The sequence below is a fragment of the Ambystoma mexicanum genome, chromosome 4q (genome assembly GCF_040938575.1).
Source record: "Ambystoma mexicanum isolate Mex_15411 chromosome 4q, UKY_AmexF1_1, whole genome shotgun sequence".
NCBI lineage: Eukaryota > Metazoa > Chordata > Amphibia > Caudata > Ambystomatidae > Ambystoma > Ambystoma mexicanum.
The window spans coordinates 262,987,150-264,140,582 of record NC_090928.1 but is presented as its reverse complement, the minus strand read 5'-3'; the positions used below and the strand labels follow the sequence as shown (position 1 = coordinate 264,140,582).

The 1,153,433-nt window shown below is 45.5% G+C and overlaps 1 protein-coding gene across 1 annotated transcript; it reads left to right on the top strand.

Moving 5' to 3' along the window:
- Window positions 1-204,384: 204,384 nt before the first annotated feature.
- Window positions 204,385-914,678, top strand: FBLN7 (fibulin 7). The gene is made up of 8 exons (XM_069607833.1): window positions 204,385-204,911; window positions 540,795-540,954; window positions 637,846-638,019; window positions 755,949-756,074; window positions 758,589-758,726; window positions 800,005-800,142; window positions 828,615-828,753; window positions 911,145-914,678. Exons 1-8 carry the CDS (start codon window positions 204,837-204,839, stop codon window positions 911,515-911,517), a joined length of 1,323 nt encoding a protein of 440 aa, XP_069463934.1. The 5' UTR covers window positions 204,385-204,836; the 3' UTR covers window positions 911,518-914,678.
- Window positions 914,679-1,153,433: the final 238,755 nt, after the last annotated feature.

Here is a 1,153,433-nt window from a genome sequence, read left to right as displayed (position 1 = left end):
TATCCATTGGGCAATGAGTCTGTAGCAATCCTGCCTATAGCTGTCCCCTGCCACATGGCAAGGAGCAAGGGAATGTATTCAGAGGACCCACTCCATATTTCCCCCAGACCTATCGTCCACTGGCTCGGGGCGGCACCCACCGCCTGAGTCACCCCCTTGGATGCCACCATAACTAGGCAGGAGACTTTGTTGCGGCATGCATAAAACAAGGCATTGCCCTATAAAGTTTAAGTAACAGGTCTTTATAGGTGAAGTCAGAACTTGTTAACCCCTTAAGTGCTAAAGACGAGCATAGAGCTCGTCATTAAAGGTTGCATGAATGGTGCTAGGCCACGAAAGTGTCTTTAGACATAAAAACAAAAAAGAAAAGTGTACTTTTCTAAAAAAGAAAACATTCCCCTGGCTATAAAATTGGCCAAAATACGCATTCAATAATGTCAACTGCACAAAAGAGGACTTTTCTGTATTTACACAAACACATTTAATGGGCAAGGTCTCTTCTAATTAATGTTTGTTTTAAACTCGTGCAACAACAAGAAGGTCTAAACACACTATTAAGGACCCAAATGTCCCTGTTTGTAAATGTATGTCCTTAATTTCTGCTAGTATTTCGGATCTTTAAGGGTCTGTCCAATCTTCTATGAAGATAGCCTAAGTGCTTTGCGCATGAGATTTCTAGAGGAATTACGAAAGAAACAAGCGACTGGGCATCTAACAGACCTCAAATAGTCCAATTTAGCAGAGGTCTGTGTCTCAGTTGATATGCTGAGCTCAGAGATCATGGATCTCTGTTTCCAGTCTGCAGGAACAGATAGAAACTGGACTACAGAGAAGAACTCTGGTAATCCGGATACAGCACTAGAAAAAATAGCCAGTTCGGATTAAATCAGAATTGGTAGAACGCCTGAACATGGAGCAGCTGATTCTGATTACCACCATGGCTCCTCTAATATGTGGCTTCAAGAGCTCTAGCAAATACTCCTTCTAGACCTACTTAAAATACCTTATACAGGGACATAATTTCACCAAAATGCCAGAGGTAGCGAAAGTGACATCACATGACCCTTGACGACATCACAGGAAGTGATGTCATTTGACCCCACCCCCTAAGTCACACGGGAAGCAATAGAACATGACCTTTCACCCCTATAATGAGTCTAGCAATTATTGGAATTTCCAAAAGACACATTATTTGTTATTCATATTCTTTCTTATTTAGGGTCAATGCTCAAAGTGTTACACTTGTGGAACCCCCTGTTTTTATTAAGAGGCCTCACCAAAAATACCAGTCACTCCAGAAACAAAGAGCCACATGGCATTGGCCATAGCCCATGAGCTTCAATTTTTTTTTAGGGGTAGCAAAGGAGACCTAAGCGGTCACAGGTGCAACCCTTAAAGGATGTCCATGCCCTTACAGAACAAACATTCCATAATAGCTTAGATTGAAATTGTTTGGATAATGTCATCACAATGATCATCCATTTAAGGGCTGTCATTGTGAAATGTGAGCTATGCACCCAAGTCGATGCTATGGCAGCCTATACATTTGTTCAGGTCAGGCGTGCATGCCCATCACAAACGTATTCAATGTGCCCCCAGTGCATTATTCACACGTGTGTATGCCAGCCATGAAACCCAGAGGGCATCTGTGTGAATAAGGTGACCTGCACATTTCAGAGAATCGGGGAATCTAAAAAAAAAATGCATCCTATGAGCTTTTTTTTGTCGATGCCAGTCCTTTGCCAATTATACCATTTCTGTCTGCCTGGGGCCACATGATGTGGACTGAACGCTCGTTTGCTTTTTGGGATACCAGTTACACAATGTGCCCAGTTACTTTGGTCTGAGGCAGTGGTCTCTAGTAATTTGCACATTACGGAATAACAGTATGTAACATTAGACCCTGCAAAGTGAAGAGCCAAAACTGGCAATGCTCGATTTTTCTTAGAGCATTTTTTCCAACCCAGATAATCTGCAAACATGTAACAAACACATCTGGTCTTAAATCACTCTGTAATAGAGGATCCTGCATAGCCTACCACCAACAGTTATAGATGTAAGCATGCATATTGAAGAGCCTTGTATAGTACAACTAAAGGCTTCTAATTTCTATCAGTGTCTTCTAATCTTAAATTTCATCCCTTGAAAATAGTCAAGGGGCAGTTTAGATACAGAATCTTTAAGCCGTTTGTCTGTAAATCAGTGGAGATTTTTTTTTAGCAGTTATTGGGGCAGATAAACCAAGACAAGCTTCAGCTACATTTTGCCTAAAGGAAGACTCCTCTCCTGAGACGCTAGAGTAGAACCTAGGGAAGTCCATCTTGGGGGATGCATTAAAAGGCTTCAAGTATAACTATGGGATGTTCCATAACCTTATTTGCAGAACATGCGTTATTTTCAATTATAGAGAAGCCCAAGAGCCCGTTAACCACTCAAAGAGCATTGGGATATGATGTAATTTTGTCAAACAGAGCGATTCAAATTGTAAGGTGTAGTGTAGTGAATCCAGCAACATTTATAGTTAAACCAGTGGGAGTAGATGATGATGTGAATGACTGTCACTTATACTGAATGTTATAATGATATTGCCCATGTTAGAGAAAATGCTCTGGGAAGAGGGGCAGTGGTTTTCATTGATGGTTCATCCAAGATTGATCAAAAAACTGGGGTGAGACATTCAGGATTGGCTGTAGTAAGGGTGACCAGAGAGGGCACCTTTTGAAGTATTAATGAGCCGACGATTGCCTGTGTTAGGCACAGTTTGTATGCAATACCCTTTGGGACCACTACACACAACTAGGACTACAGGTGTAAGCAAACCAATCTTTGGTATAAGTCTGTACTACACAGTTTTGGTAGCTTTGCTGAGCAGCCAGGCTTATCTCAAGAGGGGAATGTGAGCTGTAATGATGTTACACAGAGGTCTATAAGTATTAAACTCTTAGACTCAAGGTTTCTTGGTAAAACACTTACTAATTTATTTCACAGTCAGTTATAAAACATTCACTAGAAGGAGGCAATACCTCTCACGCACAAATCTACTTCGGTACTTTACAATGTACGTTTTTGAGGCATTTAAACTACTTTGAAGGAGGAGAAAAATGGCATTCAGAGTATTTTGAAGCAGGAGCAAAAAGGCATAGATTAATAAAAGAAGCTTACAGTTATTCTTAGACAGTGCAAATACTTTGAGTTCACCAGAGGAGTCAATTCAATGTAATAGGTTAGGCCGAAGTCAATGGGCTAAAGTCTTGTATAGGATAAAGCAGTTATGGTAGTTAAATGGAAAAGTCTTTGCCAAAGTTCATAGAAGTAGTTTGTAAAAGAAAGATTCATGTGTTAAGTCACAAGCTGGCTAGGCCTGCAAGTTTCCAAAGTTACAAACACTTTCGCATTGAGAGGTAAGTTCTCTCGGTCGGGTTTTCGCAGCACCTTATAATGAAGAAAAAGACTTCTGATCCTGGCAGTTCCTGCAGATCTTGCTGTTCCTGCACCTCAATCGTGGGGACAAGAAGGACGACGTTCGGGGGACTCCTGCACTGCACTGGGACTGGTCAAAAAGCTGGTAAATAGCAAATCTTCAATTCCAGTAGCTGTAGTCAAGCACAAAAACTGGTGACCCTCTTCCTGGTTATTCGGTTTCCTGCAGCACTCTGAGGAAAATACAACCAGCTCTGAGAATGGTATCCAGTTGTCTTAGTGTGGAGTTGATTGGTCCCACCAACTCAAAGGGAGAAGTCGTCCTTGTGGGGGCTTCTCTGTCAAGATGAACTTGGCGATTCGGACCTGCAGCAGGGCTTCACCGGGCAAACCAACGGTCCAGGAGTTGCAGCAGCCGTCCTCTTCAAGCTAGGCTTCAGTTCTTTCCTTCCAGTGGTCGACTCTTCCTTCCAAGCCAAGAGACTCGCCTTTTATTCAGTTCTCTTCCATTAATTCCAGCATAGCTGTCACTCACCCAGCAGGGTGGCTGTCCTTGCCGGACAGTCAGCCAGCCAATCACACCAGAGTGCATTTGGGTCTCCTAGGAGACTAAGCACAGGGAGTTTTGGGCACCTCCCACACTTCCTGCCCACCCCAGACACTCGGGCGCCAGAGGCGGTCTTCAGTCCGGAAGCCCGCCAAAGGCGTAGGAACAAAGGGACCAAACCTGGTTTGGCATGCAGAGACAAACTCTAGAAGGACCTTTCCAAAAAGAAATGGAGAAATAAGAAAACCGGGACCTGTTTAAACAAAGGGTGCTCAGACATGGCTCTGCGATTTAACGCTACCGGTGTTTGCAGTCGGGAAAAATCATGGTAGTTCATTGTAAAACCACTGCCACTAGCCATTTCGAGAGGAAAGGGTCCCATTTGACTTCTACATGAGTTTCTAGACACAGGGGATACTAGGTAACCCCTCCAGCACTCTACTGTAAGATAGGGTGTGCTGGGTCTAGGAATTTTAAAAGACTAGTAAAGTCAATTTCACTTTACTTTCTCTGGGAAACAGTAGTTCATCCCAGAGAAGGTATTTAAACTTTGGGGCAGCCTAAAAGGCTTCCCTGTGTTACTGCACTTAGGGCGCTGTGTGACACAGATGAAAAGATGATGCCTATGGAGTTGTCTAAAACTCCATAACCAAAGAAAACACATGAGTAAACACATTCAAAATACATGAGAGAGTGGGAAAAAAGGCTCGCACTCTCTCCAGATAAAAAAATCAAGTCCTCAAAATCCAGCAAAGTTGCTGGGGGTCTCTAAGGTGAAGGGAATTAGCACATTTATGAGAATCATTAATGAGTCAACCTATTCAGCGCAGGCTGCAGAATTAGCTGCGCTTATTGATGCACTGCGAAGCTTTGAGGGATGGGGAAGTGATGGTGTACTCTGAATGTACATGCAGGTCTAGCAAATTGGAAGAGGAGGGCGTCCTCCCCTCAAACGGCACTCCATTGCAACATGCAGGGCTGTTAGATAAACTCATTGAAGCCTTAAGTTTCCCAGCAACCATAGCCATCATAAAATGCACAACTTGTTCAAAAACACTTCATCTCTCGTGGAAACAAAGCCACAGACATGGAGGCCAAACATGCTGCATATTATTCAACTATGTATGAAGATGAGTTCAAAGATTCAAAAAAAGAGAAAGAGTGATGCATGTTGGTTAAAGAAGGATTTAATATGATGTCAATTGTATAGTTAATTGAGATACAAGGATGAGCATCTCAGTAAGAAAGGGAGTTATGGAAAAAGCAGTGGTGTTCTTTATCCCCCACTGAGGCAATTTGGAGGCAGGATAGTACAGGAAGGCCAGTCATGCCTCTAGCAATATTGAGAGTAGCATTGGAGCAGCTCCACTACTCCGCGCATGTGGCTCTAGAGAGTCTAGCTGCTACTATAGCATAGGACTGGTTTGTACCAAACCTTAATGAGCATGTGGCACAGTTCATTGTAAATTGAATTGTGTGCCAAAAATGTACAGCAGGGCACACCCTGCGAATGGTGAGAGGAGTAATCCCCAAAATGTATGGCCCCTTCCAACAATTGCACATAGAGTATGTGGATATTTTGCAAACAGGCAATGGCTATCGATACAGGATAGTTCTAGTTTGTCCCTTTTCTAGCTGGATTGAGACAGGACTGTGCACGCATCCTGATGCTGCATGTGCCGCAAAGAGGGTTTTCCAAGATGCAATCCGACAATGGACCACATTTTGTGAATACACTCTTTGAAAATATAGTCTCACTATTGGGCATTAAGCATAGGTTTGAATCAGTCTTTCAGCCACAAGCTAACGGTATATGTGAGATATTCAATTGACATTTGAAGGAAAGGATTGCAAAGCTAAAGTTAACATTAAAGAAAGGATGGCTGCATTGCCAACCTCTTGCATTAAGGAATCAACCTGGTTCAGATCACCCTTTTGTAGAGGAGTAGCCAAATGCTTCTACCGGAAGTCACGCCCCTATTTTGCGTCTATGTTGGAAACCGGAAATTGCGACATGCACGACACCGATAATGGTACCTATTCCACGTAGAATCCCAAAACCAGGTATCCATTAAGAAAGCCGTACATGATTTACCCACACAGAAATGACAGTCTCTTAGAGGAGGTCCCTGAAGAAGTGTGAAGTGACAAATGCATGAGCCTGGTGACGTCACATGAAGCAGAAGTGATGCGCCAAAAAGAGATGCCAAGGAAGAAAGTATATAGACATTTTAGAATCTGATGACGAAGTAAAGAGTTGAGTAACATTTCATGTGCAGGAATGGAGATATATAGAATCTGGATGTTCCACGTCGTCTTTTAGCAAACTAGGACCCCATGAGCAAAAAGTGCTGAAAGTGTGGTGCAGCAAATAAAGGTGGCTCACGATGGAGAAAAAATCAAGAAGGCTTGTCTGGCCCAGTGTCAGGGGTTGAGGCAGCCAAGAAACTGGTGATCTATTCTAGAAGATACAATGAACGTGAGAAGCGAGGCAAGCTCCTGTTGAGGTGTAATGGAAAACACTAAGTGCCAATTTTTATTAATTTAATAGTATTGCGAAAAAGGAGCTAAAACACGGTCTCTTGTCACATGGTGCAGATGAAAATAGACTTTGGGCAAGCCACATCAAGACTGAAGATAAGACTGTGCTCACACTCCCTTTTATTCTCAGGCACACTGATACTATGCAAGGCCGAGTTCAAAGACAATTTGAATGGCAAACAGCAGGAATGATGATTTATGAGGGCTAATTGGGCGGGAAGGCATGGTGAAGTCCACCCACAAGCACCTGGGGTACCAGCCTGCATGCTGCCAGTGAGTGGAATATTTCAGAAGGGTACAAGCGTGCCAACCAATTGTAGAGGGCCACGTAGCAAAGAACCCTATAGTTTGAAAGCCAATGAAACATTGTGTATTTGATGTCAATGAAGATGACTTGCACTAGCGGTGGGCATAGTTGTCCACCTGACCGTAGGGATCCAATCATAATCCTATCCCCCATACAAAAGTACACATAGATGTTCCCCGTAGACCAACCACAAGTATGTTTTCCTATTTTGCCACGTAGTATGATGAGTTTTTGCTATAAATGTGTATTTTTTTAATGTAAAACATTGAGAGACTTGAGCGAGCATCCATTGATGTCCGTTATACTCCCTGTTTTAGACAATTGTAAATGAAACAGCTAAGCTTTGCCATCTTCCTGAATTGGTCTTATTATTGGTGTAAGAATACATTCTGCATCCCCATCCATTTGTTATAGCGCTACCTCGCTTAAAGGGCCATCGATCAGTAGGTCTCCAGTGTTTCAGACGATCGGACACCCTCCACCATCTAGTCGGAAAGTCGCAAGATTTCCTGTGGAGAGCAGCCGATATAGATTACTTGCAAGAAGATCGATATAGGTGGGACGGGTCCCTCTTTGACAAAATCTTTCCTGGTTTCCACAGGCGCTGAGCGGACGGAAAGCGACAGTGATCGATTGGAGGAGGGGAGACGATACCGAAGGACTTGAGCTGAAGAGTGAGTAGATTGAGGGGAATGGCAAAATAAGGAGATGGGATTGTGGCAATGTAGAAATGTAACGGGCAGTTGTTTAAAAGAAAATGAGGAGTGTTTTGATAGCCCGGTTTCCTACCTCAAGGCAGGTTTAGAAGGAGTAATTTCAAACCCCAATCGGGGTATAAAAAGGCGGCACATAAACAGGTTTATGATAGGGAAGGACTCAAACTCCAATCAGAGTATTTTAGGGGTTAGGAGAAAAGGAGTACCATGGTATATGTATATGTGAAAAGTCGACTAGTCTGTCTGTGTGTCCGTCTGTATATTTTGCAAATGAAAAAGGTGTCGAATAGCGACAGGAATAAACTGTGTAAAGTTGAAGTAGAGATAAAAAGTTATTACCTATTTTAGGTCATTGTCGGAGCTGACTGAAAAGTAGGTTGAGATAATTTAGAAAAAGAGGCTGTGAGCAGCGAAGGTTGGAGCGCGCTCATATTTGTTGTTTTTCTGAAACGAATCTGTGTAAACGGCAGTAAGTATTGACAGTCAATTGAGACTCGTCACAATGGGAGATATTACTCCACGGATGCACCTGACAAAATACGCGCCTAAGCTCAAACAGTATAGTACCGAATGGTTAAAGGGTGCAGCAGACGAAAAATTCATGCCATGGCCACAAGGGGGATCGCTGTCGAAGGCAGTATTGCAACACATGACCACATACTTGCACGCTGCATACACTGGGAAGAAATTAGAGAGAATGTTAACTGTTTTAGAGCTCTAAAGATGTATCAGGAAGAGAGAGAGGATCCGCCACCTGAGGATTGGATTCTTAATCAGTGTAAGGAGGAAGGTGTCGAGCCTTCTGCTCCCCTTGCCTCCCCAGAAGTAAAAGGCGATCGTACTGAAAACGTAGGATTATATCCGTTAAAGGAACTAAAAGCAGCGACAGGATATATCAACCCGATTTAGGAACCGCCTGCGTATAGCAGTGACGATAGTCCAGAAGAGGCTAGAAGAAAGGAAAAGATTGTTAAGATCGTACAGAACAAGGAGGAGAAAAGTAAACGATCAAATGTAACCACAGACATAGAACGAGAGATTAAGAGATGGAAAGGAGACGAGGATAAAGCTGACGATGTAACGCTTGTACAGAACGAATGGAAGGGAGGACAGATATTGCTGATACTTGATTGGAAAAATATTGAGGAATTCAGGCAAAGGGAAGATCAAGACAAGCATGACAGAAAAGACAAGGAATGAGAAAGGCGATTGAAAGAGGAAGAACATAACAAAGAGTAGGTAGAGGCGAGAACAGATGTATCAGGAAGAATAGCAAAAGAAAGAAGAAAGGGTGCAGGAGCAAAGGAAATAAGACAACAGATAGAGAGCAATCGAGGATAGGCAATCGAGAATACAAAGACGAAGGCAAGAAAGGAAGAGAAAAGAGGAGGATGTGCATAAATTAAGGGATACATGAATACAAAGATGAAGGGAAGAAGAAGAGCATAGAGTGAATGAAAGAATGGAAGAGAAAAGGCAAGAAGAAGAAAGTTAGATGGGAAGCGAGAAAACAGAGTTAGATGAAGAAACAGAGCAAAAAAGTAGACAACGGGAACGTGATTTTGATCGCATTCAGAAAGAATTAATGGAAGCAAGTCCAGTAAAATCATGGGGCAATTTAGAGGAGTTCCTCCCACAACAGCGAGCAACGTCAGGGCTGTCTAGGGTAGCCCTAGAGGAGAATTTTGACATAGGTAGCATCGAAGAGAGGATCTATAAAGCCTATCAAGGCTTAAGAGAAAGTAGCAAACTGGGAGGCCGAGGGAAGGGAGAACAGTCCCTGGACTTCCAATCACAAAGCGAAGAAAGAGACCCGTTCAGCCTTGAACATAGAGCCTTGTCCTTAGACAGGCTGACTTTAGATAAGGGTGAAAGAGAAGAGAGCCATACTAGTTGGGTGAGATGAAGAGAGAGAACCCTTTTGTGGGGAAGAGGGAGGAGGTGCATGCGGTCCAGAGAGTTGTTTGCAGACAGACAAGGAAGTGAGATGGTCTGATCTAGAGCAGCCTAAAGATAGGATGCCAGATCCTATAGCGCATACAGAGCAACCTAAAGGCGGATCGCATTGCCAGAAGGGAGAGTCACCACCATATGTGAGCAGGCTGAGGTCATTGCCAGGAAGAAGGCAATCAGGAACCATTGTCCTCACTATGGGTAGGCAAACGATGGGAGCCGATTGTGGATTTGGGTTCACGCAGTTCCCTTTATTGGAGAAAGGAGGGGCCAGACCACAGTAGATTCTTTGGCCACAAATGGATAAGGATAATGTAAGGTGTAAACTTCCCAGTTTAACGGCTGGTGCAGGAAAATGGATTTATGAACTCGAAAAAATGACAGGGGGAAATACGTTAGCAATATTGGACATTAAGGGTCTCCTAGCAGCCATTCTTGGGGAAAGAGCTGATGACATTTGGGCGAGAGTAGGATACACAAGTGTCACGGCACAGAACACAACGCATGATGGAACACCATTTAATAATTGTGGAGCAGATGTTTGGTGAGCGCTCAGGGTACAGTATCCTGATAATCAGATATGGGTGCAATTGTGACACGTAAAATGAAAGATGATGAAGATCCGCTTGCTTACATTCAAAGTATTCAGGAATGGTGGACTCTTGAAATGATGGAACCATGGGGGAGACATTGGCAGTGTTTTACCACATTCTATGTTGGGGATTGCCGGAACAGTACAGAGACAGCACAAGAAATTAGTCGGAATGGAAGTGAAGCCATGGGCAGAATGCAGCAGACCATAATGCATCACTGTCGGTTGTTGCAAGAGAAAAATAGGAAGAAGGAAGAGGCTAGAAAACTTGAGGAAGCTGAGTTAGTTCAGAAGAAATTGTCAAAATATGCCATAGAAGGGACGGTATTGACAAGCGGAGAAGGATTGGGAATGCAACAAGCAGTGGGTGCATCACAGGTGAATAATCAACGACAAATGGATCAAGGAGGGAATCGGTTTTCGAGGGGCAGAGGAATAGGCTACAGAGAAAGGGGTGGTTTTCAGAATAATCAAGGCGGTTTTCAGAATATGCAGAATGATTATCAAAATGTGCAAGGAGGATTTAATCAAGGAGGACAAGTCAGAAGAGCTCCTCCTGTATGTTGGACATGTGGGATGACAGGGCACATTGCATGCACATGTGGAAGCCAAGGGTATGTACAGAATGGGCAATTCTCAAGAGGGGGGACAGCTTATCCTCCAGCATATAGCTCAAAAGCTAGGGATGGGTTTGCCCAAGATCAGACAGTGTATTGAGCACAAGTGCCAAAAATGCAACTGGCATTGCAGCCACAGCAAGCACCATTGAATCCCCCACAAAGGCAGTCACAGCATGCACCCATGCAGATGCAGCAGAATGCAAACACAGGACAGTTACTGACACCTAGTGTAGTGGGTGTCACTCTGGTGGGAGAAAGTAATTTCACAGGTGCAGGAATAGGTATGTATCCGCAATAGGACAGCTCACAGGGTGATTTGATGTGTTCAGTAGTATCGGTGACCGCAGATGCCCAAGAGGAACCAAGGGATGATGTGACATTAGGAGGCAAATCTTTTTCTTTTTTAGTAGACACTGGGGCTACTCGTTCATGTATACAAGAGGGAAACTACCCAATGTCTGGAAATGCCTTGAATGTGCAAGGATTCTCTGGAGCTACAAGTCGAGTTCCTTTTACTGACGAATTACCAGTCTCCATAGGAGAGTGTGACATGTCTGTTCAATTATTGTATTCAAGACAAACACCGTTTAACATTCTAGGATGAGACTTAATGGCAAAACCTAATATGACGATTTCTTTTACCGATGAACACATAGTGTGTTCTACTCCAGGGATTCATTATATGAATGTGGGTGAATTCATATTGGCGTTTGCAGGGCAAATGGCTCTGCCAGGAATGCCATTAAAGCCAGAAGTCTTTCTTTATGGGGTACGCATTTTGTTGACATGGCTACCCAGCTTAGTGGGAAAGATTATGAGAATACCTGATTAGTTTTTGTTCAGGCCACAGATGCCTATGGACAAAGAGGGGGGACAGATAATTCCCTTAGAGCTAAATGCAGCCATTGTGTGAGGGGAGATGGCCATGCTCGAAGGAACCGATTACGAGGGCAGGCCCTGGCGAACAGTGATTGCCATTGGGTCAGGGTATAGATAGAGTGATGTCACTGACAAGGGTATGTTTAGGGATGATCCATGAGATGATGAAGTGATATTTGAGATGAGTATTACATATTGGATCAGAATAGATAAAAGAGAGATTCCAAAGCGAATGGCAATAGTACGACAGCGGGCAGCATTTTTTGATGAAGATTTGGAAAAAGTGGCAAACTCTTTATGGACTACAGGCCCCTATGATGTAGGCTTATTGTAGGGGTCAGGAGGGGTTAAGATTCAGTTAAAGCCAGGAGCAAGACAATACCCAAAGTCTAGAGAGGCAGATGAGAGTATTTTTAAGATTATTTTAGCCCTGATGGAACAATGTATTTTAGTGACGTCAGAGTGACTATGTAATACCGGAGGTGTAGCCGATAAAAAAAATCAAAAGGAGGGTTGTGGACATACATACAAAACATGAGACCGATTAACCTGATTATAGTTGCAGAGTTTCCTTTAGTTCCTAATCCGGTGACAATATTATGTAGTATCCCAGCAGAAGCACAGTATTTTACTGTGATTGGCTTGAAAAATTAGTTTTTCTCAATCCCGCTGCATAAAGACTCCCAACACCTTACGTCATTTACCTTTCGCCAAACTAACCTGAAAAGCACTTGTTTGCGCCACGGGTACTGTGAGTCTCCATCAATCTTTAACAGGGTGCTTCAGATGGACCTAAGCAATATTGATTTTAAAAGCATTGTGATACAGTATGTAGATAATATTTTGGTTTGTAGCACACCAGAAGAAGAGTGTAGACCTGACTCGATTCAGTTAATGACTATCCTGGCAGACAAGGGATATAAGGTAGACAAAGAGAAGTTGCAATATTGTCAAGAAGAAGTGCTGTATATAGGCCAATTGATCTCATATTAGGGAAAAAGAGTCCCACCTGAAAGAGGCGATCATGAAAACAGCAAAACCACCCACAGTAAAACACATGCAACAGTTTTTGGGATTATGCAACTATGTTAGAGCGTGGGTGTTTGATTATAGTTTATATACAAGACCCCTTTTGCAGGTTATGAAGAAAGCACAAGTGAATAAGGAAAAAATAGAATGGACTGAGGAAATGGAGGGAGGGTTTGAAGAACTGAAGAAAGCAATTTGTACAGCTCCAGTTTTAGGGATTCCCAATTATGACGAGGAGTTATTTTTATTTTCGCACACAAATGGGACAGTCATGACAGCAGTGAGTACACAAAGAACTACTTTAGGGTATAAACCTCTGGCATATTATAGTCGGATTCTGGATCCAGTTATGAAAGGACACTTTTCTTGTGAACAGCCACTGGCAGCAGCCGCATTCACAATAGAAAGGTCTACTAATATTGTGATGTGGTGCTCCATGATACTTTTTGTAGAGCATGCTTTGTTTGCCATTTTGGAAAAACCTAAGGGTACATTGACATCTCAAAGAGAAATTTTGCATATGAGGTGGTTATATCGAATCCTGCAATCAAAATAGTCAGATGTAAAATAGTGAACCCTACCACATTTGTAGCTGAGCCTGTGGTAGAGGGTGAGCATGTGCATGATTGCGCTAAATACGAGGAATTCTATGATGACATCCTGTGTGTAAAGGAAAATGCATTAGCAGGGGGTGAAATTCTCTTTATTGATGGTTCTTCGAAACTGATCAAATTAGCAGAGAAAGGCATTCAGTTTCAGCTGTGGTAAGACACAGAGCCAAGGGTGAATTTGAGGTGGTAGCAAGTGCAAGACTAACGTCTCACTTTTCAGCGCAAGCAGAAGAATTGGTGGAGCTTATTGTCACGCTTGAGTAAGATGCAGGGCAGGAAATAAAGGTGTGCAGTGATTCCGCCTATGTGACGTCACCCATGCACAGAATACAGGGCTAGCATGTTGAAAACAGAGGGGCTACCTCCAACCGGATTGCACACCAGTGCAACACACAGCATTATTGACAGACTTATTAAGGCACTACAGCTCCCAGTAGGCATTGCAATAGTTGAAAGCGCAGCACATACTAAGCAAACTGACTTTACCTCTCGCGGGAATGAAGCCGCAGACGTAGAGGCCAAGAGGGTTGCATATTCCCCAGATATTTGATACTCCAGATGTAAGGGAAAAAGTAGTCATGATTATGAGAGTAAATGAAGGGTTTAATCATTTGTCAAGAACACAGTTGATGGAAGTTCAAGGCAGTGCGCCACAGGAAGAGCAGGAATTGTGGAAACAAAGGTGGTGTTCTTCGTCCCCCTCTGAAGCATTATGGCGACAGGACAGCACTGGAAAGCCTGTGATGCCAGTAGCATTGTTAAAGGTAGTGCTTGAACAGCTGCACTACCCTGCGAATGTAACTAGGGAAAGCCTTGCAGCAGCTATTGCGCAGGCCTGGTTCGTACCGAACCTGTTAGAACATGTTGCATTGTATGTAGTAAATTGCATTGTATGTCAAAGGTTTACCGCTGGACATACACTGCGAATGATCAGAGGAGTGATTCCTCGACCGAATGGTCCATTTCAGCATTTACATATCGATTATGTTGATATGCTGCAAGTATGTAGTGGATATAGGCATATGATAGTTGGTGGTGTGTCCCTTTTCTAGGTGGATCGAATCAGGCCCTTGTACACACCCTGATGCGACTTGCACAGCAAAGCTTTTAGTCTGAGATGTCTTTTCCAGATGGGGAGTATGTGAGGTGCTGAGATCCGACAATGGGCCCCATTTCGTTAATGAAATATTTGAACAGATTAGTCTATTACTAAGTTTAAAACACAAGTTTTCTTCTGCTTATCACCGCAAGCGAATGGAATATGTGAGAGACTCAATGGTCTCCTTAACGAGAGAATTGCAAAACAAAAATTGACCCTGAAGAAGGGATGGCTGTACTGACTGCCCCTTGCATTATATGCATTAAGGAATCAGGGAGGCGAATGAGAACGCCTTGGTCTCCTCCATCGAGGAGTAGAAGTGATGCCTAGAAGACTGCAGAAATGTTAGGAAATGAGTTGCGTGCTTATTTGATATGTTTGACCGCTAGTATATCTGTCATTTCAGATCAACTCAAGTGCAAGGGGGGTCGGTCTCAGACACAGATGAAAATGCTTCAGCGACCTGAATTAAAGAACTACTTCCTGTACCTAGACTTTTTATTGGAGACCCAGTTTTAGTAAGGAACTTCACCCGGAAGTGGCATGAGCCACGCTTTAGTGGTCCCTGCGTAGCAGAAAACATTACTCCCTCAGCAGTAAAAGTCCAAGAGAGACGCGCCTGGATCCACTTGAGTGACGTAAAGCCCTACACTTGTGAGACCGAGGCACCCCCAACTATCGATTCGGAAGCAAGACAAGAAGAAGTTGTTCAGCATGTGCAGACCCCGATCGATGACGAGGAAGAAGGACACTAAGATTGCTAATTAAATAAATGCAAGTGTGCATTTTGACTGTGGCTCACCCCGGACACTCTTTATAGATATTATAGCAAGAGTGCAAACCCAGTTCTTGAGTCACAGGAATCTTTGAATTGGACTTTAGAAAGTGTTGGCGTACTAAATATGCCAAACCTGCAGTTCGAATTGGACAACTGGAAACGTGAGCAGTCTCCAGACTCATTCCTCACTGAGTTTTTCTTTGGTTAATTCAATGGTCCTAACAGATGCCTATGCCCATAGGCTACTTCTCGCTGTTTTTGTTTACATACTTCAAGCTTATCCTGCTCTTGTTGGGTGCAGCATTAATGTATGCATTTTTCTGCAGCATCCTAAAAATGGCCCTGCAATCAGTAAAAATGGCCATGCAATCAGGAGGCTGCTTATGGTGATAGTTGAACAGATCCTACAGTTACCTGACCATTTAACAGGGTTGCTTGATTAAAAAGTTTTTTTCCTTCCTTAAACCAGTATATAGGCACAGTGAGGAATGTCGAGAATGGTACAGTATTGGAAATGAGCGAACTCAACGATGTGTGGCGATTTGTAAATGGTGGGGATTGATGTAGTGGTGCATAATATATGCGTGCTCAGCATTTATTGTGGTTTTTCTGATTTTGTTGATCCATAATGTTTACTTCATTGGTCCAATCAAGGTAGAAGTCCCTTTGATTTTTCCTACTCCAGTGACTCTCACAGATTTATCTGTTACTGAAAGGCCAATACCATTTGTGATTTTCCCCACACCAGTGGCTCATGTCAGGTTGCCTATTGCTAAAGTGAATGTACCAATGATCTCCCCTGTAGGAAGAACCCTTACTGATATAATTCTTGAGTAGTATGCTAGCACTCACTTTGCAAGAGGGCGACACAAGAGAAGCACAAGGGAAGATGAGCATGAATTAAATAATTATCTAGACAGCACAGTGCACCTTGGTCTAATAACTTGTGGTATCAGCACATGAAAAAGGAGAGGAAGTCCAAGGAGAGTTTCTATGGTTGTGCTCTCATACCTTATGCCATTGGGAATTCCAAGATATTCATAGCTATAGAAGTAGCAGTCTGGAAAGCTCACTGCCTGATGCACCTTGCCATACGAGAGGTCAGTTTCAGGGTCAAATGGCATCCTTGGTATGGGTGACTGCGGAGACGGCCCCAAGAGAAGATGACTATGTGTAAAGCCCCATTTGCCTAGAGATGTAGGAGGCACAGGAAGGAACACTTTCATGGGACCTCGGAAACAAAACCAAAGTAGTGTACAGAGAAGCAGCATATATTATAAACAATTGCATGAAAAGGTGAGGGCAGCCGTAGGGTAGGGTAGGCGGGCAAAAATGGACAGCATCAAATTGCAAACACGCGGCATGAACAAACAGAACCTTCGCCCCTAACATCTAACTGACTTTCAGACCTTGTTTCTTTTTTCACTGTCATTCAGCACCACACCCCTGATTTATCTTATAACCAAACCCTTCCTCCTCTCTCCTTCCCCACCCTCACTCCTTCCCTTTTTTTCTCCTCTTTCCGTTAACTCTTTGAAAGGTATGTCCCAAATAATCCATGCATTGATTTTGGGCAGTATGATAAAACTAAATGTAAGGGGTCTCTTTCATAGCAGTATTTCGCCGGGCCTCAATTACCTACACCCGAAACACAACCAACCAAGTGCTTCCCACACAACACAAAGGGCATCATTACAAGTTTGGCACTACTTTGGTGGGAAATCTGCCAAAACACTGATGGGAAGTAGAGAGGGTCTTCCCACCCGCCTAGGTGATTCCGAATGAGAAACAAACGATAGACTGCACTTTCAGAGAGCAGGGGGGGGGTTTGTAGACGCAGGAGAGTGTACGATCACGTAGTGCATGCATTAGGAGCGATATAGTAGAGGCAAGTGTAAACACCATTTTCGTTATTGGCAGCTATTTTGGAACGTAGGCCTAAGCGCAGTGAAAGCACCAGATGTGTTAGTATTAGGCCTGCATTATTAGCACAGACATAACCCACACCACGAGTGAGCTTCAGGGATTTACAAGCCTTTCATTTTCTCAGAGGCTGTAGGCCTTCGCGCCCTGGAAAGAATGTGCTCTGCAAGGCAACGCGAAGGGGGCAGAGCGCCCCTTGGCAGTTACAATCCCACAATACAGATAGCATGGCCCCTCAGCCCCAACACCCCCTGTGTCAGAGCTGCAGCCCTTCTATGCTTTGATCCCAAGACCTCCACATATCACAGTGCCAGCCAGGCCCAGACCACTGACCATAAAGCTGTAAGACTCCTGATTGATCAAAAAGATCAGAAAGCAAGCCTATCCCGCCTTCACACTTGTGTCACGTGATTTGTGCTGCGAGGTGCCAGGGAGAGATGAAATTATAGCCCAAAATGAGGGCGGAAGACCTTGGGCTATCATTTCTGGCGCATCTGGCAATGAGTGAAGTATGCAAGTTAGTATGACCTCAGCTCCCCCCCACCCCCCCTCCCACCCCATATCTGTGTCTGCCAGGTGCACTGCTACAGTGATACAGCAGCATTTGTTTTCAAAGTAACTAATTGCTTATTAGGCCCTGTTCTACTGTAGATGACGAACCCAGTAGCACCCACGTGGACGGGGACAAGAAGGCTGGGACCAATGGTCTAGCATCCTCTATGGAGTGGGCCGCCCATGTAGATGACACCAGGCACCCTTTTAGCTTACTGCACAACCCTCATTTGGCAGAACGTTCAGTGGCAGCAGAGTTCTTTGCTGATCCACTACTTTTTGTAGGAATAAAAACTTGTTATCCTTGCAAGCAGTGTCTTGGGCCTTTTTCCCTAGTGGCTTGCATTGTTTCTGGTGTGAGCGTGCAGGGGCTTGCCTTCAATACTGCCAAATGGAATTACATTTACCGCCACTTGGTCCCGCAGATTTACTGTGGGATTGCAAGTGGCAGTAGGTGGTGCAAGTCCCAATTTTTTGGAGTCCTGAGGACTCCATGGCGACGCCAGCATAATTAAAGGCAGCAGTCATTCCGCTGATTTTGCCAGATTTTGGCAGTAGGGTGCAAAATATTCCTGCTGCATTTTGCTGAAGGAAAATCCTCCACCTTACCACCATAGCTGTAGTACGGCGGTGCGTTATTGCCGCAGTAATGCAGTGTTAACCGTTTTTCTCCACACCGCCGTACTCGCCATGAGGCCAAAAGATTTCATCCCCACCTCACAAGTTATACGAAGCCTGCAAGCGAAACAAAAACAAACATTCAACTGCCATACCAGCAAAACAAACATTTCGTTATTGGGGCATGTGAAAGCAGTGACTTTCAGGCATGAGGGAATATTTTACAGGTGACAGTGATTTATGAAGTATTTCTGTAGAAAACCCCGTTTCTGGGGGCCCTGTCCAAATTCTACAGTGCAACACACATGGCTTCATAGCGCCTCACATAGGAGTTGCTTTCAAAGGTGAAATCAATGAACAGTTGTACTTGAGAGTGTACAGTGGGGCTCACTGAATGGCAACCTCTGTCTGGTGGAAAAGGGGCTACAGAGGAAGCTCTATCACAGTCCTTGGAAATGTGTGTTTGTGGGTCACAAAATGGCCCTGGTTATTACTACATCTGTAATTTCCCCCTGCATGGGTCATGCATTCCTGCTGGATTAATAGACACAAACAACAACGTAAAAAAAAAATGATGTAACATTTTTAAATTCCTGATTTTTTTTTTAACGTGTGTATATCAAATTACCCGATTTTACAAGGTTTTGCAAGATTGCAAAATTGGACACTGAAAGAACAGTCATTTCTTTGTTCTGTTAGTTCCGTTTGTTCTGGTTTATCTGTTTGATCTGTTTCGATCTTTTCTTCTTGGGAATTTGGAGCTTTCATGAGATAAGTGAGAGACACATCAAAGCGGCGGGATATTCTCTGTCCCTGAAATTCATGATTTTCCTTCTTTACTCTTGGAAAATGTTTTCATAATAACGGAAGTATTAGTAGAGAGCAACGTTCGCCTCCACAGGGGTATCTTGTCGCTATAGTAGACATACTCATGTCGATTAGGGTGGCCAACTCTTTGATAGTCTTTCGCGGAACACTTGCCCACAAGGCGGTGATGACGTCGCAACGTTATTCACGTTTGGTCCGCCCCTTTTTTTAATACATTTTTTTTAATGGTTTTTAATTCCTGGCTTAATTGAAATGCAAATGGTTTGTCCTTGGGAGGTGATGGTCACGTTTTTTAACTGCACACATGACCATCACGACCCCAGGAACAAAGCATTAGCATTTGAATGAAGCCAGGTGTCAAAGCGTTACAGCTCGACCTGGAGGCTCAAAAGGAGCCAGGGCTGCAGACCCGCCCAGAGAAAGAAAGCAGCGCCATGCTGTGTAAATGGCCACTTCAGTTTGCAGAATGGCTGTGCTGGAGGCAGGTTGTCCCAATGGAATGCAGGACAGAGTCCCTAACTGCGGGACAATCCCGCGAAATACGGGGCAGTTGATCACCCTAATGTCGATTGGCAAACATGTGCAGACTTGCTGCGTCACTTGCGCCCAAACTGTTTGGCTGTCTGCAAGTGCATGGATAAGTGTCCAGAGTCCACGCCCACACGTTTGTGAATACCCACCACACGCATGAACGTGTGAATGTTAACTAACATTTGCACTGCTTTCCCCCACCTGCCACTTCCGTGGTGATGCCCGTCTATGCAGATCTGGGGTCAGATTGCAGAAATGTTGCACCAGTGCACGCGCAAAGTTGCACTGTATTGGCACTAAGGCAGAGGTTGCTATATATCTAAAAAGACTGCGACATATAAGAACATGATTTCACCATGACAAGTTCAGTTTGGCATGGTATAAGCACCATAGTGCAACAAAGATACGTTTTCCTTGTGTTGTTTCACCATGGCAAAGTTTGCCCTAGTGCTAATGACATTCTGTAAGAGCACTAGAGCAAACTTTGCCCTGTTGAAATAATGCAGTGAAAATGTATCTTTTGTGCCCAACGGCAATTTTTGCCCTGGTGATTATACCCTGCCAAACTGCACTTTTTGTCATGGTGTAATCGTTTTCTAATATGTCCCAGCGTTTTTAAAAATAGGGCAAGCTTTGCCCTAGTGCTAATACCGTGCAATTTTGCACTTGCGCCGGTGCCAAGTTGTCTGGCGTGCAATGCATACACACGTACATACGTTGCACATGCCTCTACAGGAGAAATAAAGCTTGTGTGAATCATTTCTAATTTACACGAATAGGTTACGCCTTTTTACAGACCCCAGTCACACCCACACCTGGAACAACATGTAAAGCTACCTTTTATTCTTTTGAAGAATTTCAACCTTTTTGTGCACGTTTGGTCTTATCTGCAGGTTTAACTTGTGTTAAAATTACATGTGTATGGGTTTGTGCCAAGAAACCCATAACACGTTCTGTACTATATGTTCTCCGCTCCCCGCAGAGGGGCAGCTCATCCAGCTGACATACAGCCACTGGCAGCATGCAACATACAGGCACGTGGTCATACATTTTGTAAATGGTACAATAGCAGTGCGCTGTCATATAACGCTGGGAAAAACTAAGTCTGTTTTGGGGCCCAACATTATGGCACTAATAACACATAGCGCACAGCAGGGAATGCTGTCCTAAAATGGCAAATACATTTGAAAATGTAATGTGCAGTGCCCATGGCATGCCTGTGCTACTAAAGGTACGCCATACCCACTGACCACCACCTCAAGATGCATTTAGTTGTCCGTTAGTTACCTCTGTACAGAACACCCAGAGGTTTCTAAGCGCGGACGCAGGGATTGAACCTGTGTTGATATGCGTTGGCTTGCTTCCAATGCGAGCACGTTGCCTCTGATCTATCCTCAAAATGGGTTCTGCACTAGGAGCAGGAGTGAGAATCAGCACACCCTCCTGTAAATCCGAGCGAGGCACGCCCGAGGGAGAGAACACAGGACAGCAGGGGCGTTGCTGGGGGGGGGGTGGGTCTAACGGGGCTGTAGCCCCTGATCTTTTGGTTGTAGCCCCGGATAGAATCTCAGGAGCTACAGCCAAAAGCCTACCTAGCCCCCAGTCCCAACAGTTCCGACATCAGCTTAGCCCCGGGTCTTTTCCAGGCCTAGCAACTCCCCTGCAGGACAGTGACAAGTGAAACACGTCAGGGGGCAAGGTGGGGATGATCAGGTGACTGTAAAGGAACTGCCAGTGGGTTGAGAGGATGTCAGGGGGGGCTTCTTATGTGACAGCTGAAGAAAAAACATGGCTGGTGAAGGGGTGTAAATATTTCTTGCAAGTGATAATGTGTAGACCCAGCCAACCAAACATGGCTTGGGGGTTTCTAGTTTGGGGGTGACTGGTTGGGGGTGCATTCTACAGCCCACCTTGGGTGAAAGCTTGGGTAAAAAGACATGCAAATTAATAATCAGCTCCGTTGGGCGACGCATGAAAAGCTCCAATAGATGCCAGGCCACCAAAAGTACACAGGTGAACTTCCCAACACATTTGCATGATGCCTTTGGCAACAATATGTTCCAGTTTTCTGCCATGCCAGTGCATGAAGACATGTCCATGCCCGCTGTGGTTAGTAATGCCATTATTGCCAGTATAAGCCCATACTGGTGTTGGCTTTGCCTATATTGTCAGCAATGTGTCTGCAAGAAGACCTGGCCAAGATGGCTGTGCCGATATATGCCAGTTTTCCCACATAAAACCCTCATGTTTGCTTTATCAATAATTCCAGCAATAGAAGTGTAAGAAAACATGACCATGCTGGCTGTGTCAGTATTCCCAGTTAAGAACACCCTTGTGTTTGCTCTGTCAATAATCCCAGTATTGCCACTGTAAGAAAGCATGACCATGCTGCTTGTGATAATGTATGCCTGCATTGCCCTCAAATACGTTTTGTTGCTGCCAGTGTACCACCTACTGGCCCAAAGGACACCAATACCAGGTTACTTACTCTGTAAACCTCTGCCAACCTTCCAGATCCCCTGTGCGGTCAGTTTGCTGAAGTGCCAAGAAGCACCATCTGGTGGACACAACACTTTATAATTCTCCATAATCCTCATAGATAGCTCAACATAAGTATTGAGATCAATGTGCAAACTGGACTGCCATTTTCCCATTGCAATATCTCATAGTTGTTGTATAGACTGTTAAGTCATGGGGTGATTCCAGCCTCTAGATTAAGTTATTCCTTTGCACATGTACCCCAACATCAGAGAAAAAAAACGTAGTTTTTTTGTTTATCAGCACCTGGTGGTTCTTGTCCACGCACCCGTTGAGTACATTCATTGAGACACGCTCAGGCGTAGTGTTTGAAAGATAAGTAGCACCCTGTAATTCCTGGAAGCACAGACACACACTAATGATAGTATAAGAGCAAAGCTTGTATGGGTACAGGGGTGGGGGGGAGGTGTCCTACCCTTGCTGTTTTGTTATTCTACCATTGCTTTAGTAAAATAAGCTTATGTCTTTGTCATGAGGGGTACACTCAGATTTACGTGTACCATCCCTCTTGATTTCGACCAAACTAAGCAGTGGGACACACTGGTTTTTTTTAATCAAAATTAACCAGTATTTATTAATGGTTATATTCTGTTTATAATCTTTAGAACAGAAATTGTGGAGATATATATATGCAGCAAACACTCAATGGAACTTGGTGCTAGTAGTGACTTGTGTAATTCATCAGTTACAGTAGATCACAGTCACATTAAGGCAATCTGTATGAGTACATGGCTGCAAAAGCCGGACATCAAAAGAGGTGGCCTAATCAAAACTTGAGCTGGAGACTGAGTAGTATTTGCAATGTTTCTACAACGCATGCTTCGTCCAGTGTGAATTTAAGTACAGGTTCTTGTGTGATATGAAGGCAACAAGGGAAGTTCTGAGTGACGTCAATGAAGTCGGGCCAGCTTCCAGTGTGATGTCAAATTAGTGAGGATATCTACTGTGTGCAATACGAATAACTGGCAATGTGATGGCACTGCTTTAATGGCAATTCCCATTGGAATGTCATTGAAGTAGGGCCACTCCCCCCTATGATGCAACTGCAGAAAGGGAAGCTCAGGGTGAGATATTAAACGAATGCACCTTGGCAATTGCAGGGAAGGCGCTTAGATGTCCCTGTTTCATAAGAAGTTCTTCCCAGAAAAGTTCATACATGCATGAGGGAGAGAGGGAGGGTTTGTGGAAGAGGAAGAGGGAGAGAAAGTGAGTCTGCAGTTTTGTTGTGAAGAAGGCAATGAAGAGTCTAGATTGGCTAGAATCCTCTATCGGGCTATGCTTTTTTTTAGTTTGGGCTATTAGGTGTTGATTGCGACACCTATAAGCCGGAAGCATTGCACTGGAGTACACATGGGGGGGAATGACGTATGAGGAGGGGCTCAGAGCCTGTAGGAATCCATTGTATCAACACCAACAAAAATCCATTCTGGTGTTAATGCACCTACGTTTGTGTGGCGGAGCGTGAGATGGAGATCTTGACGCTTCCCAACTACGCAATACAAATGTTCCAAAATGAGGCACAAAAAGAATTGACGAGCAAAAATAAACCACTGCAGGTCAGAACTTTTAACATGTCTGCCAACTTTAGCCTTCAAGAGCTGCCAGACAGATGAAGGACTAGGAGTTTATTCCTGTTTTAGGACACCCCGGCAAGTGGGATAAAGTAATATGCAACTAGAAACATTCAAACCGATTCATGGAATTATTTGCGCGTAAAACCCACATTTGCGCGCCATTCTGCTCGAAAATCCAATCCATCATTTTCGGGCAGAATGGCGCGCAAATGTGCGTTTTACACGCAAATAATTCCATGAATCAGGGGCATTGTCTTCGTACTAGTCCTTGTATAAATCTGGACGCCCATAGATTTTGGAAGACAAATTAAAAAGTGCTATTCCAATAAAATAATAAAAAATCCCCACACTATCGTTGAATACAGACACAATCTTTACCCAAGAAAATGTTCTGTGCTTTGCAATTTGTCTGCTGTGCACAGGTAGTCCAAAAGTAAACAAAGTTAGGACTCGCAGAAAGCTTCTTTTTAGCAAAGGGTCACCGCTAACCAGCCTTCCTAGGAATCATTCATACACCCAATAGTATCACACTGTCTTGCAAGCCTGGCCTCCCCGGTAAGCTTTGAGTTGTTATGCCTTCTTAGCTGTGGCGTCGCCAGGAATCAAATTTAGGTGGGGCACAGAGGGGGCCAAAAACAAATGTAGGAGGGCCACAGACAAAAGTAGGGGGTCACCTATGAAAAAGGTGTGACATCACAAGCTCTCCTGCAAAGGGTCTTTCATTTATTTATTTATAACATTTATATAGCGCACCCCTTGGGCATCTGGGCAGTTGCGCTTAAGAATATGGTTACAGTCAGTTACATTTGATCTTATGCATAAGGAAATTGGTTACATCCAGTTACTGTCAAGCTTAGTCTTGATCATGTGCAAAGGGAATTGGTTGCATCCAGTTACTTTCAAGCTTAGCCTTGATCATGTGTAAAAGGAATTGGTTACATTCACTTACTTTCAGGCTTAGTCAAATGCAGAGTGCGAATACATACAGGTTACATTCAGAATTGTATTCATCTTGGTCCCACATCGCGATATAAGTGTAGTGGCTGATGCGTAGTAGAGTGGTTTTTAGGGACCCTTAGGGTTGCCTTGTCTGAGGGGGCTAGGAGAGGATTTGGGATGGACTAGTGGTTGTTTTTGATATCTTGGTTGAAGAGCCAGGTTTGGAGTTTTTTGCGGAATGACCAGAGTGAAGGTTCGATCCTGAGCTCTGGGGGCATGGCATTCCAGTAGTTGGCTGCAATGACCGGGAAACTGGGCCTCCTGCCTTTTGCCCTTTGTATATCTGAGTGTTCAGCTGGCCCAGATAGGCTGATCTTGTAGATCTAGATGGTTGTGCTCTGGTTATTTGGTTGGCGAGGTAGCGAGGGGCGGTGTTGGACAGGCATTTGTGGGTAAGTGAGAGTATTTTGAATTTGATCCAGTCTCTAACTGGTAGCCAATGGATATTTCTTCTGGTGGTAGTTATGTGAGCTGATTTAGGGATGCTGAGTGCCGCTTGGATAGCTTTGTTTTGGACAATCTGAAGTTTGGTGATGTTTTTTGCAGAAGAGCCTGCAAAGATGGCATTACAGTAATTGATCCTGGCGAGGATCTAGGCTCTGGCTAGTGTGATGCGGTTCTCTACGATTAGTAGAGGTTTGCAGGCGGTGATGAGTTTTGCAGTGTATGCAGAGGCTGATGTTATGGCGTTGACTTGTCGAGTCAGAGTTGGTGCAGAGTCTAGGTAAACCCCCAGCGTTTTGACCTTTTTGGCCACTATGATTATGTTCCCATCAATATCAAAGGATATGTAAGTGGATGGGAGGTTCTTCAGCCTGGATGGGCTGTCTATGATCAGAATACCTGTTTTATCGTTATTAGGACAGAGTTCATGTTGAGCCATCCAGGCCTGGATGGCAGAGTAGATGGTGTTCAGGGATTTGGAGTCGGCGTCATGATTGCCTGTGATAGGTATGAGTATCTGGGTGTCATCAGCATAGTTTGTGTATGTGACACCCAGTTTGTGAAGTCGGTCAAAGAGCGGTTTTGTGAAAATGTTGTAACGCGTGGGGGAGACACGAGATCCTTGTGGAACCCCACACGTGACTGGGGATGGGGGGTTCAGCCGCTGTAGGGGAGAAGACTCTCATGGATTGATTTGACAGGAAGGATTTAATTCAGTTTATGGCATTGTTTGAGAAGTGGGCATTGCTGGCTAGGTGGCGGCATAGGATGTTGTGATTCAACAAATCAAAGGCTGCCGAGAGGCCGAGTAAGAGGGGGATGGCAAGGTCGCCTCTGTCTCTGAATTGATGCATTTGGATTTTAAAATCTACCAAGGCTGTTTTTGTGCCATGGCCGGGTCTAAATCCTGATTGGTGAAGGCCAAGGTAGTTCTGGATTTGTACATAAGCCACTCTATCTACATTTTTTTTTAATAGAAAAGGCACTGTGGTGATGGGCCTATAGTTGGTTGGAACATTGGGGTCAAGCGTGGGTTTCTTCAATAGGGTTAGTACCCACACTTCCTTCAGGTTTTCTGGTTCTTTGTTCTAGGTAAAGGAATTGTTAATTAGGATGTGATAACCAGGGCCATGTTGTTGGTGCAGTCTTTGATCAGAGTGGCCGGGCAAATGTCTCCTTGACATTTTGAAGGTTTGAGGCCTTTTATGGTTTTCATGGTCTCCTCAACCGTAATAGGTGAAAGTTGAAACCTGAGGTAAGATTTTGTGGGGTGGTTCCTCGGTAGATGGTTGGGGTGGGGGCAGGGTGAGTTTCAATTTTTTTAGGTTGATCTTCTGTTGTAAGGAAGTGATTTTGTCCAGGAGTGCTTTTTTTACGCTTTCGCACCATGCCTGATCTTTGGTAACAGTGTCAGGGGCCTGGGAGGGTGATTCTAATTCATGCAGGACAGAGAATAGGACTTTGGTGCTGGAATTGGCATTCTCGATGCGTGTGTTATATGCGTTGCTCTTAGATGGAGGTTGGCTTCTTTAAATTCTGCGGCTAAGGTGGCGAATTGAAGTTTATTGTAGGGGCTGTTTTTTTTTTCCAATTAGATTCTGTATTTCTTTTTTTTTGTTGTGCAGGTTCTTAAGCTCTGAGGTGAACCAGTGATTGATGTGGGCTTTGGATTTGGCTTTGCATGTGTCAAGCGGGGCCACTTTGTTAATGGCTGCCTCCATGGTCAGATTCTAGGTGGCTACCAGGGAATTGGGGTCGGTGGTCTTGTCATTGTGATCTATGACCGTACAGTGCAGTGGGAGTATGTTGTCTGGCGTGATGTTGCAGTGGTTACGAACTTGGGTTGCCGGTGTGATGATGGTAGATAGGCCCGAGTATGTGGATGTGCTGATGGTGAACAGCATTGTGTTGTGGTCTGAGCACGGGCAGGGGTCTTTGTTAGATATGTTGATGGTGCAGTTGTGGTCGGCTAACCAATCTAGGGTGCGGCCTTTGATGTGGGTGGGGCTTGCAGAGCGAGTGGAGAATCCTAGAACTTCTATGGTGTTAGATAGAGCGGAGGCTTGGGTGGTGTTGTTATCACTGAGGCCCAGATTGAAGTGTCCTAGGATGATGACCTTGGATGAGGGCTTGAGGTCTGATGTTAGTAGTGTTGCTATGTCATCTTCAAACAAAGAGGTGGGGCCCGGGGGTCTCTAGATTAGGTGGAGGAGGAGACAGACTGTAGCGGAGAGGGTTATTTTTGCTGTCAGTGATTCTCCTGATGGAATGGCTTGGTTAGGCTTCTCTTATGCTTCGCTTCTTTTTGGAGATGAAGGCGACTCCGCGTCCCTTGGAGGTGGTTCTGTCCCTTCTGATGATGGAGTAGCCACCTGGTAAGGCGAGCGCAAGGGATGGACCAGCTGCTGGATGTAGCCAGGTTTCTGTTATGGCGATGGAAGTCTAAATCATTGGCGGTGATAAGGTCTGATATATCTAGGGCGTGCACGGGGAGAGATCTGGCATTGATGAGACCTCCTTTATGGCGGGGAGCAAGTCTGTTTCTTTGGGCTTGTTGTGAGTCCTATTTTCTGTGGGTATGATGAGGTTGCTTTCCTTGGATTGGTGAGTGTTCCTGGTGTGATGAGTAGTTTTGGTTTTGTTACTGAGTCTTTCATCTTTCACGATATACTGCTGTGAAGAGGTAGTATGTAATAGAGGCACGCGACTGCCGCTATGAGCAGCAGATCATGTCGAATATTGTAAAGAATATTTCAGATGCGGTTAGCAGATTTTTGTAAAATGAAATTCCTAAGCTTCGGATATTCCGTGAGATGCCCACTGGGTGTACCTCGACGGGGTCGTGTTATCTTCGCTTTCAGTGGGTTCCATCGTCACGGCGGGGCTGTAGACTTCCAAGCAGGGTCACAGAGTCAGAATGGTAATAAATCTGAAAGGGGCCCGAGTGTGGGCCTTAGGTGGGGGGCCGGCGTTCACCTGCCGGCTCCCTAGTGGCCCTTTTGGGAGGAAGGATGGCCAATCGCTGCAGCAGCATGAAGGAACCAGGAAATCAGGCGGGCACTCTGGTGCCGGATGGCACGGCTGCCATCTTGGGACAGAAAAACAAAGATGTTCCCAGTCTCACTGCGCCAAGAAATTATAATTAGTTGTTTGTGCAAAGAAAAGCCTTTATTGTTTGTGCGAAGAGAAGCCTGACACGTGTTTCAAGCTGTGTACAGCTTTTCATCAGAGGCTTAGGTTGCAGCAATAAGACCTCCACATTTAGAGTAGGACAATGCCAGATACAGTTCTCAATGACCGCTTGCTTCAGTCTACTTGTGTTACCGTGCAATGTTAACACGAGTAGACTGAAACAAGCGGTCATTGAGCTTTCCGCAACTGCAAGGCATTTTGAGAACTGTATCTGGCATTGTCCTACTCTAAATGTGGAGTTCTTATTGCTGCAACCTAAGCCTCTGATGAACAGCTGTACACAGCTTGAAACACGTGTCAGGCTTCTCTTCGCACAAACAATAAAGGCTTTTCTTTGCACAAACAACTAATTATAATTTCTTGGCGCAGTGAGACTGGGAACATCTTTGTTTTTCTTCAACTATTCCTGTGGATGTGTATTGGCAGTACACCCACACCGCCCAGATACCCGCAGCTTTGATGTTTATTTTCTTAATCACTGTATAAGCGCTGTGGACTCGTGACTTTTTCTGCCATAACTTTGTTCTCATCTTGGGACAGAGTTCGTCTTCGTAAAAGCACTGTGTGCTTCAGGGGCATCTAACGCTATAATGCTGTGAAGCGGCAGTATGTAATAGATGCAAGTGACTGCCGCTATGAGCAGATTATGTAGAATATCATAAAGAATATTTTGGATGCAGTTAGCAGATTTTTGTAAAATGAAATTCTTAAGCTCTGGATATTCTTTTGTGCACGCCAACTGCCCACACCCCACTGTCCCCCCTCCCCCACCAAAATTCAGGCATGAAACCATTCAATGACTAATGGCAAATCATTAGCAGTTTTGTGCGCTACATTCTGCACACTATGGAGGTCGCTGTGCAGAAGCCGGGCAGGAACACCTGAGAAGTGGCTTGTGCCCATGTTCATACCGATGCTAGAATGAATACCAAGATCACTGCTAGCTTTGAGGCAAAAGGACAGTATGTGAGTGTCACAAATAACACCCCGAACAGAGAACATGATCACTGCCCGCCTTCGGTAGGGGAGCAGAAGGGGGGGCACAGGATTTCAGAGGGGGGGCAAGCCCCCCCGGCCAAACACCCCTTGCGACGCCACTGCTCCTTAGATGCCTTTTTTAAAAAAGTATAAACATCTTTACCATTACTTAGTATTTACCTCACCTTTATGAAAATTCAGAAGCACAGATGTGATATGTGAGACATAGCCTTCAGTTGAACGTCGAAAGCATAAGGTAGGCTACAGTCTTTATTTTAACTATTGTTTTGCCCAATTGCCATGAAATCGTATCATGTTTTACACGAATTTTAGCTATACAAATTCCTTTTTTTTTTACCACCCCCCCCCCCCCCCTCTGTTTTCAGGTTGTAGAACAATACATTTCTGTATAAAAGTTGCATTATCTAACCTAGGGCAGGGCCTTCTCTTCTAATGTATGTGCAAGGTGTATTCGCATTTGAATGGTGGAAGATAACCACTGAATGAGGTGTGAGTGGACTTCAGGAGAAATGGGTCCACACCTACCACGCACGCATGCTTGTTCGGGGGTACAGGGAGAAATATAGTAACACCCAACCAACCCTCGGTTGTCTTGCTTGAGAAATAAGCGCCTCCACCGGGATGGAAACAAGGGTTAGCAACCAGAACCCCCCTACCTGAAAAGAAAAAAACCATGACATAGGCCCTCATTACAACTCTGGTTGTAGCCATGCCGTTAAAATAGGCACGGCTGCCGCCAGAGTTGCATTTTTTCCGGCACCCATGAATGGGTAAGAACCGGGTCATGCCGAGTTAGGCGGACCCGGTACTTGCCCATTTTCGGGTGCCAGAATCAAGGCCTTCCTCATCCCTATTCTGCCCCATAGGGCTGACTGGGGATGGGGACGTCGGATGCACCGGCACAACTCTGCATGTGCCCGTGCATCCGGCGTGCTCTGCTCGCGGGTGTCGTTACACCCGCCAGGAAAAACCTGGCGGGTGAAACGGTTCCCACGAGCAGAGCCCGTAGAATGGCGGTCTGGGAAGTACGGTACCGGCACCGTATTTCCCAGACCGCCATGCTCGTAATGAGGGCCATATTATTTTCTTTTCTTCTTTTTTTAGTTGTAAGTAATCGTCTATGGGTTACAGGCAGATAATACAGGCAAGTTATGCAAATGATGGTTTAACCCTGGATCGGGGGAATCTTTATATAATAAATTATAAATGATGGAATAATCGGCAGCATACCAAGATATTTTAAAAAATATGGCAGGGTTAATAATTACATTCAGGGGCATACAACCTGTGCATGAAATAACACTCTTTCACTGCTAAAGATGACAGGCCTACCTTAACAGCTAGTTAAATAGTGCAAAGTACTAACCCCTAGTTGGCAGCTTTAAGACTCCTGACTTCACATAAACAATGGATTAACCATTGTACTGGACAGAACTAGGTTTCGATGCCTTGAATCCCTTGGGTTCACCTTATAAGCCAGTTAAATAAGGTAATGTTTAAACACCAAATGTACGGGTTTAAAAGTTCTGGAATCACATTCACATTGGAGTAAACAGTATGATGGATAGATTAAGGCTCCAGGCCTTACATGTTCAACTTTTAAATAAGTTAAATAGTATAATGCACACACAACAGCTGTAAAACTGTAAAAGGTCTAGCATCACGTTAAAATTAGAGCAAACCGTGTCAGCAATAGAAACCCCGAACTAGTGGTAGCTGCAGTCTACTACTTAGACCACTTACATTATTACCAGACAAAACTCTCTAGCCCCTTTGCTTATTCGGTTTCATTCAAGCCATCCTCGGGTATGCTCTTGTTTGGTCAAACACAGGCTACTGGCTTCTCTGGCCCCTTCGGTTGTTCAGTTGCCTTCACCCCGTCCTGTGGTAGGCCAAACGACAAGATAGGACACCAACGTAATGACTCTTAACACACTGTAATGACAAGGTGACCTGCCCCTCTGGTATGGTACCCAACGTTACCAATTCGCCGGCTAATGTCCTGTGCCTTAGAGAGATAACTAGGGGAGTGCAACCGAGCACTGTTTGCCAACCGACTAGGAAGGTCCCCACGTGGCTATGTTTAGTCACCTGTGAACTGGGTATCTATTTGTGCTAAAAACCCAGTGATCCACCTGTCAGCATAGAGTGTATAATGAAAACATGGCGAGACAGCAAACCCAAAGAAACAAGAATAAAGCTAGTCTGAGAGATTTCCTCTGGCCACTCTCATGAATATCAGCATCTGAAAATGACACAGTGGACCTGCCCAAAATGCACCAGAAGTCGCACGAGGCCAAGTACAAAGGTATCGCGCTGGCTCACGGCCTAGGAGTAAGGGATGGCAACTTTTTAAATTGGAAGACAAGCAATCCGTGGACCTCTGTTCCCTCATGCCTCGTCTGGCTCGTGTCATGACGACCGGTCAATTGTCCAAGGTTGCTTAGCAGAAAGCTAACATATCGGAGTCCCTGGTATTATACCCATCAAGTTATGTGCCAACCAACCTCTTATTTTATTTATTTTATTTACATTTATATAGCGCACAAGCAGCCCAGGGGCATTGAGGCGCTGTTACTTGCAATGAACTTAGTTGCATGGTACAGGTAGGATAGTGGATGTTGACACATTGTAAATGTTGCAGGATGACGTACTGTTGTTACAAATATTGCTTTTGATCATATGATACAATATACATGGGGTAATCGTGCTCTTGTCATATAAATGACATAGTTTAACCTTTATCAATCTAGAGGTGGTGTCAGGAGGAGCCATCAGACAAGTATGACTCAATTAGATGTTTGAAACCTATAGAGTGTATATGTAGCCACCACCACTAACCAATCCCCATTCACCATGGGTTTTCATAAACGGATAAAATATAATGTCATTTATGATGAAGTTGAACTACTTAAATCGTTTGTAATGGATGAGCTGAGATTGTAATGCTTGTATGCTGTCCCTGTTTTATTTGACTGATAATAAAGCTTGATTCTTTTGTCCTTGAACTTTGCCAACTACATCTTTGAGTCCAGTTTGGATTGATTCCAGGACCTCCGGGCTATTAGGGACTTTTTTGGGGCCATTTTAAAAGATGGTAGCAGAGGATGGTTGGCTAAGTGTTTTCGGATTGTCGAGGGGTCCCTGCCGTGTCCCTGAAGACTGTGGTGCCAACGTGTGGAGTGCGGGATTACACACAATAGAGACAGGTCAACAGAAGCCCCCAGTGGAGAAAAGTCTGCTCTGGTCCCCGCAGGGGACCCAGTACGGCAGAGGGCAGCAGGCTGGTAGGGGAGGTTCTGCCCCGAAGACCTTCAGCACATCCGTAGATGTGAGCATGATAGGGCAAAATTAAGAAAGGCCTTTTTGTATATTGTGGGTTTGTGAAGAAGTACAAGATTGAGAAAAATATTTTCGGACAAGGGTTGGAAAAGATCACATAGTAAGCCTTGTTAAGGGGCACTAATAAAAACAGACGGTTATCTCATCAGGAAGACAGGTGTAGTATATTTATTTGTGTGTTATTGCTGACGCCAGCCTTATGTTGTGAACTAGTGTAGGCTTCTAGAAATGGGCTTTTGTATATTTTGTGGAGGACATAAAGTGGTGGTGTGGAATGAGGAGTGTGGTCCAGTGTGGGAGCAGTGAGGTGGGGCTACTCGGAGCGAGTGGCATTTGTGGGGCCACTCGGAAGGATTGAGAGGAACAGCGAGATGGCGCTGTTCGGAGCATGATTGGTGTTTGTGGCGCCACTCTAAGGGATTGAGTGATACAGGAGGCATAGTCTCGGAGAGAGATGCAAAGGTGTTGATTTGTTGGGGAATATTGTTTGGGAGGGGTGAGTGAAGGAGGAAAAGGTGAGTGAGAAGCACAATTGTGTTTATCGATCATTGTTACATTTTTGTACTTTTATCATGGGAGACACTCCGATAATTCACATGTGCAAATCATTCCCTCAATATAAAAACAGAATTACAATAAATCACGCGGAGTGGGTGACAGACACTGCAGGCAAAATGTTTATGACCTGGCCACAGGAGGGCACTCATTCGAGGACAGTACTGCCACGCACGTACACCTATTTGCATGCTGCTCCTAAGGGAAAACTATTACAGAATAAACTGTGCATATTGGAACTATGGAAAATGTTCGAGGAACAGGAGGCAGAGCCAGTTATGAAAGCATGGATGCTTAACCAGCATGACACCCATGGCTCCTCCTCCTGAGAGCACTGCTCTGTCCTCAGCCGTACAAGGGTAATGCCCATTAAAAGCATTAAAAGCAGTGGCATGGTATACTAATCCCACACACGCACCCCCTGCATATTGTAGTGTAGACATTATGTGGAGAAAAAACAAGCAACCAGCGACCAATGGCCGTACACGTAGAATATGACGAGCATTGCAGTTAACAAGCGAAGCTCGCAGAAGCTGAGGAAGAGGTTCAGAGAGAAAGACAGGCAGAGCAACAAGGATGAGAAAGCGATTGTATCAAATGAATGGATGGTGATGACAAATAAGGCTTACATTAGGTGGAAAGGGCATTGATGATGCTGAAGAAAAGGAAAGGGACGTTAAAGAAAGACGAGAGAAAGAAGAAGAGAAAAGAGTATGGGAGGAAAGAGGGAAGAAAAGAAGAGAGATAAGGAAACAAGGGATGTAGAAGAAAGGGAGAGAGAAAAGAAACGAGAAGCAGAAAGAGAAAGGGAGGAGAGACAAGAAGAAGGGAGAAATGAGATGTGGAAAGCGAAAGAGACAGGAAAAAAAGAGAGGAAAAGAGGGACAAAGATACACAACGATATGAGGAGAGAAGTAAAGATAGGCGCTGGAAGGAGATTCTTAGAAAGCATACTCTTCCAGACAGAGAAGAGGAAGGAACTTTACAAAGGTACATTGGTGATCTGTATAGGAGCAGGAGGGATGGCACCAGCACAAGAGGGAGCTGGGGAGCGTTTCCACAAAATGAAGGAAGGAATATATTGAAAGAAGTAATAAGTGGAACATATAGGAGAAATTCCCTTGGAAGTCTAGAGTTTGAGGACAAAGAAGATGAAGACAGTGAAGAAACAATGTTCGATGATGAAGATGAAGAGGGTAGGGAAGAGGAAGCCACAAGGCCTCATCCACGAGTCTAGAAATGGGGAGAGAGATAGCATGGTTAGATTTGGAAGAACCAGTGAGGAGGCCAGAAAAGGCCTGCTTGCTGCCATATTGGGAGGGCAATGAAATGATATTTGGAAATGAGCAGAGTATCCTGGGGTGATTGCACAAAATACTAACCATGATGGGCGCCTTTTTAACAATTGTCTAGCTGGAGTATGGAGAGCACTCAGGGTACAATACCCAGACTCGTCACACATAAGCAAGAGTATGACTCGTAAAATAAGAGCAGACGAGGATCCGACTGGTTATATATACAAGACATTCAAGAGAAATGGCGGCTGGAGACTATAGAACCATGGAACAAATACATAATTATTTTCTATCACATTTTATGTCAGGGACTTCCCGAAGACGTTCAAAGACAGCTGAGGAAGATTGTGGGAATGGAAGCGAAGCCATGGGCGGAGATAACATTTACTATTGTTCACCATTGTTGATTAAAACAAGAGAAGGACACAAAGAAAGGTGAGGTGACAAATTGAGTAAGCAAAAAATTGGTTCAGAAGAAACTTGAAATTGTCAGTGGAAGGAGCAGCATTGACAAGTGGAGGAGAAGGTTACCATGTACAGAGGAGAGTATCATTATTTTCTTAGAGGGTTTGCACCACGAGGCAGAGGGTTGGAGGTTCAACCCCTGCAAGGAAGATGGTTTGGCAGGCAACCAAGATTCGTAGGACCACCACACTAGTATTGGCCATGTGGGAAATGGGACACATTTCACAGCTATGCAGGGGAGAGATGCTACAGAACTGGCAAGCAACAGATCCAAGAAGGGGGACAGTATACCTCCCATCCTATAGTGCAGAGCTACCAGACTATTATTCCCAAGATCATGCACAGTATCAGACACCAGTGCTACAAATACAGCAAACGAAACAGTAGAGGCAACCTCAGCTGCAGCAAGCACCAATGAAGACACAGGCACCAGCACAACAGAATGCACAGTAGAATGCACTGACACCATGCAACGCGAACATAGTACAACAGACACGCCCACCTAGAATAGAAGGGAATCTTTTCACTGGCACAGGACTAATTATGTACATACAAAAGGACAGCTCACAGAGAAACTTGATGTGTTCCATCTTATCGATTACACCAGACCCACAAGAGAAACTGAGGGTTGGAGTGACCATAGGTGACAAAACATTTTCCTTCTTGGTAGATAAATGGCCGACTTAATCCTGTGTTAGAGAAGAGAAGTTCCTAATGTTAGGCATCGCCATGAATGCACAAGGATTGTCTGGGGCGACAACTACGGTTTCCTTTACAGCCGATTTACCCATCACCATAGGAGAACACAACATGTCCATGCCATTATCACATTTTCGCAAGTCACGAGTTAAAATATTGGGAGAGACTTGATGAGTAAATTAAACATGACAATATCATTTACTGACCAGGGGATAATATGTTCTATCCCACAAATCCATTATGTGAATGCACATGAATTCATAACAATATTTTATGGCACGAAAGCACAGCGAGGTGTTCTACTAGACCCAGAAGTATTCCTTTATGAGGTGCAGTGTTATTGGCAAGGCTTCCCTGAATACAAGACAAAATATTGAGGTTACTTGCAGAGTGTTTATTCAGACCAGAAGTACCCACTGTTGTGGAGGCGGGCCAGGTAATTGCAGTTGGGCGAGAAGCAGCAATAGTAAGGCAAGACAGAGTAAAACTCAGCCTCCTGCACGTCTTCCATTGCACAGCCACTGCACTTAAGAATTTGGGAGAACAGGACTCTCTCAGGCTTGCAGGTGAAATCTGATGTTCCCATGCTACGGTGTCCCTTCATTCTTCCACTTCCTTGTGATTTGCCAGGCTTGTGCTTCTCCTCTGCTACTGCTGCTACAGCCATCCTTCCAGCTCGTATTCCAGCTCCTCCTACTCCTCCTTTTTTGATGGGGCCTCTTTTGCATCAAAGGTTCAATAATTGTCTTCAGGTATGGGCAATTAGCCTTAATTGCCTGACTACCATTAATTGCCTAACGTCTACATCTACATGCCTCTTCAACCCTCTTCCTCGTCTCAGCACCTCTAGGACTCTGGGACTTGTAGTTTCTTTCCAACAAAGTTAGGTTTTTAACTTCTACATTATTTGTTAGGGTAGATTTCATTTCCTTAAGGTTTTTAACAGAGGGGTTATGAGAATTAAGCAATGTAGAGGAAGATGGTTCACTGAAGACAACATTTCCATAATCCTTTACATTGTACCTCGGGTTTGAGAAAGGTGTTTAGTTTGGGATACCGAAAACGATCTTTCTTTCGGTATAGTTTGTTCGGATTTTCTAACCTTAGGGTTCAGAACCTTAGGTCTCATATTAGTTTGAGAGACATAAAAATGACTATAAGCCATAACCTCTTTAGGTACAGTAGTAATAATCTTCCTGTCAGAAGAAAAATATAGTGTCTCATCCCACAGAATCCCCTCACTACCCTGGGCCCTTTCTCCTTCCAGGTGATCCTCCCGCAGTACACCACTCCCAGAGTTGTGATCAGGAAGAGTCTGCCTTCCACTGGCCACCTGTGAGGAGATTTTAGGCAGGGTTTCAGTGAGGGAACCATAGGATTCTTCACATTCCCCTCTAGTGCAAGGAATCGCAATGAAGGCCAAAGGAATTGACTGAAGAATACATACTCATGTACAAAAAATATATATATATTGTAATTGGTGAATGTTCGAAGCAGATGTGACGTGCCAATCATTTTTAAAATGTCAAATTAGATTTTCTTGCAAAAGAAAGAATAATCTATCAAACAGAGTAATGAAGGCAGATATGCCACAAGTGAGGACCAGAGAAACACGTCCCCTCACAGAAAAGGAAGGGATGTTTCTGTGATTCAGCTGTTCTAACTATGCTAATATAATCAAAGGAGTTGTGATTCTTCATCCTAAAAAGGCAAACATGTCAAGAGCCAACATTATGCCACGTGCATCACAGTATTGGACATGTCAATTTGGAAAAGGTTTAACTTGGAGAAACTAAACCTCAATTTAAGGATCAGTTAACTGAGCAAAAAAGCAACATTTGGAATGAAAAAGATCTGGTGTGGCAAGACATTTTAATTAACGACATCACTCTGCCCTACTTACCTGTTCCCACTCTAAACCATACTGACCCTAGCTATGAATACCTTTTGCTTTGATTTGATCTATTTTTGACTTGTGGCCGCTATGGACATTCGGAATTTCATTTAGGCCTGTGGCTGTAATACCCTTTGTGGGAGTAATTTCGGAGTTATGGTAGACTTCGGGGATAAATTAGCAGTGATTTGGACTCTAGCCCTCACTGCCTGACGGAAGCTTGGCAAACGCCTTTAGCGCAAAAGTGCCAGCAGGCCACTGAGTTTGCTCGAGTGAGCTTTAAAGTGTGTGTCTGCCATCCAACATAATAGGGAAGGTGAATTGGGAGCCTGCGGTCCTCAAATTTCAAGTAGCCATTTACCTGTACCGAAGGTTCTTCTCTCCCATAACCCTTAGCATGTAGCCCATAATACTCAGTGGAGTCTCCAGACTGCCCAATTTGCTCATCTGCCAATTCAGATGCTTGCTTTGTTGCACATGGGGTACAATGTATCAATATGACGTAGAGAACCAGTGGTAAGAGTGCATGGTGGTAGGTTGTTTTTCCTTGTAAACCTAACATTCCCCTTCCCCCAAGTAACCTTCTCCCCTTTAAGATTTTTTACCACCTTACACTGCACAAACAAATCCCCTACTGATGGCTGCCACAGGCATAGCCATGAGCACATAATCACAAATCCTCTCACATCAGCGGCTAACCAGGTCCAAATCGATGAATTCTATCAGATCTTAGGCTCTTCCTTCTGGATAATATACTCTCAAGCCTCAGTCAAATCCATAGAAAACAGATTTGCACACAGGAGTTGAGCACTTCTGACACCTGCACCTATCACCACCACAGGTTTCACAACGGCCTCTCCCACTGCCGCAGTAATGCCCCCCTTTCCTGACAGAGCAACGTTTATCAAGGCCATAAAAATTAGCAAAGGGGCGCTACACAAGATCCCTTACATCCCTGACATATTTTGCAATTGAAAGTATTAAAGTTGGGTTATTTGTGCTTTCCTTGTGTTTGCTTTAGTTATTGCAATAAAAAATAAATTGCTTTTAGCTTTTCATTTTCAGCATTGTTTCCTGCATAATTCTTTCTACTTTATACCAAAAAAGCGCGCAGCATCTGAAGGTATTATTTTCATGGTTTGATTGTGCATATGTGTGAAAAGGGGCAGGCGGAAGACTAAACAGTTAAGAAGATCACATTGATATTGGCCAATTTTGTAGTACACACCTCAGCCTGGAAAGTATCTTGCCACTTCATTTATATATTTTCTTATCAAACACAGTAGTCATTATTTTAAGTAGGGATGGGTGATCCTTAAAGTGCTCGACCTGAATAATGCAAAAGATGGTTTGTCTACATAGGCGATGGCTCTTGAGTGGAATCCAGCCGGGTCGGGGATGTAGGGGGTGGCAAGAAAGAGAGAGTGACCTAACAGCCTTCAGAACATCCTTCTCACTCAGGAGGACATGAGACTGAAACCCTGGCATGCAGCATTTGTCATGTAGTAGTGTTGGGGCGCCAGCGCATGACCGAGGTGGGACACCCAATTCGCTTCCATGCGGCCACATGGAGGACCCACCTGAGATATGCTTAGTGTAAAATGTCTGTTACTGTTTTGTCCTCATTTGTTTTCCTCTGTTTTTTCATTTCCCTTGCATAAAATAGAATATTAAACCCCCCCCCACACCAAAACCATACAAAATTAAAATAATATCCCAGTGCATATAGTGCTTTGTTCTGGATTCCGTCTACCTCTAAGCACTGTAAAAAGGACAGTTTTTACTATTGTTACCCATTTTCATGTTTAATAATTTTTTAGTACTTTTTTTCAGAGGGACATAGACATTTCTGGGACTACCTTGAGTGAAAAACACGTATGACTTATTTTCTGAGGGACAAAAAGAAACCAATGGTTTGGCTGGACTGTTCACCTATCCAAGGGATACAAAGATGTAATTTGCCCCAGCCAGTCTTCCTTCCAGTCACATACTTCAGACATATGTATTCATTAAGCCAGCTGCAATCAGCATTCAACAGGGATCAAACTGGTAACTCCTGTCACAACATGCTTCTGGCACCTTCCTATACTTCTTATTTTTTAATTTTTCTATTGTGCATTTAGTTTAATTACAGAAACTTTAAGCACATATCTTTATATCAAAATATAAAATAACAATTTGACATTAATGCTCCTTAACATAAAATAAAAAAAAAATACTATACAGACACATTTGTGATATCAACCATATAAAAAAGGTACATAATGTCATAATAAATAATGCTTCAAAAATAATCAGTGAAGAAGATTAATTAAGAATGTATCTATTTATGATGACTCAACTTTCTTTAACAAAAGGTTCCAAATTGCAAAAGTGGCCCCATTGATTACTCCAGATTGGACCCCTAACAATGTTGACCAAAATTGGCCCTTGCATATATTATCTACGCAGCTAATGAGCCCCCCCCCCCACAGAGCTTCTCAAGTAGTAATCCTTCATAACTGGACAAGAGGTGAGCACATGCCGACATGTTCCACCATCTCTCCAGCAAAGTCTGAAAGATACGTCTTGCAATGTCGAAGTTTGACATGAGCTAACATATTCTTTGGTAGGAAAGATGTAGAAGTGAAGATGCATAGTAAATTGCTTGAACTCAATGCTGCATCATTTAATTAAATAACTATGAAGCCTGTTTCCCGTAAAACTCTGGTAAAAATGATGTCTATACGTTTTGTAATTATATAATTTTTCAATGTTCGAGACAAGGTCCCACTGCTGAGTTTTGAGTTTAATTATCCTTTCGTAATCTGGACTGACATCAAAAATGTTTAATTCAATATCCAATTTTACTAGATGATTTTTGGTAAAAGTTTGTTGCTCTTCTATAAACGGATTGCTACGCTCATAATCTAGCCTTCCAAGAGCTGTAAAAAAGCGTTAGAGCTGCAATCCAGTTTACGCAATTTAGCATAAAGCAGGACTCTTCATGTGCACCACAGTGAGTAAAGAGATGGTAAGCCGTATTCGAGGCTTAGAGCTTCCAAAAGGTACAGCCTTTGGGAGATTGATAATAGAGCGCAATACTTTTGCCTTAAGCTTCCCTGGGCAGTTTACCTGTGCTGCTCAAAGAACTTGCAGTGCATACAGAAATGAAGGGGTAATGCTCACTTTGTATATCTTAACGAATCCCTCGATATTGTGCCCCCCGCAGTACTCTCTGTAGTTCTTAATAACAAGCCATTTTTTCAAAATGTTCTTATTGGCAATGGCCTCGTAGTAAGAAGGGGATGATCGAATTTTGACAGGGAAGCACAGGTATATAGATTCCTGTATTTCTCTGTCACCCTGGCTCTCTCTCCTTCCAGACTGGTTCGGAATGCCTGCATCCACAGTCAGGCCGTAAAAGCTGGCTGAAAAAGATAGCTGTCACTTTAAGAGATTTAGAAGGGGAAGGACCTACGTCACGTGTGCTTCCCGCCACACGCCTGGCCCACACCTTACCCTCACGTCACCAATGGTCCACACCCAGTTCCTGTTTTTCCGCCTACTGGGTGGGTCGGAAATATTTTGCTGCACTGCAACTCCCTTTTCTAGGTGTTCTTTTGGCTGTCCATCCCTTTTTTCCTAGTGATTGGGTCTTTATTTTATTTTTTCTATTTGCAGTGTCTCCCTCTATGCATGCCATATGCTGCAAGCTTCAAGCAGTGCATCCGATGCCGGAAGCAATTTTCAGCTGCCGATCATCACCATGCCTGCGTCTGCTGTCTGGGTATATATCAACCAGTGAGTACTACATGTTTTGCTGTGGAATTCACCCAAGGTCTCTGCAGTCTCGCCTTCTCTCCATGTCTGAGCTGGGACCGGTCACGAAGGCGACCGAGGACTTTGTTCAGAACAGGAGAGAGGTCGATATCGGTAAGAGGGGACTATACCTTCAGGTGAGGTACTCGTACAATTCAACTTTAATTTCTGATTTGGAAGACTTTGACGCTTCAACATTTTTTACTGTTCCACCAGAACAATTGCTCAGCACTCCTTTGTGAGCTCAGACTCCTCCTACGTTGCCTCAATTTTCTCATCAGTCTGAGGACAATTTGGGCCAACTTGCACTGGGGCCATCACAACTTGCACCCCAACTGGTTCTAACCAACATTCAGGTACCTAGACCAGTGGTGTTGAACATCTTCAATCTTCGCCAAATGGTTGATAGGGTTGAATCTTCTACTTCTATCACATTGGAGGAACCTTTACCTAGCCCTTGCCAAATGGCAAACGACATCACTAACACTGTGCTGAAAACTATTCTTTCTGAGCCCTTCCTGGAAGTCTTGGCTCAATGCATCAAGGACAAAATGTCACCAGTACTACCGCAGGGATCAGTTCCACTTGACCCTACTCCCTACCCTTTATCGGTACCAGTGGACAATGTGAACCCTGCTCCTCCACCCAAAAAAATAGAGAATGTCAAAGGACACTGACTCAGAATCAGAGGAGGACACCACTCATTCACCCTCTAAAGTGTTCCATGACATTGGGCCTTATTATAAGTAGGCCGGTCCAGAAATAACAGTGCCGGTAAGCTTTCTGGCACTGTTGTTTCCAGACTGGCATACTAAAGGTCTGCCTACCGGCGCTGCTGTGTCTGACAAGTCAGACCCTGCCGGGCACAGCAGCAACGGTATACAGACCATCATGGAAGCACTGCCACCGTTAACAACGGTGCCAGTGCTTCCATGTTCCTCATTCCCATAGAGTCCTATCGGACTCTCTGGGAATAGGGAATTACCCTTTACCGGCACCTGAATTTCCGGGCCGCCGGGGTTGTAATCCCTGTTGGCACCGGGAAGTCAGGCGCTGGTAAATCATTACGGGTCTGTCAGCAACCTGCCGGTAGCACCGGCACGGTTACTGCCGGACCCGTAATAAGGCCCACTGTCACTAAAGCCATGCAGGCTCTTGAAATCCTCCCAAAGGATAAGCCTGAAATGGCTGGTGTTTTTGGAAAACTACCATCACAGCAGTAAAACTACCATCACTGAAGGTTCCTCGGCCCATGGAATTGTCCATCATGGAACAAGCTCTAGCTTGTTGGGGAAAACCTCATTCCTATCCCCACATCTCCAAGGCCCAAGATAATAAATATAAGGTGCCCAAAGACGAACCCTTCATTATCATGGGAAATCTTCCAGCTCAATCAACAGTAGTCTCTGCTGCCCTGGGCACAAAGGGTACAGGCCCTTCTCCTTCAGCTTCAGTGCTGGACAAAAAGGCAAAAGCTTGGGAGTCCCAAGGTAGGAAGTCTTACACCACATCTACCTTACAACAGTTCTGGTGGGATTTAATATCCTTCACTGGGAGAATATAGAGCGCTTCACCGACATGCTACCTCAGGAGGCCACAGTCAAGTTCTCTTTTGGGATCTCTGAAGGCAAAGAAGCTGCTATGCAACAACTTCAAGTAGTTAAAGATCTGACTGACACAACTGCCAGGGCAGTTACCAGTGCAGTCTGTATGTAGAGACGCGCATATCTGTCTTCCTCTTCCCTTCACCAGGATATCTAGGAGAAGGTGCTTGACCTTCCATTCAATGGCAAAACATTGTTTGACCCATCTACAGATGAGGTCCTGCAGTAATTTAATGCCAGTGTCACAGCAGCTAAGACTCTCAGCTCCATCTCGGTGAAACAACCATATCACCAAAACTTCAAGGCATTTAAACCATGTACACAAGGCAACAATGGTTCCTCCACTTCTGCTAAATCATGCTACTCTTCCAAAAAGAGTAGGTATAGACCCAAGAATAGATCGGCTCCCCCTCTCTGCCTCTAATTCTGTTCAGGAGTGGAAGAAGTATATTTGATATTCCCCCAGGCATGTACTTACCTTCTTCTCCAACCACCATCCAGGAGCATACATCCCTGGTAGCAGGAAGACTTTCCAACTTCCTCCCTTTTTGGAAAAACGTTACTCAAGAGGAGTGGGTTCTAAATGTTATTCAACATGGGTACTGCCTCAAAAACTCCTTCCAGGAGCAATAGAATTGGTTCCCAAAGAGGAAATAGGTCGGGGATTTTACCCACGTTACTTACTGAAACCAAAGAAATCAGGTGAGATCCGTCCAATTCTGGCCCTTTCAGAACTCAACCAATTTCTGTCTCTGAATACTTTCCATATGATAACCATCCCTCAGATTCTTGCTTCCCCCCATCCAAATGATTGGTTGGCATCGGTAGACCTACAGGATGCGTATTTTCACATCCCCATATACAAACTCCACCGTCCGTGTCTGAGATTCACAGTAGGAAAGTCTCATTACCAGTTCACATGTCTATCCTTCTGGCTAAATTCTGCCCCTATGGTTTTCACAAAGGTTCTGGGGTCAGTGGCAGCCTTCCTTCGGTTGCAGACAGTCCATTTATTTCCCTACCTAGACGACTGGCTTCTCAAAGCCGAGTCTCTGGAAGTATTTCTTCAGAAGTTGCAAATTACTTGCCATACTCTGTTCAACCTGAGGTTCTCCATAAATGTAACGAAATACCAACTCACTCCCTCTCAAAGGATCCAATTCTTAGGAGCAGTTATAAACACTACTCTGCACAAAGTCTTTCCACCCTTGGAAAGAGTGTAAGCCATTCAACAAACCATTGTTTGGTTCTCCATTCACCAGTCACAGGCAGCTTTGTGGTTTCAAAGTCTTTTGGGTCTCATGGTCTCTTGCATGAATCTAGTTCCCTTTGCAAGGATCCATATGAGAACGACCCAGTGGCATCTTGCTCTCAACTGGAATCAGCTCTCTGTTCCCCAGGAAACAAAGATCCAAATTCCAAGCCAAGTCCAAGACCCTCTGTGTTGGTGGGACTCCCCAGAGAACCTGCTAATGGGATCTCCCTTTCAACCTCACCCTCACCAGATAGTCATAACAGACTCTTCAGAGTACGTTTGGGGAGCTCATTGTCAAAGCTTAACAGCTCACAGTCTTTGGTCCTCTCAGGAAAGGAAGGACCACATACAAGTCCTGGAACTAAGAGCCATATTCTTCGGTCTAAAATCTTTTCTTCCCTCACTTCAAGGAAAGGTGGTGAAAATTCAAACGGACAATACCACTGCAATGTTTTATATTAACAATCAGGGGGGACTCGGTCCCACCCCCTGTGTCTCCTAGCAGAGCAAATTTGATATTTGGCCATTCAAAATCACATTTTCTTGTTGGCGTCCCATCTCGAGGGCAAGAAGAATGTCCTGGTGGACAAACTAAGCAGGTTACAGTCCGCTCTGCATGATTGGGTGCTGAAACCATCAGTAGCACACAGGATATTTCAGAAGTGGGGCCATCCATCAGTAGACCTCTTTGTCAATCAACACAACATACTTTGTCCGCAATTTGCATCAAGGCAAAGTCAGGGTCCTCGGCCCCTGGGAGATGCTATACATCTGGATTGGTCGAATCTAGCACTATATACCTTCCCACCTCTTCCATTGATTTACAACATTTTGCTGAAATTCAAAATGTCATACAACCTGACAATGATTCTATTAGCCCCCTTCTGGCCTCGACAGATTTGGTTTCCAGATCTTCTGGAGTTAGCGGGATTTCCCCCGCCCCCCCACCCCCTTAGATCTTCCACTTTCAAGAGATCTTTTGACCCAACAGAAGTGGCAAGTTCTTCACTCCTCCCCTCAATTGCTCAACTTGAAGGCTTGGTTCCTGAAAAGCTAGCCTTCACCCACTTGTATTTGTCAGAACAAAACATTGCTATTATGTCGGCCTCCAGGAAATCTTCCATTAAGAAACAATATCATAGCAAATGTCACTGAACAAAACATTAACTCTCTAAAAGGGCTCCATTGATAATGCCATGTCCTTCATGTCTTATCTTGTTCCCACCGGTGTCAAGGTAGACACTTGCAAACATTACTTATCAGATATTGGTGCTTACCTGAACAGAGAACACAGGTCTTTTTCTCTTTCCAACAAGGCCATTAAAAGGCACCTCAAGGGCCTTTTACGTTTACATCCCCCTATTCATGAACCTCCATTTGAGCCCATTGCTTCATGCGATTTAGAATTCCTAACTTGGAAATCAGCCTTCTTAGTGGCCATTACTTTGGCTAGAAGAGGTGGGGCGCTCCAAGCTTTTTCTTCTAAGGAACCATATATTGTGTTCCATAAAGACAAAGTTGTCTTTCGTATGGTTTCCTCCTTTCTGTGTAGGGTAGTTTCTGATTTGCACTTAAACCAGGAAATATGTCTTCCCGTTTTTCTTCTTAGACTGCATGCTTCTGCGGCAGAAGAGAAATTCCATAATCTAGATGTAGTAAGAACTTTAAAATTCTACCTTGAAATGAACAGACCGTTTAGAAAAGCAGATCAGCTCTTTGTTACCTACTGTGGTCCTTATCCTGGCAATGAAGCAGCAAAGGCATATATTACCAGATGGGTTGTTTCCTGTATCTCCAAGGTTTACGACTTGAAAGGGCTTGCAACTCTGCATATACTTCTGGCTCATTCTACTAGAGCCAAGGCAGCATCTGTAACCTTTTCCAAGCAGGTTCCTGTAGAGGAAGTGCTAGACCCCTCCACCCCCCTTAGCTGGGTGTGGATGGCATGGTGGGCTGATCAGTGGCTCCAGTATTGCAAAAATCAGAATTATAGTGCTTTTTGAAGATAAAAGGTTTGTTTGACAGTAATTAGAGTGGTATCCTTCGGAGCTAAGCTGTACGGAGATTGAGGTGTTTGAATATAATCGCTCTATAAAATAAAGTAATACTTTGTTGATTCCCCATTGCTACAATTTTGCCCAAAGTTTGGGTCTGGAGACAAGGTCAAAAGCCTTGGGGAAGTCCACGTAACAGCAGAACAGATTGCGGCCCTTCAAGTTGGCGCAGTCTGCAAGGAGAAATTGGAGTGTGGTGATATTTGTGATGGTGCTAAAGGTTTTTCTAAAACCTGCTTGGAAAATACTAAGAATGTTTCTGTCTTCTAACCAGATGGTGATTTTTCTAGCAGTATATTGGCAAATATCTTTTGACTAGAGTCCATCATTGCCAGAAGTCAGTAATTTGATGACTCTAGTCTATTTCCTTCTTTAAAAATAGGGACCAATATCGATCTTTACCAACTTTCCCCGGAATAGTACCAGTCTGCACAATAAGCAGGCAAAGGGCTTTCAATATTTTTGCCCACAGTTCTGGATTATCCTTGAAGACTATATTAGGTACACCATCTGGGCCGGGTGCCTGTGATGCTTTTGATTTACAAATGAGTCTAGATAGGTTTCCCTCTTCTAGATCTAAGTTGGAAAAGCACTGTGTTGCGGTTGCATCAACCAGTGGGGCTCTATATCCATTGAACAGAGAGTCAGGAGATGGTTTAAGCGGAGTATAATATAATTCTCGAATGTGTGTAAACCATAACTCCTGAGGTATAGGGTTTAATTCATGCAGAGATAAGGATTTACGAAAGTCGCTGTAGCGCAACCAGAATTTGCTTACATTATGGGTCTTTAGCCAATTAAACAGCCTTTGCCAATTTGAAACTCTGATAGAGCTTTTGTGCTGTTTGAGCCAGTTATTATATTTAGTTGACAAGTTCATAAAGACTTTTTGTTTTTCTTGAATGTTGAGGTTAGGATTAGCTCTAGCAGCATCGCGTTCCTTTCGATATGATCTTTTTTATCATCTATTTTATGGTCAAAAGGAGCAGTATTTTTGTTAATGTTATTATTTCTGGTTTCCCAGGTCTTTATTGGCAGTGGCAGTGGTTGTGTTTTGGCAGTTACCATTTTTCCCAAATCCCACTCAGCCGAACATAAGGCGTCAACCAGCATGGGTTGATTGCGATATAAAATCACATTTGTGTATTGAATATTTTTGGATGGCCAATGCATGTGGCTGCCTTGATAATTAGTGTTTAAGTCATTTTGTCTTGAGAAACATGGTGAATCACTTATCCCTTCAATAGACCAACCGAGAACACCATGGTCGCTCAACCTGTTATGTGTGATCACAACAGAGCTGCAGTGGGTGCTCAGAGTAGAATTCATTAAGACATAATCAATATGGGATTTAACAATGCCGTTTGTCCAAGTGTAATTGATCATGTGTGAACTAGTGGTAAGGAAATTAAGAAACATCAAATCAAAAGATTCCATTAGTTTATGCCAAGTACTGGAAAACAGAGATCCAGTCGAGACTGCCCAAATGTAGATCCCTTTTATTGAAGTCACCGGCAATCACAACGTGACTTGCAGGGGAAATATTCAAACCAGCTAGAAATGGCACTATCCAAAATCCCCAGAATTAATCTCATCTGTGAGCCGCCAGGGGGTTCCGTACAAGTTAATAACTAGCATCCCCTCTGATTCAGAAGTGGAGGAGTGCAAACCTCCCATCATCACATATGGAGAGTTTGGCGAGTGTGGAAACGGAGATACTTTTAGGTGTGACTTTACTCCAATAGCTAAACCACCACTTGCCCGCACTTATTGAGGGAATTGCTTTTTGTGAGAGGGTGTGGAAACCATCGATGGAAATTGGTATGGTCCACCAAGTTTCTTGTAAAATAAAAATATCAGCTGCCTCTATTACCTTTTCACCCTCAGTGTGTACCAAAAAGGAGCAAAACCCCCTAGTGTTCCATGAGATCCACTAATTGTGCTTGATTGGGGCAGTTGATCAGTTTGCCCCATTTTGAGGGCGCTCAGGCATCCAATATTCACCCTCAGGCGCACACTCTTTAGCTCTAGCACTTTGGACTTGAAGGGCTCGAAGCGCCTCTCGTTTTGGGAGGCAGAGTGACCAATTAAATGGGTCTTGTGCTCCCAGAGAGCTTTGGGGCTTCTTTTGACCTTTCTGCAAGCTATCACGGTAAAGCCCAAATGAGTAAATAAGTCTGCGTGAGTTTTCAACAGAGCAACCATCAAAGGGAAAGCAAATTCCACTAAGGCCCAGGTAGTACTATTCCACTGCAGTAATTCAATGTTCTGAATGTCAGGAGATTGGATTACATCGAAGTATGGTAGCTGGTGAAAAATATCCAAGAAAACAGTCCTATTCAAAAATGGACTAGTGGCAGTTGGAGAAGTCTCCTCAAGAATAATCCATTTGCCCAAGTATTTTAGAGCGTTTTGAGTGATGATCGGTAAGTCAATGAGGGACTTCCTTATTGGTAACTCTGTTTGGAGTCCATGGAGGGCGGGTCATATGCCACTGCGCGCAGATGCGGAGCCGGCCCCTGTATATGGTCCTCAGACTGTCTTTTTCCTCCAATCTGGAGTGGGCCGTGTAAATATGCCTGTCGAATATTGCCATCAGGCGCACTTTTTTTTTACTAGAGTGCGTTTAAGAAGGCTTTCTTTATTTGGAAAGAGAACACCTCGTTGTTTTCATTTCAGAGTTGTATCAGCCTCCTTATGGACCTGGAAAGAAGGCTGTTAATCCTGAGGTGCTTGTTTATTTTTTTTACGCATTTTTTAGCTCCGTGGGGGGAGGAGTATGAATTTCCTCGAAGTCCCACCCCACAGAGACTACTTTCTATCTTTTTCCCAAAAGTTGTGATGTATTGTTCACGGCCTGAATGATAGCGCAGTTGCAGGAGTTATTAGCACTCTCATTGTGTATTTTTACTGACTTTTTTGTTGTTTTTTTCTCGCTCAATCAAAACTGGCTCCTTTTTGGCAGATGCAGAGACAATGTCAAGCCCTTGTATCAGACTAGTTTTTGCTCAACATTGCTCCCTCACTAGCGAAGCTAAGATGGAGGTCTGCGCTTCTATCTTTGAAGCAATTTCACAGGTGTTATTTTTAAGTTCCTTCCTGCCCATTAAGTCAGGAGCTTTTGAAGCAGACTTATTAGCTATCACAGCTTGATTCATGATTATCCCATGATTCAGGAAGAGAGGCAAATGCTGCCACGTCTGGTGAATTAGACAGGTTAATGTTGATGACGTCATTCACAATGTTTTGATCTATTGAAAGCTGTTCGCCTCCCAAAGAGGTGCGTTTCAAATTAACAACCAGTTTCAGCAGAGAATTATTGTTATCCATTGCAGGCGATAAAGACGTGATCGGAGCATTCATCAATTAATGTGGATGAGTCGCGAGAATTAGAAGCAGGCTTTGAGGCGAAAAAGGTGGTGATCTCAGATTGTGAAAGGGGGCGTGCGGAATGTTAGAAGTCTTACTCTGCTTTGTGCTGTCTGGGCGCATAGCAGTATTCTTCTTTAATGTCTGCATGCTTTTGGCACAGAATGAAAGATCAAAAGAGCAAGCTCTTAGCTAGAGTGAAGAAAAGGGGGGGGGAAGAGGAGTCCCCCGCAACACGCAGCCCGTGGCACAAGACACAGGACACTCAGCCACACACTTTCATACATGCCAACATTCCAAGGCACCTGGGAGGGAGATTTCTTCAGAGAAATCAGGAGAGAATAATTTCCCCATAGGAATGCATTGGGGAAAGTACAATTTTAGGCGGGAGAACGTGAAAATAGCAATATTTTTCCCTCAATAATCGGGAGTCTCCCGCCTAAATCGGGAGGGTTGGCATGTATGCTTGATGCGCGCACTGACGAGCCTGAAGTGGTCTTTTATACATAGTATGTGCCGCTTGAGTTTGATAGCAGGCACAAAGCAAAGAGCACAGACCAATGGAGGGCCGCCAGGCCAGGGCAGCAGATCACAGAGTGATTGCAGTCACGTAGATTTCAAGTAATATGGCTGGCCTTCAAGGAAACAGAGTAAAGTTCCAGTTATCTCAGGACACTCAGCCACACACTCGACGCACGCGCTGACAAGCCTGAAGTGGTCTTTTATAGATAGTACGTGCTGCTTGAGTTTGATAGCAGGCACGGAACACAGAGCAACTGAGAGCCCCCAGGCCAGGCAGCCGATCACAGAGTGATTGCAGTCATGTAGATTTCAAATAATATGGCTGGGTTTCAAGGCAACAGAGTCAGGTTCCAGTTATCTCAGGACACTCAGTCACACACTCAACAGTCTTCTATCAACTAATTAGGGTTGTAAGGGAAGCAAAGTGAAGCTATTCAAGGTGTTCGTAAAGTGCAATTGACTGAGTGACAAACACAAGGATCGTTGTTTTTGGGCTGATTTAAGTGGAATTACAATTGTGTGTTATAGTTCTGCCTCAACATGACGTAAGAAAAATATAACATGTAACATCTGTTATTTAACAGCGAGGAAAAACCTATTGGAAGCATTATAACAAATTCTTTACTCAAAAGGGCTGTGGGTGGTGAAAAGAGAGGGAAAGAAGAGAGCGGGGTAACTAGGAGAGCGGTGCAGAAAAACAGGCACCATACATCTTAGTTTACTGATGCAGTACTCAATACTGCCCAAAGGCTGCTTCTAGAATTAAAGGGGCATCCAAAGCAGAGAGGATTTTGAGTGGGCCCCGAAGTGCATTTATCATTATTAAGTTATGGAGAAAGAGCGTTCACAGGCATGCCTTGCTAATGGGAGTCTAAGTGTATCCTGTCCTGGTCCTAACCTTCAAGAAAGGCGTCTCAGCGCTATTGGCAACTACCCGGAAGTCCCCAGGACTGGCATGATTAATCCCGGTCACGCTGGCATGCTTTGTTCCTAGGAGCAGCGGCTGGATGAACGCTACCTTGCATTACACTGCACTGTTACCACCAACAGTCCCAAGTCTCCCCCACCCAAGGAATCTACAGTGAGTACACGCTAGACATTAGCTTGTGACAAAGCTGCTCTCTGGAACCCCCAAAGCATACACGGTTAGTTGCCTTGAGCCAATATTTGCTGGCTTTAATAAGCAACACGCACAATCTACGTTTTGACTCCTTCTAATGGACTGAGGGACACTGTTACGCCGAGATGCTAAAATGCGTCTACTTTTGAATTGAAGTGAAGTCCCATAGACGTCTTCATCAGATGGTGGTCAAATGAAATAAAAACATATCATGTGACCGCTATCTGATGAAGAAGTCTATCGGAACACAAAAGCTGACGCATTTGGCCACCTCAGCTTAATACTTCCAGTTAGTCCAATAAAAGATATCATCAAATCTTGGATTTTCTCTGATTTTTAAAAGTGGACCAACATGGTGTCAAATCTTTCTTTGCACTTTATAAATACAATTGCTTCATGTCCTTTCTTGAGGACCGCTTTTATTGTGTCTAGATGTCTCATTCTCAGTGAAAATATCATCAATTAGCATGAAATGTTTTATATATATATTGTAGGGGGTGGATTTTGCTTGTGTTCTTACACAACATGTACTCGCAGTGTGCAAAGAACTCAAATTGTCCAATACCAGTAACGGCATTCGGTCATCATATTATGCTCCATACCAGTAATGCGACCCTCCTTCGTCACAGAAAACTTGCATCCGGACGCTCCACCGCCTTGGCTTTCAAGTAGCACTTTCTGTCAGGGCAGCTGGAACAGAGATCACCTCTGTTCAGAGCCCATTGTGTAGGGAGTGCCTACTAGTGCCCCCGTTATTGGCCACCTCCTGTCCACTCGTGGGATGCAGAAAGCGTCAGCGCCCACACCTGCAAGTTGTCGGGGACACTCAACATCACCCATCACCCATTTTCAAGAAACGAGCAGAGCTATGCATATAACAGCCGCCGTAAGTCGTTTGGAATGCTGTTCCTTTTTTTTCACACCATCAGGGCCTTGTGTACCCACACAGGCCCAGGGTGGGGAGGCCATTGGGAAATCTACAGAGAACCCTGTAGGCCAGTCCACCACTAAGGTCTTATCCCTGGGCTGGTAACGACAATGACCTTGTGCTGATGGCACATACGTGCTGCGAAATCGAACGTCCTGTTTCTACCCAATAGAACCAAGGCCCCAAGCAGAAGGACTGTGGGACGTACACACAATTGTAATGTGTGGCTCACTTTAAATATCGGAGGGTAAAAAGCGACAACATAATGGGGCTTTTCTGAGCTATACAAGGTCTCTGGGATGGGTGCCATTTGAAATAATGCTCCGTATTTATACTCCAAAAATCACTCAGCGCTGCCTGGTATGGCTCGGAAATTCCGCGAGGTATTGGAGGGGCAGGAAAGCTCCTTCCTGAAAAAACATTTTGAACCTTCTGTAGAGTACACCCACATTTGCCCCTAGCTGCCAAGTTACCCACTTCCATGTGCAGCGCCTCAACCCAGTTCTGATTTGTTCCCTCAAGCTGCATGCTGGGACTTGTATGCCCATCCTTGGGTAAATAAAACTACAAGTTTCAGCATGCAAAGGGAATCCAGAAATTAGGACTTTCTCTTGTTGTCACGCATGGAACTGGGAAACTTGGTAGCTGTGTTTGTAATAGGTGAGAAACTGCGGATGTGACGATTTGAAGAAGAAAGCATATTGTGGACCCTTAGTCCTTCCTATGTGTAAACCCTCACTTGACAGCGTGGGAGTTTCATTGTAATGTATGGAGAGTAGATTACGTGGGTAATATTAGTCCTGTTTTTCTTTCTGCAGGTCTCTCTCTTCCTAGACCCCAGGGGGACATGGTACGGCCCGCTCGGTGGGGAAATACGAGCGTGGATGAGGTGATTTTATGAAAAATCCTGTCACCGTCTCCCCGCCCTGGGGGACAGGTGGACAGGACCATGTATTGTAAATAGCAGCGGCTGGCTGCGTAAAGAGAGAGAGAGAGAGCATCATCTTCCTGAACACGCAGGGCGTCCCGGCCCTACGTGCTGAAGAGATCCGCTCCGGGATAAACCGGTGCCTGCTTGCGCTCTTCCCTCATCCAGGGTCGAGGAAGCGAGCAGCGGAGTGAAGTTGGCCTCCCAGCTCGGGCTGGTAGCGCCCGTGTATTTGCTTCAGTCCCTGGGACAGTTGGTATCGGACGTGAGTCTGCCCTTCCCTTCTCTGTGACAGGAGGTAGGAGCAGAAAAGTTTTCAGAGCCGGCCATATAGTGCCGCCATTGGACCTGTAAAAGTACACTGTCTGGCTGCGTCCACCCAGGGTGGCACATGTCAGTTTCCTGTCATATCCTAATGAAGAAAAAGTTGGAGAGTGAAAGGGGGTTATGGATTAGCAGGGTATTGCTGATTGTACAGTCAGCGGACTTTCTAGTAAGCAGAGCCGGAGAAAGGGAGAACATTAGAGATAACCTCAAGGGTAGGGGCGCCCATATAGCGCTCTCTATGTGTTATGTTTTACGGCTGAAAATGTGGGTGCAAACTAAGGTTGCCAGCTCATTTCAGAATAAGAGCTAGTTGAAGGCACTCTGCCGGACTTTGGTCCTTAGTCCCCACCTCACTGAGCTCCCAAGCCAGGAGTCCTGCTCATTGCGGGTGTTTCAGGGGGTATCTAGGGAACGCGGCTGGCCTGGCTCACCGAAGGGCTTCCATGAGGGAGGTGTTCTCTCCGGACTCAGGGGACTACTTGATGGGTGTCCGTCCAGTGTGAGGGGGCACAGATGCTAGCAGGATTCTGATGGGAAGTGTCACAGCAACGAAAGATTGTTTATTTATCAAATGTGACAAACTCCGCTCGCAAATGCCTCTCCTGAAGTGAAAGATTGTTTAGTTATCAGATGTGACCGATCTCGCTCGCGCCCCTCATGAAGTGAAAGATTGTTTATTTATCAAAGGTGACGAACCTCGCTCACAAATGCCCCCCATGAAGTGAACAATGGTTTATTTATCAAAGGTGACAAATCTCGCTCGAAAATGGCCTTCATGAAGTGACGGTGACCAATCTCGCTCGCAAATGACCCTCATGAAGTGAGAGATTGTTTATTTATAAAATGTGACCAATCTCGCTCGCAAATGACCCTCATGAAGTCGAAGGTTGTTTAGTTATCAAATGTGACAAATCTCGCTCGCAAATCCTCCCATTGAGGTGAAAGAGTTGTTTATATAGCAACTGTGTATAATCGTGCTCACAAATGCCCTCTCATGAAGAAAGGGGTTGTTTGTTTATCCAAGGTGAATAAGCTTACTTGCAAAGGCTCCACATTCCTGTGAAACAGTTGGTTACTTACCATATGTGAAGGATGATGCTCTAAGGTACTCCCACCAAAGGGAAAACCGTTATGTAGTTGTCCAATGAGACAGATCTAAACCATAAGTGTAACCACGGTGATATTTGTTGATTGTTTCATCCACCTTGACTGGTCTTGCCCCCCACCGACCTCTCTGGGGTTAGAGAGAACTAGAACTAGTGGAGGAAATGAGAGAATGAATCCTAAATGTCTGTATATCCATTGAACTGAGGACATTGTAAAAGCCATGTTACGCTGGCATACCGAGGAGCAGATCTGTTGGTCTATTACTGTTATATAAATAAGGAGTTTTACTCTATCCAACTCACCTGGAGCTATTTCTGTTTATTTAAACTGGTGCAACCATAGGACGGCTAGCCACTAGGGCTGGGCTGTCAATAGGGAAAAGCCTAAACTATCCCCCCTGGGTTCACATTCGCACATGTGTGCGGTAAATTGTAGTATCCCTGGCTCAGGACTCTTCCAGGTTGCTGCTCTTTCCCCTCACCTCTAGGGAGAACCACCTTACATATGTGTATCTGTTTGCTGAAATATCCAAAACATATAAAAGTTTCATTTCTTAAAATAAACACAAAATAATAATACATTAGATTTCACAGCGAAATACAATGTAGTATGTTTTCATCATTACAACTACACACCAATCTCGGTATCTGCCCCCGAAGTTCATGTCTACTTAGACCCCATTAAACAAAACCTCTTGTTCTTTTCACACTATTAATACCAATACAAATGGAAGTTTGTATGATGAAATTATGAAGGCCACTTTTACGTATCACTTTTCATATGATTTCCTGCCACACTTTTCTTGTAACACCCACTACCCGTTGGCCTGCCGTTCCCTTTTATCGTCACGTGAGGGATACCCTTGCAACACTCCCTCCCCTCCCCTGCTTGCTCTCCACCCCTGCCATGCTATGCTTTTGGCATTATGTGGAGAAGACCACAAAATCCCCCTGGTACGTTCTCTGCCAGCGTGCCACCATATTACCCTACTCTCATTAGGCCCCAACCAGCAGTGTTGCTAGGTCTGGAAAAGGCCCGGTGCTACTCTAATGTCGGGGCTGTCGGGACTCCGGACTAGCTAGCCTTTTGACGGTAGCCCCTGAGTTCTATCCGGGGCTATAACCAAAAGACCCGGGGCTATAGCCCCCCAAGCTCCTCCACCCTAGCTATGCCCCTGGCCCCAAACCCTTTACCTCTGTGTCCGTGGAAGGCAATCCCCTTACGCTCACAAACATCTCTCTGACAAAACCTACCTGCACTAAGTGGGGTGCACCATCATTCAAGGGCCGCCATCCCTTATTCTTCACGCATATGTCAGTACAGAATGGGGGCAGCCGCTGTACCCCCTTCCACCTCTAACTGCACCACTTGGAATAATGGCGGAGACCAACCTGTACCTAAACATCTCAGAATGCTTCAACTAAACCAATCCACATGCTCACCATGAAGGAATGCACAAGCACACTTTAGTGTTACATTGGGGAAAGATTCTTTCTTGAAAGTGTATGACTATAAGCGGTTTAAAGCCTGGGGGTCCTCAAACTCCTGTGACGACTTCAGGGGAAAGCACTGTCTGCTGAATGGCGAGAGGGAGGTTTTCCCCTTGTCCTGGCGGAGAATGTGGCAAGGACGTATATATTTTACTGTATGTGCTGTTGTAATGTTAGGGAGAGTTGTTTGGGTCCCTTACTCAGGTATCCCCTATGAGGAAATAGGCTACGCTTGATGTTTTGGGCCTTGCAAATGCTTTGTTTACCTCCCTTTCTGGGCTGGAAAATCCCAGATTATGACTGGGTTTTCGGTCTGAGGGGATAAGGCATTTTGAGAAATGTAGTCCTGAATTACTACACCTGTTTTGATGTGGTGTTCGAGCAAAATGGAATCAAAGGTCTTGTGGTCTTTTCAGTTAATATCCAGCCCCCCGCCTCATGTACGCGAAAGCACAAAATGGGAGTTTCTTTGCAGAAAATGGTGGGACATTTTAAGAAGATCTTGGAGTGGCTGGTTAAGGACTCTTCTACCCTCTGAATCATGGGCAGTGTGGGAGGACTCTGGGGCAACACATGTATGCCATCTATCGGGGGCGCATTGAACAGCAGGTGACTTTTCTTGAACCCATTAGGGTCTTCCCGATTGGTCTGCCCAAAGTGACTTAGTCAAAACAGAATGCATTTCACAGTGTGTTTTTTCCAATGAAATACTAAAGTGTGTACCTGCTGCTCTGGAACCTCGAACAAAACAAGTAGGCATTTACTTGAACTGTCCCTATAGGGTGAAGACAATGGCCTATCTCAGTGGTTTCAATTGGCATTGTGCCCAGCAGTGGAAATAACTATGACCTGGCAGACCTATTATTCTTTTGCACCTATTGCGACTCGATAAGAAGAAGCCACCATCGCTAACTGTCGGTAACAATTTGGAATTATATTCCATTCCAAAGCTCTGCTACCGTTGACTTTATATGAGGGCATCCTAATTCAAATGGCTCTTCCTTTCCAGGCCAATGTTCATTTCCAATCAAAAACTGTCAATCCACCCCCCCTTCCAGACTACTCAGAGGCATCTGTGGGAAATTGGCATTTACCACTTGATTTCAAAGAGAATGTTGCAACTCTAAGAGTAGGACACAAATTGTACTTTAGTTAGTAATGGTGTACCAACTAAAGAGGAAAACTATTTGGGAAGAACCATTCTACCTCGGTAGAGTTAGGCAGGTTCTTCAGTATCTCAAAACATACATTGGGCCTCATTATGAGCTCAGCGGTAACCCTGCCGGTGCTCCTGGCGGGTTGCTGCTGGCCTCGTAACATTTTACTGGCACCTAACTTCCCAGTGCCACTGGGACATTACAAGTCCCAGCGGACCGGGAAGTTAGGTGCTGGAAAACGTTAGTCCCCATTCGTGTGAGGACTCCACGGGAATGGGTTCACGTAAGCATTGGCCCTGTTGCTAACAGCGCTGGTGCTTTCGTGATGGCTTTGCCTACCATGGCCGCTGTGCCCGGCAGGGTCAGTTTTGTCAGGCGCAGCGGCTCCGGCAGGCAGACTCGGAGTGTGGTAGTCCTGAAACAAGGGTGCCAGTAGGCTTGTTTCTGGACCACCATTCTTATAATGAGGCCCAATGAATATTATCACAGTGATATAAAGGTTGACAAAGACATAAATGTCACTACCCAGATGAATGAAAACATTTAAGTAATCAATTTGAACAAGTAAATTCGGATGCTATGGAAGATATGCATGGCCATTACAAAATTCAGCTGTTTCATTCCCAAAATATCCTGGGTTATGCTTTGACAACCTGCCCAATGCATCAGGAAAATGGTGTCTGAAGAGTGGGTGTCGAAAAAGGTTGAAAGCTTGTTGTTTTCCTCTCCTTTTTGCCATAGGGATCAGAGGGTACTATGATGAAAATGAAAGAGCCACACAGGTAAGTACACCAGAGTACCGTTCTCGAAGGCTGCACTTAGAAGATACCAGACTTTGACAAAACATTGCCTTTTTTCATCTCTTTGAGAGCGAACGGGACGCTTCATGGCATGATGTTGCACATGCGCAGTGTGGTTGTGAAACTGTTGTAATTGTTGTTTTGTTGGTCACCCTGGTCATAGGGTCCACTTTGTCTCAACCACCCGCTGCAGTCACACCAGTCCTAGTAATCAATTGTTACTCCATATTTATACCGTTACTTTTTACCTAAGAAAAGGTCAGAGTACTGACAGGCGCTTTGGGTTCCAGTCTTATGTCACACATTTCCTTTGAAGTATAATACTATCAAGGATTGATTACTGCAATGCCTTACTGGTAGGAGCTAACATGAAAAATTGCAAATTACACAGAGCAATGCCGTTCGTATCATTAAATCTAAATCGCAATGGGAACATATCTCGGGCAGTCGACAAGACTTACACTGGCTCCCGGTACCTGCAAGAGTGCACTCCAAGTCAGCTGTGGTTAGACACTGCCAGTCTTCCTCAAAAACATGGTGACTACCTATGAGCCCAGAGAAACTCTTGGCTCATCTACACTAGCATTGATTACCAACCCAAACTTCATGCGGGCTAACTACTAGGAAAATCCTTCCCAGTCCTCTCAGCCAAGCTTTGGAATTCACTCCCCTTGGCCTGAAGGCAAGAACATAATAATATCAGATTCCAACGACGGCTAAAAACCGCTCTCTTTGAGGAATGCTATCGCCAAAATGACCTTATGCTTAGCTATACTATCCTGGACATGAACTCATTTCCCTGACTCTGTCCCGTCTCTTTGAATGTCTCTTAGTGTTGCTGTTACTTGGCTCCCTGATGCCTGCGGGCTTTTGCCGCCATGTACAAATAAATTAATAAAATACATTTAACTCCCCGCGCAGATAATGAATTCATGATGTGTGACAGGCTAACAGACTCCAACTATGCTGAGATCCAGCATCAGAATGCCTGAGCTTTCTGAGCGTGCTAGATGAGTACTGAGAGCCAGGCGTGTGTGGAAATGAAGTAACTGCTCTTCAACCAATGGGCCAGTTGGCATGCCACAATATTCTCTCTGCCATCTTGATGTGAACATTGACAGGCGGTGTACACTTTAATGAACATGAGAACCAAAATGAAAAGCCGACCATTGAGCATGCTAAATATATACATCAAAGGAAAATAATAAGCGTTTAATTTCTAGCAAGAGGTAAAATGCCAAATAAAATGAATAGCATTTAAAATAAATACCCCATCAGCTAGAATATTTTAGGAACAGATGTTCACCTAATAGAAAGCATGCCTAGAGTTTATAGAAACTGTCCATATAATATTTCAGTAATTTATCAAAATAGTTGTGTTTTAAATACTTATTGTGTCATGGCACTACCTATGTGCCAACACACCACACTATGCTTAAGTAGGCTGGAAATGTCAGTGTCCAACACAGCTCGTTTGGAGGGTGGGTCGTCTCCTTGTTTTAACTGCAGAGACTTTCTGTGACATAATTTAAACACAGAGTATGGTTTGGCAAAAACGGTAACTGTGATATGTTATAGTTACTTTTTTTTAACCTCGTGACGCAACATGCACGTGGCCACCCTTGTTAAACGTGAATTCACAATATGAAGCACTGAAGTGCTGAAAAAACACATTGTGCACTCACATTGAAGGCCAGGCTGAGAACAGAAGCTCTGAAAATCTTAACAATGTGCTTAGAAAAAATAGGCACACCACTTATGCCTTTAGCCTAACGACTGATTTGTTCACATTTCCGAGTAGATTTGTTTTAGCTTCAGGACAATTTTGTATACATCCCAAAGCGATTGCGCAATCATTGGAATCCACTCCAATGCACATGCAAGACCTGCCGAAGAATAGCTTACATCAAATCTCACAGACCACGTATATGATTAGGTCACATGACTCTTAACAAAATGACATTCAACAGGATGAAGCAGATCTTCAAGGAAAATAAAATATTCTTTAGCTTAGTGTGAAGGACGATAATGTAAACACAAGTATTTGTAGATGAATAACTAAGACACAGGTTGCTTAAAATAAACCAATATAGTTGTCTTCCTTACGAACAGATGGCAACTCTAACCATCTAATTTTCTCCCCACCCCATATAGGCTGAAATATAAATACAAAACAGTGGGTGGAGTGACTTTAAGTACAGAATAGATACGCGTGCGGCGGGTCTGTGGAAGGACGTGCACACGGTTTTGACATTTCTTAGATTATTTATTAAATGATAAACAATAATGCCTGTCCCTCACTATTGCTATCAGGATTTTCCCAGCCTATATAAATAAGTAAGGTGCTCGTCAGTCATCAACAAGTCTCCAAATAAAAAAATGTCCACTGTCCAAAAAATAATTTGATCCGACCCTACCACTATTTTAACCAAAGTAAATACTGTCAGTAGAAGGACTCCCTTCACCTGACTGTCTCTGCTTAAAGAATTCGTTCTTCAATCCAAAGTCTTTTAATAGGGTATCTTTAGATAGTCCCTCGTCACTTTCTGTATTAGACCTTGTCACTCCTTCAGTAGATTTCTGGATTCAGGGTCTCTTCACTGGTCAGTGTTCAATGGTTCTCCTCCTATCATTTGTCTTATCTTTTGATCAAGGCTACTATGCCCTTTTGATTCTTTTGTCATATAGGTTCTTAGCTGGTATTTCTTGGTATTTAACGTTTTCTCTCCCCTGAGGTAGGTTTCTCTTTCTTACTTGCGCTGGCTTATTATGGTTTTCACTTCAACCAAATCTCTGGATTACACAATGTTCTTTGTCTCTGATAGTCCTATACATGCCATTACGGGGAATAGCCTAGGGAGTTCCTCTCTCTACGAGGTCTGACTTGCATCCACCCCTAGGGGAGTGTTGTGGAGCAGGCTCACCTCTGTAGCCTCACGGGGTGTGCTTCCCTTGGGGAGAAGGGACATATTTCCTGGATGTCATAGGTCTGCACTGATGAAGCAGGTGGAGGCTCCAAGGAGGAAGAAGCAGAGATATCAAAGCAGGTTGGCACAAGCAGAGATTCGAGACCAGCATGCAAACCACAGCCTTTATGAGGTGAGAGGAATTTTCTCTGGTGTGCTTCCAGCGAACCAAAGCGAGACACGTAACGTTTGCACTCTGAACAACTCTCAGTGCATTGGGCATTCTTGAAACCATGCTGAATGAACAGACTTGACATGAACAGACTTGACAACCTAGGAGAATGTTTGATATGAGAGGTGACGCTGTTAGGAAGTTGTAATTAGCTGAAATATGCTTTTGAGTAGGCACCAGGTGGTTACTAGCTAAACAAGTTTAATTTGCCATCTTTGTTTTAACGTGTATTATTTCAGAAGATATAAGACTCAACATTAATAAGAATATATTTTGGTTTGAGAAAGTACACTAATTTAGATTTTGTTTCTAGACTCAAGCATGCCATTATCTCATGTTGGAGAACACTAGCCTTTGGCAAAAGAGACACATTACTTTTTTCAGAGATTGGTTTTAATATGGACGAGATGAAGGTTTAATTGAATAAGACTATACAGTGCCACGTGCAAAATGATACATGTTTTTACATGTAAGATAACTAAGGGTTGAGTTCAGAGAGATTGCCTGAAAATACAATGCTTCATATGGATTTTATGGTTTGTGAATACAGCTCAAAAAGACACACAGTGTGAATTTTTAACTCAATGAGTGCCAAATGAGCATATAGCGAATAAGTGTATTAAATTAGTTCTCGAGCGCAGAGAAATAAATACACGCATGTATGAGATGACATGTTAAAATTCTTCTTAAAATAAAGGAGGAATTGCAAGCATGTTTATTAAATAATTAATTGCTAGGAAAACCTATAATTGGCTGATCCGTGTCAAATTTCTTCAGAATTGAAAATTCAGCCAGATGTATCTACAGGGACTAGAGAGCTGCTTTGCACCTCTCTGTAGAAGAAAAGACCTATCCTGCCTCCTTAAGGCCAAAGCAGCTAACACAGTAGAGCAAACCATTGCTCTTCTGGATTGAGGAAGAAAATGCAATTGGTTTGTACAAAAGCACATGGAATTTGTACAGTGGTTGGATGAACACCAAAGGCCTGATTCACAGAAGTGTTTTATAATGGCACAATCCCATGGGAAAAAGCTCCCTGAATCAGGCCCCATATCTCAATCAAATTAATTGATTTAACAAACTCCATGAAACCAAGTAACTGCTGGCACAACTACATCCTTCTTACTCTTCAAAAACATGCATTGATCAAGCTCTCGTGGCTGTAGGTGGAAATATCTGAAAAGAAGGTAAGTTGTAGGTGGTACTCCCTCAGATTTGTAAGCTCACAGGTCTCTACCTACTCCACTTTGATGCATGCAAATTCTGTGCTGGCATCCCATACATTGTGGAGTATAATAGATGTCATTCTTTGTATGGCCATAAAATGGTAACAACTCTCGGGAGGATAGCTCAATGGCAAAGTGCTCGCCTTGGAAGCAACAGGACACGGAGCAAGATGGGTTCGATCCCCGGGTCTGCTCTTAGAAACCTCTGGGTATTAAGCACGTTATAGGCTATTGAAAAATACAAGAGAAACAGAACTCAATACACTTCCGAAAATAATTCAGTTTTGTTAACGTGTCTTGTACTAATGCATTTTGTCTAATTACTTTTTCACTACTTTTCAGATTTGCACTACAGATTCAGAACAAAAGGCACACTGGCCGCATTTACCACCCATCCACCAATAATATCACTGATATCATCTAACAGTGATGCCCACTACTTGTATACACTAGGGCATGACCTTCAACCCTGTTTCAAAAATCCCACTGTACCTGGGACAATACCTCTGGCCCGCCCGGCCACTCAAAATATGCATCCCCAACACTACCCGAGTCCGTATTCATGTAACCCTGCCCAGAAACCACATTGACGCATAGGTAGGGCCTTCAGCCCTGTCCTAGACAACTACCACATTTCAACCAGGGTGGAACATTGCATGGTGTAGCCCCTGTTATGAATGATAGCTCTCCACGTCCATTCAGCACACCATGCCTTACTGCCTTACTCACCAAGTGTGAATTATCACTCATCAATGGCTAGTGGCATGTGAGAATTTTGTGACCTGTTTATATGGAAACCCCAAATAGTGTCAACAGTCACAGTTTACATCTAGGCACAATACCTATTTTTACTTGCACATATGGTTTCGGCCTTGCTCTAAAAATCCCACTGTGCTCACAAAGGGGCCTTTGTCACAACTATGGTCCGATGAACACATATACTTACAAAGTTCTTTCTACCTTCCATCTATTGCATACCTTTTTCAGTTATTAGAGCCAAGCTTTTAACCACTTCTATCCCACAAACTGCACTGTACCCTGGAAACAGCCTTCAGTATTGTTCCACAGAAGTACCACATTTATACTCAAATTCCCTAATAGTGTCTACAATGACAACCAGGCCCACCATTTACTTTCACTAGGTCAGGGCCTTAAACTCTGTACCAAAAATCAATCTGTTGCTGGAGCAGGGCACTTAACATGTATATCGCTAAATGCCTAAACTTCACCCTGGCTTCCCCCTACGCCCAAACCCAGAAAAAGGTCAGTGGACCGATTTCTGTCCCTGTGAACCACACATGGGCCACGCGTAGGTCTTATATGAGTGTGGAGGGTACCTCTGGATTACAGACCACAAATGTATACTCTGGAGGCCAGGAAATACATCTTTAAATGCACCACACACCCATTCCAGACCACAGGCTATCACTGCTGATGTGATTTCTTTTGAAACTGAGAAAGATAAGAGGCCCTTCTGAGCCCCCGCTAGCCTTTTCTAGGATTGGAGTGACCAGGAGAAGGCTGCAATATTTCTCTCCACTGACCTCTTCATGTTTTGCCCTTGGCCACCAAATAAGCTGTCCCTCTTTCAAAAGACCAATCTAATTGCCCTTTACTAGGTTCAGGGTATCAGGTTTGCATTCCGTGGTAGTGTAACCGTAGCCTTCGATTCAAAGAAGCCTATTGGGCACTCAATTGGTCCTATGTTTGACGGGCAGACCCGGATATCACTAACTGATTTCTGCCTAGGTTTGTGCACTTTTAAATAAACCAACTGGATGGATTTGCACAAGACAAAAGAAGGATTATAATTCAGGTCAGATGAAAGGGCCTTGAAAAGGTTTGACATGAGTCCATCCCGCACTGTGGCCTGTATCGGCAACAGATGTGTCTGTGGAGAATGTATGAGGAGCTCTAAGTTTTGCACCCCCCATAGATTTTACCCCACTTAATGACGTGGCATGAGAGGTTCCAAAAACGTCAGTGCCCAGTCTACATATGTTTTTTAATGTTTTTTTTCACAGTCATCAAACAGCACCAAAGTTATAAGTCTCGGGAGGATAGCTCAGGGGCAACATGTTTGCCTTGGAAGCAAGACGACACAGAGCAACACAGGTTTGGTCCCCGGGTCCGCGCTTAGAAACCTCTGAGTATTAAGCGCGTTATAAATAACCTATCATATCATATCATATAAGCCAAGCAAAAGTTTAACTTGGCCACAGAGTTGCTATCACCGACTCTCTGAAATATACTTTGAGATCTTATCCAGCTTTGTGTTTGATTAACATACAACTGACACATTCCTACAACAGTGTGAATTATTATTGTCAATGGCAGCCAGGGACACTGCCAATAAAGCAGAGGCTTCTGGGTGAGGGGTTGGAAAACTGCAGATGGAGGTACATGGAAAGACAGAGCCTTCAGCACGCAGGTTTAAACAGCTAGAGAAACCAAAAAAGGAAGAAGTTACCAAATGGTGGAAGATGTCCTCACTGCAGAATTACATTGTTGTTCAGAGGATACCATGTTGGATACTCATTCTCACTATACAATCCCTTGAAGGAGAGAATCCTGAGATGCTTAATAAATGGGGAGATGCAAAAGGGATGCTAATTGACATTTTTAGATCTGTTTTACAAATATGGCAAATGGACAGAGAAAAGGCACTAAGACTCATAGCTTATCAAGAATCAAAATAAATATATAAAAACCCACTGATGATAGCACTTAGCATAAAAGAAGATGGAACAGAGACTGGAAAGGTGTGCAGATGAGATTAAACAGCATATACAAAGAAAACATTTAAGCGACAAGGAAGACTATGAGGCCAAGCGAGTAGAGACGTTTGCGTAGTATTGTGATCGATTGCGCAAGGACTTAACAAGGAATGTACAAAGCTATCATGCTGCCGATGATAAGTGGGAAGGCACATCCACATCAACGTTTGAGGCATTACAGAGTGAAGGGGAGACTACACCTATCAAGCAGATTATTTTGGAGGGTATTTGTGGCTCTTTCAACAGGAACGCAAACAAGATCGGGCAATGAAGAGGATGATCAATGGGTGGTGGAGGAAACGGAAGAGTGAGATAAGTCAAGGATAATGTGGGGACCAGACGACACAAGGTTGCAGAATGCTCTATGAGAACTAGGATAGTACTCCCGAAGGTAGAGAGTCTCCACTATGACGGGAGCAGACAAAGTAACTAAACAGAAGTGTTCCCAGTCAGTAAACTCTTTTTGCATGAAACATGCAAAACAGGGCTGAATCCTAACATTAGTTGGACATTCGAACACTTGGGGCAGCATGCAGTATCCCACATGAATGATTATGATACATACACGATACATATGAATATACATATTCAAAGATAAGATTTATTTTTATTATATACAATCACATTAATTGGTCAAAACATACATGTTTCCTGAACTTGAATACTTGAGTCCAAACCGTGAAAATGTAATTTTGAACATAAATGCTCCTACTGGGATGCATGTTAATTACTCAGACACGTAAAGCAAATTTGTGCGAAAGACAAACAATAACATGATACATACAACAAGCATGAATTCCACTTAAAAAGATTTATCAAGGGTCCAATAACATGATGCATACACGCATGAACTATAATAAAAAATTGTCAAGAGTCAATGGGAATTAGAAAACACCAGCCAAGAACAAGTAAAGGAGACAACACAAATTATACATTTTTCCAATACAAATATATTCCAGTCACGTATAGAAATACTAATGAAAAGCATCACTTTCTGTTCTAGCGAGGAAATGGACTATACACAAACCTGCACTGACCTGCAACAGTTCATACAGAAAGACACAGTTCCTAGATTCTAAGTCATGTATCCCAAAAGATTCCTTTTTCTTTGCATATTTAAGAGACAAGACCAAGCTGTGCATTGAGGGCCTACCTACACCAATGACTCTCCATGAGCTCCGACTGATGTCACAAGAGGAGTAAATATTAGAGCTTTCAGAGTACAAAATGAACCGTGCCTGGTTAAGTAAGAGCAAGTTCAAGAATCAATTATGCTTCAACCCACAGTTTCCGACTCATAGTAACATTGAACAGTATGGGGAGCCCTTCATTAAGGACCTTAAAGGCCTCAACACCACCAGGAATAATAAACCGGTCAATAACAAGATTAAATTGGATTAGGAAAGTTCCAGAAATCTCAAAGCAGTCAAGTCAATCGTGACCACACCTTCAGATAAAGGAGGCAATCCGTTCATCTTGGATATAAAGATACAGGAAGCCAACAAACAGATATAAGACAAACTATGCTATGAAAAATAGCGAGAGGACTCGATGCCTACCCAGGGCTTGAGACAGATCTATATTGCAAATACGAGCAGCTACCCACAAAACCTGAAATGTCGAATCCAGTGTAGGGATTTGTCAGGATGAAGCATCACTGCTCCAATGATGAGGCCTACTACAAAAACCTCATTAAATATGCCTTTGCACAAACAAACTCCAAAAAGATGATTTATTTACCACCAAAAAAGAGAGGCACAGGGAAAATAACGACTTGTGCCTGAATATTGCATACAATACAAGATCGAAAAGGTTAAACGGATTCTTTTTAAAAACATTTAAAGATCCTGGCAACTGACCGGGATCTGGCAGAATATTCAAGTACAACTGCCTCAATTACATATCAAAAATCATCATCGCTCGGAGACGTTCTTGCCCCTTGTTTCCTTCAGACAGAGGTGGAGAAATCAGGAACATCCGAGTTGCCTGGGCCTAGAAAAGGGTTCTTTAAATGTAATCACTGTAAGGCATACCAGTAAGCAATTCACAAAAAAGATAAAACAACCCAGTGACCGGCAACAAGATACTGATAAAGGAGTTTATAACTTATGAAATACCTTTTGTTGTCTATGCTTTACTGTGCACATGCAACTGGTGGTCCATGCGCAGCACTACCTGCATGCTCAAAACCTAGAATTTTACAGCAAATCAGGGAATAAAGAATACAAATCAAGCATACCCCATGGCCAAGCACTTTGAGGGCAGGCTTGGGGGGAGCTTGGAGATTTGAGTTTCTTTGGCATTAACAATGTGGCATATCAGCGTAGGGGATCGCAAGAAAATCCTGAAATAGAAAGATATCATTCAGTAGACATGGGCTCGATGAATGCTCATTGAATGAAGAGCTTTTCACTTTCATAGGCTCATAATGACATTTTGTAATTGCAATGATATGATCTAATTTAGAACTTTCTAAAATCACCTTTGTTCTTATGTTTTGATTTTCTCCTTTTGAATTAGCACTTGATGTACAATGTACGGGTCAAAAGTAAAGTATAGTTCATTATTTTCATTCTAGGGATATCAACCTGTAAGACACCTCTTTGAGAAGAACATAATGTATTTATATTAACATTTTGTAGCTTTTACATTTATGTAATTCTTTTTGGCGTTAGCCTGATGCCCCCTTTTTGGGGTGTCATAGACCCTGAGTTATAGATAGACTAAGTGATGCTAGTTCAAGTTTTTAAAAGACACAATAATGTGGAAAACATGTCTATCCTATCTACATTATCAATTAGCTTCCAAACAAAACATAGATAATTGGTCTAAACTGGCAAGCCCCTGCAGCTATGTACAACAATGAGTTTGCTTGAATGGATTAAGTGTATACATATCTACATTTGCAACCTTTGAATTAGTGATTCCATATTTCCATGCTTGCTCTTTTAATGTTTTAGCCCACTTTGGGTTTTATACTTTTAATAAAAAACATTTTACATGTTGGATAAATACACTAATTCAATGCTAGACTATATTCTTTAATAGTGGTATACACAGAGACATATAAAGTGAACATTTGGACATTTCAAACTCTCTCAGCATAGATGATCACTTTAAGCTTAACTTTTGTACTTGTCCTCCTTGGGTTTCTTAGTGCTCCACCGGATCAGTGGTAGACTCCTTGTAAATCACAAAGCATAATTGAAGTATCTGAAAAATACCGATTTAAGAAAGAATTTTAAAAGGCATAACTTTCTACTTTGTATTCGTAGTACAGATTAAAAACACACTTTACTTTCACAACAAATGTTGTTAAATTATCATCTGTAAATTATAAAACTGTCTAAATGAGATGAACAATAAAATGTATGTGAAACACTAGTTGTACATTGCTACTGTCATGGTGAATAGATGTTTAAAGAGCGCAGCAGTCTCCTCCAGTGTATCAAAGATGAAAAATGGTAAGAACACAATAAATATGAACAAGTTGAGAAATCTTGTTGATTACTCGTGGTATAATTTGTGAGTATAGTAACACTTAAAGAGTTTATTTAAATGCAGAATCAGGTAAAGAACGACTGCAAAACATACATTTTCATGATGTCATAACTACTCACATTGAACTGCGACAGGTGCATGCCACAACATTGAAAATATGTTTTCATATTTTTTCAATAGATATCTGATAGACAAGACAAAATTGCACAATCAAAATACCACCTGGTATGATGAAATTAGATCTGGAAAAACACTTGTGAATCTAATCTATGTGCATGTCATATTATCACAAACATCCACGTAATAGTCTCTATTCATCCAATCTTGTTATACCTCTTTGATTTGAGCAGGTTGCAATGATGATGTATACAAAAATGACGTTCCAATTGTCTCCTGTACAGGAAGTATTGTCAATGAGATAACTTCATCATATAGACAAATTTGTTTTTAATATTTTTAAAGTTGTAAATATAGTAAAGCCACAAAAGAGTTCTTGTTCTATTCTACATTCAACTCAAACGAATTACTTACATGCAGTTATTGATTATTAATCAATGAAAATTGGTTGCAATGAACTAATTCACCAATTTGTTTGAAAAAGACAACCTACCAAATCTATTATTGCTTTGGAACATTTATATAGGAGAAAAAAATAAAATTGCTTATAATTTAAAGTGTGACACAGGGGATCCAACGACAGTCATCATATAGATTAATGTAAAAATATAATAAGCATACTTTGTAGCCAAACGAGGTGTCTTTGGATTCTGGTAAATTTCTGACGATTGTGCCTGTTGAAAATAAAAGTGGCAATAAATGACTCAATGGAAAATAAATAGTTGTATGTAACCCATGGGCATTTAAGAAGAACACATCCAATCACTACGCAAAACAACATTTTCCTATGGGATTGCGCCATTATAAAACACTTTGATGAATCAGGCCCATGGTTCACTGGAGGGTTAGTAGAAGTGTCTGTTGTCTCTACCAAAGTACCTGAGTACACTTCCATCAGTTGTGTTTACGTAATTAAAATGTTTAAATGAATGCCCTAAAATAATAACTCTGATAATGACATGTATTACAATTATTTCATAATATAGATAGTGACATCAGTTATAGCCCATTTCATCATTCCAAGTCTAGAATGTAAACTGAAGCATAATCAAAAAAAGATTAAAGCTACAATAAACTATTTTGTGGTAATAATATGAGCATTATTATTGAACTAAAAATAGGACTTAGAGGACAATCATAATAGGAGACATGTTGCAAGACAGTATGGTGAGGGCATGAAGAATATACATTCAATAGTGTGTGCACTTTATAATGACTTGTCTGTATCTCATGAAAAGACTGTGGGAACAGCATTTGGAAGTAACGTGAGTCATTTTGGGGTGACCCCTTTTGATGATCTTTGAAGAATCACGCATATCCCATGAAATGTGCATGCTGCACACAAAGACTCGATAACCCCTTACACTCTAAAAGACATTTTTGGTTCCACTGTCAAGCTAAAAATCTGGGATGCCACATTTGAGCAACCATACTCGTATCAATGACATGTCTTTTGGAAAGATTTGCAGCACTGTACCGGGAGTCTTAGCATGGCTGAAATTCACCCCCCCCAAAAAATACAGGTAGGCATTTTTGTCCAGAAGTTCTAAAATAAAATATTTGAAAGAAATTGCATTTCCAAGTACGTAACGGATGTACAAAACAATAATTTAGGAAGTTCAACATCGCCAAGCATCTCTTAACAACTCTTGTCTTCTCTAAACTGAACTACTGTGCCAGCATCCACTTTGGTCTCCCCAACTATCCTTTCAGTCCTCTTGACGAAATCATTAACTTTGCTAACAGGACTCTTTGAACTCCCTCACTTCACACCTATTTCCTCGTACTGTCACCAGGCTGGATGACTGACGATGCAAAACAGTGTCAGATTAAAATGTCTTCTCCTTGTTCACAAATCTATCCATGGGAAGGCACCAGTGTATTTATCCTCCTCTATCCAACTCTACACGCCTTCTCCTAATTTACGTTCTGACTCCTCGACGACCCATGTGGCTCCTCACCCTCCGTTGCTTCCTCTTGCTTCCGCTCTGTCACACATTTTGCTCCACTTGCATGGAATGCTCTTCCCCGGACATCGGAGAAACAGTCCACACGGATTGTTTCAAAATCAAACTAAAAGCCTACCTCCTCACCTCTGATTTACCCTCTTAACGAACCTCTCATCTGAAGGTTAGCTCACATTTTTCCCTTGCCTCTAACTTCTGCCCCTCACATTCTCTGCCTCCACTCTAGCACTTTACCCATCACTGTACCACATCCTGAGCACTGCTGGCCGTACTGCCTACCTGCACTTAAAAATGTCCAATGTTTATTGTCCTTAATCTATATATGTTCACTTATGTATTGTCCCAGGTGACTGTTCCATTTACTCCCCTCCACAACCTGGTCAGAAAGTCACTCAAACTCATTGCATTGTGAGAAGCTCAACGCTTCTCGTCAAATCTGATTTCTTATCTATTATATGTTCTTCTTTAATCAAAAGAGCATTGTTCCTCCTGTATATAAATATACAAAGAAATAAAAACAGTCACAACAGAAAATGTAAAATAATATGGTCATTATAAAGATAAAGATACATTGAAATGGGAATAAATCCAAAATATTAGTGATCTATATATACACATTTAGAATGGAGAACAGCATGCACAATATCCTAAATGAATTTCCTAAATAATAATAAGAAAACAAGATGAAGGAAGACAGAAAATACCTGTCGCTTGAAAATGTACATTGCGATTCGGCATCCAAGAAAAAAATGGATGGGTGATGATAGTTTTGTTAATCGAAAGCAGTGAGGTAGCCTGGCTAAGGATTCACCATTGCTTTTATATACTGGGATAAGGGGTTGTACATGTGAAATGTGGGCAGATATAGAAAGGACTACCCTTTAATTCTGTTGGATTTTTGTTTAGGGGCAGGAAATACATTGATGTGTTACGCCAATATGCTCCACTTCATTTCTGAAGTGGGGGAGGGGCAGTGTGTGTTTGGGTATGGCCCATTTGGCCAACTGGCTTCCGATGCTAGGCCCCTTTGTGTTGCGCATTATGTTCGTCGCTAGGTTCGACCACGACTGTGGGCCCATGGGTCTACCCACCCCATTGTCAGAGCAGTGGCAAAGTGGTACTTACCTTTTATAATGGAGGGGGGATGGGGATGAAGTCAGCGGAAAAGGTCTAGGCCCTCCTTTGGACCCGGTCACATATTTCCATTGGCATGTACAGCCTTGGAAACACAGGTCTATACACCTCTTATGGTAAATGTCCGCTGTGAAATGTATTTTTAAATGAGTGACTTCACAGGTTATGAACCGAGCACTGGTGCAGCTTGGCTGCATATACTGGAATGAATTCCCTGGTCTCAAAATAAATTCAGTTCAACACAAGCACGCGTACATGTAATTTTAAAGCATGCTATTGCTAATGTGATTTATACATAACGCCCGAATACCGGCGTAATTCGGTGATGATGGAAAAAGACAAATAACTTCTCTAAAAAATAATAATAAAGGTAAATTATAAACCTATAATCATAATCCATTTTCCAATGTTATTGTTAAAAAATAAAGTGAATTGAGAAAATCTAGATAAAGTCAATAATGTATTTAACAAATCCACAATGATACAATAACCCATGGTGCAATTACGACATCAATAGATACACAGGGCCTGATTTACAAAGCATTTTTCATTGGGACTTTCCCTTTGAAAACTGCTTTTGTAAATCAGGCCCAAGCCCATAGTTGCATAATTAAACTTTGTACAAGAAACATCTGACTGATTTAAAAAGCATTTAAATTGTTTTTTTTAAAAAAAAATGTTTCATTGGTTAATACCATATAAACCTTTTAACATTATTCCATCACGTACATACAAGTACATACAACGTCGGGTCATTGATATGCGAAACACAGATCAAATTGCATGCCATTTTTATCACATTATTCCGTCAGCAATTTCAATATCCCCTCCCACCACAGATCAGCTGATAGTGAGGTGTGTAGCTGATAATAGTCACCGAGCAGTTTTTCTCGGTTTCCCTTCAGTGCAGGGCAGAACATCAGTAGATGCTTTAGGGACTCTGGTTGACCCTCCAGGTTTTACCCATGATAAATGCATCTCTACATTAGGGTTTTAGAGTGCTACAAGGCCCTTATAGAGAAGATCCATTTCAAGCAGTGGAATTACTTTATTGTGTTGCAGGTGACAGTGGAGTTAGTTGCTGAATCCAACACAAAGTACAAGGCTTGGAGGCCAGTAATAGATCGGTCGAACACCAAGCGAGAAGAAACAAGAATATTGTCAAGGAGAAAGGTTTTGCTGATATTTATTAATTGCAGAGTCTTCTTGTCTATTTCCATGGAGACATGTCAATACATTCCGTACAGAGGATGTTTCTTTCTGGAAGTGCACTAACGTCGTCACAAAGAACGTTGCATCGAGCTCTGGACTGTAGATGTCACATAGATGGGCGCCGCAAGGGCGCTTGAACTTAGAGGGCCGATCGTGGAATGGATTAGATTATCAGATGATGATGATTGGGGACCCATCTTGTTTGCATATATTAATGTCACGAAATGCACTGAAAGAAAATAATATTGTTAATAGTAATAGATCAATATGTGGCCCAAAATTGATGTATTTGTGGTTGGTTCATTATAAAATCTGAGTGCGACCTTCCTTTAAGGTGGTGTAGCTTCCAACAATTTATGAATTTCACAGGTTTTGTTGCTTTAAACCACAAAGTTACATCAATTTATGTTTTTCACTGAATATATATATATATATATATATATATATATATATATATATATATATATATATATATATATATATATATATATTTACTTGTGGGAAAGCCTGTGGCTAATGGGTGTGAAGGAAGAAATGTTCAAAGTGTAAATATATTATGTGATGTATTTTAACATCATTTATGTTAATAGAAAAACAAATTGTAAAGGGTTTTGCTCTTTCTACGTGGAGGAGGAGTAACCTCAAACAAAATCTCACAGAATCTGTTGTAAATTCAACATAGTACATATGGCCAATTGTTGTAGGTGCTCCTCATTGCCTTGGATTCCACTTATGGGTTTTGGCTCAAATATATGAGGTTGATGGATGTGTGAGAAACCAGAAGGTGTCTCACCCACTAGTCCCCGCAGATCTAGGCATCACCTTTGGATCCAGACCCTGGGGGTGGACCAGTGTGGGAGGATCACCTGGGTGAGGGGTCTTCGGGGAGTGGGACACCGACTGGCGAGACGCAGTATCTGCCTCCCTGTAACACCTTCACCCCATCCTACCCGATAGGATATTTAGAAACTCAACCCACTCCCGCCCCCTTTCCCTGCATGAACACTTCCTCACTGACAGCCTGCTCTGGGAGAAAACAGACTCACACCCGAGCCGTGTACCTGATATGTCCCATTACTATGCTCAGGCAAGGTCAGGCAATTACTGATAATCACTCACACCTGACTTCCATTAAACTTCCCCACATGGATAAAAAGCGGAGCACGAGAGCACACTCAGAGCGAGGCAAAGCACATAAAGGAACAGCAGTTTTGAGTTGACAGCTGAATGAGGGGAGAAAGACGGCAAACCAAGAAGGTTTTGTAAGAAGCAAATTACCCTTGACCTTTCCGGCAAGACACTTTCAAGAAACCTTCGAGGCAGAAAGCGTATGTCCAGGAAACCAGATTGAAGAATCCTGCATTGTGTATCAGGGATACTGAAGGCCCTCCCACGTAACTGACCAAGGCGGGGAGGAGCAGCAGCAGACGCAGTGGTATTGTCCTTGTCTCCAAGAACAAAGAAGCATCAGAGAGATCAACACAGCCGGTGAGTTGGGGAAACCGATACAAGACCGGTCTGTGTTGAAGTCAAGGTTGCAAGCGGCACCATTGTATAACGAACGTTGGAACGAACATTGTTAAACGTGTGTGATGAAAGATGCGAGTAAAGCTGAACTGCTGATGAATGTTTGAACTTGAGAAGGAAAGATACGATACTGTTGACAGAGTGGTCCAACACCGTGAATGTGCTCAATCGAAGGTCTCTGTAAGGTATCCCGCCAAGAGAAACGAAAGTAGAGGATTGATGAGAACAATTTTGTGAAGTGAATCGAAGTAGTCCTGCGACGGTTTAAGCAAGACCCATCACACATTTGAAAGTCTTCAATTCTGATATCAAGGGGTCTGAGCCTGAACGAGGGGACCCGTGGTCTGAGCCCAAAGGAGGGAGACCAGTTGTGAACATTGTGGAAAAGGGTTCTGAGCCCGAACGAGGGGGACCCGTAGACCGAGCCCGAACGAGGGAGATCAGTTGTGAACTTGTGAATGTGAAACCCCTGACAAAGGAAAATAACTTTTGTGTCTTGTTTGTTACATCAGGCCCTCTGCAATAAGAGCAATAAGAGACTATCATTGGGAGAGAGACTTTGGCAGAAGACCCTGATGCTTATGTTTTGAACTGTTGCCTCAGAATCCAGAGTGTGTGCAAAGCTCGCACATGCCGCCTTGCCCTGTGCAGAACACCTGGGGAAGGGGCACCAACTGCTCAACTGTCCTGACATATTTCTTGAACACTTTCTTTTGCATACATCATTGTCCCACATCCTTTTGTATTTAGAAGCAATGATTGACAATAGGTGTATTAGTATAGGCCCTTTTCATTTTGACAGAGACTCCACTAGGACTGCGTTATTATTACTTGATTGTCGTAGCTTGCTCCCATCCCTAGATTAAGGTTTTAGATAGGCATTCAAACAACCCATTTGAAGTTAAATAAACACCCTTGAACTGTGATCACTTGGGTCTGTCTTCACTGTTTGATACCATGCCTTCCTTAGAGATGTCAGAGTGATACAATTCACGTGCAGCATGATTCAAAGTACAAATCATAATATAAAGAACATTGCAGTCAAATATAGTTTAAAATGTACGTGAAGAATATTATTGGTATAATAATACACATCAAGAAATATTACTATGAATAATTACATAATACATTAGCACATTGAAAAATTAGTTATTTATTTTATTAGAGAAATATGTAACGCTCACCTTGTATCCACAGGGACACCACCCGACTTAGCTGGATCGCTTCTGAGCTGAAGTCACCTCCCCCGGGGACTCATGCTGCCATGGGTCTATTCTGGAAGACAGGAGTTCAGTTTTAGCCCCAATCACCTTCTCTCGGGGCCCGCCTCCCAAGTGTACCCCGAGCGACCCCCTTAGAGCCTTCCTCACCTTGTATTTCAATAAGGTGCGCTCTCTGTCCTGCTGTTCTGTGTAGGGGCGCGTCGTGGTTGAGCACCTTATGGCCAAGTTACTTCACTGGCGTGGGCCCGGGAGTCCAGTCCGGTGCGACTCCACTCTTGAGGAAAGTCTTTAGTTCTTAAAGAGTATATGTCCACAATAGTAGTTGCCCTGTTAACCTTCTCCTTCTCTTGTAGATGCAGAAGAGATGGTGAATGCACGAAGCACGGCGCTATGAGCGTTCTTTGAATCAAGCTAACCTGTGCTGTTCTTCCTTGCAGGTCGCCGAGAAGTTCCTGGAAGAATGCAGCCAGATGGAAGTGGAACGTAGCGTGGAAGATGTCCGGACCGTTGTTGAGTTCCAGGAGAGCTTCGGTGGGTAAGCAGAGTCTGAAAAGAGTTGAATCGGAAGACAAACACTTACTAATTGTCCTCTTCTTTTCTCTCCTCTCTAGGATGTTGCTCGCGAATGAGGACGAGCTCCAGGTAAGACTCCGGAGCGCTGAGGAGCTGGTTGCTGAACAGGTAAGAAGGAAATAATGATGTTCTTCTTCTCCCTCGCAGATGCAGGCCAAGGATGCTGCGAGCAGGTCTCGGTGAACGTCACGCTGCGAGTGCAGAACAACTCGAAGCGCATGCCTCAGCTCGGGCGTGGCTTAAATAGCCAGCAGGCATCCCAGGTGACTCCAGGGCAGACCACGCCCTAGATGCTAGACTGCATGGTGCAGTTCCATGCTAAACCTTGTGGGGGCAGCCATGTTGGTCCATTTCCCAATGGAAACTCCACCTGCCATATGAGCCTGGCGCCAAAGGCGCCAGGACTGGCTCAAGGACAGCCCTTGGGGCCTTTCGGGAACACTGTGGCGAGGGCCAGAGACCCTGAGTTCCAAGGCCAGGGGCTACGGTAATGACAGCACTCCCCCCTAAGGCCCCTCTCAAGGTGGTTCTCCTGTCTGATCCCGGCTTGGTGGGGTGCTCCTGATGGAAGTGTCGTATCAGACGTGGGGCATGAATGTAGTCACTGGGTTCCCATGTTCTGTCCTGCGGGCTATATCCTTTCCAGTCCACTAGATAGTAAAGTTGCGTTCTAACGTACTTTGAATCTAGGATGACCTTTACTTCAAATTCTGGCTCTCTGTGAATTATCACAGGCCCTGGTGGGGTAGTCATTCGAGTTCCAGGCTGAACTGGTTTCAGAAGGGATACATGAAACACCGGGTGTATCCGCATGCGGTTTGGCAAAGTCAGCTTTACAGCGGCTGGGTTTATGATGGACTCGATGGGGAGCGGCCCTAAAAACCATGGGCGGAATGTCCGGGTTCCCTTTACAGGCACATGCTTAGATGCTAGCCACACCTTGTCCCCTATTTGGTAGTCGGGGGCCTTTTCGCGATGTTGGTCCATATATTTCTTCTCGAAAACTTTGGCTTGGCGGAAATGTTCAATGGCTCTCGTGATAGCCTGCAAAATGGTCACGTGTAGGTTCTTGATGGCTGGCATTTCCAGACTCGTAAGAACGTCCAGTTCCGATGTGCGTGGGTGTAAACCATACACAGTAAAGGATGGAGTCTGCCCGGTACTGCTGTGTAATGAATTGTTATAGGCATACTCAGTGATCCACAATAAATCTTTTCAATTCCCTTCCACTTGGTGAAGCATGCAGTGCAAGTATTGTTCGAGCGTCTCGTTCGTCCTCTCCGTTTGACCATCCGTTTGGGGGTGATGGTTAGTGGATAGTCGGATGTCTATTAGGGCCGTTGAGCAACACTTCCTCCAGAAGTTAGACACAAATTGGGTACCCCGATCCGAGATCAAGACTGATGGGAACCCGTGCAGCCGTACCACATGTTCGAGGAAGGTTTTAACTAGACCGGATGTGTTTGGTAGACCTTTAAACGGAAAGAAATGGGCCATCTTGGAGAACAGGTCTACGATCACTAGGATGGTGTTGTAACCTTGACAGGATGGTAGGTCGGTGATGAAGTCAAGAGACAACGTGTGCCACGGAGCAGGCGGGATGTCCAGTGGTTGCAGGAGCCCAGCAGGTCTTTGCTTTGCGATTTATTGTGAGCGCAGATATTGCAAGAGGTGATTAATTGGATAACGTTCTTGCGCCACGTTGGCCACCAGTAACTTCGTTTTACCTTGGCCAGGGTTTTAGCAATTCCCGGGTGGCCTTCCAGGAGGGAGTCATGGTACTCCGAGATAACCTGTTCTTGCAGTTCTTTTACAGGCACGAATAGCCAATTCCTGTAGTAAAGTAATTGGTCCTTAACGCTATAGTGTTCTCCTCTTGAATCCCCTTCTTGTAGTTGCTCCTGGGTCAATACTTGTCGGACTTCATACAGCAACTCGTCTTGAGTCATGGTGGTTGTAATGCCTAAGAGTCTGCCACTCAGAATGATGGCCACAGGGTCAGGAGGTGTATACACCAGCTTGTCAGTGCCCATACGTGAAAGGGCATCAGCTTTGCCATTTTTTACTCCTGGCCGGTATGTGATCACATAGTCGTACTCCGCAAAGAAAAGGGCCCAGCGTAATTGTCGAGAGGATTGAGCCTTTGCACTCTTCAGGTATTGTAGGTTTCGGTGGTCCGTTATCACAGTAATAGTGTGTCTGGCTCCCAACAGATAATGTCGCCAGGCCTTGAAGGCTGCTTTTAAGGCCAGCAGCTCCCTATCCTGATGGCATAGTTGAGCTCAGGTGGTGAGAATTTATGTGACCTGAAGGCCACAGGATGTAGCTGGCCGGTGTGTGGGTCCCCTTGTGATAATACAGCACCCATCGCCATACTGGAAGCGTCTGTCTCCACCACATACAGAAGGTCTGGGCGTGGGTGTCGTAAGATTGGAGCGGTACTGAATTTCGCCTTGAGCTCTTGAAAGGCTTTTTCGGCCTCTTCTGTGCATTGGAATGTTTTGTTGCACTTCCTTAACAGTGAAGTGATCGGGTGTACTATTTGCGAGAACCCTGGGATGAATCGGCGGTAAAAGTTTGCAAAACCTAGCATGCTCTGGACTCCCTTGAATGAGTTTGGCGCTGGCCAATTGAGGATGGCATCGACCTTGTGTCTATCCATTCTTATTCCTTTTGGAGTGAGGATAAAACCCAGGAACTCTACTTCTGTAACGTGGAATGAGCATTTCTCAAGCTTGGTGTAGAGATGATGCTGAAGGAGCTTGGTAAGGACAGACCATACATGCTTAACATGATATTGTTCTGAAGCCGAATATACCAGGATGTCGTCTATGTAGACTAAGGTGCAGACGTCAATCAGCTCTCTCAGAACATCGTTCATGAAATACTGGAATGCGGCCGGGGCATTGCACTTGATATTCATATAGGCCATATTTGGTACGGAATGCCGTTTTCCACTCGTCCACTTATTTAATGCGCACAAGATAGTAGGCCCCTCTAAGGTCCAATTTCGTGTAGATTTGGGCATCTTTGACTTGGTCTAGCAATTCTGGGATCAGGGGTAGGGGGTAGCGATTCTTGACAGTGACTTGGTTCAATGCACGGTAGTCCATGCAAGTCCTCAATTCTCCTTCCTTCTTCAGCACGAATAATAAGGGAGACGCTGCTGATGACTTTGAGGGACAGATGAAACCGTTGGCCAGATATTGTCTCAGGTATGTCTTCAAATGCTGGGTCTCAGGTTCAGTGAGTGTGTAGATATGGCCACAAGGAACTTGGGCACCCGGTATTAGATCAATCTGGCAATCATAGGGCCTGTGGGGCGGCAAAGTATTTGCTTGTTCTTTTTGGAACACGTCTTGAAAGTCCTGGTATTGAGTTGGTAAGGTAGCAACCACACCTAAGACACTTAATCATACCTTCCTGAACAGATGAGCCAGCATGCTTACCCTTCCTTCCTTTGGGATAGCAGGTATGTGTGCAGTCATGGGAGAAGACCAACTCTCGGGCACACCAGTTGATCCGTGGGATATGTGTGACCAACCATGCATCCCTAGGATTACGGAACTGCGGTGCTTTGATGAGGTCAAAAGTGATTGATTCTCGATGACCATCTTGACATAAGAGGGTGAGTTCAGTGGTACATTCAGACACGGGACCAGAGGCGATTTCGGTGCCATCTACAGTGGTTACAGTCTCAGTGGTGGGCTTAGAGCAGAGTGGGAACCCCATCTTTGCTGCAAGATCCTGGTCCATGTAGTTCCCCACGGCTCCGCTATCAATGTAAGCTTCTAACAAATGCATCTTTGATGGCTGTTGATGGGTGATCAGGATCACGGGTAAAGCAAAGTGGGAGGTCTGTTATTGGATTTCATCGCTCGAGGATTGGAGTCCTACAATTGCCGGGCTTGGTAGTTGTCCGACTCCTCACTTGGTTTCTCCTTGTCTGTGGTTCCTGTGATGGTGGTTGGTGGTTTTACCTGACACTCGTTGAGGAAATGGCCTGCCTTTCCGCAGTACAGGCATAACTGCTGTTCCCTCCTCTTGTCCCATTCTGCTTTGGTTAAAGGGGGTCTAACTCCTCCTAGTTGCATAGGTTCTACGGAACTTTCTGATCCCCGCTGTGCATGATCTTTGGGGCACACGAACATGGGACATGCATCCGGTTTACTTCGATCTGTTCTTCGATCTTGCAACCGATGGTCTATTTGTATTACCAGGTTAATGAACTCGGCACAGTCCTTGGGTGAGTCCATTACTTGGGCCAGAACATCCTTTAACTCCCCTCAGAAGCCCCGGTGGAACAAGGTGGTTCTTTTGTCCTCTGGCCATTCCGCTTCGACCAACAAATATACAAAGGTGGCTATGTATGCTAACAGATCTTGGTTTCCTTGACGGAGGGACAAAAGTCCTTGCCCAAAGCCTGTCCATGAGAGCAACGGGGGAAGAGTTTTTGTAGCTCCTGTTGAAAGCCCCCAAAATCGTGTAACAGCGGATCATCCCGGCTAATGAACGGCACCGGCCAGTCTGCTGCACTACCACTCAAGTAGGACAAAACAAAGGCCACTCGCGACTGGTTATTGGGAAACACCCCAGGTCTGCACAAAAAGTGGAGGCGACACTGATTCATAAAGGTCACGTATCTTCGGGGATCCACCGAGAAACACTTCGGTGGAGCTAGTGGAACTGCCCGGGTAGGTTGATCTGCACCGGATTACTCGTGGGGGTTGGCATTGATGGGTTAATTCCAGGCAACAGGGCTTGTCCGGCCTGTGATTGAAGGAGTTGTCTGCCAAGATCATCAGTTCGTTCTTTGGCCACAATTAGTTCTCTCCAGAAGGCGTTGGTTTCTTGTCGGGCTGAAAGTACCTCTGCGCGTAACTGCCCCAACAACTGAGCCAACTGGTCGGTTTCCATACTAGGCGCCCGGGTGGATTATGATGTTTGGGCTTCGCGTTCTGTTACGCTCACCTTGTATCCACAGGGACGCCACCCGACTTGGCTGGATCGCTTCTGAGCTGAAGTCACCTCCCCCGGGGACTCGCGCTGCCGTGGGTCTATTCTGGAAGACAGGAGTTCAGTTTAAGTCCCAATCACCTTCTCACAGGGCCCGCTCCCAAGTGTACCCCGAGCGACCCCCTTAGAGCCTTCCTCACCTTGTATTTCGATAAGGTGCACTCTCCGTCCTCCTGATCTGTGCAGGGGCGCATCGTGTTTGGGCACTTTACGGCCAAGTTACTTCACTGTCGTGTGCCCGGGAGTCCAGTCCGGCTGCGACTCCGCTCTTGAGGAAAGTCTTTAGTTCTTAAAGAGTATATGTCCGCAATAGTAATTGCCCTGTTAACCTTCTCCTTCTCTCGTAGATGCAGAAGGGATGATGAAGACGTCGAGCTGATGGAGAGGGCGGTGCTCGAGAAAGTAAGTGAATGCACGAAGCGCAGAGCTATGAGCGTTCTTTGAATCGAGCTAACCTGTGCTGTTCTTCCTTGCAGGTTGCCGAGAAGTTCCTGGAAGAATGCAGCCAGATGGAAGTGGAACGTAGCGTGGAAGATGTCCGGACCGTTGTTGAGTTCCAAGAGAGCTTCGGTGGGTAAGCGGAGTCTGAAAGGAGTTGGAATCGGAAGACAAACACTTACTAATTGTCCTCTTCTTTTCTCTCCTTTCTAGGATGTTGCTTGTGGATGAGGACGAGCTCCAGTGCGATTGAGAAGCTGGTTGCTGAATAGGTAAGAAGGAAATAATGGTGTTTTTCTTCTCCCTCGTAGGTGCAGGCCAAGGATGCTGCGAGCAGGTCTCGGTGAACGTCACGCTGCGAGTGCAGAACAACGTGAAGCACGTGCCTCACTCGGGCATGGCTTAAATAGCCAGCAGGTATCCCAGGTGCCTCCAGGGCGGACCACACCCTAGATGCTAGACTGCATGGTGCAGTTACATGCTAAACCTTGTAGGGGCAGCCATGTTGGTCCATTTCCCAATGGAAACTCCACCTGCCATATGAGCCTGGCGCCAAAGGCGCCAGGACTGGCTCCAGGACAGCCGAGGGGGGCATGATTGGATCCTTGGGGCCTTGCAGGAACACTGTGACAAGGGCCAGAGACCCCGAGTTCCAAGGCCAGGGGTTATGGTTGTGACAAATACTTCTTCATCAAATTAATTTCTGTTTATATGTTTTTATTCAAATGCATATATTTTCTTAGTGTATGCAGCTTGCAGTATTAAAGTGGTATCCCTGTCTTGGGCCTTTTCTCTAGCTAATTTTATGTTATTGTTGAAATCACATTTTGTTCGCCTGGAAGAGGAACCTGTCTTATTGTTGTATGCATAAGGCAACAGCTGCCTCTAACGGTAATATTGTTGAAATACATATTTTGTTGACCTGGAAAATGAACTTGAAGTCTTTTTTTTTATATGCATAAGGCAACAGCTCCCTCTAGCGGTGATAACAGGTTAAGCAGGCAGGACAACTTCAGACAAACATACATTTGGCCTTATATTATGTAGTGTGACCAGCATGTGTACCCGTGCTTCCACGGTAATTCCTACTTCAGTCCTAGTTTGAAGTTTATTTAATGAACTGCACCAATGCTTCTTTGTAGACAATATTGCTAGTCTTTCCTGTAGGAGCTAGAGTGAACACATTGATATGATATGATGGGTTATTTATAACATGCTTAATACCCAGAGGTTTCTAAGCGCGGACCCGTGGATCAAACCTATGTCGCTCCGTGTTGTCTTGCTTCCAAGGCAAGCACGTTGCCCTTGAGCTACCTCCCGGGACACTTATGTCTTTGTTTCCAACTCTGGAGCAAGCCACATTAAGCTGACCAGGGAGAAAAGCATGAATCCCATAAATCGGTTTCAGCTACTTTGAGTTGGAGCGTTGAGATTGCGCAGCAACACCATTGGTGTCCAATTGTACAGCTGAGGCAGCAGCGACCTCAACAAAAGTGCTGCACATGTAGGGCTGAAGTGTGTAAGCTTGAAGGACCATATCCGTACGGGTACGGCTGAAGCAGGGAAGCTTTGTACTGTTCAGATGGCATACATTCATCAACTTATGTGGGAAATTAAGTTCCTGTAATTATCATGAGAGATCTGCCATGATGTGACGGACAACGTCATTGCGGACACTATTGAAGAAACATGCGCCTTTTCCTGTCGCCCGCATTACTACAAAAGCACCATATTGTGTCACCTGCATGACGTCAAAGGTGAGTGCCGCTAATGTCAGATAGAATGCTGATAGTATGGAAAGTTTAGAAACAATGAACTGCTGAGGTTTTTAGGAACTATGAACGTAGAACTATGACAGAACTATGGCACAAAGAGCCATATGGCAGGGGTAAGCATTGCAGACCGATTAAAAAAGAAAAATTAAAAAATATATTTTATACTTTTTACATTGTCTACACTATATTACCTACCCACATGTCAGACTTCAGGTTTGTAGCAAGTTGGGAAATATTGTGAACATTTCGAAAACACACACACACACACATATCCACAAATTTGTATATATACAGAGAAGATATGGCAGGGGTAAGCATTACCGAGCGCTTATCTTTTATACTTTTTAAATTTTCCACTCCATGGAACCTACGCACATGCCACATTTCAGGTCTGTAGCATGTTGGGAAGTGTGCTGAACCTTTCGAACAGACACACACACATAGCCACAAATGGCTGGGGTAAGCATTGCCGAGCACTTTCAAAAAGAAAATCTGAAAAAGTTATATTTTATGCTTTCTACGTTGTCTACACCATGGAACCTACCCACATTCCACATTTCAGGTGTGTAACATGTTGGGAAGTATGCTCAACATTTCGAACAGACATACACACATCCAGAAATGTCCCTTTTATATAGATATATATATATATATATATATATATTATTTTTTTTTCATATGTTAGGGTTTAGAACACATTGTACACAATTATTACAATATGAATATGCCATTGTACATAATTCAAATCCATACAAAACAATAACAAATATAATATTACAATTGACAGCAAAAATGTAGTTTTAGGAAGCAGATTACAGCTAAAATTAGAGAGATGTGTTTACCATTTAAGATTCTAATTCAAAATCCTCTATTCTTTAAAAAACATTATCAGGTACAAAGATTTTGAAGAATTCTACCCTCAACGGGTCCAATTTATCACAATCAATTAAAAGGTGCTTTAAGGTTTCCAAACCAGAGGCTTGTTTGCAGTTCATACAATATTTTTCTTCACAAGAAATGTGATGTCTTACACCAATTAACTCAAAGGTGGGAAACAAATTAAGTCACACTCTCAGAAATTGTTGTCACCAGTAAGAATTAGGAAATCTTTCTAAATAGAATCAAAGTGAATTCAGAGCTTTTTCAGAAAAGCCCCCATATCAAAAAAGTGTGTATGTACCAATAACATTCCTAGTCTTAGACCAATCATTAAGAAGACTTTTCTTTTTTGCTTCTAATAATCAGACAAAAAGAACATCCAGGGCTGCCAGCAGATTGAATAAAAATTTCTTGCAAAAGAAAAGAGTGTTCTTTAATTCCAGGATCGTGTTTGGGTATGCAAGTTCAGAAAGCTGTTTAAATAGTGAGGGTAATGGTGGAAACATAATTTTTCAATATAACCAGAGCAACTTCCACGAGACTAACATCTCTAAAGATGATAGGCCCAGTTCATAGAGTATTATGCAAGATGGAAAACTTTTCGTAAGCTTCAGCACATCTCCAAAATAGACCTTCCAAAGTGGTACATGGTATCAGTGTTACAGGTCTAGAAGCTCTGCGACATATGAGATACATGGGACCACTTTTGTTTATAGAATTTAATCATGGAAAGTATGGAGAAATATCCAATTTTTACATGGACTTTCCTTGCTTTGTTAGCCAAAGCCAAGATCTTGGTCTTTTATCTCATATATGTTATTTTAGTAGAACTTCTAGTTTCAATATCAAAACTAAGATAAGTAAAGAAGTTCTGCACTTCCAGATGTTCATGTTCTAATGTCCATGAGCATTTTTGTTATTTCAAATTTATATGTGCAGATATTACAAGAATTGTTGATTTTGCTATATTGATTTCTAAGCCGTTATTCTGCACATATTCAGATAGAGCATCAAGAGAGCATTGAAGACCAATGGGAGTCTGGTCACATAAGACCAGCTCACCAGTGTATTTGAGATACTTCACTGTTGTTAGACCCAGACGAGGAGGAAATGATCGCACATCCAGACAAGATTTGTTCAGATCTGAGATAAATACATTAAAAAGTGCAGTGGACAGGGGATGTATCCCTGGCATAACTCTAAAAATTGGAATTGGGCTGGACATGTCACAGGTTGGAGTTAACATAACTTGGACTGTTGTGGCTGTGTGGATATGTTGCAACATTCTGAGAAGGGTACAAGGGCAACCCCATTTGTTGAGTTTTGCCCAAAGGAGGATCTGTTGACTCTATCAAAGGTAATAGTTAAATCATTGAAGGCCAAGCAAATTTTTTGTAACATAGAAAGAATCATGCTATTGAGTATCATAACCAGACTCTTCTTAAATCCCAATTGGAAGATATCTATATTAAGTACATTCTGAGATCACTGTTCAAGATCCCATAGGATCAGTGTGGAAAAGATGTTGTTTGTTACATCCAAGCGTGCTATGGGATGATAATTTAGTGGGGAGAGTCAATCATCCTTTTTGAAAATTGGAACGAGCTGAGACCTTTTCCACGACAATGGTGTAGTACATGTTTTTTAAATTAAGTCAAAGACATAAAAAGAATATTTTTGACCAAATGTCAGGGTTTCTTTTAAGGGTGAGGTTGGAAAGGCTGTCTGGACCCGCGGTATGGGAATTTTGACTTTTGCTAGTGAGATAGGTAAATGTACCATATTGAATTTCTAGAAATTTTTTTCAATCTTGTATTAATTTGCTGGGGAATATCTAAATTTAAGAAATGAGCAGTCCAGAGCTGTTCATCAATCGGGTTACACTGATGAACAGACTCTATATTGGATTCATTATTTATTAACGTCCAGAGGTTTGCCAAGTTCTTAGAAGTTAAACAACACAGCATTTTTTCAGAATAATTTTAAACTAATGTATTGATATGTGCTTTAATCCATTTTTGTAATGCTCTTTGATCAGCCTATGATGTTTTAACCCTAAGGGAGTGGAAAGGCCCTTAGTCGCTCTTATGTCTCATCTCAATTCCTTTTTTAAATTTTGATATTTTGAGTCGTAGACATGGTTGCAAACAGGAATAGTTCTGGAATTTCCCGATCGTATTTTAAATTTCCATGCCTGGTTTCCAATAAGATGTTGGTGAACTAATTGTTTTGATATTAGTCCTACAGAGCAGTGCTTGAGTAGTCTTATAGTGGAACGATACATTATTCCATGTAATTTTATTAGAGCCACTATATACAATTATAGTTTGCATGCATCATTGTTCATGATCAGTGACTTATTTAAGTTCCCAAGTTAGGCATATTGCAGAATGATCAGTTTGATAAGTTTGAACAACCTGTAAAGAAGAACAATGGCCCTCATTACGACCCTGGCGGTAAGAGGTTTGCGCCAGCGTTAGCTGCGCCGACCCCTTACCGCCAACTACGAGTTCCCATAGCGCCATGGTCACTTTTCCGCCCGCTTTTTGCGGGCGTAAAAATCCATGGCGCTATGGGACCTTGGTGTTAATTACGCCACCGTAATGTACGGTGGCGTAATTAACGCCTTCCCCACTCCCATTGAGCCCTATGGGGCCGAAATGGGAATGGGGAAGGGTAAATGGGTCAATGGGGACTTACCGCCCCGCCGACCTCGGAATGGGGCGGTAAGTCCGCCATCCGCCATGGCGTAAACGGACTTTACGCCATGGCGGAAAAGTCCGCCGATGGCGGAAAAAATCCGCCAGGGTCGTAATGAGGGCCAATGTCTAAAAACGGAGGAAGACACAAAGCAATAATCAATAGTTGATTTAGATTTCCCACTAGACCATGCGAAATTAGGAGGAATGTCCCCTGGAATGTTCCCGTTGATTGCAAGCTGAAACAATTCATTGGATCAGTACATTTCTTGTCCCTTGCACACGATTGAAGTATATAAAAGAAATTGCCACTGTCCCCACTATCTTTAATCGAAAAACATGTACAATTGGAATCACCAGCTATTATCATGCTGTCAGAAGAATGGCTAAGGCACCAGTTCGACGACATTTGTGTTATTTGTTTGAATAATGAAATTTGATTTGTCTTTATAGGATTCCAGTAGATGTTTTCCCAGACAACCTTCTAATTTCATATATTGAAAGTAGAATATAGTCATTGAAAAAAATGGATACCAATATTGTTTTGAATTACAACCAGAAGACCCCCAATAGGGACGGTCTTTGATGCCTTTTTTCGTGGAGTCAAAAAAGCCAAATAGCCATTTAGTAGAGGTTTGTCTCTGAGCCAGACTTCTTGAAGCATTACAATATATGGGTATGTTTTATTGAAAGGACTGGAAGAATCAGAGAATAAATGTGTGAAGCCTCTACAGTTACAGGACAGAAGAGTAAATAACTGTAAACTAAGGACATTTTTGCTTCTCTGGTTTTGAAGATGTTTGAAATGACAAGGCCAAAGCTAACCAAGACCAGTCCTCCGATTTATCAGTGGAGCGAGAGTCTCTTTGTTCTTCAAACATCATCGTACCAGATGAAGAGGTACCACATTGTATAATGAAATTGGTCTGTGGTTTTCTAAAATCTTTTGGTTGGTGCTTGGCAGAACTATTCATACAGTTTGTCAATGTGACATTGCTAACTAGGGGCAAAGGGTCATAGCCCAGTGATAGAAGACTCAAAGCCTATGCCAGTATCACATTAAAACTGAGGCAAGAGTATGTAAAATTGCCTTATGTAAACATTGAAAAGGTGGAAACTTTAAGTGCTCTAAATCTGCAGAGTTCATGTAGGGTAGGTTAGGGATCTTGTGTAAGAGAGATAAGATATTTGACCTGTTCAAAGTGATTTCCTTATCCGCTGGGATCACAAGTTCAAGACCAAGTTGAAAGGACTCACGTAGCAGTATGCTGTTTTTTTTATCGCAGTGGATCTGTTTGATGAAATGCGAAGAGGTCGCTCACCATAAAGTGATTTGTGGGGTGCTGGAAAACAAGGTCTCTGCTGTAAGGTCTTTGATTCAGGAAAGTCTACAGTTCTTGAGTTCATACGCTCTTGAGCCATATACTGAAATTCTGAAGAGTTACGTTTAGTCTTAGGTGTTCAGGGTTTATTTACAGTTCAAATTTGAGAAGGGGGCGTATTAGGTGAAATGTCAGTGATAGAATATGTTGAAAGGTTCTGCAAGAGAAAAGATTCACTATAGGAAACCTCCAAGTTTCTCGAGGTGTTATCTGTCAGATCCTCTAGTACAACTGAAGAGGGGGCAGCTGTAACGCTCACCTGACTCCCACGGGGGCGCTGGCCTGGTTCGCGCTGCTGTGACCTCGTCTAAGGTGATGCGCAGGGTTCGGAAGACGGAGTGGACCGGGCCCCAGATCTGGCTTGTCTGACTCGCAGAAGTAGCCTTCTGTAGGTGAGAATATGGGGTTAACTGTCTGTGGGGTAATGCAATCGGCCTCCCACTTACCCCTCTCACCCTCCTCAAAACCCTTCTGTGCTTCCCCGTAGTGTCTCACCTTAGGGTCTGGAAGGACGAGCTCTCCATCCTGCTTCTGATGCAGGGGCGCGTTGGTATCCAGTTACGTCACTGGATTTTCAGATGGGTGAGAACCAAACTTGCTTGGCTTCCAGGTAAGTTTTTCTATAAGTGGTTCCCCTTGTGTCCATGCATTAATGTTCTAATGCTAGTGTCTTTTTCCCCATAGGGGCCGGGGTACGGAATGCCGGGGAACAGGCACCGACCCGAGGTGAGCGGTGAAATCCTTGTGGAAATCAGGTAAGTCTTTAATGAGTGTTTTGGCAATGTCTTTTCATTCACTCATTAACGCTGATGTCTTTTTCCCCTTAGGGGCCGGGGTCCGAAAATGCCTGGATGTGGCGCGGACCCGAAATGAAAAGGGAATGACCCAACAGGTAAGTCTTGACATGGAGTTTTAGCTTCCCTTTTCCCTTCTTTCTCTCACCTTTGTTCTTGTCTTTTTCTCCCTAGGCGCGGGGGCGCGACTACGAATCCGGATGGTCGCTGCTGAACATGGAGGCGCCCTGTAAAGGTGAGTAGAATGCGGCGCTGCAGCGATCGATGCAATGTGCTTTTAAAAATAAATGTCTTCCTTTTCAGGATTGTCGGCGAAATGTCTCTGGGATGCAGATTTAGCAGGTGAGGCCTTTTCTTTTCCTTCTTCTGTTCTCTTGTTCCCTTCCTTTGCAGGTGATTCAGGATGCTGGCAGGTGTGGCAGAAGTCAAGATGCAGGAGCAGACACGGTGAGCGTCCAGCTGCTAGATGCAGAACAACGCGAAGCACGTGTGGCTGATCGGGTGTGGTTTAAATAGCCTTGGAAGAAGTTCCTAGAATGTGTCCTTCCTCCAATCAGGTATGTATCCTTCCCCGACCACGCCCGGGTGGTAAATGAGTCCCACAGGTAAAGTAGTTCCTTTCAGTCCTTAAGGAGGCCGGGGTTCTGCAGCATGGTCTGCATCAGGTAAGTGCACCCAAACACTTTCATAATGAGCCTGGCGCCTATGGCGCCAGGACTGACGTTTTATATGAGCCTGGCGCCATAGGCGCCAGGACGCTGTCCAAAGGGCCCCTATAAGGGGTTGGTGGGACCTTCCCCGGGGACTTGATGTCCACTTTCGGGGACGCAGGGCCTGAGCCGGCTCCCCGGGAGCGGGCATCGTGACAGCACTCCCCCCCAAGGCCCCTCCCAAGGTTGTTCCCTCCGGGGGTTTTGGTTTGTTTGGGAAGAGTCGGTGGAATTTCCTGACTAATCGAGGTGCATGCACATGGTCACTGGGTTCCCACGACCTCTCCTGAGGTCCGTACCCCTTCCAATCAATTAGATAGAAAAGCTTTGACCTAAACATTTTTTAATCTAAAATGTTCTTCACTTCGAATTCGGGTTCCCCATCTATTTGAATAGGTTCTGGAGGTTTGAATAGTCGGGTTCCGGGGACCACTGGTTTCAGAAGTGACACATGAAAAACAGGGTGAATTTGCATATTAGCTGGTAAATCAAGTTTAACCGCTACTGGGTTAATTATTGCCATAATAGAATAAGGTCCCAGATATTTTGGGTTAAAAGTTCGAGGCCCTTTGAGCGGTAAATGTCTGGTAGCTAACCACACTTGATCCCCAATCTGATACGGAGGTGCTTCACTCCGATGTAGGTCAGCATTCTCCTTGTATTTTCTCTTGGCTTGTTGTAAATGCGTGGTTGCCTCTTTGAAGGCTCAGGTAATGGTAGAATGCAGATGTTCTACTGCGGGCACTCCGAGGTTCTGAGGTGAGTCGAGGTTTGAGGTTCGAGGGTGATGTCCAAACAAGGTATAAAAAGGACTATGGCCAGTTCCAGAGTGTACTGAATTATTATATGCGTATTCGGCTATCCAAAGAATGTCTTTCCAGTTGCTTTCAGATTGCTGTAACATACACCGTAAGTACTGCTCAAGGGTCTGATTTGTCCTCTCGGTCTGACCATCGGTCTGAGGGTGGTGACTGGTCGATAATCTTACGTCGATTTGTGCCATTTGACAACATTTGCGCCAGAAGTGGGAAATGAATTGGCTTCCCCGGTCAGAGATTAGTATAGATGGGAATCCATGTAGCCGAACAATATTTTCGAGGAATTCTTTGGCTAGGACAGAAGCTGAAGGTAAACCTTTCAAAGGAATGAAGTGGGCCATTTTGGAAAACAAATCCACAATTACCAGAATGGTATTGTATCCCGAACAAGGAGGCAAGTCCGTAATAAAATCCATTGATAGGGTGTGCCAGGGTGCTGGCGGTATGTCTAGAGGTTGAAGGAGACCGGCTGGTCTTTTCTTTTGACCTTTATTTTGGGCGCAAACACTACAGGACAGCACAAAAGATTTAACATCTTTTCGCCAAGAGGGCCACCAGAATTGTCGTTTCACCTTTTCCATTGTCTTGGCAATACCGGGGTGTCCCTCTATTAATGTATCATGATAACCTGAAATAACTAGTTCGTGTAAATCCTTGTGCGGCAGGAATAAGCGTCCTTGGTAATAAGGTAAACCATTATCTATGGTAAAGTCTGATCCCTTTTGTATCCAATCCTGTAGGACTGTAGGGTCCAGGAGTTGTTTCACTCTGACTTGAATGTCTTCAAGCGTCTGTAACGAAGTCATGCCTAGAATTCTCTGTTCGGGAATTATTGGTACTGGTTCTGAGTTTGTATCAGATTCTCCCATTCCAATTCGGGATAAGGCGTCTGCTTTGCCGTTCTTGCAGCCAGGTCGATAGGTAATCACGAAATCAAATTCAGCGAAAAACAAAGCCCATTGGAGCTGCCGTGATGACTGAGCCTTGGCGGTTTTCAAATACTGTAAATTCCGGTGATCAGTGATCACTGTGATGGTATGTCGAGCGCCAAGCAGGTAATGCCGTCAGGCTTTAAAAGCGGACTTTATGGCTAACAGTTCTTTGTCAGTGATTGTGTAATTAATCTCTGGTGCCGAGAATTTTCTGGACCAAAATGCTACGGGATGCAGTTGGTTGGTTTCAGGATCTCTTTGAGACAGAACTGCTCCCATGGCTAGGCTGGATGCGTCAGTTTCGACGACATACGGGAGATCTGGACGTGGGTGTTTCAATATAGGTGCGGAGGTAAACTTAGCTTTTAAATCCTGGAAGGCCTGCTCGGCTTCTTCAGACCATTCAAAACGTTTATTTTTCCTCAAGAGTGCAGTAATGGGTTGTACTATGCGTGAAAATTCCGGGATAAACCTGCGATAGAAATTGGCAAAGCCGAGCATGCTTTGAACCCCTTTTACAGAGCTAGGTGATGGCCATTTGAGGATGGCATCCACTTTTCTTGAGTCCATTCGGACTCCTTTGGGTGTCAGGATGAAACCGAGAAACTAAACTTCTGTGGTATGGAAAACACATTTCTCCAGTTTAGCAAATAGTTTGTGTTGGCGCAGTTTTTCCAGAACTGCCCTAACGTGTTTTCTGTGATCAGATTCCGAAGAGGAGTACACTAGAATGTCATCGATATAGATGACAACACAAACATCGATGAGTACCCAAAGGACATCATTCATGAAAAATTGGAAGGCAGCAGGCGCATTGCACAACCCGAAAGGCATTACCTGGTATTCGAATAATCCATATTTTGTACGGAAGGCTGTTTTCCATTCGTCGCCTTCTTTTACTCGCACCAGATGATATGCCCCCCGGAGATCTAACTTGGTGTATATGCAAGCGTCCTTCACCTGGTCAAGGAGTTCAGGAATCAGAGGCAGAGGATAACGGTTTTTAACCGTTATCTGGTTCAATGCGCGGTAATCGATACAAGTTCTAAGGTCGCCTTCTTTTTTAGGCACGAAGAACAAAGCCAAGGATGCCGGGGACTTTGACGGGCGAATAAAACCATTGGCGAGGTATTGATCCAAATATTGTCTCAAATGCAGGTTCTCAGGTTCGGTAAGGGCATAAATCCTGCTACAAGGGGGTTGTGCACCGGGCACCAGATCGATTTGGCAATCGTACGATCGGTGAGGAGGTAACGTGTTGGCCTGTTCCTTTTGGAAGACGTCCTGAAAGTCCTGGTATTCCGGAGGTAATTGCATGGAGGCAGAGGTTACAGATGCTATATTAATCTTCAGGTTTTCTGGGTAGCATGTTTGTGCACAATCCGGGAAGGTTATTCTCTTAGCTCGCCAATCAATTCGAGGATTATGTGTCTCTAACCAAGGAATTCCAAGAATAACCTGAAACTGTGGAGCCTTGATTACATCAAACACAACTGCCTCCCGATGGCCGTCAGGACCAATAAGAGTCACCCCAGTAGTGGAATGTGTTACCGGTCCAGAGGCAATTTCAGTTCCATCGACTGTGTTGATGACATCTTTGCTGGTTTTAGGACGGAGAGGGAGGTTAATCCTAGAGGCCAATTCACGATCCACATAGTTTCCAATAGCCCCACTATCGATGTATGCCTTTATTGCATGCAACCGCTTAGGCTTTTCTGGATCTACGAGAACTATTGGCACAATGAAATGCGAGGTCTGAGAGTTAGTTTTCAAGCTCGGCAAGCGGACCCCTACGCTTGTCGGGCGGAGTCGTTTCCCGAAACAGAGTCTTCATGGTTTTTATCAGCGGCTCCTACCGCTTTTCGGGGCGGTTTTGCCGGGCAATCTCGTAGAAAGTGTCCAGAGTTCCCACAATAAAGACATAATTTTAACTGCCGCCTCCTTTCACGTTCCTTTTGAGTTAAGGGTTCTTTAACCCCTCCAATTTGCATAGGCTCAGAGACATCAACTCCCTTGGGGTTAGCGTGGGTCTTGACCAACACCCGGGTCTCAAACCTGGACCGATCTGTTTTTCTGTTTTGAAGTCTGTGATCCAATTGGACCACTAAGTCTATATATTCTGTGCATTCTTGGGGCGGATTTACAACTTGGGCCAAGACATCTTTAAGTTCTCCGCGTAGACCTCGATAAAATAACGTGACTCTTTTATCCTCTGGCCATCCCGTTTCCACAATTAGTCTATTAAAGGTTGCAATATAGGATAGGAGGTCCTGATTGCCCTGTCGCAGGGATAGAAGTTTGTTATCCAGAGCCTGCCCCTGAGAGTGTCGAGCAAATAACCTTTCCATGCTTGCTTGAAATCCTTGAAAATCACGGAGAATCGGGTCATCTTGAGTAACCAGTGGAACTGACCAATCGGCAGCGCAGCCGCTGAGATATGACAATACAAAGGCTACTTTGGTCTGATCATTAGGGAAGGCCCCAGGTCTGCATAGGAAGTGCAAACAACACTGATTCATGAATACGGCGAATCGTTTGGGGTCCCCAGCAAAGCGTTCAGGTGGGGCCATCGGCATGTTTCCAGGTAGATTAATCTGCACAGGGTTACTGGGAACCACAGGAGCGGGGTTCCCTCCGGAACAGGGTAGAGGAGTTTGTCCAGCTTGACCTTGCAAAAGCTGTCTGGCCAGGTCATCAGTTCTTTCCTTTGATATTATTAATTCCCTCTTGAGGGCATTAGTCTCTTGACGAGCGGCATGTACTTCCGCCCGTAATTCCCCCAGTAATTGGGCCAACTGATCAGTCTCAGAAGTTTCCATAGCGCCTGGGTGGGAATTTGTAGGAAGGCTTCGCGTTCTGTAATGCTCACCTGACTCCCACGGGGGCGCTGGCCTGGTTCGCGCTGCTGTGACCTCGTCTAAGGTGATGCGCAGGGTTCGGAAGACGGAGTGGACCGGGCCCCAGATCTGGCTTGTCTGACTCGCAGAAGTAGCCTTCTGTAGGTGAGAATATGGGGTTAACTGTCTGCGGGGTAATGCAATCAGCCTCCCACTTACCCCTCTCACCCTCCTCAAAACCCTTCTGTGCTTCCCCGTAGCGTCTCTCCTTAGGGTCTGGAAGGACGAGCTCTCCATCCTGCTTCTGATGCAGGGGCGCGTTGGTATCCAGTTACGTCACTGGATTTTCGGATGGGTGAGAACCAAACTTGCTTGGCTTCCAAGTAAGTTTTTCTATACGTGGTTCCCCTTGTGTCCATGCATTAATGTTCTAATGCTAGTGTCTTTTTCCCCATAGGGGCCGGGGTACGGAATGCCGGGGAACAGGCACCGACCCGAGGTGAGCGGTGAAATCCTTGTGGAAATCAGGTAAGTCTTTAATGAGTGTTTTGGCAATGTCTTTTCATTCACTCATTAACGCTGATGTCTTTTTCCCCTTAGGGGCCGGGGTCCGAAAATGCCTGGATGCGGCGCGGACCCGAAATGAAAAGGGAATGACCCAACAGGTAAGTCTTGACATGGAGTTTTAGCTTCCCTTTTCCCTTCTTTCTCTCACCTTTGTTCTTGTCTTTTTCTCCCTAGGCACGGGGGCGCGACTGCGAATCCGGATGGTCGCTGCTGAACATGGAGGCGCCCTGTAAAGGTGAGTAGAATGCGGCGCTGCAGCGATCGATGCAATGTGCTTTTAAAAATAAATGTCTTCCTTTTCAGGATTGTCGGCGAAATGTCTCTGGGATCCAGATTTAGCAGGTGAGGCCTTTTCTTTTCCTTCTTCTGTTCTCTTGTTCCCTTCCTTTGCAGGTGATTCAGGATGCTGGCAGGTGTGGCAGAAGTCAAGATGCAGGAGCAGACACGGTGAGCGTCCAGCTGCTAGATGCAGAACAACGCGAAGCACGTGTGGCTGATCGGGTGTGGTTTAAATAGCTTTGGAAGATGTTCCTAGAATGTGTCCTTCCTCCAATCAGGTATGTATCCTTCCCCGACCACGCCCGGGTGGTAAATGAGTCCCACAAGTAAAGTAGTTCCTTTCAGGCCTCAAGGAGGCCGGGGTTCTGCAGCATGGTCTGCATCAGGTAAGCGCACCCAAACACTTTCATAATGAGCCTGGCGCCTATGGCGCCAGGACTGACGTTTTCTATGAGCCTGGCGCCATAGGCGCCAGGACGCTGTCCAAAGGGCCCCTATAAGGGGTTGCTGGGACCTTCCCCGGGGACTTGATGTCCGCTTTCGGGGACGCAGGGCCTGAGCCGGCTCCCCGGGAGCGGGCATCGTGACAGCAGCAAAGTCCACGCAATCAAATTGCTGAGGTAGGTCAGCATTTCTTGTGTAATCCATTTTAGGTTTCATTTTCCTTTTTTTCTTTTTTTTGTTGCCTTTCACACCCAAGGAGGTGATGGCCTCGTTGGTAGGTGTCTGGTCTGAGACATTTTCTTTGCTGGATTGCTTGCAAACAATGTCCTTGACCTCTATTGTTATTTAGTGAGACGTTTTTCATATTTTCTGTTTTCTTTGTCAGAGTAGTACTCTTATTGTCCCCTCTTCTTTTTAAAATATAGCACATTTATTTCCTGAGACATATTCTGATCTAAGCAGGTGGCGGACACTGGGATATTCACTATTTTTCTATCTGGCTTATCGCAAAGGCGAATATTCCCAAAGGCCAGTTGTAGAAGCTACGCAACAGACACTTTGTTTTAACTGACTAATGGTGTCGCGATTTTCCAACTTTTGATTTGGCAATTGGCCTGCTTGCGGCACTTCCTCAGCAAAAAACTTCCCAAGCATATTTTATTTGAAAATGATTTCACTAGTAACATAGCCCTCAAGGAAGCAGACTTTCAAAGTAATGCTATTTAACCTAGTTCTCATGTCTTTCTGATTGAAGTTTAAATTTTCGTACAAACTTACCAAAGAAGTATAAAGTTAAGTGCAGATAGTGAAGTAGGCCCCAAAGATAGATGATGGGTACAAGAGTCTATCAAATGTAGTTATTTATTTATTTCTTATTTATCAAGTGCCGAAAGCCTGCAGGCATCAGGGCACCACAATAGAACACAGAACAGTGTAAACAACGGGACATCACAAAGACCTGGGGGTAGTTAAGGAGATTAAGTGAAGAGATGGGTTTTCAAAAGGTTTTTAAAATGTGCCAGGTGAACATTTTTCCTTAATCAAAGGGGAATGGCCTTTTTACTCTGGGTACCACTAGCAGTTCCTTGGTGCTTGAACGGAAGGGCCTCAATGGCGTATGTGGCGTCAAGTGCACTTTCAAGTATTTTGGGGCGTAGCCAGATATACATTTATGAATCATGGTCATGGCCTTGAAACGTATCCTTGCCGAAACGGGAAGCCTTTGTAGTTCCCTACAAGCGCTGGATAAGTGTTCTCTTTTTGACAGATCATACACAAAGTGAACAGCATCGTTCTGTACAATCTGCAGCTCATCAATGCATCGAGATGAGGCCCCCAACAGCAGCGAGTTGCAATAGTCAAGGTGTGGTGGTATAATTTCCCTAGCCAGCATTGCTTGATTTCTTTGGGATATCAGGGGTTTGGCATGTTTTAGCACTTTCAGGTGGTATTGTGTGCCGTGATTGATTCTGTCTACATGAGCTCTGGGGTCTAGGTCCGCATTCATAAAGACACCAAGCATTAGTGTGCATGTCCCGGGAGGATAGCTCAGCGGCAGAGTGTGCGTCTTGGAAGCAAGACGACACGACGCAACACAGGTCGATCCCCGGGTCCGCGCTTAGAAACCTCTGGGTGTTTAAGCGCGTTATAAATACGTAACTAAGACAAAAAAACACAATTACGCAACTAAGAAAAACAAACAGCGCCTCGATGCCTGTGGGCTGTGTGAGCGCTTTATAAATGTAAAAATAAATAAAAAATAAATAAAGTGTGTGTTTATCGATGAGCATGCAAGCATAGTCATCTGAGAATGTACCTCTAGCATGCACATGAGCCGAAAAATAGCAGTTCAGTGAGTTGCGGTCCATCTAGTCATTGATGGTACGAAGGATGTGCTCTGCCTGTTCCAAATCTTGGTTGTAGTTGCTTGCATAGTTGGAAAAATACAAATTGAGTGATGTCAACGAGTCACATAAAGGCCTAATGAATAGGTTGAACAGTGCTGGGTTGAACAGTGCTGGGGATAAGCATGCATCCTGGGGGATCCCCTAATTAATGGGTTCAGGCCCCGAAGAAGCCCTTCCCCAGCACACACGCAAACTCCTATTACCAAGAAATGAGGCGTTCCATTTGATGGTGCTCTCGGGGCATTGGCCTGGGGAGGTCAGCCGGTTCAAGAGGCAGGAGTGATCTAGCATGTCCAAGGCAGCCGATAGATCTAAAAGTATCCGCATGCCTTCCTTCACCTGTTCAACTATGCTCAAGGTTCACCAACACTGTGTCCGTCCCATGAACAAGCCGAAAGCCTGATTGATATGGGTGGCGGATGTTTTTGAGTTCCAAATGACTTTGGAATTGACTGGCGTTAACCTTATCAGTCACTTTGAGCAGGAAGAGCGTGTTAGTTATAGGTTGTAAATTGCTCGGGTTACTTAAGTCTAGGCCGGGTTTCTTCGGTAAGTGTGAGACGACCACATGCTTAAGGGTGTCCGTTATAGTTCCACCTCTGTATGAAGAGTTGACGAAATGAGCAAAGAAAGGGGCAACAGTGTCAGGGTTTTTTGTCACAAATTTGGAGCGCAGGATATCTACCTGTGGAGGAGGTCAGCCGTGTAGTTTTCAAGAAGTTGAGAATGTCTGTTGTGGTTACGGGCGAGAAGGCGAATTTCCCATTGTGCTGTACCTCATTATTAAAGGATGGAATTCAGAGCGATGTATGGGATTTCATAGAAGTGGCGATCTAACCGCAAGCCTGTGATATTTTGTCAGCAAATGCTTGCTGAACTTTACAGTAGTCTTCATTCGAGGGAACACATTGGTCGGTTTGCACCATGGGTTTTTCTAGGCTATGATAGATTTGAAACAGCTTCTTGGGTGGGTTTTTGGACATCTCAATTTCTTTATTAAAGAAGTCTTTTTAAGTATCACAAATTAGTTGGTTGTAATACGCACGAGCGTGTAACCAGGCCTCTTTTTTTCCCCCAGATGGGGCTTTTACACAAGCTCTTTCCAATATTCTCTTTTCTTGTTTGTTTTTTACCAACAGAGGGGTGAACCAAGGCTGTTTATTGTGAGTGTCCCTTACAGTTTTCTGTCTAAGGGGGGGGCTGCCTTATCCTCAAGGTAGGTCAGTTAAGTGTTATAGTAGTCCGCTAGGATTTCCGGTGGGTCCGAATCCTGGGTAGCCTCCATGATTTGCCTCAGACATTCATCCAACACCTCGGGGGTAATTTTTTTAAAGTTCCTACTGACTGTTTTCATTGGCTTGTAGTGCAGTTTGTCAGGCCGTTGGGGTAGAGTTATGACTGTGGTAATAACCGAGTGGTCTCACCGGGGACATCTTTCAGTGAGGGGAGTACTTAGGTTGATATTCCTGGCAATAATCCAGTCAAGGATATGTCACTCTGAATGGGTTGGCTCGGTGTTCAGTTCAAATGAGAGAGAAATCGTTGACGAGGAGTCGGTTGCAGAGAGAAGGCTGACTGGTCGGGGTCAGTTGGTAGGCTGTCACCATTAGGAACAGGAACACTGTCTATTAGAAAGGAACTCCTATTTGCTTGTTTCGTCTCAACATGTGAAGCCAAAGGAGGACCCATGACAGTTAATAGGTTGGCATGTGTGTTCTGTATCCGCCCATTAACAGGAACAAGGTTATTTACAGACACATTTAAGAAATCAGTTAGTTCTGTGTCTGTGATTTCAGGTATATCACTTGTTTCCGTGAGGCTAATTGTCCACATTTTAATTCACAGTTTGTTCGTCTCACACCATTTGGCCAATTGATGTGGGCTCCAAGGTTGAGCAAGATGGAAATTTGTCAGAAGCAAGATGACTAGATGATTTGTCTTCCTTTTTAAAGAACACTGTGATTCTTGAGGGAGTCGCAACATTAGAGGACTGCTTCTCCACCAAAGGTTTTGAGATGCTTATCTCACAGGCAGAAGGAGACGCTAAGGAAGAAGGGAGGGCCGCTCTGTTTTACAACATAAAGCATACATTTGAGTGCATAGCCTTAAAATTCTTGTGGATGGTGAACGAATGTCAGGAGTGGGGAGGGGATAATGACCAATGTTCAACACACAAGGCCTACTCAATCTACCGCTTCACTCGGCTCCAACTGCAACAACTGTGCTCCACATGCAGCACTCCGCACATTGTTGGGATTGTCCCAATTGAAGAACACTGTAAGCAGACTCAACAATCACCGAGTCAGTGCAGCCAAGTTTTGTTCCAGCAGAGGTCCTGCAACAACTGCACTCTACTTGCAGCACTGCGCAACATATATCACACGGCCTGCAGTAGCGACCGTGTAGATATGGTTAAGATGCTCAACTCATAGGAAGAGCCCTTTTTGGGAGGCTTATAACTTTGACGCCATTTGACGAATAGTCAGTTTGTTGCGGTTTTGTCAAGGGTGGTGGGGCAAATTTATAGAGGGGCTCCCAAAACTTTTGAAATCCTCACAGACATAATGGAAGAAAGATTTTACTCACGCCTACAGGCCAAACCACTGACAGATTTGCACCAAACTTGCGCAATGAGCCGCGGCTTGGTCCCGAAAGCGTGCTTCTGCAAATTTGGTGTAAATCCGTCTATTGTGTTTTTTTTTTAATGGATGTATGTTATAAAATATATGATATCTGGGTCCGGTCCGCTGACTTATTTCCTGATTCGTTGTCCGCGGCCACCTCTGGCCCATTCAGTGAGCCGCGTGACATTTGCGGACATCGTACGCGCTTGATGATTCGTTAATTTAAAATGTGCTGGATTCATGGACTGCGTCTGCAGTCCGTGAACAATCACGGTAAAAACATATTAAAAAACACAATATTACACTTGTCAAAATAATTAATTAGGGGTAATGAGGATAAGCTGGGATATGGCCACAAAAAGCAAAAAATCAGGTGTTTTTTCTTCTCCAAAGTCCACAAACAGATGTCCGGGGACATTCCTGTGATGTTCGCGAACATCTCAGAAAAACAGTTTTTGGATGGTTTATAACTTTGGCACTACTCAATTAAACTGCATGAAGTCTTATAGTATCATTGGAGACCCGGCCCTGAATGTTTCTGCATAGTTTGGTGATGTTTCGCCAAGTGGAGGCAAAATTAGAGGGGGTGAAACAATATTTTAAAGGCTTATGAATTTGGTGCTGTTTGAAGAATCTGCACAAATGTTTGTAAATAGATTTAAGACCCAACCTTGAATGTTTGTGCAAAGTATGAATGGATTTTGTCAAGTGGAGGCTAAATTATATGACTATTTTTTGTTCATACATTTTGACATTTTTTCAAAAAATAAAACATGAACGGATTTGAAGCAAACTTGTGCAAGGAGCATTGGCAAGGACCCGAAAGCATGGTTTCGTAAGTGTTACTATGTTTTAATCTTTGAAAAGTGTCATAATGTAGGTACAAAAAATAGTGATATACCTTTGGTGACTGAGGTATAGCCTGTGGCCATGTGCAGTGGCCAGATTGTCTGGGTCATGGCCCCGGACAATCTGGCCACTGGCCATGACCACGAAGGACCAGCAATGGGGTTCAAGTGGGCATGGCCACCAAAGACCGGCTATGTGGTAACGTTTTTCGAAATCGGGACAGGTTTGAAAGGGAAAAACAAATCTGCTTGTGGCTACAGCCCGAAGTGCTGGACGGGATTGCAGCAAACATGCGCGGGGAGCATCAGCAAGGACCTCAAAGCATAGTTTTGCAAATCTGTCCTGTGTTTTTTTTTCAAAGTGTCAAAATGTAAGTACATAAAATAGTGATACAACTTTGGTTCCTGGACAGTGGGCCTGGCCCTCGGGAAGGATGAATGCCTAGCCTGATTTTCCTATTGGGGTATGTGGCATGGCCAAAGCCCTAGGTTTAAATGGGAAAAACATCCTGCTTGCGGTTGCAGTCCAAAGTGTTTATTTTAGTTTAGTTTATGTATTTATAGAGCGCTCCGAGCCCTTAGGCAGCTGGGCGCTAATCTTTAATGTTACTTCAATACAGACAGTTTATGATGAAACACAAAAAGCTGTTTTTTTTACAAGATTTGAAGATATACAGTAAGTTTACAGCTATACAGCAGTATGACCAAGTCTGCGCAATTTGCAGATATGCATAACAAAAACCAGCCTGTAGTGCAGGGTGGGAATCTATACATAAGAGTATAAAGAACATTTAGTACATAGTTAGACAAAGAGTCTGGATTCTTGCTCGTGAAGCCAAGCTTTAATCTGTTTTTGGAATAAGTGATAAAATGGTTCATCCCTTAAGGTCAAAGGGAGGGCATTCCATGTTTTGGCAGCAAGGACCGGGAAGCTGGCCCCACCAGCTCGTTGTTGCCTGAAGCGTGGAATCTTAACACACTGCCTCATGGCTGTTCTTATGGGGCGTGTGGAAGTGTGAAGTGCGAAGGTGTCAGACAGGTAGGTAGGGGGTTGGTTGGAGAGGCATTTGTGAGTGAGGGATAATGTTTTGTAAGTTATTCTTTGGTTAATGTTGAGCCATTTTAGTGAATGTCTGGTTTCCGATATGTGGGAATTCCTTGGAATGTTTAAGGCTGCCCGAATGGCGTTATTTTGCAGAACTTGCATTTTATTAAGGTTAATGTGCATTACAATAATCCAGCTTGGAGAGGACTAAGGCTCTGGCCATTGTAATATAGTTTGCTGGGGATAGGTATGGGCGGCAAGCTGTAATAAGCTTACAGGTGTAGGCAGATGAGAAGGCCATGGCATTGGTTTGTCTAGTTAGCGTTAGTGCAGAATCTAGATAAATTCCTAAAGTTTTCACTACATTGGCTACTTTAATTGTGTTGCCGTCAATGTTAAATGAGGAGAATAGAGCATCCAAGTTGTTCATTTTAGCAGGAGAGCCCAGGAGGAGCAACTCTGTCTTATCATCATTAAGACAGAGCCCGTGCTTCGCCATCCAAGCTTGTATGATAAGGTAAATGTTGTTGAGTGTCCACTATCCACAATATAATCACCAGTGATAGGGATGAGTATGTTGGTGTCGTCAGCATAGTTGATGTAAGTGACACCCAGATAGTCACGCTCATCAAAGAGAGGTTTGGTGAATACATTGTAGAGAGTAGGAGGCACACATGAACCTTGGGTCACCCCACACGTGATGGGAGTAGGTAAAGCAAAGTCAGAAGGTGCAAAGACCCTCATAGATCTGTTATTGAGGAATGATTCAATCCAAGCGTTGGCTTGGTCTGAAAAGTCGGCCGCTGTTGAGAGGTGTTTGCATAGTATTTTGTGATTCACTAGATCGAAGGCCACAGATAAGTCTAATAAAAGAAGCAAAGCCAGGTTACCTTTGTCTTTCAGCATCTGGATTTGGGTTTGAGGTCTATGAGGGCAGTTTTGTTTCCGTGTCTGGGTCTAAATCCTGATTGCCTCAGTCTTAGTAAATTGTTGGATTCTAGGTGATGTTGAATTTGCAGATATGCAGCACAGTCAAGAATTTTCAGCAAAAAGGGGACCGTTGTGATCGGTCTGTAGTTAGATGGATTGTTAGGGTCTAGTAAAGGTTTTTTTCGTAGTGGGAGTACCCAAGCATCCTTAAGATTGTTCGGTACTGTGCTGGATTTGAAAGAGGCGTTAATAACTCTAGTAATAAAAAGGGGCTAGTTCTTTGACAGATTCCTTGATAAGAGGAGCAGGGCAAGCGTCTCCTTTGCAGTTTGATGGTTTCAGTTTCAGTATAATGGTTTCTACCTCTTTAATGGATAATGGTGAGAAGTTGAATTGAGGTTGCTTGTTGTTGCTGGTAAGGTGTGTGCTCGCAATAGGGTCCGCATCAGAAATTAGTGAATTCTTCATTTCTATTTTATTTTGGAGAATAGTGATTTTGTCCTGGAGTGCGTTCTGGATATTAGTGCACCATTGGGTGTCTTTAATGCATGTGTCAGGTGGTGGGACAGGCGATTCTAACTCCTTCAAAATGTTGAAGCGTTCCTTTGTGTTGGACTCAGCTTTGGAGATGCGGTAATTATAGTAATCTTTTTTTGCTTGAAATATAGCTATTTTATAGTTCAAAGAGGCTGCAGTAAAGTTGGCCTTGTTGAATGAGGATGGGATATTTTTCCAAGATGACTCTGCATATCTTTTAATTTTCCTAAGAGATTTGAGGTGTGGGGTATACCATGTGTTCAAGTGGGTACGCGGTTTAGATTTGCGTAGTTTCATAGGTGCTAGTATGTTGATTGCTTTAAGAATGGTGTGATTGTAAATATTAAGTAGGATTGTAGGTTCTGATGTGGTCGTGGTAGGGTTGATGATAGGTTGTAACAAAGGGATGAGTTTGTCAAGTGTTAAGTTGCGTTTATTCCTAGTCATAGTAGCTGGTGCTTGTGTGTTGGTGATAGGTGAGGCAGTTTCTTTGATGTTGAATAGAATGAGGTGATGGTCAGTCCAAGCGCATGGTGTATTAGAGAGGGTGTCGATATTGCAGTTCAGTTCCGCTATCCAGTCAAGGATTCTACCTTTTTTGTGATTAGGTTCAAACATACGCTGGGAGAATCCTAATTCTGTCATGGTATCCCTGAGGGCAGTTGCTTTCTGATCGTTTGGGTCACATAACCCTAGATTGAAATCACCAAGGATAATGACTTGGGACTTATTCTTGGTGTTGGTAGAAACGAGGTGTGAGATATCGTTGTCAAAGGTGGTGGCGGGGCCTGGTGGGCAATACACGAGATGGATGTTGATGGTCGCTATGGGTGATGTTGGTAGTTTGACGGATAAGTGTTGGATGGGATTGCTGCAAACTTGCGCGAGGAGCATCATGAAGGACCTGAAAGCATGCTTTTGCAAATATATCCTGTGTTTTACATTTTGGAAAGTATCAAAATGTAAGTACAAAAAATTGTGATATGACTTTGCTGCCTGGGCAATAGGGCTGGCGCTCGGCAAGGCCAAATGTCTACTCTTATTTGCTTATTGGGGAATGTGGCATGGCCAAAGCCCATGGCCCATGGATTGTGGAGACTGGCCATGGCGTCTGCAAGCCATGAGCACTGGCCATTGGTCACATTATGAGGGTATAGTGGACACTGAACTAGGATGCAGGGTAAGTGCAGTGGATAACGGGTGGTTTGATGGGGCTGGGGTCATGGTTGAGCCTCATGCTCTAGGCTATTCAGCAATGACTTGCATCCCCAGAATGTGCTGCTGATAACGACACACATCAGTATGCGTTGCAAAAAATATGTTTGTTAATGGAGGTTTATAGTTCTTTCATATATGTTAAAAGAGGAATTATTAATAACTTATATACAGTGATGTAACATCATGAAACATTTTCACTCAAAAGAAATTATGAAATTCACTGAAAAAACTTTGTTACAGGGACGTAATGGTTAAGTTGCACAAAATAAAACTATCAAATTCAGTGAAAAACTTTGGTAAAGGGATGTTATGGTTAAGATGCACTATGAAAACCTATCAAATTCAGGGAAAAAGGGATGTTATGGTTACAAGTAAAATAAAACAAACAAGAAATGTGCCAGTTATGATAAGCTATGCAACCATAACTCACACCACTGCCAAGCACTGCTAACACTAACACCCAGGACATGAAAGATGACGCCACAAATGACATCATTGATGACAACTTACCATAACTACAGATTTCTTGTTTTTTTCATTTGACTTGTAACCATAACGTCCCATTAACATTTTTCCCCTGAATTTGATAGGTTTTTATTAGTGCAATTTAACCATAACATCCCTTTAACAACGTTTTTTCAGTGATCTATATATATATAAAATATTAATAGAGAGTGAAAAATAACAAAGTGGACACATTTGTTCTCACAAGACTGCCCATCCATTCAACTCTCTCCATCCATTTGCTATTATCCCCACTGTTAATTGTACTCTATGAACTTGCTCTGCCTGTGCCGACTATCATCGTTTCAGAATTTGAATCTGAACGAATGTTTCCCCTGTGTTCCCTTCCTCCTTAAGCGCTTTGAAACACTAGCCTTGTGTATAGGTGCTTTATAAATAAACATTACCATACCATACCATCCTGCCCTTTGAAATTCAGTCCGAGTGCAAATATAATTTGATTTGAAGGAAGGGAGCAACGGGTCTACTCTAAACAGCAGGGTTTCCTGGGCCTGCAAATGAGCTATTGCTGAGTTCTGGAGCATACATTACAGGAGCTGGACAGCATAATAAAAACAAGGAAGCCTGGCACGGGAAGCTTGGCAAGCTCCCGCAATGCTTTAATGGCAAAATACCAAATATTAGGGATTGACAAAGCCAAAAGGCTGGGTTTCCAAGTGTAGAGCACGAGAATTCCTTGTTCTGTGGGTGAATTTGGAAATCATTCTTACCCTTTGGATTTACAAAACCAGACCTATTGACTTTGCCAGTGCTTGTTATTCTTTGGCGGAAACAACAAAGCAGTCGTACAAGCACTGGCAAGTATCAATACTACCCTCAGCTCAGTTCAGCTACTTAAGTTTTTAAGACTCCAAGCACCTTTGAAGCTTAAACGAGCTTGGATTTGGACAAAATACGAAAGAAACAACTCCTCTTTCAAGCACGAGAAAGCATACAAATCCCCCCGTAATTTGTGCAAAAGGCTACCAATACATACAGCAGAAATCTCTGTTTCAGAATCAAATGAGATCTCAAAATAGTTTTCCTTTAACTGTCCCTCAAAGTCATGTCACAAGAAACTCAGCTGTAAACAATGCTCTCATCTCAGATTGTGCAAAACTATGCTGTAATGCCACTAGAGGGCACCATTGCCTAACCTGTGGAAAGCCTGATCCCTACTGATAGTCCCGGAAGAAATGTATTTCACTCATCGGTGATTCTTACTATATAACAATGTTAACAACAGTAATGCATTTTAATACAGCACTTGACAATGAAGTTTTTGCCTCTCCATAGTGTCGATAATTAACAGGTGTTACAAACAACCGTTGACTAAATGCTCAGGCATCTGATCTGTCTAAATACTAACTGTAAATGTCTTCAGGATGACCAGTATGTACACAAAAAAGACCTCTGACCTAATCCATCCCCCCACCCCCAGCAAATATCACAACTGTTGGCACACATTCTCAGACGATGACGCTGCGCAATAGGGTCAAATACCTATTCCAACTATCGCAGAAACACGTTAGAAGTGGGTGATGACCTCGGGATAAACTCCTCAAATGCACCCATATAATTTGTCAATAGGTCATTCGTTTCTGGTCACGTGAGAGCTCCACCAGTAGTCATTCGCCGTGCACCAAGAGGCCATTGATGAAACAGGTGCATGAATTGCAAAGAGAGACACCACTATTTACCTCAAGGCAATGGATGACGTAGGTACGTGACTTCAAAGAACAGACACCGACATCCATCAGGCAGCAATTAATGAAATGGCTCGTGACTTGCAAGGAAACACACCACCATGAACCAAGGGGCAAATAATGACAAATATGCAGGACTTGTACGAAAAGACATACACCTGTTATGTTGCACCATGACGGTCTAGTGGCCGGGGGCGGGGTTGGGAGGGGGGGAGTTAGGGGGGTTTTGGGGGGAGCAAGGGGACTGGGAATGGGGAGGGAAGTGACGCAAGGAGGAGAAGTCAGTTGGAGGTGTGACGCAGAAGAATAAGGATGCTGTAATGCTCTGATTACTTACCGGTAATCTTCATTAGTCCCAGCCCTACACTTCCTCGTCATGGTATTTACCTCATGAGGCCCATGCCTCCGACACAGGACCTTCTTTTATTTCTTAAAATCCCTATAACTCCTCCCCCACATCCACATCACTCAGTTTCATATTACCAAGCCAGAGTTTGGGACCTTCCCCGCAGGGAGGCAGAGGAGGGTCATCAGTACTGTGATGAGGAAGAGTAGGACTAGGAGTAATGAAGATTACAAGTAGGTAATCAGATCATTACCTCTACGTCCACTCTTCCTCGTCCCAGTACTTACCTCATGAGGCATACCATAGCAGCAATGGAGAAAAATTTCCCAATGAGACACAGAGCCAAAACAGTGCAGAAACAGACACCTTTAATAACTCCAACGTCACATCCCACAGACAAAAACCTGAACCCCGAAGGAACCAACCCCCGAGTGGGAGACATTCAACCGATAGTGGTTGATGAAAATGCTTTGAACAGCCCAGGTGGCAGCCCTACAAATCTCCTGTAACGAAAACCCTCCTTGCAGCAGTCCAAGAAGCCGCCAAACCCCTGGTGGACTGCCCCTTAATAGGGACGGTACATGCAGCCCCGCCACCACATAGGCCATGGAGACAACAACCTGGATCCATCAGCCCACAGAGACCACCGAGACCTTGCGACCTGTACCAGTAAGGCCAAAAACAACCAGTAGTCTATCAGAGAAGCGGAAAAAGGCAGTGCTCGCCAAATACTCCAAACCCCCCGCCTTACATCAATGGCATGCCAAGCCACCTCCTCTGGCGTTCGCGGATTCTGCAAAAGGCAGGGAGAACCAGATCCTGAGAGGTGTGAAAACCGAGATACAACATTAGGAAGGAACTTCGGATCACACCTCAACACCACCGAGTACAGCAGCACCCTCAGGAAAAGGGGGCGGAGGTGACACAATAGAGCCCCAATCTCCCCCAGCCTACGGGAAGAAGCAATAGCACTAAGAAAGCAGTTTTCAGTGTAAGACGTCTGATGTTAAACTCAGAAATTGGGTCAAAAGAGGTCATTTAATCAATCTGAAGACAAGAGGGAGGTCCCAAGGGGGAAGCCCTCTATAAGCACACGGATGGGAAGAAGAAAAAACCCCAGAACAACTTCCCCGCCAACACCTCCCCATCCAGGCGGCCATCAAAGTCCCCCCAAGAGGAATTTAATGGAAGCCCATAGAGAATGAAGCGTGGAGACCGCCAGGCTTTGCCAAAATCTTCCCGGAGGAATTGGAGAATAGCGGGGAGACCAAAACTCAGGGTAGGGATCCCAGACCACCAACACCAGTCCTGGAAAAGGACCCAATACCTGCCATACGCCTTCAGAGTAGAAGGGCAACGAGCATTCATGATAGACACGACCACAGGACCTGAAAAACCCCTGAGACATCAACCTAGACGAGTAACAGCCATATCGCCCCTTGACTCCATTAGACTCCCAACATCAGACACCCCCTGAAGGGGACACGGCCACGTCAGAAGGTCCCCGGGACTGTAGCTCCAACAGAGAGGGGAACCAACTCTGGCGGGGTCAGAATGGAGCTACCAACAACACAGTCGCCCTGAACACTCTGATGCGCTGAACCACCCGGGGAAGAAGGGGACGAGGCGGAAAGCACAAAGGAGACCCCAAGGCTACTGCACCGAGAGGGCCCCAAGCCCCCCCCCCCCCGATCCCCCCAAGAACCAATCTGAGCAGCCAGGGTATTCAAGGAGTGGTTGACATGTGCCAAGGTCGTCGTATTGTCTTTCCGGACCAAAACCGCCCAGCCTTTCAGAAACACCTCGAAGTATACCAGATCTCGGAGAACGGCACACAACATCCTCCAAAAGGATGATCGATGGCTCGCCTCAGGATCCCACAACCCCTGAGCAGAGAGGACCCCCAATGTCGTCCCCAACCTCTTCCGCTGACGTCGGAAGTAAGAGTGGTCACAGGAGGAAGGACCAGGGACATGCCTGCCTGGAGATTCGTCCCCCCCAACCACACAGGACGGAGCCCCACAGCAATGGCGACACCGGAACCAAAGTCCCGTTAGCGTGAGATGTCAGGAGCCAGTGGGAGAGAAGATAAGACACCAGAGGACGTAAATGAAGACGGGCCCAAGGAACCAGAAACACGCAAGAACACCATGTGCCACTGCAACTCGAGCAAAAGGTGAGCCGAGACATACTGCCTTCAGACAATCCTGTCCAGAACAGTCAGCAAGCGATGGACCCTTTCCTGGGACAGGAACACCCCCCAACCTGGTGCAAATCTGAGCCCCGATGAAAACTAGATCCTGACAAGGTGCCAGCTGAGACATCTGCCAGTTCACCAGAAAAGCCCCAGTCCTGCAAGGCCTGGCAGACCAATTGGAGATCAGTCATGATTGTCTGCCGTAGGCACGCCTTGGTCAACCAATCTTCCAGGTGAGGAAAAATCTGAACGCCTTCAGGAGCAAATGTGCCACCAGGGGAGCCACCAGTTTGGAGAATATTCTGGCAGCTGATCGCAACTCTGACGGGAGCACTCGGAACCGAAATGCCGGGATCCCACTGGAAAAACCTAATGTGACAGGGTCGGAGAGCCACGTGGTAGCATTCATCCTGGAGATCCAGAGACACTATCAAATCCCCCGGTACAACATCAGGAGGGCACTCTGCAAATTCTCCATGTTAAAGTGTTCCATCTGGACGAAGCAGTTCAGGGCCTCGAGGCCCATAATCAGGCGATACTTCCTTGAAGGTATGGGGACCAGGAACAACTGTGAGTAGAAAACCCGACCTCGAACAGGGAGAGGTACGGGAATGATGGCCACCCCCAACAACAATTCGGCGAGAGCGGTTTCCATGGCCAACCTCTTGGTCCGTGAGCTGGGTACCAAAGTCCTAACCATGCAAACCTGGGCAGGGCAGACAGGAACGACACTTGATAACCCCTCCGAATGGAGTCCAGCACCCAGGAAGTCGAACACCACGCGTCCCTTAGCGGAAAAACAGCCGGATCCGCCCGCCACTGGCCTGTCCAAACCATCAGGACTTCCGTACCGGCCCAGGACGAGAGGAGTGTGGCGGACCCCGACCCGCCCCTGATCTCCAAAAAGATTGAGATGAGGAGCCAGGGAAAGATCTGCCGATCACTGCACCTGCACCAGAGGAATATTCCATGGACGTTGAAACAGGCTTGCACCGCAATTCATCAGCATGTTTGTCAGCCCTAAACCCTCTATGCACTTTATCGTCAAGGTAATCCCCAAAAAGTTTGGACCAATCTAAAGGAAGTTTCAGGGCAGCCGCCTTCTGTCTCCCAATCCCGCAGATGTACATGCCTCCGGGTGGATACACCAACCCCCATGACCATGGCCTCCTCGGCTGACGTAGACGAGTGACCCACTAGGCTGGCGAGGATACCATCAACCTCAACAGGATCTGATAGCAAAAATGTGCCCCCTCTCAATGGGTAGAGTGCGGTCAAAAAGCGGGGAATTGCAATTTTCTCAGGGTCACACCATTCCCGAAGGATTCCATCCCGGATATCAGACACCAACGGCAACCCCATCCTTGGGGTATGCCTATACCGGTGAATACAAGGCACATCCCCCTCCACTGGCACCAGCGGCTCTGAGAACCCCATGCAGACCCAAACCTGTGTGCATGGCCGTGACTCCCTCCATGAGACATTAGCAGCTTCCTCAATTCCTTTCTGACAAGGAAAAACGTATTAGGCTCCTTCTTCCTTCCCCCGCGCAGCTCTTAGGAAGACGAGAAAGAGGACAGGACAAGGTGCCTGCGTGTAGTAGAATGTATATCCATGGCCAGCACAGACACAAACAGAACACTAACTCGCTGACCATACATATAAAGACAGGCCAGAAGGCATCAACCAAGAGGGAAACCCAAACAAACAATTCCCCTGGCAACGCTGCACCTTCCCCACCGGAGGCAGAGTCGATCCACCTCCGGAGCAACATCGAGAAAATACCTTCAAAAAGGAATCGGGATGCTGTGTAGAAACGCACTGCTCCATGGGCAGGAGAATCAAGGCACCAACATTCTCAAAGCCCCCAAGTCCTTACCGCATCCCAGGCCCTGCAGGACCCGGGCCGTGATGCCCTTGCTCCGACCTATAGCCCTGCAGAAATCCGGGTAAGATAATCCTGCTCAACCGAGACCCTGAGCCCAGGAGCAATGCTGCACCTGAGTGAGCCGAAGGCCCCGCCACACAGCCCCCCGGGGGGCCAGCAATTGTAGTTCCTTGGTGCCCCACAGCGGGGAAAATGTCCAACCTGCAGGAGGCAGGAAAAATTCAACTGAGTGGCGTGGATGTGGGGGAGGAGTTATAGGGATTTAAATAAATAAAAGTAGGTCCTGTGTCGGAGGCAGGGGCCTCATGAGGTAAGTACTGGGACGAGCAAGAGTGGACGTGGAGGTAATGAAGCTCTCTGACTCCGCGCTTTAATTGCTTGCCGGTCTGCGTTTGGCCTGTCACTCCATTGACAAGCTCACTGTAGTAGCACTGACCGTGGTGCCACGCTAATGTTCTTCGCAACACAATTAATCACCATCCGCAGCTCACCAATGGGACACTGACTCACACCAGCCTGGAGCAAGAACTCCCATGCCTCTCTAGCACACCTTTCTCGTGCTTTACTCCCATCCTTTTCCCACAAGCCCCTTGCCTTGTCTATACTATCGACTAGGCCTCTCCAGCTCCCCCCATCTGCCTGGCCCGGTACACCTGCAGAAGTGTGCGCTGCTGTCCTGGTTGTAGTGAAGTGCAAAGAGATTTCAGTGTATACATTTCCTTCATACTAACACAGACCCAGGCAATGTAATTTGGTGTCACCTGATAACATAGACATCGTTGCGTGCTACGTGACAGAGCATTATGTGTCACTGCGCCTAGCTAGTGAGCAAATGAAGATGCCGCTATACGCCCCTCCAGTATCAGTTTTTTACCATATGCCACAAAATTTGACACTTCTGTGGACAATGGAAACCCTTTTGCCCTACAGTTGCTGAGGTGGAGCATGGTCAGTGTGGTGGCCCGCCTCCGGTGACCGGGGCAGGCCACAGATGGTGTCAGGGCACCCGACACAGCCCCAGGACGCTGCGATCTCGCAGCTTGCAAATGGCAGGGATCACCCTGTCAGGCCCGGATCACCGGGCTCTGCTGTGCACGCTGGGGGGACCCAGCACTGATCAGCCTCGGCCGCATTGGCACCCAGGCCAGGGCATCCAACGTGGGCCACGGGCACATGGCAAGACACACGGTAAGAAAGGACACATACACGAGTTGCCACTTCCTGGGGCTCTGCTGCACTGCCTTGTGTGTGCCAGCAGAGCCCCTTTTATTAGAGAGGTGTCATGACGATGGCATTCCAGTCCGAGCACCATCTAATAACTAATCAAGACCTTGAACTTTTAACACTGCAAACAAACAGGTGTGTTCCAGTCTGCACACCACGGGGCCCGACAGCGGGCAGTTCCAACTTCGAAAATTCTGGGATCGAACTGGCCAGTGGCGCTGCTGCAGGACTAGAAGAATACATTTTCTTCATCTTCCTCCTCTCCCACATCATACTGCGTTCTCCTTTGGTCTTCCATCACTTGGACCGCAGCCACTCTGGGGGTCTTTCTCCCCTTTGACTCGCTCCCCCCTGATGTTCCCGCTATGCTGGCTGGTGTCGGGGCGAGGCACACCCGTGCAAAGTTATCCACCTTCCTGCACCTCCCACAGATTTGTCCTTTTGCTGGGCAGTCCTGCGGGTGTGGAAGATCCCACCCGCACTGGTGACATATTGTGGCACTGGGGTCTCTCCTTGGCCAGTCTCCCCTCCTCATCGCCTTCCCTCCTTGCCACCTGCTGACAGCTGACACCTCCCCCAGCTTGACCTGCTGCATGGGAACTTCCAGTTTGATGTGGTGTCAAAACGAGTCCATGACTGAGGCCCGCACCTCCGCCAGTTCCTGGGCACGGCCAAGGTCCAGTATCCGGTCGAGGGTCAGGGCGGGGTCCCTCAGGACTTGCCTGCATAGCTTCGAGGAGCTGCAACCGTATATGATCTGCGCCCTGATCCCGTCCTCCTTGAAATCTTCCAGGTCACAGGACAGTGCAATGCCAAGCAGTTTCCCGTGAAAGGCATCGAGGCTCCCCCCTTCCTTTGTTCTGCAGCAGCCCTCTCTTCACCCGGCCAACAATGCCACTCTCACCGCGTGGTCCCACACTCACACGGCCGACGCCGCCCCAAATCCTCCACACCGCCCCAAATACTGCCGTTTTTTCCGGCTCGGTTACCGCCGGACTCGTAATGAGGCCAATTGTGTTTCTTTTTTTTTTTAGACCGTATGTATGCTACAATTTCTTTGTACCAAGCTACAGCCCTCTCTCCCTCCCAAGATAAGCCTTGCTGCTCTGTCCATGCTACCAACATTCTCAGGTGATACAGACTTATACTAAGAGTGGGGATTATGTACTGTCTCAGATGTATGGTTTTATCAAGCCCTTAGTTGGACTTCAGAAAAATTGTCCTAACACTGCTTAAGGTTGATCAGGACAATGCAGATCCGGAATACAGGGTCTCTCTCATGTCCTCATCCATGGAAGGTCCACTGGAGGTTTAGCTGAGGTCTGTGCCTGCAAATGGTAGAACACCATAAGATGACGCGAGAGCTCTGTCCCTTTCTCAGGCGCGTGCATGTTATTGGATGATCCCTTTCAATACAGGTGGAGATGAGTCTCAATCCTGGTTCTTTGAGAAGTAAAATATGACACTTATAGACAGGGCTGTAATTAAACAATGGCCTTACATTTGAATGAAAACAGATCTTTTTCAAATGATCCAGAGCATTTAATAGCATGGATGTCTTAAAAAGCATGTTATTTATATTTACAGCCTTTTGGCAGTGTGGGGCAATATTATTAGTCCCTTAGTGTTTAGGTGTCACCACCTATCTCATAGATAAACTCTGGTTAATGGGGGGTGGGGAGGGGCAGTGTTTCATATTCTGTGGGAAGTAATTACATAATGGGTCAGTATTAGCACCGAAGAGTAGGTGAACCCAACAGAATTGTAGGGTGTTATGCCACAAGACCCGGGCCTTTTTGTTTAAAAAACGGATTAACTCGGTACAATAATATGGGTAGGTGAAATAAAGCAGAAGGGGAGGTTGCGCGGAGTTGAATTCAATGTGTAAATATACCGTAAGAATGGAAATATATGACACCAAGTCCTCTGTTTTAAATACAAGCGGGAAGTAGACCTTGTGCGGTCCTTAGATGACTTTAGGCAGCTACTTCAGTGCCAGCCCTGCCCTTGTAGGTCATGGGCTGCTCGAGTCTAAGGCTTCCATGGAGACCCAGACAGGACAGGAACCCAAAGGGGCCATAGTGCTGTCTGGATGGAAAGTTGATGTTGCATGTTTATGAGATTCTAAATGTAGCATGTTTTAAAGTGATGACCAATTCATTGCACTCATGAAGTCCTTTTCTGATGATACTCACCTCGTAAATCCATCTTTTCTACTTAAAAAGGAGTACTTTATGAGAGTGACTCTGTTTTTGCACGTACATATTTTTACACTGTAAAACAAAATATGTTTTATCGGAATGTGGTGGCCTCTGACCACCAGTAAACTGTACACGTGACTTTGTATGTCACGTATACCTTCATGCGCCCTTGGTGTTGACTGCCTCGTGATTTCCTCTGATTGCCAACCTATCACCCGTGATGCCCATAGGTCTAATTTCGCTATGTAGTAAACACATCCTTGCCAATGACCAGTTATCCCCCCTGCAGGGGACTGTGGTTTTCGACCATCATTCCCTTATGCTTTTTTTGAAACATTTGTTTTTATTTATTGTGTTTGGTCTTCAAAAGTAAACTTTTCACAAATAGAAGAAGAGAAAACACAGTGAAAAGAATACAGTCTTAGTATGATAAAACAAGCAATTTTTTTTAACATTTCATCAGTTATAAAAGAATGAATAAATGAGTAGTCATTCTTGTAGTCCCAAAACAGCAAATGCATACAGCTGCAAAATCAACTTGACCGAATTTCCCCACATAAGCCTAAGCCAGTACATATCAGTCAATAGGACTTCACCCAAATAACGCTGAGGCTGCCGAAAACTGGGGCAAGTCAAGATATGCGGGTGATTAATGGATTGATTGTGCGCCGAAATGTGTGGCGCAAGCGTGACAAACGCGGCGCACGCATGTGAAACGCACGGGTGCACCCGTTATCTATTCATGGAAGGCCATGCGCCTGGCTTACCTGGGACCTGCGTGGAATACGCGTTTGGAGCACACGTCACTGCGACAACCCAAAAGCTATGCGCGAGTCACTCAGTGAAGGCACACAATGTCCAGCACACACACCTAAAAAGGGGGCGGAACACGCGGAATGGGGAACAACGTGCCTAAATGTGGGCGTAACGGGGGAAGTACAGTAGTGAAATCCCCACAACGCCCACACACGCGCTAACAACACGTATTCATGGAATTGAACAGGGCAAACCCGCACATGCCAAAAGACGCGCAATGCCGGAAACACGTCCGCCAGGCGAAAGCAGGCGGAAGTGCCCCTGCACAGCATAAAAGTGCGTGCAAAGAACAAACGAGCATATACAGCTACGATGAATGTCCCATTTCTTGCAGCAGTGATTGTGGGACACCTCGGGAGGAGGAGGATAGCCAGGCCCGCATTTTCTTACCCATGACCAGCCTTTTTGGGATGCCTCATCACCAGGTCTATGGCAGGTTTAGGTTTTCCACCTCATATCATCCTAGACCTGGTCACTGAGTGGGAGGATGACCTCACATCACCCACCTTGTGCTCCCAAGCACTGAGCCCCTTGGAAAAGGTGCTCAATGTCCTGCATTTTTTGCCCACTGGGTCATTTCAGCAGACAACTGCCATAGTTGGGGGCATCTCACAGGCCACACAATCACGCAGCCTACAATAGGTGTTGGCAATCATGACTGCACACCCCTCAGTCCGCAGGCACATATACATGCCCAGAACACCGGCAGAAAGGCAGGCCGTGGTCCAGGACTTTTATGGGGTGGGACACTTCCCCAGAGTGCTTGGTGTCATTTATTGCACCCATGTGGCCCTACATCCACCTAGGGCCACTGAACACATCTATCGCTACCACAAGCACTGGCATTCCATCAACGTGCAGGTTGTATGCGATGCCAAGGGAATCATCACCTCTGTCTATGCAAACTATCCCGGGTCCACCCATGACAGTTTAATATTCAGAATGTCAGCCCTACACCGGGACCTGGAAGCTGGGAGGCATGGCCACACATGGCTCATTGGTGAGTACAAATGCCTGTGCACATGCACGCATGTCACACACAGACAAATACACAACCATTATCACCCCCCCCAGGGGACAGTGCCTACCCTCTGAGCACCTACATGATGACGCCAATACAAAACCCCACCACACCACCCCAGGTAAGATACAACGCAGCCATATTGCAACCAGGGGCATAGTGGAGCACAGATTCGGAGTGCTGAAGTCACGTTCCGCTCCTTTGACCAGTGGGCAGCTACAACATGCGCCCCCAGTAGTGTGCAGGATCATTGTGGCAGAATGTGTCCTGCACAACGTTGCAACCCGGAGGGGCATACCGATGGACATGGTGGTGCCTCCACATCCCCAACCACAGGCACGGCCGCTGCACATGGCCGGGGAAAGTGCACGTGGCGAGCCAGCCCGTACCCAGCTTGTGGCTACATTTTTCACCTAAACACCCCCCCTTCCCTGCAAAGTGTACACAGGTCAGGAACATTCCAGGTGACAATCAATGATGACAAAGGGACAGTCAATTGTCACAACCTTAACACCCTGAGAATGTGTCCCTGGAATTGCAGCATTGTGTGCATCCCTAGCCACTTAAACAAACGCAATCATGTGTGACCAAAAGGCACACATGCAAGCTGCAGATTAAACTCCCCATGCAAAATAGCACATCCAAATGCTGGTATGTCACCTAAACCTCCCTTAACCCCATGTCACCCTCCCGACACACCATGCCATTGTATGCAATGTGAAAATTACAATAAAAATATCAACACACTTGACACAACTGTCACAAAGTGCACCGTCAGAAATGGAAACAGGTCCCAGACAATCCCCTTAGACACGGACCCTGCAGAAAAGAGTGAGAAAAAACATCCTACCTATACTAAAAGTACGCAAATGCATGCCACCAAAGGTGTGAACACAAAAACCTCAAACCTTTGGTGGCATGCATTTCAGGGAATCCCGAAAAAGAAAAGAAAATGCAGATGCTGTGGGGTTGTACCCTGAAACACCCCCTCACAACACAACACAACACAGTACAGTGAGTGGTGTTTGAGGCCTGGAAACCCCTGCAGCTGCATGAAAAAACAAAGCATAAAAATGAGCCTGCGCGCCAGTTCACAATCACGAAAGTCAATGTGAACTTGTGCAGCAGGGACACTGCATGTCTCAGAAGGCAAGTAGTGTGTGCGTGGGTGGATGTTGGAGTGGTGTTGGGGTGGGGGTGTGTTGTGTTTGTTATGGGGGTGTGTTTGCAGGGCTATTCAATGCATGTGAACATGGGAAATGCATGAACCTACAGTGTAGCATACATTTACATGTGAACTACTCCGTTGTGGACACATCTGCAAAGTAAACATTTTGACGATCCCGTGACACATCATAAGCAAAACCAACCCAGGTCTATCAATTTATCAGCATAACATATCATGAACATATGACCCAACAGTGACAATGTCAGACAGTGAGGAAACACCATAGCACAAGTGCCTCAATGTGACATTGCCACCACACGTCCCCCTACCATCATGAGAGTGGCTTCGACAGCTAAAGGGGACATGGGACCGCATACAGCATGAAGAGCATCAACAATGTATACAGTCAAGGCAATATATGAATAAGCAAAATGAAATCATGCACAGTCAACAATATACTCACCAAAATGCAGTCCAACCATGCACTGGAGAAACCATCATGAATCCCCACTAGGGGTGTATACACAAGTTGGACTTCAGACTGGCCACAGATATGACGGAAGTCCAATGCCTCTGTGTAAGTTACTGTCACACGGTGCCATCCTTGCGAGCCCATGGAAAGGGGAAGCAGGAGTGGCATATGTGTCCAGACCCCAAGCCACAAACACAAGACAAGCCTGTATGGGCCCAGCTGGAACACAGAGTGGATGCCATCGGATGCCACATAGCACCACACTGTAACATAAATGCACAGTAGACAAAAAATAAAAATGGCCATAGTAGACCTGGGTTTGGGGGGGGGCAGGAGGGGGGAGGTGCAGGGTGCACCCCAACACCCACATGTGTTGATGTTGAGACAAAAAAAATCCTCCATGGGCTCATGTCTTCACGGCTCGACTTGAGTGAGAGATAGGTCATTGTCGCTGTCAACCCCTGGTTGTACATCAGGAGGTGCGCATGGCACAGGTACCTGACCATGCATAGCCCCAGCAAGCCCCTCAACAGCAGCAAGCATGTGAGCCTGGTAAGCCTGGTTCTGCCGGAATATGACACAGAGGTACCGATGCACATGTAACACAGAGTTCTGCCAGGGAGGCCTCACATGACAGACGGACCTCCTCCCGGCTTGCATGGAGTTCAGCCAAGAGGGTGCGTTTTGGCTGCTACATCCTCTGGTCTGCCTGTGTCCCCTGGCCCATAATGGGTGCAGCCAGAGTACTTCTGAGGGAGTTGTTATCATCCCTCAGGGCTTCCCTGTGGGCATGTGCCTCAGCAGCAATAGCTGAGCACAGAGCCACCAGTTCAGCCTGGCAGGCCCTGTTGGAGGCTGCCGTGCCCAGCCTGAGTGAGCAGCATGTGGACTGCGTTGCCTGCTGCTGGAGCTCCACCTGCCTATAGGGGGGAGAATGGAATCGGCCACACGTTCCATGCCTTGAGCCAACATCTCAATCGCTCCCACCTGTTGCTGTGCAATGGCATGCATAGCATTATCCCACCCAGTGTTTCCCAGTGGCGCACAGCCACCGTGTTGCTGGATACCACACCTGTTGGGCCCAAGGAGACATGGTGCTTGCTGTGCCGGCACTGCCTGTGACTGCAGGACTGCATTCCTCTGTCAATCTGCTGCCCCAGGAACAGGAACAGGAGCAACTTTTGTGGAGTGTGACCTGGCACCTGTAACCACCACAGGCTGACATTCCAACATTGACTGGCCCTTGTGGTGTCAACCCCCACTGCAGGTGTGGCAGACAGAACAGAATCCACTGCAGAATCACCCACCATCGGCGGCATGGATTCATGAGCATCCGATTCAACATCAGAGTCAGAGAGATCCTCAGAGCCGTACCCAGAGGCAGGCCTGGACAGCATGGCCTAGAGCACTGAGGGATGTTTGTGGCCTAACACCCCAAGACCACCACTGGTGCATGGTTGTTGACCTGAACACTCCACCCTGTCTGCCATCTCCTCCTCCTCTGCTTCCGGTGCCTCATCACCTGTAACAAAATAAAAAAACAAATGAGCACACATGTCAGCAGCACATACTACACACAGAGTAAACACAATATTGACAGAAACACATGAATCAGCCATGTCACACACAACACAAACTCTGGTATGCATGCAGTAGCAATGAAATGAAAGGGGACCCTGAAGGCAGACATGGATGTGTGTCAAATGTGAAGGCCACACATGTACTGCATGTTTCATATCACCTGCATCACACACAATATACTGGCAGGCATAGATCCTAGCCAAAAATGACAGGTGGCAACAAAGAGAGGGCATGTAGCATAGCCATGGCACAATTCACAATTAGCCACAGCAGTAAGTCAAATAGAAGTGTCCATGACACATGTAAAATGCATGTCAACATGCACTACAAGAAAATAAATATCAATATAAGTACACGTGTCACAGGATGCAACAACGCAAGTGCTTTGAAATACAGTGAAGAGAGGCACATGGATACATACATGCCAGGTCACTTTGACATCTCACAAGTGAATAGGCATGTTGAAGGGTGAAACATGGCTCAAAAGTGCGTGCGTGCAGTGCAGCACATGTGTACATCCTCAACTATCAAAAGAACCAAAAACATAGTGATGTCAATCTTGTGACATGACAGCCCCCCCACCCCTCTGAGGAATGGCAGGGAGCCAGTGCATAGCTCTGAATGGCTGACCACAGTACTGTGAAGTTGCAGACAGTGTTGGCAGGTGTCAATTGCATCATATGAGTCAACTGAGACTACAGCAGATGAGAGGGGGACAGAAAGCAGGACACATGAGGTACCATCACAAGTACATCAATACAGGCAGAAGCCACAACACCAGTTTCCTGGAGGCAGGGTGGCTGTAACAGAGGGAGGCCTGTGCGCCACACATAAAAGGACACCCTAAACATGTGAGTGATGATGAAGTGACCCTGAGTGAGCACAGAATACCATGAGATGGATAAAATACTGGAGATGTGGTACAATGAGTAGCCTGCCACGGACCGATAGGGGCTTTCAGGGAATGCAATGGTCCATGTATGAACACTCATGTGTTCTCTGAGCCTGTGCCATCTGCATGGTCCAAGTGAGACACCTTGCATCAAAGACAAAGGATGAACCCCACAGTACAGGCATGGCAGGGTTTCACAGGGAAGTGTGCATGTACACAGAAAAGGGGAACATGCCATTGCAGTAGTCCAATATGGAAACCGACAGTACCATGGAGACAGTGAGCTGCAGGGTGGTGGAGAGGCATGGAAGCATGCCCGTGAGGAGGATCAGCTTGCAGGGTGACCTCACATAGTCCTCAGTCATTTTATGACATAGGCCGAGTGTTGAGTGGAACTACACCACAGGCTATATGCTAACATGTCAGTGAGCTTGAACATGGACAGGAGAGGCTGCAGAGTGATTTGCATGTAAGTAGGGTGCATGTGTGCGGATGAGGACTTCCCCCATGTGCAGCACATGGCCTGCATGCACAATCCATCACTACAAGCACGCATCCGTCAAGCATTGCATGGTGTCACACATGGCACTCATGAATACATAGCCTGTACTGGCAGTCAATCACAACACATCACACAAGGTACACACACATGGGCTGGACACACAAGCATCAACACTCACCGGACGTTGCATCATAATCCGGCATCTCTCCCACTCACTGGATCTGTCCCTGATCGATGAACTCTGCAGTGATTTTCTCGTGTGGAGTGAGTTCATCCTCCTCTGGTGGTGGCCCACTGCCAGTCACCAGAGTCAGGGAGTAATTAGAGGCCTGCTTTTGTTTTGCACCGTGTCGGAGGTCAGCCCAACACGTTTAGCAATCCTGAGCTGGCAATGACACTATCTTCAATGAACTGCCAGTGGACCTGATGCTGGGCAGGCATAGTATGCCAACCTGAGCCCACCAGCATATCGCGGTTGTGTGCCGACACGTAGTCCACAAGGAAGTCCAGTTGCTGTTTGTTGAAAGGCTTCTTCCTTGCCATGCCGGAGGCCGGAGCCCTGTCTGGGGTCCCAGCCTCTGGCACCGAAGCACACTTCCTCCTCTTGGCCGGTTGTGCGGATCCTGAGAGGCATATGCCGCTCTGGTCAGTAGGGGCAGTGGCGATGGTGGACTGGTAATCGGAGTATGAATTGGCACGAGGACGGAAGGCCTGGATTGTGTGATTGGCTGCTGGGTGCTGTTGCCAGGACCCAGCAGCACAACTGCCTCAGTGCCATGGGATGTGTCCGACACAGTCCTGGCTGGCAGACTCACTGCCGGGGTGGTGTTGGCTGCATCTGCCCCTGCAGCTCCAACCACCTGGCTGATCGGGGCAGCAGATGACACTACTGCCCCAGTTACATGTGCCTTGGTCACAGCTACCTTAGGCACATGTGGCTTGGACTTCCGGACCTGAAAATCTGCTGGGGAGTCCTCCTGTGCCAAGGCAGCCTGCGCTGGATGACAAGAGCTTGGGTGGTGGATGCTGCAGCTGCAGCTCCCACTACCTGGTGGCCCGTGCCAGAAGATGCCATTGGCTGTGGGATCAGATGTGCGCCTGGGATGACTGCAGCAGCAGCAGCATCTCCCTGAAGTGCGGGGGTGGTGGCATGGCTGTCCCAGCATGTGGCTGGACATCCTGCCCCTGTGGAACAGCCTGGCAACGTCTCCCCACGTGCCCGTTGGCCTCCCTGGACTCCCTGGACTCCCTGGCCACCCCAGCCATGTACCCCACCACACCCAGCCCTGGGAGGTCATCCAGCTTTGCCACCCTTCCCTTTTGGTGGCCTCCCAACTATGACACAGATGGACTATTGCCAATGGGAGTGGCACACAACAATTGCCCTGGGCAATTGGGGTGAAGGGGGCAGGGTATGTGATTTTAGACGCACCCCTGTGCTCCTGCGAGGCTGGATGTGACCGCTGGGGAATAAAGACGGGTCACGCAATGCTCAGGCACCCCAAAAATGATAATAAACATACATGCAACCCCCGGTAGCCCATGTGCGTGGAATAAACCTCCCGCAGTACGCTGTGGCACCCAGGGCACAAAAAAAGCATACGGTGGGACACGCAGGCTACTCTGACCTTGAAAACGGGGTACGCAACACACAAGTGGAACCACAGTGGGAAAAATAGCATGTGCGACTCACTGTTTGCCAGCGTGGAAAATAAACACATGTGCGTGTGCACGTAGGCAACTTCCCCGCCAAAACAAAAAGTACGAACTTTAAGCTCTGTGAAGATGTTGTGTGTGAACTCACAAGCAGCAGAAACACATGCGTCAGACTCCACGAAAAGCACGTACATCGAACTACTGTGCTGCGCAGACCTTTAACCCCTGCCAAAGGCAATGCCTGCACGTGTCACGTCACTTATGCGCTTACGCGCTAAGGGCCTTTCCTCGAATTACAAGCTCAAGTGCTGTTTTTTCATGTGCAGACTCACTCTGCATCAAGCTGGCCACGCGACAACACATGGAAGACCACGCTCCTGCCCAGAATGCCATTTACTTGCCCCCCAGAGCCACGAGCAGCCTCCTACGAGCCATCTGCTGCTGCCAGCCTGCCTGCTGCCAACGTTCTCTGCTATTTGGTGCCTGCACAGAAGCCATTGCCAGGGATCCTGTTCCTGAGACCACCTCTGCTGACCCAGAAGACTCCTGACTGGTTTACCATCACTCCACAGCCAAGCCCCAGGACCAAGTTGCCCACCAACACCCGCCTCGGGGGTTGCCATGTCCGACTCAACACCATCTCGGGCCAGTGGCAACCCCCCGGCAGAGAGGCAGAGGGCTGTCAGCTTCACTGAAAATTAATTTTGGCCCCCTGATTCGGCAGAGGCCCGTTCCTTTAGATGCCATGTCCCCCCAGCATTGTCAGTTACTCCACTGCTCTGACGCATGGTTGTGCTGACACGTACAGTACACTAATTGTGTGTTCATAACAAAGGAAGTAAGAAAGGAAAACTCCTTGCTGACAGGCTGCCCTGCTGTGCGGTCCATAGTCCGAACAGAAGAGCATGTGTGGGGCGCAGGAGACAGCACGGCCATGGAAATTGGCTCTGTTGTTGGGAAGCATGCAGAGGGCTCCCAACATCCCACTCTAGGAAGTGAAACTGCTCACGGAGAAGGTGGTACTTCAGCACCATTTCAGTGGCACTGGCGGCCATGCTGGGTGGTGGCCAAGGCCTGGTCATGAACTCCAAATTCCCAGAAAGTGAGAGGCCCTAGGGTATCTCACCAGAGTGGGCAGGTGTGCCACAAAGACAGAGATTACCTCAAACAATGCTCAGAGCAGAAGATGGATGCCACCATATCCTCCAGGAAGCAGACTCGACTGTGCCACGAGGTGGGGCCCTACATCATCCTGCTCCAACTCCAGGACTGGTGGACAGATACCCAGGCAGACTCCACTGTGCGTCAACCACCTCCAACTCCAGGACTGATGGCCAGATACCCATGCAGACTGCACTGTGCATCACCCTGCTCCAACTCCAGGACTGGCGGCCATATACCCAGACAGACTTCACTGTGCATCACCCTGCTCCAACTCCAGGACTGGCGGCCATATACCCAGGCAGACTTCACTGTGCATCACCCTGCTCCAACTCCAGGACTGGCAGCCATATACCCAGGCAGACTGCAATGTGCATCACCCTGCTCCAACTCCAGGACTGGTGGCCAGATATCCCGGCAGACTGCACTGTGCATCATCCTGCTCCATCTTCAGCATTGGGTATCGGACTGGTGGCCAGGTACCCAGGCAGACTCCACTGTGCATCATTTGGTGGCCAGATTCCCATGGCAACATTCAAAGGTCTTGGAGTTGCTTCTTCCGAAGTGATGCCCAGGGGAGTCTCATCCATACTGAATGAACTCGGGTAATGGAAATGCATACTATCTTTGTTGGCAGGTGATATGATATGATATGATATGGCATTTGTAACGCGCCTATACACAAGTGTTTCAAGGCGCGACGAGGTAGGGAGGGGGGATCAAGGGGAGACAGACAACAATCCTACTAGGCCAGGTGTCATTCAGATCGCGCAAGTGCATGTGTAGGGGGGACGGGAAAAGTGCAAGGGGGAAAGGGAGAGGGGAAAGTGCAGTACAGAGTTAGTAATGAACAAGATAAATAATAAGGGCCAGCTGGTGGCAAGTGCAAGATAAGTGCAGACAAGTGCTGGGAAGGGGGGCTGTAGGGATACAGAGACAGTCCCGCAGTGCAGGGGTTGTCAGGAAGGCAGTGCAGGGGAGAGTGGCTGGGCCAAGGACCGAGATTGGTGAGTGGCCCAGTTGCTGATTCAGTACAGTTTCAGTGACTTAGCAGGGGAGAGGGAGAGAGAAAGCAGAAGCAAACAGTAAGGTTTTGAGGTGCTTCCGGAACCGGAGATGGTTCTCCTCAAGTTTCAGGGAGGCAGGAAGGCTGTTCCAGAGGGAGGCCCCTGCTGCGGAGAGAGATCTCCCCCCAACTCGTTGCTTGGAGAAGCAGCTGACCCTGAGGGAGTTGGAGGCGGAAGAGCGAAGTGCTCGAGAAGGAAGATATTTAGGAAGGGAGAGTTGAAGGTAATTTGGCCCCAGGCCCCAGAAGGCCTTGTGGACAATGCAGAGTGTTTTGAACTTAATCCTCGCAGCCACAGGGAGCCAGTGTAGCGATTTTAGTCCTGGAGAGATACGGTCCCTGGGCTTGAGGCCAAGGACAAGTCTCGCAGTCCTGTTCTGGATGAGTTGCAGAGGGCGGAGAGTAGAGGCAGGCAGATTTAGATAGAGGCTGTTACAGTAGTCCAGCTTCGAGAGAACCAGGGCTCTGGAGACAGTGAGGTGTGTTTGAAGGCTGTCAATAAAGATACTGTACTAGTTTCAAGAAAGGGATTTCATATGTCTCAGAAGGTCTATGTGTCAATGGGAGAGGACGGTCAGTTTGACATGTCAACTAGGACTGTCTAGATGACATGGTGACATTTGCTTCCATGCCTCGTGTGGTAAGCAGTCATCCCCACATAGTACTGGTGCTGCTGGGTGTACTATTATGAAAGAGATATGCTCCCAGACGGTTACCAGACATTTGGTCGAAAAAAATTGGTCGACCAGACAAATGGTCGAACCAATTTGGTCGAAAACCAAATGGTCGAATTTTTTATTTTTTTTATTTTCACTCCTTTTTTTATTTTTGGGGGGGGGGGTCCCCCCCCACCCCCCAACTCCCTTTTTTGTCTAAAAAACCCTTTTTTTAAAAAACGAAAACCCGAAAAATAAATATATAATTAAAAAAAAAAATCAACCATTTGGTTTTCGACCAAATTGCGTCGACCAAATGTCATTCGACCAGTTTTAATTCGACCAAATTGACTGGACACCCTCCCAGACCAAAGTAGAGGGAAAGGCATGCCACATTCCTACCATCCCGGGTATGCCCTTGCCTTTACTCCGTTCCTCTTCTGTCAATGGGAAAGGGGACTACCACCATTACCCGCCAGTAGCAAGGTCACTGGTGCCAAAGATAGAAATGTTGCATCCAAACCTGGGGGTGGCTTGAATGTGGACCTCAAAATCTCTACACGACACACTTTACATACAGTCTAAACCATGCAGCGCATGTCATTTTGAGGAGGTGGGTTCAGCAGACACCTGGCACAAAAGTATATTTCAAAACCCGTTTTAACGTCTTAGGATAAACTTCTCTGAGGTCAAGGGGGGGTTACATTTATTTTTTTTACAACAAAATAGTATATTTTTCTGTGAGAACAATCTTACCAAGCAGTGTTAGAATGGGATAAAATATCACGTGACAGAGTTCCCAATCTCATAGGGATTAAGGTCTCCACTAGGTTCGTTAGTCTAGTCCGGAGTCTCTGAGATATAGCACTGACCCGCCTTTTGGTCCCAGCCCAAAAATAGTACAGGCTGTGAAGAATGCATTTAGGACTAAGGGGTTTCTCTACAATATAGAAGGGATTCCTTCCTTGAGATTGGCCTCTCTCAACAGTGTCAGGATAGGGAATAATACAATGGGATGGGGATTCCTCTCATGGGGATACTGGTCTTCCCAGGATGTCTAAGGGATGGCATAGTCTCAGGCGTAGAGCACGCCGCTGCTTCTTGGTTTTACGAACAATCTCTGGGAATAGCAACCGGCTGCTTCTTGGCCCTCCAGTCTAGTCCACTTTCCGGGGTAAAGCTCTCTCTGAAAGCTCTCCAATCTCTTGCTCAGCTTGGCCTGGTCTCTCCCGGTGTCTGGGGTATAGCTCTCATCAATCTATGCATTTCCCCTCTCCTACCAACACATATTTCGTCTGCCTGCTCCTGTAGGACATTTGTCAGGCATACATATTCTCACCCATTAGCCTTGAGTTAACCAATGGGGCCATCATGAATACAATTGCACGCCCTACTACCACCAGGTATTACCACCCCGCTGTTGTTGCTTAGGTTTTCTGTTAGGTTGTAATCACCCAATATGCAGTTCTAGAGACATAACACCCTTCTCACACTCTAAATGAATGGATCTCCTCCTCACCACAATGGCAATACGGTATTGCGGTCTCTGCTGAGTCTATATGCACCTGGCCCCTCTGGGTCTTCTGAGTTCTTGTGGTCTTTCTACTGAATCTGGTCTCACAGTTCTCCAAGTCACATCTGCACTGCTGATTACCTTCAAACGAACTGTGGGGGAAGCCCCCTTTGCACTGGCTATGCTGCCTGATTAGCTGGGTGAGCAGGTGTTTCTGTGGAGTGATCTGATCGAGCTTGTGGCTAGTAGTTCAGGACTCCGGGATGAGTTCTTTAAAAAGGCTAGAAGCCATTTGGAATTGTTTCCTTGTCCTGGTGGTGTCTGCTTGCTGACTAGTCTGTTTCCCTCCCTCCCTGGCTTGCTTTCGCAGGTAAAAGGCTTTAGGGCTGTGAATTTAACTTTCTAGCGCCGGATTGCTTTAATTTCCTTTGGGAATGTATAGTTCAGTGTTCCAGTGTGGTGTAAGGGCCGTCAAAGTGTGGTGCATGCCGAAGTCCTGCAGCTCAATTCGGAGATGGGGGTGAGGTTGTTTGCAGAGCCATTCTGTCTGGGTGAGGATGTGGGGATGGGGGTGACGGGCGAGTGTGTTTTCCTTTGATTCTGACTGCTGTTTGGCATACCTCGCCTATCGCCTCTGAGATGTTTTACAGCGCTTCCATTTAAATCAATGGAGTGGATCGCAGCTGGGTACTGGAGGTGTTGAGAGCCTGATTGGGATGTCCTTACTCCAGCCCTTATGTACCAGAAAGTGAGGATAATGGCTCACTTTCCTGGGTAGACGTCTTTCCATGCTGGAGTCTTTGCACAACATCTGTCTTTGGGGGCAGGACCCAAGATGGTCTGGAACTGGAGCCGGGGCTCTGGGAAACCCCCATTTGCCTCCACCAGGTAGCACATTGCAAAATGGATGATTTTCCCTAGTCCTCAGAGTCCCTCTAATCCCAATGGGAGGTTTGTCCCATGTGGCTTTGCCGCATCATATCACATTCATGTCCTCTCCAATTGGAAATGATATGTGGCACTTTTCGGTGACATTTGAGTTTTGGTCCCACCCGGTGTATGCACTCATTGTCCAGGTCATCATGTAGCCACATGAATGTGTGCGTGCACTTTACACACTGGATTGCAATTTGATTTGTGGGGTGCTGTAGTCATGCACTTGGAACACTATGGCAAATGATGTTATGGTGTATGTAGTATCACTGATTTGTACAACCCACTCATGCCCTGTGTTGCCCATGCCTGATGTACTGTGTCACATATTGCCAAGACAAGGGTATGGGCTCCCTCCATGAAAGGAGCAGGCGTTTGGTTAAGGATAATGTGGGGTTCTGCTAATGAAACAATGTGTGGGGCTATGGGTACAGCACCTTCATGGGAAAGCAGAAAGACATTAAATAAAGGGGGAACACAGGTAAATATCTGCATTTTATATAGTGATATGATATGGCATTTGTAACGAGCCTATACACAAGGGTTTCAAGGTGCGACGAGGCAAGGAAGGGGGAACAGAGGGAGGACAGAGACAACGATCTTGCTAGGCCAAGTGACATTGAGATCGTGCAAGTACAGGGGAGGGGAAAAGTGCCAGGGGAAAGGGGAGGGGGCAGTGCTGTACCTGGGATCAATAACAAGAAGTGTGGCCAGCAGGTGCAAGGGTAAGTGCAGAAAGCAGGTGTCCAAAAGTGCAGTCGGGGGACTGTAGGGTTACAGATAAAGACCCAAGTGCAAGTGTTACCGGGAGGCAGTGCGGGTGTGCAACTGGGTGGGTAGGGACTTGGGCCCGAAACAAGAGGGTAGCCAGATGACCAGTGCAGTATCAGACCAGAAATCAGGAGGGGAGAGGAAGAGAGAAGGCAGAAGCAAAGCGGAAGGTCTTGAGGTGCTTCCGGAACTGGAGATGGTTCCCTTCAAGTTTTAGAGAGGCAGGGAAGCTGTTCCAGGGAGAGGCCCCAGCCGAAGAAAGCGATCAATTGGAGACATAGGTTTGATTGAAGACACACTTGTTCGGGCAGTACTCCCTCTGGTTCCTGAACTGCTGCACATACTTGCATGAGCCTCAAGAGCATTTGCATATTGGCTGCGATGTCTGCATTACATTGCTCCCCATCCCGCACATGCCACACATTTTGGACATAGAATGTGAGTGTGGGCCATTGTGCAACACTGGCGTTTGCAAGTCATGTGGCTTGTGCATTATGGCAGTGAGGGATCTACGTGTAAGTATATATGCACAACTCTCACAGATATATATTACAGGGCTTGCGGAGCGGCCCTGTAGTTACAGTTAAGTCGCTCAATCCATGGGAAGAGCAGTTTTTGGGTGGCTTATAACTTCGCCCCCCTTGAAGAATCCTCACCAAACTTTTCAAAAAAAGTATATGGCCCCATCGGAATGATTTTGCGATGTTTGGTGCGGTTTCGTCCAGGGGATTTATGGTTATAGTGGGGGGATCCCAACATTTGTTGAAATCCTCATAGACGCAATGGGGAAAATAATTTGCTCACGTGCACAGCCCAAACGGCTGGATGCATTTTTACAAAATTTGCATCAGGAATGGCAGCTTGGTCCCAAAGTCATACTTTTCTAAATTTGGTGTAAATTTGCTCTGTAGTTTCTGAAAAAATTGCCAAAAAGTAGGTAAAAAAATGTTGTGATATCTGGGTCTGGTCTGCGGACTCACTTTTCTATTCGGCCCGCATACACCCATCTGGACCAATCGGGATATGCTGCGATGTCCGTGGACATCAGACGTGCCCGCTGACTGGATGGTGAAAATCGTGAGGTGCGTCAGATTTTATAGAACAATCGCCATGTTGGATCCCCAGACAGTGGCCTTTGTCTGTATATAGCACGGTGGGGCAAAAGTGTGGAAAACACATTTGGGGTAATTTGGCTGTCGAAAGAGGGGCTGGAAGGGTGGAATAAAGATAATATGGGGCTGTTTTTATTAGTGAAAAAAGGCTGCGCAACTGCCGCGATAGTCCGCAGACACCGAAGTAGTCCGCGGACATTGCTGTGAATGAGCTGTTTGGAAAACACATTTGGGGTTATTTGATGCCTGAAAGAGGGCCTGGAAAAAGTGGAGGAGTGCAAAAAGTTGATGTGGAGCTGTTTTTATAGGTGAAAAAAAGGATTTGCAGATACCGCCGAGCCACAGTTGATTTTAGTGTCCGCAGACATTATTTCAATGGAAAGGAGTTCTGGGTAAGTCTTGTTATTTGAAGCTGTATGGTACATACTTTTTATATGGTTTGATTATTTTGTTGTGGTTGTGGCCAGTGGCCAGATTCTTGCCTCCACGAATCTGGCCACTGGCTACACACACTATGGTAATATGTGTATAGTAATTATAGGTACTGTAGGGGGAGTAAACTGTATTTGTATTATGGTGGAATGATTAAATTGAAGTATATGTGGTATTTATGATCGTAGTACAATTGAGGATAGTGTGCTATGATCTTTGCTCCGCCTTTAACACAGTCAACTATTTTATCGCCATTAAACATCTACATGATACCTTCAGCATCACGGACCGGGCACTGGACTGGCTGACTTGTTTCCCTCACTAACTGCCCTTCCCAGCAGCAACTGGGCCATTTCTCATCTACCACCTCATTCTCTACTTGCAGTGTCCTCCAGGGTTGTATCCTATCACTGTGGCTCTTCAATATGTATCCCGTAACTCTAGCTCACCTGATCTTCTTCTTATCTCCTCATTTCCAGTGTTATGCTGATGATACACAGCTTTCCTTGAAACTTCCCTCTACTACTTTCTCCTACCTGTCTTTCATCCCCAATAATTTAACCACCGTCCAGGCATTGTGTGCGGCTAACAATCCCTGTCTCACTGACAGTAAAATGGAGATCATTCTTATTGAGACGCCTGTGCTCTGTTTCCCTACTACTCTGTGGCGGCCATCCTCGGGCCCTCTACCGTAACCATCCTGTGAGGTCAAAAACATTGGGGGCATGTTTGACTATTTTCTGTTCTTCACTCCTTAAATTCTAGACCTTGTCAAGAAGACTCACTTTTGGCTTCACCTCCTTACAGGCATTGTACCTTTCCTCACCTTCCCCCAGAAGCTCAACATCTCTAGAGCCCTGGTCCTGTCAAGGCTGGACTAATGCAACAGTGGTTTTATCATCCTTCCCCTTTGTCCTATACGCCCCCTTCAACTAATCTAGAATAGGGCTGGACGACTTATCTTTGGTCTGAAGCCCAAGGATCGTAACTCTGCAGCCCTAAAAGCTCTACATTGGCTCCTGGTGGCTACAAGAATTAACATGAAGATTCTCTGTATCATCTACAAGACATTCTGGGGCCTGGGAGCACACTATCGCCAACTTTCTTGCTGTAAATACTTGTCTGCTAGAGCCCTCTGTTCCTCTAACTCCAATTCTCTGTTTGTCAAACGCTTATCCAAACAGAGAGTGGGAGGCAGGGGCCTCTCTTCGCTGGAATCTCTCTTTGGAACAGCTTCCCTGCCCCTCTGAGAGTTGAGCCAGAATTTCTTAGGTTTCAGAAACTTCTGAAAACCCTGCTTTTCTCTTCCTCTTTCCCTGTATCCCTTGCCTGCTAACTCATAGCACTGCCACTGAAACTGGTGGCCTGGTCCTACATAAACCTCTCAGGTTCCAGTCCCTTTATGTAGTTGACACCAGTACTTCCCCCTTCAGCACTGCCCTTGTGGCCTACTGCCTGGCGGCTGTGCACTCCACTGTTGGGACTCCTCCGGTGGCTAACTGGCCTTCCACCATGACATCCCTTGGCACTTCTGTCCTGGGCTCCCAACAACACCTGCCCATCCTTACTCCCCTTCCACTTATGCACTTTTGTTACTGCAGAATGGGAAGTGCAGATGCAAAGGATTTGTAGAACATTGTGAAGTGGTAGTTAATGTGTGAAGTTTACTATGTTGATAGGGTTATATGTAGAGTTTTTCTAAGTGATTGGTGGATGGATTTGTGACTGTTCGAAAGCAGGTAATGAGGGTGTGTTACAAACATAAAAGTAGAAAGTGTAGAAGGGCTGTTGTGTGCGATGGTGTGTATGTGCTATCTGGGTCTTTTAATGATGCATGTCCTGGAAAGGGGACTGTGGAGACTTCGGATAGTGATGAAGGTCCATGGATTATGGTCCTTATTGTATGCTAGAGAAAAGAATTTGGGACAGAAAATTGTTTGTCCTTTTATTGTTTTCTCTAATATACAATTGTCCATCATTTCCATTAGCAAAGTACAAAATGCTAATGGAAATGTTGGTGAATCTTATTGAGTCTAACTACTTCACAGAAAAAATGTAAAGTAGATGGAGTCTATAAGATTATTTTTCTTAGTTCTGTTTTTTAACTGTCAAAGGTGCTTCCTAAAGAAACCTTTTTTGGTGTTTTTTTCTTTGTTTTTTTTCTTTAAGAGAGTCCAGGAAGTAAGGCGGTGATGGAAATGAGGGTATCTACAGATATGGAGGGATAGGTGAATAGGGAAAGATGTTGGGCGTGGGTTAAATCTAAGGTAGGGGCAGTGTTCCTCATGCTCCTCGATTACAATTTCAAAAGTACTTTGAATCTGTTCTCCTCTGCACAGTGGTGTGTTGCAGTATATACAGAGAACTGTTGTCTTGGAAAGATATGGATTAACAGCCTCTTTTATGGCTTGCAATTTAGTGGGTGGGATCTTCTGCCCCACAGTTGTAGCCTGTGTGGTGGCAGTAGTGGTTGAGGAAGATGAGGTAGAGGAAGACAGCGGACTACTTCTTGAGAAAGGAATAGCCTTTCTGAGAGCATCCTGGTGATTGGATTTGGTGTGGCGGCTCATGGAGGTGGTCTCATAGGAATGCACTCAGTGCGTTTCACCTTGGTAGCCTGAGCCTTCGGCACACCCCCAATGGTGGCAAAGAACTGCCACACCCATGATTATTTCTGGGTGCCGGAGGTAGGCATTTTTTCAATCTCATCTTCTTGGTCTTTTTGATTGTTTTCTGCATGATTGCTCTTTCTCCAATGTGCAGGGCCTACAGGTGGCGCTGGTGGTCTTGTTGGTGGTGGTGGGTCCTGGGGAGGAGGGATGACTATGGCTGATGCCATTTTTGAAGTTAACTAGCAGTTGTGCTAATAATATTCAAATAATGTGCTCTATCCTGGATTGCAGATTGGAAACTAGTAAGAATAGGTCTAGGAGCTGTGTACGGGTAGATTTTCTGCTTGAAACTTCCTAGATTGGCTGTAAATGCAGTATTGAACTGTTCACGAAGCACGGACACATTTGCGAACATGTCATCATGCTGCATGCTCTCGCACGGTCACAGGACGTTGTTCTGGAAGTCTCCAGTGACATCAGATGTTCGCGAACATTGACGAACAGAAAACCTGTGTAAAAACTTGTTGAAAGTTGATAGAAGTGTTCAGAATGTTTATAGGAGGTGGGGAAAGGCACTGTTTTTGCTTTCAAATTTGTACATTGGATGAAAATGCTGATATATTGGGGTTTATTATTATTTATTATTTATTACATTTATATAGCGTGCAGGCAGCCTAAGGGCATTGTGGCGCTGTTACTTGTAAGGGGACTTAGTTACAGGTACAGGTATAGGTTGTGCCTTGGGTTACAGAGAGGCAGGATCCTGTGTCAAGCGTTAAGGAGAGTCATATAACAGGGTACATCATACATCATAGTATATCATACATGTTAGTCATTGAAGTTTAGACATGAGAGGTTGGTTAGGTGAACAGGGTAGTTTTCATGGCTTTGCGGAAATTAGTCAGTGAGGGTTCCGCTCGCAGAGAGGTGGGGAGGTTGTTCCAATGTAGTGCGGCAAGGTAGGGGAAGCTGGCGCCACCAGCTCTAGCTCTTTTTACCCTGGGCACGGAGAGCATATTGGCATAGGGTGTCCTGGTGGGTCTTGTGGACGCGACTGGGTGGATTCTCTGGGATAGGTACGCTGGGGCTGAGAGATGGACACATTTGTGGGTGATGCTTAGCGCCTTGAATATAATCTTTTCCTTAATGGGGAGCCAATGGGATGCTTTTCTAGCAGTGGTGATGTGCTCCCTCTTGGCAATGCCTTGTGCAGCGCGCAGGGCGCTATTCTGAATTACTTGCAACTTCTCGAGGTTTTTGTTGGATGTCCCTAGGAAGAGAACATTACAGTAGTCTAGCCGGGAACCAGTTATGGCTCTCGCTATGTTGGTGCAGGTGTCTTTTGATAGAAAAGGCCTGATTGCGTTGAGGAGTTTTGCATGGTAAGCCGCAGAGGAGGCAATTGCGTTTACTTGTCTGGTCATAGATAGGTTGGAGTCTAGATAGACGCCTAGCGTTTTTACCGTGTCTAGTACAGGGATTCTGATTGAGTCAATGGTAAAGTGGCTAAACTGGGAGTCAAGTTTCTTGAGGGTGTCAGGGGATCCTACGAGTAGGAGCTCAGTTTTGTCGGAGTTAAGGCATAGGCCGTTGATAGCCATCCACATTTGGATAGTGTTATATATGTTGTTAAGAGTTGCACAGTCAGTTTCATAGTTACCTGTTAGTGTAAGGGGGATCTGAGTGTCGTCAGCGTAGTTGGTGTAGGAGATGCCCATGGCGTCAAGGATGAGGAAGAGGGGGCGGGTAAAGATGTTATATAAGGTCGGGGACAGAAGCCTTGGGGCACACCACATAGCATGATGGTGGGTGACGCAGTGGCTAGGTCAGAGAAGACCTGCATGGTTCTGCCTTGGAGGAAGGAGGTGATCCAAGTGGTAGCATCTTGGGAGAAGTTGGCTGTGGAGGTGAGGTGATGGCAGAGGATGTCATGATCTACAAGATCGAAAGCTGCAGAGAGATCGAGGGGAAGGAGCAGGACAGGTTTGCCTTGGTCTGTAGCATCATCCATTTAGTTTTTGAGGTCGAGTAGGGCGGTCTCTGTCCCGTGTCTAGGCCGAAAGCCGGATTGTCTCAGTCCTAAGAGGTTATGCTCTTCGAGGAAGTGCTGGACCTGTAAGTAGGCTGCCTTGTCTAGAATCTTGAGGAGGAATGGGACTGTGGTAATAGGGCGGTAGTTGTTGGGGGAGGTGGGGTCAAGTGTAGGTTTTTTTATGAGAGGTCGGACCCATGCTTCCTTGAGGCATGAAGGGACTCTCCCTGTGGTGAAGGAGGCATTGAAGAAGGCTGTTAGGAAAGGAGCAAGGGTGTCTGCGCAGTCTTTGATGATGGAAGCGGGGCAGGGGTCCCCTTTGCAATTGGAAGGTTTGATGTTTTTCATGATGTTGATCATGTCTTTCTCCTGAATGGTTTTGAATGAGAAGGTAGGGGCTGCCTCTGTGGGTGAGGAGAGCGGGGGTGGGGAGTGGGTAGGGGGGGTGATGGGCACTAGTTTGGTGTTTAGGATTTTGGCTTGGAGTGAGCTGATCTTGTTGCGCATGGCTGTTTGGATGCCATCACACCATGCTTTATCTTTGGTGAAGTTTTGGGGGGTGGGTGTAGGGGTCTCGAATTCCCTGAATATGGCGAACATTTCCTTGGTGTTTGATTTGGCCTCGGAGATTCTATCTTCAAATGATTTGGCTTTGGCTTTGGTGATGGCTTTCTTATATTCATTTGCGAGGGATTTGAAATTAAGTTTGTCTTTGTCATCACGGGATGTTTGGCATTGAGCTAGTGCTGCTCGCTTGTCTGTGCGCAGTTTTAGAAGGTCTTGGGTGAACCAGGTATTGGTGTGGCTGGTAGGTTTGGTTTTGCGTGGCTTAAGTGGGGCGATAGCATCGATTGCTGCCGTGATAGCAGAGTCGTAGTTCTTGGCAAGGGTTTCTGGGTCGTTGGAGAAGGGGGGTCTAAAGGCAGGTCCCTGTAGGAAGGGTAAGAGTCTTTCTTTGGTCAGTTGGCGGGAACTTCTTGTGAGAGCTGGTGGTAGGGGTTTAGGGGGGGAGATGGGGATGAGGTCGGGATGTTGAAGGTGATGGTGTGGTGGTCGGACCATGGGGTGGGGGTATTGCCAGTGACTGTGAGGGGGCAGTTGTGATGGGCTATCCAATCTAGTGATCTGCCTAGTGCGTGAGTAGGGTCTGCGATGGTGTTGGCGAATCCTAGGGTGGCTAGAGCTGTGTCAAGTGATTTGGCACCAGGGTCTTTGGTGTCATTCAGGCCTAGGTTGAAGTCCCCAAGGAGAATGACTTTGGATGACTTTTTTAGGTTGTCGGCCAGGAGGTGCGTGAGTGAGGCCTGGAAGTCTCCCAGGGGGCCTGGTGGTCGAAAGATAAGGTGTAGGGTAATGGTGCAGTGATGCGAGATAGTGAGTTTCAATTGAAGTTAGTCGCTGTTGTTGTTTATAGTTTTGTCAACCTTTCTGATGGTGATCGAATCTTTGGCTATGAGAGCGACACCGCCTCCTGTGGTCAGGCGATCGTGTCTTTTGATGGCATAGCCTAGTGGGAGAGCGAGGGAAAGAGCGGGGCCTGAGGCTTCGTGTAGCCAGGTCTCAGTGACCATTAGAAGATCTAGATCAAGGGTGGTGATGAGGTCGTGGATGTCTAGGGCGTGAGCATTGATGGATCGGGCGTTGATAAGGGCACATTTGAGGTGGGGTCGGGGGGAGAAATTTACATCAGTGGGTGGCATGGCTGTGGTAGAAGAATTGCACATTGCGGTAATCACATTAGCGGTAGTGGGGGGCACATTTTCTAAGGTCCTAGACATGGATAAGGTAGCATTTGCATCAGTGGGTGGCATGGCTGTGGTAGAAGAATTGCACATTGCGGTAATCACATTAGCGGTAGTGGGGGGGACATTTTCTAAGGTCCTAGACCCTGCTGCAGTCTCTACCTCTCCTGTCCCCTCCCAGGCCCTCTGCACTGCACTGGCCTCGCACTTCATCTCAAAAACTCAGGACATCCTGTCCTCGCTCTCCTCCTCTCACCTCCCTCCCTCTCTTCCCTGCTCTTCCTCTTGCTCTCTTGCAGCCGCCCCTCCGCCCTCCTTCTCTGCTTTTCCACCTTTTTCTGCTGATGAGGTTTCCAGACAAGTCCGATCTATGAAAACCTCGTCTAAACAGGTTCACCCCTGTTCCTCCAAAACCATCAAGGACCACATCGACTCCCTGGCTCCTGCCCTAGCTGACTTTTGCAACCACTCATTCGCCTCTGGAGTCTTCCCATCCCCCCTCAAGCACTCCCTTGTGCACCCCCTCCTCAAGAAACCCTCTTCCGACCCCTCCTGCCCGGCCAACTATCGCCCAATCTCCATTACTCCCTTCCTGGGCAAGCTCCTGGAAAAACTGGCCATCTCCCAGCTTAACCTCCATGCTGAATATGTTGGTAATCTTCATGACCATCAATCCGGCTTCAGAGCGGCCAGAAGCACGGAACTGCTCTCCTGAACATCCGTGAGGACCTGCTCCTGAACCTCGATTCCAACACTCCCTGTGTTCTCATTCTGCTCGATCTCTCCTCTGCCTTTGACACTGTCAACCATGCCATCCTGCTCAACCGTCTCCGTGATAACCTGGGTATCACTGGTCAGGCTCTGGCATGGCTGACCTCTTTCCTTTCCGGTCGACCCTCCCAGGTCCAAATGGGCTCCTTCCTCTCTGACATCTTTTTCTCCACCTGTGGTGTCCCCCAGGGATCCAACCTCTCTCCCTGGCTTTTCAATCAGTATCTGGCACTCCTTGCCCACCGCATCGCCGCTCTCTGCCCCCACTTTCAGTGCTATGCGGACGATACCCAGCTCATTTTCAGGCTACCCTCGGCCTCCTCCTCTCCTTCCCTCATCTCCGACTGTCTGTCTGCTATCCAGGAATGGTGTGCCGCCAATGACCTCTGCCTTAACGCCAGTAAGACTGAGATTCTACTCATCGGCACACCCACTCCCTCCTTTCCTGCAGCTCTCTGGCCGGCCTCCCTTGGCCCTCTTCCTGCCCCTACCTGCAAAGCTAAAAACCTCGGGGTCATCTTCGACTCCACACTCTCCTTCTCTCCTCATATTTCTGACGTCTCTAAGAAGTCACACTACCAGCTGCACCTCCTCAGAGGTATTCTTCCCTTCCTCTCCTTCCCCCAGAAGCTCACTGTCTCCCGAGCCCTGGTTCTCTCAAGGCTGGACTACTGTAACAGCCTCTATCTTAATCTGCCTGTCTCCACTCTCCGCCCTCTGCAACTTATCCAGAACAGAACTGCGAGACTTGTCCTTGGCCTCAAGCCCAGGGACCGTATCTCTCCAGGACTGAAATCTCTTCACTGGCTCCCAGTGGCTGCGAGGATTAAGTTCAAAACCCTCTGCATTGTCCACAAGGCCTTCTGGGGCCTGGGGCCACAATACCTTCAACTCTCTCTTCCTAAATATCTGCCTTCACGAGCCCTTCGCTCATCCGTCTCCAACTCCCTCATGGTCAGCCGCTTCTCGAAGCAACGAGCTGGGGGTAGATCTCTCTCCGCAGCAGGGGCCTCCCTCTGGAACAGCCTTCCTGCCTCCCTGAAACTTGAGGAGAACCATCTCCGGTTCCGGAAGCACCTCAAAACCTTCCTCTTCGCTTCTGCCTTCTCTCTCCCTCTCCCCTGCTAAACCTGCTAAACTCCCCACTGAAGTTTGCACTAAACCTGCATCTGGGCCACTCTGTGACCTCGGTCCAGGGCCCAGCCACTCTCCACTTGCACTGCCTCCCTGGCTCCCCCTGCACTGTGGGACTGTAACTGCATCCCTACAGCCCCCTTCCCAGCACTTGCTCTGCACTTACCTCGCACTTGCCACCAGCTGGCCCTTTTATTATTATTTATTATTTTATTACGCTACTTACCTTGTACTGCACTTTCCCCCCCCACCTCCTCCCCCTGCACTTTCTCCTTTTCCCCTTACCTCTGCACTTGCGCGATCTGAATGACACCTGGCCTAGTAGGATCGTTTGTCTGTCTTCCCCTTGTTTCCCCCCCTCCCTGCCTCGTCGCGCCTTGAAACACTTGTGTATAGGCGCGTTACAAATACCTTATCATATCATATCATATCATGGATAAAGTAGCATTTGCATCAGTGGGTGGCATGGCTGTGGTAGAAGAATTGCACATTGGGGTGATCCAATTCAAGCCTGTGGGAGGCACGTTATAAGGAGTCATGGCCATTGTTACAGTTGCATTGTGGTCATGGTAGTGCTTATTGTGTGGGCTCTGATCCATTGCGTGGTACAGCCTATGGGGATTGTAGTTTGTTAAGGCTGGAGTCTTTGGGCTAGTTTTTGGGCAAATGGAAAGTTTGCAGGCGCGCGTTCCGTACGTCTATTGGTGTTGGTCTTGAGGGTAGCGCACATGTGAGGGTACGGGCACGCAGACGCTGAAGTCTAGAGGTGAGTGCGGTAAGCTGAACAGGAGTGCAGGACTCCTTACCTTGTGATGCAGGCAGTGTTCCACGTCGGACACATCGAACGGCAGACTTCGAGCAGCGAAGAGCTGCAAAGAGGAGTGCAGGCCTTGTCCTCTGGCCTTCTCCTCGCGGCTTCGTCCGGCGGTGAACTCCGTCTCCCTTTATGGTGGGGGGGTGGAGCCGGCACGGCGGGAAGCCGTATCAGGCTGCGGGCTGCGGGTGGGAAGAGGCATCGATTTGGCGGGAAATTCAAAAGATGCTTTTTGAAAAGCATTGTAGACGGTGATCATGCCTTCCATGGTGGAGGCCTCTGAAATGTGCGCGAGACACGCTGGATCAGCTGGGGCTCCAAAACGAAGATCGAACTCTGCAGACAGCTCATCGAGCTCAGCTGATGGAGGCACTCGCAGCGGAGCTGCAAAGAGGAGTGCAGGCCTTGTCCTTTGGCCTTCTCCTCGCGGCTTCGGTTGAGTATGATATTAGGAAGTTGTAATAAATTAGGGTGCACTGGTAAAAACCTATGAAATTAATTGAAAAAACTTTGTTAAAGGGACATTATGGTTAAGTTGCACTAATGAAAACCTATGAAATTCAGTGAAAAAATGCTTTTAAAGGGACGTTATGGTTACAAGTTAAACCAAAAAAAAAACAGAAAATCGCCATTTATGGTAAACTAAGCAACCAACCAAAGGCACTTCTAAGACTAACACCAAGGACATCAAAGATGACATCACAAATGTCATCACATATTTGGGCCACTTGTTTCTGTTCACTGACATATCTAGGCCAGGTGTTTTTGTTCACTGACAGTGAGAATATGCACAGGGGCTAAGAGGCCCCGGCTATCCAGCGAGAAAAAGAGAACTTTTGTGGATCACTTGATTCAGACTGTGCTACGGGCTAGGAGCCATAGAAAAACTTACAGATAAAGGCAGAACCTATTGAGAGTTGATTGAAACTGTATACTGAGCGGAACAACCTACAAACATGTTTGTGATACTTCATTGGGAGCTGTGAATCAGGTGGGAAGCCCAGAGACATTTGCTGGTGAACTGGCCTGAAATGATCATCGGGCAACAAGCCCTTTCTGCTACAGATACTTTCAGTGGGGTTAGAAAGCAGCCACCCTTCTATCATTTGGGACGAAAATCCGTATGATATCTTTCTGTTTGAGTTAGGTTATTTCTTTTGCTTTATAGTGGCAGGGCCAGAGGTCACTAGACAGCAGACAGACTTTCTTTTGTGAGACATCCTGATGGACAAGCACCCCTTTGAACTCTTTCCTTTCCTTTAGCATAAGGACTTTAGCTGTAGATACAAGGGAGGAATTTGGTACTTCAATAAAGCCAGTCTTACAAAATGCAATGGGCTGCCTGTCTCCTCATTTTGATTTACCATAGTACTTTGAGCAGCAGTTGACCCAACTGGGACAACAATGGCCCACTTTTTTGATATTCTCACTCACTTCTCCTGCTTTCATTGTTACACAGACCTAGGTAACTGACCCTCAAAGTGGATTTGGTCAAACGCAAAATAAGAAAGAATTTGCCTCAACATGATGTGAAAACATTTGTAACCAGCCCTTACAAAGAGGCAAGCTCAACCATGTGGTGGAACTGACTTCCAGGTGCACCCTGGGAACCCTAGGGAGAATGTTTCACCTATCACTATAGGTCAGAGTTGTACACCTATCACCACAGTTCTCATCCTACAGTGTCTTACACAGACACTTCAGGTCTCACAAACATTATGGTCTCTCTGTCCTACATTGTCCGCTATGCCACAGTGCCTTCCTGTACTCAGTGCATCTTCCATCCATGTATACTCCTAATGAGTGTGAACAGATGTCACTCACTCGCGAAATACGGTGTTGCCATGCATTCCGTTCCCATCCATTTATTGGATTTCGGCTTGCATTCTGCTTTCCGAGACCTATGACCACAGTGCAGATACTCTGTTGCATATTATAAACAATGGCTGTGACAGAATGCCATCTGGTGAGTGCAGGTTTTTTGATTTGTTATTATAAAATGATGAAATTCCATTTTTGAAAGTGAAATCTGCTAAAACATAATGCACACTTGTGGCCATCTCCTGAGATCTCTAGCAACTGCCCTGCAGTAGCAGCAGGGCAGGTTCACAGGTCATATGTGCATTCCTCACACAGCTGCTGGAACCAAAAGTTACAACAGCCAGAGGTGGATTTTAACTGTATGCACCTCTGATTGAAAGCCTCATAATTGTGTACCTCAGAAGTCTGGTGGCAGTTGTTAAACGCTAAATCTAAGCAATGTCTGGTTCTGACACGATAGCTACTGAGATACTGAGATTACACATTAAATACAGACACAAGCATTTGATGTCATTTTATTCTCAGCTTGTTGAGGACTGACTCATTCATGACAGGGTTGGTGTGTGATAAATCTGTCTGGGCTAGCCATACTCAAAATATCCATGCTTGGATCCAGTCAGTTTTGACCCCCCTGAGAAGGGTTCTCACCTCCTCCAAGGGAGCAGGAACACTCTGTGTCAGGTCCTCTGAGAACCGGTGCTTCAAAGACAGGCCTGTCACTGCAATGGCCACCTCACACCAGGGTGCTGATTACGGGAGTCCTTTTGATGTAAGCAAACAGAGGAAGGAGTGGAGGTAGAGTAGCCCAGGAGAGAACGTCAATCCCTGGGTATGACATGAGAAGCCAAAGGACATTTGTTATAGCAGCCTGGATTTGACCCTTAACAACAGGCTTGCTCTGGACCAATCCTTTGTGGGATTTTGCCTATATGAGGAGTGGAAAACCTTGGATGTTGGGGGATGGGGTGCCCATAGTTTATTAATCTTTGGACACTTCGTGAAGTATTCACTGGAACCTGATTGAGATTTCAGTCTACTTCAAAGTCCTCTTCCAGAGAGGTGAAGACCAGGAAGTCCAGGAGGAGAAACGCTCTTCTCCCTAACCATTTAAAGGGCTTATTTGGGATAACCAGATGACTGGATAAGGCCTGTTGCAACTGACAAACCAGTACCCAGGGCCCTGTTTTCTCGAGGTGACAGAACCCTGCAAGTGAACCTTACAAGCATTCCTAGTTGGAAAGGGCAGAAGAAAGGATATATCTTGCCAATGCGACCCTGGAATGGGACTCCCAGCATCTCCAATCCACCATGACAACAGTTTTGGCATTTTCAATGCTATCCAAACAGCTGCAAGGGAACTCCCAGAGTCATCTTCAACCTCAACATTTGGCATGTCAATGCCACGGACCCAACACTGCTTGCTCCTTCCAGCATTTTTGACCCACAAGGCATTGTTTCCGCCCAAGAGCACCACATCGTTGGAACCCGTCACCTCTGCTTCCTAACGCAAATCAGGTTTGGCACCTGAAGAACCCACGCTCCTGGTTCATTGCAAAAAAACCATGCTCACCATTGTTAAGACCTGAAAGGCAAGAAATAAAGGTATTTGAAATGACAATTTCCCTCCTGGTCTGCCATAAAATACCATAGTGACATTAGGCACCCTTCTCCAACTTTTGGAAAGACATATCCATTAACTTTGACATTTTTCTGCTGAAATCCTTTCCTGAGCCCCCTTCTCTATGAAGCCAGAGTACCTCTTTGTTTCAAAGTGTGGTTTCTCTGTGTTCTGTAGAAGGGTAGGCTAGTAGTGTTTTTACTAGTTTTGTGAATTTTTGTTAGTTGAATTTAATATCCTATTTTTATAGAACCTAGATTGGGCATTATTTTCTTTTCTTACCACTGTACTATTGTTGTTTGCATTGTTCTGTACCAGCGCACACCCCTCTTGACGAGTATAGTCTGCCCTCGGGATACGTTACCCTAAACGGTGAACCTGCCAGTCTGCCTGTGTTTCACCTTTATGATTGCAAGCAGTGCTAGTTTATTAGTAGTATGAAGCTAAGCGCTTCAGTCACTATTCATCCATGTATTCCTGTAGAGCAGTAGATGTTTTTTTAAATCAAGGTGGCACCTTCCTGATTCTTCTGTTGATGTTTCTGTATGTAACCAGAGGTAAGCTACTTTTCTTATCAGGACACATTGGTAGTTCTTTTCCTGTGAGGCCTCATTCGGAGTTTGGCAGTGCAGTAAATACAATAGTGGTAATGGAATTAGAAAGAAAATTAAAGAGGTGATGGCTGGAAGGTTTATAATGAATCTTAGATCTCTGGCAATTGCTCTGGGAAACCCTCCAGATCATTGTTCTTCTCCTGCCAAGCCATTACAGAAAGGGGAAATACCATATGCAAATCAGGCTTGGTCCAACCCCCAAAGAGGCACTCCTGCCCAAACTGCTAGTTCACACCTCTTCTGCACGAGACCACAAGCACCTCAAGACATGCTTCAGCCTCATTGGGCATCATCTGTGAGGAGTAGCTTGGGTCTCTAGGCCCAGTAGGCACGGGACCCACGTGTGGGCATTCCCGTCCCACTCGAGGTGACAAAGCAAAACAAAGAGTTGGTGGCTGGAAGGTTTAGAATTAATCTTATATCTCTGGTAATTGCTATGGGCAACCCTCCAGAACATCGTTCTTCAGCTGCCAAGCCATTACAGAAAGGGGAAAGACCATATGCAAATCGGCCTTGGTCCCACTCCCAAATTACTGCCAATTTAACAGCACTTCCAAATTCAGAATTTCAAAATGAAAATTGAAAATTTCACCTAGTTTTGTGTGGAGGACATTTCCTCCACGCAATACCATTACTACATGCGGTAATTACCATATTTGGCAATTATCTCATGCTGTAATTACTGATCCCTGTCCTGTGAAGTCTTGTGGAATTCCAAAATGGGTGGATAACTGATGGGTCTGCTTGACTCTGAGTCATACAGACCATTCCAGTTACTGCATGCTTCGAAAATACATCCAAACTCTGAATGAGGCCCTTGGCCGAATAGAGGTTGCACAAAAAAGGGCAAACTCCAGAAGTATCAAAACATAGATTTAATTTAAACACAGATGAGAAAACTAATCATGCAACTGCAAAATAACACTAACGTCTATAGAAGACTATGGTACAGTCTCACTTCCGGCTGTTGCTACCCTGGGGTTTCCCAAGTCCATTGTCCATAAAGTGTCTGTTACAGGCTTTCCAGGTGTCCCAGAACCCTGAGTTTATGTTGAATCACTTGTCTACTTCTTTCCGCCTTCTTTACAAGCCATTGGTATAACTGTAGTTTTTCTCTGGGTTCAGCAAGAATCCTCCTCCTGTCCTCCCGCTCTCAAGGTCTCTAGATTGGGCCGTTTCTCTTCCCCCTTTTGAATCATGAAGTTTGCTTCACTGGGTACGTCCCCACCCCATCGCTGTTCTCCTTACTTGGCATCATGCTACTGTCTTGTTCCTCCTCCCACCTCTCATAGGGGCGTTGCAATAACCTGGCCCGCTTGCCCCTTTCTACACTGGTTTACTAGCCAAAGTCCTTGTTTCTCCTGCTTTTCATGTCTCCATGCTTCCTCCAGACAACATTCCAACTTCAAATTCTCTTCTCTCTCCTTCTCCTGCAGATGTTCCTCGACATCCTCATTCTGCTGCACTCTAAACTCCTCCTGCTGATGCCCTTCCTTCCCCACTCTCTGCTGACCTCCAAACTTTTCATGAATGTTCCCCTCCACTCTCTGCTGACCTACAACCTTTTCATGAATGTTCACCTCCACCCTCTACTGTCCTTCAACCTCCTCTGCTGATGTTTCTTCACTTCCACCCTCTACTGTCCTTCAACCTCCTCTGCTGATGTTTCTTCACTTCCACCCTTGACTGTTCTTCAACCTCCTCTTACTGATGTTCATTCACGTCCACCGAGTCCCCTCTCATCATCTTTCTCCCTATTATATCCAGATACCTCTTCAAACTCTCCTTACTGACCTACTTATTACTTACCAACTTGCTCCAACCACCTTCTAAATGCACTTTCTTCAAACTCCCACACCAACTTAAGGGAATGCTTGCTTATATAGTTCTATTAGCCCTCTCCCTAAGCAGAACCTCTGGAGGTGGCCTGCACCTGTGGTCGCCAGTTGGTGCAAGGTGGGGATTGTGTGATATTAATGGTTGTACCTGAGTTCCTTAAGTTATTGGGAGGTTGGGATTGGTTTATATGAAGGAGGTCAGCCATTTTGGTTTTCAAGGTATCACTTAAGATTTTGCTGAAGTTCCCTATTCTGGCTCTTGTCAAGTGGTTTTGAGTCTCATGGAGTGGTTTAGTCAGTGAACGTAATGTCGGTATGTTTGCATCAGCTGCAGTTTCTCTGTTCTTGTTCAGTGCCCTGCGCTGGTGGGGAAGCAAGCGTGCCTTGTAGCATGGTCATGTAATTAGTTGCCCATCTAAGTGCAGGCTCGCAAAGTGGGCCACTACAGGTGGTTCTCTGCCTCCATTTGTGACATGCACGCTCTCTAGATCAATCACACTGAAGAGCCCCAACTGTACAATGGCGTCTACGAACATCCCACTGTGTTGACGGAATAGTTATGGAACCACTCTGATGTTCAAGCCAACCTCTGTGAGCCTCCTTGATGGTGACGTTAAGTCTAGCAAGAGAGAGCTAGTCAACTTCCTGTTCCCGGGGTTACATACAGCAAGAGTGTTAGTAATGACCTGTTCTGTCATAATGCCACTATGGGAGATCGTTGTCCTGGGAATAGGGTTCATACACTCAGTCCTCTGCCCCTGGTTTTGGTGTGTTAAAGGGGCCATGCTGTCCCCCATTAGGGTGTGGCAGTTCGTATGACTGACAACTGCCTTATGGGGGGACCATGGAAGGGCAATCTAGGGATGTATTCCCATATTGCCCCTGGCTCCATCATCCACTGATTGGGGAAGGCACCTGTCTCCATGGCCACTCCCCATCTGTCACCAGAGTCAGGCAGAGGACTTTGCCATAGTGCTTACATAGTACCTGTGTTGCAAAGATATCTCTCATAGCTGATAATGGTATATCACACCCTTGAATGCGAGAGGTTATACCTCACATAGTTAAATCCACCAACGAAGTGTTCCTTAGGATCAATAAAAAGCAAATGTGCTCCCGTCATAGAATACTCCCAAATACTCTAATTATTCCAGGCTTTTGTGAAACAAACACAACCTTCAGAAGAGAATTGGGCATCCAAAAGAACCCTTCAACTTTGTCGACTAGTTACCAGTACCTGAATGTTTGGTGGATGACCACAGTAAAGAACAGCTGGCAGGTGGCACTGGGATAATATATGGCCTGCAGCCACAATGGACAATGCACCAGTGGTTAGCATCATGAAAGGCAGAGGGCATGGCTGCCTGCTTTGCTGTGTGAGGCCGCGAGCGAGAAAGAGAATGTTCACAGGCTTGACGGGGCAAGGAAGGCTGTTTCCTGCCTCATAAGGAACTAGGGACAAAAATCGCTACGAATGTCTTAACCAAGATGGCAGGCAGACTGCTTGGAGGATCGGTTCGCTGCTCTGTGCCATGACATACAGACCAATCAATACAACAATCAAATAAAGTAAGAAAAAAGTGATCAATATATATCATTTTTAATAATTCCATGTGGCCGCATAATGCTGACTTTGACACGTACAAGTTAAAACAACGAATGAAATACACACAACCAATATATCACAAAATATCAGGACACAAAAGAAGGAGAGGCAGGAATGTGCAAAGAGATATAGAAATGTGTCAGGACAGGGAGCGAAAAGTGAAAAATACAAATAGAAATTCTAACAGCAGCTTCCTTTCCTGTTCAGTTGGGATTTGAAACAGATATCCCTCTTGAATCACAATCTAGTTTGATCTAGCGAATTTACTGTCAAACACGAGGACCAAATAAACATTATTATCAACAATGAGATCACATTGGCAGAAATAATGGGATGAAAAAGGTGGACAAACAGAGATGAACTCATTTCCAGTCTATGTAAGACAATCTAAATTCCATTGATTGTCTTCCATCTATTATGGTCTTGAGCGCTAAAAAGGGGGGTAAGATCTAATAACCCAGGAAGGGCTGGTTTTCATCAAGACTGGTTTCCTGTTTTTCAACTACATAAAGTGTGTGCACGGTGTTCTGTTGGTGTTGGGAGAGACAGGCTTTGAGGACACGTTGGTCCTAATTAGAGATGCAACCACCCACTCTCTCCAGGACTTACGGAGGCTGCCTGACGGTGCTGCACCGTGCGCCACTGCGCGTGTTGTGAGTCACATCACGTGTGAGCCCCCCACAGACCAATTAAAGCAGAGGCGTAAGAGCAGTTTGAATTTTGGGTGGCAATTCCCACATTGTGCGCGCCTAGCTGCGCAGCAGAGTATGAGCAAGCATTTGCAGGCGCTGTAGAAGGATCCGCAGCAACCTAAAGTTGCTCTGCTCTCTCTCAGCTCTGGCTGAGGGAGTTCCTGGGAGGAAGGCAGCTGTGTACAGGAGTGGCAAGGAGAGAGAAGCTAAGACAGCCACACAGGCGGATTAGGTGGAGGAGCAGAAACAGAGGGAGAGGTAGGACAAAAAACGATGGCAACAGGAAGAAGGGGAGGGTGGAAAGACATAGTAGACTGACCTTCAGAGGACACTAGGAGAAGGATGAAAGGAGGGTGACACTAAAACTAGAAGTGGCAGAGTAGGAAATAGAGGATCGTAGGAGAACGAAAGTCACCAGGCATCCTTACAATATGAGGATGGGGAGAAAGCCTTGAAGGGGATGAAGGAAAGGCAAGAACAAGATGTGGTGTTTCCAAAAGGAGCCTTCGCCGGCACGTGCGGCAGAATGACGGCAGACTCCATGAATGGCACTTCTGCCTCATGTCTCATTATTGGGCCTGCAGGCTGATGCTGTGTGACCACAGTACTGCGGCCCTGTTGATCTGGGAGCCCCCAGACCACTGTCCTGCTGTGTGATCACAGCACAGGTACTAGCCCGGGAGCCCTCCCAAGCACTGGCATAACGGGCCCCCCAAAGCCCCTGCAGAGTGGGGGACCCGCTAGCACATGTACTGGAGGGGGCCCCACTTGGAGAAAAAAGATGAAAAAAATATTTTTTCTAAAATATATTTTTTAAAATGTTTCTTTTTGAATTCCCTCTGCATTCATAAAGACATTATTTCTGTAACAGAAATAATTTATTTATGAAGGAAGAGTGACTACAAAAAGAAACTTTCTTTTTTAAGTCTGAGTACTCCCCCCAACCCATGACATGGAAGACTCCAGGCTGGATGCCTCCATGTCATGGGGTGGGGGGAGCCCTATGACTTCAATAAGAAATTGTTTATTTTTTAAGTCACTCTGCCTTCACAAAGAAAGGATTTCCGTTATGGTTCGGTCCTTAACGGAATAATTTCTTTATGAAGTCAGAGTGACTTCAAAAACAAACAATTTCTTTTTGAAGTGATAGGGCCCCCCTCAACCACATTACCTGTGCGTGTGTGAGTGTATGGTGAAGGGTGTACACTTAAATGTATAGGTGGCTGCCTGTGTGAGTGTGTGGTGAAAGGGTGTACACACATGTATGGGTGGCTAGGTGTGCATGTACGGTGAAAGGGTGCACACTTAAATGTATAGGTGGCTGTCTGTGTTAGTGTATGGTGAAACGGTGCACACTACGTGTGGGTGCCTGGGTGTGTGCGCCTCTATGGTGAAAGGGTGCATAGTTAAGTGTACAGGTGGCTGCTTGGGTGTGCCTGCATGGTGAAAGAGTGCACACTTAAATGTATGAATGGCTGGGTGTGCGTGTGTGCATATGGTGAATGGTGTGTGTGCTTGTGTTCTGGGGAAGGGGCAGGTGAGGGGTAAACTTATTTGTGTGGGGGCATCTGACTTCTTTACACATTTCAATGAGACTATTCTAGTGCAGCTTCAATGTTACAAGCAGTTAAGTCTCTCCTTTAAGTCTGAAAGCAGCCACGTATGGACTTCTGTGAGAATGGGCAGTGTCCTGTTCCCTCTCTACCCTTCCAATCACTCCCCTGGCATGCAAGTACTAAACCCACATCATGATTTCAATTGTCTAAAAAATGTGGCATTTGAATCCAGGTACTAACAGTGAAATGCTTTACGTTAGTAATTGCTGGGCCCTTGTTAACAGCGAAACCCAGGTGCTGTTTAACACCTGTGTCTTTTTTCTGTCTGGCAACTGCTCTGAAGGTCAGCCAGGTTGAGTGAACATAGCCCAAAATTTCAGGGGGTGAGTTCTGAAGCCCAGTCAACTCAATGGTGTTACACCACTAATTGTGTTTAATGCCTTGCTTACTTATTGATAATCGTCATTACCAATCCCTATTCTTCCTCGTCCCTGTACTTGTGTATGAGGCACTGTGCCTCATACACAAGTACCCGGATGAGGTAGAGGTACATGGAGGTAATGCCCAACTTAGCTACCTGTAATCTTCATTACTCCTAGTCCCACTCTTCCTTATCCCAGTACTTACCTATGAGGCAAGGAGCCTCATACGTAAGCTCTGGGACAAGGAAGAGGGACGTGTAGGTAATTCTGGGCAAAGGAGCTGATTTTGGAGGTTGGGATAGGGGGTGGGAGGGAGAGGGGATTTGTGGGGGGGTGGGATTGTGTGATAAATCATAATGGTTGGCCACGCCCACGTTGGTCCTAATTAGGCTAAGCAGGCTAAGCAGGCATGATATGTGGGATTAGTGGCTAGAGAGGCATTTTGGTCTGTCTAGTCATTCCTCAGTTTGGTATGATTTTTTTTAACTGCACATTTCTGATAAAGCAGTCCTACTAAGTGTAATTGGCCATCTGTGATAAAATGATATATGATATGAAATGATATGATATAAATCATTTATAACACACCCGTACATTAGTGTTTCTAGGCGTGACAAGACAAGGGAGGGAAGATAGAGGGAGGACGAGACAAACGATCCTTACTAGGCCTTGTGTCATTCAGATTGTGCAAATGCGAGAACGAGAAATGCCAGGGCAGCGCAGCTCTGGGTAGTGCAATGAGAACAAGGGACCGTCCGGTTACAGTTACAGCCCCTAACTGCGTGGTAGGTCCGGAGGCAGTGCAAGTGTGACTGATCAATAAAAAGCCTGGACATGGTGAGGCTCTGAGGGTAGCCAAGCAACCAGTCAGTACATCAGACAGGTAGGTCAAGTAGGTAGGCAGGGGAGGGAGAGGGAGAAATCAGAGGATAAGAGGAACATTTTGAGCTGCTTCCAGAACTTCAGGTGGTCCGCTCAAGTTTGAGAGGGGCAAGGAGGCCATTCCAGAGGGAGGCACTTTCAGAGGAAAGAGATCAACCCCCCACTCTCAGCCTGGAGAAGCATTTAACCCTTACAGAGTTGGAGGTAACTGGGGGAAGGGCCCGAGAAAGAAGGTATTTTGGAACAGAGTGTTGGATGTAGTGTGAGCCCCGACCCCAGAAAGCCTTGTGGACAATGCAAAAGGTCTTAAACTTGATCCTTGCAGCCACCGGGAGCCAATGGGGAGATTTCAGGGCTGGAGAGATAAGGTCCCTGGGCTTGAAGCAAAGGATAAGTCTCACAGTCCCGTTCTGGATTAGTTGCAGAGGGTGGGGAGTAGAGGAAGGCAGATTCAGAAAGAGGCTGTTGCAATAGTCCAGCCTAGAGAGAAACAGGTCTATGGAGACAGTGAGCTTCTGGGGGAAAGTGAGAAATGGAAGAGTCCCTTTGGGGAGCAGCAGGTGGTAGTGGGACTTCTTGGCTATGTCTGAGATGTGAGGAGAGAAAGAGAGAGTGGAGTCGAAGATGACACCAAGGTTTTTTGCCTCGCAGGAAGGTGAAGGAAGAGGGCCCAAGGTGGGCGGCCAGAGTGAGAGAGGAAAAGCAGGGGCAGGGGTCCCAATGAGAAGGATCTCCATCTTAATGGCAATAAGGCAGAGATCGTTGGAGGCACACAAATCCTGAATTGCGGATAGACAGTCAGGAATGAGAGCGAGAGGAGAGGAGCCTGAAGGAAAGCTGAGTGTTGTACTCCGAGACCCCCGGCCGGCCCATAGACCCGAGGTTTGCTCAGAAGTACTTTAAGACGAGATAGCTGCACCCTTGAGATGGATGGGGGTGCAGATTTATTACTCCAACACCAATCAATAAGGACAACTCAATGGTTTGGCAAAGAGAGTCCGTTTAATGACAAGTACAGAAAACGGGGAGTTATGGATATCAGCAGTGATGCGATCGTCCTTCTCGCTTCAAACTCCAACGAACTTCATACAAGTTGTAACATTTATACTCAAAACTCGTCATCATTGACGTGTAACACTCAAAAGTTAACATGCAATTCTATTGGTTAGGAAAAGGTAACTGTACTATAGGTACTATATCTGTATATGGTAACGGAGAGAGGGGATTGGGTAAACACTGTCAGGTGGGCATCTAAGCCCTTCCTTCAAAAATGACTACTCTAGAAGTCACTAAAAGTATGACGTCTCATTGGTTATACTAACTATAGGAACCTAGATTATTTGGTCCATTGTGATTGGGTTGGCACCAACCCCATGCATACTTTTCCACTTCGCTTAGAATTAGAAGCACACAGAATGGTCGGCCAGGTGCGGGGTGCCCCTTAGTTACCCGGCCTTCCTCAGATTATGGTTACAATCAATCATCACTTTAATATCCATGTGTCAATTAGTTCACTGTGGTTGGCCTCAAGACTGCATCTTCTGTCTGGAAAAGTTCTGATATCTCTGCCTGGTCAGGTGGCAAGCGTAGGTGTGAACCCTTGCTTCTCCTTGCTCGGCTGGTCACGTGATTCCTACACCGTGAATTTTTCTCTTTTCTCTCAATTTGTGTATTTGATTCTCATTTAGCCCACCACTTGCCTACGTATTCTTATCTCGACCTTTCAGAGGCAGGATATTCTGTTCTCAGTTTCAATTCGATGTAACTACTGTTCCCTTCTTCTATTGGTATGACCTTGGCTCTCCTTGCATGAGTTGCATCTGCTGAGTTTCGTTTCGGCCATCCCTTCTCGTTTTGCTAAATATGAATCTTTTCTTGTTTGGCCTCTAGTAACCTGGATTGATTCTGCTTTTTGTGCAAAGTGGAAATATACTTATAATACTGTGTTTCGTTTGAGGTAGATTATGTATAATGGCGCTTACCGCACTATTCTTCTATTAAGCATAGCAAGCAACACTGTTTCCTTAGCTTTCTTGCGGTTCCAAGCATATTTGCAGGTGTTAACTGGTCGAATATCTTCATTTTGCTTACAGCTTGAACTTCTTTGCATTTCGACATCGTTCTTTCACTTTAGGTTCACGATATCCTTATTCATGGCGTTTCGTCTCTTTGCATCATTTTCTGGTTATCATTCTTCTATCTGCAAGTCAGTCCGAGCCCTCGTGACGTCACCATTCGTCTTCCATTAAGGCCTTTTTGGTTTCTTCAGGGACTGTACTCAGGCGATCTTCTTCCGTTTTATTTGTTGGTAAGGTTTTCTCAGTGGATTCCTTACTGTCCATGGTTTTCTTGATATTGGTACTTCAATAGGTGCTGTTCTTCTGATAGGCACTGGGCAGAGCCCTACTGCGGCTCTCTGCTGGTTTATTTGCTCATCATACATCACATATCTCTGTGTGAACGTTCCTGGAACTTCAAAATGGACGATTGGAGTGCAGGCTTTATTTGGGACCTCCTCTACAGTGTCATGTGCATAACACTGAAAGTTAGAGGAGAAGTTAGAGATCAGGTGAGCCAAAGGGGCCGCCAAGTAGGGTCTGAAAAACCAGGGTCAGATGATAGAGCCCTGGGGAATGCCACAGGTAGAGAGAGGGGTGGTGGAGAGAAAGGGACCAAGTTGGACCTGGGAGGTGCAGTTTAAGAGGAAGGAGGTCAGCCACTCCAGGGCTTGATCCGTGATGCCCAGGTTCTCACATAGTCGATTGATCAAGATGGTGTGGTTGACTTTGTCAAAAGTAGAGGAAAGATCAAGGAGGATTAGGACAGAAGGAATGCTGGAATCAAGGTTAGAGAGCAGATCTTCACGGATGTTCAGGAGAGCAGTTTCCGTGCCTCTGGCAGCTCTGAAGCCAGACTGATGGTCACAGAAAAAAACAACAGATTCAATGTGGAGAGTAAGCTGGGAGATGGCTAGGTTTTCCAAGAGTTTGCCCAGAAAAGGAGTGATGGAGATTGGGCGATAGTTTGCCGGGCAGGTAGGATCGGCAGATGTCGTCTTGAGGAGAGGGTGCACAAGGGAGTGTTTAAGGGGACAGGGGAACATTCCAGTGGCGAAAGAGTGATTACAGAAATCGGCCAAGGCTGGAGCGAGGGTGTTAATATGGTCCTTGATGGTTCTGGAGGAGCAGGGGAGCACCTGTTTGGACAACACTTTCATAGATCGGACTTGTCTAGAAACCTTGTCAGGTGTTGTCAGAGAGAAAGAGGAGAAAGGAGGAGGAGAGGTAGAGATGGCCAAGGGGGGCTGAGAGAGGAAGAGGGAGAGGAAGAGGAGATAGAGGACAGGATGTCCTGAGTTTTAGCAGAGAAGTGAGAGGCTAGAGACATACAGAGGGCCTGGGAGGGAACAGGAGAGGTAGAGAACGCAACAGGATTGACCAGTTCCTTGCAGATTTTAAAGAGTTTGGCCGTGTTGGTAGAGGCCGCGGAGACGCAGGCTTTAATGTGTGCTCTCTTCTTCATGAGTGTTATTGCTTTGACTGTCATTTTGGTGCAACAAGTCTAGCTATGTCTAAATGTGGCCTGGTATGCTTTACTGTAATGTTATTACATGTCTACACTGGTCTACATTCTGCAGCCAGTGGCACATGTTTTCATTGTGGTATGGCATTTTTAATAGCAAAGCATTCATGTTCCTGTGCACTGCTGGTGACTTGCATGTATTGGAATTGTGTTACCCTACAAAAGAATTGCAAACACTCTGGCTTTTTAGCCAAGTTTTCTCAGAAAGTGTGCTGTATATTGCATTAAAGCACATATTTATATCTTTCTCCTAGTACAGTGTGCACAATACCCCTTCAGCAGCACGTTTGTGCGTATTGTGCAAGCGTGATAATCTAGGCCGGCCTAGAGTGTGGCATGACCCGTGATTTGTTGCTGAGTAAGGGGGGGGCCCTCAGCATGGCTCGCAGGGGCATTTTGTGTTACGCCACTTCCCGGAAGCTGATGTCCAGCAGTGTGATCACAGCAATCAGGGTGATCCCTGCAACGGTCCGTGCTCTGTGACCACGGAACTCTATGTACAGATCGGACTGGCCTCTGTGACCACAGGTCCAGTCACAACACAAGAAGAGAGGGGAGTGGAAGTGAGCAGAAAGATAAGAACACCTATGGAGAAGGGGGAGTAGGCCAAGAGAAAAGCGCATGATAGAAAGAAAAGCGGAAGGAGGAAGACAAGAAGAACGGAAAATTTACATTGATGGAGATTGAGAAAAGAGCACACAGGGGGCAGGAGGAAAGGGAGGAACAAAGAAAAGAAGAGTGCAACACCTAGAGGGGACGAGAGAAGGATGCCACCCAGCTGCTGCCGAAAGAGAGACAACTTCGCAAGAGGAGGGGGACTAAGAGAAAGACATTGGAGAACGGAGGGAGGGAGATGATGGCATGTCAGCAGAAAAGGTTGAGGGCTCATGGTGTGGGGGCATTGAGAGGTCATAAAATGAGGTGGTGAAATAGCAGTAGGCAGGTGCGGAAACCCAGGGAGATCACCCTGACCCAGATCAAGGGTCGTCTGCCTGTTAGGATGCACGCCACTAGAGTCTTTACAGAGACTGTGCCAGAGTCTGCCAGTAGCACTGTAGTGCCCATCCTCTGAGGAGCCTGACACAGCTTTACTGAGACTTTGGAAATCCGATGAACACACCCAGGACTTCGATCCCAGACAGATGTAAGGGACCACCTGGACGATCAATATCCTGACCACGGGAGGAGGATACATCTACCACAGGACGTGAATGAAGCGCAGGGTACACTCGAAACCCCACGGACTGCGAGTGACTTTCACTTGACCACCAGAGTTGGAGACTGGGAACCCAAGGGAGATAGGACCAGACTGTGGTCTATAAGCCAGCTAGAATTGCTTTGGTTTGTGCTTTAATTTTACAACCAGCACACACCACGCCCATGACCTATTTTGTTTGTAAATTGAATCCTTTTGAACCTCTATATAAAAGAGTCCTGAATTGTCCATTGATCCTCCAGCTGCAAGAATATACATTCACCACCTAGAAAGCCCGTGATCAAATACCCCAATGTTTTGCCAAAAGACTTGACCTTCTTCCAGCCACTCATGTTGCACACGATATTGCTCCCCTTACATATGTCATTTCCCATGCTCATGTGAGGCACTTCAGGAGACATTCTCTGACATGCACAAGCCGGTATTTAATGCAGGAAAACAGATTCATAGAGACACACGCCACTTACAGGTAGGCTCTTACTTAATCACCAATGCTTTTCTTGCACACAGGTAGTTTCTCAAGGTAAGGCATGTTTAGGAATGATAGGGATGTAGTTAGCCTCAGGTAAGTCCCATCTTGCTTAGCAAGGGCACATGCTTGTTTGGTGTCAATGACAATCTATTAAACAAAAACAGACTCATAAGTAACAGTCCTGAAATATCTAGTTGGAACGTGTAAAATAAATGAACAATGGAGAAGAAGCGGTATAATAAGTGAATGCAATTAACACGCTCATAAAGGGGTGCATATACGATGTTCTCCAATCAGCAAAGAACATGGCAGAAAGTCCAACCAGGGAACCACAGCTGAGCACACTGCTTAGTGGGGACTCGTACTGAAACACGACTCTTACTAAATTCAACAAGGTAATTGGCAGAGAGTCCAATTTGTGACATACATACTCGGGCATAATGCAAGGGCACTCTGTAATAAATCCTTTATTCCAAAACCCTGGTACAACTTGGATTTAGTGCTGGGATGGTAAGAAATAGCAAACACTCTGAAGTTTCATAGACACAATAACTGCACATATATATTGTTACCTGCCTTCTAATAGATGTAAAGTATATTGTATATACTGTATACCATGCAGTACTTTTCTGACAATTGTAATATTGACAGACACACAATCTGCACATACATGCACTTGTCCATGAACTTTTGTCTCAGCAAGAAGCCTCCAACACATTTATTTCTTTTTCCGGTTGCTTATAAGCCTAGAGGCAAACTAAATGTACCTCTCCACACTCTCCACAAAATGGTACTAGATGCAAACCACACTGCCCTTGCACAATGTCATAGCCATTCCCCATGTGCTGCATGTTTACTGTCCTGCGGAGTGGGAACTCAATGCCATCCTCAATAAGGCGTCCAGCGCATGGTAATGTGCTAATCTTATATATTATAGTTATTAGAAGAACTTTTCACTTGCCTTACTGAGACAAACACATTATAAAAACCTAGAAAACCCATGTAAATGTAAATAATTTCGAGAGAAGGTTATCATTCCAAGATGGACACTCTGGTACACAAGCCTAGTAATCTTTCGAAAATCCCATTGGAGAAAGTGGAAGAGGTAGGGTACAAATAGCACCAATGAGGGTTGCTGGCTGCTTTACATAAATCAAGAACTATTTTGGAAACATATGAATGACCGCAGATTTTCACATTTGACAATTGTGTCTGATAAACGGGTTGTATGTATGAATCACTAAGTACATAATGCACACTGGGCTTTCATTTTCACACTTACCCTAACAGTAACGTTTTTGTAATCATGTTCCATCCACAGACTTATTTAGGATAAGAGATGAGGAATAACATGGCTATAACATGTGTGCATTCATTGGTGTCTGAGGTCTTCATAGTATTTTTGGAAGGGGGTTGAGAGGGCAAGACTAAACGCAGGGTAATGATGACTGTGCACTCACCCTGCCCCAATTCACAGACATTCATAACACCTTATATATGTAGTATACTTTAATGTCCCTTTGTTTAATATCGACAATGATACTTTTAACAACTCATTTTATTATTATTATTTTGCTTTTATTTTCGGCCATTATGTGTTATTTCTGTTCACATTAATATCCTTAGTCAAAAGTCTCAAAGTCTGCACCCCTAAATGACAAATTATGCTATTTTGTTTCTCTTTTTGGCTTTTGGTTTTCCCTCTTTTCTTTGGTGCTGTTTTGCACTTTTCAAATGTCTGTACTAACCAAAGGTACCCATTAGCACCTGTTTGCCACTGCTTGCCACAAACTATGCTTCATACAAAGCACACAACCAGTATTCAACTCAAACTTCACTGCAGCACTCCACTAAAACGGTTCCGTGTGTTAATATCCCTGCAAAAATATTGTGATACAAAAATATCGCCATATTTTTGCGGCGATATTGACCCATTGACCCTGCGGGTGATACCCCCGCAACCCCTGCATTATTTTAAAATGTGCGGGGGACACCCCCGCAATCCCTGCTCCCACAAAATATCCCCCCCAAAAATATCACTTATGGCGAGACAAACAGCCATATGTACGGCGATATTTCTGGTGGGGATATTTTGTAGGGATACCACTAAAACAACTAATTGTTTACACCTTCATTAGTCTCAACTGCCACTCTGCACCTTCTCAAACACATAAAATCAATGAACTCATTAGCACGCACTCCACAGACATACTCTTCCTTACAGAAACATGTCTCCAAACCCCACCACACACCTGTTGCCCCTGACATACTTCCCTCACACTGTTTCATCCTCTGTAGAGACCACCCCCACAAACAAGGCGGTGGCATCGCCATCATAAATAAAGAGTCACTAAAACTTAGCAACCTCACACATCCCTCATACACACCCTTTGAGGCACTCTCTCTCACGTGCTCCCCTTCATCACACAGACACCCCACCTTCCTCCACCTCCTTTGCTGCCCCCAACACACAACCCCAACTTCCACACCTATTGGAGGGATTTCATAACTAACAACTACAGCTCCACCTGCATCAACATCTACCTTGGTGACTTCAACCTTGGTTGTTCTCATCCAGACAACAACCCCATACTAAGTAGTATCCTCAATCCACTCGCCCCCTATGACATCAAATAACGCATCACCTACCCCACACACACAGCTGGCAACACCCTGGACCTTTTGATTTCAAGTAAAAACCATGTCTCTGTGGAAAATCTAATCTGTGTGTCGTGGTCAGACCACTTTGCTATCCCCTTCATGCTCACTGTACCACACATGATCCACCCACCTACAATGCATCCCCCTCACCCACCAGCCAGACAAACCAAGCACATTACAGACACAGCCGTAGTGGTGTCCGGTCAAAGGATCGACACCAAAAGGATCGAATGCAATAGGTTTGAGTCAATAGGACTGAAAACAAAAGGGTTGCATTTTTTTTTTTAAATATATATTTTTTTTGGGTTTCCGTATAGGAAAGAAAAGTGTTTTTTACACCAAAAACAGGGGTTTGGAGGGGGGGGGGCAAAAAAAAAATCGACCCTTTTGTTTTCCGTCCTTTTGATTCGACCCTATTGTATTTCGATCCTTTTGATTCGATCCTTTGACATACAACCAGCCATAGCAACACTCATACCACCACCTCCTCCCCACAAACATCCCTCAGCTCTCCCCAACAATTACAACACCCTCATCACACCCTCATCACACAGGCACTTGATAAAATCGATCCCCTCAAATCAGAAAAACAATTGACCAACCACCATAAACCAGGGTTCAACAGCTCCCTCATCTGTTTCAAACAGGAAGCCAGACTCCTGGAAAGATCCTGACAGAAGAATCCATGCTGCGCCACCAGAACACCACTCAAACACTGCTGCAACAAATACAAAACATCCACATGCATTACCTCCAAGAACTCCAATCCACCACCGTACACAGAAAAAATTAAGGATTGTCAAATCCGTCTCCAAACAACCATCCACTGCAGTATTTTACTCCTTCACGGACTATTTCAACTCCAAAATACACAACCACAGGAAAGCCCTTCCCTCTGCTCATCCACTCCCATACCCGACACCCAAACATTCCAAGACAGAGGACACCTTCCAGCCCATTGAGACAGACACCCTAATCACCCTTACCACTAAAACAAAACCTGCACACTTCATGGATGAGGCATCCAATCTCAAGCCACATCCAATTGCATCACCACCCTCGCTCACCACTGTCCCAACATCATCAACTCCTTCCTGTCTCTCGCATTGTACTATCCCCTCTGCGCTGAAAACTGCACAAATCTCACCGCTCTTCATAAAACATCTCAACCTCAAACTCTGCAAAAATAACCACCCCTTCACTATCCTGCCATACCTCGCTAGAATCACGGAATGCTTCACCACTACCTAACTGCAACAACACATCCAGCAGCAGTCTTGCCCCCCTGAAAGCCATACAAAATGCAGCACCCAAACCGATCCTCCACCTACCCAAACATTCACACATCACCCCCGCTCTTGCCGAGCTCCACTGGCTCCCTATACCCCAAAGAATTGCCTTCAAACGACTCTGCATTGTTTTCAAAGCCAAACTTCATCTTACCTTCATGACAAACTCAAACCCATCAGCCACACAAACACCAGGCAAGCCAGCCGACACCTTCTACACATTCAACTCTACAAACTCACATGCACACAAAAATAAGCACATGTATAAACAAGTAAGTGGGGCCTAGCAATGGAATGACATCATAAAATGGTGTCATAGTATATCCCAGTCTGTGGCCTGGTGGAGCTTTCATGACTGATGTACAAGACTTGCCTACAGTTTCCAAGGTTGTGGGTTTCCGGTGCACCACTTGGGAGCTGCGAGTGTATGGTGTCCCTTCTGGGCTCAAAGATCGCAGTCTCTTTCTACTTTGTCTGCCCTGAGTGGATTGTCAATGTCATTGGTAATATAGTCAGTCCCACTATAGTGCGGGATATGGCTTTTGGGTCATTTGTAAGATGGAGTGGGGGAATACCCCCTCTACATTGATAACTTGTTCCAGAGACATGGGGTATAGCATTTCCTGTTTTTCTCTCTTGTGGTTCTTTGTTGTTTCCAAACCGGTGATGTGTTGCTTCTGTTGTTGCACTGTCCACCAGAGAAAGGTGGTTTCTCAACCAAGTAGAGCATTGTTCTGGTTCTGACCGCTTTCTAGATGATGCAGGCAGTCCTGAACATGTCCTATTGGGGAGTAAGGCCGGTGGCGGTTTTAATGGGGACACAAGCCCAGATAATTGCCATCTACAATTGATTAGATGTGCGTGCTAAGCCCTGCCTCAAACCAGGGCGACCATTCATCTTTGCATCCACTATGGTCTATGCAACTGGGGGCAGCCTTCTTGGATTCAGGTGGCACTGCCATAGCTGCTCTCTGAATCTGCAATGGTCCCCTCCAAACAGCTTCTGTGTCACCATCCTTTCTTTGCCTTTTACTTGTGAGTGTTTGTGCTTTCTGCTGCTCTTCCCGCATCATTGATGGCCTGTTGAGATCATGCTGGCAGTCTGTTCTGCGGACTGTGCTCACTTGCATGTCTCCACTGTGCAGCTACTGTGAAGCCTTCTCATGCTTTCAAGCGGAAATCGCAAATGGCGCTCACAAGGGAAGTTGATCACTGTCTAAGCAGCCCTCTGTATACGGCATGCATGGTTGACATCTTGAAGAGGGTGGCCTACCCTGGCCGCCAGGGTCCCTCTCACTCCATCACCCACCCTTGGGATGGGACTTTGTCACACTATCGGTTGCACTGACTGGCCACATAGTGCTATTGGAGAATGTGCCCACCATGGCACAGACATGGGCAGTGAGAGAACTGGAGAGGACAGTGGCAAGTCTATGCGCAAAATTAATTCTGTTGGATGTTCATGAAACAGTACAACTGTGTTCACATTTTGCAACTCCGATATCAAGAATAGTCACAAGGGTAACCAAAGCAAGACTCAACTCTCTAATTCTTTTCAGTGTGCACAGATGTAATCACAATTATTATTGAAGCAATCATACATACTGGCAATAATGGGACATTCTTTAATTACAAAAACATTACAAAATTAAATTTCCGTTAAAAGTCATCTGTTTACCCTATCATTAACGAACTGGCTGAAGCCAGCATACATGCTCTGGGTGAAATAATGCATATACAATATTACCATAGGTGTATTGAGGAATCATTGAGGCAGGGTAAGTATAAACATTTAAGTTTATTTATAACGGGCCCGCCGTGCCAGAGCACCGCAGCACCTCTCAACGGCTCTCTTCTCTGTGTCACGCGAACCAAGCTCCAAACAAGACAACCAGGAGAATGGTTTGCGTTCCACACATTCCACTAGACAATCTCTACATATCTCCCTCCTTAAGTAAACAAAAACTTGTGTGCACATACAAAAAGAGAAATGCAATTGAACATAAGAAGATATAACAATAATAAAATCATACACACCAGAGAAAGATTAGAATAAACACTTCACCTATAACTGACGCACTCTAAGAGAATTACATTTAAAATTACAACAATTAATCTGAAGACTTAAGACACATAGTCCTTCATCCACACTGGCGTGGACCTGGATCTCTGAAAACCAACAAACTCTTTCTGAGCTTTTTGAACATTTTGAGCCCTTTGAACATTTTGGTCCAATTGAACAACTCCATCCTCTTCTCCCTTCCTCCCTCCATTAGCATGTGGTTCATTCGTTCCTGTTCCATCATCCATACCATACGCTTTGGCAATTTTGCCCTTAGACCAGACTTCTCCTCCTTCTAATATGACCACACTGTTCCTGACTGCATATATTCTCTTTGGACCCGTGAATTTACTTTCTAAACATTTGTTCACCAATCCAGGATTTTTGACATACACCATTTCACCCACTTTACACTCACGATCCTTTACTTTTTCTCTAGCATCCAAACCTACTTTATTCCTCTCCTGGCTATCCTTGATACATTTCATTATCTGTTCTCTATCAACTTGAACTACTCCAGAATTCCCCAACCACCCTGGACACAATTTCGTCCCTGGTTCCCTTCCCTTGAGAGATACAAATGGCGAAACCTTTGTCACCAAATGTGGTGTAGTTAAGTAATTCCATGTCATGATCCTCAACATCTCCCTCCATGGCTGCTTCACCCTCATAGCTAATTGCAGTCCTTCCTTCAAGAAACGGTTGACCTTCTCTACCAGACCATTTGCCCTGGGGTGATACAATGCACTCCTTACGTGCTTAATGCCATATCCACTGAGAAATGTTTTCATCGCCAGTGAAACAAACTAAACTCCATTGTCAGAAACAAGCTCACTGGGAACTCCTTCCTTAAAGAATACTTCCTCTAAAACCCAATAAGTTCTCTAGCCGTGACTTCCCTCACTGCCTTCCATTCAATCCATTTTGTATGAAAATGAACTGCCACAAACAAAACCCTCACTCCACCACCCAAACCCATAATAGGCCCCATAATGTCCACATCAACTTTAGACCATGGTTGTTCAGGTACAACATTCGGAATTAGTGGAACTTCCCTTACAACTTTGGTTTTGTCACTTACTTGACACTCCATACACTCCTTCACCCACCTTTCAGCCATTTTGTCAATGCCTGGCCATCAATAATTGTGACAAAGTCTCCTCTTCATTGCCCCTTCTCACGGATGCCCCTCATGAGCCAATTCTAAAAGTCTCTCCCTGATAGCTTCAGGAGGAACCACCCATCGTCCTCTCCTCAGTCTGTCTCCCTGTAAATTCAGCTCTTCTTTGACCTCCCACAACACGTCAAACTTCTTATCCAAAATCATCTTATGTGGCCAACCCTTCAAAGTCCATTCTTTGATAAGCTTCAAATCTTCATCAGAGTTTTCAGCCTGCAACCACATCTCCTGAGACACCGCCCGACCAACTTCAGCCACTACTGATTCCTCAATAGTTTCTCTCCCAACATTCTCTGTGTCAACCAAAGGCACCTAGAAAGGCAATCCACCACCATATTTTTCTTTCCAGGCAAAAAACTTAGTTCAAAATTGAATCCCTGAAGGCCCAAACCCCACCTGCTTATCCTGGGCGACCCTAAAGCCCATCTTCCACTCTCGAACAACTGAACTAATGGCTTATGATCAGATCGAATCACAAAATGTCTGCCCCACAAATAGTACTTGAAGTGCAAAACCGCCCAGAACATTGTCAAGGTCTCTCTCTCAATGACTGAATACCTGGGTTCCGCACCTCTCAATGCTCTAGACGCAAAGGGAATTACTCTTTCATTGTTATCTTTGTCAAACTGTACTAATGTTGCCCCCAAACCTAGTAAACTGGCATCCACCACCAGAACTGTTCTGTCCGCGGGATCAAATCTCCCAATTGAAGGTGCCTTACAGATACATTCTTTAATGTTATTAAAAGCCGCATTACACTCTGCGGACCACTCAAACCTCACTCCTTTCTTAATTATCATTCTTATGGGGGCTGACACCATGGCAAAATCCTTAATAAACCTGTGGTAATATTCTGCAAGACCTAAAAAAGACCTAACCTGGTCTTTATCTGTGGGAATGGGAGCCGCCTTCACTGCCTCTACCAAACATTTCTTCGGTCTCACACCAGACTCATCTATTTCATGTCCCAAATACTCCACTCTTCCCACCGCAATCTTGCATTTATCTCTTTTCACAGTCAAACCAGCCTCTGATAACTTGCTTAATACTTGGCTCAGCACTACATCATGTTCAGACTTCGAATTAGCAAACACAAGCATATCATCTTGAAACACCACAATGTTCATCATTCCTTCCATGATCGTGTCCATTACTCTTTGAAATACGGCCGCTGCCGAAGCAAGACCGAATGTCATCCTGCAATATTTAAAAGTACCAAAAGGAGTGATGAACGCTGTCAAATGCTGGCAGTCTTCCTTCAATGGGATCTGATGATCTGCTTGAGAAAGATCGATCACAGAGAACACTCTTGCGTCCTTGAGCGTCAACAGCTTGTCACTTATTATCGGTAAAGGATGCTTGTCTACTAGAATGTTCCTGTTGATGTCTCTCATATCTACGCAGAGTCTTATCTCTCCATTGGGTTTAGCTGCCACCACCACTGGCGACAGCCATTCAGAACTCTCACTTTCCTCAATAATTCCCTTCTGTAATAAATTCTCAATTTCGGTTTTAAGTTTCTCTCTCAAGCCATGCGGTATTGGTCTCACTTTATGTACTTTAGGGATCGCTCCTACTTTCAAGCGGATCTCATGCTCAAAAACCCTCAGCATCCCTAAGTCACCTTGGAAAACCAAAGGAAATGCTTCTTCCCACTTGTCACGCACTTCAGCAACTGAAAGTGGTTCCTCTGCACTTGCTTGTATCCTGATGCCCAGTTTACGCTGTTCTTCCCATCCTAGCAGTGACAAACCTTCTTGTGTCACATATACTTCTGAATCACAGCTTCTACCTTTATATTTAATAACAGCTTGGAACTTCCCCAACACTTGAATCTTGACATTTCCATAAGCATAAGGTTTTATCGTGTGTACCATCAGCTCACTCACTTTCCTCTGCAAACAAATTTCATATGTCTTCTTCGAGATTAGAGTCCATGGGGGGCAACTATCTACCTTCAATGTCACTACTCTACCATTCATTAGAAACACATCTGCCGGAGCTGTTCGCCTTGCAGAAACTTCTGAGATTTCCAATACGTGCTTGGTTTGAGCTACTTGAACAATTTCTGCATTTTCTTCTTGTTCTGAGACTCTAGTAGCTGACCCTATGCATTGCACTTGACTTGACTCTCTGCATACTCTAGCGAAATGTCCCTTTTTTTGCACTTCAAACAGAAAATATTCCTTGCAGGACAAAATGTGCTGGTAGAGATATGGCGATTGCTGCCACATTTATAACATTTGACTTCCTTGCTCCAATTCATCTTCTTAAATCCTCTCACCATCGCCACTTCACCATCTAGCTTATCATTCTTCATGGTGTACATGTATTTGTGAGTTTGCTCCATTCCTCTGGCCGTCTCTATGGCCACTTCTAGCGACACATCTTTAGTCAACAACCTCTCCTGTATCTTCAAGTTATTAGTACAGCGTACTAATTGATCCTGAATGAGCGAATCAGTCAACACCCCAAAATCACATGTGTGACTTAACGATCTCAATGCTGCTACAAAGTTCTCCACTGGTTCTTGGGGATCTTGCACTCTCTGAAAGAATGTATGCCTTTCAAATGTTACATTTTTCTTCGCCTCAAAATGAATTTCCAATTTCTTTTCAGCCAGGGTATATTCATCCACTTCTCCTTGACCTTCCAATAGGGGCTGGGGTAACCCATCATAGACACTCCGACCTTCAGTGCCTAGATTATGCAAGAGAATTGCTTCCTTCCTTCCTGCAGCAAATTTGTCACCTCCGATCGCTACCAGGTAGGTGTCAAAAATCTTCTTCCACCTGTCCCACCTTATGGGAGGTACTCTGGCTCGGGTAGGAAAGGTGGGGGTGGCACCATGCTGGCTGCAGCCATGATCAAAAGGAGTTTCCACAGGCCTGAACAGCGAAATTCAAAATTAGTTTGAAGCCTTTGACTACAATTCTTTAAATGCTCTGCATTGCTGTTGTCTCCCTAGCCCACCATGGTCAACAGTGAGATCACTTGGTTATGTGTCCCTAAACATCATCCTCTAGACCGTGTCTTTACCCCTTTTAAACATTTTTTTATTTTATTTTTTTCCAGAGTCATTTGGGCTTGTTTTCCCCTTTTTGGCTTGTATCCAGGAATCTCGAGTGGACCGCCCCCTCTCCAGTCTTCCTGTGAGTGCCTCCCTCTGCCCCATCTCACCTACTTTGCTGCAACACTCGCCGTCGCTCTCTGCTTCACTGCGAGCGAGCTGACCAACGGAACGCGGCTTGGCAGCAAACCCAACGCGGCTTGGGGAGCCGTGCTCTACTGCGCCGCCGCTCTGCACTGCTCTGCTTTTCCGGGCCTAACGATGTGTGGGCGGGAGAGGCTTCTGAGGCACCGCGGCTGCAACCGCTGTGCTGGCTGTTCTTTTTCGCACAATCTGCGACTTGCGAGGTCTCTGAGGCGGGCCCTCTCAATCCTCGTCGCCAATGTGAGGAATCATTGAGGCAGGGTAAGTATAAACATTTAAGTTTATTTAAAACGGGCCCACCGTGCCAGAGCACCGCAGCACCTCTCAACGGCTCTCTTCTCTGTGTCACGCGAACCAAGCTCCAAACAAGACAACCAGGAGAATGGTTTCCGTGCCACACATTCCACTAGACAATCTCTACAGTGTAATATATAGATTGATAGCGTGTCAGTGAAAGTTCAGGATTTCTGTCTGTCTTCTCCACTCTGGAAACCATGGGTGCCAGTAACAGTGAGTCTTTTCAACGATATGTGATAACAGAACCAAATTGAGACAAGAGCGTGGGAAACAACACACCACTATTTTGCTCTTCAGGAAACACCATTTTGCTACCAGAAATGTTCATGATGAAACATCTTGCAATCGACCTCAGGCAAATTCTGGACACAATGATATACATTGCCATCAAGAATTATTATTCTGATGGCTAGCAATGCTCTTTGGAGTCATATTGCAAATGCCCAAAGGTTCTCAGAAGAAGCTTGACGATAGTGAAACCCATGGGGTTAGATTCACTGTTCAGCTTAACCAGTTATCCCTAGTCAAGACTTAAAACCATGTGCTTTCTATTATCGAAATGTTATGTTAGAGGATATGCATACCTTGCACTATCACCACTGTAGTGCTCCCCTGGTGCTCTGGTGGATCTGTAAAGGAAAGAGGGTGGGATGTGTTAGTGAGGTTGAGCGGGAGAAAGAGCAAGAGAGCTGTGATGTGCCGTTGGCAGTCTCAGTTCGGTTAACACCGTTCGCTGAGTTTAGGAGTGCTTTTTGTTCCGTAGCCGTCATGTGTTGTTGTGCGAGGCTATGTGTGTTGTGTTTTGTTGTTGCAATCTAGTGAAGTGTATGCAGTTTGCAGTGCTTTGGAGGTGTGGTTGTGTATGTGAAGAGTGTGAGATGTGTATGCAGAGGGGTGAGGTTGTTTAGTGTGGTTGCTTAGTGGCATTGCTATTTAGACGCGACGCGTTCTCATCTTCATAATCGTGTCCAGACATGGCGCAATGCTAATCTTTACAATTCTGTTTAGATGCGACGCAGGCTGACACTCACATTTTTTGTCTAGATGTGACACGAGCTAATCTTTACAGTTCTATCTGGATGTGAGGCAAGCTGGTATTACAATTCTGTCTAGATAGGACGCGATGCTGATCTACATAATTCTGTCAAGATATGATGCGAGTTAGTGTTACAAATCTGTCTAGAAGTGACGCAATGCTAATCTTCACAATTCTGTCTAGATGTGACGCGTGCTAGTCTTTACAATTCTATCTAGTTGTGACGCAATGCTAATCTACACACTTCCATATAGGTGTGATGCAAGCTAGTATTACTATTCTGTCTAGATGTGAAGCAATGGCAATCTTCACAATTTTATCTGAATCTTTGCAGTTGTGTCTAGACGTGATGCAGTGTTAATTTTCACAATTTTGTTTCGATGCGACGCAATGCTAATCTTCACAATTGGGTCTAGATTCAACGCAATGCCAATCTTCATAATTCTGTCCAGATATGATGCAATGCTAATCTGTACAATTCTGTCTGGATGCCACGTAATATTAGTCTTCAGAGTTCTGTTTATATGTGACGCACGCTAGTATTACCGTTCTGCCTAGATATGATGCGATGCTGATCTTCACAGTTCTGTCTAGATGTGGTGCAAGCTGATATTCACAAATCAGTCTAGATGGGATGCGAGATAATCTTTACAATCCTGTCTAGGTGTGGTGCAAGCTGACATTCACATCAACGGTCCCTGTCCTTTGGGATTAGCCTAGCGAACGGGCTTGGCTTGGAGGGGCTGGATTTATTCAGGTTCTGTGGCGAAGAGGCAGGTTTTGAGTAGTTTCCTTAATTTTAGGTGGTCTTTTGTATTTCTGATGTCTTTCGGGAGGGAGTTCCAAGTTTTTGCTGCCAGATGAGAGAAGGAGGATCCTCCTAGCTTTTTCTTTGTGTATGGTTTTGGTTCTAGGCAGATGTCGTTGCACAATCTGAGTGTTCGGGTCGGTTGGTAAATAGTTATTTCCATTTGTATGAATTCTGCTCCTTGGCCGTGGATAGCTCTGTGTGTTATGCACATTCTTTTGAGCATGATTCGTTGTTTGACTGGAAGCCAGTGTAACATTTTTAGCGCTTGGGTGATGTAGTTTCTTCGTGATAGTTTGAGTAGGCATCTGGCCGCTGCGTTTTGGATATGTTGCAGTTTCTTCAGTAGGTGTTCTGGCATTCCGAGGTAGAGGCTGTTGGTGTAGTCAATTTTTGACATGATGAGGGCGATTATTGTCAGTGTCTTATTGTGATCAATTAATTAATATAAAAGTTTAAAATGAAAACTGTATCATAAATATACAATTTTTTGCACTCCATAGAAGACGTTGCAGTTCATATTTTATTTCAGCAACAGGATTTCGGGTACATACAAACAACAGATTTCAAATGATAGGAACTTTACACACTGCAGCATTCTGCAGTCATTTTGATGTATTCGTCTGAGCTATTAGGTGGCGCTTGCACCACCTGTAAGCCAAAACTATTGCATTAGAGTACAGATAGCGAGAAATGGCATATGAGGAGGGACCTAGAGCTTGTATATGTTGTTTGGTTATTTGCACACCCATTGACTGCCCATGGCCATAGTAATCCCTAGGGCCATTCCCACCATGGCCCATTACCTACCCCTCTTCTCCCAATGCACCTCCTCATGGAAGTCTCACTTTAATCAAACCTTACCATCAAACTTTGCATTTCAAGTGCCTGCCAGTGTTTTTTCAAAGCAGTCTTCTGAGAGTGAATGGCTTGGTTGGAGCTAGAATTATGCTACTGGTATAATAAAAGTGTCTTAACCAGGTCTGCCTTCAGCCACTCGATTTATTAGCACTATCCGTGTCCTTCACTGAAGTCCTGTTAAAAACAAGCCTTGGAAAAGCTAACAGTTTTGGCTTGCATATAGGTATTATTATTAGGCATTTGCCAAGCACTGCTAGTAGATGCCCAGGTACTCGCACCATATAAAATGGATCGATGTACTTATTATCTATACATTCTTTTTCAATACTACATCATGATAATAAGAACCTAAAAATCCTTCATAACAACTCTAATATTTCTGTCCACATACAGAAGACCACAAAGTTTAATATCATTGATTTCCCTGAATACATACTTGCCCAAACATGATCATAGGTTGGATTTGTATATTCATATCTCAACCTTCCATAAACTGTTTCATAGATTTCCTCAAATTGGGTCCATGATGTATGTAAGTGTTTGGGAGTTTCAACTGCTTGGTTGCATAACCTACATGCTCAAGATTCAAACGGTAGGCCCACCCAGGCACCAGTTCGAGAGAGCATAGGAAGCAATTCCAAACGTAAAAGCAATACAAATCTTCTCACTCTGGGGTCAAAGAGTTTGACAAGGGTATAGCATGGAGAGTTTACCGGGAATCCTTGTCTCACATATGATCCACATTTTTAAAAATTCCCCAAGTAACAGTCAACTGCATTATGATCCCAAGTGGCGGCAGTTTCATTTAGTTTCTTTTCCAACACCCCAACTGGATTGTCAGCATTCATTTGGAAGCTTATCTCTACAAAGAACAGGTGTATATCCTCCACCCTCTCCTTTAGGGGGTTATTTGATCATAATTCCACCAATAAATGAGTAAAAGCAGTGAATAGAGAGGCCCCGTCATTCTTCTTGTCAAGTGCACGAAGAAAGAATATTCCCATTTTTATTCTCAAGTGGGTGTCTAAAGATAAGATTCGCAGTTCACGGTGTATAGCTTCAGTTGGAGTATGTCTAGGTAGCCCAAGCGCTCTTGTCCACAATCTCCCTTCCAGCCTCTGTACCCACTGTCTTTCTTTATTTGTAAATACCTCCAGTACACAGTCAAGACAGGGCATGATACAGGTGTTAAAGAGTTTTACCAAAGCCTCAATCGAGTGACCAGCCTCCTGTCCAAGTAGATTAAGGACAGTTACAAATCTTCTTTCAATTTTCTGGGACTTGTAATTCTTCAGACGTTTTTTGCTCAATGTACTAGATATATGTACCCCTAAATATATATAGGAGTCTACAACTTCAATAGATACTCAATCCATCATCCATACATATTTAGTTCTGCTCTTCATGTTATAAACAATAGATATTATTTTGGTTTTACTATAATTTATACTTAGATTATTCAACCTTGAGTATTCACATAAACTGTTCAAACTGCTCTGTAATCCGATTGGGGTACAATCAACCAGGAGGGTATCGTCCGCATAGGCTAGCCAGCTGACAAACTCTTTGTCAATTTTAGGGGGGAAAATTACACGTGTTCCTCAAATGCTTACCCATATCGGCCATGTATAAATTATAGAGGTTTGGGGCCAATGTACAGCCTTGTTTTAGCCCAAAATGTGTGTTAACTTTTTCTCTGATTGAATAGAACTTGTGTTATAGTATCAATTCCAGGATGAATTATGAGATTGTCGGATTGTTTTTTAATTCGTTATTTTTTCATTAGTTGTTTTGGATTCGATATAATCACTGCTTAGCCTGTCTACTGTGTCAAAAGCATTCTTGTAATCTATAAAACAGACATACAATGAATCAAGTTTCCTAGATCTGGCTTCACGCATAACAAAGATTAGGGACCATAGATTGGACAGGGATCCCATCCCATGCCAAAAACCAGTTTGGAATTTCAGAAATAAATGATCTTTCTTGATACATTTCTTCAATTCTGCTACAAATATCTGGGAGAAAATCTTGGAGCAAGCATCGGTCATGGCCAAGAGCCTATAATTTTCAGGATTATTTCTAGAGCCCTTTTTAAACACTGGTATCAGAATGGAAGCCTTCCAGTTTAATGGTATGAAGTCCGTTTTAACAACTTTTTTCAAATAGGTGAGACAGAATAGAGCCCCAGTAGTCAGGCTTATGTTTATTAATTAAATTAGGTATCCCATTTGGGCCAGGAGCCATAGATGGCTTCAATTTCCTAATAATCTCAATGACTGTATCATATTCTGTATCGATTATACATTCTGCATTGCTTTGGCTGAAAGAATTTTTCTTGATAATCTCAGTATTGGTTTTATAATACAGGCCAGTAACATGTCTCATCCAATTCTCTTCAGGAATGGGATTTATCTCAATTCCCTTTCTTATATAGTTGGCTAAACGATTTTTATAGATGTACCAAAATTTACACCCGTCAGCTAATCTTAGGGCATTGTAAATGGAGAGCCATTTAGCAGTGTGCATCGAAGCTTTATGTCTCTTAAGGCAATGTTTGTACTTAGTTTTAATATGTGAAGTTTTTTCCCATCTCAACTCGGCAGTAACACCCTTCAGCCCCTTCACTTCTCCTAGTGATCTCTCATATTTGCGTTTTCATCAGGGTCTTAAGGCTTTCTTTTAATAACTGTTTTTTTACACTACTTCCACTTGCAGGTTTGTGGATATATCCCTTACCACTTGCCGATAGCCAAACAAACATATTGACAGAGCACTCTCTCTTGGATGTATTCTTTGGACAATAACAGTCAAAGTAAGAGATGTGTTGCTCAATGTTTTTTTTTCAACCACTGTGTCTGGTTACTAGTTGAGTTTACACGCACCTCACCAACCATCTTTGTTTTCATATTTATATCTGAGATGATCGTAAACTTTTTCAAAACATGATCACATCTAATGGTGGGAGTGATTTGGAGTTTTACAAGGAACTGACACATAGCAAAGGGGATAAATATATAATCAATCCACAATCTACAATTTCTAGAAGACCAGGTATAAGGATGGCTATCAGGCTCCCAACAGCTAGGCTACAGCTGCAATAACCCACTAGAGTTTATGAAAATGTCCCAGGGATCATCATTACTTATGATTTCATCATCTGCTATAACAAAAATAGCTTCATTGTTATTTGATATTGGTTCGAAGTTCGAGTGCACGTCTTTGTGATGAAATCTTGCATAGTTAAGATCTCCAACAATCAGATACAGGGGGCCTATGTTATCTTTAGTCCATTCCTTCCATAGCCTCTTAAGATCAGAGATAATCAGAGGTGAGGAGACATTATTCTGAGAATTGTATATATTGATGATGAGAATTATTTGTGAGTACCCATCAATTTTGCATTCTAATATTCCCGCCAGTATATTAGTAGACAGGGGTTGGGGAGTACAGACATAAGGTCTCAAAGACAAATCTGATCGTGCTCCCAAGATGAGTCCCCCCGTGGGCCTCCCAGCATGTTGGCAGCTTGCATTTAGCTGGGTAATCGGCTAGCCATCCATTTTATAATCACCCATCATGCATGTTTCTTGCAGAGCAAACATATCTTCCTCCAATAAGAAAGCGTCCCATCTCTATTTGATACAAAAGAATGAAAACCTCTGGTGTTCCATGAGATGATTCTTAAGCAGCGCCCTCCCCATCCTTACATCAGTCATTAACTTCACATGGGTTCCCACAATTATGCTCAGTATTTTGTCCACAAACATCAGAGGCACTCCCCTGAGACTCTTAACAATTTGTTTGACCAATTTTTCCAACTCAAATCGGAATACATTTTGGATGTCTCTTTGCTTTTAGGCAATCTACTTTTTTCCTTGGGTAGCTTTTCATTAGGTTTACTTATGTTGTATCCCAGCTCCCTAAACTGTTTGGCATATGAGAATATGCATTCAGTGACAATAGGGGAAACTTGGTGGACTATGGCCCAATTCAGATCATATATACCGATTTGGGTACACTAGTTAGGTCATGGGTCCCAATAGCTTTTAAGTCTGGTATTTGATGTATAAGTTCCAGAACACTGGATCTATTCAAGAAGGGACTCTGTGCCGTGGCGTATAGGTCACTGATTCGAACCCTCTTAGTTTGTGATTTAGGATGGCATAGTATATCCCTCAAACTTGTTTTTCCGCATTTAATAGTATCCCTCATCTGGTTACCATTTTCCAAATCATGACTAGGTGTACACCCCCACTGTTGTTTTTCCAAATCTTCAACATCATCAAGCAGGTCACCTTGAAAGCACTGTTCAATATTGACCCAATTGGGTGCAGAATCAGCATTGAAGTTGTTTTTATCACCTTTTCTAGGCCCAGCCATGGTTCAGGTTGCCTTGTATGGATAGTTTCTTTGTTGCTGTAGTGCTAGTGCTGAACCACTCTACCAGCTGTATCATTCCTTATTTTACCTCTTTTACGGTCTTGATCACTTTTCTCACACTCTTCCTCTTCCATTAAGTGGAAACCTTAGGAGGTTTCCACACATAAAACCTTCTCCGCAGATGCAGTAGCCAATGCCTGCCGTACCTTATTATTTTTATTTTTGCTCTTATTTTGGGGCACTAACTTGGGTTTCTTCCTAGACCTATTTGTTTTTAACAATAACCATTGCCTCATCTCTTTCTTTACTTGAGGCTCTCTTTGGCTGAGGGGTATACTCAGGACCCTTTACGGACTCTTCCAGGTCATCGTGTACAGTTAAAATAGAATCATCCATATTTAACTCACTCATTTGTGGCATTACTGTTTTTGCCTTGTCACCTGGTGCATGTCTAGTCAGATCAGCCTGAGTGCCTATGGATCTATAGTCAGTATCATTTAAAACCACCTCTACCAACTTGGTCATACCTACCTTCAAAAATTGCTGTTCTTTATATATGTAATTGCACATAGTAAAGAGGGCCTTCAGTATCCTTATATACTCAGACTCACCCCCCATCTCCTCATTTGAAGCCACTGATGAGGAGAAAGAGTCCTCCAGAAACGATGAGGAAGCCTGTGCCCTCACTGACATTTTTTCCAAATCGGGTGATTTTTCCATGTTTGTTGGTTTGGGTGATTCCATAGTCATCTAATTGTTTCCCACAACATAATTCACATTCACCACTACCTTAGGATCGTTTAGGTTTATCACCATATTGAGTAGCAAGTTATTATCTATCGGATCAGCCTAAGATAGATCTATGTCATTACACCCGTCAATACCACAGTGGACTTCTAAGACTGTGCACCTAGCAGTACTGCACAGCTTTTAATAGGTTTCAGGTAAGTGGTGATCTTATCTTGTGCCTTAGTTGGCGCTCCCTTTTGTCCCAAACCATTTCAACCACCCTCCGCGTCATACCCTCTGAGGGTGTACAAGCAGTGGTTTTAGTTCTAGCAATGAGCGGTTTCCTACCAATCAATACACCGGTAGTATGTTTGCAAGCCAGTTTTGCGTTACTACGAAATTGGTATCGTTTTCTGGCTGCCAGCATATTTAATGGAACAAACCAAGTTATATTAAGAGAACCCCATTCATCAAACTCACACCATGAACAGCAAATAGCACTCAACGGTGCACTTGCTTGGTGCGCGCATGCAGGTGCGTGTGCTCTGCTGTTTAAATAGCGTGGTCAGGTGTTAGGGGGCATGGTCAATTTCCGGGATCAGAAAACTGCAGAAAAAGTAAATTAATATGATTTAGTAAGGGTAAATCCTTTGAATGTCCAATATATAGTCCCAGTGTAGTCAATAATCAGCAATATACCTCCAGCAATGGAAGGTCAGTGAAAAGCAGCAGCACCTCAGTTGATGGCACAGGAAGGAAACAGGAGGCAACAGTGGGTTCCCAATAGCAAACAGCACTCAACGGTGCACTCGCTCGGTGCGCATCAGTTAATAACACTACGGCAGTGCCTGGCAAGTGTCTTTCCAAGGTTTACACAAAACCCCAAATTGTTGGTATTGCCAATGCTTGTTAGTCTTACAGTGTGCACGGTTTAACAGGGGACATCCCTGCCACATTATTTCATCCACCCAGAGGAGGCATTCCTCTACATGACTCAGTGACAATGGCATGACCCAAAAACAAAGAATTATCATTTATCATGGTAGAGAAGGGAAAGGGCAAATTAAAAGAGAGCATCTTAGAGGTACAGCTTTCTATTGTGAAATAATTGTTAAACTATTATTATTCTTTTATCTGCTCAATTAACTGGCACAGGCTGCATATATATATATATATAGTCATGTCATCAGAATGTAACAGGTTTTGTTGCATGGAAGAAGTATAAAACCAGAGCTCAGCACTTTCAACGTCTTGCCTACTCCCATCAGCCCTAGCCAGCACTGTCAGTGGTGCAAGATCATGGGAGATGTAGTCCAAATCATCTGGAGCAGCACAGGTTGCAGACCCCTGCCCTATGCTCGTGTTTATCCTACTAAGACAGTCTTCATTGCTCATCTGCAACCACCCTAGTTGAGCCATGAATGCTACGTGAAAGTCGGTTTACCTAGATATGGATGATCTATGTAATCAGTGCGCGGACTGAAATTCCAACAACGAAAAATGTCGAATCCGAAAATCGCGCTGCACAGTGATCACATAGATCCCTTTTTCCTGCATCCCTGTACCGCTACTCCTTTACACCCCTACTTACTTCTCCACTGCACACTTTTTTGCTTTGCCTCGACTCCCCCCTCCCACTGCGACATCGGTTCCCTAATCGCAACGTGGGTTGGAACTGCTGCCGCAGAGTCCCTTTTTTTCTTTGCCTGAACTTTATTGTCCACTGAAAACCATGGAAGCGGGGGGCACCGCTGCAACCCCCACTCCCATTTTACCAACATGGGGAGCGGGGGATCCCCCTAACCCCCGCATCCCTCGCTCCCCCTGCACCCCTCATTTGGTTAAATTGGAGTCAGTATTTCTGTGACTGCTGAATGCGCAGTAAACGCACATACACCATTTTTTCCCAACATTTTCTTGGACTACAGATATGGGGAGGGAATGCTGGCTCCTGTGTATAGGAGTGGGGGAATTTAACTGCCAATCCTAAGTCATGATGAGTGCTGGATAAGTGCCCTGGAGTGGGTGGAAACCTGCAAGCATGCATAGACACCCTACTCCACTAGGAAGACATGTAGTGACATCACTGTTGTAATGCAGCACATGCGTGTGATGCACTAGGAGAATTGAATGTGGGACTCTTACTGTGGAAGTGACATGCTGTTAGACAGTTTAGTGTTTAAGTGTACTTGTAAAGGTGTGTACATGGCAGTATGGTGCTGTATTGGCTGCAGGTCGTGTTTGAGGTATCTTGGCAGGAACATGGAGTGGGTAATGCAGGCTGTGAAGGGGTGCCATTCACACCGTTTTGAGTGAAAATTCATTACAACATAGGTGTCACTATTGGTATACTTGTGATAGCTATCAGCAGCATCCCCCACCTGTCATTCCAAGATCAGGAAATTATTGACCAGCTAGTTCCTCAATGACTGGTCTGAATCACTGACGTTGGACATGTAGGTGGTCGGATAGGCTGGTCAAGAATGGGTTTGATAGGTAGCGTGCAGCGTTAGGCAGCATTGCGCAACACACAACAGGTGACAAAGATTTTGAACACAAAAAGAGGCCAGTACAGAACACCCCCACTATTTAGTCGAGGCACTGACATCAGGACTGGAAGATTATGGGGGTCTACTCTGTGATGCCCCTGGGTTTCAAGTGTGTTGTGTCTACCACAGCTGGGGGGTCGTTTTTGGCGCTGCACAGGCCGGCGAGCTGGCCTACGCATAGCGAGCCGTCATGGGTATTTAAGGTGGGCAGGGAAGGTTCGAGAGCAGGTGACGGTTGAGGACGAGCGTTTGTCCTGGTCGCTTGTTCCCAAGCCCTCCCTGCGTTGGCCCATAGTGGTAGCGGTTAGCTGAGTTGAGGCAGGGTTTGTAGAGGATAGTTTTTTGGGGGTCGGTTAGGTGTAGCTAGTAGTTTAAATTGTTCTAAGTAAAAGAAAATTAGCTGAAGAAGGAGTTATCTGCAATATTGCTTATATTTGGATGTACCGTAAATAAGGACATCCTTCCTTATCTGGGGTACGGTGTCACAGCCGCCGGGTTGTGCAAGTAGGTGGCTTACAGGGTGAGTGCGCAGCGGTCACGTTGAGCTTTGTCTTGGGCACGGGGGTTGTTTCAGGAGCGCTTGCCGGCCCAGTGCGGCGCTGCAGTAGGGCTCAGCGGGTGACTGCACCCCCTGCATTGGGAGCGAGCGGGAGCCCAGTTGGGGTCTGCGTGGTTAGCCTGTGTCTGTGGGGGCTGAGTGATGAGTTCTTAGGGTGTCGGGCTCTGCGCATTCGCAGTGTGGTGACGCCGCTTCACTGCCAGGGGGCCTGTCAGCAGTAACTGATCGTTGCTGGGGGGCTGTCCGGAGCCGCGGAGGAGTTCAGGGATACGTCCCCGTCTTTGTAGGACGCGGGCAGTGGTGCGGTTGCGTCTGGGCAACGCAAGGTGGCAGTGCAGCACACGTGAGATTAGCTCATGTGTTTTGGGGAAGTGAGCAGCTCGGAGCAGGTTGCCGCTTTCTGTTTGGGGGGAGTGGGATTGCAAAGGGGCATTTGTAGATTTTTGTTTAGGCGGGTGGGGCACATAAATAAAAAAAAATAAATAAATAACATTAGATATATATAATTAAATAGGAATAAGTAATTAAGAGACAGCCAGTTGCTGTTCAGTCTAAATAGTGAAGTGGGAAAATGGAAAAACAGGCTCCCATCTTCCCCCTCTCGCGCCTGGCCTAAAGGTTCACGGCCCAAGCACCCGCCACGAGAGGAGTTTGCCCACCTACCAGACGACCAGATACCCTGGTACAGGAACATACGGATGTGTCCATCTGCCTGCCCAGCAGCTCGCCCTGCCCATGCCGATGCCTGCGGCATGGATCAACTAGACTAAAACCTATACGTCGTTAGAGATGCCATGACGACCTAGCCAACGGATAGCACACCTGTGACAATATACACACTGGACACTCCCGCACCAATCTACACGAAGAATATACTCAGTGCTATGACGTAGGCGACAGACATACTCACGGACGTGCATCTTTATTATTTTCCACCTAGGCTCTCAAAATGCAGAAACGCAAGTCGCACCATGAACTCATCTAAAGAGCTTGCTTACGCTTCTTCTAAACCTAGGTGCCATAATGAGAATTATAACGAAGACACGATACTGGTCATAAGACAATATGAGACTATAACCTAAAGCGCCTGTGCACCAAACGGTTCCGCCTATACACCAGGCCTAAGTAGGCCGCAAGCAAGAGCTCCCGTGGACGTTAACAGAACAAGAGTCAGGTTGCTGATCCTGCAGAATGAGCCTGGCGAAAGCAGACAGCCAAGGTCGTAATGTTGCAAACCCACATTCCAAAAGCAGACCATCAAGGGCACGATGTTGCAACCTTGCACGCCGTGCACCAACATCAAAGTCGCACCTGCAAATTAAACCAGGCACACAGTGGAAAAACAATATTAATTGTGCAGAATTCTGCCTCAAACACGGTCCCACCTCACGTGACCAAGCCGAACCTGACAAGATGCCAAGCCCAGGAGGAAGGAGGCGTCTGGATCCCTCGTTACAAGACACAGGCAGATACACTTGAAAAGATCAATGGACATCTGCGACAGTGGGAGTAGTCGGCCGTCCAGCTCATGAATAAGTCTTCACATTGTCTGCATGTACCCATAGTGAAACATTGTTGCAAATTGCAGGTACACCGAGAGCTGGGAACAGCGATGGTCCCAGGCTGGGAAGCTCACGGGCGCACCAATCAGAACATGGGGCTCTTATCACTGACGCCATTAACATCAACCAATCATTAGGAGTCTTCATGTAACAATTCTCATGTATCTAATTGTAGGGACAACCCAGATATATCACCTGACTAACCCTTGTCCACTCATATTATTCTCTATGCGTATGCTATACTAACCCTACCACTCGAGCAACCAATTAAGAGTGGCGATAGGTTTTTTGTTAACTTTCTAAAGTGACGCAAGTAGCGCGTCATACTACAGTAAAAAGGGCCTGCGAGCCCCACGATTGTGTGTGTGTCAGGTCAGACGCGTATGATCCTTGACCCATCCCTGCCGTTTGTGTTTAATAAACAGCAGAGTCACCTTGCTTCTTGTGTGTGTCTCATACTCTATCTCTTTTGGGTTATACGGGAGGAGTTGGGGCCTCCCTGCCCGGTGGTCTGCGGACTGCCCGGCCGACCCCGGCAGAATTTCCCCCCGACAAGTTGGAGGCACTGCTGAGATCTGTTTAAGATCGGCATTTTTATTTTTTACTTTTTCCAGGCACTCCGGTTGCGAGGAGGCCCGGCGGCGCGGCCCCCTCTGCCGTTGCCCCCTTCTGAGGACTACAGGACCATCGCGGAACTGCGAGAAGACCGGACAGCGCAATCTGGATATTGGCCCTCGGGAGCCGGTTGAGAAGTATCCCGCCCGCGGTTGGCGAGTGTCCAGACGTGGTCCAGACGAGGGGAGGTGACGAGCCGCTCGGAGGGGTGCGCGCAGTTGAGCGGCCCCGCATCAAGAGAACTTGGTGAGCATGCCACGCACAACAAACAATGTGAAATTGTGAGGGAGGGGGGAGGAATTAAATAGGGGAGGCGGGAGGTGTTGCACAGGTGAACGGCGAAGGTTTGAGAATTTAGTGTTAGAAATAGAATGAATGGTAGTTGAACAAGCGCGAGAGCAGTTGGCTACGTAACGCGAGAGAAGGGGCGGAGCACGAAAACATCACGTGCGGCCGCTCGTAGAAACTGATTGGCCTAGGTCGCGACTACGTGTAAGGGTGTGTGTGTGTGTGGTTTCCTACGATTTGGCATTTATTGATCAATGAGTAGATGAGGATCCCTATTGTTCGAGCAATACACTCGATAGGTAGATGCCGTTTCCCTGTAGTCGGTAGCTAGTTAGTTGCCCAATACGGAAGATAATTGGCTGGTTAAGCCCTCCTGTCGAGGGGCGTATCACACGCGAGGCGACGCAGCGTGCGCAGTCCGATTATATTGTTGATTTGATTACCTTGTTCCAGGAGTGACAGGAAGACAGCTGTGGGGTTAACGGGGGTAGATTGGAGGTGTATTTTGGATTTAAAGAATATATGAAGAACTTACCAGTAGCTCTAAGAGATCGGTGACGTCACCAGTAGGGTTTTCATAGGATATCGCAAGCACGAGGCATCTTCGTTTTGAGAGTGGTGGGGAAGAGAACTGTGGTAAGGGAGTGGAAACGGAGAAACGGTAAACGAGTTGATCGAGGAAAGGCGAAACGGGGAACGTGGCTGCGCACGGAGAACGCCGGCCACGGCAAGTGTAGAAGGGGGAGGAGCACGTGAAAACAGGACGACTGTATAAGAACGTAATAAGGGGTACGCAGCCGCAGGGGGCTACGTACGCCTCGGCCGCAGGGGGCCGTAAGGGTGTTGTATAAAGGAGGAAAGGCAGAGGAAAATCTACAAATGTAACATACTATATTTTTATAATTTTCCTTAGCGGACTATCGCAAGTCCCCAAACTTACGGGGCCAGGTAACGATATAAGGCTGTATATTGTAAACTACTAGTGGGATAAACTGATACCAGATTAGGGAAGGGTAGCAAGTGGAGCGCTACTATGTCATACGGAACAGGATCGGGAGGGTGGGGGAACACCCTCACCACGCCACTACAATACATATGCACAACACTGCCACCCCATAGGGAGAAACTGATTAAGTATAGCATAGAATGGACCCAGGGGACGGATAACAAAATGTTAACACCGTGGCCGCCTAACGGTAGCTTCGATCCATATGCCCAACATTCACTATTAAATCATCTGCACAATACATATAAAGGGAAGAAGTTGGCAAACCACGTGGAGGTGTTTAATTTATGGAGGATGTTCCAGGGGTCCCGACCAGGACCAAATGGGATATTCACTATGGGGGAAATACCAGAAGAAACACAGATTAAGGAGGAAGGAGAGGATGGGAAACAGGGGAATGAGGACCCAAAGAACACGGGAAACAGAGGTGAGGGAGGAGAAAAGAATAATAAAGCAGATGAAATAAAAAAGGAACCGAGCAATGATATACCCATAGCAACGGGAGTAAAAACAGAGGGAGGGGGGTTGTACCCTTTAAGAGAATTGGGAGAAATAGAAAGAGGACAGTTAAGGGCGGCTGAGGGATACTCGAACCCGGTATACAGCCCTCCACCATATGTGGCTCATAGGAAAATGCCAGCAGGGGAGGGGAGGACTGGAGAAGACCAGACTGTGGAAATAGGAAATGATGAATGGGTAGCTGCACAGATATTATTAAAATTACGAGGTTCATTAACAGGAGAAGAGAAGGAGGTAGTAAAGAAAACAGACGAGGATAATGCCAGGGAGAGAGAATTGAGGGGGGAAGAGCTGTTAAGACAAAAAGAAGAGATTTTGGAGGAACGATTAGCAAAATTAAGGGATGAACAGAATGAATTGATCAAGCAGCTTGAGAGGGAGGAGAGAGAGAGAGCGAGGAAAAGGAAAGAAGGTAAGAACGAATTGGAAAAAATAAGGGAACGAACTGAGGAGCAAAGGAGAGAAGCTGACAGGGTAAAAGCAGCAGCAGAAAGGGTATCAAGAGTAGTACTGCGGGAAAAGAAAAGGGAAGAAGAAGAAAAAGAAAAAGAAATGGCAATATGGAGGAGGAGGTTACTATCAGAATCAACTAAGAAATACGAAGAAGGGAGGGTGATGGAGAGTATAGTAGAAAAAGAAAGGGCGGAATGGGAAAGGAAGAAAGAGGATGAAAGAATATTAGAACAGATGAGAAGTGAAGTGATGGAGGAATTGAAAAGGAAAAGGGAGGAAAATAGTAAGGAGATGGAGGAAAGGTATGAAGGAGAAAGAGGAGATAGGGGAAGGGAGAGTGGAGCATGGGGGGATGTATATGAGGACACAGAAGTAGCAACAACATCAGCACAAAGGGGAGCGGTTGATAAAGGAGAAAGAGGAGAACTGGACCTAATAGATTTACAAACAGTAACGATCAAGGGGAAAAAGACCGAGTGGGGGGTGCCGTTTATGACTAGCTTTTGTAGTGAGGAAGAGGGAGTGGAAAATGAAGGAAGAAACAGTGAAAGGGAAAGCTTAGATAAACTATACATCACCCGGACCAACATAGACTCACCATGGATCAGTAGGAGAAAGGATGAGATGGAGAGAAGTGAGGAGGGAAAGAAAGGAATAGAGGAAAGACAGGCACATGAGGCCGCAACATCCCCATCCCCATCACGCCCTCCCCTATCGCACCCTACATGTTCAACCACCTCACGTTCGTTACGCAAAATAAAACTAGCGCCCTTCACCGACGAACTGACACCCTATACATGGCGGCTTAGAGACCTCCCTAATCGCAGGCAGGAAAGAGGTATACACATGCCCACATTAAATACAGAGAAAGATGGAAGAAGGGGAAAAGATGGAGAAGAAAGAGGTATGAGCAGGGGAAATACAAACGAAAGTGAAAATGTGGAAGAAAGGGAAGAGGAGGAAGGGTGTGAGGACTCAATATTATGGAACACAAAGGGTGAAACGAAACATAATTTAATGCCACTTTTGGAGAGAGGTGAGGTTAGACCACAGTATGTTCCTTGGAAGCATACCGATAAAGAAAATATAAAATGCAGGCTCCCATCATTAAGTGGAGGTGCGGGTAAATGGATATATGAAATGGAAAAACACACCGCAGGACAGAAGCTGGCAGTAGGAGATGTAAAGGGCCTTTTAATATCAATATTAGGGGATAGAGCGGATGACATCTGGAAGAGAGCGGGATTTCATGGGGTAACAATAACAAATACATCGCACGATGGGGCACCGTTCGCAAACTGCAGACATGCACTATGGCAGGCACTGAGGGTACAGTACCCAGACACATCAGATATAGGAGCAATTACATCCCGCAAGATGAATGAGAACGAAGATCCTGTTGATTATATACAGGAAATCCAAGAGAAGTGGCGCATGGAAACTAGAGAACAATGGGATAAAACACCAGCAATATTTTACCATATACTGGTACAAGGGCTCCCAGAAGGAGTTCAGAAACAACTAAAGAAAGTAGTGGGAATGGAAGCAAAACCATGGCCCGAAATACAACTGACTATAGTGCATCATTGTAGGACATGGCAAGGAAAAATGAAACAAAAGGAAGAGGACAGGAAAACGGAAGAGGCTAAATTAGTACAGAAAAAGCTTACTAAATACACAATGGAAGGGGCACTAATAACTACACCTACAACAATGACCCAAAGCCACACACAAGTAGTGGCTGCACAAGATTCCACCCAAATACCACCTTCACAGACTACAACACAACAGGTGCCGCAACTCCACCCATACACGCCCAACATGGGAGGAGGATACACAATGCAAGGAGCTGGGTATTATAATTATAACAGGGGGAGAGGAGGAATTATGAGAGGGAGAGGGTACGGATATGGCACCCAACCGCAGGTGGGAGGATTTAGAAATTCCTACCCCATAGGGCAACCAGTATACCAGGACAACACAGGGAGCTTTCCATGGCAGAATAGGGAACCACCGGTGTGTTGGAGCTGTGGACTATTGGGGCACATGTCACGCACGTGTAGAGTTAGACCAGGAACACCATCATGGAGTGATCAGGGACAACCAAGGCCCGCACAGGTACAGCAGGGCATACCACAACAGCAAATGTTGCAACAAGGAAATGAACAACAACAACAATTAACACAAAAACAGCCCCAAACACTGCCACAACAACAGGTAGCGATGACACAACAACCACAAATACCACAAACACAACTGGGTAGGGTGACGGTTTTGGGACACAACCCTTATACCGGAAATGGCCAGTCGTTGTACCCCCAATAGGACAGCCCACAGACGGCCTTGGTGTGTCCCATCCTGTCAGTAACACCTAATAGTGCGGAGGAACCACGCATTGAGGTAACGATAGGTGACAAAAAATTATCATTCCTTGTTGACACCGGGGCGACCCGGTCTTGCATAAGGGAAGGTAAATTTAAGATGTCAGGCGAGACCATGAACACCCAAGGATTCTCTGGGGCTAGAGGGTTGGTTCCCTTTACTGATAACATTCCCTTATCTATTGGAGATTACGATCTGTCAGTTCCACTTTTATATTATAGTGCCTCACCAGTAAATATACTGGGGAGAGATATAATGAACAGGTTGAATATGACGATCTCCTTTACTGAGGACGGCATAATTTGCTCTACTCCGGGGATTAACATGCTCACGGCACGACAGATCATGCAAGCATACTGTGGACAGACAGCGATTACGGCGGAGCCCGTAGATGGTGAACTCTTCCAGTATGGAACGGACATGGCAATTGCATGGATGCCAGGGATAGAAGGGAAAATATGGAGAAGACCAGCAGCATATCTGTTCAGACCAGAAACACCTGTTGATGAACCAGAAGGGAAGGTGGTTTCAATGGATATTGAGAGCATTATTGCAACAGCTGATTATATTGCTGTACATGCCCAAGACAGAGAAGGAAGAGCATGGAGGGCAGTGATAGCATTAGCAGAAGGATGTAGGCTCACCCAGGTGTCAGATGAGGAGCTGTTTTCAGATGAAAAGGAGGAAGGTGAAATGGTGTTTATGATGAGTGTGGAAATATGGCTAAGAGTGGCCTACAAACAAGTAGCACAGAAAATTGCAATGGCACTTGAGGCACCCGCATGCACCCCTGTCCCTTTCTTTAAGGACGATATGTCAAAAGTACCCAAATCATTGTGGACTACTGGCCCCTATGACGTGGGCTGCATAAAAAGTATAGGGGGAGTAAAAATTAAATTGAAAAAAGGTGCAATACTCCCCAGAGTAAAACAGTACCCACTATCAAAAGAGGCAGATGAGGGCATATATGAAAACATAACGGCCCTTATAAATAATGGTATATTGGTCCCCTCAGAATCACCATGTAATACGGCTGTGTACCCAGTGCGCAAGGCTAAAGGAGGGTCTTGGCGCTTTATACAGGATCTCAGGCCCTTGAACAACATAGTAGAAGCGGAATATCCCGTAGCTGCAAACCCGGCCACAATCTTGTGTGGCATTCCAGCAGAAGCATCACGATTTACAGTGATCGACCTTAAAAATGCTTTTTTCTCAATACCATTACACCCAGACTCACAAGATCTGACGAGCTTCACTTACAGAAACACTAAGTGGAAGCACACCAGATTGCCACAAGGGTATTGTGAATCACCTTCAATTTTCAATAGAGTGATACAGATGGATTTGGGTAACATTGAAGTAGAAAGCACGGTGTTGCAGTATGTGGATGACATAATAATTTGCAGTAAAAATGAAAAAACATGCAGAGAGGACTCCTTAAAGATGTTGACAATATTGGCTGACAAAGGTTACAAGGTAGACATGGAAAAGATACAGTACTGTCAAGAACAGGTACTTTACATTGGTCAGCTTATATCGCAACATGGAAGAAAGATCGCACCACAAAGAGCACAAGCTATTTCGACCACTCCAATGCCACAAACTGTAAGGGAACTGCAGCAGTTCCTGGGGCTCTGCAACTACTGTAGAGCTTGGGTATTTGATTACAGTTCATACATAGGACCCCTGCTTGAGGCATTACGGGAAGCTAATAAAGGGGAGAAAAAACTGGGGTGGACGATGGAAATGAAAGAAGCTTTTGATGAATTAAAAGATGCGATATCAACTGCTCCAGTACTGGCATCCTCAGACTATGAGCGGCAATTTTTTATATTTTCACATTGCGACTCAGCAGTAATGAAAGCAGTGTTGGCTCAAAAAACAAGCATGGGCTACAAACCAGTAGCATTCTACAGTGGCCACTTAGATCCTGTAATGTTAGGCCACTTCCCCTGCGAACAAGGTCTCGCCGCAGCTGCTTTTGCGGTGGAAAAGGCATCAGCAATCACCATGGGGTGCCCGACTACGCTATTTGTGGAACATGCACTTTTTGCGATATTAAATAAACCTAAATCCACCCTAACCACGCAAAGAGCATCAGGTTATGAGATCATTCTATCCAGAGCCGAACTATCAATTGTTAGATGTAGCACGGTCAACCCTGCAAGGTTCCTAGCAGAAGTAATTGAGGAGGGAGGTTATGCCCATGACTGTACACAAATAACTGAAATGTACTCATGTACTAGAAAAGTTAAGGAAAACGCACTAGAGGGGGGTGAGCTCTTATTTATTGATGGGTTTATTGATGGGTCATCAACTATCGATCAGAGGGATGGTGTGAGGAGAACTGGGGCTGCAGTGGTAAAAATGATGGAGGTACCGGTGTGTGTGGCAATGAAATGTGTACAATTACCACAGCATTACTCCGCTCAAGCAGCTGAACTGGTCGCACTGATCTTGGCGTTGAAGGAAAGCTTTGACAAACGGGTGACCATATATTCCGACAGCGCATATGTTACATCCACTGTCTACTCAGGGCTGTCGAAATGGAGAAGAAGAGGGTTTAGGAGAGCTGATGGAACTCCAGTGCAACATGCCCTCTTATTGGCTGAACTAATTGAAGTAATTAATGACCCCCAAGAATTAGCTTTAGTGAAATGCACCGCACACACCAATGGTGAGGACCATGTCTCGAAGGGAAACGCAGCAGCGGACGCACATGCGAAGTATGCTGCATACTTTGGTGAGATATGGAACCCCCCAGAGTCACAGAGAGGGAGAGGGAGGGGAATGGCTAAGGAGATGTTGATAAGAGAAGGGTACACCCATCTCCCAGCCACACAGATTATGGAGTTACAAGCGGCTGCACCAATGGCCGAAAAAGAAATATGGGTAAAAAGAGGATGTACAATGTCACCAACCGACGCACTATGGCACCAGGGTGGCACTGGAAAGGTTGTAATACCATTGGCACTTTTGAACACCGCCCTGAACCAACTACATCATCCAGCCCACACAGGCAAGGAAGTAATTGCAGCACGAATTAGGGAGGATTGGTTCTGCCCCGAGTTAAATTTGCATGTGTCAAATTTTATCAGTAATTGTCTCACATGTCAACAGTTTATGGCCGGCCACACTCTAAAGGTGATAAGAGGTACTATACCCCGGCCAGAGGGACCTTTCCGTCATCTCCATATTGACTATGTTGATATGATCAATATATGTCAAGGAAATAGGTATATGATTGTAGTAGTATGCCCATTTTCTAGGTGGATTGAGGCAGGGCCTTGTTCACACCCAGATGCATTTAGAGCAGCTAAATTCCTAGTGAGGGAGGTCTTCTCCAGGTGGGGAGTGTGCGAGGTGTTAAGGTCAGACAATGGCCCACATTTCGCAAACGAGATGTTTCAGCACATTACATCACTGCTGAACATTCAACATAAATTTGCATGTGCATACCACCCACAGGCCAACGGTATATGTGAACGCCTGAATGGCCTATTAAAGGAGGCAATTGCAAAGATACAGCAAACAACAAAGAGGAGTTGGTTATATTGTCTTCCATTAGCCTTATTTGAGCTAAGGAATAGGCCAGGGTCCGACCACCACCTCACTCCCCATGAGGTGGTTACCGGACGTCAAATGCGCCTTCCCCTAACGCCAACGTCAAGAGCATTTACCGACCACGAAAGCACTGCAAGTGTTCTTGGTGATGAAATGTACCAATATGTGTCTTCTTTGATTACTAGTGTAGTGTTTGTGTCTCAACAGCTCGAGCGCACACGGGGCGGGTCTAATAGAAGCCAACAAGAAGACGCGGATAAAGAACTGGAAAAGGAAGGACTGTGTAAAATTACTAAAGGTGACCACGTACTACTTCGCAACTTCAATAGGAAGTGGAACAGCCCACGCTTTACTGGTCCCCATCTGGTAGAGGAGGTATCAACAAGAGCAGTAAAGCTACAGGACAAGCGTGCTTGGAACCACCTACACGACGTAAAGATCTACAAACAACAGACCCGCCCCAGCGTCACCGACAGGTCCATTGTGAGAACAGCAACAACATCGACAACGGAGGAAGAAAGTTCTACAACAGCCAGCGGCCCAAGTATTCCCATACCTTGTCACTCCCCAGACTCCCCAGAGACAATAACTGAAGAAGAAAGGGGTGATCCCCATACAGCACACCCCATGATCACACGCTCAAAGAGTAAAAGCCACGCCCATCAGTTGAGCCCAAAAACCCCCTGCCCACCATCCACTGACCCCTGTCCCCATTACAGTAGTAACTGAACTGAAGGACTTTGCCTTACACAAATACACATGTAAACACGTGAATGCTCTCTTTTCTTTTCTCTCGCACATGCAGGAACCGCGTATTATTGTACTGCTAAGAAAGTAGATAACTAACAAATTCACTGCCCAGGAGTAGATGGTACCCTCAGACGATAATTACCCAGAAGAATTGTCACACCAATTTGTATATGAAATAAAAAGGCCAACGTACCTGAAAAGGAAAAGGGTACGTGTCTACTACACAGCGTTCCTTTTGGCCATAGAATACTCGATGCCCCACCTCCACCCATACTTGCCTGCCCTAAGAGATAGATCGCTTAGATTAGCGTGGGAACAGCTCTTCGCCTGGGCACTGAATGATTATTTGATAGGGAGAGCTTAAAAAACAACAACTAACATTTAATAACCAGCATATTGAGAATTTTCAGGCGGGCAACTCTAACGTCGCAAGAATACGCTGCCGGACTGCAGCAAGGTAAGAGCAAAATGCCGGTGAAATTAGCATATGTAATAAAAGTGATAGGGATTTTGATAATCACCGGGTTCGTAGCTGCCTCTGTATGGCAGTACAGCTGTGCTATCAATATTATTGCTGTACCCAAACCTAACACACCCCCATCCCCAGCTGCAACAGGTGTTACGTCAGGTGATATTAGTAAAATTGCACACAAGCAAAATAGAGTTCAACGCAGCACATACTCAGATAATAAAGGTATTGACAATTATATACAAGATTCAGCACACGTCTCAAACAACATATGGTATCAACACATGACCCGCATTGGTAAGCAGACAACAGAAGACAGCTGCTACGTTTGCTCATTAATACCATACGCCATGAGCGCTTCTCGAACATTTGTTGCCACAGAAATAGACGAAAAAACAGCACGATGCATAATATACTTGGCACTGTTCCAAACGAAAGGAAGATTTCAAGGGACAGTGGTGCATATGACGTGGAAAACACGAGACTCATACCCATACGAAAAACAACTTCCTCAAAACTTATTTGAGTTAGCACAAGAGCAGTTTACATGCTGAAGCATTCAGATACATAACAAGTGGTCCTGCAAAAGGAGAAACAAAGAAAGTAACACTGCAGTATTTATCATGTGATTGGTACGCCACTGAAGTTCCTGGTAAACTAGGATGCTGGGAGAGGCCACTGATGACGATAACGGGGAAAGTGTACTTGGACAACAAATGGGAGATAGGAGTGGTTGGCAGCAACATGGTAACAAAAGAAACTATTTCAACTATCGATGCACACAACCACAGATGTTGGACGACTTGGATCAAATACGTGCCTATGCTCACATGGATAGAAACGGATGAAGACCCGATAACAATACTGCCGCTGACTGCGCCTAAAGTATGCTACCAACATAAAGGAGAGGTGGACGTAGGATACAACACCAATTGTGGAAGCGTGATGGAGTTACCTGAGGGGGGAGCAGGAACAGCAGTGATAATGGACCATTACTGGGCCTGTGGAGAAAAGGCATATCACACACTGCCCCCTCTGTGGAATGGTGTATGCACGATGGTGCACGTCAATGTACCATCACTAGTGGTACCCCAGAAGCATGTGAATGTGGCGAACTTTCCCAAAATGGATGAAGGGGACAAGAGAAATAAGAGATCTGCACCACCTCAGGAGGAGCCAGGGAACAGAACCAACGGCAATGATACTGTCCTAAATAGACGGAAAAGACAAGGAGAACCTCTGACAGGAAATTACCTGTGGGGAAGGTCAGAAACGGCACTCACTTCAATCCCGCCAGAACACAGACTATTCAGCAGAGCAGCAATGTTCTTCTCCTCAATAATCCATCCGGGACTACAGGCTTACGCAAACGCAAAATGGCTCCAGATAACTAGATGGGAACTTATGATGACCATCAATTCTACAGTAAACGGATTCAACGCGATAAAAGAGGAGCTGCCAGCAATAAGGATGGTAGCACTGCAGAACAGATATGTATTGGACCTCCTCACTGCCATGGAAGGAGGAGTTTGCGCAAAGATAGGACAATCATGTTGCACATTCATTCCTGCCAACGATGCTGACAACGGTACACTGACAGAAGCAGTTTCACAATTGGCCCAGTTGCACTCCAAAATGGTGGATGAAAGTAAAGGTGTGAAAAAGGATGAGAGCTGGTTTTCGCTATTATGGTCATGGATGCCATCTTGGCTGTCAGATGGACTGAAAATTATAGTTGGTTGTATTATTTTGGCTGAAGCTACACTGATCATAATAAGATTTTGGAAAGCCCGGAAGGCACGCACCACTGACGAGTTGCTTGAAATGGTCGGTATGCACCCACTGATGCCAGCAGATGACGGCCAACACACAGGCATAATCATACAAGAGAGAGAGAAATTGCGCAACCAGATCATCACCAACCACCTGGACCCACCATCGGTGAAGGTCGAGAACCCAAGAAACCCCAGGAGTTACATAGGGAAATGGGTATACTGTACTCCTGGAGGAACCTGTGAATATATGTATTGGTCATTTGAAGATCATGTTAACCATTATGGACATTTAGGAGGAATAACTAAAATATGGAGAGTAAGAGGAGATAACGAAAAGGATATGTTTGTGGTCGACAAGTCGACCAGAGGGGGGACTGAAGTGGGAAAATGGAAAAACAGGCTCCCATCTTCCCCCTCTCGCGCCTGGCCTAAAGGTTCACGGCCCAAGCACCCGCCACGAGAGGAGTTTGCCCATCTACCAGACGACCAGATACCCTGGTACAGGAACATACGGATGTGTCCATCTGCCTGCCCAGCAGCTCGCCCTGCCCATGCCGATGCCTGCGGCATGGATCAACTAGACTAAAACCTATACGTCGTTAGAGATGCCATGACGACCTAGCCAACGGATAGCACACCTGTGCCAATATACACACTGGACACTCCCGCACCAATCTACACGAAGAATATACTCAGTGCTATGACGTAGGCGACAGACATACTCACGGACGTGCATCTTTATTATTTTCCACCTAGGCTCTCAAAATGCAGAAACGCAAGACGCACCATGAACTCATCTAAAGAGCTTGCTTACGCTTCTTCTAAACCTAGGTGCCATAATGAGAATTTTAACGAAGACACGATACTGGTCATAAGACAATATGAGACTATAACCTAAAGCGCCTGTGCACCAAACGGTTCCGCCTATACACCAGGCCTAAGTAGGCCGCAAGCAAGAGCTCCCGTGGACGTTAACAGAACAAGAGTCAGGTTGCTGATCCTGCAGAATGAGCCTGGCGAAAGCAGACAGCCAAGGTCGTAATGTTGCAAACCCACATTCCAAAAGCAGACCATCAAGGGCACGATGTTGCAACCTCGCACGCCGTGCACCAACATCAAAGTCGCACCTGCAAATTAAACCAGGCACGCAGTGGAAAAACAATATTAATTGTGCAGAATTCTGCCTCAAACACGGTCCCACCTCACGTGACCAAGCCGAACCTGACAAGATGCCAAGCCCAGGAGGAAGGAGGCGTCTGGATCCCTCGTTACAAGACACAGGCAGATACACTTGAAAAGATCAATGGACATCTGCGACAGTGGGAGTAGTCGGCCGTCCAGCTCATGAATAAGTCTTCACATTGTCTGCATGTACCCATAGTGAAACATTGTTGCAAATTGCAGGTACACCGAGAGCTGGGAACAGCGATGGTCCCAGGCTGGGAAGCTCACGGGCGCACCAATCAGAACATGGGGCTCTTATCACTGACGCCATTAACATCAACCAATCATTAGGAGTCTTCATGTAACAATTCTCATGTATCGAATTGTAGGGACAACCCAGATATATCACCTGACTAACCCTTGTCCACTCATATTATTCTCTATGCGTATGCTATACTAACCCTACCACTCGAGCAACCAATTAAGAGTGGCGATAGGTTTTTTGTTAACTTTCTAAAGTGACGCAAGTAGCGCGTCATATTACAGTAAAAAGGGCCTGCGAGCCCCACGATTGTGTGTGTGTCAGGTCAGACGCGTATGATCCTTGACCCATCCCTGCCGTTTGTGTTTAATAAACAGCAGAGTCACCTTGCTTCTTGTGTGTGTCTCATACTCTATCTCTTTTGGGATATACGGGAGGAGTTGGGGCCTCCCTGCCCGGAGGTCTGCGGACGGCCCGGCCGACCCCGGCAGAATTTCCCCCCGACAATAGGGAGTGGATACATTTAATCAGGGTCAATTTTAGGTGTTTTTTGTTGGCACAGGGGAATTGCGGGACTTCAGTTCAGAAGCTTTTCTTCCCCTTGGCAGGGAGTAAGTGGCTCAGAGGCTATCTGTTAATTTTGGTCTGCCTGGACGGTGCACAAATTTGAAGCAGCGTTGCTGCGCAGGATGGTGGGTCAAGGGGCAAAGAAGAAGGGGTTGATCGATGCCCAGGCATTGAGGGAGGCCCTGGCAATTATCAGTAGGGCAACTAAGGCTCAGCTTGAGGGGGTGGTGCGGGAGGTTACGGGGGAAAAGGAGGACGATGGGGGAAGGCATCAGCTGAGAGCAGCAGCAGATGGGACTCTCGCGGCAGTGGTGGCATGTTTCCCATGCAGCTGGTAGAGGGGAGGCTTGGGAGACAAGGGGCAGGAGGAGCAGGCGGGAGATTACCAGGAGAGCGTCCAAGGGGCTAGGGGAGGCAGGAGCAGGACCAGGAAGGGGTTTGGGGGACAGAGACCCATGGAGGAAGTGGGTGTTAGGAGCTTGCAAAAAGGTGCAGGGCGGGTAGGGGGTGAGGATGGGGGTGATGGGGTGCAGAGAGGGTTGGCAGTGCGGAGGGGTAAGGGAGGAAACTGCCTACCTGGCTAGGAGGATTTCGGGTGGAAGGCATAGTACGGCCCCCACTGTTTCAGAGATAGAGTCGGGAGAGGTTTTAAGAATGGCCCCTCTGCAAGATCTACGAGGACAGACTAGAGGTTGCAGCACGGCCCCTAGCTCGGAGGACCGAACGGTGAAGGAGAGGACCCCTCGACCGAGAAGGGAGGACCAGGAAGGGGTCTCTATGGCCCCGCCGAGAAGTCGCCAAAGGAGTGGAGGGGCGGATGCCCTGGGCTCACATGAGGAGGATCTGCCCGGCCCGAACATGTGCTCGCAACAACCATGGTATTACATTGGGGATGATGAAGGGAAGGAAGTGTATGTAGGACAGTGGGAGGATGAAAGGTACATTGGTTCGCGGACAAGGGAAGGAGTGAGAGGGGGTTTGAGGTGGGGAGATGAAAGCCAGGAGCGGCGGGTTGGGGTGCTAGGGGTCGGCGGGGAAGCTGTCTAGGTGAGAATGCTGATATGTTTTGTCCCCGCAGCAGAGGCCCGGTGAGGAAAGAGATGAGGAGCATTGGAGTGGAGGCCAGACTGCGGCTGGGCGATGGCAGGGCAGAAAGAGGAGAGTGGGAAGGGGAGTGGTCAGCGGCTTGGTGGAGTGGGGACAAAAGGAAGGGGGCAGGAAGGGAAGGGGTTGGGGCACAGGTGACAGAGGGAGAAAAGGGTTTACAGGCTGCGGGGACTTTGGAGATGGAAAGGAGAGTATCCTCGGTGGAGGTGCAGACGGGCAAGGTAGAGGGCCTGTGGCATTTGAGGTAGTGCAGGCCCCGGAGGAGAAGGTGGCGGATGATACCAAGAAGGATAAAAGGTTGCCAAATATGGGCATTACGAAGCCATTAGGCGCACATTTGATGGGGGCAACAATGGATAAGATATGGGCAGGAGAATTTGTGGACGTTTTTAAGCTACTGCAAAGGGAAGTAAGGGCTAAGAAGGGGTCTAAAGAGGAGGAAAAGGAGTTGGCCTTGCGTCCAAAGGTGCCAGTGACGATTGAGAATGGGACGTCTGCTTTCATTATTTATGCAAGCGTTTACTGTGAAAAATTCCCAGAGAGGTGCGTAGCACTGTGGAAATATATGGATTTTATAAGGAAGGCATTCAGGAGTTTTTGGGGGCTTCGTGTGGGTACGTTATGATGAGGCGTTCAGGGCAAGGATGGCACAGGACAGCCAGGCGGTGTGGCGGTTGAGATCGACATGGATCTCTGGCTGCAGTGGATGGCACAGATGAGGCGAGCCCCAACGCTACACACAGCGAGCGGCTTACCAGTGCCTTACCGGGCCTTTCTTGATCGCCCCGCCCTCAGCAGCATGTTAGGCTTTCAATAAAGATGGCTGCACGAGGACGATGTGCAAATTATGTTGTTAAAATTGTGAATTGATTGATTTGTTCAATGCTCAATCATAATTGAATATGCTTTTGGAGTGTGCAAAAATACAGCTCTGATCTCTTTTCAATTGTATGTAACATGTATATTGATTCATTTTGTACACACTGAGATTTCACAGTGTGATTGATTCTTATTGTTTACTCTTTACCTCTGTTACACAAATATATGTGCTGTCTACCCACATGGTGTATGATCTTGGTGGCTCTTGATTGTACTACGGCAGGTGGACATTACTTTAGTTTGTTGCACATATGTGCATCTAATGAACAAGAAATAATAATATATATTTATTTGTGTATCTTTTCTGTATAACTAAAAAGAAGAAATACACCATAGTGGGCTGTGATTTCCATTCCTTTTGGAGACCCCTCTTCACTATTGGTTAAAAAATACACCTGGGACTGTGTCCCAAGAGGAGTGCAGCATAGGGCTATCGGTTGCCAACACCCGGTGTGTGTTCAGTGTTTGTCTTACTTTGGACCGCGATTGGCCTCGAGGTTAACCCTGCTGCACCTGAAGTATAATTAATTGACCTATTTAAATAATCACAAGAAGACGTCTCGACTCCACATAGACCTTATAGAAAAACCATTTACCTACTGTTGTGCCTCCCATCCCTCTTCTTTTTTTCAATGTGCAAATTTAAACACGAGTGCAGCGGATGCATGGGTCGGCATCCGTTTACGCATTGTTTTCAGTCAGGGGGTACAGGGAAAGGGCGAGGAGTAGGACAAGGAGGTGAGGGGTGGGGCACCGTATTCCAGCTAAAGGTGAGGTTTCTGGAGGTGGGCCGCAGTTTATCGGAAAGGGTGGGGGTGCAAAGGTCGGGGAAATGTTTGCAGGGGTGTTAAGGAAGTTATCAAGGGATGGGGTGAGGTGGAGGTAGTTCACGGGTCAAAGTTAAGTGGACAAAGCGCTGCCTAAGGGCTGGGTATTTCCCAGGTGTTGGGGCGCATTTTGGCGTTGGGGGGGAAACAAGGTTATTGAGAGTGTGGGCTAGGTAGGGGGGCATTAGCGGGGTGACCCCAAGGGAGCAGGGAGAACAGGAGTAGGAGGTAGGTGAGGAGGCAGGCATTAAGGCAGGGCACGGGAGGGCCATGGGGGGGATATAACCAGAACACTGATAGAGGGTGTGGCCGTCATAGGAATGGTGTGGAAGACTGTGGCAGGGCCCCTCACGTTTGCCGCACAACAAGGTGAGCAGGCTTGGGAGGGACTTGAAAGGGTGATCGCGACACAGAGTCAATACGGAGAGACTTGCAGCCGTTAAGTGGATATCGCAATTTCGAGTGTACGGTAGTAGCCCCGGCTAGCATGTGGGCAGGTGACAGGGCACGTGCTAGGGCTGGAACTCAGTACGCACATCACAGGAGGAACTTGGCAGGTCAGGCCAACGGGAGTTGCATGTTCGGCTTGGATTAGTATTTGCTGGGAGGAAAAAGGGGATTATATCAGAGTTGGTGCTCGAGTAGGAGCAGAAAGAGAGAGGCACTCAAGAGGATTAAGGGTGCCGGGAAGTTATATGAGGGGCAGGTTATGAGGAACGGACTGCATGTACGGGGGTGCTCGTTTGCCCTTGGTGCAGTGGGGGCAAGTGATGAGAGGTGACTGCATGGACGGGGTGTGTGAGGGCCCCTGGTGCAGTGGGGGGAAGTATTGAGAGGTGACTGCATGGACGGGGGTGCACAAGGGCCCCTGGTGCAGTTGGGAATCATGGTGTAATGGACGCATGGTGCTGGAGGGGATCGTTATGTGGATTGGACTGCATGGATGGGGCGCAGGTTTGGCCCCTGGTGCCTCCGCTATCCTATTACCCTCCTGTTCTCACTTGCACCCACCCTTCATCACCTTACCACTATTGGCCATGTTTCCCACACTGCACCGGGGCCCACGTGCACCCCCGTCCATGCAGGCCCATCTCTAATTTCCCTGTCCAAGTGTAAGAAGAAAAATCCTTTTTTTTAGCACCCCATTGTCCCTCTTTGCAAACCTGCGGTGCTAATAGCCTTCATCCCCCATTGCAGGGACTGAAATGGGGGAAAATGGTGCAGAGACCTCGTTATCCAACCTCGCTTCGCTTGGGCTGATAACTTGGGTTGCCGGGCTGGTATCCACTTTTCCAGTCCCTGGAACGGAGGATGAACGCCACAATATTCCCATTAGCAGAACACAAAATGCTAATGGAAATGTTGGAACATCTTATTGAGTCTATGTACTTTACTGAGAAATGTAAAGTAGATGGAGTCTATACGTTTTTTTAGCTCTAATTTTTAACTGTGAACGGTGGTTCCTAAAGGAACATTTCTTTTGTTGTTTTCGGATGTATTTTTTTTGGGCAGGAGAGCTTAGAAAGAAAGGTGGGGAGGGAAATGAGGGAAGAGGCACCAAACACTAATATGGAGCGACAGGTGGACAGGAGACAATGTTGCACGTGTGTTATTTCTAAGGTAGGGGGGAAGTGTTTCTCATGCTCCTTGATTACAGCTTCAAAAGCACTTTGAAAGTGCTTTCCTCTGCAGAATGTTTTGTTGTAGTATGTACAGAGGACTGTGGTCTTCTAAAAAAATGGATCAACAGCCTCTTTTGTTGCTTGCAAGGTAGCTGGTGGGATTTTGTGTCCCACAGAAGTAGGCTGTGTGGTTACAGTGTTGGTTGAGGAAGATGAGGTGGAGGAAGACAGCCTTCTACTTGCTAAGAAAGGAACAACCTTTCTGAGAGCATTGCGGTCATTGGATTTGGTGTGGCAGCACATGGAGGTGGTCCCGTAAGATTACTGTCCGGGGAGTCCGCGACTGAATACAAAGTTGCACTCAGTGCATTTTACTTTGGTAGCTTTAGCCTTTGGTACATTCCCAACAGTGGTAAAGAACTGCCACACCCATGATTCTCTCTGGGTGGTAGAGGTAGGCACTTCCTCTACCGCATCTTCTTGGTTCTCTTCATTGTCTAGGAAGTACTGCACTTTTTTTGTTTTGAAGGTCCTCCAGCTCGTGGTGCCTCCTGGGGAGGGGGGTGGCATTAGCTGATGCCATTGTGTAAGATAAATAGCAGTTTTATGTGTACTAGATTGTTAATGGATAATAAGTAGGAATAGGTGTAGGAGCTGTGCAAAGGAAATTTTGAAGTTGAGAATTCCTAGATCAGTAGGAAATACAGTTCCGAACTGTCCGCGAAGCACAGTTCTTATCGCGAAGTGCAGACGGGTTCTCAGACAGGTGATCATGGGGCGCGCCAGCGTATGCTCATGTGGCACTGTCCGGAAGGTCTGCAATGATGTCAGATGTTCGTAGACGTCTACGGATGCAAAATCAGTTGAAATAGTTGCAAAAAGTGTATAGAAGAGTTAGAAATGATGCTAGAAGGTGGAAAATGACAGAGTTTTAAGGCGACACTTTGTAAATTGGACACAAATATTGCTATTTTGGGTAAGTATGATATTAGTAAATTGTTAGAAAATAGCATGCGCTGGTAAAAACCTATGAAATTCCATGAGTAAACTTTGTTAAAGGGACGTTATGGTTACAAGTAAAACCGAAAACCTCCAGAAATTCACCAGTTATGGTAAGCTAAGCAACCATAACTCATGCCACCACTGTGCACTGCTAAGACTAGCACCCAGGATATCAAAGATGACATCACAAATGTAATTGATGACATCACTGATGACATCACATGCAAAATTAATTTTGATGAAAAGTCTCTACAAGGGGTTGTGTTTATATATTTGGTAACAAGATGTCAGGGTTGATCGGGAGACCTATCATGAACTACTTAATCTATTAAAGAATGTACTCATCTAAAATCATTGTATTGGAGTGTTGTTGTTAATACAGAAACCCAACCATATATAAAAATAGGCAATGACTGCAGCAAGCACCATAGAAGTACACTATTTAAACTCTTGTCATTTTGGATAGTACAATAATGAATGCTAGCTTATCGGAGCTTTGAGTAAACATGTAATAACTAGCTAACAATTCAAGACTTGCAACACTTGTGCTAGTACAAACAATACATCTGAAGAACCACAATGCATAGTAATCAGCGGCACATACAGGGAAACTAAAGTAAGGAAGAAAGAAACAGCATCTTCATGTATTGTGTGTTTGAGGCTTGCTCATTTCCCCATGTATGTGCACCATGAGCTGAGACCATACCCTAAGGAAAGTACTTTCAGAACATATGACAAGGTTAACGTCTAGATATATATCACCTATTCAATTCTAATATTCTGACAAGTGGCCCAGATATGTGATGTGCCTTCCTGGCCCGCATTTGATTTGTGCCTTCTATTTCCCCCTGTGTTCTCTTGCTTACCTTGACTTTGGTGTTTTGTTGCATCTCTCCTTCTCATAGCTCGTTACCACTAGCTGCCAGGTATCCCGCCTGTTTCTGTGCTACTTTGCTGGATTGATGTTGCCCAATTCTGCACTCCCAGCCTATTTCTGTAGCACTCCCTCTGGAGTGTTGCTGAAACTGGGTGCCCCGTGTAAGGGCTCTCCTTATGTTGTGGGAACAACCTCACCGGCTGTGTTTCAAACCCCGTTTTCAGGGCTCTGTTCTTTATTCTGCGTATACAGAAATATTTTGCCATGATCTGTTCCGATAACTGTGCGGAGATGGAGACTCACTTCATTAGCCCTCTGTTGTCTGGCTGGTATAAATTTGAGTTTCTGCACCCCTTAAATATTTGGGGAAACATTCAAATGTGTTCAGTTTCTTGCTGCGGTCGTTGTGGCTGCCATACGTTGCATTGTGTTCATTATTGCTGCAGACCACTTTCTTGTACCGCACAACACGTGCCGCTGTAGTAGTGTGACTGGTTTGCATTGGCTGGTGCGCTTGCTGCCCATATTGGTTGACCACATTCTTCCTTTTGTTGCATTCTGCAATAATAATGTCAGCAAGATGGTGCTAAGAAACTTCCGGCATCTGAGCGATGCTTATTGTCCCCGGCATGTGTGGCGCTCATTTATTGTCTCGGAAGGATGAACAGTTGATTTAGGCCTTGTCGAGATTCTAAACTGCGTCAGCTGGCTCTGCCCGGATGTCAAAGTGAGCGCTCTACCCGCTGAGCTGTCTGTTCGACGTCAAGAGTGTGAAACAAGTCTGTGCTGTATCTATCTGTATGCAGCTGAACCTTTTGTGTTGCTGTCTGCTTGACCTGGGGAGATTCGGCTTCTTAGTTGAAATGATCTTGTTTTCCCAACTGCCACTTTGAGGTAACTGCATGTGTTTTAGGGCTCAATTCATTTGCATGCGGAAAAGTGACTTTGCTCTGCCGACACAAACCCTGATTCGTGGAACTGTGCAAAGTGTATTTTTGCCGTGCAAATTCCACACAAATTCCTTTTGTACTGCAAAAATGACTACGTGCTGACTTTGCCCGGACTTTGCACTGCAAAAATATACTTTGCACAGTTCCCTGATCAGGGTTTGTGTCGGCAGTGCAAAGTCACTTTTCAGCAGTGCATATTCACTTTGAACCGGGCAAATATTCCATGAAACAGGCGCTAAGTCCACTGTCCTCACGGGTTTTCCCCCACAAACTACCTCTCTCTGTATGCAGCTGAACCTTTTGTGTTGCTGTCTGTTTGCTCTTGGGAGCTTCTGTTTCTTAGTTGGAATTTTCTGTTTTTTCCGACTGCCTTGCTGTGGTAAATATATTTGATTTAGTCTTCCAACACGCAATACACCCCCCTTTGCTCTGTGCGGTCTTGTTTCCCAGATTTGCTTCTGGCCCCCACAACGTTCGTTGTGGCCTCTGTGTTTGCGAAGACTGTCGTTTTCGGCTCTATGATACCTTTCTGTCTTACTTGTTTGCGGCTTCCATGCAATTTTGTGCTCCAAATGTAGCTTGGAACTTGTATGTGCGGCCGCTGCCTGGCGCCGGAGTTTTGTGTCATCTCTTTGCTCTGCGTGTTATTTTTTGTAAAAACCACCTGCCCCCCATGCTTGAGGTGCACAAAATTAGGCAGAGATTATTTGCTTGCAAAGCCTGTTGGTTTCAAGAATGAACCGTTGCCTGTTAACCTACACCCGGTCTTGTTTTCTTTGGTTTCTTGGGAGGCATGTTTCTGCCTTGTTGTGCCCTGTGCTCAGGGTACTGGTTTTCTAGTTAAAACTTGACTCACATTGTATTTCAGGGTACTCATTTTGTAGTTGCAAACTTGATTCACGTTGTATTTTGTAAGCATTTGCCCTTTGTATGAACAATTGAAATTGCAAACTGCTACTTTGTCAAAATGACTTTGTTTTGTGTTGTCCTGCTTCCCCCTGCTTTGTAAGAACACACTCCTGTGCGAATCTTTGCTTTTCTTATTCGTTGCCCAAGCAACCCCCGCCAGGGTCTGCTTCCTCGGCCTGGTTGCAACAATGTCTGGAGTATTACGTGTGTCGTTTTCTTTAAGCTCTGCCTTTATTGGAACCTTTGTTTCCCTTTATTCGCGCTCTGCCTATGTTCGGCACTGCATAGATACAAAAAAGAAGTGTCCCAATAAGAAAAAAGCTATGGACTATAACAGAGGTCGTTGTCACGGTGTGCTGTCTCGTGGAGTGATTATTTGAGAAGGAGGACACCCTTCAGGAGGTATATATAACTAACGCCTGGGCTGGTGTCCTCGTACGGGCTCTCTGACCAATAAAGAGCCAGCAATATGTGTTCCTAAGTCACACATACCTCTATGTCCTCATGGCTCTCTAAGCTTCAAGAGCTAGTACACACCATGCTGAATGTGACACACTTGTATCAATTTCACATATTTTTTATTCTTTGAAACAAGTATAACATTTAAGAGAACAGTTTCTAAGTAAACATAATATATACAGTCACAAAAGTGAAACAAAATAATCCCAAAATCAAAAAACACAAATTGAAAGGATAGAAAAGAAAAGGAAAAGATATCAAAGTTCAAAATAGTTCTAGCAAACAGTTGCAGCTGGTATCCAAAATAGAACAAAGTTTAGATACAGTCGAACACAGGTTACCCAGAGGGCTGCCTGGGGTCTGCAGTCAGTTATGACCAAGGCCCAATATAAACTCTGCAATTCTCCCCGTACATTTGTATCGGACAATCCTGTGTGCTTAAGAAATAAATCTAATGGTTAGGCAAGCTAAAGTCCAAGTAAGAAAACAAAGTAGTTCTGAACAAAATATTTTGGAGAGTTGCTGTTCGGTGGGTCTCAATGCTTTGTTGAGTGAACTGCAACTTTACTCTGAGTTTCAATCTGCTCCGCTGTCCCCTGGTGCTTTGATCGCACGCTTCTCATCAGGTTAGTGCGATTTTAAAATTGGTTTGCCGTACTGCTGTACACAATGGGCCTCATTACGACCCTGGCGGTAAGGGGTTAACGCCAGCGTTAGCTGCGCTGACCCCTTACCGCCAATTACGAGGTCCCCTAGCGCCATGGTGCTTTTAACACCTGCTTTTAGCAGGTGTTAAAATCCATGGCGCTAAGGGACCATGGAGTTAATTACGCCACCGTAATTTACGGTGGCGTAATTAACGCCTTCCCCACTCCCATTATGCCCTATGGGGCAAAAATGGGAATGGGGAAGGGTAAATGGGGATTGGGGACTTACCGCCCCGCCTAGGTCGGAATGGGGCGGTAAGTCCGCCAACCACCATGGCGTAAACGTAGTTTACGCCATGGTGGTAAAGTCACGGCCCAGGCGGTAACTTACCGCCTGGGTCGTAATGAGGCCCAATGTGTTGTACACTGTTTGTTTTCAACCCGGGACCGCAACAATGCAGGGAGTGACCTTCCAACGATTGAGCACGAATGCTCGGGTCCTCTCGGTGCAGCCCAAACGTGGTGCTCGCTGTTCTACGCGGCCGGCTCCGTACGGGTGAATTCTTTGTGCAGCTAACAGCACGGGGCAAGCTGTAGCCCGCGGTGCGGCTCCGTACGGGTGAATTCTTTGTGCAGCTAACAGCACGGGGCAAGCTGTAGCCCGCGGTGCGGCACTGTCCCAGCCGATGTCCTTGTGCCGCCAACAGCGTTGTGCTCGCGGCAGCGCTTCGTCCCACCTGAAAAACGTTGTGCCCAGGGACGGGCACGAGCGCTGGAAAGCCTGGAATGGATGAAAATTCTTCTAATGAAACGGAGTAAGCGAAAACTCACGTTACAAATAGAAGCTTAAGCCTGAGCAGGTCAGTGCTCAAATAAGAGAGAGACTCTGCGTGCGCAAAGTACTCTTTCGCTTGGGTCCCTGTGCAGTGTGCAGGGTACCAAACTGGTTTCTGCTTTTCTGCTGCCAAAGCAGCTCCTTATATTGGACCATGGGGCTGGCCCTGGGTCTGTGTTGTGCCTGCGTGGGGGGCTGTGTTCCCAGCCCTCCTAGCCAGCTACCACAGGTGGCATGTCACACCCTGAGGTGCTTTCCCTGTTGGTCCTTACCTCTCCTGACTTTGGTGCTTAGCACCTCATTGTGAAGAAGGGCAAAGTGTTGATTACACCTTGCCCTCCCTTCCTGCTTCCTCTGGCATCCTTGTGACTGCCCCCAGGGGGACATGAAAGAGTAACTGGGGATCAGCCCCATGCGGTGCCCTTGTGCTCAGGCTGCCCCCGCCCTCTTCCCGACTTGCCAGCCACGGGGCACAGGTAGGTTACCTGCCCCCGCCTGGTACCCTCGTGGCGCTGGCTAGCACGACGGGTAGCTCACAGGAACCAAAAGGGTGCCAGTGAGCACTCTTAAATGGAGCAGGGGCATAGAGAGAAAGTGCCAGGGCAGGGAACCACTCTCAGACTGTCATATGTACCGCTATTCCAAGGCAGTCTGGCGAGGAGGCTGGGAGAGTGAAAGTGGCGATGGAATAGTGCAAACACTCATCCAGGAGGTTCCGGGGGCTACAGAAGGCAGGGGGCACTCTCCAACACAGCACTGGCTAGCGCCTAGAAGAGAATACTGTGCGCCGGTTCAGGGCGCCCACCTAGGTCAATGAATGGTCCCGTCCCTCCCAGCTAGGGTAAGGGTCGCTCAGGCGAGGCACTCGGTGTGATACTCGGGGAGTCCGGTGCAGAGGGACCTTTCGAATTGTCCCCTAGCAACGGTTAGAGGAGGAGGGGTCTGTCGGCTCTTCTTAGTACAGGACGGACTGTGAGGCGGGCAGCGGGGATATCCTTGGACAGAGCGCACGGCGCAGGGTGCCTCCAGCCGTCCCGTCTCTGCCAATTGACACCAGGCACATGACACACCGCTGCACCTCGCTGGTGTTCTGTGTGGGAGGAGGGTATGGTATGCAGGGCCAGCCACCGGCAAGCGGCACACTTCTGAGGTGAGGGAACAGCAACTCCCGGCTCGGAGGGCAACAGTGCGCGCCTCAGAGGGCCATCGGCGGAGTGTGAGCTCGCGGACCGCAGCCGCCACACGCCCCGCGGCCAGTGAACCCCACCAGCACCCTCTCACCCGACAGCCGAAATGGGATCCAACAACTAAGTGACAACACCCGTGCAAGGATAGACGCTGCCTTGCTGCACACAAAAAAAGGATATTTCCTGAAGGATTGACCCGTGGAAGCGGAAGCCATGGTGTCTGGCTGGCAGTGTAGCCTGCTGCTGCTGATCTGTGCCACCGCCGGCCAGGAGTCCCGGGCATCGCAGGTAAGAACCGCTCACCCTCACACACCGCGGGACATTCCAGAGCAGGGGGAGGGAGTGGTATTACTTGCATGGTACATTACTGATTCTGGAACGTGGTGGCCTGACTTCGAGTCCCGGTTCACCCACTTGGCTGAATTGTGTGATCCTGGGAAAAAGCAGCGTGCACGTGTGCACTGCCCAAAGTCGAAGTGCTTAGAAGCAGGGCACTAAAAGCGCTTAAGCACCACGCAGCATATGTCATGTGTAGGTATGTGTGGCCCTTGTTTCCGATTGCAGCTACTGGAAGAAATGATGCATTTCTCGTCCCAGGTTTGGAATTGTTGCCTCCCTGTGCTGTGTTAAAGTTGGGCAGGGGAGTCACAGGGACGTGGCGGGAATACGCTCCTCCCGGGCACGTGCTACTCGGCTGCCTCGCCTGATGAGAGCGACCCGGTCCCTTTCCGTTTCTTGGCAGTGGGGCGAACCAAACGCACTGGTAAGCGGGCAACCCCCAGAACAGCGTCCAGACATTCAAAAAACACACTGGAACTCTTTACCTTTGGACAGGAAACGGGCACGAGGGCGACGGTAGGGGTGCGCTTTTCTGTAACCAATACCGCCTGCACCCCCCCCCCTCTCTCAATGGCACTCATTTTAACGAACCCGTGAGGATGAAAGGCTGAGTTACGGCTGCTCACATTGGATTGGCATCCATGACGTCCATGCCCACGCGCACCCCCAAAGTGGGTGCGTTTGGAAAACACGGACAAGTCCACGATAAGTAATGCGCCATACACGTTGCCACCTTAAAAAAGTGTTTCTTCCTGGTAAAGGAATTGTAGCTTTGGATCAAAGCGCTATATACATATCACATTATTATTCAATTATTATCATTTTCATAGAGAGCTGTAAACAATAGCGTGCGCCCAACTGTGCTCAGTTTATGGAGCCCGGAAAGCTGGGCGGCATGGGCTTAATTTTAGGGGGGGGGCAGGGGTGTTTGTCCCCCCCAACGTTCAAAGCACACCTTTTTTGTCCCCATTCATTTGGCTGGTGCACCTTTTCTTCAGATGTCATGTCCCCCCCAACCTTTTCAGCAAGGTTACTCCACTGCTGGGCAGCCGGGCTGCCACTCCCGAATGCCAGGGCACAGAGGGCTCTGCCGCGAGAGCACCGAGCCCCTGAGCTGTGTGCCAGCTGATCAGATGGTTGCCATTACCCGGCAGGACACACCAATGCCTAGACTCGCAGCCGCTACTTTGCGAGTGTGATCGGCAGCACACTTTAGTGCTTCTTGGCGAGTGTGATTGGCAGCACACTTTAGTGCCTAATGGAATGCGGTAGTAGAACAGCAGGCACAGCCCGTGCAACGTGTTTGTGTGGCGTTCGTGCGTGTTGTGCATCTCTAGTCTGAGCGAATGTCGCAAATGTGTGTTGAATGTTTCAAGTGTGTGCAGTGGGGTGGCGAGTGCATGTGGAGTGCTGTCTGCGTGTATAGTACACATTGAGCTCTTGGCATGTCTGTACGTTGGCAATACACAGGGAAGGTGGGTGTGTCTGTGTAGTGTGTACGATTGGTAGGCACTGTGTTCAGTTTCCATTTTTTGAGTAGAGTAAGGTTTCAGTTTATCCAGTCATGGGGGAGCAGCTCATACAGAAATCATTTTCCTGCATTCTGGGGCGCGTAGTGTGATATTTCTAAAAGGAAATAGAAAACTACAAAACCCAGGTAGCATGGGAAAAAAGAGTTGGAGAGACTGCCTGCTGCATCTGGCATTAAGTAACTTCAGCTCTCGGTTAATGTGGATGGTGTTGCTGTGTGCATGTTTGACATGTCCGTTTGTGAGATGTGCGTGTCCTTGTCATTTTTGTGGTCTGCAAGAGGGCACATTTTTGTGTGTACGATTTCTCTGCCTTTTATCTGCTTGGCTAATGTGTTCACCTGTGTTAGAGCTCTGAGTGTGCCTGTAATATGTGCGCGCATGTGTGTGTGTATGTTAGGGGGGTGTGCGTGTTTGTGTGAAAACGGAACGGAGCACAACGCACACTTCAAGGCAGTAAGTAGTTTGGCGTTAGGACAAAGTAATGGGTATGACGGAGATTCATATTAAACATACAATACAGGGAAAACTTGGCAAGCGTATGGAAGGCCAAATGGCCATGCGTGTTCCTTTGAAGGAGAATTCCTGAGGCGGGCGGTCAACATGGAGCGTGTCCAACCTCCAGCTCTGGCGGGGAGTGTGGATTTGAAGACTGAAGCTTTAGGAGGGATGGACATGTCTGTAGTTTTGTTATTGTGGTTTATATCGCGCAACGCTGCTATTTTTCATGGTCCCCAGGCACCCAGGCGGATCTAAAGAGGAAGGGGGGCGCTGGAAGTGCTTAGTGGAATCACGAGGGGAAAAGCGCTAGAGAGCTTTGATGTGCTGTTGGTAGCTTCAGTTCGGAACACCCGCGCACTGTGTGCCGGGTGTGTTTTCAGTTGGTAGTGGTGACGTGGTGTTTATTGTATGAGTGTGTGTTGTACTGGTATAAGGGGTAGCGAAGGAGTGCACATGGTATGACGGGTGCATTTGCAGGTCGTGTGTGTTTACAGCATGTGCAATTGAAGTAAATGCACGTTTTACATGGGTGTGATGCATGCTCCGTCAGCAAGACAGCGATCCTCCTCATCGGCAAACCTTCACCATCCTTTCTCCTCACTCTCTGGCCGGCCTCCCTTGGCCCTCATCCTACCCCCACCTGCGAGGCTAAGAACCTCAGGGTCATCTTTGACTCCACACTTTCCTTCTCCGCCCACATCTCTGATGTCTCTAAAAAGTAAACTTCCAACTGCACCTCCTCAGAAGTACTCTGCCTTTCCTCTCCTTCCCTCAGAAGCTCATGGTCGCCCAAGCTCTGGTTCTCTCCAGGTTGGACTATTGTAACAGTCTCTTTCTAAATCTACCTGCCTCTACTCTCCTCCTTCTGCAACTAATCCAGAACAGGACTGCAAGACTTGTCCTTGGCCTCAAGCCCTGGGATCGTATCTCTCCAGCTCTGAAATCTCTCCATTGGCTCCCAGTGGATGCAAGGATTAAATTCAAAACCTTCCGCATTGTCCACAAGGCATTCTGGGGCCTGGGTCCAAAATACCTTCAACTATTCCTCAGCAAATATCTCCCCTCTCGAGCTCTTCGCTCCTCTACCTCTAACTCCCTCAAGGTCAGTCATTTTTCAAAGAAACAAGCTGGGGGTAGATCTCTGTCTTTGGCTGGGGCCTCCCTCTGGAACAGCCTACCTGCCACTCTAAAACTTGAGGAGAACCATCTACGGTTCCGGATGCACCTCAAGACCTTCCTCTTTGCTTCTGCCTTCGCTCCCCCTCTCCCCTGCTGATCTGTTCTCTCTTGGCACCGTGCACCTGGCCTCCCTCTGTTCTACGGGCCCAGGTACCTGCTCACCCTGCCACCCTCCTGCACTGCCTCCGGGCTACCCCTTGCACTGGGGTCTGTATCTGTACCCATACAGCCCCCCCTTTTCCTTCCTGCACTTATCAGACCTACCCTGTCTGCTGCCTTAAACCCTGCAATTGCCAATTGCTGGCTGCACTACCGCTGTTTGTTGCCATCATTATTTATTTATTTATTATTATTTATCTGTTTCTCCTTTGCTCCGCACTTTCCACTTCTCCCCGCATTCATGCACTTTTCCCCTCCCCCTCTCCCATGCACTTGCGTGTTCTCAATGTCACTAGGCCTAGTAAGATCGTTGTTTTGTTCTCCCCTGTTTCTCTCCCATGCCTTGTCGCGCTCTGAAACACTTATGTATGAGCGTGATAGAAATAAAATATCAATATCAATATCATGCCCCTACCATTCCCAAGCGCTGTGACTATAGGCACACAAATGCACGGGATGCACTTTGAGTGACATGGCATAGCTTGGGAGTGGTTGGCTTTTAGGTTCTTATAAGCGTACACTCGATCCTGAAATATTCACACATCTTCCCTTTCGTTATAGCCCATTAACTAAGGACGCAAGCAGCCAATCATGGGCTGGCTGCCGTCTCGGTGCTCTGCCCTCAGCCAACATCTGTGAATGTTCCACTGATGGCCTTGCACATCTGCTTACCATGCATGCACTATCCATGATGACAGGCGCCTACACGGAAGAGAGTTGTATTAGTAGGCTTCTTTATGTTAGCTTATTTGTACAGCACATGCAGCATATGCTGTGGGGTTCTTCACATGTGGTCATTGATGGGCAGAAGCCAGCATGAGCCAGATGTTGTACTCGGCTAGTACTGCTGTGTTTTCAACTCTCAAGATTGGTAGATTTGAAGCAGGAGGCAAAGTATGAAGCCTCAGACTACTTGTTTGACTAAATTGTGTGAGTACAATACTTAATAGCTTTCTGCTTCAGTAATTCTATCTGCCCAAACTGGGCGCACTTACAAACTGGTGAATCACTGTACAATGCTATGTATTCATTTCTGTTTAGAGGGTCTACTCGGTAAATTATGTCTCAGGCATCATCAAACAAAGAAACATTCTGGAATCCTTTTTGTGGCGTTAATACCCGATCCGGCAGGCCGGATCGGGTGTTAAGGTCATTAGCACCCTGGGTTCCCAAAGCAGCAACCCGAGGTGCTAAAAAAAATAATTTTCCTCCCTACAACAGGATGCGTGTGGCATACCTTTGTACGAAGGAAAATACTTTACCAACATGGCCGCCATGGAAAGGGAAGGCGGGGCTCAGTACCGAGCCCCGTCTTCCCTTTCCATGGTGGCTGTTCTGCGCGGAGAGGAAGGTGCTGCTGCCGCAGCTGCAATAAGGTAAGTTGAGGGTGGCGGGATTACAAATAAAAACGAGGATAGGGTGGGGGAAGATGTTTGCAGTGGGAGCCAGCTGTCAGGCCTCTTGTTATGTGGGCTTACACCAGCAGTTCAAGCCTGCATTCATAGCCACCTGATTGTCTTGCTGCCCCCGCCCGGGTGCTAATGAGGCAATGCAACACTGGTGGCTAGGGTAGTTCTGTCGGTAAATGCCCACTGCTCAATTTGTGGACCTGAGCACAGTGAGGGCAATGGTGCCATTACTGAAATTAGCAGTAAAAGCTGAGTAACATATAACATAACATAACATAATCAAGGCTCACAAAATCTACTCGCTCATTTGCATTGTTAAGGAGATTTTATGACGGGCAAATACCATTTGCATGGTTAACAACCTTGCAGGCGATTATGGGGATGTTTGAAACTTTTATTTGACATTAACTGCAAATATACTTTGTGTGCAGTAAATGCCAAATGGAAGTTTCACTGTGCATGGCTGGCCTTTGGGTGGCAGCATTGCACCAAATATGAAGTGTGCTTATGGTGACATGCACCATTTTACAGAAAGCCTTGGTAAATATTTTTCTTCCTGTCACCATGTGGTGAGTGCACGTCTCTTTGGTGGGGTATGTGAACTGAGGAGCTTGCTCTGCGGGTCTACAGGGTTTTTAAGAATGTGCAAGGCCTGATAATATAACATAACATAACCTTTTTAGGGGTTGAAAGATAGTCCATCACTATTAACGAAGTATAGGGATAAGAAAGGACAACTTAAAAGTGTGATTCAGTTCAAAATTTTCGTTTAAAGCTGTGCAACATAACACAACATTAATCGCACATAAAACTATGTATGATGTTCTAGAGGTTGAAGAGAGTATGTGTACTCTGGACATCGATGAATGCCTTTGCCCTAAAATGGCTGTTTGTGTAGTACCATTTATCTGTGCCATACTTGATTAAGTCAGACATTCGGCCTACGGTAGTGGAGCTCAGTTCACACAGTGGTTAAATGATTCCAATTCATCAGCTCCACCTCCCCCACAGCTCTCATTAGGGAGTTCCACCTCCTGGAGAGTCAATGTGCATGGCTCCTGCCAGGTGGTTTACACTTCCTCCTCCTCTACTACCCGTCTCCTGCTGTGCTGCCCCTTATTCAATATTTTTACACAACCTGTCCTTGGCTTTGCCACTTCTTACACTTGGCATCGGCATTCCCAGATTGCACACCTGTGATTTGCAGTGCCTGTCTAAAAACGCTACTTGACAGTCCTGGCCTACACAACTAAAGGGCTTCCTGAGCGCATCGCGGACCCACCATAACTCCACGCTTCTGCTACGTCTTCCCAGGTACTAGAAACTGCCATCAGTGCAAAATGCTTGGTACCACAAGTTTTCTCATTTTCCCTCTTTCTAGATCAGCATTCCATCCTGGAATTCTCGGGAAGATAGCTCAGCGGCAATGTGCTCGCTTTGGAAGCAAGACGACACGCAGCAACACAGGTTCGATCCCGAGGTCCATGCTTAGAAACCTCTGGGTATTAAGCACGTTAAAAGTAACCTATTAAAATCCGATCCACTGCCCATCAATACACACACACACTCCTACTTCTACAAGCCCTTTCCCTCTTCCTCCATCCTGTTGCATCTTCTCAATGTAGTAGTTATGTGCGTCTATGTCCTATTCTTGCTACACCCTCCCACCCCCCACACTTTTTGCCCTGTGTTTCTTTTCTTCTTCCTCTACAGACTGCAGTCTGGTTTCCCCCCCGGTTGGGTGGGGGGGGGGGCAAAAATCAATTTTCTCACACAAGAACCCGGCAACATAAGACCGCTACGTTGGGGATTGGTATAGTGCCATATCAGACCATAGCATAGCAGACAACATAATAGTGTTTGTTATTATTACCCAATGTCATGGTTCTCAGTTTATGGACTTAAGAAGGACGAAGGGCTAAGTTGGCCCTGCTGAAATGCAAACTGCCGGTTCTATGCCTGAGCCAAGCCGTTGACTCACTGAGCTATCATTGCATTTATCTACATGGAACAGATTTGGCAATGGCGACTGGGGGCCTAATTCACAGAAGCGTTTTATAATGGCAAAACCCCATTGGAAAGTTAGGGTTACATTATTTTCATCATAGGAATAGCACTTGAAACTCCACAAAACTTGCAGTAAGAAATATACATCCCGCTTGGGATGCTTCCTGAAAGTTTCATGATGTTACCTGTGGGGGTACATTTTTAGTAGTGACTCAAAAGAAATATTTCCCCCACAAACTCCAACAGGGAATTTTGGCCCTCGCCTACCGCAAAATCGGAGCCATGGATTTACAGAAAACCTACACGAGAAGCTACCGGCTGGGCCCACTTGCCATCTTTGCTTGGTCTGGTGAAAATCTAATCATTGGCGTTTATGACATACTAAAGAAAAAATGTCTAAAAATGAGCAAAGTAAAGTTGCAGCTAATTCAGGAAGGCAGAGTAATCCGCAGAACAACACGCTGCTTTTACAGAACCTGAAAGCTTCATTTGGGACCGTGGAGTTTCAGACTTCCTTAAAACGAAAGCCCTTCTGATTGGTTACAAATAGACTGCACATACTTCATGGGCATCCGCCATCTTGGTCTTGGACTTTGCAGTGGGTCCACAGAGTCTCCACTGGAAAAATAATAAAAAGGGGTGCATAGCAGCCCTGCCCCTTCAGTTGGGTCCATTCCCATTGGGCATATTGGGTATTTTTGAGGTCCCTCTGGCATGGTCGAAGGCTCCCACCCCCCCAACCTCCCGCCGACCTAAGAGTCCTCTGAGGATGGCATGCGCCCAAGCCCAGTCGGGGTACTTTGGGTGTGTTAACGTATAGTATTAGAATAAAAAAACCAAATTAAAATGTTAGGAATTCATTAAAAAAACTTTCTTTGAATGGAATGTATGGTTGTAGTGCAAAACATAAATATAACAACTAATCTAACAGACATTCCCCGTCTGCGATTCACAAAGCAATCATATCTTGGCCACCACCGTGCACTGCTCATGTCACCACACATTACATCACTGACGGCATGCATGTGTGCATAGTTCCTACAAGGCAGGAGGCACCAGAACGGCTACTGAAAAACTCTAGAACCGCAGAATGCTCATGTTGAGTTTGACTTTGATTTGGGGGACTGCACAAAACAAAGGCCAAATGCTGGAATGTAAACAATGTTGCCAAGAGGCTACATTTCATGTCAGTTACCGCCATGTGTAATGTAATGAGCAGCACCTGGTGGTGATGGAGCCATGGTTGCTTTGGCAACCATAGCTAGTACATTTATGCGTGTTTTTTTTTTACATTTTCTATGCAGCAACAATCACATCCCTTAAAGTGTTGGATGAATGAAGGAATGTATTCATGAATGCCCTTGCATGCTTCAGTTCTGAAAGCCGAGCTGCTTTTGGTCGCTTCTTTGCTGTGGTGAGATGGGAATGCTGGGTAGACAGGGTTGCTCTTCAGTCAGACCAGGTGGCTTGCCTTTGCTTAGCAGATGGAATGCAGATGCCATAGCTGAAGTCACTGAACTGAGGAACAGTGCTGACCTCATGTGTGCAATGGGAATTTGGAATTTTAACAGCAGTGTTCTAAGGGCACCCAGTGGCGAATCATTTTATTTTATTACTGAGGCGTTTAGGAGCCCTTCATTAGACAAAAAGCAAAATATTCTTTATACATATTTCTCTACTTGGGCACGCAAATCCTTAGCCTCATACGCAAAAACACCTCCTCTAAAATCTACGTGACTCCCAAGCCCAGAAAGAATCTCTTTATATGTGAGAATAAACATTATCTTCAGAAACAAGAAGTAGGACGGCTGGAGTGACAGATGTAACCTCCGTTTTATCCTTACATTGAGGTCCTGAGGCTGTCTGAATGAGCCCCATACCCAGCGTACATTATGTACTTAGTGATTCAAGCTCATATCGCATTTATCACAGACATATCTGTGAAATATAAACGTCTGTGTTCATTTGTAGGCTCCCAAAATCCACTTCAATGTTATGCAAAACAGCCAGGAAACCTTATTGGTTCTATTGGCCCTGTTCTGCTTTCTCATAGATGTAGAATAGCAATGAACCAAACTCACAAACTTTTATCAGAAAATAATTAAGCGCTGTTATCTGCACAGGGCGTGTTTACGAGGGTCTCCAGGCCAACACCCGATCCAGCACATCGGAGAGGGTCTTAATGCTATGAGCACCCCAGGTTGCCTATAAGGTAACCTGGGGTGCTGAGAGCAAAGTATTTCTTTTGAATGAACGGGTCGCCTCACAGCGTCCCATTCATTCAAACAAAATACTTGCTAAATATGGCCGCTATGGACCTGGAAGCCCCTCGTCCATTTCCATGGTGGCCAGAGAGGACACTGGGTGGAAGCAGCAGCAGCAGTGGCGTGTGCTGCTGCAGTGCTAAATTGGTAAATGGGGGGAGTGGTTTAAAATAAAGAAGAGAAGGGATGGGGGGATGGGGTGAAGATGGCGGTGTGGGCAGGGGAAGCATCCAGCAGGTTGCTCAGAATGCAGGTTTAGATCAGTAGTTTCAGCCCGCGTTCCGAGCAACCTGATTGGTTGCTTCCTCCACCCCAGGCACTAATGTATATGTTTTTTGCTTTGCTAGGTAAGACAAGTCAATGTTCTTATTATGGCTACAATATAGACTGGAAGTGATCATTACAAATGGCATTTATAAACATTTAAAACAAGGCAGTTCACCATTTTAGTACAATTAAATAATTTCTTTTTAATAGCTTCTTTGGCCGAGAAGACACACAATTTAGTATCTCAAAATGTCCTTCCTTCTAGGATAGGATGGCACTCAGATTAAAGCAATGATCTGCTTATTCTTTGAGCATCACTGCAATGTTTCATATGGTTGGTTATGCTGCTGAACCCACACATTGTCACCCTCCACCCCCAATCGGCATCCCCCCCAATCGCCCCGTATGGCCAATGTACCCTAAGTGTGACAGTGACTTTCCAGAGGGACACACTCAGAGACAATATAGGTCTCTAAATACCAGACCTGTCCTCACCTCGGACCATGTCACAGTTGTTCTTACTTTTGTACTTTTATCCATAAAAACACCGTACCCCTTCACCTCTTCAACCCCCACACCCTTTCTTCAAGATATTTCTTTTTTATGTCTGGTCACACTGCTGTCAGCAACTGCTGGGGTGTCTCTGGCAAACACCGTCCTGAAAACCCAACTCCCACCGGTAGAGTGACAGAGACATAGAGACAGAGAGAGAGACAGCGAGACAGAGTGCACAGACACTGAGAGGGAGAGCGAGAGAGAATCTATCTATCTATCTATCTATCTATCTATCTATCTATCTATCTCTCTATCTATGTATAAAGAGAGAGACAGACAGGGCAAGAGGGCGATAGAGAGAGAGACAGTGTGAGAGAGACAGGGAGAGAGGAGAGAGAGAGGATATATATATATATATATATAGAGAGAGAGAGGGGGGGGCAAGAGGGCGCTAGAGAGAGAGACAGTGTGAGAGAGACAGAGAGGCAGAGAGGGGATAGATAGAGGATATATATATAGAGAGAGAGAGGGGCAAGAGGGCGCTAGAGAGAGACAGTGTGAGACAGAGAGGCAGAGAGAGAGAGAGCGCAAGAGAGAGGAGAGATCTGTGGATACGGCATAGAGGTTACAGCTAGTATGTTGCTAGATGTTGTGCATGTAGTCCACTGCTGGATATATGGAAATATGCCAGCTGTATCAGAAATCATTCTCCAAATAAAGTGAAATCCATGTATCTTGCTCTCAGATGTTTTGAACGACTGCGGGATAAAGCGCAGCAGCCGTTTGCTTTTGCAGGAGGCGCGGGTGCACGTGACTGCGTGGCGTCGGCGGCACACGTGGTGAGCGCATCAGCCACAGCGAACGTTGGATCCCGGTGTAATCGCTAATCCACCTGGCGTGGCCGCGCGCGGCCCTGCACTGCCTGGAATGCAGCTCGTGCTCAGCCTCGGATGAGAGGCTGCACCTCAGTTTAGAGACTTGGCGCATGCTTTGGCTATTATGGGAATGATTGAAATTGGCTTCATTCGCCCAATCGCCAGGAGCAAGCAATAGTCTGTCAGGGCGGGCAGGGGGGTCGAGAGGGGGGGGGGGGGAGAGAGAGAGAGATGGTCAGACAAAGGGCATGGTGTGATTTTTATTTTACTTCGTTAGATGTTGTATTTCGCAGTCCAGTCCAATATATTGCATTTATTTTTCTATCTTCAAGATACTGGGAGAGACCTATATTGGCTAACATATTCTCCTCCCTTAACCTACATATCGAGCTGGACCCTATTAAGAATACCAGCGAGATTGAGGAAATGAATGGGGCTTATAAGGACACTCAAGCACAACTAGCATCTATACAGTTTGCCTGTAAAGTACTATTGAAGATGTGCGGGAAAGTACTTGCGGTCATCGCCAGTAGTATAACTCAACCAGTTAAGGAGGATGGTCAAGAAATGGATGCATTAATTGTGTGGGTGATACAACAAGATGCACAAGCCCCTCGAACCTACAAGGAAACAAGTGAACTGGAATCAGTATTAGTGGAGCAAAATATAACAATTGGGGAAATTAGTGTCGCCATGTATGACGCCATATATCATATGATGATTCATCGCTTTATCCTAGCGGAAAACAAAGAAGGCCGATGAAGAGGCAAAGGAAACGCAAGCAAAACAAAGACATTGCGAAAGCAAAACAAGTGAAAACTGTGGCTAAAATAGGAGGAATTGAAAGGACTGTGGAATGTGTGGAGACAGTGCCGCAACTTAGTCTAAACAGCTTATTAAAAAAAGACCAACGCGCCGAATGGAATTCTAACTAGCCGGCTACTAAATGGGGAAAAACAGACTGAAGTTGAAAAGGCAACTAAAGTAACATTGTGTCTTGACCAAAAGGATGCTGTGCTGCAAGATATTGCTATGGCTCAGCTACCTACAAGGACTCCAATAATGACGAGAACCCAAAGCAGCCCTGCCCCAACGTTGAGGCAAAAAGACCTACTAATCTTTACCATTAAAAAATCCGAGCATGACAGGAGGCATAATAATCCGCACGTAAACAGATCCAAACGATGGGACATATTACATTCAATTTACCCGTTGCCCCTATTGGACACAAAGGATTTTGACTTTGTAGAACCAGTGAAAAACGAGAAAACGCAATGATCAAGGTTCATTGCAAAACTAGAAGTGGCAGCAATGATCCGAAAATGTAGCACTACATTAGTGGAAATACGATTTGAACTGGATGCTGTGGAAGAAACTACAGATGCAAAATTTAATTCCCTGCAAGCTTAGGTGAAATTAACAGATAGTTCTTTAATACTGAATAAATCCCAGGCAACGAATGCGGCCACAAGCGTGATCCAAGAGAACATATTGGCAACCTTGACATGGGCAGCAGAAATTGCAGCACAAAACCAACCACGTAAAGAATGATCTTGGCCTATTTCTTCTTGGAATACCAGGGGGTTTATGCATCAGTTGAAGGATAAGGGATCGTTGGCGATTCTGCAACAGAATTAAATATTCACATTGAAAAAGGGGCTAAGAACGGAGCTAGCAACTACCGGCCTATTGCTCTACTCGATAGCCTGGGAAAAATATTTGCCACCATTATATTAAATCGCCTGACTAAATGGGCCAGGGATTCAGGCCATCAAGATCTCAGGCAATCAGGATTTGTAATAGGCATAGGCACCAGTCTGAATCTATTTATGTTGAACCTACTCAATCTCCAGGTCCTCAAAGGAAAGACCAAACTTTATATTGCCTTTGTGGACCTGGAGCAGGCTTTTGACAGCATCAACCGAAATAGGTTATGGACAAAGTTGATGGAATGGAGTTGCCCCGAGGATCTAGTGGAACCAATGGAGTCATTGTACTTGGATACAACGATGCAGGTCTGTCTCAACCATCAGGGACTCCTGTCGCAGGTAATTAAAGTTAATAAGGGCTTAAAGCAAGGTTGTGCCCTAGCGCCCATTCTCTTTAGTATTTATATCTCGGACATGGAAACTATACAAAACACTGCACGCAATTTTCCACCTAAGATCAATGCAAGGCCGGTGCCATGGATTGTATATGCAGGCGATCTGCTTTTCATTGACAGAACCCTGTAGGACTGCAGAGACGCTTAAACACCCTGCAGTCCTATATGACCCTAAATGAGTTAAAAGTCAATGTAAAAAATCAAAAAACTGAAAGGAAAGAGGGAAACAAACTAGAAGATTCCAATAGCAACTTAACCATGAACTACTTGAACGTATTGACTCACTTATCTACTTGGGAGTAATCATCAATCAAAGTGTGGCAGAAACGCCATGGGCTAATCTGCTAAAATCCAAAATAAAAAATCTGAGCTCATAAGGTATGATATTACACCAAAGATTTGGAAAATTCTCCACGGTTCCTCTGATTACTTTTTCTAATCAAAAGGTAATCCCCATTTTATGCTATAGAGCGCAATCAGCCTTAAATCTGGCTTGGAAAATGTGTGAAATCTTGGAAGGAGCTTTTTGGAAGCGAATCCTGCGGCTTCCCAAGAATTTGCTCATGGCATGCATTAGATTTGAACTAAGCCTAACCTCATTATATTCAGCATCCCTGTCGAAAACCCTACCACTTTTCCGCAAACGTCTGCTGGCTAATACGGCCCCTCAATTGACCATCTTGGGGGATAATGTATTGACGCCATACTCCAACCTTCTAAGTGTGTGGAAGGAGAAATGTGTGAGTATCCTGATAGACTTGGGTTCGACATGGTCAACCTTAATATCCAATCCTGTCCTGATAAAAAACAAACTAAGGCAACAGGACTGGATATTGACTCAAACGAAGCAGAATAATTTGGCTTTGATGAAAGACTACGCTCTCGAATGTAGGTCCTTAATGCCTGTCCCTAAATATTTGAAAAAGTTCCCCTGTCCAGCTATTAAAGGGAGCTTCCTGGGACTTTACCCTACCCGAGAGGTGCTAGTTGCTCGGAAACAGCGGGGCAAGCCCCAAGAGCTATGCAGATTCTGCTCAATACCAAGTGAAAGAGAATCACTGAAACATTTGCTAACCTTGTGTGTAGGTCTAACGGAACGCTGCACTCTGGTTTTGAGATCCATTATTACAATGGCCCCAACATTGTCTCTGGAAGAGTGGTGGCAAAAATGTCTAATGGGTGAGCATCTACCGCTAGTTTTTGCGTTGGTTACATATCTGAATGGAATTTCTACTGAGTCACTACAATGAATGCATGTAACAAGCGGAGAGCCAGTTTTACAGAAAGGGGAATGTACTATCAGATCTGTAATTTGGCTGTGAAAAGAAGTTACATGCTTTGCTTTTGATTTGTATTTTTTAAATGGAATTTATGGAAATATTTTTGTTAAAGGTTTGAAATAAACTAATAAAATAAAAAACAAAACAAACATTTCTATTACAGGAAACATGGCTGACAACAGAGTTGTATGTAGATGAGTATCAAGTATTGCAATCATTAGCACAAATGGGAAAGAAGGGCAGACCTTTTAATGGTTTGGTGACAGGAGTGAAATGTGGAGTGAAAGCCACTAAAATAATCCTTGACCCTGAAAACCCATACTTGTTGGTTGTGAAAATTAGCAGGTTTTCTGATTTGTGTGTTTGTCTGATATTAATTGTGTATGATGCACCTGGGAATGTTCATACAGAAAATATCATGGCATCGATTGCTAGTGTCATTTGTAATGCTGTAACTGGTGTTTTACCTATTTGTTTAATATTGGGTGGTGACTTGAATGCACATTGTGGAGGAGGAAGTGAAGGCCCTGAGACAAATTATGTAAAGACTATAAGTATTATGTAAAAAAAGCAGTCTACCAAAAAGAAATGACCTGTGCTGATTATATGGGAGATTGGGGTTGTCATATATTGAACGGTAGAGTTTGTGGGGATCAACCTGGTGGTAATAAATGGAAGAATGGCCGAAAACTGCCACGCTCGATTATTTTTTTGTAAATGATACTACAGTACAAAGTGTAAGGGAACTGAAGATAGTTGATAGCAAATTCAGTGACCACGCTACATTGGATAGCGTGACCCCAGGAAATACTATAGCTCACTTGGGGGATGTGGAAGTCAACTCTAGTGGCAACAGGATTGGTTGGTCACTGACAAATATAAAGAATATGGGCAAGTATATGCAAGAGCAATTCAAAGGAGACAACCAGTATTTCTCAGCATTATTGGTAGATGAAATTGAGGTGTGGATCACTGAGACCACTTCACGATTGGCTGCCACTAAAACACCATTTGCTTTAAACTCCAGAGTTATCCATTGGCATGGATTTGATAAAGAAATAAGAAATGCAGAGAAGGAAATATACATAGGATAAGAACGTGTTAGTTGTCTCCAGTTGTCTCCAGTTAAATCCCTCTGGATAGTAAACCTCATCAAAAATACATTTTGAAGGTGGATGAAATAGTGGCGGTGTTCACACAGAAATGCCCAGTGGCAGCGATTAATAGCAGTAGCCTCCTCAAAAAACATGAGCAAGATGTGGCAATTATTGAATGAAGGAAAAGTTAAGAAAGTGGAGCAAATGATTAGTCCCATTGGTGCATATGAGTGGATGCAACACAATAGCTGTACCTTTGGCACAGACCAGCCTGACTCTAAAACAGAAGCGCAAAGCTTTAATCTAAAATTCGATAAGCTTGACATTGAGAACATAATACTTAAATAACAAAAATCTAGAACCCCGGGACCTACCGGTCTAGCGTAATCTCGTTTTAAAAGGCGACCCTGTGTTTTGGTTCCAATTGTTATATGATCTTTTTACTAGAGTGTCTGAAGAAGGGAACATTCCAACCTTGTGGAAAATATCATTATTAGTCCAAATACATAAGAACGGCAAACAGTCTGAACCAGCGAATTACAGATTGCTGGCTATGCAAGATGTGAAGGGGAAGGTATTTGCATCCATTGTGCTACAACAATTAACGAAGTGGGTGGATCAAAACCAAGTCTTGGATGACTTCCAGATGGGTTTTAGATCTGGATCTAGTACGACTCAGTGCTTAAAACTGATGGACAGACTAATAAATGAGACAAAAGAAAAATGGCACTCATTTATATACTTAAATGATATATTTCCAAATAGCATTGGACGCGGTTGATAGGAACATTTTATGGGCGAAACTTGGAAAATGAGTCTGTCCTATTGATTTATTAAATGTGACATGTGGATTGCAACATAATAAACAGGCCTGAGTGAGGCTGGACAGCAGGTGCGCCTTCTCAGACACTGTTTACACTAGTAAGGGGGTGAGGCAGGGTTGTGTGTTGGCGCCTCTGCTGTTCAAGATCTATCTTGCTGACTTACCCACAGAGTTGACTAAATTACACGACTGTCACCCTAAATTCAAAATGGTTAAAGTTCCCAATAGAATGCATGCTGATGACCTGATTATATGTGATCAAACGTTCCTGAACCTTACAAGATCATTACAGGAGTTAATAAGTATGCAGAGGCTAATGCTCTACTCATAATCTATTAAAAAACGAAAATGACTAACTTTGCGTATAATGAAAAGAGCGTACCTAGGATGGTGGTGAGAGAACAACTTACAGCCCAAGTTAAAAGATATACATATTCGGGAATTATTGTGACCACCAGAGGTAATTACTCTGAATTAATTCAGGAAAAGAAGATGAAAGCAGTCACTCTATAGCGATGATCTGTAAGATTGCAAGAGAGTGTTCTGGATACAGTCTACAGGGAATATTATATACACAATGTTTTTGATCTACCATGTTTTATGGTACAGAATCAATTTATATGTAGGATTTGACTTGGTTAAAAGTCTTAGAAGGCACATTTTGGTGAGCAATTCTTAGACTTGGCCTGAGTGTGCCTATCGAGTTATTAAGACTTAAATTGGGTTTAATCTCATTACCGACACAGGCAATTAAAAGGAGATGTTTATTTTACATCAAATCTAAATCTAAGCCTGTATGGCCTTTGTTAAAATGACTGGGTGAATGACATTATACAGATGAACGGGACAATTTCGCAAAGATGGTGAACACAACCTTCGAGACGCTCGAATGGGATCCCGACCGGGATAAAGAATATTATTGTCTCCAAAATATTTTTTTAGACAAAAATAGGAAAAATGGAACTGGAACTAAATTACACCCATCTGTAAAAATTTATGATGAAATACAAAAGTTCAGTCCGATGGAGAATAGTGCTTTAGCAATATGCAAAATGAACAAATTCACATTGGAATGTACTCGATGGAAGGCATTGATTCATGAATCGCTTATTCATGATTCTACCAAATTCTGGAGAATAATCAATGGGGGAAAAGGCTAGAACCAGAGAAATCAACAGGGTCCTTGAATCAGTTTCAGTCCTCCATATAGAACAGACATTTGGGGCGGAGAATCTGATGTCACAGACAGTAGCACTTCCTCTAGCCAAATGGCAATTTCAGAATAGTATGGTCGACATACGCAGGCTTATTACCACCAGCCAGGAGTCAAGGGGTCCTGGCCCGCACAGCATCTGCAGTTCCTTAATCAAGTTGGACCCAGACACATAGGTACAAATGCTGCATAAGTTATTTCGCAGCATTGAAGTTACCCAAGTGATCCCCTCCAGCTGGCCTGACAGCATTATCGTTCCCGTTTGGAAGAAGGGTAATCACCAAAATCCTGGTAATCATAGACTTCTTGCTATGTTAGACGCATCAGCAAATTTATTCACATGCGTCTTACTTGAATAACTTTAAAATTGGGCAGAAGTCAATGATATCATACCTTTCAAACAAACTGGTTTTTGTAAAGGTTTGAACATGCCTACAAACTGTCTGGCCTTAGTTACCACGATGGAAAAAACCCTGGAAAATCAGAAAGATCCCTGTCTATTTGGCGCTAGTAGATTTCAGTGCCGCCTTCAACACAGTAGATAGAGGGCGGCTCTGGAACAAGCTGCATATTTGGGGCATACCCCTGGGCCTCCTCAAGATTATTGTTCTTCTTCATGAACAAACAAGAGTACAAATAATGCTGAATCTGCATGGGAAGACCATCTCTTGGAGCAACACTTTCAAAGGCCTCAAACAAGGCTGTACTTTGGCTTCCATATTAAACTACCTTTACCTGTCATATTTGGGTGGTGCCCTTGAGGATGTCAATGCTACTCCACCTAAACTTGGTTGTACAGTTTTGCAATGGCTGATCTACGCGGACGATTTAGTGATATTAGATCTCACCCCAAGTGGTCTTCAATATCCAATGAATGATCTGAAGAAATATGGCGAACTGAAATCATGAGTATTTACCATCGCTGAAACTAAAATCATCATGATCTTCAGTCCCGCTAGAAGGAAACCTCAACAATTAAAGTGGAAGCTTGATGGGAGGCACATTGCGGAGGTTACCATCTATAAATATCTGGGGATAAACCTTGATAACAAATTAAAGCGTTATGAACATTTCAAACAAGTTAGATCTTTCTCACTATCGACCCTGGGTCGTATTTACAGATTTTCCAACAAAGGAGGGGGTATTCTCTGGCCAGTATATTACAGTTGTATCAGACTAAGGTCAATTCCGTCATTATGTATGGAACAGTTATTTGGGCTATGACCCACTTGGACAGGGTGGAGAAACTTGAACACCAGACATTGCACAAGAAATTGCTGAGGCTATCTTACTGGACAACTATGCAAATGGTCCACCTTGATTTTAATATCTTGCCCATTCTGCAGAAGATACAACTTAGGCGTCATAACATATTGGAAATTAGTCAGAGCCCCCACTAACACACTTGAGGGCCACATATGCGAGGCTATGAGGACAAGAGCCAGGTTTATGCTGAACAGCCACGTTGTAACGATCATGGCTACTGCATGCCAGTGGTTACATAGGATGCCAGCAAACACAGTTGATTTAAATGATCAACTGTTTAAGGCAAAAGCAAAATGTATGCTCATGGACTTTAGCAGGGTTCAGTTCATTGTCAACTTGGCATCTCCTGAACAGGGTGCAGATTTTGTCCATTATATCCAGCAGAGGGAAAATTTTCCTCAGTATATGAAATGCTTAATTGGCAGTGCTTTAGTATGGGACTAGATTAAGCTAAAACTCTGGGCTGTTAGAACACGGGAACGCGACGGAAGATGTTGCCGCCTCTCAAGGGCAGACAGGGTATGTCATCTATATGGGGATGACACCTTGGAAACTGTTAAACATTTGTTTACACAATGTGAGTCCTTTCAGTCACTTCAGAGTTAAACCATGTGTACCAAGTCCTTCAGGGCTATCGGAGTTTGTGTTCATCTCCTGACCTGCAGATGTTCTTCTTGTTACTCAGACTGGATAAATTACCAGTGTTGGCTCGTATAGGACCTGAACTAGACATTTCAGTAGCGGATAGGTATTGCTCTTTGTGTGATCATCAAAATAAGAGTCAAATGGCTAAACATGTACTAACGGAATGTTGAACAAACGGGCCTATTTATATGAGCTACCTAGGTAAATTTGTGGATGACTACGAGAACATTAAGAGCGATTTATTTTGGATCTATTGCTTAAACACATCCAACACAGCCATGCATATTGCACTTTATAATGTTTGGATCAGACCCAAGCCTCTGTCGGAATAGTACTGTAAGTTGAAATGCATTGCTGTATAGATTGTAATTTTAAGCTTTTATCAATATTTTATTAAAAGATTATATGAAATTGTTGATGTATATAGAGTATATGTGTATATTTGTATGTTGATTGTGATTGTAATGAATATTTATGATATGTGAAAAGCTTGTAAGAACTAAACACAGTACATTTAATAAATAAATAAATAAGGATTTATATATTTGAGTGACACTATGGTATGTGTACATTTCAAGTTAGCTTTATAAAGCAGAATATTGTTGAAAGCCAGACATGGGCTGAGGAGAGGAAATGATGAGTGGACAAGTAAGTCATGAGTAGTTGCCCACAATGTGGCAAGAGAGTTTGCAATCATGGACACTGGTGCAGTTATTTCCCCCTGATTGTGACTGTATTTCAGGGCACTAGTAAAAGACACATGTGGGTGGACAACGTAACTTTCTTTAGAGGGCGGACACAACCCCTTGGGTTTTTTGAGGTTGGCAAGCTTGGTGAAATATTTGGCTACCAGGATTTTACTCAGGTTGTCATGTTCCCAGGGCATACACTTACTCACAAGACCACAAGCACTTTTTTTCTGATTTTTGGGATTTGGATCCCCTGTGAATATTTCACGACAGATTGCGCGGTTTAAAAGGTGAGCACCTTTTATACTTTGCCAGCGTATTTATTGGAACATTTCCTGTCTCAGGTTATTTTTCTGGTGTTCATGACTTTTTTTTAAAAGTCCAATGCTATTTTGTCTTGCGCACTTTTGTCTAAGGAGTAGGTCTATTGAACTACATTTGTGTATTTCCCTTTAAGATATATGCTCACTTACTGTGCATATATTAATGGGTGCCAGCTTTTGATTTTTTGCTATGGGGACAAAAGTGCCTGGGCATATGTTATTCTTGAAGCTAGCCATTTTTTCCCCTTTTACGTGCTGTTTAAATGCGGTTAGCTGGGGTCCTCACTTTGAAGCTACGCTGGCTGTTCCTGGTTACTACATGGATGGGAGACAATGCACAGTCTGATGCTGTGTGTTTTCTTTGTTTTAAATATCTCACAACCCACTAAGAAAACACATGGCATCCACTTTTATTTTTTACAACCATGCTATTGGCAGTCCTTGAAAGTATTGCCCTCAGAGACCATTTGTTTGCCTTTTGCTGAATTGCATTCTGGTATTTGTAGTCTGCCAGTCAAAGGGGGGGCGGGTAATGGCACAATTGCACACCTTTTGCCAAACATAGTTCAATAAGGATGTATATATTTGAGTGACACTATGGAATGTGTACTTTTCAAGTTTTCTTTATAAAGTAGAGTATTGTTGAAAGTCACACATGAGGGTGAGGAGGGGAAATGATGAGAGGGCAAGTAAGTCATGAGTATTTGCCCACGATGTGGCAAGAAAGTTTGTAATCCTGGACACTGGTGCAGTTATTCTCCCCTGATTGTGGCTGCTCTTCAGGGCACAAGTAAAGGACATATGCAGGTGAAGACGGTAACTTTTTTTCAGAGGGTGGACGCAACAAATGGGGTTTTTTGAGGTTGGCAAGCTTGCTCAAGAATTTGGCTAGCAGAATTTTACTCAGGTTGTGTTCCCAGCGTAGATCCTTACCCACAAGACCATAAGCACTTGTTTCGTATTGGGATCTTATTTCCCAGGGAATATTCCATGACAAATTGCAGGGTTTAAAAGTTGAGCACCTTTTATTGCTTTCCAGCATATTTATTGGAACATTTCCTCTTTAAGATTTATTTTTCTGGTGTTCATTACTTTTTATGTCCAATGATATTTTGTCCAGCACATTTTCCTATAAGGGGAAGGTCAAATAAACTACATTTTCTTATTTCGCTTTAATATATATGTTCACTTACTGTAATGCTACACCATCCCACATCTTTGCTGAGAGGGGCACAGAGATAGATGAGGGCCACTAATGATGTGGTTAGTGCTGCTAGATCCCATTAGATCACGCCTGCTGGTGCAATCTCCTGCCAGAAGAACACTTCCTGCAACTTTGTAGTAGAGTCGCCTCTGAGTCGAGTTCTTGTTAGGAACTGGATTTTGAAGGTAAAATATCCAAGCAAAACAGTGTTGTAGATGTTGTTGAACTCTGCTTATTGTAATTTGCATTAACTTTGCAGATCCAGGTACTAGATGGCCGGGGTACATCATGGCTCCATCTGTTTTTACATGCTTGTGTTTCTTGGAGTTCATCGCCAGTTTTCAGATGAGTGAGTGAAAAGGTTCACTTATTTTAACAAAGTTCACAGTTGTATAGTCGAATTTAGACATTGTGAGGTCTGCCCTCTGGTGTATCAGGGTAGGGACAAGCTGGTCAGACATCAGTGTGATGTTGTGCCCCTTTAGGGAATTAACGAGTCTCTGCTCTGGGCTCGTGCTGAAGTCACATGTCGGTGACCATGTGACCAATGTAATAAAAGGGATGAGCGGTTTCCCGCTCATCAGTACGTCCACCATACTCCTGCATGATGTGTGGTTCTTGCAGTGATGCACCAGCATTGTGCCTCAGGCAGTGGGCCTGCCATGCCAGGCCCTTCATGTAGCAGAGTCCATGCAAGGCAACTCTGCACCCTGCGCCTGTACTCCAGGCAGAACCCCTGCATGCCAATCCTGCCCCCCCATGCGTCTGTGTCCCAGAACACCTGCGTGGCAACTCTGGCTGTGTGCGCTGGAATGGCTTGGGTGCCCCCAGGCCATGATGTGACCGTGTGCTCATGGTCCAACAGGGTGAGACCTGCAACAGTTGATGTCAGCTGGGTGCCCCCAGCAACTGTATGCCTAGAACCTGTGCCCCGGGGGTCCAGACATAACAATGGCGATGAGACGGTACAGGCCCCTGTGCCCCGTGCTGATGGTGTGATGAGAGGAGTGCCCATACTGTGGAGGCAGCATCCGTTGCCGGGAAGGAGTTGTGGTGCGGCAGTCCTCAGCCACTGCAGCCTGTGGTGCTGCTGCTTCTGCAGACCGTGAGGAAATGATTGAGCCCACTTGCTCTGTGAATGAGCTGATGATGAAGCCGGTAAGGAGTTAGGCCTCGGAGTTCCCAGGCTGTCAATACGGCGACCGCCCGGCCCGATGCCCTCCGCAAGTGGCAGTACAAGCCTGCAGGCTGCTGCCAGCCAAAGCCCTCAGCAATATCCCGGGCCAGGCAGGTGATGGAAATTAGGAATGCTATGTGCGGGAGCTGGCAAATATGAAGAGAGGAGGTTGTGCGGCAGTCTCTGCTACCCCCAACAGTGTTCCCGGGCCACACGGTGGTGAACAATGTACTGCTTCAATGGCGGAGCTGAAGTGTGCTCCCGACCTGAATATACTGGGCCGCCCGGCGGTGAAAGAAATGAAGGACTCCAACAAATGAACATACCCCACCCTGGTTCCCGGACCAGCGTGGTGGGGAAAATGTGGTTCTCTTTCTCGGAGCAAAAGAAGGTAGATCCCGGGGTCAACAGGGAGAAGTGCGGCTGTATAAACTAGTTCACCTCCCGAGCAATGCGGGAAAAGACTGCCGCCATTTCAACTGTCTCCTGCAGGAAGAGTGGGGAGAAAGACGCTTGCTGTGTGCCCCAGTTCGGAATGAAGGAATAACATTGAACGAGGAAAAGGAAGAAGGGTGAATGTTTGGTCTGTAGTGCATTTGAAAAAGAGGTGTGCTATGCTGCAAGGGGTTCTGTAAAAAAGGAATCGTAAATGAGGGTTGCAGCTCTGCATGAGTGCTTGTGCACCCTCCTAGTACAACAGCCCCTGCCTGTGGGGAGTGAAAGGTGTGGCTTCACACTCCCAGCCACCAGTACTGTGGTGCTGCCTGCCCCACCATCAATGGACAAGGCCGATGTGGACCCCCGGTACCCCCGGGTCTGGCCTTGCCGGCCCCTGAACTGTGCCATCAACTGCCCCTGAATTGTGGTATTGACTGTCATGAGCTGATACTTGTGCAAGTTTGAACTCGTTTCCTGCAGCCCTGTAAGTGCTTAAAGTGCACTCAGTAACATGCATTTTGATGCTGTGCGCCTACATGTCATGTATATGTTTAAAGTGGTCTCAGTTAGAATGTCTATCTGAAGCTATGCTCCTGCAGATTGTCGGCATGCTTTATGCTCACCCTCTCCACCCCCCTGTTTTAAGAACTCCAGAGCTGGAGGTTCCAGCTTCCCTGTAGCAGCTCCCAGAATTTGGAGCTCACTCCCTTCAAATATAAGCAACGCGTCTTCCCACACACACTTCAAGAAACTGTTAAAAACGTGGCTATTCAACAAATTCGAAACCTACTTTCATTAGCCCTGTTTATCACCACATGTTGCTGAAGTACGCTATTGTCTTTGTCATTATTATCAGCTGACATCTTTCCGCCCTGTAACCAGAAAGCTTTACTGTAACCTTGTAACCTACGCCGTGATACCTCCGGGTTTGGGCGCATAATCAAATGTAATAAATACAATAAATAAAATAAATATGGTGCCAGTAGCTGACAATGGTGTTCGGTGTGAAGTTCCACTCACCGGACGTTAATAAAGGATTTCTTAAAATGTGGTAGAACTACCAACGTGCCACCAGCAATCCACCAACCCTGACTGTCACTGTCTATGTGTACTTAGTGCACAGTATATGTTTTATGTTTGTAACTACCTGAGTCTAAGTGTATGTGATGATTATTTCAATTTACGAGTTTCAAGTTATCCGTGTACCACTGGTCATAACTGCTGATTCCTTGATGTCCAGTGATACTTGTATTTTGTTTGCTCGATATGAAAAAGGAGGAATGTGATGTTGTGACCCTTTAAGAGATAACGAGTCCCTGCTAAGGGCTCGTGCTGAACTCACATGTCTGTGACCATGTGACCAATGTAAAAAAAAAAGGGATGAGCGGTTTCCTGCACATTAGCACGTCCCGCCAGACTCCTGCATGATGTGTGGTTCTTGCAGTGCTGCGCCAGCGTTGTGCCTCAAGCAGAGGGCCTGCCATGCCAGGCCCTTCATGTAGCAGAGCCCCTGCGTGGCAACCCTGCCCCCCCTGTGTGTGTGTCCCAGAGCCACTGCATGGCAACTCTGGCTGTGTGCGCTGGAATGGCCTGGGTGGCCCCAGGCCATTAGTTGACCATGTGCCCACGGTCCTACAGGGAGATCCCTGCAGTGGTGGATGCCAGCTGGGTGCCCACAGCAACTGTATGCCTGGATCCAGTGCCCCGGGGATCTAGACATAACAATCAGTAATTGCGGATTTGACTTACAAGTAAGTGCTGAGATCCTTCATACAGCTTTAGCTCGGCTGTAGTGCACCTTTAGTTCACTAGTGAATGTCTTCTAGATTATTACAGTACATACATTCAGAGAGCCACTGGTCATGTGTAGGGCAGTCTTCGACCACGCCATAGCAGTTCCTGATTACAAAGAAGGCTACACAGAGGAATTGTGTGGTTGTTTTGCTCGATTGTGGCACAAATCCAGCAGTCAGTTTGTGGGAAGGAGTGAATCTGTGCTTCCTGTGATGTTGCGTAAGTGGCTTCAGACCATATTTATTATGTATTTGATATAGCACCTAGTCCTGTCTCCAAGGAGCAGAGAAGAACTTAACAGAACATTTAGTGAACAACAATGCTTAATTTGTGGGGTTGTTTGCCAGGGCTTAGCCCTGGAACTATTTTTTAACCCTGGCACTTATTGTCTCAGACTCACTTGAATTATGATGTGGTGATAGTCAGTGCATCCATCAACCACAATGAGCAGGTGCGAGCTGTAGTAAAACCCCAAATATGTTGACACTGTGGGGAGCAGCTATGGGTGGTGGCAGCAGTGGTGGGTAACTGCCCACTCTCAGTGTCACAGGGGTGCTAGAAAATATTTGGGCCCTGGCACATATTTATTTACAAATCAAGCACTGGAACAGGAGCATCTCAAAAGAGCTCTGCTGTACATCGTAGGTTGTGTGAGGGCCAGTTGAGTCCCGATTACATAAAACAGGGTTGGCTGGAAGCCTGTTGGCGGGCCAATACTAGACATCACACTGTTGGGTTGCACCTTACACCTATTTGAAATTCTAAGCAGAGGGGAATTTACCAGAATCCCACAGTGTTCGAATCAAAGCGCCTCATTATAAATCAGCCGGTCTGGTATTAAAGTGCCGGTATTAATGTATACCAGCACTTTGGTATACTACAGGTAGGCCAGGTGCCTTACCAGCAAAAACACTGTTATTACCGGCATCAGTATTGTCGGTGCCGGTAAGGACAGCAAATCCCCCCTATCAGACTCCATGAATGGGGATTTACACCGTCACTCAAAAAACCAGCCCCTCCACCCATATATATCAGACACACACCCAGTGCTGGAAAGATGGCGGCGCTGTACACACTACTGAAGACCAAGTCCATGCCTTGCCGGACAAAGATCAATATCTACAAGGCGATCATCAGACCTACTCTGAGGTATTTCTCCCAAACATGGATGACTTGCCAGTAGCGACACTGGAAGAGTCTTCCGATAGTCCAGAACAAGGCTCTGAGGGTAGCGTCTGGAGCTCCCCTAATCACAAGGACTGGGTGTGTGTCTGATATATATGGGTGGAGGGGCTGGTTTCACGTCCCTTCCACTAGTAGCCAGTCCCTCCAGGTGCACGGGCGTCCCCTGTGTGAATCAAGACACATGCATGCAAAATTATGCAGGTGCAAAGTAGGACGGTCACTTACTGCCTCACATCTTTGGCTTGAATCCCTTTGTGAAAAGTTCCACATTGTGTGCTTCTTTGTGAGGCTATTTAACATAAGTAGAACTTTTGATATGATTGAAAGCAAGTGTAGGAAGTGTGTTTTGGCAGCTGCGTTGCTGCCTTTGCAATTTAGAAACTGACCTTCATAGAGAACTGGACATCCAGATGTTAAAGGAACATCTAGCGAAATTGAGCAAGAACCTCTGCCAAGGACTGGATCAGAAACCAAACCATCTTGTCAGAAGATTCAATGCCACCACTGCAAAACCTTTTGATCGCTACCCACGGCCCATCATGGTGAAGACTCTTAAAACCAGGCTTACTATGACAAGTCCACACAGACCATGAAGAAATCCAATCCACGACTCCACACTCATCCCGAGAAGATGGAGTAATGAGGCTCAAACCTCGGTATCCAATAATCACTGCTGATGGATAAAATATGTCAGCAAGAAGAAGAAAAAAGCCAGCGCTGATATATGTATTGGATGCCTGTACTCACAAGTGTGTGAAACGGGTGGAGGGCTCCAGACGTGGATATTAGGGGTGTATTTGCACTCCTGTTTTGGGGTGTGAAAAATACAGACACACTTATACTCTGTGCGACCACTAGCTCGACGCCGTCCCTCATGCAGTTCAGAGGCCTCATCATGAAAATAGCGCCCCCTGCACGAATGGCACGTTGTGCTGTTAGCGCCTCAGGTTCATTCTTGGGTGTTACAGAAGGGCCATGTGCCCCATCAGCTACCATTGTGAATGTGCATTGATGACGGGCTGGTCACCCATTTACCTGGGCCATGCCCATGCAAATGAGGGAAAGTGATTGCATGTTAACAAGCCACACACCCTCCCCACAGGCCATGCATGTTTGCGCACACCATGGACATTTATTTATTTAAATCATGTCTCTCTCTGTCTGCCTGTCTCTTTTGCTCTCTCTCTTCCCTTGTAGGGGCACAGAAGGAATCTAGTCGCCCTTTGCAGGCCCCTAAGTGTGTGTGTGTGTGTGTGTGTGTGTGGGTGCAATTACAGACTGCACCTTCCATGTTGGCATGACAGCACTGTCTCTTTCAAAGGAGTATCTGGATCTGACCTTCTCAAACATCAAAGCGCAGCAAAGATGTCAGTGTGGCAGAGCCAGCAGAAAGCTTTGTGAGGGCAATGCCAGCAGGCAGCATTAAAGAAATGCTTCACCATTCCCAGAGTGCTGAATGTGTGCTCAGGAGAAGTGTTTCTTTATAATTGGGCACAGAGCCCCGCAATGCGCCTAGTGCATTTTTTTTCGTGCAGCCAGCGCCTAATGCAACCAGGACAGTGGCGGAGGCAGTGGTGGCCAATCCCCTTGGCCGCATCTTGGTGCTCAGTGCGACCACAAGTCTCCCAGTGGCACCCTATTTCTATGTGCCCAAGCGCGGGCCCGTTGCACTGGGCACCAGGCCAATAACCACAACCACACAGGACTTAGGTATGGCAGAAACTACCATTTGTTTCTACACGCATCTCCCTCATGGCATGCGGTCACATGACCCGCCTGAATCTCTTGTGCCCCGCATCAAGTGTTTGTACACAGCAGCACATCGCCCCCCCCAAAATAAACATGTTCTACCCCATTTCTTCAATCCATCGTCTGAGTCTTTTTATGATCGGGCACGGCCGTCCATCTGCTGTTCGGGGACGTTCTCCAAGATGCTCAACCTCTCATTCCCGAGCCAATTCCTTGGCTCCGGAATGAGGCATTCCGTGTTATGCGTTTGTCAGTCCATGCCGTTCTGATCATGGATCCATTTTTGTCCATAATAACCAGCGACTGAGGGTCAAAAGGTGGCATGTCCTTATGCGTAACACTCTGCATTATGATACTTTCTCCCAGCTGGAACTGGGATTCCTGGGCTTTCCGGCAGTGGTCTGCATACTCTCTCATTCTCACTTTTGCAACCTCATCCCTCGCTCTGATGTCTCGATCCTGGTCAATCATGATCCCATGGCCTGCTTCTTGGGGAAGCCTTGTGCGTTCTGGGCGGCCAAACATTAGCTAAATCGGACTCGCACCTGTGGAGCTGTGTGGCGTGTTGCGATAGTCTTGCAAGAGCTGGTAGAGCTCTTGTTCCAGCAGTTGGTGCATAATATTTGCTACTCTAACTGCTCTCTTGACATTGGCCATGAACCTCTCCACTGTTCCATTCACCTAGGGCCATAGCGGGGTGACTTTCCTGTGGTGAGAACCCATATACTGAGCAAAGTCTCTGAAGCTGGAGCTCATGAACGAGGCCCATTATCATATTTGACCACTTACGGTATGCTGTAAGCTGAGAACATCCTGTCTAGTGCTGGGATCACAGCGGTGGCTGCAATGGATTGCAGAGTTTCCACTTCTGGGAATCGAGAATGCTCATCCAGCTCCACCAGTATGTATTTGACGGAGCAGAGGGGCCCAAATAAGTCGATGATCACTTCGTCCCCAGACTTGGTATGGTAGCGGTGTCATTTTCAGCGGCTCAGGAGTCGTATGTGGTTGTAGGCTGATACAAATGTTACATGACTTAAGCGTGTTCTTGATCATGCTGTCCATGCCGGGAAACAATGCTTTCTTCCTTAGCTGTCTCTTTGTCGATACAATCCTGTGGTGGCACTCGTGTCACTACGTCACTCGCCCTCTGCTGTAGTGGTAACATTGTCACAATACTTTCACTCTTCAGTATCAGATTGGACGGTGTAATGGAGAGCCCATCTCTCACTCTCATAAACGTCTTCCTTAGCCTGACGTCAATGGTTATATTGCTCCTCACTGTATGTTCCACAGCCCTCCATCTCCCGTCTCGAATACAGGATGCTGCTAGCTCAAGAGTCGGATCCTCAGCCGTCTGACGCTGCAGTTCCTCAAGGGAGTTCATTGGTGGTATCGCATGATGTACCACGTAATGGACGTACCCGACCGACTGTTTGTTGGTCGGTCAGAATATGACAGGGGACAGTCAGGTTGGCTTTTTTTCGTGGTTCATGTCAATGTTGAATCATTACTCTTATAGGTGTAGGCCCCACCGGGTGATGCAAGGAGGCATTTGAGCAGGTGGTTTTCCATATATCATAATGAGGGGTTGGTGGTCGACGACAATGGTGAATGTTTTGCTATAAAAGAATAACTGAAAGTGGTCACACACCCATACAATGGCGAGGCTCTCTTTCTCTGCCTGTGAATATTGTTGTTCTGTCTCTGTCAGGATCTTGCTGGCCTAGGACACGATCTTCCGTGGGTCATGGTCGCTGCCAGAATGTTGCTCTAGGATGTTGCCCAAGCCAACTGGGCTGCGTCCACTGATACATCTGTATGTAGGTCGGGCCGCTGTCTCCTTCATGATCTTGTCAAAAGCCTTATGGTGGACCTGTGTCATTGCAACTGCTCGTCCTTTTTATGTCAGGGCTCTTAGTGGGGAACTGGTAGATGCTGAATACGGAAGGTAGTGCATGCAATAGTTCCAGAAAAGAGCGGACCTGCGCTACATTCGACAGGCATGGGGCCTCGGTTAACGCTCTGATCTTGTCTGGTTCAGGTTAAATGCCCTTATCAGAAAATATCTGTCTGAAAATCTTCAGTGTATATTTATTGAACACACATTTCTCTCTGTTAAGTGTGTGGTTTGCCTCATCAAGTGCTTTGCAGACTTTCAATAAGGTGGTGCCATGTGATTCATGCAATCGTCTGAAAATGAGGATGTTGTCACTGTAGTTGATGCAGTGTGGTATGTCGCATATTAGTCTCTGAATCCCCTCCTGGAAGATTTCAGCTGCTGACGATATGCCGAAGTTTAAGTCTTTTATACTGGAACAACCCAAGGTGGGTAATGAAAGTGGTGATGTATCAGGATTCCTTAGTCAGCTCCACCTGGTGGTACCCTTTGTTGAGGTTGACTCTGGAGAATACTTTGGCCCCCGTTCAATAGTTGCATCATATTCATGATGCGGGTGTACACAGCACTCCCATGCGTATGGCTTGGTTAGGGACGCGCATGTGAACGCATAGGCGCATCTGTCATTCGGGACCTTTCTTCGGGACGTGCACCATCATTGAGATCCATGGGGTGGGGCCAACTGCTGGCTCTACGATGTCAGCATCGTTGAGTGCTTGCAATTCTTTCTCTACCTGATGCTGGATGTTAAAGGTATTCCTCTGTATTCTTGGGCCGTGGGCTTCACGGATGTGTCTATAAGGAGTTGTATCTTCCACCCCTTCCGTTTGCCAATCCCTTTAAACAATGACAGGCATGCGTATTTGACCCTGCTGGCTGCCGGCGAGATGTATTTGCGGGCCATGAGGTTATACATGATGGGAATGAGTCCCATTTGGACTGCTGACCGGAAGCCCAGGATGCATCCGCACACAGCATCAGCATTTATAACATGAATGGTAATGCAGTCCTGTTTCCTTTTGTGTGTTCCGGTTGCTGTAAATGCTCAAATGCAGGGCAGTGGCTGTTTTGCTCCATAGGCATAGATGTCGACTTGTGCTTTCTTAAAGTTGCAAGGTCATGTTAGCTTTCGGAATTCCCTCTCCGGCATCGCATTGACGATCATTCTAGAATATACCAGGAAGTCAAATTCAATTCCTCGCACTGTGAGCGGTAACCGTAGGCTGTGATTTGCCGCTGTGGTATTTCCCAGGGCGTACAGATACCCTCTCCTTCGTTGCTCCCAGCCTGATGGCGACTCTGATTTACTTGTGGAGGGGAGGCAGTGCGCAGGCAGTGTATCTTCCTTCTCCCTTTCCGCTGCGCTTTTGGTGACGGTGAGCGCTTTGACAGGTGTTGCGTTTTTCTCTGACATGGTATTTTCTTTCTGATTGTTTGTGCCAGTGATTCCTTGCTTGACAAGGAGGGGACTTATATCTGTGCGTCTAATGTTCTGTGGTCCCAGGGCGAGGCATTCTTGGGGTCCAGCACATAGACCAAAATGATCAACCCCTCCGCATGCAGAGCGTTCATTTCCTATAGCCGGGCACATGCTGGCATGCGGGAACTCGTACCCACACCGGAAGCCTTGGTGTCTGTTGTCCTTCGTCCCAATGGTTGGGATGCTACCTTGTGCAAGGCTTCCTTCTTGAGGCCCAATGTGTAGATTGGTCATGGTCGACACTTCAAGCTCGAAGGCTGTAATTGTCCCTACCAGGAGCAAAATTCCGGCTTCAGAGTGGGGTTTTTGCCAGAACTTGAGGGGAACGTATTCACAGCCTGCAATGACCTGCGACTTAATAGCTTCCTCATTGGAGTACAGATTAAAATCACAGTGCCTGACTTTTACTTTTACCCTCAGGCATGTCACAAATTTGTCCATAGTTTCTCCTGGCAATTGCATGGTGGTGGGGAACATATGATGCTCATAGTCGACATTTTTATGGATGGCAAAGTGTTCTTTCAGAATTTGCTTCAGGTTCAAATAGGTGTACTCAACAACTTCCGGTAGTTAAAATATATCTCGAACTTGAGGAGCTGCCATCAGGGTGAGCAACCCAGTGACGCATTTGTCTTCCTGTGGGCAACAAAAACACGTCAAACTCCCTGATCCATCTGGACCATCTAGGGGCCAGGTTTGTAGTGTCTGTAGTGGTGAACGGGAAGAGCGTGGGAATAGGGAAAGAGTCCCTTACTTGCTGCACTAGTGGAGCCGGAGCTAGGTCTGGAGCCAGATCCCCCATCTTGTGTGCTCACTCCCTCACTGCTGGGGTAACCTATCTGAGGCCTGTTGATCCTCATTCTGTAGTCTCAGTGTGGCAACAGCTCCAAGCTGAGCTATGTCTGCCGGTTCCTCTGTCTTTACTGGGTCCCTTTTGGCATGAGGGGTCCCTACCTTCCTGGCACTGTCCCACGACATGCAGACAGTACCTTGATTAGTGGAGGCTTAATGCTGCTGCACGCGCTGTAGGCATTGCAGGATCACCTGGTTTCCGAACTAATGCAGAAGACTTTGTCGCTGTAACTGTGCACTCATGGTAGCACGGGCAGGGTTCCAGCCTGCTCCCACCAACCTGAGCTCTGAAAATGCGTGGATCTGGGCAGCACCCCTTATCCCACTCTGGCACGGTGGCTGTTATACTGGCTCAGCAGGGCCTGCCGGAGCCTAGCAGCGTGTGGCGCCATCTTTCCCATGCTGATGCAGTGGCAATTCAGGGGCTCCTCCATTGTGCTGTGCGAGTGGGTTAGACCACCCGCGGGCCAGAGCAGCACAACCACACCCGATTTAGGTATGGCATAAACTGCTGTTTATTTCTACCCGCCCCTCCCTCATCCCATGTAGTCACATGACCCCCCAGAATCTCTCGTGCCCCGCATCATGTGTTTGTGCACAAAATCACACCTATCATCCACCCCTCAATCCTTCCACAGCAAAAGCTTCCTCTGCCACTGAACCAGGGGATTTGTTAATTTGGACCCTGTTATATCACTAGGTACACAGATGTCAGAACAATGACCACATAACACCACCTTACTTCAACCATCTTCTTTATTCTTACTGCTGCCTCTTCTTCCCTGAGGCTCCTCCTCTTCCTCCTCCTACAACCTTGCCTCCTTAACTCTTAAGGGTGCAGGTACTTCCCTCGCAACAGAGCCTGGAAGGAATTAAAGGGTTTACTGCCTGAAGGGCACCATGGTAGCTGCGGATCTCAGGGTTTTGAGTTTTCACTCTACCTACCCCTTCTTCTTCCTTGCATCCAGGCAGATGCACTTCATCTCAACGTACCGACGACACCCAAGTCCTGCTCCCCCTGACTGGAGACTATGACCACGACTCAGAAGTTATCCTATAGATTTATGCCACGATCCAAACATGGATGGCAATCAATGGGCTCTGCCTAAACGGGGACAAAATGGAGATTATCATCCTGGGCCCTAAGCAAATCCTTACAAAACTCAATACTAAATACACTCACTTCACAATTGACTACACTAACATACCAGTCTCGTCATCTGTAAAAACCCTTGGAGTCTACTTAGACTCTACACTTTCAATGACAAGACAGGTCAACGGCACCTCTTCTGGCTCCGCCCACCCCACTAACCTGATAAGTGCCATAAAACACTTTCTCACCGCTCAAAATTGCCTATCCATAGCTAGAGCCACAATAGTTGCTAGAAAGGTATTACTGGAATGCCCTGCTGGCAGGCACCTCCGCAAAAAAAATCAATAGACTGTAAATAACACAAAACAACGCACTTCGCGCAGCCCTTCATATTCCTAGAAGCAACCATATATCGAAGGCCAGACGAGACGCACACTGGCTCCCAGTCAAGGAAAGGATCAACTTCAAAATCCTTACCCTTGCACACAAATGCATCAATCTCACCGCCTCATACTATCTATCTGAAACGATATCCAAAAACATCTCTGCCCGCCCTACTAGAAGCCATTATGCCAACCAACTCTGCGTACCCTCCATAAAAAGAACCAACGCTGGCGGCATAGGCTTCCCTCACATTGCGCCGAAATTGTGGAATGCCCTCCCAAACGTACTAAGAGCGGAACCCTCACTACTCGCCTTTCGCAAATCCCTTAAAACCACACTATTAACATAACCCTCTCCACACCATTGCTCTGCTATCCATCCACCCGTAACTTACATGCTCTACACTATTTTTGCTATGCTCTGTCTAACTCTTGTTGAACCTGACCTAAATGCAAATACATACACCGGCTTACCTATGTAACTCCAAGTTGAACCGCAAATGTAAAAATCTATGTAACTACTAAAGTTCAACCGCAAATGTAAATATCTATGTAACTTCTAATCCCTGCCTGTAACCAGCAATGTATTTTATGTAACAGCGCCACAATGCCCTTGGGCTGCTGTGCGCTATAAAAATACGGATAAATAAATAAGTACGTCGCTCTGTGAAAGATGTTCTGATGCTGATATTGAGACATGCTGGGCCTCATTACACGGTAAGCCGAGGACCAAGGTGTAATTAGCACCTTGGTCCATGCCGGTAAAATACCGGCACCGCCTTGGTGGAAGGGGGAATTACCGCCCTATTCCAAGGTTGGCGGGGCGGTAATTCCCCCTTCCCCAATTGCCCTTCCGCATTTCCATTTGCGCCCCATAGGGCTCTATGGGAATGGGGAAGGCGCTAATTACGGTGCCGCAAATTGCGGTACAGTAATTAGCACCCTGGTCCCTTTGCGGGTTGGTTTTTAACGCCTGCTAAACAGCAGACGTTAAAGTACCTAGCTGCAAAGGGACCTCGTAGTAAGGCGGTAAGGGTTAACGGTCACCGGTACCATTACCGGTAACCGTTAACCCTTACCGCCTTCCGTGTAATGAGGCCCGCAGCCTTGGGTTTTATGCAGTAATAAAATTGCGGCAAAAATGCTGTGGTTTTACCCGGTAAAGGTGTACCCCATTATACAATTTAAGGGGAGCAGGGGTTGCGGGGGTGTCCCCCGCAACCCTAATATGGTATAATGGCTCTGGGGTTACGGGCGTGTCCCCTGCATCCTTTACAAGGATTGCGGTGGCAATTTTAACACATAGAACCGTCTGGGGGGGCGGGGCGGAGGGGAGTTTGGGGGTTGTGCCTACGTTGTCAGCTTTGGTACCCGGGCCCTTGTGTTCTAGTGCCGGTAATAACCCACTTAAGCGCATTATGTCGGCTGCAGTTGACCACTTGCATAGCTGCAAAATCACCTCCTCTAACAGGGGCCACTTTCACCGAGTCCTGGCTTCTTTAGCCCTGAGCACTGTGAATACTGGTACTTGTAGGCGCATACTTTAAATTGAAAGACAGGACCAAAAGTTTAGTATGCAAATTGCAGTGGGCTGAACAGGTAAACATGGAGGGAGGTGTTCCTCGTGACATGGGGCCAGTTTTCAACTACTCACTTTCCCTTCCTGGGCCAAATGTCTGTCTGCAACTACTGGATGTGCTTAGAAACAGACACACCGCTAGAAATAAGTGCTTTATACCTTTACCACCCTGCACCCCCGATATGCACAATGTTTCTTATTAGGACATGAGTGCAAAACTGGACTGCACTGTACATTTTAAAGCAATGTATTTTTTCTTTAAAATCTAAATGGCAGGTAGAACGAGAAGCAGTGCATCCTGGGTAAAAGTGTTTGAGGAACAGCGCCCTACTATTGTCGAACATGCTTTCGCTCAGCTGCTGGAGACAGGCTGCATTTCACAGACAGATGGCTGGCTGTTTGTGGTTGTCCAAACAGGGGGAGAAAGGTAGCCAGGCCAGATGTTTTTACAGACCCCTTACTTGTGGTCTACACCACAGGAATGCAAAACCAGGGGGGGGGGCTGTGCGGAGACGAACCACATGGCACAGGCTCCCCTGGACACAGGCGGTCACATACAACACATGAGAATAATGTTGGTCAACAAAGTTTTATTTTTGTACAGCGCACGCTGCTAGCGGAACGACCTCTGGGAGGGATGGGCCTGATTTACAGAGCGTTTTCCTATGGGATTGCACCATTAGAAAAGGCTCCTGTGAATTAGGCCCTTAGTATGCAGGCTTTGCGCTTGTGACATATGTGGGGCCTCGATGGTGCCAGCTTCTTTATAGGGCTTCGCTGCATGTACCAAGCTACCCAGCACCCATTTATTCTTTGGCCCCTTTACTGAGACTACCTGGATGACGTCCGAGTTACAAACATGATAACACACCCAGTAAAGGCTTTTGGATGGGCGCCTTGTGAGTGTGACTGCATTCTTTACTTTCTGGGGGTGTGGTCTTGGAGCACATTGAAAATGCAATCCATTGAAACCATGCAACAATGAAAGGACACGTTCAGCCTCATTTTAAATCGGGTGACGCATTAAGTGGAGGCAGAAATGTGAGGTAGAATGCTTTTATGCCTCCATTCAAGGGTACGACGTCCTTTCATCGCCAGGCATTTCTATGCCTGCATTTTAAACGTGTATAAAATGACAAGAAAGTTCATGCATTTTTTGGGGGGTGGGAAAAGGCAGATAAGGGGTTGGGTGGGTCCGGTATAGTTAAAAATAGGTGGGGAAGGCGGGATTTAGGGGCCACCCCCCAAAAGAAATGTGATGAACCTTTTAGTTATTTTCCACACGTTTAAAATGCAGGTATAGGAATGCCTGGCCATGAAAGGACATAGAAGCCATTGAAGGCACAGGCCCATTTTGGAGCAGTGACAAGGCGGAGGAGGCGTATGGGCGGAGATAAGACCCCCACCATGCTGTCATTCTATTATTATTGCTATTGTTATTGTGGTATTTATTGAGTGCAGACCTAGCTCCGAGAAGCAACGGAGCGCTTTACAGAGGTATGCAACAATACAGATACATAACAGAGCGCTTTTCAGAGGTGACAGCAGAACAGATCTACAGCAGGGAGGGGAGAGGGGTCGGATACAGAGCGGCACAGAGGAGGGGTACCACTGTTCTGGGTGGTGCGGGGTAGATTGGCAGGTGCGTCTAGCGAGTCAGGTGGTGCAAGGTGCCACGTGCATGAATTCCTATGAAGACAAGGTTGTTTTCAAAGGAACCAACTAGTACACGCCAACTACAAAGCATATTTGCAGGCAGCTTTGTGGCCATTGAGAGGGTGTTCAAAATGGAAACAGTGAAAGCAAGCTCGTCTGACTTTTACTCATCACTTGTCCAATCCACCTCGTGGACCGTTAAAGTATTACACGCAGGGAACCCAACAGCACGTGAGTGCTAACGTTGGCAGTCCACAGCATGCAGTTTAGATTGCTTAAGAAAGGACCTCGATTGTGTGAAAAATATGCACCAATGTATTTCTGTTTTGTGAAATCAGAGGATATGATGGTTAAGCGTGTTGAAGGGAAGTTTATGGATGCCATGATCAGCGCAGGTTGCCAAATGAAAGAGGCAAGTTCAGACTGGGGCATAAAATAGTCCTAGCACCAGTGGAAAAGTGGGCCACAGTCACACATGAAATGTGTGACCTTTTGTGACTAACTGTTTGAATATCAACTAATGTTAAACCAAGTTTGCTCAACAACATTGGTCGAAACTACCAGCTGCTTAGTAGAATCCCTTTCAAGCTGGTCCACTTTCCCCCCAAAACGGACACATGCTATCAGATTAGACCAGCAATTCGGGCAGTGTCCTAGTGCCATGTAGGCCAGTCTGAGTCCGCAAGCAACTAGCTGAAATGCTGCATAACAATTTGCTCTTCATACAATATAAGAAAAGGCCCGATGTATGTTTGTCCGATGCAGTCATGCGCAGTAGAGACTGCCTGCTTCGCCTGATGTCACCGCTAGAGGGAGCTGTTGCCTTAGAAAATACATTAGGCCAGTTCTACATTTGTCCGATACAATCAATTACAACCAAATATACCACATAACGTATTAACACTCTGAAAATGTCTCTCCTCACGCACTTTGGCCCATGTACACAGGCCTTCACACTAGTTATATTATAATTCATCCTATGCTGCTGATACAAAATGATCATTTCTGTTAAAATTTGGCTGTCATTTCCTTAACCCCCCAAGACTGAAACAGAACAGATCATAACAGATTCCAGTAGCCGGTTTGTTAGCCACTGGGCTACTATACTGGCACAATGCGACTTTGAGAATCCAACAAATGTTTCCATTATGTTCTACAACCGGCGCCGGTACTGAGGTACCAATCCCACCAAAGCAGTGCCAGTACTGCAGAGTCCTGTCTCATATCCAGTCTTTTTACCAACCAATTTCCACAGAGGATTATTTTTTCCTATACATTTAGATAATTTTTTTGCCACACATTTCATGTTGCTGAATGAGTGAGACCATACTGAATTGGTGAGGAGGGAGGAAAGGGGGGCACTGGAAATCTCCCCCAGCATTTTTCAGGAAAAAAAGCTGTAAAAGATTTCGGTAAAAGAATCTGCGCAGAAACATTGGTTGGTAGAAACATGGAGAACCCCCTCTGTTTTCAAGAAAGAAATAGAAATGTAGGTATTCATCGCGTGCCAGTAACCTTCCCATTTAATGCACGAGGCACCTCGTCAGTGTGATAAAAGGGAAATATTTACTGAGGATTTGATTAGTTAACATGCAAATGATCCCTGTGTGGTAAACACTGTGGCAGGTATGAGGAACCAGTCACGGTAATTTCCACCTTGAAAGAGAGAAGGGACTATGTGTAGTGACCATCTTGTTTTGTAGTCTTTTTAAGTTGAGAAATGGCAAAGATGCCTTTTTCTCAAATTAAAAAACATATTAGCATCCCAGGAAAACATGCCAGGATGCTAATAGCAATAAACCTTTCCAGGCAAGAGCATTACCGGGTCTGTTAATGCTTCCGCCTGTCAGGGTTAATTGCTTAAGTGCTTAATTTACAATTCAGAGTAATCTTCTAATCAGCTAATCATGACCTCACAATGATCCTATTATAATACAATTGGCTAGTTATCATCACATTGTGCAGGGAAAACACTGTTCCTCTGCTGTCCCCTTTCAAAGTGGTCTTAACAGTTTTATGAATAACTCTAAACTCAAGAACACAACTATACTTCACCATAGAACCCTTTTTTACTTGAAAAATGGGTGTATTACACATGCTCTTCATGGGTCACTAAACCCTCGATCTAACAAATCTCTGATAACGGGTTCAATGCATGCTCAGATTCCCAAGAAATGGCGTATTGCGGTGTATGTGGTAAGTGGGAATTATTTTGCATATTCATTTTAACAGGGGATATTGACCTAACTCTGTCATTGGTGGTTGGGGCCCATAGAATCTCTGAACAAGACTAAGAAAGAGGTAAGTATGAGATCGAAGGGAGAGTCACGGCCATCCTCAAAATAAAGGTACGCATTCTGTGAAGATGATAGTTCAAGAAATTGTAGCAAATGTTGGCACCCTTCTTGCATAGCAAATCCCTATCATGTCAATTTACAGGGGTGCAAGTGTTAACTAAAAAGGGGTGAGAGATCATAATGGGACCAATTGTTACAGTAAGATCCTCGAAAACAAAGGGTGGAACCAGTGTATTAACTAAACCTACAGCGAATAGAAAAGGATGTCTTCTAGAGTGCAGTCCTTGAAGCCCCAGTGTCCACCAAGAATTGGAGGGTATGTCCTGTAATCATCACATCAACATAAGGAGCCTTCTACTCAACTTCGCGCTCTGAAACACTTGTGTACGAGTGCGATATAAGTATAATAAATAAAGAAATAAATTAAAAACATCATTTCATTTCAACTTGAATCAATGGACAGTGGGGGCGCAAGGCCCTAGCCCTTCATTGAGGTCTAGGATGGAATGTGTCTTGAATGAAGTCTTGGTCCTCTATTGTTGGAAAGAAAAAAATATTATCAGTGGGGTAGGCGTGGTGGGAGGGGTTAGACACCCAAGTGGCAGCTGCTTTGTATTTGGCATAAGAGCGGGACATTTGTCCTTCCAGTGGCCTGGTTGTTTGCAATATTGGCAATCTATGCCACATGGGGCTTCAGTCACAAAGGGCCATTTCCTCCTTAAGGCAATAAAGGGTCCTGCTGTTGAAGTTGTTGGGGAGCCTTCGTCCCCTGCGGTGGGTGTGTCAGCTATTGACCAATGGGCTGTGGTCTGCTAAATTGTACAAGTCCTCCAGTCTTCTTCCTCTCTGCTCTCTTCATCCTCTTGGAATGCCAGCAACCAGACTGTAACCTCGCTCTTCTGTTCCTCAAAGAGGCGCGGATGATCCTGTGCCATAGTTAATATCTCAGTGAGTGCCTTGGTTTGCCATACATATCTTTCTTAATTTCCATCGCAACTTTATTGTAAAGACCCCCGACAAAGTATGTGACCAACATCTCTGCTGCCTCATGTCGGAGCCGTCAAGAAAACATTCTCATATCCCTCCAAAATATTCAGAAACAGGCTTCTTGAGGGCTTGATTGCATCTCGCATAGAAACACTTGTGTACAGGTGCGTTATAAATGATTTATATCATCCTTGTTTTTTTTCCAAAATCTTCTTTTTTGGGCATGATGTGTGCATTCCTGTTATTATATTCGGGTGTTACAGTTATCAGGAAGTGGCTCTGCAGCAAATAATGCCCACTCTCTCCAATCTGGGGAGGCCACCACCCTCAAGAGCTTTTGCAATTCTTCCGGCGTTGGTCTGTAATTCGTCACAAGGGTAGATAGGCATTTTGGCCATACATTGTTGGGGCTTACTTTCATGTTATGGAAGTTTTCCCTAACATGATCGATATCCTGTGGTAACCAAGGAACGTGAACATATGCCACCTGGTCTTGTTGAATGGCATCAGTAGGCCAGGGCATCTGAAGGGAGAAGTCTGAAAGGGTGTTCTCTTTGCTGATAATAGCATCATGTTACTACCGGAGCGCTGTGTGTGATCAGGCATTCCTGTTATGGTGGTGACTGTGGTACCTGGAATATAAGTTGCCTTCTTTGTACCGTCAGTGGCAGGAGAGGTGTCAGGCCTATAGGCAAATCATGTTTAGGGCTGTCAAAAAGGTGGGGTTGAATGGAACATCCTCATCACTGCTCCTTGTTGGCTCAATGTTGGGTTGTGTGCAAAATGGCAGAAATCTAACAGCTGCCTCTGTATCAGGCGGTGAGTGTGCATTGGGAATCGCTAAGGGTGTATTGGGATGCAAATGTGGAGCGGAATAACCAGGCGGAGGTGAAGGTAGTTCTAAAATGTTAGCAGGGTGTTTTGTGCGGACACCAGCAAATCATTCACATTCGTAGGTTTACATTCCTCATTCTGTCTTGCAAGTTGATGTTTTAAATAACTATCAGAACACTGCAAGCCTTTTTTCACGGACACCTAGGGCCTGATTCATGGAGTTATTTGTACAGGAACTAGGGAACTTGTGCGCCAAACTGCATGCAAAATCCCATTCGTCGATTAATGGAATCGAATGTGCGGGACTTTTCCAGGACTTGTGCGTAGTTTGCGAAGGCTTGGCACATCTCTGCGAGCCGTCGAGGGCCTTGCACGAGACACCACACAGAGCGTGACTTGCGCAGAGGGCTGGGAAGGGCATGGAACACATAAAATGGGGAGGAACATGGGAAAAAGTGGGCGTTATGAGGGACGACCCGCAAGCAGTCCCTTGCAGTCCCACAATTGCTCCAAAAGACACGTATACATGGAAGCACGCGTGCAGCCGATCAGCTTAGAAATGGCCACGCAAATCCCTCGATCACTACGCCACCCGAAGGTAGGCCTAAAGACACTTGTGCATAGGAATCGCAGTGCAGAGGTGGGTTTGCATGTCAGATTTAGGTTTGTGTTTATGCACCTGGGGTTCCGTTCTAACTTAGGGGTGCGCATATGCAGTGTAGCAGGGTGCAGGAACGTTTAATGGGGGTTCGCACACAGATTTTCCAAGTTTGACCCGAGTTACAAAGTATCATATGCATGTTGTCGGGGTGCCGGCAACAGTTACGGTGGACCCTGAGCAGGGCCCCTGAGATGCAGGCCTGATTGCGGGGGACCTAATGCACTGTTTGAAGGGTACATGTATTTGCATCCAGGGGAGCATGCAAAGGTAACTGTTCTGATTTTGTGTGGGGGTGTGTCAGGGACGTTCGGGGCGTGACTTGCGAATACGGTTACTTTACGCAGTAAATTCCATGAATACGTGGGGCGCGTATTTTGTATTCTGCATGCAGGCTCGCACAGGTTCTCGGTGCGCAGCAATTGTCAAGAAATGCGCACTTTTCCATGAATGAGGCTCTAAATGTCTACTCTGGGCTTCACCTTGTAAAGCTGTAAATGTTTTCTACTGGCTGGAACCTATATATGAACCCTCATAAATGAGAGCTTTTAATAAAATTTTCAGTTTGTCATCAAATGTCCCATCCAGTGGGAATCTAGTTTTCTCGTTAAATCTAGCTAACATGCACCAAATTTTCAAAAACCTATAACTAGATGGTGTACACTTAGTTTACATATAAAATGCCATGCCAGTCTTTCCCGTTTTCAAACTATACCAAAACCAAGCAATAAATTATACTAAACAAATTGATCAAATACGAAATTATAGCAAACAAAGTTACTAAGCGAAAAATGATACCGAACAAAGTTACTAAGCCACAAACAAATGTTGCAAAAAGTATTCTTTGCAACCTCTCTTTAATTCCTTTACTGGCCTTCCAGGATGAGTGCTGCAGTTGCACACACACAGATCCAACTTCTTCCAAGAGCTAACAGAAATCTCCAGGCCCGACTCCAGGAAGTTTCCTCTGAGTGGGCCAGGTTTGTGATAAGGAGGGAAATCTTCATTGGGAGTGGGTGTAGGAGTGCCCTAAGCACAATGAGCCAGATTTCCCAGATCCTTGATAAAGCAAAACATATTTTCTCAGACCAGGGGTGAGACACTTACCCCTAAGACTACGTGAATGTCTGATCAGGATGCTTGTAAGGATTGCATTCAGCATCATGTTTAAGGCAGAGGGCTTTATGGCCAAGAGTGACAGAGGGCCCTGCGTAGGTTGGGCATCGGGGTGGAGCTTTAGGGTGATAGTAGTTAACGGGCCCAGGTCCCTGCATGTCCAGTTGCCCTTGCACTGCCTCTGGGCTCACCCAGCACTTAGGGTTCTGCTCCTGCAACCTTGTAGTCCCTTCTCTCTGCACTTATGAGCCACCTGCTGGCTGCACTTATTGATTTACCTGCACATACATCACTGTAGAAATGTGTTGCTGAAAAAGGGGGGCATTTTGTTTTCAATCCTACATTTCATGGGGGCGGGGGAAAACTTCTGTTTGCACATGTTTGCAAAAGGGCCCCCTATATGCAATTTTAATTGTTTCCACCAAGCACTGACGGGAAAAGTAAATAGTAAAACACAGGCAAATAGCCTTTAATCTTCACATTTCCATTACATGTCTGGAAAAGTGTAAATTCCTCCCACAAATAACTATTGTGGGGAGCCATTTACAATGGATTCCTCTGGAATCTGCCTGCTTTTAGCAGGTGTAAAAGTCAGGTGGTTTTCACAGGAATCCATTGGTTTTTCAGGTGAGAGGCCAAGCATGGGGGCCACATGGGCATTTGCCCTTTGTCCGACTTTTGAATATGACTTGGATTAAACCTTGCAGGTGATATGTAAATACTGCTTTGTATGTGTAAAGATGTGCCCCTTTTATACTTTTCCGGCAACGTTGTAGGAAATGTTCCTCTCTTGTGTTATTTTCCAGGTATCCATGATACATTTTCTGAGAGGAAAATGTTTACTGGGGGATGAAAACAATCCTCCTGTCCCTCTCCCCACACCCATGTCACTGGTGGGACATCACAGTAAATAATTTCCATTTCTGGCACTGCCTAAACAGCCAGAACCCAGCACATATTACTGTCTAAACACGACCCACAATAAACATGATTTATTCTGTTGGCATACAAACTCTGTTAATAGTTTCTTAAACAGTATGAGGTTATCAAGTCAGTACGTATCTTTTCAATCATAAAAAAGTTTGGGCAGGCCAGGCTTATATATATATTTATATATATATATATATATATATATATATGTACACACACACGCACGCACACACGCGCTCGCGTGCACGCGTTATATTATGGTTGAACCCCACTGGTAAGTGTGCATGTGAAGACCATCTGAAACTGGACCATACTTGTCATCCTAGCCTTGACATATTCAGGTAGGCCTTGTTGGGCTAACAGTGAGGTGCAGCTTGATTCCCTAGGTGTAACAAGCAAGTAACAAACATATGGGCATATACAATTTCAATTGCTGAAACAAATAGGCATTGGCAAAACCAAAAGCTTGGACTTTTGGTTAGGCATGGGATAGGCATTTGCCAGGCATTAGCATAAGTGTTCCACTTGACCATGTGTTAGGAACAGCTGTAAACCGATGCTGGTACCTGGGCATATGATATAATTGCCTGCAAAATGTTTGTCTAATACCTATATACAAGTCAAAACCATAGGCTTTGCAAAAGCTTGTTGCACAGAGGGCTGCAGTGCAAGGAACACATGTATGACACGCCTATTATGTATAGATGAACAGGCTACAGACACACATTGTTAGGAGATTTTCATTTCACTAGGAGCTCATTGACAGAGGCATTTAAGTCATCAAACACTGTAAGGAATGCATAGATATAACCCTGGCATGCCATATACAGCACACATGTTGGTGTTAGATTCTGATAGAGCTTGCTCAAAGAGTGCCCAGAAGGGTATGTTTCGTCAGGGAGGGGCAAGCAATTAGTGGGAATGCCATATGGGATGAACATGGCGCTGTGTAGGTAATGAATTTGTACATGACCAAACACACCTATATACTGTGTGTCCCACCTCACATCCCATCTCCATCCTATATGTGTTGCAATGCAAGAGTTCTGGCTTACACCTAAAAGCCCAAACTAATAGAGTATGGATGTAAGTATCAGAATCCATCATAATTACCAGCATTGCGTTGGGGGCATGGCCTAGCCACTGCGATTGAACTGCACCATTTGGTGGCAGAACCAAGACTCATCTGCTAATGACTTGTTCCCTTCTGTAATGGCACAGACATACCAAAGGATTATGGCATGGAAGGTTGCCCAGTGCAATGATAGTGGTAATGTTACTTCAAAGCTTTGCTTCCATCACCTTTTGGTTTTACTACACTCTCCCCTCCAGAATTACAGTTTTCTTGTTACCAACCTTATTTTTTCACATATACCCAATTAATAAATGCAGCCGAACATACACCTTGAATGTACTTTGTAAGGACCGTCAGTCAGTAGATGCTCCTGCTGCTGAAATATGTGTGCATGCGACATCACCAGTCATTTATGGGTTGACACAGTTAAACCATTTTATTAAGCATGATGGCAATAACTGTTATATTCCCACAAAAAAAAAACACTTTAAATGATAGAAATATACTTGTGATTTTAGGTTTGAAAAAATAGTTACCTTGAGATGTTGGAAATGTAGGTAAAATGAACAGTGCAGTTAAAACACAGGGGGCCGCATTACGACCCTGGCGTTAAGGGTTTAACGGCGCTGTAAAAGGTGTCGGCGCTGTTAAACCCTTAACGCCTGATTATGAGGTCCCTTTGCGGGACCCGACCTTAACGGCTGGTTTTTCCAGCCGTTAAAGTAGGGACCCGCAAAGGGACTTTGGTGCTAATAATGGTACCGCAATTTGTGGTACCGTTATTAGCGCCTTCCCCATTCCCATTGAGCCCTATGGGGCAAAAATGGGAATGTGGAAGGGCCATGGCAGCATGGGGAATTACCGCCCCACCAACCTCGGAATGGGGTGGTAATTCCCCATTCCGCCATGGCAGACACCTGCATGGACCATGGTGCTAATAGCACTATGGTCCTCCGCCTGGGTCGTAATGAGGCCCAGGATCTTGCTAGATATATTATAGGCAGCCTTCCTGAGCAGGTGTGAAATATGGTATACAGTGTTAATAACAAAAAACTAATAATACATAACCACAAACATTTTCAGTGAAACCCAAATAACAATTTATTTTTGGACATTTCTAATAAAGGTATATGTGGGGCGTGGCGGTTAAAGGATGCCATTTCCCCGGTAATTTGTGCTGTCATGGCTGTGGATCACACATCATAGTCCAGGGTAAGCAATCAAATCCTGGCTGGGCCTCCTGCAGTGCAGCCCGACAGAGGTTGCTGGTACATGTTTAGAGCAAACTCCCCCTTGCCAGCCCTGACTCCCACCAAACTTCCCAGTTTAACACCACTGGCAAGGGCTCCTTTCTAGGGGAGGCACGTGGTGGCCTTGGGTGGGCCTGCCCCCCCTGATCTCCCCACTGGAGCTGAACCTGGAAATCCCTTACCTCAAAGGGTTTGCATGCTTTCATTGTCAGGGGAGATCCATGTGTCTGGTGAATGGTACGTCCCTAGTAGTCCAGAAATACAGCATCCGAGTCACAAAGGCACCATTTGTAAAGCCCCTGAGAGACCTGATTGAAGAATTTGCCATTCTTAATGGGAAACAGGCCTTATTATTAATCATGGGAGGTGATTTTAATGTGAAAATGGAGCTGGGAATTCCAATAGTGAATATAGACCCGGGTGAAGATTTGTTGTATGGGGTTGCACCTGCACAATTGGTGGATGAAAGAATGTGTTCAAGAGGCCTGCAGTTCTGTGAGTGGTTTTTGGAGTGGAGTATTCACTCATTGAACGGTCGCGTGGGATTGGACCGGCCTGGGAGGTCAACCTTTGAGGGAACCCAGGGCTCATCTACGATTGATTATTTGTGTGCCCATGTGAAGGATTGGCATTTAATTAAGGAGTTTGAGGTACTCAAGAATCTACAGAGTGATCATTATGCACTCCGGTTGGTCCTAGGAATAGATCTGCCAGTGGACCCATTTGTCAACTTTCCCCAACTGGACCAGTGTGCCATTAATCCCATGTGAAAGCAGAGAATTAAATGGGCCAGATTGGACCCAGCGGACACTCAATCGTCAATTTGTGAATTAAACATGGAGGAACTCTCCATTATTCTGTTCACTGGATCTTCTCCGGGTTCCATAACTCTGGCATTTCAAAAGATTTGGAACTCTATGTCTGCAATTTTCCAAAGGGAATTTAAAAAAGGGAAGAATAATCTGGAAACCTGGTTTGATGAATCTTGCCGGGTAGCACAGAAGGATCTTAAGGACATTTTGGAGGCAAAAGATAGCACCCGTCGTGCGATAGTCACTGCTCGGGTGCATTATAAATCTGTCCTGGCAAAAAGGAAGACCCAGTTAGAAGCACAAGCCTGGGGAGATCTTATTCAGGCTGTGCAGTCAAGGGACTCTAAGAACTTTTGGGAATACGTGGCCAATGGGCCTGCCCATGAAAGAGTAAAAACGTATAAAGAAAATAATGTTAGTGCAGTGGCTTGGTCGAATCATTTTAGCTCCCTATATAGAGCAAACCCTCTAACTCCTTATACTGGGCCTAGAGGATGTCAACTCCGATTAACTAGAGAAGAGGTAGAGGTGGCTATTAATAAGCAACTTCCTAATCGTGCCCCTGGACCTGATGCTATCCCAGCAGACATTTTCTGCAATGAGGTGGCCCTGTGGGCTCCAATCTTGACTAAGAGCTTCAATGCATTTCTGGAGCTTGTCTTTACCCATCAACATGGAGGCAGGCAATCATTTTCCCTATCTTTAAGAAGGGTGATCCCGGTAGTCCTCTTTCTTATAGACCCATTTCCTTGCTCGATACTTCTTTTAAAATCTTTGGTCGGGCGGTCTTGGCAAGGTTGGAACAATGGATCTCTGACTCTGGGGTCCTTGCAGAGACTCAATATGGTTTTCGCCCAGGGCTGGGAACTAGGGACCAGGCTTTGAATTTGTATTTGGTGGGAGCTACCTCTATATATATGTGAGGGGTGAGCCCCTGTACTTAGCATTTATGGACCTGAGCACTGCATTTGATAAAGTAGATAGGGCTATGCTCTGGGCGGTGCTCAGGGACACGGGATGCTCGGAGGATCTGGTTAAGGTCCTCCAGCTAATTCACGAACAGACATCAACCTGTGTCAGATTTGGGGAACAGGGAAAGTGCACAGCTTTCTTTGAAACCGTTTTGGGTGTTCGTCAGGGCTGTGTTGTGTCCCCGGTAATGTTGGCTCTCTATGTAAATGGTGTCTACCAAGCCTTGGTCAAATCCTACACGGACTATATCACGGTGGGTGGTGTCCCCCTCCCAGTCCTAGGCTATGCCGATGACATGGTTCTAATCGCTCGCACCCCTAAAGCCCTACAAAGTCTGGTGGATGTTTGCACCCACTTTATGGTTTCACATGGGCTTTCTGCTAATTCAAAAAAATCTGCAGTCATGGCATGTAAGAGCTCGGGAGTTAGACACCTTAAAATGCGCAAGATATGGAGTGGAGGTAAACCCTTTCTGAGGGTCACTAGTTTTGACTACCTGGGAATTTGCTTTACAGAGAATTGGTGAGGGTTGGGCCATGTTGATAAGCAGTGTCTGAGGATGAGGCAGGCGCTTTAGGTCTGTCACGCTTTCAACAGAACTGTGTGGGGCGCCCAATTAAACTTATCTTAGAAGTATACAGGGCTCAAACAAAAACTGCTACTAACTAAGGGGCTGTACTGTGGGGCATGGAAAGGATCTAAAAAATTGAAAACGTGGAGAATGTCTTCCTTAAAAAACTTCTTGGATTGCCGCAGTCTGCCTCAAACTATGGGACACATTTGGAACTAGGACGCCCCCATATTGCTGATGAGTGGTTATTGGCTTCGGTCTCGCATTGGTTGGCATTATGGGCAAATCAGACAGCAATTCTCTCACGTAAGATTTTAAGAGCCCTCCTAAGCAGCTCAGCAGTAAAGAAAATCCCATGGCTCAGGTATATTCAGAAATGCATCAGACAGTTAAACGGCGCCAATCTAGTTTGCCCACCAAACATTTTGACCCCATGTATGGTTAGGGCACAAAAGCAACTGTTCAAAACCATTTTGGTGGCAAATAGGGAGTCTGCTGCCTTAGGCATTGGTGCAAACAGAAGGCATATTGGGTATGTAACAACAGATGCTATTCAGCCATATCTACTCCATAGTGATAATCCTGTAGACCGCTGGGCTTTGACTCAAGCACGGTTTCATTGCTCATGGTTAGGGGCACAAACTAAAAGCTGGACGGATAGTGTGCAACCTACAGCTTGCCCCTTTTGTCAGTGGCCGGTGGAGGATCTCCTACACTTAGTATTGTTCTGCCCACATTATATAGACTTAAGACCGAGAACACTTTTGCCACTACTCAGATCGGCCAGCATGTTTCAGGCTAAGCTGCTGTCGGCAGCTACGATTCCAGTGGCTTGGGGTATGGTGGATTATTTGAGACGGGCCTGGTATCGGAGATCCAAAACCGTGGCACAAAATTTGATAGAGCTCTGAAATTTTAATCGTAATGAATTGTTTGGCTGCTCTTTGTGGATATTACCTGACTTACAAACATGCACATTTTAAATCTGTATGTATTGTTTGTAAATTTATACTCTAGATATTTTTTTAATACGTTGAATTGACTTTTGTAATGTATGCATTTTTATTCTGTTAACGGTTTATGGATAATTTGTTTCCGAATAAACTTTTATGATGATGATGATGAAAGCCCCTAACCAGGGGTGTTGCTAAGTCTGGAAAAGGTCCGGGGCTATGCTAATTTTGGGACTGTCGGGACTGGGGGCTAGCTAGCCTTTTTGGTTGTTACCCCTGAGCTTCTATCCGGGGCTACAACCAAAAGACCTGGGGCTATAGTCCCCTCAGCATCCCCCTAGCAATGCCTCTGCCCCTAACAAACGCGAATTCTCAGAACAAGGTCTCAGTAATACAGCTTATTTCTAGCCAACAATCACTCCAACACAGCCTCTGGAGAGAGGCTGGGAGGAAGCTATCTGAACCAAAATATACCTTCCCTTACTTAAATACAGAAAACACACCAGGTGTTTGTGCCTCCCAGGGCCAGGGTGGGTTAGCCATTTACAGAAGAGACCAAATAACAGGTGGTCTTATACAATCAGTGAAGTACAGATGTGCAAAGGCAGAAGAGGGGTTCAGACAAATAGCAAGATTGCATTTTCAAACAGACCATTGTCAAAAAGAAGGGTTAACCAACAGCAAGGCTGACGCCTCAAACATAGCAATGTGCGGCTTATGCAATTGCTAGCAAACAGGTGCTTGTGGCAAACCCGTGTGTGGATTACACATTTACTGACGAACAGACTCATGTAGAAAAAAGGGGGTTGCAAACATGGACAAAGGTTATACCTTCTCACCACTTAGAGGGCATACTTGACCCATTTCAGGGACCACAAAAGAGCCACTTCGAGGATTATCACTGAGTTTTCAGCGCTGGGGAAAACTTGAATTCGCAATAGGAATTCTTTGTAACTCTGTTTTGTTTGGATTAAAGTTTCTTCAAGTGTAGTCTCCTTTGATTTTATATCTTTGAGTCGACACAAACGAATTCAGAATATCATTTGAAAACATTTGTACACAGACATTATCTCACAGCACCAAGATTGAATTAAGGGCCTAAATCGCAGAAGGTTGTGCAATGGGATTTGCCATTATAAAGCGCTTCTGTGAATTAAGCCCTAAAGGTTTGAGCACATTCAGATGTTCTCATTTCAGCAATCAGTGACTCAATTGTTTCAACGTGTTCATCATATCATATATCATATATCATATCATATCATATCATACATCATATCTTAAAACAATCATATGAATGCCCCCTGGAACAGTGATAGGATACTGGCAATAGCCATGATGTAGTGATGGGCTGCATGTGGTCCATGATTTGTCTTTTACACTAAGCATATTCGGTCCCTTGCAGGAATGCACACATACATCTGGCAGGATACTCCTCAGGGTATGAAAGCAAATGATTTTGGCCAACATCGGCATGCAGGTGGTCTTGTTGAACTAGTGATAACTATAATAAACATTGTTTTTAAAAATTATTTTGTTATTAACAATATATGCATTTACAATATTCAACAGATACAATATATGGAGAAAAAAATAGATAATAAACCCACCCAGCCCGCTCCAAATAAAATTAAAATAAAAACTGCGGAAATAATAATCATTGTTATAACATTAAGAGGGATAACATACTCCCTCCCAATAGTTGTATGGAAATGGCAAGTCTCAGAGGAGTTATCTGACCATGCAGGGGTCTGGAGCCGTGTGGCTCCCCAGATGTTTTGGTCTTGCACTCCTACCAGCCCTTGCCAGCATTGTCCATGGGGAGGGATCATGGGAATCCTGTTGCAACACATCTGGATATCCACACATTGCAGGTCGCAGAAGTTGGGGGTGACTTGTAATGTACATTTTACAAATGATGGGGGCATTGTATTCTTTGTAATACATGTTCACATGTGTAGTAACATGCCGCTGGATTCCTGCTCTCCTCGTCGAACCTCCCCTTTCGGTGCCCCAATAAACAGGGGTTTGCTTAGCAGGCAATAACTGGGATCTGCCAGACATGGAAAGGCAACCCTTTAATTAAGAGATTAAATGACATTTGTGTTGATCTCAGTGAGATGAGGTTAACACTCTGCGCTGAAGTGTAATCGTTTATTACATTTTATAAATTGTTGCGCAATATACACATTGATTAAGGAATTAGGAACGGGAAGTGGGTCAATATTCATTCATTCATTTTTGTCATTTGTATAGCGCCTCTCACCGCAATGATGGACCCAATGCGCTGCTGGTTGAACGCCCTTGGAGAGACCAAAGTCCAAAGTATGGGAGAATGGGAGGTGCTATTTTACATGTGTGCATTTCGGCCATTAAAGTTATGAGAGAGTGGCCAAGACCCTGCTAGTCACCCATGTCTGAATGGCATGTGGGTGGGTGGAAGGAGATATACTAGTAGCTCAGCAGGAGGGCGTGTGTAAGAGGATAGATCATTTAAGTGCGTAGCTACAGTTTGAATTTGTAGTCTAGAAAGGTAGCTACATTCTTATGTCAGGGGTTTAGTGCAACAGTGTTTGAGTTGTATGTGAGAGCAGGTGTATGTGGGAGTGAGGCCGTGCCTTTGGCTAAGGTGCGAGGGTGCAGAGTGCGAAAGGAAAAAAAAAGGGTTATCTATAACGTCAACATTGTCTACCCCCTGGGTCCCACGTAGGTGCAGGGAGCAGTGCTTCATCTCACATTCTATCTAAGCGCAATAAGTACCCACCCTCGGCGAGGATATTATAGTGATACATTGCCATCCCCAGGTCCTTCAAATGCTTAAATTCCCTCCTTACATGGCTAGTTGCAGCGGCAATCCCCACCTCCGAGTTACGTGACAGTGCTGACCCCAATGGGGACTCCATTGCAACTGAATACCCCCCTCCAGATTGCTCCAAATGCTTCACCTAGAGGAGTGCTTAAGCGCGATACAATGCCCACCCTCAGAGCCCGTTTGAGTGTATATCCCGGCCCGCTCTCAGAATTCTTGTCATGTGCAAGTTACTGGGAGCCCTCTTGACTCGTCCGGATGGGGGGTCGGGGGCGGGGCGGGCTTGGGGGGAGGTTCAGGGGGAAGTAGGTGGGGTCAGAGCTCAGAGGATAAATCAGAGATGAGGCAAGGTAGCTGAAAGGCAGATGGGTGGGGGGGTCTGACTGCTGGTTGGTGCTAGTGTGTGTCTGAGGAGTGCAAGGGGGGGTTCACAATGTGGGAGGGAGCAGCCAGGTTTTGGTTCTCAATGAGACGGAGAGAGAGGGGAAGGGAGTTCCAGAAAGTGGGTGCAAGGACGAAGAAGCAGGCTCTTCCTAGTCTGGAGAACTTGAAGGGGGTCGGCTACCAGGAGGCGTGCTGAACCTGATCTGAGGATTCACATCGGGTGGGTTTTTTTGGAGGAAAGCAGGGCCTTTCTTATGCATGCCATGGTTGGTAACATATATGGCTTTGAAGGAGGCTTGTCGGCTGATGGGCAGCCAGTGAAGTTCCCGGAGTGCGGGGGAGATGTGTTCTCTAGGGGAGAGTACTACACATCTATTAAACAAATATTAGTCAGACCATCAAGCTTGTAGAAATGTTGCACTCGCACCAAAAAATGCAAACATTGATATCCTTCAAATGTGCTGTAAAATGTCTCAAATGACATTAAAAGGGCCTAACATTTTGTATGCTACCCATCTGCCACCCATTTCAATAGTCCGAATGACAACACCAGTGTCCGTTTCTGGTACCTGATGCCAAACGCACGAGTGTTCCTAAACTGTGCACATCATTTAAATCAAGAAACTCCCTCTGTAAAACCCCTTTACCACCAGGAGGCTCACTGCCTATCAGCAACCTAATTATGTATTTTAGTAGCTTTCTATATCAAACTTCATTAATCATAAATCCAGCAACGTGTGCAGATTTGTAAATGAATAATAACTTTTCGTGCTGGGAACATTCTTAAACCAGTGCCACGTTATCTCGGGGATCTGATTGGTCCATCATTTTCTTAATTCTGCATTCAAGTATAGCTGTGCACATTCACTTTGTTTGAGTGGGTTTTGCAAATTGCTTCCACGAGAGGGCGCTGCTCTCGCCCAGCAGTGAAAGTATGGACGTTTACGCTGCCTGCACACATGCGGACATCCAGGCGCTGTCTCCTGCGGTGGGGAATGTGCAAGCTGTCCGGCGGCGGCGGCTCCAATAAACGTCAATTCTCTGAACTGCAAAGGAGGAATGCCAGACGCTGTGTGTTAATGCCCCGTTCTTTTTCCGGTAGCTCCCAGCATCTGCTGCAGTGGTAAACATTAGCACGCCTTTAGCTTCGACGACAAGGAAGGTACACGAAAATGCTTCTGCGTTCTCAACTCGAGATCATACTCCTGGTCGGACTGGGCCATACAATTGTCTCGGGCACCAATGAAAACGTGGCCCACCGTTTGCAAATGGCAATTCATTCCTTCTGGGACAGTGAATAGTACTCAAAGGGGAGTTTTTTCGGTTAAACTTCGATGCAAATTGTGCATTTTAAAGAATATTTATTCAACAACACTGGTCAAAACTACTGGCCGCACAGTGAATTAACTCATCAAACTGGCCCATATTGGCCAAATAAATTGCCCACTTTGACCCAAAAAACTGGCTCACGCCAGCATTTTGGGTTTTTGGCTCGGCCATGGGCCTATTGCCCTATAGGCCAGTCAGGGCATGCATAAATGGCAGGAGGGAGCCAGAGGTCGAAGTGGGCAGGGACTAAAGGGTACCATTGCACTGCTTTTCCAGAAAATCCACCATTGATCCAGGAGCACGGATCCAAGACGTTAGCAAAAGGCATCTTTCTCGTTTGTGGCTTCCCCCGTACTGGGGATTCGAATCTGGGTCCTGTTTGGAATACTGCGGCTCACATCTTACTGTGCTGTTCGTGTTTATTTGAATAACTTACTTGGGGGACATTGTGCCCATGGCTGAGCTGCCACATAGGCCGGCACGTTAGGGATCAGCATTTGTCTTCTGCAATTAAACACGATTAATGTGGATTGTGCCAGGCAGCGCTTTGTGTGTAGGTAATGGGTTGCTGGAGGGGGTGGGTATGGCCCTTGCAATGTCTGTTCTGTTAAGATATGTGAATTCTGGGTGGGTAGTCCTTTATTTTCACTGTTTCAGTGTTGATGGTACAGATGTAAAACACATTGTTGGGGGGGAAATTGAGGAAATTCAGGACCCAGGTACTGGGTTTGTATTAGTGGGGTGAGGGTGGGCTTGGAGGAGTTTGAGAGCCAATGGGCGGAGCTTTACGGGGGCAGAGGGGAACATATTCCCCTATTTTATTTTTGTACACTTCGACCCCCGGGGCAGCAAAGTGGGGTGAGGGGCCCCGGAGCTCCCTGTCATCCGCATACCATCAGGCATTGGGCCAACTGGCTCCACCTGACTGGTGGGTGCTCCCTTGCAATAAAGGGGCTGCACTGCAGGGGTGTGTGTTATGCGTCCCAAGCCCCTCCAAGAAGGACAGGTGGCAGCCGCAGCGATCAGGATGCATGCTTCCTAGAAGAAAGCTGCTAGGCTGCGCTGAAAGAGTCACCCCACCCAAAAGAAACAATACCACCAACCCCCAACCAACACACCATTTTTGAGGGCTAGGGTTTGTATCACATTTCCTTAGAACAGATGGGCAGTGAATTTGCACCTGGTCAAAAATGCGTCCGCCTGCAAATATAGCCTAGCAACAATACAATTTCCACAGCATAGCAATTTCTTGGCGCCTGAAAATGCTGAGCAAAAGGCTGTTGAGTATGTTCAATGCTTTTTTAGTACAGGTCCAGAATAGGATGTCTTTCTAATAGCAGGCGCATTAGAAGGGGTGGCTGGCCTACAGGACACTCTAGAGATTTCCCGGTGGGCCTCTCTGCATCTTGGACCTCTTTTACGTGCTTACCTGTTTTATTTCCCCATTTTCTTATGGGGAAGGTATTGGCCTTGCTCACGCTGTGTAATATGGGACCTCTTTGTAAAGCATTTCCAAGGCCTCTTTTGCTTCCCAGCCCACCCCTTGTTATCACTGCCTCTTGGCACCTGGCCACATTCTTTCGCTTTCCTTGCATGACTAAGTATGTAAGGAGGCAATGCTGAGAAAAGCAGAAATGTCGAAGCGGGGGGGGGAAGGGGGTCGCGCGGCGGCGTAGCAGAAATCAGCCTTCGACTGTTGGTGACTCGGCAGGGATCAAAATAAGGATTGGATGAGCAGGCACTTAAAGCAGCTCCTGGGTGTCTGGCATCGCGGAGTGAGCAGGATCTGCTCGCGGGGAACAAGGCACTAGAACCTAGCGCTTCACAACTCCAACTTCCACATGAGATGCGAAACATCATTTATTAATGTCTTCTACGCATATCCCAGTGTTCCATTATACACATCCCCAAACACACAGAGTTAATGCCACGTAGGTATGTGTATATCTTATCTGATGACCTAGGACTCAAAAGTAGCTTCCGGCAGTTGCAGGTGTCAGGCCAACCAGGCTCTCCTAGGCTATAACTAGGAGCTAAATAGCTCCCAGAAATGTCGAACCCTGCAGTGACTACTGGGGGACGGGACTTCCATTTCTGCTAGTTGTTAAAACCGTATTTTCCCCTTCCTGAGCTCGTTGTGTCAAAATGAACACTGCTCTTCAGGAGTACAGGGCTGAGTGGTGGTTAAAGTGCCTACTCAACCCTGCACTTCTACTAAACAAGGAGTGATCCCAATCTTAAAGATGAAACAGGCACAACCCAAAAGGAATACCTCTTTTGTTAAAGTGGGCCGATATACCCTTTAGGAGCGGTGTGAGTTGGTACAGGGCAATCCAAACCAAACGGAAACAGTACTGTGGTTACAAAATAAAAGAATATCCAACAAAGGTTGTGTAGCAAGTAACAACAATGCACACAGCTAATAAAAACATTGCTGCCTCACCCCTTTAAGGGAAAACATAGAGAAAGCAGACTTTAAAATAAAGGGGCGCTCTGCCAATGGTGACACCAAAAGCCCGGGCAACTATTCCCACTTTTCAAAAGTTCTTGAAAATGTTGTCTTTAACAACATCACTGAGTACATAGGAGTAAACAGATGTAATTACTCCAATCCAAAAGGTATTCCCCAGTGGACACTACAAAGAGACCATGCTCATGCAGGTGTTTAGCTCACTATTCCCCTCCTACTCTCTGCCACCTTTGACACAGTCCATCTTTCTTTCCTCTTTCAGACTCTCATATCTCAGCTTTCAGGGCACCCTCCTTGATTGGATGGCTTCTTGTGAGGCTGGCCACACCTTCTCCAGTTCCCTGAGCACTGCAATCTCCCTGGCCACACCCTTCCTGGTGGGCGTCATGCAAGGCTCTGTGCTGGGTCCCTTCCTCTTCACACTCTACACCTTCTTTCATGGCAAACTGATCTGCCCCTTTGGCTTCTCATATCCTCCTATTGCTGATGCCACTCAAATCTTCTACTCCCCCTCGGTCCTCCCTCTAGACAGTCAAGAAAGCCTATTCGTTCTCTGTTACTGGATGCCATATGTTGCCTGATGTTTAACTCCTTTAAAACATAAGTGATCCTTCTTGTAACCACCAATTACACATTACTCCTCTTGTGTATCCTTTACCTCCCCCTAACCCCAAGGCTCGCAATTTGGGGTTCTCTTTGACAGCAACCAAATATTTCAGGACAACATCACCTCCACTGCTACTGCCACCAGGCTTAACCTCTTGCACTCGAACATGGTTATAATCTGTCCCCATCTCACTGTTCACTATACTACAGCACTCAAGGAGTCACTTTTCACTTTCTACTCCATTTCTCCTCTCAACAAGTTATTGAACTTTTCTACCAGTAGCCCCAGGACCTCATTGTCCTCACATGGAGTGGTTATCCATGCAAAGTGACTCCCTATTAAACATCTTTCATATTTGTTTGAATCCCTTCATGTACTTGCCTCCTTTCCTGGCTGAATGTATCTTCCGCTGCACGCGTTCCCATTTCATGCTACCAAGCCCTGCTCAACATAACCATCCCTCATCCATCTCATGTGGCTACACGCTTTTGCGCCTTCACCCACTTCCCTGCCCATCACTAGACTCCCTACACCTAGAAATGAAGGACATTTCAGGAGTGACTGGTTTCAAGACCGCCTCTGAGAACCACCTCCTTGTCTAGGTAGGAGCCCCAGATTTTATAGGACTAAGGAACCATGCGAGAGCAAAGAAGAGTTGGGAGAGACCATGAATCAGACCTGTACCATGTCAAGCAGCACCTTCTCACAAGCGGTTTCAGTAGCCAGTTCAGGTGACCACGGCTCATGACCGGGTCCACCTTTACATGGTAGCATATCCATATTTTTGTATCTTTCCCCTCTTGATGACTAAAGCCTCCTTCTAGAATGATGATTTTGTGGTTTTTGTATGGTGTAAGTATCACCCATAGGCATCAGAGCACTGTCTGTACAGAGTAAAAGACCAGAGTAAAAGATGAAGATAGCCATACTATTTCCAAAGACCCAAGATATAACAGGAGCTGCAGTCCCACAAATATTATACATGCCGCAGATATTTGGCAGCGCTGAAAAGGCGGTGAAGCAAGCATCTAGTTTGTGATGGATCCCGCGCCCTATAAATTCCAGGCAGTGAGGTCCATCGACGAGATTGTGCAGACCGTGCAAGGTGAGTCAAGAAAGCAATGAGTGCTTTTGTATTGGGTGCTGCAGCTGCTCACTCTGTTTCCTCAGGGTGTCCTTGATGGATCAAGACTCCAATGGGAAGGCGTCTGGAGGAGCCATGGGTTTGCAACCAGGCAGCTGACTTGGTAACCAACCGGGGCAGAAATAGGTGAGTTGCCCCCAGGACACAGAACGTTTAGAAGCAGTGGCATGCCTGATCTACTATGCAGGTTGATCTGCCTCAACTAGGGGGTTTTGTACCTGCCTCTCGTCGAACCTCCCACCTCTTTTTGCCATTGTCTTCAATCTCTGTAAAGTGAAGCCCGAGATGGATGCGTTGTGCTATAATGTAGTAGCTACTGACCTTCACCTATGTCTATTCGCCTGATGCAGCACTGGTTTAGGAGCCTGCTCCTTGCTTCTGCAATTGAGCGCCTTGGCTACTCCTGCTCAGCAGCCTCCTTTCTGCTTTAGCTCTCTGCTCATAGTACACAGATACATGCATCAGAGTACAGGCCTCTGCATTGTCCCAGCCCCACAGAATAAAATCTGAAGAATTTTTAGCATCTTTCTTAGGGGGTGTTCCAACAGCATTATTACTGTTCATTAGTCCAGGTTGCCCAGCAACCTGCCAAAATGTTACAACTTAATGATCCGGTAAACCCAGCATCTCCTTCTTGTCAACCCGTTCCTCTGGTCACAGTTTCCTGTAGGGGCCAGTAAATTTCCTTGGGTTCTACTAAATATCCTTGGGTTCATACTAGCTCCACTCTGCATGCATGGAGATCCACAGTAAGACTAAAGGCACGCGCTAAGCCCAAAGAACCCAAGGCTGTCAACATCAAAGACGTTCTCTAGACACAGTAACCTGAAAAGCATCAGGTCACGACTGCTGGGATACACACTGATCCACCAAAAACGGCCGAACATTTTGAAGCCCATCTTGCAACCAAGCCAGATCTTTCAGTCCTACTTACCAAGATTAAAAATTAAATCGCTGATTCAAGGACGAGGTCACGAGATCCAATGCTGAACTCAACAAGAATGTGCTGGCTGCTGAAAAGAGTGAGGAGAGGCAGGCAGAATTGATGAGCAGGGTTGGCCAGCTGCACGTTTGCTGTCAGAGCTTTAGGATAAGAAAGGTAAACAGATCCCACCAAAGCAATATATAAGCTTGAGGATTTCACGCAAAAATTTGCGACGCAGATCTAGGGTCTTACATGGTGGACTTTTCTTGAAGGAAACTCTTCAGCTACCTGTTGATTCAGAGCAGGTATTGGATGGACTCTACTAATTCTTGCAACAGGGCATACTTCTAGATGTCCTCACCAGGGTTTACATTTGTAGGCTTTTGGAAAAATCCTACTTAAACCTCAAAAACAAACTGCTGTCATATCATTTTCAGGGGCTCCTCACTTCACCTTTTCCACAATCTCTAGCTAGGCATTCTTCAGATGTGGGCAAATCCTGACCAGACAAGCAAATAAATAGCATTGGCGCTTCCCCTGTAAGCACGCATTTGAACTGGAAGGATATCCCACAGCAGTTTTGACAGTGAAGGAGACTGCGATATCCTGAGAGTGGAGGGTTTCCAGGCCGCAGCGAGAGTGGAGGTCTCATCAGATGACAGGGATGGGAAGCCATCTTGGTCCGCCGCATCTTCAAGAAGGGGTTATATCCTAAGTGAGACGCTGAGCGAAAGTTGATGCTAGGAAGGGAGAGGAGGAACGCAATGCCAGCTTGGGCTCAGGGGAGAGTGCTGTGCCCTGTAGCTCGTCCCTTCATTTCCAGGAGTAGAGGCTTCCATTACACACTGCTCCTTGTTGATGGACTCACTTTAAAGTTTCCTGTTCTTTTTGCTCTGACAATTTGAGCCGGGTCTTCGGCTTTCAGTGTGCTGGTAGAAGGCAGTAAATCGCCTTGCGGGAGATTATGGTTGTGTGGTGTTCACCTGATAATTCTCATTAGTCCCTATGTGCAGAGATTGGGTTTCCAGATGGCTTGGTACCCCGTGAAGACTTAATCTTTCTCTTGCAGCTTCAGATGGAGTTCCCAGTAGGACAGACTGGGCATTAGGGTGCTGTGTATCTGAGAGGAAAGTAGGCAGGACACAATTAGGTTGAGATTTAATTTTGTCATCTTCAGTGTAAATGGCCGGAATTCTCCCCAGAAATGTCGATCAGAACAATAGTTCCTCTGGAACCTTGATACCAACTTCAGCTTCCTGTAGGAGATGCACCTCTATAAGAAGGATATGGTTCAGTTTAACAGTAAAAGTTTTTCTCCGAGGTCCTTCTACTCACTGGAGGTGAAAGGACACAGGGTAAGAATTCTGGTGCACACACAGGTCCTTTCTCAGGTGATATCTAGGTGAACTGATGCAGAGGGCTGCTCAATCCTGGTTAAGGATAAACTAGGGCCTAGGTTGCTCGCCCTCGCTTAAAACTATGCTCCAAACGACAAACAGAAGCTGCTCTTTCCCACATTAACTGAGCATTGCGGAGGGAGAGAGTTTGTTTGGGTGGGATTTTAACACACGTTTAGATGTAGTCTGGATAAGCCGGCTTCCGCTTCCCAGGAATGCAATAGCCATCTCCAGGCCCTGGCTCCGATATTCACAGACCTTAACCTGACAGACTTCTGGAGGCACTTCCATCCTGGGATAGAGATTACACTCACTCTCCACTCATCCACAGGGTGCATCTGAGAATTGATTTATGATTAGCTTCTGAGAGTTTGGTGCAGGATCTAGTTGATTCCACGACTGGGCAAGTGTCTTTGTGAGATCATGCCATAGTTTTGGCGAGACTTGATTTGGTCGGAATCACCCCTGAGAGGAGGCTTGAATGGAGAGACACAGTCGCTCATTCTATCCAACAGTACTTTATTGAAAAGGACACTGGCTATGTGGATATTAGGGTGTTATCGTTTGCTGGCAAGGCTGTTTTCCAAAGGGTCCTAATTGAGCAGGAGGCAGCTTATTATAGAGGCAGGGAACTCCCAAAGACATCCTAAGGGCTTTGAATGTTATCGAAACGGGGAAGCGGATGGGCAACCCACTCACAGTTCTAGTCTTCGACCGACATAACACATTTGACAGCGTGAATTGGGAGTATTTACATATGCTGCTTATGGCCTGAGGATTTGGTCCTAAATATTGATATGATTTATAGATAATTATCAATCTCACCATACTATAATCAGATTGGACAGTGCGCTTTAAGGTCCCTGTCAACCCCTCAGTGGAATAAAGCAGGGTTGCCCTGATCCCTCCTACGTTTTACCCTCTCCATGTAGACCCTGGCTCAGTGGGTTTGAAACACATTTTTTTAACAACTCTTTTTTATTAAACCGTTTGCATAGTCAAATGTACATGTCTTAAGCAGCAATACTTTGTATATTTCACATGTACACCCCCCCCTGCCACTTCTGTCCCATATGTATACATCAAGTTGTAGGGGTAGATCTACACAGTTAGTTAGCAGTTTAATTAGACTGAGTTAATGGTTTTCAGTCACTTCATATGTCTGTAAACTCGATAATTGATCGTAGATTCATGGATCAGGTGTGTTTCCAAGAAGATTTATTTATCCATTGCAGCAGATGTTCCCATATAATTGAGTTGCAAAGTACAAAAACAAATCAAAGAATTCTAAGTTCAATGATTTAAGAGGATGTACCACAAGTGTTAAGGTGAAGTGTTTCCATAGTTTTCTAACTAAAGGCTAACTGCCTTTATCAGCACCTCAGTTACATTGTGCCAATGGCTGGATTAAAGAAATAAAATAATTATAGGAGAGCACCAGTGATGAGGCTCGAACCCAGCCTGTTTCCAGTACTTGCCACAACGTCTTTTAGTGCGACAGATGAACTACCACACCATTTGCATCACCGCTTTTGCACAGGTGGATGTCTCGTCCTGCACCAATTTCTCTTTTAGAAGGAGCATTTCCCTGTCACCCCTAGTCAGGCCCAAGCAAACTAACCCCCACTGTTCGCCTCTCCTCTTTCAACTGTAAGCCCCACCTGACACCCCCAGATGTGTGCCTTGGCTTGGCTGAACACTGCCCGCCGCTCCTGCCTTGTCGCTCTATTTGCCAGACTCTGCTGCTCGGTGGCCCCACTGATGCCTGCCTACTTTTCTGGGCTGCCTTCATATCTTCCTGGCCCAACCTTCGTAAAACTTGACCTTTATCTGCCGGCATAGGATGATGACTGTGCAGCAACCTTGATTATGCACCAATGTCCACCAGTGCTCTGGAAATGACACTTGCCCACGCACTAGCCTGAAAACATGCACGCCTCAGAACAGTTGTGGACAGAGCATGCATGTGCAGACACGAGGGTCATGGATCACTGGCAAGAAGACACCCACTGATGAAACAATAGACTGTATGGCCGTGCCACAGCATCTGTAGAGAATTTGACGTCAATGCAGTAGTGGTGTTTGCAGCTAATATGTCAATTTCAGAAGACAAACAAGGGCAATATTCTCAAATATCCCCCTCAAGATCAGTTTTTCCCAGGTTGCGTATTATTGCCCTTTTTACAAGCAAGCATGAGGTTGTTCCACTAAGTTGCCGAGACATTAACTAAGTGCTTATTTTGACCAACCGTAGGATTACTTACCACAAAGCCACTCAAGGGCACTATTTATGAATGCCCAGGCGATACGGGCCCAAGCCTCAGGCAAGAGTGCATTAGTAGGTAAGGCACAATAAGTAGGGTTATTGAAGTGTAGTAAGTGAGTGATGTTAATAGCACATTCATTAATAAGAGAGAGAGAGTGGAGAGCAGACTTACACACACCCACAAGGAAACCATGGCTATAATCCCCCCTGATTTTTGGCCAGAGAATAAGGTGGTGAAGAGTAGTTCTGGGCCTCATGTTTACTGTGGCGTATCCAGAGAATGTAATGTGAATGCTGTTTCCATTTCGGCAGCTTGCCATACAAGCATTTGAACTTTCTTTGCCCAAGTTTTCGCTTCATTTGGGCTCCGCTGATAAGCCGATTGAAGGAATTTAAAGCACCAGTCAAAGCTTCAAAGCATGCCAGATCTGAAGCCATGGATTTCAAGAGCCATGAAATGCGCAAAATGTACAATCTTCCAAAGTTGGAAAACAGTCACAAACCATCGGTTGGCACACGAATGGGGGACCTTGGAAAGCTGGCGGTTTGGGCAAAGGCATGCTTTCAAGAAGAATGTATGAATGGGATTTATAAAGTGCAAACCTAGCTGGGAAGCGGCGTAGCACTGTACACAGGGGATGCAGCTGGGGATTGCAAGGAAAGGTTGAAGGTATAGCAGGGCAGCTGGGATGGATGGGGTGCTCCCGAGCAGGAGACCTGGGGTTGACTGGAGTGTGCAGTGACACCTTTGAGCGTTCCTATGCGCAGAATGGGATTACCATAATAAATGATCTCGGACCCAAATAACCAGACAGACTCATAGAATATGGCAAAATACTACTTTATTATCAGCTTAATAAAGTAGGGGAAACCTGGCAAACAACAAATCGTAGTTCACCCACTCTCGATTGCATTTTGGTTACATAAAGGCTTCATACCTCGATGTGCGTCAGCTATGACGTCATCCTATGTGGCAAATAGTAAAACGTATCAGACAAAGGGATTGGTTAGGGGAACATATCTACTTATAGTTTCTATAAGTGTTACTAAGATGATTGGCTGCCCCTCATCTGTCAGGCATGCCTTCAACTTCCCTCTAACTATGTATAACAATATACATAGTTAGAGGGAGTAAAGCAGAATAACAGCAGTGGATTGGCCCCTGCAACAATGTATGTTCACCACTGCATAGGCCCTCGTGATAGGTTGGCATTCTCTCCCAACCATGGACATTTGGCTTGTTAGCAGCACGTAACCAAAACTAAACCCAGGCGCAGCGAACAACATCAGACAACTGGCCACTTGCCCACTTAGTCTACCATCTCTCATCAGTTAAGTCTTCAGCAACGACTTCTTTATACTTCACCTTGCTGTATGTTCTCTTCTCTGGAACTGTTATGGCCTTGATTTCTGGTCCTGCACTACATGTGAAGAGACCACAATTTTGTCCACAACACCTTATCCTGGGTGTCATGACTCTCTTAGGCCTCTGGAGACTTGGTTGCTCCGTCTCATTATGCTTTCTGCAACTTTAATTGTTCAATACTTGGCATTCAGAAATGTATGCTAATTTACTTAATCTAAGAGAAATATTTCCTGCATGTATATTGCCTATCCTCCTTGACTCCCTTTGTACGCTGCAATTGCTTCTTGCTGTGGCACCCTTGATCTCTCGCCAACAGCTACACAAATTTGGATTTCCAGCATGTGTCAGCTCTGCATCCCTGGTTTCTCTCCTTCAAGCTTTTCGCGTACTTATTCATAGCTAAAATCAATTTTTCTAACATGGCCTCCTCACACATGTTATATTTTCTACTGCAGCAAGCTTTCTATGTGACTCATCTATCTTGCGTTTCTGCGTATATACATTTACTACACAGCTAGTTACTTATTTTCTGTGTAAATATGGTTTCTTCTCACTTGTATGTATGCTTACTCTTGTTTCTTCAGTTACATCTTCATCCTTTAAGTATCCTCATATCGTTTCAGTGCATCATCGTGTCTCCTCCTTATGACATCACTTTGCACTTGTCAGATTTACTTTACAGCTCTTTGATATTCAGCAGTGTCTGCAGATTTCCTGCTACCACTTCAGTTCGAGGGTACATTCGGTACGGTTGTCTGAGTGCATAACGTGTCTCATACATTCGATGCGGTATTGGAGTAATACCTGGTGTCATGCACAGTGTCTTCTTACTCTTCATCCAATATGTCGGAGGTGAGGGGGCAGGTTCTAGCAATGATGCACATGTCTGCTTCTCTACAGGAGTGATCAGTGATCAGGTTGTTCCTGAAGTGTAGGCTGGAGGGGGACAGTCTTAACCTGCAGTGGTAGCTTGTTCCATCGACAGAGTGCATAGCAGGAAAAGGGTGCATTATTCTCATTGTGCAGTTGTTTGTTTCCAGCTTGGCAAATTGTGGCTTCTGGTTGTGGAGGGGCCTCTGGAGATGTTGAGTTTCTCAGCCAGATAAAGTGGCATTTTGGTTGTGGCTGATTTGTGGGTGATGCAGGATGTCTTAAGCATGACTGTGTGAAGGGGGATGTATACTAATTGACCTTTTCACAATTGATCGTGGGAGAATTGACCTTTTCACAATTGATCGTGAAATGAAGGTCAATTAGGACATATATGCGGCGGGGCAAGCCCCCGCTACCCACACTCAATCCAAAATCCCTCACAACTTTCTACCCAATCCCATTATATTATTTATTTCCCCAAACCCAACCCACACATATATATAAAATTAAAATAAAGGTTAAGGTTTCAATTGCGCAGAAGGTCAATTAGGACCACTATTATTAGGTCAATAAGGACAAAAGGTCAATTGTAAAAGGTCAATCTGGGTAATACCGTGAAGGTGTAGCCTGTGTAGCTCCTTGAGAATGAGGGTGATGTGGTCAAACGTTCTTAATCCTGTGATTATATGTGCTGCAGTGTGATAGCGTTCAGAGGGGCCAAGGCGGCATCTGGTATTCAATGTGGTCAGAAAGGAGGTCCCCTTTGATAAAACAGAGGTTAATGAGGCTGTCCTTCATTGTTCTCAATGGTGTCTAGACTAATACAGCCACTAAGGTGAGCCCTTCCTCTACTAACCTCGGGGGCCCTGTAGCAGTGTCAGGTCATCAGCTGTGAGCGAGGGTTGGGAGAGAAGTTGACCACAGTGAACTTTATAAGACAATCATTGGGGAAGACACCGTGCTAATGTCAAACGTAGAGGATATATGGACCATTGCAAAAACACGTGTTTTTAAAGTATTACTAGAAGATTAGCTAAATGGATACCTGTAATTCGTTGTAATAAAATGAGCAGGCTATTTTATACTTGGCATATATTTCAGGAATTATTGTAATCATAAATTGTTCATCTTGTGCGTCATGATTATCGTGTATTCAGCTATTAACATTCAACCAGGAAAAATTAATATGGATAAGGTTTCTGGCAGCTTCCGCTAGTCACAATTGTGTTATGGGTTAAATAAATTATTAATACCAGGGTAAATGTGCGTGCAGTGGAATGTGTCTGATATTCAAAATAATTCTGAAATATTATTTGTAGCAGGGCCAGAGTGTCAGAAAGCATCCATTGAGGCCTTTCTCCGAGGAGGCGGTGGGGATGGACTTGCACTTGTCACATTGAGACACATTCTCTTCTCTGATGCCTTTAGCTCCAATTGCTATCCTGTTTGACTTATTTTCACAAATAGACATACTAATGCTCTTTTGTAAAACGCCTGGCTGATTACTCTGAGTTGAAGTTGGACATGTATACCTTTAACTCTGTTGATAGTACGCCTGCCTATATGATGTTTATTTTTTAAACATGTCTACCTGTCTTTTCCAGCAATTATTTTATACCTGTATTTTTCAATGTTTATTTTTGTCCGACTAAAAAAGAAAACTTCTACTCTTCTGCATTAATATTTTATTTATTGAGAGATTTTGTTAAGTTTAAACCAACTCCACAAGGCCATTAACACCACTTTTACATTGAAGGATTCCCGAGGAACGCACATTAACTTGAGTGAGCGCTTTCCTCATTGGAGGGCTGTTGCGCAGGTCGTACCGCAGCCTAGATGGTATGTTACCATCGCCACTTGGTAAGCAGAGCCGGTTTAAATGCTATGCAAGCTAGGCCATTGCCTTGAGAAGTGGCATTCAGTGGGTCCTGTGTGCTGTTTGCTCCCCTGAGACTGAAAGCGTCTTTGTTTACTCTTAGTTGGCTACTGTTTGACCAATACATGGAGTAAATCTGCAAAGGTGCCATGATAATCAGGGCAGACAATCCCCCCGTCCCCCGCCCTCTCGGATTTTGTGATGAGCCAGTCCTCTCCTTTGCGTAGCCTGCATTTGCAATGCCGCTCCCCCCTCTACTGATTTTTACTGGTGGGTGACATCCATTGTGCATGTGTGCTCGCACCAAAACGCATTGAGCTTGGATCCCTGTGTGTGGTTCTACCCGTAACTCTGCTCTCCTATTTCAGAGGGATTAAAACCGAGATACTCTCTACAACCTGTGCCAACCTTAGACAGCGAGACTCTAAAATGAATCTACTCTTTGTCCTTTTGCTCCAACATCTGATCTACATGTAAGCTCCAGAATGTCATGTGTCATACATGGATTTAAGCATCCTGCTAGTCCTGTTACATCAGGACCCTTCTCTGCGAATGCCAGGCCACCAAGACGTAAGGGAAGGAGACCTAGACAACTACTTTGGGTGGCCAGCGCATGGGCACCTCATGTGACTTACCTCTTCCCCACTATTTTAACTGCAAAATCTTGCCACCTTTGGGGGTTAGGTAATGTGAGGAATCCTACGGAATCCTCACAAAGTCCCTGTCTAAAGACTCTTCCCAGATGGCTGGGAAAAGGCAGACACTTTCTGATCCTGACCTTGTTGCTGGTGTTCTGCGGGAGGATCAGCTGGGAGGAGAAAGGGCCCAGGGGAATGCAAGGATTCTGTTGTCTGAGACGCAGTATTCATCTTCCTCTAGGGAGGACATCCCCTCAATACTAAAGTATGCAACAGCTTGTCTTAACAATTTCTTAGTTCCCCAAGTTGAACATCTTAATATGGGTAAAAACTATCGCAAACCTCTAGGCATTGAGGGACTGAAAACCGTTCTAAAACCCTGGAGACTTATAGAGCTAAAAGCTCCACTAACCCCAAAAGGTACAGTGAAATGAAGTCTGTGAGTAATAACAATTAAAAAACTAAAGAACTTTATTCCCCTCTACAATCCATTCTTGTGATTGATCCTTAAAATATTCCTTTAAAGAATATTTTGGGGAACAGAAATAAAAGACCAAAAATCAAGTTAGAAAAACTAATTTTTACATAAGGGACTTCAAGTCCCATAATCCCTGAAGTGCTGGAACGAAGATGAAGGCTAAAGAGGAACAGGGCTGCAGAGTGCAGCTTGTTAGTGGGAATGACCCACGCCTGAGGGAGACGAGCAGGGAGAGCAGGGAGAGCAAGGAGAGCAGTATAAGCACCAGAAGCAGAAACTGGAGTAGGGAGATGATGCCGGGATCATTGTTGAGCAGAGAGCAGTAGCCGGTCCTGAGAGGGTCTTTGCCTTCAGAAGCTTTGATTGCAGAGGTCGCGCAGTGGAAAGCGGAGAGAGGGAAGCTTGCCCTTTGAAGACCTGTTCTGCAGAGGCTGCGCAGCGGGAAGGGAAATTGTGGAAAGCTCGCCCCTCCACCCCCGGGCTGTCTCGATTCCCTCACTGCTCACAGGTACTTCACTACAGCAGCTTCTGGTGATCCGGTACTCTGCTGATTTCGGTCCACTGCCACCCGCACCACTTTTTCACAGAGCTTCCTTTGCTCCGGAACCTCTCTGGTGCTCGCTATAGTGTTTGCAGATTAGAAAACACTTGCATGTGTGTGAAATTAATACTGAAAGCAATTATGAATACTCAACTATCAGGAATCAGAGAAAACATTATTTTGCAAAGCCAAATGACTGTGTCTTTAAGCATTCAAGTTTGTTTAGTACCCAGCAATCAGACGGGGCAATACTATTGGAGCCTAATGCAGACAACCATTACCCAAGCCAAAAGAAAACAAAAGCAAGGCAATTTAAAACCAACAGATATTGCCAAAGTAAGGAGGGGCTAATGAAAATTCAAAAGATTGGAATGCTTATTGCCCATATTTGAAGAAGGACATAACAAAAGCTGATATAAACCTGCATTGACAAAGCCAAGGAAGAAGCAGAATAAAACCATATCCTTGTCAGTGATTGGTTAATAAAGCAGTTGGGAAACAAGAGTTGCAGTAAGGCTGTACTTCTGGAAAACGTTGTTTAGAAGGAGAGGAGTATAACTTGCAGAGGTTCTGGAAAGTATAAAGGAGTACTAAAGAGCACCAATGTAAATCTAGCCTTCCCCGAAGAATTGCATAAAGCCTGATTTTGTAAAGTAATGAACACTGCAAAGCTGTTGTAAGCTGATATTAACCACAGAGGGACTTGTTGTTTGTAAATTACTGTTCGGGCAGGGGATTATATCCGAACAGCAAACTTTGAATTAGTAGGCCTGGCATGGGAGTAACACTACCCCTACTTGTAAATGGTTGTACTCACTGAGTTACACCACATGAGATGCTGCCTTGTTGATCTCTTGATCTAATTAACATGTATATAAGTATAACATGCATATTAATACACATCACTCATGACACTTAATTTTTACTAAAAATATTTTAATTATACAAAAAACCTTTGCATGAATAATGTTCCATATTAAATAGTTCATAGTATGAATTTTAAAATCAGTCAACCCAATTAAATTAGTTGAAAAGCTATTTGATTTGAGCGTGTGCATATGTTATGAATGAGAAAACATACGTCCATATGCACTGAAAATGTAGAATGAAAAATGTATGCACAAATAAATCCACCACCAAGTCAACGAAGGAAATAGTCTTTGTTTATGTGAAGAAGATTACTTTGAATCTTACTTTTACAAGAGGAAGCCAAAGAACCTTTTGTTGAATCACTGGAATGTTAGAACTTTTTTGTCAAGTTGGTCACGAAGAACTGTGTTAGAATTTTGTTACAAAACCAGGATTTCCGTATTTTGTTTTGTTTTTTGGAACGGTGGAGTAGAGTCCTGCTTGAATCCTGGGAAGGTGAGTTCACCCACATTGCCATGAGAGACTGTTGTCATATTGTGAACTTAAGTGTTATGTTTTTGTTGCCCTTGAACTGTCATGCATTATATCATTAGGTTACTGTATGTATAAGTGTGAGGGACAGATGTAATTTGTTAGAGTATTTCCTTTAATTTATTTTAGGCAGTTAAATCCCGTCAGGGTAGGGATAGTGAGGAGTTTATCCAACCTTTTGAGTTAATAAAATGGAATCTTTTGAAAAACCTTCACAAAGTTGTCCGGCTCATATTTCGGACCCCTCACAGTAGAGACCAAATTTCTAAAATAAATAATTAATAATAATTAAAAAAAGAAAAAAAAAGAAAAAAAACAGAACAGGCTACCGACATAGAAGTCAGACTAACTTTTGACAGTCACTACCAGGACTACACGTCAGTGGCTGGGAAAGGGGAGGGGATTCCAGGCACTCCCCTTGGACATAAACTGCAGGTTGACCTGTGGCTCTAAGCACATAAAACGCAAAGTAGCTTGTGCACCGATTGGTCTTGCAGACTTGTCTGCAAAATTGTTTCCCAAGCAGTCGCTGAGTCTAAATCAATTAGTGCTATGGCTGCTGACTGAAACGTTGGTGGCTTGAGCGCACCCATGGCTGCTTTAAATGTTACAGTAGAATCACCCACCATAGCAATTATTTAGTCTATAACAAACTATTTTATTCTGTTGTAAAACCTGAATTGCAACGTGATTCCTTTGTGCAAAATCATGCATTATAGTACAATTAGGGAGGAATGGCATATGAAAAGGGACACACAGCTTGGTGGTGTTGTTTGGTTATTTGCCCACCCATTGACCGCTCATGGCCATGCTAATCCCTATGGCCAGTCCCATCCAGTTCCTGCCCTTCCTCACTCAAAACACCTCCTCATGGGAACTCTTCAAGCTCACTTTATCAAGCCTTACCATCCAACTTTGCATTTGAAATGCCTACCAGTGTTTATTCAATGCAGTCTTCTGAGAGTTAATGACTTACTTGGAGCAGTGAATGCGCTATTGGTGTAATAGAAATGTCTTAAACAGGTCTTCCTTCAGCCACTCGGTTATAAGCACTAACTGTATGCTCAACTGAAGTCCTGTTAAAAATAGGCATTGGAAAAGCCAACAGTTTTGGCTTGTGTATACCTATTGGGCATTTGGCAGGCACTGCTAATAGGTGCCCAGGTACTAACAATATTTTCCACCTGCTATCATCAATGGCAAATTAATACCACTATGTCAGTACCTGCCAAGTTCCTTTCTCATGCCTTCACAAAAGCCCAATCTGTTGCCCTTGACAATGTTTGTTATCTCTTTCTTCCTCCCTTGCCTCCTGTTTTTTGCCTTTCTCTTGGTGCTTTCGTACCTCAGATCCACTTTTACTATCACTGTCACACGCTCACGTGTGAGACCCGAAAGGTAGGGTTGGGTTTACATCTAACTGGTCAGAATGTCTCCATTTAATATAGAAGTTGAGCAATGAGTCTTGTGAGGCATGGGGCAGGAAAGGTAGCTCGCCTGGTTGGGGGACTGTTGTGGAGCTCTGTGCCTCAATATTATGCACTGCACCTATTTGTGGGGCTGATTCTGTCACTTTCTTTGTGCTTAGCAAGCCACATTTATTGAACAGTGTAAATCAGATGTATTATAAAATATTCGAGTTTAGCCGTTTAGAGACTGCTATTACGCTGGCGTTCTAACTTCGTTATCAAACTCAATATGGAACAGGAGATGGTCAACTTTACCGTCAACATTGTGAACTGTGGAACTAGGGTAACAAGGCTCAAATCCCGGCGTCTCAACTTGACACGTTATATGATCGTGATGAAATTCACTTACCTCACGGTGCCATAGCGTTCCTATCCACCAGAACAGGGATCACCCAGCATTGATCCATTCACTGTGCACTGCGAAGAAAGTCTCACTCATACACGTTTTGATTACCTATGTGTCGCCCCATATACAGTTACAATGTTAACACTTTCTATAGGGCACCCTGTGAGCCAAATTGTCTCTTTCCTCACACGATTATCACGTGTGAGTAATGGATCACTCCCAAAAAAGTTAATACATAATATTTAAAAATGGCCGATTCCATAAGTATTCTAAATATATGTATAAATATGCAGTCACCAAGACCTACCCGCTGCCCCCCACACTTACCGTTTTACCACCCCGAGATACAAACTAATGAGAGCGGAGGGGATCGTGCTTCCCGGTCATCGCCTCCAAGACCTTGCTCTTTTCTCTAGGCCCTCCACTGATATAAGATAGGGGCCTGCCGCCGACTCCGCTCAGACTTTGCAACTCTGTAACAAGTGCCTTGTTGCCCATGGGTCTTAGTGCGCTCTATAAATTAATAAATAAATACCACTCAAGTTGACATATTCTAATTGACTTGATTCAGCTTGCGCACTGAACATGTTTCTGTTCCTGACATGTGCGCTGCGGTGACATTTTAGGAAATATGTGGTAGCCACAGTTTCCATGACTTGTGTGAACTCAGGGGTGCGGCGGGGGATAGTTATCCATCTTTGTGTAAGGTTAGTATCCCTGTAGGCTTTATCCGGTTCCCATTTCTAAGCAATGGCTCTGGAAGCCGCTCAGGGCTAAAGTGACACCTGCCTGAAAACATAATGTGTGTATTGGTGAAATGCTATTATTTCATTTTGGGGAATTCATTGAGCGTGAACCCAACTCTGGGAGGTAACAAAGCAATGTTCATCAGACGGAGCTACAGTGGAATATTAGATTATTGTGTAGGGGTTCAGGGGGGGCATCAATCCCTACAACATCATTTATTACTGGTACACCATTTAAAATGTAGGGAAAAGGTAGCACTTCCATTTTGTGGGTAGCGTGTAACAATGCTGAGAGAGGAAAGAAGTAAGGAGCAGGAAGGTGGTCTTCAGGACAGATACTCGGCAGGGTGGGTACAGGAGGAGTATCTTCCAGGGTGCGAGTAAGGTGCTCCTCGAAGAGGAGGGTCCTGATTTCTTTTCTGATTTGCCGGAGCATGGAAGGGAGTCTGAGTCTGATGATTGTGGGTCTGGGCTGGCAGCAGTCTTGAGGCATACACTGAGCAGTCTTATTTGTTGCTCTTTTTACCTGGCTCCTCTCGGCAGATCCTGACGTCTGGCGATGCTCTGGCTGCCCGAGATGATGACTACATCTGGCAGATAGGAGGAAGCATGCATGGTGGTATCTTTGTGCATGCTGCCGCTGCCTTTGAGGGTGATGCATGCTTATAGGTGTAGCCAGAGACGTTTGATGATTGTGGACTTTAGGTGGTAATATTTGTGGAGATCCCTGATGAGGTGAGTAGCGGCATGGAAGGTGCTTCTAGGTGCTAGGTTAGTGGTGGGTAGGTCTCTGCAGAAGACATACAGTCTTTCCAAGGGAAATAGGAGCAGGGCTTGCACAGTGGATCTGAAGCTGGTGTCTGGTGGGAAGAGCTTCAGGGACAGTTGGCACAGCGGTGTCTGATTTCTATTTCTGTATGTGGGTTTTGAAGGAGACGTGGCTGCCTCTCCGGAGTCCCAGAGACTTGGTGCAGGGTGTCACCTGCGGGATCAATCCCTGGAGGTTCATAGTAGACATCCTGTTCTCGATGTAGGACTATTTGATGTGGTTGGGGAGGAGCAGGAACTTCATCTTCGTGGGGTTCATTTTGAGGTATGCACTGAACATCTAGTTCTGGATCTGGGCGAGGCAAGCTTTATTATATTTATTTGTTCATTTATAAAGCGCTCCTGAGCCTGGGGTATCTGGGCGCATACAAGAAAGCTTATATTACAGTTACAGGCAGGCAGGTGCCAACACTTTGCTAGAAAACAGTTACAGGAAGGAGGCATTCATCATCACAGTAGACATCACAACATATTCAGTGCATTAAACAGTTTTGCAGGTTGTATTACAAGTGTATTGTAAAAAAAGACCAAGGATCATGTTTGCAAGAGCACATATATGTGAGCAGAGTGAGCAGGGTACTTATAGGAGTTCTTGTGTGAACAGTCAGGTTTTCACTTTTTTCCTGAAACTCCAGAATGAGGGTTCAGCTCTTAGCTCCAGGCATGGAATTCCATAGTTTAGTGGCTAATACAGGAAAACTGTTGCCCCCTGCTTTTTGTAGCTTGAATTTAGGAATTTTGAGGCAATGGGTGAGCGATGACCGTGTAGGTCTGTCGGACTGGTTTCTCATGAATTTGCATGTGAGATATTTTTTAAAAACTTTCTTTATTGTTTTTACAATACTTCAAATAACAAACCACAACTTGGTGATCCCACATTCCTCTTTGTCCGACTACACTCCCCCTCCCCACCTCCACAAGACATGATGGACACAAATATAGTGTGTTTAGACTGTTCCATTTGCATTCTAGAGTTGCTCACTTTAAGCAGTGGGGCCTCATAGTCATTATTCGTTTTCCTCGCCTACCATCACAGCCCATGAGTGTCTGAGGCCCATTTCGACTTCATTCTGTTTCCTTCATATACTACACCTTTCCTGTTTGGTGAGATTCTCCCACACTCAATTCTGTTCTTATTCATGGTAAGCGCTCATCCCCTGCTCGCCCGATTCGCTTCCAATCTAAGTTATACTGTCTGAAGGGTGGCCAGTAATCTATTGGTCGAGCAGTGATCAGCAGTGTTTGTGAATATCGGGTTTCTCTCAGCTCACACGTGTTCATGAATTCCATCCATCTGCTAAACGTTGGTGCAGTGCGTTTCCCGCACATGATGGCTATGAGGTATCTTGCAGTCACCGAGGCTATCCCCAATAGTTTATTTTCACCCCAGTGGCCCTCTCCTACAAGTGTCAGGAGCCATAGAGGCAGTGTATAATCCCATTTGGTTATCAACATCTCTAACGAGCGTCCGCTATCCCGTCCCAGAGGGGGCGTACTCGTGGGCAAGCCCATGCTACGTGGTATGAGGAAGACCTATCTGGGTATATTCTATGTAGCTTGGCTGGGGAATAGTAAACTTGATGTAAACATTTGTATTGTACTAGCCTGAATCGGTTGTTCATGGACAGGCTATGGGTTTGGCGGCATATGAGTTTTTGTGGACACTAGCTTCTGGGGCGTGGTTTTAACACATATTGCAGGACTGGATGTGTTCCCGGCGCATGGGGGAATTCAGGCCATTTAGATCTAAGTACTTATCTAATCCTATAATACATAAGTAGAGTCACCGCTGTCCATTCCCCCTTTATTCATAGCATTTCCCAGGCTATCAACTTGCCATCCTGTGCTGGGTCTCCTATTGTCTGGATTCCTAACTTTTGGAAGTGGGTCTGGAAAGATCTCTCGTGTGTAAGTGTTATCCCATGTATGTTATATAATGGAAGATCCGGGGAGTATGTTGTAGTTGCGCCAGTCAGTTGTGCTATTCGTTCCCTGGCTCTGCATGTCATGGCCGTGGGCTGGACCTCCGTCCGTGGTATGCACAACTGCGTTCCCCACAACATTCCACTAATGTCATCCGGGTGCTCCACCTCTCTGGCCAATAGAGAGAGTGGGAGGTCAGGTGTGGAGTGGACCCATCCTGTTATGTATTGTACCTGAGATGCCAGGCAATATAGATGCGGATTGGGGTACTCTAGACCGCCCTGTTCATATGATTGTGTAAGAGTATTGTAGGGTATCCTTGCATGCTTACCAGTCCACATCAGTCTTATCATTAAACTTCTGGTTTGGGCCCAAAAGTTTTGGGGGGGCCAGATGGCCACATTATTAAAAACATATAGCAACTTTGGCAGTATGAGCATTTTCGATGCAATGCGCGTTGCTTGGGATATCCATGCTTCTAGTTTGTGGGCCAATATATCTAGTGCTTTTATATAGTTTCCCGTATAGCGATCTCCTATGTTGGTAGTCACCAGTACTCCCAGGTACCACTTCCCGGAGGGGCACCAATGAAAGTCTGGGCCGATATCAGCTTGTTGCACCGCGGGGGTCAGCGGTAGTATCTTGGATTTGGTCCAGTTGATTCTGAGACCTGAGAGTTCTCCACATTTGCCTATTTCTTGTACCAAAGGGGGAATGTTTACTCTTGGATGTTTGATATACAGTAGGATGTCATCGGCGTATAGTGATATGACGTTAAGGTGTGTCTGTATACGTATGCCCCGGTGTGCATATAGCTCTCTGATGTGGCAGGCGAGGGGCTCCATCAGTAAGGCGAATGATATTGGTGAAAAGGGGCAGCCCTGATGCGTGCCTCTCAACGGGTAGATGTATTCCGATGTCACCAAATCCATGTACCGCCGCCCTGGGGGCCGTGTACAAGAGCCTGGTCCACTGTATGAATTTTAATCCGAGCCACAAGCATCGTAGTACCTCGAAGAGGAATGGTCACTCCACCGATTGGAAAGCATTAGTTCGAATAATCTCTGCAGGTTGTGTTGTGTAGAGCGGCCTGGTATGAATCCTGCCTGGTCCGGTAGGACCAGTGCAGTCATGTGTGGGAGCAGTCTCTCTGCCAGTATTTTTGCAATGATTTTGTTGTCTACATTGATTAATGATAATGGGCGATATGATGTACATTTTTGGGGTACCTTCTTGGGCTTGAGTAGCATGGTAATTAGTGCCGTTCTCGTGGATTCTGGGAGGATTCCCGTTGCTAGAGCGTTGTCATACATGTCTCAGGCCAGGGAGTAATAAGTCTATATATGCCTTCTGCAGTCATGCCATCATTACCCGGGACTTCACCATTCGGGAGGGAGAGGATTGCACTATGGATCTCTTCATCTGTTATTGGGCTGTACAGTCCCCCCCATAACTCGGGGGCCAGCCTAGTGCTACCTCATCTAGGTATTGCATCATCGTGTCATGCTCTGTACTAGCTTGGGATGTGTACAACTTTTCGTAGTACTACCGAAAGATTGCATTTATTCCTGCCAGGTCTTTTAATGAGCTGGCCGGCCTGCTCCTCAATGGCCATGATGGGTGTTAGTTGCCGTTCTTGTTTTATAGCCCATGCTAGTGCCCTACTGGGGTGATCCCCCTCCCGGTATCTCACTGCTGCTATCGGGTCGCCTTTGAAACTTTCCTCCCTGATTACTAACTGAGGTATTTCTTCCCTCTGCTTCTTTAGGGATTCTCATATATCCTCGGTGCCCCACACACCCTGCTGATTCACTAGGCTCTTAATTGTTTCTTCCAGTTCTTCCAGTTTGCGTATGGATCCCCTTAGGGCCTTTAATACTCCCCCTTCCTACAATAGCCTCTCACTTACACTTTAAAGGCCTCCCAGACCATGCCTGGGCCTGAATTTACATTTGTGTTGAAGTATATATGGATATCTTGGCCTATTTCATCACAAAACGCCCCGTCCTCTAGCGCTGTGGCTCGAAAGCTCCGCTGCAATTGTCTAGGGGGTCCCAGTGGTCTGGACATGAGAACTAGGACTGGGGAGTGATCCGAAAGGATATGTGGTACTATTGCCGCTTCCGTTACACTTCTCGCCATAGTGGAATTGGCCATAATGTAGTCTATTCTAGACAAGCTGCCATGGACGCCTGAAAAGTAGCTATATTCTCTCTTGTGTGCGTGGCATTCTCGCCATATATCGTGTAAGTCATGATAATTTGCTATGACTGGCCACGCCTGTGCGGCACATGGTAAAGTTGGCTGGGATGTGGAGGATCTATCATATTCCTGTGTGAAGGCTATGTTGAAATCCCCCACCCAGATAATGTCATATCCCGGGAACTTATGTATATTGTTGGCGCATGTGTGGAAAAATTCTGGGGAGTCAATATATGGCACGGATACATTTATCAGCAGGAGTTTCCGCCGGTGAATTTCCCCAGCCTGTATTACACATCTCCATTCTTCGTTGCTTATTTACTCGTGAAGTCTGAAATCCAGGGAGTTATGTATATACGTTGCAACCCCTCTGGAGTGGTGGCATAAGAGGAGCCGTATCTGTGTATGCCCGATGCGGGCATGCAGGGTGTTAGGAAGAATTCTCCAGACGGCTAACTTCCCTTACCTACTAAGTCCCTCAGCAGCTTTGCTGGATTTCTAGGATTTATTTTTTCACCTGTTCAGAGTGTGAGCTTTTTTTCCCCACTCTAACATGTGTTTTGCTCTCTGTTTTACATTTTTGTGTTCATAGACTGTGGAGTCTCACCTACTCCACAGGCATCATCTTTTTACTGTGTGTCACACAGCAACTTTAGTGCAGTGACACAGGGTTGTCTTTTTCAGGCTTCCCACTTTAAAGTCCATTTTCTGGGACTGACTACTATCTCCCAGAACATGTAAAGTTGCCATTGACTTTATTAGTCTTTTTAAATTCACAGACCCAGTACAAACTATCTTCCATAGAATACTGGAAAGGTTAATAGTTATCCCTTTTTGTCTGTTTCTCATGGAACGTTATTTTGTTCCCCTTTCTTTAAGATTTGGCTGGTGGCAGTGGTATCTACCATTTTTTCCAACCGCGGACTATGAAAATAGCCTTGGTACTGTTTTAGGCTATGTTAGTAGCGTCAAACTTTAATCCGATGGACCCCTTTTAATTTTATTTGGTTCCGGCTGGGTTTATTCACCATTTCTTTTTGTAAAGGTCTTTCTCGTGTTTTACTCTGCGTGCCAAACCAGGTTTGGTTCCTTTATTCGCCTGAGTGTCTGGGTGGACAGGATGTGAGGGAGGGAGGGAGGATTTAGGCCCCCTGCACAGGGTCTCCTTGGAGACCCAAGTCACACTCTTGTTTGATTGGCTAGGTGACTGTCCTGCCAGGACAACCACCCTGCTGTGTGATTGACAGGCAGGCTGTGTGAATGGGGGAAAACTGCATAAAAAGCAGGTCTCTGGGACTTGGAAGGCAGAGTCGCCACTGGATTAAGAGAACCGAAGAGAAGCTAAAGAAAGAGGACTACCTCAACTACTGAACCTCCTGGTGAAGCCCTGCTGCGGGTCCAAATCTCCTAAACTTCGGCAACACAGAAGATCTGCAAGGAATCTTCTTCCCTTGAGCTGGTGGCACCAACCAGTTTTCTAAACACGAAGCAAGGACTCACTCCCCTGGCCGAATTTGCTGTGCATCGCTGCAGTGAACTGGATAGCCAGGAGGACTGGACCCTGTTTGTGTTTTAAGGAGCGCACCTTTTATTCGTCGCTTTGCTCTGCTGCTGGTTTCTTCCCTGGGCAGTGCAGGACCCTCCAGTCTTCCTCCTTCTTGTCACTCCGACAGTCGCTTCAGGAACCGCAAGCCTGCAGGACCTACCAGGAACTTCTGTCTCAGCTACAGCATTCTTCTTCTACTAAGGTACTGTTCAAATCCGGTCGTTCGTTCCGTCCGACCGCGGTGAAAGTGTTTAAAATCTTTCGCTAATCTGAGGGCTTGTCCTTCTCTAATCTTTTAAATAACTATTCTTCCGACCAACCTCGTTTCGAACTCTTGGCAAAGACTTAACCGCAAACTACTCTGAACTGTGTGATCCTCTGCAAAGACTATGAACCATTAACATTGGCCCAGTTCTATTGATTTGAATCCTAGTTGTAGTAAGCCTTTTCTAGATATACCTGCCTACCTACTTGTTGGTGCTGCTTGATTTTGAATAACCCTGTCTTTCCCTCCTTTTTTAAATTACTAGAGTGTCATTTTGCCCACACCTCATTTTGAGCTTAACTTGTCCAGAATTCATTGGGTGGTGTGTAGTGTATTAAGATTGTGATTTTCTGCTGCTTTATATTAGTGAATTGCTTTATAACTGATGGTGTAAATAAATGTATATTCTTTTACTCAGAAACCTTGATTCAGTGTTTGAACCATAGCAATTGCTGTCCTTTGTGGAACTTCTGATACTGCTCACTTTACTCTTGAGATAAGTCTGGCTGCTCAGCCATCGCTACCACTTTACTGTGTAGTACAGGCTTGTACCAAAGGTGAATTTTTACTTGCACTTGTAATCTTAATTGTGTGTGTTGTTCCCAAAGGGTCTTGCATATCATATGATTCTGCCTAACACTGGTGTTCAGTGGTGAGGATAAAGTGTAGTGATTACACTTAGAGTGCTGCTTTTACCTTGGCTCAACTAACCACAAGGCTAAACACCACTAAAAAGCTATTTTAATCATGTCTGATATGGAAAGCTACAGTCAGGAGACCCTCCTTAGTTACACTGTTGATTATCTGAAAAATCTGTGTAGAGAAAGGAATCTCTCTGTTAAAGGCAAAAAGACACAATGAATTGAAAGGTTGTTAGAGAAACAAAGTCTGGAGAGTGGGTCTGAAATACCTAACCCTCCAGAAAGTGTGGAAAATAATGAGGATGATAATGGGCCTCATTACGAGTTTGGAGGCAGCCATGGTACTACTAGCACCATGGCTGTCTCCAAACTGGGCTCCATTACAGGGTTCGTTCAATGAGAAATAACCGGGTCATTCCAACATTGGAGGACCCGGTTATTACTCCTTGAAGGAACCATTCCCCATTTGAGCCCCACTAGGGCTCAATGGGAATGGGGAGGGAGATAATAACGGGCACATTTAAAATGGCCCATTATTACCTCCCTCTTCCCCTCGTGGGACCCGGAAAGGACGCCTGGTTTTACCAGACGTTTGGTCCGGGTCCTGCAAAGGGATTCTCGTAATCGGCGCTCACGTAATGAAGGGTGCCGGTCCCGTACCGGCATGTGAGCGTCAGGGTTGTAATGAGGCCCAGATATTATTGTTGAGTTAGATGAGGCAGATGTGTCTCACAATGTAGGCCCTATTGTTCCTCTGCTTGCTCAGCAACCTCAAACCTTTGTCCACTGGGTCCCCATCAGGTCATACACTCAGTACTGAATTCATTGCTCTAGAAAAGATGAGGCTTGAATTGGAATACAAACGTATTAATGCTCAAACTGAACAAAAGTCTCAAGAACTTAAGCTCAGAGAAATGGAGATGAACCATGCCTTAGAAATGAAAAAGTTGTCTATTGAAAATGCTTCTCTCCCAGAGTCTTCTAGGTCTTCCAGTCCTAACAGACCCCATATGCCTAAAGAAATTGTGGGTATGTATGAAGTTATATTTTGTATTGGTTGGCAATGTTTGAATATAACCATGGGATTCAAGTCTCACAGGGAATCGGTTGCTTCCCAGGCTCTTCTCTAGGCTACCCACTGTTGCATCTGATGTTGTGATGGAGTTGGGGGAGGTGGATAGGATGGATTATGAGTGTGTGAAGCTAGCTTTAATTGCTAGATGTGGGAAGACGAGGTTTAGGACCCTCAAAAAGCATGATGGTACCCCTTGGGCTACCCGGGTATGTGAATGTTTGAAAAACTTAGATGGTTGGGTTAAGGGTTACAGAGTAAACACTTATGAAGGTATGAGAAATCTTGTTATGTTGGAGTCAATTTATGATGCCTGTTCTCCTGAGCTCAGACAGCGCTTGGCTGATTCTAAGGAGATAGATCCAAAGAAGTTAGCTAAGGCAGCTGACTTGTGGGTTGCCAACAGGATTACTCACATGGATTCCTGGGCATCTCAGAAGAAGGATGAGGGAAAGCAGCCAAAGAAAGATAACAGGGAGAATACCTCCAATACAAAAGAGGGCCCCCAAACAAAACAATAAGGGTAAGCCACAAGGGAAACCGAATCAGGCTAATACACCATCTGGACCCAAACCAGATGGAGGTCTGAACAAGCCCTTATTCATCCAAATATTTGGGAAATGTTATGTTTGTGGGTCAACTGACCACGCAAAAGGGGATCCCAGATGTAAGGGTAAACCTTCAGGGGTCCACACTGTCTCCTTAGCCTTCTCCCCAGAGGAAGAAGTACCTATGGCAAGTGGTAATTTTCACCTACTGGCTGATAAACCCATGAGAGTCTCAGCTAGTGTTTCTTTAGTGCCCCTGAGTTTGTGGGAACAACATAATTTAGATGTCTATAATGCCATACCAGATAATACTAAAGAGTATTATAAAGATAGTGTTCTTGTGAATGGCCAGGAGACCCCTGCCATCAGAGACACTGGAGCCAGCATAACTGTGGTTGATGAATCATTTTTCAAGGTAGAAGATGTTGCTAAGGCACCCAAACACCTAACCAAGTTAGTTGGAGGCCCTGTGCAAATGCTTCCCCAGTTACCAGCTCTCATCCAGTACAATGACATGACTGCCAAGATACCCGTTAGTGTGCAGAGTGAAGTGCCTGGGAAGGTCCTGTTGGGTAACGACCTGAAAACTCTTGGAGTTGTGTCCAGTACCCCCAGGCCTCCCAGTAAGAGGAGACAGGAGCTCACTAGGCCTGCAAGGGAGAGGACCTTGAGAGGCTCTCCAGGGGAATTGATAGAGGAAACTATCACCCCCAGTCCACAGGAATTGCTGTTCACTGCTTTTTCAGGAAAGAAATAGGCAAAGGGGAAACCTAAAACCTCCAAGAAGAAATCAGATAGCACCCCTTTGCTACCAACAAGGACATCCCCAAGATTGTCCAAAATCACAACTGTGACTCCTCCACCTGCTGAGGCTGAGTGTGAGGTACAACCCTGTGTGGTTGAGCCAGCTTCTGAAGAGTCAGATCTGGAAGAAGACATTACTGTAGTTGGAGATCTGGATCCCGTTGACCATCCTGAGCTGCAGTCTTTATTGGCAGACGGTGGACCCAACAGGGCAGACTTCAGCAGAGGACAAAGAGAGTGTCCTACTCTTGAAGGCCTTGACAATATGCAGCTTCTCAGCTTGATGGACAAGAAGCTGGGAAGCATAGATTGCACTGGGAAGATGGCCTCTTTACAGTGAACCGACTGAGTCTATCCCTGGGGACTGCAAAAGACTTGTAGTGCCCCTAGAAAACAGACTCCAGTTCCTACAATTGGCCCATGAGTTACCTTTGGCTGCTCATTTGAGTTTCAAAAAGACCAAGGAAAGGCTCTCTTTATACTTCTACTGGCCTAAAATGGGTTCACAATTTGACAAATTCTGTAGGAGCTGTCACACTTGCCAAACCTCTGGCAAGAGTGGAGCCAAGAATGTGGCACCCTTGGTGCCTCTCCCAGTGGTGGGAGTTACTTTTGAGAGGGTGGGCATCGACATTGTTTGTCCCCCTTGACCCTCCCACGTCTTCAGGAAACAGGTTTATCCTGGTTGTAGTAGGCCATGCTACTTGATATAACAATACCTCTGAGGACTGTTATGGCTCAGGCTGTGGCTAAGGCTCTGCTTGGTATTTTTACCAGAGTAGGGTTTCCTAAGGAAGTGATATCCGACAGGGGATCCCATTTTATGTCCCACTACATGCAAGCCATGTGGACAAACTGTGGTGTCACTTACAAGTTCTTTACAGCCTACCATCCACAAACCAATGGACTGGTAGAGAAGTTTAATCATACTATGAGGAGCATGATAGGTGCTTTAGAGGAAACCCTTAAAATAAATTGGGGCCTTCTACTGCCATGCCCTCTCTTTGCTTATAGAAAAGTCCCTCAGGAGGGAGTTGGATACAGTCCCTTTGAACTTCTTTATGGCCATCCAGTCATAGGGCCTTTGGCCCTGATTAAGGAGGGGTTGGAGAGTGCCCCTTCTCCCAAGCCAGTCAGAGTGACTGACTATGTGATAGGTCTCTGGAGGAGAATGTCACCCATGATGGCAGAAGCTAGTGATAACTTGAAAGAAGGTCAGGCTCTGATCAAACATTGGCATGACCAGAAAGCCAACATGGTTGAGTTCACTCAAGACCAGCTTGTACTAGTTATGGTGCCAACCAGGCAGAGGGCTTTGCATGACAAATGGATAGGACCCTCCAAGGTTGTGGGCAAACTTGGAGAAGTGAACTATCTGGTGGATTTAGGCAGACCTAAGGAGGCTCCCAGAGTCTTTCACACCAATCATTTGAAGGCATATGTCTCGAGACCAGAATTGGGAGCTTTGCTTCTAGCTTCAGCTCAAGAGGAGGAGGAGAGTGAACCTCTACCTGACCTACTCAGAGGCCAACCTTTAGATGAGAAGATCGAAGGAGTTAATCTCTCTTCTAATCTGACATCTGAACAACAGGATGAGTGTAAGTTTCTGTTAAATCAGTTTGCCTCCCTGTTTTCACTTTCACCAGGTTTGACCCCTTGGGGCCAGCATGAAATTCTAACTGGTGACTGTCTACCTGAGAAAAGGAGAGGTTACATAATGTCAGACCATGTAAGAACCCACATAAAGGAAGAGGTCAACAAGATGATTGATCTTGGGGTTATAGAGCCATCTATGAGTCCATGGTCTAGTCCAGTTTTTCTAGTACCAAAGGCAGGATCCAAGGAGTTGAGATTCTGTGTGGACTATAGAGCTCCAAATGCAGTCACTAAGACTGATGCCCATCCTTTACCAAGGACAGATGAACTGGTGGATAAACTTAGTGCAGCCGAGTACCTCGATACGTTTGATCTGACGTCAGGCTATTGACAAATAGCCCTGACAGACCATGCCAAGGAGAACATTGCATTTTCAACCCCAACAAGCCTCTACAAGTTTAAGGTTGTGCCTTTTGGATTAAAGAATGCACCTGCTACATTGCAAAGGATGGTCAACCAAGTTATGAATGAGATGGAGGACTTCTACATGGCATACTTGGATGACATTGCAGTGTTTAGCCCTACTTGGAAAGAACATGTTGATCACTTAGGATATGTTTTGCATGCTCTTGAGCAGGCCCATCTGTTCAAAAAGGCAATCAAATGTCAAATTGGTCAGAGCAAAGTGGTCTTCCTTGGTCATGAGGTAGGAGGAGGTGAAATAAGTCATTGCCTAGCAAAGTACAAGCTGTACAAAACTGGGCCATGTCTACTACTCAAACCAAAGTGAGAGCCTTCCTAGGTCTCACTCGGTACTACAGGAATTTCATAGAGAACTATGGGTCCATAGCTTCTCCCTTGAATGTGATCTCCTCTCCAACATTTCCTAAAAAGCTTAGATGGAATGAGGTGTGCACTCAAGCCTTTGAAAACCTGAAGAAAGCCCTTTGTCAAGCTCCAGTCAAAAGAGCTCCTGATTATCACCAACCCTTCATTGTGCAGAGAAATTCATCCAATACAGATATAGGTGCAGTCCTTAGTCAACTGGATGAGAAAGGTATGGAGAACCCCATTTGCTTCATCAGCATGAAGCTGAAGGAACCAGAAACAAGGTGGGCAACCATAGAGCGTGAATGCTTTGCTATTGTGTGGTCTCTGAAGAAGTTTAGAACATACTTGTATAGACCTACTTTTGTGATTCAGACAGACCACCAACCCTTAAGATGGTTAATGAAAATGAAAGGAGAGAACCCAAATCTACTAAGATGGTCAATCTGCCTGTAATGGTTTGATTTCACCATTGAGCACAGGTCAGGATGTCACCAGCAAAATGCTGATGGTCTCTCTAGGATGTTTATAACTGACTAGAGTGAAGAGATTCATTCAGGAGTGGATTAAATCCTCCTGTCCCTTAGTCTGGGGGGGGTGGGGTGAGTGTTAGGGAAAATTCTCCAGAATGGCTAATTTCCCTTACCTACTGAGTCCCTCAGCAGCTTTGCTGGATTTCTAGCATTCATTTTTTTCACCTGGTAAGAGCGTGAGCCTTTTTTCCCACTCTAACATGTGTTTTGCTGTGTGTTTTACATTTTTGTGTTCATAGACTGTGGAGTCTCACCTACTCCATAGGCATCATCTTTTTACTGTATGTCACACAGCACCTTTAGTGCAGTGACACAGGGTTGTCTTTTTCAGGCTTCCCACTTTAAACTCTATTTTCTGGGACTGACTTCTGTCTCCCGGAACATGTAAAGTTGCCATCGACTTTATTAGTCTTTTTAAATTCACAGACCCAGTACAAACTATCTTCCTTAGAGTACTGGAAAGGGTTAATAGTTATCCCTTTTTGTCTGTTTCTCATGGAACATTATTTCGTTCCCCTTTCTTTAAGATTTGGCTGGTGGCAGTGGTATCTACAATTTGTTTCCTACCGCGGACTATAAAAATAGCCTTGGTACTGTTTTAGGCTATGTTAGTAGCCTCAAACTTTAATCTGCTGGACTCCTTTTAATTTTATTTGGTTCCGGCTGGGTTTATTCACCATTTCTTTTTGAAACGGTCTTTCTCGTGTTTTACTCTGCGTGCCAAACCAGGTTTGGTTCCTTTGTTCGCCGTCCTTTGGCGGGCTTCTGCGCAGAAGTCTCATTAGGCGCCTGAGTGTGTGGGTGAACAGGATGTGAGGGAGGGGTTTTAGGCCCCCTGCACAGGGTCTTCTTACAGACCCAAGTCACACTCTTGTTTGATTGGCTAGGTGACTGTCCTGCCAGGACAGCCACCCTGCTGTGTGATTGACAGCCAGGCTGTGTGAATGGGGGAAAACTGCATAAAAAGCAGGTCTCTGGGACTTGGAAGGCAGAGTCGCCACTGGATTGAGAGAACCAAAGAGAAGCTGGAGGAAGAGGACTACTGCAACTACTGAACCTCCCGGTGAAGCCCTGCTGCGGGTCAAAATCTCCTAAACTTCGACGACAGAGAAGATCTGCAAGGAATCTTCTTCCCTTGAGCTGGTGGCACCAACCAGTTCGCCAAACACCAAGCAAGGCCTCCCTCTCCTGGTCGAATCAGCTGTGCATCACTGCAGTAACTGGATAGCCAGGAGGACCGGACCCTGTTTGAGTTTTAAGGAGCGTACCTTTTATTCGTCGCTTTGCTCTGCTGCTGGCTTCTTCCCTGGGCAGTGCAGGACCCTCCAGTCTTCCTCCTTCTTGTCAGTCTGACAGTCGCTTCAGGAACCATGAGCCTGCAGGACCTGCCAGGAACTTCTGCTTCAGCTACAGCATTCTTCTTCTACTAAGGTACTGTTCAAATCCGGTTGTTCGTTCCGTCCGACCGCAGTGAAAGTGTTTGAAATCTTTCGCTAATCTGAGGGCTTGTCTTTCTCTACTCTTAAATAACTTTTCTTCCGATCAACCTCGTTTCGAACTCTTGGCAAAGACTTAACCGTGAACTACTCTGAACTGTGTGATCCTCTGCAAAGACTCTGAACCATTAACATTGGCCCAGGCCTATTGATTTGAATCCTAGTTGTAGTAAGCCTTTTCGAGATTTCCCTGCCTACTTACGTGTTGGTGCTGCTTGATTTTGAATAACTGTGTCTTTCCCTCCCTTTTTTAATTGCTGGAGTGCCATTTTGCTCACAATTAATTTTGAGCTTAACTTGTCCAGAATTCAATGGGTGGTGTGTAGTGTATTAAGATTGTGATTTTCTGCTGCTTTATATTAGTGAACTGTTTTATAACTGATGGTTTAAATAAATGTATATTATTTTACTCAGAAACCTTGAGTCAGTGTTTGTTTGAACAATAGCAATTGCTGTCCTTTGTGTAACTCCTCACTTTACTCTTGAGATAAGTCTGGCTGCTCAGCCATCACTACCACTTTACTGTGTAGTAAAGACTTGTACCAAAGTTGAATTTTTACTTGCACTTGTAGTCTTAATTGTGTGTGGTGTTCCCAAAGGGTACTGCACATTATTCTGCCTAACATGGGGGACGGGTGCGTCTCAGGCTAGGTGTGTTTCCTGCATGCATAGGATATTAACACTATGGTTTTTGCCATGTTTATTGATTAGCCTGTTTTTTTTCTGAATGGTGAGGCCTCTTACATTGCAGGACAATATTGACAGTAGTTTTTTCTGCCTATCGCTTGTGTGGGGCGCCCCTTTTGAACTTGTGTAGGGCTGTGTGGTTCTGCTGTGTTGGATGATGCAATTCCATTCTTACTGTATTATCTATTTGAATGCCTATCTGTCGGATCCTTTATGTCTGTGCCTTTGTGTGAAACCCTGTAGGGCCACTTTCTGTGATAACATGTGAACTGCTCTTAGCCCCTTCCCCCCTGCCCACCCGCCACCACTCACGCCAGAAACAACAACCTACCGGCTCTCTACACCTGCTCTCTCATTACAACCCAACCAGAACATAATCAAACAAGTCTGCATTATTTGCAGGAATTGGGGCACTGAGGGCGGCCCATACAGTCCATGTAGCGACGGCCATTGTCTGGTGTACCATGCCCCCCGACTAGTGCCCCGGGGCCTTAACAGTCTGGTCCGGTTGTTAGTTTCATCGTAGCGTACATTATATTGATATTGATATTGATATTTTATTTCTATCGCGCTCGTACACAAGTGTTTCAGAGCGTGACAAGGCAAGGGAGGGGAACAGGGGAGAACAAAACAGCGATCTTACTAGGCCCAGTGACATTGAGAACGCGCAAATGCATGGGAGAGGGGGAGGGGAAAAGTGCATGGAAGGGGGAAGAAGTGGAAAGTGTGAAGCAGAGGAGAAACAGATAAATAACAATAAATAAATAATAAAGGCAACAAACATTGGTAGTGTAGCCAGCAATTTGCAAGTGCTAGGTTTAAGGCAGCAGCAGGGTAGGTCTGATAAGTGCAGGAAGAAAAAGGGGGAAGCTGTATGGGTAGAGATATAGACCCCAGTGCAAGGGGTGGCCCGGAGGCAGTGCGGGTGGGTGGCAGGGTGAGCAGGTACCTGGGTCCGGAAGACAGAGAGTGGCCAGGTGCATGGTGCCAAGAAAGAACAGATCAGCAGGGGAAAGGGGGAGCGAAGGTAGAAGAAAAGAGGAAGGTCTTGAGGTGCTTCCATATCCTTTATAATGTAGCAAAACATTATAAAGGATATGGTGATGATTTCAAGGTGATTGTCATGGCGATCCACCTGGGTCTGGGATGCTCTGCGACTTCCAGGGTGGTGAAAAACATTGTTGAGCCCTTGTACTGTACTCAGAGTTTTGCAGGGTACATCATTGAGTATCGTACATCCTTTTCCACAGCATATTTTTGACGGCTTGGAAGGTTTTCCATTGGTCTTGGTCTGCGGGCCTGAAGTCCGGAAAGAGTCTTATCGTGGATCCTCCCCATTTTGGTTCTTTCTTTTCCCTTGAAATCCGGAGTAAAGTGTCTCTGTCCCTGTAGCAAAAGATTCTGGCAATTATAGGGTATTCAGGCACACCTGGGGGCGGCCTCACCGGCAGTGATCAGTGTGCTCGTTCTACCATATACATGTTCGATAGTGATGGGTTCTCCAGGATATCGACTAATAGTTGTTCCACAAATTTCTCCATGTTATCTATCTGTGTAGTCTCTGGAACCCCCAGAATGTGAAAGTTGTTCCATCTGGAGCGTCCCTCCAGGTACTCATTCTTAGCTATTACTTTCTTCATCGATTGCTGTAGGTCGGCCACTTCGTGTTGCAGGATAGCCACTTTATCCTCGCCCTCTCCAATTCTCTGTTCTGCTTCCGTCATGCGCCTGCATAGTTTGTCTATTTGTATTGCGGAAATATCCACTTTGCAAGTGAGGGTGTCAATATTTGCCGCCAAGTTATCCGTGCTGCTTTTCAGTGCCAACAATGTTTGGTTCAGAGCTGTCACATCCACCTGCGCTGTCACCTGATTTTGTTGGGGGGTGTGGCTGGTTGTGCTTGGTCAGCGTGTGCAAATTGATCCATCTATGCCTGTTTTTTCAGGTTGACCATTCTAGTACTTGGGCCTTGTCTGCTTTTTGTGTGTTACTTGGCCTTGATGGAACACTGTCGCTGATGCTGTCTCTGCTTCCAGAGTTGTCCAGCTGTAACCAGATTATTCCTGCAGCTAGGGTTCCCTTTTGACTGCTAGTTGGTGCGGGTCCGGCCTTCCCTTCAATCTCACTGGGGTATTGTGGACGCTGCCCCATCTACCCCTGTCTCGGCCAGGGGCGTGATGTATCTCCCGGATGACTCCGCATTCGGTTAGTGTTCGGGTAGCTTTATTGTGATCAGGCCGGTTAGTGAGTAGTTATTAAAATCTCAAAGCACCTCTTATGGGTGTAGTGGTGGGGTTGGGTGATCTAGGCGAAACGGTCGTGTAACCGGCATGTATGGTGGCCAGAGGGTACGACTCTTATGTGGTGACTTTATTGTGGCCTGTCTCCTCCATTTGCCCTGGTTGTCGCTGGGGTCCACAGGGCATTCCTTCCTGCCTGTCCGTGCCTGTGGCCCCTTTTGCGTGGCCTGCTTGTCCCTTCAGATGGGCACATGGAGGTTGCCCGTGGATTGAGGTGTTTGAAGGGGACACCGGGTCAAGGTGGTAGACTACTATGGATTCCGGGTATTTTATAGGGACTCCTAGCAGCTGTTACCGTGGCTGTGAAGAGGATGGTATTCTACAGGTCGTCTCAGTGCCAGCAGCATGTTGAATATTCCTTGGTCAGTGTTGCTCTCTGGGGGAGAGAGCTGCCCGTCTCGGATCGCCTTGTTGTGCCCTCAGTTCTGGCTTAGTTACACTGCCTTGTGTGTCCCATGTGCCATCTTTAAGGGGTTGAGTCTGCACTGTCCGGGGTGGATCCCCAGTGTCCGCAACTGTTGGGGTGGGACCCGGTGTCTGTGAGGGGATCCACCTTAGGATATTCAGCTGGGCAGGAGCTGCTGTGTCACCAACCCCTATGCTATTATTGCACGTAATTTTGGGCTGTTTCCAATTGCAGGGGTGGGGGGGAACGATTGTCCACCTCCACCACACTGATCTGACTGCTGTTATTTTTCAGACCCCCCCAGGGGTCGTGCAATCTTGTCCCCCCCAGGAGTCGTGCGGGTTGTTGTTAATGGTATCCTTCCCCCACTATCTGTATGGTAATGCGGGGGGGGGTAGCTCACCTCCGTGACTTGATCCGCTGCTATAGGCTCATCCCCTGGGTGTCCACCAGGTTCTGTGGTTCGAGCTGGATTGCTCGGGCTCTGTGTAGGACGCAGTCCACAGCATAGCTCTCGATGTGTTTCCATTCCATCCACCTTCGCGGCTCCCTCTCATACACTGTGGAGAGGCACGTGCTGTTTCTCCTTGCTTTGGATGACTTCATGGGATCCGCGGCTTCTCCTCACGCTGTTCCCAATGCGTTATCTCATCTGCCCCTCCTCCACTCGCCCACCTGTGTGAAGGATCTCAGCTTCGCTCCAGGCGCAGCGACTCTCCAATGTTTCGTTTTCGGGCTGGAATTATGCTGGGACGTTCCTTAACAATTCACCAAGCTACTCCACTGGCCGCCGGGGGTGTTCGGGTGGTCTGGGTATAGGATATTATCAAGGATGTATGAGCCGTTGCCAGAGCTTCTCAGGTAGTGGCCATTTTGATCAGCCGCACAACAGCGTCCCTCTACATGTGAGATATTTGAGAGCTGTGTTGGATAGACATTTGTGGGTTAGAGCTAGGGCTTTGAAAACTATTCTTTCTTGAACTGGAAACCAGTGGGCATTGCGTCTAGCCGCAGAGATGTGGTGAGTATTTGGGATATTGAGAGCAGTCCTCAGCGTGTTATTTTGCAGTATTTGTAGTTTGTATATATTGCGTTTGTTGGTCCGTAGGTAGAGGGCATTGCAGTAATCTAATTTAGACAATATGAGGGCTCTTGCTAGGGTAGTGCAGGTTTCCTTGGATAAGAACAGTCTGCAAGCATTGATCAGTTTGCATGTATAACCCATGGCAGGTGACAGGGGCCGGTCCGGCTGTTGCTGAGGGTGCGAATACCCTCATAGTTTTGTTGTCCAGGAATGATTGTATCCATGTGGTACCTTTGGTTGAGAAGTGGGCTGCTGATGAAAGGTGTTCACAAAGGACTTTATGATTGACTAAATCAAAGGAAGCGGAAAGATCAAGTGGCAGGAGGAGGTCTAAGTTGCCTTTGTCCTTTAATTCAGCCATTTGAGTTTTTAAGTCAATCAAGGCTGAGCCAGTGCTGTGACCTGGTCTGAAGCCTGATTGCCTCAAGCCAAGGAGGTTGTTCGATTTAATGTACTTCTGGATTTGCAAGTAGGCGGCCCTGTCTAGGATTTTTAAGAGGAAAGGCACTGTTGTTTTAGGTCTGTGATTAGTTGGTATGCTGGGATCAAGGCTAGGCTTTTTTAGTAGAGTTAAGACCCAAGCATCTTTTAGATTGGTCGGGTCCGTACTCGTTTTGAATGATGCATTGATTGATTAACATAGTGATGAAGGGCGCAAGAGCCACCGCAGCCTTTTTGATGATTGTTGTCGGGCAGAGGTCCCCTTGGCATCGCAATGGTTTGTGGCTTGTTATTATTTCCTCTATTTCTCGAGTGGTGACAGGGTTAAACTCAAATAGGCTACAGTGATTTGAGGAGGCTTCTTTGACTCTAGGAATCGTATATCGTCTGGCAAACTAAGATTTTTTATTTTTTATTTTTGTTTGTAATAGAGAGATTTTGTCGAGAAGCGCTTTTTGTATATTTGAGCACCAAGTTGCATCTTTAGTGTATGTTTCTGGTGGGGCTTAGGGGACTCTAATTCTCTGAGGATGGTAAATAGTTTTTTCATTCCAGAGTTAGCTTTCATAATTCTGTCATTATAGGTGTCCCTTTTTGTCTGGAGCATAGCAGTTTGGTAGCTATTCGAGACATTTGTGAATATTTCTTTTTTCAGGTCTGAAGGGATCTTTTTCCAGTTTGCTTCTGCTTTTCTTTTTTCTTTACGTAAGGTTTTGAGGTTGGAGGCGAACCAGGTATTGAGATGGGCACGTGGCTTAGCTTTGCGCATTTTTAAGGTCACTGCTATGTCGATGGCTTTATATAGAGTCTGGTTATACAGCTCAACTACAGAGGAGGGGTCCATGCTAGTATGGATAGGGTCTCTGGTGATAGGTTCTAGAAGAGGCAGAAGTTTCTCTACTGTGATGTGATTATTTCTAGTGAGTGCAGGAGGTGCAAGTGGGTTGTTCAAATTGGATCAAGGACTATCCTGGATAATGAAGGAAATAATATTGTGGTCTGACCAGGTGCAAGGTACGTTGGATATGATCTTGATGTCCCAGTTCAGGTCAGCATGCCAGTCTAGTGTTCTCCCTTTGATATGCGTGGGCTTGAGGATATGGTGTAAGAAGCCTAGTTCTGAGATGGTGTTCGCAAGGGCTAGTGCATTATCGTCATTGATGTTGTGCAGGCACAGATTAAAGAATGAAAACACCACAATCAACATAGTGTTTATTTACGGAACTCCTAGCACCAATAGCCACCCAGAAACAGACATCCCACTAATACTGGCGCCCATCCTTAAACCCAAAACGAAATGCATCATCATTGGAGACTTGAATCTTGGCTTCAACGATGACCAAGACACTAAAGCAACCTCCCTTCTCATGGCACTTAATGACATGAACTTCCACCAACACATTAATGTACCTACCCACATCAAGGGTAGAACCCTGGATTGGATCCTCACCCTCAACACCAAAATCACTATACGCCCAATTACCCCACTCAACTGGACAGACCACCATTGCATAGAATTTACCATCACCAGTGACGATCCCTGCCAGCCTAAGGACATAATTATGGATACCATTGAAAGTATAAATCCCCAAAAACTCACAATAGAGAATTTTGACCCCACCCTGAATAAAAATTCTAGAAACCCACTCTATCATTAGTAGCGATCCTACCACCATAGCGGAGTATTACCACAAATGCCTCTCCACAGCGATTGATACAATAGCGCCAGTCACCACCAAACTAAGACGTGTTAATAAAAAATCCAACTTCTGGTACAATGAAGAATTAGTCACCCTAAGAAGGAAAAAACGCTCTATCTAACACACCCATAGTAAACACCCCTTCCCTGTTTCGGCCAAACCCTTCAAAGATGCTAATACCATCTACAAAACAACCATCATCGCCCACAAAGCCAACGCCTACAATGCTTGCATCAGTAATGCAGCATCAGATTCCAAGGAGCCCTTCTCTATACTCAGAGAACTGGAAAAACCCTTACCTTCTGACACACCCACCAACGCGAGTAAAGAATGGTGCACCACCATACAAGATGCACTTGCCTCCAAAATTTCTATGTTGCAGAACAAAATCACTACCAAAAGACTACTCTTAGCAGATAAAAACTCCCCCACCCCTAACCCCGTTGTCTCCTCCAGTGACAACACCAACTCCCCTTTCTAATTCACACCTGTCACCCAAGATCTTGTATTCGACACCATCTCCAAACTAAAAGCGTCTAATTGCAAAGGGGACACCGTCCCAGCCAAACTAGTCAAAGCCTGTGCCTCTACTCTGACCCCCACCATCACCAAATTTGTCAACGCCTCCTTCAAGTCCAACATAGTTCCAACTTGCATCAAAGAAGCCTGGGTTACCCCACTTCTAAAAAAAATCTAACCTATATCCCACCATTCCGACCAATTATCGCCCCATAACCACAGTGGCGTTCCTACTTAAAATCATTGACAAATTAGCCTACAACCAAATACAATCCCATCTGGAATCTAATCAGCTTCTCAGCACCAGACAATCAGGCTTTAGGCCTAACCACAGCACAGAAACAGCCCTCTTGGACCTCAAAATCCAGATGGATGCTATTAGCGATTCTGGTAAACTTTGTATTCTCCTGCTGTTGGACCTCTCTGCAGCCTTTGACCCGGTGGACCACGACAAACTCTGCACTTCACTCACCGTTGAGTTTAACTTCTCCAGCGAAGCCACTGCATGGGTGAAATCTTTCCTAACCGACTGCTCCTCCAGAGTGTCCATAGGGAAAGAAGCGGTCAACCCCATCCCAGTCCCTATAGGAGTTCCCCAAGGCTCTTGTCTCTCCCCTAGACTCTACAACGCGCACACCAAACTCCCGTTCCCAGCCCTAGCCGATATGGGTGCCATATAGACAAATTATGCGGATGACACCCAGATCCTCATACCTCTCACAGGTAACTACGACCAGGACACTGTAACTATCAATAAAATATATGTCATCATACAACATTGGATGGCTTTAAATAGCCTCTGTCTTAACGATGAGAAGACAGAAGTCCTCATCGTAGGTTGTCCAGCCAAAATTGCAACCCTCCACCCAGAATATTCTACCATCAACATTGATGGTGCCACTATCCCTGTGCTGAAGCAAGTCAAAACACTGGGAGTGTACATTGATGCCAGTCTTACTATGACTAAACAGATTAATGCACTCGCCTCCTCCATGGCTTACACCTCCAAACTCAGAGCTCTCAGCCGACGATTCCTGACCCCAGCAAATTGCCTCACCTTAGCTAGAGCTCTGGTTCTATCGAAACTGGATTATTGTACTAGGCACATCCAATACCAACCTAGCCAAAATGCAATTGTTGCAAAACAAAGTCCTAAGAGCAGCTCTAGGTATTAAAAAATCAGACCATATCTCGAAGACTAGAAAGGACGCTCACTGGCTCCCTATCAAAGCCAGAATCATCTTTAAAACACTATGTATCACACATAAATGCCTGACTAGAAAAGGACCTATCTACCTTAACAACACCCTTCAACCCACAAGTTGACAGGAGATCACTAAGATCTAACGGCAAACTCCTTCTGGCTCCTCCTCGCTTCAAATCCACTAGAGCGGGGGGTAGCAGCTTCACCGCTCTAGCCCCCAAACACTGGAACACCCTACCTATTAATATCAAAAAAAGAATCCTTCTTCACAACCTACAAGAAACTGCTAAAAACCTGGTTATTCAATAAACATTAGCAGCTAGGTCAGGTCTCCGTACTGAAGTACCCTGTAGTGAATATTTGTACACTGTATTTCTGCACCTACCTTCCAAAAATGTAATGTAACCAATGTAACAATGTTTTATTAATTTCTAAGCCGTCTTGTAACCTCGCTGTGACACCCGAGGGTCTGGGCGTGTAACAAATAAAATAAATAATAAATTAATAAATAAATCACAATTTGAGAGCCAGGTTTGGTGTTAATGGTGAGGAGTCATGTGATGTCTTCCTCAAAAGAAGATAGTGGACCTGGAGGTCTGTACATAAGGTGTATCGTTGCTGTGCGAGTGGCCGTGAGAGGTAATTTGATAGATAGGAGTCCACCTGAAGGGAATTATTGGTTTGGGATTGCCCTTAAGCCAAGCTGAGTTGTGGCAATGAAGGCTACTCCACCTCCTCTAGATGTTTCTCTGTCTAGTCTAAGAATGGTATAGTTTTCACGGATGGCTAAGGAGAGTTTGGGGCCTGCTGCAGCGTGAAGCCAAGTTTCAGATATTGCTAGGAGGTCCAGATCATTCCTTACTATGAGGTTGGCTATGTCAATCACATGTGCTAGTAGCGATCTTGCATTGATAAGTGTACACTTAATTAGTGGGACATTGGCATTAGAGCTATCTGTAAGTCAAGGCTTTTTGGCAAGTGGAGTCGAGATGCTATTAATTTTGCAGTTATTTTGGGTATCCCTATTTCTTTTGGTGGAGGTGGTCTTGACACTGGCTCTTGTTCTTTGAGTTTATGAATGTTTTTAAATAATGGTATAGGTGGATGTGACTGTTGCGACTTTCTAGAATGGTTCCCAGGGGTTCCAAGTTCTCATTGGCGAGAGGGCAATGTCCTCTGGGGCTCTAAAGGGAATGGGTAGAGGTTGTGATCTAGTGGTAGCCATCTGGGCAAATTGATGGCATTCTTCTAGGTAGGCAGTGAACTAATACAAGATCTTCTCTCTGATACCTGTGCACTTGTGTAAAATGTTAATGAGGACTTGGTCGTTCTGTGTCTAATGCTGTGGAGAGATCAAGTGGTACCAGATACAGGGGTGACTGCCAGAGAGGATGGAGAGTTCAATGTCTGCCACTTGGATGGTGGCTGTCTGCATGTTGCATCTGGGTCTGAGCCTGATTGAAAGGTCTATAGGAGGGAATTGCTTGAAGTTAGGCGGCTACATATCTTTCAGTGACCTTTCCAACAAAAGGAAGATGTGTGATGAGGAGGTAGTTGCCAAGGTCATTAGGTTTTAGCATTGGTTTCTCGAGCAGGGGAAGATGTATCTCGTTTCGCAGGTGGTGAGGAAGGTGCAGTGGTTGAGAGATGCATTGATGATTGCCAGTATGGGGAGTTTCTGGAGGATGGAGGCTTTCAAGACGTCATCTGATGATGATCTTGCTTTGAAGCATGCTAGGGTCTTTGTCAGGTCTTCAAGGTAGTCCATGTTGTCATTTTATGTGGTGGAAATGGTGTGGTATTGTCTGCATTGGCATTCCCATCAATGCTTTGGTGCATCCTGCTGATCTTGTCAAGAAAGACGTTGTTGATGGTGGTGGATTTCTCAATGGAGCAGAGTGCAGGAAGGTTGTGGCATGGATTGATGCACTGTTTAGCCGCCCTGAAGAGACCCTTGCTTTCAGTGTCGGGATTCAGCTAATGGGTTGTGGCACTAGGAATATTTTGAGATGGTCATCATTTGTCCTTGGAATGTGTGCGATTCTTTAGGCAGGGCTGGGACAGATGGGGTGTGAACTTGTTTCTGGACGAGTCCTTTCAGTGTGATAGTTTATTGTTCACCCGGGGCATGTGTGTTGGTATTTAACTTCAGGGTGTTAATGAGTGCTTTGAGTGATGTGTAGCAGTCTGGATTGTGGAGTCCCGACAGGATGGTGGGTGAGACTGGTCAGGTCATCTATGAGTGGTTCAAGAGGCAAGTCTTTGAAGTATCAGTGTACCTGCTTGTAGGCTTGGGTTAAGTCCCATTTTGACTTTCAAGTGGGAGTCTTTTGTTCTAATTTTATCCAACACAATCCAAGTTTTGATAAGTAGACTGACTGAAAATATTATGCTGAGATGGTAAAATGCACAAGCTTTCGAAGTGCCAGAGACCTCGTCTTCAGATGTGGTTACACAATATAAGAGCAACAGAGAAAAACATGCAGCTGGAGTTATCTTTACGTAGAAAAAAGGAACAAGAATCTTTCACTTTAAACTCCATTGGCTGCAGAAAAACATATGCAAGGAAGTTCATCCTCTGATGGCAGCTTTATCTCCACAAGAAAAAACTAAGATCCGCAAAGCACACCTATTCAAATATTGGTTTAGTTGATTAAAATTATTTATCAATACATTTAGTTGTTAGGTGAATTTTATTTGAGGTGCAGGGGAGAAGTACTCAGCCTTGGTATCTAGGCTGGACAATATAACAAGAGAAAAATGGTTTCCTAATTTAGGAAACCTGCGTCCCCTGCACACTATCTATAAGGCATAAGCCTGTATGTATTCTTTTGTGTTAGGGGCAGGGTCTGTTGTTCTAGGCTCCACTAAGGGAGTTGAAGTCCAGACCTTCCTCTTAACTTAACAGTTTATAATAATAAAAAAATACTTGTTTTAGATCAAATTTGAATTCTCATATACTAATTGCACTATTCCTGAAAATCACTTTGGTGTAATAAGGTAAACTAAATGTAAGCATTGGTAAACAAACTGTTTTCAAGTTTAGAGAAGGTCTTTTCTAGTTTCGTTTCCCATACTGGGTTGCTACCATCAATAATCACCAGCACCCTGAATACTATAATGTCATTTTCTACTATCAGTGCACTCACAGATAAAGCAGCCACTAATTTGGCTTTTTTGGATGAAGAGGCAACAAGAATCTTAGGCCTTATTAAAGATACAAGTAAGGAAACATCAACTGATGAAAACCCGGATCGTCTAATACAAAAACTTGAATGACTGATTAGACGGGAAATATCACAAAAATTACATGCAACTACACTTGCTCAATACAATAAATCTAAACGTATCCCCAGAGGACTCAGGGTATATCCCAGACCAAAACTGTGCAAAGAGAATAAAAACTTTGCAGCAAGGTGGGAACAAATCCTGAATAAATGCTTGTTGGACTTAATCCTATTAACTATTGAAGAATTAGCAAAATCAGTTAATAATTTAAAACAGGAGTTAGACGACGTGTCAACACAACTGTCCAAATTGAAAATGACAGCAGAATTCAAACAAATTCTAATTCAAAACTTGAAGGATACAAAAAAGACATCGAACAGCGTAAAATAAGAACATTCACAAGAGATACATTGGACTACGCAAGGGACATCGTCTATACTTGCAGGAGTTTTATGCCAATAGCAAGCCCACACAGAATAGACCCCCAAGACAACCTTTCCAGACAAATAACAACACTGACAGCAGTGAAGTAACCAGTGGTGAATTGGAAGAAAAACCCACAACAAGCACCAATACTCCAGCAACAGAGCCACAGGAAGTACCAACAGCGGGATAATAAACACGTACCCCACAACAACCTTTACTTAGGGGTGGCAAGACAAGAAGAGGAAAAAAGAAAGCTCCGGCAGAAAAAGAAATACATCAAAATCTCGTCATTAATATTTCCTCAAAACCTTTGACCATAACACAGTTGGAGACACTGAATTTAGGAGTCTCCTTCATACCTACCACCAACACCTCATTCTTTGAGGAGGAAGTAAATGTATTCAAGCTTATTCGTAAAATGGAACTCAAAGTGTTTTTCAACAACATTGAGGACATCCTACAACCAGTAGCCAAACACAAATATTTGGAACTAAAAAATAAAAGCAGCTTTCATCCGCAGGTCAATCATCCACTCATCAACCTCTTCAAACAGAAAACTACCAAAGATTTGAGGCGCCTCAAATTTGAACCACCGAAAACCCAAAATATCTGCAAACACCAACTACTAGTGATTAAACAATTCGCTGAGGATAATAGCCTAACCCTAAAACAAGCGGATAAGGGAGGAACATTAGTATTAATGGACACTTCTCTCTACAATATGGGCTGCTCAAAACTCCTTAATGACACTACGACATATTTACCACTAGATGGTGACCCTATTTTGGGTATCAAAAACATAATCAAGAATGCAGTAGACAAAGCAACAGACATGGACTGGATCACTGACAAAACAGCAGACTTCCTCACTCAGAAAAATCCTGTTACTCCGGTATTCTACGGGCTACCTAAAATCCACAAACATAAAAATGATCCTCCCTTTCGACCAATAGTCACAGGGACAGACAGTGTCTTCCAACCATTGGCGATCTTTCTAGACACAGCCATTAGTGCAAAAAACTACAACCTAACTCAAGGATACTACTCATTTTTTGAGTATATTCAATTCAATGAACCTGACAGAGGAGAATGTCATTCTTTTACCATGGACGTCAACAGCCTTTATACCTCAATACCCCACCAAGATGGAATAGAAGCTCTTGAATGGTTCCTACTGTCAAACCAAGATGTTAACATACACAAAGTGTTCGCAATAGAATTGATGAACATCATCCTCTATAACAACTATGGTCAATACTTCAAATATCTGGAATGTCTATGGTTCCATCATGTGTGAATATCTTTATGTATCAATTGGAAACTACGCATGTATTGGAGAACCAACAATGGAAACAGAAAGTCAAGTGTTGGCGACGATACATAGATGATATTTTCGGAATTCGGATCGGTACTGAAACCGAACTACTAGAGTTTTGGGAAACTCTAAATGGCTACAACCAAACAATCGGTTTTACAATAGAGATAGGAAAACCAATCGTCAATTTCCTGGATGTAACAGTGGAAAGGTCAGGGGTGTGTCTTAAAACCAAAATCTACAGAAAACCGATGGATGGTAATAGCTGCCTCCACCGTAGTAGCTTTCATCCAAAACATCTGAAAGAAACCCTTCCCTATAGCCAACTTCTTATGATTAAGAGAATAACATCAGATAAGGATACACTGCAAAATGAATATGACATCATGAAGCAAAGATTCCTGGAAAGAGGCTTCCCCGCAGAAACAATTGACAAAGCCATTGTAAGAACAAATACACAAGAAAGAGAAGAGCTACTTCAAATCAACACCAAGAAGGAAACAAAGAACCTTATCTACATGCTCAAATACTCTAGCCAGAGTTTTCAAGTAAAGAGGATTATACATAGAAATTGGGACCTCAATAAATCGGATAATACCTTGAAAGAACTGTTCCCAGATCCTCCCATGATGGCATACAAGCGTGGGAGAAATATAAGAGACCAATTAATCAAAGCTGAAAAAATGAAAATACCAACACAAGTCACCCTATGCAAACAGAAAGTAGGCACGTTTGTCTGTCTCCACTGCCAACATTGCAACAATATCATCAAAGGGCACCATGTGCCGTAGGTAAAACCAACCGGAAGGTGAAAGAGAGGTGGACAGAACACAACTCCTGCATCAGGACCAAAAACACAAAATCACCGGTCTTTAGACACTACCGGGATCAAAAACAAAACATCTCACAAATGAGAATGGTAATTGTAGAAGTTCTACATCCACTACCACGAGGTGGTAATTTACCAAAACTTCTAGCACAAAGTCAACTTTTTTGGATCCAGAAATTAGACACAATGATACCACTCGGAATGAATGAAGAATACTACTTAGGACCCTTTTTGTAAAATCACAAGAAATTACTAACCAGCCAATGTGGTGTTTAATTAAACATAGGAGATCAACAGTGTGATCCCTAGTTTAATCATAATCCACACTGGAGTACTAGGGTACCTACTCTGGAATAAATACAGATTAGAGATACATACCAACAAATGGCCACACTTAGGTATAAAAACAATAGAGTTATTGTGAATATGATCTATAAAGTAAACTGTTCACAATGACAAGTCAACTGTTAACGATAAAAAGTCCTGTTATGAGATTGTACACCCCAGCATGAGGCTCAGTTACTGTTCAATTAACATGCATGACCATGAAATGGTACTTAATCTCGATGTTACGCATGTAACCTCTTTTATAGGGGACTAATGACAAACATGGCTCAGGGAGGCAATAAACTAAGTATTCTGTATTTATTTACTTATTAAGGACACTCACTATCTTTCAGCCAAATGATCAGTACACATTCCACCATTAGGCACTACAACCGTAGGGTAGGTGTTTACCCCGACCTTTACATCCTCTTTACTCCTCCCCAATCGGTAAGCAAGTAATTCCCAGCTCTTATAGAGATATTAGGTGACTATATCCATCATGAAGTATTTAGACATTTTTCCTGCATCCTCTGTATCCGGATGTGCTTTGAATAGACAGTTCCTCCTTTTATTGGCAAAACACAGTGGCCCTCATTAGGACCTTGGCGGAGAACCATGGTGCTATTAGCACCATGGTCCATGGCGCTAAGTTGCCAACTCCGCCATGGTGGTTGGCGGACTTACCGCCCCATTCCGACCTTGGCGGGGCGGTAAGTCCCCAATCCCCATTTACCCTTCCCCATTCCCATTTTTGCCCCATAGGGCATAATGGGAGTGGGGAAGGCGTTAATTACGCCACCGTAAAATACGGTGGCGTAATTAACATCAAGGTCCCTTAGCGCCATGAATTTTAACGCCTGCAAAAAGCAGGCGTTAAAATCACCATGGCGCTACGGGAACTCGTACTCAGGCGGTAAGGGTCGGCAAAGTTTACGCCGGCGTGAACCCCTTACCGCCTGGGTCGTAATGAGGGCCAGTGTGTGTAGTGTTTACTCTCCAATTAAGTGCCTTGCCCATTATACAACTGGTGGGCACATACTCTACATATTACGTAGGAGTTAATAACTTACTCTCAAGCGTTTTTGCACCAAAAAACTTAGTTTGATTCCAAAACTTAACTTTCCCACAATATTTTTTATTGTTTTTTCAATACTGCACACACACATCTATGGCGTTAGATATAGTGGGTGTCATTGACATCTGGCACCACTCAGAAAAACTACATAAACATTAAGATCCGTATACGTCATTTTGCCCATGCGCAAAAGACATCACCCGCAGGTATAAAACCCGCTCCACTCAGAGAAAATGGCAGACGCGGATCTGATAGCTCCTGCAGCAGATGCCTACTGCAGTTCCTGAAGGACTTCTGGAAATAAGACCTGCAATAAAAAAGACAAGTAAGTTAGCCTTCACCGATGACATTAATAGAGCAGCATCCCTCTAGCTAGATACTTATCCTTTATTTCCCCTGTCACTCGGGACAGCAGCATTACAACAGGAAGCCACAGCATCCTGAGAAATACTTCACTTAAACACAGGCAGAAGCTCTTCTCTTTCTGGCCACAAGACAGATTGACCAGAATTAATTCACAAGTAAGTTAGCAAACATGATGCCTAATATTAGGATATTTTGACACCACCTAGATACTTACCTTTCATATAACATTTTGATACTAGGGATAGACAAGATGTACCATGAATAAACGTCATCCTTGCCCCCCCTGCTGACCTGAACATAGCGGTGTAGTAGGTTACACAGAAGGACACAAATTGGAGAAACCAGTTCCCAACTGCTTTAAACTCGAGTAAGTCAGCTATTTTCTCGTGCATTAATAGGCCTTGTAAGGACCATCGTACAGTAACCTCAATTGATCATAGAAAGGCTATACTTACAAAGTCTTTACTACATTAGTAAAAACATATTTATCCTTTGTTTCACTATTTTTAGTCCGGAACATTCCTTTGATTTAATGTATAAATTCATGAGTGCTGACATCCGGGTGACAACCTATTAAATGATGATTACAGGTTTGGACAGTAATGGTACCAGAGACATGACTGTCATTTACATTGTACAGTAGGCACTTTTTTGAAATATGGAGATAATTGCCATGAGCTACTGGATTTAAATTGTACTATCACATGCCTTTGGAAAAATGTTAGGATTAATCTATGTATGAACGAAATATCGGTTGAAATATGTAATTAATATTCAAATATTTTCTTCTCTCATAGAACTTTGTAAGAAAAAGAATGTTTGCCCCTGATGAAGAGTATATGTAAACTCGAAACACGTTGGGCCAGTCAAACCAAATGTTTTATAATAACAATAAAACATACTTGAAAATCACCTTGGTGTAATAAGGTCAAAAAAATATAAGAATTGGTAAACAAACTGTTTTCAAGTTAAGAGGAAGGTCTGGACTTCAACTCCCTTAGTGGAGCCTAGAACAACACACCCGGCCTCTAACACAAAATAATACATACAGGCTTATGCCTAATAGATAGTGTGCAGGGGACGCGGGTTTCCTAAATTAGGAAACCATTTTTCTCTAGCTTTATCTCCACAGCAATAGAAGTGGCGAGAAGAAGCAGACACTTACTCGCACCCACTGGAAAACAGTCTGAACTCCAGTGCCGAGAAATTACATTTTAAGTAGGGCCATGTTATTTTCTCAATGCTTTGCATGTATTGGGTCCAAACACTTAAGTACAGCCAGTCTTAGAAGTTGGACCCGCTATGAAAAATACCTTGATGTTATTGTAGAGAAATTCCAAGATGTAAGATAGATTCAAAGACACGCACTTTGAAATAAAAAATGTGTTGTTTCACAAATTCTACCTACCCCATGGCCCTCCCCACACTCCCCCAAAGGCCTATTGTGATGGGTGCAGGACCCTTTTTGAATTCCTAGCTCCATCACTGGCACCATGTATTTAGTTTGCAAAGGGAAGGAAATACAGAAAGTGCAGCTTGCAGGTTAGACAGCACGACTGTGGGCCTCACTACAGTTTCCCTGGGATGGTAAGAATGCTGGTAAAACTGCCTGTAATTCCGGCACCAGCATTTATACTGTACCAGGGAAACACAAGTTTGCCAGTGGGGGCCACATATCTACCTTCAGGCCTGACCTGCCGGTAAATCTTGGCCCTCATGGCAAACGAATGCTGCATTTATCAGCAATGGTGTTACCGCTGCTGGTAATTGCAGCAATCCCCGCCATAGAATGGGGATTTCCTGCCGCCATATATATGGTCACCCAAATAATATCGCCACAACATTTTCCCGGCGATATTATTTACGGCGACCATATATGTGGCGATATTAATACCTGATACCCCGGTATCCTGGGTATCTTTACAGACCAAACAGCTGTACCCTTGTAGGCATGGTCTTGCCTCGCCTGCCCTAACTTCATGTTTTGTGTCTCTGCGTATGTGGTCATTAGGTATGCATGTTAAGCCTTTCTGTCTGTGTGTGTGTGTGTATATATGTGATGAAATGACTTCTTCTCTGCAGGAGTATAGGGATGAGTAGCGAATAAACCATCTACTCGGGCCTTACACTTCTGCAAACCAACAGTGATCTCAATCATAATGGTAAAACAGACACACTTAAGAGCTATATCTTGTAACGTGGGACGAGGGAAGGTTATACTCTCAAGAGGGGTATGAATGTGATCCAATCATAATCCAAACAGCAAAATAACACAGTCCAAAATAAAAGGAATGCCCAATCAGGGTTCTATAAACATAAATATACTTTAATTAAACACACTGGCCCTCATTATGATACTGGCGCTACTAAACCATGGCGCTATTAGCACCATGGTTGGTGCCGGTATCGTAACGAGTCCGCCAATGTTCAATGGGGAATTACCACCCCATTCCAAGGTTGGCGGGGCGGTAATTCCCCATTGAACATTGGCCCTTCCCCATTCCCATTTTTGCCCCATAGGGCTCAATGGGACTGGGGAAGGCGCTAAGTACGGTACCGCAAATTGCGGTACCGTACTTAGCACCAAGGTCCCTTTGCGGGTCCCTACTTTAACCGCTGGTCTAGACCAGCCGTTCAGGCCGGGTCCCGCAAAGGGACCTCGTAGTAAGGCGCTAAGTGTTTAACGGCGCCACAGCCTTTTAGGGCGCCGTTAAACACTTAGCGCCAGGGTCCTAATGAGGGCCACTATTTGCAAGTATAACTAAATAGAAAACACTATACAAATCCCCCGCCTGTGGAAAGAACACAAAATATGCAATAGTTGTAGCACTCTGGGAACGGCACAGGGGTTAGAAGCAATCTAACAACCAATGCTCTTTGAAAACGCTATGTCTTTGGATGAAAAAGGTGCACAAGTGATCTAACCAGTCTCTAGGGCCCAAAATGGAACAGGGAGCAATTATGGGTCAATAGTATCTTCTTGGCGGCTTAACGGAATCTGTAGAATACATTTGAGTGAAAAAAATGAATTGGAGATTTGATTGAATTTCGGCCGTACAAAAATGTTGTACGCCTGAACATTTCGAGCAAGTCTCCCATTCAGTGCCATTACAGTGAACAAGGGGAGCAGGGGTTACGAGCAGTGGTCAACGTGGGCGGGAGCGGTCGGGAGCAGTGCTCCTATACTTATTTTAATTAAGTTTTACCATTCCTATACTTTTATTTTAAAAAGAAACCGTTCCGGAAAGGTTTCATTTTAAAATAAAAGTGTAGGAGAAGTTGAAACTTGCACTTTCAGTGCACTGCACAGGACGTTTCCTTAAACAGCAGGCGCATGTTTTTTATGGGTTTTTATTGTGCATGGGAGGGGGCACGGCGATGGGGTCTGTGGACATTGGTGCAGGCCAGTAGGGAACATAGTTCCACTACTTCTTTTCGTACACTTCGACCACTGGTTACGAGGGTGTCCCCTGCACGCTTGTTCACTCTAAGGGCTTCAGGGTTTGTGGGGGTGTCCCCCGCTTGCCGAGAAATAAAGTTAAAAAAACGAAACAAAGAGGACCCTGCAGCGCCGGTTCCCTATCACGGAAGTTAAGGGAACAGGCGTCGCAGAGACACAGCGAGTCTGTGGCACACAGCAAAGTGTGCCGCCGAAGGGTAAGTAAGAGGGGGGCGGGGGTTGGGAGTGGGTTATCTGAAATGACCACGTAATGAAAAACTGAAAGTTATTTTCGAATAAACAACTTTCATTTTTTTCTGCCTCAGTCATTTCGGAATCGATTTAATCATGGTAAACCTGGCTTAGTAGCATCGAACAAGGCTTTCAATTGTGGTGTGAGCGGATCAAGCTCAGTTCGGGTACATGGATTGTGTTGCCCAAGCAACAAGTGGGCATTAGGCAGGGTTGAATGCAGTAGTTCAAGTTAGAGGGCAGTGTTCTGAGTTAGAGGTTGGAGTGCTCACCAGGGTTGATTCGAGGTGGAACTGGTTCAAGACATGTGGTAACCGCTGGGAAGGGTCAATGTGTGATGCACCAGCAGTTTGAGTCGAAGGTTGGAGATAGCTCAAAGAGGTGACCCTGTTGCTCCAGTGTGCAGTTTGGTGAGGCGGTGATTTGTGGTTGAGGTAGGTTGAATAATTTGGTAACTGCTGGTTCGAGTTGACGTGTCACGATTCGCTCCTTTCGCTCTAGTTCCTGCCACTTGGGAGGCATGATTTGGGGACTGTTTTCTAATGGACTTACCTTCAGAACCCTACGACACAGTGCTGTGCTGATTTGGCAGCTCCAAAACCCTATTTTCCATTTCCCTTCCCTTCCCTTCCGATCCATTTCAGGTTTTTGGCAGCCAGTATGCTTTTTTTAATTCAAAAGACTACGCTTGCCAGTATTCCTTACCCACTGCTTCATCTCCACCATTGCAGGACAAGGTTGGTTGGATGACAAGGAGCACCTGTGGCTGTGAGTACAAGCAAGCACCAGACCTGAAGCTAGTGATTATTTAGCCAGCTTTAAAAGCCTCAGTTTGCTTCAGTCCAGCGCTGGTCATTTTTGCAGTGTTCCTCTTTCTGACTGGGCGCTCGTTCATGGTTCTTATGTTTAGTTTCTTGTTTCTAGTTCCTAGTTTCTTATTTCTTGTTCCTGCATGCCGGGATTCAGAATGTAGTGTGTTTATTATTGTTTTCTGCTTCCTGGATTCCCATTCTGTCTTCATCTGTTTTGCATTAAGCACCTTCCTGTGTTTTACCTTTCCAGTTTGTCTATGTTCTTTATTCCTTAGACCTTGCCCTATTTTGCAAGGTAACCTTGACCCTTTAGACACACTTAATTGAGAGATTTTCTATTTTGTAACTTTTTTCCTTCCCTTGTCTGGGTGGGCAGGGGGAGGCTTTTCACTTGTAATTTAGTTTTCACTGCTCCTGTTCCTTGACTTTCTCTTGGAGTCTGTTCCTGGTTTTCCATTGCACTTCTCGCTTTGCTCCCTATAGATTGTTAGGTGGGGTGTGCTGTTGTGTCCAGCTTCTGTGTGAATGCCTATGTTTTCCTCACTATTCTGTCGTCACTTTTCCTACTTGTCCCTTGTCAGGGGTCGTATGTATTAATTAATCCTCCCTTTGTTGTTATTGCCTTTCTGGGTCCCTGTAAGATCAACAGGGTTTGTGAGCTTTGCTGACATTCAAGGTAGTGTTTTTTGCCCTTGTGAGTATTGTCTTTATATTACCTTAGTAATTACCCAAAGGGCACTGGAAGTACAGTGGACAGGATGAAGCCCTAACAGGCTAAATTTGTAACACAGTAAAGGAGGGCATCACACAACTGTATGTTATTAAGAAAGCCAGTACGGGAATCCCATTTCGAACATACCAGAAGCGCTACAAAAAATAGTGGCCGAGGAGGTGCAGGGTCAATTTTGAAAGACAGCAGGATAGAGGGGAAATCACTATATGTCCCTGATATATCCCTATAAATAGAGAAAAACTTTCCTTAGAAAGCGCTGATGGGCTGCTTACAAAAACGAGGACAGTAAAAGAAGTCAAAGAGAAATCATTTTTGAAAAACAGTAACAACATGAAAGTTGTTAGACTCCTGCATGTCCTAGGTCACTATAAGACCCCTTGGGGGGATAGAGGCAAAGGTGTATAAAAGTAAAGTTTACACCTTGGACTGAAATCACATATAAAAGAGTAACTAGTCCGAACTGTCTATTGTGGGTACATATTACTTTTATTATCCCATAGACAGCACAAAACTTCCCAGGGTGACTCTACATTTAAAATCAAAAACAAAAACAAAAGTTTTTTGGAAGAGAAAGGCTTGAACCAATGTTGTTGTACTGCTGTAATATAGATTTTTTGATACAGCAGATTCTCCCAAATAGGGATAGGCCAACTTTCCAAAGAAGACACATGAAAACTAACATGTAACCAACATAGCCCTGTCCAGTAGAGTGTTAGATAATAGGGCGGGGCATGAGGCTACAAAACAAAGTAAATAAAAGACATATATGAGGTTGTTCATGATGAGGTAGAAAATATTTTAGTTCAACATCATGTGACAACCGCTGTCACATGATGGAGATCTAAAATATTTTACAAAGTTACAAATATTTTCTCCAGTCCAAGGTGTAAACTTTACTTTTTATACATCTTTGCCTCTATCCCCCCAAGGGGTCTTATAGTGACCCGGGACATGCAAGAGTCTAATAACCTTGATGTTGTTACTGTTTTTCAAAAATGATTTCTCTTTGACTTCTTTTACTGTCCTCGTTTTTGTAAGCAGCACATCTGCGCTTTCTAAGGAAAGTTTTTCCCTAGTTTTCATGTGAGAAGGAGGGTGGAGTGGGGGTGCATTTCAGTGCTGCTTGTCCTCTCTGCAGTGGAAGATTGCCCTGCTGGTGTCCATGCTGTAACTGTTCCGTGTGTGAGGGAATGGTGCAGCACTGCTGCTGACTGTGCTCGAGCTGCTTTGGTTATGTGCTGAGCATGCTCCAGCCACCCTCAGTGGCAGAAGAAGCCTGCAAGCTGCTTGTGAGCGCTGCACCTGTTTATTGTGCGAGGAAAGCTTGCAGTGCTACTGCACGTGCTGTAACTCTTCGTTGTGTCAGTAAAGCCCTCAGCGGGCAGTGCTGTACCTATTCTGCATGTGTGAGCGATACGGGCATATTTTCGACCAGTACTGTGCCTCTTTTCTGTGTTAAGAAACCGTGCCCTGTCACTTGTTATGTGTTACTGCACGTGGTACTGACATTGCCTTTCGCCTGTCGGCCTCAGGATTCTGGGCTATTACTCAATCCTGCAAATCCACCTGCCATGTAGTGCACCTGGGCTGTCAGACTCACTGGAAGGTGGTCCTTTCCTTGCGTTGCACCCACTCGAGAACAGTTTCTCTCATTGGAAAGCAGCCCCAGTAATTGGAGTGGAGTCCCACCCGCTTCAGGGCACTCACACTCACTGTAAGAGTGCCTCACTTATTCTGAGTGGCCTGACTTGCTAAGAAGAAGACAGAAACCTTACCTGTTGCAATGAAGGCTCACAGCGTGGGTTTATGGATGTCTGCAGAAGGCATTGGACAAATGGCAATGGACGTTTTTTTCAGTATCTCAGTGTCTGACTGTGACAGAGGACTGACATCTCTGCTCAGTGGCCATCAGCCGCATTCAGCAATTGGCAATCTCATTCCGTGACTGACAGCTTCGATTTGGTGGCTGGCAGCCAGTGGCCTCTCCTGGAATCAACTTTAGGGGGGCATAGAAGAGGCCACAGGCAGAAGTAGGGGTGCCACCCATAAAAGGGCTTTTAGTATGCTTTCCCAAAGAGATGCCGGCCCCACACCTGGCATCCTGTGACCCCTCTACCAGAGCCCAGGCCCCATACCTGGCATCCTGCCTCCCTACTGCCAGAGCCCAGACCCCTTACCGTGCATCCTTCTACCCCCACCATGCTGAGCCCAGGCCACATTACTGGCATCCTGCCTCTCCAGAGCCCAGGCCCCGTACCTGGCATCCTGCCTCCCCAGAGCCCAGGCACCATACCTGGCATCCTGCCTCCCCAGAGCACAGGCCCCATACCTACAATCCTGCCTACTCAGAGCACAGGCCCCATACCTGGCATCCTGCCTCCCCACCACCAGAGCCCAGGCCTCATACCTGACATTTTGCCTCACCACCACCACCAGAACCCAGGTCCCATACCTGGCATCCTGCTTCCCCACCATCAGCACCCAAGCACCATACCTGGCACCCTGCCTCCCCAGAGCCCAGACCCCATAACTGGCATCCTGGCTCCCCACCACCAGAGCCCAGGCCCCATACCTGGCATCCTGCTTCCCCACCATCAGCACCCAAGCACCATACCTGGCACCCTGCCTCCCCAGAGCCCAGGCCCCATAACTGGCATCCTGGCTCCCCACCACCAGAGCCCAGGCTCCATACCTGGCATCCTGCCTCCCCAGAGCACAGGCCCCATACCTGGCATTCTGCCTACTCAGAGCACAGGCCCCATACCTGGCATCCTGCCTCCCCACCACCAGAGCCCAGGCCTCATACCTGACATTTTGCCTCACCACCACCACCAGAACCCAGGTCCCATACCTGGCATCCTGCTTCCCCAGAGCCCAGGCCCCATAACTGGCATCCTGGCTCCCCACCACCAGAGCCCAGGCCCCATACCTGGCATACTTCCTCCCTACTGCCAGAACCCAAGCACCACACGTAGCATCCTGCCACCTCTCCACCAGATCCCCGGCCTCATTGATACCATCCCGCCTCCCTAGAACCAATGCCTCATACATAGCATCCTGCCTCCTCAGAGCGCAGGCCCCATATCTGGCATCCTGCCTCCCCAGAGCCCAGGCCCCATACCTGGCATCCTGCCTCCCCAGAGCCCAGGTCCCATACCTGGCATCCTGCCTCCCCAGAGCCCAGGCCCCATACCTGGCATCCTGCCTCCCCACCATCAGCACCCAAGCACCATACCTAGCATCCTGCCTCCCACAGCACAGGCCCTATACCTGGCATACTGCCTTCTCAGAGCCCAGGTCCCATACCTGGCATCCTGCCTCCCCAGAGCCCAGGCCCCATTCCTGGCATCCTTCCTCCCTACTGCCAGAACCCAAGTCCCATACCTGGCATCCTGCCCCCCGTAGCCATAGCCCAGGCCCCATACGTGCCATCCTTCTGCCCCACCACCAGCACTCAAGCCCCATACTTGGAATACTGCCTCCTCAACAGCCAGAGGTCAGAACACAAGCACCGAACCTGACACACCACAACAATAGAGCCTAAGCCCCATAATAATGTTTTCCATTGATATAACAAAAAAAATGACTGCTTTTTCCAAAGTGAAACAGGTTGCTCCCAGTTCTTATCAGGTGGTCCATAGCAGTCTATGGTAACAGTAACTACCTGAAAATCATTCTTCACGCCCTAATTAACAACCCATCCTCACATACACCTCACTGAATCAATACGAAATACCTAATAGAACACATACCACCTGAAAAGATTTCTTATATAAAAGAATAACCTAGCACAGATACACCAATACCGCTCCCCACACTCCTTAAACACCACAAGGACAGGCACAATAATCACATAAACAATTGAAGTTACCAACCTGGAGCGCACATTAACCACTGCTCCAGACAACTCACAAAATATTTAAAACTTGCACACCGCAGAGAATCCTACCTTTTCAGATCATGCACACATCACCATTGCAACAAAGCAACCTTCCCCTGCTTCTTCATTAGTCTCCTACACCATGTCTTGAAGGTCCTGAAAACCCAAGAAACTGTTTAGATGGTGGACTGTGTACTATACAAAACTCAATAACATAGCATAACTGGGCATAGCAAAATGTTTCAGTCATTCTCCTGTGAGGCCATACTATGGATGGCACATGCCATTTTGGTAACTGGCAGCAATAGAGGAGGAAATCATTGTTGACTCTGCTGAGGTCAGTCCACTGTACATAAAGAAATTACATTTCTTGCCCAGGATCACACATTTTGGTTAAACAGTATATCTGGGATTTTAATCCAATCTACAGTTTAGGCATTTGAACACACAACTTTGAAGTTCCACTTGCTACAAATATATACAGATTGGATTTCAAAACCTACAATAATACTGCATGATAGAGCGGAATGCTAAAATATCTCAGGGCCTTACGTGAGAAGGCGACCCAGTCCTGTTCATGCTTGTCATTGTGAGATGTGTAGTTTTCCTACAATTCAAATGGGATATAACAAATACAAGTCCCAGAATCCAGAGGGGGGAAAACAGGAGTGGATGGCCTTCTCATGCATGGCCACTGGAAACTGGAGTTCTGATAGTTTACTTGCAACGTATACATATCTCAAATTAAAGGAAACTTACAATATGTAAATCCTTGGAGAAACATGTTACTCCAAAAGAATATTGTTGTAGTTTAATTTTCCAAATTCTGAAAGGAAAAATGGAAGTTGCAGAATGCAAAATAATGCAAGTCTGGAAAAAAGCCTTGTTTTTAAAGAACTGTACGTGTCTCACTTTAAGAATCAATAAAACAAGGTTTTGAAGTAGTCACTAGGATAAAGATTACATTTGTCACAAACGTCCAGTTTTTTGTGCAACTTTTTAAGAACATTTAACTATCCCTATAAGGCAATCTGATTTTTCCGCGTTAAAGTAGTAGAATTACTAACTTTGAAAAAGTAAGCTTTCTTGTGAAACTTTAAATATCTTGTAGGTGTACACATATGTACTAGGTAAGCCATCTGTTAGGAGTCTCTCAGATGCAACACAGAACCCATCAGATAAGACATAAGACTAAGGAATAATCGCAGGCCATCATGGCCATGATAAAGGGCAGGGCTGCGTGCAGCAATAAACACAAGGAAATGTGCCCACTGGGATTTATTAAATGCCCAGTTCTAAACTGGTGGAAGGCTAGGCTTCCTGTACCTCCAAATAGAGCTTACGAGGTTGGAACCCTGTATTGTTCCTTATTTAAGAATACATAAAAAATAATAAAGCAATCATGAAATAACACCAACTGCTTTGCATATCTATGTTTATTTACATCAGTACATGCATATTTACGAAATGTATTCAAAAAATACAATAGCACCAAATAGTAATGAATACTGACCGGCCCACAATTAAGAACAAAATAACTGAATAGGCTAGAATGCTAACAAAATATTAAAAATCATATTGGAAAACAAAATGATGACACTTCCAAATGATCGAATAACATTATTTAGCAGTAGATACAAAGCTGTTACCTGTCAGTCCAGCCCTGCTTTCGTCATGAGTAGAGGGTTGTTTTGTTATATTGCGCTAGTTATGCTGGCAGCGCCAGATTCACTGACTGACAGAAGGCCACGTTCACTGATCTACAGCCCCAATCAGTGACTGAAGCCTCAGTGGCCATTTGACTCCCCACGTGTCTGAAAGTTTCACTGCACTCAGTGATGGAAGATCCACTCAGTAGTAAGCCATTTCACTTACTGGTCTGCAGAGGCGTTGCTGGAGGGGGGGGGGGCAAAGGGGGCTATAGCCCCAGATAGAAGCTCAGGGGCTACAACCAAAATGCTAGCTAGCCCCGAGTCCCGCCAGTCTCGACATTAGCCTAACCCCTGATCTTTTCCAAACCTATCAACACCCCTACTGGTCTGATGTCTTTTGGCACGTGGTTTGCAATTTTTGGGACCTTTGCGTATGAATATTGAAGACAAATGATATAGGACAAACTGTTGGGTACCTTTAATTCAGTTAATGCTCAAATTAGAATATCAAATGCTTCTTGCACCATCTTGGCGACTTAATATCGGCGTGATACATCAGACTTGGTGTTAGATATTCAATTAAACAAATTATTGAGATAACACTTTAAATACATTTCGACATTTAGGCAAAGTCCCTTTGGAACCTTTCTTATTGGCTACAGAAGCCAATTCATCCACACCATATGTTTTCTTTTTAAACAGCCACTCTATTTTGCTTCCTCTGGAGAGCCTGCCCATGGTCTGGCCTGCTATGAACTGATGAGCTATACCCCCATGCCTTAGCAACACACTGCAGACTTTTTATAGTTTGGGATATTAGGTGGCGCTGCCTGTGAGCTGAAACTATTGCCATGGGAATTGAAGCTAAGAGAAAGAGTATGTTCGAGGAGGGAAACACAACCTATAGGCATTGTTTTTTTTTTATTTACCCACCCTTTGACCACCCATGGCCATGCTAGTCCTTGTCGCTATTTCCACTCAATACCTGACCCACCACTCCCAAAACACATCCCCTGGGATCTCTTTGGGTTAAACTCTGTGCTTTCCGAACAGCCTTTTGAAAAGTAATGGCTTAATTGTAGCTATAAACCAGATATACAAGTTCCTGGTGTAATAACACTGTTTTTACCAAGTGTGCTCTTATCAACTTCGTTTATAAGCAGGTGTGTTCTTGCATCTGTTCCTCACACTGAATCCCTGTTCAACCCCAAGCATTGGCAAATCCAACATTTTTCTGGCACTGTCATAATATGCACAGGTTCTAGAACCATTTGCCAGCTGTTGCCATCTTATGGCCAGGTAGTACCATTATGGGCCTGCCTGAAAAATACACATCACATGCCAGTATGAAAGCCAAACCTGTCAGCTTTTTCAATACTTGTTTAAGGATTATCACTGCGCTCATTGGTCCTGGCCTAACTATAGATTGCTTGGTTAGAAACCTCTTTTATGCTTCTTCACTTTTTGCCAAATTACCTAGTGATGACTTGATCGACTTTGTACTTTCTTTAGTGTTTTTAACAAAATACATGCGACACACATTTATGAACCTTTTCCCTTTCCTAAATTTTCTATTTCTTTGTGTTATGCTGCAGAATATTTATTCACAACTTCTTTGTTATATATTCCTTATCCACGTTGTATATATACCAAATTAAATTATATGATTTTGAACTCTGAAGGAAAATAATAATCACCTGATTTTGAATTTCGACTGCCGAACAAAAAGATTGTCTCTTAAATATTAGTACCTGTCGAGGGACAATCAGATTGTTACAAACGATCTGATTGGCCCTGGCCGCGTCATTAACAGCCCAACAAAGCATCAGTCGCAGCTGCATCCCTCTGTGCTCTTTTAGCATCTGGCCGCCACAGAAAGAGAGAAGGGAACACGTGGAGTCCCTTCTCCCTTTCCCTGGCTGCCATCTTTTTCTTTTATACTCACAATTCAATGGCCGCCATTCAAAGGAGAAGGGACTACGCATTGTCCCTTCACCTCGTTCCACTGTGCCATCTTTTTTCTTCTTCTTTTTTCAACTAAGCTTATTGCTGTTAGTACCCCGTCTAAGGGGTCTCATGTTAAGTATGCCCTTAATAGTTATCAATCTGGACGCATACGTGTGTCTCGGTCGGTTGGTGTCCAGATTGATAATTATTAAGCGCATACTTGAAGCCCAGTCGTCATCCATTGGACTGACCGCTCATCAGCGCTCTACCCCAATTGGGGCAGCTATTCCATACCACCTGCCTTGATAAAGACAAAAGCGGTCGAAACACGTGTCGGCTGACCACAATTGGGACTATGAGTCTACATGAAACAATTGATAAATAAATAATAACTGTATGAAAGACAGACTTTTCTATTTTTTTTAAAAAAGTGTGGCAAATCCACTTTTTTGAGAAATCAAATAAAACGCAAGGTATCCAGGATAAACCCCTAAACGTCCAACAAGGAGGTGTGGGCTTCACCTCAACCCCATCCTGTGACCTAGCGGAAAAAATAAAATTAGGACACCACATTAATCATCAGAGCTTAGCAAGGACGGTTCCATACCTAGGGCCCAATAAAGAATACTTGTTTTTGCATTAGTCTGATGGCCTGAAGCCTCAATCATCCCAACACAACACCCATTGTTATATATTTATTGTGAAATTTCACAACTTCTGACCTGGAATCAAGCCTTGGGAAGCACGGTTCTAAACAACCAAACTGCTTTCACATTGGCAACTGCCCATCCTTCCCCCTACTCCCTGACCCATCCCTGCAGTTATTTAATGGTTTATTATGCCCTGGTAGCTGTCGTTTTTCATCAGCTGTGCAACAATTACAGTGCTTGGGCTTTTCTTTTCTTTTTGAATAGGATGTCTTTCAGGATCCCCCTGGGACGTATTATGGTTATAAAAATACAAATCAAATTGAATTTAAATTTCAAAATCTTCAATTGATGCCTCTGTTTAAATACATTTGAAGCTAGGCGTATCACTGGCGCAGCATTCCTGTGAACTGCCATTTCTGCCCCCCTGAAAGTATTGAGTCCAGGCTGGAAAGGTGTGTTCCGTGCCATTGAAAGTAAAGAAGCAGTACTAGGAAATGCCACTACTCTAGCGTTAAAAGCATTACAACCAAGCTGTAAACTGCAGGACGTGTTCCACTCAAAGTAAGTGTCAGTACTCTCCCACTAAAAGGAGTGCACTGTTTCTGAAAAGTGACATCACTCATTGATGAAAACATTAAAAGCTATACAATCATGTCCACTAAAAGCAATGAAGCTATGCTGGCTTGAGCCGGTGCACTCCCCCTGCTGAGAAGTCCCTCTGCTCTCTCACCAAAACGGGTGTAGCTATTCTGAAAGCTGCTGCTACTCTCCCATTGAAAGTACAGTGCCCAGACCGAGAAGTGCTGGCACACTCCCAATATAAGTACTTCAACCCTGATGTCCACTATCCCATCATGGTATTACAGTCTGGCTGAGAACTGATAAGTGCCAGTTCTCTTCCCGTAGAACCAAGCACTACATATGATCTTACATCGCAAGTACAGTGCCCAGACTGAGAAGGGCTGGCACACTCCCAATATAAGTACTACAACCCTGCTGACCGCTATCTGTTCTAGCCCATCACGTATTGCAGCCTGGCTGAGAACTGAAAAGTTCCAGTTGTCTCCCAGTAGAACTAAGCACTACACATGATCTCACATTGTAAGTACAGAGCCCAGACACACTCGGCTGACACACTCCCAATATAAGTACTGCACCTCTGCTGACCACTATCTGTTCTAGCCCATCAAGTATTGCAGCCCAGCTGATAACTGAAAAGTGTCAGTTCTCTCCCAGTAGTACTAAGCACTACACATGATCTCACATTGTAAGTACAGAGCCCAGACACACTCTGCTGACACTCTCCCAATATAAGTACGGCAACCCTGCTGACCGCTATCTGTTCTAGCCCATCACGTATTGCAGCCTGGCTGAGAACTGATAAGTTCCAGTTGTCTCCCAGTAGAACTAAGCACTACACATGATCTCACATTGTAAGTACAGAGCCCAGACACACTCTGCTGACACTCTCCCAATATAAGTACGGCAACCCTGCTGACCGCTATCTGTTCTAGGCCATCACGTATTGCAGCCTGGCTGAGAACTGAAAAGTGTCAGTTCTCTCCCAGTAGTACTAAGCACTACACATGATCTCACATTGTAAGTACAGAGCCCAGACACACTGGGCCTCATTAGGACCCTGGCGGACTTCGCGGTGCTAAATGCACCGCGAAGCATGGCGGAAAGCCGCCGATAGCGCCATGGGGGTTGGCGGATTTACCGCCCCATTCCGACCTCGGCGGAGCGGTAAATCCCCAATCCCCATTCTGCCCTTCCCCATTCCCATTTTTGCCCCATAGGGTATAATGGGAGTGGGGAAGGAGTTAATTACGCCACCGTAAAATACGGTGGCGTAATTAACAACGAGGTCCCGTAGCGCCATGGTTTTCTCCGGCTGGTAAAACCAGGCGGAGAAAACCTCCATGGCGCTACGGGAACTCGTAGTATGGCGGAGAGGTACGCCATGCACTACGCTGGCGTAACACCCTCTCCGCCAGGGTCCTAATGAGGCCCACTCTGCTGACACTCTCCCAATATAAGTACGGCAACCCTGCTCACCGCTATCTGTTCTAGCTCATCACGTATTGCAGCTCAGCTGAGAACTGATAAGTGGCAGTTCTCTCCCAGTAGAACTAGCCACTACCCATACTCTCTTGTTGAAATGATGGCACCCAGACTGAGTGCTGATACTCTCACATTAAAAGTATTGCATTTCTGCTAAGAAGTGCCAGTACTTTCTCATTGAAAATATTGCACTCCTGCAGAGAAGTGCTGTTACTATCGGATTCAAATAAAAGAAGTGGAGATACTGAGAAGATGGCAGCAATGTCCAGTTTAAAGTGCTCGGCCATACTCACGTTAATGCATATTGCACAGAAAGAGCCATGGCGGGGCACTGAGCGCGCAGTACGATGGCCCAGAATGTTTGCACTTTCTTCCCCTTGGTTGAGTGTCTCCTTTGAGCCTTATCATACTAACCAGTTATATAGCACACACTGCTTCTGGGCACTTCAGTGCTATAGATGGTATTTTTGCCTGAGTCGATGAAGCTCTTTTTATTGACCCCAAAAGGATATAAAGTCCAATCTGAACCTCTAACCGGCGGATAGTTCACCAAAAAATCTCTGCTCCATGAGCCCAACCTATTTGGTTACCTTACTGTGAAACTAATATTATAATGGTATGCATTGTTTGATTGTCTTGACAGACTTCCTTTGTTGCCTGCACCACATTTCCTCTATCACAGGCGGCGTACCTGGCTGCAGGTGTAGGGTTGCTGCCAGCTCATCTAGCGCTGCCAAGGCAGTAGCGGGACACGCAGGCCTATGGTTTCTCAGCTCTCGAGTAACCCTGGTAGGATTTGCCCTCAGTTGGACCATCCTCGCCAAAGGGCAATCAGCGGAATTGACATCTTAGCTCTGTAAGAGCAGGCCACCTCCTCGGGGGCGGAGAGGACTGTCCAGTGAAGGGATATGCCATGAATAACAGTGGCTGCAGGTTTTGACCTGTTGGTGCGAGGAAGGCACAGAAGAGGGGGTCAGATCCAATGGTGGAAATGGGAAAACATTTGGCAGGGGATCCAATGAGGCCTGGGGTGGGGGTGGAGTTTGGTGGCAGGGGCGGAGTTCAGAGGAGGCGGAGTCCAGAGGAGGTGGAGCTGGCAGTTGACCTCCGTTCAAAGGTAATGTTCAAAATAATAGTTTTGAAACGGCGCAATTTCTTTCATGCAGCATCTCTTCCAACTTCAACACTATTTATACTCCGACCCTAGACTAAACACGCACACATGTCTACTTCCCACCCAAGTCTCCTAGCAGCACCCAGGGGAAATACTAGAGTTCACCGCTAACGACAGTGAACTCTAGCATTTCCTGATAAGCACCTAGCTAAGTGACCTGTTTCCAGGTAGGTGCCGATAAAGAAACAAACCTTATGTAGAGTACATGGTTCAACTCTCTGCACAATGCGAAAGTAAAGCTTAAGCAAATGTAACCGACGCTAATATTTACTTAAGCTATACAAAGTGCTTTTCGTTGTGTTGCTTACCAGTGTCTGGAGCGGTTGTTTAAAAAAGAAAAAGCGCCCCAGTCACTGCTAAGCACTGCTCAGGATCCGGCCAGCCTCAGCCGCATAAAGCTCAAGGTTTCTTTTTTTTTAAACAAGCGCCCCAGTCACTGCTAAGCAACACAACGAAAAGCGCTTTTTCGAACTTAAGCAAATATAACCGACGACGATGTAATGTGCTCTGTGGCTTAGAGCACCACGCCTCCACCATCGCCGGGCTTGGTGCTCTAATCTGCCCTGTGCACAGCCACAAAGCACACTGCATCGTCGTCGGTTATATTTGCTTAAGTTAGACAAAGCGCTTTTCGTTGTGTTGCTTAGCAGTGACTGGGGCGCTTGTTTAAAAAAAAAAAAACCCTTGAGCTTTATGCGGCTGAGGCTGGCCGGATCCTGAGATCCGACTACACACCTGATGCCAGATCTCGGATCCCGCGAGAGCCGGCCCATTGGCCAGCGCTGTTCACATCTGTGTGCAGAAAACACAATTCTGCATGCTGTAACATAATTGTATACTGATGGTGGGATAAACTGCGGTTGGTGCAGCATTAAGAAAGGCGATGTAAGGGGCTGGCAGTGTTGTTGCATATTCTGCTTGCAGATCTGATAGCATCATGAATGCGATATTCAGGGGCAATGCTGCTGGCATGTGAGAGTTCAGTTTCATGAAAGTGATTAATTACGCTGGCAATGCTGGCATACATCGTGGGCACGGCTACATGAATGTGAAATACAATATCAATGAGGTCATCTATTGTGGTTGGCGCAATGTCATGACAGTGATATACAGTGACAGTGCTGCTGGCATATATTGTGGGTACAGCTGCCAGCATTATGAGCCTGATGTAGAGTGCCCTGGACATCGAGGCTGAGATGAAATGCAACCTGTGTGGCTTTGATATGTACTAGCGGTGGTGTGATATGATGATTCTCATTGTGAAACTGCGATGATGAGACATAACGGAATAAAATGCGGGCTTGTATCGCCCCAATGCCGCGCGCTGCCGCAGGCTCGATGGAATACAAAGCACTTTGTCACTGTTCCCTTAATACTTTGTGCAGGCTGTGGGGAAAGGTGCCGCACGTTGTTCTGAAATAGTTCAGACAAGTTGTGAATGAGGGTGCGATTGTTTTGCAGGGATGACACTTGCTGGGAGCTATTTAGCCTATGCATACTGCCCATATGAGCGAGGCGAGCTTGACGCAAACAGCTACCAAAGAGCTGCTTTTGATTCCCCGGGTCAAATGGAGCCATAGAATAATTATAATAAACATTTCTCATTTATATAGCACTACAAACCCTCAGGCATCTGAGCGCTGCTTATTATTACCCACGGTGTCTGGTGCTCATTTATCGACCTCAGAAGGATGAAAGGCTGAGTTTGACCCTGCCAGGATTTCAACCTGCGTCAGCAGGGTCTGCATGGATGTCAAAGTGAGCGCTCTACTCACATGCTTACATGCTCGGACTGGCCTATAGGGCAATGCCCAGACCAAAAACACAAAATGCTAGTGTGGGCCAGTTTTTGTTTTGTCAAAGTGGGCCACTTTTTTAGCCCATGTGGGCCAGTTTCATAAGTTACTTCTCCATGCCCCTCGTAGTTTCAAACAGTGTTACTGAATAGTCTTTAAAATGCACAATTTGCATCAAATGTTATCAAAAACCTTCTCCTTGGGTGCTACTCAAACAGTCTGTCACAAAAGGAATGAGTAGCCATTTGCAACTGTGGGCCACTTTTCCATGGGTGCCCGAGACACTTTTATGCCCCAGTCCGAACCTGCGTCCTCATGTGACATTAACTACAGTGTGCTTGCGATTGCTTATAAAGGACAGCTAGAACACATCTAGAATACATTTAAAAAATGAAAGCTCATATATAACGGACAGAACAGCCATAGTTTGCATCTCATGTGGAAGTTAGATGTGTAGAACTCTGTGTAGTAGCTCCTACCTGGAGGCAGCTCCCGCATCAGCAGGGATGCTGGATATTAACTCCTGCTCACTCAGTCCTGATGTTGAGCCCTGGTGTTGCCTCAGGGTGGATCAGGTAAGGGGTTATGGGAGGTCTGCTATTCTGGTGGCATGATTGGATGCCGTCAGATAGCGCAATGAGTTAAGCAATCTCCCCAGATACCTGTTCGTCGCCTGCTGCGGCAGGTTTGAATCCCAGCAGGCTCAGCTCAGCCTTTCATCCTTCCGAAGGCCGATGAAATGAGTACCACTCTGTGGGAAAATAATGCCTTCTGTTATTTCAGCACTCTGAGGCCTGTGGGTGTGTAATTATTATTATTGCATTAACGATGCTCTTTACTCTTCTCCTGCTAACTTCTGCTCCTAACTCCTAAACAAGTGTCTCACTAGCCATACGCTCAGATAGCACAGCGAGTAGAGCGCTTGCTTTGACATCTGGCCAGAACTTGCCAACAAGCAGGTTCGAATCCAGCAGGGCCAAACTCAGCATTTCATCATTCCAAGGTCGAGAAATGAGCACCACACACTGTGGGTAATAATAAGCAGTGCTCAGATGCCTGAGGGTTTGTAGCGCTATATAAATGCTAATGATTAATATTTATAGTATATTTATAGGTTATTTGTAATGCGCTTATACACAAGTGTATACATGCATCCAACAATTTTGAACCATTCATATATCCAACCAAACATAATTATCCACTCACCCAGACACCAATACAATCCTTGTCACCCTCTCATCCATGCATCCATTTATCCAAACATATTCACGCACCCACTGACAGAGAAAACAGACTTTTCGGCTTTCACAATGCTTCTTAAACTTTGTGCCTGGCAGAGGCATTGCCACTGAGCACGCTGCAAGACAAGAGGCTGGAAGATGAGTTATGCCCTCTCAGGATCCAATTGCTGCACCCATTTCTATCTCTACACATTTATTAAGCACAACCATCACCTTTCAGAATCCTGGCATTGGGAATAGGGGGGAGGGGGCACAAAAAATGGTCATTATGAAGAGTTACATTACATTTTGTAGGCTTCAAAAATGTGTGTTGGACTGAAACGGACCTCAAGAGATGGAGGAAGGGATTTCCAAATCCTGATGCCAGGCAAACAAATCTCATAACTGTACACACTCGATTATATGTAGGTAATTTCACTAGCTTATCAGTCTTTGAGCAATTCCCGCATGATGGCTTGAACCAGGAGAATGTATTTGCCAGGGAGACGGGTTTCCGGCCTTGAGCCGTGAGCAAAGAGTAATCGGCTGAGGTCTGAACTCTTTGAAGCTTTGAAATCGTTTCAGAAAGGCGTAAGTAGCATTACAGCAGTTGATCTGTGAGGGCACAAGTGAAGTGGCCATTTTGGCCTGGGCAGTGGAGGAAACGTATTTGAAAAACCTGCGTCTAAGCAGTGACAGCGGGAATTTGATCTGAGCAGAGGGGACGTTGCCTGTTAATGAAACGAATTTTGTTTTTTGCACAATTGAGTTTGAGAATATTGTGACGCGTCAATCGCTGTGAGGGTTTTTTTTTTTAAACTTCATTTATTTATTCAAGCAGACAGGCAGTCAGATTGGATGTAGGTTGCACTCCACACACAATACATATAACAATATATTTTTGAAAAAAACGGATGTTGCAGCCAATGTCGGCTTGAGTTCCTATCTAGAGCGAAGCCTTTGTGCCTCTCTGGTTCCTTTCTCAGATGGCCAAGGGTCTGCACCAGGGGTGCCTGTATTGTGGCTGCAGCAATATATGTACAATTCCGAGAAATAAAGTTGGTACCCTTTAGTGCGCTCCTTGGGAAGAATTACTCAATCACTTGGTTATGTTAATTCCAATTTGTTTATTCCGTATAGGTTCTGGATACTCCATACACTTAAAGTTTCAATAAGCAAACTTTGTCTCCCAAATTGTCTCCCAACACGTGTTTCCCCATGACTTTAGCCACGGTTCCTCAGGGGAGATTCCTTGTCATGTTTCTCATAATTCTGATTCAGTATTGATTGGTATTCAATTTTCTCTCTCATCGGCTCTCTATTTGTCTTCCTTTTGTTCTTTTTCCCTTTTTTCTTTTTTTCTTTTTTTCTTTTTTTCCCTTGTGTGTAGATTCTTGTGGATTCAAAGATGTTCCTTTCTCTCGGTACGATTGCCTCTGTGCATCCGTGGTTCCCAATATATGGTATTGTTTCATTTCATACATTGACCCTCTACAGACAGTTCAGCCAATCTATTTGTATACATTGTTAGACTGCACTTTGCTCAGGTATTCATGCAGGGGGTCCCATATATTGTTAGGTCTACTGGTTGCACTAAGAGTTGCAATATATCCCTCCTCCATTGCATACATAAAAGCTCCTTTACCCATGCCGCGCTTGATTTCCATTTCAACAAGATACCATTTTTTGCATTCATACAACTTATATTAAACAGTCTATGCTTTTTGGTTGAAACGTTACCTATGTCTCCAAGTTCGGGGTATAGTACTGGTGGTATTCCAGTCATGAGGTGAAATATTCCCGCCATGTCTTGCCAGAATTGTGATATTTTTGGGCATATCCAAAACATATGGATTGGGTCTGCACCCTCGCTCCCGCACTTTGTGCATTTACCATCAGTGTCTGGGGAGAAGCGGGCCACCCTGGCAGGGGTATAATGTAATTGGTTTAGGCGATTGAATTGAAGTAGGTGCAGGCGTGCATTGAGAGCAACTTCTTTCATTAGAAGACAATATCTGTGCCATTTTGTGTCGTCTATGTCAATAGCTAGAGCTTTTCCCATTTGGACTTTGCAGTGTTTCTCAAAGGCTGAGCGGCCTGTACCCCCTTATCACATTTCAACACCAATCCCCTTTGTGGGTCTTTCTGTACCACTACCTCCATGCATTCACATGTTTCGGGCTCAAGAGGGAAAGACAGCCATTTTCTACGTGCCACAGCTCTCATACAGTAATGTTGTCACAATTTAACTGGGTTATTAACACATTTTTTGGAAAACTCCTCCTGCGTCATGCACCTCCCTTTGGGGAATAGGTCTCCTAGTGTCATTGTTTCCCCGGGATCAGAGGACCTCTGTATATCAGGATCGTATGTGTGGGGCAGACCAGGGCAGCGCCTGAGTGTTAGGGATCAACCTCCCCTCCGATGTCTCAATGCAGGACAACAGACCCTTCCACCAATGCACAAGGAGACAGTAGAACTCGTAGACGACGAGTTCTTCCTATGAATGTACCCCTTGGTTGTTTAAATGTGACAATCCAAGGTGTCAATTTGTGGAAAGACAGGGGACTCAACCTCGACTCCACTGGCTGTAAAGCAAAAAAACACAAGGTTAGCACTGCAGTAGCAATCACAATAAATAGGACTACTTGAGTAAGGATTGAGACAAACCTTTGGATAGTAGCAGACTATGTATGTATGTCAGGCAGTAGGCAGTACAGGGCGATGGGTCAGTGATTTTTGGGACCAGGGTGAGACCTGGTATAGTAACAAAAATTAGAATAATGCTAGGTATAGGAACAGTAGTGAACAGAAGGAAGTATCCTTACCCGGTTTGAGTTCAGTAGTAGTTCAGATGCAGAATCCAGACAAGTGCAGGACAGATGAAAAAGAAATCCGTGAAATGAACCCAATTCTACCCGGACGGCACGAGGATGCCTAACCAAGGTACAACGACAGTCTCTATTCTGTGCCGGTGAGTAGAAAAGAATCCACAAAGAGAACAGTTTGTGTGGAGGCAGAGGAGTACGAAAGCAATTCGTGAAGCAAGCAGGGTCGGCGTTAAGCGAGCAAAGTCTTTCTTATGGAAAAAACAGTCCGTTGAGGCAGGCAAAGGTCGTCTTTATGCAGGCAGAGTCTTGCGCGGAACGTAGAGAAAACACAGTCCGTTTAAGCACGCAAAGTATCTGGCATTACGCAGGCATAACGGTACCAAATGGGAAATCCAGGCGGCAGACCGTAAAACAAGCAAAGGGTCGGACGTAGAGCGGGAGCGTGGAGCAGAACAAGGGCTAAGGCAAATGGAGTCCAGAAGAAGAAATAGGTCAAAACGCTGATACACAAGAACGGAACAGTATACCGAGGAACGAAAAACCAGCAACTTCATTCAGAAGCACAGTTTCTCATCAAAGGGTGTGTTTTATTTCTGACTAGTCACGTGACTCGCCTTCCTGCATGAGTTACGTGGTGAAGCAGCTGACCTCGCTTCCCTAGTTTCCATGGTAACGCATAGCGAGCTAGGAACAGAGCCCTCTGTGATGTTGGGATGAAACGGGAACGGAAACCCCAGGACATATTCCATATGGCTGCTCATTTACCTGTGCCTTTCAAAGAGCCTGTTGAAGCATTGTTGGTAAGGTGCAGTTTAGGCAAATGTGGTGTAGTCACAAGTGGTTCAGGCAACTGTGAGGACGGATTCCTGACACAGAGCCCGATCCTCCCGCTATATAGTATTTATATCGCTAGGTGCCTGAAAACTCGGGTCCATGCATTAATTGTTGCGCACACCAGGTCGAATGTGCAAGTGTCAGACTAGTGGTTGTCAAGTACAACTGATCTAAGGTCCGTCGGGGCTGGACCATATGTTTCAAGTGCTAGGTGTACTGGGCCCGGGTCATGGGCATACCAATGGCCAGGGAATTGCACCAGAGCCACTAGATAATATAACTCAAAGTCTGGCGTGGCCAATCCCCCCCTCTCGTATGGCTCGGTCAGTCCCTCCCAGCTCATGTGGGATGTACCATTCCCCCAGGCATATTGCACCACCAATGATCAGAGCCTCACAAAAAAGGAGCTCCCTGGCCAGATTGTGTCACGCCTGTGCCACTGGCGCACACATTGGCAACCATCATGGACGATTTGGTACTCGTTTATCTTCATAATACTCTTTAAACAACCCCTATTCACATTTTGGTCCTTAATTTCCATTTGTGCGACTTTGGTACTTTTCTATTTAATTCAGCTAACTACATGTACCATAATGCACCTTGCTACAGCTATCAATTCCTGGCCATTTCCATTTGTCAGTATTGGAACCACAATCCCCAGAAGCCCTAGCGATCAGTGCTGTTTCCACCATCTCAGGACCAGAGAGGGAGGAGGCAGATTGTCTTCAGGTGTGCTGCTCCAGGTGCTGCCAATTTGCCTGCCTCAGTACAGGGCAGGGCTGTATTTAAGCAGCTGCCTGCAGGAGCTCAGTCTCTTGCATTAAGAGTCCTTCCAGCACCTTTTTGCCTTTAGCCACAAATTTGTATGCTTTTCCTGTTGCTCTATTTACATGCTCCTGATCCAGTGCCTCGCTGCACTGCTCCTCTGGGCTCACCCCTCGCTGCCCTACTCCTCTGGGCTCAATCCTTGCTGCCCTGCTCCTCTGGGCTCCCTGCCTTGCAACCTGCAACCCACTGCTGCCTACAGCCCTGGTCCTTTAGGCTCCCTGCTTTGCAGCCTGCTACACTCCGCTGCCTACAGCCATAGCCTTCCGGGCTCCCTGGCTCGCTGCCCTGCTCCTCTGGGCTCCCTGCCTTGCAGCTTGCAACCCTCCGCTGCCTACAGCCCTAGCCTTCCGGGCTCCCTGCCTCGCTGCCCAGCTCTTCTGGGCTCCCTGCCTTGCAGCTTGCAACCCTCCGCTGTCTACAGCCCGGGTCCCCTGGGCTCCCTGCCTTGCAGCCTGCTACTCTCTTCTGCTTTCAGCCCTGACCCTCTGGTCTCCCTGCCTCGACGCCCTGTTCCTTTGGGTTCGCTCCTTGCTGCCCTACTCCTATGGGCTCTCTGTCTGCCGCCTACTACTGCTCTCAGTCCTGTTCCTCTGGACTCTCTGGCTTGCAGTCTACTACAGTCCTCTGCAATCCACTACAGTTTTTCTGCACCTTGTGCCATCCGTTACTGCAGCCCTGCTTCCTTGTTTGCAGCTCCCCTATTTCCTGGCTGCTGCTCCCTTGCTCTCTTCCTTGTTTACAACCCCTTGTTCTTGATCCCTGTCCTTCTCTTTCTTCAGTGTTGTGTCCTCTCCTTTAGTTTACCCATTTCTATTGTACTGTTTTTTCCTTCATTCACTTCTGTTAGATTTCTCTTAGACTTCCTGTTCCCTGGTTATTTCTGTTCTTGTCTCTCTTGTGTCTTATGTTGATCCTTTGACAGGGCTTGACTGTTGGTTTCCGGCAGGCAACCTCTGCCCCTTCCCTTGTCGCGTTTTCAGTGTTACAGACACCCACAGCTGTTGTTCCCAGCCATGAGCAGACAGAGTGGGCCCCTGTAATAGCAATCTGTCCAGAAGGCTGGAGTTTCCAAAGGTCCCTGGAACACTCTTTTCCATTTCTGCATACACCCCAAGAGGGAATCCAGTTTGTTTGTATCTTTGTATTTTCCTGCCCCTTTCTGTTCACAAGTACAGTTGCCTACTTTTCTTTCTTGTTGAGTTTCCCGCTGTGTGTGTACTTATCTGTCACCTTACATCAGCACAGCCACCCAAACCCTACCTGGGGGCCCTGTGCCACTCTTGACAGAGTGCCATCCTTGACAGATTGGTATTGAGGTATAGTAATACAAAGGTTTGGGGACCACCGCCATTTTCAACAGGGATAATCTGCCATGTAGGGTGATTGGGATTCAAGTCCACAGTGCGAGTTTAAAAGCTAGAACTTTCACGTATGTTTCATGATTGTCTTCCAAGAGGGTTTGTTGTGTGCGAAATACTGTGACCCCCAGGTATTTAAAGGAATTCGGAGGTCAGCTGGTGTTGCTGTGTTATCTGTTAATGGGAATAATTCTGACTTAGAAGTGTTAATCTTGTATCCTGAATGATTAGTGAATATGGCAACTTCTTCCATGATTGGACCCAGATTTTCATTCGGATTCCCTATATGTAATAAAGTGTCATCTGCATACAATGATATGATTTCTGGGGGTCCAACAATATGTATTCCCCTATGTGCATGTTGGTCCCTGATTACTTGCGTAGTGGCTCTATCGTCAGTGCGAACAATAATGGGGAGCAGGGGCAGCCCTGGCGAGTACCCCGGGCCAATGAGAACACTTTAGAAATTGTGACGTTTGTGCAGTCTCTGGCTACTGGGTTCGCGTACAGCAGTTTTACATACCCAATAAAGTTGTGGCCCATCCCAAAGTGTTTGAGCACTCCAAACAAATAGTTTGAAGATACTGAGTCAAACGCCTTTTCAGCTTCTAATGATGCTGCCACTGCTTGAACCTGTGGATTTATTTGTGACAAAATGGCAAAAAGGCGATGCAAATTAAGGGCTGTTGATCTCGTGGGAATAAAACCCGATTGGTCAGAATGCACCAGGTAGGTCATATGTGATAGGAGCCTGTTTGCACATACATTCTCAAAAATCTTGGCATCGACGATAATCAATGATAATGGGTGGTAAAATGCAACTTCGTTTGGTGGTTTACCTGGTTTCGGGAGTACTGATATTACAGCCTTGGTAAGCGTGGGTGGGAATTGCCCCTCTCTCAATGATTCCTCCCAGACCTTGAGCAGGTGTGGAGCTAGTGTTTTAGCGTATGTCTTGTATAGTTCTATGACTAATCTATCATAACTGGGGGCTCTGCCCCGATGAGAGCGAAGCTATGGCTTCCGCAATCTCATCACAGATGACCGGGGCATCTAATGCTTTGCATGTTTCCCGGGGGAGATTCAGCAGTGCTATCCCGCCCAGATAGAGGTCTACCTCCTCCTTGGTGCAGGTGTCTGCATTTGCATACAGTGTCTTGTAGTATTGTATACATTCCTCGTTAATTGCGTCATTGGATGTGAGCAACCCTCCCGTCACCCGTTCATTCACAGTAATGGGTTTCACCCCTCTCTCTCCCTTAATTATACTGGGCAGAAGGCATCCGGGTGGTCTTCCTCCCCATATTGACGGGCTTGCACAGGTCTTGTCATGTACTGTACTTCGCGATCAGCCAATGTCTGAAATTTCAATAGGTTATCCTTAATTACCCCCAGTAGTGCCTTATTGGTGGCGATGCCGTACTCATTCTCTAATCTACGTAGCCTACGTTCTGCCTCTGCAAGCTTCAATCTAGTGGCTTTGAGTGCTGCACATGTAACTGAAATAAGCACGCCCCGCAACCAGGCCTTAAAAGTTTGCCATACTGTGGCGTAACCTGGGACTGAGTTTTCGTTGATCTCAAGAAACCCTTCTATTTTCACGTGTAGGTCTTCAACCAGTGTGTTGTCGAAAAGAACATTCGTGGCATGGTCCACAGTGGGCGGTAGTGGGGTGGATCATTAAGTTCAAGTGATATCACCACAGGGGAGTGGTCTGAAAGTGTTTGTGGCAGGATATTGCTCCCTTGCAGGCGTGGGTCCCACGTAGATGAAAGTAACCAATTGTCAATCCGTGATGCGGCATCATGGACTGGAGAGTTATATGTGTATTCAGTAATCCTAGGGTGTTCCTCCCTCCAGACGTCTATAAGGCCCAGTTGCACCATTGCTTGTTAAATCATTCATTTTAGCTGCAGCAGTAGGGGCACATTGTGTGGTGGTAGATTTGTCCTTATGTAAGTCCAGGATCATATTAAAGTCCCCTGCCCATAGAAAGGGAGCCTCTGCCTTCTTTGACAATGACCCCTATGTCTGCCCATAAAATCCCAGATCATCTCTGTTTGGTCCGTATATGTTTACAAGTATGACCCTCTCACCTGTCATTTCCCCTCTTACTATGATGTACCGTCCCGCTGGAACCGTTATTGTCTCCTCCGCTTGAAAACTTATGGAATGATGTACTAAAATGAGTACCCACCTGGCCTGTGAGGAGTAAGTTGTATAAAAACTTTGTGAGCCCCATTTGGGTGCAACCCCTCATGCTCCGGTCCCAGCGCATGCATCTCCTGTAGCATGTAAAATTGTAAAAGTTTGGGGAAATGGCGTTCAATGTACGCCGCAATCTTCCTGGCTTTAATCGGATTATTCAGGCCCTGAATATTCCATCATAGAAAATCTATTGTTTCACCCGGCATTTATTTGTGAACCACACCAATTTTTATGTTTCTGCCTTGGGTAACAAATCTGTGCATAGTACCTTCTACATTCAACAATCCTCCCAACACTGTCTGCTTTTCACTTCTCATTTGTCTCCTCACAACCCCAAAATTTGACAAACTCCCTTACTTGTAACCCACCTTCAACATTTTAGCGTGCCTTCCTCCCTCACCATCTACCCCGACTTGATGATGTTTCCCCAAACCAACTGTGGAACACTCCCGGGGATCGCTGTGAGCAGTAATTGGTTGCAACGGCAAGTTCCACTACCGTGTGCCACGGCTTCGATCAACAATTTAACTTGTCAGAATCAGATATTGTTATCATGAAAACCTGTGTGAGCTTCATGTTCAGTCTCCCATATCGTTGCGGCCAGCCTCTGCATCCGGGCCATGATTTTGGTCATTCCCTTGGGCGTGTGGTGGAAGTGGGATCATTCTCTCGACAGGCTATGGTGGGTGAAGGATTTTCAAAGAAATGTGCCCTGCCTCCATGTTGAATACAGAATTTTGCAGGAAACATAAGGGCATATGAGACGCGTCTGGCCCTAAGTAGCTTTTTCACCGGGTCATGCGATCGCTTCAGGACCTGTACTCCAGCTGCAAAGTCTGGGTAAATGTGGACGTTACTAGATTTGTATCTAAGCGTCCCTTGCTCCCTGGATAATTTCAGGATGAGGTCCCTATCTCTGTAATTGAGTAGTCTCACTATGATCGTGTGCGCAGGGGCCCCTGTCCTAGGTAATGGTGCAAGAGTTTGATTTTGATTTTTGATTTTGAATATTTCTAGTGTACACCAGACAGATCCAACTACATTCGGGCGCAAATGACAACTATCAAAAAGAGATTTGGTGGGCATGCTCAACAAGAAGTGTGTGGAGAATTTGTTTGCTCCAAACATGGTTGTCAGCAAGCTTTCGACAAATGGCTCCCTTGCATGCCATCTCGGGTATTCCAATGATACGTTTGTTGTTTTTCCTTGAGAGCGACTCATGGCCATCGCACTTGCCACATATTTTAGTGAGTTCGGACCTTAGTTCAGCTATGCCTCGGTCGTGTCGTCTCATCGCATCTTCTGCATCTCCGATTCTGGTTTCATCCTAATTGATAACGGTCAGTCTCCTTCTCTAGCTTGGACTTCAAAGATCCATTTGTTGCCATAATATCGTCAAGTTTGACATTAATGGACATGAAGCCACTCTGCATTGCCTGCATCATTTGATCTTTGCGTGCTTCACCAGCGATGATGTTCGAGCTCTCTCCTTGCATTTGGTTTACCATTGGCGGGCCTGCTGGCTAGACACTGGTAAATGAATCCTTTGGCCCTTTCTTCTTCCCAGCTCTTTTGGTCATGATGCCTTACGGGTCTCAGGTTCTATGAGTTGCTTTGTGGGCTTTAATAGGCTGCCTTGCCAAGTTGCTGAGTGTGACGAGGAGCTGTCCACTATGTTTCTGCCTTAAGGTAGTGGGTGTAGCGGTTTCGTACTAGGTTTGCGATACATGGATCCCAGCGATATCGCTCTTCACCTGTTTAGGTGTGTCTGAGTGCACGATCCGCTGTTGTGCCCAAGACAGCCTGTGATTAGGATCTGTATGTTCCAGGTTTAGCTCTATTACTAATGGTCTGCAGTGACTAATGTAGCGGCTGACCAGTTCAGTGTTATTCACTCCGTGGTCAGTGTCAGTAGGGCCAATCATCTCCTATCAAGTAGGGGGGATGCGTGCTGCTTTAAGCATAGAATAATGACGGTGGTGAGGCGCGTAATGTTGGACCTGCTCTGTGTCCCAGGGTTTATCAACGTCTTGCAGCCCCAGCAGGTGATTATCAAGCAGGTCCGTTGTTGCCCCCACAGAGGATTGATATCAGGATCTGTATGCCCCAGGGACCACACCAGTCCCAATGGCCCACCAGTAAATAATGTATAGGGTGTGCAGTTCAGTATTTATCTTCTTGATGTCTGGTAAATCAAGCCTCGCCATCAAGTGGCCTCTCCAAACACTGCAAGATGGCAGTGGTGAGGCATGCAGTGTTGTTTCCACTGCGCGGCCTGGGGTGTATCGCCTTATTTAAGCCCCAGCAGGTGGTTTTCAGGCAGTCGGACGGAGGGGGCTGCCACAGCGACTGTGAGTTTGGGTGGGTCTCACCGCCAGGAAAGGAGCAGCAGCAGCAGCAGCGGGAGCACCACCTGAGGTGTCTCCCTCACCTGCGCCCCTCCCCACTTACTCCAATTCTGGGCGATCAAGCTCCACTGCGGTCTGCAGATGTCTAAGGGGTAACTGAATCAGGAGAGGTTGCCACCTCTTGCCAGAGTCCGTTTGGTGTTCCCGCTGCCACGTATCAACACGGAGCGGGTTGTAGGATTCTCAGCTCCTCCTCTTTTAGGGTGGCATCACTGCGGCATCAGGTTCCTTCCTCACCAGTTCTGATGGATATCAATGTCTGCGTCAATCAATCCCTGGCTCCACAGGATCTGTGAGCGGTCTGTTCTCTCTCCCCAGCTCGTAGATTGGGATTAGACTTTGGCAGGGCTTGCATCAGCCCATCCGCCCCCTCCAGAGGTCTGTGCGTGGTCACAGTTCTGACATTAACAGGATATTTCTTCTTTCAGGATTTTGCCTGGGCCGGAGCTCTCTTTTAGACCTCCATTCCCTCTGGCTGCTTAACAGCCACCCCTACCCCGTGAGGAATTTCAAATTGTATCCCGAATCCCGACTGCTATCATCTAATTGTACAGTTATCTGTGTGCCATTGATGTAGGTACAAACGATAGTAAAAATGATTGAACTAACTATGCCAATGGATACACATGCAGATCATATAGCACAGGCACGAGCGCAGACCCCTGTGGGACACCACAAGTGAAAGTAGTCGTATATGAATGATAAGGATTTCGGGCCACCAACTGGACCTGCACAGACAGATATGATTCACCAACCTCTGCTATTTTCCACACAGGCCTTGCTGATATCTATCAAGTGCCACCTGTGGTCCATGGTATCCAAGGCCAAGGACAAGTCAAAAAGAACCAAAACCACAGCCTCTGCAGCATCAAGCCTCTCACCCAGTCACCTGGGGCAGTAACCAAGATACACTCAGTTCTCACACCAGAATGAAAACCCATCTGCCCGTGATGAAGGAGGACATTGTCCACAGTGAGCAGTTGCAGTTGAGAGAGCACCGTTTTCTGAAACAATTGGGCCTTGTACGGGAGTTGAGAAATGAGATGGAAATTAGCCTGAACTGTTGAATCAAGAGATGGATTATTCAGCAAAGGGTGAACCACAGCAGTCTTTAGGCCAGAAGGGACGTAGGCATTACTGAGGGAGGAATTTACAAAAGATGCAAGCTTGGGAAGTATGACGGTCAGGATGTCCTTACATTTTTATTCTGAATAAAATCGAGAGGTGAGCTTGATGCTTTACTGGATACGAAAGAAATCTATTGAGCCCCTGAAAGTAAAAGAAACGTAGCAAACCCTTGCGGGCATCAGTTGGGGAATATAAGGAGGCATGGTTTTCACCCAATGACAGCTCATACAATTCCATTCCAGTATAATGTGCTGAGATCTTTTCAAAGACGAATGATGCTAATTGGTTACATAGTTCTTGTGACAGGGGGATCGAAGTATGCACTGCATAAAATTAATTCTTTGAAAATGCAAAATGTCTCTTCATCAGAGACTCTCAGATTTCTCAACCCTATCAGAGTAGCAGTTTGTTCACCCAATTTATCTGCTCCACCATTGTACCAAATGTGACTTCACCTGACAGCATACTTTTCTCTCCATTGCTCTTTACATAATTTCTCGTAGATTCCAAAGACAGAGGTACCCAAGGTTTCCATGTTTTTTATTTACAAGCTTTACTTTTTTCAAAGGAGAAATGTGATGTACTTGGTTAACTGATTGTTGTGGAAAATTGGGTTCTTACATTGCACTTCATGCTAGAGTGCAGTCTCTAAGCACAGGACTGTGTTTCAAACCCATGCTGCTCGGTATGGTCTTGCTTCCAAGACAAGTGTGTTGCATCTGAGCTGTCTTCCCAGTCCTGAAAGTAAATATATCTCTTACGTGTTAAACAAGCATGTGGGGGCCCCTCTACCGAGAACCAACATCGGTGAAGTACCCTGTTCTATAGGATTTCTTCCACTTAGGAGGGTCTACAACCACGTCTTGGCTGCATCCTTCACAGAGGAGAAATACCCATTTGCATATCAGTCTGGTCCCACCCCGAAGAGCAGTCCAGCACCAAAATGCTAGACAATTCTCCTCTGGCCGTGTTCATTCTCAGTAGAGTGCCTCCCAGACCTCTTTTTGTATGTTTAAGAACTTGGGGTATCACCCTAAGTTACCCACGGTTATCCAGACATGGACCCCTGGATCACTGTGCTTAGAGAGCCACAGCTTCACCTCACTGATGAGACCCGACTGGGCTGAAAAAACGTGTCTGGTGTTGCTGTTCGTACACTTGTTCAGAGGAGAATTGTCTAGTATTTCGGTTCTGGATTGCCCAAGTGGGTGGGACCTGACTGATATGCAAATGTTTATTTCGCCTCTGTGGAAGGTACAGTGAGCTAAAACGTGGTTGTAGACTCTCCCGAGTGGGCACCTTCCCAATGAACAGGTTATTTGGCCGTGTTCGTTCTCGGTAGAGGGGCTCCCAGACCTCTTTTTGTATATCTCTTATGTGGTTGTTGTTGGATCATACTATATAGGAGTATCAGAGGAGCGAAAACCTCATTGGTAACATTCTTCCCGGAGCGCCTTTAGTGCTTACAGGTTCAAGGATGACACAATGCCTCATTACGAGTATGGCGGAGCAGTAAATAAAATGGCTGTAATGCAATTAGCGCCACTTTTAGCTCTCAGCCAAACTCTGAGTTGGGCCTTAAAGTGGAGGATTTACCTCCAGCATCGTGCTCGAGGTAAATCCTCCCTCCAACTTTCCACTGAAAAATCGGCAAAATTGGCAGAAATAACACTGGTGGTATTTCCTCCGAAATCCCTATGGAGTCCTAACAACGCCTACCACCACTCGGAATCTGGTGATAAATCCACCAGACCATGTGGCGGTAAAGGTAATTCTGATCGGCTGTATTCTGGTGGATATACTGCCGGAGTACTGCCAAACCTTTAATGAGGGCCATGTGATTTAGGCTGAAATATTAATTAAAAAAAGATAATAAAATGATCTGATCACCTCACTGAACAGGGCTTGGAAATGTTTAATACCAAAGAAGAGAACATTTGATCTATCCAATGAACCATCTTATTGGTAGTAGCTGAAATGTTCAGGGTTTATCCTAGAGATGTCATGTGTCCAACTGATCAAACAGATTTTTGGAGGCCAGGCACGTGCACTGAGAGCAGTATGCACATGACATGATGTGAAAAAAAGATACGTTTTTTCCTAAAATATTCAGCAGGCTGGTAGGAACCCTTCTCAGATTTGGTCAGTAGCGTAACTTTGCTGAAAATGTTGGGTGGTACATGACATCTAAATGAAAGGGGCCCCTGTCAAATGAGTAGGACAAAATGGTGTTCCACAAAAGTTGGGGGGGTCAAACACCCTTGTCCCGCTCTAAAACTACACCCCTGGGTTTGGTGCCTCTGGCGTTTCTCCATTTGCGCACCCATTGAGACGTCTCTGAGTTTGGGCACAATGGCTGACTAGTGTGAATGATTTGGGACACAGTGACAATGTGGGGGGCCTTGGGCACGTAGACAAATAGCGAGGAGAATTGGGCAAGCAGACAAACGAGTGTGAGGAACTTGGCAAATGACAGTATGCGAGGAGCTTTGGACACAGGGCAGACACTGAAGGGCTTTGGGGTACGTGGACTATGTGAGGAGCTTGGGGTGTGTGTCAGCTTCCCCCATTGAGTGGTGGGGGAATAGGCCAATGGGTTAAGTGCCGACTGAAGAGATATGTGTAAATTGCAGGTGACAATCGCATTCCAGTAAAACATCATAGGTGTGTGTGAAAGTATATACAATCATGATATCACCTAAGAGGCTTTCATCATTCAGCGCTGGTTAAAATGAGTGCCAGTGAGTTGCATAGTAATGATTTACCCCTCAGAACTGGCTCTAAAACCTACGATATTTTAGCCAACTTCTTGGGAGAATTGAGCTGTAAAATTCTCTACACGGCCCTATTTTTTAAAAGATATTCTCGAGGCAGTAGCCCCCTGTAATTCTCGTGGGCATCGGTCAGGCTTACAGGCTCACCTCCGGCTGATATCTAGGCCCAGAAGTCGGAAAGTTCCCATGGTCAAGTTAACATGCACGCCATCTTTGGGACAAGGCATCTGATGGATAGAAAACTGCGAAGGAGTGGTGGTCAAATTACCTTTCACCCAGAAGGGCAAACATCATTACAGTGGTCCTGCTAATAAGATGTGTCGGTGGCGCCAGTGTGTCTGTTATGGTCTTGCTGACTTCCCCTGCCGCCATTTTGTAAATAAATACAGCCAGGAAATCAACGTACTATAAATGGTAAACAGAGCCCCTGTGCATAAAGCTCAGTAGTGCATGTTTCTAACTTCATCTGACCTTTTTGCTCTGCTACTTTTTCATGTTCTTGTCTTTTTTCAAAATTGTATTTGCGGTTAAAATAGTACAAAACGACAATTTAAGGGGAAAAAAAGTTTGTTTTATTGCTGCTAGTATAATAATTACAGGTACCGCATTCCAGGCGTATGACTATAGCTTCCCCTTCCTCACGTTTACGACCTGTTAAAAGCCTGGAGTAATTCCTTCTGGCAGCAAACCAAAGGCAAGGAAGAGCTGGAGGAAATGTCTTCATTTAAAAGGTTTTAACTCCAGAGCAATTATTTTACTGACTTGAAAAACAGCTACGATTTTTTTCCAAGGCTTTGGGAAGGCTGATCACATTTCTTCCACAGTGGTAATGACCTGGCTGGAAATAAAATGGGTGACATTATATTTTGGAGTGCAGGTCTCGAGTCTAGGAAACCTAAGGCGCTTCCGATTAATTAGAGTATGAACGTTGCTGCATCCGCTCCTTTTTGAAAAGAAAAAAGTATTATGTGCATTTTGGCTTTACCAAGAAAACCGTTTGCACAAAAACATGATATACAATATCATAATTTAATTAATGAACATAGCAACATGTACAATTTTGTACAAAATACATTATTAAACGAATGAAAAAAACATTGGGCCTCATTACAAGTACATCGGTCCGGACTTAACGCCGCCGGTATAACCATACCGGCACCGTTTCCGCGTCCGCCCAATCATGACGTGCGGACCCGGAAATAGCACCACCTCCAACCGCCAACGCAGAGTTTAGGCTCCCGTAAACTCTGCCTGCACGGAAACCCCTCCGTTACTGGCTATACTAAACACCGCGAACATCACAACTAGCGTGGACATGGAAACACCGCCTGAAAAATGGCGTTAAAACCGTGATCACGGTGGCGGTACCGCCACCACCGCGAACATGACATTAAACAGTGCCTGCTGACCTGAATCAGGGCACAGGTGAACCAAATCAGTACAGCTAGACCCAGTAGGCCACTGGGAGCCTACAAAAGGGCCACATCCAGCCCAACACAAAACAGAACCATGCAGGCAGCAGCTCTAGTAGCACTGGGACTGGGCCTACTCAACCAACAGGCAGCACTGCACATGATGGCAATAATGGTGCAGAGGAGGAGGCGGAGGCGTAGGAGGCACAGGCGGCAACCAGCTAACCCTGCACCTATGGCAAACCTCATTGTTCAGCCGGCACCACCCCACAGGTAGCCTGCAATACCACGCATCAGGGCCTTACCCTGTAAAATTACCCCAGGACAGATCCACACACTATACCGGCCGGACTGTACAACAATCCTGTACATCACCGCCATGATAGAGGACGACATCAGCAGCCACATAGACACCCCCACCGCCACTCCCCCCCTCTCCTGAAGGTTGTGTCTGTTCTGCATTTCCTTGGCACCGGCACCTATCAACACACAGTTGGTGAGCTGCACGGCCTATCACAACCCTGTTTCTCCAAAATCCTGGTACAGGTACTGGATGCCCTTTTGCGCCATGTGTCGGAACAGATAGCCCTACCCCGTACCCTCCCCGAGGTCATTGCCACCAAGTTGGCCTTCCATGCCATAGCAGGCATGCCAAATTGCATAGGTGCAGTCGACTGCACCCACATTGAGCTGACAGTACCACGTGCAATAGGAAACAGTACCACTCACTGAATGTACAGATGGTATGTGATGCCACGCAACTGATAACACATTGCTTCGCACGTTTCCCAGGCTCAACCCATAACTCAATGGTACTGCGGAATTCCACATTGCCACGGTACATGGAATGCTATGCCGGACAAAGCACATGGCTATTGGGTGAGTACAGCTGCCAATGCACCGACCCTGTGGAAGTGGTGTGCGTGTGTCCAGGGCAATGAGCAATGTGAGTGTGCTACTCCGACTGCACATGCATCACCCCTCCGGCCATCAACTGAATAGACAGCGGAACCTAAACATCACAAAGCAACACATGACAGGTTACCACAGTGCGCCCGTACACACCCTGCCACATGACACACACAGCCGATACTATCACTGTCCCATACACCTGTAGCCACTGCAAACACGCACCCACAATTTGCAACACTGCCCTCCCAATGCACATGATGCCTGTATATCACGGTGGAGTTACTCTGCCATGTGTGCACATCACTGCACAATGCCATACTCACAAGCCAATGTCACCCGCAGGGCAGAGTACACATGCACACCAATGCATTGGTCAATGTCCAGTTGCCAACGTCCTCTATGATGGCCAAAGAACATAACCACCCACCGATCCAACCACTGCATGCCACATATGCATGAATGAACAATGACACAAGATTGCACTGCATCTGATGAAGACATGATACCACAAACACTGACATGTCCCCCCCATCTACATCCCATGTAGGTGATGCTGGATATGCACTCACGCCATGGATGATGACGCCTGTACGGAGGCCAAGGAACAGGCATGAAGAGGCATACAACAGGGCACATGTCCGCACACGTGGCATGATTGAGAGGACATTCGGACTGCTGACGGCCCGGTTCCGCTGTTTGAGCAGATCTGGCGGATCACTGCTGGCCAGTGAAGACGGGTAAAATCACGCTCGTTTGTGCCATGCTGCACAATCTGTGCCTGCGCTTGAACATTCCTATGCCCCCAGACGCAGATGATGAAGATGGGGATGGAGATGGGAATGGGGATGGGGATGGGATGGCACAACCTCCTCCTGGGGGTCCACTAGATGGACAACGAGCATGGGATGAACTGATTCGCATTTACTTTTGAGAGACAGCACATTCACAGCATTGCATGGGTATGATGATGCCAATAAATGAATTGTTGTACTGCAAATGAAATGATGGATGTCCACTCATGTATGTTTTTTTGAAATGATGATATATTGATGAATTAACAGGGAAGGAGGTGCAATGGTTAGGGAAGCTGTACACCCGTGCCCACCCACCACCCAAATGTACCCATCCCCGACCAGGCCCCAATATTCAAACCCCCTAATTGACCTCCCCCACCACCCAAACGTACCCACCCCCAACCAGGCCCCAATATTCAAACCCCCTAATTGACCTCCCCCACCACCCAAACATAGCCACCCCCCACACCCTACAAGTCCACATGTGTCCTGCAGTGCCCGACACACATGCCATCACTTCCGTGTGCGCTTCTGTGCTTGTGCATCCTTGCCCGAGAGCCCTGTTAGCCGACTCCAATGCCTCCGTGAACTGGCAGTGGTGGAGCTGGATGGGGTGGTGGTATTGGATGGCACAGAATCAGGAATAGATGGCATATGTGCAAGATTTGCCTGTTGGCCAATCAACATGGACTCAATGAGCCTGGAGGTGTTGTCATTGCCCTCCCGCACATGGCGTGCCAGGGTGACAATAGTGCTGGCAAAGCATCCAATGGACCTTGAGAGGCGACGTACTGATGTGCTGTAGCACTCCCTCTGCAGCCTAGATTCCTCGAGCTGCCTCTCCACCAGCTGGGTGAGGGTAGCCTGCTGCTCCTCCATCCGCTGCATGCGGGAATTTAGCTCTGCCATTGAGGGGTTAGGTGACCTCATGGGACTTCGGAGTGATGTGGGGCTGAACTCCAGCTGATGGAAGGATTCCAAGTCATCCAATGTGGGTATCTCCCCCTGTGGCCCTGTATCAGACTTCACTGCCGGGGGACTGTTGTCACTACATGCTGCCTCCTCTGCAGTGCAGCTGCTTTCTGTGGTGGGTTGGGTGGACATGATGGGTGCCCATGGCACCTGTGTTGCATCAGGCAGCGTGGAGACGGTGGGGATGTTGGTGATGGTGGCCGGCACATGTGTTGCAGTTACTACTGGGGGCAGAGATGCCGAACTGCTGGCAGCATCCTCCTGTGCATGGGCGCTGACTTGGACCAGTGCCGGAGCTGATTGCCTGGCCTGTTGTGCAGTATCACTGTCACTTGATACAGCTGTGGGGACACAGAGGGCATGCAATTAGTTATGTGGTGGTGCCTGATGGGTGCATCACATGCATCTGCTTGTTGGTGGAAATGCATTGTAGTGATATTGGTCACCATATGGATCATGATGGGTCCTTTGGCCCAGTCATGCACTGCCTCGTGGGGGTTGTTAATGGGTCTTTTGGCACAGTCATGCACTGCCTGGGGGGGGGTTGTTAATGGGTCTTTTGGCCCAGTCATGCACTGCCTGAGGGGGGGTTGTTAATGGGTCCTTTGGCCCAGTCATGCACTGCCTGGGGGGGTTGCTAATGGGTCCTTTGGCCCAGTCATGCACTGCCTGGGGGGGGTTGTTAATGGGTCCTTTGGCCCAGTCATGCACTGCCTGGGGGGGTTGTTAATGGGTCCTTTGGCTCAGTCATGCACTGCCCTGGGGGGGGTGTTAATGGGTCCTTTGGCCCAGTCATGCCCTCAACATATACTTATGGCATTCATGTTTGCGCACTTACCAGCATCTGCAGGTGGGCTCGCTCCTGCCTCAGCCTCCCCAATCCCATGGATGCCCTCAAGGTGGAGGACACTGCTGAAACGCTCCACCCATGCTTGCAGCCTCAGTGGGGAAGAGGGTCCTCCACCTGTCCCACTGCTGCGTTGGCGGTGTGTGATCAGGTTCCGCACCCTCAGCCTGAGGTCATCCCACCGCTTGTGGCAGTCCTTTACACTCCTCAGAGTCACGCCCACAGCGGTGCACTTGCGTGCTGCTTCCGCCCACACTTCCTTCATCCGCTGCTGTGTGGCACACCGTTGATCGCCACTGAACAGCATCTCAGCATGATCCACTATGTGCTCGACCAGAACAGTTAGCTCCGCCTCACTAAAACTCTGTTTGCGCTGCCTCTGGGCTGGAATCCTGGCAGGCATGCTGGTGGTCCCTTTTGGCTTCTCACAGTGTGGATTCTGCTTGTGCTGACTCTGTATGGCAATGGATTGTGCTTTATATGATGGCCGCCTCTCTGTTTCCAGTTTCGGCGATCATGGTAATTCCGGTTCCGTGTCTGTGGCGACGGTGGCGGACACGGGTTTTGCACAACCTGTGGCGCCGCTATGTCAATTTCCGTGGGTGTTTCCGTGACAGAGGTTTCGTTTCCGCATCCGTGTGGTGCGCGCGACCGACAGCACGTAATCGGACGGTCTTTCTGCAACTTTGCGGACACAGAAACTTTGTTACCGCTGCCACGGAATCACCGCGGTCCGGACCAGAAGAGTTGTAATGAGGTGCATTGTCTCTGGTGGATAGCCCAGTGGCAACGTGCTCGCCTTGGAAACAAGACGACACCGAGCACCACAGGTTCGATCCCCGGGTCCGCGATTACAAACCTCTGGGTATTAAGCACGTTATAAATAACTTATCATATCATTTAATATCAAATCGTCAAAGAACAAATCCTAAAATAATTTCGTAAAACTGTACAATGTAAAATGCCATTCTAGATAAGAATCGAGAAACACTATCAAAGTACAATCACTTTATTTGCTTAAAAGAGATAAAGCTTTTTCCCAGACATAAAGTGATGCTGCAGTGATTACCAAAGCTTCAGCTGAGTATATGCTCGCCCAAAATTGATCTGTGGTAATACTATTAGGGGAATTTATAAAATCAGAGTATCCTTTATGAGAAATTGTCTGCATCACTGGACAAACAGTAAGGATGAGGAAGCTAGTTTCAATTCCTCTCTTGGGCAAGCGACAAAATATTTCCTTCAAAGTGATACCGCGCTAGGCCCCTGTACATCCATAAGTGTGCAGGATATTGACGCATAAGTACATGATATAACATTGTAATTCCGTGGTACAATGCTTTAATAAATAACAACAAGGAACATTGGGGGAAAAACCCTGGGTAGAGTATTCAGCATATCTTCTTTTCCCAGGTGTGTTCCTAAGGTTTAGAATCCAATAAAGAATCCATATTTACCTTTGCCCAAATAACCGTAGCAAAGAATTTTCAACACTGCATGAACCAAAGTGAACAAAGAGATGTCAAACCAAGTCCGCATCTGAGGGCCTCCACTGGGACCGTTCGAGGCAAACCCAGCAATGAACACAATCATTTGCCTTCAAGCTAATCTAGCCAAGAGACTAGATGCATTGGAAGTGTCTCTAGCCCGCAAAGTATCCTTGGGATGATGCAGGTCTTATATATTTCTAGATTACTTTTGACTTGGTGTCCACCTTTTCTAGCAATAAAATGTGTAATGACCAACAATTTTTTTTAAAAAATTGCAGTATAAAATCCTCATAAAATGAAGACATTGGGCGATTTTTGAAAGGGACACATAGGGCCTCATTACGAGGTGGCCGGTAAGGGATTACCGGTGCCGGTAATCCCCTACCACCCTACTACGAGTTCCCTTTGCGGGTCCTTCTCTAACACCTGGTTTTACCAGGCATTAAGGACGGGACCCGCAAAGGGATCCCGGGGTCAATAACGGTACCGCAATCTGCGGTACCATTATTGCCACCTTCCCATTGAGCCCTATGGGGGCTCAAATGGGAATGGGGAATGGCTCTGGTTAATGGGGAATTACCGGTCCCTCCAACCTCGGAATGGACCGGTATTTGCTCCATCCACCAGACCGGAGTCGGTACGATTTTGGAGGCAGCCATGGCGCTAATGGCACCATGGCTACATCCAACCTCGTAATGAGGCCCATAGTTATTTACCACCTCCAATTTTTCACCACCCAGCTTCCAATTATAATAATTATTAGTAGGAGCATGCTTCCCCACATCCATAACTTTAGTATTTTTTAAGTTTATTTTCATATTGTTGTCAGTGGCAAATGAGTACAGAGCTTCTATACAATGCTGTAATCTGATGGGGGTGTGATATATTAACACTGTATCATTGGCATATGATAGCCATGATACACCTTCCGTGCCAATGTTGGGTGGATAATTACGACAGGCTCTAATGGTAGCGTACATGTCTTCAACATACAGGTTAAATAACAGGGGTGCTAAAACCCACCCCCGTTTCAAACCACTATTGGTAAGAATAGATTTTGTGGTGTGTCCACTTTGGTCAACAGGCACAGTAACAGAAATGTTTGAATATATATATGCTCGGTAAAATGTAATATAGATGGATTAATGATCCAGAGTCCTAATTTCTTCCACAGAATTCCGCAAGGGACACAGTCAAAAGTGTTGGAGTAATCCACACAGCACCCTCTCTCTTGGTGCTGACAGAATAATAAGACTCCTGCTGACTTGAGCAAGAGGGACAATAGTTCCAATCACTACCACTGCCATCCATTTGCCAACACTAAAGTCATAATTCTGATTTTACTGCTGAATGAGACAGAAAGACTCCAACTGAACCCAGGATATTGGCTCACTCAGCCGGATTTAACTGATTATCGACTTCGAGCAGACTTATGCATGGGAATCCAGGCAGATCCTAAGTTCTCGTACCTAAATCCGCTCCACGCAGATAATCCAACTGGATCCCCACTGTGTGATCATGAGCACACAGCTAAGCTCGGGAATGGTGGCCACCATGAAGAAACATAACAGCCGCCATTACAGCAGATCCTTACTAACTCTGCCTGCCTTCTACACACAGGAGCGTAGGGAAGCCAGCCTTCCTGCACCACCCTAATACTGATGTGGTCAAAGACACATTCAAATTGCCTGCACACTGTTCAAGAAAGGTTGACAGATTGGATGGTCTGGCATGCGTTTTTCTCCGTGAAATTCCACCCCTATTACTTAATGGTTTGTACTGAGGAAAACAGCAATACATGGATTTGTGTCTTCACATTGCCCCCAGAATGCCAGCGGTTTTTTTCATGGTATAAAGTTAATGTTTTTAGTATCTTTTTATTACCAAAAAGAAACCCTATGCCCTTTCTACCCCCTTCTTCATTGTTCAGTTGCCCTTTCCCCTTTTTTTATCGACTTGTTTTTTGCCCAAAAGAGTCACTTAAGAAACATTGGGCATCATTAAGAATTTGGCGGTAATTCAGGAGGATTTACAGCCAACCTTGCTTACCATTAACACCAATTGGTCGCGTGAATTTACTCTGGGATTACTAGTGGGCTAACATCAATGTCAGTCCCCATTTTCGGAGTCCATAGAACTCCACTGGGATTTTATTGGCTTTGCAATGATCGCTTATCGTGGCACTGTAAATCCAATGATTTTAGGGTTGAAATGGAGAATTTCCCTAATGTATCTTGCTGGAGGTGGACGCTCCACTTCCATTCCCAGACTTACAATTTGGTGGTGAGGTAAAACTGGTGGTAATTCCATAACTGGATAAAAGAACTGGGAAATTGTCACAACCTTTTACCAAACCTCTGAACTTAGAATGAGGCCCATTAGCTGTACACCAATGCAAAGACATGCCAGCAGTATGGCGCCAAAGTAAACACCTCTACAACATCTACAACTGATGGAAGCCTGCAATATCTAACTATACCATCACATTCTAGTTCTGACATCACTACTCGCCTACAGTAAAAATATTACAAAATTGAAAATTCCCTTTATTTTCTTCTATGCAGAAGAAATGTCCAATTTGATTTATTGTTACTTATAAATTCTGTGATCATCATTTGATGAAAACGTCCATGGATCCTCAAAAGCTAAGACTTTGTACCATGCCAAAATGATATTATCAGTTAGTCAAATAAAAGGTATCACAATTTGTTTGTGTAATGTGCATATGTAATATAATAGTACTCAGTGGGAATAGTGATGCTCAGGGAATTTCCGTCATGAGAAGGGAATGGGCGTGTGGTCTCTGTAATGTTTAGGATGGGGGTGAACCATTCAGTACTGATGGTCTTCAAGCTGTGAGGATTCACGGTGAGCAGGTGGCAACTCAAAAAGAAGTGTTTTGGGATTGCATGCATGATTGAGGTGGAGGAATATAGAGAACCCGTGACACTGTCAAGGAATGGCCTTTTATGCTGTTAAATATTTTTTACTTGGATCATTATTCTATGGAGAGGTGTACACTCAGGATGATCTGCAATCACATTTTATTTCCCCAATTCTTATCGGAGGAACAATATCAATTTGTATATCATTATGGACACATAAGGACAGTCTAGCACCGATATTCTAGATAATTCTCCTCTGAACAAGAGTACCATCATAAACCCCAGACATGCTTTTCTACTATGTAGGGTGTCATCAGTGAGGTGTGGCTGGGCTGCTGTGCCTCTTTAGGCACAGACATCAAATGGCCCATGTCTTGGCTACCTTTACTAGCATAGGGTGAGATCTCAAACGTTCTAACACTTGCCAAAAATGGAAACGCCCCTGCCGAGAATCACCAAAGCCCCTGTGCCGAGAATTAAAAGGTCAAATAACTTGTTGTGTGGGTTGGTGCATACTAAGGAGGGTATACAGTCACATTTGAGCTCACTGTGACCCACCAGAGGACACATAGCCTTTTCATATCAGGCTGATTTCACCCACAATTGTAGTTCAGCATCAAAATGCTTCCAGACAAGAGTAGCACCAGCAACCCCAGCAATCCCAGCAACCCCAGAAGCATGTTTCTGCCTTTTTTGGTATCATCAGTGAGGTGTGGCTGTGGTGCTGAGCTTCTTTAAGCACAGTGAGCAAGGGGTTTATTTCTAGATTACACTTCATAAATCGAGCTGAAACCCCGAATTTAAAAAAAAATGCACAAGTGTGGGAGTTTTTCTACTGGGAATGAACACAGCCAAATAACATGTTCTATTGTACTGTTACCACTTAAGGGAGAAAAGAGCCATGTTATAGTTCACTATACCCTGCACAGACGTCAACTATCTATTTGCATAAATGTCTGGTCCCACTCAAAAAGCATGTAATCTCCAAAACGCTGGACAATTCTTCTTTGAAAAAGACTACTACTAGTAACCCCAAAGTAATGCATTTCTTCCATGTTTTGTGTCACCAGTGAAATGCGGTTGTGATGCTTTGTCTCTCTAAGTACAGTGAGCAAACAGATCATGTCTAGAATGCCCTCACTGACTTAGGGTGAAACCCCAAGCATTTCAGAATTCGAAAATAATGTTGGTCCCCCTCTACTAAAAGCCATATATAATGGTTTGAGGGTATGGTTCCCACTCAGGAAGGTGTACAGCAATGGCTTAGCTCCCTTACCTCGGTCAGCTCTATCTTGGTGATCTGTGTAACAGGCTGCACAACACATCCGTATTTGTTGTGCCTAATTAAATGATATTCATGTTGAAAACTATTTTCTGATTAGTATTCTCAACTATGAGTTTAATATGGGTGCATAGCAGATACCAGTTCAGTTTGTTAACCTAGACTGGAAAGAGCACAATATATTGTACTGGTGTACTGTAAGCCTACAAGGTTGTATTTCCTGTCCTAAATCACAAATGGATTCAGACTTAAAGTGACTACAGCCACATAACATCAACAGGAGCAAGAAGCAAGACACTGGGATTCATTACAAGTTGGGCGGTGCGGTGCGGGTAGAATGCAGAGGTATTACTGTATAGCACTGCATTACAAATATAACTTTGGTGGAAAGTTGAAGGATTCAACACCATATATGAGCTGGCGGTAAATCCGACAGCTTTATGGCAAATTTCACCAGAATTACTGCGGCGGAATTACTGGCACAGGAATTCTGGCAAAAATGCCCCATTGAGTCCCATGGACTAAAGAACAATGGGGATTTACACCATGTGATAAATCAGCAATGATCCCTCCCAATAAACCTGGCCTGGGACCCTTCTCATGGGGCCAGGGAAGGGCAGACACTTCCTGATCGTGACCCTGGGAGTGGTGTTCTCCTGGAGGATCACATGGGGGTGGGGGGGACAGATCAGGAAGACTGAGAAATCCTCCTCTTTAACTTTCCCTGCAATCCCACACTTTGAATGGCTTATTGCCAAGCAGAGGAATGATAAAACCCTCATTTTTTTGTTAAGGACTACAAATCCCAGAATTCCCTAAGTACTGGGACGAGGAACAAGAGAAATGTTGTAGGATTAGTTAGCCTGTTAAACATAATGACCCACACATGAGGGAAGCAGAGATGTTTAAAAGGCTTCCTCATTTGCAGGCCATTACATGGAGTTGGAGCTGGAATAGTTGCAGCAGCAGCAGAAGGAGAGCACGTTGTTGGCAATTCAGGCAGAAATTGGTGAAAAGAAGGGACGCCAGGATTTTAACCAAGCAGATTTCAGCTGCCTGTCCTGAGAGGGTCCTGTTCCCCCTAAATCTGAAGTGCAGAGGTTGCGCAGCAGAATGCCTGAAGGAAGACAGATTTTCCCCATGCTAACCTGATTGCAGAGATAGCAAGCAGGAAGCGTGCCTGAGACTGTGGCTGGAAGGTGTTGTACAGTCAAGCGGCCCAGGAGCCTCTGTGACTGTGTTGCGAGAACGAAGACACCATCGCTGAGGAAATGCGTCCGTCCAGAGGAAGCCAGAAGCAGTACATGCCCTGCAGTACACAAAGGGAACAAAACAGAAGCCAGTGAGTGTTAATGAGCATTCTGATCCCTTGCGCGAACAAAGGCAGGCAACTGTATTCAAGCAGAGTCACTTGCATATGAGTGCATATGAGTGAAAACAGTATTAGACCGACCTTTGATTGTGAGACAATGGGAAGTTACAAAAGTAGCACTTGTGTATGAGTGAACTTCCTTATTAGCACTTGCGTAAGAGTAAAACACTGTGAACCAAGCTTAATGAATAATAAAACTTCTGCAATCAGATGAAAGACTGGTTGTGTGTGCTTAAAAAGTGATTCTGAGGTAAAGGGTAACTGAAGAGTCAATTGTGAAGCAGTTGAAAAGAATATAGCATTTAAGTGAGGTGACTGCACTTTGAGATTTATGAGTTATAAAGAACAAGCATTGCCCAAGCCAAGTGTGAAACGTGCATTGCCAAAGCCACGAGTGAATCCCAGCACTGTCTAAAGCTACAAGAGACTGACAACAAGACCTATAATTAAACTACTCTGGTTGGCAGGAAGCAAAGAGGCAAATGCAAGGTTGGGAAAGGGGAAGCTTGCTGTTTGTGATTGTTCTCTAAAAGTTGACATAACTCACATTGCCAAAGCCACGAAGAGGAAAGGTAGAATTACATCTTTAAGTTCCTTTTGGTTGTTGATGTGGCAGAAAGACAAGAGTGGCAAAGAGGCTGCCCTTTTGGAAAGTGAATATTCAGAGGAAGAGTGAATTACTTACTTGGAAGTGTTGAGGGGCACTAACGTGAATCTAGTCTTTTCTGAAAAGTTGTTCAGAGTCACAAAGTTACAAACTGCCATGGTTGTGGTAAATATTGATGTTACAGAAAGACATGAGTGGCAAAAAGGCTGCCCTTCTGAAAGATGAATGTTCAGAGGAAGAATGCTTTGCCTACATGAAGGCGTTGAGGAGCACTGATGTGAATATTGTCTTTTCTGGAAAGTTGCTAAAATCACAAGGTTGAAGCTGTGATAAAACCTTTTATTAATAATCTTCAAAAAACAAAGTGGATCCACTTCGTTAGGAAAGGCGCTTCTCAGTTAGCCCCAATAAATGGTTGCTGTTTGTTGAATAAATGCTCATAGTATCAGAAATCTCAGTTAAATGAGTTAAGACAGAAAATGTTTAATGCACATTTCTGAACTGTTGGATGAAAATCTTCTTAGTAAATGACACATCGAAAGTTGCCCCTAATACTATGGTGTTAGTGCCAATGCATTTCGGTGAAAACCTTCATCAGGGCAGTATTATAGCACAACATGATATATTTCTTATCAGTTCTATTAACAAAAATTATAACAATTATATTGACAATGATCGCAAAATGCATTTAAATGTGACAAATGAAAAACACGTACCCATTCGTGAAAACACATCCGTATGGGAAATTTAGAAGAAAAGAAAAAAGAGAGGCAATTCAATTAGTATTCTGCGTTACGAAAAGATACGTGAGTTGTTCGTCAAGTTTGCAAGTGCTGCATACCTTAATTGAGTTACTGAACGCCCGGTTGGCCTCGTCACATGTTAGCGAAACATCAAAATCTGAAACAAATCATATTTTAAGAACCAGGGAAATTCCCTCCACGATTCTAACTAACATATAGATACTGGGGAGTATCAGAACTTACCTAACGACTATGGACAATTCGACCGCAAGTGCAGCGTTCAGCGCACTGGCGGTGTCGGTAATTGTGTATTTAAGGGTAACCATGGAGACGGAGCGAGGCGTCGTGGTCACGGGGGAGCACGTACGCCTCGCGCCCCACCCCCTGGCGGAAGCCCTGGGGCGGGGATGTCTCCATGGTGACAGGAAGCTTTACGATTACAGCATTCTTAGAAAAAAGCGCGGATACACCAGTGGGTGCGTTTATGTGCCAGGTATGTAGTATCAGGATTGCAATAACCGTGCTAGCGGGGAAGCTCCTATGGCATTCTGTCTCGTTCGGACATTGGCGTACGAGTAATATAACCAGGTTAGGTGTTAATGTCTATGACGTGCATGGTTATGTCCAATCATTCACTATTCTAGTTCATCACTAAGGTATTAACGAAAAATTAATTAAATAAATGAAAAGTGGAGGTATAGGATGAGACATGAACGCCTAAAATGATTGGTTACTGCAGTTCTGTGAAATATATAGTGGTAGCAAAATGGCACGCAGAATGTACGTCCATGGTGGTAAATGGGAAATTTCTACACATTAAATGTGTATACTTACTCAAATGGGTGTGGATAATACTGAAAAATAATGTAAAATTATTGAACAGTGAAAAAATACCTTTTATTGTCAGTAGATTTAAAACTTCAGAACCCGGAGTGAGAGTTATCCAGGTGAAAGCAGTGGTCCTATGAAGTCATTCTGACAAAGATGTAAACTGTGATTCATAATACTATAAACAAAGACTTGAGAAGTGTTAACCAGAAGCTGTGTTTCTTTTATCTTGCCAGAAGTTGTGTTTCTTTGAATCTGACAAGGAACTGCATTTTTCTTTGACCTTTCTAAATTGTGGCAAAGCATCTTGACCAAGAACATCATTGATGCTATTTGATGAAGTGGAGATTATTATTCAAGGAAGAGAAGAAATCTTTCTGTTGGTCGAGCATTGGTTAACAGAACTTTCTTTTGACAAAGGGCAGCAGCTCAGAACTGAATTGGAACTTTGTTAGAAGCTTGGATGTCCTTGTTTCTTTTTGTTAAATGTTCATAACTGAATCTATCTTGAAACCTGGGGAAGGGGAGTTCACACAGTTTACAAAGAAGGACTGTGAATATATTGAAAATACTTGATGTGAATTGCCATATGTTTTCTCGTATATTTTATGTTTAAGTGTGAGATCCAGATATCCTGTGTTGGAGTATTTTCCTTTAGTGTTGATAGGCAGGGAAATCCTCATCAGGGTAGGGATAGTGAGGCGTTTGATGAAACTATTCATTTAATAAAAATGACTTATTTTGAGAAATCATCAAAAAGTTGTCCGCCTCACATTTCTGACTCCTCACAACTGCCACCGCCACTTGTATTCTGGCGGTAATACCACCGGAACAAGTGGCAGTAACGGTAGTACAGTTTGGTGGCATCTGGGAGGATTTACTGTCCAGATACCACCAAACTCGTAATGAGGCCCATTAAATGTTAGTCAATGAAAGAAAACAAACACTTTTAGAGGATAACTTCAAAATTGACCCTACAGAAAGCACCTGTGAAAATGTAACTCACATTTTACTGTTTCTCTGTTTCAAAGTGGCATCTTACATCTTCCTGAAGTTTTAAATCGTGTTTCTACTTAAGAGGGGGAGTATGAAGCCTAGTCCTTAAGAGACCAAACCCCACTCGTTTTTCAGGATTGCCATTGACTATGTAAATAACTCCCATGTAGATTCACTGTTTTAAAATGGTGTGTGGTGAAAACAAAGAGTGATTTTAGGCCTCGACGAGTGCTTAGTGACACCCCTTTAATGGAGGATACCTGCTGTCAAGGGTGCCAACTTTTGGATTTTTCAAAGGGGGGCTGGATTTTAGCACCACTCTCGACCCAGTGACATAACAGAAAATGACATCACAGAAAGTGATGTCACATGTTGTGGTGAACAGTGCAGTCACTGTGTAAATAACTTAATGAAGCTAGCTGAGCCCACAATCTCTTTATGTCAGCAATGGTCATTGTCAATCATCACTTTAATAAAGACTCAATGTAGACTTTGCCAGCATGATCAATGTAAATTACTTGCATAATTCATGTTTTGGCCACAATGGGCCTCATTACGACCATGGAGGTAGCCATGCCGCTATTTGCGGAATGGCTACTCTCATACCGGGTACTGGGTCCGGGGTCCCTGAATGGGGAAATACCGGGCCATTCCAACCTTGGAGGGCCCAGTATTTCCCCATTCAGGGAACTCGGATCCGGTACATCCCCATTCCCACTTGAGCCCCCATAGGGCTCAATGGAAATGGGGAGGATGCAAACAACGGGCCTGTTAATGACGGCCCGTAGTTTGCATCCTGGTCTGCTCGCGGGACCCGCAAAGGACGCCTGGTTTGACAAGGCGTCCTTAGCGGGTCCCGCAAGGAGAACTCGTAATGAGGCATTAGGGGGTTAACAGGGCCAGCAGCTCTACCGGCCCCGTTAACCCCCTAGCGCCTAACGTGTAATGAGGCCCAATGTGTCCAAACTAGTCATCCGCATTTTCTACTTGCAGCCCCCACCCACCATACAAACACACATGCATGCAATCCATTTATTGCATCACGCCATGCACACATACAGACAGTCAAATAACCCACCCACTCAGTCCGACTGACTTAGACACACACTCCTACACTAACATACAAACTACATGCATCACATGCACAGACTCAATCAAAATCCTTGCCCACACACATACCCACAAGTATTTCAAGAACACCTGCCCCCAGGACTAATCCTAATGGACATGCAGACCGACGTACAGACACCAACTCACAGTGCTGCCCTACTGTTAAAAGATGCCAGCCTGAAGACTGGCTACCCACAACTTATACAGTGCTCTGCTGTTCTTGAGCTAGGTCTGTGCTTTAAACAATAAAATAAAATTAAAATAAAGTGAACACAGTACAAGTATTGCATTTCAAACATGCATGCATGCATGTATACAGCAAAACCACTTTTTTGTACTTACCTGTGGCTCTTCTACTTTGTCTTAATTCTGGGAGCACAGAATGAAGTAGGCCGCAGTTGCTGCACGACCCAATTCAGGTATCACCGACCTACCACAGAAGGACTTTAACATGTGGGGTGTACCGCGCACTGCATGTGAGCTCATGATATGATTTTTTATTTATTTATTTATAACATGCTTAATACCCAGAGGTTTCTAAGCACAGACCCGGGAATCAAACCTGTGTTGCTCTGTGTCATCTTGCATCCAAGGCGAGCATGTTGCCCCTTGAGCTATCCTCCTGAGACAAGTGCAAGTTGTTTGCTTGTCAACCTGGGTACAGTGTGCAGCAAGCAACCTCGGAGCGCACAGTTTTCTTGGCTCATTGGGCATGCTGCCACTGTTGGTGGCGCAGCCCCCCAAGCTTTTGCAGGGGGCTGAAAACCTCCTGCCCCCACTTTGTACACATCACTGCCTGAGGGAATTTTCATGGGTTCTATGACATTTAAAAGACTGTACTGCACAATATTTCTAATGTTCTATGAGGGGGACCTAGCTAATACAGTACACACTGTTGGATACAGGTTGACTCTCCTTGTATTTTTACTTGCCATTTGTCTAGGACATTGCATTATTGCTCGCATACCTGTATTAAATAAAAGTGGGATTTATCCTTTTGCTGTTCCTATTGAAAACCCTGGCACTGTTGACAAATTTTACAATCTTCGCAGCAGAAATGTTCTTAATTCTCAGGATAAGACTACGTTGTGGCATTTTTTTCTGTGTGTGTCACATACTTCGAATTAGTGATTAGTCATTTACAAAGAAATTCACTGCATCACTGTGAGGGATTGCCATCTGGCAATGGTGCAGAGGCCCTGGCTTTTTGATTTTGCGTGTAATTCCACCTCAGAAAAGGTTGTCTGCTAACCATACCCCCCCTTTCATAAAGCTTCATGCCAAATGCATATTTACACATGATCTGCTGCATTCATCTCCTGATCTGCAGTCCCTATTTTTCAGTGGCACAGAACATGTTCAAAGGCCAGAGGTGCCCTATTGCACAGCACATAGCAGGCATTTAATTCTGCACTTCTTTTCCAAAACCACATAATTATAAGGAATTACTATCCTGGTGGCAGTTTTATCTTAAAAATAAGCCATACCTGAGTTTGGGGTATGGTGGCTGGTAATTCACATAATTATAAAGCCATATCTGATCTGTATCATCCATGTGTCAACAATGTCAGCAAGCTGTGTAAGGGTTGTGTGCACTCTAGTCAGACAGCCTGTACCTGCCAGCCAGCAGGACAAGAGGCGGAACTACTATGCCTCTCTTTTGATCCGTTGTGAGGTCAGGTAATTGCAGCAAAACATCCCCTCAGCAGGAGCTGTCCTGGAGAACTGGACTCAAATGGCACAACCTACACAAAAAGAGTAGCCTCACATCAGGGTGTTGCATACCAAAGGGCCCTTGATGCTATGCGTTCCTGAAAAGGGCGTGGGGTTAGTGTAGTTAGAGGGAGCTGAGCAAAGTTGGGGAATGATTTCACCATCTTGTTTCTCTACCTCTCCTTCCTTCCTGTCTCCTCCATTTCCTTTAGAACCAAGCACTTTGAGTGTTATATGAAAAGGCATGGACAAATTGTCACAAGGCACCAGATTGGATCCCTTAAAGCAGGCCTGCTTTTGTCCAATCACATGGGGAATTTTGCCTATAAACAGGGGTCCCCCCTCCTTTTTTGATTCATTCCTGGACTCATTTGGACCTCTTTTGGCAGAATTGAACTTTCTAGATCCCCCACCAGTGGGGTGCAAAATTGAGTGATTCAAGGCATAGGCAAGCTCTGCTTCATACCCACTCCCAGGGCACATTGGGGGTGAACTGCTGCTGGGGCAAGACCTGCCTTTCTGTCCGCTACACTGGTATCCGGGACCTCACTGGAGTTGAAGGACTCCTGCAGGTGTTTGCCAGCCTCCCCTGTATTGGGAGAAAGAGAATAAGAACTCAATCTGCCCCTGATGTTCTGGACTGGGACTCGAGCAACTGAAGAAGCCAAGAAGATGTTTCCTGCATTTTGGCCACGCTCAAACACATTCAAACCAATCCTCACTTTGAACCTGACTTGACTCCTGATCCGTGCCTTGATCACAGTGACTTACAGCCCAAGAACTGATTAACGTACTGTTGGAAGGCCCCAGCCACCATGGCCTATTTGTTCGGACCCTAGAGACTGGTTGTGCCCATCTTTTGTTTGCACCTTGTTTATCAATATGAATATTCTTTTGAACATTGTGTTGATGGGGTGCCATTTTCCTCTCTGTTACGTGTCCAGGCTGTCTGCATCGTTACATTATGCATGCCCATGTCTTCCTTTACAAGGATGGCTTTTTCTTTGTGTTTCTAGTACAGTTTTTATTTAAAAAGAGTTTGGGCCCTATGCTTGAAACTACTGTTGCACTTCACCCTGTTGTTATCTGGATTTGATTTTAGCAGCGTGGTCATGGGTGGCTGGCGGCACAGCCCACATCTCCTTTGAATGTAGAATGAACGTAATCCTGGATACCTGGCACCATTAGTTAAAAAGATGCATATCTACAACACAGTGTTTCGACCTCAAGGGTTCTTTTCAAGGTCGCGGTGTGCAGTGACACTCCTTCAGGAGCCGCGTCCAGAAGGAATGTCACTGCACACCACGACCACCACTGAAACACCAGTCTAACCAGGAAGAGGATAACTCCAGCCCAGCAAATCACAGACGGGCATCAATTACCCTTGCTTTAGCCTTGAAAAGGACCCTTGAGGTCCAAACAAGTGTCGGCTGACGATTTAAGACTCCATGGGCCTCATTATGAGAATGGAGGTAGCCATGGAGCTATTAGCTCCTTGGCTGCCTCTGTTCCGGGCTCCATTACCGGGTTCCTGCAATGGGGACTTACCAGGTTACTCCGACATAGGAGGACCTGGTAAATCCTCCTTGCAGGAACCCATCCCCATTCCCATTTGAGCTCCTATAGGGCTCAATGGGAATTGGGAGGGAGGTAATAACGGGCAGATTACATCTGGCCCGTTATTGCCTCCCTCTTCCCCTCGCGGGACCCGGAAAGCATGCCTGGTTTTACCAGGCGTGCGATCCGGGTCCCGCGATGGGAAGCTCGTAATCGGCGCTCCCGTAATGAAGGGGGCCGGTCCCGCACCGGTCCCCCTCATTACGGGAGCGCCAGCCTTATAATGAGGCCCCATGTCTTCTTCACACCAATCAAACCAAGATTGGCATTGGAAAAACTGTGTTGTAGGCAGTGGTCGATGTGTACGAAAAGAAGTAGTGGAACTATGTTCCCTACTGGCCTGCACCACTCCCCAAAAACCCCATTGACACACCCCCTCCCATGCACAATACAGACCACCAAAAACATGCGCCTGATGTTTAAGGAAACGTACTGTGCACTGCACTGAAAGTGCAAGTTTCAACTTCTTCCTACACCTTTATTTTAAAACGAAACCGTTCCGGAACCGTTTATTTTTCAAATGAAAGTATAGGAACAGTAAAACCTAATTAAAAGAAGTAGAGGAGCACTGCTCCCGACCGCCCCCGCCCACTTTGACCACTGGTTGTAGATATCCATCTCTTTAACTAATAGCGCAAGGTATCCGGGATTACGTTCAGTTTTTATTTAATGTTGCTGTGTTTAATTAAATTATATACATTTGTATAGAACCTTGATTGGACATTCCTTCATTCTGAACTTTTGTACTATTGCTACTGTTTCGCATTCACACCGCTCTTGAGAGTACAGCCTGCCCACAGCCCCTGCTACCACAAAAGGTGAAAGAGGTATATATCTTAACTGTGGCTGCTTCACCTTTTAACTGGGATCACTGGTTTTGTAGAAGTGTGAGGGACGAGTAGGCATTTTAGCCACAAATCACCTTTGTACTCCTGCGGACAGAAGCCATTTTGTCAAGGCCATTGTTTTAGTGAGGGAAGGATCGATTGTTGTTTTAGGATTTGGCCCCCATCCCAGTCCCAGTTATACGTCGATTTTCAACCAGTTGTGCATTGAGCTGCAGATTGTACATCATATAGTCAGGGTTCAAAGTGGATACAGCCTCTACCCAGGACCGTCATTTCACCAAAATGCCAGGGGTAGTGGAAGTGACATAACATGAGCCTTGACCTCTGATGACATCACAGGAAGTGATGTCATTTGACCCCCCCACCCCAAAGTGACATCATAGGAAGTGATAGAACATTACCTTTCACCCCTTTAACGAGTCAAGCAATTATTGTATAGCATTCCAGAAAGACAAATTGTTTGCTATTGCGATTCTTTCTTATTTAGTGTCACTGCTCAAAGTATTACATTTTGGAAACCCCCCGTCTTTTTGAAGAGGCCTCAACATAAATTCCACCCACTCCAGAAATCCAGAAACACAACTGGCCACACCCCAGGAGCTTCAATATTAAAAAAAAAACTATTTTACAGGTAGCAAGGGAGACCACCAGGGTACCAAGGGAAATATTAGCGGTTGCAGTTGCGACCCCTGGGGACCCCAAATGACGTCCCTGCTCTAACCTCCGGCTAACGCTGTTGCAAATTACCTGAAAACGACTGATTTGTATTAATGTATAAGCCATGATTAGTCAAGGCTGAGAATGAAATTTGGATCGAGGTAAAAACGCGACCGACGCAGCATGACCTTCCTTCTTATCCCATTTTTGAATCGATGAAACATTGACTGTAAATGTGTGGGAGAGGTGCTACCCCATAGCCCTCGCACCATCAATAACTATATGAACAGTGGAGATTGTCAGAGGTAAACAGCTAGAGCACCCTCTCAAAAGGTAGCTCGGTTTTTTTCTTTTGCTCATTGGGAAAAAGCATGGCGGCCATTTTAAGACTAAAAAAAGTATCTAGCTATATTGTGTGATTCAGTATGGCAGCTCTCAAAGTCAAGATGGAAACGGCCTTGTCAATCACCTCCATGAAACCAGTGCTTTCTGCCCAGCCTAAACCAACATATTCATATTCTTGGCATGCTTTGAATACATATTAGCCAAAGCGTGTTAGATGTGGAACGGGCTTAACTTTTGACCCAGCTGGCAGACCCTTAGAAAACATGTCTGAAAGGGGTAAATCCTTTGCAAACATTGTAAAGAACAGGCGTGTGACTGAGCATGAATCATGGCGATGAGCTGGTGATGTTTGTATCAATTTGCATCATCACACAGTCCGAGTGGGCCTCAGTGGGTAGGGTCATTATTAGGCGAAGAATGCAGGGAACAGAGCTCGGCGTCCCTCCAGCGCCCTATTGACTCCATCCAGCATGGAAATGTCATTCCCTCTCATTAAGTCAAAATGCTTTTTCTGAAAAGCAGAAAAAGGGCTCCATTCCCCACTCTGCCCCTGAAAGATGCTCTGCAGCGCCCTGTTTAGACGGCACAAGAGCTAACGAAGCAGCGTGGTTTTGGTGATGGGTGGGTCTAAGGCACAAACCTGGGCTATTTTTTATCTTTTCGTGCATTTGGTAAAGTTTACTTCCATAATTTACACCCAATTATTTATGTACAAAATTTCAAAGTGGCATTCGGATGGTTTCATACGGGGATAGAAAGGGACCACAATTGGCCTAATTAAAAAAAATAAAGTGTACATTGCACCAAGCGTACTGCCTATGTATGCACTTTCGTGCACTTTGGCTGTGCAAATTTCATCTGTTGCATTCCAAAGTGCAAAAAACAGTGTTAAAACATGCAAACTCGCCTCCTACAGTATGTTTCCACTTCTTAGTGCAAAAAGTGTAAATGCCTCCCCCAAGATATGCATGAGAAAGACCTTTACAGTGGATTCTTATGGAATCTGTCAGCTTTTAGCAGGTGAGAACAGGAGGTGGATTCAATAGGAATCCATTGATTTTCATGCTGGCGTAAAACCAATAGTTTTTTTTGCAGGCGGTTCGGATGTGCGAGCCAGAAATGGTAACCTGGTACGGTGTTGCACTCCCCACACAAAAAGAACAATATTCCTCTGAACCACGAAAAAGGGGTGTTAAAAAATGAGCCTCGATGTGTCGAAAGGAGGGTTAGATGCGCAGAAGAGCTCAGGAGGACGGAAAGTTCAGAGTGATGGGGTAGCAGGATATATTGATGACTCTTCATAGGGCTGAATGGGCCTATATGCAAACCTTCATTGGTACCCAGTCATTTTACCGAAAACAAAACAGAGTGGTACATTACACCGAAGTACATAACACCTAAAACACTGAAAATACAAATTAAATATATATGGGGTAGTGGGGTACGGGTTAAAATGAGTCGGGATGAGGTTCAGGTGGCGTTATAAGGGTAGACAAACGGGTGGGCTTGGGACGAGGACCCCCCCAAATAAAAAAATGTGGGTCGATAAAATCACATATTACCCTTTCGTCGCAGGTGGCTTAATGTGCCTTCCGTGCCGCTTCTAAACTTAGCTAGCGTTGGCTGCAGGGCCATGGTGTGCAGGGGAAACATAGTCTCAATGGTATTCTATGGATGACAAGCAGAATGAAAGCAAATCATAAATAGTGACTTTTCAATGTGCTTTTGAACCTTACTTTCGTTACTTTTAAGACTGGCCTTGAATATGATCGTGCATGCTGGTGTCTAGTATGTTCAGAAGGTTGAGCATTTGGCCACAAAAAGGGGGCCCACCAGTAGTCTTTTATTTGATTATTTTAATAATTCGATATACATACACCAAATTCATTAAAAAAAATATGTATTTTCTTTCTTCTAAACATCTTCATCTCCTTACAGATGTTGAATGCCTAAAGACATCGTTCTATCGCCAAATTATGGTTTTAAGCCAAGGAATTCTAATTTAATGTATTTAGTCCATTCCAGAAACTTTAAAATTATACGAAAAGTGTAATAGTAAACGGCTCCACTAGACCTTTCAAACTTATCTAAGTAAAATAAAACTATATTCTATTTTGTATTTGAGGACTGTGGACCGTGAGGTCCACATAAGATGTCTCCAGATCTGGCTTTGTTCTTAGGATGTTCTTTTTCAGTTGCGCTATGCCTTTTTAATCCTGATATTGACTCTGGTATTGATTTTTCCCCCACCACCCCTGCTTATGTTATTGATTTTGCCACCATCACCCCTGCTTATGTAATTGATTTTTCCCCCACAACCCCTGCTTGTTATTGTCTTTGCCACCACCACCCCTGCTTATGTTATTGTTTTTGCCACCACCACCTCTGCTTACTTTATTGTTGTTGCCACCACCACCCCAGTTTATGTTATTGTCTTTGCCGCCACCACCACCCCTGCTTATCTTATTGTGTTTTCCACCACCACCACTGCTTATGTTATTGTTTTTGCCACCACCACCCCTGCTTACGTTATTGTCGTTGCCACCACCACCCCATTTTATGTTATTGTCTTTGCCACCACCTCCCCTGCTTATGTTATTGTGTTTTGCACCAACACCCCTACTTATGTTATTGATTTTGCCACCATCACCCCTGCTTATGTAATCGATTTTTCCCCCACAACCCCTGCTTGTTATTGTGTTTTACACCAACACCCCTGCTTATGTTATTGTTTTTGCCACCACCACCTCTGCTTACGTTATTGTTGTTGCCAACACCACCCCAGCTTATGTTATTGTCTTTGCCACCACCACCCCTGCTTATCTTATTGTGTTTTCCACCACCACCCCTGCTTATCTTATTGTGTTTTCCACCACCACCCCTGCTTATCTTATTGTGTTTTCCACCACCACCCCTGCTTATCTTATTGTGTTTTCCACCACCACCACTGCTTATCTTATTGTGTTTTCCACCACCACCCCTGCTTATCTTATTGTGTTTTCCACCACCACCACTGCTTATGTTATTGTTGTTGCCACCACCACCCCTGCTTATCTTATTGTGTTTTCCACCAACACCCCTGCTTATGTTATTGTTTTTGCCACCACCAGTTCCACTGGAAGGGAGTCCCATGTATTCACCAGCCTTTTTTTCAAACCCTGTCTACACTTCAGCCTTGAAACACTTGTGTATAGGCGCGTTACAAATGCCATATCATATCATATCATATCATATCATATCATATCATAATCTAATAGTCCCATTGTCATAGAGGCACATCTCTGCAATATAATAATCTCCTCTGTATTTACACCCTGAGTTGTTCAACTGCACCATGTCTCTCCTATTCCCGCTCTCTTTTAGAGCTTACACATGTAAGTCCTTCTCTGCATTGTGGATGTTATTTGTGTCTCCCTTCTCTCCGGCACCAGCTGCAGGAACTAAACCTGCTGGGAGAGGGTTGTCAAGAACCGGCAATGGTGGCTTAAATTAACATACTGGAAACAAGACATGATGAGTAAATGGTGCTTAAAAATACTGACAAGTATGTTCCAATAGGTCTAAATGTAAATTAGCAATAATGTGCTAATTGGGTATGTTGGAAACAGGCCATAAAATGCAAAGTGGAAGCGATTTGCTATGCAGCCAGGATATAGTTTCAAAATTCGGCCTGATGTAAACTGGTAGTGATGTGCTGAGTGGAGATGCTTGACACTGGCAATGATGTGCTAGATGAGTTCAAATATACATGCATAAAAAAGTAGATATAATCTGTTCATCACATAATGTAGCGCCTCTTTGTGGCTTTAATTAAGGTGTATCAGCACGCGGTTGTATCATTACAAACTGTCCACACTACACCATGTGGGTATTGCTCAAAAGGAGGATACACCTGGAAAGAGATGCTGTTTGTTCTCACGATACTAAATCAAACATATTTCACATGCTATGAACATCTGAGTCTCTTCCATCTGAAGCTTTTCTGAAAGAGACAAAGATCAAAGTCGACATTGATGATATAGCTCCACTGAATTGTCCTGTAAATCTCTGAAAAATGTTTCATGTTCATCCCACAGGCCCTTTTAGAAGTGGAGCGTGTCCTTGTCTAAATTCTTAAATACTTTAAGCCAGCCTGCTCACTGGTGGTTCTGCAACAATCTCCACTCTCCTCCTGCGCTGCCAGTGGCCCACAGAAGTCGCCGACCTCCAGACACTACTGGGCCCCCAATGAGATTACTTTTTGGTTAAGAGAAAACAGAAAAGTTACATCTTTCATATGATGACAGGGGATTAAGTGACTTCTCAGATTGCAGCATCTGCATAGTAACTTGATGTAAAATTCCTTCTTGATCCTCAACCCCTGGACTCCTGCATTGGAAACTCTGCTCTGCTAGAAATTACAGTGGTCCTCCCAGAATCACATATGACCACTTTTGAGATTGGCAATCAGGTGTGTTATTCAGGATGGAAGGGCCCTGATATATGGGTGGCATATTGCCCTGATCTCATCCTTAACGGACAGCTTGATTCATAAAGAATGAAAAACAGCACTTCTTGCAAGTGTACACATTTCATGCGCGGCTGGTACATGGGCACAGTCGGGCAAGCATCTTCTTAGTCAACTAGCCCTTCACTCATATTGGGATCCATAACAGGTGATGGCGGTCGGCAGAGGCACTTTCTCATTATTTTACTTTGCTGAGTATAACAACAACGGAACAAACCACACATAGGGCCTGATCACGACTTGGCCATTACCGCCGGATCACGAGTTTGGCGGTAAAGTAATTCCCCATTGAGCCCATTCGGGAATGCCCCATTCCCCATTGGGCTCAATGGGAAATTTTCGCGCTCTTACCGCCGGCGGATTTCCCGCCGGCGGTAATAGCGCGAATTTTCGGCGGATTTCCCCCAAGCTCAGAGCTGGGGCGAAATCCGCCAAAGTCCTGATTCAGCGGACCCTTAAATCCGGCGGTATTAGCGCTACTGCCGGATTTAAGGGTTACCGCCGAAGTTGTGATCAGGCATAGTCTCGCCCAACACCACATGGCGGCTAACAATGGACAAAACACACCTACGCTCACTGAACGGTGTCAAGCGAACTGAAGCTGCCAACAGCACATCACAGCCCTCTTGCTCTTTTTCCCGCACAGTCCTACTAACTTACCCACCTCCCTCCTTGCTTTACAGATCTGCCAGAGTGCCAAGAAACCATGCAGGTGGAAGCAGTGCATGCTATAAGAACCTTTAACATAACATAGCATATGCTGTGATTTTTGGACACAATTTACAGTGTCGCTGGGGCAGCGTGGGTGAGGGTTAAAACATATGTTCCCCCAATGGGGTACATGCATAGACTGCAGATATAACTTGCAAGGGTTTTGTGGGTTAGCATGGGTCCGTTTAATGAGTTATTGTATTGGGCAGCTGGTGGCCTTGAACACAATTACTGATCACCATTAAAGTACACCATTTGGTGCATAATATCCCCAAAATTCACTCTACTATTTGAACAGACTCAAACTCTGATTCTTGCGTGTTAGTTCCTTTTTTGGTGTCCAGGTCTCTTTGTTGTGCCAGGTCTAAACGGATGGGGTCTGCTCCTATTACTGTTGGAGGAACTGCAGAAGTGGAGAGAGCAGCGTGTTTTTCAGCTTGGCATCGCCTCCCTTTTCACAGGGACGTCATTTCACCAAAATGCCAGGGGTAGTGGAAGTGACATAACATGAGCCTTGACCTCTGATGACATCACAGGAAGTGATGTCATTTGACCCCCCACCCCAAAGTGACATCATAGGAAGTGAAAGAACATTACCTTTCACCCCGTTAACGAGTCTAGCAATTATTGTATAGCATTCCAGAAAGACAAATTGTTTGCTATTGTGATTCTTTCTTATTTAGTCTCACTGCTCAAAGTGTTACACTTTGGAAACCCCCCGTCTTTTTGAAAAGGCCTCAACATAAATTCCACCCACTCCAGAAATCCAGAAACACAACTGGCCACAACCCAGGAGCTTCAATATTAAAAAAAATGCTTTTTTACAGGTAGCAAGGGAGACCACCAGGGTACCAAGGGAAATATTAGCGGTTGCAGTTGCGACCCCTGGCGACCCCAAATGACGTCCCTGCCTTTTCAGTTTTCCGTTGCCACAATTTCGTCGAGCCTGGGTCACTGATGTGGAGCTGATGCCACTGTTGACTCATTAAGAATTTGTTTGATGAATAAAACGTTATATCTCCAGGTGGAGATGTCAAAAGTAGCATTCCCTAAGAGACAGTTCGACTTTACATCCACCGTCTGTGTGCATGGTGGCATGTCTTTGCTGCGCTGGAAGCGCAACGTGGGTCTTTACCGCGCACCACTTGCATTGCGGCAAAGTGTTGCGCAGAGGGGGATGTGGAAAGGGTTGTGTATGGGGTGGTGTAGTTGAAGGGTAGTTAGCCGGGAAGGAGGGACTTACTGGGTGGGGCCAATGACATTGTACATCTGGTGCGGAGGAAGAGGAAGCAGTGCTGTGGCTGGGATGGAGAAAAGTGGTGGGAGGCGGGATATGCATTGATGTGAAAGTCTGAAGATGATCCCAAAGATCTTGTCAAAGGTTTAGTAACGTCTACGGCAGTGTGATAGAAAGAATCCCTCACAACGAATTCTACGGGGTGGCAATAGAAAGATGGGGTCAGTTCTCCCTAATTTACCAGTGAATACCAGCCTTTGGTCTTGTAATAAGATGCAATCACATGTGTGTACCAAGGTGCCACCATTTCTATCCAACACAATGTTGGTATATGTGTCACGTCCCTCACCGCTTCCCCCACCGCACAACCAGTTACCCCTGCACAACCAACAACGCCCCCCACTGTTGCACGCTTCTGCTCACCTTCGGCCCCCATACATCATGGCAACCGATATTCACACTCCGGCACAAGGACGTCTTTCCGTCCTCTCGCCCCACAAAGCAGAGCGCTGTGTGGCAGGCTTGGCGTGTACCGCCCCTCCTTTCATTGGCAACTAAACTGGAGACTCCGATCCGGACACAGCCCTAGACATCGTCCACAATGGTCTGCACGTCACGTGAAGCGGCGGCCGTGACGTTCCTTCACGCTCCCGTGTTACGTATCACGTGACTTCCCTGTTTGTTTAAATGCGTTCGAAAACACGGAAACGCTGCTTCACAGCTGCCTGTTTCAGGATTGTTTAGCGCTTCGTTCTTTGTTTTGATTCTTGTTTCACCGACCACGAAAGTCTAACGGATTGGTTTGCCTTTGTCCTGAACCTGCTTTGGACCTTGTCTTGAACTCTTTATTGCCAGACCACGGACAGTTTACGGATTGGTTTGCCTTTGCCCTGAACCTGCTTTGGACTTCGTCTTGAACTCATTGTAGCCAGACCACTGATTTGCTTTTGGATACCTCACGGATTACGTTTTGCTTGGCCTTTGGCCTCCTGCTAGGCGTTTGCCTGGTTGTGCACATCGGACTCATCAAGTCATCTCAGGTGTCACCACTGCCTTACCCCTGATTGGAGGGGCTTTGCACCGGATTCTTGTCCCGAGCTCCTTTGCCTCCCCATATTTCTGGGTGACCCTACATTGCTCATTGGTAAGCGCTGTTTAGCTTATTCTTTTCTGTTTTCTATTTTGCCACGTTTGCTCTGACCGTAACCACTCATTGCCTTACAGCGCTCAGGGGTTCTTCTGGCTGTTCCTGGATCCAGATCTGACGAATTACCACACCTGTGGCCCCAAAGATCGCACAGGCAGTATTACTTTCGTTGCCTGTGTGGTACTTGGGGACGGAGATATTTATTAATCTACACGACCATCAAGTTTGTAACAATATGACATTATGATGATCCCCTGCTCCCTTCAGCACAATAACATTACAAACAAATGTGCTTCCTTATATGTGCTGCTTCCCTTTATCTAATGTGGTCCGTAACCAGCTGTCCATGACACATCACGTTCAAATACACAGGATTTGTGTGTTCCTGGTATTAAGAGGACATGGACCAGTGTCAGTGAGTTTCTATAGCAGCAATGATCTGGGACGCTCATGTGTTTATCTGTTCCGCGTAGTATCTTTCAGGTGGGGGGGAAAAGATTGATGTAATGACTCAGTGTTTAGTTTTGTTTATAGATATGGCAATAGTTATCTCTAAAATGGAGAAAAAAACGATTCATTTTGCACGTGGGCTTGGCACTTTTTTTTCTGGCATTTGTGAACGGATTCATGCATTTTGTTTGGCACCTGCCCCCACTTAAACTACCGCCCAGAAATACGAAGAAATACATTCTTATCTTCCTGCCACCTACCCTGCTTTGATCTCAGTCCAAAAAAGACGAATACACCTGGTGCCCAGCCGCTCTCCACCACTTCCCTTGTCATTTCCCATGCCAATTTCCAAAAGCAAAAGAACTGCTGACGCCTTCCTCCCCCCGCCATCCACCTTGTTTGCCCTCCCAGACACGAAGCAAAAGAATACATGGCATCCTGAGAGCCTCCCCCACCTCCCGCATGTTTGCTTTCTCCCCTCCCCACTGCCAGCTCTGAACAGTTTGAAAAGGTTCAGCACCAAGGCGTGGCCATGAACATAGGGGCGTGCCCTGCAGCCCTTTGAGAGCATTGCTGGGGGTGGGAATGATACATGCCACACACTTGATTGATTTTTAAAGACATGCATCTAACATAATTTCAAAAACACAGTACATGACAGAAGATCAAGCACACTGAGAGTCCCTAAACATGTCTTTCATCACATTTAGTTCTGTGTGTCAGAACAACATGTTTCCTCAAGTAGTGTCATGGGAACATTCTTGAGCCCATCAGGTCATAGATGTGGTTACTTACACATCCCACTCTCTGGCCCGGCATGGGAAAGTAATGTTAGGCCATTGTGCTCACAACTTCAGATGCCAAGTCTAGCCTTGCCCTGGAATGGTCATTCCATCTTACAGTGGGGCAGTGCTGATCATAGTAGGGCACCGTGAGTGGCAGGCGGTGGCATCCCTAGAGGCAGTCAGCTGGTCAAGGTGCCTGGGGGGGGGGGCATTCTGGCACTGTTACTTGCTGGGCAGGATCTCATCTGTGCAGCTGCTCCTCCTCTCTGTGTTCAGGGCAGCCAGGTAAAGGGAATCAAATCCACCTTAAAGAGACTGAAGGGAAAGAAAAAAGTACTCTCCATCTGTTTGTTTTAGGCTTCCTGCGAAGCTCCCCGGCCAATGCTAAGGGAGGTGGGGGTGGGAGGTTAGGCAGGGTCGTGACTGGGGGTGCAGCTACAGACAAACCTTAAGGAGGGGCGAACACCTCACATGGTGAGGTAGAGACCAGCTTCAGAGGCTTTGTGGGGCCTTCGCAAACTTATTTGCATGGGCCCTCCTTCAAGTTCTCCCCAATTAATGTTTGCAGGAACTAGAATGAATTTAGCAGCACATGTTGCATTTGAACAATATTGGGCCTGTGACAGAGTGCTGAAAATATGATACGAATTAACGTCAAATGAATGCTACATTGGTACATGTCGACGTGGTATAGCCGTGGTTGCGATGCGATGCGTGCTTGGCTTTGTCATTTGCTAGTTCATGGTGCACGGCCAACTTTACTGAATCTTAGTCCGAAGAAAGCCTGAGTGATGCTACACTTGGAGTGTCTAGGGGGTGTCAGCAGTGCTGGCATTTGGGGTGGATTTTCCCGGATCTGAAAAACAGTGTTTCCTTGGATTTCGGATCCAGGAAATCCATTTGCGCCCTTTATATATTTGAGTGTGTGCATAATGATGGAAGCCAGGATTCTCACCGTTGTCACTTGGATCCGGGGCAAGACACTCACCCCTGAGAGCACTTAAGCTCTGATAGGGATCGTTCTGGAGTTTCATTTTCCATTGAAGAGTTTTTTTGTTATTTCCTTGCAAGCATCAGAGGGTCGCTCTATGCTTTTTGCAATGCGTATAACTTCCTCTAAAGCCGGATCTGACTCTTTCCATATTCCTTCTCTAATTTGATCGTCGTTGATGTGCACCATTATTTGGTCCCTTAACACTTCATTTAAAGATTCCCCAAAATGACAGCGCCTCGCTTTTCCACTTAATGCAGCAAGAAATGCATCTATAGATTCTCCAGCTAATTGATCTCTGGTGTAAAGCACATGTCTTTCTAAAATGTCCAAAATGTCTTTCTAGCTCCTCATAGACATCCATGCCCTCACCTTCATGTGCTCCTAATATTGGGGGTAGATTTCTGCATACTTCTTGCCGCTCAGAGCCCAAATCATGCCTTAAGATGCCCTCTTTCCGTGCCACTGATAGCCTGCTTGCGTCAATGTCATCAAGGTTTGCGTAAAACTCAGCTTTCCATCTTTGCCAGGGCATGGCAGTTTGGCCAGGTGATTGGAGAAACTTGGGTGGCAGATTTAAGTGCTGCATTTTGTATGTCTTAAGTGTTACATTTTTGTATTATTTTCCCCTTTTTAGTTAGAATAAGAATGCAACATTACAACGCAACATTGACATAGGCTTATAGGCCTGACATCAGCTTGTTCTGTATTGTGCTTGTTTACGGTCTAATTTACATACGTTTTGCAGCGTTGTGCTGTTTAAATACGCTATGTGCATTTTTTCTAGAGAGAGGAGATCGGGACGAGCGTTATGGAACCTTCTAGCAACAACGTCCACCGGAGGACGTTGCTACACGCCATAGGTGGCTTTACTGTAAAGCACCACAAGACTATACTCGCTCTGTCGCTTGATGACGGTTGGGAAAGCTTAAAAATTGAACATCCTGTGGCGCAGGTATACTGTCCAGAAACGTCATTTATTGCTTTGTTGAGGATGTACCTTCAGTAAGGCAGGACTGGGCCCTTATTAGAACATACTCATGCTTACTTTGCGCATAATGCCAGTAATGATACTATAAGAAAACATGTCCATGCTGGTTCTGCCAATGTGTGCCAGTATCCCCACGCAGCAAAATACTTCTGTTGGCTCTGCCATTAAAAATGACATGTCACAATATGAAAACATGTCGATATTGGCTGCATCAAAATGCCAGTCCAGCCACATAATAACACCATTCTTGCGTTATCATAGATACCTAGTTAAAAAAATGCCATGTCTGCACCAAAATGGCACTCTCACCACCTAATAAGACTTTTCCTGATTGCTTTATTATAGATGTCCAGTAAAAAATGCCAGGCCAAAGAAATAACTAGTCCAGCCAGGTAATAACACTTAACATGCTTGCTTTATCATAGATGCCCAGTAAAAAACGTCATGCCATAGTAAAAAAATTGCAGACTGGCTGCCCCAAAATCCCAGTCTAGCCACGTAAAAAACACTTAACATGCTTACATTATCATAAATACCACACACAAAAATCATACCACTGTAAGAAATTGCTACACTGGCTGCCTCAAAAGGGCAATCTAGCCATGTAATAACACCTAACATGCTTGCTCTATGATATATGGCCAAGGACAAAAATATCATGCCACAGTATGAAATGGCTAGACTGGCTGCCCCAAAATACCAATCTAGCTGTGTAATAACACACACATATTCCCTCGATCATTCACACATAGCATTCATTCACTCATTCACATGCACCACGGTGTATCACACACTCACATATACAGACCCACACACATTAAAATTAATAATTAAAAAAATAAATGCTTACCTGAATGTATCCTGGTCTGCACTCTGCTTCACTTTGCTACTGCCACGAAAGCCTCCAGCATCTATGAGCACAAACAGGAACCATGAAATAAAGAGCGCTCCCTGGTTTTTGCATATCCACTCAGGACCTGGAGCACTTCCGACTCTGTGCCCCAGTCCATTTGTATGTGCAGGGAGGCACAGGAGCACCCCCTCACACATACAAAGTGCAGTTTCCCAGCCTGCATCCCCAATGGGCCATGCACGGCTGGGGAAGCAAAACGCCCCCCTGGCCTTGCATGACCCATTGGGAATGCGTGCTGAGGAACATAACGGTCAATGGGTAACAGAGAGTTCAAGCCAGCCAAGGAGTGCTCCCTCAGCTGTAACAAGCAGCGGAGGGAGTGCTGCTGGGCTGGTGCGGCGAGGGCACAGGAGAGTTGGGGGCACCTCACCCGAGCTGCCCCTGCCCTTGTTACCGATTTCACTCACACTCTGCAGCTTCAGTGCCCATCCTCCAACACCCTTACCTGCTCTCCTTCCTTTACTCCTGTACTCCTTCACTCCCTGGTCAGGTTTTTCTGCAGGGTGCTGCTCTCTAAGTATGCCATGCTCTTCAGTGCTTACGGGGGTGAATAGTTCACAATGAAAAATTAGCTCTGCAAGGCCAAAGCAATTCCATTGACTGGCAGCAGCAGGGGAAGAAATGAATGTTGGTTCTGATGCACTCAATCCACTATATTAGAATTTCTGGTTCCCTGACTAGCTGGCGAGACTAAATATCCTCTTGTCAAATTAAGTGCTATGGAACTGTGGCATGGACAGGGTTGCAATAGCACAACACTTGGAACCAAACTTAAGGGCAAAACGCAAAAGAGCATGTGGGACAATCTTATTTCCCTAAGAACATTAAATCTGCCTCATTGCTAGGGAGGCTTTTTTGAATAGTGGAAACTATATCACTTCTAGGGACCCCCAATTGTGCACATTAAACAGAGTGAGATTAAACTATTAGCTTGGGGCACACTCCTTGATTAAGCGGTGCACCCAGAATTGTGACCCCACTTTACAATTAAGTCATTTGACCACATAATCTCCAAGCTCTAGTTGGTAGAAATATTTAAAATTTGACTTTCATGAACTAAATTCCTGTTTTAGAGAGATTACTTGTAAATTAAACAAATCGCAGCATAAAGCAGCAGAGCAATATTTAAATATTTATAGAAACATGTTCGGCCAAAAAAGTATGATTTCAGCTTTATTTTTCTCTCTCATCCTGAATGGAAAACGATAAGTCCCAGAATACGAAGCAATGCAAGCATAGAACATCTCCTCTGTTTCACACGGCTATACTTTCAGCACACAATAAAATAACTTTTGATGAGGCCAGCTCCCTGTAGCAATTGTTTGGCACAAACTTCTAAATTCTTATCGTACATGATGCTAAGAAAATGTGGCCACAAAAAAACAATCCTTTTTGGCGCCTGAAATGAGCAGACAAAAGTTTTAAAAAGAGGTTGCGTCTATCCGTAATTTGCTTGGAAGAAGGCACAGATTTGGGAGGTCGCCATAGCGCTTATGTGTGGCCTTTCAGTCGGAAATTCTGCATTATTTTCATAATTGCCTAATTCACGCATAAGAAAAGGTGCTTTCGTTTTTTGCTGTTGCTTGGCTGGGACTTCTCTTCCCGGCCCATGAGGCACCCACATCGGGCTGCAATTGCTTCAACTGGATTACAGCCGGTGCCTTACCCACAAAGCAAAACAATACTTTGCATCCTGCCACCTTCCACCAAGAAGCAAGGCATACCTCCACCCTCAGATGTTTCTCCTATTCTTTCCAGTGATTCATTTGTAAAAAAAAATAAGCACCAGGCTCAAATATGTTCTAACACACTCATTACACGCCAGGATGGCATCTCCCCGCCCACTGTTGCCACCACCCACAACTGCTCCACATGCAGTCAACCTATATGGGGTTAAAGCTGCAACTCCTACCGGCTTATTGTTGTTGACGGATGCACTTGGTCACCACGGCAGAAGTGTGATTTACAAATACCAATCAACATGCACATAAAATAACATGCTCATTGTGTCTTGACATGAGACAAATGATTAAGCGTGTCGCTAAACACAATCATCATTTACATTTTGCTCCGATTCTATGGGTGTTTATTATGTGACTGGCAGTTACAATAATAAAGTTGCCAAAACACCACATCATAATCAAACTGAGTCTGAGACAATAAGTGCCGGGGCTCAGAAATAAGTGCAAGGGCTCAGAAATAAGTGCCAGGGCTGGGCCCTGGCAAACACCCCACAAATTAAGCACTGATTCTTTCCACTTGCCACTGATGAGAGTGCTATTCTTTCGGACATCACTGGCGGCACAGGTCTCCTACAGGCCCAGAGCTGGTGTGCTGTCAGTAATGAAGTCAGCTATCGGCAGCAGGCCTCTAACAGGGAGGCCAATGCCAAGCATGGCCCGGCTCTTTGACAGGCACGTGCCCATTTCTTTGACAGGCATGCGGCTCCAGCACTGTTACAAAGCACAGTGTGGCACTTGGCCTCTCTGCGTCAGAGGAACGCTACCAAGTGTGGGCCTGGTCATCAGACAATCAGTATGGCTTCCTCTGTTTCCATGATTTTCACATTCCACTGCCGTGACATCATAGTAAGAGGAATAAGGCCTTCTAAAAAATATTTAATTGTGGGCGTCATGCGCCGCAGTTAGTATCGGGGTGGTTAGCGTAGTAACGTGAGACAGAGTTCCGGTTTGGCTAGTGACAGCATTCATTATGGAACATGGTCCCTAATTAAGAAAGAGAATGTAGATTACTCAATGGCAAGTGGAAAGCAGTTCCAGGACAAAATAAACCTCTCTTCATTAGCTGAGCCGTGTCATATGAAAGGCCCAATCCTAAAATCACACCATGGCGGAGTGACCTTGGTCGTTGAGGCCTCGCTTGTGTGCGGAATAATCCGCTTCTGTATATTTTAAACCGCGCCGCATGCAGTAATGCGATTAATTTATTAGCAGCCATGTTAGTCCAACAAAGTCATCTTAATTTGCTTTAACTGCTTTGAATTTGCTACCAAGAAAAAGACTTACCGAAAGCAGAATGTGATCAAACGCAGAATACGTGAGCCCCTAAACTCCCCGCTAATCCGCACCATGGGTCGCGTTTAATCGCAGTTTGGTCAACAGTTTCAACTGTGACAAAGGTCCTTGAAAAAGTGAGCAACCGTAACACACTTCCACTAAATCAGCAGCGACCCTGGTCATGAAGATGACGCAGGCCCACCCCGGCAGGTATATACGCTTCACCTTTTGTGGAAACTTTGGCCGAGGGCAGGCTAGACACTTCAGGAGGGATGCGAGCTAGCCCAGAATCTTCAAAACCAAGAGTATCGCAATACCAAAATAGAAGAATGCCCAACCAAGGTTCCATACAAGTAGGAGACTTTAATTAAAATAGAAATGCAAAAAGACTAATCAAAAAACATTGTAAACAACCCCTGTAAGAGATGATAGAATATGCAGAGGTGATAGCGAAAGGAGGTACTTTGAGTCTCAAGACAGTGGTCACATGCAATCGTTTCAGCATCAAAGTCAAGTTCACTGAAGGTATATTTTAAAAAGGTAGAGAGTGGGTTCTGACTTGTCACTAACACTCTGTAAGGCAGGTAATGGGGGACAGAAACACATCACGTGCCTTATAAGCTTGTTCTTAGGGCTGAAAAGCATTTCGGCCAGGCTTCTTGACATTATACAATGGTTTGAGTCGGCGTCAGGTTAGACGCATGCCACCTGTAATGTGTCAGACTCAGAGGATTTTTTGTTTTATTATTTTTTTTGGAGGACCAGCCCTGAGATGTTTTCCCTCAGTTTGTTGAGTCGGCGTCCAGACATTTCAAGTGAGTTATTCCTAATGGATCACATGCGTTGACAGTTGAGTTGGCCTGAGAGAGTCCAGCAATGTGGGGCAGTCCAGTAGCAGCCGATCGGTGTCCGGTCAATTGGTCGACAACAAACTGGTCGACTGCAATTTGGTCGACACCATTTGGTCGAATGCCAAATGGTCGAATTTTTTTTTTTTTTTATATATATGAGTTTTGTGGGTTTTCGTGTGGGGAAAAAAAAAAGAAAAAAAAGGGGGTTGGGGGGGACCCCCCCAAAAAAACCCAAAAAAGGGGTAAAAAAAAAAAAAAAATTCAACCATTTGGCATTCGACCAAATGGTGTCGACCAATTGTCCTGTCGACCAAATGTTTTCGACCAATTGACTGGTAACCACAGCGATCATCTATAATCCAGGGAAGACCATGCGGGTGATGGTCGAATCATGCTCAAAGAGGTCCAACGATTCAATGTGGTTCTTCAGTGATTGGCACAAAAACAGCTGGAGCACAGGTGATGGGTTGGGTGAGCCTACACACTAAATCGAAAGCAGATAAAAAAGCGATGAGTCCAAAGTCACTCCAAGTGCTTGCATTGACTCACAAAGCACTTTCAAAAGTTTGCTCAAAAGCATATGGAAGAGTGCAGACCGTACCCAACGCTGTTTTTTGACTTATTGCTCCTGGTGGACCCCACCCAGAGTCTCCAGGGGCAAAGTGGCTTCCATCAAGGAAGGTTTCCAGTGGGCACATGCACGGGATCCCACCTCCAGTGAGCAGGTACATGGATACCAGCTTGAGCTTGCAATAGGCCTTGTCCAGCAAGCAAATTCCACTAAATGTTCCTCTGTGATGACAGAGCTGGCTTCTTTCTTGGAAGCCGTTGTCTTCACCTCTATAGTGGATGGCTTTGTGGCAGGCTATACCCCAAAGGAAGATTCTTCTTTTTCTGTAGTGCAGAGATATTGTAAGAAACTCAGATGATTCGTCTCCTTTTTCATAGCCTTCCATAAGGGGTCTAATACTGGCTAAAGGTCCTTGGTCTGGTGATGTCATTCCCAGAGTGCTTCGTCTGCTGGACTGGGGAGAGTGTACAGGAAGTACCAGGGAGCCCTGGGAGAATCCAAGATGGTGGGGCCCTTCACTAGACTGATGCTTCTCTCCTGACAACTCTGTCTCTTCTGTCTGCACTGCATCAAAGAGTCTCTATTAAGTACCACCATGATGGGAGCACTTCATTGTCTTGGAATTTTGTCGGGTGTGCTGCAGGGGTGTGCCCCGCAACCCCCGCTCACTATACTGTACAGTGTAATGAGCTGGGTGTTGCGGGGGACACCCCTGCAGCCCCCAGCTTTTTTTTTTGCTCGGTTGAGCTGCAGGGGTGTTCCCTGCAACACCCCGCTCACCATTTTGTATACTATAGTGAGCTGGGTGTTGCGGGGGACAACCCCGCAGCCCCCTGGTTTTTTTAAAAAAAAATTATAATTTACTGACCCACCAAAACACATATTACAAAAATTTCGAACTTTTGGTAGTTTGAACCTTTGGTGGTATGTGTTTAGGTCTTTTTGTAAGGTCGGTAAATTCTATTCAGACATTTCATTCTAACCAGCTTGGAACACTGGATGGCGAAGGATGCCTGTTGATTGTGGCTTCTAGACCTCCCTGCATCTTATAACAGCCTGTACCACCAACTGCGTATTCATCGTCTCGAGTCCTTGATCACGGTGTCACACCCATTATTACATAGGCCATGTTCACCTATCTCCTCTGACTGTTTTCGATTGGTGGCGTGTGATAAGTCTTATTCTTAAGTCATGGGGCTTGACATTGTTCCCAGTTTTGTTTCAAGTGCATGTTTCCACCACTGCTAGCTGTTCCTCAGGCACCGTGCATGGACAGGTGGATGACTCAGCATACGATGCATGGAGAACATGCATTCTTGGGGTGCAGTTGAGATTTCAGGATGGCCAACAAATATACAAATGATCTGCACTAGAAAGCCATTATATGTGCATCTCACATAGTTGTTTGTGGATCTTCTCGAAACCTGGCCCAGGTTTTACTAATTGGTAAATCAAGGACTACAGACATGCACAGAGTCAGTGTGTGGGTCCTTGCTCACTTTGCACAGTCCAGACCAGCATAGGTCATAACATTTGCTGCCCTTATATTTTATATGTCATTGTTAGGAATGTGTGCCTTATTCTTAATTAAGCACTTCATTTAGAAACGGGGTTGAATGCCATGATCCACGAGGGCGTAGAAGTAGTGAAATTCCTGAGACCTCTGAGTCCCTTCCTCGATGTGGTTGATCTTTACTGGGGGGTGCAGATCGAAGCCTTCACTGAGCTTGACTATTGCGAAACCTCCTGTGAGGCCGTGGCTCTGAGGCTCATATAATGCTGTGGGATTTGCGGTTGGGAGATGTTCACCTGGCCTAAATTTTGAGGAAGCCATCACATTAAAAATTGTGCCTCAGAAAAGATGTGTATCCTTTCAAGAGGCTCATGGGGACCTTTACAGAAGGAGACAGACTATTTGCACGTCCGTCATTACTCCTCCCACCAAACAAAGGCTGGTCTGAAATGCTAGGCCACTTCCCCTCTGCACAGGATCACAATCAACCTCAAACACATTTAATTCTTGCTGCGATTGCAATTGCACAGATGAGCTTAAAAAAGGTACCACCATGCCTGTTGGCTCGCGTGGCCTTGGCAGTAGTGACCCAACAACAGAATGAACAACTAAATGCCAACAGGGATAGCCTAGTTACATAAACCAGTCCACAATGCCTGCAAAAAATGACTTTTCAGCAGCTTTTGATGCCATTAATCATGTGAGTACTGTAGCATCTGAGAGGAAACCCACTGGTGTGAAGAACCACGTTTAATTGCGTTGCTTTGTTCCTTAGCAACAGCACTCAACATGTAGTGATGTGGTAAGTATATTTTGCTGCTGGCCCTTTTTGTTTGTGGTGCTGTATTTTCCACATAATATTTTCATGGTATCAATGGATTTGTTTTTAAGTAATTAAGGTTACTCCCAATGAAAGGTCAATGGTTGAATCTACAAACGCTGGGAATGCCAATGTTAAGGCCCACACAATCAATCCAAATAAACCATTTCCCTTACACATGCAAAGTTTATGTCATTACAAACTAAATCTTAACTCTACGGACCCACTGCACACCGCTCACTTTAACTATAGCATTTATGGAGGCCACCTAATATTTAAAGTGAGTGTTGTGAAGTAGAGCTGTTGTATGGTGGTAGTTGTTTTTCACCTCTAGTTGTCAAAGCCATGTCTGATGCATTTGCAATTCATGCAAGGCCCCCTTTGGCACTTTACAGGGCTATCCCTTCAAAGTTACATGCTGAAAAGCTGAAATGTTGATTGTTAGGACAGATTTTCTATACCCTGACCTGATGCACAGAAGTATAGAAGGCCAACATATATTGTGACAGGGATACATCTGGGAGCTGTAGCCAAACCAGTTCAAGGTAGCAGGGCAAGAGGTCTAGGCTAAGTCTCAAGAGGTGGTGAGCTTTCAAGGGGTCCACAATGAGTACACAGAGTGAAGCAGTCAATTAACACACTTGGACAAACAGGTATACAAATACTTCTTTACTTATGGCCAAAATAACACAGTGAAAAATGACTACAAACAGGTAATATTCTCACTCAATATTAACAACTAGATACATATGTACAATTACTGCTGTAATACATATCGAACCCCTGAAAAGGAAGGTACAGATTAGTATTAGCACTACAGGTCCACAGCGATGCAAGCCTAGCTTCAGAGGTCCATCCCTAACATGTACGGAGCCTTGTGCCCAAAAGTTCAGCAGAGCTTCCACACAGTTTGTGAAGCTGGAAAAAATGAAGGTAGGGTCTCTGGGGTCCAGTGCACAGCCCCAAGTGTCAGGAGACGAGTTAAACTAGCTGACAAAGTTTTCCCAACTTTCGGAGTGCTTGTGTGAACAAGCAATGGCAAAGTCAAAGTAAGAAAAGTTTATAAAGGTTATCAAACTTTTAAAAGGGAGTTAGGGGGGCAGGTATGTAGCACTATAACTCACCCCATACTCGGAGTCTTCCTGAGACTTGGCAGTTCCTTTGAAGAAGGTGCAAAGTCACTTTTTTCGCTGTCAGCCTCAGCCCTTGATTCCCATGGGTTGCAGGTTTGAGCAGCACTCCGGTCGGTGTCTAATGCTGGTGCAAGGACTCTCAGTGGAAAAATGTAGCAAAACTCAATGCAAGGCCCCTCTCAGCACAGGAGTGGATGCAGGTAAACATTTTCCGGCGACGGCCACTGATGCACAGCGACGCAAAGGGACTCACTTGTCGCTGTCAGACATTTCCTCCTATCTTGGGGCCCCTTGAGGGTAGGACCACGAAATTGCGCAGCGGTAAGTCCTGTTGCATATCCTGAGGATCCTCCAAGTTCCAGGCCTCAACTCTGAACGACAATGTCTGCAGTGCGGTAGCCCATACTCAAAGCTTGTCAGCCAGAGGGTGGTCTCGGGGCACTTCCGAAGGCTCTTGTTTGCAGGGCTCTGAGCTGACCTCGAGAATGGATGTTCCTTCCAGTTCAAGGGTCAAAGCTCCTTCGCAGGACTGCTGGAGATCTTCCACATGACAGGGCTCTACAAGGGCAGCAGCAGAAGTTGGCGGCCACGCCTTCTTCCATCAGGCCCACGGTCTACCTTACTATAGGTAGTAACAAAGTAACTAGAGTAAGGGAAACAATGCTTCCCGGTACTGACAGTCTGAAGGACATTTCAGTTTCCCCATCACAGTTGAGCAAAAAATCAGTGTGGTGAAGCTTAAGGCTTCAATGAACTGTCAAAAGAGCAGGTCACATACAAAATGAAAGCAAAATGTTTGGGGGTCCATGGAAATGGAAGGGAAGGTGCGGTAAAGAGCAATCTTTCCTAACATTGATATTTATTGGGATTTGTTTTTTCTACAGTTTTAAGTAGTTTTTTCATTGTAATATGCATGTATGCCCCACCGGTTACCGTGGTAACCCACAATCAACAAACCATCACTGCAAAGACAGATTGGCCGAGCCGCGCTTCCCGTCCCTCCCTTCCTTCCTTAAATGGAGGGGAGGTGCACCGGGAGGCGAAGCCGTGGAGCGAAGGCCAGGAGACAAGGCCTCGCTCCCTCTCTGCAGCTCTCCGCTGCTCGACGTCTCAGGTGGCAGAGCCATGCATACCAATGCAAGGTAAGAGCCAATACTCCCCTCCCCGCTGCTCCTGCATGCTATCCCATAAGGAATTTGCACCTCCGTGAGCGCATCTTCCCGCCACCACCTACCACGTACCATCCACATCCCCTGCAGAGAAATGCTGGTTTAAGAGCCAGATTCATGCATCTCAGCCGAAAAATGGTCTGAGCACGTCTCCCCACTCCGCTCACTCGCAGGCCCCTCCACCTACCCTCACCACAGCGCTGGCAAGGCCCCTACCTACCCCCAATGGTTCACACCGCCCAATGGATCCGCACAGTTCTCAGTCCCCCATGTCACCCTCCGCCACTTACCAGCCGCCCAAGTTACGCTCCAACTTCAAAGACACTCCGCCTGTCTCCAGACTTACGACGGATCCTCCTTCCTCCTCTACTAAAAAACACTGTCACCTGATGCCATGACCACAAAAGACCTGCACTCGCCTGAGCAACAGCTGATATTGCCACCCATCCATCATGCACCCCAGCCCCTCTCCGGCATTAATGTTTTGACACGCATAATGCCTTTGCCTAATGCCATGTATATCTCGCCCATGACTATTGTTGATACCACCAGGCCAAATGTTATTGATGCCACCATGCCAAATGTTGATACCACCAGGCCCAATGTTGATGCCACCATGTCAAATGTTGATACCACCATGCCAAATGTTGATACCACCAGACCAAATGTTATTGATGCCACCATGCCAAATGTTGATACCACCATGTCAAATGTTATTGATGCCGCCCTGCCAACTGCCTCAGCTGGCACATCTCCCACGTCCCTGAAATGTGCACTGCTCAATGCTCGCTCCCTCCCTGCACACGCCCTAGATGTGCATGACCTCATTACTAAGGATAATTCAGACCTCTTCATACTCACCGAAACCTGGCTGAATGAATCTTCTGGCCCAGCTCTCACCCTCGCCATTCCGACAGACTATACCATCTTCTGGCAGGACCGCACCGTCCAGAAAGGTGGAGGGGTTGCCCTCATTGCTAAAGACACACATGCCATTAGAAGGATTGAAGGGGAACTCAATCGAAACTGTGAATACCTCATGCTCAATATCAATCTCACTGCTAACTGCACCATTTCCCTCCACATTGTATATCGCCTCCCCCCCCACCCCCCTGGCCCAGTCACAGACTTCCATGAGGCTCTGATTCACTCCCTATCAGACAACCTTAAAAAGACCTCTAAAGTTCTGCTCTCAGGTGATCTCAATCCAGAACTCAATGACCCTAGCGACTCCCATGCAGCTGCTCTAAATAAGGCATTATCCACCATAGGGTTCTCTCAAGTCCTTTCCCAGCCAATCCATGTTAAAGGGCGCCCCCAGGATTGGGTCGCACACCATAACTGCTCTATCCAGATTACTGACATTACTGCCATTCCATGGTCTGACCACCAGTACATTCAATTTGACCTCAATACACCTAAAGGGCCTCCTAAACCCGTCACCCCACTTCCTGCTTCCCTAGCCAGGAGTGCGTGGCAGCTCACCAAGGAGAATATCATGCCCCACCTGATGGTGCCTGTTCTCCTGCCCCCTTTCTCCAACGACCCTGAAACCCTGGCCAGTGCATTTAAACTAGCCATCACTCAAGCTGTTGAGGCCGTAGACCCACTCAGCCTGAGGAAAGCTAAGAGAGCTAAACACTCAAATGCATGGTTCTCCCAGGAACTTCTGGAACTACGCTCTAAGAAAAGAGCAGCACTCTCAGCCTGGAAAGTGAACCCTAACAACGTTGCCAAGGGAGCCTTCAAGTCCATCTCTAAAGAATATAAAACCGCCGTAACTAAAGCAAAAGCCTCCTCCTTCAAACAAGGATTGCAAAGGCAAAATCAGTGACCAGAGAAATCTTTGCCATTTTCAGGGAGCTGGAAAATCCCTCCACGCCACCATCCACCATCTGCAAGGATGAAAAGTGGTGCAATGACATTCAAAATGCTATGATTGATAAACTCAACACTCTTCAAGCTAAAATCATAGCTCATCAAAAAGCCATTACTCAACTAATAGCTAACACTCACACCAATCCGCAACCAGCTACCATGTCGGCTGTGTCCCTGCCCTTTGACTTCAAGGATATGAGCGAATCTGAAGTCATCTCCCTCCTTTATTCCATCAAACCCACTAATTGCAAAGGGGACATCTGCCTGGCCCACCTCATCAAAGACTGTGCCCTTATCCTCGCCCCCTTCCTCACGGCTTTCATCAACTCTTCATTCCAATCTGGCCATGTCCCCACTGGCCTCAAGGAAGCATGTGTACCCCCGCTCCTCAAGAAACCCTCCCTTGACCCAACAGTTCCAGGGAACTATAGACCCATCACCACCGTCCCCTTCTTACTGAAAATCCTGGACAAGGCAACCTATCTGCAAGTTCAAAAATTCCTTGAAGACAACCGCCTTCTTGGCCTTCGGCAGCCAGCATTCCGTCCTCAACACGGGACCGAAACAGCCCTTCTAGACCTAAAAAATCAAATGGACGATTTCAGAGATGCAGGCAAACCCGCGCTCCTTCTACTCCTTGATTTATCTGCCGCATTAGACCTTGTGGATCATAAGACCCCCTGCCACCACCTTGTTACTGCGGCCAACTTCTCCCCTAGGGCATGTGCCTGGATCACCTCATTTCTACAGGAAAGAGCTATGAAAGTCTTCTCCGACTCAGCTTGTGCCAAGCCTAGCCACATCAAATTCGGAGTCCCACAGGGCTCCTGCATTGCCCCCACCCTTTACAACCTTTTCACAAGGCCCCTGTTCAACATGCTGGACGCACTGGGCATCGTATATACCAATTATGCTGGTGACACCCATTGGCCAGATTACAGAAACTTTGCACCGATGCAAGGGCAAAGTTGCACGGTATTAGCACTAGGGCAAAGTTTGCCCTATTTTTAAAAACACTAGGACATATTACAAAACCATTGCACCATGACAACTCCACCTTGGTATTGTATAAGCACCTGGACAAAAATTGTCATAGTGCAAGAAAGATACATTTTGGATGCGTTTTTTCCCCAGGGCAAAGTTTGCCCTAGTGCTAATACCATTCCGTATTAGCACTAGGGCAAACTTTGCCCTGTTTCAATAATTCAGTGAAAATGTATCTTTTTTACCCGAGAGCAATTTTTGCCCTGATGCCTATAGCACGCCAAACTGCACTTGTCATGGTGCAATAGTTTTCTAGTATGTCCCAGTGTTTTTCAAAATAGGGCAAACTTTGCCCTAGTGCTAATACCGTGCAACTTTGCACTTGCACCAGTGCAAAGTTTCTGTAATCTGGCCCAAGGAGCTTATCCCCCTCAGAGGTGACTATAAGTCTGACATGAACACCCCGAACTACATCTACTCAACAATCCAATCTTGGATGGCAGAACATTGGTTATGTCTTAACAGTGACAAAACTGAACTGCTGCTAATCGGATCCCCAACCTCCCTGAGTAAACTAGATTGTCAGTATAGCTCCTTCACCATTGATAACATACCCATCATGGTGTCTCAAACAGTCAAGACTCTGGGCGTTTATCTTGACTCTAATCTGACCATGAATAGACAAGTAAGTGCTGTGGCCTCATCCTCGGCATAGTACTCCAAACTGCTTAACGGAGCCAGACCGTTCCTATCGCAACAGAACTCCCTCAACATTGCAAGGGTTATAATTGGATCGAGATTGGACTATTGCAATGCCCTCCTCGTAGGGACCTCGGGCAATAATATAGCCAAACACCAACTGGTCCAAAAGAATGCCCTCAGAGCTGCTACCAGGATCTCGAGAAAGGACCACATTTCTGAGGTCAGGAGAAAGCTGCACTGGCTTCCCGTCAAAGAAAGAATTATCTTTAAGACCCTCGCCCTTACACATAAATGCATTCATGACCAAGCACCACTGTACCTAGGCCAGAGAATATCTAAGTACACCTCATCCAGACCCACCAGAACAGCCTACGCAAACAGGATTGCCATTCCCAAAACACGTAGGGTACGCGCAGGCGGCACCAGCTTCCCAGCCATGGCCGCCTCACACTGGAACGCTCTTCCTGTGCACATCAGGTCTATTGACTCCCACATAGCCTTCCAAAAAGCTGTCAAAACCAGGCTATTTGTACGACTGCATCTTTCTGTTGAAACTCACTGCCCCACTCAATGTATCTAATGTTTAACAATTGCATGAACTGTACACTATCATTCGGCAAACTATATGTGTAACTAAGAACTCCTAATGTTGGGCAGCTGCTAATGTAACCCTGAATCCCGCCTCCTTACACATTGCATGTACCAGCACCTCGATGCCTAAGGGCTGTAGCACGCTTTACAAATACAAAAATAAAAATGCCTCTTAGAACACAGGTGACTAACTGCTAGAATGAAGATAGTGCGGTAGTGTAGAACTCATATTTACAATTCTATTCGTTGGTTAGAATTTTTCTTGATTACACTTGAAAAATAGGTGTTGATTTAACAACATCCATGAGCTAAAACTAATGGTATAGAATGCTGTTTAGGAGGTTGGCCCTATTTCAAAGAATTTGAAGAGGCGAACTGTGCTTTGACCATTTCTATTTAGCCGATGGTTTGAAAATTACTTGTGATGTTATACTGATTTGTTGGAATTGGCCAATTCTCAGCAGACTCTGTTATCTCCAGCCTTAGTTATATTGGCTGGCCATGGATTTACAGCAATTCCTGCCTGCAAAACAGTAATCACAGTGGTAATGGGGCAATTGCAGCCATTCAGCCGATCCTTATCTAGATTCATATCATAATTAAGCTACTTCACACATCAATTACTGCCTGCAAAAGCATATGTCTGAAAAGTAATGGGTTAATTGCAGCTATCTTGTGGCTTCTGATGTAGCAAACGTCCTTAAACATAATAGGAAGGGGAATAGGTGCATTTCTTAACCATGTGTGTTTTTAGCCACTTGACCTCTAAACAAAACAACATACCGGAACAAAGCCTCGGATTAAAATGCCTAGATTGTAATGTTTTTCTTTCATATACACAATATAAAATGCTCAACAGTAACATGGTATTTTTATTGGGTTCGATTGCAGAAAATTGTAACATATAAGCATTGAAAAGTAAACAAATGTCTGAACAGGTGAAACATGTCTGTCTAAAGAAAATGCTTGTTTTTCCAGTGATGTACTTTGAATGTCTAGGCCACCTTTGCTTTAGTTGTAGTGGAAGCAAACAAACTATTTCTTTTATTAAAGTACAACTGGCTAAATAACAACCTTCTGAACTATTCAATGAATATGATATTAAAATCTACAATATATTTGTACAAATACATATTCAATATAATGCAATTCATATAAAACATAAAAATATAAAATTCAACAAAAACAAGCAAAATGGAAGACATTCACCAGATTAACATACATCAGCACATCACATATACTACTATTATAACAAAATCCCAATTGTAATCATTCAAAATGATATTCAAAAAACATTTGAGGTATATACAATGTTCCTTATCAATATTGTCATATTAACAATGACTAGTCACGCTATAGATGGTAACAGATTTTCAACCTCTCTCCAAATGTAATAAGATGCAGCCCTTATTACCAGTGATTAAGCTGAGTGAACACTGGACAAAATGGATCCAACTGTATGTGTCTAATGTCATTGACAAATTTGCTAAATCGCTGTAAATAATGACCTATAAGGGAGGAGCAACCAGTCAAAACATGGCTCTGAGTTTCTATAGATTGTTTACATAAATAACAGATTTGTTGTTTTGTCGAAAGGCTCAGCTAACTACCTGTGTGCGAAAGGGTCGGCAGTATATTAAACAGTAGTTTCATAATAAAACGTCTCAATTTGACACTACAAGTATTAACAGTATACTCAAATGGTCTTCTAAAGGGTATACTTTGTGTTACATATTTTGCATACATTTTCTCGGCTGACAATTTGTCCAAGGTATAGTGTCTATTCCATAACATAGCCTTAGTTTTCATCATACCGATTACTAGCCCCAAATAGTTCTAATTAATAATAGGTACATTTCCCATGATATCACCTTCAAGGAATGTCATGCGTATTTCAGCAAAAAATGAAATGCTAAAGACATGACTTCCCTTATCTTCATATTTTACTGGAGTGTCCTTCAATAACTTAATGTACATCTTCAATCTTGCAATCCTCCACAGTGTTAGCAGAGATGCTAGACCTAATTTGCACCGTATCCAGTGATTTTAGTGAATACAAAATAACAAATTAACTTTTAACGAATAAAAAATACTGATGTCAAGGACGGATCAAAAAACACCATGGTGTCTTCTGCAATCAGTGCTCCCTTCACATCTTCGAACGCGGCCAGTTCCAGCGGATCCCACTGCCACATCGCCTCTTTCTTGGTGAAACTTCTCAGGGGCTCAGACCTCTCAGCTTGGTTTTGAATGAACCGGCACAGTAAGTGACCATTCCCAGGAAGCTTCAAACTTCGGACACATTCTCTGGGGGCTTCGCCTCCACAATGTCTTTGACCTTTTGGGGGTCCAGTGACATGCCTCCCTCCTTGAATATGAACCCGAAAAAACCTCAATGTTTCTCTTGAGAAATTCACATTTTTCCTTTTGCACAGTCAGTCCCAACACGTGCAGCCGTTCCAGAGTCCTCACCAGCCGCTCCATGTTTTCCGCCTCTGTCTTTGCAAATACCAGTATGTCATCGCTGATGTTGAGGACATCCTCTAGATCCATCAGGGCCCCACAGAGGATGTTTTGGAACACCTCTGCCACTGATGACACCGCAAGGCACAGTCGCTTGTATCGGTAGAGGCCTTGTGCGTGATAAAGGTAATAATGCACCTTGAGTACGGGTGTAACACCACTTGATGGTATCCCACCTGTAAGTCAAGCTTTGAAAAGAGCCGTGCCCCTTGCAATTCTGCAATGATGTAACTGATTGTGGGTGTGAGGTGACTATTGGTAACACCCACAGGGTAGGTCCAGCCACCTTCTTGATGATGTCCAGTGTCACCAGATTGTCCAGTTATTTGTCCACCAGGTCCCGCAGATGAAATGGGACCTTGTGGTACTTAAGCGCTATTGGCTTTATGGACTCATGAATGTGCAGGCTCACAGGTTCGCCGGACATGCGCCCTATTCCTTCAAAGAGCTGGCTGTACTTCACGAGAAGCCCATGTACATCTTCGACATACACTGAATAGGCGAAACTCACAATGCCCAATGCTTCTGCTGCCGCACAGCTTAGAAGAGTGTTGCTGCTGACGCTTGTTACATAGAATCGGGTCTTGATGGATGACCCTTCATGCTCCACCTTCGCCACAAATGCTCTGGCCAATGGAATGGGCTACTCACCGCCAAAAGTGAATATCCGTGCCCTGGGCTTCTGTAATGTGGGTGGCACCACCATGCTATCATAGTGCACCCTGGCCATTACGTTGACTGAGGCCCCTGTGTCCAACAGCATCAGTACCGTCGATTTGTTGACTTTCACAAGGCACCATGGCTGTCTTCTGGTGGTGGCACGTAGTGTACTGAAACTGCAGAGAAAGAAAATGTTCTCCTCCACATCCTCCTCTTCATCTTCGTGAGTCACACCATCATCCTCTTGGTCTACTTGGGAGACATTGAGAGGGTGCTGTGGCCTGAAGAAACCTACCCTTATCGGCCAACAACCGGCAACGGTGCCCTGCACATACGGGCATAATGGTTGATTGCCCCACAATGTCTGCAGGCTTTCCCCTGTTCAGGGCCCTCTGCAGGGTGCGGAAATCATACCCACACTTGAGGCAAGACTCGAGGGATCTGGCTCCTCTTTCATGCTGGACACCACTTGGATGTTGGGTCCCTCTTCCTCCTTGACCTCGGCCAACGACACACACCTCATTCCTGGCCATAGTGCCTCATCCATTTTTTATGCCTGCACCTCCGACACCTCATAGCATCGGCCTAGCTCCAATATGTGGGGCAGCGTGAGTCCCAGTTCCCGCAGCACTTGCCTTCTCAGCATTCCAGATGAACAGCCTTGTATAAGCTGGTTCCTGACCATGGACTGGGGATTCTTCCAGGCACACAACAGTGACATCCAATGCAGACGTCCATAGAATGTGTCCAGAGACTCATCGTCCTTCTGTCTGGCACTGCACATAACGAAGCGTTCATAGTCCGCGTTGGCCAGCTGCATCAAATGCGCGTGCAGTGCGTTCTTGGCCGCCCTGTATGATGCATCCACTGGTGTCAGGGACTGAAAGTCTTTGTGCACTGCTGGTCCGGCTGAGTATAGAAGTGTGGGTACTTTACTGTCCTCATCTGGCTCACCCATAGCCCGAAAATACATGTCAGCCGATCTATCCAAACCCTCCACCCTGGTCCAAGGCTTGACAGGGTCCCAGAAATATCAAACTCGGGCATCAGTGTCAGTGCCCATTACTGTCTCGGCGCACGTGCACCGACTGGTCCTGCTAGTCCTACCAGTGCCGCCTGGGCTACTCCACTGTCCTCTTGGTCACCCATGGCGGTGAGCGCACGAGCACCCCACGAGAGCACTGGGGCCACAACTCACAAATGGCCCTTCTCCAGGCAGAACGCACTAAAGTATTGAGCATGCCGATGTTGGCCAAATGCTCCCCTTTGGGCTAGTTCTGGTGATTTCCCCTCCACCAAACCTCACAGTCACAAAATGCATCTTGCAGCTCCCAGCCCAGAATGTTAACAAATTGGGCGTGCAGTCCTTTGCCACAACTCCAGGGCTTGCTGTATTGATAGCCTCTCCACCAAAGTCCAAACAGCAAGGAAAAATGGGATAGCGTCCCTAGCCCATAGGCCAGAAATCCTAAAAATTGAGTGGGGTGGGGCCCAGTGGAAGAGAAGAAAGAATAAAAAAATTATTCTGGGCCTCCCCTTACTCCTCACCTCACACTCGACGGGTAGAAACACTCCAAAATGACTGATCAGCAGCACAATGCTGCCCCCGTTCGAGGGGTTCCACAATTTACACGTGGGAGGCGCACAAGCACTCCAAAAAGGAGCTGCAACCCTCACCACCACATGGACAAAATGGCGGCCGACCGCATTGACTTCGCCGGCTCTGTGGCATGAAAATATGGAGAAAAATGCCCCCACGTATTTCACCGTGTTCGCCCAACGGGTCCGCGTCAGAGCGATCCCTCAACTTCATTGCCACTGTTGCACGTCTCCGGAATTCACAAACAACCAGCCCCTGTGAACCCCCCCAGCTACGGAGCACTGCACATGACACTGCACGTGATGCTTTCTGTCTGGGCTCCACGCTCTCACTGCCGCAGCCTTGGCATTGCCCCCTTTATTACAAACACACACAGCCCCCCGCCCCCAACAATATTTTTTTAAAATCTGTTTTTTTTTTTTAAATCTGTATTTTTTCTGTTATTTATATTTCGGTAAAAATGCATTCTTTATTTTTGTATTTGTTAAAATCACAAAGATCCATTTGCACTGTGTAGCTTCAACCGGCACAAGTAAACAGGCTATATAGATTTCTGTTGCCACAATCAGAACAAGGAATTGGTGATCCACAGTTTCCATGTCTGGCTTTACAAAGAGAATATTAATAGAAATGGGTGTATTTTGCAATTGCCTCAGGAATTCCTCAATTATACTATTCTGTAATGTTGAATCTGACACTTTGACGACCACCCAGGGTTCAGATAGATGGTGAGAACTAGGCTGTGACCACCCACCGACAAATTCTCCTTGTGCCACTTCTCCCCCGTTGTCCCATCTTCTGGTCTTCATTAGTGCGCTTTTCAAGAACATGAACAAATACATGTACGTTTTTTCTCTCATACAGAAATAAATAAATCGTGCAGAGAACCCAGGTGTGTGGCGGCTGAGATTGTTGTACACTTTTGAGAAGATTGTTTTAAAGTTGCAGTGTCTCTATACGCATTGAAGTGATATATGTATGTGTTAGTGCAGTTTCACAGAATATACAGTGCACCCATATTTTTGGTAATAAAACCGACGCTGAGTGTGATTATCAAAAATGGCACTCTCACTGGACTGTCGAGATTGGGGCTGAAATTCAGATTAATCAGAATGCAGTCCCTAACGACTGATATGACTTTTTTTCAAAGCACTGACAAATGGAGCAAAATCATTTAGCACAGATGTTGATGCTCAGAAAATACAGAATGGAGGAACCAGGTTTAGCCACAATCCATATTATCTAAACATATTTTCACAATTGAAAAAATGAAGCCTGGGATGAAAGTCATAGTGACAATATTATCATATTTTAGTATGGCACTCATATCAGACTCCTATAAGCACTTCAGTAATATATGTTATTATTATCCGGATTTATGGTTCTCAATGTATCGGATATAGAAGTATGAAGTTCTGATTTGGAGGCAAACACTTAACTTGTTGAACTTACCGGCTTACAAAGGACTGAATAAAACAAAACAAATAGAAGTATACTAGCTGGCCATGTCAGAACAAATGCTGTTCTAGCACACCGCCGGCCGCCACTCTATCCGCACGGGCTCTGTGCCAGCCTGTATCAGTGTCTCTATACCATCTCGCTCTCGGCCTTACGCCAATGTCTCCATGCCATTTCATAGTTGGAGCACTGCATTATTGTGTGCTTTCATGAGCCAACATCTTCCTTCAGTGCTACCCTCCCCCCATGTGCTTTTAACTGTGCTGCCATCTGGTGGGGAAAGAGTGTGCTTGCAACTGATTTCCGCAGACATTCTTAGCTTTTTATATATATGGATGGATGAATATAGCTTTTTATGAAGTTGCAATATTGCTCTGTGGAATTGCTTGTGCAATAATAGAGAATCCATCCATCCTTATATAGTGATACATGGATGCAGAGATTCTGAGTTCTTCTAGGAAAATGTTACTACTTGTCTTGGCAGAAAGTCTTGATTAATACTCATCTTAACCAGGGGGTACTTAGGTTCACCTTTTTAAAAAGGGATGATCTACATTTGGAACAGTACAAGGAAACCATGGAGCAGAGGAAAGTGTGATGTCTTCATGTGTCATGTACGAAAGGGGATCATGAGATAAAATTAGACGTTGCCCCTGGTAGCGTAATCATGCTTGCACATGTAGAGATGGAAGATTCATAGTTGCTCTCTGGGTAGTAGCATGGTCATTCACCTCTTTAGTGAGGATAGACAGACCCACTGGGGTGGGCTAGATTGTTGACTGGATGGAACTCCTGAATACAACAGCCTTCAAGGACTATGACTCAACCAGAATGTCAGTTAACCTCTGAGAAGTTGATGGAATGTCTCACCGTACATAAATGCTGTGAAAGAAGAGGCACAAACAGCCAATATGGGCATAGTCTTTCTACCAAACCTGATAAAAAATGACATCCAACCTGCAGGGCTAGGTGCAAACATAGGGAATAGAAATGTGATGACCGGATACAGAAGTTTATGTGCAGAAGATGGACTAACAGAAACGAATGCCTGCCTAAGCAGGGACCGGAAAAGGATAGAGAAGCACAGCCACTACACACAATTATAGGAGATCAGTAACACGCCCAAATGAAACGTCATTCCACACTGTCAATTTGAGATTAAATCCAGTAAAGGAGGTGAGGTAGCCTCATATGTACTTATTTATTCGATTAGACCTCTTTGTCTGAGGATCTTAGGTTTTAGCTATTGACTCCTGGGGCACCAAACGGGAAATACAGAGGTCAAATACTTAACCTACAAATATTTATAGGACTGTGATATCCTAGAGAGCCTGCTCAGATCATGCAAGAGTGGGGATGGGGGCGTTGTGCCGAAGCAAGAATTATCTCTCATGATCAGCAGCCCTCTGCACTGGTTTGGGCCTCCTGGCCAAGCACCAGGTAATCTGTGCATAGTGGGCAGCATCACTCTCCAAATGTGTTTACACAAAGGTATGGAGCAAAGAATCAAGGTCTTGGGGGCGGCAGGTAGAAAATCTCAATTCTGCCTTTTGTGGCTTCTTCAGTGTGAATCTGAGAGGAGGCAGGAGTTGTTGAAGTTGGACAGGCACTATTAGTTAATCTGGAGCAGCTCCAAAACTCAAAATCACAGTTACAACTTGTGTGGGTTTGCTTGAGTTGTTTTCTCAACATCTTGGAAGCTGTCACTGGTGGCTTATTGAAAAATCAATATACTGATGCCATGAGCATCATCATCAGTACTGATGGCACTTGAGACCATATCCCAAAGAGATGACAGCCACCAGCGGCCTGTCATACATAATGAACAAAAGGGTCAATGGTATTCAACCTTTTCCGCATCACAAAGTGTGTAGGACTAACTGCAGAATCATTGGATGAAATGGTTGCCTTCTGTGTGGACTGTACAGGAACGGTGACTCACATCTGATTATCCGCTTCGGGTTTACATCTAGGTCACACGGACAACTAAAATAGCACCTTATGATCAATGATGTCAAAAACGTTTGACAGGTCCAACAGGAACACATCTGCTCACAAACACTATGTTTGGAAATAAGCAAATCATCCATCAACAAGATGCGTGAAGTTAGATCTCAACTGTCTATAAAGGTTGCTAAAGACAGGCTGCCGAGAGGTCAACCCCTTTAGGCATCTCTTTAGCTCGGTGCAATCCACTTTTCCCAATACCTTGTACGTCAGCATACTGAGGAGTGTGTAAACAAGGGCCATTTTACATGAGACCTAAACCTCCCCGGTAGTTGAATATGATTTGATAATTTTCATCAACCACAAAGCCATGTGCATAAACGTCTGCTTAAGATGCTAAAAGTGCAACTGCCAGAACTGAAAAAGGTCTTTCATCTGAGTCGTATGTTTGAGGATGGTTGAAAGTGAGATAAAGCTCAGTGCTTCCACTACAAGTTTTGCCTGAAGATTCAGATAGACCTTAGTATCAACTATCAATGGATGGAAGTTTGGGTGTGTTTGGTCTTATCTGCAAAGAACAGGTTGAATTTACTACATCACTCCTCAGTCAGACAAACTGTGGTGAATGTATGGCATGGAAGAATCGAACTATCACGCTTTTGGTAGAATCGAACTATCACGCTTTTGGTAGAATCGAACTATCACGCTTTTGGTAGAATTACATCAGCTAGTTATTTTTAGTGTTAAGGCTGAGGGCATATACGGTATCTTTGCCCAAATTTGTTAGTCTGGCTTCAAAAGGCGATTTAAAAACACTATGTTCTGTCCAACAAGCCTACTGGAAAGTAGAATCCAAACACATGTCACACATACTTGCCCACTACATCCTAAGCATAAATCATCAGTTTACATGCAGCCAACCTACTGTAAAAAGAAAACTTGGGCTAAACTGTTAGCCAATAAGGAAACAAAACTTTGCACCACCCCCCCCCCCATCGCTGGGATGTGAAACTGATCACCTTAAATTTAGGAAAGAAATAAAGGTCACCAATTCACTGTTTATGTGTGAAATAAATGACCATAACACACCTAACAAAAAATAAAAATGATCACTTTCACTTAGTGTTGTATACTATTTTCATAGTTAGAACTTCATATTTAAAATATAGCACTGAATAAAGTTTAAAACCAATCATACCTGCCCTCTCATAATGCATTTCTTGGGCTTGGTTTGCATGGGATACAACATGCTTCCAGTTACTGAAAACAGGCAAAATAAATATTGAAGCGCTGCCAAACATCAAACTTTACATTAGACAATGCAAAAATAATTTTCCTCTGTAACTTTTGTTCTTTCCCATGAAAGTTCCCCAAATATAGCATGCAACTGCGAAGTATCAGCAATATTTTCATTCCTAAAATTAATTGCTACCAAAACCTATTTTTTGTATGAGGATTTCCATAGAGTCTGAAAAGGGCACTATTTAGCACACAATATCTCAACATTTTCCACTTTGGTTTTCAATATTTTTGATACAAATCAAGACGTTAGGATGAAGTAGTTCTCACCGGTAAAATTTCAAAAATTGGATCAGCCAAACTCGCCTTGTTCACAGTTCAATGGCAAAAAACTAGCACTTGCAAGATTTTTCTTTTTAAGTTAAGGTTTCTATCTTCAAAAAGATAACATTTATAAACATTGGAAATGCCAACATTAAGGCTTAAGACACTATTAAGCACTAAAAAGACAATAAAGTCAACACTAAATATAACATTGGTGGAAGCTTAACTAACCTTCACAAATGTAAGTACACAAGTAACCTCAGCGCACTCACACACACACACACACATAACTTTGTGAAGAGAGAGTGAAGGTAATCAGATTTAACGCAACAAAACCCCTGAAATTCAGCAATTGCATTTTGAGCAAGTTCAGCTTAACTACGCGTCCCTGTTGTGCGGTGTACGACCACAATGATGACATCACAAATGGCATCACTGATGACTCCACTGGCGGCATCACTAATTACATCATGCTTGACATCACTGATGAGATCAATATTTACATCAAATGTGACATTATTGATTAAATATATTAGAGTATTTTTGTTGACCTCTTTTGATACATATTTTATTTTATTACACTTAATAATAACAACATTATATTGAGCAAAACATTGATACAGAAGTATGATATGATTACGTGTGGAGCATTCATTTGTAGTACATATCAGCTTGTAAACTTTATATAAAAATATGTAATGTTATACAAATGGTTTGAATTTCATGTATTAGTAAACAATTACAATAATTAATTGCAGGGAAAGTACCTGATTCTGGTAAATCTATTCCAGGTATTTCAAACATAATATCATAAGTATATGTAGTAGTAAAAAAACTATAAGAATAGATAGAAGTGAACAAATGTTTAATAGTAAGTGTTATGGAAATAATAAATGTTCACATTTAAATTTAGAATTCTTCCTACTGTAACAACATTACATGAACACATTCATTTCTAAATGACAGATTTTTATAACAAATAGTCACGTGCATTGTGATAAGATATCATTTAAGAAGTCAAAGTTTTGATAATATGCAAAATTACATTTACATTCATAGAAAAGAAAAGATTAGAAAGCCAATATTAAATTATAAACAGAGCAATGGTATTACTAATATTTTGAGTCATTTCTTTTGAAAATAATTTATGAATTCGTATTCCAATATAACAGATTACCTTCCAAATTACATACATACTATTTTTCTTTGTAATAATGTCTGTAAGTACTTACAATTCTGTACCGCTTGTTACATTTAAAGAAACAAGGGCAGAATACATCATACTGTTTAAGTATGAAATTTGTACATATATGTTATGTTGAAAAACAGTTGTCATATTTAAAAATGTAATTAATCAAACCAGCGACATCAGTGATGTCAAGCATGAGGTAATTAGCGATGCCATCACTGATGTCATCAGTGATGTCATGTATGATATCATCTGTGATGTCATCAGTTATCTCATCGTTGTAGTCCTATGCTGCACAACAGGGGGCACATAGTTAAGGTGGGCTTGCACTAAATGTGATTGCTGAATTTCAGGGGTTTTGTTGTGTTTTTTGACTACCTTAACTCTCTCTTGACCAAGGTTTTTCCACTGAATTTCAAAGGTTTTGTTGAAAAGTATTTTTCATGTTAAATCTGATCACCTTAACTCTCTCCCAACTAAAGTTTTTTCACTGAATTTCAAGGGTTTTGTTATATTATAGATTCTTTGGGCCCACTAGCCATGGCCTTCGGCCGTGCCCACTGTACATGTTGCACCAATAGGTTTCTTTGTGGCCCACTTGCTATGGCCTTTGGTCTTGTCCACTTGCCACAGACGTTGGCCGTGGACACTGTACATGTTGCACCAATAGGTTTCTTCAGAGCTCACTAGCCGCGGCCGTTGGCCATAGACACTGTACAAGTTTCGCCAATAGGTTTCTATGTGGCCCACTAGCCACAGCCAGTGCCCATAAGCCCTCTAGCCATGGGCTTTGGAGTGGCCTCTGTACATGTTGCACCAATAGGTTTCTTTGGTGGCCACTAGCTGGGACCTTGGGCACAGAGATTCATTACCCCCTGCCTAGGAAATGTGATCACTGCAGGTGTAAACTTACTTTTTTTCACTCTCCCTATTCCCGTGGGAGTCCCCTGACATTCCCCCAATAATGGCAACAAACTACTTATACAGGGGCATTGAATGACCCATGCCCATGGGATTTACCTGGTAGTCCCCCGATAATGGTAGCAAATCCCAAACATTTCCCAGTCCTCACAGGCACTCACCAAGTGCTCTCCTCCTCTTTCCATGTTTCACCCACTACCCTCAATTGCATTTTTCCTCCCTGGCCCGCTGCTGGCCATTACCCCCTATCACTGTTTGGTGTGTGTGATTTATTTTTTTCTCAGAGCTGGACTTGACTGAAATGCGAGTGCTGAATGTCAGGGGTTTTGTTGCATTAAATCTGTTCACCCTAACTACTCTCCCTTAACAAATGTTTTTTCACTGAATTTCAATGGTTTTGCCATACCCTAGTTTCCTCAGGCCCCACTAGCCATGGCATTCGGCCGTGGCCACTGTACATGTTGTACTGATAGTTTTCTTTTGGGCCCACTAGCCATGGGCTTCAGTCATGGCCAATGGCCACAGCTGAACAGGCTGCATCGTTTCATGCGGTCTCACTCGCTATGGCCTTTGACCATGGCCTCTGTGCCTGTTGCACCAATATCTTTCTTTAGAACCCACTAGCCATGGCCTTAGGCCTTGGCCACTGTACAGTTTTGTACCAATAGATTTCTTTTGGGCCCACTAGCCATGGCCTTTAGCCATGGCCAGTGGCCACAGCCGAACATGTTGCATAGTTTCTTGAGGTCTCACTGGCTATGGCCTTTGGCCATGGCTTCTGGGCCTCTTGCACAAATATCTTTCTTTTGGGCCCACTAGCTATGGCCTTTTGCCATGTCCAGTGGCCATAGCCTTTGGCCATGGACACTGTACATGTTGCACCAATAGGTTTCTTTGGTGCCCACTAGCATTGCCCTTGGGCAGAGAGATCCATTACCCCCTGCCTAGGAGATGTGATCACTGCAAGTGTAAAATTACTTTTTTTCACTCTCTCCCCATTCCCGTGGGATTCCCCCGATATTCCCCCATTAATGGCAACGAACTACACATACATGGGCATTGAACGACCCATGCCTGCTAGATTTCCCGTTGTTCACCTGATAATGCTTGACATTCCAGGCACTCAGGCACTCACCTAGTACCTCCTCCTCTTTCCATGGTCCCCCACACCCCTCAATTGCTTGTTTCCTCCCTGGCCCTCTCATGGCCACTACCCCCGATCACTGTTTTGTTCATGTGATGCATTTGTCGCTCCGAGGTGGACTTGATTGAAATGTGAGTGCTGAATTTCAGGGGTTTTGTTGCATTAAATCTGTTCACCTTAACTCTCCCTTAACAAATGTTTTTTCACTGAATTACAATGGTTTTGTTATACCCTAGTTTCCTCAGTGCCCAATAGCCATGGCCTTTGGCTGTGGTCATTGTACATCTTGTACTAATAGTTTTTGCTTGGGCCCGTGAGCCATGGCCATCAGCCATGGTCATTGGCCATGGATGAACATGTTGCATAGTTTCTTGAGGTCTCACTAGCTACGGCCTTCGGCTGTAGCCTCTGTGCTGTTGCCTGTTGCACCAATACATTCTTTTGGGCCCACTAGCCATGGTCACTGGCCATGTCAAACCATGAATTTGTTACCAAACACCCATTGCCTCCTGTACAGTAGATGTAGGCACTGCATATGTTAAACCTTTTTTTCTACTCATTATTCCCTCAATAATTTCACTGTAATCATTTCCCATAAAAGAAATTCCTGCATTAGAGTAGCGGTTTGCCGATTCCCGCGATAACAGGAAAAATTGCTCAGAATTAAAAAGTCTTCCAGGTCCTCACAGTAACTCAACATGTGTCCTACTTCTTTTTTCCAGATCCCCTCACTCCACTCAATTGCTCGTTCCCTCCCTAGCCCTCTCCGATTACACCCTATCACTCATTGCCACATTATTTTCTGAGCTTGTCTTGCAGCATTGCCACTGTAATCTCGAGAGATTCCTGTGGTCTTCCACGATACCCCAAAAATGTTCTACTCATAACTGACTCCCCAACCACACCCAAATCTCCAACTTCACATGGTATCTTCTTTTTTGGCTATTGCTACTGTTATTTATTTATAATTTATGGCCAGGCCATCTAGGTGCTGTGGTTCAAAACAATCAGTGTTCGCATCAGAGTGACTACATAAACAGAAGAGGTTTGAGTCTCCTTCTAAAGTCAAGAACGTTATTAGACTCTGTAATGTCATGGGGAGTTCATTGGAAAGGTTGCTGGCATCCTTTTCCCCCTCCTAATAGCATTTTGAGTTCTTTCATTTGCAGCTTCTCTCTGTAACATCTCAGGAATCACTCTCATCTAGCAAACAATAAAAAAAGTTGCTTTTCAGTTCTGTATTGCCTCTCAGCCTCTCTTCTGAAAAAGATCAAGGCCGATATATATAAAGGTTTTAAGCAACAGGCCTCCCCCCCCCACCATGTCTGTCGGATATTTTAAAAACTACTGGATGGATTTACCCCAAACCAGTCTAGGAAATGATGGAAATGGCTTTTGCCCAAATTGTTTCTTATTTGGTCCAAATCGGCTCTGGCTGTTCAAAAACTGTACTTTTTCGGAATGGGAAAATGAACAGGGGTAGGTTGAAAACTGTGTTTTAATGTTTTCTTAATAGTGTTTTCATTTTATAATGTATTTTTTCCCAACAAAAATCAACCTGCAGGCACCCTTGACAAACCGTTTTTTGGGAGTTTCATCCAAATCCATCCAGCAAGTCAAAAGTTAGTAGCAATAGAATTGGGGGAGCAATTGCTACTTTTTCATTTCTGAAAGGTCTTGCAGTTTCTCTGAAGCATTCTGGGATACATTATACAGCTACAATTTTAGGAGAATGAGGTACATCTTTCTCAGTCAAAAATGTTAACGACTCCTGGACGGAATAATCCCATAACCCTCCCGGAAATCGAGTCAACACCTCATGGCCAAGTTGTTTTGTACCTTTTCCAATTCCGGCCAGCGGCTTTTGCTGTGCACTGTACAGAAATGTTGTCTTTTGCTCTATGGGAAAATTAATGGGAGTAGGCCAAAAACTGTGTTTTATTGCTATCTTAATAACTTTTACATTTCTTAAGTAATCTTTTTCAAAATGTTCAGTCTGGGGAGGGGGCCCGTGACAAACATTTTGCTTTTAATAAATCTGCCAAATCAGTCATGCAAGTCAAAAGTTATTAGCAATTCAATTTTTTGGGTTTCTTATGGAACTTAATACTCAACTATAGTGCAGGGTCCACCGCACGATAATTACAGCATACGTCAACAACAAACACACACATAGCAAACGTGTAATGTACATTATAAAATACATAAATCAACCATTTCAATAAGTACAGTTAGTATACACTTTATATCAAATTACCTCAAAACACACCCACAATAACACTGTACATTAAATTAACTCAATACATATAGCCACAATTAGTAACATAACTAGTTCCCAAGAGCATGCACTATTGCAGCATTTTCAAACCAAATGGCACACTAAAAAACAAACACTCACAAAGTACAAACAAATACATTTACCTCTTCAGGTATACAAACTAAACTCAAAATACAATTAACGTATTAACAACAATCCAAAACCAGAAGGATAGTTAAGTTTTCAGAAATGTTGAGTTTATTTTATGTTTAGTGTTTCATACCACACATGTTTTTTTATCGAAAGTAAACTTAAATTGTCTTTACACATTTTTTCCCATTCATTGATTGTTTATTAGTGAGACACACATCAATGAGCAAAAGGATATCCTAAAAAGGACATCATTTATTTGCAACCAACGAAGAAGGAGAAAAAGGAAGAAAACAAAGAGTATTAAGTACAAAGCATGCAGAAACAAGCAAAAATAAATCAGCAAGAAGGAAGGTCACATTCAATTTTACTTGACTCATCCATTATTTCGGTATTGCAAATGGCCATTAAAGTCTGCCATGTGCTTCTCAGATGTTTATCTGGACCATGAGCGGGAAGAATCCAATGTGTCACATATAAACACTCTATCAACAGCCATGCTACAAAAACACAGAGGATTTATTTTAAAGAGCATACCAGAATGATGTTCCTGTTTATCGCGTTTTTAACTATTGCTTCTTTTGTTAATAAATGTGCTACATGTCAGCTTTTAGCAGCACACTACCTACCATTAGCAAAGAACAGACAAACATGTGATTTATTTTTATTTATTAATTTTGCATTTGTTAAGCGCACCTAGCCTTCGGGCATCTGTGCGCTGGTAACAATGTACAGACACAGTTTGTCAAAATTACATTATTTACAATTCACATCCTGCTGATAGCTGGTTACAAAGGGGCACAATCTAGCCATATGCTGCTGTTGCTTTGTGAATGAGCAATTGGCCAGCCTGACAGTGATTTAGGAGTCAAGTGTGAATAGCCACGTTTTGAGGTTTTTTCGGAAGGACCAGAGGGAAGGTTCTGGACTAAGAGCTGGCGGGAGTGCTTTCCAGTATTTAGCTGCCAACACTGGGAAGCTGTGGCCTCCTACCTTTGTTCGCTTGTATCTGGGGATGCTGAGGAGGTGAGAGTAGGCTGCACAGGTGGGTCTGTTGGATTGTGTTTTCGAGAATGTTCCTGGTAGGTAAAGAAGGGCGGTGTTCATTAGCCAATGGGCATCACGTCTGACAGATGAGATATGCTCTTTTTTTGGAATATTCAGAGCTGCTCTTAGAGCATTATGTAGCATAATTTAGTGTTTTTGGATGTTGCCGGTGGTTGTGCCTGTGAAGAGGGCCTTGCATTAGTCAATCTTGGAGAGAATCAGCGCTCTGGCTGGTGTGATGCAGCTCTCAGGGTCAGGAAGGATCTGCAAGCATTTATGAGTTTTGTCGTGCATGCTGCCGCCGAAGCGATAGTGTTCACATGTCGTGTTAGTGAGGGCGAGGAGTCCAGGTATATGGCCAGGGTTTTCACTTGTTTAGAGACAGGAATAATGTTCCTGTCAATGACAAAGGATTTGTATACATTGTTTAGTTTAATGAAACGAGTTTGAGTTCCTAGAAGGAGTAGCTCTGTTTTCCCATTGTTCAGACATTGCCCGCATTGGGCATTCCAGATTTGGATGATTTGGTAAATTTTGTTTAAGGAAGTGGTATCAGAGTTGTAGTTGACTGTGATATCTTAGTTATGTTATCAGAGTTTATAAAGCGCACTACCACCCGAAGGTATCTTGGCTCTGGGAGCCCATGTAACTAAATACTGTAGCCTAGAAAAGAAAGGTATTCAGGGATTTCCTGAATTTTACATGATTAGAGAAATTTCTGCGTGCGAGCGGCAGGTCATTCCATAACTGAGCTGCCGCCACAGAGAAAGACCGCCCTCGGACTCGAGAGCGGCAGCAGGAAGGTACACAAAACAGGCCGGCAGACCTAGATCACAAAAGCAGATTAGGAACATAATGACAAAATTTGTCACAGAGATGCTCTGCTCCCAAGCCTAACAGGGCCGGTGCACCAGACACAGTGACTTAAACTTCACGCGCTGAGCAACAAGAAGTCATTGAAGTCTTTGCACAACTGGAGTAATGTGTCCTCCATACGGGGATCCCGTGTACAGCCGGGCAGCAAGAGTTTGTAGATGCTGAAGTCTCTGAACAAGGCCTTTAGGCTGAGCAAGATAGAGGGAGTTACAATGGTCCATCCAACTCAGGACCAGGGCAGCTACGACTGGCGGTCTGAGTTTTGATGGAATGAGGGGGAAGTACTTTGCTCAAGACCCTCAAATGAAAGTGTCTGCCTTACAGACCGCTGCGACCTGATGCTCCATCGGGAGAGTTGAGGTCACAACCCCCATATTCTTCACTGTGGTGACGGGAGTAGAACAGGACCAAGGCAGGATGGCCAAAAAGAGGACAGCCAGGATGAAGGATCGGGTGGGGGGCACCCACCACCAGCACCTCCGTTTTGTCACCATTGAGTTTCAGCACGTTGTGGTTCATCCAATCTCCCACAGCAGAGAGGCACCGAAAAAGTCGTGACAACATCTCAGCCTGCTAAAATCTAGCCTGAGTGTCATCCGCATAAGAATAGCATCTAATCCCGAAGGAGCCAATGAGACACACAAGTGGATGAATGTAGATATTAAAAAGTATTGGGGACAAGGTGGAGCCTTGGGGAACACCACAAGAAAGAGAGCAGGGAAGAGAGAGGAACAAAGATAATGAAAGAGTTTGACCTTGCTCCTCCAGGAATGAAGCAAACCAGGCCAGTAATTGTCCAGCAATCGCGGCCTGGGCTAGGCGGGCTAACAGGGTGGGGTGGTCAACAGTATCAAATGCTGCAGATAGGTCGAGCAAGATCAGGGCACCCACCCCACCTACATCGACCAGCCTAGTCATATCGGCCAGGACAGATACCAGGACACTCTCTGTGCTCCAGCCAGGCCGAAAGCCGGATTGGAAAGGGTTGAGAAAACCTTGTAGTTTCCAAAAATGAGGAGAGAAAGGGGGAGATAAGAGCCTCAAGAAGCTTCATCAGGAAAGGCAACAGTGAAATAGGACAGTAGTTCGAGGGAAGGGCAGGGTCAAGAGAGGCAAGAGAGGGCTTTTTAGGAAGGGGAATAACTGAAGCTTGTTTCAACTCACTAGGGATGTGACCTAACTGACCAGACGTGTTAATGGCCTTGGAAATCTCATCCAGAAGGTGATAGGAAGGAGAATCTGGGTGTTGTCGGCATAGTTACTGTAGGAGACACCTTGCTCATCCAATAAGTCGAAGAGAGGCTTTGTAAAGATATTGTATAAGGTCGGGCAGACACAAGAGCCTTGAGGGACCCCGCAGGTGACTAAGGCTGGGGGGGCGCTGCGATGTTGGAGAATACCCTTATTAGTCAGTTGGAGAGGAAGGATTCTACCCAGGTTATGGCTTTAAGGGAGAAGTAGGCTGCTGAGGAGAGGTGTTGGCAGAGGAGTTGAGGGTCTACTAAGTCAAATGCTGCTGATAGGCCAACTAGAAGCAGGATGGCCATGTTGCCGTTGTCAATGCAATGATTTTGTGCATTTGGATTTTTAAGTCCAGGAGTGCTGTTTCCGTTTCATGACCTGGTCTGAAACCTGATTGACGCAGGCCAAGGAGGTTGTTAAATTCCAGGTATTTCTAGATTTGGAGTTAGGTGGCTCGGTCTTGTATTTTGGGTAGGAAGGGTACGGTGGTTGTAATGGGGCCATACTTGGTAGGTATGTCTGGGTTGAAAGACAGTTTCTTTAAGAGAGGAAGGACCCATACATCTTTTAGGTTGGTGGGGACTTGTCCTGAGGAGAAGGGGTTAGTTGATGAGAGTAGCGATGAAAGCAGCAAGTTCTGTTGCACAGTCTTTAATGAGGGAGGCTGGGCAGATATCACCTTGGCATTTAGAAAGCATGAGGCTCTGGATGATTTATATGATTTCTGGGGTGGAGACTATGTTAAAGTTAAAAGGTTGCAGTGGTTGATGGGGCAGAGGCAAAATTGCGGGTTGTATTTCAGTTGGAGGTAGTTTATTATTTTTTTCTTCATTTGGTTTGGTGTAAGACAATTTTGTCGTTAGGGCTTTTAGAATGTTCGAGCACCAAGTGAGGATTTGAGGCAGCTCTCTGCGGGAGTGACGGGAGATTAAAGTTTTCACAAGATGGCAAATACTTCTCTGGGGCCAGATTTGTCATTGTGAATGCGCTCATTGTAAGTAGAGCTTTTGGCTAGGAGGATAGCCTGTTTGTAGGATTTGGCTGATGACATGAAGAGTGCTTTGTTGGCAGGTGACAGGGACTTTTTCCACATGGCTTTGGCGGCTCGCTTGGAGGCGCGTAGCGCTTTGAGGTTAGGAGTGTACTAAGCATTTAGGTGTTTTAGTTGTTTAGCTTTACATGTCTTTAGGAGGGCTACTTTGTTGATGGATAGTTTGAGTGTTTTATTTTAAAGTTCTACCATGGTTTTTGGATCACTAACTGAGTGTGGGTAGTTCACTATGGGTTGCAATACAGGGAGCATGTTAGCTGGTGTGATGTTGCAACCGTTCCTTGAGAGGACACTTGGTGCAACTTACATGGGTTGCTTATTTGATTGTTTTTAGGGATAGAAAATGAGATAACATCATGATCAGACCAATGGCAGTGGGAGTCTGAGGTGATGTTGGTGTTGCAATTCATGTCGGCCAACCAATCTAGTGTGCAACCTTTGTTGAGAGTAGGGTTTAGGATGCGTTGAATGAATCCTAGTGCTTCCATGGTGTTCCCTAGAGCCAGAGCATTGGTGTCGCTAGGTTTGTTAAGTTTACAACGCCCAATAGGATAATTTTGGAGGAGGGCTTACTGTTGTTGGAGAGGAGAAGTGCAATGTCTTCCTTGAAGGAAGCCAGAGGGTCTATAGACAATGTGGATGGATATTGTCTTCGTTTTTGATAGGGGTACTTTGATGGAGAGCAGTTCTCCAGAGGGAGATGCTGGGTTATTAATTTCCTTGATATCTAGGAGATTCATGGCTATGACGGCTACACCTCCTCCTTTGGTAAGCTGTCTATCCTTACGGAAGATGGTATAGTTGTTTAGTTGTTAGGGGTGGCGAGTGATAGAACAGGTGCAGCAGTTGCGTGCCGCCAAGTTTCATTGATGGCTACTAGGTCTAGTTAATTTTCCACGATGAGGTCAGATATGTCAAGGGCATGGGCCAGGAGGGATCTGGTGTTAATAAGCACTCCTCTAAGTAATCTCTTTTAAGATTGATGCTACTATAATTCCTTCATTTAGAATACTTTAATGATATTGTATGCTTTATTAAGGTCCACTAAGTTAGTGCTTTATCACTAAATATAACATATAGCCACAATTATCAACATGCTATAACATCAGAGTGCAAACACAGGTTCACCCCCCAGACAGCAGATTCACCAGGTAAAGGGAGATACTAGGTCCGATTCACATAGGTTTGCATTGCAGTAAATCAGGAGATGATATGAGCATCTCAGATTTGCACCTGCTATTTCATAACCAAGTCACGAGCCCAAATATGGAGATGACTGCAGTAGCTCAGAGATGCCCTTCAGAAATTCTCTATGAATGATATGATATGATATGATAGGTTATTTATAACACGCTTAATACCCAGAGGTTTCTAAGTGCGGACCCAGGGATCGAACCTGTGCTGCTCCGTATCGTCTTGCTTCCCAGGCAAGCATGTTGCCTACTGAGCTATCCTCCCGAGAATCACATTTTAATGTCAGCTTTTCAAAGATGATCCAGGCATCAGCATCTCAGATGCTCCCTGGCATCTCTTCATTTGCTCGAGTGCAAATCTTTCGGAATCATCGCCAATATGTTTCAAAGTCCATAAAGCTTTCATATTTAGTGTCTGGAGTGCTTTTAATAGGTGTCAGAGTGTTTGATGTTACACACCACCTCCCCTGTCGGATCCCACATACATGCAATAGTTCAGTCTTATTACAATGCCAATATCCTAATAACAAAAATTGGCATCTCTCTTAGCATATGAAACACATATCAAAGTATGCCAGGTTCTTTTATGGCAAGTGTGGTGGGTCAGAAAAAGGAGTCGGACTCTTTAAGGACATTCTAATTAACTTTTATTCAGAGGGACACACTATGTCCATCACTATTCTAGAGAAAGGGACCTCCATAATGGGTAAGGGATGACCGGTACTGGAGTTGCTGTGGTCTTTTGACATATCACACATGCCAACGTGTAGTATTTTACATCAGCGAAAAGCACCTGGTCAGTAGAATCTATGGATTATCTGACTCTGGAATGTGAATGGGCCAACTCTAGGACAATTCTTCAATGACTTTGTAGTACCACCAACTGGGTTCGAGCTAAGCCATCTCTGGTTATACCATCCCGATATAACTATCCTTTCTTTATGACGAAAAAAGGACTCACCTGGCTGTGTTAATTTTTCTCCGTAATTACCCTAGCAAAGGCCTTTGTGAGGACCGGATTATTTCTTTGTGCAAAGGCCAGTATAGCATAGGTAGGACCTCCTATGCTTCTTGTTGGGTCTCCACTATGGAGAGGTCTGCTTCTCCAAACCCTCTTGACCCCCTCTCTGTTCTCTTAATACTGCAGCTTTCTGAGGTACTGGAAATGGGGTATTTTCTAGGATCCCCTGTGCTATTTTCTCTCCCTTATTATTCCTGTGGTTATGTAGAAGACCCTTTTTGTTTCCCCTAAAGTCAGGATGTATGACTCCTACAATAACATCCTATCCGTATCTCCAGGCTAATCCTGATTTTGAGGTTAGCCTAATATAGGTTCCTTGGGGAAAAGGGTGCAAGAGTAAATCCTGTTGGTAACAAGCACCTCTCGTCTGACGGAATTAAGAGGTCTTCAATACTTTGCAAGTCAAAACCTATAGATTATTCAGTGGCAACAGTAGGGGCATTGGGATTTAATTTGGTAAACGCACAGGTACCCAACTTCTAACAGTTGGTTGAAGTCCCATTTCAGACACTATATATATGGTGAGTCAGAGTCAGACTCTTTAAGGATATTCTAATTCACCTTTATTCAAATTATAAAACAACAGCATATCTTTGCCTATTTCTAGAGGGAGTTCCCTACCTATCTAAAGGAACTGGAGGTGCTTGGCTGTTATTGGGAAGTCCCAAAGAAAGAAAAGTCTGCAGTCCAAATCTAATTCTTCTGACCCTACCACTAAGATAACTAATTTAAACAAGTCCAGGAGATTGGCTTGATTCCCCTGGTGTTCCAATAACATCTGACAGTCTCTTTGTATAAATGTCTCTTTTTCTTGCGCTGCTTATCTAACACAATCTTTTTATCTCTTGGATTAACTCTTGTAGCTTTTCTACAACTTTTATTTGCTTTCACATTCTTGCTGGAGCTTTTAGACCTCTCATATTTATGTATTTATTTATTTGTTGGTCATTTGTTAGGCGCTTATACAATTAGCAAAAACTGTTTCAAAGTGCCCACATGGAAACAGTGCGGGGACAGATATAAGATATAAGATTTTAGGCCACAGTTTCTCCGTTTTTCATCTTGGTGCTCATAAAGTAACTTCACTCCTTTATCTGGTCTTCGTTCAGAGTCTTCAATGACTTCCCCCGCCCAGAGTTATTCAGTCTCCTTTTAATCAGCTTTAGACAGTTCCAATTACACAGGTTTATATTAAGTAACTCGTTCTGAGTGCTGGGACGAGAATCTCTCCCTGTCTTCTGCTGCCCCAGTGTCCTACTTCTTCTCCTGTTCTCTCTATTAGGTAACCGAGAACGGGAGCCTGACAAAACCAAGAAACAAGAAAGGCAGTATCGAAGAGGATCACCTGTACGAAGGCCACACCATTCCCCGACATACCTCTCTGTACCTCTCTGTATGTCGGGGAATGGTGTGGCCTTCGTACATGTGATCCTCTTCGATACTGCCTTTCTTGTTTCTCGGTTTCGTCAGGCTCCTGTTCTCGGTGTGCCTTCTGCCGTTTACAGAGGATGACGTTGGCAAGCTCTTCAACTTCCCAATTGCCTTTTCGTTATTTCGTTCTTATTGGTCTCCCATTCTCGACTTCCCTTCTGCCATATACGGGGGTAACACAAGGAAGTAGTTTGGGCTCCCACTGTCAGGGGTATCCGGGTTGGTCTAACTATCCCCTCCTTCCTCCTCACCTGAATCGTCTGTGGACTTGTCCTGTAGTTCCGGCCTTCTTCCAGGACTTCTTCGGGTCTGTGCTTTATCAGTCTTCTTTGCTTCCTTCTTTTGACGTAAGTAAGGGCGAGCTCCCTGGGATGCCACACTGTCGGGTAACTAGGGAACACGAACAGCGGGGACTCCCGGGAGCCGGCCCCTGAGCAGGGAAAAAGCCCAAAAAGGTAGAAAAAACCCTGCAGCAGTTGTTCTGGTGAAAGTGTCCGTGGCAATGATGAGACCAGGAGAACGATCCTTCAGTGTAGAGTGGCTCAATAGGATCCAGAGGAGGGATCAGAGGAGACTCACAAGTGGGCTGAAGGACCGCCAGAGAACAGCCGTGGTAAGTGCACAAGAAATAGTCAGTAAGGCTCGCAAAGGAGAATAGCTCCAGGAAATAAGGAACAAAGTGCGCCCAGGCGATAAGGGTGGAGAAGCATGGGCGAGAGCAGCCAGGCTGAAGGGCTGAGAGGAGAGGGAACGGAGAGAGACCGGAACAGAGCAGCACCGGAGAAACAGCAAACAGCCAAAGGGAACCAAGGGGAGACAGGCCAAGGGAAGAATCAATGGAGAGAACACACGTAGGGGGAAAAACAAGCTTTACCTTGAAGTCGAAAGAACACAGTGAAGGTGCAACGCGAGGAACGCCACAGTGAGCCGGCTGTAGTAAACGCCGGCGGCCATCTTGGATAAACACTAGAGCGGTGCTCTAAGACGGCCGTCAGACGTGGTGGAACTGTTAATGGCGTCTCCATAAAGAAAAGAAACGCCGCCCGACTGAAGTCATGACAGTATGCCCCTTCTACATGGGGGGCCCCCAGGCTTGCCCGGATACAGTCTGTGAAACTTTCTAATGAGTCGAGGGGCGTGAATGTGTCTCACTGTTCCCATGTCCGTTCTTCGATGGGATAACCCTTCCAGTGAACCAAATATTGTAGAATACCGTGATGGTAGCGGGAATCTACCAGATGCGACACCTCATATTCAGCTGGTTCAGACGGCACATCATTAGATCGCCTCTTAGATCTTCTCTTATATGGATCCGGGAAGGTAAGGCTTCAAAAGGGAGGTATGGAACACGGGATGCACCTGTTTGAGGGAGGGAGGTAACTGAAGGCGAAATGCAACAGGGTTTACCTTCTTCTTGATTTGAAAGGGTCCAATATATCTTGGTGCAAATTTCCCTATGTGTGTCCAGCGAGGTAAAAATTTAGTGGCTAACCAAACCTTATCACCTTCCGACCAAGAAGGTGCAGCCTTCCTCTTCTTGTCAGCCCATATTTTATAAGCATGACGGCTAGCGTCCAAGGTTTCACTGGCTAGCGCATGGGTGTCTTTGAGTTCCTTCAGGAGGTGGTCAAGAGCGGGTGATTTTGAGGGATGGATTTCTGCCAATGGCAGATGTTTCGGATGGTAACCAAATGTGCAGAAAAAGGGAGACATATTAATGGCTGAATGTTTGGTATTGTTATAGGTGAACTCAGCCATAGGGAGAAAGGCATTCCAGTCATCTTGCTTTCTGCTACAGAAACATCGAAGATATTGTTCCAGCGTGTGATTGAGCCTTTCCGTCTGCCCGTTGCTTTGTGGATGGAACCCAGATGAAAGGGCTCGTTGAATCCCTAGTTGTTTACAGAGGGCACCCCAAAACTGGGAAGTGAATTGAAGGCCTCGATAGGACACCACGGTCTCTGGAAGGCCATGAAGCCGCACTATTTCTTTCAGGAAGGTCTTGGCTGTCTCAGGGGCTGTAGGTAATCCTTTCAAGGGAGTGAAGTGAGCCAGTTTGCTTAGAGAGTCCACAGTCACCATGATGACGGTGTTCCCTTCAGAATTAGGCAGGTCCACAATAAAGTCTGTAGAAACGTGGGTCCACGGTTGTTTGGGAGCAGGTTCCTGTTGCAGAAGACCTAAGGGTTTGGATGAATGATACTTATTGGTAGCACAGATGGCACAGGTAGCTACATAAGAATGTACGTCTCGGTTCCAACCTGGCCACCAAAACAGTCTGGACACCAGATCTTTGGTGGCTCGAATGCCCTTATGACCGGCCATGGGCGAGCCATGACACCATGAAAGGGCCAGTCTTTGGTGTTTCTTGTTGGGTAGGTACAAGGCTTGTCCCTTGAAAAGGATCCCCTCTCTTTCTTCCAATTCGGATGCTACTTCTGTCTTCATCGGTGCACTGTGTTGTTCGCACTGGACTTCGCGTAGAAAAGTATTTGCCACAGTCAGAATCTCTTTGCCCGCTAACAATAATTTGTGGCTAGAATCTGCTTCATAGTTCGAACCATGAGTGTGACAGGGCATCAGCTAAAATATTCTGTTTGCCAGGTAAATAGGTAATCACAAAGTCAAACTGAGAGAAAAAATATGCCCAACGGGCATGTCTAGCATTGCGACATTCCATCTGTTGGAGAATACGAAGGTTACTGTGGTCGGTACGGACTGTAAACTTATGCATGGCTCCCTGAAGAAGATGACACCATTCTTCACAGGCATGTTTGATAGCCAACAGCTCCCTTTCGATGACAGAATAATTCCTTTCACTGGGTGACAAAGTCTTTGAATAATAAGCCACAGGATGTTCAAGTCCGTCCTTGCCCTTTTGCAAGAAAGCAGCGTCTATGGCTCCCCCTGAGGCATCCGTCTCTACTATGAATGGAAAAAGTTGATCCGGTTGTACCAATATGGGAGCCGAGGTAAATGCCTCCTTTAAAGCTTGGAAAGCAGAATCTGCTTCTTGTGTCCAAGTGAAGATAACGCCCTTCTTCAAGAGCGATGTGATAGGAAGAACCATATTGGAGAAGCCTGAAATAAATTGGCGATAGAAATTGGCCAGACCGAGGAAGCGTTGTACTTCCTTAACGTTTCTTGGAGCTGACCAATGGGTGACTGCTTGTATCTTACAGGGATCCATACGAATGCCCTCATGGGAAAGGATAAAACCCAAATAAGACACCGAACGGGCCTCAAAGACACACTTTTCAGGCTTTACCAATAGCTTGTTTTCCCGTAGAGGTTCCAGTACTTGCCGGACCTGTCTTCTTTCTTGTCTTCTTTCTCCCAATCTATACTCGATCTGAAGAGCGAGGGACACTAGTTCCTGAAACGTCTGAGGTCGTGCAATACGTGCCAGTTCATCCTTTATGTCTTCATGCAAGCCGCGACGAAACAAAGTCTGTTGAGCAGAATCAGGCCATCCGGCATTTGTGGCAAGCTGCATGAAGGAGGTAACATACGTCTGTACATCGTGCGGACCCTGTCTGATATCGAGGATTGCTTCATAAGAGGCATACTGTACCTCGGGTCGGTCAAAGCGAGACTTTAGGAGTTGCACAAACATATCGTAATTAGCAGTAGCTGGATCAGCCTGTAATACCAACGGTGAAGCCCATGCCAAGGCATTCCCCATTAAATTAGACACTAGGAAACCCACCTTGGCCTTGGTGGTCTCATAAGTACGAGGGCGGAAGGTGAAATATAACTGACAGGCATCCAAGAATACCTTCAATGTCTTTGGATCTCCGTCGAATTTCCCACAAGGTAAGGGAAGGGGAGGTAGATCTCCACGGGCATCCTCACAAGCTGCTACCTGTTGTCGCAGAGACTGATTTTCGGACCGGAGTGATTGCACTTCTACGGTAAGCCCCTGAATGGCTGCCACCAATTCTTGGTACTGCTCGAGAGAAGCCATGGGGGTCCTTTGGCGTTGCACTCTGTCAGGGGTATCCGGGTTGGTCGAACTATCCCCTCCTTCCTCCTCACCTGAATCGTCTGTGGACCTGTCCTGTAGTTCCGGCCTTCTTCCAGGACGTCTTCGGGTCTGTGCTTTATCAGTCTTCTTTGCTTCCTTCTTTTGACGTAAGTAGGGGCGAGCTCCCTGGGATGCCACACTGTCGGGTAACTAGGGAACACGAACAGCGGGGACTCCCGGGAGCTGGCCCCTGAGCAGGGAAAAAGCCCAAAAAGGCAGAAAAAAACCCTGCAGCAGTTGTTCTGGTGAAAATGTCCGTGGCAATGATGAGACCAGGAGAACGATCCTTCAGTGTAGAGCGGCTCAATAGGATCCAGAGGAGGGAACAGAGGAGACTCACAAGTGGGCTGAAGGACCGCCAGAGAACAGCCGTGGTAAGTGCACAAGAAATAGTCAGTAAGGCTCGCAAAGGAGAATAGCTCCAGGAAATAAGGAACAAAGTGCGCCCAGGCGATAAGGTTGGAGAAGCATGGGCGAGAGCAGCCAGGCTGAAGGGCTGAGAGGAGAGGGAACGGAGAGAGAGACCGGAACGGAGCAGCACCGGAGAAACAGCAAACAGCCAAAGGGAACCAAGGGGAGACAGGCCAAGGGAAGAATCAATGGAGAGAACACACGTAGGGGGAAAAACAAGCGTTACCTTCAAGTCGAAAGAACACAGTGAAGGTGCAACGCGAGGCACGCCACAGTGAGCCGGCTGTAGTAAACGCCGGCGGCCATCTTGGATAAATACTAGAGCGGTGCTCTAAGACGGCCATCAGACGTGGTGGAACTGTTAATGGCATCTCCATAAAGAAAAGAAACGCAGCCAGACTGAAGTCATGACACCCACGTGCCTGCTCTGAGGGTCTCAGAGTGTTTTGCTGGGCATCCTCCCCACCACGATAAGGATGTGGGCTTGCCACCACCTGACACAGGACTCTGCATTCCTGTTTCACAACGGCTCCTCCGTTGTTGGATACGCCGGGTCTCCAGCATCTCACTTTGACATTCTGCAGCTCTTTGAAATCCACAGACTCTGCTGCTCGTCTCAGGTCTGCCTCTCCAAGGCATGCTCACTTCAGGGGGCTTCTCCTCCATAGGATACTGTCTGCTTCTTCATGTTCCTTCACTCGTTTCAGTGAAGTATGCATCTTCTCTGAAAGAGACAGTCTTCCTTTCCTTCTCTGAGCTGATTGGTTCCAGCATCTCCAAATTGCCGTCTGGCATAGTAATTGTAGCTGCCTGCCCTTTGCAGCCATCTTGCCCTCTCCTCCCCCCAGCTTTTCAAATATTAGTTTAGCACTTAGTCTTATCATTGTCCCTTGACCTCTGATAACAGGTTGTCTGTCTCCCCCCTTCCCTCCTTGTCTTCTCCTCCCACTCCGACCCCAGCACTACCTTGAATAGTCGTTGACATCTTAAGATAGTCACTTGTTTTGTTCCACTCCTTATCCCTTCTCTCCTCTCCCCCACACCTCCCCTCTTCCCCCTCCTCTTGTCATTCATGCACTGCAACAATTGTCGCCAGGCATAGTAATGTTACTGCTAGTCTTGTCTCCTTTTTTCCTTCCTCTCCCCTCCCTTATTGTCCCATGCACTTGTACTATCTGATATGATATGATAGTTTTTTTTCACATTCTGAATTGTTTCAAGGACCTATAAGGATGTAACTGTATTCTCCCATGTTCCCTCCCTCCTTGAAGCGCTTTGAAACACATTGTGTATAGGCACTATACAAAAAAACATTGTCAATGTCAATTTGCTTCAGCCAAATATGCAGATGTGAGATTAGTCTTCGCATCAGATAGTCCCAGTGAGGTACTTCCCCAAACCCCTAGGGAGGGTCTTGCGGAGTGGGCTCAGCTCGCTAGCCTTAAAGGGGGAGGCCCCCCTTGAGGAGAAGTGACAAATACCTTTGATTATTCACACAAGCCAGTTTCAGAAAATTCTTCCCCACATGGTGGACGGCAGAATGTACTTACAATAAGAAAAAGGAAAGAGCCACTCTGCATTGGTTGAATTAATACTTGGGGGGGGGGAAACAGCAGAAAATCATCATTGCTTCAAGAGATTTTGAATTACTAAAACAAAACATTCACTTGGGGGTTTCCATGTTTTTTTCCAACAATGGACCTCATTGGTAATAGATCTAGGGTGTGATTTAGAGTGGCGTCGTAATGCTAAAATTGGTGAAATTTGCTATGAACCCAACTGCGGGTTTGATCAAATACGACCAATGGTATTCCATGGGAACACTGCCAGCAGTATTTTAGGAAGACCTTCTGTTGAAAATGTACATACTTTAGGGTAAAAATTGCAAATTGCCCCCAATGTTTTTTTTTTTACTCGTTTTCATTTACATGCGGGAAGTGCTGGTGCTTCTCTTCAATACAGTGGAATGTTTTTTTTACAAAAGGCCAATGTAATGCATAAAAGAGTAAGAATTTTTTATTTTGTGCATAAAACAATCTACAGTAGTTTTATGAACCAAGGGTCATTTCCAACTTCACAGTAAAGGTAGAAATGGCAAAACAATATTTACAAAACCTTTTTAGGTACCCACAAGTAGATTAACCTATTCCAGAAATAACACCTCTGCCAGTGGTAACCTCTGAATTTGGAAACTTTTCAGAAAATCCACTGGCAGTGGTGGGAACTACTTAGCGGAGGTATTTCACACAAAAACACTTCCAACCCTGTTTAACCTGAAGCGAGTGTGGATTGCTCGCCCTACTGTAATTAGGTCATAAGGCCCTGTTATGGAGCTATTCTTAAATATTCATTAGCTGTGGTCCAAGACCATTCCTATTCTTCTCTAATATTAATTTGTACCCTTGAGATTTCTGTTTTTATTATTACTTTAGCATTGTCTGGCATGGGTTCTGGCTCATGGAACTATCCTTACAGTGACTGTGTTTTAGATTTTACTTAACATATAGCATCCATGGACTTGTGTGTAGTTTCCCCGGCAACCAGGTCTGTCTTAAGGGTTATTATAAGAGTTTCATGTGGATTGTGACACACAGTAGATCACATCTCAAAGGTTCTTTCAGCGAGAAGGTCAACAACATGAGGCATACGAATTCATGATGACTAAGATATGCCAATGTAGAAAGGGACAGGAGGGAACTCAGGAGACATTTTAAGACATGACTCTCTGCTATTTGTAGGTAAGTCTAAACCTTGTCCCCACAATGCTGCTGCACAGTAGGATAAAGAAACAGATGTTACTTTATTGACTGGATAATAACACCTGGGCCTCCATAATAAGGCTGAGGCGGTCACAGGAACATACACATTCTTTCTAACCCTACAGACACCTATCATCCTATAGGGAAAATTCACAGCAGCTTTTACAACCTTACCATCCCTACACATACGGATGTCCAACAGTAGGATAGTCACACACACTTTCACACTCCACCACGCCCTAACAGTGTCTGACACAGGGATTGGTTGTTGACCATAAACCCACATAGATTCCTCACCATAAGTTGAACACATTTAGAGAGCCATTTAGGCTCCCTACCTAGACCCATACACCTACCACAGGAAAGGAAGACTCATTCTTTAAAGGAACACAATTAAAACATTTGAAACTGGCCAACAAGTGAGCAAATACATGTTTTCCTTCAGCACAGATGCTGGAGGAACCATTTCAGATTGTGACTAATGCTCCTGCAGGCCATGATTGCTCACTGGTTACAAATGTGTGCTCAGACAATGATGAAGTGTTTCAAATGGAACACATGAGAAGGGAAACAAACAAATTCCATTCTCTGAGCATTGCATGGATTACAATTTAGCAAATGCCTTATGATGAGGGAAGTTTAAATTCACTGGACATGACTTAACAGAGGATTTCCTAACTCCATATTTACTCATAGTAAAGCAGGCAAAGACAGCAAGTGTTCCAGATTGTGGGAAGGGAGATACCATACCTGTCCCTGGGTCGTATAGAATCCAAGATGGGGCAGGCCTTCATGTAACCTCAGGGCAGCTGCTTCCAAGCCAAATGACCAACAACCCATGGCCCAGTCGCAAAACATTACATCCCTCAATAAGTGTCCTTACTGTGAAAAGCAGCCGTTTCAGTCTAGCAGCATGGGGGGCTTGGTAGGAGTTGGAGGAAGGACATTGGTACAGTGTAGTGAGAGAGCGGAGTACTGAACAGGATCATGAACTGGAGGTTTGGGGTGAGTCTGCAGGAGGTTGGGGGAAGAGAGAGGTGTCATCAGAGGACGGGATGTTGTTGGGGAGTGGAGGAGGCTGACCATCAGAGAAAGAGACAGAGCTGTGAGAAGGTTGCAGGAAGAGAGAGTGTACTCTGGGGGTAGAATTGGAAGTCAGGGAAAGTAAATCATGGAGATTGAAGGGAGATGTTTACATCAATGATTAGGGAGTTGCTGTCAGGAGGAAAACAATTGTGAAATGTTTGGAGGAGAATTGATACCATGTAGAAGGAGGACATGTAGGGAGGTTGGAGGAGATCAACCACCACAAGGAGGAGGTGAATGTCATTAGCATCAGTGGTAGATAGAGAAAGACAAGAGGGTGATATGCAACTACTGTATCTGAACAGGTATTCATAAAGAGAAAGATTAGGGGGGTTCTGGCAATCGCTGCCAGCCCAGAGAAGAATCTAGTAGTGGGGGGAGAAGGTATGAGATGTTGCAATCTCACCTGAGTTGAGGGAGTGTGCCATGCTAGGGGACAGAGACAGAGTGGCCTGTGAACTAGAGTCCCAGATCAGGGAGGTGGTCAGTGGATAGAGAACTCCTGTCAGCCGCTGAGACCTCGTTGGTAGTTCTTCTGACTTTCCTTAAGGTCAGGACTTGTTGGCAACAAAGGCCTGGGTGATCATACTCAACTGACAATGACTGTGATTCCCATGAAGCCCGCAAATGAAAGACAAAGACCAGGGTCAATAACTGGCTATGCAATCAAGGTCAGACCAAGGTCAGCCCCTGGACATTTGTAAGAGACTCTGTATTGTGTGTTTGTCTTTTTATGAGAGATGGTAACTGAAGAAGCAAGATTATACATTTCATATTTTCTTTCCTAATACCTACCTCTTTTAATAAAATTAGGATTTTCAAAATCAAGGCTGTGGGGCTGGAACGTTCCAAAGAGGACACAGAAAGTGGTTCTCGGTGGAACAAGCTGATTTTTAGCTATTTATTGATATCCTTCGCACTTCGAGTAATCTCCTGCATTTGCCTTGTCTGAATCACGTTATTTACCAAAAAGACAAATACAATTCTTACTTGACATTGACCTTGTTCTTGTCTTGTGTCCCTCACTCATCTTATTGTGTGACAACGTGTGACAAACCCTTAAGCGGAAGGAATATATGTGGTGTCTGTGTGCTATTCATACATTTAATAATGGCACCATTACCTTATCTCATTTTCAAGGGGTATCTGTAAATATACTCTGACACTAAGGTATTCTGTGAAAAACAGATACCCAAATAATCATAGTACTTACGACTAAGACGGAGAACACTTCTCTAACTGTTACCAGCAAGCCTGTCCATTCTTTTTTATTTGCTTCATCATATCCAGTGAGTGTACAATTGTTATTAACCATTTGGCATGGTAAATCCCAGGTCAATTTCAGGGTGGGTTTCTGTTTTTTTCGCGATGGCTCATGTCGCAATGAGGAGCTACAGTTCAAATTGTGGGCTTATTTGTCTGGTTTGTACAGTCAATCAAAATCCTTCCTGGCTGATTTCTTGTGTTTGTTCAGCCAATCAGAGCCCTTGAATCTCCAAAAGGAAGGTCAAGACTCTATCAAAAGCTCATTCCCTCTACTTTTCTGGGTTTTGCTTAGCTAAGAGGGGAGGTATTACTCATGGTAGGGTAACAGTTGATTGGTTTAAGCAGGTGAAGATGTCGTTTTAAGAATTAGGTGTTTGTTTTGTGTAATTTGGTGTTCTCTGGAGTTATTTTCGGACCCCTTTTTGCCTTTGTCTGATTAGTATTTTTTTCAGTGTTTTGTCTGTTTTCCTATATAATTTTTTTTTTAATGAAAGTCACCTTTTCTCTTGTTACTTTTTCCTTTCGTGTCTCATGATAGAACTTTAAAAATCAAATAAAGTTATGTTACTTGATGCAACCCCCCCAAAAAAACACCCCAAAAAACACAAAAAGTGTCAACTCTTTCCCAAATTCCCCCTTGCTTGTTTGTTGTTATCACCACCAATTCGCCGCACTTTCTCCTGTGTTGGTTTGTCAGTCATTTAAGTGCATCTTGTGTTGTGAGCCTTGGCTTGTTCCCTAGGTGTTGATTCTCATTGATTGGGGCATTTTTGTTCTCGCAAATTCTAGAAGTCTTTCGTGAGGAGGACAACAGCTCGTTTGCGATGTTGGGAATGAAAAAGGTTTGGAGAAGAGAACAAGGAGGAGTTGTGTTTCTCCTTGCAGGAAAAAGGAGGATTCCACCATGATTAACGAGGGGGCGGCTCCTCCTGTTTGCTGGCGTTGGTTTATGGACACGGCAATGGAGCATTATTGGTCTTGTGAGTTGACAGGGGGGGCTAACGAATTGGGGTGGCCAAGCGAGGGGAATTGAAAGAGGAAGAGGCCCCCTTGAGGGCAGAGGCAAGGGAGGGTGGGTCTCAGTGGAGCTTGTACATTTTAAGGGGTGACAGCACTCTCTGGGAGGGCCAGTAAAGTTTAGGGGACTGCAGAATCCAAGGTTTCCGACAAAAGGGTAGGGCAAGAGGTATTTTACCAACATAGAAGCCAGATCCACATTGAGCAGGTTCTGTCTGTGACTTGTGATATTTTTTGTCCAGGTTTAAATTCGTTTACAATACTGGTCTGATGCATTTGGGGATCACTACCATGCATCGCTGAAGTATGGGGCAAAGGCTGCGAGCCCCAAGCAATGACACGGCTGCAGTATTTTCACTCTTTATTATGCAAACTGTTGGTTGCATGCTGCTTGTCTGATATGGGGAGGGCTGTACTTCCGCTCCTTTGACTTCTCCCATGTCTGGGTATAGTGCTGCAGCATTTGAGACCGCGTACATATGGATCCTGAGACAGTTTCTGCCTTCCCTCGACACACCGTTGTCTGGCAGCGTGTCCAAGTGACCAGTTCCAGTGCTGCTTATTCTGTGTGATGGACTGTCACACCTTTGACTTTAGTTCTGGTCTGACCACAGACAGGTTGGGTTCCTCTGGGTGCAATGGGGCTGCTGGTGGTGCAGCTGGTGTTCTAGATATCACATAATGAAGTGATGTCTTTTTTGGTCTGTGGCAGGAAGGCTGCATCTCAATGAGACAGTACATAGGTGGGGTGGCGGAACGCTTCTGTTACTACTACAGCCCCTTCTTATGTGGTATCATTTTCCTCATCCTAAGTATCACTTCTTTCCAGCAGCAGTACATATTCCTGTTTGGACTCTGAAGGATCATCATCTTTGCATTGATAATCATGCATGTCATAGTCATCATTATTGTCATTCTTGAGGGGGCAGTGCAGATAAAGACCTGTCATTTTCACTCTCTTCCTTCAGGTTCAAATACAATGAAAGTTGATCTTCCCTGGTCTTCAGGAGTAATGATCTGAACCACTTCTCTTCATGCTCCTGGAGTAGTAGATGGAATTGAAGGTGTAACCTCCTCTGTCTGTAACAGTGATTGTTCATCGCAGTGTAATACCTGTGCATGTACTTGTACTGGTGCATGTACTCCAGAACAATGTTTGCCACATGGTGTGGCACGTGACTTGGAAGATAACTTCAATTGACCAAGTGGATTTCTGGCATCCCCAGTGCATACAGCAAGTGCTGCTGCACATTTGAAAAGTTTATCTCTCTCTCAATGCCTCTTACTCCTTTGGGTGTTGACATGTTGCCTCAGTGTGTCACTCACTAAATGAATGAGTCTCACACAAGCTGCCCCCGGTATTCTCTGTTCTTTTTGGGCTTCCTCCCAAGTGTGATCCAATGACATGCGTCTCATGCACTCACTTCAAGAGATAGACCCTGACTAGTATCTACTGACCTCCCCAATATCTGCTACTTTCTCCCACAAAATTCATGCCAGCGTGAGTGGACAACAAACTGCCCTAAAGGATTCTCGGTTCCTCCTGATCCTCCTCCCCAGTGTCATCTTATGGCAACTGTCTCATCCACTCACTGACGCGTACCTCCCGCTTCCATGAATATCTAAGGAGTTCTTCTACAAAATTCACACAAGTGTACTTCTTGGACAAGCTGCCTTCAGAGATTCTCTATTCCTCCTCCCAGTTGTCACTCTATGGCACATGTTCCATCCACTCACTTGATGAGATGGCAACTGACTAGTGACTGGTATCTCTTGTGTAAGAGGATTCAATTCAACACTACAGCTAAGTCAACACCTAGTCTAGAATACTGAATGAAAACCCTTATTGATATATCTTTATGTCCAGTTCATGCGTTCTGGATGACTAAACCTATATAACACCCCTCTCTTGGAATCCCCCTGACCCCACTGAGCCAAGAAGTAGTTCTGTTTTGCAAGTTTAAAAGGTTTATTTGATAATTTAAACAATAGATATATATATCACACTTTATAATAAATTAATAATTGAATATCACACTTAATCTGAGCAGTAATCAATAATGGATAGTCCGGCACTAGCACACTTCTTTATAATCAATGATGAGTGGTTATAGGATGGATAAGATAGCAACACTGGTAAATAGGGACAGAAGAATAATGTGGTAGAGAATGCTTTATAGGGTTCAAATGGATGTAATGTTGAATGAAAATGCAATACAGAAAATACTCAATATGATTTCAGTAAAACAATGTAATCACTTTTCTCTGGCAATCCCCTCCCCCCTTTATGCAATGCAAGGAAATGGAAGGAAAGCACACAGTTCTCAGAAATGCAATCAAGTGTAATTCAGTTCACCCCAGCAAGCTTAGACTACAGAAGTTTGAAACACAGGCCCAAAATGCTTTTATATGTGCTGGTAATGAAGTGAAAAATATGCTAAAATGCTTTTAATTCCCTCTAAAGGTTCAGGGTGAGTGGTATCTAGTTAATATTAGTCCAGGCTCACTCTAGCAATGATTCATGGATGGTTCTTAAGAGGCAAACGAATTTTTAGCAAGGAAAGCAAGGAAACTGTTGTTTTCACACGTGGAGAAATTTGCAAATCGCGGCAAAATTCGCGAGTGCGTTTTTCGCGATTGCGGCAAAAGTGTATGTAGGAATGCGGCTCTAGGTCCGTTGAAAAGCTAAGATTCTAAGCTTTCAGAGGAAAGTTACTGCAAGTTCCTAGCACAAACGGTTACGGAGTTATGAACGATTTTGTGAAGGTTGTTTTTCGGATTTGAAAAACTTGCAGCTAAAAAATGACAGGTGACAGCTTTGCAAATGACAGGTGACAGTTAGGAGGCAGTTCTACTTAGATTAAAATAGCTTGGATTAGATTATTTTAACTAAGAGATTGGTTCTGCACAGTTCTGCTAGGTACTCACAATATATTTAGAAATAGAATGGGCCTCGCCACGGATCTGGTCAGGTTTTAGACTGGACTCTGGTCTGGTCTCGGCACTTCACAGTGATCTGGGTCAGCGCTCTGGTTCTGCTAACAGTGGTCTGGGTCAGCTCTGCTCTCTCTGGGTACAGCACTGCTTCTGGATCTTTCTGCACAGCTTTCTCTGGAGATTGATGGATTTGAAGTCTGGATCTCTGGATGTGGTATGGTCCGGCAGCATGCTCCGCAGCAAATGGAATTGAATCTCTCTATCTGTCCTGACTGTCTGCTTTTATGTGTTTTGAAAGTGGGTGTGTGAGCAGCATCACTAGCCAGCCCCTCTCCACTTGTCATTGGCCACTTCCTCCTCTTCCCCTTGATTGGGGGAATGAAATGAAGTGTCATCATGATGAGGTCTGTTTATGATACTGAGAATCCACCCCTGTCAAATTACACACAATCTATATATTGACCCAAAAGACATATTTGCACAGGTACACATTTGTTTAAAATTACATGCACCCATCACATATCACAGGAGGTATACCCTGTCCAAATCTGCTCTTCCTGGGAGCTTGCATTCAGAAATGGCAACATATTTCACTTTTTGGTCAGGTTACCAATATCAGATTCTTACTCAAATTTACCCAAATGTGTGCAAGGCATGCAGGCATTAATTGATGAAGTATCAGACTTTTCACATGCAGACATTTTAAGTAATACCCTCTTAACTGCTAGTTTGCCCCCAGATCATGCCACCGGTTCTAAAAACCTTTAAAATGTGGGCAGAAAAATCACAAGAATTATGGTATCATTTAAATAATTATGACAAGTCCGTACTATGAGTTATTCATCTTTTCTAAAACCATATTCTGGCTCCAAAGGGGTGTGGTTTCCCCCCAGCACAAGGTTGAATTTCTGGTTTTTCCAGTTCTGCCAAGCCAGCTTGCTCTCACAGGCAGTGCTCCTCCCCTTTTCTTTCAGGAGGAAGCCACTTTTACTATCCCCATAATAAACCATCTGCCTGTGCCCTGGAAGGCCCATTGTTCAAGAGGAAGCCATTTATGGCCACTTCAATAAACCCTCTGCCTGGGTCCTATGTTTAGTCTCTAGCAGTCCCTTGATAATCCAATCAGAGAAGTGTCATATCCCTTTTGGTGGGAACAGCAAAAGGCAGGTAGGCCTGGGAACACAGCTGTTGTGCAAGTCTCAACTCCTGTCGGGGGTAGCTGGGGGGCAGAATTCAGTTCCTTAAGCCAGGCCCCAGCTAATGTCACTTTTAGTTACCCAGTTTTCTGCATTCAAACAAAACTAACCATTTTACATATGCAGCTAGAATGCTGATTCTAAGTTTAAAACTATGACATTTAAACAATTGCAACCTGTGTGACGCTCAAAAGTAGGTCACTCATTTCTTTTAAACATTTAGGTTTTTAGTGTCTTTCAGTCCAAATTTACTTAAACTGCTGAAATCCACAGCTCAGCCAGTCCTGCATAAACCTTCAAGTCACTTCAGGATATAACTTTACATTGGATCCACCTCTCAGTAAGTCTTTCTTTGGCCTGCTTTGGGTTCATTTATTCAGTTTTACACGAAAAAGAAAAAAGTCTGGTGTTGTTTTAAAACGCCGGCTTTCTGATAGTGGTGAGTACTGGTAATGCACCCATTTTTGGGATTTAAGAAAATGAATTCCCCACAATTCTAGGTTGCTTTTGGCAATCAGCATTGCCATTCCCAATGGTTTCAGGCTACTGTGTGGGTAGTCCAATGGTGGTTTTAGGCAGTGCCCTTCTGTGCCCATAACATCGGCAAAATGGGTGGCAGCCTATTCTTCATGCACTTCCCTGGGCATTTTCTGGGTAGCTCTGGCCATCATGATGTTTTCCATGTCAGTACTGCACAGTTTTTGAGGTAGGGCTCGGATGTATGGGTAAAAACATCCCACAAGCCCCCTCTTGCGATGGCCATTCTGTTTCACTGATGGAACTCGCAAGACCTGGGATGTTTCCTCATCTTCTTCCAATAGATGGCACAGTTCAGCATCTTTTTCTCCATCCGGTCGGATCGATCGGTTCTCCTCGCCGGTCCTGATGGGAAGATTGGGCGGTACCCCGGGCCCCTTGCGTCTCTGCTCCTGGTCTCCGTATCGTCCTCCTTGGCCAGTCTCGAGGTTTTCTTTCTCCTAGGACGACAAAGGAAGAGCGGCAATACCTATTCATAGACATTTTTCCCCCACTATTGATATAGTGGGGTGGCATATAAATTTATAGTCAAAACATATGGACATGCACATTTCTTTTTGCATTCAAAAACGAAAACACCTACATTGAGAAACTCAGAATTTGATAGGCGATATGTAGGATATTTTAAGTTAGAACTGAATTAATCTGAGACAGTACCCTCTAGGATTCCAGAGGATTCCTCCAGTTGTTGCAGAGTGTGCCTGGGATGGCAACACTTCAACTGGTTTATGTGGACCCACTTGTCTTCCCCCTCTGCCAAACCGCCTTTGGGGATGCAGATCCTTTAGGCCACAGGGGAGATTTTGTCTATAATCTCAAAGGGTCCCTTCCATGTAGGCAAAAATGTTCGCTGTTTGGCCTGGTTCCTTTGGAAATTGTATAGATAGACCCGGTCCCCCACCTGATATTCCTTCCTGGAAGTCTTCAGGTCATAGTGTGTCTTCATGCTATCAGCTGATCTTTCTAGATTCCGCTGAGCATAAGCAAAAGCATGTTGAAGGTGTTTCCTTAAATTCTCCACATACTCATGAGTTGTGGAGGCATTTATCAGTGTCTGCTCTTGGGTCCTGTAGAGCAAATGCTGAGGAAGCACCATCTTGCGCCCAGTCATCAACTCAAATGGTGACATTTTGGTTGCAGATGAAGGGGTAGATCTGATGGCCATTAGGACCAGAGGTAATCGGATATCCCAACTTGGCCCAGAATCTGCCACAAACTTCTTTAATATGCTCACAATGGTTCGGTTATATCTCTCTACTGCCCCAGAAGAAGCTGGCCGGTAAGCAATGTGTAGCTTTCTCTTGACCCGTAGTATCTCCCACATCTTTGTCATTACTTCACTGGTGAAGTGGCTACCTCTGTCTGACTCAATCCTTTGAGGTAGACCAAAACGGGAAAAGATGTGGTTAATCATCAGGGCAGCTACAGTTTCTGCCTTGCAATTTGGGGCTGGGAGACATTCCACCCACTTGGTAAACAAGCATGTCACAGTCAACATGTACTTATTCCCCCTAGCAGATCGAATCACGGGGCCTACAAAGTCGATTTGTAAATCTGACCATGGCAGTGTCATCCCCCTCTTTTGGAGAGGCGCACGGTGCGTGAGGGATGATGGCTGAAATTGTGCACACACAAGACACCCCTTCAAGTATTGGTCGAGGTCCTGCCCCATGTGTGGCCAGTATGCAACCTCTCTTAAGATTTCCAATGTTGTGTGAAACCCCCTATGACCGGCGGTGGCCGCATCATGGGCGTGACTTAACATCAGGCTTCGGAATGAGGTAGGAACCACCCACTGCTCGTGGCCAGCTTTGGATTTCCTTACCAGCACACCGTCTTGGATTCGGAACATTTTTGGACATTTCATCAACACTCTTAGGTCCTCTTTCTCAATATAATTGGTATCCGTCAGGGGAAAGTTCTCAGGGTCCTCAAGGTGTTGGTAAAACTTACCAATTATTGGATCCCCCTTCTGAGCGGTAATCAAATCAGCATCAGGGGTCTCCTTACTCCATTGTGCAATTGAAAGGTCGTTGTGAGCATTTGTCTGGGACCTAGTGATAGCAGTGACCTGGATTTCCCCCAACAGGGACTCAATCTCAATTAGATCCCCTTGGATGGCCCCGGTTTTGGCCAGCTGATCAGCTAAGTCATTTCCAGTTTTGTCTGGTCCCTCTACTTTGGAATGACCCTTGATCTTTTTCCAATAGATGGTCATCTCATTCGAGGTGACCAGATCATCAATGTTTTGGATCAACTTCCCATGTTTCAAGGGTTTGTTGTTAGCACATAACATGCCTCTGGTTTTCCAATTAACCAGGTGCTCCATGAACCCGTTCCGTACATAATCCGAATCGGTGATTATGACCAGTTCGTGGAGTTGATGCTGGACAGCAGTGAGGATGGCCTGATGCACCGCCATCAATTCTGCCACCTGACTACTTCGGGGACCAATTTTGTATCCAGCGGAGGGTTCTGGGGACTCATTCACCCATGCATTCCCTACGCCGGCCACCAGTTCTTTCTCCCCGTCGTTGTCAACATGGTAAGAGCATCCATCCACATACACAGTGGGCATTCCCTCACACTTGTCCTCTTCAAAGACTTTGTGTGGGGAATTAAGGTATGCCTCCGTGTTGTCCTTGATTCTTAGACTTTCGTCCTCGAGACAGTTTTCTCTGGCACAATCATGCAAGTCAGCCAGACCTTGCGCGAGGGGACTCTTCTTGTTTTGGCCATATCTGACCTCCACAGGAAAGCCTTGCATTGACAGAATCCAGGAAGTAATTCGGGAATTACTCACATTTCCGGCCCGGATTCTATCACTTTGGAGATATTGCAGAGGCTGGTGTGGAGTCTCCACTATGATGTGTTCCCCCTGGATAAACGGGCGGTAATTCTTCAATGCCCACACCGTTGCCAGGAGTGCCTTCTCACAATCGTTGAATTTTTCCTCCACAGAGGATAACGTTTTGCTCGCATAGGAGATTACTTTATTGACCTTGTCATGCTTTTGGTATAATACTGCCGTCAAGCACGTATTAGAGAACCCCGTCTCCAGGAAGAACTCCTTGTTTCTGACAGGGTAAGCTAGGCAGGGCGCTTGTGAGAGGCTTCTCTTGAGTTGTATTACTGCCTCGGCTTGTTCTGGACCCCATTCCCACTTGACCCCCCCCTTCAGGAGATGAATCAGGGGTCTGGTGATCTCTGCATAGCCCTCAATGAACTTTCTGCTGTAATTAGTCAGTCCAAGGAGGCTCTTTAGTTCCCGCAGAGTTGTGGGGTCTTTCAGTTTCTGAAGTGCTTCCACTTTCTTTTCCTGGGGACAGAGACCCTGAGGAGTAATCTCATGCCCCAAGAAATTAACACGGGTTCTACACCACTGTGCTTTCTGAAAGGAAAGTTTTGCTCCGGCGGCCCTCAACTGGGTCAGAACATAACGGATCTCTGCTATGTGTTCCTCCACAGATGAACTTTTGATGAGGACATCATCTACATAAGCCAGGTTACCCCTCGCATCCAGGTCGGGCATGGCCTTATGTAGGAAAATATTGAATTCATTACTGGAGTTAAGGTATCCGAAGGGAGTCTGGGTCCATGTGTACTGCTGGCCCCCAAAGGTAAAAGCCAGCTTGTATTGGCCCTCCGTACTGACAGGCACAGTCCAGTATCCATTGGTCAGGTCTATTGCAGTGAATACCTGTGACCGCTGGATCTGGGCCAGCCCTTGGTCAATGTAGGGCAGAGGCCATCGGGAAGTATGGACCCGTTTGTTGAGCTCCCTGAGGTCGGCGCAGAGTCTCCACTGGCCGTTTGGCTTCAATATTCCCAGCACCGGATTATTGAAGGTGCTGTGAACTGGACGGATTATTCCCCGGGACTCAAGGTTCTTAATTATTTCAGTAAGGGACTCCATGGATGCGAGAGGCAAACGATATTGCTTCACAAACACTGGAGTCATGCCAGGGTCTGTGGGGATTGTTGTTGTGTGGATGTCGGTGCGGCCACAGTCATATGAGTCTACTGCAAAGAGATCTTGGAAATCCAAGAAAACTTGTTTCAACTTTTGCTTTTGTTCCAGAGTCACACAGGCATCAGCTAGGTTGACTCTCTCTTCCACCATCTGCCTGAAGCCTGGAAAGACTTCTGGTTTGGCTATCTCCGCGGCCTCCTCCAGCTGGGTGGAGAAGTCCCTGGTCAGAGTGCTTATTTGGACTGGGGGCTTCAGGTGGGAAAGGCAGCCCTCATGGACTTGGAAAATCACCTCATCCCTCCTGAAGTCACAAGTCACATCTTCCTTACCATAAGGGCAAGACGTGTACACCAGGAAGTTCCCCCCATGCCGGGTAAAAATCCTGTCCCGTGTTGTATTGTCATCTCTGTCACTGTCAAAGCAGTCCTTGGGGATTGGCCCTAACAGTTCATTACCTAAATCAATGGAAAAATGTCGGTCATCAACCGCCATTCCAATAATGGTGCCTGCGGCTAGAGTAATACTCTTTAAGTCGCTGTTATCCACCTCTATTAGAATGGTGTCATGTTCTATGTTGACTAATGGTGTTGGGTTTACCCCCAACCCTTGCTGTTGGAGAGAAGCGTTTAGATGTATGTAAGCATCAGGGTTTTGCAAATATTGTCCTCTTTTAACTTTCACTTCCAGGGAGAATTGTCGGGTCCTTTCTGGGATGGTGACTTCCTCTTTGATCTGAATTTCAACTGCATAAGGTAGCAATTGAGCTGACCTAAATGCTTTTTCTGGATCATCAAAGCCCATGGGATTATCCGCTAATCGGGACCAAGCTTTGAAGTTTATTAGGTCCAAACTAATGGCAAAGCGATTGAGAATGTCACTGCCTAAGTAAAAGGCGGCAGTAACGTCTCGCACGACCCAACAATTATGGACTATGCTCTTGTTGCCAATGGAGATTTTGAGCATACACCTGCTTGGCAGGAGATGTTTGGAATTAGGTGCTTCCAGGTCCATTTCCCATTTGTCTATCAGTTTGAATGTGGGAATGGCTGGATCTTTTGGGAGTTGGCGAAACATGGCTTCGCTGATGAAGCTCTTACCGTTGTTCACACACACTCGAGCGAGAACAGAGTCGTTCCCATCATTTAACTGAACAGGGATGAACAACTACTCTCCAATTTGCCGAATCTCAGCCAGGCTCTGAGCTGATTTCACATCTTTCTGGACTATAGGAGTGGGAGTTTCTGATTGTGGATTAGTAAAGAATTTCAGAGTATTTCCTTCCAGCGTGGAATACCACTTTAGGCTGGAAGGAAGGTTGATTTTCAGAAATAGAGAGGACCCTCCATCACCAGTCTGTTGTCCTACTGCTATTACTGTCACGTCTGGAATTTGGCTATTCTGGAAGTGAAATTCTACTTGGTCAGATTTTTGTTCAACCATGTGGCAGGTGCCGTTTAAACTAACATGGTTGACACTCTGTTTTAATTTTATTGGTCGGCTAGTCTGGGTCCAGAGGACCTTGTTTACGCAATCTATTAGGGGTGACAACCTTCTCAGGAGGTCATTCCCCAGTAAGCAAGGGGTGCCCTCTGCAGTCACAACTATGACCGGGTGTTTCAACTTGTGTCGCCCAATCTTAATGTCCAAATCTGCCGTCCCCTCGACGGGAATTTCCTTCCCGTCAAAGTTCTGGAGTTGTCCAGGAAGTGAGGTGAGAGGAATTTGGTAATTCCCTCCCCATCCTGCATTCAGTTCATCAAAGGCCCTTCTGGACAGAAGGGTAGCTTGAGATCCCGTGTCCACCAGCGCTGAAATCGTACCCTGCCCCTGTACTTGTACCGGGGCATAAAATCTTCCCTCCTTCTCCTCAAGGGGGCACAGATAATGCACATTTTTGGACAACTGGTGGGCTAACTTTCTGGTTTTGGACATCGCTAGCGAAGAGATTTGGGCAGAATTCGGTGGAGAGCCTTGGGAATCTGAAAGAAAAAATTGGCAACTGGAGATCAGAGCCATTGTGGGTTCCCCTGGCTCCGGGCCGCCCCCCCCTTTTGGAGGCAGTCACCAGGATGGGTTTGAACCAGGGGATTTTCTTGCTGTTGGTTCTGGGATGAGATGGTGGGCGGCGGTAGCTCAGTCTCCACATCTCCCCAGTCTGGATTTGCATCCCTAGGGACCCATTTTTCTTTGGGAGGAGTTCCCCCCTCTCTGAAGGAGAAGATCCTTTTCCCAGGATCCTCTGAGGATCCCTCTCCCTCAAATTGGAAGATCTGTACCTCCTCCTCAAACTGAGTCTGTTTGGGTCTTTTGTTTCTCCTACCCCCCCCTCTGCTCCTCAGGAGGCAGACTTTCAGGGGCAAGAGATTTTGTTTCCGGTTCCTGGGTTTCCAGGGGCTGTTTACAAGTGAGGAAGGAAGCTTCCTCCAAGGCTTTACACCCCCCTTCCCTTTGTGCCTCCTCCCTGGGAACCGGTGAGTTATCGGGGTGCTGCCCCCGTCATTGTTCTGGAGCACCAGGTCCAGAGTTGGGTGCGTTCTGCGCCGACATGCCGATCTGAGGGTTCTGCTGAGCCCTCAGTATGTGACCCAGATCCCGCGCCATGTTTTGAACCTGGCGCTCTAACTGGGAAACCCGCTCAGGTTGATATGGGGCTCTATTTTCTCCCCTGGGCTGATCCCGGGAAGGGTAGCTATCCCTTCTCTGGTAGTACCCCTGGTTGGGAAGATTTTGGTACCCCTCCACCCTTGGCCTCCCCTCTCACGGATTAGGTTGTCTGGGCTCAGGGAATTGGGGAAAGAAGGATGGATGATTTTGGGGCTGGAAATTGGGTGGATACCTGGGGAAAAAGTTCTGCCCAGGATTTGGAGAATTTCTGCCCTCCGGTGGGAAGTTAGGAGGGAAGTTCCCTGGGTTAGGTGCTTGGCTGGATCCCCCCCTTGGGCTGGAGGAGTCCACACATAACCCAGGATGGGTCGACTTCCCTTGTAACAGGGACTTACATAGTCAGGAGAGCGAGGGACCCCATTTGTGGGACTACTTCCTTGACTCCCTGTTTGTGACTGGCCCGAGGACCTTCTGTGCCTAGCATTATTAGGTGCAGGTAGGTTTTTAGGCCCCCCCATCTCCAAATCCAAAACGGGGGCAACCTTTACCTCTGCCACCTTGGCAGCAGCAGGGGTGTTGTTGGCTTTGGGGTTTTTTGGCGCATTATTTTTATTTTCTATTGGCTTCTGCACCTCATAGATCCGGGTCGCCTGTTCAATGACCCAGTCTAAAGATCTTTTCTCGTGAAAATCCCTCACGAGCTGGGTCATTATGTATTTGGGCAAGGCATGGAAAAACGTATTAATAAATTCTCTGCTATCCGTGCGCACCCTTCTTGTGGTCTGTGCAAAAGCATGCTTTAACTCCTGCACAAACTCTTGTGGGGCTTGATCCTCCCCACATTGTAAATTGTAGGCTGCCTTGCGAGCCTCTTGAGGATTTCTATGAGTAGAAAAATGTTTCAGGATGGCCGCCTTATAGGTGGACCATCTTAAATGATTTTGGTCCTCCAGCCCCGCAAAGAAACTGGAGTATTCCGGGGAGAAGGTCCACTTTACATATTGAATACAGCTTTGGCTGTCCTTCAAATGGAAAGTCTCCATCATTTGCTCAAACAACTCCAAGTGCTCCCAAACAGAATACTTGGCGTTCTTATGATAAGGCGTGATGACGCTCCTGATTGCCTTAATCTGCTTTAAGGGGTCCTTAAGCAAGGCCCTTTTTGTCTTATTGGCCCTTTTGGTCCGGATAACCCTGGTCCATTCATCTTCTGACTCAGAGGCACTGCTCCCAGAGGTTCCTGTCTGTTCTTCCAGGTTTTCCCGGATTCTGCGAGCCTGGGAATGGCTGGCAGAATGTGGGGACCTGGTCTCCTGTGTCCTGTACCGCTCAGAGGAGTCTTCAGATCCCTCCTTGCTGCCAGGATTTGATGGGTACCCCCCCCACTGACCTAACTGGGCAGAGGTTTTCAGGATGCCCTTAATGGGCCTATTCTCCTGGGGTTCCCCATCAAATTGCACTGTGCTTGGGTGCCCATACCCGGATGCCCGCCCCTCCATTCCTTGGTGGTACTGGCCTATGAGAAAAAACAAAGAGGTGATGGCTGGAAGGTTTAGAATTAATCTTAACCACTGGCAATGCTCTGGGCAACCCTCCAGACCACCGTTCTTCGCCTGCCAAGCCATTACAGAAGGGAAAGACCATATGCAAATCAGGCTTGGCCCCACCCCAAAAGGGGCAGTCCAGCCCGAACTGCTAGGCCACATCCCTTCTGCACGAGACCACAAGCATCCCCAAACATGTTTCGCCCTTGTTGGGGCTCATCAGTGAGGAGTAGCTTGGGTCTCTAGGCCCAGCAGGCACGGGACCCACGTCTGGGCATGCCCGTCCCACTCGGGGTGACATAGCAAAAACAAAGAGGTGATGGCTGGAAGGTTTAGAATTAATCTTAACCACTGGCAATGCTCTGGGCAACCCTCCAGACCACCGTTCTTCGCCTGCCAAGCCATTACAGAAGGGAAAGACCATATGCAAATCAGGCTTGGCCCCACCCCAAAAGGGGCAGTCCAGCCCGAACTGCTAGGCCACATCCCTTCTGCACGAGACCACAAGCATCCCCAAACATGTTTCGCCCTTGTTGGGGCTCATCAGTGAGGAGTAGCTTGGGTCTCTAGGCCCAGCAAGCACGGGACCCACGTCTGGGCATACCCGTCCCACTCGGGGTGACATAGCAAAAACAAAGAGGTGATGGCTGGAAGGTTTAGAATTAATCTTAACCACTGGCAATGCTCTGGGCAACCCTCCAGACCACCGTTCTTCGCCTGCCAAGCCATTACAGAAGGGAAAGACCATATGCAAATCAGGCTTGGCCCCACCCCAAAAGGGGCAGTCCAGCCCGAACTGCTAGGCCACATCCCTTCTGCACGAGACCACAAGCATCCCCAAACATGTTTCGCCCTTGTTGGGGCTCATCAGTGAGGAGTAGCTTGGGTCTCTAGGCCCAGCAGGCACGGGACCCACGTCTGGGCATACCCGTCCCACTCGGTGTCAGGAACGGAGAATGGAAGGTTTGGAAGCGCTGGAAGCATTGACTTGCGAGCGCTCTAGTCCTCATTTAAGATGGCGTCCGTACCTGCGCTAGAAGCATTGACTTGCGAGCGCTCTAGTCCTCATTCAATATGGTGTCCGTACCTTTAAATTCTGACTCCTCCCCCAAACCGGTGCGTTGTATCTGTACACTTCGCTCCGGTACGATTGGAACTTCGTTCTTGGATATTCCTCCTTGCCGACCATCCTTGCAGCTACCTTTGCCTTCCTAGTGCCTGCCTTCTGTGCCTTACTTACTTTCTTCCCTTGGTTACCTGTCTCCTTCAGCTTGCATTTTTGCGAGTGTTTTCCTCTGCCTCTCCTTGTCTGTTCTGCGGCTCCGCCTCGCGTGAGCTTCTGTACTACACCTCTTGGTTTCCGCCGAAGCTTATCCAGTTTAGTTGTTCGGTGTTTTCTGCCTTTTGTCTTCTTTGCACTCTCGGTTCTTGTTTACTGAATTATCGCACTTGGCGGGTATAATTCTACCTTCTGCTTATGGTTACCTATACTTAGCACTGTTATTTACGGACTTTTTCTATCTGTTCTGTCTTCCTTAATGATTTACTTATTGGTTATTTGGGTTCCTGTACCTTTCCTCTGTGTTTCGCCCTAATGTCATCACAGAGCTTAACGGCTCCCTCCACCGGAGTTGTTGGTCAACTTCATTAGCCTTCAACTGCAGCCAGACTTTCTCAACTCCTTATTGGTACCCAACTGGAAACAGGGTTTTTTCTGCCTTCGTGCTTTTTCCCTGATCTAGGTCCGGCCCCCTGGGGTTCCCTGCGGACAGGGTTCTATCTCTGCCACGGTGGCCTCTGGAGGGGCCCGACCCTATTTACACGAAAAGAAAGCCAAGACATCAAAGGACAAGACTCCTGTAAGGAGGAAGGATCGTAAGAAGACGGAGTCGATCCCAAGGGAATCCGCCACTGAAGATTCAGGTGAGGAGGAAGGGGATAAGGCCTCCAATCTTGACAGTATACAACGCCCTAAATCTACCATGGCGTCGCTAGAACAATATCAAGAATTGGTAGCAGCGATGCAGAACCTTACTATGGAGGTCCAGACGTTGAGAACAGAGAACATAGCCCTCCGACAACAGGTTGTGTTACATCGTGATGACAGGGGAGACCTGCCTACAATGCCACTCTCCTTTGGCAAATATGATGGTCACCCGGGAGGGCTGAAGGACTTTCTTGACGCATGTACAGTGTATTTTGCCTTTCGACCCCATGCTTATGAGACTGCTAGAGCTAAGGTCGGATTTATCATTGCAAATCTAATGGGTAACGCACTCTCATGGGCTACACCGTTTGTCACCGGAAACGACCCGATTTTGGGTGACTATGATCGTTTTACGGAGGTGTTTAAAGCACGCTTCGACCGACCAGAAGTCTTCTATTCCTCTCTAGAAGCTATCCTAGATGTCAGCCAGGGAAACACGGACGTACAAACCTATCTGTCTCGTTTTCAGAGGCTGGCCGCCAAGGCAGATTGGCCTGATTCCGCTCAGCAAACCATCTATAGACGTGGCCTTCGTGATGAAATCAAGGATGAGCTGGCCAGAGTGGCGAGACCTGCGTCCTTTCAAGACCTGGTTACTTTATCTCTTCAGATTGAGTTCCGTCTACAAGAGAGACGGTTAGAAAGAAGACGAACCAGAGGCGTTCCACAGCCAACCGGCCTCCCCTCTCCTGTTCCTCCACCCACCAGAGCCACCCATTCGCCTGAAGAACCTATGCAGATAGGGGCAGCCCGAGGACCTCTAACTCAAGAAGAAAAGAGAAGAAGAAGAGAGGCTGGACTGTGTATGTATTGTGGCTCCTCAAAGCACTTTTTGAGAGACTGTCCTGAGGTGCCACCTCGAAGACAGGGAAACTTCAACCCCCGATCTACAGCAAGGGAAGTTTCGGGGGAAGTAACAAGCACCCTTGCAACTACACAAGAGCAGTAACCATTCCCGATGACAACAGTCTAATGGTGTTTCGAGTTGAAATTTGGCTGTCTGATGCAGGTCCCACAGAGGTGCTCGCCATGCTTGACTGTGGAGCAGCAGGGAATTTCATTGACTCCATGTGGGCGGCAGAACATTCTGTTTCCACGATATCTAAGGCCACTCCCATTCCGGTGGAAGGGGTGGACGGAAGACCCTTATCTTCGGGACCTATTACCAAGGAAACCATTCCGTTGAGAATGAGGTTAGGCCATCACGAGGAGTTTCTGGTTTTTGACCAGATCAGAGCAGCTCATTTTCCGTTGGTCATTGGCATTCCTTGGTTGAGGAGGCACAACCCTCAAGTTGATTGGACGGCTAACAAGGTAGTCTTCAATTCTACATTCTGTAAAACACACTGCATGAGCTTGTCCTCAACGTCCAACACTCTAGCAAATGACCGAAACTGTACTCCAGTTCCAATCACAGTGGCATCAGTTCCCATCCATTATCAAGAGTTCTCAGAGGTGTTCCTGGATACTGTTCCCCGTCAACTCCCGCCTCATCGAACAGAAGATTGCGGTATCGACCTGATACCTGAGGCAGTGGTTCCCTTTGGAAGAATGTACCCGTTGTCTCTACCAGAGAGGAAGGCTCTGAGAGAATACCTCGACGCAAATCTTCAAAACGGACTCATCCAGGAGTCCAGATCCTCCTGTGGGGCCTCCTTGTTCTTCATTCCTAAAAAGGACTCCGCAGAGTTACGCCCTTGTATAGACTACAGGGGGCTCAACAAGGTTACGATTAGAGATAGGTATCCTATGCCTTTGATCCGGGACATCTTGGAGGCTGTACATGGAGCGGTGTTCTTTACCAAGCTTGATTTGAGAGGGGCGTACCACCTCTTGAGGATCAAGAAAGGGGACGAGTGGAAGACAGCGTTCCGTACCCCTTTTGGTCTCTTCGAATACCGAGTGATGCCATTTGGTCTTGTGAATGCACCGGCCATTTTCCAAAGGTATATGGACAAGATTTTCACAGATATGCTGTTTGTGTCGGTGGTAGTGTACCTGGATGACATCCTCATTTTTTCCAAGACTCTATCGGAGCACAAGTCACTGGTCAGACTAGTCTTACAGCGTCTGCAATTCCATCAACTACTAGTAAAACCAGAGAAATGCTCATTTGAAGCTACGTCCGTGTCCTATCTAGGATATATCTTATCCAAAGAAGGGATCAAGATGGACCCCAGTAAGGTGAAGGCTATCAGAGAATGGAGAAATCCTGTCAATATTAAAGAACTCCAAAGCTTCCTAGGATTGGCCAATTTCTATCGAAGGTTCATTCCCAACTTCTCTAACAAGGTACTTCCACTGACCTCTCTGTTGAAAAAAGGAGTCAAGTTCGCATTTGATGAAGGGCCCCAAAGAGCCTTCTGTTTTCTAAAAGAATGTTTTTCCACAGCCCCCATTCTGGTCCAACCAGATCAGAATCGACCCTACGTTCTGGAAACAGACGCTTCTACAGGGGCCGTGGGAGCAGTCCTGCTTCAAAGGTCTGATGACGACTATGAACATCCATTAGCGTATTACTCCAAAACACTTACTTGTAGTGAACGCAACTACTCTGTGATAGAAAAGGAGCTATTGGCTATCAAGCTGGCCTGTCAGGAGTGGAGACATCTCTTACAGGGTGCTACTCATCAGTTTACTATTAGAACAGATCATCGTAACCTTCGGGTTTTACAACAGTTGGAATGTTCCAACGCCAGGCATGCCAGATGGGCATATTTTTTTTTACAATATGATTTTTTAATTACATACATACCAGGTACAGAGAACAGGAAGGCTGATGCCTTGTCAAGAAGTCTTGGAGATACCGCTGGCTCCTACATAGGACACGAATTGGTTCTCCCTAATCTCAAAGTATTGGCTTCGACCGTCTCACTTCTTCAAGACCTAATTCCACAGTATCAGATGGGCACTGAGCTTCCGTCAACGGTAATTCAAGATAAGGACGGATTGTATTATCATGAAGGAGCTCTCTATGTTCCTACTAAGAAGCTACAAGATCGGATACTCTCCTGGTGTCATGACACTCCTTTATCTGGACATCCGGGAGTCAGGAAGACATTGGATTTGCTACGGAGGGGCTTTTGGTGGCCAACCTTAAGAAGAGACGTAAGCCAGTACGTTTCCACTTGTTCGGTTTGTGCTTCCAACAAACACCGCACGGGAAGACCTCTGGGGCTACTGCAGCAAGGACCCTTACCGGAATATCCATGGGAACACATCTCTACTGATTTCATTGTAGACCTCCCTCCGTCATATGGCATGACTACTATTATGGTGACAGTTGACTCATTCAGCAAACTTGCGCATTTTTCGGCCTTTAAACAAGTCCCTTCAGCCTCTGAGATGGCCGCAACCTTTCTGCAGGATATAGTCCGTCTACATGGTTTGCCCAGGACCATAGTGTCAGACAGAGGACCTCAATTCACCTCTAAATTCTGGGCTTCTCTCTGCCAGGTTCTAGGGATTCACAAGGCACTTTCTTCTGGATATCACCCACAGAGCAATGGCCAAACTGAAAGATTAAATGCCAGCCTAGAACAGTACCTCAGGTGTTTCTGCAGTCCGCAACAAGAAGAATGGTATCGTTTCCTCCCACAGGCAGAATTCGCCTACAATAACTCTCTCCATACCTCGATCCAGATGAGTCCTTTCTATTGTACCTACGGATATCATCCTCAACATTTACCCTGGCTCAATCCTCCTTCTACCAAAATACCGGCGTTGGATGGGGTCTTACAGGACCTACAGGAGATACACAGACTCGCTAAGGAAGCGCACCAAGCAAGTCAACTTACACACAAGAAATGGGCTGACAAGAGTCGTACTGCCAATCCGAGCTGGAAGATAGGGCAGCTTGTCTGGGTGTCCACCAGATTTCTACCCAGATGGGTTCATAAGGGGAAGTTCTCCTCTCGTTTCCTTGGGCCCTTTCCCATTCTTCAACAGATCAACCCTGTAGCATATAAGATCAAGCTACCAGAATATCTCAGAAGGGTGCATCCTGTATTCCATGTCTCCCTTCTCAAGGAACATAAGGAGGATCCTTTTAAGAGACCTGTGTTCAAGACGCGTGCTCAGGTGAGCCCTCCGCCAGAAGAATATGAGGTGTCTCGTCTGGTCGATTCCAGATACCTCAAGGGAAGGTTGCACTATTTGGTTCATTGGAAGGGTTATCCAGTTGAAGAGAGGACGTGGGAACCTGTGAGCCATATACATGCCAAACGCCTTGTACAGAGGTTCCATCGCCTTCATCCGGGCAAACCAGGGAGTCCCCCGAGAGGACGGGGGTATACTGTCAGGAACGGAGAATGGAAGGTTTGGAAGCGCTGGAAGCATTGACTTGCGAGCGCTCTAGTCCTCATTTAAGATGGCGTCCGTACCTGCGCTAGAAGCATTGACTTGCGAGCGCTCTAGTCCTCATTCAATATGGTGTCCGTACCTTTAAATTCTGACTCCTCCCCCAAACCGGTGCGTTGTATCTGTACACTTCGCTCCGGTACGATTGGAACTTCGTTCTTGGATATTCCTCCTTGCCGACCATCCTTGCAGCTACCTTTGCCTTCCTAGTGCCTGCCTTCTGTGCCTTACTTACTTTCTTCCCTTGGTTACCTGTCTCCTTCAGCTTGCATTTTTGCGAGTGTTTTCCTCTGCCTCTCCTTGTCTGTTCTGCGGCTCCGCCTCGCGTGAGCTTCTGTACTACACCTCTTGGTTTCCGCCGAAGCTTATCCAGTTTAGTTGTTCGGTGTTTTCTGCCTTTTGTCTTCTTTGCACTCTCGGTTCTTGTTTACTGAATTATCGCACTTGGCGGGTATAATTCTACCTTCTGCTTATGGTTACCTATACTTAGCACTGTTATTTACGGACTTTTTCTATCTGTTCTGTCTTCCTTAATGATTTACTTATTGGTTATTTGGGTTCCTGTACCTTTCCTCTGTGTTTCGCCCTAATGTCATCACAGAGCTTAACGGCTCCCTCCACCGGAGTTGTTGGTCAACTTCATTAGCCTTCAACTGCAGCCAGACTTTCTCAACTCCTTATTGGTACCCAACTGGAAACAGGGTTTTTTCTGCCTTCGTGCTTTTTCCCTGATCTAGGTCCGGCCCCCTGGGGTTCCCTGCGGACAGGGTTCTATCTCTGCCACGGTGGCCTCTGGAGGGGCCCGACCCTATTTACACGAAAAGAAAGCCAAGACATCAAAGGACAAGACTCCTGTAAGGAGGAAGGATCGTAAGAAGACGGAGTCGATCCCAAGGGAATCCGCCACTGAAGATTCAGGTGAGGAGGAAGGGGATAAGGCCTCCAATCTTGACACTCGGGGTGACATAGCAAAAACAAAGAGGTGATGGCTGGAAGGTTTAGAATTAATCTTAACCACTGGCAATGCTCTGGGCAACCCTCCAGACCACCGTTCTTTGCCTGCCAAGCCATTACAGAAGGGAAAGACCATATGCAAATCAGGCTTGGCCCCACCCCAAAAGGGGCAGTCCAGCCCGAACTGCTAGGCCACATCCCTTCTGCACGAGACCACAAGCATCCCCAAACATGTTTCGCCCTTGTTGGGGCTCATCAGTGAGGAGTAGCTTGGGTCTCTAGGCCCAGCAGGCACGGCACCCACGTCTGGGCATACCCGTCCCACTCGGGGTGACATAGCAAAAACAAAGAGGTGATGGCTGGAAGGTTTAGAATTAATCTTAACCACTGGCAATGCTCTGGGCAACCCTCCAGACCACCGTTCTTCGCCTGCCAAGCCATTACAGAAGGGAAAGACCATATGCAAATCAGGCTTGGCCCCACCCCAAAAGGGGCAGTCCAGCCCGAACTGCTAGGCCACATCCCTTCTGCACGAGACCACAAGCATCCCCAAACATGTTTCGCCCTTGTTGGGGCTCATCAGTGAGGAGTAGCTTGGGTCTCTAGGCCCAGCAGGCACGGGACCCACGTCTGGGCATACCCGTCCCACTCGGGGTGACATAGCAAAAACAAAGAGGTGATGGCTGGAAGGTTTAGAATTAATCTTAACTACTGGCAATGCTCTGGGCAACCCTCCAGACCACCGTTCTTCGCCTGCCAAGCCATTACAGAAGGGAAAGACCATATGCAAATCAGGCTTGGCCCCACCCCAAAAGGGGCAGTCCAACCCGAACTGCTAGGCCACATCCCTTCTGCACGAGACCACAAGCATCCCCAAACATGTTTCGCCCTTGTTGGGGCTCATCAGTGAGGAGTAGCTTGGGTCTCTAGGCCCAGCAGGCACGGGACCCACGTCTGGGCATACCCGTCCCACTCGGGGTGACATAGCAAAAACAAAGAGGTGATGGCTGGAAGGTTTAGAATTAATCTTAACCACTGGCAATGCTCTGGGCAACCCTCCAGACCACCGTTCTTCACCTGCCAAGCCATTACAGAAGGGAAAGACCATATGCAAATCAGGCTTGGCCCCACCCCAAAAGGGGCAGTCCAGCCCGAACTGCTAGGCCACATCCCTTCTGCACGAGACCACAAGCATCCCCAAACATGTTTCGCCCTTGTTGGGGCTCATCAGTGAGGAGTAGCTTGGGTCTCTAGGCCCAGCAGGCACGGGACCCACGTCTGGGCATACCCGTCCCACTCGGGGTGACATAGCAAAAACAAAGAGGTGATGGCTGGAAGGTTTAGAATTAATCTTAACCACTGGCAATGCTCTGGGCAACCCTCCAGACCACCGTTCTTCGCCTGCCAAGCCATTACAGAAAGGAAAGACCATATGCAAATCAGGCTTGGCCCCACCCCAAAAGGGGCAGTCCAGCCCGAACTGCTAGGCCACATCCCTTCTGCACGAGACCACAAGCATCCCCAAACATGTTTCGCCCTTGTTGGGGCTCATCAGTGAGCAGTAGCTTGGGTCTCTAGGCCCAGCAGGCACGGGACCCACGTCTGGGCATACCCGTCCCACTCAGGGTGACATAGCAAAAACAAAGAGGTGATGGCTGGAAGGTTTAGAATTAATCTTAACCACTGGCAATGCTCTGGGCAACCCTCCAGACCACCGTTCTTCGCCTGCCAAGCCATTACAGAAGGGAAAGACCATATGCAAAGGTGGGGCCAAGCCTGATTTGCATATGGTCTTTCCCTTCTGTAATGGCTTGGCAGGCGAAGAACGGTGGTCTGGAGGGTTGCCCAGAGCATTGCCAGTGGTTAAGATTAATTCTAAACCTTCCAGCCATCACCTCTTTGTTTTTGCTATGTCACCCTGAGTGGGACGGGTATGCCCAGACGTGGGTCCCGTGCCTGCTGGGCCTAGAGACCCAGGCTACTCCTCACTGATGAGCCCCAACAAGGGCGAAACATGTTTGGGGATGCTTGTGGTCTCGTGCAGAAGGGATGTGGCCTAGCAGTTCGGGCTGGACTGCCCCTTTTGGGGTGTGGCCAAGCCTGATATGCATATGGTCTTTCCCTTCTGTAATGGCTTGGCAGGCGAAGAACGGTGGTCTGGAGGGTTGCCCAGAGCATTGCCAGTGGTTAAGATTAATTCTAAACCTTCCAGCCATCACCTCTTTGTTTTTGCTATGTCACCCCGAGTGGGACGGGTATGCCCAGACGTGGGTCCCGTGCCTGCTGGGCCTAGAGACCCAAGCTACTCCTCACTGATGAGCCCCAACAAGGGTGAAACATGTTTGGGGATGCTTGTGGTCTCGTGCAGAAGGGATGTGGCCTAGCAGTTCGGCTGGACTGCCCCTTTTGGGGTGGGGCCAAGCCTGATTTGCATATGGTCTTTCCCTTCTGTAATGGCTTGGCAGGCGAAGAACGGTGGTCTGGAGGGTTGCCCAGAGCATTGCCAGTGGTTAAGATCAATTCTAAACCTTCCAGCCATCACCTCTTTGTTTTTGCTTTGTCACCCCGAGTGGGACGGTTATGCCCAGACGTGGGTCCCGTGCCTGCTGGGCCTAGAGACCTAAGCTACTCCTCACTGATGAGCCCCAACAAGGGCGAAACATGTTTGGGGATGCTTGTGGTCTTGTGCAGAAGGGATGTGGCCTAGCAGTTCGGGCTGGACTGCCCCTTTTGGGGTGGGGCCAAGCCTGATTTGCATATGGTCTTTCCCTTCTGTAATGGCTTGGCAGGCGAAGAACGGTGGTCTGGAGGGTTGCCCAGAGCATTGCCAGTGGTTAAGATTAATTCTAAACCTTCCAGCCATCACCTCTTTGTTTTTGCTTTGTCACCCCGAGTGGGACGGGTATGCCCAGACGTGGGTCCCGTGCCTGCTGGGCCTAGAGACCTAAGCTACTCCTCACTGATGAGCCCCAACAAGGGCGAAACATGTTTGGGGATGCTTGTGGTCTTGTGCAGAAGGGATGTGGCCTAGCAGTTCGGGCTGGACTGCCCCTTTTGGGGTGGGGCCAAGCCTGATTTGCATATGGTCTTTCCCTTCTGTAATGGCTTGGCAGGCGAAGAACGGTGGTCTGATGGGTTGCCCAGAGCATTGCCAGTGGTTAAGCTTAATTCTAAACCTTCCAGCCATCACCTCTTTGTTTTTGCACTGGCCTATGAGCCCCATGCTTCTGGCTGGATAGTAATCTGCCATCCCTGTGGCCCGGTGCTCATGTGCGCCAGGGGACATGGGGGTGGCAGAGTCCAGGGACTGAGAGAGATAAAGGCCTCTGGTACTAGGGCTCCTGGGGTTATGCTCAGGAGTTTCTCTTTCCCAGCGAACCTCATCTCTATCCGCCCCTGCTCCCTGTTGCAATGCAAGAGCCTGCGCCTTCAGTTCCTCAGTTAAGGCCTTACTAGACTCTATCAGTCTCTCCTGCATCGCTACCTGTTGTTGGAGCCTATCATTGTGCTGGCAGAGAGCCTCATTCTCTCTCTGCGTTTCCTGATTGGTCCTGGAGCACTGGGCCAGTCTTAGCTCAGGAGGTAACACTCCTGCAGCAGTGTCCCTATTGGCCTGCTCCTTTCTTGCCAGAGCATCCTCCACCTTCCTGGTGTGCTCTAACAAGTTGTGGTGTTCTTTTTGGAGGTCACCCAGTCCCTGGAGGGCCAGGTGATTTTCTTCCATTTTCCTTTTTAAGTGGCAGACTTCCTGGCCTAAGGTATCCCTTTCCTGACTAAGAGCCTGCATCTGTGCCGCCAGGTCGTCCCTTTGCCTTTGGAAGGCACCAGTTTTCTGGCGCTCCTGGTCAAACTCTGCCTGGGTATCCAGGTCTTTCAAAATCAGTTTATTGCTCTCTGCCTTCTCCCTATCTAGGTGGCTTTGCAGGGTGACTACCTGCTCAGCACATGCCCTATTGAAGTCTAACTGTTGCTCCAGCTTTTTCTGGCTCTGCAGTAGGGAGTCCAAACCTTCTTGGTACTCCTTCTGCAAGGCCAGAAATCTGGTATCCTGGTCAGCCTTTTCCTGTTGCAGGATGTCCATATCCCTCTTTATTTTAATGATGTGCTGTCTACTCTCATTTTCTGACTCTTGGCTCCCCTGCAGCCTCTGCTCAGAAGAGACCAGGTCAGATTGCACCTTCTCTAACGCCATCTGTCGCTTATTCGCCAGATCTTGGCTTTCAGTACATTTATCCTGCATGTCTCCCATATATAGGTACAGGTATGCCGCTATCCTAACCATCTTGTCTTGTTCATCCTTAGCTTTAGGAGCCATGTATAGTTCACTCAGGGCCACATGTAAGGGACCCTGATCTCTCCATATATCTGACCCTGTTTCAGTGATCTGGGGTGCGATTGCCTGCAACCAGACCGTCTGGTCCTGATGAGTCCACTCACCTCTCACAAATAACTTATGTAAGAAGTGCTCTCTGGCTATTTTCATGTCTACTAAGGTCGTCATTCTGGAATTTGAGTTCCTTCCTGACTTACAGAAGTTTGTATTTTATTTTTGCAAAACAGACCTTTTCCTTAGACCGTTCCTTTGAGGAGTGCTTTACAGCGTAACACAGCGTGGTGATCCGACCGGATATGTGTATCTGGTCAGCTGGCACACTGTATTAATCTGCACAAGTGATAGATCTAACCCAAACGTCCCGGACGAGCCCCCAATTTGTAAGAGGATTCAATTCAACACTACAGCTAAGTCAACACCTAGTCTAGAATACTGAATGAAAACCCTTATTGATATATCTTTATGTCCAGTTCATGCGTTCTGGATGACTACCCCTATATAACACCCCTCTCTTGGAATCCCCCTGACCCCACTGAGCCAAGAAGTAGTTCTGTTTTGCAAGTTTAAAAGGTTTATTTGATAATTTAAACAATAGATATATATATCACACTTTATAATAAATTAATAATTGAATATCACACTTAATCTGAGCAGTAATCAATAATGGATAGTCCAGCACTAGCACACTTCTTTATAATCAATGATGAGTGGTTATAGGATGGATAAGATAGCAACACTGGTAAATAGGGACAGAAGAATAATGTGGTAGAGAATGCTTTATAGGGTTCAAATGGATGTAATGTTGAATGAAAATGCAATACAGAAAATACTCAATATGATTTCAACAAAACAATGTAATCACTTTTCTCTGGCAATCCCCTCCCCCCTTTATGCAATGCAAGGAAAGCACACAGTTCTCAGAAATGCAATCAAGTGTAATTCAGTTCACCCCAGCAAGCTTAGACTACAGAAGTTTGAAACACAGGCCCAAAATGCTTTTATATGTGCTGGCAATGAAGTGAAAAATATGCTAAAATGCTTTTAATTCCCTCTAAAGGTTCAGGGTGAGTGGTATCTAGTTAATTTTAGTCCAGGCTCACTCTAGCAATGATTCAGGGATGGTTCTTAAGAGGCAAACGAATTTTTAGCAAGGAAAGCAAGGAAACTGTTGTTTTCACACGTGGAGAAATTTGCAAATCGCGGCAAAATTCGCGAGTGCGTTTTTCGCGATTGCGGCAAAAGTGTAGCACAAACGGTTACAGAGTTATGAACGATTTTGTGAAGGTTGTTTTTCGGATTTGAAAAACTTGCAGCTAAAAAATGACAGGTGACAGCTTTGCAAATGACAGGTGACAGTTAGGAGGCAGTTCTTGGATTAGATTATATATTTAGAAATAGAATGGGCCTCGCCACGGATCTGGTCTGGTTTTAGACTGGACTCTGGTCTGGTCTCGGCACTTCACAGTGATCTGGGTCAGCTCTCTGGTTCTGCTAACAGTGGTCTGGGTCAGCTCTGCTCTCTCTGGGTACAGCACTGCTTCTGGATCTTTCTGCACAGCTTTCTCTCGAGATTGATGGATTGAAGTCTGGATCTCTGGATGTGGTATGGTCCGGCAGCATGCTCCGCAGCAAATGGAATTGAATCTCTCTATCTGTCCTGACTGTCTGCTTTTATGTGTTTTGAAAGTGGGTGTGTGCGCAGCATCACTAGCCAGCCCCTCTCCACTTGTCATTGGCCACTTCCTCCTCTTCCCCTTGATTGGGGGAATGAAATGAAGTGTCATCATGATGAGGTCTGTTTATGATACTGAGAACCCACCCCTGTCAAATTACACACAATCTATATTTTGACCCAAAAGACATATTTGCACAGGCACACATTTGTTTAAAATTACATGCACCCATCACATATCACAGGAGGTATACCCTGTCCGAATCTGCTCTTCCTGGGAGCTCCCATTCAGAAATGGCAACATATTTCACTTTTTGGTCAGGATGCCAATATCAGATTCTTACTCAAATTTACCCAAATGTGTGCAAGGCATGCAGGCATTAATTGATGAAGTATCAGACTTTTCACATGCAGACATTTTAAGTAATACCCTCTTAACTGCTAGTTTGCCCCCAGATCATGCCACCGGTTCTAAAAACCTCTTAAAATGTGGGCAGAAAAATCACAAGAATTATGGTATCATTTAAATAATTATGACAAGTCCGTACTATGAGTTATTCATCTTTTCTAAAACCATATTCTGGCTCCAAAGGGGTGTGGTTTCCCCCCAGCACAAGGTTGAATTTCTGGTTTTTCCAGTTCTGCCAAGCCAGCTTGCTCTCACAGGCAGTGCTCCTCCCCTTTTCTTCCAGGAGGAAGCCACTTTTACGGCCCCCATAATAAACCATCTGCCTGGGCCCTGGAAGGCCCATTGTTCAAGAGGAAGCCATTTATGGCCACTTCAATAAACCCTCTGCCTGGGTCCTATGTTTAGTCTCTAGCAGTCCCTTGATAATCCAATCAGAGAAGTGTCATATCCCTTTTGGTGGGAACAGCAAAAGGCAGGTAGGCCTGGCAACACAGCTGTTGTGCAAGTCTCAACTCCTGTCGGGGGTAGCTGGTGGGCAGAATTCAGTTCCTTAAGCCAGGCCCCAGCTAATGTCACTTTTAGTTACCCAGTTTTCTGCATTCAAATAAAACTAACCATTTTACATATGCAGCTAGAATGCTGATTCTAAGTTTAAAACTATGACATTTAAACAATTGCAACCTATGTGACACTCAAAAGTAGGTCACTCATTTCTTTTAAACATTTAGGTTTTTAGTGTCTTTCAGTCCAAATTTACTTAAACTGCTGAAATCCACAGCTCAGCCAGTCTTGTATAAACCTTCAAGTCACTTCAGAATATAACTTTACATTGGATCCACCTCTCAGTAAGTCTTTCTTTGGCCTGCTTTGGGTTCATTTATTCAGTTTTACACGAAAAAGAAAAAAGTCTGGTGTTGTTTTAAAACGCCGGCTTTCTGATAGTGGTGAGTACTGGTAATGCACCCATTTTTGGGATTTAAGAAAATGAATTCCCCACAATTCTAGGTTGCTTTTGGCAATCAGCATTGCCATTCCCAATGGTTTCAGGCTACTGTGTGGGTAGTCCAATGGTGGTTTTAGGCAGTGCCCTTCTGTGCCCATAACATCGGCAAAATGGGTGGCAGCCTATTTTTCATGCACTTCCCTGGGCATTTTCTGGGAAGCTCTGGCCATCATGATGTTTTCCATGTCAGTACTGCACAGTTTTTGAGGTAGGGCTCGGATGTATGGGTAAAAACATCCCACACTTGTCTCCCTGAATCTCTGATACTTTATCCCACAATGCTCACTTGAACATGAGTCTTAAGCACTGTGCCCTCAGGGATTCTCTGCTCCACCTCCTCCTCCTATGTCGGGGGACACAGGTTTTTCTTTCTCATGGAAGGTATGTTAATTAGGCATTGAATTCCTGCTATTTCCACCAGCTACCAAAAATCACTGGTATTTTCTCCAGGCTTCAATAGTTGCCGCACAAAATCCAAAGTCATCTGTATCGCATGGTCACCCATGCTGCTGTCACTCTCAGGGATTCCCTGTCTCAAAACTCACCAGTTGGCATTTGCGTTTTTCACTCACTTCAAATCACTGAATGCATCACATAGAGCGCTTGGTAAGCAAAACCATCTAACTCTCTGACTGTGTCCTCAGCCATTCACCACCTGCCCATACATTCCTTTTTACTCAACTACTCTAACTCCACTCCAGCTTTTTATCCCCCCCTACATTTCCCAAACCTACCTCCAGCAATGACCTCCTGCCTCCCCGAAAGCTGCATAAGACTGAAAACGTCCTCCAACCACATAAAACATTGAAATCAAAGTTCAACCTCGTCAAATCCCTGGAAATATAGGTGATCTGAGCTTCTGCAAGTAAAGTTCATCCAGGCTTCCTTACATCTAGCCAACTTCTTTCTTGCTCTATATTTGTATATGTCTAGAATGCAGTGAGTTCCTACTCAAATGCATGAAGTTCACCTTTTTTGAGGGTTAACATCATCAGTGGATGTTAAAATCGGAAGCCTTCTGATGACATTGCAGGGAAAACTGGGGTAGTGGTGCCAAGCACCAGCCCTGGCACACTTCCCTGGTTGTCCTATATGGTAACTCAATTCATGCGCTACATCTCACATGCATGGCAAAATCTGTATTTAACTCAATCAATCAATTTATGATCATGGGGTTCAGACCCGTTTCACTTGGCGTGGTCGAAAGTATATCCCATTGACACAAACGAAGAGCACTGATCCATGAAAGATAGCTGGATAGAACACCATACGTTTTTAGACATCAAAATATGAAGAGTACGCTCTGGTAGTGCAATTCCCAACCCCTCCCTGAATCCATATTGCATGTCAGATGAAAGTTTTGAGTTTACCAACCACTCAATAATTGCCATGGGCATAATTTTAGGGGGAGGCGGGGGTGTTTGTCCCCCCCAACTTTCATGGCACACTATTTTGTCCCCATTCATTTGAATGGGGCACCTTTTCTTCAGAGGTCATGTCCCCCTCAACATTTTCAGCAAAGTTTCTCCACTGATAATTGCATTTTATGTTACCCTGACAACCAGTTGGATCATGTGATCACTGCACGCTCCGAAATTTTCGAAACTAAAATGTTGAATCCCGAAAAATGGAGGCACGCAGTGATCAATAGATGACACTGTCCCGCATCCCACTTGCCTGCAACCCGTCTATCCATACTTACCTTCTGGCTGATTACTTACCCTCACTCCGGTTCCTTTGACGCGCCCGTCTCCCTGCCACTTAAATCTCATATCCCAAAAGTGGGTAGGGACATCCATTGCAGGGGACTTTCTTTTTTTAAAAGATTTTGTTATCCCCCGCTATTCTTTCCGATGGAAGCAGGGAACACCCCGCAACTCCCAGACCTATTATACCAAGCAAGGGGGTTAGGGACTCCTCTGCTACCCTCGCTCCCCTTTTTCGAAATAATGGGATTCTGCATTTTTGTTGCAGCCGAATCATCATTTTCTTTCTCGCAGAGAACGAGCGATACCAACCAGTTTTGACTCCACTTTCACCAAGCCTTCTCAATTGAATGATTGCTATAGCGCTATTAATCTTTACAACTGAGTTACCTGGTCATCAGGAGCGCAACCTGCATATTGTTGTGACTACTTGCCTCACTGCTGTTTTTGTTAATGTTATTATGTGCCTCTCCTCCATCTTCTCAACCTTTTCTATAACCTATCCTTTGCCACCCGCCATTCTAAAGTGAATTGTTTTGCATCAGACTCTTTATAAAACTCAAAAAAGAAAAGCGATGCTCAGAGACCTAGCTGTTGCCAGAGCCTGCAAGTGCAGGTCCACTAGTGAGGCCCAGTTGCATTGCCTCAGCAATGCAACTCACCTGTAGATTTCATGCTGCCCTGCACTCCCAGAGGGTGTCTAGGAATGCCACAACTTGTTGCGATGGTAGGTTGTGATGTTCACACAGCCGCGGGCAGAGTGACACACACCCTTCGCTTGTACTGGAGCAAAACAGAAGATGCCCTGAGAGGCTCAGATTTGCACCTCATACCTGATGCACAAAGCCTAAACACTGCAGCCGTTTCATCGCTGCCGGGAGTATCTCTGCAATGTCCTTGAGTAAATAATTGTGAATTGCGTTTACACACAAGTATAGATGCTCTAGGCAACTCCTGGCTTGCTCCAGTTGTAGCCTTTGTGAATCAGGTATGACGTAGCAGGAGCCAATCCCATATGTTCAAGTGCAAATATTTGTGAATCAGGCCCCGCTGAATGCTTGACCCAGCTACAGTCAGGAAGTGTGCAGGACCATAGTCCTCTTTCTACTTTCATTGTATAAACACTGCCTTGACACCGCAGAGCAGCCGCGGAGTCTGCCGAAGAGTCTTTGGTAAGTGACTCTATTCTCAGTAATGCGCCGAATGGGTGGGTTTTTTCTCAACACTGGGTCCTGATTGAAATCGAAACCTGAAGCAGCGACAGAAAGGAACAGGGTCAGTGAATCCAATAAAAACACACAAGGCAGTTGAACTTCAGAACTAAAGAGGAGAACAGTATGTCCCAAACCCCTTTTATGGGGTCCTGGGCTCTGAAAAGACTGCTTTGATCAATCCATCCTACTGCTGATGTATGGTACGTGCAGAAGAATGAAGTGTCCATGACCTGACCTTTAACCTCGTAGTACATGATGTCAACTTCTGAATCATGTTGTGGTGTGAATGTTCAGTTGCACGGGTTTATTTGATGAATTGCAGTTAAGAGTGTGCTCGAAACACCTTTTGAGTTGAAATGGGATCCAGCTGGCCCGGGCTAATTTACAGTTGCAGAATACAGCCATGTGACTTGTGTTCTCATATAGAGCTGGCTGGCACAGGCTTGGACATTTATAGTGCTGTAAATAGCAGTAGTTGCTAACCCGACTTAATGGTACTCACAGGCTGAACCCGTGACGGCCAGGCTACATACAAATGGTCATTCCCAGTAGGCATGTTCCCCACTGAGTTCTTCAGTAGTTATTCAGTCTCGTGGTATGACTCATTTTTAAACGCATTTGAGTAGCCTGGCCTTTTCCTGTGTAAGGGACATATTAAGAAAAATGGGCAAATGAGAATTTGAAACACATAACATCGAGCGCAATGTTGTGCTGTTCGCAATTATCTGCCATGTATTCTGCTGCAGAGGAATGAAGGGTACTTTCTTCCAGCATACACGTGTGCATTATGGCTTTGATTCTCATAATCGCCTTCCACATTCCTAGGAGCAAGTAGCAGGCGGCCATTTTGTGATCTACATCTGTTTACAGAATGTTCCAGTGTCTGGCTGCCTCTGTGTATCCATTATGTTGGCAAACATCACTCTGCTGACTGTGCAAAGCAGGATCTGCAAGCCATTTCCGATGGGTCTCAGAACCTTCTGTATTTGCATTTTCTAACGTCCCTGCCGTGTTTATGGGTCCTTTTCATGATTGTGAGCGCTGTCGCATTCCATGCTGCGTACCTTCGGTTAACTCTGTGGCATGCAGTCAGACGGGAACCAGCTGCATCGCCCACTTAGCAGTAATGGGAAAAAGGGTTCAGTGGTAGGGTGACCAGATTTTCAAAACAAAAAACCGGGATGGCCAACAACATAAAAGAGGGACTTCCACATCACAGTCCACCAATTACTGCCCCTCCCCCAACACGCCCTCACACCCAGCCGCCAACCATATTTCCAGCACTTCTCCTTTCTATAAACTGTAGATAATCTAATTTGTGCAGTTTTGTCTGTCGAGCGTGACATATTAATTCAAAACGAGTGTGTGCTCTAATTGATATTACATGGCTTGCTGTACAATAATTCCCAAGCCAGTCTCTGTGGCACAGTCAGTAAGTGTTCTAACTGGTACCTGAAAGGTTGGGGGTTCGAGCCAAACCTCCAAGTTAAACATTCTGAAAGTGTTGTGAAAAATAATTACAGTTTTAATGACCAGGGACCCCGGGACGGAGGCTGATTTCCCGGGAAAACCCAGACGTCTGGTCACCCTATTCAGTGGTCACTGCCATTATAATAAGAAAGCAGGAGCCCTTTTTTGGGACCCATCGCTATAACTACACTGTGGCGGCTAAAGGATCATTTCAAGAAAATCACTGTCCCCCAAAGCGGACATCATACCGTTTTCATGTGTCAGAGAGACTTTAGGGGCACAGAGTGACTCCCCAAATCTTTGAAGTGTTACTTATCACAGGTCCCCTTTGGAAAAGCTTCTCAACGGCCACGTTTTGTGAGATATGCCAATCCTTCGCCTGATACGCCACTTCCCTCTTTGTCTGAAAGCGGCCAGGGCCCTTCCGCATATTAAAGAGACTTTATGAGCAGGGGGTGACTGCCCACGTCTGTGGAGTGACCCTGCCCCCAGATCAATGTCTCCTTCTGGAACATCTTTGGAGCCATACTAACATGTTTCTCAATAGTCACATCTCGTGAGATGCGCCAATGATAGGCCTGAAGCACCAAATTTATTTGAATGGAAAGGGACCATACTCCCTTAAACATATCGAAGATACTTTAGGAGCAGGGGGTGATCTGTGTAGTCAGACTGTTCCCAGCTCAATGGCCCCTTTTGGAATTGCTTCGTGGCTGGAGGCCTGTAGGCATGTTCCTCAATGGCCTCATAAGATATGATCAAAATACAGCTGATATGACAAAAAGATTCATAGAAAATTGACGATATCACGTTAATCTTATTGAAGAGACTTAAGGCACAGTGGGCAACGTTTGGGGACATTTGTGGCTGGAAGCCTGATCAGATGTTTCTGCATGACCATGTCTCATAAGATACGCCAATAATACAGCAGATACACCAAGTCTTTTGCGTTTGAAATGGACGATACCCCTTCCAAATGTCGAGTTAGTAGCAGAGGGCAACTTCCAAGATCTTTGTAGTGACTCTGCACCCAGTTCAATGGCTCCTTTTGGAAAAGCTTGCAGCTGGAAGCCTACTGACATTTTTTGCAATGGCCACGTCGCTTTCTGAAATGGACCATGCTTGCCTCCCTGCTCAATAGCCGCTTTTGGAAACCTTGCTAGCGAAAGTTTAATGATAACTTTCTGAAGGGTCGCACTGCTAGAGATTTGGCAATAACAGGGGCGCTGAGTACCCGGGTGCTCCGGGGCCCGGGCACCCACCGGCAGAATGAAGTCGGGGCCAGAGAGAAGAGACGCAGTATGGATGGCCCTTTGTTCCATCCATACTGTGTCTCTCTCTGGCGGTCCGGGTGAAAACCGGGTAAAAAACGATGTTTAAAAATTGAGGGGCGGATGCAAATCAAGAGGTTTTTGTTTTGCATCTGTCCCTCAATTGCTAAAAATCGTTTTGGTTTGGGTGTACCTCTACATCTTTGCACCCGGGTGCACGGATCTAGAGGTACACCAAGCCCAAAGCGATTTTTAGAAATGGAGGCACAGATGCAAAGCAAGTCTGTCCCTCAATTTCTAAAAATCTTTTTGGGTTGGATGTATTTGTACATCTGTGCACCCCTCTTTCTAACAGGGGTGCACAGATGTAGAGTTACACCCAACCCACAACTATTTTTAGAAATGGAGGCACGGATGCAAAGCAAGTCTGTCCCACAATTTCTAAAAATCTTTTTGGGTTGGGTGTATTTGTACATCAGTGCACCCCTCTTGGCAACAGGGCTTCTATAGTTGTAATACTATGCTTTTGTTGAGGCAGTGCTAGTTCATCTTAGTGGGGCTGCTATGCTTTTGTTGAGGCAATGCTAGTTCATCTTAGTGGGGCTGCTATACTTTTGATGGGACAGCATCAGCACTTCTTAGTTGAGCTGCTACACTCTTATTGACAATGCCCTAGCACTTCTCAACAGATTTAATTATTTTAATTTTAATTGGGTATTTATAATGCACGTTATACCCAGAGGTTTCTAAGCACGGACCGAGGGATCGAACCTGTGTTGCACGGACCAAGGGATGGAACCTGTGTTGCTCCAAGCCATCTTGCTTCCAAGGCGAGCACGTTGCCCCTGAGCTATCCTACCGAGACTCTGAAGCTCTGAAGTACATTTAATGATAGAGAACCAGAACTATTGAGCAAGTCTTGATAACATCTTCATCATCATCAGAATAACTCAACATTGTCGTGGTTATACAAGAGCTAATATATTTAAAGGGATGGAATTACTCAGAATGTAGCAGCACTATTCAATAACCCAAAGTGCTTAAGCATAGTTAATGTGAAAATACTACACTTCTCACCATTGGGACAGTTCTGCCACTTCTCACAGAGGCTTCTACACCTTTTATGGGGCAGCACTGATCCAGCCTACTGGACAGCTTCACTTTTAATGGTACTTCTCAATAGGACTGCTATACTTCAATAGGAAATTACCAACACTACACCGGAGGGAATTGCACCACCGAAGCAGCACTTCCACCCACCACAGCTGCTTTATTTTTTATGGCACACTGCGTGTACTTCCCAGCCACTCTGCTTTACATTTAAACAGACCAACTTGTCATTTCTCAGCAGGACTGCAACACTATACCATTGTGTTCTGTATGTTGAGTGCTTCTTCACCACCAATGTGGGTTCATGGCACTCTCCCAGTGTCTAAATAGTAGATCTGGCTACAATCAATTGGCAACAGGCATGTCCCGAGCTGCCTGCTGTACGTAAGCTGCCGCTCAGGATGTTGGAAGCCGTGATGGGGCAGGGGATAGAAGGCTCGAGCCTGTAGTATAGCAGAATCAGCAGGGTCTTAAAACCTGTTCACTCATTCTGGAGCGAAGGGCCATGTGCCAAAATGAGCCTGATCCCACATACAGGGGGTTGTTATCCCTTTATCTCTCCTGAATGAAAGAATGAGCTCTCTCCGACACAAGTTATCACCCCTGCACACAATGAATGAATATGGTATGGATCTATAGATCGAGAAAACTGGAGTGAGAATTCAGAGTGTTTTAACAGAAATATAATTGTCTTCCCAGATGGGAGACTGTCTCCATTAATATACATGGGGTCACTGAGATGACCAAGAGCGAAACTGTGAATTCAGTTGTGAGATTACCAGCAACGGGTGATACTATGCTCCAAGGAGTGAGGTGCCCACTCAATATATCACACTGTTTAAAGGTGTGAGACCAATACTGAATGCTTGCCCAAAGAGCCTTGGCCAGAGTTTCACACTGAAGAAGTGAGCATGTGATCCGGGGTTTGCAGCCCACACACGCATGGGATTCCCATGCACACACTTGCCAGATTTGCACCAAACTAGTGAGATTGTGCTCCAAGGTAGGAGGCACACGCACAGTCTTTGCTCTTAGGTTTGACACACTCACAGGATGGGATGGCATTTCGTTCTCCCATCCTAGTTGTGTTGCTCTGCCTTTTGAGGGCTACTACAACCTGGATGATTATAGAGGGGTGGAGTAGGGGCAGTGTTGGCCTACTGGAATGCAACTCGAAGGTTTAAACCTCCTTCTTACTTGACTTTAGTATATGCAGTACATGCTAGCCAATGTTTCCCCTGTTCAGTGCCCCCCCCCCCGACCCCACTCGCACCAAGTTGGCGACTACGTGCAAATGCGGTCATATAACCGCTGGTGATGTCACTTCCTATATTTGGGCATCCCCCGGGAAATTCATAAGTCGGCTCCCCTGGGCAATAATACACCTGACACACCATGTTTTTGTCCTCTGAAATGGACAACCCTTTTCACATGATAACTACTCTTAGGATCAGACAGCGATGTCCACTTTTAGAAAACTTTGAGGCTTGATGTTTTTTAATGGCTGTTTGTGAGCTATTATAAACCATGGGCCTCATTACAGGTCGGGCGGTCCGGAAATAACAGTGGCGGTAAACCCGCCGCCACTGTTAATTCCAGACCGCCCGATCCCGACTTCTGCAGGCGGGAGGTGATGTTCCCGCCAAGTCTGACCTGGTGGGTTTAACACCGCCCGCCTGCAGGCGGACGTGGAAACACCAGCACCATCACGAGATGGTGGCGGTGTTTCCACTTCCCCATTCCCATTGAGTCCTATGGAATTCCCGGGACACCAGGGTCATAATGCCCTGGTATTTCCTGGAGTCACGGAGGCGGAATGGTAATACGAGTCTGGCAGTAACCAGGCGGTTTTACCGCCTCGGTTACTGACGGACTCGTAATGAGGCCCATATGTTAGTCTATCGAAGGGAACTTTCAGGTAACTGAGAGACTGTGGGTGTTGAAGATTACTCTTCACATCTGTGAAGTTTATGTTCAATTTCTTATATCAAGAAACACAGCTAAATAAATTGCTGCTAGGGGCTAGACAAAATGGCAGACAAGGGGAGGTGATGGAAGAAAGACGGAGAGTAGAGGAGAGAATGGAAGGCAAGAGAAGGTAGAGGGGAGGGAGGAACACACGGGGAAGTGGAGCTAAATATAGAGAGAGAGTGGGATAAAAGAAGGGGCTTGGGAAAGGTCGATTGAGATTCAGAAGACAGGTGGATCGTCATCTTTAAAACTAATGGCCATCTTTTGCGGTCAGCTGAACAGCCATGTTTTCAAATGTTTTAGGAAGAGAAGCAAGGATTTTTCTTGTCATTTTGGGCAATTAAGTTCCACAATTTGAGAGGAGTGATAAAAGGTCTTCTATCTCCATCAATGGCGTGTCTCTAGCTGCAGCTGGTGAGTAGGAGCATGTCAGGACATTGAAGATGGGCTTCCCTGCTTCTTTCTCAATGGCACATTTTGTGGAAACTCGATGCTAAAGACCTTTTAAGAGGTGTTATACTGCCCACATAAGGTAAAACAAAACAATGATACACCAAGTGTTTTTGTACGTATCGTGCCATCATTTTGTGCTGGTCATATGTCACACAGAGGAGCACTGTTTTGGATGTGGGGGATGATACATGCCATCAGACCCAGAGAAACAAGTTTGTGAAACATTCTAGAAAGCCCATCACTGGCTTCACCATCCCTGCTTTTCCTCTCCTCTTACTACCTGCCCTTTCCCCACTTCCTCTCGAGGGGTGGTTCATCCATAGTGGGAGGCGGGTTGATCCCTGCCTCCCAGTCGCCCATTAAGGAATAGCCATCTGGCAAAAACCAAATGGGGGAAAGAGAGAAGTGCACCAGAATGTTTTATTCTTGCAGCTTCCCTGAGTTGCTGCACATGCTCAACGGGCCATGCCAATGGGCATGGGCATCATGAAGATGTGTTAACTTGGCAATGCTGGCATCTATTGCAGGGACATGCATAATGAAAACATGTTTTACAGTGCAATACTGCCATACATTTTAGGGATATACATCATGAAAATGTGTTTTACAGAGCATTGCTGGCATATTTTTCTTTTTATTTATACAGTGTACTATAGTTAACAAGTAACTTTTCCCACTGTGAACATAACAATAAAAGACATTCTGACTAATTACACAAAATCAACTTTCAATACCTTTTCTATTTTAAATCAATAAATAACGTACATATATACCTCTAAAATAGATTCATCATTTCATTTTACATTGTTTTTTATACTTCAAAACAAAATCCCAGAGCCTGTAGCACTCGAATAACCCGGAAGGTTAAGTGCACCTCTTCACCTGCAATTAGCCTGTCCCAAAACATATCTGAGTTCATACTTCTTTCATTCTCCACACATTTACTCAAAAGAACCCTCCTGGTTTCCCATGAACCACTACCGTCCAGCAAGGTATGTTTCAGTTGCATAAATTGCACCCTACCACCACAGGCTCCACCTGATTCCGATGACAGATCACTTCTCCAGTCAGAATCAGGTTCATGCGCACTCTTAGAAATTCTTGCCTGATCTTCGAACAGGGAAAGAGTCTCAGATACCTTGGGATAATTCCCAATTTTGTATCAATCAAAAAAAAGGATCTAGCTAGTTTCAGACGTCGCATCCCATCTATTGTATGAATCCAATCTCTTCTTCGAAGGGCTCTTTTAATGGACATTGGGTTCTCTGCCAAACATTTTTCATTAATTTCACAATCCTCCAGGATTTCCATTACAACGTTTTATAGCTTCATTAGCAACCCAGAGGATTTTTTGTTTAGCAGCCTTTCCATATTTTCATACAGAGAATCTGCCAAGGGTACCAGTATTTCCCTGTACAATGAGATAAGACGCCATTCTACGTTCATTCTTAGGTACAGGATCCCCAGTTCAAACCTCAAGCTGGACATGGGGAGTGATTTAGGGAGACTCAAGGTCTTTTTCCATAAGCGACCCTCAACTCTTTCCCAGTTCATTTCCCATAATATTGGTTTTGCATCAATCCAATGGAGCAAAGAAGGTAGAATTTCTGGTGTGTAAAATCTAATTAAGGGTGTTATAGAGAATTTACAATATGTTGATGACACTTTTCCCATCTGACATGTCAAATGGCTAATCTTGGAACTCTGATCCAAATCCAGTTGTTTAAATGTTGGAAACGCATATATTCTAAAGCCCAAGTAAGTCACCATTTTCTCAATCGGGATTATGTGCTTCTCTATGGTCCATTTTCGACTGTGGACTTTTTTCTTCAGTCTTTTGAGGATCACTATTTTTGATTTATCTGTCTTTATACTTAATTCATTCTCCACTGCACATTTCCCCATGGCATCCAGTAATGCCAGCCATCTTACATTCACTTAATCTATTCTAGGACTGGCAAATGCTGCCCGACCAAGATGTTCATCTAGATCTGAGAGATAAAGGTCGAAAACAAGGGGGGCTAGATGACAACCCTGCCTCATCCCTCTCTCCACCTTCTCCGGAGCTAATAGTTGGCCAGTTGCATTTAGTCTGATTCTCAGAGAGATGGCATCGTGCATACTGACCAAAATTGGCAGAAGCGGCCTCGGGATTGCTCAAGCTTCCAATTTTGACCAAAGTCGCTCTCTATTCACTTTATAGAAAGCTCTTGACAGGTTCATCCAGGCACCATAGAGCGTTTTACCCCCCATACCCATGATCTCTCTCCCACCACATTCAAAACCAGGCCGTTCAGAGAGGTTGATAAGCCTCTTCTGAATCCGGTCTGGAATTTTTCCAGGATCATATTTTGATTAACCCATTACTCCAATTCTCTCAAGATCAACCCTGCAAAGAGTTTATATTCTACATCAAGGAGAGAGATTGGGCGATAATTCCCAGGAATCGTTTGATCTCCCCCCTTGAATATAGGGAATACCAAGGTGAATTTCCAAGAAACAGGAAATTGCCTCCTCCTCACTATTTCCTCAGAGTCGCTTCAACAATTTGGACCACAGAGGTGAATTTTCCTTCATAATTGCATTGCTCAATCCATTTGGACACGAGGCCCTGGATGCGGAGCACTTTACAATCAATTCCAATATTATCTCTCCTGATATTTCTAAAGACCACTTCACAGGCTCCCTCTTATACTGGATTTCTTTTAGGTATTTCCTGTGAATCTGGGTAAAATGATCAAGCCGTTCCCTCTCTGCCACCCATTTACTTTGCAACCACACTTGTGACTTCTTTGATAGGTTTACCAGCTCCCAGAAATGTCGGGAATTCTTCTTACCCAAGGTCCCTAGCATTAATTCTCCATCTTTTTGATAGACGAGATATTTTTGTCCTTGTACCCAATTTCTATAGACCTTGTATATAATTTATTTTTCGACAATGAATTCTGCGGCTCCCAAGTGTAAAGTTCTCAAATATTGGAGAGCTTTATACATAGACTTTTTCTTTAAGCTACTTTGTTCATTAAACATATGACAATGCTTTACTGATTTCCCATTCCCAACTTCCCTTTGACTTTCCACGGACCAGAGGAAGTCCAAAAAGTTGGCTGGTGAGCAAACATTTATCAGCTCTGAGTCACTTCGATGCATACATCTACCAGAGAGTGTACCATTCAGGGTCGTGCCTCCCTTTATGAATCTAGCTAGCCCATTTCCTACTTCATTAACAACCACTTGTCGTCATTGGGCTTTAAGTGGCACGGTTGCTTCCCAATGTAGTTCACATAAAAGTATAGATGCAGATGCTCCCCGACTCCAGGTTTTAGCTGGTGGCACATCTCCACTAATCATACCGTTCAATGGGGTAAGAGTCCTCTCGGCTAAACAGGTTAGCCATTGGACACCCTTCCCTCAGACCTTCTTTAGGACTTTTACCCAATTCAAATCACATGCAGTTATACATTGAGCATTTAGATCTCCTGCCAAAATAATTTCAAGCGGTTCGCTTCATGACTTTATCAACAAGAGAAGTTCAGATACATTTTCCAGGAAAGAGATCAGATCACCGCAAGCAGCATTCCAATATATTTTAATTACTGCCACCCATTTCTCTCCTGACTTCGAAGGGATTTTTATTGTAATAGCTTGCAAACCCTTCACTCTAACTGGAATCACTTCCGTATTTGAGGCAGAAGAATTTCGCACTGCTACTGTCACACTGCCTGATGGACAGCCACATTTCTTTATAGTACCAGGCTGGTGAAAGCTAGTGAATCCCTCTATTTGAAGGTTATCAATCATCCATGTTTCTTGAAGTAGGATCAAGTAACTATCACCAAAGATGAGACTTTTCATAGCTTTTGTTCTAAAAGAATTCAGACCTCGAGTGTTCCAACATAGGAATCTCCACATTCCTGTAGTTAGAGAGAATCTTGAGTGACACACAATTACTCAAAGATCTGGCTTAAGATTTCTGGCAACATAGACCAAAGTTTAGTCTTAGTTTCATTCTGAGGGTGGTCCCCCTTTGTTGAATTGGCTAGTTTTCCAGAATTAGTTGAAGATCTTTCTTTAATAGCCATCAGTTCTTTTATTGGGAAATCAATTAGCACTTCATAATCCAAGCTCCATAGATTGTGCTTTACAGCCAAAATAGCCTCTGCAGCTAATTTAGACTTCAGGGCTATTTTTGCCAATGATGTATCCTTTCTACTGGGGATGCCGACAAATTTGATGTCTTCACTTGATAGAGGCAGAATTTGTTTGAAAACTAATAAGAGTGTACTATGATTTAAAGCTCTCCTAGCCATCTTTGGCTTCATATATTTCATCCACAATCTTGGCATGGCATAAGGACGAAAAGATTGAGGCTATGGGGAATCTTTTAGATTGGATTGGTCCGGGATGCAACTATTTATTTCAGAATTTTCAGATACACCAATCCTGGGATCTTGACTCAATACCCCCCCCATTCAGATGACCACACAACGTGGAGATCGACTGCCCCTTAAGCAATATCAAATCCCTCTTTTTTGCTGGATCTACTTCCAAAGGAACCTCCTGTTGCTGTATTACTTGCTGGGAGCATGGTTTTTTCCTTAGAAATATTGGTGCTAGTTTCATCACTTATCCGGGGGGGTCTGAGTTTTGTGTTTTCAAAATGCAATTTCTTACCACTGCTAGAGCCACCACTGTCTGAATGCAAAACTTATTTTTTCCACTCGGGGAGCACTTTCCAAGTCTCCCTCCACCGTGGACACTGAGCTCTTTAATTTTGCACAGACCAACTTCTTTAAAAATAAAAATGTTAGCACTTTGATTGTCTGCTTCTAGAATCCTCTGACTGTGGAGTAGGGTTCTAGAGAGCTTGCACAAAACTTGCAATGACACTGTTTCTGATTCTTTTGGCTTTTTTGATTTTTACTTTGGGCTGTAAATCCTCTCTGGCTTACACACTTGTTTATTTCTTTTCATTATTTTAGCCTGATTGTCAATTATTTTGTCAGAGCTCTGCCTTTTATCTTTCTTACTCACTTCCAGCCTTTCATATTCCTTAACATTCTGTTCAATCATTATTATTGATTGGTCCTTGTTTTCTGCCACTTGAGCCAATCTTCTGAACTCCTCCAGAACTGACTCAGACAAAGGGGTGTCGTCAAAGATCGTGGTTGAAGACATGTTTGATATAATCTCAACCTCGGCAGCCTTGCGCTCCGGCTGTGAAGACCTAAGGGACTTCGGATCAGCACAGCTTATCAGCTGTGTTTCCAATATTTTATATATAAGCAGCCTATCTTGTCCTTTATGTTCATTAATTCACTCACATTTGAGTTTGTAACCAGCTTAAGCTCCTCAATATTTGATGCCACTTTGGTATTTAACACATTTGTAAGTCCCACCAGCGAGGATTCAACAGTTCCAACCTCCTTAGTTGCATTAATATCCCCGAATGCAACTGCACTTCACTTTTAAGTTGCTCGAAAACATTTACCCGGGAACTCAGAGCAAAGTTCAAGGCTTGGAGCATGACATCAGAAGTTTGCAGCCCTTTCACATTTCCAACAGGACTTTGACCTTGATTAGACTGTACTTCCACCGATGGAGTTAGCTGATTGGTTTATGTCGAAATTGGACTTGAGAAGAGTTTTGTTTCGTAGATCAGCAGTATTGCTCATTGTACTATGTTTCAGTATCTGCTGAGACTGTGCCTGATCTATGATTGGTTCTTCACATCTATTTGACTCATTTATCCACATATATCTAGGAACCATGTGCCCATGGCTGCGACTTCTTCTTTTGGGGAAATAGTCCTGAATTGTCTTTTTCATGGTTCTCACTGTACGAGGCCATTCTAAACCAGCGAAAAGATTCGCTCTCACACATTGAGCTGAAGAAGGCGTATTTTCCCCCTCCATCTCAGTGTCTACTGCAGTCACTTCACTCCATGTGGGGAAATACTCAGAACTCTGCCCTCCAATATTCCATGATTTGTTTTAACAAATAATCCTGTACTTGTTGATATGAACCATTTGTATGCACTTGAGCTTGGACTGATCTAGTACTTTCTGCTGCTCTGTCTGCAGTAGCAGGTGGGCCAGGTTGCCGCTACGGCTGTTCACAATCTATTTCAGGTGCCCTTATATCATCCATCACTGCTCCGCTTCTCAGATGGTATACCATTGGCAGCCACTTTAATTAGAGCTCACAGGACCAAAGCAGGCATGTGGAAGAAGGGGGGATCAGTATTTTCAAATTAAAGTCACTGAAATTTAGCAATTTACAGCTCTAAAAAGGGAGAACCAGTACAGGGCGCCTCGCAATGATATTCCTTACTCCCCACAACGGGTAAGAATCCACTCACCCGTTTCCCCGCAATGTTGTGTTTTAGCCGATGAATTACCTGGAGCTCCGTTCCAAATCTAGATCTTGTTAAAAGATTCTTGTCCACCCCCACACACTGCCACAAACTGCCAACAACTGCAGCCAGACTCTGCAGCTGACTTCGCAGACATTATATGAATAGTTTATTTAGCTGGCTCCTCCTCTTCTCCAAAGGCTGCAAAGACAGACTATCAGACCAGCAGTGACCAGCAAAAACCTCCAACAACTGCAGCTGGACTCTGCAGCTGATTCTGGCTGACTTTCTTTCCCTAATCAATGTTTATCGAAGCGTACAACGTCCAGCTTGCTTTACCTGCAAACTGCAAACAAGCTAAACCTGCAAACTAGCTAAACTATCTAAACGAGGGTGAGGATAGTAACTGTATGCTGGCATATATTGTTGGGGATTCATCATGAAAACATGTTTTACATGGCAATGTTGGTGTAATTGTGGAGTCGTACATCGTGAAGATCTGCTCTCCAAGCTTGACTCTAACATTCCCACTGTCCTCATCCTGCTCAATCTCTCTTCTGCCTTTGACACGGTCAACCATACCATCCTGCTCAACCATCTCCGTGATAACCTGGGTATCACGGATCAGGCTTTGGCCTGGCTGACCTCGTTCCTCTCTGATCGACCCTCCCAGGTCCAACTTGGGTCCTTCCTATCATCTATCTCCCTTTCTACCTGTGGTGTTCCCCAGGGGTCTAACCTCTCGCCCTGGCTTTTCAACCAATACCTGGCAACTCTCGCCCACTGCATTGACATTTTCTGCTCAAATTTCCAGTGCTACGCTGACAACACTCAACTCATTATCAGGCTGCCCTTGGCCACCTCCTCTCCCTCTCTCATCTCTGATTGTCTAACTGCCATTCAAAATTGGTGTGCCGCCAATGATCTTTTTCTGAATGCCAGCAAGACGGAGATCCTCCCCATCGACACACCTTCACCATCCTTTTCCCTCACTCTCTGGCCAGCCTCCCTTGGCCCTCCTCCTATCCAAACCTGCGAGGCGAAGAACCTCGGGGTCATCTTTGACTCCACACCTTCCTTCTCCGCCCACATCTCTGATGTCTCTAAATAGTCAAACTTCGTACTGCACCTCTTCACAGGTACTCTGCCTTTCCTCTCCTTCCCCCAGAAGCTCACTGTCACAAGAGCTCTGGTTCTCTCTAGGTTGGACTACTGTAACAGCCTCTTTCGAAATCTACCTGCCTCTACGCTCTGCCCTATGCAACTAATCCAGAACAGGACTGCGAGACTTGTCCTTGGCCTCAAGCCCTGGGATCGTATCTCTCCAGCTCTGAAATCTATCCATTGGTTCCCCAGTGGATGCAAGGATTAAATTCAAAACCCTCTGCATTGTCCACAAGGCTTTCTGGGGCCTGGGTCCAAAATGCCTTCAGCTATCCCTCTGCAAATACCTCCCCTCTCGAGCTCTTCGCTCCTCTACCTCCAACTCCCTCATGGTCAGTCGTTTTTCAAAGAAACGAGCTGGGGGTAGATCTGTCTTTGGTTGGGGCCTCTCTCTGGAACAGCCTCCCTGCCACTCTAAAACCTGAGAACCATCTCCGGTTCCGAAGCAACTCAAGACCTTCTTCTTTGCTTCTGCCTTCGCCCACTTCTCCCCTGCTGATCTATTCTCTCTTGGCCCTGTGCACCTGGCTACCCTTTGTCCTCCGGGCCCAGGTACCTGCTCACCCTCCTGCACAGTCTCTGAGCCATCCCTTGCACTGGGGTCTGTATCTGTACCCATACAGTCCCTCCCTTTTTCTTGCTGCACTTATCAGACCTACCCTGTCTGCTGCCTTAAACCCAGCACTTGCCACTTGCTGGCTGCACTACCACTGTTTGTTGCCTTTATTATTTATTTATGATCTGTTTCTCCTTTGCTCCGCACTTTCCACTTCTCAAGGAGAATCTTTTACAGTGCCAATGCCACCACATATTGTTGGTTCCATGTGATAATGTCCCCGCAAAAATGCCGCCATGGAAAGAATTCGCCGAAAATGGCTGTTTTTTGTGGAGACATTATTACATGGAACATGCAGGGAACACCGCTGTAATCACCAAAACCTTTTTTTTCAAGGGGATCGGGGGACACCCCTGCATACCCCACTCCCCCTGTCCCTATATATATGTACACCTATATAATGTCACCATGAACGTTTCCCGGCGACATTATGTACAGCGACCATATATATAGGGACATTATTACCTGATACCATGTTGTGGCACCGGGATCATGAAAGCAATTTTACGTGCCAATTCGGGCATATAATGTGGGTACAGCCATCAGAAAGTGTGTTTTACAGTTGCAATGTGGGCTTATATTTTGGTCACAGGATTCATCAAATCGTTTTACAGAGTCATAGCTGGCATAAATTGGGGCAGAGGAATTATGAAAAAGTACTTTATGGGGAAAGTGTTGGCATATATTGTGGGCACAGGTATATTGACATGTTTTTGGAGGAATAAATGCTGGCATATATTATGAGCAGAGTGATTTTAAAAGTATGTTTAACAGTGGTAATGCAGGCATACTTATGAACGCAGCCTTAATGAAAATGTCTTCCAAAATGCCGCTGTGTACTGTTGGTGTGCTTTCATACAATGGATGTTTTCGTGTGTTATTAAACAATTCCACATTTTGTTTTACTTTGTAACCAATTTTGGCACTAATTGGGCTTAAAATGCACCCTTTCATTCTATTATTTTAAAAATGTTCCCGAGGTGAGAACAGTGACAAAGCCCCTTTGTATTTTCCTGGCACACTCACAACCTGAGCTTGTGCCAATTCTGGGAAAATATTCAAACTCCTCCACTTAAAATATTACAGTCTTTCCTCGCACTTCTTCCTCAATAGCACTTTGAAGCAACCCCTGGGCTGTGCCAGGCTGGTACAATCCACCAAGCATCCATAAGGGAGGAATGATGCCACCAAATGTACTATGTATCCATCAATGACTGTATCTTTGCCTGGTCTTTTTCCTGATAATTGCCTGTCATTATAATACATTTCAATTCTCAGACAGCAGTGCCGGTCAAAGGTCAAAATGTATGGTAGGGTATCATTGGCAGAGAGCACAGTTACATCATAATGTGGCCAGCGTAGCGTATGGAATAATCTCTTCAACACAATTACAATAGAAAACAGTCTCTATGACCTCCTATACCTTTTTTGTGCATATTACAATCAAGACCTAACACACAGACACAAACACTATTCACATTCTAGTCTCTCTTCGTCTCGTCCTCCTTTTCTTATCTGGCTCCTCTTGTTGGTCTTCAGATCAGTGCTGAGATACCTCTGGTGGATGAAGCATGTAAACACGTCCAAATAGAAATAAATAGAAATAGTATTTCAATACTAAGCATTACCGGATGCTTCAAAAAGGAATATGTCAACATAGGGGATGTTCCCAAGCATCTGTCACCCTCAAGATGTGTCTTAAATGACTCAAATCAATTGAAACATATAGTTTCACTATGAAAACCTAGAAGCACCCCTCTTGCACCCCACACAATTCTTGACTTTTTTTTATAATAATAATAATTTAACATTTCCACTGTTTTCACACTTTTTTAAAAGATACCCTGTGAACTTGACAACTACTGTAAATTACAACCTTCAAAATGGTTCTTTTCACTTCACTCAGGTGGCATTAAATTAAAAACATAACGGCATGCTAAAACTGCATTCTTCGTTTTTGCTGACTTCGTTTTAAGTAAACGTTATTTTCAATGCATTGTTTTTTAATGTGTGATACTTTTCAATAGTTTTAAAAAATGTTTTATTCAGTTCTTCTGGTCAAGATAAATCTCGACCTTTCAACATAAACATTTCTGTATACAATACATATAAACATAATATCAAGCACCAACATGTTTCATTAATGAGAAATTACACACAATGACATTCAAAACAATATTTACAATCATAACCAGTAAAACTCTAATAATAGTTTCAAAGTTTTCAATAGTTATTCTAAGTGTGTACCAAAGTGACCTCTGCCTGATCCAGGACTGGTTCATATCAAAATGAACTGTAGTGGGTTATATGCTTACAGGCAAATCACTCTCCATTTCCATAACCTCCTCCAAGAGGCTGAGGGGCTCGCGTCATGGCTGTCAGGATGGATTCCATAACATGATGCATGTAAACTTCCCTATCGGAAAAACAATGGTAACAATGCAACATTCATCCTGTTGGATTTCCCAGCTGCCTTTAATATAAACGATGCTACTATCTTGCCTGAAGAATAGGGGTCGCTGTTTGGAAAGGCCGGCATGGCTTTAACCTCAATTCGTTTGGTCCTCTCAGACTGGGTTCAGTGGTCAGACTTGGAAAGCATTGGCCAAATGAGTTTCCAGTGAATTGCTGATTTAACGGCACCCCCCCCCTTCCCCTCCTCTCTCTCTCTTTGCTCTTCAATGCCCACATGCACCACCTGGCTTGAATTGCGAACTTGGGTCTTGGTTTTTACTTGTATGCTGAGGACACGCAGATTCTTCTGGCCCCCGGGAGTGCATCAGACTGCTGAGCGTCCCTGCTTGGAATGCTCTGCTTACATGCCAGTAGGTGCAAAGACCTGCTCTTTGGCTGTGCATCCAGTTCTAGGTCCCTCCCTGGCAAGTGACTCACTGAACTCAACACTCTCACCATGACCATCGAGTTGGTCCTTATGCTCGATTTACTGGTCCTTATTCTCGATTTACTGCTGAAATCCACTTCGTTTTTCCATCGCCAAGTGAATGCTGTAGTGAAAAGGGCGCTTACCAGCTGCGCACCTTGCACAAACAATGACCTCATTGTAATAGTGTGTATATGGCACTATTTGACCATTTGCCAGTAAATGCTCAGGTGGATCAAAAAATACTATCTGCTAGAGCAATAACATTTGGTAGACAGACCACACCCCTGTCTGCTTACCACGATAACATTAGATGCTGGAGGCTGAAGGATAAACACAGGGTGCGAATAGGGGCCAAAGACCACTACCCATCCGAGATGTAGTCCCAGGAGAATTCCACGGGTACCTTACTCTATCCCCAATCTCATGTGAAGACCGCACAGCATTTAAGGGGGATACCTTGGATTACCTGGAAAGCATATGATTAATGAGGAATTCCTCTGTCCTATGAGTGGCGAGGTACGGAAGGCCTCCATAACAGAATTGGGAAATTCAGAATGCAGCTAAGGCAAAAGTTTGTGGGCCTTGTGCTTGAGAAGGTCCATGGTCCCTAAGCGAACCTTCTCACTGGAGTTCCGCAAATGTACATATGAATAAAAATTCCAAGATGGCGGAAGTAGCTCTTGCAACCTTCCATACAGAGCAGAAGGATGTTCTGCTCATTTAGTCCACACAGCTGGGAAAGTTGTAAAACGCAGACACCTAAACCAATCATACTACATATGCAGGCTGCACAGGCAGCTGCTCTCACGGAGACCATAACATGGCCTGGTGAGAAGCTTAAAAAGGGCCCCAAATAGAGGGAGGGTGTAGGAGTTAGGAGCATGGACTCAGAGGTGAGGGTTAACGCGTGGCAATGCAATGAGAAGAAGAGAGAGAAGCAGAGGAGGCAGATAGGGGGCGATCGAAGTAAGGAAGATGTGGAGTAGAAAGTTAGAAGACCGTTGGAGGGCATAGAGAATGGGCAACGAGCAGTGGAGATGAAAAACTGAGGGTGATGAGAGGGGAGAAAGAGACGCGGAGGAGGAGATGGATAGAGGAATCAGAGTGAAGTACACAGAAGGGCAGAGAAGAGATCAGAGGAGATATTAAGCATTGGAAAAGGAATGGAAGAGATGAAAAATAGAGAGTAGAGGGAGTGAAGATAGAACTAGTAGGACAGAGGATGCAGAAGGAAAAATGTGAGAAAGCGCAGGTCAAAGGAGAGTAGAAAGCAAGAGAGAGCAGATAAACATGGAAGGAAAAATGTGGAAAAGAAATTGACAATAAAACTACAGGAGAAATTAAGAAGAGAAAGGGACGAGGTGGAACGGCACAGGGTGAGGCAGAGGAAAGCAGAGGAAGGGAACAAGAGAAGGTTCCCTCAAGCCTAAATCCAAGAATGATTTTCATGGCAGTGGTGAGGCCACATTTAGCTACCATGCTCAGGAGAGGAATCTGTGTTGCCGCGGGCTCCCACGAAACTGAATGTGTCTGGCTTCTGATCCCAGTTGAAAAGACCCAAGCCACCAAGGGCGGTGGAGCCAAACAACCTTCACATCTTAGAGCATCACTGCAGCATCCCGGGAAATCCTGGTGCTGCCAAAATAGATCATAGATGGAATACGTATATATAATCGAGGAAAAAAAAGGATGGGAGATTTGACCGATTTTCGGCCTTACGAAAATTACATACGGCTGAAGATTTCAAGAAAGTCTCCCATTTGTTTGCATTACAGTGTACAAGGGCAATGGGGGCTTCCGGGGTGTCCCCCACAACCTTGTTGACTGTAATGTGAGTGGTGGTTGGGGCGGTGTCCCCCGCTCCCGTCTCAATAAAGTAAAAACAAACAAAAAAAGTGGACCCTGAGGCACCGGTTCCCATACACGCAAGTGAAGGGAACCAGCGTTGTAGAGGGATGCTGGATATGGCGGTGCACAAGGATGTGTGCTGCCCACAGATAAGTAAGGAGGATGGGGGGAAGTGGATAGTCTGAAATGTCCGGGTGAGAGAAGACCGGGAAGTTATTTTCTCCTTCGGACATTTCAGCTTTGATTTAATCTTGGTAATCCACCAATGACAACGCCAAGAAAGAAGTGTGGGACACTATAAATCCCAGAGCCTGTAAGTGACACCTTCACACCTGGAAGGTGGACCTGATCTAAGGAGAGCTGGAAGGATGAGGACCACAGCCCCAGTAAAAACCTGGTGGAGTTGTACGCATGCATCAACCTGCCTTGTGAAGCCGGTTACGCCTATGTTCTTATTGTTGTTTGCGATTCACACTTATGATCTTAAGTTTGGCTCTAGATTGTCCATTTATCTCTCAGCATTGACAGTGCATTATCTGGTAAGGTGGACTTTAAGTCACCAAATAAAACAAGGCAAGCTCCATCCAATGAAAGGCTTCCAACTTGCCCGGTCCCAAGTATCTTCCCTCTCTGGCTTCCACCTACTACCCACTGAGCTGACACAACACTGAAAGGTTGATAGCCTTTTACCCCAAATAAAAAGAACTGGAATAAGAAGGCCTTTGGGGCATGGGGTGTTGCATTGTGGCACACTCTGCCCACAACTCAACATCAGAGTTCTTCCTCTTTAATTCTAAACAGCACAACTATCACAAATTCAAGGATGACCAGCCAGTATAGCATGCTTTGGCGTGTTTGTGACTACACTATGGCTTCAGATTTTCCTATGTGACTTTTCTTGTGATGTTATAAAGTGTTGTTTTAAGTCGCGGTTTCATTGCCTAGTGTACATCATTTTCCCCTTAGTTTTCTTGTTTTTTTGTTCAGCTTTCTGAAGCAGTTTACAGTGCGTGCACTTTGCAAATATTTTTTAATAAATGAAACTAGCTTGTCCTCTCAGACGCAAGACCCCATGCTTAACACAACGTTGCATTATTGAATGTCTTAAGAGAGCAGTGGCCAGTAGCGCCAGGAGGCTGAGTCGCATATTAGAAATCCCAGTATTTTACAGAAAAACAGGAACTTCCTATAGCGATGCAAGGTTGCATTCCAGGGCGGCCTAAAGCACAGGATTTTTCGGTCAGATTTGAAAATAGGCTATTGGGAGTTCTAAAGTGCAGGATTCTTTTTCCAAAATCAAAATGGGCGGGAATGGTTCTTGGACTTCCAGTGGGGCTTCGAGTTGAGCTTGTATACATAATCTGTCAAGGTATGGTTACATGTGCTATACTCAGATTCGCCATCTTGTACAAGGAGGCTGTGCAAGCCTGTAATACTCTTTTTAAGGAACCAATTACAGCCCTCCTACCCTGCCCAGCCATTTCATTATCCAATTATGAGTTCCTCTGCATTTTGTCACACCCAATAGAAAGAGACTCTTTGGATTGTGCCTATTTCTCTACACAGGCGTTTTGGACTACGAATCCCATTAGCCCTAGCCAGCATAGTGAATGGTGAGGGATTATAGGATCCCTAGTCCAGAGCAGCTGGTGTGCCACTGTTTGCTGATCTCAGTGTCAGCATCCAAACTCAGGCTCCAATAGAAATAACTACACCAGGAAGAGGAGGGAGCAGGCCTCCACCTACCAGGGGGAGTGAGCAAGTTTCCACTATCCGTCCATGTGAAACCATGCCGGGTTCAGAGAGAGTCGTAGACACTGCAGAAAGCAGGTTTCCAGTGTTTCCCAAATGAGCAAGGGATGTAAGATTGTGATGCTCCTCTGAGACCACACCTAGCCAGATCCATTTCAGAAGAGACATCAGAATGAAGACGGCTGACAATATGGATCTGAGAAATGAAACCTTTGCAGGAGTCTAGACCTAGGAAGTCTCACAGACAGGGTCAGTCGTGGGGTCAGTCGTGTAACAGGAAAGGCCATGTCGCTCCCGCAAAAGACTATTGAGGAAATATCACGGCCTGGCGTGGGCTTCATGTGGTCTGAGCGCTGCTTCAATGTGCACTGAATCATTCATGACAGCTCAGAAGGAAACACAATCCCACAAAAAATGGATATGAAGAAAAGTTTAATTTTTTTTTAAACTTTATTTATACATTTAATATTACACATTGACAACAAAATGTAATACAATAACACAATGTTCAAAGAATACTTATGCAATTTCATCATATTAACTTTATCCATAAAGAACAATCAAGAATTGAAATTAAAATGAGAAAGGAAGAAAAGAAGAAAAAAAAATGAAATACAAATAATATATTATTGTTAAACCTCTCCTAGACTACAATAGATAACTAAGCATAGAGATCATTAAATGCTCCCCAAATCCTCACATATTTGTCAAGTTGCTCCTTTTCTTTAAAGGACACCCTCTCTCTCAGAGAAGCATCACTTTTCCAAAATGTGTAATAGAGAGGTGGGTAGCACGCTCCATATGTTGTGGTTATGTCGAAAAATACAAATATTTTGGGATAGTGTTTTCCAGAGGATGGAATTAGTCTTGGGCTTACCTATACCTAGATAGTCTCTCCTTGGTGTGCTAGGTTTGATTCCATTGGGTATTGGATTGTCTAACAGCAAAATGTTCTGGTTATATAGAGCCCTTCTCCTGGCTAAAAAGCAAATTTTAAAATTTTGGAAAAGTTTAATTTTTCTGAGATTGTTTTTTTAAAGCTCTTTGCAGGTTAAGAGTTTATGAAGGATATAGAAGCTCCGTATATGCGAGTTGAGATATCTCCACCTGCTCCAGTCCACTTCATACCAATCAAACTGACCTAGCACCTGAAAATGGCCTCCCTTGCAGAATGGGCACTATCACTTCTTTAGTGACTGAATGCTGCTACTAAAATTGTCTTCCCATTGACTTCCAGGCTGTATATTGGTAAGATAGCTCAGTCGACTAATGCACCCACTGCAGAATTATGTGTGCAACCTGATGGACGCGAGTTTGAATCCTGGCTAGGCAGCTCAGCCTTTCATTCTTCCCAGGTCTGCTTAGTGAGAAGAGTTGAGTCAGGGTAACACCTGTTATCAGCTCCTAGAGAAAAGACAAGTTGTAAAGTGCCCTATGGAGGTATAGCCATTATTGATATTATTATTTGAATAATCACTTAGTTTTTCAGGCAGAAGCTAACATTCACCTGTTCAGAAAATATCTCCCCAAAACCCTGATAGAGAGGCAAGTACCACTTCTCTTTGGTCAGAGCTCCAGAGTATGCACCTGTTTTACTCCTTAATATTAGGTATGTACCCGCCAAAAAATAATAGTGAGTAAATAAAATCCTGTGTAAAATACAAACAGACGCTGCATAAAGTATATATTGCCCTGGGGCTGCCACATGCACTGTTCAGTAGACACTTATTTTCGGTCAGTGGGTCCTTGTAATTTTACCCAACATTTTTTCACTGCGTTTTTTTATCACACTGTTTTAACCACCGTATTCCCTGCATCCATCATCTACCCACGCTCCACCACCTTCTCCCCATCCTAGCCCCCCCTGTACCCCCCGTACAAATCTGCATTTTGTGAGACAAATATGGTAACACATATGCAGTAAAATGCATTGCTGGTAAAAGTTCTGAGATCCAATCACAGGCTAGTCGGTGCCTCGAGCGGACCAAGTTTCTAACTTATTTGACGAGGGTCTTAATAGTAAAAAAAGGATATATTTTCTTTTACCTTAATTACTATCTTAAACAGGAATATAGCTAAAGGATCAAATGCCCAAGTTTTAAAATGAAATGATATATGTACATAGCTAAAACAATCCCGGGGCAATTAAAATTTTCAGTCCCCTGAAACCACTTTGCCCCCAACGTCTGACAGTAGGGTGTTCCATTTCAATTCTTCTCTGGTGCACTGCTTATGCAAGTATGGGACTACAAGGCCCATATAATTCTGATTGTGCGAAGATGATATCAATGCATTTCTTGTCCATGTGCTGTGTAATGAGCCTACACACTCTACGATTTGATTCCTGTCCTAGATTTATATGTTTTATTCAGGGGTGAACTGGCCTACAGGGAACTCTTGGAGATTTCCCAGTAGGCCTCTGCACCCTGGGCCTCTTCTGTGTGGTAGCCTATTTTATTTTCACATTTTCTGATAGGAAAATGGTTGGGCTTGCTGAAAATGTGTAATACAGGGCCACTTGAAACTTATTTCCAGGGCCTGTTTTGGTTTCCAGTCCACCATAGTTATTTCATTACAGAATATTGGTTTGCCATTGATGGACAAGCCTTATTTCATGCTTTTGTGCCCTTAGATTATTCTATTTCTTTCCTTAATAGATTAACAGGACGGGGAGGAGCCATAGTGATAATTTACCGAAAAACTGTTTCAACTTCGTGCTCTGAAAAATGCTTCAGGGCTGGACTCGGACAAATGTCTCTTTGTCAGATCTTCCTACATGAAGAGAGATCGTTTAACCTTTTATTGTGTTATTGCCCCCCTGGAATGGCTAAAGGTTCTTGCGATAGTTGGAGAGTAGATTATAATCTCATCGGCTGGATTTAAAGCATTTTTGTGGTGCTAGGTGACTTTAATATATTGTTAGAAGATGAGTCTTCTTCTGACTCTAAACATCTAAACATCTTAACCATTGTTTTGATTGCCTGCCTCCTTGTTCCTCCCAAGTGAAACGCCACTGTCTGGATCAATAATTTTGTGGACATCTCAAAGTCACTTTTGTAGACCACATACCAGTACCTTGGTCCCATCACTTTTTAAGACTGTTTAAACTGAAATATCCCAGGACAGCTAATAGTAAAGTAATGTTATCCACACACAAGTATTTTGATGTAAAAGACATATGGCCTTATTGCGAGTTTGCCCTTACTGCCACTTGTAATCTGCTGATAATTCCGGCAGACCAAATGGCAGTAACAGTGTTACTGGTTGCCGCTATGCTGGCAGTAATACCGCCGGGATACTGGCAAACGAGTAATGAGGCCAATAATCCCACGTCCCTTGCGATGCAGGCTGAAAATGAAGCATCCGATATTTGATCAGATCTTTCTTGTCAAACTCATACTAATGAACTGCTGGACTCCTTTAGCAAGAATTGTGATTCATTGGCACCAAAACCCCTCACAAAGGGAAATAAGAAGACATGTGCTACGCAGTTCTCTGAGACAATCAGGAATCTCAAATCTACTCTATTAAAAGCAGAAAGGAGCTGGAAAAAGCATCCCTCTGAATCTTCAAAAACACACTCATGGTCATTAGCAAGAACTATAAAATGATGATTTTTTAAACCAAGAAAGGTTGCTTCCATGAACACATTTTTAGAGATTATAATCGACCGAGGAAACTATTCCAAAACATTAAATCTCTTTTAATGAGATGATCCCCATCTCAGAAGATCAATGTACAGCAATAAAGTATTATTTTTACTCAAAAGTCATGGATATTCAGTAGAATATCACAGCACGGAAGGCATCTAAGAATCATCACAGCACGTTACAGTTGGAGGCAAGACGGCCTGTGCAATGTAAGTATAAACAAGCACCAGACACATTTGAATTCTGTTCAGTAACTTCAAACAAAATTACGGATATGTAAAGAAACTTGAAGCCTACAGTATGTAGCAAGGACATCCCCCAGCCTTGATGGCAAAATATTTCCCTGATGCCACCGCTGAATTAATAACACATATAGTAAATACATCTTTAGAAGGAGGCCTAATGCCTGTTCAACTGCAGGCAGCAATTATTTCTTCTCTGTTAAAAAAGCCTTCCTTAGATCCTCTTGATTTGAGTAATTACAGAGCAGTGGCAGGAGTTCCATGGCTCGCCAAAATACTGGCGCAAGTGGTGTCTTCCAAGTTACCGGATTTTGTTGCAGCTAATTCTATACACAATCCTCTGCACTCAGGCTTTCGCCGTAGGAATGGAACAGTCAGTATTATTATCCATTTAGGATGACATCCTTAAACAGGCAGCTAATGGCAGTTTTTCCTGGTTGGTTATGCAAGATTTATCGGGCGCTTTTGACATGGTGGACCGCAACATCCTGATCCGCCGAGAGAAAAGTTATGATCTCAGATTCAGTGGCCAGATGGTATAAATATTTCCTGGCTCATAAACCACAACAGGTTAAACTAGCCCTTTATCTGTCCACTAGTCAATGCAAGTCACATGGACTCCCTCAAGGCTCCCGAAGGGCCACTGTGAAGAATCCTACGGATCCCTCTTTGAAACCCTGCCTAAAGTCTCCTCCCAGGTAACCAGGGAAAGACAGATTCTTCCTGATCCTGACCATGGGGGTGATGCACTGCGGGAGGGTCACCTGGGAGGAGACAGGGCCCAGGCTGGCGAGGAGATCCCGTGGGATGAGACAGGTATCTGTCTACTGAAAGGAAGGGCCTTTCTGGGTTGCCAAAACAAGTAATGGTATATTGTCCTTATACCGTCCCTTACCGACATATAGGATCTGTAACCCCGGGTCCAAGTTCTGTTAAATCTGAGCAAGTCTTATTAACAGAAAGATCTTTCAAGGTATCTCAGGAGCAACACCCTCCTTACTCACAATTCTAACAGTCCAACTTTTAATAAATCTACCCATAAAAGTACCTCAATTGTTAAAAGGGCTAACTTTGTTCAAGGGAGCAACAAGTCCTATAATCCCATAAGTACTGAGATGAGGAAGAGGGCTGAAGGTGCATGCACTTGCAGTAGTCAGGCAATTAAGCCTAATAGCCCACATCTGAAAGAACCTGGGAGGCAGAAAAGGCCTCCTCAGATGCAGGTAATTGGAAGGAGAGGAAGAGCTGGAACTGTGACTGGAATGCCAGCTGTAGGAGTAGTAGCAGAAGGAAGAAGGCACAAGGCTGGCAAACCAAGCAGAAGTGGGAGAACAAGAGAGATGCTGGAATGCGGAGACAGCAGATTTCACGTGCATGTTCTGGCAGGGTCCTGTTCCCCAAAACTCTGAAGCGCATAGGCTGCGCAGTGAAGACGTGCAGGAGAGCTGTTCTTCCCCATGTGAACCTGATTTCTGTGGTTGCCGTGCAGTGAACATGCTGGAAACTGTGGCGAGGAGCAGTTGTCAAGCCGTCGGTCTCAGGAGCGAGAGGGCCTCCATAAACATGTGGCCTGGGATGGAGACACCTTCACAGAGGAAGGGAGTGGGTCCCTAAGAAGTCAGAAGTAGTAGATGTTGTGGCAGAAGTCGTGGAAGCAGTGCGACATGCAGAGGAAGTGTTAAAGAATCTGGTGAGTGAATCACTGCATTCTAATACATTGCACGAGCATTGCTGACTAAAGTATACAGTTCCTTATTCATTCGCGTATGGTTTAAGGTGAGTGGAAGTTATTAGTTGATATTGAAATACCTGAACAATGGAAATGTAGCACTCGCGTCTAAAATGAAAATCCTTTTAATCGCGCAGAAAGCAAACGCTGTTTAAATCCATTGTTCAACCTTTAAAAGACTGTTACTATCTGAAGGAGTGGTTGTGTGTCACTAATTAAGAAGAGTGAACATTGCAAAGACCAGTAATGAATACATAACTTTGATCACAATTGTTGATACATTTAATTTGTAAAAACTACATCAAGGAATAGTTGTGTGTGCCTAATTGTGATTCCCAGAGGAGAACTGAACTCTATCCTTCACTTTCAGATAGGAATACAATTCAATACCAATCATTACACTTAAAAAACTACATTAAGATGTGGTCATGTGTGCCTAATAGTGATTCATAAAGAAAGGGTGACCTCTGTTCTTTACTCTAATGTGGCATACCTTTCATATATAAGAAGTCAACGTGTATATATTATTGACGAAGAGAACAAGCATTGCCCAAGCCAAGAGTCTCTCCATATTAACAGTGAAACCAGTCTTTGTCAAAGTTAAAAGGAATCTAACTGTTACTGTGAAAATAATAACAGTTAAACTGGTCTGAGATACAGGTTTGCAAGTTACCTGAAGCTAAGAGAGTGGCACCAAGGCTTCTGGGTAATTACTTGGGCTAACTGTCAGAAAGATGCAGGTAAAGTTGGGGAAGGAAAACTGTCTTTTTGTAAAGACTATTTTGAAATTGACACAACCTGGAGTTCCAGAGACTGTGAAAGACAGGGAGAAGTGAGTCTTAAAGGAAAACCCAGGTTGTTATCGTGGCAGACAGACAAGAGAGGCTGCCCCTTTTGAAGAGAGTTATTCAGAGGAAGAGTGCCTTGCCTACTTGAAGGTGTTGACTTTAAAGTATATCTGGTGAAAGTCTGTCTAGAAGTACAAATCACAGAAGCTGTGGTAGTCCAAAGTACTGAAGCTGTGGTGGTACATCTGGTGGCCAGTGGATACAAGATTGTATTAGTCTAAACAACGTTGAGTACTTTGAGAAAAAGGTAACTGTTCTCATAGTGAATAAAGTAGAAGTGAAGTTGTTGAAGTGGAAGCAGCAGCACTGAGAAGTCATCCTGACAAATATGCCATTGTGAAATCTAAAACTGTAACTAAGAAAATACTGTGTATCATTGGCAGTTGCGATATTGCATTTGTTTTGAACTGTGCAAGACTTCTTGAAGAGGTGACAATGCATCGTGCCTGGGGTTACCATTGGGATGCTATTTCGTGGAAAGTGAATATTTCATCAAGGAGAAGAGATTTGTCATCATTGGAACTTTGGTTAACAAACTTTTACTTTGACTTTGAAAAATCAAGAACGGATTCTTTGGTTGAACATTGGCAGAATTAACCTTGGATCCCAGAGAAGGGAAATTACCCATGACATTAGAATGTTGTTCAGAAATTGTGAATGTTGTTCATGTTATGTTTCATTGCCAAATATTTTCTTTGTGTATTTGTTGCATAGTGTGAGGGCCAGTTATCCTGTGTTAGAGTGTTCAGCAGAGTAGGGATAGTGAGGCATATTTTTAATCATATTTCTTTTGAGAATAAAATGGCATGTTTTGATAAATCATCAAACAGTTGTCCGCCTCCCGTACTGACTGCTCACACCACATTGCTGTTTAGGATTTCTATGAGATCGCTTTATGATATTTTGGAAAACATTTAAATTAGATTTTCATGCGTATGTTGACGACATTTAGATTTACCTGAATCTAGCTGACAGTAGTGCGAAAATTGATGCTTTGGTGGATTGTCCGGATGAAATGGAAACTTCAATGCTGGACAATGCTTTACAGCTCAAACCCAATAAACTGAAGTTATTCGACTAGGATCCAAGTCCACATTCCACTCTCCTGATAATTTACAGCCAGCCCTGATGCTGTTCAATATCCCTATGGATTATGCCAGCAAAGTTAAAAACCTTGGATTCTTCTGGCAGTGTGATCTTGGCTTGGAAGGACAGATAGACCGGGTATTAAAAACGCCTTTTTTAAACTTCAGCTTTTATGCAGAGCGGCACCATTCCTTGACCCAGAGTAGCCGCTAGTGTAGTAGGGGCAATGATAAACTCTAAAATTGACAATTGTAATGCTCTTTATGTGGGTAGCCTATCTTATCAAATCAAACAATAAAAAATGTAAAATGCAGTGGACCGTTTGGTATTCCACCTGTCTTGCAGTATTCCTACTTTTGTCTTGCACCAATCACTTCATTGGCTTCCGGTGGACAGACAGATTGATTTCAAAATCCTCTGCCTCACTTTTAAATACCTCAATAATCGTCTCTCATGCATCTGCAGACCAAACATAATAGATATATTCTATCACAAGCTTTAGGTTCGAAAGGATAAGATGTTGTTGGTCATCCGTAACTCTAATTTCGTGTATAGTACATGCGCACGTTTGCCTATGGGCCTAAGGTGCGATATAAATAGATAAATAAATAAAAAGAGGAGATGGGCGATTTGCAGTAATTTCCCCAATATCATGGAATGCCCTACCTTTGTGTTTCCGCGGGATGCATATCTTCTTGTAATTTCTGAAAGTGATCAAGACTTGGTTCTTCTAGATCGATGCTTTGGCTCATGGTGTCATCATGGAGTAGTACTGGTTGTGTAGTGTCTTTTGCCTTAATGCAATTTAATTTGTCTATGTCACATGTTAAAATTCTTATCATAAATCACAGATCCCTTACTCTACAAAGAAAGTCTCTGCACTGATTTAGGAGCCAGTCCACCAACTGTTCACAAATGATTGCGCACAAAATTTAGCTGAGGGGGAATCCCTGCATCGTTAAACAAACTGTATTGGGGTCATTTCTAAAAACATCTTTTTCAATTTCCGTGAGAAATTTGTCCAAGCATGTTGGGTAAAAACGAACTTGTTATGTATTAGCTTATTCACAAGGCGTAATGCTCTTGTGCAATTTAATGTGAAATTGATCTGTTTGTGTGTTGTCAGGGAATTCACAAATCACTCACATTGGTGCGGGTCAGGGTGTGACCAAGCTCTATGTAAGTACACTATTGGCTCATAAAAATATACAATTAAATATGTAGTCAACCTGACCTAGGCTTGCCCATCATCTGGTTGTAGTCACCCTGGCTTAGGCTTGCCCATCATCTGGTTGGAGTTGTCGCCGAAACATGGGCTTACCTATCATCTGGTTGGAGTAGTCACCCTGGCCTGGGCTTGCCCATCATCTGGTTGGAGTAGCCACATTCACTTGGGCTTGCGCATCATCTGGTTGGAATAGTCACCCTGGCAAAGGCTTGCCCAACATCTGGTTGGAGTAGTTACCCAAACCTGGGCTTGCCTATCATCTGGTTGGAGTAGTCACCCTGGCCGGGGCTTGCCCATCATCTGGTTAGAGTAGCCACGCTCACTTGGGCTTGCCCATCATCTGGTTGGAGTAGTCACCCTGGCCTGGGCTTGCCCATCATCTGGTTGGAATAGTCACCTTGACCTGAGCTTGCCCATCATCTGGTTGGACCAGGTGGAAAGGAAGTGGAAGGCAGAAGACAGACCCAGGTGAATTCAAGATTCAGTTTATTTCATAAACCATTGCTATATATATATATATATATATATATATATATATATATATATATATATATATATATATATATGTTTTATTTATTTATTTGTATTGGTTTATTTTAAACCTTTACAAAAATGCTAAAAACATTTTTCACAATCTAAAAGTATGTGCAAAACCAAGAAGAGAACAATATTTCAAATCTTTTATAAGAAACACAAATCTCATCAATCAAGAAAATTAGAAATTCTATACAGCGTCAAAATCTGGGTGTTATGCGACTTGAAGATGAACTGATAACCTTCACAAGGATCTTACACAATCTACTATTCTTTCCATTAAGCATATAAGTGTAACAGACATCAAAAGAACTAGCCATTCTATACAGCGAAATGATGAAAACACATAAAAGATTCAGGTTATGTTAATACATTTCCTTAGTGATTCCAAAAACCAACATCAGCCCCTGGATCTTTATAACACAGATAGAATAAGTTGAATACAACATAATATTAGCATAGATTGCAAACATTTCTCAAAAAGGAGGTTACTTGTATACTTAGATTGGTAAAATTATCATGCAACATTCTGTTCCAGATAAATTCCCTATTAACAGTTTCAGTTGAGCGTACAAATTGCGCAAAATATGTAATCCTTTGGTTCTTAAGTGCTGGACATATCAGGAGAATATGTTGCAATGATTCAACAACCCCCTCAGATTTACAAAATTGGCACCATAGCCAATCATCAGAACTACATTTTCTAATGCTCTTAATTTGGTTGGTTAAAATCACATTAAATCTAAAACGCATGAAGTCAATATGTAGCATATTACAGGGGTATTTTAATAAGTATCCTTCCATGACCGGGTACCATTTCCATATTGAACAGGCCTTTTTATACAATTTGGTTGCTAAAATTCGATTCATAGTGTTCTGCCAATGAAAGCCCATAAGGCTTTCTTTAATTTTGCTAAGTTTGTTGAGCATTGATGTGACAGACATGTCGAAGTTACTAAGACATTGCATTGTCTCTAAATGTAAGGTGTTTATAAAAGGGTTAGTAAATTCCTTGTCTGCACACATATATAATTCACCCTCACTGGACATTTGACATTTTCTCCATAAACACATTATTTTCCAGGTTACAACGGTTGTAAGAGATTGTAGGCCAAATTCGTATTTTATCAATTCAATCGGAATGCATTTTGGTAAAAAGAATAACACAGACCTCCACATTTTTCCCTCCAAGTACTTCAAGTATTCCTTAAATTAATTTGAAAACAATTCCATACCATACACCAATCTCGGTATAACTTTCATAATATAAAATTCCCTCAGCGGTACCATGGAGAATTTCCCAAATTTTGTTTCTATAGAACGCATTTGCCTTATTGCAACATCCGCTTTTAATTTGAGTTGGCTTTTAATTAGAGCAGTAGAACCCACCCCCGAAAAGTGATAACCCAAATATTTAAAAGCAGATTGAGATCTAATCTATTTACCTTCACATGACCAAGTAAAGGCACTTTCCTTCTTGTACCAAAATGAACAATGATTGTTTTTGATGGGTTAAATTTAAGTGATAAATTGGATACAAACTTCTCGAATGCTTTTATTAATCGTTGGAGACCCACCTTAGTGTTATCTATCAGTAAGAAATAATCTACATAGGCCATCCAAGAGAAGCTAACATTGCTCAGTCTCGGGGAAACTAATCCTTTATTGGTCAATGCAGTTTCTGCACCACTTACATTTAAATTGAATATGCTGGGTGCCAACATGTAGCCCTGGCGTAGGCTTTTTGGTATGTTACATTTTTTAGAGAGATGTCCTTCAGAGTTTAAACAAACCTTCAACCTGGTATCGGAGTAAAGAGCGATTACAATGTCCAAAAGGTGTCTTGGCATATCAAGATCTTTCAATAACTGCCATAGGGTATTTCTGTTGACAAGGTCAAAGGCCATACTTAAATCCATGGACGTAATAAAAGTAGGTCTTGCTCCTATTTTCATCGATTTGGCAGTTAGACATTTTAGAATTAGACCACCACAATCATTACCAATGTTCTTTTTAAAGCCAATTTGTTTGGGGTCCAAAATATGATTGTTCAAGATCCATTTTTGTATGTCAAGAAGGACCAAAGAGGCAAACAATTTGGACTCAGGATCTGCTCTAGCAATTGGCATATAACTAGAGGGGCACACACGAGATCCCTTTTTAAATACAGGTATGACAATTGAGACTCTCCAAGATTGTGGGATATATTTGAGATACAAGAGTTGAGTTGAGTTGACCTCAGACGTCCCCTACCCTATGCCAGATTTAGAAGCAATGCTCTCAAATGGCTTTGCACTAATGACCCATAACCACCTCTTCCCCCTACTTCCACACTACCCTCTTGACACTACCCCGACAACCATTGCACTTAATATCACTACTGCCACTTATACAACGGACCTGTTTGGCCATAGCTGTAGGTGTTCGTTATTTGTTTGCGTTCCCTAAATTTACGCAATGTTAAGCCCGATCCTTGTCATGTATCATATCAGTTATACCTTCCATGTTCCTCGAATGGCAAATGTCTGTACTGTATTATACACTGTATTGTACATTGTATTCACATGTATGTATTGGCCTGTGACAGGCACTGTAACTAAGCTTCGAAGTTTCTTGTACTGCTGCACCCAGCTGCCCAAGAGCTTGGTGCGCATTAGCAAATTAATAAACAAACAAACAAAGATATTTTCAAACAACAGATACAATATTTTAGCCCACCACACTGGATTTGACTTCAGTAGTTTGTTTGATAAGTTGTTTGGTCCTGGCGCACCAGAATTTTTGGATCTTTTAATTAAACCCACAATGTTTTCAATAGAATGGTCCAAGGACCAATTCAGTCTCACATCTGTCTTCATTCTCTCACTCGACTCGTTATTTATATAGAGCTTAGAGAAATGGCCTAACCATATGTCTTCTGTGATAGGATTCCATATTGAATCCTTCTGAAGTCTTTCTAAATCGTTTATCAAATTCCAAAAGTTGGTAGAGTTGGCCCCCCTTCAAGAGTTTAACATTGCTTCACCATCCAGTTGAGATCGACACCCTCTGTGATGAATTATCCAATTTTTATATCTTTGTTTGATTTATTTTTCATATTCAAAATACTGGTTGCCGGTAGCCCTTTTTTGTATAAGTGTCTTAGTTCTTTCCTCAGCAGACACTTACGGTCATGAACCTCAGTATCAGTATGATGATTGTGCTTTTTGTTGGACCCTATCCTCTTAGGTGAGCTATCCTCCAGCCTTAAGATAGTAGTTGTTATGTGATGAATACAATTTAGGGCTGAGTAGTTGTTCACCCGTTGATAATGGGACTGTGCATCATAATCTCTTACCATGGTAGCCGTACATGTTATAGTTTTTTTCTGGGTCCATTTGAATCTGTTTCCCTTAATATTTGACAATACGCCTTGATTATAAATATTGACCGTTGTACTTTGAAAATTGACCAATATTTCAATAGTAAGCATACAATGATCACTACTTGCTGACTCTTTTATTTCAAATTTCACCAGGCAATTCGCCAGACCACCTGAAAGGAAAATATAGTCAATTATTGACTCATGTCCCCTGGCTTTCCAGGCGAAATGATCATTATGCAACAAATCAAGTCCCCATACCTCAGCAAAATGTGTCCATAATCTTCCTCGCAATTTTGAATTCCCCCCCCCCCCACTCTAACTTGTATGCCAGTGTTGGAATAAATCACATCCCCAGACAAACGGTCCACAAAGCAATCTGCATTCAAATCTCCAGCAATAACAACCTGCCCCCCTGGGTTTTCTTGGATCCATACTTCAATGAAGGTGCCCAGGTTGGTCAATTCATTCTCTAATTGTTGATCTGACTGCTCACTCGGATTCCAATATACGTTCACAATGAGTAATGGAATACACTCATCTTTGACCCCAACCAGATAAGATACAATAAGAAAAAAATGGGAAAAGCACCATTCCCCAGTTTTAAGCAGTTGATTAGAGACTTTGGCTGCTCTAATAAGACCACCCTTTGGACGACCCTTATTTGTACCATGTGCACAAAGTGTTGAAATATTGAAACCTTCCCAACATAGTTTCACTCTGGACCACGACTCTTGGATGAGAATAAAGTCAAACTGTGCCAAATCTAACATCAATTTCTCATTGTTTGTCAGATTAAAGCAACCTCTCGAATTCCAACTGAGTAACTTCGCCCAACTGTTTCAGCGTGTCAATTGACTCACGCAGAGACAGGGCCAACCACCTCCAATCCTGTTTCTCTGAATTGGATTCCAAGTTACAGTTTGACCTTTCTCAATTTGGTTCTTGATAACCCCGATCATGCCTTGTTAACCCGGGTGCATTTACTTGGACAATAGGCATTGTAAAATTATGTTCCAAAATGTCAAAACCTCTACATTGCAGCAATTCCACTTTTTTCAAAAGAAGTGACCTCATCAAGGGGGAGGGTATAACCAGATGTACATAGTCGTACCTAAATTTGTGAATAAAGTCGACTAAATATATATCTTCTGACGTGATTAAACTTAACACAGGGATGGAAAAAAAATAGTGATAGAATATAGGGTCTATTCAGGGATATGTTACCAATGTCATTAAATAGAGATCTCATAATCAGCCCAGGTAACTCCGGGTTGATTGGCTCTCTCAAATCTGTGTCCTGATGTGTTGGATCCGTCAGAACCCTTCATTCACCTTCTCATAATAACCAACATCCTTTTTCCGTCAGTCTCCTGGCCCATATTTTTGTTTAAGTTTCCGCTGTTGTAATTGGCAGAACTGAATCAGACAAATTACGCCTATTCTCTAAAGGGATAAGATTTTCTGAAAACATCTTAAGGATCAATTGACGCAATTCGTCTTCCTTGATGTGTTGAGCAAACTTATCAAGCCCTTTTCATGCTTCCTTTACTAAGTTTGGGGCCGACAAATCTCCTGTTTTGCCATGGGTGGCCACAAAATCAGTACACATCGTGCCATGTGAGGCTTTCCATTTTGTGTTGCCGAGACCTGTATTAACAGTGGTTCTGGCACCTTTCCTGACTAGATCAATAGTGTCACTTATGTTAGCAGTATGTTTAGTCATTTTTTTTTTCTTTCATGACAGGAGCCAAGGGAGGATTATCAGAACCCTTAGGCCCCCATTCGTAATTAGAGTTGACTGTCTCAAAATTATTGGCGGTTAGAGTTGAACTTTTGAAAATTTCAAAAACATCATCCCTTTTCTTTTTCATAACTTCGTAGAGTGCATAATCGCCCTCTGTGAGGCTTGCTCGGAGGTTACTTTGAGGGGCAACTGCAGATTAGGATCAATCATAACCATCCTTGGTCTTTCAACTGGTCTTTCTGGCTCCAGTATCACATCCGCAGCCTCTTGGATGGTATGTTTGAGGTCGAAGATTTATTATTTGCCTCGCTTTTTTTTCTTCATTTTGGCTAATTTTTTGCCTTGTCTTTTAGACATTTTTATTTCAAATTCGTCTATCCCTTACCCACCACTAGGCTGATTACTTTTCTCACCCGAAACCTTATTCCTTTTCTCTGTGTCGCCTATTGACGAAAACCCTTCCCCTTCCTGTGTTGTGGGTATTGTTATTATTTCATCGGTTGTCAATGGCTTCCCTTGCGCACTGGACATTTTCCCGGGATTGCCGTCACACTCACCTATGTGGGAATTGACAGATACAGCCTTGGGTAAAAGGAGTAATGCTTCACTCATTCTCACAGGTAGCTTCCCGACTTCAACTGACAAATTGGTGATAGCTACCGTCTGCTTCCTTAATTCAAGCAGAATCAGTCTGTTGAAAATACCCAGCATGGCTGATATGTCAGAGCCCATTGCTGGTTGAATTGGGTCAGTCACAAAGGCAGTGCTGTTACCATCAGAGGTATAATCATTTAATGCAAAAATGCTTGGCGAATCAGAAAGATAATCATAGTTAGGCTTGTTGGGTTTGTCACAAATCCTCCAATGGGGATCTCACATCATGTATGTTTTTAGTAGGATCGGTTGGCTCCTCCTCCACAGATAGTGGTTGGGAAGGGTCAATCGGATCCTCAGTGGTTTTTGCCATTAAAGAGCAGTCTTGTGCACACTGCAATAATGCGTGTTCATCTTCCTTTGATTCTGGTAGAGGTAAAGCCGCTGCTCTAGCGAGACTAGCAAGTCTCGTACTCACAGCGGCAAAGAAGTCGGCTCCCGGTTCTTTTCTAAGTAGTGGAATTTTGTACTTCCTCATCATTGAGAGGAGGTAAGAAAAGCGACAATTCTCAAATGCACGTATAGCTGTAGACAACCTGCGTTCCACACACAGTCCAGCACCAGCAACACTTAATAAACGCTTACTTCTACAGTAGATCAGCCTCCTGCCCCCGCCAGCCCAACAGCCCAACAGCCAGACACTTTCGCACACTTCCGGATGCACGCGTGAGATGCGCGTGCACCAGATTCTTATGTGCAGGCTGGGTGCTGGACCAATGAGAAACTCGGGAGGCGGGTCACAGGAAAAAAAAGAAAGGGAGAAAAAAATGGCACGATACTAAGTGGGTCAGAATAGCAAATGCTTCCCAGTCCAAGCCCGGCAAAGTCACGTGCCCTCAATCGGTTGCGTGAGTCACAATCCCAAAATATTTACTTGGGTAATGATTGAAGGTGGATTCTTCGTGTTTCTGCACCATCGTGCTTCCTCTTGCCGACTAGTGCGAGGCTGCCGGCACTGTTGAAACAGGTATCAAAGTCAGGGAGACAGTCGACAGAGAGCAGAAAGAACGCAGGGCATACGGAGCAGCTCAACAGCCAGACACTTTCGCACACTTCCGGATGGCGCGTGAGATGCGTGTGCATACTTGCCAACCCTACCGATTTAGGCGGTAGGATACCGCTTTTTAAGCAGTCCTACCGCCTACCGATTTTTTGACATCAAATACCGATTTTTTTTTGTAAAAAAAAAAAAAAAAAAAATTTTTTTTTTTTTTTACATTTTTTTTTTTTGCCCATACCAGCTCGGGGAGTCTTTCAAGGGCTCCCCCGAGCTGGCGTACCGGGAGAATGCCAGGCATGCAGGCTTTTAATGTCAAAGGCACCCACGGCGGTGGGCTAAAAGCGCCCTTCCGCCGCGGGTGCCTTTGGCAAAAGGCGCCATTAGCCCCCCACCACGCCAACTCGGGGAGTCTTTCAAGGACTTCCCCGAGCTGGTGTAGCGGGAGAAGGCGCGACATTGCAGGCTGTTAATGTCAAAGGCACCCACGGCGGTGGGCTAAAAGCGCCCTTCCCCCGCGGGTGCCTTTGGCAAAAGGCGCCATTAGCCCCCCACCACGCCAGCTCGGGGAGTCTTTCAAGGACTTCCCCCGAGCTGGCGTAGCGGGAGAAGGCGCAGCATGCAGGCTTTTAATGTCAAAGGCACCCACGGCGGTGGGCTAAAAGCGCCCCTCCACCGCGGGTGCCTTTTGGTCAAAGGCGCCATTAGCCCCCCACCACGCCAGCTCGGGGGAGTCTTTCAAGGACTTCCCCGAGCTGCCGTAGCGGGAGAAGGCGCAGCATGCAGGCCTTTGATGTAAAAGGCGTCCACTGCGGTGGGCTAAAGGCGCCCCTCCGCCGCGAGTGCCTTTCACAAAAGGCGCCATTAGCCCCCCCACCACGTCAACTCTGGTGAGTCTTTCAAGGGCTCCCCCGAGCTGGCGTGATGGCAGAAGGCGTGGCAGGCGCCTCATTGTCATTGAATGCACCCGCGGCGGCGGGCTCATTCAATGACAATGGGCTGCTGACGCGCCCTATTCCTATCATTACCTACTCGACTGACTATTTTTGAAACTTTAAGATTCCTACAGATTTTTGGTCACAGAATGTTGGCATGTATGCGTGTGCACCGGATTCTTATGTGCAGGCTGGGTAAAGGACCAATGAGAAGCTCGGGAGGCGGGTCACAGGAAGCCAAAGTTGGGTAATGATTGAAGGTGGATTCTTTGTGTTTCCGCACCGTCGTGTTTCCTCTTGCCGACTAGCCGTGCGAGGCTGCTGGCACTGTTGAAACAGGTATCAAAGTCAGGGAGACAGTCCACAGGGAGCAGAAAGTATGCAGGGCATACGGAGCAGCCCAACAGCCAGACACTTTCGCACACTTCCGTATATTACAAATATGTTATAAAGATGCAATCTATTTTCCTAAAAATATAAATGGGACTAATATCTAATCAAAATATAATAAGAATATATTATAATACCAAATGGTCTATCATAATGAATTTAATAAACACAACACACCATTTTTGGTACTAATTAAAGCAATCATTGTGTATACATAATTCTCTAAGGGTGCCTGCAGAGTATCGACTGGGTATGCCCACAGCCCAGCTTTCCCCACCAGCCGATCCTCACCTAAAATATTGGCTCAATTGGGATCTCTGTCTCACAACGGAAAAAAAAGGCATTGCAGCCATTTTATCCTCACAGTCAAATCCTAAAACTGTTTGTCTGTGTAATATAAGGTTCATAGTTAAAAATACTTTAATGTTTGGGTTAGTGCTGTGAAAAATGAAATGAGCACCAAGCCCAATGTGCCTTACGTATTCAGTGATTTAAGCATACAGCCCTTTAGTCATGGATATATTTCTCAAATATAACACTTTGTGGTTATTGTTATGTTGCTAAAATGCTTTTATGCAAAACAGCCAGATACCCTCATCAATGCTATTGTCCCCTTACCCTTTATCATAGGGGTATTTTGAAAGAGTTCAACAAGAGTGTGCCAGACTGTCCATCTTGGAATAACCTTTTATAAGAAAATCATGCATTTGGCTATTCTAGGTTTTAACATTCTATTTTTCTCAGCAAAACAAGTGTGACATTCTTTTCACAATAAGAATATATATTGGAAGTGATCATTAGAAATTAACATTCTAACTTTATTTGAAAGAGACAGTTTAGATTGTTAGTACAATTAAATTGTTTCTTTTTTAAATAGCTTCTTTTGTAGAGAATGCACGCAATGTTGTCTCCCAGAATGACCTTCCTCCATGGAAAGGATGCGCTCAAATTGAAACCACTGATCTTTTATTTTCTGTGAGCAGTAAGGCACTGTTTCACTTTGTGTGCTGGCCACTGAAAGCACAAACACTAATAATGAACAGAAATGCAGTTGTAGAGCATGCAGCCTGGTCCTCTGGCCCTTACAGGGTCTGCACACCTCCCAACTCAACAGCATGGTGCCCAGTGTTAAAATCGTGGAAAAAATGGTTGCGATTTTGCCACAGCAATCCATGTAATGGATGCGGGTGACACCCCTGCAACCTCCGGACCCATTATACCATTTACGGTGAGCAGTGGACAACCCTGGCCCCCTTAAATGCTATAATGTGTACACCTTTACCGGTGCCGTGATTATATTTACAGACGACTTTTTAGCCGTGATTTTATTACTGCACACCAACAGCATTTGGCAGGTGACACCCGCCTGGACTCAGTTCAAACTCACTGCAAGACCCATACTACTCCATTGACTTCAACGTAATCTTACACACCAAAACCAAAAACATCAGATGTCCCTGGCCTTAGAAACACAATAGGTTGAGATATTGGGAGGAATGATAGCTCAGGGGCAAAGCATGGGTCTTGGAAGCAAGACAATGCGGCGCAACACAGGTTCGAATCCTGCCCTTAGAAACCACAATGCGTAATAAATGAACAATAAAATAAAAATATGCATCTGCTAGAGTCCAGCAAAGCCTATCTGGGTGCATAAATTAGCATAGTCATTTTCATTTTATTACTAATGATCACAAACAACATTAAATAATCGGTGAATTTGAGATCAATATTTACTTGGATGAACCAGCGTTGACCCACAAAGGCATATCTTGATCATGCATTTGGAGGCTATCATGTGTATGCTTATAGCAGTTGGATATTATCTCTTTTTTCCATTTTACTATGTGTTCAATTGCCCTTTTAACTTTAAGTTGAATTCCAGTTTCCCCTGTCTCATTAGGGGATGGAAGGTAAACACATCATTCAGGCAAGAAGTAGATGTGCAGCAAAAAAAGGAGCATTACTCTGACCTAGCGGTGCAAGGACAAGGGGCGCATGGAGCATGTTAAGCAGGTTCAGGAAAGGACGTGTAGAATCCTTTCCAAAATGTGCACTCTCTTCCTGTGGTCCTCTCCCTGACCTGAAGGCAGTTAGAAAGGAGCAATCACCAAGTTCTGGCACTCAGTTTCACTGCTTAGCAGTTCAGCAGGAGCCCACATGAACTGTTTCGCTTTCAACTGCCAATCAAGTGTAATGAAGAGGTATGCATGAACTAGTTCTGTATCAGTTCAAATGACTGTAACGTAATGGAACTAATATAAGTGAAAAGTAAAAGTAGCAGAACTCAGTTCCCATTAGTTCCTGCTCCTTTCGACCTCTGATGATTCTAGAATGCGCTCCCTGCTACAATGTGGGTGGAAGGGCAAGGGCCTATTGGGATCTGTAAGATCTAGTTCTTCAATCCATATGGGCTCAAGGAACCCATAAATGGGAACTTATTGGGCACACAGCCGTTCAGAGGCGTTGCTGGGGAGGGGGGGTGCTGATGGGGCTATAGCCCCGGGTCTTTTGGTTGTAGCCTCGGATAGAAGCTCAGGGGTTACAACCAAAAAGGCTATAGCTGGCCCCCAGTCCCGACAGTCCCAAAAGTAGTGTAACCCCAGATCTTTTCCAGACCTAGCAACAGCCCTGCAGCCGATTTAGTGGCATTGCACTCCCACAACATGCACGCAGCCTGTGTGAATGCATGATTCTGCGTGGCGTGCTTGCGATTTGTCCACTGGTATGTGCAAGATGCGCATTGCAAGGTGCAAGCATCGGTGCGATTCAGGGATGGTTTTCCTTGACATTAAACATGGCTGCCTGCCGTAGAGGCAGATCACTGCGCCGCGCCAGAAGCCGGGAATGTGATGCCTTGGATATCCATCTTATTACGCGCTTAGGCCTAAGGGAGGGAATGTCATCACTTTGGACTGAGAGACACAAAGGACTGACTGAAGACCTGAGATGTAATCTCCAATAAGGCCACCGAAAGACGAGAAGCAGTGCTCTGTAACAAAAGAAAGACCTGTTATTTATCTTCTCGACTGACTGTCCCAGACAAAGACTAATGCATATTGTGCTGCAGGGAGGCGGGCATGCGGGCGGGCCAGAGTTTACACTCATTCTATACTCCTATTTGGCCTCAACAGCAGCAAACGCATATTTCCATCCAATGACTGTGCCAAGATAGGAAAAGTGTGCTTGAATTAGCTCTCAAACAACCAAGTCAAGTAAATAAACCTTCTAAGGCTGATCCCAGCGTTCGGGAGACTCTTTGCATTACATGTTTGCTTTGTCTTCAAGCATGGGGATGCAGGTTGGCCCCAATCATGGCAATTGCATGGTCGCATGTTGACTGGTGTATGTAGTGTATGTGCAAAGGCGTAGAAAGGGTAGTAGCTGAGCGGGCAAGGCCCACCCGAAATCTGTAAATCTGTAAATGCCCACTCAGCAGCACATTAGTTTCAGGCCCCACTTGTCAGGGAATCCTGGCATCGCCTCTGTGTATGTGGTACTTGCCGGACTCTCTGCCGGAGATGGCTAATTTAAGATCTGACTGCTGGAGAGACTGGGATCAGCTCTGTCTGTTGGCAGCAAGGAGTGGTGGTTGCCAGCTAGGATGGGCTTGCAATATTAAAGATGTGACAGGGGACCTACATGTGACAGTCTTCCATTGCTTGTATCAACTTCTCAGATAGCTGACCGGGCCAGTGCATCCACACATCTGTGTTTAATGGGGAGGTCGCTGGTGGGTCAACTTGACTTTGCATCCTTCCAGGGTTAAGTTATGTTAATGTGGATTTGTATCGCGCCTTTCACCGTTGGTATGTTCTCAACGCGCTTTAGGTTGAACGCCATCAGGGACCGGAGTCCAGGTCAGTGGAGATAGTCAGAACAGTAAATAGTGCGTGTGTGAACTCTGTATGTTGTCGTGTTGGATAGCTGCATTCTAATGCTGGAACTAGTGAGGAGGGTATGTGAGACAGGTAGTTTGTGTGCAGCTAGGCTGACATTTTGTGGGGGTAGCTGCATTCTAGTGGAGGTAGTGCTAGAATGTGAGATTATGTGTTCAGCTGGGACAAATTGATCGTGGGGGATAGCTGCATTCTAGTGTTGTGGGTGCTGAGCAGTGTGCAAGGTGGTATATAGTTATGTGTGCATACTACTCCATTGATTTGGGTAATATTTGTACTGCTCTTTGAGTTATCATTAACCTTATCTACTTAAGCAATGTTGAGGAAAAACATAATCGGTAAAAACTGTCATCTGTAGCAAGAAGCATAAATCCATACAGGTTCAGGTCCCTGCGTCCCTCTAGTAACGGTCCTCTAAAGAGGTAATAATACATCTACTCAAAATGATGGCAACAGCAAAATATGGAAAGCCATCCACTGTGCTGTGCAGTAGAACAGGACGCAGGTGAAAAGCTGTTATTCTTTCTCAAGTGAAGCGCCATCCATGGGAATGTACGTCCCTCCATTGCTGTCAAGTCAGGAGTACATATTGGGCCTATCACAAGTTCGTGGGTGTGGGAAAAAATTGGTGGTGATGTCATTACTGCCAATCGTTTTGGCAGCAACAGAATTACAGCCGTTTTTACCGCACCACCAAACTAGAAGCTTGACCTTGAAGTGTATGTCGGCATAATTACTGTGGCAGAATGACAACTCACAGTTATTCCAGTAAACTGCAACATTGGAGATTAGCACCAGCCTTTCGCCACTTAACATCCTGTCGTAAATCCACAGGATCAAGTGGTGGTAATAGTAATCTTATTTGGTGGTAATTCGGCAGATTTACCACATTATTACACCCAACGTCATACTGAGGCCCATTGTAGAAGAGAATTAATGCAACTTCGATTTAATGGCTTAGAGCCAAGAGAGGTAATGGGGGTCAGGAATCAAATACTGCGCAAATCGAAAGCTCTACAGCTTTTGGCATCACTAATTGTATCTGTTTAAACTTTTTGGAAACGCATGCATGTTGATTTGTTAAACCTTGAAAGCTAGATTTTTCGTGAGGTCGGTTACTGATCGCTTTAAAAAATAATAATTTCAAAAATATGTTGCAGCGTGGGGCTACTTAAAAAACTGAATGCACTTTAATAATTAAATTAAAAAAAGTATAATGCAGCTCACATGTTACGCAGGGTTCTGCCACAGAATAACTGGATATATATGGTGATGGCAAGACACCTATGCTCACGTGTTAATGCACATGCAATGACCCCTGACCCCTGTTTAGGTTACATTCAGCCAGTTGATGATGTAATAGAAGAAATGACTATTATAGGAAGGGCACACTGTTATAACAGATTTTAAATGCATTGATATGATATGGCATTTATGACACGCCTATACACAAGTGTTTCAATTACATGGTATTCATGTGTAAGACATAGGGCCTCATTACACGGACGGCGGTGGACCAAGGTGCTAATAGCACCTTGGTCCATGCCGGTAAAATACCGGCACCTCCTTGGTGGAAAGGGGAATTACCGCCCTATTCCAAAGTTGGTGGGGCGGTAATTCCCCCTTCCCCCATTGCCCTTCCCCATTCCCATTTTTGCCCCATAGGGCATAATGGGAATGTGCTAATTATGGCACCGCAAATTGCGGTACCGTATTTAGCTCCCTGGTCCCTTTGCGGGTTGGTTTTTAACGCCTGCAAAAAGCAGGCGTTAAATTCTCCAACCCGCAAAGGGACCTTGTAGTAAGGCGGTAAGGTTTTTCCGGTACCGGTAAAATACCGGTACCAGTAAACCCTTACCGCCGTCCGTGTAATGAGGCCCTTAGACACATTCGTGGAATACTCTAAAACTTCCCATTGCGGTGTTCCTAGGCAGCCCTCCCCATTTCCCAGGGGATTGTTCATTACTGTCGTCGGGTAGAACACTGGGTTTCAGTAGGAAGAAGGCAGGACTGAGCAGAGGACAGTGTGGAGTGTGGGCCAAGTGGCCCCGTTCCTGTCAGGCGTGCCATTTGTACCCTTTCAGGCCTTTTAGCAACGGCTGGTGGAATTTTGTCCACCTCCCACCTGTGCATGGTTGAAAGATCTTGCAATTTGCCTCCGATCAAGGCCATAGACCCCATTCAGAAAGGACCAGATGGCGGTCCACTGCACAAGCCCTGTTTGTAGATTCTAGTCAGCCTACAAATTGTTCCGAGCACTGGGAGGTGCTGTGGGTCCTCAGAAGGAACAAACCTGACTTTGACTTTGGCGCAACTCCTTGGCATGAGGCTCAGGAGGCTAGCTCAGGGGCAACGTGCTCGCCTTGGAAGCAAGACGACATGGAGCACCACACGTTCAATCCCCGGGTCCGTGCTTAGAAACCTCTGGGTATTAAGCGTGTTATAAATAACCTATCATATCATAACCTTTTTGTATCTTCTCCACTGTCCTCCTGCTCAGCCTCTGCTCTAAACCCACTTCAGGCGCCAGCCTGAGGCCTCCGTGCCCTAGTCTACAGGTTAGCGTGTGGGGTCCTAAAAGAACTTTCACAGACCTGCCTGCCGAGCCCTGAGGTGTCTAGAAGCTCATTTGCCATGGGGCCAGATGCTGTGAGCATCAACTAAGAAAGGTAACATTTCTCAACAAAGTATAACAGCGGCCAATGTTTCCCAGAGTGCCACACTGGTGTTTTTTAAAGCAAATTGCAGCTGCCAAGTCACAGATTTTTTAAGTGAAAGACTTAATGACAAAGCTCATGAACTTCCGTTTTTGCGCATCCCTCGCTATTATTCATTGACTCCCTTCTGATGTAAAGAGTCTGAGCGCCCAATTCATGGAATACGTTGCAGAGAAAATAAGGACTTTGCAGGCCATTCTGTATGCAATCCCCCCTTCGTCGATTCATGGAATCGACTTTGCAGGACTTTTACGTACCTTGCAGGGACTCCATGCTGGTCCGGCACATCACTGCCTGCAGCCAAGCGCATTGTGTGGCCTGTGCATATATTAAAATAGGCGGCGGAACATACATATACCCCATTTTGCATGCAGAATGAGGGATAATGTGTGCGTGCTGACGGACGGGACACGCTAAGCAATGGTATGCCCAGGGGTGGACTGGGAACTAAAAGAGGCCCAGGAAACAATTACTGGGGACCAAAAGAGGCCCTGGAAATAATCTTCAAATCGGCCCCATAAGACACATTTTCAGCAAGTCCAACTATTTTCCTATGAGAAAATGTGGAAATACTACACAAAAAAGGCCCAGGGTGCAGAGGCCCACTGGGAAATCTCCAGAGTTCCCTATAGGCCAGTCCACCACTGGGTATGCCCAATCCACCACAAACCCAACCGAATTCATGTATTCCAATGCGCAACCTCACATTGGGAAAAGTCACACGCACACCCTGTGATGCAACCGCCACATGATAGCAGGCGTAAAGTACAACGCGCAAAGGACCCAATGTGTATAAAGCATGCAATGCACACCATACAAATGCCACGATGAATGCAGCAATAGTGGGAGCCATCGTACATGGACACAGAAGGAGGAGGAGGATGCCCAGGACCCATATTTTCACACAACGCAGATGCTGTTTGTGATGCCTGACGACCAGGTGTCTGCTAGGTACTGGTTCCCACCCCATGTCATCCTAGACCTTGTCAAGGAGTGGGAGCAAGACCTAGCATCACCCACTATCTGCTCCCAGGCCCTTCCACCCTTCAAAAGATGCTGACAGCACTACATTTCATTGCCACAGGTTCCTTCCAGTGCACCACTGCCATATTTGGGAAAAGTCACACGCACACCCTGTGATGCAACCGCCACATGATAGCAGGCATAAAGTACAAGGCGCAAAGGACCCAATGCGTGTAAAGCACACAATGCACACCACACAAATGTCGCACAGCCACGATGAATGCAGCAATAGTGGGAGCCATCGTACATAGGCACAGAAGGAGGAGGAGGATGCCCAGGACCCAGATTTTCCCTCAACGCACAAGCTGTTTGTGATGCCTGACGACCAGGTGTATGCTAGGTTCCCACCCCATGTCATCCTAGATCTTGTCACGGAGTGGGAGCAAGACCTAGCATCACCCACCATCTGCTCCCAGGCCCTTATCACCCTTGAAAAGGTGCTGACAGCACTACATTTTATTGCCACAGGTTCCTTCCAGTGCACCACTGCCATATTTGGTGGGATATCTCAGGTCACGCAATCCTGCTGTCTCCACCAGGTCTTGGCCTGCATAATATCACGTGCATGTCTGCATAGGAACATATATGTGCCGAGAACACTGGAGGAAAGGCAGAAAGTGTGCTAGGATTTCTATGCATCTACACATGTTTCACTACGACCCCCCACTCCCTGATTGATGGAACACCTATACCGCAGTCGCAAGCATTGGCATTCCATCATGTGCAGGTCATCTGTGACTCAAATGGAGTGATCATGCAACTCAATGTCAATTTCCCTGGCAGCCCGTATGACAGGTACATTTACCTCTAGTCATCACTCTACCGGGTCCTGGCATCGGGAAAATATGGCAACACCTGGCGCATTGGTGAGTATGAACTGTCACGGTACATGAATGCATGCATGAATGTCACACACTGAACAACATACCATGACAATAAGTGCCAATAACAACCATGTATACATTATCAGGGGACAGTACATACCCGCAATCACCGTTCATGATGATGCCATACAGGAATTCTGCCAAACCAGCTGAGGTAAGATATAATGCAGCACATGTAGCCACAAGGAGCATAGTTGTGTGCACATTTGGGGTGCTTAAGCCACGTTTCCGCTTCCTAGACCTCTCTGGTGGGTATTTGCTAAATGTCCCACCAGTAGTCTGTAAAATCATTGTTGCAGCAAGTGTACTCCACAATGTAGCAACTGTACAAGGAAAACAAATGAACAACCCACACAGTGGCTGAATTCCTGCCACCAATGACACAAGTGCCACCCTGAGTGTCTTCGACTTACCTGTACAAGATACCCACCTGTCTTGCATCCACAGTATCCCACCTGAAACAACATTTTCAACTTGCAAAGACATGCATTGCATCAATATAAAGAAACTGTACAGCCTTGACAACTCCCTTATGGAACAAGGACAACCCAGTGTCAAAGTCCGGAAGTACAAATAACCAGGCGTGAGCAGCTATCAACATCTCAACAGCAAATCTCTCCAACAGAGAAATCACTGGCAGCAAAGCAAACAGATAACAAGCACAGCACGCCATGTACCCTGTCAGTCAGCCCTTGGGTGCGGACACAAGTGGGGACATTGATTGCAGGCATACAAGTTCTGCACACCCTCTGTCAGGTACCACTTGTGCCTTTGGGTCATCCATGGATGCAAGGGAAGAAAAGGACACCAAGTGAGGAAGTGATGGTCTCAGGAGTGGAAGTACAAGTGTGGTAGCTGATGAGAAGAATGGCAGAGTTCAAGAGGGAGACAGGGCACAGAGTGATGAATGTATAGCAGTGGAGTGGAGAGAGAGAGAGAGATGGATAGGGGAATCACGTTCAAAGGAGGATACTGGCTGGTGGGGTGATGAGGAGATATTTGTTGGATGTTACAGTGGGTGAGGGCAGAGAGAAGGTGGGCAAGAGAGAAAGACAGAGACAGAAACACATTTTTTTTTTAAAAGCAGCCTGGGCGAGGATGGACAAAAGTGGGTGAGGGAGAAGGGCAGACTGGAAAACAAAGGCCACCTGTGGAAGGTCAATCAGCACCTTCACATCACAGAAACAACATGCTCAACCCCCACCATGCCATGTAGACAAGAAAGAAACCCATGTCCGCAACATCCCCGCAAATAAGTGCTTTCAACCACATCGCCACACCCTGCACCAATCACCACCCTCCAACCCCTCCATTGGACAACATTGTAAAGGGACATGCGACCAATAGGCAGCTGTACACTCACCCTCCAACAGACCACACACCCTGGGCGAGACAGTCCCAGTACGTGTGCCGGGATCACATGGGTGCACTGGCAACACCTACAGGAACAACAGATGAACAGAAGGTGGAGGGAGTGGACGATGTACCACATGCATGTGCACACACACCGTGCAGTCACTCACAGTGCTGTATTTGAACAAGAAAAGGAAACATTTGTCATGCAATACAACCAGGTGGAGAGAACGTACTGAAAAGAACTATGAACTACAAGTGACCTGATTGGGAAACACAGGTATGGTCTGTCTGTCTGTCAGGGGTACACATGTGCACGTCTGTACAACCCTACATGCCTCAAATGTGACAAACCTGTCCTGTGGAGTGAAAGTAGACAAATGCCTAGATCTGTGTCACCAGAGGCAAGGCCATGAAGCGGAGAAGACAAGGTTGTGTAGACCTGACAATGGCCGTGTGTGTGTTAGATGTGGAATTGTAGCAGGCCAGGTCATGTGAGCGGATAAGGGAGTGGATTGGGCAGTGGCACAGGTCAAAGAGTAGTGTGGACAGGGAGTACACGTGCAGGGCCCCACAGGACACATGGGGCAGGGGGGGGCAGAAGGGTGGAAGTAAGAATACATCATAATGGTAATTGAGGCAAGTGGTGAACAACCAAAATACACAGAGTCCAGATGCACAGAGAATGCAGGACCTTAATGAGGATGTAGATCCAGAAGGGGGCAAATACTGCAAATGACTCAAGTGGGATAAGTGCTGCATATTCCCATAATTGTTGTAGTCGATTGCCGTAGTGCAACCTCTGAAACAGTGCACACCCATTGAAATGGAAGGGGACACACACACACACACGCATGTGGACAGACACACATCTGCACTGACATTTACCGTGACTCACTGATAACACCCCTAGAAAGCAAATGTGTGTGAATGCATGCAAAGATCGTGGTGACCATTAATACGGATATAACACAAGAGACAGTACTCATCCTTACCTGCAGACAGAGCTGCCCTGATGTGATTCACTCATCACCTGCAACGGAAACTGTACCACCACATTTGTGAAAGGAGGGCAGTGCCTGGCTGAGGACATGGGGACTAGGGAGGTGAAAGGGTGCAGGGCGGACCTCCCATGGAGTGCAGCCACTGGATGAATCAGGATCACTTCAACAACATGGGACATGTCATGTCACCTGACATAGTAGCAAATCATGCATACTGCACACATGTGGAAAAAGGCCATCAACCCATTGTTACCTGCACATGTCATCCTGTTGTTCTCAAAGCAACCATGGTAGTTGACACCATTGTGCATGGCTGCATTTACAGTGCTGCACTCATTATTTTATATTTAAATTTGGTGATGTTGATGTGGTCTTTTATGAATGCTAGTTATTGTATTTAGTAACAATCTATATGTACTTAATTAGTCGTGTTTAATTCTATGGTTATATGCGTTGTAGAAATGGCTCATTTTTCTATTTAGAGCAAGCTGTTTTAAAGATAGTGTTTTGTATGTTAATACATTCTTACATATGACCAAATGTACAGGATAATTGTATTTTTCTCCATATTCATATGAGTGTTGTTGTTTACATCACAAACGCCTTCCGTAACACATATCTGCCCAAAGTCTGTTGTTGTTTAATGATGTGCATACTACAACAGCACATCTCTCTTGAAAAAAAAAAGAATTCAATCTTGGTTTGGGGAAAAACAACACATGCCTCCATCCTGAACAGGGGTGTGAAAAAATAAGAAGAATGGGTTCATCCCAATCAAGGGGTTAAGAAAAAAATACTGACCACACCGGTCGGATAAAAAAGTAAAGAAAAATGTCCATCCTAGACCGGGGGAAAAAAGTCCACCCTGGAGGAGAGAGGGGAGGGTGCATGTCAATATCCACATGAGTGGACCCAAACAAAAATAAAAAAAATAAAAAAATGTATCCCTCCATGGGCTCATGCACATCACGACAACAGTGGTTGAGGAGGCATGGTGTGCTGGGCCCCCCATCCTGCGGTTGATCTGCAGGTGGTTGTGGTGTTGGATCCATTCCACGCAGTGCCAAGACCTGGTTTTCATAAGCCAGGGCCAGCCGTGATACGGATGCATGCACCAGCACCCCAAAGGTGGTGAGGCCACAATGCGCTTCTTCACGAATAGCTACAGAGTCTGTATGTGCGCTCAATTGTGACGCATCAAGTTGCTGGGACAGTGAGTTCATCATGCAGTGCAGTCCTCGAGCTCTCCATCTCAAAGCGATTGGATCTATGAAATGCCTACATCTCACACCTCAGGCCTCTCTATGTGCCCTAGCATTGGCATGCAAGGACACCTGCAGACACCTAAGATCAGCCCATCAGCCCTTGATGTTGGTCTCCACGCCCAGTCTGTGGGATTGGCTTGGGGCCACATGATCTGCAGCCGTTGCGCATCCCGGGCCACTAGCGGGGTCATGTTCTTGGTCAGTCGATCCATGCCCTCTGCAATCTGATCCAACGCATTGCCATGCCCAATGTCGATACGTAACATCTGCTGCTCCCACACTGTCTCTCCAGCCTGCGCACGTCCACCACGTGTGTGAGTCTCATGGTGGCATGGTGCAAAGGATTGGGCCTGCTGCTGCAGTGCCCCTGTTGTTGGCTGTAGGAATGCAACCCTCGGTTGGCCATCAGCCCCAGAACCTGACACCAACTCATGGGAGGGTGGCCTTGCATCCGTAACCACAGTGGACGTGGGGTCCACCACTGACTGGCCTTGTGTAGCCACCTGCACCACCACAGACCTAGCTGCCCCATCTGACCTGCCAGTTGGGCCACTCACCTTTGTTCTCAGCGAGTCCTCCACTTCTGGTTCTGCATCCGAATCGGCAAAGTCGGAAGAGTCTGAAGAGGCCGGAGCATGACTGATAATGGCCTGTAGTACCTGTGGGTTTTCATGGTGCAGTACACCACAGCCGCCACTGGTGGGCTGACGTACCAGCACCTCATCTTCTTTCTCCTCCTCCTCCTCTGTATCTGATGAATCTTCACCTGCACATGGAGAAGGATTGACATTTTGAGTCATGTGTGTCCTCACAAACATGCACATGTGCATCAAAGGGCAGACAGACACAATATGGCTGGACAACCATGCATCTGACATTGTGACTTGGCACACTGTGAGCTGTAAGCCACTGATATATGGCATTTGCTGACATGGAGCACCATCCCTGGTCCTGTCCATGCCGTTAGTGGACACATAGACGTACTAAAGTTGCAGATACAATGATGCAAGGGAGAAGGCATGTGTCTGTCATGCATCGACTGATGGACACATACAGGGCTATCATGTTAGACAGGTGGTACTATTTTGAACTGTATTTACACATTTGTAATTCTACCATGCATGTACATGACATGCAATGCAGACAGGAACTCTCATTGGGATTATTCATGCCCCTAACCTTTTTCATGAGCTGTCTACAGACATTTCATATGGAGAATACCAGACTGCCCACCTTGCCATGATGACCCACCATCAGCTATTATTCACCATGTTTTTTCCAGTGTTGCCCCTTGCATTACACAAGTAAAATTGCAACTCCAGAATGCCTGCTACACATGGCTTTGGTATGTGGGCACAGATTCCCTGGCAGGCTGCTCGAACTACAGAGTGCCATGGCAGGAAGCTCGGATGTGCATCTTGACAACGCATCCCGTAAGAGTAGGTTACAATACAAACATGAAACTCTGCAGCAAATGAAGTACATGGTTGATGTATATCGCATGTACTTGATGTACAATGCAAAGAGACAGGTCCCACCAAGAAAGTGGAAATGAACGATACATGTGGATGTGGCATTGTTAGGCATGACAGAGAGGTGTGCCCTGTGAGTGAGGTGTCTCTCAGGGGTACACAATATGGGTTGTTGAATATTGAAATACTGCATGCAAGTACTGGCACGGCAGTGTGGGCTAGCAGACAGTGATGTAAACACTCACGCTAACATGTGCCAGACATGTGGACCACACAGGAAAATCACTGAACATGTGACAGAAGTGTACACAGTAGCAAACATGCATTGCCCAGGGATGGCTGGAAACTGCAGCCAGCTGTACTACTATTCAAATATGGGTAGGTCAACCATAGGTCACCATACATACAATGCACACAAATGGCACTCACCAGATGTGTCCTCATGGGTCTCCATACCTCCCACGCCTTGCACCTGCTCAATGATGATGAGTTCACGCGTGGCCTCTTTGTTTGAATTCAGCTCCTCCTCTTGTGGCCCCCCTCCAGTGGCCATTGCAGAGGCCAGGTTGACACTGAGCTTATGCTTGGTCCTCCACATGAGATCATCATTCCACTGCTTCATTCCACTGCTTCTGGAACTGTTCAGTAGTGCGCATCTCTACACCTAAGGCGTTGATGAGGTACTTGACATGCCGCCAATGCACCATTCATTAGCAGTTGTACACATGCTCCCCGCATACGGGAACATCTCACAATGGTTATTGGTTACATAGTCAATGGGGATCTTGAGCCCCTCAACAGTGAAGCACCTCTTCCTCTGCGAACCCTTCTCCTGTGTTGTGACTTGGGTTGGAGCATCTTCCTGTTCTTCAGGGAGTCTCTTCTTGGTCCTAGTGGCCTGTCTGGCTGCGACCATGTCGACGTCCAGGTGATGGTTCACCTGTGTGCTGAGACCCACTACATCCTCCTGGGGCTGGGGCAGATGTGTCCTGACCACTTCCGGACCGTGAATACTCCCTTTCCCTTTTGGAACCTTTCCACCCATATTGCAGATGTAATGGATAAATGGAAGGCATTCCAAGATATTGTTCTGGGCAATATGAGGAAGAATACAGACTACGTGATGTGCGACATGGATGTGTGGTCCAGCAAGACTCCAATGTGCCCCAAGAGCAAAAATATGAATAAGAGATATGCAGAGGCACCCCAAAACAGAATAATTGCATACGCGATACCCAGAAAGCTTCCGAAAGGTGAAAAGAGAGGTATGCGATATGCAGATGCACCCCAAAACAGAAAAATTATCTATGCAATACCCAGAAAGCTTCCAAAAGGTGAAAACAGTGGTAAATTATACACAGAGGCACCTCAAAACAGAAAAATGGTATACACGATACCCGGAAAGCTTCCAAAAGGTGAAAAAAGCAGTACGCGATACGCAGAGACACCCGAAAATAGACAAATTGCATACACGACACTCCGTAGGCGTCCAAATGGAAATAATTACATGCACGTATGAGCAGAGGCAACCCCCAAAAATAAAAATGCAGTATGCGTTACCTGAACGAAACCACTTGCATAGCGTCCCCAAATGCTTGTATGCGATACTTGTCCGCCTCGTAGCTTCACGTGCACAGCCAGTGATGTGGGTTGCGTGCCTTAAATTACACTGCCATTGCCGTGAGCCGAGTAGGTGCGCTGCGCCCAGTGAATAGGACGGAACTTATGCGTTAAGGGCTTTTACTCTGTTTTTTACTGCTACGGATGAGAGACTGCTAATGCTTGTACTCCTGTGTTGGGCCTGTGACCACCTCTTCTGTGTTTGGTACTTCCACCTCTACCTGCCAATACAACCACAGCTCCAGAGCACCTATCGAAGACCCAGTGAAGCAATACCTCCCTCGGGGGGTGCCATGACTGGGCCATTGACCTCCTCGGAAGTGTGCAGCACTCCCACGTCAGCGAGCCAGATAGCTGCCAACTTCACCTATACCGAAGTTGACATCCTGGTGGATCGGGTCCTGGGAGCCTATGATGCCCTCTTCAACCCAGGATCACAGCTGGGTAACGACGCACGACAAAATATCTGGGACGACATCACAGCTGCCATCAATGCGAAGGGGGTGGCAGACTGTCCGATTAAGACGGTCCAGAAACGATGGGATGACTACAAGACCCATAGCCATTCAAAGGTGGTGGCAGCCCTCACCAAGGAGCTCACTATGGTTGTGTACCATGTGGGCTGCCACCGGATCTCCCAGATAAAGCTGCGGGTCCTTGAGAGGTGTTATCCGGACCTTCACACCCAGATTTGTGCATTGAGAAGTCGCCTGCAAGCTGCTGGTGAGCCCATGTGGAGCAATGCTCTACAGTCTGTGGGCGGTATACATGCTTGCAAAAGCCCCATTCTGTATGACGCTTGTGTGTAGGTGTGAGACGCAGCAGCATGATGCCTCATGTCAATGCTGGGATTATGTGGCATCAGACATTGTATACTGGCACATGCATGGGTATTGGCTGACTTTTTCCTCAGTGACTTCCTGGACTCGGCACATGCTGTGTGAGATCATGGACCAAGTACAGGGACAGTACAGATGCAGGCATGCTATGGTTTGGGCATGTGAGAGATGTGCATGATGGATACCTCCATGTGTGTCACACCTGCAAGTGCATCCATACAGACGCATCTACTGAGAGTGACACATCTGCATGGATGTCTGTGAATGTCCAGTTGTTGCATTGATATCTCAGGGACAGCAATGTGACATGTCGTTGCATTCCATTTGAAGCACAAGTGTACGTATGTACATGCAATATGTGTATGCTGGGCTACACAACATGAACCATTGAGTCACCGATAAGTGTGCCAGTACATGTTATGTTATGTTATGTTATTTGGCATTTATATAGCGCTCTATATATCATTGGTATGACCTCAAAGCGCTGTTAGGTTGAACGCCCTTGGGGACCGTAGTCCAGGTCAGTTGAAAGAGTAGGGTGTTGAAGGGTGCTTGGGTGCACCAGGTAAGTGTGCAGCTGATGTAATTGCTTGATGGTAGCTGCATTCTAGCATTAGGTGTGGTGATATTGGTATCGGTTCAATGTGTGCAGTCTGGCGGGTGGACACCAAGACTGGGTTCTGGCTGCGTTAGGCCTGTGGGTTCCTTATGTGTGCAGTTAGGCTGTTTTTTTCATGGCATACAGCTGCGTTTCATTAGAATGATGAGGTGTCCATGTGATAGTGTTTATATGTGAGCAGCTAGGCTGAATTGATTGAGGGGACGTAGCTGCATTTTAATTGTGTGATGGTGTAGAGTAGAGAGTAAGCATAGTGATATGATATGATGGTTCATCCACGCAGCGCCCAAACACAATGCGCTTCAAAAGCGCTCAACCACATGATGGTCAGGCTGTCACAGATGCATGTTGGTAACTGTGTTTGTGTGGGCAGGTGCCCTGGTGCATTTCCCATGCCCCTGGCTGCATGTCATACTTATGTTGATTGGTCATTGGTATGGTGGCATTGCATGTTTTGGTGATATGTTTGTAGCCACATGACACAAGGATGTGCAGTGCACTGTGGAAGGGAGCTGCACAACCTCCTGTCCCTGGTCCACCTGGTGCAGCAGTCACCACCGTTGTGGATGCCTTCACCCAGACCAAGCCTCCCCTTGTGCCCGAGGAGACCAGCCCTGAGTTGGGGCATGCTCTGCTGGCAGGTCTGGCAAGGCAGATGGCCACGATTCGCTGGCACAGCATCATGATTTGATGTGCCTCTACCTGTGCCAGCTGGCATGTGCACTACTATCGGGTGGCACATTCACTTGCCCCCTCCTCCACTCCCTCCTCTGTGCCCCAGTCATTCTCCAGGAAGCCTTCATTTCCAGTTACCATCAAGGCCCCCTCTACACCAATCCCACCCACACTGCCCAGTCTGGTGGTGAGCACATCCCTGCCTCTGGTGGAAGTTCCACGTAATACAGAGGTGGGACAGACAGACTGCAGTGGGACAGCTGGTACCTCAGGACAGTGCTGGTACTTTACCCCCGCTGACGTGTGACATCCAGACGGCAGGGGTACTTGCGCGGAGCCTACACTCAGCCAGTCATCAGCAGATGAGGAGTTTACAGGGGCAATCTATGAAGGGCCATTCATCATTGAGAAAGCAAGTCAGGCAGGACAGTGGTGACATCTGGCAAGAGGAATGGAGGAGACTCTGTGATATGGTGTGCGTCAGGATGGATTTTCGGAGGCAACTGATGACGGAGAGGCAGCAGGCTAGGGAGGTGAGGATTGCAAAGGCCAGGGCAGAGGTAGTAGAAAGGCGTACTTTGAGGCGGGCTGCCATTTTGGAGGAGAGTTAGAGTGATGCAAAGGAGTAGGAGAGGAGGATGGTAGGGGACCTGCAAGCCATCCAGGCAAGAACGGAGCCTGCCTCCATGCCGAGGACGAGGAATGTGACTCTGCTCTGGAGGACGCATTGAAATACATTTGAGCCCGCTGCCAGTGTAAATAGTTCTTTGTGTGGATATTATTTTTTGAGTTTTGTTCATTTTTGATTCTTGGACATTTCCCCCTTCCACATAGTTGTTCATTGTAGTGTAAATATTCTGAATACAAATTTCCATTTCTTCTTCACGCACCTGTTGATGTCTCTTTGTTCATGTGCTGAATTTGGTTTACTGTGGTTTAGGAATGCACTTGTTCTGTAACTGTCACGTGGGTTGCGGGCCTCACTGTGGATGTGTGGGATACACTCATCACTGTGCAGTCATTATTTGATAGGTGTGTCCCTCCCAATGCATAGCCACCCACCTGCACACATCAGCTATCACCCAGAAGATGCTCTCATGTCATGCTGCACATCTGCCACTCAAATGCTACATATTCACATGATGGATTGTTTAAGTCTGGATGTTCACATCATCCATCTCCTTGGCTCACACACTCTCAGACAGCCTTAACATCACTCAAAAACATGCCTACTTGTGTGACTTGCATGGACTTTGACAGCTATGCCTTCCTACCTGACTCTCTGCCTTCATTGCTTGCAGGCTACTATACACGCACACATTATATGTGACTGTCCTATCAGTGATGTCTTGGACTTGTGTTCGCCAAGGTAATTCCCCTACAACGCTTTGAGGCCAATGCAATGGCACATGGGCACAATGGTACATCACGTTGCATTACATTGCTTTATTATGTCACATGTACATGGTTGGTTCACAGTGTAGCTTGTGCTACATTCTGCTGTCCTGTTGCTGTGAAACTGAACGTGATGTACTAGGGAGTCCTGTGATAAACTACGGACATGGCTTCTGCAGCAGTGCTCCCAGTTGTTCAGGCTAGGGGAGGAGATGTGGCTGGTGTCCTTCATGTTGGAGGTAGGCCAGTGGAGTTGAGGTAAGTTGTTGGTCAACATTGGACTGGTAGGGGTGTAATGTGGCAGGGCCAGGCTGGGGTAGTGGGCAGAGGTGAGGATGGCTTGTGGGTGGTGTCAGGACCTGAGGGGCTGCCTGGGGTAGTGTTGGATGTGAGGAGGGCTGGTCGGTGGTGTCAGGTCATGAGGGGCGTCCTGCGGGTGGTGTCTGAGGTGAGGGGGGCTGGTGGGTGGTGTCAGGTCCTGAGGGGCTGCCTCGGGGTAGTGTGGGAAGTGAGGAGGGGCTGGTGGGTGGTGTCCTGGGCTTGAGAGGGCTGCTGTGCAGTAGGGGTATGCCAGTTTGGTGCCTTGGCAGTAGGGGGATGGTTTGCAGTTTTGCAGCGGTGCAGCCTTTACTTATAAGAGTCCCTGCACAGTTTTGCTGGGGTGCAACATTTACTTATGGGGGACTTTGTGCAGTTTTCCTGGGGTGCAGCTGTTAATTTCGGGGGACCTCGTACAGATTTACAGGGGTGCAACCTTTACTTACGGGGGACCTAGTGTAGATTTACAGGGGTGCAGCTGTTACTTACGGGGGACCTTGCACAGAATCGCAGCCGTGCAGCATTTACTTACGGGGGACCTCGTGCAGTTTCATTGGGGTGCAGCCTTTACTTATGGGGTTCCTCACGCAGATTTGCAGGGGTGCAGTCATTACTATGGGGGACCTCGCGCAGTTTCATTGGGGTGCAGTCTTTTACTTACAGGGTTCCTCATACAGATTTGTAGGGGTGCAGCCATTAGTTAGGGGGGACCTCATGTAGATTCACTGGGGTGCAGCCTTTACTTACTGGGGACCTCGCACAGTTTTGTTGGGATGCAGCTGTTACTTAGGGGGGCCTTGAACATTTTTGCTGGGGTGCAGCATTTACTTACATGGGCCTGTGTGCAGTGTCCGCTGGGGTGCTGGATGGTGGGTCAGAGGCAAAGGTTTGAACAAAGGTTGCCTTGGAAGTAGGGAGGCTGCTTCGCAGTGGTTCAACCTTTACTTACGGGGCACCCCATGCAGTTTTGCTGGGGTGCAGCATTTACTTATGGGGGACGCTGTGCAGATTTTCAGGGGTGCAGCCGTTACTTACGGGGGACCTCGCACAGATTTGCTGGGGCGCAGCATTTACTTACGGGGGACCTTGCGCAGTTTCGCTGGGGTACATCCTTTACTTAAGTGGGACCATGTGCAGATTTGCAGGGGTGCAGCCATTAGTTAGGGGGGACCTCATGTAGATTCACTGGGGTGCAGCATTTACTTACTGGGGACCTCGCACAGTTTTGTTGCGATGCAGCTGTTACTTAGGGGGGACCTTGAACATTTTTGCTGGGGTGCAGCATTTACTTACATGGGCCTGTGTGCAGTGTCCGCTGGGGTGCTGGATGGTGGGTCAGAGGCAAAGGTTTGAACAAAGGTTGCCTTGGAAGTAGGGAGGCTGCTTCGCAGTGGTTCAACCTTTACTTACGGGGCACCCCATAAAGTTTTGCTGGGGTGCAGCATTTACTTATGGGGGACGCTGTGCAGATTTTCAGGGGTGCAGCCGTTACTTACGGGGGACCTCGCACAGATTTGCTGGGGCGCAGCATTTACTTACGGGGGACCTTGCGCAGTTTCGCTGGGGTACATCCTTTACCTAAGTGGGACCATGTGCAGATTTGCAGGGGTGCAGCTGTTGATGATGGGGGACCTTGTGCAGTTTCGCTGGGGTGCAGCGTTTACTTACGGGGGAGATTTACTGGGGTGCAGCCTTTACTTACTGGGGACCTTGCACAGTTTTGCTGGGGTGCAGTCGTTGCTTGCGGGGGACCTTACACAGTTTCGTTGGGGTGCAGCCTTTACTTACGCTGGACCGTGTGCAGTGACACTGGGGTGCTGGATGGTGGGTCAGAGGCTGAGGTTTGCGCAAAGGTTCGTCTATGACTATGTTTTTGGTATGACCGAGGGTGTGCTGTGGGCATTCCTTGCGCAGCTCGGTTTTCTTTGCGGGCCGGGTTGCTTTGCGATTTGGATTCCATGAATATGCGGAGCACGCATTAGAAACTTTGTGTGTAGGGACGCGTAAAGTCGTATTCGGCACAGAGACTTTGCGGGATCAATGCACACTTTTCTGTGAATCGGGCCCTGAATTTCACTTGAGGATATTCTTTTATAAGTGCTTGAGGAAATATCTGCATACTGCATAAGGATGTAGGTGTGAAGAGATCCTGTTGAAAGTAAATTGCGATCAATATTCTATTTTGGATTTTACTTCTCTATAAAGCACATATATGGGTCTGATTCCCAGAAGCTTTTTAAAGTGGTGCCAACCCACTGGAAAACACTCTGTGAATCAGGCCCATGGTGTCCTAGATTTTAAACTATTACTGTTTGGGAGGCCTGAATTTCTGTGCTGCGGTTTGTTTTTTAACATATGTTTCTTCTGGCTGCACAAATAGGTGTATTTTTCCAAGCTGGCTAATCTTCATTCCTTAACAGAAGGGGCCCCTGAGGTGTGCCCTTTCACCATAGGGGGAGAAACTTTAGAGAATCTTGAGGCAAAAACACTGCTTATGTGTGACTCTCATTTTCAAGTCAATTTCACTGCTCAAGGGCAACCCTGTGATTGATCTCAATAGCCTCCTGCTTGTCCAACAGGTTACGTCGTCCACTCCCCCGCACTGTACCCCCAAGTAACAGGCTACATCAGCATATTCATTATTAGCTAGTCCAATGAAAGCTATGAAACCTGAGAGTTGTATTTATGGAAAGACTAAGGGGCTGATTCATGGAATCTGTGCGCCGAAAAAAGGGATTTGTGCGCCATTCTGCCCGCAAATCCCCATTTGTTAAACAGGGATTTGCGGGCAGAATGGCGCACAAATCCCTGTTTTTCGGGCACACAAATTCTATGAATCAGCCCGTATATATATATTATATATATACATATATATATATATATATGATCATCAATGAATCCACGAGGTGCTGTGCCGTGTCAGGGTAACACAGTTTGCATACTGTAGGTCAAAGGAAGGGAAGAAAAAAGAAATATACATATAAACTGTTTGAAGTAATGCTGGGGCATATTAACATTCTTCACCGTAATGTGAAGAAGGAAAGTCCAGTTCAGGAACACTAACGTGGGGCAGAGTTGTGTAACTCCAGTGACATCCTCCCTGTAACAAAACCTTCAGACCTGTGTATAAAAGCTCAATTAGCCTGTTTTGTAGTTTTCCAGAGCATCTGCGTCTCCCCTTGATTCTACATGGAAATTACAGGCAGCTGTTCCTGCAAGCAGGGTTGAGTCCTTGGAATGCATATTGTTAGCCACTGAAGTATGTGCCATTGAGTCGTTTAAAGGGCTAGGTAGTTTTTGCCGGAGTACAATTTGTCCAAGTAGATTTTGACGAATTTCCTTCATCTGATTTTGCTGCAAATATATGTGGGGGGGTTGGTTTAGGAGAATAATTGATGTGGGGAGGTGTGGGGGGGGGGGGGGTTGCGGGGGTCTCCCTACGCATATATTTGCCGCAAAATCTTCCTGTAAAAAAAAAAGACAAAATCTACTACGATGAAACAGGACTGGCCATCGCCTCTGCAATCACAAAGCAGTCACCATATCGAAAATATTTCACCATATCTCGTAGAACCGTTTAAAGTATGTCCACCCCACAGCAGGCAGGCAATGAACCAGGACTGGAGAAAGAAAATGGCTCTGTTCATCTCATTCTGGGTCACATTACAATCTTTGAATTATTCTTTGCAGGGGGAATTAAAAGTGTGTCGTTTTTATTTGCAAAACCGTCTCATTTCTTAAATGGTCTTCTCTGATGCCAGTAATCAGTTCCCCCACTCTTTGAACCTCGTTTTCCTAGGAGAGGAGGACGATATTGTATGTCATGTCAATAGTTGTACATCCTGCACCAAGTCACCCCCCTAGTAGGCTCAGAGCGTCAGGGATTGTTGAGGAGTTGGCATGCTGTGCCCTCGCCAGGGGCATGCTGATCTTAGTCTGCAGTATGCAGGAGCAGGATAAAGATAAAAGGATGAGCAAGAAGGGCTAAGAGGTGCAGATTAAAGAAGGGTCGCAGGGAGTGAAGGGGACTGCTTTGTGATTGCAGAGGCGATGGCCAGTCCTGTTAGCTGATCCATAGAAGTTATGTTTTTAGAAAAGATGGATGTATTCCAATGTGTATTGGATTACCTGGAGTTAAAAGGTAGCTTTGTAGAATAAGAACATTAGTACACCATCTAATAATTAGACGCAGGTGGGCCTCAGGATACACTCGGGTGATCTAAACGATGTTCGGGGTCATCATGAGTTTGGCAGTAACCGTTAAATGCAGTGGTAATGCTATTACCGCCGCATTTAAGGGTCCGCCAAATCACAGGTTTGGCAGGATTTACCCCCAGTTCTGTGCTGGGGTAAATGAGCCACAAATTTCCTGATTTTCTCTGCAATTACCACACAGTGATACCGCTAACGGTAGTCGAGCTGCAAATTCCCCATTGTACCCAGTGGGGAATGGGGAATTCCAAAATGGGCCCAATGGGGAACGGGGAATTCCCGTTCCACCAAACCCGTGATCCGGTGCCATTAGCGCGGGTGGTATCATAACCTGCTTCCAATTAAAAAAGGGCAATAACCAGCCACACAATGATATAAACTTGTCAGAAACAAACCCACATAAATACGATGTACGCAACATTTGTTAAAAGAAAATGCAGACAACTTACAAATGCTCATAAAAAGAACACATCACATATACGTGATCACAAAGCAGATACATGTGGCTTGATATGATATGGCATTTATTAACGCACCTGTACACAAGTGTTTCTAGGTGCAACAAGGCAAGGAGGGGGAAAAGAGGGAGGAAAAAACAACAAACTTACTAAGATTTGTGTCATTGAAATCGTGCAAGTGCATGGAAGTGGAAGGGGAGAAGTGCCGAGGGGATGGGGGAGGGAGAAGTGCAGGTAACTCAAAAAGTGCAGCCAACCGGTGGCTCATAAGTGCAGAGAGAGGGAACTGTAGGGTTGCAGATACAGACAAATGCTCGGGGCGACAGGAGGCAGTGGGAAGTGCAACTGGACATGCAGGAGGGTAGCCAGTGCGTGGAACAGTAGGGACTTCAGCAGGGCAGAGGAAGAGAGAAAGCGGAAGCAAAGAGGAAGGTATTGAGTTGCTTCTGGAACCGGAGGTGGTTCTGCTCAAGTTTAAGAGAGGCAGCGAGGTTGTTCCAGAGGGAGGCTCCAGCCGAAGAAATAGATCTGCCCCCAAAGCTCTGCTTGGAAAAGTCACTGACCGTCAGAGAGCTGAGGTGGATGAGTGGAAAATCTCGAGTAAGGGAGATGTTTAGGAAGAGAGAGTTGGAGGTTAGTGCGGTCCCAGGCCCCAGAAAGCCTTGTGGGCGATGCAGAGGGTCTTGAACTTGATCCTTGCCGTGACTGGGAGCCAATGAAGAGATTTGAGAGCTGGAGAGATACGATCCCTGGGCTTGAGGCCAAGGACAAGTCTTGCAGTCCTGTTTTGGATAACTTGTACTTGAAGAGGTCAGAAAGTAGATGCAGGAAGAGTTAGAAAGAGGCTGCTGCAGTAGTACAGCTTAGACAGGACCAGAGCTCTGGAGGCAGGGAGCTTCTGGGAGAAAGTGAGGAAAGGAAGAATACCTATGAGGTGGTGCAGCTGATAGTTTGACTTCTTAGAGACATCAGAGATGTGAAGAGAGAAGGAGAGGGTGGAGTCAACGATGACCCCAAGGTTCTTAGCCTCACAAGTAGGAGCATGAAGAGGGCCCAGAATGGGCGGCGAGAGAAAGAGGAAAGGAGGGAGATGGTGTTCCGATGAGGAGGATCTCAGTCTTACTGGCATTAAGGCAGAGATAATTGGTAGCACACCATTCCTGAATTGCAGCCAGACAATCTGGTATAGAGTAGGAGAAGAGGCTGCTGAGGTGAGTCTGAAAGAGAGCTGGGTGTCTTCTGCATAACACTGAAAGTTGGAGCATAAAGCAGCGATGCAGTGGACAAGAGGTACCAGGTATTGGTTGAACAGCCAGGGGGAAAGGTTAGACCCCTGGGGAACACCACAAGTAGAGAGAGAGAGATAGGAGAGAGGAAAGACCCCAGTTGGAGCTGGGAGGGTCGGTCAGTTAGAAAGGAGGCCAGCCAGGCCAGGGCCTGATCAGTGATGTCCAGGTTATCACAGAGGCGATTGAGCAGGATGGCATGGCTGACTGTATGAAAAGCAGAAGAAAGATTGAGTAGAATGAGAACAGAGGGAAGGTTGGAATCAAGGTTAGATAGCAGGTCTTCATAGGTGTTCAGGAGAGCAGTTTCCATGCTTCTGGCAGCTTTGAAGCCAGACTGGTGGTCGTGGAGACAACCAACAGATTAAGTGTGCAGATTAAGCTGGGAGATGGCCAGCTTTTCCAAGAGTTTGCCCAGGAAAGGAGTGATGGAGATTAGGCGATAGTCAGACGCAGAGGACGGATCGGCAGAGGGCTTCTTAAGGAGCGGGTAAACAAGGGAGTGCTTATGAGCGGAGGGGAAGATTCCAGTGGCAAAGGAGTGATTGCAATAATCGGACAAGGCTGAAGCAAGGATGTCAATGTGGTTCTTGATGGATTTGGATGAACAGGAGAGAACCTGTTTTGACGAGACTTTCACAGATCTGACTTTTCTTGAAACATCGTCTGTTTCTAACTAAGTTCTTAACTAAGTTCCGAAATGAGACAGGCTATCCCTGAAACAGCATTGCTCTCACCGTGGGAGGATCTCTATTCAAGGGACGGCTAAAATATATGAGCAAATTGGTTGTTGTTTTTCTGTATTAGAGAAACGTGGTGATTGCCAAGACATTTCTGGGCATGACATGCGTATGCTGCCAGTGACACTGCACCCTTTCTTCTCCATGTTATCAATCTCTTGTTATGACAGAAAGTCTGCAGGTCTACTGATGGCCATCAGGTGTCATCTTAAGAAATCACCCAAACTCACATCAAGGAAATTATATCCGCTTGATTAAACTGATAAATGAAGTGCTATCGGCAAAGTGGTCTTACAGTGGCTTTTACGTTGCTTTCTCTCTGTATTTAAAGTAAAAATGTACAGTGATCGTTAGAGGGAAAGGCTCATTGCAAAGTGTGTTTAACAGAAGTGGGAGAAATATGCATATAAGACACAGATAACATATCCCATATTAATAAAAGGCCAGATGTATGTTTGTCCCTGTATTTATTTGTATTTATTTCTTTTATTGTGCATTTGTAAGGCAATTATACTACAAGCAAATTGTGTTTCAAAGCACCCACAGGTCAACAGGGAGGGAACATGGGAATGAAAACAAATATAACAATAAAAGATAGAGGCGGACCTACTAGGCCTTGTGAGCATTCAGAATGTGCAAGTGCAGAGAGAGGGAGAGAGGGATGAGGGAGTCGGGGGGGGGGGAGTGCTAGGCGTATCAAGAGGGAAGTGCTAGGGAGTGAGCAGCTGTAGGGGCATAGGTGGAGTTGTCAGCTGCCAATACATGAGTGCAGGCCTGTGGTCTGTGGCTGCAGGCGATTGGGTGTGGGAGGCCAGGACCCAGCAGGACACATAAATGCCCTGGTCACAAATCTCAGCAACTGTGGGATTTAGCAGAGGGGGGGGGGGAAGAAAAGGAGGAGGTGAAAAGGAAAGTCTTGAGGAGCTTCTGGAATTTGAAGAGATCCGGCTCAAGAGGAAGAGTGAGTCTGTTCCATAAGGGGGAGCCTGCTGAGGAAAGAGATTGCCACCAGCTTGCTGTTTAGTGAAGCACTTAACCCACAGAGAGTTGGTGCCGGATGGATGTAAAGATCTGGAGGGAGAGTATTTAGTGATGACAAGTTGTAGACAGCATGGTCCCCGGCCCCAGACAGCCCTGTGGGTGATGCAGAGGGATTCGAATTTGATATTTATTAGTCCATATGATGGAAGAATACAAGAAATATTTAGTGAACCAATGCATTTATGCTGCCAGTGTTGCCTTTTGCCATGCCAACCAGATAGTCTGATTCAAACATCATTTCTCTCTCTTGTCTCTGTAGCATTGATTTCAGCCATATGGTGGCGTTTATTTGTGCCACCAGAACCAAAAACACAATACTATTTTACAGGGTTTGTTATCATGGCATGAACGGATATATGCTTTCTGATTGACTGTAAATATTCAATTCATGGTAGATGCAACTTTAAGGTACATTGAAAATGCATATATGTGGCCTAATACAACAGTAACTTTTGAATTAAAAGCTGCTTTCAAGACTACTTTTAGGGTCAGCTAACAAGCTTATAAGTTTATGGAAAAAAAAGATCCATGTGATGCTCAGTACTAATACTGAGCCTATTAACTAAATACTTAGCTACATCTATTTTTGAAGCTAGTCCAACACTGCTGGCTCCATATTATGTGGTTATTGTCTGCGCACAATTTGTTTATATGAATTTAGAGCAAATTGAATAAAGTGGGCAGAATTAAACGGTTACTTGTCGGGTGGGGGGGGCTGCCAGAGGATGTGTGAATTTTTGGAGTGTATGTATGTGTGTGTGTTGTGATGAATCCATGGAATTCATCCCTTCTCCCCAAGTGTGTGCCACCCCGTTTTGGACTAGTGGGTAAGCATGTAATGCTTACCACCTAGTATTGGACAAGACAAGTGGGATCCCTCTCTGGGTGACTCCCCCTTAGAGGACAAGGAATCCTCAAGCAAGGTTTATACTCATCATTCCTCAAGTACAGAATCCCATTTGTTTGTTGGCTATATGAGGATTGAGCAGGCAATGATGTGCGAGACCCTTCTGAAATGGCTAGTTTTGTTTCTGACCCTTTGAGAATCCCAGCATTATATGAACCTGAGAATGAACAGGCTGTCCAATCTCAGCTCAGGCTGAATCATTAAGAGCCCGGACGAGCAGCAAGACGAAGAGAGAGTTCCAGGGGGAGGAAGTCCTGCAGAGCCAATTGCAGGTGAAAGAAGTCCTGCAGAGACAGCTGCAGGTGAAGGACATCCTTGGAGTCGGCCACCAGAATAGACATCCTTCTCTGAGGCAGAGCCCCAAGGCAGCCCGATGCAGAAGGCATGCTATGCTGCCAGTCTGCAAAGGCCACAGAATGATGATCTCTCAGACACGACAGAGGCGTAGGCAGGGTAGGGCCTGAGGGGCAAGGCCCACCCGAAATCTGTAAATGCCCACTCAACAGCACTGTGTAGGCATTTACAGATATTTTTGTCCGTGCATTGGGCCCAACTACATTAGCTTCAGGCTCCATTTGCCAGACAATCCTGGCTACGCCTCTGAGACACGACCCAGAGCAGGAGACACTCGGCTGTAAGAGAGGAGAGGAGAAACAACAACCACGTTAGATGTGGGTACCCAGCGACCGCTGTTCATGGCATAGAAGAACCGAGCGAGAGTTCAGACCGTGGTTCCACATCAGCAGAAGAGACCGTTCTTCCCAAGGAACACTGCTACAGCAAACTAGGTATGCAACTGCAAGGGATGTTCCAAGGGAACAGGGAAGACAGCAAGGAGACCTGGCCAAAGCCCATGAGGGGCTGAGAGACAGAAACAAGAGATCCCAAGACAGGGTTGGAGATGAGCCTGAAAACGGGTGAAAGAAAGGAAACCCCAATACAGGCTGGAAGCCAGAATCCTCAGGGTGGAGTGTAAGAAGCAAGATCCCACCTTGGGATGTGAGAGGTGCTTCTCGAAGAGGGGGAGAAAGAAACAATATCCCCAGGTGGGGGTCACAGAATCAGTAGCCCAAGACAGATAGAGGAACACAGCTCAACTATACATTTCAGGGACTGTTGTTTCAGGAGAAAGGGAAGAAAAAAGAGACACATTGTACTGTATAATCAGCCATGTGACCTGAGAGAAGATATAGAGACACTTGGGTAGGGGTCAGAAACCAAACACAACCAGGAAACGAGGAAGATTAACAAAACATTGTTTGAACTGTGTAGTCAATCACGTGGCCTGGGAAACGCTAGGTAGACATTTGGGGTGGGGGTCAGAAACCGGCCACTGCATCCAGGATTCAGATCAAATCCCTCATAGGCCTTTGTGGGTGAATTTATGTTAATCTTTTGTATTGGCGTTAAGAAACAGAACTTAGAGTAGATCAGGTGTGAACGAAGGACTGAATTTTGTTGTAATACATACTTTGCTATTTTCCTTCGAGGTAGGGCAAAGTACACCCTAGAAGTTAGGTACAGGACAGGCCTTATTTCCTTTGCAGTTGTAGTTCATTATCAGAGAGGACCCCCAGATTGCAAACCTTGAGTGAGTTCAGCATGAGGCAGTGGAGAGCCATCCAGTGACAAATTGCAGTGAGACAGTTCATAATCTGTTCATAATCTGTTCTGAGATGGGTCGGGTGAAGGAAGGAAAGAGAAAAATATTTTATTGTCATCAGCAAAAAGCTGATTGTGAAAGCCAAAGGATGAGATGAGTCTTCCAGGGCCAGAGGTATAGAGGGTGACGAGAAGAGGTCCAAGGACTGATACACCAACAGGGTGGGGTGAGAGATTTGCGAGTTCCAAGAGATTTGATAGGATCTCACCTTCCAGGTAGGAAGTGATCCAGGGAAAAGCAGATTTGCAAAACCTAAGGTTCTGGAGTGTGACGAGGAAAGAGTAATGTTCGATAGTATCAAATGCATCAGAATGGTCCAAAAGGATGAGTATATACGAGCATTTGGAGTGGTGACCATTCGAGAGAAATTTGGAAACATGCAACAGTGCAGTCTCGGTAGAGTGCTTCCTATGGAAATCAGATTGAAGTAGATCTCCAAGGCCATTATCCTCAAGATACTTAGTGATCCGTTCAAAGCCCACCGGTTCAAGCACTTTTGAATAATGGTGAAAAAGAGAAACTGGGCGAAAGTTTGCTGGGACAAGTGAGAGAAAAGAGGGCTATGACTGTCACGAATTTTGGAGATTTTAGAGGAAATGTAGTGAGCAAAGTAACTAGCAGAAAGGGAGGAGGTGATGGATATTGGCTTTGGCCGGTGTGAGCAAAGATTGGAGGGTAGATGAATGATTGTGAGGGTGATTACGAAGGGAGGAGATTAGGTTTGTGAAGTAAGAGGATTTGGCAGAGTCCAGTGCAGTGGTTAGGGCAGAAAGGGAATTTTTGCAGGCTAGGAGCAAGGAAGGTGTCTGTAATTTGCAACAGTGTCTTACATCATGGTTCATGCTTGTTTTGAGGGTCTGAATTTCAGTGGTGATCCAAGGCTGAGTACAGGAAGGTGTGAATGTGCAGGCAGGGCAGCACTGGTCAAATACAGTCAATTTAATTTAATGTGAACCTGTGATCCATATAGGAGGCATTACACGGCCATGGTAGTATGGTTAAGTTGCTAAACCCATAGGAAGAACACTTTTTGGGCGGCTTATAACTTTGCTCTCCCTGGACGCATCCACACCAAACTTTGCAAAAAAAGTATATGGCCCATTCTGAATTGTTTTGCAAAGGTTGGTGAGGTTTGGTCGAGGGGGAGCAAAGTTATAGGGGGGCCCCAAAATTATTTTTTTTCCCATAGACTAAATGGGCAAAAAACTTTGCTCACGCCTACAGCCCAAACCGCTGGATGGATTTTCACCAAATTTGTGGCAGGAGCAGCGGCTTGGTCCCAAATGCGTGCTTTTGTAAATTTGGTGAAAATCCGTCCAGTAGTTTTTTAAAAATTCCCAAAAAGTAGGTCACAAAAAAATGTGTGATATCTATGTCCGCTCCGCGGACACACTTCCCTGTTCGCTCCGTGGACAGGACACCGATTGGTTAATTGGCTTGTGACGTGTTCGCTGATTGGATGGTGAAGCGCGTGAAGTGCGTCAGATTTTTGGAAACGCCTGCCATCTTGGATTTGCGGACAGCGGCCGGTGTCCGCGGACATCACTCATTGCACTTGTCAAACCTATCAAATAATATCTGGGGAGGTGAGGGGTGATGAGGATGGGATGGGATATGGTGTTTTTTGCCGTGAAAGTCTGCAAACAGTTCAGATGTTCACGAACAGTCCTAAAAAAATTGCGGACACCTCAGCATTACAGGGTTGGGGAAATGCATTTCTTGGATGGCACCACTTAATGGAACTGCATGAAATTTTGTATGTATATTTCTGACCTGATTTTGAGTGAGTATGAAATGTTTGGTGGGATTCTGTCATGAGGGGGCAAAATTAGAGGAGGGGTCCCAAAATAATGTAAAGGCCTATAAATGAGGTGCCATTTGACAAATCTACACTTAATTTGGGAAAACGATAATACATTTATATATGAATGTTTTTGCGAAGTTTGGTGGGATTTTGTGAAGAGGGGGAAAAATTAGAGGGGAAGGTCCCAAAATAATGTAAAGGCTTATAAATGAGGTGCCATTTGATGAATCTACACTTCATTTGGCAACCTGATAATAGATCTAGATATAAATGTTTTTGCAAAGTTTGGTGGGATCCGTCAAGAGGTAGCAAAATTAGAGGGTGGGTCCCAAAATATTGTAAAGGCTTATAAATGTGGTGCCATTTGACAAATCTACACAAAGGTTTGCAAAATGATTATAGATCTAGACATAGATGTTTTCTTTCGTAAAGTCTGAATGGATTTTGTCAAGTGCGGGCTAGGTTATATGACGATTGTCTGTGCATACATTTGACACTTTTGAAAAAATAAAACATGGGTGGATTTCCAGCAACATTGCGTAAGGAGCATTGGCAAGGACCTACAAGCATGGTTTTGCAAATGTGCCAGTGTTTTATTATTTGACAAGTGTCATAATGTAGCTACAAAAAATAGTGGTATACCTTTAGTGACTGAGGGGTAGCCTGTGGCCATGGGCAGTGGCCAGATTGTCCGGGTCATGGAATAAGGTCATGATCCGGACAATCTGGCTACTGGCCATGACCACAAGGGACAAAACATAGGATTAAAGTGGCCATGTCCACCTGGGACTGGCTTTGTGGTAAAGGTATTCGAAATTAGGATAGATCTGAAAAGGAAGAAAAATATGCTTGTGGTAATATGGGCATAGGGTTCCCTTTTTGCCTTCTGCAGGCTGCCATGGAAAGCGTAGAGGGGCCCTGTATGGAACCCTCGCCTTCCCTTTCCATCTTGGAAAAGGATTTTGATGTCATCAATGACATTTGTGTTGTCATCTTTGATGTCCTGGGTGTTAGCCTTAGCAGTGCACGGTGGTGGCGCGAGTTATGGTTGTTTAGCTTACCATAACTGGTGAATTTCTGGGGGTTTTCGATTTTACTTGAAACCATAACATCCCTTTAACAAAGTTTTTTCTTTGAATTTCATAGGATTTTATTAGTCCAACATAACCATAACGTCCCTTTAACAAAGTTTTTTCAGTGAATATAATATATGAGCAGAATGAGTTAACATTTTACATACAAGCTGTTCATATACATCTGAAAACTAACATGAAAGTCAGGACGGACTTTGAAGTCAGTTTTCAGGAGATGTAAATTGCATACATGGTCCAACTGTACAACTCGTTTATGCATCAGATACAAATAACAACTTGCATCGAAGTCCAACCAGACTTCAATGTGAGTTTGCATATGTATAGGGGGAATATAGGACAAATGTGGATTTTATTACATTATACCAAACACTCATAGGGCCTCATTACGAGGTTGGAGGTAGTCATGGCGCTATTATCATTGGTGGAATGATCAGAGTTAGTAGGTTATTCTGCTGATTTGGCAATTTTCTGGCAGTAAGGTGGAGGAATAACCTTCAGCAGTAATGGAGTGGTAACTATGGTAGCACTGCATTATCACCATTTTTGGCTCCACCACCGAACTCGCAATGAGGCCAAAAGTAAGCTAAGCAGTCACTTAATGGGAGTTCTGGGCTTTTTACCAGCTGTTTACTTACTGCTGCCCCATTGTCGAGAGAGTCTTGTTGTGCAGGCGTACATTGGACTGGAAATACACAGTAAGGGCCTAGCCTTTATCAAGGATGAGAAGCAGAAAACCAGAACCTACGAAAGCGCAGAAACAAGAAAGAAGTGTGCGAGAGCGCTGCGTTTTTTAGTAATTGAAAAGAATAGAGTACATATGTAATATGCAGCACAGATGAACACTATGGGCCCGATTCATGGAATTACTTGCGCTGAAAATAGGGAACTTGTGTGGAAAATAGGGAACATGCGTGTCAAATTACATGCAAATCCGTATTCATAGATTCATGGAATCGAATGCGCAGGACTTTTCCAGGACTTGTGTGGAGTTTACGCAGGCTTGTCATTTCTCTGCGAACCGTCGAGCGCCTTGCGCAAGTCACCATGAAGAACGTGGGCGTGGTTTGCACAGAAGGCTGGGAAGGGAGCAGAACAGAAAAAATGGGGCGAACATGCAAAAAAGTGGGTGTTCAGAAGGACAGCCCACAGGCAGTCCCTCGCATTCTCACAATTGCTTCAAATGACACGTATTCATGGAACTATCCGTGCAGCCTCTCAGCATAGAAATGGCCACGCAAATCCCTCGATCTCTATGCCAACCAAAGGCAGGCGTAAAGACACTTGCGCAAGGAATCGCAGCACAGAGGTGGGTTTGCATGTCTAATTCAGGGGTGCGTGTACGCAACCGGGGTTCTGATCTAATTCAGGAGTGTGCGTATACAGTGTAGCAGGGTGCAGGAATGGTTTACACGCATATTTTTTGTGTTTGAACCAGGTTAGGAATGTTCTTAAACATGTTGTGGGGGGGGACACTGCGCAGGGTTCCCGAGAGGCACGTCTGCTCGCGGGAGATCCCACACACTGTTTGAAGGGTGCGTCTATTTTTGCCCGGAGTTACACACAAAGGTAGCTGTTCTGGCTGTTTATGCGTTGCACGAGGAGTGTCGGGGGCGTTCCAGGCACGACTTGCAAATACAGTTACTTTGCGCAGTAAATTCCATCAATACTCGGGCGTGCATTTTTTTATCTGCGTGCGGGCTCATGCAGTGTACTTCTCAGCATGCAAGTCCTGTGGTATTTCTGCACACATTTCCATGAATCGCCCTTATGACTCAGTGCTTTCTTCCAGAAAGGATGTAGCCAATTAGCCGAACAACATGAGGCTTCTTGTTAATTTATAACATTTGCTGCAGAGTGGCAAAGATGAATTCTTAAATGACTCCGACACTAGACAATTTTAGCACTCATTTTGAGGGCTAGGGTTACATAAAGTCTTCTGCTATTCCCGAAGGTGGCACGGATGGTTATTTCTATGATAAAAGAAAATGATGCTGCGTCCCACTCCTTTAACAGAACCCTTTCAACATCCACATATTCCCTGTATCTTTTCATGTCCTCTTTCACGTCTATCTTCCCCATTTGTTTAATAATATCTTAACTTTTGTTTGATCACAAAATTAAGATTTAAAATGAAATATCACTAGAGCTGGTGCTTGAATCAAAAGACATTGCAAAACCGGATGCAAGGAACTCAATGCCTGTCTTCTTCAAGACTGTTGCTAAAATAAGATACCTTTATTAGAATGCCTCATATATCTTTCTAGCTGTTAGCTTCCAGGACGAGCTTTAGTGGGACAGAAACTGAAACTTTTTTTGATTATAATATTAGATTGTTATGAGGCTCTTTGTGACAGATTCCTCCAGCTTCTAAGCACTCCAAGGAGCACCTATCTCGATGGTCCGAGTTACCCTGGAAGGGATTCAAACGTGTGAGGTACAGGCTTACCATATGTCAGAAGCGAGCACTTAACCCTTGAAAAAAATAAATATGGAAAGTTAGACACTTGGTTCTATTGTATGAAGTGTAAAAAGGAAAAGCAAGTTTGGCAAAAACAAACATTCTGTTTGTTCCTTTTCTATTTAATACCTTAATTTGAATAGCATGTTACATTTTGTGCATGAGGAAGACACAGAGTTGGTGCAGGCTGCAAAGGCGCTGCATTTGAATTACTGTGTGCTAAATTCACTTTCAGCTGCACCTCCTTGGAGGCATTCACCCTTTCCTCACCTCCCCTCAGAAACGTAATGTCTCCAGAGCACTGGTCCTCTCCAGGCTGGACTACTGCAACAGCCTCTTCCTCAACCTACGTAGCTCCTCACTTTGCCCCCTTCAACTAACCCAGAATAGGACTGTGAGACTTATCCTTGGCCTCAAGCCCAGGGACAGCATCTCTCCGGCCCTAAAATATTTCCACTGGCTCCCTGTTGCTGCAAGAATCAAGTTCAAAACCCTCTGCATCATCCACAAGGCTTTCTGGGGCCTGGGGCCCTGCTAGATCCAACTCTTGCTCCCTAAATACCTTCCTGCTAGAACCATTCGGTCTTCTAGCTCCAACTCTCTGTAGATGAAACCCTTTCCAGGCAGAGAGTGGGGGGTAGATCTTTCTCCTTCGCAGGTCCCTCTCTCTGGGATAGCATCTCTGCCCCTCTTAGAGTTGAGCTGGATCTCCTTAAATTCTGGAAGCTTCTCAAAACCCTCCTTTTTTCTTCCTCCTTCCCTCTCCCCCTCCCCTGTGCCTCTTGACTGGCTGCCTGGTTCCTTCAGATTCTTACAGGGCACCAGGCCCTCCCTGACCAGTCTACCCCTGAACTTGGTCTCCTCTGACCACCCCCAACCTGCACTTGCCTTCTGGGCTCCCTCCCCCTTCACTAGCCTGGCTGGGCCTATTCCCCCCTGCTGAGCCCTTCCAGTCCCATTCCTGTGCACTCTCTCCTCCCTGTGCTCTATCCTGACCTCCCCTGGCACTCGCTTAGTCCTCCGCTACTTCCCCTCTCCCCTGCACATCTGTTTATTGCACTTGCACGTTCCAAATGTCACAGCCCTCGTACGAGCATTGGTCTTATTATCACTGTCCCGTCTTGTCTTGTTGCGCCTTGTGTATAGGCGCATTATAAAAGCCCAGTATATAAATAAATAAATACAGTTATAATAAACTGCCAAAACAAAATACTAATAATTGTCTGATCAATTGTGCAAATTTTAATATTCCATCTTAAAGAGAGACTAGAAGCATTGCAAGATATGCCACCGAAGAGCGGCATCGGAACCTGCTACTGCTCAGTTGCACTAGAGTCAGCACATTTCTTGGTAGTTTACAGTACTGTAATTTAGTGGAAGTCATCAGTGCATGGCTTGGTAGCCCCAGGGATCAGCCTGTGCTGCACCTGGGAGCTTCAGGTTGTCCATCTTGGGATCAAATAAATCTACCCCTTGTTCAGAGCCGTTAAACGGCCAGCGCCATTTTTTTTGGCTTGTTCGGTATTACATTTTCCACTCTAAAAGCAGAAGCCCACTCACCGTTGGGGGGCAACTTTATTTCCATCACAGTCCCATAATGCAATGCGCCCACGCTGCTATAGGGCTTCCCTAATGAGATTAGCAATGGCCAACCATGACCTTATCTAGCTGAGTCCAAGACCATGGACAACTCTCCAACAAAGCGGGATCTACTGCCTGATTTATTGACTGTTTACTGATGTAAAAGAGTAAAAGAATATAAACAAAGATATTAAATGAAATAGGGAGTCGATTACTGGGGGGAGCACTAAAAGGGAGGAGCAGATGTGACCATCTAGTTGAAGACCCGCAGTTAACCGTGGGAGCTGTGTTCAACCACCTCTGCCACCCTCCTGCTTCTGTTTCAAAAGTCCAGACTGGCACCATGCACTGGTTGATGGGTCAGCATTGTCTCTGTGGTGGTATGAATTAGTGAGATAACTGTTTCGAGCGATAGAAAAGAGCCATGTGGACAAGTGTGGCTCTGAAATGCATATGCCCCTATGTAATTCTGTGTTTTGCTTTCGAGAATTGTAACCAGATCCCACAAAGCTCCCTGAAGTGACTACATGGAAACATGTATAACTTTGCTCAAATCTCCCAAATCATTAAATCCAAGGCACATGTTCAAGGCTGTTGAAAGGTACTGATATATCAAGAGATTTCAGGTCATCCATCACACCTCTGTTCATTCCCTGAAGAAGACTCCCTCCAATAGCAGCAGGTGCCGTTCAGGACTCTTATTTATGCCTCACCCCTGACAGGTGACCTTGCAACATAAGACTAGTATTCAGATTGCTCTGCAGTTATGAAGGCTATGATCTTCTCCACGTTTATCTGAGGGGATGCTAGGAATAGAAATGAAGGCTCCTGCGAGAGCAATCTGAAATAGACATGCAACAAATGTTTTTTTTTTTTAAGAAACTCATTAAACACACAGGACTTTAAAGACATGTCAGAAAAACAAGAGGTCATTGTTGGATCGGATCGATATGGTCCAAGACATACTAATTAATCTGCAAATGGTTTCTACTGGAGACCTTCAAATGCCACAATATTTATACTTGTAATGGGCAAAGAAAAGCAGGGACAGGTACACTCTATACTTATGGCCGTGCCCTGAGTTATATGCATGAATCATTTTTGATTTTCAAACCCACATCCTAATACAATATATAACTAGGGTCCTTGTATTTACATTAATGAAGTAGGCGTGGTCTTGAAATCCCCTACAACACACTGGGATTGTGAAACCAGCATTTGAATACAGTTTTCCCAGCTACAAAAAGTGTCAGTTAAGGAAGTATAAATTGACAAAACATTCTGGATTTTTCTTTTAATAGACAACATACATTTATGTACCAATGTGCTACAGGAGTGACACATGTTACCTTTCTTTTCAATTTTAATTTAATGCATTGGTGGGAGGGCAACATGATCGCTACCACAAGGAATCCATGAACTGAAGACAGGAATCCATTAACTGGAGATGGGAATCCATGAACTGGAGATGGGAATCCATGAACTGGAAACAAGAATCTATTAACTGGAGATGGGAATCCACGAACTAGAGATGGGAATCCATGAACCGGAGATGGGAGTCCATGAACTGGAGATGGGAATCAATGAACTAGAGATGGGTATACATAAACTGGAGATGGAATACATGAACTGGAGACGGGAATACATGAACTGGAGACAGGAATCCATGAACTGGAGATGGGAATCCATGAACTGGAGACAAGAATCCATGAACTGGAGATGGGAATCCATGATCTGGAGATGGGAATTCATGAACTAGAGACATAAATCCATGAACTGGAGATGGGAATCCAAGAACAAGATACAGGAATGCATAACCTGGAGATGGGAATCCATGAACTGGAGACAAGAATCCATGAACTGGAGATGGGAATCCATGAACTGGAGATGGGAATCCATGAACTGGAGACGGGAATTCATGAACTAGAGACATAAATCCATGAACTGGAGATGGGAATCCAAGAACAAGATACAGGAATGCATAACCTGGAGATGGGAATCCATGAATTGGAGACGAGAATATGGGTTGTGAAGTAACAGGATCAAGTCAGGTCTGGTTTAGATATTGAAGCCAGTGACCCACTGATTTTGCACCAAGGTTGGTAGGTCCTTACTACAGAGAGGGCTGTCATCCTGCATTGAATGATGAGGCTGAAGAGAGAATGTGGCTGAATCACAATTTCAGGGGGAGTTGCAGCACCCCATTTTGTGCTATTCTGCAGGCACCCCAGAGGTGGATGAGCATGAGCTCCCGTTCGTAGGTAACTCTCGCGTAAAGCTATGCTTCTTGGTGATATCCTGCACCTACGTTCAGGACACACACCTCTATCCCACCATTAAAGGGGCAAGAAACGTGTATATACAGAAGCATGCAAAGGTTGCAGACTTGATGCTGCAAAATGCATCAATTATGGGAAGAAAAAAATTACTTACTGACAACACTGGGTTCACCATAGTATCCTAATCCCAACCCGCTGCTAAGTGGAGATGTGCTTTACTCATTTTAAAAACCAAAATAAGAATATTAGTCATATAGGAGAATGAAACGCAGCATGTCAGATGCAGGAGGTTATGTGGGAGCGCAGCCTGATGGCTTGCCTTGTGATCCCGATGAATATTTAACACTGGCTAATAGCAAATATGAAGTTTAATTAGCTGTACTATCCATTGCTGGTGCAAAGGGCAGTGGCACGTGTATCTCTGTGGAATAATTGGAAGTAAGATGTTTATAGCACTTAATTGCATGGAGACTGCCCTTGGGTGGTAGCGGTGCGTGGTATAAATGAACATAACATAAGGTAACACAACTTAATCAACGAACACTGGAAGGACTAAGAGTATGAAAGAGCTTAGGTACATAACAAAAGCGCCTCGTGGGATAAATACAGGTTATTTACCCTGTGCAAAACGTTCTATGTTCCCATGCTGTACATGACCCATGTGATCATTACCCACAGTATCTCAAATGCCAGGTGTTTCTTTACTGTTACTCCAAAAACTAGAATGAGGTCCTCAGTTGAGTTCCAGTGAATCAATACTATGGAAACAACCTTTTGGAATTGTACGAGCACAGGTTTGTGAACATCTGTATTGTTGTTGCCAACTAAGAAGAGTCTCAGAAGTTTAAATCTTACCCCACTCCCCCCTTTTGTGGGTTTCCCTTCACGGTGGCGTAATAGCACAACATGTTCAAAGGTCTGATTTAGCGATGAAAGTTTTGCTGAACATAGATCCCAGTAGAATCCAACAGTTTCCCTGAACCACAGGTCCAACCCTCAGGGGGATCGGTGTAGGTGCACGTGGCAAATCCAGACTCTTCCCTGTTACCTGAACGAAGGAGGCAAGCTTTCCTCATGGATTCAACCCTCAGGGAGATCGGGGTAGGTGCACATGGCAAATCCACAGACTCTTCCCTGTTACCTGAATGGAGGAGGCAAGCTTTCCTCATGGATTCAACCCTCAGGGGGATCGAGGTAGGTGCACATGGCAAATCCACAGACTCTTCCCTGTTACCTGAATGGAGGAGGCAAGCTTTCCTCATGGATTCAACCCTCAGGGAGATCGGGGTAGGTGCACATGGCAAATCCACAGACTCTTCCCTGTTACCTGAATGGAGGAGGCAAGCTTTCCTCATGGATTCAACCCTCAGGGAGATCGGGGTAGGTACACATGGCAAATCCACAGACTCTTCCCTGTTACCTGAATGGAGGAGGCAAGCTTTCCTCATGGATTCAACCCTCAGGGAGATCGGGGTAGGTGCACATGGCAAATCCACAGACTCTTCCCTGTTACCTGAATGGAGGAGGCAAGCTATCCTCATGGATTCAAAGAAAGCTTCTTTGGATGCCTGTTGTGACTGAACCAGGGATTTGGGGGCATGTATTTGCCCACCGTTATTGGGGCATCATTATCCCCAGCGAGGGACAACTTCCGAACACCGGTTGATTTTGCCAACCTTTCCTCTGTAGGTATCTCCTTAGGCCTAAAGCCATTATGCGTAGGCTCATTCCGGCCTGGAGTGCCTAATTAGCTAAGGGATATGTGTGAACCAGGGAAACCGAGGACTGAACAGGGCACCAACAGTAGTTCCACCTGCAGCTAGCCCAAACCAACTACCAACTAGTAGTTTGGGTCTGACCAGTGCAAGCTGCCCTGTTAGTATGCCCAGTGCTCAGTTAGCAAACACCATTCAAAATACCCACATAAAATTCAGTCACAATATCACACTCAAATAAGTTAGGTTGGGGTACTAAAAGGTGGCTTACAAGAAGCAGAAATACATAGTAATAAAATAGTAACAGTAATATCAATAATTAGAATAATACATATAAGACAGGTTGTAATGTTACACACAATTCTCAGTTAATATACACCATTGATATACTCGGTTAGCATTCATTCACAGTATAACGCTCAAGTTTGTTAAGCAGAGGAAAAGTTTGTTAAGCAGAGGTAGTAAAAGCGGCGTACAAGAACCAGCAATAAATAGTAATAAAAGAGTAACAATGATTTATTGATTTATTTCTACCGTGCCAGAGCCCGCGGGCATCAGGGCGTCACAGGCGCCACATGTACACGCAGAATCACATTATATAAAGAAGTCACGGGACAACATGATGGCAGTAATAAGAGCAATAACAGTTTTACAGGGGAGTTAGACTGATCGTTCAGGGGTTATAGATGTAAATTATGAGCAACAGCGTAAAAAGTATCACACAAAGTCTAATGGCAAAAGTCATAAAAGTGCTATGTGCTTAACAGGAGGTTGATAACGGCTCAAGGGCCTAATCCCGCAGTCACCTCTCCCACCAACACTTGAGGAGTCACAAGGGGACACACCCGGGAACAGCTCAACCCAGAACTGGGCCCAGGAGAAACTTAACACAAAGAGCAAGCACTTCCGATCCCCAGTGCTTCACAATGGGATATCAATCAAGAACACTTTATGCCACGTGCAGAGTAGAAAGATGGCTCAAATGTAAGAATAAATACAACCCGCAGTCACTGCTCTCACTGCGGAGGCAAAACTCTGACGGAAGTGTTTGAGGGTAATTGCAGGCCAAACTCACGCTGGTATAACTGCCTGGGAGCTCAAAAAGATAGTGACTCCTTTGTTTACTTTCAGAGCGTGTCAAAGCCCCTAATGGGGTTAATTGGTATAAGGGAACTTCACTTGGCAATTCCAGTGCGTTGGGAAACGCGAAGCACTGTGGCATATAAAGTTATTGTTGCTGCTTAATAGCAGTGTGGAGGAACCAATGCGGCGTAGGTTGTGTCCACAGTGGATGTACGTGCTTCCTCACCTTCTCTCAGACGTAGGCTGAGTCCTCACCGGGACAGGGAGCCGTGCAGCAAGGCGTCCGTGTATCGGCTAGGTGGCAGAAGAGGGGAAGAAGAGGGCGTGCAGGAGCACTAGCCGCAGCGGGACCCATAAGGCTGTCTCCGCTCAGTAAACGTACCCCAACAAACCCACACCAAACACCACCAAACACTTGTCTCCACTTCGCTCCGCCTCACGGGGTTGCAGAGTCTTAAGCCTGCACACTTCACCCTGGGAAATCCAATAAAAGGGGCACTAGCACTCGCAGAACACGTAGAGTCCAGGGAGCACGGAATCAACAGAATCTGCGACCAAACACTTGTCTCCACCTTTAATGAGGTCCACCTCATAGTTGCCAGTCAGTTTGTTCACCTGAGTATCACCGGCATAGTTGGTATAACGGACTCCAATACTATCAAGAAGGTCAAAGAGAGGACAAATGTATAAGTTAAAGAGAGTGGGAGAAAGAGATGCACCCTGACGGACACCACATCGCAGCAATTGGATGGGAGATTTGTATCCCCCTGAGGCAACACGAGCAGATCTGGGACCTAGAAATGAGGAGAGCCAACATAAGGTGTTATTGGAGCAGTTTGCGTTAGTTCCTAGTCTCTCCAGCATCAAAGAGTGATTGAAGAGATCATACGCTGCAGAGAGATCTAGGAGCATTAAGAGGGCAATCTGTCCTGAGTCAGCGATATGACACAAGTTATCTTTTAGGTCAACCAGAGCGGTTTCAGTGCCATGTAATGCACGAAAACCAGACTATAATGAGCCCAGTAGATGATCATGTTCAATGTGTTGCTTTAGTTGACTGTATGCAACTTTGTCCAAAATCTTTAACAAAAAGGTTACATTAGTAGTAAGCCAATAGTTGTCTGTAGAGGCAGGTTTCAGACATAGTTGATAGAGGTGTCAGGTAGGTTAGGGACAGGAGCCTCATTAGTGATGGAACTATGTGGATTGAATAGTTCAGCTTGTAGCAATGCAATTCTATTACGATCAAGATTGAGTTTGGCATTAAAGCCTGATTGAATATCAAGACACAATTGATTACTTTTAGTGATGGCAGAATAGGATTTAGCTGTGCCCTCGAAATCTTGTAGAATGGCAAAGAGTTCTTTTTGAGATGACTTGGCATTGCTGATGCGATTGTCATAGAAATCGTGTTTAGCAACCAGGATAGCGGTTTTGTAGTCAGTGGCTGCTTTGCGATATGAGGCAAGATAAGCCTCTGAAGGGTTCTTTTGCCAGGCCTGTTCCCTTTTCTTTTTTTGAGTTCTTAGGTCAAGGATTTTGTCAGAGAACCATGAATGGCCCAGTGTTTCCGTCTTGACAATTTTAGTTGAGGGGCAGGGAGGGGGGCAATAGTGTCTGTGACAGAGGAGACAATGGGCTTCATTCAGTCCCTGCTGGTCCGGAAACAAGGGTGCCAGTAAGCTGACAGCGGCGAGATAAGTTTTGCGAATATTCCTAACTGTGTGTTTAACATGAGGGTTGGAGTTCATTCTAAAATTTCTAGACAGAAGATCCAGTGAAAATGAAATAAGACAGTGATCAGACCAAGGGCAGGTCAAAATGTCCAAATTAGTCAAAAATAAGTGATGAGACAGTACCCATTCCAGAGTGTGTCCATCTTTATGAGTGGCCAATTTTATTTGTTGAGGTAGGCCATAGGCCTCTAATGAAAGCATGAGATTGGTAACTTCAGAGTCCTGGGCATTATATGCCCAATAATGTCATCTAGGATGATAACATAGGATGTGGGTTTAATAAAGTCACCAAGAAGCATAAAAAACTGTTCTTCGAACAGAGGCATGCTTATAGGTGGGCGATATATGGTGATCAGACAGATGGTGGTGTTGGAGTCAATGTCAATTTTGATCAAAGTATGTTGGCAGTTACCAATACGTGAGGTGTGGCAAATATGTGATGCCAAGGAGTCTCTTATAATCACTGCAGTGCCACCAGCCCGACAGGATGGGCGGTCAGTTAAAATGATTTGATAACCATCAGGAACGGCTGAGGCAGCGGCATGATTGGTTACATCAGAGAGCCAACTTTCAGCGAGGCATAGAATATCAAATTTGCTCATAGCTTTACATTCAAAAATCTCCTCTGCATGTTTGACTAAAGAGTGGGTATTTAGGAGTCCCATTTTAAAGTGAGAAGGAGGAAACGAGTCACTACCACATGGTTAGGGCACGCAGGGTTGAGCGTAGTAGGATTGGAAGATGTTTTAGGGGACATATGCTATGAGGTTACAGAATCAGCCAGAGTGAAATCAGCATGAGGTATGGTTTGCAAGCCACCAGCAGGGCGTGTATATATCGTATGGGAGCTGGTTCCTACCTGATGGGTCTCCCATTCGTACAAAGCAACAGGAGCCCAGAGAACAGCTGCGAGAATGGTAGACCGAAAACGGATGGAAAAGAATAATTCAAGAACAAGATCAGTTTTAGAAACAATAGAATGTGCATTCCAGAGCCCTAAGGTGATAGATTTAAAGAGAGTTCTGAAGAGCAGGGTAGTTAAGATTAGAGTGGACCGCAGGGTAGAAGGCATGTCTAGGTCTAGCCATGGAAATGTGAACAGGAATGCTCATAATAAAGACATGGATAGAGAACACAACATTGCATGAATGAAGTAATGCATTGTGAGGGCTGTAGGAAGATCTGCATGTCAGTGAATGGAGCAGGAAGAAAGCAATCGGCCAAACCGGAGCAAACAGGGGCAAACATGGATCGATGTTGCCCTCAGAAAGAACCACCCCTTGTGATTGACACTCTGGTAAGGGACCTTATATCCTGGAAGCATGTGACTTAGGAGAGCAGGGCCACACACCACAATGCCACAGGCAAAGGCAGCTGAAGCAGGGTCCACAGAACATCAGACCCACTGCCAGGAGTCAAGTCAGATGGTAGGCCGTATACAACAGGCAGACATGGTCCCTTATGTCACGTGACCATGTATATTCTATGACATCATCCACACAAAACTTACCCCTAATGAGAATAACTCCGTAAACATCTTACTAGTCTATCACCCACCGGAAAGCATGCCCACCTTCAATGAAGGGTTAGTACACCTTTTGGCCCCCTTGAACAGACCAAACAGTGCTGCTATAGTGTTGGGGGATCTTAATCGGTGGCTGGGAGATACCACCGAGAAGGAAGCTCTAAGCCTAGAGCAACACTTCAACGATATGGGTTTTAAAATACAAAACAACAAACCTACACATGTGAATGGCAACATTCTTGACTGGGTGGCCTCATGGAACATCACAATAGAGAGGGTCGATACTGAATCATGCATCTGGTCAGATCATTTCTTCGTTGAATGTCTTATACAACTGCCAGAGAAAGTACGTCACACACGTAATACTCCCAAGACAGTGGCCCTCATTACGATACTGGCGCTAAACCATGGCGCTATTAGCACCATGGTTGGTGCCGGTATCGTAACGAGTCCGCCAATGTTCAATGTGGAATTACCATCCCATTCCAAGGTTGGCGGGGCGGTAATTCCCCATTGAACATTGGCCCTTCCCCATTCCCATTTTTGCCCCATAGGGCTCAATGGGACTGGGGAAGGCGCGAAGTACGGTACCGCAAATTGCGGTACCGTACTTAGCACCAAGGTCCCTTTACGGGCCCCTACTTTAACGGCTGGTCTAGACCAGCCGTTCAGGTCGGGTCCCGCAAAGGGATCTCGTAGTAAGGCGCTAATGGGTTAACGGCGCCGCAGCCTTTTACGGCGCTGTTAACCCATTAGCGCCAGGGTCGTAATGAGGCCCAGTGACTAGCAGAAACCTGAACAAAATAAATACAGAGGATTTAGACAACTGCCTCAGCATGATCATGGGCTCTACCACAGACCTGGATACTCCAGGTAGACTGACAGAGGTCTATGGATCACATCTAAACACTTTTCTGGACCGTGTTGCCCCCATTAAATCCAAACTAATTAGAGATTAAACAGGCCATCAGAATTGGTTTAATACAGATCTGACCAATCTTAAACAATGTAAAAACCTGGGAATAAAATAAGACCAATGAAAAAAAGACACATGGAAGCTGTTGGAAAAATCATACAAACTTAGAATTTATGAAACAAAAAAGAGTTTTTACAATGAGCAAATTGAAAAGGCAGATAACAGTACAAGTAAACACTTCGATATATTCACGAACCTAGAGAAACCTAATGCACAGAAACAACTGTTTATACCAGACAAAGATGACTGCATCAGAGTACAACAAGCCTTCACAGACAAGGTTAATTCAGCTCAAGATATGATCACAAATAGTGTAAATACAGTGGGGAACTCTGAATAACTGACGAGAAATGTGATGAAGGAAAGGGAACAACCCAAATTCCATTTTAAACCCATTGCCCAGCCTGAGATGGAAAAAACCTCATAAATATGCTCCCAGCCTCTTGCCCGGGTGATGTCCTACCATATAAAATCATACTGGGCAATATCAAATTGTTTACTTCCTTCCTCAGGAGATCCGTTATTGCTTCCTTCTATCACAAATCTGTCCCTAATAATATCAAGGAAGTGGTGGTGATTCCAATGTTAAAAAAACAGGCTTAAACCTTAATGGAGCATCTAACTTGAGGCCTCTCACCAAAATGCCCTTCATTTATTTATTTGCATTTATTCATGCTAAAGATTGTAGACAATATTGCAGCTTTGCAGTTGCAAAAATACCTAGAATTCTCTGGTACCTTCCACCAAACACAATCAGGCTTCCGAAGTAATCACATAATGGAAAGCTCCTTCCTAAACCTACAAACACAGATGCTGGGCACTCTTGATAGTAAGATAGGACTGTTGATCTTGTTACACCTTTCGGGGGCCTTTCGATTTACTGGACCATCAACGCTTCCTACTAAAACCTTGGCAGTCACTGGCAACTGTTCTGAGGATGCCGTTGATTGGATCGGTTCATTTCTGATCAATAGGAGATCGAGAGTCTGTTGGGGTAACGCCACCTCTGAATCAGCGCATATACACTATGGGGTTCCACTGGGTGCATATTTATCCCAAGCACTGTTTAATGTTTATATCAGACCCCTGTGTGACAGTTGGAACTCATGGGGATACAGCTCAACCAATAATGCTGACGACATCCAGCTGTTGATGGAGCTGACCGGGAACCACGCAAAAGACTCAGAAAAACGAACTATCATTTATGGATCCATCCACAATTGAGGTACCTCAAGTTGGACGTGCTTAAACAGCCCAAAAACAGAACTCATGATCTATGGATCAATGCAAGCAAGGGCTAAACTGGGACTTGAGTACACAAACTTTGAGGTGGAAGGCTGCCGAATTCAGGTGTCGGATAAAGTAAAGATCTTAGGTGTCTTTATGGAAGCCTCAGTTGGAGGGGACGCACACATGGATGGGGCAGTAAACAGATCCCACTACCATTTGAGAGTATTAAGACTTTCGTCAGGGCTGTTATCGTGCCACACCTAGATTACTTCAACGCATTGCTCAGCGGCACAAGCAAAATGAGGCAATTAGAATTGTCAGCAACATTCCCAGAAGGGATCATATAACAAACACAAGGAAGGAACCCCATTTGTAAATTATAACATTGACCCACAATTGCCTCTAGGGAGAAGTACCTCTGTACTTAAAACAGAACTCGGTACAATACGAACCGAGGAGAACCCTTCACTCCAGCACCACTCAGCATCCAGCGGTCCTCAGAGTGAAAAGGACACGAGGAAACGGTTGATCCTTCCCTGTGCAGGCAGCCCAGGCTTGGATCACTCTGTCTGTGGAACTGCACGGGAAAAAAGGCTACTGAGTTTCAGGAAACGGCTGAAAACACTACTTTTCTAATAGTGAGTTGATTCACAGCCCCCTACATGTTTTGTCTTGTCTATCTGAATCGTCCTTGAGTAGATGCGCGTCCTGATGTCTGCAGGCTAAGCACGTTAGAAATAAATAAATGACACATAACTGCTACATTGTATTGTTACGTCACATGGCGTAGCTAAAAATATTTGCACGCAATTAGAATGCACACTAAGTAGAAATATTATCACCGAGCTGACACACTCAAGGAAATGTACACTGCCAATTTTGTCCTGGCACTCGAAGATGGCCTCTGTCAAATGTTGTTTTTGTTAAGATGCTTTGGGCAGTACTGAGATACAGGAAGGCATTCCCTGCATCATGTTTCAGCTGATTCTTTTGGATTGGGGTTCTTATGATTATACACTTTAATAACAGAAACAGTGGCAGCCATTGACAAATACAATTTCATAGTTACAAATATGTAAGACAGCGAGCGCACAAGTGGAAAAACATCACCTTATCAATCAGCCTGAAAATAAAAGAAGCTCTTAAAAACATTATTTTTAAATTCTCAGCCCAACTTTCACAGTAGTGTAGCACTCTACAGAATGGTGGATGAAGTAATAGAGCTTTCACCAAAAGGCACTCTTTCTGCATCAGGGAGAAGGTGGTTGACATCAGGGCTACTCTTGCACACGGCTGCAATAGCTCTGTCTGAGAGCTAAACCTTTCTAACCGGACCTAAAAACGAAAATAAACATCCCTGGCATTAAGGGGTTAACGGCGCCATAAAAGGTGGCGGCGCCGTTAACCCCTTAACGCCTGATTACGAGGTCCCTTTGCGGGTTGATGATTTTAACCAACCCGCAAAGGGACCTTGGTGCTAATTACGGTGCCGCAATTTGCGGCACCGTACTTAGCGCTTCCCCATTCCCATTGAGCCCTATGGGGCAAAAATGGGAATGGGGAAGGGCCATGGCGGCATGGGGAATTACCGCCCCGCCAACCTCGGAATGGGGCGGTAATTCCCCATTCCGCCATGGCGGAGTCGGTAAGTTACCGGCATGGACCATGGTGTTAATAGCACCATGGTCTTCCGCCAGGGTCGTAATGAGGCCCAGAGAGTTTGAAGGATTGGGAGAGCAGGAAGGAACGGGAGGAGAATGGCTAACAGGAGGTCAAGGGGTGGTGAGGTTCTTGATGGCATTTCCCTCCGGAGTCTTGGTACGTAGCGCGAGAAGGCCTGTTTTCTGGCTCTTTCTTCTTGCGTCTCTCATCAGGCAATGCTGGAGCTTATCGTGCTGCACAAGCTTTAAGAGATTGTAATTTTTTCATCTAGGTCAGAATGCATGAAACTTTGCTTGACATACTCTTTTATGTGATGTACAATATTTTTAATATGGTGCATGCTTTGTGAGGTAGCCATTGTAGCTGTGCGAGTGGTGGGGTGATGTGGCCAGTTTTATTTAGTGCAGGGATGATATAGTTTGTGGCATGCTGGGCAGCTTTCAGTTGGGAGAGGGAGGAGGTTGGGATCTCAGCAAGGAGAGTGTTACCGCTATCAAAGTTCTAAGGACCAGGGTTTGGATGATGGTTATCATATGGCAATAACCCCCGAGTAGGCGAGCCATTAATGCCCACGGTAATGGCCCTGTGGACCAAACGCGAGGGCCTTAACCCGGGGGCATTACCATTAGGCGGGAATGGCCCGACGGCAAGGGGGTTATTGCCATTAGCATTCCGGGGTTTGTAGCCCTGGAATACTAATGTAGTAGCGAAACCTTTTCAAGCGGCATTTCTTTCGCCGTTTCAAAAAGCATCACAGCAGTACGCGTTAGTTCTAGGAACACTAGAACGCGCGTACTGCTTCATTACTACAGAGCAACAGAGCACCATTTTGGGCCAAGTTGCTTCATAGTAATAAATGGGAGGAATGTTGAAGGTAAGCTTGAAAACAACAGTGTACCCGGCACGCGAAGCACATACGTGCGTTCATGTGATTACACTGTAGTATGGCTCGGAAACGAGCCCATCCACATGAAGTGTATCCCGTGGATTTGACGCGCCGGGTACTAATGTCTGTTGCAGGGATGGATGAGGGGCTTGTATTAGTAGAGGAGAGAGGCTTTAAGTTTTCTGTGTGATGGGAGTCTTGAAGCAAAGGTTGCTGTCAATGATACTGCCGAGGTGAGAGGTCATCAATGTCAATTTATGTGACCCAATTCTGTAAATCTGGAATGTTCTCTCAAATGTGGCCGATCCGCCCTTACTCCTCTACTAACCTCCCCATCTCCTGAGCACACCTTCCTACCTGCAAGCTTTGGGTGCACTACTTCACAGCAGTAATTCTGCATTCCTACTGGTATGTCAGTGCTCAGAGTACATTTTGTGGATCAGTGCACATGCAGAAAGCAGGTGTTTTCTCCTGTTTGTACCATACATACTAAGAAGTGAATAAATAATTTGTGAATTGTCCCTATTGTGTCTGTGCTTAACTTTTCTGCTTTAGTGATTAATTCCCGCTATCTTGTAAAAAAAATAGCACAATAGTTCTACATTATTCCTTCATATAACTGGGGTCCATTGTATTGAAAACACACTGATTATTTGATAGGCCCTGTTTTGTTTTTTAAAACAGTTAGACACAGCATCACTTTGTGCAGGACAGAGGGTTTAAACACAAATAATTGTGTTTCTTCAGGTTTCCTGGATATTCACTTAACTTTCTTTTCAGCTAGTTCTACTGAAGATTTACATCCTTGTTTGTATTTATACTGCAGTGGGTACGCAGTGGTATTCTAAGAAAGGTTTGCAAATGCACTGAATAAAAACAAATAATCAGCTATCCATCTATAGATGTGCCTATATTGCTATCATTCCTTGTGCCTGGCAGTCCATCTGTCTTTGTTTCTTCCTGCATGTCTTTCTAGCCGCCTGCCTCCCCAATCCCTTTCATGCTGTATGCATGAGAGACACTTGGGTTATTATTTGCTCAAAGTTTTCAAATAGAAGTCATGTTTGCACATTGCTGGCCTGCAAGAGCCCTGGACATACCTCGGTAGCATAAACTTGCAGAGTGTTGAAACAGCTGTTTTTTTCTGTACACAGAGCTGCCTCAACAAGCAACAGCTCCTGGCGGCCATCCGACAAATGCAACAGTTCCTAAAGGGACAGGAGACGCGGTTTGCAGAAGGGATCCGCATCATGAAGAACCGACTCGCCACCATTCAGAACTCGGTGACCAAAGCGGTGCCCGAGCCGCCAGCAGGTACACGCACTCACCCAGTGCAATATCTGGCTATGTTGATATATGTTGCGAAGTGAGTGAGTGAGTGAGTGCATCATTCTTTGGTCTGCTTGAGTCTCTAATAGGTGTAATAGGGTATAATCTACCTTAAAAGCTGAGACCATTAATGGTTTACTCAACCATGTTTTGATTCACACCGTAATGTATTCTTTTGTTAAGAACACATGCGTGGTGTTTGCATCATTTGCATGGATAATTGTTTTGTACTTAAAACAGGATTCTCCTAGACGGGCTGTGATTTGCCTGTTATACTCTGGTTAGTCTGTCCTCTGTTTCTATGATTGTATCTATTGTTCTATTTGCTAAAGTATAACGACATCAACTTGTGGAAGTCTCAGCTCTCGGTTGTAATTGAACATAGGAACTCCTTCAGTGTTGCGTCTTTGATGTTTGGAAAAAGGAACATAAGGCACCTCATTTTTTTTGTTTTAATGAGTCCTTTGTACAGAGTGGACCTGTTACGTTTGCACCTATGTGCAATGCTAGCCGTTTGTACGATGATGTTCAAAACAAAGGAATAAATGCAGACATAGTCGCCTGTATGCCTTTGTTTTTGCACTTCATAGTGCAGATTGAGTAAATGCCACTTGCCATTTATGCAAGGCAGGTGGTGTTTACAATGGATTCCTACAGAATCTGTCTGCTTTTAGCTAGTGGAAAAAGCTGGTGTATTCCATGGGAATCCAAAACATGTGTGCCAGCATGAAATTGTCATGCTGCTGTAAGTGCTTGCGGAGTGGATGGCACTAGAGGACATGTTTATTCCTCTCTATGCAACATATTTACCGTACAAATTAAGGGAAATGTTGAGTAGGGTAAAAATAATGCACACATTTCTTACACATGAATTATAGTCACGTTTTTTACTGTACTCTACAATGATCCTGATCACCAAGATCTTGTGTGGGCCTGTCCCTTCATGGACTAAAATGTATTTGTTCAGAGGTTCTTTTTTTAGCTTCTTCTTGAAAATGTGTCTTTGAATTACAATCCAAAGGGTTTCCAGAGGCAAGGGGCTTTTACCCGGTTATTCTAGCTCATACTTGTTCTTTCAGAATCTGTACTGGTACCGTGCCCTTGAATTGCTGGGTATAGCTTGCCACGAGTAGCCCGCTCTCTGGCGGTATTCAGAGCCCTTATCATGGTTGGCCGAAGAACACGGTGCATGGGATCTGATGCTTGGTCTGCTGTTTGAGTGACAGGCAATGGTAGGGCCTTTATTGGGTCAATGGTGCCCAGTGGCGTCGCCAGGAATCAAATTTAGGGGGGGCACAGAGGGCGCCAAAGACAAAAGTAGGGGGGCACAGGCAAAAGTAGGGGGAGAACATGGTCACTGCTCGTCTTGGGTAGGGGGGCACACACACACACACACACACACACACACCCACCCCCCACACAACCCCCCCCATCGTTCCGCCCACACACTAAATAAAGTACATTCTGTAGGACATGTGCTTTCTCAGAACATATAATAGCTAGATGTTCTGGTGGGCAGCACCAGCTCAGGGGCAACGTCCTTGGCTTGGAAACAAAACGATCCCCGGTGTCCGCACGTAGAAACCTCTGGGGATTAATTGCATTGTAAATGACCAATTATTATTATAGGCCTTCCTTAAGCAGGTCACTAAAACCTAATAACACGGGTTGAAAGGAAAGGACTGCACTCACCTAAATCTCACTCGTCACATTCCACGGACACATGATGCCAGTTTAAAAAAACAATGTATTTTAGTACAGCTAGTATGCTTCGATTTTTCGTGCAGGTGGCTTGCCTGTAACTTATTCAGCTCATTACTGTTTTTTTGTGCCAGTAACGGCTCATTACATGTTACTGCCGATAACGTGCTGATGTAAGAACTTTCAGACATTTCAGGAGGATTCATTAGAACTTCCAACGAAGCTAAGCGTCTCAATCCCACAATAATATGGTACAGGCCTCAACCAGTGTGGGGTTCTTTCCTCTAGCAGGGATTTGATTATCCGTGGAGGAATATGAAGGAGCCATGTCAGGGGTTAGTGGAGAACCTGTTCAACCAAAGAGCAAGAGCGAGGATACTCATCCGCCCGTGCAAGGCCAGAAGTAAGACTATTCGTAAAATAAGGAATCCATGTGCATAGACAAAGAGCACAGAGAGAGGCGTTCTGAACTTCTGGGTTCACAGGCTTGAGTACTGAGCACCCAGTGGAATATAATTGCGCATGCGTGCCACTCATTCACGAGAACTCGAGCTGCGTGAACAGGTAAGGAGAGAGGTGTAACCTAGTGCGCGGCTTATTGGATAAGTGCATCCGGCCCGCAGGCGCACTATTTACAATGCTCGACTTGTGTCACTTAATTTTTAGCGTAGCTACCGTCCGTGGCGTGAGACACGCATTACACATCATTGAGCGCTCTGGTTGGAGGGCGCGCTCGTTTGGGGTGTGCAATTTGTTGACGTCAGACGCTACAGTCAGCCTCTGAGACTTAAAGAAGACCCCAGCTGAGATGCACAGCAAGACTGAGATCCTCCTCATCGGCACACCATCTCCATCCTTCTCCCTCACCCTCTGGCCAGCCTCCCTTGGCCCGCCTCCTACCCCTACATGCGAGGCTAAGAACCTCGGGGTCATCTTTGACTCCACACTTTCCTTATCCGTCCATATCTCTGAGGTCTCTAAAAAGTCAAACTTCCTACTGCACCTCCTCAGAGGTACTCTGCCTTTCCTCTCCTTCCCTCAGAAACTCACTGTCTCCCAAGCTCTGGTACTCTCTAGGTTGGACTATTGTAACAGCCTCTTTCTAAATCTACCTGCCTCTACTCTCCGCCCTCTGCAATGTATCCAGAAGAGGACTGCAAGACATGTCCTTGGCTCATGCCCTGGGATCGTATCTCTCTAGCCCTGAAATCTCTCCATTGGCTCCCAGTGGATGCAAGGATTAAATTCAAAACCCTCTGCATTGTCCACAAGGCTTTCTGGGGCCTGGGTACAAAATACCTTCAGCTATCTCACTGCAAATACCTCCCCTCTCGAGCTCTTTGCTCCTCTACCTCTAACTCCCTCCAGGTCAATCATTTTTCAAAGAAATGAGTTGGGGGTAGATCTCTATCTTCGGCTGTGGCCTGTCTTTGGGACAGAATCCCTGCCAATCTAAAACCTGAGGAGAACCATCTACGGTTCCGGAAGAACCTCAAGACCTTCCTCTTTGCTTCCGCCTTCGCTCACCCTCTCCCCTGCTGATCTGCTCTCTATTGGCACTGTGCACCTGGCCACCCTCTGTCCCTGGGCCCAGGTACCTGCTCACCTTGCCACCCTCCTGCACTGCCTCCTGGCCACACCTTGCACTGGGGAATGTATCTGTACCCTTACAGTCCTCCTACCCCCATTTTTCTTCTTTTTCTGCACTTATCAGACTTACCTAGTCTGCTGCCTTGAAAACAGCACATGCCACTTGCTGGCTGCACTACCACTGTTTATTACCCCCATTTTCTATTTATTTTAATTTATTATTATTTATCTGCTCTCCTCTGCCCCTCACTTTCCACTCTCCCCCTTCCATGCACTATTTCCCTTTTCTCGTTCCCATGCACTTGCACGTTCTCAATGTCACTGGGCCTAGTAAGATCGCTGTTGTTGTTGTGTTGTGTTCCCCCCTGATCCCCTCCCTTGCCTAGTCACGCTCTGAAACACTTGTGTACAAGCGCGATACAAATAAAATATCATATCATATCATATACTCATGGTTGTCTTGTGCACTGTATGAGGAAAAATTGGTTTTTATTACTGACCCACCAATCGGCCCATGGCTCTTATTGTTGTTCACCAGCCACTCTAATGGAGTCTGTCTGAATAATGCCCTTCCTGTGTCCATGGAACAACTTTCCAGGTTCTTCACCCACTAGTGGCTCCACACGTAGGGTGCTCTCTCCTCTGTAACAACACGCCAGCTTCTGGACCCTGTGATGAGTATACAGCAGGAAATCAACTGTGAAGGGCCATCAGTGCACTGTAACTATGCCACAACACTCTGCATTAGAAACCAACTTACACAACAAGATATCCAACAGCGGGGTCGTAGTGGAATTTCATATTGACCTTATGTGAATTGCTTTGACCAAGAACAACTTCATCTTTGGCAATACACTCTGTCAAGAAGTCTGTGGCACCACTATGGGTGTGGCCTTCGCCCCCCCAGCTTGGTAATAACTTACATGACCAATTCCAGAGGAACAGTATGTATACTCTCTTGACAATCCCTTCCAGCAGAATATATGCAAATGGAAAGATATATCAACTATATTATTTTCATTTGGAAGGGCACATCAAATACCTGGAGACTTTTCTAGAATGGATCAATGGTTGAGATCCACACATCCAATTCACATTGATGTATGATGCTCAGGAAATACACTTTCTAGATTTTAACATTTACAATGACAATGGCAAATTTAAATGCAGCCTGTTTTGAAAGAACACAGAGAGTAATACTCTGTTGCATTTCAATAGTTATCATCTGCTTGCATTGAACCAGAATCTACCCGATGGCCAATATTTGGGTGTGCACCGTAACTGCTCTTTCTTAGACAATTTCTACTTACATGCCGACAATTTGGATACCAGATTGAAAGCAAGAGGGATATCCGAAGAAATTGATCACCCACTCTAAAAAGAGAGCGTGATACATCCCATGCAAACATTTATTACACTGTACAGAAAGAGGTGAGGAAGAAAGCAGAACAATGTGTGTGCTTACATATTGCAACAGCACCCCACATCCTTGGTTAAGTAGTTCTGGCCATTAATTCAGCTAACAATATCCAATGAACCATCCCCCAGGATGGTCTTGAAAAGATCAAAGAATTTGAAGGAACACCTACCTCACTCACTGTTTAAAAGACAACCAGCAAAAACCACATTGTGGAATCTGAGGCTGGTGACTGGTCACTACACCTGCGGTACATGCACCATATGTAGATTTACTAAAAAGGTCTAATCATCTGCGTTACAAGGCAAACCCTGGGATCTGAGACACTTCTCTAATTGCAAGACACTAAAGGCCATTTACTGCATTCAGTGCCCATGTGGCTAGACATATGTGGGGCAACTAGCTGACCTGTTCATAAAAGAATTATAGAGCACAGGTCCAGCATTAAATGTAAAAAAGTAATATCCTTGCTTTTCTCTCACTTTATTGAGCAACACCACACACAAGATAATATCTTGTGGCGGGTGGTTGATGAAGTCACCACATATTTAAACAGTGGAAGAGCCCCCACGCACACAGAAGAGTGGTGGATATACAGGATGAAGACCCATATCACTGGTCTCAATGAAGATCTTCCCAGATTAATCTGAATGAGCAGTTTAGTACTTGGAAGCACGGATGCTTTGCAACCTTTTGGTAGATTTAAACAACTAGACCTCAGGCGCACTTCATACGCATGTACAACAGAAGTAAAAGCAATAGATTTGCAGAATGGGTCTGACACCATATTGTGGTACAGGTAGGACCTCAGCAATAGACTTTCTTTCCTTTTGATCACCTGTAGTACAATCCCTGATAGATCTGGGATAGTGGAACAATAGCAACAATATTATATATGAGTCTGCACCATTTTAGAACACTGTGCACACATTTCTGCATTTGCAGCGGCCATCCCGACAACGGGCAGTTCCATATATGAGAGCACATTCATGTTTAGTACTGCAGGTCATGGATTCCATGTGTGTACACTTGACGGTCTAGTCTCTTTTTTACTGTCCATGTTAGGCACGCATTGCAATGTGATCGCATGACCAAAGGATGTTCCCAGGCATAATGTATATGAGGGCTGAAGCTCCAAGGCTCCTCATAGAAGCAAACATGGATGAGTAATGCAGCCATACAAAATAGGTAAGCTCTACCATCAGAATTACAGACAGAGTTCTGCAAGATAAAGACTCCAACCGTAACATAGTAAGAATCACAACAGGTAGACATTTCCCATAACATATTCATTTATATTACTTTGTTAGATTGCCGCCCATCCCACCTTCTATTGGGGAATAATCTCCTCTGATGGAGTTGTCTGGACCGGAGCGATTATACCGTGATCATTATTAAACAGTCAGACAACGTGAGGTAGGTATACATCTCTGTAATGCAGCGCCTCTTACAGACTTCATTTGTATGGTTTAGCGGCAGTCGGTGCAATCACTTAAAAACAATGTAAGGATAATTTTTTCTTTTAGTCCCTCTCTGCTAACAGGTGGTTGCAAAGAAATCTGGATCTAATGGCAGCATAAGCTCCTTAGAAGTACATCAGCATTTTCCCGCACAGTAACGTTTATTACAACCGGACCATGCAAGCTGGGTATACCTACTAGTTATGTAATACGCACTGAAGATAATGTAATAATGCCTCTGCAAACATGGTGTAGTAGCTATTATTATTGATATAGGGATTTCCTCTCCCCTCTTCCATAGAGGAGAACACTGGTCTATGGCATCCTAAATCCAATCAGACAGACAAAGCATTACTGATCTACAGTACAGATATGAGATACCCCTCTTCCTTCTTATACTATAGTCCTTCCAGAAACGATTAGAAATATAGGATAACACCAGCATGTTCATATATATATATATGTCTCCACAGATGATGTATTCTAGCCACTAGTGAAATGAGGCTCTATGAACACAAGCACATATAAGCAAATGGCCAGGCGATCTTACAGAGGGATGGATGAATAAGGTCAGTGATTAAGATTAAGCAGTAATCAAGAATAGGGCAGATTTTTAAGTAACCAGAACAAATGGTAAACCTATTTCTGTTTGGTTGTTTCTATACAGAGTCCATTGAAGGTCCTGACGAAGGTGGTGGAATAGAAGTACAGCCGAAACATCAATTTTTGTATAGTGACAATAGATACATTCTAGCCCACTCAGTAGGCGACGTTAAACATATAGCACTTATTTAAGCACGACAGTAACACGATGATCAAAACAGGGAGATTAGAGCGCCTTAGTGGGATAAAAGTTTATATGACCACAGTTACACACCAGATGCCTATTTTGCACTTTGTAGATTTTGCACTATGGAGTAGCTGCACGTGTGAAACCTCACGGTTTATTCTCAAAGCTAGCTCCACATTTTAACGTATTGTTGTAGATTCGTGATATGTGTGGTATTGTCATTATGTACATGTAATCATGAAGAAATTAAAAAGTGAGGTACATTACATTTAAAAAGAACAAATGATAAAAAAAATCAATTGATTCTAATATAGGTATTTAATAAAAAGAAATAACATATAACCTTACAGAAACTGCTTGTTTAATTATAAAAGCCTTGAAGTGCTGGGTTCCAAATGAAGATTTAAGCATTTACAGAATTAGACTCATGTCAAGAACAATTTTTGTGTTAAATTTAGCTTTTGCCCCCAGGTCCTGACATTAGGGGTTCTTCCTTTTGTATAGCAGAAGAAAATGAGCCACAACCACCACAAGGAATCCACAGGGCTTTCTTTGTGGGCAGGGGAAGGGCCGTCATCAGCTAAAACAGCGGAACTCTCAGAATAAGGGCATGCCCAGAGTTTGCCTTACTTGGAGATAGGCATAATAATAATAATAATAATAATAATAATAATAATAATAATAATAATAATAATAATAATAATAATAATAATAATAATAATAATACGTTTTTATAAAGTGCTTTAATCTAAAGCGCTTTAGACAGGACATATTTACATACATACTATTATTAGACAATCGAAATTGGTACTCATAAGTGGTAACAAGTTCGATGTTTAACTTCAACTCCCAGGAGATTACAATAGGAAAAGCACAGATTCTCCAGAACAGTCTTACATTTTACCAACATACATAACATCACTTTATAAGACAGAGAATCAAATATGTTAATTCTTCAGAAAACAATGAATGTTTGAGAAGGTATCGTTTCCAAGACTAAGACCAGAATCCAGCTTAATTTCTCATGATCAGAATACGTCACGAGAACTTCTTATATGTCAGATACGTCTGTTGGAAGATCTTCAATTAATGTTCTCAGTTATGTCCCCTACGGTTTGACTTTAGATGAAAGAAAAGCTTGTAGATCTTTACTAACCAACCTTCAAATAGTCATCAAGCCCATGGTGAAGGGCAAATATATTGTCCTATTTAATAGTTTGATATTTAATAGTTCTGAATATAGACCGCATGGTACTTCTAACTATTATATAATGCTGACCTACAATCCAGGCCCAGGTAAGCCCAGGTAAGTGCACAAATATGCAGTATAAGTAAATAAGATGTTTTTTTCATCCTTTAGACATTAGGAGGCCATGTCTGTATATGCTGTCTAAAATTCGTAAGGTACCTATATATCCTCCAGACAGACCAACAGCTTTGCTATGTGTTTCGTGCCTGAAACATGTGTGTAAATACATTTTTGCAGATGCTTGCTATGGAAGCTCATTCGTACCTGAATGATTGGAAGGATGTTATTAATTTGGTCAAAGAGAAAACCTTCAACCCTACCAAAGAACCTTTGCTTACATTTCATCTTAAATCTCTCCACACTAAAATCCCTCGGTAGGAAACTGTTGAAGCCATTTTTATGGAACTCAGCAGAAACAGATTTCCCGGCAAGGTTCCTGCAGAATTTATCATCACCCAAATTAAAATCATTCTTTGTAAAGATGATTTCACCTGCATAGATGATTTTTATTTACAAAGCAGAGATGCGGCAATGGACCAGCATTTGCCCGCAGCCCCTCCCATATTTGTATGTCGAGTTTCGACTTCATGTATACCTATCAAGAACATCCATCCTCAGGCGTGTACATTATAGACTTTAAACTCATGATTTGGCAGGGCACTGAGGAATTGTTGGGAGAGTCCAACATATGATTGAATTCTTTGCACAACAATCAGGAATCAACTATCCATTGTGCTACAGACAAAAATGCTATTCATGGATATATTGTTCAAACATTATGACGGTAGGATACACAACATCTTGTTAAAAAACAAAATACCGGAATACTTTGCTTGACTATTCTAGTCATCACCAAAGACACAAAGAAACAATTTACCTGATAGGCAGTTCTTGAGACTTAAACAGACTTGTACTGATAAATCACATTTCACCCTACATGTCAATGCTCTGATACAGGAACTGATAGAGAGAAGGTAACCCAAACTCCTGCTTAGCAGGGAATACAAGCAAGCGTGCTATGCACAAAGAGAAACATTGCTGCCACTAAAATCCATGAACTAGAGTCATTCTTCCATGTGCCCACCCTGGTGCTTTTGTGTCCTGTGTGTGTTAGGCCTACACAGTTGCCTACCAAAGTCCACAAACCTCAGGACAGATTTAAACTTCGTACTCTTACCCGCAGGGTAATTCTCAGGCCCTTAGGATGATGCAATATCTGAGTTCCTGGGGAACATCTAATTTTCATGTCTTCACCTGCTCTACCCCCATCTATTACTCCTTGCACCCCTGACCTCTAACATCATTGAGTGGCTGCCTCTGCCTCGCTTACTAATGGTTGTTCACCAAAACATTTCCACTTACCAATGCAAAGTAATACTTTTGTTTCCACTCTGTCTCCATTTCTTTGGTTATTTTACATTTACTAACCTTTACATCAGGGCTGTCCAACTCCATGCTTCAAGGACCATAAACATGTCTGATTTACAGCATATCCCGTATTATAAGTCATGAGATGAATGTGCATACAATAATTCCAAATGTATATATATGCACCTCATGAATATTAATTAGGGATATCCTGAAAACTCATCAGGTTTGCAGCCCTTGTGGCCTGAAGTTGGACACCCTTGCTCTAGTTGTATGCATCTTCTCCACAGATTCTATGTGCCTTAGCTGTGAGAAACCTTTCTTTTTGTTTCTGCTGACATTTAACCTTGTGGATCACTAGATTCCTTCAATTATTTTCAAAATTAAGCACATTCTTCCAACAGAATATTTTGGAAATGTTGTGAATAGTTTAGGTTTGCAAATACTATTTGCCCTGCATTGTGCAAAGCGTTTTCATATAAATTCTTCTTCCATTGATTTCTACAATAACACCACATTATATTCATGTATTTGCGTTTCTTTACATTTATTCTTCTTCTTAATGTTCCTTAGTATGGCGGCAGTGCTTATATTTCATATGATTATATCTTTGAACCCCAACTCTTGTCTCACTGCTAATCTACAGCTTCTTCAGTTGGTTTTATGAGAATTGTCTATATCTACTGTATTTAACATGTTTTTTTAACAAATAAATGAGAGTTCTCTGTTACTTCCAAAACATGTTCTCCCAGGAATGTCAAGTCCGGGAAAGGTACTGCACGTGGATCCCACATTATGGGTGGGCTTGTCATTAGTAAGGATGCCTATATTCATGTATGTGGTTTCTATTAGTCTGTGTCAGTGGAGAGTAATAAGTAGAGGGTACTTGCATGTGTGCCTTACCATGTATAGGGCCAGGTTTTGTCAAATCATGTGAGTAAAAAATCCATTTTTTTCCTTGGGCAATTTAAAGAAATGCACAAGTACCCTTGCATACATTAGTGATATGACCATGTCCAAAAAAGGAGTGACTAACAGCCAAGAGCGTATAGTCAACCACAGACAGTCACATCCCCCATGAAGACCGTAACCATCATCTCACAGAATGGGTCATTCTGGCAAGATATGGGTGGGGTAATGTCTGTACAGGGATCGGGCAACTAGGATAGGAGAAAAGCCGGGGAAAGGGTAGAACACCATGAATTCTAGTGACTTAATGGGATCAAATGGAATCCATAATATATAGTGGGGGTAGTCAGCCCTGGTATTGCCCCTTCCCCTTATCAGGACGCCAGCCTCTTCAAGGCAATCTCAGCTAAAACTCACTGGCCCTAATGCCTGTGTGTACCCAGGTGAAACCTAGCAGGGAGAGGCCAGCTAACATCTCAAAGCAAGAGAGAAGTATAAATCAGCCCTGGAAACAATACTAGCGAGTAACCATCTTACCTAGAGGTTAGGAACAGGAGAAGACACTGGGGCCCAACTTCAGAAAACAGAGAACAGACTAGAAGAGGGGCTGATTATCTGCTCCCAAAAGCACCCACACAATGGGTAGGTGCGGTGCTGGTAGACTCTCACTAAGGATGCTCCCCATACTCCAGGAGCCCCAAAGACTACGCAAGGCAAAGGAGTCATAGAACCAAATCACCAAGTGGGCAAAGTTATACTCTCAGACATTCGGATCCTAGGATGTGGTCTTCAAAGGAAAAATACAAAAGAGCACAATCAGGCCAGATACACCATGCCCCCACGAGAGACCCCAAATCACAAACGAACAAGTACTTTTTAGGAATTTAAAGAAATTAATCTCAAACACCCAATGCTTTGCCAGGCATGAATGGGCGTGTTGGCTGGGTATTCAACAAGCTACCTGATCAGTAACCGTGGTCCAAGATACCCAGAAGCAAATCAAGAGCAGGACAAGGCTTGTGCAACCAGCAGGGTTTAAACCTCATATTTGTATTGTCCCTGTGGTCCATCGGCCCACTGGTCTGTGCTACAAATACAGTAACTGTGCATAGTGTACTTATATGTAGTGCCTGTAACCAACATTGTGCTGCTTCATTGTGACATTCATTATACTAGCCAGTTTCAAGGGACATGTGAAATCATCAAAGATACAGAGTTGAAGAGTGTGAGTCGGGATTTGAGCAGCAAACTAACAGTTCTTGCAGATGTGGAGCATAGCCACCCATCTTTGAAACTAGATGACTGTAGGAGAGATGAGCTGTAGCAATAGATGTCCCATGAACTCAAGTTCAAATGATGATTCTTCTTTCTCATGTTCCACCTCTATAGAAACAATCATTTCCTGAAGGGTGTGGAAGGAGTCTTTAATTTCTAGGAAAAAGGCAGTTCCAAAACAGCAGGGCCCTGCTCTAGAGTCCTCAATGCTGCATTCCAGTGGGAGATGTAATGAATCAGGAGTAAGATTCGGAGACAGAGACACTGTAATGGTTGTTAATAACTTTTATTAAAGTAAAAGAAGAAGTGGAAGAAAGACCTATCTCGTCCTAACACTATGAGGGGTTTCTCTGCCTCAACGAAACTAAAGCATGTCAGTGTCAGAATATCCCAAAAAATAGAGTTCTCCATTCTGTGTCCAAAACTCTGTCCTGACCCTTACAAATTAAACCTAAGAAAAAGTGCAAAGGGATAACGTCTTTCAACTGGCTATCTGTAATCTTCTTTAATGTTCCAACATAAAGTTCCAAAAGGTGCACAAATGAATACATGATTAAAGTTCCACAAACACACACAGTTCTCCAAGGGAGGGCTATTCCTTCTCCTATGAAGACCTTCAGCCACTTCCTAGCCCGCGAACTATGTAGCTGGCCGATTCTGCTTCTTCCTTTTAACTTCTCTGTGTGTACTCTTTTTCTTTAGTGATTATGCATTCCATCCCCCTTAGGTTGTACATGTACCACCACTTACTTCTCCCAATTTTGTGATGTCTCTCTTTGTTAAATCTTTTGTAGGGACTTTCTTGCCGTAGCCTTTTTACACCTTAGGGGTCTTCCTCTTTCCCTTAAGTTACTTAACACATTAGTATTTCCCCACAACTGTTTTCTTCAGCTAAATACAGTTATTCAAAGCAGGAGGTATGCCTTCCTTCCCATGTATATCACACAATCAAGGATTCTTCTCCTTTTCCTTGTCGCATTAGCGACATACAATAAAGCTCTGCAAGGTTTCACATAAGTTCTTCCTTTCCCTCGAGTTTTCAGCTTCTCCTCAGTTCCCTATCTCAGTTCTTTTCCTTGGAAAAATATGATTTTCCAAAGGTGGGGGTATGACCACCTTCTCATAGTATCACACATTCAAGGGCTCATCCTCACCCCTTAACTTATTCCACAGTTCACAGTTCTTTAAAGTTTGCAGTTTCTTTACAACTATTCCACTCAGGAGTATGTTTCCTTTCCCCTAGATTTCACACTCTTTACATTCAGTTTGGCCTGGTTCACTCCCTTGCCAGGACTTTACAATAATTGCTTCACATTCAGTTTTGACCTGGTTTACTCTCTTGCCAGGAGTCCACAATGTTTACTTCACATTCAGTTTGCCCTGGTTTACTTTCCTGCCAGGACTTCACAATATTTGCTTTGTAGTCACATTTTCCTGGTATACTCTCCTGCCAGGAGTTTAAAACAAGTTACTTCTCTTTTCGTGTGTGGGTTTCCAGACTCACCTTCACACTGTTCCACACATATATTTGGGTGCAGGTTCCAAACTCGCACTGTACCTGGTTCACTGTCCTGCCAGGACTTCACACTGCCTTTCACAACATAGATGGGTTTCCGACTTGCACACGTTACTAGGCAACAATCTTGTCCATGCCCTTTTTATCAATTGGGTCAGTGACCCTCCACCTTCTAATTTGTTACTTTAGCAATCTCCTTAACGTCCCCCATGGTGCATAGCATTCGCCCCGAAGCACCCTGGTGTCCTGCTTTTCCCTCTTGGGCTCATTTGTTTCTTTTGTCTGCTCCGGCATTCATTGCATTGTTCTGTGGTTGTTGTGGCTTACCAGTGCCTCAGAACAGTGTTCCGCTACTTCTCTGCTTCTCGCCCGATCTCCTGTGTCTTCTGACAGCCTTGCACTGCTCTCAACCTCACCACAGCAGACCTCTGGCTTCTCCGCTTTGTCTGAACAGCATTTCCAGCAGCCAACCAGCATTGGCAGCATTCTGCTTGCTTTCCAGCTTCCGGCTTTGCATGTAGCAAGGTGCTCTCTGCAGTGACTCTTTCCCTGCGGCTTCCCCATTTAACACAGCTGATGGGCATTTAAATGTCCCTATACTATGTAGCTCTGCCAACAACTAGAACACAGTGTAGGTTTCCTGGTTCTAGTAATCTTCATCACTTCGGCCTAGTTCCTCGTCACAATACTTTGGTATAATTTGTCAGAAGGAATCCTGATGTCAGTATACGATGGATGGATGGATTCAATGCCACAATAAACTACAACAGTCTGTGAACCAGGGGGGATGGGAGGTTATACCAAGAATGGAAAGTTGGGTCCCGCTTTTCTTGCGACTAGCCTCCCTCCCTCTTATTAGGGACCTCTCCCTACATATGATCCGCCCTCGGGCAGCCAACCCCTAGGGTTGGGATTATGTAGTGGCTGCCCTTCCCTCGCCATATGGGAAGAAGGTTTCCTCATAGAGGGAATGATGATACTGCAAGATTCATCACAGAGAACTCCTGCTCTGTTTATTTGCCAATTAACCCTTGAGTCAGCCAGCAATGAACAGCCCTAAATTTCCCATGGACAATCAGGGAATTCTGCCTTTTGACCAAGAGTAGAGAGAACCTTTTACAAGTGATGGATGCAGAAGTACTCCACCCCTTAATAGAATATGGCTTCACAGGGGAGTTAGGGTAGAGCTCCCACTTATCCTTCCAGTCTCATAAAAGCTTATACTATCAACATATGCATTCCAAATACCCACACATCATGTACAGGCTGAACTCTCTGAATGGAAGGGAGGTCAACTAACATGTCACCGCCAGTTATTTTATAAATAGCTACTCTCCAAAATCATGAAATGGCAGAGAATTGGTTGGGTGTATCAACCGTGTAAGTTTTCAGTTAAATGACTCTGAGGAGAATCAAATGGGCATGTCCGTGACCAATCCCGCATTACTATATCCGCAAATCCATGAATTATTGCCCAAAGGAGGAGCCCACCCCGGGAGTTGAATCTGGTCACCCGCCTTGCATTTCATCCCCCAGACTTTGTCGAGGAAATTAGGATGGGATCATTTGTGTAGGAACATCAGAGTAATCCATCTGTGGGCTGTTGAGGGTACCCAAGGCAATTATTTAGCGTGGCGATCAAATAGAGCTCTGCAGCATGCTTACAGCAGGGGTCTGCAACCTTTGGCTCGCCACTTGTTTTGTACTACAACTGCCATTCTCCCTAACCAGTATAGTCAATAGCCAGATATCATGCTAATTGTCGCCTGAAACATCTGGAAAGCCAATCTGGAAAGCTGCTCTACATGGTGGGTGCCGGTTGGCCTCTTGCTTAAAGTTGCTCACAGCGTTATGTATGCCTGTTACAAGAGTAAGCCACTGCACCAAGCATTGCCTCGCCCAGCGGCACCGTGTCCATAACCCATCTCATCTACAGGGGAGACGTGAACGGTAGCCTGTATTACAGTAGGTGTCTGGGCATACCAAAACCAGTTATCAGCGCGGGCCTCTGTTTTACCACCCCTCTTTGAACGGGCAATCTCAGTCGCCCCCTGCAATTATTTAAGCCAGAAACCACACCCCAGAGATCAGAGTGTGAGAGAGCAAAAGAGAGAGATACATTTCCGGTTCTGCCTTCTGTCAAACACAGGAAATCCTCGTGCAGTGCAGGAAGGAATTAAAAAACGTGGCTCGAGCTGGAGTGTGCAACAGCATAGACGTTGCCACCATGGTGTGACGCTGTGCCCACACAAAGACAGATTGTGAAAAACAACTCATGCTGTTAGATGCTCCCGATCTGGTGGGTGATATTTTTCACTCGCAGCACGGTATGCTAAAAGAGGGTGACTGGGCTCGAATAAATTGACTTTCTCCTTTACTCCCTTTCAGGTGCCTCTCCGCTTGTAGCAGCCACAAAATAGGTAGATATAGGCATCGGTAGGGTCTTGATATAGCCACATTTTAACCAACCCATTTTCTGGCCAGGCGTGGACTTTTAATGTTGCCCTCTATTGGCACTGTGCAGGACAACATAGTATGAGTTCCCAAGCAGTGGTCGAGGTGTACGAAAAGAAGTAGTGGAACTACGTTCCCTACTGGCTTCACCGCTCCCCACAGACCCTGTCGTCGCACCCCCCTCCCATACACAATAAAGACCCCAAAACACATGTGCCTGCTCTTTAAGGAAACGTCCTGCGCAGTGCACTGAAAGTGCAAGTTTCAACTTCTTCCTACACATTTATTTTAAAACGAAACCATTCCGGAACGATTTCTTTTTAAAATAAAATTATAGGAACGGTAAAACGTAATTAAAAGAAGTAGAGGAGCACCGCTCCCGCCCACTTTGACCACTGTTCCTAGGCCCTCTTTGAGGTGTTTGGAGGCTGAAGTTCACCTCCAAAAGAACATTTTATAAAAATGGGTCCGAATGTTCAATTGCAAAGCACATTTCTCAATATATTGAGGTTAAAAAGAAATATAATAATACAACAGATGCCATAGATGTAATTTCTTTTTTTAAGGGTGAGGGAAACATAATGAAAATTGTATATCAACATATTCTTTACTCCAAAGGGCTGTGGGAGATAGGGAAAAGATGGAAGGAAATGGGCGGGGTGACTGTGAGAGAGAGAAGCAGGCACCATCAGTCTTAGCTTGCTGATGTAACACTCAGTACTGTCTACAGGGACGTCATTTCGGGGTCGCCAGAGGTCGCAACTGCGACCTCTGAGGTCTCCCTTGCGACCTCTGTGGTCTCCCTTGGGACCTCTAAAAAACCTTTTTGAAAAAAACCTTTTTTTTTTTAGTAATGCAAGCTCCTGGGCTGTGGCCAGCACCATGTGGCTCTTTACTTTTGGAGTGGCTGTCTTTCTTGTTCAGGCCCCTTAAAAAAATGAGAACAGAAGTGCCACAAGTCTAAAACTTTCAGCACTGACCCTAAATAAGAAAGAATAGGAATACCAAATAATGTGTCTTTCTGGAATTCTATACAATAATTGATAGATTCATTAAAGTTTTATTTCACGCACACTTCAGGGGTGAGTCACTGATTTAGTCTGTTCTTAAACGCCTCAACTCAGCCTTTCATCCTTCTGAGGTCGATAAATGAGTACTGACACAGGTTAGGTGATGTTGGGTGTATATTTTTTCTATAAAAAGCGCTTAACCGTAAGTGCTATATAATAACACATCATTATCATTTGGTCATGGACGTCTGCTTGCATTCACAGTTGTTTGGTAAAATGGGCCTATACACACTGATCTTAACAATACATACGGCGATCCATTCTTGTATGAAATGTACATCACATTATAGTGATATCGTAACCATATTTTTCATAGTGTTCAATGCTATGTGATGCCACTTCCTGTTTTGTCAACGGGTGAAAGGTCGTGTTCCATCGCTACCCGTGATATCACTTCGGGATGGGGTCAAATGACATCATTTCCTGTGATGTCATCAGCAGTCAAGGTTTGTTTGATGTCACTTCTGCTACCCCTGGCATTTTGGTGAAGTGACATCCCTGACTGTCTAGAACACGGGTCTGCAACCTTTAGCTCTCCAGATGTTTTGTAATACATCTTCCATCAGCCCAACGCAGCATAGTCAATAATGAGGTATCATGGGAGTCGTAGTCCAAAACATCAGCAGAGCCACAGGTTGCAACCCCTTGGTGTAGAAGCTGCTTTTAAGGTCTAAGGGGCAAGAGAAAGCAGAGGGGAGATTGAGTGGGCACCAAAGTGCTTGCATTTACCCGTAGTAAACACTGCCCAAAGTTGCTGTATCGGGCAAATGATAAGAATGATGATATGATTGAGTAAACGTGACCCAATTACAGGACCCAACATCACTTTGAACGGCAAGACCTGGGATTGTGATTCAACGTCATTTGTTCCTCATGGAGGTCAGAAGTCTTCCTGCTGCAAGCCAATAAAGGACCAGAGTTGTGGTGGCCTACAGGCCCTACATCTAGAATGATCTAATAAGGCACCCCACTTTTGGTCTTGGTAATTTCGGGGGTCCTATCCCAAAAGTGTGTCACAGCATTACTACATTTTGGCCAAATATTCCCAGTATCCACGATGTTCACCTCTCTGGCTTCTTTGCATGGGTATAGGTGCAGATAAACAGGGATCTGCGCGTTAAAGCCACGCCTTTCTATATACCCGATCAAATCGAGACCAACGTACCCTCGTGACCATCCCCCCCATACCTAGCTATATTCAATCCCACATTAGGGAAAGAACCGCACTGCAAGTTAGCATACCGTTCTCACTTCTGTAAGAAAATGCTCTTGTGTGAATTGCATGTTTTCTTGTGCCCTTTGAGTCCTTAAGTATGGAATTGGAATGCCAGCGGATGGGGAGTGAGGAGGTGAGGAATCCATTATATTTTCTAATTTTGAAATGGAGACAACCCGATACCCTGCATCTAAAGGGGTCATAATGAGCTCTTGACGGCCTCCAAGCACTAGGCGATAGTTCTCTTTATTTACGGCCTCATCACGAAATCTGGTGGTAACGGTATTAGCACCGCTAATAACCCTCCTCCGGATCGGGACCCTGCGCAATTAGGCCTGACCCGAAATGTACCAGCGCTATTACAGCTGGCGCAATTACAGCCAGTACTAATAGCACCGACAACACACAGCACACACTGGATCACAACTCCAGATACAGCAGTGGTCGAAGTGTACGAAAAGAAGTAGTGGAGCTATCTTCCCTGCCGGTTTGCCTCGCTCTCCACAAACCCCATCGCTACGCCCCCTCCTACACACAATCCAAACCCCCAAACAAACACACCTATTATTTAAGGAAACGTTCAGTGCAGTGCACTGAAGTGCAAGCTTCAACTTCTTCCTACACTTTTATTTTAAAACTAAACAGTTCCAGAACGGTTTCTTTTTAAAATAAAAGTATAGGAGCAGTGAAACTGAAAAATAAAAAGTATAGGAGCACCGCTCCTGAGCGCTCCTGCCCACTTCGACCTCTGATATACAGCGGTATTGGCGCCGAAAACTGGTGCTATAAATAAAGTCACAGATGCACACAATGCACACCAGAGCCCTACATAAGACACACCCAGGCCCCAAACACTGCTACCAACACCATGCAGCCATTATTCGCAAGAAGCTGGGACAGGCAGTTGCTCATGCTGCGCCTTGAGCTTGAGATGCAGTCCAACCAGGCAGGAGCCCAGGGAGTACCCGGGGCACAGGGCAGAATTAGGTGAAGGACGAGGAGGAGGCGGAGGAGGAGGAGGAAAATGGCACCAGCAAGTCAGGCACACATCCCAGGACCAGGCCCTCTCCCTGGGCACTCAGCGACACCCATTAGGTTACTGAGTACCGTCTGAACAGGGAGACAATCAAGGAACTGCTGGACACATTCCAGGACGACATCGGGGGCAGGATCAGGATCCATACAGTGGTGCCCCACTGCTGAAGTTGGTGGCAGTCCTGCAGTTCCTGGGACCGGCACCTTCCAGCATTCCGTGGCCATGATGCATGGCATGACACAGCCCACATTCAGTACAGTCCTGGGCCAGGTGCTGGATGCCCTCCTGTGTCATGTCAACCGACGCATTGCACTGCCCACCACCCAGGCCCAGGTCAACGTAGGCACAGTTTTATGCCACCACACAACTACCCAATCTGATAGCAGCCATCGGCTGCAACCATGTAGCATTGGTGGCGCCCTAGTCCCATGAGGCTGCATAAAGGAACCGGAAGCACTACCACTTCCTCAACGAGCAGGTGACATGTGGCCCTGACCTCATCATCACCCACTGCTGTGCCCACTACCTAGCTTCATCACACGACTCCATGGTCCTACGCAACAGCACACTGCCAGAATACATGGAGAGGCACAGAGCACAACGGACCTGGATAGTGGGGGGGTACAAACGTAGCCACTTTTGCATAGTGAAGCACAAAACAGAAAGGGGGGGTAACCAAAACTAAAGGAAGCACTACATGTCAGGAGGATGCACTGGTAGCACCTGGGCAGCACCAGCACCCACGAAGGTGGGCCTCCAAGGGTGCTTGCACATGTTGTACACACCTGGACACACACATGCTGCCATCATAATGACACATCAAACCACATGAAGCACATGGCATGATGCATCTTGAATGTGGCACAGCGCAGATCCACACAGCAGCATCCAACAGCATGTCCACCCATGCCACAGCCGTCTGCCCATGTGCAGTCACCTGGGACACGCCACAAAAAACTTGCCACAATAACACAGGGTGCATGTAAAGGACAAGGAATATATGGCATGATATACAACGGATGCACAACCATCACACATACACATTGCATGTGCAGGATGCGCAGAATAATGCTCACGGCTAACAATGCACAGATACATTGATATTGCAGACCCATGCATGTTACAAATGACTGATGTCCATATTTCACACCATGCAGGTGACTCTGGATGTCCGTAACTAGCATGGCTGATGACACCTGTGCGTGACCCATGTACACCACATGAGACCGCCTACTACCATGCCCACAGCCGGAACACTGTTTGCTTAGAGCGCACCTTTGGACTTCTAAAGGCACGATTCCGGTGCCTAGGTCACACTCGTGGAGCCCTCAAAATAGTATTGGTGTGTGCAATGCTCCATAACATTTACTTGAGGAATGTGCCCCTACCACCTGATGCTGGCAGGCCACACCCAGAGGAAGAAGGAGAGGGCGACCATGTGGCAGGAGCCAGAGCAGACGCTCACTATGGTAACAACGTATTCCAGTTAACTCACAATCTGCTAAAATCCACTAATATCCGTAACATTTTCAAAATTCTAGGGAGAGATCTACATGGATCCCTGATAAACAGTAGTAAGTCATCCACATACAATGACACCCTATCCTCTCATCCCGAGGGCCAAACAAATCCAGGTATTGGCTGATGTCTTTACCTTGTGATCGTGTCATGGGGAAGTATCCCTCCACTTTAACCATGCCAGTAATTTCAAAGCTTTGTCCCCCGTTTCATAGACTCTGTGCCAAGAAGCTAAATGTGACTGATGAGCAGTATTCATACCACAATTATGGTACGATGCCCGCAAATGCAGTAACGCTCTCTGGTTTGCCAAGGAACGATCAGTGAGGAAAGCCTGTTGCAGGACCTCGGTTTCAAGTTCCAGTTCATACATTTTCTCAAGCCTTTGTTTTCCCCTTGCACTCAGCACCAACATAGATTCCCCCTGAATTGTAGCCTTGTAACCCTCCTATAATGTTCGTGGGTCTTCAACTGATGCAGTATTAAGCTCGAAATATTCACTAGTTTTGTCAACCATCTGGGTCAAAATATCTGAGAAACCGAGATAGTACGAGTTGAGCTTCCACGTGGCTTGGCTGGGAGAACCTGGCCTGCCTATTCAGAGCATGAGTGGGGAGTGATACATTATGCCCATGACAGAAAATTAACAACAACAACCCAAACAGGTCTGTATTAGGCAGGAAAAAGTAATCAATTCAAATGAGCACCCAAGTGAAATGAGAAGCCCTGAAGTTGATGGTGGACCGATTTCCAAATCAACCAGTGCCATGGCTTGCACACAATTGCAAAGTTTAATGTGGGCCCCTTCATGACTTTCGGGCTGGGAAATCTGTCCTTGGAATTGTCCATCACATCACTGAAGTCGCCTCCCATTACCCAGAGGTCCATCGGGTTCCCCCACCAAAGGTCCCTGCAGATCCTGAAGGAAGCCCCAGCTAAGCAGTGGGGTGGCATAAACATTAAAGAGATGCAACGTTTCAACTTTAAACTACCCAATCACCAATAAGTACCTCCCCGTAGTGTCCTAGTAATCAAAATGACCTTAAGGGGTGCATGTTCATAAATTAGGATCATAACTCCCTCAAACCGTGTGTGAATCTTGCATGTCATGTCTTCCCTTCATTTGTACGTTTAAAGAACCTGCACTCTTGTCCTGCTAAGTGGGTTTCCCAGACCATCACAAAGGACGGTTTATATCTATTAAGGGACTGCAGTACTGTGCCCCTTTTGATCATGTCACACAGTCCTTTAACATTCCAGGACAAGCACAAGAACTGCGTGCCCTCAGTATTACCCATTATTGCCATTTCAGGAAATATTATGCTGGACATTAGGCCCATTCCCTGGTCTGATGCTATGCCCTGAAGAAAATACATTTCCCACACCAAACCGGATATAACCAAACCCCAATTTATCCCCCTTCCCATATAGCCCTTGAACTAGATGCAACCGTCCCCAAACCCCACCTCAACCTTATGCAATAACGGCGAGAACCTTAAGCTCCTCGGTCTAACACCAGCTACCCAGGTGGCCGTTGTAATCAAACTATGGGAGAGGGGGCTACTGCTACCCCATAAACCAAGAGGCTCCATGCTAAGGCGCCCTATCTCATCCACATCAATTTAGGTGATACGCCATTGCCCCATTTTCATTTTTGCATCCCCACTGAGTCTCTTGGGAATCACTCATCCTGCTATCTTTGGCATCTCATTGTCCACTATAGGGGCAGTCTCTTACAATGGAGGCCTCAGGGGCCAGAACTGGCCTGACCACACATGCAGGTAGTCTCATGTTTCTTTGCCTCCGCTCCTGATCGTTGTCCAGGTGACCTTCAATCCCATGCTTCTTTTGGGTCAGTGAAGAGATTGGTCCTCCCATTGAGGTAGACCTTAAGGTGCACTGGGGAGAAAAGTGTGAATTTGACATCCAGGGATTGCAGCTTCTTGTTAACTGCATCAAATGAGTTGCGTGTCTTTTGAACATTTCTGGGGTAGACCGGGAATAATGGTATCTTGGCTCCATTGTATATTCTGGGAGCTTTAGTACGCGCCACCTGGAGAATCTCGTCCCGGTAGTTCAGTAGCTTCGCAATGATGGTTCTCAGCAAGGGCCCCCGGCTTTGATGGGCCGGTAGGCCTGCGATGAGCTCTCTCAATGGAGAAGAAATTCGAGAGATCCTTAACTTGCAATACATCAGCACATTTTTTTTCAAGAAACAGTTCCATATATGGGCCTTTCGATTTTTCTGGAATCATTCTGATGTTGCTACGGCGGGCCCTGCCTTCTGCCTCTTCCACCCGGTCATCTAGTACTTTGTTCTTCCGTGCCATATCAGAGACCTGTCGCCCCATCATCTTAAGGATGTCTTCTAATTTGGCAATGCATGTTTCAGTTTCCCCTATATTAGAGGACAACTTCTGATGGTCTTGGCATAACACGCTAACCTCCATACCAAAGGAACCAATCTCCATAGACATCCATAAGTCACCATCACATCCATTAGAGAGAGGCCACCTGTTGGGGGAAGGCTAATATTTGAATCTCCAGTAGGTGTTTGAGCTTGCACCATGGAGGAGTGTGGGACAGTATATTGGTCGATTTAGTTCTGCTTGCCATTCTTCTTCATTTTCTATTTAGCCATAGCTTCCACAGGCTCCACTCCCATGTGGGATCCTGCTCTGGAAGTATGCAATGAAGGATCAAGCTCCCGCTTCTCGTGCACTCTGCGCCTGACCCAAAATTTCCGGGGGGTCCGAGGACCACTTGACAGTTGCAATTCTGCTCAGCACTTCATGTCTAGTGCAGTTGCCACTCACTGAATGAGCCCACCTCTGCCATGTCCCACTAATATCTTCCACCACTGGTGGCTATGAACCTCAAAGGGCAGGAAGGGCCCACAGTCCCTGTTGCAGTGAGCACGGAGTGCCGAACCCTGTGGCACTGAAGCAGGCAGGAATACCAACAATATGCTGAGGGCATCGCTGCAACGCTGGTGGCTGTTCTTTCTCCTCCGGTGCTCAGGCAGTTCAAAAGAGCAGGGAAAGTCCTACTGTTGACCATCCCAAGGAGCTGCTAGCCAGACAGCACACAGGACAGGGAAAGACCTGCAGTCCTCGTCCCAAGGCGCGAGGAGAGCTGGGTCTTGTGGACCTGGAACAGGCAAGTAAACTAGAAATATGTAGAAGTGCCTCTGCAACTCTGGTGACAGTTATTTCTCCTCCAGTAGCCTGACAGCTGACAGGGAAGGGAATCCCTGCAGACACTGCCTTAGAGAGCCTGGTGCAGGATGTTTTTTAAAGAATTGATTAAAATGTTTAATGATTTTTTATGCAAATCAAAATAAAATGAAAATAATGATTTGATCCTCATATTCTTCTGCCTGCCTTCTTCAGTTGCTCTCGCGATCCTGGTACCATTCCTGTTGTATTATATGCCTCTACCTCAAGGTGCCAGTGATTGTTGAGGTTCCCACCTTGGGTTTGTTTTTTAGGTAGGATTACTAGCCACACATAGCCTACACCAGCAAGGCGGTGGTGCCATACTCGGTCTCCCTTCAGGGGAAGGGAGAAGCCACCCAAGGCCCACCCCAGTCTACCTCTGCCTCGGGTGTTCCCCCAGCTCTTCAACTAATCTCGGGATCTGCCGCTGCTGTGGCCGCCTCAGCGTGCCCCTGCCTCTACACATCTGCCGGCATGCATGGCTCTGATGGCTGAGTGACCCCCCCTCATGTGCCCCGGAGAATAGTGAGCCAGAGGCTGGCAGCATTTACAATGGATCCCTGCATAAAGCTGGCAGGCCCCATAGGGATCGCTAGCATTTGTGCCGGCATGAGAATGTAGGAGCATTTGTATGGTGAAGGGGAGGCAGCAGAAATGAAAGTTGCGTTACGCCCCTCCTCTCTGCCATACAAATGATTGAAAATGAGCCGTACTGTGAATGAATGGTGTAAAAGCCTACGCAAGAATTTTAGGTAATTTATTTGTTTCATGATCATTAAACATGGACTCCCAAGTGTTTCAACATGCAGTCAGTGCCATGTGCCTCGTAAAATCTGTTCTGTTATGTAGATTGAACACAGTTGAAATGTACAGGGTAATTGAAAAGTAGGGTAATTGAAAAGTAGGGTAGCTTGCTTTATATGTTGCATTCAGATTGTTAAGTTTTGTCCTAAATGTGTTTCTACTGTTGTGTAGGATATTAGGGTATAGGATACTGTGCGGGATTATTACTTGACTGAAGGATATCCATTATAAAAAGAGACAGGTTTTGATAGATTTTTTGAAGGCATGAAATTTGGCACGAGTCTACTGTCTCCTACAAAGCAGTCACTACAAAAACACCATTCTACTTTGACAAGAAACACACCATATCTGGGGCCTAGTGGAAGAAGCCCCAACATCGCCAGGCTAGAAACAACGACCTGCAAGAGGGGAAAAACAGGTAACATTTATTTTCCTGCTTTGCACTCTGTCTCTGGCCCTTGAATCAATATACAATGTGTACACCCCTCAAGAAAATACAAGACTCATTTTAGTGTTAAATCTCTTATTCCCAGACACATTAGTCTAGATCTAAGCATATCCCAGCTACTGTCCCCAGAATTCTGTTTGTTTTTCACATCATTGTGTCTGCTCCGTGCAGCAAAGTAAAACATACAGAGTACCCACAGGAAAAGGTCCATGGTGCAGAAGGCAACGTGGATATCTCCAGACACTGTTTGTGGTATTAGACCTCATCTGAATCATGGCTCTTAAGCGGGAGAGAAGAAGTTGTGCTGGTTCAACAGCAAACAGCAAAGGGGGCCTTGTATGCTTTTGTCCTGAAATAAGAGTGATGCCTGTGTTTCTACATACCCCCCTACCCCCCGGGTATCTTTGGAACCAGAAACCCATGCAGGTGACAAGCATTTTGGTATTACACCCACAGGTCATGAGGCAGGTAATTTTGATGCCAAAGGTGGGCGATAAATTCAACCACAGGCTATCAATGAACTGCCCCTGGCAAGTTGGGCCCAAAGGTGCAGAACTATGATAAATAAATGTTAAATGGCAGAGACAAGGCCAGCATTTCATTATCGACTGCCAAACATCCAAAAGCTGATTTCAGGAAATTAGAAATTAAGTATGGCATGTATTAGAATGACTTGGCCAAAAAAGCCTGAGGCCTGTTTCCCATTACATGTGACAGATACACTTAAGTACAGCTTGCTAAAACAGAGAGCTCTAATGGGGGAAATGTGTGCATTTTGCAGCTTAGAGGGAAACAACCAGACTACAGATGAAACTCCATTTCTGAATTCAATTGTAAAGGACCTCATTGGTGGGGATCTGTTTAAATTAATATATACACCTTATTAATCTGATCGCCCTCCAGTGTAGATCCCTAGCGTGTCAGATCCCTAGCATGTATTGTTTTATGAATAATGTAATTAATTCCCACATAGTCAATCTTGGGGATATTTGAAATCTTCAACATATTTCCAAGCCTGAATAATGCTTTAGTTATTAAAGGTATTGGGGATTACCTACTAACCTTTTTGCCAAACCTAAAATCCCCTAAAGGGGAGGGGTGCATTTAAATAAAAATGGAATAGTTTAACACTCCCTGAACCCTGTACCGAAGCAGAGGGGTGCTAGTTCATAAATGAACCCTTGGGTGTGTGCTGGGCAGAAAAGTGTCTTCCAAGTTACACAAAGTGAAATAACTAATTTAAAAGAGCACATTCCCCACTGAAAGTGAGAAAAGGGCTCCAAATGTTTCACTGCATAGGGTTAAATGAAAAGGGTTCAATGTATTGAGAAAAGTATTTTGTTAAATAATGGTTTTGCAAGCACATTGCGAGAAATGAAGAGGGTGCGGGGAGGAAAAAAATAAAGAGCGCTGCACATGCCAAAATGTCTTTTTCCCCAAAGAAATGAGCTACAGGTATTTAATTGAAGCCACTTAGCAACTATATTGTCAAATAAAATTGTCATGTTATTTTCTAGGGTGTTGTATTGATTAGGATTATCTTGGGGGTAACTTTGTGAGTGACCCAACTATCTCAAATATTCTGTAGACCTGCGTTTCTCTTTTCTATTTGACCAGGTGGAATTTGATATCAAAACTGAAAACTGCCCTGTCTTGGCTTTGATATTTTGTGAATCTTTATTACCAAAAGTGAATGGTGTTCAACTTGTTGCTATTGAAGATTTGTCAGAAGGAAAGATTTAGTGCCACTGTGTAAGGTGGCTTGCCTTGTGATGATTATTGTGCGAGGTCGATTTTGTCCATTGATTAATAAACACATATGCTTTCTACAGACTGGCCTGATTCTTGAATTACCTATTGCAAAGGGATGAAGAATAATAGTGATGTGATATGTGTCAAGGACAGAGCTAGTCCGGATCTAGTAAACTGGTGTGACATTTTTGATTGAGGGGAGGAAAGGCATTTCCCGCACTAATGGTGGCTCCATATATATATATTCTACAAAGGTAACGTGGGAATCCTTAATTTGGCCTTCTTTCGCCTGGTGATTTACTTACATGGGCACTGCAGTTGAAAGCGTTGGGTAATTCAGGCAGGATGTGATGCTTTCAAGGAGGTGCCAGACCATCCTGTGCACATCCTGTGTAAAATCATGTTTAAATGTGAAGCGAGAATACTGCAATAATAGTAACTTGGCATGCTAGATTTAAGTTTTCTACTCTGAATGCAGCGCTTTGTGTCAGCGGATTATTTTCTCCAAATGCTATGGGCAATTGGTTGGAGTCCAGACAGTTTTGGCGTTAAAAATCATAGTTTGCACAAAAAGTAAACACATAAAACAACTGTAGGACAGTTTGTATGTAAAAAAGGGTGTCTGTCAAGCTTTGTGCTAGTTGAGCTGCTTTATAGAATTTCAGGAGGTAAGGTTTTGACAGGTTTTTAGGAGAAGAAAATACAATGTTTATCGCCAGTTTATGAATATGATCTTATTGACAAAAAAGGTTGTATTTTAAATGCCTTCACAGTTTAAAAAAACATTTAATTATGAGTGGGGATCATATGAGATATTTACAGTATGGGGTATATATCAAATAAGACATGAAGTAAATAAGCCATATTTACCCCATGCAGTATTTTCTATATATCCATTCGGTAAATATCTCATGCAATTCCAATCCTTAATGGGGCATTTCTTTTTTTTTAAAGTGTCATTTATAATATTACTATCCTCATTCTGAGTTTGACGGTGCAGGGAAAAAGTGGAGGTAATTCAGTTACCTAAATTTTTCTCTTGTTTGTTGGTATTACCACTGGCAGAATTACCGGGTGGTAATTCCGCTGTTTTTTGGAGGTAACATGGAGGTTCTGCCTCCAGTTTTAGATAAATCCTCCACTTTACCTCCCAAAATTGGTGGTAGTATCACCAGGTAATTCCGCTGTTGGTAATACCGCCAAAATTACCCAATCGAGTCCTATAATACCACCAGACCAAGTAGTGCTAACGGTAATACCACTGATGGTATCTCTTTGGTATGAGCGCTGAGTTACCACCAAACTCGTAATGAGGCCCAAAGTTCCTTATTCAGCTTAATTTGCACTAAAGGGGCTTTGTTTTGATCTTAGTCATTATTTACTATTGCATTTCTCATCGGACGCCACTGTCACAAATCTTTGTGTGCGGCTAAATTCGCTCCAAAATGACGTGCTCTTTTTAATATGTTGCATTCTTTTTATACAAATTACCCCCAATTTTCTGTTTACTCTATGTCGTAAATATTTCATGCAATCCAAACTTGGAATTAGGTGATATTTTGAAAATCGGTGTTATTTCAAATGGCACGTGTTTTTACCATTACCACCATATTTGTAATGAGATCTTGAGGGCGTTATTATTCATATGGTGATAATTGTAAGATGTAGAGCCTCATTACACATTTCAACTGAACGGTGCCAGATTCACCTCCTGCTTGTTGCTGTAGGCAAATCCTCCATTTTGCCTCCAGAAATCAGCAGATTTACCCTGCAGTCATTGCACCAGCGGTAAATCTGCAAATAATCCCCATGGAGTCCTACGGACTCTAAAAATGGGTATTTACCACCACTTGTAATCCCATGGTAACTTCACGTGACCAAGTGGTGGTAATGGTAATTGAGTTTGGTGGTATTTCGGCAGATTTACCAATGGAATGCCAGCAAATTTGTAATGAAGCCCAAAGTGCCTTTACATTGGTAAAATTCGACAATCTGTCTACAAAGAATGGGGGAGGATTACTGGAGACTTTCAAGCAAAATGCAAATACCATCAGCAGGTTTAAAGGATACGTCTGAGGTTCCATGGCAAAGTTGTATTTAAAGCATGTTCTGGTTCCTATTCTGGACAAAATAACATACAGAAAGGGCTTAACTGATCTTTTTCCCTTCAACTTCCAAGATCCCTCAACAGTAACTATGCTTGCTGAGCCTGGTGGGAGTTGTAAGTCAACACGTGTGCAGGGTGACAGGTTTGCTACCAGACAATGATCTACACAACAACGATGTTCTACAATTCTGGGGACTAGTTGTGGGATCCTCTTAGTATAAACTATTGTAGAGAGGCCACGTAGAAAGACATCTGACGCAGGGGTGCAGGATGCTGCTGTCGACTTCTCTCCTGTTTTCTCAACTAGGGGAGTGACTGGCCATGGCATCTGTCTGGCAGTTACTAGCGAAGAAGCAGATGCAGAAAAATCAGGAGGGGTGTGAGGAGGTCCCTCTCACCCACTTAACCCTGGATAAACATTTCTTTCTTGGGGTGGAGTAAAAATCTAAGCCCCACTGTTCATACACTAATAGTCTGTAATGGCCTGCTTCCTCAGTATCACTTCTCAGATCATGTACTGCTCTCCAGCATTCTTGTGCAAGGCTTGTCTACATAAAAGAATGAAACAATGACCTTGTGGTCTCTGACAGTAGTAATACCACTGTGTACTTCTGGGAACCTGGCTGCCCTCTCGCCAAGCATTGCAAAGGTGTGCAGAAAGTACCATCTATATCTAATAATGTGTGCACCCATATAGTACTGCATGCTGGATTCTTCCCGCTTCTAAGAGCTCTAAAAATGGCTGTTTTGATTACCCAATTTAACGGATATGAGTAGCAAATAAATCTCAGGGGAATACTGAATATTCAGTTTGCTGGTAGGTCTGCAAATTGAAAAACAAATGGTAGGGGAATTCTTCCTGCCTTTTTTACCAAGCAACTTACTTCAATTTTATTCTCATGGACTCTGTTTATTCCACAAATTTTAAGTATGAAAGTTCCCAAAACATGGGTTGACGTCCATATGCTTAGGCCTGGAATTTTAGGATTTCCTCTCCCAAGAAACTAGCTGCAGCGCTGGCTGGAGGGTGACAAGATGGCGACCGTTACCTGATATTTATCATTTTAGACAGATGTGAAAAATATGTCTTAGATTTTCTATGTTCTACACGCCAACTCTGTCTCTCAATTTTCTAGGTACAATTGTTAATTTGAACAAATTATATACTACACAACACACATCAACAGAAGTAAAAAACATATGATTACGCATTTAACTGCACCGCCATAGGCTGAGTTTGGAAGTGATATGGAGGGAAACATCCAGCGATTGGCTGGGGACTTTCCCTCCACATTACCTTCAATACATCAAGGAGCTATTGTTGGCAGAATTACCACAAGTAATTATTCCTCCACAACCCCAATAGAGTTGTATTAGACTCTGTAAGGGATAATAGCACTGACACTCCAAAACTTGTTATTTTGCGGATATACCCCAAAATGAATTGTGGCCATGCAGGGTTCGAAATTGAGGGATGCTGCGAGCAATTTAACTCCTGCTTATAGCCTAGAAGAGCCTAGTTAGCTGAAAAACAACAGTTATCAGGAGATGCTTTTGGCTGCTCAGCCCAGCTGATGCCGAACAAACACAACTATGTGCATTTGGGATAGTCTATCAATGATACATTAGGTCACATATTTATGACATTTAAAGCTTAAGAGGTCATAAATAATGGATATGTAGAGAATGCCCTCAACGCTCACACCAAAAAAAATACAACCCACTAGGGAAAAAGGCCCAGCACAACTCTTGAAAGTAAAACAATGTTTATTTCCATAAAGCAAAGATTTGCCAACAAATAACTCTGCTGCCACAGAGCGTTCTGATGAAATCAACATGGGCGATAGCTCATAAAAGAAAAAAGCGTCACAACTGACATACATCACATAGGTTACAAATCCACACAGCTGTTGGCGGGACCCAATACATAGGCAGCCTACTCCATATGGAAGGCCAGGTCATTGGTCCCAGCCTCTTCTGTCCGTCTTCTTCTCTGTGGGGTTCATTTTAGCACATCTTCGGGTGAACGACACTTTATTGCCAATTAAAAGCACAAATAATAGCATAGCCTATCTGTGGCCTCATGTACACCTGGTACTGCAGACATGGGTGCAGAGGATACCTTCGAGGTCACACTATCTTATAAACCCCAGCTCGATCCCAGATGCGCCAGTGCCGTTCCAGTTCCAGGCTTAAATTTGTTACTTTCCCTTCATGGCACCTCGCAGCACAAATCAGACGTTCCAGGATATTCTGCTGTGATCTTTTCGATAAATTGGCGATCTATCAGTTTTATGGTCGGTGGTCTGGGGTTGGCTGGTACTCTGGAATACCGGGGTCTTGGGACGGGGCATCTGTGCACTATAATTTAGGGCTTGGGCTGGAGTAGGTCAGAGACTTGTGCCCTCATTCTTGTGGAATAACTGTTCACAGGGAGCTCTTGGCCCCCTCATGGCCTTTCAGGGCCCATTTATTCTGGGTTAGATATGCTAAGAATGTGAGACAATGAGAGGTTTCTGAATCCCTGCGGATTTGGTCTTTCTCACTGCTGCCCATGCAGCAACCCTCTCCTATGTTCACCCACGTATCTTTATGTTCCTTGCCCTGGCCTACTGTCCTGACTGCAGTGCAGCGCCAAGCCTCGATTTCAAAATGGCTGCTATTTTCTAAGATGGCGTTTCATTTTCTAGTGCAATCTACGCCTAGTCACATACTAAGCTACCCATAATGCAGCTTCTATCGCCACCCCCTCCCTCCTATACCCTTCTCATGCATCTACAACACACTCTTAGGCCTCTGGCGCATTCCGAACCTCTTGGGGGCCTGGGACGATCGCCCCTGCTTCCCAACAGATACAATTATATGTTTGCATTTTATGTGTATGTTGGATTTGTGTAACGTTATGTACTAGCTCCTCGTTCCCCAGTGGTAGCTCCTGGCAACCTGCCACTGCTAGATACACAGGAGCTGCTTGTAGCTCCTGCTTTTCCAATCTTAATTTAGAGCCCTGCAACGGGAGTCAAATTTGTTGGTATTTCCACTGGAAATGCCACCATATTCTTAATGTGCCTCATTGTTTGGTAGCCTGGAATAATCATAGTATTTTGTATTTGTATTTTGTTTATTTGTATAGCGCACAAGGCCCGAGGGCAACCGGGCGCATTATTTAGTTACAGTCAGCTTACATAGAAGTATTTACATTTACATTTAGGATATACAAAATATACATGTGACATAATCAAAGGTATACAATTTACAATATACAAGTGACATAAACGAAGGTATACAATTTACAGGATAGGGCAGAATGCAGTGGCAGAGACATAAAAATAGCCTGTGGTGTCATAGACTATTGTTACAGTCAATAGTCATCCTTAGTTGAGGGTGGACAGCCAAGCTTTGCATTACGCTTGAAGGCAGTGAAGGAAGGTTCAACTCTGAGTGGGTTGGGTAGTGTGTTCCACAGCTTGGCTGCTAGGACAGGGAAACTGCGGCCTCCAGATTTTTGAAGGTTGAACCGTGAGATGACAAGGCAATTAGTGTGTGCGCTTCTGAGAGGTCTCGCAGCTGAGTGCGAGGTGAACCTGTTGGAAAGGTAACTGGGGGCTAGGTTAGCGATACTTTTATTTGTGAGTGCCAAGGCTTTAAGAGAGACTCTTTGGGAGGATTGTATATTTACAATCTGTTAAAACCTTTGAAATATACTTTTGATATTTCCCAACATTTTACAATATATCAATCATGTCTTAAACGTTGGACAAAGGGCCTCATTACAAGTGAGGCAGTATGGGTAAAAAGGGCGGAAAAGTGGCAGTAATTCGGTTACTGCCACTTAACCACCACAGTACTGCACAGCCTTACCCCAAGTGTTGTGCTAGGTAGGAAGATTTACCTCCAGCAAAAAGCTGGAGGTAAATCTTCCTCTGTACCGCCAAAAATCGGCTCATTTACCATTCATTCATTTCACAGGCTGTAAATCCACCACAAATCCCCAGGAGTCCTATGGGTTCCAACAATGGAGAATTACCACCACTTGTAATCATGCAGTAAACACACGGGACCAAGTGGCGGGACGTTAATCGATTTTGGCAGTAATTCGGCACATTTATTGCTGTATTGCCAGCAAATTTACAATGAAGCCCAAAGTGTTTTCCACTGGTTGTCACTAGAAGACAGGTTTACCTTTAAAACTATGACCATGGTACATCAAAGCCTGTTTGGACAGGCACCTGTCTACTTGAAGGACCGGATAGTCCTTCCCTGTGAGAGCGGCCCAGACTTGGAACAGTTTAGCGATTAAACTCAGACTCAGAAAAAAACGAAAAACCAACATTTTCAAATAAAGTCAGTTAGCTAAGAACCAGTATTGAAAGTCCGATGTCCTATCTAATTTTGTATGTCCGCGTCTAATTGTTAGCGCTGCGCTATATAAATAAAAAATTAAAAAAGGAGTTTGGAATCTTGAGTACATTAACCATCCCTCAGTGTAGACGTGCGACCCAATGGGCCCGATTCATGGAATTTTTTGTACAGTGCAAAATTACTTTTTACTGGTGCAAAGTGACTTTACACTACCAACAAATGTGTCGCTCCAGGTAGACGAGCCAGCATGCGCCAGAGTCGCGTTCTCGTCACATAATCTCTGCCCCTGGGAAACATTATGGATGACCCGATACGGTGGACCTTGAAATCCAGGTCTGCCAATCCATAGCATGTTTCTGTACTTCACTATAGCTTTAAACCGCGGGGAGCAGTCGTTCAAAGCACCGCAGGCTAAGACACACAGGAATGCCGCACATATTTGCAAACACTAGAGGGTCAAGAGAGGACAGTTGGCTGCGAGCGCCCCTCTTCTTTGACCCCCATCTATCCTGCGCATTTCTTTGAGGAGCCCGGGGCGTATGGCGGAGACACACAACACAGGGATGCACGCGCCCATGATCTGTCTCCATTTAACAAGGCGATGACCACATGCTGTTTTGGAATGCATGTCTGTTTTCAGCTCTGATTTAAAGGCCCCTAGGTAAGCTTGTTACACAGCAGGATCAGACACCCTTTGTGAAATCTCTCAACAAGGGGCTGGTTTAGGGTCTGGTGTTAAAAAGCACATTCGCGTGAAGTCCAGTAATGTTTGTGGAATTCATTCTTTCTTCCAGTGTTTACATTTTGTAAGGGTTTTATGGGCATTGACTCGTCCTAAATCCCATTTGATGGTGATGATTATAATGTTTGTGCTATGTAAACAAGCAATGGTAAAGCTGATAGGCTTTGGTTGTCATATGTCAAGTGCCGCCTGAAATGCCCCAATAATGCCATCACATGCCTGTAAAATGCAACATGTGCAGCTGTCGCCATTATATGCCCGAATATGTGCTACAGTAACATTGAAATAGCTGAATATATAAATAGTCATGCAGGAACACTTTGCATAAGTTGAGTCACATGCGTGCCTCCTACTCAGAAATTCTACTGTTGCTTTTCCCACTGGCGGTGCCTTAACTTCAATGAAGAAAATCATATTTTTCACACCTCAATATATTTTATCCCAGTTAACCAGATGAAGAGACTCATTTACTCACTGACCTGCCAACAACATTCTTTGTAGGTCTGTGTGTTCGGTTGGTTCATGACCATGCTGTTATCCTTTCAAATGTCTGTTTGCTTGCATTGTTTCAGGGTGCATCATAGCAGCCCAAAGGGAGCAGCAGGCTGGCACTATTTTACAATGTGGAGAAAGGGCAGGGTGGGTGATGGGAAGCAAAGAAAAGAAGGGCGAGTAGGTAGGGGACGAGTGGAGCTTGCAGGGCACTGACTGCAGAGGAATGGACAGGAAAATGGAAGGTGGTGCATAGCGCGAGAATGGAGAACAATCGCCATTGTAACTCTCTTTGTAACAGTTTGAAAACCTACATGTCAGCAACTGGATACAGTAGAAACCAAATGGTCAAGTGGTTTCATGTCTCCTGTGCTTAGCTGATGTGGGTGAATATTTCTATAAATATTTGCATTCCTAATGTGCCAAAAGTGTGAGCGCCCCGTCTACTGGTAATAACCAAGGCCATATATCCTGTTCAATAGGATAAGATATATTTAAAGGGTGAATCAGCAAACATGTGCCTGCGGTCAAATACTTTGAAACTATATGCTTATAGGTGCAGTAGCTGCATTTGCGCAGCTATGCTGTGTGTGTCCCTTGGGATGGCTATATTCACCTCGTAACCCTTGATTTACAGAAAGAATTGGCTTCATTTCGAGTATGCCACTACGGAAACAACGGTGCTGGTCAGCTTGCCGGCACCGTTGTTTCCGGACCGGCACTCTCTGAGTTCTGCGGGTGGGTGCCATGTCTGACCTGGTGGGCGGAACATCACTCGTCCACAGACCTTGACGGTAGCACTGGAACCATTCTGAATGGTGCCGGTGCTACCGCCCTCCCCATTCCCATTGAGTCCAATGGGACTCAAATGGGAATGGAGAGTAATATTTTACGGCGTCCGGGAATAGCCAATTCCCGGGTCCAGCGGGGTTGTAATGCCCTGGTAATTGCCCATTCCCGGGCACCGAAAAAAAAATGACTCTGGCATGGCTACCGCCAGAGTCATAATGAGGCCCGATGTATTGTGCCCAAAGGCCGTAATGTGCAGATAACGATGAGTCCTAATCGGAAGTGTGTTTCAAAATATTTTAATTAGTGTCAATTCACAATATGGTCCAATAATGAAGACCGTGATGAATACAAAACCAGACATAGAAGAAACGCCACCACTTGTGCATGCATGAGTGTTTCGCCTGTTCTCAGGCTTGGTCAAGGCTAATACAAATGAGTACAAATACGTTTACCAATGGTACAAAATCAACATTTTGCTTTTCCTATCGATACTATTGATTGTTTATAATGATCCTGGTGACACGATAAAAGAGTATGTAGGGAAGCAGCTCCAAGAGAAGAGCAGGCGGGAACAAAGGGAAAAAGAACATCAGACATATGTTAATCAAATGCCCAATATATTCAAGCTAATTAATTCCAACATTTAGTATAAGAAACTCTCATCACATATCTTAGATGATAAATTCATACAACAATCGGTTGGCTTGATATTAACACACGTTTCAAATTTGAGATTGTGTTTGGAGAGCCTTTTAAACATCTTTCTACGTTCTAGCCAATTACCTTTGATTCTAACTTCTTAGTCATAAAAATTATTGTATTGAACAAAACATATGTTAAAAGTGGCGAACAGGTTCAGACAGCAGAGGATAATTACGGCAAGGGGGGGGATATCTCAAGTGGCTCCAAGATAGGAGGGAGGATAGCACAGGGGCAACGTGCTCCCCTTGGAAGCAAGAAGACAGGAGCAACAGGAGGTTCGATCCCCGGGTCTGCGCTTAGAAACCTCTGGGTATTAAGCACATTATAAATAACTAATCATATCATACTAAAAAACAACAATTCTGGCATTTGGAGTTTGAGACACTGAACTATATATGTCCATCTGATAGACAATGAAAATTCAGTTAATACAAAGAATCACCACTGGAATTCAAGCATCCCAATTCAGTGATGTACAAAAACCCATCCTCAGCAACTAGATCTAGTAGAACTCCGCAAAGGCCCTGCACATTTGGCAAATAACAAGAACACACTCCTGCAATATTGAGAACCCTTCTTCAGGGACATTATTTAAACATACATGATTAATAATCCAATAAAGTAATCATGACCATGACTTGCTTTCCCGCATGTGAATGGCAATTTCTCCATTGAAACGTGACTGAAATGAATATGGCCTACACAGGGATGTTCAGAACATAATTCACGCCTGTTAGTGGCAGACTTCTTGTTTCAATATTCCTTTTCCAATGCGTTATTACAATGGAACAGATCAAAATCGGACTTTTTGACTTTTTGATTGTACAAGATCAGCCTGTTTCACAATCAATAAAGTTATTGAGAATTTAATTTAAATGAACACCAATGTCTTGCACCCTTCTACCCCACACATTTAGCATGCAGGACATTTGCTCCCATTAGCAATATTTACATCAAGCTAACGAGATATCCATAGCAGATTACAGAAGGTGATTTGCAGCAACACTGCTTTTTTCTGTACCTTGCACTTGCTAAATCTGAATGACAGCTTGAAAAGGCTAATGGCAGATGTTGCCATGTCTTGTTGTGACCTGGTTAGCAATTCATGTACAGTATGCATGTGGCGATGCTAGGGGCATTGCCGAAGCACTGGTGTTCATGTATTCTTCCAAGAGAGAATTTACCCACACATCAGACTCATAAGGGTACATTTTGGAGTCGTCCGGAACATGAACGGAAGCTCTTACGCCTGTCTTAACGCCTCAATTTACGCTCTGGGGGATCAATTTACGCTCTGGGGGATTGTCATTGTTTTTGAAGGCAGAGGGCGGTGGCTGAACAGGAGTTACGTTTCCGTCCACCGTTTGTCCTCCACCTTCAAAAACAACTTGGTGTTACGTCAGCATGAGATTTTCATGCTAGTAAAAACCCAATGATTTCCTCTGGAAACCACCTGCTTTTTGCTGGTGCAAATGCAGGCAGCTTCCATAGGAAATCATTGTAAACATTGCCTGCCATGCATACATGTTGCTGTCTCTTTACACTTCTCGTTTGTTTGCACTCCGCACAGCAAATGGCAAAAATTGCCCAGAGGGGACCTGTTTGCACGTAAGTGCAAATGTAAGCAGTCCCTTACGGGCAATTATGATTTTTTTTTACAAAATGAGCTCCATAGTATTCGATTTTTACTACACTAGGTATTTGTGACACCTGTGAGAAAAAACCTAAACAAGAGAAAGAAAAAACGGAAAGTCAAACACAATTCACAAAGGATTTGGGCTACTGAAGGTAAGACATGATTTTGGGATGTTTCATAATCATGTTGTTTGATTACCTTAGGTGCTGTTAGTTACAAATGTGGCAACCCAAACCATTCAGAACCTGGTTTAAGGTATAGTGATACACCCACAAATATATATAAGTATATATATAAGTATATATATATATATATATATATATATATATATATATATATATATATATATATATATATACACATATATATATTCAGTGAAGAAACATTGTTAAAGAGTGACGTCATGATTAAGTTGCATTAATAAAAACCCATGAAATTCAGTGAAAAAACATTGTTAAAGGGACGGTATGGTTACAAGTAAAATGGTAAGCTAAGCAACCATAATTCACGCCACCACTGTGCACTGCTAAGACTAACACCCAGGACTTCAAAGCTGACATCAGAGTAAACATTTCTCCTTGCCGAGGGCCAGCCCCACTGCCCAGACACCAAAGTTATCTCACTAGTTTTTGTACATACATTTTGACACTTTGGAAAAATAAAACACAGGACAGATTTGCAAAACCAAGCTTTCAGGACCTTGCTGATGCTCCTTGCGCAGGTTTGCTGCCATCTTGTCCAGCACTTCAGGCTGTAGCCACAAGCAGAATCTTTTTTTCCCATTCAAATCTAGTGCTTCGGCCATGCCGCATGCCCCAATAAGCAAATCAGACTACACATTTGTCGTAGCTACTGGCCAGGCTCACTGCCCAAGCACCAAAGGTATATCACTGTTTTTTGTACTTCCATTTGGACACTTTGGTGAAAAAAAACACAGGACAGATTTGCAAAAGCAGGCTTTCAGGTCCTTGATGATGCTCCTTGAGCACGTTTGCTGCAATCCCATACAGCACTTCGAACTGCAGCCACAAGCAGAATTGCTTTTCCTATTCAAACCTATGGCTTCGGCCATGCCACATGCCCCAACAAGCTAATTAGAGTAGATATTTGTCCTAGTCGAGGGCCAGGCCCACTGCCCAGGCACCAAAGCTATATCACTGTTTTTGGACTTACATTTTGACACTTTAGAAAAATAAAACACAGGACAGATTTGCAAAACCAAGCTTTCAGGTCCTTGCTGATGCTCCTTGCGCAGGTTTGCTGCCATCTCGTCCAGCACTTCAGGCTGTAGCCACAAGCAGAATTTCTTTTCCCAATCAAACCTATCCCGATTTTGAAAAACATTACCCTATAGCCGGTCCCTGGCGGCCATCCCACTTTAACCCCATTACGGGTTCCTCATGGCCATGTTCAGTGGTAACAATTGTCTGACTCATGGCTTTTGGCCATGACCCTGATGATCTAGCCACTGGCCAAAGGCTATACCTCAGTCACCAAAGGTATATCACTATTTTTTGTACCCACATTATGACACTTTACAAAAAAATAAAACACAGACACATTTGTGAAACCATGCTTTTAGGTCATTGTCAAGGCTCCTTCCACAAGTTTGTTGCAAAAACGTCCATGTTTTCTTTTTGTAAATTGTCAAAATGTATGCACAAAAAATAGTTATATAACTTAGTCTGTACTTGACAAAATTCAATCAAACTTTGCACAAACGTTCAAGGTTGGGTCGATAATCTTTTTGTAAACTTGTTTGCAGACTCGTCAAACGGCACCAAAGTTATAAGCCATCTAAACATTTTGAGACTGCTGTCTATTTTGCCACCTCTTGACAAAATCCCACCAAATATTGCAAAGACATTCAAAGTTGGGTGATATATCTTCTCACAAACTTGCAATCAGATTCGTCAAATGGCACCAACTGTATAAGCCGTTCAAACATTTTGAGACCCCCGCTCTCTATGTCCCCCTTCTTGGCAAAACAGCAGCAAACTTTGCAGAAACATTTGAAGTTGGGTCTAAAATGATATTGCAAAGTTTTATGCAGTTTCATTGAATGGCGCCAAAGTTATAAGCCGTCCCAAAACTGCTTTTCACCAATCCTATAATACAGAAATATGCATGGATGTCCTCGAACTTTTGTCAAGTTTGTGAACATCCCACTAAGGCCCCTGAACATCTGAGATGTTCACGGATTTTGTAGTAAAAAAACACCAGATTTCTGGCTTTTCATGGCCATATTCCATCCCATCTTCATAACCCCTCACCTCCCCAGTGATTGATTCATTCGTTTTTTTGACTGTAATGTGTTTCTAATATATTTTTACTGCGACGTTTGTAGACTACGGGTGCAGTCCGTGAATCCAACATGGCATCTGTTTCAAACATGTTGACGCACCTCGTGTTTTTAATTGACCAATAAGCATGCGCGTTTGATGTCTGCAAACTTTATTGGTTCAGAGGTGTCAGCGGACCCCGAACCAGGAAATTAGTCCACGGAACGGACAAACATATCATTAATTCTTTTACCTACATTTTCACCATTAAAAAAAAAACTACTGTATGGATTTACACCAAAATTGCAAAAGCACATGTTTGGGACCAAGCCACCGCTCCTCATGCAAGTTTGGTGCAGATCCGTCCAGCGGTTTGGTGAGGATTCGTCAAACGGCTCCAAAGTTATAAGCCGCCCAAAAAGTGCTCTTCCTATGAGTTGAGCAACTTAACTATAACTATATACAGCCGCTACTGCAGGCAGTGTAATATATATATATATATATATATATATATTCTTGTTGTCACCAGACCCTGCGTCGGTGTTGAAAAATCGCACTCACAGCTTACTCAAATTCATAGGTTCCAATGGTGAAAAATAGTAACACGAACGTCACAGTCCAACTGATTTCTCGATACAAATTATCTTTATTCCATCAATCCATTAAAAACATCATTCAGCCATGGCCCAGCAATATATTTCAGAAGGCAAACAAACTGACACGTTTTGTAAGGGATTTCAAACAGGCACACACCCAAGTCTCGCCTTGCATGTAGTGCGCAACTGAAACCCTTATTTTATTTTTGTCTATAAGTTCATTACTCTGAATGATGTACCACTCATATCACACCCTTCTCAAAATACCCCCCATGTCACACTGAACCAAGAATCAGGCTAGTAAAGGTAAATATTTTTTTTTTTTTTAATATTCAAATCACACATAAGTTTTATATATATATATATACTCAAATTAAGGGTGCTACAACACATTAGGGCAATTAAGAATGCTGATCCGACTTACCCTATGGCCCTTCATTTCAAGAATCAACATGGAGGCAAATTAGAGGGCTTTACCTTTTTTGGCATACATACCATTACCAAACCACTCAGAGGAGGCAATCGTGAACTAGCACTACGACAGTTAGAAACCAGGTGTATTTTGGACCTAGAGACAAAAAAACCTAGGGGTCACAATCTTGATGAGGAACTATATACCTTCCTGGGTACATGAAGCTCAAGTAGATAATGTCTCACACTTGCTCTGACCAGGCAGCACATGTCCCATAGGCCTGTTCTTTTCTTTCTAAGTTAAAGACTAGGACACACGAATAATACGTGTCATGCCCTGAGTAATTAAACGCACAATGTTTCTCCGACTACAACATGTTTCCCATTTTCCTACTTCCTAAATCTGCGATGAATATGGTGCTATCACATGTTCATTTATGAAATACTGGTCTGGGGTTTTGCTCTCACAGTTTTGGTGCAGTTTTTAAACATTTGTTTTTTAATGTAACTGTATAGGTTTTGATACTTATTTTAAGTGGCTCTTACAACACAGAGACTTTTGGACTTGATTTTAACTGCTTTGTGGCGTCAAATCGGTGATAATTCTATATGGACTGAACATCAAAAAGGTTTTTTTACATTGCATTTGATATACTTTTCTCCTTTTAAACATTACGATGCATGTATATGGGTCTATATGAAAGAGATATTTTTTATCTTTTATATGACATAGGTTTTTTCATGAATTTGGATGTTTTATGCACTTGGCACTTTATAATCAAGCAACATTTTGCACGCACTTTGCACTTTATAAAAAGAAAACTTTTTCTGTACAAAACAGATTAGTAGTCCATGCATATGCCTCTGAGTTTGGGAGAAATATAAATTAACAGAGATTTTCTTTACTCGATATAAACAGGATATTATATCCACACATTAAAGTGTTAACCAAAGAGCCCTACATGGATAGGTGAGGCATATACATGGACGTAGAGCACTATGCACTTTATTCAATCGCTGCTATGTACATATTTTTGCTGCTGAAATGCTATTTGCACATACATCCAAACTCTTTATCTTTTGCATTTTTGCACAAATTCTAATCATTGCCTACATGCATCTTGTCCGAGTATCATTCGAGTTTGTTGTACGCCACATGTACTCTACAAAGGCTACCATTGTCACTTGACTATCTGGCAGCCAGGAGCCACATTTGACTACTTCCTCCTTTTGATGCATTGAGTAACGCATTATGGACACACAAATGCACGTCTTAAATCATGGTATACTGTTGAACTTTAAAGACACATGATTGCTTTGTGTAAATGATGTATTCTAAGTGGCATCATATATTGTTTTTGTCCTTTTACATGCATTTGCAAATTATGAATGTAATCCACGTCGCAAATGTTAGAGGAAGAGGTCTGTATTCTCTTATGAGTAATTATATACCATCGAGTCGTTCCAATATGGCTGCCTTGCAAAACACGTTGAATGAGCGGCTTCTAGCAGGTAGACACTCTCTATGTGAAATCAGAGAGTCTGTTTGGGGATAAATTGCAGTCCATCATCTGTGTTGTTTGGAAACCTACGTGATCAAGCGGTCTGTGTACCGCGAAACGCGTCGTTTTTTTCTTGTTTCCCTTTCCTGATGCACTTATATTAATAAAGAAAACGTGCTGCCAGGAATGCTGAGGAGTTTTTTCCACTTAGTGACAATACAATTAACTAAGCAAAGCAATTTAATTCACTTATAAAGGTGAAAAATAGAAAACACAGGAAAAAGAACAGTTTTGTTTTGTGCACAGATAGCGTTTAGGTTAAGATTCCCCCTGCAGAGTTTTGTTTAAATACAAATAAGCAATCCTACACCAATGTGATTAACCAGCATGTATTCAGGAATGAAAGAAAAGTTCTAGAGTTTATAGGCAATCTTCATCCCCAAACAAGAGAGAAAACCGTTTTGTACAAATGACACTTTTAAACTGACAGATGAAAATTGCTTTGTAAAATACTGCAAAATGGTCCAAAATGCTTAAATGGAGAAAAATTCTAAGGAAAGCAACTCTAAACAAGTCCTAACACACATGAGCTATCATATAAACAACAATACACTCTTGAGATCAGAATGGGATGAAAGAAGCACTTTAAAATGGGCAAAAGACCTGTGTACCTTGGCTAAAATTGCAAATTTGCGGCAAACTTTAACTATGCGATATTGAAGAAAAACGGGTCAAATACACTGTTCCGCAATTTTTGATGTGGGTGTAGCTAAGGGTCTTAGGTATCAGTGAGCGTTGAAATAACGTTTCTATCTTTAAAACTGAAGGAGTTATAGAGGTTTTAGTGAGAGGCGTGTTTGCAAAATAGGCGTGAAAATGAAAACAGAAATTTGATTTTAAAAATGACAGATGGGTTTTCTTATACTAGATTAATGACTATGAAAAAGAAGAGTCCACACATGAATATTCACGGCTACGTGGCCAGCGCAACCATTCACGTAATGGATCCTCAATTTCTTCTCGGATTTACTTTAGTTATTCAAAATCACTAAGGAATTATGTATGGGTTGTAACACAGATGAGACAAATCAGCACGAGAAGGATTCTAACAAGACTATTCTGAATTCCGAATTAAAGATGGGATGGGTTGCGATAGGTATAATACAATACAAATATTTTATGGGTCACTGTTCTTCCTATTATACTTACAGTCCTTTATGATTAATTTGGACCATCAGCTCTGGTCCTTGGGTGGATCAGGTCTACCGGCAGCAGGGCACCTCTGGACGGATTTGGATCAGCGGCACGGTTCTGGTCGATTTTGCACTGCACCTCAGACTGGATTAGGAAGAGCCCCTTCTGGTTACTGGACATGGCAGATTGCAGGATGCAAGTTCTTCAGTGGGCAAGGCTTAATGGTAGCAAGCCAAGCTGAATCAGAATTATTCTTTTAAGTTCTGGAGGTTTGCAGTCAAGCTAGCAAGAGTTTCAGCAATGCTGAGCCTGGATCTGCAAAGAAATCTGGATCTTCAAAAATTCTGGAGTCAGCTACAAGATGAAGAGTTCTGAAATAAGGTGCTGCGTGGACATCTGGATGGGTTCTGGAAGCAGTACGTTCTGGAAGCAGTGTGTCTTTTGTGTGGTGAAACATGTATATTTATACATTACAAATGCCATCACCCAGTTCATGGTGTGGGCAGAACTTCAAAACACACCCCCATGTCTGTGAGTGGCTACCTGCATGTGCTTTGTCCTGGTTGGCAGTCTAAACAGAGCTGTCATCATATGACAGGATTTAGGAACTCCCACCTTGATTTTTACCAAAGCATAACTCTTGCACACATGTACATTTCTAACATTATGTACCCTAATAAAATTGGACACATATATTTCATATTTGATTGTCTACATCCACATTCAATCCCCATCTTTGTGCGAGCTGTTTTGGTCATTCTACTGATGTTTTAAAATTTTCACCATAATGGTTAGGATTAATCATTTCTACTTCGATACACCTCTGGGCGCTGATCAGTGGATCATGTACATACAATTTTAAGCTTGCAACATTAATAGTTTTGCCACAATCAGTGTTTTAGTGTATCTTTGGTTCCGTATGTAGCAAGAACTCCTACCACATCTTCAACTGTCTAGCATGAGTTAAAATGTATAAGTTTGTATTTTTCACTTGTCCACTTATTTTGGCTGTCATGTTAAATGTCATAAAGTTCTGAGGTAAAAACAAGTATTTTCCATTCAAAATCCAGTCCAGATTTTGTTTTCTTACTTATTAAGTGAGCAAATAGCCATTCCTTTGAAGTACACTGAGAAAGCTCCTCCACATCCTGCCCCTCCTTTGGTAGGAAGGGTGTCCAAGCCTTCCTTTGTCCTTGGGTCAGCCAGCAGACAAATGTCTGAGGTTTTCTTTGTTTTCATTATGCGAGAACCATTAGCATCACGTAAGCCTTCCCGTGGCAAGGGAGTGTCAAGCTGACATGTGAATCTTCCCAGGCCAGGCTTTCAGATCAGAATTAACTAGTGGATTGGCTTCAGACTGGGTTCCTATACATTCAAATATTTTCAGTTCACATATCAAATGCAAGCACAGTTTATAAGGGATTTGGACATTTTAAGAGAATTAGCCCTTCACCAACAAGCTTTAAAATAGTGGATTTTGCAATTTTAATCAGGAAACAGACACACCTTTAAACTGGGTTTCACAGCTAATTTTCTGATGCAGCTATCAGTCAGTGAGGCCTGGATTCCTCGGACTTCCTGGGGAATCCATGATTTCAGCACACTTTCCTTTCCATAATTCACTGGGGAAAATAACTTAATTTAGCGTCAAAACAGCATTTTGAAGATTGTCATTGATTAGGAAGCTGTATTTAAGGGAATTTTCGGATTAGGCCCTTCTGTGGCCTTGTTTCAGGTGGCAGGTGACAGATGACAGATGCCAGCACTGATTCCTGTTGTTACCAACTTTGCCTGTGTGTGTGTGGCAGGGTGTGCAGCTCTTTGGTGGTTATGGACCATGCACAATTTTGCAAATTTGGCATGCACAGGGTTATTTCCTCAATTTTTGACAGTTTTCTTTCCCCATTGGAAAAGGGGTGCAGTGTGGCGCATTGGCATGGGTTGAAATATCCCACATATACCCCCCCTACTCCAGCATGATGTCCAGTCGTGGGGGAGTTGGGCAAGTGGGATTATTTTTCTTTCGGTCCACAAGAAGAAATCCGGTTGTTCTCCCATCAGCGATGGATGCAATATGCTTTCCTTGCTGGTTCTGGTTGGAGTGTGGTGATAGTTCTGGCTGGAAGTGTGAAGCGACACTCTGGGCTCATGGTTCCTTTTTTTTCTATCCCCGAGGAGTCCTCCTGGGTGATTAGGTGGTTCTTAGTTCCAGTGCTAGAAAACAGAACATAGCACGGTTATGGAAATTTCCCCACTACTACTCCAAGGGGTGTAGTGGGGCAGATGCATGCATTGAATACAATTTACAATATTCCCCACCTATATTTAATAATGGTCTTAACCCTCTTTCCTTGTACATACTCAATGAACATTTAATAATTCTTTTTATGTCTCCGGATTTTCCCTTTCTGGGTTTCCGGTCGGCTCCTCTATTTGCCGCAAAGTATGCCCGAGATGGCAACTCTTTAGCTGGTTTAGGTGGACCCACTTGTCTTCCCCTTCTGTCAAATTACCCTTGGGGATGCAGATTGTGTAGGTGACTGGTGAGATTCTGTCCACAATTTCAAAAGGACCCCGCCAACTTGGGAGGAATTTGCGCTCTTTGGCTTGGTTCCTTTGGAAATTGTACAAGTAGACCTGGTTTCCTACTTGATATTCCTTTTTAGTTGTCTTAAGGTCATTGTGGGTCTTCATACTGTCTGCAGATCTTTCTAGATTCCACTGAGCATATGCAAAAGCATGTTGAAGGTGTTTTCTCAGATTCTCAACATACTCATGAGTTGTGGAGGCATTTATCAAGGTCTGCTCTTGGGTTCTGTAGAGCAGGTGCTGGGGTAGCACCATCCTTCGTCCAGTCATCAGCTCTAATGGAGACATTTCTGTTGCAGAAGAAGGGGTAGATCTGATGGCCATCAGGACAAGGGGTAATTGAATATCCTAACTTGGCCTAGAATCTGCCACAAGCTTTTTTAATATGCTCACAATAGTTTTATTGTACCTCTCAACTCCACCACTAGAGGACCGGTGATAAGCAATGTGTAGTTTCCTTTTTACCCCAAGTATCTCCCACATCTTTGTCATCACTTCACTAGTGAAGTGACTACCTCGGTCTGACTCAATACTTTGGGGTAGTCCAAAACGCGAGAAGATGTGATTGATCATCAGGGCAGCTGCTGTTTCTGCCTTGCAATTTGGGGCCGGGAGACATTCACCCATTTAGTAAACAAGCATGTTACGGTCAACATGTACTTGTTCCCCCTAGAGTAGCAAATCATGGGCCTGATGAAATCGACTTGCAAATCTGACCAAGGCAATGTCATCCCTCTCTTTTGGAGGGGAGCATGGTGTGTGAGTGATGTTGGCTGAAATTGTGCACACACAAGACACCCCTTCAAGTATTGGTCGAGGTCCTGCCCCATGTGTGGCCAGTATGCAACCTCTCGCAAGATTTCTAATGTCGTATGAAACCCCTGATGAACCCCTGTGGCTGCATCATGGGCGTGACTTAGCATCAGGCTTCACAATGAGGTAGGGACCACCCACTGGTCATGGCCAAATATGGATCTCCTCACCAACAAACTGTCTTGGATTCAGAACATTTTTGGACATTTAATCAACACTCTGAGGTCCTCTTTCCCAATGCAATCGGTATCCGTCAGAGGAAAGTTCTCAGGGTCCTCATTGTGTTGATAAAACGTACCAATTATTGGATCCCCGTTTTGAGCCATAATCAAATCAGCATCTGGGGTCTCCTTACTCCATTGGGCAGTTGAGAGTTCATTGTGAGCATTTGTCTGGGACCTAGTGATAGCAGTGACCTGGATTTCCCCCAACAGGGACTCGATCTCAAGTAGATCCCCTTGGATGGCTCCGGTTTTGGCCAGCTGATCAGCTAAGTCATTTCCAGTTTTGTCTGGTCCCTCTACTTTAGAATGACCCTTGATCTTTTTCCAGTAGATGGTCATCCAATTTGAGGTGACCAGATCATCAATATTCTGTATTAATTTTCCATCTTTTAGTGGTTTATTGTTAGCACATAGCATGCCTCTGGTTTTCCAATTAATCAGGTGCTCCACAAACCCGTTCCGGACATAATCTGAATCAGTGATTATGACCAGTTTGTGGAGTTGGTGTTGGACAGCAGTGAGGATGGCTTGATGCACAGCCATCAGCTCTGCCACTTGACTACTACGGGGACCAATTTTGTACCCAGCGGAGGGTTTTAAGGCATCATTCGCCCATGCATTCCCCACGCCGGCCACAAGTTCCTTTTCCCTGTTGTTGGCAACATGGTAGGAGCTCCCATCCACATAGACAGTGGGCATTCCCTCACACTTGTCTTCTTCATAGACTTTGTGTGGGGAATTAAAGTACGCCTCCATGTTGTCCTTGATTTTAAGACTTTTGTCCTCGAGACAGTTTTCTCTGCCACAATCATGCAAGTCAGCCAGACTTTGCGCGAGGAGACTCTTCTTGTTTTGGCCATATCTGACCTCCAGGAATCCAGGAAGTAATTTGGGAATTACTCACATTTCTGGACCGGATTCTGTCACTTTGAAGATATGGCATAGGCTGGTGTGGAGTCTCCACTATGATGTGTTCCCCCTGGATGAACGGGCGGTAATTCTTCAATGCCCACACCATTGCCAGGAGTGCCTTCTCACAATCGTTGAATTTTTCCTCCACAGAGGATAAGGTCTTACTCGCTTAGGAGATGACGTTATTGACCTTGTCATGCTTTTGGTATAATACCGCAGTCAAGCATGTATTTGAGAACCCTGTCTGCAAGAAGAACTCCTTGTTTTTGACAGGGTAAGCTAGGCAAGGCACTTGTGAGAAGCTTCTTTTGAGTTGTCTTACTGCCTCGGCTTGTTCTGGACCCCATTCCCACTTGACCCCCCCCTTCAACAGATGGATCAGGGGTCTTGTGATCTCTGCGTAATCCTCAATTAACTTTATGCTGTAATTAGTCAGTCCAAGAGCTCCTTAGCTCACGCAGAGTTGTGGGGTCTTTTAGTTTCTGGAGTGCTTCTGCTTTCTTTTCCTGGGGACGGAGACCCTCAGGAGTTATCTCATGCCCCAAGAAGTTGACACAGGTCCTGCACCACTGTGCCTTTTGGAAAGAGAGTTTTGCTCCGGTAGCCCTCAACTGTGTCAGAACATAACAGATCTCCGCTATGTGTTCCTCCACGGTTGAGCTTTTGAGTAGAACATCATTTACATAGGTCAGGTTACCCCTTTCACCCAAGTCGGGCATGGTCTTATGCAAAAAGATATTAAATTCATTTCTGGAGTTGATGTATCCAAAGGGAGTCCGGGTCCAAGTGTACTGCTGCCCCCCCCCGAAGGTAAAGGCCAGCTTGTATTAGTCCTCCCTACTGACAGGTACAGTCCAGTACCCACTGGTCAGGTCAATTGCAGTGTATACCTTTGAACCCTGGATCTGGGCCAGCCCTTGGTCAATGTAGGGAAGAGGCCATCGGGAAGTGTGGAACCATTTGTTGAGCTCCCTTAGGTCAGCACAGAGTCTCCACTGGCCGTTTGGTTTCAAAATCCCCAGCACTGGATTATTGAAGGTGCTGTGGACTGGACAAATTAGCCCATGGGACTCAAGGTTTTTAATTATTTCTGTAAGGGACTCCATGGAAGCGAGAGGCAAGCGGTATTGCTTCACAAACACTTGAGTCATGCCAGGGTCAGTGGGAATTGTTGTTGTATGGATTTCGGTGCGACCACAGTGATATGAGTCCACCACAAAGAGATCTTGGAAATCTAAGAAAACCTTTTTCAATTTTTGCTTTTGCTCCAGAGTCTCACAGGCATCAGCTAGGTTGACTCTCTCTTCAACCATTTGCCTGAAGTTCGGAAAGACTTCTGGTTTGGCTATCTCAACGGCCTCCTCCAGCTGGGTGGAGACGTCCCTGGTTAAAGTACTAACTTGGACTGATGGCTTCAGGTGGGGAACGCAGTCCTGGTGGATTTAAAAGATCACCTCATCCCTACTGAAGTCACAGGTCACCTCTTCCTTACCATAAGGGCAGGAAGAGTACACCAGGAAATTCCCCCCATGCTGGGTGAAGATCCTGTCTGGTATTGTGTCATTGTCACTATCACTGTCAAAACAGTTACTGGGGATTAGTCCTACCAGTTCATTACCTAAATCTATGTAAAAATGTCAGCCATCAACCGCCATTCCAATAATGGTGCCTGCGCCCAGAGTGATACTCCTAAGGTCGCTGTTATCCACCACTATTGCAATGGTCTTGCGTTCTGTATTGACTAGTGGTGTTGGGTTTAACTCCAATCCTTGCTGTTGGAAGTGGGCATATGCGTCAGGATTTTTACGTTTCTGTCCTCTTTTAATTTTTACTTTAAGTGAGAATTGTTGGGTCCATTCTGGGATGGTGACTTCCTCTCCAATCTGAATTTCAACTGCATATGGCAGCAGTTGAGCTGACCGAAATGCTTTCTCTGCATCATAAAAGTCATTACCCGCTAATCGGGACCAGGCTTTGAAGGTTATTAGGTCCAAAACTAATGGCAAAGCGATTGAGAATGTCACTGCCTAAATAAAATGCAGCAGGGACATCTCTCACGACCCAACAATTATGGACTATGCTCTTGTTGCCTATGGAAATTTTGAGCATACACCTGCTAGGCAGGAGATGTTTGGATTTGGGAGTTTCCAGATCCATTTCCCATTTGTCTATCAATTTAAATATGGGAATGGCTTGATCTTTTGGGAGTTTTTGGAACATGGCCTCGCTGATGAAGCTCTTACCGTTGTTCACACACACTCAGGCGAGAACAGAGCCCTTCCCCCCCATTTAACTGAATAGGGAGTAACAACTGTTCTCCAATTTTCTGAATGTCAGCCAAGCTTTGAGCTGGTTCCTCATCATTTTGGACTATAGAAGTGGGATTTTCTGATTGTGAATTGGTATAGAATTTCAGAGTATTTCCTTCCAGTGTGGAACGCCACTTGAGACTGGAAGGAAAGTTGATTTTCAGAAATACAGAGGACTTGCCATTACCAGTTTGTTGTCCTACTGCAATTACTGTCCCGCCAGGGCTTCTGTTGTTTTGAAAATGTAATTCAATTTGGTCAGGTTTTTGTTCAACCATGTGGCATGTGCCATTTAGACTAACATGGTTGACGCTATGTTTTAGTTTTATTGGTTGGTTAGCCTGGGTCCAGAGGACCGTGTTTACGCAATCTATTAGGGGAGACAATCTACTCAGGATGTCATTCCCTAGTAAACATGGTGTGCCCTCTGGAGTCATAACTATGACCAGGTGTTTCACCCTGTGTTGCCCAATTTTAATGTCTAAATCTGCAGTCCCCTTGACAGGACTTTCATTCCCATCGAAGTTCTGAATGAAGTTGTCCAGGAAGAGGGGTGAGAGCGATCTGGTATCTCTCTCCCCTTCCTGAATTCAGCTGATCAAAGGCCCTTTTTGACAGAAGGGTGGCTTGGGATCCAGTGTCCACCAGTGCCAAAAATGTACATTGCCCCTGTATTTGGACTGGGGCATAAAATCTTCCCTCCTTTTCCTCAAGGGGGCAAAGATGGTGCACATTTTGGGCAAATTGGTGGGTTAATTTCTTTACTCTGGGTTCTTAAAGGGGTAGTTTGGGCAGGATTCTGTTTGGGAGCTTGGGAATCTGTAAGAAAAAGGTGACAGTTGGATATGGGGGGAGTTTTGGCCTCCCCTGGTTCTGATTCTGGGCTGCCCCCCCACTTTTTGGAGGCAGTCACCAGAATTGGTTTGGGGAAGGCGATTTTCTGGCTGGTCATTCTTTGGTTCAAAAAGCATGCGTTAAAGTGTGAATCAGGCGTTAAGGGTTTAACGGCGTCGACGCTCTTTACGGCGCCGTTAACCCCTTAACGCCTGACTTGTAATGAGGGCCACTGTCTTTGTCCGATTTAAATAAAACCTTTGCTGCTGCAAATCTCTTGGCCTCAATCTGTTCTGCCATGCTGATTTATCTAAGTATCCTTCCACTTAAGTTAGGGTACTCAGTTATGCACTGTGCATACAGACTCTACAATCTGTAGAGAATGAATGCACCCCTGTAAGTCGGTCTCTGGACAATCTAGACCAACTTGGGGTCTGGGATCCCTTCAATAGGCTACCCAACTTTGAAATGCCAAATAGTTTGCCTGAAGGTGCTAACCGCGTGTCTAGTTGTAATAGCAGCTAGTTCAGTCAAAACACCAAGGTAAGTTTGACTTACTCTGCATACTTTAAATATTTAAACTCAAATGAGTCCAATATTAACGCGCGAGATGGCTGCCACTTTGTTAATTCAATCTTTCAAAAACTTCTCATAGTGGCGCTCATGTCTGCTTAAGCGGGTGCTCGTGTGTCGGTTATAGGAGGGAAACCGTTTTAAATTCACACACTGCTGCGTTACACATGGGTGACTACAATGCATGCCACTCACTGCATTCACATCCCAAAAAACACAAGCACTCAATCCCTGAATAACAGTGCTAAAACATAACTTTTATTTTAGATACAATACATCAAGTAAAACATTTAAAGTCAGCACAGACTTACGAATTGTTTGCAAAATATACAACCGCTGTTGTTTTGCCATGCATTCCATCCCAACTCGGGGACTTCCTCAGGCTTTTCGTACAGCCTCAAGCTAACGGGCTCCCTTTATTTCTGAACACAGGAGATTCATTGTCTTCTGGTCATGTGACTTTCATTTAAAACACCATACAATATGGTTTAAGCAAGGTGGCCATCTTGGTCTAGTCTATTCTGGTTGTTTAATACATTGTTCATGTTTTTTAAAATATTATTGAACATTTCATTCACAAAAACAATCATGTAACCAAATTTCCCAATTCATTACTTTTTATGTTAACAAGTTGCCCATTGGATAAAATATCCTGCATTTACCATTGCAGTGAATCCTGCATGGCCGCGGCTTAAACCCAGCAACCTAATGAGGCAAGCACAGTTATACGGCAGCAAACATTAAAATCCTTCCATGTAAATACACATTACGCAAATTTTTGTTTTCACTGCTACAGTAAACCATGCTACACTAGCAGGCTACGAGCAGCGATCGTGGCGACATTCGCAAATAACTGTTAAGTACCTTCAAGTTATTCACGTTACTGTGCACAACGTTTTGTGAAAACACCAAAAAGCTTGCCACTTCTCCTCCGAGTGAAATGCAAAATGAAAACTGCTAAATCACACAGCTCATTCATCCTCCCTATGGCGCCCCAGTGGGCTGTGAACGCTTATACGCATGGACTAATTGGCTGCTATTCTAGTGGCTAGGTGCCAAATGCTTTAGGTTGGAAGAACACATACCAGAATGCAACATAATGCTGCTCAGTAAACGTCTCTAGTAGACCCATTATATAATAGCATCTAACAGATCGCCATTGTCACCACTTGTAAACAATGAATACTTGCCTGTTTTTAAAGTGACTTGTGCAAAATGCTGTTTGTTTTGTATTTTAAAGTGGCATAGTGCAGAAAAGTGCTGCTAATTCTGAGCCTCTGATGGACCTGTTAGATGACATCTAACTGATGTTTTTTGGGCTGTGAATGCAGTGAGTGGCATGCATTGTAGTCACCCATGTGTAGCAGCAGTGTGTATGTATTTGAAATGGTTTCTCTCCTATAACCCACACACGAGCACCCGCTTAAGCAGACATGAGCACCACTACGAGGAGAAGTTTTTGAAAGAGATATATATATAACACCAAGAAAGTTATGGTGGGATTAAAAATGTCGGAGAAAAAAAACTTTTCACTTGAAAAGTCAAAGTAGGAATGTCCATTTGAGCCCAGTCACACATTCCACAACGCCACCTAGTAGCCATCGCTGGAGGTTCACCTCCATTTCTGAGCCACAACAGCAAGGTATTGTGGCTATGCAAATTAGCTCTTGGGTGGGTTAAGCTATGTGTAAAGTAGGACTGCCCTCTTAGTCAAAGACAATCTCCTGGAGAAAAAGGTTTGCATTTGAGCTAATTGATCCCAAAAACCACCTACCCGCTTAAGGACAGGTGTTGACTTATGACTTATACCCCCCACCTGAATCTTAAATACTTTAAGCCTTTTGATTTTGTTATTGTTTTTAAATAGTGGCTTCAGTGGTTTTTAGAAGGGCAGTGCACGTAGATAGGAAGTCAAAGCGGACGTTTAGTGCAAGAGCAACAGCATAAAGTGGTGATTAGTCAGCACTGCTTAGTTTGTAAAAAAATTGCCAAAGGCCCAAATATTTTTTTGCACTCCTATGACACGGCGGGTGGGCAGTTCTCGACCACTGCTGCCACCACCCATAGCTGCTCCCCAAATTGTTTACATATTTGGGGTTACACTACATCTCGCACCTGCTGAAAGTGGCTGATGGATGCACTGACTATCACCACTTCATAATTAAAGTGAGTCTGACACAATACGTGCCAGAGCTCAAAAATAAGTGCCAGGGCTGGAGCCCTGACAAGCATCCCCTCAAATTAAGCACTGTTAGAGAGGATTGATGTTTGCGCTTGATGGAGATGGAAGATTTTCCTACCTTCAGGAATCTTATGGAAGTCAAAGTCGCTTTGGTGAGAATGGGAAAGTAAGTTGCATAGGGTTGAGATTTTGAGATTTGTAGAGTGTGTAGAGCACTTCCCCAAAATGTGTGTGCCTCGCTTGGATGAGGCACAACTGGAATTGAGCTATTGGTTTTTGTAAGTAGGCCAATGACAGCCATTTAAGGCTATATTCAACTCACTTTGAAATTTGTCCTCCATTTTATTATTAACAAATATAACATTTTAATTCCTGGAATGATGTGATTAAAGTGTGTTAACCCCAAGACAAGGTGAGCTGTGAAGTTAGGGGACTCAATAGTTTAAACATGGACTTGGCTCAGAGACTCCTGTAGGGTCCATTGCGGTTGTCAAAGTGCCAGAGTCATGTGCCAGTGTAGGGCAATGTATTGGGGCAATGCTTGGAGTGGGACAGACCTGTAAAGGCATCAAAGCTGATTGAAAAAGGTGATCGTTATGCCATTCATTTGGGGAGAATGTTTAGCGTTTATAGAATGCAAACCTAGCTAGCAATGGCATGCTGTACACAAAAGGGGAAACGTATGGAAGGAGAAAGGCAGAAATGAGCTACAGGACGGGGAATGCGGGCTCTTTGTTGAAAGTGGTTCTTAAGGAATCAGACTTTGGGAGACATTGTCGGAAGTGACGCCATTGTTGGGATTCGGTCAAAGGGTTGTGTGATGGCGTTACTTCCGGACCTGGAAGAATACCTCTGTACATTGTGTTTGTTTTGATCACTTCACCTACTTCTCAGAAATCTATCTGATCCAGGGGAGTTGCTAGGTCTGGAAAAGACCCGGGGTTAAGCTGATGTCGGAACTGTTGCGACTGGGGGCTAGCTAGTCTTTTGGCTGTAGCTCCTGAGATTCTATCCAGGGCTACAACCAAAAGATCAGGGGCTATAGCCCCCTGAGCCCCCCCTAGCAAAGCCCCTGATCTGATCCAACAATGTATGCAGATGCATTTAATTACCTGGAATTGAAAGAGGAACGCCAACTTTCTGAACAAGCGATCATTGAACTGCACTGATGTGGCTCTCATTCCACACTATCAATGCCTTCAATACACATAAACCTTTCACATGACTGCCAACTTCCTTGCATCCCGGCAATGCCCACTCATGCCTAGCTTCTATTGCTCTATAATGTTGGCAGTCTGCCAGACCACTGCATCTAGAGCCAGCCTAGGGAATCTCAATCCCTGCCAACAAGACAAGGAATCTGCAACGTTCAAGTAGGACCAAATTCACACATGTGCAAATGTTGTTATCCACCCCATGTGTTCTGCCTTAAATTAAATGTTCTGCTTCAGGCTCCTTAGAACCTATACCAATAAACACACAATCTCCCAGAAGCAGTTTATCACGTGTTTGTTCAGGATGATGGCAGTCCTCTGATCATCACTGCTAAGCACACCTTTGATGTTTTGATGTTGAGCTCAAAAACCCAACACAGGAAGTGGGAGGCAGATCGATACTCTGTCGGCATTATTCGTATTATTCTTATGGTATTCACTGAGTGAGGACCTAGCTTCAAGAAGCAAGCTTTACAGAGGTATACAACAATACAGATACATAACAAAACACTTTACAGAGGTATACAACTGTACAAATGCATAACAGAGCGCATTTCAGAGATAACAACAGAACTCATATACAGCGAGGTTAGGATACAGAGGGACACAGAGGAAGGGGTACAGCTGTACCGGGTGGCAGGGAGGAGAGGGGCGGGTGGTATCTAGTGAGTCAGGTGACGCAATGGGGGACATGATGGCCTAGGTGTTGGGGAGGAGAGACTTCTTGAAGAGGTGAGTCAAGTTATTTTCTGAATTGTAGGAGCATGGGGGCGAGTCTGATACTGACAAGGATGAGCTTCAGGATAGATAGCAGACGTATACACATTTAACAACAAAGAAGCCGGACAGTTGGCGTAGCCTATTTGTGTGAAACATTCATATCTTGCCAAGAAATTACATATTTACATACACAACCTTTTCTGGAAGAACCTATCTAGTGTAGTACAGATCATTAAGAACTGCAGGAGTTGGTAAAATAGATCCCCAGAAAATCAAATGAAATGCTAATTCCTCCATTTGTTGTGACAAACAGAATACTGGTTTCATCTGGCATATGGATACAATTATTTATTTATTTTATTTAATCACATTTTTAAAGCACTCACACAGCCCGGGGGCATCGAGGCGTTGGTACAGGAATATGTCTCTTAGTTGCGTATTTATAACGTGCTTTATACCCAGAGGTATCTAAGCGCGGACCCGGGACCGAACCTGTGTTGCTTCGTGTCCAAGGCACGCACGTTGCTGCTGAGCTATCCTCCCGGGCCAATGAGTACAATGTGAAGGTAGGTGTCAACAGTACCAGTGTTCAGTACCATATTTGATGGGTTAATAATATAAGAATCTTTTATTTGTGGGCCCTCGCCTATATATGAAGAAACAAATGGAGTAAGTGGTGGTGCAGGAGATGTTGCTATAGCAGGAGGAGGTGGCAGTACACGGGATGTTGGTGGTGCTGCATGAGGTGGAGTAGCAGGGTTAGGCGAGAAAACCAGAGAGGATTTAAGGATCCATGAGCCAGTAAGTAAGTAGATGGAGTCCGAGGAGTTGGAGCAGAGGGAAAACAGAAATCCATCGGGACGTGGCAATGTTGAAAGGAGATGTAGAAATAGAAAGTGAGAGGAGGGGACAGTATAAAGTGCCTTGGATACATTCTCAAGGAGAGTGCCAGACAGATAGTCTATGTGTTGCTGGGGAGAAGTGGGAGGAGGAGCAATAATGTGGCAGAACGTTGTGGAAGTTAAAGCTGACCTTTTTGGTCCCCAGAAGTAAAGATTGCAGTATAGGTTTCTCTATGATGAAATGTGTGGAGTTTGTACTACCAGGGGGCAGCCAGGTCTGTGGTTAAAGTACACAGTCTATAATGGTTTAGTCTCCTCCTATGAGTGACCTGAATTCATCATCCCAATGTAACCAGACTAACCCATCAAAGTCCTTAATGTTGCTCTTTCAGTGATATGCTGATCTGCCCTTTCATTCTCATTACCCTTCTTCCCCATTTGATAGGTATCTTTTTTCATGCTCACTATTTTATGGAGCTCACTGCCCTCGTATGACCTCTTTCGCATGCCAGTATTTCTGTCAATTCCTGTTTTCCATTGGAAGCTTTTATGAAACTTCGTCCGGGTGCACGGAAAGGCTCCTGGTCTACAGATGGTGAGGTACATAGTGATAGAGTGTCAGGATAGGCTCTGAGGGACCTGTAAAGGAAGGGGAACCAAAGCTGTAGGATTAGTGACATAAGTGGGATACTATGAGGACATTACACTAGAGAAGATGGATCTAATCTAGAGGAAGGAAGGATTGAGGGACACTATGGCCCTAAGGGAGTGTAATGCTTTTGACTAAAACATGGCGTTGGCGCGCAGTGCATTTTGGGTACTTCCAGAGCTATAATGGACATTTTCTTCAGGCCTCAGTGAAATCTGCACAGTTTCTTCAGGCCTCATTGAAAGCTGTATTTGATGTGAACTCATAACATGGTTTGTATTATTGCACTGGCAAACATGTTTCCATTCTTCTGCACTGCTTAAAGGACTGTTTTGAAGAAGGTGCCAGCTGGTAGTTGATAGCTTTGTGAGGGAATTTGCCTCTTAGGGTTACCATGTGTCACTCTGGCCGGGGGCTCATGGAAACTGTCCACAGGTAAAGACTTTGAGAGCCAGCAGCCAGGCAGAATGCTTCTCTGGAAGAGTGGACACACTGCTTCCATGCCTGTTAATGCAAGAATCTCTGTGCCTGCTGTGGGGATTTTCAGTGCATTCCTGGTGAGATGAGGGCTTCTTTAGCAGTTGCTGCAACTGTGAATTATTTTTTAAACTTGTTAGATTCCTTATTTGTGTAGTAATTAACCATTCATTTATTACTTTTATTGCATTTATTAATTCATGCATGCTTTATGTGAAAAAGGGCCATAAAGAGCCATTTTACCGTTTTAACTGAGTGTTTGTGTACATAATTGCCCTTCAGTGTTCAAGGTTTCTTCATTTTGTGTGCTGGGGCTGTGAAATATTTCTGTGCACTTTTGTTATGTTATGTTATGTTATGTGTACTTGTAGAGCGCACGGTCGCACAGGGGCATAATGGCGCTAGAGAGGAGAGCTGCTCAGAAAGGAGGAGAAGCCAAAAAAAGTGGGGAGCTAAAACAGAATGGTCTTAAGTGCTCTTCTAAAACCAAGGTGGTTAGGAACAGTCCTTAATACCGAGGGGAGATTGTTCCAAAGTTTAGCAGCTGCTATGGAGAAGGCCCTGCCACCGACCCTCACATGATTGAATCTTGGAACAACAAGAAGATTAGATTGTGTTCAGGGAGGTAGCGGGAGAATTTAGTCTGCAGAAACTCAGCTCCTTGACCGTGATGGACAATACACAGAGACTTGAAGTGGACACGCTGGCCCACGGGGAGCCAGTGAAGTTGGCGGTGCACTGGAGAGATATGAGCTCCATAGGGAGTGCCTGTGGCCAGCCTGGCTGCCAGATTCTCTATGCGCTGAAGACGCTGTATTAGACCAATCGGCTGCGACAGATACAGAGAGTTGCAGAAGTTCAAACGAGAAAGAAAACACAGCCACTACAGGAGGGCAAATGGCTTCTGGTATCATGGGTAAGACCCTCTTCAAAACCCTGATCTAATGGTGGGCAGCTATGCATACAGTTGTCACTTGGTTAGACATAGAGAGAGAGGCAGAGAGAATAACACCCAGGTTTTTCACTTTGCTCACTGAACTGGGAAGGGGGCCTAGAGAAATGGGCCAAAAAGCAGAAGTCAAGAGTGAAGGATCCGGGTAACAACCCACCACCAATACCTCAGTTTTGTCACCATTGAGTTTAAGCCAGTTCTGATCCATCCAATCACCAACGGCCCTCAGACAGTCATGAAGGCATGACGACCCCTCGGCTCGATCTTGATCTAGCCGGATCAAAATTTGAGTGTCGTCAGCATAAGAATAACAGTTGAGGCTGTGGGAAAGGATGAGGCAGACCAGTGCCCAAATATAGATGTTAGACAGGATCGGGGAGAGTGAGGGAGCCCTTTGGGACACCGCGGGTGAGAGAGCAGGATGAAGAAAGAAAAGGGGGCATATCAAGAGTTTGTGTGCAGTCTGAGAGAAAAGAAGTGAACCATGCAAGGACTTGACCGGATATCCCGATCTGGGCCAGGCGTGACAGCAGGATGGGGTGGCCAACCATGTCAAACGCTGCTAACAGATCTAACAGAATCAGAGCACCAACCGCACCTGAGTCAACTAGCCTGAACATGTCATCCTGCACGGAAACCTGTACACTTTCAGTACCTCTCCCTGGTCTAAAACCTGCCTGTGCAGGATTGAAGATCTTAGATGTTTCCAGGAAAGAGGATAGAAGGGGAGTGATAAGAGATTCCAAAAGTTTGGACGGAAAAGGAAGCAGGGAAATAGGGCGAAAAATATCCGAGACCGTGGGGTCAAGTGAGGGCTTCTTGAGAAGGCGGATACCACTTGCAGATTTCAACTCCAAAGGAACCAGTCCTGATTGGCAGGAATTATTAATAGCCAAAGTAATATCTACCAATAGGTCTGGGGCGATCTTCTTCATAATAGTAGCGGGAATAGCGTCCTCGGAGGAGGATGATTTAATTCTTAAGGTAGGACCTCTGTCTCAGTAAACAGAGGGAAAGAAGAAGCAACACAGGGAGGTGGGTGGTTAAGTAACAGGACCGCAGGATGCCCCAGAGTAAGATCATAAGGGTTCAGGCAATTGGGGGAGGGGGTGGTGTATTCCAAAAGGATTGTATGGCCCACTCTGTTGGAGGCAGCAGAGAGTTTGAGTATTGGGAGAATTTACCATTAACTTTGATTGCTTAAACATTGTCCGCTGTGGATGCTGGGTCAGAGCACTTGCCCCATTCAAGGCTACCTACAGACTGTGTCTTGATACATTGTATTTGCCAGGTTTGTATGTTGCGGGTATTACATGGTTATGAAACGCTTGTCTTTATCCCACTGGGAATCTAGCATTTATCAGGGGGCACTGATCTTTTGATGAAAGCCTTAGAGATGTATTGCTCGTATAGGGTTTTCTTGGGGATTTGTTTAGACATGCTATGCTTGAGTTGGGCTTGATGTGCTTGTGAGTTACGCTGTGAGTTACGCTGAGCGAGGTACTGTTTCTAAGGTACAGTGGAAAGTTGGTGCAACATTTATTGATTTGCTTTGGTTTGCTGTGTGTTAGTTAAGGGGTCACAGTTTTGGTGGGGGAGGTGGTGATGGATTGCTTTTCTGCAGTTTTCGGTTCAGGGGGGATGTCAGTGACAACAAGCTATACTAAAGAGGAAATGCAGTAGGAATCTATGATGCAAGTTGCAAAATACAGTTGTTAACAGAAGTGTTGGAACACAGTGGGAAAGGAAATGGGAAGTAGTCATCTGATTGTACCCTTCTGTAGTTGACATTCACAACAGGTAATCAGTTATAATAATGGTAAGAAGAACTAGTTATAAGCATTTGATGTGACAGGCAATTGCACTAATCATGCGAGGTGATATGATAGGTTATTTATAATGCGCTTAATACCCAGAGGTTTCTAAGCGCGGACCCAGGGATCGAACCTGTGGGGTTGCATGTCACCTTGCCTACGTTGCCCCTGAGCTATCCTCCCGTGACTCTAAAGGTGATGCTCTAAAGAGAAATATGAAAGGGGGATTTCAGAGCCATTCATTCACCAGTTTGCATGAGAAGGAGGAATGGGTGGGAAGTGTTCATGTCACCAATTGACCAGAACAGCTCATATGAAAAGGACGACATTAACAGTTTAAGTAGAATAGGAGATTAAAATGGAGCTTTGCTGTGAGTCGTATGGGTTAATATTGCCGGCTGCATTGTGTTCATGGGTGTTCCTCTTTTTCTGTATACCACTGGGCACGTGGACACATTCCAGAGTATGGAATGAGTATTCCAGTGTTGACAGTAACAGCTAGCTAGGGGACAGGATATCATTTGTGCAGATCTATCTCTAGAGAGATACGAGAGTTTGTGCTCGAAATCTGTTGTAGAGGAGAAGGTTCAAGCTGCAATGAGCCTTATGGGACTCTGATCCAGAGTGAGGCCGGCTTAGACCCCCCATTGGGATTCTGAAACGCTGTTGGAAAAGAGGGTTGTGGGTCCACACTGTATGGATATTTAAGATTACTCTGGTGAGTGGGGGTTGTGTGACGGACAGGTGACCGACCATCTGTGGTGCTTTTCAGGTTTTGGCATAAAGAGCAAGCCATGCCGAATGCCCAGTCTAGATGCTATGACATGCCATAGGTGGCACTTTACGTAGCTCTGACTTGGGCGTTGAAGGGGTCTGCAGGTACCAGAACCCGAGGCCCTTACTTTGAGGTGCTGGGTGCATGGTAGGTAGTGGGCTCCATGTCATCAGATTGTAGATGCGCCTCGTACTGAGGTCAGAAGTAAAGTGGTGGAGAGGAGGTTGCTAGTTTTGTGAGTGGTATCTGGAAGGTAAAGAAGACAATGCAGGGAGACCATTTTAGCAAGAGCAAGGCCCGTAGGAGGACCTGCAGAGCATCCTGAGCTGACATGGCTCTGAGGTCTGTGGGGTACTGGGTATGAACACACTAAACGATTGAGATCTCCAGAATGCCCTATTCATTTTACTGATGAGGTGCAGAATCTAGAGTGCAGATGGAGAGAGGCTGCTGGTGCAGGGGCATGCAGTGGTAGAAAGGGCCGCTGCTTTTAGCTTTGAGTGGGTCTTTGACTCCTGCCTGATGTGTTCCTATCGTGCCCTGGGACGGCTTTGTGATTTCTGTATCAAGTTGACATTACGTTCAATATGTGTGTGTGTGTGTCTGTGTGTGTGTCTCCGTAGTTTGAACAACAAGCCCTTCACATGGACAGCCTTTGCAACTTTAAGATGGCAGAACCTGTTCCTGAAATGGGGTCCCGTGCATGCCTCTTCCTGATATGGGTGCTCTTGGGCCTGGATAGGAAAGCGTGGTGGCTTACCAGTAACAAGATGTCGGCCATGTTTCAAGGGCACAACCTGCAAATGAAAGGGGACATCTTCATGACGAAATGAGTGGAGATGTGCCGCTCAGTAAATAGTCCTCCAGAGAGATATACTCCAGAAAGGCATCTGCTAACTTAATTATTTCTTCATTCGTTTTCTGTGTTTTATAATGTGCCACTGGCAGAGAAATGCTGTGCACTGGATCAGCCTATGGGTGCTAGGGGTAACTCTGCTCTGCACTGGATCAGCCCATGGATGCAACAGTTATCTCTGCTCTGCACGGGATCAGCCTATGGGTGCCATGGTTACTTTTGCTCTGGATCAGCCTATCGGTGCTAGAGTTACTTCTGCTCTGGATCAGCCTAACGGTGCTAGAGTTACTTCTGCTCTGGATCAGCCTATGAGTGGTAGAGTTTTACCTCTGCTCTGCACTGGATCAGCCTATGGGTGCTAGGGTTAACTCTGCTCTGCACTGGATAAGCACATGCGTGCTACAGTTATCTCTGCTCTGCATGGGATCAGCCTATGGGTGCCAGAGTTACTTCTGCTCTGGATCAGTCTATCGGTGCTAAAGTTCCTTCTGCTCTGGATCAGCCTATCGGTGCTAGAGTTACTTCTGCTCTGGGTCAGCCTTTGGGTGGTAGAGTTTTACCTCTGCACTGGATCAGCCTATGGGTGCTAGGGTTAACTCTGCTCTGCACTGGATCAGCACATGGGTGCTACGGTTACATCTGCTCTGCACTGGATCAGCCTATGGGTGCGAGAGTTTTACCTCTGCTCTGCAATGGATAAGCCTATGGGTGCTAGAGTTACCTCTGCTCTGGATCAGCCTATGGGTGCTAGCGTTACCTCTGCTCTGGATAAGCCTATGGGTGCTAGAGTTGCCTCTGTTCTGTTTAAACATTGCATGTAGTCCTTATCCAAACCAATCCCCACATGAGCATTGGAATGACCACAGTAGGCACATCAGGATTCATAGTTGGGACCTCCTCTATACCTTAGGGAATTCATTGTTCCTTTTCTCCACCTCCCAAAAAACGCCTTCCCGTGACACCACATTAGTAACTTCTTACTAAACGGTCCAACTTTATCAAAACAGGACATTGTACACATTTCCCACTTATGCGAAAACACATCATACCTATTGGTATTCCGTCCTATTTAAAATTCAATGATTTAAAGGTTTGCAAGGTTTACAAAAAACAAGATTTCAAACCTTTGAATGCCAGTAAATATCTGATCTGATTTATATCAAAGCCCTATGCTCTAAACCCGGTTACTGCACATTCTGTACCTGTATACATATTATAACTGCACCATTTATTGTAGCTCAGCTGGACCTTTGGAAGTACTGCACTTAACTCTTTTGAAATATACATGTTATCTTTCTCGTTCACGTCACAGCGTTGGTTTTGCCTGAGCAGTAATTTCTGGTTTGAATTCATGGATTCGCCTCCAGTCAGCAACACATCCCCAAAACAGTATGAGTGAATCTAGTTAATGGCAGTGCGGGAGAGCTCAGGGGAATGTAATGGGGCAATCAATTAGTTTCAAATGTATTTCTAATGACACCAGATAACATCAGTTTAACCCTATATATTCCTCGATTGACAAATCTCATTTCAGAAGGTCCTGCCAGACTGGATGTCTTTGGCTACAAAGGCATGATCTGATCAAATCAACTAATATTAGACATATGTGCTCAATATACCCTTACACGAGACACGCAGACCTCCTGTTTCTGAGCAGAGCCAAGGCTACATTTAGTTGGCAGTGATCCCTTGGTCCCTTTTACTGCCCCTCTCCGGATTCTGCCTGGAACTCATGATATGTTTCGCTCTTGTAAGGCCTCGTGACCTGCAGACCTTCCTCTATTTGTTTGCAAAGAACACGTCCCCCCTCCTTTTCCACAGGGCGCAGAATTGGGTGAAGGCAGATAAGCCGGCAGAACTTATTGTTGCTTGGGCTATGCCACATCCAAACCATTTTGGATCAGGTTCCCTCCGGGCTAAGTGAAAAATGGCAGGAAATTGGCTCCGTGAGTTTCCTGCTCCATACAGAGTTCCAAAGACTTCTCTGCCCGCATAGGAATGCTGATGTGGGCGCAGAGGCACTGGAGCAGTTCTTGTTTTTTAGGGTTCACCGGTTTGATAGCTTGTGCCTCCTCTTCTTGCTGGATTGGGGTTTCTATGGTAAGTCGTTGAGTTACATTAAGGCAGGCAAGAGGACCTCTTTCTAAATGTGCTTCTGGTTTGTCTACTGACTCTGTATCTTCAGTGTGCAGTATTTGGTAACAGACAGCAACTTCCTTTAGTATTCATCTTTGACGAGTATTTCTCCCGCTGCTGACTTCATTTCCCTGCAATGTGCAAACCCTCTTGTAGTCCAAGCTTACGAGCAAGTAGCCTCTCGCCTTGTTACTTTTATCCTAATACCTTTGTTTCAGCCTTAATAGGGCCAGTTACACTTTGATTGTAGCGATTAAATCGAATTGTCCTTTAATCGATTGTCGTTCCCTCAGGGCCAGTAATGCAGGATTTCTTTCTGCCTTCCTAAATTGGGCATCTAACTCTGTGATCGTTTTAATTAAAGGGTTATTTCCCTGCATTCAACAAGATGATCTTATCCCTAACTACCTTTAAGTGCGTCCCTACATGTGGCTAATGAAGTTTCAGTTTCTAGATTGTAATCAGAAAAGAACCCTGGTGGTATCTCTTATCATCTCTATAGTTACTTGATCTTCCAGTGTATCCTGGCGTAGACGCTGTTTACTAGCCTGGTGGGGGTTTCCCGCAATCTGGAAACACGCATGTACCCGAGCTTGATCTGTTATCAGCATGGATCCAATGTTAGAGTCCAATGCACCTCCTAATTATGATTGAGAAACACATGTATAGTCAATTCTAGTCTGTGTGCACTGTGCTATGTGCAGAAGGAATGTATATTCTGTGTGCAAGGTGTGTGTGTGTGTGTGTGTGTATCTCCAGGCATCTACCAGGGCCACTTCCCCTATCATCCATTTGAGTGACTTAGAGGTCGCCCTGTAAAGGTAATGCTGCTTCCCGATCGGTCTAATAGTGCTTCCCTTGCACAACTGAAGTCCACTGTGTAGATGTCCCCACCCTGCGAATATCCCAACAGTGTGAATGGCAAGGATATTATACATGGTTATTGGGTGGATAGTTAGTTGCTATGGTGCACTTTCTCCTGGCCAGTGACCCTTGTAGAATCAGGTAGCAACCCTTAGACTCTTTCTCCACATCTGATAAAACCAAGGGGCAGTTCTTGTGAAACATATTCACCACCCCGCATGTTCCAGCCCTCCCTGAACGTTTCATATTGACACCTTCCGCCCCTTCGTACACACCCTGTCATGACTATTCTTTCACCAAAGTGGGACAGGACAGCCCATCTGACCACTACAGCAACCTGTCTGCTTCTTCTTCACAGCCCCTAGTATCGGCCAATCGGTCTCCATAGTTCTGTTGCTGTCTCACAGAAACTGAATTCCCGAATATGAAACCCATTAAATGTCCCTTTAAATCCCGGCCAGTAGCTGAATGAACAACTACACATACAGTCTGCCTGATCCCCCCCTCAGAGGATGTAATATTGAACTAACATTCCACTCAAAGGTCTTCCATTGGCCCTGAGTTTAAGACCTCCCTTCGCCCCGCCTCATAGCCGGGTAACTGATTGGATGTTAGTTGAACAATGTAACCTTTTACCGATAATCTGTACTCTCCATCAGCCAGACAATATGTAATTCTACCATATACGGTTAATGCCTTAACTCACACATGCTTAAACTTGTCTGCAGGCATAATCCCTTAGTTTAAACCATGCCCACATCTGGGGCCTCACTAGAGAACCGTTGCACTAGTGCACGCAGAGATTTACACAGTATCACTAATAGGCTAACATTGCCCTGGCGCAGAAGTGTACTGCTATAATATCAGTTTTGGCCACACTTTACCCTAGTTCTAAAACCAGGAAACATTGCACGCGCACTTTTACAAAGTTTTTTCATTGGGGCCATTGACGCAATGTCCATATTGTGTACAATGAAGGCCAAGGGTTGAACTCTGTTTATTTCAAGTGAACATACTAAACAGGATGGGACGAGAAAGGAGCGACACCATTAGGAGACTCGCTGCTGATGGGTCCACTTTGTTCCTTATGGTCATTAAAGGAAATACAGCAAAATGTGCAGTAACTACATGCCTCCATTAATGTCCTTCCTCCAGCCCTCTGCATGGACTGGAAAGCAGCCATCTTACCAGCTTCATGCTACTATCCCAGTTGGCATGCAGTTAGACTGAGCCCTTTCCAAACTGTGCTACCTTGCAAATCAATGTCTATCTGTTACACATATGTTGAAAACAACTGTTTCCTTTTAATGTTCCCACACTGAAAAAGTGCATTATCCTAATGTGAGAAATTGGCAAGGTTATGCAAGGCCTGTCTCTAAAAAAATGCTTTACTGATTAATAAAATGATGCAGTCATTCCATCTCTGAAAGGGCAATCTGCTGATCAGTTTCCCATTTCATAAGCTCCATAGCAAATGCTTAGTGTGTATCTGAGCCCGCTGCACCAGTAGCCTGATCTGATGGGCCCACATAGGGCCCAGTCCTCTTGTCATGGATGGCACTGGGCTTGACTGGTTCCAGGATCCAGACCGCCTTGCCTGGAGTGTACTCAGTCATAGAATCATTCATGCCCGTGCTTCATGAGCTCCCTGCTAGCCTTCAGGTTCTAGGGGCTCTGTTCTCTGTACTTGGCTATCCGGGATCGGAGACCAAGGGCATAATGGTGTGGGAAGGAGTTTTGAAGTTTCCCCCCCATCCTTCTCTCACCAGACTCAGAGGTCACATCAGGCGGCTCGAAGGGACTGAACTTGAAAACAGGGACCTCCCAGTAGGCGAACAATAGGCATGGAAGGAGAAACTCAACTTTCTCCTCAAGGCTCTTCTAAGCCACCTCTCATGCCCTTTAGGCTCAAGCCAGTTGGTTTGTGGTTAAAAGGTGGTGGAGAACGTGTGGGTTACTCTTCTTTCGTACCACATGGCCTTCATATATGTGGATATGAAGTTTGATCCCCTGTCTGAAATGACTTCTTTGGGGAACCCCACTACCAATGAGTGTCTTTGCAACCACAGGGCTGTGATGCTCCACAAGGGCACAGCTTCAGGAATCGGGCTGGCAGGATCCACCACTGCCAAGATGTATTGGTTTGTTAAGGGGATTTTGGGATCCAAAGGACCCACAATGTCAATACCTATCATATTGAAAGGTCTCCCAACTACTGGTAGTGTAATTAAGGGGGGTTTTGTGGCTCCACCCACTATGCTGGAAGCTTGGAAAATGTGGCAGACCCAGACAAACATCTTGATTTTTACTCCCAGTTGGGACCAGTGACAATGGGCAGACAGCTGTCTTGGTAATTTCTAAATGACCTGCAAACGGAATGTCATAGGCCAAGTCCAGTAGGAACCTCCTGTGTCATTGGGGGACCACCGATTGCCAGCTGGTCCCTGCCTCAGAGTTCTTGGGCGTACTGTGCAGGAGACAGTTATCCCAGAACACCCTTAATTTCCTTAGGGCTTCCTCCTGGGCCTGCCTCTCTGCCTGGCCACACTGATCTGCCACTGTGGGGCAGTCGCACTGAGCTTGGTATATGTCAGCCTGGCTGTGACCTTCAGCCAAGGACATGTCTTCAGTCCCTACACATAAGGCAGCTTCGTGGGGATGTGAATGTGGGTGCCCCAGTGTTAGGGCTGCCCTAATCTTCCTTTCAGTGGGAGCAAAAGGTGTGGATGACAGGGATCTCCCCTCAAATAGTTGGGGCCCTTTCTCAGCAGGAGGGGGCAGACCGTTGTCCTCGTCCTCCTTTGGTCTACGTTTATCACCTCCCTTGTCATCTGCCTTGGCTGCTGGGACTACAGTCTTTTTCTGTACGTGAGTACTCACATACCGATCAGCTGCCTTTGCAAGCTCCCTAGGGTCGGTGATAGTCTTGACCACTAAATGCTGCTGTAACTCCATCTCACATTGCTAAATGAATCTCTCACATGCAATCAGATTAAACATGCCTAAAAATGTGAAAACTTTGCAATCCCTAACCCATCAACTCAGATATTTCAGAGAATGATGGGTAAATGTCTCACATTTTTTACTCCCCTTTTTGGTGAGCTCTCTAAAGCTCTTGCAGGATTGTTCTGTGGACTTGCAGGAATACCAGAGGATGGCGTCCTTCATCTTGGAATAGATGGACCTTTCCTCAGGAGCTAACTGGATGATAACATCAGCTTCAACCGGCGATAGACAGCTCATAAGGGCTGCACCCCACAGCTCCTCCGCCACCTCCTGGAGGCAGAATGCTAACTCCAGTTTTTCAAACCAGTCGAAACCTATCACTTTCCTCCTCATGAGGTTAGGCCGAGTCCTTGGGGAGGTAGTGCCTAGGCTTTCCTTGGGAGCCACCACTGGGGGTACTCCCGTCCCCGCTGGAATTCCTGCATTCCCGCAGATTCTCCTGCTCAGGTCTGTGCAGTTCCAGAGTGACCAGGTCCCTTTGTTGACAGCTGCTGCAGCCATGTGTTTCTTACCCCCAACGCTCTTTTTCTGTTCCTCCAAGGATAACCTTCTAGAAGAAATTCTCTTTTGGTTAGGCACCCTCCCGTGGAAATGGCTCGAGACATAATGGAGGCCTTGGATTTCACAGATGTTTGGGATTTCGCTGTGGCTTGGGATCTGTGGGGCTTTTGGGAAGGCCCCTGGGCTGAATGTTGGGAGGCATCATCACTGTTGACTTCCTAATTCTCTTCCATGCACCCCAGAGGTTGAGGTAACTGAGGTGGGGGATCAGTATTGTTACTGGTCTCCTGGTTACCATCCACCTCCCCCCACCCCCCTAGCTTCTTTGAAAGCTTGGAGGCTTTTGAACAGTTCAGTTCTCCTAATGTTACTGCCACATCAGAGACCCCTTTGCTTTGCATAAATCACACAGCTCACCGACTGACAAGTTGAATGCAGAGTTTGACATGCATCAATAAAATAGAATTGTAATTTTTTTCTCCTTTTTTGAAAAAAAAACTGTTGAGATTTCAAATTAGAATGAAGCATGTGCATGAACAAAAGCATAAAATTGATATGCCACATGTCAAATTATGTTAAATATTTTTATACTAGCAGTTGTACCCGTGCTACGCCCAGTAATTCCTACAACAAAAAAAAAGAAATTAGACAACGGTATATTCATATATACTTTTTACATTGTCAACACCATGGAACCTAGACACATGCCAAATTTCAGGTTTATAGCATGTTGGGAAGTACGCTAAACATTTCTAACAGACACACATATGCACATATCCAAGCATTGCAGAACGCTTAAAAAACACTTTCAACATTTTTGAAAAATTTGCATTTTATACTTTTTACATTGTTTACATCCTGAAACCTACCCACACGCCAAATTCCATGTTTATAGCAGGTTGGGAAGTATTCTGCACTTTTCAAACAGTCACACACATGCACATATCCAAGCCTTGCAAACTGCTTAAAAAAAGAAATGAAAAAAATGTATTTGTAATACTTTTTACATTGTCTACACCATGGAACCTACCCACATACCATATTTCAGGTTTGTAGCAAGTTGGGAAGTATGCTGAACATTTTGAACAGACACATACACATACCCATACCCACACATTTCACTTGTTTATATATAGAGAAGAGATCAATGCCCAGGGATACTCAGCTGCTTGTCCATGGGTGATGAGATGAGACTCAGGCAGTGCCTCAGGGAGAAGTTCAGAACAAGAATTTTAACTTTTCCTCGTCATAGGGCTAGATTTGTTCCAATGCTGGGGTAGTTTGTTTGACAGCATTTTTCACAGAATAGAGAACATTATGCCGCTAGTGGTGGTTTAGAAAGAAATGGGTCTGCCGTGGAGTCAGGGATGATGAACGCCTTGTCTCCTATCCCTGTGTGTGAGGGAAGAGGAGCCTGCGCCATCATGGGCATGGTCAGGCATTGTGAGGAATAATGCTGAAATATGGGAACACTGTAACCCATATGCTGTGTATGCTATCAAAATCTGTTTCTGGAGGTAGGTTTTTGAAGTATGTTTGTAGGTTTCTAGTATACAGCTTAACACAATCTTGTTTGTTTGTTTGTTTTAATATTTATAATGCGCACCAGACCCGAAGGTATCAGTGCGCAAAAGACATCAAGAGGGTTGTTCAGCTTCGGTTACATTGCTGTGCAAGATCATACATTTTAAACATTAAGTTTTATACAAAAAATGTGGGTAGTCAATATGTACAGAATACAGGCATGAGAAAGGCATGTTACACACTATGGTAAAAAGCACCGTGAACCAATATATACAGTATGTACAGACGGGCAGGTATTGTAATCCGAGTGTAGTGGAGTGTCAAAGGTCATTTTCCTTGATCCAATTGATAAGGTTGGACCTAAAGCGTAAATAGGGTAGGTCTTCCCTTAAGGTCGGAGGGAGGGACTTCCAGTATTGTGCAGCTTTGACTGGGAAGCTGCTTCCGCCAGTCTTCATGCGTTTAAATCTGGCCACTAATAGGAGGTTGACATTGGCCGTTCTCGAAAGACGGTTGGAGGATTGTCTCGTAAATCTGGCTGAGGTATTGTGGTGCAGCGTGGTGGAGACATTTATGTGTCAGGGAGGCTGTTTTGAGGAGAATGTTGTCTTTCGTTGAGAGCCAGTTATTAGATCTTCTGAGGTTGGAGATGTGGGCTTTCTCGGGAATGCTTAGGGCTGCTCTCAAGGCGTAATTTTGAAAATCTGGATCTTATTGGTAATATATTTGTTGCTCCCTACATATAGGGCATTACAATAATCCAGTTTGGATAAAACAAGGGCTCTTGCAAGGGTAATGCAGTTGTTAGATGAAAGAAAGGGCTTAGCTGCTCTGATTAATTTGCACGTATAAGCAGTATCTGAGGCCATGGAGTTAACTTGTTTTTTGAAGTTTAGTGTGGAGTCTAAATAGAATCCAAGGGTTTTGACCTCCTTGGCCACTGTAATATTGTTATTGTCTATTTTGAAGTTAGAATAGTTATGGCCTAGTTTGTTGAGGTTAGCAGGGGGGACGAGAATGAGGAGTTCCGTTTTGTCATCATTCAGGCATAGACCATGAGATGCCATCCATGCCTGGATGATGAGGTACACTCTATTCACAAAGGCCAAATCCTTGTTGTAATCGCCCGTCAATGGGATGAGGATCTGTGTATCATCGGCATAGTTAGTGTAGGTGATACCCAGGCCGTCTAGATCATAAAAAAAGGGGCTTTGTAAAGATGTTGTACAGGGTAGGTGAAACGCAAGAGCCCTGGGGCACACCACAGGTGATGGGTATGGGGTCAGCGGCTGCTGAGGGTGAGAAGACGCGCATTGTTCTATTGTCAAGGAAGGATTCAATCCAACCTATTGCCTCTTGTGAAAAATGGGTGGCAGAGTCCAAGTGGTTACATAGAATCTTATGGTCCACAAGGTTGAACGCCTCTGAGAGATCAAGTAGCAACAAGAGTGCTGTTTTACCATCGTCTCTCAATGCATCTATTTGTGCTTTAAGGTCAATAAGCGCAGTTTCAGTTCTGTGTTGTGGTCTGATGCCTGACTGCCGTACTCCTAGAAGGTGGTTGCATTCCAAATATTGCTGGATGTGAAGGTAAGCCACCTTGTCTAGGATTTTGAGCAAAAACGGGACTGTGGTGATAGGGCGATAGTAGGTATTGACGGGTCAAGTGTTTATTTTTTAAGAAGTGGGAGGACCCAAGACCGTTTAAGGTTTTTGGGTATGGTGCCGGAAGAGAAGGAGGCATTTATAAGTTTGGCGATGAATGGAGAGAGGTCACGAGCAGCATCTTTCATGATTTGTGCTGGGCAGGGGTCGCCGTGGCAGTTAGACGGTTTGAGGGAAAGGATGACCTTTTCAACTTCTATGATGGGTGCTTTATTGAAGTTGAAACGGGGTATAGGTAGTATGGGTAGAGGCAGGGTGTCTGGGGCAAAGGCACAGACATTTTATTGGGATTAGGTGCAAGGAGGATGGTTTCTTGTTTATTGTTAATCTTAACCTGGAGGGTCATTATCTTGTTGGATAGGGTGCTCTGTATGCTAGTGCACCAGCTTTTGTCCTTGAGACAGGTGTCTGGGGCTTGGATGGGCGTTTCTATCTCTTTGAGGATTGTGAACAATTCTTTGGTGTTTGAATTGGCTTGAGTAATACGCAGGTTATATGATTGTTTGACGAAGATAATTTCTTTTTTGTAAAGGGAGGCTAATTTGCTGAGGTTGTTCTTGTTGGTGTCGGAGGGATCTAGTCTCCAGATTTGTTCACTTTTGCGTTTCTCTTGTCTGATTGCTTTCTGGTGGGTAGAGAACCAAGCATTCACATGTTTTTTCGGTTTGCTCTTTCTGATTTTCAATGGTGCTATGGTGTCTAAACAGGATAACATTACTTTGTTGTACTGTTCTACAAAGGTGAAGGGGTCTGTGTGGAAAGGAAGTGAATTCAAGGTGGGGAGAATCAGGGGAGTGAGTTTTCAGCTGTAATGTTTCTTTTGTTTCTAGTGAGAATGGCTGGATCTATGCTGTCAACATGTAGGGGAGATACAGCCTCTAAGGAGAAGGAGATCAGGTGGTGGTCGGACCAGGGCTGCAGTGTTATGGAGATGATCGATGTCTGGCAATTGTGCTCTGCTATCCAGTCGAGGGTCCTACCTTCAGTATGGGTTGCACCTGTTACCTTTTGTGTGAACCCTAATTCCTTGAGGGAATCATTGATCTGTGTAGCATTATGATCTAATGGGTCATTGAAGCCAAGGTTGAGATCTCCTAAGAGAAGGCATTGTGAGGAATTTTTAAGGTTATCAGATAGGATATTAGTTAGGTATTCTTCGAAAGAGCCCAAGGGGCCTGGGCGTCTGTATATGAGGTGAATGGATAGGGTCTGGATGTCGGAGATAGTCAGCTTGGCAGTGAGGGATTCACATGAGTCTACGTTTTATGGTGTGGAGAGTCTCAATGCTGGGGTAGTTTTTGCAATGATGGCAAGGCCTCCGCCTCGGGATGTGGTGTGATCTATTCCTAGAAGGGTGAAGTCCTCAGGGTGCTGAATAAAGCCAGGATTCAGTAATAGCAAAGAGGTCTGTATTTTCTGTTTGGAGTAGATCGGCTATTTCTGTAGCATGGGCCACCATAGAGCGGGCGTTTATTAGTGCTCCTTTTATGCCAGTCTGTGTAGATTCCATTGGCAGTAACTGGGAGTTGTAGTGGTGCTTCAGGAGAGTGTTAAATTCTCGAGTGAGCCAGCTGTTAAGCTGGAGTGGGTGCTGAGTGTTGGTGGCTTTGTGAGAAGGGGTTTTGGTATCGGGCTGGGGGCCTCTTAGCGTTTTGGTGGTGTTGTTAGATAGAGGATATGAAGTTTTGGCTTAAGGCTCGTAAATTCTGGGGAGTCTGGCGCAAAGTTTGAGGTTTCTCTGGTGGAGACTACAAGGTCTTGTGTGCAAGTCATTCTGACTTGGGGGTTTGTTGTGGAGGGTCGCAAGAGCTGATAAAGGCAAAGTGTGGGACATGGTAAGGTCTAGTATGCTAATTAGGTATATGATAGATATAGGATATAGGATAGTCCTCAATAGGACAGTATAAATCAAAGGCAGATGCATGGTTTGCACGTGAAGTGGCTTGCTAGTGGTAAATGTGGCATTAAGGTCAGTTGGACGCTCTCAGTACAGAGGCGTAGGGCTGGGGTGGTAATGGGGGAAGCGAATAGGGTGTGCAACTCAGGTTCAAGGAGGGAGTGCACGTTCAGAATAGACTGACTCAGGTGACTAGATAAGGTGGTATCCTGGAGGCTGTTGCAGATAGGCAGAAGCTGTTATATTAGTTATGATGTGAGTAGATGGAACTAGCTAACAAGGGCAGAGTAATAACGACCAGTTCTTCGGGGGATGGTAGGGATTAACATGCAGAGTGCCAAATTGGCTATACAGGTATTGACTAACATGTGGACAATGTGTCAGAATAGAATAAGCACATCAGATTTTGCGCGTAATGGCATCAAAACACATTGCAAGGTGATGAGTAACAGACATTAGGACTTCTGGACTTTTCAAACAGCTAGGAGGAAGAGCAGAAATGGAAGATGGATTGGGGTGAGAAAGAAGTAGTACCGGATCAGTAGGCGGGAACCCGGGTGTTGCCCCGGAGTTAGAGCTTAGGAGGTACAGTGGGGACAAAGAGGTCCCTGGACCACAGTTACTGTCCCCTCTCACCACACTGGACCAGATTCATGGAAAAGGTGCATAGATCCTGCAAATCCTGCACACTGAGAATGACTCTGCGCGAGCCTGCCTCCATGACTTATTCTGCTCGCCCTGTGTATTCATGGAATTGCTCCACTAAAGTAAGCCTACATGCAAGTCACGGCCGGAACGCCCCGACACGCCCCCGCAAAGCAGAAACAGACACTAACACCTAGCTGTGCGTGGTCCTTGGGTGCAATCTCATGCACCCCGGTAACACTGCGTAGGGTCCATTGTAACTATACCCAGCACCCCCACATCATGCATACCATGTATGGTAGAAGTTGTCATTTCCTGGTAAATATGCGCACACTGCAATTCTGATTGGGACCCTGACTCTGTGCACACACTCCTAAATCCAAAATCCAATCTTACCTCTGGGCAGTGATTCCTATGCGCAAGTGTCTGTACGCCTGCCTTCAGCTGGCGGATAGATAGAATGCTTTGCGTGGCCATTTCCTTCACGAGAGGTTACGTGAGTACAGATCCATGAATAAGCTTTGTTAGGTGCATTTGTGGGCATGCGATGGACTGCCAGCGGCCCATCCCTCGTAGCAGCCACATTTTCCCTTGTTCCTCCCCATTTTGCGAATTCCTCCCGCTACTCCGGTCTATGCGCAGGCCACGCCCACGCTCTGCAAGATGTCTCGCGCAAGACACTCAGGCGTTCACAAGGACGTGCCGAACCTGCACGAAATCTCTGAAGAGTATGAAAAAGTCCTGCACAGTCGATTCCATGAATCGTCAAACAGGGTTTCATGCGTGCTTTGGTGTGCAATTTCCCGATTTACTGTGCAAAGAATTCCATGAATCAGTGCCTGTGTCTGGAGGAAGCCCAGTACCCTACGCTATTTTCTGTCTCTCTCTTAAATAGATATATGTGCCCGGAAATATCTCTCTCTCTCTCTCTCTCTCTCTCTCTCTCTCTCTCTCTCACGCACGCACGCACGCACGCACGCACGCACACACACAGGTGTCAAACTCAATCGGACAAGGGGGCAGTTTGTATTAAAAAACACTGTTGTATCTATGAACAAGATATCACAAGACACAGTGCCGACTTTTGGATTTTTAATTTGTTTAGTAGAAACGATAAGCGCAAGTGGGTCAGCAAAGCCGGCCAGAAACCATTTAGGAGGGTGCATTGTTTTTTTAAAAAACGTAATCGTTTGAATCATGTATTTCATAGCACAGAAATCAGGATAAATTGGATTAAGATAATTGGATTTGAAAACGTAAACCATTTCAATACTTTAGAAGTTAGATAACTAACAGTACACAGGGCCATTTTACGTCGGCAAATCATGACTGTGCCCATCAGAAAATGGCCTGCCTATTAGAAACACTGGTTGCAAAGTAGACATACATGTTTGTCCCATATCAGTTGCTGTTAGCATGCTTGAGTATATCTCAGTAGACATTACACCGTTTAAACATGCTAAAGGGTTTGCAAGAGCTGTATTTAAAATGCAACTTGAATTTAATTTGATGATGTAAGGCTATTAGTTGAGGTTTTTTTTTGCAAGGCAACCTTGTTAGGCACTCTTCTGAAGTAAGGGTGCAAATGGTGTTACACCTGCAGGGCCGCGCTGGACTCCTTGTGGGACTCCTGGTGGAACGAGAATTGGTATTTAAATAATGATTGCAGAATCATGCTTGTTTCAGATATTCAACAGATTTCAGATGTGGCACTCTTGGAACAGAATGTTCTAGGGTAAGGTGATGTTTCTTGTGAATCTTGTTGGAGCACAGGATAATTGCCGTCTCACTTTATAAATTGGTGCCAAATTCTTTCTGGGTGGCTGCAGAAACAAACAGCATCCAGCATGAAGATTCTTCGTGTCTGTGTATGTAGCTTTAGACTGGCAGACAATCAGCCGAGGAAAGCGTCTTTCTCTTACAATCCAGAAACTGAAGCCATGTCTCTGCTCTCCCCTGGCAGAGCACAATGCTCTGCCGTGTGGACCATCCATGTGGATGGCCTGATGAAAAGGCGTCTGGGGCCTAGAGACTTTACCTCAGCGTCCTTAACTTCTTGTCTCAGGATTCTGGCTCTCTTCCCCAAAGCCCTGTCCACCATCGCCTCCACAGCAGATAGCAACATTCTTGTGCCTAAGTGAACCTCTTCGACACTTCCTCTTCTCGCCTTGCTGTTTCACTTCCAGGGCCACCTTGTTGCTTATCACCATGTGCTCCTAATTCCACCCTTACCAATCATTCCTCCACCTGACCCCTGGACACTCTCTCCAACTTCCCCTTTGATGTTGCTCCTGAACCTCCTCGTGGTACCTCCCTACAACATCCTCCTCCTTATCCCTCCCCGCAACGACCCTCTGATGCTTCCTTTCCATCTCTTCTTCCTCCTCCTCCTTTATATTGCCTCCAGATTTTTCCTTCCCATTTCCTGTTACAGAGAACAACTTGTTCAGTGTGTTTGTGGCCAGGGCATGAAGGTACAGGTGTTTTTGTCCTCTTTTGAAAGGCAAGGATCCACCTAGTGGGGACATGATGCACAGCATATTGCAAGGCTCTGTCCATGTGTATCAAAGATAAATTGAACCCAAAATAGTGCTGGGGATTTCTGGAGAGAACGATATGAAACAGTATCGCTCCCAAGTGCAGGATGTGAAAAGGGAGTCTTAAAACACCAGTGCATTTTATTCTCGGTTGTCCTCAGTTTCATTTAATAACGCACGATTTTTATTATTTTTGCTAAGGGTAAAGGACAGCAAGACCAGCATTTTCTATAGATCATCAAATTACAGGACTCGTCAATTGGCATAGAAATACTTCTTTCACTAGCCATTATTGTGGGAACACATATTGGCCAACATAAATCAGCAATTTTACCATGGACTTTACCTTGCAATGTATGTGTTATATATTGTGGTTTTAGTTAATTCATTTTATGTTTTACAATTGATTTAGGGAATTGTACGGGTTGTGCATGTTTTATTTACTGATTTCATGGACGTGCATGTGTGTTCTGAAAGAAAAGCGCAATCACAACATACATATTATGAAGATTTGATTGATAAATGAACACTTAACAGATTGCATTATAAAATAGTTATAACACTTAACACTTGCATTATAAAATAGTTTCATTCAACTTGAAAAATGTAGACCTAAAAACGATTTGCTCAGAAACCATACAGTCAATATGTTCATCAACAGTGTCTTGTTATGCAGAGGTAGGGCTCATAGGAAAAGCTTTGGAAGGAAGGGCGGGAGGTAATATGCATCCACAGAAAAAATATTCTTAATACATACAAAATCCAACATAGTAGATGTTCCGTGAAAAGCCAATGCAGTTTACCAACGATACTCTCACTTGGTGGTTGTGTTCCTCAATAACTTCAGCGGTTAAGAAAATAGTAAACAGACGGTATTTATTTTCTTGCCTAGCTAAATCTGATATACAAAATCCAACATAGTAGATGTTCCGTGAAAAGCCAATGCAGTTTACCAACGATACTCTCACTTGGTGGTTGTGTTCCTCAATAACTTCAGCGGTTAAGAAAATAGTAAACAGACGGTATTTATTTTCTTACCTAGCTAAATCTGATATACAAAATCCAACATAGTAGATGTTCCGTGAAAAGCCAATGCAGTTTACCAACGATACTCTCACTGGGTCGTTGTGTTCCTCAATAACTTCAGCGGTTAAGAAAATAGTAAACAGACGGTATTTATTTTCTTGCCTAGCTAAATCTGATATACAAAATCCAACATAGTAGATGTTCCGTGAAAAGCCAATGCAGTTTACCAACAATACTCTCACTGGGTGGTTGTGTTCCTCAATAACTTCAGCGGTTAAGAAAATAGTAAACAGACGGTATTTATTTTCTTGCCTAGCTAAATCTGATATACAAAATCCAACATAGTAGATGTTCCGTGAAAAGCCAATGCAGTTTACCAACGATACTCTCACTTGGTGGTTGTGTTCCTCAATAACTTCAGCGGTTAAGAAAATAGTAAACAGACGGTATTTATTTTCTTACCTAGCTAAATCTGATATACAAAATCCAACATAGTAGATGTTCCGTGAAAAGCCAATGCAGTTTACCAACGATACTCTCACTGGGTGGTTGTGTTCCTCAATAACTTCAGCGGTTAAGAAAATAGTAAACAGACGGTATTTATTTTCTTACCTAGCTAAATCTGATATACAAAATCCAACATAGTAGATGTTCCGTGAAAAGCCAATGCAGTTTACCAACGATACTCTCACTGGGTGGTTGTGTTCCTCAATAACTTCAGCGGTTAAGAAAATAGTAAACAGACGGTATTTATTTTCTTGCCTAGCTAAATCTGATAGGCTCTTCGTGGCGTAAGGGTGCAGCAGGAGGACACTGACACACAGATGGCATGGCGATTGCCATAGACTTTTATTAGTCAAGAAAATAAAGAGAAACCCTTGCTTTCCTTATCTCTAAAAGGGGTTTCCCTGCCTTAACTAAAACACTAAAATGCCAGTCTGAATCAATAGTCCACTGTCCTGTGTCAAAAACCCTACTTCTGTCCCTTACACTTAAAACTAAACTAGACATAACATAGACCTTCTTGACGTAGACCTTCATGACTCCCTTCCCTGCGTCCAAATTGTCCTCAAACACAAAGCACACAGTTCCAGCACTGCCCTCTGTCAGGCACACTGCTTCTCCTGCAACACTCTGTTATCAGAAAATCTTTTCAGCTCTGGTTACCAGGAGAATGACTCCCTTCTACTGGTGTTTGGATTTTACAGTTCAAAACAACAAGGGGAAATGACTCCCTTCACCTGTCCTTGGTTACCAGGAGAATGACTCCCTTCTCCTGGTACCTTGACTTCAGAGTTTGCTACAACCAGATGGAATGACTCCCTTCCTCTGGCCTCTCGTTCACTTTGGTTACACAGTTCAACATCACCAGGGGGAACGACTCCCTTCTCCTTGCCTCTCTTTCACTTTGGCTTCACAGTTCGATACCACCAGGGGAATGGCTCACTTCCCCTGGCCTCTCGTTCACTTTGGTTTCACAGTTCAACGCTTTCAGCCTTTCACTTTGAGGGTCCCAGATCCAGGCTTCCCTGTCTCCAGACCTGGGCAGGCTTAGTTCACTCCCCTGCCAAGTACTGCCACGAGGCAGATTGTTTGTACTTCTCTTCTTTTGTGGATGCGGGGCCCAGACCCATATTTCTCTCCTGCTTTGATTTCACAGACCTGGTTCACTCTCCTGCCAGATACTGCCACAAAGAAGATGACTTGTATTATTCTCTTCTGGTGGGTCCTCGACCCTTTCCTGGTGGCCAGTGGACTTACGTTTGCCACTGTAGTGAGGCACTCTCCCTCTTATATTCCTGGTTTGCTGGTTGGGGTCCTCAACCCTTCCCTGGTGTCCAGTGGACTTAGCCGTTCCACTGGTATGAGGAGGAGGAGGAGGATGATTAAGGGCAACACACCCCTCTTGCAACACCCCTGTAGCTTTGGTGGAAGGGGATCTAGGGGTTATCACCAGCACCAGCCTAACCGCGTCCCCTCTGTATCTTGTGTGTCAACCTTACCTTCTCTACAGCTCTGATACGTCCTGGGTCTTCCTGGGATAACGGGCCTTGCGCTCAACCTTCTCAGCGTCTCTGTCCTTCTGCAGCAGGTGGTCAGTATCCTTCACTGTCCCATGCCTCAGAATGCCTGCTGGTTGCTTGTTCACCCGGGACGGTTCCTGCGATCCCATCTCCCTCCCAATGCAGCCGGCCACCAGTGTCTTCTTCTCCTCGCGTCTCGGTGTGCGTTTGAATTTCACATCAGTGCCAACTGTACCTGCAGCCTCCAGCTGCTCTCGTCCTTTCCTGGACTTTGCTTTTTCGTCGAAGTCCTTCTTTGCTTCTTATCCTGGTTGGCAAGTAGTGGTTGGCTAATCGTTGCTGAGTCCACCGCCGATGTTGCTGACTCTGTGTGGTAATCCTTTCCTCTACAGGGCTAACTCGTCCCAGTACCAACACGTCTGGTACTCCTCATGATCTTCCTTGTGCCAGTGGTTTCTACCTTTTAGCAATACACAGAGGTAGAAGAAGGTGAGAGTGAGAGGGGAAAGAAGGGGATAGAGACTGTGGAGTTGTAATGGGTTTGTATGGCGGGTTGTTATACCGCGTTCTCCTGAGATGTTCTCCTTTGTCGCCAGAGGAGAGGTTTCTCCCCATGACATCCTCCCGCTAATTACCATCCCCAGGGGGACTATTGGACAGCACCCCCCACTCCCTGGCCTCATGGGGAGGGGCTTCCCCTCGGGGGGAAGTGACGACATCTCAGGATTCGTCACAGTGGGTATATGTGTAAGCCTATGAGCATCCCACACATGTAAGTTGCTTGAGTTGTTGCAGTGACGAGTGACCAATTAGAGTGCATTGTGAAGCCATATGTAGGCAATTACTATAACCACTGACCTTTTCAAAGGTTGCTAAATATGGGTTTATTAAACTCAAATTGCAGGAGTTCTGCTATTTTCCATTAATCAAGCAATTGAGCATCTAAAGATGTTGAAAGATAAAGGATTGATGCCTACCATGTTATGTCAGGACGTTAAAGCCCCCAGCTAGCCGTAACAGATTTTTCACCTTGTCATTATGACAGGCCTTTGCTCCAGCTCCGTCAGGGAGTGACACTGCACCGAAGGGGGTAGGTGAGAAAGCTGAGTGAGATGGTAGAAGGTGGCAGACCGTCGGGTATTTTGGATGTTGAGGGGGGACATGAAGTAGCTGAGGAATGGGGGCCGGGGGCCATTCATTTTTGGTTTTGGGGCGCAAACACACACAGTAGTTCAGGTGGGGGTTTAGGGGCAGGCAACCAGGAATTGTTTATTTTTTGCAGGGTGGCATGTGGTTGGCACATGAGAAAAGTGATCGAAGACTGCAAGATGTTGTGTACTTTTGATTGTTGGGGACACAAGAAGGAGGTGTGGGTGGTCGCAAGCTAGTTATGGTTTGAATTAGGGGCTTGGGGAGGCAATAGGCATGATATTGGGAGGGTGGAAGCACATTGGCTAGTTTCGTTGTTGTCTGTGTCTCCCCCAGGAATACCGCTGTCCAGCCCCTACTGCACCATTGGGGCAACCTCAGGGAGCTGGGAAGGAACACAGGAAGAGATCAAGAGACAATGGTGCAGTGGACAGGCATCAAGAAGGGGATGTTTGCCACTATGGAGTTCAAAGTAAAAGCAGAGGCAACTCGCGCTTCATTGTTGTTGTCTATTGTTGTCACTTGGATCAAACAATCCCTTCGTTGATATCTACCCATTTACAATTTGATGGGCTGCATTACCGGTTTGGCGGTAAATTGACAAAATCTGCTAATTTACTGCCAAACTCATTTATCGTTACCGCCACTCTGTCCCATTACCACAAGATTACAAGCAATGGTATGGCAGTGTAAATCACCATCTTTGGCAGTAATTCCATCAAGTACATCCAACAATAATTGGAGATAAAGAGCACGATTTACCACCAGTTTTTTGCTGGATGTGAATCCTCCACTTTACATCCAAACTCAGAATGTGTCTATGTCGTAAAAGTGTCAGTAATTCCATTACCACCAAAAAAGTGTCAATAGTGGAATTACCACCACTTTTTATTGCACTGCCAACACATAATCAGGCTCTACTATATTATGGAGCACGGTAAAGGTTTTAGATTGCAAGCTACTAGCCAGGCATACAAATGCCCTCATCCCTCATTTGTCCACATACACAAAGCACATCATGCCTTAGAGTCGGGTTTTGGAGACAGTTATCAACAACCAGTCACTAGTGGCTAGAGCAAATGATGAGGTCTGTCAGAGTTTCCATTATAGCCATTCGAGGAAACAGCTCAGACTTATCACAGCCAGTTGCCTCTTCTCAAACGCAGAGTTGTTGGAAATCCACTGGTCTATAACATTTCTAGCGAAAGCCATTGAAGGACATTTCAAAGTTTTGCTACAACAAGCGCACCAAATGCAATCTAATGGGAGAGTTTGGTATTTAGATGAGGTTTTAGAATGAATGACCTTTTAGGTATTACCAATGGAGCATAGATAGGGATGCTTGTGCTGCTGGATCTCTCAGTGGCTAGCTATGGCCATGGTAGACCGTGGAGTCATTTAAACATCTTACGACATCATGGTGTTTGCAGGGCCGAGTTAAGGTATGATCAAGTGGAGCGCCAGACACCGGGGGTGCACAAAATAAAGTTTGCACCACACCGCCCCTTAAAACGGCCATGGCAAGCTTTCTGAAGTCGGAGTGCATGCCATCCAACTTCAGAAAGAAATAATCTGGTTTCTTTCTGAAGTAGGAGTGCATGTACTCTGAGCGCGGCACTGCAACTCTAGCACATTACTTTCTGTCTGGTCCCACTGAACGTGACAGGAAACAGATCGTTTCCTGTCTGTGTAGTGGAGGCTGGAGCGTGGGAGGCCTTCCAGGTGAAGATGGATTTGGGTCCTGTCAGATCATAGGCGCAGGTAAGAAATAAAAATGTTTTGTTTTGTTTGTGTGTGTGCGCATGCATATGCATTTGTGCTGCATGTTTATGATGTATATATGCATGCATGCAAGGGTGTGTGTGTTCTGTAGTACCAGCGGTACCATCCAGCATTGTACAGGTCTGTAGCTGACATGTTCGTGGGGGTCTATGTTTTATTGTGTCATAACTTCCTATTATTGGAAAAGTCGCAAAATCAGCAGTCTCCTGAAATCACCTATACTGTTAGCACAGGGCCGGACCTCGCCCTATGCAGGGCGAATGGGTAGGGTTAGTCAGATTACACTATGACCAGTACAACTCAGACTGATATGCTGACCTAGGGCCAACATTTCAGCCCACCAACTGTTATGGGGCTTGAGCCAACCCCGAACATACAAACACACTTTCACAAATATATATATATATAGATTTAATTTGTGTGTGTGACTGTGAATAAGCCAGTGTAATATGGTGTATGGGTGTGCAAGTGAATAGTTTGATTAAATGAGTGAGTGAATGTTGTATATGGATGTGCACATGTGTTTGTGCTGGGTCGGTGGCAAAGGAGCTGATTTTGGCGGGAGGGTGAGCGTGGGGTGCCATAACAGCACTGACATTTTTTAATGGGCATCCATGAATGATAACGCAAGCATGTTAATTCTTATTATGTGGCTAGACTGGCATTTTGGAGCAGCCAGTCTAGCCCTTTCTTACTATGGCATGACATTTTTTCTGGACATTTATGATAAACCAGGCATGGTATGTGTTATTACTTGGTTAGACTGGCATTCTGGTGCAGACAGTCTTGCCCTTTCTTACTGTGGCATGCATTTTTCTTCTGGGCATCCATGATAAACCAAGCATTGTATGTGTTATTACGTGGCTAGACTGGCATTTTAATGTAGCCATTCCAGCTGTTTTTTATTTTGGCGTGGCATTTTATTCTGAGCCTACTGTGTGCCTGAGCCAGAACGGTGAGGCGGGGGCACACACAAAAATCTCGCACAGGATGTTGGGAGACATGGGGCCGGCACTGGGTGTTTGGGGTAATTTTCTTCCAGGGCAGCTCATCCACAAAGGGTGACAGGGTACCAACCCGCCAGCATCGCCCATTATGGATGTTCCAAGGTCTGCCCAACAAAACCACACCCAATCACCCTTGGGCTGGCTTTAACTGTCAAATGGAAATGTGGCTCCCTTCGGCAGTTTAAGATCCCAAGGACTCATGCCCAGTGGGCCATGCCAAGCCAGTGGTGTTTTGCTTACCCAGCCGTGCATGGCCTATCAGTGATGCAGGCTAAGGAACCACAGGCCTAAATATGCCTATGGGGCCCTACTGCAAATCCCTGCACATTAGGTCCTCCTGAGTGGCAAGACAGAGGTGCTCCATCTTCATCGCACATGCCCTCAGGAACCTGGAAGCTCTCTCTGCTTCAAGTACATGGTGCACGGGAGCCGGGGTCCTTCATGGAAGGCAGCGTTCAAACTAGTCCTGCAGGTAAGGAAAGAAATGTATTTCTTGTATGGATGTTTGTATGTATGTTAGTGTTTGTATCTGTGAGTATGCACGAGTGAATGAGAGTATCTGTTATATGTGTGCACGAGTGCAAGAAATGAATGGATGTATGAAAGTGTTCATGTATGCAGAGAAGCAGGCCTCTGATTGTGCGTGGGGGAGGGCAGAGAGGTATTTTTGGAGCCAGGCATAGCATTCTTTTATTGGAAATCAACATTAAAGCAAAGATGATTAGCAAAGATGATTAGCGTTATTATGTGGCAAGACTGGCCTCTGTTCGTAGGTCACAGGGCTGCTATCGGCCAGACGGCAGAAATCAACAGTCACTAATGCATTCATGCAGTTAATTGATTACGTGATGGAAACTAGACCATATTTCTTGCTTTGGGAAGTTTCAATTACTTATGTGGTAATGTTCAAGTTGTAAAAGTGTATATTTAATAACATTACCTGGAATTATTTTTGCCTTGTTATACTCCTTTTATATTGACATAGGCAGGCAGCGCAGAAAGTGAGGCACTCCAAACTTCCTGTTTTGTCTTGTTTGAAGGATTTTCGAGAAATTACCCTTCTGAGCCCCACTACTGACGCATACCTCTCCAATAGTGTTTCTAACTCCACTAAGACTTTTAATAAACCAGACCTACCTTTTGGGCTTGTGCGCAGCTCCTGAACAAGGATAATTTCTCGGATACCTCAACTGTTGGTAGGTCAGTCTGCATATATTTTCCTGTTGTGGCATGGCAATTGTTACTGGGAATCAAGGGTAAAGCCAAAATGATACGTGTTATTTCTTGTCAAAACATACGTTCGCGAGTTACATTATAGGTAATTCTGTCAGTCTTAAAGAGGTTTCTTTATCTCTGTGTTTTCCAAGTGCAAACCCAAGTGACACACTTACCAGCAAGACGCCAACCATTGCACCTTGTCATGTCTGGTTTACTGTTTGCATGTGAGCAGGGCAAAGGAAGCCAATGAGGGACACGAAATGGGCTTGGTGTGATGGGCAATAGAAGTGGGTGAGTGGCAAGGTATTGGTAACTGCAATATGGGCAAGGGAAGGAGGCGAGTGTGGGTGAAGGATGAGAGAATTGTATTGAGTTAGGTTAATGGGTGGAGCAAAAGGGGAACAGAGGTCTGAAAATACATTTTCAGAAAGGTGTGAAAGGACATTGAGGATGAGGTTCAGAGCAAAGAGGCCAGGCAGTCATAATCAAGAAGACTAGGTAAATGAGACAGAAGTGCAAACCTGGAAAGGTAGGTCAGCAGATTGAATGACTGTTGCTAAGATCTGTGATTAACTTGGGGGCAACTTCACTCAACTGTGTGACTGGCTCAACACCTTTCTTTTTTCTGGCAAAGGGATGCTTACTTGCTTTTTGAACGTGTGTTTCCATTATGGGATTTCCATTATATTTTGTCAGGTTGCCTTACCATGTGACTTGTTGCTTTGAATGCCAGATTTATTGAAATTTGTGAAAGTCATATTTATTGAACAATTCACTGGTTTAGCCCTTAAATAACCACTTTGAAAAAAACATTTTCTTGGCTTCAAAACTGAACATGAAATAGTAGAAGATGAAGTCCCCTCACTTTGCTTTGTTTTCCTTAACTATCAAAATCAGGATCGCCAAGCAGTGATTTATTTCTGTAGGGAAAGTCTCATTCATATGTGGTTACATTCTAAATAATTCTAATGTTTGAGGGGAGGCTAGAGGCCAGTTGTTGACCTTGTGTTGTGGGGAGGCAGCATGACAAGTGAGGGTCTTGTGTTGGCGGGGTGGGTAGACAGGCAGCCGGGTATTGGTTTTCTGTTGTGGGGTGTGGAGGCAGGAGGCCAGGTATAGGTCTTTTGCCAGCTCGTGCTTGGCTTTTAGAACAAAGGTAGACCCCCTGGCTCGACTCTGCTTCAGTTCTACCAATAGATTATGTAGCTTCCTCTTCCTCTTTACATTGGTTTAAAGCTAAAGATGGTAATGGGAGGAGATGTAGCCTCTAAACTAGGTCCCCAGGAAACTTGAACTCAAATCCCAGGTTTTCCATTTCACCTAATTATGTTATTTTAGTGAAATCATTTTACTACGTTAAGCATATGAGGGAGTTTTCCTTATGTATAAGTCTCTAAGAGGCCACAAACATAACAGAAATGGCACATTCTGCGCTCAGATTATAGAAGGAAAGGAATGTCAATAATTATATAAATATATATGTTGACATCTAGTTTACTTGGTCTAGAAGGTGGTGTCGATGCGTTTTGGGCTGCATCCGCTGCACCGTGGCCCACTAAATTGTACTTGCATGATTGCCAGAAGTTGCAAATACTCCCCAGCCAATTTACAACCATGGACAGTCTTGCTTCATTTCACTGCCAAGCAAGGTTAATATTGATCGTGAAATCCCTGGGTTCCTATCTTGACTCACCGGTAAGCATAGACCACCAAGTGATATCACAGACAAATCCTTGTGGCTGTTCCTCTAATCACTGAGAAAGTTAAAAAAAAATTAGACAATTTTTTGAATCATGGTTTAGGATTTTGTGATTTCTCAGTTGTACTTATTCGAATGTCACTCTTTTGGGACTTCTTGATCGCCAGCTCAACATAGGACTAGTTACCGGGAGTGTCAAGTTTTGTCATATTTCTCCAATCTTGTTCTAGTCGCACTGTTGCCCCGCGTCGAGCAGGATGCAGCTTAAGCCTCTGCGCGTTGTTTTTGGAGTGCCCATCTAGCCTCGCTATTCCATCTCATGTGGAACTTGTCACCTCTTGCAAAAATACCATACACCAAGGGGTGGTAGGCAGGCCTCCAGGTACACCCGAAAATGTGGGTGGAGAGATTCCGGAGGTAGCCTTTTTCCTGACTGACACCTAGGCTCTGGAATGAGCTTCTGGAATGGTAGTCAGTCAAAATCTCGAAAACAAAATATCTAATACAAAAAGACCGGAAAAAAAAATATCGAAAAAAAAAATATTGAATTTTTTATTTATTTATTTATATATGTTTTTGGGGTCAGGTAAGTAAAAAAAAGGGGTAAAATAAAAAAAAAATGAAAAAAGGGGGGTTGGGGGGGGAACCCCCCCATTTAAAAAAAAAACACATTGAAAAAAAAATTCGATATTTTATTTTTCGGCCTTTTGTATTCGAGATTTTGGTTTTCGAGATTTTTGAATTCGATATTATCACTATGAACCTTCTGGAATATCCATGAGTGAATCAGTCCTTTTTTGAATCTGGGTAAGGCTTAAAATCGCACATGCTCAGGTTAACCCTCCACAAATCCCCACTTTGTTAGGGATCCAACTTGAATTGTTCAGAACATCTGAGGGGAATTAAGAAGGGTTTTCTACTGGTTCTTTTTAGGATCCGGGTGGAGTGGACTTTCTTTTGTTAGGACTGTTCCATGAACAAGCTTGTTCTGGAGCTTTTCATATCAAACTGCTTTAATGATGTAGAGGTTTTCAAGACAGTCAGGAGTGCGGTTTGCTCTTGCCAAGAATTCAAATAAAGTAATGCTTGTGTGCTACTGTGGCTTCACAGTAGCACTTAGCTGCTGGAAATGGTTACGAAAAAGGAACTCTGTCCAGTGCTTCTTTCAAGTTCAGCTCCTTCAATGCAGACTGATCTCTGGCAACACCCCAGTAGGAGAATAACTTCTCATTGACAGGGGCAGGTGTGGCCACCCAGCAACAGCAGGCACCTGGCCTGTCTTACGGGAAAAGGTGGCTCTTTTTAGGAGGCAGCAATAATATAGAGCAGAGGTCTGCAACCTGCGGCTCGTCAGATGTTTTGGACTATGACTCCCTTGATCACTCGCCATTACCTATGGTGACTAGGGCTGATGGGAGCTGTGGTCCAAACCATTAGGAGAGCTGAAGGTTGCCGACCCCTGACATAGACAATTATGAATGGGTTGCTTTCAACTATCAGGATATATCCCAGCGAGGTGTTCTGACTCACATCAGAGACAACCAGAGCGAAGCTCAAGTTGTCTATGATATCTCTCCGAACCCTGAAGTAGAAAACACAACGTAGCGGCAAGCACCCATTTAGAGCTCGCACGTTTCCCAGTACCATGTGGAAGAAAGCCACCCTGTCTCATTCCTTTATTGGAATTGTGTGAATTGTGGTTTTGTCTTTTCCATTTTGAATTTAGGACAACAAATCCCAGAATTCCAAGACAAACGGGACTGGTTGGCTCTCTCGTGCATGGAACTGGGAAACCTGAGAGTTTTGCCCATTTATAATTCAATGTGAAGTATGGACCAATTATATTCCTTTTTCACCCGCTGTCTTGTCCCCATTGACAAGCATTGCAGCTGGTGAAGAGGGGTAGGGCATTTGAAGGAGCCACACACAGATGTAGTTGGGGTGCTGGGATTGCTCTGCTTCCATAGAGTCTTAGGATATTTCCCTGCTGCAAAGTCACAGCAGTTTATTATGAATTCCATAATTCCCTGCTGTGAAGTCACAGATGGAGGATATGACATTTTGTAAAGGTAATAATAGTTGCTGATGGTTACACATCATCATACACAGCATACAATGGTAAATCTCTAGGCAAAACCAAGAGACAAAATTTCACCTCTGGGCTTCACCAGACATCACAGACAACTGAAACAGCATTCAAGTTATCTATGAGGCCATTTGTAAATGCTTGGTGGAAACCATGTTTGTTGTAAAATTCCTTTCTATCACCAGTTTTATATTTCGTATTACACGGCCTGCGGTAGCGGCCCTGTAGTTATGGTTAAGTTGCTCAACTCATAGGAAGAGCACTTTTTGATCGGCTTATAACTTTGCTCCCCCAGGATGAATCCTTACCAAACTTTGCAAATAAAGTATATGGCCCTGACCATGAATTTTACTGGCACGTTTGGTGAGGTTTCAGCAAGGTGGGGGCAAAGTTGTAGGAGGGGGCCCAAGATGTCATAGACGCAATGGAAAAAGAATTTTGCTCACGTCTACAACCCAAACCGCTGGACGGATTTTCACCAAATATGCGGCAGGCGCGGCAGCTTAGTCCCTAAAGCGTGATTTTGGTGTAAATCCATCCAGTAGTTTTCTTTAAAATGGGCTAAAAGCATGCAAAAAAAAGAGTTATATCTGGGTTCAGTCTGCAGACTTGCTTCCCCGTTCGGTCCGCGGACGGGCATCTGATTGGCCTAGGAGGCGACGTGAAGTCCGCGGACATCGGATGCGCCCACTGATTGGATGGTGAAAAGCATTAAGTGCATCAGATTTTTGGAAACGCCCGCCATGTTGGATTTGCGGACATCAGTCTGTGTCCGCGAACATCACGGTAGAAACATGTAAATAAACACAACATTGCACTTGTCAAACTTATCAAACAATCTCTGGGGAGATGAAGGGTGATGAGGATGGGATGGGATATGGGCGTAAGAAGCCAAAAAATTGGTGTTTTTCATCCCTGAAGTCCACAAACAGTCCGGTAAAGGTAGATGGTGTGATTTTGAGTCCCACAGAAGTAGGCTGTGTGGTTACAGTATTGGTTGAGGAAGATGAGGTGGAGGAAGACAGCCTATTACTTGCTAAGAAAGGAAGAACCTTTCTGAGAGCATTGCTGTGGTTGGATTTGGTGTGGCGGCGCATGGCGGTGGTCCCGTAGGAGTACTGTCCAGCTAGTCCGCGAATGAGTACAACATTTCACTTTGGTAGCCTTAGCCTTTGGTATATTCCCAACAGTGGTAAAGAACCGCCACACCCATGATTCTCTTGGTGTTCTAGAGGTAGGCACTTCCTCTACCTCATCTTCTTGGTCCTTTTCATTGTCTTTGGTAGTACTGTGCTTTTTTTGATGTGTAGGTCCTCCAGTTGCTGGTGGTGGTGGTGGCTCTAGGGGAGGAGGGATGGCAATTGCTGATGCCATTTTTAAGATAAATAGCAGTTTTTCTCATATTCTTCCACGTATGTGCTTTGTACTAGATTGTTAATGGATAATGAGTAAGAAAAGGTGTAGGAGCTGTGCAAGGTACATTTTGAGCTTGAAAGTTCCTAGATCAGTAGAAAATGCAGTTCTAAACTGTTTTTGAAGCACGGACCCGATCGCGAAGTGCAGAAGCGTTCGCGGACACATCATCATTGCATGCTTGAGCGCATGGTTATGTGGCACTGTCAGGAAGGTCCACGATAACGGCAGACGTTCGCAGACGTCGACGGACGCAAAAACAGTGGAAAAAGTTGAAACAAGTGTATAGAAGTGTTAGCAATGATGCTAGAAAGTTGGAAATGGCAGCGTATGAAGGTGAAACTGTAAATTGGACAAACATTTTGCTATATTGGTGTAAGTATGAAATTAGTAAGTTGTAGGAAAATAGCATGCACTGGAAAAAACCCATGAAATTCACTGAAAAAACTTTGTTAAAGGGAAGTTATGGTTAAGTTGCACTAATAAAAACCTATGAAATTCAGTGAAAAATTTTGTTAGAGGGACGTTATGGTTAAGTTGCACTAATAAAAACCTATGAAATTCAATGAAAAAACTTTGTTAGAGGGACGTTATGGTTACAAGTAAAACTGAAAAACCTCAGAAATTCGCCAGTTATGGTAAGCTAAGCAACCATAACTCGCACCACCACCGTGCACTGCTATGACTAACAGCCAGGACATCAAAGATGACATCACAAATGTCATTGATGAAATCATTGATGACATCACATGTGAAATTAATTTTGATGAAAAGTCCCTACAAGGGGTTGTGTTTATAATGTAGGTAACAAGATGTCAGGGGTGATTGGGAGACCTATCATGAACTACTTAATGTACTAAAGAATGCGCTCATCTAAACAACATTGTATTGGAGTTTTGTTGTTAATACAGCAACCTAATCATACATAAATGCTAGTCTTAGCAGTGCACGGTGGTGGCGCGAGTTATGTTTGCTTAGCTTACCATAACTGCCGAATTTCTGAGGTTTTTCGGTTTTACTTGTAACCATAACGTCCTTTTAACAACGAATTTCGTAGGTTTATAAGAATAATCCATTTGAGACCGGTAGCACTGCCCTTAAGACAAAGACAATTTTCTGGAGAAAAGGGTTTGCATTTGGGCTAATTTGCATACCCACAATGCCTTTCTGATGTGGCTCAGACCTGGAGGTGAATTTCAAGCGATGGCTGCAAGATGGCGCTGTGGAATGTGTGACTTGGCTCAAATGGATTATTTTGCTTTCACATTTCAGGTGAAAGAGGTTGTTTTTAAAGCCTTTTTAAACCCATCATTACTTTCTTGGCATATATATCTATATATATGTTTTCAATAGCTGATCGCTAAATGGTCTCTGCGTCATTTTGTTTGATTTTTTATCTTGTTATATAAAATTGACGGTGTTTAATGTATATTGTATGGAGTGTGATATATGTATGCCCTACCAAAAACCTGTACACTTCACTAAAAAAACTTTTCACACATGCCATTATGGTTCAAAGTAAAACCGAAAAACCCCTGAAATTCGCCAGTTATGGTCGGCTAAGCACCCATACCTGCCATCACCACTCTGCACTGCTAACACTAACACCCAGGACATGAAAGATGGCTTCCCAAATGTCATTGATGACATCACTGACAACATCACATGTTTAGCCCCTTTGTTTTTGTTCACTGCCATATATATATATATGCATATTCAGTAAAGAAACTGTGTTAAAGGGATGTTATACTTCACAGTAAAACCAAAAAACGCTTGACATTTGCTCATTATGGTAAGCTACACAACCATAACTCGCTCCACCTACGTGTATTGCTAAGACTAACACCCAGGACATCAAAGATGTAGTAACAGGCTACAAACGCCGAGATTCTGCATGCACCGTAAAACAAAAATAACGTGGAAACTGATACACAAACCTATGTGGGCAAACATAATGTTTCAAACAAAAATATTAATGCTAAGAAAGGATGAGTGTAGTCATACTTTACAAATGTGGGACCTGTGCACTCTGCAATATTGCAGGAAAAATGTAACAGCGCAGAAAGATAATACGTCAGTTATATTGGCACAATTAGATTTTCGGTAATGTAAAAATGAAGGGCGGTTTGCTGTAGAGTGGGCAAAAGTAAACTTACATAATATTTACTGCCTCCATTCTGTTTCTGCAAGTCAGACACCAATGTGTTAGCATCTAAGAATCTTTGTGGACTGATATTGCATGTCCCTTACAAACTTTTTAAAACATAACCTTATCAATTGCTATTTTTTGCGACCCTTTCATTCCCTGAATTTCTTCAAAGGTTTCCCTTTCGCTCAAGTCAAAAAACAAATGCCCCTTATATGTTCACTCGGATCCGCGGGCGTATTGAGTGTCCAACCAAAAAAGCAACTCATGTGACCTTCACTCAGAAGTCAAATACATTCTTACTTTGCATCAACATATTGAAATCTAATTATGAGAACCGCTACTCCCATACACCTCCAGAATCGCTGTTTCCAGCAAAGAGTGCAGGTGGTGGCCTTAGTTTTCAAAACTTAGGACGCCAGTCTGATGGCAATATTATTCCAAAAACATGTTAACCCACATGCACTAATTGGTAATGGTACAGTGAGCACGAACTTCCATTTAAACATATGACTTTGGTGACAAGAAAACTGCACTTTTTCAGTTTGTGCTCCCACCTCCCATACTACCCTCCTCAAAGGTCACCTTCAGAAATAGTATTACATAAGTGTGACACGTGCAATGATGTCTTGTTTTGTATGTGTTTCTGGCGATGTCCGCGTACACCAAAACATGAATAAAAGATAGCGGGGGCAGCGAAGAAAGCTAACATATTTTACGCTGTTCCACAACCAATCATGGAAAGCGCCACATGGTCGCGGGCACAAACTTTTCCCCCCATTTAGTCTAAGGGGAAAAGAGACGTTTTGAGAACCCCCCTTACAACTTCCCCCCTGCACTAAACATCACCAAACTGTGCAAAAAATTTCAGAGTGCCTGATGTATTTTTTTTTCCTCAAACTTTGGTGAGGAATCGTCCAAGGGGAGCACAGTTATAAGGCACCCAAAAAGTGCTCTTCCTATGCAAACAGCAACTGCACCATAACAACACAGCCACTAACGTGCCTGTCTAATATGCTGCTGTGGATGTGGGCAGGACTTAGAGATGTGGATATATGTCCATAAATATTTGAATGTATGGGTGTACATTGGCTTATAACTCCACTGCTTATAAGGTCGTTCCTGGGTGCATGGCCTTCGGCCATTCACCCAAGACTGTGCACCCTCCCCAGAACCATCTGACTGCTAAGCTATAGTACGGGTGTATGCATTGCTGCAATATGATGTCCCAGTACTTATAACTTTGTTCTTGGGTGCATGGCCTTTGGCCATGCACCCAAGACTGTACACACTCCCCACAACCATCTAATCGATAATCAATACTGCAGGTGTATCCATTGCTGCGAAATGCTGCGGTGGTTCTGGCCAGGGCCTACCGTCTTGGAAGTATGGCCTTCGGCCTACAGCCTACAGCCATGCATCCAAGACTCTAGGCCCTGGCTACAACCACCGCAGCATGTCACACCCATGGCGGCGTACTAATCAATAGCACACCCATAGGAAAAAATAATGTATTAACGACATGTACTCAATTGTAATGGTGGCTAACACCACGCGTGTCCTTAGAACAGTTTCAAGGTAGCTGTACACAGCACGGACTGAAATACTACCCTTATTAGATGCCTCATTTTCTGCATGTGCAAACATCCCAAACAAGGTAGGCATAGAGAATACATCATGAACACCTGCCGCCCAAACAAGTACAGTATTTCACCCATCTCTTACTCTCGGAACCTCCCTAAGCACTGTAGGAGATCAAAATAGTTTCCTTAACAGAATTTCGCATAGAGAATACATCATTAACACCTGCCGGCCAAACAAGTACATTATTTGACGCATCTCTTACTCTGTGAACCTCCCCACGCACTGTAGGAGAGCAAAACAGTTTCCGAAACAACATTTCGCCTCGGGTGGCGACCGCGCTGTCTTCGGATCCAAGATGTCGGGCACATCCACACATTCTGACGCACATCACGGCTCGCTGCAGCCAATCAACGAAGACATTGCGTGTCCGCGGTCATGACGACACCCCCTGGCCAATCGGTATCTTGTCCGCGGAGCGAACAGGGAAGTGTGACCGCGGAGCAGACAGAGATATCACTAATTTTTTTAGACATATTTTTTGGTCGTTTTAAAGGAAACTACAGGACGGATTGTCACCAAATTTACAAAAGCCCGCTTTCGGGACCAAGCCCGTGCCCCTGCCGCAAATTTGGTGAAAATCCGTCCAACGGTTTGACCTATAGCATGCGCAAAGTTTTTTCCCCATTCAGTCTTTGGGAAAAACAGACGTTTTGGGACCCCCCATAACTTTTGCCCCCCTCCAACAAACATCACCAAACATTGCAAAAATTTCAGAGTGGCCCATATGCTTTTTTTTGCCAAGTTTGGTGAGGATTCGTCTAGGGGGAGCGGAGTTATAAGCCGCCCAAAAAGTGCTCTTCCTATGGAAACAGCAACTTAACCATAACTACATAGCCACTACCGTGGCTGTGTAATATCATCTCAAACTAAGCTGCTGATGGTGGACACTGCAGAGAGGGTCAAGTGAGTGCTTCCGGGCTTGCCAGAACTGTTCTTTTTTATATTAAATGGGAGTGGGCATGTTTACATTCCACTGCTCACGATGTCACTGGCAGGGTATAAGAACTGACAGCTAGACTATGTTTGAACGCACATTTGAATCTTTTCAATGAACCCCCTAGCTTGAGGGAAAACTAATCGTTTTGGACCACACTTCAAAGAAAACAAAGCTAGCGATGCCATGGAATGCAAAATGTTTTTAATAAAAATATCATAATAGGGAATATGACGTTTTCTATTGTTAATAAAACTGCAGTGGGCATAGGATGCCAGATATATCTGGAGCTGCTCGAGCCTGTTAACTCGCGCAGCATGTGACCACTGGACCAGCGCCCGCAGCATCGAAACAGCACAGAACACACAGTTCTCTGTCTGCTGCGCTAGGATCCTCACTGTCTTATCGCATGAATGTTCCGTTGTGATACCCTTGGTGGAAATTTCGGTTTACTATTAGACACTTTTTCTACTGGATCCAGTTATGGGCATATGTTTTTTTTGGGACAGGTAGTTAACCAATATGGTACACATTATTTTTGATTGCACATTCATCTTGGTGCCTTAAATGGTGTATTTAGGTCTCCACTGGCATTTGTATTCAACCATGCAGGAGATGCATAGTCCAATGTTCAAAACCCCATCTGCACAACTGGATCCAGTTGACACAATTCGCAATTGGTAAAATGACGATTCCACCAGGGACCTCTCATTGAACATAACGCAACAACCTTCCACTAAGCTGTCCTGGGGCAACCCATAGCACCTAATACTTAACTCTTTCAGGAACTTTTTGTGTCAATATCTTTTTTCCAAACAGGGAACTACTTTGATGAAAATTCTGCTTCATTTCACAATTGCATCTTCCAATACCCTATATAGTATTGGTTAATTTGCTATTTTTGTGTACCTATGCTTGAATGTATAGACCAATATCCAAAAACCCATTTGCAGCAACCGGATCCAGTAGGAACCATTTGTAATTGGCTAAATGGCGTTTCCACAAGGGACATCCAATTGAGTATAACATACCTGTGGCAACTGGGATGCTCTGGGTCAACCTGTAGCACCTACTGGGCAATATTTCAGTAGCTTCTTGCGCCTCTGGATAAAAAAGTTAAAAATGTCAAAATGTTAAAAGTATTTATATCGCGCACCATCACCATCGGAGTTGGTCCCCAGGTGCTCTGGCGGATCTGCAAACAAGAAGGCAGGCGGGGGGGTGGGTTAGTCGGGAGAAGAGGGAGTAGGAGAGTGAGAGAGGTGGTGTGCTGTTGGCGGCTCCAGCTCGGTATAGACCGTGCGCTGCGCTTTGGTGTAGGTATTGGACCGGGGCAAGACCACGTGTGCTGTCGGTGCTCTTTATGTGTTGTTAGTTTGTTGTCAATGCGGTGTGGCTTAGTGCGTGTGGTTTGCTGGGTGAGAGTAGGTTGTGTGAATTTTTGGGTGAGTTAGGTATGCAGAGATTTGAAGGTAGGGTTAGTGGGGTGAGAATCGGGATAACGCCTACACATGACATGAGGTTGTGAACTGTTGCCAATGTTTCCTCAGGCCCTGCTCCTGTCAGAAGTGTGCGCTTCCATCTTTGCGTGCTGACTTACCCACATCTATTGCACTCTCCCTATTGCAGCGGTCAGCTGTCCAGCTTTGGACGCCCCTTCTGATGGCAAGAAGTTTGGCGCTAAATACGCCGTGGATCACGATGTCTATTTCACGTGCAACCCTGGCTTCCAGCTCATTGGGCCCAGCAGCAGGGTGTGCCAGCCCAATGGCAGCTGGACTGGCGAAACGCCCCAGTGCAGAGGTACGTGACCTTCACCTTTTACCTGCAACGTTAACAATGACACCTTTGCGCGATTTCCATCCTCTCTTGTCTTTGGAACGATGATTGCATTTAAATTGCTTGATGATAATGATTATTATTACAGCGCTTAGAAGGTGGAGAAACCTGGGATGAAGCACTATAAAAGAAATCATTATTTTTATTGGTATTATGATTATGATTATTTTGCAGAATGCATTGTTCAATAGTTACTGTGTGTGTTTCCAGTTCACATATGCATATACTCTAGCTTGAAAATATGCCAGAGGAATTTCAGAAACCATTCCCCGGGGCTAAACCATATGGCTGTACCCCACATGATAACATCATATTGTGCAGGCAGCTAAATGCACCCCTTGGAGCCGGAAACCACAGCTTTGCTGCTCTTCTGTATGAATTCCTCTTTTCCTCAGTTGTGGGTTGGAGGTACGCTGGGGAGGGTGGGGAAACCAGAATAGGAAATACTCGTTGGTGCATTTTTTCTACTGGGAATTTATATTTTGTGCTATGCTGCTGTTTGCATGGTCTCCAAGCCCTCTGCTGGATCTGAAAGCGAGGGGGTGGGTTAGGTTAAAGGGGAGATAGGGATCATGCAGGGTAATGTGCTCCTATGTTGATGTCTAAGTGTAAATGTTATGATATGTTATTTTATTTATAAAGGGCCAAAGCCCGAAGGCACCCAGGCGCCATGAAGAAGAAAGATAGGGCCCTATCCAATGGGAGCTGGTAGCTAGGTCAGAAATTATGAGAACAGAAAGGTCTTCAACTGTTTCCGGAATACCAAAAGCTCGGCAGCATTACCTAAAGAAACAGGCAAGGCATTCCAAGCTCGTGCGGCCATTTCCACAAGCTCTTTTGACTCGATCAACTTGTAAAGTGCAGGCCTTAGCTGATCGGGGAGATCTACTAGGTGTATATAACCTGCACCCACTCACACATTCACACATGATGCAAGGCTGGCGTTTTCCCTTACAGGGCTCCACCAGTGGGCGTTCCAATGGCAGTGCCAGGTAGGGGTCCAGGCATGGCTTACCCCTTCGCATAGGCGCAACTGTAAGCCTCGTCGTTTGGGTCAGTTCTGGATCTGGCCCGTGGCGTCCTGCTGGCCCATTACTTCATAGGTTTTTTCAGGTTGCTAAAGGTGGTCGTGCCGTAGAGCGTATCACTGGTGTCACGCTATACGCAACGCTGCGCGCCCTCCCGTAAACATCGTCACCTCCAGCCACCATAGTACGTACACTAGACTGGGAGGCGGCTTCTAATGCAAGCTCGGACAAAGCCAATAGTTTGGGTTGTGGGTAGTCATTTGTAAACATTTGCCAGGCATTTTGCCAGGCATTCACAATTTGCCAGCTCTTTACATCCGATGTACAGACACGTCACGTCACTGCCTGGGCAGTGTGAAATCTGGTACGTGAAAAAATGATTTTTCAGGTGTAGCGGACCTCCTACTCTTACGTGGTAAGGCCACGCCAGGCTGCCCCTCTGCCTTGGGGAGCGTGCACCCTCCTGCATGCCATGCGGGAGCATCCTTCTGCAATGCACTACTGTGCCTCTGGGAGGATGCTCACAGCAGGGGTGGACTGGTGAACAAAAGAGGCCCTGGAAATAATGTTCAAAATGGCCCCATATTACACATTTTCATAAAGCACAATCGTTTTCCAATGAGAAAATGTGGAAATACAATTGTTTACCACACAAAAGAGGCCCAGTGTGCAGAGGCCTAGCGGGAAATCTCCAGACCTCCCTTCAGGCCAGTCCAGCCCTGGCTCACAGGATGGAATGTTACAGCTCTTAGTTCAGTCGATCTCTCGAGACTTCCACTCTGGCCATAAGGGCAGTTGGCCATGGGAGGCTGCGCTACCTATCACCCAACAATAAAAAGGACGGCTTCATTAACTTGTTATGTTGTTGCTTTTCCTCGAAAAAGCAGTTGATGAAATAGAGACCACACCTGTCCCTTGTTGGGTACGCTTGTGGATATGCTTCACCCATGTAAAGTACGAAGAGGCGCTTCAGGGCCTATTGGCACAGGAGGGCGGTCCGTCTCTCCCCTGGTGTTGGCATATGGCAGCCATCTTAACTTCACTAGGCCTATTGCAGTTGTGGCGTAATCAAAATGGTATAAACCAAATGCCAAAGGTTGTGCTGAAGGGGGCCTATATTACTAGAGACATGAAAGATGCTTTATAAGCCATTTTTCAGGAGGATAGCTCAGAGGCAACGTGCTCGCCTTGGAATCAAGACGACACGAAGCAACACAGGTTCGATTCCGGGGTCCGCGCTTAGTAACTTCTGGGTATTAAGCGCATTATAAATACCCCATCATATCATATAATTTCTCTATGTAATAGTTCTCTATTACCTTTACGGTTATGTAGGTTAATAGTACCCCCAGTCCAATGGAGCAGAGTGGCATCTGTTTTTTGTGATGGTCAGAAATGCAAAGCCGCAGGGTTTTTGGCATTAGAAAGCTTTAGGGCTTGTAAATGTTCTATAACTCAAGTTTTCATTTTTCGTATGGTGCTGACTATGTACACCTTAGAGCATGGACTACGAATCCCATGCTCCCTCACTATAGACTATGTTGGATAGGGCTGATGGGATTTGTAGTCCAAAACATTTGAATACCCAAAGGTTGCAGACCCCTGCACTAGATCGACTATAAGCGCCATGTGAATGCTCTACTTTAGGCCGTATTAGGCAAGGAAGAGTTACAAAGAGTACCTAGATTTTGTTAACCCTCCTGTTGCTCGCTCATTGTATATAATGTTTTGTTTCTGTACACTTCCCCAAGCCCATCTCAAGCACTATTGGAGTGTGTTAAACCCTGATATCTGTCATATCTGATATCTGTCCTATCTGTGGGGGGAATCATTGTCACACTTTCATTTTTTTTGCCCTGGTTATTTGGCACCTTGCTGATTATATCTGAAACCTGTGCTGGGCAGGAACCATGTGCACACAGTGTTTGACACAATTTGTTTTTATTTAAGTTAACTGAAGAAAAAAAGGCGATTCCAAATATATCCATAGGACATGGCTAAGGAAGTAATATGGTTCGCAAGTTCGAATAATCGAGGAGAAGGGGGGTAGAATTGTGATTCCAGACGTATCCATCGGGCATGGCTAAGGAGGTAATAAGGTTGGTAAATTTGAATAATCGAGGCGACGAGAGTTGAATTGTGATTCCAGATGTATCCATAAGGCATGGCTAAGGAGGTAATAAGGTTGGTAAATTCGAATAATCGAGGCGACGAGAGTTGAATTGCGATTCCTGATACATCGATAGGGCATGGCTAAAGAGGTAATAATGTTGTCAAGTTTGAATAATCTAAGAGAGAGCAGTTGAATTGTGATTCCAGATGTATCCATACGGCATGGCTAAGGAGGTACAAAGGTTGGCAAGTTCGAATAATCGAGGAGACGGTATTTATTTATTTGCATTTGTATCGCGCACTTGCAGCCCAAGGGCATCGAGGCGCTGTTACATGAACATGTAAGAAATTTGACATACAGGTTGAGGCGCCATTAGGCTTCTTGGTTAATTACAACATAGCATGAGCAAGTTACATACATGCAAAATGATAGAGAACAGTAGGTTGGTTCTACATTAGAAGGGTGGTGCCAGTTTACAACTTTTCAGTTGAAGAGCGAAGTTTTGATGGCTTTCCGGAAGGCTTGGTGGGATTCCATATGTCTCAGGTGAGGAGGGAGTGCGTTCCAGTGTGTGGCGGCCAGTGTGGGAAAGCTGGAGCCGCCTGCTCGTGCTTTACGGATTTTAGGTGTGAGGATAGTGTTGGAATAGACTTCTCTGAGGGGTCTTGAGGCAGTATGCCTCGTGATTCTTTGTGATAGGTATGGGGGTGCGAGCTCATGGAGGCATTTGTGTGTGATGGCCAGCGTTTTAAAGACAATTCTCTCTTTGACTGGAAGCCAGTGGACCTGTCTTCTGATTTCAGTGATGTGGTCTCTCCTGGATGTTCCAGTGGCTGCCCTGAGTGCGTTATTTTGCACCAGGTGGAGTTTGTTGAGGTCTTTTTGGGAAGTCCCAATGAAGAGAGCATTACAATAATCAAGCCTAGAACCAATTATTGCCCTTGCAATAGTAAGGCAGTTCTCCCGGGATAGGAAGGGTCTAGCTGCGTTTAGCACTTTAGTGTAGTACGCAGAAGATGAGGCAATGGCATTAACCTGCCTGTCCATAGTCAGGTCGGCGTCCAAGTACACTCTGAGGGTCTTGACATTGTTAGAGACTTTGATGGGAATGCTGTCAATAGAGAAGGATGAGTACTGCTCATCGAGGTTGCCCACGGTGGTGGGTGATCCTATGAGCAGGAGCTCATTTTTTTCGCTGTTGAGGCAGAGCCAATTGTTCGCCATCCAGGATTGGATGGTGGAGTAGATGGAAGTGAGTGTGGTAAGATCTGTGTGATAGTCCCCTGTGAGTGGAATAAGCACCTGTGCATCATCAGCATAGTTGGTGTATGAGATGTGCATTGCGTCAAGGATGCTGAACAAGGGTCTTGTAAAGAGGTTGTAGAGGGTAGGTGCAATGCACGAACCCTGTGGGACGCCACATTTAATGTGGCTGGGGGTGGCACAGGCAGTGTCGGAAAATACTTTCATGACTCTCTGCTGGAGAAAGGAGGTGATCCATTCACATGCCTTTGGGGAGAAGTTGGCCTCAGAAGCTAGATGGCGACACAGAGTGTTGTGATCAACCAGATCAAAGGCTGCTGACAAGTCAAGGAGCAGGAGGAGCGCAGGTTTGCCTGTGTCGCTGATATCATCCATTTGGTTCTTTAGGTCTAAGAGGGCTGTCTCAGTGCCGTGTCGAGGGCAGATGCCGGATTGCCGTAGTCCAAGAAGACGGTTCTTTTCCAAAAATTCTTGGACTTGCAGGTAGGCTGCTTTGTCAAGAATTTTTAGTAGAAATGGGACGGTGGTGATGGGCATATAGTTCCCAAGAACAGTTGGGTCAAGAGAAGGTTTCTTGAGGAGCGGGCGAACTCATGCTTCCTTAAGACCAGATGGAACGTGTCCAGACTGGAAGGATGAATGTATGAATGCAGTAAGGAAAGGTGCTATGATTTGTGCCGAGTGTTTGATGAGTTGGGCGGGACAAGCGTCTCCTTTGCAGTTGGAGGGTTTGATGGCTTTCAGCAGGGTGATCACTTCAGGTTCGGTCATATCTCTGAAGTGGAAGGTGGAAGGTGGGGGGGATGTAGTCATGGACGGTTTCGGTGTAGCGTTAAATAAGCTGGCTATGAGGTTATTGAGAGCTTTTTGGTGGCAGCAGATTTTATTTTGGAGTAGGTTGAGTTTGTCAAGCATGGCTGACTGAATGCTGTTGCACCAGTTCTCATCTTTAAGGAGAGAAGGAGGTGGCGCAGAGGGCTTTTCTAATTCCCTGAAGATAGTGAATAGTTCTTTGGAACCTGATTTGGCGTCGTTGATCCTAGAGTTGAATGCTGATGATTTGGCTAAGGTGATGTTGGCTTGATAAGAGATGGAAATGGCTTTGAAGGCATTCCTTGTGGCTTCTGAAGGATTAGCTTTCCAAGCGGAGAGTGCAGCCCTCTTCAGTGAGCGCTGGTCAAGCAGATCTTTTAAAAACCAAGCATTAGAGTGTTTGATTTTCTTGGCTTTTTTTAGGGTGAGTGGAGCTATGGAATCGTCTGCTAGGGTGACGATTTCTTTGAAGGTGTTTGCTAGAGTTTCTGGGTCTTTGGAGAAGGGGGCCTTAAGGCCTGGCACCTGTAGGAAGGGTGCTAAGTTTTGGGCTGTGAGTAGGCGTGAGCTCCTTGCGAGTGCTGCAGGGAGGGGGGTAATGGGTTCAGGAGGGCCTTTTTTAGTATCGATGTTGAATTGAAGAAAGTGGTGATCAGACCAGGGGATGGGGCTGTTAGCGACCATTTGGATGGAGCAGTTATGTTGGCTCATCCAGTCTAGGGTGCGTCCTTTGATGTGGGTAGGGTATGTGATAGATTGTGTGAAGCCCAAGGTGGTGCGGGCCTTCTTGAGGGATCTGGCATGGGAGTCCTTAGGGTCATTGAGCCCTAAGTTAAAATCACCCAGTAGGATGACTTGTGAGGTCTTTTTAATGTTGTCTGACAATGAGTGGATGAGGGCGTCATGGAAGTCTGTGATAGGACCAGGCGGTCTGTAAACAATATGCAGGTTGATAGTGCAGTTGTGAGAGAAATACATTTTTAGTGGGAGGTAGTCTGAGTTGTGGACCAGTTTCCCTTCCACTTCTCTGATGGATAGACTTTCACGGGCAATGAGGGCTACACCCCCTCCTCTCTGGGGGGCCGATCTTTTCTGAAGATAGTGTACCCTTGTGGAATGGCGAGAGATAGTGCTGGGCCTGAGCTCTCAGTGAGCCAGGTTTCAGTGATGATTAGGATATCAAGGTTGTTATTTATGATGAGATCATTAATGTCTAGGGCATGGGCAGGTAATGAGGGGGCGTTAACTAGGGCACACCTGAGGTTCGTATTGGTCTTAGAGGATGTGGAGGCATCATGCAGAGGGGCAGCGGAGGGCAGGGTGAACATAGCAGCATCAGTAGTGGGCAACACAACACCATCAATAGTGGACAGCACAGCAATAGATACAGGGGCCACGGAGGGCTTAGGCATGGGCAACATAGCAGCATCAGTAGTGGGCAACACAACACCATCAATAGTGGGCAGCACAGCATTAGACACAGGGGCCACGGAGGGTTTAGGCATGGGCAACATAGCAGCATCAGTAGTGGGCAACACAACACCATCAATAGTGGGCAGCACAGCATTAGACACAGGGGCCACCAAGGGCTTAGGCATGGGCAATATAGCAGCATCAGTAGTGGGCAACACAACACCATCAATAGTGGGCAGCACAGCATTAGACACAGGGGCCACGGAGGGCTTAGGCATGGGCAACATAGCAGCATCAATAGTGGGCAATATATTGTTGGGGATAAGGGCCACAGAGGCCGTGGGCGTAGTATGACCAGCTTTCACAGTAGTGAGCATAATGGCCACAGGGGGCACGGGTGCTGGACGCGTAGTGGTCCCAACGTTTTTGATCCTAGTCATTGGTGTTTGGGCCTCCGGGATAGGCGGTGTGAAAGTTCGGGTCTCAGGGCAGTATAGTGTGAAATGTGGGCGCGCTGAGGAAGGAGCGCATCGCGCATCTGTAACCTAACCTTAGGTTACGTAAGATAATGCTGGGCATGAGGTGTGACTGCAAATGAGAGCGGGTACGCGACCGCAGCCGCGCATTTCTGTGGCAGGCAGAGAGAGGGACTGGTTTCCCTTGCTGGGGGCGCATAGCCGTAATGGTAGTTTTTTGAGTCTTACCTTTAGACAAAGTGCTTTGCTGTGTTGAATTGTGATTCCAGATCTAGGCATGGCTAAGGAGGTAATAAGGTTGGCAAGTTCGAATAATCAAGGAAAGGGGAGTTGAATTGTGATTCCAGATGTAACCATAGGGCATGGCTAAGGAGGTAATAAGGTTGGTAAGTTTGAATAATCGAGGAGAGGGGAGTTGAATTGCGATTCCATATATATCGATAGGGCATGGCTAAGGATGTAATAATGTTGGCAAGTTTGAATAATCGAGGAGAGGGGAGTTGAATTGTGATTCCAGATGTATCCATAGGGCATGGCTAAGGAGGTAAAAAGGTTGGCAAGTTCTAATAATCGAGGAGACGGTGTTGAATTGTGATTCCAGATGTAGGCAAGGCTAAGGAGGTAAAAAAGTTGGCAAGTTCGAATAATCGCGCTGAGGGAAGTTGAATTGTTAATTGATGCCCCCTGATGAGCTTTTTTAGTCTATAGTGATGCACTTTATTTGAGAGTTTTCAAGGACACATGCAAACCAGTCTTGATGCTGCAACTAATCTGATCTAAATCATGCTATTCTCACTACAATGTTGCTACCCATTATGCAAAGCATAACAGATGTGTGTTGAGGTTGAAAAATTATACAACAGACGTTAAATCAACAAAGTCAACATTTATCCAACAATTGATGATAAACAAAATTCCCTTAGACACAAAATGCATTACATGTGTGGAGGCTTTACCCAATACATAAATATAAAATACTACGCAAAGTGCATACAAAAGTCACAAAAAATAATAATGATCTTCTCAAGTGTGAAAGATGCAGAATAAAGAGCAAAAACATAAACAATGCAAACAATTGAATCCTAAAATGTATAGTCAAGAATTCATAGTTAGAACTCAAATAACTAAACTAAATTCAAAAGTTTTTGTTATGTGAATCAATTAATCAAATTGAATTAGATTAACAATCAGTCAGTCTAACAATCAAACAGTCAGTCTACCCATTGCATTCCATGAGATCAAAGGCGACTCACTCACTACACAGAAATCCATGTAATGTAACCAAATCCACCCACAGTGAAAGAAGGGCAGTGAAAAAAGTCATAGTATCCCTCTACAAGGACGATATGTGCAAACAACATCTTAGCAAAAGCCCTCCAGAGGCAGTGTCAGGACTAACACCTAATATTCTCCCTCAGGTAGCGCTCCAAAAGGGGAAGATTCCTGGTTTACATGCACGAATATGGAAGCGCAGGGTAGGGGCCACTTTCTGTCTATTAAAGAGGGGACCCACAACACATCATAAAGAAGAAGCCCCTTGTCAAGGGGCTGTGCCTGGTTCCTTACCTAGAAATCTCAGGATCTGTCTGGGAACCCCTCTCTCCAGCCCGAACGTCAACCTCTGACACACCCTCGCTCTATGTTCACTCCTAAATAACACACTTCATTATCGTTTGTCTCCCGTGTGTGGGGCAACTGCACCCCACTTCTAGAACTCGCATACCTCACTCTGCAATCTGCAGGATATTACTGTTACATCCCGCTGCGCACATCTTTCCAGAAGACGGGCTTGTTTATCAAAAGACACACGCAAACCTGTTTCCCTTCCTTATTTCCTTATGGTGTGCGGCGTTTCATTCCCCCGTTCCTTTCACGATGGAGACTGCGGCAGGGAATCTAACAAACTACGAATCCTATGATGCTCCACTGCACTATCATGTGCCCTGTTCCTCCAATCACCGTGCTCTGACGTCTTGCTTTCTCTTTTGGTAAAAGCAGCGTTTTCATTCAGCTCGTTGCTTCTGATTGAAGTTGCTTTCAACTTTTAAGTTATGTCTTCATCATTCCTTGGATCTCTTGGTTTCCTGACCTTTGCCTGCCTAACGGACCGTCTTGTTTGCTGCCCTGTACCTTACTGCCAGGTTAGTGTACCAGGACCTTTATCTTGCCTACACGGACTGCCTTGCACCACGATTTTGTACTTCTGCCGCCCGCCCGTTAACAGGACCCCTTTCCTGCTTTCTTTGATTGATTTGCCTAACGTTTTGTCCCGGCTATTGTCAGCCCGTAAAAAGGAAAGTGCCTGTGTATTTTCGGATTTCTCTCTCCTCTGCAAGCTTTGTCTCTGATCCCTGCACACAATTACTGCAGCTGCTTGCAGGCCTTCCATCCCATCACAACAGCATTTTGTTACTACACTGGTCCCTGCCACCTAGCCCCGAACAGCACACCTAACAGTGTCTCAAACTACCTTTGTGGAAATTACCATTTGGGAAATTACCATCTGGGAATTCATGGATATTACTATCACTTCTGAACTATAGGAAATTGGGATTGCCTTTACCTATCTTCAACAAAGTGCACAGGTGGACGCTGCGCAGAGTGTGCACCAACCCGGACTTAGTGCGCTCCTCGTGCCGTTCGGGTTAGAACCCTCACTAACCTTCCCGTTTATTATTTTATACTGCCGTTTTGTTCACCTTGGATTAATCCCAGTACTACTAGTGGTAAGGAGTGTTTCTTTTCTCTTCCCATCCATTGTTATAGTTCCCTGAACCGTCCTGACAGTGATATCTGTTTTTAGGTAGGAATATCTGTGCCTCGGTAGCAAGATAGAAAAATCAGGTATAACCCATAGCAGTTTGACTATTACTATATGTATAACTGTCACATAAAACTCATCTCTTCTTTATTTTTACAGCTGGTATTTTGTGGCGGTGTGTTCTCCCCGCTCTTTTGAGTGATCAGGCTCTTTGTACTGTTTACCCAGTAGAGGGTCATATCATTTTAAAGATCTATACCCTCACAGAGAGGACGCTCGGTTGGAGGCCCCATCCGAGCTCCTTCAATCAAAACCCTGTGAATACCAGTCCTGGTCACCTACCTATCCAAATCCTAGTTGGTGAGTAACAGATGGCCATGGTACGTCTGGTGGCAGAGCTCCGGGCTGAGATTTCAGTAGCTCATGATGCTCTGAATCACAGGATTGATAGTTTACAGAGATTTCCGCAGCCGCAGTCTTTGGGGATAGACGCCTCAAACGCTTCTGCATCGACTTCAGGGGTTTCTGACCCCTCAGCCTCGGGGTTTGCTGCGGCCCCAGTACTGATGGCTTCCCAATTCCCGTTAGCTCTTCCTGAGAGATTTCTTGGAGGCCCAAAAAATTACAGGACCTTTATTAATCAGTGCAAGCTGCACTTTCTTTGTCGTCCTACTGCCTTCCCTAATTCAACGACTAAAGCTGCCTTTGTCCTTTCCAATCTTGGTGGAACCGCGGCAGCCTGGGCTAATCCTCTACTTGAGTCAAACAGTTTTCTGCTATATGACTGCGATGCCCTCATCACAGCTATGTACAGGGTTTTTGACACCCGTTACAAATCCCAGGCTACGGACCTTGAGTTTCTGAACTTACGCCAAGGGACATCCTCTCTGTTTACCTATCTTGCTACGTTTAATCAACTGGCAGCCGAAACAGACTGGCCAGAAGAGAAAAAGTCGGCAGTCTTTTACAAAGGGTTATCGGACGAGTTAAAAGATGTCTTAGCAACCGTGTCTATAGTTCCCACGGCTTTTGGCGAACTCTTGGATTTGGTTTTGCAGATTGATGCCAGAAGAGCAGAAAGAAAAGGGGAACGCAAGGCAGCAGGCTTGACCCCTCCGCTGCTGGAAACCGCCAGTTCTTCCTTGTCCGCCCCTGAACTCATGCAAGTGGGGGCTATAATAATAATAATAATAATAATAATTTGGCATTTATATAGTGCTACGAACCCTGAGGTATCTGAGCGCTGCTTATTATTACCCACGGTGCGTGGTGCTTATTTATCGACCTCGGAAGGATGAAAGGCTGAGTTTGGCTCTGCCGGGATTCGAACCTGCTTTAGCAGGCTTTGCACGGATGTCAAAGCAGCGCTCTACTGGCTGTGCCACTTGACCGGAATATACGGGGACCCCTTACTTCTGCCCAAATGGAACCCCGCAGATCTAACAATCTTTGTATGTATTGCGGTTCGGCGGACCATCAACTTAAAGACTTTCCAAAGAAACCTGTCAGGAAGGCAGGAAATGCCAGAACCCGGCGCTAATAAGAGTCCCTACGCCGGGGGTACATTTTTTGGACTCACACAGGGTCACCTCTGCCCCTGTTGGCTTGCCTGTGGTCTTTACAGCTACTCCTGACATTTCTTTTTCTTCTTTAGCCATTATTGACTCCGGCGCTACAGGGAAATACATGGACTATGACTATGCTATTTCTCACAATGTGCCTATGGTTTCTAAGGTATGTCCAGAGACCGTTCATGCAGTGGACGGTACGTCCTTGGTATCTGGGTTGGTCACCCAAAACACTTCTGTGGTTCAAATGCAAACCGAAGAAGGACTTACCGAGAATATAACATTCAACTTGATCACGGCCCCCCAGTTCAGGGTCATTTTAGGGGTTCCCTGGCTTCAACAACACAGGGAGCTGACCACTTACCACCACATCGTCCATATGATTGCCCTATTGATTTAATACCTGGGGCCAAAATTCCAGCTCGCAGAGTGTACTCCCTTACATTACCAGAGGATAAGATATTAAAAGAGTATATTGATAAAGCCTTGAGCACCGAGTTCATCAGGCCGTCCAGATCCCCTGCAGCCTCTCCACTCTTCTTCGTTCCGAAGAAGGAGGGTGATCTTCACCCTTGTATTGACTATAGAGCCTTAAATTCAGTTACAGTAAAAAACCAGTATCCCCTTCTGCTAATCTCTGTTCATCTGGATCAATTAGGTACTTCTGTTGTTTTTATTTTTTTTTATTTTTATTTTTTTATTGTAACACTAGTTTGATTCAAAAGAATGAAAAACTTTTTGTTACATTTACAGATCCAATTCCTTCACTAGATGAGTTCAAAAAATGTCACTCCTTGTTGTTTATCTTCAGGGCATCCATAAAGTTTATTATTGCACAAGTTAATTGAGTGTTGAATCCTGCAATCAAGTAACACCACCAAGCATCCATGTTTCCCCACAAAGGTGCAAAGCGTGCTAAGTGTAAACTACGCTGTGCTGTGATTGCTTCGCAATCCAGGATTAGGTGCTTCACAGATTCTGTCCCATGCTTGCAGAACCGACACTGTGCCATCTGTACAAGCGGATCACGCCTCAGCAGCTGTATCTCCCTTGTTTTATAAAGGTTGAGTCGCAGTCGCAGGAACATGTTCCGATGATAGCATGATGGAAATTTCTCCAAGTATTTAAGGATTGCGTCAAGTTTATTTAAAGCGCTTCCAAGGTCCAAAGAGGATGCCAGTTTGTTTCGGCATTCTTCATTTCTTATCCAATTTTGTTGTCGGATTTTCTTTTTTGCAACTTGAGGACGTAATAGTCCTGTCTCAAAAGAAACGCCAGCATTGTCTAGTGAGAGAAGTAGTTTTTCTCCCACTCCTTCAGTAGACAGGCAGATGGATGCTCTGGTGCTGAGTGTAAAATTTCATATGGTTTTACCACTGTCTCCAGCCGCATTTTCCTTAAAATGGAGATTGACTTCCACAAAACGGATCCGTAAAGGGACTCGATACATAACTCGTATCGTATCGCCACAATTGGAGAGCTGTTTGGTAATCTCAAAACTTTGCGCCAAAATTTCCCTTCGAGCTTGTCCCACAGATCTTGTGGCATGTTCCAGCTTGTTTCGCTCCCAAAAGTTATCGCAGGAACTACTTTTTGGAGATAGAATGTTAGGAATGGCTTCAAGGTAAATTTTCCATATGCTGCATGCAGTTTTGCCCCTTGCAATGCAAACATTTTCATGCGGGCCACCAGGTCCTGTGTCCAATCCCACTCTCGTAATGAGGTGTTGAACAAAACACCTAAGTATCGGATACTCTCTGTTGTCTCGAGAAGTTCGTTGTTTATCTTCCAGGCAAATTTGCTTGATCTCTTTAGTTTACTTTGACCAACCACAACTATTTTTGACTTTTTGATGTTAATTTGTAGGTCGTTTTGCATACAATAGTGTTGTAGCGCATTCAGCAACCGCTGCAATCCAATTGGAGTGGAATCCATAAGCACGATGTCATCGGCGTAGATAGCCCAATTTATCTTGTGTCTATTTACTAACGGGGGGAAGACCCTTCAATCGTTTAATGGTAGTGGCAGGTCAGAGATGAAGAGCTTAAATAGTTGGGCTGCTAAAGGGCAACCCTGCTTCACTCCTCGTTTTGTAAAAATCTCGTCAGATAAATCGCCTTGCTCATTTAGCCGAACTCTGATGGATGTCTTGGAGTGTAGCGCAATCAGTGGTGACAGCAACTCGCTTGGGTAATTCCAAGCGTGCAGTTTCTTCCACAAAAGGTTACGGTTGATACTGTCAAATGCCTGACTCAGATCTATGAATGCGATGTACAGCTTTCTTTTCTGCCTCAGCGTGTCTAATTTTAGGCAATTGTAACGCTCACCTGACTCCCACGGAGGCGCTGGCCTGGTTCGCGCTGCTGTGACCTCTTCTAAGGTGATGCGCAGGGTTCGGAAGACGGACTGGACCGGGTCCCCAAATCTGGCTTGTCTGGCTCGCAGAAGTATCCTTCTGTAGGCGAGAATAGGGGATTAACTGTCTGCGGGGTAATGCAACCGGCCTCCCACTTTCCCCTCTCACCCTCCTCGAAACCCTTCTGTGATTCCCCATAGCGTCTCACCTTAGGGACTGGAAGGACGAGCTCTCCATCCTGCTTCTGATGTAGGGGCGCGTTGGTATCCAGTTACTTCACTGGATTTTCGGATTGGTGAGAACCAAACTTGCTTGGCTTCCAGGTAAGTTTTTTGATAAGAGGTTTCCCTTGTGTCCATGAATTAATGTACTAATGCTAGTGTCTTTTTCCCCATAGGGGCCGGGGTACGGAATGCCGGGGAACAGGCACCGACCCGAGATGAGAGGTGAAATCCTTGTAGAAATCAGGTAAGTCTTTAATGAGCGTTTTTTGGTAATGTCTTTTCATTCGCTCATTAACGCTGATGTCTTTTTTTCCCCTCAGGGGCCGGGGTCCGGAAATGCCAGGATGCGGCGCGGACCCCAAATGAAGAGAGAATGAATCAACAGGTAAGTCTTAACATGGAGATATAGATTTCCTTATTCTCTTCTCTCTCTCACCTTTTGTTCTTGTCTTTTTCTCCCTAGGCGCTGGGGCGTGACTGCGAATCCGGATGATCGCTGCTGAACATGGAAGCGCCCTGTAAAGGTGAGTGGAATGCGGCGCTGCAGCGATCGATGCAATGAGCTTTTAAATAAAAGTCTTCCTTTTCAGGATTGTCGGCGAGATGTCTTCGGGATGCGGAATTTAGCAGGTAAGGACTTTTCCTTCTACTGTTCTCTTCTTCTCTTCCTTTGCAGGTGATCCAGGATGCTGGCAGGCATGGCAGAAGTCAGGATGCAGGAGCAGACACGGTGAGCGTCCAGCTGCTAGATGCAGAACAACGCGAAGCACGTGTGGCTGTTCGGGTGGGGTTTAAATAGCCTTGGAAGAAGTTCCAGGTATGTATCCTTCCTCCAATCAGGTATGTATCCTTCCCTGACCACGCCCGGATGGTAAATTAGTCCCACAGGTAAAGTAGTTCCTTTCAGGCCTCAAGGAGGCCGGGATCCTGCAGCATGGTCTGCATCAGGTAAGTGCACCCAAGCACTCCCATAATGAGCCTGGCGCCTATGGCGCCAGGACTGATGTCTTTTATGAGCCTGGCGCCATAGGTGCCAGGACACTGTCCAAAGGGCCCCTATATGGGGTTGCTGGGTCCTTCCTTGGGGACTGGATGTCCGCTTTTGGGGACGCAGGGCTTGAACAGGCTCCCCGGGAGCGGGCATCATGACAGCACTCCCCCCCAAGGCCCCTCCCAAGGTTGTTCCCTCCGGATGTTTTGGTTTGTCTGGGAAGAGTCGGTGGCATTTCCTGACTAATCGAGGTGCGTGCACATGGTCGCTGGGTTCCCACGACCTCTCCTGAGGACCGTACCCCTTCCAATCAATTAGGTAGAACAGTTTTGACCTAAACATTTTTGAGTCTAAAATGTTCTTCACTTCGAATTCGGGCTCCCCATCTATTAGAATAGGTTCTGGAGGTTTGAGTAGTCGGGTTCCGGGTACCACTGGTTTCAGAAGTGACACATGAAAAACATGGTGAATTCGCATACTAGCTGGTAAATCAAGTTTAACAGCCACTGGGTTCATTATTGCCGTAATAGAATAAGGTCCCAGATATTTTGGGTTAAAAGTTCGAGGCCCTTTGAGTGCTAAATGTCTGGTATCTAACCACACTTGATCCCCAATCTGATACGGAGGTGCTTCACTCCGATGTAGATCAGCATTCTCCTTGTATTTTCTCTTGGCTTGTTGTAAATGCGTAGTTGCCTCTTTGAAGGCTTGGGTAATTGTAGAATGCAGATGTTCTACTGCAGGCATTCCGAGATTCTGAGGTGAGTCAAGGTTTGAGGTTCGAGGGTGATGCCCAAACAAAGTATAAAAAGGACTGTGGCCAGTTCCAGAGTGTACCGAATTATTATATGCGTATTCGGCTATCCAAAGAATGTCTTTCTAGTTGCTTTCATATTGCTGTAACATGCACCGTAAGTACTGCTGAAGGGTCTGATTTGTCCTCTCGGTCTGACCATCGGTCTGAGGGTGGTGACTGGTCGATAATCTTACGTGGATCTGCGCCATTTGACAACATTTGCGCCAGAAGTGGGAAATGAATTGGCTTCCCCGGTCAGAGATTAGTATAGATGGGAATCCATGTAGCCGAACAATATTTTCGAGGAATTCTTTGGCTAGGACAGAAGGTGAAGGTAAACCTTTCAAAGGAATAAAGTGGGCCATTTTGGAAAACAAATCCACAATTACCAGAATAGTATTGTACCCCGAACAAGGAGGCAGGTCTGTAATAAAATCCATTGATAGGGTGTGCCAGGGTGCTGGCGGTATGTCTAGAGGTTGAAGGAGACCGGCTGGTCTTTTCTTTTGACTTTTATTTTGGGCGCAAACACCACAGGACATCACAAAAGATTTAACATCTTTTCGCCAAGAGGGCCACCAAAATTGTCGTTTCACCTTTTCCTCTGTCTTGGCAATACCGGGGTGTCCCTCTATTAATGTATCATGATAACCGGAAATAACTAGTTTGTGTAATTCCTTATGTGGCAGGAATAAGCGTCCTTGGAAATAAGGTAAACCATTATTTATGGTAAAGTCTGATCCCTTTTGTATCCAATCCTGTAAGGTTGTAGGGTCCAGGAGTTGTTTCACTCTGGCTTGAATGTCTTCAAGCGTCTGTAACAAAGTCATGCCTAGAATCCTCTGTTCGGGAATTATTGGTACTGGTTCTGAGTTTGTATCAGATTCTCCCATTCCAATTCGGGATAAGGCGTCTGCTTTGCCATTCTTGCAGCCAGGTCGATAGGTAATCACGAAATCAAATTCAGTGAAAAACAAAGCCCATCGGAGCTGCCGTGATGACTGAGCCTTGGCGGTTTTCAAATACTGTAAATTCCAGTGATCAGTGATCACTGTGATGGTATGTCGAGCGCCAAGCAGATAATGCCGCCAGGCTTTAAAAGCGGACTTAATGGCTAACAGTTCTTTGTCAGTGATTGCATAATTAACCTCGGGTGCCGAGAATTTTCTGGACCAAAATGCTACGGGATGCAGTTGGTTGGTTTCGGGATCTCTTTGGGACAGGACAGCTCCCATGGCTAGGCTGGATGCGTCAGTCTCGACGACATAAGGGAGATCTGGACGCGGGTGTTTCAATATAGGTGCGGAGGTAAACTTAGCTTTTAAATCCTGAAAGGCCTGCTCGGCTTCTTCAGACCATTCAAAACGTTTATTTTTCCCCAAGAGTGCAGTAATGGGTTGTACCAGGCGTGAAAATTCCGGGATAAACCTGCGATAGAAATTGGCAAAGCCGAGCATGCTTTGAACCCCTTTTACAGAGCTAGGTGATGGCCATTTGAGGATGGCATCCACTTTTCTTCAGTCCATTCGGACTCCTTTGGGTGTCAGGATGAAACCTAGAAACTCGACTTCTGTGGTATGGAAAACACATTTCTCCAATTTAGCAAATAGTTTGTGTTGGCGCAGTTTTTCAAGTACTGCCCTGATGTGTTTTCTGTGATCAGATTCCGAAGAGGAGTACACCAGAATGTCATCGATATATACGACTACACAAACATCGATGAGTTCCTGAAGGACATCATTCATGAAGTATTGGAAGGCAGCCGGCGCGTTACACAATCCGAAAGGCATCACCTGGTACTCGAATAATCCGTATTTAGTACGGAAGGCAGTTTTCCATTCGTCGCCTTCTTTAACTCGTACCAGATGATAAGCCCCCCGGAGATCTAACTTGGTGTATATGCAAGCGTCCTTCACCTGGTCAAGGAGTTCAGGGATCAGAGGCAGAGGATAACGGTTTTTAACCATTATCTGGTTCAATGCGCGGTAATCGATACAAGTTCTAAGGTCGCCTTCTTTTTTGGGCACGAAGAACAAAGCCGAGGATGCCGGGGACTTTGACGGGCGAATAAAACCATTAGCTAGGTATTGATCCAAATATTGTCTCAAATGCAGGTTCTCAGGTTCGGTAAGGGGATAAATCCTGCTACAAGGGGGTTGTGCACCGGGCACCAGATCGATTTGGCAATCATACGATCTGTGAGGAGGTAACATGTTGGCCTGTTCCTTTTGGAAGACGTCCTGAAAGTCTTGGTATTCCGGAGGTAGTTGCATGGAGGCAGAGGTTACAGATGCTAGATTAATCTTCAGGTTTTCTAGGTAGCAGGTTTGTGTACAATCCGGGAAGGTTATTCTCTTAGCTCGCCAATCAATTCGAGGATTATGTGTCTCCAACCAAGGAATTCCAAGAATAACATGAAACTGTGGAGCCTTGATTACATCAAACACAACACCCTCCCGATGGCCGTCGGTACCAATAAGAGTCACCTCAGTAGTGGAATGTGTTACCGGTCCAGAGGCAATTTCAGTTCCATCGACTGTGGTGATGACATCTTTGCTGGTTTTAGGACGGAGAGGGAGGTTAATCCTAGAGACCAATTCACGATCCACATAGTTTCCAATAGCCCCACTATCGATGTATGCCTTTATTGCATGCAACCGCTTAGGCTGTTCTGGATCCACGAGAACCATTGGCACAATGAAATGCGAGGTCTGAGAGTTAGTTTTCAAGCTCGGCAAGCGGACCCCTACGCTTGTCGGGCAGTGTCGTTTCCCGAAACAGAGTCTTCATGGTTTTTATCAGCGGCTCCTACCGCCTTTCGGGGCGGTTTTGCCGGGCAATCTCGTAGAAAGTGTCCAGAATTCCCACAATAAAGACATAATTTTAACTGCCACCTCCTTTCACGTTCCTTTTGAGTTAAGGGTCCTTTAACCCCTCCAATTTGCATAGGATCAGAGACATCAACTCCCTTGGGGTTAGCATGGGTCTTGACCAACACCCGGGTCTCAAATCTGGACCGATCTGCTTTTCTGTTTTGAAGTCTGTGATCCAATTGGACCACTAAGTCTATATACTCTGTGCATTCTTGGGGCGGATTTACAACTTGGGCCAAGACATCTTTAAGTTCTCCGCGTAGACCTCGATAAAACAACGTGACTCTTTTATCCTCTGGCCATCCCGTTTCCACAATTAGTCTATTAAAGGTTGCAATATAGGATAGGAGGTCCTGATTGCCCTGTCGCAGGGATAGAAGTTTGTCATCCAGAGCCTGCCCCTGAGAGTGTCGAGCAAATAACCTTTCCATGCTTGCTTGAAACCCTTGAAAATCACGGAGAATCGGGTCATCTTGAGTAACTAGTGGAACTGACCAATTGGCAGCGTAGCCGCTGAGATATGACAATACAAAGGCTACCTTGGTCTGATCATTAGGGAAGGCCCCAGGTCTGCATAGGAAGTGCAAACGACACTGATTCATTAATACGGCGAATCGTTTGGGGTCTGCGGGGTAATGCAATCGGCCTCCCACTTTCCCCTCTCACCCTCCTCAAAACCCTTCTGTGATTCCCCGTAGCGTCTCACCTTAGGGTCTGGAAGGACGAGCTCTCCATCCTGCTTCTGATGCAGGGGCGCGTTGGTATCCAGTTACTTCACTGGATTTTTGGATTGGTGAGAACCAAACTTGCTTGGCTTCCAGGTAAGTTTTTTGATAAGAGGTTTCCTTTGTGTCCATGCATTAATGTACTAATGCTAGTGTCTTTTTCCCCATAGGGGCCGGGGTACGGAATGCCGGGGAACAGGCACCGACCCGAGATGAGAGGTGAAATCCTTGTAGAAATCAGGTAAGTCTTTAATGAGCGTTTTTTGGTAATGTCTTTTCATTCGCTCATTAACGCTGATGTCTCTTTTTCCCCTAAGGGGCCGGGGTCCGGAAATGCCAGGATGCGGCGCGGACCCGAAATGAAGAGAGAATGAATCAAAAGGTAAGTCTTAACATGGAGATTTAGCTTTCCTTATTCCCTTCTCTCTCTCACCTTTTGTTCTTGTCTTTTTCTCCCTAGGCGCTGGGGCGTGACTGCGAATCCGGATGATCGCTGCTGAACATGGAAGCGCCCTGTAAAGGTGAGTGGAATGCGGCGCTGCAGCGATCGACGCGATGAGCTTTTAAATAAAAGTCTTCCTTTTCAGGATTGCCGGCGAGATGTCTTCGGGATGCGGATTTAGCAGGTAAGGACTTTTCCTTCTACTGTTCTCTTCTTCTCTTCCTTTGCAGGTGATCCAGGATGCTGGCAGGCATGGCAGAAGTCAGGATGCAGGAGCAGACACGGTGAGCATCCAGCTGCTAGATGCAGAACAACGCGAAGCACGTGTGGCTGTTCGGGTGGGGTTTAAATAGCCTTGGAAGAAGTTCCAGGAATGTATCCTTCCTCCAATCAGGTATGTATCCTTCCCCGACCACGCCCGGATGGTAAATTAGTCCCACAGGTAAAGTAGTTCCTTTCAGGCCTCAAGGAGGCTGGGATCCTGCAGCATGGTCTGCATCAGGTAAGTGCACCCAAGCACTCCCATAATGAGCCTGGCGCCTATGGCGCCAGGACTGATGTCTTTTATGAGCCTGGCGCCATAGGTGCCAGGACACTGTCCAAAGGGCCCCTATATGGGGTTGCTGGGTCCTTCCTTGGGGACTGGATGTCCGCTTTCGGGGACGCAGGGCTTGAACAGGCTCCCCGGGAGCGGGCATCATGACAGCAATTCAGAAGGACCAGATTAAGCTCAACCCCCACTCCTTTTGTAAAACCGGTTGGTCGTTGGTCAACCGCTGCGACCTCTTCGGCCCAGCGTGCAAGTCGTTTCTGGAGAAAGGAACCGAATACCTTTCTGATTGTATCCAAAAGGGCAATCGGGCGATAGTTGTTGGGATCGTCCCGATTACCCTTTTTGAATATCGGAACGACCACCGCCTTAGACCAGGATTCAGGCAGTACTCTTTCCAGTGCAATTCTTTCAAAAAGGATGCTTATCAGGTTGGCCCATTCGGAGCTGTGAGTTTTCAACATCACGTTTGATATACCATCAGGGCTAACTGCCCTGGAGGACTTTAGCTTCTGGATTGCCCATTCAATATCTTCCTCTGAGTCTGCCACATTCCATCTTCCATCAGTTAGAGATAATGGGAAAACCTCAATACAGTTGTGATCGTCAAATATATTCGTAAAATGCGCCACCCAGCTTGCCCCGTTTACTCCGTTTGACATTGAGTAAGTATGTTTGACGCTACCAGTATTGATGGTCTCCCAGATATGTCTGCTATCTTTTTGCAAGATTAGTTTTAGCATCTGTTTGGCTTGGTCCTGTACCCGACTCAAATTAAAGGATTTCATCCAATTTCGGTAACGCTGTCTTCTTTTTTGAATTTGCTTGCTGTCACTAAAAGAGATATCTTTTTTTAGGAGCCTTATGTCGTCCCAAATTTTTTGCTTTTCTCGTCTTATTATCAGATTAAAAGTATGTTTTACTTCAACATCATTCCCCATTCGGGTGTTGCTCCTCACTTTAAATTGATGTAGTAACAATGTCTAATTTATCCTCAAAGTAGTTAAGTTTGCATTGGCAAAGCTAATTTTCATCTGTGCCAACTGAGGTGCATTCAAGCGTAATCTGTTTGCTCCATTGTTTATGGTGATCCTCTCTGAGTATTTTATCGAGGCTATTTTTGGAGTTTTCAGCCAGTACAGCATCAAGGCGTCGTGGTCGCTCTTTTCTGTCTTTATGACTTTGAGGGATGTTACTTGGGCTAAAAAGTTCCTAGACACCCAGATATAATCGAGTGTCTTCATGGATTCGCCTTGCTTCCAGGTAAAACATGGGGGGATGTCTCCACGTGTACAACCATTCAGCATAGAGCAGTCTCTAAGGTCAATCTCCTTGGACCATCGTGCACCACGGTCCTGTATTTGATCATTGCTCCTTGATCCAAATGTTATACTTTTTATCACTGGCCTGTTCACCCAGGCATAGTTAAAGTCCCCACATATTCGAATTATAGGATCATTAAATGATAGTAAACATTCGTCGACTGCAGACATAACCACTGCAATGAATGTTGATTGTGAAATCATTGCAGTGTTCCAATAAATGTTGACTATCAACGTCACATGGCAGCGTGGATTTGTAGTCCTAGAATTTTGAATTGTCGTTACTTGCACAAACATGTTTGGATTCTTGGTAGATAGAATCTTCCATTCATCGTTGTTTTTTATCATTGTTATCAAGCCAGTGAAACGGCGGCCGAATACATTCTTGCCAGCACTTCTGTTGTTTTTACCAAGCTGGATCTGAGGGGAGCGTACAATCTGGTACGTATACGCAAGGGGGACGAATGGAAGACGGCGTTCAAAACCCGGTACGGATTATTCGAGTATCTTGTCATGCCCTTCGGGCTATGCAATGCTCCGGCCACGTTTCAGGCCTTTATGAACAATGTCTTCCGTGACAGTTTGGACCAGTTCGTAGTATTCTACCTGGATGATATCCTGATATACTCTTCATCTAGGCAGGCACATACGGAACATGTGCTTTTTGTTCTGCAGAGATTGTGAGAGAACCATTTATTCGTTAAAGCCGAGAAATGTGTCTTCAATACTACTGAGGTTGAATTCCTTGGCTATGATCTCACTAATCAGGGTATCAGAATGAGTCGTTCAAAAGTCAAGGCGGTCTTAGAATGGCCTATTCCCACCTCAGTCAAAGCACTTCAGTCGTTCTTGGGCTTCTCAAATTTCTATAGATGTTTCATATACTCCTTCTCCTCCATCTGAGCTCCTTTGACAGCTTTGACTAGTTCCAAGCAGCCCTTCCATTGGACTCCTGAGGCACAAGGGGCCTTTGATGCTCTGAAGGAGGCCTTTTCCTCTGCCCCGGTACTACAGCACCCTAATCCACTGTTACCATACTTGGTGGAAGCAGATGCTTCGGGATCCGCTGTTGGGGCCGTTTTATCCCAGCGTTGTCCTGATTCTGGTGAAATACATCCTATCGCTTTCTTCTCTAGGAAACTCACTCCCTTTGAAAAGAATTACCGCATTACGGAAAGGGAATTGTTGGCCATCAAGGATGCTTTTTCAGAATGGAGACATCATTTGCTGGGCGCACGGCATCTTGTTACGATTTTCTCGGATCATCGCAGTCTTTTGGCTTTCAAATCTATGAAATGTCTCACTGCTCGTCAGGCCCGCTGGCACCTCTTCTTTTCACAGTTAAACTTCACTATCACCTATCGTCCGGCACGTCTCAATACATGTGCCATGTGCTGACGCCTTGTCTCGCCTACCTCACGATCCTCAGAGTGCCGTTTCTGACCGACCTTTGGTTTTACCCTGCAGAGTGGTCTGCGGATGTACCCCACATCCGTCTTTGCGTTCCCTAGTTATGGAATGGGTTGCCAATCATGCAAAGGAATGCCTCGGCCTCAATCTTGACATTGTTCAGGGGTTGCCTTACATCCAGGGTCGGCTATACTTACCTCCCGGAGAGGCATGTCTTCGTGCTTTATCCTGGTCCCACGACTCGATTTCGGCCGCTCATCCCGGTCAATAGAAGACTCTGGAGGCTATTCGCCATTGGGCTTGGTGGCCCTCGATGTCTAAAGATGTCATTGACTACCTTGCCTCCTGTTCAGTCTGCTCCCAATGCAAAACTACTCGATCCAAGCCCATGGGTCTCCTACAACCGCTTCCTATACCACATAAACCGTGGTATATGGTATCCATGGACTTTGTAGTGGACTTACCTCCTGTGAACGGCTTCAACACCATCTGGGTTGTGGTCGATTATTTCACGAAGTTGGCTTTATTTGTTCCCTGTACCGGTCTCCTGTCTGCCCCAGTACTGGCGTCCCTCTTTCTTAAGAACGTTTTTAGGTTCTTTTGCCTTCCCTCTATCAATGTTTCAGACTGTGGGTCCCAGTTTACGTCACGTTTCTGGAGAGCCTTAACGGCGTCCCTTCGGATCGAGGACCATTTCAGCTCGGCCTTTCATCCACAAACGGATGGCCAGACGGAGAGGGTTAATGCCACCATGGAGCAGTATCTTAGGTGTCTCTGTCTTCAGTTCCAGTCGGATCGGTTGGTGATGCTCCCGCCGGCTGAATTCGCGTACAACAATTTATTGCACTCATCTTCTGGTGTTTCTCCCTTCTTTGCTCTATATGGGCAACACCCTCGTTCCTTGCCTCTGGATCCGGCTCTTCCAATTGATAACCCGGCAGCTCTGGATTGTGTCCGGAACATGCGGATGGTGCATGACTCCATTCATGGACACCTAATGAAGGCTCAGAAATGGGCCAAGCTCTATGCCGATAGGCATCGAAACCCTGCACCCGACTACACGGTGGGCATGAAGGTTTGGCTCTCCACGCGCAATTTTAACATACCTGGCAAGTATGTGCTCCTTCCGAGATTTGTGGGTCCCTATCCGATCATGGCCGTGATCAACCCTGCAGCAGTGCGTCTTTCCTTGCCTTCTTCGTGGAAAGTGCATCCCGTGTTTCATGTGAGCCTGCTTAAACCCTGTATTGCCTCCACCAGGCTACCGGCTCGTCCTTCTCCGGTGCACGTGGATGATGACCTAGAATATGAAGTGGCTAGAATACTGGATTATCGTCTGCGCAGAGGTCGTCCCTTCTACCTTGTTGATTGGAAGGGCTATGGTCCCGAGGACCGGTCTTGGGAGCCTTTGCGCAATATGCATGCGCCTGCCCTTTTGCGCCGTTTCCATGCCCGTAGGGGGTTGGTGCCATTTTGGGGGGTGGATACTGTTACATCCCGCTGCGCACATCTTTCTAGAAGACGGGCTTGTTTATCAAAAGACACACGCAAACCTGTTTCCCTTCCTTATGGTGTGCAGCATTTCATTCCCCCGTTCCTTTCACAATGGAGACTGCGGCATGGAATCTCAGAAACTACGACTCCCATGATGCTCCACTGCACTATCATGTGGCCTGCTCCTCCAATCACCGTGCTCTGACGTCTTGCTTTCGGTTTTGGTAAAAGCAGCGTTTTCATTCAGCTCGCTGCTTCTGATTGCAGTTGCTTTCAACTTTGAAGTTACGTCTTCATCATTCCTTGGATCTCTTGGTTTCCTGACCTTTGCCTGCCTAACGGACCATCTTGTTTGCTGCCCTGTACCTTACTGCCAGGTTAGTGTACCAGGACCTTTATCTTGCCTTCACGGACTGCCTTGCACCACGATTTTGTACTTCCGCCCGTTTACAGGACCCCTTTCCTGCTTTCTTTGATTGATTTGCCTAACGTTTTGTCCTGGCTATTGTCAGCCCGTAAAAAGGAAAGTGCCCGTGTATTTTCGGATTTCTCTCTCCTCTGCAAGCTTTGTCTCTGATCCCTGCACACGATTACTGCAGCTGCTTGCAGGCCTTGCATCCCATCACAACAGATTTTGTTACTACACTGGTCCCTACCACCTAGCCCCGAACAGCACACCTAACAGTGTCTCAAACTACCTTTGTGGAAATTACCATTTGGGAAATTACCATCTGGGAATTCATGGACATTACTATCACTTCTGAACTATAGGAAATTGGGATTGCCTTTACCTATCTTCAACAAAGTGCACTGGTGGACGCTGTGCAGAGTGTGCACCAACCCGGACCTAGTGCGCTCCTCGTGCCGATCGAGTTAGAACCCTCACTAACCTTCACGTTTATTATTTTATACTGCCATTTTGTTCACCTTGGATTAATCCCAATACTACTAGTGGTAAGGAGTGTTTCTTTTCTCTTCCGATCCATTGTTATAGTTCCCTGAACCGTCCTGACAGTGATATTTGTTTTTAGGTAGGAATATCTGTGCCTCGGTAGCAAGATAGAAAAATCAGGTATAACCTATAGCAGTTTGACTATTCCTATCTGTAAAACTGTCACATAAAACTCATCTCTTCTTCTTTATTTTTACAGCTGGTATTTCGTGGCGGTGTGTTCTCCCCACTCTTTTGAGTGATCAGGCTCTTTGTACTGTTTACCCAGTAGAGGGTCATATAATTTTAAAGATCTATACCCTCACAGAGAGGAGGCTCGGTTGGAGGCCCCATCCGAGCTCCTTCAATCAAAACCCTGTGAATACCAGTCCTGGTCACCTACCTATCCAAATCCTAGTTGGTGAGTAACAATTACCAGGTGAATTAAGTCATCAGTCCTTCTAAGGTCTAAAAGCACAAGGAAAACCCAGTTTTCTCTGGGCCTACAAGTAGTCCTGAGCATAGACATAAACTTAAACATACACAGATGGTACACAACAGACAAGTGACGTCACAATTGGCAGTTACACCAAGCTAAAGAAATAAACAGGTGTTTTTTTGGTTTGTGACGACTCATGGGATCACGTCACTTCTCCTTAGGGACATTCCCTTCCCTGTGAGATTAGGGAGGTGAGCCTGCTATGCAACATTCACCTTATGGGGGGTGTAAAGTGGGACCTCACAGGGAGAGATTCCCCTCATGGGGACAAGGACTCCCTAACACTCTTGCTCTTGAGACCATGAAACCCATACAGTCTGCTGAGAAACAATCTGAACAGCACTACTCTATGTTATTCTAATGCTCCTTCCTTTATTCCGGTAAGAATTGATAACACCAAGAAAGGGACATCTAAAATACAAATACAGTTCAATCTCAAGCCCTCTAAAAGAATCCTGTGAAGAAGAAGAAGGATGTCTCAGTCTTTGTGGCAGAAGTACCAAATGTCAAGAAAGCATCAGGAGTGATCTCCCTCGTCTCAGTAATTGTCTCAAAATTGCAGATTGCAAAGACGGCAAATGTATCAAATGGGAAGAAGGTATTGGGAGTAATCTCCCCCATCTCAATCTTGTGCAAGAAGAACTGAATGTAAACAAGGCATCGGGAGTAATCTTCCTTTCTTAGTAGTTGTGTCAAGAGTATTGAAGGGAAAGAAAGCCTCTGGAGTAATCTACCTCATATCCAGAGTTGCGATAAAAGTACCAACTGTGAAGATCATATCACAAGTGATCTTCCTCGTCTCAGTTGTGTCTAGAAAACTGCAAGAGAAGAACATATGAAGGGTAGTCTCCCTCAACACTCTAGCCTCAAGAGCGATAATAACACTAGAGTACCACAAGAACAGTCTTCTTTGTCAGAGTGCTACAAGAAGAAAAGGACACTATGGGAGCAGTTCTCCTTGTTTGTACCGACAAGAAGAAGGTAGAGAAAGGCAAGGAATAACTATATATTGGAAACCGAAGGCGTGTATGACCTTTAAGCAAGCCCTGAGAGAAGCCTGGGAAGAATTACAAAGGTTGATCAAAAACTGTTGCAGGAAGTTATCCAAAGACAGTCAGCGGCTAAATCAACTGAACCAGTAGAAGGGACTCATTCTCCTGGTTGTGTATCTAATTGTTCAATCAGAAACTAAGGCTAAAGATTATCCAACAACAGCCAAGAAACTGACCAGGTAAACCGGAAGAATGATTGCAGTTGCAGAACTGTTGTATCAGGAGAAAGGAGTCATTCTCCTGGTATTTTCTACAAGTGCAGAAGTTGAACTGTTAGCAAAGACTTATACGCCCAGAGGGCTGATCCCTTTGAAACAGGAGAAGGGACTCAGTTTCCTGGAACCATTTATGTTAGTGTATTTTGTTAGTGGTAGAGCTAGAGTAGGCTGGTTTGGACAGAGGATGGATACTTTGAGTTGGACAGCCACCTTGACAACGAGCAACCCAGTTATTCCTTAGTTAGGTAGGGAATCCCCTTTAGGGATAGGGAAGATGGTCCTTTTTTTTCAATATTATTTAAATAAAGATCACACTGGAAATGTCACCCCTTTGTCTGACTCCTTACTCCAGCACACCCCAGTTTACAAAAATTGATTTACTTTGTAACTGAGTCAGTGTACACTTTTATTAACGTGCAGTCAGATTAACCAAATGCCAGAGTGCTATAATATGTGAGCATTTTGCTTTGATGTATAAATGGCCCCCAACTCTCATACTCATGACCCAAACATTCCCACATTTGTTTGCATCAGGCTACAGTAAATGAGTGTCGGGCTACAGTGAATGAGTGTCAGGCTACAGTAAATGAGTGTCAGGCTACAGTGAATGAGTGTCCAGATCAACAACCACACAAAGGGTGCAGCCCATGTTAGTCACGTATCGCTCTGAAGTAATTATCGTCATTTTGGGCCCTATTACCCCATGATTTGTCCAAGGGTGAGCCGGAAACCTCTGCCAACCATCAAGTCAGCACCACTAGTCTGTGGAGTATGCTGTCTCAGTTCTGTGTCCCCACTCCTCCCCACCAGATTCTGGTTTCAATAATACTCATTTTTATTTTTTTATTTGTATGATTGTATTACGCATTGTGACTTTGTATTGACTATTGTTATAACTTAACAGAAAACATAAATACATGGTAACAAACTAGCCATTCTTTTTACCATTTTTTGTGCTTGGCTGATTTACTAAGTACACAATAATAATATAACATAATACTAGCCGAATCATCCATCAGCTCCTAGAAAATTCGAGTTAAGTTTGCTACTAATTTATTTGTATTTAAAAAGTTTGATTTACGGCCAAATTAGCGGCAAGTCCAGTAGGGATCTTTATAGTTCGAATGAGGCTGGAAAAGGACGGTGCAAAACCAGACCGCAAGCTCATCTGCACGGTCGCTGTCTCTTACCTTCACTGTGATCAGTTGCGTGGGTCAGAAACGGATCATGGAGACACTGACATGAAAAGGCAGAAGAATCTGTGATCCGCCCGAGTCTCCATACCTTTCACCAGTGTGGGGAGAATCTTTCGTGAACTCTGCCATGCAGCGATCATCAATGGCAGCTGCCATAACAAATATGGAAGCAGTTATTGTAGCAATAACCCCCCCCGCTCAGGGCGGTGCACAGGGCTGTTAATGGCCTGCCAGCCCGAGCCTAGGTAGACCAGAGTGAAGCAAGGGCTTCTGCAAGGGCTCCAGGCAGTTACTGGCCCTGTATGCCCCTCACCCAAACGAGGGTGATTGTTATTCGCACCCCAGGGTTTGTCCAGGGTCCGAATAGATTTTTTTATGGGAGACGGGACCCGCACGCAATGTTTGAGCTCAATCTCCCATGCGAATAAAAAAACAAGATGGCAACTGCCATAGAAAATAGAAAAAGGATCAACTACCTTTTCAATTTCTACGGCAGGAGAAAAGGGAAGGAGAAGTAGTTTGCGGGAGCCCTAGCAGGTAAGTAGGGGTGGATAGGCGACTAGTGGGGTGGGGGGTTAGGGATGACTTGGGGACCAGGGGGATGGTATTGGAGGGGCAGGGACAGGGAGGTGCCAAAAATAAATGGCGGCAACCGAGGAAGGGCCTGAGGTGGCTGGGAAAATGCAGTTGGTACACTGTCTGTTCTCGTCCACATTTCTAGCCACCTGGTTGTCTGAGCGCCCTTCTCCGGGTGCAAATGTCCATTTATTTCTGTGGATTGGACCCACTTTTTTCTAGTGCAGAAAAAGTGGGTACATACAAAAAGGGGGGTGTTCCCATCAGGAATTATTGGCAACTAGCTATAATGTTATTTGTTGCATATGAGGTGGACCCTAGCCTCAGCTCTCACTTTGGTATCAGATCTATACTAGGAGGGAATCAAACAGTTCTATATAGAAAACAATCAATCAGACAAATTGATGCTGAAAGATTCTCATGAACAGATGCTGTGTTTTTTATTCATTATTTAATGCATCACTAGAATTCATGGGAAATTAAGTTACTTCAATAAACAAACAAGATTACATCTAAAAATGATGTAATGAACAATGAAGAAAAGAGGAAAAAGACTAACAAAAAGACAGACCTAACAATTAAGTCTTAATAACAGACCTCAAATATCTGTAGCCTATTTAAAGTATACATGATATTTCTGAGATGAACACACAGACGAAGAGAGCAAACAATGTCGCTAAACATCACAGGTCTACGTATATTGGTGTGCCCCTATACATCATGCACTTAGTATATAGACACAGCTGGAGCGCATCCACTAAGACAATTCCCAAAGAAGTAGAACGTTGTAAACTTCCAGCATGAAGGGAGGAACATCCCACATGTTTCGGCAATAGATGGAATTCTATGTCAGGACCAGGAAGACTAGATGACCCTCACAGAAGATTTTCGTAGGCAGGCCTGTTAAATGAAGCCCCAACTGTTCAGCAATAATGCAGATCAGTGCAGTGCTATAGAGTAAGGCCCTCATTACGACCCTGGCGGAAATCGAAAAACGATGGCGGAAATGCAATACCGCCATCGAATAGCGCTCGGTGCGATTATGACCCGTCACCGTAAAGTACGATGCCATTAGCGACACCGTAGTGAACGCCAACGCTAACTGCACAAAGTACGCGCACGCGCGCCATGCCAAACCGTAATTACCACCATGGCGTAATGGTACGCGAATTCCGATCCAAGCGGACATGTACCTAACGCCATCAAGCATGGCGGAAAGTACCATTCCGCCATGGTGAGAAGTACGGCTTCGCGAATCAACCGTAAACGGCCCTACTGAGTGCCTGTACACCACTCCCTGGCCACATTGCACAACTCCTCGTAGGTGCAATGAAGACACAAATGCAACCAGTGAAATGTACAAGCCACCCATGCATGCCAACGAACAAATGAATCTAGGGGCTCCAAGTGCCTTGTGAGTGGCCATCCATTCATGCCATGGCACCATTGCCGCACTGATGCAGCACAGGCATGTGAAGGTTCAAGTACAGCAACATGAGCAGAAAAATGAGACAAACAAAAACAGGCCCCCCCATCGACTGACACCAGTGTAAGGCAACATACAAAGCAGTATCCTGAGGGAGACTGCAGCAGCCCTGTACTCCTGCCAGTAAACCAACCAACCATCAGCATAAGCATGGACCACACAAGTTGGCAGAGTGACTGAGCAGCCAGGCACATCTCAAGAGGGGCCAATGGGAGCTGCAGGGCACAGATGGCACGAATACAGAAGCCATTCCAATGGACATGACCTCAGTCTCCCTCCAAGAAACGCACGCAAACACAGGCACCTGTGACCAGCCATATTCTGATAATCACATCATTCCACCAATCCACCTGGCTGACCGGCATCTATTACACAAAAGCAAATCCCCCGCCCATGAGCAGGACATCATTAAAACAGTCACAATGGTAGCCCCTATCCCTGACCTCACTGTACAGTACCACGCAACTATACTCAGAAGCCGGAACCCAATGCAGATCTTCTCACAAAACATCGCACCACAAATAGGAATATGCTACATTACTTGCAAAGAAGAACGCTACACGGTTAAAATCAGAATAGACATTTAATGCACCACAAAATCACCAAGCCCATACAGCCATTAGGACATGAACCCCAAAATACATTTCATCATTGTGGGCTGCATCCGCAATAAATGACCAGCTTCTTCTTGTGTGACGCCCTGTTCCTTCATGGTACACAGGGGCTACATTCACGTTCAAAAAGGCAACATGGAAGGTCGCTATGTTGCTCCTAGCCACTAGTACTGCGTAAGGGCATGTGGGCCATTGGCGATCGTCCCATAAGTTCGTAATGGTGCTCCACTGATTAACACGAAGCAGCAGGTGTCGGGAGTAAAATCCATCTGCAGGAGTGGCATACAGATGGCAGCGGCAAAAGGGGAGGAGATACCTGTCACCCAAATGAAATGAAAAAGAATAGTAGGCCATCAGAACTTGATTCGTATTACTCACTTCAATGATCACACTAAATCTACAGCCATATGCATGCTAGCCCACTCCAAAGGATTATTCCCACCCAAAAATCACTTGCGAATCATAACTATGAAAATCGAGCTGGAAACACTATTACACACGAGTGCTTGTGTGCATGCGTCTGTCAAAACAGAATCCATTCGATGGGATTAGTAACGTGCATAGACACAAGTGTATGAAGGCGCGTCGAGACAGGGAGGGTACAACAAGGGCAGATAGACGATGGTCCCACTATGGCAGCTCTGCATCACATAGCGCAGGGGAGGTGGATAGATTCCAAAAAGCCCTGTACATGGCAAACTCTCCATTAAATCATCTGTCCATGCATCCATACATCATTTCCTCATCCCGGTATGAAAACGCCTGATTATTTACTCATATCACATGTGAAATTTCCATTGAGTCTGTGCGTAATGCAGTCTGCAAAATCCACTGTGCTCCAGGCCGGGATTCCAGTGTTGTGAAGTAAGATGTATTTGGGAACGTCCTGCCTCATCGTCCACTACGCTATTGCGCATCCCATACTATTCATATCAATCATTGCATTCTCGCCATGGCCCCTGTCCCAAGGACACTAAACAATAGAACGTTATATTTGCAGTCAGACCTGTGGGCGTCTCCTCGCCGCTAGCTGAAGACCGAAAGCGCCGTCCTTCGAATACCTCATTTGCAACATCACGTCGGAAAGGCATCTGTGACCGCTCGAAATCACAAATTCATCCATGTAGTGCGGCATTGTGTGTAAATGCAAACTGGCTTCACTCACAAATGGGACGCCCCGCCCGTCGGTGAACCGCGGTACAGTGCTGCATGAGGGTCCACCGTTAATCGAGCACTACATTCCACTGACCCTTCACAAGTTTGTTCGCGACTGCAAAGATAGTATGTGAAACAATGGAACCATAGCAGAATGAACATATGAACCAATATTTCACTGCCATCGGGATCATATACATGATTGTAATAGCAAGATGCCATGCGTCGAATTGCAGCGTTGTGTGCGGGACGTGCTCGCCCAAAGGGGATTGCAGCTTGCACAGGTGGAATGAATCACCACAGGTGGGGGCAATAGAGCTTGAAAACACATAAATTGCACACCCAACCCCCTCCCACACCCACACCAAAATGCTACCGGCAGGACTAGCGATGTTGGCCCTGGGGGACCTGATTGCACTGCAAGTACTCCAACTTCAAGAAGAAGACGAACAGCAACTACTACAACAACCGGCCGCACAGAGGAGACGCAGGAGGAGGAGGAGGGCAAGGCAGGGCCAGCAAGGCCCGCCAGCACAGCCACTACCACCACGCAGGCAGCCCGCAATCCCACGCCTCCGAGCACATCCGTTCGACCTCACGGATGAGCAGATCCACACCCTCTACCGTTTGGACCGGGACACCATAACCGCCATTGTGGATATGACACAGGCTGACCTTGTCAGCATGATAGATAGCCCAACCGCCATTCCACCCCTACTGAAGGTGGTGTCTGTACTCCACTTCCTGGCCACAGGCACCTACCAGCACACAGTCGGACAGTTGCATGGCATTCCACAGCCAGTGTTCTCACGGACACTATTGCAAGTGCTCGATGCCCTCCTGAAGCACGCAGACGACTGCATCTCTCTACCACGCTCGGAGCAGGAAATTACGAACACAAAAGTGGGATTCCATGCACTTGCGGGCATACCGGGTTGCATTGGTGCCATCGACTGCACCCATGTGGAATTGGTCGTCCCGCATGCCATGGAGGCCCAGTACCGCAACCGAAAACAATTTCATTCTCTGAATGTACAAATGGTGTGTGACTCCAACAGGATCATTACCCATTGTTGTGCCCGATTTCCTGGATCAACCCATGATTCTATGGTTTTGAGGAACTCTACAATACCACGCTACATGGAGCGACACGCAGGGAACAGATCCTGGCTACTCGGTGAGTCTCATTTCATGCATGATAATGTGGGGTATTTGATGCGGCAATGACCTGGCAGGAAGGGGGGGGGGCCGTACGTAGCAATGTCATTCCACAAACATCCTTTATTGTCCACATACAGGTGATGCCGGGTATCCACTGAAGAGATGGCTCCTTACACCACTCCGGAACCCACAGAACCAGCCTGAGGAGGACTACAACCATGCCCACTCACGTACCCGTGTAGTCATAGAGCAGGCATTCGGCCTACTGAAGACTCGTTTCCGCTGCCTCAGCAGGTCTGGCGGGGCACTCCTGTACCGCCATGTGAAGGTGGCAAAGATGGTCATGGCATGTGTCATGCTACACAACATGTGCGTACGTAGAAATGTGCCCATGCCCCCTGACGCAGAACTGCAAGCACCTGTAGATGGTCATGATGAGGGTGGGGATGTGGCAGCACCTCAAGGAGTCCGCGAGGCACAGGAGGGCCGAGACATTCGTCAGATTCTCATAGATTCATGCTTCTAGCACTCACGCCTGGTGGCTGATACATGGACACGGGACTTGTGGCACTGTGTGTGTCTGGAACATGCACAATATGGACTGTACGCCTATAATGGCCTCGTACACAAAGATCAATGTCCACACATCTCATTGGATGATAGTGAAATGTTTATCGCATATGTGAAATTATGTTACACACCACATCTACCCGCCACCCAAGTGAGCCCAACACACCCCCTCCACCCTCCTACCTCCCCCCGAACACCAGTGTCCAAAGGTGCTCATTGTCAGTGGGCAGACGCTATTGCAAGCCCCCTCTCCGGGTATCAGGGGCACCCCTGCCTGTGGAGCGCAGGTTCCTCCCAGATCTACGTTGGGGGCTGCCCTGGACGGAACTTGCAACGGATGATGTCTCTGCCTGCTCACGTCCATGCATGTCCCTGAGGGTTTGTGAGAGCTCAGTGAGCACACGGCGCACAGCGGCAAGTTCAGTACATACGTCTTTGGACGTCGCATGCAGTTCCCCCCTCAGGCTCTCGGTGCTTCTCTCCATTTGTACTCTCAGGCTCTCTGTGCTTCTCTCCATTTGTGCCCTTAGTGTCTCTGTACTTCTCTCCATTTCTGCCCTAAGTGTCTCAGTAGATGTTTCTATGGCTGACTTAGTACCCCCACATTCATCAGCATGGTCCTTGAGGAGCGTGGCCAGTTGCTGCTGTTGCACGATCACCTGGTCGAGGGACTGTTGCCTCTGCTGGGCCATGGCCATTTGCGGTGGTGTCACAGAGGGGCTGGTCACCTCATGTTGCCTTGCCACAGGGCTTGTGGGGGATGGCCAGTCGTCGTCTTGTGGGTGCCCCTGCGTGGTATCCTCATGGTGTACGGGATGGAACCAACAGGGGGATTGAGACAGGTCATGGATGGATCTTACTTCGACATCCCCGTTTTCTGTGTCGGAGCATGCTGCCATTAATGCAGTGTCACCTATGGGATGCTGCCACCAGAAGCAGTGCCTTCTGTGGCATCCATTGGGGGGACCTGTGGTGGTGCTGTTGTGGGCATGCTGGCTGCTGGGGTGCCTGTTGAAGTTCCCTCCTGTGTGCTGTCACTTGATTTGTGCTGCTGCCGTGTCTTGATGCGTGCAGCTGAGGTGGAGGGTCTTTGGCCGTTGGTCTTGGCCCTCTTTGCAGGTGTGCTGGTAGGGGTGTCCTGGAGCTCGTCGTTTGAATCGGACCCTGTGGTGGAGTAAAGGAGGGCGAGCGTTATTAATGGGTCTGTTGAAATTGGACGGGCAATGTATCACATGCATTGGGGTGGTACCTGAGGGTGATTTGGGTCGGGGCCTTGGAGGTGGTTTCATTTTTGTGTGGATTGAGGATGCAGTTGTTTTGCAGCCTGCAGTTAGGGTGTGCATGCTGCACGTGTAGAGGGTGTTTTTAGGGTTTTTAATTATTTATGTATTTATTGTGAGTTTTAAAGTGCGCTATCAGGCCAATGTATGTGGACGTTCTCATGGACATGTGTTACTGTTGCACTATGTGGACACATGGTACTTCACATGATTGGACATTGTGGTTTTAGCATTGTTTTATTTGGCCCACCTACCTGATTCTTCGGATGTCTGCACTCCTTTCTCCATCCCTCCGACTCCCTCTATACTCTCCATTCCAATGGTGGAGGCACAGATTTCTTCCCAGGGGGTCAACTTGATGGGTGATTCCGATCCTCCCCCGGTGGCTGTGGCAATGTTTCGGTTGGCAGAAAGTATGCTCCGGACGCGTATCCGCAGGTCGTCCCATCGCTTTCTGCATTGCTGTGGGTTGCGGGGTGCGGTCCCCACCGCACTTACCCGCTGTGCCACCAGGGCCCATATGGCCTTCTTGTTCGCAAGTGCCGTCCTGGTCATTTGCGTCGAGAAGACGACGGCAGCATTCTCCTGGAGGGTCTCTGTGAGCACGGTGAGTTCCTCACGGGAGAAGTGGACCTGCCGCTTGCGGTCGCACGCTTTTTTCGCTACTTTTCCCATTGTTATTGTTTTCACTAGGGTGGATGACGGGTTGTGATGTGTCTCAGGGTAGTATTTTTAATGGTTGTGTGGGAATTCTGATTTTATAGGTGTACGGCGTGCTGTTTCCCGTTCCGGGACCATGTTTTTACTTCCGTTTCCGTATATTTACGGTCACCGTACTTTCCGATTGCCGCTCATTACGGTGACCGCTAAGATGGGTGGCGGAATTGCACCTAGGGCGCCGTACGACGGCGGTGGGGGGCGTTTTGGGGACATTTCCGCCATCGCGGACATTGCACTTCCGCCATGGAGTAGTGCTCGTGCCCGATGGGTCGGAATTAGCCGCACTTTGCTCCGTCGTGCAATGGCGGAAACGCTATTTACGCTGTGGCGGTCCGGTCAGTCACTTTCCGCCAGGGTCGTAATGAGGGCCTAAGTCTTTTACAAGCACTGCTCCGGATTGACATTAGTGAGATGTCGGCACCAGGAAGAACACTAGTGCGATAACATTTTAACTATTTGCCAATAATTCCTGATGGGCACACCCTGCTTTTTGTATTTAGCAATATTCTTACTCCACTTCCCATCGGAGAGGAAGTTAGCCCTTATGTGTTAAGAGAAAAAGTGGGTACAGTCAGCATAAACCCAGCTGCTCTGTAATTTGGAGTTTCCGTGCAGGGTTTTCTGCCCCTCTCAAGGAATCTTCACCTTCTTCCAGATCCCATGGAGGTGGCTAGGAGTGCCTTTTTCCTTTCTTTTCTTCTATATCCGTACCATCTAGAATTGAGATGTTTCTGTTCTGGTAGCATGTAGAATGGAAGGAGCTGTGAATAGAAAAGTATTATGTGTGGAGTCCAGAGGGTGTTAGATTATGCAGTGCATATGAAGCAGCCCATGAGGTAGAGCAGGGATCTGAAACCTGGGGCTCTCCAGCATTTCCTAGAATTATTTTTCTCCAAGTGCGGAACAGTTTGACTTTCTTGTGCACATTATTTTCCATGTGCGCAACTGATTAAAGATGTAAACCAATTTCTCAGCATGTGTACTTAGTAAACTATCATCTCCAAAGTGAGTTTGGAAGGGAAGTTATCCTCACCAACCACTCCAATGCTTTACAAATCAGTGTAAAAGGTGCATCTTAAAGCACCTGTTCCAAAGAAATAGGCAATAAACCCACAAATATTTTATACATGTTTACAAAGAGAGCTCATCAACCATTCCAAGACTTCAAGATCTGCCACAGGACATAACAAAAGTACTCCAGTGCAGATAAGAAATATGGGTATACAGAAAAGAAAGCATTATATGCTCAGTATAAACAATAGGTTTAATTGTGGTATTCATTTTTTGACACTGTTCAGAAACATTGTAGAAAGTGTTTTATGCCATTGAAAAAAAAAAGCACTCATCTGTTTTACAAAAAACAATATTGCTTATCACAACTGAGGTGGCCTGCAAACAATGCAGACAGGATCCAATACCCATAGATGGAATCATGTCAATTAAAAGGAATGTGCCACAAGACATTCCAAGAGGAGTTCACCTAAGTATTTCAAGGACCAGGTAGAGTCACATATAGGACTCACGGGTGGTGAGGGAAGGTTATTTGGTTAATGCGTGCAAGCATATTTTAGTTAGATCTTCCGTTCATGGAGTCACTTGTTCATATTATTTTTTAACCTCTTGAGAGTTTATTCTTTTGTTAGGGTTTTTTGGTTTTGAAGGTCATGCATGCATAGAAGGTTAATGCAAATAGGCTATACCCGAATATCAAGGCTAATTAGTATGATCTAGCTTTATTAAGAGAGAACGCAAATGTTAGGTAACTACTACGGCTTGTGCCTTATTAATTCTTGAGACGGTGGGAATTGGCTGTGTGTGCTTCTAAAACTCTCCTGAGCGGCACCCAGAAGAATGTTCGGCAAGCAGAGATGTGCACTATTTAGAGGGAACATTGCTCTCCAGATATTTAGGAATACAATTCCCATGATTTCACATCATTGATTATGCTGGCTAGAAATGATAGGAGTTGTATTTCTATTTTATTAAATATATAGAGCACCTTTTGCAAAAGGCACTTAACAACAAAAGAATCAAAAAATAAACAGTACAATCATGTGGGTACAAATGAGAAAAGTGACATAAGCAGAGGAAAAACAGAAAATTTTAAAAATATAACAATGAAAGGAGATAGAGTTTAAGATTAGTCTGGAAAATAGAAAGAGATGAGGAGGAGCAAAGTGAAAGAGGAAGAGCGCTCCAGAATGCGGGGCCCAAAAGAGAAAAGGAACAGAAACAAGACGAGGCACACAGGGACTTAGGAACAGTTCGGTTAAATAGATTCTGATATTGCAAAGGGCATCAGGGGACATAGAATGAGAGTAGAGAGGAAAGGTAAAGAGGGGCCAAGTCATGAGTGCATTTGAAAACAACTGAAAGAAAGTGATACAAGAAACGGGATTCAAAAGGAAGTAGTGAAATTGAGGGAAGATGTAATAGAGGCCCAAGGGGGTAATGAAAAAAGAAGGCGAACAGAAGAGTAATAAATAGAACGAAGATGGAAGAGATGACAGGCACGGAGACCAAGCAATAAAGATGAACAGTAGTCAATACGGCAGAAGACAAGGGAAAATACAAGACGTTTAGTGGCATGAAAGGAAAGATATGCGCCAGCATGACGAATGTCGAACAAGGCATAATGGCATGAACGGGCAATAGAAGAAATATGGAGAGAAAAAGAGAGGGAAGGATCAAGGACAATACACAAATTGCGCACTGAGAGTGAAAAGGAAAGAGCGGATGTAGGAAAAAAGAGAACGGGGGATGAGTGGCAGAAATAGGGAAGAAAAGGACTTCCGTTTTTGAGGGATTGAGATGAAGAAAGTGAGAAGACATCCAGTTCTGGACAGCTAAAAGACAGTTAGAAACAGTAGAATGCAAAACGGAATTGGAGGAGGGAAGAAAGATCTGGGTGTCAGCGTAAAGGGTAAAGGAGAGTTTGAAAGAAAAGATAAGAATAGAAAGAGGAGCAGTATAGAGGGAAAAAGGAGAGGACCAAGTACTGAGCCTTGGGAATCACCATAAAGAAGAGGGAGCGAGGAAGAAGAGTGTCCAGCCCAAGTGACAGAATAAGTCTGCTGCAAATGATAGGAGCGTAACCAATTGAGAGCAGACCCCGAAATACCCAAAGTGGAAAGATAAGGAATAAGAAGGGAGTGGTCCACAGTGCCAAACGCTGCAGATATGTCGTGAAAAATGAGAATAGAAGATAAATATGAATGACGGGCTCTGAGTAAGGAATTAGGGACATGAAGAAGTGCAGTTTCAGTAGAATGGGATGGGTGGAAACCAGACTGCAAGGGGGGAAGAAGAGAATGAAGAGTCAGATAGCGAGTTACCCGAGTATGGGCGGCACGTTCAAGAATTTTAGAGAGAAAAGTTAGAAGAGAAAAAATAGGACAGAAATTAGTTGGAGAAGACGGATCAAGAGAAGGTTTTTTTTAGAGTAGGAAGAGTAAGCGCATGCTTAAAAGCTGCAGGAAAACAAGATTGTGAAAGAGAGAAATTAATAAGAGAGGAAAGATAAGGGAGAAGATGGGGATATACTCAGGGATCAGAAAAGAGGAAGAGAGTTGTGCTCCAAAACATCTGAAGAGCTAAATGCTGTGGTCTTCTGAAGTAGAGGGGCGGGAGACAGACAGCGATATACATAGGCTACATACGCCCAATGTAGGAGTCAAGCGAAGAACCTGAAAGCCCTATACACAATGATGGGGCCTCCAACAACAAAAGCAGATGCGAGAAGCTTGCTCAGAAACCTTGTAAAATCCAGACAATACAAATTTCAGCCGTGTCAGAACTTGACACATTTTAAACCAAACTGTTTTAGTCCCTCAATGCAGCATCTGCACACTTACTGCCCGTCTACCTGCCCCTTTCAACATTTGTGTCTAGAACCAGCACTTCCACCTCGCCTTCGTTTTAAAGCTCCTCCTGGTATGAAAGTGTGTCCACTGGTCATTTCTTCTACTCTGATTGCTCCTTCTCCCGGTGGCCTCTTATTCTCCATACTGTTCCGTCTTTACTTTTTGAAATTCCCCTTTTCTTCCTTCTATGCAACTTCTAGGACCTGTGTTTCAATTTTTTTATTTATTTATTTATTTATTTAGCATTTATATAGCGCTACGAACCCTCAGGTATCCGAGCGCTGCCTATTATTACCCACGGTGTATAGCCACTGTCTCTGCTGCCTACCCACGCACGCTGCCTGCTCCACTAGAACGGTCCACTTTTGAAAGCTTTGATCCCGTCCCTTGCACCACCCACCATCTTCTTACTCCTTTCCTCATCTCTGCCTTTCTAAAGGTAGCCATTGACAAGCTGGTTGGTGGAGAATTAGTTATGACGGAAGCACTGTGCCGGAGCGAGCGAGCAAGCAGATGTGGAATGGGCAGAAATGGCAGAAACCCACCCTCCACACCTGTTCTTGATGACCACATTCTTAAATAAAACAATATGGCGTATCACTGGTCTAGAACTAACAGCTGGAGTATCGATAGCTGGAAGATATGGGTAAAATTCACTGATGATTAGAATCAGATCATACAGGGGGAACCTGAATCTTCGGACACAGCCTACAGCATCGATTGTTCATTTGGGAGGCTAAATCACAAACTTCTCAGGGGAGAAGTTTTTGCATAAAGTGTATTTATTTTCTTTTCAACAATTTCAGTTTATATCCCAAGCCTTATGATCAATGAATGCTCCTATAGGTTTGTTTGAAAATCCAAAATGCACAGAGTCAGCCTTTGTTCCGGTTAATGGCATGCCAGATTACTATTTAATAATTTATAACTTTAAAGCAAAACACTTCCTATTACTAAGACCACATTTCAGCAATTCATCCACAAACTCAAATTCAAACTATACAGTATTATGCCTTTAAATGTAATTTGGGGTAATCTTTCTGATGAACCTACGGGCATTTCAGAAGGAGCCTTGAAAGAGATGTCTCAGAGCACATCCCAAAGAGAGTCCAACTCACCAATCTCCACAAGAGCTGCTTCCCAGAAACCTCTCACACCCAGGGTGACCCCAAATCCGGAAGCATTCACCAGCACAGAGGAAGCGTCCTCCCATGTGATCATTGGATTTTCACAGGCCCGCGTGGCCTGGCACGCCGCTCTTTCTTTGTGTGGGAGAACACACGCCACGCCAGGAATAGGGGTAGTAGCGGGGCTTCCTCCTCTTTCGTTCATAAATGGCACAAGCAGTCGCGAATTACTGCACCACCCCATGTGCCCACCACACCACACCCCACCACACCTGACATTGCCAATTCGTTGGACTTGAGATGCATGTGCACATTTTTACCTCGTTGGCATAGACTTCCCACGCTGCTAGGCATGTTTCACAATGTCCCCCCAACCCTGTTGAAGAATTCCTTGATTTAAAGCGTCACAAGGGACGCCAGACGTCACCGCAGGCTTTAATCAGCAGAGCCATGTTCTGGGCACCATGGGTGTGAATATGGTCCATTGCGCATGGACAAAACCAGTGTGTGTATGTGTAAACAGCATTTGCGCATGCACAAACAGGTTTAGCACCAACCCATGTTTAGCTGCACTGTAGTTGGGCTGGTGCTAATGCGGTTGTGCATGTGCAAATGACAATTGCACATGTGCAAACTGCATTTCAATCCCACTCCATATTTGCGCTCAAACTAAATAAGTGTGGCAAGGAGGGCATTCATGTTCAATCTGTGCTGCCCCCTCAACAAATGTCACATCTTTTCATCAGAAACTACCCCCAAAAAGTCTATTGCACAACATAATCGATGAATGGGTCATTCTTCAGCTTTTCATTGGCTGACAATATCAAACATGCTGCCCGCCAAAATGAACAGGGGCGGGGGTGGGGAGCCAGTCTCTCTTGCTTGTGGAGAACACACTTTGCCAAAAATGACACCTGGTGCCTCTCTTCCTTTTGTCTCTGCTTAGCGGGAAGGTTTTAGGTGCCTTGATAGTTCAGGGCCGCATGGCTGGCTCAGGATGTCCTGGTGAGTGGTGGTTGCACTAGATTGCATGCATGGCATTGCACGGGCGGGCAGCCCGAGTTTAGGAAAGCGAGTTCAGCAAGAGCAGACAGGAGCCAGGCAGGAGCCTTGTTTAGAAACATTTTCAATAACATTGGTCAAAACATCAAGCTGCACGGAAATATACAAAAATGTCGCCCTCACTTGTGTGCCCACGCAGTCACTGCGGCTTTGGGGGCGCACAAAATACTGACTCCCATTACTGCACCCAAGCAGAGTGGGGATTACGGGGGTGTAGCACGCTCTCCTTGGGCGCAGGAAAGTGAGTCAGGAGATGCAGGGTTGTCCCCCGCTTACCATTGTGATAAGCGGAAGACAAGAAAGTAAAAAATACATATTTAAAAAAGCACCCTGCGGTGTCAGCTCCGACCCACATAAGCGCGGGAACCATCGCCGCAGGGATAGCAGGGTGTCGGCGGCGCACACAGAAATGTGCCGCCGCAAAGGTAAGTGGGGTGGGGTTGTCTGGTAATGGAATGCGGGCCGGGGGACGTGGGTAAAGTGATCTATTTGATCACTGTGCCGCGCCGCATTTAGCGTCGACATTTTCGTCGGCGCAGTTACGGGCGGCGCAGTGATCATATACATTCAGCTGCACAGTCCATTAGCCCAGGAATGTGGCCCACATTGTCCCAGAAAAGTGTACCACACTTTTGCCACATTGAGGGTATTTCTTCATTTCCCTATTATTATTATTATAATTATAATTGGTTATTTATAACCGACTTAATACCAAAGAGGTTTCTAAGTGCAGACCCATGATTCGACCCTGTGTTGCTTTGCGTCGTACCTATAAGCCATTCGGAGCCTTTACAAATCCACCAGGAAGACTCTGCATATCCTATTACCCTATAGACCAGTCTGAACCTCTGACTAGCCCAGCAGGAAGTCACTGCCCTTTTGGGGAGCGTGGCCTCCACGTGACTGAAAGCTCAGATTTGATTTCAAATTGAGGTGGTGAGATCATTGACCAAATATGCACTTGCCGCAGAGCACTGACGGGTTACGGAACACACCTGGCGGAGTTCACAAGAGATTGGCCACCGGTGATGAACATGCCCGGGTTCATTTGCTGAAAGAGTGAAGACTGTTTTGGAGACTGATGCAATGCCAGGTGTGGAGGGCAGGTGCATGTGCTGCAGGCGTGGTATCAATGGGAGTTATTGTGGAGGTCTGTTTTAGCTTTGTGGCAGTGTCCACTCGTTTGCTGGCAGAAACCGAACATGCAACACTATTTATCTTAGTCTGATGGAACGGCAAGCAAGGAAGAAAGCTGTGAAGGCACCCTTTGACTTCTAATCCAGAGAACGTTGTGTCTGTGTGATCCCCACCTCTGCCCCTAGACATATGAAAATCTGCCAGACTAATTTTGTGTGATAGGCCGGTGTGAGGCAGTGAGTGAATGAGTCTGTATTTTTGTAAAATGTAGACTAGTTAGACCACACGATGGAAGAAAACCGAGGCGTTGCTGGAGTGCGGGGGGCTTAGGGGGCTATAGCCCTGGGTATTTGGGTTGTAGCCCCAGATAGAATCTCAGGGCCTACAACCAAAAGGCTAGCTAGCCCCGAATCCTGACAATCCTGACATTAGTGTAGTCCCGGATCTTTTCCAGACCTAGCAACACCCTTAAAGAACACCACTCAAGGCCACCGTCTTGATGAAAACTCTCCATGATTAAATTCAAGACTGGCCTTGAACACTAGCGGCTCATGACTACTGTCAGCAGTGCACAGCCCAGAAGACTCACTTATACTAGATTTGGCTACCGCGGTGTGGGCACTGAAAAGAGCACCTGCCTCCACAATTGTGTTGGTGCTCTTCCAATCTAAAGTTGGCCTGATGGACAGCAAGTAGCATCCCCAGCACGCCTGCAGTATGGGGAATGACTACTGTTGCTTTCAGGGAGACCGCTGAGTAACTTGCCGAAGGTGCAGTTGGGGGGAACTTTACATCTAAATGAAAGGGGCCCCTGCCAAATGAGTGGGAGAAAATGGTGTGCCACAAAATTTGGGGGCAGGCAAACACTCTTGCCCCCCCTAAAATTACACCCATGCAGGGAGAGGTAGATGCTTTCTCAAGTGTATGAGAGGGCGGTCAGAGAGTCTGTGGCACGTGAAACTAGGAAACAAGTGGTACGTGACTCCTTTCCTTCTTGAAATGTGGGCAGCATGTTCAATGGGCAACACTGGCGTACAATGAGTGGAATTTACTGGGCATTAATAGGTGCTGGCAGCAAGCAATGTCAACATTGCTTCTGTGACTCATTGTCATTTATTCAATGGGCCTATTTCACGAATTTGGAAGCACAAAAGCACGCACAAGTGGCCACTTCCCGAGACCAATGTCCGTTGCCGCTCCTGCCACTTTCTCCCGTGAATTTACCAGGGGGAATATGGCAGTATGTCGATGTAATTCCCCATTTCTGGAACCTATTGGATGCCCTCGGGAAGTGGGCAGATTTATCGCAAGCAATACTTTCACTGTAGTAAATCCACTGATTTTTGGGGGCAAAGAGGAAGATTTGCCTCCAGCTACATGCTTCCTTTTCAAGCTCCTCCTGGTATGAAAGTGTGTGCACTGGTCATTTCTTCTACTGTGATTGTTCCATCTCCAGATGGCCTCACTTTCTCAATACTGTTCCGTCTTTACTTTTTGAAATTCCCCTTTTCTGATTTGCCTCCAGCTACATGCTCCAGGTAAATCCTCCACTTCAGCATAAAACCCAGAGTTCGGCGGTGTGGGAACATGCCAATCAAGTTGCAGTAATTCCTTTCCTGCCCTTTTGCTGCCATTTTCTCCCTTAGCTGTAATGAGGCCCATGACTGCAAGCAAGGGACAGTTGGGCAGAAGCTGTAATGAGGCCCATGACTGCAAGCAAGGGACAGTTGGGCCGAAGCTGTAATGAGGCCCATGACTGCAAGCAAGGGACAGTTGGGCCGAAGCTGTAATGAGGCCCATGACTGCAAGCAAGGGACAGTTGGGCATTAGGGGATTGATTTAGCTTGACAGCATGTTTATCATATATTTATCTTATTTGATTAATTTGATGAAATTCCGTGACCAAAGATGCACAAGTACAAACAGTACGAGGTATTTGCACAGTACAATTTGAGTCAACAACATGACAACTAAAGTAGAGGGGCGAGTGAGCAGGATTTGGGTAGAGCACGAAAAGCAGCAGAGTGGGGGAAGAGCAGATGGCGAGAAGCGGGGGCCCATAGTTTAGGGGGAAGTAAAGAAATAGGGGTCAGGAAGGATTGGCAGCAAGATGGACACCGGATAAAAAGCAGGAACAAGAAAGAATTATGGAGAGAGTGGGCATGGGAGAGAAGGCAAAGAGGAACGATAAGGGGGGCCGGGGGCAAGACTTCCCCATGCTTGTAAAGGAAAGTAAGAGGTAGAGACATTGGGCCTCGTTACGAGTTGTGTGATAAATCAGGTGTAAATCTGCCAAATTACCACCAAACTCGTTTACAGGCCGTACCACTTGGTCCCATGGGCTTGCCATGGATTACAAATGTTGGTAGGGTGGTGCCAATCCACATTTTTGGAGTCCATAGAACTCCATGGTGAATTTGGCAGAATTACTGCAAGTAGTAATTACCTCCATTGTTTACCTCAAAGTGGTGGATTTGTCAAACGTGTAGTTCAGCAGTGTAGTAAAAATTGCAGTAATTCCGTTACCACCCAAAAAAGTTGCAGTAACGGAATTACCACCAGTTTTTTTAATGCATCGTCGAACTTGCAATGAGACCCACTGTTTCTCTGGCCTTCTGCCAAAAAAGGATATTACTGAATACAAATAACTTAACCTAAGCGTCACATTAAGACTTCATGTACATTTATAGCAGTGCATGGCACCAATATTCCCTGTCCTAAGTGCTGTAGCAGGTCTTGCACTTCACACCTCGACACTTTAAGTGGCTTTGTATCACGTGACTCTGCAAGAAAAGAGGAGGGGCTCATTGTTTGTGGGATAGCAGCAAGTGAAGCAGCTACGAAGCGCTAGGTGTGGACGGAAGTATTCAAGTCCTAAGTGGTCAGTCTGGTTCCGAGGGGCTTGTGGTGGCCACACTTGGATGCGCGTATGATCCTGAAGGAGGAGCCCAGGATCCTGACATGGCACCAAGTACCAGAAAGCAAGGCCAGAAAGTATGACCATCACGGTAAGTAGCACACAGGCATGCTCGTTCTGAGGGTTTAATGTACATTTTTCAAAAATCCTTCCTCACATTTCAGATTGATCTAAATATCTTCCGAAATATTCGATTGTCTATCATTTCACTGTTTCCTATACAGCACCGATGAATGCATATTTCTGGCATTAAAGAAGGCTAGCTCCTAGTGTGCACTATAACGCATCATCATCATTCACACACTCACTCATCAGCCTCCAGGGTCAGAGAATAACTTACGTCGCTTAAGGTAAAGTGCAACATTATCGCCTATTACACTCCCATCGAATAGTGCAAGATGTCTTGTTGTTTGGCCAGCATAGCAGCACCCAATCATGCTCTCCCCAACTGGTGGCACCATAGGCGTTCATCTAGTGTTGCCATATATTCAGTGTCTCTGCCTCATCCTACCATGGTATGCAGATGTCCCACCCCCTCTGCTCCTTATGATCCATCAATAACCCCCCCTCCCTTTTGTCATACGCCAGATAAGTGTATCAGCTCCCACCCGCTCCCATCCGATTGGACTGCTCCGACTGAGTCCGAGTTCCACTCCCCCTGCCGCAGCGCTCGCTTCATTGTTCACCAGTTCACAGTAAGTACATGTCAGTGAAACTGATGGGGCTTCGAATGTTGATGTGGAAGGTTAGTGTGCTGGAAAGGGTTAGATATAATGCCACACTTAATTCCATTGTGAGCTCTTCTGAACCTCTGTGATAGTCAGGAACTAGGGTCATTTGCAAGCACCTGGGTTCCAGCCAGGGCACTCCATGGCAAATAATGAACTGAAAGGAGCAGGTCTTCATCACATATTCTCATAAAGACCAATCAAACCGATTTCCTGATCTACGGAAATACTTCATTGACTGGGATAGGCTTCATTTAAAATGAATCGGTAGGATTCATTTACTAAAACTTTTGTTTTTGTTCCAGACTTTTCTGTGAAAATGTCCAGGCTCCTCCTTTCTTAAAACACAGTCTTGTCTTATTATTTTAGGGCATTTAAAATCCTGAAGGACATCTTAAATCTTAGCAGATCAAAGGTTGGAGGGATCTTGCACTCTTCCGAACATTAATTTATATTTCTGAGCATCACTATTTACGAGACAAGACTTTTCTTTGATCCAGTATTTGATCGACAGAAGTTCGTAACTTTCCTTCAATCACTGAGTAACATGGAACAACTACAGTGTTTGCACCCGCGACAACCAGGATCTTCATTTCAACATGTTGAAAGCCAGAAGCCGTCTCAGCTGTATATGTATGTTCACATCAGGTGTCTTTGCACAAACGATCCTACTTGTAATGGTCACCCATGCATGCTGTAGACACAGAAGAGTGCTAAAGGAACTGTGAAGTTCTGGTTTACCAAACCTCTTCTGTAGTGAGGGCACCTCAACATACAACCTTTTACCTTGAACGGGACACATTTTGTACAATTGTTAGATTTGGTATAGCAGTTTAGAAATGCTATATGTTGTAGCCTTCCACTGCACCCAGTTGCCACCCTACGGGTGACAAAGAATCACTGCTTCCAGCTAGGCTTGGTCTGGCCCATAGGGCAGTAGGACCATGGCCGAACCAGAAACACAAAATACTGGTCTGGGCCCGTTTCTTTGGTCAAAGTCAGCCACTTTTTTGCTAAATGTGGGCCAGTTTGAGGAGTTACTTCACTACGTGGCTAGTAGTTTTGACCAGTGCTGCTGAATAAATATTCTTTAAAATGCACAATTTGCATCACATTTTATCAAACAACTTCCCCTTGGGTACTATACAAAAAGTGTCACAAAAGGAATGAATAGCCATTTGCAACTGCTGGCCACATTTTCATTGGTGCCGGAGACAATTGTATGGCCCAGTCCGACCCCCCATCTGAATTCAGACAAAACGTTGTCCTCCAAGTGCTGATAGCCTTGCGTGATTACGCAATTCAAGATTAGGGTGCTAGGCCTGTGAGACTCTCAGAGAATGTATCCCACCAGGCAGCACATTGTGCATTATGTGCACCGTCTAGTGCGACCCTATGTGTTTCTTGTGTTAGAAGAAAGGCTGGTGACGGTAACTATACACTAGAAGCTGCTCTTCTCACATTTGCCAATCTTGTAATATCTGCTAACGGTGTGAAAAAGACCAAAGTACTACATCAAAGTGCTTCATCGTTTCTTTCCTGTCATCTTTGTCTTCCTGGTGGGTTTATTAGTTATTTAACTAGTTCATGTTTGACAAATGTGTGTCTACACTCCCTCCTTCTTTTAGGAAATGTGGCCTCATCATTCCCCCCTTTGCTTACCCTATCAAAGCGCCTGTATGTATCGCTTCCTCGCTGTCCTTCTTCCATTTTAATTGTAATCTCCATGCACCCCCATTCGCCTGTAACCTTAACACACTTCCTAAACGTAACACTCCCTCTTGCTACTTTGAAATTATGCAACCAAAATGTGGGTTTTTAAAAAAAATTCATGATTTAAAATTAGGGTCAGATCCCTCATAAACTACATTGAATATTTTGGAATAAACTGCGTTTAACCAACACTGGTTTACAGAGTGGCGAGCAGAGATTGTCAGTAAACAAGCCAGGGTCATAACATTCATGTCCATTTTGAAAGAAGTGTTTCCATTAAAATCAGGTCAGGGATAGCAGGGGCCTAGGAGACACATAGAATCTGGGGGGTAAAGGGGCCACTTTGTGGACTTGTAGACTGTGTTGCCATCCCTAGTCTCACTCAGCTAATCTTGGGTAAATAAATTGGTCTTGTAGTGGTTTGTTGTTAATTGGCCAAAAGAGCAAGCTCTGCTCGCCAGTTTTTACTAACGTTGCACTTGCTAGTAAGTTGCTACGAGTGCAGCATCATCATGACGCTTTTTAACGCGAGCAGCGAGCATATATCAAAAAGCTCCACCAGGCAGCAACCGCAGAACCAAATGCACTACTATACATTACTGCACCTACATTGGCTTTACAATTTCTCTAGCTCATAATCAGGACTGAACATGAAACACAATCTGCATTGATGAGGCCGATGGTTTAATTTTTATCGTAGCACTAAAAGCCAAAGTGCTGCTAATAATATGCATCATGCCCGGGTCAGGACATCAGTCGCCTGTTAGGCGAGATTGTATGTAGTAACCCTGTGGGAGACTACATCAGCCTTGTCCTCTTGGCAATAGGTAACCCACCCTTTGGTGTAGACCTGTACTACACAAGTTGGTAGAGTGACTGAGCAGCCAGGTTTATCTCAAGAGGGGTCAAAGTGAACTGTAGGGTTGTAACATAGAGATTCACTGTGACATGTATTCAAAGAACACTTATAGTCAAGGTTTCTTGATAAAATAATTATTTATTAATTTAACAGTCAGTTTTAAAATAAGCCTTCTTCATAAGGGAGCAAATATACAACATAAATAAGTAGATACCCTTTTGGGATGTACACATACACTTCCTACACCCTGAGGTGACTTCAATTGTTTAGGACACTGTGGACATTGATATATCACATGTACATTTAAAGCAATACTGAGATTTGTGGCAAAAGGAAAAGGTTAGGGAGGTAAGCAATGGTTGAACACGTTTCTCACACAGGTAAGCACTTTTCCGTCCCCCAATGCAATGCAAGTTAACCCTTTTCCAGCTATACAAGTAAAGAATGTATGACTTTTTGGAGGGACAGTTAAACACAAAGTCAGAGGGTAAGAAGAGTCTTCCAGGAGCCAGGACAGCCAATGTCAATTGAGCAAAGTCTAGGGCAGCTGATGCACTTCTTGAAGATTAGCACTCAAGTCTTGCACAATGTTAAATAGAGTTTGTTGCAAAAGATATCACTGTTGGGCCACAAGCTGGGAGGCTTGTGAAGGGCAAAGCTGCAAGCAACTCTGAAAAAGGCAGCAAATGCAAGTCTCAACTGAAAGCTAGCAAGATACACACAAGAAGAGGTAAGTACCCCTAGTTAACAGTACCTTGAGTCTGAAGAAAAGGTTGCAGCTGGCTTCTGTTCCTGATGTAGTTCCTGCAGATCCTGTTGTTCCTGGGCCTCAGTCGTGGGGAAAAGAAGGAGGAAGTCCGGGGGTTCCTGCATTATGGTTCAAAGGTCAGCGACAGCAATGCGCGCAATTCAGATCAGCGGCACTTTCTGGTTTATGCTACTCGCAAATAGCACCACCGCGGTTCTTGGACACCTTGTGGGCTTCCTTTGCTTCTGGGATCAAGCACTCTGTTGGGGTGGCTCAGGCTTGCGAAGTCCTGCATCGAGGGCATCCGGAGGATCATCTTGGAGCTCGGGTCCAACTTAAAAATGATAAACTCGTTTCTGGAGGTTCTGTCCCCTGGCTCTCGCTTCCAGCATCCTCAAAGAAGTACAGTCAGCAGGGTGAGGGTTTCCAGGCAGTTCGTCTTGGGGCTTATTGGTCCCACCAACCCAAGGGGAGGAGTCGTCCTATGCAGGGCTTCTCTAGTTTATCACAATTCAGAGCTTCAGCAATGCAGCAGGGCATCACTGGGCAAACCAAAGGTCCAGAAGGTTACAGCAAGCTTCTCTTCCAAGTTCTTCTTCGGTTCCTTCGTCCAGAGGTCGACTCTGCCTTCCTTGCAAAAGACCTTGCCTTTTATGCAGGTTTCTCCCATTTATTTGCAGCCTAGCTGTCACCCACACAGCAGGGTGGCTGTCCTCCAAGGATAGCCAGCCAGCCAATCACCTTTGGGTGTATTCTAGTAACAAAGGAGACTAAGCACAGGGAGTTTCGGGCACCTCCCTTGCTTCCTGCCCCTGCCAGACACGCTGGAGCCAGAGGCAGGCTTCACCAGTGAATCCCGCCAAAGACAAAATGAACAAAGGGACCAAACCTGGTTTGGCGCGCAGCGTAAATCTCAAGAATGACCTTTCCAACAAGAAATGGCGAAAAAAGAATACTGGGGCAATTTTGACAAAATGGGCACCCATGGGTGCAATAACGCAGCTGAGGATTCAGCCTGCGGTAAAAACGCACAATGGTAGGAAAAATAAACCATTGCCACCAGCCATTAATTGTAGAAAGGGTAACATAAAAGTAACATAAAAATGTTACATGAGAAAGTAGACAAAGGGGATACTAAGTAACCCATCCAGCACTCCACGTAAGATGGTGTGTGCTGGGTCCACAAAGTAACAAAAGGTAAGTAAACTCAATTTCACTTTACTGCTCTTGGAAATAGTAATTTATCCAAGAGAAGGTATTTAAACCTTTAGAGAAATCCAAAGGACTTCTCTGTGACACTGCACTCAAGGTGCTGTGTGTCACAATACAAAAAGTGATGCCTATGGAGTTTGTCAGAATCCAAAAACAAAGAGAATACAGAATCCAAATCAAATAACAACGCATGGGTGAGTGAGAAAAAGAGCTCACTCACTGCAAGGTTAAAATTAAAAAGTCCCAAAGTCCAGCAAAAGAGCTGAGGGTCTCTAAGGTAGAAGGGAATTAACACATTTCTGAGAATTCTCCCTGACATCGCTACAGCGAAGGAGCAGCCCTTGTTTCGTGTGCGGCGACAGCCGGGCACCCATGCCGCACCATTCAGGCCGTCCAAGAGCAGATAAACAATGATTTTAGCCAGGCAATGCAGTTTTAATGACTAGTGTGAAATACGGACCTGTAATTGCAAGCCCATCTCTTCTGGCCACTGCTGCCAGGAAAGCATTGTGATGGTAACGGACGGCCGCTTACCAGCAGAGGCATCTTCAGGCTAAAACTTAACAAAATGCAGTGATTCTACACTGAAATCAAATACGAGCCCAAAACTAATTGTTAATAATGTTGCTTAGCTTGCCTCACAACGATCAGGTACTATGATAAAGTTGTTTAAATGCAATTTCAACTGTAATGGTTCATACTTTCAAGACTACGAGCTCAGTTGTTTGTGCTTCATAAAAAATCATTTATTTGCCTATCAAGGCCTGGACTGCTTTAGGTATAGGTGTCACCTCCAACCTGCCCATTAGGCAAAATGCTAGTCAGATAGCACAGCGAGTAGAGCACTTGCTTTGACTTCCATGCAGAGCCTGCCGACGCATGCAGAGCCTGCCAAGGCAAGTTCGAATCCCGACAGGGTCAAACTCAGCCTTTCATCCTTCCGAGGTCGATACATGAGCACCACACACTGTGGCTAATAATAAGCAGCTCTCAGAAGCCTGAGGGTTTGTAGCGCTATATAAATGCGAATTATTATTATGATCAGTCTGTATAAAGTCTCTCTTAAAGCATCAAAAGGACATCAACATTATATAAGAGTTAGGGATTTCACAAATTGTCAATCTAGAGGTAGATTGAAGCTGGATAAAGTTGTTTAAAAGGTAATTTCAACAGTAATGGTTCATACTTTCAAAACTATGAGCTCAGTTGTCTGCGCGCCATAAAAAAGAATTTATTTCGCCATCAATGCCGGACTGCTTTAGGTATAGGTGCCACCTCCAGCCTGCCCATTAAGAAAAAATGCCTAGAATGTCCAATCAAAGAGCAGAAAAACCCCAGGAGGGCGAGCAGATAGAAAACAATTATGTGCGCGGTCCGGACCGGTGCACCAGGCAGTCAGCCACATACAGCCAGCCAGTGTGACTGTCTCTGAGCAAGAGACACTGTATGAGCAGAGCTGAGCGAACATCCGCTCATACAGTGTCCAGCTGCAGCCCTGATTTTAAGTTAACACAGGCAGTCTTGCTCCTCGCCTTGCTTCTGATTGTGGGGGGGATAAATGGCATTATTATATCCCCCCCCTAAATTTGTGGAGGGGTTTTGTCCCCCCCATCACCCCATGTCCTATGCCCATGTCCTCTGACAAACTGGCCTGCTGCCTGCTCCAAAGGCAATACCGACTCTCTGTCCTCACCATGAAGAGAGCTCATATCCAAGCCCGCGACTCTGCAGCATCTAACAACTCGGCTGAACTCTTTAAAATATGCAAGGAACTGGCCAAACCTGCCACAGTCTCTACCTCTCCTGTCCCTTCCCAGGCCCTCTGCATGGCACTGGCTTCTCACTTCATCTTTAAAACTCAGGACATCCTATCCTCACTCACCTTCTCTCCCCTCCCTCCCTCTACTCCCTTTTCTTCCTCTGGCCCTTCTGCTGCCACCTCTCCTCCCTCCTCTGCCTTTCCCCTGTTCTCCGCAGATGAGGTTTCTAGACAAGTCTGATCTATGAAAGTCTCGTCAAAACAGATTCACCCCTGTTCCTCCAAAACCATCAAGGACCACATCAACTCCCTAGCTCCTGCCCTGGCTGACTTCCGCAACCACTCCTTTGCCACTGGAGTCTTGCCATCCCCCCTTGTGCACTCCCTTGTGCACCCTCTTCTTAAGAAACCCTCTGCCGACCACTCCTGCCCAGCTAACTATCGCCCACTCTCCATCACTCCCTTCCTGGGCAAATTCCTAGAAAAGCTGGCCATCTCCCAGCTCAATCTCCACACTGAATCTGTTGGTTGTCTTCATGACCATCAGTCTGGCTTCAGAGCTGCCAGAAACACGGAAACTGCTCTCCTGAACATCTGTGAAGACCTGCTCTCCAACCTTGATTCTAACACCTCCTGTGTCCTCATCTTGCTTGATCTCGCCTCTGCCTTTGACACAGTCAACCATGCCATCCTGCTCAGATGTCTCAGTGATAACCTGGGTATCACCGGTCAGGCCCTGGCTTGGCTGACCTCTTTCCTCTCTGACCGACCCTCCCAGGTCCAACTTGGGTCCTTCCTCTCCGCTACCTTTTTCTCTACCTGTGATCTCCCCGAGGGGTCTAACCTCTCTCCCTGGCTGTTCAACCAATACCTGGCACTTCTTGCCCACCGCATTGCAGCTCTCTGCCCCAACTTTCAGTGCTATGCGGACGACACTCAGCTCATTTTCAGCCTACCTTCAGCCACCTCTTCTCCGTCCCTCATCACCGACTGTCTGTCTGCTATCCAGGAGTGGTGTGCCACCAATGACCTCTGCTTTAATGCCAGTAAGACTGAGATTCTCCTCATTGGCACACCCGCTTCCTCCTTTCCTGTCGCTCTTTGGCCGGCCTCTTTTGGCCCTTTTGCTGCTCCCACCTGCAAGGCTAAAAACCTCTGGGTCATCTTCGACTCCATACTCTCCTTCTCTCCTCACATCTCTTACGTCTCTAAGAAGTCACATTACCAACTGCACCTTCTCAGGGGTATTCTTCCATTCCTCTCCTTCCCCCAGACGCTCACTGTCTCCAGAGCTCTGGTTCTCTCTAGGCTGGACTATTGCAACAGCCTCTTTCTAAATCTGCCTGCCTCTACTCTCCACCCTCTGCAACTCATCCAGAACAGGACTGCGAGACTTGTCCTTGGCCTCAAGCCCAGGGATCGTATCGCTCCTGGACTGAAATCTCTGCACTGGCTCCAAGGGTTAAGTTCAAAACCCTTTGTATTGTCCACAAGGCCTTCTGGGACCTGGGGTCTCAATACCTTCAACTCTCTCTTCCTAAATATCTTCCTTCTCGAGCTCTTCGCTCATCCGCCTCCAACTCCCTCAGGGTCAGTTGCTTCTCCAAGCAACAAGTTGGTGGTCGATCTCTTCGGCTGGGGCCTCTCTCTGGAACAGCCTCCCTGCCTCCCTGAAACTTGAGGAGAACCATCTACGGTTCCGGAAGCACCTCAAAACCTTTCTCTTTGCTTATGCTTTTTCTCCTCCTCTCCTCTGCTGACCTCCTGGATGAAACTGAAACTGCACTGGTTACCTGGCCACCTTTTGATCTAGGGCCGAGGTCTCCCCAACTAGTCGCACACACCTGCACTGCCTGCCTGGCAACCCCCCGCACTCAGAGACTGTTTCTGTATCCCTACAGTCCCACTACCAGCACTTGATACCTGATGTCTGTACTTACCTTGCACTTGCTACCTGCTGGCCGTTACTTTGACTTACTGTTATTATTCTATTCCCATGTACTGCACTGTCCCTTCCCCCTCCCCCCGCGCACTTTCACCTTCCCCCATCCCCTTGTGCGATCTGAATGACACCTGGCCTAGTAGAATCGTTGTCTGTCCTGCCTTTGTTCACCCTCCCTTGCCTTGTTGCGCCTTGATACACTTGTGTATAGGCGCGTTATAAATGCTTTATCATATCATATCATATGCAAGAAGGCAAGGAAAACCAATCTGGAGACAGATTATGGGCCTCATTATAAGTTTGCCGGTCCGGAAACAACGGTACCGGTAAGCTTGCCGGTACCATAGTTTCCGGACTGGCAAACTACGAGTTCTGCGAGCGGGTGCCTTTCAGCCCACCAGGTCTGACCTGGCGGGCGGAACGGCACCCGCCGCACAGAACTCGACGGATGCACCGGCACCATTTGGGAATGGTGCCGGTGCATCCGGTCTCCCCATTCCCATTGAGTCCAACGGGACTCAAATGGGAATGGGGAGTGATATTTTCCTTTGCACGGGAATGGGCAATTACCGGGTCCGCCGGGGCTGTAATGTCCCGGTAATTGCCCATTCCGGGGTGCTGGAAAATTCATGACTCCGGCGGAAGCCGTGCCGCTATTTACCGGCACGGGTACCGCCAGGGTCATAATGACCCCCTATGTTTTAAAGCTTTGTTACAAATGTGTGTGCTTTGGCTTGTTTACTAGTTATTGATGAAAACATTGAATGCTATTTGATAGGGTGAGATAGCTCTTTTTTTCAAAGCCTAAAGTGGAATTTATTAAAGGGTATTGCGCCGTAGCGAGATATTTGATTTAGACAATACTCGGGGCAGTCAATATCACAGTGGACTTGGTTGGATTTGTTGCTGATACAACATCCTTCAAAAACCAGCAGGGATGGCCAAATCACAGTCCTTGGAAGAGATTCCCAGATTGATTCTGTTCTGGGCGGAGATGAACATTTTGTTCCTTGAGGCCTAATTTTTCCAAGGAGTGTAGAACACACAGCTAAACAATCTGAGCAGACTGCTCCAATCTTCTGGGAATTGGCCATAAATCCTGCTGTAGGTTCCGTTTATGAGACCGTAACTAGACCTTTCTGCTATGAAAGACAATGCTCTCCTTCCTGTCTATTGTCTCGGGTCAACAGAACCACTCATATGGGGATCGGATGCTCCCTCTGGCTCTCTTCAATGGCCAGAGGGCCTTCTTTTTGCATTTCCTCACGTCTAGCTATTTCCCATATTCCTGCTTAGATTATCTGTAATTGTGGTGGCATCTCACCAACCTCACTTTGGGGATCTCACCTATTAAATATCTCTCTATCCTGCCTTTATCTGCTGGCCTGGCTCATGGAAGGATGCAGCAGGGCATGGCAAGGAGCAGCGTTTCTTGGCTATTTAGCATAAAGAAGTATGGGGTGTCTAGAATCATTGGATTGTTGAGTTACGAGGTTTAGACTTCTATGTTCAGTTAGAGTGTTGTGTAAGGGTGTAGGTGATTGTAGGTGATTGCTCAGATCAAGTTAGACAGCAATAACTGACCTATATAAACCTGATGGAAGCTAGTAAGAAAGAAGCCCCATGACAACTGTCACCAGCCAGGATTCTAAAAGCATCTAGCCACTAGTTTCCTGCAGTATGAATTATTACGTCATTTCACCAAAATATCTGGGTTAGCAGAAGTGACATCACTTAACCTTTGACTGGGATGAAATAACCGGAAGTAAATCATAGGGGGGTCATTCCGAGTTTGGAGGAAAGTAACGGTCCTTACCGGCATGGGGTAAATAGCGTGTCCGGGCAGTCATTAATCCGCTAATAGAGGACTATTACGACTTTGCGGGCACAGGCTTTGCGACATGCCGGTAAGGTCATGACCGCCATGCCGTTAAAGGCACAAAAAATGCCCTTAGCAGCATCATGCATAGCGCAGATAGCACTACCGGCATGGCCCAGTGCGGCATTAGCAGTGACCGTTATTAGCGGTCACCGCTAATAACTGTCACCGCTAATAAGCGGAACCGGAATTAGCGTCATCGCACAGGAACAGGAAGGAGCACGGTGGCCATCTTTAAAAACAAAATCCATTGCCATCCTCACCACACAGGACCCGTTGGACTCTGCTGTTGTTCTGAAAACATTTTCCTATCACACCACTATGACCAAGGCCCTTAAGAAGCGAGCTGCCCCGCCAGCGGAAGGAGAGATTTAATGAGGATGAGCTGGAGATGCTGGTTGAGACACTGCAGGAGCATGCTGGGATAGTCTTTTCCAACAACATGAAGAGGGAGGCAATTCTGAAAAAAAAGAAGATCTGGGCACTTGTTGCTCAGAAGGTCAGTGCTGTTGGGAACACCCCACGCACCATCAAAGACTGCCGTAAGCGCTGGGACGACCTGCGACTCAGAGTTAGAAATATACTTTCAGTGAACAGGGACCAGGCAATGGGAACAGGAGGAGATCCCAGCTCACCAATCAAGCTGACCCGATGGGAGGACATCTGTGCCAGCATGATTGGAATGGAGGAGATAGAAGGTGTTGGTGAGATGGAGTGTGGCGCCACAACATGGGGCGATGGAGGTGAGTGTCCTAACAAAACATTGTAATGCCGAGTCTGATGAAAGTCAACCAATATGTCAGTCCAAAGAGTCAAGCCATGGTCCAACACACACACACTCCCAGCAAAGTAGGCGGACGCATCACAGACATATGGAGATGCCTGCTGCAAGGCAATGCCATACCTGACACATACCACACAAAGATGTAAATGCCATGAGTCACACAGCGTGCAGGCCCCAAATAATATGCATGTCTGATAGCATAGCTCTTGGCCAACATGAGTGACGCCGACGTATGCCTGCATAACCAACCCATTTATCAAACAACGTGCTCATCCAAACACAAATGCCTATTACCCCCAATTGTGTGGATGATCAATTGTCCAAATGTATGTATGATGCCTATCAAAACATCACTCATGCCGTCCCTCTCTTCGACCCCCACAGGCTCTGACCATGACAGCGATGGGCAGGACGCAACCCCCGCAAAGACCACACCCCAGAAGAGGTGCCAGGATGACTCCAACTGCCCTTCGACCTCGAAGGGACAACCGAGGGGCCACCGTGCACCAACAGGCAAGACACCCCAGGTTGCCATTACACCGGTGCCGCCAAGGGCCATAGAGGGCGAAGCACCACCACCCATTGGCCATCCTGAGGAATCAGGCGAGGCACCACATTCTGAGGAGTCCAGTTTGGCTGGGGAGGTGGTAGCCACAGCATCCCTGGCTCTGGAGGACCCACAGGATGACATATGGGTGCCCGTTGAGGACAATGCATTGGAAGTGGTCCGTACGCCCAGTCCACCGGCATCCCCCCAAATATCGTCCCTCGAAACTGACCACACCACCACCTCAGAGCAGTCTGATCAGGAGCAGATGGAAGGGCACTTCAGTCCCATTTTGTTGAGTATGGATGCTGAGCAGGCTGAGCAGGACAGCCAGGGACCATCAACCTCCACAGGTGCACCCGCAGGACCGCAGCAGTCAGAACAGCTGACTGCCCTTGTGCGGCAGTTTGTTGAGGACAACACACTGGCCAGACAGGAGTGGCATGAGAACTTTGCCTCTCTAGGCAGGTCCATCACGGAGAACACCGCCTCCATGGCCAAAACCTTTGCAGATAACTCCAGCCGCCTCTGCGAGGAGGTTGCGGCCCTCCACCAGGTCTTAGGCCGCATAGCCGATGCCATGAAGGCAGGTCATCCAGCTACCCATTCCCAGCAGGCGGTCACACCGTCATCATCTACTTCGACCCAGACGATCCCGCTCTGCAGTTCGGCATGTACCCTGCACCGGCAAGAGATGCCGCCACCTGGACCAGGGAGTTCCAATTGATAGTCAGGGCAGCCTCATGTAGGCATTGGAGACTTGATGGGACATGTGTGGGGGAGTTGTAGGGGAGTGGGAGGGGGTGAGGGTGTGTGGGGGAGTTGTGGAGAGAGGGGGTAAGGGTGTGTGGGGGAGTTGTGGGCGAGGGGGAGGGCAGTGAGGGTGTGTGGGGGAGTTGTGGCGAGAGCGGAAGGGGTGAGAATGCTGGAGGCTTTTTGCACTTTTGTTAACATTGTTATTTTTAATACACCCGTTGTGTGAAAAGCAAGACCTGAGTAGACATTCATCATTGCGCATGTGTCATTTATTCATATACAGTGCATAGTGTACATGTACCCCCACACCCAGTGCCCTCTGTTCAACTATCATGTCACCCTCTGCTGCCATGTGTGTCAGAAATATTGTGCAATCACTGATTGGCGCACAGCACGTCCCTCCTGTGCATCGGCGCCGCAATGATGTCCAGCCACATCTTCATCCCCTTCATCATCACCAGGTGATAACAGTTCAATGTCAGGGGGTAGGGGCACGTTCCGGCGGATACACATATTGTGCAGCATGACACATGCCATGATAATCTTGGCCACCTTCTCATGCCTGTAGAGGAGTGCCCCACCCGACCGGCTGAGGCAGCAAAATGGTGCCTTCAACAGGCCAAAGGTCTGCTCGAGGACCACACGGGTATGGTAATGATTGTAGTCCTCCTCGTGCCTGTTCTGTGGGTTTCGGACAGGGGTGAGGAGCCACAGCTTCAAGGGATAGCCACTATCACCTGCATGAGAGACAATAAAAGGTAAATGTTAGTCGATTCATGATGGACAGCTGTACTAGTCACACATGCCTGCAGATTATCGTTGCCCACATGCACATGTCCCAGGATGTATTTACGAGATTTTCAGTCTCTCAATGTGTCCTGTGCCATGGACTAATGGTGTGGGTTGCATCTTCAAGATGATACATGGTGTGCACTGACGTCTTGTTGCACATGCATCGTGTACGCATACAGCTGTGTTTGTGTCAAATTTGTGATGTGTTGTGTTCTGTGAGATTTACTTAGAGCGAGCGTTGGCAGTAGTCTGTGCAATATTGGGCAATCAGCGCTGAGCGTTGGCAGTAGTCTGTGCAATATTGGGCAATCAGCGCTGATCATTCCCATGGTGACATGCAGCACTCCTGTGGGTGTGGCGGCCCTTTGACAGACCGTGGATTCCCTAGTTGGTTCAGTTTAATGCCCTCCCAGGGATACTTGTCCTGTGTGGTGATATGCTGGAGACAGCAACATAGTGCATATGCACTGCATGGTGCTGGATGGCGTTACGGAGGGTGAGGGCCGCTGATGAGTGGTGCACGTGTTGTGGGATGTGGGGTGGTTTCCTGTTAGTCATGTAGTAATAGGTGTCGAACTTACTTCATTCCTATGGGATTTGGGTGTCATGTGCCGTTTGTGATGCTTTGGGGCACAGTGTTCGGTGATGTGCACATCGTGCAGTCACATCAACATTGGCAGCATGGCAGTGTGTGCATCTCTCCCCCCATTTCAATGCCATGTGCCAGTCATGCAACTTACCAAGCAGCCAGGCACGTCGTCCAGCATGTCGCTCCATGAAGCGTGGTAGCGTGCAGTTCCGCAGGACCATAGAGTCATGAGTTGATCCGGGATATCCGGCACAACAACGTGTGATGATCTTGCTGGCGTCGCATACCATCTGCATGTTGATGGAGTGGTATTGCTTGCGGTACACTTGAGTAAGGACCTGAAGACTCGACTCTTTAAAGAACATCTCACCAATCACTGATCACTCCACTCAGCTCTGCTTCTCCCCCTGAAAGCCCCCCGTCACCTGCTCTCCCGAGACACCCCAGCTACCTCTGCTACTCTTGCATCCTAGATGTGATTACCTGGGGGCGACCCCTATGTTCAGAGCTCCATTGCTTCCAGGCTATATTTCAACTTCATAAATCCTGTACATACATGCTCATATAGATTTACGACTGGGAAATATGTAAGGTATTGGTGAGATATGGCCTCAACCCTCTTTAATGTCTACCCTAATGACGCCAATTTTTGGCTGCTCAGGTAGGGTGGTGATGCCCCCAAAATGGGAGAGGGGAGTGGCCCGTTATTAGTGTTCACAAACTATTGTGTTATCATTTCACATACTAATTGATTGTCTCACTAAGCGTTGGGGCCATCTGAAAGCTAGGGTACTGGGGACTGCTGAAAATGTTTTTCTAATCGCTTAGGCTCACCCACCACTAGCTCTTCTGTGCTGATCCATGAAGAGCTATGGGTCTGACCTATTCGGAGAGAAGTAGCAGCTAGCTCTTCAAAATATAGTCCAATGAGGACATTTCAGCCAATAAATACCATTTAAGTTAGATTAGAGTTTGGAGGGACAGGCATGCTTGAGTTGGCTCTAGCCTATTCAAACATGGGCTATTAAATAAAGATCGATTTCATATGAGCTACATCAGAGGATATTATACACAGCGCCACTACTCGAATACAGCAAGCATTTTAGCATCACAATCAGAAGAGTGCACTGAACCTGTCATGCTCTAGTCCTGTACTCATGTTTTGACATTTAGATATGTCTTTGTGCGGAAACCTATCTGCATATAACAATCCATCCGAATGTGCACCGGAGCATGTTAAATTCAGGGTTGGCTCACTACCTGGATGGTTGACGTGTGTAGATAGGAGATACTTGGCCCTCATGAGTGCAAGTGTAGCAATCCCTCATTCACATATTTATTTTTTGTCAATCTTGAGAACAAAGAGAGAGAGAGAGACGGAGAAAGAGGAAACACAGACAGCATGTGTGAGAGACAGAGAAAACAGAGCCCACAAGACCACACTAACTAAAGAAGTCTTAAGGGAGATAATGGGAAAGTGAGACTACTATGACACACAAAGCGAGAGGGGATAGACTGTAGCAACAAGGAAACACACAGAGAGCATACAAATACTTAATTGACAGAGAGAGAAAAGCGACAGCCCACCTCACAATGCAGTTCTCAGAGCGATAAAGAGAAAAAGGAAAGAGAGAGGGAGAGAGAGAGAGGGACGCACAGAGACAGTGGGCCTCATTAGGAATGTTGCGGTAAGGCAACAACGGCGCCGTTGTTACCTCGGCACAACATTCCTAGTCTGCTCACTGGTGCCGCTCTACACGCCTGGTCAGACCAGGCATGCAGACCGACACCCGCGAGCAGTACCGGATGGCAGCAACGGCCCCGTTATTAACGGGCCGTTGTTACCATCCTCCTCATTCGCATTGAGCCCTACTGGGGCTCAAATGGGAATGGGGACGTACCAGGTCTGCGTCCTGCGAATGGGAATTTACTGGCCCTCCAAGATCAGAATGGCCCGGTAAGAATCCTTTTGCGGGACCCGGACCTGAGTTTAGGGGTAGCTTAAGGGCATGGCTACCTCCAAACTCATAATGAGGCCCAGTGTGATAAAGAGAGAGCGAGAGCAGCATGCTAGGGTACAGCTAGTATGATAAGATGGCTATTTGTTTGCATTCATCACTAGACTATAGCAATGTAGAGCTAGTGATGGATGCTCATGATGAAAGTGATCTGCACATGAAATCTTCTGGCAAATTGGTGTCATTGTATTCATTTGTTTACTTATATAGAGGAGTTCTAAAGTGCACACATACATCAACAAGGTTCCTCTTGGCCCCATGAGGCAACATGAGGCAGCACACCATAAAGATATGATATATTTATAATGCGACTATACACAAGTGTTTCAAGGCGCGATGAGGCAAGGGAGGGGGTACAGAGGGAAGACAGACAACCATCTTACTAGGCCAGGTGTCATTCAGATCACGCAAGTGCAAGCAAAGGGGGAAAAGAAAAGTGCAGGAGGTGGAGGGAGGGGAAAGTGCAGTACATGGGATAATAAATAATCACATAAAATAAATAATGAATAGCCAGATGGTGGCAAGTGCAGGGTGAGTGCAGACATAAGTGCTGGTTTGGGGACTGTAGGGATACAGAAAACAGTCCCCAGGTGCAGAGGTTGCCAGGGAGGCAGAGCAAGCGTGCAACTGGCAGGGCTAGGGCCGAGTTCAGATGGGTGGCCAGGTAACCCTTGCAGTCTCATTGTCAGCCAGGACTTCAGCAGGGGAGATGGAGGGGAGAAAGCAGAAGCAAAGAGGAGGATTTTTAGGTGCTTCCGGAACCGAAGATGGCTCTCCTCAAGTTTCATTGAAAGAGTAGAATCTTATTGACTTTGCACAAGATTGAGTGATGGTTAATGGCCCTGATGTGCTGAGGAAAAGACTTGACAAAGTGAGGGGTGGTTCATACATTGGCTCAGGGCTTGCAGGGCTGGGAAACCTGAGGATTGTTAATGGAGGTTAGTGGAAGAGTCTGAAAGGAGAGTAGCGTTGCAATGTCAATTATCAGGAATGTGGGGCCCAGATAATGGATGGCTTGTGGATTATTCTGAAAACTATGCCTCTCATCCTTTTCTCCCCTGAAAGCCAGTGTCAGGAGGGAATGGCCTGGGAGATGTGGTCAAATGTTCACAGTTGAAGCAGTAGATATGGAGCAGAATTCTAGGTTCTCTGGAGACTGCAGGTGACAGTGATGTGGAGGATGCGGTAGGGCCTAGTTGCATAGCACGATCTCAATGAGATGCAGGTTTAGATGATGTAGATCTTGCAGTCAGGCTTTGCAGAGTTTTATTCAGATTGTGTGTTACAAGAATCATGAGCTGACCACCTTTTTGGTCTGGGGAGCAAGTTACAGGTTGTCGCTGAGAGATAAGCAATGGTGGCGTTTACGGCAGAAATGGTAGAGTAAGCGGGACCTAGACAAGGGACCTGCAATAGGGACTCAGTAGGTCAATGCAATGGTTGACCAGCAGTAATTTTCCATTGAAACCAATGGGTCGGCTTCCAGCAATGTGTGGCTTCGATGCATGCATGGAAAGTGCATAGTAAGTGAAGGCACCCTTCATTCTAAGAGGAATTTGGGGATAATCTGCATAGGAGTATGGAGTGAGCCCCAAGATTCTGAGCAGAGTCACCAGGTGGCAGAGGTAGATCAGAAGTGGAGAAACTGACTATCCTTTGAAGGATTCCAGAGAACAAGGGCACCAAAGTCGAGGGGAAAGGAGACAGTGCATGCATTGTCATCTATATGTGATCTGTCTGAGAATAAGGGAGAGATCACAGTGATTACAGTGCTGAAAACACATGTGGTCACAAGAGCTGCAATTAGGGGATGTTCTTCAACACTAAGCATACAGAAAGGTCCCAAAAATCAAAACGCTGGCTCCATTGATGTACGTGGACGCAGTTCACAAGGAATTACACCGTGAGCAAATCAGGAGATGCCTTGAGCAGATTTCCTCTTGCTACCCCATATCTAATTCCCAAAGCCTACAACCAGAGAAAGTGCTCAGCTGCCTGCACTTTGTGTAAGCATTATGGTAACAGATGACAAAAATGACAACACAAAAACAAAATGCAACCGAAGATGAGTCACCCAAAGACCACAATTTAGACACTCAAGGAGCCAGTCACTCCAATGAATGTAGAAGGGAACAGTGCAAAGGGTACTGGCAAGTACGGGTAGGCCGATAGGCTTTCCTTGCAGACTCACCTCAAGTACACTCAGGCAGGTACTGGCCCTCTGAAGGCACCCCAACTTCATGCTCATGAATTTGGACCAGGCTTTGTTGAATAGTCTGTTCTGATAAATCTGCATGCATTAGTATCTCTCTCTCTCTCTCTCTCTCTCTCTCTCTCTCTCTCTACAATGGCGGATGACAGGACTTAATGTTAGCTCCTCGGTGGCCATAGCATTTCTGAATAAGCGCAGTCTCTCAGGATGTGAGACAGTGAACAGGGCAGAGTCATCGTCCAGAATTAGTAAGAAGCTCATGGACTCCAGATTTGCTCCACTTGCAGACCTTGTGAATAAGGCATTAGGTAGCAGATGCAAATCTGAGATGTGCATGGCATCTCCTGATTTGCTACAGTGCAAATATTTGCCAATCGAACCAAAGGGTTTTTTATATACCCATTGAGGATAGAGACAAGTGCGAACGCATCACCTCTAACATGTTAAACACATCCTAGTCGCCAGCTCACCGCTCATGTAATACAAGCAGCACCTGTAGTTGGGAGATAGTCTGTGAAGCAAAGAGCGGGGAAGGAGAGGGCATTCTTGGATCTCTCAGATTGCGCCATTGGTGATGCTGTCAGGCACATTTTTCAGAAATTATTTTCACTAAAGATACATTTGTGTCAGAAATAATAACACAAATCAACATTAAAAACCAATTACTGGATTGAATACCAATACCAATTGAATACCAATACTGAATACCAGGATGAATCTGCTTTTTGTGACAGTTGCCTTAATGCCCTGCAATGTCTTCCCGTGGGTCTGGTTGCCTTCCCACCAATTCCACTTGTCTCCACATTAAATACTTATTGTCTTCCCCACAGCTTCCATGTACCACTGTCTCCCGTCAAAACCATATTGCCCGCTTGCCAGCATTTCTTCCCATCAAACTTCATGGCTCTCCCATAATTCTCACATCTTCTCATCCTTCTTCTGTGACTTTGCATTCACCCGGAATGTCTCCACTTCCGCCTTCCCTCCTCCCTTTGGTCCCTATTCCCTTGACATGCCTCTACTTTGATCCACAGGTTTCCCCCATTAGACATATGCCCGGTCTGTATCCCTATGGGTCCAATTTAGACCCAATTTGTTGCCCTTCGACCTCCATGTTGCCTTGTTGCTGTTGTATGGTTTATACATTTATTGATTACTAATGTAATGCTGATCTACATGTTGACTCTGGTTATGTTATGCTTAGTAGACCCTGTCCTTAGTGAGAAACACATGTTATTCAGATGTGGCTGAGATGGGGATGGTGGGGAATATAAAAGACCCTCTGATGACCAGAAGGTGGGCTCCATCTCTTGTTTAAAGACATATGTGCCAAGTACGTGTCACACTGCCAGAGTTTATATGCATGCTGAAAAAGAAAGGTGCTACATGTAGACATCGCCCTGGAAGGCGTAAAATCACACCATATTTTCCTAAAATAACACGCCTAAAATGTCATTTTGTTTGAGTTTGAAGTTAGGCCTTCGGCCATGACGTGCTATCATAAGTGAACGCCTTCTTTACCCCAGAAGCTTCCTCAGCTCTCTACATGTTTTCCAGGATTTTGCTCAGAAAAGATTTGGGAGGCATAATCAGTGGTAAATTTGTAAGAAAATAAGTGCCATGGCCCAAATATTGGACACCACCCACATTTTCTCCATACAGTATCAACATATTTGGGGTTAAAGCTGCAACTCCCACCAGTTCATTGAGTGTGATGAATTATCAGACTCTGGCAGTGCCGACATAACATATTAGTTATGTTTAAGTGTTTCTTTAAAACACATCATTGTTCACATTTTGCTATAATTCTATCAGTGGCAAGTGGAACACATTGACCATCAAACTAAAGACAAAAGAACCAACATGCTTTCCTACTGTAGTCAGGGGTCCGCTAGCTAGTGCATCATAAAAACCACATACTCAATAAATGAAGCACAAAGTCCCCACAAAGAGATGCAATAGCAATGACCCACAGTGTGTGACTCCTGGTGCGAGTTCCTATCTTGGAATACGAGAGGGTTCACGCATCTTTTCAACGAGTTTGACATCGATTTACAAAAGGTTATTGTAATCTGCCTACAAGAAACGTTGCTTGGTGAGGCCCCGACAAGAGATGGCTTCGTAACCCATTTGAATCCAGCCGTGAAGAACCCTCAGGGTCGACCCTATTCGGGCCTCCTGATGTTGATAAAAATAAATGCTTGGTGGAAGAAACTGGCAATCTTCAACCCAAATCCCTTCATCCAGGGAATTGTTCTGCAATCACTGCACACAAAAGTGGAAGAGCGCCAACACCTGCTGATTATTAATGGATATTGGAATCCCAAAAAAATCAGCACATTGTCCTTCATAAAGGAGTCATGTTCAATAATTCCCTAAACAAGCATCATTGGAGGTTGGACGTAGCCGCCTGCATGACTCAGTTTGGATTTCAAGGAGCAAAGATTAACAGCGAGTACGGGAAATTCAGCTTATCACCAGTCATCATATGCTACTGGCAAAAAGTAGTACCAGCGATTTCTTTCGGAGCCGAAGCCGGATGGAACTTGGATGCCCAATTGTGGCATAAACTCGAAGCAAAATTTTGGAGGCGTGTTCTGAGACTACCAACCTATGTCTCGGTAACAGCGATTCGCTATGAACTATCACTGAACTCTTTAAATTCATTTGTAATTTGGAAATCTCTAAGTGCCTGGCGTAAAATGTGCATATCACCTGCAATCCCTGCATATAAAATCTTTGCCACTAAATCCGAAGAAAGCTGCAATAATGTGCTAGCTGATTGGAAGTCAACCCTGGCAATTCACTTGCCAAAGGCCGACATAAAGTTCGAAGACTTGATCAACTTTCCCCAGCTGGTCAAAAAGAAATTCGAAGCCTGGTCCTGGATTACTAACTCTGAACAATGGGACAAATCGAAATCGACACTGAAAGCCGAAACGTGTTTCCAAAAATTGAACAAACCATGTAGATACTTGTTAAAGTGTCCCTCCCGCTACTATCGTGAGCAATTCTTGAGGTTTCGCCTAAATGCAATGCACACTAAAGAAATTATGTGGCAACGCAAGAACTAAGACATATCGGACAACATCTGCCAACACTGTTCGAGCGACATTGAGTCGCTACAACATCTGGTTACAGTGTGCCCAGGGTTTAGTACCCAGCAATCATCTTGGGTCGTACGCACCCCAGGATAGTGATATGGCAAAGTGGTGGGGACGTGTGACCGCAGGGCACGATTTAAATCTAACCTGTGCGGTGGTAAACTATTTAGACTCCATTTTGAAGAAAGTGGTCATAAGCAACCAAAGATAGTGAAGTCAACCGAATGGCCTTTAGTCGTTTCTTTGTTTGATCTATTTCTTTTGTTTCTTTGGCTCCTTGCTTTTTCTATTTTCCTTTGAGAGCAATGTGGATATTTAATTTATATGTGTTAATTGATATATCAATTCTGTTGATGTTGTCTAGATGTGAAGTCTTTCTTGTAACAAAAGTTGGGCTTTATTAACTGTTCAGTTGAGATTGCCAGACTGAAGTTTCAATAAAAATAAAAAGAAATAAATGGTGAACAAACAGGGCAAGAAGCAACACTGTTTATTACAGCTGGGTGAGCACAAATCAAACAGAACAGTGGATTAGCTCTGATTGAACAGCTGACACTTGAATGGACTATGAACAGTAGTTTTATAACAAGAAATACAATAATCGGAAGTCAGGAGAAACACTTGCAAGTTGGAGGATTCGTTTTTTCTGTGCTTCCCAGGGATTTGATTGGTTTGCAATCTCCTCCTTCGCCTCGATAATTACATTAATTAGTGAAAGCGTCATTAGAGCAAACAGTTCAATAGTTTCCCATCACCTCACCTCACCATGTGGTACCATATTTTATTCACAACCCACCCCGGAACATCTTGTTATTAATGAAGCAACATTTGTGCTGACTGCCGGAACTTTAATACACTGCCATTGGTCAGCACCATTGAGAACGGGACACAAGACACCCTGCAGCTGGAGGGAAAGGGGACATTCACACGATACCTGTTAGATAATGACCTTTGCTGACTCTCTGGTGGATACTTTGAGGGCTGGCCCCCTCGTCAGACCTTAGGAAAATACTGTCTGATTGGTCGTCCCAGGAACGCCTCTCCGTCCAGTGTTCCTTTCCCACTGCCGCCTACCGATGCGCATCAGTGGTCATGAGCCCGGCATACTGGTGCAGAACCACCCTCCTCGCTACCGTGCAGCGCGGCTTGTTTGGCTGACCACCCTGCAGTTACTTGTCCCTCCCCTCCTTTAGCTAATCATAGAGCAAAGTGTTGGACCTAGTCTACAGCCAATGCACCATTACCCCCTACTATTCCAGTGAAGTTCTTTATACAGTGTGTATGCGGCTCAGTGTATCTGTGTTATTCCCATGCAGCCACCCCCACTGTGCATCTTCTTTACTCCCGCACTTGGTAGATGTGTCCCCCTATCTGGCACTGAATTAGTACCTTTTACACACGACTATGGCAAATTGATGGACAAATACAGGTAAGAATAATTACTGAACTAATGAAATGTCCTGTTAAACACTGCAGTAAGGTCTTCTTGTATAGGTTGCCACTCGTGACAAGCACTCCTCTTCGACATTAGTCTTTTCACTGACCATGTCCCTGTGTTGGGGCTGCTCATTGGTTACTTTCCTGTTGTTGACAACCCACCCTGCTGTGGCAGTGCTGCTGGTTATTAAGGTAGAGAAGGTGCATCAATGTCATGCAGGCTGAGAGGAGCAGTGTGCAGGCATGGCTATCATGTGTGACCAGCACTGTCAACTTCCAACTCATTGTTATTCATGGAAATTGATAATTAGCCAGGACCTCCTAACCTAGGCCACATGTGTGTTGCTTGTTGTGTTACTACGACTGACATTTAAAATATGAAAGGTGCCAAAATACCACAACTTAATCAGACTGGGCTCAGAAATAATTGCCATGGTTCAGAAATAAGTGCCATGGCTCAGAAATAAGTGCTAGGGCTGGCTCCTGCCAAAGCACACACACAGGTTAAGCACTGGGCATAATCCATAAACCACTTTGGATCCCAGAAAAGTAAATCTTTCAAAATGGAGTCGGAATTCACTTGTGTAGATGGATTAAAACACTAGTGTGTGCCAACACTGTACAGACTACGCATGCACTTTCTGTATACGCTGAGGCAAATGTTGAGGGATCTAACTAGCCTCCTTCTTTTTCATCTCAATCAGACCACTCCTGATTTCATCCTTGGATTATTCCATGTCCCATCCCAATGCAGGGGTGCGAAATGCCTGCCACCTCCTGGATTGGGGGCTTTTAGTTGTGCTAAGAGTAGTAAGAGCTACTTTGTTAATGCTTCCTTCAAGGGAGCATGGTTGGGCACAAAATGGATTCCCTCATGTCATCGAATAAGACACCTCTGCAAGTTATAGAACACCCACTTTACGAATGTTTGGGTGCAGTACTCCTACCCAAACATTCTGTATAAGGGTTGTTGATGCACTGTTTTTGTTTGTGTCTTCATCTGTGATACAAATCTGTGCTGACAACTCAAAAACAGCCTCAAATTCCAGTTGCTCCGCCAAAGTAATTTAAGTGATATGACACCATGTAAAAAAATATAGAATATATCAGGCAAATGCATTATTAATTTGTGACTGGGAAACCGGAAAGGCAGGCAATGAACCATCCTAAAACTGCTCTACTGAGCCAGCCTGTCGCCTCCATGTAAACTGTGTGAGAAGCTCAGGGGCAGACGATGAAAAGAGGGAAGTGTCGGGTACTCCCTGTAAGAGGAGGGCAGAAGGCTGCACTAGATTCACTGGAGTATATGCGGGTGAATGACAGTGGAGTGAATGAATACGCGTAGCCGGAGGAAGTTTCAACCTCTTTATTCTTCGCGCCAGCACTGCCTAACGTGGGATTTCCCATTGCGCATTCGTGATTCTCCCACATTCCCATTGGCGGGTGCCTTCCGTGAAAAAGAGCTGAGCCGCTCCATTAACTCTCTCCAGGACACAACATCTACCCCCTTTGTGCAAACAAAAGTCACTTACAGTTTAGTGTCCTCATGTCTCTTCAATGAGAAGCACAGGCCTTCTCATACACTTGGTGAACCTGGTCTGACGTTCTTCCTGCTGGTCCCCTGGCTCTCCTTCTTCTCTCACCCGCTCTTCATTTGTCACAGCCGTACTTTCCTCCCCTCGATCTTCTTGATCTTCTTCTTTGTATAGTTTGAAGTAGAAGATTTTCTGAGTAAACACTCTCCTGGGGAAGTGAGCAGTTTTCATTGTTCCATTCACATGAGATATTGTCAGGTTCTCTGGATCGAACCTTGTATCTGTCTTTTTATATTGTCGTCTGCATACAAGTACTTTGTCACCTATTTGCAGGTCAGAATTCTTCACTCACCTTCTGCTGTCAGAGTATGCCTTCATCTCTTGCATCTTGCGGGCATTCACTTCTCGATTCTGCTTCACGTTGTTGCTCACTTCATCCGCAAGATGGGGCAGTGTGGTCCTTTTCTTCCTGCCAAACAGTAATTCTGTTGGAAACTTTCCTGTCGTACCATATGGCGAGTTTCAATAATCCCTCAGCATGTTGCACACGGCCTGGTTGAGTGACATGGACCTTAATTTGTTTAGTTGGAGAACTCTTTTCAAGCTGCCCATGAATCGCACGACCGTGCTATTGGCCTGTGGCCATAGTGGAGTAATTCTTCTGTGGTGAATTCCCATGTATTGCATGAATTTTGTAAACTCCAGACTGCTGAAAGGTGGGCCATTATCTGACTTCAGGACTTCTGGAATGCCCCACCTGGAGAAGATTTTGTCCAGTACTGGTATGACAGTGCTCGCTGCATAGACGATATCAGGTGCACCAAAGGAAACCGAGAATACTTGTCCATAATCAGTAGCCAGTACTTGTTTTCTTCAAAGGGGCTGAAGAAGTGAATTGCGAGGTGAGTCCATGGTCGTTGAGGCATGTCCGACATCACCAAGGCTGCCGGACAATTTGGTCTGGAGGTACTCTGACATAGGTGACATTCATTGATTGTGCGTACTGCCATTTCGTCCAGCCCCGGGAACCACATAGTATCTCTTATTTGTCTTTTTGTGGTCACTATTCCACAGTGTCCTTCGTGTGCTAGATCTATGATGGATTTCCGTAGGTCTCTGGGAATCACTATTCAATGTCATCTGATAACGAGTCCTTCCACCAATATCAATAGTTCTTTTCTCACATTAATGAATGCATGCATTTCTGCAGTCAAGTGAGTTTGTCGTACTCTGCTGGTGCTGTACAGATCTCTCCATCTCCTGGATCGGATTGAGTCCTTCACCTTCCTCACTGTGACATCTTGCCTAGTGTGGTTCAGAATGGTTTCAGGTGTGATTGCCCTGGGAGGGCTGTGGTATGTGAGAAAGTTAAAGTATTCTTCCGCCAGACTCTTGCCAGTGGAGTTGTGTGGCAGCGGATGGCGCAACATGAAGTCTTCCGGGTTGTATTACTTGCCCGGTTTGTAGATAATCGTGAAGTCAAAATCCTGTAGCCTCAGGCCCCACTTTTCTTTACGGGGAGGCATCTTGCATTGAGAACTTTCGTAGATTGTCACCAGGGCCTGGTGATCCATCACAATCATGAATGGTTTGCCCAAGAGAAACATTTGGATATGTTCGCATGCTCAGACGACATCAAAGCCATCCTTTTCAGGTTGTGAATACCCGGTCTCCACCTCTAAAAGGCGTTAGCTGGCATAGGCAATGACTGTCAGGGGAGAGTCTTGCTGCGGTTGATGTGCCAGAATTGCTCCCAGGACAATGGGGCTTGCATCGACAGTCATCTCTGTGCACACGTTCGGAACAAAATAGGCCATGTGCTCCACTGATGCAATGCCACTTTTGATTTGAATGAAGGCATATTCGCAGTGTTGTGACCAATGGAATTGTCTGCCTTGCTTGGTGAGTTATCTAAGGGGTGCACTGGTGGTCGCGAAGTCTCAGAGGTATTGGCCACAGTACCTGACTATCCCCAGGAACGACCTGACGTCTTTGAAGGGTGAGATCTCCGAGATAGCAGCGACCTTTGCTCGGATCAGGGCTCATGCCCTCGTCTGAGAAGATGTGTCCATAGAACTTGAGATGCAACTTGTAAAAGACACATTTTTCACTGTTGTGTCAACCCAGATTCCCCCAGTGCTGCACCACACACCTTTCGTAGGGCATGATCATGCTGTGCTAATGTGGCCCCGAAGATTAAGATGTCATCGCTACAACTGAAGCAATTGTTCACATGGCAAATCACTCTATCTGGACACTCCTGGAATAACTCGGAGGCCGAGCAGATGCCGAAACTAAGTGTCTTAAAGCTGAAGAGTTCAATTGGCGTTGCAAACGGGTGATGTATCGGGATTGTTCATCTATTTTTTTAATTTTATTTTTATTTTTTATTGTAACATTAATTTAATTCAAAAGAAAGAAAAACTTTTTGTTACATTTCCAGTTCCAATTCCAAAATCCTTCCTTCAATAAATGAGTTAAAAAAATGTCACTCCATGTTGTTTAACTTCAGTGCATCCATGAAGTTTATTATTGCACAAGTCAACTGAGTGTTGGATCCTGCAATTAGGTAACACCACCATGCGTCCATGTTTCCAGACAAGGGTGCGAAGCGTGCTAGATGTAGACTTCCCTGTGCTGAGATTGCTTCGCACTCCAGAATAAGATGCTTCACAGATTCTGACCCATGCTTGCAAAACCGACACCGATCCATCTGTACAAGTGGATCGTGCCTTAGCAGCTGTATTTCCCTTGTTTTATATAGGTTGAGTCGGAGTCGCAGGAACATGTTCCGATGATAGCATGATGGAAATTTCTCCAAGTATTTGGGGATTGCGTCAAGTTTGTTTAAGGCGCTTCCAAGGTCCAAAGAGGATGCCAGTTTGCTTCGGCATTCTTCATTTCTTATCCAATTTTGTAGTTGGATTTTCTTTTTTCAATTTGAGGTCGTAATAGTACTGTCTCAAAGGAGACGTCAGCATTGTCTAATAAGAGACGTATTTCTTTTCTCCCACTCCTTCAATAAAATGGCAGATGGGTGCTCTGGTGCAGATTGTGAGATTTCGTATGGTTTTACAACTGTCTCCAGCCGCATTTTCCTTAAGATGGAAATTGATTTCCACAGAACAGATCCGTAGAGGGACTCAATACATAACTCGTAGCGCACCGCTGCCATTGGAGAGCTATTTGGTAATCTCAAGACTTTTCGCCAGAATTTCCCTTCAAGCTTGTCCCACAGATCTTGTGGGATGTTCCAGCTAGTTTCACATCCAAAGGTTATCGCAGGAACTACTTTTTGAAGGTAGAATGTCAGGACTGGCTTCAAGGTAAATTTTCCATATGCTGCATGCAGTTTTGCCCCTTGCAGTGCAAACATTTCCATACGGGCCACCAAGTCTTGTGACCAGTCCCACTCTCGTATTGCGGTATTAAACATAACACCTAAGTATCTGATACTCTCTGTTGTCTCGAGAAGTTAATCATTTATCTTCCAAGCAAATTAGCTTGATCTCTTTAGTTTGCTTTGACCAACCACGACAATTTTTGACTTTTTGATATTGATTCGTAGGTCATTTTGCATACAGTAATGTTGTAGCGCGTTCAGCAGTCGCTGTAATCCAATTGGTGTGGAGTCCATAAGAACAATATCATCAGCATAGATAGCCCAGCTTATCTTTTGCCCATTTACTAACGGGGGGAAGACCCTTAGATTGTTTAATGAAAGTGGCAGGTCGGAAATGAAAAGCTTGAATAATTGTGCTGCCAAGGGGCAACCTTGCTTCACTCCTCGTTTTGTAGGAATCTCATCAGATAATTTGCCTTGCTCATTAAGCCGAACTCTGATGGATGTCTTAGAGTGTAATTCAATCAGTGGTGACAGCAACTCGCTTGGACACTTCCAACCGTGAAGTTTCTTCCACAATAGATTACGGTTGATACTGTTGAATGCCTGACTCAGGTCAATAAATGCGATGTACAGTTTTCTTTTCCGCCTCAGCGTATCCAGTTTTTGGCAATTCAGAAGGACTAGGTTAAGCTCAACCCCCACTCCTTTTGTAAAACCGGTTTGTCGTTGGTCAATCGCTGAGACCTCTTCGGCCATACGTGCAAGTCGCTTCTGGAGAAACAAACCAAATACCTTTCCGATAGTATCCAAAAGGGCAATCGGGCGATAGTTGTTGGGATCATCCCGAATACCCTTTTTAAATATCGGTACGACTACTGCCGTAGACCAGGAATCAGGGAGTTTTCTTTCCAGTGCAATTCTTTCAAAAAGGATGCTCATCAGGTTGGCCCATTCCGAGCTGTGAGTTTTCAACAAGGCATTTGATATACCATCGGGGCCGGCTGCCCTTGAGGACTTTAACTTCTGAATAGCTCGTTCAATATCTTCAGCTGCGTCTGCCACATTCCATCTTCCATCAGTTAAAGATAAAGGAGAGACCTCATTACAGTTGACGTCGTCAAATATATTCGTAAAATGCTCCACCCAACTTGCCCCATTTACACCATTTGACATTGAGTAAGTGTGTTTGACGCTACCAGTATTGATGATCTCCCATATATGTCTGCTATCTTTTTGCAGAATTAGTTTAAGCATATGTTCGGCTTGGTCCTGTACCGACTCAAATTAAAGGATTTCATCCAATTTCGGTAGCGCTGTCTTCGTTTTTGGATTTGCTTGCTGTCACTACGGGAGATGTCTTTTTTTAGGAGCCTTATGTCATCCCGAAGTTTTTGCTTTTCTCGTCTTATTATTGGATTAAAAGTGTGTTTAGCTTCAACATTGTTCCCCATTTTGGTTTTGCTCTTTACTGTGAATTGATGTAGTAACAGTGTATAGTTTATCCTCGAGGTATTTGAGTTTGCAGTGGCGAAGCTAGTTTTCAACATAGCCAATTGAGGTGCTTTCATGCGTAATCTGTTTGCTCCGTTGTTTATGGTGATCCTCTCTGAGTATTTTAGTGAAGCTTTTTTTGGAGTTTTCAGCCAGTACAACATCAGGGCATCGTGGTCGCTCTTTTCTGTTTTTGTAACTTTGAGGGCAGTTACTTGAGGTAAGAAGTTCCTGGATACCCAGATGTAGTCGAGTGTCTTCATGGAATCGCCTCGCTTCCAGGTAAAACCTGGGGGGATATCTCTACGTGTACAACCATTCAGCATTGAGCAGTCTCTAAGGGCCATCTCCTTGGCCCAACGTACACCACTGTCCTGTATCTCAACATTGCTCCTTAAGCCGGATGTTATACTTTTTATCGCTGGCCTGTTCACCCAGGCATAGTTGAAGTCCCCCCATATTAAAATTATAGGATCATTATATGATAGTAAGCATTCGTCAACTGCAGACACAACCACTGCAATGAATGTTGATTGTGAAATCATTGCAGGGTTCCAGTAAATGTTGACTATTAGTATCACATGGCAACAAGGATTTGTGGTCCTAGAGTTTTGAATTGTCGTTACTTGTACAAACATGTTTGGATTCTTGGTCGATAGGATCATTCATTCATCGCTGTTTTTTATCATTGTTATCAAACCAGAGAAGGGGCGGCCGAATACTTTCTTTCCAGCTGGGTTGAGAAGAACTGTATAGCCATCACACACCGGACATTCACGCAGCCAAGTTTCTTGTAGACATATTATAGAAATTTGGTCAGTTAATTTCCATTTTCCATCATAAAGGTGGGAAAAGCCTCGGGTGTTCCATGATAATAACTGATTATTACCATCCGGGCGATCTACGCTGAGCTATTGTCCAGGCTGACTGTCAACCTTTAGGAATGGAGAGTGCTTTATCCTCATCTGAGCCCACAGATCTTCTCTCCGTTTTTCATTCTCCGTTTGTTCTACAAACGGGGAGGATGTACATTCTTCGTCGTGGTCATCAGCACTCAATACTTCAAAACCGAAGAACAAAAATTCGTCAGCAACATCCTTTACAGCTAACCTTAGTGTTCTGGATTTGAGATGTAAGTTAACCCAATCCAGGTGGTCCTCGGACATGTACTCGACTACCGCTATGTCATCTGATTTGGTAGCTCACAATGTTGGGATGCATTGTAAAAGTTTTAATACGTTCCGTCGGTTCAGATTTACCTCTTTTTGTTCTGGCAAAGCATTTTTGATTTGTATTTTCCATGGACCTTTGTCAGTTGAGGCATTTGATTTTATGGTCTTCATTTTGATACCTCTGTCCTGTTTTTTGGCTTGCGCTCTCATTCATTTCGGATTTAATTTGCCACACATGGCATTTAGCTGAGCAGAATCAACTGGCACTTTACTAGTCGGGTCATTTTTTTCCTTATCTGTGAGCAGGGGTAGGAGCAACTTTAATTTTTTTTTGGTATTTTTGATTGCTGTATTGCTTACTTGTAATGGAATCACTCTTGGAACATCCAACCGGGGCTGAGAGTCATTGGCCTTTCCCAAGACACCTGATAGAACTTCCTCCGTAGAAACAGCAGCTGCGTTTGCCTCTTCATCATCAATCGAGTATGTTGAGAATTCACATAAGTTGATGGATGGCTCAGATGTTTCGTCGTCGTCACACTCTGAACTTGCTCTTGCTCTCTTTAGGCAGTGATGAGGTATCGTCAATGTTTCAGCTTTGTGTTTGGAATTACTTGGAGCCTCCGTTGACTTTACAGAATGGGAAAACATGGACGGATGAGGTGGCGTTGAAAGATTCCGTATGAATTTTTTGCTGCCCGTTATCCGAGCATGTTTGGCTACTTGCCTCTGGTTCGAGCATGTCGCTGAATTTTTTTTTTCACCACTCTTTTTTTTCAGGGGTTGGTTTTCACTCACTTTCTCAGTCGTTATGGGCTTGTTGAATATCCCAAATGAAAGTATCTCTGTTAGATTGCCTGAGACAACTTTCGCCGCCCTTTGTTCTAGTGGCCGACCCCCAGGTGTTTGCTCCGTCTCCGGCGTTGCTGCCTACTCAGAGCCATTGCTGGTATGGTCGGGTGCTTCCTGCTGGAGCAAGTAGTTGTTCTGATCACGAGGCATTTGGCTCTTATTTGCTTCACTTGTCTTCGTGCCCTTGTCCTGTACTACAAGGACATTCTTTACGGATTCGATTTGCCCATCAACTGGACACACTAGGACTGTACTACGGCCACTTGATCCTGTAGGCACAAGGGAGGATTTTGGAACAGGGCCAGGCTTTCCAGTTGCTACTTCTGGCCCTGGTATTTTCCTAGGGAGGTCATCAAACCCTCCGCTTCCCGTTCGTATTTTTGTTGGAACATTATGACGCATCCATTTTGTGCACTCAATTACTGCGTCAGTTAGGGACGATTTATCTCCGTTTGCCTGCTGGGCAAGATCGCATAATCTGCTTTGCCATTTTTGGGATGTCTCGGCTTCGCTATCAAGTCTATGAACGATAGCTTGTGAAAATGATTCAAGTGTTGAGATCTTTGCGTTTACAGCTGCCAAAAGAGACGTCTGGTCACGCACGGCGTCATGCAGAGATTCATACAGTTTCATAAATGGCAGTAAGGCAATCGATGTTGCAGCCAAAACATTATTATGTATTTGAATTCCGGCTGCCGTGGATAGGGAGCTTTTAGAAGGATGTTCAAGTATTTCTTCTTCTACGGCCACCTGTTTCACTCTAGTGGAGGCACTCTTTTCCTTTGGCAAGCCGGACAGCTTCAAATTACTCATTACAGCCCTCGGATCTACGTCCTTGGTGCCTGAAGATTCCAAGTTTCCATAAGATCTTTGATGTGTTCAAGACTGACATCGATCCCTCAGATCTATTTGATAAATTACAAGGTAAGTTCCCTAATGAGTTGTGATCGGCAACTTCCTTTTTGTTTGTGTGTGCCGTTTGATTATGCCGAAAACTGTCATTTAGACGTTCATAGGTTGCCAAAAAGTCGGTTTTTAACCTTGCCGCCAACCTCGCTTCCCGCCCTGACAGTTCGGTTGAGGCAGTATCAATCGGTGACATACTTTTGGAAGTATCCTGTAACTTTTGGAGCGGCAGGGTACATAAGGCATTTGTTGCAGCTGTTTCAGGTAGAGCCATGAGGCTTGAGTCTTTTTCTTCAGCTGAGGTCTTTTCAACTGCACTTAGAGTCGGCAAAGAATCGGTACCCCCCCAAATTTTGTTTCGTGAAGCGATTTAAGACTGCCACCCTTCTTTGTGCCATCCGCTGATAGTGGCACCATCGTGTTTTTTTTTTGCATTAGAAGGCATTGGAGAAGAGGATGCAGGCTGCACTCCAAGGCATCGGTTTTCAACCGGGGGGGGAAGCAGCAGCACTTTTGTCTGAGATTGGACGTTTGGAATGTTGATTGCCAAGAGATCGGAATCAGTTAATTCAAAGGGGGAAATTAAGGCGACCTCACTGGCATCAATGTATACCGAAGGTGAAAATACAGTATCCAGGTCAACTGGGTCAACAGGGCGACTTTCAGAGCTTCCTGAACACACATGTTGATGAATTAAACTGCAATCCTTTCCAGTGTGTATATCCCCTATGAAAGGGGGACCCAAGGCTGTCTGGGACAAGGAGGCTAGCGAAGGCACTATGCCTCTCAACAGACGACTAGCAGCCTCCAAGTCACCCGTGCTGTCTGTTTTGTCAATAAAAACAACTGAGTCATTTCGAACAGACAATTCGACCAGGCTTACCTCCTTAGATAGTCTCTGAGGCAGCTTCCTTCGGGATAGCAATGATTTATGCCGGGTCTGCGGGCCCTCCTTCGTAGTCACAGTCACCATTTTGCGCAGCTTAGCACCAGCAACTCAGGCTGTTAGCTGTTAGCGGAGGCGCCCTGGCGTGCAGGCGTGCAGTCGGCGCTGGCGGACGTGCGGCGGACTGCTGGAGACTGAACTCGTCTCCGAACTCCGCGCCGCGCTCCGCGCTTGCACATAGTTTTTGTAGGCTGGTCCAGGGAGTTAAAGGCACGGTAGCAGCAGCTCCTCACAGGGATCCAAACACAGAGAGTTCTGCGGGAGACTGAACTCATCTCCGAACTTGTTCATCTATTATGATCTGATGATATCCCTTATTCGGGCAAGCTTTGAGAACACCTTTTGTTCTATTTAGTAGGCTTATAATATCATCCAGATACATTCCGGGAGGCCTCTCACGCCCTATTGCCTCATTCACTTGGTGCATGTCTATGCATATGCATATTTTGTTTGTGGATCCTCTCTTGGGAACAGCAACTATGGGGGAAACCCATGGAGTTGGACCTTCAGCAGGTTCTATTATGCCTTTGCTCAGCAGATATTGTATTTCGTCTTCCACGAGTGGTTGCAAGTGTACCGGAATCCTCCTCGAATGTTGAGCAACAAGCGGTACAGATTCATCAACGTGGAGCATCACGGGACTTCCTTTGAGGCACCCAATGCCCTCAAATAAGATTGGGAAAATCTGTCTAGACAAGAACCTGTGCTGCATGTTGTACGTAACTGCCGCAAACTCCATCTCGATGGCCGTGGGGCAACGAAGTAGGTTGCTCGCGAGGACTTTCCCTTGGAGCACATGGAAATAGGCTTGGGTTTACTTCTCTTTATATTGTATCGTTGTGGAGAACTTTCTATGATTTTGCACAGACCCTCTCACTGCCCACTGGAAAACCTTCAGCTGGATTTAGTCATGGAGGAGACATCATCTTGCGGTATTCTGACACACACGATGTTCAGAATGCGTCGAGAAATTTGTCCTGATAGTCTCGCACCAGAAGGTTAAGGTCACCTTCAGGCAGAGTTGTCACACCATACATCGTGAGGGCATAATCGCACTGTGTTACTTCTCTGAGGGGTGAGAGCGAAGGGAACCTTCCTGTCACTAGTCTGACGTGGCGCACAAGATCTCAACTCGCACTTGCATCTCCCCTTGGGCCACTGCTGCGTGTACTAACTCTTGTTTGGGCAGTGTAGAGCTGTACCCCTGCGACCATCCAGGCAGAGAGTTTCAGACAACAGCCAGGTGGTTTTTCCAGCCACATTTGGTGCAAGCACGTCCGAATGCAGGACACGTCACTCCTTCCTGATGGGCAAACGGAAGGCCACATCGATAACATCTTCCAGGTGACGCACGTCACCTGGGCACATTGCTGCTAGCGGGTCCCCCTCAGGCTGATGGTGAGACTTGGTAAATTTGCTCTCTACCGGCACTTTAGAAGTTTCAATCTGCAAGGCTTGTGCGTCCTCCCTGGATTCTGTCCTGGTCATCCGCAATATGGTGGCCAGTGGGAGGGGTTCTCGAAGCAACTGTTTCCTGAATGAAGATGACACGCACCCCATTATCCTCAGTCAAATGGCCTTCGAGAATGTATTAAACTCGCAGTGTGCTACCAACTTACGAAGACGAGTTGCGACAGCGTCCATCGATTCACCCACCAGCTGGCATGCCATGTTTAAAAGGTGTCTCTCATGGTCGATGTTACGCTGGGGTTCGAAGTACGCGCTCAGCACTTTCTTGAGGCATGTGTACGTCCTACCTTCCTCTTGCAGGATCCTGGGTCTAAGGTCTTCTACCTCAAAGTTGACCAGATTCACTAACAACCTTCTGGCAAACTTTCCGGGCACGCTTTCATCGTGGGCGTGCAAGTAATTCTCAAATCTCCTTAGCCATTTCTCCCTGCAAGGTGCTAGGGCTTGCTGGTCATTTATATCAAAGGGCCCAGGCTGGCAAAAAGCGACTGCAGCACGCGTGTCCTCTTCACTTGGCTCACCTTCTGACATTTTGGAGAGGAGTTGTCCCTGTGAGGGCCTCGAGGATTCAGTTACCGGGGAGTCTTGTTTACTTGGGTTGCATTTACCAGCATCCTATTCTCTTCACCATTTTCGGGTACTCCCTGTAAGATGATGCCAGAGGGCTGCACTAGATGCACTGAAGTGAATGTGGGTGAATGACAGTGGAGTGAATGAATACACGGAGCTGGAGGAAGTTTCAAGATCTTTATTCTATGTGCTGCCAAATGCCTAACGTGGAATTTCCCATTGCGCCTGCATGATTCTCCCACATTCCCATTGGCGGGTGCCTTCCGTGACGGAGCTCCGCCGCTCCATTAACTGTGACAGGACATGACAAGAAGGAAAGTTTGGAGAACTGGATCAGGTTTACGCTATATCCGTAATCTATTGGCCAAGTTCACAAAGGATTTTTTGCATCAAAGCACACCCAAATGGAAAAACAAGCAAATCTGGCCTTTGCTCAATTCACAAGTAGGACCCTTTGTTAGTACATTTAATCAGTGCAACAGGACCTGTCCGACATTTCTGAGCACATCTCATATTCAGATAGCGATATGCTCTCCATCGGGAGCAAATACCCTGCCTTTCACTTGCGCCAATTTGAAACCGTCGCAGGAGAAAGCACAAAGCACAGAAGGGCCATCCCCAACGCTGTTCGTCATTGCATCATCTTTGGATAATAGTTACGCTCCTGGATGCACTTCTACCCCTTTGCTTGGCTTATAAATGTATTTCTTTCACAGTTCAGATGTTATATCACAAGCCTATTAAGGCACGTTATGTAGAACTGTGCTGTGGGCTGGACTGGAGCCTGCTGCCCATACCTGGCTCCAGACCGCAATCCAAGTGAATGCTAGGAGCAAATTAATACGTAATAAGGGCTACTGGACTACACAACTTTACTCTGGCCACCTGGCCCTCGCATGTTCTGCAGGATGCTTTCGCAAATACGGTACGTTTTGAGCTGCCCAGTGTTGCACAAGTCACACCCTGTAGACCTTACCTGCATTCCTCCTTAACTGAAAAGTTTCTAAATAAAAATGCTAGTGCCTGGAAACACTTGTGTATAGGCTCGGGAAGATAGCTCAGCGGCAACGTGCTCCCCTTGGAAGCAAGATGACACTAGCAACACAGGTTCGATTCCCTGGGTATGCACTTAGAAACCTCTGGGTGTTAAGTGCATTATAAATAACCCATCATATCAGGCGCCATACATCCAATAACGTCCAAAAAATGGTTTGATTTTGAAATACATGCAATCAGGTGTGCATTACCATGTACTGACAGTCCTGAGGTGTATTCGTTTGTGGCTTTTCTGGACACTCAAAGGTCACCTTGTTCAATTATTTTTGGCCTTGCTGACTGAAATATTAAAGTGCCCAACGAGTCGGAAATTTATATATAAATCCATGGCCACTGAGAACGTTAACTCCTCGATATTATGTGTAACCAGAGATGTGTGTATGTGGAGATCATGGCAGCTATTCCAGGGTAGCTGTCAGTCTAGGCTGCGATTATAAATAGTGGAATAACGAGCAGGAATGTTTCGGATTGAAATGGCGGGTTATTAAATCTCCAAAGCTGCTAGAAGAGATAAGAAATAAAGCCGCCTTTATCATGCCTTCCGTGCATCTGAAGTGAAGGCGGTGGGACAGTGGGCCTTGACGCCTACTGGCCTTTGCGCTCCTGCACGTGCTGCGTGACATCTGATAGGCCATGTCGCTGGCGCGGGTGACGTGCGTGTGCCCACGTGCGCTTACCCCTCCCCTGAACATCGGCATACTGCAGGCTGACGAACTAGAGGGAAAAAAGAGCCGGAATCGGAGACTCTGCTTATGGAGGAACGTCCAAGGACACAGCGGTTAATGCCCCTTTGATTTTTGTGCATAAGCTTCATGCGCTCGTGAATTCTGAATATGCAGAGAATGTCGCTCGTGAGCTCAGTTCTGGGCAGCCGCCATGGAATTCCTTCTAGCCATGCAGCAATTAGTGTCCTTTTCTTCATAAACATTCCAGTGAGCTGATGCTCACAGATCGTAATCCAGTGGCAGTATTAACGTTCATGCACCCATTGCTAAAGAGTAAAGGGGGCAGCTGCAGGGGTGTTGCTAGGTCTGGAAAAGATCAGGGGCTACGCTAATGTCGGGACTGGCGGGATTCTGGGCTAGCTATAGCCCTTTGGTTGTAGCCCCTGAGCTTCTATCCGGGGCTACAACCAAAAGACGTGGGGCTATAGCCCCCTCAGCCACCCTCTAGCAACGCCTATGGGCAGCTGTACCCCTTGGCCCCGCGCTCGGCTCACAGGTGTACATGGAGATCTATAGTAGTGACTCCTCCAGATGGTAAACACCTTGCCAGGCGCATGTTGCAAACAGTCACCATTTTGCATTTCTATGTCTATTGTGGCCCTTAATCACAGCCAGCATAAGGCCGTCTACAAGTTACACATTTTTAAACAAATGTTTTTATTATGTTTATAATTCAATTCAGAACGTTTACCCAACACTACACATAAAGTTTTCAGCATTATACAAACATTTCATTCGTTAAAATCCCATTTTATCATCATTAAATACAAAAAACAACAATAACCAATTAGTTGTAAAAAAACTCCTAAAATTCATAGTATACAAGTCTACATTAATTAATACCTTTCCTAAAATACTTCACAATAATCACAGTATATCCAATGATTGGACACATTTTACTGTCGCTATAGTTAATTAAGTATATCGACCACTTCATACCATCTCCAGCCATTTCTCTCAGGACAACAAATTATACTCTGCTTTAAAGTGATCAAATGCACTACTTCTTTGTCCCCTCAAAGCCATAGAATTTGCATCATATTCAGTGTTCCTTGATCGAACCGCGAAAACATCTCGACTCGGAATCAGATTAAACCTAATTCTTATAAATGTGTTACCAAGATTGAAACACAGGAACTAACTATTTTGGTAGCACATTAAAATATTTAGGTTCAGCAAGAGGTTTTTATACATTTGGTATTTAATAAACACTAGTAGAGCAGACAAGCAATCTGCTATCCAAAATTTGGCTTTAGCTATATTTGGGTTAGTCAACAAAAAGTCAAGCGAAATGTCTGCTTCTTTCATCACTGGGGAACAGTCATCGCTCCAAGTTTCAATCAATTTGACCACGGCACTTACTTACTAGTTTAATTTTATCATTACCAGAATGTGAGGTGGCCAATCAACATTTTCTATAAAGAGAAAGATGTCCCAACTCATAGCGAATGATTGCAATCGGCGTGCTCTTCGGAAGAGGTAGGAAATGCTTCCAAAAGATTCCTTCAAGATATTGGGCCTCATTACAACCTTGGTGCTAAGTGCACCAACTTTACCACCATGGTGTAAACTCCGTTTACACCATGGTGGATGGCGGATTTACCGCCCCATTCCAAGGTGAGTGGGGCGGTAAATCCCCATTTCCCATTTTCCCTTCCCCATTCCCATTTTTGCCCCATAGGGCATAATGGGAGTGGGGAAGGCGCTAATTACGCCGCCGTAAATTACGGCGGCGTAATTAGCACCATGGCAGGTTAGCGCCATGGATTTTAACGCCTGCTAAAAGCAGGCGTTAAAATCAGAATCAGGCGTTAAGGGTTAACGGTGGCGTTAACCCTTAACGCCTGAGTTGTAATGAGGCCCATTGCCACTTAACTATACTTGAATTAATTAAGGATTCTGCACCGTAAGTAATGATCGGACTGCCTTCTGCTTATAAAACATAAGCATAGGGCACAAGGAGAATGTACCATGTTTCCCATTAATGATGGATGCCTGCGCAGCTAGGGTTGTCATTTGCAAAATCAAGTTCTGCATGTGCGTAGTTTCCCCTTGCTTGTTATTGTAACAAATTCCTAAATATCTATATTATTGTACTGTAAGGAGCGACTTTGTGCTCAACAAGCAATTTGTACCTTTCAGATTTCCCTTCTTAGTTGGTTGAATTTTCATCACATCTGACTTTGGGATGTTGATAGTTAGACTATTAAGCAAAGCATATATTGAAAGTGCATCTAACTTCCTCTGCAAACCAATAGCGGTTTGGTCTATCAACACCAAGCCATCGGCATATAAAAGCCATTGCATCTCTTTAAGACCATTTTCGTGGGAAACGCTTGTGCCGCTTCGAAATGTAGATTAAGATCCACCAAGAATAAATTAAAAAGTGCTGGAGCCAAGGGACATCCCTGTTTCAAGCCTCTAAAAGTTGGAAAAGAGGGAGAAAGATCACCCTGTTGGCTGAGGGTGAACAGCAATCGTCATATCTGTGTACATAGCGTTCATTATCTCAAGTAGCTCATCAGGGCAAGCCCACTCTTTTAACTTCTTCAAAAGAGCACCTCTTGGGACGCTATCAAACGCTAACTTAAAATCAATAAACGCCAAATATAAAGGAGTTTTAGTTTTAAAAGTCCTTGTTTTAAAAAGATCCAATAAAAAACAGTTAATCGATGCCCCCACTCACTTAACAAATACAGAAAGATTAGAATCATATACCTTTGCATCTAAAATACAAGAATTAAATTTGGTCAACAGCAATGACACAAAAACCTTTCCTGGCGGATCTAAAAGTGCTATTGGGCGATAGTATCCTGGTAAAAATCGGTCTCTTTTTAAAAATAGGAATAATGATTGCTGTTAACCAGGACTTTGACAAATCAACTTCCGAGGCACCAGTGGTCCAGGGATGAATATTGGTTTCTAACACATCCATTAGCCCCCCCACCTCTAGTACACCAGAAGGGATCCAAACAGATTGGAAACACAAGTTAATTATAAACCTCCTTGTCCAATTTTGGTAACGTGGATGGAACGGCAGACTTATCTCTGCAAGGTCGTGGATCGTTGGTTAGTTCCAACACAGCAAAAATACAATTATTACCCAATGATAAAAGGGACTGTCCAGTCAAGGTTGTATAAAAATATCTACTTTATTATTATTTCAACTGACAGTCCTAGCACACTATGTAATACAACCCACCCTGTAAAGGAAGACAAAGGACAGATAGTTTCACCAAGGAACTGGCAGAAGAGTATTCTGTAAAGCAACCAGTCTTAACTGTTCAAGGTTATTTGGTTTCAGCACCAAGGGAGCAAGGGGTCGTAAATGTCACAAGGGGCCTTTGGAGAAGGGCCATATGGACAGAACCACAATGTACTTGTTGCTTGAGATGATCCTGATGGTTGAAAGCGTCAAGTCGGTTCCAGGATGCTTTGCAGTGTTCAAGACGAGAGACAGCTCTGGGTATCAGTCGGCAGGCAGTTCGGCAATCGAGGCTGGACAGACTGCTGCAGGCTGGCCTACACAGCAGCTTGGGGTCAAGAATCGTCTCTGTGCTGGTTGGTGATCTGGAACGCTGGTCAAGGCATCTCGGAGGGCTTTAGTGACTGCAGCGTGACAACAGTAAGTAGTGCAGCCGGTCGCAGTTCGAGGGCTTGACTGCCTTGAAAATGTCCTTAAAAGATGGACGCTGGTTGATGCTTGTAGTGGCACTCCTCCTAGCTTCTTTGCTGGATACGTGTAATCTTTTAAGGCAGACGTCCAAAAGCTGGGGAGAGTATTTGCAGACAACAGCCTTGTCCTTTGGTCAGAGACTCTCTGGTACTTCCCACCTAGGAAGCTTGCTGGCAGAACCAAGCAGGCAACGCTGTATGCTGGCTGGGTACCAGTTCTGGAGCTGCTGGACAGGTCCTCTGAGGTTGATCTCTCCTTCAGTTCCCTGGGAGATGTTTAGGGGAGGGATCTGGCTTCCCTCTTGGAAATCCTGTCCTTCCTTCGCTGGCGGAAGCTGTACCTTCAGCCAGGGTCCAAATGAGTCCTTCTTCTTACCCCTTTCAAAGTCATCGGATGATTTGCTAAGTGAGGGGCTCAGCCCTCTTTTAAAGCCAAATGGGCCCATTGATTGGTGCAGGCTAAGCCTACCATAATGAACCAATCCTCGGTTTACACCAACTATCTTCTGTTATGCGTAAGGTCATAACCAGAGTGCTTTGCAACAGGAAAGGTATGGGGTGACAGCATGTACTACTTAGTCCCACCCATCTTCCTGTCTGTTGTGTATCAAAGCGTCTCTCTGGTTAATTTAGCTCTCTGTGACACGTGATCAAAGCAGTGTTCTCCCTTGAAGTTTGTGATGACAACAGACTTTCTGTCTCCACCAAATCGCATACTTCTTCCCTCTTACAGGGGATTCCCTGCAGGGGTTGCCTACTGTAAACAGTTGCCCCAGATTTGACATTCACTGCCCTTCATACAGAGGGGTGGGAGCTATCTTCAAATTGGCACATTACATATCAAAGAGGTGTTACTTTCCTGTCCTTTGTGTTAGTTCTGTGACCAGGCCTCGTCGCAGGCCTGCTTTCAGTTAACTCTCATCAGTATGCGCTGCCACCACACAGAAATTTCAAAATAGAACAGGGTGGATCCATGGCTCTTTTGATATTTAATTAGGCTGGCCATGGCAGTAGGAAGGTGTTGACTTCCCCCTTCCTGAGATGCGTTGATATACCTGTGGTTGTCACATTGCAGGTAAATGTGACAAGGAGGACTATGCCTGTAGGCTGTGTGTCCCCGGAGTACACTTGTCTATGTGTTTATTGTGCGGCGAGCACAGGAATATGTGTGTGAATTAGCCCTACACATTTTCTGAGGTTGATCTCCCACCATTCTATTTCTTAAAAATATTTTTGGGAAACCAGGCGAACTCACACTCCCCGTGCGGATGGTCGAATTCCTCACAAAGACTGGGGGAATAATTCTGGCATTATAATTTGATTAAAAATTAAAGTGAAAATATCAACCCATAAATCTGGGTTTGCTTTGAACATAGCATTTGATAGCCCGTCTGGACCCGGTGCTCTTGAGGAGCTACTACGCTTAATTAACCTCAGAATTTCCTCTTTTACTGTTTCTAACGACCATTCGGCCGCAGATAACCAACCATTAGATTCAACAGCATAATATTCATCTTTATACAAATTCATAAAATGAGCTGCGCAAGCCACTGGCGATATCGGACTAGTCTGAAGGGCTATATGGGGAGTTTCTCGCATCTTAAACAATCTCCAGATTTCTGACATGTTACCAGACCCCATGGCCTTTAACATTGCTTTAGCATCGTGCTCTAGAACCAAAGACCTACAGATTTTCAACCATTGGGAGTATTTCTGTTTCATATGTATTCTGGTGAAATAAGATGGTCTAAAGATCTTTGACTTAATAGTAGTAAAGAAATGCATTGCACTAACATACATATCTTTAGGCCATACACCTCGAAACAAGGATATCTGATATAAAGAGTTCAAATAAGCTAGTAAAGATTGCAATTTTAAGGTATCCCAATTCAGCCGATTCTTACCAACAGATTTGAAGATCAAAAGGAGAACGGGCGCCTCTGTTACATTTTTGGGAAACCACCAATTTGAGGACATAGTTGCATGATCACTATGCATAGTAAAGGAACATGTCATGTCGACCAAATTATGCATTGCCTTACCTGAAACAAACATGTACTCCTTAATGGCCAACTTCTTGTCATACCTCCAAGTAGGTTTGGCCTGCGTGTCTCCCTTGGTGGTGCCATTCAACGTCGATATGTCTCTTGAATCCATTAAAGACAACAAAGCATTGTCACTCTCTCTGGCTGCTAAGTTTCCCCTCCTATAATTATAAAAGAGATATAATCATCTTGCAAGCAATGGTCTAGAACCTCTGCTAGACACTTTAAAAAAGTCTCCAGCAGGAATACCAAGGGATTCCAAAATACGTTAGATAATGCTATTGATTTCCGGCTAAAATATACCCCCTCTGGCCAGGCTTAGTTTACTGAATGTATGTTGTAGGTGCCACACATGTTTCAACTATTAATGCCAAATATTCCTTACTGCTGTTTGAAGACCCAATACTGGTCTACCTCTAGATCCTTCTAGGACAGAAACACTGTAAAACCATCCATAACTGGGGGAGAAGTAAGCCAGATGTCTTGTAATAACACTACATCATATTTTCCTAATTGTTGCACAACCCCCCTCAAAAGATGAGAAAAAACTTGTGTATTCCAGGACAACATGGAAATCAATAGCTTTTGATCATGTTCTAGTAAGTCCCCTGAGTTAACATTCACTACAATTCCTGGAAGCCAGGACAACGCATTCGGGGATTGCAGTAATGAAGGCCGCACTGTGCACTCTGTAACCTGACAAAGCCCTCTATCATTCGTAACTTTAGTAATTTGTAAAGGAGTTTAGCCTCTTGGCTTAACGCTATCCAAAGTTGGGACATTAGAAAATGAACAGTAATAGAGGCCAATATCTCACCTTGGTTTACCATATTTACTGCATGATCCATTTGTAAGAATAGTGGGGTCATATCCAGAATGAAATGTACTATTATTCTTGAGCCGACATGGAGCAGGACTACATCCAATCTATCTTTAAAAATAAATTACCCCTGATAGATATTGGCTGATTATATACTTCGAAGTAAGGGCATGGCACCTATTAACATCAAAACATTAGAGAGGTTAAAAATGAAAGGTCCAGATGATAAAGGCAACCGTTCCAATAATAAACAATTTAGATCTTGAATGATTGCAGGTCTAATAGGCAATTCCTGATGCGTTTTCGTATCAGGGGCCTTCACTTGATGATGTAGACCTAAACTTTTTTCTTCCAAGGTAACGTATCCTGGTTCAGGGGCTACCCTCGCACTGATGGAACCAGTACCAGAGGATTAAATATGATGCTACCTGTTTCCAGAGTAGTAGAAGGTGGAATCGTTTTAACTGTATTTGAAGCAATAGGGATATCATTGCTTCTAAATAATGGTGGTAAAGCCACCAGAGTGTGGTCCTGTAAAGGAGCATCAGGGGCACTCTTAACAGCTACCCCGATTATCAGCAAGAGGGTATGTGGGCCCCAAAATACTCCTCTGCCGCAAGAACCAAACAGTCAACCATAGGGAAAGGTTTGCTATCTTTATTATCAATCAAAATGACAGGGATTGCAACTGGTAACACAATGTTCCCACAAGCTCTCAACCTCCAAATGGGTGTCACTTGGTTTTAACTGCTAGTGACGTCACAACCCAAGTTACATCCCAAAAAACCTATCAGGGAAGGGAATTGGTTATTCGAGGAAAAATATATATACAATCTATATGGGTTAGTCTGGTTATTGGATCACCATATCTGGTGGCTCCTCTTAGGACCGCCTCTAAGTATCAGAAATACAAAGCTGCAGGTTACCATAAAGGCAGTTGGCTCATGCCGCATAGTGTGCTTAACGTGAAAGGCAGTAAGGGATTAGGCAGAACAGGTCTTCTCAGCTTCGCAACCTTGGACAGCTACCAGGTCGAGTAAAACTCTACACGGCTTCAAAGATCCTGACGGTGCTGTGTGTTCCCAGTAAATTGCAATCTCTGATCGACTAAACCCTGAGACAGAATATTCAGCTTTGAACCTGTATAGTAGTTGTATCTTTCAACCTCTGGTTCGATGGGAACAGCTTTTACCCCATCCACCTCAAATGAATAGTCTCTGTCCTGTGCTTTCAGGTCACGTGCGTAAGGATCACTAAATGGAGCTCTTCCTCTTGTAATTATGATTTTGTGCTGTTTCCCTCACAGGTGCTTTATTGGCTTGGCTAACTGGAAACTTCCCATCTCCACTTGTCCTTAGCAGGGCTGTGCACAGTGTTTGCGCTGGAAGCAAGTCTGTGCTTCAACTGGATCAATCTGTCAGCCTTTCCCCATTTACTTAAATGCACCTACGGCGCAATTAAGCATGAGCAAGCTAGATATATGTAGTCTTAGATGTCTTGCTGTTTCCACTTAGCAAAGGATATATGTATGTGTGTGTCAGTCCTCTATCTATGTGAGTCATAAGCATTTGTTTCGTGGTTATCTACAATAAACTATTGTGTTTGTGTAGCTTCGTGCATGGATGCCTATATGCTTCATGTCTAACGCATCTATGTCATGGTGTCCGTGACGATAGTGATGGCGTCATTAGCTTTTTTGAGGGTATAGGCAGTCAACTTGTTTGATCGAGGAACTGCATTTCCCCCACGTTGTCAATCGGGTCTGGCTTAAATGGCTGTCTGAGTGAATAGCGTTTCTCTCATCTGCAGTACATCTTTGATGGTGACGAAGGGCCCAGAAGTGATGTGCATCTCTCGTTTCTTTGTCTTCTGGCTGATATTGGTTGGAAGTCTTAAGGGCCACACTTGGGCTCCCCTCTTCAGCCCCATATCAAGGGCAAAGTAGGGGGATATTGTAATGTCAGAGACATTTGAGTGGACCCCATAGTTCTTGTGGAAGGTGCAATTATACCATTCTGTGATACTATTATGGGATGCTGGCTAAGATTCATCAATATATCCACATTTACATCATATTAGGGTGAAGCCAGCGGTTCGACCAAGATCACAGGTCACAAAGAACGCTCTTTACCACCGGGTCCAGGGGGTGATAAGACCGGAACTGTCAAAGATCTTAAAAACCTCCTCGAATCTGTGGAAGAGGAACTCTGCACATTCTTTCATTCTTGGTTTTCTTCCTTTGTTTGGTAGCCCACCGTTGCATATTCCTTTTTCTAGTAGAAATTGGAAACTGAGGGGAAGACTCCTCTTGAGGCTCCATTTCACCAGGCATAGGAGATTGAGTCAATTGGTGCATTGAGACCTGCAATTGTAAGTTGGAATCTTGCACCTCGAGTATTTATGAAAGCTCAGCTGTAGGTCTGACAGTCCGTAAAGAGGGCTCAAGCAGAACTACCTCTCGCTAATTTACCTGTAATGGTGACCCAAAGAGGTGGCTGGACTCAACTGTGGGCCCAGCTCACCAGTTGGAAACTGTACATTAGTTCACAATGATGGCAAATTAGCTTGACATGAGGCTGTAATAAACCCCTCAAAAAAAGAAAGACTATTTAAAGTAGAAATTGTCACAGCTTGCTCTGACAATTTTTCATTAATAGCCTCATATAGCTGTACCAAAGTGGTAAATACAAAGTTCAAAGTCGGGATAGAAGACTGCGGCATGTTAGACGAGTCTTGAACTCCCTGCATCAATGGCTGAACAGGTCTGGATGGATGTCCTGAGAATGGGGAAAAAGAGCCAGCTGAACAAGAAGACGAACATCATACAATTCTGGGGACATAGACAATTGGTTCTTCCGTAGTTCAAAGTTAAACCGTTCTTGATAAACAGCTACGCGATCCTCATCATTTATAGGGAGAACCAAAGGGGGTTGTGCCAAGAAATGTTGCTTTTTTCCCTAATGAGTCTGCCGCCCCCAGATCTACTGGAGTATTTCACGCAATGTCTTTGCAAACAAATCTGATTCTGCAGCCCCCTGAACCATTGCTGAATCTCATATGGCCTCCTGTGGATCAGGTCTCTGTGCAAGAAGAATGTTGTGATTCTCGGAGTAGAGGTGATTCGGCAAATGTCTTTCTTTAGTAGTGTCTTGGGTACAGACGATAACTTCAAAATCCTTGCTGGCAATACTGATGTCTTATTAACCTTTGTTGCCTGCTCCATTGTCCCAAACGAACCAGCTTCTTGAGTCATGATGGAATCAACTTTGAGCAATGCTGTAGGGGTAGAGCTCCTGCTCGGCTGGGTTAACTCCAAGGCTAATGCCGGTAGAGTCGCTCGACTCCTAGTAAACACAGTAAAGTAGTACGGGTGCTTACTGAACAGTGATCAGTGTCCAACTTATCCTGCCTCAGACTGTCTCAGACTGCCACTTCGTCGCCACTTCCGCACCAAGCCTATATTGTTTGAAATTTGAATTCCTCCCGTTATGCGCCCATCCGCGCCAAACAGCACAAACAGCAATACAGGCTTTTTCAGCTTGGGCTTTGCCACACAAGTGCCAGTGGTGTCCTTTTGAACTTGTGCACACTCTGCCTTGCTTCGCATGGGGCGTGGCTTGCACAAGACCCACAGCTTCACAAGGCTTTCCCAGGCTCCCAAACACACAGAGAAAGATCAAATGAAATAAAGTGGGAGAGCAAACAGCAATACAGGCGTTTCCAGCACGGGCGTAGCTACATGGGTGCCAGTGGTGTCCTTTTGAACTTGTGCTGACTCTGCCTCGCAGGGGGCGGGGGGTGACTTGCACACGGCACACAGCTTCACAAGGCTTTCCCAGGATCCCAAACATACAAAGATAACATAAAACGAAGTGGGAGCACAAACAGCAATATGGGCTATTAATGATCTCTAGCCTGTTAATTACATGTTGGTCCCTTCAGGGATGGAAGACCAACACAAATAACGGTTAGATAGCGCAGTATGATGTGACACAGGAGTGTTACCAGCAGTGACCACGTTTGAATCCCCAGTAAAGGAGAAGCGGAAAAAGTGCAACAGTGCTCCAGGGAACATAAAGTAAGGGAACGCTGGTGGAACGTCGCACCCTTTATTTCCTGCATACTTAGATAGTAAAAGCCTGCCTCATGTATGCTCACATCAAAGCATACACTTCTGCCTGTGGTGTGCTCCCAAAAACATGGCGTGGCCTTGTTTGAAAGAAAGTGATTCACGCTGCACGTGTATGGCCACAGGGGCCGATCAGAGGCACCTGTTGGTAGAAGGCCAAAACGTGGATTGGTTCTGCATGGATATTCGAGAGAGGATGGTAATTGTAAAAGAGTTGTGGTTTAGCTCAAAGACACCTTGTTATCAACACCCAAGAAAAACTCAAAGTAATCAAGGGGCTGGCAGTGGAAAAAGACATTATTTGGAGAATTAGGCAAGCAGGAATATTCTAAAGAAGAAAACATTGGACCAAAGAGCAGCCACGCTTGGCCCAGATTGTGCGGATTGTGTTCAAGAGAAAAGTGACATCCACAAAGAATGCTCTGACCTTTATTCCTGAGCAACGATAATTGATAAACTGCACACTGAAAGGAGCATCACCGATGTCAATGGATCTTCCTGCGCTCCATCTGCATCTCACCTGACGAGTTGGGGCTTGCTTCTCCTCCCATCATCCAGACTTGTGTCACGCTTGCCCTACCCTTCGTTCTTACCCTAGTCTATCAACTCTCTGGCTGTCACCCTGCCAGGCCACCGACTCATCCCCTCTTCCAGCGCTAACTGATAAGGTACAATGGACCGCAAACCTCTCAGCATCTTGCCATGAGACGGGTGGACAAGCAAGTTAACTTGCAACAAGAAGGTTGGAAGCAGCTAGTACTTCTAAGACCTGTTTTTTTAATGACTCGGATAAGAAAATGTGTATAGTACTTAGATGACTTTAGACATTTAAATGAGGGTTTGAATCTAACTATTGTAGTTGGCACTTTGCAGTAGCTACTTTGATCTTATTTCATAATTCCCTTTTTTATTTTCTGTTTTTGAATAAAACAGTTAGGAAAACAATCGCAGAAACAGATTTAAAATCAAAGTGCAAAAAAAATTCCAGGTAAAACCATGTTGTCATATTAGACAATGGGAGTAGCCTACATTGTTCATTATGACCACATCGTCTATTATAACTCAGTTGTAAAAGTTTGACAACATCACCTCCAGTATACATGACGACACGAAGCAACACAGGTTCGATCCCCGGGTCCGCACTTACGCTAAGAAACCTCTGGGTGTTAAGCGTGTTATAAATACGCAACTATGACATATTCTTGTAACAGTGCCTAGGTGCCCCCGGGCTGTGTGAGCGCTTTAAAAATGCAACAAAAAAAAACATGGTAGCATATGTTTCTGTCCTACATCTTTACCCTCAGAAGACAACTGCATTACCGTTGGTATAGCCGTCATTTTGTCAAGACTCGACTACTACAACGCCCTCTTATAGGTGCAAATAAAGGGTGTCTAAATAGACTCCAGATACTGCAAAAGGACACCATCCATATTATGAAGCTGGTTTCATGGAGAGACCTCGTCTCAACCATCAGGAAAGAAATACACTGGCTCCCGATAACAGCCCATATTCAATTAAAAGCAGCCATAATGGTCCATGAGTGCCTCTACAATGAAGTCTCTGTATATAATATAGGAACCAAGCAGGAATCTACGTTCAGGCCACGCCGTTTCCCTGTGTTGCCCCAGATTCAAGCGGACACATGGTTTGGGCAGATCCTTAACAGTCCAGGCGGATCATGCCTGGACCTGTATGAGGCTAGGAGGCAGAGCACTGGGAAAGCTAGATCACTGCGCTCAACATAGTTGTCTTGGAGTGTGGATCCTGCTGCTGGTTTGGAGGTTCACAGGGGACAGTGCTCTTTTGTCCTGAAAGGTTTTGTGGGAACCACACGCACTTGGGCGCTGGCCCCATAGATGATAATAAACCAGCACCCAAAACCAACAGAGTTGACAAAGACTAAAAATGTCTCTTGCTCCACATACTAAACCAACTTGGTCTAACTCTAAGCACTAAATATCCAGCGCCCAGGTGAATGTGGTTCCCACAAATCATTTTTCATTCCTGGAACTCGTACTGCTGGGGTTGCGACAGGAAACTAACTTGCTTACCTTTTGAAAATCCTTGTTTTGCTGAATGGTGCTTCTTTATGGAACCCCATGAACGTTCGGCCGTGTCTTGACTTATATGTTTGTGTTTACGTGCGCCCTGATACCTGCAGGTTTCAGCGCGTTAGAAATAAACAAATAAATAAATAAATATTGCCCAGACTTTCGTCAAGGTGGAGACTAACGAGGAGAATAATGGACTTTTGATAGCTCTTCATCTCACTTTATGAGCTTTAAGGGGTCATTACGATTTGGTCAAATTTTCGTTCAGGATGTCCACCAGTGGTAAATGCCACCTGCGATGGTATTCCTGAAAATGTTCCCAAAGTAAATATACTCAATTAGGAGTTTTCCTCCGACCCAATGCTAGCGAATTGCTAGGTCTGAAATACTGATGGCCGTATTTCAGCAACGCCACTCACTTAACTTTTCAACAAAAAAAGTCATTGATTTCTACTACATAATTGATAGTGGAAATGGATAATGGAGACCGTTGGTTGGCATACCATGTGCTTTGCTTATAATGTGATGTGGCAGATATCTAGGGCGACGTGTATCAGATATAAAATCAAATTGATCCTAATCAGCCCCTTTTCTTTGGTAGTTTATTTCAATATATTGAAAAAGATAAATCAAAAAACATTTATATCACCCACCAAAAATCCGACTGCTTAGCGAATTTCTTCGAATAAAGTATCAAGAGTAAAGGTTTGCCCACATTTACATACAAATATATATATATATAAGTATCCGCATAAGAGAAATAAACAACAACAAAAAACCCCAAAGATGTACATTTCGTACAACTATCATAGTGGACTCTGCTTCAAGCTCAGCATGAGAAACCCATATGTTTCAGTCCCCTGGTGTGTGCGGGACCTGCTTCAGGGGAAAGGGCAGTCAGATGACAATCTAAAAAAATGGTAAAAGCTAAGTTTTTAATCCTGGGAGGAGAATGCAACAGAAATTGTTGCACAGCCCATGGAATGATTGCATGTATGAGGTTGTGATTAGTAGACAAATATTCTTACCTCAAAAAAAGTGGCAAAGAGATATTTGAAAGTGGTAGGATCTAAGCACTCACATAGGTTGAGAGCAACACCTGGGGAGAAAAGGAAGGTAAATGTTGTACCAATTTACCAAAAAGGGGGAACCAAAATATTTTCAACTCACCTACTCGTGTTAAGGAGGGAGACTGTGCAGAGAGTTTCTGATTCCTAGCAGAGCGAGAATGTTTGAGATTTTATGCCGTGAAGATCTAGAGATGACAACTGTAAAGGTGGGCAGTGCTTAATTGACATAGGCGTAATGATATGGATGTGCAACAGGAAGAATTATGTTTATAGGAAAAAGTTGTACATTACCATATTTGTACTTCTTATTTTTAAAATGAGATGATAAAGTATGCACAATCCAGAATGAGAGGAAAATATTACAATGACTGAGGTAATGACTGGACGACTCTTCTACCATAAGGATTTTTCTTTCTTCAGTAGGTGCTGGTCTGTGTGAAGTCAGAATGAACCAGCTTCTGTTGTTTTCTGTGTGGCCTCCATTCATATAATGATTCCTCAGGGTGTAGCACGATTTTAATTGCGGATGCGCTACGCTGTTCAATGATGCATGTGTTTGCTGGTACAACGTCCTTTCATCGCCTGCATTTTCATCCCTTGGCATTTTAGCGTGCATATAATATACTCATAGAATTTTTAAGGGGGGTGGGAAAGGACAGATAAGGGTTTGGGTGGGTAGGCAATAGCTAAAAATAAGTGTTGAAGAGGAATTGGAGGGGAACCCACCCAAAAAAAAACGATGAGCATTTTCGATGGAATGTGCACGTTAAATGAAAGGGGATGAAATTGCAGGCGATGAAATGACATGAAACCTTTTGCTGCCCTCATTCTCTTTCCAATGTAAGAAAGTTTGCAAGGACGGGTGATCATGTAGGTTACCCACTGGGAGTTCCAGTTGGTGAATTTATTTTGTGTCTTAGGGTGCGCCAAAGCAAGGTCTCTCTCTTTGCTGACATTGGTGAATCTGCCTACTGAGCAATTACCACAAGGAAAATTACCAGTTATGGGGGTTGTTTCCAAAGGTCTGTGACGGTGGGCTGGCGAGGATAGGTAAAACGTTCTAAGTCTGTGTGCACAAGTTGTCTTTCAGCTTGGCACTCCTTTAAAAGGCAAAAACGGGGATAATGAGATGGGCATTTCTCTAGAATGTTGAAATGTTTTTAAATGAATTGTTGACAGAGACAAGGGTCTCATCACGAGTTGGGGGGTATCCCAGCGCCAAACCCTCTGGTACTATTAGCGCCGGATCACGGGTTTGGCGGAAACGGTAATTCCCCATTCCCAATTGGGTCCATTGGACTGAATGGGGAATTTTTGGCGCAATTAGCGCGCGCTAATAGCGTGGCACTAATTGCCCCCTAAAAGGGGAATTTTCCTGGCGCATTTACCCCCAGCTCAGAGATATGGGTAAATACAGCCAAAACTGTGATTTGGCGGACCCTTAAACACGGCGGTAATAGCATTACCGCCGCATTTAAGGGCTACCGCCAAACTCGTGATGACCCTGTTGGTATCTGTCGGGGATCGTTTTTTGCAAAGTTTCTCGAATGTGATTGAAGGCTGCTTTGAACAATCTTTTATTATCGTCTGTGTGTATGCCCAATGCCTACTCACAATCACATTTCTCTGTATTATTTCCTGGAGAAACTGACCAAAATAAAAATGTTCCCCTCGTGATCAGGAGTAGAAACCATTGAATCTGTTTAGTTCATTGTTGGCTCTTGGTTTCATGAAAGGGCAGAACTTCAATTTATCATCAGCAGAATAAATGGTGATGTCAAAAAAATCGTTATGATTGTTATCAATCTAACTAGTACATCTGAGTTGTGGGTTAATGGTTTTCAACCAAAAAATGAAAGTGCATGCTGAGAACTAATTTCCCTTGCAAATGACTAGGAACCCATCGACGTACCATTGCCATAGAAACCATCTGGTGAAAATGTCCACTGTGTAAATATGGCTTTACTCAAAGCACTGCATACATCAGTTGGCAATAATCGGAGCAATGGTAGCTACTATGTGCATGTACTCAATTTGGTGGACCTGCTAGTCCTTGAAACCATAAAAGTTGTCTTGGTACACCGGGTGACAATGTTTCTCATGTTCATTGATGTATCTGCGTGATACTGTTCTAAATTATTTCGAACACTTTATACTGCTACAAGCTTACAGAGATTGAATGTCCCGCGTAATCAGCAGATTGATTGATTCATAATATTGTAGCATTTCAATCATGTTAATAACATGATCTCAACTTATAAAGGCTCTACGTTGGAATTGATCCCTGATACAATAGGGTGCCTTGGTGGATTTTCCAGATTTCTGTGGATTTTTGGTAGTGTGTACACAATGTCAGTTCAGGTATTTCTAGGAGTGAGAATTTAGGCCTTCTGTGTGGATGACCAGCACCTTTTTGTACTTCCTTTTGAACTTGTATTTCATCGGAGTAATACAAGTCTCAGTTTGATCTATGTCAATAGGTCTATAGCTCTTTGTGTCCCAGAGTTGGCGCAGGGACTCATTTTCATACTGATTTCTGTCCAGAACTACAGCAGATCCACCTTTATCCGCCAGTTTTGTGTTGAGCTCTCTGTTGTTGCAAAGATTCTTTGGAGCTAGTTGTTATGGTCTCAGTAAGTTACAGAGGCAACAATTGTTATATATGCTCAAGAGGTAAAATATCTTCTAATACTCTGTGTTCAAAGACCTTGCATTCTGCAAAGTGGCTGGAAAGGGGTACCTCAAAAGTTGTTACTAGAGGGCATATAAGAATCTAAGCAACATTCTCTCAGGTGCATTCTGCTCATGAAGCTGTGGAACTCCCCCTGAAAAGAACATGGCCAATTGGAAGGCAAGGTGACAAAACCAAAGCCTTTTTATAGGAGCTTCTGGTCAGTTGTAATTAGAGTGTAAGAGGACAGATTACTTAGCATCGCTGACCTCTGCAAGTTGTGTGTTGGACATATTTTTCCTGTTCTGAAACAGGCCCATAAGAGATTCCCCTGAATCTGACTCTTCTGTTCTTTTGTTGCTCGAATTTCAAATCTGTTGACCTGATGTGTTCTCAGGTTTATAGTTCTTATCTGAGTAAGGAAAAGCTCCAGTTGTTTTGTACTGGAGCAAATATTTTTTTAAGGCATTTAATTTTTGACGCAGTGTTGACATTTTTTAATTTGTTGATCTAAGTGTCTATTTCCTCAAACCTTTTTGGAAACTCCTCGAAGGGGATACATGTGCAGATAGCTTCTTCTAATTTTTTGAGGTCATTGGAAATTTGCAATGGCCTCAGTAGCAGTATCAATAAGTAGAACCAGCCAGTCCTTGCCACAGGAGCGGGCAAACTGGCACCACCTACATCTTAATGTCAAGTTATCTAGGAAAAGGTAGGATTCATGATGAACAATGAGTCCTCCAGGAAGGTTGCTGGAGGGAATGATTTTGTTAGTACAAAACATCAATCCTTCATGGATTAAAATATCTTCTGCAACTTTGCGAGGAAGGTTGGAGAGCAAGTTACCCCTTTCTTTCATTTGGCCAATCTTGTTGCATGTTCTGCAAGCTCTGCGACCTCCTTCATTACCTCATCACTGCACATAGAATGATCCCACTGTACTCTTGACAAATCCAGTGTGTTGGTTCAGAAGATGGCAACAACAGGTTCTTCTTTTAGGTACATGCGTGATTTTGAGAGGTAGTCTAGAGAGGCAGTCAACTTGGTTGTTTGTTTTCCCAAGAATATATGGAATGTAACATGTACATTCTTGTTACCTGGCTGTCAGTCTGGCCAGCCGAGGTGTGGAGACTTCAGTTCTGTCTGGATTGATCGTATGGACCTGTGGTTTATGAACTGTGAGCAGCGTAAAGGACTGGCCCATATGTATGATTTGAAATGGAACACAGCCTATTTGCAAGCCATCATCGCCTTCTCGTCGACAGATTAATTCCTGTCTGTGTCTGTAAGTGATTTTGTTGCAAATACCCTGAATTGCTTCTTGCCATTGGTGGCTTGCAATAATCTGTCTCCAATTTTGCAAGCACTCGTGTCCATTGTGATGGACGCCAGTCAGCTTGCATCAAACAGACTCAAACAAGGGGCCATTACGATTTCTTCATTTACACATGAAAGGCCCCTCGTGTGTCTTTTTACCCACAAAGTCTGTTCCAGTTCTTCCAAACCTTATCATTGCTTCTCTTATGTTTAAAAGGTTCTGCACAGGTTTAACGTAGTATACTCTAGTAGTCCCGGGAATGATTATAATTGCCCCTTGTTTTCCAGGTGAGGTGCATTGGTGATTGCTTTTAATCGATCGATCCATTTTAGGTCTTGTACCTGCTGCGCATACATTTCACCCTAAGTCTTTGACTTTTCACATTGGAATATGCATTTGGTTTTCCATAACCTTAGGTCTGACTTTTACATTTCTTTAGTATGTTGCCCCGCATGAAATTATGCTCCCAACTCTTATTTGCACTTTGTGCCACTCTTGACCATTCCTACCCCCTCTCGCCCCTTCACTCATTCCAAGTAACCCCTCCAGTCTTGGCTCACCTCAACTCTACTCTCCGTTTCCTTCACTCTTCTCTCCGAAAAGCTGAGTGCCGGTGGGAAAAGTCCAAGGCCCCTCCGTTCTTCCTATGACTCTCTCTTACTATCAGCCCAAAAAAGTATTTTTCATCTCTTACTCTTTCTCTCTCTCATCACCCTTGATGCTTTTTTCAGCTACTGAACTCCATTCTTTCTCCCCGTCCTCCTGACACTGCCCTCTCATCCAACCGTTCGGCTGCTAATTTGGCCGATTTGTTCACCTTTAAAGTCTCTTCCTTACGCTCATCTCTCTCTCCCCAGTCCTGCGTCTTCTTCTTTGTCTCCTTCTCTGCCATCTTGTCCTAACCTTCTCTCTTTTTTCTCTGATCCTTCCTCATCCCCCTCCTCGTCCTTCCCTTCCTTCTTTCTGGACTATGATACTTTTTATTTAGCCCAGGCTCACCCTTCCTTTATTACCCCCCTGCCATCCCTTCTCCACATTCACCCACCTGAGAGATCTACTTTCCCCCTTCCCTCTTTCCTTCTCCCCCTCTGCCCATAATCTCTGGGTCATCTTCAACCCCTCTCTCTCTCTCTCTCTTTTCCCTTAAAATCTCCTCCGATGCCTGTTCAGCTTGCTATCATCTTCTCCCTTTCCAGTTTTCGAGTTTGTTTTGGGAATCACATCCTGTTGTGCTTATAAATATCATTTCCGAATGGTTGACCACAATGTACATTCAAATCCCATCCAAAGTCAGCACACTAGGACTGCCATGGTTGTTTGTTGCCAAAATCTCTTTAATAGTATCTAGAATCACTGCAGGAAAGTTCCACCTGGCAGGATGTACACATTTATTAGCAATACTTACCATCTGTTACTTATGTGTTTGGTTGCGGCTATTACGTCATGTGAGGGTTTATGTGGTTTTAATTCCACGTATTTTAGGGTACTTATAACCCCATAATGAAGCCCCCCTTAAGACACATTTAGTCCCTTTGGTGGCCCCATTGATCATTAAGCTAAAACCATCCAGGTGGAGTTTAGTCCTCAGTGATGTTTCCTGGAATCATAACATTTTGAACAAGAGGTCACAGAACCAGGCTAAGTGATGGAAACCTCTTGCATGAGAGGATATGGAGAACATTTCAGCCAGGGCTAGGACTAAATATTCCTCTTTTGGGCAAGAGTGGCCGGAAGCCCAGTCAGTCAGTGTTTGTCTGCAGATTGAGCCGCACACGCGCGTCCTCTCCTCCTCAGTGGTCCTCTCTTCTGTTGTGCAAGTCATTCTTACTTCTGGTCGCCGATCATTGACTCCATGTCATTCAGGCTTTCCCACAGTTAAATCATACTCCATTTTCGAAAAACATCAATATAGGATAATATTAATGCAACAACCTGCGTTGATTTACAATGAATGAGCGATGTTCTAGAGTAGCTGATTTCAAATATCTTTACTTAATCAATGTCTAGAGAGTTGAAAACCTATGACTCTGGAATTACGGCAAATAGAGACAAGAGACATGACCTGTTTATAGCACCCTCCTCATGCGAGTCAACAATATCCTGGATCATAACATAAATGCTTGAACATGAGCGGGTCATGGGCTGAGCGTCTTTATGCATTTTCTTACTGGATCTAAATGTGGCGGGTCGGTGCATCCGTTACATGGCATTTTACAGGAGCGAGCTCATTTGCTGTTGCCTCCTCCAGCAGTGGGGCAAATGCAGGTTTGTTTTCCTCCTGCCGCACTGAAGACAACTGCGACCCCATTGAGTGGATTCTTTCTTCAAGACCCACAGAAGCGATTCCCTTCATCATCCCTACTGTATCCAATTTCTTCTAAATCAGCCAGCCATCTAGATTATTGCCCTCCTGTCGTCCTCTTTTTTTATTTGTTTTTTTCCTTCTTCTACCAGTCTCATGCTGTGAGGGAAAAAGCTCTATAGGGTCGTCTTCAATCACCATTATCAATTGGTCCAGAGGCTCCACGTTCTCTTGATGTTTATGCTGCTTTTTCACTTTTTTCTTTATATGCTTCGTTTGCAGAGTGTTCTTTTTCTTCTTCTGCCGTTCAGCGCCATTATTGCCATTTTGAGAAATGTTGGTGTTAGGTAACAACATTAAAGAATCTAGTATCAGCGCAGGACAGTTGCCATTGAACCCGTAGGCCCTTTAAGAGAGGTGGCGCTCTATGGGATGGATGGGGATGCAGATCTTACTCTCACCCCAATAATCAGACCGACTCAGGAAGTTGGCAAATCTTTAGCAGTTTTTTAACAGGTATCTAAAACAGGGAGTACAACGGGCATCAACGGACGCTGCACAAGCATTCTCAATGTTTTACATGAAAAAACACATATTTATAGCAAAAACTCATCATACGTGACGTCATACTACGTGGCAAAATAAGCAAAAACCTATGGGGGTTTATGATAGGCTTATGGGGAACATCTAGGTATACTGTCTATGGGGTATGGGATCGTGATTGGGTCTCTACAGTCAGGCTGACAGCTAGGCCCACCCATAGTGCAAGTCATCTTCAGTGTCGTGAAATACACAATGTTTCATTGTCTTTCAAATTATAGGGCTCTCTGTTACGTGGCCTTCTACAATTGGTTGGCACACTTGTACCCTTCTGGAATATTCCACTCGCTAGCAGCACGCAAGCTGGTACCCCAGGTGCTGGAGGGTTGGACTTGACCATACCTCCCCACCCCATTAGCCCAACATCCATCATCACTCCTACTGTCTGCCATTCCTTTGAACTTGGCCTTGCAAGTACCACTAAAGGAAAACAAGAGAATAGTCAGACCAAGAGACAGACCATGTTAGGGAAACATGCATCTAACTACAATTATAATGTGACTAGTAAGTGGCTAGTAGGCATGCTCAGCAGAACTACCCATAAAAAGGCAGCACATTAAACACAAACTCCAGTTTAGGATAGACCATATCATTTGTTTTAAAACCATCAGATTTATATAAGGGTGAACTCAAAAATGTGCACAATGAAATATAAACAAAGTTCCCATTATATTATGTATACATAAACCTTTAATTTGTCTGGTTTGTAGAGGGATCAGTTAGTAAATGGACCTAGCCAAGTGATTAGTTTATTGGCTGTTGAACTGGCCATGCAGAAGGGGGAGGGGGGGTACTTTTTCAGTCTTTGTGGTATAATGCATAAGGCACACCTAATACAGCATGCTGAATGGCATTCCCTCAAAAGGCACGTCTTTCAGAACCTCTGGATTGATCTTGTCACCCTTTTAAACTTGTATTTTTATATCTTTAGTAGAGCTTAGGTGGACCTTTGTTTTGCACACAAGGCACTTTCTAGTTTAGTACAAATGGGTAATACATTCATTTTTGGTTTTAGATATTAGGTGGTGCTAGAGTGCCACCTATATGCTGAAACTATTGCATTAGAGTACAGCTAGAAAGTCGTGGCACATGCGGAGGGAAACAAAGCTTGTAGGTGTTGTTTGTTTATTTACCCACCCATTGACTGGATGTGGCCATGCTAAACCCCATGGGCATTAAAACCCACTTTCTACCCTTCCCCACCCAAGACACGTCCTCATGGGATCTCTTTGCTTTATCCAGCTTTACCATCAAACTTTGAGTTTGAAGTGCCTGCCAAAACCTCCTCCTTTTCCACCTATAACCAAACCTATTGCATTAGAGTACAGGTAGGAAGAAATGGCATATGATTTGGGACACACAGCTTGTAGGTGTTGTTTGGTTGTTTTCCCACCCAGTGACTGCTCATGGTCATGCTAATCTGTATGGCCATTCACACCCAGTTCCTGCCCCTCCCCACTCAAAACACCTCCTCATGGGAACACTTCAAGCTCACTTTATCAAGCCTTACCATGCAACTTTACACTTGAAGTGCCTGCCAGTGTTTTTTCAAAGCACACTTATGAGCGTTAACAACTTAATTGGAGATAGAAAAGTGCTACTGTTGTAATAAAAATGTCTTAACCAGGTCTGCTTTCAGCCACTCAATTTATCAGCAATATGTGTGCCCTTCACTGAAGTTCTGTTAAAACCAGCATTGACATAGTCAACCATTTTGGATTGTGTACAAGTATTAGGCATCTGACCGTCACAGCTATTATATACCAAGGTACTCACGCCAATTTGCAGCTACTGCAATGGATGGGCAGTTAATATCACTATGGCAATGCCTGGTAAATGCATTCCCATGCCTGCACAAAAGCCAAAACTGTTGGCATTGCCAATGCTTGTTTTATTTATTGTTTCATACATCCTTGTGATTCCTTTAGTGAGTTCGAGCTGTGGTGAGTAATTGAACAATCTGTAATTCTTAGATTGATATTTCTTCTAGTATAGTGCAACTAGTTGGAACCGAGAGGAGGTCCTCTGATGTCATCCTAGTCTTGCATGGAATGATAGCCATGCAGTCTATATTTCAGTTAAATGGGCGCAGGATAGAGGTTGGTTTCTTGACCCTTGGGCTGGCCATGTAAAGGGGGTAAGTTAACACTGGCTGGGGCATTCTACCCTAGGGCACACCTATTAACTATCATGCTGAACTGCACCCCCTTCCAGTAACTCTAACTGGACTTGTGGAACTGCAATAACATCACCATTCTTCTCTAACAACACCTGTCCGGCACTCGGCCGGTGGAAGCTGGCATCAACATGAAGGCACTTACAATGCAGCCCTAGTGCAGCACTGAAAGGAGCAGCACCACTTCATGACAGGAGCTGCCGGGAAGGCAGTTCTTTCAGCAATACTGGCATAGCACTTTAAAGGTCAATATCCCTCTATGACAGACACATCCGTGAAGGCATTCTAGCAGGATACAATTCTAGCTGACGTAGCCATAACCACTAGAATGAATCATGCAAAGCTGCAATGCTCTACAGAGACCCTCAGTGCAAAGTGTCCAGGAGACAAAATCAAGGGATGATTTGCGGGGTGAGGGTACACTCTGTACTAGCAAACCCCCTTTCCCTCTCTGACTCTGCAGTCACATGGATTCTAGATCCCACCCTGCAAGCTATCTCCCACTCGTCACCTACTACTCAGTCTGGCAGTCATCTCACTGCCGCCAGATGCCACGGGCTATAACTGGGCTAATCCCAAGATATTCTTCCTCTTGAAAGGATTTTCTGTGTTCAATTTGCCATACAATTAACCAGGGCGATCTGATGAAGTGGGATACTATGCTGGCCCATACCGTTGAGGCATGAATGTTTTGGTGGGTGATATTCTGTAGTCAATTTTCTAAGACCATAAATAATAACTGTATGCCTGAATATGTTAGGGAGACAGTCTGGAGGGGTTTTGTGGTGGCGTCCATACCTATCTTTGGTTATTTAATTGCGTGTGATGTCAGCTTCTTTCCCTCTGCCTCGCTGAAAACTTAATTTAACGCGGGTCCATCAAACATTTTCATATCTATTGAAATTCCTTTGACCCATCATCTTCCTCTGACATCCCTGATGGCCTACCTTTGAGGGATGCGTTGTGGCTCCTCCAGTGAGGCTTCCAACTCATCAGCTAGCAGAGATCAGGGTAAAGATGGTTAAAATTGGGCATCATTATCTGAATCCTCTGTTCGGATTAGTGTATTCCAAGAATTTGCCTATGATTCCTGTGGATTTTGATTGGTTTTCTTGTACAGCGGTGGGCCCTCAGTTTGCTTTACTGCCCATCAGGTTCATGCCTTTGCACCTGGCTAGGAATTTCTTTATTACTTGAAAGAGAGAAAGGCTGTGCTCTTAGCTGTTATTGGAGTTATTGTGGGCATTTGCTAGATTTGCTAATGTCTCAGGCTTGGTGGAGTATAGCTGTTGTATGGTTAGCCCCTTTATGTTTTTCTCCAAACACTTCTGTTATATTTTCAGCACCTAAAATGTGAGGTCCCCATGTTTATTCAATGTGGCCTGAGGCCACTTGGAACTCTCATAGGGGCGTTTCGAACCCCATTCTAAGTCTATGCAAGTAACACTTACATTATAATACACAAAAGTAACTCAAATAACCACCTCCAGAAGATCACACAGCAACCAGAGAAATTCTCAAACTAGATGAGCAAGAGTGACCTGTGTCTTAATAAGTGTACAGCCAAATGAATAATCTGCTACTCTGGGGCCACCAACATGTTATCATTCACGTGTGCTTCTTGAGAGGGCACTCCTCTCCAACAACCCCTTGTAGAAATGGCCAGATGTATAGTGGTCATTGTTCATGCATTCCAATCCTTCAAAAGTCAAATGAACCCCACAACCAGGAATGCCCACTATTCCCATTCTGAGGAACATTCTTCCTATGATTTAGTTTTTAAAGTGGAGGTCTTGAGATCCTTAGTACTATCTACCATGCATTACTGCAATGCGCTGTACTCTGGGGCCCAAAAAGCATGCAAAAGCCCCTGCGAGTACAGAACAGAGCAGCCTGTATGGTTCTTGGCTTCAAAAGAAACCATCACATTTCTTCAATCCTGAGTGACAGCTCTCCACTGGCTCGCCAGTGAACTGTGGATTCTATACAGAGTCCACCGAGCAATCTAGAACCTCAGACGCAGGTACTCCTCTGATGAGCGAAAATGTGCGAACCAACAAGCAAGCTAAAGTAGGCCAAGACACGACTAACATGTGTCCTCAAACCGAAAATGCATGCAAACCGGCCTTAACACTCTCATCTCCCTAGGATGTGAAATTTAGTGCATGCGAACTTGAGACTCAGTAAACACATCCACAGTTCAAGAAAGCGCTTAAAACAATCCTCTTCTAAAAAGCTTTTGACTGCAATCTGAATTCCAAAATGGAGCCTGTGCCTTAATGTCCCAAGGCCCTCTACAGCCCTAAGTGAAGTCAACAATGCCCAGGTCTTCAGCATGTACAGGCAATCTGCAAATGCTTAGGGCCACTGCAATTTAGGGACTGACCAGTCTAGCACTTATGTCTGTGATGATACCCATGAAGCCTTGACCGTGATTGATATCAGTAACCTTTGGCTCCTACCCCGCCCAGCTACCCCCCCACCCAACCCGCCCCACCCAACCCGCTTGCAACTGCTAGCTCCTGCTCTTTTTCTTGCCTGGCCTTCTGAGGCAGTTTCGTCTGCATGCAGAGTTGTATAAAACACCAAAATAAATGCAGCTGTTAATGATTATTTCTGTAGGTGCCATTTTCTGTCAGTTACAATGAGAGGTCACCGTTTGCAGATTTCCCGTGTAGGGAAATGTCCATATTTTGAAGTTGCCAATATTTCGGTTATCAAGTGATGCCGTGCGGTCATTTGGACAGAAACTCTTTATCCAAATACTGAGTGCTTTGATCAGGTTTAATATTTGGTTTTCTTCCACTATTTTGTAGATGTGCTAACCATGGTGATCCTTACATGGCCATTAGTCTGACGTGCAGACCGTGCCTTACAATCATGCCTTGCTTGTACACAAGAGGTTTAGTGCTAAGAGGCCTCTTTGTTGTTAATGTGCAAGTGTTCATATCAATCAATGGGCCTCATTACGACAATTGCGTAATGGGTTAACGGGTGCCGCTAATGGTGGCGCACCCGTTAATCCCATTCCTCAATATTACGAGGTCCCCTCGCGGGACCCGATGTGGACGTCTGGTTTTACCAGACATCCTTACCGGGTCCCGCAAGGGGACCAGGGAGCTAACAACGGGCCGGTCATAATCGTCCCGTTGTTAGCTCCCGCGCCCATTCCTATTGAGCCCTATGGGGGCTCCAATGGGAATGGGGAAGGTCCGGGCCCAGGTTCCAGAGGGAGGAGTGACCGGGCCCTCCAAACTCGGAATGGCCCGGTAATTCCCCATTCAGGGAACCCAGACCCAGACACGGTTTTGGTGGCAGCCATGCCCTTAATGTAATGAGGCCCAATGTGTGCACAATATCTGTAGTCTTGTCCTGTAGTAACTCTTTACACTTTAGTACACGTGGAAAGTTCGATGCAAGTAATATAGGCACACACAAGGAATCCATAAGTCTCTACCCAGAACCATGCGTGAGGTCTGATCTTGACAATGTTTAGTAATGCTGCAAAGTAACTTTTTTGGTCTCATAACTCTGTAACATTTTTCAACAGATACTTCTGTTTTGATTGTGTGCCTTATTTGAATTCTTTATTACTTGACAGCACATGAAATTATATATGTCCTTGCTCATAATAAAACTCGCAAACAGAATAGGTCCTTTTCAACCCTCCTTTAAACCGTTTTCAACTGTCAAACCCACTGACACCTCTTAGCCTGAACTTCCCGTAAAAGTTGAGATGTTCGCTATGGTCATTGCACATTTAGGCTCACTGAAGTCTTTCCTATATTTGTTCTTATCTGGCTCTATGTATTTGTATTTGATATTTTTCAGGGAATATTGTTTAATAAGAAACACTTACAGAGACCCTCACAGCAGAGACAGGGTAATCCCACAGGCTGGTGCCTAGCTATTTGAGCTGTTGTCTGGTGATGCTTGAAGATACACCAGGGACAAGTGACAAAGACTGTCAATGAGGTTGACAAAGAGGGATATTTACGGGGTGACGACACAAAATCTACAGCAAGGATGAGGCCGAGTTAAGGAGGTTGAATGTGTTTGGATGAGAAGAGTGAACCTTCAAGGTGTAGGAGACATAGTATGAGATGTTCCATGTGTGTGTGTGAATGTTTTTCATGTTTTTCATGTCCGGACATATGGCAGTTCAGTAGAGAGAGGAAAGGAGGAAAAGGGAGTGAAAGTTAAAGGGAACATATGTTTGGTATGGGATTTTGAGATTGAGAAGAACGAAAGGTGCAGAGGGGTCAGACCATGTTTGGATTTGCACACAAGTAGAAGAGGGATTGGCAGAACATAGAGATCCCAATAGTGTGGAGACAATGGGAAGAGGCGGGAGAGGACCAGGACAGAATGTAAAGAATATGATTGGTGTAATGAAGAACTGTGTCATGCTGGAACAGTAGTCGATCAAACTAATCGCAAGAGTGATGGTAAGAGTTTGGGTACAGTGGTAGGTAAGGTAAGGGTGGATTTTTATGATGTTTAGCAAATTGATGCTTAAAGCATCAACGTTCAAGGTGATCTAGTGGTTGAATTTTAGGTTGTTATTGAGGAACACCCCAAAGGTGTGAGCTTTGGGGCAGAAAGTGAGTTGGTCAAGGGGAAAGGATAGTAGCAAGAGGAGTAGGGATGGGAAATGTGGGTTGAGTGATACATGACTTCTGTCTTGGAGGAATACAGAATACAACTGCCAAATGCAAACCAGTGTTGGATAACTGAGATGCATTTGTAGATTTTAAGACAAAGGTTGCAGTGAGGGCAGCAAAAACAATGAAGAGTTCAGTGCCATCCATAAAAAGATGATCAGAGAATTCAAAAGGAGGAAATTAGTTTGAAATGTGTAGAGGGTACGTAGAAGTGGTCTCAAAATAGAACCTTTGGGGACTCCCACTAGAAAAGCGGCGGGATCTCAGGTTTTCATACTACAGTAGATGGTAAAGGATTGTTTATTCAGATAGGAAAGGATCCAGACAAGTACAGTGCCCTGAATACCATGGTTAGAGCGTGTCAGAAGGATAGAGGGATGGTCGACAGTGTCAAAGGTTGCAGAGAGGTGAAGAAGGATAAGGATGGATGAGGAGTTTGTTGGGGTGAGCAGATGTAAGAAAGTTGGAAACATAGGTTGGGTCTTTCAATGGAGTGACAGCTGAAGAAGTTGGATTGGAATGGTGTTTTTTGGTTTCAAGGTTAATGGTGATCCTGTTGAAGACTCCCGGCACAAAGATTTTTGAATGGAAGGAAGAAGGGAGAAGGTCTGATGGGTCAGCGCTGATGGAATCAGCATAAGGGTTCTTTAAAGATAAGTAAAACAGTGTCTAATTTGTAGCAGGCATGGAAGTGGCATCTGGATAGAAGGAGGTTGAAGAGATATGAGGAGATATGAAAGGAAGAACCAAGTTAGCAGTGAAAGTTCTTTGATATTTGTGGGGCAAAGGGTTCCACTGGGGCACAAGATGGGTTGGCTTTCCAGTTAATGAGAGACATCTAAAAGGGTGATGGTATTGTGAGGCCGTAATAGTTTGAAGGAGAGAGTACTGTTTGGCGGCGTGAGTATGGAGGGAGGAAATAAAGCTGGTGAAGTAGTGGGTCTTGACAATGTTCAAGGGCTTGTTGAGCAATTATATGGCCTCTAAGTATGTGTTGAGGAGTGATGGGGTGTGGGCTTACCACCATTTACAGAGGTGCTATTGCATGGCAGATTTTAGTGGGTGAATTTGAAGAGTGACTAAGGTTGGGGGCAACTTAAGAAAGGAGACACCTTTGCGTTCTCCCATTGAGCTATGGGCCCCTTTCCTCATACAGGGTTTTAATGGGTGCCTGGACATTAACTTTATCCCCACGAGCTGGAAAATTGGGATCATTGAACCTATTTATAAGAAGGGCATAAAAGCATCATCATCATCATCTTACCATCCAATCACATTGCCGGATGGAACATCAAAATGTTCTCTGGTGTCCTGTAGAGAAGACTTGAGGAGTGTGTTCTGAAGAGCATTGCTCTGGAGAGCAGTGTTCTATCTGACACTCAGCTGGCCTTCAGGCCTGGGATAGGAACCATACGCCAATGTGCTAACCTCTATCTGCTCCTTTCAAATACATCTTTATTATGGTGACCCTGGTCTACTGGCATTTATAGATCTTAGTTCAGCTTTTGATCACATTGACAGGGGTCTCCTATGGAGCATCCTTGATGATATGGGAGTTCCCGGGACCACATTTGAGAGGTCTAGAGTCCTTACACACCGATTCCATGGTTCATGTTCGTTGTCGAAACAGGGGTGAAATGAATAGTAGCATTATTGTGGGAAAGGAAGTTTGGCAGGGGTGCCTACTCGCACCTCTCCTTGTTAACCTTCATATCAACCACCTAGCCCCCTTCTTAGAGAGCCTTGATGCTGATGTACCATAGTGAGGGGACTGCACGTATTAAGATTTTTTTTAAACAATTTGTTATTATTTTTTATGTATACTGTTATACTTCGTACCAACATATGTACATGTCATACATTTCCAATTCTATATTCTAACAAAACAAATACATAAACTGTAACTTTGAATATTCCCATAACCACTCCCTATCCCCCCACCCTCAGGCCCCCCTCCCTCCATTACTGTCTGCTGCTTAGCAAGTACTTATGTGCTGCGTAGCGGTTATTAGCACTAAGCGACTCTTTGTTCAGGGAATCCTTCCGTATCACTTAAACGCCTTACATTGAACAGAGTTTGTAGCAAAGCTTCCTAACCTGTGATCTCTGCTGTGCCCTCCCCTCTGTCTCTCCCCATCACATTTCTCCAAACTGCTGATTATGCTCTGCTCCACCTGTGCATGTCTTTCCACCATTCTTCTACACTGGGGCCTTTTGGCGATTTCCACGCCATGGCAATCCTACGTTTGGCCAGGATACACACAAGATCTTTCAATTTGGTGACATGTTTCCGACCCTTCGGTTGAGGAAAGCGGCCCAGTAAGGAGGCACATCCAGTTCCACCCCCCATTTTGTAATCTATTTGACACTTCTAGTCAATATGCCCCTGCTACTGGAAAAGCCAAAACATATGTAGTAGCCCCGCGTCAGCTGTCTTACACCTGGGGCATCTCTGCTTGCTTGCCCCCGGAAACTGTGAGATACGGTTCAGTGTCATGTGTGCTCTATGTGTCACTAACAGCTGCATCAACTGTAATCTCACATTCCAGCACACCCTCTTGTGATATCCTAAGATCTCCCTCCATTGTGCTTCCGTAAAAACCACTCCTGTATCCGCCTCCTGTTTTTCATTTACTTCTAAAAGAGGGGCAGTGCCATTCCCCAACAAGAGACAATATATTTGGGATATGGCATGTCCACCATCCTTAATATCGTATAAGACATCTACTATTTCGTGGTTCGCCATTAACTCACTATATGCGGGCCACCGGCTTGTGATCTCTCGCTTCAGTATGTTATGTACCATGTATTGGCCTGGGTGTAAGCATGTCTGCTCTGTCAGCTCTACAAAGGGTATGTACACATTGCATGTAGCAAATCCCCTATAGTGGCCACCCCACAGGCTCCCCAGTACTCCCGGACTGCAGTCCTTGCATGCATCAAGCACAGTACCACTGATACCAAAGGAATCTCTGCTGAGATTGGATGGGACAGCCCCATCAATGTCATGGCTCTGTCCCACATCTTGACTCCCATGGATACCAGCTGGGACCTTCTTTCACGTCTAGGCTTCCCAAGCCACATTAATTCCTTCCGATAGTAATTCTGCATACTGGACAGCAGCATCCTTGTGTCTGGGTTGGGATCTTCTGCCAGCCAATCAACAACAAATTGCAGCTGCCCCGCTATATAGTATCGTTCAAAGCATGGGACCCTGATGCCACCCTCTCTATATGGCCAGCATAGCGTTGTCAGTGCTATCCTATTCCTCCCGCACTTCCATAGGAAACCTCTACAGATACTCTCAATGTTCCTGAAATAGGGTCTCTGTATATAAAATGGTACGTTTACAAAATAATGCAGCAGTCTCGTTAGTACTACCATTTTCAACAAAGCCGCTCTACCCGACTGCACATATTAAGTTATGCAGATGATGCAGCTCTCTTAGCAGGGACCCCTGGGTCTCTTCAAACTCTTGTTGAGGGCTATGGATGCTTCATTACCCATAGGTGACTTAAGGTAAATATTAATAAATGCTACGTAATGTGTTTTATGACCAAACGACCCCACAATCCATTCATCCTCCTGGATGGCAAAAAACTAAATGTATGCCTGCATTTTGAGTATCTAGGTATAACGTTTAACAGTCGCCTAACTTGGAAAGAAATGTGATTATCCATAGGCAAAAAATGAAACATCCCATAGGCAGCATTTTTAGATTTGCCAAGACTCTGTCACAATCTTCCAAAAGCCATAAGCTTACGGTATATAGCGGAAAGTGTGTGGTGACAGGAGTTAATGGTGGTGAACTATGAGACACTGGCAACTTGGACGTGCTACAAGCCTACCAGCTGAGGAGAATTCTTTTCTCGTCTGCCTTTTTGGTTTGGCTTCATCCACAGCATCATATATCACACACCTCGAAACTGGGCTCCCCCATATAATGGTCATGTGGCGGGTGGCGCGATATAAGAAACAAAGTGAAGTAACTTAACGTAACCGATACCTTGTTGCTGAAACGCATTCTGTTTTGGCTTTCCCTGTGGCTGGGTCATGGGGACAAACTACATTGTTGATAAAACATTTACTTTCATTGGGTACGCGTCATAAAATTGAGTGGTTGTTCTACATTAAAAAGCCACTCTGAACTGTGGGTTTGGAAGGTGGCTCAATCCATCCAGTCTGGCTGCAGTCCCTGCAACAGTGTTAAAAAGCAAGTTTGCGATGCTTTGGGGGTAGTAAGAGGGTAGATCTGAATCTCCTGAGGACCGAAGACAAGCCTCATTCCAAGTCCGGCGGTAACCGAGCCGGAAAAACCGGCAGGTTGCTGCCAGACTTTGAATGAATTACTGCCTCCGTGATTGCCAGAATCACTGGGGAATTACAACCCTGGTGACCCGGTAATTCCGGAGGCGGAATTCCATAAATCTCCATTCCCATGGAGTCCCGTAGTCTGGGTTTTGCCCACGTCACTCCACAGAAACTGCTTCGACTTCAGTGCTTAATTGTCTTTTTACTGCTCTCATCTCAAAACACTCTTCGGTACTTATTCTTCTTGACCTCTCGGCTACTTTTGACACGGTGGACCATTCCTTGCTTCTTGACTCAATTTCTTGACTCGGTTTTAGCGGTTCTGTTCTTTCCTGGTTCTCTTCCTATCTATCTAACCGCACAATTGCCGTATCCTGGGGCGGCAACACTTCTCCTCCTTTTCCTCTTGATCATGGAGTTCCTCAAGGGTCTGTTCTCGGTCCTTTTCTTTTTTCTTTATATACCTCTTTTCTTGCCCCTGTTATCTCTTCTTTTGGACTGTCGCATCACTTCTATGCAGATGACACTCAGCTCTTTCTTTCTTTTTTTGTCTTTCACACCTGACATCCATGCCACTCTCTCTTCCTGTCTTACTGCCATCGAATCATGGAGGACTTCTCATTTTCTTACCTTAAATACTGGAAAAACAGAAGTTCTTTTCTTTCCTGCTACTACTCTTCCTCCTCCTTCTCCAACTCCCTTCATTCTTTTTCCGACCTCTACCCTGTTGATCTCCCCTATTGCCCGTAATCTTGGTCTCTATCTTGACTCTAACTTCTCCTTTAGTCATCACATCTCACGTACCTCTTGCGCTTGTCGTTATCACCTCTTTAATAGTCGCAAAATTCATCCCTTTCTCACGTTTCATGCCACTAAGCTCTTGGTCTCTTCTCTAATTTTTTCGCAATGTTTCTACTCCTCTGTTCTACTCTTTGGCCTCCTTCGCTCTCGGCTAGCGCCACTCAAATCTGTTTATCATTCCTCTATCCGCTCGCTTTGCTTATTATCCTATCATGACTCTATCTCCTCTTCTCTTGACTCCCTTGAATGGCTTTGCTTTCACTCTCAAGTTGAAATTCTATTTCCTTTGTCTAGTATTTAAATCTTTATATGGCCTTGCACCTGATTATCTTGCCTCTCTTCTTTCATTTTACTCTCTGTATCGTCCTCTCTGCTCTGCTGAACTCTTCTTACTTACTTTTCCATGTGCCCCCTGTGCGCAATCTCGTTTTCGATCTTTTCAGCTGTTGGCCCCTCTCCACTGGAACCTTCTTCCATTATTCCTCCGATCCGTCACCTCTTACTCTATGTTTCGCTCCTCCCTAAAATGTTACCTACTACAGTCTCCTATCTGATTCCTATTGGCTAATTGTGAACATAATTGATTATACTGATTTTAATGTACTGTTGATGTTCTCTTTGTGAAGCGCTTTGGTAAAAAGCGTTAAATAGATATCAATAAAATACAAATACAACTTCGGTTTGTAGACATCGAGGCAAGGTGCGTTGATCCAAATTGATTGTCTGGGCAGTGTGATCTGGAATCTTCATTGATGGCTGGAACTTCCAGTTGGTAGTGGTATGTTTAGCATTCTAGATGTATTGTATTTTAATTGTAATTGGTTATTTATAACACGCTTAATACCCAGGGATTGAACCTGTGTTGCTCTGCGTTGTGTTGCTTCCAAGGAAAGCGCGTTGCCCCTGAGCTATCTTTCCAAAATTATACTCGTACATTTGCTTGCTTTGCAGCTTTGATGGCTGGTAGCTTCCCAAACTGTAATTAAACCATACGCACCCGTTCTATGGGCTGGAACTGGTGGTAATGTGTGGTATAGTATAAATAATCGTCTGAGGTGGAAAAAAAAATAATTAAAAAAACAAATGTCATACCAGGTGGGAGAAAAACATCAGATTTCTTGTGTGTCTCCTGTACATCATGTAAAATTCAAAATTACAAAGAGACGAAGGATGAGAACCAGTAAGAGTAAGAAATGAAAGGGAAACTGGCGAGTCATCCGCAAAAAAGTGGTGAGAAAAACTGAATGATGCGATAATGGACGAGAGTGGAATCGTATAGAGCAAAAAGAGAAGAGGGCTAACTATAGAGCCTAGAGGCACAACGAACCGTAAAGGAAGCGTGGGGAAGGTAGAGTTAGCCCAAGAAACAGAGTATGTGCCATCAGAATGGTATAAACAAAACCTTTCGAGACCAAATTCCAAAAACCCATGTGAGGGAGAGTAGAGAGAAGGTCCACAGTGTCAAAAGCTGCAGATAGGACGAGTAGAACGAGAAGAGTGCTTAGCATGGTGTGCTGAGAGCAAAGAGTTAGTAAGATAGAGAAGAGCTGTCTCTGTTCAGTGATGTGGAGGGAAACCAGATTGATGGGTAGGTAAGAGAGAAAAGCTTAACTAGACTGTGGGGATACAATTTTGATAATTAAATGAGCACATTTTTTACTGAATAATAAACTCAAAACCACAGCCAATGTGAATGTAAAGACTTTTATGTCATGCGTTATTTCCATGCTAAGGAAGCAGCGTGCTAAGAATACTCACAGAAATAAAAGAAGTTTCTTGTGATGGCTTTCTGCCATAGAAACATAGAAGGAACCTGAGTGGCATTGAAGAACCCTTATTTTGTGCAGTGGATTCCTAAAAAAACATACAATTTTTATTGCAATGAGGAGAAACCATGATGATGGATTTTCTGCAATCCCTTTCTTGTAGACATCAGTGAATGCAGCAGCCACCCGTGCCAAAATGGTGGAACGTGCATGGAAGGAACTAACCAATACAAATGCATGTGTCCACAGGAGTGGACTGGGAGCAACTGCCAGTATCAAACCCAAACAGGTAGATTATTCATTTATTTAATAAACTGTAATGACAAACAGTATCCACCCCAAAAGATGACATCCACCAGTTGTCGATAGTTGTGTGAGGGGGTTATGCACCTTTATGTTGAACATTAAAATGTGTTGGGGAGACAGCCTATGAAGTTGCCCTTTTCTAGGTGTTGTTTCTCCATACCAGATGAAAGTAGTATGGGTGTTCGGTTCTATGCACAAAATCACAGCGCTATCACCCGCATCCTTGCTACCCCCAGTGCCTCCCACTACTCCCATAGCTAAATTACATGTGGCTACTTACCTGTCGCCTCTGTGCTCCTGTATCTCATCCACGTCCCATCAGTGTACATTACCCTTCATGAAAATGGAAAAGGGACTTCTCCTAGAGCTCCATTTGCTATTTCTGCGGTGCCATTTTCTTTTTAGTTTTCCTCTCTGAAAAAAAAGCCTTGCACGCCTCACAGAATCACGTTTTCTCCAAAAATTATAGCATACAGCTGACTTTGTTGAAGGTCCAATCAAACTCAGGTGCCGGGCAGTCAATACGGTTTTTACCAAGAGTAGCACTGTTACCATCTTGATACGGCCCTCCGCCAGACCTCTTTGCCAGAAATATGAGTGTATCCTGGGGTTTCAATTATAATTCCTCCTCACAAATTTGGAGTCATTTATTGGTTGTGTGAGCGCATGCCTCCTACCTGGATTTGAATTGTTTGCTTCCCCCTATTTTGCCTGTGACTGTGCAGCAGAGCTGAAGATTCATTTGTCTGATGCTAGCAACCCTATCCAGGTCCAAAGTAAAACCACAACCTAGTAATTTCCTATATACAGAACCTTGTGGGTCAGACTAGACTGACGCGCACATGGATATTTCACCTCTGGTAAGATACAGTGGGCTATAACGTGGATGTAGACCATCCTGTATTGTTCGTTCTCAGTAGAGGGGCTCCTGCATCATGGCTAGTATCAAGCCTCTTTTATGTCCAAGATGGCAGGCTTTTAGTAGCAGCCCACTTTATAATTGATGATCATTTATATTGCATTCTTTAACACTTGACCTTGTTTCGAATCATTCCTATTTGATCATGGGCAGAGGATAAAATGTGCCTACACTTTTCAAATTATACCATGTGATTGCCAGAGTATCCACTGATCTACTGAATGACCACTTGCAATTCCTTCCAACGCTGTTAAGAAATCACTCTTGTAAGCAAAACAATCAGCAATTTTAATAAAGTGAGATAATCTCAAACAAGTCAACATCTGTCCCCAATCTGCTGGGAACTCTTTGCGCACTCGTTTTCTAAAACTAACATGAAACTGCCCAAAATGGCTCAGCTCAGAAGGTATGTTGACCATTCTGCTAGCATGCCGCTAAGCAAGGCCATTTTCTCAGAATGTTTTTTTTATAGAAAACCTCACCCGCAGACCTACGCTTGATTGGCCAATACACATCCCACACTAGAGACCCTTAACCCCAGCCAGTTTATGATAGCAAAACCCCTCTTAGTCCTTCCCATCACACACACATTCCTCATCCATGCCTTGCCTGGCTCTGTTCAACCCCAGCTCAGGTGCAGCAACATCTCTATCATCACAATTTGGCTCCTTATTTCAGCATCTTGATCTTCCCATTGCAGTCAATAGTGGCCTTCTCGTGTTACCCTGTTGGGATTGACCAATGATAATATTCCACCAGTTAGTGGGTTTCAACAAACATTATCATCAGCCAAGTGGTGAGGCAGCATTTGTCTCCACAGTGATACCAAAAAACAGATGTTACAGTGGTTGAGCTTCTTCATTGGTCCTCCCATCACTCTGCCCCTATGCTGCCCAGCCAGTGTGGCACATCAGTGCCAGGGAGTGACCAAATATCAAAGGATGTCGACACTGATAGATCTTATAAATCTGCCTTTTGAAACTTTGTTTTGGTTTAAAGAATAAAATGATAAATGCTAAGATAGCATGAAGGACAAGTCAGTGTGTAAGAATTTAGGTAGCAACAATGCCATTCGCCTGACACTTGAGTTATGGATCTCTGAGTGTATGTCACCTTTTCCCAAATGACTTTCTGTCCAGCTAACCAGTACCTCAACTACAGGCGCACCTTCCATATTGTACTGACTTGCTTATTGGAGCTGTGTTCTGTGTGTTGTCATTTAGAGCTTCTGATGGCCATGTGTGTTTCAATACATTTGCAATTGACAACTGGTTTGCTTTTGCCCTCAACAGACGCGCCAGGAAATTTTCTGTAAGTGCGCTTCTATTAGATGTTCAGTTAAATATAGGGTTTAAGCTTGTTATGTTATGTTAAAGGTTTTCGTACCGAGGTACAGCGCAACCAACACCAAAAAAAGCAACCTGGAGTTTGGTCAATTTATCTATTATTGTCCCGTTAATTAGTGGAGACTCCACTGCACACTCAAACGCAGCGCACCAAAGTGGGCTTGGAGGCAGCAAGTGACAACATGTTTAGTACCCGGGTGCCACTGTACTGTTATATTTTGTCTCTCTTCAGCACCACCTGAGTGGAGCGTTGCCAATGACCCAGCCTTCAGCCGCAAGCCACGCTGTGCCAAAATCGACAGGACTCAACACTGTAGCTGTGAGGCCGGCTTCCATATGAGCGGCACTGCTGACAACAGCATTTGCCAAGGTAGGTGATAGGCAGAGTCCAAAAACATTGTAGTGAATTTAGATCACCTGTCAAGATATCACACATTTCAAAAAGTCAAATGATGCCCTTTAACATTAAGACAATCCCCACAAAGCAAGCTCTCAAGGACTAACTGAACTTTGTGAACAGGGACATTCTACTTCCAATTCAAATTACCTTCTGAGATGATAATTAGTATATGATGCACATAAAAAAACGTATTTGTTGTTAAGTTGTATTATTACCCAACTCAATTGTACTCGTTTTACCAACTTTGGAAGAACAAATGGTTCAGTCAGCCCTAGTCAGATTTGAACCTGTATCCCACACGTACATGGACTAGCTTGCAGAACAATCTGACTGCTCTAGCCTGCAAAGCTATTTTCTGATGAACATTTATTTATTTATTTATTTATTTATTTATTTGAATTTATAAAGCGCCCAGCGGCCCTGGGGCATCGTGGCGCTGTTACAGAATATTCACTTAATACAAGATGGCAGATATGACAGAAGCAGTGATACGAAATATCAAGGATAATGACGATTGCCCATGCTAACTGCACTGGTCAGTCTTGATTCTATTAAAGACAAGGAGGCGAGCATTATGCTTATCTCTTTAATTTGCCACCAACATAGCAATTCAACTTTTAATAAACTTTTACAAAAATAAATGTTTCTTTGCTTCCATGAAAAAAGAAATCTTTAGTTTTAAAGTTTAGAGCTTTGTAGAGACTCCTCCCTGGTCTCCTACAAGTCCCATGAGCCTCCTGGTGCTCAGTAGTCCTTCCTCCACCAATCCGGAGTCTGACACCCCTATAAGGACTCTCCCCACTAGGTCCTTTCCTCTTTCTTTGCTCGCCGCAACAACTGAGTCTGTATAACTGTCCAACATCAACTTTCCCTTTGAGACAACTGGGGATGCAGTTTGCTATCCAAAAGGTCCAACGGGACAACTTCCATTAGAACCCGGCATCTTCATGCAGGCTTCTGTTTGTCTCCTACGAGAAACAGAGAAATAACAATGAGGGGGGGAATGCGATGTACAGATAACAGCTTTGGTACCAAATACTTTCAATAGCATAATAACTTCATCGCATTCATCTGGGTGGGATATAATGCTCGCCTCCTTGTCTTTAATAGAATCAAGACTGACCAGTGCAGTTAGCATGGGCAATCTTCATTCTATGACAAGACGGAGGCGAGCATTATGCTTGTTCAAAGCTCTGAACCACCCTACTAGCCATCTCTGAAACTGGCTTAAAATAGAAAGTCTTAAAGGTGGATTCTGAAGACCAATCTGCTGCTTTCATAATGTCTTGCAAGGACACACCTACGGAGAAAGCTCTAGAAGCCATGGCGCCTCTAACAGAATGTGCTCCAAATATCGTTAAATCTATGCCAGCCCACTGCATAACTTCCCTCACCCATCTAGCAATTGTCGCAGTAGCCACTGCCTGGTGAGGTTTCCTGCGCGCTATTAGTAATTGGGTAACGCCTTGCGGCCTAATCAGCATAGTCGCGGTCTCATAATCTTTAATGCATTTTGCTACACATAGTTTTGAGTTTTCGGGGAAATAAGGGTAGGAGATCACCCTGGAATCTGATTTAGTCCTTTGCACTATGGTAAAGGCTATACCTTCCGGATAAAAGATCTTTCTATCTATCTCCAAGGCTTTCACGTCTGAAACTCTCATGCATGCTGTTAGGCAGAGTAACATCACTAGCTTCCCAGAAAGCTGGGATCTGGACAGTTGGCAGTTTTCTGGCCAGCTAGAAAACAATCTGAGGACGTCACGGACGTCCCATAGAGAAAATACTTGGGCTCTGGCAGCCTCTTCATCTTGATTCCTCTCAAAAGCCTGTGGACTGCCGGGTGTTCACCCACTGGTGCTCCTTCCACTTTCGCATGTCCTGCAGATAACGTTGACCTATAGACTCCCAAGGTCATGTATGCGCACCCTTCGAGAAATTTGCCTGCTAAGAAATTTAGGACGTGTACTATAGGTGCAGAAACTGGATCCAACTGTAAGGTTGAGCACCATCTAGCCCAGGCATCCCATGCCGAACTATAGCTTCTAAAGGTGGAAGGCGCCCAGGAATCTCTGATACAGTCCGCAGCGATCTGCGAAATTCCTGGCAGTTCCCATCTCTCCCTGAAATTCGGCAGGCTATGAACTGCAGGGAGCCCGCCTCTATCAGAGGATGGCTCTGGCCGGTTGGGCTGAGGAGGAGATCCGGCCGATGAGGAATCTTCCTCGGGAAATCCGAGGAAAGTTCCATCGCTACTGGGAACCAAGGCTGAGATTTCCAAAGGGGAACCACTAGAACTAGCTCTGCCTGGTCTCTGCGAACCTTCGCTAGAAGTCTCGTGATCATTATGAAGGGTGGAAACGCGTAGTGCACTGCTCCCGCCCATGACTGGCGGAATGCATCTGTCCCTGCTGCCCGCGGGTCCATCCTCCAGCTGAAGTATTTGGCTGTCTGAGCATTCAGTCTGGATGCGAACAGATCTGTGTGTAATGGACCCCATAATTGATCTAACTTGAGGAAAACTTGGGGAAGCAGCTTCCAGTCGCTGGAATCTGTCAGGTACCTGGAATTCCAGTCTGCTACTTCGTTTTGGGCTCTTGGAAGATACTCCGCCGCTACTGCTATCTGGTGTTGAAGGCAGTAGTGCCAGAAATCTTTCGCTAGTTCCGCTAGCATTCTCGATCTGGTACCGCCTAGTTTGTTTATGTATCGTACTGTGGAGATGTTGTCCATCCTCAGCAGCACTGAAAATTTGACTCTGTCTTTGGTGAAAGACTGGACTACAAAGGAGCTTGCTAGAAGCTCGAGACAGTTTATGTGGAGCTGTTACTCGTTCTCTGACCATCTCCCTCCTGTTTCTAATTGCCCACACCTTGCTCCCCATCCGGCTCTGCTCGCGTCAGATTCTATAGTAATATCTGGAACGTCGCCGAAGATGGCTCGACCGTTCCAGGCTTCCATGTTTTGCAGCCACCAGTGAAGCTCTGAAATTGCCTCGCTGTCTAAGGTAACTAGCTGATGGTATCCTAAACCTCCTTGCAGGTGTTTGATCTTGAGTCTCTGGAGGGCTCTGTAATGTAGGGGCCCTGGGAAAATCGCTTGGATAGAAGCTGCTAGAAGTCCCACTATTCTGGCTAGATATCGTAGCGAGATGGTCTTTTTTGCTAGGACTGACTTGATCTCCTTCCTTATTGCTTTTACTTTCTGGTTCGGAAGTTCCAGAGTTGCTTTTACTGTGTCTATGGTGAAACCTAGGAATTCTACTCTTTGAAGTGGCTGCAATTGAGACTTGTCGAAGTTCACTAGAAACCCCAGGGAAGATAGTAAGGTGCAAACCCAACGAATATCGGTGATCAGGGCGTCCTTGCTCTGGTTCAGGATCAGGATATCGTCTAGATAAATTATGATCCGAATACCTCTTTCTCTTATGGCCGCTGCCACCGGCTTCATCAGTTTGGTGAAGGCCCATGGGGCTGAAGCGAGGCCGAAGGGAAGACATTTGAAACGCCACACCTCTTTGTTCCAGCGGAAACGAAGGTATCGGCGGTGGTCTTCTGCTATGGGCACTGTGAGGTATGTGTCTTTCAGATCCAGACGTGCTAACCAATCTCTCACGCGAAGAAGATCTCTGAGAAGATGGATTCCTTCCATCTTGAAGTGATTGTATTTTAACCATTCGTTTAGGCTCTTTAGGTTGATAACCGGGCGCACTTTTTCTTTTCTGTGCACGAGGAACATGTTGCTTATAAACCCTGGGGAAGACTGCAACTCGCGCTCTTTCGCATTTTTCTGGCAAAGCTTTACTAGCTCGTTCTGAAGAAGCGCTGCTTCTTGTGCTGTTAGGTGAATAGCTTGCGGCTCTTGAGCTTGAAAGGGGTCGCCTAGAAATTCTATGCGCAAACCTGCTACGACTTGTAAAACCCAAGCATCGCTGGACAATGCGTGCCAAGCGTTCAGAAATATCAGGGTCCTGCACCCCACTTGCATAATTGGTGTACTCACCGCCAGTGGCGCCTGCCTGCTTGAAGGCTCCTCTTTGTCTGCGACCTCTTGGGAACCTCGGCTGGGAGGGGAAGAAGGAATCTTGCTGTCTTCCCTCCCAATATTGTGCTCTGTTTCCTTGGGGTCTGCGATGATAGGAGTATCGACCGGATGCCCGACCCCTCTGGCGTCCGGTCCCAGCAAAAACTCGCCCGGGAAAAATTCTTTTCATGGAGTTCTGGGCCTTTTCGAGGGCTGAATAGGTTCCTAAAAATTGGGACATTTCTTTCGCGAACGCCTCGCCGAAGAGGAGGCCTTTCGCTCCTTGGCCCGGTTCGTAAGACGATAGGTCGCTTAGCTTTGAGTCGATCTTTAAGAGCACCCCTCTTCTCCTCTCTGACGAAAGGGCGCAGTTGGCATTCCCTAGGAAGCACATTGCCCTCTGTGCCCAGTTCGCTAGGACTAGAGGATCAATGGGGGAACCCGTGTCTTTGGCTTGCTCCGCCAGGTCCATAATTTTTGCCAATGGGCCTGCTAAATCAAGGACTTTATCTTGGCACCCTCGCCAGGCCCTGTCTACGCCTTTCCTGATATCTTTGGCAGACTTTGTCACAAAAGTAACCATCTTTGGGTCTAAATCTGGGGTTTCCGATAACTTATCTGGGAGATCTGGATGGGGGCATTCCGATCTCATGCGAGACCTTACTTCTCTGTCGAGCGGCTTGCGTATATGCTGTGCCATGTAAACCGCTACCTTTGGGGAAGGAACCCACTCCTTAGGTTTCGGATGCCTAATAGTATCCGGGTCGAACATATCGTTCGTGTCTTCCTCTTGATCCAGTATTACTTCATCTGCTGCTGTGTGCCCAGAGGGTTCATCATCCTCTTCTGCTTCGTCATCGGGCGAGTAGCCCTGGTCTATGTCCCCGAGAATATTCACCCCTGGGGTAGGGGGTCTGGGTTGGCAATCTGTTGATTTTGCCAGAAAGGCCTTCTTCAATCTTGCGACGGGATCGTCTGCCTTGTGGGGGTCTTGGTGTACCCTCCTTTCCTTGCTCGGGGGGGTCAAAGAGTCAGAGCTCTTCCGAGCCTTACACCCCTGTTCAACCCCTTTATGGGGGTGTCCAGTCGACGGGCCTTCGCCAGGGCTAAGCGCCCTCTTTTTATTGGGAGATTTCTGATCTTTTTGAAAAATCCATGCCTCCAGCATGTCTAATCTCTGGGCAATTGGTTGTATGCCCTCGGAAACAGCTACAGATAGGGAGTCCCCTAGTACTTTTTTAAAACTGAGTGACAGTTCTGTTTCCTGATGAGAGGGTTCTTCTTCCCACTCTTCCTCAGAATAATCAGGAGATGTGGAGTGCTCTCCATCCTGATAATGGGCCATAACTTCCTTGAGTCAGCAAAGCTAACGTACCTTACAGTCGACTGAATGAGGCCCACTAAATGAGGCAATTTAATGTGAAGGCCTTCTGGAGACACGTGCTGCTGTAAAGAACACATTTTTTTTATTTTTTTTATTTGCCTCTCAATGCAGACGCTCTCCGTATCAGGGATCCAGTCTAATTTCCCTTTTTTTTTTCTTTTTTTCGTAGAATAGCAGATAGGGCACAGATAACACGCAGCACTCCCTTCGCATACGCGATGAAAGGAAAAAGCTGGAAGGGATTGGGGAGCGGCGGGAAGGCTTACAACTTCCCGCTCCTTCAGGGTCCTAACGCACGTCTGCCGTGCGATGCCTTGAGGAGCGGGCCGGATGCCTAACGCGGGCGAGAGCGCCTGTGGCTCCGGCTCCGCTTCCTCAGCTCTCGAACTAACTGGAACGCGGATGACAACGCGGGTCAGCTGAACCGCATAAGAATGAACTGAAGCGGACGCGGAGCGCCGCTCGCTTACAAGGTAATAATCGAAGTTTACTTAAGTATAAATATCTACATTTATTTTTTTTAAATATGCGCTGCGCTCACGTTATATATAGATAACTTTCTTATTCATGAAAGGAAAATAAATCATTTATCTCCGTATGCTTGCAGCAAAAAGAAAGAGGAAAGGACCTAGTGGGGAGAGTCCTTATAGGGGTGTCAGACTCCGGATTGGTGGAGGAAGGACTACTGAGCACCAGGAGGCTCATGGGACTTGTAGGAGACCAGGGAGGAGTCTCTACAAAGCTCTAAACTTTAAAACTAAAGATTTCTTTTTTCATGGAAGCAAAGAAACATTTATTTTTGTAAAAGTTTATTAAAAGTTGAATTGCTATGTTGGTGGCAAATTAAAGAGATAAGCATAATGCTCGCCTCCATCTTGTCATAGAATACATTGGCATTAATGCATGTTAATGAGAGATGGTGTTCCATGGTTACAGAGGAACAGTGTAGGATACTATACATTTTGGGGGTGGTCTAGTTAAATAGCTTTATTTTTAGCACCTTTCTGAAAACTGTGAGGGATTCTTCGTTTCTTAAGCTGAGTGGAAGCGCGTTCCAGGCTTTTGGAGCTAGTACTTCAAAGCTGGTGCCCCCGCTTTGGCTCTGTTGAATGCTGGTACTGAGAGTAGGTGAGAGTATTGGTCACGTTTTGGTCTGTAGGCCGGAGCCCGATGTATTCTTTTGGCTAGGTATGTTGGGGCGGTCTGGGCGAGGCATTTGTGTGTGATCGTGAGAGCCTTGAATGTTATGCGTTCTTTGATAGGGAGCCAGTGGGCATCTTTTCTCGCCTGGGAGGTGTGCTCTCTCCTGGGGATGCTGAGGGCGGCTCTCAGGGCGCTGTTTTGTGCAATTTGCAATCTCTTAATGTTATTTGCTGAAGTGCCTAGGAGTAGGATGTTACGGTAATCAAGTTTTGCGCCAATTGTGGCTCTAGCGATGTTAAGACAGTTATTTGATGACAGGTGAGGTTTGACTGCGTTTATGATTTTTGTTGTAAGTGTAGCTGAAGATGAGATGGCGCTGACTTGCCTGTCCATTGATAAGGTGGAGTCCAGATATACACCAAGGGTTTTCACTGCAGTAGAGGCTGTGATAACAGTGTTCTCAATACTGAAGGAATTGTATTTGATGTCTAATTTTTTAGGGATTCTTTTGGGCCTACCAGTAGAATTTCAGTTTTTTCTCCATTTAGACAGAGGCCATTGGCTGCCATCCAGGCCTGGATGTGTGCGTATGCCTTCTGGATGGTGTTTAGGTCCTGTTCGTAGTTCCTTGTTAGGGGGAGAAGAATTTGTGATTCATCGGCATAGTTAGTAAAAGCAATGCCGAATTCTTCTAGGTCGCTGAACAGGGGAAGGGTGAAAAGATTGTAGAGAGTAGGGGAGATACATGAGCCTTGTGGCACTCTGCACTCAATGGGGGAAGGGGAGGCCGAGGCCTGGTCGGAGAAACCCTCATAGCTCGGCCCTCCAGGACGGAGGTGATCCTGGCGGTAGCTTCTTGGGAGAAGTGAGCCGTGTCAGTGAGATGTTTACACAGGATCTTGCGGTCAACCATATCAAAGGCCGCCGAGAGATCCAAGAATAGGAGGAGTGAGGATTTGCTTTTGTCCATGGCTTCAGGTAATTGGTTCTTGAGGTCTAGTAGGGCTGATTCTGTGACGTGACGAGGGTGGAAGCCAGATTGTCTTTTGCATAGGATGTTGTGTGTTTCCAGGTAGGATTGAATTTGTAAGTAGGCGGCCTTGTCCAGAATTTTAAGCAGGAATGGCACAGTGGTAATTGGGCGGTAGTTGTTAGGGGAGTCAGGGTCGAGTGTGGGTTTCTTTAATAGTGGCCGAAACCAAGCTTTCTTAAGGGCGAGCGGGACAGTGCTGTTGGCAAAGGAGGCATTGATGAAGCTAGTGACAAATGGGGCCTGGGCTGTTGCATATTCTTTGACTAGGTTGGCTGGCCATGTGTCCCCTTTACATAGCGATGGTTTGGTGCGCTTCATGATCAATAGGACTTCCGGGATGGTAACTTCCCTGAATTCAAAGGGTGTGGGTCTGTTTAGGTCATGTGGAGAGTCTGCGACTGGCGTGGTGGCCGAGGGCTTAGGTGTGTGTGGATTGGCTTTGGGCAGTTTGCCAAATTGAGTCTTAATTTTGTTCTGGAGTATTTTTATTTTGTTTAACATGGCGTGTTGAATGTTGTTACACCAGGTTTCGTTTTTCTCTGTAGTTTGTGTGGAGGTTGGGGGGATAGTCAGCTCATTATAGATGGCAAATAACTCTTTGGATTGGGAGTTAGCCTTCTCAATTCTGGAGTTGTAAGTGGCGGCTTTGGCTTTAGAGATGGCCTGCTTGTACTGTTTAGCTACTGTAAGGTAGGTCTCCTTTGTGGTAGAGAAAGGGTTTGTTTGCCATGCGGTTAGTGCTGCTCTTTTAATGGTTCGGGCATCCAGGGGTTCTTGTGTGAACCAGGAGTTGGCATGAAGTATATTCTTGGCTTTTTTCTTTTCAAGTGGGGCTATAGCATCTAGTACCTCTTTGACAGTGGCATTGTAGATCTCTACTAGCTCTGTGGGGTTGTATATATATATATACATATATATATATATATATATATTTTTTTTTTTCGTACACTTTCTTTTTTTTAGTGTTAATGCCATTCTTTTTGGGCTATACCTTTTGGTAACAACGTGGCGGCCCGAGGTATGTGAGTACAGTACTGGTAGAGGGTGGACCATTACCAGGATGGAGCAACCTGCTCAGAAGGGCATTAACACTAATGGTACACGTAGGGGGTGTAAAAAAGGATGCTAAATTAAGAAAACAGCGAAAAGACAAAAGAGTTTATGGTACATACGAGCTGAAAGTTTAGTGCTGCGTCGGTAGCGCAGCCAAATGGGGAAACAGCGATATAGGATGTAATGTCATGCTACTTGGGAGAGGAGGGGCGGCCAAGGGTAGAAGTGGGTGTCCTTCCTCTCAATGCACATCGCGAGGAAGGGAGTGGTGTGGGGGTCTAAAATGGAGCTGATGAGGAGTATCTGGGGCTTAAGGGGAATTATGATGTCAAATGTCATGTCATCAGTGTTGTCATCTGTGATGTGATTGCTTTGTTCTAGTTTCTAGTGGTGCCATTGATGATGTAGTAAGTGATGTCATATGTGGTGATATGTGGTATCACCAGTGATGCCGTTTTTGATGTCATCAGTGTCCTTATGGGCTGTACAAAGGGATGCTCCTAGTTAAGGTTGCATTGCTTCCAACACTTGCTGAATTTCAGAGGGTTTAGTTATTAAATGGCACCTTACCATTACTTCAACTAAAGATGTGTTACTGAATGTCAAGGGTTTTGTTGAGCTAAACATATTCAACTTAATTGGACCTCATTACAAGTGTGGCGGTTCTGAAATACGTGTGCCGGGAGCAACATACCGGCACCCATTCCATTATGCCCGGGAGGTCTGAGCTGCCAGACACAACGGTCCTGGTAGGCAGACTTGTCACAGAATCACTGGCACCGTTACCAATGGTGCCGGTGCTTCCGTCTCCAGGGCTCCACAGGAATGGGGAACAACATTTTCCAGCACCCGACTTCCCTATCTGCCGGAACTTGTAATTTTGCGGTGGTACCGGGATATCAGGCAAACTCCTCCCCCCCGGTAGCACTGGCGGGTTACCGCCGGACTCATAATGAGGCCCATTGTCTCTTAACTAAAACACTGATTTTCAAGGGTTTTATTAAGCTACATCAGCCACCATTTGAAATGCTGAAGGTTTTTCTTCTGATATCATGACTGATGTCATATGTACTGTTATCAATGTGTGTTCTTAAGCTACGCACCATGTGTTTTTCAGCCATAGGGGGTCTATGGACCACTGGCCATAGACCATTTGTCCGTGAGCCTTTTTTCCACCCAACAAGAAAGATTAACAGGGACATGGAGGAGGAAGAGGATGGGGACTGGGATGAGGAAGCAGCACTATGATGAGGCAGCGGCATTGTGGCAAAAGGGAGTGTTTGTGACATGGAAGATGGGCTGTGCTAAGGAAGAAGCAGTGGGGGAAGGAAGAGGGACTATGGTGAGGAATACGGAATGTAATGAGGAAGAGGGACTGTGATGAGGATGAGTGACTGTGATGTTGAAGAGGGGCTGCAGTAAAGAAGAGGAAGAGGGAATGCGATGAGGAAGAGGGACTTTAGTGTGTAGGAGGAAAAGGAACTGTTTTGAAGAGGAGAGACTAAAATGAGGAACAAGAACTGCGACGAGGAAGAAGAAGAGGGACTGTAATGAGGGGGAAGGACTGTCAAGAGGATGAGGGAATGGGATGTGGAAGACAGACTGTGATAAGGAAGAGGTAGAGGGACTGTGATGATGAAAAGGAAGGGGGACTTTGACAGTGAAGGGGACTGTGATTAGGGAAAGAGACAGAGACCAGGAAGATGGACTGAGGCCTGGAATAGGAACGGGCACTGTGATGAAGAAGAGGAATTGTGACAAGGAAGATGGAATATATATATTACATAATATTTAATGTTATATTTCTCTGTAGTATATTATTTATGTTCTTCTTATGAAATATAAGTGTTCATCTATATTTAATATACACATTACATATCATATAAATAATAATATGTAATGATACAATATATATGGAAATGTATATGTACATAACAAACATACAAGAAACCCAGTATGTGTGGGATTTAACAAGTCATCCTCTTAACAACTGGGAATAATACATTTAATGCTGTGGTAACGCTATTACCGCCGCATTTAATGGCTTGCCCAGTCTCGGGTTTGGGCCTCCCAGGACGCATTCACCTCCAGGTCTGAACTGGAGGTGAATGCACCGGCGGAGCAGGCATTGACGGTGCTATTAGCACCCCAGGCGCATTGGTTCGAATGGACCCATTGGGAAATGGGGAATCACAGCTATGCTGCTACTCCTGATCTGGCGCAAATTGCGCCGGACTGAGTAGTGGTGACGCTAATTGCGATGGCAGTATCCTGGTGCAATTACTGCTGGGATACTGCCAACCTCATGATGAGGCCCAGAGACTGTTATGCCCAACAGTCCGAAAGTACAATCACAATGATAAAAAAATGTTGATGAGCAGACCTGCTATCTGTCCCCTACTTTCCCTTACTGTTTGCCTAAGAGAAGGTGCTGCTGTACGTCGGTTTTTTGGTAACCTAAGGAATTCTATGGCCCTCCCCGGACAAGACGGCAATTACAATTATACGAGGTGCCGTTGTCTGCGCCCTTGTCCTTGTCCAACATGGCTATAAAGGAAGGAAATGTAGTACCCTTTCTGCCGCAGAGTGCGGCACAGAGTCAGCCGAAACATGGACACACGATTCTGAGGTGGGTGTGAGTGTGGAGATCTCTCTAAAGCCTTAAAATCTAAGAGGTCACCATTAAGGTCTTCCTGGACCCCTTATGGTTACACACCCCATTGGTGTCAACTGCTTTAAAAAATTGGCCGAAGTGGCGGTCAATGACCAGGACAGTTTAAAAACATTGACTGTAATAAATATACATGAACTGACTGATGCAGAAACCCTAGAAAGTGAGCCTGTGGCTTTAAATGAGGTGGTGACACTGACTGAATCAGAGACCCCAGAGAGGATGGCAGCTGGTATCATAGTGTGTTCATCGCAACTGGCTGGTCATGAGTCTCTTAACTCCCAGGTGTGAACTTTAAACAGCATACAAAGGTTTTGAAAAACCAGGGTAAACTACAGCCTGAAGCGCTACTCTCTACTGCGGGATGAGGGGTACCCGTTAAATTTGGCAGCACTTCTAACTAGAGACATTGCTAATATCAAGGAGAAGCTTGAGCATCAAAAGAGGTCAGAGGGTCGAATCAACGCCACCCCTTACACTTCCCAGCTGACCACTCAATCGAAAGATTCTAGCAGTGTACAAAGTTTGTCGTTTGTTTTTGAGGTCGGAAAGTCTGACGGTCGCTGATGCTGTGCGGCCGCTGACTGTTCGCAACAATACAGAACCCTACGCAGAAAACTCAAGATGCCAATTATTACCACAATGTATGGATGGAACACAGGTGGCCTCGTCATCCATCTCTTCTTCGTCTTTCAACAACTCTGCATTTTCACTGCATTTTAACCCTCAGGAGCCCAGCTGTATCAACTCGGCAGCATTCCAAACCCAATGCAATGTTATGTCAGCCTCGACAATTTCTTTATCTAAAATTATATGAAAGAACAAATGAAAATGTCAAGGAACTACCAACTCTTCTGGCCATGATCCATTCTAAAATAATATACCTAAAATCTTCTATCACCTTGCTACAAAATAGATTGGACCATGAACCTGAGAGATCTGCCCGGCTTCAAAAGAAAGTTTGCGATTTATTAGACAGTGAAGGAATTGACAAAAAGATTTGGATAAAAGAAGCTTGTAAACCTGGCATAACTGTTTCAAGTCCACAGTAGCTTTTTGGTGTGAATTGCAAGTCTCATAAACCTGTTGGGTTGGATTCTTCAGCTCGTCCCAAGGTCTTCAATCCTCAAGGGTTAACAAATATAACCTCTCCAATTGCATCACCAGAGAAAGTTCAGCAAAGTGTGGATGAGGTCCGATTTGTTGATCTAAGTAAGTCTCCTGCGCACCCTGTGAGGATCTTGGCGTTAACGACTCATAGGTCGTAGCATTGGAATCCAAGGAACCACCACTGCGGCCAGCATCTGCTGATGTCGCCTCAGAGCCTCAAGAATCTCCTGATAATGCTTATCTGATATTCCAAAAAAGAAGGGAAAAAAAGCAGCTTTATGAAAATTTGTAAATCCCTGACCCAAAATAAGGAACCGAAAAACATGCTGTTAGTAAGGCATGGCAAATCAAATGACACCATGAAATTCCTGCGTAATTTGGCGATGCCTCTGCCGTTGCTGCAGCCGATTACTTATAAAAAGTCTCAATCTTTGGTTAGATCGGCTGAGTTGGATTGCCCTCAACTCGCAAAAAAGTGCAGTAGAAGTAATAAGGCATGATCCGGACCATGGGACTGATGACGTGGAGTTACTGAACTTCTCCACTTAGACTGTTGAAGAACTCACAAGAAAGGGTGAAGGAGACCGAAGCACAAATCCAGAACTCATTGCTGAGAAGTAAATGTGCCCTTTTCAACTTTGGCCTAAAGTAGTTTAATGGCTGAACAAACATTCAGGTGGGATAATTCGGGGCCGAACATAAAAGGTAGACCTCAGATTGAAGGTAGGATACTTAAGGACGTGAGCACTTACTCTTAGAATTCTTATTATCTACCGAGGATGGTTTATTCTGAACCATTCAAATGTACTAAGATGATTCCATCGTATTCCAGTGCTGGGTCCGATAGACACAGAGGACATAAAAAAGTGGAGTTTCTTAACGAATCACTGATGGACTGGGTTGTTCTTCCTTTGAACTCAACTTTGGCTAAGACCCTACTTTTGGAATCATCTGCTTTGCTCCTGCCTTTGGGATTTGAGCTAACAGAAACTTCTGGCATGACATGGCTATTGACAGAAAAGAAGCCTGAGACCAATTGGCATAGCTCGAGAAATAATCTTCAGGCAAGATTGAAAGTGGCCCAGTGAACTTCGGTTATGTCCTCAAACCAGTAGCCCTTGACTTCTGATAAGAAACCGTTTAATATCAGAATGGACATAAATTGCCCTTTAAGGGTACCTTTTAATTGTAGAAATTATTTGGATAGAAACATCAAAGGAGCCCGCCGCCCCACATGTAAGGATTGACACTAGTTTCAATTTATAGAAAGTCAAAACCGGGAGGATGGTAAAGCTTCCATATCTCTTATGTAATATTAAATGCATTTATGCAGGTTGCCAAATAGATAATGGAGTCCACCCACTTTAACTCTTCCAACCCCAAATGTCATTTTAAGGAGGCCTTCTGCCTACCCTTCAGGGTCCGAAGGGTCAATCTTCTTGTCTTGTTTGTATTGCTCACTAAACCATTTCCCAATACATTGTCCTGCAGTGAGTTTAGTCTTCGCTGAAGCCCTATTGGAGTTTGGTCATTGAGAACCAAATCATCAGTGTATAAAGTCCAAGCCAGGCCATTTCCATTGGCAAAGGTAGAGGCTTCATCCAAAGTACTATTCAAGTCAGATAAAAACTAATTAATGAAGGCAGCGGCCAATGGACACCCTTGCTTTAGGCCCCTGAAACAACACTTCAGTTATGAAAAGCGGAACCTATAGTTTCCGCTAGACGTGCAAACACCTATGTGGCAGTACTTGCTTGCCATAGAAACAGGTATGTTATGGGGCCTGAACAAGCAGGACTATCTTTTTTGCCTGGCAATTACATACCACCTTTGGTTCAATGTGCATATATCTCATGTCCCCAAAGGGTCAGCTCATGAAATATATTATATGATCTTTAGTAAACTAGACACATATCTTTTGTTGTTTCTACCTGGCTAAATGAATATGTAAATGCAGAACCCTGAAATATAACATTATATGAGCTTTAATAAACTAGACACATATATTTTGTGGTTTCTACCTGGGTAAATGAAGATGTAAATGCAGAACCTCCCGCCCCCTATGTTGGCAGAATCTCTATGATGCTTCAGCGCCTCTGTGGATCCGTGACCAGCATTAGCTGGAGCTGTGGGAATGAACTTTGCACATGCATGCCAAGGCTGTGGGCATTCTGGCTCGCAGCATAGCATTCATGTGGTGTATTTGCTAAATATAGAATGTGTGACTCTGAAAGCGTGCCTGTCACCCAACAGGACCATGCAGGACTCATCACACTATGCGTGTAACACAGATGCATCCTTGTTTTAGCATCTGCTGAAATACTCTCTTGTTTATCTATCTGTGGTGCGGAGGCATGTGGGTTTTTTTTTCTTCCCAAAGACCGTGTCTTGCCAAAGATACCTATTCACTCACAGAAAGATGGGGCATGCATGCATTCTTTCCATGTGTGGACAGTATGTGTCTCAGAGTCTGGTTCTTGAGAGTCCCAACCACACCTGGTTTTCAGGGTCACCACGGGGTATATGTAAATAAATCCCACCTGAGATGTAATGCTTATTATTAAAAATGCATTTTGTGTGGCTATCCTGAAAACAAGGAGCGGATTTAGCTCTTGAGGATTGAACTTGGAGTCCAGTGTTTTGAGGTTTTCAGATCCTGTTGTACATGAGATAGGTGCACAACTGAAATTGGTCCTGATGGCTGAAGTTTTCTTTGTGCCAATAAAAAAATACTTAGGTATACTTACTTCACAGATTCCGTGTTTATATTTGTATAAGTGTCAGAGTTTTCCACTGATCCTTTAGTAACTGCCTTTCTGCTAACCTGTTTACAACAAGTTACAAAGAATGAGAGAATAACAAGAAACATTATTATACACGACAATAAAACGTGCTCTTGAAATATTTAGGGCAGGGGTCTGCAGTCTTTGGTACTGCACGTGTTTCGGACCACAACTCCCATCAGCACTACCCAGAATAATCATTGTTAAAGGATCACGGAAATCAAGTCCAAACATTTGCAGAGCCACAGTTTGCTGACCCTCGACCTAGGATAATAATTAGGCTGCATATTAAGTCCCAATAGACAATTTAGTTTGCACGCAGTATAAGTGCTGAACACTGTCACGGTTAATGTAGGCTATGCGTGTCCATATTTGGCGTATACCTCGGTTAAAAAAAAGCCTCCCTGCGCTCCTTTCTTTCTAGAAAATGCAAAAAGAAACTGCACACCCTATGTTTTAAATGAGTTGTTAGTCTAAATTAAAGGAATTTATAGCTCCAATGGCTTGTACGATTATTAAATACTTTTTACGGGTGCGGGGGAGAAAACAAACAACCTCGGTATCAAAGGTCAGTAATATAATGAAAAAAGTGGATTTCCTATTGATAATAGGAACTCCTGTCCCCAGCACACCTCTTGATATTGGACAACTAAAAGATCCAAACAGAATTTAGACAGGTGTCACAATTTTTACTAATTTTTTTGATTTTAGAACAACTAAATTCGTAACTCATTTAGTTTTGCATTACTTGAATAGAAAACAAATTTCAATACACACAATGTTATCTGAAAAGTATTTATCAACTTAATATTTTTAGTGCTTAGTATCAACGAAAGTCAGAGTTCAATTCACTCAAAGATACAAAAAATACGAAACATTTTCAAAGTGGAGCTCTACACGTTTCGAGAGTGTACCTCTCTTCTTCAGGAGCAATAACTATTTCTTTAAACACAGTGTTTCCTAATGATGCTAGTAATTCGAAAATACTTTGAATGTAAATTTAAACAAATAAATCCAATTTCTGTTTCAAACACAAAACAACAGTATTTTTCTTTTCTCTTGACTTTAAGACTTCAAATGCCCATTTCGATGTGGAATTATGGAAACGTCATCTTATGAGAGCGTTCTCTGGTGTTCTGTAAATGATAGTGATATGTGTGTTAGTGGACAATTAAATCAAAAGATCGCTATAGTGTTATTAAGGTAAGTTTCATTATTCCTACCTGTGTATTGTTGTCAAGTCTTGTGCATTTCCAAACTCCGTAGTACACTGTGTGTCGTCGTGTCTATCCACCATAGTGCCTAGTCAGCCTACATTCTACCTAAATAATAATAATATGTGTCAGACTACAATCACATACTTGTTCAATTCTGCAGTTTTAAACTAATTTTCCATACAACAGTCAATGTATTACCTGTGTGTCGCAGCGTGGATTCTAAAGATGTTAACAATTTCTCGCAGTTCCAACACAGGAGTAGATTCCCGTTTGTTTTCAAAAAATCTACACGGATAATAAAGTGTGTAAGAATTTGTGCTAGTCATTTAAAAAAATATATATATATAATGATAATTCCTCGTCCTCCTTCTTACCTCTGTCCGAGAGTTCCCTCGCCTTAAAGGTGTCCAGTAGCTTTCTCACGGGTAAAACAGTTCGCTAACCACCCTAGGCTGCTTAATGTCATGTGGCGTGCAATCTAATGTCATGTGACGTGCAATCTCGGTCACGTGATGTCCTGGACTTCTGGGAGTAGTAGTGCCCTCAGGCATACAAATCCCTCAGTGGTTAAGTGAAGTTGTCAAAAGACCTACCCATTATCGTTGCAAACGGGTGCATTCAACCTGGGAATTTTATATTACTTTGTCGCACCGCCTCATTATTAACCTTACAGCTTTCTCACGGGTGAAACAATTCACTAACTTAGTGTTATGTGACGTTCAATCTCAGTCACGTGATGTCCTGAACTTCTGGGAGTTGTTTTCCTGTTCTTATGTTAGACTTATGTTCCGAGATACAGTCTGTCACCCATCTCAGTGTCTGACCAACATAATACTTGCCACATGGGCAGATTAGTCCATATATTACACATTTGTTCTCACAGGTGGCAAAGTGTTGTAAGTTAATCTTCTGACCTGTGCATGGATGTCTGATCACTGGACCTTTTTGGACATTGCTACATTGGCTACAATTTAAACAGGGAAATGTTCCTTTTTTTGTTTCAACAATAACCGTTGTTGTATTGTACTTGTTCTCTCTGCCATTACCAGTGAGTCCCGTAAGTTTCTCCCTCTAGTATAGGGCATTAGTGGTGGTTTTGGAAACAGGATGCAGAGCTGTGGATCCAATCTAGTAATTTTCCAATTTTTGTATAATGTCCTTTTGATTTGTGTACTATTAGTAGAGTACTGTGACAGATAGATTAGTGGAGGATTCTCCTTATCTTGTTTAGTTTTTGAATGAGGAGATCCGATCTCTTCTTTAGTTGACATTTTTCTTTAGCCTCTGTTAGAAATCTTTCCGGGAGTCCTCTCTGTCTAGGTACTTGGATAAGTTACTTCAACCAATTGTTCAAGCTACATCAACCTATCTAAGAGATACCACCCATCTATTGCACACCTTGAACACGCTAAACCAAGTTGATGAAAATTGGATATTGTTATCACTTGACGTACAATCCCTTTACACATCAATTCCGCATGAAGAAGGACTGGAAGCCCTAGAATGGCTGTTACTTCAACAAGAATTCTTTCCATCCAATAAAAGTTTTGCTATTCAACTTGCCAAGATAATCCTTTACAACAATTACTTCAGATTTCAAGGTAAATATTATTTACAGATATCAGGAACCTCCATGGGGGCAGCCATGGCCCCGGTATATGAAAATACTTTTATGTTTTATTTTGAAACACAGCACATTCTAGAAAACCCAAGATGGTCACATAAACTGATAATGTGGCGACGTTACATTGATGATGTTTTTGGAATATGGAGAGGCACAATAGAAGAATTGGGAAGTTTCCTTGCATATCTAAATGCATGTAACAGCCGTATTAAGTTCACCTTTGAAAATGGAACACTGGCAGTACATTTCCTAGACACAAAGATCTACCCAGAGAACGGGAAATTGCAAACAACGGTCTATAGGAAACCTACAGATGTGAATAACAGTTTATTCTTCACAAGCCACCATCCTCAATACCTTAAAAACAATTTACCTTTGAGCCAACTGCAAAGAATTAAACGGATCGTTTCAAATGAAGGTACATATACAGAAGCAGAGAGTGAATTGATTCTACGATTTGAAGAGAGAGGATTCCCGGAAAGAATTCTAACAGAGGCTAAAGAAAAATGTCAACTAAAGAAGAGATCGGATCTCCTCATTCAAAAAACTAAACAAGATAAGGAGAATCCTCCACTAATCTATCTGTCACAGTACTCTACTAATAGTACAAAAATCAAAAGGACAAATTACAAAAATTGGAAAATTACTAGATTGGATCCACAAATCTGCATCCTGTTTCCGAAACCACCACTAATGGCCTACACTAGAGGGAGAAACCTGCGGGACTCTCTGGTAAAGGCAGAGAGAACAAGTACAATACAACAATGGCTATTGTTGAAACAAAAAAAAGGAACATTTCCCTGTTTAAATTGTAGCCAATGTAACAATGTCCAAAAAGGTCCAATGATCAGACATCCATACACAGGTCAGAAGATTAATTTACAACACTTTGCCACCTGTGAGAACAAATGTGTAATATATGGACTAATCTGCCCATGTGGCAAGTATTATGTTGGTCAGACACTGAGATGGGTGACAGACTGTATCTCGGAACATAAGTCTAACATAAGAACAGGAAATCTGAAGTCACCGGTTACAAGACATTTTAGAGATCACAGACACACAATTTCACAACTCAAATTTGTAGTTCTTGAAATCATCACACGACCAGCTAGAGGAGGGAACCTACAACAAATCGGATCCCGTAGAGAGATGTTTTGGGTACACAAACTAGATGCCTTAGAACCCAGAGGCATGAATGAAGAGTACTCTCTGAATGTATTCCTATGAAAAATAGCAAAAAATAGTGATGAAATTAGCACTTGTTGCGGTGAGAATGGTTGATTAACGTTCCTTTGAATACTCTTTTTTTACCAATATTTGTTTTCATATTTGCTTTCATATTGCTGTATAAGAAACATCAAGGTGAAATGGTGTGGAATAATGAAAAGACAGTCTAGAGCTTAACAACTTACATATATTATGTACATCTCTATAAAAAAAGTAGTACGAATAATAATATGTGTCTAGACACCACTTAGTGAAAAACACTACAATTCCCAGAATTCCATACTATCAGATGAAATATATTCACACAGGATACCAAAATTAGGTATAGACAACATGAATACCATTTGATAATGTATAAATGCAAGCACTATAACTTTGAGAAGTGCATGTAGACATAACTCTGAGAAATGTGTGTAAAAACCATGTGATGACAACTACTATTCTTCCTGACTGCCAGAAGATTAATATCACTCGCGATACTAAAAAAATATATAGGTTGACTGATGTTAGGTGTGATAAAGTGAGAAGCACACCCAGAGTGTACGCACCCATTCACAATGACATAGTGCATGTATTTTGTATGCCCACGGGCACTACAACTCCCAGAAGTTCAGGACATCACGTGACTGAGATTGAACGTCACATAACACAAAGTTAGTGAATTGTTTCACCCGTGAAAAAGCTGTAATGTTAATAATGAGGCGGTGCGACAAAGTAATATAAAATTCCCAGGGTGAATGCACCCGTTTGCAACGATAATGGGTAGGTCTTTTGACAACTTCACTTAACCATCTCTTCTGCCTTTGACACTGTCAACCATGCCATCCTGCTCAACCGTCTCCGTGATAACCTGGGTATCACTGGTCTGGCTCTGGCGTGGCTGACCTCTTTCCTTTCCAATGGACCCTCCCAGGTCAAACTTGGGTCCTTCCTCTCTGACATCTTTTTCTCCACCTGTGGCGTTCCCCAGGGATCTAATCTCTCTCCCTGGCTGTTCAACCAGTATCTGGCACTCCTTGCCCACCGCATCGCCGCCCTCTGCCCCAACTTTCAGTGCTATGCGGACAATACCCAGCTCATTTTCAGGCTACCCTCGGCCTCCTCCTCTCCCTCCCTCATCTCTGACTGTCTGTCTGCTATCCAGGAATGGTGTGCTGCCAATGACCTCTGCCTTAATGCTAGTAAGACTGAGATCCTACTCATCGGCACACCCACTCCCTCCTTCCCTGCAGCTCTCTGGCCGGCCTCTCTTGGCCCTCTTCCTGCTCCTACCTGCAAGGCAAAAAACCTCGGGGTCATCTTCGACTCCACACTCTCCTTCTCTCCTCATACATCTGACGTCTCTAAGAAGTCACATTACCAGCTGCACCTCCTCAGAGGTATTCTTCCCTTCCTCTCCTTCCTCCAGAAGCTCATTGTCTCCCGAGCCCTGATTCTCTCGAAGCTGGACTACTGTAACAGCCTCTATCTTAATCTGCCTGCCTCCACTCTCCGCCCTCTGCAACTCATCCAGAACAGAACTGCAAGACTTGTCCTTGGCCTCAAGCCCAGGGACCGTATCTCTCCAGGACTGAAATCTCTACACTGGCTCCCAGTGGCTGCGAGGATTAAGTTCAAAACCCTCTGCATTGTCCACAAGGCCTTCTGGGGCCTGGGACCTAAATACCTTCAACTCTCTCTTCCTAAATATCTTCCTTCCCGAGCCCTACGCTCATCCGTCTCCAACTCCCTCAGGGTCAGCCGCTTCTCGAAGCAACGAGCTGGGGGTAGATCTCTCTTCGCGGCAGGGGCCTCCCTCTGGAACAGCCTTCCTGCCTCCCTGAAACTTGAGGAGAACCATCTCCGGTTCCGGAAGCACCTCAAAACCTTCCTCTTCACTTCTGCTTTCTCTCTCCCTCTCCCCTGCTAAATTCTTCACCAAAACTGCACTGATTCTGCAACTGGGCCACTCTCACCGACCTCGGTCCTGGGCCCAGTCAGTCTTCACTTGCACTGCCTCCATGGAAACCCATGCACTGCGGGACTGTATCTGTATCACAACAGCCTCCCCCCCCCAGCACTTGTCTGCACTTACCATGCACTTGCCACCAGCTGGCCCTATTTATTTATTATTGTATTTCTATTCTACTTATTTGTACTGCACTCCCCCACCCTCCCCTTCCCCTTGCATTTTTTCCCTTCCCCCTACCCCTGCACTTGCGCGGTCTGAATGACACCTGGCCTAGTAGGATCGTTGTCTGTCTTCCCCTTGTTCCCCCTCCCTGCCTCGTCGCGCCTTGAAACACTTGTGTATAGGCGCGTTACAAATGCCATATCATATCATATCATATCATATCATATCATATCATAACCATTGAGGAATTTGTATGCCCGAGGGCACTACAACTCCCAGAAGTCCAGGACATCACGTGACTGAGATTGAACGTCACATAACACAAAGTTAGTGAATTGTTTCACCCGTGAGAAAGCTGTAATGTTAATAATGAGGCGGTGCGACAAAGTAATATAAAATTCCCAGGGTGAATGCACCCGTTTGCAACGATAATGGGTAGGTCTTTTGACAACTTCACTTAACCACTGAGGAATTTGTATGCCCGAGGGCACTACAACTCTCAGAAGTCCAGGACATCACGTGAGCGAGATTGCACGTCACATGACATTAGATTGCACGTCACATGCCATTAAGCAGCCTAAGGTGGTTAGCAAACTGTTTTACCCACGAGAAAGCTACCGGACACTTTTAAGGCGAGGGAACTCTCCTACAGAGGTAAGAAGGAGGACAAGGAATTATCATTATATATATTTTTTTTTAAAATGACTAGCACAAATTCTTACACACATTATTATCCGTATAGATTTTTTGAAAACAAACGGGAATCTACACCTGTGTTGGAGCTGCGTGAAATTGTTAACATCTTTAGAATCCACGCTGCGACACACAGGTAATACATTGACTGTTGTATGGAAAATTAGTTTAAAACTGCAGAATTGAAAAAGTATATGATTGTAGTCTGACACATATTATTATTATTTAGGTAGAATGTAGGCTGACTAGGCACTATGGTGGATAGACACGACGACACACAGTGTACTACAGAGTTTGGAAATGCACAAGCCTTGACAACAATACACAGGTAGTTATAATGAAACTTAACTTAATAACACTATAGAGATCTTTTGATTTAATCGTCCACTAACACACATATCACTATCATTCACAGAACACCAGAGAACTCTCTCATAAGATGACATTTCCATAATTCCACATCGAAATGGGCATTTGAAGTCTTAAAGTCAAGAGAAAAGAAAAATACTTTTGTTTTGTGTTTGAAACAGAAATTGGATTTATTTGTTTAAATTTACATTTAAAGCATTTTCGAATTACTGGTATCATTAGGAAACACTGTGTTTAAAGAAATAGTTATTACTCCTGAAGAAGAGAGGTACACTCTCGAAACGTGTAGAGCTCCACATTGAGAATGTTTAGTATTTTTTGTCTCTTTGAGTGAATTGAACTCTGACTTTCGTTGATACTAAGCACTAAAAGTATTAAGTTGATAAATACGTTTCAGATAACATTGTGTGTATTGAAATTTATTTTCTATTCAAGTAATGCAAAACTAAATGAGTTACGAATTTAGTTGTTCTAAAATCAAAAAAATTAGTAAAAATTGTGACACCTGTCTAAATTCTGTTTGGACCTTTTAGTTGTCCAATATCAAGAGGTGTGCAGGGGACGGGAGTTCCTATTATCAATAGGAATTCCACTTTTTTCACTCCTTTCTTTCTAGTACATGGTACATTCCAAGTCCAGTAGAGGGCCGCATGACAGCATGCAAGGGCCATTGTTCTAGACCAAAGGTCAATTTCCAGTGGAAGAGGGATATTGCCAGCCTTTTGAACAGCGATGGTGTTGAGGTGAATCTTCCCAGTGTTATCATTGTGCCACATTACAGTATAATATGTTTAGCAAAAAGAGTGGCATTGTGATGTCATGAAGTTCTATTTGGAGTGTTTTGTTTCACTGTGTATTCTGAGTTTGGTCAGTTGGAGCCTGCCTCTTGAGGGGGTACCTGCTGTCCCTGTATCATACTTAATAAAAGACTGTGTGATACTTATGTCACTGTGAGGACCCATACCTAACATTGGCGACGAGGATGGGATTGGTACTTCATGTGGAATTCGCCGGTCTCCGGTCCTTCCCAGAGAATCTCCTCCTCCGACGGCGACAGCAGGCGAGAGGCGGGCAGGAGGTGGAGTGAGCGCCATACCCAGGCAAGTCAGGCTCCCTGAAGTTTTAGCACAGCGACCGCTACGTTTGGGGTCGCACGCGAGCCCTGAGGAAAGGAGAGGCACTGCCCGGGCCCAGCGCGAGCTGCAGCGGGCTTTGTTTTCGGCGCTGGGGCAGCGGCTGCTGCGGGCCCAGCGCGAGCTGCAGCGGGCCTTGCCTACGGCGCTGAGGCAGCGGCTGCTGCTGTGAAGCCCCACGTGAGCCCCAAAAGCAAGGAGGGGCGTCGCGCAGATCCGGCGCGAGCCGCGACCCAACTTTGATCTCGGCGCTGGGACAGCGATTGCTGCCGTGGAGCCCTACGCGAGCCCCAATGCAGCGAGGGGCATCGCGCGGACCTAGCGCGAGCCGCTGCCCAGCTTATGAGCAACATAAGTGCAGCTGCCGCTGCTTTGGGAGGCCGCGCGAGACCCCAGGTCGAGGAGGGAATCCTGGGCCACCCGCATCACGAACAGCAACGAATATCTGACAGCGAGCGCTCACCGCTCACGTGGGTTGGCTAGCCACGCCCACTCCAAAATGTTTCAGCCTCCAGAAGCCCCGGTCCTACTATTGTGACAGTGTCTCCCAGCAAGCTAATTTGCAAGACGGCAACAGGGTAAAGACCAGTGATTAACAGAATATTAGTGGTGGACTGCAATTCTTACAATCTAAAAAAAAAAGGAAGTAAAGAAGAGTGCATTTGTTACATTTACCTCTCACTTTATGCAACAGTCTGCCTGAATTTTAATATCGTCCTGTAGCCATGGCTGCCTCCATTCCACCTCCCTTGCCCTTTCTGAGTGAACCAGGCCGACCTTCAATCACATGGGACAGGTGGAAGGATATGTTTGAGAACTACCAGGTGGCGATGGGAGGTGAAAGATTTCCCTCTGCGCGAAAAAGGGCCTTACTACTACACAACCTTGGCATAGAAGGACGCAGAATTTTTGATGGACTCTCCAGACACCATACCCCTGAGGCAGGGGACATGGATGAATATATGTTTGCTCTAAACCAACTTCGGGATCACTTCGAACCGAAGAAGAACGTCAGTTTTGAGAGACACAAATTTTTCCAGCGAGCCCAAGAGAATTCAGAGTCGGTGGAGTCCTACATCGCTTGTCTCAGATCCCTGAGCTACACTTGCGAGTTTGAACATTTGACTGATTCCCTAATCAGAGACCAGCTGGTTAGATGCACCAATAACGTGAAAGTACAGGAAAAACTTCTTGCAAAGGATATGAAATTGGATGAGGCAGTAGAATTAGCAAGAAGTATTGAGCAGACTTCAGAGTATGTCAAAGAACTTAGGCTTGACAAATCAAATCCTCCATCGTCCTCGGTTTGTGTCGTTAATCAAAAGAAGAAAGTTGGCGTCCCCACAGTCAAGAGAGGAGGAGGAAATGCAAGAAATACATGTTCTCGTTGCGGCAGTTCAAGACATGGTATGAACTACCCGGCCTGCCCTGCAAAATATGCGGAATGTTTCAAGTGCAAAAATAAAGGGCATGTTGCCAATGTCTGCAAGGGTAACGCTGTCAATAGTATTGAGTTCAGGCCAGTGGACAATTACGAAGACGGCATCGGAAAGGGGTACAATATCCAGGAAGTATCCAGCGCTCAAGAACTTACACCAAGGCACATATTCGAGATTTCAGAGATGTCTGGGATGACCAAAGGTCCCGTGGACAAGTTCCAAGTAGATGGAATAGAGCTCCAAGTGAAAGTGGACACTTGTTCCCCTTGGACCATCATATCTCAAGAGACACTAACCAACATTCTGGGAAGGAGTAGTAACACTATACAAGCCACCAATGTCAGGGTGTGTGGATATGCAGACTCTGATATAAATATCTTGGGTGAATTCCGTGCAGAAATCATGTACAAGGAAAGAAGATGCCAAGCCACAATCCTGGTGGCGAAAAAAGGGACCTCTCTGCTAGGCTGGGAGGAGCAGAGGAAGCTGGGTTTAAGGGTACAAGCCAACGCACCGGACCCTGTCACCATTGCTGAGTTGGGGGACTCTTGGACCAAGGAATTTCCACAAGTGTTTTCTGAGAGTTTGGGAAGACTTAAAGAGTTTGAACATCACATTAGACTTAAGAACAATGCTCAACCAGTAGTACACAAGGTACGACAGGTACCACTGAAGATGACAGCACAACTCAAAGAGGAACTAAAAAGCTTGGTTGACAAAGGGGTGATTGAACCTGTTGTAGCCACGGAATGGTTGTCCCCAGTGGTTTTAGTTACTAAGGTCAATGGAAAGATGAGATTGTGTGTTGACCTACGTAGCCTCAATCAGAACATAGTGGTTGAGAGACACCCGTTGCCTAATATCTCAGAAGTTTTGTCCACTCTAGGAGAACCCAAGTTATTTTCCATTATAGATCTCTCTGCTGCCTACCATCAGGTTCCGTTGTCTAAGGAGTGTCAACACTTGACTGCATTCATCACTCCTGAGGGTGTTTTCAAGTATAACCGGATGCCCTTTGGGTTGGCCTCTGCGGCATCCGTATTTCAGAGAGTGATGGAAACGGTATTGAAAGGTCTTGAGAAAGTAACGGTGTTTCAAGATGACATTTTGATATTTGCAAATGATGGTCCTGAGCATGACAAAATACTTAGGTCGGTTTTAGTCAGACTGAGAGAAGCGGGTCTGACTGTACAGAGGGAGAAATGCAAGATTGCTGTTAGGGAAGTGGATTACTTGGGGCATAAAATCTCCTGTAATGGTATTGCCCCCAGGAAGTCTTTAGTGGATAGTATTGTGAGTGCTCCCCAACCTCTTGACAAGGAGCAACTACGCTCGTTCATGGGATTGGCGGAGTACTACCACAAGTTTGTTGATGGTATTGCTACAATGTCATCTCCTCTGAGAGATTTATTGAAAAAAGGAACTAAATATGTGTGGTCAGAAGAATGTCAAAATGCCTTTAGTAAGATTAAAGATAGCATTGTGAAGGCACCCTCTTTAGGAGGGTTTGTGTCTGGCAGACGAACTGTGCTGGCTGTAGATGCAAGCACATTAGGTCTGGGTGCCGCTCTTTTTCAATATGATGGCAACATTGAACATGTCATAGCTTTTGCCTCCCGACCGCTGAGGGGACGGAGAGCAATTATTCCGTGGTGGAGAGAGAGGCCCTAGCTGTATCATGGGCTGTTGCCCATTTTAAATTCTTTCTATGGGGTCAGTCGTTTGTTGTTAAGACTGATCACAAGCCCTTAGTTCAGTTACTGGGCAGTGCGGAATGGGCTAAAGGCTCACCTAGAATATCTCGTTGGATGGTTGACTTGTTAGCATATGACTTTAGAATGGTGTATATACCTGTGGGGAAAATGTGATTGCTGATTGTCTGTCCAGACTTCCTGCACAGAACGAGAGTGTCAAGGATGTGAGTGCAGAAAGTACTGTGGGTATTTGTGCTTTAGTACACAATGCCATAAGCAAAGAGGAGTGGCAGTCAGCTGATGTTATGGATGAGGTCTTGGGGCAAGTAAAAGTGTGGACCAGAAGTGGTTGGCCCAGAAAAGATCTCATTGGCCCTCATTACGACCCTGGCGGAAAGGGGTTTACGCCAACGTAATGCATGGCGTACCTTTCCGCCTTACTACGAGTTCCCGTAGCGCCATGGTGCTTTTTTCGCCTGGTTTTTCCGGGCGGAAAAATCCATGGCGCTACGGGACCTGTTGTTAATTACGCCACCGTAATTTACGGTGGCGTAATTAACGCCTTCCCCACTCCCATTATACCCTATGGGGCAAAAATGGGAATGGGGAAGGGTAAATGGGGATTGGGGATTTACCGCCCCGCCAAGGTCGGAATGGGGCGGTAAGTCCGCCAACCCCCATGGCGGAGTTGGCAGCTTTGCGCCATGGACCATGGTGCAAATTGCACCATGGTCCTCCGCCAGGGTCGTAATGAGGGCCATTGAAAAGAAATATGATGTTTATTACTGTATTAAAGAGGAGTTGAGCATGTCGGAGGATGGGTCTCAACTCAGAAAAGGAATGAAAATAGTACCCCCATATGAGATCAGGCCCAAATTAGTGGACATAGCTCACCAAGGCCATCTAGGCATGGGAGGTACTAAAAGGCATATCAGACAATTCTTTTGGTGGCCAGGTATTGATGGTCAGGTAGAGAAATGTGTGAGGAACTGCAAAGAATGTGACAGAAGTGACAAAAGTTAGACTATTAAGGAAGCTCCTTTAAGACCAGTAAGTGTTCCAAGTGAGCCATGGAAGAAATTGGCAGTAGATTTAATGGGGCCCATACAGGAACTAGGAGAGGGTGTCAAATACCTTATTGTCCTGGTGGATTATCACTCAAAATGGGTTGAGTGGAAAGCCATTAGAGAAGCAACAACTTCACAAATGATTGATTTTTTCGAGGAAGTCTTTTATAGGGAAGGATTTCCCTCAGAACTTGTTTCTGATAATGGGGTACAATTCTGTTCGGATAGGATGGTAGAGTTTCTCAAGAGGTTTGGTATCAAGCATTACAGGACAGCACTATACCAGCCCAGAGCGAATGGTCTTGTCGAGAGAGCTAATAGATTCCTCAAGGGAGGATTGCAACTAGCGATGGCTTCAGGTTTGAGGTGGCAGACAGTTCTCAGGGAGATGGTCTGGAACTATTGTGTGACTCCACACTCGGTTACTGGTATTTCACCTTTCATGTCCCTCAAAGGCAGACAACCAGGGACAAAATTGTGTCCGGGTTGGTTGGATTTAGCGAAGAGTGTACATGTCAACAGGAAAAGGATCATGGATCTCATTAGGGAAACTCAAGATGAATACAAAGAGAGGTTTGACACAAAAAGGGGTGCCAAGGAGATGCAATGGTCAGTGGGGGACTGGGTCTATGTTAAGAATCCCAGGGCTTCTCCCAAATGTATTGTGAGCAAGTTTATTGGACCAAAGAAAATTGCTGTGATAAGAGGTAATGTTGTCATCATGGAGGGCGGAGAATGTTGGTCAATGGCCAAATTGGTTAAGCGCAATATGGTGGACAGTGAAGCTGGTGAGGGAACCAGAGAGGAACAAGTTTCATGTGAGAATGGAGGGGAAGAACATATGTATAAACCAAATGTGAGTACAGCCTCCAGCAACAACACTAGTTTGAATGCCAACAGGGTCAGGAACAAACCGGTCAGGTTAAATGATTATTACCTGGGTTAAACCTGCCACAAAATGAAGGGAGGAGATGTGTTGAGGTGAATCTTCCCAGTGTTATCATTGTGCCACATTACAGTATAATATGTTTAGCAAAAAGAGTGGCATTGTGATGTCATGAAGTTCTATTTGGAGTGTTTTGTTTCACTGTGTATTCTGAGTTTGGTCAGTTGGAGCCTGCCTCTTGAGGGGGTACCTGCTGTCCCTGTATCATACTTAATAAAAGACTGTGTGATGCTTATGTCACTGTGTGGACCCATACCTAACAGATGGTGCACTCCAAAAAAAAAAAAGGTGTCATTTAATAGAAAGGAGATGAAAAGGAAAAGCTTCAACTCAGGTTTGCTCAGTGGCTGGCCTGAGCCATGACACATAAGGTCAAATGGAAAGACCTTGGTTGTGCTTTTTCCTAACAAATGCAACTGTTACTATTGACAATTGGTGAACTTTAACCAGAGAGTCAAGACAAGAGGAGACGTGTTACAATGTGTTACTCAAACTCAATTAAATCAAAGTGAACTCAAAATTATGAACTATATGAACTTAAAATTATGAACTACGACTATTGACAACCAGTGACTTGTAACTAGATTGTCTAACTTACTTAAGATCAGTGCATTTCAACTGACCTTTTCATTTTTATCATTCAATTTCCAGTGGGAATATCGTGACATAACAATGCAGGCCACTGTCTGGAATGTGTGCATTGCCATGACGGGGCATCATCTGTCAAGGAGCACATGCTCAGTCCTCATTTGTCAGATTTGTAAATACCTACACATATCCTCCCCCGTGCATTAAACTAGTCGCGGGACGATAGCTCAGTAGGCGACGTGCTCGCCTTGGAAGCAAGACGATACAGAGCACCACAGGTTTGATCCCTGGGTCTGCGCTCAGAAACCTCTGGGTATTAAGCGTGTTATAAATAACCCATCATATCATATCATATATGTATTGCTTTTACAATGGAAGAAACACACAACACAACCTATGCCAAACACTCTGTAAAAGGCAAAGCAACAGAAACGGCCGGGTGGTGTTGCAAATTGGCCAACCTAAAAAGAAGCAGCAGACACCTTAAGTGCCGAGGGCACGTATGCTCGTCCTCTTTGCATAGACATGCATAATAGCACAGTAGTTAAAGGGTTAATAGACTATGGGAGAGATCAGGACTACAGAAAGATAAGCTGCGGTCCCTATCCCAAACTAGGGGCTGCCAGAAGGCAATCAGGCACAGGAAAAGGGAGACATATCAAGACCGAATCATGGAGATCAGTAATACCTCTTGTTCGAAGATCTTTAAAATCTACATTCAATTAGCTAAACTAGATCACGGAAATATTTAGCTCCTTTATGTGGCATAAGAAGGCCTAAATTGCTTCACACCAGCAGCTTCCAGGATCTCATTTTAAATTACCCAGGTCACGTGATGTTGTACAAAAATACTACTGATAAATACTATGCATTTTTGCAAATGTGCTCAATAGATAGAAATGTGCACCAAAGATAGTAAGAACGATTTAGAGGACATTAAAGCATACAGGCTCACCTGTACTGGATTCATATTAAAGTTTGCACATCATCTGGAAGCCAGATTTGTATTGTTGTATGTACTAGTTCTCCCTTGCCCGGGGCCACCTTCTGCCTAATAGGGGATGCCTAATACCCTGCTTGCTCCTCCCTTGCCACCTCCCAGGCGGGTCCAATGCGAGGGCCGGTAGAAGAAATACAAAGCAGAAGATCATTTGAAAGGGCCAGAGGGGGCACTCTTACCTGCAGGGGTGTTGCTAGGTCTGGAAAAGATCCGGGGCTACACTAATATTACAACCAGAAGGCCTGGGCTATAGGAGCTATAGCCCCTACAGCCCCCCACCTGCGACGCCTTACTTGTGCCCTCTCCCACCCTCTGCAAAAGCAGAAGCACCATCTGACTTACATGGGCAGAACAGGCACAGAAGGGGACAGTAATTGCTCCCTGCTCGCCCTTCTCCTTCCCTGCTACCTCCAAGGCGTGCCTAATGCGATGGTTGGAGGGACGAGTGCTAAAATCACAAAGCAGAAGAACCTTTGTGAGGCCAGAGGGGGCACTCTTACCTGAACCCCCTCGTACCCCATTCACGTACAGCAGCACTATCTGCCGGCAGAGCAGGCATAGAAAGGGACAGGGATGAGGTCCACACGTGACCTCCTCCTCCCCTGCAACCACCAAGATGGGCTAATAGAGTTGGAGGGGGAAGCCGCTAAATAAATCAAATCACAAGTAAAAACATTTGCGAGGGCCACAGAGGGCACTCTTACCTACACCCCCTGCAGCCCACTGCACACCATCAGCACCGTCTGCCGTGCGTTGGCAGAGTGGGTGCAGAAAAGTGGCAAGGATTCGGTCCTCGGTCGCCTTCCTCGTCCTCCTTGACCTCAAGCACCTTTTCCATGGCCGGTCTACTCTGAGGGTCAGGGGCAGGGGAGCGCCCCGGAAACAACGAATGTATCCAAAGCACGGGTGGGGGTGTAAGCGCCACGCAAGTTCTCGAGCCTGTTGGGCAGGAAACCACCACAGCCTGAAAGCGGGATCCAAATGCAGAAAAGTGCGCTTTAAGACCGTGTTTATTTCCTGGATTGGGCACCACGCCCCTTGACAGCACAGGCCCCTAGTCACACTGAGCATGTGCGATGGGCGCCATGTTATAATGGGTCACTCAATCGATTCTGTGGCCTGTTGCAACATGGCCCCATCACACATGCTCAGGCACCTCCGGGGGCAGGGGTAGGCCCCACAGATAGAAGACCTTTGCCCCAAGGGCGACCGAATATCTCCGGAAAGCTCTTGCGCCCCAACAGAGAGACGTATTATTTATTTTCCATTCACACTTTGTCCTCAATGTAACCTAGCTTGCCACAGTTTGTTAGGGCACCTGACTGCTGCAAGTGGGGCCAACTCATGTGGTCTGAACAAATGTTCCCTTACATTGATTCCAGTGTCACAGCAACTTTATCCTTACATCCAAATACGGGAGGGGTCCAAATCAGTGTACATGCTTCAATGTTACAAACATTTTATTGTTAGTGTCAGTGTTATTAAAAATGCCGGTGGGCATTATGTATGTAGTGATTCAAGCATACAACCCTTTTATCAGAAACATAATTGTAGAGTAGATTGTACGTTTGGAGTGTGAAATGAGTGTGAAAAGCTGTCCCTGGAGGATAGGTTGGTGGCAGTGTGTTCGCCTGGGAAGCAAGACAATACGAAGCAACACAGGCTCGATCCCTGGTTCGCTCTTAGAAACCTCTGGGTATTTAAGCGCATTATAAATATGCAACTAAGACGACAACAACAAACCAAAAAAAACTGCGCCTTGATGTGTGTGAGCGCTTTAAAAATGCAAATACATTTCGAAACTTCTATTGCACTTTGTTATTTTGTGTAATGGAAATGGATCCCTCCACAACCTTTCAACCCACCTGTGGCGCTGCCCGTAATGACGGGCTTACGCGGTGGCGTGACGTTGCACGCTGCCGCAGAATGTATAAATAAAGGGGCGTTCCCGGCCGCGAGGGGAGCGACCGGGAAGCCCGAACCGAAAGGCTGTGTGTGTGTCCTTTCAGGTGGGGGGGCTTACGGGAATGCAGTGGGGGGCTCAGGACCGCCCCCCAACAGTGGCGACGAGCGAGTGCGGATGCCCGGGCCCGGCGGTGCAGGCTTCCGAAATTTTTTCTGCATAAACAGAGCGCCTGGATGCCCCGTGGCTGCAGCTCGTACATGCGGCCGGCGGCCATTTTGTCTGACAGGCCGCGGATGTTCTCCGAGCTCCGGTTTGGAGGGGGAAGTGAATCCGGGCCAAATTTTTGGCAATTCTGCTTGCAGGCAGCATGATCTGCACACCCATGTTTGGATTGTGAATTTTTATGTAGTTTTGGTGCAACTACGTCGTGTGAAAGCCAGGAGAAGGGTTAATATGGCTGGACCTGCTTAGCCTACTCCATGCTCATGGCTTAATTTTTGGGACACCCATACATTGGTGGATGCCAGCGGATGGAGACAGCAGTTTTTCTTCGTCCCCTTCATCATCAAGTCGCTGTGGTATCTTCTTCATCCTCTTCATCATCGGAGAAGGTTGTGATTGAGAGACATTCACATCTGCATGTTGTGTTCCTCGTCCTTGGAGCTGGTGCCCGTCCCAGGTGAGCTGTCAGGCTTGTAGTGTGTACCTGGTATCGGATTTGACTGTTATATACACTCACACTGTGGCTGGTGAAGGGTGGCTGAGTTGCGGCCTCCAGGACAACTGGTGGGGGTGCCTGTGCGCTCAGACCTATGTTTGATTCTGAAGATTCGGATGACGGGGCAGAGGCTGCGCCGATTCCTCAACAGCCTGGGCAGCCTCCAATAAGTTCCATGCAACAGCCGGTACCGGCTCCACAGCTGCCCCTGCAAGGACCTCCCGCAGTGCTGCCAGCTGCCCAACCTGGAATCCCCATCATGGCTCAGGCGAGAGCACCTGCGGCCCACGCTGCTCTGCAGCCCATTCCGGAATTTGATGCATCGGGGCCACCTTCGAGCATGGGCCCCCGTTGGAGGAGGTGGATGAGTCGCCTTGATATGTATTTCAGGGCCTCTCAGGTGACGGACGATGACAGCAGAGTGGCCACCATGCTGTATTCCGCAGGGCCTGCAGTCCAGGAAATATTTGAATCCCTCACACCTGCTAATGCCTCCTATGATGCGGCCAAGGCGGCACTCCTTGCACATTTCCTCCCCCTTGCTAATGTGGACTATGAGAGGTTTGTTATGATGTCGGCCAAACAGAAGGACGATGAGACACTGGACACCTTCTATGGTCGTTTGCGCCGCCTCTCCCTAGGATGTGCGTGGACGGACGCGGAAGACATGATGCGCACGATGTTAATCCAGGCATGCTCCTCCGGCAAACTCAGGAGGCAGGTCCTGAGAGAGCCAGGCATCACTCTGCCCCGCATACTGGAGCTCGGCCGTTGCCATGAGGTGGCAGAGGCTCGGGCCAATAAGATGGAGGCAGGATCCCAGTCAGTGAGATCGGAGGAGGTGTGCGTTGTGTGGCGAGGTGGCAGAGGCATGAGACGTCCTGGTGGAGGACCCCGTGACAGGGCAGGCAGAGCCGCGGAGTCGTGCCAGAAGTGCGGGTACGACCTTCCTCACCCGACAGAATGTCCGGCGGTGGGAAAGACCTGTGGCAGATGTGGACTGGCCGATCATTTTTCAGGGGTATGCCGTGCAGCCCTGCCGGTGATGGTGCCGAGAGGCCAGCCACGGACATGGATTCCACGCCAGAACCCGCCGCCGAATGTGGCCCAGGTGGATCAGGGCGAAGTGGATCCCCAGGTGGAGGGTGCCGAGGAGGAGGACGAGGAGAACATCTTTTTCGTCTCGAGCGTGGAAATTCTGAAAAGGAAGAGCCGGAGACAGCCCAGATGTGTGGTGGAGGTCAACCACTCCCCAGTCCCGGTGCTCGTGGATACGGGGGCCTCCGTCAATGTAATGGCCAGAGGACATTATGACACGCTTGAACCCCTCCCAGGTCTGGACACACCGAAGGCTCGCATATTTGCGTTTGGAGGGCTGGAACCGATACCACTGGATGGTGCCTTTGTAGCCTGTGTTGCACATGACGGCTCACAGATCAAGGCTCGCTTCTATGTGACTCCTGTGAGTGACAACACCCTGCTCAGCTGTGCCGCTGCCGAGGCCCTGGGGATTGTCAGTTTCACCTATTCAGTCTATATGGAAGACATCAATGATCTCCTAGACAAGTACGCAGCACTCTTCAGTGGGATCGGGAAGATGACCGGCGAACCAGTTCGGCTTCACATTGATGAGTCGGTCCAACCTATTGCCCTGAAACATCGTAGGGTACCGTTTCATCTGAGAGAGCAAGTGGACAAGGAGCTGGACAGTTTGGTAAACCTGGACATCATCGAAAAGGTGGAGGGCCCAACCCCCTGGGTGTCTCCGATCGTGGTGGCCAGAAAACCTAAGCAACCTGATTCGGTCCGCATCTGTGTCGACATGAGGCTCCCTAACAAGGCAATAAAGAGGGAGCAGCATCTCACACACACGATCGACGACATAATTGCGGAAGTACAAGGGGCTCGGTTCTTTTCGAAACTGGATCTCCGAGCAGGTTACCACCAGGTCGTTCTCCACCCTGAGTCCAGGTACATAACAACGTTTACCACCCACCGGGGGTTGTACCGATACAAGAGGTTGAGTTTTGGAGTGTCATCTGCCGCCGAGGTGTTCCAGAACATCATCAGGGGTGCCCTGGCAGATCTCGAGGGCGTCCTCAACATCAGCGATGACATTTTGGTGTTCGCGAAGACAGAGGTAGCCCATATGAGGAGGCTTGGTAAGACCCTGGAACGGCTCCAATCACTGGGCCTTACCCTGCATAAGGAAAAATGCGAGTTCATGCGCACCTCCATTGAATTCTTCGGCTTTGTGTTCAAGGAGGGAGGGGTATCGCCCGATCCAAGAAAGGTCCAGGACATCAAATCGGCACAACCTCCCGAGTCGGTGTCTGATGTGAGGAGTTTTCTTGGGATGGTGACCTACTGTGGACGTTTCATCCAAAACCTCGCCTCAAGGTCGGAACCACTCCGGGCCCTGACGAAGAAGGAGTCAACGTGGCACTGGGGCCCACTTGAGCAGGCCGCTTTTGAGGACATCAACGCTGCCCTCACGACGGAAGACACCATGGCATTCTTCGACCCAGCCCTGGAGTCAGAGATCGTTGTTGATGCCAGTCCTTTTGGCCTGGGGGCCGTGCTAACTCAGGTGGATCGCAACGGGGGAGTTCGGCCCGTGGCATATGCCAGCAAGGCACTCTCAGAGACTGAGCAGAGGTACTCCCAGATCGAGTGGGAGGCCCTTGCGGTGCTGTGGGGCTGCAGACATTTTCAACTCTATGTCTTGGGTCGTCCGGTGACGGTGGTAACCGATCACAAACCGTTGCTTCCAATCCTGGTTGGGTCATCGTCAAAGCCACCGGCAAGGATTGAGAGGTGGATGCTCGCCCTCCTTGAGTATTCTGTTACCCTGGTGTACCGGCCCGGGGCCAACAATGCGGCGGACTACCTGTCCCGCCACCCGGGGGTGTGCGGGGGAAAGGGGCATGATATCTGTGAAGAAGAGGCTGACAGCCATGTACGGATGGTGGTGGCGATGCCGCTGGCGGAGCTGGAGGCCGCTGGCGGAGCTGGAGGCCGCAGTGGCCCAAGACGAATGTTTTCAAGTACTGAGGCACTCGATGCAACACGGCTCCTGGAAGTCCGTCCTCGAGGCTGTGGCCGGGCGGACACATGAGGCCAAAACAACACTTGAACAGCTGTGGAAAGTGAAGGACGAGTTGTCGTTTTCGGAGTCGGGCCTGCTGCTCCGGGGTGACCGGATTGTCGTCCCCCTGTCAAAAGTGAAGGAGGTCATCACTTTGGCACACCATGGACATCAAGGCGCAGCCAAGACCAAGGCGCGACTCCGGTTGAAGGTCTGGTTTCCTGAACTAGAGAAGAGGGTTGATGACTTTGTAGCGGCATGCGTGTGGTGTCAGACAGCCTCTCCTCTGCAACGGGAGCCGGCAATAGAGGTGATGCCCCGAGGCACCCGGCCTTGGGAGGTCGTCCACGCGGACTTTGGATCGACGTCGGTGGGCACCCACTTCCTGACAATTGTCGATGAGTACTCTAGATATCCAGAGGTGGAGTTTGTCGAATCCGTGGCGTTTGAGCATGTGGTGGTCGCGGTGGAGAAGATCTTTGCAGCCCATGGGTTTCCCCACACCCTGTGCTCAGACAATGGGGCTCCTTTCCAAAGTGAGCGGTTCTCCGGGCTCATGGAGAGCTGCGGGGTGCAGCACAGGAAGGTGTCACCGCTGTAGCCCCGAGCCAATGGCGATGCGGAGAGACTCATGCGGACTCTTAACAAGACATTCCGAATCGCCCAGGGACAGGGTCAGCCCCTACAACGGGCCTTGTACGAATTCCTGCGGGTGTATCGAACCACCCCGCATGCCTCAACTGGAGTGGCTCCTGCAGAAGCGCTGTTCAAGAGATGCCCCCGGGGTCTGCTACCCGAGGTTGTGGAGAAAGAACCGGGAGTGATTGATAACCAGCGGGTTGCAATGGAAAGGCGAGTGAGAATTGACCAAGAAAACCTGCGAAGGGGTCGCCGGCCTCAACGGCTTGAGCCGGGAGACGAAGTTCTAGTCCGCAACCGACACCCCCATGGGAAACTCTCACTCCCCTATGAACCCAAGGCTTTGGATGTTGTGGCTGTCAAAGGATCCATGGTGACGGCCTCGGATGGGCAATCTGCCGTCACCCGGAATGTGAGCTTCTTCAAGAAACTGGGTGATCCCCGGACTGAGAATCCGCCTGAACCTGACCCACCAGAGGACCCCGATGCTGGAGATTTCCGGGACGAGGTCCCCGACTCCCCAATCCGGGGAGCCGCGGCTGAGGGACACCACGGGCCGGAGGTAGGCAGGAGGTACCCCCAGAGGGCTGGGCGAGGGAAACCTGCTTACCTCAGCGAGTATGTTCTTGGACACTTAGCCAGTAAACTGTGATGAAGGGATCTGGGTGGTTGACAATAAAGGGGTGTTGGGTGTGCAGTGGTGGTTTATAGTGTAGCTGTGTGTTAAAAGTTATTATCGTTAAAAGTGCCGTTGTTGTGGTTCCTCCCGAAAAAGGAGGAGTGTGGCGCTGCCCGTATTGACGGGCTTACGCGGCGGCGTGACGTTGCACGCCGCCGCCGAGTGTATAAATAAAGGTGCGTTCCCGGCCGCGAGGGGAGCGACCGGGAAGCCCGAACCGAAAGGCTGTGTGTGTGTGTCCTTTCAGGTGGGGGGCTTACGGGAACGCAGTGGGGGGCTCAGGACTGCCCCGCAACACGCGACCCAGGGGACCCCCCCTCGGAAACCCACCATCCTTCTGACCTCCCGCACAAGGATGGAAGCACTCTGTGGTGTCTGGCGTGCTTACCTGGCATGGCTGTGTGCTGAGGGAATGGGTCCATGCTGTCTGTGTGGGCCAGCTACCTTAGGAATGCCAGAGGGAATGTGGAATGATGTCTGAGGGGGATTCTGAGGATGACCCTTGGTGAAGGGACTTGGAGATGGGAACTTGCAGAAGAAGGGTGCCTTGCCCCATCTCTGCCCTGTAACCTTCTGCCTGAGGTCTAAGCATTAAAGTGCATTTCCTGTGTGCACTTTCCTGACTCCTTCATGCTGGCTGACTTACCTGACGTACTCAGATCCTAGCTTTACTCGTCTAGATGCCCTGTTGCCCAGTGTGGGCGAGCTGCACCTAGTGGAGCTGTTGACATGAAACTATCTTGACACGTTATGTTTCAGTAGTTTAAGTGAAATGCAATACACACAGTTGCGCAGCAGAGAGAAAAACAGACATGGCAAAAAGTCTGATAGAAAAGCAATAGGAATCAGGCATTTAACAGGCTGAGAGCTCCAATGTTCATTCCCCGCATACTAATGCAGAGGTGTAGCTGTGTCACATCAGCACCTGTGGTGCAAGTTCCAGGCATAGAAGTGCAAAGAGACAACCCCTGTGGGCTCAGAAGGGAATAGGCCGGTATGCTCACCTGTCAGTACATTGCAGCACTGGTCATTGGGCCGGCTGTCGACGGATTCAAAATCCGGCATCAGATGTGTAGCCGGATCTCAGGATCCGGCCAGAGTCAGCCGCCCCAAACCCCTGCTCTGCGCTGGGGGGAAGGGGGGAAAAAAAGAGCCTGCAAGCCCACTGTAACTTCCTCTGGTGACCCCATGCAAGAGGCCAGAAGAGGAAGTTTCAGTCCTCAGCCACGACCGTCTCCAGCCACGACCTGGCTTATTTATTTATTTATGTAATATTTGTCGGATACCTGTGTCCGACAAACATTGCATAAATAAATAAATAAATAAATACATAAATACATATATACAGGTATCGGACAAACATTGCATAAATAAATAAATAATCCGGGTCCATGCCCGCACTATGCAGCCACCCTTGTCCCAACTCCTTTCAAATGGGAGCTGCAGGAGCTGTGCCGGGTGGGGTTCAAGTAAAAGAAAAGTTGCTTATGGCGAACAGAAATCACCCTGTTTGAATAGTACCAAAGGGGGAGTTTTTTTTTAAATAAAATGGGATGTAAATTGTGCATTTCAAAGAATATTTACTCAGCCACACTAGTCAAAACTATTATCCGCATAGTGAAGTAATTCATCACCAGTGCCATAGAAGTGGTTTAAAGTGGAATTGATATGTAGTTTGGGGAAGAAGCAGCATGAAAGAAATAGCGCAGTTTGAAACTGTTATGTTGGACATTTCCTTTGATCCGCGGTCAACTGCCAGCTCTGCCCCCTTAACCCTGCCTCCTTGAGCACCGCCCCTCCAAAAACTGACCCCCACCCCGGCCCTTGTGGGATCCCCCACCAATTCTTTTCCATTTCCACCACTGGTACATTGTCAATGCAGAGGGTTTGGGGGGGCGCCACAGGTTCAATGTGGTGTGACATGGCATGGCGCGGTGCTGCCTAGTCACCTGTATTGCTGTCCACGATTGGAGGAGGAAGAACAGAGGGAAATCCCTCCACATGGCAGACAAAAGGGGGGGAAGCAGCAGTATACAGTAGCAGGGCCCCAGAGGCAGATAATGACCTGTCATGAGCGACACCTGAAGAGTCTTCCGATAGTCCAGAACAAGGCCCTACGGATATCGTCTGGAGCTCCAATCTTCACAAGGATAGCAGACCTTCACAGAGACCTGGACATCGAGATGTTGGACGAACATCTAGCGAAGCTGAGTAAGAACGTCTGCCAAGGACTGGATCAGAACCCAAACCCTCTGATCAGAAGACTCACTGCCACCACTGCAAACCCCTTCGACCGCTACCCGCGGCCCATCATTGCGAAGACCCTGTGAAACCAGGCCTACTGTGACAAGGCCACACAGACCAAGAAGAATACAAACCCACGAATACATACTCAACCCGAGAAGTTGGAGTAATGAGGTCAAGCCTCAGTATCCAAAAATAACTGCTGATGGATAAAAATCTATCAGCAAGAAGAAGAACAAGCAGCAGATAATGACGGCAAATGGCGCTGCGTGTACCGCTGTGGATGATGCCCAGGCTTCATGTACACCCGGGTGGCAGCTTGCAGTCGTGGCAGATGTACTTGGCTGCCCTCCTCTTTCCATCCCCCTTACTCCTCACTACTTCTCTCCTGCACGGTGCCAAGCATGTAAAGACAAGCATGCTCCCTTAGTTACTGTAGCGGTAACCAATGTCCCATGGAGTTCATTATTTGACCATCACATAGATTCAACACTATTAGGTAGTGTGCTACCTAAGATATGTTTGCTGCAATGTGCAAATATAAATGATCACAAACCTACAGAGAAAAACGCACTGACATATGTCCTAATTAATCGTCTGCTGACTTAATTCCACATAGTGAATCAAAGAAAACAATACATTAGGGTAATTACAGACAGTTCACTTCTTAGAGACATATCCTCTTTCCCATAGAAGGGCCTGTCGCCTTTAGAAATTAAAACCCCTCTTTGCAAAAGAGCTTGCTTAGCACACTCCTAAAATCCATTAAAGGAATTGGGGAGTTGGTTAATCGGGCATTCCTTGTTTCTTATAGCCCTATCATGGGTGGCAGCCCGTGCCATCAGTATAACAGTCTCACAGTAATGCTCTCATTACAGGCTCGTAGCGATATCACTACTGACCTGCAATGGACCTGTAATGAGCAAGTGGCATCACTGCTGCTCTGTAATCAGTCATACATGAAACGCATGTTCAAATATATTTCTCAGTGTACTATTTTCTGCCAATTGAGTAATTAACTTGTAATCACTTCAATACCAAGTCTTACTTTGAAACGGCAGTGTGTCTGTGGTGGCACGTGCTATCCCGGCAATCTGATTGGCCACCCCAGGGGCCAGTCCATTAACCTAAACTATGATCGCTATGTGTGTGTGCACTCGTACTTCATGCCACCCCTGCATACGTCAGTGCCCCACCTGAGCCACGCCTATCAAAAGAGTCTGGGCACGCTCGGGAAGATAGCTCAAGGGCCACGCGCTCGCCTTGGAAGTAAGACGAAGTGGAGCAACACAGGTTCGATCCCTGGCTCTGCGCTTAGGCTCTCGCACTGCATTATGTTAACGTGTAAAAAGAGAACAGGGGTTCCTTCAGACACAGACCAGCCGTGAGCCTCTTACTGAGAACGTCCAGGTAGTTTTATTTACAGAATATACAGGTACCAGGTACTCTTAATCTGCACAGTGGAGAGACCACACACCAGCCATCATCATGCGCTCCATCTCTGGGCCCTGGCTGCCACATTCAGGAACACTCCCACACCTAGCACTCGTCAGAATTCTCCTGAGCTGTCACTCATATTCCTGGAACCAGTATTCTTTCGGCATTCATAGATAGCCAGCAAGGCAACGCTCTCATTTTTCTGTTCTCTTTTCTCCACTTAGATGTGAACGAGTGTGAAGTGTACAAAGTGGAAGGCGTTCCGCGGCTCTGTATGCACACCTGTGTCAACATTCCGGGCTCGTTCCGCTGCTCCTGCCCCAATGGCTACAGGATACTCGGCGATGGCAAGAGCTGTGAAGGTGAGTGCCAACGTCCATCTTAATATTTGTTTTGTGGCTTGTTCTGGATGCTCGAGATGTACCTTACTCCACAGTCCCCCAGAACAGAGCAAATCAGAACTCTTCAACGTGGTGTTGAATTGGCCATCATTGTCATGTAGGTGAATTGCTTGAGTGTGCATTGTATTAGTCCTCTTCAAGTAGATGGTTATTTTTTAAAAGACAGTGGGAAAACATATACCTACAGGTGCAACATTAACTCGTTGAATGCTCCGAGGGGGTTCCACGTGTTTTGACCGTGGCCACTTTACCGTCCGGTTTTCATCGCTGTCGTTTCTCTGATTTTCTTTGTTGCTGCTTGGTTTTTGTTAAATGTTAAATGTTAAAGGTATTTGTACCGCGCACCGTCACCAACGGAATTGGTCCCCAGGCGCTCAGGCGGATCTGTGAACGATAAAGGTGGGATGGGTTAGTAAGGTGAAGAGGGAGTAGGATAGCGAGAGGAGTGGTGTTCTGTTGGCAGCTTCAACTCGGTATACACCAGGTGCTGAGCTTTGGTGCGGGTATCGGATCGGAGTCAGTCCGCGTGTGCTGTTGTTCCAGCTTATGTGTTGTTGCAGTGTTGTGAAGTGCGTGCGGCTTGTTGTGCGAGAGATGGTTGTGTGAGTTTTTGTGAGTGAGATAAGTATGCAGAGTTTGAGCTTATATTGGTTAGTGGGTTACCTGACTTTTACCATGCTAACATTTAAAGTTCTGTCCGAGTGCGGCATTTGTTGGCCCTCACATTTGTTGGCCCTCACATTCCCATCTAGACGCGGTGCAGGCCAACGCCCAGGACACCATCCAGGTGTGGTCATGCCAACATTCACACTCCCACCCAGATGCAGCGCAGGCCAGTGTCTAGAGACCCGTCCAGGTGTGGGCATGCTAACATTCACAACTCCATCCGAGCGCCACACAGGCCGGTGTTCACAACTCTAGGTGTCGCACATGTTAGCATTCACGTATTTTCTAGGTGCGGGCATGTTATCCTTCAATCGTTCCTATCCAGATGCGACGCAGGCCAACGTCTATCTAAATGCATCTGCCGGTCTGGATATGTTCGTCCGATTTGTACCAGTGGGAGAGTCAATTGGACTTTTGTGTGGGTCTAGGTATGTGGTCAGTCTCTGCAGCCTTCCTTTGTGGCTATTTTCCATGATGTCTTATGCTCTGTCGAGTGGTTGGTTCTTCGGTTTGAGTGTTTGTCCAATTTGAGAGTGGTCGAGGTTGGAGTTATTTTCATCATTGTTTTAATGTCTGGGAATTCTAGTGCGTCTCCATTGTGGTTACGCTTTGAAGAGCCATGATTTGAGGAGTTGGAGTTTTTAACCCACTCATTGGCTCCTCGTGGCCATGCTAAGCCCTATGGCCTTTCCCATCCACTATCTGCCCCTCCCCTTCCAAAACACATACCCCTGGGATCTCTGCTTTTTAAACAGTCTTCTCAAAAGTAATGGCTGAATTCCAAATATAAACCAGATAGTGTTGTAATAGAACTGTCTTTCCCAAGTGTGCCATCAGCCACTTGCTTTAAAGGCAGTGTATGTGTGATTGCATCTCTTCTGTGCACTGACTTGCAGGTATGAACAAGCATTTGCATACCTGACGGCCTGTGCTTTTGTATAGACATTAGTGTTGTATTGTGGTTGCTGTGTATGTATGAGCTGAGAGAATGTTGTGTCACAGTGAAATGTTTGAGTGGGAGTGTCTGTCAAGGTTCCAGCTTTCGAAATAGTTTACGTAATAAGTAGAGGGGCACTCTCGAACTACTACTTGTGTAGATTATTAAATGGATTGTGTGCAATCAGGTGAAACATAAAATTAAATGAATTCCTGTGACTTCAGGTGCAAAGGGGTATTAGCTCCTGTTCCTTGGAACTCATAATTGAGAATATCTACATGGCCTGTTGTTATGAACAGGTAACCCCTATGCACTCCTGCGGGGTCTGACTGACCTCCTGATTATTTAAGATGAACTACAAAACAATGGGCCTCATTACGAGTTTGGAGGTAGACTTACCCTTAATAAGGGCATGGCTTCCCCCAAACTCGGGTGCCGCAAAATGGGACTTACCAGGCCATTCTGATCTTGGAGGGCCGGTAATTCACTTTCACGGGACCCGGACCCGGTACGTCCCCATTCCCATTTGAGCCGCCATAGGGCTCAATGGGAATGGGAAGGATAGTAGCAGCGGTACCGTTCATAACGGTACCGCTGCTACCATCCTGGACTGCTCGTGGGTGCCGCAAGCAAACTCGTAATGTTGCGGCATGGCAACAACGACGCCGGTAGCACTACCGTCGCCGTTGTTGCTTTACTGCAACATTCGTAATGAGACCCAATGTCTCTAAGGTAAAAATTCATCTGTACTTTCACTAGCGATAATAAGGTTGCTTACTCCGCCCAGAATACAAACTCTGTTCAGCGATAAAACGTTTGGCACTAAAAGTTTAATGCATAATATCAAACAGATAAGAAAAATAACATCCACAGGTAAAACATTGCACATGAAAAAAATAATAGATTAAATGGAATGGGAACAGGTTCAGTCCACTTAGTTAAGGGTTTCCATCACAGAACATTCAATGCTCATAATTCCTTTTAAAAGTATAATCTGTAGTAGATTAAGCAGCATCTACAGCATCCCGACTCCTTTTATGAAAATTAAATAACCAACATATTACACATAGTAATTTAAGTCAGAGTTCCATCATTAAATTCGTCAGCTGGGGACAAGTCAGCCTGAGTGATGGGACCCAGTGGTTCGCTCTGTAACATCTTGAAGCAACTTATAATAAAGCCTAACTGAAGGAACCTACAAGTGTGTGCAAGAAGGCAGCTTTATTACAATTAGATATGCATTTGCCAAACACTGCCATAATATGCCCAAGGGACTAGCACAGTATGGCAGCTGTTGCCATCCTATCGCCAGGTAGCAGCATCATGGCAGTGCCTGAAAAATGCTAATACCCCCATCTCTAAAAAGCCCACAACTGTTGGCTTTGCTGATATTTGTTACCTTTGGCCAATACTTAGCCCCAGCCCCCCCTCTCTCCCTGGCACCATATTTCAACTTTATAAGGTTCGGGGATAGACATAATTACTTGAGACGTTGATGAAAAAGATAATGGGCCTCATTACGACTCAGGCGGTAAGGGTTTTACGGCGGCGTAAACAGCGCCGACCCTTACCGCCTGAGTACGAGGTCCCTTAGCGCCATGGAGATTTTAACACCTGCTTTTAGCAGGTGTTAAAATCCATGGCGCTAAGGGACCATGGAGTTAATTACGCCACCGTAATTACGGCGTAATTTACGGTGGCGTAATTAACGCCTTCCCCACTCCCATTATGCCCTATGGGGCAAAATGGGAATGGGGAAGGGTAAATGGGAAAATGGGGATTTACCGCCCCGCCAAGGTTGGAATGGGGCGGTAAATCCGTCAACCACCATGGCGTAAACGTAGTTTACGCCATGGTGGTAAAGTCACGGCCCAGGCGGTAACTTACCGCCTGGGTCGTAATGAGGCCCAATACCTGGCCAAGTTTGGAAGAGAAACCGGGAACCATGTAGTGACTAGCTACGCCATGGCCTGTTTTTACAAGAGAGAGAGGCGCTTGGCAAACTGATCAGTGCTGCGCCCACTCGCAGCTTGAGAGCAGAGGCCATTTTGTTTTCAACCCTGACTTTTCAATGAATTATGTTCTACCTGGATCCTCCAAATAAACTTGGAAAAAAGTCCCGGACCAGTTGCGTTCTGTTGGGAACAAGAGTTAGTTTAAAATAAGCAGCTCATCAAAATAAGCCTCAGAAATGACTTTCATTGGTGGCATTGCAACTATGTAGTTTAAATACACTTGAACTTGGAAACACTAGCCCAGGAAAGGACAAAATGGAAACACTGTCAAATCTGATGCTTATGTAACGCCTGAGTTAAATTAGTTCGCCAGAGCGCCTGGGGTTATGATCTGCACACTAGAAAATAGTAAAACGCTTCTTTAGTATGTAAGTGTAAGGTTAAAATGCGAGGAACAGCTGTATGTTGATGTACAACACCGTGTTTGTTTTCACACCCTATAAGTATCATCACATGTCCTAACTGTCCAATGCATAACTTGTTTTATTAATGTCCTATACTGTCTGTAAAAAAATGACATGTAAACAAATGGGCACCATATTGAAATAAATACGCGTGGGCATTCACCCGAGGGCCTCGAAATGGAAGACAATGGACCAATCATTTGCATAGGAGGACTCCGGACACCGAACCCTCAAACCTTGATCCTCACTCACCCGTCGCAATAAGGTAAAGCGGACCCGTCCCTGCGGCCTCGAAAACAGGGAAATGCCAGAGATTTTGAGGAAAGAGCATTGAGGGCATGTTTCAGCGGTAAAGGCAGCATCGGAGGCAGCTCGTCTAGGGACCCGGGAAGGCCTGCCAAAGGTGGGCCTCATTACAGTTTTGGCAGTGCAGGAAAAAAGTGTCACTTATCCTCACTTTTTTGGGCGGTAACGGAATTGCTACAGTTTTTCCCACACCGTCAAATTATAGATTTTGGCGGAATTACCATGCAGTAAATCTGCTGATTTGTGGAGGAAAATCCTGCTTGTTTCCTCCAGAAATCAGCTGATTTACTGCACAGTAATTGCAACGGCGGTAAATCCGCCAAAACTCACCATGTTGTCCTATGGTCTCTAAAAATGGCGAATTACCATCATTTCTAATACCATGGTAACCCTATAGGACCAAGTGGAGGTAATGGTATTCAAGTTTGGCGGTATTTTGGCAGGTTTACCGCTGAAATACTGCAAATTCGTAATGAGGCCCCTGGTCTTCCCCGATCTTCCCCGCTCAAGGGGGAAAACATATCCTCACCAATATTTCTATTAAACAAAAAGGCCTCCTGTCATTGCTGTGCTCCCACATGCTGTGGGAGTGTCACAACCGAAAATGGAGTTCTGTATGAAGCCCGGAGATGCCACTGTCTCTGTGACCCGGGTTGTAGGAGGAGCAATGTGATGTCTCCTCTGATGCCCCGGTAAGTGCGGGAGGGCCCTAGGCATGAAGGAGAAGTGATGCCTGAAACTCTTGACCATGGCTTCGGCAGGATTACAAAAAATGGTGGTATCGCCGTCATCGATGAGAACGCGCTTAGACTGCTGAGCCATCCATCATGGCTCCCTGTATAATGTTAGGTGGGCTCAGGGAGTCAGAAGAAAGAGGACCCTTGCCTGGTACATCCAAGCCGGGCCTGTAAAAAAAGCTAGTGTGCACACAGAAATAAAACAGACTTACCAGCCAGTCCTCGTGGGCTGGCTGATGTGTAAAAGTCATGCACCGAAAAACAAAATTGTGCCCTCCCAGGGGTGCTTCCCGTTGCTGCCAGAAGAGTGAATAGAACAATACAGGCATTGGCAAAGCCAACAAATAGTATTTTCCAGGCACTGCATAATGGTACGAGCTGGTCATAAAATGCCAACAGATGGCAAATGGTTTTAGCACTTGGGTATATTATGACAGTGCCTTGTAAATGGCAATCTAATGCCTATGCAAGAGCCAGAACTATTGGCTTTAACAATGCTTTGTATTAACAGGAATTCAGTGCAAGGAACAGATGCAAGGACACACATACTGATTATAAATGAAGTGCCTGAAGGCACACAGTTAAAAATAAATATTACACCACAAGCTGGTTTATAGCTGCAAATATGCCAAGACCTTACAAAAGATGGCTTAGAAATCTTATCAACTTCCCCTTAAAAGCACAATGCTCGCTCAAAGTGAGGGAAGGGTGTCTTAGATGGGGACGAGCAGCAGGTTATTGAGAATGGTCATATGGACTAGCATGGCAATGAGCGGTCAATCGGTGGATACAAATCCAAACAATACCCACAGCTCCTAGATTCCCTACCCAAACCCAAAAGTTGCAGTTGAAAGGCAGACCTTAAAGCACCACCTAACTGCCGAAACTTTAAAACATTTGAAGAATCTTACCTTAAGTACTTTATCTCATTATTGTGCTACTTTTTAAACTTGTGATTCCAGAGCTCTCAAGTTTCAAGTGGCCATGAATCAGAATGCCATCCTGCTGTTTTTTTTCCCTTTTGATCCTGGGCCTTTTAGTTTTTTCTTTCGTGTTAGAAATTTGGGAAAACTACAAGTCCCAGAATTCCAAACAAAAACAGGACAGGATCACCTTATTATTGGCCACAGGACAATTGAGAGCTAAGATGCCTGCCTCCCTGTCACATCTGGAGAGTTAAATATTTGAGCTCGGACTGCAATGTTCTTCAGCATTGGATCTTTCGTAGATTCACATGCTGTATGAATAGTCCCCATCGTCAAGCTGGAAAAACTCTGTAACAGAGAGCAGTTTTTATTTGAATTCTAAAACTCCAATGGGCAGTGTGTACCTTCGTTCCTGCCACAGAGACAGAGGGAATCCTCTACCAGTTTTCTAAAAATGATATATTGTACATCAAACCTATCATAACTCTTGGTGTCTTTGTTACAGGCTCCTGGGTTCCAGTTTTTCTCTCTGGGGAAGTCCTCTTCAGCACTCCTCAGTCCAACAGATACCAGGCCTCTCTGGATTCATTCTGCTGCCATGGCCAATCCAAAGGCTAAGAAGAGCCTTTTTAAGGCATGCTCCACCGGCCACTTGAATTTTGTATATGTGGAAGACCAGAATGAACAGTGCATTTACTGCCTATATCTGGAGTAAGACATGAACTCCTACTCCATGCGTCACTTTTTCACCAGAAAAACCAGTACATGTTAGTGGTGTGACTGGATGAGGGCACTATGGCTTCAGACATGGCTTCCATTTGGAGTCAGGCTTCTCTCTTTGCTATAGACCTCAGGAGCATACTCCCTCTTCCAAGAGGCCAAGGGTGCATGATGATGTTCCTTATGGCAAGTGGGTGGAGAAGGACCATTCCACCCACGCTCGTGGTGCCCCTGTGGAACTGGGCAAAACTCAAAAATCCACAAGACCATGGTCCTGATGACATCGTCTACGGCAACTGCATTCAGCGACGTCTTCCGTGTCCAAAAAAGCTTTCATGCCTTCAGCGTCCACGAAGCACTCATCATCGACAAAATCATCAGTGACAATACCATTGACGTCCGACTCGTTGTCGACCCATGGCTGCGTCCACCACAACATAGATGATGGCCCTGTTCATAACATCCCCATCAATGGCAGCCTCATTGGAAGTATCATCACCTATGGCCCCGTCAATGACAGTCCCATCAACTGCAATGTCAACTACAGTCCCGTCCATGACACCATCTGCAATTACACCGTCTTCCACGGTAACCATCTCTTCTTGCCGACATAAGCACACTTTGTTTAAGATATCTCCATATGTCCTTTTGCTATATCTGGTTTGTCGCAGGTAGCTCAAGAAGACATCCTGGAACATGTCATCGACACAGATTGCGAGGGTCCGGAAGGAGCTTTTTCTATGGAAGATGATGAGGAAGATCTCTCCTTGAAACCTCTTCCAGTTATGCAACCACCTCACACAACTCATGTTCCTCAACCTCTATATGCTCCTGCGTCACTCAACCTCTCTATGGAGATTTTATCCACCTTGTAGACCTTGGTGTCAACTCTGCAATCTTGGGTACTTCTACTGTCACCCGTTGAGGTCCCCCAACACTTGCCCGCACCACCTAGGCACTGAGTCACAGCACCAGTCCTTCGCTATCTTCCACAGGTTCAAGAAACTGAATCAGACGATGATTTCTCATTAGGTGATGCCTCCCCTCACACTACTATGAATGAGTTTGATGACCTAATCCCTGCAGATGGTGAGCCTGACGATACTTCATTCCAGAATCCCCCCCTGTTGAGATCGGTACTTTTCACACCATTATGTCTAAAGCTGCAGAGATGTTACATTTTCTCCCCACGAAACTTCCTCTAACAGCGTAGGGAACAGACGATGAAGACTAGCCTCTCTATTCCACTTGTGGACGACATTTGGGAGAATGGCCTTCTAACCATGACGAATCCCTTCACAGCTTCCCCCAAAAAGGACAGACTTTAAAAGAAATATAAGGTGCCAGACAATGTCCCCAAACCCTCCTTGCGCAGCCCAGTGCGGTCTCTGTCATGTCGGCAGCTACTCTCAAGTGCTCGGCTAACCCCTCTCCTACATGTGCTGTGCTACCGGATAAGGAAGATAGACAGCCAGATGACTTTGGAAAATGGTTCCTTTCTGTCCACAGATGGCAATACAATTGAGGGAGCCACCTCTTTAGCAATCTTGTCCCGTTACGATATGGAATTATGTTAAAAGATGGAACCCATTCTTGAGTTCTTGCCAGATGATAAAAAGGATGAAGCCTTCAAACTTCTGCATGAGGGGGAGGCCACTTCAAATCACGCCATGACAGTGGCAGGGGCCAATGCAGACACCCGTTTTTGGCAGATGGGGAATAGAGTAGTCATACACCATCAAGAATTGTAGAAGGCAACAAGCGTCCGTCCGGGATGCGGATCTCTTCAGGAAGAAAGTGGATGACAAATTACAAGCTATCAAGACTGATACTGACCGATACTGACAATATACTGCCTTTGGGAAGCCTGAAACAATGCTGTCAGTCCATTTGGGCATGAAAATCCTGTGTTCCAGGATACCACAGGACTATCAGCCTTCCTATCGCTCACAGTCATATTGCTCCACAACCTATGCCTCCGGAGACAGATACAGAGGAAAGTGTCAGGCCTACAGAGGTGGCCATTGTCAACAAGGCTCCGCTGAACTGAGTGGACACTCGGTTAAGCAGGCCTGACCAAACTGCGATTCCCACCCTTCACTTCCACAAGGTGTTCCTCTTGCACGCCTTCAATAAGGCTTCAATGAGACTCTTCCATGGTGATACCTCACAATTCATTCAGGGTGCTCTATTTAATCCTCCTATTCACCAAGTCACATTAACTACTGATGTTTCTCTGGAAGGTTGGGGAGCCCCCTAAGGCATTTACTATGCCAGGTGTTTATGGTCCCAGGAAGAAAAACAGCTACACATCTATGTCCTCCAGATGAGAGGTGTGTTCTGGGCGCTGAAGTCATTCCGACTCCACCTCCAAGGAAAGGTTGTTGGGTGCTCATGGGCAATACCCCCACCATGTTTTAAATTTGGAAACAAGGTGGCACCCGATCCGTACTCCTCTCCATGAAACTCAATCCCTGTGGAAATGGGCTCTGACTCATGGGATATACCGTTCCCCATTCCATTTGCCAGGCATCCACAATTCAATAGTTGTTTCCCTCAGCAGGAAACTACGCGCCTGCCACCAGTTGGAACTCCACCACGACCAGGTGGTATTCAGAGCGTTGCTAGTCCTAAACATCAACCTCTTTGCCACTAGGGAGAATGTGAAGTGCAAGGTATTTGCCAGCAGATTCCCGCAACCAGGAAGTCTGTGAGACGCTTTCTCGTTCCCATGGCCAAACCAACTTTTTTATGCGTTCCATCCATTTCCACTGATTCCGAAGGTCATCCACTCCTTCACAAAAAATCGGTGCGCACTGATCTTGGTGGCACCAGCTTGGCCAAGGCAGTTCTGGTTCTCCGAACTTCTCAGCCTGTCACTGATTACCACAAATTTTAGAGCTCCTATCCAGAGACAATGTAGCAGTCTTGCACGATGACCCAGCCTCTCTTGACCTGAAGGCCTTGCTTCTGCTTCCGTAGCGTTTAGACAAATACCCATGCCTCAATACGGCAGGGATATTTTTGCGAAAACATGTGCTCCATCTACAGTTTCCTGCTACAATAGTAAGTGGAAGCATTTTATCACATGGTCTGTGGCAAACAATGTTCATGCTTTGCATTTCCAGCCACAGGACATACTCCTGCACCTGCTTTGATGGCACGCAGTGGCCCAGCGCGTTCTTCTATCTAGTCACTATATCAAGATTTGCCCGCAAATCAGTTACATTCTCGCTGTGGTCTCAGCGCCTCATCAAGAAATTCCTCAAGGGCCCTTTTCGTGGATTTTTCCACCAGTGAGAATTCCTGCCCCTACCTGGGAACTGAATGTTGTTCTTTCCAAGCTTATAGGCCCTCACTTTGAGCCCTTACACAAGGCTGATATTAAATTCCTGTCTTGGAAAATGGCATTCCTGGTTTCCATTACCTCTGCCAGGAGAGTGCTGGAAATCCAAACCCTGTCATGTAAACTGCCATACTTGGTATTCCACAAATCTAAGTTGCAGCTACGGACCAATCCTATATTTATTTCGAAGGTCCATCCACCATTTCATCTCTATGAACCATTGGTCCTACCCATTTTTTTAACACCCTGTCTAATCCGGCGGAACGTTAATTGCATTCTTTGGACGCTCTGAGGGTCTTGAAATATTATGTGGCCCGTACCAAACACATTTGCCCATCATCCCAGATGTTCATGGCATTTGGTCCCACAGCTGTGGGCAAGGGACTATCTCAGGCTTCCATTTCCAGATGGTTATCTGCCTATATTTAGTACCGCGATCGCATTGCCAACAAGCCTCCCTCATGTAGGCCCAGGGTGCACTCAACCAGAACCATTTCCTCTGCAATGGCCTTCCTCTCCGGACTCCTGATGTTGAACATCTGCAGAGGAGGAACGTGGAGATAATGTTCACACCCTCAAAAGGTTCTACTGCATCGATAGAGACTCCACGGATGAGTACAGGTGGGGGTAGGGTATACTTTGCCATCTATTTGCTTAAGAGGTGAGCTTTGCTCATGGTAAGTCTTCCCCTGCTCCCATTTTTATTGTAATGTTTATATGGACACTCTTTTTAATCTATCCATACAGCATGTGAATCTATGAAAGCTCCAATTCTGGAGAAGGAACACGTTACTTACCTGTAACTCCTGTTCTCCAGCATGGGCATCTTTCATAGATTCACATGCGCCCTCCCTCCTGCCCCGCTTAAGGATCTGCTTGGCTCATCCTGCCACATTCACGTGCATTATGCTAATCTGAAGTGACCCTGTAGGGGAGGAGTTGAGGTACATGCTGCCAATTGGCTGGAGGGAAAGATGGCCCAAAACGACTCTGGGAGAACAGTAGTGTGATTGCAGTTTTAGAATTCAAATAAAGACTGCTCTTTTACTGAGGATTCCCGGCCTGACGACAGGGAATGTTTATACAGCAGGTGAATCTACAAAAGGCACCATTGCTGGAGAACAGGCGTTACAGGTAAGTAACATATTCCTTATAAGTGGGCTCAAACGTACTTCAAGAGTGCATTTTGATTTTCCTCTATATATTATGTTAGGGTGGTATATTGGGATTTGCCGATAGCCACTTGTCCCCTTCGGCCAAGCCCACTCAAGACTCTAAAAAAGGCAAACTGAGAATAAAAGGAGTTGCTGTAAATATTTCAGGAAAGATTAAAGGAAATGTAAGGATAAAGCATATGGCCACTCACAAAGCAGTCACAGCTAAAGGTGTGCAAAGACAAGCTAGTAATGGAGTGCACAACATGCAGAAAACACATTTCAAATAAACCATGAAATAATCAAGGACATAAAAGTATTTACCGTTTGACAGTCACCACTGTGCAAATATCCCAGTATGCACAATAACAACCGTGGTTACAGATAAATAATTCTCTTTCAAAAACCAATATCGTGGCTTTCCTTACCCATTGTCCTTAAACGGTTTGGACCAATAATACCCAATAATACCAATAAGACATTTTTTTGTTATTTCATTGGATACAGCTTATTTATTGAGAAACAATATGATGGCCACTTAATAAATGGTTAGATATGAAGAATATACTCACTAAATAAAATGTAATGATGTTCTGCAATGGGCACTGCTGCTTTAAAGCTGCTCATGAGCGATCACAAATAGGAACATGTTTCTAGGCCCAAAAAACATGTCGGAATGGGCACATTTTAGGGCAGGGAGTCTGCCTTATATAATAGTCAAATGAAATCACTTTACTTTACAGCTCTCGTACTGCCCCATGTCAGGAGTGGGCAGTCTGAGAAAGTCAGACGAAACTGTTGGCTTTACCAATGCTTGTTTTTAACAGGACTTGAGTGCAACATAGAGATGTAAATCAAGGGACTGAAGGTAATCTCGGTTAAGATATTTTTATTACACCAGTAGTACATTTTACAGCTGCAATTAAGCCATTAGGACACAGCTTAAAAATACTGGCAGGCAAAGATTGATGTTACTGCTTGATAAGGATAGCTCAAAGAGATACCAGGTAGATGAGCATTGGGTGGGGAGGGGCAGGCAATGGGCAGAAATGGCCATAGGAATGAGTGTGCCCATGGGCAGTCAATGGATGGGAAAATAACCAAACAACACTTACAAGCTTTGTGTCCCTCCTCACATGCCATCTGCCTCTTAGCTATATTCTAATGCAATAGTTTCAGTGACAGGCAGCGCTGAAGCGCCACCAGTAGCCAAAACTAACAAGGACGTTGCCTACTACCATGCAAGTGATAAGAGTGCACTGACTGATAATTCTCCCCCGCTCCAATCAGGGTGCAGAGAGAACAAAAACTGTCATGTGTTCCAGGCCTCTCAGCTTCACAAGGCCTAGGTATGTGACACATACATACAGAAAACTGCTGTGGACTCCCTCGAGGGAGTTATAAGTGCCGCCCTCCCTCACAACCCTGGCAGGAACATATCATGGGCACACTAAAAAAGGTTACCTGCAGAAACAGTCCAGAGCCTGGTAAAGTCAAAAGGGGAGAACCAGAGAGAAAGAAAAACAAAGTAAGCAACTGCCATAGCACTTCCGGCCTTCTCCCCCAAACATCTGCAGCATCAGGAGGGCCACTTACCTTCAGAGAAGAAGGTCTCAGAAGCAATCTTACCCAGCCCTGCTTGCCTCTCTCCATCTGCTAAACCTAGAGCAACTCCACTAAAGAATCGCACCAGAGGCAGTGGCCACGACCCCTCCATTCTTGGAGTTCTCTTTAAGAGCTAAAGTAAGCACAACACATCAACCTGATGCAACCTGAAGGAGGGAGCTTCATGGTGGGTTTTTACCTCCTTCTAAAAAAGGAACTCAAACCTGCAAAACGTCCAGACTATAACCAAGAAAAAGAAGCCAAAGGAGATAATAAAGAAACACGTGCTTCGATTCCCTTTTTCCATGTTTCATAAGGAAACTAAATTCCTACCAAGAAAGGAGAAGAAATGATGCAGGTCTGAGTCACTTGTCCTGGTGTGCCTCTTGGATAATTGGAGTGCCCATTAGAAGAGAAATAGTCTTATCAGGAACCTTTAAGAGAGCAAGTTGCTTTCCAAGAAAAAGGATCCCAATCAGAAGAAACCGCTCGCCATCTTTGACGTGCATGAGTCATAAATAATGCATAATTCAATGTTAGGTTTTTTCCCTGCTCCACATTGTGCGTTGCCAGAGAACTCTGTGCATCACCTGAGTGTCCTACCTACAAAACAAAGCTCTCTGGGTCTACAGCAACCAGGGCTCTACCTGCAAGTGTGGAAGCCAGCTGGAGCATTGAGACTGGCTGCTTGTAGAGGGACATGTCACACTGCTCCCTACATGTATCATAAATCATTTGCTGTCACTGCCACTTGGTGATGTATTTGTATTTATTGTACTTCTGGTGTTTAATAGCGCCTTGAAAATGGGCTGGTTCCGATATTATGTATGCGCTTCAAAAATATTTTTACTACTACTACTTATTCGGTCTCCCCAGGGCATACAGCCCTGTGCGTCTGTAGCAAAGGGCCATAAGCAGCATAGGGCAGCTCCCTGTTTGGGCCTGTTGGGACCGAAAGGGCCTAGGGCCAGAGCCCCTGCTCAAGACTGGACTACACCAAACTCACCCTTTAGCCTGACGTCTGTCTCCGTGCATAGGGCTCCTTTCACTCATTGACTGTCCATCCATCGCAGAGCTTCTGTTGCCTCACAGGACCATGGTACATTGCTCTTTTGGGTCTCTTAACTGCCATTCCGTTACCTATGTCCCCATTCTAACCCATCTCAGAACTTACACCTGCTTCTTCTCATCCAGCCATCTACCACTTGCCTTTGCGCTCACCCACCTAAACTCCCTCTTTCTTGGGCTGCACCCTTTCTTCATTGTCTTCACCTTCCTATTTCTTCTACCCTCCATCATGCATCTTGATATCGCTCCAGTCATCCTTCTTCTCACTCTTCAACTTCCTTTCTCTTATAGCCTTCAGCCTCAATTTGGTATAACTTCTGCATCAGTCTCTGGCCTCCGCGTCTTCCTCCTTCCCTGCTGCACCTGCACCCCTCATATAAGACTCTCACGTGTTCCCATGATATCTAACCTTCCCTATCCCCCTCGTCTACCGCACAACACCCGAGCCTCTCCCCACCACCTTTCATGTTTTAACTTGGCATCTGAAATGCGCAATCCCTTTTCAACAAGTCTTCCTACATCACCAACCACTTTGACTCTTGCCACCATCAACTTTCACTTATTGTACTCACAGAAACATGGATCCCCCCTCATGACTCTGCTACACTTGCAGCTCTCCACACTGACTCTGCTACCTTCTCTCACTCTCACGTACCTGTTGGGAAGAGCAGAAGTGTGGGGTATCTTATCAATAAGGCCCTCAACACTTCCACTCTACCCCTCTCGAACACCAACTCTTACTCTTTTGAATATGCCACTGTTCAACTCCTCCCTCCTCCTCCTCTCACTTTTCCGGGTCTCTGTCGACCCCGAGGCACTCTCAACTCCTTCCCTGCTCTGACCCTTATCCTTGAGTCACTTCCTGCCTACATACCCAATATCATGCTGAAGGACATTAAGCTTCCTGCGCCCATTGTAACCACTTGCCTTGAACTTAAATCCTTTCTATCTGATCACTACCTCTATTCCCTCCACGACAAACCTACCCACTCTGGTGGTTGACCTTTTCGTTCTCCCTAATTCAATCTCCTCCTCTGACCTCTCCATTGACCCCTCTCTCTTTGCTTTTAGCGGCATGGCTACCCACATACTGGGTACCGGGTCCGGGTTCCAGGAATAGGGAATTACCGGGCCATGCCGACTTTGGCAGGTCCGGTAATTCCCATTCTTGGAACCCGGGCCCGGTACACCCCCATTCCCATTTGAGCCCCAATAGAGCCCCAATAGGGCTCAATGGGAATGGGGAGGATGCTAACAAAGGCCCGTTAATGACGCGCCCGTTGTTAGCATCCTGGTCTGCTAGCGGGTCCCGCTAAGGACCACTGGTCTGGCCAGGCGTCCTGAGCGGGACCCGCTGCAGACCTCGTAATGAGGCGGCCTGTAATGAATGGTGCCGGTCCCTTACCAGCACCATTCATTACGGGTCCACACTCGTTGTAATGAAGCCCATAGTCTCAATCTCTTGCCCTTATCTCTCTGAGCTCTTTAACCTCTCTAACTCCACTGGACTCTCCCTTCCTCCCTCCCACCTGCAGCTGTATTACCCCTATTGAAGAAACCCAACTCTACCAACAAACTCTCTCCCCAGGTTTCTCTCTTTCCCCATTATTCAAGCGTCCTTCAGCGGGTGATCTTCGACCGGATCACTAAGTACCTAGAGGATATTGGCATTGGAGATCCACTTCAATCTGGCTTACGTAGTAAGCACTTCACTGAGACTGCACTCACGCAGGTCTCCAAATTTCTTTCTAATGCTGACCACCCCAAATGTTGTTCTTGTTTTGCACCTTTCTGACGCTTTTAACACAATCAACTACTCCTCTCTCATCCCTACCCTCCAGCACCTTGTTCGTTGCAAATCTACTGTTGCGTGGATCGCCTCATACCTGGGAAGTTGATCCTTTAAAATTTCTTGGAACTCGCAAACCTCTGACCCCACTTCTCTCCCTGTTGGCGTCCCCCAAGGATGAGTCCATGGACCGCTGCTCTTCACCCTCTATACCTCTGCCCACAAAAAAGTATCTCGTCCTCTGGCTTTCACTGTCACCTGTTCATTGATGACACACAAATACGTTTCTTCTTTCCCTCCACCTCACATATCAGAACACATTATGAACTGCCTGACTGCAATTCGTCACTGCCTCATGCTAAAACAAAAGTTATCTTTCTCATAGCTTCCAATACCAACCCTCTACACCAAACCTCCCCTCTCCTCCCCTAACTCCTTCTAGCCTGACCTTCTTGATCGCTCATCCAAGTCTTGCAATCTTGGGGTCCTCTTTGATAGTCACCTATGACTGGAACAATCCATCACTACGACTGCCTTTGCTGTTCGTATCAACCTCCTCAACATTCAGAAAATGTGTCCTTTTCTTATTAACCACTCTGCAAAGTCCCTTGTGCCCATGCAACTGGACTACTGCTTGGCCTTCCTCTCTACTCCTTCTTCCCTCTAGACAAGGTCCTTAACTCTGCTACCCACACTCTCTACAACCTACAAAGATCCTTCCTTATTTGTACCTACCAACAAGACACAGCAGAAGAAATTTAACAAATGAATGACTCACGCCAGGGACCACTCCGGTGGTGATAGTCCGCGGTACAAATATCCTTTAACATTAACATTAACATTAAGGCCGGGCCTGGTGCAAAGCCATTGTTCCTCTACTGCTTCTTTTTTTGGGTGCTGCTGATGGCATTGGTAGAAACACTGCTTTGATGGAAAGCTAATACATCTCCCAGCTCTGGGCTCACCATGCGAGGCAGTGCCAGCATGCCTCAGTGTTGGATGGCTCCTGGGGTATTCTGTGTTGTATGTTGGTCCCACTCTTGTGCGTGGTATGGCTTAATATGGCCCAGCAGTGATGACGTTCACAGATTTGTTCCTGCCTTCCCAAAGGACAAAATCTTTATAAAGAAATTCCACACCATAGATATGTACTGTGAGCTCACAGTAGGTGCCATTCACTGTTGAGTAGAGGCAGAACAAACAAAGACAAGGTGCTCCACAAGATGCACAGGTTCAAGGTTGCTACTGGCTGCTGTGTTGGTCTGATAGGTGGTACCATTGATTGACATACACCACTGCCTCCTCAGGATTTCTGAGGTGTCACAAAGAGAGTGCACCCAGAACATGTGCATTCTGGTGGCATTTCTGCACTATGAAGTCATGCAAGAGGAGTAGTGTAAGTACCTGGGCCACTGCTGGTTTGAACTCAGTATCAGTGCTGGTAGCCATAAACATCTCTCTCAATGTTCTCTTACAAGAAGAAGGACTGTAGTTAATGTCCTGGTCACCATCATCACCCTCTTCATCACCACTGCCACCATTGCCTTAATTGAAATTAGAGGGCAAAGAAGTGGAAATGGTGGGAGATGCAGTCCGTGTGATAGACTGAGAAAGATTCTGCTTCTCTAACATACTGAATTGGATATGGCTTGTCAACCCCTCACCTACTGCTGAGAACCTTAAATTCAAATCCCCTTCATCAGCACCTCCACCTTCTACTACAGATTCAGTGGCAGGCTCTTCAGGTGGCACCTCAACAGACCCCTGCAGAACCTGGACCTGTGCACTGCTCTGTTGCAAAGCCATTGTTGCATGGGATACATCCCGACCTGTGCCCATCTCTGTTGGGGTTTGGACTGGCTGCAGTGAAATGGCAGAAACAGCTAAGAATTAGAAGCACTAGAAGCCACCACCACCACTAAAGTTTGAATGCCTGCTGTGCTTGTTGTTGCAGCAATTGATGTGCAACTGGCTGATGCTGTACTATTCTACTACCCTAAATGTTTACATTCACAAGAACTGTAGCAGCTACTGTTTCTGCAGAGAACCGTGCATCATTCCCATGGTATTTTCCTCTCTCCCACCCAAGTTTGTCCACTGGCTCTTAGGACATCTTAATTTGAGTTGCTTTTTGCCTCAATTGCCAGAGGTTAGTACTGTATGATTTGCAGCTGACATCAATTCGAACTGTTGAATGTAGCTGAAATGTTCCCACATATTAAATCAAGTTCCTTTAGAATCCTGTTGCTATCAACAGGTAGCGTGTTGCATCACACAGCCAGTCAACCTGCCACTAATGGTCACCCTCTGTGATCACCACCGCCAATAATGTTTCCAGCACCCCCAATATGTGTTCTATTCCCCCAAAGCAATTCAACTGCTTGTTTTGTGTGTGGGTGTGCCCATCCAATGAAGCTGGCCCAGCGTAAATGCTCAAGCATATAGTTAATTGTTTCGCACAGTCGATCAACCTGCCACTAGCCCCCATCGCCTGTATCCACCAGTTTGACATTTTTTTCCAGCACCCCCAAAGTTGTGGTCTGTTTCCCCAAAGCAATGTGATTGCTGGTGTTGGGTGTGAGTGCGCCCATTCAATCAAGTTGCCCCGTTGGTAATTCCTCCTCTGTCCTACTGCTAACACAGGTGGCTTGTCGCATCACACATCTCAGCAACCTGCCACTAACCCCCACCACCTGTGAACGCCACTACAACAATGATTCCATCCACTCAAAAAAATGTGTCTTCCCCCAAAGCAATTCAACTGCTTCCGTTGTCTGTAAGTGTGCCCATTTTTGTCAAGTTGGCCCAGTGCACATTGACCCACCAAACTACTCCTCAAGCAGGTAGCATTTGCGTTACAAAATTAATCAACCTGCCACGTATGCCCACCACCTGTCAGGACCATCTTCAACAATTCTTTCAGGACCCAAAATTTCATTTCTGTTCCCTCAAAGTTATGGCAAATAAATTCAGTTGAGCTGTTTGTGCATGAACACGTGTCCAACTGCGGCATTGCATGTCTGCAAGTAAATTGTTGTGGTGCCTGGCAGAAAAACTGAAATCTCCCAGAAAATCTGAAAGGCTAGCCTGCCGTTCTGTAAAATGCAGATTGTTTTTAAAAGGTGTTTTAAAAATAAAAAAATATATAATTACATTCTGTTAAGCACTGCCTAAAATCACCCTATCCAGGTTATTTCCTATAACCTAAAGTTTAATTTCCTTTGACTTTTTTTTCTTCTTTCTGCCAATCCCTAAAAATGCATTAAATGCACAACATGTAGTGATGTTTTGTTAAAATGTCCAAAAAGACATACATGACAATGAACACAAAATGCTCTAGGTCTTAAACAGCAAAAGACACCTAAAGCGTTCTTTTCTTTAAAAAAGTGCTTTTTTTCTGTCTCTTCCTCTAAATATATTAAATGTACAACATGGAGTGATGTCTGAAAGCCCAAAAAGTCCTACCTAGAAATGAAAGTGAAATGCTCCATCTCTTGAACAGCACCAGACACCAGTCCAGACCACCTTCCTCCATCTCTGAAAGATTTGCGGGGACTGCTGAAGATCTCCAGCAGGCCCTTCTATGTATAGCCTGGTAAATCTGCTGCCCAAACTCATTTTCTCAACTCTCATAAGTGTGTAGGAAGATCGACGGATCCCAAATACAGTGAACTATTGAGTGATTTGGGGTTCAGATAAATGATTTGGTACAGACTTGGATGGTATCAGTATATTTCCAGGTTTAGGAACAAACAAGTCCATGACTACTAACCTTTCGCTCAAGTCATTTACAAAATAAGGGTAAGCACCAGTACATACTCCAGTTGAACAATTGTTGTCACAGAGAGTCCTGCATGCTCGGAAACCATGCAAGAGGGGTGCTACCTCCATGCAACAGCTTAACGATGGAATCACCAAAAAAGCAGAAAAAAAAGCCTGAATGGGAGATTTGACAGAATTTCGGCCGTTCGATAATTTTGAACGATTGAAAAGTTCGACCAAATCCCCCATTCGGTGTTAAGGGCTGCAGAAGCTGCGGGGGTGACCCCTGCACCCTTGTTCACTATATTGTGAGCGCGGGTTTTGGGTGTGTGCCCCGCACCCGATCCCAAAAAAGCAAAAACAAAAGGAAAGGACCTTGCAGCGCCTGTTCCCGATTACGTAAGTGAAAGGGAACAGGAGTCGCAGGGACACAGTGAGTCAGCGGCACACAGCAAAGTGTGCTGTCACAAGGTAAGTAGGGCTGCGGGTGTGGTTGTGGGTGAGGACCAAGTCAGAAATGTTCAGGGGAGAAAAGATTAAAGGTTATTTTGGAAAAATAATCTTCAGTCTTTTCTCCCTCAAACATTTCCATCACAGGCTTCCAACCCTGATCCTTAACGAAAGGGATCAGGTGTGGATTCATACTGTGCTTTTAGACAGAGTTGGAGAAGATGCCAATTTATTTCACCAAAAGAAGAGTTCAGGAGTTTTTTTTTAACAGGATCATTTGTGGTCGGAATCCCGGTAGTCTAGACCCAGTTTCTTCCCTTTAAGTCATCTTGTACATGATCCAAAATCTCTGGATCAACAGTCTAATTGTATGTCTTACCTCTCAGAATCTTGCTATAGATTCTGCAAGTATTATCAATTGCTGAAGTTGGTCTGTGTCATTTCTTGCTTTATTTTGACACTGGTCATGAAAGCGAAAAAACAAAATCAAATTCACATGGTAGACACTATCTGACATAATTTTATGAGGGCTGAGAATCATCAAATTGGTATTAAAAAGAGTAACATAAACCATGAGCATTTTACCCCATCTAATAAATAAATGAAAAGATAGACAAAATATACAAATGTTGAAACTTGTGACAATAAGCAGCACGACTGTTTCAATTCTCCAGCATTATATGCACATACTATGCAACTTTCAAATATTTCTCTCTCTGTAATGATGTCCTTTGAAGAGAACATCTGGCAGCCATGATGGTTTATAGAGAAATCTAGCATCTTTCAATGTTGCCAGAGTGGACATCAGAACAGGAAACTCTGAAAAGTTTCCCCTTCTCCATTACAAAAGCGCAATGATCTCTTATTAGTGATTGCATATTTATTAGTGTTGCTAATGGTAATATGCCGAAAAGCATTTTCACACATCTGCTAGGCATTACTGTCAAGTATAACACATCAGGATATAGGGGTTCATTACAAGTTTAGTGGTATCCCACCAGTAAATCTGGTGACATTCCACCAAGCTGTATTACTGTTATCGGCACTCAGTCTGGTGGAATTCCCGCTGGATTACGAGTTCCAGCAATGGTGGTAAACCCCCATTCCATGAAGTCCCATTGGAGTCACTTGGGGGGATTTGTCAGTATTACTGATACCGGTAATACCGGTGCAGGTAATAACTGTTATTTTGCCGGTAAGGCACCTATCTTACCTCTAGCTTCTAGCTGGAGGTAAATCAGGTGCCCCACAGCAAACTTGTGCTTTGTTGATGCGGTAACGTGCCGGTAAAAGGAATTACCGGCATGTTATTATCGCACCAGCAAAGTTGTAATGAGCCCCAAAGTTTCATATCCTGGGTTTGATCTACACATCAAGTAAGATCCGGCCAGAAAACCAGAAACAATATTTTTTGGCCTGCAAATATAGGTCTGTAATTGGATAGAATCATCTTGCCCGCTTTTTTTCCTAATAGAGCCAAAATGCAGGGTTATATCTTGAACTGACTGATGCATTAAATACCCAATTCAAAATGGTGGCAAAAGGGGAAGGGAATACAAATGCAAGTCAGCTGGTTGCCACAGGCAAGTGTTTTCCCCAGGTCTCTGGGTGAAACAGAAAGCTTGCTTCAGAGTTTTGGTCCTCCCAGTAGGAAACACGTCAAGTGAAAGGCAAGCCTTATTCCTGGTGGCACCTGCGCCTCCAGAAATGGAAGATTGGTCATGGAGATTAAACGGACAGCGGATATAAGGAGTTGTGAATCTGGTGCAGGTACACATGAACTTGACCCAAGCCTCATAGGAGCCATTAGAGGATGATGAAAATAGAAGTGACATGTTCAGATATTAAAACCCCATAGTCTAAACCAAGGTGAACTGAAGAGTATAGCTATGCCTGCAGAAGGGATGTGCAAATGAGGGATTTCTGATTCAAATCCACAATAGGGAATGTCCTAATTTGGCATTCAGAAATGTAATTGGACAAACAAAAGTACCATGATTATCATTCAGATACAGGGCATTTGAAGAATTAGAGCATGTGAACAGACCATTCGTAGTTAATTAGACGCTTCTGTATTTCCCATGCCAGGAAAAAACAAAGACATCAACTTTCCAATAAGTGACTTAAAAGAAGCATAAGTGCCTTAACAGAGCAAGGTGTTGAGAGCTCATTGGAAATCCATGGAAAAATATTCCGAATTGCAACTTCTGTGAACCAGTAGGCCCCTTCCACCAATTAATAATCCATAAAATGGGGTGTTTGCAGGTGGAGGTGAGTTGAAATAAAGGCTACTAGATGAAGCACAATGTTCAAATGTTCTACTTGGATGCCAAAGGCATAAAATGCTTCTCAGATCATTCTGACTGACAGGGGCTTGAGGCCAGAGGCATGTCATCAAAGGCGAAGGGAAGATAGGCAATAACTACAGACAGGCAACAAAGGCACTGAACAGAAAGGGGGCCGGAATACAACCAAGACAAACAAGTGACATTCCCACTGGGGGTGTATGCAGAATGGGGGAAGATTTTCCCCACAGGTCAGGGGAAACTCTACCATTCTGAGCTAGCTATTATGGAACCCACTCTGAATGCTCATGGAAAAGAGCAGCAGGAGTGGATGTCTGTGTCTGGAGCCTAATACACAAACATTGAAACAATATTCACAAGACTGAAGCCTGTACAGGTCCAGCAGGAACGGAACAGTGACTTCCCCCTGAACCAGCACACCGTTACCAAATATGGCACAATAGACAAGATTAAGATGCGACAAAGGAAAAAGGCACAGATTGCCTGCTGCGAAACCTAGCAGTCAAACTCTGAAAGAAGGAATTACACAACCACAAGTGCAGACAAGAACAGTAACATAAATATCCAAGGAAAGATCGGTAAGTCAAAGTGAGAAAGGTTCAAAGACAGAGAACAGGAAGAACGAGCATAAGAAGACAAAATTAGAGGCGCACAGGTACAGGAGACTGGGACTGCAGACTACAAACTAAGGGCTGGAATCAAGGAACAGCAGACTAAACTGTAGACCAGGAAGAAGTAAACTCAGGAGCGAAACTCTGAACTAGCATAACCAGCACTGAACTGCAGATTGATAAAAAGGAATACAAGGAACTATACCTCTGGACTGGAATACCAAGGCCAGGAGTGCAGACAAATAACATGGAAACTCAGGACTGGAATCTGGGAAGCTAAAGTCAGGTAACACAGACTTCATGCAGGGAGCAAGGAACTGCAGGCATGGGAGGGGGGAAAACTGCAGGAAGTGTGTACAGAGTTTCAGGGACAGGGGAACAAAGCCACAGGCAGACAGCACAGGACTGCAGGCAGAGAAGCGAGGCTGCATGGCAGTGGAGGTTGGCTTCAGTGCAGAGAGCACAGGGGTGTGGGGGCAGTGTGCAGGCTCACAGGGCACAGGAACTGCAGCAGGTTCTAGAAACAGCAGAAATCAAATGTTCAAACAAGAGCGGCTGACAGCAAGCTCATTGCCCGAGCACTATGCGCTGCTGCAAGTAGCTGTTTTGATACTGACCCACCCTGTGCTGAGGCAGGCCCATTAGCAGCACCTGGAGCACCTCACCTGAAGTTGATCTGCCTCCTCCCTATCTGAACCTGGGAAAGCGAAATCAGCACTTATCTCTGGGATTTCTAGGGATTGTAGTCCTAAAACTGCTGAATAGGGATAGACGGGTAATGAGAACTGCCAAAGGTGCATTATGGGATATGTAGATTGTTAAATGAAATATGGAAGTACCAAAGTCTTTCTAGGGGAAATTAAAGATAGAAATATGAATAGGTATTGTCTGGAACGGATCATGGTGATGAATTTCCGAGTCCCAGTGAGTCCACAATGGGTGTCACTTGGTCTTCCAGTTGCACAGTCGTGACATTGATCACCTTAAAATATATTCTCCAGTGCTTCGTCAGTCAGTGATGTACACAGAAGAGTGATATGCTGTTTCTGAGATATGCCATGTAGCAATTCTATATCGCTGAGGCTCACACGTAACCATTTGAACAATGTTACCTGAATGCCAATATGATGCACGAGCATGCCAATCTTTCAGAGCCTTAAATGCCTCTCAAGTTGTATGTCAAAAGGGCTCTTGCTTCTGCCAAGTGGAGGTGGGTGTTTCTGCTTAGAAGTTGAGCATCGCCCTGATGGGCGAGAGATGGATGGACTTTTGTGTTTGCAGGAAGGAACAGTACATTTCCACTATCGATTAGAGGATCCGTTCTTTGCTACTGACGGGTCTCTTCAAGCATGTGTCCCTGGCATGGAAAGCTATGGTAAATGACGCGTGTCCTGCCCTTTACTACAAAGCAGGTGTACATCAGGAGATGGGGTGTGAAAGGTAGTGGAAGGGAGCAGGGACTCCCTGTTTTCATCACCTCAGATGCTTGTTCCACCTCCCAATTCATACCTCTCTTGCTGTGGTACCGGAGGAGGAGGGGGAGGCTATCCACAACCTTCACACCTCCCCCATACCTTCCCTCCCAACCCGCCAAAAACAAGTTGATTGAGGCCATAGTGCCCCCTACTTTCTAACTCTCAGTCATATCCTCAGATTGGTTCCATGTAATAAGGTCCCCTCAAAAATATCGAAAAATTTTCATTTTTTGTGGGGACATTATTACCTGGAACATGCGGGGGACATCCCTGCAACCCCCAAACTCTTTTTTTTTCTTCAAGGGGAGCGGGGGCCACTCCCGCAGTGCCCGCTTCCCCTGTTCCTATATATATGGTCATCTACATAATGCTGCCACAACCTTTTCCCAGTGACATTATATACAGCGACCATATATATATATATATATATATATATATATATATATATATATATATATATATAGGGATATTGTTACCTGATACCCTCAGACTTGCGAAGAGCATCACTGGGAGGGCAGGTGGCAGCGAGCATTGATCTCTGCTACCAGTGTGTCAGTTTCTGTGTCCTTTGCCCAATCAGAAGCTTTTATTGATTGGGTGGAAAATAAAGAAGACACTAAGGATGGTATATGAATCGTTTGCTACCCTTCAGCCCACCCTACATCCACACTCCAAAGACAGACAGACAGGCAGGCAGAGGGGTAGAAGAAGAGAGAAAAGTGGAGGCATATGTAAAGAGACAGACAGACATCTCAGAGGGCGAGAGGTGAGTGAGATCAAAGCCGCAAAGCTGAGAAACATTGATGTTAATGAATCAATGATGAGAGAAAAGTCAATGGCGCCAAGCTGAATGAGAAGGGCACTAAAGCCAAGTAGGTGAAATAGAGAAATAGGTCAAGTGATATGTAAGAGCTGCCACATATAGGGGCGAGAGAGACAGACAAGGCAAGAAAGAGAAAAAAAGAGAGAGAGAGAGAGAGAGAGAGAGAGAAAGAGAGAAAGAGAGCAAGAGAGAGATTGTACAGAAGCCTTGTGGCTGCTTAAGACACAAACATGACAGACACACACCTCAAGCCTACAGATGTGGGAAAGGGGATGAGATTTTGTGTGTGTGTGAGTGTCCATGCATGTGCATGTGTGTATGTGCGTATGTGTGTGTGTGTGCGCATGCACACATTAGTAGAAAGAGTCTGAGCTGTAGAATTCTTGGCCTCGAGGGCAAGGAACCATTTGGGTGTTTCAAGGTATACTTTGGGTGTTTCGAGATATTCAGTAATATTCATGACGTTTTCATGACGTAAATGTGCACATAATGATTTCTGATGCATGCAAATTTATCTCTTGAATATTAATGAAGGATATACTGAAACCCCAACCTGTTTGCGGCCCTATAAGTCTTGGGTCGACACCCCGTAATCATGCAAGAAATAGAGCAAGAAGAAGTATGGAAGGTGATATTGCCCCAGTAAAGACCCAGGCCCCTTCCCGCCAGTACTCTTCAGTGGAAGAGTCTCTACTCCTTGGCCCTCAGATGATAGTTATGCCAATGTATACACTCTGAGCCAATCTGGCATACGCCTATACAAATGCACCAGCTGGTTGCACCAGCTAGGGCAGCAAAATGTGCCTGAGGGGTTCCTTGACTTCGACATGTGAAGTAAAATGACATACCAAAGACTAATGAAACAGTTACAATTGTCTGTTAGAATGCATTTGGTGGCCACAAACATGTTTCATTGAAAAACAAAACTGATGTCGTACCTGAACCTTTTTAATTCCGTTTATGTCACTGCGGACACGCTATGTGGAATTTTAAACCAGCACCACGCTGAGTGTGTTCTTCAATTACTTTATCTGATTTGTGCTCAATTAATTCAGTAATCAGTTCAATCTAGCCGTGATTTGCATTGCATGCTGGGTTCCTGAATTTTAGCCACTGGTGGAAGACATAAGACCTGTCAATTTGATCCATTTACAAGAAATGTGTCAGGTGCTTCACTTGAGTAGTCTCCAGCTGGGAAGAAATAAGCATAGACTCAAACCAGACACTCTTTGAAGACCTGGGTGTAGTTTTGAGATGTGAAGATCAGAGGCAAGGAATTATGGCCTCTGAATATTCCAAGATGTGGTTATTCTGCAGAGGCTCCCTTCGTCTTCTTGCTGTGTAACCATCACTCCTCAACTCAAGCGTCATCATCTTCGTATCGCAACAAGAAAAAGTCAGAACTGGACTGAGGACTTGCTCACTGTTTCAACCTTCGGGTGGGTCTTTTACAAAAAAAGAGATTAGTTGGAAAAATTCCAGGAGATCTGGGCCTCTTTCCTGGATCTATATGGCTGATGTAGACAGAGATAGGTGCGAGATAATATATGTCCCTCATAATCTACACCCTCTAAATAGAATCCGTGTTTAGCTTCAGAACAATGGTTGTCCCGAGAGGAAAGCTCAGCGGCAACGTGCTCGCCTTGGAAGCAAGACGACATGAAGCAACACAGGTTCGATCCCGGGTCTGCGCTTAGAAACCTCCGGGTATTCAAGCGCCTTATAAACACGCAACTAAGACAAACAACCACGCAACTAAAACAAACAATTCATGTAACAGCACCTCGATGCCCGCGAGCTGTGTGAGCGTTTTAAAAAATGCAAATAAATAAACAAATAAATGATGGCATCTGTTTGAAATGTATTTCTACTTATTAGTGACTTTTATTTTTTAAATGTGGAATATTGATGAATGTATCTAATTCTCTGGTCAACTTCCCATTGTGCTGTGTATTTAGATGTTGTACAATTTTTTATTTTCTTCTCTTTGATAAACTACAGTAAAAAGATGTATACACAAGGAAAAAAAGAAGTCAGAACAATATACACAGGGCAAACTAAGGTTAACAAGATGGTGAGCCTGATCAGTTTTGCTATTAATATAGTAAACAGCTGCAGCTATGGGGAATATGCACACAATGGGCCTCATTACGAGTTTGGCGGCAGCCGTGCCGCCAAACTCATGGAATTACCGGCAAAGGGCAATTACCGGGGTATGTCAACCCCGGTCATTACCCATTTGTGAATGGTGCAGGTGCATCTGTCGAGTTGTGCTCGCGGGTGCCGTGTCTGCCCGCCAGAAAGGCACCCGCGAGCACAACTCGTAGTTTGCTGGTCTGGTAATAACTTACCGGGACCGTTACTACCGGACAAGCAAACTTGTAATGAGGCCCAATGTAGTATTATAAATGTGAAACTCTCAACTACAGGGCTATAGTCTACTTGGGGGGCGACAGGTGGCATCTGATAGACAATGTGAGTGAAGCTTGAGTTGTCTATGATGTCATTTGGAACACCTAGGTGGAATGCATACTATAGTCTACACACTGCAGACCGATCTTTAATGTTATGTTGCCTAATGCTCCCCTCTGCACCTTTTTCTACGCCCTCCACTGTCCCAATGGAAGAGCATTGGAAGGGGGTTGAGCGGAGGCATGGCGGAACTATGAACGACACAAGAAATACTAAGCCTGCTCTCCCCCGTCTCCCACAGCAATCTCAGAGGAGAAAGAAATTAGCTGGAATAGGAAACCCTATACCCCTGTTTTGATATCACAGCAATTGATCATACGCTCCATAATCTCGGCAGGACAGCTCAGCAGCAAGGCGCTCCATCTTGGAAGCAAGATGACACGGAGCACCACAGGTTCGATTCCTGAGTCCACGCTTAGAAACCTCTGGGTATTAAGCGCTTTATAAATAACCTATCATATCCTAGTCCTCTTCCATGGCGTCCGGGTAGGAGGATGCAGCATTCAGAACGGGACCGCCCCGTGGAATCCATACACAACAGGAACATTGCATTTTCGCAGTCTGTTTCTGATCATTTACTGGAAACAAGGTCCGACATTCCATAACTTCCAAGGCTTGTCCAGAGGAATGCAGGGCAGACAATTTAGGTATGGAAAGATTGAACATCAGTCTATTTGTTTTGTCTGGTCTCATCACTTGCCAATGTTTCGCGTGCTTCAGAAGCCTTTCTCAAGGAAATTCTCAGTCTGTTTTACTTGCTTACTTTTGATACTTAAAACAATTGTGATGCTTAATGACGATAATGCATTGTCCATGGTGCCTGACCGACTACATCAACAATCCCTTTCATTTGTTATGCAGACATTGATGAATGCAGCATCTCCCAGCACAACTGCACCGGGGGTTCAATGTGCATCAACACAGGGGGAGGCTTCCAGTGTGTCAACCCTGAATGTCCCAGGTCCTTTGGCAACGTCAGCTACGTCAAAACGTCACCCAAGTAAGTGCGCGTCTTGCCAAGAATTTCAGATTTGATTACATGTCGGTCCTAGGAAATGCTTTTCAATCATGCACATTTCCTGTTCAATGTGGAGGGTCTCCATCGCTGTGTCACTGATAAAGTGGCCTTTGTATGATATTGAAGTTACTAGAGCTCAGTAATGGCAACAACATTCATGGAAGGCCATGAATGCAAATCCTCTTTGAGCGGTGTGCATATGTGATAATGTGGTTAGCCATATATGCAGATTCGATGCCGCCATGAGCAGTCAGGAAGTAAGAGCAGGAGGGCATGGCCAGTATGCGAGGTGGCAAGATGGAAACTTTGTTACATGGCATCACAGGGGATGTTTAGGTGATATGGCAGCTGCTATATATAGATGTTAAATTGTGTACTGTAGACAAAGAATTCCGTACATTCTACCCAGAACCTTCATCAGAGTCTTGTCTTAGTTAGATGTGCTTGGTAGAGACCACCAGAGAGGGTCCGCTACCAAGCACAGCAATCCAAGCAGATCTTCCTCTAACGCAGCAGAGTAGTCTCCTGTGTGACTGAGAAAAGATTCAGAAAAGTGAATTCACAAAGAGGAATGGGGTGCATGTATCCTGCCAATCTAAAGAACTAATCAAGCGAAGAGAGTGCTGACCTATCTATTACATTCAGGAGAAATTAATTATTTAAGCCCAAACAATCATTGTTGCACATACGTACAGCTGGCAAACACCTACAGCAGCATAAGCCGCTCAGCAGCTTGTACGATTTTCACCACATGCCATGTGGTCTCGGAGACCTGGTTTTATCCATGCATGTATTGTCCTGAAGAAGGCTTGAAAGACCTATGTTTTGGCTGAAACACTCTCAAAATGTATCCATCGTAGGTCATCTAAGAGGAACTTTTCACAAGTGTACCGTGCACCTGGCCACCCTCTGTCCTCCGGGCCCAGGTACCTGCTCACCCTGCCACCCTCCTGCACTGCCTCCGGGCCACCACTTGCACTGGGGTCTGTATCTGTACCCATACAGTCCCTCATCCACTTTTCTTCTGCACTTACCAGATACACCTTATCTGGCTAACCTAGCACTTTGCCACTTGCTGGCTGCACTACCACTGTTTATCGCCTTTATTTATTTATTTTATTTTACTTATTATTATTTATTCTGTTCTCTCCTTTGCTCCGCACTTTCCACTTCTCCCCCTTCCATGCACTTTCCCCCTTCTCCCTTTCCCATGCACTTGGTCGTTCTCAATGTCACTGCGCCTAGTAAGATCGTTGTTTTTGTTCTCCCCTGTTCCCCTCCCTTAGCCTGGTCGCACTCTGAAACACTTGTGTACGAGTGCGATATAAATGAAATATCATTTCATTTCATTGTTGAACATTTAAATATCGACACTCTAAATTGAACAAGACTAATTTGATTACATGTTTACATTCCTACTAAAGTAACCCTTGTGTTTGAATCTTCCTGTTTGACTGCTTAGGGTAGTTTAAACTTACCTCAGAGATATTTTAAATTCTACTTCATATCACACATCAGCTTAATTCCTATCTGGCACTACAGCAGTGAAGGCATCATCATTTCAGAGTTTTAGACACACAAATTGTGGCTACATTGATACAGCATTAGATTTTACAGAGACGGTTTCTGGGCATAATATCATTTGATTAGATGTGTAGTTATGTTGTTTAAGTTGAAAAAGGCGGGACAGACAATGAAATATGGTGGCAGGAGAGGGACAGGGAATAAGAGAGACTCCCATTGGAATTAGCATGTCGTCTGGTGTCGAGGAGGAGTGTGAGATTGTTCTGGGGGGGTGCTAGTTCCTGGACCCATCAACGGGGAGGTAGTGAGATCCCTCATGTGAAGCCAGAGGGCCCTTTGAGCTGGTTCTTTTAGGCTTGCATGTTCTGGACCTGTGTCATCACTTGCATCGGAAATAACCTGATATGGAATTTGCAACAACGACATGGTGAAAGGACAACTGGAAGTTCTCTGTGACTATGCATGCAAGCCACACAAGACTCATCACAGAAAAACCCTACAGACTCAGATACTGAGTGATACGGGCATGGCCTGAAGATACTTTTTGGAAAGACCCTTGGTTTGAGGGACATTGTTGCATCTACTGAAGCTGTTCTGGTGTTCTTGTTTCAGCAACCCCTATGATTTGCCCGTAAATAGCCTGTGCAGTCCTTAATAAGCCCAGTGAAACAACTTTTCAGTGATATGCCCTTTGTGGAGTTCACTTGTCTGTCAGGGCACCCCACACGTCTCATCTGTGCTTTTTTTAACTATAAGTATTTTAATGCTGACTTTTATGTGTTTATAAGTAGGGGGGTTCTGGGAGTTTCTCTCTTCCGGCCTATATCCCGGGTTTGAGTCTCAACCAGAGTCTTTAGCTCACCATCCTTTCACAGAAGAGAAATTTCCACTACATATCAGTTTTTGTCCAGCACGGAAATGACAGGGAATTCTCTTCTGAACAAGAGTACCACCAGCAACCCCAGACACGTGTTTCGGCCTGGTTCACCCTAAGTTACTAGGGTAATCCAGATGTGGAATCCTCGCTCACTGTTCTTAGAGAGGCACAGCTCCACCTCACTGACGAGGCCCAACCAGGCCGGGACAAGTGTCTGGGGTTGCTGTTGGTACTCGTGTTCAGAGGAGAATTGCTTGTCATTTCGGTGCTGGACATCCTTTGGGCAGTATAAGGACTGATATGTAGTCGAAATGTCTCTTCTGTGAAAGGATGGTGAGCTAAAGACTCTGGTTGAGACTCTAACCCGGGATATAGGCCGGTAGTAGAGAAACACCCAGAACCCCTCTTGTTTGTGCATATTAATTAGCTTTGGGTTTTTACCCTAAATTACTAGGGTAATCCATACGTGGAACCCTTGCTCACTGAAGCATAGCTCCACCTCAGTGACGAGGCCCAACCAGGCCGGAACACGTGTCTAGGTTTGCTGTTGTTACTCTTGTTCAGAGAAGAATTGCCTGTCATTTTGGTGCTGGACTTCCTTTGGGAAGTACAAAGACTGACATGTAGTGGAAATTTCTCTTCTGTGAAGAGATGGTGGGCTGAAGAATCTGGTTGAGACTCTAACCCGGGATATAGGCCGGTAAAGAGACACTCCCAGAGCCCCCCTTACTTATGCAAGGTTTTTACTTATTAACATTTCTTCACAAAGCTCAGTCTGAGCTGTCCCATCTTCTATCGCATGTTGAATATGCCAGCAGCATCTATCTGTGCACCTCAAGTTATGAGGTGCACAGTATGTGATCGGTTGCAGAGAACACAAAATGTGGCTGCACAGATGCTGCTTAGATTGTGCAAGTTGGAGTGTTTTGCAGCAGCTCACTCTGTTTATTCTGGCTGCCAGTCTTGTCCCAAGCGCAATGTAAAGCCTTGTGGATGGTACACCAAGCAATTCATGGTGTAGGACCCCCCTTTTCTTTAGGGATATCTTCCATTTTTACCAGACAAATCACCTTTTAAGACCTAAAAATACTAATCTGCTGGTTTTGCCTAAGTTTAGAGGCATCACACGTGAAGAGCATGTCTTCTCCTCTTCAGAGACCAACTCCGGAACTCTATCCCCATCTACTTAAGACTATTCAGGATCAGTTGGCTTTCAGACAAACTGGCTTATGTAATAACTACTGAGTTTTCCATATTTAATCTCTAAAATATTAACATAGCCTACATATTAACTTGCAGCTCAGCTCTATGAGGTCACATTTTATGGTGAAAGACCACTCTAGCAAACATTTATAGCATATTAGTTCCCGGCGAGAGTCAAGCAGAATTCAACACGCATTCCGATTGGCTCTCGCCGGGTCCTTACCCAGCCGAGAATTCTTCGATTCTCCACCGGGACTCCAGCTGCTTTGTCTTCAGCGGGGGGGGCGTGGCAGCCCCTCAGCCAATGAGGAGGCTCGAAGCGGGGCCACCCCCGCTCCGAGCCTCCCCACAGCTGAGAGGCTGCCTCCGCCCCCCGCTGGGGACTCGGGTAAGCTTTTTCTTTTTTTTTTTACCTTCCCTCCCTCCTCCCTACCCCCCCCCACTTACCTTCTTGCTCCTGCACCCTGGTGGGGAACGATGGCAGCCTCCAGCAGTGTGGAGACTCTGCGCCTCCACACAGCTGGAGGCTTCCATCGTCCCCTGGCAGGGACGAAGGTACGTTTTTTTTTTTTTCTTCCCCCTTCCCCTCCCTCCCGCCCTTCCAACCCCACTTACCTTCTGCTTCTTTTTTTCGGGAGCGGACGCGCTGGGAACACTTGTGTTCCCAGCGCGTCCGCTCCCGATGGCCGCCATGGAAAGGGAAAACGGACTGCCGTTTTCCCTTTCCCGGCGGCCATTTTCTTGGTCTTTTTTTTTTTCTGTCCCGAAACGCTGCGGCATTTCGGGACAGAAGAAAATGCTTTTAGTGCCCCGGTCACACACATAATGCGGGCCGGGGTACTAGTAGCAATATGACCCTCGCGTCGGGGGCATTACCGACTCACATTGCTTAAATATAACATGCTTGGCAGAGTATCTAAACCTTCTTTTAAAAGAGTTTTAAGCCTAGGACAGATATTTCTATGTTGGGCCTACTTATCTTGAGGCCATGTTTCACCCACCAAGTCCTCATTCCCTCAAGGCCCTTGGATGTGTTCAAAAACTGGTCCTGCTAGCATGTGACACCTAGGTTTCCTGTCATGGTAGACATAGAGGTGCATGTGTTGTGAGTGCAGGAGGTCCGTGAGGGGTTTAACCCAGATGTTGAAAAGCAGCGTGATAGTGGAGAGACCTGGGGTACCCCAGTGTATTCATTGCTGGAGGGGAGTGGAGAAGAGCTTGAGACCCAATCTCTGATCACACATGAAGCCAGACAAGTAAGGCCTTGGACACAGTTTGCAGGTGGTCCAGGAGGATGTTCTGGTCAATCATATCGAGGGCTGCTGACGGATCTAGTGGGATGTCCTTGGTAACAGAACGGATGTGTTCTACGGAGAGTAAGCCTTCCCATACAGAGATGCACACAGATTCTGTTCTTGGGTGTGAAAAAGTCAGATTGGCAGCAATCCAGATTGAGGCGGGACTGCTGTGAGGTCCACTGGAAGCCTGCGAAGGGGGGGTAGTTGTTAAATTCAGCTGGGTCAAGTGTGCCCCCATTGAGAAGCAGGTGGAGGGGCCCTATTAGTGTTTCAGGTCCTTAGGGTCTACATCTTCTAGCATACGATGGATTCTGCCATTAGTTTGGCATGGATCCCAGCATAGAATGCAGTGCAGGCTGCTTGGCAGGGGCTGCCAGGATCTGAGGCCTATGAACATGCAGGGCACTATCAGTGTCTTTACGGCTGAGAAAGCCAGGCCGCCTTATTGGTATGGTTCTTAAGTGGGGTTGCAAATCATGCCCTCAGTCTGGGCTACACTGGCTAGGATTTAGGCAGCCCTCATGTCTGCTTTTTGGAGAAGGTGGCTAGGATGTTGCAGAGCGCCGGTGTTTGTGGACAGTTGAGGATGAGCATGGCAAGGAAAGGAATGTTTCCCCCACTTTGAGCAATCCTCAGGACGAATGAAATCCTCTAATATCAGTGCTCTTGTAACAGTGTGAACATATCTTGGTGGTAAGCAGTGCCGGTGTGCTCCAGCTCTAGCCTTGGCTGTTGGAGAGCTGTATCTTCTGCCATGTAGTTTGTAGCACATTGTGTTTGTGCTTGACCTGGTTGAGTGGTGGCCTTACCTAGGGGTTGTTTGGGGATATGGTCTTCCCTTTCTGCAAGGGGTCACGGAATTAATTTCAACACAAACACCAGTCTGTCACTCAGAGCACTTGTAATGCTGAGTCAGCTAGAAAAGATGTTGGGCTTCAATATGAATTTGTTGGTCAGTCAGCTGTTAATAGCCTGAATTACCGCCAAACCAGTTACCATTACCGCGACTCAGTTCTGTGCACTTACCGTGGAATTTAAGTGGTGGCAAGGTGCAATAAATCCCCATTTTGGAGTAATGTTTGGAATTGGGCAGTTCCACCCCTTTTGCCTCCAGCATCTTGCTGGAGATGAATCCTTCTCTTTACCTCCAAACACAGAATTCGGCGGTGCAGTAAACGTGGCAGTATTTCCTTTACTATCAAAAAAGATGGCGGTAATGGAATTACGGCTACTTTTTTAACACTTTGCAGAGCACATAATGAGCCACTGAAGGTGGTTCGAGGAGTTACTTTTTTTTAGATGAAAAAGGTGTGTTTAGCTTGTGTCCTTTGTTAGGGTGGGTGCAGCATGACAGAGGAAAGGATTCGCAGTGGTAAAACCAAAATACTGGGAAGCAGCTGATTTAGCCTATATAAAGTAAATGGACTGCCAGTAACTGCACCTCCATTTCCCTCAAAGAAGAGTTGTGAAAGGTCTTTGTGCAGCATTTCGTATTTGCTGCACCACCCAATATATAGTTATTCTACGATCTAAGCATGTACATGAGAAGAACCAACATATTTAAGCTTTGCTGGTGTTTTGGCTTCACGGATATTGTCTGGTGCACTTAGATACTAGCACCCCCTTCAGCCTCACAGAATCCTCACTGGAATAATTACCACAAGGGATGAGCTTAACATCTACAATTATGAGGTTGATAGGTATCTAGGCCCATAGGGGAAAGAAGTCACCCAACTTTCGAATGCTTTAAATCCATTTCAAACTACATTTTCTCTCAGTAAATGTCTGAGCCTGTGGTCATAAGCCTGCTAGTCACTTTCAACTTTCACCTTTTGCCCACAGCTCTACTTTGCTTCCTCCTTGTGAAATTCTTCTGAAATGTTACGTTTATGTATAATGATAAACCTTTAAACTGTTGACGAAGTTTGAGCTTAGCATCTACTCAGAAGGGTGCCACTGCCACCACCCGCAGAAGCTCATCAGTGGTGAGAAGGGAGAACCTCTGTCACACTAGAAACACCTGCAGGGGGCTACTACGGTCTAGGCCAGGGTTGTCCAACTCCAGACCTTGAGGGCCGTAAACATGTTGGAGTTTCAGGACTCCCTTCATTAATATTCATGAGTTAAATGTGCATATACTGATTATAAATGTATGCAAATCTTTTCTCATGAATATTATTGAGGTATATCCTGAAAACTCATCAGGATTCCGGCCCTCTAGGCCTGGGGCGGAAACAGTAAAACAGATGGTATTTAGCAAATAGTGTCTGTTTTATCTCCTGCTCCATTACAGGTTCAGAGGTATGTTTACCTCTAGTAAATGCCAAGGGAACACCCCTGGCAGCAAATACCTCCACTTTGCAGGGTGTTTTTTAACCCTGCAAATTGGCCAGTTTTTACCTAGATCCCAGAGCTGGGTATACGAATTGTAAACAGTCCCCTGTGGATTTGTTTTAAAACGTGTTGCTACTGTACAGGAATAAAACACAAGTGCTTCCCTTCAATATAGGAAAAAAACTGTTGTCATGGGGACATTGGAAGGTGTGAAAAAGTGGCCATCGCTGATGCCCACCCACTCACCACCTTTCACATGTAGTGCACAAAAGGGCAGGATTTACCCTTTCGTGCAATATGAGGGTGGACATGGATAGGGAATTATCAAACATGACAGCAGGTGGTATGTCTGGAATTCCGCTGGTGGTATTCCAGAAATACCACTACCATTATCAATGGGTGAGTGATATCTCTGTGTTCGGCTGGATTTTTAGAAATACCTCTGTGGCAATGGTAATTACCACCAACAGTATTCATCCCCAAAAATCGGTGCATACCTTACGAGGTCCCTAGTATTAAAAAATATGTGTTCGGCAAAATAGTGAAACTAGGTGTAAAACAACAGAAATGTAGTCTCTGCTAGCCGTTTGATTGAATTAATGCAAGACAAAGTGAAAAAGAGGTATTTGCAAAGAAATGTAATACCTCAGGGAGATAAGAGGGAAAAGGAGATGTGGAAAGCAAATATTAAGATGAAAAACACAACACTATGACATACAACTAGAAAATAAATCTGTTATGGGAAAAGGGGTATTTTGAGTAATCTTTGTAAGTTTTCATGATGTATTTTGGCATGGAGGTATGCTTGTGGCCAGGTTTCACATGCAGAAGACACAGAAGAGCTATGGGCAGTACAGTTGTACATTGTGCCTTGCAGCTGTACTGAAGGACATGTCGACTTGCAACCAGGCATTGCTGGAGAATGCCTCATTAGAGGTTTGGTGGTATCCTGCTGGTAAATGCCGTGGGATACCAGCAAACGGTAATAGCATTACCGCCACTTTGTCTGCCAGAATTACCGGCAAATTACAAGTGGCAAAAAGTGCTGTAAATTCCATGGAGTCGCACAGGTCTCTGTGATGGGAATTGACGTTATTACCGCTAATATCGTCATTTTCTGGGGGTGGGCCGCCATAATTACAGGCAGCTTGGAGCTGAAGGTAAATCCAACCACTCCAAGCCTGGAGTGTGCTGGTGTGGTAATGTGCCAGTATGCGATAACTCCGGCACGTTATTACTGCACCAGCACACTCATAATGAGGCCCAGTCTGTGCATTGTGGAGTGAGCATGTTCACAGACATCCCAATACTGAGACCCAGCTAAAACACACTAATTTATGACACTCCCATTTCTTCCTCATATTCAATTATCCCAGCTGTCCAAACCAGTATTTATAGTTCAATGTTAGGATGATTGCTGTGACAAATGAAATGACCACCACGCCTAGGGCTCATTATGTACTTAGTGCTTTAAGCATAAAACTATTGCATCACTTACGCTTTGCCACATATAAAGATCTGTGGTCATTCTTATGTTCTCAGAATCAGCTGTGATGTTACGCAAAGCGGACAGAACCCCTCTTTGGTTCTATGTGTCTCCTCCTAGATGAGCGTGCAAGACTGTCCATCCTGCAATGATAACCCCCTCCTAGATGAGTGTGCAAGACTGTCCATCCTGCAATGATAACCCCCTCCTAGATGAGTGTGCAAGACTGTCCATCCTGCAATGATAACCCCCTCCTAGATGAGCGTGCAAGACTGTCCATCCTGCAATGATAATCCCCTCCTAGATGAGCGTGCAAGACTGTCCATCCTGCAATGATAACCCACTCCTAGATGAGCGTGCAAGACTGTCCATCCTGCAATGATAATCCCCTCCTAGATGAGTGTGCAAGACTGTCCATCCTGCAATGATAACCCCCTCCTAGATGAGCGTGCAAGACTGTCCATCCTGCAATGATAACCCCCTCCTAGATGAGCGTGCAAGACTGTCCATCCTGCAATGATAACCCCCTCCTAGATGAGCGTGCAAGACTGTCCATCCTGCAATGATAACCCCCTCCTAGATGAGCGTGCAAGACTGTCCATCCTGCAATGATAACCCCCTCCTAGATGAGCGTGCAAGACTGTCCATCCTGCAATGATAACCCCCTCCTAGATGAGCGTGCAAGACTGTCCATCCTGCAATGATAACCCCCTCCTAGATGAGCGTGCAAGACTGTCCATCCTGCAATGATAACCCCCACCTAGATGAGCGTGCAAGACTGTCCATCCATGATAACCCCCTCCTAGATGAGCGTGCAAGACTGTCCATCCTGCAATGATAACGCGTGCAAGACTGTCCATCCTGCAATGATAACCCCCTCCTAGATGAGCGTGCAAGACTGTCCATCCTGCAATGATAACCCCCTCCTAGATGAGTGTGCAAGACTGTCCATCCTGCAATGATAACCCCCTCCTAGATGAGCGTGCAAGACTGTCCATCCTGCAATGATAACCCCCTCCTAGATGAGCGTGCAAGACTGTCCATCCTGCAATGATAACCCCCTCCTAGATGAGCGTGCAAGACTGTCCATCCTGCAATGATAACCCCGTCCTAGATGAGCATGCAAGACTGTCCATCCTGCAATGATAACCCCCTCCTAGATGAGTGTGCAAGACTGTCCATCCTGCAATGATAACCTGGTTGTATGTCAGAAGTGTAAATTGCAACGGTTTGCAATTCCCTGAAAAATGAGGAAAATGCCTAAGTGCCCTTTTTATGTTTTGTCATTTATTTCTTAATGGGGGTTATGCCCTATACAATATTTGCCCCTGCCTCTAACTTTGCCCCCCTTTTTTACACCATGTGTTCACACTTTTGCTTATCTTTCCATATAAATTACATGTATGGTTGGCATTGGAAAGTCATCAGACTAGGGTCAAGAAAAGTACATTTTATTTTTAATTATGATTTGATTTTCTGACTGCAAGCCTTATAAACCTATAACAGCAAATTATTGACATGATTATTCTAGGTTGTGGCACTGTGCTTTGCTCAGTAAAGCAAGTGGAGCTTGAAAGAGAGTCAGTGTACAATGTTAACAATGTTCATACAATAAAGGGCCCCATTCATGCAATTCTTTGCACGGTTCAAAGTGGCTTTGCACTGCTAAAACATGATTTTGCACCGGTGATACAAACCCTGAGTCATGGAACTGTGCAAAGTGTATTTTTGCCATGCAAAGTCAGTTTAAAGTTCATTTTGCACTGCAAAAATACACTTTGCACAGTTCCATGAATCAGGGTTTATGTCAGCGAAGCCAAATCATTTTTCAGTAGTGCAAAGCCACTTTGAACCGTGCAAAGAATTCCATGAATCAGGCCCTAAAATGTGTCCTTTTTAATATATATATTTTTCTAAACAAGGCCCCCACCCCCAAGATGTCTTTTGTTCTCTGGTTGCACAACTGTCAGAAAAGGCTGGGGTTGGCTCTAGCAGAGACATAGAGCGAGACAGAGAGAAGGACAAAGAGGTCTAAGTGAGTGTGAAAGTGAAAGAGCTAGAGCGAGAGAAAACGAGAGAGTGAAAGTGGGAGGGATAGAGAGAGGAAGAGAGAGAGGAAAACAGGGGCACAGAAAGAGAGGGGCATAAGGACCGTGCTACCTCAGCATACGGGACGCCAGCTACAGCTAGTACTATAAGTCTAATACACCATTGGACTCTGGCCTGGAGGATGTGTCAAATCTTTTTGTAATTCAACTATGACCTTCATAGGCCGCACTGGTAATGGTATGTGCTGACAGATGTCTATGACAAGTGCTAACTAAGACGTGACTATCAGCAGAACTGTAAGGTGGTGGCATTTATTTTGGTAAGCCAGTGTAGTGTGCATTGCAGCAGCGGTAACAGGACAACGCGTTGGCATGGCTAGGGCTTTCATTGCTAGAAACTGAAGAAATACGCAGTGGTTGCATAACATCCAAATTAATCTCAACCAGGCTTTACTGGATAGGCGCATTTCTGTCCATCTTCACAGTTAATTGGATGCTCTTGCGCTGAACCAACAGGAGGGGAGTCAAGGACAGAAGCTGGAAGAGGTAGAGGAGATTCTGGGGCTTTTTCACATGAAATCTGAATTTCAGTTAATCACGCTTTGAGAAAAACTGAACAAACAATATTGGGAAACACAACTTGGAACCTTGAGAGTAATTTAAATAGAAATCCCTGTATTGGCAAGGGTTTATTGGAGGATTTAAACAGAAAGCACTGTATTGCTAAGGATATATCAGAGTATTTAAATAGAAAGCACTGTATTGGCAAGGGCTTATCCGAGGCTTTAAATAGAAAGCACTGTATTGACAAGGGTATATCAGAGGATTTGAATATAAAGCACTGAATTGGCAAGGCTTTATTGGAGGATTTAAACAGAAAGCACTGTATTGCTAAGGGTTTATCAGAGGATTTAAATATAAAGCACTGTATTGGCAAGGGTTTATCAGAGGCTTTAAATAGAAAGCACTGTATTGGCAAGGGTATATCAGAGGATTTGAATAGAAAGCACTGTATTGGTAAGAGTTTATCAGAGGATTTAAATAGAAAGCACTGTATTGGCAAGGGTTTATCAGAGGCTTTAAATAGAAAGCACTGTATTGGCAAGGGTTTATCAGAGGATGTCAATAGAAAGCACTGTATTGGCAAGGATATTGACAAGGGTTTATCAGAGGATTTAAATAGAACACACTCTACCGGTAAGCGTTTATTGGAGGATTTAAACAGAAAGCACTGTATTGCTAAGGGCTTATCAGAGGATTTAAATAGAAAGCACTGTATTGGCAAGGGTTTATCAGAGGCTTTAAATAGAAAGCACTGTATTGGCAAGGGTTTATCAGAGGATGTCAATAGAAAGCACTGTATTAGCAAGGGTATTGACAAGGGTTTATCAGAGGATTTAAATAGAACGATCTGTTCCGATAAGGGTTTATCAGAGGCTTTAAATAGAAAGCACTGTATTGGCAAGAGTTTATCAGTGGCTTTAAACAGAATGCACTGTACTGGTAAGGTTTTATCAGAGGCATTAAATAGAAAGCACTCTATTGGCAAGGGTTTATCAGAGGAATTGTCTCTAACAGGAATCTTCAACTATGTTGAAGTGTTTAAATCAGCCAGCGTGACCTGTTAGCTCTGGAGCTAAGTACCTAAACTATGGTAGAGTCCCTGATAATGTCGGCGAGTTCCATCAACGCTTCTACTCCACGCAGACCTTACGACAGAAAAAGGCACGTGCAGTGTGTGTAAAGAAATAGGAAATGTCTCTTTCGTTTTTTGCATGATGATGAGACATGTTAGTCGGAATGAGTAAATAGATGATCTGCCATAACATATTTCCATTTATGGTTACAAATGTAAAATCATTTCACATATACTGTTATAACAAAACTCACCATAAAACACCAGTCCTTAAATACATTATAAATTAGATAAAACAAATCAATTGCACCATTACACAGAAGAAAAGGTGAGATTAGATGTGCCAGCCAGCATTGTATTGGCTATCTTAAGTGCCTACCCTCTATCTGAAGCTACTAAGCCCTTCCCTGGCACTCCAGCAATGGACAACTTTAATCAGATACAGGCTGCTTTGAGGCCTCTGTTACTCAATAATAACAACATTTCCAAAGATGTGATATTTTGCTTCATCGATTTATCATGTTTGAGATTCCCATCCTGGCAATCATGAGCACAGGCACCCTGCGGGCCTGCAAATCCACTGGGGGTCCCCCCTGCCTGATGTCAGCTGCCTTAGCCAACTAACTCCAGTGGGAGAATCTATTGATATGATGGCGTAGAAGTAAGACATGAGACATGCCTTTATGCCTTCACAGTGAGGGGCCTACATTTAAGAGTCACTATGTAGACAATTACAGCCCAGACAAGACACATTGGGGAGACAGTCTACTAAAACTGCAGGAGACTGCTCAGGTATGTGTACACCTGGAGATCAGGTCCATCTGTTTTGTAAAGACAGAAATACTGTTGTATCTGAAAATAGTAATGAGGTACATATTTATATACTACATCATTATTGTACTTTCCTCTTTTTTCATTGATACGTCTTTTTGTATAGTATTAAATAAATAATCAATATCCACAGACACGTTTAAGAAAACACAGAGACCATGTCTTTATCATGTTCCCACCAAGAATAGTATCCTGCCCTCCACCTTGTCTCTCCCCAGCATTATGATCCTTGCGTCCCGGGGTCAATTTGAGTTCCCCGGTGCAAAGACATTCCCGGATGGCAGACTTGGAACCTACTGGAACTCGAATGTTCACTTGGTTAATTGTGCTCCCATTCTGATGAAGGTTTGTCTGAGACTGAAACAATTGCTGGCTGTACACGTCTAGTTGCAATCCATGTCCCAAATAGGGCCCAGCTACGTGGGGGTTACATGTGTTTAAGCAAAAAAGTATCCATGTATGAATTTTTGTTTTCTGTAACACTTACCTTGCTTTAAGACTTCACCAGGACACCTTGTCATAGAGGAGAATTAGAACCTAATCACCAGGACATACTGTACAAGCTACCCCCACAGGGTTCCAGCGCAGTGGGCTGGAAGGGCTGCTTGGATGAAGGGAGCCAAGGGAAAGGGCAGTATAAGGGTTGGAAGTGTGTTTTGTGGCGGAGAAAGGAAGTGAGTAGGGCTAAGCAGCAAGGAGACAGTTCTCTGGGGGCTGTGGCCTCGAGCGACCCTCCAGGGCATAGAGAGATATTGCCACTGGGCCACATATGCCATGGACAACCCGAGCAGGGCCAGCAAAGGGAATAAGCTGGGCCACAGGTGTAGGTCGCCTGGAAAGAAGAGAGACACTGGTGAAGGGTGGGGCTGAGGGAGACTTGTGTTTGCCCCACTGAGCTATGCCCGAACCTAAGGGTTTCGTCCAAAATGACCGTGGGCAAAAGGTCAGAGTCCCAAAAGTCTGACCCCTATTTGTTCGCATAAACATGTATAGGGGTAAGGTGGGGGGGGGTGTTGGGGGTTTCCCCCCACATATATTTATGCGAACAAATGGGAAATACAAAATCCAAAAAATCTGACTTTTGGGACTCAGACTTTTTAATTCTGTATTTTCACGCAGATCCAGCCTAAGTGGGGTGGTGGAGCATCAGGGTAACCGGAAGCCCTGGGCAAATCAGTGGTGTGGCCCAGGTGAAGAAAAGGTGGCCTGCAAAAAAAGACATCCCCCTAAGGGCCAGATGGTGCGGATGAATGTGTCATACTACCACCCAGAAGAGCCAGGGCTTAAGTGGGGTGTCAAAGGGCTGTCCAGTGGTAATGAGTGCTGTTGCCAGTACCACTGTAGTGGGGTGAGCAGAGCCTCTTCTGGTCCTGGAGCACTGTGTACCAGTGCGTCATCCTGGCAGCAAAGAAAGACCGGGCAGGTGCGAGAGGCAGCGTGGTTCTAGGTGGAGGCCGGACCCACTCCCTCATATGTGACTCAGGCATCCACAAGTGAGAAAAGTGGGCCGGCCCTCAGATGAGCAAACACTGCCTGCTCCCTCAAGGGAGTCAGCATAATTGCCAACACCACCACAGTGGAAATGGTCCTGTATGCGATTATGGAGGGCATGTAGTTGGCGCAGCGGGGTCACCCCGCCTCCTCAAGTGCCTCTCAGGCACGAGATGGAGAAGTGGGTGGGCTCCTCCTAGCTGCAGGGGTAGAAAATAAGGGGGAACGTGAACGCTGGTGCCAGCAAGAGGAAGCCACCAATAGGTAATGTGCCCTGAGGGGCTCATGCATGGACCGAAATAACAAAGGGGGCGGTATAAGAGCTGGCAACGCCCAACGTCAAGGCAGACTGCCGATGCCATTACTTAGGGAGGATGCCCACGTGTAGCATGACTCCTGTGTACAATTGGCTGCTTGACAGTCCATGGGGGGTAGAGGGAGGACTGCGCCAGCCTAGCTAGGCAGTAAAGGCAGTCTTTCAGTGCCATCCTATTGCCCTGGCAATTCATGGTAGCAAGAACAGAGAGGTTTACAGATTGGCAGCAGGAAGGAAGCTGCTGTAGTTATTATTGGGTCGGTTGATGTCTCACAATGTACTTGCCTGCTGGGGCTGAAATCCCCCTTTGCGTAATGTGAGCTAGTGCTTGGTATGCGGGTGTCAGGAACTCGGGTCGTGGCCCATTTGCTGTTATACGTGTTATCTGTATTGTTGCAGGTTGCCTAACACTGATTCCCTCTCCACAGCTGGTCTGTGGAGAGGGGAAGCTCCTGTAGTGATCTCTCGCTGGCTTGGCGGTAGGTGCATATGCCGTCAGGCCACGGCAAAATAAAGTAGGGCCATAAGGGTCTAATGTATTAACCATCACCCTCTGCGTATAATTAGGTTAAACAATTCACAACTGGTCATTAACCTTTCAAATAGCATTACCATGGCTAGAACACACAGGCTCGTCTTCCTGTCAAGTGATTGCATGAAACATTTGACGTCATGCCGAATACAAAACGTATGTTTTGGCCTCGCTTATAAACGGTTACTTAAAAACTGGTTCTGACTATCTGATTGGGAGTCTATTTTAAAGAGAGTATTATACGATGCACATACTAAAAACGGTGGAAAGAAAGCACACAGCGGAAGAGTGAGTTATTCTTCAGTTTGCTAAAAACTTATTAATTTGTGTCATTTTCATTCCCTGTTCGGATGAAAATTCGAAGACCTCTGAAATAAGTGCGGCAGAGTTGATGTTTGGAATTTATTCGACCGGCCACTCTTAAAGGTTCCTTCCAAGTGCACCTGCAGAAACTTTTTCCTCTTTTGTGCAAACAAACATTTAGTCACTTCTATCATCCTCATCATCAGCTTTATTGCGGTTTAAAACCATAAAAGCAACTACATGCAGACATAGTCAATATCAACATAAACCAACCAACAATACACACAGAATCAAAAGACAGACTGCTTACACAAGTTAGTCAAGAAGTCGAATATTAAAATCTGGTTACCGTTGTATAGAGGCTGTACCCCATCTTAATAGGGATGGTGTTCCCACACTACAGTATGTTTCCTGGCACAACATACGTACACAACGTAACATTTAAAAATGTATTATCTACTTTGTATGAGCATAAGCCAATGAGATGACAGCTGACTGCTCTAAATCATACCCCAATTAGACAACATTACATAATACCTTAGACACAAACATCAAATGGATGCTGGCCAGTTAAAATGTTCTCATCTTGTTATTTGACCATTGCTGCACAGCACCGTTCTCCTTCTCAGCCATGCCCTGTGGATATATTTGGCAATAAAGTGTAACATGATAACATTTTCACATTTTGTACAAAGTTCCGGAGCTTCAGACACCCTCCTAATACATTTTAGTCTGAAAATTGGCAGTACATACATTGCCCTGTGAGCAGTATATCTAGGGCATAGCAACATGAAATGGGTAACAGATTTGTTTGGTGCTCCGCAACACTGGCAGCCTGAGCGATTTTAAAATGATTCCATCCTTTTGTGAAAGAGGCTAAACGCAGAGTTCCTGCTCCTCGATCATATAGTGGGGAGTCTGCCAGGCAGGGAGTGATCACGTCTAGATAGCACTCATAATAAACAGGTTGTCACCAAAGCCTGTCTGTAATGCTCTCTACAGACTGCCTTGATCAGTTTCCTACTCTCCTGGGCCTATGATATCTGGCCACACCCAATGCTGAGCACCAGCTCTTAGTGTGCCTCAGCCAGGGACCTGTGCGGCTGCCCTCTAGAGGCAGGACATTTGCCAACAACTCTTTGAACATATACAGGGCTGACCAGTTATGGGACCATAAACATAACTGTTTTAGGGCTATGATGTGCTCTATCGGACGTACATCATATTCTAGACGCAGTATAGCATTTGGAGCACAGGTAGGTTGCAATATTATCGATTTTAAAAACAGGCTTTTCTATTACACCCATGCTTACTGAATTTTCACTGCCCCAAATCTATGGACCGTATACTGCTGCAGGTACAGCTTTAGACCAGTACAATTCCAGGACTGGTGTCAATGCACCTTTATAACACACAAAACAGAGTAAGGAACAAAAGCTTCACCGGAGCTGTTTATTATATTGTGCAGTTAATGCGACCCTAACTCTTTCCCCACAGGGAGTGCACTATACCAACCCTGCATGATGTTTCTAACCCTCAAAAGCACTAATGCGCAGGCTACCGGCAGGGAATACATGGGGACTATTCTTGCCCTATGTCAAAACACTGAAAGACCTTTTCACAATGAACTTCCACAATAAATTTTATACATACAAATTTCATACAGCGATGGGTCATTAGCCCAAACAATTAAAACCAAAGCAGTTACGGGAAAACCATTTCCCGGCTGCACCCTTGGATGAAACAGACAGGTCACGTGGGACTCGGCGTCAAACACTCTGACAATTTAATTGCCCTCTGTGAGGTGTGTCTGGTTGATCCAGGAGTAATTTCTAAAACATTTTGTAAAAGTATAAGTGTCGCACAAATTCTTAGCACAACATGCACTCAATACACAACTCTTTTTTTACAGGTGCATGAACCATTCTCCTGTGCGGGAATACATGACAACTCTATAAAAGAAAACATATATTCTGTGACATTGATTCAAACAATTTTTGTCTAAAAGTGCATAAGTCCACTTGTGTCACTCTAAATGAGGTGACATCTGTATGTCTGGTCGACCGGTTTCAACGATGTCTTGCGTGTATCATATTCTTCAGGACCCATTATTGCTTCTTTTGACCCAATCAGCAAGCCCCGTAGGGGCGGGATTGCGACATATTCTGTGGATAAAATGGGAGAACGTCAAAATGACCTCTCTCATATATGGGAAAAAGAATGCGGCATTTCTTAATGACTCTTATTGATGGAATGAAATAATTTTGCTTTCCAATGTACTGAACAAGTCAATTGGTGACATTAAAAGAGAGGCTATCTTCACCCTGCCCCATCACCATTAAGTGCATGACATCATGTCTAACCTGACAAGATCATACCTGTCCAACTGTTTGTATATGCGAAGAAGAGGCACACTCGGTTTCGGCATTGTTGCCACTTTCAGATAGTCAAGTTGGGACGCCTAAGATGGTGCTTAATCTGCAACATAAGAACACTCATGTTGCATTATTTGTGTATGTGTTTGACGCCGAGTCCCACGTGACCTGTCTGTTTCATCCAAGGGTGCAGCCGGGAAATGGTTTTCCCGTAACTGCTTTGGTTTTAATTGTTTGGGCTAATGACCCATCGCTGTATGAAATTTGTATGTATAAAATTTATTGTGGAAGTTCATTGTGAAAAGGTCTTTCAGTGTTTTGACATAGGGCAAGAATAGTCCCCATGTATTCCCTGCCGGTAGCTGGCGCATTAGTGCTTTTGAGGGTTAGAAACATCATGGAGGGTTGGTATAGTGCACTCCCTGTGGGGAAAGAGTTAGGGTCGCATTAACTGCACAATATAATAAACAGCTCCGGTGAAGCTTTTGTTCCTTACTCTGTTTTGTGTGTTATAGTGTTTCTCTGATAACAGAAAGGACACATACCCGTTGTTTGAGGTAATGTGTATTTGAGTAAAATCCCTGTGTGTTAGTTGGTGAATGCATCTTTGCCATGCGTGCAATAAAACCTCCTAATCCTCCCACTGTGTTTTGTCAGGGTCATGGCAGATTTAGAAACTTGATCTTGCCAGGTACAATTCTCTGTAAAACACAGGCCCAGGTAATTGTACACTGTGACATGCTCTCACTCAACCCCTTCAATCTCTACATGCACCTTCGTGTGCCTTGCCCTTTTACCTCTAATGCTCAAGACCTTTGTTTTGATCTTGTTGATCTCCAGGCCAAGATTGGCACAAGTCCTCGCTAAAACCGTTCGGAAAAAAAGGCCTGGAAAACGAAGTGTGGCTAGGAGGGTCCATGCCACTGGTCAGCAACACCCATATTAACCTATTTATGTAAATGCAAAAGAGGAGCGAGTACACAGCCCTGTCTAACCCCTCGGCAGACGTCAAATTGCTCAGTGTTCTTCTATCCTAAACTTACTGTTGTCTAAAATGTACATTTGTTCAGTTGGAGGTCAAGTCACAAATCGATTTGTAAGGTGAAAGTGGAGAAATGTTGTAGAGACGCTTAGGACTGCATGTAATCCTGGGCGCAAAGAGGCAAAAGTCTGAACGAGTGGAATATTCTATGCTTAGTTGCAATGATGCTAAAGTGAGGCAAGAGTTGTGTCTTAAAGATTACCCCTCCTCGAAGGAATGTTTGATTGTTGCTAAGAAATGAACACAAAAGGTCTCATCAGGCGTTTGATGATAATTCCAGATGAAATACTGCCAGAGTCATTCACCAGGGATTTGGGGGGAAAACCACAGGTGCTAATTCCACTCATGGTAATTCTTCCAGTTTTTGCCCTGAGGTATCACCTCCATTTTAACACCAAACCTGGAATTTGGCGGTGCAGTAAAACTGGCAGTCATTGGGCCTCATTACACGGTAGGCGGTGAGCCATGGCGCTATTAGCGCCATGGCTCCTGCCGGTAAAATACCGGCACCGCCTTGGCGGAAAGGGGATTTATCGCCCCATTCCAAGGTTGGAGGGGCGGTAAATCCCCTTTCTGCCATTGCCCTTCCCCATTCCCATTTCTGCCCCATAGGGCTCTATGGGACTGGGGAAGGCGCTAATTACGGCACAGCAATTTTGCGGTGCCGTAATTAGCTCCGAGGTCCCTTAGCGGGTTGGATTTTAACGCCTGCAAGAAGAAGGCGTTAAATCCTCCAACCCGCAAAGGGACCTCGTAGTACGGCGGTAAGGGTTAACGGTCACCGTTGCCATTAACGGTGACCGTTAACCCTTACCGCCGTCCGTGTAATGAGGCCCATTGTGTTCCTGCCAAATAAATTGGTGGTAATGGAATTGCAGCCACTTTTTACTGCACCTCCAAACTCATAGTTGGCTTGTGCTGAATATCTGCAGGAGAAGTTTATCCATTATGTGCCTAATCGCCCTCTTCGCTCCCAGACTGTGCTACTTTGCCTGGTTCCGCGCGTAAAACGCACTCGAACTGGCAGCCGCAGCCAAAGCATGGAACCAACTACCTTTGGCTCTCTGTGCTACTGCTAATGATCTGGCCTTCAGACGTGCTCTGAAGACTGTTCTTTTCTAGTACTCTTTTCTCACCTGCTACCTCCTAGCGCCAAGATGCCTTTGGTGTACGCTGCACTTTATACATCTACATAACATAACATATCATATTGAGGCCCAATGTATTTTGTTAAGGAAATTGATATGTAAAGGAAGATAGACAAGAGAGGGCCATTCAACTGATTGTGAGATAGGAAATGGATGACATAGTTGAAGTATAGTCAACCAAGGTGAAGACAAAGGTAGGAGCAAAGGTGCACGTCTGTAGTTAAAGTTGTGGGACTTTGCAACATTTGGTGCAGAGGCGTCTCTGGGGGGTGGGGGTTGGCTGGAGGAGCTATAGCCCCTGGTCTTTTGCCTGTAACCCCAGAAGAAGGGGCTGCAAAGAAAAGGCTAGCTGGCTCTGAGTCCTGACAGTCCCGACAGTGGAACCCCAGATCTTTTCCAGACCTAGCAACACCCCTGATTTGGTGAAACCTAAAATGCATACTGTCGTGAAATCGGTATGCAGAACATGTTTCAGAAAAGGGCACAGATTTTGTAGGATCTTCAAGAAAGGTGAGGGTGATATGGCGAATGAAGTGGGTGAAAGGGTTGCTGGATTGCTGTTGCATGTGAAAGATGAACAGTAAGAAGGGCCATATACAACCAGTGTAGCAGAAGGTGTAGAAATAAGCATCTTGCTGAATTCTGCACTCATTCACACATTGATACCAGAAGAGAAAAACAGATTTTGAGAGAATGGGATATGATCGAATAATTCTGATATATGCCATAGTGGCTTGATGAGTGTCCCACTGATGTAAAGGTTATTTTGGGACCTTAATTTGGAACGTAGCCGTAGAGATATATATGATGAGTGTGTGTGTGTGTTTGTGTGTGTGTGTGTGGAGGAGGTGTTTGTGTGTGTGTGTGTGTGTGTGTGTGTGGCAATGCTATTGGGCGCACATATCAAGCATGTTTTAGAATTTGACCAGATTCAAACCATAAGGCATTGGAACTACAAATGAGGTTTGTAGCGCTAGAGGAGAAGAGGTTTGCTGATGCGTCTTTGGAAAATGTCAGCTGCATAAAGGGGTATGTGCATAGCAGGCGAGGAAAGGGCCTATTCTTGTGCATAAAATGTTTAGAATATTAGTGCCCAGGCGAGATGAAAAGGCACAAGAATAAAGGCACTCTAAGGGTAATTGATTTTGAAGGTGGAGGTCACAGAATGGTTGTCACTCCAATAGTGGCATGGAAATCTAAAGCAAAAGAAAGTACACCTGTACATTTGAGGGTTCCTGAACTAGCTATTAGTACATAATTACCATCTCCTTGCTATCAATGGTATGTGTATGTCACCTGGAGCACCTTCGATGTCTGTGAAAGGGTCCAAGGAATATAGTTCATTTGTGACCCCAGAGGGTAATTTTCAGTTTTACAGGGTGCCTTTTGGCCAGCAGCTGTCTTGCCAGTTTCATGATGGTTCTTTAACTGTGTTGTTGCACTTCATTTCCCCAGTATCTATAACCTCCATTTCTCTGCCCACATCCCAGCAAATGGTATGGGGAGGGGCCCATGGATGAAGTGGAGTGGGCAAGTGTCTGGTGGTCAGGGAAGAGGAAGTGAGTGCCAATTTGCGAATGGAGGAAATCTTCATCAAAGCATCCTTCCTCCTAGCCACCTCTCCCATGAATCCTTTTCCGTTCTCCTCTTTACTGCATAGTGGGCAATTAGAGTCCAATACTGCCCACACACCGTCCCTTATGGAGTGTTTGCCTCCTCTTTTTTGGGTGACTGACAGCGAGCAGTCGCTCACTGGCCTTACTCTGCTGCCCCTCACTGGAGTTACTGATTGGCCCCTTTGACCTCCTATGTAGAACCTTAAGAAGAAGAGGACATTGATGGAGTAGATGCTTTTGGAGAATGACATAAGGCACATTGGATTGAGATGGCTTAGGATACAACTCCTTGGGTTGTCCAGCTCCAGGCCTCGAGGGCTGGAAACCTGATGAGTTTTCATGATATCCCTCATTAATATTTATGAGGACAAATTTGCAACCATTTAGAATCATTTTATGCAAATATATCTCATGAATATTTATAAGGGGTATCATGAAAATCCAACATGGAACCGGCACTGGAGGCCCGGAGTTGGACAATCCTGGGCTACAGTGTCATGGATACTCTGTGCATGGAAAGTCATACAGCTATGAATCCGAACCCTATTGCCACCTATTATCCAGGTGAAAGAGGTGGAAGGATGGTCTTGGCAACGGAAGAGATGTAGCCATCTCACTAGAGTGTTTTATGGGGTTGCGACCATTAGCCTGGAGGCCTTCCCCCTAGCCTTCCATCCTACTAGCAACCCTGCTGTCCTGGGCTGAGCCAGGACCCAAGCCTACAACTCTTAACTGATCACTATGCAACTTGCAATTCCCCTCATCCACTGTATTCCTGAAACCACCACCATCAGCCCCTTGCAGTCTTGTCACCCCTCCTACTGCATGTATTGCCCCACCTACTAGGATTGCTTCACCCCACACCTAATGGTATTGCCAACCCCTCCACTTTTCATTTCTGTCCTCCCTATGGAAACACCTCCTTCCTGAATGGATTTACCAACCCCCATTGGATCGGCTTTCCTCCCCTACTGCACCTGCAGCACCTCCTTTTAATGGAACTGCTGCCATACCTCTCACTAAAACGGCCACCTCTCTTGATATTTTGTGCCATACTGCAAATCTGTTCACCGGTTTGTTTTTATGAGTATGTTGATCGAACCCTAAAACCAATGCACTGCCTCTTTCTCAGCTTACCAACAGCCTTCTCTGAGCTTTTGTGCTGGGCCACCATATGACGTTCTGTGCTGACCTTATGAGCATCCTGAACCCCCGCACTTGCCTGTGCTCCGCCTGCCCTCTCTATGTGTGCCCTCCCCAAGTAGTTGTTCCCCTTCTCTGTGCCTGAAGGGGAAAAGCAATTTGTCTGCCAATCCCCTCCTAAGCTTGTGTGCTCTTCCCATTGTGGGCCTTTGTGCCGTCCCTGCAATTATGTTGATGTACATTGGAGGTGTTTTGTGCGCTCCTACACTGTATGTAATCCTTATCTGGCAATGGCGGTCTGATGGCTGAAATGCGCTCAATAAACTCGGTAACAGCCAGGTGATCAGGCCAGATGAATAATAAAGAGTACATTTTTCCATCTCACGTACTTTTTGCTAGATCATATACAGATTATGCTTCTGAAAGAAGTTTGGAAAATGGGCCAACTACATTAATCCTATTGCCCCCATCTCTGACCGAAAAGACCTTGAAAAATTGAAGGCGCAAACTACTCTTCTGGGAGGACAGACTACTGAATCGTGGCTATCGCTTTTAAAACCAGGTCACCTTCTTTGTTTAAAAGAGTGTTCTTATCAAAGTAGGGATCTAAAACCATTTTGCTTTATCTTATATTTGCCAGCAAGAACGGCTTATCTCTGAAAATGGTAAGCCTCTGTTTAGCTTTGACTTGGAAGCAAGACAACGCAGCACAGCACAGGTTCGAATCCCGATCCCCCGCTTAGAAACCACTCCTGGTACTAAGCGCGTTATAAATGAACAACTCTAAATCATTATTATACATTTGTGCCCTGAAGAAGGGTGATCTGGGCATCTCATCCTAGGTATCACATCCTGGCCATTATGGGGCACTGCTGTATGTCGAGTGGTCACGCTAGCAGATGTTGGAGATGGAGAGGTCTACCACATCAATAGGAAAACATAGAATGGTCGACTGCAAAATTTGCTCTCGCCACTAGCCTCTGGCACTTGGCGAGTAAGCAATGGTGTGCTGTGTGTATGTACAGAATGGGGCTGGTGAGTTACTTTTATGCCTGGCTAGCAGCTTGCAGCTGGAATTCGTGCCACTGTCCATAGGAACTACATATTGCCCCTCATTACAAGTCACGGCGCCGTTAAACCCTTAACTCCTGATTAAGAGGTCCCGGGTTTTAACGCCTGCTTTTTGCAGGCGTTAAAACCCATGCCGCAAAGTGACCTTGGTGCTAAGTACGGTGCCGCAATTTGCGGCACCGTACTTAGCGCCTTTCCCCATTCCCATTATGCCCAATGGGGCAAAAATGGGAATGGGGAAGGGCAAATGGTGAATGGGGAATTACCGCCCCACTCACCTTGGAATGGGGCGGTAATTCCGCCATCCACCATGCCGGAGTCCGGCATGGACCATGGTGCTAATAGCACCATGGTCCACCGCCTGACTCGTAATGAGGGCCATTGTGCGGTACTCAGCTGATCCATGCATCTCAATGTGTTTCCAGGTTCCTTCCATTTGAAAGCAGAACAAAATGCCTTAAATGACTTCCCCACGCAGACTTGACAAATGTATAACTGATGTTACTGCAGGCTTCACTGAAAGTAATTATCTCCATTTCTGGATATGCTTAAATCTTTCCAGTGACTTGAACCAATAATTGTATTAGTCTGCAGCAACCATATTGAGTAGCAAGGATAGGTCACGTAGGGACGCTTCTGTTTAACACAGCAGGGATCATTTGAAAGAGATTGTACCTCTCCGTTTTGAACTTTAAGATGGGAGTGCCTTACACGTGTTTTGCTTAGTTTGCTTTATGAACCAGTATATAATTACTATGGGTTTTTCTCGTGATATTAGTCCTCGCAATTGAAATAGTAGAAAACGCGTTTAATATGTGTGCCCGCACAGAACAATTTGTGCGTCGATTGAACCACAAAACCAAACTTGGGGAATCTATTTACACAACTCACTGAACTTCCTTCTCAGGACCTCTGTGGTGGAGGTTGAGCACCAGGGGTGTTGCTAGGTCTGGAAAAGATCTGAGGCTACGCTAATGTCAGGACTGTCGGGACTCAGAGCTAGCTATAGCCTTTAGATTGTAGCCCCTGAGCTTCTTTCCGGGGCTACAACCAAAACACCTGGGGCTACAGCCCACCCAGCCCCCCGAATCCCAGCAACTTCTCTGTTTAGCACATGCTAGCTGCCACCCCCAATCTCTTCCATCCCCCACACCACAATTCCCAAATCCTCTTACTCAGGCGAACACTTGCTCCTCCATCGAAGAGTAGACTAGGGACACTAGTGACATATGTCCGGGTGTCCCTCTCTGCTCTTTGCACCCAGCAGCATGTTATCTCTGAGAGCATGGCACCCGGATTGCCAGAGCTAAAATATATTTCACTGACTGGGAAGAACTCTAGTGCAGCACTTCGATCTGTCTTCTACAAAATGTTTAATGACTGTCATTACAATACAAATTTGCAGAATGTGTTGGTGGTGGTAGGTGGCAGGGACAATGCATGTAATTTGTCTCGGGAGGATAGCTCAGGGGCAATGTGATCGTCTTTGAAGCAAGACGGAGCGGAGCAACACAGGTTTCAAACCCCAGGTGCGCGCTTAGAAACCTTTGGGTATTAAGCGTGTTATAGATAATCCATTACAATTACAAATTACAATGTAATTGAAAAAGTATTGTTCGCTAGATTTTATAAATAATGTTCTTGTTATAAATTGACCTTTTGGAGTTAGGTTTAGGCACAAAACTCTGATGCAGTCGGGGTGGGGGCGGATGGGGGAGAGAGATATGTCCTCAAACGTCCTATAGGATAACTTACTCCAAGCATGCAATGAATGAGTTTCATTGTACAAACATGCACCACTACATAGACCCCCAACCCTTTACCCGGTGGGGATTATCATGTAATTACATTGGTGTGATAGTGTCAGAGTAAACAGCTTCACTAATAAATCCAATTCTGAAAAAGCCCTGTCATCAAATACGTGCACCTGTCAAATCATGTGTCAACACACCATCCCCCTAGGACGCGTACAATATACATTTAAATATGTCATCATTAATGATCTTGTGAAATGGACCACCCTGAGCCCTAGTCCACAATGGCATGCACACTGCCTCTCCCATGATGGCCAAGCAGGCCATGCTACTGCCTCATCCACTTATTGTGTTCATCGCTGCCCCAAGCTGCTCAGGGAGCATTACAAGGGTCAAAAGTTCAAAAGGTAGGATGTGAAACAGAAGTTACAAAATATTTTCGGTGTAGGACGACTAGGATGTACAGGCAGTATGGGGGAGGGGCTTCCATTGGAACCTTAAAACATGCATGATACTAGTACTAACTATTGTAAGAACTATGTTTTATTGAACAGCCATGTCAATGACAAACAATGTCATTCGTGTTTTGGTAAACGATACAGGCTTCCAGATGTATTGCTATCAGTTTAAAAACATTCCATCAAAAATAATGAATTGCCTAGAAGCAGGCAAACATGTTTTAATGAGCTCCTCCATGTCACTAGCTTACCTACAGATGCAGGCAGTGTAGATTTTGACTAGTCCTGCATCATCCCCCTCTACTAGGCACATTATATTGCCCTGTTCTATTGGATACACAGGGCCTCTCCAGAGATAATACAGCTGTGACCACAGAGACTAGGATGCATGCTAAGCAGAGTCAAGAACATTGCAGTATGCCAGGAAACAGCCACTACTCTGACCAGGAAGTCCTTACCCGCCGTATGACCAGGTGCAGCGCCACAATCCCATGTGCAGCTGCCATGAGTAAAGTACTGCTTCATTTCTTAGGTACAGCTTTACCTGCCAAGGTACTCTCATTCCACCATATGCAAGTTCCGGGCTTGGGGCCCAGTATATATCAATCCCAAAAATAACGTAACCGAAAATAAAGTGTACTTAGAATAACTAAGCTAACAATATGAAAGTAAAAATAAACCCGTTTTGTTTAATTAAAACAAACATAAAATAGTTCAAAACATAAAGAAAAACACTTCTGGCTAGTGGCAGTATGGGTCAAAACAAGTCACGAGGTGCAAGAGAGTTTAATGGTTGCTCGAAAATACTGGCCGTTTACCCCTGTTGTTCAAGCATAGCGTCATGCCCGGAAACAGGTAAGTGAAAACGAATGGGTGTTGAGTGGAGCTGGGCTGGTGTTAGCCCCTGTACTCAAATGAAACGGAAACTCATTTTTTAAACACAAAACAATTTGTATTCTAACAGAATAGCCCTTTTCTAAGAAAAAAGTTAAATAATATAGTTATTTGTACTTTCTTCATTTAAAATGTCTATTTACATGATTTTAAATGTAAAGTTATTTTGTTGCCTCTTCAGCCCATGTTATTATTCCCATTACCGGAATATAATTACATAGGATCGCATGCTCATATAGTGTGTCCATATGCCCAGATTTAGCTCAATATGGACATGAGCTACCATTGTATTCCTAGTCCAGCATTATATGCCCAGGTACCACCCTCGTGTGTCTAGGTACACCCCCATGACATGTACATACTCATATCACATACAGCAGTGCATGCCAAATCACTGTATGTCAAGGTGCCATGTCATATAAACAGGTCCAGTCTCACGCGCCAGGTCTGGCCTAATATTCACAGGTTCAGCCATGATTTGCTAAGTACATATATACATATGAAGGTACTGCCCTGGTTTTTTAGGTGTAGCCTCAGATGTCAAGACAGTACCATCATACACAAGGTTGATCAATGGTGGTGCCGGAGGGTGTTGGTGAATCTGGTGTATATTGTGGATTATAGCAGTAGCCATGCATGGCATTGGATGTAGATGAGAGGTGATGTAGGTTGGTGATATGAGTGGATAATCATGAAGGTGGATGATGATGATAGAAGATCATGGTCGAGGATGGAAATGAGACTGGTGGTTGACAGTGCTGGTAGAGGTTGGTTGTGGATGTGATTGTGGGTAGGATGAGTGGTGGTGATAGATCAGGTGGTGGTGAGAGATGGAGGATGTAAACAAAGGTTGTTATTGATTTGGTGGTTGAGGATGATATGTCAAGATGGAGGTGAATTGCGGGGTGAAGGTGGATTAGGTGGTGTAGGGTATTTGTGTCGGATGTGATGAGGGCTGAGTTAGTGGGTTGTGACGATTGATGGTGTTGCATATAGATGAGTGTGAAGGAAATGTGTGTGATGGTGTGGATAAGGGTATTCGACAAGGGTGGTGGTGAATGTGGTGGGGTAGATGAGAGCATTAGTGTATGATGATGCTGACTGTTGATACTCACAAAGGATAGTTGTGGTGCGTACTGGTGGATTTGGTTAAGGATGGGGAGAGAGATCATATTGGACCTGTCGGAAACGTGTGGAGGGTAACGATGCAAGGTGTAAGTAGATGTGGATAGTGTGAAAATGGATGGTGAATATTGATGGGAATCAGGATTCGGGTGGAGGAACTTGTAGATAATTATGATGATGAGAGTGTTGATTAATATGGATGAGGATATTGAGGGAGAATGGTGGTAGATGTTTAGGGTTTGAATAATTGTGTTTTCGGAGGTGAGTGATTGTTGTGGATGAGGGTCACTGTGAGACAGGTGGTGTGACCCTGTGATACACAGTGAATCGGTGCAGACACACAATTTGGATGATTCGAAAGGCTGGAAGAGAAACACTGAACCACTGGCAGCATTCCTTCTCGATTCTAGATATTCTGGAACTTCTCTTCTGTAATGGTGAAGGACCTTAACAAGGGCGTGGGACATTACACCCCACCCCTGTATAGCCTGTGGATTGGGTACTTAATGCTAATAGCACTCTGCATTGCCAATCCGGTAACCCAGGGTGCTGATAGCGGCATCCCATTCATTCATAGAAAAGACTGTCTAGAGATGGCTGCCACAGAGCTGGAAGACAGGGCTCCAAGCGGAGCATCTATTCCATTTCCATGGCGGCAGGAAGAAGGAAGACTGAGCAGCAGCAGTGACAGTGGGCCGCCGCTGCCACAATCATCAGATAAGTGGGGTGGGAGGTTTTGTGTCCCCCTTTCATGTCGGGTCACTGTTGGCCCATGCTGCCGCTGCGCAGGAACGAAGCAAAATGAGGGACACAGTGACCAGGAGAAGTATTTGTTTCTTTATTCACTTTCACTATTTTACTGGCCGCAAACGCGGCAAAAACCCATTGTGCATGGGTGAGCGCGCGCATCCCCATTGGTCCAAGTCCACGTGATGAGGCTCCTCATCACGTTGCCTTAACTGTGTCCTTGCTGGACACAACATCTTCCCCTCGCCGGCAAAACAAAACACATTACTCACAGTTTGTTTCATATTTCCTCAATCAGTCACACAGGCCTTGTGATGCATCGCTTTGGTCTTACATGCAACTCCACTGTAGGTTCAGGCTCCATTGATCCTGCTTCAGCATCCCTTGGCTTTTCTTAACTTCCTTCTTCAGCACTCTCCTCCTTGTCATGCTCCTTCTCTCCCTCACAGTAAAGCTTGAATTGTGACACCATGGATCCCTTTATCTGCGTAATGCCTAAATGAGGAGGGTCAAATCTTGGCTAGACTTCCGCTCTTGTTTCCAACACACACAAACTTTGTCACCTGTTTGAAGTGTTGAAGGCTTTGCCTTCCGTTTTTCATCAGCATATCTATTCATCTCCTGTTTCCTGTCGGCACCCTCAATCTGCAGTGTCATGAGGCATGAGGTAATTTTCCTCGGATTCTTCTCTGTGGGGAAGTCTCATTTTTGCTTTCTTTGAAACACATACTCGGATGGGAACCTTCCCATGGTTCCATGCAGCGAGTTTCTGTAGTCTCTGAGCCAGTTGCACACTGCTTGGTTCAACGACATCTGACTCAGCTCACTTTGTTGAAGTACTTTCTTGAGGCTCCCCATGAATTTCTCAATCAATCCGTTAGCTTGAGGCCATAGCAGTGTGATCTTCCGGTGGGATATGCCCATGTGACTCATAAATCGTGCAAACTCCAGACTGCTGAATGGCGGCCGATTGTCTGATTTTAATATTTCAGGGTACCCCACGCTGAGAAGATGTTGTCTAATTCAGGGATGACGGTGCTAGCGGCCGATGATGAGATAATTTGTACATGAGGGAAATGAGAGAATTCATCCATCACCACCATCCAATATTTTCCACCTCCAAAGTCAACCACTACATTTGTCCACTGAGCCTCTGGCATTTCTGACATCTTGAGTGGTTCTGGGTTGTCAGGTTTTCATGTACATTGACACAGGTGACATCTTTTTACTGTACTTTCCACCATTAAGTCAATCCTTGGGAACCACATGGTTTCTCTTATTTGTCCATTAGTGGCCACAATGCCTCGATGACCTTCATGAACTATGTCCACCACCTGCTGATGTAGACCCATAAATGTGACTAAACGCCCCCTACGCATCACAAAGCCTCCTGTGGTCATTGACAGCTCATCCTTCACTTGACTGAATGCTTGCATTTCTTGCTTAAAAGTCTCTTGGTTTTCACGCGCATACTCCAGATCACTATACCTCCATCTTCTAGACACTATGAGTTCTTTTACTTTCTGCAGTATTCTGTCACTCATGGTGTGATCTCTCACCATACTCATCGTGAGTGGCTTCAGAGGTCGCTGCTAAGCGAGGAAATGTATGTACTCATCCACCATGGAGGGTTGGCATTCTTGTTTCAGGACTGGGTGCTGAGACATGAAATCCACCAAGTTGTACTCTTTTCCTGGCTTATGGATAATTGTGAAGTTGAAATCTTGCAGTTGTGAGAAACCTGAGGGTATTTTCCCAGGTAGAGCCCAGGAATCCCTTTTTCAGGTGGCCAGGATACGATCACATGAATAAAGGGGATCAAATGTTTTAGCCCCCTGAATAAGAACAGGAGAGGATCATCATCATCTACTGTTTCTCTAGACGAGCAAACAACCTCTACTTTTGAACAGTGACTATACTGTGGAGAGTGGGGCCACACTATGGAAATCTGCCCTGCTAATTTAGAGGAGTTGATGGATGTGGAAGAAAGAGTTAAAAATCCCAACAGTAATGATCCTGATAATATGGTGGAAAATATGAACCAACAGTCTAGGTGTTCCATGGTGGATTTTCCCCATAAATCCCCCCTGTCCAACCAGCAAAGGGGAAGGGTATTTGAGAAACCTGAGGGTATTCTCCCAGGTAGAGCCCATGAATCCCATATTCAGGTGGCCAGGACATGGCCATCACTGTTGGATCCAGTTCCTGGAGGTGGACCATTGGGGAGGATCACCTGGGTAGGGGATCCCGGGGTCATGCTCGGGGAAATACCCCAGGTGAGACGCGGTACCATCATGGGAAAGATGGCAAGGGGAACAAATTTCCTGAAGCTTTTTATAAGCTATCCGGGCTCATCATCCCTTCCACCCACTGAATACCCCTTACCCAAAGGTAAATCCAACAACCTCTCCATATCTGGCAAATCCCATAGAAGACCAAACCCGTTTTCCCTCAAAAACCACAACTCCTGTTTTTCTGTTACCTACCCGAATACTCCCAGTCATTCTTCTCCTCCTCCCTTTAATGATTATTTTCCGCACTCCCAACCTGCTCTGATAAAACACTACCGCCCCACAATCCCCTTGTTTATTTTATTATAATAATCATGGTCATTCCCGGTTGTCTCACAAAACCTACCAATCTCTCCCTTTTGAGTTTACCAAGAACCCTATTGAGAAGGCTATTGTTTCCTATAACACCTTTTCCCCCACCTATCCCGTAGGATGCTCAAGAACTCTATCACTTTTCTTTTTGCAGCCCGAACACTTCTTTGCAGTGTAAACCAACTAATGTTCAACCTGTTTACTTGACATGTCCCAACCAAAGTGGCAGGCAAAGTCAGGCAATTAACCAGAAATCACACCTCAATGACAGCCCTTTTCCTTCCCTGCAGCGATAAAAGGTGGAGCATGACAGCACAGGTTGAGCAAGGCAGACTACATGACGAGACAGCAATCCAGACCGATCAATTCAAGAGGAGTAGAAAGGCAGCAAATATCGAGACGCAGACAAGGAGAGACGTGACCTCCCCCTTTTCGACGCAGACCTGCAAAACCTCTGTAGAAGGAATCGTAAGACCGAGGACAATAGCCCAAGTGTTTTGCAGCAGATGTCAACGGTTCATGGAGAATTTCGATGTTGACAAGCAAGATTGAGGGAAACGTCTGCTACCATGGTACCGGCCTCGACTCCAGTAACAAGGAAAGCCAAGTGGTTCATCACACCCAGTTAGTCCAGAGGAGAGCTGATAAGAGCCAAGCTGTGGTGAATTAAAGGTGCAAAGTGGCATGTGTTAATGGGAGACCAGCTGCAGAGGAAGCGGCACCACGTGGGTGCTAACTTGAGAAAGTGGTCATACAGGAGGTCAAGCAAAATCCCCATACAGTCGAAAGCCTTTTACATAAGAACTGTAGAGAAAGTAAGGAAAGTAAATCCCGTGAATATTGAAAGCAAAGTGAATGTGAAGTTGGCAAGAGTGAACCCAGATGAGGAAGGCTGATGAGAAGAGGGGCAAGTCTAAGACCCAAGAAACAGTGTGTTGACAAGAGTGAACCCAGCTGAGGGATGTCCACTGGAACTGTTTGAAAAAGACATTTAGATTTGTGAAGCAAGAAGTATTGCAAGACAAGGGGAAGGGAAGCGCCCTTTGTCATTTGGGATCCGAGCCCTGCCGAGGGAGATCCAGAGACCAATAGCAACCTGATTGAACCTTTGAAAAGACTTTGTACAAGAATGATAAAGAAAGATTTGTTTAAAAGCCATAGTGAACCCGGCGGAAGGAGGCCTACAGTCAAGAGGGATCTGAGCCCGAATGAGGGAGATCCAGGGGTGAAGCCCAATAACTAAAGGAACAGTTATTGATTCATGGCATCCGATTTGTAAAAGGGGTCAGCGCCCAGAAGAGGGGGACCCAGGGTTGAAGCTGTCAACCGAAGCATTTGTAGACAGAACAGAACAGTGTGTTTGTTTGTTGGAACTATCAGGCTCTCGAGGGCAAGAGACGTTTTAGTGGAAAGAGACTTTTAAGCCATCTGAGAACCTGATAAATAGAGCAGAACTGCTGAGGAAAGCTCAAGTTTGTTCTGTGCTCTGGAGACCTACCTTATCCCGTGCTGAAAATGTGGGGAAGGGAGACCCCTATCAATCACATCCTGATCTCTTATTTGAGAACACGTCTTTATTGAATCTTCTATCCCTCACTTCTTTTTGGATTTAGCGTAAGGATTTAGCAATAGGTTTTCTTAGTATATGCCCTTTACATTTTGACACAACGCCACTAGGACTGCCTTATTTTCAGTTGATGGTCGATGCTTGTTCCCATCTTAGAGTTAGGTTTAAGTTAGGCGTTTTTCCACCCTGCATTAATAGTTCAATAGATACGTTGAACTGTGATCGCGTATGTCCGTTTTTACTCTTGCCACCATGTGTTCCTTACATATGGTTTCATACGTGGCATTTGATCCAATTGATAATAGTTGGAGAACAATGTTACTTGTAGAGAATCCAAATAGAGACAAACCCGATCAGACTCCTTTTTTCCTCAATGGTGAGAAATTAATGGAGAGCATGACACCTCCCTTCCCGCCTTTAGTATAGAAAATGGGAGTCCAATTAATTCCCTTGACCTCTCAAGCTATTCTCCCCGATCGGAAAATGATAGAGGGAAATAGCTATTACCTTTGAAGTCCCTACAACTATCACATCCCACAAAGAGATAAAATCATAATCTCCCTCGATTTACAGACAGGATATTCTATCACCTCTGCCATCTATGTGGTGCCCCTCAAATTTTCTCCTCTCCCCAGAACTATTCGACAGGGTTAAATATAGGGAACTCTAGTACACGAAAACCTATGGAACTCCCTACCGGAGAAAACCATTAAAAACCCAGAGGGGTTTAGTGAGTCTCTCGTAAATCCCCCCTTCCTATCTCCAGGAGAATAATCATCTCTCTAGATACAAGAAATATAAAGCCCCATTGTTATAGAATTTCATTTTGAATTAATTTTAAGGGAAAGGAAAGGGTGCACTAGATACATCTAACTCTCAAAGGATGAAGGTCAAGGAAGATGGAAACATAGGAAGTGTGGAAAATAAAACACCTAGGGAACCTGAGGTAAGGGAAACACCCCTTGTATAAGATCTTGGCAGAAAAATCTTCTCCTGAAACATCAGGAAGGGCTGCAGAGATCTTTACTTTAGCAAATCAAAACCCAGAACCCCAATCTCACTATTCACAGGGGAAATTAGAGGGAAAGCAAGAGAGAGAGACAGCAGGAGGGAAACTCAAGCAAAAAGGTATGAGAAGAACCCTATACTAACCAGGAGGGACACAAATGAGAGAATTATATCACCCTGGCAAAACAATGTTAGCCCCCTGAATAGGAACACGAGAGGATCCTCATTTACTGTTTCTCTAGATGAGCAAACAACCTCTCCTTTTCAACAGTGCCTATTCTGTGGAGAGTGGGGCCACACTATGGAAACCTGCCCTGCTAATTTAGAGGAGGAGTTGATGGATGCGGAAGAGAGAGTTAATAATCCCAACGGTAATGATCCTGATAATATGCTGGAAAGCTTGGATCAACAGTCTGGGTGTTCAATGGTAGATTTACCCCATAAAACCCCCCTGTCCAACCAGCATAGGGCAAGGGTATGTGAGAAACCTGAGGGTAGTCTCCCATGTAGAGCCCAGGAATCCCTTATTCAGGTGGCCAGGACATGGCCATCACTGTTGGATCCAGTTCCTGGGGGTGGACCACCTGGGTAGGGGAGCCCAGGGTTATACCCGACATGAGACATGGTATTATCAAGGGAAGGATGGCGAGGGGAACTAAGTCCTGAAGCTTTTATGAGCTATTCCCACTCATCATCCCTTCCATCCATTGAATCCCCATTACCCAAGGGTAAATCCAACGACCTCTCTTTATCTGGCAAATACCATAGAAGCCCAAACCCGGTTTCACTCAAAAACCACAAGTCCCAGAATTCCTGTGTTTCTGTTACCTTCCCAAACACTCCTAGTCATTCTCCATAGAAAGTGACCAGGGCTTGGTAATCAGTAACAATTGCGAATTGTTTCCCCAGAAAGAACATCTGAAAGTGCTCACGCGCCCAGCCAACTGCAAGCCCCTCCTTTTCTGGTTGTGAGTACTTTCTTTCTACAGTCGTTAGTCTTTTAGAACCATAGGCGACAATGGCTCTTGAGCTTTCTCTTCCTAGTCCTGTATGGCACCCAGGCATTCCGGGCTGTCATGCATCTTTAATTCAGTGCATTTAGTTGGGTCCAAATAAGTCATGCACTCTGCCGATCCAATGCTTTTCTTTACATGTGCAAACGCCTACTTATAAGATCCGTTCCATTGAAAATTCTTTCCTTGCTTGGTGAGCTCTCTTAATGGTGCACTGATGGTGGCAAAGACTCTCAGGTACCTACTGCAATAACTGACCATTCTCAGAAATGGCCTCACCTCGCTCATGTCTTGTGGTGGCGAAATGTCTGCGATGGCAGTTACTTTTACAGGATCAGGACTCATTCCATCTTGGGAGAACAGAACTTGAGGTGTTTCTTGTGAAACGCACACTTTTTGGTGTTTAGTGTTAAACCGCCTGAGAGAGCACTGGACACACTTGATGCAGTGCTCGATTGGGTTGTTCAACATTCACAACAAAGATCAAAATATTGTTGCTGTAATCAAAACAGTTTTTTATATGTTGAATTGCTCTCCTGATGCTCTCCTGAAAGATTTCGGCAGACGCCGATATCCCAAAGCTTAGTTGTTTGTATCGAAATAACCCCTATGGGTCGCAAATGTTGTTATGTACCGTGACTGTTAATCTAATTGAATTTGGTGGTACCTCTTGTATAGATCAAGCTTGGTGAATATTTTGGCTACCTTCAGTAAACTAATCATGTCATCCGGGTGCATACCAGGATGTTGTTCCCGTTCAATTGCTTTGTTAGCTTGACGCATGTCCACACACAGATGGATTTTGTCAAATGATCCTTGTTTGGATACTGCCACCACGTGGGAGACCAACAGGGTGGGACCTCAGGCAGATTCAATTATGTCCTCACTCAACAGGCATTGAATCTCTTTTTCCACCTGTGCAGGTGAATCAGTATTTTTCAAGGGTGTTGTGCTACTGCAGGTAGTGATCCAGCTATGTGAAGAGTGTCTGGTTCACCTTTCTGGCATCCAATGACTTTGAATAGTTCTGGAAAACATTGTATCACTGCGATCCCATGTTGCATGGTGTACATCACAGCCACAATCTTCATTTCAAGAGCCGTGGGTCTGCCTAGAAGATTACCTCCTGGAACTTCTCCCTGAAGGACATGCAACTCTGCCATAGCTTGTCGCTCTCTGTTATTCAGTCACAGGAAGAATTTTCCATGGTTTCGAACGGCTCACATGGCAGCCTACTGAAATACCTTCAACTCCGATGGTATCAATTTAGGCGGATGTACCATTTTAAAAAAATTCTGATATGCATATCAACGTGGCCCCCATGTCAATGATGACTCTGGAAGGGTGTTGACCTACTTGGATATCAATATCTCCGTCCGGGGCAGTTACCACATCATTCATCATGTACGCATATTCATTTTGGCTTCTTTCCTGCACTAGTTGGGTTGATGGGGTCTGCCCAGTGACTTGCCAGACGTGGTTTACCATATCTCTTCTCGCATTGATGTCTCTTCTGTTCCCTGGAGTGGGAATATTATATTCCAGTCTGGTCTCAGTGCTTCTACTTCCCTGCATCCGGCTTGGTAGCACATTGCATACTTTCACCATGTTCTTTTCCCTTCCACAGTTGGTGCATTTGTGTTCAAACGCAGGGCATCGTATGCCTTCCTCATGTGGAAATGGTGGGCCACACCTATAACATTTGCTGGTTGTGCCATACTTTCTTGAAGGGGCATTACCAAGGTTGTTGCCCCTTCCACCTTCACTGATGTGGTATGCTTGCTCTCTCATATGTCCTTTACTTGTCTCTATCTGCGTAGCCTGAGAATCTGCTCTAGCTTCCATGTGTGCCATTTGCAGAATGGTGGAGAGGGGTTCACGGAGTAGCCTCTTCCTGAATGTGGACGATAGGCACCCTCTGATGATTCTCAACAGAATGGCTTCTTCATTTGAGAATTTGTGAGTCATATTGAGCCACCAATTTGCGTAGTCGAGACGCAAACACATCCATGGACTCACCCGTCATTTGGCATGTTGCATTAAACGTATGTTTTTCATGGTCCACATTGCGCTGAGGGTCAAAATAAGTACGCAGTGTTTTGTGGCCCATGTTTTTACTTCTTCGGGTGGGAATGTAGGGATGAGATCCTCAACTTCATCTTCAACTAGGTTGATGAGCAATCTCCTGGTGAATTTTTCTGGAGCCCTTTCATCATAAGCCGCTATGTAGTCCTCGAATCTCCGCAGCCAACTCTCACATCGCTGTCCCGGGGCTTGCTGAACTCCCATGTCAAAGGGGCATGGTTGGCGAAACGCAGCTGCACTGGGCACTTCATCATCAGATGCTTTATCTGCTTGCCTCTGACTTTCTCCCGCGTTACTCTCAGACATTTTTGGCAGCAGTCACTCTTCAGCCTTGCAACTCGGGAGAATGTGGTGTTCACCAGTGATGTTTCTAAAATCCCATCCTCGTCGCCAGATTTTGTGTCCCGCTTTTATGTAGGGTCGCTGCTGACCCACATTGCTGCTGTGCAGAAACACTCCAAAATGAGGGACTCAGAGACCATGTTTCTTTATTAACTTTCCCTGTTGCTGTTGGCCGTAAAAGTGTCAAAAACCCATTGTGTATGCACAAAAACGTGCATCCCTATTGGTCAAAGTCTGCGTGACGAGGCTCCTCGTCACGCTGCCTTAACTGTGTCCTTGCTGGACACGACAGGATGGACGGTGAAAATGAAGTTAAGGGAAAGGAGGGTCGGGGGAAGATGGTGTGGCCGGGAAAGCAACCACCAGTTTTCTCCAAATGCTTGCTTGGATCGTCGGATTCAGCCCACAATCCAAGCAACCTGATTGGTTGCTTCCCCCTTCCTGGGTGCTAATAAGAGATTTAGCCGATATACTCTGGTAAAATGGGCAAGGCACTATTGCTGTTTCATCCTGTCTACTTTGCTAACATTGGATAGCTCAGGGGCAACGTGCTCGCCTTGGAAACAAGACGACACGGAGCAACACAGGTTCAAACCCTGGGTCTGCGCTTAGAAGCCTCTGGGGATTAAGCGTGTTATAAATAGCATATCATATCATATCATAAGGTTACAATTAAGACAATTAAAGCAAAGTCTTGTAATCAACCATCACACGCTTAAAAAATGGTATGCTTCAAATAGGATTGGGGACCAATATAGTTAGTGATTGCTAGAAGTGCTAAGGTTAAAGGTAGCTCAGTTGCCTCTCTGGCATTTTGGTCGATTGTTTCAATATTTTTAGGAAAGACGATTGCTTCATTTGCGGACAGAGAACCTCCAGCCATTTGAAGCGACTTGGATACATGGTGCAGCCATGGATTTGTTGAGCCTCGATCTGAATTAAGCAGGCTGCACAACAAGATCAACTTGACTGCTACTGGCGTTACCACATTCACTGCAGGGAAAGGGCCAATACACTATGGTTGCAGTTTCTTGTCTCCTTTCAGTCATGACATGAGTGGCCAAAAGCTGCACCCTGTCTCCTTCCTGGTGAATGGGCGGGAAGCTTCTTTTCATATCTGTACATGTAGTTGTGACCTATTATACATTTGTTTAGATTCTGGCAGATCATTTTTGAGCTTCTTCTAGAAATCTGTGAAGAGCAAACTGGCTTATCACTGATCGCGTGGGGGCTGCCAAAGAACCAACAGGGTCACATGACATGGGTGTCCCCTATAACAGAAGAAACTCCCACAAAAGCAGGGTAGTAGTTGGCCTTGTGTACCCCCATGACTAGGGAGGATGGAGGTGGCCTGAAATTGCAGAAGGCAAGGAATGGCGGCAGGGGTGGAGCTGAGAGGGGAGAGGAATTGCAGCATGCGCTACTGGGCGAGCACATCGTGAGAGTGGTAGTCCGGGCGAGCAAACTGTGAGTGTGGAAGTCGGTGCCATGGAAACAATCGTCACAAAATAATCACTCTGATCCGTAGAGGAAACAGAAACCTGTAAATTAACTGTGTCATTATAAGAGAATGTTGCCATTTTAGCCACAGTGCGATGCAGATACCACCGGTATTTCTATAATATCTGCCTCACACTCCTGCTTTGTTTATGCAGCTGGGGGATGATAACTGGTGAACAGCCTCACATTTGCACTCCCATTAGAACAAAAGTCATACCTGAAGGCTGAAGCCATTTGTGACATTCTGTTAGAAATAATCCTAGATGCAATTCCATGTAGATGAATAATTTCCTGAAGGAGCATGTGTGTTAACCGTCTGCGTAAAACTAAAAAAACTCAAAAAAAAACTTGCCACTTAAGTTTAAAAAACAAAAATTGTGCTGAGACATTGCATTTGGGAAAATTCCATTACGATGCCTAGTGATAATGTATTGTATTGTACTTGCTGTTTGTATAGCGCCAATTTTACCATTATTATGGTTTCAGAGCACTGTGATGATGATGAACCAAGGATTGTCTAGGAATTAAAGGCACCATTGGACCTTGAAGGCGTTGTCTGTTAGAGTCCTCCGACACAAAATATTTCTCTGTGGAATATGAAGCTTTCTTGATTCCAAAAAGACACATCAAACCCCAAATCGTGGCATGTTGTTAATTCTTTTGTGTATAAACCTGGCATGGGAAGATTAATACTGACGGTACAGCAGCCTTTAATGTGAATCACAGTCTTCATTAACTCAGAAATAGGAAAAGGACTCTCGGCCAGCAACTGTTTGAGGTGGACAGCATCGGATGTGAAAAATATCAATAGCAGCAGGTCCACCATATTTTGCCCACTCGCCCAATGTTTTCAAACATTTTGGTACTTCCTGGAATTACTTTTTCATGTTTGAGGTCATTTGAAAGATCTAGCTTATCGCTAACCTTTACATTCTTTCGCTAGTGCCTGATGGAGCAATTGTTGGGTCATTTTTTGATTTCGCACTCCCGGATGTGACAGTGCATCTGCTAGGCAATATGTCAGTGGAGGCTGCTGACATTTTTAATTGGAGGGGCGTAAATGTTTTCCTCGATCATGTGGGAGCAACCGAGCATAGCAAGGGACCAATGGTTTAGGGGACAGGTGGGAGTTTCTCCCCGTTAAATGATTTAAAATAATGTGTTAAAATGGCACATATATTTAACGAAACACATCCAGTGAAAAATTGATTGTAAAAGCCACACATTTTGTGATTGTTTTTTTTATGGTAGCACAAGAAAAAACCCCATAGGTGCAAGTCATCACCAGTGCACAGGAGCATTTTCATGATGTCTTTGCATCCAATATATATTTGTATTACAAAACATGCTCATGCAGGCTTTGCCCATGTATGTACACGCAGGAAGCACCAATATATGCCAGTTTTACCCTATACGATCGTTCCTGCGGTTGACTTTGCCAGTAGAAATGCCATGCCATAGTAAGAAAATAAACCCAGACTGGCTGTACAAATATAGGCCAGTGTAGCCACCTAAGAACACTTAAAATGTTTGCTTTCTCCTTGATGCCCAATATAAAATGCCATGCCACAGTAAGAAAGTATATCCAGACTGACTGTACCAACAGAGGCGAGTAGGCATCCAATAACACTTTGTTGTATCCTTGATGCAGAGTAAAAAATGCCATGCCTCAGTCAAAGAACATGACCCTGCTGCTACACCACCAATGGCTTTACATTAAAAAATGCAATGCTATCAAGTAGCCCCCTCGCCCTAAAAATGGGCGGCCACTCCCCTTTCACCCAAGCAGACACACCCACTCGCTGATACAGCACACACCACTAATTCACACATGCATACATAAAAAATACAGTCACTGATTCACCTGCACATTCATGCAGCATACACGCTGTCATACACCTGTGCATTCATACAGCATTCTGACAAGCAGTCATACTTTAAAAAACAAGCAAACAAACATATACACATTCACAGAGGGGGAGACAACACTTCCTGCATGCACGCATAAGTACAAACAAATCACAAATGAACACCTCACATACCTGCTCGCACCGTCAGCACACCACCACACAGGAGCATGACCGGATGGCCCGCCCCCCTTTACTGACCTGAGAGGAATCCTCTCCTGTCTGTCAGTGCATAGCCTATTAGCACAATAATGAGAGGCAGCTGGCTACACTTTCTATGTCCTGCCTGGGCTCTCATTATTGGGCATAAAACATAGCGGGGCAATGTATCCCTGCGCTAAGGCAGGAAGCAGAGTCACCCAGGCAAATGAAACACCCAGGTGGACTATGCTACATGGCACTGTGCTACTGATTTGGACAGTCCAAAGTAGAAGCACAATGCCAGAGAGATGTCCATATCATGTACATCTCTTACCCAAAGCAAGATGGCGGTGCACACACAGCTTAAGGATGCAGCCCCCGCTGGCAGTTCTCCTTTACATGCTGATACTGCATGTAATAAAATCACAAGTAGAAGTAGCACCCTGGGCAGATGTGGGAGCCAATCAGTTTGCTGCGAGTGTGGTCTGAAACTGCTGATCTCAGCCCCCGTTTGGAATGAGCTGGGTGTTCCTTGCACACACAACTTTGCGTGCATGCCTTGCCCTGTCACTCCCCCACACTGTCACTCCCCAAGCCTTAAACTCGCCTGCACCACCCAAGACACCCAACTTATATGGTTGCGATTGGCTTCTCTCCTGCACTTGCCCAAGCTGGTGCTACTCCTCCATGCTGCTCTTGATGTATGCCTGGGCCAGCCATGGAAATGGAAGAGGGGCTCAGCACGCAGCCCCTGCTTCCATTTCCATTGTGGCCATCTCAAAAGAGTATTTTTTCTTGTTGTCACAAACAGTGAGCGGTGTGGTTGCAACAGCCTGTTTTTTTTAGATAAACTAATTGTCCTTAGCACTCCAGTTGGCAGAGACGTGGTGATAACAGCAGTAATCACCTATTACAGGTGCAGTACTGGACGGAACTGCCCGGGATCCTCATCATAGGCCTGAACTCTGTAAAGCACCCAGTAAACCTGTGGTTGATTACTTAAAAAATCATGCTCTCTCAAATCCAGTGATTAAGCCAACTTTATAAACCTGGAAGCCTCTCCGGTTGGTGTCCATTGTCACCAAGTGTTCAGCTCCTGGCACGCAGTGTTGCTACTTTTCAAACACTGCTTTACCTGCCTGAAACTCTTGGTCAGAAATGGCAAAGTAGTTTGTTTCTGCTGGAAAACGCACGCCTGTGTAAGTCACTAGCCGGCCCATAAACTGATAATGTTTTCATTACAGAGCAAATGTTGACTCATCTGCCTCCTCCAGAAAGGTTTTCCTGAATTCGGATCTTAAAAAAGATTGAAGCTGGCAAAATACTTTATTGAACACTTTTAAAGCTTGTTTTGCCTCTACAGTTCCATCACAGGTTCCCCTTTGGTAATCCGCCTGGTAAAAGCGATCCCACATTCTGAGAACGTGTGTATCATCTTTCAATTAAAAAGTTGATTATCTAAAAAAAAAATAACTCTCAATATGTTTGACACATTCCATGGAAAGCCAATTCAAAATTGGTCACACTTTATGCTCACCCATTTCATTTCCTTCAAGAGTAATGGGGAAAGCGACATTTGGATAAAAGGAAAGTGACATTTTTGCAGTTTGAAATGCAAACTGTTATTACAGAGCTTTTGGTCTCAGCCTCAGAGCTTGAATGGAGCAATTACCTACGGAAATGATTTCAAATACATCAATAAACTCTCAAACTCCCTTTTTCAAAAGAACATTGAAACGTCACTATATCTTTGTTTTGGACCAATAACATAAAAGAGTACTCAAATAAAGCAAACTTTAGGGAAAGCTCCCATTAGATTCAGATTACTGCAGGCATTTGCTGCCTTTAGTTGATATAGTAATTTATTTATTTATTTGGATTTGTTGAGCGCACAGCAGCCTGCGCGCATCGAGCCGCTCTAAGAGGAGCATAAGAAGGCTTGATTCTGGGTTACACGAATGCCGCCCACAGAGACAGACTTATTGGGTTCCATGTAATAATGTCGCCACAAAAATCTCGCCATGCAAAAATATCGCTGAAAAATGGCATTTTTTTGTGGCGACATTATTGAATGGAACATGCGGGTGACTCCCCCGCAACCCCGATTTTTTTTTTGCCCCTGTCCCCATATATATGGTCACCCATATAATATTGCCGCGATATTATTTACGGCAACCACATATATGGGGATAATATTACCTGATACCACTTATTGCAGGTACAAGGTTACAGTTACAGAAGTGGATGTGGTACAGGTTACAATGTTGTAGCCGCATAGGTGGGTACAGAATGAATGAATGAATTAATGGATACACAAACAAATTAATTAATGATTTCGATATTGAATGCAAAAAACTGTATTTATGTGATGGGGGACTATATTTGCATAAAACAATTCATACCAGTCAACACTTGTTTCAGATTCTCCTAGGCTCCTTCAGGACTCGTTTTATCAATAACATTTCTATAAGGAGAAAAACAATCTCTGAACGAAAACAGCTATTTTGCATTTTTTCAGCCGCAGCATAAGTGAAATATTTAACTTAAACAGGACTATGAAGAGCAACTGTGACAAGAAATAGTTAAGGTTCAGCTCCCAGTATAAAAGTGCTAGAACTCGTAAAACAGTGAAGTGCAACTATTCAACGCTCAGAAATAGTCCTAGTGGAGCTCAATGTCCATCGGTTCCCACTCACTTGAGCAAAGTCACTCACTTCAACTTCTACGTGATTCAGAGCGAGACAATCACCCAGGCCATACGTTCATCAATCAAATAGCAAGTGACACCTGCCTCATGACATCACTGCACCAGATACTGAACATCCATGTACCATTGTTACAACATTCAAACATATTTTTCGAGGATTCTTATCAGATACACAAGCACTATTTACACGATAAGAACAACAGCAAATGAGGAAAACGTAGATAAAGAGGCAGCAAATTGAAGGCAAACATCAACCACAACAAGGAAGCGTCAACTGAATAACAAGGGATCTATCGATTCGAAACACAATCATCAAGAAAAAAAGGCCAACAAAATAAGTGTAACCAAATCATGTTTGTGTGAGTGGAAGAAGGCAGCCAAGTAATGTTCCCTCCTCTTTATTTATCCAGTTCCAATCAATCATGTCAAACCATCATGCAGACAGGTACCAATGTCTCTGCAGAAACACATACTATGACATACCTTGGTTTGGGTAAATGGCACTGCAACTTTATTTAAAGGTCAAGGGGATCAAATGAGTAGAAGAAAGTCTCTGATTTACATGACTCCATTGTACCTGCCACTAAGTCCTTGACCACTTCCGTTGTTGGTTGGAGGGAGCGAACCAAAGGCATATCCTCTACTTGTCGTGGCTGAACAGGTCAAAACCACTGGTCCCATTCCTCAACCACCACTTCTTCAGGTCACTTTTCATATCTGACTCCTCACCTCCCCCCAGCTGAGAAGAACAAACTGAGTCCCTGCACTAGGAGCAGACAAGGTAGCTTAACTAGGTGAGCAATTGGTTGCCATGCTCCCCTACCTGGTAGTGACAATACTGCTTGTAGCAACCTTGCTCTAGAAATTGAGAAAATGTCACCAAAGTCCACTGATAGGCAAGCCCAAAAGCCAAACTGAGCAAAGACAAGGGAAGATTTTAAAGAAGATGCAGGCTGGGAGATTGAGATGAGGGTTAAGGGAGCACAACAACACTAAAACCGAGAATGGCCTAAGGCCCCGAGAGTGGGCAGTCAAGTGGTCAAGCTATCATGGTTTATTTTAGCACACAATGGACAGTGAACCCAGACATTTAAATGATGCTTTCACACACTCGACTTAACATAAGACACTACAACAGTGGAAATGGTTGGAGTGCCATACCAACAGATTAAAGGGACAGCACACAGATCTAACTGTCCCAAACAGTACCACTCTATGCTCCTTGGGTATGGTGGTGTGCCGCCTCTCTAAAAAGCGTATAGAACAAGAATGCTGCAGAAATCCTCACTGTCCATGTGAGGGTTGCCCAACTCTCCGCCATTCCACGTCTCACTCAGACCAACATAGTATTTAAAGAAAATCTATAGTATAAACTAGACACAAGACAACAAACGGTTAAAATAGACCCCACAGTCTCCAGGACTCAGATTTTAATCTTCCTGGACCTGTGGTTTCTTAACTGAAAAAAATCTTCTATTTCTAAATCAAGGACTGCGAAGATGGATTTCGATTTGTTAGCAGTGCTTTAACGATCTAGACAGCCAACGCGTGCTATACCTTAGCCCTATTCTTGGTTCATCCAGGATATACCCTACTACAGCAGTTGTCCCGGTTTTGGGGTCATCCGGTCTCAGTGGCCTTCTCAGAATTATGACCACCTTCTTCAGGACCATCTCCAACTTCTCTTCTCATGTGTTTCCCAGCACTATTTCTTCCGATGCAGTAAACTGGTCAGTAAATGTAAATATGGTTTATACTTTGGCTGTAGTCGGTCTCAAAGGGTCCTGGGTAGGGCTTGCGATCTGCACCTAGGTAAACAATATAAAAGAACACAAACACCCAACTCGGTGTCTATCGCAGTGTGAAGAGTGTTTTCTACTCAACTTGTTGGTTTTTACACCGACACAGCATACTTACAATAGACAGTGACTGCCAGAGCTTGCCTTTCTGCTCAATTCGATCAACTAGCTATTCTTCCTGCAATCTGGGTGCAAACAGAATATTAGGGGATTAGCTTGACCATCTAGCGTCCCTGTTTCTTTGTTCCTTATATTACGCCACGTTCTCCATCATTAATGTACGCACGTACCGCCACTCAACTCTTTGTGTCTCGCTCCGGAAAACAACATTAAAGCGCACCAATCACTTCTGGACTTACTTAAAAGTGGCCGCAGGCTCATGTGCGATATGCAGAGGACACGTGATTGCATGATTGTCATCAAAGGCAGGACTGGTCATGTGTCCGTTGGGGCTGCCATCTTGGAAAGTGCCTCGCCCCTATTCACTGGGCAATGTCAATATTACTTTGGAAACATAACGGCATAGATTATGAAAGTAACGGCAGAATTTCTGCGACCTGTTCTACTGGGTAACTGTACAGCGATATTCTCATGTTGTGCTCATGTATGTTGCAATTCAGCACTAACTTCTAGTGCTTGCCAGGAGATGGTCTCATTCAGCTCATCCGTGTCCGTCTGGAGCCTAGAAATCAATCTTTGTTCCCTTTTAAACAGGAGGAAATATATGTTGCCTCCCCGAATGGGACAAATTACCTTTTCCAATACAGTCCATATAAATTCTTCTTCTGTACCAACTGCACAAAGTGCTCAACCATAGGAGCCATCAATCTCGGTGTTCGAATGCAGGACCTATGTTCGACCGTTCGTTTTTCAACGGGTCTATTAGTCATTCCAACGTACCTGAGATGACACAAAGACACTGCGATCAGTACAGCATCCAATCTAAAGCCAATACGTGGTACAGGGGCAAGCAGAGCAGTGGCTATCATTTGAACCTCTCCAGAAACATGGCGGATCTGCATGCTACTAATGTGTCATAATGATGGGTGAGGTCGTCTCTGAGCCTTTGGGTGACAGTCAAACACTCATGAGGACAACCAACATGCTAGCTGGCCCATTTTTCCCGGCGCAGACGCAGATATTGGGGTTTCATTACTGATCTTTGCTGGCAATGGAAGGCTTCAAGCGATGCACTTTTTGAGATCGCGAAATGAATGTCTTGCAGGTAACTGAACAAACCTCCTTATGTTGACACAGGAAATCCCTGGTCGTTGCACTTCCTGACCGTTTGCTATAAAGACTGTTCTGGCATGCACGCAGTATTCCGTTGCCTCACTCACAGGGCCTGATTTACAAAAGGGTTTTACAAAGGCGCCATCCCGTTGAAAAAGCTCTGTATATCAGACCCACAGTGTGTTCTCCCAGGACCTGGCCTCTCACTTTGGTTCATCCTGCCACAGACTTGGACTTGTAAAATAAATACAAAAATAAAAATAATACTCTTTTGATCTCATTCGAGCATGGTCAGATTGGTATCGACCCAGCAGACATTTACTGCCTCCATAAATTAGCTTTAAGACAGAGCGTAAGAAGGAAAGCCCGAAGCGCCGATTGCAGTGATTCTGCATTTCCTTCAAATCCCTGCCTGTCATTGTTTCCCTTTTCTGAGGAGAACTCTAATCCCTTCTAAAACTCTTGAGGAATGCAGTTCCTGATTTGTGCCCCTGGGGCACATAGATTCCAAATGAAAGGGCTTGACCATCTACCCTATGTTTTACCTTCTTCTGAATGGCTATTGGGAGGCTGTGGTTGGTGACAGGGTTTTTATTTACTTTTTCAGAGTGTGTAGGATGGCCGCTGGATGTGAATCTAATAAAAGTATGTGTGCGACACAGATGTAATTGCCATACATGTCATGGCTTACCTCCGTTGGATTTCCAGGCCATACATGTCATGGCTTACCTCCGTTGGATTTCCAGGCCATACATGTCATGGCTTACCTCGGTTGGATTTCCAGGCCATACATGTCATGGCTTACCTCCATTGGATTTCCAGGCCATACATGTCATGGCTTACCTCCGTTGGATTTCCAGGCCATACATGTCATGGCTTACCTCCGTTGGATTTCCAGGCCATACATGTCATGGCTTACCTCCGTTGGATTTCCAGAGGCAGAGTATGTCCTGGCCGGGGTAGCTGTGTTGTTTGGAATCCATTTTGAAACTGCATCCTATACGTTTCCACTCGGAAAATGTGGTCTTCAGTGACCACCACTGATTCAATGTCTGTCAAGATATTTGAAGTACGTGACCATGTGATAGGGTCTTGGAGAGCTGAGGTGACTCATCATCCGACCCCACGTCGGCACCCACTCGAAGGACCCTGACAGCGACCAAGCCTAATGCCACCAGTGTTAGCGGAACCTGAACAATGGCAATGCTGGAGTACCTCGACCTAAAGGACAGAGGCTTTCCCTTTCAGAAACCAACAGCAACCCAAGGACTCTGACCATGGGGTGCCATCCGCACTGTTCTCTACTTTTGGCCCAAACACAACTTCTTGCCCCAAAGTTTTCATTTTTAGCCTCAGTTCTTTGCAGGAATTAGGATGACTGTAAAGAATGAGATCAAGAGAGACTAACCCAACTAGTCCTTTATTGCAAACACACAGGCCCTCATTACAACTCAGGCGGTAAGGGGTTTAGGGCGCCATAAACAGCGCCGACCCTTACCGCCTGAGTACGAGGTCCCTTAGCGCCATGGCGGACTTAACACCTGCTTTTAGCAGGTGTTAAAATCCATGGCGCTAAGGGACCATGGAGTTAATTACGCCACCGTAATTTACGGTGGCGTAATTAACGCCTTACCCACTCCCATTATGCCCTATGGGGCAAAAATGGGAATGGGGAAGGGTAAATGGGGATTGGGGACTTACCGCCCCGCCAAGGTCGGAATGGGGCGGTAAGTCCGCCAACCACCGCCATGGTGGTAAAGTCACGGCCCAGGCGGTAACTTACCGCCTGGGTCGTAATGAGGGCCACAGTATTTTCTTTGGATTTTGAGAGTGAATATAGTCTTGATGAGCCCCGAGATATATGGTGATAACATAGTTGACTCTGATGGTTAGAAACATTCAATAGTTTTAGCCCTCCAGATTTGTTATCTTTGCCAAAGGCCAGTGATGTATCATGTACATTAAAAATCTGGGTAAATTAACCACTTTAATACTGTGCAAAAACATCGTGTAGTGTTTTGGCTGAAAGTAAATGCCGCAAAAGTGTGGCCATCCAGATGAGTTGTCAGTCATCAGGCCCTTCCTGCGCAATACAATTTCAGCTCATTTCTGCCAGGACACTGCCCCCGATTAAAATACACGGCCTTCAAGGAACACTGCCTGCAGCACCACACTCCAGCCCAGCTGAGAAACCTTCAGACAGCTACAAAGGACAGCCCCCTCTCTCTTGCAAGCCAGAAGCACCTCTTTCCTCCCAGGAAGCTCGAAGGCCCGTCCTTTCTTCGTTCTCCCTCTTTTAAACCATTCAGTAAAAATTGCCTCTTAATCTATGTCTCAATAACTCTTCCTTACCATTTTCCAGCCTCTTTCATGGTGTCATCTGTCACCTGTTCCACCACGTGCCGGAACCTTCCATCACCCATTCCTGCCCCCTCTGATTCTGCTGTGTCATTTCCAGCCCCCCGACTTGAATGGCCTTTGGACAGTAGTCTGCATACTCAGGCTGCCAATAATGTTGCATCTTTGTTCCTCTTCCTGCTCCGCACAATGAATGTTTATTCTCAAGGCGCATCGCTCGGTGACACTGCACGCTCTGCCTTGCAAAGCATTGCTGTTGAGCTTTTGATTTTGCATTATTTTCTGAAACTGGCGATGAACAGTGAAAGTGTTTGTGCCGCTGCTGCAATATTAGTACACTCAGAGCCTGTGGCCTAACAAATCTATTCCACTCAATTCACCCATATACTAACCTTTAGTGACCAATGTCACTGCTTTTGTTGTCCCCAATACTAAATGGTATTAACCCATGTACTACACTACACTACACACAGATAATACTGCAACATTCTTTAGCTCATAACCTCCTCTACACACCCCTTTTCTGCGAAGGACACTGATCAAACATGGGGACTTTGCAGATCAACTAACCTCCAAGGCTAGACATCATGTACCCCATTCAAATGTATTTCCTTATTTCCATCGATGTCATCCCAGTTCAATGAATATGTAACCATGTGAAAAGGTGCTTTGTTCTAATTATTGAAGTGTGAACTATTGAAATATGTGTCCTTTGTCACTGATAACAATATTGACTTTGATACTGTGAGACAGGCATGGCATGAAAAGATGACACAGACAACAGATTTCACATTTCAAAGAATGTTTTATTTCAATATCAGGATGGTGTAAGGCCTAACTTAGCTTATAACTAAGGTGGGGATTTCTCCTGCCTAAAGAACCTAAGGTAATTCTGTGTCTATAAGTCCAAGTCAAAGTTCTGTCTGTTTCCAAAACCTCTGCTTGCCCTCATGTCTAGAAATAAACAAAGTGTGGATTCTTCTTAACCAAAATAGTGTTCAAATGTAAAGTCTCAGCTGCTCTCAGCTTAAGTCTTTCTTGGGCTTTCTATTTCAGGCTCAATACAGTTAAAATAGCGTTTTGTTTCACCAATGTTTAACCAGGCCTCGGGGTTCCCTTCCCTAAGTCCAATATGGTACAGTTCACTTAAAAAGAAGATCTTGATGTTGCCTTCCCCAATACAACGCTTCTCAGTTACTTTGCTTCTCGGGATTGCCTTCCCAATATTTCAATGTAGTACTTATTCTAAAGTCACTTGTTCAAGGTTCAATGCAAGAAAACAACAGGTTCACTTGATCTTCCTTCTGGCTTGCTTCATCAATTAGTCCATAGTACTCAGCGCCTTACTCACAATGTCCTTTGCTAGTCATCAGTTAGGGCTCCCTGGTCTAGACTCAGTTATCAGACCACACAGTTCACCCATCACAGGTCACACAACCAGGAACCATATGCCTCTGCTTGGCTTGCTTTAGGATGAGTGAACTTTACAGTAGAGAGCTCCTTGGTCTAGGTGGAGTTGTCAGATCGCACGGTCCACCCATTACAGGTCGCGCAACCATAAATCTCCCCTTTAGGTTTGTTTGGCCCCTCCGGGGCTCTTCTGCCTTCTGCTTCAGGTTTTCCAGTTTTTGCTTTCCTGTTTGACTAGTGCATCCCTTTTCTGCACCAGTCTTTGCTTTGTCACAATTTCATAAATCTTCCTCACATTTGTAACTCGAATACTTAAGTATTTGTTAAATTTGCCACTTTCTGTAATTTTGTTCACAATGTTGCTGATAAACAATTTGACATTCACTATGTCGATTTAACTTCCAACTGTTAGTTTGATAGTCAATATCACTTGCTCTTAATCAAATAGCAAGTTCCTATTCAGTTCGGTATTCAATATGATATGCTTTCACTCAAATAGCCATTTCCATTCAGTTTGGCATTCAATATAATTCACATACACTTGTGCTTATGGACCATTACTTGTCTGCGGTCCCATGGGAGCGCTCCGGTCTTCCTGTGTCCACTGACAATCACTGGCTCTTCGTGTCTCCCAAGCAGCAGTCCTAGCTGTCAGCGCTCACCTCTTCCGTAGTCGGGAAGCAGAGCACGTTGGTTCTGCTCTCTCATCAGGCACGTTCTCGCACATGCAGGCTTCTCAATTACAACGAGCGTAGACCAGCTCCTTTCTGCATCAGATCAGCTGTTTGGCAGCTCCATCAGCCCGCCTTTCACTTTCAGGGCTCCTGGTCCTGCAAATGTCACATTGTGACCCGTTCTCCTCGGACCCTGCAAGTGTTCCTTGATCGTTGTCAGTCTTTAGGGGCTTCAGGTGTGTGTTGTGGACATGAATTGCCGGGTTATAAGGAACCCAATTAATGGGACATGCCTGACCTTCAGTAATGCATGTTCTTACACCTCTCTTCTTCATCTCAGTACTATAGTGGTACTGGTCATAGGAAGTGTGCAGTTGCCTCTTCTCAGTACTTGGTGGGCATTAACCAGGAGAGATAGAGCATGAGTGAACGTAGCCCATGAAGGCTGAGAGAAGGAAGGGTGAGTCTATATTTGGACACCATGTCTCGCCATCCGCCTTTCTATCCCCAAGGACTCTCCACCCAGGTGATCCTCCCTCGCTTGCCCAACCGCAGGGTCAGGATCCAAAAGCAATGGCCTTTCCCTGGCCACCTGAGCAAAAGATTCCTCGGGAGTGGTTGTTAGAGGGCCTTCTGGGTTCTCACAATACATAGATTGAAAAGAACAGCCACCAGGAGAATAGAGTTAAAGAATAGGAACAAGATGAGAAGTTGTCATTGAAATATTTGGCATCAATTTGATAAATAGTATGGAGACTCTGTAAAGCTGTATCCTGTTCCCTAACATGAATGAGGTGGGTTCTTTCATCACAAGGCATGATATTGGCCCAGGCTCGAATAACTTGTCTATTTGCCAGAGAGGCCTGTGTCCACTTCACTAAGTACATCACAATCAAACATTTTTTAATTGCAGACTGCCACCTTGCCATCTGGCCTTCTCCTCTAGGCCCGCCTGTCAGCATTAACCTTTTAAGTTTGTCAAGTATTTTCTGTTGCATCTTTCCACCGCACCACTGGAAGATTGCCAATATAAAATATGTAACTTCTGCTTTACCCCCAAAATGTGCCTCATCTTGATCATCACTGCACTAGTAAAATGACTTCCTCTAGGGCAATCCAAACCTGGAAAATATGTGATTCACCATTAAGGTAGCCATGGTCTGTGCACTGCAATCAGAAGCAGGTATTCATTGCAACCATGTTGACATGAAACATGTAACCGTTATCATCTTGTCATGATTCCTGCCCCTCATGTCCCCAGCCCTCCAAGATGTCAGGCTGGAGCCAGGCCACAATCACCTACATGGCCTTCAAGGGCCTCTCCATCCCTCCAAAGACCCAGTTGAAGTCAGACTTGGCGCTTGTGGCACCAGACTCACTCACTCCCATAGCATAACATTGGGGATTGAACTTGTAGTGCTTTGATGGGGACAAGATGGATGCCCCCACATATTTCGGTTCCCAGAACTGCATGTGCAGGCTAGTCTTCTGGGTGTGGTTCAGCCCAGAGACACCTGGGATAACCAGAGACAATTTAAGCAACGCCCAGGCTGAGAAACATGCTTTGTGTTTTCTGCACCTGCAGTGTGAGACTCACCGTTTTCGGATCGGTCTCCAGTAGGCCTGCATCTTTCTTCTGCGCTCAGCTCCTGCAAGGACAAGGACAATGTTAGGAAAAGCCTTACCTTGCGGCGCTTCTGCCCATCATTTATCGCTTCTTCTGTTCTGCGGGCATCTTCGGCGGTGTCATTCCCATCCCGGAACGCTGCTTCCTAAGGAAAAGGGAAAAGAACAGAAAAACAGCATTCGTAAGCATTCAGCAAATCTTCGCTTATTTTTAAAGACTGTACGAGCTTCAAACGCTTACCTGAATCCCAGCCGCTCTGAGGGAACTCTGTCTCCGGAATTTCTCATCCATCTGCAAGAGGGAAAAGACACTCCAGGTTAGCATGGAATCATCTGGAGGCGCTGCATACCGCGCTTACACACCGCATTTCTTCTTCATAACCGGCATCCACGCTGAAAACATTGTGGCACCTTAAAGACACAGAAAAAGAACTCAGTTCAATACAAATACGAAAGGGTCGCATCGTGCATTGCGCTCTCACTCACCTTCAGCACTACTCATCTCTGCAGCACGTCGCCATCCCCGGACACCGGCCATCTTCCAAGGAAGGAAAGTAACAAAGTTAGAGAACTGTTCAAAAGACTCATTATACTTACCTGTCGGACTCTTGCCAGTGAAGTAACTAGGCAGCAACGAGCCCGCATCAATCAACGCGCCCCTGCGCTGAAAGCAGGAACGGAGATCACGCTTTCCAAGAAAACAAGGTGAGCTGTGGATCAAAGGGAAGGGTTGGACCTCGGGGAAGAAGGGGTTCAAGCACACAGAGACAATATGGAGTTAAACTCTACCAATCCTGTGTTTCAGGCCCAGTCTCCAGTCGAGTAGACTCCAGGGAAGGGTTTGAGGTCGTAAGAGGTCAGAACTGGCTGAGTGACATCCCTGTTGATACCAGGTGAGCGTTGCAGAACACAAAGCCTCACATCAAAATCCACCTGGGTGTCATGGAAATGTCAGAAACCGACCAGTTAGCCCACATGCTGGGGCAGCTACATTCCGAAGTACATGCGGCCAGGCAGGAGACCAACACCCTGAGGAGAGAGCTGATAGTAGCCAAAGAACGCACTGATGATTTAAGCCGGCAACTTCTCCAGTCACACGCAGGGCATGCACCATTGCCGGGAAGCGTGCCCTCGATGCCAGCACCATCAGCCAATCCTGTTCAGATAACCCTTCCTGGAGCAATTCCCTTGGCCTTGCCCGAACGATTTAGGGGGGATCCCAAGAGGTTTGCAACGTTCATGAACCAGTGCCGCCTGCACTTCCTTTGTAGACCAGGCGCCTTTCCGAATTACCAATCACGGGTCGCTTTTGTGCTATCCTACCTGAGTGGTAGCGCCGCGGACTGGTCTGTACCCTTTGTGGCCCAAGACGATCCTTTGCTGAATGACTTCAGGGGCTTTCAGCAGGAGATGGAAAAACTGTTCGCCTGTCGTACTCATGGGCAGGCATTAGACAACAAACTTCTGTCCCTACGCCAAGGGAATCAAGACCTATTAACATACATAGACACGTTCACTAGACTCGTAGTTGAAGCAGAATGGCCAGTGGAGAAGAGAACCACGTTATTTCATCAGGGGTTGCTGGGGAAGCTCAAGGATGTTCTCGCACAAGTAGTGAACCCCCCGAAAGACTGCTCAGAATTCATTGACCTTGTTGTTCAACTGGATCATAGGTTGCAGGACCGAAGAGCAGATCGAACCAGACCGGACCCTCACCCTATGTATGTGCGTTCAAAGGACAATATTGCCCGCACAACGGAAGGTTCAGGAGAACCAATGCAAATCGGGGGGGTCAGATCCCCCTTGACTAAAGCGGAAAGGGATAAAAGGAGACAGCAGCAGTTATGTCTGCACTGTGGAAGGTCAGGTCATTTCCTTAAAGAGTGCCCTGTGAAGCTACCTAGGAGGACGGTAGGGGCCACGGACAAGGAAGATACCATCAAGGAATCTTAAAACTCCCCTGCCCAGCAAGTGTAGGGGTCCACTTGTCGAGCGAAGAAAGTGAACTACAGACCTCCCATTTTTCTGTGGTCTTGATCAATCACCAACAACCATCTCGGATGCACGCAGTAAGAGCGTACATTGACAGTGGAGCCGTTGGGAATTACATCGACCAGGATCTTGCGGCAAAGATGGGGCTTCTGTTACGCCCTAAATCAACCACCGACACTGTTACCACTGTCGACGTCACGGAAATAGCTTCTGGTCCAGTATCCCAATGCACTGCAGCTTTAACACTTCTGTGCCAGGATGGACACCAAGAATCTATCGTTTTCAACCTCGTTAAGGCACCACAGTTCCGGTTGATTTTGGGAATGCCATGGGTGGTATCTCACAATTCTCGAATCGTTTGGCAAGCAAAAGAATTGGCCTTTCCCGAGACTTGCGCCCACACATGTTATCGCCAAAAGAAACAACCAATAGACACCAGAACCTCCACGCTTGTGACTGTGGCAATCGGCACCCTACCAAGTGAATACCAGGACTTTCAAGATGTCTTTCAGAAAGAACAGGCTAATACCCTGCCACTGCATAGACCATACGATTGCCAAATCGACCTGATACCCGGCGCACAAATCCCTTGTGGGTGAATTTATGAACTCACGGAAACAGAAAACCAGCACCTGAAGGCCTATCTTGACCAATACCTGGCCAACGGGTAGGAACGGAGAGCATGCTTTCCAAGAAAACAAGGTGAGCTGTGGATCAAAGGGAAGGGTTGGACCCCGGGGAAGAAGGGGTTCAAGCACACAGAGACAATAGGGAGTTAAACTCTACCAATCCTGTGTTTCAGGCCCAGCCTCCAGTCGAGTAGACTCCAGGGAAGGGTTTGAGGTCGTAAGAGGTCAGAACAGGCTGAGTGACGTCCCCGTGGATACCAGGTGAGCGTTGCACGTGTACTTGTTTCCCTGTGATGACATTTGGACAGGGCCAATGAAATTGATTTGCTAATATGACCAGGGAAGTGTCAAAACTATCTTCATTAACGGTGCTCTATTTGTTGGGGAGGCGGGCTGGAATTGCGCACACATCAAACACCATTGGGTATACAATTTCACATCTTGGGACATATGGGGCCAATACTCATATTCTTTTAATATATGTAATGTTTTCTGCAAACCTCTATGCCCTGCTTTTATAACATCATGAGCATGATGTAACATTAACCCTCAAAATGACACAGGGACCACCCATTGGATATGAAATGGGTTTGCAAACCGCCAGTCTGTTTTGCAGCTGAAACTGTTTTTTATTCGTCAATTTCTCTCTTCCCCTGCCGTTCCCATCTGTTAATGGGTTTTCTGCCTCTGACACATGATTGTACAGCACATTTACGATTGGGTCTTCCTTTTGTCCTTTAATCAAATCCTGATTGGCCACGTCAAAACCCCACTGAACTACGGGTTGATTGCTTGTCCCTTGAGATTTGGAACGTGTCACCCCTTCAACTTGCATCTCACCGAGCAAATCTTCACTGGAAAACAGTTCTCTCATTACCACCCCAATTATTGCCAACTGGTCAGCCTTATCAATCTCTTCCTTATCTTCTCCTTATCTTCTCCTGGTGTTTTGGAGTGCCCTCTTATCTTTCGCCAATGAATTTTCATCTCATTCTCTGAAACAAGATTGCTGATGGCCTGAATCAGCCTTCGATGCTTGAGTGTTTTTTTGCTAAAAGTGACTATCCAGTAAGTATTCCACAAAACATTTCCGGGCATAGTCAGAATCGGATCCAACACTTTTTCTTTCAATTTGTTTTCCACTGCTGTGGATATTGCTTTGTAAATTGCAGCCAGCTCTGCCACCTGGCTACTCCTGGGACCTATCCTCATGCTCACTGATTAGAAGCTTTTACATTTGACCCATACATGTCCAATTGCTGCCACCAATTCCTATTCAGGATCATTACTCAGGTAGTATGATATGATATGATATGATATGATATGGCATTTATAACGCACCTGTACACAAGTGTTTCTAGGTGCGACAAGACAAGGAGGGGGAAACAAGGGAGGACATATTAATGATATTACTACGCCTTGTGTCATTCAGATTGCACAAGTGTGGGGAAGAGGAAAGGGGAGAAGTGCCAGGGGGGAGGGGAAGATGAAGTGCAGTTAACTCACAAGTGCAGCCATTGGATGCCCCGTAAGTGAAGAGAGAAGGGACTGAAGGGTTGCAGATACATACCCTTAAGTGTGGGGATCCCAGAGGCAGTGCGAAGGCAACTGGACATGCAGGAACATGGGCCTGAGTTCAGAGGGTGACCACTGTGTAGAGCAGTCAGGTGCATCAGCAGGGGAGATATATGGTTGGGAGACTTCTACATTTTTCTTCATCAAAGGCCTTGTTCAAATTCAATCACATCTGTTTCTAATTCTGGTACTATCTGTAGTACCTACAAATGCACAGTCATGCAATTATGCCTGCCACCGAGCTACTGGACTTCTTTTATTTTGCCATATCTCACTTCTCCAGGGAATCCATGTAATGGCAATGTCCATGATGTTATTCTGGATTCAGGATTCAGGATTCTGGACAGGGGTTGATGAGTAGTCCAACAATCACCCGCTCTCCATGAATAATGGGGCGGAAATGTTGTCAATAGTACTTTTTCGCATTCATTAAATTTGGTTTCCACCTGTAACAAGGCTTTTCAGGCATATGCAATGGTCTTGTGATTCGAATCATGTTTTTGATACAAGACCGCTGACATGCACGAGTTCTATGAAGAAGTCCTGATTCTTCTTTGGGTAGGCTAAACATGGGGCCCTTAGTAAACAATCTTTCAACTTGGCTACTGCCACACGCTGCTCCTGTCCCCACTTCAAGGGCACACCCTGTTTCAGTGAGTTAATCACTGGCTGTGAGATTTTGGCATAGTCTTAAATTAATTTTCTATTGTAACTTGTCATCCCCAACAAGCTCCTCAAGCCCTTCAGATTTGTGGTATCTCTCAACTTTTGAATGGCTTCCACCTTTTTCTTTCAATCCCTGGTCCGTGACTGCATGCCCCAAGAAATGTACCTTTTTTTTGCACCACTGTGCTATCTGCGATGATATTGTTGCCACAATTGGCTAGTACATGTCTTATTTCACTGAAATGGCTATTTATATCCTCTTTCTTGATCAAGGTATCATCCACATAAACCACAGTTCCTCTCTCAGCTGTACCCAGAAGTGCCCTATTCATAAAAATTCCAAACTCACTCCCACTATTGATTAAACCAAAGTGGGTTCTTTTTAATGCATACTGTTTCCCTTGGAAGGTAAACGCAAATAGGTGTTTTATGTCCTTTGCTAGAGACACACACCAATACCCAGCGGTTAGATCTAAAGTAGTAAAGACTGAATGGGAGAGGTCACCTTGACACAGGTACCCTCTTATTTCGTTCTCTAAAGTCTGCACAAAACCGTCACTGACCATTGGGCTTCAACACACCTAATATAGGCGTGTTTGAGGTACTGTTAATGGGTCTAATGATTCCTCTGGACTCTAATGTTTTTGATTATTTCTGTCAATGCGATGTTCCTATCCATTTGAACCTGCTCTAATTCCCCTTTCAAATAGTTAAGCTCTTCCAAATTGTCCTCAACATGCTTCCGCTTAAGTTCCAAATCAGTTGCAACACTTCAAAGTGCTGTGGGTTTGCCTGTAATTGTGACAACTGACCTTTCAATTCATTGCATCGAACTTGCAATTGCAAAAGCGGTGGATGCCTCTCATCTGATGCATCTTCTATCTGAGTATTTTTTTTACATAATTCTGTCAATTCCCCCCGACATTTAAAGTATATTTATTTTCATCATTCCTTCTGATTTCTAGTATCCTATTCAGGAGAAACCAAAGTTTTGCACCTAACCTGATAAGACAATCCTTTTGAGATTTCTGTTCATTGCAAAGAAAAAGTCTGGTCAGACACTGTACCCCCTTCAAATAATCCTTCAGGCGCCTGCGCTCCTATCTCGGCAACCAGGCGCTTTCTCCACACATTCAAAGTATCTGAAGTCCATGTGCCCAGAGCAAAGAATGTGGTTCTGCATACTCGTATAAATCTGTAAAATTAGTTTTAGCCATGTCTCCCACTGCCTGCATAAAGCACCGTGTGTCAACCTCAAAACCACTTAATGCACAGCACTATTGACAAACAAATTCCAACGTGTGCCAAGCACAGCACACTGCAGGGAAACACAAAGTTGCCACGCCTGACTGATGCACTTAGCTAAAAGGTTCCCGGACAATGCACCAAATATGGAGGAGAAATCCTGACACTTCCATTTCTACACAATTTGTATACCACAGAACCTTAGATAGACATATACAGACTGTGTCCTGTGCATTTACTTCTAGGTATACACAAAAGAAACTAGACACAAGGAATAACCACCACACGCTTTCACAGTTATGCACCTTTATATTCATTCATCAGAAAGAACAGATAGACAATCGCCAGTTCATATTTGGTAAACATGGAAACATTTGCAATAAGTGTTTGCATTGGACACGAGAGAATAAAAGAAAATACACTCTACAATAACGGACACTTTGCATTGGGTGTGCGAAGCAATTAAAATGTAAGTGATTTCCCTGGTTTAGGTCGAAATGACCGGAAAAAAAAGTCGAAACGACCAAAAGTTCTTAAAATGCTACCACCAAAGGATCGAACACCAAAAGTTAAAAAAAACGGGGGCTGCGGGGTTGTCCCCCGCATTGCCCCGCTCACTATACTGTATGGTATAGTGAGTGGCGGCTGCGGGGGACACCCCTGCAGCCGTCCTTAAAAAAAAATAAAAAAAATAAAACGGGGGCTCCGGTGGTGTCCCCCACATTGCCCCGCTCACTATACTTCATGGTATAGTGAGCGGGGGCTGCGGGGGACACCACCGCAGCCGTCTGTTTAAAAAAAGAAAGAAAAGAAAAGGACCCTGCAGCGCCAGTTCCAATCACGGAAGTGAAAGGGAACTGGCGCTGCAGGAACCAGCGTGAAGATGAAGGTAAGTGGGGTTTGTTTATGTTGGTGGTGTGGGTGGGGGTGTTCTGGGGTGTGGGTGGGACGGTGTTATGGGTGTGTTGTGTGTGTGTGTGTGTGAGAGAATGTGTGTTTTAACAAATTATCGCGGCTGAAATGTCCGAAATCAAAGTGTTTGAACTTTTGGTCATTCGAGCACTTTGTTTTCCGATATTTCAGCCTCGATAATTTTTCATTCGGTCAAATCACTTGGATTCATTTCCCTCTAACCGGAGACATCCTAACATGCACTCTTTGGCTATACAAGCAATCCACTATGTAAACAGTTTGAGCTCTCAGTTATTCTCCTACCCTTGCCTAATGCTGTATTAGCAGCAAGATTATGAGATCATTAGATTGGTGATTTGGAGATTCTGACACCTTTTGCGTGGATGATGAAACCCCTCAGCTAATACTTTGGATTCTGGTTAATTTGTTAATCCTTTGGTACCAGAAAGATAAAAACAATGCTGCCTTCTTTGTGCAGTCTGACACTTTGCCAATTAAAGGACCCTGCAGAAGGAGTCCTACTTGATCGTTGACCTATTTATACGCACACTAAGCTCTCTGCTTTTCGTAAGGATCGTCCCACGTTTGACTCGCCAGGCCCCTCTTGCAGAATACAATTTCAGTTAGTTTCTGACAGGACACTGCCCCCGATTGAAAAACATTGCCTTCAAGGAACACTCTCTTCAGCACTGCACTCCAGCCCAGCCAAGAAATGTCCAGACAGCTGCACAGGACATCTTTCTCTCCAGGAAGCTCAGAGACCCCTCCTTTCTTCTTTCTCCTTCTTTTAAACCTTTCAGTGAAAACATCCTCTTAACCTATGTCTCTGTAAATCCTCTTTAACATTTTCCAGCCTCTTCCGTGTTGTCATTTGTCACCTGTTACACCACGTGCCAGAACCTTCAAGCACGCATTTCTGCCCCCTCTGATTCTGCTCATGTAATTTTCCAGCCCCCGGCTTGAATGGCCTTTGGACAGTAGTCTGCATACACAAGATCCCAATAATGTTGCATCTTCCTTCCTCTTCCTGCTCCGCACAATGAACGTTTATTCTCAAGGCCCATTGCTCTGCGACACTACACTCTCTGCCTTGCAAAGCTCTGCTGGTCAGCATTCAATTTTGCACTATTTTCTGTAACTTGCGATGAAGAGGGAAAGTGTTTGTGCCACTGCTGCAACATTAGTACACTCAGAGCCTGTGCCCAACAAATCTAGCCCACTCCATTCACCCATATACTAAGGGCCTCATTACGACCCTGGCGCTAATGGTTTAACGGCGCCGTAAAGAGCTTCGGCGCTGTTAAACCATTAGCGCCTGATTACAAGGTCCCTTAGCGGGTTGGAGGCTTTAATGCCTGCTTTTTGCAGGCGTTAAAATCCAAACCGGTAAGGGACCTTGGAGCTAATTACGGCAACCGTAATTTACGGTGCCGTAATTAGCGCCTTCCCCATCCCCATTATGCCCTATGGGGCAAAATGGGGAAGGGCAAATGGTGAATGGGGAATTACCGCCCCACCAACCTTGTGATGGGGGCGGTAATTCCGCCATCCACCATGCCGGAGACCGGCATGGACCATGGTGCTAATAGCACCATGGTCCAGCGCCTGGGTCGTAATGAGGCCCTAAGTGTTTGTAACCAATTTCACCCCTTGTTATCCACAATAATAAATGTAATAATTGTTATTAGCCCATCTACTACACTACTCACATACCATGCTGCACACATTTGTTAGCTCATAAACTCCCCTACAACACCTACCAAGAGGTGAATTAAGGGAAGCTAATGGAGACCTGTTTGCTTGTTTTAGGGAGTAAAAGCAGCTAATGCCTTAGAGCATATGTAAAAATAAAGACATTAAATGACAGAAATGGATTTCTGGTCACAGACCCTAGGCAACACATATCACAGAAAATAAAACCATGACATTGAGGTGGCCTCCCCAAAAGCATTGCCTTAAACCATCAAAGCTGGGATTGGTCTTCTTGGAGAATTCACACAGTACTGGGTCTAGGGCATACGTATTCAAACACCCTCTTCTGGAAGCTGCATGTAAGTTATCATCTTGGAACACAATAATTAAATTTGCAACAAGCCACGGACCTTTGGAGCATAGATCCTAACACAGATTTGCTGGCAATCTGTGAGAGGATCTCGAGAGAAATGGTCAGTTTCCAACAGCGATGAATGCAGCTGCTCGAGGTAAGAATGATGGCCAGCCGATAAATGTTCAGATAATTGAATGACAGCCTACCCCCACAAGTATTGTAACACCCACTTCTCAAACGGGCCAACTTCCCTTGCTTTCATGCAGGTGTCACAGTGTGGCTAGATGATTAGAATTTTCAATATTCATAGGTGACGATTTTGTGGGTTATCAGGAGACCTGGGCCTGTTCCACAGCTTTCAAATCACACGATCAATCTTTCACTCTTCTGGCTGCTAAATCTTCTCAAAGGATTAATGAAGGTGGGCTCATGATATTGACCAACACCAGACTGAAAAGTACACAGATTGAATATTATACAGGGAGCATACCTATCCAATGGTTAACTGTTATGGCCCCAGGAGAGTAAGTGATCTGTTCTTCAGCATCTATAGCAAGGTTTTGAATACCTCAGAGAATTCACATAAAAGTCTGCCATTGATGGAAGCAATGCCTAAGGCGTGTTTTCATGCTGAACGCGGTATACGAGTAGTGGTTGGAGATCTTATCATTATATTAAGCAGACTTTTGCAAGTTATCAGAGATTGAAAATTTTTACTGGACATATGGGATTTTCGGAAACCCATTTAATGGGGTAACAAGGCAGGAAGAGGAACAAAGTTTCTTACTCACTTTCTTGTAATCTTTGGTCTTTGCCACCTGAATGGGTGTACGCTATCTGACACGCCAACTGCCTTTACCTACATCCCTAGTCTCAGGGGAACCGCTATTGGTGGAGGATTTAAAAATCATTAAGAGATTGGAGAGTGACATGAGCCACTTACTGCAACATTTACCATCTCAGCTGTTCAAACCACTCCTACTTTGTTACATGAATATTATGTATGCAATAACAGGAGAGGAGTAATGTGGAGGCACCTCTTGGAGATGAATAGTTGTACTCCCGTTTTCCAGAAGGGCAGATATCACATTGAATCCATGCCGACTCCTCACTTATCTCCTCCAAATAGATTAAGACATTTTGACATATTGGCTATTAGGAGAAGCTGTTTATTTTTTCGACAAGACTTTGGGTTTTACTAGGACTGTTGTAGAGTGAAAAAAGACCAGCTAAAACTGTGTAGCGAGATACCTGTTTTGGGAGACAGTTGAATATGTCATCCATGGTTTGGGTATGTTTGCCCGAATCTCTTTTGTTCATGGCAAACTCAGCGAAAATTATTTGACCGTGGGCCAATTGAAACACACATGCGTTTTTTTTTGCCCCACCCACAATACAATACTGCATAGGTGAGAAGCTTTACTCACTCAGACAACAATACTAGCTTTATCCCAGGCAAGTACAACAAGACATAGGCCCTCATTAGGAGTGTGCCGGTCTCGAAAATAAGGTACAGGTAAAAATGTTAATGGCATCTTTTCCGAGTCTGCAACTAGGGCCTGTGAACTTCCGGCAAACCTGACCTGCCAGTAGTTCAGGCCCCTACCAGCAGATCCTTTACTGAAGCACGGCACTGTTTCTAATAGTGGCAGTGTTTCGGGGTTCCCACTTACAGTTCCGCAGCCGCCCGTAATATTCCAGTATTACCGTGATATCATACATACATTAAGAACACTAACATAACCGAGGTATAAGCTGAATGCAACACGAACGATACACAAATATAGGTCTTTAATTTAGAAATAAGAGTGTAATAGGACAGTCATCTTCTTTAAAATGGACATCACAACTTGCTTTTGAATAGACAAAAGCCTTGAGACTTTCAGAAAACTCAAAAGGCTGAATCCGCAGGAATACAGAACTGTGCAGAGCTCAGGCAATATTTGTCAGTTAGTGCCAAGGTCAGAAGGAGATAGGTTGGATGGGAATGGCAGATCAAAGGCACAATAGTGATTCCCAGGACATAGGCAGGATACTCCCCAATTAATTCAAACTTATAAGAGCACAACTGACATTTGTTAGCCGAGGGCAATGGCACAGTGAGCTAAAAAGACCCCATGGAGACAGGAACATAATTTCAGGAAAATGTCAGGGGTTGCGTAAGTGATATCACACAACCCTTGACCCCCTGATGACATCACAGGAAGTGATGTCATTTGAGCCCACCCCCAAGTGACATCATGGGAAGTGATGGCATATGACCTTTCACTCCTCGACAAAATAGGAAGTGGCATCACATAGCATTGTTCCCCAGTGCGCTAAGAAAAGTATGGTTACTGTAATATGATATACATTTAATACACGAATGGATCACCATATGTAGCATTAATATCAGTGTATACAAGCCCATGTTACCAAATTATTGTAAATGTAAGCAGACGTCCAACAGAACAACCTGGACTTTTGTACATCACGCCTTGGGATAAACTAAACAGACAGCATCTTGCAGAGGCCTAAACCCCGAAGCGCAGACATCCAGTAACTACCAAGTGTCTGACCACAGACTGGAAACAGCATCTGACCAACACAAGTCCAACCAGAAGACAATCAGAGACTGTACCACTCCATACATTTACACTTGGACAATACGTGCAGGGATATTCTTGTCAATAGTGCACTTTGAACCATTGCACAGCAACCCACTCCCTCTAGTCACCCAAAGCCTGAATATCCCCCAACCATTTTCACGACAAGCACTCCACAATCCACTGCGAGTCACTATGGGCCCTCTGTCAACAGCTTTAAATGTCTGGCACCCACTCCCACTCTCCAAAACCTTACACCTCCAATGCCTTGGTCCAACAACTTCACGTTTACACAGTGCCACCCTCCAGAAACTTAAGTCTCCAGCATTCTCCAACACCATCAACCTCAAGCAAACTAGCAACTTAAGTCTCCAGTACCCTCCTTCAATATCCCAAAAGTGTGTGTTTCAATGACCCTCCTCAAACATCTTATATGAGCATTCAATGCATTTCAACTCTCTTACAACACATTACATCTCACACACTCTCTCCCAACATCTGTAAGACACTAGTACAACATCTTCTGTCTCAAGTACCAGCCTCCATACCATTGAGCTTCAAGCACACACCTCAAACGCAGAGCTGTGCCAATGGTTATGAATGATTTGTGACCTTCCAGCCATCACCTTTCTATTTTGCTTATTTAGTAAGTAAGTAACGCACCATTTTTTTTGTTTGATGGCAGATAGAGGGCAACAATGTGTTGCAGGTCACAGTAATTGCAGTTTTTTAAAAGATTTTAAAATGTAAACTGCAGCATCAGCTCCATGACATCACCCCTAGAAAAGGCCTATTTTCTTATTTTATTTGGTCCTTTATATGTTCCTTAGTGCCAGCCTCCTCCAGCTTCTAAGCACTGGAACAGGAACTGAACCCATGCATTCTCTTGTTCCCAAAGCAAGCATGTTGCCGCTGAGCTGTGCTTCCAAATATATATATCTATATATATATATTTGCTTGAGGAAGCAACGGATGGTTTATTTCAAAGGTGGAGAGCAACTTGTAAATTAATTATCTCACCTTGCGTCTATCTACAGTGTGCCCGTGATGCCGGTACGGCCGATATGGACCAGGTCACACATTGCCCAGGCAGGAATGGTGGCAGAAACCACTAAGGCACACCCCCCTCATCCCAGGCTCAATGGCTTAACTGGATGTGCAAAGTAGACAACGAGAAACACTGATGAGATGTGCGTCCCAGCTGTGCTGTCACTGAGTACTGCAGGCTGCTCTTACCCATTCCCAGCTAGCTAGACCTAGCCCCCAGACCCTCCTGCTGCTATAGTACTGGGTATGAGCTGCACAGCCAGCTCCGCCTCTGAACCCAACCATTCAGGCATTCTTCACTGATAGAGTGCCAACCTGTTACTGAAGACGGCTTCCTGGTTTTTACTGCATCCCTGTTATTTCTCCACTAACAAGATCTAGATTCCAGGTGAAAAAAGTGGTGGCATATTTAGCTGCATTTACAACCGCCTTTTTCAGGTACAATGTAATTATCTCCTCTTGGCACTGCCTCTTTGTCCAGTGGCCCAAAGTTAGCAAGGACAGGTCTAGGGTGAGCAGAGGGGGGCCAGGGGTAGCAAATGACATCCCTGCATGGAGATTAACTCAAGAGTGTCCCTGGAGGCAAAGGAAAACATAGCACATGCATTAATGAAAGCAAAAATCTCAATAAATAGGAGGTCATTCCCCTTCATACACGGTCCTCTAGCACATGGCATATAATTGGAAAACACTGGCTATTCATCTGGTGCCATCAGAAGATAGGACACATGTGGTAATCCCCAAATGCACACACAGACCCAAGGTCAAGCACATAGAGATTGCCCAAGCTCAAGGTCTAAGGATTGAGGGATGGTCATTTCTTTAATGAATGGAAGACAGTTCATGGGCCTCTCTCCCCCTACAAACTTTCTGGCACATATCTCGACAACCTGTCAAAATATCCAAGGCTAGTTAGCAAGAAGCCATCCAATCAAATACCTTGGTGTCATGCTGCCCACCATGTAGTATGCCAGCCAATTGGTTTACTTAGAAGTGATGTATTTTTACTTTGATCAATGTTGGTATGGTCTCAGGAGGAGCCATCAGATATAATTTCCCCAATTAACTGTGTAACCTGATCTGTGTGGTGCATTTAAAGTCCCTAAACAGAAGTCCCATTCACATGAATGGCAGGGTTTTAAACACTGAAACAAGAACCGGCTGGCCTTTGTTTTCCAAGTAAAATTAAAGAGCCATGTGGAAAGTGGCCTACCTGTCATTATCAATGGATAAGCAGCATTTTAATTTACAAAAGAAGGAGGAATCAAAGATCCCTGTCACATGGAAAACATGATTTTTACACATTGAAAACAAAAAACAGCTTGCACAGGTGTGTGCAAATAAAAACAGTTTGATAAAGTAAAAGTTGAAAAAAATATCACTGCTCACAGGAAAATGTTTGGAAAACAAAACATGATGTGTGGATTGACAAAGAGCAATGTATATTATGTTTCACCCACAAAACTCCAGTGACATTTGAAGAGCCACTTTGTCTTCTTGAAAAAATTAAAATTCCCACTCCGAGCCTGGATGTCACATCTCCCATTATTTAATGACCAACCGCAATAAAAATGTCCTGCTAAAGGCGTCGAATTTCAATGTTCTCCAGACCTGCTGGTCCTGAAGTGAAAGTTACCCTTGGCTGGAGCATGACTAATATGTGTGAAAATGGGGGCACTCACTTCAAAGAGCAAGCTTCCAACACAAAGGAGATAAAACATTTTTTTTAAAAAACCTTGGCCACAGACTGACCCAGTGCAAGCAAATGGCCGGAAGGCAGGAGCCAGTGCCATTTGTCACACAGGAAAATTCACAATTAATTTAAAAGGACTATTGGCATTTGGGCCTTTTTCTGAGCCATCATAAGGCGGATTGATTTAAATTTTGTACCATTTTGTATGTAATTTCTGGGTGATTTGGGGGATGTAAAATGCATCTACCCGTGACTCTGGGAACTGTAATTGCCAGTTAAGCTAGGTGTCTGGCTAATCTGAGCATGATCCAAATGTGAGAGTTGGTGAGCGAGTGGACAATGAAATTAGAGATATGCTTAATAATTTAGATATTCATAACTGTTGTGCTTTTTGTGGAAACGGCAGAAAGGTGCCACATGACCGTGCTACATGATATAGATTTGGTGGTCAGCTTATCTAATTCCCCATGTTTAGCTGAAACAGAATATATGTTTAGTTTGGCAACTCCTAGTAAAACTATGAAGTTGTGATACATAACTAATTGTTGCCAAAAATTTGAAAGGAGAACAAAGGATGATGACAAATGGGAATTGCTATACGTTGCTCCAGGCCCCTAAACTAATCCTGACTTGGAGGCTGGGTTTGGGAGGAGGGGCAAGGAAAAGGGAGAAAGACAGGAGGACAGTTCACAGAGACAGAAAGTCAGGAAGGCTGCCATCTGACAGTTGTAAGGAGACACCAGAGCAGATTGCTGAGAGTGCATCTGGGTGGAGCTGTCTCTCTCTAGGAAGGCCTCAAAGCTGACTTGGTCCTATGGTGGAGAGCGGGAGGCCATCTTTGAGAGTGGAGTGACCAGACCCCTGCCCTATCTTCCCAGGGCTCGCTAGCATATGTTAGCAAAAATATTAATTTAATTATTTCCCCATTTGGCAGAACACTACGGGTGAATTTTGTTAAAATTTGAAATTAACAAAGCTCACTTCTCAGTCTTCGCTGAAAACTATAGCCTATAAGTTAATTAGGTAATCCTTGTTGTCCAGCTGACCCTGATTTCTTTAAGGAAAATGGGTGTTCAGTCCATTCTTTTTAATCCAGCTTGCCCAACACAGGCCTTTCAGTAAGGGGGGTCTGAAATCCAAAATTCCCCAAAGAATTCCAATTTTTCTGTCTGACTTCCCAACATAGACCAAAGCAAGGGGGGATCGGGGAAAAAAAGCGATACATCAACCTGTGTTTATTTTAAACCAAAAGTGTGGCCAAATTATAAGTGTCATATGCATTTTTACCAATGTGGAAATCCTACTGCAACCCTTTTAAGCCTGCAGGAAAATCAAAATTGCACAACATTACATAAGTGCCTATGTTATTGATCAGTGTAATTATTTAGTGAAGTGACATTTGCAGAAAGTAAGAATTGTGATTATGTTCTTTTTAACTCACTTTTGTGATTTATTTATGCTGAGAGAAGTTGATTGTGTTGTGCCATGGATAAAGTGGTGTTTTCACATTTTCGTACTAATTTCTATTACTGTTAAGTTAAATAAATACAAATATATTTGCCGTACACCGGCCTGGTTCTTGGCTCATTGTTAGCTATGGGGAGAGGGATCCAAGGGGCATGATATGTGTCTGAGATAGGGCTAAAAAAAGAAAATCTTTGAAATAGTTTATTGCATAACCACTTGCGTGGGGACGAAAGGAACTCCCCGTGTTGAGGGTGGCTTATCAAAAAACCATTACAAATCCATATGTAGCCACCATTAACTAATCCACCTTCCCTGTAGGTTTTGTAAAATTGTGCTGATATATGACACGAGAGATGATGTGTCAGAGGTACTTAAAGTGAGTTTTGTATGAATTTGGTGAGAGACCCAAGATTTGTATGCTTGTATACTGTCCCTGCTTTATTTGGGTGATAATTAAGCTAAACTTTGGCTTGCACTTTGTCTACTTCATCATTGAGTTTGGCTTGGAGTAATTCCAGTACCTCTGGCATACGGGGAACTTCTAGGTCCACTCAACTCCTGTTAGCCCTCACGCATTAAGCAAAGTGAGAAAGTATTACAAGCACTTCTTAAGTTCAAAGAAAGAAGCATTCACAATGAAAAAGTGGAACATTTTGCACAAATGCGTTGATAAAAATGGTTCCAGGTTTTTTTTTGCGCAATTCTTGATACATTGTTCACATGTGGATAATTTAATCACGTTGCCTCAGAGTAATATCATTAGTTATTCTATCATCTAATGATCCTTCTACAGAAATGTAAACAATGCTCAGGTGTTGACCCTGGTGTTTACAGGGTTGCAGGAACTGACATTTGCATTAATCAAAGTTGAAGTAGCTATTTTATCCCAGATGTGTGCAAAAGCTCCTCAACCGAACAGAACTCCTGTTGACCCATTTTAGAAATGATGTGACTTTATGGGTAGATAGTTGCTGAATCTATTTTGGCCTCTGGCCATTTACTTTGCACCTGGTGATCAGCAACTAGTGTACTCATATTCCAGAAATATAATGTGTACTTAGCCTTTTAAGATCTGAGGGCAGCCTTTGACCTAGTAAACAGGGCCACACTGTTGGCAATATTAGCAAAGAAAGTAGTTTAAATAGCATTATTAGAGTCATCCAGCTGATGTACTTGAAGAACACTGTAGGCATCAAGTATGGCAGAATGGGTGAAGAGACTCCTAGCTTCAACCTGACAAAGGAGTACAGCAGGTTATGTGTGCTAGCCCCCACGTTATTCGAACTTGATGAAGTAGTATATGAACGCAAAGCATCAGGAGCAGATCGGAAAGGAAATCACGCAGGAGATGTGATCTTGATGGCAAGGAAGCAACTGCTTGGTATCTTCTACCTTTTCTGGTATAGAAGATCTTCCGGAGAAATGTTCTGTTATACCTAAGCGCTTCCCAGCTGCAGCACTGGAATGGGATATACCAAACACGTTGATCCTGGAAAGGGAAAGAAATTCTTATCTTGGGTATATAATAAAATGTAATGCCTCATCATCCAACAATTTAGTCGACAAGGCCATTGAGCAGTCTTCGGCACATCAACAACCAGACTAAATATATAAAGTATTGAAACATGATGCAGTTTCCTTGGGCCGTGTTCAGGGAAGAATGCCAACCATGCACATGGACCTGCAAAACCAGGCTGGCTAATCTCAAACATCTTCAGACTATGCGAAGGAATAAGACCCGTAGGTCCGGCATTGCAAACTGGGCCCTCTTCCCTGATGAGGCATAAATTACATCTCACCACTACCTCAAGCACATCTCATACAGTTTTTTCATCCCAAGCAATGATAACCTTTTGCTTTGCTAGGTGCAAAAACCTATAGCTGGGAGACCTGCTTTCCAAAAGAAATTGAACAAACTGCACCCCTTCTTTGTGTGGGACAGTCAAGGAATATACACATCATTTGATGTTAATGTGCCCCTTTTACGAGGGTCTTTGACAAAGGAGCCCCTCCTACATATTAAGCAGAGAAATATGTCATTGATGATAAAAATGTGGCTCTTTTGCACCCAATGAGCGATTTGCACCCCAGAACCATCTTAGCAACGGCAAGATTCCTGCCAAATGCACAGAAGCAAATGAAGGTCCCACGGCTTGAATCCTTACTCTCATATGGCTATTGCACAAACCGTTTCTACAAACTATTGGTGGAACCACTTGGACTGGTCAGAAGGCTGACACAGATGTTGAGTAATCTCTTAGCTAATGTCTTATCTTTCAGTGATTACTTATCTCTCCACAAATGGAGCTGTAATGATGTCCTTCTTCTTAGGATTGCCTTTTGGCTTTACTCAAAACTAATGTCTCAAACTCACTTTTCTGCAGACTTTTAAGGTTTTATGTTTTTTTTCCTCTTAGGTTTTATAGTAGGTTTACCGATTCATTGTCAAGTTATATAGGTATTATGGAATGAAAGACACTGGTGGCCAAAGTGAGAGAAAATAGATCTAAATCTATCATAGAGAATGCATGTTTGGCATTTTTCATGCAACTGTGCAGCAAGTCATGGAGAAAAATGGCTCACCAATGCCGTCTAGGAGACATTTAAAAGTATTTAGACTTTTTAGAAACAGTTGCCATGTTGCATTTTACCTCAGATTGCCTGTTTCTGATGCCATTGTTTAGTATACACTTTAGTCTTTTTCACGTTTCTCTTTTTCCTGTTAATTGCTTTTCTTCAAAATGTTTGTTAGCTAACAAACTTGATTTTAAAAAAATGATCTTGTGTCGACCTTTTGTTATTAAATCTTTTAGCTGTGTTGTTTTTGTGTCGTTATGCCTTCTTTGCAAATGTCAACATCTCGGTGAGTAAGTTTAAGCTTGACCAATGAGACCAAACAACGAGCTGTGAAGAGACAGGAATGAGACGCGGACGCAGAGGACTCATGTTTTTGGTTATAGACTTGTATTAAATAATAGAGGGGTTGGAAAATGCCTCACTCTCCCTACCCTAAGAGGTATTTTCCCCCTACCTCAACCATCCCACCTCAAGCAAAACTAAGGGTCTGTCCTGTGTCAAGATGTCCGGAAAAAAAAATGTCCCGTGTCCGAAATCCTATTCTAGCCCTCAAATTCTAAAAGTAACTTTAAGTTTAAAGAATATTGTCTCTGGCATTGAAAGTGCACACAATGTTCAAATTCAACTAAAAGGTATAAATCCAACAAAACTCTCAACTGGTTAATATTCACAGTTCCAGGGAACGACTCCCTTCCCCAGGTTTCACTTCACCAAAACAAAAGTTTGAGAAAATAATCAAGTTCTTTGTAGACCAAGAGGATAGCTCCCTCCTCTTTGTCTTGCAATCCACTGCCGGGGAAATGACTCCCTTCCCCAGGTTTCTTTCCATCTTCAAAGTATTTCACAAGCCAAAGGGCATGTGTCCTCCTTTGGATTTTCTTATGCAGTTCATTCCCCACACTTGGGTTTGCCTGGTATACACTCCTGCCAGGCCCCTCTTATGCAATTCACTTCACACACTGGGATTTGCCTGGTATACTACCCTGCCAGGACTTTCTTATGCAGTTTCCTTACACTGTGTGTGCCCAGTTCTCTTAACTTGTTAATTCCCTTTAATACACAAAAAAATACCTGGTATACTTTCCTGCCAGACCTTAATACATAATGTCCCTCTGGGTTTCCCTTCTTGGTCTTTCCCAAGTTTGTACTGTGGGTTTGAGATCCCAGTCCCACTATCTAGAGCTTCCCATTCTTTGCCCGACAGTGCTTCGGTGTCCCAACCCTTTCCTTGGGCTCACTGGTTCTTTTCCTGCAGTCTCACAGCATTCCCAACTCCAAATCAAGGGTTTCTCTGGCTCTCGTGGCTCTCCCTGGCCCTGCAAGCACCTCCGGCAGGTAATAGATCCTCAGTCTTAGTCCCAGCTCCCTCGGCTGTCAGGAAGCACGGCTTGCCTCCTCCTGCTTTGCCACATCCTCCAGGAAGCTTCCCTGAGCATGTCGCTCATCGGGCTGTCTTCTTGCCCTATCTTGCCGCTTTGTCTTCTGCACTGCTGCCAGTTGCCGTGCTCCAGGTTTCTCCACTCGCCTGTTAATGTGACAGCTTGGGTTTCCCGGCAGCACCTAGCCAGTTGGATCTCCCATTCTCACGGCATCCTCGTTCTGTATCAGGTTGAATAAGAAGACAAACTCCATACTTCTCTTCCCAGCATGGTGTAAACCATGTCCTGACAATCGGATTCTTCCAGCTACTAGACTGCTGGTGTTGGTTCTCATTTGGAGTAATCATTATTGCACCTTCCGTCTTCCTCGTCTCAGTTTTTGTCACTTTGTTATCTGATATTGAAGCGTACTGTCAGTAGACTTGATAAGTTGTCAAGGGTGATTATGGCAGTATGCCATTAAGGCATGAGGAATGGAGGAAATATCCCTAAAAGGGAAAAGGGCATGCCATGTCTCACTGGATGATTTCATGTCATCCCGAGGGTCGCTTCCCTTCATGTGGTCCTCCCTCAAATATCCACCACAAGGGTCAGGATCATGGTAGCGGCTACTGTCCCCTGGCCACATGAGGAGAGGCTATCTCAGGGATAGAAGTGATGACATCAGATTCCTCACAGAGCTAATAATTTTGTTTAATACTTTTTGGTAAGTCAGTGAAGAGTTGAGCTAATCAGATTGTTACTGGAGCTGAAAATGTATCAATTATTTGGACACTCTCTTCCCTCGCTCTCCTCTGTGTACTAGGTATTTTACCGAGAGATTAAGCGAGAGAAAGAAAGAGACAGAAAGAGGGAGAGAGAGGGAGCGAGAGAGAGACGGTCAAAGAGAAAGATAGGGAGGGGGAGAGAGAGAGAGAGAGAGAGAGAGAGAAAGAGAAAAAGAGGGAGAGAGGCCATGTCAGTCGGCCAGTTAGTGAATGGATGTGGAGGCTTGTAGTCCTCCTTACCATTTACAACTCAGGTTCTGTCGACTGTATAGGGAGAAACTTCGCTGACACAGGAGAAGTAGGTCCCCATGCCATGTAATGGATGAAACCCTTCCTCGCTCTTGTAGTTGCGAGGAAGTGGTGGAGCAGTGCTGATGACTGGCCCCATGGCTAGGATTATAAGAGGGAAATAAGCAGGAGGGGGAGCGCAGAGCCAGACGAGTTGAGCGGCAAAGAGGTTTTGCTATTTTCTCACTCAACCTCACTGCTCCCTATCGTCACGTGATTGGCTTCAGCAAATGTCAAAGGAGTGCCATCTGGGTTTGCCCTCGAGCTAAATCTTTGGGTTTTCTTTTGGACTCCCGTGATCCTCCACCTCAACTCTTTCGTTAAATCCGCTAATATTCATGTATATTCTTTGAGAGCTATTCAATCTTCTGCTTTTTCAGCTCCCTTTCCTTTATTGGCTCAATCTTTCCTTTTGGCTCACGTTGACTTTGGTAACTCTTTATTGGAGGGGCTTCCCCAAACGTCAGCCACACCCCTGAAAGCTGCGCTGCACGCGGCTGCCAGGCTAATCCTGAGGACAAGCAAGTTTCATAGAGTTGCCCTGATTCTAAAAAGTCCTCCTTGGCTTTCACTAGAAGCAAGAATGTCTTTTAAATTGATGTGTATTACCGCCAAAGACAAGCATGTTTCTACCCCCTTATATTTAGCTGCGAAGCTTAAGATTTCAGCGGCCTGTAGAAGGTTAGGTAGCCAGGAGCCTGTATGAATCGAGGCCTCTGGCTCTAGACTGGCAGCCTCCTGCAAGAGATCTTTTTCAAGTGCTGCAGTCACACCTTGGAATGCACTTCCCCCTTAAATACCTGCAATTCCTGATCATTTCAAATTTAGAAAGTTTTTAAATTCCTGGTTTCGGAACTCCGTTTTTTACTGCTTTTAGTCATCTGTGTTAGGAATGCAGTTTACCTTGAAAGTCATATTATTATGTATGTATGTATGTATGTATGTATGTATGTATGTATGTATTTATTTATTTATTTGGTTATTTGGTTATTTGGTTATTTATTTACATTTATAAAGTGTGCAACAGCCCTGAGGCATCGAGGCGCTGTTACAAGACAGCATGCTTAGTTACAGAAAATGGAGCGCCGCAGCCCTGAGGCATCGAGGCGCTGTTACAAGACAGCATGCTTAGTTACAGAAAATGGAGCGCCGCAGCCCTGAGGCATCGAGGCGCTGTTACAAGACAGCATGCTTAGTTACAGAAAATGGCGCGCCGCAGCCCTGAGGCATCGAGGCGCTGTTACAGTACACATATTTAGCTACCTGGTACATTTATACATATTTACATAAAATGCTACATTATTGAATGTCATGATCAGTAGACACTTTGAATGTCTTGGTTCTGGGTTTCCAGTTTTCAGGTAATCGTAGTGCTTGTACTGGTTTTTAGATGTAGGGTATTATCGATGTTCTTGAATTGTAGTGTCTGTGTTTTACTGTGCGGGATCAGATGCATTGATCACGCTTTATGAAAATGTGCAATAAATAAATAAAATGGCAGCACCGCAGGAGGTGCAGAGAGTCGGCCCCCCAGCCTGGAATGTGGGCGTACATGGGCAAAGGAGGTCAGACGTCTGAGCCAGCTGGTGGAGTGATCATTCGGGTTCAGGGGCATCAGTAGCCCAGCGAGGCTCGTGGGACTGTATTTCATTCATCCATCCTGGTACTAGTTAAAGAAGAGGAATTAGAACAGTCGGCCATCACTTGGGCAGTTTATGGTGCAGTGTCAGACACATCTACTCCATCAGTCCTGGGGGGGGGGGTGGTGAATCTTAATCAGAAGTCCCCACTGACACATGCTTAAAATCGGAGAGTGGTGAGGCTGTGTGAAGTCATGCTATGGCATTATGGGGAGCAAGGGATTTCATGTTGCAATGTTGTATAGAACATGGCTAAGCTGCTTAAGCGCTCTCACAAGAGATCTGTGTGTCACCAACCGCTGTAAGTTCAAACCCCGGCAAGTCAAGGCAACATTTCAAGCTCAATACATTGCGTAGCAATCAATGAAAAGGGTAATAATAACACCTATAAGAGTGCTTTGAAACAGGACAAAAATTCCTCTCTAGGCACTATATCAAATCGTGAACTGTTTTCAAAACGGAAGTGATCTAATAAAACACACTGTGAAAAAATGAGCAGGAGGGATGACACCGAAGTACAGACTGCATACATTTCACAAGTGAAGGGCCATTTTGTGCTGTCATTTGCATGGAGTGATTGGTGTAAAATGCAAAAGTGGAAAAGTACTTTAGGAAGTAGAGAGCGGAACAGAGAACATTGAACCAGAGGCAAGAAAGAAAAAAACAATCAGCGTCAATGTGTTGTGATATTAAACAACACATAAAATAGACTGTCACTACTGTTTACTAACTCACTATTATGCAGATTTGTCACATGCATATTTGTTGCATCACGGCATACGTAAAAAACTGAAGAATGTCTTCCTGTCAAATAAAATTGTACTGTTTTGTTCCTCAAGTTGTGTTTGTTCAGAGCTAGTAGTAAACTAGCTCTCTGGCAAGGCCATAGTGACCTCCTGTCAAGCTATTGGCTTGGGAAGCCTTTGACTCAACCCCCCTATATCTCTGAACTCCTTAACCCTCTCGAGTCAGGCCCCCTAAAAAAGAGGGTTCGCCCATTCTTTTTTCTCTTCTTCCTTTTCAAAGGGCCATAGAAGAGAGCAAAAAAGGAGAAGGCATAAGAGAGCGGGAAGTAGGTGGAAGACGAAGGGTCAGGGGGGTTGGCAGTAAAAGAAACAGGGCCTGGCCTAGCAGAGAGTTAGAAGTTAGGGAACACAATGAGCGTGGGAGGAGGAAAGATGCCTCAGGCATGTAGCTCTCTGATTCTTCTCCACCGTGCCTGCAGAAAGAGCCTTCCTATTCCTAGCGCTCTCCTGAATTGATACATTTGCCTGGAGAGCCCAGAACTAATTTCAGTTAGCCAGAGGGTAAACAGAGGCCAGTGAGAGGTGCACAACCCTTCATTTCACTAGGCGTCTGGGGCTTCTGGGAGGAAAAAAGGCATCAGTATTCCAGCAAGATCATCGTCACCAAAGCCACCATCACTAGGGGATTACAGGGCATGCTGTGATACTCTCCGGGGCCTGGTTGGCCAGGCTTATGTTGAAGAGCACATACCTAACCCTAAGCTACCTGGGTGGCTGCAGCATAGAGGCTGCACTGGACATAGGGCTGTGGGAGCGTTTGGGAGTGTCATTTGGGAGTGTCGTTTGGGACGCGTGGAGGACGCAGGGCGCAGACCTCTGCCCGTTTTTCTCCAGGATTAGGCCCTGATTCTCAGTGGTGGAGCCAGCTGCTCCAAAATTGAGGGTGTTAAAGGCAGAAAGCAGCCCACTCACCCCCAGGGCAAAGAGTGGGAAAGGCCTGTTACATCAAGAGCCTTTCAAATCTTTCACTTTTGAGAGCAGAGTGTTTACATTTAGGAATCATGAACAAGCAGCAATAAGAAAGCATACAGTAGCAGAGGACAGAAGACTGCCCTGCGCATATCGGTACACCCCAATGACAAAGTGAAAGATTTAACTGACCTGCTTAGCTATTAGTGGCTCACACCTCACAATGATTATCATCTCTCTGTGAAGCAAAACATCCTCTGAATTGGGTTGAAAGATAGATCTAATGTGCCAAAGGAAGGCAACATGGAAATTCAGTGTTCTGCTCTCAGAGGAAGGAGGGTCGACAGCCAAATGGGTTAATGCACCTACTGCAGCCTCCTATGTGTAGCCTGCAGGTGACACATTCAGTTGCTGGTGAGATGCTGATACAGGTTTGCTTGCTATGCAGGGGCCGGTGGTCTCCTCACAGCACCTCCAGAAGGTGTCCTGTTTGAGTCCCAGGGCAATTATTGTATCAATCATGACCCGTAGATTACACCTTTTCCCCTCTTTTTTTCCAGTCAATTGGGGCCAGAGAGACAAGCTTTTGTATGGGCGTTACCGAGGCCAGAGTGCAGAACACAAAGGCACAACTGTTAGTAGGAATGCAGGTATGGAAGGGGCATTAGCTGTTGGCTGATCATGCAGGGCAAGGCATACCCATTTTCAATAAATAAATGATTTAAAAAAAAATAAAACATGCCAAGGAGGTTTCAGACATTGGATTAGAACTCAGGTCTCCAACATTCCAAGACCAAGCACTTACCACTTGAGCCACTGGTGGCAGCGCCTCTAAGAGTAGCTTTTGGGCCTATATATCTTTCTCCTGCATGCCCCTGTGAGCATACCCATTTGCATTGTGAAACATGTTCACTGAATCCAACGAGGATAGAACATCTGCATCCCCCCCACCCCACTCCCCACCAAAGCTAACTGCAGTGGCCTAGAGGTTAAGTGCTTGTGTTACAGTGCTGGGGACCTGGGTTTGAGTCCTGCTTTCGGCACATAAATGGTATAATCTCCTTCTAAAAGGGGAAGTGGTTATGTAATGATTTCCCTGGAAAAGGGAGGGTGGAAGAAAACAGAGAGGCAGGACTGTGGAGGAGAGGGGAGAGAAAGTGAGGGTAAATAAAGGAGGAGGCAGGCCAGATGAAGAGGTCCCTGTGGAGAGGTGGAGGGAATGTAGGATAAAGTGGGCCCTGTGGACAGTGCCGAGGGGGAAGAGGGCCCTGTATTGTGGCAGGGGTCGGTGTGAGAAAAGGGACCATGGAGGAGGGTGGAATGGACCCCACATTGGACTGGCATTTTTTTTATCATCTGGCCCTACCCTTTAGGTACCCTTTGGTCCTCCTTTATTTACCCTGCACTTCCTGGCCTCCGCAGCCTCCCAGCCTCTCTGCTTTCTTCCACCCTACTCCATGCCCTTTGAGACCTACCGCCACTCAGCCCCACCTCCACTCGACAGGGGCCCATGTGTCTGGCGCTACCTCCCCCACCTCCTCTTTTAGCATGCCCCATCTCTCCTCCTTTAACCTGCACTTCCACAGTCCCACCTTTCTGCTTTCTTCCACCCCAACTGCAACAGGAGATTATCCAACTATCCCATTTATGTGCCAAAAGTAGGACTCGAACCCAGGCCCCCAGCACTGTAATGCAAGCACTTAACCTCTAGGCCACTGCAGTTAGCTGGTATTTGGAGGAGCGGGGGGGCCAGATGTTCTATCCGCGTTGACTTCAGTGAACATGTTTCACAATGCAAATGGGTATGCTCACAGAGGCATGCAGGAGAAAGATATATAGGCCCAAAAGCTGCCCTCAGAAGCACAGCCACCAGTGGCTCAAGTGGTAAGTGCTTGGTCTTGGAATGCTGGAGACCTGAGTTCTAATCCAATGTCCGGAACCTGCTTGGCATGATTTTTAAAAAAAATAATCTTTTTTTTTAATTGAAAATGGGTATGAATTGCCCTGCGCGATCAGCCAACAGCTAATGCCCCTTCCATACCTGCATTCCTACTAACAGTTGTGCCTTTGTTTTCTGCACTCTGGCCTTGGTAACGCCCATACAAAAGCTTGTCTCTCTGGCCCCAACTGACTGGAAAAAACAAGCGGAAACCGTGTAATCTATGGGTCATGGTTGATAAGATATTTGCAGGGGGACTCAAACAGGACACCTTCTCGAGGCGCTGCGAGGTGACCACCGGCCCCTGCATAGCAAGCAAACCTGTATCAGCATCTCACCAGCAACTGAGTATGTCGCCTGCAGGCTACACATAGGAGGCTGCAGTAGGTGCATTAACCCATTGGGCTGTCGACCGTCCTTCCTCTGAGAGCACGAAACAGAATTTTCATGTTGCCTTCCTTTGGCACATTAGATCTATCTTTCAGCCCAATTCAGAGGATGTTTTGCTTCACGGAGAGATGATAATCATTGTGAGGTGTGAGCCACTAATAGCTAAGCAGGTCAGTAAAATTTTTACCTTTGTCATTGGGGCATCTTGATATGCGCAGGGCCGTCTTCTGTCCTCTCCTACTGTATGCTTTCTTATTGCTGCTTGTTCATGATTTTTAAATGTAAACACTCTGCTCTCAAAAGTGAAAGATTTGAAAGACTCTTGCTGTAGCAAGCCTTTCCCAGTCTTTGCCCTGGGGGAGAGGGCAGAGGCGTAGGCAGGGTAGGACCTGAGGGGCAAGTCCAACCCAAAATCTGTAAATGCCCCCTCAGCAGCGCTGTGTGGGCATTTACAGATATTTTTGTCAGTGCAGTGGGCCCAACTACATTAGCATCAGGCCCCATTTGCTAGACAATCCTGGCTATGCCTCTGGCTATCCGTGTTATTCAGCTTCTCTGTGAGCCGTAGAGAGTGCATCTTGGTGAAAACTCTTTACAGTGCCCGCCATGTATCAGACGCTCGAAAATTTGGAGACTAAACAAAGCAAGATGTTGTTTCAAGCAGGTTGGCCTATGCTCGTTCACTTCGTGTTTATTTTCAGACACAGAAGGGGAATAACATCACCCAAACATAAACAAATCCTTCAAAATAGCTGGTACTTTAAGGGTGCCCTAGAAAAAGCAATACGAGTGCACACGTGCACAAATGTGTCTTTAGGGATCACTAGCCCCCTTCCTACATTCATATCATTCAACACATTAGAAATGACTTTTGATGTTGTGGTCATGAGACTACATCACACTAGGTTGACATGAAACTGCAATGTTATGCGATATTGATTCCTAAAGCCTCCCAAAAATATGAACTATCAATTGTACTAATAGTTGAATTAGACAAGAGAACCGTACTCAGATTTCATAACTGCTTTTTACAACAAAAAATGCCATTTAGTATTGCATTTAAAGCATAGCATGACAGGCATGCCAATAAAACGGTGTTAGGGAGAGTAGGGTGTCCTTTACTCCTGCAGTAGCGTCTTGTAGTCGTGTGCACCTAATCCTGTATTCAGAGCGTTGCATTGCTAGGGAGGAACAAGAAACAATCAGCACTTGTAGATGGTGGGGTTTATTGCAGTTTAATCTTATGATCCTGGTCAAACACCACAGGTCATTTGCTCTTGTGTTCCAGAAGGCAGAAAGGGAAACAAACTGTAGTGGGAGGAGAGTGCCTTCTTTTGCTGACACTCATGACAGGCTGCCATTGTGACCTTTGGCAAGGAGTATATTGGTCCTTCTTTTCTTCCATGGATTGGAAGGGAGAGCAATAAGTACATTGGTATGAAAGGACTCATTGCAGTTCAGAAATGTGCTGATGTTGAACCAGTATAGGATGAGGGTCCTATTTTCCATGTGAGGGAGGAAAGATCAGGAATCGGCACATGGAGGTGAAGGTATTCACTACAGTGCAGCCCTGTGATCTTGATTGGAGGGATTCACCACAGAGCAGCATTGTGATCTTGGGCAAACAGTAAATAAAGAGCTCAAAGGAAGATATGAAAGCAAGTATATCCTGAGATTTATGTTCCATTATGCAACATGACTCACATTACTATAGGAGCTTTCCTTTATGGTTCCATCGTTCTCCGCAACCTCACTCACTATTCCCAATAATTCATCCAACAAATCAAACCCTTCTACCTCTACTATCGTGCATGGGGGTGGCAACTAGTTAGTTATTCTTGATCCCTGTCCACTGTGTCGCCTATCGTTATTTGCCATCTTACTGCTTTCTTAAAATTAACCAAGGCAGACATTGAGCAAGTTGGCATTGAAGGCTTGGAGGTCATTTGAAAGGCATTTGTTTAAGTCAGCCAAAGGCATCAACTACGCTTCTCTCAGCTATCCTACGCAATGTTTTCATTAGATTTCTAAGACACTTTGGACATGTTGCTCAGAAAATGTAAAGGTTTTAATAGACGGTGATACACATGCTGAAGTCCGGCTATGAAACTCTAGAGAGTAAGCCTTTTTGTCCTGTCGCGTGATACAGAAGAGCCGTACCCTCTAAGTGTTCAACGCCAGCTCTATTGGCTTTGCCGATGCTTGTTTTTTACTGACATGAGGTATTGATTGTGAATTCTTAGGCATTGTGATTATGTGTGATGCAGGTTTTTGGTAAAAGCAGAAGTACTGATATTGAGTTGGTGCATGAAGGGTTCACAGGAAGCAGCGCAGGAGAGGGAATTTAAAGGGAAAATGGGTCAATATTGCAGATATGTGCCATACATGAATCACGCTGTTCCTAAACCATGTGTACTTTGTACTTCTTTGTTAAAATGATCAACTCTTAAATGAATAGTCCCAATTGGCTCATTAAATAAACAGCTACCATTTTCCAATGCTGGAAGATTTTGAAATCAGTAGGTGTTTTGCATGTATGTGATCTACGTGAGTTAAGACCCAAAAGTAAGACCCTGTTTTTTCTCTCTTTGCCAGCCAATGTGAACGCAATCCATGCCCGATGGACAGCAAATCATGCCACCACGCCCCGAAGACCATCTCCTTCCACTACCTGTCCTTGCCTTCCAACCTGATGACACCGGTCACCCTCTTCCGCATGGCCACAGCTTCGGCTCCCGGCAGGCCTGGGCCAGACAGCCTCCGCTTTGGGATCGTGGGTGGGAACAGCCGGGGGCACTTTGTGATGCAGCGGTCCGATAGACAGACAGGGGAGCTGATCCTAGTCCAGGGTCTGCAGGGCCCACAGACAATCGAGGTGGACGTCGACATGTCGGAGTACCTTGACCGCACCTTCCAAGCCAAGCATGTGTCGAAGATCACACTGTTTGTGACACCATATGAATTTTAAGAGGAGCACCTTAAGATGTCACAGAGACGTACAACTCTGGGGTCGATCTCGTGTCAAGACCATGCTGTCTGTCAGCACAGGTGCTCAACCTCTTCCATTAAGCGACTCATGCCCTGTAAAAATATGCATAAACATTTGGGCCGCCACAGCAGTGTCGGTATAGCAAGAAACTACAACAGGAAACCCAACTTTAAATATGGCTATAAAAGATGGCAAAAGGCAAAAACATTCCTTTCATTGTTTTGAAGATTTTTTTGTTCCAAGAACTGCGCAAGAGAAGGCACTTTCAATCCCAAAAATGTATAAGGATCATTTATAAGGAGGGGTCGAGGATGAGCGGTTTGAGTTGCACCAGCAATATAAATGCGCGTGTCACATAGCTGCAAATCCTTCTGCTTTCAGTATATATCTGTAGGGTGTGAAGGTGCTCCCCATTACTGCCATTCTGCACTGTGCCCCACCTACCGCTGGTATCTCCATTGGGGCCCATCCGTTGTGTGAAAGTGCTGTTAAGGTAATGTTATACAGTAGAGGTATTTCATACTGACTAAACTCCTAGAGTGTCCCTGTGGGCTTGTTCATTGACACAGTAGATGTAATTGACATAGTAGATGTAATTGACACAGTAGATGTAGAACTGAATGATAGGTGAGCCTCAGGGGCCACTGCTTCCTCTTACAGGTTTGCAACTGAACCAGTCTGTTTGTTGTATCGGTAACCAAAAGAAAAAGGGAGGAGCCATGCAATGCTTGACAGCTAAAGCAGCCATTATACCGTAGAATGTTGGTGCCTTCTGCCAACAAGGCTTTCAAGGGGTAAGCAATCAGTGCCATCTTTCCGCACTTATTTGTTCCGGCCAGAGAGGAAGGAACGGCAGGCATTTGTGTAAAAGGTATGGGTTTGAGGCCGTGCAGAGAGGCATTAAAAGAAGGCCTGGATTGGGCGAGGACTCCAGGTCAAGAAGATTGGGCATCGCGTGAGGGTTTCTCTGACAGCGCTGCCTTACACCTGAGACTAGGCCTTCCCTTGAGTATGCTGGCTGAAACTCACACGATTATTCTTCACAGAGTGTTTTCCAATGGGGTTTTGCCATTATAAAACGCCTTTGTGAATTAGGCCCTGAATCCGTTTTAGCCTGTGCAAGTGAAGCAATGTTGCACCGTTCAACGGGCTCCATGCGGAAATCTTTCAAGTTAAAAGAAAGAATGCATACATCTTTCCGAAAAAGTTGAATATCACATGACAGTAAAATCAAAACGTTAAGTGGAATGTTCAAAAAATCGAACAGAAACGGCGCTAGAGCATTGCTTTTTAAGCACATCATGAACCACCTCACCCTTCCCTGTTTAATTATACAATTTCTGAACTTTTCAACAACTTCATAAAAGAGGGTAACCCCCTTCCCTCCAACCTTCCCTCAGACCTACCCCACAATACTATTCTGGCTCGCCTCCCCACTGCTAACCAGTCATCCAGCCTCTGCATGTTCATCTTAAAATGCAACTTTAGGGTTTATCCTGCATTTAGAAATGTCGAATGTTTGGGCCTCATTACGAGTTTGGAGGTAGCCATGGTGCTATTAGTGAATCTGTGAATGAGGAATTACTGGGTCATTCCAACCTTGGAGGACCCGGTAATTCCTCATTCACAAAACCATTCCCCATTCCCATTCGAGCCCCCATAGGGCTCAATGGGAATGGGGATGGACGGGCCCGTTATTAGCTCCTTGGTCCCCTCGTGGGACCCAGAAAGGACATCTGGTTTTACCAGACGTCTGTTCCGGGTCCCGCGAGGGAACCTCGTAATAGGGCAGAATGGGTTTACCGGCACCAGCACCATTACCGGTGCCGGTAAACCCATTCCACAAGGGTCGTAATGAGGCCCTTTGTGTTTAATGTGACTTTTTAAGAAGTATATTTGTCACTGTATATTTTGAGCTGTTACCGCACTGGGTCTGTCGATCTTTGATTCTTCCCTAAACCTAAGCCCCATAGCGTCTTATTTCCAAGCAATCCGTTTTCTTGTAATTCCATAGCTGCCTTCTTGCCACTGGTTACCATCAGGGCCGGACCGGGGCATGACATCGGTCCAACTACCAATGAAAAAGTGGCCCACAATCACACATTACAATTCGTTACTTCCAGACTGTTTGGGTACTATCCAATGGGGTGTTTTGGGTGGAATATGTTGCAAATAATGCATTTGAAAGCATATTTGCTTAGTAACATTGATTAAAACTAGTGTAGTAACTTAATAAATTGGCTCACTCTGGCCAAAAAAGCAGTGCATTCAGTAAAACACCTGGCCCATACTAGAATCATGGGTTGGCACTTCAGGTACTGCCCTGTTGCCCTAAAGGCCTGCCCGAGCCTGGTTATCATATCATCAGAGCCACCTCGAGGATGAGAGCAGTTGGCCCTACGTCTAATGCCATACCGCTTGGCACGCTAGAGTTGAAGGCCCTCGCTATTGCTGGAAAAGGCAGAGCTGGAAGACACACAAAGTAGGCGAGAAAAGCCAGGACATGCAAAAGGTGATCCTGAGGACATGGGCCAGTTGGTAACTCTATGATCCTTGATGAATTATGGCCCCGTTTCCAGTTCTAGTTTACTTAGTCATAGTCGCTAATGCTGCATTCTATTAAAAGAAGGTCTTAAAGTCAGGAACTACATTTTTAGCAAGCCTTATTTCCATGTCACAAATCCGCCTGCCAGCGGATGTCCCCAAACAGTCGCTTGCACCATTGCATTCAGGTGCTAAGGTTTCACTTTTCTCTGCAGTTTTTTTTTTTTTAAGTGGCCGCTCATCTCAGGAATCTAGGATGGATGGGCTCAGAAGGTGTAAGTAAACCAGGCCACGCCTCTTTTCCAGCTCTTTCCTCCTCCCCTTACATGGAGGCATGGGCTGGTCAGGTATGTAGATAGGCCTTGCTTTTCTCTATTCCGTTACTTGCTCCGAACTATGGCTGTTTTTAACTCTCCTGGCTTTCCTTTAAAAGAAAAAAAAACATGTTTATCAACCCCATGTATATTGATTGTTGGATCTGTATACGTTTGCATTTAATTACTGCTTTGATTTGAAGGCCATGTTGACATCCTTGTTTTTGTTTGTGTGTTGGTGGAATGTACATATTTGAAGGCCAATAAACAAATAGATAATGACCTGTGACTCTGGAGTCAGTGATCGAAATGATAATAAAACAGAAGCTGTGGATTGAAGTATTTTAAAAAGAAAGGCTTGCAAGCACAAATGAGGAGGGAGCTGGGACCAGGACAATGGATATGTATTTTATTTATGTGCTTTATCGGGTGCTTTGTAATGAGTTCAAGATCACAGCAAGGCCCCTTCGGGGTGTAAACATGAGAATGCAAAACAGAAATGTGACATGAGGTCTGTGAACATGCGGTTCCATGTTAATTCAAATAAACATATTACTTCTTGTTAATGTACTTCGTGGTAAGTACATTGCATTTTTACTTCAATTTATTTTTATTGGGAGGAGCTCCCCATACCCTTTTCCCCTTCACTACCACCACTATCTCAAACCCTTCCCCACCTTCTTTTACCGCTTAATGCGCAACTACATGTATTTCATTTGAACTAATTACCACAGAGTAAATGACTGTAGAGTAATTTATTTTGTGGAAACAACAAGATACCAAACATGCACAACCCCTGGCCACCTGAATAAAAGCTGCATGTTACCCAAGGAGTAGCTTGCATTTTTTTTAACGCTGGAATGCAAGCAGAGAATCCGGAATGCGGCATTACAGTTGCTTAGAGATTGGGACTGATTCTCATATGGCAGACCACAGAGCAAACTGCTCATGACATACTGCAGTGCATGGAATGGAGGTCCCCCTTTTCACAACTGAGCCCTGGCTCCAGAAGGAGGGCCACAGGCCTCATATGCATATGTGTGTGTTATGCATGCATGCGCATGACACCCAAATAAATAGGCATTAGCATCCTGCGCCCACATGAGGGAGGGTGAGGCCTGAAACGCCTGCCACCTGCAGAAAACAAGCAGAAATACCTTTGTAAATAAGGGATGCTCTGTAGTATTCCTTTTCCACACCCCTGGCACCCTCAAAAAGCGTACATTTTCTTTTAGGGGCAAACCGCAGGCACTACGGCATTTGGTTACCGGGCACTAACATAAAATGCTTTTGTTTACCCAACTTGTATGTGCAGTAGAGAACATGCTAACTAAGTTAGACACCATTTGTCCAGCACTTGGCAAGTTGTCTGTTGCCTGCTGGTGGCGGCTTGTGGTAAGTTCGAGAGGCTGTCATTTGTATCAACTGCCTTAACTAGAGGGCTCCCCTGTACCACAGAAGTAAACCTATGTACCACGCACCATCTAGTCTTGATTGCGATAACCCAAGCAGACATTTCTAGAGTTTTCTAATGTCTGCTGCGTGAGTAGGGGAGTAGACATTTCGGAGTCTTACTTCAGCCCAGGTTTGTGACGGTTCTACAATTAGAGATATGCAGTGATTATTTCTACAGGAAATATCTTGTAACTGATTCATTGTTTTTTTTTTTTTAAATCTCTTTATTAGTTTTAACAACAGGTAACACAGAGATTGCTAAGAACAACATTCAGATTTCATCTACTCATCGTCAGCATCTTGGGCATCTTGCCGCGTTTCACAATCCTGCTGAGTAGATCCAGTCAGTGGCAGAGGCAGGTTTTGATTCCAGGGGGGGTGGAAAGTGCTCCAACGGGGGCATCGGTCAGAGGGGTCAGGGTCACTACCATTTCCGTACGTTTTGCGGGTATAACTAGGATCTGTTGAAAGATAGGCATTATGTCTTTATCTTGCAGCGTTTATTTCGTGTTCAATTATAAGTGAACAAATGTCTGTAATTTGTACGTTTCAGCATTATTTATTTTTCTACTTCACTGTCTGCAAACTGCTTATTGGGATGCTTCATATGCAAGGCAAAACTGGCAGGGTGCTTTACCTGATATATATTTCATTTATAAAAACGTAACACTTCACGCCACATCTATTATCAGGTACACACCACACATTTGTTATGGAGGGAAAAGTCCAATTAAATGTAATTTGAATTTGACAATGAAATCTAGAGACTTTAATCAAAACCATCAGCTAAGCAAATTAGAACAATTTCAACAAACATTCGCAAGCAACCAATACACCATAGTGTGCTGGTAACCAGGCCAGACAATAGAAAACCACAGAATGCAATGGAAAAATGTTTAAATAATGTTCCTAGATTCTCTTACACAATGTTCTTCCACACAAACAAGCCATCATTTGTCCAGATATTTCAGTTCAAAATAAAATACTCTGATAATATAAATACTTAATCATTGCAGCAGTATTAGATAAATAAATTCACTCAAACGCATTCAAATAAACAGGCTGAGATTGCTCCTTAAAATGTAGGGTAGGAATTTGTCCAGAAGGTCCTCCTATCACAGACTGAGGTACATTAGGAAGGAAACATACTAAAGACTATTCAAGCAGATGTTTTGCTGTGACACATTGGGACAAAAAAATAAACTTTGTCCCAGCAACAGACAAATTGATCCTGAAACAAAGCTAAACATTAACAAACGACTTAAGTACAATTGTATACATATTTGAATATAATTGTCATCATAATTTCCTGAGTGCATCAGTGCAAAATCTTAGAAAAATATTTCTTGGTACCAAAAAGCCAACATGTGACCAAACATTTGAGCTGAAAATAAATATCTGTGATATCAAATGCTGTAGAACAAAATCTTGCAACATAACAATGGCTCAAAAGATGCACACAAACATATACAATTAATAAGGATCAAATGCAAGCAGAGATTGTGTCCCATGCTGAGGTGGGCTACGTAAGACTCATGTGCTTGTAGAAGTTTTGCTGTGACAGACTAGGACCAAGAAACCCACTGCCCAGCAATAAACCTCTGGACTATGGAGCCATATCTAAATGAAAGCACAGACTGCAATGATATGGTTCTTCCAAAAACTATTATAATTTCTCTCAATGCAACATGAGGTTCCCTGGCACAGGAAGGAAGCCGACTTGTTTCCAAACAACTGAGGCTGGATCACTAAATATGTACGCACTACAACATAAAATAAACATCCCAGAACAAAATAACACTATTCGCTACAAATATTTTCTGCGGGTTTTCATTAAAGCAAATGATTGAATTACTTTATTAAATTCAATAGAGCCAGCCAGGTCTCTTTCAATACTTAGGAAGGCTATATTTGAAAGTCCCTCTTGCCCCATTGTTGACCGTAAGTAACTTTTGATGAACTTCACCCTGCTAAAACTTTTGTTCTGTAGGAGCACTACTTACAGACAAAGTCAGAAATATTCTGTACAAATTAGCAAGGTTACGGTAAACGGTCTGTATATCATTGGCTAACAAGGTCAACACATCGTCTAATGTTAACTGCTGGTTGTCAGAGAATATGTCCTGATACAGTGTACAAAAAGAAGAAGAATCTTCCACAGCATCGGGCACAGAGACATCACCTGCATAAAATGTAGCTAACTCAACGCGTCAAAATGATCTGAGCTAGTATAAGGTTTAGGATCCAGTGCTGAACAGTATTTCTAAAATCTTGAAACCTTAATGTCACCTAAGCAACAAAGGTATCAATGAGAAAATAAAAGGTTTCTACTTCAGATGCCTGCCTCCCACTCTCTAAAGGATTATCGTCAGCTGCTTCATCATGAAAGCTTTTCTTAGCCCTCTTCCTTTTTTGTTGAAAGTATGTTGATGTCCCACACTCTTCAGCCATGTTTCTAGCATCTGTTTCAAACTGATCACATATAGCATCTGACCGAATCTTCTCTGGTTCCTTACAACATGTCACAACCATATGTTCTGCAGTCGCTAAGTCATTACTTTGCAAATATGTTGACAGTGCATGCACAGTTTGCAATACTTTGTGCCAAACACATATTAAGAATGTATACTTCAGAGCGGCCAGAAGCACGGAAACTGCTCTCCTGAACATCCGTGAGGACCTGCTCCTGAACCTCGATTCCAACACTCCCTGTGTTCTCATTCTGCTCGATCTCTCCTCTGCCTTTGACACTGTCAACCATGCCATCCTGCTCAACCGTCTCCGTGATAACCTGGGTATCTCTGGTCAGGCTCTGGCATGGCTGACCTCTTTCCTTTCCGGTCGACCCTCCCAGGTCCAAATGGGCTCCTTCCTCTCTGACATCTTTTTCTCCACCTGTGGTGTCCCCCAGGGATCCAACCTCTCTCCCTGGCTTTTCAACCAGTATCTGGCACTCCTTGCCCACCGTATCGCCGCTCTCTGCCCCCACTTCCAGTGCTATGCGGACGATACCCAGCTCATTTTCAGGCTACCCTCGGCCTCCTCCTCTCCTTCCCTCATCTATGACTGTCTGTCTGCTATCCAGGAATGGTGTGCCGTCAATGACCTCTGCCTTAACGCCAGTAAGACTGAGATTCTACTCATCGGCGCACCCACTCCCTCCTTCCCTGCAGCTCTCTGGCCGGCCTCCCTTGGCCCCCTTCCGGCCCCTACCTGCAAGGCTAAAAACCTCGGGGTCATCTTCGACTCCACACTCTCCTTCTCTCCTCATATATCTGACGTCTCTAAGAAGTCACACTACCAGCTGCACCTCCTCAGAGGTATTCTTCCCTTCCTCTCCTTCCCCCAGAAGCTCACTGTCTCCCGAGCCCTGGTTCTCTCAAGGCTGGACTACTGCAACAGCCTCTATCTTAATCTGCCTGCCTCCACTCTCCGCCCTCTGCAACTTATCCAGAACAGAACTGCGAGACTTGTCCTTGGCCTCAAGCCCAGGGACCGTATCTCTCCAGGACTAAAATCTCTTCACTGGCTCCCAGTGGCTGCGAGGATTAAGTTCAAAACCCTCTGCATTGTCCACAAGGCCTTCTGGGGCCTGGGGCCTAAATACCTTCAACTCTCTCTTCCTAAATATCTTCCTTCACGAGCCCTTCGCTCATCCGTCTCCAACTCCCTCATGGTCAGCTGCTTCTCTAAGCAACGAGCTGGGGGTAGATCTCTCTCCGCAGCAGGGGCCTCCCTCTGGAACAGCCTTCCTGCCTCCCTGAAACTTGAGGAGAACCATCTCCGGTTCCGGAAGCACCTCAAAACCTTCCTCTTCGCTTCTGCCTTCTCTCTCCCTCTCCCCTGCTAAACCTTCTTAACTCCCCACTGAATTCTGCACTAAACCTGCATCTGGGCCACTCTCAGCGACCTCGGTCCAGGGCCCAGCCACTCTCCACTTGCACTGCCTCCCTGGCTCCCCCTGCACTGTGGGACTGTCACTGTATCCCTACAGCCCCCTTCCCAGCACTTCCCAGCACTTGCTCTGCACTTACCTCGCACTTGCCACCAGCTGGCCCTTTTTATTTATCATTTATTATTTATTTTTTATTACGCTACTTACCTTGTACTGCACTTTCCCCCCACCTCCTCCCCCTGCACTTTCTCCTTTTCCCCTTACCTCTGCACTTGCGCGATCTGAATGACACCTGGCCTAGTAGGATCGTTTGTCTGTCTTCCCCTTGTTTCCCTCCCTCCCTGCCTCGTCGCGCCTTGAAACACTTGTGTATAGGCGCGTTACAAATACCATATCATATCATATCATATCTAAAGTTTCAATTGTGTTCCAGAGCACCTGTGCATCCCAATGAGCTTTTCCATTTGCATTTGGAATGTATGCAGAGGATGTTCGGCTGAATGCTGGGCTAGTTGGTACAATGTTTTCTTTCACAGAGTCTACTGCCCTGTTATGACTAGCCCATTTAGTGCATCTAGTGTCAGTTAGCATTTCTAATGTCAGGGCTGTTTCCTTTAGGTAATGCTCCTGCTGCTATTCCTGCAGAACTTTTATGCAAGGCAGACGGCTTGTAAGAAAAGTGTACAGTGACTCAAGTGTACCAGAAACGATGTTTCCTTTTATACATGAGTGTGCCACATCAATAAGCACAAGGTTTAAGTTGAGTGTACAACAATGAACATATATAGCTCTGGGCGAGACTTATTTCACAAGTGCTTGAAGTCCAGCAATACATCTGGACATAGTGCTTGCACCATCACACCCCTGCCCATGGATTAAGGAAGCATCAAGTTCCAGGGACACTAAAGTTGATGTTAATAATTCGTAAAATTCTGACGATCCTGCTCCAGGAAGTTCATTAAATGTTAATAAAAACGCTCAGCTACTTGACCACATGATGTTGTGTATCTAAGAGATAAGGAAATTAATCAACTGTGCCGACATCTTTTGTAGAGTCAGCAACGACACTATATCATTTGGCCATTTTAACTTCTTCAAGGATAACACGCATTGTCTCTTTCACTAGCGCACTACTGAAATCATTCTGAATGTCCAGGCTCAAATAGCTTTCATTCCACTTACCATGAGCAATATGATGGGCTAAAACATTGTCATACTTGGACATCATCTTAAGTAACTCGAAAATATTTCCTTCCTTGGGTGTACTTCCCAATCCTGCGTGTTCCCTGTGTCCATCGCCTGTTGGAAGCCCACATGCATTGGGTCAATTATTCCAGACGTATCTACCCAATCTTGGAGGTGTCCCAAAACGACCTTAGCATATCATTTCCTCGCCCCATCTAACAGTGAGATTGGGCGGTCATTTTCTGGTTGGTCTTTACTCCTCTTCTTGAAGATTGCGACTATTAATGCCTCCGGCCAGGTACTAGGGATTAAGCCTGTTGAGATAACGGCATTACAAACTCTTGTCATCACCGATCCCCATATTTTTAACTCAACCTTGAACAGATCCACAGGTACACAATCAGGCCTTGGCACCTTTCTGCCCCCCTCCACTCCCAAGGCTACAACAGCCTCATTTACCTGTTCCATACTCACTATCATATCTGAACCGTGTACATGTGATAACCCTACTTGTATGCCCAAGTTCGATACACTACTTGGAGATCCAGGGATTTTATACAAGTTGGAAAAAGGAACTCTCCAAGTTTCCTTAGTTATTTTATAATGGGAAACATGACGTTCTTCTGTATATATACCCCCCACCAAGCTCCAAAAACCACATTTATAATTTGCTGTATTTGCCTCCAACATTGCTTCCCATCTTGTCCCGTAGAACAGTTTTTGCGTGGACGCAACCATTGCTTTATATTTAATTGTATGGCATCAACAACTCAGCTTTTTTTTAAACGGTTTAAAATGTCCCTCCTACAAGATCGAAATTCAGCATCATATCATCCCTGGCCCAGATGAACAGGTCTCTTAAATTTGGCACCGGAAGCAATGCTGCAACCATTTCATCAAAATGAATTAATGCACCCTGCGGTCCTCTTGACAAGTCACAAATGGCCTCAATATGTCCTATGATTCTTGCATATCTATCTGGTAAACAACCCTTGGTCACCACCTCTACCCACTTACCAGCCCTTCTCGTACCTTTGCTCTTGCTTGTCAGTGGAACATTTGGGGTGGATTTTGAAAGCAGACAGAATACCTTGTGAGGATTTTGCTGCTTTGGCAAGTTCCGCTTTGCTGACCTGTTATCGTCTTGTAGCACCAGACAGTTTATGTTTAGCTGATGACTCTGGCTTCATGCTACTCTATTCCCTAGTTCTGCAGAAAGAGAAGGAATGCAACACAGACTATCTAGCCATTTGAATGTGCGCTGGATACTCAGAAAGCACAATAGCACCCCCCACGAATAAGGATGTACTAAACCATCTGTCATAAATATAATTTATACACACTTGAATGTATTTTGTTCCTTATATAGACCTATGCTTCAAATGTCTTGTAGTTATACCCCATTTTACACATTCTGAATCCCCCAAAAAGTTAATGTCGTATAGGTATGTTTGTATGCCACTGGTTGGATTAATGAATCAAATGTAATGGCTGGTGCTGGTATGTTTTGGCGCCAGGCTAGGTTGATTGAAAGCTGCATGGGCTACTTTATTGCTCCCTGCTGTTTTGGTGAGGTCTGCCCTGTTCAACTATACATGGAAAAGGCTTTTTTTCAACACTTATGCTACCAAAGAAAGAAGAAACCAAACTAGAAGAACCATGCAGTGTGCAGCAGGTCAATGGACACTTTGATCATGATATGTCAGGATTCATTTTAATCAGCATAACATTGCTTAATGTAGTGATTCCTATTGCGAGGAGAACATTTTGACAATCCATGAGTGAGCTGCTCTGCTGCGGTACTTTAAGAAGTAGTGCCTAATGATATCCCTCCAACCCAGACCTTAAAGCAGAGAACTGCATGCACATGAAAGAGTTGCTGACTGATAATGCCAGTACAAAATGACATGACAGTGACACAGTAAGAAAGGGCTAGACTTGCTGAACCAAAATACCAGTCTAACCAAGTAATAACACATACCATGCTTGCTTTATCAAGATGCCCAGAAAAAAAGGCATGCCACAGAAAGAAAGGGCTGGACTGGCTGTCCCAAAAGGCCAGTCTAGCCAAGTAATAACACGTACCATGCTTGCTTTATCAAGATGCCCAGAATAAAAGTCATTCCACAGTAAGAACTGGCTAGACTGGCTCTTTCAAAATGCCAGTCTAGCCAAGTAATAACACATGCCATGCTTGCTTTATCAAGATGCACAGAAAGAGGTGGACTACCCGAATGTTTGGAGCTGCTTTTCAGAATCGTACGATTGATGTTTTTTTGCTGATGAACTTGTTGACACAAGTGCCCATCTTTCCTCTCTGTAATTCTTTCGAGGGTCAGACATGTTCCACCTCTGTCCCCTTTCCCTCTTCCCAGTCCCTATATTCTGTCTTCTATATGTGTCCGCTTGCCTTTTGCTATTTCTGTGTACAGGTGATGGCCTGGTTTCATGTTTGGTCTCTTCACTGTATACATTTCAATGCTAAGTATGGTCAGTTGAATGAATCTTTATTTAAATTTTCTTCTGATCCTTAAACATTATTAAAATGCAATAAATATAATTAGATCACGGTGCCAGCTCTTCCAACACTAAGAGAGCCTGGACTGCGATTTCATCTCTGTTTATGGACTCCTGGCAATGCTGCCGGTTCCCACATCTTCTCCTTCGAATCTTCCAATGGCTACATTTTTCTGTCACTGTGTACACACAGTGGGTCCTCTTATTTGTTGTAAATGCAATTGCAATTGTTTATTTGTAAAGTGCTTATACACAAGTGAAGTGCTTCAAAGCGCTTCCTCCTCGTCACACTAACCACCAGCTGCTTTCTCCCGTTTCGACTGATGTGATGTTACGGCTTGAGCTGGTGTCTATTGGATTCTTCTGGATATGTGTGTTGAGCTCACATGCTGGCCTCAGCATTGCACCTCGAACTGTGGCAAGTGACCTTAACTGGCATAAGAGGCACTGGGCTGTGGCTCGGGACCACGCACGATCATCTAACACATGACACAGCCAGGTGGTGCGGACTCACTTCATTAGAGTCAAACCAAAAGGCATACCATTTTACAATTTCTCTACATTCCATTGCCTCTAAATTCCAATGTCGATACAGTTTAATGTCTCAACAAAACAAAGTCAAAACATCCCATTGTCTTTAAATTCCCAATATCTCGACATTCCGATGCCTCTACAGATCTAAAGATGATATAGACAAGGAATGTAGACACAATTGACACCAAATTCTCTTTGATAGAAAGAACAATCGTTTGATGTTATCAATTGACTTCACAGAATATATGAATTAGCAATTCTTTCTCTACAAGGGAAAAAAAGGATTACGTTGCTATTGAGGCTTTTCTATAGCTGTTAAACTGCATTACAATTTGGAAGCTGAATATGATCGCTAATTTCATCCTGGCATGACATACTGGGTTATTACAATAAAATGCAAGTGTGGAGTGCTCGTGTCCTGTCACAAAGGTTTCTCATGAGACGAGACGAGTGCGCAAGGAGCGGCGCGTGCGATAAAGACATTACGAGAGGAGCAGGACTGCAGAGCAGAATGCTTTCATGCCGCTCCCAGAGATTGTAATGGACAATCATATGCCATAAATACAAATAAATCATAAAGCATAGTTACATGATCCAGAGTCGTGGGCCTTATTGTGGAGAACAGCAGTGCCCTACATAATTGGCAATGCGGTGGGACTCTCCACACCACAAAGACTAAACGCCTGGAAGACCTACCCAGGAACAAAATGCAAGGAGCAAATCTGCTACCACCCTTTCCCCCACATCACATAGGCCAGTGTTATGTTATGATATGATATGATATTCATAACGTGCTTAGTAAACAGAGGTTGCTCCGTGTGGTTTTGCTTCCAAGGCAAGGACTTTGCCCCTGAGCTATCCTCCCGAGACTGTTGGCAGGAACATAGTGGGAGCTACTATTTACTACCTACATGGAGGCACTGAGAGTTGCAGTAGATGCTGTGGAAAGAAAGGAAGCCGTGCCGTTGAATGCAATGGGTGTGGAAGTTCAGCTAATATTTGATGGGTTGAACCTACAAGAAGTACAGAGGATGAGGATGACATTTATAGAGAAGCAGGAGAAAATTAAGAAGAGTCTCCAACAAGGAGAACATTGTGTTGCACAAGTTGGGATTTTACATTAGGAAATAAGACGGCATGAACAGAGTGGGTAATTACATGGTGGGAATGTGCAAAATGGAGGCATTGTGAGAATTTGGGAACAACACAGAAATCATGATTAGGGGCATGTTGACCGGGCATACCAACAACAAGAAAGTACAAGACCCATTTATACTACTAAAGGAACTCCCTCTGGATAAGGCAATTCCAGATCACCAGAGTGACTGAAGAAACAGTAGTAAGATGCAAAGAAATGGTGGAAGAAGAGTGTCCAGTGAAGAATGTGTTCTGTGGGTCAGGAGATGAAGAGATGGCGTCCAACACTACATTAAAGAAGGGGACGAAAAGAGAAGAGAAATACTGAATTGTCACAGGTGTGGCAACTCTATACACTTAGCCAAAGACAGGCAGTGCCCAGTGAACAGCAAGGAATGTGCAAACTGTGGAAGAATAGAACGCTTTGCCAAAGCATGGCGAGAAAGACTGGCATAGTGACAGCAGGGGAAACAAGAGAAGATAGAACAGACCAGGAGTCCTAGGAGGATGATTCACCTACAAAATTGATGCTCAATATTCGGAAACGCAGAAAAGAGAATGCCTATTGTGTAATAAAGGGAGATGCAAATGAGACAAGGTGAATCTGACATGACCTTATTGTCAATGGATGCCTACAAAGCAATGGTAGGATGACGGAATGTCACAGTCAAAAAAACAAGATAACAGCCAAAGGTCTTCGTCAGATCTAGTATCCAGCTGCTGGGATAGGTCACATTTTGAATACGTTTTTACGAGGAAAGAAGGCTAGAACAAAAATATACTTCTCTGAGAAGGGACCAGCAGTATCAGGCTGGGATGAGCAAAGTTAGACTTCCAAAATAGACAATCACCCCATGGATCAAGTACCGTCAATAGAGCAGAAAGATAATAGTTTCTCAGAGAAAGACTATCTAGCGCACTCTTCTCGGATTCGCTGGGGTGTATCTGAGTTTATGTGCATCGAATATATTGAAACACAACGTTCATCTGGTCCCGGCCACTGCCCGTAATGCACTCAAATAACAATTACAGAAAATGTTGCAAGAATCCACCATTGAACCTGTGGAATCAAGAGTGTTTCAACCCAGTGGTTTTAAACAAGAAACCCCAATCGAAGGCATTGGGAATTTGCATTGACTATGCAGTTTGAACCAGGAGGTAGTCACAGATAGCTTACCGCCCCCCCCCCCCCCCCTCTCCCTCAACTATCAATGAGCTCATCTTGATGATTAGGGAAGCAAGGTTCTTCACCAAATTACAGATGTGAAATGTATATCACTGGATACATCTACATAAGCAATCCACAGCACTCCCTGCTTCTATCACCCCGTCCGGAACTTTCCAATTCATTCGCGCGCCGTTTGGTTTGTCCTCCACTGCATCCGTTTTTCAAAGTATGACGTACATTGTATGAAGCAAAGTGATAAAGGTGTCATATTGTCAGGAAGACATCTTGGTGCATGCAGCGCATGAACAGACATGTGAAAAGGTGTTAAAAGAAGTATTATGATGATTAAAAGAAGGCGTGTAAGATAAAGACCAATGACGTTGAGTGCTTGGAGCAGACGAGCTCAGCAAATGGGATTAATCCAGTTAGGTATTTGCTATAAGCCACAGTCAATGCACCATCTCCGAAAAACAAGGTTGAGGCTTTTCGGGTTGGCTGAAGTATTATGCGTTGTGCGTGCCGCAGTTCTCAGCACAGTTAACATGAGGAGCCTTATGATGAAAGGCACGGAGTTCGAAGGGACTTCGACACAAAGGAAGGAGTTTAACGATGCGAAAAGGATGACTGTAGAAGTACCATGCTTGATGTTCAGTCCAAAATAGAAAACATACTTCAGCACAGATGCCAGTGCATATGGAAGACGAGCCCAATTGCCACAGAATGTTTGGTGCTCTTTGCATTTAAGGCACTCTCAGCATCATAAAGAAATTAATCAACAATAAAAAAAATATGTCGGTGTGTGCCTGAGCAGTAGAGTGCTTCCAAAGCTGCGTGTGGTGAGTCACTGACTACAGATCTTTGATTCGCAGGTTAAGCCCTGGAGGTCCCAGAATGTCGATCCCCGGACTAGCCCACATAGCAGCCATGTTGCAGGGATAAATGTTCACTATGTTACACATCCCGGCTTGGAAGAACTCTGATGGTGATCGCATGTCTCAATTGCCGGTGAGAGACAAGGAAGACACCTTCCTGCGTGTCTTGTGGCATCTGTGGGTGTCATGCAAGATGGGTGTTCTTGGGGATGAGTGAAAAGCACTGGGCAGAAGAAATGGAGCAGAACAGTACCATGACACAGCTACAAAATTAAATCAAGAATGGGTGGCCAGACAAGGGGCAGAATCCGAAGGCCTGCACCCATCATAAAATAGTTCCGCTCCAGGAATTAAGAAAAACAATAATAGACAGAACTCATTCGGGTCACTTTGGAACCAACATGACTAAGACAGTCAGAAGCGTATTGGTGCCCAGGATGGACACAGTGCCATGTGCGCCAACAGTAATACATTTTTGCTTGGGAGAAAAGCTCCATTGCTATGCTCAGCAATACCAGCAGATGAATGGGAGAAAATTGGATTGGACTTATGCAGTTCACTGGATGTCATGCAGCAAGAGCCTTAATATGTGATAGTAACAGTAGATGAACTTTCGAAGTGGACAAAGGTAGTGTTTGGGTCGGACATCACAATGAAAGTGCTTATTGAAGCTCTAGAGATAATATTCAGAAAGGAAGGGTGGCCCAAGTAGATGGTGAAGGAAAATGGCATCGAGGTCACGTCAGTAAAAATGAAGCAGGTGAAAGATGCACTTTATCATCCCCAGGCCAATGGATTGACTGAGAGGCCAAACAGATTCATCAAGGGGTCAATTCAGCTTGCCACAGCATGGGGCATGTACAACCAGGCGATGATAATAGAAGCAGTTGCAATACACAGGTGCACTCTGAACATGAAATCAAGTGTGTTCCCTTTCCACTTGAGGAGGGTGGGTGGGAAGTTGAATCTGTCCTAGTGCCTCCACGGCTGCCCAAGATAGGGTCTTGGTACAATAAGCACTGAACAATGTGAAGAACACCAGTGGTGAAATGTGATCGGGTGAATATAAAGGTGCGACATAAGAACAGAGTCACCAGATCCAAATAAAGTCGACGATTGAAGATGATGGAGAAAGGAACGAGTCATGTGTGCAGACAGGAAGGGACTAGGTGGAACATAGAGAGAGTGGCATCATTTCCAAAAAGTATGGAAAGAACATGAGTGGAGAGCGAAATGTCTCCAAGAGAGCATGACAGTCGACATATGGAGGAGAGAGGAGGAGCACGGTAACAAGAGATTGAAGGATTGTGGGTCCATGTCACAATTTAAAGGGAGACAGTCAGCCATTGGTGACTGAAGGAGGAGACCAAAAGAGGCAGGTGTTAAGAATGAGTACACTCAACCCAGTAGGGTTAGGAAGAAGATACCTGACTGTGCCATTAAATATGCAATGTCACAATATGAAAACATTGCCTCGCCTACTATTCGCATTATCCTATATCGCCATCTAGGTCCACGATCTAGAAACATCCATGCCTCCTTGTTCGGAGGCCCGCTGCCTTCTAGATGGTATAAAGAAAGAATACACCTCTTGCTTGGGATACACTGCTTCATAGCCGTCGCAAAGCAATCCTCCACTTTCAAAAACAGCTAAACTCTCACCTTTTCAACCAAGGCCCTCCATCATGCAATGCCTTCTCTTTTCCCCTCTACCTCTTCTCCTCAAGAATGTTATCTATTTTCCTCCCTGCATTTTAAGTAACACTGATTCAAAGTTCCATTTCACTGCTCTAAAATGGGTTTTCTCATTAAAGTGAACAATTGTATTTGTCTAATAGTTGAAAGGAGAGCCACCATCTCTTTCTTGTTCGCAATCCGAGAGCATATTGATTTCTCATGCTATTGTTTTCCCCCTCTTGGTTGACTTGTGAGGGTTTACTTGCTTCTAGCAGCAGTGCTGCAAGATCATTTGCTGCCTTTTCGAAAAAAAGTCCTTTTGGGGAGTATGGATGGGCCTTATTAAGGGGCTGTGAGTTTTCCGGGTCCATCCTATCGTATGGGGTGCTAGTTGGGACACGCCAGATCATATTCGCCTTAAAGATGTGCTAGGCCAGCTGGCAGATTTCCCAACAGTTCCTGATCTTTGCTCTGTGTTAGTTGTCTCAAGAGTGGGTGCTAAAATGGTGCTTGTCTGCACTTCTCTAACCCCTGTCCTAGATATTGGGATTATTCCCTCCTTACGGTTATGGCCGGGGGCATGGAAAGGGGTTTTCATTAGTTCTCCCTTACACCTTTTTCAGGATTCACTCCTCAGCAGTTAGGCAGCTAAAGGGATTTTTCCCATGTGTCCTTAGGGATTGTGCCTGAAAGTGAACCCCTAGAGAACGCAAATTGGCTTGATCAGCGGGCTATGCAGCAGACCCATCTAAGGGATTCAAGCCATATTCTCACCGGGCAAGCCTTATGGCATTCCCTTTCAGGATTTCAAAGACCTGCTCCTTGCCAACCATGCAATATGAATCACCTTTAAGGATTTCATCTTCTAAAGCTGGCCCATCAGGGTACTGCATATGGCAGACCACTCTCTGGTTTGTATGTGATTTTGCTTTAGAGGTGTTGGCCTACTTGACCAGCCTATCACCTTCTCACACCCCTTACTTGCTAAACCTAAGGGGGTTTGGTGATCTCTCGTTATAGATCCCGACCCTTTCCCACCTGAGCATTGAACATATTTGGAAGAAATGATGGGCATTCCACCGTTTGAAGGGTTGTGTTTCATTGATGCAAAGGCTCAAGGCCCTCGATATTCCAACCTTTCATGATAAAGTTGTGTAATCCTGGGAAGGTCGCATTGTGACAGTTCCCGTTTTTGCCTAATGCAAGGTTGCAGGAAAATAGGTTTGCTTCATTATGAAACAAGCGTTGGCAAAGCCAAGTGGCTGTGTCTCTCGTATGTCAACTGCAGAAAAAAATGCCCCAATGAGGTAATCATATGTCTGGCATAGCCACCATACTGCAAGGTATAACACCACATGTGCAGGTGCTGTCATTGAATGCCATGTACAGCCTCAGATGCCGCGAGATAAATCATGCGTGTTCGTGCAGGTGATCCTTGAGTATGAACATATCCACCATAACAGAGAAAAGGGTCCACCATGGGTCGATCAAAGAGAGTTGGCCAAACATACCACCATCAAAATGAAAAAGATGTAACCACGTAGGACCATGTTTAAAATCAGTAAAAGATTGGAATGGAGTGGTTGAAGGCTTTTCCTGCATCATGTGGTCCCGAATCAGTATTTTTGGGATAAATGCAGGACAAGGGAAAATATGACCATGCCTTTCTGGTGAGTACATTAACTTAGGCCTGTGAGTTGGGAGCCTTCATTGGTTAGAAATGGAATGGTTCACTGTGATATTAACGAATAAATAACAAAAACATTTTTAACAAAACATTTTTACTGAATTTTCAATTTAGCCCCCCAAAAACGTCCAGTTTCCCTTTGTTTATAACCCCACTCCAACCCCTCCCCACCATTTTAAATCCTTACCCAAGGCCCATATATATATATTTTTTGTAAATTTAGTATTTTTTTGGTAAAAATGATTTGTTAAAAATGTGGTTCGTTATTATCTTTTCGTTATTATCACTGGATACCTTTAGGGATCAAGTCTCTTGAAGTCACACTTGGTCAAAAAGTCTGTATTAGTTTTGTTACCTTTCACACAGCTGATTTTCTCTAAGTCACCATTTTATTTATTTATTTAACATTTATAGAGCGTGCCAAACCCGTGGGTATCTGGGCGCTGGAAAACAGGTAATGCGGTACAGTCAACATTAGAAAACATATGTTTGGCATATATTACATTGAACATATTTACAGACATAGGATAATTTACAGATGATGTTTACAGATTCAGCTAAGGAGGTGGTGTGATAGCTGCAATGCACTTTTGGAGCGAGGAACGCTCTTTCCCTGACTGGCGCAGGCTGCAGGGAGTAGGAGAAAGCAACCCAGACATCCTCGGCACAAGTGCAACATTAGTGGCTATGCTTTAAGAACAGGCCTTGAAAGTTCTATGTTTGATAATCCTCTGTCAGGACAAATCTGAAATCCATCTTTAAATTGTCTTTTTGAATGGCTGGAAAAACGTGTAAAATCATTCAGAAAGTCAGACAAGGCAAGCTCATAAAGTGCTCATCGGATGGAATTAATTCATCCTTTAAATTCAATTTGAAAGCACAGCATTTCATTATGCCCTATGGCCGCGACAAACGAATTGGACTAATTTGGAGTTGTAAACATATGGGCTTTAAATTGCCTTATAAAACAAAGTTTGCAGTGAGTTGAACACACCCAAGATTTCAGAAATGTATGCGCGGTTTACAATGTCAGTGACTGTGATGTGAAAACAAACTCTGGCCGCTTAGCATGGAATGCCACATGGCTTAGCTTCGTATCCATTAAGTGCCTGCAGAATGAAATGCCACCTCAGTTAGCTTCATAAACATTAAGTGCCGGCGGAATGAAAGGCCACCTCATTTAGCTTCATATACATTAAGTGCCAGCAGAATGAAATTCCACATGAGTTAGCTTCATAAACATTAAGTGCCGGCAGAATGAAATGCCACCTCAGTTAGCTTCATATATATTAAGTGCCGGCAGAATGAAATGCCACCTCTGTTAGCTTCATATACATTAAGTGCCTGCAGAATGAAATGCCACCTCAGTTAGCTTCATAAACATTAAGTGCCGGCAGAATGAAATGCCACCTCAGTTAGCTTCATATACATTAAGTGCCGGCAGAATGAAATGCCACCTCAGTTAGCTTCATATACATTAAGTGCCGGCAGAATGAAATGCCACCTCAGTTAGCTTCATATACATTAAGTGCCGGCAGAATGAAATGCCACCTCAGTTAGCTTCATATACATTAAGTGCCGGCAGAATGAAATGCCACCTCAGCTAGCTTCATATACATTAAGTGCCGGCAGAATGAAATGCCACCTCAGCTAGCTTCATATACATTAAGTGCCGGCAGAATGAAATGCCACTTCAGCTAGCTTCATATACATTAAGTGCCGGCAGAATGAAATGCCACCTCAGCTAGCTTCATATACATTAAGTGCCGGCAGAATGAAAGGCCACCTCAGTTAGCTTCATATACATTAAGTGCCGGCAGAATGAAATGCCACCTCAGTTAGCTTCATATACATTAAGTGCCGGCAGAATGAAAGGCCACCTCAGTTAGCTTCATATACATTAAGTGCCGGCAGAATGAAATGCCACCTCAGTTAGCTTCATATACATTAAGTGCCGGCAGAATGAAAGGCCACCTCATTTAGCTTCATATACATTAAGTGCCGGCAGAATGAAAGGCCACCTCAGTTAGCTTCATATACATTAAGTGCCGGCAGAATGAAATGCCACCTCAGTTAGCTTCATATACATTAAGTGCCGGCAGAATGAAATGCCACCTCAGTTAGCTTCATATACATTAAGTGCCGGCAGAATGAAATGCCACCTCATTTAGCTTCATAAACATTAAGTGCCGGCGGAATGAAAGGCCACCTCATTTAGCTTCATATACATTATGTGCTGGCAGAATGAAATGCCACCTCATTTAGCTTCGTATTCATTAAGTGCCTGCAGAATGAAAGGCCACCTCATTTAGCTTCATATACATTAAGTGCCGGCAGAATGAAAGGCCACCTCAGTTAGCTTCATATACATTAAGTGCCGGCAGAATGAAATGCCACCTCAGTTAGCTTCATATACATTAAGTGCCGGCAGAATGAAATGCCACCTCAGTTAGCTTCATATACATTAAGTGCCAGCAGAATGAAATGCCACCTCAGTTAGCTTCATATACATTAAGTGCCGGCAGAATGAAATGCCACCTCAGTTAGCTTCATATACATTAAGTGCCGGCAGAATGAAATGCCACCTCAGCTAGCTTCATATACATTAAGTGCCGGCAGAATGAAATGCCACCTCAGCTAGCTTCATATACATTAAGTGCCGGCAGAATGAAATGCCACTTCAGCTAGCTTCATATACATTAAGTGCCGGCAGAATGAAATGCCACCTCAGCTAGCTTCATATACATTAAGTGCCGGCAGAATGAAATGCCACCTCAGTTAGCTTCATATACATTAAGTGCCGGCAGAATGAAAGGCCACCTCAGTTAGCTTCATATACATTAAGTGCCGGCAGAATGAAATGCCACCTCAGTTAGCTTCATATACATTAAGTGCCGGCAGAATGAAATGCCACCTCAGTTAGCTTCATATACATTAAGTGCCGGCAGAATGAAATGCCACCTCATTTAGCTTCATAAACATTAAGTGCCGGCGGAATGAAAGGCCACCTCATTTAGCTTCATATACATTATGTGCCGGCAGAATGAAAGGCCACCTCATTTAGCTTCGTATTCATTAAGTGCCTGCAGAATGAAAGGCCACCTCATTTAGCTTCATATACATTAAGTGCCGGCAGAATGAAAGGCCACCTCAGTTAGCTTCATATACATTAAGTGCCGGCAGAATGAAAGGCCACCTCATTTAGCTTCATATACATTAAGTGCCGGCAGAATGAAAGGCCACCTCATTTAGCTTTGTATTCATTAAGTGCCTGCAGAATGAAAGGCCACCTCATTTAGCTTCATATACATTAAGTGCCGGCAGAATGAAATGCCACCTCAGTTAGCTTCATATACATTAAGTGCCGGCAGAATGAAAGGCCACCTCAGTTAGCTTCATATACATTAAGTGCCGGCAGAATGAAAGGCCACCTCATTTAGCTTCATATACATTAAGTGCTGGCAGAATGAAATGCCACATGACTTGGCTTCATATACATTAAGTGCCTGCAGAATGAAATTCCACATTTCTTGGCTTCATATACATTAAGTGCCTGCAGAATGAAATGCCACCTCAGTTAGCTTCATATACATTAAGTGCTGGCAGAATGAAATGCCACATGACTTGGCTTCATATACATTAAGTGTCTGCAAAATGAAATGCCACCTCTGTTAGCTTCATACACATTAATTGTGGCAAAATAAAATTCCGACTGACTTAGCTTCATATACATTAAGTGCTGGAAGAATGAAATGCCACCTCAGTTAGCTTCATATACATTAAGTGCTGGAAGAATGAAATGCCACACTGCTTGCCTTCATATACATTAAGCACTGGCAGAATTAAATTCAACATGACTTAACTTCGTATACATTAAATGCCAGCAGAATTGAATGCACATGACTTAGCGTCATATACATTAAGTGCCGGCAGAATGAAATGCCACCTCAGTTAGCTTCATATACATTAAGTGCCGGCAGAATGAAAGGCCACCTCAGTTAGCTTCATATACATTAAGTGCCGGCAGAATGAAAGGCCACCTCATTTAGCTTCATATACATTAAGTGCTGGCAGAATGAAATGCCACACTGCTTGCCTTCATATGCATTAAGTGCCTGCAAAATGAAATTCCACATGATGTAGTTTCATATACCTTAAGTGCCTGCAAAATGAAATTCCACCTCAGTTAGCTTCACATAAATTAAGTGCTGGCAGAATGAAATGCCACATGGCTTAGCTTCAAATACATTAAGTGCTGGCGGAATTAAATTCCACATGACTTAACTTCGTATACATTAAGTGCCAGCAGAATTGAATGCACATGATTTACCTTCATGTACATTAAGTGCTGGCAGAATGAAGTGCCACATGGCTAAGCTTCATATACATTAAGCACTGGCGGAATTAAATTCCACATGACTTAACTTCGTATACATTAAGTGCCAGCAGAATTGAATGCACATGATTTACCTTCATGTACAGTAAGTGCTGGCAGAATGAAATGCCACATGGCTTAGCTTCAGATACATTAAGTGCTGGCGGAATTACATTCCACATGACTTAACTTCGTATACATTAAGTGCCAGCAGAATTGAATGCACATGATTTACCTTCATATAAATAAAGTGCTGGCAGATTGAAATGCCACATGGCTTAGCTTCATATACATTAAGTGCCGGCAGAATGAAATGCCACTTCAGCTAGCTTCATATACATTAAGTGCCGGCAGAATGAAATGCCACCTCAGTTAGCTTCATATACATTAAGTGCCGGCAGAATGAAATGCCACCTCAGTTAGCTTCATATACATTAAGTGCCGGCAGAATGAAAGGCCACCTCATTTAGCTTCATATACATTAAGTGCCGGCAGAATTAAATGCCACCTCATTTAGCTTCGTATTCATTAAGTGCCGGCAGAATGAAATGCCACCTCAGTTAGCTTCATATACATTAAGTGCCGGCAGAATGAAATGCCACCTCAGTTAGCTTCATATACATTAAGTGCCGGCGGAATGAAATGCCACCTCATTTAGCTTCATATACATTAAGTGCCGGCAGAATGAAAGGCCACCTCATTTAGCTTCATATACATTAAGTGCTGGCAGAATGAAATGCCACCTCATTTAGCTTCATATACATTAAATGCCGGCAGAATGAAATGCCACCTCATTTAGCTTCATATACGTTAAGTGCCGGCAGAATGAAATGCCACCTCATTTAGCTTCGTATTCATTAAGTGCCTGCAGAATGAAAGGCCACCTCATTTAGCTTCATATACATTAAGTGCCGGCAGAATGAAAGGCCACCTCAGTTAGCTTCATATACATTAAGTGCCGGCAGAATGAAAGGCCACCTCATTTAGCTTCATATACATTAAGTGCTGGCAGAATGAAATGCCACATGACTTGGCTTCATATACATTAAGTGCCAGCAGAATGAAAGGCCACCTCATTTAGCTTCATATAAATTAAGTGCCTGCAGAATGAAATGCCACCTCAGTTAGCTTCATATAAATTAAGTGCTGGCAGAATGAAATGCCACATGGCTTAGCTTCAAATACATTAAGTGCTGGCGGAATTAAATTCCACATGACTTAACTTCGTATACATTAAGTGCCAGCAGAATTGAATGCACATGATTTACCTACATATAAATAAAGTGCTGGCAGAATGAAATGCCACATGGCTTAGCTTCATATACATTAAGTGCCGGCAGAATGAAATGCCACTTCAGCTAGCTTCATATACATTAAGTACAGGCAGAATGAAATGCCACCTCAGTTAGCTTCATATACATTAAGTGCCGGCAGAATGAAATGCCACCTCAGTTAGCTTCATATACATTAAGTGCCGGAAGAATGAAAGGCCACCTCATTTAGCTTCATATACATTAAGTGCCGGCAGAATGAAATGCCACCTCATTTAGCTTCGTATTCATTAAGTGCCGGCAGAATGAAATGCCACCTCAGTTAGATTCATATACGTTAAGTGCCGGCAGAATGAAATGCCACCTCATTTAGCTTCATATACGTTAAGTGCTGGCAGAATGAAATGCCACCTCATTTAGCTTTGTATTCATTAAGTGCTGGCAGAATGAAATGCCACCTCAGTTAGCTTCGTATACATTAAGTGCCTGCAGAATGAAAGGCCACCTCATTTAGCTTCATATACATTAAGTGCCGGCAGAATGAAAGGCCACCTCAGTTAGCTTCATATACATTAAGTGCCGGCAGAATGAAAGGCCACCTCAGTTAGCTTCATATACATTAAGTGCTGGCAGAATGAAAGGCCACCTCATTTAGCTTCATATACATTAAGTGCTGGCAGAATGAAATGCCACATGACTTGGCTTCATATACATTAAGTGCCGGCAGAATGAAATGCCACCTCAGTTAGCTTCATATACATTAAGTGCTGGCAGAATGAAATGCCACCTCATTTAGCTTCATATACATTAAGTGCCAGCAGAATGAAATGCCACCTCAGTTAGCTTCATATACATTAAGTGCCAGCAGAATGAAAGGCCACCTCAGTTAGCTTCATATACATTAAGTGCCGGCGGAATGAAATGCCACCTCAGTTAGCTTCATATACATTAAGTGCCGGCGGAATGAAATGCCACCTCAGTTAGCTTCATATACATTAAGTGCTGGCAGAATGAAATGCCACCTCATTTAGCTTCATATACATTAAGTGACGACAGAATGAAATGCCGCCTCAGTTAGCTTCATATACATTAAGTGCTGGCAGAATGAAATGCCACCTCAGTTAGCTTCATATACATTAAGTGCCGGCAGAATGAAATGCCGCCTCAGTTAGCTTCATATACATTAAGTGCTGGCAGAATGAAATGCCACCTCATTTAGCTTCATATACATTAAGTGCTGGCAGAATGAAAGGCCGCCTCAGTTAGCTTCATATACATTAAGTGCCGGCAGAATGAAATGCCGCCTCAGTTAGCTTCATATACATTAAGTGCCGGCAGAATAAAAGGCCACCTCAGTTAGCTTCATATACGTTAAGTGCCGGCAGAATGAAATGCCACCTCATTTAGCTTCATATACATTAAGTGCTGGCAGAATGAAAGGCCACCTCAGTTAGCTTCATATACATTAAGTGCCGGCAGAATGAAAGGCCGCCTCAGTTAGCTTCATATACATTAAGTGCCGGCAGAATAAAAGGCCACCTCAGTTAGCTTCATATACGTTAAGTGCCGGCAGAATGAAATGCCACCTCATTTAGCTTCATATACATTAAGTGCTGGCAGAATGAAAGGCCACCTCATTTAGCTTCATATACATTAAGTGCTGGCAGAATGAAAGGCCACATTGCTTAGCTTTATATGCATTAATTGTCGGGGGAACAGCAGGAACATCAAACGTTTTCGGAAAAAAGCATAACATCCTTGAGTTTGCCTGTTTGGTCACCACCATTTGTCATTATGTGGTCACTTTTTCCACCGCACACCTAACTAATCATATCCTGATCAGCCCCATTTGCAAATACTTATGTAAGAACCTTTTCTATGAAATATTCTAGTAGTTCTTGACATATATTAAAATGAATAGGCCAATGTCCAATACACTTCACTTATTGTGCTTGTCCTTTGAAAAAGAAATGAAATAACTTTTCTCCAATTTCTGTCAATCTAAAAGGTATTCTAATTCCTCTTTGAACTGAAATCATGACTTAGACCTTTCAAACTGATATACATCGATCTGACTCCACACCACAGTCTCTCGCCGCATCTTTTAGAACCCCTTGGCACCCCGCCTCCAGTGTAAGGCATTCCGGACCCAGCTTCCACCATCAGGGCTGATTCTGCCAACAGTTGGAGCAATGGTTCGGGTGACCACCCCTGCAATCTTACTTCCCAAGTCTCTACTAATGCTGGTACTGAGAAGATTCTAATCTCCTGCATAATGTCTGTCCCCAACACACGGGAACAAAACACGGAGTGGAACGTGTGGTCACCAGATCTATTGCGCCAACTTTTGACAGACTCTGCCCTGATGATGGACGCTGTGTCCGAAATGCATTGACCCTAGATTCTGCCACTCGAGTAGTGGTGAAAGACCTACACAAATAAAGACATAGGGCCTCGTTACAAGCCTGCCGGTCCGAAAACAACAGTGGCGGAAAACACGCCGCCACCATTGTCTCCGGACTGGCAGACTACGAGTTCTGCAGGCGGGTGGTGTCACTCCTGCCAGGTCTGCCCTGGCAGGAGTAACGCCACCCGCCTGCAAACGGAAATGGAAACAGCAGCACCGTTATTTGCGGTGCCGGTGTTTCCATCGTCACCATGGGAATGGGGATTAATGGACTTACGCCTCCAGAATTACCGGGTCACCTTGGTTGTAATGCCCCAGTGATTCCGGCAATCACGGAGGCGGTAATTAATTCCGGGTCCAGCGGCAGCCTGCTGGTTTTTCCGGCACGACTACCGCCGGACTCGTAATGAGGCCCATTGCCTAAGAAAATGAAGGATGCAGGATGTGTGTATTAATGTATTGAACTGCAGTCATATATACTACACAGGTCTTACCAATACTGTTGGTCCTCCACCAGCTCTCGTATACATCAGGGCACTTTGCTGGGGTTACTTGGTATAAGCACCCCGGCACACCTCAAGCATTCAGAATTCGAGTCCCTCCCAGTAGTACCTTATACAAAAAAAGAGCTCACATATTGGCCTGAAAACCGGCCCATCATTGGAGGTCACATCTTGAATCTGATTGCCCGATGGGCCCGTCCGAGCCTGCTTTGGGTATACACTGAGCTATCCTAGCAACCTGTGGGTGACCAGGAGCTCTTCTTGAGAGGACAGCTTTACGGCCTCCTCTGTTCCCAACCAGGCGAGGGTCATCCTAGTGAGATATTATTTTTTTTTTATTTGTGTTTTTCAGTACAAAAGTACATTTACACAACGTATCACAGAATAACAGAAAAGAAGAAAAAATAAATACCAATTTACATAACACACTTATATTATGCTTTAAATGTCATATGCAGATCTTAAGAAGGCCAAAATGCTGCTGCTTCCAATCTCTGGATGCATTTGATTGAGCGCTGGCTGTTCACAGACTGAATGAATTCCATCCTCCCATTCCTGCTAAAAATACAAGTATCCCACTTTTAGACTAAACAATGGCTTATAGTATTGGCACCAGCAACAGAAAGACCAGCCAAAAATGGTCAAGAAATGTGTCAGGTCATGAGAAGCTATTCTCTTACTGTACATACCAGACCCCTGTCCATTCCGAGCAGGACGTGCATACACTGTGTGCATTGAGTATGCGGATGTTCATCAGACAGTGTGCATGCCACAGTGGAAGGCATGCATTCTATGAAATGAAGAGGCATTTGTTTATTTTATTTGCATTTTTAAAGAGCTCACACAGCATCGAGGCGCTGTTACAGAATTATAATTATTTTTTTGTTGTTGTATTAGTTGCATATTTATAACGCACTTAAACACCCAGAGGTTTCGAAGCATGGACCCGGGGATCGAACCAGTATTGCTTCGTGTCGTCTTGCTTCCAGGGCGAGTACGTTGCCACTGAGCTATCCTTCCGGGATTCACATGAGAATCTTTGGGGGAAATGTCCACCGATATCTAGAAACGCCATCCTTACTACACACCCAGTCCAACTAGAGGGTTTCCATGGTACAAAATAAATCCAGGGCACTACAGAAGAACCTTCAGTCACCACAGAACAGCTTCACGAGACTCACTTTACCTACAGAAATGGCGCGAGCAATCTGATGTGTAAAGCGAGGGTCGCGGAGTAGTGCGAGTACGATAGGTTGTGTGATGGGCCTTGTAATGATAGTTATGTGTTATTCATGTAGCGCTTTCGCCGAAGCACTTTAAATACAACATATTTACATAGCATATCACCCAACAGAAGTTGGTGCTCGTTTATCGACGTCGGAAGGATGAAAGGCTGAGTTGGCCTTGCCAGGATTCGAGACTGCAACCTACGGATCACACACAGTTTGTAGCAGTGAGCGTGTGCAAATTCATTCAGAGCACATTGGTTGGGTCGAATTCATGTTCTGAATGTGTTGTCCTTGTGCACATTGACTACAAACATACTATGGGGCCGAATCATGGAATTTATTACACAGACAATATGACCCAATCTGCGTGGGCATCCATGTTTGTTGATTCATAGAATAAAATGTGCAGCACTTTTCCAGGACGTGCGTGGATCTCGCGCTGGCCTGGTATGCCTGTGCGAGCCGCCCGGGGCCTTGTGCAAAGCTCTAGGCAGTGGGAGGGCGTGGCATGAGCAGAGGGCTGGGTAGGAGGTGGAACACCAGAAATGTGGACTAACTTGCAAAGAAGTGGGCGTTCCGATGGATGGCCTGCAGGCAGTCCCTCACACACCCACTATTGCGTTGCAAGAGACGTATTCATGGAATCGATTGCGCAACCTCTTGGCTTGAAAATGCCCATGCTAGTCCTTCATCAGATCCACCACCTGAAGGCTGGCGAAAGTACACATCCGCATAGGATTATCAGAATGCAGGTGGGATTGCATGACGTATTTCGGGGTGCCTGTACTCAGTGGGAATGCTGATGAAACGTAGTAGTGCACGTATCCTCTGTAGCAGGGTACAGGAACATTTTACGTGGGTTTGCATGAACATTTCCTGAGTTACTGCTGAGTTACGATTTTTCATACGCATGTCATTGGGGTGCCAAATACAGTTACGGGGGACCCTGCGCATGCTCCCCGAGTCACAGGCCTGCTTATGGGGGACCCCATGCACTGTTTTAAGGGTGCGTTTATTTGCACCTGAGGGACCGCACAAAAGTAGCTGATCTGGCAGTTTCCTACTTTGGGTGTGGGCATGTCGGGGGCGTTCCAGCTGTGACTTGCGAATACGGTTACTTTGCGTGAACAATTCATGAATACGCATTGCGCGCATCTTCCGTTCTTTGCGCAGGCTTGCACAGTGTCCTTCTCAGCGCTTTTTGTGCGTAATTCCATGAATCGAGCCCTCTGCTTGCCTTTATTCTGAGCGAATTGTATGTGAATGTGCATATTTCATGTGCATTCTTATGTGGAGTGTGTGTGAGTGTGTGTGCCTAGTTTGTGTGCCCGTGTCTGTGTGGTGCATGTGTGTGTGTATATTTATTATTGTATTACAAACATTTGATATAGCGGAAAACCGTTACCCAAGGGCTTTCTTACCACTATAAAACAAAACATACAATCCAAAACCATAATAAAAAACACAGCAAAAAGTACTAAAATAGAAACAGTATACAGCTTTACAAAAACAATGACTAAAAAACGAATGCTGACCATTCGGGAAAGAGATCTGATTTCAACTCCTTAGAAAAGGGAAAGAGAGTCTGCGCAAGGTGCACAGACAGGGGAAGAGCATTTCCAATCCGAGGAATTGTGCAGGAAAAGGCATTACTGCAGGGAATGCTTTGCTCACTAGCACAATTTTGAATCCAAAAACAGATTTGCTTTGTGTTTCCTGCGACCCGTCTGAAAAAGACAAGTTATTAGACATTTTGTTTTGATTTCATTTTGATTTTTTACATTTTTGGCAACGCCCAGACCCAAGGGTATCACGGTGCTAAGTACAGTAATAGGTCAAGAGAGTGTAGTTAATGGGAGGCAATGGTGGAGAGCCCCTGAAAAACAAGGTTACTCATATTTATCAAACAACCAGGTCTTCAAGAGTTTCTTGCAGCAAGTCGTTTGTGCGTGTCTGATGGGTGCTGGTAAGGAATTTCAAAGAAAGGAGCAGTGTCTCAGAAACTGTCCCTCCCAGTTCTTTTGTTCTTGAAGCACGGGGTGACCAGAAAGAGAGGAGGGATGCTGACGTCAGACATCCTTAAAAGCAATGCAGCACATGTTGAAATGAATGGAGCATTCAAAGTGCAATCTTGTTTTCAAGAATCTGTTTTTAAGCTGTATCTAAGTGAATGTACTGTAGCAGCGCCTCGATGCCTTAGGGCCGTGTGTGCGCTTTATAAATTCAAATAAATAAATAAATAAATAAATAAAGTGAAGCTAATGAAGTGAAGGCAAGAGAGGGGAAATAGAACGAACATAACGAGCACCCATTACCGAGCGTGCTGCAGAGTGGACTCCTGATCGCATTGGTATTAGGGTGCCTGGGGCCACCCCAGGAGGTCATTCCCTCCAGCAATAAGGGAAAGGATCAAAGCTTGCCCGACTGAATGAAATAGGGGGTGAAAGGTTTCCAGCGCCCAAGCAGAGATGTTTGCTGCATTGCTAGCTTCCATTAAATAAGTTGAGAGTTAGAGCTGTCTGCGGCCTATGGTATAACCTGCCGGTAAGTAAATAAAAGATAGTGTAGATTGTCTCATCAACACGACAAGGTTGACACTCTTAGGCCTGTTATGACGGAGTGCAAAGGCCTGAAGAGCAAACATGAATGCCACTTTGGCAAATTCGGAAATGAATTACAAGAGAACAACTCAGAGAATAGTTGGTTTAGATATGTTTCAGGAACTCGAATGTCTCTAACGCTTGCTTTTATTAGATCATTGATTGAAATAGAAAAGGAATTATGTAAAATCCCATTATGTGTAAATGAGTGATGGGGGAAGCACTTTTATTCCTCAAAATGATTGGATGTGCAACTTTTATGAATGTTATGATGAGAAATGTATTCTTTTAAGAAAGGTTGTGATGCTAAATGCAATTATTTAACTGTGTATATGAATAATGTAAACATGTTATATGTGTGTGAAAAGTTGAATAAACTAAAACACACTAATGCAACAAAAAAAAACAACATGTGCTAGTTGGGTTTCCTTTGCAATGTGGGTACTCCTGGAAAGGGTACTGATGAGCCAGAAACCCAATGAACAGGCAAAGTCAACAAGTGAGGGAGAGATCCTGGCTTTCACTAAAACATGTTTAACGGGAAGTGAATCCAAACCCATAGACCTACCTGAGGATCAAAGAAGGAACTCCGTTTTGGGAATATTCAACTTCAGGGTGACAGCCAACAACCAGGACTCAATACGGACTAGTTGTCTTCTCAGGACAGAGACATCCTCTTCTAAAGACACTAAGGCACGGTGGAATGTTATTGTCATACTGATGAATGTTGACACCTATTTTGGGCTACACATACTTACTGAACACTGAGAGGGGGGCAGTGAGAAAGAGCAGGACGGAGGAAGGGAGGAAAGGTAAGGACAATGGTGGGTCACGAACATTAAGGAGTAATGCTGATTACCACACACATTCCCTCCCATCCTTCCTCCTCACCACAGTCTTAACTTCTAGAAGATGTTCCAAGCAGCTCCCTGGGCTTGTCTCAAGAAGAGTCGTAGGCATTAAATAATGATAATTAGTTTAATTAATCATAAATCGGTCAGTATGAGGATTTGATATCTGGGAACCAAGGTGAGTTCAAAAGGGTCCTCCTGACAAGATCTTCCCAAGTGCTGCCACACTACGGCATCCACAAACGGTAGGCGCTGTGCAGATTACTCCTGGATCATTCCTGTTGTATCTTCCATAGACCCCTAGATTAGGAGTGGAAGTGGTGGGACGGCAGGAAGCAGATGTTGGTGCCACAGGCTGGCAGTGGACAATTTGCTCATTTCATGCAAAAGTCCAGACCACGCGCACCCAAAAACAGCTCCATCATCCTGAGGCCCTGAGGGGGGGTGGAGGCAGTAGTTGACTCAGGACAGACTCTCTTGGCTCAGCTGAATCCCCAGGATGTCCTCCTTGCTCAGAATGTAGTCTGCCATCAGGGAATTCTGGAATTCCCCACCTGTTCTCAGATACCAGCTGCAACATCCTTCAGCGGTTGAAATCTCATGCGACCCGTTTATTGACATAAGCACTCGCTACCTTGCTCTTGCTTGCAGATCCCTCCAAGTGGAAGAAAGATGTGTCTGTCTGTAAACCTATCTTCTCTGCCTATCCTATTCTCCATGTTTTCAGCCCAGCCTTTCTATGGGGCATCTGTTGTTGTGGCAATTGGATTGCCAATGCGAGTTCCATGCACCCAAGGATATTATTGTCATTAAACCACCACTGCAATTGGAGGGAGAGATCTGATGAGCCAGGAATCATCAGATGTTATTGCTACAGCAGTCAGGGCCAGCGGCTGCTGGTATTTTCATGGGAAGGGTTGCATGTCCAGTCTTGCCGAAGGGACACTGGTTGTACAGATCACCATGGTCGCCTTTAGACATAGCCAGGTACGTGCCCGGATTTGGGTCAAAATTCCTTGAGGTGGGCTTACAGTGTCTCTTCCCCGGATGTCGTGAGACATGGAGGCATGCTCAGTTAATGGCGTTTTGAAAACGAATTACTTTCTTGAAGTTTATCACAGAAACATCCATCTGAAGAGCCATCGCCAGTGGTAGAGGTTTCTCCTCCACTTTATGTTCAAACTTGTACTTTGGCGTGTGGTAAAGTGGCAGTAAAACGGTTACTTCTTACCACATTGCCAAACTAGTAATGAGGCAAACAGTATTTTGCGTAGAGACAGGTGCATATTAATCCTATGAAGACCAAAATAATTATTTATGGGCTCAGCCATGATCTTTGGTCTGATTTTTGTCCTTTGGAACTTGGTTCCACACCTATTTCTTGTGACGTTATCAGGAACATGGGCTTCTTATGAAATAATAGGCTCTCATTACTTTCTCAGATCACTACAGCAGTGCAGGACCGCTGATCCCATTGACATACTCAAAATCCCACTTAACGCCCCACAGTCACTCAGGAACGTGTGATCTTGCACCTTCATCACACCAATGGAGTTAATCTTAGACTCAAAATAAAATCCCTGAGCGGTCTACAGATAGTTCAATCTGCTGCAACTGCGATTAGCCTTAACGTTCAGCATTGTCACTTAGCTGACGCTACTCTGTTACCTCCACAATGGCTGCCTATTCTTTAGAGGATCCTAGTGACGGTCCTCTTGGATTCGTTCATCTATTGTTAACCTCTTTTATAGCAGAGGTTTAAAATGCATGTGCTCCTTTGGCAACTTCCAGCTCGCCGTGCCTATGCCTTGGGTCCTTGGAATGAGAGCCTATATATGGAACTTGCTTCCCTGAGATCGACAGGGTAATTCATAGAATTCAGCGCACAAGTGGCGCATGCGGCTGGAGCACAGTGTGCGCGTGCGACTTTCTGCACCAGCCACGTGCGCTAAAATCCATTTCCGCGCACAGCATATTAATGGATTTTAGCCTCCAAAACCAGCCGTGGTGCAGAGTGGCGCAGCGACCCTGCAGCAGCGCCAGTTACGCCCCCAACCCCTCCCCGTGCGACATGCACAGCGCACAAATCCCGTACAAGGCACACAGGCCCCCGAACCATGAAAACGCCAGTTAAACTCCCTGCACACCCCTCCGAATACATGTACACCACGGCACAGGGAGTTTCCCACGCGATTGGCCCTGTGCAAGCGGGGTACGTGTGTTACTGGGGTGCGCGGGAACTTTCATACGCGATTGCCCCTGTGCGAACGGGGTACGTGTGTTACTGGGGTGTACAGGAACTTTCCCACGCGATTGGCCCTGTGCGAGCGGGGTACGTGTGTTACTGGGATGCACAGAAACTTTCACACGCGATTGGCCCTGTGCGAGCGGGGTACGTGTGTTACTTGGGTGCGCGGGTACTTTCACACGCGATTGGCCCTGTGCGAGTGGGGTACGTGTATTACTGGGGTGCGCGGGAACTTTCTCACGCGATTGGCCCTGTGCGAGCGGGGTACGTGTATTACTGGGGTGCGCGGGTTATTTCACACGCGATTGGCCCTCTGCGAGTGGGGTACGTGTGTTACTGGGGTGCACGGGTACTTTCACACGCGATTGGCCCTGTGCGAGCGGGGTACATGTGTTACTGGGGTGCGTGGGAACTTTCACACACGATTGGCCCTGTGCGAGCGGGGTACGTGTGTTACTGGGGTGCGCAGGAACTTTCACACGCAAATTTGCTGTCAGAGCGGGTTAGGTGTATCCAGTGTGGTGCGCGGGGAGTCCTACATGTGAATTGGCAGTGTGGGTCCTCCCAGGTGTCCCCTCTACCCCCTCCACGGCCCCTGCAGGCAGCCAACACCACAGGGGACTACCCTGCACCCCTGGACATGTCCCGCAGGCAGCCCATCCACCATGGCCATGCCCCCCAGCCAGGCCAAGTGTCACGTTGCACTAGTAATTACCAACTCATGTCCCCCAGCACCCCCACCCCCCCAGCAGTGAGGGGCACCTGACAGCAGGCCCCCACTCATGCCCCCCAGCACCCTCACCCCCCAGAAGTGAGGGTCACCTGCCAGCAGGCTCCCACTCATGTCCCCCACCACCCCACCCCCCAGCAGTGAGGGGTACCTGCCAGCAGGCCCCCACTCATGTTCCCCAGCACCCCCACCCCCAGCAGTGAGGGTCACCTGCCAGCAGGCCCCCACTCATGTCCCCCCAGCACCCCCACCCCCCAGCAGTGAGGGGCACCTGCCAGCAGGCCCCCACTCATGTCCCACTCATGTCCCCCAGCACCCCCACCCCCCAGCAGTGAGGGTCACCTGCCAGCAGGCCCTCACTCATGTCCCACTCATGTCCCCCAGCACCCCCACCCCACAGCAGTGAGGGTCACTTGCCAGCAGGCCCCCCACTCATGTCCCCCAGCACCCCCACCCCCCAGCAGTGAGGGGCACCTGCCAGCAGGCCCCCACTAATGCCCCCCAGCACTCCCACCCCCCAGCAGTGAGGGTCATCTGCCAGCAGGCCCCCACTCATGTCCCCCAGCACCCCCAACCCCCAGCAGTGAGGGTCACCTGCCAGCAGGCCCCCACTCATGTCCCACTCATGTCCCCCAGCACCCCCACCCCCCAGCAGTGAGGGTCACCTGTCAGCAGGCCCCCACTCATGTCCCACTCATGTCCCCCAGTACCCCCACCCCCCAGCAGTGAGGGTCACCTGCCAGCAGGCCCCCACTCATGCCCCCCTACATGAAATAAAGATGCACAATCATGGCCCACTTCTACACCAAAATACCACAGCACGCCACCCCATTACTGAGATGCAATGATTTCCCAATCAAACCCACACTGACATGCCCATCTCAAGACACAAACCAAAAGTCAACCATGTACATCAACACATGTCCGTCACACACACACACGCGTTGGCATTGATTGTGTAAACCCAAAATTTCACATTAACCCAATGAGCAAGTCCCACACATGGAACTAAAATATGAAAATGTATTATGTACAAAAATAAAACAATAAAATGAAAGCATAACAAAATAGCAAACATGAAATTAAAAACATGTGCAAAAGAAGAGTAAATGAAAAGTATAACCAATACAAAGAAATCCAAAAGAAAAATTGTCCAAACTCACCCTCCACCAACGCAAATCCAAAGGAAACGTTAAAAAAAAAACATTGATCCATGGTGAAATCAAAAGAAAAAGTTCTAAATAATCCATTGTCCAACTATGTACAATCCATTGTCCAAAAGAAAAACCCATTAATCCATGTACAAAATCAAAGTCAATCCAACGTCCAACTATGTACAATTAAATTTCCAAGGGTCCATGAGCCCAACAAAACAAATGAAACCTATCTAATAACCTACCGAACAAAAAAACTATTCACAAAAATGTGGGGCATAGTCCAAAAGCCCCAAAATAAAGAAAAAAAAGGAAACCTAACACTATAAACTATTTACAATGGCGACGGGCAAGTCCTGCGGCTCACTCAGTGATGTTTTCGGCCAGGGCATCATCGAACTCTATGTCTATTTGCTGGAGGCGGGCCTCTGTCCTGGCCCCGAGGTCTCGCAGGGAGGCACTCATGACCTGTTCCAACTCCCTGCGAGTCGCCTCGAGGCACTCTGCCCGCCTCAACGCCCGACGCATGGAGAACTCCGCCCTGACCATGGTGAGCCACGCCTCTTCCGCCCGCCGCCGCTCCACACCTATACGCTGGCCCAACCGCAGCCACACAGAAGACACATCCATTCCAGGGTTCTCCTGCCCTCTGGCCGATGCCTGCCCCCCTGATGTCGATGGCCCAGAGCCATCATTGCTCCCACCTAGAGCCTGTTCCTGCTGCTGCTGTCCATGTGCCCTGTCCGATGATGCCTGCACATCCTCCATCAGCTGGTCTCCAGTTGTGGTGTCCACCCCTGCTGGACCGCTGACTCCCGACTGTGGCAGGGATGGGATCTCCACCAAGCTGGCTGTCTTGGTCAGGCCAGGTCCACAGGGGGCCCTGGTGGAATCTGGGCCGGAGGACGGCAGGGAGAACGACTGGCGCATAGTCTCCACAGAGGAGGAGAGGTCCGCCAGAGTGCGCGTCACATGTATGAACCCACCAACCAGGGCCCCTCCCAACAGTGTCACATCGCGACGCTGCTGTTCGTGATGGCGTGCGTTCTCCGCCCAGGAAGAACGCACGTCATCATGAATGTCACGCGTGCGCAACGCAACACCAATCAGGACGGAGCCCATACGTTCATTGGACCCCTCGTCCGCAGGTAGTGGAGAGGCAGATGACATGGCACTCTCCCCTACCTGCGGACGGGCCTGGGACGTGGCATCCCTGCTGGTGCATGGTGGTGCAGTCACAGGGTCAAGGACAGGGACATGCACAGGCAACTCCGCGGTGACCTGTGCTGCCTACTGACCCTGGCCCTGGACTGCACCACTTGCACCAGTGGCACTACCCCCACCAGGCCCCATGTGCGGCTCAGTAGCAGGCTCCTCCTCCTCTGTGGAGACCACCAACCTGGATGTCTCTGTACCATCTTCCGCCATTGCAGGCCCCTGTGGGGGCTCACCTGGTCCTTCCGCCACAGCCGTAGTGGCAGACGCGGCACCAGCCCCCTCGCTCCCGGATGATGGCAAGTCCTGGGAGGGTGACTGGGCCTTGCGTCGCCGCCCAGTGGAGGCATCCCTGCCGCTTGGCTCCACAGCGCCGTCTCCGCAAGCATCAGGGTACAGTACAATATTCACCTAGACAGGAAGCAATAACACATGAGTGGCAGTGTCTAACGTCACTTCCATCCTGTCCCTCCACAACACATGGGTGAATGCACGCAACACACATGCATAAACAGGCACGGCGCCTGCAATCAACATCAGCATCCATGTACAAGGGCCTCTATTAATCCAAATGTTGCCTTCAAGCTCACATGCATTATGGCTCACACTGATCCCATGCACACACATGACCGGAGGGTCATGCATCATGCCTTGTACACCACAGACACATTGGATAGACACAGTGCATACAACGGTGACCGCACTGCATGAGTGAATGTACACATCATCACGGACATGTGTCATGAATACATGAAGTATCAAAGTCACAGACACACTTCTCAGACACACACACATGTGCACCATACATGTAAATGACAGCAGCACCCATCCCTCACACCCCCACCATCTGCAAGAACAGACACTGGCATGCTTTCATGTGTGCATTTGCCATACAGCTCCCCATGTTGCATTGGAACTCATGCACCAACCATGTGGTTCGCACATTACTGGTCTCACATGCATGAACATGATGTCCCTGCACACACACATCCATACATGGCCCATGTCACACATACAGGCAAGTATCAGACTACCAGCACACTGCAACATGCCCTGTCTCACACAACAATGCTTGGCCACTTACCGCTCAACTCCAGACGGGTCTTCCTCCCAAGGATCTGGGCGTGGAGAGCTGGGCATACGTGTTCCAGGATCCTCATCTGGATGTCACTCATGCTGACCCAGCCCCCCTCCGCGAGGCGCCGGGCCTTGTGGAGGGTCCTGGACCTGAAGTCCTCCCAGCGCTTCTTGACGTGCTTGATGTTGCGGTTTGCCACCCCCTCCGCGTTGATGGCAACCACTATGTCATCCCAGATCCTCTCCCGTCCTTCCTTATTGGCGCGTGATGTTCCGAAGAGGCCATCATACTGCCCCAGGACATGCTCCACCAGGACACCAACTTCCTTCACACTAAAGCTGGTGGCCCTCTGCCTCTCTGGCTGGGGGTCGCCAGTGGTCTCAGATGGTGTTTTCCCCAACATGGCGATCCCCGGGGCAGGTGTGGGTGGGCAACTGGGTCCTGGGGCTGGGCTGTGGAGCGATGGTATCCCAGTCGGGAGTCTTCTGTTCCAGCAGGGGTGGACACAGCAACTGGAACCCTGGCTGATGTGCAGGCACCAAATACCAGGGCACGTGGGCAGAAGGCAGGCAGCAGCAGATGGCAGGTGGGAGCGTGCTCAGGGCTCTCGGGGGCAGTAATTCAGCCTTCTGGGCAGGAGCGTGGTCTTCCATGTATTGTTGCGTGGCCAGCTTGATACGGAGTGATTTGGCACGTGAAAATCTTGCATGTCAGCGTGTAATTCGAGGAAAGGCCCTTTGCGCGTAAGCGCGTCAGCACACGTACGCGGTTTCATTGGACCAAAGGCCCTTAGCGCGTAAGCACTTCTGTGACGTGACTCGCACCGGCGTTTCCCTCGTAACGTGGGCATAGTGGTTCAGCGCGCATGAAAAACTGCATGTCCGCGTGTGAATGCGTGTAATCCGAGGAAAGGGCCTACGCGCGTAAGTCACATGACGCATGCAGGCGTTTCCATCAACACAGGTGCATGTTCATCATACACGTCCAAAAACTTCACGTCCGAGTGTCAGCTCGTGTAATTGGAGGAAAGGGCCTTAGTGACGCTGTACGTGTGGGCCGCTTTAAAAGGTACATGTAGGACCCCATTTCCTTGTACGTGCTTTTCGTGGGGAGCGAGTGGGTGAATTCTGTACTTCTTGCCGGTTCACACGCGATTACTTCACAGCGTTTCAAGTTCGTACTCCCTGTTACCTCTGACAGCGTTCATTTATTTTTTTGGGCCTGTTTCCTCAAACAGCGTTCACTTCTTCTTTTGTCCTGTCTCCTCAGACAGAGTACAATTCTTCTTTTGGCGGGGGTGTTGCCAAGGCGCACACGTGCATTTTTTTCATCTTCTTTTTGCAGGCAGACGGTGAGTCGCGCACGCATTTACCAACTGTGCTTGCCCCGTGTGTTGCGTACCCCTTCAGAGGTTATTGTAGGCTGCGTGTAACACACATACGCTTATTTTTGTGTTTCTGGGTGCCACAGCGTAGTGCGGGTTCATTTTTCCATGCACGTGGTCTACGAGGGGTTGCGTTCACGTTACTTTTTGTTTTCGGGGTGCCTGTGCGTTGCGTGACCCGTCATCTTCCCCCAGGGGTCACAGACAGCCTTGCTAGATCACTAGGGTACAAATTCCATCTAGTACCCTACCCCTTTCACCCCCAATTTCCCAGGACAATTGTTTACTGCAACTTCCATACGCACAACAACATCAGTGCCATGGTTGGGAGGTGACCAGGCGGTAAGGGAGGCAAAGGCGGCCGACCTCCAAAAGGTGGCCGTGGTGGGCGCGGTAGGGGACATGGCCATGATTTGCAGGGTGCCCCTAGATCCCCATGTGTGGCGGACCAATCAGGGACACCCATGCTCCCCCCCCATGGTTGAGGGAAACGTAGCTGACACCATCCCAGCTCAGCCCTTGTTGGACCAGCCCATTGTGGCACCTGACCCGTCACAGGATGACTCCCAGGCTGACTTCCAGGTCAGCAAGCCTAAGCCACGTGTGCCGGTGCATGTTGGTGTCACCAGGCCACGTGGATCTGGGGGAGCAATGTCATCTGCTGCCCCAAGTAGGCAGGGTGGGGAGGCTGCAGGGGCAGCTGCAGCTCTATCCACCCGAGCTCTGAGTCTCCCAGCCAGGACAGTGTCGGTCCTGGTCCATCAAACTGGCGTTGCCCCTGCCAACATCACACTTCAGCCAATGCCTGCACCAAGACCTATGGTCATTGTGCCTTCGCACACTCCCAGTACCCCCAGTACCCAGTCCACCTGCGCTTCTGCCCCTACTGACCAGAGCGGTGCAAGCCACTCAGGCTCTGCTCCACCATTTGAAGAAGAGGAAGAAGGGTGCTCTGGCACTACAGGCTGAGACCCCAGACACGGCTACACAGTCCGGCACGTCAAGGAAGCCTAGCTTTAATGACCCCGCAAAATGGTGGTGACTGCAGGGTGCAAGACCACACCTGGTCAACATAGGGCACACTGGCAGACCATCGCGGACCGCATAGGTGCCCTTGGATTTGTGAGGCGCACAGCTGATGATTGCTACAAGCGGTCGAATGACCTGAAATGCCGAGCAAAGAACAAGCTGGCCTCAAATCATGCCGCTATTCTGGTGACTGGCGGTGGGTCTCCACCAGAGGACAACGAACTCACTGAACATGAGTCTGTTGCTGGGACCTTCGTCACAGAGGAACAGATCCAAGGCGTGGGAGAGCTACCTGATTACGAGGCATTGTCCAGTGAGTGCCCATGCATGTGTGTGTAATCCATGTGTATGTTGTTTGGGTGACGGGTTCTGATTGAGTGCCAGGTGAGGGTGTGTACTCCTGAGTGTAATGGGTCACCCATGTGCTTCCTCCAATCCATTCATGTGCCTTTGATTTGGGTATGACAGTATCCCTTCTGCCCACAGTAGCCAATTAGCCCCACTTTACTGCTGTTGCACTTTAACTATCATCTTGCAACAACATTATTCTGATTTTTTCTGTGTTGATTCAGGCTGATTGTTTAGATTATCCCATTTTTCATATGCTTTTTTCATCCCTAATGCCACATATGTGACATTCTTCTGTCATTGTTTACACCCTGCATTGTGCCACTTTAGTTACCTGGTTATGTGAATGTTTAAACCATTCAGGGCGAGGGAGTATTGGCCTGCTGAAATTTATTTTTAGGGCCTGTTTGCATGTGGAACATGATAGTTGTTTCCTGTCATGTTGAAGTGAGCAACCATTGATGTGTACATCTGCCTACAATCACTGTCTAATTGTACACTGGATGTGTTGCAGTGTGCAGCACATTCATATTTTGCAACACTATTCTGCATTAATCTTCTCATCATGTCCATGTGACATGGATGTGTGACAGTACTCATTCACTGACATATTGCTGTAGTTGTCTTATTTACCATGGCTATGTGACATGACATCTGTGTGCTGGCATGTGTCATGTATGTGTATTGGACATGCCACTCACAGGCTGATGTGTGATGCCAGTGCTACACGACATGCTGCGAATGTGTTGCTTTTCCATCTTGGTGCCCTCATTGTCTGCCTTTTTGACTCCCCTTCAGAATCATTGACAGTGCATGCATGCCATCGTTATAGTCATGTGGGACATGTGTTAACCATGTACAGGATCTCTGTCTTGTCAGGCTTATGTGTGTGCTATGGTGCTCATGCCTGTTTCCATTTCTTGTGTTTCATGTTTTTGCAGGTGACGGCGCACTTGATGCTGGTGAGGTTCGGGAGATGGTTCAGATCCAGGAGGATTCTCAGCCACGACCAGGCACCAGTGGGGTCTGGTACTGCAGACAATACTGTTGAGGGGTGCCTCTGGGTGCAGCTTCCCAGACCTCTATTCAGGTGCTGAGTCGGATGATGAGACTTATGTGCTGTTGCAGGTCAGTGCTTCTGGCAGGGATTCTGTTCTGTCCAACCCACCTGGACCGGGGGTAGAACCCTCTATGGGGATGTCAGTGTTGGTAGGTCCACCTTTGGCGGTTACGGATGCAGGGTCACACTCCACAGCATCTGATCCTGTTCCTGGGCCAGCAGATCAGAGGGGGAATGCAGTCCTGCAGCCTCAGGCAGTGCCAGCACAGCAAGGTGCAGATCGCCTTGCCCCAAACAGGTGTGGCGCCCGCCGAGGCAGTGGCCGTGCGCCACCAGACAATACTGTATGGGAAAACTCTGTGTACGGTATGGCAACCAAACAGGCAGCATCAGTAGAAATGATGGCTCAGGCAATGGAGAGGGTGGCCACTTCCATTATCCCCCCTGAAAGGCAGATGGAGCAACAACAGCAGGCAACAGACTCCATTTGCCAATCACACAGGGAAGACATGTTGGCGGCCAACAAGGACTGACGGGCGGCACTGGAGACTCTGTGCGAATCCATATCAATAGAGTCACAGTGGAACTCCATAACCTCAGGCAGAGTCTGCTTGAACTTGAGGCTTCCCGAAATGTTAGGGCAGAACAGCAGCTGGAGCAGCTCACACGTTCGCTCTCAGCTGATCTGCAGGAAACACGTGAGGAGATCTGGGCATCCTGCGAGGCCATGCATGCAGAAGTGCAGGCAACCCGTGACGTGCTGCATGGGGATCTCCGCACTTTAATCCTCCAGAATTAGACCTTCCAGACCCGCATGTTTGCTGCCATGGAAGACCATACCAGGGCTTTGCCTGGGCTGCCTCCCATAGTGCCACCACCTCCTGATGCAGCAGCAGAGGGTGAAGTGACCGACAGCAGTTCTCCCACAATGGCATAGCCGTGCAGGCCATGAGCCCATGGAGGTATTCTTTTTTTCGCAACATCCACGCAGGTGGGTGTTGGTGTGCACCCTGTCCTCGAACCTCCTGGGTGCCCCCCCCCTTGCTCCCACATGGCCATTTTGGATTTTTTTATTTACAGTGTGTTGCCTTGTGTGGCTCCCGTGGGCATCCACTGTATTCCAGCTGGGCACATGCAGGCTTGTCCTGAGTTTGGGTTAGATGCTTGGGTTTGTGACACACACACCCCTCCTGCTTCCCGTTTCCATGGGCTTGCAAAGGATGTGACCAAGTGACAGTGACTTACACAGTGCCATTGGGCTCCCATGAGATGTGTGGGCAGTCTGTAGTCAATACTGTGTGTACATCCCTAGTGGGTATTGTTGTTGTATTGTACACTGCATGGTGTATTGATATGTGCTTGTGCATCCATGTCTTCCTCCTAATTTGCAGGTTCCTTCCTCATGTCTTCACAAGGCCGTCTCCTTTGCAGATGGAGTTCATGTTGTATGCAGTACACTCACACATTTGCGTGGCACCAACACTCTACAGTTGGAAGGGGTCGATGCGCTGGCTTATTCAGGTTGTAAGACTACCACTACTTTGACTTAGTACTGTCATGTTTTTGCAATGTTTCATGGTGTGTTGCTGTATTGTGTTGGTGGTAAGTATTTGTTCATGTGTGCTGTTTGTTATTGACTACTGGGAGCATATTGTCTGTGGGCAGTTTCCATTTGGGACAGTGCACTTTGTGACACTTGTGTCAGGTCTTGTGCATTGCTTTGTTTGCTTTCACATTGCATGACATGCCATGGTGTGTTGGGTGGCGGAGTTGGGGAGGGGTTGGGTGACATGGCGCTATTTTCATGTTGTATTTTTCAAGGGGTAGTCATTCATGCAGCATAAATGTGTGTTTGTTTTTGTGACACAGCATTGGTTGTCTTTCGGCAGGTAGGGATGCACACAATGTAACAATTCCAGATGACCAATCTCAGGCTAGTATAGTTGTGACAGTTGACTGTCCCCATCATTGATTGTCAGCTGGTATGTGCCAGGGCTGTGTGCACTCCACAGGGGTGTGATTTTAGGTGAAGTAATTAGCCACCAGCTGCGTACGGGCTGCCTCACCACGTGCCCTTTCCCCTTGTATGCGCAGCGGCCATGCTTGTGGTTGGGGATGTGGGGGCCCCACCATGTCCACGGGCAGGCCCCGGCATGTTGCAACGTTGTGCAGGACACATGCTGCCACTATGATCCTGCACACTACTGGGGGCGCATATAGCAGCTTCCCACCAGAGCGGTCAAGGGAGCGAAAGCGTGACTTGAGCACTCCGAATGTGTGCTCCACTATGCCCCGGGTTGCAATAAGGGCTGTGTTGTATCTTACCTCGGGTGGTGTGGTGGGGTTCCGAATTGGCGTCATCATGTGGGTGCTCAGTGGATAGGCACTGTCCCCTGGGGAGGTGATGATGGGCATCATTAGTGGGGTTGTGACATTACTCAGTATCTGACATGCATGCATGTGCAGGGGCATTTATACTCATCAAGCAGCCATGTATCACCATGCCGCCCAGCTTCTAGGTCCCGGTTTAGGGTTGACATTCTGTAAATGAAACTATCATGGGTGGACCCTGGATAGTTGGCATATACTGAGGTGATGATTCCCTTGGCATCACATACTACCTGCACGTTGATTGAATGCCAGTGCTTGCGGTTTCTGTAGATGTGCTCAGTTGCCCTGAGTGGACGTAGAGCCACATGGGTGCAGTCAATGGCACCTAGCACTTTGGGGAAGTGTGCCACCCCATAAAAATCCTGGACGACAGCCTGCCTTTCTGCAGGTGTTCTGGGCAGGTATATGTGCCTGCGGACTGATGGGCGTGCAGTCATGATGGCCAACATCTGATGCAGGCAGCGTGAATGCGTGGCCTGTGTGACCCCCCCCCCTCTATGGCAGTTGTCCGCTGGAACGCACCAGTGGCCAAGAAGTGCAGTACATTGAGCTCCTTTTCCAAGGGGCTCAGTGCTTGGGAGCACAGGGTGGGTGATGTGAGGTCATCCTCCCACTCACTCACCAGGTCGAGTATTATGTGAGGTCGAAACCTGTACCTCCCATACACCTGGTCATCAGGCATCCCAAAAAGGCTGGTTCTGGGTGTAAAAATTCTGGGCCTGACTATCCTCCTCCTGCGGTATCCCACGACCACTGCTGCGAGGAACGGTATATTCATTTTGGCGTCTGAGCTTGTTTGTTGTTTGTGCGCACTTTTATGCTGCTGCTTCCTGCTGGCGTACGTGTTTCCGGATTAGCGCGTCTTTTTTGGTGCACGCATTGGCCCCGTTCGATTCCATGAATACGTGTTGTAGACGTGCGTGTGGGCATGCCGCGCATTTGGCTCCTGTACTTCCCCTGTGACACCCACATTTTCACGTGTTGTTCCCCATTCCGTGTGTTACGCCCCCTGTTCCGCCTACTTTAGTTGTGTGCGCTGCGCTATGTGCGCTTTCGCTGTGCACGTAGCGCACACTGTTTGGAGACGTGTGCGCCAGCGTGCGACATGCAGGATTTTAGCGCACATCCAGGGATCGTACTTGTGCTGCGATTCGCACGCTTTTGCATGCTCACGCAGGAATTTTCAGTGCACATTAATTCCATGAATCGGCCAACTAATATGAACCCCTGATCTACCCCATCGTTTAGGGAAAAGTTAAACACATTTCCAATTGTCCCTATGATCTAATGCATCTGTATGTCAGTGAGGTATTTAGCGCCACGTTGTCTGTATCGTGTTACTGTAGGTATCATAACATAGACATGGGCAAACACTCAGGTATATCCTTGTATGCTAGCCCCAAAATTCTATGCACTGGAACCGTTCATATGCCCAGCTTAAACATCATATGCTAATGTGAAGCCACATATGCCAGGCACTGCCATCCTAGGTAATCACAGCCTCCCTATGCCAGACACAACATCAAATGTCCCATATGCTAGGCATGGCCATCCTCTGCCAGGTGTGGCCTCGAATGCCAAGCTGGAGGCTATGGACTCACACATAAAGGGGCATAGACAAGGGGAAGAAAGCATAACAATGTCTGGATGAACTTTCATTCACAGACCTCGAATCACCCGAATATCAGGTGATTTAACGAGGTTTTAGTTTGAGCAAACATTTTGAAGGGTTTTCCGGAAGTTCAGTCACAAGGCTCAAAGGGGGACATGTGTGCTGGATCTCCTTTTCAGTCTCAGGCTGCAGACAGGCATTGGACATTTAGAGAAAGCTTAATGAGCTGGAGTGCATTTGCAGTAATTACGCTGGAAGAAAGGAGAGGAAGTGAGTGAATGGAGACCCAGTCAGAAAGTGAGGTTAAAGGTTGGTTTTGTGTGCACAGTGCTTTGTGGCGCTTTCAGTGATCTGAAGTGAGTGGGTGAGCAGCACAATTGCTGTCACCAGATATTTGGGGAAATGGGTGCAGAGGGAACGGGACACATTCCATCAAGTGACACCTGAGAGGAGTGAGTCAGGCAGCATGTCTTTTTTTTAAAACACATTTTATTGAGAGCATGAAAAACCAATGCATGTATATCATAATTCCTACAGGAATCTTAAGACGAAACAGTTTGTAAACAATAGAAATAGTTGAATAGCATAAGTTGTTTTATTAATAATTAACGCATTGGATTAAACAAAACACTAATCAGAAACTAGAAGATATTTTCTAGACATAGAAAGGCGAAGGGAAACATATAACAGATAATACAAACAAGAGGGTAGACAAATGGGGAGGATAAGAGGGGAAGATAAAGATAGAATTAGGGTAATCTTCAGACCAGAAATATTAATATAATATTAAAACAGAATACTCATTTGAGGAAAGGAAATCCCAAAATATTCTTCATTTTAATTCATACTTGTGATATAATATTGGGGCTGAGGCTATACATCCCTCCAATCTATGTATACTACATATGGATTTCCACTGGGTATTATGGTTAATGGAGTCAGATTTTTTCCAATTGGTGGTAATAATTTGAACTGCAGTTAAAATAAACAAATCAAATAAATACAAAGTATTGAAGTCTATGTGATGTTGAAATAGGGCACTGCCTAGATATAAGATTTTAAAGTGACGTTAAACGTTCTATACATTTAATGATGCGCTACACATTACTAAACATTTTCTAATGAATTTGCAGTCCATAAACATAGGTTTGGACGATCCTTCACCATCATGGCAATTCCAACATTTATTATCTATAGAAATCTTACACTTATAAAGCATAGCAGGGGTAATAAAAATCCTATGTCGGAAATGAATAGAGCTTGAGTTAGATTAGCTGAGATAGTTATGGTTGTTTTTCCCAAAATGATGGCAGGTACCCTCTTCAAGGGTTAATGAACAATCATGTTGACATACTTGCTGTGTTTTTGATTGAGAATCTCCCATCAAGTCCTTAGTCAGTTGTTTATAAAAGAGGGAGGCTGAAAATTGATTGTTGTACATATGGTTTTGTCTAGCAACATTAAATTAACTTGTACATTGCCAAAAGTTATTCCTTGGATGTGTGGATGCATTCTAATAGAGTCTAAAAAAGGTTCAAGGGCAAAAAAAAAACAAAGGCGAGAGAGGACATCCTTGCCGTGTACCTCTACCTAACGGAAAGCAGGGGGACATCTGGCCATGTATGAATATAGTGGCTTTGGGATTGTAGTAAAGTATACATATCATAGATATAAAAGTTTCATGTACGCCTTGCCACCGCAACGCATCAAACAGGAAATCCCATTCACCTCTATCAAATGCTTTTTCAGCATCTAAAGCAACAGCTGCGTATGGATCAGTTGAGGGGGTAGCAACGCTCCAGGCATCTAGAAAGATACTAATAATAGATGATGAAAGCCTTCCTTTGATCTAGCCATCCTGATCCAATTAATTTAGTAAAAAATGGAAGCAGTCTGTTTGCTAACATTTTTGTCAAGATTTTGCAGTCAGTGTTAATTAAGGAGATTGGTCTATGACTTGGTGGCAATTTGGTGTCTTGGTTGGGTTTCGGGATTGCCAAAAGCATGGCTTCTGTAAAGGAGCCTTCAGATTTGGAGTTTGAAACACAATGGGCATTGAGTTCAAATAATCTAGGAGTAAGTAATGATTTAAAATTAGCATAAAAATTGATGGAGAATTCATCAGTTCCAGGCGCCTTGCCTTTTTTAAGCTGAAGTATCGCTTCGATTATTTCATTTTGCATTATTGGTGAGTTAAGCAAATCCATATTGATTTTAGATACTTTGTACAAGTTGTATTCTGAAGGGAGTACGAGATATTCTGATTATTTGGTGTGGAATCAGAGGAGTATAGTTGGTGATAGAATTTGCTGAATACATTCACAATATCTTTGTCTTCAAATTTTCTAGTACCATTGAAATCCTTTATCGCTGTAATTCTACTTCTTTACTTTTTAATTTTGAGGTATTAGGCTAGGGATTGGTCCAGTTTGTTGGGAAATTGATACATTTTGATTTATATTTTGACATATTAGCACATGAATATTCAGTAGTGAGTTCATTATATTTAATTCTTAATTTTAAAGTGTTAGAGTGGGATACCAGGGAAAGGTTAGATACATATTGTTTTTCTAGACTTTTGCATTTTCTTAAGATTTCTTCAGATTCATGTTTCATATCTTTCTTTTTCCTTGCCCTTTTTCCTTTCCACAAAAGAGATGATCTCACCTCTGAGTACTGATTTCTAACAATCCCAATTATTTGGTATACAAGTATCTACTGCTTTATTAACCTAAAAAAATAATTATTGGGAGCTTTTTTCAGAACAGAATCACATTTTTCATCTCTGAGTAGGGCCAAATTAAATCTCCATCTACTTGATTTTGAGTTAAGGACGGTGTTACCAATTTTAATATGGACAGGGGTATGAACAGACAATTCTAGAAAATGAATCATTTGCACATGAATGAAAGGTATACTCCATATCCAATGGGTGTTGCAGATGACAGGCACCTGCAGGGCCTAACTCAGAGATGAACCTTAGGAATTGGTTGTGAGATTTTAAATTTTTAGAAGGAGATTTAGATTTTCTGTCAAGAAAATTATCTACTATTACATTACAATCTCCACAAACGATAGGATTTTGTACATTTGAGCGTAACAAGCGTTTCTTGAGTTGTTTCCAAATGCTCGGGTCTGATGCATTAGGGGCATAAACATTTAGAATTGATTAGTAAGTAGAGTGAACAAGAATATTCAAAAGAACCCAACCACCTGATTCATCAGACTCTGAGCTCATAATCTTGCAATCAAAGTTTTTACTAACCAGAATAATCACTCCATTTTGTTTATCCTGAGCAGCACTTGCAAAGACTTTTCCTACCCAGAGTTTGTTAAGTTTGGCTGCCTCTAATGCAGAGAGGTGCATTTCTTTTATACAAGCAATGGAAGGCTTATTTCTAGGGAGATGTGATAATAATATTTGCCTTTTGATGGGATTATGGATACCTTTAACATTCCAGGATGATATGTTTATTGACATAGGAATTCATAAATAAACATTATGAACCTAAAATAAAAAAAGTTAATTGATTCATGGGAGAATATGAGTATAAGAATTTCCAAATAACTTTGATGAAACAATTAGTAGCTACGAATGATACGGTATCCTTAGGGAAAGAACATAAGGATAAAGAGATGCATGAGGAGAAAGGGATGACAAACAGAAACATGAAAATGAGAGAAAGTGAATCTTGAATCGTGGGATGATATAACCGATTGGCTAACTGGAAACAGCCAAAACATTACATATTTTAACCGAAGAACGGTGTTGAGGGCGGGGCACACAGCTAGTGCAGGCCATTCCAGGTCTCGCTCTTGCATGTTCAGCTTAGAACATCATAAAAAGACATCTTTTAGTAGGCCTTGCATTCGATTATTAGCAGAAGGCCCAGCCATGTCCATTTCATCTGACCTTTGAGATTGAATGAATTGTCTCACTTCTCCAGGATTGTCAAAAGAGGTTTTGTGGCCACTAAAGGTTACTTTCAAGGATGCAGGATGAATCATTCCATATCTAGTGTTAGGTTGTTTGAAGGCTGGCCTTAGCGCCAATAATTATTTTGTTCTTGCAGCAGTAGAGTTTGCAACATCTTGAGAGAAGATATTATTCCCATTCCAGACGAGACGTTTAATCATCTTGACTTTTTTATTATGAGTTGTACATGTTTAAAGTCTAGGAGTGCAAATATGAGAGTTATTGAGGACTTAGTAGCGTTAACCTGAGGTTGCATCAGGCAGATCCTGTGGGCTCTTTGAATGTTGAGTTGTACTGAAGGGGGGAGATCCAGTAATTTAGGTAACATAGAGGTAAGGAAAAGCATAGTGTCATCTCCTTCAATCCCTTCAGGAGGGCCACAATTCGAAGGTTGTTTCTTCTGTTTCTGTTTTCTAGGTTTTCTGATTGCTTTTGAAGTATTTTAACAGAGTTTTCTAGGTTAGCTACTTTGTTCGTGATGTCTTCTGCTTTGCTCACTCTGCGCTCCACTTCAGTGATCCTAGAATCAAAAGCTGACCACTTGTCATCCAAATATTGTAGTTTGGTGTTACTAGCCTCCATAAATGGTTTTAAGGCTCCAATTTCTGTCAAAATGGCAAGCATGGCTAGGTCCAGGCTTTCCTCATTAGGAGTGGAAAATGTAGCTCAGTGCTTCTGGGCCTTCTACGCAGCTCCTTCTGAATTTCTGCAGACCTAAACTTTCACCATATCCGGGGTTGCTCTGATCTTCATGAGGTTCCGACCGGTAACAGGGGTAAGAAAACCCTGACTTTCATAACATTTATGCTTTATTCTTTAAAGCGAAGAGCGGAGCTCCAAAGCTAGCCAGCCATTCCGCTCAGCGCCAAGCAATGCCCATGTACACCAGTACGTGTCCATCTCTTGAAATAAGTGGAAAAAACATGTGCCACTGGGTGACACATGGGAGAAGGAGTGGGAGGAGCAGGTAATCAATGAAGTCAGTTTGTTGGAGAGTCACACTCACATGATTGTTCTGTTCCGGGCAGCAGATTTTCGGTGAGTTGGATGATACAACAGTTAGTGCCTGTATCTTGAAGCAGGTGGACAAAACACATGCCATTGGGAGACACCCAGGGGAAAGAGTGGGAGGAGCAAAGAATTCCTGAATGCGGCCTGTGGGAGAGTCATGCACCACTTTGATGAACAGCCATCAGAGGAGGCTGCACATTCAGTTGCATCTCAGGGTCAGAAGGGAGACGTGTGCAGATCTTATCTATTGAAGATCAGGGAAGATTAACAAATGGAGTAGTTGCACAGAGAGAGTGGGAGGAGCAAAGAATTCCTGAATGCGGCCTGTGGGAGAGTCATGCACCACTTTGATGAACAGCCATCAGAGGAGGCTGCACATTCAGTTGCATCTCAGGGTCAGAAGGGAGACGTGTGCAGATCTTATCTATTGAAGATCAGGGAAGATTAACAAATGGAGTAGTTGCACAGCAAGAGCAGTTTTCAAAGCTCAGGTCTCTAAGTCTATTGCCCACATCCACTGACATGCCAGACAATAGTGATGATGATTAAATGGGTGATGATCAGGACACAGGTATTGAGCTACAAGAGTCCAGATGGAAAGGAGCTTTGTTGTTGGAAATCAGTGATACTGATGAAGAGGAGGAAGAGGAGCAGGAGGAGGAGAAGAATGATACCACAGATGCATAGGCTGTAGTATTATTAGAAGCTCATCCCCATGTGAGTACAGTTTATTTGAGAAACAGCTTTCCTACTGCAGATTAGAAAGCACATCACATAATTGCGTGGTATCCAGGACACCGCCAGCACCGCCACTTTTAGCACTGTGCCTAGCTGAGACCAACCTATGTGCTGTCCCACAATGAAAGCCAAAGGTGTGGCAGAGCCTCACACAGAATAAACAACAACCAAATCTGGCCACTTAAACACAGAAAATGGTGTGCCAAGGGCAGGGACCAACTTGGGACCACATCATTACAGTCCCATGTGTGGCAGCGCCATTAAAATATATAGAAAGAAGTCAAAACATCTGAGGTTCATCCCTCCCATACCCTCAGACAAGCGCAACCCTTCATCCAGTCCACAAAACGACACTAGAAAATACTGCAGCTGTGTTAGTGCTTTGCAGTACGGCACTAAGCTCTTCCCTCTGTATCCCAGTGGCGCATGGCAGTGATCCCCCATTGCATCAGGCCAGTGTTGTAGAAGCATTAGCGCATGTACACAAATATCACACGTCCCATTAAAGACAGTTCCTGCTAGCCTTTATGTTGGCAACAGACAACTTGCCCCACTATTTTGTGGAAACCCCTGGATTCTAATGCCTTATGGGGAGAACTGCCAGCTCTGAGAAGTTGCTAGTTGATGATTTTCTTTTGCAAAGCACTACCCAAATTGCACAATTGTGTTAGGGTTTCAATGGGGCAGGTACTACAGCAGTCTGGGGACAGAATGTCACTTCAGCATGAACATGTGGGCCACTGGTGAGCACACCGACTGCATGGCTGTCACAGCACACTAGGTGAACTTTATTTCCTCACAGATAAGAACAGTACCAGAGTAATTCAAGGGGGCAGCAAGTGTATTCATTTCGGCACCAGGCAACATTGTCCAAGCAAGGGTTTTAGGGCAAAAAACGTAGGGTATCTGACATCTAGGTGAAGGTGGAGGTGTGGAGGCACAGTGGCTAAGGCCTCCTAGTTTGCATGTGGCCTTTGTTGCAGCAGGCAATAGACCAGCTGTCCTTGCTGCTTTATGAATTGGCAAGACAATGCACGCCCCCTGCTTTGTGCATGTCCTTCACCCTATGTTTACATACTATATCAACAAGTGTCCCCCCCATACAAGAAATTGCAGCTGTGACTCAGACGAGCAGCCCCTATTTCAGCTGTGCTTACCACTCCAAAAATGCACTTAACCATTTGCAGGTATTCCACATGTTGCCACTGAACACCTTAAATACCTCCATGGCCACCCACTGAAACATTTCTTTGAACATGTTGGACAGGTTATGTGAGCAGTAGAATGCCATCAAAGATTATTGCAACACCCACAGCAGTGCTCTATATGGGGCATTTGAACAGTGTCAATGCTGTCTAATTTCTGCTCCATGCTATGACCTTTTGAAAAGGTCCCCAAGCTGATTAGTTGTGGTAATGCATCCCTGCGAGAAGTACTCTCTTTGGAGTCCCTGCTGGAGCTCAACCTGACAATCATGCAGAGGGCCTGTGCCTTTGTGTGGCCCAACTGGTGAGGGACCTGCTTACAACCTTGAATTGGGATCCTTGGGTAGCTGGATTTAAAGGTAACATTAAGTACCTACTGGCTTCGTTTCTAGACCCATGTTTCAAAGTAACAGTTACTACTTTTCTATGCATGTCTCAGGGGAGGAGGATGTGTAGCAATCAAAGCAAAGAGATACTGTGAAAATGTGCATGGATTCTTTTCTGTAGGGATTGCAACATCACTTAGAGAAAGAATGCATGAAATGGGAAGAACACCACCCAGCCCATGTTTTGCCACATGCACTGGGAATGACAAATTCTGTACCATCCACTCGTATGAAAATATTGATCCTACAGGCAACCTTTGGAAAGCAGCGTCCTGTCGGGATTAGCACATATGAAAATGTGAACATGCTCAGGTAGACCCAGATACGGCGGGCAGTCCCAGAGGTGGCGGGCCGACAAGGTATGGAGTAGGCCGGGGATGGGGGGGGCGGCCCTGGTGGGGATGGTAGGGGGGTCATGGGGAAGGGGGACACATGGGAGTGGATGTAGAGTTACAGGATCCCAGGGAGTGAGAAAGCAGGGGATGGGGGCTGCAAGAGTGTCAGCTGGATCAGAAAAAGGGTCTGGGTTGGAGCCGGCACAAGAAAGTGAATTCCTGCAGTCCCAAAGCTGGACCCAGGAAACCAGGCTTTGGCAAGAATGTCCTACAGGGAAATCACACGCATTCTCAAACTTAATAAGTGCCTCATTACATACCTCTGCACAAAGCCCTACAAGATGGAAGGGTACTGGAGCACCATGTGCCTCTTCGTGTCGCCTGCCTCCACCACGCAATCCAGTTCACCGCCCTAAAAGACTGTCCATAGTGAAGGCAGTAGGTGCCTCCATGCTTCATGATGTAGTCGAGGGGGGTTCCTGCCCAAAGATGAAACAAAGATAGAAACACTTGCCAGTGGCCCTGGCACCGATTGGGTAGACAGGTGCAAGGCCTTTGACACTGAATGCCGAATGTTGCTGCCATGCTACAAGCCGACCCTGAGAATTGCTAGGACCCGCTGCAACCTCCTCACCACATCTGTAGGAGGTGGGAAGCAGCTGGGTCACTAACAGCCTCCAAGGGACAGAGCACTTATTCTCAGGTATATTGTCTTGTGCCAGTAGCAAATATGGTGCCTCATGGCCATCGCCCCTAGGGCATGCCTTCGTCCATTTGTTTCTTCCCCCACTTGACCCTCTTCCCAGAGCTCTCAAACATAGAGAAGGCCTCAGCATCCCCTTCCCAATGGTAACCCCTGATAGGGAAAATAGTCCCACACCCAGGACCATGTGGGTTGTATAGGGGGGATAAAGGTCTCCCTATCATGGGGCTCCACTTTTGCTGGCTTGCCCACTCTGCCATGGCGAGCACAGGAGACGTCTCCCCCACCACCTGCTTGACCTCCTGCCCTACCTACACATCTTCATCTCCCCCACGTAGGTCCCCTACTGGCTGCAGCATCTCCCCTTCTTGTCTTTCCCCTGAGCATCCTCCTGTAGGACCTCTCCCTCATCCTCTGCAGCACACTTGCCTGCTTGGTGGAGACCACTTCCTCAATAATGCCTTCCACCTAGACAGGAGCCATGTTGTACTCCTCTGCAAGGTGCTTGCTGCGACTGCCCCCCCCACATACCACATGAGTAACATGGCCTCCTCCGCTGCCCCTGCCTCCACAGTGCAATGGGGGCATTCGCTGGAGGCCCTGCCTCCTATGCCTCCATTGGGGTGTCCATAGGAGGCCCTGCCACCCCTGCCTCTTTTCTGCTAGTCAGGGCCTCCTCTGATGGCCCTCCTCCTCCCATGCTCCTTCTCATGAGGCCTGCCAATACCTCAGCCTTCCCCCTTTAGTCGGTGGATGAGTGATGCTGATTGGCCCTTGTCGGTGAACCAGTGCCCACAAATAGCATGAGGCCACACCCACGCCACATCTATCTTTGGGCAGTACTCCTCCTCCATCTGCAAGGAGAAACCGATCACCTCCTCTGCCTCTTCTACAACCTTCTTACCCTCCCATTCCAGCATCACATTCACACGATGAGAACCACAACTGGAAATTGGCAAAGCTGAGCACAATGTCTGAGCCAATCCTGCGAACACAAATATGTGGAAAAAAGCGCACTCCAATATAACAAGTACACAAATCGCAATAACTACTATAAAATACTAATACAAACAGCATTCCATGATAAACTAACAGAACAGCAAGTGGGGAGACGAGACGACCACAACAAGGGGAACTGTGATAGGTACACTTTTTGTGTGTTTTTGTGGATGATAATAATGGGGACAAGAAACATTTTTGAGCTTTTTTTAAGTATAAAAGGGGACACAAAAGGGAAAAGGCACACAAAGAAAACAAAATGTTTTCTTTCTTTTCTAATTGGAGAAACTAACAAAACACTATCAACACAATAAACAAACACTAAAGCGATGGGGAAAAATTGCTACAAAAACACAATAAAAACGAAGAAACTCGACAACAGACCAACAAGAAACAGTGGCAATGCTTAAATACTCTTCATACACCTGCTCCAAAGCTCAATACCACCCAAATACCCTCCAGTTGTGAGCCTGCCCTGTGTAGAACTTGCCTCACAGCCTCCCAACACCCACAAAGGAGCAGGTCTGGGGTGGGCCTTATATAAAGAATCACACTTCCTTTAGGAGATTGTAAGGCTCTGATTGGCTAAACAAGCTGGAAAGAACTTGGTAAATAAACTCATGGTTCAAACCCAAAATCCGAGGTTCGTGACTGGACGACAGCTCATCACCCCGAGACCCTCAGGTTCGCCATAAGTAATTCAACTCGCAATTAGTCACTGCTAAAAACCCATCCCATTCCTGCTTAGGGACGAATCTTTCCTAAAAGACTTAAGGGGCCAGTTGCACCCCTTTCTTATGCCAGGCCTAAGCACCACAGAGAGCATGCTTATGTCGACGGAAACGTGTGACGAGAAATCTGGCTATGTTATGTTATGTTATGTCATTTTGCACTTATATAGCGCCTTATATACCATTGGTATGGTCTGAAGGCGCTGGTAGGTTGAACGCCCTTGGGAACCGAAGTTCAGGTCAGTAGAGAGAGTAGGGAGAGTCAACGGCACATGTGCACACCGGGTATGTGTGCAGCTGGTGCGGTATTCGTGAAATAGCTGCTTCTTAGCGGTAGGTGTGGTGGTTGAGATCAGGGGTATGTGTTCATTCTGGCAGGATTTACCCAGACCGACTGTGGCTGCGTTAGGCCTGAGGAGAACGCCTGGCTGGGGGGGGGGGGGTGTAACCAGCAGTGTTTACTTAGAGTGATGGGGAGTGAGCGGGAGGTGTTGGTATGAGAACAGTTATACCGAATGGTGTCATAGTATCTCTGTGTTCTAGTTGAGTGGTGGTGTAAAGAAGAGAGTAAGCGTGGGGTGTGATATGATGGGTTTTATGCTCTTTCAAACGTTCCCTGCATTCCAGACCATACTATGTACGTCACGCAGTTCTATGCGCTCCAGTCCGTTCTATGGACTTTTATTCATTCCATGCGTCCCCGTCAGCGCTACACACTCCGGTCTGCTCGACGCACTCATGCATTCCAGTCCGCCCCGCACGCTCCTGACTGCCCCACGCATGCACTCTTGTCTGCCCCACGCATGCACCCTGTCTGCGCCTGTACTTCGCATTCACCCACCGTGCACAGTCACCCGCTCCCCGCATTCACCCGCTCCCCGCACTCACCAGCTCCCTGCACTCACCAGCTCCCCGCACTCACCAGCTCCCTGCACTCGCCCGCTCCCCGGACTCACCTGCTCCCCGGACTCACCCGCTCCCCGGACTCCTCCACTCTATATATTCATCCGCTCTATGTACTCATCTGCTCTATGCACTCGTGTTTTCTACGCATTCAACTCGTCCGCTCCCGCACTCATTCGCTCGCTTCACTCATCCGCTTCCTGCGCTCAACAGTTCCTCGTACTCATCCGCTCGCGGTACTCATCCGCTCACGGTACTCATCCGCTCCCCCTACTCATCCGCTCCCCGTACTCATCCGCTCCTTGTACTCATCCGCTCCCCGTACTCATCCGCTCCCCGTACTCATCCGCTCAATGCACTCGTGCTTTCCACCATTCAACTCATCCGCTCCCCGCACTCATCCGCTCCGCACACTCATCCGCTCTATGCACTCATGCTTTCCCCGCATTCAACATTAGTATGCACTCATCAGCCCCTTAGAGTCATTCGCTAATACGCAGTAATCCTGTTCTATAAATTAATTTGCTCTCTACACCCATCTGCTCTCTACACTCATCTGATCTCTACACTCATCCGCTCTATAACCTCATCCGCTCTATAACCTCATCCGCTCTAAAACCTCATCCGTTCTGCACCCTCATCCGCTCTCTAATTCATTTGCTCTCTACACTCATCTGCTCTCTACACTCATCTGATCTCTACACTCATCCGCTCTATTACCTCATTCGCTCTATAACTTCATCCACTCTACACCCTCATCCGCTCTACACCCTCATCCGCTCTCTAATTCATTTGCTCTCTACACTCATATGATCTCTACACTCATCCGCTCTATAACCTCATCCGCTCTATAACCTCATCCGCTCTATAACTTCATCCGCTCTACACCCTCATCCGCTCTACACCCTCATCCGCTCTACGCGCTCCTCCGTTCTACGCGCTCCTCCGCTCTACGTGCTCCTCCACTCTACACGCTCCTCCACTCTACATGCTCATACGTTCTGTACAATCATCAGTTCTACATTCGCTTCTCTGTATTTATGCCCTCATCCGCCATACGCGCTCGTCTGATCTACATACCCAACCTCTCCACATGCTCATCCGCATAACATGTTCATCCATTCTATACCTTCTTCCGATCTACATACTCATTATTGATGGTGTGTATTCATTGCTACTGACTATTATCACCCTGTTCAAAATTACACCCCTTTAGGCTCTTCCTTCAGAAAGCATGGGTTATTCCTTCAGCCAGCCCCAATAACGCATGTGAATTCCTTTTACAGGAAATTCCACACAGTTCATGTTGACACATGGACTTTGTGGCAATAAAATAACTGCCATCACCTCACTTTCCACGGAAGCTTGTGTTGAAAAAAGCTTTGTACTTCTGACGCACAGCAATTTTATTTCATGTTGCTTTAAAAAATATATATTAAAAGCCAACTTTTAATGAAATTTAGCATAAACACTGCTTAAAGCGTAAGCTTCAAGCTCATGATAAGGAATTAATCATCTTTTAGGAGTAAACGCATCCCATTGGTGGCTGGAAAGGCTGCAGTGCACTCAGGCACGCAATTAAGTGCCAGGATGAGGTTTGGGTAATCGGTACAGGCTTGCTGGGGTTTCAGCAATTGCAGAGTGCGAAATAAGCAAAGCATAGCAAGTAAGAGATACACTTTAAACATAACACAACTGCCAATCAATGCGAGCGGAGACGCTGGTGGCAGTCTTCCTGAATGCAGCCGGGGTAACGGGCAGAGTAGATTTTACGTTTCAAGCCCACTCTTCACCCAGGAAATCCAATCAACATGCTGCGAATGTAACTAAGGGGCAGAGTGCTTACCTCTATTGTTTGTTACAGTCTGGGCCATTTTGTGATGGGTCAAACCTGAGCACCCCATCAGGCAATCAGCTTCTTCCGTGGTGCACATTGGTGCATTTTCTCATTAGTTTGGGTGCTCCCACTCCGACGAGTAAAACCACTGTGTAGTGTTGTGTCGGCCAAGAGCAAGAGCAGGGATGTGCGGTGGCGTGATCTGCGTGATGTTGAAGGGAGTGAGTTGTGACGTACGCCGGCAGCTCTGGGAGAGGCTGCTGATGGCTGTCACAGGAATGCCCTTTGATATGATAGGTTATTTATAACGTGCCTAATACCCAGAAGTTTCTAAACGCGGACCCGGGGATCGAACCTGTGTTGCTCGTGTCCTCTTGCTTCCAAGGCGTGCACGTTGTGTCTGAGCTATCCTCCCTTTGCACCTGCAATCTCGACGATGAATTTAGCCGAAGTCAGAGAGAATGGAATAAAGAGAGGAGCCCTTACTCCAGGTTGTGTGTTGTCATTTACAGGTGACCTCTGAATCTGGTATGTGGCAACTATGTTTCCCCCAGGCAGGCCATTTGCAAGGCACCAACCCCATCTCGTGTGTGCTCTTCTGTGTCAGTGTAATGTGATGAGTGTGCTGTTTTGATGCTACCACGTAATGAGCGAGGGAAGGTGGCATGGGATTGCTTGTTGCTGCTCGCTCCTGTCCTCCCACGTTGCAAGGTTTGCAGCAGAGGTCTTGGCAATGTCTTTCTGGTAGTTACTTTGCCAGATGTTTTTTAGCAAGATACAAATAAAAATGAGCGCATTGGGGCGCAGTACACGTTTGAGGGTACGGGTAAAAACATGTATAAAGTGACAGCAATTCCAGATTGGAAGTGGAGGTTTATCCCCAGCACATGGCTAGCGGTAACGCCTCCACTTCCCTCCCAAAATCGGTGGATTTCCTGCAGAGTAATTGCTGCGCGTGGTAAATCCAATGAAATCCCCAAGGCGTCTTATGGACTCTGAAAATGGGAACTCAGTCCACCGTTACCTCACTTGTAAACCTGCGGGACCGAGTAGTGGTAATGGTAAATGAGTTTGGTGTAATTCCAGTGGAACTAACTTCAAACGCGTAATTAGGCCCGATGGTAAATCCACTAAATTACCAGCAAACTCGATTACTACTTCTGCCATTAGGTGCCTTGGATTTTCAGCAGGATTACATCCCTCTACTTCTTCATTGACTGCTGCCCTTGTCTGCGCTATGGCAGACACACATCCTAATACCACAGAGCATCAGTGTCTTTGACTCAGCGGTAAGCAATATTGGGCAAGCTTCATTGATGCGCACCTCAGTGCGTTTTAAATCAGCAAAATTGATGCATTGAGCTGAAAATAATCACTATGTGGAGTGCTTCATTGTTTTGCCAAATTTACCCAGTGATGACTCTCTGCCTGCTCCTAAAGACCTTATCTCTAGTTTTGCTTTCCTTTGAATCTATTCACAGAGGCCCTGCAAAGATGGCCACCTCGTTGTAGCAGCCTTTAGCCTGTTGCTGCCTGGAGTGCCTGACCTCCTCTCATTGGCTGTCTGGCCCTCATCAGCCAATCCAGTAACAGGAAGGTGGGATCCGGCACAAGCCATTGAAGGCCCAAAACAAAGGCTCCTGTCTGGTCCCTGTCTGCTGCATGCATGCTGTGTGTGCCCCCACCCGGTCACCTGTGATGCTGTGTGCGCCCCCCACAATCCCCTGGTCACCTGTGATGCTGTGTGCACCCCCAACCTTATGTCACCTGTGATGCTGAGTGCGCCCCCTATCCCCACTGGTCACCTTTGATGCTGTGTGTGTCCCCCACATCCCCTGGTCACCTGTGATGCTCTGTAGGCCCCATATCCCCCCGGTCGCCTGTGATGTTGTGTGTTCCCCCACCCCCCTGGTCACCTGTGATGCTTTGTGTGCCCCCTTTACTCCCATGTCACCTGTGATGCTGTGTGCGTACCCCACACCCTCCTGTTCACCTGTGATGCTGTGTGCACTCCCCACCCCCTGGTCGCCTGTGATGCTGTGTGTGCCCCCAAACATGCCCCTGGTTGCCTGTGAGGGTGTGTGCACCCTCTACCCTCTGGTCACCTGTGATGCTGTGTGCACCCCCCCACCGGTCTCCAGTGATGCTATGTGCGCCCCCCACCCCCTGGTCACCTGTGATGCTGTGTGTGCCCCCAAGACCTCCTGGTCACCGGTGATGCTGTATGCATATCCCCTGGTCGCTGCTGCTACCCTGCAACATGGGGTTAAGCACCATGTATCTGCCACCTAATTGACCTTTGCATTTGTATGCTGATGCTGCCCTGCATCATGGGGTTAGGCTCCATGTATCTGCCGCCTAATTGACTTTTGCATGCTGCTGCCACCCCGTAATATGGGGTTAGGCATCATGTATCTGCCGCCTAATTGACCTTTGCATGTATCTGCGCATCCAAACTCGTTTCTGCACTTTGCGTGTGATGTATTGCTTGTGTACGTTCCTTGTTGATGTAATCACTTCTTGTGCTTCCTCTCTGTAACCCGAAGCACTGTAACTCATCTGTCAAGTATAAGCACCTAGATACCTCTGGGATTTGGGCGCCATGTAAATAAATAAATAAATAAATGAATAAGTGGTGCTAGGGTAGTGTTAATCGCCATTTCTGGCGTCCATAGGACAACAGGGGGGTTTTGGCAGAATTACCGGTACCAGCCCACCCCCTCTTAGATGTTAACCTGCTTTCTCCACTTACTTTCCTCCCCGAGTCACTACTACAACTGCTTCCTCTTAACCCACCACTACTTCACTCACACTTCCTCCTCTTCTTCATTACTACCAATCTTCACTACTACCACTTCTCTGACCAGTTCCACTACCCCTCCCCTCACCGCTACTAATACCTCCTACCACTACTGCCACTATTCTTCTACTACTACTGCCCCCTCTTCTGCAACTACCACCACATCTACCACCCACTACTAATACCGCTCTGCTGCTACCCATGGCCGTCATGAGGAGGGTGCATGGCGGTGCGAACTGACCCAGGCCGCGCTCTTACAGGGGCCTCGCACTGAGCTGCAACAATAGTTATTTTAACAGGATAATTAATGTAAAGAGGCTCCTGTGACCATCAGTGCTATAGGAGGTGGACTCGGGAATTCAGCTGCTGCCCTGTCAAAGCTATTAAAGTGTTTCCCAAGCCCATCCAATTTCTGCACATACCTGCTTAGCATTTTTTATTTTTCGACTGTCCCACTGGTGTCTACCCAGCATTTTCTCACTCCTCTCTTCCCTACGCACTTTCTTTTATTTTCTCATGAGCTTGCACAAAATAAATCAAGGGGATGTCGGCAGGAAGTGGAAAACTTGAATGGAACTTCGTGCCCCTCTCCACGCGCCAAATCCGTTGTCAGGAAAACGTATTTTGAATTAGCAATACAGCTTACAGAGGGGTAGCCATGACACAATTTACATCCTCTTTTTAAGTATATCTCTAACTTTCGCTAGCTTAGCCAATGGAAGTGAAAAGGCAAGACATGAGCTGGTGCCGGGGCCCCTACTCAAGATATGGTCAGCAGACCTGAGCTACTACAGGCAGCCTGAGAAGAAAGGTCAAGTAAGATTCATACATCTCTCAAGGAAGCAAAGAAACACTTGGTTATGATTTCTATACACGCATGTTCGATGTTGAATCAGTGTCAGCGAAATCAAACTTAAAGCAACACTAATTTAAGACTATGGCCCTCATTACGAGGTTGCTGCCAACCCCATATTACCGTCACCGCTGACTGACATCCCGGTGCTACCTGGATATCACAAGCAGCGGCGGTATGGTAAATCCCCATTCCCACAGAGTCCTATAGGACGATTGGGAATGAGGACACTGAAGACAACGGTGCGGGTACTTCAGTGAAAAACCTGCTGCTAGGGGCCTGCCGGTAGTTAAGTGCCCCTACCGGCAGACTTGTAGTTTGGCGGTCTGGAAAGGTTGCCGGCACCTTTATTTCCGGACAGCCAAACTCACAGTGAGTGCGCATGACAATATTCCGAGCTTATCTTTGGATTGATTGATGTTATTATTTAAGCATTACTTATATAGCACTTTCACAAAAAGCACTTTGCATAAAGCTCTCATACAAAATCAAAACCCGGCTACCGAAATTAATATTTCTTTGTCTATCTCAGAAGAATAAAAGGTTGAGTAGACCTTACTAGGATTCACACCTGTGACTTGCAGATCGTAAATAGATTTCAGCAGTGAGCACTTAACCAGCTGAGCTATCTTACCAGCTAAATTTCCTTCAGTGTGCATACCACAGCATTTGGTAATGCATTGGCTCTGGGACAATTCCATATAATATTACAATGCTTAGAGGAGGAGGAGGAATATGCCGCGAGCCACAACTAAGGGCATGATTCACAGATGTGTTTTATGATGGCGCAATCCCATAGGAAAACGCTCTGGGACTCAGGTCCTAAATGTCATAATAGTAGTGTGTAAAGTAGTGAGCCAGAGGCAAGAAGGTAAGTTACCCAATAGTATTTTATTTTTCAGCTCACCAGAAGTTAAATGGTTGTGCACCCGGACTTCTCTTTATCCGATTAACTTCACTTAGTGTTCATAGCCTGGGGCCATTGTGCTGCTCGAGCTATTCTTTCAAAATTTACAAAGAAGAAACTGGGATCGTATCCCGCCTGGTATTTTTGAAGCACAGTCGGCAGAATGGCTGGATGTGACCTCTGTGGCGCTACCGATTCCCCCAGGATCATCAGGGCTTCCCTGCCCTGCTCTTGGGCTGCAGTTTGTACCTGTAGAGCCTGTTGCAGGGCTTGTCAGTCTGCTTGGGCACTTGCGCTAGTTGTTGTAACTGTTGTTGCTCCTCAGCCAATGCCTTTATGACTGCCTCCATGGTAGACGTGTCTCTGAATCCCACCGCTGTCACCACTGTAAAGTAGTGAGCCAGAGACAAGAAGGTAAGTTACCCAATAGTATTTTATTTTTCAGCTCACCAGAGGCTAAATGGTTGTGCACCCGGGCTTCTCTTTATCCGATTAACTTCACTTAGCGTTCATAGCAACAAAAACCAAAAATAAAGGGTCTTCCAGGTTGCTCAAAAGACAAAACTCAAGGATTGCAATATTGCTTGTCCACAAATGAATGCAGTTCAAAATATGGAGAACACAGGAATGGCAGCCTTTCTTTGTTCAAAGCAGCAATATTCAGCCCCGAGTGTTTACTCAACATTTCCGAATGGTTCAGAGCCTTTCTGTTCAGGCTCTGCGGCTGGTGCTCGGAGCCAGCCGTCCCACCCTGGCCTTGGCTGGACTTCAGTAAATAACCAAACTTTCTTTTTCCACCGTTGGGACTCAGGCGTCTTCATCTGCTGTGCAGTCGGATTTGACTACAGGTCCGGTACGGTACACTCCGGTGAGTTTTCCTTTTTTCTCTAATACGCCCACCGATATGGGGTACTGTCCTCGTACCATTCCAAGACCACTCTGTCAGCCTCCTTCCACTCCTGCAAAACGAGAGACAAGTTGAGCTGTTTTCTGATGCTTTTAACCCCGGGGAGTCTCCTCCACAGTAATTAGCGTTAGGCGTTCCCAGCCCTGGGCTCCTTACACCTGAGGCTAATTCACCTCTTCCCAGCTTCAACTTCACAGAGTTAGCTTTGCATTTAACCCCCACCTGCCCGGAGTCCCCATTATATGGAAATGTGGTTTTTCGTCTTCCTTGTCTGATTTCTATTCCCATTTTCTGGTTTTTGTTTTGATTATGTATCCATTGGGGCATTCTGGGATATGTAGTCTGTGTCTTTTCTCTTGTGTCTCTTATATTTGTATTGTCCGGTGTGATAGTTGATTGGTGGGGCATTCTGGGACATGTAGTTTGGGCTTTTACTTGTTCCTGCGTGTCTCTTAAACTTGTCATTATATGGTCTGGTGTGATCATAGACTCATCCCCCTCCCTCTTGTTTTGTTCCGTATTGGCTGCTATTGGTTCCTCATCACATAGTGATATGATGTTTTAAATAAAAACACTGAAAGGGACAGCAGATGGTATTGGGTACGTATCCTAATAAATGTTTCTTCTTAACTGCACAGCTGATTAAGCAGCATGCTTGTCACTATTTGATATGTCAGCAAGGTAAAAGCTGAGCTCTGACAGGTGCCAGCCTGCACTTTCCAAGTTCATATTTCAGCAGGGTCGAATCAGCCCTTCATCCTTCTGAGGTTGATAAATTAAGTGCTATTAGTAATAGTAGTAATAACACCTCTTTTTACAGCATTTGGACATTTAGAAGCAGCAGGAGTCAGACAAAGTGCCATGCCTCAAAAAGCGATATAATAACAATTATACCTGGATACGGGAACATTTATGCCATAGTGACATTGAAATGTCAAGTATGTTTAGACAAAGTGATAGGCCTCAGAAACATTTAAAACAAGTTGGCTCTAAATAAGCTCTCGTCCTTGGCATCCAGTCTGACTGGCCTTCAGAGACAAGCACCACTTTTAAGTTGTTCCTTTGTGAATATAGCAAATTTGAGAAAGCCAAAACACATATGAAATATGGAAGGCTTCTGACAGGGGGGGTATTGGAAAGGAAATGTCATACTGTAGCTCACATTAGCAGTAATGTGCACAGAGCTCATCTGACTAGAGTGTGCATGGTAGGCTCATGGGCCATGACCCTAGATACTTGTGGAACGTAGCTTATGTTGGGCGACCATGACATGATCTTTGTAAGATTGTGACAGTTTTCAGTCTCCAGATTTACCCCACACATTGTTGTGTTTATAAGTGCAATTGACCAACAGCAAGATTTTAGTTTAGCCCCGGAAGCATCCGGAAACCCCATCAACACAGATCTCCTATTGGTTGTGCCACTGACACAGTGCAAAAAATAGCAAGGTGGCCTCAACACACGTTTTGTGCCAGACCTGTACAGCCCTACGGCTACCACTACTACTCCCCACTACCTCTCTCTTATTACTACCATTCACTACTTCTTCACTGTCTCTGCTCACCCAGGCACAACCACTCCTCAGAAACCCTCACTCCAACCACCTCTAGACTCCTTCATTCTATATCCTACTGCTGGTATCTTGGTCCTCCTCATTCCACCTCCTGACCTCACCCTTCAAACCACTAACCTCTTCCTGTCCCTCCCTAAATGTCCCTCCACTCTCCTAATTGGCAGCTGACCATTGCCAAGATGCTTGCGTAATTCCATAGGTGTGTGGGAAAGGGCCACAGAAGACTTACAAAAGGGACTTAAGCATTGCCCCCTACTCTGCATGCCGCTCGCCATGTTCAGGCCACAATAAAACAGACAGTTAATGGAGGACAGTCTTCCCCCACGGACCCTTTTAACATTCTTACATACCTGGTGGGCTAGTGGAGTTGGGACCATGGTCACGGATCCGTCCAGCTCCACCAGTGCGGACAGATCGGAGACAGATGTGCATGGTTAGGGCTCTGGAATGGGTATCGACGCCGTGGCCATCACCTTCTCTGTTGCCACCTTCCCCCGGCTGCTCCAGCGAGCGCTATATCTTGCTCTCCACTGCTGCCCGTGCCGACGAGGCATCAAGTCTATCACCTCTTCCTTTAGTAAGAGGATGGCCAACAGGGTTTTGACTCTGCTCACATCAGCACCTTTAGAGGGGTTAGAGGTTGCAATCCCTCCTCCCTACCTTGAAAAGGCCTGAGCACAAGCCTTGCCACAGTCACTTCCAAATATCTGGGTTATTCCTGTCCCTTAAGAACCACCTCACTACTTCGTTCATCAGCTGTCCTCCATCTGATGAGCACTTATGGTGTACACTAATGGCAGGAGACAGGCGCTTTTGGGGTTCAGCCCACCAATGCGTGTCGAAATGGCAAACAAACTATGGTGCACTCAGTAGTAACATACTTTGTGTGCACCAATGAAGCCTTCCGCATGCCTGATTGCACTTACAGAGCACATAAATGACCCACCTCATAACTACTGGGCTTTGCTAGAAGCACATGGGGCAGGATTACAGAAGATGGTCACTGGTGCAAGGGCAGCTTTGCACAGTATTAGCACTGGAGCAAAAATTGGCCTAGTGCAAAAACATATGCTTTCAATGCATTTTTGTTCCAGGGAAAAGGTGTCCATGGTGCTAATACCAGTCTGTATTAGTGCTAGGGCAAACTGAGTCCTGATGAAAAATGCATTGAAATAATGGGTTTTTGCCCTAGGGCAAACATTGCCATAGTGTTAGTGCCATGCAAAATGCACTTGTACAGGCCTCTGCTAACCTTCGCTCATTGAAAATGTATTTATTTATTTTTTAAATTAATTTATATAGTGCAATACTAAAGCCCGAAGGCATAGGGGCGCTAAAACATGACAAACACACAGTCAAACAAATAGATAGAGCCGGACAGAGACCATGTATGTGAATGTGAAGTAGGTCAGCAGAACAGACTGGTATTCCATTTCCTTTTAAAGTCCGGAATAACACGCATGCTCGCAAATCAGGTGGAAGGGCATTCCACAGTACCGGGGCTGCATGTGGAAAAGACCCACAAGTAATACAGGACAATTTAGCATGTGGGGTGACCAGCAAGCAAGTGTTGTTAGACCGGAGAGCTCTACCGGCTGGAAGCCAAAAGAGATGTTCAGCCAAATATTTGGGGCCTTGTCCATAGATGCAACGATGGGAGATGCAATGGACCTGAAACAAAATGTGCTCGCTCACAGGGAGCCAATGTAGGGCTCTGCGAGCAGCGGTCACATGGTCTGTTCCAAAAAGACCTTCAACTATGCGCACTGCATTGTTCTGGATATCTGGAGGCGAGATATATCCCCATTGGTGATGTCTAGCAGGAGACTGGCACAATAGTCGAGTCTTTATCCTATGATGGCAAGGGCAACAATAGCAAAGTTGTTGACATTCAAGAACAGGCGTACTTGTGCGAGCAACCTCAAGTGATAGGAGGTGCCCGCCACCAGGCTATTCACCTGAGCCCTCATTGTCAGGTTCTGATCCAGGGTAACACCCAACGTTTTTATTTTGGGTCACATTTTTATCGGCCAGCCAGCAACATCAAATTGCTCATATTTGTGCCCTAGCTTCCTAATTTGGGGCCCAGTACCGACCACCATAAGTTCTGTCTTCGAGGCGTTTAGTGCTAGCATGTTTGCCAGCATTCACTTTTGGATCAGTCTGTAAGTGCTATTTAGGGAAGAGGAGTCAACATCGTAATCACCAGACAGTGACACAAGGCACTGCGTGTCATCAGCATAGTTTGCATAAACTATGCTGCGGCATCCAATTGGTCAAATAAAGAATGTATAAAGATACTAAATAGAGTAGGAGACAAGCAGGACCCATGGGGCACTACACAGGAAATGAGAAACTCCTCTGCACAAACGTCTTGGATGAAAACTCTGGCCTTGCGCTCAGATAAGAAGGAGTGTATCCAGCGTGCCGCCTCAGCTAAGAAATGTGCCCTGCTACACAGCCTATCCACGAGGATGGTATGATCAACAAGATCAAACACCATGGACAGATCTAGCAGCACCAACAGAGCTGTGCCCCCCTTATCAAAGATGTTTAAGATGTTTGATTTAAGATCTAAAAGGGTACTCTTACTATGGGCACGGCGAACACAGATTGTTTATGTCCTAAGATGTGGAATTTACATAATCAATTTGTTGTTGGGCTATTTATCCAGAATATTGAGTAGAAAAGGGACATTAGTAATTGGCCCATAGTTCCAAGACATATTTGCATCCAAGGTAGACTTTTTTTATCAATGGTAAGATCCAGAGCTGTTTGGCAAGTGTCGTGACAGAACTTCCCCTAAAGGAGGCATTTATACATTTTGTGATCACCGGGACAAGTTGCGGGCCGCACTCCTTAACGGTCAGGGCAAGACAAATATCTCCCTGTCATTTTGTAGATTTAGCTGCCTAAGAACATTTGCGAGATGCTCATCGCTAATGGACTGAAACTCAAATTTAGAGTGTTCCACACCAGCAGCGCAATGTGGGGTGAACAGATGGTCTCCCTGTGCATGCTTGGTTTTAACAGGGCTGTCCTTTTGGATATTCAACAATTTGTTACACATGCTGTCTTGGATAGTCTGACACCACTTAACATCCTTTGTGACCTGTGAAGGAATAGAACATGGACACTCCAGTTCTTTGAGGATCTAAACAATTCCTTTGTGCTCGAGCCCGCCTCCTCAATCCTCATGCTATATAAGCATTTTTTTGCTGTTACGATAGCAACTTATAACCAAAACAATAGTTTCCTTTTAATATAGTCCATCCTCTGTCAATCAGGAGTAATTACAAAGTTCTCAGATGGCAAGATGCCAAGTCTAGGGCTGATACATTTCATCTCTTGTGGGAATCGTATGATTTTACATGAACACGACCACCAGTCTGGCATCAGTCTGGCCAGAGGCATGGAAAACACCCGTGATGATCTGCTCTCTAATCTTGACTCTAACTCTCCATCCGTTCTTATCCTCCTGCATCTTTCCTCTGCCTTCAACACAGTCAATCATGCCATCCTGACAGTGTCTGTGTCGCCGTTCGGGACTACTCTGTGGTGTGTTTGCGGATCACTGACAACAGGGTCATATGTTGGAGCCAATCTGATTCTCCTAGTCCGAGCAGTTGCTCAGCCTCTGTGAAGTTAAGTGGGGAATTCTCCTCATGTAGGTCCATCACCCTGACGTGTTGCCACGCCACATCTTGATTAGGTTGTAATCTAAGATCTAGTCCATAGGACAGTAGCGCTCCAACACTGATTCAAGGCAGCACCACCTGAATCGATGAGCCTAGCATCGCCTGTCGCTTGTGCCACTGCAAGAGCGTTGGTCCTATTATCGGATATTTCTTAATCTCGCTCGTTAGTCTGTTTTGGGGAATAGCAAGGGTTTCAGACGGCATGAGCGGTGCCAACCGGGAGAGCTCAATTGTTTTCCAGCTGGTCAGGTCCTCTGTATTAAGCCAGTATTTGGCCAGGCACATTTGCACGGCCAGATAATATGTTCTCCATGCCGGCAATGATAGCCCACCATCCGTCTTAGAGGCCTGAAGAACTTCAAGCCTGAGCCGTGCATTCTTACCCCTCCAGATAAATGTAGACATGCAGGTGTCCAATTCCTTAAACATTTGATTCGTCGGGGCAAAGGGGAGCATCATGGCCAGATAAGTCATTTTCAGAAAGCAGAATATTTTGAAGGTGTTTATCCTTCCGGAGAGGGCCAGTGGAAGCGAGTCCCACCGGAGAAGGTCCTGCTTGATTTTCAGCAGAACTGGGGGGTTGTTTAATCCTAATATGTCCTCCAGGACAGGGCAGATTTTCACATCTAGATAAGTAATAAGGTAGAGCTGGAGCTTGAAGGGGTCCACCCCTGCGGGTCCCCAGGGGATATCAGGTCTCAGTCGGAGGATCTCGGATTTCACCCAATTAATGACAGAGGCCCCAATTAATGGGGCCAAAACATTGTAGCAATCGACGCAGTCTCAGGAGTGAGGTCTTGTAATTGCTTATGTACACCAATAGGTCATCCGCATATAGGGATACCCGATGTTCTTCACTGCCCCGTTGTATACAAGACCTCCCAGGGTCGGCCTGCAATATTGCCGCCAAGGGTTCCATGGTGAAGGTGTATAAGAGGGGGATAATGGGCACCCTTGCCTTGTACCTGAGTACAGGTAAAAGGGGGCAGATGTAATACCATTTGTAACCACTCAGGCTGTCGGGTCAGTGTACAGATCAATTTGACATACTAAATTGGGAAGCCATAAGTGTCGAGTACTTGAAACATAAAGTCCCATTGGACTTTATCGAATGCCTTCTCGGTATCTAACGTTACAATGCCCTCCTCTGTGTCTGTCCTTCCTGCAATTACATGTAATACCTGGCGAACGTTGTCAGCAAAATGTCTGCAATGGATCAAGCCCATTTGATCCCTTTGAATGAGGAGTGGGATGAGTCTCTTGATGCATTGAGCCAAGCATTTTGCTAGGATATTTGTGTCGGCGTTGGTCAGAGAGATGGGTCAATAGGACCCACAGTCCCTAAGGTCAGGGCTTTCTTGTGGAATACCACAATAATATCTGCCAGCATAGAGCGTGGAAGGTGACTTTCGGTCCCAGCTCCTTCATATACAGATTCGAGAGCAGGCACTTACGAAATCCGCCAGTGCTTTATAAAAATCGATGGGAAGTCCATCTTGACCAGCCACCTTCCCTGACGATAGGAGAATCTCCAAAGCAGCGATTGGAGTGGCAAGACCTTCCATTTAAGACATTCCCAGCTTTGGAAGCATGACAGTCGCTAGAAACTCGTGGATACAATGGCGATCAATTGGGTCAGGTTTTGCGTACAGCGCGCCCATAAAACTGTGCAAACCACTCATTAATATTCTCATCCCCCTCAAGTAGGTTCCCATCTGGTCCCTAATGGAGTTGATAATTTGTGCCGACTGCCTGTTGCGCAGTGTGAGCCCCATAAGGTGCAGCTGCCTATCTCCCTCACAACAGTATGCCTGTGACCAGCGGTGAAAGATTTCTGGGTGCGAGAGGAGGAAAATCGTTTTAAATTTGAGCGGAGCCCAACAAGCTTTGAGCGTATCTGAGGGTCGTGCGTGCGTTTATGTTGCTTCTCCATAGCCAGTATGTCAGCCCACAGTTGTGTTTCTTGTTACCCCCACACTTTCAGCTTATGGGACCATCTTGAGATGCATTGCCCTCTTATGAATGCCTTATATGCGTCTGTAACGCTCACCTGGTATCCACGGGGACGTTACTCAGCCTATTCTGACCTCTTACGTCAAACCCTTCCCTGGAGTCTACTCGACTGGAGACTGGGCCTTGTTTTCTTGGAAAGTGTGCTCTCCGTCCTGCTTTCAGTGCAGGTGCGCGTTGTTTGATGCAGGCTTGTTGCTGCCTAGTTACTTCACTGGCAAGAGTCTGACAGGTAAGTATAATGAGTCTTTTGAACAGTTCTCTAACTTCGTTGCTTTCCTTCCTTCGATGATGGCCGACGTCCGGGGATGGCGACATGCTGCTGAGATGAGTAGCGCTGAAGGTGAGTGAGAGCGCGATGCGCGATGCAACCCTTTCGTATTCGTATTGAACTGAGTTCTTTTTCTGTGTTTTTTAGGTGCCGCAACGTTTTCAGCGTGGATGCCGGTTATGAAGAAGAAATGCGGTGAGTAAGCGCGGTATGCGGCGCCTCTAGATGTTTCCACGCTAACTTGGAGTGTCTTTTCCCTCTTGCAGAGGATGAGAAGTTCCGGAGACAAGAGTTCCCCCAGAGCAGCTGGGATTCAGGTAAGCGTTTGAAGCTCGTACAGTCTTTAAAAATAAGCGAAGATTTGATGAATGCTTACTATGCCTTTTTTCTGTTCTTTTCCCTTTTCCTTAGGAAGCGGTGTGCCGGGATGGGATTGACACTGCCGAAGATGCCCGCAGAACAGAAGGAGCAATGAATGATGGGCAGAAGCGCCGCAAGGTAAGGCTGTTCCTAACAGTGTTCTTGTTCTTGCAGGAGCTAAGTGCAGAAGAAAGATGCAGGCCTACTGGAGACCGATCCGAACACGGTGAGTGTCACGCTGCAGGTGCAGAAAACGCAAAGCATGTTTCTCAGCCTGGGCGTTGCTTAAATAGTCTCTGGGTATCCCAGGTGTCTCTGAACTGAACCACACCCAAAAGACTAGACTGCACGTGCAGTTCTGGGAACCGAAATATGTGGGGGCATCCATCTTGTCCCCATCAATGCACTACAAGTCCAATCCCCAATGTTATCCTATGGGAGTGAGTGAGTCTGGTGCCACAAGCGCCAAGTCTGACTCCAAGTGGGTCTTTGGAGGGATGGAGAGGCCCTTGAGGGCCATGTAGGTGATCGTGGCCTGTCTCCAGCCTGACATCTTGGAGGGCTGGGGACATGACGGGCAGACAGCGTCCCAACATTTCAGTGCAGGATATTCTGTGGTCACATTCAGGGGCGTAAGAGACACATAAAATCTGGGGGGACAGAAGACACCTTGGGGACTTTGCTTTTTTTATTTATTTGTTTTAGTCTAAGAACTCGACTTTTCACAACATTAAAATTAAAATAGCAATACGTATTAAATTACAAATATCACTGTATAAAACAAGAGAAAAGAAGAAAAGAAAACAGAACAAAATTAAAGGATGCAGCAGCAAAGAACATGTCTTTATATGTTGCATTTCCTGATTTGTCATCTGACTATGAGCTCATGGTAAGAGAGGAAATAACTATTACTTCCAGTGGGCCACAGCTAGAACGCCAGCTCGTTAAGAGGCAGATCATCTGTAAGTGGATTCCTGCCAAGTAAAGGAGTTGCAGCCTTTTCTACCAACTGCAAGTTGCTACTTTTTTGTGTCGGGCAAGGAGACGTGTGTGTCTGTTTCAAAGAAAGAGGAAATCTTGTTTGTACCTCTGAGTAAGCCCTGTTATTGGTGTAGAGGGACCAGGTGTGTGATGTTGCTGCTTTGACTGTCCTCTGGGGGGTGGGGGGTACAGCAAACAAGGAGGATGAGCGATCGCAAGCCCATCCCCTTATAAGCACTCCCCAGGTCCGCAGCCAGATGTGTCGGATCCGGGGGATGCCTAGTAGGTGGGGTGTATGTGGACCCAGGGGGGTGGCCAGAAGGGCAGCCTGCTATGTGGGCTGCTCCTCTAGCGTTCCTGTGAGGGCCGGGCCAGCCTCTCACAATGAGTCTGGTCCCTCTTATTCCATCTCATGCTGGCTTCATAGCCTAGCCTTTCTTTGCCTTTGTTATTCTGAATGCAGAGCTGGACTCTGTTACTTTCTCGTTTAACATTTGCTGCAAAGCCCGATCTATTTGATTCTCTCATATGTTACTAGGACGGCAGAGCATGGGTCCTCTGCCCTGTTACACTATTCAAAGAGCCCCTCCGGCCTTTCTTTGCCTCTCCCTTGTCTCACTGCTTGCTTGCTTAATATATACCTCCTTGCTTAAACACTCAACATATTCTCCTTAGCACAGCAGTGGCAGCTGAAGTCTGTCTTAACTGCTATTTGTTCTGTGTTTTGAATTGGCATCTTATTTCTGCTTTACTGTCTGCCGGAGAAAGACATTTGCCAGTCACTGCCATAATGGTTCTACCTGGCCATAAGAGGGCAACAGCTAGCCAATATTGGACGAACATGGGCTTATTATTACAGAGGCTGGCAACTGCCTTCCTAATGCCGACACAAGAGACACACCTCTTGCCTTTGTTTCTAACAATAATTCAGTGGATGACGAAACGCAAGATCACACAAATTGCTTATAAATGAAAGGGATGATGTCACACTTGGTTAAGACATTTTTATCACGCCAGGAATTAATTTTCAGCTGCAATTAAGCGATTATCTTTTAGACTTCTGTCTTTAAATAATGTTAGTATCACCTGGAAAGCACAGAGGTTGCTCAACAGGGTTCCCGGAGCACAAGGGATACCCTACTTGTGGGCATGGATGATTGGAGGGCATTCTTGCCCTGGTTTGGAGCCTGGCCCTTACAGCCATGATGGAGGGAGGGGCCTATTACTTTTGGTCGTACGTACCCTTTGAGGGTGGGCAGACATTGCCTCCTGCTTTAGCCCACTAACAGATCTGCTTTGCAACTTTATCAGACATACCGGTCGGCATGTAACTCAATGCTACTAATGTTATCAGCCTCGGAAGTCTGGAATCCTTTGCCACATCAACTAGGGTACAGGATTGCAACCTGAGACTTACCCATGTCTGAGTTGGCATCAGTCGCCCTGTGGGGAAGACACACATAGAAAGAGCAGGGCACGGTGCCCCTGTGGGTTTTTCACACTTCTTCCTCGGGGTGGACACAATTCACTCCGCAGAGAAAGCGGCACATTCTGGGCAACATTCTCCCACTTTGACAATGTCACCCAAGGAGCTAAATTGGCCATTTGAAATACCTCTGTCAACTTATTATTGCGCAATCCACACTGCTGGGTTTAAGCACCTGTTTAATGTGAGATGGCAATTAAGGGCATTTGCCAACGCACTCAAGAAGCACAGACACCCTCTTACCAGCGACATGCCATGCTCACTCATTCTGATCACGAATTGCCATTGATCTGGGGTCATGTTAAATGTATTTATTTATTTATTACATGTGTAGCATCACACAAAACCCACAAGCATCAAGGCGCAAAGTAAACTGCATGGATGGGCACATGTGTGTGGCCATCTGCCCCCAGGGGGGGGCAAAACATACTGCCCCAGGCTTTGGGGGCGGATCTGCCAATTTTTGCAGTGGCCTCCCCCCACCCCAAATGGATGGGGGGCATCTCATGTACCACTTCCTGGGGCAGAAATCTCCCCCCAGGGAGGGCTACATAAGGTGTCCCCCATACACTTTGGTTGCGGGAAGAGGGCCCCCTTTCAAACACCAAAAAATCCTGGTGGTCTAGTGGGCCCAACCGGGCCCCCCACCCAAAACAAGTTAAAATATTTTTTCCCCTTCTCTAGGGGCAAATGGGCACATGTGTGTGGCCATCTGCCCCCAGGGGGGGTCAAAACGTACTGCCCCAATCTTGGGGGGGAGGGTGGTGGTTCTGCCAATATTTACAGTTGCCTCTCCCCCCCACCCCAAATGGATTGGTGCATCTCATGTAACCCTTCCTAGGGGCAGAAATCTGCCCCCAGGGAGGGCTACATAAGGTGCCCCCATCCACTTAGGCTGGGGGGAGAGGGCCACCCCCTTGTAAAAATCCCTGGTGGCTAGTGGCCCCACCCGCACTCACCCCCACCCAAAACTAAGTTAAAAAAATATATATTTATTTTTGTTGGCCCCCTTCCCTGGGGGCAGATGCTCACCCATCTGCCCCCAGGGTGCTTTGGGGGTCAGGGGAAGAGGGCTGCTTACATAGTAAGCAGGCCCTCCCCCCACTTCAAAAACAGATCCCTGCACGACACACCAAATATATTCTGGGGGGGGTAAATGACATTACATCCCCCCACTTATATTTGTGGGGGGGATTTGCCCCCCCCGATGTCCTATGCCCATGGTCACATTAGTTTGCCAGAACACTTCAGTATCGCTCTCAATATGTGCAAGAAGATTCAGGAATCCTAGGGCCCTCAAGTTAAGACGCCACAGCAATCTCCAGTGAGCCCCCCCGTGAGTGTCTGTGTGCCCCCATGCCCCCCGTGAGTGTCTGTGTGACCCCATGCACCCGGTGACTGTATGTTAGCCCCCATGACCCCCGTGAGTGTCTGTGTACCCCCATGCCCCAGTGAGTGTCTGTGTACCCCCATGCCCCCCGTGAGTGTCTGTGTGCACCTATGCCCCCTCCCGTGAGTGTCTGTGTGCCCCCACCCTGCCTTGCTCCCCCCCCCCTTTTTGCCTCTGTGTACCCCCTGCCTCCCTTACCTGCCTTCTACCCCTTTCCCCCTCCTTTATTCCTGCCTCTTCTACTATCTTCCTACTCCCCTTCTGACTTATTTCTCCCTCCTCTCAGCCTTCCCCTCCTAGCACTTACTCCTATCATCTGTTCCCATGACTTTTGATAGCAGCTTGTCTGTCTCCCCTCCTCCCCCCTTGTTCTTCTCCCTCCTCTCCCCACCCCTGCTTTTTAAATTTGTCACTGACAAATTTGCTCAGTAGCGTGCCTTGTTCATCTCCTACTCCCTCTTCATATCCCCCGCCCCCTCTCCCACCCCTCCTCTTGTATACCTACTGCACTACATCAATTGTCGTCAGACATAGTAATGTTACTGCTTGCTTTGTTCTCCTTCTTTTCCATTTCCTCTTGCCTTACTTGTTCTATGCACTTGCACTATCAGAAATGTCGACAGGCCTATCACGATATTTATTTTTCACATTCTGTATTGTTTGAAGGACTTTAACTGAATGTAACTGTATTTTCCTATGTTCCCTCCCTCCTTGAAGCGCTTTGAAACACATTGTGTATAGGCGCTATATAAATAAACAATAAATCAATCAATCAATCAATTTCCTGTGAGGGACCTCCATTAGGTCGATATGCAGTACTACCGGCACCTGGTCTGAGAGGGTTGAGGCCAATATGTCACACTCACAAATCAGATGGGTGGCATTAGAGGGGAGAAACCAGTAATATATTCTAGAATAGCTGCTATGCCATGTATGCTTTAATGCATCCTATTCAGATTGGCCCTGGTACCTTAGGCTCCATCAGAGAAGAATGAATGATTTGTTGAAGGATAGTGGGGATAGTGTAGTTTTGTGTGGGTTTTCGAGTGTTTTGCAGAGATCACTCTTGGTCTTGAGTAAAACAAATTGTGTAAATACTACAAAACTATAATACATGTATATGTGGGATCACTGTGATTGCTAGTTAGGGAAATAGGAGTATTTTTAAGGAGGAGATTAAGGGCTTCTATTGTTGGGGAGTTACATTTGTTTTGAAAGAATATCATTGATTAATTATATGAAAGAAAGTGTGCAACAAAACACTGAGATAAGCCGATGCTTGATGACAATATACTTGTTTTGATTGGGCAAGCTTTTCAAATAAGTTAACGGTGTAGATCTTGCTTTTCTTCTGACATCAGCAAGGAAGATGTCTACATTATCGCACCTCCTTCTTCTTCATAACAGTAGCTAATTAGTAATCCTACCTGAACTCCCACATCCCTCTTCCTCGTCCCAGTAGCCAATGGAATTCTTACCTTTACTCCCACACCCCTCTTCTTTGTCACAATCCCCTCACTATCCCAATGTCACTCTTCCTGGTCACACTTCTTCGCTGCCCTACTTCACACCTCCTCGTCGCAGTCCCCAACTACCCTGCCTTGCTCGTTCTTGTCAAAGTACCCCACTACTACACCTCCCTCTTCCTCATCACAGTCCCAAACTACCGCCACCTCGCTCCCCCTCATCACTGTTTCCCAAAACCTCCCAGCACTTTTCCTTGTCACAGTGGCACACTACTCCCACTTCCCACTTCCCCATCACAGACACCCACTACCCCACTACACACTTCACTCTTCCTTGTCACAGTACACACTACCCCTCCTCACTCTTCCTTGTCACAGTTACAGTCCCTCACAGCTTCACCTCACTCTTCCATGTCACAGTCCCCCACTATCCCACATCATTCTTCCTTGTCACAGTCCCCCAATACACCACCCTACTCTTCCTCATCACAGCCCCAAAGTACCACACCTCACCTTTCATCATCAGAGTTCCCCACTGCCCCTACCTCTTCCTTGTCAGAGTCTTCCACTACCACCAGCTCACTCTTTCACATCACATTCCCCCACTATTCCCACCTCCCTCTATCCCATCAGTCCTCCACTACACCACCTGACCCTTCCTCATCACAGTCCCCACTACCCCACCTCACACTTCCTCATCACAGTATCCCACTCTCACCACCTCTCTCATCTTCTTCACAGGCCCCAATACCAGACCTCACTCTACATTGTCTCAGTCCCCCACTACCCCAACTCAGTCTTCCTCATCGCAGCCCTCCACTACCACAACCTCATTCTTCCTCACCATAGTGCTCCACTATGCTCACCTCCCTTTTCCCAATTACAGTCCCTCACTACACCAACTCACTCTTCCTCATCACAGCCCTCCACTACCACAACCTCACTCTTCCTCACCATAGTGCTCCACTATGCCCACCTCCCTCTTCCCAATTACAGTCCCCCACTACCCCACCTCACCCTTCCTCGTCACAGTCCCCTACTACCCCACCTCACTCTTCCATGTCACAGTCCCCATTACCTCCCCTCACTCTTCCCCATCACATTCCCCCACTCTTGCCCATCACAGTCCCCCACTACCCCATCTCACTCTTCCTCTGCACAGTGCCCCACTACTCCCACCTCCCTCTTCCCTGTCACAGTCCCCCGCAACCACATCTCAATCTTCCTTGTCACAGTCTACCACTACAAACACCTCACTTACCTCATCACTGCACCATAATCATAATCAATAGCATAACTCCATCTTCCTTGTCCCAGTACCTAATTAGAAATCCTACCCTTACCATCACTTCCCTCTTCCTCATCCCAGTACCCAATAGTAATCCATGTCATTACTCCCACCTCCCTCTTCCCAGTCACAATCCCCCACTACCCACCTCACCCTTCCTCATCACACTCCTCGACTACCCCACCTCATTCCTCTTTGTCAGAGTCCCCCACTGACTCACATTACTCTTCCTCATCACAGTCCCCCACTTTCCCCACCTAACCTTTCCTCATCACAGTCCCCCTCTATCACCATCTCACACTTCCTCATAACAGCACTTGCTGCCAGAACCTCATTCTTCCTCATCAAAGTCCCCACTACCTCACCTCACTCTTCCTCATGACAGTCACCACTAACCTGACCATACTCTTCCTCATCACATTCCCTAAATACCGCCACCACACTCTTCCTCATCACTGTTCCCCATTACCTCATTACACTCTTCCTCATCACAGTGCCCCACTACTCCCACTTCCCTCTTCCCAATCACAGTCCCCACTAGCCCACCTCAGTCTTCCTTGTCACAGTCACCGACCGCCTCACCTCACTGTTTCTCATCCCAGTCCCCCACTACCCCACCTCACTCTTCCTTGTCACAGTTCCCCAATACCCAGCTTCCTCTTCCTCATCACATTCCCCAAGAACCTCATCTCACGTTTTGTCATAGTCCCCTACTACCCCACCTCACTCTTCTTCACCACAGTCCCCCACTAACCTGAACATATTCTTCCTCATCACAATCCCCAACTATCGCCACCTCACTCTTCCTTATCGCTGTTCCCCACTCCCTCATTGCACTCTTCCTCATCACAGTGCCCCACTTCTCCCACTTCCCTCTTCCCAATCACAGACCCCCCACTCTCTCCACCTAACTCTTCCTCATCACTGTCCCCCTCTATCACCATCTCACACTTCCTCATCACAGCTCCTGCTGCCAGAACCTCAGTCTTCCTCATCAAAGTCCCCACTACCCCACCCCACCTCACTCTTCCTCATCACACTCCCCACTAACCTGACCACACTCTTCCTCATCACATTCCCTAAATACCACCACCACACTCTTCCTCATCACTGTTCCCCATTATCTCAATGCACTCTTCCTCGCCACAGTGCCCCACTACTCCCACTTCCCTCTTCCCAATCACAGACCCCCACTACCCTACCTCAGTCTTCCTTGTCACAGTCCCCCACTGCCTCACCTCACTGTTCCTTGTCACAGTCCCCCACTACCCCACCTCACTCTTCCTTGTCACAGTTCCCCAATACCAAGCTTACTCTTCCTCTTCACAGACCCCAAGGACATCATCTCACTTTTTGTCATAGTCGCCTACTACCCCACCTCACTCTTCTTCACCACAGTCCCCCACTAACCTGAACATCTCATCACAATCCCCAAATACTGCCACCTCACTCTTCCTCATCACTGTTCCCCACTCCCTCATTGCACTCTTCCTCATCACAGGGCCCCACTTCTCCCAATTCCCTCTTCCCAATCAAAGACCCCCCACTACCTTACCTCACTCTTCCTCGTCACAGTCCCCCACTACCCCACCTCACTCTTCCTTGTCACAGTTCCCCAATACCCACCTTACTTTTCCTCATCACAGTCCCCAAGAACCACATCTCACTTTTCATCGTCATAGTCCCTCACTACCCCACCTCACTCTTCCTTGTCAGAGTCTTCCACTACCACCAGCTCACTCGTCCTCATCACATTGCCCCACTATTTCCATCTCCCAATCCTCCATCACAGTCCCCACTACACCACCTCACCCTTCCTCATCACAGTCCCCCACTACCCCAACGGACTCTTCAGTGTCACAGTCCCCCACTACCTCACCTGACTCTTCCTCATCACAATCTACCACTCTCCCCACCTCAATCTTCCTCGCCAAAGTCCCCCACTACCACACTTCACTCTTCCTCATCAAAGCCCTCCACTACCACCACCTCACTCTTCCTCACCGCAGTGCCCCACTATTCCCACCTCCCTCTTCCCCATCACAGTCCCCCACTACTGCATCTCAACCTTCCTTGTCACAATCACCCACTACCCCACCTCACTCTTCCGTGTCACAGCCCCATTACCTCACCTCACTGTTCCTCATCTCAGTCCCCCACTACCCATGTCAATCTTCCTCATCACAGTGCCCCACTATTCCCACCGCTGTCTTCCCTGTCACAGTCTCCCACTACCCCACCCCAATCTTCCTTGTCACAGTCTACCACTACACACACCTCACTCTTCCACATCGCTGTACCCCAATTGTTTTTAATAGCGTTACTCCATCAATGTTCCTTTTCCGGTACCTAATTGATTTGATATATGATATGATACGAGAAGCCTGAGTGGAGAAAAGGCCAGAGGTCTGATAACGCTGTTTCTGCTGTTTGTCCTGGCCGTGCTGGGCAGAACTGTACAGGTACAGTCTGTCACAATCAGGATTAAATAATCAGCTGAGCGCAGCCGGGTCTAGTGCAGAGGAGGCAACAGGGAAACTGCAGACCTTTTGTCCTATGACCTCGCACATTGCAACAAAAAAAAAACTTGGTCTGCCAACATAGTGAAGCAAGCACTCAAACAACGTGGATCTAAGCAAACTCACCATTGCAGGAAACTGCAGGGCTGTCGCCCTTTGATCCCGCACCATGTCTAAATAACAACTAGCAATTACTCTAAACAACGCGGACCCTACCGCCAGAACAAAGAACAAAACACGGGAGACTGCGGGTCTGTCGCCCTTTGATCCCGTGCCACGACCAAACAACAACAAGCACACAAGAGACTGCGGATCACTCTTCCAAAACTATCAAGATCCTGGAAGTGAATACAGTTGGTGTCCCCACATCTATCACAACCTGAGAGCAATGCCCCCTAAGAACCTGACCAAACCAACCCACACGGCTGGGCCAAAAACAAGGCAGCGGGGCAAGATGAGCACAATACCAGATCCTACACAAAGTTAGAATAATCCATTCACAAGCGCAAAACCAGGAAAGGTACACTTGCCAATGATAACCATACCACACAGGATGAACTGAACCTAACAGGATCTGAGCTTCAACAACAACAACCCAACCAAGAAGCCATGAACATCCATTCACCAAGAGAAATACCCTATCAGATAACAGTTCGACCCACAACCCAAATAAACTTGCCAAGTCAATCAAACTCCACCATTAAAGAAGGTGATACAAAAGAAAACTCACCACTGTCATCTTCAATAACACTAACCTCAAACGAGACTGTGAACAAAAACCCACGAAAAGAGCACAGAGCTCCAGATGACATCACACAGGATGACATCCTTCATGAAGCATTGACGAAATCGACATCTCCATTGGTACATTCCCAAATGACACTAAGAAACCTAAAGAAGCATTTACTATCTCCCGCCAAACCAATGAGAGCATAACTCTGGCTACGCCGAGCAACCCACAACATTATTCCTCGCTGGAAAGTCATGTACAATTAGAGAAGGACGATATAGACCAACCTACAACGGGTAAGATACCTTTGCCAACAAAATTGTCTGGAAATACATCCAATCTGCACCAAACAATACGACAATTGCCGGTGGAACTAACCAAGAAAGAAAAAGCCAAAATTGACAAACTCAAATGGCTCCAGATTTATGCAGCTCAAAAACTCCTAAAAGAGCCTCTATCAGTCCCAGTAAATAGAAATGCATCAAAGGCTGCTAGACTATCACTTGACATTACAGAAATAAAATCTATTATGGACAGTCCGGCAAAGAGAAAAGAAATATTTGGAGACAACACACAAGCAACTAGACCAAATTCCACATCAACTCCATTGATGACAACAAATCGACAACAGATGATCCGTAACCCTCAAATGAAACAAGAATCATCAAACCCAACTTATTTAAACGAACAAGGTGTGTCTCACTTCATATACGAACCTGAGGAATCTTTCCACACTCTGTGCCAACTAAACTTCAACATGCAACGTTAGTTGCTCCGCAATGACAAACCAAGATATAGAAGAGCCCAACACTCATAGGATCCGAACTACCATGCTAGACCTACACAACATGCTGATTGCAGTTACCTCCCAGGCAATGATACCCTTTCACAAACTTCACCTGTCCATTAAAGACAATATTCACGATCAGGCAACCTTACTACCAATGATCCACTCAAAACAGATCTACACAGAAAACTTCATAATCAACATAGAAAAACGGCTGGATTTCGTAGCCGACCAATCCTGCCTCTGGCAAGCGAGACTCTTTGAGGTTGCGAGAGGAGACATAGAAGAAAAAACACACCTTACCACTGAGCTAATGGCATGGCTCAAAGCACAACAACAGAAGACAACGACAAGCATTTCGTGTAGTACCAATTCAAAATCACCTTAAAGAAATTTAACAACACCAATGGCCTGTCTAATCCCAGGAAAACTGCACCTAGACAAACAGGGAACAAATCAGACCACAAAAGTCCCATACAGATCTATGCAGACTGAAAAGGCCCTAACTCGAAATACTGTGATAACTGACAACCCCGCAAGCAAACCCCAAACAACTACTGTGGATACCTTCCAGATCTTCTCTCATGAAAAGAAGAATTTGATCGCATCAACTGGGAAATCAACCAAACACGCAAACAAACTGGATCCCGAGCGTTCTTGCGAAATTTGAAGGTCCCACAAGAGCTACCAACGAAAAGTTTAAGGGATCAACAGAAACTATCACCAATAAAGAAACCCACAACGATACAAAACCCGGAACATTCCAAACTGCCGGCAATTACGTCTAAAGAAAATCATGTAGAATCCACTCCCACAATGGAAGATCTGCTCAATCTGACCATCCATATGGATCCACACGTCTCCGAGACGATAGAAACAAGCAACCGAACAAATGACTCCATCATGATAATCATTGACGAATACAACCCCACTCACTCCGGAACCACCGGCATCTCCTGTGAAGAAATTTCAGATATTTCACTAATGTACTCATCTAGAAAGAGCAACCACAATGAAACATACAAAGAAATCTCAACGGTCTTGTTAGCTCAATCTGCAACAAAGAACCAGGACCATGATGCAGCTCCCAATCAATCAACTAGACCGCAATGCCATCATAGATCCTACAGAGAAGTCCATTCTCAAAGAACCAGCAGAAACGAAAGTGCTTCAAGAGGCGAGGATATAACTCAACCGATCTTCGTCAACCCATTCTACCAAAAATGAAACTACAGCTTGCGGATACAAAATGTCATCAAGAGACCTGTGCCATTAGTACTAAACAAGACAAATGAACTATGACTCTTTCAAGCAATACCGCAACTCAACAAAATCCAAACGCGAGACATTGAGGTGGTGACTTTTGAAGATAACCTCACTTTAGACAAAATACGTCTGGAACTTTGAGAAAAGAATGACTGGGAAACTATTCTAGTGATGGGGAAAGAACTATATAAACATGGATTCAGCTGCACAAATCCCATACAAAGTAACAATGCTACTATCTTCGAATTAAACATGCACAGTTACAAGAACAACCAGAAAGAAGCAACTCTGAAACCACTGAAAAATGACAGAGCTCGAACCACACAGACGACTTCACCAGTAGCAAACCATCATCTATTCCCAACGCAGAAAGAGAACCATTACAGGGAGCACCTAAAGAGCGACCGCTGGCCAATTAGAGAATACAATGACCACAACTTACAGTCTCTGAACACTTCAAATCATGCAAGTCACAGTTCATAACCACTAACAGAAAAGAGAACCAACTGGTCCCTATTCTCATGGAATACAAGAGGGCATGCACACCTATTCAATCAACCCTCGCCCGAACAAGAATCATATCACATTATCTGCCTCCAGGAAACATGGTTGACAGATCCACCTTGTTGTGACGGATTCCTAGTTTTCCTCAATTCAGCACCTAAAGGAATGCAAGACAGACCAACGGCAGGACAACTCACACTAACCAAGATTGACCCTGCATGGAGTGCAATATACTCAGAGAATATCAACCCATGGATACAAAACACTGTAATAAAAATTAAATCCAGCGGCTTAATCGAATACACCTCCACACCACGGACGACCAATGAAAGGTTGATTGCAATTATGAACTTATATTGGAATCCGACAGCATTAAATAATGATGCATTTCTCGACAGCATTTTACTAGCGATTGATAAACTAACCAACCAACACGAAGACATCGAATTTATTATCTGCGGTGACCTAAACATCCATCTCCACACTCTCAATGGCCGACCAATTAACCAGACAAAATTGACAGTTTATGCAAAAAGATGGCTGAAAGAAACAAACATTCATAACCTAATTATGGTCATGCATGCCACCGATGAAAGAAACAACATCATCCCGACATGGTCTATAGGGAAATCAACTGCCGTAATTGACTTCATCTACCTATCAATGGCACTAAAAGCCTCCATAGAGAAAGTGCAGACGCTCCTGACCACCAAAAGCGACCATAATCTGCTGATCATACAAGGCCAAGGAATGGAGCAACACCCAAAGACCCAGCCAAAAACTCAAATAGAAATCACCTCCACAGGTAGAAGATTGCACATATACCAAAAAGACACTGTGACCTTACCAATGTGATTCCAATAAACGAACATGAACAACGAAGACAAACTCGACTATCAATGGCTTTTGATCCCCTTCTATAAGGAGAACATGTCTCAAGCCACGAAACCACATCTCCACGCATACAACATATTAAAGCTGTCAAACAAGCTTACACAAATTGGAGGAAATCACACCGGATGATTCTACAACAAACTGAAGCAGAATCCATCATGAAAACATAAAAAACACGCGACCTTAGAGAGCTATGGAACCTTCTGAACAACAACGACCAAAACCAACATAAACTGACTGCAAATGTCATACAAGAAAGATGGATCCAGCACTACTCACATATACAAAGTTCACCCCGCTGACAAAATCTCTGATACAACAACCGAGAACGACAAGTGGTACATCCATTATGATAATCAAGATATGCTAACAAAAATACAGCGCCTGAATAAATCCTATGCACCCGGCCCTGATGGGATCTCGAATGCAACTATTAAGAAAGACCCCCAAATCTGGGCAAACCTACCGGGAAAATCCTCTCATTGATCAACCACCTAAACCGGATTCCACCTTCTTGGCAGACTGCTACGACAGTACCGATATATAAGCAGGGCCCGCTAGATGATCCAGCAAATTTTTCTGCCCATCGCTTTACTTGACCCATTAGGGAACATTTTTACTGCGATATTATTGCAAAAACTCAAGAGATGGGCTGATGATAACAACAGATTTGCCGTAAGGCAAACAGGCTTCACAGAAAACGTCAGCACAAGCATTAATTTGCTTTTGCTAAATTTGATCAAGCACAAAGCAAAAAAAAGTAACTCCATTGTATATGCAGCATTCATCGACCTTCATATGGCATTTGATGCGATCTTTAGTCAGAAACTATGGACAAAACTAGAGCGTTGGAATTACCGAAAAGATATCATCGGGCCGATCAAACAACTATACTCGAACATCTCTATTAAGATCAGACTTTCTAAAGAAGGTTTAACTGCAGCTGCCGTTCAAACGGGTTAAAACAAGGTTGCCCTCTTGCAGCAACACTGTATAATCTATTTACGTTCTTTGAGATTTCATCCCAACAGATGAACGCTGAAGAAAGATGGGCAATGTTGCTGAATGGTCCAATGAACAAACTCATCTTCACAATCACCCAATTCCTTCAAAACATCTTGGAAATGGATAAGCCAAACAAAACAAAATGCGCCATCATTTACCAGCGGGGCTCAACGAAGCCAGTTCGCCGCGCTGAAGCTCCGCATACCTAAAGGAGAAAAAGAGACAATTTTAACCAAATAAAGGCATGCAGGATAGCAACAATACTAAAGAACAGCTATAAGACCTACCTGAACAATATCAAACGGGCCGGCGTCAGTGAAGTAACTGGACCGCACATGCCCACGAAAGACAACGCGGCCCTGCAAAGAAGGCAGGACGGAGAGCACGCCCAACTCTACCACAAGGCAGAACCTTCCCCGCAGACCGCATCTGGGCAAAACTGAGAAGTATACCAGCGAGTAGCCCGGCTGAGTGGCGTCCCTGTGGATACCAGGTGAGCGTAACAGGAAGAGGGAGGTGACGTAACGGGAGGATTACTAATTAGGTACTGGGACAAGGAACATGGATGGAGTAAATCTATTCATAACAATTGGGGTACAGTGATGAGGAAGAATGAGGTGTGTGTAGTGGTAGACTGTGACAATGAAGATTGGGTTGGGTTAGTGGGAGATCCATAGGGTCGGCCCGCAGCGGTCAGAGGCAGGCTTGCTCCCCAGAGATGTTTTGGCAGCATTAACATCTTATGCCCAAAAGCAAGCAATTTTGAGAGCTGCGAGAACAGCGGGGGCGATAAATATTAACGGCTCAGAAGTTCAACTGTATCAGGATTTAGCACTTGTAACACTACAAAAGAGCCCATTGGCCCATTACCTTTCACAAAAGCAAGTGAGATGTAAATAGGCATTCCTGTTCGTATTGTTATTTACCTGGGAAGAATGACAACATGTGAGGGGGGAATGAGCCTTTTGCATATTTCAGAGGAAGAAGGCGAGTCCTCTAGCAACAGAAGAAAGGTGGATTGGTTGCAAAGCAAAAGGCGTAAACCATGGGAATGGAAGGTGGCATTGAATAGAGACAAAAGGAAGTGAGTTTACTCCAGCTGAGGGATTACATTACCTATTCAAGATGTGGCAGGGACTGTGGACAGCAGAATTAAATAAAATCTGAACTCGGCAGAGCAACTCAACGAGGGAAAATCAGAGAGGTCACACGACTCAAGTAAGACAGAGGCTTGAGGGACCATCGGTCCTATAATGCGGTTTAGGATCCCCCACGCGGCATCTTTGGGTCGGATAGGGGGCCAATGGCAATTTGCATTCTGCCCGGGCGCTCATAGGGACTTTGGCCCTCCCCGAGAGACTGGGGGATGCTGGGGAAGAAGGGGGGTGGTGTGGGAGGGAGGGAAGCAGGGCTTGTTTGGATGGGGGTGATGGGAGAAAGTAGAGGGGGCGATGGGAGTTGGGGTTTGTTAAGGTAAGGGGATATTGGCGTAGGAATAGGTCACCAGGGGGTGAGAAGGGTGGGATCTGCCAGGATGGGTAAGGGGAGATGAGATTAAGTGCAAATAAATAGGACACGAACATTACTAAACTGCAACGGTAATAATTAAAGTTTTGTCTTACAATGTGAGAGGTAGGAATACACCAATGAAGAGGAAAAAACTAGAGAGATATGTGAGAGGAGAGATCCCTGATATCTTAATGTACCAAGAGACACACATTCGGAAAATAGATAAAGGGAAGCTCAAGCTTAAATGTTACTCCAGTCTACATCAGGCTAATGCCATAGATAAGAAAGCAGGGGTGTTAATAGCCATTAATGACAGGCTAAGGGTGCAGGTCTGGGATGTTAGGAAGGATGTGGACAGGAGATCGATATTTCTCAATATAATACTAAGGTCTAGGACCTACACACTGGCAAATTTATATGCTCCCGATACGGGAGTAGATGGTTTTATGAGAGGGGAACTTTTGCATTTGGAGGGATTTGCGAAAGAGGAGATAACATTAGTGGGAGACTTCAACATAGCATGGTCACCCCAGATAAATAAGAGCTCAGGAGCTGCTCATTGTATAAAAGCACCATGAAAACCATTGAGGCATAAAATGACTACATTGGCTTTGCATGATAGCGAGGGACAAGAAATGGGGTTAAAGTGGCCATGTCCACCTGGGACCAGCTATGTGGTAGAGTTATTCGAAAGTGGGATAGGTTTGAAAGGGAAAAAAATGTCCTTGTGGTAATATGAATGGGAAAAGAGAGCTGTAACACACAAGAACTATATCATTAAGAAAAATATTTATTATAGAAAACATCAATCTCGTTAAAAAACTGTGTTAAATCATACACAGATTAAGGAACAACCCTAAAACCAGGTTATCAAAAAAACAGGACGATTACATACACAACATCAATGTAAAATGAAAAAGACCATACCAACATTAACTAGAAAAACAACGTTTAACATACAAACATCAGTACAAAATTCATTTGTTGCATACTATATATAACCCAACATGTTTTTTCATTTTACATTTTACAAAACCAGGTTATCAAAAAAACAGGACGATTACATACACAACATCAATGTAAAATTAAATAATATGTTGGGTTATATATAGTATGCAACAAATGAATTTTGTACTGATGGTTGTATGTGTTACACCTCTCTTTTCCCATTCAAATGTGAATATGAACTGTTTTCCTCTATGTTATATAATATTGTCTTAGTATCCCCAGACAGTGAAAACAGTAGGTTTTTGCAACGGACCGCGTTGTGGGGACTGTTTTGTTTTAAATTGACCTCATTTGTACTGCTTGTGGTAATATGGTCATAGGGTTCTGTCTTCACCTTCTGCAGGCTTCCATGGAAAGGGAAGAGGGGCTCTGTACGGGGCCCTACCTTCCCTTTCCATGGTGGCCATGGTGGACATTTGTGATGTCATCTTTGATGTCCTGGCTGTTAGTCTTAGCAGTTCACAGTGGTGGTGTGAGCTATGGTTGCTTAGCTTACCATTACTGGGGAATTTCCGAGTTTTTTTTTTGGTTTTACTTGTAACCATAACGTCCCTTTAACAAAGTGTTTTCATTGAATTTGATAGGTTTTTATTAGTGCAACTTGACCATTACGTCCCTTTAACAACATTTTTTTCATTGATACATATATATATTTAAAGGTATTATTTGTCATGTGATTGTTACTTACAGGCACACTGTAGTACACTAGACCATCAGGAATATTACTGCTGTCTTAAATGAACCTGTTTGGTGGTTACACAACGGTAAGCACGTAGTTGTTAATTAAGCAGAATATTGCTTCCTGGGAAGTGAGAGAGATTCCCTAGCCAAACATTAGCTTAGTATTACGAGGGTCTAAAGCCACATGGTCATTTGTATCCCCTTGCTGTTCTCCAATTCACCGCTCGGTTTTGGTTTGGTATATTTAAGTAGCAGCCTACTGTTTTGTGGGAAGCCGCTTAAATTGCAATATGGTGTTCATGGAACAGGCCAGTTGCAGGTCACATACCCCACATGATACATGAAAGGTTGGACTGTCCTTTGCCCCATGTCCTTGTGAATTTCAGTTTAGTGGTGTACCTGTCTGCATCGGTAGAGACATTGGGCCTCATTACGACTGAGGCGGAACGGGTTAACGGGCTCCGCTAAAGGAGGCGGAACCGTGAATCCCGTTCCGCGTCATTACAAGCTCCTATCGCGGCACCCGGTAAGGAACGCCTGGTCAGACCAGGCGTCCTTACCGGCCCCGCGAGGGGAAGAGGGAGCAAACAACGGGCGCTCGTAATCGGCCCGTTGTTTGCTCCCTCTCCCATTCCCATTGAGCCCTATTGGGGCTCAATGGGAATGGGGAAGGTCCGGGCCTGGGTTCCTGGAGGGAGAAATTACCGGGCCCTCCGAACTCGGAATGGCCCGGTAATTCCCCATTCACGGAACCCGGACCTGATTTTGGCAGCAGCCATGCCGCCAACAGCAGCATGGCTAACGCCAAAGTCGTAATGAGGGCCATTGAGTGTTGTCCAAGCAGTGAATAGTCATGTAGAGGGATGAAAGTACCTTTCTCTATATGTTTTGTGGACTGTAAAGTGGCTGTCTAGTTAACAGACTCATTTGGGTCCTCTTGTATTTTGATTATTAAAGAAACAATACATGAGAGGAAAAGTGGGTGATGTCCACAACCCCCATATAGGATGAATGATTTCCTCTTTCCCTCTTGAAATTAGCAATTATGATAATTAAAAAAACAGTATTGTTGGGTTTTTTGTTTTGGTAAAGTAAATTTGGGTTATTTATTTGATTGCAATGTTTAGTGTCCAAGTAAGAAGAATATAGCATAATCTGTTTGAATTGATATGCGGATAGAATGTTCTTCTGCGATATATGGAGGCACTAATAGCCAGCTGACCTGCATCGATAGTTATGAACAGCTAGGTAATAAGCTCTTATTTAATCATTAATCATCAAACTTCTACTTTTCACAATAGAGATAGGTTATCACAAATCTGTTCTGTATCAGTACGAGGAATTATTATGCTCTGCTCCATACTTAACATCACATATGAATAATTGCAAAAGTCAGGCAGAAACCAATGCAGGTAACCAATGATGGACAATAATTGAAGGAAGTTAGTACATTTATTTCTCAAAATATTTTCACTTAATATCTGTCAACTCTTCCATTTTCTAATAGTGGCAGTGGTAAAACAACAAGCAGCCTGAGTACAACACTAATTAAGATTTGCATCAGCAGTTTCTCCTTTGTCCTGACGAAGGCCTGATGTGTAGTAGTGGAGAGACAGAGTCATTCCTCTTTACTTGTATAATGAGCCGTAAAACCTGTGTGTCGATTGTGCATTTGTAAATTTGGGTTTTCTAACATGAGTACTAAGTTTAATCTGGGGTGCAGATATGAAATATGTACCTTTTTATAGATGAGTTTTGGAACAATACATTAGATGATATTTGTTGAAAATTGTTTCCAACCTCTAGACTTTGAGCAATGTCTATATATAAATCCCATACATCATTATGTTAAAATAGGGTCAGCTATGGTGTTTAAATATCTCTGATTGTCATTCATATGTTTTGCTCAATGAAAGTGGTTGTTTCTCTTGAGTGAAAGAGGGTTTCTCTAGGACTACTAAGAAACATAAGCCTCTGCTAGAATTCAACTAAATTCTCTGATACACAATATACATCTTCCAAGAGGTATTGAACGTATATTTCGCATCTAACAAACAGCATGCGAGAAAAGGCAGAATTCGGCAGTGTTAAAAGAAACGCAAACCCAAAATGTCAAAGAAGGGGAGCAGGGGTTGCGGGGGTGTCCCCCGCTCCTCTTCTTCAACATTTTGGGAATTCAGGGGTGGCGGGGGACGTAAAATGATATTCTGAAGAAAAAAAAACAGACCATGCAGCGGAAGTTCCAAGCCTAAAAGGGGAGGCAGAACTCACATCGCAGGGATGTGAACTGGGTGACCTCCAGCCCTTTAAAATGAGTAGCAATATCCTTGAGATGGGGATGCAGACTGTATTCATACATCAATAATCGAAACGACTCAGGTGTTTGGCAAAAAGGATAACTGTTTGAATATCAATTATCTAAAACAGGGAGTACAACGGACATCAACGGACGTCTCAGTGCAAATTTTCTCAATGCATCTCAATGTATCTTAGAAAAAAACATTCTTTTATAGCAAAAAATCATCATAGGTGATGTCAACCTAGTATTTACAAACGTGGCAAACTACAAAACCTATTGAAGAAAGTGATAGGGCTAAAGGGATATCTAAGTATATGTTCTATACTAGTATGGTACAGTGAAAGAAAATGATTGGTTTATTAACATCAGGTGGGGTAACTAAGCCATCTCCTTAAACAGGTCACTTTGAATGTCACTAAATACACAACGTCCTATTGGCTACACAAACTATAGGACCCTTGATTACATGGTCTCCTACAATTGGTCATCAGTACTTTTCCTCCTACGATAGCAGCACGCTGGCTGGGTTTCCAGGTGCTGCTGAGCTCCTCTTAACCATTCCTTCCCACCAATTAGCATATGCATTTATCATCACCTTAGTGGTCTGCTGTCAATGAGGACTTTGAACTTGTCCTTGGGAGTGTTCTTAGCTTTGGAGAATTCAGAGGAGTGAAGGCACGCTCTGCCCTCATGCGTAGGTGTGACCGTCATGTTTGTCCAACTTCATCCTTCCACGTGACTGAAGACCACAAAATCGAGCCTCTTGTGCATTAAAATTACTATTTTCTAATAGACCTCTGACGCCTTCCTTGTTTTGTTCATGCCTTCTAAACCAGAGTTTTGTTCTTTCACACGATGTGTATCACGATTTGTATCCAATGTCTACTCACTCCAGCCTGATAAGACTTGGCTTCTTGGCTTGGCTTCATGGCACATCCAGCCTTGCCTTTCTGAGATTGAGTTTGTAATTCATTTGTTTTCTTACTTTTTTTAGCCCAGCTCTGATAGTTTGTAGTGGAAACATCCAATCTTTACTCACTTATGAATAGATGTATATGTTGGCGCATACCGCAATCTATTCACTATAAAGCTAGCCTCAAGAATACTTCCCCTGCTTGTTTTTCTTTGTATCTGTACATGTGTAAACTGGCTTGGATTTGCGTGATTTTTCCGTCACAGAAAAGTCTGCGACGGAAAGGTTTGCATGAGAAATATACGAACCACAAGAGGTTTGTACATTTCCCATGCAAACATACATTAAAAACCCCTACAAACCCACACCCCCACAACACACCCACACCCCCAACATACCCCAACCCTACTTAGCTTTGAAGACGTGCTTTGTTCCTGCGGTGCCAGTTGCCTTTCACTTCTGTGATCGGGAACTGGCGCTGCAGGGTCCTTTTTTTTCCGCAGCTGCAGGGGTTTCCCCCGCAACCCCCGGTCACTATACTGTAAAGTATGGTGAGAGGGGTGTTGTGGGGGATACCCCGCAGCCCCGCAGTCTATTTCTTTTTTTTTACTAACCTAAAATGCATGCCGCCAAAGGTTCGAACGTTTGGTGTTCGAACCTTTGGTGGTATACATTTTTCAGACTTTTTGTAAAGTCAGACCTTTTTTTGGTAATTTCGTACAGTTCCAACTGGCTTGATATCTTTGTCAGTTCTGTGGCATAAGCTTCTTCACCTTGGTCCCAAGATGTCACTTATCCTTGATACTTTCTTGATGCTTTATAGAATATCTGCATTCTCTTGTTTCTTCATCTCTTCTATGTACGTCAGCTCAACTCTGCATGACGTCACCATTCGTTTTGGCCATTCACTTGCTCTGCTTCTTCCGGGATTTCATTCAAATAGCCATCATATTTTCTCGTATGCAAGTATGGTTTTCTCAATGGGAAACTTGCTTCTAAGATTCTCTTTGATATCGGTATTCTTAGTGGTACCGCACGTGTTTCACACTTTGGTTCCCAACATATAGGCAATATGGGCGAAGTGATTGAGATGGGGGTACTTGGCTCCTTCTCTGCAGATGGAGCCATGGCCGTGCAGATGAAACACAGGTAAGTCAGGAGCAGGAGGTGCGTTGTTAAGGCTAGGGTGGTTGGCGATAGCAGGTGGGGATCATGTATGAGATTATTTTGATACGGGCATGTTGAATTTGTGATTTTCGAATTAGACATTTTCGTATACGAATTAATCACGTACATCCGTTCCTAGATGTATAACTGCAACAACCAAACATAGCCAGTCCTAACATGAGGGTGTCTTGATATGACAATGTATTGCTCTCCCCAAAGTGCACGGAACAAACATGAATCATCAAAGCAATTATAGAGCAAATACTTTGAACGTAGACAGACACAATAACTCACAGCCACGCACTCTTAGAAGATAATCAGCTCTTATACGGCTATTTATTCAAAGCTTAGAAGTACATAGAAATAACTCACAGAAATAATATGGACATAGATCACAGAAGAAGTAAAGAATTCAAAAGGAAATACATCACCGAGAGCGTAACAGGATTCCTCATCTCGCCCAGAAGTGGCTGGAAGACCCCGGGAACAGCCAGGCCGAGAGCACCACAGCTCATAGGAGGGTCGGACGTAAGCATCCTTCTCCGGCTGAAGTCTCACCTGACCAGCTCTGGGCTTCCGCATATATACACACTCCACAAAGGGGAGTCAATTCTCAAACCTTCTGGAAATTGCACTTGCGCAGTTGAGGAACATCCGTCGGTTGCCAGCTGGGTCAATCGAGAGCTCCCCCAAGAATCGCAGTGCATCCCTTCTCTAAAAACACGCTCTACAGAGAACAGTAGCAAACCATAACAAAGTTAGCTTTCCCAGCGGAAATGTCCTTGACCGCATACCAGGTTTGGAAAGCATGTTTTTCTCAGCACCGTGAATCTAACTCTCAGCAAAATGTGTGCAGCTTTTCACTGCGGCATGAAGTAAATATCCAACATGGCTCTGAGCGCTCCCAGAGTGCATTGCGCCCCAGCGCCATTTTAGATCAAGCATTACAATTCCACCCTTGGATATTTACCTTCCATAGCCCAGTGGCACAGGAACCGGTCTCTGAAACCTACGAAATGTTAAAACTAAATTGGGAATACATTGAATGCAACAACAACAAGCAATTATAATAGACAATATAATAAAAATACAAGCAAAAATATAACGTAGTGTACCCCGAATATCAGGTATCCATGAAAATAACCAATCCCACCAATTTCTATTACGATCTTGAGACACTTGAGAAATGAGATCCCTTAAACCTAAAATATGACTTTCAATAGATCGTGAATGGTCACCTAAATTGAAACAACACATACCTTCAAATGCATTACACCCTAAATTATGTTTTATCAATAGATAATCAACAGCAGCTCTGTTCTGCAAAGTTGCTTTTCTAATAACTTGACTATCGAGTAATCCTTCTAATGCCTGCAAAGTATGATTAAGCCTACTAAACATGCTAATTTCATCAAAGATTTGTAACCTCCAGCAGCTAAACCCCAAACTCCCACTAATGAAATGGTTAATGCTAGAACCTCAGCTTCTGATAAGAAATGTACATGTGAATCACAGTCAGGAGATAGACCTACAGATTCGAAAGTTGACCTTTTACCTCGAGTTATTGCTGGGTGTAAAGCAACATCATTAGTCCTAATCGAGTTAAAGAACATGGACCTCCAGAAATGTTAGCTGGAATATACGTGTATGAAATGTTACCACATGAAAAGAGCCATCCTGTTGGAAGTTTCACATGATTCAAATGACTAGCAGTTATCACTGTATAATTGCAGGACATAGTGTTATTTACACTGGTGCATTTGCGTGTCACTCGCGAACACAGTCGCCTCTTGAACATTGTATGATTGTGCTGATTGGTCAACTCTATTTGTCGGCATTTGCCAATTTCTTGTGCATTGCATGTCATAACGTAGCATACATCACCTTGGGTTATATTATAAGTAATAACACGTGTCAAATTTCTCCATTTACGGTCAGTCTCTTGGCAGAACCGACAGTATTCATAAACTGAAAATGATTGTCTAATATCTGAGTCTTGAACTAAAGAATCATTGTGTGTGACGCCAAAGATATGCTTTAAAACCGGAACAGGCGTCGGCACCGCTACTAAACACGTAGTCAATAAAGCTTCAGCATTGGGTACATCAGTAAGACAAAAGTGTGATATGTTCAGTACTTGCTGTGCCAGATATATCCACATATTCTCCTCTTGAGTGATCATAGGAGAATGTTTTCGCCTTCCTACGAATGCATCTTGCACAACTGGCATCAAGGTTGTTGTCACAGATTTCCCCCCTTCTCACCTGTCTATGTTGCCTGATGTCCTCTTTAGGTGGAGTCTTCTTTCGTATGGTTCGGGACTTAAATAAGCCCGCTCGGACATCCTCGGCTTCCAGATTACGTTCAGCTTCGATGTCTAGGATCACGGGAAACTCCAGGAGTATTCAAGAAGGAGTTGGGGGCACGCGGAAGCGGCGCAGGGATTCCGGGAAGTTAGGAAAGAGGGAAGAAGTCGGGAGAAGGGAATCCAGGGGCCAGGGGATAGCAAGTAGCACTAGAGAAGGTTCGGAGCACACGTCCGATCACAGCTAGTAGCAGCGTTGAGACGCGCGGGGCTGTGGGAGTGTGGCTTCTTTATAGAGGACGCTGTGTAGAACGTGAAGACTGGCGAGCAGCGTTCTGAGCTTGCCGCCATGTTGGTAGTATAATGGAGTGTAAGGCCCGACGTGTCAGGGACCAGGAGGCCCAGAAGGGGCGAGTTTGAGGGTTCATGACAGCATGCCTCCTCCGGAAACTCGTTCCCCCGGGTTTGCCCGGGTGTATGAGATGGAACCTTCTGAGTAGCCTGTGGGTATTTAGATTTGAGATAGGTTCCCAAGTGTGTTCACTGGGGGGATATCCTTTCCACTCCACCAGGTACTGGAGTTTGCCACGTCTATATCTAGAATCGCAAATCCTGGAGACCTCATACTCCAGTTGGTCATTGATGAGTACTGGTTTGGGCTGAAGGTTAGTTTGAGCGGTCTGAACATAAAGCTTTATTAAGGACGTGTGAAAGACTGGGTGGATTTTCTTCCAGGAGTCTGGAAGCTTGAGTCGGTAGGCCACTGGGTTGATGATTTCCTTTATAAGGAATGGCCCATAATATAGCGGAGCCAATTTATTTGGTCGCAAATGCCGTGGTAGCAGTTTCAAGGACAGCCAAACCTTATCCCCTATTGTGTAGGAGGGACTTGGTCTTCGTTTAGAGTGCTCATACAGTTTGGTCTGGGTCCTGGCCTTTTCTAATTGTTCTTTGGCTTCTCTTTGAACATTAATGAGCATTTCAATCCAGGAATCGACTGTTGGAACTGGTGTAGGATGAGGAAGGATGGAGGGTAGAACCGAAGGGTGGAATCCTTGGCTACAGAAAAAAGGACTGGTCTTAATAGCAGAGTGGTCCGAATTATTATAGGCGAATTCTGCCACTGGTATTAAGAGGGACCAATCGTCCTGGACCTTAGTAGCGAAGCAACAGAGGTATTATTCCAAGGTTTGGTTTACGCGCTCTGTGGCTGCGTTGGTTTGGGGATGATATCCTGAGGAAAGAGCGCATTGGATTCCTAGTATTTGGCAAAGATGTTTCCAGAACTGAGAAATGTATTGGGGCCCTCTGTCTGATATGATCTTGGAAGGAAGTCCATGCAGTCGGAATATGTGTTCCAGGAAAATTCCAGCAAGTTCTGACGAGGATGGCAGTTTAAACAGAGGTGTAAAATGGGCCACATGGGTGAACAAATCAATGGTGACCATGATGGTTGTGTATCCTATGGAAGGTGGTAATTTCACAATGAAGTCTGTTGCTATGAATTTCCAAGGCCTTGTTGGAAATGGAGGTTGCTGCAATAGACCCGCTGGTCTCTTGTTGTCATGTTTGTTTTGATTACAGACAGAGCATGCCTGGATATACCTTTGTACATCAGCTTTCACTCCAGGCCACCAAAATTGCCTTTGTATTAATCGGAGGGTATTGCTAATACCACAATGCCCGGAGTAAAGAGTATCGTGACAGAGATTTATTATCCTTTGCTGTAGTTTTTGTGTTGGGATGACCAAGGCATTGAACAAGTATCCATCTTTGGTCTTCAGTTTCCACTGGTTCTTGTCCGAGATATCTTTCCAGAGTTCCGAGGATTGAGTCTGACTGCGGACTTCATCTAGGAGGTTGGTCGCCTGGGCTACAATTATTGTGTGGGGAAACATCTTGGGAAATGATCGGTCATCAGGAGGTTCATAGTCAGGGCGCCGAGACAAGGCGTCAGCAATTACGTTTTGTGTTCCCGGAACATGGTGAATTTGGAACTGGTATTGAGCAAAGAAGAACGCCCAATGGGCCTGACGGCTGTTCCTGCATTCCAGGGCCTGTAACACTTGGAGATTTCGATGGTCCGTCTGAACCTGGACAGGATGTTTAGCTCCTAGAAGTAAATGACGCCACTCAGTGAAGGCTTGACGGATGGCTAGAGGTTCCTTTTCTAAGACTGAGTAATGAGTTTCACTGGAGGTCAATGTCCGTGAAAGATAAGCAATAGGATGTTCCAGCCCGTCATCTAGTTCCTGTTTCAGAACTGCTCCGATGGCATAGTTAGAGGCATCTGTTTCCACTAGGAATGGTCGATTTATATCAGGTTGAACCAGGATGGGGGCTTGTGTAAATTCTGTTTTCAGGCGTTGGAAGGCCTTCTCCTGGGCTGGAGTCCAATGATAGGGAGTATCTTTCTTCAACAAGGAGATGATCGGTTGAACAATCTCAGAGGATGGTATAAACTTCCGATAGAAATTGGCCAAACCCAGGAAAGACTGGATCTGTTTTACGGAGGTCGGAGTTGGCCAGGATAGTATGGCTTTAACCTTGGATTGATCCATGCCTATGCCATCTGGGCTAATGACAAATCCTAGATAGTGAACAGTGGAAACATGAAAAAGGCATTTCTCGGGTTTTGCTAGAAGCTTGTGTTCACATAGCCGTTGTAACACTGATTTAACATGTTCTTCATGCTTGAGAGGATCCTTAGAGAATATAAAAATATCGTCCAAGTAGACGATGACGAAAAGAAATAGCATATCCGAAAACAACCGGTCCATGAAGCGTTGGAAGATTGCCGGAGCATTAGAGATTCCAAAGGGCATGACTAAGTATTCGTAATGACCAAAGGGTATTCTGAAGGCTGTCTTCCATTCGTCACCTTCTCTAATACGAATCAAGTGATAAGCACCCCTGAGATCCAATTTGGTGAATATTACGGCTCCTCTTACGGCTTCCAGGATATCCGAGATCAAGGGTAATGGATAACGATCCTTAAGGGTGCACTGATTAATACCTCGATAATCAAGACAAGGTCTGAGTTCCTTGGTGTCTTTTTTAGGAACAAAAAATAATGAAGCTCCAGCCGGAGACTTGGATGGGCGTATGGTGCCCTTTTTTAGGTTAGTATCTAGGTATTCACGAAGGGCCTTTTTCTCTGGTTCAGACAAAATGAACATCCTTCCAAAGGGAATCACGGCTGAAGGTTCGGTTTCAATAGCACAGTCCTCAGGCCTATGGGGTGGTAGGGCTTGGACAATAGCAGAAGAGAACACATCAGCGTATTCCTGATAGATTTTAGGAACCTAGATGATGTTGGAGACCATAAGAGGATCTTGCTGAGTTGTTGAATGTTCTTCTGATGTTGTCGGTGAAGGATCCTGGAGCAGACAATGGGACACGCAAAATTGGGAACCTAGGAACAGGGAACCAGCTGTCCAATTGATGTATGGGTTGTGTTTTTGTAGCCAGGGCATTCCCAAAACCATTGGGTAATGGGCAGATTTTATGATGTCAAACTTTATCCTTTCTTGGTGAGGGTTCATAGCAAGCTCAATTTCCTTAGTCTGAAGGGTTATGGGTCCAGAAGAAAGAGGTCTTCAATCAATTGCTTCTACAGGTTGCAGGACGTTCCAGGATTCGTAAGGAGTATGATGTTTAAGGACCCATTCCTGATCTATGAATATTCCCATGGCCCCACAGTCCACTAGTGCCAGAATGGGGTAGGATTCCTTCTTAGATGATGATAGAAAAGCCTGTAAGACTACCAGGGAGTTTTGTCCAGGAGAGTTCAAGGATGGTATAGATGTGGAGCCTGCATCTCTCTCCCGAAACTGAGCTCCATCTAGGATCGGGAGCTGGCATTTCCCGAACGCCGTGGAGGGGCTAAGGGACATTCTCTGACTAAATGCTTGTCCGAGGCACAGTACATGCATAAGCCAGTATGGATCCTTCTCAGCCTTTCTTGGGGGGATATGGGTCCACGGAAGGCCCCTAGCTGCATGGGTTCGGGTTCATTTGTAGGAACAGGAGAATCTTCAGATTTTGAAGGGCTCACAAGAGGATTTTTTTGGATGGTTGACTTGGTCTTCCTTTTCTCTGCCTTTCTTTCTTGGATGAGGAAATCAATTTGTAGAGCAAGATCCATAAGTGCCTGGTAAGAACTAGGACGTGCTACCCTGGCTAATTCATCCTTAACATCTTCATTTAGCCCTCTTCGAAAGAGGGTGAAGCAAGCTTCAGAAGGCCAACCCGCTTCTTTAGCCAATTGCTTGAATCGAGTTACGTAGGTGAGCATGTCCTGAGAGCCTTGCTGGAAATCAAATAAACGTTCTTGAGCACTAGAGACCTGTTCTGGGCGGTCAAACATACTCTTTAGTGCTTGAATGAATCCATCATAATCATCCAAAAGGGAATCTCTGGTGTTAACTAATGGTGTGGCCCAGGCTAAGGCATTCCCGGAGAGGTGAGAAATAATAAAGCCCACTTTAGCCGTGGGGGTGGAAAAATAATAAGGTTTAAAGGTAAAGTGGACCAAACAAGAATCCAGGAATCCTCGGAGGGTTTTTGCACAGCCGTCATATTTGTCAACAATGCCGCCCAATGGCACGCTGTCCTTTGAGGCAGAGTCGCGTGAAAGTACTAATTGTTTCAGCGCGGCGTTCTCCGCTTTCAAGTTCTGTACTTCGGTCGATAGTTCTTGCATGCCACGCATAAGATCCTGGATGGCCGCCTCCATGTCTGTATCGACTTCGGTCAGGTGGCTTCTCAATCTGTCACAGGTTTCCCCCCTTCTCACCTGTCTATGTTGGCTCATGTCCTCTTTAGGTGGAGTCCTCTTTTGTATGGTTTGGGACTTAAATAAGCCCGCTCGGCCGTCCTCGGCTTCCAGATTACATTCAGCTTTGATGTCCAGGATCACAGGAAACTCCAGGAGTATTCAAGAAGGAGTTGGGGGCACGCGGAAGCGGCACAGGGATTCCGGAAAGTTAGGAAAGAGGGAAGAAGTCGGGACAAGGGAATTCAAGGGCCAGGGGATAGCAAGTAGCACTAGAGAAGGTTCGGAGCACACGTCCGATCACAGTTAGTAGCAGCGTTGAGACGCGCGGGCCGCGGGGGTGTGGTTTCTTTATAGAGGACGCTGCGTAGAACGTGAAGACTGGCGAGCAGCGTTCTGAGCTTGCCGCCATGTTGGTAGTATTATGGAGTGTAAGGCCCAACGTGTCAGGGACCAGGAGGCCCAGAAGGGGCGAGTTTGATGGTTCATGACAGTTGTTTTCCCTCCTGATGTGTTTGTCGCATTTCACAAATCCATGTCTTCTGTCTGGTTGGCTTTTCGGCACTGGCATAAGGCTGCTTGGGGACAACACTATTCATCACTATCAGTATCCCCTTGATCACTGGTGCAGATGTGACATTTTTCGTTGGTAGTAGCAGACGGTTTAACTCGCCCAAATGGAGTCCATTTAGTGCCACAGTTACACCAACCAGACACAGGATCTACAAAGCAAACCCAGAAAAGAGATATCAGTGTTGCACATTACTCTCTCAGGTAACATTTGTCTGCAGGCACATATTGCCAATTCTTTCTACCAGGCTCCATAACTAAAACTACTTGATCTCTGCCTGATGCAATGACATCTGCGGGCACTGGTGGGCCACCTGGCTTTTCCACCCACACCTTTGCACCCGGTACCATACTGTCTGAAGAGCCAAAACCGCGGTCCCCACGGGTAGTTAACACTGTAGGAGGCTCCCCCTGCTTAATCATGGACAACTTAATGGGAATGACTATCAATTGGGCTACTCGATCACCCTTGTGGATTGATAACAATTGATCCCCACTATTCATTAGGATGACTTTAATCTCGCCTTGGTAATCAGCATCAATTACCCCTCCCAACACTTGAACTCCTTTAAATGCTAGGCCAGATCTAGGGGCAATCCATCCCATATGCTCTGGGGTAATCTGTACTCCAATTCCTGTTTCAATTATAACTATTCCTCTTGGATCTAATCTGATTTCTTCATGGGAATGCCAGTCTACCCCTGCTGACTCGGGAGTTGCTCAATAGGGAGCTAAAGAACCTGGAGTAATTTCCCAGTACAATAGTGTTTCTCTGACTGAATTGGGTTGAACCTGTAAAGTAGGAGTCATTAATCGCATCAAAGGAGTTTCATGTTCATACACAGGCCTATTGTTTAATACTTGCACCGCATCAAACACACGATCACACCAGCCTGTCAAACTGCCGTCTCCAGATTTGCGCAACTGTTCTTTCAATAACCCATTCATTCGTTCAATTAACCCTGAAGCAGCTGAATGATAGGGAACGTGGTACAGCCACTCAAAGCTCTTTTCCTTACAAAACTCCTGGATTAGTTTGCCTTTGAAATGTGACCCATTGTCACTTTGAATCTGCAAAGGCAAAGGCACTCCATAATGTAATATGATCTGGTCTAACAACCTGATGGTGTTTAGTTGGGTTGCACGTTTGCACGGCAAAACCATCAAGTATCCCGAGTATGTATCCACAATAGTGCATGCATACTGACAACCTCTGCTGATTGGCATGGGACCGATATAATCAATCTGCCAAATTTGACCTGGTCATTTTCCTCTTCTCAATGTGCCTCGAACAATTTGAGTTATAGGTCTATGTAATTGGTGTTAGCACACGGGACATTGCAAAATGATTGTTTTCACTACTTCTAAAGGAAGACTGATTCCTCGAGCTTGTGCCCACCTGATAGTAGCCTTTTCTCCAAGGTGCCCACATTTCTGATGGGCCCATTTGGCCAAACTCTCCAAATCGTCTTCCTGAGCCTCTGCATCCACAGATGAAATCTTGGTGTGTTCGTCTGCAACAGAATTAAACCAACGTTCTAATGAGTATGTGGCACAATGTGCGTCCACATGATATACAGTGACTTTACTTTGTAACAACATTTCTGCAATATCTTGCCACAGTTCTTTTCCCCACAACTCTTTTGAATGAATCTTCCACCCATTCTTTTGCCAAATTGGCAACCACACTGCCAATCCATTCGCTACTGACCATGAATCTGTGTACACATAACACGGACCAGGGGTCTCTTGTTTCAATGCTTGGTAAACTGCGTAAAGTTCTGCGAACTGACTGCTCTTCCCTTTCCCTGTCGTTGTCAACATCTTTTTTGTTTTGGGATTGTACGACACTGCTTTCCAGTACCGCTTAGTTCCCACATATCGAGCTGAACCATCCGTGAACTAAGCATGCTCTGTTTGCTCCACGGTCAAATCGCTGTAAGGTACTCACCATTTCACGGGAGACTCACATTTTTCAGGCACTTCCGGTGGTATGTAATCTGAGGGCGGTATGTTGGCTACTTGCTCATGTAATTTTGCCATTCGGCTGGCTTCTTGAGCATGTCCTATTCTATGCATTTTAGGAGCGCTCAGTACCCATTGCATGATTGGTATTTCTGGTCTCATGAATACATCATGGCTCACCGTCATCTGCTCGGTATCAACAAGAGCCCAATAACACGCCAGCAATTGCTTCTCAAATGGAGTGTATGAGTTACCAGCGTCGGGCAACCTACGACTCCAAAAACCCAATGGCACGCGTTTCCTGTCTTGTTTCTGCCACACACTCCAGTTAGCATAATTGTCTTGTACAGACACATTCAATTCCACTTCGCCTTCCTTCAAGGGCCATAAATCAAGCACCTGCTGCACGGTGTCTTTCACCAGCTCAAAGGCTTTCTGTTGCTCCTCCCTCCACTGAAACTCACATTTCTTTCGTGTCACCTTGTAGAGGGGGGCCAATATCTGCCATGAATGAGGAATGTGCTGTCTCCAAAACCTAAACAGTCCTATAAACTGCTGAGCTTGCTTTTTGTTCATTGGAGTGGTGAATTCAAGTATTTTCTGTCGGGCTTTTGGCACCATTTCTCGATGCCCATGATGCCACTGAATTCCTAGGAATATCACTGTTTCAGCTGGACCTTGAATTTTACTCGGATTAATCTCCCACCCTTCCTTTTTCAATCCTTCCATAAGGACATCTAACTGGCCTTGCACACTGTGCTCCTCCTTGCCTTGGATCAAAATATCATCAATGTAATGAGAGATTTGTATGTCAGGTTTACACAGTATCTTGTCTAAGTGCTCTGCCACCAGCCGGTGACAGATAGTCGGCTGTGTATGTACCCCATAGGTAGCCTCGTGAAAGTGTACTGACGTCCACTCCACGAAAATGCAAACTGTTCTTGACACTCGTCAGCAATTGGCACGGAGAAAAATGCATTAGCTAAATCGATCACTGCATACTAAGTCCCCTCAAACTTTTGGACATTTTCAATCAAGGTAATAGCATCTGGGACTGCGGGCACTAAGGGAGGAGTATGTTTATCCAACTCCCTGTAATCCACCGTCATCCTCCACGACCCATCTCCCTTTTTAATAGGCCAGAGGGGATTGTTCCATGAGGTGGTAATAGGGCCTAATACACCCGCCTCCACGTACTATTTGATGGTGTCTGAAATGTCCTTGTGCCCCCCAGGAATGCGGTATTGTTTCATTGCTACCAGCTTGGTTGCCACTGGCACTTGCACTGGGGGCATCTTCAATTTGCCTACGGTAATGGGTGTACAGATTAATGCACTCACCCCAAACTGGTACGTTTTACCGCCAAGTCCCAAGGTTAACCCTTCCAAAATGTCAAAGCCAATTATATATTGAGGTATTGGGACAATCAACACTTGGTATTTCTGCCTATTCAAATTGCCTATTTTCATCTCCACTTTCGTTTGTACTGCGTGGGTCTCCTTTCCCCCTAAACCTATAATAGTAAACTGTTTGCCTTTAAATCGTGTTGGATTACCATGAATCAAAGAGGCCTCCGCCCCGGTGTCTATCAATGCTCGCACCCCTTGTGTATTTCCTGGCCCCCAAAAAATCTTAACATCAACATGAGGCCGCCTATCCACTTTTATGAGGGCAGATGCTGCCGGAGCTTGGCCGAATCCCTAGTCAAACTTCGAATGAGTGTGACTCGACTCCGCCTCTAGCATCGCACTCACCACCTTTCTCAAATCAGTGTATGTTGGCAGGTACGGAGAAGGTGTCCCCATAGGCCCTTCGTCTGGTTCTTCCACAGGGGGAGCGGAAGGTGAGGTGTCCCCCTGTGGCGTGGTGACTACTTTTTTCTTAACCTATTTATAGCGCTCTTTGGCTGCAAGTCCTCATTTTTTGTATAAATCATTCATTACTCTGGTTTCAATGCCATCAATTTCTTCGTGTGGCACACCATCTTTTAACAAAACCAAAAACATGTCTTTTCGGGACACTCGGGAGTCTCTGCTATCTTGCCGCCTGCCTTCGGTTCTTCTCTCACTACGCCCCTCTCTCTCCCGTGGCTTATCACTCTTATCCCACTCCCCCAAATCTGCAAGTTGCCGAATGGAATGTGCTACCTCATCAGTAGCCTTGCCCGTCATACCTACGAGCAAAGTCATAATGACACTTTTGTATGCGGGTTGCGCAGTTCTAATCACCATGTTTCGAGTTGAAACTGAGAGCGGCACAGCTCCCATGTGAACAGGAGCATCTATGTGAATAGCCTCTTTCATAGCATGCTCTCTGACTTTTTGAATTGCTTCTCTCAACATATACCACTTCGTTTCTTCACTAGGCCAATCTGTGGTAATAGGGTATTTACGGTTACATGCTTGGGCTACCAGGTGCAACAAAGACACCTGCGTATCTTGACCATTTGCATCAGGGGGCGGTCCTGCTCTTAAGACCTCCTGTACATTGGTGTCAATTGATAGGGGTAAAAAATGCAGTGAATCTGTAGAATCTACCAACAACCCTGCAGCACCCCCTGTCTAGTAATCTCACCATCCATGTCAGTAAAGCTTCCCCTAATTTTTGCCTCAAACGGGTAATAATTTCCCCAACCTCCTGTTGTGTGTACTCCTGCAGCGTGGTTAAATCCACCATTCCACCAGCAGGATTCTGCGGGTGGGGTCCGGCTCGCCGTCTTCTAACGGGCTTAGCCGCCACTGTTTTCTGTTTCGCCTCTGGTTTGGGGTCAGACTCATCTGCGGAATTGCTTTCTAGACTGTTCGAAACAAAAATATCACCATCCCACTTATCCGGAACCCAGTCTACGCCAGCGGTAGCGATTACAGTTGCCACCTTTCTTTTGTTGACCCCTCCCCGTCTTTTCCTATACTTATACAGGGCTACTCTGACTGCTGCCCTTTCGGCCACCGCCTGATATGTGTCGGCCTTATCGTTAAACAATTTCATTTGAATCTTCTGCATTAACGCAGTCTGCCGTTCTGCAGCTAGCTCCCTTTCTAATCGCAAGACCTCATTTTTCATTTCCACCTTCATTTGATGTATTTTCCTATAAGCATGCAAAAGAACCCAACCTCGCCTATCTAATGCCTCACATTCTTTGCCACGTTCTACTGGAACTTGTTGTAAGCATGCAATTACATCAGCTGGATCGGCATTTCCCAATCCTTGATCCCATGTTTCACTTAAACCGGCACCACATGCCCACGCCTGAGCCAATTTATCATATGGACTCTTAGTCCATCCTGGAATAACAACATCAGAACAGTAACCGCCAGCGGTAACGCTCTTCTTCCTAAACAAACTACTCATTATTGCAAACAAAACAAAACCTCGTTGAATCTATATATTTTCTTCTCCACGCTACAATCACTCCCACAGGCACTCACACACTTACAAAAGAAAAAAAAAACTTCACTATTCAAAAACTTCACTTACAAGACAACCAAATCCTATCTGCGTTTCAACAGATTATTGAATACTCGGAACAACTCATCACAAGTATCCTGTTTGTGACGCCAAACATGTATTGCTCTCCCGAAAGTGCACGGAACAAACATGAATCATCAATGCAATTATAGAGCAAATACTTTGAACGTAGACAGACACAATAACTCACAGCCACGCACTCTTAGAAGATAATCAGATCTTATACGGCTATTTATTCAAAGCTTAGAAGTACATAGAAATAACTCACAGAAATAATATGGACATAGATCACAGAAGAAGTAAAGAATTCAAAAGGAAATACATCACCGTGAGCGTAACAGGATTCCTCATCTCACCCAGAAGCGGCTGGAAGACCCTGGGAACAGCCAGGCCGAGAGCACCACAGCTCCTTCTCCGGCTGAAGTCTCACCTGACCACCTCCGGGCTTCCGCATATATACACACTCCACAAAGGGGAGTCAATTCTAGAACCTTCTTGAAATTGCACTTGTGCAGTTGAGGAACAGCCGTCGGTTGCCAGCTGAGTCAATCGAGAGCTCCCCCCAAGAAGCGCAGTGCCTCCCTTCTCTAAAAACACGCTCCACGGAGAACAGTAGCAAACCATAACAAAGTTAGCTTTCCCAGCAGAAAAGTCCTTGACCGCATACCAGGTTTGGAAAGCATGTTTTTCTCAGCACCGTGAATCTAACAGTCAGCAAAATGTGTGCAGCTTTTCACTGCGGCATGAAGTAAATATCCATCCTGGCTCCGGGCGCTCCCAGAATGCATTGCGCACCAGCGCCATTTTAGATCAAGCATAACAGACAATTGACTGTACATGGCATGTATATAGGCCCACATGGGCGAATCATGCAGGCATCATGCCTATTCACAACCTATTCTACACAACCTATTCTCTCATTATCAATCCGACAGCTAGAAGGAGACTGGGCATTGGAAAGGGATGGCACCATCAAAAGCAGGACCTGTACAGTACCACCATCAGCAACATACGCATCACTCATGAAGCTCTGAATTGGGTATTCACTCAACAACCTCTTACATTGATACGGCACAATCCTATTCCACTTGGAAATTAAGCCATCAGAGACATTAGACAGTACATACAGCTGCAAAAACTAAGTACGTATTTTTCTTAACTTAAGACGTCAAAACAATACATCAAAAAAAGCAAGAACAATTAAGTAAAATTGAGCCGGGGCCAACAGAGCAGGGAACCCAGAATTCCATCACAAATGTCCATCACAAATGTCAGTTACTTGTGGGCGTGGTGCTTGCTCTGTCTGATGGTTCTGACCACTGTGGATTCCTGCTCTCCTCCTGCTGGCACAGTTAGTGGAGTACTGAGAGGTCTAGAAGGGCCTGTGGGATTCAGGTCCATTGAAGATGCGGAGGAGCATGTGCCCTGACTGGCACCAGTCACCATTGCCACAACATACCCTTCAAGGCCACCTGGTATGGGGTTAGTCACATCCATGGTCTAAGAATGCTGGTGCAGTTGTAGCAGAATCTGCCTTTTGGCTTAATATTGCATGCAGTTGCGTATTTCTGCCAGCTCCTCCCTTTGTGCCATGATCTCCTCTCAAAGAGCCTCCTGCTCTTCCCTGCCTGACCTCAACTGCTCCCTGGTCACCCTGGCTTCAAGAACCATGACCAGCCTGCTGTCTGCTTCCTCCCTCCATAGCCTATTGAGACCTACTCATAGTGTACACACCGCCTGGGTATCGAGTTCATTTGATGACAGGCCTTTTTTCGAAGTAATTTCCGACGCTGAAATACTTCGAAAAAAAACATTGAAGTATATGGGGGAGGGAAGGGTTAAAATGGGTGGGAAGAGGTTTGGGTAGGAGTAAAAAAAATAGGGAAAGAATAGGGAAATCGAGTTTTTTTTCGAAGTAATTTCGATATCGGAAATGACTTCGAAAAAAAGCCTGTCGGCAACTGAACATGGAACCACAGCCTGTGGATGCAATCACATCTTTCTCTCCCATGATGAACATGGGCTTGTGTGCTGCCGGTTGGTGTAGATCCTCCTCCAGCTAATGTGGGGTGTTGCAGTTATCTGTGGCAGGGAGTGAGATTTGGTTTCCCCATTGTCATGGGTACTATTCTCCTGGGGAACGGGGTGGTGTTTCTGATTCACCCATGGTAGGAGCTGCAGCCACATTGTGGGTTGTGATGTGTCGATGCCCACCTGCACATCCACCAGTGGTGGTATCTCGGGTTCACAAGCTGCTGTTTGGTCTCCAAGGGCATCTGCATCTGCGGTGGTAGTCGCCATCGAACGTCACGAGGTTCACACAGGCAGCTCATGCAGGTATCAGGGAGATCTCAAGACATGTCTGTGGGAGCAAATGCTTCTGGGATGGAGTCATTGTGGGATGCAATTGAGCAGTTGTGGAACCTTGTTCTCTACACTACTATAATTGACAACATGAGCACACCGGGACTCCCACATTTTCTACTTGAGAAATGGAGATTTGTTTACACAAAAGATATAACACACATTTCCACAGATGCCCATGTGCCTGCTGTGTAGCTTTTAAGTTGATATTAAAGACATGTTTGACCAATTCAAGGGACAATATATGATATGTGGTGTACCCAGGTTTTCCTCCTGATAATGCTGTGAGGGCCTTTCAACTGCACATCCAGAGGTCCTTCTGATATTGGGATGACTCACCTTACTGTGGTCCTCCTGTGCCAGGTGCCCCGATTCCTTTGATGACAACAGTGGGCTGCAATACTGCAATGGTCCACTCTGCTGGTGTCTGATTGTTCTCTACAGGCGGACCGCCTCCTCTGCCACTGGCAAGGGCATGCTGATAGGCAAGTTTCTTCTTGGTTCACCTGCATATGTTGTCCCACCTCGACCACTGCCATTAGTTCTGCCCAAAGGGAATCTTTGTCCTCTGGACTGGCCCTTGTAGGTTGTGGTGGGTGAACTCCTGGTCAGCCATGTAATTAATTATGGTCTCAAGCTATAATTCAGAGCGGTTTTTTGTTCTGCTGCCTTTCTCTGTCTCATGGCAAGCCTGATTGCCCTTGGATGCAGCTCTGGTGAGCTGGATGCTTGCAGGTTGCTTCCTGTGGCTTTCCAGAGCTGTGGAATGTTGTGATACGCTCTTTCCTGGTTTGTGTTTGTTTCTGATGGTGATTGTGCTCGTTTTCTTAGGCATCATCATGCATCTCGATTCATGGAAATGTGCACATCGAAGGGTAGAAGTGAAAAAAAAAGTAGGTGATGTATGTTACTACTGCCATGCCTCCTTCTCTGCCCATCCCCCCTGCTCTCCACCGATCTCATACTCAGCCCCCACAATTCAAACCCCATACCTCTGTTCTTCCTTTCCTCCATTCCACTCCACACTGATGTGTTTTACAGCAGGAATATCAATACTGAGGAAAGAACAGTTGAAGAAAATGCCTTTAAATGAGCACAATTAGTTTGTCATTGTCCCCAACAGCACGCAGCTTTATGTAGCCTCCCCATTCGAATCACCCAACATGCGCACCTCTCATGGGACATGCCCAGAAATATTGCCACAACCCTCCTGCCTCATTACCTGTGCAGAGGCCCCCATGCTCATTAGCAGAAGGTAAACACAGATCACTGCGCAGACGTTTGTGGCTGCTCGGCAATGGGTGTTATGTCCCAAGCAGCCTATGAAAATAAACAAAAGCAGCCCAGCCGCTGCAAGATGATGTGACAGTAGAGAGTCATCCTCAGGGCCCAGGTTCAAATCCCAGGTCTGGTAGGGCAGAGGTACAAATAAACAAAGGTGCCCTTCCCTGCCTACCTGGAATTGTGCTTTGGGTCACATAAAGTAAGGGGCTGATGGGGAGAGGGTCGATTTCAGTTCCCACGCACGTTGACCTCTGTGCACATCTCATGGATGTTAAATGTTAAATGTTAAAGGTATTTGTACCGTACACTGTCACCAACGGAATTGGTCCCCAGGCGCTCTGGCGGGTCTGTAAACGAGAAGGTGGATGGGTTAGTAAGGTGAAGAGGGAAGAGGATAGTGAGAGGAGTGGTGTCCTGTTGGCAGCTTCAACTCGGTATACAAGGGGTGCTGACCTTTGGTGCGAGTATTGGATCAGTGTCAGTCCGCGTGTGCTGTTGGTGCGGCTTATGTGTTGTTGCGGTGTGGTGAAGTGTGTGCGGCTTGTGCGAGAGATGGTTGTGTGAGTTTTTTGAGTGAGATAAGTATGCAGAGAGTTTGAGCTTATATTGGTTAGTGGGTCATCTGACATTTAACATACTAACATTCACAGTTCTGTCTAAGTGTAGCACTTTCTGACCTTCACACGTCTAAGTGTGGCACTTGCTAACTTTCACAATCCTATCTAGATGTGGCGCAGCCTAGTGGTCACAATTCTATCTAAGTGAGGGCATGCTAACATTCATAGTCCCATCTAGATGCGTGTGTGAAACATGTCTTTTGTGCTTTCATGTCCATTGCACATATTTTATGTGACGCTCTGTGAATTTGCACATTGCAGTGAGATGCGCAACGTTGCACGTGCATCTTTTCTCAATTGCGCATCTCCTTGGAATGTGCCATTTTGGGAATCTGTCACTGTGTTTTCTTGTGAGCACAAATGCACTGGAGCTCGCAAGCAAAATATTTGTTTATCAAGCAACCTGTGTTCAGGAAAATGTGTTAAAAATGTGTCACCAAACCCCGCCGCTGTCCCTAAAACAATGTTGGCAGGTTTGGCATGAGCACTCTGCGCACATGACGACTGCTCGAAGCCATTATGGTTTTAGCAAGGAGCGCGTCCGTCTCTGTAACCTTTGGCATTTTGGGCGAGTTATGAAACCGTGTCTTGGAGACTTGAAAAAGACGAGACGGTTCAGGCAGCGGGTGGGCACAGCGCCAGCATTCCCGCTCACCTACGGTGGCTTGAAAGTCTTCCACCGACCCTACTGGGACCTCAAGGCTGGCCAATGGGTTTAGCAGACAGCTCCGAAAATCCCTTTAGCATGTCTTTCAAGAAGGAGTGAAGCTTCGCGAGTGGCGGGGCTCCAGCGCGGATGCTTGGCGTCTTACATCATTTAATGTCTTTGAAATGAGCGTCTAAAAAGGTATGATCGGTTTCTGGGGCAGTGAAGGCGCCATTTCAGAAGAAATGCAGCAGAGTTAACCGTATGCTATTGTTTGGTGTTTACACAGCTGCTTCCTGGGCCATTTCATGCTGTACCCAGGGTTGCATAGAGTGGCTTCTAGTCTATGGATGTAATTCTCACCTGCCTGGCTGCCCTCCTCCAGCAGCATATGGGAATGTGACAGGAGCACGAGGCCTTGCTGAATAGAGCCTTTCTTCAGCGCTAGCTGGCACCTAGGACTGTTTTTCAGGAAGTATTTAAAATCCCCCCCCTCCACCCCCACAACCTGGCTGCTCACAAGTCTGCATATGTATCACACAGAGTGGCATCACCGAGGAAAAATGCGAAGAGTGCGTTGTGCAATCTAATGGGTGCTTAGTCAGTGGCAGATTTAAGGCAAAGGGCCCCGTGGACTGCACCTGCCAAAGGGCCCAAGATCGGTGGGCCATAGAGGCGGAGCTTAGGGCGGCGAAGTTAATTGTGATCACGAGTGGGTGCACCATGGCAAACTTTAGCGACAAAAGCAATTTTTATAATGTTGTCTTTAGTACAGTTGTATGGAAAGAAAAGGTGGGCACCACTGGTTCAGTTAATTCAACGTGAGTTTGTGTAGAGGAAGCGTCACTGCTATTTATTTTAATGATTTTTATTGTTAAAATATTGATTTTGATACAGATATCAACAGGTTACAGACTTTGAATAAAACAAGAACAACAGAGCAAATGATCCAGGAGCTTTATGTGTACGTTTATTATTTAAACTGTATCACATTAAATAAATAAATAAATGATTGAGGAGCTGTCTGGTGAAAAAGATCCAAGGACACCTGGATCAGAATAAACAATGGAAGAAAAAAACTGTGTGGAAACCACAGAGTTATCCAGACGCTCACATTCTGCTCTCCATGAGGATCTGCTCGGTGTTTAAGATCAGGTTGCTGCAAATTGTGCACATTTTCCGTAATCCTAAAAATTAATGTTTTTGTAAGGAAGTTGTGCAAAAGAGTTCCAAAATCAATTAGGATTAAAGGAAACATGTTTTTAATGACAGTCCTCAACCTCATCAAATCGAGCTCAAGTGCCAAATTCATTTCGCAGGTAAACTCCTTCATCCGGGCAGAGCCCTAGTTAGTACCAACATAAAACACGTGTGCACAAACATAATTAAAGACACCATAATTGGACAGTCAAATATATACAGAAAACAAATGTATAGCTACCACAGTGTTTGGGAATGTAAATATGCACACAGAAAAAACTTTGTGGTCGCTCTTTAGAGTAGAGCATCTTTTCAAGGAATTACCAGTATTCGCATATCAGAGGAGCAGGCATTTGAGTGATGAACTGGTCTCCCCTCGCCAGAGTTAACACAGCACTCCTAAACTGGGACAGGCAAGCTGGGGGGGGGGGGTGGGGGGGGGGGTGGCAGGGGGGTGGGGGGGGGGTGGCAGGGGCGTGGTGCGGTGACCTAATTAAGTTTTGCTAGTGGTATGAGACCCTTGCAATAAACTACAATGACTAATTAGTGTAACATCTCAGTAGATCTCCACACTTGCTTTCCTTGCTTTAGCCCTGCAAAGTGATATTTTTACATCAGCCAATTGTTACGTTTTTTTCTACAGAGAATTGGAAGTTGCACAAAAATGGCAATGCAATAAACGGCACTGTGTTAATTTATTCACGTCTAGCCCGTGATGTGTTTGGTCTACTTGGAATAAACTGGGAGGTGAAATGGAAAACCAGTAAATGGCCATCATATTAGGTGATGCCTTTTTCTTAAAGTTCCTTCTGGGCACGGGAAGGGTTGTGTATTTGCCCCGCCACCTATTGACACCCAGAGTGGAAATGTGCACCCGGAGGAAAGGCCTGGCTATGGGGAGCCAACTGCCTCTCAGGTGGAGATAATGGGCCCTTGTAAATGGTGGGAGACCACCAACTGCCTATTCGCTAGAGGGCAAATCGCAAAGCTGTTAGTTATGCTTGTCTTTGGCATCACTCGAGACAGCGCTCAACACCCCTCCCCCCAACCCCTCCACATTCATTAAGAGCAGCTAAGGCACCTCTATGCATAGTAAAAGTGACAGCCATTCCACCTTAATGGATGCATTGCTCAGTCAGTGTTCACACAGAGAGTCACGGCCCAACACGCATGGCCCCATGAGCGCCGACTGCCGCTGTCTGCTGTGAAAACAAATGGGAAGGAAGGGATGAGGGGGAGTCCGCTCGCCGTTTGTCTGCCTGGCGACCACTAAATCCGACCTTGTGCTTAGTGCAGACCACGTCTGCAATGCTGTCTCTTACCCCGCTTTTCCAATAAGCAATCATCACAACAAACTGACCCCTGGACCACGCGCAGGCACCATCGGGCTATGAAAATACATGTCTGCATACAACGGATTACCAGCTCTGCTCCAACAGATTGACAGCATTTCAGCTCCCCAGGAAGGAGGATTTCTCTGCAGGAATCAGCACCAGCAAAATCCAGCAGGACCACTAGAGAAAACCACTGTATATTTACAAAGCCACCCTACAATGACCACAAATCACCCATCTCTTCCGAACTTTGCTCGCATCTCAGTAAAACATGGCATTGGCCCATTGCCTCGAAAGACCCTGATTCATGGACATTTTTGCATGTAAAACAGCGATACTGCCCGCAAATCCATGTTTGACAAATGGGGATTTGCAGGCAGAATGACACGCAAATCCCCGTTTTACACGCAAATAATTCCATGAATCAGGGCCCCAATCGAACCCCTCCAAAAAATGCAAACATCCATCGCGACGTGCCCTGCCAAACCTTGCCTAATCGCCAACCTTCCTTACTCAGCTACGCTCCTTGAAAAACACATTTACTGGACCAACAGCTACTTGCCAATGTGTAATCTCACATCATCATTCATCAGTTGCAGCTAAGATTCAGGCCTGTGAGAGGAACGGAACAAACCCCTTCATCCACACCAGACAATTCCAAAGAACAATGTGGATTTCAAAGTGCATCGGACCCTCGTCCTACTGGCCATTCAAGTTGTCTTCGAAGCAATCGGCCACAAAAGCCTGACCAACAGATTAGCTCAAGCAGTGCTAGAGGAAACAGGTTTAAAATGGATGACCTAATTTCTCTCATATAGAACAATGGGAGTCATTACAACCTGGCGCAAAGGGATACCGGCTACCGGTAATGACACCGGTGCCGGTAATCCCTTTGCGCCCTATTCCGAGGTCCCTTTGCGGGTCCTCCCTTAACGCCTGGTTTTACCAGGCATTATGGACGGGACCCGCAAAGGGATACCGGGGTCAATAACGGTACTGCAATTTGCGGTACCGTTATTGCCGCCTTCTGCCTTCCCATTGAGCCCTATGGGGGCTCAAATGGGAATGGGGAATGGCTCTGGTGAATGGGGAATTACCAGTCCCGCCGACCTCGGACTGGACCGATAATTACTCCCTTCACCAGACCGGAGTCAGACCGATTTTGGAGGCAGCCATGGCGCTAATAGCGCCATGGCTTCCTCCAAACTCGGAATGAGTGCCAATGTCTATAGAAAGGGGTGTCCACAACAGCTTCCCACCTTCACACGTACCAGGTGCGTCTTATTGCACAATGCCAAAAGGAACTATGTAATTGGATATATTTAGACAAATAATAGAGAATCTTACGTATTTTTTACATATTTATACATATACACATACAAAACACCACATAACATAGTCAAGGACAATTACACAATATAATGAGGATAGACGAAATGGTTGCAATTTTTTCCTCACGTCCCTACTAACCACACTATTAGATTTGCTTGATAAGGAGATCTTCCTTACCTTATCACGGGCCTATTGATGTTCAGTTATGTTTTGGTTGACTTCACAATGTTTATGTGATGTTTTTATGTGATGTTCTTTTTAATAATCCTTTTGTACTTATGCGTATACATTAATTAAAATATGTAAAAAAATACGTAACATTCTCTATTACTTTGTCTAAATATAGCCAATGACATAGTTCCTTTGGCATTGTGCAATAAGACACACCTGGTACGTGTGAAGGTGGGAAGCTGTTGTGGACACCCCTTTCCATAGACATTGGTATTACTTATCCTCTCCCACACAGCCCCCTAAAAAAGAGGACTAGATAGCTCTAGTTTTGTATACTCTCTCATATAGAACATAAAAATGTCTACCACCCCCCTTTTCAAATGAAGCCAGCAGAACAACACATGCTGCATACTCATGGGATGCACCCCCCCATCAACATTTACAAGGCTTACTTTGTTTATATAGTCAACAAAGATTAATTACCTATAACAACTATGCATGGGACATCCATATCATCTACAAAGTGAACCCAGACCCTACAAAGCTACTACCTGGTAGGGACAACACCTTAGTTCTGATTGATTCCTGAATGACCAGAAGCCAATTACCACACAGCTTGGACAGAACAGAAATAATGATCTGCCCAACCAAGACTTTATACCCCAACAATAAACCTTGGCCAGAGAAGCTAGAATCCTGCCCCTGGTGAAAACACGCAGGGATATCCTGGCCACTGCCCTTTCCCTGGAACTGCGTCTGGCGGGTACTGCTTTTTCTACCTAGGATATAAATGCCTTGTCTGTTGTTCCCTCACAGAACCTTGGCGGTCATCATGTGCGCTATTCAGATTGGACTACACCAACTCTCTCAACATGGGCTCCTCTGTTTACCTTCTGAACTACTTTAGATACCAAAATATGCTACAGTAACACTGCTGCTAAGACGGAAAATATGGGAACACATCACCCCAACCATTCAGACCCAGCACTAGCTTCCTAACAAACCCTGGATTCAAGTCCAATCATACTGCACCACCCACCGGGCCACCTACGTCAGACTCGCACAAGTAATCATGGTGAAACTCACCCCCTATGCCCCGAGCAAGATGCTAAAATCAAGCAAGGGTGCCATAGCAGCAGCTCCCCGATACAACAAGAAGAGTCAAGCAGGGTCCTCCCATGATGGCCACCAACCTCTGAAATGGCATGTGCAGACACAATGTCCATACAGGAGGACCATTTCACCACAACAGCTACCTGGCATGAGGCTAAGGCTGACAGAATCCATGGACAGACCCTGCCCTGCCCATGTCAACCGATGTGGTGGCATCTATCGAACTTTACCACTCAAACTAAACAACATACCGAAGCCCAGACAGGCCTCCTGCTTCGACAAGAAATTACATGTCGCAACTGTCCCATGTCCCAGATGCTACCTAAATAAGTATGAACCACTTTCTTGTACTATTTATTGAACTGGTTGGGCAACAATGCAACATACACCACCACCACCGGCTTAGGAAATGAACCCCTAATCAATGACATGAACCAGATGGCCCCCGCCATGTGCCAGTTAAATTAGGGTCCTCAGATACCTACAAAGCAACACTCTATTAGCATGAATGCTTTGGTGCTACTTCGTAAACTTTGACAACGAGAAGCTTGCACCCTGTGGGACTCCACAATTAACTGGTTTTGGTTTAGAAGAGTGTTTGCCCCAGATGATCTTAGATTGCCTGTCCGGCAGAAACGATGACACCCAGTCTATGGCCTCATTAGAGAAGTTTCCTGTTTGATCTAGGGCCTCTCGGAGCCTCCGGTGATCCAACAGATCGAAGACTGCCGAGAGGTCCAGTAGGATCAGCAAACCAGATTTACCTTGGTCGAGGATGCTTAGCATTTCTGTCTGCAGATCTAAAAGCGCAGATTCTGTGCTGTGGGCTGTCCTAAAGCCTGATTGTTGTGGATGGAGTAGGTTATTGTCATCCACAAATTCCTGGAGTTGTTCAGTGGCAATCCTGTCAACTATTTTTAGCAAAAAGTTGCAGTTGGTAACTGGCCTTAGATTTGCGGGGTCTTGTTGGTTAAGTTCAGGTTTTTTAGGTAGTGGTGTTACCGTGACCGTTTTGATAGCGGCTGGAACGTTACCATCTCCAAATGACGCATTTACCATTCTTGTCAGAAATGGTGCAACAATAGCAGTGTTGTCAAGGATTAGTTTTGGGGGCAGTACATTTTCAGTGCATGAAGTGCATTTGATACTTGAGAGGGTTTTATTCATACCTTCCAGTGATATGGGTTTGAAATGGAATTTTGGGCTTTGTGAATCGATCTTATCTGTCCCTGTGTTGTCTGGAATAGGGATATTAGTTACCTTACAATTGGACATTGTTTCTCTTGCCTTGATGATTTTATTGTGAAATGCAATTTGAACTGCTTCACAGTCTTTTTGAGTGGGTTGAAAAGGGGAAGATAGTGCTACAGGTTTTTCAATATTTTTAATTATTGGAAAAGTTTCCCAATTGAATTAGATGCAGTAGCAATTTGTTCATTGTAGTGATTTTTCTTTAAATTAGTTATTTTAGTCCTGTATGTTATGTCAGCGGTTTGCCAGTTTCTTTTGTTGTTTTCTGTAGGGTCTTTTAGCCATTTTCTTTCTTGTTTCCGCTTTTCCTTTTTGAGGTTCAGAGCTTCAGAATTAAACCATTTCTGGTGGTTAATATTAGGTCGGACTTGCTTGTTTTTTAGGGGAGCATGTTTGTTTAATATGTCATTCATGTGTTTGTTTTTCGCGGAGATAATGTCCTCACATGAATCTGTGTCCTTAGTATCAAGCATGATTTGCGTAATGCCTTCCGAAAGGATGCTTGGCGTGATTTTTTTTAGATTTCTATCTAATACCATTTTTGGAGAGTTGTTAGGTTTAGCTGCTTTTGGTTTGAGCATTAACTTAGATTCAATTTTATAGTGGTCTGACCATATGCAGGGATATGTACCTAGCATCGTCATGTCTGTGTTATTAGTAACTATCCAGTCTAGCTGGTTACCTGTGACATACTGTGTAAGTAAATGTTGTTAACAATTGGTGGCAATTAAAATAGAATATTCATTGCCACATTTGTGTAGCAATTTACACCAGTTACATTAGAAAATTTGAATGGACCAGATAGTTCTGTGTCCGAGTCATTTTTTCAGAGTTTGTGTTGCTTCTTTGAAGAAGTACCTGAGTTACTTTCAATAATAGGTTCTTCTTTGGTTGTGGTAATTGATGAAGTATTAGCTTCTTTTACTCTCTTTGAAGGATTTGCAGTCAGATCCTGTTGCATTTATGTTTGATTTACTTTTCTTTTACAACGTTTTCCTTTTTGTGGAACAGGATATGATTTCAGATGGGGGGGTGTACATTGAACGTAGTCTATTGTGTTCTACAATGCAAGGAATATCAGCGTTTACTTTACTTGCATCAAAGTTGATTTGAAATAGACCGTCAAATGTACGTAAGCGTGATAGTGCTACGTAGCTCATGCCTTCTTTAAAGACTGTGTTTCCAATATCTACCAATGCTTTGTCTAGGGTAAGACCTTGGGATTTATGAATGGTGACTGAGTTAGAGAAAATTGTCTCTACATACATACATGTCTTTGAAGAGAAGGAATCAAGCTGTTGAGGGCCCTTCCTTTTTACTTCTGAAAGTTTGTCAAAGAGAATATTGACAAACTGAATGTTGTTGTCACAAGGGTATGTTTGAAAGCCAACAACTGTACCCAGTGCTCCATTAACTAGTCCTTGCTCCATGTCAAGGTAACGTTTAAGTATTACTTTACAATTTAAGGATAATTTTTATATTTTTTCCAACCCAGCTGTGTTTGAGATTGAGTTTTCTAAGGTATTTAGTCTTGTTGTGGCTTGTTGACAATGGGTAGTGTCGTACCATGTACGTCCAGTTTGTCTGTGGAGCAAATTTCGATTATTGGTTGCATTTCATTTTTTAACATTGTTTCATTGATTTTGGAACAGCTTGCAGGAGTTGGCATTAAGGCCATACAATTGACATTTTTGTGCGCTAATTGTTCCATAACATCAGTAGCACATGCGTTATCGCCATAAAGTGAATGGATGTGCCGGGTTTTCAATATTGCTTGCGCTTCTTGAGATAGTACACCAACTCTAATACTTTTTAAAATGTTGGCATAGGTGAGGTCTGCAGATTGACGCATGTTTTCTGTTCATTCTCTGTATTGGAAATGTTGCCAAAGGTTGACATTTCCTATAGTGCCAACAGTTGTATGGCAGAGTTTGTGTCCTAAGGTTTTAAAAATAGGTTCACCTTTCACTGGTGTCAATTGCAGAAGATCTCTGAAAACAATAATGTGTTTTCCTCCAAAGAGTTCTTCGTAGTTTGTTTTAAGTACTTCTTGCCATCTGAGGTGAATCAAAGCCAGCATTAGGTTGGAGACCATGCTCACTTCATCTATTAGTAGCATTTTCATTTGTTTTAATACTCTGCGTAGTTCCATTGCAGCTTCTGTAGAAAGTTTGTAATAGTCTAATTTGTTTTGGTGTTCTACTGGAAGGAGTAGTAATCGGTATAAAGTGACAGCGCCTATCTTGTAGGCAGCTAAACCTGTGGGGGCAGTTACAACAGCTGACAATTTGTTGTTTGTCAATTGTTGCAGGAACTTGCTTATGATTTTGATTAAGAATGTTTTGCCTGAACCAGCTTCACCACTGACGTACAGCAGTATAGGTTTGTCATTTTGGCAGGTACATTCTTTATTTTCATGTTGAACACCATGTGCAATTTCTTTTGTTACTTCTTCAAAAATGGTGCGCTGGTCTTTGTTAAGTTTTGATTGTAGTACAGTTAAGTCTTCTGTATCTTCTTCATAGTGACACATGGTGTTTTCCACTTCTGTGATAGCTAATTCTGCCTCATTTGCTATTAATGGCTGTCCTAGTGGTTGTTGGCTTCCTGTTACAGAAGGTTGACTACTGTCGGAAGTGTCCTTATCTAGTTGGGCCTGGAGTTCTTCTTCATGTTGCTGTTCATTGTGCAACATTGTTTTGTACTGCATAAAGTTCACATCGGTGATAGTGCTTTCATTTGCTTTGAAAGCATCTTCATAGCAGTCATAGTTATCGAGTATCTCTTCATCTTTTCTCCACGGTTTAAAAAGTTATAGCAGGGTCATGTAATGCATTTCTTTCTGTTGAGGAGTTTTTAATGACAATTTGACATGATTAATTAAGCTTTGTTTGGTAAGTTTCACTAAGCTGCCTTCACAATCTGTCACTCTATATCTACCTTTGCTTTCATCAGGTTTTATATTATTTTTGTATGCAAAGTTTTGGGCTATGTGGTATAGACACATGATTTCCAAAGTGGTACTCCTGTTTGGGTAGTATGTGTCTGGTAAATGTTTTTCAAATGTCTTGGCTGTTGGGATCATTTTTGGCTATTGTTTCTATGTCCTCATATGATTTGAGAACTCTTTTTCTAGATTTAGCAGGACCAAGACTTAGCCATACTATATTTTCTGATTTTCCATACAAAGCAGTACTGGCTAAACGATCTGCAGCTTCATAGGTGCCACATTCTCTATGAGAGAGCATTTTTATGCCTAGGCTGTACAATTTCTGAGATAGTCTGATGATAGGTCATTCCAGAGGTCTTGCAACTCTGTTTTTTCTGCCTTTGTTAAGTAGGCTGTAACATATCGTGCAACTGCAGTGGAATTGTCTGCAATGTACTGCACATCTATGTTTGCATTCCATAAGAGGGCAATGATTGCATTGTAATCATTGATATATTTTTATTCTCCTGTTCTTTTTATGTAATACGTGTTCTTAGGTGATTTACCTTTAACACTATTTCGAACTGAAGACACAAAGTTGTTCACTTCACCTGTTTCTGTAACTGGTCTAGGGAAACCAACGCGGCATTTGGTGTAGTATTTCCCTTTGTTTTTGTATTTGCGACAACAATATTTACCACATTTGTGTCTTTGAAATTGTACAATTTGTCCATGAAGGCCACTATGTCTCGTTTGTGAAGGGATTTCACAAGTGACATATTTTTGGATGAACTGCACAACAGTGGCATCACTGTCCTGACCAAATTTAGATGCACCTTTTATCCATGAAGGCATGTGGATATGTGGTGCTCCTCTGGCTTAGTATTCTTTTCTCCAAAAGAAGTGTTGCACTTCTCCGAGGGGAGGAACAGTTTTATTACAAATAAAGTGTAGAATAGCAATGAAGCAATATTGAAAATATCTTGAAACATTAACAGGATCTAGAGAGCAAAGTTCTCCAGGTGTCATTATATCAATATTGGTTATGTTTTTGTTTTCTATGCGTAAGAAATCATGTAAATCTTCCCATGCATATTCTGCACAACTTAATGTAACAAACCAAGTGGGTGGTCCAAGGTTTCTGATCATACAACGTACATCTCTGTCACAGCGGAACCAGTATTCTTTCATACCACGCATGTTTGCAAACAGATTTGTTATGCTTGATTGTAAAACGTCATCTTTTTCTTGCACTTTTTGAATTAATTGCATAGCTGACATATTTTGAAAGTGAGTTCCCAATTTCAATATGTGTGCAACTCCGTAACATAGGGTTGCTAGTTCACTTTCAAAGAGTAGGTGGAATATGTACTACACATTTTGTCTAAATATGGGATCTTCAGAATAAATTCGTAATGAGCAGTATTCTGATGCTGTTATCTGAGTGGGTCTACATCGTATCTTCCTCCTTTGCCAGTAGGAAATAGTAGAGGAAAAGCACGTGCTTCTATACTTTTTTCCCTTATACTCATTGGTGCACCTTTGGTTTGTCGCATTTGGTAAGTTTCTAGTGCATCATCTATGCTGTCATTAGAGTGCAATGGATGAATTGTATAATGGTCCAAAAGAGTGGATACTGCAGCAGGATCCAGAAGTTCAAATTGAACAGTTTATGATGACTCTTGAATTGTTTCAGTTGTTTTCCTTGAGCTTTCTTCAGTATTTATTTCTTTGTAGTATTCATCATTGTCTTTCAGATATTGCAAGGCTTGTTTAACTTTATGTAAGTCCACAAGTTGTTACAAATTATTTTGTCTTTTGTTGGTACACCATTTACTAATACAATTAAAGATTGGTCTATTGGATGTTGCACTCCTAGAGTGTGCACATTTTCTGTCAGATCTAATGGTAAGTAAACTACTTTGCCACGAATGCCAATCCAGAGGGAGGTAATTTTGCTGTTTTTGGTTGAAGGCGTATTATTGCTTGAAATGGGTGTACTGTTTGCATTATGATGCTCTCATACAAATTGAGTTGTTGCAGGGGTTTTGGTAGTGGGAAAAATTCCAAGTTATTTGTAATAGCACCTGAAGGAGTTTGGTTGTTGTCAAGTTTTGTAGTGCAGTAACTGTAACATATTAAGGGTTCACTTATTTCGTATTTATTTTCTGCTAAAAGGTAGAGAGCTAGTTCAAACAACTTGGATTCTTCATTGTCTTCTATCTTGTATGTTACGTCTATAGTTTTTGTGTTACTTTTGTAAAAAGTTCTGTGGCAACACACACACACATGGTTTGGTACTTCAGCGGATGTACTTTCAAATTTTAGTATTACTTTTTTGTATGCGTGTAATAGAAGGTTGCCATGTGCAGAAATGTTGCTAGTCTGTTCTAAAGCTATTGCATTTTGTAAGTGGCTTTCACTTCCAAAATATTTTTCTCTGGATACGGTTGATTTATTCTTGTAGGTATTTGGGTGTACCATGCAGAAGAGTGTTATTTAAATTGGCTAGTTCTAAAGCAGGACTTTTAGCATAGTACAGTTTATACACTAGATTTCTGACATTTGAATGATGTGTTGATATCATTTTGATGTCATGGAAGGTGCTTTTGCAAATAGGTCCTGAAATGCAGGCTAATTAATGTCCTTGTAGTCCTGTGTATTTGCGCACTGGACAGGTAACCATATTTTGCAGCACTTTCATTTTGATTTTGTCTTTTCCTTTCACATACTGATTGATGAACTGACGTAAAGATTTGAAAGATTTGTTGGGAATGTTACACATTGACGTGCACGGCCATTTGTATACTGGACATTCTGGTTCAGTCGAATGGAGAGGTAATTCTGAGTTTTCTGGGGATACTTTTGTGAGCAGTGTTTCTTGTTCTGATGGTATTATTAATGTTTTCATCATTTAATCCTTGTCCACTGCTATGGATGGCAATTGTGTTTGTTTGGTTTTGTTTGTATGCTTCTTCATTAAAATATGGTTCTGTGGTCATCGTGTTACTCCATTCAACTCCACAGATATTTAAGAAGTTATTTTTGTTGACATTCCGTTTATTGAGAAGTTTGTTTTGTAGTTTAGTACTTAGTTTTGTTAGTGGTTTCATCCTGTTTAAAACTAAAATAAATAACTTCCTTTTGAGAAGGATTGCACTGTTTATGAGAGCTTCTAGGATTAATTTTCTACGGTAGGTTTTAAGGGTTGTGGATGATTTCGCTCCTGTTCTTATCAGCTTCTGAAAGACTCTGTGGCGGAACATTTTTGCTAAAATACTTTTTCTACTATGGTTTCTTGCTAGTTTATGAGTATTTATAGGAGCAGTGTTAGCAGTAGTGGTAGCCTAATTCTTGTTAAGCATTTTCTGTTTCGTGGCACATTTTGATAGAGGAGGCAAAGTTTCAGTAGTTGAAGCTTCTTTTGTTTTGCTAAATGACTGTATTACCTGTTTTGTTTGAACGTTTTGTACAAACTCTGGTAGAGATGGATGCTTATTTTGGACACTTTTATTTTCATTTGCTCTATTTCTGCGTTGCTTCCTACAGACTTGCTTTTTGGTAGGCATTCTTTGGGGTCTGTTGAAAAATAAAGAAGGTATGAGTTGGTCTGTTTTACAATGTACGTGTGCTGTGTGCATGCGTGTATGAGTTTGATGGGGAAGATGTTTGTGGCGGTGTGTGAATGTGCATTGGGCAGTTACAATGAGTTGGGAAGGCTATTTTTCTGTTTGCATGTTACTACACTGTGCTTCAGATGAGAGTAGAAAGTTTGCTAGTGGTGAGGAGAAGCATTAATAGTAAATGTAATGGTATAAAATTAAAACAGTTATTCATTTTGTAGTACTAACATTCTAAGGCTTGAGTATGTTATTTGTGTTCCAAAAAAACGGGGATTTGTTTGCCATTCTGCCTGTTAATCTTTGTTTAATAAATGGGGATTTGTGGACAGAATGGTTCAGAAATCGATGTTTTTTTTGGTGCGCAAATTACATGAATGAACCACACAGTCTCTTTGAGGAACAGTAAGAATCTAAACGTAATATTGTACTTACTTTTTTTGTGGAATGAGCAGGTTTCTTCGGATATGTTGTTTGTAGTTTAGATGCTGTTGATTTTCAGGAGAGTGGTCTTCACTGCAATTGTAAAAGGAATAAGTTAGTAATTTTGTGTGTTTATAGCATTGATGTTAATGTACACGTTGATTTCTAAACTTTCATGGTAGTACTCTCGTTTGATATCAGAACATAGTGCATGCATTTCATTTGACTAGGTGCAGCCTTTATATCTTATTTGCAGTATGTTACTTGAACCTGCTTCGCAAATTAGTAGAATTTTAAGTTCATGAAATTCCCTTGTTTTTTTGCAGCTGTGTTGTAGATAGCAGAGAGATTTGGAAGTGTTAGTTCATTATAGTAGATGGGGAACATTTAAATAATTTCATATTATAACTAGACATGTGAACAATCGGGAGCACCTGAGAGGGAGATTTCACCACAGCAATCGGGAACATTTATTTTTCTCATACAATTGCATTGGGATTAGCATTAATTTAGGCGGGAGACCGTAAAAAATTGTGACTTTTTTTATGAAAAACGAGTTTCGCACGTAAATCGGGAGGGTTGACATGTATGTACAGGTTATGGGGGAGATAGTAAAAAGTAGTGCCATTTTTCAATGAAAAATCGGGAGTCCCGCACTTAAAGCAGGAGCGCTGGCATGTATGTATTGCCTATGCAGATTTAGTAGCATTCCTTTGTTTATATGGAATCATAAGATTTGTACATGTGCTCTGAATAAACTATGCATACCTGTACTTTGTAATCATGCATGTGGATATGCATGGAGCTGTAAGTAGAAATCTTCGTGACTTTTACAGTAGTTTTTGTAGTAGGTGATTTCCAATGATATGCGGCTTGTATTCAGAGTGATCAACAGTACATTTGAAGTGCGGAACTGTGATGATGGAGTTAGATGTATAGGTCTTGGATGTGATTGGTGGATGGTTGTGTGACTGCTTAGCTGTGTCCAATGAGGGAATGGATTCGCGAGTGATGTGGAAAGGGTGGAAGGGCTGGCTAAGAGTTAGGTGCCGCGTGGACACCGCACCTGTCCACGTGTAAGGCGTGCCACATACAGGGTTTTACAGCAAATCCAACATGGAAAGGGGACTGTCGGGATCAGCCAATCAGATGTTGACGTTGTTCATTTGTGTAGAAAGCGAGTGTGTGTAGTGAAGATGGCAGAGGTGGAGACATTCAGGGTGTTGGTGCTCAGAGATATGTTTGTCCATGGTTTACAGCACTATTTTCAAGGCAGGCATGTGGCAAACAATTTCAATGTCAGAGGAGTGGAGGTGGTGTGGAGCGCTGGGACTGACTGCAATGTAGACACAATTCTCCAAGTTTTCAGAGATATGCGTAGGGTAAACAGTCCGCATGTGGTAGTTTTGCACCATGCTTTCCATTTGGGCTACGTGAGTTCCCCTACTTTGTTGGGAGAGTTGGAACAGTTGGTTCAAGCAGTCATCAACATCCTTCCAAATGCGACAGTAATTTTTTCTGGATTACTTCCTAGAGCAAAATGGGACAACAGTTCTGTTTTTTGTCCTGATCAATGTATTGGTAGGTGTGCAATCAATCGTGGCATGCGTGCTTTCATGTTAAGAGCTGGTATGTTTTTCTGTAGCCACCAGAACATTGTTTCCAGTAATGCAGCTTATTTTGAAGCAGATGGTGTTTCTTTATCTTTTTTGGGAAATGCCATGTTCTTTTGGAATGTAAGGCTTGCTTTGGAGCAGGTAATGTGATGATTTTAGGAGTATACTAAGAAGAAAAAAAAAGAATAAAATACAGAATAACAGGTGTCTGTCAGGCATCTGCAAAAAAAACAAGAAAAAGGCTCTTTTCAGAGCCCACTTCAAAGGGGAAATGGGGAACACTATTTAAATGTACAGTCGTCATGCTCAGATCCTCTACATGTCCGCGGAATGGCGGTAGTCTGCGGGCAGCGCGTATTACATACAGGGATTCTGGGGTGGAGAGGCATGCAAATGAGAATGAGCGCAGCTAGGGATTGGTCAGTAAAGTTCAGTGGGTGTGTTGTGAACAGAGAGATTTAGTTAGAACGTCTTTTTCCTGAGAGGAGAACAGACAGCTATGGGTTTGTGTGCTCGAAAACAGATTATCTGGATTTTGGGAGACTCATGGATACATTGGTTGAAGGTGCATGCAGAACCATGTGGTATATCTGCAGATCTTGGATTCCCTCATGTAAAGGTGTACTGGCATGGAGTGCGTGGAATGAAGTGGCTGGACTTGATACCTCTCTGTACTACTTTAGGTTAGAGCATGTGTCTGGAATTTCTTCGCAGTTTGCAATGAAGGAAGGACTTGAGAAGGTCATGGACATGTATCCAAATTGCCAAATAATCTTTTCTCGTATTGCGCAAAGACAAATGTGGCTTCGTTCTTCTTCATTTGGTCCACAAATGGAGAAAGCAAGCCGCAATGTCAATAAGGCTGTTTGTGCCTTTCTAAGAGATTTTGGCATGTCCTCTTTCCACAATGAAAATATTATGTTTCGTAGCACATTCATTTTTCGCAGAGATGGAGTCCATCTTACATATGCTGGCAATCAGATTTTTATTCGAAATGTACAAAATGCATTGCAACCTTTTTTGGAAATATAGTTATCTATTTTGCATTACATGTTGACGATTCTCAGTTTTTCAAACATACAAAACACCACCAAAAGGCTCTTTTCAGAGCCACCACTTACTCTCAGAGAAAAGAGCATTGGTTTTGCTAGGGTTGCACCCCAAAATCCTCTCTGTCCTAAGACTGTCAGTGGACTTTTAAAAAATGTGCAGAGGCCTGCAACGTTTACTTGATAGTTTTATTTTTAAACTGAGAAAGGCGGCTCTGAAATGAGCCTTTTTTTTTCTCCTTTTCGTTGTTTCATATATTTGTTTGGCTTTTTCTACACCCGACACACTAGGAGAGGAGGGGAAAGGAAGGTAAGGAAGAGAAACCAACCACGGGGATAAGAAAGGGCAGGTGGAGAGAGGAAGATGTAGGGTGGGCCTTATTTAGGTAGGTAGTAGCTCTTCTGGAGCTCTGTGACCGTAGTCTCGAAAGCACTTCGAAGACTCTCCCCCCTGCAGAGTACTGCGTCGCAGTACATACACAATATTGTGACCCTCGAAAGGTAAGGGTCAACAGCATCGCGAATGGCCTGTGAAGCAGTTGGAGGGATGCACTCTCCCACAGGAGTGTCTCTTGTGGTGAGAGGATCGGAAACGGAGGATGCTGCGGAGGAACTCAACCTACTACGTTCTTTACATGGTACAACCTTGCGAATGTCCGCACCGTGGAACGAAGTTAGGTGTCGCTTTATGGATGTCGTACCAAAGCTGTACGCACCAGGTCTCCCACGACTCAGCACCAACTTGCACTGTTTACAGGTGACCTGGTTTGCATGTGCTTTTGGCATGTTACCATAAACGGTAAACAACCGCCACACCCACGACTCCCGGCGAGTGCTAGTAGTGGGGAATTCCTCGACCTCATTCTCTTCATCCTAGCTCTCTACATCCTCACGCATATTCCCCTCTGCAGACCCTTGGGCAGGTGGTGGTGCTGGAGAGTTTGGGGGTGGTGCTGAGGCTGATGTAGCAACAGCAGCCATGGATGCCATCAGGGTTGGTGAGGTAATCTCCGCTAGAGCACTAAAGGCAGCAAAAGTTAATCTGCAATATCCAGAAGTACAATGAAGATGATCTCTGGGGTGTGACCTTTTATAGGGATGGAGGGGTGCGCCTTGTGACCATATCGATCGCTCAAAAGCATTCAAAATATGTGGATAGCTAGGGCCATTGTATGGGACATGTGAAATGTTGGTTTTTTTACTGTAAAATAATTTGGCTTGTCTGCATAAGTTATTTTATGTTGGGGAAGGGGACAAAGTGCGCAAATTAGGACACACGCTCAGCGTGGGTGTGATCACATGATGACATCGTGAACACATCCGCGAAGGAAATGGGTGCCCGCAGGACACCAAATGCACAGGAACGGTCGTGCGCATGTGCGTGGGTGTTCTACAGACAGTGTTCTGGTCCTGAAACTAATTAAAAGTGCGACACAAGTGAGACGGACAGTTATGGACAGACGCGATGTTTGCAGGATATCAGTGATGTCATCAATGATATTTGTGATGCCATCTTTGATGTCCTGGGTGTTAGTCTTAGCAGTGCACGGTGGTTGCGCAAGTTATGGTTGCTTAACTGACCATAACTGGTGAATTTCAAGGGTTTTCCGGTTGTACTTTGAACCAAAATGTCCCTTTAACAAAGTTTTTTTTACTGAATTTCACATGTTTTGAGTAGCGCAACTGAACTATAACGTCCCTTTAACAAAGATTTTTTACTGAATTTCACAGGTTTTTAGTAGCGCAATTTAACCATAACGTCCCTTTAACAAAGTTTTTTTTACTGATATATATATATATATATATATATATATATATATATATATATATATATATATATATATATATATATATACACATATATATTATATATATTACACGGCCCGCAGTAGCGGCCGTGTAGTTATGGTTAAGTTGCTCATCTCATAGGAATCTTTTGTAAATTTGGTGAAAATTCGTTCAATATTCTTTTTTAAAACAGGCAAAATGTAGGTTTAAAAAAATTTGTGATATCTGTGCCCGCTCTGCGGACTCACTTCCCTGTTCACTCCGCGGACAGGACTCTGATTGGCTAGAAAAGCACCGTCATGTCCTCGTACATATATAATGTGCTCGCCGATTGGCTGGAGGGAAGCGTGAGGTGTGTCACACTTTCCCGATGCGCCCGCCATGTTGAATCCACGGATATTCATGGATAGCGCAGTGGCAAACAGGCCCGAAACCCAATTTTGAGGAGTGTGTTAGGGGGAAGAGGGGCTGGAGAGGGTGGGGGAGTGAAAGATGGATCACATGCTGTATTTGTTTAGGTGGAAAAAGGCCGTGCGGTGATCACGATGTCTGCGGATGCTGAAGTAGTCCGCGGACAGAAGTTCAGGCGAATTGGTTATGTGGTGATTGTAAGTAGGATTCATTAGGGTGGGGAAGTGGAATGTAGATGATATGAGGAAGGTTATAGAAGTGGAGAAGGCTTCAGGTGGCTGGATTGTGTGTGTGGGGTGTAGTTCATCAAAATTGACTAGAGATAGCCCTTCAAGTGTACATAGGTGTGACAGTGCTACGTAACTCATGCCTTCTTTAAAGACTGTGCTGCCAATATCAATCAATGCTTGATCTAGGGTAAGACCTTGTGATTTATGAATGGTGACTGCGTATGCTAGAGACAGAGAAAAATATTCTCTGCCTACATACATTTCTTTGAAAAGAAGGAATCGGGCTGTTGAGTGTCCTATCCTTTTAACTTCTGAAAGTTTGTCAAAGTGAATATTGACAAACTGAATGTTGTTGTCACGTGGGTATGTTTGGAAGCCAACAACTGTTCCAAGTGCTCCATTAACTAATCCTTGCTCCACATCAAGGTTACGCTTAAGCATCACTCTACAATTTAAACACAATGTTAACATTTTCTCTAAACCAGTTGTGTTAGGTAGTGTCATACCGTGCACATCCAATTTGTCTGTCGAGTAAATTTGCACTATTGGTTGCATTTCTTTTTTCAGCATTGTTTCATTGAATTGTGCACAGCTTGCAAGAGTTGGCATCAAGGACATACAGTTTACATTTGTGTGTGCTTATTGTTCCATGACATCAGTAGCACATGCGTTATGGCCGTATAGCTCAAAGATGCATCTGGTATTTAATATAGACTGTGCTTCCTTAGATAGTATGCCAATCCAAATACTTTTTAAAATGTTGGCGTAGGTGAGGTCATCAGACTGTTTTCAGTTAGTTTTTTGTATTGGAAATGTTGCCAAAGTTTTACATTTCCTAAACTGCCAAGTTTTACTGCACAGTTTGTGTCCTAAGGTTTTAAAAATAGGTTCACCTTTCACTGGTGTTAATTGAAGAAGATCTCAGAAAACAATAATGTGTTTTCCTCCAAAGAGTTCTTCATAGTCCATTTTGAGGACCTCTTGCAATCTGAGGTGAATCAAAGCCAACATTAGGTTGGAGACCATGCTCACCTAATCTATTGGGAACATTTTCATTTGTTTCAAAACTCTGCGTAGTTCCATAGCAGCTTCTTCTGAAAGTTTGTAGTAGTCTGATTTGTTTTGGTGTTCTACTGGAAGGAGTAGCAATCGGTGTAAAGTGACACCACCTATGTTTTAGGCAGCTAAACCTGTGGGGGCAGTTACAACAGCTGAAAGTTTGTTGTGTGTCAGTTGTTGGAGGAATTTGCTGATGATTTTTATTAAGAATGTTTTGCCTGAACCAGCTTGACCACTTACATACAGCAGTATAGGTTTGTAGTCTTGACAGGTGCAAGTTTTAGTTTCGTGCTGTACACCATGTTCAATTTGTTTAGTTACTTCTAGGAAAATGCTACGCTGTTCATTGTTTAATTGTGATTTGAGTATAGCAAAGCCTTCTGTAGATTGCTTATACTAACACATGGTGTTTTCTACTTCAGTCATGGCTAATTCTGCCTCATTTGCTATGTGTGGCTGTCCAAGTGGTTATTGGCTTCCTGTTAGAGAAGGTTGACTGCTGTCAGGAGTGTCTATATTTAGTTGTGCCTGGAGTTCTTCTTCTTGTTGGCGTTCATTGTCCAACATGGTTTTGTACTGCGTAAAATCTGTTATAGTGCTTTCATTTGCATTTAAACCATCTTCATAGGAGGCATGGGTATCTAATATATCTTTTTCTTTTCTCCATGGTTTAAAAAAGTTGCAGTAGGGCCATGTAATACAGTTCTTTATTTTGAGGAGTTTTTAATGATAGTTTCATATGATTAATCAGGCTGCGTTTGGTAAGTTTAACGAGGCTGCCCTCACAACCTTTGACTATATATATATTTGTTTTTTCTCATCTGGTGTAATATTATTTTTGTATTTGAAGTTTTGTGCTATGTGGTATAGACACATGGTTTCCAAAGCAGTACTCCTGTTTGGGTAGTATGTGTCTAGTAAGTGGGTTTTCAAAATGTTCTGGCTGTTGGGATCATTTGTGGCTATTATTTCTATGTCTTGGTATGATTTGAGAACTCTTTTTCTGGATGAACCACGACCAAGGCTTATCCCACTATGTTTTCAGATTTCCCATACAAGGCGGTGCTGGTTAAACGGTCAGCGGCTTCGTAGCAGCCACATTCTCTATGGGAGAGCATTTTTATACCAAAGCTGTACGATTTCTGTGACAGTGTTTTGTCAGATGATATGTCATCCCAGAGATATTTCAGCTCTGTTTTTTCCTCTGTTTTGGTTAAGTAGGCTTGACATATCATACAACTTCAGTGGAATTGTCTGCAATGTACTGTACATCTGCATTTGCATTCCATAGGAGGGCAATGATTGTATTGTAATCATTGATGTACTTTGATACTTCTGTTTTTTTTTGGCAGTATGATTTGCCTTTTACACTGTGTCTAACCGAAGACATGAAGCTGTTCACTTGCCATGTTGCTGAAACTGGTCTAGGGAAACCAAAGCGGCATTTGGTGTAGTATTTCCCTTTGTTTTTATATTTGCGCCGACAATACTTGCCACACTCGTGTCTTTGAAATTGCAAAATGTGTGCACATAGGTCGCTATGTGTAGTTTGTGAAGGTATTTCGCAAGTGACATATTTGTGAATGAACTGAAAAACAGTGGCATCACTGTCCTGACCAAATTTAGGAGCATCTTTAATCCACAAAAGCATGTGGATGTGTGGTGCTCCTCTGGCTTGATATTCTTCTCCCCAAAAGAAGTGTTCCACTTCTCCGATGGAGGAACTGTTTTAAAACAAATGAAGTGCAGCATGGCAATAAAGTGATGATGGAAGTACCTTGATACATTTACAGGATCAAGAAAGCAGAGTTCCTGGTGTTTTTATGTCTATATTTGCTTTGTTTTCATTTGCAATGCTCAGGAAATCGTGCAAGTCTTCCCATGCGTACTCTGCACAACTTAACGTCACAAACCATGTGGGTGGGCCAAGGTTATGTATCATACAGCGTACATCTGCGTGACATCGAAACCAGTATTCTTTCATACCACGCATATTTTCTGAATGATTTGTAATACTTGACTGTAAAACTTCATCTTTTTCTTCCACCTTTTGAAGTGGCTGCGTAGCAGACATATTTTGAAAATTGGAACCTGTTTTCAATGTGTGTGCAACTCTGTAACATAGAGTTGCTAATTCACTTTCAAAGAGGAGGTGGAATATGTATTCAATGTTTTGTCTGAATCTGGGGTCATCAGAACACATTCATAAAGAGCGGTATTCTGATGCTGTTATTTGTGTGGGCCTTTCATCGTACCTTCCACCTTTTCCAGTAGGAAAAAGTAGAGGAAAGGCTTGTGCTTCTACACTTTTCCCCCCATATGCTGATTGGAGATCCTTTGGCTTGCCGCATTTGATATGTTTCCAGTGCATCGTCTATGGTGTCTTTGAAGTGCAGTGGGTGAATTGTATAGTGGTCTAAAATATTGCATCCTGTAGTAGGATGTAGAAGTTCAAATTGGCCATTTCCTGAGGAGTCTTGAATTATTTCAGTGGTTTCCCTCAGGTTTTCTTCAATGTTTATTTCTTTGTAGTATTCATTGTTGTCTTTAGATATTGCAGGGCTTCTCTAACTTTATGTAAGTACACTCATTGCTGCCAAATATTTTTGTCTTTTGTAGGTACGACATTCACTGGGATAAGCAAAGATTGATCTATTGGCCATTGCACTCCCAGAGTGTCTACAATTTCTTAGAGATCTAATGGCAAATAAACTAATTTGCCACAAATGCCTTTCAGTAATTTAGAGGGAGGCAGTTTTGCTGTTTTTGGTTGAAGGCGTATTATTGCTTGAAATGGGTGCACTGTTTGGATTATAATGCTGTCATACAAGTTAAGTTGTTGGAGTGGTTTTGGCAGTGGGAATATTTCCAAGTTATTAGTTATAGCCCGTGAAGGTATTTGGTTGTTGTCAAGTTTTGCAGTGCAGTATCTGCAAAGTATTGAGGGGTTAGTGATTTCGTATTTGTTTTCTGTTATAAGATAGAGAGCTAATTGGAACCACTGGGATTCCTCATTGTTTTCTATTTTGTACATTACGTCTACAGTTTTGGTGCTCTTTTATAAAATGTTCTGCTGCAACACACACACATGGTTTGGTACTTCAGCAGATGTGCTTTTAAACTTGTATTTCTTTTTTGTATGTGTGTAATAGTGGGTTGATATCTGCAAGGTTATTCCTACCCTGTTCTAAAGGTACTGGATTTTGTAAGTGGGTTTCACTTCCAAAATATTTGGATTTGCTCTGTTTCTTCGAGTAGTTCTTTGGCTGTTCTTTGTAAAAGAATGTTATTTAAATGGTCCAGTGCTAAAGCAGGACTTTTTGCATAGTACAGTTTATGAATGAGATTTCGTACAGTTGAATGGTGTGTTGCTAACATTTTGATATGCTGGAAGGTGCTTTTGCAAGTAGGCCCAGAAATGCAGGCTAATGAATGTCCTCGTAGTCCTGTGTATAGTCCTGTGTATTTGCGCACTGGACAGGAGTCTATAGTTTGCGATATTTACATTTTTAATTTGTCTTTGCCTTTCACATGCTGATTGAGGAACTGGCGTAAAGATGTGAAAGATTTTTTGCGCACATTACACATTGATGTGCACAGCCATTTGTAGACTGGACGTATTGGTTCGGTGGAATGGAGAGTTGATTGTAAGTTTGCTGGGGATATTTTTGTGAGCAGTGTTTCTTGTTCCATAATGGTATTGTTAACCTTATAATTTCCTCGTCCACTGCTATGCATGGCAATTGGGTTTGTTTGATTTTGTTTGTATGCGTCTTTATTGAAATATGGCTCTGTGCTGGTTTGACTCCACTCAACTGCACAGATGTCTGCAAAGCTATCTTTGTCGATATTCCATCTGTTGTGAAATCCTTGTTGTAGTTTAGTAATTAGTTTTGTTAGTGGTTTCATTCTGTTTAAAACTGTTATAAATAATTTCTTTTTGAGAAGGATTGCACTGTCGATGAGGGCTTCCAGGATTAGTTTTCTGAGCTAGGTTTTAAGGTTTGAGCGTGATTCGTCCCCTGTTTTTGTAAGGTTCTGAAGGACTCTGTGGTGGAATTTTTTTTGTAAAATAATTGTTTTGGTATGCTTACTTGTGGCTACATCAAGATTTATAGGTGCAATGTTAGCACTGGTGGTAGTTGCAATCTTCTTAATACATTTCTTTTTAGTTTTACATTTTGAAAGAGGAGTCAGAGTTTCTTTCCTGCAAGCTGCTTCAGTTTTGCCTAGAGACTGTATTAACAATTTTGTTTGAACTTTCTGTACAAATTCTGCTAGAGGCGGATAGCTATTTTCTACGTTTTTAGTTCGATCTGCTCTATTTCCGTGTTGCATTCTATAGAGTTGCTTTTTGGTAGACATTCTTCAGTGTCTATTGGAGAAGAAAGGAAACTGTGGGTTGGGAGATTGTGCAATGTATATGTTTTCACTGTGCATGAGTGTCAGAATATGACGATAGGTATATGTATAGAGGTGTGTGATTGTGGAATGAAATTATATTTCGTATATATTGCTTCCGCACCTAAGTGTTTCAGAGCATGAGTAGACAGGGGGAGCAGAACAAGGGAGAACAAAACAACGATCTTACTAGGCCTAGTGACATTAAGATTGTGCAAGTGCATGGGAAAGGGAAAAAAGGGGAAAGTGCATGGTAGTAGGGAGGAGTGTAAAGTGGGGAACAGAGAGGTGACAGAATAAATAATAAGTGAAATAAATAAGTAAAGGTGATAAAAAGTGGTAGTGCAGCTAGTAAGTGGCAAGTGCTTGGTTAACTGGATAAAGTATAATTTTATAAGTGCAGAAGAAAAGTGGGTGAGGGGACTGTATGGGTACAGATACAGATGCCAGTGCAAAGGGTGGGCCGCAGGCACTGTAGGAGGGTGGGAAGGTAATCAGATACCTGGGTCCAAAGTACAGAGGGTGGCTAGGTGCACAGTGTCTGAGAAGAGAAGACAGATTAGCAGGGAAGTAAAGGGGTAAAGGCAGAAATGAAGAGGAAGGTCATGAGGTGCTTCCGAACCGGAGATGGTTCTCCTTAAGTTTCAAGGTGGTAAGAAGGCTGTTCTAAAGGGAGGCCCCGGCCGAAGACAGAGATTTTCCTCCAGCTTGTTTCTTTGAGAAATGCCTGATGCTGAGGGAGTTAGACTTAGAGGAGCAAATGGGCTGTTATTTCACATTGGGAAGGCTGTAGTGGTATTTGTATGTTAATGTACGGGTGTTAAGATGACAATACAAAGTGTGCACCTGCTGAGGTGGAATGAGTAAGAGTGAAGCAAACGATGTTGGGTTGATACAATTCTGTAGCCTAGAATACAAGAGCACTGCATTGTCTGAGTAATAGTTAGAACACTACGACAATATTGCACTTACTTTGTTGGATGTGAACAGTAGGTTTCTTCTGGGTTGTATTTTGCACTTTAGACACCACTGGCTTTCTGGAGCGTGCTCTTCACTGTAATTGGAAAAGAAGGAAGTTAGTACATATGTGTGTTAATGGCATAGTAATTGCACTTATTTAAAGTTATTGAACGATTTCTTGGTAGGAAGCGTTAGTGTATGTGTGAAATTGCACAGCTTTTTATATAAATGCACTGTATACTTTGAAAATGGATCAGTGCAAGTTGCAGTAGGGTGAGAAAAAGGGTCAGAAAGATGTACAGATTGGAAAGTATTATGTTTCTATATGTGGAATTCCATTAACATGCAGTTTTCTTTTTCTGTGTGTATTGTAGGCATTTTATAGCAGGCGTGTTAATGGAGGAAGTGGTTTTAGAAATGGCAGTAGGAATGAAGAGAATAACAGTTTGCACATTGAAATGGGTCATATGGGTGAACGAAAACATTTAAAGTACACAGCATTGTAAGTGCCACTTGATGGTAGGAGATGAGACAAATGACAGTATGCATATGGAGTAGGTTATGCAGGGTAAGTGGCATGTATCCTGTTCACAGGCATTTATAAAATAGTTGCAAATGTAGTGTACAAAATATATGCATGCCTGTAGTTTGTGTTGATGGATGTAGATGTGGATACATCTGGAAGCAGATATGTTGGGGTGTTGTACAGTACTTTCTTCTGGAGGAGCTTTGCAATCACAGAAGACGTGCATCCAGAGTGTTCAACAGTAGATCTAAAGTGCTGAAGTGTGATCATAGAGGTAGATGTAGAGGTCCTGGATGTGATTGGTGGATGGTTGTGTGATTGCTTATGTGTAGCCAATGAGGGAGTGGTGCAGAGTGTGATGTGGCAAGGGAAAAAGGGCTGCCCCTGTGTTACGGGGTCTTCGGACACCACGCTAGTTCGCGGACAGGGCGTGCCATATCCAGGACTTCTTAGCATGCCCGGCATGGAAATGGGACTGGAGGATTATCCAATCATGTGTTGAGGGTGTGATTCATGGTGAGAGAGGGTAATCCTTTTTTTCATTGCTGTGTTTAGTGAAGATGGCTGTTGTTGGAGGGATGGAGAGAGTGAGTGTGTGGATAGTGGGAGATTGTTGTATGAGAAATCTGCAGATGTATACAGAGATGTGTGACATTTCTGCCAACCTTGGATTGGAGGGGGTGGAGGCTTTGTGCTGTGATGTGCCAGGGAGAAATGTGCAAGGTGTATTTACACTTTGTAAAAATATAGCTGTTTTCAATAGTCCAGATATCCTGGTGATTAAATGTGCGGGAATATTTTTGGGGTATGTGAGTGCAATAACTTTGCAGGGTGAACTGAAGCAGTTTTTGAAGGTCATCTTTTCCCAAATACCACCTGCGGGTGCATGGATGTGTCGTAGTGTGTTTAATCCTCAACAAGACATAGGAAGGCGTCTTGTTAACCAAGGGATATCTTCTTGTATGTGTGCTGTTGGGATGTCATCATTCCCAAATGAGAACATTTTGGAGAATAGTGCAAGTTCTTTTTTGGTGATGCCATTACTTTGATGGATTGTGGGAATGGGATCTTTCTTAGTAATATTCACAATACAATTAGAAGGTTGTTGTAAAGTCATGTAGAGTGCATTTAGTAGGTGTAGTAGAAAAAAATCTGAAGAGCCCAAAAAACAAAAAACAGGATCTTTTTAGAGCCACCATCAAAGAGGAAATGGGGTACCCTGGTTGTAATTTTTGTCCCCACCCTCACAGATTGCACAATATGTCTGTGAACACTGCGGTAGTCGACAGATCGCATGTGCCAAATCTGGGGATTTTGAGGTTGGTAGGCATGGAAATGGGACTGTGGGGGTTAGGGGATTGATCAATGTTTTCCTGGAGGTGGTGTGCAAGGAAAGACTGTGGCAGAAGATCTATTTGCTGAGAGGAGTGAGTTGGCTATGGCTATGGCAGTGTCTTTCAGGAGGCAGAGTGGATGGATTTTGGGGACTCCTGGATGCATTGGTTGGAAGTGCATGCAGAAACCTGTGGAATGGCTGCACATCTTGGATTCCATCATGTGGATGTGCACTGTATGGAGTGCGTGGAATGAAGTGGCTGAATTTGGTTCCTCTTTGTGCCACTTTGGTGACGCTCCATCATTCAGACCTTGTTATTATTCATTGTGGAGGGAACAATTAAGGACATGTTACTGCAATCTCACTGCAGTTTGCGATGAAGGAAGCACTTGGTAAAGTCATGGACATGTTTCCAAACTCCCAAGTCATTTTTTCTTGCATTGCGCAGAGACAGACGTGGCTACGCTCTTCTTTATTTGGTCCGCAAATGGAGAAAGCGAGACGCAATGTTAGCAAGGCTGTTTGTGCCTTTTTGAGAGATGTTGGTATGTCATCCTTCCACAATGAAAATATTACATTTCATAGCACGAACATTTTTCGAAGAGATGGAGTCCATCTTACTGATGCTGGTAATCAGCTTTTTCTGCGAAATATTCAAAATGCATTGCAGTCCTTTTTGCAAGTATAGGAAGCATTTTTCTAGTAGGTGTTGGCCTGCTCTACCCTTCCAAAAACAAACAAACAAACACCACAAAAAGGTTATTTTCAGAGCCACCACTTTCCCCTGGAAAAGAATGCAATCATTTTGAAAGTGCCTCCCCCTGCATTTTCTTTAAGTCCGCAAACTACCGCGCTGTCCGCGGACTTCTCAGAATGCCCAGAGCCCTGCACTATTTCATTGGCACTTCTATTTTTAAACTGTGAAAGGTGGCTCTGTTTTTTTTTGTTTGTTTTTTTTTGGTTTTTTAGACATGACACATAAGAAAAGGAAGGGAAGGGAGGGTAGGGAAGGGTCACCAACCACAGGGATAAGAAATGGCAAGTGGAAAGAGGAATATGTTGGGTGGGCCTCACTTGGGTAAGGGGCACTGCTTCTCATGCTCCCGGAACGAAGCCTCGAAAGCACTCCGAAATTGTTCCCCCCTCCAGAGTACCGCGTCACGGTTAATGCACAATACAGTGACCCTCGAAAAGTAAGGGTATGGCCCGCGAGGCTGTTTCAGGGATGCGCTGGCCCACAGGAGTGTCTCTTGTGGTGGCAGGAGCGGATACGGTAGATATTGTAGAGGAACCCAACCTACTACTTTGTTCAAAGGGAACGACCCTCTGAAATGCCGCCTTGGACCTCAGGTGTTGCCTTCCTCTTCATCCCTCTCTACGCATGTTCCCCTCTCGGGGCCCTTGGGAAGGTGGTGGAGGTAAAGATGGTGGGGGTGGTGCTGAAGCAGAGGCAGCAGCAGAAGGAGTAGCCATGGTTGCCATCTGATGTGCATTAGTCTTGCAAAAGTTGCTCAACACAGCAGGAAAAGCAATGTGAGGAAACCAGCTATATGCAGCAATGCTCTGTGCTGATATCCAAAAACAGAATGAGGAGCAGCACAGCTGCACGCTCCGCGGTCACTTCGAACACCAAATGGAGCTCAAAAAGCTCCAAAAAGTGTATATATCGCAAGGGGCATGATCTCGGACCTGTGTAAGGGTGAAGTCTTACAGTGAAACACCTTGGATTGCTCAAAAAAGCACTTTTTTGGTTTCTGGGGGCCCGGTCACTGCCTGCACACACGGGCCTATGCTGAGCGTGGGTGCGGTCACATGGTGACGTTGCGGATGTCCACGAATGGGACGGGTGTCCGTCGGAAACCTATTGCGCGGTATTAGTAGTATGCATGTGCATAGGTGTTCTATGGACAGGGTTGGGCTCCCCGGACTAATTAAAAGTGCGACGCATGTGCGGTGGACAGTTCCGGACCGGGGCGATGTTCGTAGGACCCCAGAAGTGGGACAAGACTAGGGTTCAATGGGAATGGGGAGGATGCTAACAACGGGCCCGTTAATAACGGGCCCGTTGTTAGCATCCTGGTCTGCTTTTATCAGGCGTCCTTAGCGGATCCCGTGAACAGACCTCGTAATGAGGCGAGAGGGGGTTAATGGTGCCTGCAGCTCTACCGGCGCCGTTAGCCCCCTACTGCCTGGGTCATATTTCAGTAATAACAACGGATCCATATTATGGTTACAAGTAAAACCGAAAAACACCAGAAATTCGCCAGTTATGGTAAACTAAGCAACCATAACTCGTGCCAACACTGTGCACTGCAAGGACTAACGCCCATGACATGAAAGATGACATCACAAATGCCATTGATGACATCACTGATGACATCACATGTTTGGCCCCTTTAATGTTTTCGCACTGAATTTCATAGGTTTTTAGTAGCGCAACTTAACCATAATGTCCCTTTAACAACATTTTATTACTGACTATAAATATATATGTTGCATTTCAGAAATGAATAACTCCCCGTATGCCTTCAGCACAGTAACACCAAGTGCCAAATGTAATATTCCTACTTACCAGTTTGTAAAAAGAGATTTTGGGCTTCCATATGAGTTTGGCGATGAGGTAAAAAGGAGGTGACAATGGAATTAGTGATGCTTTTGCAGCACCAAGTACTGGAGGTTGCCCTCCACATTACCTTAAAAAATTGAACATTTACTGCAGGCAGAATTGAGGTTAATGTTTCCTACTATAGTAGTGCACAATCCCCAAATTGCCCCGTAGATAAATAATAAATAAATATGCGAACAACCGGGTAGCTGGAGTAAGGGCGGGAGATTTCTGTTTTAGGACTATTTCGTTTTCCATTATGATATCAGACCCCGCCCCAGTTCCTAGCGTTTTTATTTTTTCTTCTCTTTTAGCAGTCTTTTGTTAAGCAAAAACCCCTTTCCCTGTTTGCAATGGACTGCATATGTGCACCAGAACTGCTGACTATGAAGCCTTCCTACCATCCCAGGTTACTGGGAAAAGGCCAGTGGATCGCACCGGCTGGTCATGTTGAACCTGACGTACTATGTTCATACGTCATTTGTTGCCACTAGTAAAAGATGAATACATTTGCATAATTAGACACCGCCCCAGTTCCTAGTGTTTTTATCTTTTCTTCTCTTTTAGCAGACTTTGGTTAAGCAAAAACCCCTTTCGCTGATTGCAATGGACCAGTTTTGCCCTGCGTGGACTGGACTGCATATGAGCACCGGAACCGATGACTATGAAGCCTTCCTACCATCCCTGGTTACTGGGACAAGGCCAGTGGATCGCACCGGCCGGTCATGTTGAACCCGACGCACTATGCTCATACGTCATTTGTTGCCACTAGTAAAAGTTGAATACATTTGCATAATTAGATTGTATTTCTGGGGGGGAGTTAACTCCATTTGACCTGGCTCCTGAAAACATGTACTCTTGTAACTTCATGAAAGAAAAACAAGTTTTGCTTCTGCTCAGATGTTGAGGTGACTTGCTGTTACACTAGAAGCGCAAAATCGGGGTTCTGGTAGTCCCCAGACTACACTAATAGATAAATGAATAATAAAGAAGTGACCAACTGGGCAGCTGGAAGAGGGGTATGGCATTTTTCCGTTTTAGGAATAATTTCTATGGATTATGCAGCTCTCTTTACCCTATGATATCAGTACATGCCCCAGCCCCTAGCGCTTATATGTGTACTTCTCTTATTGCTGACTTTGGACAGATGAAAACCTCTTTCCCTATTTGCGATGGGCAAGTACTGGTCTTTATGAACGGGACTGCGCATGTGGGCCGGAACTGCTTCTTATGAGCCTTCCAATCCCTCCCAGATTACTGGCAGAAGGGCATTTGACTAAAACCAGTGGATCGCACCAGAATAAACTTTTTTTTTTTTAAAGACTGTTCAGTATGACTGGGGGCGGACACTCTACGTCCCTCACGTGAGGGGGCGATACTGGACCTCCTACGAGGCGGCCATGTTGAACTGAAAGCACTATAATCATACGATTTGTCACAACTCCTAATGCAATGGAACTAATATCTTACATCAATGGTGCCTTTGTGTAAGGCAGGAAGTGGGAATAGGGCGCAGGAAGGCCTAATCTACACCTATCCAACATTCAGTGGTCAGGTGGTCATTCCCCTCCAAAACGTACAGGTCTGTGGGCGGGAGCGGTCATTCTGGAAGGAACGGGTTCACTGGTGGGATGCTGTCTGTTTGCGCTCGTACATCTCATGTGTTTTAAAATCACCTAAAATGAAATGAGAGACCGACTACTCGGACACTACCCACCACTTGAATCTAGACTATTTTCCGTCATTCTGAGTGGCGCCAACAGTAATCAGCGGTAAAAGGAATATAAGGGTATTTCTTACATATGCATGCACTGCCATGCTGGTAATGAGGCCCTTTATTTTAGCCGCCTTTGCCCAGATTCCTCTACTGCAGTTAGTGCAAATTAACCAGCATGGAATGTGGCCTCAGTGTGCAATGAAAGGTTTTCTTAAATTAGGCCCTGGACTCATAGCGGAAAGGCATTTCAGCTATGCACAGTTTGGGAGATGAGATGTTCACAGCACCCATAAAGCACGCGCATTAGTGTGATGGGTGCCTTTCACATTTGATTGTGTGATCACTCACGCGTCCACTGATGACCCCACATCTCTTCTGTATTAAGAGGTGGACATGTCAGGAAGAGAACATTAAAATATGTTTGGTTCACAGCCTTGGCTGAGCTACGTTTCAGTTATGACAGCGATGTAGGGCCCAGAGACCCAGATGTATTAGAGCGCTGTGACTTCGTAAAGCGCTGCAAACAGCTACCCCCATGCAGTCACAAACACACACAAACTGCGCGTGAAGAGAGCAACACTATAAGTATTAACCTTCAAAACAATGTTCGCACTGTACAGCGCACACTGATATGGTTCCATTTGAAAATATTGTAATCCTTATTGGAGGTGCAAACAGTTAACAAGCACACGCTAACCGAGAAGTACATAGCTGTGAACCTTTTTGTGTAGCCAAGGCGGGTGAAAACACAAGATTTTTTGGCGGTTGGGTGAGAGCCGATTAAAGTGAATGGGTTTGGCGGTGAGTCAGCTGATTGCAAAGCGGCCCACACCCGCCAAAAGCGTGCGAGTTAAGAGTCATGGAAGTAAGCCATATGCATTTACAAAATGGCTGCCTTGAAGCATGATGCGTTTGCTGGAAGAAGACATATTGTTACAAAGGAAGAGTAGAATCTCTGGGTAAAGGACAATGGACAGAATATTCAAATCTCAAACACACTCTTTTTGCCAACACATATCAATACTTATATTGGCTCGACACACATCAGTGAAGTATAAATACACTTCAGCCAGAGCTCTCAAATATGCCACGCATGTCAGTAGGACTTCTAGTTCTGGCTTATGTTTTGCATTCCACACATGTAGTCCTGAATTTAAAATGGGAACATCAAACTCAAAGTTCCAGAATCCAAAGAACATAAGCAGGGCTGAATGACGTGCTCGTGAATGTCAGGTGGATACATAACCTGGGCATTTGTCCACTAGCTATGCCATTTGTATCACACATTTCTCATTCTGCAAGCCCTTTTCATTTCCCCTTCAGAAAGGTGCTGCATGAGACATTTCCTTTAGTTTGGCATAACAAGGCCGCAGATTTATTTTTACATATATACAACCACTGCAAACAGATATTGAAAATAGTTCCAAAAGTGTGGCCACTGCTCCTCGTCCTGCTTCCCCCTTTACCTCCATGTCCATTGCAGGCCCAACTCCCCCAAGGCCTTCGAGTCTGAGAACCGCCTGCCCCTGCAGGTCTTTTCCGGACTGGGGGAACGCCGTTTGTTAGGGGGAAGCTGAGCCCCAATTGCTACCGCCAGACACCCCCGCCGTTTAGGCTCCCAGGAGGCGCTGTCTAGAATGGGCGAAGCCCCTTCCGGTATAGCAATGGCTCATTCGGAGTCTTTGTCTTATCATTGGTTGCCACAACACCGCCTGATCATCCTGCAACAACGACGTCCAGGCTCTGCCACAGCTGTAGGGTGGGAGGGTGGGAAAACGAAATCCTCGAAAGTTTGGCGGGCGCCCGGGTGCTGGAAGAGCTGCAAGTGCTCCTGTGCCGGGCGCCCGCCGCTTATGAAGCCCAAGCTCCTCCCTTTTCTTTTGTTGCCCTTCGCAGGCTTTTCGCGAGCTTTGGCTCTCTTTCCTTTGTGCTTCTTGCCGCCCTCTCCCCTGCCCCTGTGGGGGGAGGGACGAGAGAGCGGAAGGAGGAAGGCCCCTGCCCCGATTATCGGGGTGCCTCCTCCATTCCCTTGGGGTCTCCGTTCGTCACCTTCATAAGCTGGACATTTGTCCACTAGCTATGCCATTTGTATCACCCATTTCTCATTTTTGCAAGCCCCTTTCCTTTCCCCTCCAGTAAGGTGCTGCATGAGACATTTCCTTTAGTTTGGCATAACAAGGCCGCAGATTTATTTTTACATATATACAACCACTGCAAACGGATATTGAAAATAGTTCCAAAAGTGTGGCGACTGCTCCTCGTCCTGCTTCCTCCTTTACCTCCATGTCCATTGCAGGCCCAACTTCCCCAAGGCCTTCGAGTCTGAGAACCGCCTGCCCCTGCAGGTCTTTGCGGACTGGGGGAGCGCCGTTTGTTGGGGGGAAGCTGAGCCCCAATTGCTACCGCCAGACACCCCCGCCGTTTAGGCTCCTAGGAGGCGCTGTCTAGAATGGGTGAAGCCCCTTCCGGTTTAGCAATGGCTCATTTGGAGTCTTTGTCTTATCATTGGTTGCCACAACTCCGCCATGCCAAAGGTGGGTTACCGCCTACCGTGGCTCCCTCCTTTCCTTGCTTACAATTCCAGCAATTTTGTGCAGATATTCCAGAAAAACAAATCCATTCCCAGCTCTGACAAATGAACTCCGTCTTTCAAGTAGTACTCCGTGTTTTTGAGATTGATCAAACCATGTCTGATATGCTGAAAGCCCCTTCCTCTGCAAAATTTTGCCATCGCCCAATTCAACTTCCTCCTTGAATTCTCTACGGCTGCCTGACTCTCAGCGCCCCTCCATTCGTGCTTCGAGATGATTTCTGACCACACGATTTCGGTCTCCCCCATTTCTGCCGATAACTCCTGTAAAGAAGACATAATTTCCCTGAGCAAGATCCCCCTCCCTAGACTAGCCAGGTCATTGCCCCCAAGGTGCACCACCAACACATCGGGCCTCCGATGTTCCCTTAGGAGTCTGCGCATGTGCCCCCGCAGCAGTGCCCACTTCATACCTGGCACTCCATGCCATTGCAGCCGGTATTCCCCGGCGGTCAACTCCTCTTGCTTGGCTGTTCAACTTGCCCTGGCCCTTGACCCAAACGAATGGCCCACCACCCAGGCGGACCGTCGCCTTCCTTTCGTCGATGCTACTTAGAGGAGATAGGAGGGGGGAACCGTTAATCTTACATTTTCTCAGGCCTGACATACCGCTTAAAACAACCGGACTTCCAGCCCCCAATCTGCTTGATTGCTTCTGCTCCCAGTCCCATCCCTGCTGCTGACGTGGTTGCCCCTATCCTGAAGGAATGTGCCCCGTAGACCCCCATAGAGAACCCTGCTTCCACCAGTGCCATGTCCATTACCTTTTTAAACTGAAAAAGGCTTAAAGCTGACCCATCGCTATGCACCAGAAAAGGCTCCTCATCCCCGTGCGAATCCTCAACCTCAAATACGCGCTTACGCATCCTACTGGACAAACTGGGCTTTCCCGGGTACCCCCTAACATGATGCTTCTGCCTTTCCCTGTTTGATCCGTCTTGGATCTCCTCAGAAATATGTATACCCGCTCTCCTTGTACCCTATGTCACAGCTCCTCAGGAAACTCAAACCTTTACCCTTCTTGTTGGCTGACACCAATTTGCTTACTCTTAGCGCCCCAAAAAATGCCAGTGAGAAGGCTGCTGCGAACAATGCTTTTTCATACTCATCCCTACACACCCCCGTCAAGCTCCTGATCATTTCGTGTAATTTCCCCACATCTATGGGCCGCCTCTCATCTGGTTTGGTTATCACCTGTTTGGCCCAACCCCTCATTGCCATGACAATGTAATGTTCCTTAGTGGGATCGGGCCTGCCCCCCAATTTGTAGAAATGAGCAACCACTGCCAGGTGATAAACCACCCAAGATCTGGACCTTCCTTGTTGCCAACACCATCCCACAAAGACCCGCACCGGCTTTTCCTTCTCACTCTCGGGCAAGATGCTGTTTTGAAAGGCTACGAAGCGGTCCCAGCACCCTCTATATCTTCGCATTGTGCCAGGTGCCAGTGCCGCGTCGATCAGTGTGCTCAGATCTCCCCAACCAAGCCCCACCATTGTGTCTGGAAGGGTGTCATCCTCACGCTCGCCTCTGGGTGATTTTCCCGAAACTTTCCCCACTGTAAACGAGAAAGAGAATCAGCAGCCACATTCTTAACCCCAGGGATATGCTGTGGCCTGACCTCTGCATTCAGCTGCAGCAAGCACCTTGTTAGCTCCCTGAGTAACCCCAGTGCCCTGCCATTCCTGCTTGTTCCCTGGTTGATAATCTGAACTACCGCTAGGTTGTCCGACCAAACCATCACCTTTTTGTCTTGCAGCTGGTCTGGCCAGAGCTTGAATGCCACCACTATCGGGAACAACTCCAGCACCGTAATGTCCCTGGTGATCCCCTCTGCCTGCCATCGTGCAGGCCATGCCTGTCCGCACCATCTCTTTCCCAAGATGGCACCAAACCCTAGGGCCCCTGACGAGTCGGTAACCAGCTTCCGGCTACTTCCATGTCCCAAGTTTTCTCTCCACAACAACACCCCATTAAAACAGTCCAAAAAAGTATTCCACATTTTAAGATCCTCTTTCACTTCCTTCCCTAGACGCACATGTTGACCCGCATGCTGCAAGCCCACCGTCTTTAGCTCTATACTTCTAGAAAACACTTTTCCTGCCGGAATCACCTTGCCTGCAAAATTCAGATTGCCCGCTAGAGACTGAAGCTCCTTCAAGGTGGCTCTTTCTTTGCCCAACATCCTTGCAATTACATCCTTCAATTTCACTACTTTGTCCTTTGGCAGCCTGCATTCTCCTGCCACCGAGTCAATTTCAATTCCCAAAAATACCATTGTCGTGACCGGACCCACAGTTTTTCCCTTGGTCAGCGGAACCCCAAACCCCTCCATCATCCCTTGAAATACCCCCATGAGTTCCTTAACATCCTGTGTTCCTTTTCTCCCAATAAAAAGGAAATCATCGAGGTAGTGGAGTATCCCCCCGACCTTGGATCTTTGCCTTACTGAAAATTCAAGGAATCGGCTAAACTTCTCAAAATAGGCACATGAAATTGCACACCCCAACGGTAAACATTTGTCATAGAAGTATTCCTGTAGCACCTTGAACCCCAGCAAATGATGGCTGTCCTTATGGATAGGTAGTAAGCGAAAAGCCAATTCTATGTCAGCCTTCCCCATGAGGGGCCCTCCCACTAAGGCTTTTACCAATTCCACCGCCTCCTCCAATGACGCGTAATGAACCCTGCATTGTTCCTCTGAAATGCCATCATTGACTGACTCCCCTTCCCGAAAAGACAGGTGCTGTATCAATCTGTACTGCTCCACTTCCCTTTTTGGTACCAGGCCCAGTGGCGACACTACAAAGTTTTCTAGTGGAGGTGTGGTGAAGGGGCCAGCCACCCTCCGCAACTGCAATTCTATCCCCACCTTTAGTGCCAAAACCTCATGCATTGCCAAAACCAACTTCAAATTGCAAGCCTCCCTTGGTCCCATTTGCCCGTTGAAAGGAATCTTAAAACCCCACCTGAAACCTTCCCACAACACCTTTGCGTCACCCTTGTCACAATATGCATTCAGAAATGGAATCATGGCCTGCAAACGTATTGGCGTTGGTAGTTGTGTTTTAAACATGCTTGCTTTTTTCTTTGGTTTTTGTGCTGCCCTTCGCCTTACTCTCTCTGCTGGAGGAGTTGTGCCTCCTTGAGCTCGGGCCCTTTGAGTGCTTGAACCTGCATGCATTTCCATAGGTGCACTTCCACTCTGCAAACAACCAACATTCTGGTAACTCCCCCTGGTAGTTGGAACGGTTATTCCAGGAGGAGTTCCCTCGAAAGGACCCCCTCCCCCTGGGGTAGGACCCCTTGCCCTTGCCCTGTGTTGGTCTTTCGCTCGGAACAATCTCGTCCACTGGCCTGGGTGGTACCATTTTGTCTATGTATCCGCCCACGTCCACTTCATCCCAGGTCATTGCCGGCCATACCTGCATTTTGAGTCTAAAACCCCTATCATAGTTGATCCATGCATCTCCCCCATGCTTTAAATACTGCTCATGAATATACTGCTCGTAAGCCATCAAAGCCACCCCATCTTGTGGGAATTTCTCTAACATGATGGTGGCATACACCCGGAATGCCCTCAACCAGGTATGAATATTGAGCTCAACTTTAGGCCTTTCCCTCTCCTTCTTTTCCTTTTCCCTTTCAGTTGGCTCACTGAACCCCTGTCCCACAGGGACCATCCCCACAAACTCCAGAATATCCATGAACTCCTTCCTCCCTACCCGCTCTTTGTATGCCAGAGGGATGTGCCAAGCCAGCGCGTTAATCGCCACTCTGGCCGATGGAAATCCTGGCATGGGCCTCCCATATATTGTGGCACTGCTAGCCGGCTCCTGCCCCTGAACCTGTGGAGGCGCCTGTGTGCCCCACCATGGTGTTCCCCCTATTTGGGGCGCATATGCGCTGGTTGCCCCTTGTGTCGCTTGGCCTGTTCCACCCGTCTGCACTGGGTTCACCCCCACAACGGGCTGACTCACCCCCACAACAGGCTGACTCCCCAACAGTACCCCATGCTCCAAGACCACACTTCCCCCTTGCTGGTGAATCAGTTCAGCCCCCTTACCCACTAGGTTCAAGGCATTATTATTGTTAAAAGGCATCTGTCATTTACTCCAGTTCCCCATGCTTCCATACATTCCCTGAACATCCCTTTAACCATCTCCAAGGTGGTCGGACCCTCCGCTGCTACCGCCGGTGGGGCTACAGGTGCGCCGCGAGGACCTCCCATTGGCCTTGGAGCCTCAGCAGGGACAGGTGCCGGTGTGGCTTCAACCTCCTGCGCCCTCCCCTTTCTCTTAGGGTTGGCTTTCCGTTTCTGTGCTGCCGCCGCCTGCTGCTGGCTGTGCTTGGCTCTCTTGGTCATCACCCTTTTCCTTTTGCCGACCGGTTCGTCCTCTTCCTCGAGTTCCTCAATGTCCTGCCCCTCTTCCTGCTGGGAGTGCACTTCCACCCATGCCTCTTCCACTGGCATTGGTGGAAACAACAAAGGTGAGTCGGACCTCTGACTGCGCCCTGCAACCTCGGCCCCAACCTGTGATGCCATCTGCTGCATCCAGCTGGTGCCATACTTGTCCCCAGCCCTCCTTGCCATTGCTAAGAATGCCTCCAGGTCGTCCCTCTGCTGCTCCTCGTGACTTTTTCCTTGTACCTCCATCTTTCTCCTTGGCGCAATGCAGCTCGGGTACTGCGCAGTGTTAGGTGCTCCGCTTAACAAGAAATGCGGGGCTCAGCTGTTGATCAGCTGACCGGTGCTAACCTCCTTTGTTGCACCCACGATGGCACCGCCTCCTCGCCGCCTTGCTCTTCCGGGCTTTCTTGCGTGGAAGCTCCTTCAATGTGTTGTGTCGGAAGCTTTGCTTCCGCGCGGTGCTCAGTTTCCCGCAAGATCAGCTGACCCGCGCGTCCCTCCTCCTCCTTCTGGCGCTCTCTCCCGCAGCTTGCTCCGGTGCTGCCTGATGCTCCCTCTTCCTCTTGTCCGCGGCTCTGGTACCCGTCTGGTGGTTGCGACCGCCTCTTTCCCCGTACCAGCCACCTCCAGTGTGCAGCTTCTTCCGATGCTGCCGACGATCGCACCACCGACTGGGGCTCGACCCTTGCTCGCGGCCCCTCGGTAGTGTTCAGCGCCTGGCGACCCGGCCAACACGATCCAAACGAAAACAAAATCCTCTGAGTTTGGCGGGCACCCGGGTGCTGGAAGAGCTGCAAGTGCTCCTGGGACGGGCGCCCGCCGCTTATGAAGCCCAAGCTCCTCCCTTTTCTTTTGTTGCCCTTCGCGGACTTTTCGCGAGCTTTGGCGCTCTTTCCTTTGTGCTTCTTGCCGCCCTCTCCTGTGCCCCTGTGGGGGGAGGGACGAGAGAGCGGAAGGAGGAAGGCCCCTGCCCCGGTTATCGGGGTGCATCCTCCATTCCCTTGGGGTCTCCGTTCGTCACCTTCATGACAGCTGCGCTTCAAAACAGATTGAGTCCCTTTATGGGGCACCACACACATGAACAACATTCACTTGGAAGTGTGTTGTTACATGAATATGGCAGCCCGAGGGACTTTTCAATCCGCTGTAGCCGTGGCAGCAGTGATGTTGAAGTCAGTTTTCTCAAAAGACCCTTTCACATAAAAATTGGACATGCACTACTTTTTTGATGGTTTCTTTAAAAACATCATGATACAAATTGTGCTAATTGTAAAATTACATGTATATTTTAGAGAAAGTTAAGTTTATCCATTTTAGAAAGGAAACTGAAAATGCACTGCACTCATTTTTATCTGCACAATGTAGGCCCAGTAATTTAGACATTATTAAGACATACTTTCCTTATGTGTTTGATGAGTACTTGGCAAGCTACTTGTACTATCCATGCTGTTTGGTAAAAAAGAAAATAACAGCAGGTCAACATTATTTGCTCTAAAGGTAGGCAGTCTCTGCTGCCCAGTAGTCGGCCTTATTACGAGTTTGGTGGTATCTCGGCAGATACCACCAAACTGTATTACCGTAACTGTCACTTGATCTGGCGGCATTACTGGTGGATTACAAGCGGCGGTAGGTGGTGTTAGCCTCCATATATTGGAGTCCACAGGACTGTTGTAATTCTGCTGGCGGCAATACTGGCATTTTGGCCGATTTTGGCCAGTAAGGTGGCAGAAATACCTCCAGCGTCTTGCTGGTGGTTTTTCCTCCACCTTAACCCCAAACTTGTAGTTGGGCGGTGCAGTAATGCTGCAGTAAACAGTATTACCACTGCATTTCACAGCACCCCCCAATTTATAATGAGGCCCTCTTAAGTGTTTTGTAGAGTATCTTCACTGCTATTGAACCATCATCACTGACAGAGAGACTCACTTTCCAGAGGAAAATATGGAGAGGATGACCTTCGATAGTAAAAAGCAGTACTGTATTCAACCATTCCCATGCCCAACAGCTACCGCTGGCACCAGTTTATTTGTCCGGATAGGAGCTGAATACACAATGCCATCTGCCAGGAAAAAATAAATTACCTGTAGTGCAATTTTGTGCTATGTTATGTTATACAGCACACCGTCAGGGTCAGAGTGCTGTTGAGGAGGCGTCCTATTGCGTCAGTCTTGGTCAGCCTGTTTATTCAGTCATTAGTTTCTTTCTATCATGACTATCTTTCAGTTAGTTCTTTGGTTTCTGTGGGGTGACTTCCTTAGGGCTATTGTTTAGTTGTAGTTTGCATGTAATGGCGCATAGTGGTTCCCTTAGTATCTTGATGAGTAGTGTGTAAAGTGGGTGCTTATTCCGTTTCACACCCTCTGGATTTGAGCTGATAGTATGGGGTTTCCTATTCCCTTGCTGTCTGCCGTGTTTAGGTCTGTTGGGGGTGGCTATGTTTTAGGGTCAGGGACCTATTGATCAGTCGTCCTAGTGTTTCTGTCTTTGTCTTACTATGTGTTGGGTCTTTGGTCCTATTATGTCTGTCTCTCGGTTAGTCATTTGGTATGTCGTGGGGTATTTTCCTTTATTTTCCGTGGGTTGATTGCTTGGTGTGGATCATGGTCTGTCTCTTCGTTCATCGATGTTTTAGTTGTGAGTGTGCCCCTGTGGCCGGTCTTTCTAGTTAGGACGTGAAGAGCTAAGTTTAGAGTAGTTTCCTGAGTAGTAGGTGGTTTCTTGTGTTACGTATGTACTTTGGAAGGTCGTTCCAGGTTTTCGGCGCTTGGTGAGAGAAGGAAGATCCTCCGAGTTTTCTTTTGTTGTAGGGTTTTGGTTCCAGGCGGATGTCACTGCTTGATATGAGTGTTCTTGTCGGTTGATGTAGATGCAGTTTGTCTCTCAGGAACTCAGCGCCTTGGTTGTGTACTGCTCTATGCATGTTGCACATTGTTTTGAATTGTATTTGTTGTTTTATTGGTAGCCAATGTAGTGTTTTCAGCGCTGGTGTGGTATGTTCTCTTCGGGGTAGTTTCAGAAGCAGTCTGGCTGCTGCATTTTGTATTCATTGTATTTTCTTTAAGAGTCGTTCAGGCATACCTAAGTATAGGCTCTTGGCGTAGTCCACTCTGGACATGACGAGGACGATGATGGTGGTTGTTTTGTTGGCGAATGATAGGAACGGTAGGATCCTCTTTGCTGCTCACAGGAGGAAGAAGCATTTCTTGAGAAGTGTGTTTACTTGTGGCTCTAGCGTGAGATTATTGTAGATCAGGACACCCAGGTTTTTTACAATCGGCGAGGGTGTTGGGGTTGTCTCGAGTTCCCTTGGCCAAGGGATGAAGTGTTTTTCTCCTCCATTTTTTGTGACGATCATTATTTCTGTTTTGCTTGGGTTGATTTTGAGGCAGTTGGAGTTCATCCAGATGAATACATCGCAGAGGCAGTTTTCTAGCGTTGAGTTTATTTCCGTGTTGTCTGGTATTTTGAAGATTATTTGTGTATCGTCGGAGTAGTTGTATCATTTGAGGCCATAGCCCTCATAACAACACCGGCGGTAACCAATGGTGCTATTAGCCTATTAGCACCATGGTTGCTGCCGGTATTGTAACGAGTCCGCCAAATGGTAAATGGGGAAATACCGCCCCATTCCAAGTTTGGCTGGCCGGTAATTCCCCATTTACCATTGGCTCTTCCCCATTCCCATTTTTGCCCCATAGGGCTCAAGGGGACTGGGGAAGGCAGTAATTACGGTACCGCAAATTGTGGTACCGTAATTACCTCGGAAGTCCCTTTGCGGGTCCCTACTTTAACGGCTGGTCCAGACTAGCCGTTAAGGTCGGGAGTCGCAAAGGGACCTCGTAATCAGGCGTTAAGGGTTTAACGGCACTGACACCTTTTATGGCGCCGTTAAACCGTTCACGCCAGGGTCATAACGACCCCCCATGACTTTTGATAATTCTGATAAGTAGATATAGGTAGATGTTGAATAGTAGCTGGGAGAAGGATGATCCTTGTGGTACTCCACAGGTGGAATCTCTCAGGCTGGATTTGAAGGGTTTCATCCATACGGTCTCCGTTCTGTTTGTTAGGAAAGATTTGATCCATAGTAGGGCAGTGTCTGTTATTCCGAGTCCTTCTAATCTCGTTTTGAGGGTGTCATGATTAACTGTGTCGAATGCTGCTGATAGGTCTAGGAGCATCAAGGCAGTGCTGTTGTCTGAGTCTGCATTCATTTTTAGGTCGTCCCATACTGAGAGGAGCGCTGTTTCAGTTCCTCTCATTGGTCAGAAGCCAACTTGTGCCTGGTCAAGGAAGCTGTGCTCTTCTATGAATTCTTGGGTCGTTTTGTATATGTACGTTTCGAGCAGTTTGGCTGTGTATGGGATGTCGGGGATGGGTCTGTAGTTGGAAAGGTCCTCTATGTTTCCCGCTGTATCTTTGAGTAGTGGCCTGATGTATGCAGATTTGAAGGCATGTGGCACTTTCCCAGTTGTGATTGAGAGGTTGAGGACGTTCCTGTGATATTCCATGGGCGTTCCTTGTTTAAGAATTGATTTGTATATGTCTGGCGGTCAGGGGTCTTCGGGAGACCCTGATTTATTGCTTTCATTTACCAGTCTGACGAATGTCTCCACTGATATTTCTGGAAAGCTTTGTAGTTTGTTTGGGTGTTCCTCCTGAGTGTAGGTGGGGGTCGCAGTCAGATTGGGTGGTTTGCTTTTTATGGTTTGTTGGATGCTGGTGATTTTGTTTTTGAAGTGGTCTGCAAGGTTATTGCATAGTTCCGTAGACAGAGTAGGTGTGTTGTTGCACCCCGGGGGATTTTTTATTTCATTTATTATTTTGAAGAGTTCTTTTTGGGTGTTTGGTGCTTCAAAGATTTAGTTGTCGTATTGTTTCCTCTTCGCTTTTTGTATTTCCTTTTTGTATGCACGGTTGTGTTGTAGGAATTTCAGTTTATATGCATCGTCGTTTTGTTTTCTCCAGTCATGTTCTAGTCTTCGTTTTTTTTTTCATGGTGCTGAGTAGTGGGGTGAACCATTTTACCATTGCCCGTTTATGAGAAGGAGTGAAAGGTTTTTCTTTGGCAATGTTGTCTATAGTTGTTATAATCCAGGAGTTCAGCACAGCAACTTTTTTGTCCAGGTCATCTTCTTCATTAATGTTGGGTGTGGTTTGCTGAGCTCCAGGAGTTCAATAAGGTTGGAGTTTTTGATAGTTCTCCACTTTCTTTTCATGGTGTTCGGTGTTTTGTCTGGTTATCTGTTTACTGGAGTGGTCATTTTGATTACGAAGGGGATGATGAGGTGGTCGCTCCAGAGTATTTGAATTGGGGGTGCCGTGGTAAGAAGTAGTTTGTTCGCAAAGATTGCATCAAGTGTATGCCCTGCCGAGTGGGTTGCTCCTTTGAGCAGTTGTTGTAGATTCATTGCTGCTAATTGGCCAGTTAAAGATTTTTGTATGGTTGTGGTTTCTTCTTCGAACCAGATGTTGAAGTCTCAGAGGACGATCAGGTGATTGTGATTGATGGCTAGCATGGTGATTGCTTCTGTTAAGGCGTCTACGAAGGTAGCATCGTAGGTTGGTGATCTGTATATCAGTATGAATTTCAGGTTTGTTTTGTGGCTTACTGTCATGATGCCCGCTCCCGGGGAGCCGGTTCAAGCCCTACGTCCCTGAAAGCGGACATCCAGTCCCCAAGGAAGGACCCAGCAACCCCATATAGGGGCACTTTGGACAGTGTCCTGGCGCCATAGGCGCCAGGCTCATTATGGAAGTGCTTGGGTGCACTTACCTGATGCAGGTCATGCTGCAGGATCCCGGCCTCCTTGAGGCCTGAAAGGAACTACTTTACCTGTGGGACTAATTTACCATCCGGGCGTGGTCGGGGAAGGATACATACCTGATTGGAGGAAGGATACATACCTGGAACTTCTTCCAAGGCTATTTAAACCCCACCCGAACAACCACACGTGCTTTGCGTTGTTCTGCATCTAGCAGCTGGACGCTCACAGTTTCTGCTCCTGCATCCTGACTTCTGCCACGCCTGTCAGCATCCTGGATCACCTGCAAAGGAAGAGAAGAAGAGAACAGAAGAAGGAAAAGTCCTTACCTGCTAAATCCGCATCCCAGAGACATCTCGCCGACAATCCTGAAAAGGAAGACTTTTATTTAAAAGCTCATCGATTCGATCGCTGCAGCGCCGCATTCCACTCACCTTTACAGGGCGCCTCCATGTTCAGCAGCGATCATCCGGATTCGCAGTCACGCCCCAGCGCCTAGGGAGAAAAAGACCAGAACAAAAGGTGAGAGAGAGAAGGGAATAAGGAAAGCTAAATCTCCATGTTAAGACTTACCTGTTGATTCATTCCCTCTTCATTTCGGGTCCGTGCCGCATCCTGGCATTTCCGGACCCCGGCCCCTAAGGGGAAAAAGAGACAACAGCGTTAATGAGCGAATGAAAAGACATTACCAAAAAACGCTCATTAAAGACTTAACTGATTTCTACAAGGATTTCACCTCTCATCTCGGGTCGGTGCCTGTTCCCCGGCATTCCGTACCCCGGCCCCTATGGGGAAAAAGAGACATCAGCGTTAATGAGCGAATGAAAAGACATTACCAAAAAACGCTCATTAAAGACTTACCTGATTTCTACAAGGATTTCACCTCTCATCTCGGGTCGGTGCCTGTTACCCGGCATTCCGTACCCCGTCCCCTATGGGGAAAAAGACACTAGCATTAGTACATTAATGCATGGACACAAGGGGAACCTCTTATCAAAAAACTTACCTGGAAGCCAAGCAAGTTTGGTTCTCACCAATCTGAAAATCCAGTGAAGTAACTGGATACCAACGCGCCCCTGCATCAGAAGCAGGATGGAGAGCTCGTCCTTCCAGACCCTAAGGTGAGACGCTACGAGGAATCACAGAAGGGTTTCAGGAGGGTGAGAGGGGAAAGTGGGAGGCTGATTGCATTACCCCGCAGACAGTTAATCCCCTATTTTCGCCTACAGAAGGATACTTCTGCGAGCCAGACAAGCCAGATTTGGGGGCCCGGTCCAGTCCGTCTTCCGAACCCTGCGCATCACCTTAGAAGAGGTCACAGCAGCGCGAACCAGGCCAGCGCCTCCGTGGGAGTCAGGTGAGCGTTACAGAACGCGAAGCCTTCCTACAAATTCCCACCCAGGCGCTATGGAAAGTTCTGAGACTGATCAGTTGGCCCAATTACTGGGGGAATTACGGGCCGAAGTACATGCCGCTCGTCAAGAGACTAATGCCCTCAGGAGGGAATTAATAATATCAAAGGAAAGAACTGATGAGCTGGCCAGACAGCTTTTGCAAGGTCAAGCTGGGCAAACTCCTCTACCCGGTTCCGGAGCAAACTCCGCTCCTGTGGTTTCCAGTAACCCTGTGCAGATTAATCTACCTGGAAACATGCCGCTGGCCCCACCCGAACGCTTTGCTGGGGACCCCAAACGATTTGCCGTATTCATGAATCAGTGTCGTTTGCACTTCCTATGCAGACCTGGGGCCTTCCCTAATGATCAGACCAAGGTAGCCTTTGTATTGTCATATCTCAGCGGCTGCGCTGCCGATTGGTCAGTTCCACTGGTTACTCAAGATGACCTGATTCTCCGTGATTTTCACAGGTTTCAAGCAAGCATGGAAAGGTTATTTGCTCGACACTCTCAGGGGCAGGCTCTGGATGACGAACTTCTATCCCTGCGACAGGGCAATCTGGACCTCCTATCCTATATTACAACCTTTAATAGACTAATTGTGGAAACGGGATGGCCAGAGGATAAAAGAGTCACGTTGTTTTATCGAGGCCTACGCGGAGAACTTAAAGATGTCTTGGCCCAAGTTGTAAATCCGCCCCAAGAATGCCCAGAGTATATAGACTTAGTGGTCCAATTGGATCACAGACTTCAAAACAGAAAAGCAGATCGGTCCAGGTTTGAGACCCGGGTGTTGGTCAAGACCCATGCTAATCCCAAGGGAGTTGATGGCTCTGAGCCTATGCAAATTGGAGGGGTTAAAGGACCCTTAACTCAAAAGGAACGTGAAAGGAGGCGGCAGTTAAAATTATGTCTTTATTGTGGGAATTCTGGACACTTTCTACGAGATTGCCCGGCAAAACCGCCCCGAAAGGCGGTAGGAGCCGCTGATAAAAACCATGAAGACTCTGTTTCGGGAAACGACTCCGCCCGACAAGTGTAGGGGTCCGCTTGCCGAGCTTGAAAAGTAACTCTCAGACCTCGCATTTCATTGTGCCAATGGTTCTCGTAGATCCAGAACAGCCTAAGCGGTTGCATGCAATAAAGGCATACATCGATAGTGGGGCTAATGGAAACTATGTGGATCGTGAATTGGTCTCTAGGATTAACCTCCCTCTCCGTCCTAAAACCAGCAAAGATGTCATCACCACAGTCGATGGAACTGAAATTGCCTCTGGACCGGTAACACATTCCACTACTGAGGTGACTCTTATTGGTCCGGACGGCCATCGGGAGGGTGTTGTGTTTGATGTAATCAAGGCTCCACAGTTTCAGGTTATTCTTGGAATCCCTTGGTTAGAGACACATAATCCTCGAATTAATTGGTGAGCTAAGAGAATAACCTTCCCGGATTGTACACAAACCTCCTACCCAGAAAACCTGAAGATTAATCTAGCATCTGTAACCTCTGCCTCCATGCAACTACCTCCGGAATACCAAGACTTTCAGGACGTCTTCCAAAAGGAACAGGTCAACACGTTACCTCCTCACAGATCGTACGATTGCCAAATCGATCTGCTGCTCGGTACACAACCCCCTTGTAGCAGGATTTATGCCCTTACCGAACCTGAGAATCTGCATTTGAGACAATATTTGGATCAATACCTAGCGATTGGTTTTATTCGCCCGTCAAAGTCCCCGGCATCCTCGGCTTTGTTCTTCGTACCCAAAAAAGAAGGCGACCTTAGAACTTGTATCGATTACCGCGCATTGAACCAGATAACGGTTAAAAACCGTTATCCTCTGCCTCTGATCCCTGAACTCCTTGACCAGGTGAAGGACGCTTGCATATACACCAAGTTAGATCTCCGGGGTGCTTATCATCTGGTACGAGTTAAAGAAGGCGACGAATGGAAAACTGCCTTCCGTACTAAATACGGATTATTCGAGTACCAGGTGATGCCTTTCGGATTGTGTAATGCGCCGGCTGCCTTCCAATACTTCATGAATGATGTCCTTCAGGAACTCATCGATGTTTGTGTTGTCGTATATATCGATGACATTCTGGTGTACTCCTCTTCGGAATCTGATCACAGAAAACACGTCAGGGCAGTACTTAAAAAACTGCGCCAACACAAAATATTTGCTAAATTGGAGAAATGTGTTTTCCATACCACAGAAGTCGAGTTTCTAGGTTTCATCCTGACACCCAAAGGAGTCCGAATGGACTCAAGAAAAGTGGATGCCATCCTCAAATGGCCATCACCTAGCTCTGTAAAAGGGGTTCAAAGCATGCTCGGCTTTGCCAATTTCTATCGCAGGTTTATCCCGGAATTTTCACGCGTGGTACAACCCATTACTGCACTCTTGAGGAAAAATAAATGTTTTGAATGGTCTGAAGAAGCCGAGCAGGCCTTTCAGGATTTAAAAGCTAAGTTTACCTCTGCACCTATATTGAAACACCCGCGTCCAGATCTCCCTTATGTCGTCGAGACTGACGCATCCAGCCTAGCCATGGGAGCTGTCCTGTTCCAAAGAGATCCCGAAACCAACCAACTGCATCCCGTAGCATTTTGGTCCAGAAAATTCTCGGCACCCGAGGTTAATTATGCAATCACGGACAAAGAACTGTTAGCCATTAAGTCCGCTTTTAAAGCCTGGCGGCATTATCTGCTTGGCGCTCGACATGCCATCACAGTGATCACTGATCACCGGAATTTACAGTATTTGAAAACCGCCAAGGCTCAGTCATCACGGCAGCTCCGATGGGCTTTGTTTTTCGCTGAATTTGATTTTGTTGTTCGCTGAATTTGATTTTGTGATTACCCATCGACCTGGCTGCAAGAATGGCAAAGCAGACGCCTTATCCCGAATTGGAATGGGAGAATCTGATACAAACTCAGAACCAGTACCGATAATTCCCGAACAGAGGATTCTAGGCATGACTTTGTTACAGACGCTTGAAGACATTCAAGCCAGAGTGAAACAACTCCTGGACCCTACAACCTTACAGGATTGGATACAAAAGGGATCAGACTTTACCATAGATAATGGTTTACCTTATTTCCAAGGACGCTTATTCCTGCCACATAAGGAATTACACGAACTAGTTATTTCCGGTTATCATGATGCATTAAAAGAGGGACACCCCGGTATTGCCAAGACAGAGGAAAAGGTGAAACGACAATTTTGGTGGCCCTCTTGGCGAAAAGATGTTAAATCTTTTGTGATGTCCTGTGGTGTTTGCGCCCAAAATAAAAGTCAAAAGAAAAGACCAGCCGGTCTCCTTCAACCTCTAGACATACCGCCAGCAGCCTGGCACACCCTATCAATGGATTTTATTACGGACCAGCCTCCTTGTTTGGGGTACAATACTATTCTGGTAATTGTGGATTTGTTTTCCAAAATGGCCCACTTTATTCCTTTGAAAGGTTTACCTTCAGCTTCTGTCCTAGCCAAAGAATTTCTCGAAAATATTGTTCGGCTACATGGATTCCCATCTATACTAATCTCTGACCGGGGAAGCCAATTCATTTCCAACTTATGGCGCAAATGTTGTCAAATGGCGCAGATCGACGTAAGATTATCGACCAGTCACCACCCTCAGACCGATGGTCAGACCGAGAGGACAAATCAGACCCTTGAGCAATACTTACGGTGTATGTTACAGCAATCTGAAAGCAACTGGAAAGACATTCTTTGGATAGCCGAATACGCATATAATAATTCGGTACACTCTGGAACTGGCCACAGTCCTTTTTATACTTTGTTTGGGCATCACCCTCGAACCTCAAACCTTGACTCACCTCAGAACCTCGGAATGCCTGCAGTAGAACATCTGCATTCTACAATTACCCAAGCCTTCAAAGAGGCAACTACGCATTTACAGCAAGCCAAGAGAAAATACAAGGAGAATGCTGATCTACATCGGAGTGAAGCACCTCCGTATCAGATTGGGGGTCAAGTGTGGTTAGCTACCAGACATTTACCACTCAAAGGGCCTCGAACTTTTAACCCAAAATATCTTGGACCTTATTCTATTACGGCAATAATTAACCCAGTGGCTGTTAAACTTGATTTACCAGCTAATATGCGAATTCACCCTGTTTTTCATGTGTCACTTCTGAAACCAGTGGTACCCGGAACCCGACTACTCAAACCTTCAGAACCTATTCTAATAGATGGGGAGCCCGAATTCGAAGTGAAGAACATTTTAGACTCAAAAATGTTTAGGTCAAAACTGTTCTACCTAATTGATTGGAAGGGGTACGGACCTCAGGAGAGGTCGTGGGAACCCAGCGACCATGTGCATGCACCTCGATTAGTCACGAAATTCCACCGACTCTTCCCAGACAAACCAAAACCCCCGGAGGGAACAACCTTGGGAGGGGCCTTGGGGGGGAGTGCTGTCATGATGCCCGCTCCCGGGGAGCCGGTTCAAGCCCTGCGTCCCCGAAAGCGGACATCCAGTCCCCAAGGAAGGACCCAGCAACCCCATATATGGGCCCTTTGGACAGTGTCCTGGCGCCTATGGCGCCAGGCTCATAAAAGACATCAGTCCTGGCGCCATAGGCGCCAGGCTCATTATGGAAGTGCTTGGGTGCACTTACCTGATGCAGACCATGCTGCAGGATCCTGGCCTCCTTGAGGCCTGAAAGGAACTACTTTACCTGTGGACTAATTTACCATCCGGGCGTGGTCGGGGAAGGATACATACCTGATTGGAGGAAGGATACATACCTGGAACTTCTTCCAAGGCTATTTAAACCCCACCCGAACAGCCACACGTGCTTCGCGTTGTTCTGCATCTAGCAGCTGGACGCTCACCGTGTCTGCTCCTGCATCCTGACTTCTGCCACGCCTGTCAGCATCCTGGATCATCTGCAAAGGAAGAGAAGAAGAGAACAGAAGAAGGAAAAGTCCTTACCTGCTAAATCCGCATCCCGGAGACATCTCGCCGACAATCCTGAAAAGGAAGACTTTTATTTAAAAGCTCATCTCGTCGATCGCTGCAGCGCCGCATTCCACTCACCTTTACAGGGCGCCTCCATGTTCAGCAGCGATCATCCGGATTCGCAGTCACGCCCCAGAGCCTAGGGAGAAAAAGACCAGAACAAAAGGTGAGAGAGAGAAGGAAAGCTAAATATCCATGTTAAGACTTACCTGTTGATTCATTCCCTCTTCATTTCGGGTCTGCGCCGCATCCTGGCATTTCCAGACCCCGGCCCCTAAGGGGAAAAAGAGACATCAGCGTTAATGAGCGAATGAAAAGACATTACCAAAAAACGCTCATTAAAGACTTACCTGATTTCTACAAGGATTTCACCTCTCATCTCGGGTCGGTGCCTGTTACCCGGCATTCCGTACCCCGTCCCCTGTGGGGAAAAAGACACTAGCATTAGTACATTAATGCATGGACACAAGGGGAACCTCTTATCAAAAAACTTACCTGGAAGCCAAGCAAGTTTGGTTCTCACCAATCCGAAAATCCAGTGAAGTAACTGGATACCAACGCACCCCTGCATCAGAAGCAGGATGGAGAGCTCGTCCTTCCAGACCCTAAGGTGAGACGCTACGAGGAATCACAGAAGGGTTTCGAGGAGGGTGAGAGGGGAAAGTGGGAGGCTGATTGCATTACCCCGCAGACAGTTAATCCCCTATTTTCGCCTACACAAGGATACTTCTGCGGGCCAGACAAGCCAGATTTGGGGGCCCGGTCCAGTCCGTCTTCCGAACCCTGCGCATCACCTTAGAAGAGGTCACAGCAGCGCGAACCAGGCCAGCGCCTCCGTGGGAGTCAGGTGAGCGTTACACTTACGGATAGACGTATGATTAAGGATTCACATTTATCAATGTTTAGTGGGTCTTCCAATTTGATATCCAGGTGTTGCTTGTGGATAATTGGCAGTCCCCCCCACATTTTTGGTTTTTCTATTTGCTTGGATGCATTTGAAGTATTCAGGCAGGCAGTTGTTGAGGGTGATCTTGTAGTTGTCGTCTAGCCATGCTTCTGTTACAAATAGGATGTCGGTCCCTCCATCGCAGAACAGATCATATATTTTGGTGGCATGTTTGGACATTGACCTTGCATTGATTAGGTTACAGTGGATCTTTTTGGTGAGATTTTACTTGGTAGTGGTTCCTTGTTTTGGTTTTCAGTTGTTTGGTTGCGGTGCATCTTTATTGGCGTTGACTGGGGGAGGATGAGGATCAGCGAAGGCTGCATCTTCATTGAAGCAGTCTGCTAGATTGAAAGCTTGGCTGTTCAATAGCGAAGCTTTTCTATTCACGCCGGTTTGATGAAGATCCGCAAAGGTTTCTTCTTTATTGAATTGGTCAGTTAAGTTGATGATTGGGTTGTTGGTTATTAGACCTTCATCGTTTTGGCCGGTGTGGCGTGGGTGTTGATGGTGTCCTTCTGTTCTTGTGATGTATGGGGTGATGGGGTCGGAGTCTACCCACACTCTTCTTGGGTGCTCCCGTCTTTTTCCTGGTTGTCTCAGGCTGTTCTTTGTGTGTCTTGATGTCTCTGTGTCGTTGGGGTATCCAGGTTCTGGGGTTGTTGTGAGGTAAGGTGTGAGATAAGGATTTTTCCCTTTGGTAGGTCATTCTGGTCATTTTGGTATTTGGCAGTGTGTTTCCTGCATTTGCGGTTGTTACTTTATGTGTAAGTTGGATTCGTGCATCTCTGTCCAATGTGGCCTTCTCTTGTGCTCTTTCTCTGCGCCCCTTCCTGCTCCGGGGCATTTTGGTGCTCGGTGTAGGGATGCCGGTTGAGTGGTTGGCTGTGGTGTCTTGTGATGGCAGCACTGGTGTTTCTTCTTGTGTTAGTAAGTTTGGGTGCTTTTTGTGCTGTCTATTCTTCAGGTGGGTTGGCTATATATCCTCGGGGCGTTGTCTGGTGGGATTCGGTAGCTGTCTATGCAGTTCTCTGAGCTAACAGTAGGGGGTTGATACTATACTATCACGGTCTAGTCCTCTCTAGGAGTGCGTTAAGTAAGTTTGACCAAGTTTGGGCTTCAGACTAAGCCTAACTATTCTTGAGAATCCTGTATAGTGGGAGGGGGACCACTCCCTATGATGCTAATGAACACAAGAACAAACACAGCTAGACTCGAGAGTCCCGTATAGTGGGAGAGAGGCCCATTCCCAACAATGCAGCTTGTGTGCAAACCCAGACACAGTTAGGGCCTAACAATGTAATTTGAGTGTCACTTAAACGCAGCTAGATTTGAGAGTCCTGTATAGTGGGAGAGAGGCCTACACCTAACAGTGCAATTTGAGTATCAACCTAGGCACAGTTAGGGCCCAATAATGCAGTTTCAGTGTCAACCTGAACAAAGCTAGATTTGAAAGTCAATTTCAACAGTTGAGTACACTCCTAAGCACAGCTTCTTGTGCAGGGGCACTCGACGTTTGTTGGTGAGCTGCCCGAGTTGCTTCACTGGTGCAGTACGCCTTCCTTGGGCCCAGGCCTGCTGTGACCCCGAATCTGCTGGTAGGCAGGTAGGTTTGTTAATTGTAAGTCTTTGTTCTGTTTATGGTGGGAATTCGTTAATGTCTTTATCTCCTTCTTTTCAGGTGCAAAGGTCTTGATGCTAGCGTACCGGATGGAGAGGCACGTTTTCTAGGTAAGTGAAAGCGCGAAGCGCAGCGCCTTTATTGTCTTTTAAAGCTAACCTGTGTTTTCTTCTTCTTCTCCTCACAGGCCACTGTGGTGCTGTGACTGGATGAGCGCGCGATGAAAAACAGGCCCCCGGAATCCGTTAAGGTAAGTTCAATGCTGTGCGGTGGTTTAAAATTGAAAGCGAACCTGATTATGTCTCTTTTCCTTTGCAGTTGTTGCTGTGGTGCTCCGGATGGAAGCGTGGCCTAGCGCGATGGAATTCAGGTAAGACTGATGGAATTCAATGTTTTGGAAGCGCACGTTCTAATATTGTTTTTCCCTTTCTCGTTATTGCAGGTCGCAATGTTCGAACAGCAGCTAGGTAGCAGTTCACCTGAAGTCCTTAAGCTAGTTCTCACAGGTGAGTGATGTTTCTTCTTCTCTCGGTTTCCACAGATTGCAGCCCATTTGACATGCTGAGTGCTGGATGGTGTTTTTTCAGGTAAAACAGAATAATCTTGTTCTTGTTCTTGCAGGATTACCGGAAGATGCTGAAGACGAGGTGCTGGACACGGTGAGCGTCATGCTGCTGGTTGCAGAATAACACAAAGTGTGTTCTGCAGTCAGGGCGTGGTTTATATAGCCCAGGTAAAGTAGTTCCAGGCCTGCCAAACCCAAAACACTAGACTGCATGGCTTGGTTCTTAGAACTAGACTGTGTGGGTGCTTCCATGTTGGATTTAAAGGCCCATGTACATAAATGGGGCCTAGTTTGAACAGCCCTTCCTTCCTACATATGAGCCTGGTGCCAAAGGTGCCAGGTCTGGCTACAGGAGCCCTTTTGCAGTGGTTTTAAGGCCCTCAGGGTTCTGGTGGGAGCCTGCTTGTGCACAACTTGTGCCCCCTCACAGTGGTCATGACAGCACTTCCCCCCAAGGCCCCTCTCAAGCTACTCCTCAGTCATGAGGCCCAACAAGGCCGAAACATGTTTGGGGATGCTTGTGGTATCTTGCAGAAGGGATGTGACCAAGCAGTTTGGGCTGGACTGCCCCTTTTGGGGTGGGACCAAGTCTGATTTGCATATGGTCTTTCCCCTTCTGTAATGGCTTTGCAGGTGAAGAACGATGGTCTGGAGGGTTGCCCAGAGCAATGCCAGTGGTTAAGATTAATTCTAAACCTTCCAGCCATCACCTCTTTGTTTTTGCTATGTCACCCCGAGTGGGACGGGTATGCCCAGACGTGGGTCCCGTGCCTGCTGGGCCTAGAGACCCAAGCTACTCCTCACTGATGAGGCCCAACAAGGCCGAAACATGTTTGGGGATGCTTGTGGTCTCTTGCAGAAGGGATGTGACCAAGCAGTTCGGGCTGGACTGCTCCTTTTGGGGTGGGACCAAGTCTGATTTGCATATGGTCTTTCCCCTTCTGTAATGGCTTGGCAGGTGAAGAACGATGGTCTGGAGGGTTGCCCAGAGCAATGCCAGTGGTTAAGATTAATTCTAAACCTTCCAGCCATCACCTCTTTGTTTTTGCTATGTCACCCCGAGTGGGACGGGTATGCCCAGACGTGGGTCCCGTGCCTGCTGGGCCTAGAGACCCAAGCTACTCCTCACTGATGAGGCCCAACAAGGCCGAAACATGTTTGGGGATGCTTGTGGTCTCTTGCAGAAGGGATGTGACCAAGCAGTTCGGGCTGGACTGCCCCTTTTGGGGTGGGACCAAGTCTGATTTGCATATGGTCTTTCCCCTTCTGTAATGGCTTGGCAGGTGAAGAACGATGGTATGGAGGGTTGCCCAGAGCAATGCCAGTGGTTAAGATTAATTCTAAACCTTCCAGCCATCACCTCTTTGTTTTTGCTATATCACCCCGAGTGGGACGGGTATGCTCAGACGTGGGTCCCGTGCCTAGAGACCCAAGCTACTCCTCACTGATGAGGCCCAACAAGGCCGAACCATGTTTGGGGATGCTTGTGGTCTCTTGCAGAAGGGATGTGACCAAGTAGTTCTGGCTGGACTGCCCCTTTTGGGGTGGGACCAAGTCTGATTTGCATATGGTCTTTCCCCTTCTGCAATGGCTTGGCAGGTGAAGAACGATGGTCTGGAGGGTTGCCCAGAGCAATGCCAGTGGTTAAGATTAATTCTAAACCTTCCAGCCATCACCTCTTTGTTTTGCTATATCACCCCGAGTGGGACGGGTATGTCCAGACGTGGGTCCCGTGCCTGCTGGGCCTAGAGACCCAAGCTACTCCTCAGTCATGAGGCCCAACAAGGCCGAAACATGTTTGGGGATGCTTGTGGTATCTTGCAGAAGGGATGTGACCAAGCAGTTCGGGCTGGACTGCCCCTTTTGGGGTGGGACCAAGTCTGATTTGCATATGGTCTTTCCCTTTCTGTAATGGCTTGGCAGGTGAAGAACGATGGTCTGGAGGGTTGCCCAGAGCAATGCCAGTGGTTAAGATTAATTCTAAACCTTCCAGCCATCACCTCTTTGTTTTTATCCTTCCTGTCCGGTCCGGGTTTGGTGGGGTTATCCAGGTGCAACCTCTTAATCAGACGTGGTGCGTGAATATGTTCACTTGGTTCCCAAGTTCTGTCTTGAGGCCCGTAACCTTTCGAGTCTACTAAATAGTATAGGTTAGATCTGATACGTTTCGAATCCAGGATGTTTTAACTTCAGATTCAGGCTCTCCATCAACTAGCACAGGTTTTGGTGGTGTTAAGACTCGGGTTCCTGGTTGTACAGGTTTTACAAGTGACACATGGACCACCGGAAGAATTTGCATGCTTGCTGGTAAGGCTAACTTGACAGCCACCGGATTTATCATCGATTCGATGGTGTAGGGTCCTAGATATCTTGGACGAAAGGTCCGGGTACCTTTTATGGGCACATGTTTTGATGCCAACCAGACTTCGTCTCCAACTTGGTAATCGGGAGCTTTCGTTCGATGCTGGCCCGAGAATTTTTTTTGTCTGTCTTTTGCTTGCAGTAAATGTTCATTTGCCCTTTTGGTGGCTTGGGTTATGCTTGTGTGTAGAGTCTTTACCGCTGGTATTTCCAAGGTCGTGGGGAAGTCTAGTTCAGAAGTACGTGGATGTTTTCCGTATATTGTGTAGAACAGGCTTTGTCCCGTGCTGGTGTGTATGGAGTTATTTTATGCGTATTACGCTATCCATAACAAGTCTTTCCAATTCTCTTCCACTTGATGCAGCATGCAACGTAGATACTGTTCTAATGTCTGGTTTGTTCTTTCTGTTTGTCCATCCGTTTGGGGGTGATGGCTAGTGGATAATCGAACATCGATTTGTGCCATGGTACAACATTTCCTCCAGAGTTGGATACAAATTGGCTTCCACAATCTGAGATTAGGACTGAGGGGAAGCATGAAGTTTTATAATCTGTTCAAGAAATGCTTTTGCCAGACCGGTAGCGTTAGGAAGTCCTTTGAGTTCAATGAAATGTGCCATTTTAGAGAACAGGTCTACAACCACCAGAATGGTATTAAAACCTTGACAGGGAGGTAAGTCTGTAATAAAATCAAGAGAAAGAGTATGCCAGGGAGCCAGTGGAATATCCAGTGGTTGTAGGAGGCCAGCTGGTTTCTGTTTTTGTGATTTATTCTGTGCACATATCCCACAGGATAGAACGAATCGAACAATGTCCTTAAGCCAGGTTGGCCACCAATAATTCTGTTTAACCTTGGCTAGAGTCTTAGCAATTCCGGGATGGCCTTCAATCAGAGAATTGTGATAACCAGACATGACCAATTCTTGCAAATCATTACTTGGTAGATATAGTAGTTTCCTGAAGTAGAGTAATGTCCGCTTCGTTGTTTTCTTCCAACCCTCTTTACTCCCTACTCTCCTCACCTGATTCGAAATCCTCCAAATGTAGCTGTCGATGAGACAAGTAATCCTTTTCTTTCTTGTGTGTGTAATGCCTGTCTCGGGAGGAAGCCACAGTGAATGCTAGTAAACAGCAGTCCTGGGGCCCCTTCCCGTGATCAGACTGTGCAGAAGGGAAAAAGCCGTTACCGCCGGAAAAAACCCTTCCGGAGAGTGGAAATGCCGTATTGCAATGATAGAAGTCCAGGATCTTGATCCAGACCGAGTCCTTGAGAGCAGGTAAATTGGCAGAAGCAGGCTGCAGCAGGAGTGTGAGCGGAATGGGTTCCGCCGAAATATCAGAGCTGGTGGAGACAGCTCCAAGTACAGACCGTCCAAAAACAGAGCGGGCAGAGAGAGGAGGAAGAGAAAGCTGTTGACAGGTGAGAGAGAGGCTGCCGGGGGAAACAAGTGGAAGCTCGCGTTCAGCCTGCGGAGATATGAAGCAGGAACTGCGGGGGGAAAACAGGTAAGCAGCAGCGGAGAAAAGAAGGAAAGCGTAAGAGGGAAGAGAGCGAGAAGGCGACCCGCGAGAAGGGCGAGCCAGAGAAACAAAAGACACGGTCAAGCGTGGCCGTGAGAAAAGGAAAACTAGTGCTTAGACCCAAAGGTAGCGAAAACGCACAGCAAGGGGGGTTGCAACACGACGACCGCTGGGGGAAGTGGAGCTAAGTACCTCCCAGCGGTCGCCATGTTGAAAAACCTGTAGACCGGTAGTCTACGCAGGGGAAGGAACGTGGTGGAATATCTGCTCCGCCTCCTGTCGAGGAACCGCCAACACGGAAACAGGCGCGAAGAGCATCGGCGGATGACAGGTAATCCATCCAGAACCGTGTGATGTTCATTTTGGGAATTCCATTTCTGCAAGATTTCGGGGTTCATTAAGGTTCAAATTTTATCTTGAAGTTCACTCAGAGTCAATGGGCCTCATTCCGGGTTTGGAGCTAACCATGGAGTAATTAGCTCCATGGTTGCCTCCGAAATCGTCCCAATCTGGCATGGTGAATGGAGTAATTACCGGTCCATTCCAGGGTTGGAGGGACTGGTAATTCCCCATTCACCTTTTGCCCTTCTCCATTCCCATTTCTGCCCTATAGGGCTCAATGGGAATGGGGAAGGAGGTTATTACGGCACTGTAAATTACAGTACCGTAATTACCTCCGAAGTACCTTTGCGGGTCCCGTACTTAACTCCTGCTAAAAGCAGGAGGTAAGGAAGGACCCGCAAAGGGACCTCGGAATACGTAGGTAAGGGATTACCGGCATCGGCACCCTTACCGATGCCTGTAATTCCTTACCTCCAACCTCGGAATGACCAACATTGTGGTGGTGAGTCCCAGTAGTTTATCACTTGGGATGATGGCAACAGGGTCCAGGGTACTGTTCGTATTCTCTTCAACACCCATACGAGACAAGGCATCGGCCTTCCCATTCCGAACTCCCAGTCGGTATGTTATTATGTAATCGTATTCTGCGAAGAATAGAGCCCACCGCAACTGTCGTGATGATTGGGCATTTGCTGACTTTAGGTATTGAAGGTTTCGGTGATCTGTGATTACTGTGATGGTATGTCTGGCACCTAATAGATACTGTTGCCAGGCTTTGAAGGATGATTTTATTGCCAACAATTCTTTGTCTGTAATTGCATAGTTAAGTTCTGGTGGTGAGAATTTACGTGACCAAAAGCCACAGGGTGTAATTGGCCTGTCTCTGGATCTCTTTGAGAGAGAACTTCTCCCATAGCTACGCTGGAAGCATCAGTTTCCACTACATAGGGGAGATCAGGAATGTCATAAAATTGGCGTGGAGGTGTAACTTTTCTTGAGTTCTTGAAAGGCCTGTTCCGCCTCTTAAGTACATTGGAATTTTTTGTTGTTTTTTCTCAGTAACGATGTGATTGGGTGGACTATCCATGAGAAATCTGGAATAAATCGGCGATAAAAATTCACAAAGCCGAGCATGCTTTGGGTTCCTTTAAGTGAAGAAGGTGACAGCCAATTAAGGATGGCATCAATTTTGTGTAAATCCATCTTGACTCCCTTTGGCGAGAGAACAAAACCGAGGAACTCAACTTCGGTGACATGGAAGGGGCATTTCTCGAGTTTAGCGTACAGTTTGTGCCGGCGAAGTTTTGCAAGGACTGAGCGAACATGTTCCACATGATCTCTTTCAGAGGGTGAATACACCAGGATGTTGTCAATATAGACCAGGGCACAGACATCGATTAATTCCCGTAATACATCATTCATGAAGTATTGGAACGCTGTGGGAGCGTTGCAAAGCCCGAAAGGTATTACCTGATATTAGTGCAGGCCATACTTGGTGCGAAACGCGGTTTTCCTTTCATCCCCTTTCTTAACACGTACAAGGTGGTATGCTCCTCTGAGGTCTAGTTTGGTTAGATTTGGGCATCCTTGACTTGGTCCAACAGTTTCAGGATAAGGGGCAAAGGGTAGCAGTTTTTTACTGTGATTTGATTAAGTGCACGGTAATTGATGCAAGTCCTCAAATCTCCTTCCTTCTTGGGTACGAAGAATAAGGGAGAGGCTGCCGGTGACTTTGACGGGCGGATAAACCCATTAGCCAGGTATTGATCCAGATAGGACTTCAAGTGGAGATTTTCGGTTCCCGTAAGTGCATAAATTCGACCACAAGGAACCTGTGCGCCAGGTATCAGGTCGATCTGACAGTCATAGGGCCTATGTGGCGGTAATGTGTTAGCCTGTAACTTCCGAAAAACTTCTTGATAATCCTGATATTCTTTTCGTAAGGTGTCCAATGGTTCTGCGATCCCCGATGCTATTCCTTGAACAGATTTCAGGTTTGGCTGTGATATAGATTTCGGATCCAAGCAGGGGCGCATTCATCGGAAAAGGTCAATCTCTTTGCACGCCAGTCTATGTGGGGATTGTGAGTTACTAACCATGGCATCCCTAAGATCAACCGGAACTGAGGAGCTTTGATGAGGTAAAACGTGATTGCTTCTTGATGTCCATACTGACACAGAAGGGTTAATTCTGTTGTGCATTGGGTTACTGGTCCCGTAGCAATTTCTGTACCATCAACAATAGTTACCTTTTCAGTTGTTGGTTTTGTGAATAAGGGAAGTCCCATTTCTGTTGCCAGATCTCGATCTATGTAATTACCAACTGCTCCGCTGTCTATATATGCCTCTATGGCATGCATTCGTGATGGTCGTTGGTGATTGATCAAGGTTACTGGTAGGGCGAAATGTGAGGTCTGAGACTCATCCTTCTCGCTCAACAAGCAGCCCTCTACGCTTGCAGGGCCTGGCAGTTTTCCGATTCCTTTCCATCATCTTCTTTCTCTCTAGCGCCTACCACTTTCCTTGGAGGTTTCACTGGGCATTCTTTGAGGTAGTGACCCGATTTACCCCAGTATAGGCATAACTGTAGCTGTCTCCTCTTGTCTCTTTCACCCTTGGTTAAAGGGGGTCGTACTCCTCCAATGTGCATGGGTTCTGTGGTATTTTCTGATGGAGGTTGTACATTATCTTTTGAACGTGCGTACATGGCATGATTATATGTTCTACTTCGGTCTGTTCTTCGATCCTGTAATCTGTGGTCCAACTGAACTACCAGGATGATAAACTCTGCACAGTCTTTAGGTGGGTCTACCACTTGAGCAAGGACATCCTTCAGGTCTCCTCATAGGCCCTGATGAAACACCGTGGTTCTTTTCTCTTCTGGCCACCACCTTTCTACAACCAGTCTATTAAAGGTGGCAATATAAGTCAGCAAATCTTGATTCCCTTGGCGGAGGGACAGGATTTTGTTATCAAGAGCTTGTCCATGCAAGTGTCGAGCAAATAACTTTTCCATCTCCTGTTGAAAGCCCCTGAAGTTCTGCAGTAATGGGTCATCCCAGCTCACTAAAGGTACCGACCAGTCTGCGGCACTTCCACTCAAATATGAAAACACGAAGGCCACCCACGCCTGGTCATTTGGGAAAGCCCCAGGCCTACAAAGAAAATGGAGGCGGCACTGGTTCGTGAATGTTGCGTACCTTCTGGGGTCTCCATTAAACCGTTCTGGTGGTGACAGGGGTACTGCTCCCGGCAACGTTATCTGTACTGGATTGACTGATGATGGTGTAGCGACGGATGGGGCGAATCTGGGCAATGGAGCCTGCCCCACCTGTGTTTGTAGTAGCGGTTTGCTTAGTTCATCAGGACGGTCTTTTGTGACCATTAACTCTCATTTTAAGGCATTGGTTTCCTGCCGGATAGCGTGTACCCCGGCGCGTAATTGTCCCAAAAGTTGGGCTAACTGATCAGTTTCAGATGTCTCCATGACGCCCAGGTGGATAAGTTTAAAGGCTTTGTGTTCTGTTATGCTCACCTGATATCCCCGGGGGCGTCTGGAAGGCTCTGAGATCTGGAACCCTGGATGAGTAGTTGCCCAGTGCTGAATAATGAATCTTAGTTATTTGTAGGGTGAGCTATCCGTCCTGCGTTTCTTGTGCAGGGGTGCTTGACGTTTGTTGGCGAGCTGCCCGAGTTGCTTCACTGGTGCAGTACACCTTCCTTGGGCCCAGGCCTGTTGTGACCCCCGAATCTGCTGGTAGGTGGGTAAGTTTGTTAATTGTAAGTCTTTGTTCTGTTTATGGTTGGAATTCGTTAATGTCTTTATCTCCTTCTTTTCAGGTGCAAAGGTTTTGATGCTGGCGTACCGGATGGAGAGGCACGTTTTCTAGGTAAGAGAAAGCATGAAGTGCAGCGCCTTTATTGTCTTTTAAAGCAAGCCTGTTTTTTCTGTATCTTCTCCTCACAGGCCGCTGTGGTGCTGCTAGTTGATAAGAGCGCGATGAAAAACAGGCCCCCGGAATCCGTTAAGGTAAGTACAGCGCTGTGCGGTTGTTTAATATTGAAAGAGAACCTGAATATGGCTCTTTTCCTTCTTTGCAGATGTTGCTGTGGTGTTCCGGATGGAAGCGTGGCGTAGCATGATGGAATTCAGGTAAGACTGATGGAATTCGATGTTTTGGAAGCGCGCGTTCTAATATTGTTTTTCCCTTTCTCGTTATTGCAGGTCGTAATGTTCGAACAGCAGCTGTGGTAGCTGTTCGCCGGAAGTCCTTAAGCTAGTACTCACAGGTGAGTGATGTTTCTTCTTCTCTCGGTTTCCACAGATTGCAGCCCAGTTGAGATGCTGAGTGCTGGATGGTGTTTTCTCAGGTAAGACAGAAAAATCTTGTTCTTGTTCTTGCAGGATTACAGGAATATGCTGAAGAGCTGGAGCTGGACACAGTGAGCGTCACGCTGCTGTTTGCAGAATAACACAAAGTGTGTTCTGCAGTCAGGGTGTGGTTTATATAGCCCAGGTAAAGTAGTACCAGGGAAAGTAGTTCCAGGCCTGCCACGCCCAAAACACTAGACCGCATGGCTTGGTTCTTAGAACTAGACTGTGTGGGTGCTTCCATGTTGGATTTAAAGGCCCATGTACATAAATGGGACCTAGTTTGAACAGCCCTTCCTTCCTACATATGAGCCTCGTCCCAAAGGCACCAGGACTGGCTCCAGGAGTCCTTTTGCAGTGCATTTAAGGCCCTCAGGATTCAATTGGAAACACCCCTAAGCACAGCTAGATTTGATAATCCTGTATAGTGGGAGAAAGGCCTATACCTAGCAAAGCAATTCTAGTATGAGTCTGAACACAGATAGATTTGAGAGTCAACATGAACAGTTGGGTACACTCCTAAACACAGCTAGATTTGAGAATCCTGTATAGTGGGAGAGAGGCTTACATCTAACAGAATACTAGAGTAAACTCCTACACACCGCTAGATTTGAGAGTCAATTTGAACAGTTGGGTACACTCCTAAGCACAGCTAGATTTGAGAATCCTGTATAGTGGGAGAGAGGCCTATACCTAGCAAAGCAATTCTAGTTGAGACTGAACACAGCTAGATTTGAGAGTCAATTGGAACAGCTGGGTACACTCCCAAACACAGCTAGATCTGAGAGTCAATTGGAACAGTTGGTTATGCTCCTAAACACAGCTAGATTTGAGAGTCAATTGGAACAGTGCTAGATTTGAGAATCCTGAATAGTGGGAGAGATGCCTATACCTAGCAAAGCAATTAATGTATCAGTCTAAACACAGATATATTTGAGAGTCAATTGGAACAGTTGGGAACACCCCTAAGCACTGTTAGATTTGAGAATCCTGTATAGTGGGAGAGAGGCCTATACCTAGCAAAGCAATTCTAGTATGAGTCTAAACACAGCTAGATTTAAGTGTGTGGGAGAGAGGCCGGCATTTGAAGATATTCACAGTGTTTCAGATAGGTTTGCTAAGCAGCTAGGGTTCCTGGGCAAAGTGAATGCTCTGCTCCCATCCGGGGCCACTCTTAACATATTGGTCCTAGTAGTTTCTGGTTGACGGCTGGCAGCTTGCTTCCCCTGCAGACACTTGCAGACACGATGTGGAGCCGCCTCTGTTGGATCCGCCCTTTGCCTTGGGGCCCGTAGCCGCAGGGGTGCACGGGCAGAGGGCTGCCCTGGGAGGGTCTATTAAGAGTGAACTAGGAGCCAATCAGGGATGGAGGGCAGGTGCAGGGGGAAGCAGCAAAAGGACGCGCCCTGCGTGGGGAGGATGAACGGGGGCTGGGGCACAAATTATTATGGCTCTATTGGCAAATCACGGCCTACAGGGGCTCATACACTCACCTGCACGGCTCAGATGGAAGTGGCGTGCAGGTCGAGGTGTCCCCGTTCGGATCTCACACAAGGAAGCAATGGCAGCCAATCAGGGCCAGAGGGCGGGCGCAGGGGGAAGCAACAAAAGGGCGTGGCTTGTGCGGGGTGGAAGATCGGGCGCTGGGGCTCAAACTATTATGGATCCATGGGCAAATCACGGCCTACAGGGGCTCAGGGGGCTTCTACACTCACCTGCATGGCCCGGATGGAAGTGGTGTGCAGGTCGAGGTGTCCCCGTTCGGATCTCACACAAGGCAGCAAAGGCAGCCAATCAGGGCTGGAGGACGGGCACAGGGGGAAGCAGCAAAAGGACGTGACCTGCACGGGGAGGGCTCAAATTATTATGGCTCTATGGGCAAATCACGGCCTACAGGGGCTCAGGGGGCTCACACACTCACCTGCATGGCCCGGATGGAAGTGGCGTGTAGGTTGAGGTGTCCCTTTTCGGATCACACACAAGGAAGCAAAGGCAGCCAATCAGGGCCGGAGGGCGGACGGGAGGGCGGGTGCAGGGGGAAGCAGAAAAAGGACGTGGCCTGCATGGGGAGGATGAACGGGGGTCGGGGTAATTGCCCATTTGCACATTTCTTAGAGATTCATCCAATTTGTGCACATTTTCAAGAAACGTTCACTTTACACTGATGAGTAATGAACATCTTTGAATGTGCACCCCACCATGTCTTAGTATGCTTCTTGCTTATATAATCAAAAAGACGTTCATTTTATACACTCACCCCTGTTTTGTACTGGTATGCTTCTTGCTTATATAATCAAAAAGACGTGCATTTTATACACTCACCTCTGTTTTGTACTGTATGCTGGACCACAGTGTACCACAATGGTGGGCAGCCTACGCCTCTCCAGGTGTTTTGCCCTATGCCTCCTATGACCTCTCGCCATTGCCATTGACTATGCTGGCAAGGGCTGATGAAACTGTAGGACAAAACATCTGGAGGGCCACACTGATGTATAATCTTTATACCCCTCCCCACCACTAATGCAAGGCCAATCGGGTGGTGAACATGAGACATTTTATTCAAAACACAGGACTGAAAACATTGGGACATGCATTTGAGGTCCGTGGGATACACCTGGTCACTAATTTAAAACAGGCATCCATTTGATGACAATACTGTAGCCCTGCCAGCTACAGAGGCTTACAGATCAAGTGTATCAGGTACCATCTTCAACATTCAATCCTCTGAAATGCCTTGATTGCAATACCCATACTCTGCATTAGTCAAACATGATTGCAATACCCATACTCTGCATTAGTCAAATATGATTGCAATACCCATACTCTGCATTAGTCATCCTTGATTGCAATACCTATACTCTGCATTAGTCATCCTTGTTTGCAATACCTATACTCTGCATTAGTCATCCTTGATTGCAATACCTATACTCTGCATTAGTCAACCTTGATTGCAACACCTATACTCTGCATTAGTCATCCTTGATTGCAACACATATACTCTGCATTAGTCATCCTTGATTGCAACACATATACTCTGCATTAGTCATCCTTGATTGCAACACCTATACTCTGCATTAGTCATCCTTGATTGCAACACCTATACTCTGCATTAGTCATCCTTGATTGCAGCACCTATACTCTGCATTAGTCAACCTCATTATCTTGCTAGTTCTTAACTGTGAATTGATTCCTGAGAACACTTAGCTGCCCTGAAGACTAAGAAACCTCAGTGCAGCAAATGTCTCCCTATCCAGGCAGGGAGGATAGGAACTTCCTGCATCCATACATCTTCCGGTTCCACCTACTTAAGTGAAACACGGAGGGCGGACCGAATGTGGAAGATTAGGGCTTTGCTAGTGAACAATATCAGTACGTAATTTGAACGCATCAGCTCGCCATCCCCGTCATCCTGCCAGTGCTTTTCAATGAGGACATTGCATGCATACAGACTTTGAAAAGAGAATCAAAACAATCAACACAGAATAAAATGTGCATCCAAACACGTAACATCATTAAGGCAAAAGAGATGCAGTTTGCAAACCAAAAGACTCCACAACTCTCAATAAAACATATGGTATGTATGCATGGGAATGTCAACCGAAAGTTAACATGAAAGGTAACAGAAGGGGCACGCTCCATATGTCAGAGAAAAGCAGTCAGGGCCTCAGCCCAGGAAGTAGCCATTTCCCTAGTTGATCGCCCAGGGAAAGGGAAACCTGCATAGACTCAGTAGCGAAGGTTATAAGTCTGTAAACTCATCTATAGCACGTGCTCAAGACATTTAGCTCTTGTGGCCAGGATCAAAAGGTACCAAAATATATTTCACCTTACAGAAGGAGATGATGTCAGCAAGGTAAATAAATAATGGCTGACCACCCTTTTTCAGAAGAAGATGGCAAACCTTGGGTGCAACAGAAAGAAGAATTAGAGCCTGAATCAGAGAGCAAGAAAGGAGAAACTGGCCCTCAAATTCGAGCAGGTGACAGGCCAAGGTAATTACTACAAGAAACACAATGGGAGTTCAAAGGATGGTGCCGACAGGATCAGGCCGGTCAGAAGTCAAAGGGCCAAGAATTCTATAGTGGACAGATCTCCTGAAAAAGCCTGAAACTTCCTAAAAGCAGCAACCAAGCCTTCAAGAAAAAGAGGCTACTATGCTCAGAAGAAAGCCCCGCCCAGATAAAGGTCCCACCCAAAAGAAGGGTAGTGATGGAGTTTGTCTTTCTTTATGATGGTTGTGACACAAGGTTGCTGAGTGCCGAAGTGGTTCTCAGTCAATGTTTGGATTTGTCTGTCCATTTTTTCATGATAACATATATAGCTAGAGCATAACCAATTAGGTCTATTTTGAACATTTGTTCGCCCTTTGAGTTGGTGAGCCCACTCAAAAGAGAACAAGCTCCTTGAAAAGAAATCTTGATTATTGGATCATGTAAGAGAGAAAGGCTGACAACCCTAGATTTGTCAATTCCACCTGTTTAAGAAAAAATACAGCTAAAACGAGTTTCTGGAAGGTTTGAAGAAAAAAGGACCATTTCAGAAAGGATGGAACTAAAAAGGGGCCTGATTCATTGAATAGGGTGCAGAAATAGCGCAAGGTCCGCGCGCCGAGAAGGAACATACGCGAGCCATGACGCAGAAAAATAGTGCGCACCATAAGTATTCATGGATCCATCGCGCAAGTAAAAACAAGCTGCGCGAGGAACGCCTACAACATGCCCCCAAGCACATCAAACAGCAAGCAAAAAAGACAAACATGGTGCAAGCCTCCACACCAGCCCTGGCCCACCATCCAGTACCCTTCTGAGAAGGCGCGCCTCACCTCGCAAGCCCAGTGCGCACCCCAGCAAAATCGCCCATCTCACCTCACAAGCCAGGTGGCATCCCAGCAAAATCGCGCATCTCACCTCACAAGCAAGGCTGCACCCCAGCGAAACCGCGGGTCTCACCTCGCAAGACCAGGGTGCACACCAACAAAATTGCGTGTCTCACCTCGCAAGCCCAGGCTGCACCCCAGCGAAGTCTCATTCCCTCCCTCGCAAGGCCAGGCTGCACCCCAGCAAAATCGTGCACCTCACCTTGCAAGCCTAGGCTGCACCCCAGTGAAACTGTGCATCTCTCCTCGCAAGCCCAGGCTGCACCCCAGCAAAATTCCGTGCCCTCCCTAGCAAGGTCAGGCTGCACCCAGCAAAATCATGCACCTCACCTCACAAGCCCAGGCCGCACCACAGCAAAAGTGCGTGCCCTCCCTCGCAAGACCAGCTGCACCTCAGCAAAATCGCATGCCTCACCTCGCAAGCCAAGGCCACACCCCAGCAAAATCATGCACCTCCCTTCGCAAGCCCAGGACGCACCCAAGCGAAAATTCAGGCCCTCCCTCACAAGCCCAGGCTGCACCCCAGTGATAAGGCAGGCCCACCTCATAAGTGGAGGCTACACCCCTTACCAAATCGTGCATCCCCCCACATCCTCAGCACCCATTCTGGCCGCATCCCCCCTACTGCACATCAACCACTCTAGCCCAGACACCATGCCCCCAAGCCCCCCTCACCTGTGACAACCCCTGGGCATCCCCCTACAGACTGGACATCCCCCCTAACCCCCCTCACCTGTGATACCCGCCAGGCAACCCCCTCCAGACTGGCCACCACCCCAGCCCTTCTCAGCTGTGATACCCCCCCAGGCAGCCTGCTCCAGACTGAACAACACCCACCAGCCCCTGTCCAGACTGAACACCACCCTCCAGCTCCCCTCCAGACTGGACACCACTCCCCAGCCCCCTCACCTGTGACGCCCCCCAGGCATCCCCTTCCAGATTCAACATCACCCACCAGCCCCTCTCCAGAGTGGACACCCGCCCCCCTCCTGACTGGACACCACACATCAGTCCCCCTCGCCTGTGACTCCCCCAGGCATCGCCCTCCAAACTGGACACCATCCCCCAGGCCTCCTCGCCTGTGACGCCCCCCAGGCATCCCCTTCCAGATTCACCACCACCCACCAGCCCCTCTCCAGAGTGGACACCCGCCCCCCTCCTGACTGGACAACACCCACCAGCCCCCATCCAGACTGGACACCACCCTCCAGCCCCCCTCCAGACTGGACACCACTCCCCAGCCCCCCTCACCTGTGATGCCCCCCCCAGGCATCCCCTTCCAGATTGGACACCACCCACCAGCCCCCCTCCAGAGTGGACACCCGCCCACCTCCAGACTGGACACCACACATCAGTCCCCCTCGCCTGTGACTCCCGCAGGCATCGCCCTCCAGACTGGACACCATCCCCCAGGCCTCCTCTCCTGTGACACACCCCAGGCAGCCCCCTCCAGACTGGACACACCCCTAACCCCCCTCACCTGTGACACCCCCAGACAACCCCCTCTAGACTGGCCACCACCCCAGCCCTCCTCGGATGTGACCCCCCAGGCAGCCCCCACCAGACTAGACAACACCCACCAGCCCCCGTCCAGTCTGGACACCACCCTCCAGCCCCCCTCCAGACTTTAACACCACTCCTAAGCCCCCCTCACCTGTGGCACCCCCCCAAGCATCCTCTTACAGATTGGACACCACCCACCAGCCCCCCTCCAGACAGGACACCAGCCCCCCTCCAGACTGGACACCACACATCAGTCCCCCTCGCCTGTGTCCCCCCCAGGCAGCCCTCTCCAGACTGGACACCACTCCCCAGCCCCCCTCACCTGTGATGCCCCCCCAGGCATCCCCTTCCAGATTGGACACCACCCACCAGCCCCCCTCCAGAGTGGACACCCGCCCACCTCCAGACTGGACACCACACATCAGTCCCCCTCGCCTGTGACTCCCGCAGGCATCGCCCTCCAGACTGGACACCATCCCCCAGGCCTCCTCGCCTGTGACCCCCCCAGGCAGCCACCTCCAGACTGGACACTACCCTCCAGCCCCCCTCAGCTGTGACCCCACAGACAATCCCCTGCGGACTGGAAAACACCCACCAGCCCCCTCCAGACTGGACACCCCCCAACCCCCTCAACTGTGACACACCCCAGCCATCCCCCTCCAGACTGTACACACCCCTAACCCCCCTCACCTGTGACACCCCCAGACAACCCCCTCTAGACTGGCCACCACCCCAGCCCTCCTCAGATGTGACCCCCCAGGCAGCCCCCACCAGACTAGACAACACCCACCAGCCCCCGTCCAGTCTGGACACCACCCTCCAGCCCCCCTCCAGACTTTAACACCACTCCCAAGCCCCCCTCACCTGTGACACCCCCCCCAAGCATCCTCTTACAGATTGGACACCACCCACCAGCCCCCCTCCAGACAGGACACCAGCCCCCTTCCAGACTGGACACCACACATCAGTCCCCCTTGCCTGTGTCCCCCCCAGGCAGCCCTCTCCAGACTGGACACCACCCTCCAGCCCCCCTCAGCTGTGACCCCCCAGGCAACCCCCTCCAGACTGGAAAACACTCACCAGCCCCCTCTAGACTGGACACCCCCTCAAGCCCCCTCAACTGTGACACACCCCAGGCAGGCCGCTCCAGACTGGACACCACCCCCAGCCCCCCTCACCTGTGACCCCCGCAGGTATCCCCCTCCAGACTGGACACCACCCACCAGACCCCCTTACCTGTGACACCCCCAGGCATCCCCCTTCAGACTGGACACCACCCTCCAGCCCCCCTCACCTATGACACCCCCCCAGGCAGCCCCCTCCAGACTGGACATGACGCCCCAGCCCCCTCACCTGTGACATCCCCCCAGGCAGCCCCCTCCAGACTGGACACCACCCTTAGCCCCCTCACATGTACATCCCCCAGACAGCCCCCTGACCATCTCCCACAATACCAGTGCAATGCATGTTTGCTGCTCACCGGAACTTCCATGGTGTGACAGCACCACGAAGTGCAACACCAACATGTACGCCTCAAATACGACCAACTGGAAGCACCAGAGGTCCATCCATGAGTAGAGCATCTGCTCACACATCCTTCCAGGCCTTAATCAGCCCCCCATACACATGTGACAAGTGAATGCAAATCCATGTGCATGTTGTCCATGGCACACTGAAAAGGCATCAAAGCACAGCAACTGAATGAGTGCCCACGACAGAAGCAAATCTACCAAAAGATGTTGCAACATCCACAAACAATTGCCAGGCATGTCACAGCATGAGCATCATTGACCTAGGTGGAATGGGCGGCAAAATAACTGTCAGGGAACAATCACATGACAGGGCCATGCATGGGTGATGGCAGGGCAGTCAGAGAGAGCATGAGCCACAGAGATTTCACCTCCGAAAAGATAAAGTTTCCACCTTCACGTGGCTAGTCCACCTGACAACCACAATTAATCAGTCTAGGGAAGCAAAGACAAATACAACTAAGGGGGGGCGGGGGGTTTCCCAAGGCAACGGAAGTGTGTTATGATTAACGCAATATCTGTTGTTAAAAACAGATTCTATTCACATTACACCAGAGGAGCTTCCAATGTAGATCTATTGTTTGTGACCAAATCCTGGTGAAAAGAGGTGAGTAATCCTATTATGGGCCTGATTAAGAGTTGGGTGGTGTAGTAAAAAAGTGGTGCTATGGTGATCACCATCTCCTTTACCAAATCACCAAATGTTGAGTTTCAAAACTGAAACTAGCTAAATACCAACTAGTTTTGTGTGGAGGAAATATCCTTCACTTAAAACCAGTCCGACATGCAGTAATTACCGAATGTGGTAATATGCACTGCAAACCTGTGGGACTCCAAAATGGGGGCTAAATGAAGGGTTTGCATGACTCTGAATCATAGAGACCCATCCCGTTACCACATACTTACTCTATGCGGTAACAGTAAAAGAGTTTGCCGTTACTCATAAAGGTTATGCTGCCAAACTCTTAATGAGGCCATATATCTGACCTAACAGCACCAGAGTACAAAATAGCCATTAAAGATAGAGACGTTTGTAGCTGGTGACTCTTACCCCAAACATATTGGGTGACTGTTGTAGGCGGGCACACAATACACAATCCTTTAAATTAATACTTGACCGGTCTCTTACTTGCCTCCAAACCCCACTTACCTGAGCTTCAGATCACCTTGCTGGCCTTAGCTGGAAGTAGACAAGAATGGAAAGGTAAAGTTTAGGGCAGGATAGATTTCCCGAAAACCCTAAGGCGAAAAATACAGGATAGAATCATTTTGCACACAAAAGGAAAGGCAGACAATGGAATGCTGGTATATGTTTCTTAAGCTGTTATTTGGTTCACTTATACTTTCTTCTGGTACACAAGCAGTTTTAAAAAAAATATTTTTGTATAAAACGAGGAAATCACAAGACACTATTTACAATATATACTAAACCTAAACAGCTGCATAACTAAAAAAACCTTACAAAATATAAAAAGCTTCCTATTCTAATATATAAAACCGGTTACTTAAAAATATAACAAGTCCTTAAAAATATATACTAAATCTCTATACAGAGCACTGTAAAAAAGCTACATATAAAATGCCTTACTTTGGAGACAGCCCTAGAAGGGCTGTCTCAAGGTGCTTGCTATTGCTGGTTGATGTTCTTTGTGGAGATGGATGGTCCCCTGACAGGCTGCTATGTCAGAGACAGCCCAGCTATTACCAGCAGCTGGGGAGGTCATTTCTTTTATGTTGGCCTGGCTGTGTATGTCAGTGCCAGAGTTAACTGCAGCAATGCCCTACAAACTCCTCAACCCGGGCAACGTCTGACAGGTGTGGCTCAGGGAGTCCTGGTGGGCCTCGTAGCAGGGGGCGAGCCCTTTATTTCTTTTTTTTTCTTTTTTTTTTCTAACTTTATTTACAAAACCTTAAAATTACATACATCTGAACACATTCCACAAGAAGTTAAAATTCCAAAATTATTGAAACCTTTTACATAGCAACTAAATACAATACAAGATATAATCCCACCCAGAATCACAACAACTCCCCGTTCTTTCTTACACAGCCCGGGAGGCTGTACATGTTGGCCACTCCCGCTTGACGATGATTATGAGCGCTCCCATGCCGGCCAGGGGAGCACCACCATGAATTCTTGGGCTGAGGTGGTGATCGGGGTGCAGTGCCACTCAACCCTCCTTTCAGGGAGAAGAAAACCGCTTCTTCCCAACGGTGCTCCACTGTTGCTGTGCAACATTTTTGTTTTCATTTTAGAATAAAATATCCCTAGCACGGTCGCGTGCCAAGGTCCTTTACTTTATTTTTTGTTTCATTTTGCTTTCAAGGATCCCAGGGTTATCTGTGATTTCAGTGCTGAAAAGAAACATTGTTGGGTGAGCAATATTGTTTTCCACCCACTAAACACCCTTCCCAACATATGTTAGGCCTGGTGCAATTATCTAAACCAACTCCAGTCCTACAATATGTGGGGAAAGCCTTGGATAGTGGCTGAAAAGAAACATTGTTTCCCCAAGGATGTTTGTTTCCAGCACTGAAATCGCTGGGGGTCCTTTTCCTTTTGTTTATTTTTGTATTATTTTCCCCCGTCAGGGAGTTACACTATAAGAAAGGAAAGGGTATGGCGGCCATTTCTTTTGAAAATGTAAGGATTAAATGCCTTCTTTTTACTGCAACAGAAGGTTTTGAGACCTAACTTGTAAAGTGAGCGTTCTCATGTAATAAATCTGAGAACTTTCTTCTTCTTTATCTACCCACAAAGTCCCACACAGAACACATCAACACCTCCATAGATAACAACACTGGTATTATAATGATTGGTCTGCCTTCACTGACTTTTGTTAGTGATTTTTACATTGGGGCCAAACAGCCCTTAGCCCTAGAGGCTCAAGTATGGTTGGGACATGGACAGCCTTCAGTTTACCCATATTGTCCAAGGACCCACAACACAAGAATGAACAGACTCTGGACTTCAACCCGGGTCTGCGAAGAAAATGATTGAAAGTCAAAGCAGGATGGTCAGACTGCTAGCTGGTCCACTTGTCCCTTGTAGGGAAACCTCCAAAGTCTACTGCCATCCCCCGCCCCCACTTCCTATCTAAGGAAGAGTATGAGGAAGACTGGAGATGGATGAACTAGCTAGAAGAAACCTTGACAACAGTCTCAATACTTACACAAATGCAACCTCATCTTCTACATCACAATTGGAGCAATTATACACAGTTATAACAAATTGCTTGGGTCGCTGTAGCCTTTTGCCAGACAGCAACTAAAGGACATATCCAGAAAAAACGGTGGGTTATTGTGCACAGACAAACAAATGCTAAGAAAGCTCGGGAACATCAACCTATGACCCAGTTTTAAAACCTGATTTTCTAAACACTTGCATGTAACCACCGGCCCAATTAGGGCCCGGCTACGTGGAGTGGCATTGGCTACCCTTGGAGGGGAAACGAAAATGTAGACACAGACACCAATAGGTTGGTGCTTGTGTTTCTGTGCTGGACTGAAACCTACCTTCGCGGGGCTCTGTGATCCCTTAGAGAGCTTTTGGAACTCTGAGGGCAAAGGACAGTGGACAGGTTTCCCCTCTCCAGTACAATAGACTGACCTGGGATGGCCAGAGGCAAAGAGGAGCCATTGAAAGGAAGCATTAGAACCCGGTTGAAGGCAGAGAGAGAGAGGCAGTTGAGGGATTGATTGAGCACAGCTCCCTGGGTTCCCGGAGCATCGGGGCTACAGGGATTGAGCAAGTTGCACTGCTTATGGCAGGTGCTGCCCAGTGTGGATTAGAAGTTACTGGCCGCATGTACGGGGCATCCCACCCAAATGAAGCTACGACCTGAGGAGCCTATCAGCCCGTCCTGGAGCTAGTCAGAATAGGCAGAGAAGAGCCAAATGTGTCCCCTCTCCAACTGGGAGTATAGGTGCGCGTGCCCAGGCAGCGTTGAGGGAGGTTGCCTGGGGCCAGAGGACGCGGCATGAGAGGAAAATCCAAAGTCCCGGCCACTTGTCTGAAGTGGCCCAGGTGAAGTGAAGAATATCTGGGTGCCCAAGCAGAAGTCCAGGTGAAGAGGCTGGTGTTCAGCCTCTGGTATGCTCGAGGAAGATGCCGTGCAAGCAGGGAATGGGACGGGGCAGGGCATGCCCTGCCATCTGTGCCACACAGGCACACTGTGAGGAGCGACCGGGCACTGCCCTGGTCCCCGAAGGAGCATACACATGCAGTTTGGGCAGTGACTATGAGTGGCTCTCCCCCGGTAAGGGAAGCCTCTGCATATATAGACATTCGGGTGATACTAGCTCCCTCCAGTTGAGCAGCGGAGATAGAGGCTCTCCATTGGGGGAATGAGGGGCTGCATCAATGCGAAACACTGGGCTGTGACATTGAGTTCAGCACCCCAATGCCAACATGGGGGCGCCTCAGTAAGGAGAGACAGCCCAGGCCCATCGTCACTGATATGCGGGGAGGGCATGTTGCCCACCCATGAGGCCAGAGGATGGAGCAGCAGGTATTGTTCCCATAAATTGTCTCCTTTATTGACATCATTCCCCTAGGGATCAAGTATGAGCCCCAACCTACTGTAACAATGGTTGACCAGGACATCCACACGCGGTAAGGTGGTTATCTCCCAAAGGGGCAACCTCATAGCCTTTCAGGCAATTTGGGTGGAGGGTGTGCTTGCTCACCCCATGGGGTCTCCCTGTGACGCCTTTGGGAGTGGGAAGGGTAGGTTGAGCAATACCCCCTTTGAGAGTACCACCATGGGTAAACATCAAAAGTGACAGCAGTTTTCAAAGTTATGGTGTAACGTTGTTGTTAAAAAACAAAATATAGGGACCCCGTTGGGGCTTTAAAAACTCATCCGGGTGTCTGGTTTCCTTTGCATAGAAAGTAAGGATAACATCAGGGAGGTAGAAAAAACTCTCCTGTTTAAGTGAATAAGTTCTTTTGTGTTGCAGGTCGCCTAACGCTCTCTTCCTTTGAAGCTGAACTGTGGGGAAGGGGGCGTAGATTGGCCCCACCCTGGCATGGTGGTAATGACAAAGCCAGAAGACCAGGATCCAAAAAGCATCAGGGCTGCATATAAATAAAAACATGATGAAAATGAAAGCAGGATTACTGTAACAAAAATAATTGAGATCCCAGACACTCCCCAAAAGGAGCTCTTTAAGTTCCCGAATGAACTGAACAACCAGAAGGTAGGTTAAGTGGACACCACAACCTCTCAAATGTGGTTCAACACACTGTACTAGTTTTTCTCTCTGAAAATCACAAATAATGACCAATAGTTCTACAATTTTACTTGAACCAAAGAGTGGTGTTGTCTTCCAGGTGGGCCAAAATGGTACATTTGACAAATGCTGCTTGTAAAAAGGAAGCACCCATGATCACAAGAAATGTCCAAATGCCTATCATAGTTGCGAACACCACTGTAGCCCTACATATTGTACATTTAGACACATAGCTTACACCTGAAGGATAATAAAGACAGATACAAAATGTAACAGGCAACTTATGGAGCGAATCTGGACGCCAGGAAGAGACCAAGGAAGGCCCAGATGCAGGCAGTCAGATGGAATAGAGGAAGTAAAGCCAGATCAGAGGAAGCACAGTGTGTCGTACCATGCATGAGGCTGGTCTAATCCACAGGCATGAGCAGGAACAGATGGAGCTATTTGAGGGAGCTGCAGCAGACGAGGAGGAGGAGTGGAGGACATGGCCTAGTAGGCAAAAGAAAGTAGATGGAATCCCCCTGTTTCATTGAATAGACTCAGAATGCTCTGTGTCCTATTTAACTGGCCTGTAGATAGGAAAATGCAGCTTGGAGTTAAGCTTTCCGATCAGTGGTTCTTGGTGTTATGTCATGCAAATTGTTTATTGCTTCTGTGGCCCTATGCTGAGAGGACAGGGGTTGGGCTGTAAATGGCAGCATGGTGCCTCTGCGGCGGATGGACGGGAGTACCTTTATCATAGTGACCACACCACTGACAGTAAGCTGAGCCAATGAGTGAGAAGACTCATGACAAGACAGGAAAGAAGGAACTGTCTGTGAGGAGAATGTGTGAGGCAGCAGAAAACAGACTGTTCACAGCACCAACCACCTGAAAACAGAGCCCCTGACTGAGAGGAGACCCACTTAGGATTTCCTCAGATTCACCTTCCCTGAGGGGAGGCGAAAGAGTCCAAACAAATAATGACAGGAAAACGGCCATTAAGTACATAATGAAACAGGTCTCTGGGGTAGGTTTAGCTCATGTACTTAGATATTGGGACGGCCCTTGGGAAAGGTATCAGACATCATTATGTATTGAGGACAAATAGACAGACAAGTAGGAAATCTGTTATTAAAAAACAGACCGCTAAACTAGGTGAGGAGAAAGTAAGGTCGCCCTGCAACCAGAGGATTGATTGATATTTTATTTCTATCGCGCTTGTACACAAGTGTTTCCGAGCGCGACAAGGCAAGGGAGGGGAACAGGGGAGAACATACATTTCATAGGGTAATGTCAGGGTTATGTACAACTGTTCAGATTATCAGAGATAGATGATTCCCCCAAGGATCTTCCCCACAGTTTAAATCTTGCTGCGTACAAATTGTTTTTTAAAACAATTTTTCAATTACCTATCAAAATTAAATGAAAGACACCATATGCAGGCCCTGTGTTGTGATTGGGTTGTGTTCAAGATAGTTAGTGTTGCTCATCAGCTGCAAGAATCCTCAAAAGAAGCCACTACCTGATTGGGCGCACATACAACAAATCTCCACCCGAACTGCGTCCACCGAACTGCTAGGTATGTATAACGCATCACTCGGGTGGACACTGGCTGCAGACATGGCTACCCGCACACATCAGAATTCAGCAACAACTACAACAAATTCGGTCTATGTGGACTTAATTGTTCCGCCTACTCACCCCAGACTACACCTCAACACCTCTGACATCCGTATGTAGCAAAGACCTATGACAGATTTGGGCACGTTGGACACATAACGAGTTTCTAGCACTCACACCAACTCCTGACACCTCTCAGCCTCCATCGACATGTGGTGGTGCCCCCCCCCCACTTGCCCCTCTGCCTCCTCTCATTGGAATCCTGATTTCTATGGGCCCCTGTCTCTACTGTTAAAGATTTGGGGGTGAAACGTTCTTCTCCTCTTTCTATGGAACCACAGGTTTGTGCGGTGTGTCAGCAGGGCTACTTTCAGCTCAAACTCCTTTGTCAAGTTCTCCCCCTTCATCCGGGGCGCAGCTCCGTGCCCCCTCTTCTATTAACGATTGTAACTAACTCTCTATTTCTAGCCCAACCGGGCTTCCTCATACAACGCTTACAGGTCCTTCAAAATTCTGCAGCGTGGCTGGCGACCTCCATGCCTCGTAATGCTCACATCTCTCCTGTGTTACGGAAAACTCAATTGGCTTCTGGTACCTTAACGTATCCATTTCAAAGCGCACTGTCTGGTACACCAGGCTTTCTATTGTTAGGGAGCTGAATATCTACAGGCAACATTTTGCCCTTATGTCCCCGGACGAGCTCTGCGGTCCGGAGATGCTTGCTTGCTGTTTGTTCCCAAGATCAAGTAGAGTTGGATTGGGGGTGGCTCTTTTTCAGTGGAAGCTGCTGGACTCTGGAACTCTTTGCCTCGCACTCTGTGGGCCACGGTTGACCGTCTTTCTCTCACACCCTAAAAATGTTACTTTTTTACCTTAAATCCCTGCCTCTCCTGTTGAGGAGCGCCAAGAGGCCTTTGGCCGAACGGCGCACTTAACAAATAACGGTAACATAACATAACACATGCCCGACCTCATTGGTTGCTCTCTACCAGAGCCTGGCAAACCCAGCTAAGCCTTATTTGGACAAATGCACACACGCATTCTAATCCTGCTCCGTAACCTCCAACCCTCTGGACTTTCGTCCCCAAGGGCGTTCCCACCACCAGCGCATTGAGGCTATAATAATGGTAACAGGCGCTATATAAATGACAACTACAATACAACAACAAATAGGGGGGGCACCTTGCATAAATATATAAATCCACATGTAAGGGGCAATGCCTAACCCAGTGGATTTCGATCTGAGGGGGAAAAGTTTACAAACTCAAGGCTTATCATAGATTGCCTGTTCTTGCCAGGTAACAGCAGATAGCTAAATAAGGGGTTACAGAGGGGACAACACCATCTCCCTTGACTACAATAAGCACACCATGACATTGTGCCATGTCCATGAAATTATCGAATATAAAAAATCGGAAGATACATGACCACATTTTTTTCCTTTCTAATAATGCGGGCGGAGCACGCCCGCACACGACTCTCACCCCCCTACCTTAACTGGTATTACGCAAATTGTTCGTTTACAATTGTTCGAATGACACAATTGTTCGAATAATAGGGGTCCTAATTGACCTTCTGCACAATTGACCATATGGTCATTTTAATATATATTATGGGTTGGGTTGGTGTAATAATAATATAAGGGGATTGGAAGGGGGTTGGGGTGGGGGTTGGATTGGATTGGGTTGGGTTGGGGGCTGCAGGGGGTTTCCCCCCGCATATATATCCTAATTGACCGTTTAAATTCGGTCAATTGTGCAGAAGGTCAATTGTTATTCGATCAATTGACATTCGAACAATTCGTATACAACCCCTTAACTAATACCCCTATCCCCACCCCACACCTATATTTTAACAACAACGACCCAAAATGTCAAAAGCAAGTCGGTCATTTCTCCTTACGATTTTTTATATTCGATCATTTTTACGGATACCAACATTATGCAGGCTGGTCAAGGAGACAGTCCAACACATGCATGCAGCGGCTCATTCAACAAGACAACAGCCGCAGCATTTGCAGATATCAGCCATATCCGATATCCCCCGTACTCCAAAGCGGCCTTTCTGTGAGACAGGGACCTTCCAGCATATGGACGGACTGGTGAAAAAATAGGAGCTTTAACCTTAAGCAATAAAACACCCCAACAGTAAAAATGATATTGCAGATGACTGCAACGTTCTGTGGCCTTATAAAGGCCCTCATCTATACCGTCCACCCGTGGAGATCACCCAGGGAACAGGCCCATATTACATTTCTGCCTCTTCTGGGGCTGGGCACGCGCTCAGCTTCTGAGTCCGCCCGCGTAGACAGAATGGCATTTGGCGCTGATGAAACTAATCCCCACAGGAATGCCGTCTCTCATAACACTAAGTCCTTCGCGAATTCCGCGTCTCGGCTCGTATGTACAGTACTGCAAGATGGTCACGATTGCTGCTTGACCAGGCTGAGCGCGGCACAAAGGCACGCCAGTCCTCGCGGCCCTCAGCAAACAATGTCTGTCTAGGACCGGTAAACAGGCTGGGTATTATGGATTGCTTCATCCTGGAAAGAAAGGGGAATTTCTGGGGAGCCAGGGGTGCAGACCACAGGGTGGATCTGTGCCTGAGCCTGGTAGGAGTAAGGGATGCCAAGGCCTGTACAAATACATAACCCTGGCTTGCGGCACAAAGCAGTGGCGGAGTCAGGCTGATGGGGGGGGGGGGGTGGCCGCACCCCCACCCCACTGGTGCCCAGCGCGTGCCCAGTGCGCCCCCAGCCTCCCGCGGATGCCCTATTATCCGGCCCCCCACCACCGGCACCAAAAACTGCCTCGGCTACTGGCACAAAGCACCATTGGGCCATTCAAAAAATGTTTTAATTTCCTATTTTCAGAAAAAAAACAAAATGCTCACGTTGATTTACTGAATCAATATTCTTTTCTGTGGTAGCACACATCTAATGTTGCCAGGAAAAGACAAACGTCTTTTAGCAAGTGTTGGGCAACATGTTATACGCGTTAAAAAATAATAGCATGCTGTCATGGAGCAGTATACTCCCTGAAAGAAAAGGTTATTTTTTTAACTGTTAGTAATGTGCTGTTAAATGGTTTTGTAAGGGATTATCTTTTCCTTACTTCATTAGATGCGTGCTATGACAACTAAATCCGGTTACACAGTGACTTCACTGTTACCATATTTTTTAAGACAATTGGAAATTATTCAATTTGTAAAGCACACAGTCTGGCACTTGCTTGGACTCTTGACACTGACTGATGTCTGGGTTATACAAGTACCACACTGTATTGGGTTGCCCTAGATAGAGACCCCATTAAGGAGGATTTGGTCTTCAGGTCTTTCCCAATACCTTTGTATTGTGACTTTGGGTATGTGGTATTTCTTTCGACATTCATTAGAAAAGTATATGTGTGTAGTTGGTCTTCACGTTTCTTATGGTGTATTGATTTGTGTTAGACGTTTTATGTGTCTGGTTTGCTGCAAAGTTTTGCGCTGCGGAATGGATTTTCGCGTAAAAAAAGGTCTGCTTACAGTAATTACCATTAGCACACGCAGAATTCTGAGTGTCTCCACTGGATTGTGATATTGTCAAAGGCAGTGCAGTAAAGGTCATTTTTGTCTCAAAAAAGAAAGTCTGCATTCAGTTTTGGACAGTGCTTTAAGTGGGCCGGGGCAAGCCGGGCCCCAGAAGTCTCCAAAAAGTGGGGCTGAGCTGGGGCCCTGCCGGGGCCTCCTGTCCCACCACAACATTGGCGGGACACATTATCTCGCTGCAGCCACGAGGGGAGATGTGCCCACCATTAAGTCAGGCAAGTTGACAGAAGTACCAGCCAGCCACAGCAATGCTGTGGCTGGCTGGCACTTCTGTCAGTTACTGTAGCTTCCTCTGGTGACCCCTCGTGCGAGGGGTCACCAGAGAAAGTTAATGTCCCTTTGTTTCCGCAGGTTGCTGAGGCGTCTTTAACCCTCAGCGAACCTGGGGATTCCTTGACGTATTTCAAGGTTTATAAAAGATGGCTTGAAAACTTCACAATTCAAGCCATCTTTTATAAAGCTTTGTCGACGGACAAAGACGCCTTAGGCTTTGTCCGTTGTCAAAGCTTTTTAAAAGATGGATTGAATTGTGTACTTTTCAAGCCATAAACATAGAAATGTTTTAAAAAGATGGCCTGAAAAGTACACAAACCGTAAGGTACGCACACAAATATATTTACATGTTGTATATTTGTGTGCATTCCTTACTACGGTTGGTGTGCTATGCAAGCCATCTTGAAGTACACAAGCCATAGTACGGCACGCAAACAAATATATAAATGTAAGCATTTATATATTCATATGCGTACCTTACTACGGTTTGTGTAGCACACAAACCATAATAAGGTACGCACATAAATATATAACATTTATATATATTTGTGTGCATACCTTACGGTTTGGTACTTTTTTAGGCAACGCCCATCCCACAAGCCACGGCCCCAAATGAGCCCCCCCTCTTCGATTTTTTACCCCACTTAAAGCCCTGGTTGTGGAAAAGACAGTGACCACCTCCGTAAATGCCATCAGTATGCAGTTATGCAGGACATTAAGGGGTGCACTGGCCATTTTGAAAATCACAATTAATTCTGAATCACTTAATTCAGGCAATCATTCATCATACATGAGTGGCCAGGATAACTCTGGATGTGGTGGAGTAGGCGCTGGTGCCAATGGACATAAGTGCATCTCCTTGTTGGGTCTGATTGACGAACATAAACACGTGCGCATTGACCCAGTAAAGCCTGCGCGCCGAGAATGACTCTGCGCCTGCGCACAGAAGGAAATCTGCACGCTCTGCGTATTCATGGATGCATCCATGCATTTCTATCCGACCCGCAAAGGCAAATCGTGCTGCGCAAGGTATGCCCACAGCACGCTTTCACGCAAAACAAAAAGATAGCCGTAGACCAAACTTTCCGCAAAGCTCCATGTCCGCCTCTGACACAAGAGACAGCACTCCAGCTACTCTGTGCAAGGTTCCACATAAGTAACGGCTGCTCCCTAGCTACTCCGCACTAGTTCCCACATAAATAATGGCTGCACCCCAGCTATTTTGCGCAAGGTTCCACATAACGGCTGCACCCCAGCTGCTCTGCGTGAGGTACCACGCAAGTAACGGCTGCACCCAACTTCTCTGCGTGAGGTCCCACGTAAGTAACAGCTCTATCCCAGCTACTCTGCGCAAGGTCCCACGAAAGTAATGGCTGCACCCAAGCTACTCTGTGTGAGGTCCCATGTGAGTAACGGCTGAACCCCAGCTATTCTGCGCAAGGTGTCATGTAAATAACGGCTGCACTCCAGCTACTCAGCGCATGATCCGAAGTAAGCAACGCCTGCACCCCAGCTACTCTGCTCAAGGTCCCACATAAGTAATGGATGCACCCCTGCGATCCATCCCCCATAGTCACACAGCACAAAAACTACTGCCACATACCGGACTGCACAGCAGCACCCTCAGGTCCAGAAACAACCCACCAGTCCCCCTCACCTTCCACACTACCCCAAGCAGACCCCTCAGGTTCAGACACCACCCATCAGTCCCCCTCACCTCCGACACAACCCCAGGCAGCCCCCTTGGGTCCAGACAGCACCCACCAGCCACCCTCACCTCCCATACTACCTCAGGCATCCTTATAAGATCCACACCACCCACCAGCCCCCCTCACCTCCCACACTACCCCAGGCAGCCCCCTCAGGTCCAGACCAGACCAGACACCAGCCCCCTCACCTCTGGCACAGCCCCAGCCAGCCCCCTCAGGTCCAGATACCACACAGCGGCACCCCTCACCTCCGCCACTATCCCAGGCAGCCCCCTCAAGTCCTGACACCACCCACCAGCCCCCCTCCCCTCCAACACCACCCCTAAGCATCCCCCTCAGGCCCAGGCACCACCTGCCACCCCCTCACCTCCTCCTGACACCACTCATCAACCCCCCTCACTTCCGACAACACCCCCAGGAATACCCCTCAAGACCTGACACCACCCACCCGCCCCCCTCACCTCTGATACTACCCCAGGCATCCCCCTCCAGCCCTGACACCACCCACCAACCCCCTCACCTCTGACACCACCCCCAGACGTGCTCCTTAGGCCCAGACACCACCCACCAGCCCCCCTCACCTCTGCCACTGCAACAGGCATCCCCCTCAAGTCCAGACACCACCCACCAGTCCCTCTCACCTCTGCCACTACCCCAGGCATCCCCCTCAGGTCTAGAAACCATCAGAAGCCCCCCTCACCTTTGCCACTACCCCAGGCAGCCGCTCAACTCCTCACACCACCCACCAGCCCCCTTCACCTTTGCCAATACCCCAGGCAGCCCCCTCATGTCAGAAACCACCCACTAGCCCCTCTCAACTCTGACACAACCCCAGGCAGCCCCCTCAGGTCTGGACACTACCCACCAGCCCCCCTTATCTATGCCACTACCCCAGTTAACCCCCTCAAGTCCTGACACCACCAACCAGCCCCCCTCACCTCTGACACCACCCTTAGACATCCCCCTCAAGTCCAGACACCACCCACCAGCCCCTGTCACCTCTAACTACCCCAGGCACCCCTTAGGTTCAGACACCACCCACCAGCCCCTCTAACCGCCAACACTACCTCATGCAGTCCCCTCAGGTCCCGACACCATGCACCAGCCCCCCTCACCTCTGACACTACCCCAGGCATCCCCCTCACGTCCTTAAACCACCCACCAGCCCCCCTCACCTACCACACTACCCCAGACAGCCCCCTTAGGTCCAGATACCACCTGCCAGACCCCCTCACTCCTGACACAACCCCAGGCACCCCCCTCAGGTCCAGACAATACCGTCCAGCCCCCCTCATCTCTGATATCACCTCCAGGCATCCCCCTCAAGTCCTGACACCACCCACCAGCCTCCTCACCTCTGACACCAACCCAGCCTGGCCCTGCCACATAACCCCCCCACCAGTGCAATGTTGACGAACAACTTACCTCAACTCCACAGGCCTGCCACCAACATGAAACACACTGGCCACATACCCACTCATATACCCAACAACTGGGGGCACTGATACAGAACTCGTGTCTGTAGCTCATCACAGGAGTCCCTGGTACATTACAACCAGTGGCACAGCAAGAGGACAGCAGAATCTAGCAGCAGCTACACAGTGAAAGCACCATGTACATGTCAAACAATAAAGCAGTCTGATGCAAATTATGTCTTATTGTGCCCTTGTACCATTGCAACTATCTCAAACTGCCGTAGGTGAATGACCTAGGAGCACACTAATTCCAAACATCAGTAACAGGACAGAGTCACATGTAATGTCAGTGTATAGTAGCAAACAACAATCAATGAATGAAGGGACTCAGGTAGGAAAGCATAGCAGTCAAAGCCCCTGCAAATAAAATGAGTTGAATAGGCATGTTTTGAGGTGATACAAAGGACGTCTGAGAGTGTGTGAGTCAATCAGATGGAAGATGGGTACAGGCACATATAAACAAACTCACATGTGATGATGAAGCATTACAGTGGCAGATGTGGTGCATGAGATGAGAGCTCCAACTGGTTGGTAACTGATGTGTGTTAGTGGGTGTGCATGCATTGTGAGGCACACACACCCATCCTCCCCACTGCATAATTGATGAGTGTATGTCACACATCCACAGCTAGGCCCCCAACCTATGTGACAGTCACATTACAAATGCATAGCAAAATAAAAGTAAACCAGATGCAGCGCATGAACAAAGAGACAACAACAGTGTGATGAATAACGAGAAACTGTATTAACAATATTTACACTACCAAAAAATACTATGTGAAAACGGGAAAATGTCCAAGGGAAAAAATGAACAAAAATACAAAAGCACACAATTACTATATACATAGGCAGCAGGCTCAATAGTCTTCCATAATGTCCTCCAGGGCAGAGTCGCATTCCTACACCTCCATTTGGAGGTGGGCCACCATTTGGTCCTGAATGGCTTGCAGTCTCTCCCTCATCCTCCTCTCCTCCTCCTCTCCTCCTCTGCTGCATCCCTGCCAGCCTCCTCTAGTATGGCAACCCGCCTCTGTGTCCTTCTCTCCACCACACCTGCCCTGGCCGTAGCAACTCATGCCATCCTAGCATCCTCAACTCCATCCGGACGTACACCAATTGCCTAAAGTGCCGGCGCTCCTCCTGCCAGGTGTCGGAACATTGCTGTGTTGCTTGCCTCCACGATGTTGTAGGGCCCTGCAATATTTGCCTCTGGCCCCTCCTATACTGCTGCTGCGGGGCCAAGTGTAACCTCGGCATGCGCCCCCGTTATCTGGATGTTGCACAGCTGGGGTGTACATTACCAGTACTGTCCTGATGTGCCAGCTGTCCCAATGAGGCCTGTTCCTGTGTAGGTGTGTGTGCAGACACAGCAGCCATCTCTACTGTACTTGCCAGGACTTCCAGCTGAGGCAGAGACATGCTCACCACCAGACTGGACGGTGTGGGCAGGATTCAAGTAGACGGGGCAGTGATAGAAAGTGGCAAAGAAGGCCTCCCGGAGGATGACTGGGGCACAGAGGAGGCAGTGGAGGAGGGGGCAGCTGAATGCACCAGTGCACAGAGACCAACCAAGAGCAGATCATGTGCCAGCTGGCCCAGGTTTAGGCACAGTGATTCATGGTGATGTGAGGGCACAGTACGAATCTGTCTCAGATCATCATGTATCGAGGCCATCCGCCTTGTAATCCCAAAAGCAGGGCATGCAATATCTCAGGGTGATCTCGCCCAGACTGTGTGGAGGCATTCACGACAGTGGTCACAGCTGCATCAGATGGTGCAGGGACAGGAGGTTGTGCAGCTCCCTCCATGGTGCACTGTATACCGTCCTGTCCCTGGTCCAAGGATGCAGCCTGAACACCACCTTGGATGCCCCCACCAACCCCATGTCCTGGACTTCATCTGCCTCCTCCTCCTCCTCCACCACCACCTCCATCTCCCTGGATGACTCCAGAGAGCCTTCCTCCATGGATGGGCCCTCTGTCTCTGCACCCTGGCCCACAGCCACTGAGGACTCCCCCAACACAACAACCTCCTTGGACGTAACCCCAGCAGCTCCGCCTGATGTAACTTGCGCTCCCCCAGCCAACTCAGCCGCAGATGAAGTGGACTCAAGTCTGGCTGGCTGGGGTGAGCGCTGTGGTCTGATGGATTTGTCCCTGCCCTTTTGCTCCACAATGATGCCTCAGCCCTCTTCACGAGCTGCAGCAACTGTGGAAAATTTGTAAAGAAAAACATTGACATCAGTAATCATTGTCAATAGATGTGTGGCATATACAAAATAAACATGAGAAATCATGCATCATGTTACAACCATGAACGTACACACACATAATGCACACACATGTGTATGAGCCCTACAAATGTTGCATGAGTGTAGTGTGAAGTCTCAATCAAAGTCATGACCCATGCACATGTGAATAAAGCACATTGTACAGTGCCCAACAACACATCACCTAAAACAGGCAACACCACCATACCAATGACCAACCAACACAAGAATGACATGCAGCCATGGTCATGGGTAAAGCACCAGGGCACCTGCCACACAAACACAGTCACCAATGTCCACATGCGACAGCATGACCTGCAAGCAAGCAACATGTAACACCACACAAATCTGGAAACAAATTGTACATGTCAGTTGGCCAAGCATACTAATATTGTATGCACACACACATACACTTGTGTTACAAATTCAGTGGGGCAATAGGTCACGTCCCAGTACCGGAGGCGTCAATGCATGAACACCACACACGCAGGCATAAATGCTCATGTGTCACTATCAGCAGATGTGCCTGTATGGATGCACTGTCAGTTGTGCCACACATGGACTTAGACATCATGCATTTCACTCACATTCCCACAACATAGCATGTCAACATCTGTCATGTCCAAGCACTTGCTCTATGCTCACACACCGCACGTGCCAAAGTACAACAAGCCATGAATGCGCAATCCAACAATACTCAAATGCCAGTATACAATGTCTGATGCCATTTGGCATGAGGCAGCAATCAGCTGAATCTCACAACACACGCAAGCCACAAACAGAATGTGGCATCTGCAAACATGCATGCCACACGTATGCCGTAGATCATTGTCCCACGTGGATACTCACCAGTGGCCTCCAGATGGCTTCTCCAGGCCAAGAATTGGGGGTGGAGGTCTGGATAGAACCTCTCAAGTACCCGCAGCTGTAACTGGGTGAACCAGTGGCAGCCAGCACGGTACACCTCCACGGTGGGTTCGGTGTCGAGGGCTGCCGCCATTGTGGTATGGCTACGGGTCTTGAGGTCATCCCAATGTTTCCAGACCGTGTTCCTTGGGCAGACTGCCACCACCTGCACAGCTGCATAGCTCGGTTGAAGAGGGCATCATAGGCACCCAGGACACGATCCACCAGGATGCCAACTTCGGTGTCGGTGAAGCTGGCAGCCCTCTGCCTCAATGTGGGGGTGCTGCACTCCCCAGATGATGTGGATGGGTCCTGGGTAGGTGCTGTGTAGTTTTGGTGGTGTTGGCAGAGGTGCAAGTCCCGGCAAGTACAGAAGAGGTGGTTGCAGGCCCAACACAGGAGTCCAGGCAAACGTGGGGCAGCTGGAAGACCAAGACAGTGCTGGTTGCAGGTAGGCACTCACTCTTGAGCAGACAGCAGCAGTATAGGAGTGTGTGAGGAAAAGCAGGGCCAGAGGAGGTAAATTCAGCAGTAGGTAGTCTGGAGGAACAGTGGTGTGCGTCTTGCATCCACAGCAGCTGACAGCAGAGTAAAGGCCCTTAACTTGTAAGTTTTGTCATGCGTGCAGTGACGCTGCACACCTATGCAGCACACCTATGAGGCTCATGGCATGGACAGTGTGATATAAGGCACGCAACACGCATCACTAGTTGTGCACTTGAAGGTTATGATCCTGAGTTTCGCAGACGTATTTTGTTGTGCTACAAAATCCTTCCCATCAGGTACCGCGTACTGCATTTTTATTTGGGGGGTTTGCCGCTGTGCGTACGTGCATCTTTTTGTGAACTTTTTAAGGCCTACGGTGTCGCGTATGCAATTTTTGTATTTCTGGGTGCCTCTGTTTATGATGTACCACTTTTTTGACTTGACAGAAGCTTTCCGAATATTGTGTATGACATTTTTGTGTTTGGGTCTGCCACTGCATATCACGTACCACTTTTTTCTTTTTCAGAAGCTTGCCATATTTTGTTCCATCTGGGATACATTTGAGCCTTACTGGACCACACATCTATGTCGCACATCACCTAGACTGTTCCTTTCCTCATACTGCCCAGGACAATAACTTGGTGTGCCTTCCATACATCCCTTACACCTGTGACATGAGTGGAAAGGCCCCAAGAGGGAATGGGGGCAGACGGTGTCGGGGTGGGGGATGTGGCGAGGACACATCTGTCCCAGTCCCAGGGCGTCGGGGACATGGTGTGGAGACATCTGTCCCAACCCCAGGGGGTCAGGAACGTGGTGTGGCGACATCTGCCCCAGCCCCAGGAGAATGTGACAGGCCCCAGTCCACAGGTGGCTCGGTACCTGGATGCCAACATGGTCCCAGCCAGACTGGAGGCAGCACAAAGAACCCGTGCCATTCGGGCCAGGAAGGGGCACCATGCGCAGCAGGAAGAGGCTCAACCCCAAGACACAGTGCAAGAGACTGTCCCACAGAGGAAGAAGAACTTCACTGATGAGGAGCTTCAGATCCTCATTGACTACGTCACTGATCACCATCGTGACATGTGCTTGTATTCAGGGAGCACCCATACACCTGCACAACGTATGGTGCATTGGCAGCGTGTCACAGACCAGATCAACACCTTAAGGGTGGAGACGCGCCTTGCTGAACAGGTTCAGAAGCGCTGGAATGATCTCACCTGTCACACCAAGCACATGCTCAGTGTTAACCTGGTCACTGTAATGGCAACTGGAGGGGGTCACCAGAGGAGGAGCAGCTGATACTGCATGAAGAGGCCATGAGCCAATTCATCCTCCTTGAGCAGGTGCAAGGCGTGGGATGCCTTGAGAACTATGAGGACACATCTGATGAGTGGCTGTCATTGTGCATTGTATGTTTTGCTAGTCGTGCATGACCCACCTTTCTGGGCAGTGGCAAATCAGGCTGCAGTTGAAGGACATTGCTGGGTAATGTATGCTTTCTGACGTATAGGCTCATGTTACATGGCCTTCATACTTGGAGTACCCTGTGTGGTGGACATGTTTGACACATGTCTGTGTGACAGTGCACATCACCCACAGTGTACTCCCCTGGGTCATGGGCACTATGAGACACTTACATGTACTGTTGTGTGCTACATTATACTGTTGTGTCACTCTGCACTGCTAGACATGTGCATGCAATCGATGTGGAACTATCACGTCATGACATGCTGAGTTGTGTGTTCCATTTGTCACCTGCTCCCATGTGATGCCTTGTCATGATGCATCTCTGAGCTGTCTGTCACTACGTCTTGTGGTGTGCCCAGAGCAAAGGTGCGTCAGTGCCAACAGACCACAGTCCCTGAATTACAAGCGTGATGTAGTTCTTAATTCAAATAAGAGTAGTAAGAAGTTACGCCATCCACTATATGGTAAACAATAGCTGATGTTGGGTTGTCATGCAGAGGTTGGCATCCTTGCAACATGAAAATCAAATGGCTGTAGACAGCACATGTGGTAGGACATGAACAACATGAAAGGCAATGAATGCCACTCTAAGCGTGTCCATGGTAGTTATTCAAACATGTCATCTAAATTACATTTTAAGGCAACTGTCTGGCGTCAAAGGCCTGTATGTGTTCCTAGGTTGATACTTAACAGGCACATGCGTTGTTACTTCCATCATTGTGCTGTGCAGTTGCACAGACATTGACCTGTCTGTGAACTGCATAGATGCACAGTTACCACACCCATGTCATCTGTCTGGTAAGGTCAGACATACCAGCTACATTCTACACCCAGATGTGGGATGGCTTTGTTGCAACATGTGTAATGTGATATGCATCTGAGGCAGTGCTGGTTCACAGTCTGAGCATGCACGTGCATGAACTTGTCACCCAGCATGGTGGGATGATGTGCACATACAGGGAGTGCATTGCAAACAAGAACACCCATGCCAGATTCACTGCTTTTAGGATTGTTGTACATACAAGCCACTCATGGACCTTGGATGACCTTCATCACCATGTCCAAACACTGTGTCAGGATATGTTGTATGCGCTACACATTTGCTCATACACACCCTCTGCACCAGCATGGTTGGAGCATGAGCAACAGGGCAGGGATATGTCACTAATGCAGATCACACTCAGCTCTCAAGCAACCCTCACTCCCTGCCTCCCCTCATCCTCCATCATACAATATTGCCTGTCGGATTGGTGTTGCAAGACCGTAGCTGAAATGTTTGAGGGAGAAAAGACCGAAAGTTATCGTCTCTCCCCTGAATATTTCAGACTTTGCCCGTGCCCCCACCCCCTACTTACCTGTGGGTGGCAAACCTCCTTGTGTGCCGCCGTCCCCAACAACTCTGAAACATTGATTCCCTTCACTTATGAGCATGGGAAACGGCACCGCAGGGCCCTTTCCTTTTATTAAAAACTTTAAAAAACTTTTTTTTACACCCCTGCAGCCCACAAATCTGAAAATGCCTAACATTGAGAGCTGGGGACACCCCCGCAATCCCTACTCCTCATGTTTGGTATTTTCCAATTTGTACGAATGGTACAGGCCTTTTTCGGTCTTTTGTACCATTCGTAGGAATGGATTCTGTCTTTTTGGATGTTTCCCTCCCCGTCTGCTCTACAGGTACAAAGGACGCTCAGCACCTTTTCCAAGTCTTCCTGAAGAATTGCTGGACGTTGCTGCATTATAGCCATTCACTGTGGGACTTATTGTCATGCCTCAGCGATGGCGTTTATGGAAGAGATGGAAACATACCCGTTGAGTTTTTTTGGAACCGGCAGACCAGCCTTCTGGAAGAACCATGTCTAACGGTCTAGTCCTCCACCAACATGGCCACCACAAGACAGATCTATATCTGAATCACGTGACCAACACTCTACGCATTGTATCGGTCTCTAGTGCCGGCAGCAGTGACTACAGCTACAGTACTTTATTCCTGTTTTTTCCATTCTTCAGCCTCCCGTTGCCTTCCTTTTTCCTCCCTCCTGCTTCCAGCCATCAACCTCACCTCGTAGAGTTTTCTGTTCTCTCTCCCGCTGGCTTTTCGTGCTTCTGGCGCCCTGCGCTACCTTTTCCTACCTGCTTCCTGGTTGGGTTGTCTGTCTCTCACAGGCTTACTGCTACATCCATCCCCCTTTGTTTCTGGTGGCTCCGCTAGGAACTGTTAATTTCTGTCTGTCCATTCCTATCCATTTCTTCGGTGCTATGATCTCCTTTATCCTCCTCCGATTACCCTTCCTTCCGTTCTGCTGTGATTCACGTTCAGACTTTCCTCCGTTGTTCCAACCCACTTCCTCATTCTGCTGAGACCAGACTTACAGACATCGAAATGTAAGATGTGGCTATTGGAGGACTTTTCACAGGAATACGTTCAGGGTTTTTTGGTGCCTCTGGCTTTTTCCCTGACTTGGGGTCGGCTCCTTGGGGTTTCCTTTGGCGTGGGTTCTCATCCCTGCCATGGTGGCCTCTGGGGGAGCCAGACCCTACCTCTACAACAAAAAGGTCAAGAAACCTAAAGGCGAGACAAAAGAGGAGAAACGAAGAAGCAAGCAAAGGGTATCTTCTGAGATGCAACAAGACTCTTCAGACACAGAAGGTGAGGAGAGGTCTCGGGAGGGTACGCCGGATTCTCTGATTCAGGACACTTCCCTCTTTTCTATCCTCATCCAGTATGTGATGCTCAGGCATTTTTCCAAGCAACTAGCTGGAGGCAGATTTCTCTCCTCGGCTGGCGCCTCATAATGAACACTACTTCATCATCTGTTCGGTCTTCCCTAAACATGACGTCATCAGTTATGTCCGTCAATCTGTAACCTTCCTCGAGAGCTATTACTGTTCTCCAAGGTCTGCCCTCGGCATATACTCCTTCGAGCATTGCCATTTTCCTCCATGCTATGGCTGCTTCCAATTCTATAGGGATAGTCTGTCCCCCTCTTCGTCCATAGGTATTTGTGGTCTAAACAAGAACTCATCAGGTATCCTTACAATTTTTCCCACCAAGCCAGGTAGCCATGTCAGTTAAATGCTCACTCCATATAGAAAAATCTCTGGATCTACTGGAACACCTTGCAGAGCCACTTGCCCTGTGAACGCCAATATAAATTCCCCCACGTTTAAATAGTGTATTCCTGGAGTAGAGCACATCGTTCCTTGATCAGTAAATGAAATTGTCATGTTTAGTTTTGTCATTAAATCTCTTCCCAAAATGTTAACCAGTGTCTGTCGTGGGTATAACAAAGGAACAGACATGTCACATTCTCCTATAGAGACTGGTAATTCATTAGTAAAAAGAACTCGACTCGTAGCTCCAGAGAACCTTTGAGCATTCATAACAATTCCCGAAATTGAATATTTTCCTTTCTGTATACACGAACAAGATGCTACAGTGTCTACAAGAAAAGAAAATGATTTTCCTCCTATCGTCACATCGACCCTTATTTCCACTTGAGGGTCTGGTGTCACAGATAGTACTGAACACATCATGTCACACTGTGAGCTGTCCTATTGTGGGTACAGGTTCATTCCCGTCCCTGTGAAAGGATTTCCGTCTACCACAGTGACACCCTTCTATTCTGGGTACTGTCCTGTGTTGGCATACTGCTGTGACTGCATGGGGTCTTTTTGTGACTGTCCTTGTGGTGGATGGATTTGCACTCGTTCTTGTCGCTGTACCTGCTGTACTTGCGGCGCTTGTGTTTGATAAAATGTGTGATCCTGGGCAAAGCCCTCTCTAGTCTGTGTGCTATATGGTGTAGGATAAGCTGTCCCTCGTCTTGAAAATTGACCATTTTGCACATTTCCTTGGCTTCCACATAAACGTGCAATATGCCCTGTCATCCCACGAGTCCTTCATACGGGGGTGTCTGTCTGACAAGCCCTCCTTGGTTATATCCTCCTTGAGTACTCTCTTTCTCATTCTGCATACCTTGAAACCCACCCTGATTATTTTGGAATCCACCTCCTCTTCCTCTATAGCCTGCACCTCTGCCTCGTAGCACAAACCCATATCACCCTTGATCCATTGGGCGCAGATTACTCACCTGCGAATAACCCTTTGGTACCTGCATTCTCAATCCTTCTGCGCTTGTCAATACCACCGCTTCTATGGCAAATGTTGACAATTTTTTGGGAACTATCTTGGATTCCTCGATTTTCCTATTCTCATCTTTCTTCTTATTTTTCTCTTGTAATAACCGACAGTGATGTACTATCATCAACTGTATCGTAGCCCATGGCTACGTTTCCATCCCTACTTGTTTTTTCATCTGCCTCTGTACTGGCTCAGGCAACTCCTGACATAAAATGTGGTAAAATAATGTCACTGGCCCTCATTACGACCCTGGCGGAAAGTGACTGACCGGACCGCCACAGCGTAAATAGCGTTTCCGCCATTGCACGATGGAGCAAAGTGCGGCCCATTCCGACCCATCGGGCACGAGCACCACGGCATGGCGGAAGTGCAAAGTCCGCGATGGCGGAAATGACCCCAAAACGGCCCACACCGCCGCCGTACGGCGCCCTAGGTGCAATACCGCCACCCATCATAGCGGACACCGCAGTGAGCGCCAACCGGAAAGTACGGTGACCGTAAATATACGGAAACGGAAGTAAAAACATGGGCCCGGAATGGGAAACAACACGCCGTACACCTATAAAACCACAAAATACACACAACCACTAAAAACACCACCCTGAGACACATCCCAACCCGTCATCCACCCTAGTGAAACCAAGAAAAATGGGAAAAGTAGCGAAGAAAGCGTGCGACCGCAAGCGGCAGGTCCACTTCTCCCGTGAGGAACTCACCGTGCTAACAGAGACCCTCCAGGAGAATGCCGCCGCCGTCTTCTCCACGCAAATGACCAGGACGGCACTTGCGAACAAGAAGGCCATATGGGCCCTGGTGGCACAGCGGGTAAGTGCGGTGGGGACCGCACCCCGCAACCCACAGCAATGCAGGAAGCGGTGGGACGACCTGCGGATACGCGTCCGTAGCATACTTTCTGCCAACCGCAACATTGCCACAGCCACCGGGGGAGGATCGGAATCACCCATCAAGTTGACCCCCTGGGAAGAAATCTGTGCCTCCACCATTGGAATGGAGAGCATAGAGGGAGTCGGAGGGATGGAGAAAGGAGTGCAGACATCCGGAGAATCAGGTAGGTGGCCCAAATAAAACCATGCCAAATCCACAATGTCCAATCATGTGATCCACATGTGTCCACATAGCGCAACAGCAACACATGGCCAGGAGAAGGTCCACACACCTTGGCCTGATAGCGCACTTTAAAACCACAATAAATACATAAATAAGTAAAAACCCCATAAACACCCACTACACGTGCAGCAGGCACACCCTAACTGCAGGCTGCCAAACAACTGCACCCTCACTCCACACACAAATGAAAGCACCTCCAAGGCCCCGACCCAAATCACCCACAGGTACCACCCCAATGCATGTGATACATTGCCATTCCAATTCCCACAGACCCATTAATAACGCTTGCCCTCCTTTACTCCACCACAGGGTCCGATCCAAACGACGAGCTCCAGGACACCCCTACCAGCACACCTGCAAAGAGGGCCAAGACCCACGGCCAAAGACCCTCCACCTCAGCTGCACGCATCAAGACACGGCAGTAGCACATATCAAGTGGCAGCACACAGGAGGGAACATCAACAGGCACCCCAGCAGCCAGCATGCCCACAACAGCACCACCACAGGTCCCCCCAATGGATGCCACAGAAGGTACTGCCTCTGGTGGCAGCAGCACCATAGGTGACACCCCATTAATGGCAGCATGCTCCGACACAGAAGACGGGGATGTCGAAGTCAGATCCATCCATGACCTGTCCCAATCCCCCTGTCTGTTCCATCCCGTACACCATGAGGATACCACGCAGGGGCACACACAAGACGACGACTGGCCATCCCCCACAAGCCCTGTGGCAGGGCAACATGAGGCGAACAGCCCCTCTGTGACACCACCGCAAATGGCCATGGCACAGCACAGGCAACAGTCCCTCGACCAGTTAATCGTGCAACAGCAGCAACTGGCCACGCTCCTCAAGGACCATGCCGATGGATGTGGGGGCACTAAGGCAGACATAGAAACATCAACTGAGACACTTAGGGCACAAATGGAGAGTAGCACCGAGAGCCTGAGAGTCCAAATGGAGAGTAGCACCGAGAGCCTGAGAGTCCAAATGGAGAGTAGCACCGAGAGCCTGAGAGTCCAAATGGAGAGAAGCACCGAGAGCCTGAGGGGGGAACTGCATGCGACGTCCAAAGACGTATGTGCCGAACTTGCCGCAGTGCGCCGTGTGCTCACTGAGCTCTCACAAACCCTTAGGGACATGCATGGCCGTGAGCAGGCAGAGACATCATCCGTTGCAAGTTCCGTCCAGGGCAGCCCCCAACGTAGATCTGGGAGGAACCTGCGCTCCACAGGCAGGGGTGCCCCTGATACCCGCAGAGGGGGCTTGCAATAGCGACTGCCCACTGACAATGAGCATCTTTGGACACTGGTGTTCGGGGGGGAGGTAGGAGGGTGGAGGGGGTGTGTTGGGCTCACTTGGGTGGCGGGTCGATAGGGTGTTCAACATGATATCACATATGCCATAAACAATGCACGATCAACCAATGAGATGTGTGGACAATGATCTTTGTGTACTAGGCCATCATAGGCGTACAGTCCATATTGTGCATGTACCAGACACACACAGTGCCACGAGTCCCGTGTCCATGTATCAGCCACCAGGCGTGAGTGCTAGAAGCATGCATCTATGAGATGCTGACGAATTTCACGGCCCTCCTGTGCCTCGCAGACTCCTTGAGGTGCTGCCACATCCCCACCCTCATCATGACCATCTTCAGGTGCTTGCAGTTCTGCGTCAGGGGGCATGGGCACATTTCTACGTACGCACATGTTGTGTAGCATGACACATGCCATCACCATCTTTGCAACCTTCTCATGGCGGTACAGGAGTGCCCCGCCAGACCTGCTGAGGCACCGGAAACGGGTCTTCAGTAGGCCGAATGCCTGTTCAATGACTACACGGGTACGTGAGTGGGCATGGTTGTAGTCCTCCTCATGCTGGTCCCGTGGGTTACGGACTGGTGTGAGGAGCCATCTCTTCAGTGGATATCCGGCAGCACCTGTATGTGGACGATAAACGAATTATGTGGAATGCCATTGCTACGTACGCACCCCCCCCCCTTCCTGCCAGGTCATTGCCGCATCACATACCCCACATCATCATGCATGAAATGAGACTCACCGAGTAGCCAGGATCTGTTCCCTGCGTGTCGCTCCATGTAGCGTGGTATTGTTGAGTTCCTCAAGACCATAGAATCATGGGTTGATCCAGGGAATCGGGCACAACAATGTGTAATGATCCTGTTGGAGTCACACACCATTTGTACATTCAGAGAATGAAATTGTTTTCGGTTGCGGTACTGGGCCTCCATGGCATGTAGGACGACCAATTCCACATGGGTGCAGTCGATAGCACCAATGCAACCCGGTATGCCGCCAAGTGCATGGAATCCCACTTTTGTGTTGGTAATTTCCTGCTCCGAGCGTGGTAGAGAGATGTAGTCGTCTGCGTGCTGCAGGAGGGCATCGAGCACTTGCAATAGTGTCCGTGAGAACAGTGGCTGAGAAATGCCATGCAACTGTCCGACTGTGTGCTGGTAGGTGCCTGTGGCCAGGAAGTGGAGTACAGACACCACCTTCAGTAGGGGTGGGATGGCGGTTGGGCTATCTATCATGCTGACAAGGTCAGCCTGTGTCATGTCCACAATGGCGGCTATGGTGTCCCGGTCCAAACGGTAGAGGGTGTGGATCTGCTCATCAGTGCGGTTGAACGGATGTGCTCGGAGGCGTGGGATTGCGGGCTGCCTGCGTGGTGGTAGTGGCTGTGCTGGCAGCCCTTGCTGGCCCTGCCTTGCCCTCCTCCTCCTCCTGCGTCTCCTCCGTGCGGCCGGTTGTAGTTGGTGTTTGTCTTCTTCTTGGAGTTGGAGTACTTGCAGTGCTATCAGGTCCCCCAGGGCCAACATCGCGAGTCCTGCCGGTAGCATTTCGGAGTGGGTGTGGTTGTGGGAGGAGACTGGGTGTGCAATTTATGTGTTTCCAGTCTGTATGGCCTCCACCTGTGGTGATTCATTCCACCTGTGCAAGCTGCTCTCCCCTTTGGGCGAGCACGTCCCGCACACAACGCTGCAATTCGAGGAATGGCATCTTGCTATTACAATCATGTATTAGTACCCGATGGCCGTGTGACATTGGTTGATATGTTCATTCGGCTATGGTCCCATTGTTTCACATGCATTCTTTGCAGTCTCGAACAGACTTGTGAAGGGTCAGTGGAACGTAGTACTCGAGTAACGGTGGACCCTCATGCATCACTGTACCGAGGTTCACCGACGGGCGGGGCGTGCCATTTGTGAGTGAAGGCAGTTGCCATTTCCACACACAGCCGCACTAGATGGATTAATTTGTGATTTCAAGCGGCCACAGATGCCTTTTCGACGTGATGTTGCAAATGAGGAATTCGAAGGGCGGCGCTTTCGGTCTTCAGCTAGCGGCGAGGAGATGCCCACAGGTCTGACTGCAAATATAACGTTCTATTGTTCAGTGTCCTTGGGACAGGGGCCATGGCGAGGATGCAATGATTGATATGAATAGTTTGGGATGCGCAATAGCGAAGTGGATGATGAGGCCGGACGTTCCCAAATACATGTTACTTCACAACACTGGAATTACGGGCTGGGGCACAGTGGATTTTGCAGGCTGCATAACGCACAGACTCAATGGAATTCTCACATGTTTTGTGAGTATGGAAACAGGCGTTATCATTACGGGATGAGGGTATGATGAATGGATGCATGGACAGATGATTTGATACGGTGTTTGCCATGTACAGGGCTTCTTGGAATCTGTCCGCCTCCCCTGCGCTATGTGATGCAGGGCTGCCATAGTGGGACCATCGTCTATCTGGCCTTGTTGAGCCCTCCCTGTCTCGACGCGCCTTCAGACACTTGTGTCCATGCACGTTACCAATCCCATCTGATGGATTCTGTTTTCACAGACGCATGCACAGGTACACTCGTTTGTGATGGTGTTTTCACCTCGATATGGATAGTTATGAGTCGCAAGTGGTTTTGGGGTGGTGATGATCCTTTGGAGTGGGCTAGCATGCATATGGCTGTGGATTTAGTGTGATCATTGAAGTGAGTTGTTCGAATGTAGTTCTGATGGCCATTCTATTCTTTTTCTTTTCTTTTGGTTGACAGGTATCTCCTCCCCTTTTGCCACTGCCATCTGTATGCCACTCCTGCAGATGGGTTTTACTCCCGACACCTGCTGCTTCGTGTTAATCAGTGGAGCAGCATTACGATCTTATGGGACGATCGCCAATGGGCCACATGCCCTTACGCAGTACTAGTGGCTCGGAGCAACATTTCGGCCTTTCAGCTGGACTAGTGCCTCCCTATTGGGACGGCCCTGCGGTTCTAGGCGCTTCCATGTTGCCTTTTCGTACGGGAATGTAGCCCCTGTGTACCATGAAGGAACAGGGCGTCACACAAGAAGTAGCTGGTCATTTATTGCGGATGCAGCCCACAATGGTGAAATGTGTTTTGGAGTTCACAGCCTAATGGCTGTATGGGCTTGGTGAATTTGTTGTGCATTAAATTTCTATTCTGATATGGGCCGTGTAGCGTTCTTCTTTGCAAGTGATGTGGCATATTCCTATTTGGGGGGCGATGTATTGTGAGGAGATCTGCATTGGGTTTCAGCTTCGGAGTATAGTTGCGTGGTACTGTGCTGGGCGCGTTTGCCTACGGAGCCCAGTGAGGTCAGGGGTGAGGGCTGCCAATATGACTGTTTGAATGATGTCATGCTCAGGGGCGGGGGATTAGGTTTTGTGTAACAGATGCCGGTCAGCCAGGTGGATTGGTGGAATGATGTGATTATCGGAATATTGCTGGTCACAGGTGCCTGTGTTTGCGTGCGTTTCTTGGTGGGAGACTGAGGTCATGTCCATTGGTATGGCTTCTGTATTCGTGCCATCTGTGCCCTGCAGCTCCCATTGGCCCCTCTTGTGATTCTTTTGTTCGTTGGCATGCATGGGTGACTTGTACATTTCACTGGTTGCATTGTGACTTCGTTGCACCTACGGGGAGTTGTACTATGTGGCCAGGGAGTGGTGTACAGGCACTCAGTGGGGCCGTTTACGGTTGATTCGCGATGCCGTACTTCTCACCATGGCGGAATGGTACTTTCCGCCGTGCTTGATGGCGTTAAGTACATGTCCGCTAGGGTCGGAATTCGCGTACCCTTGCGCCATGGTTCTAATTACGGTTTGGCATGGCGCGCGCGTGCGTACTTGGTGCAGTTAGCGTTGGCGTTCACTACGGTGTCGCTAATGGCATCGTACTTTACGGTGACGGGTCATAATCGCACCGAGCGCTATTCGATGGCGGTATTGCATTTCCGCCATCGTTTTTCGATTTCCGCAAGGGTCGTAATGAGGCCCACTGTCTTTTCCCACAGCTAGCGAATTTCAAGTTCCCATTTCTCCTGAATATCCTGAATGTAACCAATAGGGTCTTGATCTTCCTTCATCTTACGTGTCATAATTGCACCCATATCTGATGTATATGGGTTCTGTACCTTTATTGCTCTCCAAATGTCTGATCTACAATTATAAAACGGCCCTCCATCATGCGCTGTTTTCTGTGCTGTCACACTTGAATATCCCGCTCTTCTCCATATGTCATCAGCCCTCTCTCCAAGAATAGCTGCCAGAAGACCTTTTATGTCCCCTATGGCCAACGTATTTCCTCCTGTCATTTATTCTAATTTGTATATCCATTTCCCAGTGCCCGAAGTCAAACTCAGGAGCTCAAACCTTAAATTATCCTTGTCCTTCTGTGGCCATGGGATATACTGTGGTCTTGCTCCCCCTTTTTCCAATAAGGGAAACTGATTGTATCCCCTCCCACGGTCAGATCCCATCATTGGTATATCCATGGCAGGGTTGATCGTCCCTATCTGTCTCCTTCTGGGTAACGACCTTAACCTGCTCACCTATGGTGGCGATTCTCCCTTTTCACTGTGCAATCGTCCTCGGGCATGCTCTGGATATTCTATGGGATCTGGTGTTCTAGCTATAGTCTTTTCCAGATCCCACTATCTTACTTCTTTAATCATTTGTAGACTTCCTTCGGGGGCGCACGCGCTCCCTCTTCCAACCCCGAAACCAGACTCTCTTTCCTCGTCTGACATTTCTTGTCCCCAACAAGTGTGACTATCATCCGCTTCACCCTTATCCAGATTCAGTCTAAAGACAATGCTCTATGTTCGTTACTAAACAGCCTTCCCTCCTCACTTCGTGTTTGAGGCATTAGGGATCGATCAGTGTTCCCTCGTGTTTCATACTCCCTATTTTGCCTTAACTGTTGATAGACCTTGTTTATCCTTTCTCCAATGCTTGCCGCATCAAATCTTTCTTCTTCCAATACTGGTCTAGATGCCACTGGTGTTGCTTCCTTTATTCTAAGAAACTCTTCTATTCTATCCCATCGTATTTCTGGATTTGGCCCTGGCTCCTCACGAGTGAGACTGGTATCAAAACCTTGTTGTCTCTTTTTTCGTTCCTTTTCTTTGCCTATTTCTCTTCATTTTCTCACATCCCTTCTAATTCTTTCTTCCTCTTGCCTTCGTTCTTCTCCTCTCCTTATTCCTTCCCTTCTTTCCTCTTCTTCCCTTCATCTCTGTAATCTTCTGTCCATTAATTTTTGTGCATCCTCCTCGTCTCTCTTTCTTTCCCTTCTATCCCTATCTTCTATCGCTCTCTGTCTATTATCATACTTTCTTTGTTCTATTGCCTGTTCTTTTCTTACTTGCTCCTCCTGATATATCTGTTCTCGTCGCTCCCTGCTCTTCCTTTTCTGCTTGTCTTCTTTCATTATCTTCTCCCATTCCTTGTCCTTTCATTCTTGTTCGTCCATATCTTCTCTTTGCTTAACTTCCTCGATACTTTTCACATCTCTTTTCACTGGTCGAAGTGGGTGGGAGCGGTCGGGAGCGGTGCTCCTCTACTTTTTTTAATTAAGTTTTACCGTTCCTATACTTTTATTTTAAAAAGAAACCGTTCCGTAACGGTTTCGTTTTAAAATAAGAGTCTAGGAAGAAGTTGAAACTTGCAGTTTAAGTGCACTGCACAGGACATTTCCTTAAAGAGCAGGCACATGTGTTTTGGGGGGTTTTTTGGGCATGGGAGGGGGCGTGGCGATGGGGTCTATGGGGAGTGTTGCAGGCCAGTAGGGAACATAGTTCCACTACTTCTTTTCGTACACTTCGACCACTGTCTATTTTAGTAATATCTGTCATCCCATTCATTCGTTCTGCACGAGCGCTATCTCGTCAGCTTTATCCTTTTCTCCTTTCCATCTCTTAATTGCCCTGTCTATTTCTGTCAATAGATTCGACCGCTCACTCCTTTCTTCTTTGTCTTGAATGATCTTATAGATCTCTTCTTTTCTCTTATTCTCCTCTGGGTTATCATCAGTACCTTAAGCTGGCGTTCATATATCGGATTACTATACCCTGTCGATGCTTTCAATGCCTTTAAAGGATATAACCCTATTTCTTCTGTACTACCCCTCACCACATTGATGCTTTCTGCTCCAACTTCCAGTGCTATGCGGATGACACTCAGCACGCTTCCAGGCTCTCCACTGCTGCCTCTTCTCCTTCTCTCATCCCAAATTGTCAGTCTACAATCCAAGAGTGGTGTGCCGCCAATGATCTCTGCCTGAATGCGAGCAAGATGGAGAGCCTCATCATCGGCACACCTGTTCCCCTCTTTCCCTTCACTCTCTGGCCGGCCTCCATTGGCCCTCCTCCTACTCCCACCTATGAGGCTAAGAACCTTAGGGTTCTCTTCGACTCCACACTCTCATTCTCTCCGCACATCTCTGACGTGTCTAAGAAGTCAAACTACCAACAGCACCTCCTCAGAGGTATTCTTCCTTTCCCCTCCTTCCCCCATAAACTCACTGTTTCTAGAGCTCTGGTTCTCTCTTGGCTTGACTACTGTAACAGCCTATTTTAAAATCTGCCCCCTCTACTCTCCGTCCTCTGCAACTCACCTAGAAAAGGACTGCAAGACTTTTCTTTGGCCTCAAGCCCAGGGATCGTGACTCTCCAACACTGAAATCTCTCCATTGGCTACCAGTGGCTGCAAGGATCAAGTGAAAGAGCATTTACATTGTCCACAAGACCTTCTGGGGCTTGGGACCAAAACATCTCCAGCTTTATCTTCCGAAGTATCTTCCTCCTCGAGCTCTTTGCTCCTCCACCTCCAACTCCTTGAGGGTCAGGCGTTTTTCCCAGCAACGAGCTGGAGGCACATATCTCTCGTCGGCTGGCGCCTCCCTCTGGAACAGCTTTCCTGCCTCTCTGAAACTTGAGCAGTACCATCTCCTGTTCCGGAAGCAGCTCAAGACTTTCCTCTTTGCTTCTGCCTTCTTTCTTCCCCTTCCCTGCTGATCTCTTGCCTGTTACTACACTGTCTACCTGGCTACGCTCTGAAACACTGACCAAGGTCCCTGCCCTCCCAGTTGCATACCTGCACTTCCACCTGGCAACCCTGCACGGGGTACTGTATCTATAACCATACATTTCCCCTACCCCTACACCTACCCCTACCTGCACTATCTATCGCTTGCTGTTCTGCACTTAACCTTGCACTACCACCTGTTAGCCGCACTTCTTGGTTTTCAATGTTTTGATCCTATGCCCTGCACTTGCTCCACCTCCCCTTTTCTCGACACTTTTCCCCCTTTCCTCTTCCCTGCATTTGCGCAATCTCAATATCACTGGGCCTAGTAAGATAATTTTCTTGTCCCCCCTTGTTCCCCTCCCTCGTCGCGCCTTGAAACACACGTGTATAAGCACGCTATAAATAAAATATCATATCATATCATACTAGCACCTTTTGCTTTGGGTGAGGTAAGGGGAGCTGAAGGCTCAACACCTTCCACATTTCGCTGACTAAGCATCCACTCCTTAGGTGGCAGGTCTTTCCTTTCTTCTTGGTCATCTTCCAGAGCTCTAGAATCACTAATCTTTTCTCTAATTTCTTCCCCATGTACACAGCGTGCAGGTATGTGGTCATGTGTTGCAATACCGCTTTTGACAATGATCCTCCTTGTGGCCACGGCATGAACATTTTAGATGCCATGCCTTTCACACATTCCACACTATACTGTTTGAGCTTGGGCTTTCAATACTTAGCAGACTTGTTAAATAACGTTTATACCTTTGCTTAAATCACCACTTTTCAATGTTTTAAAACAACAAATATTAGCACACACCATCAATCGCTGCCCAGGCCTCTAATTTCAACAGTTCATCAATTTTCTTATTCGATATATCTATTTCTTTAATTGGCTATATCTATATTCTTGATTGGCACCAATCACTTCACTAAGCTCAATCACTGTTGCTCCTCAACCTTTTCAATTCTTTTCACAACTTCTATCGCTCTTTGATATTTTTAGTCAACAAACAACATTCAAATTAGTCTTCATTACACATTTTACAAACACTGTGATCACCTTATCTCCCTCACCTTTATTTCATACCGAATACAGGGTTTGAGACATCACTTTACGTAATCCTGATTACACGTTATATGTTTCTGCTCTACCCTCATTGGTCAGGACTCCTTGGCACTACCTTTTCTCTTTAAAATATTTCCCGTTACTCAAAAATTGTTACAATCCCATCCCCTTTATTTGCCATTCCCCTTAGTCTACTCACCATTTCTTAATCGACTTGAGGCCTTCGCTATCGACGACTCCTTCAATTCAACCACTTTGCCTTCTGTACGCAGAGCAACAGTGGAAACCGGGCAGGGATTTCTTCAAAGAGGGACCTGCCCACTATCTCAGTTCTTCTTGAAAGTTTATTTCTATCGGTTGCTCTCCACAGGAAACACTGCGATCTTCCGGCTGATAGCAGAGGATGCCCAATCGCCCGAAACAGTGCATAGGAACAAGGTTGGATATTTCCCAACCATCCGCACTGCTACAACGTGGACTTATGGCCCTTTAGTAGAGTGCATGCAATGGATGGGATTGCAGAGTAATTCTGAGTCCAAATGTTCAAACCAACTCAGGAAGATGGAAAAGAGTCTGTTTTGTTAACAATTATCTAAAACAGGGAGTTTACAACGAACATCAATGGACGTTCGCTCAGCTCTTGACGATCTGCTCATAAAAACATCCTTATATGCAAAAAATACATCATACGTGATGTCATACTACGTGGTAAATAATAGAAAAACAATCAGGGGGTGGGATTGGTTACGGGAGACATCTAAATATACTTTCTATATGGACTAGGATTCTGATTGGCTTCTCTACTGTCAGGTGGACAACTTGTGCCTATCTCTAAAACATGTCATCTTCAACACTATTAAGTACACAGTTTATCATTGGTCTTCAACCTATACGGTCCTTCGTTATATGAACCTCTACAATTGGTTGGCATGCTTGTGCCATGTCTGGGACATTCGGTTCACTTAGCAGCTCAGACCGAGGTGCCAGGAGGTGGACTTGACATTACCTCCCCACCCAATTAGCCCAACATATCTCATCACTCATGCCTTCTGCCATGAAGATTGTCTTTGAACTTGGCCTTCCACAGTATCCTTGTCTGTGGGAATATATGGGATTGCAGGATCTCACTATTATTGTTCTAGGACTCCAAGCTCAACTCTATTTCCATCCTTGGTACACGTGACAGGAGACCACGATTTAGTCAATTTAGCAGAATTTAATTGTCTAAAATGAATAAAACTTGGCACTCTTGGTGTTCTTCCTTAGCACCTTAACAAGGATGATTAATCATTTGTACATTCACTGCTTTCAAGAATAGATAACAGACCTTGGCTGCTTCAGTTTTGATACCACGTCAGATGTCCTCACCAGGCGCGTCCACGATCTCAGCTTATTCTTGCTGTGACACAATTCTCTGCCTTTTCCTCCATGGGTCCGGGCTTACTAAATTCATGACACCGATGTCCAGCTCCTATACAATGGAGGCTTCGCCTACAGTCTATTCACTACATATAGCCATCTTCTATGATGACTTAGTCTACTCTACTTGCATTTCAGCATCTGTACAATTATTGAACGGTAGATGTTCTGCAGCACTTCGCACACGTGCAATCTTCTTTTCTGTAAGATCCATACATTCTCTTCAGCCATTATACTCGGGGCGTCACACATGTTTCTTGTGACATCACTAGCTTCTCTCTTCGCTCCTTTTCATATTCCTTCAGGGAGTTGCTCCATCAGATTGTCTCTTCAGGGATACATTAGGTAGGGTTTCTCAATGGATACCTTCTTTCGAATATCCACTGCGGTATTGCCACAACTGCTGGTGTCAAACATGGCGTGATCTACGGCCTCCAACATATAAGAAGTAGGGGGGTGGTATTCCTGCAGAAGCATGTAGCTGCACTTCTACATTTCTCTTCTTAGAGAGGACAGAGAGTCAGTATTGACTTTGGAGCAGGCAGCATGCTAGTTTGTCAGAGGATGTGCTTGATGCACTCCACTTCCTTTTGCCACCCTACACTTGCACTTAAGAGTGGCAAGGTCAGAATCATACCAAGAGTTGCACTTGGATTTGGGATTCAAACTAATCGTCATGACATGGGCAAAAACATCAAGAGTGTTCGAGATAGAGAGATGGAGGTTGGAAAGGGCTGTGTCAGAGTGTGAGTCAGCCAAAGGTGTCGGAGGAGGAGAGAAAGTAGCAACAAAAGCCTCCACTGACACACGCTTCATGGGCTGGATGACCGAAAAGGTGGGTGGCAGTGCTGGGGATGGCTTTGCCTGAGGGGCAGAGACCGACAGGTGAGAGGATAGAAGAAAGTGGTCAATTCAAGAGAGAGGAGTAATGAGGGGGTTCGAGAGAGGGGTCAGAGGAGATCAGAATATCCAGGGTGTGCCCTGCAGAGTGAGTCGTGCCAGAGGGTAGAATAGAGAGAGAGAGAGAGTCACAGAGGTCACGAAAGAGCCAAGAGGAGGGGCAAGTAGAATCCAAGTGGATGTTAAGGTCGCCGAGGAGGAGAAGTTGAGAGGTAGAGGCAAGGAAGGAGGAGGAGAGGTCAGCCAACTCGGAGAGGAAGAGGGCGACCTGGCCAGGCGACCTGTAGATGGTGCCCACAGTGAAAGAGAGGCCCGGGGAGATAGAGAGCCTGCAGACCAGGCATTCAAAGGAGGAGTAGGCCTGCGTAGGAATGACAGACAGGGATCCACTCCGGGAAGATCAGGGCTACTCCCCCACCAGGCCGGTTGGTTGTGGGTCCGGAGAGGATCTTGTAGCCATCTGGGAGGAGAGTGTCAAAACTTGTGATAGAGCTGGCCATGAAGAAAGTCTCAGTGAGACTGAGTACATCCAAATCAAGCTCTTCAAGGAGATGGAAGATGTCCGATAAGTGTTTGACAGCGGATAAGAGTTAAGAGTAGCGATGTGGAACAGACTGCCACCTTTGAAAGACTTCCGTGGAGGGGTACATACATGAGATACTCTCTGCAGAAGTGTTAGAGGTGCCCGATAATGGGCAGAGAAGGAAGGAGGAGGTGGAAAGGTAGTGTCATGACCACTGTGAGGGGGCACAACTTGTGCCACAAGCAGGCTCCCACCAGAACCCTGAGGGTCTTATAACCACTGCAAAAGGGCTCCTGGAGCCAGTCTTGGTGCCTTTGGCACCAGGCTCATATGTAGAAAGGAAGGGGTGTTCAAACTAGGTCCCATTTATGTACATGGGCCTTTAAGTCCAACATGGAAGCACCCACACAGTCTAGTTCTAAGAACCAAGCCATGCGGTCTAGTGTTTTGGGGTGTGGCAGGCCTGGAACTACTTTCCCTGGTACTACTTTACCTGGGCTATATAAACTACACACTGACTGCAGAACACGCTTCGTGTTATTCTGCAACCTGCAGCGTGACGCTCACCGTGTCCAGCTCCTGGTCTTCAGCATCTTCCTGTTGTGAAAGCAAAGAAAATATCGAGGCTGAGTACCCCAAAAGGAAATACCCCGAACAGGTGTTTATAAAGATTCTCGGACCTTTATTCAAACAACTGTACAGTTTACAAAGAAACAAAGTATCAGATAGCTATCTGGCCCTCAGTACATCACAGGGAATGCCAGCCCTTTCGGTGTGAGAAGTGAGAGGTACTGGACGTCTAAACATGTGCATCTTTTATACAGTCTTCAATCGTAATGTCCAACCCCTCTGCAGGTTAATAATTTCAGTCTAGGGTTTGTGCCGCGTTCACCTCTAATTTATCCAACTATATGCATGTGGATTATGTCCAGTTTGTACCACAACAAATCACAATGGCAACAGTGTATCTTCGAATTTAACATTTAAGCCTTAATACACGACCTATACAATGTAGTTCAACAAGTGTTCACGTTTAGTATTTAAACAACATTGTGTTTGATGTATGTCCGCAGATTGGGCTTGTTGCCGTAGGTAATCCTCGATCTACAGGTAAAACGTAGGACAAGGTATCATTACACGGTCCTAACATTTGGCCTACGGGCAGTATGGACATTAACTCTGCACGAAGGTCAAGACGGCTAGGTTACAAGCGGGAAAACACTGTCCACCATTTTAGAACACAGTGACTTTGAAACAGAAATCAAAATGGCGGATGTACCCAAAATGGCGGCTAGGTCGATCTAAGATCGGAATCTTGCAACGCGGATTTCTTCGCAGAGCGACTGGGTTTAGGCCAATATGTACAATAAAGTAGGTATAATATGATATCCCGTTTAACAAAACCTCCTTTTGGCCTAAGCCAAGTGCTAAACTACTTCTAGTTGCTTCACAAGTAATTCCACGTCCCAATGTCCATACATCCTGAATCACAATCGGAGATATCAATTGCCATGAGGTTGGAAACTAAAATTTCCTTCAGCATGAATTTTTTAGATATTCTGTCTGGGGCGTATACCTTGTGCCCTAATGCACCTATCGCTTGTGCACAACATCCTCCTACCATCGAACACATACCAGGAAGACATTGTATACAACAGCAGAGAAACAGCAAAATACCTAAAATAATCAGCATGGCCGAGAGCAGCTTCCAACCCCAAGATCGCAAGAAGTCCCAGAACCAAGCGCTAAGATCCAAATTTCCCTCGGGAACATGCACTTCTGAACTAAGGACATGCAGATTTTTAATTGCTCTGAAAATCGTTGGGGAGGAATCTGGCTTGAAAACGCAGCAAGCGGACCCCACTAATTTACATACCGCACCACGTTCAGCCAGAATGACATCTAATGCCATCTGGTTCTGAAGTGCCACTAACCTTATTGCTTTCTGTTCTAACGTCATATTATAGAGTATGTCAGTGGTCCGGTTGATGATCCTTTCCAGTACTCTCGCTAGTCTCCTGATATCTTCTGAGTTCAGTATTTGTCCCCAAAATGGCACAACAGATTTAGCTACGTCGCCCAGAATTTGTGCTGAAGTATCCCCATTCTCGTCTCGCCGTGGACGAGCCTTTGAAACTTCTATAGTGCTAGCAATAAATACCCTGGGTAACAGAATCCCTAAATAACTAGTTCCCTGCCAATCCCTGGGTAACCATGGAAATGCTACATTACTGCAAACAAAGTAGACAGGTTCGCCCACATACAAAGGTTTGTCCTCACTAGTCAAATTCGAAATGTTGGCAACCCTTAAAATCACCCATTGACTAAGTACCATTCCTCTATATGCAGAAAGAAACTGAATCAGGGCTGTGGTTAACAGTATAAGAAGGAGGCGTGGCATCCCTATTGCCTATAGAAGCCATCTTAAAAGAGATCAAGAATTGAAAAGGGTGGGACAGTCTGTCAGAAGGCCTAATAGAAGCAACATTTGGCTTGCTCCTATTCGCAAAGAGTGAGCATCCCAGGGGCGTTAGAACACGTTTCTCAAAATCATTTAATTCCCTGAGATGCTATCATTCCATCAGCCAAAGAATAGTGCTCTAAGAGAAGCATAGCAAGCAATTGTCAAAGGTAAAGGATGAATATACCAACCCAGCCCCTTATCCCAGTGTTGCGTTAAATGTGAACGAATCCAACAGTTGGACCGATTAACAATGGCATGTGTAGCATTCATAATGAGTAGCAGAGTGTTGTTCTGGTAACTCCGTCTGTGGTGAGAGTCTCTAGGAGATAGAGTGTGCAGATGCACGAATGGAGTAGAAACAGTGGGTACATTTTCAGTGGGTAACACATTTTCAAGCAGCTGTGTTTCTTACAGATACCAGAATCCTAAGGCAATGACTATTGTAAAACCAGTTAACATTATCACTAAACATCAATACGTTTTCGGGGCCCACACATTCGATCGTTCCTTTCTGTGGCTGGTCACACTGGCCCTCATTACGACCCTGGCGGAAAGCGACTGACCGGAGCGCCACAGCGTAAATAGCGTTTCCGCCATTGCACGAAGGAGCAAAGTGCGGCCCATTCCGACCCATCGGGCACGAGCACCACGGCATGGCGGAAGTGCAAAGTCCGCGATGGCGGAAAAGACCCCAAAACGGCCCACACCGCCGCCGTACGGCGCCCCAGGTGCAATACCGCCACCCCTCTTAGCGGTCACCGCAGTGTGCGCCTACCGGAAAGTACGGTGGCCGGAAATATACGGAAACGGAAGTTAAAACATGGGCCCGGAACGGGAAACAACCCGGCGTACACCTATAAATACACTAAAACCACACAACCACTAAAATCACTACCCTGAAACACACCCCAACCCGTCAACCACCCTAGCGAAACCAAGAATAATGGGAAAAGCAGCGAAGAAAGCGTGCGGCCGCAAGCGGCAGGTCCACTTCTCCCGTGAGGAACTCACCGTGCTAACAGAGACCCTCCAGGAGAATGCTGCCGTCGTCTTCTGCACGCAAATGACCAGGACGGCACTTGCAAACAAGAAGGCCATATGGGCTCTGGTGGCACAGCGGGTAAGTGCGGTGGGGACCGCACCCCGCACCCCACAGCAATGCCGCAAGCGATGGGACGACCTGCGGATACGCGTCCGTAGCATACTCTCTGCCAACCGCAACATTGCCACAGCCACCGGGGGAGGTCCTGAATCACCCATCAAGTTGACCCCCTGGGAAGAAATCTGTGCCTCCACCATCGGAATGGAGAGCATAGAGGGAGTCGGAGGGATGGAGAAAGGAGTGCAGACATCCGAAGATTCAGGTAGGTGGGCCAGATAAAACAATGCCAAATCCACACAGTCCATCCATGTGAAGTACCATGCGTCCACATAGTGCAACAGAAACACATGTCCAGGAGAACGTCCACACACATCGGCCTGATAGCGCACGTTAAAACCCACAATAAATACATAAATAATTAAAAACCCCTAATACACGCACTACACGTGCAGCAGGCACACCCTAACTGCAGGCTGCCAAACAACTGCACCCTCACTCCACACACAAATCAAAGCACCTCCAAGGGCCCGGCCCAAATCACCCTCAGGTACCACCCCAATGCATGTGACACAATGCAATTCCAATTCCCACAGACCCACCAATAACCCTCGCCCTCCTCTACTCCACCACAGGGTCCGATCCAAACGACGAGCTACAGGACACCCCTACCAGCACACCTGCAAAGAGGGCCAAGACCAACGGCCAGAGACCCTCCACCTCAGCTGCACGCATCAAGACACGGCAGCAGCACAAATCAGGTGGCAGCACAGAGGAGGGAACATCAACAGGCACCCCAGCAGCCAGCATGCTCACAACACCACCACCACAGGTCCCCCCAATGGATGCCACAGAAGGCACTGACTCCGGTGGCAGCAGCACCATAGGTGACACCCCATTGATGGCAGCATGCTCCGACACAGAAAACGGGGATGCCGAAGTCAGATCCATCCATGACCTGTCCCAATCCCCCTGTCTGTCCCATCCCGTACAACATGAGGATACCACGCAGGGGCACCCACAAGACGACGACTGGCCATCCCCCACAAGCCCTGTGGCAAGGCAACATGAGGTCAACAGCCCCTCTGTGACACCCCCGCAAATGGCCTTGGCCCAGCAGAGGCAACAGTCCCTCGACCAGTTGATCGAACAACAGCAGAAACTGGCCACGCTCCTCAAGGACCATGCTGATGAATGTGGGGGCACTAAGGCAGACATAGAAACATCAACTGAGACACTCAGGGCACAAATCGAGAGTAGCACAGAGAGCCTGAGAGTCCAAATGGAGAGTAGCACCGAGAGCCTGAGAGTCCAAATGGAGAGTAGCACCGAGAGCCTGAGAGTCCAAATGGAGAGAAGCACCGAGAGCCTCAGGGGGGAACTGCATGCGACGGCCAAGGACGTATGTGCCGAACTTGCCGCAGTGCGCCGTGTGCTCACTGAGCTCTCGCAAACCCTTAGGGACATGCATGGACGTGAGCAGGCAGACACATCATCCGTTGCAAGCTCCGTCCAGGGCAGCCCCCAACGTAGATCTGGAAGGAACCTGCGCTCCACAGGCAGGGGTGCCCCTGATACCCGCAGAGGGGGCTTGCAATAGCGACAGCCCACTGACAATGAGCATCTTTGGACACTGGTGTTCGGGGGGGAGGTAGGGGGGTGGAGGGGGTGTGTTGGGCTCACTTGGGTGGCGGGTCGATAGGGTGTTCAACATGACATCACATATGCCATAAAAAGTGCACGATCAACCAATGAGATGTGTGGACATTGATCTTTGTGTACTAGGCCATCATAGGCGTACAGTCCATATTGTGCATGTCCCAGACACACGCAGTGCCACGAGTCCCGTGTCCATGTATCAGCCACCAGGCGTGAGTGCTAGAAGCATACATCAATGAGATGCTGACGAATGTCACGGGCCTCCGGTGCCTCGCAGACTCCATGAGGTGCTGCCACATCCCCACCCTCATCATGACCATCATCAGGTGCTTGCAGTTCTGCGTCAGGGGCCATGGGCACATTTCTACGTACGCACATGTTGTGGAGCATGACACATGCCATCACCATCTTTGCAACCTTCTCATGGCGGTACAGGAGTGCCCCGCCAGACCTGCTGAGGCAGCGGAAACGGCCCTTCAGTAGGCCGAATGCCTGTTCTATGACTACACGGGTACGTGAGTGGGCATGGTTGTAGTCCTCCTCATGCTGGTCCCGTGGGTTCCGGACTGGTGTGAGGAGCCATCTCTTCAGTGGCTATCCAGCATCACCTGTATGTGGACGAGAAACGTATGATGTGGAATGCCATTGATACGTACGCACACCCCCCCCCCTTCCTGCCAGGTCATTGCCAATTCACATACCCCACATCATCATGCATGTAATGAGACTCACCGAGTAGCCAGGATCTGTTCCCTGCGTGTCGCTCCATGTAGCGTGGTATTGTAGAGTTCCTCAAGACCATAGAATCATGGGTTGATCCAGGGAATCGGGCACAACAATGTGTAATGATCCTGTTGGAGTCACACACCATTTGTACATTCAGGGAATGAAATTGTTTTCGGTTGCGGTACTGGGCCTCCATGGCATGTGGGACGACCAATTCCACATGGGTGCAGTCGATGGCACCAATGCAACCCGGTATGCCGGCAAGTGCATGGAATCCCACTTTCGTGTTTGTAATTTCCTGCTCCGAGCGTGGTAGGGAGATGTAGTCGTCTGCGTGCTGCAGGAGGGCATCGAGCACTTGCAATAGTGTCCGTGAGAACAGTGGCTGAGAAATGCCATGCAACTGTCCGACTGTGTGCTGGTAGGTGCCTGTGGCCAGGAAGTGTAGTACAGACACCACCTTCAGTAGGGGTGGGATGGCGGTTGGGCTATCTATCATGCTGACAAGGTCAGCCTGTGTCATGTCCACAATGGCGGCTATGGTGTCCCGGTCCAAACGGTAGAGGGTGTGGATCTGCTCATCAGTGAGGTTGAACGGATGTGCTCGGAGGCGTGGGATTGCGGGCTGCCTGCGTGGTGGTAGTGGCTGTGCTGGTGGGCCTTGCTGGCCCTGCCTTGCCCTCCTCCTCCTCCTGCGTCTCCTCCGTGCGGCCGGTTGTAGTTGGTGTTTGTCTTCCTCTTGGAGTTGGAGCACTTGCAGTGCTATCAGGTCCCCCAGGGCCAACATCGCGAGTCCTGCCGGTAGCATTTCGGTGTGGTTGTGGGAGGAGACTGGCTGTGCAATTCATGTGTTTTCAGGCTGTATGGCCTCCACCTGTGGTGATTCATTCCACCTGTGCAAACTGCTCTCCCCTTTGGCCGAGCACGTCACGCGCACAACGCTGCAATTCGGGGAATGGTATCTTGCTATTGCTATCATGTATTTGTACCCGATGGGCGTGTTGGATTGGTTGTTATGTTCATTCGGCTATGGTCCCATTGTTTCCCATTCTATCTGTGCAGTCGCGAACAGACTTGTGAAGGGTCAGTGGAACGTAGTACTCGAGTAACGGTGGGCCCTCATGCATCACTGTACCGAGTTGCAACGACGGGCGGGGCGTCCCATTCGTGGGTGAAGGCAGTTGCCATTTTCACACACAGCCGCACTCGATGGAATAATTAGTGATTTCAAACGGCCACAGATGCCTTTTCGACGTGATGTTGCAAATGAGGAATTCGGAGGGCGGCGCTTTCGGTTATCAGCTGGCGGCGAGGAGATGCCCACAGGTCTGACTGCAAATATAACGTTCTATTGTTCAATGTCCTTGAGACAGGGCCCATGGCGAGGGAGCAATGACTGATATGAATAGTTTGGGATGCGCATTAGCTACGTGGCCGATGAGGCCGGCCGTTCCCAAATACATGTTACTTCACAACACTTGAATTACGGGCTGGGGCACTGTGGATTTTGCAGGCTGCATAACGCACAGAATCAATGGATGTTTCTAATGTCATGTGAGTAAATATTCAGGCGTTTTGATACCGGGATGAGGGAATGATGAATGGATGCATGGGCAGGTGATTTGATACAGAGTTTGCCATGTACAGGGCTTCTTGGGATCTATCCGCCTCCCCTACGCTATGTGATGCAGGCCTGCCATAGTGGGACCATCGTCTATCTGGCCTTGTTGAGCCCTCCCTGTCTCGAGGCGCCCTCAGACACTTGTGTCCATGCACGTTGACATTCCCATCTGATGGATTCTGTTTTGACAGACGCATGCACAGGTACACTCGTTTGTGATGGTGTTTGCACCTCGATATAGATGGTTATGAGTCGCAAGTGGTTTTGGGGTGGTGTTGATCCTTTTGAGTGGGCTAGCATGCATATGGCTGTGGATTTCGTGTGATCATTGAAGTGAGTTGTTCGAATGTAGTTCTGATGGCCATTCTGTTCTTTTTCTTTTCTTTTGGTTGACAGGTATCTCCTCCCCTTTTGCCACTGCCATCTGTATGCCACTCCTGCAGATGGATTTTACTCCCGACACCTGCTGCTTCGTGTTAATCGGTGGAGCAGCATTACGATCTTATGGGACGATCGCCAATGGCCCACATGCCCTTACGCAGTACTGGTGTCTCGGAGCAACATTTCGGCCTTTCAGCTGGACTAGTGCCTCCCCATTGGGACAGCCCTGCGGTTCTGTGCGCTTCCATGTTGCCTTTTCGTACGTGAATGTGGCTCTGTGTACCATGGGGGTACAGGGCGACACACAAGTAGTGGCTGGTCATTTCTTGCGGATGCAGCCCACAATGGTGATTGGTGTTTTGGAGTTCATGACCTGATGGCTGTATGGGCTTGGTGTCTTTGATGTGCATAAATTGCTATTCTGATTTGGCCCGTGTAGCGTTTTTCTTTGCAAGTGATGTGGCATATGCCTATTTGGGGGGCAATGTATTGTGAGGAGATCTGCATTGGGTTCCAGCTTCGGGGTTTAGTTGCGTGGTACTGTACTGGGCGCGTTTGCCTACTAGGCCCGTGAGGTCAGGGATGGGGGCTGCCTATATGACAGTTTGAATGTTGTCATGCTCAGGGGCGGGGGATTGGGTTTTGTGTAACAGATGCCGGTCAGCCAGGTGGACTGGTGGAATGATGTGATTTTCGGAATGTTGCTGGGCACAGGTGCCTGTGTTTGCGTGCGTTTCTTGGTGGGGGACTGTGTTCATGTCCATTGGGATGGCTTCTGTATTCGTGCCATCTGTGACCTGCAGCTCCCATTGGCCCCTCTTGTGTTGCTTTTGTTCGTTGGCATGCATGGGTGCTTTGTACATTTCAATGGTTGCATTGTGACTTCATTGCACCTACCGGGAGTTGTACTTTGTGGGCAGGGAGCGGTGTACAGGCACTCAGTGGGGCCGTTTACGGTTGATTCGCGATGCCGTACTTCTCGCCATGGCGGAATGGTACATTCCGCCATGCCTGATGGCGTTAGGTACATGTCCGCTAGGGTCGGAATTGGCGTACCGTTGCACCATGGTGGTGTTTGCGGTTTGGCATGGCGCGCGCGCGCGTGCTTGGTGCAGTTAGCGTTGGCGTTCACTACGGTGTCGCTAATGGCTTCGTACTTTGCGGTGACGGGTCATAGTCGCACCGAGCGCTATTCGATGGCGGTATTGCATTTCCGCCATCGTTTTTCGATTTCCGCCAGGGTCGTAATGAGGGCCACTGTCTCTTATTGAATCCGTACGAGCGGGAGCGGTTGCAGGCATTGTATTCTTCAACCGATTTGCAACAAAGTTTATTTGCTGTCGACCTCCAGGCGGAGCGTCTTCTTAGTCCTTTAACAAACCCTAGCCAACAGAATCCCCTTATGTACAAATGGTCGGGCCAAAAAGACAAGCCCTTTGCTGATTTTCTCAGTGGCACAGCCGAACCGTGCAGTAGGTCTATTTCTTCGGACGCAGATCGTACCTTGTGACACCTGGTACAGAGTGATCTGTGAAAAAATGTCGTCACTTCCCGTTGGACAAATCCAAAACAGGATCTGATGCAAGATCCGGAACAAATTCAAAAGATGGAACTGTTGGAGAGTGTGGAGGTGAAATGGCTATTTCCCCAGGCCCCACGGGCTCAGGGAGAGTCTCTGACGCACTCTCGATGCTGTTTACTGCTTCGTGATCATTGGTTGCAGTACTGATAAGGGGTTCTGTATCTTCTGTAGCGTGTGGCACGGGGCACAGAATTCTCTTGATGTGGGACGCATGGATCCAGTTCTACCCGCACCGCCGTCTGTGTGACCAGGAGGACCTGGTGGGGGCCCTTCCAACGAGGTACGAGGCAGGAAGATAGCTCAAATGCTTTTGTGAGGACCCAGTCTCCCGGCCATATGCTGTGACCGGGGCCCTCGTATCTAACAGGTAAAGCCTCTCGCACCTGGTGATAAATCAAATACAGATTTTTTTGTTTTGTTAACTGGCCACAGCAGTCAGAAAGAAGTAAAGAACGGGGCTTTGGGAGATTCCAAATGTTAGCTGGCCTACCCATGACCACCTCAAAGGGAGAGATCCCAGTCTTAGTTTGAGGGGTCGTCCTCATGGACAATAATATGATCGGTAAGGCGTCCGGCCATTTTAGTTGGGTGCCGGCACATGTCTTAGCGAGTTTGTTCTTGATGATGCCGTTGTGTCTCTGTACTAGTCCAGCACTCTGTGCGTGTCTGGCCGAATGGAACCATTTATCGATCTGTAAACCTGCGCATAACTGCAGAATTACAGCAGTGATAAAATGTGGACCATTGTCTGACCAGATGACTCTTGGCAAACCAAATCTTGGAAAATATTCCTTGAGCATGGTCTTTGCTGTGGTCATAGCGGTGGCATCTTTGTCGGGAAAAGCTTCAACCTATTTGCTAAAAGCACAAATGACGACCAATACATATTTAAAATTATGACAACGCTCCATTTCAATAAAGTCAAAATGAATCACTTCAAAGGGGACAGAAGGTGGACCAAAACTACCCCTAGGACTTGATGTGCCCTTACCCACATTGTGCTGTAAACAAATCATACACCCCTGAACGAAGCGTTGAGCTACTTTAGGGAATTTGTCATTTACCCACACTTTTTGCAACATTTTGGTGACATTACGAGCACAAATATGGGTTGGACCGTGAGCCATAACAAGCATCATCATAATCTATGCGTCAGGCAATAACTTTGTCCACCCAACACCCATCACCATCCAATTTTCCCAAGCCCTCAGCCCATTTCTTAGATTCTTCTAACGTGGCATCGGCTTGAATGTTCTTTATGGATTCGATACCCTCGTCCAAAGTACAGGCATTTGTGGCTTCCCTTAAAGTATACATTTCTGAAGAGAGATCAGTGGCAGTCTGTTTGGCTATCTGGTCAGTGAAAGTGTTCCCCTTTCCTACATTATCTACAATCCTCTGATGCGCTGCGCATTTCATAATCGCTAGCTGAGTAGGGAGTGCAAGCGCTGAAAGTAACCGTACTATCAAGGAGGCATGTGGATTTTAGTGCCATGTGAGGTCAAGAACCCTCTTTCTGCCCAAAGTCTGCCGAAGTTGTGAATCACCCCAAAGGCATACTGACTGTCAGTATATATATTTACTGTAAGCCCTTCGGAAAGTTCACAAGCCCAAGTTAATGCTATAATCTCTGCGGCCTACGCAGAGTTATGCATGATTCTTTTGGTCTCCACGACCATGCTCAATGCAGTGATTGCATAAGCAGCTGTGGATGTACCATCCGGGAGTTTGAAACAGGAGCCATCACAAAACAGCTCCCCTTGCGGTTTGTTCAAAGGGATGTCTCTTAGATCGATTCTGCCTTTGGTCTCTTGTTCTGTAGTGTAAAGGCAGTCATGTGACTCTTCGTCACTGCAAGCAGTATCTTGCGAGATAGGTAAAAGTTCAGCCAGATTAAGAACACAACACCTCTTGATTTGGATGTGCGGTGCAAACAAGATCAATTCGTATCTCGTTAATTGTGCGGAGGTGAGGTGTTGCGTTTGTGTTCTGTTTAATAGAACATCTACAGAGTGAGGTACCATCAGGGTTAAAGCATGCCCTAGGACCATTCCCTCGCTCTGTTTTACAGACGCAGCAGCAGCAGCAGCGACAGCTCTCAAACATCTTGGCAAAGCGCATGCAACAGGATCAAGGGCGGAAGAAAAGTAGCCGCACGGCCTATTCTTCCCTCCATGTTCCTGCGTTAATACAGCCAAAGCACATCCATCACATTCATGCACATACAACACGAAGGCCTTTTCATAGTTTGGTGTGCCCAAAACCGGTGCGGAGCACAATGCAGTCTTCAGCAGATCAAATGCTCGCTGGTGTTCCAAGTTCCACAGCAATGGCGAAGAAATGCCCATCTTCGTCAGAGCCAACATTGTTTTAATCACTAAGGAGAAATTCGGGATCCACTGCCTACACAAGAAGCCATTCCTACAAAGGCTCTGACTTCCTTCTGTGTATTTGGGACAAACATGCTAGAAATATTTTTTTTCCATTCCGGCATCAACCTTCTTCCCTCCTTTGACAGGAGATAGCCTAAATAGGCGACCTCCTGTCGACAATATTGAAATTCTTTAAGCAAAGCATTGTGTCCATGTTGTGCTAGGTGAATAAGCAACAACACAGTGCCCTCCTTACAAGCGCTCTCTGAGTCAGCAGCTAAGAGAAGATTGTCTACATACTGAAGCAATGTACAAGTAGAGGGCAACTCAAGTGTGTCGAGCTGCTCCTTCAAAGCCCTACTATAGATGATAGGACTTTCCATGTAACCTTGCGGTGCACGGGTAAAGGTAAACGAGCGTCCCCCTAAGGCAGTGGTCTTCAAACTTTTTTGGCCAAGGCGCCCCTTGAGCAAAGTTTGGGCAGGCTGACCCCCCGAAAGTGCCAGATGGACAGTATGTAGAAAATAATCGCTATGAACTTTTGCGTGCCGTCACCGCACCCTACTCCCAGTACTGATCCTGGGCTCTCCCCACCCTACTCCCACCACTATACCAGTGCTGCGGCCCATCCTGCTCCCACCACAGTCCCATAATACAAGTATACACACATCCATACACATTTAAATGAAAAATAAATCGCCATAAGCGTACCTTCTGCAGGGGCCTGTGCGTTGTTGCTAAAATGCGCCGCTCCAGGTTGCTCTGCCCGTATGTGTGAGGAGGCGCAGGAGCACCCCCTCGCACATACATACATGCAGTGCCCCAGCCAGCATTTCCAATGAGCTATGCAAGGCTGGCGAAGCAAAACACTCCCAGCGCTGCATGGCTCAGTGATCATGTGCGGCTGGGGAAATGAACTGTCAAAGGCAAACAGTGTTTCCCTTTGACAGTTCAGCCAGCCCAGGAGCACTCCCTCAGCTGGAAAAAGCAGCTGAGGGAGTGCTCAGTGTTTCACTGGGCTGGCTCCTCGGCTCCTCCATAATGGGTGAGGTGGCCAGTGGGTGGACGCCCCCTCACCCATTATGGATGAGCCGGCAGTCTTGGACTGGCCTATAGGGCAATACGGCAATGACCGTACCAAAAATGCAAAATGCTAGTGTAGGCCAGTCAAAATGGGCCAATGTGGGCCAGTTTGAGGAGTTACTTCACTATGCAGCTAGTAGTTTGACCATTGTTGCTGAATAAATATTCTTTAAATATCACAATTTGTTTACATTTGAACAAAAAACAACCCCTTGGGTACTATTCAAACAGTCTGTGACTAAAGGGCTGAATATCCATTTGCAACTGCTGGCCATTTTTTCATTGGTGCCTAAGATCGTTTTATGGTCCAGTCTGACCATGTGAGATGCCCCTTCCCATTTCCTCCAATCTAAAAAAAAAAAAAAGAATCTTTTTTTGTATTTTTTTTATTTTTTTACATTTCATGCTGGGCTCTGGCGCCCCCCCTGTGATTCGGCTGCGCCCCCTTGGGGGGGCGCGCCCCACAGTTTGAAGACCTCTGCCCTAAGGTGAACGCAAACTAGTATCTACTATCGTTATGTATAGGCATACTAAAGAAAGCGTTCTTTAGATCCACAACACTAAAGTGAGTAGCTGAAGCCGGAATCAAGGTCAATATTGTTGTCACATCAGGCACAATGGGAAATTGTGGAGCAGCAATCTTATTAATGGCACATAGATCAATAATAAAACGGAAGAGAATTGCATTATCGCCTTTTTTATACACAGGCAAAATCGGACTATTGCACAAACTACCTGCAATATCCTCAATCACCCCTCGAAGCACAAAATCGGAGACGATGCATTTCAAAGCTTGCTCACCATCGACCGAGATCTTATACTGGGAAATACGTGGCAACTTTACACCATGTTTCAGAATAATCTTAACGGCTCAATTTGCAAAACACCGACATCATTGTCATTGATTGCCCACAAACACTCGGGAACATTACTAAATTCCGGCAGCAAAGGTCTGGTTAAGAATTGGGAGACAGAGAGTTGCTGTGGTGAAATCGTCAAACGCACTCCATCAGAAGAACAAAGAATTACCGCATTTAATTCCTTCAACAGATTCAACCCCAACAAATTCTCTCCACAATTCGTGGTCAAAAGGAATGGACAGTGGTCCGTGAATGGACCCAAAGTAATAGGTACCAGCGAAGAAACCGGACAGACGACTGGTGTGCCAGAAAACCCTACAGAAACATTGGTTTGCCCTGACAGTGGAATGTTTGGAACCCGTGAATGGTCAATGGAACACTTCTGTGCCCCTGTATCTATCAAAAATAGATGTTTCCTATTTCCCACTAACATCTCAATGTAGGGACCTTTCTGATTAACGGGAATAGGCGTTGGTTCCAAACCCTGCTTCGGGCAATCCTACGAAACAGAATGTCATTGAAAGGAAATTCTTCAGAGAGGTAAGTGGCAGAAGGATGATAAAAAATGTTTCTATTGTCCACACTTCGTGTCTGATTGACCTGCGAAAAACGTTGCTGTGAATCCTGTGAAAACTGACTTCTACCAGGACCCCCTGACCCTGGGCGACCTCTGGATCGTCTACCCATATTCCCAAATGCGTTATTCGACCTCTGCTGGAGGATCGGGCATTGTGCACGCCAATGACCCTCTTGTCTGCAATAAGCACACTGGTTTATGGTTGCAGGACCCAATGGCACATTTCCCTGTGGAAATTAATCCACGAATAGTCGTTTCCCAGACTCTGTGCATAAGTCTTGCCCACTGTAATCCAAAAATACTTTTTCAAACCGGTTAAAGAACTCGGTAGCACCCTCAGATTTTCCTTGGACACAGGCCGTAAGCTTGTCCCAAATAATCCTTCTTTCAGGAATTATAGTTTTCACCTTTGTAACTATTCTATCAGGCAAAGTCAGTATTACCTGTGGAGGTCTCTCACCAGCTGGCCTTTCTCTATCGAGTCTAGCCATAGTATCCCATGAATCTCCTAACCCTCCTACATTATCTACAGTCCTAATCTGTTTCCATAAATCAACAGGCAGGAGTACGGGAAACAACAGATCAATATCACTTAAGGTGAATACTGAGGATTGTAAGACAAACTCTATTTCTTTGTAGAACCCTGTCGGATTCTTCCTAATATCGGGAATAGATTGTTTGATGGTGTTCACTTCCTGTCTTGAGAACGGGACATGAACGAACTGCGACACATAATGTGCAGGAATTTCTTGAGCAGCAGTACCTGCTGCAGCATTAGCTGGAATCTCTTCTTTTGGGACAAATGTCAGAGGAACCTCTCTCATTGGCAACTGAGAAATAGGAAACTCCGAACGCTTACTAAGCAATAGAGCTAAATCGAGCGCTAAAGCAGCTGAAGAAGTGTCAAACGAAAAAACCCTCTTATAAATACTCAATAACTCTGCGGGACAACAAATCTTTCTTTTTACGCACTCATCCTGTAGGTACTCTACCATTACCTGTATCACTTTCCTCTGCATTTCTAGCGTATACTGACTATACGTTTCATATACTTCAACGGGAGTTATCGATATATCTGAGATCCACCTAATCGCATCTTTCGTGCAAATTTCGTGTCTCCTCGTTTATCGATTTTCGACAAGGAAAGAACCGTTTCTGCACGAACATAACATCCAAACTATCACCATCTTCATCTTCATTCTTCAACCTTTCCAACTCCTTTCTATACTCAAAAACCCTCTTTACATACCCTTGTACTTTCTTCGCAGTATCTCTAGAGAATGCTAAAATATTCAGATCCCTTAACCCTTGTGGGAGATCTATATCATTTAGCCTATTCCACATAAATGAATTCCTAATCCTACAATAAAAACGTTTTTCTCAGGAAAATTGTCCAAATTACAGAGTGTGGCAAGAGCATCATTTGTTCGTCCCTCTCCATGCACTGTTTAGCCCACGCAATTAATTCACGCTTTTTATCTGAAGACACAGTATTACGAGTTACAACCCTCAATCCCGCTCCCTGATCTACTACAAGCGGTGTAGAACCACTTGGAAGAGGGAGAGTAGGCAATTTTTGAACATCTGGAAACAAAGGTTCTTTCACTGGCGCGGCTGGCGAGCCCACCGGACCCGTAACAGTAGGCAAAGGTGGAGGAGCAAGTGGAGGAGCGGCGACAAGAGGAGGAACAACGGGAGGAAGAAGAGGAACATTAAGAGGAGCAATAGGAGGAGCAGGAGGGGCTACGAGAGGAGGAATAACAGCAGGAAAAGGAACATACGGAGGTGGCGCAGTGGCACCAGGCCTGCGTTCATTTAAAAGTTTATCGATAAGTTCATCGGATACATGAAAGTCTTTAGAAGGATACATTTTCTGGATACCAAGTGAAAAGCCCTATCCTTATTCCTAACTGACTCAGACTGTTTATTCTGGTCATATAACAATGCTTTTTTGGCATTCGTCATATGACGGCACGCATGCTTTTCTCTAATCTTAAGATGCTACATAGCTTCTTTCTTCCATTCTATAATATATCGAATGCTCCAGGTCTAGCCTTTTTCTTCACTAATATGGATTCTAAGTATTCAATACAAGGAATTTCAAAACTACCATTGATTGGCCACTGAAGTTCGGGAGCATGTCTAGTTTGTCTCTGCCAAATATCATTAAATACTATAAGGTGTGCAAAACTGTACCTTTCATCAACTGACAGGCAGTAACCATGCCCTAACTGGATGTCCCGCCTCTCTGGGGTGTCCATGGTAACGGAAGTCCCTCCTTACCGGATGTCCCTGTGCTGTAGTGACGTCATGCGTTGTGTTTAGGGGTGTGTAGGCATAGATAAGGGCGTTTCCTGGTGGTAATGTCGTGGATGAGGTAATATTTTGGGTTAGGCGTGGTCCAGCAGGGATGGTGACATCACGGGCGTGTCCCTGAAGTTTTCCCTAAGGCCTAACCTAATAGTGATGTCATGTTTTGTGTTTAGGGGTGTGTAGGCATAGATAAGGGTGTTTCCCGGCCGGTGATGATGTCGTGGATGAGGTAATATTTTGGGTTAGGCCTGGTCCAGCAGGGATGGTGACATCACGGGCGTGTCCCTGAAGTTTTCCCTAAGGCCTAACCTAATAGTGATGCCATGTTTTGTGTTTAGGGGTGTGTAGGCATAGATAGGGCGTTTCCCGATGGTGATGTCGTGGATGAGGTCATATTTTGGGTTAGGCGTGGTACAGGAGGGATGGTGACATCCGGACGGTGTTAAGGTCCAGGGCTCTGGGGAGATGATGTAGGCATGAAGTTGTGATGTCAGGGGGTAGGCCGGGGGGCGTTGTGGGGGTGATGTAGTTATGTGCCCTCCCATAGGAGCGGAGTGTGGTGTATAAATAAAGTAGGAACTCTGGAGAGAGGTAGACGGCGCTCTTGGAGTCTGACTGTACTATTTGCATAACGCTAGCAATACCCCTGAATCATGAAGCGTTACAGCTACTACTCTAAGAATATCGTAGGGAAAGACGCCTGCAACACCGCTGAAAAGGCCGATAGTGCTAGAAGTCGGACAACAATAATTCCTGGAGCTGATGAGGAATCGCAATGCCCCACTGGTAGTGGGATGGAGTACGAGGATGAGTTGAGCCAGTGCCTTTTTTTAATGAATCTGGGTGATATGACACCTCCTGATTCTTAACCTTTTAAAGATGCTGATGGTGTAGAGACTGGTATAATGGATGCAGACTATACAGAGGCCGATCTGAAGGATATGGACGAATCTATGAAGACTCTTGAAGAGCCCTTGTATGCGGATCTGGGGGTTTTGGACAAACTGTTTCCAGAGGTGGCCATGACCCCGGAGTTGGAAACAAGTCCCGATGAAGATAGGCTGTTTATGGAGACAGCTGATGCTGTGGAGCCCGGATTGTCTATGGATGCCACTGTTGCTATGGAGGCAGAAGCGGAGGGACCTGTTTTGTGCAATTTGGTATGTAGGAAAAGGGCGTGTTTGTGTGAACTATGTGTAAAAAAATATATATATTGAAGAGTTACATTTCTTTCTTTTTTGAATTGCAGAAAACGGCAGATAAAGTTGACGGCGCTGAAAGTCAGCGGTCTTCATTTAATACCGTCAATTTTTACTGTGTGTGCTGTTCAAAAATGATCGAAAGTCCAGCAACACAAGCCCGTAATAAGTGTAAGAAGTGTGTTTGTTTAAAACACTTTGAAAGTTCTGATGAAGAAGAAGAAGAGGAAACTATGACTTTTTTGGAAACCCCAGCTGTTCAGGCTTTTGCGGCCTGTGTGGTGAAAGTATGCTTGAAGCGTGATTATTACCGCTGGTGCTATGGACATAAATGCGATGATCCGCAACAGGATGCTCATGACTGTTTACTTCCGAATTATCACGCTAGAGCAATACGTCGGATATGTTTTATGTTGAATTCATATAAAGCTTTTCAGTTGCTTAAAGCTGTATATAAAGGCATGGGCATGCGTGTACATGCTAGTGTGGAGAGTATTTTATCTAAAACATGGATAGAAATATACCATTGCCGCAATCCTGAGAAAAAATGGAGATCTTTACAGATGGTTGGTCCTGTGCTTTTTAGAAACAGGGTAGCCCGTTTAATGGATAAAGATTTTTGTGACCTATACACTTTTGGGAATCTCCTGAAGCCTTGTGTAGCACGCCGGAAACTGTTTTAAAGAGAGAAGAAATATCCAGAGTTTGTTTCTTATAAGTGTATATTTGTTTCTAGGATAAGATTTCTGAAGGGACAGCAAGGCGTGTGGATCGTAAACTGAAACCTGGGCGTGTATGTGTGGAAAAACTGTTATACGCTATGCTGAAACAGAGGATATCGGAAATTGCCCCAGATACCCTGAAATATCTACAGATACCTACCCCCCGACCAGAGCCGTTTTGTAAAAGTTTGATGTTTATAGGTAACATATGTACCAACACTTGGCTCCCTGTATTGGATGAATACTGGCATCTGTACAAATATGATATGGGTTCTTTATACCTACACCCTAGAGAGGTATTATATCAGCTTTTGGAGCAATTGTATGAACATTACTTTAGCATTAAAGGATACGTTTTACAGGACCGCAAATTGTATGAACTTTTAAATGCCTCAAGTGTTTTATGTATACAGAGTTATATGCGGGGGGAGCAGGGGATTTTGTATAATGCTATTTATAAGGCTGCAGAAAAAATATCAGAAAGGGTGATGTTGTGTCAGACGCTATATGTATAAGAGTTGTAATAAAATCATCTTTCACCCATTATGCCTTTGTTTATTTTTTGAAGTTTTTTCAGTGGTGAACAGCTCTTATTGAAGCATGCATGAAAGCTATTATGATGAAAGCGGCATTGGCAGTTATGGGGGTGTTGATGCTCTTTATAAAAAACTACAACATGACAAGAAACCTATCACACGTGGAGCTGTTAAGGAGTGGTTATCTGGTGAAGAGGCATATAGTCTTCGTAAAAATGCTAGAGAACGTTTTAAAAGAAGAAGAACCGTGGTTTCCCAAAGAGACGAACAATGGCAGTGTGATTTAGTAGATATGCGGCCCTATGGGAAGCAGACAGATGGGGCGCAGTACATCCTGACGGTTATTGATATTTTATCAAAATAGGCCTTTGCCGCAGTTTTGAGGGATAAGACCGGATGAAGAGTGACGGCCGCTTTCAAAAATGTTTTTAGCAAAGGCCGGGTGCCTGTAAAATTACAAACAGATGCCAGCAAGGAGTTTTTAAATAGACCCTTCCAAAATCTTTAAAACAACACAATGTGTATCATTTTATAACGTACAACGAGGTTAAGGCTGTTATTGTTGAACGCTTTAATAGAACCTTAAAATCTAAGATTTGGAGATTTTTTACAGCAAAGAATACCCATCGTTATGTGGACGTATTACAACGTTCTATAGAGGTGTACAACAATAGCTATCATCGATCTATAAAAATGACTCCAAATTCTGTAACGTCTGAAAATTCCCTAACCATTTGGAAAAACTTGTATGCTGACATGGTAACGAAGAAGGTCAAGAAACCATCCTTTTGAGTGAGGGACCATGTCCGAGTTTCCAAGCTTAAAGATGTCTTTACAAAGGGGTATCAGCATTTACTGATGAAACATTTATAGTAACCAAAGTGTCTGTGGAAGAGGGGTTTACTTCTACCAGTTGGTTGATTGTGAGGGTGTGAGCGGTAATTTTTACACAGAAGAGTTACAGAAGGTCACCAATGAGCCCCAACACTTTTATAGGATTGAAAAAATTCTTCAGAGTAAAGGTAAAGGAAATAAAAAACAAAGTCTGGTAAAATGGACAGGGTGGCCTGAGAAATTGAACAGCTGGGTTAACGCTTCATCTCTAAAGGATCTACAAAGCAAAGGCGCTCCCTGAGAAGATGGTAAGCAGTGGATTTTATATCACCTTACTGAGTAACGCTTCTCTAGATACATTCCCCAACAATGAAATATAAAATTATTGTGTGAAAATGGCCAAACCCGTTGATTTACAAGGATTGTGGGAAGCGGGTCTAATGGAGATTCAACACCCCCATACCTGGGACACTGTGTCTAGAAGAGAGGCCAAATTTACCATCAAGCGTGAAGGTCCTATTGAACTGTTACACGCCGGCTTTCCTCCTGGATTTTACAGCAGTATACAAGCTTTGTTAGAGGCTATCAATAAAAGTCTTGCAAACATTGAACGCTATTGTGATATACAGTTGTTTCTGGATAAGGTGCAGAGAAAGGTATTTCTAAAATCGACGGATCTTACCACTGAGTTTATATGTACTGGGAAACTTTTTTGGGTTTTGGGAACCGTTCAACATGTAAAAAGTATTAAAGATTTGGACAGAACACGTGCTGATATTGATGGGGGCTGTTACAATTTTATGATCTACAGTGATATAGTAGAATATCAAAGGGTCGGTGACTCTTACGCCCCCCTAATGAGAACAGCCCGGGTGAAAGGTGAAAATAATGGCATTGTTAATATACAATATATTAAACCTGATTATATACCGGTTTCTAAGAGTCATTTTGACACCATCAATATACAGATAAGGGATGATCAGGGGGAGTTGGTGTCATTTAAATACCGTAAGGTCCTAGTGAAACTACACCTCCGCCCTAGGAGAGAAAAAGAGTATTAAAAACATGGAGTGGGGCATTACGAGGTGGGCAGTAAGGGATTACCAGCACCGGTAAGGGCACCGATGCCGGTAATCCCTTACCGCCCTACTACGAGTTCCCTTTGCGGGTCCTCCCTTAACGCCTGGTTTTACCAGGGTTAAGAACGGGACCCGCAAAGGGACTTTGGAGCTAATAACGGTACCGCAATTTGCGGTACCGTTATCAGTGCCTTCCCCATTCCCATTTAGCCCTATGGGGGCTCAAATGGGAATGGGGAAGGGCCCTGGTGAATGGGGAATTACCGCCCCCGCCAACCTTGGAATGGGGCGGTAATAGCTCCATTCACCAGGGCGGTGTCGGTAAGGATTTGGAGGCAGCCAACCTCGTAATGAGGCCCATGGTATTTATGAAAAACTATGGGGAGCCGTACGTTTATAGGGATTATTACCACCGACAAGCTGGTTATGGCAATCAACCTTACTTCCAAGGGGCGCCAGTTATGTATGGAGCGGGTTTAGGAAGTATTTTTAGAAGCCTCTTTCAAAGGGCTATGCCGTTTCTACAAAAGGGGTTTGAATTAGCCAAACCACATGTGAAAACAGCAGCTACAAATATTGCTAAGGATGTGCCGTCTACGGCTACAACCTCCATTGCAAATCGTTTTAACCAACCACCGCAAGAGGGTTCTGGCCTGGTTTATGTGAAAGAAAACACAAACAAAAGAAAAAGGAAAACATCGCACATATGGGGGCCTCCAGGGATGCATAAAAAACCAGGATCAGCAACGAAAACTGGTCAGAAGAGAAAAAAGAACTTGCAAGAACAGATCAACCAAGAAAAATAAAACTAGCCCCGGCATCAATATTTTTTAAAAGATGGCGTTTATCCATTGTGCGTCGGGGGAATGTGTCAAATCTGAACTCGATCTGCTTGCTGTACCTCCGACACAAACTAGCATCGAAAACAGCTTTTTCATGGAAGTGGCTCCCCTTGCTGCACTATCTCCGCTAGCGCCTATAGAATTTTACATATCAGGCTCAACAGAGATGTATCTGGATTTAAATGACACGTTACTTTACCTCACTTGTAAAATAACAAAGGCTGATGGATCAGCTATCCCAGCAACGGCTAAAGTTGCTACGATTGCTTACCCCGTGGCTACCCTCTTTAATCAGGTGGATATTACTCTAGGCGACCGTCTGATTACACAGAGCGACAAAATGTATGCCTATAGGGCCTATATAGAAAGCATTTTGAACTACAGCAATGACGCTTTGGACACTCAACTTACAGCGGGGCTTTTCTATAAGGACACAGCAGGCCATATGGAGGATTATGCTCTAGATGGGGCTAATGCCGGTTTTATAAAAAGAGCGGAACATGCCACAGGGAGCAGACATTTTTATTTACTAGGCCGTCTACACTCTGATCTATTTTTCCAGGAGAAACTAATGGTAAACGGCGTTGATCTGAAAATTAAACTTTCTAGAAATAAAGATGCTTTTTGCCTCAACAGCGATGATGCTGAAGCCTAAAAGCTGATCATAGTATCAAATAATGTATTTATTAAAAGGGTGAATGTGTCCCCCACGGTCAGATTAGCTCATGCTGATGCTCTACAAGTGTCAAACTTAAAATATCCGGTGGAGAGGACATCTTTGAAAATGTTCAGTGTTCCAGCGGGTAGCCATGTCGCCAGTCAAGATAACTTATTCCTTGGACAGTTACCGAAAATAATCATCATTGGTTTTGTGGACAACACATCTTTTTCTGGGGCTTACGCCAGCAACCCTTTTCATTTTAAACATTACAATATCAACTACGTAGCTCTTTTTAAAGACGGGGTCGTTATACCGT

What these genes read in the sequence shown, in the direction of transcription:
- FBLN7 (XM_069607833.1), top strand. Translation starts at nt 204,837, where the DNA reads ATGGTGTCTGGCTGGCAGTGTAGCCTGCTGCTGCTGATCTGTGCCACC. An exon ending in CGAAACGCCCCAGTGCAGAG is followed by an intron (nt 638,020 to 755,948) that starts GTACGTGACCTT and finishes CCTTTCTTGTAG; the next exon opens with ACATCAGTGAATGCAGCAGC. An exon ending in CCAGTATCAAACCCAAACAG is followed by an intron (nt 756,075 to 758,588) that starts GTAGATTATTCA and finishes GTCTCTCTTCAG; the next exon opens with CACCACCTGAGTGGAGCGTT.